This window comes from Cuculus canorus, chromosome 1 (genome assembly GCF_017976375.1).
Source record: "Cuculus canorus isolate bCucCan1 chromosome 1, bCucCan1.pri, whole genome shotgun sequence".
NCBI classification, from domain to species: Eukaryota; Metazoa; Chordata; class Aves; order Cuculiformes; family Cuculidae; genus Cuculus; species Cuculus canorus.
In genome coordinates this window covers 119,519,169-120,647,817 of record NC_071401.1, presented here as the reverse complement: position 1 = coordinate 120,647,817, position 1,128,649 = coordinate 119,519,169, and the positions used below count along the sequence as shown (strand labels likewise).

Sequence of the window (1,128,649 nt, the reverse complement as noted above, 5' to 3'; positions counted from 1 at the left end):
TCCGGTCTGTGTGTTCAGCCAATCAAAGCAATACAGTAATTTTGGGTGTGGGAGAATTACAGCAAGGGGTTCTAACAGGACCCTTTCTGTGGTAGTTGTTTCTATCCAATACTTACAAACAGCAGCTGTTCACACCGGAGATAGACTGGTACCTGCCTGAAGTCCTTATTGACACCTTCTGAGCTAAGTGCGCGAGACCTGACTCACTGCATTTGCTTAACCTCATTCCAAAAAGATAGCACCAGCTTGGAGTGAGAGGTTACTTGGTGGTGAATCAGGCATGAGGAGGTTTTGGATTTTTCTCTATATGCTCTTTACAAATGCCTATGAATAACCCCAAAAGAAACAACACAGTGGTACTATCTGTGCTCACTCGATACCTCTGTCACCTGAAAATATTGCTGCAATTACAGTGCAATTTTGATCCTGGGCACAGACACCTACATTAAGGGCCAGATACTCACATGGTGAAATTCAGCATTGATATGTGAACATCAACGAGTCTGCTGTGCTGGCTAGTGAGCTCCTCTGTTATGTCTGATTTATTATTTGTAGAACCTATGAAACAGGAGGGATTGACCTCTGTCATATAGTGATGGGACTCTGTGCTTGACAGCTGTTGCAGAGGCAAAGAACAGGTATAATGGGTAGCATCTACTCTGGAGTCTTGAAATCATGCTGACCCATAATGACAATCTTGCCTTAGAAATTTAATTCAATGGACAGCCTGAGCTGCCCTTCATACAGGAGGAACAGTCCCTGAGAAGGGCTAACTGAGCTGTGCTTGCTCTGTGTGCACCCTGTGCCTGCAGTTGGAGCCCTGACACTGAATTTGCTGGTCTCTCAGACAGTGGTTGCACATCCAGTGTCACGAAACAACCATGGACAAACCCATCAGGGGCACAGGCAGTGTGACTCGGTTGAGCAGGGAAGAACAGGAGGAGCTGAGTCTCAGCCAGGGACCGGAGCAGGTACCAGGCTGCTCTAATAATCTCCTTATAATGAGAAAATTATCTCAAACTGAAGCCAGCGTCCAGACACTTCATGAGCAGATAAAAGAAGTGTGGCTACATAGGGAAGTGTCTGATGGGTATTCAGCTCTCTTGTTTTCTGCTCTTATTCTCTTGCTTCTTCATTATTCAAATCTACTTTCTGCCTTTATTGGTGTTAGTTAGTTAATATCCTGCAGGGTAAGTGTTTCTCTCTTCCATTTCTGTTTCCAGTGTGTGATTTTGTTGAGCAAGCACAAGCCATTTGGCCAACATTGATTATTTATGAAGGTGGGAACCTTTTATCTCAGCTGCTTAGTAACTTAAACGTGGTATAGAAAGAGGCTGTCTGGAAGAAGCTGCACATTTTGCAGGAGCTGGGAGACAAGGAAGGAGGTTGTGGTGCTGCAACATCTGATAGGAAGAGAATAGAGAAGGGAGACAAATCAGGCTGAACTCACTGTAAAGGGTGATTTATCTATTATGCCACCAGAATCAGGAGTAAAATGATACCCTTAGGAGTTATTAGCACTTTGCATTCACCTTGCATAGGTGCTAAGAAAAATATCAATACAGAGTGAGGCCTATTATAATTTCCAACAAGAAGGGATGAATTTTTCAGCGATAAGTGCAACAAGAACATTGCACCTCTGCTTGTGATGGTCTGGAACTCATCCCTCACTATGCACCGGCAGATGCTATGCAGTTGCCTGGGTGCCGGCTGTACAGCCGAACTCTGTGAATGAGAGCAGAGCAGAAGAGAACAAAGGATTTCTACTTCAAGCCAAGCTTAGTGGGAGAGGCGTTGCAACCCTTCGGTGAGGTTGCATACCGTGATTTCTGCAAAAACCAGGCAAGTCACGCACTTGTAATGGGTCATTGGGACCTGCTCAGGTGGAAACAGAAAATTAGTTTCCCTCCCAAGCCCCTGCCCTTTCCTAGCCCAGCCTTTTGTATTTTCTCTTTTTTTTGTTGCCTCCCCGCTCACATTGCTCTCTGCTAGTCCAGAAAATGAAAAAAGAAATGCAGCTGACCAAGTGTTCATAAACAGTTTTCCAGAGGGACACCTGTATGAAATAATGCACTGTTGAGATAATACGTTCTCAGGATTCAGCACACAAAGACAAGTCTGGCAGCCTGGAAGGGTGATGTCCCTTTCCTATATACAGAAATACGCAGAAAAGAAAACCCATTGCATGTTGAAAACTGCTCTAGAGGAAAACCAATAGATCAGCACTAAATGACAGAAGCTGATTGGTTTTATGAATGGAGATGCTATTAGAGTGTACTGGAAACAGGATAATGGAATATCAGCTCAGATTTCACTTTGCTGTTACTACTAAATCGGAATCCTAAGAGTTTAATATAGTTCTCCTAAAAATTTCTTGTCATTTCTGCTCTTCCTTTCATCCAGCGACAGCTGAATCTGACAGATTCCAATCTGTCCCATGGTCTATGAAAAAGATTTTTTAATGAAAAAAAAAGATTTTATGGGAACATAAATTTAAATGCTGCTCCCACATCAGCACCTTTCAGACAGAAAGCATTACAGGAGCTGCCTTTGAGATTCCCAGGCAGAAGGTAAGGTTAACATGAGAAAAGTAAGGTCTCACATATGGCTAACGTGAGAAGAGGAGGAGAGCAGTTTTCTTTTACTGCTTGTCATCAGTTTGTACCATGACATTCTCTGGTGGGATGAAAATGAGACAAGGGTAGGGCAGATCTGGGAGGTATCTGCAGTCAGCCAAGGATCCCAAGGATCTCTGCCGTCTTTTAAAAGCATATATTTCTTTGCCACAAGTAGGGCAGTGCAGCTGGCTGCCAAAGGAGGCTGACATCTGTGCTGCAGGGATGCAGCACCTCTACCTCAGCATGAGCTATTGGGGTATCTGAGAAAGAAGGTGATGCAACTCTCAGGGTCCATCTCAACTGATCCAATACTCAAGTGCATGCACCATGAGCAAGTTCTGCTTTTCAGCCAGCTGCTGAGTGGAGGCCTTCTGTGAAGCTTGCTGAACAAAACGTAAATCCAATTTTCCTGTCCAGCAGTCTCAACAGCAGCAGAAAGGCAAGGCTGATCTCTTCTGAGCTGCACAGGGGTACTTCACTGTGGCTGCCATGCTGAATGCATGGCTTTCTGGCTGATCAGTCTCCAAACCCTGCAGTGCTACCAGGATGTTGTCATTTCTGACACTCCCTCTTCCCAGCACAGTGCAAGAGGTGCACCCCAGTGACCAATTCAGCAGTGCTTTGCCTTTCTTAAGCCAAGGCTCACTAAAAATCCTCATTCTCTTTCCTTATCATGCCAGCTACCATGTCACCGCTTGGCAAATCTGCCCTATTCAGATGGTCATCACTGCATTGCCAGCTGAATAGCAGTGGCATTCAAACCCCGATGTTAACAGAAAGAGTAAGGGCTGTGCATGTTTGACAGCAGAGGCTTATGGCCCACAGGCAGTGCAAAGGCTCTGTGCACAGCTCAGCTGACCCAGAGCAGTTGCTGATGAGCAGTGGAGTGAGCTAAAAGGTGTTTCTAGTTTAAAATACGGTCTTATGAGCTTAATAAAGGTAAACTAAAATAAAGCCTTTGCATACATGCACAGATCTTTCTCTTACTAGAGCAGACTTATTTAGAGCCACAAGGATGAGAATTGCTATTTGGTGAAACAGAGGTAGGTAGCACACTGCACAAGTATGTACTCTCCTGAGGCATTCCACTTAGTAAAGTGTTCACCTACAGAAGCAGTCCTGAAAAGGCTTTTCCCTGCTGAGTGTTTTGCTTGCAGAGGCGTTCCCCAGAGATCATCCCTGGAGCCACTTTTACCCTTCAAAAAAGCATGTATTTTTAACAAGGCTTAAAAGTATGTTTTATTCCCACCCTCTTCCTCACAGAATAAATACGTCGGAGCAGAGTAGCTATTGATCTGACCTGTATGAAATCCTGAGAGACGACCTCAGTTGTGTGCTCTGCCATAGCCTGCTCCTGTGCCCTTGGGCAAGCAGTAGACTTCTGGTGCGCAACCAGAAGGTAGGTAAAACAAAATGTGTTAAGGGTCTAAGTCTTCACAACCTTGTGTTGCAATAAAGATCTTTCGCATGGTGTTCCAGGGGATGCGAGGATAACACTGTTAGAGTACTGACAGCTCCTGGGTAGATGATGATAGAAATACCATGATGCTAAGGCTGGCAGACTTCTGAAGTCTGCGTTCATCACCAGTGATGTGAGATAGTGCTTTAGTCTTGGCATTGCGAATGCCAGATTTGAATGGCTAGAGCTGGCTTGCTATTTGGGCACCCAAACACTACTGGAGCAACTTACTTGTAATGGCAACCAGCAGCCAAGTGCCTATATGAGCAATGACTTTCTCATTTAAAGGTCTCAAATAACTACTAAGCTGGGAACTGGAAGATTTGTCAAAAAGGTTTCTGGTCATTTTAGAATTTTCCTGTATATACTTAGAGAAAAAGGTCACACCTCCTGTGTGTATATGTGCCTCAGTGGAGAAATGAATCTGTGTGAGTTTCCCCATTGCTTCAGATCAAAATATTGCTGTTGATTAGATATCTGTTTCATGGCACATCCAACACCAGGATTTGTATTTTAATTGAATCATAGAATCACCTGGTTGGAAAAGGCCCTTGAGATCATCAAATCCAACCATACCTGTCCATTACTAAACCATATGCTCAAGCACTTCATCTACACATTTTTTAAATACCTCCAGGGATGGTGACTCAACCACCTCCCTTGGGAGCCTCTTTTAGTGCACAAGAAACCCTTCAGTGAAGAAATTTCTCCTGACGTCTAATCTGAACCTCCCCTGGCACAACTTAAGGTCCTATCACCTATCACGTGGGTGGAGAGACCAACACCCACCTCGCTACAATCTCCTTTCTGGTAGTGTAGACAGTGATACGGTCTCCTATCAGCCTCTTTTTCCCTAGGCTAAACAACTCCAGTTCCCTCAGCTGCTCCTCATAAGACTTGTTCTTCAGTCCCTCACCAGCTTCGTTGCCCTTCCGTGGACACACTCCAGAACCTCAATGTCTTTCTTGTAGTGAGGGACCCAAAACTGAGCACAAGATTCGAGGTGCAGCCTCACCAGTGCTGAGTACAAGGGGAAGGATCACTTCCCTGGTCCTGCTGGCCACCATGTTTCTGACACAGGCCAAGATGCCACTGGCTTTCTTGGCCACCTGGGCAGACTGCTGGCTCATGCTCAGTTGTCAATCAACATCTCCAGGTCCTTCTCCTCCAGGCAGCTTTCCAGCCACTCTTTCCCAAGCCTGCAGCACTGCACAGGGTTGTTGCGTCCCAAGTGCAGCACTCATCACTTAGCCGTGTTAAACCTCTTTTGGTCTAAGCCCATTGATCCAGCCTGTTCAGATGCCTCTGCAGAACCCTCATCCCATAAGCAGATCCCTGCTTAATGTCATCTGCAAACTTACTAAGGGTACACTCAATACTCTCATCCAGGTCATTGATAAAGATATTGGACAGAACTGGACCCAGCACTGAGCCCTGGAGGATACCACTTATGACTGGCCTCCAGCTGGATTTAACTTCATTTACCACCACTCTTTGGGCCCTGCCATGCAGCCAGTTTTTAACCCAGCAGAGGGTTTGCCTGTTAGACCAGTAGCAGTCAGTGTCTCAAGTAGAATAGTGTGAGAAACAGTGTAAAAGACTTTAATCAAGTCCGGGTATACTATATCCATAGACTTTCCCTCATCCCTTAAGCGAGTAACTTTGTCACAGAAGGAGATCAGATTAGTTTGGCCAGACATGCTTTTCATCAACTCATGTTGACTGGGTCTGATCACATGTTTGTCTTGTCTTTGCTGTGTGATGGTACTCAAGATGACCTGTTCCATGACCTTCCCCGGCACTGAGATCAGACTGACAGGCCTGTAGTTCTCTGGATCCTCCTTCTGACTGTTCTTGTAAATGGCCATAGCATCTGCCAACCTCCAGCCAAGGGGTAATTTCCCAGTCAGCCTGGACTTCTGGGAGATGATGATAAGGGGTTTGGTGAGCACTGCTGCCAGCTCCCTTAATAACCTTGGGTGGATCCCACTCAACCTCATAGACTTGTGAATGTCTAATTGGCAGAGTGTGTCTCCAACAATTTCCTCTTGGATCACTAGGGCTTTGTTCTGCTCTCCTTCGCCATCTTCTAGGTCAGGAGGCTGAGTACCCAGAGAACATCTCACCTTACTATTAAAGACTGAGGCAAATAAGGCATTAAGTACCTCACCTTTATCCTCATCCTTTGTCACTATTGTTGCCCCTGCATCCAGTAAGGGATGGAGATTCTCCTTGGCCCTCCTTTTGTTGTCGATATATTTGTAGAAAGATTTTTTATTATCTCTCACAGAATTGACCAATTTAAGTTCTAATTTGGCTTTAGCCCTTCTGATTTTCTCTCTCCACAATCTCACTTCATCCTTGTAGTCCCCCTGAGATGCATGCTCTTTCTTCCAAAGCTCATATACTTTCTGTTTTTTTTGAGATCCACCCAGATCTCTCTGCTCAGCCAAGATGCCTTTCTGCCCTGCTAGCTCATTTTTCAGCACACAGGGACAGCCTGCTCTTGTGTCACCAGGATTTCCTTCTCAAAGAGCACCCAGCCCTCTTGAGCTCCTTTGTCTTTTAGGATTGCCTCCCAAGGAACTTTATCAACCAGCCTTCTGAACAGTCCAAAGTCTGCCCTCTGGAAATCCAAGGTGGCAGTTCTGTTGACCCCCTTCCTTCCTTCTCCTAGAACTGAGAATTCTGTTATCTCATGATTGCTGTGCCCCAGGTATCCTCCAACAGTCATATCTTTCATAACGCCTTCGCTGCTCACAAACAACAGGTCCAGTAGGGCACCTTCCCTAGTTGGTTTATTCACCAGTTGTATCAGGAAACTGTCTTCTATGCACTCCACGAACCTCCTGGACTGTTTCCTCTCTGCTGTATTATACTTCCAGCAGACATCTGGCAAGTTGAAGTCTCCCATAAGAACAAGGGCTAGGGATCGTGAGAGTTCTCCTGGTTGCTTGTAGAATATCTTATCCTCTTCTTCCTGATGGGGTGGTCTATAGCAGACTCCCACGATGATATCTGCCTTATTGGGTGTTCCACTGATTTTTATCCATAGACACTCAACCCTATCATCACTATGATTGCGTTCAAGGCAATCAAGCCACTCTATAACATAGAGGGCTACCCCACTGACTCTTCTCCTTTGCCTATGCTGCCAGAAGAGTTTATAGCCAACCATGGCAGCACTGCAGTTATGCAAGTCGTCCCATCACATTTCTGTGATGACAATTATATCATTGTTTTCTTGCTGTACAATGATTTCTAGTTCCTCCTGTTTGTTGCACATGCTGCGTGCATTGGTGTAGATGCACTTCAGTTGGGCTATTGATCCCACTATGCTCTGGAGGGCAATAGTCTTAATTCCTGAGTGACTACTCACTGTAGTTTCAAACCCATCAATAAACTTTCCATCTTTGCTGCCACTTGGAGTGCTATCCGCCACTTCCTCTGAGATGGCAGACCGAGAGCCTCACTGGAGCACCATCCCTCAGACACTGGAGTGCCATTCACAAGCCCTTTTTCTATCAAATCTATTTTTTTCCCCCTCCCCCTTCATATCTAGTTTAAAGCTCTATGAAAGGAGACTTCTTGCCATGTGATAGCAAACATAGTAGAGACACAAAAGTGTTCCCCAGTTTTGGGCATTGTGGTCCCTAAGCTCCATGAGAAAGAAATAAACAAGAGAAGCATAAACTTAATGGCCTTAAATGCTTTGAGTCTGTTTAATTTTTTTATAGGATCATCAAGTGTATTTTGCTAGTGCAATGCTACAGGGAAAAAAATGAAAATCCCTATAGTTACGTGAAGCATCCAGACCTTGTCAGGCTAACAGAAACAGATAGCAACTATAAAATGACAAAGCCTGAATCCTTCTTCCACCAGTGCTTGTACCTCTGTGAAATCACCTGAGAAGTTAGAGGAGAGATTGTTTGCTGTGGGGCTGACAGAAGGTGCACTGATAGAAAGTGAAGACATGACCATGATCTTTCACAAAATCACAGAACTGTTTAGACTGGAAAAGACCTTTAAGATCATTGAGTCCAACCATAAACTGTCAAGTTCACCACTAAACCATATCACTAAGTGCCGCATCCACACATCTTTTAAATACCTCCAGGGATCGTGATTCAACCACTTCCCTTGGCAGCCTGTTACAATGGTTGATAACCTTTTCTGTAAAGTAATATTTGCTCATATCCAATCTAAACCCCTCCTGGCGCAATTTGAGTCCATTTCCTCTTGTCCTATCACTTGTTATATGGGATAAGATACCAACATCCACCTCACTACAATCTCCTTTTAAGCAGTTGTGGAGAGTGATAACTTCCTTCAGCCTTCTCATTTTCTCCAAACTAAACAACCCCAGTTCCCTCAAGCTGCTCCTCATAAGACTTGTTCTCCATCTCCTTCACCAGCTTCATTGACTTTCTTTGGACACATTCCAGCATCTCAATGTCTTTCTTGTAGTGAGGGGCCCAAAACTGAACACAGTATTCAAGGTGTGACCTCACCAGTGCCAAGCTTTACAGATGCCCACAGCCTCAGTCTAGAAGATCCTTCAGAAAAGTTCTGATGAGCCGTGAATGCTGCTCTGTCTTACCAGAGTTCACTTTGCTAACTCAGAGAGTGCTTTCTCTTCTTGCCTCTGCTGTGTGTTTTCTGTCAGCCTCACCTAAACCAAGCAATTTGGTTCTTTTGCAAGAGTTGGAGTGCAACCCATGGAAAACAAAACTTTATAGTTTCACACTTCTTGGTGCTCAGATTCTTGATTTGTGCCTTTTCTACAGAGAGAGTTAATTGCCAGACTCTGGACTTGGTATGTTTAAACTTCTGATCTGGCTTGTTTAAAACTGGAATCGTTCATATCTTTATCCCACATGGAAAGAGTGCTCTAAAAAGGTATAGCTAGCCAAGTCTCACCCTGAGACGCTCTCTGTGTCTGCTCATGCTTCTTTAAAAACTTCTGTCTCCCTGCCTTGAAATAAATACATAACCAGACAACCCAACAGCTCAGATGTAAGAGCTTTAGCTCTTGATCGTGAGCAGTGAGTGGCAGCGGAGTAAAAACATGCAGACTCATTCATAGAGATGCTGTGTGGAGCTGCTGTGGAAGAGCCTGTGGGCGTTATGATGAATACTTAGTAATTAAGCTGATTCTGGGCATGTTGATTATCATTTCACGGAGACGTGGAACATCCTGCAAACACATAAACAACTGATTCCCGGGGCACACGCATGTGTATGTGTATGGGAGGGAAGGGGAAGCAGCCTGACAATCATTTTGAGAGTAAGAATAAACACGTGCTGTTGCATCTGTGACTTTGTTCTGGTTTTCAATCCAGCAGGGAGGAAGCACAGGAATATGTATATTTATAATTCTGCTTTCTGTCTCTGTCAACCAAAGTGAACAAGTCACTAGCATGAAGATTTTGCTCTTTTGCTTCATGCAACAAGCCCTAATGCAGAGAGAAGCCAAGTGGACTTCGGAGTCCCTTTCTAAGCATCACTTGCACGTTTTTGCTGCTTTAGCACTGGTGCAGGAACAGTCTGTTTTCTCAGGGTGCCGTCCAGTTTCTACTGTGATGTCTTTGTACTTAGAACTTTAAACTGCAAGCTTTATGAGTATGTCTGTTACAAAATGTGTTTGAATCTTGACCAGAGACTTACACCTCTTCCTATCCCAAAATCTCAGAGATATTTGATTCTCGGACTTTGGTGGGGACATACCAGTTAGGTAGACTGAGCTCTGGTTTAGTACCAAGAAGGTCTGGAAAAGGCCAAACTGGAGTGACAGAAAACAAGAAAATGGAAATTTTATACCTGAGAATGACCTATTTTATACCATGGTGGGATGTGTCACCAGTCTGATTGTTCTTGCTTTGAGCAAAGGGGGATGATACAGATGACACCCTAAGAATCCACTTGGCCCTGCTGTTTTGGGACATTTCCTACAAAGGAATGGAGTGGTGTTTGTTACACCCTTTCTTTACACTTCCTAGTAGGTTTTTTGCTGTGTCATGTGCTGCAGACGGGGTATCCAAAACCTGACATATTGCCGCACTGTCTCCTCAAAGTTCTGGACTTCCCCTGTATCCAAGCACAGCACTAGTGCTGAGCAAGGAGGAAACTAATCACCTCTAGGTGTTTTTTCTTCAGCCTATACGATTCTTACAGAGTTGCTGTACAGATGATGAAGACAGGCAGAGAAACAGGTGTGGGGTGTATGTGTGTAATGGGGGATGGGGAGGTGGGAAGCAGTAAATCCAGATAGTGCTCGCTGCTTAGTTGGTTTCCTTCCTTTCCCACTGTATTAATTACCTCCCTGAGCATGGTGCCCTGGGCTCATTTCAAGTCATTTTGTGGGCCTGGTGAGAAGGACAAGAAACAGCCTGGGAATGAATGTCTTCCCAGCCGCCTCCGGTCAGAGCCACTGGTCCCTTTATCTGGCTCCACGGCAGTGTACTTTCCACCCAATCCCTCTTCGATGCTCTCTAATGGAGGAGGAGGTGAGCATGAAATGGGCTGCTAAAACCCATAAATATTTCAGAAGAAAAAGTCAAGGGACTCCATTAAATCCTCTTCAGTCTCTGCAAATGGAGCTGAGGGGCGGGTGGGTTGGTTAATGAGAAACTCCAGCGGCATTCAGGCGATGTCAGGAATGCACCTAGCAACTTCCAGGCTGGTGTGACCATATCATGCTTCCCAAAGCATTGCTTTTGCACTATACCCATCCAGCACTGCTGCCATTTTATCATTCCTCAGATAAGCCCAAACAACTTTGCAATCAGCCATGTCTTCTGCTACCACAGCCTGTCACTGCGAACTTACCTCATATTCATCACCCAGTTTAGCCCAGTTGTCCTCAAAGTTACCTCTTCCCACTATCACGTTCATTGCATGCCAGACCTGCCCTGAGCTGCCCAGTAGCCCTTTTTGCTGGCTTTTAAACCAATGTTCTCCATTAGCAGCCCACCACCTAGCAGCACCCAGTTTACCAGCACTCCTCCCAGTTCATCTGCCTTCTTCCCCAGCCCCCTTACCAAGCCCCCATCCCCATCCCAGCTGCCTCAAGATGGCTTTGACCCCCACATCAGCAAACAGCTAGAGCAATGACGGCTTCCAAAGCAACAGCCAGACAAAGTCTGACAGCCCCATATGTTTCAGCAGAGACAGTTCCTCCCTCTAATGGGCCCAGAGGAGCACAGCTTTCAAAGGATTCAGCATAGAATTGACAGTCTAGAAAGCCTTATTGATGGGCTCTTCACTGGTGGGGGACTGGGAGGCAGAGAGTGCCAACAGCCCAGGGGCATGGCTGTCTCACCACAGCAAGGCAGAACCAGCCCTCCTCAGCTACCAGCTTCCCACCATGCACTGGTGTTCCATGGTGGTAAGTAGTCCTTCCTCCCCGTCCCCTTGGACTTGAAATGGGGACTCAATGCCCTGGGTCCTTCTTTTTCCCAGGGACCATTCAGTGTGCAAGGTCTTCTAATTCTATGCACTCTGTAATGCACTTTGCTCTTTCAGCCCCAATTCACAAAGGTGCCCCACAGGACACCTGGTACAGAGCTTTGGCTTTCATAAGTGGAGAGGGACCCAGTGTCAGCAACTGATGGCTGTATTTTTCCTCTCCTTTGCTGAGTGACAGCATTCAACCAGGAACTATTTTTAGTTTTTTAGGCAGCTTCTAGAGAAGGTAAGTCTTCATCACTCACAGGGCTGCTCCTCATGGATTCCCTCTCCATGGCTTCCAGGAATGTTTGTCCTCCATACCCATCATATCCAAACCCACCACTGTCTCTCTCATTAGACACCACCACCCCCTTAGGCCACCATTCAATCTGGCAGTTTCTTAGCTTTTCCTGTGTTATTCCTAAATCACTCAGGTCTGCCTCAAAACGAAAGAGACTCAAGAAAGCAAGCTCATACCCTTGGTAAACATAAGGAAGAAGACTGCCCCATAGCATTCACAGTAAAATCGTCCCTGCACTTAAGCATGAGCTGTTGCACAGACAAGAGTTAAATCATGCTCATCAAAACTTAAGCCAGAGACTGATAGGCTGTATGTGGGTAAATTGCCAAGGATGGGCACCCCTGGTAGAGGAGTAGAGGTGAAAAATGGAACTTCTTCTTATTAGACCTCTCCTCCAGTGAAAAAAACTGGTTTCCCCTCTCTGATTTAAGGTCCTGAGGATGGCCACAAAACCCTTCAGAAGGCAACTGTCTAAAGATACAGAAAAAGGCATAATCATAGGCTTAGCAGAGATCTCACCAGCAGCTTTCATTTCGCCCCAATTAACCCTTCCTTGTTACCCATCCAGTGATGACCTGTACCACCCTTTCTCTCTCCCACCACAGATAATGAGTCTTATCTCTTGGCTTAGCATCCACCGCTTGCTCCCAAAGTGCTAATCACATTTCACTCATAACTCTTAATCAACTTCCATAATTAAATTAAACACACAGCAATGCCTTTTCTACCTGTGCCCATGTTGCAGTTTGAGGTGCATGCTGATGCATTTGCAGAGTGATACAGACCAATCCTGTTTCTTCAGCTGTGGCACTCCATTTCATATAAGCTAACACCTCTCTTCAAACCCTGCCTCCTCTACAGAGTCAGCAGAGCTCCTCTGAGAGAACTGAGCTTTTACTTCCTTACCTCTCTTATTATTCATGTTCATCCTTCCATGTAAACTAAATGAAAATTATTTCCTGTTTAATAAACAGAAGTGGCCCTACATGGAGAAAAATAATTTCATTTTTAATAAACAAAAGAATCTTAGGTACAAAGGCGTGTAATTTCCTTTATCTGGCTTTTTCTGCTCATCTTCAGAGTGCAGCAGCCCTATCAGTTTGGATGTCAGCTCCATACACAAAGGTAAAACAGGGCAAATTGCAACAGCTCAGGATACTGCAAGGTCCATTACAGGGTTCTTCCTGCTGCCTGGTGGGTAAAGGATAGCAGACAGAAATTTGAGCAATAGTACGAGAAGCACTGGTCTTTTGCCAATGACCTCTGTAGAATGATGAAGCTGTTTGCATTGTGAGGCAACAGTAGATCATTGACTGAAGTCTGCTGCAGGGAACTGCCAAGGGGGCTATGGAGGTGAAAAGTCCTCAGCTCTATGAGTTTTCAGGCAATTTGTACTCTTTAGAAGCTGATGCTGGACCTACAAATGGTTTCTCTAGTTGAATGGGGGTCAGACATGACTGTTTTCTCTCACAAGGTGGTAGCCAGCAGGAACTTAAAGGGCTGCAACCAAGGAGAGGGGTAATGTTCATGGAGAGCAAGACGTGGTGTTACAGGATATTGTGCTTCTGTGAGTCTTCACCCAGGCTGTATCTTTGCACCTTCCGAAGTCTTCTCCGAGAAGAAGAGGTCACACCCAGGCTGGCATGGGCTAAGCTGGGGGACCACCATGGGAATCAGAAACACATCACTCATACATGTCTCACAGCAGCAGTCTGCAAATAAACTTCCTGGAGGAGGGAGTTTACTTGGACAGGGAGGCATTGGGGGGCAAACACCTAAGGTGAGTCATTATGTACAACTGGGGATGAAATTTCATTTCCAGTTCACAGTGGCAAGAATGTCAATCTGGAAATCACACTTAATGAGCTTTGCATGTCTGATTAGAAAGTCTCTGGTGGAGATTCACGTTAGGCTGCTTCAGCTGACACACTTCTCATGGGATAACCGTTCAGCTTCCTGTCTCTCCCCTGCTATTCAGAAAGATAAAAGAGATCAAGGCCGCCTTGCCACCCAAAGACAACCATTTACTTGGAGGGAGGTCCTTGGCTGACTTTGTTACAGGTACTGGTACAGGTACAGGCAGTTTTGCCCAACTGAAACAGAGCAAATCCGCCAGGGTTCCGCCCTGCAATCTAGTGATGTGGCTAATTGAAACCACTTGCTTTTGAATGGCAAATATTTGTTTGCACACAAGCTGGAGTCCACGCCTTTTTTGGAGAAGCCACAGGGCAACTGATGATTACATGCAAGAATATAGACATCCAATTGTGTCATTTTCATTTGAAAATTGGCACTTTGTCCAGAACCCATGTGAGGTGCTAGGGTCTACTCTGTTTCCCAGGCATCTCCTTGGAGCCTCATCAGGAATTTTCCTGGGCCTTTGCTAAGCCAGCTGCTGTATTTCAGAGACGAGTTGCAAGCGATTTCTAAACAGAGGTTGCAAAGCTTCCTGGGATGAATAGATGTGATAAAATTGCTTAATTTCAGCTCCGCTCTTGAGCTGCTGACAGATACAACATAGCATTAAGTCAGCAGCCTAGCACAGCTTGGACAGCAATTGCTTTTCCAGTTGTATTTCATTGCACTTGGCACAAAGTTGATACTTGAGGGAAAGAACTTGGTGGGATTTCTTAGGTGCTGAAATATATATTCCTGTCCCAAAAACCTCTGGAGCTTCCCAGTGAAATACTGAAGTTTTAAATCCTATGAGGAATTTGATAGTTACGCTTCCACAAGGTTGCCTAATAGTCTAAAAAGAAATATTCCATTTTGTGCTCACTTTTCCTTAAACATGCTGAGTGAATGGTGACCCACAGCAATATTTCTACACCCAAGAGGATTCCCTTGCTTGGAACGTCCCAGGCCCATTGTTTTGCCCGTGAATACTTTGCAGACATGTGGTGCCAAACCAGAACTTTACTCGGTTCAGCCTGGCTTCAGGCAGTGTCTACAGAGATACACACCAGCCTTTTCTGGGCTGAGAGCATCTACGGTGATGTCTATTTCTCATTATACAAATACCTAATACTTTTGCACAGGGAGACCACGTCTTGCATCAGGCCTGTATCTTCTACCTCAATAAATGTTTAACAATAGTAAATGCATACCAGGCCTTTTACTTCACCCTTTCGTTTTAACATAGCTTTTTAGCCAGAAAGAATAAGTAGAAAGTATTTCTTTCCAGAGTAATAGGACTCATAAGTAAAAAGTATTTCTTTCTACAGTAATAGGACTTGACTGAGAAGGTCAAGGAAGAATTGAAAGAGATTTTTCTAAAAGCATTGAAAACCTACACAAGGGAGAAATTTCTGTTCCAGAAGTAAATGATTAAACACAACTACACGTAACTATAAGTGAGAGACTTTATTTGAACCAATTTTTCAGATACAGACATCTGTATTATTCTCACTTCTCGGGAATGTTTTCTGCTCATTTTTGAAGCTTGCAACCTTAGGACAATATTCAGGACATATGTGTACATTAGATCTCTGCAGATGGACACATTCATAATGCACAAGTACAATGAGTGAGAGACTCTTTCCAGATCCTCACACAAGAGCATCGGAAATGGGCCGCTCTAATCGTCAAGTTCTGCTCTTATTAGCTTCCAGACACGTCACAGTTCTTGATACTCTCTAGGATGTAGCCGCTTTCTTCAGGCCCTGATTTACTGCTGTGTTACTTCAGCTGTATGCCAGTGTAACTCCACAAAATAGGGTTTAGGTGATGCATAGGGGTGTGTTTCATTCGTTAGGAACAGGTATGAGCAGAAAAATCAAGCTATTGGATGAACGGTTCACCTAGGATTTTCTTTTGCTAGAGCAGTCTAGGTCTCAGGCTGGAATTTTGGGTTTTTCTGGGGGAAGTGACCAGTGGTTCTGGGTGTATAATACATGAATCCCGATATTCAAAGTACACAGGGGACTTGTGGACTGGGACACAGCAAGGTGTCTCTCAAGCTGGGCACTCCAGATGTGAACCACTGGGGTCACTAGCCTGTTCTGCATATCTCAGCCTTCACCTCTTCTTCCAAGTATTGCTCAACAGAGGAATGTAGTAATAAAGCATTGTAGGTAAGAATGCAGGCTCACACATGACCTGAGATAAACACCCTGAAAAATCGATAGAGGGTAGTGCTTTCAGGACCACCTATATGACCCATGATCTTAAACTCCACTTTGGAAACGACTGGACTATTTTAGGTCTGAGCCCCTAAATTCACTGCAGAGAGGAGTTTAGACATCCTTCAGCATCTGGGTCTTAGGAGTTTATGTCTCTTTGAAAGCGAGTGAAATGCAATCTCTCAAGTGACCACGTCACTTAGGTTATTCTGAAAACTGTACCCTACATACATGTTGGTAGATAAGGGGCAGACTTTCACAGGCACAAGTGGCAGTTAAACATGTAACTCCCATTGATTTTTTTTTTCCCCCTCGGGGACCTGGAAAATCCCCCCGTGAGGAGTTGAATCCTCCTCTCACATTATTTTCACACCAGATTAACACCACTGGTTCCAGTGGAGTGACTCCTGAGTTACCCCAGTGTGAGTGAGAGGAGAACCAGTCCTGAGGTGCTCTAAATATCCAGTAAAAGTGCTAATGTGGCAATGCAGAAAAGCAGGGAATCTGAGCACAGGCCTGGAAGAGGAACCCCACAACCACCACCTCACATCGCTGAGCTGCAGATGACCACTGAAAGGGCTTGTTAGCCAAGAGTGCCACAAAAACATTTTCTCCACCTCTGCAAACCACAGCCACTCTCTTTCCTTCCTAAGACACCTACAACAGACAGCAGACCTGCAGTACAAAAAGCCTCACATGCCAACTTGCCATTTGGAGAGTGCAGGACAAAAGAAAGATCTCCCATGGGGAGTTTGGTATGAAGTCCCTCTCTCTATTTTTCTTCCTTCCTTTCTTTCTAAACACCTCTCCTCCGGTCACGCCACTTCTTTCAATTAGAGTGGCACGTTCCCCAAGCAGTGGTGTTTATGTTGTCACCATAGATGAGTTCTTTCTAGCCTCTCATGGGGCTGCATTAGGGTTTGGCACTGGAAAACACCAAGTCTGAAGGGATCTCAGAAGGATGACCTTCCCCTCCCTTTGGAATGTGGCTCATGGTGGAGCTTCTTGGCTGATGCAACTATTGCAAGGATTGTGGGGTTTTATATACTGTCAATGCAAACAGTCTATGAATGCCACAAGCATTCAAAGCAGACCAAATTAATGTGAATGGTCTGCTGCATTTGTAGGGCTGTTAACTTGGAATTTTTATACTTTTCCAAGGCTTAGTCTAGATGAGGCTGAAATGTCAAGAGCTGGCTTAGAATTGGTACAAACTTTCAGCATAGATGTTGATCGCTAGCACATCTTACTACAGAGGCATGGAAAAGGCCCCTCTTGGACTCTGAATTTCCACAGCACTTAACATGAGGTCAGGCACCGTATTTCCCGTGTGAGTCATTCTGACATGCCCTTCCTTCTCTATATATAAAGTAACAACCACAGACACCTCCAGGCAAAGCTGTATCCTCTTCAGGGAGAGAGGATTAGATATATAGTCCCTGGGGAATTCATGCTGGTTGTTGCATCAGGAGTTGTGGAAAAGCTCCAGCTACACTGCTGGATACTCTTTGCTCCACTCTTTACTTCTGGGACCTCCTGCCTCTTGTGCTGCTCTCAGCTCATTAGATATCCTGCTAGAAAAATTGTTCCTCAAACACCCGTTCTCCATCCAGTTTCCGTCCCATGCTATATCTTTTATACTGTTTCCTTTCAGCCTTTTAAAATCTGGCTGAAGAGGCAACTCAAGGAAATCCAAATGCTTTTCTCTGCTCTCTTCCTGTACCCTGAAGGCCACCCAGCTTCCTATACAAATCTTGTGTATTACACATTAAACCACTGCCTATTAAGGGCAGGATTTGTCTGTGTACTCTCTCTCACGCTCTCTTTGCCCTGACTCTCTGGCAAGATCAGGACATGGTACAACAAGAAAGATAGAGGGGTGCTTGGTTACAGCTAATAATTTTAAACTGGAACCAAGGGAGAGGTCTTAGTAGTTAAATTATTTAGGTTTGCAGCTGGTAACCACATACCCAGTTCTCTTTGTTGGGGAGGGGGAAATCAAAGCCCAACCCCCAAACCTTTGTTCTTTAAGCAACATGGCAAAGTATGTTCTTACAAACAGTGACAAAATATGCACTATACTCCAACCATCAGCCAAGGGGGAGGCAACATGCCAAATGCGAAGATAAAGCATCCTTGGGGAGGGAAAAATGTTTCTGTTTTTTTGAGGAGGAAGGAAGGTCTGTGTCCAGGAAGACATGAGAGGCAGTCTTCTTTTCCTTATAAATCTAAAAATAGTAATCGTAAAAAGGAGGCAAGATGAAAAGTTTGGGGTCTGGTCAGAAGAGTAAGGAGACCACACGATCCTTGCAGAAACAGGCAAGACAGTCCTTAAGAGAACTCTTTTAAATGGTCATAACAGGAGATAAGGCTAAACAAAAAACATGCTCTCTCCTTCCTGCCTTCTCCCAAACACCTTTCCCACAAATCCTGAGAGTTGAACCTCAGTTCTAGAGACATGGGGCGTCTGCAACGTCCAAGCTGGGTTGGGCACCTTGTGAACTATGAACAGCAAACATATTCTACACCTCTCCTCCCCACACCTTGGCCCCCCCGTGTCCATTAGAGCGCTCTCTCTCCCCGAACACCATCTACCCCCCTGCTGCTTCCACAGCAAAAATGGGCAGGGTAGTAGGACCTGACATATGGTCCAAGCAATGCCTGATGTCTGCGCTACATTTGCTGAATTGAGGTCAGGCTGGAAGGTGTCTCAGGGTTTACCACCCATCATGACATGGGAATATTAGCATATATATCGTTTATGAAGTATGACACAATACCTATCTGTCAGTCAGCCCATCTTTCTACCTATTTAGTCTGGCTAATCTACTTTAGCTAGCTACATTTCACTATCTCTATCAATCGTCTATTGCTCCATATTATCTAATTTCTTCCTGTCTCTCTCTCATCTTTTCACTCTAATCTTTCTTACTCTAGCTATACTCCCCTCTCTCTCCCGATCATCCACCTATCCACTCAAAAATCTTCCCCCCCATCTCTCTAATCCCTGTTTTTAAAAATCTCTGTCCAATCTCTCTCCCACTCTCTCTTTCCCTCTCTTTTAAAAATTCTCCCACTCCCTCTCTTATTTCCACACAGCTCCAGGAAGCACATGGAAATGAATCCTGGCACATTTTGTCGGCATTTCCACTGAGCGGTCTACATTCAAACCAATCATCTCTGAGGAGACACTGTTTGTCTTTTCTCCCTATTTCCAACAAAGAGATGGAGGAGAACAAAGGACTAGGGCAGGGAGACTCAGCCAGCCCTCTGAAGTCCATGGGGCTGCCATGACAAGCATCAGCCACCAAGGGACTCTGGGGCTGTCAGCAGACCTGTATTTTTGGTTTGTTGCTGTAAGCCCAATTTAATTGTGGCCCTGCAACATAATATGGCAATCCTGCAGTGTACACTAGCTGTCATTGCCAAAAGGGCCAGGAAACCATGCAAAAGCTGGTGGGAAAGCACATGATGATAACTGGGGCAGTGAAAGAGCAATAACTAGGCTTTTATTAAAGCCCGGTTATAACTTAATACACTTTAACTGTTCACTCTTACAGATCATAAACAGAGCAGCAGACCCCGACAGCTGTTCAGCCTGAGAGCCAGGCATCTGTCAGTCCTCCACTGGGACAGGCTGAGTCTAGCGGGTGCGCAGTTGGCACACATCAGGGAACATCCAACACCCCATGGAAATTAGCAGTGGCGATTGATAAGGTGATGCTCTGTCCACTACCGCAAGCACATGCCATGCCTTTAGCTGGCTGTGAGGGAAGGCCATAAACAACAGCTAAAAGCCTTGGCCCTTGTTAGAGGTGGGTGTTCCAACCTGGATTTTGCCAGGGAGCAGGAATGAGATATTTCTCATAGTACTCTCAACTGGCTTTTATGCTACCAGACCTTGTCCTGCCCACATGCCTATTTACTCAATGCAATGGCCCAATTTATTTTGCCAAACAGAACATTTTTGGAGGGGCACACTACATTACTCAACAGCTTCTCCAACCCCAGTCCAGTGAGGTGAGCATCACCTTTCTGCCAGGATAAGCTCAGGCCCTGGGATCCTGTACCCTAATGGACCTCAGAGTGGACCTCAATGGGGGTCAGACATTCAGCTTGGACCAAAGCTGGTCCCTCTGCTGGGACTCATGGGGCTGCAGGCTCATCCCTCCAAGGTCACCATGCTTCTCCAATTCATGGCCTAGAGATATCCTAGAGGGTTGTTTGTTTTATTTTGTTCTTTCCTAAAACTGACTTTGCTGCTTTCATTATTTATGTTAGTTGGTGGTAACACCTCACTCAATATCTAAGCTTACTGCTCTTAAAAATGCCCTCAGCAGTGTCAGGCAGTATGGTCAGTCACTGACTGGTGGCTGAAGAGGACAGCCAGACCACACAAGAAGTGTCCCACAGGCCAGCATGATGTACGGCAGCATAGAAATGCGACACAGTGGTATTAATGATCATTATTCTCATTTATTATAATTATTGTTCAGTTTGATAAAGGAGCCTGGAGCCAAGCATTATGCTAATTGGCACATTTTGTTGTTGTTGTTTTAGTTCTGAAAACAAACTGGGGTTTAGTATAGTTTTTCGTTCATTTGTATGTTGGGTTTGGTCTTTTTTTTTCTTTCGTTCATTCCATCACATTGAAAAAGGAAGAAAAGTATTTTTTTTCCTCTTTTCTTTTAACTCACTCAGTAAGTCTGGACTCCTCAGATGAACGTAACATTGCACACACACACACTTGGAGAAGAGAGAGGAGAGAGAGAGAGAGAGAGTGCGCTCGCGGTGGGCAGACAGACACACGCACGCGCCAGGTCAAAGAACTCTGATACAGTGCAAGAATTTTCCCAAAATGATTGGATCATCATTACCAAAAAACTCGCCATAACAACACCAAGAAACAAAGAAATGTTTAAGCCACACTGTTTGACTGGGATTTTTCCTGCTTTTTTTTTTTTTTCTTTAAATGTTTGCCACACAGAGAGAAAAAGGGTTTAAGTGGGAATGGGAGAGGGACGGACAGGCTCACAGATGTGAGCAGGAAGGGGGGAAATTGAGATTGGGGTGGGAAGGAAGGATAGAGGATAGGGGGAGGGAGGGAGGGGCAACGGGGAGTCATTTCTTAATGTTCAGGCATTTTCTTGGTCCGCCTTGCTCTCTTCTTCTTTCACCTCTTCCTGCTGGGCACTTTCAGTAGGTTTGGTTTCTTCTACAGCATCTAGTGAGGAAAGAGATGATCCAGGGTTAGTCAGGCATGATGTAGAGCACCCTGCACATGCACACAGCCATTGCATGATAGACTGCATGGCTTCAGGTTTCTCTCTCCCCAAAGCGACCCAGGTCTCTAAGGCACTTCTGCAGCATGGAAAGAATGTGTCAGGGTTCAGCTCAGCAGCAAAATGTGTAGCCCTCTTGAAACACCTCCAGCCCTATCAGAAAGCATGTGCAACTGGAAGTAGTGCATAGCTTGCTGCTGGTGCGGCAGGCAACAGCCATTCTTTTCATCAGGCGCACTCATTGGCTTACTAGCTGTATCAGACGCTTGTATTACCCTTTTACTGAACATACTGACTGTGTCAACTACTGCTGAATTGTTGGCCCCTAATTACCACTGTGGATCCTCCCAGCCAAGACTTAAAGAGGTCACAAAAAGAAAATTCTACACAGTTGAAGCTTGAAGGCCCAGACAGGAAGGCCCAGACAGGAAAATCTTATAACCTGTAACTCAAACTTCTCTTACGCTGAATGGAGATCCAGAGAAATGTCTCTAAGCCTTCAAGAACAAGAGCCTTCATCTGGGATGTTGTCATGTCTCTCCAGTTTTCTGGGCTTTACTTTTGAAGGCAGAGCTGCCCCAGTGGGAGCGATGACTGTAACTGGAGGCTGGATCTGCCTGTCAATCAGACACCTTCTTCTGGAACATGATTCACAGGAGAAGTTAAAGCAAAGGATAGGAGTAGTCCCACAATGATGAACTAGACAGGGGATCAGAAACAAGTGGAAGGCAAATGCATCCACTAGGGGCAAGGTAAGTGAAAGGAGTGTCCCTTGAGCTGCAGTGATCTTGCTGCAGGTTTCGTCCAGCGCTAGACAACGTGACTGTGTCCTTCCCATTGCAGTAGGATGGATTTAATGGAATCCAAGTACCTGCTGGCCACTAGCATGTTCCTGGGCCTCTTTCAGATACTCCTCTGAGATCTATGAACAATGTGGATTGCTTTTTACAGGTGATAGTGATGGTTCATCCACAGCTGCAGGGCTGTAAGTTTGAATAATGCACAAGAGCCTTGGTGCGCTGTAGTGGCTGGTCTACTCCATCGTCATCTCTCCCCATTCATCACCGACTTTCCCTCCCCCCAACACACATACACACAGACCATGGATAGGCCAAACAAGAAGCATCACTCCAGATTTGGTTTAAAGAACAGGGAAAACAAACAAACAAGTGCTGGGTGGCGTGGGACAGACCACAAAATTGTTTTGTCACCTCAGTGCTGGCACTCAACATACTTCTGTAGCACCACTGTATCTGTGGTGGTCATTCAGAGAGGACTGTGGGGTCCCTGGACAGTTACTGGCTTCTCTGCTGGGCTACCAGATTACGTTATTCCAGCAAACAAAATGGGCCAGGGCCTCTGTGGCCCTGAGGCCAACTGACACCATACAACTTATGTCCATATGGATAAATTCTCTTACTCTTAAGAACAAGGTGCCTGTGTTTGGAAGCTGTCTGGGGCAAAGCTAGTTGGCATATTCAAAAATCAAACCATGGCCCATACTGTCAGCTTAACAATACAGATGTTCACATGCCAATGTTTAGTTTGTGAGGATTAGCATTCTCACACCCAGGTTTAGCATTAGTGAGAATGCTAATTGGGATATGAAACTTTTCCTACTGACAGTTGATGCATTTTGGCCTCGTCCATTTGATGCCATCAGATGGCAGACTTGTATTTGCTTCCAACGCTGGCAGTAGGTGCTGCATCCCTGCTTCCCTCTCCCCCTCAGCTCTTTAGCCTAGCTTTTAAATATGTTCCTAGGCACCACTTCCATACGGATCACCTTTAAGATGTGTGTAACTTCCTATCCAGAATGATCCCTATTAAAGGTTTTCCTTCTGGACCTTCAAATACGTTTTGTCTTAATAAACTCTGACTGCTGACTTCCCAAAAGGAAAACCTCTGTTGAAGCATCCCCATGGCCCAGCACCACAGCCTGGCTCCCTGCACCTGCAAAACCCTCATCAGCAAAACATATGTGAACTTTCTTTCTCTTAATACTGAACAACTAAACAGAGTGCTGTTTAAGGATTCTGTTTGTATCTGGTACAGCTACAACCATGAACCAAAGACAAAATAGGCTACTAATTAAACCAGGAAGCAAGTATTGTTGGAAGGGAAACCAGGCCAGCTTTCCCTGGTTTTGTTAATTTTCCTGAATGACTTGATCACTCTCCTCTAGGGAGAGAGAGGACTCCTTTTAAACCTGCTCTTACCCAAGGCATTCATAGCAGGAAGTAAGTTTAATGATGGAGCTGAGAGCTGAACTCCAATGCATGACCATCTATTCCTAAATTTGAGCCAAACAATTATCATTAACCATCAGCAAAGCATGCTTTGCTATAAGGCTTGGATAGATTCTAGTAAGGCAGATTTCTTTCTGCACATAAGTGCAAGATGAACGAAAGATCATCAAGGATATGCAGTGCAGCCTCAGAGCATAAGCCCCAGAGACTGTAATTCATTATGTTTAAAACTTTCTGCACCTTCCTACTGAAGAATTTAGCACAGATTTTAGCCAGGAGGCCCCATAGCCTCCTCAGGGCAGCACATCAAAAGGGCTCATAATACAGCAAGCAGAGGGATGAACACTGAGAAGTCCTGCATTCCTGCTGTGATACTGAGTGCTTTGGCCAAGACACACAAGCTGCTAAGTCACACAGATGTCCCTGTTACATCAGTAACTGAAAGTCCTGCTCCGACAGTAGTAGGGTCTTGACAGTTGTCCTAGTGACATGGGCAGGAGATCTGGTTGCACTCAAAGTGGGTGAGCTGGCAGCCTCACTAATGTGGAGGAGCTCAAAATGTTTCCCATGCCGTTCTTGCTTATAGGATAAGCAGGCAGGTTGAAATACAATTTTCTGCCATTTTTTGTTTTCTGCTGGCTCAACCCAGTGGCAAACCTAATTTCCAAGGGGCATCCGTGGTGTCCAGAGATTGCTGGCTGGCAGAGGAATTGCACGAGAGTGCTTTGCTGCTGCTGTTGGTCTTCTCTAGGAAGCAGTTAGTGGTAAGCAGATGACTTAGTGCTGAAGCAGCCCAGAGACTGCTCTGATTTCTGCCATGGCTGAAATAGGCTCGATTGACTCCCAGATCACGGAGCAGCAGAAAGAATATAAAGTCACTTCACCACATATTCAAGTCAACAGAGAAGAATCATACAAACCAAATGCTAGACATATAGTAAACTAGAGCAAATTTTCATGAATGTGGATGTCCTGAGTATAAAGCAGAGGTCAACATTTCTGAATGAGAATTACCCAGAAAGTTCAGCCAGCCACACTCCCTCTTTTTTCTTGCACGGTGTTGAAGTAATAAGGGGGAATACCCTGGGCACTGCTGCTCCCTCCTAAGCTATATATTATTTCCTAGCAGCTTTAGCAGCATGTCATTGATCTTTGGGATGAGGGAAAAGAAGCAATCTTGTGTTATTATACAGTAATGAAGTTCAGCAAGAGGTAATATGACAAAAAGTAAACAATTCAGCATAAAATATGAAGTTCAAGCTGTGGCACTGCTAAACCACAGCAGTGAAAAGGAGAGAATTTTCTCTGTTCAATCGGAGCAATGCAGCACAACCCTACTGACATCAGGGCCAGTTAATAGCAGTTTCTGAATCACAAGGGGAGGTGAGACAGTTTATCGGACTCACCTTCTATCAATTTGTTTGATGCAGTATATATCTGCAGTGTGTTCTCTGGGGTTTTCTCCAATCAAGTTTTCAACATCCCAGCAAAGGTGCAGGGTATCCCTGGGGAATCTATTAGCTAGCTATCCTGGGAATTTGATAGATCAGAGGGGCTATTTCTTACATTGCTTTTTACCAAATACTAGGCTTGATTTTCCACTTTCTTGAACTGTGGGCTGTCACACCTGTTGGTTTGTAGTGGACAGATACAGTTAAACAGACAGAACTGCACAGTCTTGGCATTTTACATTCACTTTGTCAGAATAGGTGTAAAACATGACAAAAAAGCAGGGGAGAATTCACAGCATTTAGGCAAAATATTCTGTCCCCTGCTTGAGGAACAAAAGCATGTCATCCTAGGTGGCCAAATCTCCACCTGTCTGAAGCTGCCTCCTTTCTGAATGTATCCACGCTGTGAGATCTCCTCCTACAAGATCAGAGTACGCTGCATCCAATTGCAGTGGAAGAAACAAGGAGGAGTCAGTGAGATAGACCAGGTCTGAAGCAGCACCAAGGTGCTTGTGCAGAGTTGACAAAATGGAAGCATGGAAGTGGAAGAGTATGGACATCTCACCTAAATCCAGGCATCTACAGAGATGTCTCCAGCTGATCTTCTCGCCCTCTGTTCCCTTGCTAATTGGTGGAAACAAACATGACATTTTTAGGACTCTATTAACCTGACCTGTTTAGACTCCTACTTTGGGACAAGAGCAGTTGCAGCCTGGAAACACCTACATCTTCAGCAAGCCAAGGTGGAGACCTCCACGTTTGTTCTAGAGCATTCCAGACACAGAGGAAAGAGAAGGGCCCAAAACAACAAGTGCATGCATGAAGGTAACAGAACGGGAGTGGAGGCTGAGCTGTAATAGAAAGCAAAAGAAGCTTGAGGAGGGGCCAAAAATAAAGTCTGTGCTGAAAAATAAAGCAGGAATGGCTAAGTCAAAAAGCTAAAAAAAAAAACCCTCAAACATAACAAGACCAACAACAGAAACCACCAAGTTTGTGCTTGCAATCATCACCTTCGCAGTTGTTTTAATGCACATCAGTCATCACTCGCACTCTTCCGAGTTACCCCAGCCACGTGGTCCCACCCAGATACAGCTTTGAAATTTTAGTTTGTTTTGCACCTTTGCCTTTTGTTTCAGTCTTTCAAAAGCTATACTGCAGTCCAAATCATCCTATAGCATGGGATAATTTTGCCACAGAGGCAGGCATCTGTGAGCTGAGTTGCCTCCCATCTCACTTCGACCTACCACCCTTGATGCGTCAGCCAAGTTGAGAAATCTTTGGAGTAGTCTCAGACAAACTTTAAGCAGCAAGTGCAGAATTGCTTAAGTGATAGATTTGTGTGGTGAGAGGCTGAAGTGTGTTTGCTTTCCAGCTGAAGGTCCTATGTCAGAGACGTGCTTCATACCCACACCTGCAGCTGGTACTTGCCAGGCAATTGCCTTGCTCGTGGAAGAGAAACAATAAGGTAATGAACTAAATATACTTGCTGACATAGGGTCTCGGAGAGCTCCTGCCCCTCAGCACTCCATTTGTTTCCTGGAAAGGGTGAGAATCATGTCTGTGAGCCCTGCTGGGGAGCAAACGCTTTGAACAGCAGGGCTGTTTACAGCTCTGGTTGCTGTAAGCTGAAGCAGGCATGCAAGCAGCAGTTTTGCTGGATGGTGGTACTTCCAGCTGCCTTTGCCTATGCTGTGCGCTAATGGCTGAGCGTGCAGGCTCCTCTCCAAGTCTCTCCACTGCCCTACATTAGTGAAATTAGGTTGAGTGGATTTCCGGCTAAAACAGTGTCTCTTGGGACCTGCCCAGCTCACGTCTGACTTGCCAAGATTAATTAAATCAGAACAGACATCAGCTTATGACCATAGTAGCAGTAACCTCTTTGCTGATCATTTCTTTTGTGCCTGGTGGCTTGAGCTTTGTTTTCCTTTTCATCTCCATTCCATTGCAGATCTTTAAATTACTACAGTCAACGCCAAGAGAAGAGAAATTGCACAAATACTCTGGGATTCTACTACAGATGCAGGGACTTTGCTTTTGTTGCTTTCCCATTTTTTGCATAACTATTGCTGCTATTGATCATGCATCTAGAACTCTCGCTTGTCTTCATGTTAAAGTAATGCCCAAACCTCCTCAGCCACTGCTCTTTTTTTTAGCGTATGCCATGTTTACTCCTTTCTCCCTCTGTCCTCTGCCAAAAACAGTTTGGTCAGAGATGGGACTGAAAATCTGTGCTTCATCTGGTCTTCTCTTTGCTCTCAAATATTAATCCAGGTTTTGCTGTCTTGTTATAAGCACCCCTTGTTTACCCCAGAGATTACTCTTTTCAGAGACATTTTTTGGAGTGTCAGGAGCACTAGAAGGACCTATTTAAAATCCCTGACCTGAGCCTCTCCTAGTTTTAATGACATTTGGATCCAGATTTGGATTCAGGCTTCACAGCTTGATTCATCTGTCCCAATCCATCTGTCCTTCTAGCCAGCCAGAAGCCAATTCCAGGCAGATGATGGTAGGTCTGAGACTGCTGAAACAAGATGCAGTTCAAGTTCAGAGCTGTTGCTTATATAGTTGTCTTCCCAATCCAAGTTAGCCCATTGCAGTCAGCCCTACGATGTGTCATATGCAGTGCAAAAATTCTACACCCTCCCCACTCACTGCTTCTGAAAATTGGCAGAATTATGCTGGCCCGGCAAAACACAGAGAAATGAAGGAGTTGGATATTTCAAGTGAGCAGCTCTGTCTGGTTCAGGGGACTGACTTGCATGATTTCTCCCAAACCCTCAGTGAATCCCACATTACCGCCTGGTTTCTGTGAGCTCTGAGGGTGCTGGTGGGCACATGGCACCTGGGAAATCTGTATAATCTTGGTAAACCATGCAACAAGGTGGTAGGAAGGGATGTCTCCGCTGTAAGTAGCAGGAAGGAGGTCCAGTGAACTTGGCCAGTAACTAGCAGAAAGAAGCAGGCAAAGCAGCCTATTAAGGTTAAAACTAAAGATGAATACAGCCACAATTTGTATTAGTTTGGACCTCCCATTCTTGGACCACCTCATCTTTGTTTCAGCATCAAGTATGCCAATGTCAGTTGCTTCAGCAGAGAGAGAAGAAAAACAACTTCTGGCAGTCCCATGGCTGATGACATTGGTCCAGGCTTGGATGGCTGCCTCTTCTCCTGATCCTGCTAAATCCTCTGAGGAAAGCCAGCCCCAGTTCTGTCACCCCAGCCGCCTTTGCGCTTTGTTAGGCTGAAGAGCCAGTGGCTTAGGGATTTCCTCTCTCCATCTTCCTACCCCGTGCCTTTCTTTCCCCAGCACCACCATGGAAATCCCACCCTGCACTAGTATCAGTGTGTGGAATAGATGAAAGGGGAGGAGTGTGAGAGAGATGCTCAGGGTGCACGCAGTTGGGAGGGGGTACCAAGGGGAATTGGGCTCTCAGCTTCATTGCAAAGCATCTTTCACAGTGTCTAGACACCAGCTGCCGCGTTGCCATGGAAACTCCCCAACTTTGGCTGATGGAGGGAGCAGTGAGGTCTCAAGAGAAATGGGAGTGGTGGAGGAAAAAGGTGAAGAAAGAAAAGGGAGGATGTTCCTTGTGAACATGAGGTGTTAACCTTGTTAGAGCTACATTTGAAAATATTTTTGCTTCCTGGAGAATGACACAGGAGCTTCTTTCTTCCACTGCCATTTCCCTCTCACATCCATAAGCACAGCCAGTACTGAAGGCTGAGACAAATGACATCCCTGCTGCTGGCTGGTCATTTATTGCTGAGTATTACCAGCATTTTTGGCTCAAACATCCTGTCTACAGTACCTGTAACTGGGCAATCACAATCCAGCCGGGATTGGAAGAAGCCTGTGAGAGTGGTTATGTTTTCAGACAGTTAGTGAGAGAGAGAGGCATTATCTTTCCAAAATCCATCTCTCTTGGCCACCACCACTGGCTACAAGCAAATGCAGCCCCGGGGAAGACAGGGTGCTCTCACCTGGCAGCAGCATAATCTATCACATTGCTTCTTTGAGGATACCGTGTTGCACCAGAAAGTGGTAGGAAAGTGGGAGACTGTGTGGTATAGTGACCAAAAAGGAAGTAAAGGAGTCTTTCTGGAAAGAGGCTGCCTTGAAGACAGATGTTTTACACTGGTATTGAGCAGCTTCCTGCCAAACAGCGTCAAAGCTCAACAAACCTCTATCAAGGCTCCATGGTCTTCAGACAGGGACCCTGAAGTGGAGAAGTGAGTTGCAGGGAAGTGACCTGTGCAGGGTCTCCCCAGCCATCATCTGGGGATAAGACCTGATCTGATTCCCAATCAGTTGCTCACTTGCCCAGCTAGAGCAGGAAGATTCCCTTCAGGAAGGGTTCTAAGGTACCAGACTCTCTGTCTCTCCAGAAAGGGTGAGCCAGGGTCAAAAGTGCTGATGCAGAAATTCAGACTACGGTTCTTCATTATCCACTACTTGATAATATTCAGATTGTACTGGATATATAAGATAAAACAGGATATAATATTTAGATCATACATTTATGATGAACCTTTGTGAATGTCAAGAGCTGTGTCCACTGTGATCTTCCCAAATTACTACAGGCAACCAGCAATGTAAGTATTTATCTGGTCTCGGAGACCACAACAATGGCCCAACTCACAATCATGGAGGTATCCCAGTGAAGAAAGCAAAGGCTTTTATCTGCATTTTAAAGCAAAGTATGAGGAACTGGGCTGTGGTCACACAAAACCCTGTTGTGTACCCAGGAGGCTTGGACACCTTGGCTCTTCATTCCAGTATCTCAAACAGCCACTCTACACATAACAGCACTTTCATAGGTGTGATGCCTTGGTCCAGTGATTTCTGAAATTCCATAGAGTCCTAACTTAAGGCCAAAACTGGAGGTACAGCAATCTCAGCAATACTTCCCCCCTGCCAACTATCACAGAAAGCTAGATAGAAAAAAACATTGATTACTTCACCTGAGGGAAACCTGGGAAGAAATAACCCCCAAGCTGTTCTTTGCTCTTCTCCTCCTCTGCCCCTGTTGACTGCATATAGGCCCCGCAGACCAGAAATTCTACTCTTTGTAATTCCTTAAATACCTTGTGATTCGAACAGCTTGAATAGAAAGGTTTTTACTTGCTTCCAGCTGTGGAATCTAACAGTTGGCAGCTGCTCTTGGCATAAGCACTGGGAAACAGGATGTCCTCATCTCATGCAAGAGTATTCTTTTGTGTCATCCATCTTTTCCCCTTTGCTGGGTTAAGTTCTGGATGATGCTTTAGAAACAGAGGTCATATAAGGGGACAGAAGAACAAGGTCTTGATAAGACATATCTATCTATTCTTTAGGCTCTCCAGGGTGGCTGCCCTGTGAGAACATAGAGCAGAAACCAGAGGAAGGGTAAGGAGGAACAGAGGTACACTGAGTAGATAGTGGCCAAGTGAGCAAAACACAGCCTTATTGAAACAACTGATAGTGATTCCTGTATAGCCAGAACATCTCTAGCAAAGTAATTAACTTAGGTAGTGAAGCTTATGGCACTTTGGGGATGGAGGTTTGAGTTTGGAATGGCCTGGCAGTTACACAGAGAGCAGCACAGCAAGTGAAGAAGTTTGATAGACAGACCAGTCCCTCAGAGGTCTGCTCATCTTACAGCTCTGCTGATCAGTCTGGCAGTCATGGTAGGATCAGTAGGGGGATAACTGAACCCAAAACTGTGGCAGACTGCTGGCATTCACGCACTGCTGATCCTGAAATAAAGAGGGTTAAGGAAAGGAAGGAAACATGTAGAGTGCTAGAGCTTTTTGTGTTCTCCATCTACAGCTCTCACCCCATCATGAAAGACCAGGTGTGAGTTGAGCAGGGAAAAGAGGCCAGACGAGGAAATCTTCCGTATTGCAGCAAAATGGTCTAGAAATTCCTTCAGTCCATCCAGAATTAATGTACTGCTCCTCCCCTTGCACTCCTCCCCCTTCAGCTGTCGGTGTCAAGAAAACAAATTGCTGCAGCTCTTACTACAAACCACGCTCCTGCCTCCCTTCCCCCAGCCCAAAAGACATGTGCCATTCATAAGCTGCCTGACTGCTAGTCTCCATTATTAAAGCCTAGAAGGCTGATAAATTGGGGATTCATGGAGCCTGCAAGCCTCCAACAACCAGATTGCCATGGAAACCAGAGGCAGCCTTCATCTCCAGCAGAAATGATATTGATCTAGCTGAAGGGAGGGAATTACAATCAAAGAGAGGATATAAAATGTCTCTTTTTCTTCCCTTTGCCATACTCCCCTTCCATGTTTAAATGAAGGAGAAATTCCTTTTAGAGATCATTAGTTTATTTCTGTCTATCATCACACACCAAGGTTCTGCAAATTGGATACTAAAATGAATTAAGTGCCAGTTGTCAGGCCTTCCACAGCCATCTTGTGGATAACTGTCCCCAGCAGCAGCAACATCCACATCACCAGATCTTTGCATCAAAGATGTTACTAACATTACTCATACATACAGCTGGTGTGCACACACGTGGGATCTCAATGTGTTTTGTGCAGAATGGGCACTGCGAAACAGCCACTGCTCTCTAGGCAGCAGTTCAGGCTTAATGATGTTACTACTGAAGCTCCTGGGAGACTCTGCTTTTCATTTCAACAGGAGGAGGTCATCACATGTGTTATGACAGCACAGACATAGGAAGAGGTATTTTGTTCTATGAGCACCTGTGAGGAAATCCTCGCTTGAAGACAATGTGAAGTAGCACTGTTGGTTCAGATCAACCCTTTCCTCCACCCAAAATCCCCTGTCTGGGACTGCTTAATCACAGCCCTCCAGGGCCTGAAAGACCAGGAGTCACAGCAGCTATCTTATAAAACAAGGTGGGCAGCTGGACACTTTCCCCGGTCCTCAGACTACTGCCTCATCCTTCGGTTGTTCATGAAAAAGCCCAAGACTGGGAGGTGAAAAGCCTCAGCTTGACTTAAAGCAGGAGGTTGGACTGCATAGTGGCCTCTTCTGCCCCAAGAAATCCCTGTGTGGTGTGGTATGGTGATGCTTGCCTGGTAAGTGCTTAGCCCTACAGGAAAGAGCTAAGGGCAGCCCTGCACCTGGCACAGCCATTTTCAGAGAGCCAAGCTGCACAATGGAAAAGGAGGGAGTTGCCCAGAGAACTTTACACAAGTGCTCTTGTTGTCAGTAGTGTCCTTCCTGTGAAGGAGAGGACTGCTTTTGTTTTGTTTTGTTTTGTGGTTGTTTTTTGGGTTTTTTGTTGTGGTTTTTTTGTTGTGGTTTTTTTTTTTTTTTTTTTTTTAAATGAAACAGCACTTACCCAAGTGTTATGGTCAGTCAGGAGCAACTTTCCAGCCTCAGAGCTTTCTGAGCACTGCACAAAGCAAACTGGTACAGCTGTTCCACAGTAGCCATCTTGGTTTAATTGGCTTTTCACAGTAAGAATTCAATCAGGCGGATAATGAATTCAGCCTAACATGAGGACACATGGCAGGGCAGCTGAAAATGCTGGGGAGACCTCATAGGTAGCCCCATGCTCTGTGTACAGCCAGCTCTGCCTTGGTGGCATGAGGCTAGGTTACATCACGAAGCATTGTGCATGTCTGAGTTGTCAACGGCGAAGTCAAAGCTCCTCAGTACTGCCTGCTATGGTGCAATAAAAGTACCCTTATGAGGTGGTAAGACAGCTCTTTGCTGAGCTAGATTACAATGTTAAGGCTTCTCTACCTCATCAAAGGAAATTTCAATATTGTTGTGGCTGTCCCCTTGCTAACATTGCCAGCCCAAGGCAGTCCTGCCTTAGCTATGGGACCAAGCACTAGCCGCTCCTCCACTGTCTTAGGTGTGGCCAAAGTCTCCTATGAAGCCCAGCTCTGCACAACTCCACAGAGGTTGTGAGACACCACAGGTCCCACTTGCTGAGCTTCTAAGTTCTTGGCCAACACAGAGCAGCCCATAGTTTTGTCTTGGGCACCATCATTTTGACAACAGCTGTCACAGAAGAGGGCCTTATCTGAAGCATGAACCTACCAACCCTGAGCTGCTAGGAAATTGCTCCGAAATTGCATTGAGGCATAGGAAGTGTCAACCCACTGTTTTGTGCTCATGTTGTCTCCCTTGGTCCTCCAGCTGATTTGATTTGCTGCATAGATCCTTGGCTTGGGTCTTGCCTGCTGGTCACAGAGCAAAGTCATGTGATATCCACATGAATGAACACATCTCCCTTACTCTTCCTCTCCTGCTGGAGCTGTTCCACTTCCATAAATCATTAAATATTCATTGGGTCAGAGGAAAACATTGACTCTGTAGATCAGTGTTGAGGGCACTCAACTGGAATGGAAGAGACCAAACTCCACATTCCGGCTGCAGCAAATAAATAATTTATGCAAAGTGGGACAGCTACAGCAGGAGAGATTTATAGGAAACTTCATCCAGCAGCCCAGAAGATTCTTCCAAAGCTCACTGGATTTCAGCTTCCAAGGGTAAGGCATGGGCCCATCTTGTCTTATGTCCCATTCAGGGAGTACTGACCCATATGTGCTACCTACTCTGAAAGCAGACAAAGGTTTCTCTCACTGCTTTAATATGAAAATCCCATCATTCCTGGCACTGGTACATTATGTTTTGTTTTGGTAAGTTAAAGATTCTTTAATGAAAGATGAAAGTGATTGGTGAAAGCCAACATGGCTTCACTAGGGCAAATCATGCCTTGCAAATCTGGTGGCCTTCTATGACTGGCTTATAGTGTTGGTGGATAAAGGAAGAGTAACTTACATAATCTATCTGGACTTGTGCAAAAGTATTCAACGCTGTCTTGCATGACATTCTTGTCTCTAAATTGGAGAGACATGGATTTGACGGATGGACCACTCGGTGGAGAAGGAATTGGTTGCATGTTCACACTCAAAGAGTTGTGGTCAACAGCTCAGTGTTCATGGGGAGACCAGTGATGAGTGGCATTCTGCAGGGGTTGGTATTGAGCCATTGCTCTTTAACATCTTTGTTGCAGATGTGGACAATAGGATTGAGGGCACTTCCAGCAAGTTTACAGACAACACTGAGCTGTGTGGCACATTCAACACACTGGAGGGAAGGGATGTCACCCAGAGAGACCTTGACAGGCTTGAGAGTTGGGCCTATGTGAACCTCGTGAAGGTCCTGCACCTGGATTGGGACAATCCAAAGCACAAATACAGGTTAGGCAGAGAATTGATTGAGAGTAGCCCTGAAGCAACTTAGGGCTGCTGTTGGATGACAAGCTCAACATGAGCAGGAAATGCACGCTTGCAGCCCAGAAAGCCAATCGAATCCTGGGCTGCATCAAAAGAAGTGTGGCCAGCAGGTCAAGGGAGGTGGTTCTCCTCCCTCTGCCCTGCTCTTGCAAGAAGTCACCTGGAACACCGCATTCAGTTCTGGAGTCCAGCACAAGAAGGACATGGCCCTGTTAGAGCAAGTCCAGAGGAGGGCATTGAAGACGATCAGACTGCTGGAGCACCTCCCATACAAGAACAGTATTGGGCTTGTTTAGCCTAAAGAGAAGGCTCTGTGAAGATCTTATAGCAGCATCCCAGTACTTAAAGGAAACAATGAGGAGGAGCTCTTTATCAGGGGGTGTAGTGAAAGGTAATGGTTTTAAGCTGAAAGGGGAGAGAGTTAGACTAGATATTGGGAAGAAATTTTTTGCTGTGAGGGTGGTGAGACACTGGCACAGGTTGCCCAGAGAAGTCGTAGGTGCCCTTTCCCTGGAGGTGTTCAAGGCCAGGCTAGATGAGGCTTTGAGCAACCTGACTCAAGCCCTACATGGAAATGGATTGAACTGCAACTAGGCTTGACCCCTCTGTTTGGTAAAAACAGGTGTATGTTTGTGTTCTGCTACGAAAGAAGGTGAGAAATATTTGCATGCTACATCAGTTAGGAACAGCTGGAATTTTCTCCTTGTTCTCTGATGTGAAAATCAGTGACTCCATTGATCTTGCTCATAGTCATTTGGCTTCAACTATGAAGAAGGTTTTTATCTTGAGGCACACATAAATGTTTTATTTCTTATTTTGTGTCTCTTTACTGAGTGCAGTGAACTAGTGCCACGTTAGTATCTCTTGAGATCAAAGTCTGCTGTTCTTCTCAAGAGCTATGCTGTGCATTTCTTCCCTTTGCCTTCCTGCTGGGACTCCGGTATCTTTGTGAGAGGCTGTGTCATGGACAAGAGGTCAGGTTCAGTCCCTGTCCCTCGCACAATGTTTGCCACACTGATAATTCCTCCAACAAAGGCTTGGCAGTAGTGCTGGGATAGTTTTGTCCAAAGAGTACTTTCAAGCCCAAAGATGAAGGCATGTGCCAGAACAGTTTACACTCCTGGAGGATCTCTCAAACACCCACCAGTCCCACTGACATGGAAACCTGCAGCATCCTAAATGTGCATACTAAATACAAGAGCCCTACCATGGGACCGGTGAAGGAATAAGCAGGTATGATACAGGGTTAGGAGATATGGGCAACAGTCATGCCTGTTCACTGTTTGGCAATATAGAAGTTACTTCCTTTCACTGTGCTTTCACCTTCTGGATGCCTGGTGTACCATTTGGATAACAGACTGTGAATATAGACAAAGGGCCTGATAGAATTGCTTCTCATATAAATTGTAGCAGCCTTAATGAAGATAACCTCACAACAGCCCTCTTACTGACCCTGTGAATGTGGGGAATTTCCATCCCTTCTGACCATAAGGCAAAGCAGAAGGCCAATATTACAATATTTCACTGAGTCTCTCCCAGGGAAAGAAACATACAGACCATTTGTGAGCAGACCTATGATTAAGACCACACACTCATTCAACTTGCACATCTTTCTGAAGTGCAAAGGCACAGGCTCCAGCTCAGGACTTAGTTTGCAGTGGTGTATCACTTGTTCCAGCACTGATGACAGAAGATTACTCTGAATTGCTTAGGAGACTGATGCTGAAATCACAGGTGAAATCCTAGACTTACACAAGTCAGTGAGGCTTAGATTTGAGCCCTGGAGCTGCAGCCACAGCTGGTGAGCATTGCCTCCAAAAGGGCCATAAAGGATAGGAGGAAGGAGCTTGGAAGAAAGGGAGCTTGGAAGAGAAATTCTGTGGTAGGTAACACAGGGTGTCTAAGCTGGAATACCTACTCTTTCATTTTTAAGCCCACTCCCAGAGAAGGTATGGAGTCCTATACTCATGTAAAAACCTTGCACGTATGGACCATGCCTCGTTTTAGATGCTTGTGTCATTTCCAAATAAATGGGCCCCCAAAGCTTTCAAGAGGGTTTTAAATGTACTTTTCACCACCCCAACTTAAACTACTTCTACTTTATTCCATCTTCCATTGTTTCAAAATGTTATCCCGTAAGCTCTTTGAAATATTTTTCACAGCTGCTAAGATGGTTCTGCCAAAGTCAGCAGCACTGGGGAATTCTCCTGCAGGTCAGACACAGCTCTCTCCTGCCCTCCCATCTCTTTCCCTGTACGTGTGATGCATTGTCAGCTATAGTTCTGCAGCACCACACTCTTTTAGCACAGGGATTTGGATGCTTTTCCAAATGTCAGAGAGATTTTCTTCTTCATTACGCCCTGTAGGTTACAGGTAATGCCTGGTTATCGTTGCTAGCATTCCCAATTACTGTGTTTTGCCAAAGGAAGATGGAAAGGTTGAGGAGTGTCTTCCACCTTTTGCTTACTTTCACAATGAAAAGGAGACTCATTTGCTATTGCCTCAAGGTACAGCTGGCAAGTGTGTGGTCCTTTAAACACTGGATAATTGGGACCCTATGACCTTTATCTAAGACTTATTTACATGAAGCTTTTATTCTCACTTTTCCTGTCATTAGGAAAAGAGCATTTGCCTTTACATCTTTGAGCCCTGACCAGGTTTCCATAGTTCTTTTCCTGACTACTCTGCAGCCCTGCAAAAGGTGGGTGTCCAACACGGGCTCCTATCTGCCAGGGCTTCAGCTGACATTTTCGGCACCTGTTCCAGTGTCCCACGCTGACATTAATGTAACTAAGGACATGGAAAGAAAACAGAAACATTTCAAAAGCTCACATTGATGATTTTTAAAGATGATTTAAAGATCACTGATCTTTATCAGTGATGATAAAGCCAAAGCTCTTTATATGGTACAGGCCATTGTAGCTAAAGGATATGCAAAGGGTGCCTTTAGCAGGAAATAAAGGCTAAGCAGAAAGTTGTAGTAGTGCACAGAAGTAGTAGTTCTAGTAGTGCACAGAACCAGACCAGACTCCCCTTTAGAGAACAGCTAAGCACACGATAGCAGCACTCTCCATTACTCAGGTTTTGCCATGCATTATCATTAGGTGTCTCCTTTATTTTCTGCCTGAAACACATTCAATACCAACAGAGAGGAAAGCTAGGAAATGAGGAAGCCTTCCTTGAAGTCAGACTTGCAGCATGAACTTAAAACTTGGAAATATATTGTGGCTAGAGACCTGTTCAAATTGATCTTGCATAAGTTGGCCTTCCATTGATCTACTGGAGATCCAGAACTGGAGGTGGAACCTACCCCACAAAGCTGATGTCAGTGGCTTGACTTGCAAGCCTCCTGTCACTGCCTATATTTTCTTTGGTTTTCTTGGCCCCTGCCCAATCTCACAGTCCATCATACAGATGAATAAAATATTTGCACAGTGCCTTTACAAAGACGAGAAATCCCAGGTCCACGATAGACCTGGACATCATTGCAGTGCTCATTGGGCAGATGTCTTCAAAAAGCAAAACTGTCAGTGTGCTTAAGGACTGGGATCAGGAGCAAAACAGAAGCAATACTGTCTTTCTAGAAATATGCATATACAAGCACAGCCTTTTCTGGACTGCTGTCCAGGGTTTGTCACCCCACCTCATAAAGGACATTTGCAGATTTAAAGGAAGAGCAGAGAAAAGCAACAGAGATACTAGAAAGCATGGGAATAATTTCATATTAAAAGCAATTGAAACTGTTGTGTTTTAGTCAGTAAAGAGATAAGCAGCAAGAGCTAGTGTACTATGCCCTCCATGCATTTGTGCATATTATATGATGCTATATGCAATAAGGAAAGTCATAAAGTAGGGCTATCAGAAGCTTTTGCTCTTTCTGTGATATAACACAAGTACAGAAAGACATTTAAGGCAATGATGGCCAATTCATTGCTGAACTTTCTAGCTACTGTATAATTAGTTGGAATTCAGGAAGCTGTTGACAGTCAATTGGATATTGTACATATATATATATATGCCATAAAGAGCATATAGTTATATACAGTTATAGTTAGTATCAAAAGAGAAAAACATCATGCTTTAACCATTAAGCCAAATCCAAGGCAGCAGAGGACAGGAATGAGTTCTAGTAACAGAAAGGCAATTTACCCCCATTCTGCCTATAACAGCATTTGGCATTAGCCATGCGCAAAGTACAATAAATGGATGTTAGGTCTGACCTGGCTTGGCAATTACCTGTTATTTGCATAGACCCTTGGGAGTACAACTTCACCTTGCCAGAGTCCATGGAGTCACCGCAGAGATTGGAAGCAATCACTGCACTGCCACTGATAACCCAGTATTAATGCACCTCTTACACAGCTCTCAAGAAATGTCTATATAATCTGATCACACAGAACTGTTGAGCTTCCCCCATCCCTTTCCTCTGCACGTAGTAGTCATCTGTACCACAGTCAGTACTGCTGCCTTTAATGTGCCTGCTCCTTAGAGCTGTAAATCCCAGCTGATACTCTGCAAGCTTATATCTATCTGAAAACTTCAACCTACTTGATCCTAGTCTAAAGAGATTACATTGGTGGTGGTGCAGAGTATTCTGGCAGCTAGAGCAAACATCTGCCACTTAAATTTCATTGTCCATCTGTATATTCTGTCTACTGGTCTGCTCTCTGGGCACTTCTCAGCAGAGAATTTAGTTATTAATGGCTGAAAGCCTTCCTTCCTTGTTGGGATTTCAGAGCATTTTCTGAAGACTATCTGAGTGCAGTTCTAGAAGACCACTGTGGAAAGCATTGTAGTGAGGAAACTGAGACTTAGAACAAAATGTAGGTGGAGTTTAACCATCAGCTGTAGCTGTACAGAGCTGTGCGTTAGCGTAAGTGATCACTATGCAACATGAGCACATTAGAACGGGCAACCTTAAACAATGCCACCTGTACGTACTGCTTGTGCGAGCTCCTTCCTATGGAGATGTGCAATAGCGCAACACTCTCAGCAAACCTTGGTATACCATCTAGAAAGTTTAGTAGTGTACAGGTTTGAGACTGAGAGCTTTGTTCTGTTGGAAGAATGTTGTAAAGATGTGAAGAAGAGTGAGGCTGGCAAGCTTCCCCATGAACAGGAACTCTGTGCAGCATGCCATGATCAACAAGGACTCAGCCAATACTGCAACAGCTGTTGTTCCTAGCATCAGAAGGGGTGAAATACTGGTGTTACCCTTCCTATAATTCCCATCCTTCACAAAATAAACCAGTTAACCAGCCTTGAATGTCCACACCTTTCTTACAGAGGTCTCAAAAGAGCTGGTACCTCCTTGGTGCAAAACCATGGTTAACCTGCACTCTTCAAGAGGTCTTTTCCAGAATCAGCCCACACCTTGTCATTGGTAAATATGCTTGGTGCCACCTAAGATTTCATTAAATGAGGTCAGTTTCTGCTTCACGACTAGCCAGTTCACCAGTGCAGTTCACACCTATGTGAGGCAAGCTGCATCTTATTAGAAAAGAGTAGACCTCAGGCACACATAGAACCAGAGACAGAAATTCACTGCAACAGGGAGGAAATCCTGCACCTGCAGGAGGCAGTGTTTTCTGTTCTCTGGAAAACTGACATTCCACTTCCCTCACCATGATATTTGCAGCAATGCAAAGCAGCCTGTGAAATAGAAATGTCGTTCTTATACCCATGTAAACACAATGCAAGATTAAAAATTTCAGAACAATTGAGGACTGGGCACATACTTTGACATCTTTTAGTGTGTTGCAAGTGACCTAAATTGCATTTATATTCTTACTTTGTTGCCTAAGTAGTACTACAGACAAGAAAATGCTGGCACGCTTGCTTAGAGTTGTTCCATCTGGGGCAGTCATAGGAAGACTACTGTATTTGCATTGCTTTCCTCAGCTGCCAGGTGTAACAGCAGAGATAAGCTCCCGTGAAACGGGAATGGCAGTGAGGATGTTCTGCCTCATGCCAAGACCCATAGGCCAATAGTAAAATTTCAGTTATACAACTGCAATCCTCTTGTATAGTGCAGGCTATACTGTACTTTCTAGCTGGTATATGACAATAGACAGTCTCCTTTTCCAAATCTTTATATAGCCAGTGCTCCCTAGGTGCAGCAAGTATTGTCCTTCCATCAATACACAGATTGAACTGACAACAAAGAACTGATTCAACCCTAAATGATGAAAAAGGATCTATAGGGACTTGCTCCCTCTGAGGAAGTGTAGAAAAGATGGTGCCCCACAGCGCTCCTTGCTTGCACGATATAGGGCCTTGGGGGAATTGCTGGCCTGCTTACATGCAAAGCAATTGTCATCTGGCTGATTTTTCATTTCAGCTGTGAAACTGCTCCATTGTAAAGCTATTTCATCAAGCCAGAGAAAGCATTCTTCATTCCCCAACAAAAGAAGATCCATTTGTTTCCTTAGGCACAATTTACTCTTTCACATTTCCGTGCTTTGTTGTATACTTACCTGACAATCAGAGAGTGCTTTTGATGTGAGAGCTAGCCAGATTTGGAGGCTAGACTCAAAAACCTAGGAAAGTATAAAAAGAATCTAACATTGTGTGACATTCTCCTCCTCCCCCCCCCCCCCCCCCCCCCCCCGTAAGACATACAGTAGCTCATTTTCCTCTATAGTCTGCTGTGCTGGAGACTGATCTTGCTTTAAAGCTGCTTTAATGTAGACTCTACAGTGCCTTTGATGGACAATCTCTGTATTTAAGCCAATGCAACCTAGATTAGAATAAGTCTCACTTCCTCATCCATAAGTAACGTATAAATTCCCTCCTACCACTTTTGAATTTTGAATTCTTGAGTATCTTGGCATCCAAGGGAGCCTCTCTAAGTATAATACCAACACCAAAGAGGCAAAAGCTGGATCATAACAAGAAAGCCTACAAACAAAATCTTGGCAAGATGCTCAGATTAGAACATCTTCTTGGCATGCAAGTCACCCACCAAAGAAGAGTGAAGAAAACTAATAGATTATACTTCTTACATCGATCCCATTGTTCATTGCCACTGAACAAAGCCCCATGACTTATTTCATGGCTTACCCAAGTCAGAATAGATCTACTTTTTCTATATGCTTTTTAGTACATGAAGGATTGCTTAGAAACTACCCTACTATACAAATGGAAATGCCTGGGGTCCCAGATCAACTAATATTAGATACATGGCTGTCGTTTGAAGCTATTTCCTAATCCATTACCAATCGACAGGTAGGGTATGTGGAACTGAATAACAAAGAGAGATGAGGACTACCAGGGAATTAGCAAATGGTATGAAGAATCACCAAGCCTCTGTCCCACTCCAGAAACATTAAATATTAAGCACTGAAAATCACGCAGTTCTCCTTATCTAGTTAGTTATGCCTTTCCCCTCTTCCTTTCTTTTTTGTCTTGTCCTTAGATGAAGTCAAAAATCTCTTCTGGATATAAGTAAAATGCCTTTGCCTTTTGGTTGTGTTTGCACCAGGGAAGATATCCACAGATAACACAATGTAGACATTGTAGTAAAATTCAAGGCAGATGAATATCACCACACAAAAGTAGCATGGTCGGCACGCCTCATAGTAGTAGCAGCCAAGCATGCCATGGCAACAAGCCAACCAATGACACTGGCTAGGAGCCAATTTGATTTATTTTTGGCAGCCTGACACCACATACTATTTTGCCAGTCTTCGATCACAGAAACGATAAGAGATGACCTTTGAAAGCCAAGGGGATGACTTTTGGGAGAAGAGGACTGATGAAGCTGAAAGAGGATCTGGCCCCAGGCTGGAGGAGTACTGGAGTGGCAGATGTTTGGTAGGCCTCCCTCTTTCACAAATGACCAAACCATCGCAGCCATGCCAGCAACCACCACTGCTATGTTTTCTGAGTGATAACTGGTAGAAGGGTTTAGACATGGCAAACGTCTTTAAGCCTGTGGAAAGACTAAGTAATAAGATGAAGACTGGAAAAAGAACATAGGCTTTCTGTCAGGAAATATTTACTGCCTGTGGGAAATTCTGTGCTGTGATGACACTCCTTTGTGGGATATTCTTTAAGGAGAAAGCAGCTTCTTACAATTCTGGGTATTGTGCTATACAGTGTATTGCAGAACACAACCCAGCATCCTCAGAGAGATGGACAAGAAGGCCTATTCAATCTTTTTTGCATTTCTTTCTTGTATGGCTCAGGGGACACTTACCCAGCTGTTCAAGTTTGTGACTGGAAGGCTGATATCATACTGGAATGGGAGTTTAGGAAAAAAAAAGTCTATATTCATTAACATTTTAAAGAGACTATCAGTTTGACTGTGGCCACGCACCTTCCGTGTTTGCTTTCTGCAAACATTGGTAAGCTTGAGTACTACTACATGCATACTGAATAAGTATAAATAGATGCACATACTGGCCTTGAACACTCAAACAATCGCTGAAAACTCATTTTAAAATATATATTTGATTGTAGATTTACCAACTTACTCTGTTGGCTAGATATTTACATAAGGAATAAGATTATGTGCAAATGCATATAAAATCATGCATTTGAATGGCCACTTCAAATGATATGGCCATGAATGGTCAGCCACTTTAAATGATGTTAAATCCAACAAGAGCATAGGGAAGATATCTGCAAATAATTTAGATTGCCATATAGATATAAAGTGTTCTTTGATGACTGGTGACTCAAAACAGGTAAAATTAAGCAAATGTAATAGCCTGTTACTATGAATTTCCTACTTCCATCCATTCAGATTAATCTGAATAAAACCGGAATGTTAATTCAAAGTAGAATCACTATTTCTGTTTAGGAAGAAGACATCCCAAGTCTTAAATAAGAGTTAATTAGCATTCATCCCATATATAAAGGACCCCAGAATACTGATTCACTCTGGCCCATTTTCACTCTTGATTTTCATAACTTTGCCCAAGTACACAAGTACAGCATGCAACATACCAAATAAGATTTCACAAACCACATGACATTTATTTTGCCACTCAACTCATCACACAAAGTAAGAACAAAGGACTAGAGATCTGGATAACACAGAGCCAACTTGGATGATACAATTTCAAGACTTATCCCCAGAAATGTTTAAATGAAAGGAGGTTAAATCAGCAAACTTCTGTTGTTGTGTGCATTCAGTTTAAACTCACACTCTTAAATGCTGCTCCCCTTGTCCACACCTTAAATCAGAAACGTTCTGCATGAGCTCCTCTCGAAGTACTTATCTGTCATTTTGGGTATGTATTCTTTCTTATATATTCATTTTGTTCAGCAGGAAGAGTCACTTGAAGTCCTAAGTTAACTATGAAGTTGAAAGTCTAATTAGAGAGTAGGAATTGTTTGTAGAAGAGAAGTAGTGGACTAAATGAAATGGTGGAGAAACATACTAAGTGCAAGATTGGATGCTGAGGCTCTGTAACATTTATATCAGGATGATTATGGATATCGAGGTCATATGCCGCATTTTTGCCCCAACAAGCTAATGAATATTGAATGCTCTGTACAACTAAGTTTCTTACAAACGTGGAGGACAGTTATGCTTGGCACTGCCTCTTGACTGCATTTCATGTGATGCCTACCTCTGATGTTACTCTTTTTTTTTTTTATTTATTTATGTTCTCTTTCTTTGATAATGTAAGGAAGTAAAGAACAAGAGCAAAAGTATTGTCAGGTCTTTGATGCATTTTCTACCCAGCTCAGGATCAAAATTCAAAACCAGCTCTTCTTTATAGTTTGGAAACACTATGCCTCTGTCAAAAATGCTATCTTTTGCCTCTCAAAAGTTTTCACCTCTTCCCAGGGGAACTATTTGGGCAGCATCACACTCAGTGAAGAGCAAAGAATTGAAAACACCTCCTAGAGCTACAGTTTGCATTCAACTCTCTCTTCTGTCCTTATTCTCTGAGCTGTCAGGGCCTTTAATCTTCCCTCTCCTGACCTGATCCTCTTACCATGTGGGGCTGACTCAGCTGACACAACTAAAAGCTCTACGCAGGTATGGCTGTTGTGGGCTACTCCAAGTACAGACTAGAAGTATTGGTGTGGATGAAAGTATAAGCAATGTTGATTACAAGATGTTCCTGACTAGGATATGGTTGTACCAGGAATCTCATCTATTCACAAGCAGATGGAAAACAAGTTCCACTGGGCCCCTTCTTGACCATCCCACTAGCAAGGCTGAATGTCCTGCTGCAGTATGAAAGTGGTTTTGCCTTGTGAGATTTTCAGCTCCAGCTGGCAGCCTCCAGTGAGCTGGTATCAGCTCAGACTGTTTTGTTGCCCACTGGAGCCATCTTTGCTAGTGTGACTGGGAAGGTTCATATTCCCCTTTAGCACATACTTGAGCTTGGGAAGATCTCCCAGGTTCTTCCAAACTTCCTAGCTGGCTGACACTCTCCCACCAGCAGCTGAATGACACCTTCACCTCAAGGAACGGGAGCCTCGAGAGGAGGTGCAGTGTTTCCGAAAAATTCCATGAAGCAGGGAAAAGGCTGTTAAGCAAGAACATGCAACTCCTGCCACCCCTAAAACCCAGCAAGGGGATTCCCTCATTAGCTTTCAGTCTAACCCGCGCACCAGCTCTTGCTGTCCAACCGCAGATGTGTCCCCAAGAGATCAAGGGATGCATCCATTTTTTGAAAGTCCCATTCTCTAGCTAAGGATTCACTCACCTGTCTTCTCTTCGGTTTGGCTGCTCTCCACTGTCTCCATTTGGGGTTGCGCTGTTGCCTTGGCAGTAGCATCCGCTGCGGCAGGGGTGGTGGTGGCAGTGGTGTCAGCAGCAGGCACGTCGGCTTGTTTAGGCTCCTCTTTGTCTTGGGCTTCGTCAGCCTTCAAGGACGGCGAGTTATCAGTGGAAGCTTTAGTGGCACTTTCCGTTTCGGCAGCAGCAGCAGCAGTGGGCTTTTCCTCTGAGGAGGCAGCAGGAGTGGCAGCCTGCGGGGCTGGCTGCTCTGAGCCCGTGTTGGCAGCTCCATCTCCCTTTTTCTCCTCTGCTGGTGCGCTGCTGTCTTTGCTGCCCTCCTCCAGCTGGGCACTGTCAGCAGCGGCCACTTCTGTGGCAGTGGGAGCCTCGCTCTCTTTGTTCTCAGCCGCTCCACCAGCAGGGCCTTCCTCCTTCTTGTCAGCAGCATCAGTTTCAGATGCTGGGGCATCTCCCTTCTTCTCCCCCTTGAGCTTTTTCCTTGTTATGTGTCCACGGAAGCTGGCCTGGATTTTGGTGGCTGCCTTATGGGCTTTATCTTCTGGTTTGATGCCATCTTGTTCGATCTTTTGGTCCCCGTCCTCATTTTTTTCAACCTTTGAAGAAGAATAAGGGAGGAGGGCAGAAGAGAAAACAGGGAGATAAGTTAAGACTTCTCCAGCTGCTGCCCAATTTCTGATTTCATTGGAAATGTTTCACCTGTTCATCCTGCTAACCAGTGACAAGTTTCAAAGTAGCTCATACACATTTGGTATGGTTTTGAAGCCAGGTGGCTCTAATTTCAACCAAGGGCTGGACAGACACAAGGGGTTTGTAAAAGGAATTTAAAGCACCTCTGTCAGCAATGCTGAAAACACCTTGGCTGCATGAAAATGCTTTCAGCAGCTGGATTGTCTCTGTTGCCATGATTTATTTTCCACTTTGGAATATACCGACTTTTTCCCCTACTCATTTTCAAAACACTCTCCTGAGGGGGATTTTCACAGCCTTACCAAATCCACCTTTGCCTTCAAGTCTTTGTTTCTTTTTAATGACACCTTGTTTCACAGGTGTGTGACTCTAACGACACCAACTGTTTTGTCCTTTATAGCTTTTTGGCTCAGGATTGCCAACAGAGAATAGCATTGCTACCCGCCCCACTGCAGATGCACGCTGTCAGACATACACAGTTATTCACAGGATATACTCCTCACAAATGCCCTCCCAGCAAGCCCTTCAAGCACTTTGCCTCTGTTTCCAACTCATGGTTTCAATGAAGGAATAATAGGCAGATAGATATCGTCTTTCCAATTTCAGCAGATTATTATTATTTCTTTGACATTTGGGGGGAAATCAGCCTTGCAACAAAGACTAGGCATTCCCCATGTTTTTTAGACTTAAGCCATGTATTAGTCTTAAATGGGAGCAAACAGAGCCTGTGCCTCATGCTGGTCTGCTGCAGACAGATAATGCTCAGCCTGTAAATCCCCGTTGAATCTACAGGACATACCATGATTCACCCCAGTAATTTGGCAGCCCCTGGGCAAGTAACAACTCAGCTGCATATTGATGAAAGGACACTGTTCTATTAATATTCCCTTTGGGAAGCAGAGCCACTGGCCTCTTTACTGTCTGCACCTGGTTTTCAACATCGGTTCAGGTCACAAAGGAAAGAAAATGAGCTGGCTGAGAAAGATAGCAAATATTTATTCCTGAATGGGAAGACGAAACTATTCTTTAGGCCATTGCAACTGAGAGGTGCCATATGGGGAAAGGCCCAGGACCAAAAGAGCAGAGAGAGGGGACAGCCTACAGAAAGACTCAAAAAGAGTGCAGCAGGAATAAGGGAGAAAAAGCCACTCCAGCACACACACGTGGCACTGGAAACACCATGCCTCTGAAGAGGGGGGGAAAGGACTGGACACATTGGCAGTAATCACTGGGAAACAGTGAAACAGTGGGAAACTGGGAAGTGATAATTTCTACTGCAGAGTGTAAATACCAGAGTGAGACAGGGCCACGCACACACATGCACCCGAAACCGTGCCAGTGAACCAAATGCTTAGCTACTGGCATGCCAGAGGTGGTACCTACCATCTCCCCCTGGGTCCCCGGTGAGCACAGGATCCCCACCCTAGCATTGTTGCCCACCAGGGCAACAGGTAAACAGGAGTGATCTTGAATGAGTATGGTGAGCTTGAGTGAGTATGGTGGCCAAGGATGAGTAGCTCCAAATCATCAAGGCAAAGAGCTGCTCCACACCACTGTGCAAGGGTGAGGATGCGTCTGCATACAGCAGGAAATAAGTCTGGGAGTGAGACTAGACACCAAGATGCTTACGTAGGGGGTGAGTGAAAAAGCTTGTGAACAAACATCCAACTGATATTATTACATACAATTCAGCACAAGGAGTTTTCGTGCTCCAGACCATGCCCAGGGATAAAACAGTTGTACCTATCATGGGGGCACAGCTGAGCAGTTACATCTACACTTCCCCAAGTGCATTAAGTGATGTGGTGTGGAAAGTGGGCTTTCGTGTTTGTGTCAGATTGTCAGGCAGCAGGTGATGTTTATGTGTAAAGACAGTGCAAACGTTAGCATGCTGCAACCATTCATGTATGTCTTTTTCTCGCATAGCTAACACTGCAATGTGTTATTCGGCATCTGGGCTAAACTTTTCAGCCCCACTTCAGCACAAGGGGATGGAAACAAATTGGAAGTACTTTTAAACTAGCATTTTTACAGAACAGCTGTGATCCAGCCAGGGTAGTGCAGAGCTCTGCACAGGCTCGCCCATCCTGCTCCTTAGGCAAGTTCTGCAGTTTGCATGAAGTCCTGTGTTGCTGTGGCAACATAACTACTAATACCTGGTCTAGATCTTCTAAGGAGAACTTCAGTATGCCTGCATTATGCTGTAGCTGCAGTAACATGAAGATAGACTAGGTAAACCTGTCTAGTACTCTTTAACATTTAGATGCCCTAGCTTTGACTCTCTCTCTCTCTAAGGACTGTAGCTAATCTCAAGCAGCAGTGGGACTGGAAGACTGGAAAGACAATTTAGACATAGCTACAAGACCCTAAATGTCTAGTCCCATATGCCTGATTCCCATAAAACCGTTACGAGTGTCACAAAACTGTTAGTCCCTGGACAGAGCTGAAAACTATTGACTAAAGAGAGATCTCTCTCAGCACTGGCCTTGTTGCTTTCACATCCTACACATCTCCTGCACCAACTAAAACAGCTATTATGCCTGCTGCATCCATGCCTCTCTAGCCCCAGAGGAGTTACCCTGTTAACCAGGTTATGCAGCCCTGTGGAGGCTTTTTTCCTTCACACTCTACCAGGAGGCCAGGGCACAGCAAGCTGCGGGGTCATCTCTCCCACTATTCTGACAGATGAACTCACAGAGGGGTGTGACTTCCAGTCAGCCCTATGCCTGGCAGGTAAAAAGAGAGAACTTTTTCTCTCCAGGGAGGTCAGATAGAAACCTCACCCACACCTATGGCACTAAAGAGCTAAAAGGCTCCTTTGCTATTTCGATGACATCATTGTCCTCCTATCGCAGTTGGGATGACATCAGTTTGAGTCCTTGCCAGATCACAAGGTTTTCAACTGCAAATGTATTTCCTAAAGGGTATTTCCAATAGAATACCTCCAATATTTTAGCACAATTTCAGATAAAACAGATAAGAAACCTAAGGCTGGGGCAGTGGTGGAGTTTAAGGTCATGGATGAAAGAAATATGCTAATAGTTTGCCTGTACCAATTCCAATGGCTGATAGTGGCCCTCAGGAACCCCATTTCTATCCAGTCCTTTCCCACTGAAGCATCCTAGGCATTTGAAATTACTTATTTTCAGATTACTGGTCTGCAGCTACTTCTGGGGTAGGGCACAATACATCCATCTAGTACGTGTGTCATGTTGTATAATAATGGGTTGGGTGAGAAACAGATTGTTCAGATGGAAACTTCTGTTCACACAAAAAAAGACAAGGGTTCTTCATCGGTGGATTATGCACACAGCAGATAAACCTTAATTAAGGAAGCCGCTCAGAAATAACCTGTATACCATGAAGCTCCTGGAAAGCAATTTTTCTTCTTTGGAAAGCTAAAAGGGCGAGTCAGCCCTGTCAGAATGTATACAAAAGCATCTCCGTGGAAAACAAGAAATCTACACGTTTTATCTATCTGCCATGCACATATGGCATCTTAGTTATAGTATTGTGGCTGGAATAAAGTTAATATTTTTCTAGTGTTAGTATAGAATGTACAGCTCCCAGCCGGAAATTGGGTTTGGTAAGGGTAGATTTCATATATTAGTACTCCATCACACACTTTCTTAAATTAAACATTTATGTATAAAATATACTCACACTGGTACTTAATATTGACATATTCATGATATTGTATTGTAAGTGTACATGCAATGCATTGCCATTTTACACAGAGCAATTTCATTTCATGTGAAATAAATCCTGGATCCTTCAATGGCAGAAGGACTTGAAATCACTGGGGCTGGTGGATACACAGATATGTGGATGTATAAAAGGGCACACACAGTCAAACAAGTCCATTTTTTTACTTGGACCGTCCCCACTTACCCACAGAAGTCAGTGTGCAAAGCTTTGCCTTCATGAAACACACTGTTAAGCTTTTATGTCTCTATCTACACAGCCCACAATATCTTTCCAGTCCTAGAGGGATGATGTTCTCACCATCTCCATCTGCTTGTCTGCCATACCTGCAGGTTTCTGGGACGTTTCTTCCCAGTCAGACTGTTCCTGTAAGTGAGACTTTCCTTGCTGTCACATAGTTAAGATAGTAGGAGATAAGAAATTAATGTTTAAGACACAGGTAGGGAGAGGTTAGTTCTTAGGTACCAGGAATGTGGAAATTGCATGAAGCCCTGATCCCAAGAAGATTTCTAATCTCTGGCCATCTCTCTACCTTCCATCTCTAAACCCACAGCTTACAGAGGGGTCAAAATGTGGCAAAGACTGAAGAAAGTATTGCTATTACCTCTAGGCCCTTCTAAATGTTCCACATGTGGATACATCAGAAAAAGAGAAATGCAAAAGCTAGATATTTTCCAGGTCTTCCATGTATTTGCAGCCACATATAGGCAAAGAACAAGAAAGAAAGGAACTGAGTGCTTTCAACCTTGCTTGTTGTTTGTCCACTTGTCTCTTGTGGTGTACCTCATTGCCTGGCCTTGGAAAAATGATCACATAGTTCTGTATTTTGGACACTGGGGTGGACAGATCAAGAAAAATCTTACTGTTCCATTAAAAGGTCTGTCAATATTATATACTCTGCCTCTCTCTATAGCTCTCCCTTTCCTGGTGTTTCTTGCCCACCAGTATATATAGCATGTCAGCCTTCAGGATCTTAAGAATCAGGCTGCTATATACTCAGTCATCACCCTGGTATCTTGCTCCAGAGAGGGCATCAATACTGAACAAAGCCTTGGCATCCACAGGACCAGTGACAATTACCAATAACCTGCTTTACAACCCAAGAGAAATACAATACCCAATTATTAAGAAAAAAACCTAACTCATGTTCTCCATGCAGAGATGTAGGGACCCCAAGTCATTCCTTTCTCATGACATCTGCACTAAAGTATGTGTGAAAATCTTTCCTTCTGTTAGCTAGGTGAAATAGTGCTGAATCAACTGATCATCTGTGGTACGTTTAGGATTAAGGTGCATCTCAGCCCATGCTCTTGACTAGAGCACAACATATGTTCCTACTGATGTTATTCAAGTTCATTTGAGCCCAGACTCAAAGAAATTTAGGCACCTGACTCCTATTGATTTCACAGGATTGAGTCACCTCAATGTTTTTGTAGGCTTTACATAACCTGTCTCAGAGATGGCATTTAAGGAGCAGAATACATTATAAAAAAAAAAGACCAGCTGTCTCCCCAGAAGGAGTGAAGCCTGGACACATGAGAAAGAGAAAAGGCTTTCACGCCTTGTGAAGTGAGGAAGCAATTTAGCACAGAGAACAGCTTTTTTTTAACCCAGTTAAATGGTGTGAAGACACCTGGCTAGAGGATGACACCTCTCAGCACAACCTGTCTGCAAGGCAAGGAAACAAACAGAGTTCCTTTTTTTCCCAGGATGACTATGGTGATGGTGGGTAAAATACCCTTGAGAGAGAAAAGGTTAATTCATCTCTCTGAAGGCTGATGAAGGATGGATCCCCAGAGTATAACTAGCAGGGTTTCAGCTCTTCAGTTTCAAATCCTCTAACAACAGGGTTTCCATCCTTTCCTCTACAACCTCCTCTCATGTTTCCCTTCTGTTTTATGGTGTCTGGAATGGAACAAGCTAATGATGATCAGCCAGATGGATGGATGTTATTCACTTATGTACTGAGAAGAAAAGTAGAAGATAATCTAAGCTAGATCTCTTTAGATATTTTCAGTGTAAATTCTCAATAAATCCATTATATCCTTCTCACCTGTTGTGTGACTCTCCCTTCTGTTTGTCACCCTGTTTCTGTTAAGCTGGTGGTCAACCATGGTGTTATCTACCACCCTGAAGCTCCTATTTCTCCAGTGGTTAAAGGGAGAAAGGCACTCAGTATTGCCTATGCTTCCTTTGCAATCTGTGTGAAAGGATGAAAAGCCTTGTGCCTGAGGCTAATGCGAAGTTCAGGACTGGTGCTTTCTGGAGCAGAGTGGCTTGTGGATGTCACTGGCCAAAAAGCACTAGCCTTGGGTGTGATGTGGTTTCTGTGCAGTGCTTCGGTGGTTGTGGGACACAGAATGTATTCACTTGTCTTTCAATTCAATGCAACCAAAGTCTCAGAGACAGGACTGGGCTGCAGCTTGCCAAGGTGGTGCTTTTATAGTTAAAGTCAAGTGCATGTGCGTGTACTGGGGTATGACCTAAGTATGTGAGAGCACTTGAGGGTAAAAGGTCTATATGGACTGTGTTGAAGGCCTTGGGAGTTTGGCATGATCAACATCTATGCTCTTGCTTCAGGCTGGAGCCTGGCACATACTGTGCTGTCATTTGTACCTAGTCTCCTTTTTGGAGTGAAATACTTGTGTCACTCCAGAAGGAACCAGCCAGCAGGCATTCAGATCAAGTGAACAAATCCTGGAAATGAAGCAGGAAGGTATCCAAGCTGACAGCGTTAATCGACTCTCAAAATAGACCATGCTTAAGAAATTCAGCAAAATAACCAGGTGAAAAAATTTACCTTGAACTATGCTTTGATTAGAAAATCCATTCCAAGAACATGATTTCTGCTGCAGATGGGTTTAGACAGAAACACAAGCTTAGACATCAATGGACTAAAGAGAAATTTTATCCAGGCTCAAACTATGTGGTTTGTGTAGCCCTGTTCAGGGCAGTTCAGGCAAGAACGGCTGCTGCAGTGTGAATCATTTTAAAGTAACACCTTCAGAGTTTGAATCCCATGGTCTGCTGACCATGAACAGGTAACAAAATCTTGCATTATCAATCTCTCTCCTTCCCCACCTTTTCTTTCTCACTCTTCTTTTATTTTTTGCTTGCTTAGTTTTGGACTCCACAAAAATTTTCAGGGAATTGTTATTAACCTCTGGTGGCTCAGAATGCCTGCCTCCATGAAGGCTGGGTACATCTGCTTCTACTCTAGTTGCAGCCAAGGTCTAGAGGCTAATTTGCAGCTCACGCTTGCTTCCCTGAGAACTGGTGCAGGCAGCTGTTGAGTGTCCCTAGAGTCCAGGGTTGTGCAAGGTCTCTAAAGCCATTTCCACAAGAAGCAGCAGCTTGTGTCCTGCAGCTCCTACCCCATTCCCTCAATGGGAACACAGGGCTGCACCCAGCTCTGGTGATGGGAAGTATCCCTACTTCTCCTCAACCCAAGTAAACTGCAGGCAGGGATACTATAAGCCCTTCCACTGCTGGTCTCTAAGGTTACCTTGATATTTCCTGGTTGCATCTAGAAATTGTGAGTAATTTCGTGCTGAGATCATCGGTCCATGGGCAACTAGACTGAGACCCTGTCACTATCTCAGCACCTGGTTTTGCTCCTTGCTGGTTTACCCAGATTTTTGCAGCCAGCAGAGTAATAATGCAAGGCTCCAACCCGAAGTCCATCCACTCTCTGAACTTCCTTTTTAACCTGCCTGTTAACCTTAAATCTCCTCTGGTACCTCCTTCCAGCACTATGAAATCTCTCAGCCTAGTGATGAGAGAGAGTTAAGCATCAAGTACCTCCCTCCCTGCTCAATGGTAAGCTAAGGTCTGTATTTGTTCTATTATTATTATTATTATTATTATTATTATAGTTTGTGTCACCTGAAAGCGAGGGCAGTTATCTTCTGAGAAAGCATTTTCAAATTCCCTAGCAGTTAGAGAAAGCAAGGAAGGCATGGACTAATTCTCAGTGGCTTGGGAAGGTGCTTAGAGGGTAGGCTCTGCTATTGCCACAGCAACCTTCCCGGCTCAGTAGAGCCCCAAGATTTGCAACTGCAGGGGTGGGAAGGGGAGGTAAGGGGCTGAAACACAGGGTGGGTAGAAGGGGTGATGCAAGTAGTTGGTCCAGTAAGGTGGAAGGCTAGGGAAGGGAGAAGATGGAGCTCAAGGCAGAGAAGGAAAGGAATGAATGTAGAGGGGAGGGAAGAGCAAAGGAACCAAGCAGAGAGCAGAAAAGTAAAGATGAGGAGAGAGGTAAAATCTGTCAAAAGCCAAGGCACTGAATGGAAAAGAAGCAAATAAATGAGGCACAGTGACAGAGATGTGACACAGAGGAAGGGAGAGTGCAAGGGAAAGAGAGAGAAAATCACTGATCCACATCTGAAGGGCATAAAAATGGGAAATACCAAGAAAAAAATGGCAGCTAAATAGCAGAGCAGGATCTCCTGGAGCAGATCTGCATGACTGACTGTGGCACAGCTGAAAGAGGTGTTGGCAGTGCTCTCTCTGGACCACGACACTTCACTGAACAACCCTGGCTGTCATTTCCATGGCACGGGGCTAGCAGTGGTTCCAAGAACCCTATGTCAGCCTCTTGACAGTGCCCTGCTGGGAAGCTGGCCTGTCAGTAAGCAGGCAGGTTTGGATGTGGGTGAATTAATATGACAGCTCTGGGATAAGCCTTTCCTGCTTCTTCCCCAATACGGACAGTGAAATGGGGTGGGGAGTGAGATGGAGTAGTTTCTCCAAGGCACCAAGGAGATATGAGAGGAAATCCAGGTGGGGAATGAAGATTGTTCAGTCCTTTGCTTGGAGGCTCTGTGTCACCCTACTTGTAAAATGTAAAGGGTGATGTTTACTCTGCCCTTGAAACCTAAAGTTTTGCAGCGGTACTGCAAGGGAGGCAAGGTGTTCTCATGGATATCCTGTTCAATTATCACAGACCACCTCATCAGCCATGCTAATGTTAGCCAAGGTTCGAATGAGAAAAATGCTTTGGCTGTGCGTCAACCTCCTCTGTCTTCCCACACAGGTCTGCAATATAGTTCTGCTCCACAGAGCATAAGGACAGTGACATTTCTATGGGACCTTTCACCTCACTCTGCTTTACACCTAGCACCTGCACAAAGAAGAAAAGTTCTCTCTCCTCCTGAACTGCGGCTTCTGCTGGGGTGAAGCCTTGTAGCTATTATCTGTGGCCACAACTACATACAGCAACCAAACTTCAGTGGGGCAGGGCTGAGAATCCCATCTGAAATGACAAGAGGAGCTGAAGAAAGAAGCAACCAGGATTCTTGATCAGGATCTGGCAAGGACAGTAACGTCAGTACTGCCTTTCTCACTGTTCCTTATCCTCCTGGTCAGACCTTCATCTTTTGTAGTTCTAATCTCCTGAAAGAGAGGCTAACCCACAGCACCACCTTTAGCCAACAGCCTGTCCATTCCCCAGAGGGTAGAGTACAATCTTTCAGATTACCAGAGCTGCCCTCAGAAAAACCCAACTAACCAGAATTGCAGGTCTCTGTATTTTGACAAACCTGCTCTAAGACAGCTCAGCCTAAGATAACCTCTATAATCTCTTCAGCTTTTGTTCCAGATAGACCGATTCCATATCCCCACTGCAAACTGGACTGTGTATCCCAAAAGAGGAGGAATCCTTAGCAAAGTCTTCTACCTATCAATACAGACTCCATCTTCTCATTGGGGCAGGTGCCTTTTCCTCAGCTTCTGGCTCTGATGGATTTTGACTCTGAATGTAATGTTGGATGGTGAAAGAGGAGTGTAATTCCATTGATTTCAATGATGTTTCCTTCCTGTCAGTGCATTATGAGAGCATCTTGAAAGGAGGCTTAAGTGTCAGAATCTGACAAGGTCTCCAGAGGGGACCTCTGCGACACAGCTTCTTTCACCTCAAAATGTGGACTTAACTGCCTGAGACCATGTCCAGTTTGTGTAATTTTTGTGCTTTCCAAGGTCCGTAAAACTGATGAATCAGGCCTGTGATTGCAGCTGTCACTGCTGAGATGCACAGTGCCAAAGACATGACGTTGTGCCATACTCCATTGCCATCCTTCAGGTATGGTTGTCACCAGAGAACAGACATGGCTTTGACTTGAAAGATCTTTTGGGGCCACAGGCAGCTGAGCATGAGACCCAGCATCCTCAGGACTTAATCACTTATTCTAGAGACTGGCACTGAGCTATGGGAAATGCACATGTGGCTTCAAGCCATTTTGTTTCCTACTTTGCTCCTCTACTGCACACAGTCCTATTGAAAAAGGGCTGGGGAGGGGAGGCAACCCTGCAGTGCATGCTGTTATAGACCCTTTGTGGACACTGTTGAGTTAGTGCTATAAAGACCTCCAGCCAACAGGAACATGTTGAATAGAAGTGCTAGGGAAAAAGCCACAAGTGTCTGGATTCAGTGCTTAAAAGGATTAGTATATCACAGCCACATATAAAGTAGTCACCCAGAGCTTGTCCTAGGCTTCCTGCTATAGGACAGCTGTTTGTTCTTTCCACTTTCTCACTGCTTGGGCTTTCCATCTTTAAGTTGTCAATAAAAAATGGGCTCCAATAAGCTTTAAACATCTTGATCCTGAAGTCTTCTAGCTTTTTCCCATTCTTTAGTCAGGAAGCACGGCATTAGCCTCAAAGCACTAAGCATCGTAATGTGTTTTCCTCAGGCACACTGTTTAGATCACTCTGTAACTGGTGCCTATGTAACACAAGCATCTTGTACATCCAGGCACCTCTGGAGCCCTTCTATGGAGGGCTATACTCATTGGACTTCCCGGCAGAGATGTCAAGGGAAAAGGGATCTCTGATAATGACCCTTCTTTTTGCTACTGACATGATTTGGGAAGAGAGTTTTCATGTTGAGAGGGACCTGCCAGTTTCTGGAACTGGGGCCTTCTTCACTCAGCATCCGGTGCAAAGACAGAAAGAAAGCATTGTGAATTATGCATAGATAATCTACACAATAAAATGTGCGGTGTTTTGTCTTCTGTTAGTAAGGATGAATTCACACTGCACAGATCTGTGAAACACTGAAGGGCAAATCATGAGAAATCTCCAGGGTTCTCTAGCTCCATCTTGTGCACTGCAGCAGGGCTGATGTTCTTCATCTTTAACTCGCCTTACAAGAGCAGTGGTTTTTACTATTCTTTGGACATTTTTCCCAAAGATGATTGTCTGGGTTTCTCTAGCAATTTATTCCTTTGGTGAATGAAAGAGTACCCCACAGAGTTTCATCCAGGCCTTTGCATCTTCTCCATGTCTACAATAGCTTGTTTCCGCTTTCTCAGTAACACTCCTTTGAATATCAACAGCTCTCATGTGTCATACCATCCTTATTTGTTAGATCACTCTTCCTAGCTCACTTAAGCCCTATTCAGAGATCTTACTTGGGTTATCGAATTCACATTTGTTCTACTGAGGAAGGGCTAAAATCTCCACCAGCTTTAATGAATAATGCAGTACTACATTCACGAAAATAATAATTAGCAATACAGCTACAAATAAATCAATATGTGGATCAGACTCTCTAAGGCAGCTGTAGCCATGAACATAGATGGTGATGAAAATAGCTAAGCATTTAAGGAAAAAAGAAGAATAAAAATCTTAGGGGATCTTACGAATGACTGAGTGTCCTATAGATAGATAGTAATCCAGACAGATTGTTAAATACAGTCCTGAATCTGACTGCTACATTTCCTGCCAGCCCCCCCAAATGCAATTTGGCAGATTTAGGAGTTTTTTGAGGATGTCAAGAAGTTAGGTAGCTGCAGCAGACTAGGACAGGTAAGATGGAGTGGAAGTATGACAAACACTTTCCAGAGGTTCTCCAAGAGTTTACTTTCAGGCTCCTATTGCCCTATTGGTGAGGTTCCAGATGAAGCAAGAGGTGCCCACTCTGAGATGAGCCAAATGCATGAAGATTTATGATGACAACAACCATTATTATTTCTACATCCTTGGGATATATGTCCCTTGTGGTGTCAGGAAAGGAAGCAACGAAAGAAGCAACAGGAGTCAAGACAATGGGAGTGTGCTGAACAAAAGGAAGAGCACAGGCAGCACACTGGTTTACAGAGGAGAAATGGCTCAGATACTATGGGAATCAGTTTGCTTTCTCACAGAACTATCTAAAACATAGAGCCATTTCTTAGCTGAAAAGCATAATTCCTTCTTCTTTGGAAAGTTACAGGACAAGTCTGGCTATTGCCAGTCCAATTTATTGAAGCCATAACAATAACAATACTAAGTCTTTCATAAGACACACTATTGGAGTTGAGCAAATTGTAGGTCTGCTCAAATGAAGCAAAGATTATGGTATGCAAATGTCTATGTTATGTGGCCAGATTATTAGCTATACTCTACTTTTTGGATTAACTGATACCTTAGTCATGAAAATGGACAGAAATCCCACAAATTCTATTAGAGTGACTGATCTGAAATTTTAGCCCTGCTCTATGAAAAGGAAACCATATTGTGCAAATATCACAAACTGCATGTCACAGACAAACACATACACATATATATATAAACATAGTGGAGAAAAAGAATAATTTGCAAGAAATTCACTGCCTGAAGTTAGTTTGCATAAACAAGTCACTAAATCATGCTGAAATTAAATAAAAAATTAAGCCTAGATACAAAATATTTTCAAACAGATTAAATTCAACAAGTCATTTGATAACTTCCAGAAGGGAACACTTTCTGTACTCTTTCAAATTAGTCACTAGCTCAGGGTTTTGGGATTTGCCTAATCCTTAGTAATATCTGAGAGCACTACATGTAGAATTGCAGCACCTATTGGGTCTTTCATGTAACTAACATTTTGATCTCAGTGCAAAGCAGAGGAAAAAAGTGTCCACCTGTATTTTGCTTTGGTGGCAGAAGCAATTATTTTGAAGCCAGAAGAAAATTTAACACGTCTTCCTGCTCTCCAGATTGTACTCTCACAGCACTACAAAAACATTCATAAATTATTAACACTTTAGTATATATTCCTATGCTTTAGCTCTAGTGGGTTAACATAAACTTGATTGAAAAAAAGAATTAAAGGGATGGGTTGTAAGGAAAGAAACGTGGGATCTTGACAAATGCCTAGTTGCATTAATCCTATTGAAACCAGTGCAAATTAGGCACCAAGGCTCTTCAAAAATCCTGCTAGGCTCCTGCCTATATAAATCTTATTTGTTAGGACACTTCAGTAAATTAACTGATACCGCTCTGCCACTGTTTGGAACAAGGCTTGTAAATATCTGCTGAAAGTCTGCAAGTAAAACAATGGAGCTTAAAGAAGATTTAAAGTGTTACTAGGAAATCTGGATATTTGAAGCTTAGGAAACTCAGCAGCATAAAGGGATTATGCTACAATCTTGGTCCTATTTTTTTTGCAGCTGGAAATTGTAAAGTTAAAATGAAGAAGTCAGGGGCTTGGCAAAAACAGAAGATCTCAGGGTTAGGCAGGTGACAAACAGCTGTCCTACAGCACTGCCCTACCTTTGCTCCTGAATTCTTCTGTTATCCTGGCCCATACTTCTTGCGGGATGATTCCTAGTGGCATGTTCACACCTCTGAGTAGCTGGCTTCAAACACACCTACTCTGATTTGGAGCAGTGCTGAGTACTCAAAATTGCAGCTGACAGTACTGGGAGATGTTTTCCAATATGTACAATTAAAAGTAAAAACTTCTAATAAGAGTCAGGTCCTGCGTTTCTCAAATTCAGCACATAAAATTAAGGAGTCCCGCTGACCAGACTCTCTCTTTGTGCCTCAGTTGTCCATCTTCAAAAATGAAGTAAAATGTTCAGTTATCTCACATGGATGTTGCAACAATTCACTGAGGAATATTAGGGATGTTCTCAGAATCACAAGGCAGCTCAGGAGAAAATTAGTCTTTTTGATTTCAGAGCAGAGTTTGAATAGTATTTATTGAGTAAAGCTGTGGAGTCACATGCTGATTTATTATGAGAGAAAAAAATATTGAATAACTGCTCATTAAGTAAGCACTGTCCATTATATGACCTGAATGCAGTAGGAATCCCTGGAAAGAAAAATAAGATGTGTTCCTGTTATTAGGATTGTACTGAAATGCATACAGAAGAGGAGACCATGCTGTGGTTACACAGGCAACTATTGCATTTCCAATACTGTTAATTTTTTAATACTTGACTTAGCAGCGTTCTAAATACAATACCTTCTTCTAACATAGGTTCTCTGTGGTCTTTTTCACATATTTACAAGGTCATGTTGCAGATGAAGCCTAAATCTATTTCCACTCTTAGTAATGTGGAATGATAATTCAACTTCTACCCAGATTTCACTTCCTAAAATGCAATTAACTGAATTGTGGGTGCTCAAACCCACATGAGCATTGGCCTCATTGGCCTCATGAGCATTATTTTAAAAAAGCCCCTCCAATATCTAAGATGTGTCAAACCCCTATCCAGCACTTTAAGTGAGGCGAGGGATTTTTTCAACAAGTAGATCCTGGGCAGAAAACAGCAATGGTTCATTGGGGTCCCAGCACCTGATGTGGGATAGGGTGGGGCTGGATGCTGAGCTTAGTTCCAGAGCTTGTAGGGAGCTGCCATCGTCAGAAGCCCCTGAGAGCTTCCTCCTACATGGAGATACTAACAGAAGAAAAGTAGTCAACATCAGCAGTGTGCTGTCGGTGATATGACGTTATTTCCATTCTGGGAGTCATACTTCAATTGTTCAGTATCTGCCTGTGGCTTAAAAGCCACAGGTTGGCCGTCCTTGAATTAGGTGAGGCAGGATTGTCAGTTTTTCTTAATAAAAAATAAATTAATAGAAAGTAAGTCTTATCTGGCAATTTAATGAGTGCACAATTACTGCAACAGGGAAAAGGCCCCTAAAGATTTAATCATTTAATATGTACAAAAAGCTACAGAACAGAGAATTACTTTGTTCAAAGGATAAGTTATATTCTTGCCTAGTTTTCAGCAACTCAGTGGCTACCCTGCAACATCAGAGCTGGAATAGCAGGGATGCTGCAGGGCAGAAGCACAGGGCATTGATAAAAGTGAAGCAAAGGAATGTCAGAAATCCTGTTCAGCATTTTCCTGTGCTCCTGTATAACTGAATGCTATTTCATTGCCACTGGCGGCAAACTGACCTCCTGTTTACACTACAGTACTTGAAACTCGTGTTTCTTTAAAAACTCTGCCCATCTCCAATTCTGATTAGCTTCTCCAGGCATTTCTGTGCTGCTCAGTTTTCACAAATTTCCAAACAGCAGAATTGCTCTGTATGGTTTCCCTCAGAGGTACCCAGCATACTCTGTCATCTGCTTTGCTTGACAGCAGGAAAAGCTTAGAGGCAAGTACCCATGAGAGAAGTTAAAAAATTATAGGTTGGAGATATCAGCATCAATGATGCCATGCTCTGTGAAACTGAGATGTAATGAATCATATGTAAAAGATGGGGTTGAATGGGGCTGGATATAAGGAGGCTGAGCAACAAAGAGCACATTTTGTTCTCCACAGGGACAGGTCAGAACCACAGAAGAGAAAGAGAAGAAAGCAATCCCTGCCCTTGGGGCTACTTACTGCATTTTGCAAGATGGGAAGGCTGACCTTATCTTGATAAGTCCCCATAAGTGCTAGAGTGGGTGCTAACAATTTACACTATCTGCTGTGGTCAGTGCTTCTCCTTCTATGGTAAGAAGCACTCAGTGGAGCCACATGATTGTAGATGCCTCCAACAAAACTATCTCCTGACCTAGTCCAGTGCCTTTTCTGACTTCCCCTTCATTTATGTGCTGGGGCAGTGTGCACCTCTTCTGTGACAGAGCCAGAAGTAGGGTTTGCCCCAAGGTTAGACTGAAACCCCAACTGATTCGGGAGCAGCAGGGACTACAAAATCCCCACCACCTAACACAAGACTTGCATTTCCACTACCTTCTGGGCAAACGTATCAAGTTTGGCCCAGAGACACCACCACACATTGACTTTGCAACAAGGACTCTTTCTTTCCTACGCTGACTACCTTTCCACTTCTGTTCTTAACTGGCTGAGGGACAGTGTCCTTCCTCCAGACCTCCCAATAGGACCTTCCCTTTGGCCACCTACACTGCCTCCATGAAGTGTGTCTCTGGATCACTCAGTCTTGACCATCAACTCTGCATCAGTCCTGCCTGCCATAGGTTTAACTCCAGATGAGCAGGAGGAGGTCCTCTTAGGTAGCCATGGAGAGCAACCTCAAGAGAAGGTTCTCAAAATAGGAGACAGAGTATCCTCATAAGGCATAGGCCTCAAGCCATAACAGGTGATTAGATCTGGCAGGTTTACAGTGTCATGCCATGCTGGTACATCTCAGGACAATGGACATAGGCACAACTCTTCTTCCATGGTTGTGGAGTGCCAATGAATTGCTTTTTTTCCCGCAGATATATATCAAAATTTCTGGACTGGGATTTCTGCATTTCCATTTAAGTCTCTGCTAAGTAAAACTCTCCCTTGAGCATGTTAGGCTGCTTTGTATCACCCTGGGGAAAGTAAAATTTCTTCTGGAAACAACTCATGGACAATGAGGTCTAGAAGACAACATATCAGTTCAATAGCAGCCAACATATGTAGCAACAGTAGGAAAAATTCCCACCTGTGCCTGGCCAGAAAATTGTGTCCCGTCTTATGCACCAGTCTTTTGAGGAAGACAGTACAGACATCCATGGTCCCCACATTAGCAACAGCATATTCAGAATAGAAAGAAACCCCAGGCAAGCTTTCATTAATAGAAGTGTATGTCCATGTATTGCTGAGGTTTTTCCCTCTTCTTGGGCTTCATATTAAGCCCAGTTTGAAGGCTCTGACCGCTTTCTTAAGCCTGTCTTGTTCTGGAGCTTACATTCTAAACAGACTGCTTCTTCTGGTACAAGCACAATCCACGACCTTGGCACTTGGAGATCCTCCAGGGCAGCAGATGAGAGCTTGAGCATAGTGAGAACAGCACCAAGGGTGGGACATAGGACCTGTGAACCCATAGACATAGACCTGCTTGTTTCCTAAGCTCTCCAGCTTTGGCTTTCTTCAAGAGATCCTCCCATGCAGTCCTGTAGGCGTGCCCCACTCCCACAGACACAAATATAAAGTGACTGGCAATTAAAGCGAACAAATTATTTGCATTACTTAGGCTATTTCTTCCAGGTGAGGAGATGGGAGATGAAGAAGAAAGGAACAAACTCATACTTTTTCTGACATGTTTAGATTACTTCACGGAAGGCATGCGAATACTAGTTTAAAAGCTATTGGTTTTATAGAAAACAAGCAGAATGACTTAATCAAATAATTCCACTTTCTCCTGTGCCTCAGTTTCCTCATATACAAAGGGAGTAATAATGAGAGTATTCCAGACTTGATTTGTTAAGGATCTACGCTGATCTTCTGACACCAGTGAAGAGTGTAGTGTTAGTTTCAGTGATAACACATTTGGCCCATTTTTGTCCAATTATTTTGCAACCCATTGTTCACAGGCAAAAGTAGAAAGTAGAGTGACTCATATAATACATAAAAAGCCTGTCTTACAAGCATCTTTCTAGGCACATGGTAAAGGCTAAAGCAGAAAACTTAAAATGGAGACTACCTCTGAAACCTTGCTTTGACTGCCCTGTGTATACGCCTTATAGTATTCTTTATCATATCTTTTTCATTCTTGCAAGTCTCCCCCACTGCAGCTACTACAAAGGACAGACAGAGCTCACTGAGTGGCTAGTGATTCAGTATTTTACTGTTATCATGATTTCAGGCATGGTAAAGTGCCTTATTTGCCACACATCATTCAAACCCATCACTGAATGCAGAATGCTAATTTCCTCGTGGTCTTTTTTTGTGGTGCTATTTTGCCATAATATCTCAGTGCTTCACGAGCCTTAATGGATGTTCTCCTAGGGAGGTAGGTGGGGCTGTTATCTTTATTTTACAGATAGTGAGATCAGACACAAAGAGGCTAAGGTCACAATGGCCAGAGCACCTTCTAGTTTTGGGCCCCTAATTTGCAATGCCTCAGATTAGCATTTTGCCAGCACTGTGAATGTGGAGAGCAGAAATCCATACAATACTGGCTCTGCACTTCTGTGAGTCAGACCCCAGGTGTCTCAGACTGAGAAACCAGAAAACGAGAACACACCAATTAGTGGCCACCCATGGAAAACCTTATTTATATGGCTTTTTCATGTCATATAGGAACTCGTGGCAAGAGGCAGGAAAAAGCCTAATTTGTCAGGGCACTATTCAATTGCTAAAACATGACACCATTCTTCTGCTTTGGAACAGCCTCCTGCCCAATTCAATACATAACCTTCATCACTGGCAGAAAGTGAAACAGGAGACCTATAGAAAACACCTTCGTTTATGGCAAAACTAATTCAGTCCCTAAGTATGTACCCTTCTGTGTACTGAATGAGACAGGAATCCTATTGAAAAAAAATAGATACCAGTATTTGATTTTATAATTAAGGACCACATCACTATCCTCTTACATGACAGAAGGCAAATTAAAGATGGACAGGCAACAATTTTAATTAATTCTCTGTATTCTAAGTGTTTCACTTTGAAAACTCAATGCATGCTTAACAAAAGTTTTTAAACCTTTATTTTAAAAACACACAAAAAAAGGAAGAAAATACGCATTTTCATCGTTCAAAAACATAATGGCATTCTCTTTCCTTGTATTACAAAGGTGCAACTGTTGCTTATTAAATGACTGCAAAATCTTTACCCTTTCAAATCTTTGTGCCTCTAATCTCAACAGATACAGCCAAATAACAAATTAAAAACCCACTGTGTCTATTTGAAGATGACCCCCACCAAGAAAATTCTCATCCAAACAGGGAAAGCTCAGCAAAATTTCATGTAGTTGAAAAGATTGTCTTTGAATATTACAGTTTATCTCATCCCCCCAAAACTGGGTAATCTTGACTATAGGCAGTGCCGTGTTTTGCATCTTGTATTGTGTAAAGGCTTCAGAAAAACTGAAGAAAAGATATCTTCCTGAGGGTTGTATGGACTCGGCATGTGATAATGGAAGATATCACAGGTCAGCTTCGGTGCTTCTATATTTTCATGCAGCAGTAGCTCTTCCTCTGCATGAGAATATATTCAGTGAAGATGAGTATTATATCTCAGCATGTTTTATTCAATATTCCCAGCAACTGCTGTGACACACCATAATGGGAGCACAGAGGATTAAGCACTGAAGGTGTGTGCTAGTAGAGGTACAGCACTCCAGTTAGGAATTTCCAAGTGATTGCCATAGAAATACTTTGAGACAATTGATGTCAGGCAGGTAGAAGAAGCCACCAACTGATAAACACCTTGTAATAGTTCTTTTCTGAGGATGACAAAAAGGGAATCTCAGTGTGGAGTGCCTCATTTGTGAAGATGGATGTTGGAACTAAGTCTAGGAAGAAAGCGAGATACAGTGCAGGAACCACAGTCTTAACTCCACTGCAAAATATGGGGAGAACTAAGCACCTCAGTATCACGGTAGACCAAATAAATGCCTTTTGAACATGCTTAGGGCAAATGCAGAAGACAGAGCAACATTTAAGTTGTTTGGGTTTAGGCATCTTGCTGTGGTTATCAGGGAGACATCTTTGGATTCCAACCCCTGCCCAGGAAGTGACAACTATAGTCCTCTCTGACAGTATGCAGTAGATACATATTTATCTATTATCTCAATGGAGAGACAAACTTCCTTAAATTATGAGAGGTGTTGATTCAACTCTCTACTATACCTGAAAACATCTCAAAAGAGAGTCCACCTTCTAGTCCAGAAGTAACCCCCACAGCCCTTCAATGACTAGAGCTGCCACAGTTTTCCCAATCTATTCCAGTGTATCACAACCCTTTCAAACTCTTCTTAAAGTCTAGTCTGAGTTACTCTCATGGCCCATTATAGACCATTACTCCTTGGTTTATCCGCCCTGGACAGGAAGAATAGATTATTCCCATTTTCTTGCACTTGACAGACTAGCATCCTGACTCCTCTCAGCCTTATTCCTTTTAGGTTAAACAACCCTAATTATATCAGTCTTTCCTGACAGATTATATTTCTCTTGACCTCCAGCAATTCCCACTGTCCCAGTCTGCACTCTCTCTCACTGGACCACAGTTTCTTAGAGTGCTGTACAAGACTAAGATACGAGATTTCTGTTGAGACTTACATGCGCTGATCAGAGCTGAAGGCTTTTTAGGTGTGCCTTACTCCCATTTCCACAACCTGATTAAGATGATGTTTTCATTTTTTGGCAACAGAATGACATTCTAGACTAAGATTGTATTTGTGGTCCTCTAGAGATCCTGTTTCCCCTCCTGTAGGATAGCTTGTCTGGTGTGTTGGCTCTCATGGACAGCTGAATGCAATGTATTAATCATTCCCATGTATAGCACTTCACATTCGTTCTGATGCAGGTCCTTGATTTGACAAGCTTGTCTTGAATTCCAGTAATTTCCACCAGTAATACCTAGTTCATGCCATCTGTAGATTTTAGAAAACACTTCCTCTAGACAGTCATCCAAGTTGAAATTAAAATAGAAATTGCAATGTATTTAATGAAAACATAAAGGACTAGCAAGCCACAGCTGAAACTTGTGGCCACCCGCTCAATAGAGTGCTCTGTTTCAAGAGGAAATCAGTAAGATTTGTTCATTGAGGATTATCTACACCAGTTCTTTATCTCTGCTGTAATGTTTTCTTTTGGATCATATTTCTTTGTTTCACTTACGATAAAAGCCTGTGAGATAATGTCAAAATCCTAACAAATGACAAAGCATGACAACTTCTTCCCCTGTATGCACAAGACAGAAGAAAGCTAAATTAGTTTGGCATGATCAGTTCTTGACAGATCTGTGCTGGCTCCTAATAATCTCCTTTATTTAATTATTTCCATATTTTTTTTGGAAGTTACACACCTTCTCACACCTTATCCAGCCCTCATGATTCTTCAGATCTCATGGTTCAGAGATCGCTTCCATCAGCTTTCTAAATGAGCTAGAATGATTTGAAAGAACCAGCTCACATCAATACATCCTGATTTGTTCTGCCTTTTTTACTGGATCCTGATCCTCCTCCTTTGTGACTCCTATTAATTTTTTTAGCCATCAGCTTGCAGTTGAACATGTTACTGGAGACATGTAAAATTGGCATAAAATGTTTCAACCTTATTGACAATGTATGATATAAGGCTTCAAATAAAGCACTTTCCTCTCCACCATGAGTATCATGAACACTAAGGTAGAGAGTCAAGACGATATTCTTTGACTCCTTTGGTCTGGACCTATTAATATCTTATTTCTCTGTGGATAATAGATCAGCTTCTCCACGAAACACTGGTCTTAGTATATTCTATAGCCTAATAGCACATTCTACTGTGAGATGGGTGTACAGATCTACTCAGGCAGAAATGATATAGTCACAACTTCTACAGATAAACAAGGTGTCCCTGAATAAAAGAAAGGTAGAACATTCACTTCCCCTTGGATAACTTCTGTGCAGACACTTGACATTTGTATTCTGACAAACTTTGTGCAGAGAAAGCAACTGGAAGAGTACTTGGTTTGTCGATCCCACAGTAGCTTAGCTGTTAAGTAGGTATTGAGCTGATTATTTCTTATAAAACTAAGGATCATCTAGGCATGCCTGTAAGGAGCCTTTAAATGTTTAGGCAACTTTACAGGTCTAAGTGTAATTATATTAGGACTTTAGGCAGCTCCACAGCTAGAAAGGAAGAAAGCTGTAAAGTTCCATAGCCTATGACAGACACCTTTAAGAATGTAGTTCAACTTACAACAATCAGAACAATTGCAAAATACTGTCATACATTTCAGACTCCTCTTGACAGCCATACTCCAATTAAAAAATAATGAAATTCTACAAGATAAGGCATTGTCTTATGGTATCTTTTCCTGTATTGTGGAATCATACAACTTAAAGGAAGAAAACAAAGAATATCAGGAAGAACTAACTAAACTTCCAAGGAAGATTTGCTAAAAGTTCCTATAAGACATTAGGGCTCATTTTTCAATAATCTGTCAATTCTTTTGACTTCTGCATTGCCTTATACACTAGCATCATTATGGAGAGTTCTTTTTGATGCATATCTAGTTTTACCATATAAAAGATCTTCAGGTATTGATTCACATATTGACTTTGCTGTCCTCTGGGAGTTATCCACCTTCTTCACAGAGGTTTCAGTTAGCCTTAGTTCTGCAGTTATTTTGGGAGAAGATCTCCTTTCCTTCCTCGATTAATCCTTTCCTTAGGATTTAATCTCTACTAGCTGATATCCTGACTGGAATTTAGGATAGAAGGGAAAGATTGTTTGCCAGATGTTGTACTTTAGATGTGACTGGTTGTATCCTTACCATGCTTTTGACTAGAATTTTAATAGTCAACATTAAACATCGATTTTCTACATTGGGTGTCTGTCCTAAAAACTATATGTAGGGCTGTAAATTTCTCTGGGTGTTTCACTTGAAATGCAAAAAGCAGGAAGGGTTAAAACCACCATATTTCATCTTTGATCAGGTAAAGTCTGCATTCGGACAGATTCCAAATCAGTCTGTGCAAGCCAGGTCATTGCAGGCTGCCAGCCTGACTGTTCCAACATAACAAGTCAAGAATTAAAATCTTGGCTCTAAGAAAGGTACCCCCAGTTCTGAGGAATACAAGTGCCATTTCTGTGCAGCTCTCCAATCTAAAGTGAAGTGTCCCTGCTGAGTATAAACTTTTGGTCCAGCTTCCAAAAGCCCCTTTCCCTTAGTTCCTCATTGTTACAGTTCCCCATTGTTCCAGTATCGACTCCCAGCTGCATCACACTTCTCAGACACTGTTGAGTAGGTGATGCGTTTTCTCAGTAGGTGATTTCCAGCAGTGGGCTTCACTCTTACATTAAACTAAATGGCTGCAAATTTTCCTGTCAACACATCAGCAAGTGACACTTTTTTCTTTATATTTAGACTTCCAGACCTAGATGATTTCTGTTAAATTATCTATAAATCCACCACTCGATACCTTACTCCTAAAGCTGTGGGCAGACAGAAGAAGAAATTATACAAGGAGAACAATGGTCAGTTCAAAACCTTTGTGGTTTATATCCTGATAGTTTCAATTAGAACTAATATAAACAACCGGTATCTTGTGCAAAAGAGCAAAGCAAGGTACCACGCTGCTTCAACCTGCCCACCCTTTTGTACTTAATACTGCAGATTTATAAGATCATTGAATACCACCAATAAAATTAATGAATTAGACTCCATTCAGTAGTCTGATGAACCTGATACCAACTTAATTGTCTTAACATTTATAAAAGTAATCAAAACTGTAGATTATTCTGGACTTCACTAATTATTAGAAATCATCCCAATTCATAAAAAAACACAGAGTTCCCAAGACCACAGTTTCACTCCTAGGCAGTCATGAGAAGAATGGAATAAAGCTAGCTTCAGAGCTAGGTTCAAATCCAAATATACTCTCCTGAACCCCTAAATTTTAGGGGTATTCAGAGCAAGTAAGGAGTATTCTTTTAGAGCATATTAGCTTAAATAATTGCCATCCCTCACAGAAAAGTGTTTCTTACAGACAGAATGTTTAAATATTGTGAGATATCCTGGCTTTCAATAAACAGATATGCTATCATTATGACTGGAATTAATTCAAGCAACTTCAGAATTAAGATGAGTAATGAATTGGTTATAATTTAAAAGAATATAAGTACATCCTGGCTTTTCTTTCAAGGCATCGAAGTCAACCAGTACTGGTGGGAGGAACGTAGGCTCCGGACATCCTCTGTTGGGCTAACAGCCTGCAACCCAACAGTGGCATTAGTAGCCAAAAGACAAGCCCAGATGAAGCAAGAACCCTCAAGAAAGCAAGAATGGTGATGATAGTTTATACCATATACATTGCTCCTCCAGCAGTCATACACTTGCCCGGACTGGGATGGGCGATCTTATATCTATGCCAACAGCAATGGGATAGGCGAGATGCACCAATTTGCTCTCTCTGTCCATAGGTGTTCATTTGTAGTAGCTGTGACAGCTGCCCAAGAGGAGGAGAACTGGGGAAGCTATAAAAGGAACTGGAAGCACAAAAGAAGAAGCCACGTAGTTTTCTCTCCTGCCAGCTTCTATTCTGATACCAAGGCCAGGATGGGTGAAGCGAATAAGACTGTGGTGGTAGTGGCTGATGCTATCAGCAGGAGTCCCCAGTAGCACAGCCTAATGGAGGGCTGGCACCCAGCTGGAGGAGAGAAGAAGCAGCAGGAGGACTGCATGGTCAAGGGAGCAGGAGGAAGGCGAGGAGCAGAACAGATGGAGAGAGAAGACAAAATGAGTAACAGGAGGAGACAGCAGGATCAGTGTAACTCCAAAAGCACAAATTCCTTTTGTTGTACTAAAAACAAATCACTATTTTCATTACACTATCTTCCACTCCATACACATACTGTAGGTTGCTCCAGGCTGGATCATTAGGGTGGCAGGGAGGAGCTAGTACACTGGTGAATACCAGGGAGAAAACTAACTTCTAGCCCTACTATCAGGCTCTGGCAGATAGTAATAGAGCCTAGGTCTTGGAAGAAAAATCAATGGTTTGTGTTAAAGGAAGTCAAGTGGCTAAATAGACATTCCAGCACTGCAGGATTGAGTGAAGATGGATAAAGCAATGCCTTGCTTGAATACAGCACCGCTCACCTGGCGGCATCTGAATCCTTTATTTTGTTTTTTTATTCACACATTAATTATTGAGTTTCCAAATTAAAGAAACGTCTTTCAGAGATGGCCATGACAGGCAGAGAAGCTGTGCTTAGATCAAGTCAGAAAGCAGGTTAATAGCACTGCTAGGAAGAGAAACCAGCTCTCCTGAAAACAATTCCTATTTACTAAGTAGTGGCCTGTGGTGCTTGCAACCATATAAAGCCATGGAGTTTTACACACACACACAGCAGGTGATAGAGAGAGTCCTAAGGAAGTATAAACACCTTCTCTACATGAGGCCATCAGAGCTCTGAGGTTACACATCACCTCCCAGTGTGCTCGGGAGGATCTTGGAACTACAGATTAAATGAATGTGGATGGATTCCAGACTTCAACGTTGGACTTCAGATGTTGAAAGGTGTTTCACCCACATATCTGCTCTGATATTCCCACAGCCATGTATTCTGCTATTTCCACCAGCAAGGCATATGTACCTTCCACTGGGCCTTTCTGGAAGACCAACCTCCTCTTACCAGCCGGATATTCCCGTGTGTAGACCTACTGGACTATGGTTGTTGCTGGACACTGGGCCTTCAAATCTCAGATGCAGCCAGGTATGGACTGCTGCCCAATCTATCCCTGAGACTTGTCAGACTCATACAAAACACAGGAATTGCACAATGACTTCCAAAGAGCATCAATACAAAGAGCTGCCATCAAAAGGTTTCCCATCCTAAGATGCCTTTAGCCTGGAACTGTCATCAGAGCTATCATTCATTCTCAAATCCAAATAAAGTCCTCCCTGTGTAAGGAGGAAGCCCAAAGCAACAGGAGTAACGCAAGTCATTTACGTGCAGGAGGAGGGGACAACAGTTGTACAGAGGGAAGGATGCATAGGCCAGCAACACATGGACTGAGCAACTGTAGTCAGTAATGCACCACCAGCCTACTGGCACCACGCAGCAATCTTGGTCTATATGCGCTTAGTGATTTTGCTTCATACTATTTCAGCCAAAAGCAGAGGCAATCTTCAGGCTGTGCCTGCTGTTTTGCCTGTTGATCAGCTAGTCTCTCAGCATACGAATGCCTTATCCTCGGCAAAGCCCGCTTATGCCTCATGTCCTCTGCATGTGGAGCAGACAAGAGTCATTGAGCATGAGGCTGGCAAACCCAAGTAGGTATACGCTTCCTTGATTTACATCATGTAAGACTATCAGCCTGCTTTCACCTTGGAATGGGCAAAGGGCTTCATTCACTTTCCCACTATCAAAAGTGCCAACTTTTGCAGCTGCCAACAATGGGCAATTCCTGATCTCTGTGAAATGGGGAGAAGGAAATATAGTGTCTGTGCAGGGTGGCTTGGTCCCGGGATAGCATCATGGAATCTGTGACAGCTGGAAAGAAATGAAAGCAGCCTTGAAGCAAAAACTCTTTGCACTTTCTCCTTCTAGTTAGTCAAAGCCACATGACTTGAGCAGCAGTCCCTCTCCCCTCTCATCTCCAAGTGATGCCCACTGTCTCAGCCTGACATGGGCAGAGTCTGGAGCTATAGCCCATTTCCTTATCCTGAAGCAGAAGTAGTTCTGCGATCATTCATATGCCCTCAGCAATGGGCCAATACAATACTCAGCCAGTACATGCCAGTTCCTCAGACTGCACACATGTATGCCCAGCCTGGCACAGGCAAATACAAGATCCAATGCAGCCCTCTCAGCAGGGATGCCTCTGTGTACTGGTGGGTACTGCCTGACTTTTTTGCTGAGACTCTCATTCAGAAGCAAGAGGCAACAGGCAGTTTGCATCAATAGACTGGTTTCTTTCCCACTAAACATCACCACTGTCCTCCTCCCCCTGGAAATTGTGCCTGCAATTAGTTTCCTGGGAGGGGGGTTGTCTGTGCCATTAAGAATGGTTACATTACCCCATCTAGGAGAAATCAATGTCTCTAATAGTCAGCAAAGAGAGCGGAGGAGGACAGGGTGATGGGAGGGATGTTTCTCTGGAGACACCCTTCTCGGGAGAAATCCCAGAGGCATCACCCTAGGAAGAGAAGGAGTAAGGACCTGGAGTAATTAAACTTCCATGCAGCAATTGTTTACTGGAAGAAGCACAGAAACTGCTGCAGAGGCAGTGGATAGACTCTACCCAGGTGCAGATGAAGAGCCTCTGCTCTGAAGTCAATGGTCTGAGGTGATTTACACCACGCTGGCAAGTGGAGGGAGAAGGGGGATGGATGGACATTTTCCTTTTAAAATATTCCCGTTCTTCTCTCCACGTGTGTGTTTAAAGGTAAGACTATGCCTTGTAAGTTTTGAAGCATCTGCATTATGTGGCATAATTAAGTTATTCTAAATGAGGTCCGAGATATTTTAATAACCTGAGGCAAGAAAATCTTAACTCTGCGTATATCTTCCTCGCCCTCTTTTTCTCCATTTCCTCCTTCCTGCACACCTCTGCAGTTCCTGGAATGACAAGACACCTCATCGGCTGGCTGTAATTGCTAGAACAGTTCCCTAATGCTTTCTCCTTCTCCAATTGCATTAAACTGCATCTTTAGAGGTACAGCCCTGTTTATTCATGCTGCTCGTGTGGAAGAGGAAAGAAATGCAGACTTCCTCTTCCCCCCTCCCTCTTTTGATTTGATGGGTGTGGCAGGTTTAAACCCTTCCAGCCGCTGGCTCTCCAGCACTGGGATGAGGAGGAGAGGACAGAATGGGAGGGAAGCCGTCGGATAAGGCTGGTGATGAATGAGACTCATCTCACCCACAAGTGGGAAACCTGCTAGCTGGTTATTGTTTAATCACTCATGCAATCCAATACTGAGCACATACCCCCATAACACCCATCTGTTCTAGTATGCAGTGCATGCAACACTTGCATTTCTAGCCACCTATCTAACTATCCAGCTCTGCGTATTACAGATTGCATCTCTTGCTGGCAGTAAAGGTTAAGTTCATTTTTTCCGAAATCGCTCAACCCAGCCTTTTGGTTATACTGCTTTTAGCTGAATATCTTGTGGGCACAGATTCAGAGCTGCAATCAACTGTAGGCAGAAATGACAACACCAAGCTATCTACATCTCCCATGGGTAGGCACAGTCAGATACTTCATTCTTCACATTGGCATCGCACCCACAAGAAAGAATAATCTGCAAGGTACGAGTGTGTGAACATATTTGTTTTTGAGGGGTGGGAGGACAGACACATACAGGCACACCTAGGCACAAATGTGAAGAGATTTCTTCCACGCCCAAGCCTGTAATTTCAGCATTTTGCTCTTTAGCTGCCAGAAAGGCGGGACACCAGAGTCTTCCCTTGAAAAACAATTTGAGGAGAGCTGTCTTTATTTTGGGAAGGAAACCCTTGTCCATGCTGGAGAACCCATTGCATCTTTTTCTCTCTGTGAAAGGTCTAGGTGGAGACAGAGGAAGAGCACAAGCTGAAAACCGATATCTTTTTCTTCTCCAAATGAAAGCTTCCTCTGATAAATCACCAGCTTTGCTGAGCGAACTGCTATATTGCCAGTTTGGCAATTATGGTGTGTATTCAGGTATAGGAGCAGGAGTCGGGCTCTGAGCCCAGGAATATCCATCAAATATGCAAGGGCAGGCACATTCAGGTTGTACGGCTGCATAAGGATCAAAAAGCATGTGTGAATGAGTGCATGTGTGCATGTGCATATATGTGTAGTACAGAAGCGAGAGTGATGTGTGCTGCACAAGCACGCGCAAAGGGGTGTGTACCATGCGGTGGTTTAATGTACAGAGTGGGAAGAGAAGGACTATGTGCAATCAAGATACCTGCATTCCATGCATTTCTAAAGATGTTAGAATAAAAAACGACAAGTAAACCCATAGAGATGTAAAGAACACATACATTGGAATATTATCCAGGAGTTTTAATGCCCAGCCTGTGAAGGTATGAGCAAAATTATTCCCCTCTCTCAGTAGCTCCCTTCTGACTCTGAAGAATCCCAGAGCTACCTACTTTATTTTAAAATTTGCTGTGCACCTCCACCCACTCTGTCACTTTGCCTCCCTGTCTGCCTTCCTTCCCCTTCTCTGCTCTTTTCATCCCATGTTTGTCAGCTGAACGTGCTCCTCTGGCGGGCAGCAATGCGTTCTGCCCCCCTTCCCTGCTCCAGCCACCACCACCTCCTTCCAGATTTTAGTGAACGTACAGTTAATTGCATAGCATTTGAAAAACCTGCATGGGGAAAAAAAACAGGGTGACGCAGGATCTCTTTCTATCCTGTTCACCTGCCCCTCCCCATTATTTTACAAAACTGCTCCTTCATTTGACAACACACAGATCTCCATTCAGAAACACACTTTAACCTGGATTATCTTTCAATACTGTGCTCTTCTACAGCAACTGGAGTTACTCACATCAGTGTGTTAGACTATAGATCCAGAATACTGCAATGCTATATTTTAAGAGATACGTAAATGTGTGCATATATAAAGAACGTAACCATATGGTGCTGTACCTAAGACTGAGTTGAGTTTTGTGCTCAGAACAAGGACCAAGGCTTCTTGTCATTACCTACAAATTCATAATTCTATGAAGTTTCCAAAATGCTTTACAAAGACATCTGGGGCCAGTTCCTGCCTCAAAGTTCCAACTGCATAAATCAAGTATCCTCCTGAGGAAACCCAAGGAGTTCAGCCAAAATAGGCTCTCTTAATCAGGAGCAGGATTGGGATTTCAGAGAAAATACAAGACAGAAGGGTGAGTGGGGAATGATCTAAGTCACTTTTTTTTTTTTTTTTTTTTTATTTCATTATAATTCTGGACATAAATTTGACACTGAAAACTAACCACCACCCAAACCATCTCATCATCCCAGTTCCCTTACAGGAAAAGCCCAGTGGTACCAGTAAAATGAATGAACTGGTTTCCAACAGGTTCACACTGTGAGCTTCTGTTATCCCACCCGAGTTCGGAGCTAACAGAGGCGTGGTCCTCTGTGTCTTTACCAGCTGGTGCACAGTTGTCTAACTGGTTGTACTATGAAGTATATAGCAAAAAGGTTGACTCTCCCCTTCCTCTGGCTAATGCTTTTGTTATTAATTAATTGCATTTTTTCACTATAGCATAGGTTGAAAGAAAAAGCTTCATATTAATTCTTGCTCGGATTGTTGTAACACAAAAAAATGAATGCACCTGTCCTCTGAGCCACCTCACAGCACATACACATAAAGCATCTACCATTCATCGATGCCAGTAGCAATAGAGAGCATTCTGACCAGGGATCAAGGCTCACTGGGCATCCTTTCTTTTTTGGCATAAGATGAAGAATTGCTTCCTTTATCTCCAAGGTAGAGCCAGATCTCATCACGTTTCCTGCCAGCCGCACACGCCTCCCTCACCAACCCCCCCCCCCCCCCCATCCACACCCTCAGAACCACAGACAGAAAATCCTAAGTAATACATCTACCCACTATTAAAAAATAATAAGAAGAATAGAGGGGAACATTCTGTTAGCTCCCCAAATAGGGACATAGGCCACCCCCCTTACCCACATCACCAGCCCCAGAAAGGCAAAACAGTCATGTTGCAGGATGTGAAAAGAGCCTTCAGTCGCAGGATGCTAAAGAATTGCAAAAAAAAGACGTCTGCTGAAAGCAGCTGAAATTTCCTCCCCCCTGCCCCAGCCCCTACCCCAGCCCCTCACACACTCAGGCAGGCACACACCCCACGGACACCCAGCAGATTTCATAATAGAAAGAAATATAAAAATCTGTAGCTCTACCTGTTTTGTTCTTCTCATACAGCACAGCATGATCGTATTGTCCCCTTCCTTCCTTCTTCTTCCCTCCTTCTCCTCTCTCCTTTTCCTCTTCTCTCTCTTATCTCTCCCCCCCACCCTCTCCACTCCCTCCCTCCCTCCCTCTCTCTCTCTCTTCCTCTCTCTCGCTCTCTCTCACACACACGCGCACACACACACACGCCAGGGCAGTTAGCAGCAACTATAAGGTCCAGAGCTATTGCTCATCACACATGCACACGCTGCTTTCTCCCTGCCTCCCTCCCTACCCTTCCCAGAATTGTTCACCAGCTCTCCCTGACTTGTCACCTCCCCACCCCACCCCCACCCCAGCAGCCACCCCCCCCAAGTCCCTTTGCCAGCCTCATGAATAATTAAAATCTTCAATCTGGACCCAATTACCCAAAGACTTTCCCACTGTACAGAGGCGACAGGGGAGAGGGGACACTGCAGGCTGCAGAAGGGGTGGGGTAAGGTGTGTCTGGGAGGCACTGGGCAAGGAGGGTGCCCGGGAAGGCAGGGAGCCCCCAGCCCCACTCCCACTGAAGCCCCCAGCACCCAAGCACAACCAGGAGTGGGTTTTATACATGAAGAAAGCATGGGGTGGGGTGGGCACAGAGGGGAGAAGAGAGAGTGAGGCTACTGCCATAGCAGGCGGTATATGCTCTGCACAGGTGACGTGCTGTAGGTGGGAACTGCGAGCTAAATGGGAATCAGAAAAATACGTTAAAATGGCTGTTAAAAATCCCCCTCCCCCTCAGCAGCACACTTGCGAATACATACGTACGTATTGACTTCTTGATATGTGCAGGCATAAGCCCTGCATGGCAACATCCTCCAGCATTGAATGGGACAACTTTCTTGTTTCCTCAATCCATCCTATAGACCTTTCACAGGCACAGAAAATAATACTCCTGCAACAGATTTTTTTTTTTTTTTTGGAACAGCTTCAAAACCTACAGAAATCATCCCTTTCCCTTCTATACAGATCTCAATTAATTTCGACACCTAAGTAGTTTCTACGTCTATTTATCCCTGCCTGCAGATTTCTACAAACTATTATGAGAAAGATGTGCATGTGCACACACACAGCCACCCGCCCTGCATATGTGGGAACAAAAATATATGGGTTTGCATGCATAGAAGATCATGGCGATTCATGAGACTGAGTGAACATTAATGCGCACACACATACACACACACAAGCACACATCCTGAAACTTATAACACTGCATTTTCTCAGAATATGTTCGAACAGGATAGCTATATCTGTCATTGTGAAAAAAATATTTCAGACAACACTGAAACCAAAGTATGACAACGCTGAGCATGTTAAAAATATAAAAAGACTGTTGGATTTTTAGGATTTCATCTAGCAAAATTCAAATTTAGCTTATTTTATTTACTGTGTCTGGGAGGCACAGTCAGATGCTATTCTCTTTTCAGCACTAATGTCACTACATCAACTTCTCTGCCACATCATGCAGTTACTTCTAATTTATTTTTAATGTAAAACTGCCAGCAAAAGAGAGAAGAAAATGTCTTAGGTTATTATTAAGGCCTTTGCTCTTTAGATATACCTAAATACATTATTAACACAAATATTCACGTGTGCATGCTCATACAAATAAATGCATACATATACGAATACAGTTTCTGGAGTACCCCTCAGCACAGACTCCTGCATAATTATATTCAGTTGCTATGACATCATTGCAGTTTCCAGTACCTCATATTATTTTAAGGAAAGTAAAGAGCATTTCAAAGATAATCTAGAAAGCTATTTACATCTGTATGTTATTTAAGGGAAGTGCCTTTTAGGGTCAGTCGGTATCAGTATTAATACTGGTTTTACAGTCTAGAAAAGGGAAATAATTATATGATAATGACATTCAGAGAAAACACTAAACTGGCAAGAGCTGCAAACATCAGCTGACACAAAAGTAGACTAAAGGATTAAATAACAAAAAAATATATTCAACTTTAGAAAATATGCAGAGAAAAAGAAGGCAAAATATGCAATCATAAAAGAAGATGGATAAGGAGTGGAACAGCAGAAAGCAATGGGCAAGGAAGCAACAGTCCAACGAAGGGGTATCTGTGACATACACCACTACGGGCAACACCATACCAAGGCACTGAGGAACAGTGCGATGGCATTTTGGAATATGCCTATGGGACTTAGGAACCTCTGCTCCTGCCCCAGGAGTTGTTTGGGCTCATCTCCATGATGAAGTTAGCATGTCATGAGGTTGGGAGCACTTGCTAACCCACATGACTGCTCCCAGTGCCTTTAGGAGACAGCACTCCTCCGGTCAACCATGCATGTCCCCATCTGAAAGTGTCACATTGGACTCCCTTTTATGACTATGAACAGAAACAGGAACTTTGAGGGTGTGATTCAGATCATCCTAAACTAGGTCAGACAAATCACACTTCAGTAGTGTTTCAGAAGCTGGTTTTCTTCCCACTGACAAAGCCTTTTTAGGGAACCTCCCTGCTGTAGGGAGCCCTGCCGAGGAAAGCCTTCCCAGCCCCCATCTTTCCCAAACACCCACCCAGAGAGGGACCAGGCTAGCAGCAGAAAAGGTGCGTTGGTGCATCTAGGGCGAAGCCACCTTCCTGTGTACACCCGTGGCAGTTGCTCACCACTTTAAGTCAGAGCCAAAGGTAGAGCTATCCTTCTTCATGCTCAGCCCCATGGGTACTCTACTCTCTAGGTTATTTCAAACCATTTTTGACAGATAGAAAAAAACACTTTATAGGTTCCCATGCATGTAGAGTTTGTGGTGAATGGCCAGTCCACTGCTGAGTCACATCTGAGTCTCTTTGGAATTAATTTTCTTACATAGAAGAGCCGTAAGCTGAGACACAAATTTTCAGGGCATGCCAGTTTCTTTCTTTCTTTCAAATCAAGACCCTTTCATCATATTTAAAAGTTAGACTTTAAATTCTTTAACCAGTTACATGGTTTTGAAAATCATATCCCAACAACCCTTGCCCTGCGATTTTGGCTACTTCATCACTTTAACCTCTAAGGTAAATTGTCTGGTAATACAGAAGGAGAGAAGGACAAGTCCACATCAATGAAAAGGCTGAGGGAATGAGAGGGAATTAAAGGCACAAACTTCAGCCAGGGTATTACTTGGCATCAGAAGCAAAACTCAAGGGAAGGAGAAGAGTTTAATCTCCACTTCTTGAAGTCACCAAGTCAAAAAGAGATGTTTTCATCCAAATGACACATTTGTCTCTCCACTGCACTGCCAGCACTGGCTCATTCAGTACTCCTTCAGAGTTTCTGGATAACACTGCATTGCACAGTGCAGACATGCCCTGAAAGCCCCTTTTGACCTTGGCTTTTGAATCTACACAAAAAAAAAGGAAGAGCTGTTCCAAAGAATAACATGAATGGGGGGATTCGAAAGGGGACTGACAAGAGGAGGTGAACAATGACCATAGATTTTAAAAGCTTCATCTGTGTGACTTGACTAAATGACAGCCGTGGAGGTGAAGTGTGATATTTTCAAAATCCTTAAGCTTCAAGAAGGGTAAAGAATCATTTGGAGTGGTATATTAACCCACTGTCTGGTTTATACAGCATGTTCCTTCACTGTGAAGGAGGGTTTGGTTCATATGAAGTAATTATTAAGATGAGTCCTTTAATTCAAAGTCATATCTTCTGTTTAAGAGGATCTAGATAATTTCAAAGTTACAATATGCATCAGTGGTTGCTTCAACATATGGTGGCTGGACTGTGAGGCAAACATCAGTGTTTCTTCCCTATTCAGTTCTGCTGCAAGGTTTAGTAGTGCCTGAAGTTATCCCAGCAGCCTGAGGTCCATACTGGTTCACGGAAAAAAGTATCTTCAGTCCAGCTGCTAATTTAGTTTCAAATACAACAGCTTGTATTCAGTTTTGGTTTGAAGATCACCTAGTTTCAACCTGCTTCTGGGACTATAATCAGGCTGGTTCGCTGGCCAAAGTTACATAAAAACAAGAAGAAGGAAGACAGTTTATCTGTAAGAGCTGTCCCAATGGTAAGCATGCAAAACTGAAGAGGCGTCTCTCTGAGAGAAGTGCTGTGAAAGTCCCGTTACTAGGGATATTTAAAGCTTCTGTATAAACAGTACTGAAGTGAGTGACTTGCTTTCATTGGGAAATAGACTGGGTTTTCTCTTTACTCACATGTTCCACATATAGTGGTAGCCTTGCTTTTTGTTAGCCAACTTTCATGCAGAAGGGGAAAAAAAGCCAATTTTATGACTATTTTTTAGGATCCTTATTTGAATAGACATTCCTGAAAATCCCACTGTTGGCCCACTTACTTGCATTTTAGCCTCCACAGTAGCTTTGCAACTCTGGTCTCATTTGGTCTCAATTCCAGTCATCTATATGGCTTAATGACACAAAATAGTGCAGAGCAACACTATGACCAAACTCCTTTTCTAAAAACTTTACACGTACTCATGAGTTTTCTTGGAGGACTGTCCTTCTTTCAGTATAAGGATCGCTTATGTCAATTTACCTTGGATTTCAGTTAATCCTGAATTATTAATAATAGAAAAGGAAAGCCTAGCTTATTTTGACCTAAGACTGTCATGCCACAGGCTGAAACAAGTGGCTTTAAACTCATGATTTTCAAAAGCCACAATGCTACTTACTCTTGCAGAAAGAGCTTCAGAAAATGCCAGTATGGGAATGCTCTAATTCATTCTGTGCCTTTAATGACTATTGGGTTGCTCCTCCTCCAGGACACTGAACACACATTACATTAGCACCTGTTGCCATCCTGCTAGTCAAAGAGATATTCACAGATGCTCTGCATTTATTCCCTGGGATTTCCATTTTTCTTCCCATACCTGCACAGCTGGGCTCACAAGCACTGAAGACACCTGACTTTAAAACAGGAAACATATTGAGAAATGGCTTCAATATTTTCCCTGTTTTTATCATTCTTAGAAAAAGTGTGTTTTCTGTAAATTGTGTGGTGTATACAAACTGGAATATACAAAGTGGAAGCGAGGATAAAAAGATTTTAAACATCCACAAATAAAGGTCTGTACAACCCCTGAGTCAATGTTAATTATTATTGAGCTTCAGAATCATCAAAACTACAAACACAACAGTTACATCTCATCACAGCTTAGCTCTGAAGACCGTAACTCTTCAATAAAATGAAATCACATCTGCTTGTCTGTCAAAAAGAAAAATGTCATCACAGAAAGCAGTCGGCCTAACAGCTATTATTCTCAGTGTAGTTATAGTCTGCAAGGAGGGAATATGATACTTTACAAACCAACCTAAACATGAGAGAGGATGACCTAGGAAGCTGCCTCCTGCTCCTCCAGGGACCCCTCAATATGTGCTGTTGGGTATGCACAGCAGTCTCTTCCTCTGTAGCACAGGCTCAGTAGAGCAAGCTTTGAACGAGAATCAGTGGCAACCAGAAGCTCAGCATGGGCTTCTCAGGCTGGTTACATCTTTTACTCCAAGTCCTGTAGTGCCGTGACAAGATGCTGTCAGCATGCAGGCTGGCCACCTTACAGTGCTGCATGGGGCACGTCTGTGTCACTCCACACTGTGGGATATGATGGGACTGGGATGGAGGCAAATGCTGAAGTTAATCCTACACACTAACTTCAGGGCATGACTGGAGAAGAGGAGTCAATCTCTCGCCGCACCTTCTTCACTCATGTATTGCCATTTCTCTAGCACTGCAGTGCTGAATGTGGGAGGTGCCAAGTGATACCAGTGTGATGACAGTACAGTATTACGGTGTGAGTCACAATTTCCTGAGCCTTCTTTGGACCACCTAGCCTTGCTTTGCACCTGCCCCCAAAGCCGCTCATTCAAGCCAGAGCAGGGATGATGATATAGCTGTTACAACACCAGGAAGGTGAGTGGACAGGGACAGGTTCTTCCTTCTTCCTTCCTATTTCCTCAGCTGATTGAACTCTTCTTTCTATCCAGCAAAACACGTGAGTGAAGTAGAACCAGTCTGCAGGCAGAAAGGTATGTGGTATATCATGGACCCAGGAAATGGATAAGGGAAAAGAAAACCTTAAGAAGACCTTTGTACGGCCTTCCATGGCACTGCAGTATCAGCTATGAAGTGAAGTTTACAAAGCTGAAGAATAGCCAACAAATTGGATCTGCCCTAGCCTTCAGCCATTTGAAAAGGGACATTAAGAATTTCTAACCTTGGCCATGCTTCACTCACTGGCATATCATGATGAGGCCATGCAAGAGCACAAAAGAACGCTCCACAAACCACAGAGACAGTTGAAAAATATGAGAGAAGCACTTGTATTGGAGAACTGTGAGGTGGTGGAGTGAGCTGACAGAATCTTTTCACTTATCCAAAGGAGTTAGACAAGCAAAGATCTACCAAGAATTAAACGGTCAGTAGAACCGTGAACATCCACCTACCTTAAGGTTCCTAAAAACATCATCTCTCCTTGCCTTGGCTTCATTTAGTTTACCCACAAGACACATTGAGAGGAAAGAGGAAAGCCTGTATCCCTCAGCCTGTCAGGCAGGCATGGCAAATGGACGGTTTTGCTCCCTTGAAGTGTGATCCTCATCACAAAATTCACTGCATCCAATTAAAAGTGGAAGAGATCCCCAATCCAAAATGCAGAGCACAAGGAGTCTATAGTTCGGTTTCACCATAGCAAAAATGTTACTATAGTTCCCTTTAGGTAGAATCCTGCTAGAACTGGGAGGTGGACCCACAGTGGTTTTGATTTAATACACTGTCAAACCTATATTAACTGCAGGTAGGGACTGCAATACTGTTGCAAGCTCAGAAGTGCTCTGTTTGGTCCACAAAATCATCAGTATTGGAGAATGGAAATTCACACTTAAGATTCCCATAGCTCTGATTATCATCACCTCACTTCCAGCAGCATCAGAACTGTGTTTGCTCTGTGTGTGTATTAAAACCGTTCTACATTGCCAGAACTACACCATGACCAGTCTTCATAACAGTGGTCTGGTACAGCAAATATTCTTTTCTTCCAAGACTCCACTGTTAGCCAAAGAATTCACCCTGGAGGGCAGGAAAGACAGATGGAATTTTATTAGGAGTCCAGGACTGTCCAGGCAGGAATCCAAACCTGCTGTCCCATGCAGGACAATTGTGTTGCAGAAAAGGCCCTGTTTTAGCTCTGCTCCACAGGAGAGATACCTGTATTTCTGAAGTATGCTTTTCTGGAGGTTTTGAAGCTGGTTCAAGCATAATGATGACTTTTTCTAACTGTGTAAATCTGGAGGATTAACTCCCTCCTCGAGTGGTGGCAAGGAGAAAGAAAGGCTTTCTGGAGAGGGGCAGCCTAATTTCTCCAGGCTGTTATAGAGCCCCCTCACTACCTGGTAGAACTCTATTATACAACAGAAGTGGCATATACCATGTGTGCCTGGCACTGCAACATGCTAGAGAAGCCAATCCTGATGCATAGTTCACCCAGCTTGTCCCATCCTCCTGGTGCAGCTGCCACCCACAACTGCCAGTCCCCTCTATGCAGCAGATGAGGCATAACCTGACACAAGGAGAGACGAGGGAGAGTTTTTTAGTCTGAAGAAGGCGGCAGGAGGCAGCGAGAGAGGTGACAAGGACCCAAAGCCAAGCACACAGGGAGCATTATCCTTACTCAGATAAGAGCCTTACTCAGATAATGGCTCCAGTGCTCACTTGAGGTAGAAAGGTCTCCTTTAGCTCAAGGAAGAAAGAAGGAAAAGTGCCTTATTTTATCACCTATATCAGAGAAGAGAAGTATGCTGATCTTGATGGTCTTCTCATGTTTGTTCATGTCAGTGGGGGTCAAGTTAAAATTTATTTAAATACTGTATGCTGTAAAATGTGAAGGGTATTTCTTCCTTATTATCCTAATTTATTCAGTCAGAGAAGAGGAAAAAGAAGTTCATTCTCTCTTTGTTATGAAAGCTAAGCTCAAGTATGAGCAATGTTCCATAGTAAATGATGTAGAGTTTGACAATCTTATCTGTATCGTATGATCATATATTGAAAGGTTCTATTGTTAAGAATAGATACAAGAGAATACACTTTCGGGAGCTGTAATTCTGAATTTCCTCATTTTGGAGTTCTTTTCAAGTCAAGCATCTGTGGTTTCTCAGCATAGCTTTTCACATGTTATTTCCTTGGGTGCTTTTTAAAATGGAAATAAGTCTTTGTAATATTAGAAAAGCAAACTATCTATGTCCAGCTTTCTCAAAGTTAGCCACCATACAAAGATAAGACTAGCATGGTCCTTCTGTTCAAGAGCAGTCCTGAGTTATACCCAAAACTTTAAATGTCCTTAATTTCCTTCTTAAGGATAAAAGTTAAAAATTAATAAGATCAGGGAAAACAAAATATTGAATCCTTAGGTGACATCAAGCATAAAGAGGTAGCAACCTGAAAGTGTCAGGTAATCTCCCTATTGCACAATGCATGCCAGACCCACTCTGCTTAGCTGGTAGCCACTAGCATTGAATAGAGAGCGGCATGGCCATTTTCATTCTTACATTGAGCTCAATTGGTACCAAGCCATGGCTTGAAGCACTGTGATGCCTTGAAGGTTTTCCAGCTTTTCCTGCAACCACTGGGAATTAATAGGCTAAAACTGAGCCCAACAGGGAGAGAAAAGTTGTTGAAACAGAGTGCTCATTTATTATTGTTGCTTGGAGGCCAGTGAAGGTTATTAATTCTTAGATCTTTGGTGAATACTGTCTTCTTTGTATGTTTAGTCATCCAAGAATTCAAAATAGTCTCCCAAGGGATGTTGAGCTACTGTGTCTGACTTAATTTTGATCACACTGTGCCCACTGAAAAAGGGACTTTGCTGCATCTCATCAAACTCCTGAAGGCCCTTATTAGATCTTTTTCACTCGCAGTCCAACCTCACTGGCCCAAAATTTGTCTCATTATTTCCCAGGGTATCTACAAGTCCTTTCTGTGTAAATACACTGATGGTACAACCCAGGAAAATTAGAGGATGGTTTAGTACTTTGAAAACTTGAGTCATGCTCTATTAGATCAGACTCTACTACTCTTCACGCAAAAGAACTTAGGAAACATTTGTTTTACCTTAACTGATCTTAAAACTGATCTTAAATCCTATCTTATTGTCACTTCCTCCAGGCTGCTATTGCACAAGACCTTCTGTCAGTCTTGTAGCGGTGAGGTCATCTACATATCAAAGTTGTTTGTGCTGGACATGTCATTTCACTTAACCCCAAGAATTTCACCACAGTTTTTGCAAAGACATTATTAAGAAGCATAAGAGAGAGTAAATTTTTCTGCACTCTCCTGCAATGTTGTTAAGTGGAACAGAAAGTCTACTCTGTAGTCACGCTCTGTTTTTCTGAACCACAAGAGCAAAATTGCCCTAGCTTAATAACTTTACTGAAGATTCTTTCATTATGTAGGGTGCAAGATTGTGGGTTTGTAAAATCTATCCAAGCATTCTAATCATAATCTCATGTTCATTATTTTATTATTACTTTCTGGTGAATTATTTGATCTGCCATGAATTCTGCCTTTCTAAGTTCCATATTCCTTCTTCATAGGGGTTAAATCTATAGGAGGGTCAAAGCTGAGACTCCTCAGACTGCCAAAAAGATGCCTTGATAAACATTAGTTTACAGGTCTTTTTAAAAATTGGATTCAGATCCACTTTCTTCCAGTTTTTCAAATTTCTTTGCAACATCCTATTGAACCCAATGCAATTATATTATGCTTGACCTTGAGCACGTCTTTCCCTCCTTCCTCACCCAGCCAGAGATCTAATGGGTTCTGTTGCTTTCTTCTGGTCCCACTGTCCACTTGTTCTTAAGTAAAATTTGAAGTAGCGCAAAACCACGTTCCAAAACAAGTGGATATTTTCATAGACTTTAGGAAACAATTCTTTAACAGGGAGATGTAGAAAACTGAGCAACAAACAACTGTTTCTCAATGTATATATATATATACTTATGCCCTGGCAACAGCATTATCTATTTTTCTAAGGGGCTCACCTTAGAGATCATATTATTTAAAATATATATACATTTGCTGCAGTGTTTAGAAAGCACTCACTCCCTTTGTTTATTATTTCAAATAGTTCCATATCTGTTTTTCACTGCAGTGAAATTTTTACTGATGCTAACATGCTCAGGGACCTTGATAAATTTACTTTAGTTTCTCAATTATCACATTCCTAAAGGAGAACAAAAAATTCTCACCCATCTTTCTGTAAGTTCCTTTGAAATACTTCATAGTTTGTCCTTATTATTAGTCACTGCAGAACAAATCCATGGTTAAGGTAATTAACATTACTTTATGCGGTGGAGACACTTTTTGAAATGCCTCGAATCTGATCCTTTCAAAGAAACAAGGCAAAGCTCTTTTTTATTCTATGACACCATGGCACACAGTAATCCCAAATCTACCCTATGTCTTTAAAATTTCCTCTCCACTATACTTTCTGTAAACTCTCCCTGACACAGCCAAATCCTTGAATCTATACAATCCTCTCATTTGACTCCTATAACCCCTTATAACTTTCTTCTGACCTAGCCATAAGGGAAGAAACAGAACTTGCTGTGGCTCTTTCAGAACTGTCTGCTGATTAGTTAGACACACTATACTTCATAAAGTATCAGAGCTGCAAACTGTTAGAGGCTGGAAGAATGTCTGGGGGAAGGATCTTTGATTTTTCTTTTATTGCTGCTCTCCATCCCTGGTTTTGGCACCTGAAGAAAGAGAGGGTACTAGATGGACCTTTGGTCTGTCTAAGGGTGGTCATTTTCAGGCTGCCAGACAGACTGAGTAACGCCTGGATTTCCCTGCTTCTCCTTCACTAATTTGAATCTTTCTCTGTCCTCTACTCAGAGATATTCACAAGACTCCTGGCAAGCGAACTATCTTTGTGGCTACCATCTCTTTGTCAAACGTGGGTGGGATAATGTAGTGAGTTGAAGTCTCCTCATGACAGGGGCAGACCAACATTCTAAGCCAATGGAACCACCAGTATATTGTGTAGGCTTTTTTGCTGATGTAGTGCCTTTTTAATACAACTTGCTCCACAGTAAGTTTACAAATCAATAAATACAGAATTTCAGATCCATCAGAAGCTACTCCTACAGTTTGCTGGCTGCAAACATATTTCTTCTTTCTGGACTTCCCAGCTCTTGTTGGGCAGCAATATTTAACCAGATGCTGTGACGTCACACATCACCAATGACATGTGTGATGCCAAAGAACTGCTTTGAGCTGCAGCAGTGTTAGGGCTAACAACACCCTTCTAGACTTTCCTACTCAGCAGGAAGCAGTTACACAGCCATGCAAGTAAATTACAGGCTTATCATTTCTCATTTGAGCATCAGCCCAGCAATTCAGCAGAATCCCCACATCCCTACAGCAAGGCCATAGGAAGGTAGTGGCTTGAACCATACTGTGTATTTGTGCTTCACCTTGCTTATTGCCCACCTTGCTTATTGCCCCTGCTCAGTAACTTTGTTGCATGGTTGTATTCAACAGGTGCCCTTTTAACAGAGAGCGTGTAGCACAGAGATGACTGGAAGACAAGGCAGTAGAAAAGAGCAGCCGAGGAAGCAGTTGTGCAAGGCTTATTATAAAGGGCAGCTAACTGATTCATCAGTGCCCTCTCCAGCAAACCATGCCATATAAATGCTATTTTGAAATTAGCCTTGTGGAATAAGAACGATTAGTTGGCAACGGTGTGCATGCTTGAAGTGTGAATATGTAATGTCTTCTCTCCCTAAACGAAGACAGGTTTTTATTTTGCTGTCCAATTGCATGGTGCATGGCTTCAACTCAATTTACAGTGCGGGCCCCAAGGCCATTTTTGCAGCCAATTGTGATTGAAGAGAATTAGCAGGACATTCAGACTCTTGCATTGGACTGGTATTCTGGCTCTGATTCTCACCCAATACTGCAGAAAGAAGGCAAAAGAAAAAATATTATAATTCAGCATAATAAGATACTGCAATAGGAAGAGGTAGGAACCAGGGTTGCCTCTTTTTTTTTGTAGGTATTGCAAGGGAAAACAGCAAATCTGCCAGGGTACAGATTGCTGTTGCTGTGTTAGCATGCAGTGAGGTTGAAAGAGCATATGGTAGAAATGGCTGCCTGGCTGCAGTGCACCTATCACCAGCTCCGTCATTCAGGGCTGTGGAGACAAGAAAAAGGTTTATTTTAGTGCCCTGACAGCTGACAGGAATTTGTCATGTTGCAGAAGCTCCTCAATCTCAGTAAGAGGAAGGAGGGGAAGGAGGGGAAGAGAAGAGAAATCAAAAGCAATCTCATACTAGGTGCATGCATGCCTAATCTCCCAGGGGCAAGAGATAGGGTGAGGTCTTCTATGTATTCTGTGTATGCAGCACCTTGCACAAAGCAGTGCTAAATATGCAAGAAGTAGCCAGCAGAAGAAGGTGACAGAAGAATCTAGAGGGAACTTTATTTCATGTTTTACCTATTCTTCAAATGACATGGGGAGAACTATTGCAGTTAGGTATGAGGAAAGCTGCTCTGTGATTTCCCTGTGACTACCCAACATGGAGAAGAATCTGAGGTAGCAGGATCTTCCTTGCAGTATTCACAATATGCATAGGGTTCATTTCCACAGCAGAGACAGCAGATGAGGTGGAATGGGAGGAAGAAGAGGTGTTTGGTTTTTGGTTTTTTTTTCTTTAGGGAAATTTCTGACTCTTCCTGAAATATTAGTAACAATTCTTAGGCTGGAAACAAAAAGATTACAATGCTTTAATTAAAAAATTCTGCAGAGAACAGATATTTTCTGTTAGTGCATCTAGCAAAAAAACTCCTGTCTAATAGGTTTGGCTAAGTTTTAGAGCTCATCGTCCTCTCTAGTTTTAGTCACATGATTTTACTCACATTGCTGCTATCAAGTCTTCCAACATCTTCCCCTACCTTTGTTCTTGATTCCAGGTAATTAATTGCATGATAGATTTTAAGCTGGGAGCAGTGCTGTGTCACTTCCACTCTCAGTAAACATGCAGCCTTTTTCCCCATCAAAGTTAGTAGAAGTGTCTTTTGTGCAGTGTTCTGCATTTTAGCAAATCACACCTATGGGCTACTAGTTCCTTGAAGCAGAAGACTGCCTTTAGAGAAGATTAGATACAATGCTGAGCATACTGCTGGAGCCAGACAGATGTGTCATCTCCTTTCCTCTGACACAACAAGTGCAAATAAAAAGAAAAATCTGACCTGGATTTCAGTGGCAGTCAGGAATAAACTCTGGATTCAGATCCAAGAAGCAAGACATTTGAGTCAGATTTATGTGTCTACCTTTGGAACACAATGTCCCTAAAACCAGAACCTGGATTCCCTCCTTTTTCTTGACAATAATGTGTCAATGACGCATCTTCTTAATGTACCTCTGGTATCTGATTGTTCCTCATGTTTCCTCTGGCTTCACACAATAAAATAGTTTTTGAACAAACACCTTGCCACCCTGGAAGCTGAATGAACTCAATCTGTGCCTGAATGACTGAAGAATTGTGGGAAAGAAGGCAAAAGAAATCTGCCAGCATGGCTGGAAGGGAAGCTTGTCTTGCCTTAACTGGGTTCACTTTGGTTTCCCTCTCCATCTTCTTTCCACCAATTGCCGTACTAATGTATCCCCAAGGGTGCTGATCCCAGAACAATACGCTACAAAGATGATTAGCGTCTAAAAAAGAAAAGAAAACCCCTGTCACCATGGATGTTATGGGTTTCAGCTTTTCACATTTAATCCTTTAATTGGGCTTTCTGGCAAGAATTTGATACATGGCTTTATTGCTGCATGGATGAGCCCTATTGCAAATCCCATTGGGATAAAATTACAGTCATTTGGCAGAAGAAGATCCTTAGCAACCTCTCCAAAGCCAACCCAGAGGGTTCTTTGTTGACATCACAATTTCTGTGTGACGTCATAAAGCCTCAGAGGAAACAAATGAAAAAGCAATAGGACTTTCCGAATATTTGATAAGGCTGTGGATAGCCCTTACTATGCTCTTGTATGTATCAAGAGCTGTGTCAAAGGAGAGATGGGTCTTGGCTCTCAGCCAGAACTCCGATGAATGCAAAATACAGAATAACGAGGCTGAACACCAACAGTACTGAGTGCGTGGGACAAGAGCGAGAGAGATCATCATACTGAGGGGTTTGAGGAGGTCTAGTCTCAGATATCTTCCCGCTTTACTATTGCTTTATGAACAGTAATACAGGCTACTCATGTGCTATTGGCAGACCCAAACAAGGGTAAGCAATTTCAACAACAGACTCTTTGGATTGGACAGTTTTGTCTTATGTGATTATACAAGCAAATTGCCTTGGAATAACCGAGGTAAACATCTCAATAAAATTAGAGATGCCCATGCCCCAGGCCTAAAGCAAGAGCAGCTTATTTGTGCTCCAAATGAGCATCCCTTCAGGTATGACAGAAAGAAACCACTTGTTCAATATATTTACCAATGACCTGGATGAGGCGTCACAGTGTACCCTCAGCAAGTTTGCTGATGATACAAAACTGGGAAAAGCAGCTGATACACCAGAAGGCAGTGCTTCCGTTCTGTGAGACCTAGATAGGCTGGAGAGTTGGGCAAGGTGGAACATAATGAAGTTTAACAAAAGCAAGTAAAGGGTCATACACTTAGGCAAGAATAAACCCATGCACCAGTATAGGCCAGAGGTTGATGTGCTGGAAAGCAGCTCTATGGAGAATGTCCTGGGAGTCCCAGTGGAAATAAGTCAACCATGACCCAGCAATGTGCTCTTGTGGCCAAGGCGGCCAACTATATCCTTGGGTGTATTAAGAAGACTGTGGCAAGCAAGTCTACAGAGGTAATCTTTCCTCCCTACTCTGCCCTATCTGGAGTGCTGTGTTCAGTTCTGGGCTCCACAGCTGAAGAAAGACAAGGAACTACTGGACACAGTCCAGAAGAGGGCCACAAAATTTATTAGAGGACTGGAGCATCTCTCTTACAAGGAAGGATGGGTAGGCCTGTGTCTGTTTAGCCTGGAAAAGACTGAGATGGGATCTTCTCAGCTTATAAATATATAAAAGGCAGCTGGCAAGAGGATGGAGCCAGACTCTTTTCAGCGGTGCCCAGCAAGGGGATGAGGGGCAATGGGCACAAACGGGAACATGGGAAGTTCCACCTTACCATGAGGAAAAACTTCTTTACTGTGAGTGCAACAGAGCACTAGAACAGGTTGCCCAGAGAGGCTGTGGAATCTTTATCTCCAGAGATAATAAAAAAAAACCCAGCCTAGATTCATTCCTGTGCAGCCTTATCTAGGTGAACCTGCTGTGGCAGGGGAATTTGGACTAGATGATTTCCAGACGTCCCTTCCAACCCCTACCACTCTGTGATCCTGTGATTCTGTGACTTCATTTAGAAAAAAAAGGAAATGCAGGAGCTGTGATTCACACTCCTATTTATCAATAACTGGTAACTCTTTTAATAGAAGGGAAAAGACTTAAGTCATTGCAATGAGTGCCCCTCTGAGACAAGAGTGTACTTTCTTCTAAATTACAAAGTTCCTGAATTCAGATGTGAAGATCTGGCCCTAAGAGACCTCCTCAAGTCAGTCAATTTGTGCTGATGTAACTAATGAGATGTCTGAATCTTACGAGCTGTATTTGCAAAGAAATGAGAGCAGATTAACACCTATGAAGCTAAAAATAAAAGCGTCACCTTCAGGGTTGAGCCTATTGTGCTTATTGCAAGGAGTGGGGTAGGATTGGTAGAGCTGTGCGTCCATCGTGGATGTCACTATGGTACACCCACGCCAACATCTCCACGGAGACACAGCACATTTCTAGCTCCTGCATCACCAACTTGTTGCCAAGGAAACAAGAGGATGCAAAAAAAAAAAAAAAAGAAGATAAAAAATCTCAATGACATTCAATTTTGAGACAGTCTAGAAACCCCTGAAAGGGATTTTAAAAATGCCTGAGAAGGAAATGGAAATTGGGCTTCTAATTACAGATTCTCAACCAACTCCTTTTTATTCCTCGGTTATTCTGTCTGCTCACGTCACTGTCTTCCTGCCATTCTCTGTCTGCAGAGGTACGAATGCCAGACATCAGTGAAAACAGAATCAGAAAGAGCTTTCCTGGAGTGAAGGAGAGGAGGGAGGGAGGGGGGGAGGGATGGAGGGTGGAGGAGAAGGTTACCAGGTACAAGCAACAGTGGAGATTCCACAACTCAAAGAAAGCTGGGAGACAGAAGCTGCAGAAAGAGAAACATGTGGAAGAAATGCATAGCGGGAATGAAGGTTTTTGCGAGAAGGGGATATGTGCAGTTGGCAGGTGTGGGTGTACGCATGCATATCTACACCCAAATGCTTGTGTATTTTTATACATGCAGCTGAGAAGGCACATGTGTATGCAATGGTATATCTAAATCCACACTAGATAGCCAAAAACCTGAGTTGCGTAACCTGCCTAAAAATCATGAATTTGACTTAGAAATCAAGCAATTTAACAAGAAAGAGTTTGTATCTTCATTTTGTTTCTTTTGATCCATTATAGCACTACGCTTACCAGCTTTGTCCCTAAGCAGAAAAGATGCACATTTGCATCCCTGTTTAAATTACAGCCAGCATTATCATTCAACCACCTGACTCTAGGAGCTCTGGCTTTGCAGAAAAGTAGCAAATTTAAGAATCACAAGAAGGTGCTGAGAGCTGGCAAACCTGGCAATGCACATAAATGCAAGAGCACACCAGAGAACCAGCAGATGCACCTGCTACAAAGTGCATGAGTGAGTAGAAAGGGGAGGATTTGTTGAGTGTTTCTTCTGTGCATAGAGACACTGCCACTAAGACAAGGTGTACAGCTGTTGTCAAAGCCTAGGAGAGCCAGATTCCATCAGCTCGGAAACCAGCATGGTCCAGAATTAGATGCACTAGCTGTCTTGGGGAATTAGGATAGAGAAGATTAACTGTTTGAGTAAATGACTGTCTGTCATCTGCAGGAGACAAGGAAAGTTTCATCATATGTTAGCACAAAGTGGCACAGATGTTTAATGGCTATCCTGCATGGCTAGCGGTATGGCTTGCATTTAGGTTACTGCTGAAATAGATGGAAGAGCTGTCTTCAATTTCTTCTTTTCAGTATTCACAGTATCTCACCCTTCTTCATGCCTCAAGCCTGTCATCAAGCTCGCAGCCAGAGGTGAGATGGCTGTAGGCCAAAAAGACTATATACAGAAGTTAACTATTGCTAAGTCGCAATGAGGGCCTTACAGAATGGCACTGAGGGATCCCCATTAATACCAAAGGAGCTCATCCAAACTTAATACCCACAGAACTAATGTTTTACAACTGTTGATATCAAAAGGCTGCCAACAGCAGGTTTGGACTCCATCCCAGGTAGACAAGAACCAATGCTGGCCAAACAAGAGTATTTCTTTGTGCCTCCTACAGCCTTCTTCCTGCCCCTTGCACAGGCCTTTGTGCACTGAGAAGGCGCCATCCACTTTGAGGCAGATTTTCTTCTCCTTGCTAGAAGGAGGATGTCAAGTGCTTCTCTCCAAACCTGTCTGGTGACAGTCCTGGCAATCTGACAGCTTTTCCTAAGTTTGTCATGATGTGGAAGTGATGGGCATATGAATCACAGATTTGGAGAACACCAGCCTACATCCAGATGCTGCATTCAGATTAGCAGGAGTAAGTCCTGACCATCCAGTTCTTCACTGTTTACTGCATGAGTATCCAGTCACCTCAAGGGACTATGAGCAGGAGAGGGCAGGGAGACCACCTCTCACATGTCTGCAGTAATGTGAAACCACAGGAATAGCAGCCTAAATCAGCTAAACGATGAAGCCAAAGTCATATTAAAACATTTTAAGCAGTTGTCAGTGGTTCACTTCAACTTTGTGACAATAGCTAAAGTGGCTAAATGGAAGACCATGAGAAGGTGCCTCTGGTTTGTGTGTCCCAGTGCCACATTGCCTTGCAGACTCAGCTCTTGGCCATGGAAGCAGAAGGCAGTTTGGGTGCATCTGAAGGGGCCATTTCACCCCAGTGGAGCTGTAAATACAGAGATACCTGATGCTGAGAGCTACATATGGGTAAGATATAGGGAAGTAGAGGCATTGCTGTCAAGATGTGTTTGGGATCTGAGCCAGGGAGAAAAGAGTCTCTTCTTTCTCTCTTCAGCACATGAAAAGAAGTGTCTTAATTCTCCATCATATGGCTCAGCCACACTTTTTCTCTAGCATATCCAAATTGTTATCTTTTCTCAACAGAGATAAAAACACCATTCAGGTGACTACTTTCTGAATAAAAAAGGAGTATTTTTAGCAATCAGTTCAGACTTACAAGTTACTCGTGAAAAAGGATATAATGCACTCTTTTTAAAAAAAAGCTTGGTTATATCACAACTCCCAGCTTCTGAATCACCAGTACATGTTTATTTTTCCTGAAGGGAAGAATGTTTTTTCATAACTACTGTTTTGAATTAATTTATTATGAAATACCCAACAAGTGTCATTAAACTTTGCCTTGGGCAAATACAAGTTCTGATACTTTCTGATTTCAATGTTTGCTCCGAGTGCTGTTCATCAATCAAATGAATACTTATTCTGATTAGCTCTTTTTTTGTGGGGTGGGAATTTTGTAAGTCATATTTCCCTAGACATATTTTTATATCTTCAACAAATATTTTAATAGTAATCTTTAAAACCCTAGGTGCTTTGAGTGAAGAAGTACAAAAAGCTCTAGGAAATTCCAGAATTTAGGAAAAAAGTTTCTAAAACACTGATGGTGGTGTCTTTTGTAAATAAAACTGAAATAGAGTTTACAAATGATTTAAAATACATACGGGCACATGCATATATATAAACATGCATGCTGTGCTACTTTATACTTACATTTTCATTTAGTGTCACTTTATCTTTCTCCAAGGACTTGACCTTTTTCTCTTCAACATATACAGTGTAAGCTCTCTTGTTCATAGGCATACATACACATGCATACGTACTATAACACATTGCATCCCTAAAATGCATATACAATGTAATCTCACCCTCTAAACACACACAAGCAAATCTTCCCTCTAGCATGTGGACAGCTACACACATGCTCACACAATGAAATCTTTCTGACACAGAGGCCTTGAAAACACAATTTTATCTCTCTTTACTACCTACCGTCATTCCTTTTTCTAACACAATGTAATCTCTCTCTCACTACCTTTCTTTCATACACACAGACACACAAGCAGACACATACAGTGTAATCTTATCTCTCTGAGATTCAACTACAGTATCTACATTATTTTCAAAATTGCATAAACACTTTCCAGCTGACATTTTCATTTGCAGACTCCATCACTCACAACCACACAAGTGCTTGTAAAGATGTGAGGATGTGGAAGGAAATACTTGCTGATGCTAATGCTTGCGTGCTCAGGTAGAAAGGCCTTTTCTGGTGAGACTTTGTTGTACAAGGGAGAATATGTTCTAAGCAATGTTTTCACTTTGGATGCAGTATTAGTTACGCAGTACTCCTTGTTATGATATTACACTACCAACAACTAATAGCAGCCTTAACTAGCTTGATAAAAAAAATGTCTGCTAGATCATAAAAACAGATTATTTCTCTGTTGCTATCATTTTCAAACACTTCATTGATACGTTCCATGGTACGTGCTGCAAGCAAATTACAATATGCAGTTACACTGATATTTCTTGTGACATATTATACGCTGTAGGCCCTGAGATTTCAAAAGAAAAAAAGAAAGATGTATAGAGGATGTTCCACCTCCACTTAAGCTATTATTTCTACAACAAAAGTCTGCACTTAAATCACTTGTATTAGCAGGATTGTTCTAATGGGAATATTAGATGAATGCCTGCCTCTGTGAGCGTCTTTACACAATGGAGCGGTAACAGTAATAATTAGTGGGTGCAACACAGAGCACTTCTCTTGCACATCACTGATTCAGAGCCAGGGTAGTTAGCTGATGGTTTTGGGGGTACCTCTGTAAAAGTGATTTTCATGTCCTTGCTCTGAATTTCAGTCTCCAAGTTACCTTGTAACAGAAACAAATACTAAAAAGAACCTGGAGCTGATCACTGTTGTTACAGAGTAGCTAAAGAGGAATTTTTTGCAGGGCCATATTGGGCTGGGAGGACTTTGGTTACCTCTATAGAGCAGATGTTAAAGAAAAAATGCAGAGGAAAAAGCTTTTTTTAAAAAAAAATCCCAATAAACCAGCTTCAAAGGTTTTGTCTTAGCTTTAAATACGCACCCTTGACTAAACACAAGGAGGGTCACTAACAGGCAGTAACTTGTTACAATCTGTGAAAATGCTGCTTTTATGTCATAAGTGGGGTTTTGCCTAAGAATTCGGGTCAAAGTACTGATATGGTTTTAAGAGCATCTCCTTGGAGACACAGAGAAGGGAATACCTTTGTGGAGCCCAGGCTCGCAAAAAAAGTTGGTCCACTGAGGGACTGGAAAAGAAAAAGCAGCTGTCCTACTACCAGACAGGACCAAATAAAAAGCTTTTCCTTTCATGGCCTACAATACTGCTCTGATCAATTACATCTTGCTTTGAGAACACTGTCTGGAGACCTTCATGAGTGCAGAGACACATAACTCCTATCAGAAAAACTGCTGAGCCAAGACCAACTGGAATCACAGGCAATTGGAGTAGAGGGATAAAGGCAATGGATAGGAGAGGCGCTGGATCCTATCTTAAGAGCTTGAAAGCCTGGAAACTGAACAACTACCTTGAGAGGGTATGAGGGTGAAAGTGTGGCACCTGTGGCCATGGCACCTGTAGACAGAATAGGTACTTTGTCAGCAGCACTGACTAGGTGATAGGAAACTCTCATGCCCAGCAACATTCTGGTCCTTCTTAGGCTGGACTCCTGTTGGAAGTCTGAAGCAGTGGGTTCCTGACAGTGCCAGCCCAGCCTTTGGCTGCCACACAAACACCTAAAGCCAAGCACATGACAAAAGTAGGCTACTTCTAACCACTTTTGACAAGACAGAAATTGACTGTAATCTACTGCAGGAAGCATGCATTACCACAGACCTTGCAAAATCCATACAGTGAGTGTTAATATCAGCTTCTTTCTATCCACAGAATTGATAAAGCAGGAGCAGAGGCACTGCAAACTTCCCACACACACCACATACACTCACGTGCCTCTTCTTCTCTTGCCCCCTGGAACAGATGCCTAGTGTCCACAAGCCCATCTGCAAGGTCATTCACATCACTGCCACGCTGTGCTACCTTACAGGATAAGAGAGCATTTCAGAAGCAAGACCCAATGTCAGTCTACCCTCAAGGCAGAAAGGCACCACTAAACCCCACTCTACAGCAAGGAACCCACTGGGGTTGTGTGTAGTAACCACAAGCCTTATACAGCACATGGACTTCCTGACCCATTTCCTGAGACATCTGATAGCCACCTAGTCATCCACTGCATGGAAAGTATTCTCTACAAAAAAAGAGGAGGAGACTAGTTCAGCTGCCCTCAGCGGCTCTAGACTTTTTTCCTTCTCCCTGACAAATTCTCCCTGACAACTTCTCCCTGATATCAAATACCCTAAAACTAGAGATCCTGGTCATTTTGATTGCTATTTAAATGCCATTCATGCTTGAGAAAATTTGATAGGCCTCACACTGCTCTGCCACATGAGGGCCACCGAACTTAAAACCCCAGTTGCTAATTGTGAGACAGATTTATTTCTTGGAATCATCTTTCATGCATTTCAGCAAGTCTCTGAGGACCTGCGGGGAAATGTCACCTGTGGGCTAGTCAGCTCACTTGGAAAACTGTCTGCTCAGCATCTACTTGTCAAGGTGTCTTGGCCATTGGTTTGTCACTACGAACAATCCCGGGTGTTTTTGTGCCCTGCTGAATAAATGGTTTTCCACAGGTCGCTTGGTCAGCGGTGCTGCTGTCACTGCCATCTCCATCTCAGTCACCTCCTGACCTTGCTGTTGTTCCTCCAAGCCTGAGTACAGGCCTTGCCATCAAACTTTCCAGGTAAAGCTCAACGTGGACTCCTGCAGCTCTTCCATTTTTATCTCTAATGAGATTGACCCATAGAGGCCACTCCACTGGGGATTCAGGAGAAAGCCACTAATCAAGCTGACAGAGCCATGTGACAAAGCTTCTTCCTCTCTCTTCCTTCCACACTTTCCCTCTTCTTTTCTTACTGTCTAATCAACCTAGTTATCTATCTTTCTGTCACAATAGTAGTTAAGTAGCTCTTCAATATTTCGGAAATAGAAACAACCAACATCCTCTTCTCTTTTTCCCCTTCCCAGGCTGTAGGAGGAATTGTTCAATTAGTTTTTTCAGTGGCATGATTTGTTTGCTTGTTTATACACATACATGTGAGTAGGTGTTTTATAGATATATGTGAAGAGCTCAGTGGGGGAGGGCTAGGCTGAAAAGCCGAGCTGTGTATTTATTACTGAGAAGGGAGTGATGCATGACCTTCCATAGTTGATGTGGTATGGACCTCCACAGCACAGCCCCTGTCAGCACTCTATATCCTGCTTTTAGCTCAGCTCCACCAGAAAATCTAGGCAATTACCATGGAAGGAAGAGATTTAGTGAGAGAAGGACGAGGAAACAGCAGTAATTATTTCAGACTTGGCTACTTCAAGATTGCCTGTCCTGGATAAACAAGATAGTCCCCACTACTGCCTGAACATCTAAACACGAGACAAATGCTGTAGAGAGGGTCAGCACCTTTTATTAGGCCAAGTGCTATGTACCAGCTTCTCTTTGGGTTGGAAGCAGCAATGGAGTGAAACACTGTGCAGATCTTTGCAGAAACTTTGACATTTTCAGTGCCGTAAGATAAGACAGAAGCAATTTCATGGACAGTTCACTTCTCCAAAAAATAATTTTTACAGAACTTCCCTAAAAAACATTTGTGCCACAATGTAAAAATATCCTAAAATATTTTGCTCTCATCAATGACAGATACTCCACTGGCTTCTAACAACTACATTTACTGGAACAGCTTTCATCCTTTTTAATAGCTCTTCCTTTCTCCATGTACCATATGTGGTGTGTGGATCCTGTAAACGGAGAGAGACGGAGGCAATATTAAGGGTCTCCTGCCATTTTTTGAAGCTAACTACTACTCAAGGGATAAAATAGTATCAAACATGATGTCAGGAGTTTCACAGTGAAAGTACACGACAGAAGAATGTGTTTAAGTTGGGAGAAGATATTTCCAGCAATGGATTCACTGGAAGAGTGTTACCTCTATCCAGATTGCACGGCCGTTTGGAGACTTCACATAATGCTGGGATGACTGTTTTCAGATTTTGGAGTAAACGGTATGAAAAGAATTTTTAAAAGTATCTTTGCTCAGTCCAAGGCAGTCTCTGTCTAAGTTGGTCCAGCTGAATACCAGACTTTCAGCACTGATCTCCAACAGATTCATCTGTTAAGTTGCCAGTAGCAGGGCAGTAGAGACATTGCTCTAAAGTCCTTCCTCAAACATATGTGTACATGGGAGCTAGGACAGAGAGGAGAGGTGAAGGTGAGGTGCTAAGTACTGGAAGAATCCTGCAGCCCCGAAATGCTTATTTTGCAAGAATCTGGACAAAAGAAAGACAGGAGAATTCCTGGCCAATCTGGATTCACATTCTAGGTTCCTATGAGACAGAAAGACTTCCTTGCTCTTTAGAAGCAGCAGCTGGTTTAGGAAGCTATGAATTTCAGAAAGAAAAAAGGAAGAAAGTGGGCACTTCAGCTGTAGTATGGATGCAATGAACAGTCCTGTCTCAGCATCTGGATTCCAATGGGAAGTCATTGCACTTCTGTGTGAGATTGACTTAAAAATCATCCGATTCATAAAAAATACGGGTTCTTTTTATTTCCTCTGTGGGTTATGAGTCCTCAGATTTCATCTGGTTCAATATTTTTAGTATTGTCTGCAGCTGTGAAGGCTAGAGACACACATGTGCAAAACCAGAAGCTTTTATTATCATGTATTTTCATAATTCCACTGTCTGGGGATTTTAAGAAACACCTGAAGTATCTCTCAGTCCACAGTGGTGACATTGCTATTCCCAACAGAGGTCTGTTACATTTATTGTGTTAATGCATCAGGACACTTCCCCTTCCATATGCCATGAACTTTCCTTAAAGCTATGGATTCTGGAACTGCTGCTCTGCGATGTTCATGCAACATTAGATCTGAAACCATATCAAAGTTTTCTCCTATAAGGTAGACCAGAAGCAACAGAAAAACAGCAGCAGTTTCACCCAGCATTTTCTTTAAATACAGGCATTTATGCTAGCATTGGAGGGAATACATCCTAAATCGTGCTTGTCAGGGGGTCTCTACTAGCTCTTTCCAAGGAGATTAACACTCTCTTGAGGAGAAGGCTCCTTCTCTCACTTTTTCTTTCTCCCTCTGTTCTGCTTCACCAAGAGAAAAGGCTGTATTTTTTCACCAAGCAGAGTCAAGCTTGCAAATCCCTTGGCAGACAGCAGACAGATTTCTCTGTTTGCTGGCCCTTATGTGACCAATTCACACAGTACAAACAAATGATGATGCAGATGCTAAAGATGGCAAGACATTACAGTGTAAACAAAGGCTCTTACAGCTCCACCACTTAAGTCACTGTACAGTGAAAGCAGGAGTGAGATCAGAATGCCTCTGTCCCCATCCTACTTAGACTCACAGGTAAGATGGTTCACGTGTGTGTACTTCAAAGCCTTTCCCCTAATTACCCAGCGCTAGCACAGAGACCAAAAATCTGAGAGAACTAAAGACTGCAATCCTGACAGCATCACTGATATTCACATGGAAACTTCAGCATCACTACCTGTAGCAAAAGCAAACTATGTTAGACCATGAGGCAGTGGGTTTCTTGAAGAGCATGTCTGTCCAGCTCACTGCACATTTCCAGCATAAGTGGAAAAGCAGAAATCAGATGATCAACAGCACAGTGCATGCACCCCTCCCCACTCTTATTCTCTTCCCTAGGCAGCAAGCAAAGGAGGACAAGTGCTAGGAAGAAGGCAGGCTGGCTCCCTGTTGTGAGAGCCCAGCTCATAAAACTCAATTAAGTGGATTACAGATGAGCTCATTCCCAGCAGTGGGTCACATTCCATTAAAGGTAGGCTCAATGCCAGGAGGACTCAGCATTACTGGGATGGCAGCGTGGTTTGCCCCACCGCTCACTGTCTCTGCCTCTGATCTTACCACACCTTGCAGGATTTCCTGCCCTGAGCCCTGCCACTGCTTGGCAGGTTCATGGCTCATCCTGCTCACTCTGTCAGTGAGATAATCAGAGCCAGTGGTAGGTCATGGAGAGACAGGTGATGGCCAAGATCTTTGAAATACTGTGGTCTTGGGCAGCAACGTGGGAAAGGAAAAGCTTAGGGAGAGTGAGCCTAAGGGAGAAAAGGGAAGATGAGGAGGAAGGGAAATTCTGTGGAAAATGCTGGCAGAGCTCTGACTGAGGCAAGGAAGGATGGAAACAACCAGCCCCATAAACTGGATCCATGGTATTTTACATGAAAGTGAGAGCAATCAAAGCTCTCAGCTCACTAATCCCAAAGGCTTTTTCACAGCATAGGTATAATATTACAGCATTGTCTGCTGTAGGAATGTATATATACCACTTACAGACACTGCACTTGGCACTCATAAATGTACGTGTGTTTGTATATGGAGAACAAAGAGTGTGTCTGAGGTAGATTTGTGTGGGGGAATAACTGTGTTTGGAAGAGAAAGTATGGAAGGAGAAGAGAAGGTGAATGAACCTGTGAAGGGTAAGCATGTGTGGGTGTGAGGGCAGAAGAAAGCTGCATGAATGAGTGTGTGGGTGTGTAATATACTGGTTAGAGTAAGTCAAATGTGATAAGCACCTGCAGGCATTTTGCCAGATTTGAGACCTATTTTGACTTGCTTTGTGCATCTCACTTTGCTTTTCACTGTTTGCGAACGTTCCTGGCAGCTCAGCTTAATTTGTACAAATAGCAACCAACCGAGAGTGAGCCAAATATGTTGTGAAATAGGTTGAGGAAGATGTAGGTTTTTGTGCAGATCTAAGCAGCAGGGGCTTTGTACCATCTGGAACTTGCGTACCAAGTCCCAGGCAAAGGCCTACAAGGGAGATCAATCTAGTTACTTCCCCGGCATTTGCCATCCCACGTGAGGAACGAATACTTCAGACCAGTTGCAGAGTAAGACATGCTGTCTGGACGATGTTCCTCATTGGGCACGGGACCCACACAGCGCAGGCATCTGCTATTCTGGCACAGGACCCCTCAGTATCCACAGCCTCAGAGAGCTTTCTGCTTTATCTCTGGAAGACTGAGAGGAAGACAACAGCCTTATGTTTCATTCCCTTGTGTGTGGCAAGTGGATTCAGTTTGGCAGTGTGAGGCAGAAGATTTCCTTTTTGTTTTACCATCAGTTTACTGGGCAATTTTGTACAACTCTCATTGCTGTCTGCATTTCCTAAGATACAAAAAAAAACAACACTAATGACACAGACATAAGATATCTTGATGAAAAGCACTATATAAGGCTCAGGTGATATTATTCTTTTACACTAGCTGAGGGTGATTGCCAAATGTCCTTGACAGCAGTACCCAACCCTTAAGCTCTGAAGAAGTCCAAGCCTGAATTGCAGGACTCCAACTCTAGACTCTCCAATTCTTCTGCTCCCTTCAGCAGATCATGACCCAAGTTGTGTTTCTGTGTCTCATGACCTGCAGCATCATTCATAGAGCCCGTCCTACACAGCAAGGGATCTCACAGTCCCTTTGACATGTCCTAAATTGTGCTTGCTACTCTGCCCTTGGCAGTGTCACCACCTCACTGTATGTTAAATGTATGGGAGTCCAAAATAGCTGGGATGCATATGTACTGTGGCCATACTCTTTCTGTCTGCACTGTGGCTCCAAAAGAATTTAGGGTCATATACAGCAGCCAAAAAACCTGACACCTTGTCTTTTATTCTGCTTTTCCTTTCCTTTTTGACTGGCTTTTCTTTATCAGCATCACTCTTTTTGCTATGCTGACTCAAAGGTATGCTCCAGCAAGTGCTGTGTGCACTGTACTGAGCTGCCTTACCCCTCTTACTGCCAATTCCTGTAATGGCTGACAGTACATGCTATATCCTCTCGTCCATGTGCATGAATTAGCTAGTGCTTACATTTCACCTTCAACAGAAACAGTGACCTATCTATGCAAATGGCCCCCTCTCCCTTTAACTAGAGGGAAGACAATATATTGCCTCTCTGGGGAACCCAAGAGAGAAAGAGAGAAAAAACAGATGCTATCAGGGTGCCAAAGGACTACGCGCAAAAAGCCTTTTTCACCATAACAGTATATCAGGTGCTGCCCCAAGAGCTGTTATTGAGCTGTGGCCAGAAATGGTGTGGTTCTGTCTAGTTTGCTTTTCTCCTGTCCCCTCTCCCCCCTCCAACACTCTTCACTCCACGAGTGTATTTCATTCAATGAAATAGTTTAAAGCACTGCCTGCAAGGAGGATCTTTTGTGAAATACCATGACTCTCCCTTCTAAACCTTCCAGCTAAATGAGAATAACTGCCGTCCTTGCCACGGCGCTGGCTACAAAAAAATGATGCTTGTGTTTAATTACACTGAGTCGCTGAGGCCACTGCCTTACTTTGCTCTGGGATATATTTATCTGAAAAGCAGCCAGGTAATTCTGCTGCTGCTGGCATTCCCACAGTGTCCTGGGAAGGGAGGAGGGGTGATAGGCAGAGAGGCTTTCTTCCAGGTTTAACTATGATGAACATATCTGAGCTGGGGGGTCTTGAAAGATGTGCCTACACCAAGTGGAGATCCCTCTAGGCAGTGCCAGAAATGGCTGATGGATTCTCAGGAGTGTAGGTAAAATTCAGTTTTGTTGTGGGGATTTCAGCTGGACTATTCCTGTGTAAGAGGAGGAGAGAACAAGTTAAAAATAGGAAAAGGAAAAAAGGCAGAAATAAACTGGAATGGAAACACCTCAATACTCCAAGAAGAAGAGAACAGAGGCAGCCAGGATGTTTCTGAGAGGCCAGTACCCTCAGCCATAAATGTTATTTTATACAGCTCAGCCTTTCTTTCAGAGATGTTGCCAGCCTGGCTTTGGGAGATCTGATAGCAGGGTTGGAGATATTTCAGTACCTCCTCTAGCTACGGCCTACTTTGTCTGGAGTTGGTCATGTGTAGTTTTGCCCCAAACAACTCCAGAGCTGGAAAAAATAGAGCCATAAGTGTTTTGAGATCAAACAAATTCTGCCCAGAAATGAGAGAGATTAACCTCAATGCCACATTATGCTAATATGGCTAATTTCCTTCCAGGGCTCATGTCTCTGCATGGATAACCATTGATATACTAGCTCATCTGGTGCACGCTCAGGTACTCACAGTACAGCACTGCCTTACCTATCTGAACACACTTTGGGTAGCTGATCCATGAGTGATGTTTTCACCTCCCTCACGGGCAGTGTCTCCTGCAGTGCAAGCAGTTCCTGGACTCAGAGCCTCTTTCGTCTTCAGCAAAATCCTCTCAAAACAGTTCAGGAGTCTGACACTACTTCTGTCAGCCAGGCTTCATCCATGATGACCCTAGGGAGACCTGTATAAGGGAGAATCCAGAGCTTCTTTCCCTGTCCCATTTCAGAGCCTTTGAGTTCCCAGATGTGAAAACCAGTGAATGATGACTCTCTCAGACCATGTTTAGAGCTACCCTCTTCTTAGCATAGAAGAATTTGCTGGTGGGCCAGGGAGGTTTGTTATCACCCTTCTTGGAAGCCACCCATGATTAAGGTTTTTATAGTTTTTTTTCCCAGGGTTCCAGGACTTCTTTAAGAAGACAAAAGTTCATACAGAGCAGTAATAACTTTTATTAGATTAAGGTATGCTGCCGGTTAAAAACAAACAAAAAAGAAAAAAAACCCAAAATACTAGGAAAGCTCTTGGTATACCTGGAGAAGGATAGATGCTCCTCCTGCCCTGCTGTGCTCCCTGCTGCTGCCTTTGTTTTTGCAAGGCTCTTTATGGAAGATGCTGCCTGCAATAGACATCAGTGTACGCTCATTAAGTCCTTCCTGTATATATATAGACAGTGGGTGAGCACCAGACTGATTCCAATCAATTCACTTCATGATCACATGTCAACTGTAACACAGATTGTGATCCCTGGCTTTAAAAGGTAAAGATACTTGCATTTAACCTACTGGTCTTACACTGCAGATTCCTGGGACTGCTGCTTTCCACTCTCAGGAAGATGCAGCATTGCTCGGTCACCATGGTGACAAGCACTTTTCTATACAGTAACCACCACCCTGAACTCTGGAACTCACTCCTGTGTGAAGACCAAGTCTGTGTATTTACACACGTAGTTTGTTCTGCCTGTGCATTCGAGCTGCAGCTTTGCCAATTGCCCTAAGCTCCACTCTTTGCCACCTGCAACCCAGCACGTGAGCATTTCTAAGACGACCACAGGTACAACCAGGCCTCCCGCCAGAAGGTGCAGCTAGACTGACCTGCTAAATGTTTTACAGGGAGCATGTCCAGTGGTTTTCCCAAGCCTTTGGTAGAAGAGATTCTCAGACAATGCAGCCGCAGAGCTGTATTGAGCAGTTACCAGGTCATGAATGTGAGTGCTGCCCACAGCCCATAGTCTGCTGCAGTGGAATCCACACCCTTCTCCATCCTCCTGTTCTTCCCTCACACACCCTGTCAGTCGCCTGAGTTAGAACCATAGAATGATAGAATCACAAGGTTGGGAAAGACCTTTGAGATCATCAAGGCCAAACATACCTGTCCATTACTAAACTATATTCCTGTGCACTTCATCTCCCTGTTTCCTAAATACTTCGAGGGATGGAGACTCAACCACCTCCCTTGGCAGCCTATTCCAGTGTCCAATAACCCTTTCAGTGAAGAAATGTTTCCTAATGTCCAACCTGAACCTCCAGTGGTGCAGCTTGAGGCCTTTCGCTCACATCCTATCGTCTGCCACTTGGGAGAAGATACGAACACCCACCTCACTGCAACCTCCTTTCAGGCAGCTGTAGAGAGCAATAAGGTCTTCCCTCAGCCTCCTTTTCTCCAGGCTAAACAATCCCAGTTCCCCCAGCCAATCCCCATAATACTTATTCTCCAAGACTTACGAATACGCTTCACCAGCTTCATTGCCCTTCTCTGGACACGCTCCAGGACCTCAATGTCTTTCTTGTAGTGAGGGGCTCAAAACTGAACACACTATTTGATGTGTGGCCTCACCAACGCCAAGTAGAGGGACAGATTCACTTCCCTGGTCCTGCTGGACACAACATTTCTGATACAAGCCAGGATGCTGTTTGGCTGCCTTGGCCACCTGGGTCACTCCTGGCTTATGTTCATATTAGTGCTGGGGACCAACTGCATGTGTGTTTCCCAGGTTGCAGCAGGTGAGGGAGGCAGAGTGAGAGTGATGTGTGTGGAGGGCTGTGGGTGGGGTGAGCCCCATGGTCACCTTGGGGTGGGTCCAGAGGAGGTCTACAAAGATGATCAGAGGGCTGGAGCACCTCTGCTGTAAGGACAGGCTGAGAGAGTTGAGGTTGTTCAGCCTGGAGAAGAAAAGGCTCCCAGGAGACATTATAGCGACCTTCCAGTACCTGAAGGGGCTACAGGAAAGCTAGGGAGGGACTTTTTACAGAGACATGGAGTGATAGGACAAGGGGGAATGGCTTTAAATTGGAGTGGGAAAGATTTAGACTAGATATTAGGAAGAAATTCTTCACAACAAGGGTGGTGAGGCACTGGCACAGGTTGTCCAGGGATGTGGCTGCCCCATCCCTGGAGAAGTTCAAGGCCAGGTTGGATGGGGCTCTGAGCAGCCTGGTTGGGTGGGAGGTGTCCCTGCCCATAGCAGGAGGGTTGGAGCTGGATGGGTTTTGTTGTCCCTTCCAATCCAAACCATCCTATGATTCTATGACCCGGAGCCAGCGAGCCCGGCGCCCCCTCCAGCCGCAGCGGGAAGTTCCACAGCCTTCCAAGCGAAGGGTTAACGTCGCCTTCCCCTCCCGCCTTCCCTCCCCGCCCCCACTCCCCACTCCCCCCTCTCGTCCCTACAGACATCTCCCCTCTCTCCTCCCGCCGCAATCACCATGGAAACCAGCCCCGAGCCGATGCCGGCTGTGCCCCGGCCGCCGCCGCGTCGCCGGGGAAGGCAGGGACCGCGCAGCGCCCGGGCTGCGACCCGCCCCCCGCCCCCTGCATCCCGGCACCGCACCTGGGCCTCGGGGAGGGGATCATAGAATCGTAGAATAGTTGGGGTTGGAAGGGACCTTAAAGATCATCCAGTTCCACACCCCTGACACAGGCAGGGAAACCTCCCACTAGATCAGGCTGCTCAAGGCCCCATCCAACCTGGCCTTGAACACCTCCAGGGATGGGGCAGCCACAGCTTCCCTGGGCAACCTGTGCCAGTGCCTCACCACTCTCATAGTGAAGAAATTCTTCCTTATGTCTAGAATTCTTCCTTATGTCTAGATGCTGGAGAACGAACATCCCGCCCTGCAACATCACTGGGGAGTGGTGGCTGGGCTTCAGCAGGGTTGCCTTGGCAGGGCTGGGAAGGACACTTGTGTTTCCCACCTAGTGGGAAGCCTTGAAAGCAGAGGTTTGGGTGAGATGTGTGAGCCTGAGGCAGGCTGCACAGGCTGCCAGCCCTGAAGTGGGATGTGGAGCCAGGCTCAGGACTTAGTTCTCCTTTCTGCTGGTCTCCCAAGAGAAAGACTTTCAGGTTTCAAAGCTTCCCAGAAGCGTCGCACAAAAAAAGCATTTGGACAACATCCTCAGACACATGGTGTGAAGTTTGAGGTTGCCTTATGCAGAGACAGGAGTTGGACTCAATGGTCCTTGTGGGTCTCTTCCAACTCAGAACGCTCTATGAAATATACGAAAATAATTGCCAGGCCCTTGTGGCTCCCTCTTTCCTCTGCACAGTGGAGGTTTCTGTTCTTGTGAGGGCTTCCCTTTCCTGAGGAGATAAACCAGGATTTTCCTCAGATGTGGAAAATGTCCTCCATCCACATAAAAAAACCAACCTCTCACACACGTTAACATTAATCTCTATTTTTACATCAGGTGGAGTTGACCTCACCTAAGATATAGACCAGAACATGGAAGTTGTTTTTACTTGGGGTTGTAACACACCCTTTTTGTAGTGAAAGTTGGCACTAGCCCACTCTAGCCCAATCAGACCCCAGCTCCCTTTGCACAGTTCCCATGTGTGCCCACACAGACAGATTTGCTCACAGCTCTCTGTGGAAGAGTTGTGCTGTGCAGCAAGAGTGGGAAAAGCCCTCGCGAAATGCACAGGTGACAGCAGATCCTGTGGGAACAGGTCAGGCTTTGCTTTCATCTGTGTGCCAGCCGGGAGAGTTAGCCTGGTGGTGGAAACATATGCCAAAGGATGTCCTGAAAGAAGGTTGAAACAAAACATGAAATTCAGCTTTGCTGTCTTACTATCCATGGTGAATCATTTTTTTTTACCACCCTGATCTCAAATACACTTTCCTGGCTAGTGAAACATCATCTCTAGTTTCAGCTCTAAGAGACTCATTAGACTTATCTTGTCTTTAAGGGACACAGTTTTGGATTTGTCCACAACTCTTATTTTGTTCTACCCCCAAATCTGTCTTCTGCCCCATCTTAAACTCTCCATATCATCCTGTTCCCACTTAAGTCCTTGATTATATCACTGCTAAAATCTTTCTGCCCAATTTCTCAGTAATATTTCACTGTCCCTAAATTATCCATCAGAGATCAAAAGGAGCATTTCTCCGTACTCATAAACTGTTTCTGAGACTAATATTTTGCCTGTGTACATAAGGCCACCCTGTTTTCTCTGCTCTTGTGAATTGAACTGATGCCTGTTGGCCTCCAGCTTCCCTCCACTGTGTTTTCTCTCTAACAGTCTCTGCCTGTTACCCTTCTCCTCCATAAACCCAAAAATTTGCAGTTCACGATATTCTTCTTTGGTATTGTCCTCCTTAACAATCACACTGAGGGTTTGTTCCCCAATATGATACAGCACAGGACTGCAGCTGCTGTTTGGGTTCACCGAGGGAGTGTATCTCTCCTTCTGTTAGTTAATTATAAGATCTGATGTGGTCTAATAGGCATAGCTGTTAGAGGCAAACCCTCTCAGCTGTAAAACACCAGGTACAGTTGCTGGCAGTTCTCTGTTTTCTGCTCCTCTCATATTTTTTTATTACATTAAGTAACTATGACCCTTCCTTCTTCCTCACTGGAACAACCTATTTGCTAGATATTCAAATATATAAGTAATATAAGTAATGAAGACGACAGAAATGCACACCAGTGGAGCATTGAGACTGCAATTTAAATACACACAGAGACTAGCCTATTCAATCTTTTTTAAGTGATATTAGGACAGTTCTCTAGCTCCATGATCCAGAGAAAAGGTATAGGTCAGAGGGAGACAAGTGCTAAGAATTATACTGGACTCAAGTCTGCTAGGCATAAAGACTGCTACTGGGGTATAGATAACTATTACTTGATTTTGTCTAATCACATGACCGCGCCTTTTTCTTTCGAATGAGCTCTTAGACATCTGTGATTTTATGACTTTTGCAGCTGACCACAGTCATGAAATTGCTGTGGCCAGAAGCAGCTCCAATTGGTGCAGCTGGCATCTAGAAGCCACCAAGCTGTGTAGCATCTAGCTGCATGACTAGCAAAGTAACTCGCTGCTTCAAGACATTAAACCTTGGGTCTCACTATTGCCAAAACCTACCATGGAGCTTCATTAATCAGCTGATCAATCAATAGAAGAAAGAAATACAACATGAAAAGAAAAATGAGGAATTAGATTGTGGGAGGGGGGGTGTATAGGGGTGTGATAAAATCAGATTTTGTTAGGAGCTCAGAAACCACTATGATGAAGATGGTACACACAGAAAAATTCAGCCGATATTAGCTCTAGAATAAGAAAGTGTAAATGAAAGGTCTGTTCTCCATTTAGGTATGCACGTTTTGCAAGTGAGTATGTTAGATCATCTCAGTTCCTGATAGATTGGATGTATAAAATACATCATATTAATCAAGCAATCTGACAGTCTGGGTTGTGAGAAACACTTACAGGGTGATGGGACAAAAACTTAAGAGACGTTTTGTACATTATATGCCTTCTTCAGGGACATGGAGCCTTGCTTGTTTTCAGGCTCAGTTTACCTTCAACTTAATATAGGGGAAGCAAGTGAAAGGGAAGGTTTTAACTCTCTGGATCCCCTGCAAAGAGCTTAGCTGTGTTAGCCTGTCACAAAGCAGGAATTCTTCTTACTTTGTACTTGAGATGAAGTTTACCATAAAATGAAACCCCAGTTTTGCTTTGAACAGACTAAATATGAAGAATTCAGGTCAGGGAAAGGAATAACTAAATTAAGCCACCTACACATATGTTCACCTGGCCTGCACCTATCCTAAACGGCAGGGAAGAATGAAGGCCTCCTTCCATTGCTGCACTTGGTGGTGTAGGCAGGGAGACCAGAACAGTGTGGAGGCTGAACGAGTTGTAGTTGTTCAGCATAGAGGAGGGAAGGCTCCGAGGAGATTTTATAGTAGTCTTCCAGCACATACTTCCAGTACTACCAGGGGGCCTACAGGAGAAATGAGGAGGGGCTCTTTATCAGGAATTGCAGGGATAGGACAAGGAGTAGTGGTTTTAAGCTGGAAGAGGGGAGATTTAGATTAGATATTAGGAAGAGATTTTTTACTGTGAAGGTGGTGAGACACTGGAATATATTGCCCAGAGAAGTCGTAGATGCTCCCCCAACTCCCAGAGGTGTTCAAGGCCAGGCTGGATGAGGTTTTGAGCAACCTGATCCCATGGGAGGTGTCCCTGCCCATGGCAAGGGGATTGGAACTGGATGATTTTTAAGGTCCCTTCCAACTCAAACCATTCTATGATTCCCTACTGTTTCAGCCAAAATGCCTGTAGTGACAGTATAAGCTTGTTGTGGTTCAGCTAGGACTGGGAAACTTGATCTCATAAACTTCATTGGCATGAATTATGTTTTTACTGTATTAAATTCTGTCCTGGCATTTGCCCATACACCACATCACAGCCCGAGCAAACACATAGTACAAGCCCCTGTGCCAGAGCATGCAGGCATAGGGGCAATGTTATGGTTGTTGCGAGGCCTCTCCTCTCCGAGTCTGTCCAGTTTGGTCATGATTGACACCTCAGCTGTCATGTTTCATTGGCGTAAGTTCCCCCTCCCCAGCCTTATTTTGCAGCTTTCAGAAGGTAGGTCCTGTATCTGTTCAGGGAAAGCACCATGACCTACACATCTGCCCCTGACCTTTAGCCTGATCAATAAAACTACAAATTGGTCTTTTCTTATCCTCGGCACTTTAGTCATAAAATCCCTATTGAGATGGAATGAAACACTGACTTTATGTCTAGGCGTTATGAACATATTTTTAGGTGGGTGAGAGACACTGGCAGTATTTCAGCCATCAAATACACAGCCTTCCTGTCACTTGCTCTCTGTGCAACAATCCTGTGTGTTATATTTGAAACCTGTAGAATATCCTTATTGGTTCTGCATTCACATATTTTCCCAAATACTCCAGAATGGAAAGAACTTCAGAGGTATCTTAGTTCTTCTTTTTCCACCACACATATTCCTCACTTCAGAGACTTTGCCTTTTTTATATTGCTGTGTAGAGATGACTTGCTCTTGCCAGTGGTCAGATCCAGCTGCCTCCTGAACATATTCTCTGGGCTACATTCAGAGGAAAAGCCACCCACCAAAACTCCTAGGTGAAGGATCTTTTACTTTTGCACACCAGCGGCTGTGCATATGAGGTAAGGATAAGATGCAAATATGATCCTGATTATGTTTCTGTTAAGAAAGACTTTTTTTAATACACAGGCCAGCCTAACACCATGGAAGATGAAGAAATTTCCCCATGCCCAGTGCAGACAAGATCCGCTTTTCATCCAGGTTTACTGAAGGAGCTTGAGACAGCCTCTCACATGGCATGCATACAGAGTAGAAACATCTCATGTTGTCATATTCTTCTTGTAGCCTCTCCCGTAAGAGACAAGCCTTTCACCTGCCACATCCAGTTTGTGCTAGTGCAGAGAGTGGAGCAGACATTAAACGCAGGTAGTGTTGCACTTGTGCTGCTTCAGTGATTCTTGGGTGGTGGATGTGTTAGGGAGGCACTAAAGAGAGAGGAAGAAGAAACAGCGTAGTCTTACAAGGGAAGTAGAGGACAGGAGATGTTAGATGTGAGGCACAAGGACAGCCCTTCTAGTGTAGGATGGTGGCACTCCAAGAGGCAGAGGGAGAATCAATAGAGAAAACATTGCATGGGGAGGGCTAGGGAAAAGGCATAATTTCTCTCAGAAAGGTACAGAGAAGGTATTGGGAGAGGGCAAGCAAAAAACAGTAAGAGCCTAATGCTAAGTGAATGTGCTCTTGTTGCTAGTATTTCTGTTATCAGATGTTTTGTCATGGTCACCACAGAGGCCTGCCTATACTGAGGCAGGCAGCCTGAGTAGACCTCGGAGGGCACAAAGCGAGGCACTCATCTCGTTAAGCCCTGCAGCAGTGTCAGCAGACCTGAGCTTGCATGTGCACTTGTGCAATAAATGGAATCTCAGGGACTCAGATCTGGTAAAGGATGTAAAGGCTTTGGAGTTTTTATACTAAAAGCCTTTATCAGAAAATCAGAAGGGCCCTAACGTGGCTATAAAGGTATTTAATATGTTATGTTACACCCATTGCAGAGTGATGCAGAGGGAGGGAGGAGGCTGTACTGCGCAGTTTTGTGCACAGCTTGAAAGATCTCTTCTCTCCTCTTTACAGTGAAAAAGCTGATGAAGCCACATAACTTTTTCATGCTGGCAATATTGTTGTGTAGTTAGCATACTCTACTGCTAGTAAGATTGGAAACCATACTTTTTACTCACGTAGTGTTGCAGAATGACTCTGAATAATCTCCTGTGTCACTTCAGGAATGATAACTGTGAATCAGAGGAAGGAAGAAAATCATGCCAGACTCTCAAAATTCCTTTTTGATAGTCAGGCCACTCCTTATGTCAGGAAGGCTTGTAATCATGTCCATCCATCCATCCATCCATAAAAAGCAGAAAACCAGATGCAGTCAATAAGGCGGACCAGAAGACCAGGAGTCTTCCAGTTCTTGAAAGCGCATGAGGAATGGTATGAAAATAACCATCTCCTATGTGAGTCTCTGACACTGCTGTGTGTTACATAACACTGCTGAGTCGGCAAACATGGTTTCCTACACCTCAGCTTGGAGGAGAGGCTAGAAATACTGTGTTGGAATCACAACATAGCACATGTTCAAGGCAGGTGGCAGGTTCAAAGTGGAGCAAAGAAACAGCTCCTTTATGTAACATACAGTTAAGCTCTGGAGTTCCTTTTCTTAGCATTTTTGGATGCTGGAAGTTCATCTGAGTTTCAAAATTAATCAAATACAGTCCTTTCAAAGAAACAAGCATCAAAAGCTGGCCCTACTATATACTCTTACCAAGGCACCACTCTTGGCCTGTTAGAAGCAGAACTCTAAAATGCTCAGAATGGCTTTATCTGTTATAGTTTATATATTCTTACGTAACACAGACTGAGTCTTCTGGGTTTAAATGCTTGGCAGGGAAATTTCACCTTTGGGAAACTGCTTTTTCTACAGAGACTTGTATTGACATATAGTGGCAGTGGATCTCTATCCAGGCTGGACATCAGGAAAGTAATTTTCACGGAAAGGGTCATTGGGCACTGAAACAGGCTGCCCAGGGAGGTGGTTAAGTCACCCTCCCTGGAGGTATTTAAGGGACAGGTGGACGAGGTGCTGAGGGGCATGGTTTAGGGATTGTTAGGAATCGTTGGACTTGATGATCCAGTGGGTACTTTCCAACCTAGTGATTCTATGATTCTATGGTTCTATATCTGATTGCAGAGATGGCACTTAAATCTTCAAATCTTCACTCGTTCTTCCTTTTTTTTTTTCATTTGCCATATGATATTAGTGCCATAACAGGACGGTCTTTATTACAAAGAGATAGGGTCTTTATTATCATGTGCATTACGGTACCCTATAAGAAGAGAAAGAAATCATTCCTCAGTAGAAGTATGTGACAGAAAAAGAAGATAAATAGAAGAAGAGATGTAGCCCAACAGAAAGAGAACACAGAACACAGAGAAGCTGGTCATGTTGGAACTGTTGGCAAACGGTTCACATTTCTTAACTCCCAGGTGAAGCACCAACAACATCACATGCCACCTACCTAGTCCAGCCCTAGGCTCCTTTTAAATCCTACCTCAGAAAGCTCTTTTTCACTATTTGCTGTAGTGCTTCCTGATTTCCTGGCTGAGTGCACTTTGTGCCCTTTCCTCTAGCGAAAAGCACTGCTCTCCAGTAATGGACAGCTCAGATTTTGGTGGTTGTTATAGCTCTGTATCACTGTGTCCATCTTCTTCCCTTTTGCAATGCCACTAGGGACCAGAGGAGCTAAATGGTTAGAAGATAATACACCATCAGGGACCAATCCTAGCTGCACAACACATTTCAATGTGCCCACATGTTTCATCTGTAGTCTAGACCCTCCAAAAGGATTCCAGCACTGATAAAACTCAGACGCACTCTATCGGAAGCAGTGGCACAACAGTTTCATATTACAAGTTCCAAATATCTTGGATGGTGTCATATTTGAGCATGTAACTTGAGGTACTCCATATGACATAAAATACGCTGCATACCAACAAGTTTCTGTTGGAATTGTTCTGGTCATTCTGAGTTCTTTAGTCATATGGTTGAGTTGTGCAAGGAATAAATATTTCTGGTACCAAGTTTAGAAAGAGTATATTTCATTGTAGATGAGACGATATTATCTGTTCTGGTGGCAGTACTGGGGATTGATGGCAGTTTACAAAATGCAGAAACTCTGTGTGTGTGTGTTAATCTCTGGTAGACTTATCTCTGTACTAAACTGCTTCCATAAATCGTACACCTAATACTGCTTTCAGTTACACCAACACACACTCAGTAACTCCTGTAGGATTTTAAGAGATATAAATTACAGTAAAATGTGATCCCTTGCAGTGTCAGTATTAAAATTTTAACATTCATCATTTCAATAGGTGGAGCACATAAACACTCCAGATTGTTTCTTACTTGACAAATTCTGTCTTGATGGAATGCAACTGACGATACCCACTGAGTATAGCCAGGAGGGTTTGATTCCATAGATCCATTATGTGGGATGATTTATGTGATATTCACTGTGACTGGGCTTGGGGTGTGTGTTGTCTTATTTTTACAGTATATTGCTGGTCAAATCATAATGCATGTTATACTCAGACCTATGGATAAAATATCAAGTTCACAGAGGAAAAATAAGAACAGAATTTACATTTCATTCATTTTTTTTGTCTCTGCTATTCTTACACACTTGAATGTCAGAACACATTTGTTGTATCTTAATCTGCATCAAACTGTCCTGCAGGAGCATTCATTATTCTTTTATTGTCAGCAAAACACATTGAAATAGGGGTATTAAACATCTGGCCAACATAGGTTTATGTGGCCCAAATGGCATATTCAAGTTCTAAGCATATATGAATTCCTTTGAAAACAAAAGAAGTCTCTGATTTAGGAGAGAACCCATCAAATACAAGCTAGTATAACTAAAGCAGTGGTCTCTGCCTGATACAATGGATAGCTTAAAGCAGTGCCTGAGAAGTGCAAACTCCTGTATTCTACCATTAATCTCATTTTAAGTCTAATGAGGGCACTTAGAATTAACTAGTTTGATGCTAAGCCTCAGTGACTGACAAAGAGACAAGCTTAGGGATGGAGATAAGGCAAAAACTGAATATAACCAAAAGGGAGGAAATACGTAAAGAGCATAAGGAGCAAAGACTTACAGAAGAGCAGGGACCAGAAAAAAATGGAGGTTTGGCAAATGCGCAAAAGACAAAAAGGTGTGGCCATAGGAAGTGGGTATATTTTCACCCCACAGACAGGCCTTTCAGCTGCGGGTGGGGTTGGAACCAAAGCAGGACATGCTATTTGCAGCTCACAGAGGTGTGAGAGCAGGCACAGCTTGGCTCCTGAGAGGCTGCCTAGGAAGTAAATTCCCTGGCATCAGGTAAAAGCCCAGGTAGCTCAAGGGTTTTCAGCTTCAGAGAATTTTGTTGCTTCCAGCATGTTTGGGGTAAGAAAAGTGAGTTCTGCAACACTGAAAAAGGGCAAGGAAAGTGGTACCAAAGGCTGAAAAGAGAGGAAGCAGGGGAAGGATCAGTCCTGCATTGTATGTCATCGGTACGATGGAAAGGATAGTATATTTCAGGAGGAGTCAGGGCAAGAGAGGAGGCAGTAGGATTTTCAGCTCTATAAGAGCCAACAGATAGGCGATAGGGTCTTTTGTATCCTCTGCTCTAGTTTTCTCATCACCTCTTCCCCTGGTGCTCTTAACTCTTTCCTTACTCCCTGGAGTAAATGGGCTCTATTTCCAACTTGCATCTTTCTCTGAGCCCCAGAAACCCTTCTCTCACCCACGCAGCCTTCTGCCACACATCCTTCCTCCATCCCATCTATCATCAATTTCCATACCATCTGACTGCACATAACAGCCCCTGTGGGCAGCAGAGACTGCAGTCATAGGGATGGAGGGACAGGGGTAGAGCTAGGAAGGTGGATACGGTAGCACAAGGAGAAGGGGATACAAGTGCACATAATTATTGCTGTTGATATAGAGGATGGCAAAGGCAGACTGGGCCTCTCCAGCCTAGGAGAGCCAAGGCATCTAGTTATCCATTGTGAGGCTTCACCCTAATACTACAATAACTTAAAGTATTCTGAAATCACTCTAGTGTGTCAGCTTAAGTGAGAACTAGTAGAGGAAGGTCTACTCCTGCAGAAAACATGCATTCTTAGGGCACATGTGAATGTGGCATCCCTTTAGAAGACACATACTCTGTAGCAGCTGTGCAGGGCTGCAACTTCTCTCCTGCTGTGGGACCTCCAGCCCTGGCCACAGCTGGTTAGCAGACACAGAGCGTGCCAGAGGGGTACACTGCTAGGAGTGCTGAACAGACAAGGTAGGAGATGCAGATGCGATGCCAGGTGGCAGGAGATGGGGTGAAACAGTGGGTAACTGATGTCTCTCATGCATAAGGTGCACCAGCTGGCAGGGCTACCGAACCCCTGTCTGTACAGGGATGAGCAAAGCACAGGCAAAATACCACTCCAAAAAGAGACAAAACTGAGCGAGGTCAGCGTTTCACAACACATCCAAACATATAATTTCCACCGCGCAAGACAGTTCTGTACTTTTATTCAATGTGATAGTTAAGAAGCTTGGAAATAAACAGGAGAAGAAAAACTGTAATCAAGGGACTATCACAAAATTCAAACATCACTATCTGCTTGATAAAAGAAACATCATGCACTTGGGGTTTTTTATTTATAATGGAAAAAACCTGGTCTTCTTTATTCTTCTGTTTAAAACTAGAATAACTATCCTGTGGGGTGTTGTCAGCTGCTTTGATCACTTGGCATATAGATCTATGTAAGCATGTGTCTGCTTTACTAATTTAGCCAGTGTACTAGTCTATTCTAGAGTAAGTACCTTATTGTAGTGCGATGACTTGGGGTCCTGTTTTCAAAAGCTCTACCAATGGCTTAAAGATTTGCATTATATTTTCTAGAGTAACTTCAGCATTTTTGAGGGCAGGAGACATTTGTGGGTGGTGAGGGAATATCTATTATATGAAGTAACACAGGTTTGGTTTCTTTGGGGTGAACTAAAAGGAGAATATAATAACAATAACAATAATAATGCTAACAGCATCATAAATAATAATGATGGGTTAGCACTCTTTTAGTTGAGCTCCAGTAATTCTACTGCAGTGATGCTGCCGCCCTCAGCTGCCCATCCTCCCCTCTGCCAAAGTGTCACTGCTCCACTAGCAGAGCTGGTAGAGGAGAATGTGTGCCTGGGTCCTTGGCTGTTCCAGCACGCAACTCACGATGGCTCTACCTAACACGCGCCACTGTAAAGTGCAGCAGTTCAGCTGTGAGCACACATTTTCCGTTTCTGCTATGCAGATAATAGCCTGCAGCAAGGAGGTGGGTGGGACAGCAAGGGAGTCAGGACAACATCCAACCCACAAAAATCAGAGCCCTTATTTTTAACCAGAAGAGTGAGGACCCTTTTTCCATGTCTGAGCACCTATGTCCCTCCCATAGGATTGACACACTGATCCTGTATGAGAGTGTTTGGTCAGGGGAAATAAGCATTTCCAACGAAGTGGAATGAGTAACTTCTTGTTAACCAACAAGAAGAACAGTTGAAGCATAAGAGCTAGGTGCAGCCCCCCTGTACCAGTGCAGAAATTGTTGCTCTGGAGCCGCACCATGTCCTTCTCAGTCTTGGGGTCAGCCATCACCACTGAGCAAAGGCCAAGCCCTGCCCACCACTGTGCCTGCAAAATGTCCACAGCTCTTTCTCTCTGCTGAAAACAGCTGTTGCTAGGGAACTGCTTAAAGTCAAAAAGACAGCAAAGGATGAGAGGAGAGCAGCGGCTGAAGGATGGCAGGCCAGAGGCTGCCGGAAGAGAAGGTGAAGGGGGAGAAAGGAAGGACCGAAAATTGTGGGGTGGAAATTGTTTGCCATATTGCCACAGAGCAACAATTCCCTGTCCCTTTCAGGATTGTATTTTCTTAACTTCACTAAACAGCATCTCTTGATTTTTGTCTTTATTTTTTTTAACATGGCTGGGGGAAGGTAGAAGCTCCCTCTTTTCATTTAATGTGCTTTAGCCTGAAACTTTGTACTTAATTTAATTATCACCCCTCCCTCCATCCCTTTCCTCTTGTTATAAAAAACCACAACTCTAACTTTTGTTTTCCTTCACTCTAATGGATTGTTAATCTTTTCCACTGTAACATTAAAATTATGGATGCACCTCATTTTATAATTTCAGATGACACTAAAACATTAGGGTTTTCTGGCTTTTTGCTTGAAATTTTCCTTCTTACTGGAGTTAATGGAGTGCTGACAGAGGATCTCTCTCTGCGAAAGGTCAGGGTTATACAGTTATTCACCACAGAGCTACCAAATCTCTGATCAAGATCAGCTTTGTTCACCTAAGGTCCTTTTTCAAAGCCAGCTGAACCCAGCAGCTATTGTGCTCACATGAGTCTAACTTTTGATTTGGCCAAATCACTATGAGTCACTGCAAGCCCATAGATCCTATGTAAGAGTCGTAGCTTACGTTTCCTCCTAGTGGCATTTAACTGCCTCTCTAAGTGACTAGACACTATTAGAGTTGGTACAGCTCTCTCCATGGCTCCAAACTACAGTTCAGACTCTGGTGCTAGGTTCTCTCAAAAGGTGCTTCGATATCTCTGCCACCGCCTTGTCTATTGTGTGAGTTGGGGTGTGGTAAGCATTGCCATCTGAATTAGAGTGAATTCTAATTGTGGTCAGTACTACAGCTGTCTGAATAGTGAGAAAATGCATCTAGATAAAGAACAAGATTACGTAGTTCATTGCTGAACAGAAATGAAAGGAAACAAATTATTATTTGCAATTTAAAAAAATAACGTCACATGGGTAAAAGGTTTGGTAGCAAGATATATATCTATATAAGCCATTAAAGAAAATAAAATAAGCTATGTGTGAAGTTTCCAAACTCAACTGTGGTTGCAATACCTTCCAAAGAAAGCTATGGTGTGTAATAAAAAGCTCTGTTTTATTGGTTTCAAATACTACAACATTTAAATGACTTATGGCAGGGGCAGATAGTGGGATATGTAGTATTTCACTTCCAAGCATCTAGTCCAAAATCAGCCTTGGTTAGCAGTGATTGAATGTTATTAGTGTTTGATGGGTCTCTGGCGGAACCTATTAAATGCGCTGGAGGTTTCAGTGCACTTCCTAGTGGACGAGTGCCCATACCACTAAAACCACAGCTCTTTTGGAGCTAGTTATACTCACTCTCATTGGCAATCTCAATGGAGAGGCTCTCAGCTGAATGGAGTGTGGAGCAGTGTCCATGCTGATATTTCTTCCTGCAGAGAAGCACCACCAGTCCCATGCAGAGACAGAGTAAGTAAAGTACAAGGCTCAGTGGCCTGCTCTTCTCATCTATTCTGAGGCCAAAGCAAGAAAGTATCTTTCAGCTTTTGGACTAATGTCGATAAAGAAAAATTACTGAGCTTGCAAAAGCCTATTCTTCCAGGAGATAAACCAGGAAGGATTTCTACATTAACATTTGATCTCTTGTTCCCAAATTGGCAGGCTTTGGGAAGGGTAATTCTGTTTGTTCTGATCTCCAGTAATCTGTTCTGCAGGACCAAAGGAGTTATCTTGACTGGGCTCTTCTGTAATGCTTGCAGCTCTCTGTGGCCAGAGACACAGTCATCAGGAGGCGTGAGTCACCCTGAGGATGCATGGAATAAAATAGCTGGATAGGAACCATGTCATTTTCTAGACTTGGAAAGCTCACATAATCCTCCATACTCAGTGAGAGGCAAGAGAATTGACCTCTGGAAATAAAGGCTCTTTGGCACATCAGGCTTGGTCTTTAGAGGCTGCTCACAGAGCTCATGTTTCTTGCTGACGTTTACATTTTACATATTGCTTCACCACATCACCCTCCTCCTATCGCTTCCTAGCAGGCTAATAAATCCACCTGGCTTTTCATGGCTAGCTGTCAGGCTGCTTCCCCCAACCATCTACATACCCTCTTCATTTCCCTCAGTGAGCAGGCACAACTTCCGCTTTACTTCTATATCCAATTGCACTTGGCCTTGCAGTATCTGCTGGGCAGTTCAACACCTGATTCTGTTGTTATCCTAGGCAGACAGAGTTAGGTGTTTTTTTCATTAACCTCTTTGCTGCTGCAGGAGTCATGCAGTGTAGAAAGACCTTGCAAAGACAGTGGATGAGCCATGGTCAGCAAGGCTGGTAAGGAAGAATCGTGCAGCAGCTACTGTGTGAGAAACTCAGGAATTCCCTTATTGTCATGAAAATCCTCAGTAACTCACTCACCAGATCCTGGACTACAACCAAAATATACTACCCTTCTGATGCTCAATAGCATCTTTTAGTAAGAGAAGCGTTTGCACAGAAAGCTAGGCTGTGTGCCAGACCTGTGACTACAGACCTACTTTCTTGGTGCATTCTCCAACCTCTTCCTGCAGCCCAAAGCAGCAAAATATGGCTTTGAATCACCCCTCCAACTGATCCGTTCTGTTTCATTAATGATATAGCCCACATAGACAGATGAGCTACCTAACCTAGGCAACATGCACCTTATCTTGAGAGATGTCTCTAACAGATGGACGGAACATCATTTGTAGCCACTTCTGTCTCCCCACTGATTATAGAGGGAGCCTGAATTCTCACTTATGTTCTCGGTTTTCAGATGGCTAAACTCAGCTGAAAGAAACTCCATGCTTAATAGTCTCAAGATGACCACAGAGCAATTTAAATGGTGGAAGTGTAAGTCAGCTGAAGTTACAGCTGGCTCCTTGCACCTTCAATATTTCCTGAAGGCAATGAATGTATCTTAATTTTATCCAGCAGGTCAAATCTGTCAAATGAGATAAAAGATTAATTAAACCAGAGTGTGATTTTTTGTGTCCAGAAATATTTCCCTGGGACCATAGAGTTTGAGTAAGCTTTGAACTGCAAAGGAATTGAGTTAATATTAATTGACTAATTGCTTTTGGTCTGAGCAGATAGAAAAGTGTGGCTATAGTTGCTGTCAGCAGGGTATAAAGCAGTAAATAATGGAAGGTTTATTCATACCACCTAATAGGCTGAACAACAAAAGGATGATGGTTTGATCACATGTGGTTGAGGGTAGAGCTCATGCATCTAGAACAGCACAGACCTAGCCATGGTGATGGGAACTGCAGAGTTCATGTCATCTAAACCACAGTTTGCCTCCTGTAATGAGGTTAAGGCAGCTTAACATAAGCAATACCAGAAACAGCAGCTTTAACTCCTTTATTTCCTTGGAGCAAGTTAGACTTCAGCACTGTGGGCTCCTGCTTTTGATGGTCTTCATGTTCTAGTATCAACCAAAGTTCTCGGGGAAGGAATCCCTGGAACTAAAATCTATGGGAATTTCAAACACAAGTATATTTATTTCAGTCACAATCATAAAAGACATTTTTGTTTGGCTGTTTTTTTAAACACAGAATCTATGGAGGAAAATGCAGTTATGATGTAGTGGTGTCATAGCTGTGGCGGTGCTGTGGCTTCCCACATTAGCACATGCTGCAGTGTAATAGGAATGGAACTCTAAAGCAAAACAGCTGGTACTGCGGATTTACATGTTTTGGGGAGTTTAAGTCGGTCTGGCTGTAGTCTGGCTCCAAGGGATACCTGTCTGTTAGCAGGTATATTTCTGAAACATGTTTTTCTATTGAAATAGGAAAATAAACTAGATAGGGACAACCAGGAGTCTTACTTCAGAAGCACACTTTTGCACAAAAACGCAATGCCAATTTAGGCACAAAATATGTGGCCCTGAGCGTGTTTCCCTTTTTATAAAATAAAACAAAATCAAATGTGTTTATTTGCTCCAAGACAAAGTGTATTATTTGCCACAGCCCTTTTATCTGTTCAAGTGCAATGCACTAGCAATTGAGGATGAACACTGCATGTTTAGAAGCATTAACGCTTGGAAAGCATATAGGAAAGCCCTAAAAAGAAACATACCCTATATTAACTATACAATCTGTGCTTTAATGATCCACCCACATCCAGAATGTTGCCTCCCTCTTTTTTAATCCTTCCTTGGCCTCATGCCACACTGACTTGGAAAAAATAGCTTTTCCTTTGGATTATGTGTGGTTGAGAGCCCTTTGCTCAATGCTGAGAACCCTCAATGCCTGCTGCTTCTGGTGAAAACTGATGGCCCTCAACGCACTGTAAAAGAGTACGCAGTCTCCTGCCTGTTTGTTAGCAAAGGATGTGGAGGGCAAATGTCTGTGTGGGTGTGAGCACGTCCGCAGGGAAAAGAGGAAGCATCTGTGTGTGAGAAAAAAAGAATGACCAAGGGAAAGAGTTGTGTGTATGTGATAGAGGGAGACTATTACAGTTAAAATTGAAGTGATAAATCATACCTGAGATCCCTCTTGAGACCTATAAATAGGAAACTGAAAAGCATTTCCTTCTATTTATTTTATAAGTGCTATAAACTTTATCAGCTTTTAGTATTGGAGACTTGTGCAATATTTATGGGCTGTTTACTTTAGAAGTTATTCAGAGGTTAGCATCAGGAGGCTAATGAAAAATAAAATTGGGATGGGTAAAAGAAAGAGGGCTTTTCCTATGGCCACGTAGTAACAAATGCATCATATCTGAGTTCCCTGGCCCTCTTCCCAATATCGTTTTCTCCAAGGATGCCTGTATTTCTCTGGCAGGTGTAATATCCTGAGCTTCACAGGTCTGCAGGGAATCACAAAGAGCATCTCTTACTGGTAAATAATGAAGATACACTAGTTCAGGAATACTATGAGCAGACTTACAAAGTGAAGGAGATTACAGAATAGAATTTGCAAAAAGAGGTGTCTTGGGGTGTGTTTCAGAGATTTGGACAGACGAAAGTATGTAAAGTTCCTCTGAATGGACCAGAATTCAAGATTAGCCTCAAGTGGTCTTTAGTTGCAATACAGAGGAAGGCTACTGCAGGAATGTCCTCCTACACTGCATAAGCCAGTGGCAGTATTTTTGGACTGATGAGTAGCAAAAATAACAAAATAACAAATTCCTCATTCCTCACAGAACTTCACACCAAACACAGTCAAAATGTCTGATTTGTTTCTTAATATCTGGAAACATTATTTGAAATTTCCACACTTACGCAGTTTCATAGATGGCTTATCTACATTCTTTTCTTTCAAAAAGAGACAACAGCTGTTTGCAAAGTTTGGGTGGTTTTTTTCCAGAGAAAGATAAAATCTCTTCAAATTTATAGCTGGTTGAAAAAGCTCTCCAGAATCTGCTGCTATATAGAATATTTCCCTCTGAAAAAGTTCCAGATTGTTCACAGAAGAAAATATGAACATACAAAGACTGCTGGGCTCAGTTATGTGAAGGAATTGCCCTAGAAAGCTGTGAATATAAGCCAAAATTAAACAGCTCTAGAAAGCACATTAACGGGTGGGACAGGAGGCAGTCTCAGCTGGAGAAGGCACAGACACCAAAGATGTTATTGGCAAAGCAGAGGCTATTTCCGTACACAGGCGTGGGATGAAAACTGGATTAACGAGACTATGACATGAGAAGCTCACACATGTCAAAGACAGAGAGACTAATGTATCAATAGCTCAGTTTCTTCACTATATCAAAGAGGACACCGAGAGGTGTCTAACTTAGCATTTGTAAATACCTTAAGAGAAGTGCTCAGTGCTGACAAGGTCTTTAGTATGGCAGAGAAAAACAGGCCAACTCATAACGGGAAGCTAGATGCAGACAAAATCAAACAAGAAACAAGGCCTGTCTTTTTTTAACAAATACGAGAACAAAGTTAAAAAATATGCTAGCTTTGGCACATCTTTTCAACCCTCAAATCAAGATCAGATGCCCTACTGGATGTTACATTATTTTCACTGCACACAAGTTGTTGGAGTCATTACTGAAACAGCTGGATAAATGTGTCTGGCGTGTGTCAGATTAGATGTTAGTTTATTAGTTGCTTCTGCCCCTAGACCAGTAAGTTTGTGAGTGAGTAAATTACTTACTCCTGCAGACTTAGAACACTGTCTTTATTATTTTAGTATGAAGATCTCACTAAAAAAAAAGAAAAAAAGGAAGAAAAGAACAAAAAAATTCCACAAAACCAAACAACCCTTCTATGAAGTGATACCATAGGGTGTATGTTTTTTTGCCTATGGCCTGCCTGTATATCCTGGGTAAAATTTTGACCAATGGAAATTATTCCTTGATCTTCAGTAAGGGTGACGTTTAAAATATTGTCTCTGCCAGCAACTATGTTATCTTTTGAGAAACTTTCAACTAGTGTTCAAAGAAACTCAGCAGTGCACTGCCTGTTGTCACCTAGCATCACATGGACTAGCAGCAATTTTTGTTCAAGTTCTTCAAAGAGCCCTGGAATAAACATTCAAGGACAGTCTTATGGTGAACTGTTTTAAGTGTACTGTCTTACAAGTTTCTGCTACTGTTGATCTTGCAGAAAACTCTGACTACATTATTCCAAAACCACCATTTTACAGATTAATTTTGATTTACTTGTATGGGATTTACCAAAAGAGCTGGAAGAAAAAAAAAATCTTTAGAATAATTTAACCAGAATATGTGTCTCCTAGGATTTTATGTCTAGACCAGAAAGTTGGGTTTGGAATAACAAAAGAGAGGAAGAGGAGGAAAAGAAGATATATTCAAAGGATATAGAGACAGTGTTATAACTAGAAAAGGCTGAAAGAAAAATAGTGATAACCCATGGTTCAGCTAGACAAAGGTTCAGTGAGGGGGAAAGGCCTGAGTTACTGGAAAGAAAATTATTAAATGATTCTGTTCTTTACTGCCCTAAGGAAGACATAAGTGAATGTGTTATTGTTGAAGCCAGATTCTGGATAAAGATGAGGAAGAGTCCTTTCTGGCAGACAGTTTTAGCCACAACATAAATACTGATCTGCCAGAAGATTAAATCAATAAAAGGCTATGTTTTCATAAGTGTAGTATATGCATATTATTAATTGAAACAAGATCAAGCAACTCTCTTGCATATCCTGCTTTTAAATTTGTAAGAAACTTCTTATCTTTGATGCAAAGAGTGATATGAAGGAATAAAGGTTTTTTTAATTTCAGATCCCAAGTGAAGCAGGGAGACCTGTGAACCCCAAGACTTCGGGGCTGTTCTTACTGTTCATTTTCATAATCAGTAGTAAACAATCAGAAGAGAACATAAAGGAGTTGCACTTTGTCCAGATGTAAACAAGATACCAGAGAGGTCCAGCTAGCAGCCTGAAGACCAGTATCACCCTTCCTTCCAGTCAACCCATGTCTCCCCTGAAGAGGTGGGAAACAGCTGCCCAGGCAGCACACTTGGACCCAACAATCAAACACCTTCCTCCACGGTTGTGAAAAACTTGACAGTTAGAGCTGCACATGCTGGAGTAGATGGTACTGGCATCAAGCATTCTTCTTTGCTCATAAACTCCTACCAGCAACCTGGGAGTTCCTCGGAAAGACCATGAAAGGTTTCTGTGATCTCATCTTCCCAGCTGTGGAAGTAGGTGCCCAGTTTTGCTAAGGGGTTTAACAATGTTGAAGAAATCCCAAAAGAAAAAAACAAAAATCTCCTCACACAAAGACAAAACCAAAACAAAACAAGAAGGAAAATGAAGAAAAGCAAAGACAACTTAGTGAAGACTAATTATTTACCTCTTCAGGGGTGTGGATTGGTTTTATCTTAACCCCATGAACGCAAGTCTGACCAAATGTTACAAATGAATGTGTAGCTGTTTGTCAGTACATGCAGAACAGCAGTGTACCTTCAGTGGATAATAGCTATGACTTCAGAATAAAGCAAGTAGCTCCATATCGAAGTACAGTTACCCATCTGACTCTTTTAACTGAACAGAAACTGGGAAGCTTTTTCCGTATCTGAGACACCTTCAAGGGCTTTCTCTAGTGTAGAGGTTTTGATACCTAATAAGGGCTGAGCTCACAGCACTGTCTTTCTTGAAACATTGTGGTGGTCTTTCTCATCTGCCTGGTCAGTTTATAAACCTTGTCTTTGAGACCTGCATTCCTCACAAAAACAGCCAATGGATCAAGAGCTTTCTGGAAGAAGAAGCAGGCAGAAGAGTAAGAGAGCAAAAGTAAGTTACTAGAAAGCAGGGAATATGGATTCTCTGTAACACCGTATGGCACATAAGGGAACAAAATGGCCATTGCCAATGAACACGAGCTCCTTGGGTGTCCCTAGAAGACTGCAGGTGCAGTTCACAGAAAACAACGCAGCAGAGGCCCACTCTGCTGCTGTCTCAAGGTAATCTTTACGGGCTCAAAGGGCAAGAAAATCCATTCAGGAAAGGTTTGTTAATTTAAAAAGAAGATGACAATGACTTTCAAGTGCTAGAATGGGACCTGCTGTGATGGAAAAAGTGGTAGTGGGAAGGTGATGATGGCTTTCTCACCAGGTGACAAGACTGTAAATGTCAATGGGCATTTCATTAGGGGGAAGGAAGAAATGTACATTCTAATAAAAGGCACAAATCGGGCAGCACCTTCTCCTCAGCAAACATTTCTGGCCCACTCCTGTCATGCAAGCAAAATTTATTGCCACTACGCAATGTATTGCCACTACGCACTGTATTGGCTAGGGCCTGGGGAATAGCTGTTTCTATGCAAGCTATGTCCAACAATAAAAAGTCCAGATTTGGCTGCAAGGAGAAGACTAGTTATACCCTGTCCATTCTGCCAGAGATCCCTCTTTTCCTGCTCACCCAGCATGATCCAATTCTTCCTCCACACACCTACAGCTGTATCCCGCAAGTCTAGAACCAGTTCCGTCCTCAGAAATTGTGGTCCTAATCCTCACCACCAGTGTCTCATTGCAGGCTTTGATAATATGCCGGGTCCCCCAACCCCCAGCCCTATCTTCCACCTTGGTCTGATCCTGGCTCAGGGTGGCCCTCAAGCAATTTCTCAGGCACGGCACCGCAAATGGAGCTGCCGGCTGAGGTAATCAGCACATAGCCCACAACAGACCTCACAGCCTAAAGACAATCATGCTTTAAGCATGCAATAATACATAGACTTGGGAGATTTTTGTACTTGATACAAAAAAACTTTTCCCACCAGCATTTCTCTGTATTAATTTCAATCACTCCTATTTTTTGATCCATGCGCTTCTGGAATATCTCTAGGTGCAGGGCATCTGTGGATGTAACAGGAATACTCCTCAAGAAAACCTATTCCAGTTTGTGTTCTTTGCTCCTTGTTTCCAGCTTCCCCTCCTCTCCAAGGGTTTCTTGCCTCCCTCTCCCCTGCTGCTCTGGGGAAATGCTAAAGCTAGCTCCTAACTAACATGGTTGCAATTCCCCTCTGGAGCAGTGGCGCCAGGCCCTGAAACCATCCTGTGTCTGTGTCCCCTAGAGACAATTCAGCCATGCTCAGACACTTTGCTGCTTGCTCCTCCTGTCACAGACTTTTCCATATTGGCTCCAGCAGGTTTCTTCTGTGTTTTCTCATCTGTGCTAATCTCTCTCCGGTGCTGTAGGCAGGGGATGGGGAGGTCACTTGGCAAATGAAATTAAGATCTCCCTGCCCTGAAAAAAATGAAAGAGCCATGGGGGGATGCACAAAGAACTGAAGCAAAAATAGAGTTCTGCCCTATGCTATGTTCACAGCGACAGCATTTCCATTTGACTTGCTATTGTCCTTTGCTGATGCCCAATGTGCTGCACAACACCTGCCACCCAAATGACACCGAGCATGTAATCTTCTTACTGCTCGGATTAGAGCCTTGCAGGCACCATGTCCACGCTCACACTGTCAGCAAGTGTACAACGTCAGAATTATGGTCGTGCACAAATTCATGTGTGGAACATGTATTCCTCCCATCAGCCACATACATGGAATTGTGTACATGGATTCAACTGGAAAATATGTTCAGAGACCAATAAAAGTTCTCTCAAGGTACCAAGGCTGAGCTTCACAGCCATTTAAATTACTTATGTGTAGTTACTGAAAATGCATTTGTTGGAATATTTTCTCTCACTGTGGCAAGATTTTCCAAAGAATATGAATGACTGAAGAACCTGAGTCTCATTCGTAACAATAAGGCAGACTTTACATGGCTGAACTTCCTACAGAGCCAGTTCAAATCCCTTTGTTGGTGTAAATGAAGTTCAATTTTGCCACCTCATGGAGAAACAAGAAGAATGGGCCCTCACTGCCTAAGGATGGCAAGCAGAGGGCAGGATAAGAGCTGGGATTGCTGCCATCTTCAGGGGTGCCAGATGATGCCAGGGGAGTGGGAAGAGGTTAGGCAGCAAATATGCTCCCAGAGAGACAATGCACACCCAGGCATAGCCACTGGCTCACACACCTTGGCCCACGTGCTTGGCAATAGCAGGCAGCTGTCCTCATGGCTCTGACACAGAAAAGTAGGCAGAGAAACAGTGGCTGGTTTGCTGCCACTGGCAGTCTGCTGCCCTAGGCAACTGCCTGCTTTAGTTATGCTTAAATCTGGCACTAATCACACTGGCCTTGAATAAAGCTTAGACTCAAGGGACTTAGCTTCTTTGGAAATTGTTAGCCTGTATTTTCCTTTCAGCTGTGATGACAAGGAGACAGTGGAGCAAAGGAGTGAGGAAAACGAATATAACTGAAGTTGCCCAAAAGTTTCAATTCAATATACAAGAAATTGCTAGGGGAAGGTAGAAACACCTGCTTAGAGACTCAACCTAGCAACAGCAGAAATTTGCTGTCAGGCATTTTAATATAAAATCTCAATGAAAAGAGAAAAATGGAAAAATAATTTAGTCAAAATTTTCAATGAAACTAGCTGAGTTTTTCTTATTGACAATTACACATCAAACTATTTTATCCCAGGACCAAAAATGGTCTGGTTGACAATAAAATAAAAATCTTGAGTTTGAAGTGTCATTATGTTGTCTTATGGGAATGACAGTATGAAATGTCTCATGCTCCTGTTTCACGTTACCTCCTGGAGTATTCAGGTGGACTGCCTGCCCCATGAGACATACCAGTGTCAGTCAGAGAAATTCCATCATCACTGCAGCTGTGTGCCGAGCTATCACAAGCAATGATGTCTGGCAGGGGTGCTTTGCTCTTAAGGGAAATGAGACGGCCTCTGCTTCCTCACAAAAAGGAAAGCAAATGGAAAAGACAGGTGCAGAGATACATTGATAGCAACAGGCATGTGAAGATTGTTCCAGTTAAGCTATTTAGAGCTGGAGGCTTTCACGCTGTTTGTTCTACTGACGAGTGAGTTTGCAGCCAAATACTGACCCTACTAAATTGACACCATCGGCAAGTCTATGAAAATAGCATAGTGTTAACCAAAAATAGCTTATTCCTGAAGTCATTAAAGATAAATCAGCATGACTATCAACAAACCTTACAAGACAGGGAGACTTAAGGAACAATCATTGTTGTTTCACCCAATAAAAAAATCATCAGAATCGACAGTTAGAGGTAGTTCTTTCACATGGTGTTTAAATAGATTTATATCTTCTTGTTATACAAACTTGTTCAGGTCAGAAGTAGAAAAAGATTCAGAAAGGGAATAGATAGTTTCACCACTGGTAATGATGCAACATTATAGTCTATCCGAGACTTTTGAATTACCTTATCTGCTAATGGTTTGAGCTGGGAAGATGTGCTTAGAAAAGATTGCTCACAACTTGCTCCCTTCCTTCTATCCTTCCATCAATATTTACAACTGGACACACTGAAACATAAAAAAGAATAAAACAATCTTAGTACCAGAGCCAAGGCATCAGTTTTTAGGTTGTCCTACAACACGGCATGACACCAGTACTCAAACACAAGTGCTGTCTTAAAATGGAGTGAAAATATCATTTGGCATCAGCTCAGCCAAATGCATCCAACTCCTAGTAAGAAATGCAGTGATGTTCCCATAATTCCTGTCTCAAAGCTCATCAAGAAATAACTATAACCTCTCTCCAAATCAAAACAGAACCTGCTCAACTATAATCTCTCCCCAAATCAAAATAGAATCTGCAGGGAACAGGGACCTAATAAAAGAAATCCAATTCTGAGGGGGAGAATGACAGGGAAATTTTAGGCACATAGATTATTAATATAAAAAAGATGTTGTTGTTCAAAAATAGCCTAGGCTGCTAATAGACAGTTTTGAGTTACCTTCTGGACAACAACTAAAGCAGTCTGTCTAGAAAGGGATTGTAAAACTCGTACTTTCATTAAAGTCATGAGTAAGAAAGACTTAAACCAGAGGCTGCAGCAGTCTTGTTACCTTTTTTCTATGTGTAACTGTGCAGAAAAGAAATATCCACCTGGATACTGAATAAGTAGTCAAATTAGAACCAGATTTTTTTTTTTATTTTTTTTCAAAAAAAACGGTGTTTTCCTATGCAGAGAATCACTCATCTCAACAACCTACAAGAAAAGAAGACAGATTACATCAGGCACACTAAAATATCTCCAAATAAGCAAGTCCTACTGTTACTGCTCCTCAAAAAATCCACACAGATTATTTGTTGCTTGCTACCCATTATTGAAGCTACTTCAGTTTGCAGATGCCCAAAGCGGAGACATGTCTGATGAAAATGGATTGAAATTCCCATTCTGTCTCAAGGTTCCATTTAGTCTCATGCAAAATTCTACAAGCAATGAGGGTATTAGATTCCAGTCCCTTTATCAAAATATATGGAGCCAAATAATTCCAAAACTCCTTTTCTCACATCCCCATGCGGAGAGTCATGACCAGCCTATAAAGAGACTAGAGAGAGGAGCTGCCACGACTCAAGGGCTAGTTCTACCTTGCTCTTCTTATGAGAGCACAGCCCTCACCACTGAATTCAACACTGGGTTTTTTGTCAATAATATTGACCAAGTCAGCCCCAGCATCTTTTGAATGTAAAGCTCTAACAAGCTGCAAAGCCAACTTCTATTTTATAGCAAAGCAAAGGGACTCAGAAACCATGGTGCTGTGCTCACAGATCATAGTAGGCACCAGTGCCATAGATGTCTTTGGAGCTTGCTGGGATCTGATTTAGCTCTAGACAGCCCATCTTAATCTGTCACTGTAGAAATCACCACATTCCTGGGCACAAGGCCAGCTTTACCGGGGACACTCTGGGTTTTTTCCTTAAGAAGTGACTAGAAGTAGTTATTATGATGATGATTAGTCAATTGAAGTGATTACAACAAAAGTGGGTAATATTCTAAGTAGGAATGTACAGACTATAAATCGGGTCCTCTCTCTTGTATTTCAAGGAAGCCTTCTGAAATTTGTCGGCCATTGTCAAGATAAAAAATGAGTGGGCTTGCTGAGATGGTGGTGCCTTGTAGCACTACTGACCTTACTACTTCTCACCAGAGCAGGGACAAGGACATTAAAGGTGATAATTTTTAATAGTAGGTGCAGAGAAAGGTAAAACTGAACTAAAAAATTATCCTGTACAGTATTATGCTCCATAGCTGTTTTGTCAGCAAGGCTGAGTTTGTCGATATAACAAATGCCTTGCTCAGACAGAGAAGTGCCGTATGTTTTTTACAACCAATTATCTTCTTCACAGCTATTCCCCTGCTAGGGTAAAACCTGCAACTTCTGGTCCCCATCAAAGTCTCTGAATGTGCAGTGCTCCAACAATTGTGTCCCCCAGGGCCATACGTTGTTGCCCAAGGGATTGGGGAAATCCCAGACAGCACTTACGAGATCAAGCAAATCAAACACACCTGAAAGGAGGGAAAGGGATAAAAAGTTACCATCTCCACAGAAAGAAACTCTACCAAGAAAAGCAAATCAGTACAGCGCATTGTCTTCCAAGAGCTTCTGGCCAAAAAGTGCCGTGAGTGCAGTGATAAGAGAGCAGCCACCCACATGACGAAGTGGATACAGGGCCAGACTATGCATTACCCAGAGCTCCAATGCCATCAGGACATTCCAGTCCCATTGAGCTACTCGTTAGCTGGAGACAAAAGCACTCGTTCACAGGAAATAGCCAGAAGTCTCCTTTTGATTCTCTGTTTTGGAATCAAACCTAATTTTAAAGACTACAAATCTGCTGCAAAAATGAACTTTCAAGACAGCCACAATTAGGGCTGTGGACACTGCACGGAAGTACCAAAGACTGAAAGTATTCTGCTTTAGAGAAAAAAACTTCCAAACCAGAACAATAAAACCCAACCAACTCCTAATTTTGAAGCAGCATTGCAGAAAGAAAGAGAAACATAAGCACATATATACACACCAAGGCTGAGACAGGGTGAGGAATAAGTCCTTTTCCCTGTATTCTCCACATTTAGTTCCTGAGAGTCAGTAACAAGCACCCTTGAGACAGCAGTAATGGTGAAAGGGAATGGTCTCAATCAACACCACAACCACAGACCACCGAAGAGGGCATTGGTGACTCATATAAAATGAATGCAGGGTGCAGAGCAGACCACACAAGGGCTGATGTGCCACCCAGCACACCACAGAGGAAAGTTCTATCTAAGCTACCTGCTGTAATGGCATATTGGAATTTATTGCAAGTCTTGCATGGGTAAAAAAGGCTAGGAGGTTTATCACTAACGTCAATGGGAGTGGGAGTAGCTTCAAGGAGACATGGTAGTGAAATACTGTTGTCTCAAGGTCACCACAGAGAAATTTCAAGCATAAACCTTGTAAGTGTGACCACCATCTTCTGAATTGCTCTTCTACAGGTGTGCAGAGAAAACCGGTTTGCTCCAAAGGATAATCAAGTCTGGATCTAAAAAAATAAAAGACAGATACAACTGCTAATACAAACCAAGCTGCAAGACCAAGGGTTTCTTTTTGATTTGTATTCTCTCCACTGATCTGTGACCCACTCTGACCTCTCCCTCTGACCCCTCACCTCTGGCAGTTGAATGGAGAATTAGTCACTCTAAGTAAGGCCACAAACCCTGGGGCTGTGGTCCCTGCTGGTTTCCTTAGGATCAGGGCACTGTAATTCCCTGCAGCATGTGCTGCAGGTCATGGTGCTCCTCTTTTTGGTCATCCATCTTCCATGATTCCTCAGCAGAAAGGCGATTTGCTGAAGGGTGCTCTTGTCAGAAGTGTTCTTGTCATATGGTAGGTAGGTAGGTAGGTAGATAGGATGCCCTAAGCTGGCTGCCTGCTATTGCCTCCTTTTTCCTAATGGATGGCAGAGGTACAAGTCAAGCTTTGCTAGCTGTTTCTCTAGCAACACTTCTGAAAAGGTGAGACATTGTCCATGAGTTACTAAAAGTATGCAAAGCTCTAGAAATTTTGTTCTGCCTTATGACTGAGCTTTGGCGGGACCAAACACAGCAGGGACCATATGATTGACTTCTTACTAAACGAGAAGTTAATTTCATCAGAGGGCTCAATCGACAAATGCTGACTGTGTTTCCTCGGGATCTGCCCTGGTCCCAAAGGAGGAACAACAGGGACACAGAATTGAAATGGATGGCTTGCTCACACTGTGGCCTCTCTAGATTTGCAATTCAATTCAATGAAAGATGGAGGAGGCTGTGGAGCTGCCTTTGAAAGGGTCAGAAGGTTCAGAAGCAGCAGGAGGGAAATGGAGGCAGGGTACAAGGAGGAGAAGAGACAACATTATTCTTCTTCATTCCAGAGTGAGCGCTCTGCTCCTGGGCAGGAGAAAGAGCGCCTCTCTGATTTAATTACCAACAGGACCACAAGAATAAGCAGGCATTGGATGACTGACATTCATACCATTTAGCAGGTAAATATGTGACTCAAACTGGGGGGAGCAGCAGCTGACAGAAAAACTTTGTTTGGGCAACTGAAGTTTTTTTCACTTGTGTTCACACCTCTGCTCTGCCACCTTCCAAGCACCCACAGCTTTCCACGTTGCAGCCAAAGACAGAGCCAGTGTATGATATCAGAGCATGAGAGAGCCTTGATTTTTTTATGAGTTGCAAGGGGCTTCAGAGGTGTGTAGAGACCCAGAAATATATACTGAAATGTGCTAGAAGACCACCATGACTTCCTCTTTTACGTCTAATCTCGTGAGCGGATGAGGTAGTGCATAAGCAGCACTTCCTAGTTGATGAGCAGCTACCATGAATTACGACACTACAACACTACGGTGATGAGAACAATATAGTAAGACAGGAGATGACCTGAAAAGCTTGTGGGGAAAGCACTCTGATTTAACCACCGAAAAGTACAAAATTATTAGTGAGCAAGCCTTTTTCCTTAATGTTTCAATCTGTCTTTCTTGCTGAAGTTCAGATGATACTAGTCACAAGAAGTCACAGGTATCTAACCTAGTGTGTTACATTAGCTTGTAGTACCATCCTGTTTCATATCCGTGAAGACAAAGACAGACCTACAGGTTGTCGGTACCAAGGCTATGCTAAACTACATGATCAGAGCTTTTAAAATCATCCACTTTTGTTCGACTATGCATCTCTGGATCAGGTAAGGTGTTTGCTGGATATGGCTCTGTAACTGCTGTTGGGAAAGACATCAGGAAAGACAATACAGATGGATTTTTCCAGCCTCCAGAACTAGATCTTCCACAGATCCACTTCTTTCTCACTCTTCTCTGGTGTTTTTTTGCTTCTCATGGGACTTGCTACTGTCCAGTATCTTTACATTTTGTGCTTTCAGCCAGTAGTGCATTCATCTCTTTCCTTTGAGTCTTTAACAGGACAAACCGGAAAGAAGCAGACCTATCAAGGCTATTGTGTTCCAGCTCCCATTTTCCAGTATCAGCCCATTCCAGGAGAATACATAGGAACTAAAGGGGGAGTTTCACCCTGAAGTCCAGTGTAAGAAAGAGGGATGCAGAATGTGACACTGAAGCTTCTACTGTAAATACTTTGTGCTAGAGAAGGTATCAACACATACAAAATAAATAAAAAATCAGAAAACTGGGGAAAGAAATCATAAGAATTTTGGGGTTTGTAACTTCCACAAACTGGAACAGACTTGCACCCAAACACATACCTATTTTTCTGACTCCCACTGGCAAGAACTGTGTATGTTTTCAGACTTCATCATCAGAGATTAGCAAGGCAATTTCTTAATTTCTTCAGCCCTCCATAGTGTAAGCCTGGGAGCTCATACAGCAGACTGCGAACAGTGGTGCTTAGACTTTTACTAAGATGGCAAGTCCTCACTAAACTAGTGATTCTGTAAAGCTAGATATCTCCTAGCCCTACCATACTTCTACTTAAAAGTCAAGCAGGCAAGATGTTATTTCTCTTCACCTATGCATTTCTAGTGTATTTCACAGCACTCTCCACCAAAATAGTTAGTGGATAGGATTCATCTGTACTGCAAAACAATCTAAGAAAGTCAGCCATCTTTGCCAAAGATCAGGGCCAAAGCCAGGGCCTCCTCCATTCTTCTCTATGTGATAGGATTCAACTCTCATGTTTTCAGAGCATTCTGGCTCAGACAGCTTCAGCAAAGTGCAAATTCCAGCTGCTCTGATCTTATGGGCTCAAAACTCAGCTATTTCCATTTTCATGGCTACATGCTTCCTGTACTTGCTTTGAACTTTGGGTTTGAATAAACCTAGGAGCTCCCAGTCACAATCCGTGAGATTTCATCTAGGTGAAGAAAAAAGGGAAAAAAAGGAGAAAAAAAGATGTTCTTTATGGATCAGACATAAAATCAGCCTTGAGTTCAGAGAGAAAGGTCAGATGAACTTCCTAATGAGCCCTACCTGAGTTTTAAGCATGTACTGACGGATGAAACCACTCAAATTTCATTCCATTTTAGGTTTAATTTCACATATTTCATGCACTTCTAGACCTTGCCATTTTCAACATATATAATTTGGATATTACTCCTGATTTAAAGAGTAGATCTAAATTGTATCTGAAGAGAAGAAGGTGGCCAGGCTGTTAAATCTATCCTCCATTACTAAGCTTGGGTAAGGCCATTTTTCTCCATAGTACGCTGAGGTTATTTGAGTTGGTTGTAAAGCAGAAGTCATATATGTCCATACAGTAAGGGCATCTCAGCTGGACCTCCATCCTGGAGGCTCACCTGAGTGGAGGACCCATGGCTTGATGGATGTCACTGTGTCCACAAGTGCTGGGCCCACCTGTGGAATGAGACCTCTGGCCTCACTGTCATTTGCCTCATGTGGCAAAACACATTGCTTTTTGGGCAGAAGCACATCCATTCCCTGAGAGCCTGTGGAGCTACAGAGCTCTATCTCAATATGTGATATGAATTTGACCTTATTTTCGTGTGGCTGCTCAAATGGAAAACAGCTCAAGGGCTTGCACTTACAAGATCAGAGCATCATGGTTGTCTCATGCCAGCAGCATGCCAATCATTCACCCTTCCTGGGTGCAGCCATTCTTCCCAGCCTACAAAAAGCAGGAAAAGACCCAAAGCTCTTTTCCCCAACTACTTTTTCTTGCCTTATGCCACTTTCTAGTACGAGGGCAGGATGTAAGGTCTCATGGCCCATTATAATCCATCTTTGGGGGTTGTAACTTGATGATCTTTAAGGTCTCTTCCAACCCAAACTATTCTATGATTCTATGATTCTATGATTCTATGATCTGTCTAAACTCTCTTTGATGGATTCAACTGGAGTATTTCTTTGTCTCCTTTCTTCTTGAAGACTGTTGCACAGGATCATCAGTTGTATTCATTTCATTAAACCTGAATGACACTTAACACAGTGAGGAGAGGCCAAAATCAGAACGGCTTCTCTGATTTGCTTGAAGCTGAGAGATGGGAGGGGCACAACAAAGTGAGAGACCAAGGCTTAGCCCAACGCAACTTCAGTCCTTCAGTCCAGACCAGATCTGCAAACAAAGCTGCCTTCAGCTTTGTCCCAGCAGATTGCTGAAGGTGCACAATGAGAAACAGTGTAATCTCTCCATGGAAATATTCACAGCTCACCTGGGCAATTTGATCTGACTGGTCCTGCTTTAAGCAAGGGGTGGGACTAGAGACCTCCAGAGGTCCTTTCCCACCTCCTTCATTCTCCACTCTGTCATCTTTCATGTTGTTTTACTGACATATTCTTGGGCAAAAAAAAAAAAGTGGAATGCAAGGTGCTCATTATAAACATATAAATATATATAAATATATTAAATATGCATATATCCTCCCATATTACAAACCCTAGCCCTTATTATTGAAGAGAAATGTGAACTCTGTTTTAGCTGAAGCAGTTGCACCTCCTTTCTGCTTATGCAAATCAGGTAAAAAAAATATTCGACAATGTGTCTAATCTACCTTTTTTTTCTTTCTAATAATTTTTAGCCAGCTCAAAATAACTCGGAAATACCATGTGTCAAGAGTTCAGCTCCAACTCAGATAGTATTACCACGTAAACTTGTGATACAGAAAAGGTGAAGGAATTAGAAAGAAGAAAATGGCAATTAAAAATAGGCAGCATAAACTACAAAGAGAGATTGTGAAATGATGACAAGTGAATAGAGGAGAGACAAGAAGAGACTGTCAAATAAACAGCAGGAATGCAAAGAGATGGAGATTTTAATTAAAAAAAAAAAACATGACAACCAAAGCTAGTCGGAAACTACTATTTTTTTTTTCCTGTGGAAACCTTTTTAAAAATATATAAATTGCTAGGGTGTTATTTTTTTCCTAAAGGCTCACTATAAAAAAAAAAAGAGCTACATGAAACACAAAAATGTTTTCAATACAAACAAGAAAAATACTTTTTTGAGATTTTTTGATTTCTTTACCTTTTTTTTTTAAGAATGTACAAAGGAAAATCTCAATTATATAATGTTAATTACATCTTCCACTGAATCTTCCAATGAAAAAAGTTTCAGACACCTTACAGAGTAATATGCAGGGTGATGGCTGCCTGGGGCATCTTGGCTGTTGTCAAACCATTGTCTTTCCAGCACTTCTATTTCACATTTGATGGTAGGCATTTTACACATGATTAATATTCCTTGGGAGAAAACCCACACCACAAGCAGATTATTAGGGGGAAATAGCTTCATATCTAAAAAAGTAATTGAAGACATCTACAAAGCTACAAATATGAGATTAACTTTCTTCCTTCCGCTCTTTTTCTCCACCCCAAATAATTCTCAACTTTCACTTGTGTTTTCTGCAGCCATTAATGAAATCTTTCTTCCTACAGTACTGCCAAATGAGCTCTTCAATGCACAGCAGCAAGGGCAAATAATCCGTCGCCTGGTCCCTTTGCAACTTATGAAATAGTCAGAACCAGACAGTCTTAAAATACAAAATGTTGACTTTTGAATTTTTTCTTAACATAAGGCTGTAGATACAGATAATTATATAAATATTGAAATAATTCCTCTGGAATATTTGCTGAAGAGCTATTCCGTGAGAGGGAAAATCTCAGGAAATCCCAGGTCTCAAAACACTGGTCTATCAAAAGCCCCAACATGGGTGTCAAGCAAATGGGTGTTACCTGGAGTTGTTGGGGATACATTAAATCAGGATCTAGCTTCAGCTGGAGCTTCCTGCCTGCACTACCTATTCTTTGCTCTTCTTCTAGCATTATCTTGTTTTAAGACTGTGCCATTAAGACACAGGAGCCTAAGGGAATGCCCAGAGCAAATATACAGATTCTTCTTACAGTTTTGCAGGATCATAAACCAAAGACGTGCTTCCCATCTTTGCCTATAGGACCCTTTATGAAAATGGTTGCCAACATTATTCCTGGGGGGAGGGGTCTGGGAGTTTATTCTTCTCATGCAGAAGAAGTCGGCTGGAGAAGGCAGCATCACGCAGTTCTCAAAATATTTGTGTTTCCAGAAGGGAGTGCAGCAGGAACTACAGGCAATGACTGGGGAAGAGAAGGGAGAGGAGTGGATTTTCTTACTCAGCCTTACTCTCTTCAGCTGAAGTGGCATCACCGTGCCATGCATACACCAGGTCTGAATAGACAAAACTGTCCTATCATGCAATCACAACCTCCCTTATCCAGTCATTTGGTACCCTGAGCCTTTGCTTCTCATTTCCATCAGGCTCGTCTAGAGAACTATTGCTGCTATATGACAGATGAACATGAAAAAGAAAAAGACAAAACACTGCAGTAGTTCTGAACTGAGCCAAAATTCAAATGCTATGGGGATGTTCCTTGCCAAATCAATGAAGGAAAAAACAAACAAACAAACTATTTTTTCCTTATTTTGGCTCAAAGAAAACATCTCATTCAATTCAAAAGGAAATGTTTCCTTTCCATTTTCAGTAAGTTTAACAGAAACAAACACTGGGAATAAAAGTCTAGCGGCAGTTATTGCTTCACTCAGCAGTGTAGTGTTAAAACATACAAAGCACAGAGGGGCAGCTTTCTCCATCTGATGGACTGTGAAATATCCAAGTTTCCACATTTTAGATCTACTTCCTCTGCTATAGGAGATTCTCATGTAAGTTAAGGTAAATCTTCACATTGCTCTGCTTTGTATGACACATGCATTGCGTGTAGCCAACCTCTTTATAAATCCTGTACAAAAAGAATTTAAATGTGTTACAGAAAGTGGAACAGCTCTAGCAGGAGGGAATAAAAGAGGTTTACCCCAGAAAATCTCGGGTAGAAATATTTCAGGGTGATGAGGCAGAAGCAGGGATAGAACCTGTCTCTCAATCAGCGTGAGTGAATGCAGACAGCTGAGCTACATGGGCCCTTCCTTGTGATCCTTCCTTCAGTTTAGGAATTTATCTTGTAACTCTAAAAAAAAAAACCCCACAGATGAAACTAAAACCAAAACCTAAATCTTTCTGTGCTATGCAGCAGACTTAGTGGCAATTATTGCATGTTCATGATTGACTTCATGATTACAAAGAAGTACTTTCATACCAAAAACCTTTGGTTTAGCCTCTTTCTGGATTACATGCTAAGCTCTTTGAATCCATGATAGTACTTTTGAGATCCAGTGCAGTCACTGCACAGTGCTACATAAAACCCTAAATTTCATTAAGGCATCTTGACACTATACTGACCCATCGAGCAGATCACTCATTTCCTAATGATGAGTCTATACCTGAGTTCTTCTTGGTCTGTTTATCCCAAGATTTCTCTTCATGTCTAAAAGACTTAATATTCCTAGTGATACTGATTTTTGATAAATGTGATTTAATTCACATTATAAAACTCCAATGAAAATCTTAGCCTTAGGTAAAGGGAACAGCGAAAAAAAAAAAATCTCCTTGGGCCTCTCAGTACAAGAAGGACACTGAGGCTCTGGAGCGTGTCCAGAGAAGGGCAACAAAGCTGGTGAAGGGGCTGGAGCACAAATCTTATGAGGAGCAGCTGAGGGAACCGGAATTGCTTAGCCTGGAGAAGAGGGAGCTGAGGGGAGACCTTGTTGCTCTCTACAACCACCTGAAAGGAGGTTGTATTGAGGTGGATGCTGTTCTCTTCTCCCAAGCAACAAGTGATAGATGAGAGGAAATGGCCTCAAGTTGTGTCAAGGGAGTTTTAGATTGGATATTAGGAAAAATATCTACTGAAAGAGTGGCGAAGCATTGGAACAAGCTTCCCAGGGAGGTGTTGGAGTGTCCATCCCCAGAGGTGTTCAAAACTCGTGTAGATCACAGAATCATAGAATCATAGAATCACTAGGTTGGATGGGACCCACTGGGTCATCGAGTCCAACCATTCTTACCACTCCCTAAATCATGCCCCTCAGCACCTCATCCATCTTGCGGCTCCCCAGCTCTCATGGACAGGCACAATCTTACCCATCCCTCGTCCCTCTGTCATGTTTGTTCTGTAACTACCTGGACCCCCACTGCCCTCAGCCCCATGAATGGAGAAGAGGCTCTGCCTCATCCACCATCACTTGAGCACTTCCAGCATCAGCCTGTTCACACGCTCTGACGTGGCACTTCAGGACATGGTTTAGTAGGCATGGTGATATTGGACTGATGGTTGGACTTGTTGATCTTAGAGGTCCTTTCCAATCTTAATCATTAACAATCTAGGATTCTTCATTGCAACAATATCAAGACTAGCACTCTGAGGCGCTCAAAATAGCCAGAGAGCTGAGTAATGTTATGAATGGTGTCACAATCACAGCTCACCAGCACCAAGCCTAAAAATTCAGAAGTAGAGCAAACACTGCTTAATGTAACAAGATCATGAGGCTCACTAGGAGCTGCTTTGTGGGATGTCCAGTTCAGTCACAAAAGAGCTCAAGTTATTCTAAACGTTCTCCATTTATCCTTCCTGTGCCAGCAAATAAGCTGTGCGGGAGCTGTCTAGTGGTGCCAGCAATATCAGAAAGCAATTTGGCAGCCTCAACAGTGCATTCCCCTCACCAGGCACAAATCGTCCTTTGACCCTGCACACGTAGAGCAGGTAGATGCTGTTTGCTCATTCTCTGCATTGGATTTCAGAATGCAATGAAACCCATTTCAGGTTTGCTTGTAACTCTTTCGTTTCCACATTGTCATTCTTCCCTGGGAGTCTGGGTCTCCTCACTGCACTTTGTTCTTTAATGACTTTTTTTTCCTGGAAAATAAAAAATAGCAATAATTACAGAAAAGGTTCTGCTAGGGTATTGTGAACAACTGAAGCCCAAATGAAATAAACGTATCATCTGCCATACTGTCCATACCCCATGCTTTCTAATGTGTTGTATCCAGTTTGCATTATGATTTTTTTTATATAATAGAATGTTTAATGTGACTAAATAATTTTAAATTATGCAATCCTCAAGATCTGATTTCTGCACTCTGTATCTTTAAATCTCCAGGAGTATGACAGGAAAGATGCTCACAATGAACTTCAGTGTAAACTGGAATGTTATTTTTTTGGTTTTCCCATACAAATTAAATTAAAAGTCATTAAGCATGGGTTTTGCATATACAGAAATACAGCAAGATGCTGAGCTGTATTGTAAGTGCATCCACAGTTGCTGTATGGGGAGCAATTAAATCAATGAAACCTGTTTGCAGTGCCTGGCCAGCATATGCAAGGATAGCAGCTGAGTTTTGAGAATGAAAGGTAAATGACTGGGAATGCCAGTCCTGCAACCCACACAGGTGGAGCAGACCAAGCTTCAAGCTGTGTGAGAATCAGTGCTTCCCAACCATAATTTAAAGCAGAGAATTCCTTAGAAAGGAAAAGAGAAATTCATTTTACAGGACTCAAGTAGTCTCTGAGCTCCTTACTGTTACTGGCAAGCAGGCTGAAATATTACCAGTAGATTTTTAGCTTGATTTCTAAGAAAGCAAGGCCTTTGTAAGCACACAGGAGTGTGTGTGTGTCCATGTGTGTACATTAGCCTCTCGGATGCCTTTCACCCCCAAGAGCTTTTGAGCTCATTGGCTGATTTTAAACCAATGTTTCTGAGGGTATTGAAAGTATGGTATTCTTACAAGTGTCATGAAACTAAGGGATCACATAAAGGCTGTGCTGTTCATTCTGCCACTGACAGAAAGTCTAACAAACCCACCCTTTCATGACTTTAAGGAATCCAGGATGCTGTACTTCATTATTTCCACAGATCACAGATCTACTTCTTTGATCTTGTTGAAGCATTGCCCAACGACCACTGGAATAAGCCCCTGTCAAAAGCCCTTTCTAACAGCCACTGAACACCAACCCACACTGAATGCAAACTGACGCTGGCAAAGGGATTATAGACATAAACTTGATAAAGCCCTGCACCACCTAGCATGTCATGTTTTGCAGGGAGCAGGGGAGCTGAGCACATGTTTGAATCTCAGCTGAGTGAGCTTCGAGCTGTTGGATTGCCTCATCTGGAAGTACATGGATTATTTGACCAAAGCACCCACATTACCCTGGCTTGGTTGTTTTTATTGTTGTTTTTCATCTTCATGCTGACTTTGCTTTCTAAATGTATCCAGAGAGTGTCTCTAGGAGGGAAGGAATTGAGGGCGCCAATGAAGCGGAGATGTGCTTAATGCAGACACCATTAATAAATCACTGATAGTTAAGATATAGATTGGGTGATGGGTGGCAGATGGGAAGGAGGAATGTCAAATTGCTTTTCTCATATAGATTATTGGATTAACAAGGAAGCAGCGGGCATGTGGCAAACCAGTGTAACAAATTACTATCATAAAAAAAAAAATGGAGCTCATTGCAGGCTGGTAATAATGCCATGTCGGCCATTAGCTCTCTGGAGAGGTACTTAGAGCGTAACATCCGTCTTCTGGAAAAGAGACGGCCACTGGAACACCAGAGTGAAGGAGGCCCCCCACTTACTTTTCCTTCCCCTTTCCCCTGCCTCTGACTCCAGGGCTCATGCTGTTGAAGCAGGGTGGCCAACAGCAGCTGTAATGGATAATTGCCATAGCTTTTAATAAGAGCTGCTAATTATATCTCCCCCTCCACCCACCCCCATCTACACTTCTGACCAGGATTCTGTGCTCCCATGCACCAGTACAGACAATATGGACAAAACACAAACTGCTGGACTGACTCTGCTCTTGGGTCCCAATCCTGTTCTACCTGAAGGCAGTGACTAAAATCCTGTTTGCCTTAAATGGAAACCAATGAAGTCTTAATTCTCCTGCTGTTCCAGCTGCCAGACACATCTGCCTACCTACACCACAAGAGTTGCATACTACTGTAGTGCTGCAAATAATGCCTCCTGATAGGCACTGAGGACATCAAAATAAGCCCTGAGCTGGCTCTAGTCCCTTTGTCAGAGTCCCCATTACTTTCTACCAGGAACTAGGAAGCCAACACAGCAGGAGAACAGCAGACTACAGGTTTTACGGGTATTACAGGTTTGTCTTCTAAAATGATTAAATTAAGTAACAGTGTGGCTGTGAAAATCCTATGCAGAGCAAAGAAGGAATGAATAGGAAAGCATAGCATAGCCCAGCATACCTGGTTTAGTCACTGGTTTATTATTTTTGCCTTCTGTTACTTTGTCTCACGGATCCCCCATTCAACTCAGGCTGGGTAAAACCGTATTTTTCTTCTATCCCTCAAACATGTTTCAATGTTCAGGTTTTAGACACTCTGCCTTGATACGCAGGAGGCTGCTCCCCACTCCCTTTAAAGCCCACATCTGCCCCAGCCCAGGGGAGCTCCTAAGCCCCACACTGCTCGTGCAGGCTCCATCCAAAGAGTGCAGTCCGCATGCGTGAAAAAAATAATCAGAGCTCAATGTCTGAACTTTGAGTATTTTTCTTAGCTTTAAAACATGCTAGACCTATAGAGCTGGCACAATAAAGCAGGGAGGCCTTCCTCTCATTCAGGTTCCTTTCTCATGAAAGCAGGGGATGTGTTGGCAACAAAATCCAGCTGTTGACTGCTTGCTGCCACTGAGGCTTCAACACCTTTATGAGAGAGGGCAGCTGCCTGGAGCACAGGCTGCAAGGCAGGGCCCACCTTCTACATAAAATCATAGGTAAGCACATAATCAAACGTAGTCTTTTTGTATGTATGTGCTACAAAGCCCAGTGAAGGTTGTGCAGGTAATATTTAACTTGGAGGTGCTTCTTTCTGAGCCTCTTCCTCCTCTTGATTTGTGTGTGTGACAAACCAGGGTTTTAGAAGAGCAGGGAGCAGATCCTCTCCTACGGCATTCTTTTGACGCCTCAGCCCCCACACTCAGCTTCTGCATTAGCCCTTCTCCACTCCCATCCCTGAGTCTCCACCTCCTTGCAGGATCCCTGTCCCGTGGTTTCCACCATATCTGCTCCACTCCTCCTTTGAGCCAGGCTCTTTGCCCAGTCAGTCAGGCTTTCTAAAAGCCTTGTAATTTCATTTAGCTGTTGACCCTCCAGCAGCAGGATGATTTTTGGCAGGAGGCCTTGGAGAGTAGGATGCAGAAGGGCAAGAGAAATAAACACCAAAAAGTTTGAAGAGGGTGGTTTTCTAGTTTCAGTGGTCAAGTTCCACATCAAAAAAAACCCACTGGCACTGTTGGTCCTTAAAGGTCATCTTCTTGAAGAGGCGAATGACAAACTAGGCTGTGGAGACTGGGATGTCACAGGCAGACCAGCAAGGGCACCAAGAGCTTTGTTCATGCTACCACAAATTCCATGCCAGGTCTGTGATGAATCAGCTTCTCCTTCCAGGGCTGTTATCTGGTGCCTCCCGCATGCACGAAATTAAAACCCCATCAAAGACAAGCTATGTAGGTGCATGTGTGTGTTCCTCCATGCACACGTTTGTGCATGCATTGACGTCTCAAGACTGGCGGGATCAGGCTAGGGCTGTCATTACAGCCATGCCACAAACTACCACAGGCGCCAAGGGCTGCAGCTCTCCATAGAAACTCTAATCCCTGTGAAATAGGATCTTACTCTGATTTTATTTTTTAAGAAACCCACAAAAAATAGCAGAGAGATTGCAAAGCTAGATAGAAAGCTTTAAGAAGACAAGAGCACCAACACCTTATCACACAGAGTGCCCTTAGCCCTAGTCCTCAAAATAATCAGGCTGGTTTTAGGGTTTGTTTCTGGAAACATAAGTTGTTTATGTTTTCTACCCTCCTCTATGTCAACACACACCTTGTCTGCTGTCTCTCCTTCATCCATTAAAAATAACCAGATAAAAATGGAGGCCAATTTCATCACCTACACGTATTTCCCTGTATAATCTATTCTGGAAGGATGAATAAAAATGACAGAAATAGTTTAAATGTGCTGTGGAGAAGCTGTTTGTCCATCATACACTTAAGAGAAAAAATAGCAACAGCACCCACTGATTATGCAGACAGTATCATAACTTTGCATATACTACTGTGTGGAATGGATTCAAGAATTACAGTATCATGATATACCAGCTGAGTATTTCACCTTGTGGTGACAGGATGAGGGGGAACACGTATAAACTGGAGAGGGGCAGATCTAGACTGGACATTAAGAGGGATCTCTTTACCATGAGAGTGGTGAGGCACTGGCACAGGTTGCCAAGGGAAGTTGTGGATAACCCATCCCCAGAGGTGTTCAAGGCCAGGTTGGATGGGACCTTGGGCAGTCTGATCTAGTGGGATGTTGCTGCCCATGGCAGGAGGGTTGGAACTAGATGATCTTTAAGGTCCCTTCCAACCCTAACTGTTCTATGATTCTATTCTTTTACTGGCTGATCTATAGCTCAGATCACCACTTACTAGGCTTACAAAGCACAGCTCTGGCCTGACTCCCTGACTGTGCTGTAATAACAAAGTTAGTGTGTGCTAAATCTAACCAATTTCCATGCAGCATTTCACTTCCTTTATTGTGGTGTTGCAGCCACAACCTTAGGGAGGGATGGAATAGTAAACCCTTGATTTCCATTTTCCTGTCTGCTGCACCTGGGCAGAGCTTCACATCCAGTCCGTCCAAGTAGCTGCACATTTGCAAAGCGCTGCATACTTTCAGTTCCCCATCGTAAGTGACAGTCTTGCTGCCAGTGTGATGTCACCTGCTATTATCCAGCACAGTGATGACATCACAGGGCTAGATGTTCTCATCAACAACCGTGGCACAAGCTGATCAAGTGTGGAAATGCTAAACTAGACCTGATTTAAAGGAAAAATAAACTCGAAAGTTCTACCAGACCCAAAATACCTCCCAGTCCAGTGTTCCTATTTCAGCAAATCTCTTTTCCTGAGATGCAAATAAAGCACAGCTCACAGTGTGCAAATAATAGAGGGGGGGAAAGAACGAGAAGATGAACATGTGTATAAACTGGGGAACAAGAGACTGGAGAGCAGCTTCATGGAAAGAGATCTGAGGGCTTGAGTTGATGACATTTTGGATGCCAATCAAAATTGTGCCCTGGCAGTCAAAAGGCCCAATTTGGTCCTGGACTACCTTAAGTACTGCATAGCTAACCAGCCAAGAAAGTTAATTGTCCCACTCTATACTGCACTGGTGCATCCCTACCTCAAGTACCATGTGCAGTTTTGGGTGCTTCAATACCACAAGGACATCAAATGATTAGAGTGCATCCAAAGAAAATCAGCCAAGATGGTGAAAGGCTTCAAGGGCAAGACTTAAAAGTGTCTAAGATCGCTTCATTTCTTCAGTGTAGAGAAGGGCAAGCTGAAAAGGTGACCTCATTGCAGTCTACAGCTTCCTCAGGGCAGGCAGCAGAGGGGGAGGCGCGAATCTCCTCTCTCTGGTGACCATCAATAGGACACAGGAAACTGAATGAAGCTGCATCAAGGCAAGTTCAGATTGGACATTAAGAAAACATTACTCACTGAGAGGGCGGTCACTCACTGGAACATGCTCCCCAGGGAAATGCTCACAGCACCAAGCCTGTCAGAGTTCAAGGAGCATCTGGATGACACTCTTAAGCCATATGGTTTAGCTTTACACAGTCCTGCACAGAGCATGGAGTTGGGCTTGGTGATCTTTATGGGTGTCTTCTAACTCAAGATGTCCTATCATTCAATGGTTTGTGTTTGCCATGAGATAGTGCTTCTGTGTAGGGGGATACAGCTAATTAAATTAAAGCTGTGAGCTGGAGTGAGGTAGACTTGACTCAGCCTTTTCTGCTTTTTGGGGGCAAAAGTAAAGTCTTTTGCTGCAGAAAATCCTCAGTGTGATAAACTCCCATTTTTCTGACTGAAGAAAGCTTTTATCTGAAGTATTGAGCATATTTACTTTAAGATCTCATTGTCAGTGAGGAAATGTCCCTGTTTTGATGCCCTAAAGCTTAAGGCAAAGGGTATCTGTATTGCATAGACACCTGAGTTACAGGCCAATGTAAAATGTCTCATTTATGACACAGAGCAGCCGACATTACATGGGAAACAGCAAGGACCACTACAAACATTTTATTTATAAGATTAAACAAAATGTGTCTATCAAGCCACTGAGTTGCATATAAAAATATGAAATTGTGCCAAGTTTATAAGAAGTCTGTCTTCTAAAACAGAGGCAGGGTTCAAATAAAGACTTTAACAGCAGCATCCAGAAAAAAAAGAATCCAAACTTCTCTAAGCATCCTTTGAAAGCTGTTTATCTGTCTATGGACCATGGGCTGCCCTTGCCCACTCAGGCCACTGGAGTAGGTGACTCCAGACCAGAGGGTCTTCTCCATACTTTCTCCGTATCTGTTCAAAAGTGCTGGGTGCACCCGCTGGATTTAAAGCATCTATGTTTTTCTGCAGAAAGCTAATCTCTTTAATTTTTTTCTGTTAATTAACTAGATGCCAACTGGAGAGTACAGGTGTTTGGCAGTTTCGTGAGATACACACCACAGAGTCAGCAGCTGCCATTATATTACCTGAAACTGCCAAATGTTCCTCACTTGCAGCCCAGCACAGAGGATTGCACTGGGTGTGACTCAAAAACTGTGACTGTCTGTGCTGTGGCAAGATTTTGGTCAGCCCTAGCTGTGGAGGGGGCTGGAGTCTCAGACTGGTGAGCCCCAACAGATCTAACCATTGGGTTTAGGACTTCGTGGTCCTAGATGTGTTTCTGCCTGAGGTCTGACAGGACAGCAGGGATGCCCCACAGCACTTGTGCCAGCGTCTCTGCTCACATGGTGCTGATAAGCCAAGCCCCGGGAAAAGCAGTCAGGAAGGCAGCCTGACTGGCAGCATGTGGCAGCAGCAGAAGTCACGTCCCGTAGCTGCTGCTGTCCCAAAGTCAGGGCTGCATCAAGTGGGCTATGCTGTCATGGGGGGAAGGAGGTGGGAGATCATTCATCCTCCACGGACTAACACAAAGACCTGCAAAATGACACGCGAAACCTACACCTCATCTCCAGTCCTGCCAGGGCCACATAGTCAAAGCATGTTTGGTAGCCCATGAAAATGGTACAGATGGGAAGGGAGCTGAATGTCACAGATCTGGTATTTTCATGTCCAGAAACTGGGCAGCCAGGAGTGGCTTCTGGTGAAAAGAATACTCAAGTTTTGACACAAGCAGCATCTCTTATCTGAGTGCCCCTCTCCCTTTCCCCCATCTGCCTCACTCACCTTGGTTATGTCAGTGATGGGGATCCTGGTCTTCAGGTGTAAGGTAGCTGCTGAGGACTGCAAACTGGATGCAGTTCTGTACCCATTTCCACTGGCCACCACTTATCTCCTAGTCACAGCTTTAAGGGGAATGATCTTACTCATATGTTATAACTGAGATTATCAGAGATGCCCTTTGCCCAGCCATGAGCACAACTATGCCTGCATCTGAGAGGAGACAGTGGTGAGACCCCAAGAGGATAATCAATGAGCATCCAGGCCTGATCTTTCAAGGGAGACTTAAGAAAATAAAGCATCCAGCTCCTATGAATCTCCTCTGAAAACCCATACCTCCTGCCAAGGATGAGATCTAGCACATGCTCGCCAAGTTTGTTTGCAGGAGGCTACAGAGTGCCTGATGCAGGCACAGTGCTGACAGAACAGCAGGGTTCCCTGCTGAAGCCTCCAGAGCTGTGAACAGACAGCAAGGTCTCCTTCCTCCCCAGCCCCCCAGCTGATTATCATGCTCAAGAAAGGTTTTGCATGTGCAAGATATCTGTAAGGCTTTTTGCCAAAGCACTGATTTTTCGTGATGTGAGTTAATGCTTTCTTCTAGTAATTATTGATAATGCTCTTGGATGAATTACAGACATTTAAAAATGAATTAGATTGTATGTGTGTCTGTTTCTCCCATCCCCTTTCTGTTTCCCCACCACAGGATACATGGCTTTGAAATGCTGATACATATTCATTACAGTTTCTATGACTTGAAAGGCATAGCTAAAGGGACAGCTCAGATCAACAAGAATGTGAAAGTGACACTGAAAGCAGTGAATAAGCAGGATTTGAGTGGTTAGCACAGGGAATGGGGTACCAGATCTGAATCTTGGTCCTGGTTCTGCTACTATCTCTGATAGCTGTGGACAAGACTTTGCGCCTTGGCTCCCCCAGCCATAGGATAGATGCACTGATGCTTACCAATGCTCTGAAGCATCATGCTATGTAAATGCAACCTCAGTCTGGTGGCAAATGAATCCAGCTATCACCTTTCCTGTCATTTCCAGTTGACAAAGTGTTGAATACAATAGGAAATTCTTTGAAAAAGAAGGCACCAAATCACAGGCGAAAGTGTCCTCTGCTCATAGTTTTCAGAGCAGAATCTCAGCGTCATGAGGCACACACACGCTTTTATAGAGTCATGCATGCACACGTACACACTCGCATGCAAGCTCTGTGCTTGCATGCAGACAGGGTATTTTTCTGCCTTGTTTTGAAGAGTTTCCAACCCAAAAGTTAAAACTATGAGGAAAGAAAATTTGGAGGGATCTTCTGGACCTGTTCCTAGAGTCTGGGATGTGGTGAGAAAAGTAGATGAGATATTGCGTCCTAGAGCCATTGCAACAGTGCGGGCATGAAGTGAGAAGCAAACTCTTTGTGCCAGTGGGGTGGCACAGTGTCAACACTGTCATCTGGCTCTTTTGTCCTTTTCCACTACGGCTCCTTGTGTGCATTTCTTTGATATGAAGTTGTGTTTAGCACCATAAAGCATTTGGCTAGTGGACTCCATTCATGGCAAGACAGAAAATCACACTGGGTAGGAATGCAATCATTAATCTGGAAAAATCCTTCATAAAAGGAGTTTAATCAGAACAACTGAGAAATTTTGGGTTTGGCACACTGGCATTTTTTTGATAAAAACAATGCAGCTGAAAAAATCCCAAAGAGGCCTGGCTGGGACATCTGAGCAGTTCTGCCTTTCTCTGGCATGGCTTCAGAATGCAAAACTGTTGCATTTGGGACATCATCAAGCTCTTGAGTGAGAGTGCGTTTACCTTTAAAACTCCGCATAGGTCACTCATCTAGTGCCACTCCTGTTGAAACAGCACCTGCAATTTTTCTCTTTCTCCCTGAGAATCTCTTTATGCTTGTGTTAAATATAAGGCTGGCAAAAAGTTTCAAATTAATGACAACAAGCCTCAACACTGAGCCAGTTGAGTACTAGCAATGCTTGAGTAAGCTTATTTCTTACAGCACTTGGTGCTAATATGTCTCAGATATTATCCCCAGAGATGATAGAGTAGCTTGCAGCCTGTTCACTTTCTAGCCTCTCTGCCAGGCTTGCCAGTGGAAGAGAGAGACAGTTTCTAGCATTAGTAGCATTTCTGACATTCACTGATCCGGTAGGAACTGGACTGGGACTGAGTTTATTGCCTATCAGCTGAAAGCAAGTCAGCACATGATAGAAATCTGCAGTCCTTGCTGTTGTGGGCTGGATTCATATTGGCAAACTCTACAAGAAAAGGCTGTCTAACTCATTACTAAACTGTTGATGTCAAGACATTTCCCCATCTCCTATGAGGATTCATTGTACAGTCTTTATGATGAACAGCCCTTGATATAAAATAGCCAGGGATAAAAAGATATGAAAAGGAAAAAAGCACATACAGGAAGAAAGTATAGCTCTTTATTTCTTGATGCACAAAGATGTCTCTCTGAACTCTGGAAATATGCAGGCTGGATAATGACTGCCATTAGGTTTACAAAGGAGACCTTTTTTTGTTACCTACACAAAGGTCACATCTGGAACATAGGCTCTAACTATCACCAGCAAAGTAGAATGCAAGGCAGGTTTCCAGGAACCCTGACCAGCTACAGTCCCCAGGGGTGCTCTGTGAAGACAAATAGAGCTGAGACTTGTTTTAGTCAAGGGAAGAACCTGTCCCTCCCACAGTGCACCCAGAAGGGAGGTCATGGAAGAAGTGATTCACAAACAAGCAAACTGTCTTACACAAAAGCACCCGGGCTGAGCACTTTGCAAGTCTATGGTAAAGCATAGGATACAAAATAATACTCTGACTCACCTTATCATGTCCCCAGCAACTCCATGGAAGGACATCATGGGAAACTCAATAAACCAGCCACACAGCAAAAAAACATGTGTCAAATCCCATCTCTGCTTTCTTCTGGGTTTTTCTTGGGGCTTTCCTCTGCCTTGCCTTGCAGTTCCCTCTTCCAGGGGTAGAGATGACAAGGTCCACTTGCTAACATGAATCAAGCAGAAAGCAGAGGTCAGACGCTTGGCAGCATAAGCCATCTTAGTACCATGGGGCCAATGGCTCCGTCCCAGTTTTATAATCGCAAAGAGCATGGCCCAAGCGCAGTGTTGCTTAATTTACATACTCAACACTACAGTGAGCACTGAAGGGCTGCTCTGTAAGCAGTTCAAGAGGCAGCAGCTAGAGCAAAGGAACAGTGGTTTGAAGAGTGAACCCTGCTAAATAACAGATGGGATGCCTTTGGGCCACACAACCTTGGTTTCCCCCACACGAGGCACAGAAAATGTAGTTAGGCATCCTTTCCTGAAAGGTACTAACCATGCCCCAAGAGTTACTAGAGACACTCCTCATTGAGGTTATGCTTGTGGCAGCTAATGCTTCTTCATAAACCACCACAAGTAAATCAGTGGCTTTGACTTACAGTGGCAAGATAGTTCTGTTTGATGGCAAACTGCTTTAACATGGCTTTTATCAGCGCTTTTCTCCCAAGATAAGGAGACTGTCAGAAAGATATCAGCAGTGGTTTAGGGGGAGCTGGATGCTCCTGTTCTAAATTACTAGCAAGACAGCCTCCATTCACATCTCTTGGTGCAAGGTGCCAGAGTTTTAGCCACAAAGACTGTAGTACTCACTACACCAGTGTATATGATACTTAATATCAACCACATAGTCTCTACAATGTTGTTTTCTGAGAGTAGATTAGACTCCAAGTGGGCCGTACATTCCCTTCATATAGCAGGGTACCTGATCTCTCACTGCTGTGTCTGTCGTGTCCCAGGCCCAGTCAGACCACTCGGGAAAACAAATCACAACCTGGTGCATGGAGAGTTGAAGGAAACATAGCACTCGAAGCAGTTTCAACCAGCTAGTCAGACAAAGACTGCAGTTTGAGATAGCTGCATCTCTAAAAAGACAAGAGGTTCCTGTGGATCCACACAGGAAAGCACAGCTGAGTGGCATGCCAAGCACTGTAGACCATGAGTTTCCAGGTCCTAACAGACCAATGTGGGATAGATTAAGGCAGACACAGACCCCCACAGAGGGCAGCGCAGGGTAACAAAAGGCTTAATTCAGACTTAAAACCACAGTGTGGCTCCTGGCTGATACTGGGGGAGGTGGAAACATTAAGGTTGGGGGAATGAACTCCAGGTCACTAGGAACAACAAGTCTATTAAATACAGGCTAGTGTTTAAAGGAGCTAGCTGTTATGGGTGCTGTGATAATGTATTGCCGTGGGCAAAGAGAGATGGCATGGGAAGAGGTGAAATAAATCTATCTGAAAGGAGTTCATTGCCCATGCTAGAGTGCATATGCCAGAGCCTGAATCTGTGCTGCTGGCTGCCTTCCCAAACCAGTGCACAACAAGGCAAGAGGGAAATTACAAATCTATTTCCCAGAGATTCTGGCAAGGGAAGACAAAATGGGCACCTGGTTTTCCTCAGAAGGGAGAGTTCACATGTGGGTTTTCTGTTTGTTTTTTTTTTTAACCTGTTCAATAAGCCACAAACCCAGAAAAGATGGCAGTCTAGTCTGTTGGATAATATCTCTTCCTTCTCACACTATCAGTGCCCGTCTCTGGCAGGCTGACCCAGGCTCATAAACCTGACCTGAGTGACCAAATTTTCCACTGCTTCTTTTTGATATCACCTCATTTCAGCTATGCAAGAGGAGGTCAGAAAGTATCTGAGCTTGAACTGCCCTCAGCCAAAAATAAGTGTTGTCCCTCACTTTGTCCATGCTCACATACCCACACACAGTTTCACCCCCTTGCCTTGGGCAGCAACACATTTGTCCCTACTGGCAAGGGATGTACTCTCAAAGTGCTAAAACATGACTCCAAAGCCTTCTGCAGGTCCCTGCTGCTATTATGTTGACTAATGTCCGTTGTCTCTGTGATCACAGATATCTGAGGGAAGTGAGTCTTACAGGCTGTTTTAACCTTCAGTGTGATGTATGAAGGAACCTTTAAGCTATGCCCACAGCTCCTCATCTTCATAATTCAAGGTGGGTCTCGATCCTTATCTTCTCTGGGAAGGATCAGAAAGATAAGTTCTTAAGTTTTTTTCTGCCTTTAATTCATCAATATATGTAACAGCTTTTTCTCTGAAGTGCTAACACAAGATCAGTTCTCATCATACTGAAGAGAAAGTATAGGGGTTCATTCCTATTCCCACTTTTAAAATCCAACACAATGAATTCTTATATTGACTGGGTTTGGGTGATAAAGTCATCGGTAAAGAAGCAGAGAAGCATGACTCTCTCTCTCTCTCTCTCCATCTATCTATCTACCGTGTGTGTATATGTGTGCATGTGCGTGTACATTGCCTCTGAAAAATAAAATTCTCCTGTATGCTAATTTTTCTTTTTGAGTTTCCAAGACAACAGTGGTTTCAAGCCGTGCTGTCCCCACATAACTTCCTGGTCCCCTCTCTTCAGAGACGGCTTCAATGGTTTGTAAGGGCACTCTTATTGCTTCATTTCTGTAGGTTTTCCGTATGCTTCTAAACACCCAGACTGAAGAGTTCCACCCTGGGAATCTGTCAATACCAGCATACAAGAAGTTAGACCAGAACCAGCTGTGATGTGAGCCTGTAGAGAGCATTAGCCACCTGGCTGTACTGGCCCCACAGCTACATATTTTCTCCATATTGCACGTGGAGTCACTTATCCCCTTTATGTTGTCAAATAAACTACCTCATTTGATTGTGGAGTAAAAGTATGTCCATGGGCAGGTACTGTGCTGTCAAGATGTAAAGATCACATCTTAACCTGGGATACATTTTATCTGGGATAATTTGTTCTGCACCTATATCCAAAAGCATTCAAAGATGAATTCTTCTCATTAAATCTGTATTCTGGGAGGCATCACAATAACAGATAGCAGCAGTTGTACCCATAGTACGTAGCAGGATTTAGCGGCATTTTTTCCTAGACTTACACAATTCCTTAATATTATAGATGCCATTTTGCATAGGCAGGTACCAGCAGATATGTCAATTCATTTTGCCATTGTAACTGTTTCTCCTTTGCAGTTTGGTATTTCCCAGTAACACAGATATGCAAAAAGAGTCTGCAAAGGTCATAGAGCAGTGGCTGTTTCCTTCCCTGCTCTCCGCTGAGTACAGGTCCTTCTAGTGTCTGAAGCGCACATCTACTGTGAAACACAAGCCGGAGAGTTTGTTTGGTTACCCATTTCCGGGGAAGGTTGTTCTCCAGCACCACTGGGATCTCACCCATGGGAACATTTTCCTAACTTTCAAACAATACTCCTCACTATTGTTCCCTTAATTGACGTTGTGAGCATCAGTCCAGTTCCTTTCTTGCTCAGCAGGAAGCTCAGATCATTTACCAGTTGCACCATTATCTCCTCCCGCACGTCTTCTTTTCTGTCCTGCAGCAAATGTTTTCATGAAAAGTCTTGATCCATAGGGTTCAGAAAATGGCAGCAGGAATGCCAGGAAATCAGGGACAAAATAACATCTCTAAATAATCGTAAGAGGTAGTGGCTCAGATTATGTTTTGAAGGAAGCTTCTCCACCTTTACTAGTAGCTCTCATTCCTCATCAGTCTAGAAGATCAAACTCACTCTCTACCTAGTATGAATGCTGATGGGATGTAAGCAAATGTTTTTGAAAGCAATCCAGTTCCTGGGGTGTTACAAGAAAGTGCAAGAACTGAATTGAATAGCTGCATATTCTGTAAAGAAGCTGTGAATCAGATGTTCCTGCTTATATTTTCCCAGCGTTTATTTTCCTGCTCTTTAAAAGAAATTTATATTAAGCTGAAAAAAACCAGAACACAGATCTCAGCCTGGTTTAGAGCAGATTAGATTTGTTGCATTCAGAAATATATCCAAGTTAGATAGGGGCATGTGCAGCTCTGAGGAATCCCCTTAGCAACAGAGTCTTCCGTCCAGAAAGTTGGTGAAAATGCTCGTATTTAGTGTTGAAGAAAAGTGAACAAAACACAGACATTCCAAGACATTTTCTAAAGGTTACGTATAGCTGTAGAGGTTGAAGAGTGATATGCAGCACTGCTAGGCGTAGCTTTGCCTGTTGACTTGCTGTGAGATGTAGGTCAAAGCGTTTCTCAGTGTCTCCATCCATGAAACGTAAGCAGCAAGTCACAAGAAACCTGGAAGGTTTCATTCATATTTTTAAAATCTATTGAGATCTGCAGAAATTGTTACAAATGGACAAAATACTTTTTAATGTAAATCTTGCTGCTTCAGGGGAGTAAAAATGCTGAGAAGATGAAGAGAATTTATCTATTGAGACGTCTAGATCTCAATTTGAGCTTGAATTAGGTATTCATACCTTTGATTTTGAATTCATTGACTTATGAATTTCAGAACTATTTTGGGAACCTGTGTTGCCTTTAGGGTTCAGGTAGAACGAGGTTTTAGAGGACAACACACATGCACATGAAGATGCCCCTTTCAGTCAGCCACCTCAACTATGTCAGAGAATTTTATGCATTCTTTAAAATAAACCTGAGGGTAGTTAAGGGGCAATATATGTGGTAATCAGATGTCCTTAGCCATATTGTATCATTGGCCACTATGGAAAATCACTCTGTAAAACTTCATCACCCTGAGTGATCACTTGATCTTCTAGGACAATAACCAGCTTGTTACAGCTATTCACTGTTCCTGATGAACAGCAAATAATCAGATCAGCCAAGAAGCACGTGGGTACTCTTTCAGTTCCAAAGAGTGCTGTATGCAAGACTAATAGCAAAATGGCTTTGTCTATAGGAATGTGCCTTCAGAACACACTTCACAAACGTGTGCCTTTAACCTAAGTTTGACTATGTATATTTAGGAAGTACAGGAGATTAAATACAAAGATAGCTAATAGCAAACAGAAATTAAATAAATGATGAAAATTCTATCAGCAGTAGAGAAATAAAAGCCTCGATCTGCAGCACTGTTGTACAACATAGACCCAACTGATGCTATGTGGAAGCAGTTTAGCTCACCTCCTTTGCTGGTCCTGACTTGAAGGGGCATAGCTGAGGAGATCAAGAAGAGGACAGCTTGATTCGCATCTTCTGACAGACAGCATGACAACAGCTATTTGCCTGAAATACAAAGCTGTGTATGAAAAGCTCCTTCCTAAAGAGGACAAAATGCACTCTGAAGACTCTTCTCCTATGATCACTAGTTCTACCTACTTTCTATAGCCACGTGACTTTATGTGGAACATCAAGGTTTACAGAGCATTGGCCTTATGTTAAAAGAGTCAATTTTTAAGTGTCAAATTTTAAGCTCAAATTTTAAGAGAGCCAGAGGTTGTTATATAGTGCCTTAAAGCACTTTTTAGAGATCAATAGCAGATTAAACTGCCCTTTAGATATGAACAGTAATATATTTTGGCTGGATTTTGTCTAATCACACGAAGAATCATAGAATCATAGAATCATAGAATCATAGAATCATAGAATAGTTTGGGTTGGAAGGGACCTTAAAGATGATCTAGTTCCAGCCCCCCTGCCATGGGCAGGGACACCTCCCAGACTGCCCAAGGCCCCTTCCAACCTGGCCTTGAACACCTCCAGGGATGGGGCAGACACAGCTTCCCTGGGCAACCTGTTCCAGTGTCTCACCCCTCTCATAGTGAAGAAATTCTTCCTTATGTCCAGTCTAAATCTGCCCCTCTCCGGTTTATACTCATTCCTCCTTGTCCTATCACCACAAGCCTTCATAAACGGTCCCTTCCTAGCTTTCTTAAAAGCCCTCTTCAGGTACTGGAAGGTCGTTACAACTTCTCATCTGAGACTTCTCCAGGCTGAACAACTGCACTTCTATCAGCCTGTCCTCATATGAAAGGTGCTACAGCACCTCAGAAGAGGGTCAGGCACAACCCAAGTCTTCTGTTAGTTCTGTTCACACCTGAGTGTCACTAACAAGACTAAGAGCTTTGAATGACACTATCAGCCAAGGGAGGAAACAACGTGCAGTGCAAAATGGCTCACAGTGAGTCACTTACAGCTACATGCACAACTGGCAGCCTCAAGAAGGAAGCATGTGCTTGCTGTGTGATCCTGAATTTACTGCTATGAATTAACATATTTTTTCCCTACAGTTGCAATAGCCCACTATGGGATTTACGATGTCATGTGAAGACCGCTTCTGCAAACTGCTGCCTGTAACCACTGAAACAATGAAAATCACCAAAGACTGGCTGTATTCTGGCTCAGAATTTTAATGCATTTTACATGCAGGGTTTCGTATTGGGAGCAGACTTTTGCAGTCCCTGTTTAAAAACCCTATTTGAAGCTTTCACCCAGATGAACCCAATAGTGTCAACTTTCACACTAAGCATCAGATCATGCCAGGATTTCTGATGTAATAGTTACAGCTCAGATTGGCATAAGAACTTGAGGTCAGCTATCCTGGGTTACATCAAAGGTCCATCTAGGACCAGGAGTCAGTCCAGCAGTGACTGGAAGAAAACAGTTGAAGAGTGCTTGTTCACAGGAGACCAGATATTAAATATATATTTGGAGCACCCAGAAAACCCTGACAATAATCTCCAGCAGACTGCAACTTGGATTTCCCAAGCCATTTATGACATTGTTATAATCCTGTCCTGGTTTCAGCTGGGATAGAGTTGGTTGTCTTCTCAATGGATGCTGTGGTTTGCGTTTAGTATGAGAATAATGTCAATAACACACATTGTTTTAGTTATTGCCAGGTAATGTTTATACTCGGCTGGGGTAGAGTTAATTTTCTTCACAGCAGCTGCTGGTTTTTTTAGATTTAGTATGACAAGAATATTGACAATACATATGTTTTCAGTTGTTGCTAAGAAATCAAGGATTTTTCAGTTTTCCATGTTTTGCTAGTATAGAGGTGCAGAGCCAGAACAGCAAACCCAAAGTAGACAACATCATATTTCATATTGTAACATCATGCTCAGCAAAAAAATGGGAATTAGGCCAGGGGAGTTAGGGAGCAGGCAGTTTGGCTTCTGCAGTCAGCGCTCCATGCTCTGCGGCTGCTGTGCTCACAGTGATCTCTGCACTCACTGGTATTGCTGTTTGCTGAAATCACCATCAGGACATATTAATCTTCAGGCAGTGAGCAGTTGTATTTTAATATATTATTATAATTATCATTATCACTTCTTCTTGTTCTATTAAAACTATCTTTATCTCAACCCAACAAGTTTCCTTTTTTTTTTCTTTTCTGATTCACCAAGTGGGAAGGGGTAAGAGAGCATCTGTTTATCTGTTGGCTAAGGACTAAAACATGAAAAAACCTCAGCAGATTCTCCTTCCCTGAAATGGCCCAGACCTGTCTGAAGCTTATGGAAGAAAACATTTGGTATTCACATCCACAGCAAAGATCTCCGTACCTGAACCACATGTTTAAAGAACCACACCCTTTTAATGGCTCTCTTTCAGCTGCTAGTGTAATTCAGTGTCCCCTGCCCCTCCAGTCATTGAGCAACTGTCCTCCATGCTATTCCTGAGAAAGCAAAAAGGGCCCTGGCTCACCCCTGGGCATAGCTCTGCCAGTAGGTGCAGAAATCCCTTATACCACCCACACATCTCCAAAACAGGACCTCACTTAAGCTCTGAATCAAATCCAGACCCTAGAGGTGTAGACATTCTGAAAGGGTATAGTCAGGATAACCTTTAGGAAATCTGAGTCCTTGTTGCTGGACTAGCTCATTGCAATTCTTGACTTTGTGGCTTGACACCTGCTTTTTTTAACCCACTTTACACCCAACCTAACACCATTGCCCCATGTCTCCTTTCAGCTTCAACATGCTTTTCATTTGTGCTAAAGAATATTCGCACAGAGCTGAGGATGTACCAGGGAGGCATGATACTGGACTGGAAAAGACAAGGTGAGCAGGACCCATCCCAAGTCAGTAAATAACAAGAAGGATGGTCAGTCAACTCCAAGACTGAGTGAGCTGAGCAGTGAGCATCTCTTTCAAACTCTATTCATAGGATCCAGTACCTACTGTTCTGGAATAATCCTAAGCCTACTTTCAGGGGTGATGCAACAAAAAGTTACGCTCAGATGTGCTGAACAAGTGATATAAACATTAGCTTGTGGAGCTCAGCTTATTCTCCCTTATCACTTGTCCCCTGTTAAAGGTTAAAAGTAAGTTCTGGATAAGCCAATAGTTCATTGGGAAAGGAAAAAAAAACAAAAAACCACCACCAACATTCTCTAGGTGTTATCTGTCAGCTTCTCTAATGTAAACACCAGCAGTATCCATAAGCAACACAGATAGCGTCTACTTAAAAGGAGGGAGCACTATGAAAAGGTCACCAGTCTGTACTCACTTTCTGCCTTCAGATCATTGAGTCCATCCCCTGCCCCAGAGCAAAATCAATATTTCTACAAACTTTCCCTAACACATGGTTTTCCTACCTGTTCTGAAAAACCTCTGGTGCTAGCAATTCCCGATCTGGCCAGGCCGTCAATTCCTGACCTCACACACATTTTCTTTAGCCTAAAAACTTTTCCTAGTGTTTAGCTTAAGTCTCCTTTCCTGCAATTTAGGCCCAATACTCCTTGTCATCTCCTCAGTGGAAAGATGACTAGTTTATTCCCTTACTCTTAGTAGCAATTTCCTATGTATTTGAAGACTTAAGTTTTCCTCCTGATTTCCTCTAGACCCAGTGTTTTCCTCTTCAGCTGAAATAACCACAGATCTTTCAGTTCTACCTCACAGGTTGTGTTTTCTATATCTCAGATTATTTTTATTGCTCTTCTCTGCTGTCCCCACCAAATAGCCTGCATCTTTCTTTCCACTGCGTTGTGTTTCAGCAAGGCTCTACCACAACAGACTAGACGATTTTTTCCTATGTTGCATGCCTCCTTTTTTTTATAGCCTGATGTGATATCTGATGTCTGGTCTTTTGGTTTTGGCAGTGTGGCATTTATGGAATATGCATAAGGAACTTCAGGTCTTCCTAAAGGGACAAATAGTTCATACTCTAAAAGGAAGAGGAGACAAAGCATAGAGATCAAGTAGGACAAAAGAAAGAGCTATCAGACTTGTGTCTTGATGTGAGGAAATAATTATTTCCTTGTACAATTTTCTGGCACAACTAGAACATTGCATTGTATTTTGGACACTGCTATATTTTGGATGCTGAAAGCCAAGGAGAGATTGACAGCATTAAGAGAAATACATCCAAGGACGACATAAATGATTAAGAAGTAAGAGAGAGAAAAATTAAAAAGTAAGTCATTCTCTGTAATTTAATCAAGTGATAATTTCAGGAGAGGATTATAGGCTTAAACAAGACTCCAAGATGGAAATATAAACAACGCAATGGTTTAGACTATTAAAGGACAGCAAGCAGATGGTCATAAGAAAATTTCATTGACATGAAATTAATGAAAATACCAGATCAGCATAACCTGGGAGAGAATAGGATATATTAGGCAGTGGAATAATTTCCACAAAAAGTGATGGAAGTTGCACTGCTTCCAGCATTTTTAGGCAGACTGAACACAAGAAATAGCCAGTGAACAGCAAGGGAAAGGTCACTGGAGCAGTTAGGACTGGATCATTTTCTCTAGAGCCTACCGCTCCTGTTCTCAAAGAAAATGTACAGATTATGTATATATATCAAGGGAACTTCTATGATGTGTTCACCTCAACTGATGGAGAGTTCATGCAAGAGATTCTGGGGGTGTCTCAACAGGCAAGGAGACTAATCTGTAACCAAGTAAGATCAGTGAGAATCCCTCTTCTGACTTTGCTGGAATTAAGGAAATCCTAAAGAACACTACCTCAGGACTCCTAAAGCAGATGGCAGCTTTTGTGTTATGTCTAAACTTGTCACAGGCAAGAAGAATTTGCTACTGATACATCAGGAGCTGAGTTAAGATAATGTGACAGCAGTGAGGCAGGTGAATTTTTTCTCTGTTTTTGCTGAATCCTTTATTTACTGTAAGTCGCACTTTCTGGGACACTAAAATGATCAGTAAGTTTAAGCTGAATTTGCCAAATAATTTCACATGAAACGTGACTAAGGCAGGGAAAGAGACCATGTCAGTAGATGAGTAGGACATGTCAAGTTTTTATTTGTAATCTCATGTCACAAACGAGAGGAAGGAAAGCCAGGATGCCACAGTAAGAGAAGCCCATCACCCTCCTTCACTAGCAGCAACAGCACTGTCTTGGCACAGACATAGCATCAGCTCCTTGTGCAGGACGAGTTTGAACCCACATTGTTTCCACTCCCAAAGAGAAGAGCTTAGTCATCAGACCAAGATACTTTAAACTAGGCTTCTGCCAGTCTTTCCAGCTGTGGTTGTCCCACTTTGCACTGACACACTGAGAGGAGAAAAATAAACATTTTTGTCAATTGGCCCTCATGTGACAGAGTCTTCAGTGGCAGCAAGAAAATTCTTGCTTTCCCACACCTTGCTCTTGCCCTTGCACTGTCATGTTGTCAACCAGGGCAGCAAAACAGTGCCTTGACTTAAAATAGCCTGGCAAAATAGAAGCTGTGCTTTTAAAGCCCCATTAAATTCTTTAATGTTCTTCATAACACAGCTGCCCAAATACCTTTGCCATCACAAGTAGTAATGGGGGAAAAAAATGCCAGAAGAAAAAGATAAGACTCTACCAAAGATGGGGGAAGACTACCCTACCACTCAGGAAAAGTTTTTTAAGCATGGCAAGGATGAGGAAAAGTTAGATGAACCTAGAAAAGATGATGACTGAAAACTGTATGGTCCAGTGTCTAGCTATGGATAGAGGAGGCATTGTCCCCTCACACCAAGAGCACTGATCGTGTAGGCTGGTGTTGGAGAAGGGTGCTGTACGTCACAGATGATTAGGAATCAAACACTTTATACTACATCTGCAGCTGGGCAAATAGTCCAGCTTTCCTCCAGCTTTCGCAGCCCTCTATAAAAATCCAGTGTGACACCACCTCCCCCCAACTCCATCCAAGTAAAATGCTATTTTGATAAGAATGACAAGGAAAAGTAGGATTTCCTGAAGAAAACCCCAGTCCCTGCTACTTCATGCTATATTTGTATATGTGCAGACTCACATGCATACCCTTCATCTCCTGACCTGCCATTAAGTCTGAATCACACATCACAGGCCGGCAGCCCTTCAGAGACAGACCAAGTCAATGCTGCTTTAAACCAGAGCACTCTGAGCCTGACCTGTCAAGAAATATCATGCTCATCTTTCCAGAGAAAGGCAGGACTTCATAACTCAGACCAGGTGGCAATTCTCAGGTCCTGGACATTAATGCCCTGAGTGAGTTAGTTAGTTTAGTTTTTGTCACAGGTGTTTTATTTTTTTTGGCAAGAACTGCTGGAGTAAAATGCTGTTACTACATCAGCGAGCTTGTCACTCCCTCCCTGTCACGTCAATCAGAGAGTCTCTATGGACCCAGGCTGACTTGCTGTGCATCTCAGCGCGGGAACAGAGTCCTTTCCCCTTGCATTGTTCCTCCCCATTGTGAATGAGCACCTGGGTCGTCCTCCTACACACCAGCAGGAAGGCAGGTGGCAGAAGCCACCAAGCCCCACCGTATGAAGGAGAAGCTCAAGACATTGCAGAACAAGGGGGTCAATGAAGCCACATCCTTCATTATGCCTGGATTTGTAATCAAAGGTGTCCCTAGACCGTATAGTTAATCCATGCTCCCCAAATCTCAGCTGGAAGAAAAAGGATTAGCTTTACTGACTTCACTGAAGCCAAAGCAATTTACCCTGGTTGAGGATCTGATTCTTCTTCTGGCCATCCATCAGTTACTGCATGTCTTTCAGCATACAGCACAAAAGCATGATTTTTGAAGCTGACAAGGGGTCAAACATGGCTCTTTGGCTAGAGGGAAGCAGCACAGCCAAATCCAGGCAGCAGAATTTCAATATGCTATGAGAAACACAGTACCAGGGAAAACAAAACCCCTATGTTATCTCATGTATAAAACACCCCCATCTCCCACCCCAACACAAGCAGCTGAGGCATCTTTGCTACCAGCTCAGCTGGTGGCTCCCTTGATGAGGGCGAGCCAGCACAGATCCTGACCACAGCGGAGAGATGATAAGCAGTACTGCAGGGCACGCTGCAGGGAACATGGGAGGCTGTAAATGAAGGTCTTCCTAATTAGAAAGTGATCAGAAGCACACAGGCATGCACAGATTCCTGATCTTGGAAAGCTGCACTCCTACAGGTTAAGGTGATGTTAAAGGGTAAACCATCACACAGGAGATGGCAAAGGACACACCAGTGAATGAAGCAGCAGGTACATGTACGGCACTGCCAGCTACAGAAAGCCATGTGTAAGGGCCAAGGAAGAGGCCAGGTCCAAAAAAGACGGGTATATAATGGCAAAGGCTCTTGAAATTACAAGGGCAGTTCTGAACTGTAACCAAAGGTGACTAGGAAGCAAGAGAACTTGTCAGAATATGAGTAAAGTGTTAGCACAGTGTGTCTAGTAAGTCCATGTAGCTGTGACACTGTAAAACAAAAGAATGCAATCATTAGGTCAGGAAATATACAGCCTGGAAGATCTCAGTGGGGTAAATCCCTGTAGCAAAGGTCAAAGAAATGGAATTATGGAGATCCTACAGTTCCTAGCTGGAGGTGCAGTGCTAAACCAAACTAAACACCCTGGGATGCAAACCTTTGTGGGATTTAAAACAAACAACCAACCAAACAAAAATCTGTATTTCAATTGCAAGGGCAAAGATGTTTTCTCAGATGTGCAGATAGCAGAAGTTCTTATGCAGAAAGGATACTCCTCTCTAGATAGCCCTTCTTGGGTATCCTGTGGCAAGGGAATAGCTATGATGCTGCACCCTCTCCATGTCACAGCTGGATCCAGCCCTTGTGAGGACACAGACGCAAAGAGAAGACAGCAAAGGAAAACCTCTCAGGGAAAACAGGAGGGGATCCTGTGACATAAAGCTGACTTAGATAAAGTATTCAAAAGTCCTTGATAGGAAAATACCAGATAGGACCTAATAATATTCTCTTAATGAGGCAATTTAACTGCCTGTAGTTCTGTGTCCTGTGCATTGTGCTTTCTCAGTGCAGGAGTTCAAAGGGTTGTCACAACAGGCCTTCAAAGGAGGGGGTTTTTAATGAGTGATATTTGTTAGGGACTCGGTATGGGGCAGATATGCTTAGCAGAACAGAAAAAAAGGAAAATGTAGGATACACTGCAAAATTGGTCATCAAGCTAGATAGTCATTGAGCCATATTGCTGCTTACTGTAAAGTAGCTCTAAAATCAGTGGCACTCTCTCATAGACTGTGGTCAGTTCTGGTTTAAGAGCAAATGTTATTCACATTTAGTTTGACATCTTTAGCTAAAGGACTGTGGAGGGCTTCATCTGCTCATCTCCCTCATGATGAGCTGTTTCCCAACCGCAAGGGGAAAATAAGGCTTTTCCAGCAAAACTTGAAGGGAGGGCCTAGATTCAATTAACTGGCAGAGAAAATTCTTTCTCTCTCCCCCTCCCCCCCCAATCTCCTCTTTCCTTAAGACAGTGGCTGTACTTATACATGAAGGTCACCCACAGTATAGGAGTCAGGGGAAAGGTAGTGAGCAGGGGAAGCTCATGCTGCAGCAGCTGCCACCTCAGTAACCTCCGCAAACGCAAACATCAATTGTGCAGAGAACGGTAACTGTTTTAAATAGGTTAAAAAATAAAGGCTGGTTATTTAATTTAGTGTACATGCTAGGTGGGTCAATATCTATCACTCTCTCCCCATCCTTCTTCCCCACCCCTCAGGTCTCTAAGGGCAGAGGTTTAAGTCCCAGCTGAGGAAACAGGGCATGCTTCATTTAGTAGCACCACAGCAGGGCTGCTGGGGATGTCATTCTTCTGATGAGACATTAAATCAAGGTAAACACTAATCTCATGGACATCACTGCTTAAGAAGCACAGAAAGAAAAAAATAACAAAACCTTCATGTCTCTTGTGCTTTGACCTTTCACTACAGTATGATTCCTCAAAGAAAGGAGGCCCAGATGTATGTGGAACAGGATGTATCCAGTTTTCTGACTGTAAGCTTGAGCTTTTATTTTCACTTACTCTAGAGGAGATTTATTGTGAATAATGGGGTTCTGTTAAACGAAAATCTTCATCAGCAAGAGTAGGTAGATACCATGCCAAGACCCTATTTAGCACCCAAGCCACAAGGCCATCCTCCCTTCTTTTCACCCTCCCTACAACTTTTCCTCACCTTACAACCTTCTGGACCCCCTTCACTGCCCCAACACACATGCACCCCACCACTCTATGCCCCAGCCATCTCAGGCCATTTTTCCTAGCTGATGATTTCAAACCCTACTGTGAGGTCTGCAGCTTAGGTCAGACTGCATCTGCACATTTATACAGCACGTTATTTCTTTTAGAGGTAAGAAAGAACAAGGAAGACAGCTGCAGTATTTCAGCCTATTTTCCCCTCTCTGCCAGCCAGCCGGTAAACCCTCTCCTCCATAGGCATGATTTTGTTTGAAATAATCCTGATGCACCTAGTAACTGCTGGAATTTCTGAGTGTAATGGTTCAACAACAATTATATATTTTTTTTCATGCTTTACACTAATTCTTGTTTAATAAAATTGCTGCTCTGTGTGAGAGACTGAGCTGTCCCAAAGACAAACAAGGAAGGAGAGGATTTATTGCTATCAGTGTCCATACAGAGGCTTCCTTACTTTGTTTAGGTATGAGCAAAGAGAGCAAAGAGTAGCAGGTTAGATCATGTCTGGATAAATAAAAAATAAATTAATTGGGCTGCTCTCTCCAGTTTCCCTCATATTCTGTAAAAAAAAAAAAAAAATAAATTAATTCACCCTTACTTTTATGTTTTACCACAGGTCTAAGGCAAGAAATCACATCCAGCAAAATCTGTAATTGATCTTGCTAAAATAGAGGTGAAAATGTAGCAATATATATAGTCCTAGGCTTTGTTTAGTCTTCGATCCAAGGGACTCTTCCAGTAGCTTTTGCCATCCCTGGTGTGGTCGTCCTCTCACTTTGGTTCCAACAAGTGTCATAGCCTAAATATCTGACACAGACCAAAACCATTTAGGAACCAGCATAGTTTGCAAAGGGATAGAAAATTCTGTGACTTCACAGCAGAATGAAGAACCAGTCCTAGTTTGTTCATTGATGGGTGATTTGGAGAGGAAGGCAAACTACGCACAGGGTCCCACCTCTGTGGCAGTTACACATGGAGTGGCAGGGCACAGGTATTACTTTGCCCATGATATTCTGGAATCCTCAACATAAGAAGAATATGGAGCCATTTGAACGGGTTCAGGGGAGGGCTGCAAAGATGATCAAAGGGCTGGAGCACCTCTCGTATGAGGACAGGCTGAGAGAGTTGAGATTGTTCAGCCTGGAGAAGAGAAGGCTGCAAGGAGACCTTATAGTGACCTTCCAGTACCTGAAGGGGCTACAGGAAAGCTGGAGAGGGACTGTTTACGAAGGTTTGTAGGGATAGGATGAGGGGCAATGGGTATAAGCTGGAGAGGGGCAGATTTAGACTAGACACAAGGAAGAATTTCTTCACTATGAGAGGGGTGAGGCACTGAAACGAATTGCTCAGGGAAGTTGTGGATGCCCCATCCCTAGACGTCTTCAAGGCCAGGTTGGATGGGGCCTTGGGCAGCCTGATCTAGTGGGACATGTCCCTGCCCACGGCAGGGGGCTTGGAACTAGATCATCTTTAAGGTCCCTTCCAAACCAAACTATGAATCTGTGATTCTATGTATGACAAAGGCCCATATGTGACAGCACAGGTCCAGTGTAGGCACAGATGCAACCTGTCGCAAGCACCACACTGATGATAGCCGGAGAGGTTTCCTCTAAGGAGTCAGGCAGAAGGACCAGGGAAAGGAAAAGAAAAACATACCATTCTAATATTTTGGGTTATAATTTTTGATGGGTAAAAGAGAATTTGGAGACTTTTGATACCATCATTTTGTGAAAAACCAATAGTTCCCATTATTTTGCCTCCATCGTGTGGAAGTGACAGACAGAGCTAAAGCCAAAGCTACTTATTTCATTAGGCTTACACTGGAGATGAGTTTCTCTCCGCATACCAAGTATGTCATTGTACATGTTTAAAACTTTCCTTTGACCAAGTCTCTTCAACTACCTTCCCATCTTCCCAACCCTCTAAACTCTGTGGATGGGCAGTATCAACCTTTCAAGAGCCTTAGATGTGCTCCTGGAGCCTTTCCATCTGGCTTTCATCCCCTTCCATCCTCATGAACGGCTCATCTAGAAAAGCTGCACTGGATATTCCTTGGGTCCCAAGGTTCCTCTCCCTCAAAGCTTGCTGCTTCTCCAGGTTCATTCAGTTCCGGATAGGATCTCTACTGCAGCTCTCGTAGCTCATACCTTAATATTGCTATTTTTTCCCCATTTAACTTAATCTGCAGGGGACCTTGACACACACACAAAGTACCATTCCAGGGACTCTGACCTATATTTTTCCATCCTGGACCTCGCCACGACCTTCATTCTCATGTCTGAGTTCTCCAACATCTCTTTAAGATTGGCTTATATTCATAATGCTCTATGCCAAAATCTTCTCCACTACTTGTGTTACTTAACCTTGCTAATCAGGCTTCTGCCTTTTCATCATCTGGGCCTGACACACAGGAGTCAGCCTGGACCCTTCCCCATTGCAGGACGGGGCTGATTTCTTTAGCATCATCCTTTATTTTTTGCGTCTGCCACTTTTACCCCTTTCCCAGCCCCAACAAGATGTTATGTGTAGTAAAATTATCTCACATGTTAATGACAACTTTGCAATTTTCCCCATCCTTCCAGTCATCCCAGCTGGTCTGAAGGTATGCTCAGCAACATCTCCCCATGCCCTACATGTGCAAAATAGCCACTAGAAGAACTAGGGTGTTAGGCAGGAGACAGGCTGCTGTGATTCTCTGCCAAGCTGGAAAAAAACACAGAGAAAGTTTGTGAAACCCCTGGGAAGTTCTGGTCAGCTTTAAGCATCTCTCCAGTGACTCTTCCTGTCTGACTGAGTAGTCACACGTTTGACTCGGGAAAAGCACTGACCTTGGGAATCACGCCAGATCTTTCAGGACAGGAGGTTTTGCTGAGATGTAGGTCCCAGGGTGCCCACATGGAGAATTCACATGTACACACCTCTCCATTCCCACCTGCCTCTGTCCCAGAAGGACAGCATGAAGTGATTTTGGCTGGATGATTTAGTGCTGCTAAAACCTGTACTGCTAGGTTTGCAACAGCAAACATAACGTACACCTCTCATCCCCAGGCTTATCTCCACATAGGGGTTCAAGTGCATTTCAGGCATTATGTATATCACTGGCCGTCTTTGTAGTAGCCGAAGATGACAGCATAGTGGACTGAATGTGAGGGAGAGCACATTCACGCAGATCTGCATGACGTGAACCTGTTCTTGCTGTGCCTGTGCACGTGTGCTCTTGCACAAAAAAGCACCTGCACCCGCCGGTAAGCATACCCTCCCTCATTTTACATCAAGCACACCCACGCTTTGCTTGGCGTCTCCTCTCCTTGGCAGTTGCTCTCCCATTCACATTCGTAGCCATGCCCACGGACACACTCTCTGCACACAGATAGTCTCTTTTTCTCACGGGCACACCCACTCCCTCACATGCGCTCTTCCTTTGTCTCTACTTTCACAGCCACAGACACTCCACATTTTAAAAGTATGACTTCCCCTAGCTGGATCTGTCCTTGAGCTCCCCAGATGAAAGGACCTTGTTCCTTCCTAGGAGGAAATGTTGCTGCTTCTTTTGCAAAAAAAGGTAGAAAAAGGTAGATGGATAGATTTTTTTTTTTTTTCCAGATGAGCCACTAAAAGGCAGAGGCAGGGATAGCCTTAACGGTGCAGACAATGGATCCATGGTGAGATGGTCCAGAGCACCTTTACCCTGCAGAGTAGCAGATCCTTTGGTGAAGGATCAGGACCGCTATTCATTAGGAGAATAATAAAACAGCCTGAAAGCTTCGTCACTGCACTGCAGCAAGGAGTGAGCAAAATGGGGCTTCGGAGCCCTTTCTACTACAAGAGAAAAATCTTGCTGGCACTGCCTCCCAAGGGCTGTGGATGCTGTTGCCATAGCAACACTACATCTGAGTCAGAACTATTAAGGATCACTATGGCAACAAGTGTCTCACTTGCCATTTCCAGAAAGCTGACAGGGTTTGAACTGAAACCATCACACCCCAGGAAGAGGGCAGGGTGGAAAACGTCACCTTTTGGGTCCTGGAGGAGGGCAACTGCACCAAGCCCTCTGGGCCAAACTGACCCCACGGCAGTTCCCCACAGACCCCCACATGCCCTGCCGCAGCATCCAGGAGGTTTGGAGCCACAGCATTGATGCAGTTGTTTCCTCACTCAAATGCAAGCACGCTGGGTGTTGTACCCCATGCCAGCCCTTAAAATGAGGTGGAGGCAGGGCTCAGGACATTTGCTGTGAACTGACTTTCTGTGTAAAGCCTCTTGAATAAGCAGGTTTTTTAACCCGTAAACTCCAGACAAAGGAGGAGACAAAGCTCCCTGCTGTCTGCAAGCTCTCACCCTCCCCTCTGCGCAGGAACCTTCATGCTTCTGTGAATATTGAGTGGAGACAGAAGCCCGGAGGGATTTCGCACTTGCCAGCAAATGAGCAACAGGAAGATCACACCAAGACCCCAGCACGGTGTTATTACAAATATGCACACTAGACATACACTCACTGCAGAGTCTGAAATTGCTCCTTTCTCTTCTCTCTTTCTCTGTGGAGAGGGACAGGCGTTGTCTTTGTGGTCACGATGTCAGCGCCATCTGAAGGCAAGTGCTCTGGGTCCTGCACTTAGAAGGACCACTGAGATCGTGTGTAGCAAGCTGATGGCACGGCAGACTTGACCTCCTGCGTGCATGCCATGACATGAAGTCAGACACACGTCTACGTGCAGAGAATGGCTCTGTGTTCTGCACAGCAAGGTGGGTGTCACTGTTGCACAGACCAGCAGTTCAGGCTCACGCAGGCAGCATATAGAGGCACTCTGGAAATGCATGCAGAGCTTTAGCTCCACCATTATTTCCCTGTGGGAAGTTAGGTGTGGGGAACACAGCCTCTGGCTCTACAGGGAAGGAAAGAAAGCATCCCCGAAACATCAATGTTGCAGTTCTCTTCCCTACCATGTTCAGAGTGATTCTCGTCACTCTCCTGCTGTAAGGCCATATGAGAAGTTGGAACCAAATTCTGACAGAAAATACGTGGGAATCTCAATTTTTGTGGCCCATGCAGGGCATTAAACACCTCTAGGCACAGGGAGTTTGCCTGACCTGTGTTTCTTTCTCAGTGCTCAGTCTCTACCCTCCACGCAAACTACCCATATTCCAGCAGGGAGTGGAAATTGTTGGAAAATGTGCTGATATTGGAACATGTCACCTACAGGACAGAGGAGGCATAGTTTTGCGTGACAAGGGCTGTCCGGATGTATGGGGTCTCCCATGTCCCTTCATCCCTCTGGCCCACATTTGGGACAGCCAAAGCCTAGAGAAGAACAACCCGTGTCCTTCAGCCAATGCCACCTCCTTGGAAAGAAGAAACCATGAGATTTGGATGCGTCAGAGCCAGAGGTGTTGGTGGGTCTTTGTGGACTGGTGCTGCATCAGGTCCTCTTTCACCCCATCTCACCCAGGGGAACAAGCACAGGCCAGGAAAGGAACAAGACAAGACCAAGTTTTGCGATCCAGGAACCCCTGCTAGTGCTTTTTTTCTATGACTCACACAACTGTGGCAGATTCAATGATCTCTCAGAAAAGAGCAGTGATACTGTTCTCTTTCCTCTTCTTCCTCCTTGCACCATCCCACGTCCCCTGAGTTTCGGTGCACTGCCTTGCCACCACTATGGACACCTAAGAGGCCCAGACAAACCCACTCTACTAGAAAGGCTCTTTTTTTATCATGAAAACATTAGGTTTCGGGAAGCAGGAGGCGGACTGAGGTGTTTGTTGCTCCCTGTTTGTCACTACTAAACCCACTTTTACCTCTGAGCTCTTTTAAGCTCTTTAAGTTGTAACGTGGCTCCCTGCTGGCAGCCCTCCTGCCTGGAGCTACTGCAATTTGAGTGAGCTAATCTTTTGAGATGTTTTTATACTATGGTAACTGGGAAGTAACAAAGCCGTAGCTGCTATGGATCAGAGCACTGTTTAGGAAAGATCAGCAAATGCTCCTCTTCCACATGCGACTTTGAAAGCAGATGAGGAGGAATCAGTTGCACTCATAGCTGCTGTCTAAAATGGATATGAAACAGGTCTTTAAGGTGCTTGAAAGACTGCATTCTGCTCTCCTCAAGACAAGCTTCAGGAAGAAGCAAGGTGGATGTGCAGCAGCCAGGGCACTGGGGGATTCCAGTCTTTCACACCATTTCTCTGCTTGTATCCTCAGTGCCATGGGCCAAACCAAGATATGTGGAAACTGTCAACTGCTTTTTCCTGAAATAATGGGATATTTCTTCTGAAATAAATAAATAAAAAAATAAATAAATTGTCTCCAAAAAGATGTTTAGCACCTGTTTCATTGTATTTTCTGATTTTTCATAAGCTATTTTTTGTGACAAAGACTTTTTTTTCTTACAAAAAATGGAGAACTAGAGAAGAGTCCTGATGCAAAGATAACACCCTATTCTTGCCCCCAGTAGCAGTGCCAGCCTGCTCCCAGATAGTGAGCAGAGGATTGTACCATCCCTTTTATTTCTGTAATCAGGCTGGCAAGGCTCAATCTAGGCTTGGTACAGGAGTTTGCAGTCCTTCCCCATCCTTCTTCTTCACATTATTTCATTCATTTTGTCATTAATACATGGTACAGGTGGCACTGGCAGAAAAGCTGGTGCCTTCCAGATATGTGTAGATACTTGGTTTAAGTTCTTATTTAAATTGACCCACATCAAAACCTCTGCCTCTAAAAATCAAGAATAAAAAACCTTATGACGAGGTTTTTCTAACTTAATGGGCAAGCAGACTTTAAAAAAGGATCTGAAGATCCCAAGTTACTTTGGAAAAAAATCATTTTGCCACAAGTCATCTTTCCTTCAGTAGGGCAGAGATGGGAGATACTTTCTAGATAAGGAAGATTTTTTTATCTTTAAACAGTTAGGTGTGTTATCATTAGTCCTCAGAGTGAACACACCTATTGAGTTAATTGAAGGCCATTCACAATTCAGTCTTCTCAGAGATTTCATTTCAGGTGATCTCTCTGCTGACAGCACTATGTCCAGCAGTAGCCCAGGAGGCTGTTCACATAATTCTTTAAAGATCAGCGCATACGTGTTGTCATAACAGACATATAAAACACAATCTTCTTTCTTATTAATAGGAGAAAGAAAAGGCCAAGGTCTACTCAAAGTCTCAAGTAACTTCCTAACAGATTTAGGGCCAAGCAGCAGCATTCACCCACTTCCACCATTCAGACAAAAAGGAGAAACTAAAGCCAAGCAGAGGCTGACTGCAGACCCTCTCCTGCTCTCCTGCAAGCAGCCACGACCACATGCTCAGCCCAAAGCTTGTGAAAGGGCAGTGAAGCCTTGTGCAGACGTGTGTAATATTGATACAAATGTATGACAAATTACTCTCCACTAATGACAGAATGAGGCTGTTCTCACTTATGAGTCACCTGTTTTTTTGGTATATATTCCTCACATGTTTATTTTCTTGTATTAGATCAATAACAGCATACCCGCTGGCCAGAAAGCTAAGTGTCTCAAAATAGCACTGACATGGGTCTGGCTTGCTCAGAGCCTGCTGCTCTTTCAGTTGATCTCAGACACTTTGACAAGCTGGAAAACATTGGGTTGTGTCTAGGATTAAAAAAAAAGTTTGTCTCACACCAAGATCAGTATCGATCCAGATTGCGAGGGCACAGCAGGCTGGGGCAGTAGGAACAGCAGTTTATCTTTCCTGCTTTCAGCTGTTTCTTCCCATAAACGTTTGCCTCACTCAGCTCCTAAGAAGAAATTAAATACCGCAGGGACCAGCTGGCATTCTCCCACTCCTTCATGGACACAACCACTAGACAAGAAATTTTGCGAGCCCACGCAAGTACTGAGAGAGGCTGTACAGGGACTGTGCCATGGCTTGGTCCTTTCTGCACCTCTGAAACTCATCTTACCTTCAAGTCCTGTTCAGCCCCAGGACAACTTTATAGAAACAGAGAAAAATTGTAGCACAAGCCCAAACTGGCCATGTAGACCCGACCCAGGTCTGTCGCCTTCTCTCTTCAGTCCTTGCTTGGCCTCAAGGAAAACTCCTTTGATAGTGGGATGTTCCTGTCCAGTGTTCAGACTTCTGGAAGGATGTAAGCAGCTACAGGATTCCCACGTACAGGGATTCCTGTGCACCAGTTTTGCTGACTGGGCCCTGGGATAGAGATGAATCATGACCCTTGAGTATCAGGGTTTTCTCTATGCAGGAAGGGAAAGAGAGGAGTAGGAAAATGTCCCCACTGATTAATATTTTTTTGCTGCTGTGGCTGAGTCTTTGTTAAGTACTGACTAAGGCAAGCAAGCTGAAGGATTTTTAAATTATTTTTCATTCAAATCAGTACACAAAAGCTTTATTGCCAGTACCACTGCTGGAAAATCATATGTCAGGCCCCATCAAAATCATGACAGGGGCTTAAGTCATGAGTTTAAAAATAGATGTATTAGCTTATTATTATTTGCTGTATGGTTTCTGAATCATTAGGTTAAACTGGCATCAAGTTCTTAGTGTTTCTCCATACCAAAAGCTCTAAAAACTCATTCTAAAAATATTAATAAACCCCCTGAGATCCTTCACTAGTCTCATTCCTCTAGAATATGAATCTTCATGAAAAAAACTGCAGTACACAGCCATAAGATCCCTGCTAAAACCGCGAGAACTGCCAATTTCTTTCTTCTCTTGACGGGTTTCAAATATATGTTTTATCTGCTCTTTTCTGCCAGCAAAAAATACAATCAGTGACAAAGCAGCACAGTGGCCAGGTTTACTCTTAGGAGAAAGTAACACTTCCAATTATTTAGGCATTGGTAGAAAGCCCAAAGATGCCACCGATAACCCTGTTATCAACAAACATGTAAGCTACCATATTGCCTGCACGCTGCTTACGATCTTTCTTCTTAATAGACCCAGAAGATCCTGACCCAGAAGTCCCTCTACTGATCTTGGATGAGCTGTCTTTAGACCCTGAAGCAGCATAGACCTTCATCACTACAGCCTTCACATTTTAGGGACCCACACCAACATACCCAGAGAGCTGCTGCGTTTTGCCCAGTGGACCTGCCAGTCCCACAGCATAAGCTTAGAGATCACTCGCTCTCAGCCATATCAAACTGGGCAAACATTCAGCATTGCAAGGTGGAGGCTGCACTTCATTCAAAGGATGATTAATGAGAATAATGTTGCTTTTGGGCAGGAGCCAGTCAGCCACAGCAACCAAAGGGATTTGTCGAGCGCCATCAGCAGCTTGTGCAGGATCTGCTGCTCCCAGATCCCTACTGAAGGGCAGTGATCCATGTCAACAGGCAAAGTGGCAAGCTGTGCAGCACCACAGGGCAGCACCAGGCCCTGCCTGGGACTGGGAAGAGGTGAGGACCCAGGATGGCAGCCTGTGGCCAGCTATCTACATCTGATCAGATCCGGAGACTCGATGCCTTCACTGACAAAGCAATGCCTGCGGATAGTCCCTGCTGCTGGTGGCCAAGCACTCTCCTTTATGGTGCTTCTAGCCCCAGCCAGTACAGCAGCACAGCACCCTCTAGCACCGATTTAAAGCATCAGGTCAATATTTGATCAGATCAAGGGGCATTTGACTATAGTCTCCATCGCTCCTTATGTGATTGAGCCATTGTTAGATGATTTGCTTACTCACAAACAGCCCTGGTAACTGTCCTTTCCTGGAAGAGCCAATGAAAGTCCCGTCCAGATACACCACCAGGTCAAGGAGGGAAAGGCGAAGGAAGTTGTGGATAAGGACAGAAAGAAGGCACAGAGACACACCAATGGTGGACAACAAACCGTGGCCTTGTTTCCTCCTTGTGCAGATGAGTCTACTTGCAGCATTTCTGTCTGTAAAGCTCAGAGGGCTGAATAAGACCCAGGCAAGTCTAAAGTAAACAGCTACGTCAGCGAAGAGAAAACACGACAGTGGAAGTTGTGGATACCTCAAAAGAAAAGAGGAAAAGCAGATTTCAGCATGCTATCAGATATGCTCCACTGCAGACATGGAGCTGTCTCTCATATGGCTGTGGACACACATACAGACACTGTAAGCCTTGGATCCACATGCTGGCTGGCTGCTCTCTTGCATCTGGCCTGCTTCTGAGAGATGGGAGCCCTTCAGCGTAAACCAGGATTTCAGCCCTTACCTCCCCACTGGGCTGCCATTGAGTGACCCTGTCCTTTGGCCTCATTGCATCCTCACAGACTGGTTGCATCCTGTGCAGTCCCTTGGGTGTCAGCCTCCCTGACACCACCCTCCCTGGCATAGCAGCTCTGAGGAAGACTGGCCAGGCATTTTCTGTAGCAGTGGTGCAGTCCCCAGCAGATGTCAGGCTCACACCTCAGTCTTGAGGGGAAATTTCAGGGCTCAGACTGAACAACCAGGCTCATGGTTAACTCATGCTCACTCAACTTCTCTGCAAAGTGTTCAAATATAACATTAGTGCAACCAGATGTACTAGGCACTTACTGCTCCTTCATTCCACCCAACAGCGATGCTCATCGAATTTTAAGCTAGACTTTTAGCTATTTGAAATAGAAGAGACTTAGAGAGCAGGTTAACTTTCAGAAATGAGTCTCCTGATCTTGAGTAAGCTATGCATCCTTTGCTGGTTACCTAGGACTTCTGTGGGCAGAGATTACAGACCTTCCACCAGGCTTGGTAAATGCTGGTAGACTAGGCTAGTACAGAGACTTCAATGGGTGCAGACAGCTGGTGCAGCTACAGGAAGGACCCTGGGGAACTTAGAGATACGAGAAGGGCTAAGACAAGCTGCTAGGGCATGCAAGCACTGGAAAATAAGAAATGCTGAGAGAGCCAGCTGGGGACAGCTAATAAAGCCTGCCTGTCAGGGGAACTATCTGACAGGCAGACAGCCAGAGGAGGGGAAAAAACAGCTCACTCGAGTCCATGGACCCATAACTGGGTTATGGAGCTATGTAATCCACTTAAGCTCTAAAACTGTCCTGCCTCCCTGCTCCAACCTTTACTCTCCTCTCCTGTACATCCAATATTCAGAAATATTTCCTCGAAGCTTCGCAGGAAGTCTTGACAGCGGTTCAATTTGATTAGCGCTAGCTGCAGAGCTTTCCCAGAGGCTCTCGGGAAATGCAGAGATACACACGCCCTAGAAACCTGCAGGGTATTGATGAGTTCATACAGTGTCTGCAGCACAGGAGAGACCTGCTGTGTAAGAGAGGCACACACACCAGCAGAGAAGCAGGAGCAAGGTTTTTTTAACCTGCATTAGAAATTATATGTGGACACTTAATGCAGTTTATTCAGAAACAGCTGTCTTTTCCATTATGTGTCATTTACCCTAAAAGAGATCAGAGAAGCACAAGATGCAAAAGGCCTCTTAGATCGTCTAGCCCATCATCTCAGAAATTAAGAATTAATCCTATTAAGGGCCACCGTTGGCTTTGGTGACTTGAAGATTTGGACCTAAATGCACAAACACAAAGCCATTACAAGAATGCAGTCTGACAGAGGAGCTTTTTTTTTTATAGAGTATATAATTTCTTTAATTAAAGGGGTTTATTTGCATGCTAGTAATTAGAAAAATATTGCTCACTTCTGTTCTTTTTTTGTTCTTACATCCTGGTGGGCTGGATATAAGCAGGAGGTTAGAATGTGTAAACGCACATATTTACTATGAGATCAACAATGCACAAGCATATCAAAAAGACAGGTCCTTGCCCAACAGGGGATTATAATCTAATTTATTATATGGATTGCAGCAGCACATTACAGGAAAAAAAGAAGTTCTTCTTATAAGAACGATCAGGAATGTAGCAGCAAATATTATTCAAAAGGGAGGGGTCCACGCCGATTTTCACATGCTTTGGATCAGCAAGCCACAATAGCCGAACACATTGTTTGCTATATACGCATCTTGTTTGCACTCTAATTATTAATTTAGAAAGGACATTCAGTCAGGGAGGGGACTGGATGATAAATGTCTGTGAGAGCTGCCTGGAAAAAAATAACTAGAAGGGATTTATGAAACGAGAAGGACAGAGTCTAGAAGGTTGTCCCCTGCAGACTGAGTACAGTGGGAGAAGGTAAGAGGGAAGTAGGAGGAACAGGACAAGTCTAAATGCACTGACAGTATAAAGGATGCAACTAGTGATGGAATACAAGGTGGGAAAATATGCAAAGAGCTCTTTAAGGGTAAGACAAGAAGATCAATATGGAAGGAAAATGCAAAACACAAAGAAAGAACGTCTAACTCGGGAATCAAGCTGTCACCTCTGTTTCTTCCTCCTCCTGCATATTGCAGATGACAACTAAGAGCTTAAAATCTTTGTACATAAATTAAACCTATACAAAATTATAGCAGCAATAGCAAGTATAGCAAAAAAAATACCATACTCAATTTATATTTGCAAATTTTTGGTCAGCTTTGGACTGACTGAATTTTCAGATTTTGGAGGATAAAAGCTTTGGTTATCTCTCCCACTAAAAATGTGTCCTACAGCTGATCAATGCTAATGGCTTTCAGTAAAGGCTAATCAAGTAATGCTATAAGATTGGATGGAGCATAAGCCAGGTCCCAAGAATGCCCTAAAGCTAATCTGAGGGGGAAAGAGAAAGGGATCTTACCCTTATGAAGCTACAAGGGATTATTTCATCTACTGCAATCTTTAATAAGACTATCAATCAGCCAGGAGGGATGTTTATCCCTGTCACCCAACATATCATCCAGAGGCATTCATCCCCCAGACACAGGCAAATAATGAATTGTTCTTTGAACCAAGAGGAAGATGAGGCCCGTCTAGTCACCACCTCGATCAAAATGGAAAGAACCAAGTCAGAAATATAACTCAAGGCAAGACTAAATATATGTATAAGTATTTGTATGCAATAAAAGGTGAGACTGGAACAAAAGAATAAAGCATAACAAACCTAAAGGATAAGCTAAGAGATTTCTCAGAGTTGTTAATGGGATGGATACATAAATTGTACTGACATCTTAACTTCTGCTGAATATCAGCATAGCGAGTAAAGCAAGGAGTGGGAGCCAAGACTTCAGAAATCAGAGTTGTCTCTGCTGCCTCACATGACTTAAACTACTGAGAGATTAAAGAAGACCCCTATCTTTCCTTAATTTTTTTTTTCTTCTACATGGTTGTAGATAAAAGCTTGGAAACATAGAGCAGTTGCATCCTAAAGGTACGTGAAATCAACTCAAACCTTGTTATTTTGAAATACATTATTAGGTTGAACACTCAGGACTGATCTCTGTGGGGACAGTCTCCTGTTTTGTGAATGTTTCAGATTGATAAAATGTTGCATTGTACATTCTTTCTGTACACGGCCTAGACAGATCAGGCGAGAAGGAGAAAAGGAGAAGACAAGATGGAGGTGACAGGCACAAGAAAGAGACATCTGCCACGTTAAATAAGGTTGACTTTGTGGTACTTGCAACATCCTTATCTTTGTTCTGGCTCTTCTCGGTATTTTCTTGTCCCTTCTACATGACAGTCTACAATAACTGACTGGGATCATGCTTTCCGAAAGGATCAGTAGTAGCTTGTACCTATATGGGTGACATTGCACTTTCTATCACCCTTCGTAAGTTTCTACATGCATTATATTCAATACCATATTCATTCTAGAGCAATATTTGCATAGATCATACCTTGACTTTGCTGACAGTGATATCTGCGAAACTTCCATTTATAGAGCACAGTATGAAGAATTGCCCCCAGTATTTCAGGAAGTCTGATAAAAGATACTGCAACTCCTTACAGGCCTTGATTCATTTACAGAAAGATGAACTTGCAATCAGATGAAAAAATGCGACAAGCAGGATTGGCCATGTGTGCAAATTGGATCCTGAATTATTGAAAGACAACCATGTGGCTGCCACTAGAGCAATCAGAGATGAACAGTGAGAGAGGAAGTCAGAGGAGCAGGGTCTGTGGTCACAAGTCACTCATCCCAGGTACCGGTCTTTCATTTGTAACCATGCTTAATGAATGGCTTAATGAAAAAGATCATCTACATGCTTAGTCTCACATGCACCACCTCTGTGTATGGGCTCACCTCCCCTTACTTTCTACTGTCTGTTATTCAAGATTTGAGGAAAACAAAATGGAGTATCAGTCAGGATTTGGCCTGTGTTCCTATCCGTGTCTCTGGGTTATGCTTCAGGATAATGTAAGCCGATGGAGACCCACTCAACTCACATGAGTCTGCTGACTTATGACACTGAAGGATCCAACTTGCTTACTTATCAGCTGTTTATGTCTTACATGATGAATTGTTCCTGTACTGACAGTTAATAAAAGATGTATTTATGTAAATGAGAGAGAGCGAGAGAGAGAGAGAGAGCATGCTTTCCAATGTTATGCCGGACTGGAGTTCATTTAGAAAAGGATTGTTTTCTCCAGAAAAAGATAGCAGTTGAAAGACAGACAGACAGATGTCATATTTGTTTTGAAATATTGGGGTTTCAGTTAAATGAAAAAAAACACAAAAGCTCTCTTTTTTTTTTTTTTTTTTTTTTTTTACAACAAATGCAAACTTGTTATAAAAACATTATTTCCATTTGGCAACAATTTTTTTTTTCAGGTTTGACTGGAAAGCATTCAGCCTGGAGAAGGTCTTGGATTCCCAAAGGCTTTTCTGTTGTGTTTTTTTCCTTCCAAATGTGTCAGTTCGTCTAATAAAAGATTTTGCAGGCTAAAAACCTTCCCTCACTTACACCTTGAAACATTCATACCACTCCTACAACAGCTTATATCAGCTATCCATTAATGATGGTGTATTTGAAACAAGCAGGGTCTAATATTCACCATCCTCAGATACGTGAGAATTACATATGTGTGTTGCAAATGCCTGAGAACATGCAAGATCAGCTTGTGTTCCTCCCCAAAAGGGGAAACTATGCATCAGTCACAATATACAGCTGCAACATAACAATAGCTATTGTCCTTTCATTTTCTATGACAACTGGAATACAGACACTGAACAGCAGGACAATGGCGTTGTGTCAACATCCAGGAGGATTTCAGAATGCTTACAGATACGAGTCATCCCAGCCTGTTATTGAACACTAAACCTTTGGCATTACAAGACTTTCTCGGTGGTTTGACGCTCTTCATTTTTGTCTTAATTACTTCATCCCATCACTGCAGATGGTGTGAAAGGAAGGCATTCAAAGCTCAGAGAAAAAAAAAAGGGTTCTCTCAGGACAAGGGAGAATACTCAAATTTCTTCAGGCATTCTAATCTGAATTATTAATTCTTACTCTCTGCCAAACATACACGCACACTCACACTTTAATTTAAAATCTTCTGCAAGCTTTATAGATGAGAAAAATGTTGTCAAGTCAGAGCAGGAGAAAACCTTTTGGGCTTTGTTATAGGTATATATACAATAGCGCAGGCATCTGCCCTGACTAATGCTTTCCAATGTGTTTAGAGTTTGACATCTTCTATATATTCATTAATACTTTGTGCTACTTGCTTCTCCATGGCACCCCTTATTTTCTGGTTAAGCACTTTTTCATTATTGTCTTTAACAGAACATCTTGTGCCTCTCCTCATCATTAAAAGAAATATTCATCTCCTTTCCTGGGCCATTTGCGACTTGACTGAGAAAGTGTCGCCCTACTTTCTCTCCACTGTTACTCCAGGTACACAGCCACCATCTCTAAATGCAGTTTAATATCACTGAATCTGTATTTGGTAACAATCTGGCAGAATTTGGCACACTACATGAGGGTGATGTCATTTGATAGAGCAGGGACTCTGTGGGGATCTGTGGCTGTCTTGTTTGTTATTAATCTGTTCCTCCCATAAAATCTTCTGTTCTTTTAGCTTATAACCCAACAAACATTTTGAGTACCATTCTTTTTCTGGAGAGATTATTCATTCCATTGTCCTAAATACTGGTGCCACAGCCTCAGAATGATTTGTAGGGCTGGTGTGTGGAACTGTGCTTTCATTTGGAAGCTGTGTTTCATCGCCTGTTAGACAGAGCACATCTAGCTTTTTGTGGGCTTAATGGTGATGAGGAACATTTGCAACACAAGTCGTTTTGCTCCGGAGTGTCCTTTCCCCTGTGTTGATAACACATAGATTATCCCTCCCTCCCATTCACCTCATATACTGCTCATCTGTCTTACCCAGCTAACAAACTCAAAGCACCTCCTGCCCCGATCATGACCTTTTATATTTAAGTCATTATAGTAAGGCACTTGGAACACACTGGGGATATGGTGAAAGCTGATCGTACAAGAAATACAGCAATCGTTCTGCAGCCAACTGTCTAGATCACCATCCCACTCTTATTTGAGTCCCTGCCACGGGAAGTATTGAACTGGACTAATGCATAGCAGAAAGTAAATGGTATTGAAGAACTGCTTAAGTTTTATCTTGCCACATATTAAATGATTTTGAATTTGGGGCAGAGATGGGCAAGGGAAGAAAACAAAGCAACAAATGATCTGTCTGACAGGGCTTTGGAATCGAGCCGTAACAGTCAAATCTCCATGCTTATGTATGCATGATGTTCAGGGAGAGGGGGATGAACAAAGGGAGGGGAAGCCAGGCAAGGGGAATATATCTGTATGAGCTAATCTGTTTCTTGCTTTCCTCCTACCCTCCTCATCTCCTTCTTTTTCTGCCATTCTCTCCTGGGAGATGACTCACACCTGCTCTGCCCTGATATTACCATTTCCCATCAGAAGCACGCAGTCACTCTGATGTCACCCAAGCTGTTCTGTGTTAGATCCCTGTGTTGCTTACATCTGCTCTTTGGTGTGCAGGATTCAAATACTGTGCGAGAGCATGCCCATAACTCAGCACAGACTCATGAAATCCAGCCATCCATCCATGGCACACTGATGGCATCATGGGCTTCTATGTGCTTCAGCCTACTGGGAACACCATTTTGGAGACAGTTATTGAGTCTTTTCTTTGTTAGAGTGATGGTCTTTATGAGAACCCCAGGAAAAACATTCACTAGTTGACATCAGGTCCTCAGATATGCAAACAAAAGGTCTGAGTGACTTCATCTGCATCTGACCTTATTCCACCTTCACTTCCCACCTTAGCCAAACAGACTTTGTCAACTGCATATAAACAATCACACTGGCATTCTCTAATGCTTTCTAAGCAGGATCCCAAAGTACTTTGGAAATATTAATAGATGAAGCATCAGGACCCCCTGAAATGTGGGTAACGATTATTTTAATTCACATTTTAGGAAACTAAAGGCATAGAGTTAATCTTCCCCAAGGCTATATAAGAAGTTAGAGACAGAAAACTGGAGAAGAATGGGGCAATATGACTTGAAGCACTGTATTTGAGAGCCAAGACTACACTTCAGTTCAGTCAAAAGGAGGTGCAGGCATTTTACATTAGTCAGTTCAGAGAATTTTTGCATCTCCAAGTTTCTCTGTGAGTTTCAAGTTCAAGTGACCCTGTATACTCTAAGGACATTCAGTGATAATAACTGAATTTGAATGGCTTTTTGGCTCAAAGCAAGGCGGTGGACTGAACAAAAGCTCAGAAAATCTCAGAGACTTCTGAGTCCTGATGGCCACTGAAATATCACACAGGACAAGCTCCACTTCATTCTGAATTTCACTAAGAAGGTATTGTTCTGTCTTACCACCCTGTCATTTATTTGTCTTCTTTGATTGGTACACCTAAAATATCCACCACTGTGGTATCCAGATCTCCTTACAGATACTATCAAAGACAGGAAAGATGATTTGACTGAGAGCTGTCAGAATCAAGCTCTCTATGTGCATAGATACTGTACTTACCCAGCACACACCTCTACAGCAGACAGCTAGAATTATCTGAAGAGGATGACAAATGAAGGCGTGACTGCTTTCTCTAACTAGGAAGATGTTTTCCTTCAGATATGATCCGTGTTCTGTGCTCTGACAGTTGCAAGCTTAAGGTTGATCTCCAAGAGAAGTCAGTTCTAAGATGTGAGCCTTTTGAGGTGGCAGCTAAAGCCCCTGAAAGAGGCTTCCTGCAAACGTAAGTGTCCTCTTCTGCCACAGCTGCCACTCCTGCTCTCAGGGAAAGTAGGGGCAAGCTAGGTGACCATCATAGCACATATGACCTAATTTTTTGAAGTGCTGTGGACTTTTACTGATGTGAACCCAGACTTGCAAACAATCAGGAAAGAAAGGAATTTCCTGTCTCCTTAATACGAGAGAGGCAGCCATCCTTTCACAATTAAAATAATCATGAGTATATGTTTGACTGCTTGCATAAGGCAGCAAAATTACATTCACAGTTACATTTCACTCTCGTTTTCTTTAGGAAATGTGATCCTGAAATAGTGTCTTGGACTTTCCCAGTGATAATTTCTCTTTTATAGAAGGGATAGAAAAACAAAAAGAGTTCAGCACAGGTTTCCAAAAGGGGTTTTACATTTATTTAGAAAGAAGGATGCATACTCTTTCTAGATGAAGGCATTGAGTGCACCCTCAGCAAGTTTGCAGATGACACCAAGCTGGGAGGAAGTGTCGATCTGCTGGAGGGTAGGGAGGCTCTGCAAAGGGATCTGAACAGGCTGGACTGCTGGGCCGAGACCAATGGGATGAGGTTTAACAAGGCCAAATGCCGGGTCCTGCACTTGGGGCACAACAACCCTATGCAGCGCTACAGAGTGGGGGAAGAATGGCTGGAGAGCTGTACGGAAGAGAAGGACCTGGGGGTGCTGGTTGACAGCCGACTGAACATGAGCCAGCAGTGTGCCCAGGTGGCCAAGAAGGCCAACGGCATCTTGGCTTGTATCAGAAATGGGGTCACCAGCAGGTCCCGGGAGGTTATTCTCCCTCTGTACTCAGCACTGGTGAGACCGCACCTCGAATACTGTGTTCAGTTCTGGGCCCCTCACCACAAGAAGGATGTTGAGGCTCTGGAGCGTGTCCAGAGAAGAGCAACGAAGCTGGTGAGGGGGCTGGAGAACAAGTCTTACGAGGAGTGGCTGAGAGAGCTGGGGTTGTTTAGCCCGGAGAAGAGGAGACCTTATTACTCTCTACAACTACCTCAAAGGAGGTTGTGGAGAGGAGGGAGCTGGCCTCTTCTCCCAAGTGACAGGGGACAGGACAAGAGGGAATGGCCTGAAGCTCCGTCAGGGGAGGTTCAGGTTGGATATCAGAAAAAAATTCTTCACAGTAAGAGTCATTGGGCACTGGAACAGGCTGCCCAGGGAGGTGGTGGAGTCGCCTTCCCTGGAGGTGTTTAAGGAACGGGTGGATGAAGTCCTGAGGGACATGGTTTAGGGAGTGCTAGGAATGGTTGGACTCGATGATCCAATGGGTCCTTTCCAACCTTGTGATTCTGTGATTCTGTGATAGAGATTTTTATCTCTGTTTTGTTCAGCCATTCATTGTTCCAGATGTCACTGGAAGTCCCAACAAAAGGCCTATTTTATACATACTCTAGAGTTTTCTGAAATCTGCTAGTCTTTCACTTAGCCCATAGTTTATGTTCCACCTTCTTGTTTGCTATCATGTACCTATTTCAACAGCTTTCTGTCCCCTGCAATGTTGCTTTGATTCATTCCTTCCTGCTTCAGCTTTCACTCTGGTATTGGTCAGCAAAGACATCTGGAAACTACAAAACCTGCTCCATCCCTCCAGACTGATACTGATCATACTTAGCAGATGGGTCTTACAGCCCTATTTACCCAATTGCCTCAAAACACTATGGAGAAGCAGTCAGGCACCACCTCTCAGTAAGTAGTAGGGAATAAGGCAGCCAGGCCGTATAATAGTCCCTTATAGTACAACCCTTTGTAGTCTTGGTTTTCAACTCTCTTCCAGACACTCCAGATCTGGATTAGCTTTTAATCTGGCCTCTACAGGCTGTCTCTAGTGAAGATACATAAAGCCATAAAGCCCCATCTCAGGCCCTATGTTCCTGGTGTTGGGACAGAAAAGCACTTCTTTAACACTCTAAGACTCTGAGAAGCTCCCAAAAGCCCTCCCACACAGCTTGAGACCTCTTGTTCACACTTTCCTCATAAGCAGCATGGACTTGAGCTGTCCTTGTGTCTGCCCTTGAGGTCCATGATAACAGAGGCCTGCTGGGAAGCATCCCAATCTTTCTCTACTTTGTTACTGGTCATTCATTGTCATCCAAGGGCCCTGGGATAGATGGAGGCTACCAGTGCAAGTCTGGGTGACTGCAGCTTACTGACTGTGTGCTGAAATATGCTTCAAGGCACAGGGCACCACCTGCATATCCCCTCACCCTAACTCTGACCAGTCCAAGGCATCTGTCAGGTAAGCAGTGTGGAAGTACTCACAGCACACAACCACAGAGCTCAAATGCAGGGCTAGACACTGCTTGCTGGCTGTCCTGTAGCACCTGTCTGCCTCTGTTTTGCAAAAGTCTAGAAAGTGCCAGTTCGCTCTGAAAACTGACACCACACCACAAGAAGACAGTCCCCTCTCCCCCAGCTCCTTCCTGATCAGATATTGCTAGATTTTATTACCCACTGGCTACACACATTTGACACACACATATGCACAATCCCTCTAAACTTCTAATAAAATGTGATTGATTAACATTTAAATGCCAACACAAAAGCCTCTATTGACCTGCACTTACACAGATCAATGTTTCCAAGAAACCTAAAACTCCAGCTCACTGAAGACATTGCCTAGCTTCTGGTGAGTGATTTCTGATGCTGTACCATGTCTTCTTTGGATTAACACCTTTGGACACTGTCCCTGTGGTTCAGGTATCATAGCAGGACTGCACATGCTTCCTTTTCAAGGAGCCAGGAATGAAGGAGCTTGTTCAGAGGGCATAGAGAAAAAGTCGAGTGCTTTGAGATTTGTCAGGGATGAAGAGGGAAATAACATACTTCAGGATGGCTCAAAAAATAACAGTGGTAGGAAACAGTACTTAATAGGAAAGTTTAGTGCTTTCTACTGAGTAATTATCTTGCACTGGTGTTACATGGCTGACAGGGAAATGAGTTCTGATACCTGGTTCACGGGATGTGCTGGTGTTGTCTGAAGACCCAGTGCTTTCTGGTCACTAGTGCCTGAGACTTCCACTAGGAAATCCACAGATTCTGGTTATCTTCTTTTGTACCTGTTAATCTTTCTAGACTACTGCTTTATCTCCATTTGCAGGCTGCCACTTGTGTCAGCTAGCAGCTGTGTTCAAGTCATCCTTCTAGTAGCATTCATGTGACAAAAATGAAGGAACACATTGCATCAAATGTGTACACATAGCCCTTACCTTTCAAAATTGATTCATACATTTCAAAATTGATTCATACATTCCTTCTGGAAGTTTTCCTCTAGAGACTGGCAGCCTGAAGTCGTTGAAAATGTTTGGACTTCTAGGTGACGAACCAAGCAGAAAATGAAGACTGTCTGCAGGCTGTTGTAGAAACCCACAGCTTGCCCACATACCGAAGACTGTCTGCAGCTCTGGCTTCCCCATCTCAGAAGGGAGAATAGCTGAGCTGGGGAGGTTCAAAGAAAGATGATGGTTTATGGAAAAGCTGACATACAAAGGGATGACTAAGTCATCTACGACTCCTCAGCCTAGAAATTAGCCATTCGATAGCACTGTAAAGTAGCAAGTGCCATGAAGATGTTGGACACAGAGTTACCTTGTCTTTTCTGAAACAAGAAACTCAAGCGCGAAATGTAGCTAGCAGGTTCAAAACAAAGCAGGCAGTTTCTCTCCAAACATGCAGGCGAACAGGGAAACTCCTTGCCACAAGGCATGCTATCAGCTTAGGTACAGTCAGAGGGCAATTGGACAAGCTGATGGAGAAAAAAAATTCAGGTGCACAGAAACGTGTTGTGGTTCAGGATATTCCTGAGTTGGAAGCGTACTTGGAGTGAGTATTATACATATTTCCTTTATTCTGACAGTGTTCTCTAGGAATCCATTGTTGGCCAACAACAGAGACTATACACTGAGTGAGTTAAAATATTCCTCTGACCCAATGCTGTTGCTTTTACATTCTTATTTCATATATGGGACTACGAAATAGAGATGAGCAGCTGACTCCCCCCACCTCCCTTTCACTGCATCATGCAACATGTGACAAAGAACCTAACAGAGTTAAGAGCATCACTTTAAAAAGAGCATTTTAAAGTGAAGGCAGTAAGTTGTACACCCCACATTCACAGAAACAAGCTGAACAGAATATCTACATGGTGCAGTACAAGGCACTGTGGGGAAACAAGATGTATCACTGAAGATATGGCTCACATACAGGAAGAAACATAACTGAGCAGCACAAAGCAAGCCCTTGCGGATATCAATTTCCACCTCCATTACCTTTTTTTTAAAAAAAATAAAAGCTTGGTTTTTGCTAGAAAGGCAAGAATAACCACCCATATCACTAAAAAGCACATGCTTTTAGTTGGAGCAACTTTAGTTACAGCTCCGTGGGAGAAACGAAGACCTGGAAGCACATGGAAAAAAAATCTACAGCTTGATAGAAGAATCCCTGCAGCTAGGAAAGCCGGGCTGTGATAAAACCCTTGGGTGTCCCATGCTTTGGTACTTCCGAGATGTTGAAAAGAGACTGGATCAATAGTGTTTTCATCATATTTGCACTGTTTTAATTTTATGTGTCTGCCTTCCTCTAGTGGTCTGTCTGGGCCAAATATAGGAATTGTCTCCATACTTTTGATACCTTAGTTGTCTGTAGGATGAGAGAAGAATTAATGCTGCTGGTAACTAGTGATTCAATGCAAGCAGGGCATTTTGGCATTCCTACTGCCACTGAATTTCCCGTTACCTGTCTGGAGTCTTTGCTACGCATGCACTCTGGGTTAAACTGGCCTCTGGGTTGAGGAACTGGAGATGGCTTCCACCAGTCAGACTGCCTAGCACCTCTTGGTATGCGGTGTTTGATTTTTTTTTACCATTTGTTTTAATGCTTTTGGTTTAGTTATTATCTTTATGTTTGTTGTTGTTGTTTTTTCAAACAAATGTCCTACTCTATCAGAAACATAGCATATTAATGGCACTGACCTACTTCCCTGTCCTCTTCCATGGAACAATTTAGTAAGCTTTTGGTCTTACAATAGGTCATAAGTTTGTTATAAGGGTATAGAGATTTATATTATTGTTGTGAGCAGAGCAGATGCTTCGTAAAACTTCCTGAACTAGAAGACCTCTAACACATGGTGGTCTTTTCCTCGGTGTGTTGCTAGGAGCATAGACATCTTTCATACATCTAGCCTCTTTGTGTCACCATGGAGGGACAATGACAGCATACAATGAGATGTTTGCTGTACATTGCAGTACCTGTGTTTTGAGGACTTGTGGATTTCTGCTCGTGGGAGGAAGATGAGGCTTCTGTGAATGTCCCAAGCTTCACCAGAATAGGAGAGAAAGAATCATAGAATCATAGAATCACCAAGTTGGAAAGGACCCATTGGATCATCGAGTCCAACCATTCCTAACACTCCCTTAAACCATGTCCCTAAGCACTTCATCCAGCTGTTCCTTAAACACCTCCAGGGAAGGCAACTTGACCATCTTCCTTGGCAGCCTGTTCCAGTGCCCGATGACTCTTTCCGTGAAGAATTTTTTTTTCTGATATCCAGCCTGAACGTCCCCTGGTGGAGCTTGAGGCCATTCCCCCTTGTCCTGTCCTCTGTCACTTGGGAGAAGAGGCCAGCTCCCTCCTCTCCACAGCCTCCTTTGAGGTAGTTGTAGAGAGTAATAAGGTCTCCCCTCAGCCTCCTCTTCTCCGGGCTAAACAACCCCAGCTCTCTCAGCCGCTCCATAAGACTTGTTCTCCAGCCCCCTCACCAGTTTCGTTGCTCTTCTCTGGACATGCTCCAGAGCCTCAACATCCTTCTTGTGGTGAGGGGCCCAGAACTGAACACAGTATTCAAGGTGTGGTTTCACCAGTGCCGAGTACAGAGGGAGAATAGGTTTTGGTTTGCATCTAGATTGCTCAGACTTCACAGTCAGTTCCTTTATTTGTATCTAACATGGAAACCATCAGGCACCCACACTCCTCTATCTCTTCCAAAGATCTCAGTGTAATTTATAACTATTGTATGTAAGGTTCAGAATGGAGAAATTCATCTGTGAAGCTTAGCGATATTAAAGGTAAAGGTCTTTCCTTCGAGCTTTTGTCTTGCAAACCCCTCATATCTTCAGTGTCTGCAGAGGTCCTGCCTGCACGCTGCATATTGGCTCTGACTTGACAAAAGCAGAACTGGAGACATCCTCGCCTAAATTTGGCTAAGTGGGCAGAGTCTATTGCGTGCTCATGGTATGAGACTGCCCATTTACCACAGCCCTTACCATCTGCTAACAGCAGTGGAGGCCACCCAACACCCTTCCTCTCTTATTTATGGGCAGCAGGTTAGTGTAAAATGTTCTCTGTTTCTACATCCACTCCTGTGTGACTTTAATCTCAAAACCTTCTCCTATGTTGACTATGATGGCTATAACCAGAAATGGAGAAAAGAGAGATAATTTTAAATCTGCAAGTTCCAAGTCTTCTTCCCTATTGGCTGAGGAGATGCAATGTACACTACCTTCTTAATTTCTTCTAAACTACCACAAATGCAATTCCCAAGAACATATTTGGCAACCCCCTCATGCTCCTTTTCAGCCACTAGACTTCCCTCCTTTCCCTTTGATTTTTGCATTATCTTCAGTGTATTCTGCCTAGCCACTCCTTCAACTGCACGCCTTGACTTCGCTTCTTGAGATTCAAACAGGCTGCCACCTTTCATCAATAACAATTTCACATTTTTTTCCCTCCAGAAAGAACTGCCTGTCTGGCAGACAAAGGAAAGCACCTCTCACATAAAAGTGGAGCAGAACTAATGTATTTACTGTATTTGCCTATTTTATTATTCCTTGGAGATGTATTAGTTTAACAGGTTTATTTATGGTACGTAAAAAGTTAAATATTCCTTTGTCCTTGGGATTTACATAAACTGGTGCAGTGTGAGATTCTGAGGGTTTTAATGAGGTATTTGTCAAAATACTCTCCCTGATAGATTTTTCTTTTAATACCTTTGAGACCATAAAAGATCATTTTACTACAATGCTCTACTCCTAGTGGAGTCTGTGTGAGTGGCTTGTAATATCCTGTGGACATATTCCCTCTAGACATCTGACTTCCCTTGTGGAGCAGTGAGAGATGAGTGGTGCCTGGAGGATCCTTTGCAGAGTCTCCCCTGAGCCAGGATGGAGCAGAGCAGTGGGAGCTTCATGCATCCCCTCTGGGATCTCAGAGCTAGATCCAGGATACTGCAGAGCCTACCCAATGGTCACAGGCCCCAACACCCCGAGTCATGAAACTCAACAGGGTTGACTCAAGCTGTTAGTGTAAAATCCTCCAAACCAAGGTGTCTCGTCCCTGGGCACTCTTCAATAGCAGAGCAAGGAGAAGCAGCTTAATGTCAAAAAAGATCTGGAAGAAAACAGCATTTCTCTGAGGAAAGAGCAGACAACATGTGATATCCCAGACTCTCAGCATCAAGAGCAGCTCTTATCTACACTGTAAGGATATTGGTCATAAGAGCTGGGCTTTACCATAAGAGCTTGACAATCGAAGCTGGGTCAAACCCACCACTTTGTGGATTTCATTATCGGCTGCAGGAGGTGTAACATCCCTCCTGGACTAGCACAGCAACAATGGACAAGCTGGACAAGACAAGGGGTCCAGGTGGGGTCAGGTAGATGAATTGTCCGTGACCAGCCATGAGAAGACGTCCCTTGCTTGGTGGAGCAGGGAGAGCCTCAGTCTCTCTCAACCCACGAACACATCCCGAAACCTGAGTTCCATCAGGCTGTAACTGGCAGCAGGTCTGAAAGGGAGGGTTAGCTGCCACTGGGGCATTGCTGGGGTTGGAGAAGAAAGAAGGAAGCTTGCTCCAGGTACAGGGAGTAGGGTCTGTCCTGACACGACAGTCAGAAGGGAGAGGAAAATTGGAGCGTGTTATATAAGTGGTGTCTATCCATTTATTTAAGGGCACAGATGGAGATGGAACTAAGGAGACAATTATGTGACAACATTATTTACAGGTCTTACAAAATCCTTTGCAACTTCCACATGCCCTTTATTGTGCAAAGTAAACCAGACAGGGACTGAAAATTAAAGCTAGTTAGGAATACCTTCATTAATTCATTTTTACTTCAGTAATTCTTTTGCAAATTAGAAAACACTGAAAGTTTCTTTAAAAAAAAGCATTAAAAAAAAAAAAAACCCTGCACCAGAAAAGAAACTAATCCTTAATGATCAACTTAATGGAGTGAATCAATATTTACCTCTGAACACGTTAACAATATACACAAACACATCCCCAGTTTTTGTCAGTCTATGTGGGTGTTGATCTCTGGCTATGGCTCACTAGGCCCAACCTGGGTAGTTCTGAACTCCTGTTGATTCCAGGAAGAGATAATACAGGCTCGGCTTGCACCAGAAGTCAGTACTGAATTATAGCAAATCCCCAAGCACTGGTGAATAGTACAGAAGCATTGGGTACAGATGAATTCCAATATGAAGTGCAGTACCTAAAGACACACAGAAAAATGGTCACACAGACAAGAGACATGGTTAGGATGGCCAGGGTTTTTTCAGGGTTGTTTTTTTTTCACATTTGCATTTAGTGAAATCACCATACTGGACATTGACAGTATCAGAGTTGTGCTGAGCTCCTTTCCTTGGCATGGTTTCATTGTCATGTGTCTATGGGTTCCCTTCTAGCATAAAGATCAAGAGCCCACTGATGATGGTTAGTCTTTCCACTGATTTTAATGGACTTTCGATCAAGACCTACAAGGTCAATTCTATCAAGTTTTAACTAATTTTGAGTACTTTCAATTCTCACTGAAATGCTAGTAGTCAGCATCTCTAGAGGTGCCTTATAGATTGAAGCTCTAGATCCACTATGACATGCAATGAGTAATTTATTTGTTTTTCAGATGACTTCTTCAAGGTCATCTGAATCACATGTAATTGGATGGACAAGAGAGGCCATCGCTATGGACACAAATGCCTCCTTATCTTCACGTTGGCAAGAGAGGCAAGATCGATCAGCGATGTCACACAGAGTGATAGACAACCCAAAAAAAAAATTGGGTGTAATATTATAGAGAGAGGTTTCTGTTTAGCGTAGGGCTGTTACAGCTCCTAAAATATTCATTCATTTTTTAATAGGTTATCTGTTAATATAAAAAAAAAAAAAATACAGTTCTTCAAAACTAAACACTCCTGCTGAATAGAAGCTTTAGATTTCAGAGTACATTGCTAGCTTTAAAAGCTGAAGTGTACCTATTCATTATTTATAACCACTTATAAATTTTAAGTAATCATCTGCTAAGAGTTATTACCTAACACTTTCATTTCAGTGTCCAAAACATACTTGCTTCATGTAGGCAATTAGCAAGATTTTCAGTGGGGCAAAGGAATGAATCTGCCTTCTTGGTGGGCTGAGGTTTTCCAAGCATCAAGGCTCTCATTGGCCATCTTTCTAATGGAAGTACAGCATTTCTTACAACACCCACGCTCCTCCAGTCTGCAGGGTATGCAATCTGAAAGCAAGACAGATCTAGGCTATCCCCTAGATCCCTAGTATAGTCAACAGATGAACAAAGCATCTTTTGTGAGTAATTCACTCCATCCTATGATAAATGGTGTGAATTAGTCCAAGGCGCTTTCCTATGTCTTTATGTTGATTGTAGGGGAGGACTAGAAAGCTCATTTATTTTATCCACAGCTCTTTAGAAAATACTTTAGTATGGATATTAGGAAAATTTCCTTCACCGAAAGGCTTGTCAAGCATTGGAACAGGCTTCCTAGAGAAGCAGTTGAGTCACTATCCCTGGAGGAACTTAAAAGATGCACAGATCTGGTGCTTCGGGACATGGCTCATTGATGAACTTGGCAGTGTTAGGTTTACGGTTGGACTCCATGATGTTAAAGCTAATTTCCAACCTAAATAATTCTATGATTCTGTGATTTGTCTGCTTACAGTCCAGTCGAAATGATATTCTTAGCAAAGACAAATGCAAAAGGTCTACGGTACATGAGGACTCTGAAAATCTACTTGATAGAGACAGGTTACTAAGATGGCTCCCAAGCCTCCTTGTTTCACCCTGGTCAACATGCAAGCTGCAGGGATCGAGTCAAAAGACTGCAGCCCTGGACCTGGGCTTTCGCACATTCTTCCAGTCTTCTTCACATTTTTAAACGCTTTCTGTCAGTACTCATCTAATCCTATGGACTGCCATTTGGTCTCTGAGGGAGTGTAAATTCGAAGTGCAAATCACTCAGATTCCTAGTGAGTTGCACTGCCTTCTTCAGCTATGCCTTCTTTCCTCAAGGTGGAAGGCAGGAGTCATGCCTCATGCTAGGTGCAGTAAACAGATACCTTAGGGGATTGAAAACACTCACAATGGGAAAAAGAATTTATGATCATGCATATCTTCACATATTCCCAGCTGCATTTCTGCACACTGCCTGGAAGACTAAAACACCTGACTGCAAGAAAGCAGAGTTTTGACCATATGAACAACTGTACAAGATTAGACAAAAGGTTTAGTTGTGAGGTGTTTCACATACAAGAAGGAAAAAACAGTACCCAGGAGTTAGCTACTTCCATACGTTATCCTATTCTATTGCCCATCTAATTCTCAGAAATATAAACAACGTTATCTTCAAAACTAAGTTTAAGAAATGAACGTAATCTCTTTCTTTCATGTGCACACTCCCTGCCATTTCTTTTTGAGCCTGTTAAAAATGCGAAAGCAAGCTTGAACTGCTGAGGAGAGAAGCAGCTGCACTGATGTCAGAGCTTCTCTGAGGACATTTCCCAACAGGCCTGGAAAAGGATTACACAGTAGCTGGTAACAGTAGGGGATGTTGATTTTCAAATCCCTTTTATTCAGCATTTGTGTCAGCGTTTTCATGCGTGTTACCTCTGGGCTGAGCCAAACATAAATCTGTTCTTACTGGTCTTCTCATTAGCATGCATGAAACAAACATTAGCAGAGAGGGCATCGGCACCGAATGATAGCAGTCCATTTATACAGCTTTGGGAGGCAAACAGAGGCAGAGAGCAGTCGAGTCTGGCATACAGGCCCAGTAAGGCTGCTGCTAAAAGCCTGTGCATGGTGTAGAGTGTCAGGCTGCTGTTTACAAGGTGCTGTGTGTGACAACCAGTGTGTCAGATGGTGTATGTACTGGAGTTTGACTCTTGGAAACCCATAGAGGTACATTTTCCATTAGTGAAACAAACTTTCTTTCATGTTAGGTTTGTCATCTACTTCTACATACAAAGCCAGAGAAGAAGTGACATGGTCTTTCCATTTTTCATTCACTTCCTCAAACCAGCCCTCAGGAAGAAAGTCAAGTCCTAGATTTTTTCTTTACCAGTTTGATGGTGGCTGACTTCTGCACATAAAATACATTGATGTCCTAGCTCCTCAAAAGCAGGAGGAATCACCAGCAAAGCAGAGAGCATGGAAGAACATTTCTCTAATGTTCAAAATCCACTACATGGAATCAACGTTGCTTCCTAACATTTTTACTGTGAAAGCTTAGGTACATATCAACACAAGCTCTGTGTTAGAGTCATGCTAAAGAACATTTCATACGTGTCTGTAACTGTGGTGGCTAAACTTTCTCTTTTCGTGCAGCAAAGCTACTGCAGACAAGGCATTGTACCAGACTCCACAGCAGATTCCATATTGCTATTGACCCTGGAAGTGTTCAAGGCCAGGTTGGATGGGGCCTTGAGCAGCCTGGTCTAGTGGGAGGTGTCCCTGCTCACAGCAGGGGGTTGGAATTAGATGATCTTTAAGGTACCTTCCAACCTAAACCACTTTATGATTCTATGATACCATGACTGAGAAACTGCTGTCTATCAACAATATCCCTTGTTTTAAATCAATGACATGTATGAGAAGCAATGCAGGAAGATTGTTGCCTTGATCCCATTTGGGATCCTGTGCTGGGGAAGGAGAAAATTATGGTGCTTTTGGCGGAAAAACATGTGGCTCTCCAGCCAACATTTTCTAGTTTGTTTGTTTTAAATATGCCACAGCATCAAGCTCTGGTTATTTTCTACTTTTTCTTCAATCCTTTGGGAAATGCTTTGGTGAAGAAGCAAGTATAGGGCGAAGAACATTGCCCTAACAGGGAAAGGGCAGTGTTCTCCTCCACAAGACCCGATCACACATAAGTGGAAGGACCGTATCTCTGTTCTTAAGTGAGGTAAGAGTTTACATATCAGGGAAAATGCTCAAGATCCAGAATCTTAATCCACAGGCCTCCTTCAGCTTGTTTGGGGAACCAATGCAAAGCCTTTTACCTGAATCTCAATGACTTCATAACTCCAGGAACCTTGAAAAGAGATGATAGAAGATACTAGGACATCCCAACAAATCCCTTCAGTGAACTCCATTAAGTTGAGAGTGAGACAAGCTATCAAACAACTGGCAGCTTCTGCCTTTGCCTGTGATGAACGCTGAGCTCCTTAGAGGTGCAATGACTGTCATTTTAAGTTTCATGCTCCCAGTGCCAGGCTTTCTCCAGAGCAGTGCCACTCCCATGTAACCAGTAGTAAATAAGTACTTCATAATTTAGACAAGATTTTTAAAAGCAGCCTGGTCTAACATTAGACACACCTATCCCTTGGTGTTACTGGCCACAGAAACTGGCCCATCTTAAATTCATTGGCCTGTTGAGTGGGCAGGTTTATATTTTATTAGCTTATTTAAGTGAGATTCTGTGGTGGGGATGAAGCACAATCTTCCCATGAGATTTTTGCAGCCAAATCATCAGAGTTCAGCTCCCTTCTGTCCAAAAGTTGAGCACAGAGCCCTGTCCTTTAATATCTGAACAGATTCTCAATTACCTTACACTTAGAAAGATGAATCCTTCCAGCACAACTATGCTATATTTTGTGGGGACAGGCTTGCCTTATCACTCCTAAATGACATCTCTGGACAAATGCAGGCCCTCAGGCCGTCTTTGCAAGTTGGCCAGCATCCCATCAGCACTGCTGTTCCCAGAGAAGGGCATTCTCTATACATAGAAACTTCCACAAAAAAAACCTCTATGTGGCCAATCCTCCTGTCTCATTACATGTCCTCTTACTATCCTGTTGTTAAATGTGACGTAAACTCAGTTCCCAAAAGTTATGTTTGGGACTTGACCTCTTTAGTGTTTCCACTTTACAGTCTCTGCAGTGAGAGGTGGGAAAAATTCTTACCCTAATGTATGTGTCTGGCTCACCCTTGTTTCCACCCATCCATCACTCTGCAGCATGTGAGTTGGTCATTCGCAGGGAAGGGCAAGCAAAAACTCTCTCACTCTGATCAAAGGCAAAAACAGAAAGGAAGGGAACTGGATTTCCCCAAACTTATGATTTTGCTTTTCCCAAATCATGTGTAATGCTCCGTCTTTCCTCAGAGATCTAGCAGAAGGGTGGGGAATGGGGCAGTCACTGTGTGAACACAGTGTGATGGTCCCGCTCATCTCTCAAAGTTTGTGGATGGCACTGTAGGGAAACTCTGGGCACTGTTTATGTTTTCAATCCCCTATTATCGTCTGGATGAAAAAGCAAAACAGCCCAACACCAGCCTGCTGGGATTTGATTTAAGCCAGTTTTAGGATTTTTTTCAGGCCCTCCCATGATATTCCAGATACAAGGTTTCTTACCCTAGGAAACTGCCCAGCATTCCAAGCAAAGCTGCTTTACAATAAAGCTGTGTGGGTCTAGATTTCCGCAGTTAAATGTAACTGCTAGTGGGCTGATAGTGAGAAACTCTAGACCCCCTCTCTTTCCTGTATTACAAATAAGTGGCTCCAATGTACATCATATACCACAATTCTTGTGCTTTTCTGGCTTTCAAACACTGAAGCATCATCAGACTGTTGGATCTGACACTTTCCAGTGACTTAATTGGTCAACAAGATCAGCTGGTATTCCTCTCACTTATGAGTTATTCTCCTCCTCGCACAATAAATACATTCACTGTTTAGGACACTTTTATACCGACTTCAAGACTGATTTGTTTTGATGAGCTGAGATAGATGCTGACAGTGTTCAGATTCTCCACAAGAAGGTGTATTCAGATCCTGCATCAGATGTCCTTCAGAAATGGCAACACAGCAGTACTGTAGCCCCATAATTCGTATTAGCAAAAAAAGCAGGCTACTTTATTCTTAGCCATCTTATTTTTCCCTTTGCACCCCTTGTTCTGTCAGAAGTGTTTATGAGGCACAGGGAAGCTGGATCACAGAATTGAACCAGCTGAAAATAAACCCAACCAAACACTAAAGCTGAGTGCACAACGGCACGGATGCTTGCGCTGGCACAGGGCAGGGCTGAAAGCATGCTGACAGGGTAGAGCAGAGAGAGGGTTTCCAGCCCCCACTTCAGTCAGCTTCACCAATTAGGAAACCACAGCCTGATGGGAAACCACCCAAAGGAACTAATAGGAAGTGCTGTGGGAAACCACACAAAGGAACTAATAGGAAATACTCTGATTAAAAAACTTTTACTGGGCTTTAGCACCAAAGCCAAAGGAGGAAAAGGAGACTTCCATGAAATGCTTAGAGGCACATCTCAGACTATCATTTGCTCCCTTCCCTACTAGAGAGGGGAATCTATGTGCCTCACACTATACTGAATATCCTAATTAGTGGGTACATTTGCTTATCAGAGCAACAGCACCACCTCATTCAGCTGTGCTGTGTTAGCTCTATGTGACACACCTGCCACATCGGGACCCACAAAGGAAGCAGTTCTTCTCTTTAATCATTTGCAATCCCAGTCAAGGACCAAGGTTTAAAAGAGGCATAGAGTAACTCAATGTGAACAGCGAGTGAAGATTCACATGATAATCACCTAAGAAGATCCAAATTCTTCACCTTTTCCTACTTATAATGCTGGTGCTGGCACATACATACACATTTTTTTTTTTCATTTGAGGGGTAACTAATTCTTGGTTAAACAAGAAGTATGTCTAGCTCAGTTGGTGTTGGATTTCTAGGTTCCTTTCCTAGCTGACTCTGTTTTCTGTTTCCTGTGTCCCAGTGAAATATCAATCTGCTTGTGATGGAATCTATGAGTCTACCCTCAGTGAAAAACTAATAACCTTCCATTAATCAAAACAGAAACAAAAATATCTCTTCTAATATTAATGTTTGCAATCTACCTTTAAAAATATATCCGTGCCCTCCCACATACACCTCCTCTTGGTTCTAAATTAATTGCTGGTGCTAACAGTGCCATCTCTTGCATGAAACCTAAAATGGAGTTTCTGCCCATTTATAGTCATTATGATTCCTGTGCACACCTATAAAACACTGGCACTACAAAATCTGAAGTCTAGCTACGTTTTTCCTTCCATTTCAGCCAGATATAAAGTTATTTGTCAGCTTTCGACTGAAATTTTGTAGTCTTAAGCACTATTAAGTAAGTGTATTCTGCTTTGGAAGTGTCTGTGATGTAAGGTGAGAAACATGGCTTCCTATAGAATATCATGGAGAATTTTGGTGACTGTATAAACAACGATTATTTACTACAAATATCTTCTGAAGAATAGGGAAGGCATTGCTGCTCTCAACTCATAAACCTCCATAAAAAATTAGATATTTTTATGCAAACTTGTGTAATTATAATGAAAGGTGAGTCAAAGTGAAAACAATATGTACAGAAATGTTACTAAATAGGGAACTGCACTAGGCTGATGTGCTAGATGTTGGGAGCGCTCACTGAGAGGATAGCTTTCTTATTTAAGTGATAAGTGTGCTTAAGCCATAAGCCATTGATGTCCTTTTTGTCTGCAAGTATTAGCTAACAACACAAGATGTCAATATTGGAATTTGCAGTGGAAACCAATGCCCAAGTCTGTGCTTTAGTCACCAGACCATGTGGCTCACTGCTGTGCAGAGCAGGATCCTGTAAAGGACATGGGTGCTGCCGTGCTTAGCTGTCATAGTCCTCAGAGTAGAGCCCAGACTCCTCGCTTAGGTTTAGGCTCCCTGGGCAGTGTCTGACAGGAGATAAATAGTAGAGAATGGGACCTACAGAAACCCACACATTAAACAAGGGCACAGCCGAGGCAATTGAGAAGCGCTGGAGTGAGCAAGTCCTCACCATTGCCCACACAGTATTATACATAGTACTAAGGCCCTTCTGCTTGTCTAGGATTTGCTGTGCCAAGACCAGGATTTGGCTCTGTGGGGATAACAGCAGAGATAACACATTGTGGAGGCCCTTCCTAGGGCAGCTTGTTGCTGTCTCTATACTGAGCATGTAATTTCTGCAGGTGCGTTGCCTTGAGGGCTGGGCTGGTTTATCTCAGGTCAGGAAACAAAAAGACATAGGGAGATACTTTAAAAGAAATGCAAACTATTCCCCCAGAGGCCCACAGAAGACAGTCCCTCTGTTATTACTGAGGGACAAATAAATTGTGGCTCAGGGAGGGACCCATGCCATACGTGCATTGCTGTCAGATCCTCTGCTGATCACAGGTGTGTGTATCTCGGTCTGTCATCGGAGTAAGCAAGCAATCATTCTTCTCCTTGAATGTGTCCAAAAAGGATTATTTCTAGAACAATAGCCCTGTGGTCACAGTAGTTTTGTATGACATGGGGGAATCCAGGCTCTATGGGTACACATGAAAAAGAAGCTCCAGTCAGGGTGAGGCAGGAGCTCTACATAGAGGTGCTCCCATCAGGCACACAGAAAAACAAAGCTAAGCTTAGAAACCCTTGATCTGCAGGTTCAAGTATAATCTATATAGGGATGCAGTTGTTTAGTATTGTTCCTCACCCCCTCTGTGAAAAAAGAGCTGGGACGGACTTGTCTCGGGTTTGTTTTGCTCATACCTTTATACAAGTAGCACTGTGAATATCCCAGTTTGGGGAAACTGTGCTAAAGGCACCTATGGACTTCTGGAGGGAAGTGAAGAGACCTACACTTTCAGTGACCACGAGGTGGATGTATGATTAGAAAGGACACTAGGGTTCCTGTATTGAATTTTTGGATCCATCCACTTCTGTCTAATTGCTGCTATAGGTGCGCCTGCTTCTGCCTAGTCCCAAGTCTCTGCATCTCAACCCTTCTGGCAAGTGTTTTATTACTCTTCCATGTTCTGCCAAAAGCTTGTTGGATATTAATGTGCCTTCCTGTGGCTTGAACAAACCAGGTCCCCTTAGCACTTCTAAGAAATACAGGAAAACCACTGATCCCACTGCTTTCAGCACACCAATCATATTTTCTTCCCACTGAAATAAGTCTGAGAGCTGCAAATCCTCACATTTCTCTCAGTGCTTCACAGAAGACAAGGATATCAGATGACCTCTGCTCTGACTATTTCCACAATCAGTACAAAAGTTAATTATTGGGAGTGGTGTGCCTCGTCCATCTTTCTGCTAAATTCAGTCAGGATCAGGCTTTAGGTGAAGACAAATAGCTGAGTGTGGGGTCTTTCTTTACACAGGAATACAGAGCACATCCAGCATCCTCTGTGGCCCCAGCAGGCACAGACTGCAGAAATAGCACTATTCTGCTCATACTCGGCTTCTCATGAGACCAAGTTCTGAATGCTCCTGGCTGCTTTCCAGTCAGCAGTCACTTCTTCAATACATCTGCTCAATAGATCAAACTAAGCTTTTGCTAAACTCTCACTTCATGGTTTCCAGTTCAGTGCTGGGTTTGTCATACAGTGACTGCAGTTGTCCCAGGGAGATTTTTCTCTTCATGCTTGAAACCAGCATCCAATGTCACAGTGACAGATGAAGTTGACTGCCAAGTATGTTTTATTAAATAAAAGTGGAAGTGTAGCATGTGCTTCCATCCTAGTACTTGCATACTATTGGGATTGTGTGTCCAGTTGTGGCAGAGATGTGACAGTATGACCTAGGAGACAGTACAAACCAGTGCTTGGACTTCAGGCATGCAGTCCAGTGGCTAGAACATATCTCTACACGTAATAGTTTATTTTCTCTACTCTTGGGATCTCTCCAGCTGTCTAGATTTTCCACCATGGTGGTATAAATTCTGCTAATCTTAATTTTATCCACTGGACACTGCCTAGACAGTGTGGGACTGTCCCAAATAAAGTCTGATAAATGCCAGTTTTGTTGGTTTTCACTGTGCTTCTTCAGGGCCTAAATCATTCTCTGTAGATTTTGACTGGACTGAGTCAGAAATGACTTTGTGGACTGTGCAGTGTTTGAGTGCATCAGAGCACAGTGGCTTTGCTTGACTTTTGTTTGAAATTGTTCTAATCAAAATGGCGAAAGCAATTGCAAAAATTAAATATAGCAGTACTCAGAAATTAAAGGATATGAACTCCTCGATCCTCCATTTTCTTCTGTCTACTAGAATAATTAATTGCATATAGACTAAAAGGACCTCGAAGCATTCTATAAAGGAGGTATTCCCATTTTTAAACAAGGCTGGCAAAAGGGCAGGGGTGAGGTGGTGTGTGTCAGGTCACCAGCAGAGCGGACAAAAAGACCTACTTCTCTTGCACAGTGACGCAATGTTCTAAGAATTAGATCAAACCCACTCTCATCTACTGCTGTAGTTAAACTCATCTTCAGTGAGCAACTCACATTCTTAAAGGTTTGCAACAGTATAAATAATGTGCTAAATTAGGACTATAGATCAAGTGCAATTTGCTTGAAAATATTTCAAGCAAAAGCTTCTGCTTTTTTCCAGCATAATCTAAAAGAGCGTTATTGATGTCCTGTCTACCATCTGTTTTACATATGAACCTTGTGACTCCTAGTCTTTCAAGCTGTTAATTAGGCCAATAACAAGCGTAGCACAGGAACTCTGAAATGCAGCTCTGAAATGAAATGCTTGTGACACATCTCTTCCAGCATGGGCTTGTTCTCTTTCCCCAAGCCTGCAACTGAGTGCTAGTTCCCTAGATGGGGAACCCTTCTGTGATCAGCCTCTTACTTTGGGGAGTGGTGAAGAAGTAGCTATATGAGTTTCTTCTTGCCTTCTCAACTGTTGAAGGAGGAACAAGAGCAGGGAAAGGGTTTTGTGTATTTTTTCCCTTGCTGTAGCACAAGCACAGCTGTATTTCCAACTTCACCACAACTCTATTGAGCTTACCAGGAGCTCAGCAATTGAAGGCTGCCAGATACACAGACAGTATGAGCACCAGTGTGGGCTTCCATGGGCATCCACCTCAGTGGATTATGCAGATAGCTATTTGGAAGAGATGCAGCTTTGGGAAACAGAAGCCTGCATTTACTGGCTGCTCTTTCTGAAGTTGAGTTTTGGTATTACTTATGCATGAATATGAAACAGTAATGAAAATGTAGAGTACCTGCCCACTAGTTCTTCTCTTCTTCATCTCTTCTATTTCCCTTCTACCTTCTACCTTGCAGTGTAAAGCTATATTCTGTGAAACAGAGATGTGTTTGCCTTTGTGGCTGTGCCACCACCTGGGAAGACATGCTGGTTACCAGGAGACTGCCACGCCTTCTTGCTGGGATAACGGCAGGCATGGCCAGCTGGGTACGGTACACCAAGCACTGCCTTGGATTTTATTTATGGGTGTGTGATAAATTGTCCCAAACAACTCCAAGGTGTAAATCAGTTGATATCTCTATCAACAGACACACAAAGTCTTAAAGAGAATGGCTGTTCTAAAATGCCATCTGATAAGGCACGCCTTTTCCTAGAAAGAGATGTGTGGCCAGGCAGCTTCCTTCTCCTCAGCCTTCCCAGCTGAGGGAGAATGCTGCCCTCTCTTGGCTACTAAAACAAGCTATATCTGCCACCAGAAACTACCCCACAGAGGCTAGTATTTCTGGCCACCTAAAGGACACCACAGCATCCAGCTACAGGAGATGGTAATTTGCAGGGAGGCTGAGGCATAGCATCAAGATGTAGATTCCAGGCTCCCAAGTGTTGTCTAGGCAGCAGGTCATCTGGCAAGTTGCACACGGCTGCCGGCAGGGTATGGTACCCAACAAGCTTTGGTGTGTTTGCATACAAAGTGGCCAGTGTAGATGCATATAAACAGGAAATACTATGATCTGGGGGGTTTTACTGGGGGGAAAGGAAGTCTCCATATCCTCCACTTATACGTAAATGCCAGGGCTGAAAATGGAGACGAAAGCCAGGGTGAGGGCTACACCAGCTCAGTTTTTTTCTCTGTATGTGGGCACTGTAGCTGGGACTCAGTTCAGGTCTACTAGAAATGCTTGTGTTGTCTTTATAGACTCGTTGTGCAGTGTGAAGGCTGGGTTTATTTTCTACGTGTTCTTCTAGTGTCTGCAAGAAAGTGCAGGTGTTAGACTGAACAGGAGACATTGCTCTGCCATGAGTGCAAGTGCAGCGCTGGGGCTCCTCGGGGATTACTTACCTGGGAAGCAGCCCTACCTCCCACTTTTCAGCAAAGTCTATGGTGACAGGACTTCCATCATTCCGCCATCTGGGATCTGTTTAACACTACCACCTCAAGGTAATAATTTAGGAGGGAAATCTACAACTTTCCTGCCTTACAAGGAGTAGATGTCAATCAAGACAGTTGGAGCACTGCTTTGCTGTTTCTCTCTTTTCTTGCTCTGAGCTGCTCTCAACCCTCATCATCCCTTCAACATCAGATGAAAAGTGCAGTTCCCTTTAGAGTGGCTTGCTCTCCAAAAAGCACAGTTGCTAAATGAGTTAAAGTCTTACTTTGGGGACAAAAGGGGGCAGACCTGTGGAGTTGAGAAAGCTGGCTAAAGTTAAATTTCTCACAAATGTGAACAATTCTAATAAATCTGTCAGGACCCCCTTGTGAGTGGAGAAAGTCAACTCAAATATGATGCATGGCTATCAAAATTATTACACCTACCTCTCTCCCAAATTGTAATTAGAGGCAGTTTCGCCTTGGTAAGGTATGCAGGTTCTGAGCATCCCCAGCACCTCGCAGAGTAAAAATACCCTTGGCTTTATACTGGAAAGCCGTATGTGTTATTTGAAAGTTCCAAACTTATATTAATATGCCAAGGAAGCACTTTTGCTTCCGAAGAATCCCAAGGAGCGATACAGACAACAGATCAAAGCTGGTACTGGGGTGGTTGCTATAGAATTTACTGTTAAGCTCAGTCTGAGTAATATTAAGCAACATATGAGCCATAGTCCCTGTGCTGCAGAAACAGCAGTCTTTGGGTTCAGCGCTAGCTCTGAGGGCTGAACAGAAGGAAGCAATATTGGACAATTGAATGTAAGAAAGTCTTTCCTAGAGTTGATGGCAGAAGAGACTCAAGGAGGCAGGAGGCAGTTTTCCACCTCAGAAAGATACAAAGATTGGAAAATGAAAATTTGGAAGAATACCCTGGGAATGACTATGTTAACATTTGTTAGAGCCTTGTTTTCTGAATGTGGTGATCATGGTGGAGCAGTGGCTTAGCAATGATTCAAAAGGAACACTGCCATCTAGTGCACTTTAAACAGAGCATTTCTGTAGTACTTGGAAAATAATGTGATTTGTGTCTGTGTGTGTAAAGGCCGGAGGCAATGCTGGGTAGGAGAAGGTGTTGTATTTTCAGGTTGCGTAAAGAAACAGTGTTTAAACTTGCAGATGATGGTTACGTATGAAGAAGATGAGGGGGAATGAACAACCCCCTAACACTCCCATTACAGATTTAGCTGGAATCTGTGTTTGATCTACAAAATGGGTTTCCACAAGCTCTCTGGATGCAAGTTTGTCCTCATTGCCTTAATAACGCCTGATACCTTATTAGTAGTGGATAACCTGTCTGGATGGGGGCACACCCGCTTACATTGTGTGCTGAGTCTCACTCAGATTGTTCCATGCCCACAGACACCCTCTGTGTGCCAGCAAGACTGATGGTGGCAAGGAAAATTTGTCTGTGAAACTGAGATGGATCACATGCTCTTTCTTTTTTTTTCTTTTTCAGAGATAGATTGCCTGATGGGCTTTATTCAAAATACCAGAACACAAAGTATCTGCAGTGCTCTCCCTCTTCAGGACTAACTTTTTTTTTGTCCTAGCACATGAGCTTCCCACAGGCGGAGGTGCAAGGTGGGAAATGCCTGCAAGTGGCACAATATAGCAGCTGTCTATCCAGCGGCAGCAGACAAAGCTCTGGGCTGTGTAGCTGCTGGGGGTCAGTGTGGAATGAGGCTTAGAGCTGGCAGAATAAACTGTAGTCAAACAGTCACTCAGGTTCATTTTCAGACCTATTAGAAATCTCCCCCATTTTATCAGCATGAGTCAAAATGATCAGTACAGATGCAAGGACGGCTAACCCTACTGGTGCTAGGGCTTTTTGTGATGTGACCTGCTCATTTGACCTGTTAGGAAGCAGTTCCTTCTTTCAGGGAATGATAACCTAACAGTTTTGGACTCTGCAACCTCTTCCATGTAAGAAGGAGGGTTATGTCCCTCTCCATCCTGACTGTGAAGCAGATGACAGTTCTTCCAAGGAGGATCGTGACCCCTGTGGGGTTGCAGGAAGATTCGGAAGGAATTGCAAAGTGTTTGTTAGCCTCAAAGTGGCTGATTAGTTTTAATCATTGGCAGCAACTCAGAAATTACAGCTGTTTCTCATGTTTATGTCCTGGAGTGGCAAAGCTGTTGCCTGCAGCTGAAGGTAGCCAGTTGTCCTTCCTAATACAAACATCTTCAGCCAGTGGTTACACAGCCATGGAAAAGCAGGGGTGATCGATTTGGCGGGTTGACAAGAGCACAGAAGGTCAAAACAGCTGCACGGGAGGGGTGGGGGGTTGGTGCAAGTTGATGGGGGACGGGAGTCCTAAGGATTTGTAGATTAAGTGATACATTGTTCAATTTCCTGTTACTGAAGCATTGCTTCAGAGCTGGTTTTCTCCCTTGGTGAGTTCTCCCCAACTGGCCATTAGATTGTCTTTCTGATTTGATCTTCTGATACAACTACTGCTGTCTGACATCAGTGTAAACTTTCCGACTTTTTTGTCTTCAAGTCAAGAAATGCACCCAACTCATTCTGCACAGGGTGAATCAACAATGTGTATCACAGCAGAAGTATGGCTTACTTAGCAACAAGCAGCTGATGAATTAATCTGATCCCTCCACTAGATGGGATGGCAGCACCATAATTTCTAAGCACTTACGGTTAAAATATGAAGTTCCAGCACAGCCCATTCAAGATAACTGGTTCCCATGCCAAATACTCCTAGCTAGGGCTATGAAAGGCAAAAGTGCTTAGTCCCAGTTCCTCTTCACCAGAAAGGGCACAAAAAAGGAAATGATTCAGTACCCCAGAGATCTGATACATAAATGACTGTGGCTGACACCATTTAGCAATCAGGCAACATGATGCCCCTGCAAGCCTCTAGGCCATATCCTAATGTGAACAGAAATGAGGGAGCAAGCAGATGAGACCTGCCACTTCAGCAGTGTCACTAGATGCAGGAAACACTGGTAGGTGTCCAGAGAAAGGAGGGACAAGCTTGTTTTTGGAAGCAGTAAGAAAGCTGACATTTTTATAGATCTCTAACCTTAATACTAAATACAATCGTGCTCCATTCTTGCTAGTACAGTAATGTCCACTATGCCCCCAACTGCACTTCTCATTCATTATCACACAGTACTGACAGCAGGTATTAAATGAGTAATACCTCTACTCCTCTTCCTTTATACTTTTAATTTTTCATGTAGAAGTTAGGAATGTTGTTGTTCCTACTTTTTCTCAGAGGAAAAAGAGACACAAAGAGAAGAAATACGTTGCCCAAGAACTCTCAGTAAGTGTATAATAGTACCTGCATGTCCTGATTCCCAGCTTCTTGAACAGTATTCTGTGTTATCAGGGCACTTCATCACCATGAACTTCACAGGAGGCTAGACACAGTCCTTTTAGAAAACCTTTCGGATTTTTATCTTGACTGTGCAGCAGACTGGACATAGATTGTGTTGACTTTAGTCCTAAAGGTATATTTTTACTGAAATGAAATGTGAAAATAAATACAACCTTGAGGACACCAGGTCATGTGTTATGTTTTCATATTCAGGCTTGTTTAATCTTTTTACTTTCAGTTTTCAGAATGCCAAACATCTTTGTCCTGACACCACTCGGACAGGGTTCATGTACTGTCAATCTAAATTGGGCAGATGAGTAGAAGGCAACACGAGCTTGTGGGATCTGGGATGGTGTGAGGTATAAGTAAAGATTTTAGTATGAGCATGAATTGATTAGCAGTGAAATGATTATATGCTTTGTAATTTGAAGCCTAGAATTATGTTCCAGAGTTAATGTCCACTGGAGAGGAACTGAACACTTGTAATTCCCCCCCAAGCTCTGAGGCCACAAAAGCAGTCAGGCAATACTGTATCAGGTATGTTCAGCTAATGCTTTCAGTGCTTCCTTAGTAACTTGAAGAACTCGCATTCTGAAGCACAGTTTCATAGCAAAAGATAAATGCTATTCCCAGGCAATTGGGGAATACCCATTGCCCTTCATGTCATCCATACTTTGAGCTAAGGGTCTCTCCTAACTTCCTTCTGGCACAGCTTTGTTTCATTTGTCCTTAATGGTGCATGTTGTAAGCACTGTAGTTTGAACTCCTTCCAACACAAGTAGCATCTGGATACAAGTATCTTGAGTGCATTGTCACATATCAGATATTGTGGACAAGGCAAACTTTCCTCTGTTCTGTGCTTACTTTTGCACTAAAGTGTATATTCCACTGAAAACCACTTGTGTTTTCCCAGCAAACCTGCACAACAAAGAAATATCAGAAGGTCAGAAAGGTAAGTACAAGTCTTCTAGATGTTCCTGTCATGTGCTGGCATCACTCAGTTTTCAGCAACAAACACAAAAACTGAAAGGGCAACTCCAGCGACTACTATGTGCCTCTGCTACACCTTGACTATTCTTGCTGTTGTCTCCCTACTATCCTTCTCAGAAGGTTCACGTCACCTCTGTGTGCTGCCATCCTAGTTATTGCTTCTGTGATGTGTGTATATTACTCATGCTTTTAGCAATTGTGGCTTTCACGTTTTGCTAGTGTTGGCGCACTTCTAAGAGAACAGCTTTTTACTCCCTTTGCAGGATTCCTCTAGATCAGGCAAGATCCACCTTGCCTGTGGTGGTGCACTGGTTAAGACAGATGCTGGCCACCTTGCCTGTTGCTATTGTTCGTCTAGTAGTGAAGTTCAGAAGCTGTGTTCCACAATGAGGTCCTCACTTAGCAGACAATAAGACAGAGATAGTTCCCACCCACAGAGAGCTCACTGCCTAGGGTTATGGAAAAATATATCAAGTGGAGGTCAAAGAATAGTAAAGGGCAATAACGCCACACTGGCCACCCTGCTTTCCATGGGCCTCTTGCCTCAGGGGTAACAGTCAACCTTGCCTACACAGGACCAGCTGTCTCTTACTTCATACATGCACATACACACAGGCTATGCATAAATTAAACAGTCTTCAGAGTGCTAACAAATAGCAAATGCAAAATTCAAGCCAGATGTGACCTGCTCCCTAGACAAAACTGAGCAGCTTCAGGCTGGAGTTTTGTAATGTTGGAGGTGACTTGGAAAGCAGGCCTGATGGGAAGGCTCCAATGCTTAAAATCCAGTTGGTGTCTCTAAGGTCTCACCTTTCCTCCAGCTTAATGGACTTCCTGAACACAGGCTATCACCCAGTGGGGAGAGTGGCTGTTCTAACATCCTTGCATTTTGCTTTAACATTGTGCTTCATGGAAGAAAGCAGGTGAGGGAAGGGGTTATGTCCATTTTGTAGGTTAGGATGTGTTCCACTTTAGATGTTTGGAAAACAAAGGTATATAAACCTTCAGAATCTAATGATCTAGAGGATTCTATGCATCCTATTCTGTGTAGGCATCTTTTGGAGACTTTGTACATGGACACTTTTCCGGCTAATGTTGGATCTGAGTTTCATACTGTGTAGAAGACGACTGACTTAATGCAGGACAGAGCAGCTGGAGCTCCTGTGAGGCTTCCAAGATAGAACAGAAAGCCTGCTGCAAAGTATCCTGTTCTATGGCTTCAAAATGAACAATAAACCTGGAGAAAACATCAGAGGCCTTGGTGTTTAGAGTAAATGCTTGTGGGAAAAGAGCCATCAGAGTGGATTTGTGGATTAGGAAATCTTTTGTAAACAAATGCAAAGTTGTCCTTGAAATGATATGCCTTTAATTTCAAAAGACTCCTGCTTCAGATTTTTTCCCTTTTGATTAACTAGGAATTGCATCAGCATCCTCATTATTATTACTGAATAAAACTATGTTTGAGTTTCACTCCATAAAGTTTGATCAAATGCATTTTATATTGCTGTCTAAACATTTCATCTGGTTAATGTCTAACTTCAAGTATTTTTTAATATTTGTACTTACTAAATTATTCGGAGAGAAGCTACTGATCGTAGGCCAAATGCTGATGTCATTTACACCAACAATTAGCCCAACATTGCTCAACTACCTTCAGGTGCTGCCAGGGTTTGAAGCACGGGTGTCCTCCCTAGTTTCTCCCAACAGATGGCAGCCTCTCAACTTCTCTTTTTCCCCTCTCAGATTTTTAGGTAAAAAGCAGTAGGGAAAACACCCTTATTGTAATTTTGCCTTGAACAAGGAAGATTTTTGTCTCTCTTTGTTTAACCTTTTCTTGTCAGACTAATGGTGGTGAGGGAAATAAGTCGGTTTTTGAAACTCAGAGAAAGAGGAGTGTATTTCACATTGATATATGAAATAAGAAGGAAGACTTCACAGTCAATATGTCATGAAATAGCTGTCAGAAAAGTCCGAGTCAAACGTAATGTGAAATGTTCACAGAAAAAGAAAGCAAGCCCAACTAAACTCCTCTGCTATGGCATGTTTTGGGGCACAGCTGCCTCTTGAAAACACTTTTTGGAAACTCAGAGAAAAGGTCTGTGACAGGCTAAAAATAATCCTTGGCACCTTTCATGCGGACTTTGCAAAGCCCTGTTACAGACAGGAATTAAGGCTCAACAGTCCTGCAAGGTAAGGACTAAATGGCTTTTACAAATGGGGAGAAAGTGAGGCACCAAAGTTTGTTTACACACAATTTCACTACTAGGTATGAGTATTGTGGTGAGAGCCGAGATCTTTTTACCTTTTAGTTACAGCAATACCCTCCTCACCCTGCCAGCAGTTATAACAGTACAAAAGCATGTTATAGTGGTAAGATTATCCTCCTTGCCCAGCATGAACATATTATTCCAATAAAAGAACTTGAAAACCAGTATAGTTGTGTTAATACTGGAGAGTTTGTATAGCTTTACTGAACTGGTACAGCTAAAGCAGTACAACCTTGTATATAGATAAGAACTAAGTATCTTACCCAAATATATGGAGCAAGTAAATGACTGATCTGGGAACAGTAAACAGCAGTCTTCCTTCCCAAGCTGCTTTTTGCATCGCCCAAAACCATTCTATTCATATTTCCTCTTACTAAGGGGTAACACAAAGCATCATTGTTTGTCAAAATGTCACGGTTTAGAAAGAGATTCCACACTCTTATATATAAAACAACATGAAACAAAATATTCAAAAGTATTTGTCTCCTCTGTCTTCCTTCCAGGGATACCTGGTATTTTTGCACGTGCTTCTAGAGGCATGAGTTTTAGTGATGCTTTATTTGAGCCTGACAAAATACAGATATTTGTGTGGAATTACTTGTGATAGTGTGAGGTTTTTTTTACATACATTTACCAACCTTCACCCCAAGCAAATGGTTTAAAAAAAAAAAAAAATCTTTACACAAGGACCAGCATAACCGTCTGTCAAGTGGAAGTATGACAGTGGCCTAATAGAGTATATATATTTGTAATGCATAAAGTATTAGAAATGGCTCTGTCCCCGAGAGATTTCATGAAGCCATGGATCTCAGGTTTCCTCTCCATATAGGTGTGGGACTCAACTCACTGAGCCCTGCAATGGAGACAGTCCCAATAAGAGGCCAACACAGAGGAATGTGGTCCCTGGAAGGGTCTAATGCAGGAGGTGAGGGGCAGGGGAAAAGGAAAGACTTGCCATAGCTGTGCATCCAATGCCATCCAACAGTGTAACAGGTTGTGCAGTAATACCAAAGGAAAATGCAATTGGCTTTTATTAAGTAAGTGGTAGGGCAGGTTCACAGCTGCACCTCCTGTGAAGATTATGTTTTAGCTGTGTTGTTCTCCATTCAAGTTGCTTTATTTCTATAGCTCTGCATCCCTATCTCAGTCACCACATACGTCACTGTTGAAACAGTTTCGATACTGTGTGTTCCTATTAGCATCTTAACATCAGACTTCGTGAGTTGTCTTCCCTGCATATTACACCAAAATTTGATGTCCTTGCATGCCACGGAAGAACTTTTTGGGCAATGCAGGTTAGTCATAGAGTTGTTGTCGCCAAGGAGAATATGACAGCAAGCCCACAGAGCACTGAAGATGTAAGGGTCACAGAAGCAGCCAGTGTGGGCACAGACTGATCCTCACCTAAGCTAGACTGAAAAATTTCAAGAGTCATGAAGCCAAAACCAAGTATTTCTAAAGTTCAGAATATTTTTTTTCTCTTAAAACTTTCCTTTCTGTGAAAAACTCTGCTAATTCAGTATTTCGGGACAAAAATTAATTTTGAATTATCTGGATTTCCCTTGGGAGGGAAATTCTGCTTTTCAATGAGCTGGAAGTGATGTATCTTAAAATTCCCAGGCAACAATCTTATATTGGTATTTTTAATTCTGAGGACCATTCCCATGAGTTTCTAGTATTTTTAAAGTAGGTCAAATTTTGAACACAAAAAAACCTTAAGAGTTATGCCCCTTTCATCTTTTCTTAGGAGCAATAAGCCTTTTTGGTATTATTACTGGCTTAAATATTAAACAGGAAGCAAATTACATTTCCAGTCATTAAAGTACAATAGAACAGCTCTATTGTCTGAATCTGTGCAATATTAGGTCAGATTGTAACAAAATGCTCAAAAATTAAGTCATACTGAAAGAACGCAATAAATTAGACTTTTTATGCCTTTACGATGAGCTATGTCTGATGAGGGATTACTTCTTCACTCCTGTCAATTAAGGTAGGAAATTCAGACCCCAAAATTTGAATTTAGTAAGGAACTATATGGAATTTGATAAAGTTACTGCAAAAATGCAACACATTTCAATGTTGCTGTTTACAAGATTCCGAGCTTACCAGTCCTTCTACTGTATGACCAGACACCTTATTTTAAGATCTGTTTTAAATGACTCCACAAATAGAAGCATTTGTTTGCAACTCTGTTGGCTTGAAAGGAATTGTACTCTATGGAGTTTTAGCTCAAGCAGCACAGATGTGTGGAGCTACAAAGTGGCCTCTTGTTACAACACTCTAGTAAAACCTCTACACATAATAATGTAATGCTGGGACAGACCTTAAAGATCTTGCAGGGACAAGTGTAGAAAACACTTGATGGTATCTGACACGCAGTGCACGGTAGCCTCCAAGCAGTGGTGTCCTGACTATATTTGCTATCCCTGTCTTGACATTAAGCCTGACAACAAACTAAGTAGAAACTGGAAACTGCTGCTGCTTAGAGAGGCATTATGCTGTCATTGAGCCGACTGGTGGTATCACAGCTCCAGAAAAAGCCAGAACTGCTGGCTGTTGCTGAAAGACCTGCTGAGTTCTGGGTTGTTTCTCACAGGTGCTGTGCTCCCAGTGTTGCAGGTCCCAGCAAGGCAGTGTGCTCCTCAAGATCTTTCTGCTTTGCTGCTTTGGGCAACTGTCCAGAGAGTGGTTGGCCCTAACCAGTAGAAACTTTAAATATCAGCCATCTCGTGGCCTCGAAGGACTCTCTTTCTGTGCTTAACCCACAAAAGTTTTTCCCAGTATCTGAACTGGAATCTTGTCTGCAAATGAAAGCTGTTACTTTTTGTTTTGACCCAGTGGATTTGGAGAATAATTATTTATTTTCCTCCATAGTAATTTTACTTGATAAGAATTTTGTACTGTTCCCTTCTTCTTTCCCTTTTCTAGACTAAACAAATCTAGATCCTTTTGCTGTTTTTTTTGTAGGCCATGTTTTATAAGACTCTAACCATTGCCACTTCAAACATTTTAGTCTCTGATCTTCCGAATCTCTTTTAAATGTAGTGTCTGAAACCAAACACTCTATTCCAGCTGAGGCCTTCTTGGCACTGGGTATAGAAGAACTATTTCTTCTGGTTTACTTTAAGTATGACTCTCCTGTTTGTACACCCTAGAATGAGTTTGCCCTTTTCACCTTTGCTTTGTATTCCACTTGTGATCTAGTCTGACCTCTTGGATTCTCTTCTCTGGTCTTTCTGCCTCCTTCATTATTCCTCTTTCAGGTGGAAATTCCTCAACTATTTCTATAGTTGATTTCTATTTCTATACCATGCTTACCAATATTATTAAATATCAGGTTGTTGGTTGAATCACTTCCTCAAGTTAACACAATCAGTTCATGTTCTAATTACATCTTCAGAGAGGTTTGTAACGTTTTTGAGGATGATCTCTAACCATAAATTTTAAAAGTGTGCTCTCTATCCCACAATTATTAATTATGACATTAAGTAGAAGCAGACCCACATCATCGGTGGAAATGTGCTTCCCTTTTGTGCCAGCAAATCACCAATAACTTGCTGGGCATCTCTGATACAGCTGCAACTCCCATCAGAAATGCAGCCTCATGATTTGTGGTGGACAACAAATACTGTCCAAAGAGAGGAATCCCCTCCTCTGCACCTCTTTAAAATCCCCTGTCTTTCTGCAGTATGCCTTTTAACACTTTTAATCACTCATCATATATTTATTGCCACCTCTGCCTGATGTTACCTGGAGTTGCTTGCTGAGAGGTATCTGCTCTCTAATGGTCACATAATTTCTCATTCTGTAAAACAACTCAACTAGAGGAGCCTTCAGCTCATACTCAATACTTAGTTACAGGTTGTGAAAGATTTATGTATATGAAGCATGCTCAGTTTTACTGTCATGCACCATTGTTTTGACAGCCCAGATGAAGTTCCAGGTATGATGTTATCAAACAGAATATGCCCTAGAGAAATTTTTTTTTTTTTTGAGTGTTTTACTTCACACACTGTCTTAGCTTCAAAATGCAGAACAGGCCACGAGAATATGAAAAGAAAATTAAAGCTTTGATTCAGCAAAGAACCTCAGCATCCGCTTACGTTAAATAGCTGTGCAGTCAGATTACACCGGTGCTTAAAATCTGGGCGCTTCACTATACTGACCTGAGACTAATGAGGGTCCTTACCTTCTGTTACTACCAGTCGTCATTCGCTTACTTATTACTCACATCATATTAAAACAAACAAAACCCCCAAAAGCCCCAAAACCAAAAAAAAGGCTCCAAAACACAAAAAAAGGCTACATAGACAAAAAAAATAAAGCAAATGTTCTAATTGGGGCAACAAATGTGCAGTGGGGTAACCCACGTGACTGGAATACAAATACAAAGATAATCCCTTTTTCAGAGAAGGTAATGAGGGGAGGAAGAGGGTGGTCTTCTTTCTTATACACCAGTTCTGGAATAAAAGCTGCTAAGGGAAGGAGAGCTGCTAGAAGCCCCTGGGGACGACAAAAGAAGAAAACGAAGCTCTCCCAGTAAGGATCTGCTACAAAACCCATGTCATGAGACAGAGGATCTTTCTGCAAGCAGCTAGCAGAAACGCGTGAGCTGATGGCAATGGGAGACTCAGCTGTTCAGGAAGGACCTGACAGCTTCCCTGGAAAACACTGGTGACAGACTTTGATACAAAAGGTGGAGGAACCAACTGCAATCGGAGGCTCTTCCCCACATGGCTCAAGCACACAGACACAGACTACTTGTGATAAGAATGTGGGAAGCAACTTGGGTTAAGGTGGTAACTTTAGAGCATATGATCCATGCAAAGGGAAGGACAATAATTAGAACATAATTGACTGTTCGGATAAAGACATTGGAAAACTGTTATGTTTGATTGCATAGGAATACTCTGTCACAGGAAAAGGAGGTAGGAAGCTCAGGGCTCTTCAAAGGAATAATACCCATCAAATCTAAACTAACTTAGTGTACAGGAAGGAAAAGGAAGTAGAGTAAGAGCTGAATTGGGATAATGTGTGAGTTTTACTTGACCCAAAAAAAAAAAAGGAAGCAGACAGAAAGTGGGAGGAAGGTCAGATAAAGAGTTCTGAAAGAACAGCGCAAATATGTAGAATTACAACCAGAAACATTGATAAAAGAAAAGATAAAAAGCCAAAGAGGTGTTAAGGATGACAAGAACTTTATAAATATATACATGGTAAGAAAACTAAGGAAGATCTTGGTCTTTCTTTGATGGGAAGGGGTAGAGACTGATACAGTGATGCAGTCCCAACCAACCTTGGGACTTTCAGAGAATCACCTCTGTGTTTGTGGCAATGGTGCTAATTGTCAGATTGCTTTGGACCCAGTTGTGAACCCAACACGTACAAATGATTCCTTTACCACAAGGCCAAACATGTCTTCTGCCAGACTGCCTGAGTCCTAGGACAGGGGCTCCCTAAAGCCCAGCACTGAGGTGAAGAGCCCAGGGCAGAGATCAGAGCACTCTTGAGAAAGTGACTTCACATCACTTCCTGGGCTCAAAAGCCAAGATTCACCTCACAAAGAGTATGTGGTGTAACTAAGCCCGGGCAAGCCAGAAAACCCCACCATGGTGGAGGCGAGAGGTGGAAATCATAGAATCACCAGGTCGGAAAAGACAGTTGAGATTGAGTCAAAGACAGACACGATCTAGCAGCAGGTATTCTTTATTGCAGCGCCGGGCACATGGGGGATCACTCCTCCGAACATGTGCACCGTATCACAAATACTGCCTGCTTTTATCTAGCTCAAGTATACATATTCATTACTTTTCCCAGAACTCATCCACATATTCATGATTTTTTCCAGGAAATCAATTTACATATTTAAATGTCCTTGCGCAGCCGCAGTCCTATCCCTTGGTGGTCTTCAGGGGTCTTCTGGTGGTCGAGCATAGTCTTCCTCACTTGTCCTTTCCTTGAACCTCTAGCTTTTGCATCTGCGCAGTCAGCTCCTTAGCTCACAATCCTATGTATTTCCCTTTTATGGTATTAACTGACCACAGTCCGTTTGCTGAGTATGCATGGTTCAGGGATAACAGGAAATTAGCACAGAACAAAGGACAAGGCCAAATACACACAATTTCTACATTTGGCCTTCAGTGTATAAAATAACAGGATACATTTGGCCTTCAGTGTATAGAATAACAGGATACATTTGGCCTTCAGTGTATAGAATAACAGGATACATTTGGCACACACGCTGAGTATATAGTGTCCAGGTAATCATGCAATACTTAAACAAAACTAATGCAACTATTATATCTCTAAGTGGTCCCTCCATGTTAAATCCCTATATCAAGATGATCAAGCCAAATTGTATCTGTCTCCTACTAAACCACATCCCTAAACACTTCATCCACCTGTCTCTTGAATTCCTCCAGGGACGGTGACTGTGCTTGAGAACCCTTGCAGTGAAGAAATTTGTCCTGATATCTAACCTGAACCTCCACTGGTGCAGCTTGAGGCCATTCCCTCTCATCTATCACTTCTTACTTGGGAGAAGAGACCAACACCCACCTCTAACAACCCCAGCTCCCTCAGCTGCTACTTGTAAGACTTGTTCTCCAGCCCCTTCACCAGCTTCATTACCCTTCTCTAGACACGCTCCAGCCCCTCAATGTCCTTCTTGTAGTGAGGGATATACGCTTCGAGGTGAATACAAGAGCCGCCCTCGGGCTCGCGAGGCTGAGGAGACGCCACAGGGCGAGGCGAGGGGGGGGGGCGCGGGGGATGAGCTTCACCTCGCAACCACCCTCGCTCTCCCCGTCCTGAGGAAGGAAACGCTTACGCGTCCTTTTCCTCCCACGCCCGGGACCGACCCAGGGGCCAGGACGGCGCCACCGAGCGAAAGAGAGCAAGCTAGCGGCGCCCAACCCGCCCTCCACGTCCCCCCCCGCCCCCTTCGCGGGCAGGCGGGTACCCGGCACCCAGCTGAGGAGTTAGGGGGGAAGGCTGCCGCGCTCCCATTAGCCCGCACGTTCGCTTGGCTCCGTCCCTTAACCCCCCCTCTTCTCGCCCATTGGTCGGCTCCGTCTTGCCCTTCCCTCCGCACTCCCCCTCCCTCCCGCGCTGGGGTCATTTAAGTTTATGGTGGGAAATAAATAAATAAAGCGGGAGGGGAAATGGAAAAGGCTTGGGGGGGGAAGGTTGGTGGAGGGAACCGCATCCTATAACGCGCTGCCTCGGTGGGGAGGAGGTGCTGGAGGCGGCCAATGGGCAACCGCCTGCCCGGCAGCGACGCCTGCTCCGAATCACTCAGAGCTCCCGGCCGGCCAATGGCAGGCGGTGCCTGTTTGAGCGGCGCTCGCGCCGCCCAATAGGAAGAGCGCGTAGCGGGCCGGCTCCGCCAATCGCCAATCAGCGCGGCGGGGCGAGGGGCGGGGCTCGCGCGGGAGCGGCGGGGCTGGCAGCCAATGGGCGCGGCGCTGCGGGGCGGAGGCCAATGAAAGGGGCCGGCGCGGCGGCGGCTGCCGCCTGTGAAAGCGCCGGCGCCGCGGCGCGAAAGGGGGAAAAGGGAGAAGATGAGAGAGGTACCGCGCTTCCGGGGTCAGCGGGGGGGTAAGGGGCGGGGCCTCCGCTGGGCTCCACCCAGAAAGGGGGCGGAGCCGGGCCGGGTCCGCGTAGTGAGACAGGCGGGCTGGCGAATGGGGGGGGTGCCCGCGGGAGCTGCTTTGCTTGGGTCCCAGCGCCCGCCCGCCCTGAGGCGCTGAGTTTCAAGCGCCCGCGGGAGCCGCTGGGTCCTAGCGCCCGCCCACCCCGGGGACGCTGGGCGGGTGGCCAGGGATCCGGGCGGCCGGAGAGAGAGGGAGGGAAGGAAGGAAGGGAGGAGGGAGAGAGAGCCTGTATCGACTGCTGCCCTCCGCGGCTTCGCTAAGGAGCTTGTTTTTCCCTTCCTATCCCGATCAAAGTTTCCGAGCGTGGCAGGGTTTTCCGCTGTGCCAGTGCCTTGAGGCTGGAGGGGAGAGTTGGCATCAACACATTCCATCCCTTCCTCCTCCTCTTCCTCCTCCTCCTCCTCCCGCTGGGAAAAGTTGGCAGCGCCCTTTTGTGCACGGCGGGAGGGCAGAGACGGGAATGGAGACTGGGATGGGGACGATGGGATGATGGGGTCGGGGGTGCGAAGATGCCCTTGGGAGCGCTGGGGAGAGGGGTTTTGGGCGGCGGGGAAAAGCTGAGGCTTAGGAGGAGTTGCTCGTCCTCCCGACACCGATGAGCTCAGCTGCTTGCTTTTTGTTGGTTTTTTTTTTTTTTTTTGTTTTGTTTGGGTTTTTTTTCTCTTTTTTAATGCCATCCCTTCGGGCTCCCGGGGGAGCGAACAGGCGCGCTGAACCCGGCCGGGGCTGGCGGCGCGTTCGCACCTGAGCGATCGGGGAGCATCGCCGGTGGCTCCAAAAGCCCCCGGGCGCCTGTCCTTCCAGTGCCAGGCGCCTGCTTATGCCAAGATGGCAGGGTCTCCTACCCAGGCTTCTTTAGCCCTGTCAGCAGGGAGTGTTTTCGCTTTTATAAATCGGAGCGCTGGGGTAAATTGAGTTTTTCTAGTTGTGGCAGCGAGAAACCTAGAAATCGGGCTGCCCAATGCTGCGTTATCCAGACTTGGCTTCCTTTTGTAGCTTAGTAAGACTTTATTTTTCAGGGTAAATGCTCTCTTGTCAGTCTTGTAGTCCTCTTTGCTGAGAGATTGTAAGAAAGTGAGTCACGGTCAAGTGAAACGAACTAAAGCACCAGAAACCTCAAGCAAGGTTCTTGCATCAAAGTAACTATTTAAGAGGAAAACATATCTATTAAAAAAAGTATCTATTAAAAAGGTATTCATTAAAAAAAGTATCTATTAAAAAGTATTCATTAAAAAAGATACCTATAAAAACGTATCTATTGAAAAAAAAAGGTATTTATAAAAAAAAGTGTCTATGAAAAGTACCTATAAAAACTGTGTAGCAGTCCTGAAATCTCAACACCCCGGTGTCCTTCTGAATGCCTGTGGTGTACTCTTGTATAGAAAAGACAGCTTATATAAAAAGACGGGGGGTTGGAACTAGATGATACTTAAGGTCCCTTCCAACCCTAAGTAGTCTATGATTCTATGATTCTGTCTTTAAATTGTGAGGCTAATATTGTAGAAATGCAGAGTCTGTGAATCTTGGGGTACTTTGCAAGAAGGAGTTACTGAAAAATAAACATATGATAGGAAAGTAGTGTCACCGTTCTCTTACACAAAAAAGAAACAACCAACAACCTCAGAGGCAAGACCTCTTTTAGCAGGTAGGCTATCTTCAGTAGATGCTACGAGTTCAAATTATTAGAGCTGATTAGGAGGATCCTTCCTACTCCAGCGGAAAACGTGGTATTTGAAAAGTTGCACTTTTCTGCAGGGAGGTTCCACTTTTGCTGGAAAAAAAAAAAGTTAGATTTTTCTAACCAGAAAATTAAAGTGATGGCTGATGGCTACCTGCCTTGAAGATTTCTGTCAATTGCATTTGCTGCTTACAGGGAGAAAGCAAGGTTAACAAAAACTTCCCCTGAGAGATTTCCACTTCTCCCCCACCCCTTTCTCTCTCATTAAGGGAATCACTTGGAATTTTTATTCCACAAAGGATATGAGAGTGTTACTTCTTATCCTGAAACACAACTGGACATTTTTTCATAGGAAGAAAATTCCAATATTTGGCTAGCCTGAATCAGAACTTCTGGAAACTTGGAGACAGATCTTTGGCTCGTACAAACTGGCTAGTTCCATTGTGTTCACTCTGCAGAGGATTTGGCTCTGGTTAATTAATGGTTCACCTGAGGTCACGCAGTGAGTTGATTTTTAAAGGTGGAGACTGAATCCAGAGCTGTTATTATTCAATCTTGTCATATATCTTGAAGTTTACTGCACAACATTGTATTTTTCTTAGACAAGCTGGGTTATTAAAAGCCAGAATCCACGAGGCTGTGATTGCAACTTTTCTTAAAAATCACGTTCTGAAAAATCTATTCAATTGTGATCTTACTAGAAAAGAGAGTAAATATGTTGTAATTAGTGCATAGGTGACACTGACTACTGGGGGAGAGAGAGGCCTGAAAAACTGCTTTTGTTATTTAAACCTTTCTTTCAAAGTACAAAAGCATTTGATTGGCACTTCACTGATTTAATAGTCCATTTGTAATGCAGGAAGAACGTTACAGAAGATTTCAGCATTATTTTAAATCTCATCATTTAATCTGTAGGTGTTTTAAAAAATCCTCATTTCTATCAGAAGAAAACTTTCTGATAGCATGTAGAATCTGTGACTAGTCAGTTGTTAAAGATATACGTGCCTTGTGTATGCCAAAATGAAATGATTTAGAGGTCTTAAAAAGTAGCTTGTTTGTTGTGTTAGCACAAAAAAAAAAAAAAAAAAAAAATCCTTCTGGCCAAGGATTTCATGGTTGCTGTTACTACGTTGTAATGTTAGGAATGGAATCCTAAGCTCCCTGCGTTAAAACCAGGATCGCTAGCATTCAGACTAAAGAGGAGAGCAGTTCAGATCCCGTGCTGCAGCGATGCCAGATGTACAACATACCAGTTAGTTCATTCAATAGTCTGAATTTACAGAGGTTGTCTTTGACCTGTACATTAATAAAGATGCCTTGTGAAGGATTAATTTTCTTCTTGTTTACGCATGGGAAGATACAAAGGCAAGAAACACAAACAGAGCAGCGGGCACACAGCCCCCCCCCCCCCCATGTTTCTGATTTTGAGGGGAAAAGATTTCATAAAGTTAATAAGGGCTTGTCTTTGCCTTTCAAATGTTTGGGGAGTGACTTCATTGCTAAATTGTTATATGCTAGAAAGATCCTGAATTAAACAACACTGAAATGACTTCCCAATGTCAAAGAGCAGGCAGTGACAGAGTTTGAACAGACTTTCTGCCTCCCAGGCCACAGCTGCACCTATTGGCTTCATTGTCCCATCCCTCCTACGCACATGCATACCTGGCATTGTTTTGGAAAGACAGCAGAAACTTGATAATTCAAGACCGATAACTCGGAGAGCCACTTGTGGAATTAATTTATTGGGTAAATGAGTGACTAGATACACAGACAGATTTTTTTTTTTAAAAAAAAAAAAGAAGATGCTGTGTCATAGTGTATGATTTGTTCTGTTACCTCCGTGTGGTTTAATTGTCACTGCACTAATTGGGTATCCTGGAAAATACTTTGTTTGAAATTTGAAAAGTAGAAGTCTTAAAAAGATCTCAGCATGGTTTTGTCCCTGTTATTTAAATCTGTGTAGAGAATTGGGTTTTCAGCTCTTCAATGAGAAGTTGTAATTTGGAATTAGAAATTAATCCATAGCACCTATTTTATCGTACGATTTTATAGCATGCCTCAAAGGTTAAACCATAGCCCTAGTACACTGATCTGTGCTGCAGGCTTATTTGATTTCAGCAGGACTGCTTGCTGAAGACAAATAGGATTTGATCCTTGCTGGGTAACCTTGGTCAAATTCCAGGTGGCCCTCAAGACTTACTACTTCTATCCTGGTATTAGAAAATAGATGTGTTCTTTTTGCTTATTTTTGCACAAAGCCTCTGTATTGTACAGTATAGTTTGTCATGTGAGGCTGTAAATCCCTTCAAGCGAGGTGGGATTTTAGACTGGCAAACTGTTCCCAAATGATTGCATGTGTATCATGAAGAAAAAGGCTGTCCTCTAGCCAAGTATGGACAGAACTTACCAAGTTTAGCTCATTAAGATTCCAGAGTGACTGCAGATACTAATGCAGAAGGTGCTATGGGGAAAAATAATTCTTTTTAATTTGTTCAAAGTACCAAATTAATGTTAAGTAAGCAGAATTCATCTGTAATTGCATACATAGAAATCTTACCAGCAATTTAAGCTCTCTGAAGAGGCCAACTATTGTAGAAAGTGCGCACAAATCATTATGGTATTGAAAAACAAAACAAAAACAAGATAGTGTCTCACATTATTTGTTTATCCTTCCATAGGCATGCTCACCCTTGTAGTCAGCTTTATTTGTTTATCCTTCCATAGGCATGCTCACCCTTGATCTTAGGTATTGGAACAACTCAAGCAAAACAGAATTCCGTTCTTAATTTTCATGAGCAGTATACAAGGAGATGAATCACTGGGCATTTCAAGGCAAAAGAAAGTAGTTGCCATTGACAAGTTTTCACAACCAGAGGTGATTTTGGAAGTTCTCTATTGCTTTGTGGGCTGAGCAGGGTGAGCAGAACAAAAAAAAAGATTCCAGGTGTAGATTATTTTGTGCTTGCCAATATTAGTAGTCTCAGATTTTACTCTGATTTTCCCAGGTATTCATGAAAGGTTCCTCAAGGAATACCGAAATACAACACTTCATAATCAATTTTTCTCATGATACCAAGTAAAGTTCCAAGTCTAATTACTACTTACTCTTACTCAAAGAAAATAATTATTTCCTTCAGCTTTCCTCATTTTATTCATCAAATATGGGGTCCAATCCAGTTATTGCTTTTTATATTTTCATGAAAGCATACAGAAGACTGAGTACTTGCTTACTAGTTTTGGTTCCTGACTTAAGACTTGAGATTTGTGAAGCTCTCTGCTCTGCCACAAAGAACATAATTTACATTAAGGAAAATTGCTCAGTCTTTGTTTCATACCTGTACCATGGTAATAATGCCATGTGCTGTCATCACAAATATTTGCAAAAGTATGTACACGGAGCATTTCAAAATGCTGCAGTTATGGTTATATATAATATGTCAAATAATAATTTCAAATGGTAGGTGCCAATTATTCCATTGGCTGTTTGGTTTGACAATAAATGCCACTGTCAGTAGCTTTATAAACTTTGATGTGGTTATTCTGGGTTTGCATCAGAAAACAATGTGTCTTAGACATGAATTTCCTCTTTGGAATAACTGAAGTGACATCAGTGGAATTATACAGGAGTGATTTTGGCATTGATACGACTGAAAGACATAGTAATGCATGAGTTCTTTGGCCTCATACAGAGTGAGCTGTATTAGTAGAACAGGAGTTCAAAGCTTCTTTGGAATTGTACTATCCTTTTTACCATTTTAAGTTTTCAAGTACTACAGCTAGCAAGTAGTGTTTCTGGAAGAACTTAAAGGATACAAAAACGTGCATATCTTACACCTGCTACTAATTATGCGTACAAATGGCTTAATGCTCCATACAAGCTTTAGGATATCCATTTGACTAAAGCTTACTTAAAGCTTTTAAATAACTTCCGTGACAAACTATGGTCAGAAATCTAGTCTGCTTTTCTTATACGTAACACTTTCTATTTCCAGACACTGTAAATATTGGCCTTAAGAAAATCTTTGTGTGGTGTTTACCCACATCACTTTATGGAAGATGAAGGAAGCAGAAAATAACCACTGTTTCAGAAACTGGTAGCAGTTTTTAACTGCTTATGTTTTTAGCATGCATCTTTTGAGACCCTGAGACTTTACTTCTACCACCAGGACTATATTCTGTATATTTTCCTTTCCCACCCATGGTAGTTATAAGTTGCTGTCATTAAAAGGATAATGACCTGAAGTTAGATACTGAACACCTTCAGAACTGACATAGAAGTTACAGCTTTTAGGCAGAATGAAACTAGAGCAAAGTTCTTTGGAACAGATTGCGAGTGCCTGAAGTTTGGTGTTCACCCCGCTATAGAAGTTGTTATTCTTCATTACTTTTCAGTGTAACAATGAAATTAGGGATGGAAATAGCAGGTGCTGCTATTCTTCTCTAGAAGAAGCAATATCTGTTTTGTTAAGCAACTTCCTGTTTCATAGCTGCAAAGTAAATAAATAAAATCTTTCTGCAATTTAGATGGAATTTAAACATTCGGTCCAGTTTCTCTCCGAAGTATTTGTAGGACTTCTCCCCCATTGTAATGTATGAATAACATCCACTGAACTCAGTGCGAGGTTTTTTTATCGTGTGGCTGAAAAGAAGAGTCCCTATTTATAGCATTCAAACATTGGCAGGTGCAAGACTGATGAGAAACTTTAGTCTCACACATACAAACTAGTTGTTTAGGAGAGTCTTCTACGTGGTGGTAGCTGCTTTTAGCTGGTCTGCTAGAATCAACAGTGTTGCTCGGTGTCTGTCTTCTTGTTGAGATCAATCAGTTTGTATTTCCAGGAGGGTGTGTAAAGAAGAAGGACCTGATGGTGCTGATTACAGTAATATACTTAGCTATGGCAGCTTTAGCTATTATTTATGGAAGTGCTAATTATATCAATAGAAATAGCAATATTAATACTGTTAAGTGTCAGAATCCACGCTTGACAGCATGAACTAAACTCAGCTACTGTGAAACAAAGCAGCCAGCTTGTCTCCCTTTTCTAACCACCAATATGCATTTCAGGAAGAGTACACACCCACCTTAATTGCTTGGGGTCTCACCATTTTTGCTCATCTTGTTAGATCACTATCATTTCAAGCTGAAAGCTCACAAAACCGGCTGTTCTCGTGAAATGTAGACTGTATCCAAAGTCAGTCCAGAAAATTCAAACTGTGACTAAAAGTGTAACAGTGGATTCCGGTTTAAAGCTGTCATCCTACAATGCTGGAAACTGAAAAGTGTCTTGAGGTTCAGAATATGACCAAAACTTTTTTTTTGAGTCTGTATTCTACCACTTCTTGTTTATAAATTACTTGGTGAAAACTCACGTAGATTTCAATACCCACAGTTACGTGCAGACTACGTTATAACCAGCCTTAATTGGCATCTTTTAAAGGGCAGAAATCATCTTACCAAAAAAATAAACAAAACTAAAAGAAAACAAGAGCATATTGAGACTCATTTTCTGGCTGCTTTTTTAACATTTAAAATGTGCTTGATTTCCTGTCACAGTGCTTGTTACTTCTGCCTACCTCTTGTGACAGTGTTTTAGACTGACTACCCATGGGAGCTTACAAATCAAGCAGGTTAATGTCTTCATTAAAACTGAATAACAGTTTACTTTGGGAAAAAACATGTTAAATATTTCAGGATATTGAACACCAAACTACTATTAAGCTTTAACTAATGCATTTACTTTGCTGACACTTGCTCTCCGGTGGGACGCGTAGCTCAAGTTAATGTCACTAGAAGTGATGTTTAAGACTTCATGAGAAAGTGTTTCCAACCCCTTCTAGATGATTTTACTCTAATTCTATCACTCTGTACTTGAGAAAAAGTTTTAAATAAGTTATTTCAGCAACTTGCCATCCTTATTTTGGAAATGTGCTGGGTATAAATGTCTCCTTTAGAGTTTTAAATAATCATTTCTGTGTCCTAGATATATGTGGTACACTGTGTAAAGAAAGTGACAGTCTGTTGGCCTCCCGACACACAAAGAATGTCCTTAGCATACTTCGCCTTTGGGAGGAAAATGCAAGGATTGTTTCAAAAAGAAAAGTTTGGGGATTTGTCACCCATGATTGTGAATCTATCTTAAGTTGTGACTGATTTAGTAGATCAGTCAAACAGAAATGGGGACGTGTGGCCAGCAGTTTGTTTCTCAGGTGGCAAGTGGTGATATTCTGCATGGGCTGCTGTTACTGCAGAACCGTGTGCTTGTGTCTTTCTCACTCTCTGCAGAATCCATTTGCAAAGATACGGTGTGAGACACAAGGGCATCCCATCAGTAACAGGAATGGGGTTTGTTTGGGTTTCTTTTGTTTCTGTTGCACTGCAGATTCTCTTGGTGTAATTTGCTTTATCAGCTCTTTTGTTTTTGTTGGGATCTTTTTTTTTTGACCTCTTCATTTGGCAATCATACAGTTTACTTATCTAAGAGCAGAGCCATGTCAGACTGCGATGTGTATTTTTTTCTGGATCTGACTGCAGTAGCGTCCCAGTACATGATGCAATCAAACAACATTCCTTCACTTGCAGATTTAGACCAATCCCTTTGAAGTTTGTTAATTTATCCAAAATCAAAGCTAGTTTTAGTTCTATGCTGATATTTTGTTATAACCTTTCCCATTGTTGGTCTATAATAATCCTGGAACTCTTCTGACATCTCTTTAAACTCTGTGAACAGGTGATCTGTGACTAAATCTCCCTGAGGAGTTACAAACTTTTTTGAATTATTTACATCTACTGTAGGAATTGTGTCTTGTATTGCATACTGGGCTGGTTGCATAGATGAAAGAAACTGGATGATGCAGAAAGAAGCAAGAGGATGTGCCTGGCTTATAAAGGTATGCATTAGTCTTAAGAATATATTATATGAGAAATAATTTCTAATGTAATGCTGCTGGCTTTTGCTGAGTTAACTTGAGGAAGAAACTTTGCCCACAAAACTTAGGATCTTGGTTATGGCCATAAAGAGATTGTTGAGAAAGATGGATGGCTTAGAGAATAATTTATGTAATAGTACAAAAGTAAAAAGCCTTGTTTAATTACTACTGGGTATCTAAAGGACGCCATTGCTCTTTGGTGGTATTCTGGGATATAACAAGCACTATCTGAATCTCATTTGGCAAACTTAGTAATTCCTGGTAGGGTAGTAGGTAACTATTGCATGTGGAATATGAATGGGGTTTTATCTTTACTTGTGGTCACGCCACATTTAAGTTCAGTAGTGTAGAAAAAACAATTATCAATTTTAGTTGAATAATTCTGTGGGGCACTCCACTTTTGAATAAACAAATACAGATCACTATTTCCTTGAATTTACTTGTCATGCCCATTTATTCATTGTTTTGTCATTCTTGCCCTTTAAGTGGTTCCACACATCACATTTTTGAGAATTTTACATTTGTGGTTTGAAGAAAAAAATTGTTTGGCCTAATCCTGACTTGCAAGTTAAATAAGACAGAACCGGCTTATTTACCACAGTGACTGAGTGCTTGTACTCTCGTGCTGCAAATTCATACTCGGGTTCATGATTTGTTTTCTGAAAGGCCTCATGGACTACATTTGTTTAAGCTTTGCTTTTTGTTCCCGTGAAATGTAACATTTCAGTCAAAGAATGTAGGCTTAAATGGAACAAGCTGGCCCGAAGTAAGAGTACCAGAAATCAGAAATTGAGATGAAGAGGGCTAGTAACCCCCCTTTTCAATGAATCGGTCATCTGCTTGGTGCTATGCAGGAGACATTTACCCCATCTTGTTGTCTTGCACCTGTTCTGTAGATGCCATTCTCTTGTGGTGCTTTTTACAAATGCAGTACTGCTCCTGGAAAGCACGGTAACCTGGGCTTTGGGAAAACAGTTTAAATTAATACTCTCCAGGTTCCCAATTAGTAATAGCATTATTTGCATGTATGTGTTCTAACAGAATCTGGGGGGTCCCAGATGAGACCAGTGCCCCATCCACTGGTGTGGGGTGTTTTACATACTGTAAAACAGAGGTTCTGTCTCAGGAAGCTTATAGTCAAACAGGCAAGTCAGTTTATAAGCGAGGGACACAAAATATTAGGTTTTCCACGGTAGTGGTTGCAGTCCAAGGCAGAGAAATATTTAGTGACTTCATTAGGATAATCCAGGGAAAGGAAAGAGGTTTTCAGAGGCAACTAACTCCCACTAAAGCAAGCATGGGAGTGATGTGCCAACCTGCCATTTGTGCCTTTGAAAATTTCCCCAGGGAGTCTATTGTACAGCCAAGCATTGAACTCTGATCTTCAGCCCCCACCAGACAACCGTTCCTTTCTGCTTTAAGTGTTTTTAATTGAAAATACCATCTGAACATTGTCTGTAAAGAATTACTTTTCCTCAGAACTTCCAAAAGCAAAGCAAAATGATGTGCTGCAGCAATAATTTAACCAGTGATCAAAATAAAAACCACAGTCTTGTTATGAAAACCAGGACTGGTGGGTAAATACTGTGAATTTATGACACCACTGAAAAACATCTACTCTGGTAAATGTTAATACTTTTAGAACTGAAGATTTTTGGTTTAATTATTAAACTATTCAGATCTCTTCTAAACAGACTTTACATTCAAAAGCTACAAATTGTTTAAAAAAAAAAACAAGCAGAAGTTCACCTCCTGCTTTTCTGCAGGCACTGTGTCTGTATTTGTTTCAGAGAAGAGAATAAAACTGAAGCGCACATGACCCTATATTACTCTGCCCAAATAGCAGTAACACTCATCCTTTTTCGTAGAGTTGTATGCATATTAACTCATGTTCTCATTGCTTCATGAGGAGGTAGGCTTTCCTCCCATTTTGCAGTTTGGGAAACAACAGCAGAACTCAAGGTTATGCAAGTCCAGAGAAATTGTTAGAGTCAGATTACGCTGCTGGAGTGACCCATGTTCAGGCCACTCCAACACGTCCCCTAATAATGTTTTACAAGCCTGAGCCATCTGTGTGTGATGAGATCAGAAGTAAGGAAGTCTGTAGTTGCCAAGAGAATTTTAGCTTGCAGAATTGTACAACTACAAAGAAATCCTACAGCATCAACAAAGGAAGCTCAGAGAAATATTCACACTGAGCTCTTTTAGACTATTTTAATTGGAGACTGTTTGTTCTTGTAAAATTTTAAGGGTTCATTCCTCCTTTTGCACAACTAATTGTTACTGACAATATTGTAAGCTATTGTAATACATTATTAGAAGTCTCCAAGATGGCTAATCCTGTATTTCGCAAAAGCAAGAAGATACTATTTCTGCTGCACGTCTCCATGCACTGTAGGAGTAGCCTACCTTTTTGACCTGGCTGTGTCCCAGTGGCTTACCTTCTTTCCCCTTATGCACATACACATACTTAGAAGTACCCCAAACAAGAGCCCCCCACCCCCCAAGAATTCTCTATCCACTTCTGACCCATGGAGTCTGTGCTATGTGTGGACCGCAGAGGTATGATGGGCTCATTACTTATATCTTGCTGCTTTTATTTGTTTTAAAAAGTGCTTCCCAAAAGCAAATAAATACAAGGGACAGGCTTTTCAAAAGCTCTCAGCATCGTTCTAGCTCTTCTCCCTTTGAAGATAAGCGGGACCTGACTTGACTGGAAATGGAATTAAGCCAACTTTGAGCATTTTCAACACTTCCAGTCATAGCCTCTCCCCAGAGAATTTATAATCTTACAAAAAGGATTAACAGATTAATCCTGAAGTTGACCAATGGATATGAATCATTAGTTCTCAAGAACAGGTCTGATTTTGGAACAGAAAGTCGCTTGAGTTTTTGTTTTGGTTACTATGGGTTAAGTTCTATTAGGGTTTCTCCCAGTTTGTTTTATTAGAAAATGGTATTTATATGACTGCGGTATGGTACCTAAAATTGTTATGAGTTGTTTCTTTATTTCCATAAACATTGCTGTGTTTGTTTTGGAAGGGTGGTTACTTAAGGAAGAAAAACTACAAAGTAAGCTTAAAAATATATTGGTTATCTCCGATATCAAATATTCTCTTATAATCAGTGTATATAATTTTCCTATAGCACCAATTTAAACATAAAGCAAAAGAAGGGAGAGGGAAGAGAGACATTAGAATCTATTTTCAGGATGGCATATCAGACCACACGCACTTATGGGGTAGAGTAGATTTGTTATTTTGGGCAGTACTGTGGAACTTATGAGAAGCTTTCTTTTTTTATACAAAGTTAGTTCAGAGTAGATTAAAGTTTATTTCAAACTCAGCATATTTGACCTCAAGCATCATAAGAGTCATGTAGAATTGGCTCATGCTATTAAATTCCTACAGCGAACTCCATAATAATGATTAATTTCTTTCATAAACTCTCTTCATAATTAATACAGGTTTCATTGTGGGCACTGCTATTCTCATATTGATTATCTCTACAATTTAGATTGGACTCATAAAATGATGTCTTTGTTTACTCTGATGACCAGACATTTATTTTATTTGGATAACTCTCATCATTTGTGAACTGAACTGGGGATATTGCTGCCATAGAAATTACAAATGTTTCAGAGCTGTTTCATGCAAGAGCAGTGATAATTTTTTGGCACTTGAGATTAATAATACTTTGGCGTTCTCTGATGCCTCTCAGAGAATCTTAGTTCTTTATGAACATCAATTAATTAAGCTTTAAGACACCCTCCTGAAATAGGAAACATTAGTAGCCTCCTGCACTGATGGATAAACTCCGATTTAGAGAAGTTGACTGCCTTAGTCAAAGTCACCTGCAAAGTTATCATGCATGTAAACCAGATTGGTTGATTACTAATCTTGTCCTTCACTTGTGAGGTGTTTCTTTCTTCTAGCATGATAATTTTTGACGTGGCATAGTTCCTTTCAGCAAAATATTATTTTTAAAACATTATAATGGCTGGGGATACTTTAGCTGTCTGAAAAATTGGGGACCTTTCTTGTTGCTTGTTTCTTCTAAAAAATAATTTACTTCTGTTTTCAGGATTCTCTCATAAGCTGCTGTTAAATCAGTAAACTTTTAAGACTCTAGTAATCTCTTCTGGAAAAAAAGGATTTTCACATTTTTTACAGACTTCAGGAGAAGCAGCTTTAGTAGAAAAGCAGAAAATAACAGATGATGAGACTGAGATTTGAGTGTGTTGGAGGAAAAAAGCCACAAGCCAGACTTTGTAAAATTACTCTGTATACTTTGTACATGTTATGCAACAGGTGAACCTTCCTCTTGCTCAGTCCTGCGTATTAAAAAAACCCCAGTATTCAAAACAAACCCTTCTCACAGGTCCAGTCCTGAGAGATCTTAAGGATGGGGACAGCATATTTTGCTAGTTCCATTGCCCAGACTCTGAAGGGTCCCGAGTCCCAGGGGAGCACTGAGCTCTCCTTGTTTTGTTATACTTCAGCGTATAATAGAGTAGAACTTCAGAGTATCTGAGGGAAGTCGCAGTGACTGGCAGAAGGCAATCTTTAGAAGGCCTTGGAGACAAACAGGAATTCCAGTTTTCGACCAGAGTTCAGCCATCCTGCTCTTGCCAAACCTACAGACAGGGAGGGGGAGATGTGGATGTAACAGGCAGCACGTATATCCGTATTAATGCTTGCAGTACAACATCCCCCATGCCTGAGGACAGCAAGTGCAACTGAGGACATAGTGGAGTTTACAAGAGTACCTCACATGTTGAAATGCTTTATAGTCCCCCCTGTGAATAGCCTAGCGAAAACCATATGTGAAATATAAATATACTGGGACTTAAAAATGGAGATGTATTCCAGCCTTTTAAGTTAATTTTGCAACATGCTGCAACTGAAGGCTTAACGTTTGTTGTACCTCATGCTAGCTGAACAGTGCAGGGCTTAATAAATGCAGTATGTACCGGAGACACTAGAGGGTCTGATGGAAGATGCAAAAGGAGAACAAGATGATGGTGGAAATGTCATACTTTAGTGAAAGAAAGAATCCAGTTTGGACCAACTGGCTGCTTGCTTCCGTTGGTCTGAAGGCAACAATGCACTCCTGTTGTCATGCTGAGTCAGTTGGCAGTGACTCACTTTATCAGTCTGAAAATTGTCCGGCATTTCACCAGAACTGGATTACACAACGAGTTTTTCCTCTCCCCTCCCCCCCTTTTTTTCCCAATACACTTGTAATATTAATAGGCACGTAAATCATCTGACGTTAACATGTTTCCTCATTAACTTTTACTTTTTTAATTATAAGATTAGTAATCATACAGCTTCCCAAAGAGGGAAATGCTGTAATCCCAAATCTGACTTGAAATTCTAAAGAACAAACTTTCTTAGTTATGCACTTATGACAGTTAAAAATAAGTTAAAGCCTTTTGTTACTTTCCACAGGATATTGTCATAGCTAACATATGCTCAGAATTGTTCAGCTGAGGTACATGTTCTCTGTCGGGTGTGGAGAGAGAATGTGTATGTGGAAACAGCAGACAACATATCAGGGTTGAATTTTTCTCCCAAACATAGCTTTTTTTGGTTATTTCTGTGAAGGCTTCTTGGAGAAAATGCTCAAATGTAGTATTCTATCCACTGAAACAGTACATGCAGATGATATTATTTATTTTACAGACATTTTTATACCTTAAACACAAAAAGATCCATTATCTAAAATGTAAACTGTGATTCTGTAATGAAAACACAAGAACATCCTCATGATCTCCATCCATAGCCTGTGAAAAAAGTTGGGTCTGTGAGGGTTTATCTCTAGCTCTGGATATCAGTGCACTTCACCAGATTCTCTGATTTTAGCACCTACGCTGTTACACAGTTTCAATCAAAGGGATATGAATAAACTAAAAATGTGTAAAAAGTGATGCTGACTTGACTGGACAGCAATGCATTTGCTAAAATCCAACATTTCTCAGTTCAGCCATCTTGTCTGCCCTGATGTAATATTTCCACTTTCCACCTGCATGATTAAATTAATTGTGTTCAATCAAATTCATTTTGTAATTACACATTTAGGGCAAAAATATGTATCTTCACTTTTTAATCTTACAAGATTTGAGATATCTGGAATATGTTCTGTGCCCGTCCCAACCACTATATCCTATTCTCGTTTTAATCCCATCCTTCTGTGTTTGGAATCAGTCCTGGTGGCTCTGACATGGAAAGCTTCCAAGCCTCTTCAAATAATTTTTTAATTTTGTTCTTCAGTGGTTCTAGTTCTTTGTTGTTAATTAGATCAAACCACATTTCCACTGAGGCTGTAACGGTAGTGTCATCAGCCTGTAATCTGTCAAGTCCCTCTGAAACCTCCTTCAACTGCTTTTGTAAATTTAGTACCTCTCTGTAAAGTTCTTTGCAGAGAAAAATGTGTGCTATTTTTTGATCAAAGTCCTTCTTGTTCTCAGTGCAAATTTCAAGACACTTGTTGATGCAAATCGAGAAGCATGTGTTTCAGAGAGCAACACGTAGTGGGAGCCAGGGACATCAGTCTTGCTTATCCACGCAAGTTAGCCATACTACTGGCAATTGTGCAGTGATTTTTGTCTTTAGGCTTTACCGTACAGTTTTGGGAAAGTTGGTTTCTTTGCTCAGTGTGGTTGAAATACAGCACTGACCAACCGTATATCAGAAGCAGAAGAAATCACCTTAAATATTCTTGTTTCAATATTGGTTTTGTTGTCTTAACCAAATAGTAGAGACATCTTTTCCATGTTTTCTCTTTGTTCTTGGATGGTATCTTTGGTAACACTACACCAATATTTGTGGTTTTCTTTTTGGTACAGAATTAATAACAGCATACAGGGACATATGTTTCATTGTCTGTATGCTTGTGGCCATTAGGAGGCCATTTGTCATGTTCAGCTATCCAACCTGCACTAATGTGACTGTTCTGTGCTCTTTCTTTTTCCTTCATTTTGCCCCTTGTTTCTTCACTCGGAGAGTCTTGTAGTGGGCAGTTGAATTTACAAGTCTCTAAAAGGAATACTTCAGTCATTGCTATCAATTGCTTCTTTTGTGTTCCATTGAAGGCAATATCATTAAGATAAAAGAAGGTTGCATCTGTCTTGTTAAGTAGAGCTTTTCTTTACAGCATAATCAACTAGTAAGCTTTTTTCTGGGTCTTCAAGACACAAAGGTGTCTAATGTTGAAGAGTGTCTAGGAGGCTTGGAACACAGATTTAAATTGTCGTTGCAGTTATATTTAATAATGATAATGATAGCACTAAAAACATCTCACTTTCAGGATCATCAGACTCATCAGAGTTCTGCTTCAGTAGTTTCACTTAAAAGAACATCTCATCTTGAAGGGTCTGCAGAAATGAATTGTCTGCATTTTTAAGATGGATGTGAATTCATCCTAACTTCTTGAATGTTTTTTCACAATGCCTACTCTATGCTGTTAAGGAATTATCTTGGGTTTTGTATTACTTAGGTACATGCATACACTTGTTTCTTTTTGCTTTCTTCAACTTTTCTTGAACTCAAATAAATGAATATTCTTGTGTGCACTAACCATTCAGCTCCAGTTTGTAACACAAATGATTTCATCAATTAGCAGCATTTCTCTCATCAGGCCCTGAAAGCATTGCTTATTCCCCATATAAGTGGGTAGGGAAAAGTGTACAATTTTTTGCTACCTATAGCAAAGGGCCGAAATCACTGTGTTCCTGTCACTTCCCTGTTATGTTTTAGAATGTTTAAATATTTCATTTGAAGATTAAAACTAGAGCCTAATTCTTCAAGCATCACACGTTCCTATTCTTTGTTATTTTCATGTAAATCTTTCCAAGTGGTGGATCTTGAACAGTCAGCGCTGATAGAAAAGTACCACTGGATTGTTCCTGTATGTGACGTTGTAAATAAAGGTATTTATTTATCATGGACTCTTGGCCACAGTAGCTACAAGCCACAGTAGAAAAACGTAATAATATCTCTGCTGGGACCATTGTGAAGGAATGAGGAGAGTTCTACTGTAACTTGTCTTGTGGTAGTTACAGGCCTGATGTCGTGGGTTTAATGTATTTCTGCTTTGAAAGCACCTGTAGATTTGTCTTTCAGGGCTCTGTCTCATCAATCACATCTGTGTGAGTTTTGGTTAAGTGTTCTAACAGGAGGGCATGAGGAGCACCTCTCTAAAAGCCAGCATACCTGAGATGCTTTCAGTTGCTGAAATGAGAGAAGCATGCGATTTTACCAGTACCATACAATTTGTGCTCTTTTGTTCACATTTGTCATTGGCATATTTAGTGGCCCTCTACAGTTTATTGCCTTTTTTAATTTGTTCTCTCAGTTTCTTTCATGTCTAGAATGTAGTGTGCATCTATATACCAGTATTACCTTCTCTGTGCGGTCTTAGATGTGGCTCTGTTAAGTAAAAATCTAGCCATTGGTTTCGCAAGTAACACCTCATTTAAATTGTTACCGGTATTCTCACAAAGTTGGCATTAGACATACTGCTTTAATAGTGAAAAAGACTTATCAAGTACTATGAAAGGTCCCAAGAAGCTGTCTATGGGTTGAGAGCCTGTCCACAATGGGAGAATGTGTAGGATGGTTTGCTCTTCATTGAACGAGTACTTCGTTGTCTCCACAGGGGTGGTCTTGCATCCAGAGCTTCACTGAGAATTTCCCAGGCTTTGATCTAGTCTTGAGTGCTCATGAAACAATGAGGCCAATTTAGCAGGAGGGGGCTGATATATGAAGGTACACTGAGCAGAGTGGGGTTAAGGCTGCAAAGCAACCATGACTGTATGTTTTTTATTACACCCTACAATCAATAGCTCATCCCAGACATATGCAGATATCTGTGATAAGCCTGAAGACTGAAATTCCTAAGCAGTCTTGGCTAGGAATTTTTTTGGAGCTGAAGGGACTTCAGTTCAATCTCAAGTCCATGGAGTTAAGAATGCTTTTGGCTACTCCTAACACACTGAAGTGCTTGCTGGCCATTTAATTGTGACAATGGAGTGATTCAAGTTACAATGTTTTACTTCCAGCCTTATGGCCTGCCTTTGCCACAGTTTCCAACATGCTACCTAGACTCTAATCTGCATTTCTTTTAGCTGTTAGAAAACAAATTGGAAATATCTTCTTTTTCTCTTGTAAGGAAGATTTTTTTTTTATATTCCTCTGTGAGGGGAATGAGATAACTTTATGCACTTTTCCCTTATTTTATTCCCCATTTTGCCTGTCTGTTCCTTGATGGCTTTCATTCTTCAATCAATTCCATCAATTTTAATTGGAATTTTTTTTCTTGTCTTCTCTTGTGATAAAAAGGTATTTTCATGTAATCTGTTTCTTTGGGCCCAATGGTAAAAGGTCTGTCTTTGGGAGTTTGGACATCTATTTTCCATTAAAATGAATGGAATATAGTGTTAGTGTCTTGCAGGGATTTGAACACCTTTGAGCTATGGTGAAGCAAATATTCTAGTTCCTCTGAAATGGAGCTCTTGTCATAGATGGGGATGGATTATCCTGAGGTTTGAGACCTGTGGATAGTGCAGAGAGCCTCTAAGTCAACTTTTTGGTTTCATTTGTCTTGCACATAACTTTTCTTTTCTCGTAGGAGGAACCTGTAAAGTAATCCCAAAGAACTTCCAACAGGAATTTCCTAACACCAAAAACTCATAGAAATTGTTATGTTGTGACTTCTCCAGAAAATTATATAATTTGTCCTTCATATTTTGAGATGGTGGTCAGACTGAGCTGACTTTTAGCAGTGTGGTAAACTGGTGCTCTTTTTCCCTGGTGGATGACTTCTTGTGCTTCACAATTACAGCTTTAATTTAGCAGGTAAAAAGCTTCTAGCCTGCTTGACTGTGAGGTTCTAATTAAAGATTGCACTAGATGTCAGCTGACACTTGGTTATTTGCAGTCAGCCTCCTAATACAAGAAGTCTTGGATGTTTGAAACAGTGTTGACTCTGAAGACTATTGACATTCATTTAAAGGTTAGAAGTATTTACTGGTTGTTTGGGGGTTTTTCTCAAGAAATAAGTTGGGAAAAGAAAAGAGATAATCTTGTTATGGAGCCTTTGAGCATTTTCGTTAGGTTTTGGTAGCTTGAGCACAAAGCACTGTTTAGATTGAAACAGCAGTTCGGGAGAGTAATGCCCTATAAATTCTCTTCATTAACCGTGCGATTACCTTTCTCATACATATACTTAAACTGCGAATGATTATCAGCATTACATGCGTGCATGAGCTGGATATGGTGCCCAAACAGCCAGTCCCAGCTCTTGTGACTGAGAACAGATGTGTTGCACCAGATAGCCATTGACAGTCCCAGTTTTGCCCAAAAGCCCACTATGAATTTTTATGGCGTGTTACAGCTTTACTATATGAATCCCAAGGAATTCCAGATTGAAACTTGGTTTCACTTACTTGGTTGGGTTGACATTTTCGTGGAATTTCTCTCAGACATGAGTTTCATCTCTTCCTTGGTGCCTGGCCCACAAATGGTCTACCAAAGCTAGCTGAGACTTTCATATAGCTTTAGTGGTAGTACCTGTGTTTCTGAAGCAGAAAGCTTTAAGGTATACTGGCATTTATAATTCTCACATCTGTGATGTAACTGCAAGGTGGTAAACCCAAAAGTCAGTTTGTTCCAAGACTACAACAAAGAGCACATATTTGTATCCTGATTCTTACTGATGTTTTGTTTTGTTGGCTTTAGAACAACTCAACAAATGGAGCAGTAGAATAGCAATAGAATAACAAAGTACCAGTTGATATTAAGCTACTTTTATTTTAACTTCTCTATGTTTTGTTGGTGTTTTTTTTTTGTTGTTTTACACTGTCAAATGATTTCACAATGTGACCTCTGATTTTGAAACAAAACAAATTAAATGTTAGTTAGTACTGATTAGAGCAATATTAACATTGATTCTTTATTTACTCAAAAATCAGGAAATTAAAGTTCCCCTGACAAACTGAATACCTATGCAATTAGGCATAATTACAAAGGGGATCTCTCATTACATAATCATAGACCGTCTTGGTAGCAATACCAAATACTACAGTCCTATCTAATAATTGCAAAGAAAGTTACCAAAAAGGAGCCCTTTGACCATAAAATAATATCTAACTCAGGCTTGTTACAAAACCTGACTGAAGAGCAGCATTGAAGTTGGTACACTTTGTTTCCATTATATCATTTTGAAAATATTATGTCACCTTGTTCTGTATGTTCTAGTTCAGTAATGAAAGACCCTTTTGTTCAAATACAAGCAAAATAAAAGAGTTGTTTGTCTGTAGGATACCCAAGCTCATTCCTGTCAGGCTTACACCACCACTAGCCTCACCAGATCTTCCCACTTTTGATAGGTCTGATTGAAATAAATGCTCTTATCTCTGTTCTTTTGTAAAATAACACCTGAGACTTATTTTTCAGTTAATACAACTTTTTGCTTTTAATTTATTTGGTTTAAATAATAAACTCTTTCATCTTTCCTTACAAAATGGTTTTCAATTAATATTTCAGGAAAAGAAATGCATCTCTAAATGTGTCTTCTGAAACAGCTGAGCAAACTGTGTTCACATCATCCACGAATATTCTTCTTTAGGCTAAATTAAAGCATTAGTTGGAACCAGTCTTGCCTATTTTTTCTAAGAGAACTTACCTTATATCAAGTAAAAAATAAATGATATCAGACCAAGACATTCCTTTCCTTTATTTCATATAGTACCTCTAGTCTTATTCTTCAGAAACATTTTTGACTAAAAGTTTCAAAGATGATGAATCCTACCCACCTATGCACAAAACCAGTTCCTCTCAAGTGGTCTACAGAAAATGAAGTTCGTTGAGAGTGAACATTTTGTAGTTAATTTTGGTGGTATTAGCGATAGTGAAATGGTTACATCCTTACTAGTGTTTCCTGTGTATTTGATATAGACATCAGCGGTTAAGTTTTTTCATGGAGTGGGCTTCTCAGCCTAACAAGGATAAACCTTTGTCTGATGTTTTAGTCATTTCCATTTCTTTACTCTGTCCTCTCTGTAATATTTTGTTTGCCTCAAACCAAAATCAGGCACTTGTATATACTCAGAGGTCAGAGACAGTTCGCCTGAACACCCTCAAGTCCCCATGTCTGATATTTTCTATTAGCTGACTGTAGAATTTCAGGGGTGTATATCCAGAAACACTAAGCATGGGAACTTAGCAGGAATTTGGGCCCACCTGAATCCGGGACCTAAGTGAAATTTTGTGCTGAGCTACTTCAAAGTATGATACAAGCCACACAGTTCTGAGAAAGTGGATCTTTTTCAGTAGCTTACAACTCCAATCTGCTTGGTAAATGTATTGGTTTCCCCTTGCCTAGAATACATCGAGAAAAAATGTACATAGGAAGTTTCGCACAGTGCCTATGTTTGAGGAAAATAATCCTACATCAACTGAGGGGATTTGATGGTGAAGAATTAGATGAATAACAGCACTTAGTGTTGCTCCTTTCAAATATGACAGCATTATTGTACATGCTGTGACTTATTTTTTTGGTGTTGGACATGTAGCCTTAGCTTTAAGAAAACAAAGAAAGAAATTGTAGTTTTTATAATTGTATGGAAAACCTTAAAAAGCATTTGTGAGCATATCAGAGATTTTTTTATAAAGTTCTCTGGCTTTTAAGGCAGTCACATAACTTTTACAGCCTCCTCGAGATTTTTTTTTATGTTTGAAATTTCAATAATGTTTGTCTTTTTTCTGTAGAGTGTTTCTTGTCCATTTTATGTATAGTCAATCAAATCAAGTTACAGTATGAAGTTTCTGTCTTTGTACACCTGATACCGTTAAATTGTGTTTTTATTTTTCCAGGAATGGCTATTCATTTGGGGGGGGGGGGAGGCACAATACTCTCAGATGTGATTCTCTAAACTAGAAGATAATTGGTTCCTGAAAGAGTAGCATCTTTGAACATGCCGACATAAATAGTTTCCAGGTAGACTGGATTAATGCTCATAAGCTTGTGAAAATATTCAGTTGCACCGAGAGTGTACAATAACAGCTACCAAAATATTGCTGGTGATGCCTCTCACTTCTTTCCCATTTAAATCAGAAATCTTCATTCATGATAAACTTAGTGCAGCTCAACTGATGTGACAGTCGCTAGAGTTGCAGAGGTTTAGTTTGGGTTGGTTTGTTGTAGTTTGGTTTGGATTTTTTTCCCTAGCTATTTAAAGAGGGTAAAAGTGAAGCGATGGCCACCTGGAGCTTCAGCATTTTCACTGTGGTTAATGTCATAACTGTCTGCAATTACTGTGACAGCAATCAAATTCTGCTGCATGGTCCCTAAGTTTCTGGGACAAAAATAGAAATCTTTGCTAACCATCCTAGTCACCTGGTAGAAGAGAGTGATGAATGTGCATTCTGACGTTTTTGTTAATGTAGGTCCTTTCAGATGGTAAACCTACTTTTAACAATTTGTTGTTCAGTTTGGGATGGATTCAGTATGGATTTCCATAAGTAAGTCATCAAATTTCTAGTCCTTAAATGTTGACTGAAGTGCAACATGACTCTTTATGATCAAATTATAAGCAACCTTTGGGAACCATATAGTTATATAATAGAGGGTGCACCATATGATGCATTAGGCTGTGTAACAAGATCTGATTCCATTGTAACTGCACAGCTTGGATGAGGGCCTTGCATGTTAGATCAACAGCTAAATTGGTCACAAATGGCCTGCTGATGCAAATAAAGGCAATATCCCAACATGTTGTAAGTGGAGAGGATGAACACATACATAGCTAAGGCCACAGACATAACAGCCGGTTGTTAGGTGTTAAATAATTACAGCACAATCTACACATTAAAGACAGAAAGCTAACACATGACTGTATTTGTAAGGGGGATATGGGGATAAAGCATGTGGGAGTCTGAGGACTTCTTGTGTGGTTTTGCTCTTTTAATTGGAAAAATGTTGACATGATACTGGTCTTCTGGAGTTTGTTTTATGAGGACTTTTAGTCCCTGTAGGACTAAATTGATTGATGCACACCATTGCTGATGGGTATAAAAGGAAGGGATTGGCTTTGTTGGGACAAAATGTCTTAGATTGCCCAGACCTCACTCTCAGAATTTACTGATGTAGCTGCAATATTTACCCAATGCAGTACTAGAGTAATGCAGTACTGTTGTCTCTGACACGGCATTATTATGCTGTGGAAACACCATTTTGCAGCCTTTGTGCAATGTGGCCTAAAGGGCTGTAAGGGAGCAGTCATTGTGCAAAGTATTCCTTTACCAAAATGCTGGTAGTGTCATCATAAAAGTGGGTGTTTATGGTACTTGATACATATTACTTGCAGACATATTTTCTCAAATCCATTGAAACTGTTGGAGATGTATCAGCTTTACATCTGATCTATTAAAACCGTTGGAGATGTATCAGCTTTGCATCTGATCTATTATTCAGGACATTCTGGGATTAAAAAAAAAAAAAAAAACAAAGAGAGAAAAAAAGGCAACAAACAACATTAGAAAAGCCGGTTCTGCATCAGCCAGTGGGCCCAGTCTTGCCAATCAGTAGGGCTGTCGGAGAGCCTCATCCGTAGAGGCACCACAGCCTGAACTTCTGATCAGGAACGCCTGACATCCCAATCTCACTTCTATTCTCAACAGAGTGATTAAAGTCCTTAGTTTTTACTATATGTAAAACGGGAATGACAGTAGCTTTTTGCCAAAGAAAGCTTGAGATTTGATTTATTAATGTGAATGTGTAACTCTTACTATGGAATGATGGATCAAAGTTGCTAAATTAAAGGAAAGTATTACATATTTGGAGGTCTGGCAGTAAGTAATGACTGCTGAGATGGGAGAACAATTGAGATTCTTTGCATATTGAAAGACACCAGAAGCGCCCTGTATTTCTCTCCTTCTGTCCTCAGCGTCTTCACCAGTAAATCTGCAGGGATAAAGAGCTTTTGTGTGGTTCTTCTACATTTTTGTTGGCCCCTGCTGATGTAAATCAAACACACTGTCCTCCTGTTATCTTCAGGTTTAAAAAAACCCTATTTTTAATCACTTCATACAGGTATCTACTTTGGATCAGCCTGCCACGCAGCAGAACTCTTGTGCTTTTTTAATTGGCATCTTTCTCATTACGTTTGAACGAAGTTGCAGAGACACTGCAGGACACCACTAAAGAGATCTGAATCACTAATCCTGTTGGGCTGGCAACATGATGGTGTGATCTATCAGGGGAGTGTGGAGATCTGCATATGTGGGAAAGGGGACTAAGTGGAAGCAATCCAGTTCAGACATGTTACTGTGAGTGTTTTTCCATCTGAAAAAGAATTGCAACACAAATTTGCCTGGGATTTTTAATGCCAGTGTGGTGTTAAACCAGCCTGGTTTCCAAGAACAATTCCTGAGATATTACTAAAGAAGAACTACCTGAAAGGATTGATGGAATTGTTGTAGGTCGGATGTGTGGAGTCCATCAAAATCAGTGTGTTAACCTAGCACAAGGATGGGCAGGATGCTCAGCCAGTGCATGGAATCAGTCCCACTTAAATTTCTTTAGAATGTGAAAATTTGAAAATCAGCATATTGATAATTGTTAAGGGCCCAGAGGAAATTGTTTTTATCCCAGAGGAAAGAGGTCTTGGCCCCAGACATGGTTATATGATGCTGTGACTCCTTTTTCAGTCGTGGTTGCCAACAACATAAAAAGTAGAGGAGAGACCAGAGCAGTACAGAATATGTTGTTTTGCACCAAAGCACCTTCTTTCCCTCTTAGTCCATCATCTAGAATCTTGTCATTTGCCACAAAGACTTTCATGGTTCTGGTGGACAGTTTGATTTTTCCTAGCATCCCCTTACTACTGAAGATCAAGGTGTTTCTTCTTACGGTTCTGCAGCTCCCTGGGAGAACTGTAGATGGGGCCCCTGCTGTGCCAAGGACCAGGATTTTCCACCTGCCTTACGGTGCTACTTGTTTTTTCATTCTTTTTAAGGCTTTGCTGGAGCGGTTGAGGAGGCTCCTTTGCCTTCCTAATGATAGTTGCTAGAGATTAACTCTGAATCAATTTTATAGAAAAAGAAAACCAGGAGTATCATGTACTGGGTAGATGAGCGTTGCCTAGTCTTGCATTCAGGTTGGATAATGTAGTCTTTTACTAAGACGGCCGGGAGCCCTTCATGCCAGCCTCTGTCTTGTGGGGTGACCCCGTGTGTGACACAATCAAAAATCTGGTGTCTCTGCCACAGGAGAGGTACATATGCGCCCGGGCACAGGACAGAAGTGTACTTGCCTTTTCTGTTGCATGGCCAAGCATAGGCCAGCTATGTGACTGCCATGCAGGCCCTCACCATCACATGGCAAGTGTTTGTCCAGTCCTGTGATGGGGCTGAAAGCTGTCAGCAGTTACATGTCCTCTTTCTTATTCCTGCAAGTATACCAAATATATAGCCATCCACCTGCTCCTGCAATGAAGAAGAGGAATTGCAGGCCCACAGGAATGTGGCATGATGGTGAGCAGGCTCTCATCAGGTGTTTTGAATCAAGAAAATGGGCAAACATTTTATGTTGGCAAAACATTAAATCAGGATTCTCCATTCAATTGTATCACTCAGTATTTTTTACGTTCTTCTTGTGTGGTTTAGGTAGACTGATTTATAAGGCAACAGAGAATTGTGCCATCAATGGTTTGGATCCATTTAGAAAGACTTACAGGCAAGGAACCAGTTGTACAGATCACGGGATGTGGGGTTTATTGGTCAGGCTGGACAGATATTTGTAGTTTATAAAGATACGGCTAATCGGATGCATTTCTGATAGAAGGACAAAACTAGCTTAAGTTGGAATCCACTTTGTATTTGCTTTCAAACAATCTCAGTGTTGAAGGTGTTTAGTTTTGCTTCTACAGTTCTGCTCGTACCCAAACCCTATTGCAACTTTGGAAGGGATGGATTTGGGTTCCATTTAGGTCTGGTCTAAGTGTTGCCATAGCAGGATAGAATCAGGCTCATTTCTAGTGTTCTTTCTGAGATTCAGGCTTTCTCCAAATATGAGGAAATTTGCCCTGTAATCCATATTCAGATATGTATATGAACTTTCTAAAAAGTTACAGGAAATGAGGATCTAGATGCCTCCCAACTTTGCCTTTGATCCAGATCCAAAACTTAATCTGAACATTACTTAAAGCTAAAAGCGTCTGACACATCACTTAGATTTCAACCCGAATGTCTGTTAAATTTAAAGGGTTCAAATATGTGTTTTATCCAAACTTGCTAAGTTTTGAATCTCTCTGCAGATGTATGTATAAGGTAGGTAGGTCTGAGAAAGGAATGTCAGTTTGGGATCAAATGTTTCAGCATACTAAGAACTTCTGGAGTCTGTTATCTTAATTTTGGTGTAGATGTAGTTTTTAAATTTCAAATTCAGAGACTATTTTTATTATTTGGACTTAATAAAAGTATGTAAAATCTTGTGACTTTCATCAACTGGCTTTGATACAGGTCCTTTTGATAAAGTATTTGTATTTTTCCCATAATATTGTCCATCATAAAGCTCTGAGAGATGCCAGGCTGAGATAGGAAGATGAAGCATTTCATGTATTTATGGTGCCTCGTGCTCATGGAACTACAGTTGAGTCCGTATTACAGATGGAAAAAACGAGGCAATGAGTGGTCAGTTGGTACGTATGTGGCCAGATTGAGTTACCACAGTTAGAAGCAAAGTCTCCAAATGCTCCTTCTGCTTTCCTGACCTTACATACACTTTAGTAAGCTGAAGATGGCCATAAAGTCCAGACAAGCAAATATATAACAGGGCTACGTTTTTGCAGTATGTATTTGGAATACCTTGTAGAGCTGCCTCTGTGTATGCCAGGTGTGTATATAGCTAAATATTACAGAAGGAGTTGAACTAAGTCACCTACTAGAGCTTTTTATATTTTACCCCAAGGTAAGAAAGGCTGTGTTTTGATGAAAACACTAATGAAAATTAGCCTTTTGAAAAATATTACTTAATCCTTCTGTATTTACTGTACATCTGGATGAAAACAGAATGTTTATAAGCGAAATATAAAAATGCGTAGCAGCTACCAGTGAACAAAACTAATCAAATTCACCAGTTACCAGTCTGGTTAATATTATAAAGACTGTGAATCATGAATATCCAGACAGCCCGAGGGTACAAATCCATGAATCTATGGAGTTTACCTGTCTCTTTTAGTCGGCAGGCTATCACTTTCTATCGCTACAATTTAGACATATATTGTCTAATAATAAATGCGATAATAAAAATATATTTTGGGAAGCAGGATGTTATAATAGAGCTTTAGATCATAAGTGAGATTCATTTTACTTAATTTTAGCCAACTACAAGCTAGCTGCCTGGTCTGATCCAGAGAGACGATAGAGAGAACAGGGATGAATTACTTTTGGGAGGTACCCATCTCCCCACTGACAACAGAGGGAGACTACACAACTGGCTTAGATATGACACTTCAGTTTTAGGTGAGTATGAGTTACTCCAGGCAAATTCTGTGTTAAGCATCCGCAGATCTAGGTTCTCGTCTGGTTTTCCTCTGATTTGCAGCATAACCTTGGGAATGTCACTTAACCTTTTTTTTTTTTTTTTTTTTTTTCCCTTGAACCCAGTTTCTCCATGTAAAAAAATACTCTGTGGATAAAGTTGTTGGAGAACATTTGTCCAAAGATGAAATACAGGTGTAAAATCTTGTTTTCCTGCTCTTGCTACTTTCACATGCCCGTAGTTGTCATTAAAATCAACAGAATTCTTCTGACAGTGTAAGTTTACATGTGACGAGAGGCAGGGCTGAGTGAAAATTATTTTAGAAGCAGCATATATCTTCTTCAGATGTGATAGAATATTGTAAAAATAAAAATCTAGTAACCGGTTACGTGTATTGATGTTCCCATCTTTGCCACCCCTTCACACCTTTCCTCTAGCCCCCCCCCCCAAGCAAAAAAATATAGGGAGTGGGGAAGAATGTTCTTCAAATTAGACCTATATTTTAAATAACCTTGGCCTGTTTGCAACTGGGAAAATGTTTTTTTACTTGAGAGATTTATTTCTGTCCTTGTAACACCATGTACTATATGCATTGCACCTGTTCAGACATAAGCACAGCACATTATTATGGCTGTAGGGGTAGAAGCTTCCCAATATATATTTTTGAAGGGAGGGAATGCTGGGGAGAATAGCCCTCTCTTTTTCAATTGTTTACTGAGCAGTCTCTCACGAAGACTTCTTCCTCATCAAGATCAATTTTCCCCGCTCCCCTATTGTCTGGGGAAACCTATCTTCAGGAGCGTCTTTCTTGAAAGATCTCATGACTTTAAAATCATCAGTGGGCTTTGTGTAGCCTGCCTGTCAAAAGAGATATGTTTACACCTTCCCTGCATGTGTTAAAGCTATAAGGTTACGGACCAGAATGGCTGATACGTTTTGGCGCTTCGTGCTAATGTGCACCCAAAAGAAAAAAAAAAAAAAAAAAGAAAACCACACTATAAAAAAAAATATGTATTTATGATAATTCTCTGGGCTGTCTGAAACAATGCATTCCGACATCCTGTAACATAAATAAGCAAGGTGGAGCCAGCCGACGCTGAACTGTTTATTTGCCAGCAATCCGGCTCCAGCCCCATACACCTTTTCTCCGCCGCCTCAGCCTGGCAGCATTGAACCTGTTGCTGCGTTCGGCGAGTTGTATTTTTGCGAGATAGGGGAAGGAGGGTTGTCTGCTGTCTGGTAGGAGGGCTTTGTCTGTGCGCCTTTCTCTCCCTCTCCCTCTCTCCCTCCCTGTCTCTCGCACTCTCGCTGCTCGCTCTCGCTCGCTCTCTCTCGCTCTCCCTTTCCCGTCTCTGTGGTTTGTAAGGTAGGTTGCAGTGTGTGTATATACACAACATCAAGAGCAGGAAAATGGACTCATTAGGGAGGCAGGCAGTCATTACCACTCACACTGTACTTCCAGGGAGACAGCGACTATGAGGAGACAAACTGAGGACTGGGGAACAAGGTAGGCCAGTCAACTTTTATAAAAAATGAAAGAATAAAGCCTCTACTCTCCTTAAACCACCAGCACTTCTTTATTCTCCACCCCCCTCCCCCCCCTCGATTTTTAATTTAGAGATGTAAGTTTGCCAGACCTATTTGCCAGCTTGAAATTCGGAACATATATAGAAGGCCTTACCCTCTACAAATGTTTTCCCCCTTTCTACTTATTCCAGGGTGTGCCCCCTTATGATTCACTTAAATTACTTTTCTTTTTTTTTTCCTAATAACAAAGGAAACAAATACGTTTGTTTCCCAACACTAGTTTCAAGTAAATCAATATCTTTCACTCTTTAAAAACAGCCCTCTCCGTATGTTTGTGGGTCTCTCTGCTTTTTCTTCTCTGTTTATGCAGTTCCATCTGTCTGTCCGTATATCATGTTCTCCTTATTTGCTGCTAAATGGGGTTTTATCAGTATTTGCCAATGACTTTTAACTGTAATGCCGGTGACCGGGGTTAACGGTGACTCTCATTCTTTGTTTTCTATATATATGCACACTGTAAGTTTCAAGTCCGTGCTTAGCATACTGTAAATAAAGGCAAAAAAAAAAAAAAAGAGAAAGCAGGTTCCACTCCTGACAGATTTTTATTTGGAGATTTTGCTGTTTGTCTGTTTTGGTGTGGGGGCAGAGCGGGTTAATTTTGCTTATTGTACATGTACTCTTTCCTCCTGGATATTTTTAACATCTATTTTTCATTATTAGTATTTTCCCAGTTTCCTTTACTAGGAAGAAAGGAGACGTATAGTCCAACTTTTATGTTGCTGATCTAATGCAACATTATGGAGGCATCACTGGGTTAATAAGGATTCAAACTTTCTAAGAGGGAGTTTGTATCCTTGGCTGCCCCCCACCCTCCCACTTTATGCATGGTTATGCTTGTGTTTCCGTGTGTACTGCCGGGGAAGGGAGGGGGGAAGGGAATAGATATTTACAGTGGTGGCAAATTATGAAATCTATCGAGCCATTTTGTCTAGAAATAGTAACTATTTATTTACCATTTTTCATTCCACAAATATGCTGCTTATTTGTAATTTCAAACATTGAAGCTCTACTCTGAATTAATCTTTTTTTTCCCTACTTTTTTTTTTTTCTGGGGAGGGATTTGTGATGCATTTCATAGCTCATTTAGCATTGTCGAGTTTTTGGAGCCCAGATTTATCATGGGTTCTAAAGACAGCTTAAATTTACCCATTTGAAATGGTCTTTTTATCTGAACTTCTGTCATTTATGTTGGAGAGTAAAACTGCTACTCTGCTGGTAACAAAAAGAAAAAAAAAGGAAAAAGAGATAGTAGAAGTGAGTTACATAAAATGTTCTGGAGAATCCTAAGTAATTATATAAAATGGACGCTGATCAGTGGAGATCTCTCAACAATATCAATCACCTTTTTTTTAATAGAAAATTATTTATTTAATAGCAAGAAGCTGACTTCTTAAAAACATGCATTAGGCCTTCCTCTTAGCACAAAGAAGTACATAATGCAATATTCCCAACCCACCTGGGACTGCCTAGGAGATTCTCCAAAACCTTGAAATCTTTTGAAATGTTTCTTAAAAATCCATTATTTTACAGCCAGAGAGAACTTTTGCTGCCAACAGGTTTTTTAGCTGCTGTGTGGGGCTTTTTTTCAGCTTTCCTAACTTACGGCTCCCCAGCTTCGACAGAAGTGCCTCCTCGCTGAACAAACTAAGTTAATTGAAATCCAGAGCAGCAGACCTATTCACTGGCACTTCAACTACAGAAACTGCTTGCTCCATTTTATTAGCAGCTTTATTTCCAGAACCTGAGCGAAACTTTTCAAGGTTTTGTATATCAGTGAGCCAAGAATCGGTGGCTCTTCTCTTCACTGACGAATGATGTGCATTGCTTCCTATTTTTTTCCTCCTCCTTTTTATTCAAGCTCCTAAATTAATATTTTGTTGATAGACTTTAAATGGTATATTGCTTCAGACGATCTGTTAACTGTAGCAAGGTGTTTCCTCCCTTCCTAAAGTTTGAATCTCAAGCTTTGAAACTCAGATTTGGGTGTAGAAGGTATGCTGAACTTATGCCAGAAATGTAGGGGGTCTTCAAGGTGGGGTGGCCGGGTACCTTTGAATGGTGGTCAGCCTGGAGTGATGCAGCTGGAGTGTTAGCAGCCATCCCCCTTGTGGGATAGGTGGGTTTTCAGGCACCTGTCATTTTCTCCTGAACCAGTGCAGCTGCCTGTTCCTCAGCAGCCCAGGGTTTTTGAAGAAGGCATGTGGACTCATCTTAACATTTTTGAAAAACTGCAAAAATTACTTCAAGGTACCTCTTGATTTTATGAAACCCCAGGCAACAAGAATTTCAGTAGAGAAAGAGAGTCAGAGTAGGAGAAACGTTTTTCATCACCCAGTAAGATCTTTTTTTAATCTTAAAAACTTTTTCACTAGGTAGATTTAACCTTCTGTGAACCTCAAATATAGTCTAGCAAAAAAAAAAAATCTTAGCCCTTTCAATAGCACAAAGTCCATTTGCAATCTGGATGCAGCAGCAAAGGGTAAAGTATGCTTAAGTAAACTTAAATCCAGCATATGATGCTGTAGCTGGAACACGGGGAGCGTCAAGCTTGTTGGCCGGGGGGGTAGGACCGAGTTTGGCAGAGCGGCGTGTGCAGGGTCGTGTGGGGTGCTCTGGGTTCCCCTGCTCGCAGCCCAGGCAGCTGTGCAGAGCAGAGCTAGCGGTGTTGATTGGGTCACAGTATGCTTTATTTTAGTGTTGGAGCAGACAGTTATCTAACACACCCACATGAGGAAGTGCTCCGGAGCAGTTATTTCATGCTTTGCCATGCCCTGTAGCTAGACTAATTCTGGGCTGCATGGCCTGTGTATATGCCTCTTTCACTCCTGTGAGACGTAATGCAATGCTGTTGGGGTTTTTATGTTTGAATGTTTGTGTGTGTGTGTTTGTGTTTGTTTTTTTTCTAACGGGATCAAAATTGGGATATAAGACAGTCAAATCCAAATACCAAACAAATACCAAGTGAAATTAATTTTAATAGAAGAGGACTTTGCTTTTCTCTTAAGGGAGGAAAAAATATCAAACTTGTTTATTTTGATAAAGACAGTTGTAGCAATTTCCTGAGTTGGATATATCGTTATTATAAATATTATTCACAGTTTTCCTATTTTCACATTTTCTACATGGGACCAGCTTATTCATAAGGGAAAACAGCTGCAGAAAATTAAAAAAAAAAGTAATATTATTTATCTAAAACTTTGATGTAAATAAGGAACAGTGTCTCTTGCTAGAGAATTCTATGGCTTTGCTTACAAATCCCGTATAAGAGAGATTACAAACTTAGATAAATTGTTATTTAAATCATTTCAAGAAAACCTTGTTCATTTTTGTAGACCGTATGAGGTCTTACACAGAATGATTTGAATAGAAGTTCTGTTTAGAAATTGGTGGCATGCTCTGGCCTTGTAGGTTTCAGTTGGTTTCACTCCTGACTCTTTTTTTATGACTTTTTTTACACTGTGATCCGTATGGTAAAGAGCTTCTACTGAAAGAGATAAATGTTAATGGAAAATAAGACACTGAAATTTAACTTCAAATTACTTACTTTTTTTTAAAGTAAAACTTTTAGAAAATCCAAATCAGCTATAAATCTTTCTCTCTCTCTTTTTCTTTCTTTCTTTTTTCTTTTTTCTTTCTTTCTCTTTCTTTCTTTCTTTCTCTCTTTCTTTCTTTCTTTCTCTCTTTCTCTCTTTCTTTCTCTTTCTTTCTTTCTTGCTTTCTTTCTTTCTCTTTCTTTCTTTCTTTCTTTCTGTCTCTTTCTTTCGTTCTTTCTCTCTTTCTCTCTTTCTCTCTTTCTCTCTTTCTCTCTCTCTCTCTTTCTCTTTCTCTCTTTCTCTCTCTCTTTCTCCCTTTCTCCCTTTCTCCCTTTCTCCCTTTCTCCCTTTCTCCCTTTCTCCCTTTCTCCCTTTCTCCCTTTCTCCCTCTCTCTTTCTCTCTTTCTCTCTTTCTCTCTTTCTCTCTTTCTCTCTTTCTCTCTTTCTCTCTTTTTCTCTTTCTCTCTTTCTTTTTCTTTCTTCTTCTTTCTTTCTTTCTTTGAAACAATGCACTAGAAATAGTTGTTTTTAGAGAATAACTTGTACTCTCTGTAGGGTCTGCAGTACAAACTGCTGCAGACGGAAAACAATGGCAAATTGAAGTGAAACGAACTGCACTGATTTTGTTAGTTTGGCCCAAGAAAATTCAGAAAATAAAAAACCTAAGAATTGTGAAAAACAAATTGGATTTTTAATAACCTATCTATGCTGTCAATCCAGGTTTCTCGTCATAAAGAGTAGTGTTTAACCATGTACCAAATAGTAAGATACTTCTGTAATATCTGTACAAGTTAAACTTGAGAAGATTTTCACAAACTTAACAAACTTTCAGTGCGGAGTGAATAATGGCAAAGACTTTTGTCCAGGCTGGTTTTTATTTTGACAATGTTACTTATATTCCTGGTTATTTTTTATCTTAAAAGTTAATATTTAGTTCTAACGGCACCGATCCAATTCTCCTCTAATAGGAAACAGGCATTTGAGAATGATTACTGCCTATGTCTTTCATGTTTTCCTGTTTTTTTACTTAATCCTTCAGTGCCATCGTGTACTATGACGGCACTTTGACCGCCCGGCACTGGCAGGAGTTCTGTTTATGGACCAGTCTTGTAAAATGGTCACCAGAGGCACGGGGACGTGTTCTACCTCTTCGCGCAGTTGCTGGGGCAGCCAGGGCTGTTGGTGCCTTGGGGCAGGTTGCTACACATCCCAGAGATCTGCAAGAAGAATGAAGTTCAGCTTTTATCATGTGCAGTGAAGGCTGTATATCTCGAAGTTGTTAAAATACAGGAGTGGGAAACTGGGCTAATGGGATGAAGCTGTCTTTAAAGGAAAAAAAATCCGTTCTTCTAACCGGTGGGGTTTTTGCTTTGTGAAATGAGTGTGGAGGGTCCCCAGCCTGTGTCTGATGGGGCAGATGTTCACCTTGCAGAAAAGCGAGCCGCTGAGTGAGTTGGCACTAGGTGGCACTATGGGAAGAAAGGCCATGGACCATGTGAGCACAAAGGCTGAAATCTTTTCTTGCCAAGAAGTGGTCTCTTCCTATCGGCGACAACCTGCTTTGCCAGCCCCGTGGACGGCAATCTGTAGCTTGAGCTGTACTCATTATCAGCTGCTGTTCCTCAACACCTTTCATGAAAGATAGGTATTCTGACAGAAACCAATCCTCCCTAATTCAAACACTGGCAGCATCTGTAGGACTTAATTCTTCAGTGCCTCATGTCATATGCCTTTCCTTGTGCTTACCAAAAGTGGATGTACACAGACCCCTAAGTAACATTTTATGTCCAGTCTGCACAAGTGTAAGTGATGGTACAAAGGGTGAACCAAAACCCATATGGGCTTCCTGAATGAGCTAGTATCAGATCGATGACAATACAATTCTGTATTAATAACAGTTTGTAGCTACAGCATAGAGGAGAGGAAACCTGAATGGGCAATGCTTCTGGCCCTCTGCAGAGCATCTATGGGAAATCGTTTACAGGCCATGAGTAGTGCTATTCTGTAAGTTACACCTGTAGATGACCTCTTCATGTTACTCTTCCGTACTAAATTTATGTTGGGATTGCGGTAGAGCTAAAAATGCAGACAAATATAGTGTGCCATTTGGTTCTGAGGTAAACACACCATGGAAATTATTCTGCTGATGGCTTGGAGGTTTTTTCCCCCCAACTAAAAGACAAGCTTCCTAATATTGTGCTTCTAAATTCATCAGAAGCTGGAGGTGCAATCAGTCGCTTGAGGATACAGAAGTAGGGCTGGGAAAGTTGCCTTATGGACTTAAGAGTTGTCCTCTCAGCTGACTGAAAGTTAATTATTGATTTTTCTTTCCTCCCTAGAGATCCATATGACTTTCTTTCTGGCTAGAAAGTTAGTGGTCACAGTGCAGGAATTTGCAAGCAATCATCATGTGGCAACACAATATTTCATGGGCAGTATGTCAATAATGGGTAAGATAGAGATTGATATGGGGAGAGAGGAAAGAAAGGTTACTAGGTAAAAGCTTTATGTCCACTATCATTTTATATGAGGTGGACATGGAGCCTGGCTCCATGGTTTTGGCTCCTAAAGTCCTAGCAATTTGATAGCAAGTGAGTCATAGACATCAGTGACAGAAAGGAATGCTGAGAATAAAAACAAAACAACAACAACAAAAAACCAGCCAAAAAAAAATCTCATTGTTTAGGCACAAACACAAGAAAACCATGTTTAATTGCTAATGTGCTCCCTCTGCTGGTTCTCTAAACCTAAAGAATGCTATTCCTAGGAGAACTGGCCACACCCTCTGGGACACCGGCCTTACAAAAATTGTGTCCAAGTGAATGGCTTTGAGCTCTCTTGCAACAAGCAGTATTAACCAGGAAAGAAGTCTTCTGATGAAGTGTGTTAAAGCCTTATATACAAGGCATGACTGCTGAGAAAGGTCACAAAATGTCCAATCCTGTATTTCAGCTTTTTTTGTTTTGTATCCAGTTTTACTTATATTCGATAGACATTTCTTCAGCTATCATTTTCCAAAGTTTGTATTTTCCATTCTGCTGCTGCTGCCTCTACGATTTTTCCCACCTTTAGGAGTTTTAAAAAATGTTCTTACTGGTGCTTTTAGTTTCAGTTTTAGTGCATGTAGTATCCGAAGAAGCCCTGGTGTAGCTTAGGCTTTGGCAGCTTCCAATTATTTCTGTCACTGTCAGTTAAATCTGCTTGTCAGCATTATACTGTTGTGCCCACTTTATCCTGTCCTTTGGCTTGAATACTGGCTGTTTTTTCAGGACACTCTTGAACATCCTTCCTTGTTATGATGAATCGGTGCTTCTTCTCCAAACATAGGCTGAATTGTTTAATATGTTCCCTACACAGCATATTTCCCCAGTAGATAAGTTTTTTATATCCAGTATTTTGTCTTCTCATGCTATGAAAATGTCCAAGTCCTGGATAACATTGAATATTGCAGAGAAAACTGAAGAAAGCTTTATTAATTCCCATAAAATATTTGGAATGTGTGGAAAATTTCTAATGTAGTAATTATATAATGAAAGATTGTCCTGTATTTCCCATATTCTTCACCTATGTGGACTGTCATTAAAAAGAGCCTCATCTTGCAGCCGTTGACACACCAGTGGGAATCAGCTGTGCAGAGCTGTTGCAGGACTAGGCTCAAGTTTTCCATGTAGAGTAGTGAAAAGTTTCCCTTCTGCAAGTCTCATGCTTCCCATCTAGGTGACTGCTTATTAAATCTTTATACAGCAGGGACGATAAACCAAACAGCCTGGTGGGTAGCTAATTGGCTGGAGTGACTCAAGCCACATATAAATCTCATTTGTACTCTCTCTGGCCTCATCGCTCTCTCTACTATTCGTACATTTGAGATGGCTAGAATATAATGCAAGGAACATAATCCCTGGTTCTTCTTTCTCGAAGTCTCTGAGAATGCTTGTAGGATGATTCTCCATTATTTCCCTTTCACAGGCCCTGCAGTTTAGGAACCCATCCTCCTGAAATATAGAGCGTGGAACTGGCCCCCACGTGGGCAGTCACAGCAGAGACACTGGGAGACTAGTACAGCACTGAGACTGCATCACCCTCCTGTCACCCGGTCCCTGGATGTGAGAAAGCGTAGCAGTGCTTGGTATCTCTATGATAGCTTGCCATCCTGCTGCACCTGCTTTGAGAATTCAGCACCTTTTACCAGTGCTAAGCTAACAGAAGTGATTAGAAGTGACACAAGTTCCCAGTGAAGGTCCAGCCTGTCCTGGCTCATGGGCAGACCATTTGAAGTCCAAGCTGTGTTTTGTAATTTCCAGCATTTCATAAAAACGCTGCTTTTATTTTCCTCTCCCAGCCACGGCCAAGTTTTGAAAGCTTCAAAGCTTGCTCCAATTGGATAGACAAAGTGTGTTTTTAAGATAGTGACATTTTCTAAATGAGCTGGTGCCTTCTGAGCTATACCAACTTCAAATCATTTATCCACTGAGTCAGTCAGGCTCAGCCTGAAACATTTCACTGCTGTGAAAGCAGCTGCTCCTGATGAGGTTAAAAGCCAGTTGTGCTTTTGCAGTCCACTCGGCCATGCTATACTTTGTGCCAGACAAGAGAAAGCTCAGTATTTTTCCCTGGTGCTGGGCATTTCTGGATTGTGGAATTAACTTTCTTTTTCTGCTAATCTTGGAGTCTCTTTTTACAGGGACCAGATCCCATTTAAAGCCTTTCTTAATACGTTTTTAGACAACTTTTTTTTTTTTTTTTTTTTTTTTTAACCTGTGTACAGAGATCATAAATATTTTTGTCAGCATAAGGCTGTGGCGCAGAATCAGAAGTTGTAATTAATATGCAGTGCAGTCACTACCGTGATGTTTGCAAGTACATGGGTACTGGTAAGGATAACCTACTGATTAGACAAACAGGACTCATAATTTGCTTCTAGTTTTCGGTGTAGCTTTCAACAAGTCACTTCATTTCTTAATGTCTCAGTTACTTGTCTTCAAGATAGTGATGGTGATGTTTATCAATTTCTGAGAGCAGTCAGGAGAGGTTGGTTAAAGCTAGTTTTATTTTTCCTCTCAAATTTGTGCCTCATTATCACCCTAAAAGTGCATTGCAACCTCTTTCTTTAATGTGTTTGCTTTAGCCTCCCAATGAAGTTTGTGAATACTTGTGGTTATTCTCTGGCATGTCAGGATAGAACTGATACCTGAAGTCTTGTTTTTTTGGGTTTTGTTTTGGAGGAAGTTTTCAAGTCACGGAGATTAAGAGCTAGCGTTTACTTACGTAGTTTAAATGGTAGTTATTGTTCTGTCCTGATCACACAGGTTGTATTATGTTGGCACTCAGGCGAATTTTGCATGTATTTTGAGTCACTTATTTTTGCTACATTGAGACCTAGACTGTCTTGACCAAACTGCTGTTAATAACTGAGCTAGATCAGTTAAAGCTGTCTCAATGGTGGGGTAAGAGCCCTCTTGTCTAGATCACATCTGTATCCAGCCCTGTGACAATCTAATCTGTTAACAAAATTAATTTAATGTTAATTCCACATTTTTTCAAGTGCAAAAAGTGGAAAACAGAAATGAAGTGAGCTAAAATGAGCTTTTCTGGAGTTTTCTGGTTAAAACTGGTTGTGCAGGAGCACAGTTTAGTTGACTGCAAGCTGTTATATTAAAATCTAGTTGAATAATGTTACTATGGAACATTGGCTTCAGTGTGGTAGAAGGACACACATGGACCATTTAGGAGGGAGGTTTGGGAAGAATGTGAGAAGCTAGAAGAAATAAAAGCAGAGATGCAGGCAGGGGGCAGAGCTGTTCAAAGAAAATGAGGACAAAAAGTCTGAGCTTCTTGCACAAAGCAGGGCTGACTTGGTCCCACTGGCAGGAGAGGGAGAAAAATTTAGCGGCAGGATTCTGTATGAGTAAGACCAGAGTGGGGTAGGATGAGGCCACAGCTCCTTCCTTTTCCCTCATGAGCAGTGAGCTGGAATAATCATCATACAGTAATCATCTTCAGAGGACTGTGCTCTTGGGATAAGAAGTTCCACATGAAATTTCTGAATGTCTATGTCTGCTAAAATGTTTATGGGTCATATTTTGCCCTAAGTTACATTTGTATAAAAGTGGGATGTTCCATGAAATTCAGAAAAATCAACATTGAACAGTGATCTGAATTTAGCTTTGTATTTCTGGCCTACTGGCTGCTGCTGGCATATGTCTGAAGCAGGAAAGATGACACATGGTACTCCACAAGTGATTTGTGACCAGGACACAGTCTTCTTTAGGACAGTGTTGCTTATTTGGACCTCATTTTTGCTATATTATATGCTGTCTTCCTTGTGACAGCATACATAGGTGTATTAGGAAGATTTTTTTCTCGGTCTCTCCTTGAAATCTGAGCTTATGGAGTTGATGAAAAGGCTTGCTTTTAGGAGGTGTTGGTTATTATTCCCATAATTCCCAGGTAAAGCCTGCAAAGAATTTAACATCCAAAAAGATGCCTTTTGTTGTTGTTGTTGCTCATCTGCAAAGGTTTAATCCTGAGACCTTGTGTGATTTTTTGTTTTGTTTTGCTTTGCTTTGCTTTGTTCTTATTACCCAAGAAAGAGAAATGCCAGTACTGTCAAAGTCTTTTCTAGTCTTTTAGATAAAGGAGTGACACATGTACTTCAAAACAGAGAGCAGTTATCAGCTGAGTTCAGCTTGAGAAGGAAATGCTCACAAAAGGTTCCAGGACAGTTTAGCCAGAGATAGCTGCTGATATGAATAAATAGCACTTTGCATTTCTGAAGAAACTTATTCAAATATCTTATAGTGTTTAACGAAAGTAGTTAATTTCGTTTTGCTTAGCTCCAGTAGCTGAATCAACATTATTATTTCAATTTTTTAATCAGGAACAATTGAGGCAGAGAGAGAAAGAGGAAGTGGTGCTTTTCTTTCTTCCTTCCTCAGTGCATTGTACATGCAGATGAGACTTGGAAAAGTAAAGACCATGTTCCATGGACAAAGGAAGCTCAGACGATTCTTGGCTATATTAAAGACTGTTAGGCTATTTTTTTTTTACTCCATTGCAGTATTGCAATGCATATGCAACTTCTTCGCCATTAAAGTCTTATTTCTACTTTCAGAATGAGGTTAAAAGACCCTACAGTAACTAAAAATTGAGGCCCAACACATTTAATAACCATCATGTCAACAAAGTCTTATTTTTAATAGCAGAATCTAAAAAAAAAAAAAAATTTCAGTGTTTTGTTTGTTCAATATTTATAATCAGTGTTTTAACTCACTTAATATCACTTCAAAGACTTGTAAGCAACAAATATATTTTTCTCCTGATTGGATTTCCCACAGCTGGGTATGTCCCAATGATCTCCAGTGCTAGCTATGTCCAAGAAGTAGATGTTTGAAAACTTGACCAGTCTGTCACCTCTTTTTGTAGAATAATAATCCTAGGGGATGGTTATACCTAACTGGAATAAATAGTTGTGTTGATTCCTTCAGGAAATAGTCATCAAAAGAAGACTGAATCTCCCTATCACATGGAAAGACAAAAGTATCTTCAAGTTGTTACATTGCTCTGGACTTCTTGTATGTGCAACTGCTGTTAACCTCCCTAAGAGCTGCAATACCAAAGGAGAAAATAGCCCCTACGAGTCCTTTGGACACAAGCATTTAAAAAGAATTGTTACTTGTCTGTTTGAAATGTCAGGGGAGAGAAAGCACATGCAAGTACTAATGAGAACTCTCAAGGACTGGAATTGAGCAGAGCACAGATGTATTACTACTGAGGTATCTGTCAGAGGGTGAACAGGAGGAGAAAGTTGTTTGTACATTCAACTGGAAAACGGTATGATGAATAGCTGCATTTAACTCTTTGTTCCTTGAGAATGAGATTCAGATCTCAATTCTTGAAAACTTGCAAGCAAGTTTTGGGTTTGTACTGCTTTCTAATATCTTTGTACTTCCCAAGAGCCAGTTTTAGTGTCTGCTGGTGCTTAGAAAACCAGATTGGAAGGACAGCAACAGAAAGTTTTATTAGCGAGCACAATTAATACTTTCTTCTTTGAGAGCCAAATTCATCTAGTCTATTATGTTTACAAAAGAAAATGCTGGAATGCACAATAAAGTTTTCCCTTTATCAGAGACATATGGACTCACCATTACTGGATATATTTGTGAGACACTATAACAAAGAACGCTCCTCAGGCACGTCTCACATTTCAAGGATCGAAGGGCACACTAGATGAACGTCCCTTCTAGGAAATGGATGAACCAGCTTTTTCATATGCAATCTCCAATTTCGGTAATCCCTGAGAAGCATATAAAAGCCAGGATGGAGTCAGTAAAACCTCGTCTTATTAACCTCCAAAAGGACACGGAGGGGTTTGGATTGCAAGGCTGGTCTGGATGCCAAGTGCACCTCTTAAGTACTCTCAGCCTTCTGTAACTTTTGGAAACACAATACAATGAGATTCATGAAGTAGATTGAAACAGTAGATGAAGAGACCAGGACTACTGGGAGAACTCCCTCCTGAGAAAGGCAAGTCAGGCACAGGAGAGGCAATAAATGTCTTTCCTCCCTCCTCACCCTCTCGTATAGATTTTTCTCCTGTTCTCCTTTCACACATACTTAATGAACTGTTCTGGAGATTGAATGGTCTCTGAGATACATTTGTCTCTGCTGCTCGGCATTGGTCTTATGATAGATCATGAAGTTAATTGTAGTTGAGTCCTCAGCTTTCTAGGACAGTTGTATCCATTTTACATGCTAAACTCAGACACATGCAAGTTCTACAGAGGTTCCCTGTTACACAGTTGCTTCCACATGCTGTTGTGATAATAAAAACTGGCAACTTTTTTTTTCTCTCTTTTAATATCACCATTGTTATGCATTTATTTAAATAAATGAGCTTCCAGTTTGGTTTTTTTTTTAGTTTACTGAGGTACTACTTCTGCTATATAGTTGGTACATGTGGACTCTTCAGAACTCCAAAGGACTGTTTTATAGGCCACGCCATTTTTTCCTTCTGGATGCTGTGAACTGTTATATATTTATACAGGTTTGGGGGAAAGATGGATTAAAGAGCCTTAATTCAGTCTTAGTGTAAGCATTTAGTAAGCAAATCTAGTGGATACTTTTTGTGAAGCCTGGGTAAATGAGCTGAAATTCTGGCTGAACCAGCATTGAGGAGGCTCCTTGCCTTGTCAAAAAGAATCTTGCTTCTTCTCAGAGCACTTCTTTGGGGAAAGGCTGGAAGGAAGTAATTCTGCATGATTCAGGTGAGATTTTAAAGGTCTATGCTTTATTTTTTAGGAAATACACAGGCAAGAGTCTACTTTGTCACATGCATAAAACTGTACAGCTTCAAATCTTTGTTTCTCTTTTCTTCTTTTATAAAGCTTCTCATTTTCTGTATCTTTACTCTTAATACTTGTATATTTAACATTAACAAAAGAAGCATGGTAAGCTGAGCAAATGGAGTGGTGTTCAATTTGCTTAACGATTTTCTGCCTGAGCAGGTCATAGACCTGCTCTTTGTTGCAGAAGGGGCCATATGCCGTGGTTCCTTCTCTGCAGTGTGACCAGATCCATTGTGTGTGCACAGTAAAACAGACTTGGGAAGAATTTGCTCAAGGTGCACCGAGCTTACCGATTGAAAGTGATACAATTGCAATAATATCCATGTTCAGGAGCTCCAAAGCTTCCTGGAATGACTGGATTTACTGTGAATGTGCCATAACTAATTTGGATGTTTGAAGTATGCCTGACACATCCCAAAGTTGCTTGACAGTATTCATGGTAGTTCTTCCAGCAGCTGTGCTAGGCTTGTGTGGGAGTAGGTCCTTCCAGATAAGCATCATAAGGAGAAGGTCATGAGTGAGATAAACGACAGTCAAGCATCCTGAGGACAGTCCTCAAACACTGAATTTACTTTTTTTTTTTTTTTTTTTTCAATTCAGGTTCTGTTTATAATGAACTTAGGTAGACTAAGTGTAAGAAGACATGAGAAATATAAATAAGAGGACTTTTTGAGCCTGCTGCAGACCTTACTGATCTGACTACTTCATCTCTCTTCTCTTCTGTTCCCTAGCAATAAAATGGAGTGATGAGGGTAACTTCTGCATGCCTTGAAGCTTAATGAACGTTTTGTGAAGTTCTCAGAAATATTTAAGTGAAAAGGGCTGGGGAAAACAGCAATTACTGCCACATTTACCTTCTCTTGATCTGAGAGGAGTAAGCAGAAAATACAAACACTTGTGTTACCATGAGAAATGAAGGTGTATTCATTTAAAAAAAAATCCCAATGAGGTAGCCTTTCATGCCACCTGGACGTTTCTCTAGAAAGCTGTCTTCCAAAGCATTAATCCTTTCCCTCCTTGTAGTGTTTTGCATTAACACATCATCATTGAAAGAATACAGAAGCAAACTAAAAGGTAGTAGTGCTGAAAGGTGAATTTTGGAACTTCAAAACCTTGTATCCTACGTATATTAGTGGATTAACTCTGGTAGAGTTATTTTATTTCCAGCTGTTAGTTCTCAGAGTTGCAGAGGATGAGCAGAGGGGTGGGTATTCGGGTAGAGAGGAACACAACCAGCAAGTGTCCACATAGGTTCTGTAAAAGACTGAAAGACTTGCAGCTTGGAGTCTAATCCCTCAGTGATGGAGAAACATGGCTTTGGAACGATGACCAACGCAGATGTGTTGTTTCTATCTTAACCTCTGGCAGAGAAGTGTTCAGGAGGATGGGATTTATAAGCAGGATAGAGGTGAATCTAAATTAGATAGAAACAAAGGGTAAAAAAGAAGATGAAGGTGCAGTTCAACAGCAATAACTGTCTAGATGCTTGTGTTTGATCTGGAGTTTATGGTGGAGCTGAGTCTTGCCACGTAGCGTGCTCAGTGTAAATAGAATCCATAGAGTTTTGTAGAGTCAGGATTTTATTTTGCTTGTGAAGTTGGACCTATTGTTACTCTTGGCTCTGTCACTTCTTTTCTTACCTTATTGGTGGGATAAAGTTGATATTGCTCAGCCCAAATTCATATATATGAATGCGCTTTCATCTCTTTCTCTGTTGCTTTGTTTATCTGTCTCCGTTTATCTCTCTGTGCGCCTGCTGCTTGTCTGCCTGCCAGTTTTTTCTTTGTCTCTATCACTTCATCATTGAACCCATCTGTGTAGAAAATGGGATATTTGGCTGTCTTGTATTTTTTTATTATTTTTTTTATTTGTGTCATTTTGTTCCCTCAGACTTACGAGGATAAAACTTGCACTCCTGGGGGTGCCAGGCATTTCAGATCTTGCATTTAGGAGGAGCCGTGATGATTTTGCGTCTGTTTGTCTGTCCATCTGTCTGCTGGTCTATAATAAGCTGTGCAGCGAGACAGCAGCTTACTATCTGTGTGTGTGAAATTAGCTAATTGGTGTTAGCAGCAATATTTTCACATGTTTTATAAGCAAAGTGCAGCAAGGTATATAAATGTAGATATGATCCAGAGACACACATACACACACGCGCGCACGCAAGCCTGTCGCTGCTCATGCATAGATGCTCAGAAGTAATTAATGTTAATAAGATTTTAATGTGCTTGTGAGATCATAATGAGGAGAAATGAATGCTCTGATTAGAAAAAGGTAACTGTGTGTGTGTTTTGGCTTAGAACAAAATTTCTCCTCTTTTTTATAAATCACAATTTCAGAACTTGTTTGTGATTGCATCGGTCGGTTTTTATTTTCAAATTAGAGGTCTGTTTAGCCATTTGAATGATTAGACAAATAAATGGGTGAAACCCTGATCGTGAGGAATGGTGCAGATTTTTTTTTTTTTCCTCTTAGAAAGCAATGCTACTATATGACAGGGCTGGGCAGCCTTATCCTTCTAGCATTACATTTTTCTGATGCAGCTTTTAAAGCCTCATCAGAAACTGCTCTCGGAGACAGTGCTTATTTTTTACAAATAGAGATGTTTATCTATAGGTGTCTGCAATGCATAATCAACCACTGAAACTACTGTGTCAAGGCACATTCCTGTTCATCAGTAATGATGAATCCTCAGAGTCCAGATGATCACATGATACCTTGATAATATTTTCAAATAATTAGTTTAAGAAAGCAGAACTGTATACCTATGTTTTTTTTTTTTTCTTCTAATGAGTCAGTTTTCAAATAAGAGAGATTTGAAAGTGTATGCAGGAAATATTTTGCAAGTTAGGATGTTTTTTCATCCTGGATGCTGTGTAGTCACCAGACCCCAGGCTGGCTAAAATCCAGCTAGACACTAGGGGTCCTTCTCTCCAGCAAATCATTGAAAATATTGTCCAGAGGGCTTTACTTTTATTTGCATACTTATTATTGTTATTATTTTGAGTAATAAAATATACCAAAATATATATAAAAAAACCCTTGTTTCATAGTTAATGCTACACAAATACCTTTGGGATTGGGATTTCTTTTTTTTTAAACTGACACTGAGGGGTTAAATATTATGTTTTTAAAAAAATCTAGAATTAAAAATCCAAGTCCCATAAGTCCACGCTCCAGTGCATCCCATGTTGCGTACTAGCTACTTCTTTATTTTGGTGGCACCTGGCTTGAATGGTGTTACACCTACATTTGAATCCATGGAATATGGTTTATTTCCAGAAAGAACTGAAGTATCACAACAGTGGTTGTGACGAGAAATGGTCAAACATGGCAATACGATTGCGTTTTCCATATCTTGCTGAACACAAACCAGTGTCAGTAGATACAGCTTTGACATGATTTGAAGTCTTTAAAGATGATGATATGACAGTTCATTTGTGAGTGAATTTGTTCTGGAGAAAGGACACATCAGGCATTATGTGTATTTCTTTATTTCTCCAAACACTCCTTTCAGTCTGCTATACAGTAGGGCCTCTAACTCTAGTTTGTCATTCAGATAGCTCAATCAACACGCTTAATACAGGAGCTTTAATTTTCTGGGGTACCTTGGGATGTTATTTGCATGTGTGTGTGCTTAAGCGTGTCTATGTGAGTGCACTCAAAGCATCACTGAAACAAGACCATTAATGCAGTGAGGCCAAAGCAAAGTATTGCCTAGCTGCTGCCAGTGTCGAGGTAAGTTTTAATGACGCTGGATGGAACAAGGGACACCATTACTTTTTCTAAGTGCTTATCGTTTGGGAAGTGCTTTTAACTTTGACTTAAATAAAATGGTAGTTTGAGCTCTCACTGTAAGGAAGCAACTAATATACTTTAAAAATGATTGATCCTTTCTACAGATAATTTTGTTAGGATCTTTTGAGAAGTATCAGTCACAGTTTAGGTTTGGTATTGAATTGGATTAGTATTGAATTCATGGAATATGGTTTATTTCCAGAAAGTACTAAAGAACCACAACAGGGGTTGCCATGAAAAATGGTAGAGAATGGTGATATGATTGCTGTTTCCAAATCTTGATGAGCCAAATCAGCGTCAGTAGATATTGTTTTGACATGATTCAAAGTCTCTAAAGATGATGATGTGACAATTCAAATCCCACTTTGGGGTTAGTATCCTCTTGCATTTTTTTCATGTTTTTGCTTGTTTCCTGTATGTTAACGTGCCAGTTCCCAAGACTGTCTTCCACAAAGTCAAAGGGTGAGAGTAGAAGCAAGCTAATGATAAACTCCAAACCCATTAAATTTTCATTGTGGAGCAGGAAGCAGCTAAGCAGTGCAAGGACTTTAGTCTCCTGTAGATTTCTCTTCAGTTTTTCTGTGTTCTAGATGGAAAATGTTGAAGAAAACATCCAGTTTGGTGTTCTCAACATCAGAAGTGAAGCAGCCAAGCTCTCATAAGCTGAAAAGTCCTTAAGGCTTGGGGAACTCGGGAAGAGCTGAGGCAAATTGGCTACATGCATAAAGTCAGTATGCAAAATGACTTGCACTGAATCCTTGGAGGACTGCTTTAATTCAGCAGTAAATTAGTCTTAGACCAGTGTAGCTTAACTGAATAAGGAGCTACAGGGAGCTTTGTTGTTGAATTAGAGCATCTACTCACAGCTTCAAGACAATGAAGTGTATGCATATTGATGTCAGATCTTTAGTTGATTTGCCTTAACTTTCTCAATGTCCCCATGCAGATGTGGCTTAAGAGATAAACTGTCCCAAGCAATTCCTTCTGTACCTAGGATCAAGAACTAAACTAATTTCAATAACATCTTTACTCTGATATCATAACACCAGCTATTCCACTGTTCTCGTCTGAGTACTGGCTGCCCTCCCTCTCCTTGGACACCACTGTATTCCTGTGCAGTTGTTGGAAGATCCACAAATACTGAATATGGGTTTCTGTTACAGTCAATTTTTATGTGCATTAGCTCCAATATTTGGGAATAAAACATACCAAAGGTAAAAAGGCCATGTATTTGCAGCAACTTGTAGAATTATTACATGAAAAGGAAGTGCATTCACAAGTTCTGTTTCTGCATGGCAACTGGCTGACATTTGCCTGCTGTAGTGTAGGGTTAGCTCAAAGATGAGGAAAAGGGTTTTGAGGTGTGTGGGTTTTTTTGGTTGTGGTGGCAGAACTGAATATGGTGGGAACATAATAATGACAAGCTACCTTGGGAGAAACTAATTTTCTCTTAAAGAGGCATATACACAGTGTGAAAATAGGAGCTCGTAATTGTATGCTGAGATTGTGCCCTGAAGAATGTTTTAGAGTACATTTGCCAGCCTTACTCGTATTACACTTGTTTAATTTGACTTTGTTCCTAGGTACACATATAAGGTTAAAATGCTATTAATTCATAAAGTTCATAATTGCTAAACTGATTGTCAGTTAGTTGATAGAATATGCTAAAAAGCATTGGTTTTTGCACAGTAAAAACCCTCTGCATAAGGATGGATTTTAAAAGTATCTGTAGGTTCTAGCTGTTCCAGGCTAGCAGTGAAAGTAAGTGATTAAATTGAAAGCTTCATTGGAGATAGTCTCCTGCTAGCCTCAAAGAAGAGAGGCTCAAGTGTGTTACCTAGTGTCAGGTTTTTTCATATGATCTAGAGACAGAAATCACACATCCCAAAACTGTCAAGAGATAAGCTTTAAAAGAACTGATTGTCTCATCTTACTTACCCAATCCTGTATTTATGTTCCTAAATAAGCAGCTAATTTTTCCAAAATGCTTAATACCCAGAAGCACCTGCTGAAGATGCTGGATGCAGAGAACTTCTAGTATCATATGGGTTTAGAAGAGCGATTTTAGATACCGATCCTGAAAGTGTTGGCCAAAAGGCACTTAGGTCTAGATAAACTTAGACATTCCAGATAACTGGTTTGATGTTTCTGCCAAAAATGTTATTTTAAAAAGTTGTATAGTTACAGCGTATGGTATTTACATTAAAGTAAAAAATATGGATATCTGTAGGAAGACAGGAACTGTTGAAGAAATCAAGTTAGTTGTTCCCGTAGTTCAGTCATCTCTGCTTCTAGAAGTGTTAAAAATTTCTGAGGGAGGTAAGGAAAGCATTCTTATGAACAAATATTGAAACACCTAGCCACGGAGGAAGACCCTACCTCACTCTGTAATGAGATAATTGGCCAAGTCTTTGGTCAAGTAGGTGCAGGTTTTCTACTTGATTGGAGTTCTTTGACTTAGCAATGGATATTCATATTGGCCTCACAAAAATTCTTTTCTTTCACTGGTGTCAGTGTTACTTTGTAGCAGATGCCATGCCATCTATAGGGTGATTCTCGCAAGAAAGGTAATGGCTTAGTTTTGTGTATGCATATTGGGAAAGCTCTTTGGATATTTGAGGTTTCAAGTAATGTATAAGCAGGCAGCATCGAGCAACTAGATGGACTCGGGAACATGAATCACTATGGTATGAATTTGGTTCCTAATATCTCAGTTTTGTTATCTGGTGGACATGTGTGTCCTGTCATTAGCAGAATTCCCATGGCTTCAGGATTAGCTGCAGTCATCACAGAAGTAGACAAAACAGCTTATATATGTGCTAACTCCTACACTTATGCCTGTGTTAACAAGTAGCACATTTGGAAGGAGTCTGAATGTATAAAAAGAGTTTGAATAATGAGTTTGGGTAATGGTTCAGTTTCTTCAGAAAATGTTGAAACTTAATCTTTTCCTCATTCCCCAATCTGTTCTGCCACAGACATTAGTAGGAGTCGGCCTTTTTACCTATACCTCTCTTAGTGACGCAAGAACAACTGCAAACTTCCTGTAGTTTTGTGAAGCAAGGTCTTATGTATCTATTGCTTCAATTTCCCTGTCTTTAAGATAGGATTAATATTGTATAACTCCCAATAAAGTAAGTGGAATTTAATTGTTGGGAAGACCCTGTGCATTCTTCTATGTGAAGGCCTTCCAGATATGCTAAGCGTTGTGATGTTTGGGACTGACTCCATCAGTTGATCTCTGCAGTACACTTTTCAGCTGTATTGTTTGCAAGTCACATGTCGGCAAATGCAGCAGAGCGGTAACACTTCTGCTGTGGGATTGCATATTCCAGGTGTGTCGGACTACCCTGCTGGCCAGCTGTGTCTTCTGCATGTGATCCCGAGTATCAGATAGAGATCATGATGCTTAGCAGTATCTGCAGGGCTTTATGCCTCTGAGTACTGTCCTGAGCTCAAGCAGATCTGCCAGCAGGCATTTTGTCTGGAGTGACAGCCCTGGTAACTCAAACTGCTGTTTGAAGTCTTATGCATTGGGCTAGTCACGGCGCCTGCCTTCTAGGCAGGCAAAAAGCTACAAAATCTGACCTGGGAAATAGTTTCTCTGCAGTCTTCTTTTGAGATACTTGCTGCAGACTGGAGTAATCTGTTGAGGTCCTTGAGCCGCTGAAAGAACTAGGACCTCCCATCCCTGTCTATGTGGATCTGGCCACATGCTAAACACACTTGCACAGATAATTGCCCCTATCAACTGAACAGCACTTCAGGAAAGTCATGTGGCAGATGGTAACTTCTTTCTGTTGGAGGTGGTAACCCAGCCTGCTCTGGTCCCAGCAGCTGCTGCCAAAACACCATCCACATCAGGATGTGCACTTTCTCTTCAAGACTGGGGAGAAGAGCCAAAGTAACATGGGGCAGAAATCATGGGGAAGGTGAGCAGTGACTGGGATATAGAGGCGTAAGAGGGTGGAGTTGGACCCTGATTTTGTGGAGGTGAGGAAAGCAGGGAGGAAATGAAGCAGGGAGCAGTGCCTTGGGGCAGGCCATGACAGAAGGGTGTGGATGGTGAATTGGGTAAATAAGTGGTTGAAGTAGAATCTGCATTAGAAGGATGGGAAGGTCAGGGTCTGTTTTGAAGGGAAAGAAAAAACAGTACATACATGCCCCCACTAGTATGCGTTTGGGGTTCATCACTGAACTAGGAGATGTCATTGCCAATGTGTTGGTACCATAAGAAACTTTGCTTTTTGAAAAGCTTTTAAACATTAAAAATAAATATAGTTGAGGACCACTCCTTATTTTTCTTTCTTAATACAGTAGTCCAGTCTTGTTAAATGTGTTTTGGACAAAACCATGCTTAAATAATGTGTCCTGGGTGCAGCTGATTTCCAGCACTCTATCTTTGCTTCTTCTTTCAAGGTGCTTCCTACCTTTTATTCCTTTTCTTTCCCTGATAGTGAGCAGATGACAAAAAAATTTGCTGCTGTCACTTTGCTGTGACTTCCTGCTATCAGACCAGTTGAAAGACCTAGCAGGTACTGGCTTATATTCTAAAGACTCTCTGTTAGTCTCTGGACTTGATGGGTTTATTTGTAAGCATCTAATGCATATTGAAACCTACAGGGTTTACAGTCCTCGTGTAATGAGGCTATTTTGAAGGATTGTAAGAGACACTCTCAGTTACTTTTGGCCTAGATTGCTTGTGTAAACACATATCTTGCTGAAATCCAAGCACAAAGACCATCCCTTTCTGAGCAGAAAATTTCTCTTCCTAAGATATGTCATCATTTTGCAGTGCTTCGTAACTTGTCTTTTTTACTTTTGTTGGATTTTCTTTTAAGGCTTGTCAATGATTTTGGTCATCCCAGATCCTTCAAAAAAGAAAAAGGCCTAAAGAATTTCTGTCCAAAAAAGACAGACTATATTTCTTTGTTATTTCTGACAAGTGATTGTCCAGACTGTTAAGTTTTGAGTCCCACATCAAGTGATCTGTTCCAGTACCTCATTATTCTTGCCATTAAAAAGATTTTCCTTTTGCCTAACATGAATCTTTCTTGTTGCGGTTTACTTCCATTACTTCTTTGCTGCCTAATCCCATTCCTTTTGCAATAACCTTTTATGTACTGGAAATCTGGGTAACATGTCGTCATTTTTGGCAGTTTTCCCACACTGTTTATAGTTTTTCCCACACTGTTTCTGCATTTCTGGTCATTCATGCTTTTTTCCCTGGAAATTCTTCAGCTGCTTCACCTCTTCTTGAGAAGTACGGACCATAATTTGACAGTTTAGGTTTTGAAATGTCCCCAGATTGAGTAGAGCTGAAAGGTTACTTCCTGTGTCCTTGGGGCTGCATGTCTGTTTTTACAGACATCAGAATGATGATTGACTTGTTGCATTTCCAAGATATTGCTAACTTGTATCAAGCTTATAATTCACTATAAGCCTAGGTTCTTTTTCTGAAGAACTGCTACCTGCGCAGTTATCCCCATCTTGTATTTGTGTCATTAATTATTTCTGCTCAGTTACATTATTTACTCATATTCCTGTCGAATCTCATCCAGTACCTCTAGACAATTTCTTTTATTTGCCAAGGTCATTTTGATTTTTATTAAGTTATTCAGTGCCCTCCCAGGTTCATGTTGTCTGCAAGTTCAATAAACATGTTTTCTATTCCATCATCTAGGTTATTAATGAAAAGTCAGATAGAACAAAACTCAGGGCAGAAACCCAGTTGATGCAGTCTTGTATTTTTATAATTACTGCCTGGATTCCCCTAGTTTCACTTTTGTATGATATCCTGACTATGCTTGTTTTCCTCCTAGCTTGCTTATAAGATTATATAAGACTGTCAAAAGGCCAAAATGAAGTCAAGGCATGTGATGTTTGCTTTCTATAAGGTTTCTTATCCTATTGTAGAAGGAAATTAGATTGTTTTGGCATGATTTGTTCTTAAATCAATATTGATTGCTACTCATCTTCTATATTTAGGTGCTTACAACTTGGTTTGATTCATTGTTCAAAAGTGTTTCTGTGAATTAAGCTTAAATTGACTGGTGTAGATTTCCCTTCTTTCTTTTTTTCTTTTTTTTCCCTCGGTCTTTTCATGGGGGTACTAGACTTATTCTTCTGGTCTTTTCTTCTACAAAGCCTCAAAGTCTGTTTCAGACAATTCTTTAAGCATACTGGGGGAAATTCATACAGAAATTATGTGTAAAATTTCTAACTTAGCCAAGTAAACTCTAATCTGTTTGCTCTTTGTTCTGGAGTAAGACCATACCCTTCTCTCTTCATGACTATTAAGTGAACCACTCATGTGTCTCTACTTGAAATTCTGAATGAAAAGTGGTACAAAACAAAGGTATTAAGCCTACTCACAGATATATCTGTCAGTTGGTCTTCCTCCCCACTAACATCCACATTTTCCCTTATGTACCTAAATGAATTAACGGAATGGCTTCTTGTTACTCTTGACATAGCTTGTTAACTTTGTGCTTTGTTCTTTGACCATAATGATTTTGTGCCTACCTGTTTGTGCAGGTTTTATACTGATTTTCGTATATTCCAATATGCCTCTGCTTTCTTCAGGCCTTTTTTCCTGTCTTGATAGCAGTAAAGAGCTCTCCATTTAGTAATGTTAAAACCCTACTATTCTCATTTCCTCTTTCTTGGGATAGCTTGTGCTTATGGTATTAGTATTATTTCTTGGAATAACAAGAAATATGCCTATTTAACTTCTTTATTTCTTGTAGAGTCCCCCAGAGGTTTTTACCTTCTAGTTCTCCAAGGTCATTGACATCTGAGTTCTAAAAGTCCATTGATTTTATTTTGCTATTCTCCCTCTTTCTTTTCTGAAGAATTGTGAACCTCATGACTTTCTGTCTTGCTCTGTCACCCACTCAGTCTGTTCATCCGTACAGGCTAGAACTCAGTCTAGAAGAAATGTCCCTTTCGTCTTTACTTTGTGCATTAAAAATAAAAATAAAGTCTCTGGGTCATTCCATAAAGGTGCTGGAAAGCTGTGTTGTGCTGTATTCTTTTTTTTCACAGCATATGCACTATTAAATCCCATCTTCACCAACACTTTAATGCAAATGCAATGGCTTGTTTCACTAGTTGTGTTTTTCCCGCATCATCGCAGAGCTGATTTCTTTTGCCTTTAATCACTATCTGTTGTTTTTCAGTAGGTTTGATGCTTGATACATACTGCACCTCAGAACATGCTTTGTGCAGTCTGCAGGAGGCAACACTCCTTTCCTTTTTCACTCTTCCATATCCATCTCACAAAGTTTATATCCCTTTTATATTTCTGTTGCAGTCAGGCGAGTTAGCCCATCAGAATTCTGTCATGCTGATTAAGTCAATCTGATGATGTGTTAAGATTTTTACTTTATTTTTCTGTTCACCAAACTTCTTGCGTTATTACATGGACATAGGAGATGCTTTTCTGATAGGCATTTCGACCTCTTTTTTTTTTTCCTTTCCACCTCTAGGAACCTGCTCTTTGGGTCCTGGCCAAGTTAGAGTTGTTTATACTTAGTTGTTAGGGTTATTTTGCCTACCCATCTTAGTCTTTGTTAAGAGATCTTCCAGTAGGTTAGCAAGCTGATGCTTGGACATCCTTTTCCTTTTGTATGAGGTGAATGCCCTCTTGTCTTCAGTAGTATTTCCATGGTCAAAGAAGTAAAATCTCTCCTTAGTAATCCATCTGTATCTGTGTGTGACACATTTATCTCTAGCATTTGTGTGCTTGCCTGATCTTTTGAGCCTTGATGTCCTTCAAGTGTTTTGTTAGATGTTTTCATATTCCTTTTGCCCTCTGTGTTGCATTGTACCTTCTTCCTATTTTGCCCCCTTGAACTGGTATGTCCAGAAGACTATCCTGGCCTCACTTAGAAGCCACTTAATTCCAGTGTAATCTGAGTTTACTGACTTAAAAATTGGTTTAAAATCTCAATATATTATTCCCCCCCCATACTTCTGATTTTCCTTCTTCTTTTCTTTAAAATTACTTCTTTCTCTTAGCTTGCAAGGTCCTTTCGGTAAAGGTTTGTCTTCTCTCATGTCGGCTGTGTCTTAATAGACTTGCTGTTCCACTCAGTTTTCCTTGTACGTAGTTTTCTTTTCTTGGTAGTATTTCTCAAGTTTTTCAGGTCAGTGCCATTGCAACCACATGATTCATTATAATTTTCCTCTAAAACTTCTTTGTCTGATTTCTGTTCCAGCTTTGTGTGAGTCTTATCTATTGACTAAGTTTGTTCATGCTCATCTGCTGTTTCAGCCTATTGTGAACCAGGTGCAGGCTGAAAGTTCTTTCCCAGACCTTAGTTAGTTAATAGCCATTTCATAGCTTTTGATCCCTACATCTTAAGGCAGTGACGGTTTTCTGTTGTACTGAATCTGTCATGTTGCCACGAACATTTGCAGATTTGTTTGGAAGGAAATTTTCCACCCAAGCAGGTATTTGGTAGTCCTTGGTTTAGTGCTTGGAAAGACTGGAAGGCATCTGAATATGAATCTGTAGATTTCTCCTTTTGTTTGGTTTCCCTTTCTTTTTGGTTTTAATACCAAATAATTGGAAGATTCTAGAGAAGATAAATATTTAAAGTGCCTGCAGAATCTAGTTGCTTACATTAATTCCTTTAGAAACTAGAATTTAAAAATGACATTTGGATACAAGTCACTTGTCGTCTTAAAGGAAAATGAAGTCTAAAGTTAAGACAGCTATCTAGTCTCCCCCTGTTATCAGTGGAGAGGAGGAGAAATACCTCTAGAGCGCTATTCATCTGAAATATATTACAGTTTTAGTATGGGATTAATGGCTCTCTGGAGATGATTATGGGGGCTTCAGTTATAATAGTTAGATTATATGCATCTTAGTCCCATGCCTGATCAGATTTATCTGAAGAATATTTTTACTGTCCAAATATATAACACAGAAAGCTATTACGTTTTGTCTTATTTTATAGAGATTTTGTATATTAGAATTTTCCAGAGTTTACAAAAGTTGTATTTATTACATTTTAAAACATTTCTTCTTTTAAACCTTTCTTTGTCTCCTTTACCTTTTGGATTGTAACTTTGGTTTATGGCACAGAAACTGCTCATATTCTTTGTTTTGGTGTTCCCTCTTTTTGATGGGTCACATCTTTTGAGGCTTCCCTTTAGCAATTTGCTCTCCAGTGTTGCATATTGGTATTATCCCATGTTACCATCCTCACAGATGACATGAAGATTAATTAAGCAGAGTTTGGACTATACTAAACTCAAAGTTATTATTTTTATTAGAATTGTTGCTTTTGTATTTCAGAGGATTTCATGATGCAGCCTCTAAAAATAAGTGATCCCAGGCAACAGATTAGACATATTTGTTGTTTTTTTGGGGAAGAGCTAATGTCATTTTGGTGTTGCACAAGTTTCCCTCTTTATCTCTGTACAGCCGTAAGGTGTCCATGACACTATTATTCTGGCCACTCTGTTGCCAAAAAGTTGTCAAGAAATTACTGGAGAATGCAGAGAAGAGCAACAGAAGTTAAGAGGCTGAAGAAATTGAAATATGAGCAAAGATTACAAGATTTTATTATGTACAGTTTGGACTAAATGATGACTAAGACATATGATAACAATCTACAAGTATTTGAAGGGTGTAAAATATTAAGACAAAAAGGGAATTATTTTAAGATGTTCAAAGGGGTAAAACTCAGCTAGGAAAAATTTCAGTGTGAATCATAAAAACTTCCTGAGAGCTACATGTGCTGGGGTCATGGAGTGGATTCTGCAAGAAGGTGGTAAAAAGCCTATAGTTTCACATAGGCCAGAGATCACAGACATGGATGCATACTAAACGACGTGGATCTTGTGCCATCCATTCCTGAGCAGCTGCCTAGACCAAGTGAAGCTTCAGCAGAGGCCGTTGGTCTCTGTGCAGTCTGGCTGGACAGCCAGGTTGGCCTGCATCCCAAACCGGTCCTTCATGAGGGCTCCTGCAGAATGAGCTGTAGCACAGAGAGTTCATTCTAGTGGCAGCAAACTGCCTTCAGCTGCTGTTTTTATGGAGAAGCCCTTTTCCATCATATGGCAGTACATGCACCCGTCCGTTTGATAAGCGTAGGCAGAATCAATCTGTTGCCAGCAGACTATAGGCAGAAGACCCAAGGAAACGTAATGAAGAATTTTACAATATCTTGGCAAGGGATTGTTGCAACAAGTTAGGTGTTTTCTTTTTTCTTTTCCTCTCTTCTTTTGTCTCTGTAAGTTGATGCAATCACATTAAAACCTATTTTTCGGTAGACTTTTTTGAACTCAAGGGTCCTCAACAGATATTTAGTCATTATGTAAATGCTGCAGATTTACAAGGTATGTTTAGTTTAGTTAAGAGGTCCTTTATCATCCTAGTGAATTGCAATGGACTGGCTTGAGCCTAACAATACTTAACTCTGACCATTGTTTAACCGGGACAGTATTTTTGCTTAATAGGGACATCTTTACTGTTTACAGCTGGTTTTGCATTTGTAATAGATACAGACAGAAGGAGTGAGGACTACAGTTCTTGCTCCCTCCTCTGCCCTCTGTTCCTCATTTTTATTTTCTTGTTTGCAAAACCATCATGCATGCCAGCTTGGGAAGCTGGCACCCCTCCTGTTAAGACCAAACTTGCTCTCTGTTGCAGTATAAATAGAGCTTGCTTCCAACTTCAGAGCAGTACTCAGTGTTGCATGCATACTGTAGCTCTCTGGGAAGCACTAGCTGTATTAAAGTGTTTTCCATGTATAGAAGGGGTTTGTATTTGTGGCTTTGAATTCACTGGACAACTCTGAGCTCACATCTGGGGATAGGCCTTTAAGCTTGTGTGGTATTAGGCTACTGGAATATTTCAGTTGTGGAGTGGCTAAGTTTAAGAAGGCCCTGCTTCACTGGTATGTACCAAAGAAAGCAAACCAAATGCTGTTCTTTTATAGCACTCCAAATATGAAGTGAGGAGTACGCTCAGCTTTGGTAATCCTACATTATCTGTAAACCGCTGGAAGCAGAAGGGGAAATTGCACAAGGTGAGCCAGGTATGTTTTGAAATATAATTTAGTTCTCTAGACTTTTGCTTTTGATTTGATAAAAGTGCCCTGTTCTGCTTTGTAAAAGTAGCTGGCTGGGCAAAACGAGACCGTTTGATCAGACAGAGGCCATGGAGGAAGGCTGTTGAGGGAAGGCTGAAGAGATGAGCCATTTTTGATTACAAAAGAGATTACTTCAGCCGAGCCATTACAATCTTTGCTGACAGCATGTGAAGTTTCACCATGAACTAATTAGCCCTTGTGCTCTTGAAAAATGTCCTCTGAAAGTTATACAACAGAAAGCAGTCACTGTCTTTCTTAGACTCACTAGAAACTTGTCTTCCCAATTGAAAATGCTCAGATGCCCCAGTCATACTTTAGGGAAGAGCCTTTCCTGTTCGTGCCTCTTCGGTATATGTGGCCAGCTACATGCTCACCCTAAAGAATAAGAATTCCTTTATCCCTCTGTCTGTTATGTTTCGTTTTCTGAGTGTGGATGATCTGCTTCTGCACCATCAGCCGTTGTATTTAGCTTCAGCCTGGATGCACCAGAGCAAGTGTTGCAGAGAGGGATGCTGGGCTTTAGGGTTAAGCTGTGTTGCTACAGATCATGTCACCTCAGTGGGTAAACAGTCCAAAAATAAAACCAGCAAATGATACAAAAAGGAATCCAGTTATATTTTTATATCTCATTAAGTTTCGCTCTTCCCAGTTTTATTGGCAGAGATATCAGGGGAGTGTAAATCTCCATCTGAGAAGAGGTAAAACGATTTACAGTAGTTGTGGGGGTGGTCACTTTATTTTTTTTTTTGCCATGAGCATTAAGTGGGAAGGGGTTTAGGATCTCACACACCTGTCTCATTTGAGAAAATCCTTATTTTATCATGTATAGAAAACAGCTGCTGATTTAAGAGTTGTTACTAGTATCCTGCCTCAGGGTTCTTTATTTAGGTACTCGGCTCAAAAAGCCGCTGTCCCAAGCTGTCATTTGACAGGATTGCTTACTATTGCTGTGAGCCAAAGGTATAGTTGGGTGGACTCTCTTTTGAACCCTGAACTTTCCCCATATGGTTGTGACAGATGAGTAGGGGTGGAAAAAAGATGAGATTCCTCCAACCCAGGCTTTGGGGTAAACACTAGTCCATTCCTAGAGCTCTGCACGACCTTGATTTATGTCTGCAGACACTGGCTGCAAGAGCCTGTCCTCCTCAGTCCCCAAGGTTCAACATGAGATTAATTGTCAATATTGTTATCTTCTGTTATTTTTGGGGGTCCTTTACTGCCTACCCCTGCTCTCCGGGAGATGGTTATGTGGTTGAATGATTACGTTGGAACTTGACCTGCATTTGCCATCCAAACACCTAGTGCTGCCCAAATCAGGAGAGGCAGCGGGAAAGAATACTGCATGTCTTTGCTTTTAGTATAACTAGGTTCGCTAAGCAATCCCTTACCATTTGGTTTGTTTGGGTGTTTTCCTAGCACTGTGATGGGGTCCTCCAGCATGCTTAGCGCTTATGCGGTTAATGCTTTTCTGGAAATGAATTATGGCTGCCAGGATTGCTAAGGCCCTATCACAGATATGATTCCACATCACATTTAAGTTTATACTTGGATTATGGTCCAGCTAGCTTTTTCTGGCTTTAAATTGGAATTGAGAACCTTTCTCTTAGGTTCATCTATAGTAAATGTTTTAGCTCTGTCAGATTTTGATCTTGAAAAAAGTTGTTTTTCACTCAGTAGCAATGGGCTTGATAAAATGAGGATTATTATGACTGTCTTTATAACTGTAATTCTGTGCAGCAAGAATTGTCTGTCTCATGTTCCCTACTTTGGATTTCTATGTAGTTACTAATACCATACTTACTGGATCTGGGATGCATGCGATAAGGGGCATGACTCCCCAGTGTGGATCTGCAAACGTGATGATGCATGGAAAACTTCAGTTAGTAGTTAATGAACTTCTTCATTATATTCAATATGAGGACATTGCTGAGAATATGAGCCTTGACAACTTTTTTTTTAATACTTAAAGCACTGAACTTAAGCACACTTGAACTCGGGAGCTAGAGAAAAACATGTGATTTCCCTAAAGTCATTTTTGTAAGCTGATATTGTAAGATGGCCTTGCAAAGGCCAAAGAATGAGGTATTCCCAGTGAAAGAGTTAAAAAAAAAATCTTAATTACCAAAATCCTTTAGTATGTACAAGTTGTGACTATTCTTCCTCTGAAAACACCAGTGTTTCTGTCACTTCACTAAAGGTCTTTTATACAGTAGACAAAGACGCATAAGGAAAACAAAACACATTCCATACGGGAATTAAAAAAAGAAGAGTATTTTCTTTGTTCCAAGTAACCTATACTGTTAATTCTAAAAATCAAATAGAATATTTTTCTAAAAGCTTAGTATGCAGCTCATGCATTTCCCTGGAATGTCCTTAACTATTCACTGAGTCACTCCTATTCATTTATTACTAATATATGGCACTTGTATTGTGGTTTCTAAAGTATGGAGGTTATGTGAGTCAGATGCAATTCAGAATAGAGATTATCTTTAAATAATCAAAAACATACTTTGCCAAAAATACTTAAAAAAGGGAAGAAAGCTTTCAATGTTCTCAAAATATGAAGTGCTTTCTAAAAAAGCTTTTTTCCCCCCCCAATAAATAAGAGGGAAGAAATGTTATGTAAATCTAAGTGTTTGGCAGGCATCCGTTTATTCCTTCAAGGAGACAAGGGGTTTTAAGATTGTCAGAGCTGTTGAGAAACGCACATCCTTGAGTACTTGCACCAAGGACGTGATGGAAGCATTTTTCCTTGAATATTTTCAGCAGGAAGACTTAAGGTTAGAGGTGGCATGAATGATAACTTTCTTGAAGATTTTAATCAAGGACATTTTGGAGAATGTGGGTGTTTGGATCTCTCTTTCAAAAAGATGGCAGGGGGAAAGCCAACCAACAACCAAATATCTTCTTGCCTACCCTTTCTTTCTTTTTTTTTTTTTTTTCACTTGTTCTTTCTCCTGCTTAAGCTGCTTCTGGTTCTCATAAAGTTTTTTCATTACTGAAACAGTGTTAGTAAGGGCAATTGTTAGTATTTTTGCTGTGACTTTGAAGTTCCTATGTTGTGACAGCTGCTAGGCTGGCATTTCCTGGACTTTAGTGGGATAGGATGATAGCTTGCCTGCTTCCCTTCTTTCTGATAGATTTTCTCATAAAAGATGGTGAACTGGCAGACTCAAATTCCTGTATTAAAAAAGCAAAAAGTGAATCACAGTGGGCCAGAGTTGAGAGAAATAAGGACATCGAAAGGATTATAACTTTTTGTAATGTAGTCGGCGTCATGATCTACAGACAGAATCAAAAAAGATCTCGAAGATACATATGATATATATATATATTTATTGTTCCTCTCGTATTTTTTTCTTACTTTCTTTTGTCAGAGTTTGGTGCAGCAACAAATGGTGTTGGCCTGCCAGCCTGACACAAACCTAAATAGAGGCCACATAGTAATAAATGCATATTTTCTCTATCAAAAAAATAACGTCCTGTTGGCTTCAAAAAAAAATCCGCAAAAGCCTTACAGGAAAGCATTTCCAACAATATATTGTGTCGTATTTTTCAATTACAACAGGGCATTTTTTCCTTTGCTGATCTTTTTTCTAATAACGAAAGGAGGAAAAATGTCTTAGTTTTGAGCTTTAATCTGGTGCTTTCTGTACTCCGACAACCTCCTAAGCACCCTCTCTGTGACATGTCAATTGACTGCTATGGAGAATGGGTGATTCGGGCTGTCACAAAAGTCTTGATACCCTCATACATGCTGTGCTCTTAGGACAGTGAGGTTCAAAGAAATGCATTAACTAAAGGAATGGAATGTAATGCAAACCCATAATTCAGCTACCAAGTGTCACTTTTCTAGTTCATGAGTTGTTCTTTATCTGTGTTGTGACTTTAAATGTGAGCACCAGGTGTGAAGATTTCTGTTTATTTTTATTTAAACAAAAACAAACACAAAAAATTTCAGAGCTGATGCAGATGATGAAATGTAAAGATGTGAGATGGGTTTAGTAAATAGTCAGGGTGCATATGTCTAAACAAGGAAGGAGATTGTAGAATGCAGTTTTAGTTTATATTGCTCTCCTTTCATTACTATATAACCATCTGCCTCTCTGGCATGTTCCTTAAAATCTGGTGATCTTACACTTCAGTTTGTAACCTTCAGCGTTACACTCGTGTTTTCTCTGCTGAGCTAGTGGAATCATCCAGATCACAATTTAAATGCTGTCAACATCTACAGTTTTATTCTTCATAAAAACTGAAAGATAGGACTGACCTTTATTATCAAATGGAGAGACCAGTCTAGTATGCAATTTGAGAGGCATAATGTGAATATGAGTCTGGGGGAGAGGATCTACTCCGCTTGGCACTGATAGAATTTCCTATGTGGTCTTAAATGTGGTACCCAACTGTTCTGCCTGGAATTGCTCATCTGCAATGTGTAGATAATGATACTTGCCTCCCTAGTGAAGATTATGACAATTCGTTAATGTTTGTAAAGTTCTGTGAACATGCAAGGTGTTGTAAAAAAATTATATAATTATATATATAAACTATGTGTCACACTTAAATTGAAGAGTGTCTAAGCAAACACTTTCACCTTCATAATCCAGCACCTTTTATGCTACTGTTCAATGAGTCAGGCCTAGATTTATGATACTGTGGAATTGTCCTTGTTTGAGGAAGGCACGGTCCAACAGCTTAAATATACTTTTCTAATTTTCCCCGAGAAACAGCATCATTGTTTAAAACTTATGACTGAACCTTTCTTCTGAAAGTTTTTTCTAAACTTTTATTTCAAGAGATGACTAAAAGATTTAGATTTCTAGCTCTGCATCTCAATCCACCCTTGAATTCCTGGAAATTCTGGAGCAAGTTCATTTGACTGATATGCACTGAATCTTGACAGATACTCTTGGATCTGCCTAACGCTCTACCAAATACTGTGGTGAAGAAAGCAGAAAACTTGACCGTGGATACAGACTTGAGGCCTTAAGACTGCTGTTCTGCTTTTCTTGTCTGTAAATTGTTCCAAGGATGAAAACTTATTAGTGATCTGATATGTACCCCTAAAAGATGCAAACATAGGGAGGTTTAATCATTGGCATGCCTCAGTGAACAGACAGTGGTGGTTATAAGAGTGGTGAATATTTGGGTTTGATGCATGGTCTCAGACAAAAGGTTAAAAGATCAGGAAAGACAGGTTCTCTTTGTAGTTTTTTTCGTGTTGAATTTGCATTTTGGTTTTTTTTGTTGTTTTTTTTTTTTAAATATTATAGATGCTTTTTTTTCAAGGAAAGGAACATGAAGGTCCTTGCCTAGGCTGTTCTTGAGTTGTGGTGTAGATGCTTTGAGGATATAAACCACAGAGGAAGTTGGGATAAAATAGCTACTTTAAAAGAGATTAAGGGATTTACTTCAGTGCATCTCTAGGCTGTGATTTAAAGGGAGAAGAGCCTAATTTTTCATATTGCAGCTACTTTTATTAGCTACAGGTTTTAACTTCTTGGAAAGATTCTGACATCTTTCTATCAGCCAATTTTGGGAGTTAATCCAGACCAATCAACAGAACTGTACGTTGCACTTGATTTCTTGGTAATTTTAAGAGCTTTTTGGTGTCTCATCTGTCTAGTGTAAGTCCGTTGTCTTTTGCCACAGGTGGTATTGATCAGCCAGAATAATAGGTAAGGATTGTTACACTCCATTTTCCAGAGAAAAAATAAAATTGAAAGTTGAGGTGTGGTGGGAAGAAGGCATTAGATGAAGCAGAACTGAATACAGAATGATGATTCCAGGTCAAAAAACTCTTGAAACCTCTCCTTGTGGTTAGTTAATATTTTTGTTCCTGTAGAGTTATATTTGAGACATGAGCTGAACTTTGTCATGCACCTTGCTTTGCCAGCAATGATCAGTGGGGACACAGCCTTGTCAGTCTTTGAGTTTGCTGGCACCCTCATTATTCTACAACCACAGTACTCAATACACTATTTTTGTAGAAGTTTTTGTTGATCTTTTCTGGAAACTGGTTCCCGTGTGACAGATAACTGCCCATTATCATACCATCCTCAATTTAAGATAGAAGGCTCAGAACTACTAGGACTTTCAGTAAGTGGAAGGTTTTTTCAGTAGTCCCAGAAGAACAAAACTATATGCCATGCAGTATAAGTCTGCATTTGAAAGGGTATCTGCCTATCCTGTATGAAAACACCTTAAATTTTCTCTCACAAAAGCTTGACTCTAGAATTGTTCTGCATTTGTATATATTTGTTTTGTCTTTTTCAAATGTCAGCTCGGTATTTCAATAATAGATTCAATCATGCCTAAAGTTCTTACAATCCATTTTCAGTAGTGGATTATCCAGTTAGGGGATAATGCCCTCTGCATTTTTGTGAGGCTTGATTTGTCTTGGGATCAGAAATACCTAAAGTCACTTTTGAAAATGAGTTGTAGACACCAAAGTAACTTCAGTTGAAGTTTGGAAATTGTGTACTGTGGCTGATTTGTTGTCCTAAATGGAAGCGGGCCAGGAGGTGAGCTTAAGCACCTGACTCCTGATCATCTGTGCAGTTCATGTTAGCTCTCCGTGTGGCTCCACTTTGAACTTTCTCAACTAATTCTGTTCAAGACAGGTCTGCTGTAGAGGCATTCAGCTCTGAGCAGTGTGGATATGAGATAGTCTCTGCCACATAGACTTAGGAGTTTAGATTGCTCTCAGGTTTAAAACTATTTTATGTCACTGTAGAGACCTTGCGTGACCAGGAACCGATTGCCCAATGCAAAAAAGGGAGACAGAACCAATGTCTTCAGTAGTCTCAGTTAGGAGTGGACTGGGTTGGTGGCACTAAAGATCCTGTTGAAGTGAAAGAATAACTAGTTATTTTTTGTGCCACCTGTGAATTGAAAATCGGTTCTATCATGCACTGTTTGTAGGGGTATTCTTTCATCAAGACTGCAGAACAGCAGCAGATCTTATTGACTTGAAACATGCGACCAGGTTCACTTTAGTGTTATTGAGGCACTCTGCTACCATCTGGGGATTCTAAACTGAAGTTAAATGAAGACTTGAGGACTTCTCTGATTACTAAAAAGGGTGTACTGTGGTAGTGAGTTTTGGGCAAATGGAAGTTCTGCTTCCTGTGTGGACTCTCTGCTTCCAACGTAATCAGGACAAAGTAGATAGCCAAATAATCAGATGTTTTCTGTCAGCCTGCCTCCATTGCCTGTGATGGTTCATGCTTGCTGACATCTGCCTGGGAAGGCTGAATGAAAATGTGAGGTTTCCATGCTGGCCCATATGCATCACTTCTGTTTATATGTGTTTGAGCAACTCTTTGTGTTGTCTGAGAAAGGGAAAACAGAATTTGATTTATCCTGTTTTCATAGTTGCTTTTTTTCCTCCTTGACATATTTCTGTTTCTTAGTCTAAGTTGAATGTTCTTTAGCGGGTAACTGTGGAAGGCATTCAGTGGTAAAAATGTTTTCTTTCTTGGGCAATGTTTAATAAATATGAATAAAAATCCAACACAATCCAACCCCCAGTGGTTTCTCTCATGTAACTTTTTCTTATTTCTTATATTTCATTGTAGTTCCTTTTAACCAAAAGCAACCAGTTTTAAGTCTACATTAAGCCCACATTAAAGTCTAACTTTGCATTTTTGGTCTAGACCTTGGGAAATAGGCGTGTCTGATGCCCAGAGAAATATATAATTATTTTTTTTTCTGTGTAAATTAAACCTAACTTGATGGATTAGATGGCTTGGGTTTTTTAAGGTATTATATGTGGGATAGTAGTGGTCTTAGAAAACAAGTGAGAAGGACAAAAGCTTTGCATTCAGGCTGGAAGACTGTATTCCAGAGGTCTTAAAGGACTGTTTGAAACTTCTGGAAGATTTAGCTTGTATTCAAATATGTGAATGAGAAAATAAATTCAAAAATATTTCAGGTTAAATCTTTTCAATCTGGTTTTCTCTATGCTGTCTTCCAGCATCCAGTGTTTTCTCTTTTCATTCCATCCCCTAAAAGCTTTTTCTACTTTCAGAAGCTGTTTAAATGCTTATTTTATGAATAGCATAATATTCCAAGTTCTTTAGCTCTTGGAGCACAGAAAACTAGTGGTATGCCCTTCAGTGCAACTACCTAAAAGTCCAGGAGGGAGGCACGGATGAGAAAAATAGCTTCTGTGCATGTATGCTGTAGCTTTTGTCAAATATGCCATGAATTTAATCCAACCCTGCTCTTGGCCTTCAGCACCAGAAGTCCTACCAGCTAGGCCTAAAAAAATAACGGGCAATGATGCCCCTCTTACCCTCATATTTACTGACAGAACGTTAACATGGTTAGTTGTGCAACACTGATGGAGGGACAGGGATATTATTTTCATTTCTTAGGCGAGGAATTGGAGCATGGTGACATTGCCACTTGTCAAAAGTAATAGCATATGCGCAGAGCCCTTGGGTGAACCTGATGCTCCACAGCCTGTGGCTGGTGCCCTGGAGTATTGATCGTTTTTCTTTTATGGCAAAATACTAGTAGATACTACATGTGCCAAGCTATTGTGGAGAGATATTTCATGGCCACTTTTGGCCAAAGGAAATCTTTTATACTATTCTCTCATTCTTAGGAAAAGAAGAACAGCATCTTAAGTTTTGTGAAATAGAAAGTGAGATTTCTGTGTTTATACATTAAAACACAACCTGTTCATATTGTGGAACATCAGAAGCGATCTAATCTCTACGAAGATTTAACTTCACAGGTCTGTTTTGTACCTTTACAGAATCCCTTTCAACCATACACCTCATTGAGTAAAAATACACCACAAATTTACTGTAAAAGGCAATAAACTGAGATTGGGAACGGTAATTTCCTGCCCAGATGACACCTGGAGGGCAATTTAGGGATACGGTCAGACACTGTTCTTGGAAGCACCTTTTGGCTATGGAAAAAGAGAGGAAACAAGAAAATGAAACTTATCTTCTTTTCCTTTATGAAACACAAACACTAGAAATCAGAAAGACATCACCGGTTATGAGTGCAAAAGTCATGTTAGGATGCAGGTTACTGGAGGCCCTTAGTCTCCTGATAGTCATTACCCAGGCACCTTCCAAAGGGTGTGACAAAACAGGATTGTAAAGCGTAAGGTCTTGATTTTTCTCCACCTTCCTTCTGCATCCCCAGGCTTTTATTTTCAAGAAGGCTAAAAAGGAACTGAGATTTCAGCTGCATTGTTTGAAGGCTGAATGAAAGAACTTGATCTGTGATTTGCTCCACTATATCCCTCTGAAATGAATGCATGTGGAAAAAATTGGATCCGGTGGAAACACACCTGAGCAGCCATTGTAAGCTGGTGAAGATGTTCTCAATTACCTTTGATAACATTGGGCCCAATATAAACCTCTGTAGTACTTCTGAGGTGCCTAAAAGTTCTTGTGATAATTTGTTATGGCGGCTGATCCCCCTGCCTCTCCTGTCATGTCCCCTCTGCTTAGATTTCCCTGTTTTTACAAAGGTGTCAGAAAAAGCAGGGCCAAGCCTTGGGGCTACTGAGCCACCTGATGGTCTGTTTGGACCTTTGTCTTCCTCCCTTTCTTGTTTGAAAGAAGACTATATCTCTTGGAACAGAGGTAGAATCCTGCTCTCGTCTAGAAGACGCTGTAGCAATCCTTTCAGTATTAAAGCAAAAAAAGTTTCATGGAATGACTACATTTTAGAATAAGAAAGAGAATCCAAACTTCTGCTATAGTACCCATAAGAAGTATAGTCAAAGGTCTTTGGAAAGCATAATCGTAGTAAATAAGAATTTCTGTTTCCTTCAATACTAAGTTAGAAGGACCTATTAAACAAGAGAGAAAACAGCTAAGCCCTTGAGCTTACAGAAATTTCTCGAGCTGTATTGAGAATCTCCATAGAGAACTACAGTCATTTCAGTTGAGTTGTTCGTGAGTGCAAGGTGCAATGAGACAGAACTGCTCACAGGGTTGGGACCTCCTGACTTCTTGGGTGGACAGTGAAATGTTTTATTACACAAGCTGTGAAATGCACGTGCACTGAAAATCAGATAATATTTTTCTCCCAATATCTTTCAATTCTGTTACTTTTAACCATGTAAGTACAAAAAACTGCAGACAAATGCAGATTTTTTTTTTCCAAGTGGAAGACATTTATTTGTAAGAAGTTTTCGCTGTTGTTAATAATCTACTTCTTAAGTATCATTCTGCTTGTTAGCATTCCTTGGGCTGAGAAGGTGACAGTGCAGTTCTCCAATAGGTAATTTTACCCACGAGTATGGTTTCCAGAGCTCACGTCCACTGTCCTTACTTCCTGCCCTTAAGTCCGTGATATGATTATGCTTTTTGTTTGTATGCAATGGTGGTATACGAAAGTCTCTCAAGTAAGATCCTGAATGAGGGGGGAGGGGAGGAAAGTATTACTAAACTATGATGAGATATTTACATACCTCAGAGCAGATCTGACTTAGTCCATTTACTTTTCATAGTGTCCATTTTGTAATGACTGCAAGGAAAGACACAGTTATGATTCTTCAGTGATGTTTATTTGGTCCAAGTTAAGTAGGGATTTTAAGATTGTTCCTTGAAACCACTATCTGCACCGGAAGAAAGCAAGTTTGGAACGAGGAATGAAATAATACAAAAATATCCCTTGATCTTACCAAATACAATATAACCCATCTAGGCACTGTTTGCTGGTATTTTGCTTGTTAAGATATGCTTATAATCTGTTCAGAATACACTTAAGAAGTTATTAGAATTGCACAGAGAAGTATTCAGAATTTTGAGGTTGGAGAAGTCAAGACTGGATATTTTATTACCAAGTGGGGACTAGCAGCTTAAAATCATCATCACTTCCGTCTCTAACTGTTATTAGCTTTGTGTATGGCTCTTAAAGCTAAATGGCGAAAAAAAACTCCCTATGTTTTGTACATTTGATAGAACTTTGGTAGAGGCAGTTTTTTCTTCCTGGTATTTGTATTTTACGTTGTTTGTTAATGTCTCATGTCACAGTGGAAAAAGTAAAAAAAGGCAAGAAGAAAAAGTGGTAAAATGCAGATTGAGTGTGTGTGTGTGTAAACAGACAGACTTGTGAAACTCTGGACATACATATTGCAGCTCAGGAGAAACAGATAACCCCAAATCTCTGCCTACCTAATTTTATACAAAAAATGACTGGAATTCACATGGGTGGCACCTCGAGTGGCTGTATGGTAGGACTTAAGTGGATGTAGGAGGAGGGATGTGGAATTTCTTGTAATGGTGGAATAGACATATTTTCTGCATATGTAGAAATAATATATACAAAAAAATGTCCAAGGTATTGAGTTTATCTTGGCCAAATCCATGTTTTTTTAAAAAAATTATGTCTCTGAGTTTCTCCATTAGAAACAAAGGGGCGTTATTTAATGCAAATATATTTATCTGCTACCCACCCAGGTTTTTTTTAGATTTAGAAAGAAAGAAACCTCAAATTAAACACAAAATACATGTGAGTGGTTTTACTGGTAAGTTTTCAGAGCTGTATTTTAATCCTGTAACGTGACTCAAAGGCTGTTTGACAGCTTTTTGAAGAGTATTACACTGTTATACCTGGTTGTTTATATACTTTCTGCTACACGTTTAGTTATCTCATTGGTCCACAAGGCATCTATAACAGGGTGTGCGCTGCAGAAAGCCTTACAACTTCCACCTGTGTGGGCATGGAGCATCTTGTGAAAAAACAGGACATCCTTAGGAAATACAAAGAAGGCCTGAGACCTCTGCTCCTCACCCTAGCTCATATCTCTGTGGCTTTGGAAAGCCTGGCCTCCGCTTTCTGACACTGGCTTTTGGGAACGAGATGATGGGAAGAAGAATATGAAGCAAAGAGCTCCTGAAGCAGCATCCAGCCTCCAAGAACTAAACTACTTGCCACCCATGTGATACATCTTCTAGTACCTCATTTAATATAAAGAGAAGAAAGCTAGTCCTTGGTCCAGTCCTCTTGAAGACAGTAACAGAATAGCCATTATCTTTGTTACAACCCAGGGCTTAGCCCTGCACGTGGCATCAGAGGGTCCTTCCTGATGCTCAGCTCCCTTTCTCTGAGTGCTGATGGGAAGAGATCCTTTCTGTATGTTGCCTCTGCAGCACAGTCCTCCTCACAGCTTTTGTCATCTTCCACCTCCCTCTGCACACCTCACTGCTACCCCAAAAGCAAAAAGATACTTTTGTTGGTATTATTGAGTGGATAGTTTATTGTTATGTAGATATTTTTTGTCTGAAGGCTGTTATTCAATCTGGGTGGAGGTGTTTGGATTCAGTCACATTTATCTATCTGTGTCCACATTTCAAGGATTTCCATGGTATTGACATTTCCATTACAGGAATTTGAAGAATGTTCAATTATATACAGGCCATGAAACATATTTACTTCTATTTTTTTTTCTTATGTCTGCCAACTGTTCCCTGCCAAACTTTAAATTGGGCTGCTATGACTCTAAGATTTATAGTTTTTTACGTATCTGCTTTATTGTAATATACACGCATAGTGCATATGCAAATAAAAGCTCATACCGTAACACCAGATTTTATCTGAAGGATTATGCAGCATGTTTCTAATCTTACTATAATGTTTGTTAATACCAGTACCTCTTTAAAATGCCCAATAAAATAGTGTAGCATTAATTTAAATAGAAATCTCAGTTAATTTTAGATATCCCCCATTATAACAGGTCAGGCTTTTAACAGATGTCTCAATAACTTTGCTATTAGCAGGAATATTTCATGAATTAAAATCAGGCCTCTTTGTCTCTGTCACTCATTAAAATGACCTACATATTTGGCAGATGGAGAGGACTTGCTTGTGCATTAGTACTGATGGGGTAGTTTTTTTTCAGTTGTGTATTTTCGGAGAAGAGAGAAAGATTTAACATCAGTTAACATCCTTTTATTTTTTATTAAAACCATACTTCAGTTGCCCTTTACAGAAAAATCATATTAGGCTGTCTTGCCCTTTTAAGCATAGAAACATCTAGGGCATTTCTCCTGGGCACCAGACTTCTGTCTTAATGTAAACCTTTCAGTGAAGCAGTGGACAACTTTTTTGCAAGTGTATCAAACTAATGGAGCTGGAGCAGGAAGTGCAATAACTCAGTCACTGCAGAGGTTCTAGAGGAAATCTCCCTCTGGAGACCCTGAGCACTTCCAAGCCTTTCTGGGGTGTTGATTTTTTCTACTTAAGTATTTTCATTCCTCTTCCTGCCATAGTGAGAGTTTTCAGTGTTATATTCAAAGTCTGGCTTCAAACAGCTCACTGACACGTTGTTATGCCAGCACGTGCGTCTGCATTCTTGAAGAATCAAAAAGGGACCTCTCGAGTTGAAGATTTCATTGACTCTAGTGATGGCAGCAGAGCCGAATCCTGCTGTGAAGAGGCAAACTGGAGAGAGAGATATACTGTAGATGTGGTCTGTTTGTCTATTCCAAAATCACTCTCCGGCGTCCTCTGCGCTAGTGCAGGTAGAAATTATTTTCTATTATTTTTGTTGTAAGTTTGATTAGAATGTGCCTAATTACACAAGCAAATAGAAAGCTTCCACACATAAATGTGCTGCCTGAGCAAGCAATATATCCCACAGTCATTAATCAAGAGATAAAAAACCATGGTCGAATAGAGTGAAGTTACTTAAGGGATACATTTGACCCACTATCCTTGTTTTTCTCTGTATAGACTAAATGCCTAAGTCAAGGAAAGACGCTATGTATTTCCATTGACCTCAGAGAATGTTCAAGATCTTAACTTCTTCAAATCAGGCTATTTGAAGTCTACTATGTCAGTAATGTCTGATCAAATTCAATTACATTACTGTCCAACAAAGTTCACAAAACAGCAAAATTGGTAGTTAACAACCACTAATAAAATACCTGCTGAGGATTCTCCCGGTTTGCAAGGAAGTGTAACTTTACCTGCCAATGAGAACAGCCTATGGGGCAGTGAGAGCAGGAGCACTTCCTAGTAATCTCTCAAATTGTAAGGATATTCCAGGGATCAAAGAGGCAAATCAGGAAAGCTGTTATTTTATCACAAATTTGTCATAATGTCATAATGTACTAGTCCAGCCTGTACTCCCTAGGACTCTGAGTAGGGATATAGGTGAAGTGGTGATATCTGGTGGTGATAGTGATGATGATGATAACAGTTTTCAGCTCTTAATTGAACTAGTTGCTTAGGATAATATGAATAAATTCATACAAGAGGCTTGGTTTCCTTCCTTGGAATTATAGGTCTTTTTCATACTTAATTCAAGTAGAATCTGAAGTCTTTCTGGAGTGATGGCCTAGTTCATTTCAAGTCAAGACTTATTGTTTTTAAGGAGCTTTCAGGGACAGAGGAATTGCCATCATTCACTTAGCCTGCTCGTTATATGCATATATATATTGCACCTGTTTGCATCAGAGGAAAGTGGAGCACACACCTTCAAAGGAAAACAAAAATTCTTGACATAAAAACTGTAATTCATTGGGTAATAATCATTCTGCTGTGTGTCAGTGTTGTCTCTTAAATGGGAAAGGAGCTTTTTTGATTCTATTAGAGGTTTTCCTCTACTAGGTACTGGAAACCACAGTCCCATAGAATACCGTTGGATGTTTATTATTTACATGTCTAAGTCAAAAAACACCCCCTAGCGATGCCCTTTTAGCATTGTCTTTTTAATGCTTCTTGGACAAAGAATCACCATAAGGAGTGAGAAAGACACCTAAGCAGAGACAACAGGAGAAAGGATATGGTACATTGTGCCCCCATAACGCTGTCATTTAGCACCGTTTATCTTGAAAATTTGTCCAGCTTGGAGCATACACTATGTATATCAGGGTTGGGCCAGACAGAAACATATCTGGTAATTGTGTAGAGAGATCGGGCCAATGTCAGGGAGAGAGCAAAGACGCACAGTCATCCTAAAAGACTTGCATTTTTTGTGTGTGAAAATTTGATTATATGATGATTCTTTCAACATAAACACAGTTCTCTAAGGACTTATTAATGCTTCAGTAGCATAGTGGAAAGACTCTAGTGCAGTCCGCTTTAATAGCTTCTGGCTGAACCCCAATACATAATGTTCTAGTATAGTTTATGGGTGGACTGCAATAAATTGGTAGCAAGTGTTTTCCATTTTTTTGGCTTCACTCTTATCAGATCTGTTGTGGAACATTTTGTTCTGAGAATATGCAAGGCAATTGATCTGCTTTGGATATGTGCTCAAGAGTTTTGTGTCTTTTAAAGTATATGTATGTGTGTGTATGTTTGTGTATACATATACATACATATATGAGCTTTTTTGTGTGTTCGGAGATGTACACTGTAAGGCTAGGGGCCAGTAAATGTTACCGGGTATCCGAGCAGTGGTTTGGACCCAGCAGGGACTCCACCTACCCTAAACTAATGTTCTGCGAGTACTGCCAAAAGGCAGAGCTTTCCTCCCCCCTGCTACGTTCCCTTCCAATACTTTCATTGTTCTAGTTCTTTTCATGCACAGTGGAAAATTCGTTCCCATCCATGCAGGAATAAAGATCCTTTCACACAGGTTCATTTTTAAACCCAAATGGCTTTTTTGAAATAGAAGAAATATGGAATATTTTGCACTTAGTGGTGAGGGAAGAGCCACTTTTGATTAAGAGATGGGTCTGATATGGTCACCTTGATTTCTATTGGATTTGGGAAATGAACTTAACTGTAATTACAGAGTAAGATTCCACAGCCTCTATTATGCAGGAGCTGTCCCTCTTGGTCTTCAAATCAATTAATTCACAGCTCCAGATCATTTCTATAGCCAGCCTAATTGAAACAGCCTGCTTTCATCTCCACTCCCACAACTAGAAGAAGATTTTGGTAGCTGAACCTAGATCGGAAACATCTAACCACTTTCTGGGTATAAGAGGCCAAACAAAAGCTACCAGCCTGATTGGATTTTAATCCTCTGTGTATGCTAAATAAAGTCAAGGGTACTGAGTATTGAAGAGGAAGCAAACATTATCCATTATCCAGCAGGTTGTGCCACTGAACATCCCATGCTTATTCCTGACTCCATTTTGTTTCTTTAAACAGCTAGAGAGCATGCTGGCTCTTTACACAATCATCCAACACAATTTGTAGATTAGATTAAAAATGAAAATGGATATATTTCTGCAAGACGTTTACATTAAACACATGTAAAATTGATGTACAGCCGAGTACCTCCTTCATTCCTTTTTCCTTTAATCTTCTGCATGTACTGAAACATTTGTTTTATATAAAGGTTATATTACAAAAATACTGGACTTGGGGCAAAAATAAAATCTTAAAGAATGTAAACTAAAGTCTGGAGATCTCTCAAGCACAGAGTGACTAGATACTCGAGAAATATTTCAAGTAACAGACTGTGGACTTTGCCCAGTTAATGTTAAAAGTATCCTAAATGACAGCAGGGGAGTCAGTTTGGTTGTCATATAAAGCTGCAGAGAGAGCTGGAGATGAACAGAAAGTACTGAAAATCTGGCCCTGAGACAGTAAATGGAAGTGCGAAGTGGATGAGAGTGAGAATTGACGAAGGAAGTTAGAAACAAAGTGCAAAATAAGGGTTGTCATACCAGAACCACTTCTAATGGTGTTTACACTGTCATAAGCCTAATGAATGTGGATATTTCTTCTCTGATGCATGTTAGCCATATTGTAAGAGCGTGTGACAGGTTCATAGAAAGAGAAGAGCATCTGAATAAAAGGGTATACAAGTTGGACTCTAACCTCAGAGACACAGTGCTACTTTTACACAGTTCCCATCCTGCTGTTCTGCTCTGCTTTCACTGCCTGTTGTGAACAAGGATCTTTTTTCCTTGTCATTTACTTATTTAATCAAGTTATTAAGATAATACTATCAACTTCCTGGGAGAACTGCCATAAACAGTTTGATTTTCTTATTTTCCAAGGGAAAAAAAAAACAACCCAACCTATGTTCAGGTACAATTCTGGGAGTCTACTGTACATTGCATTCATGTCAGAGCTTCAGTTTTCCATTTTCAACCTAGATAACAGAGGACAGTTTTCAAGCACTGCTGCTAGTGGTGCACTGGGCTGGCTGTTTCTCTCCACAAACAGAAATCTGTCCCATTTCCTGCTAAGGATTCTGTGCAGGGTTGTCCAGTAGGTAATTTCCTGTAGTAAACACTGCAATAATTAGAGTTACTGTTCCAGAGCACTGAACTTTCAGTGTCTTTTATTACTGCATCACAGAAATCATACAAGAAGGAACTGCAGCCAGATGTGGCTATTGTTACTAATTTCAATTGTGCTAAAGCAAATATGCCATGTGAAAAATACAGAAACTAGATGGTCCTGTATTTGTAACCATTTACATTATTAACATGCCCTTAAACTATAGATGCAAAAACAAGCATGTAATTTAAGAGCAAAGAGTATAATCTAACAAAACCGGTTAAAACCTCAGTTCCAAAAAAACCCACATTGCTTTCTTGTGCTTTTCTTATTTAGGAAGTAGTTTATTTTTATTAAGGACCAGGTTTAAAAGTATGTTTTTAGGAAACTACTGGCATTGCAGACAATCAGTAAGGTCTAGTGTAATAGATAGTATTAAAATGAGCATAGTATTTAAATTAGAAAAATTCAGAAACGTAGTGATGTTAAGAATGCACATTGAGAAGCCCTGCAAAAGACTCAATGAGATTTGGCTCAAATTATCTGCCTTGGTTTATAGAGGGCAATATTTTCCTTAATTTGATTTGAATATTTTTTTTTTTTGATAGAGAGGTCAGAAGCAGAGAATTTGAGGGAGAATGTTCTATTTAAAACTGGCAAAAGTGGGAAGAGAAATTCTTGAGGTGTGTTCTTTTTATGTTTACCATATTTCTTCATTGTATAAAGTGGTCTACTTACAATGCCACGATGTGTTTGGAATGAACAGTAGAGTGCTATATTTCACTGTATGATCTGTCTATAGAAAGTGCTAGCTTTCAGATCAGCTGTTTACATTTTTTTGAAAAAGCTCCCATCTGTTACATCAAACTTGTTAATATAGGTCTACACGATACAATAACATTAATGCTTTAAGTATCCAAATGAAATGTCAGAGTTCAGTTGCAGATACCAAATTCAAATGTGGCAGTGTCCTGAATCCACCTCTACTGCTAACAGGCCATTTAATAATCCGTGTAAGTATCCATAGATGTCTAAGTCTTTGAAGGTCTGTGAGGGGCCAGATGTACAAATGCAGTCACAACATCAAATCCTCACAAAAGCTTTTCCACTACGCTAGCATGACCACATAAAATTTGGCCTCGTTTTTTTTTTTTTTGGCTCTGCAGCTACAGCACTGTCAAGACCTATTTAGAGTGAAAATAGGCTCGGTAAGGGAGTCTCTGAGCTTCATGCTGTTCCCTGTGAAGTTACAGGCAAAGTGAATACATAAACCCAAGATATACCTTACTTCCCATGAGTACTTTGCCCCTCGTTTGAAAGAAAATAAAAACAAACAACTCCAAACTCACAGACTTTAGGGTATGGTTTGTTTGGTTTTTGTTATGGTTTTCTTTGTTTCAATTTAGAATATAACCGAGTCCTTGATATTTTTATTTCTCGTATGAGCTGCTGTAGTTTATTATTATAGTGGCCATCTGACTAGAATGAAGATGTATGCTCCTGTTTTGATCCTTGTAATGATGGAAAGCGAAATGTAAGTTTGTTATATTACCTTTCTTGTTTCTCCTCTTTTGTATCCATGGTTTTTTAATTTACATTGCATTGTGAATGAAACCCCTTATCTTCTGTTATGTTTTTTTCCTGCCACTCAAATTTTGCATCAACACAAAAGGTTTGTTCTCCAGTTCGTGTTCAGTATTTGGTCACGTTCATTATGAGGTGTATCTAGAATACACAGATCACATATTGTACATAAAATATAATTTCTCACTGCATTTTCCTTGATATCTTATTATTAAGGGCTATTTTTTAGTGGATAGAAACCCAGTCCATGCATAAAACTGCATTCAAATGAGCTTTGCACATCTAATCATATCTATTTTTATTCCCAAATGCTCAGTGATCAACAGTAATTTCAAGTACAATGGTTATAAATCATATTACTCATAAACACAATGAAACTGGCTCAATAGGACCATGCAGAGGGTTAATAGTCCAATAATAATTAAAATAATCCTCTTCAATTCTGTAATAACTTTGGCCACCTGCCTTCATCCAACCCCCAACACCACTCTCAGCACTCCTGAAAAAAATATTCACATTACAGACAATCTTTTGTAACAGATTAACATAACATATCTGGAACATTACTCAGATTTTTGGGCAATGGCAGTCTGAACATGTTCATAACTTAAGCTTTTTTCTCGACAGCATCCTGCTGTTAATTCTTGACTTTGTAACTGGAAAGTGCTGCCTGTGGTAACACAGGGAACGTTATGTAAGTATAGAGGGGCTGTGCTGAACAGAAACGTCCAGTGGTTTAAGGGGCTTACACAGATAAATTCCACATTGTAAGGACTGAAATTTTACACTCGCTTTCAGATTTAAATGACTACGATACCTATTTAATAGATTATTGTAGTCATGATAGTGAATTACACAAATATGGATGCACAGGTGGCTGTACAAGAGAGATGTTAAAAGTGTAGCATTTTTTTTCTTTAAAACATGAGATGATGTAATGTCTCTGGGTCAGAAACAGTAACATAATCATCTAAGCACAAGACTGGAAGTTAGGAAGCCTTTTTTTATTTCTCTTCTCTATCTCATCCCGATTCTTTTTTCAGATAGGTTTTTTCACTTGTGAAGTAGGAATCATGCCAGTGAGATTTAGGATGGAAAGTGTTTGGGGTAGCAGTTATTATTGTTGAGGTATGACACAGTCTTCAATTTATCATCCCCGTTTTTTAGGTGACTAGAACTACAAATTACTGTCTGCTATAAATGGGATTTAATATATATTGTCCGTTGGTAAAATAATTGGCATCTCTAAAGAATCAGTAAGCAAACAGACAAGAAATTTTTGCTAGTACATATTGTAATTCCCATTTTAAAATGACCTAATAAAGATTGCCTTTTAAATAGAGCTATTTGAGGGTATCAGGGGCATGTTGTACTAAAAAGAAAAAAAAAGAGTGAAAGAATTCCCTCTGTCATTTGAAAAAGACCATTTAGCCTCTGAACATATTTACTCCACACTAAATAATAGATGCTATTCTCAGATAAATAGAACATGGTCTATATCCTTCTATTAAAAACTGTTTTATTTTGTCTAAATACTTCACCCACTCCATCTACCTGCCCCCAGAACAACAGGCAGATCTGACTAGTATGTGTTGTAAGTAAATTTTAGGAGTGTCATATAAATTATTAATTTAATAAAGTTAATATTTAAATATAACTTTTTAATCATTAACAAAAGTGGAAAGTTCAGACTTAAGATATTCTTTTTCCTCCCCATAAATATAAACATTAACAAATCAGTCTAATTCCTATGCATAATGTCTGTTTCTCTGTTTTGGAAAGTTAACGGAAGTAGATGGATATGAAGATATTTTTCTGGCAAAGTATTAAGATTACTTTCATGCCCTTAAAAAATCATCCAAAAGTGTTATTGGCAGAGTAGTACCTGCAGTAGGAATTATTAGCCTTAGCATTATTTACATATGGATACAGTCATCACTGTTAACTGAGAGTTTTTCCATTTGCTTTCTCATCCTCTTACCTGGGGAAAGAGTTGAGGCCACTGGGTTTTTTTGGTAGATCTTGTTTGTTGAGCATAGATCGCTTTGGAACAGACAGGTCAAATAAATAAATAGGGCATTCATGGAGGAAGGTGGTAAGATCTGAGGTGCAAATTTATTCCTAGGAACAGCCACTCCACTACTTTGGCCCTAGAACATCCTTCTGCTCATTGATAAATGAGCCAGTCGGCTGCTCACTTCTGCCGTGCTTCCTGATGGCAGGGTCTGTGGTCAGAGTCTTGCTCCTTAGCAGCCCTCTCCTTTCTCTCCCCTCAGCTGTGAGGCAGTGAGAGCTGGTCTTTAGCTGCTGCATTAAATACCAATTCTTCTCTGCTGATAAGAGATAACCTTTTATAATAATGATGCAAATACTGGTTGGGAAACTGTTAGCATATTACTTTCATTTTAAACAGTGACTTGCTAAAACTGAGAAGCATGAGCGTGGTAGCGCTGTTTCTAGCTGTTGGCTCAATGCTAACTGCTGGGCTTGCGATAAGCATGTACGATTCAGGCTCGTTCGCTACACAGCACTGGTTTGTTTTAAAGCAAAGTTCAGTGCTTTTGCGTGCACCTAATGGGTGCTTTTTGCCAGTAACTGAAGAAAGAGGAGAAGCTTGAATTTGCAAAATCTGATTCTTGAGGTAATGTAGCTCTCTCATTCCTTTTAGGACTTGGAAAGTGATTGAGTGAAAGTGTTGGTGCTTTTTTTTCTTGCGACTCCACTGGTATCCTGTGATTTCTTTAGGGAACTTCTTCCCTGGTTTTATTTCGCAAAAATGCATTCCGTAACTTTCTATGTATAGAATGGAAGCTGTTAGTCTAAGTCATTCTTTTGCGGGAGAGACAAGACAATGTATCTTTCGTTCCTGTTGTCTGTTTTAATGTTGGAAGAGGCATTACTTTAATTTTTTGTTAACCAGTTTCCATTTTGCAAGAGGTATTTGAAATATGACTTCACAGTTGCTTCAGAACTTCAAGATCCTATCATACAGTGTATTGCCAGATTTTGCCGATGTATGCAAATCTGCATAAAAAAATAAGGCATTTTTGTATCCCCAAATCTGATCTCTGGGTTGACAGAGAAAACTATAGAAGCGCTTTGTTTTTTTAAAAGTTATTTCAGCCACAGACAGATTAATTTTCACTGGGATTCAGAGGTATTTCCTTTTCTGAATAGTAGGCTGTGTGATCAAAGTCTGATAGGAGACTTTTATCACTTTTCTTGGAAGAAATCTCATTTTGATGTGAGTTTTATTTATAACCATTATTTATGTTGTGATAGCGCCTTGAGTATTCCTGCAGGGCCTCCACTGTGGGCTAAGAGCTGCACAAATCTCAGCTAGACTTAGCAACCCACGGCCATTTGTTTAGTCTGCCAGTAGCTCAGGAAACGGTGGCCAACTGTCAGACTACCTGGACACTAAGAAGCATTGAGTTCTGTTTGTCCCCTTTGTCTGTTTGACTCAGGTCTGGCAGTGTGCACCTCACCTTTTGTGAGTGTGTGTGCTGATTAGCCTGCACATGTAGACCTTCATCAGTCATTGGTTTGCCTCTTAGAACAGGAATCAAGAGAACCCTGAAGAGCAAGATCTACTGTGAGATAGGATAGGGGTATATAGCTCGCTTATCTAAACGCGAAGCATTTTATCTAGGAACCTAGGCTGGGTGGAAGGAATAGGCAGAAGAAAGGGGGAGCCTTCTCTGGTGATTGACTTGGCCACGTATCTGAGTAGAGAGGGAATCACCCTCTCAAGATGCTCAGCTCATTCCAGTGGTGTTTTAAGGAGGAGCCTAGGCAACAGTGTCTTTTGGATGGCCAAAGTTATGTGAGATGACTTTACCCTTAATACCTCTATGTTTTTATTTTACTACTTCCAAAGTGAGGATAATCTATTTCTATTTAATTTTGGTTTACAGTGCTTGAGTTTCTTGGTGTTAGTTTGTTTTACAGTGCTTTGAATTTCTTGATATTCTCTTCTTTTGTGTTAGAGTTACACAAATGCAAAGTAGCATGATGTTTGAAATTGCTAAGTTAATGGGGCAGAGGTAATACTATTTTTTTTTAAGAGGACTTTATATTAATTAATAGAAAGAAAAGAAGGCTTTGCTGTTACAGCAGTGAGTCTAGCTTGAGATAAAAGTTCAGCACTGCATGTTGTCACAGATTTCCTGAGTAACTCCAGTCTATGTGTCCCAACTCATCTGAAAAAGTAGTTCCTGCTCTTTCACTCTTTGGCCGATGTGCCTAAAAAGTTGTTTCTAGTGATGACTGTCCCTCAGCCTGTGTCACTGTAGTGCCTAATACATCGACCTCACTGCGATCTCTGAACTCTGCTGCAATATAAATTACTTGTTACCTGAAAACATAATTTTGTATTACAGAAACTTTGTTTTGTCTCATTTAACGTGATGGCAGAAGCTTCGATAATCCACTGAAGTAGAAGAGAAGTGGAGATAATTTTGTGCAAGTTCAAGGAAAATATATGTAAAAGTTATATACGTAGATCATATTAGAATAATAATATCAAGTGGATCACATGTTTTGAGAGGTATCACCTCAAGAATCGGATCTCTTATTGCACAGCAGAGTTTGTAAATTGAGCAGTGAGTTAGTTATCCCTGAATCTCATTGATTTTGATAGGATTACAGCAAAGATCAATTTGATCCACAACTATTTGTTCACTTTTGCTGGTGAACTTTGAGCTAAAATTGTGGAGTCCCTTTTGGATTGTTTCCTTCAGATCTTAAATCTGTGCAAACTTTGTATTTGTTCTATAAAATATGAGGCTTTCTTGTAATGCAGGTATCTACTATCTTGCAATATAGCTCCCAACATGGTTTTAATCCAAATACTATGTATTGATGTATTGCAGCTAAGGTTTTTGCTAGACCAACTGTCTTCATGTCCTTAAAGCAGGATGAATGTTAGAACTAAAAATGTCCTACTGATCTGAATATCTCAGTCTTCATATTGATTGATATAATAGTTATTTTTATAATAATGTAAATTTTTAATTAGGCCCATTCTTGTTTCTTCATTTCTATGTACTGATTTTTACATACTAGTCATTATATAAAAAAAAATACTGTATCTGTAACGAATGATAGAAACGACAGGAAAAACATAAGGGAAAAGGTGATGTCAGGACTGGAGCTGTGTTGTGGGTGTCATATTTAGTACTGTACTAAATACAGTACTTTTCTTCTAGTTCCCCTAATGTTTAGACTACAGGAACCTACTGCAGCATGAAGGAACTGTTTTGTGTCCAGAAGTCATTGTGAAGTGGCAAATATTGAATTTTTAATGTCCCCCACTGAATATAACTGGGAAAACATACATTTTCTAAGAGGTTTTGTAGATTGTTTTGTTCTTTGGGTTTTTTCCTAGAGGAAATGTGAGCTGGATTTCTCTGTTGTGAGGCATTTTAGGGTATGCCATAGAAGTATTGCACATGTATTGCAATAATATTGAAAAACTCAGTAATGTAGGAGAATAAAAAGAATGTGAAATAGGCTCAATTTTGTTTTGTTTTTGTTTTTCAAAATAAAAACTGTTTTGAATGTCACTTGACAAAACATCAACAGAAGATACCGTGAAACGCTTTGGAACTGATAGTTTGTCAGGGATTGTAATAAACAGTAAGGGCTCTTTGTAATAATCCTGAAAATGCTTCACCTGTAGAAAAAAATGCTTTGCTGTGATCATATATTTTTGCAGAAAACAAGTTTGCTATTTGTTCGAGTCTTAGTAGTTGTCTAAGCTACCTCTCTATAAAAGGATTTATAGATATATTGACAAATTACACAGCAGAAAAAAATGCTAAAACTTATTCAATACATACACGATTCTTTGCCTTTTGATTGACTTTTCCTTCTTAACTGGGCTATCATGGGATTCAGAAGCAACTGGAGGCAACTTGTCCTGGATCTTCCTTCACGTGGAAGGTGATCTCAGAAAAACATATTTTGGATAAAAGTGAATTATTTGCTTGTTAGAGATCAAGGGCTAGAGTTAAGGCTAAGGTATACACTCTTCCCTTTGGGAAAGTTACTCTAACTACTTGTTTCAAGGGTATGTGGTAAAAAAGAGCCGCTGGTACCTGAAGAGGCTCAAATAATTTGAAGGTTAAGAAGGTTCTGGCTGGAACAAAGAGGCTAAATCCCTTCTTCTCCTCCTTCCAAAGCAGTAAGAATTGCACCAGCACTGCTTATGAATCTTTTTGTCTAAGCCTAATTCAGTTGGGGCTGAAGGATTTTCCCTTATCTGGCTCTTGGCGTAGCTTTGATTCACTTTCTAAATAGGAGGAGCATGGAAAATAGTATATATTTCTCTTCATAACTAAGGGCTAAAGTCAAAATCTCCTCTCCAGTGGTAATTTCTGAACATCAGTACAACCAAAATGGCTGTAGCTATATCTAGGTAACTAGGATCCCTCCTCCGAGCCACTCTGCAGCTTCTCCAGGCAAACCTGGATCTCATTTGGCTGAGTGATTCTCCTTTGGTACCACCTGCTGCTCATATGCACAGGACATCCTTACCTGGGGCTTCCAGCTAGCATTGTGTAAGAACACGCTGGAAAGGCTGCATAATTCATGAGGCTAGATGACTTCCCTGCCTCATGAAAAATGACCTGAAAGCACTCCTAAACTCAAAAATCCTACTTTGTCTTTTGGGTCTGGTAACATACAAAAGGTTTGGGGGGAATTTGCTGTATGCTTTGTTGCAGTTGCCTCCACTGTGAAACTTCAACAATTAAGAAAGTAACCTTTTCCTTCAACTGGATGTCTGCTGAGGCTTTCAGAGGAAGATTTGAAATAAAAACATAAAGGAGGGATGGGCATTGTGCATATATCCCTAATTCTGCCTCTGTGGTTTGCCATAGTATTTATAAGATAATCTTTATCTCCACCATCCACAATATTTCAGTCTTTTCTGTACATGTCTTCTGTTTATCCTTATTTTCTGTAGCATTAGGTATACTTAGAAATACATGTTTTACTTATACACTGTTCTCTATGTGTCAAACAGAATTTGTAAGTCATTTATGTGAGCAGTACACAGTAAACCATTTTCACACGGTGTACTAAATATTAAATATACAGCATAACGTGCTAATAAAATGTTGCTAACATAAGTAGGCCACCTAAATTAGAGGATAAGCCAGCTCTGTGATTAACTGCCTCATCTCCTGAACTGCACCTTTGGAAGGCTTTGGTAGGCAAAGAAGTATAGTACATTAATAGTGACAAAATTGCTAAGATCTAAACCCAGAAAAAAACCCAAATTGTGTTGGACCATTAATAACAATTAAGAGTAGATTAATAAATATGTTATCAGATGTCACATTTATATGCATTTGTAGCAATGATGAGGGAATAGCAGTCTGTGAATACCTTGTTAAATATTACCATAACGCTCTTCTGAAGACTTCTGCTTGCATGCAAAACTCTAGAGTAGCTTTTTAGGGCATGTCTCATATGTGCAGTTTCAGCATATATGCATATGTCTTTATTAATCCAGGGCTTCAAAAGCAATATTATAAGTAATTTCCTAAAAAAAAGCTAGTTAAGAAAAATTGCATGAGATTCACAGCCACATTTCTTCTGTGATGATGATGATGTAACTTTTTTTCTGGATGTTGTTGACTGTATGGTTGGACTCGATGATCCAGTGAGTCCTTTCCAAGCTGGTGATTCTATGATTCTATGATTCTATGATGGCTTGAGGTTACTGGGGAGGAGATGCCATTGTTTTATGCTACTGAATGCTGGAGACTTAAAAGGATATGTGCTAACTTCAGCAGGTATAAAAATGTTGCCAGTTTAACCATCAAGGAACCTGGAATTTCCCTAATTTTCAGCCTGTCGCTGGGGATGGCTGCCTTACATCAGCACTGGATGAGGCAGAACAATGTGTCAGAAGGAGGAAGAACAAAGATGGTCTCAGCTGGAGATTGATCATCAGGGCCCAATGGCATTGACTTTATGCTATTATTTGAGGCACAAACTAGGTTTACTTCATCAGGGTAGCTTTCTTCAATGAAGAAAATGGGATTGTACCTGGGACTACTTTGTCCTTCTTTGTAAAATTTCTGTTTGGAGCCTTCACCAGGTTCTTCTTCCAAATCTAGCATCTTCCTAGCAGATGTACAGAAACAGGAGAGCATGCATATGCTTCACAGGAATCTTGTTTTCACTCAGTTGCAACTCATAAACAGCCGGCTTATACACTAGGGAACATGTGAATACAGGATCTTTATACTAAAATTGTATTTGTGTGTTTAGAATTCCACAAAGGTCAAATTAGAGGAAAGTATTTTGGGGTTAATAAGAAATGTGTGTTCTTCAAAACAACCCCACCTCAAAAAAAAAAAAGTCCACAGCCTTATAAAATATCAGTTTTATGTCCTAAAATAAAACATGTATTTCATGCTCTAAAAGTCTGAGGTTTGTACTGAAAAAGATTAAGTAAATAATTCAGAATTTGTTGTGTTTACCTGTTAATAATTAAGCAGGTTAGTCTGTGTACTTTTTATAGACATTGAACTTTATTTATTTATTTTTATTTACTTGGCTCATGTTCTCATTTTTTAAGTTTGAAGAAGTTTCTGCCAAGGAAGAGATCACAAGAGAAAAGGCATCAAGGAGTTAAGTGTTGTACAGGAAGCAAAATCTATAGGGACACATACTCTCTGGAGAGAATGGAGATTTGCCATCTTATGCTTCACTTCTGCATTCCCCCAGATTAGTTTTTAGTGCTTTAAGGGAACTGATTTTTAAAGGTAGTAATGATTTTTCAGACAAAACCAACACCTTTGAATGCTACTTTGCGATGCCAGTGACCAGAGATAGGGTAGTCTGTCTTTGTCATGAGGTGACGTTTGGTTTCTCTCTGTCGAAGAAAAATTTTGGCCCTGTTTTGTATCAGAAATAGAACAGGTATTTGGGGGAAAGAATCAGGTAACAGACACATTGTATATCTGTTTTCTTGTGGTGTGAGTGAGTTACAGTCTAGTGAAGTGTTGTAAGCTGATGGCTGTAAAGTCTGAAATCTTTGTTGTTTGAGGGGGTACAGAGAGGCCAAAAGCAGCATGAACTGCTATCCTAGGAACATTTAGATCCATCCATGTGAGATTGCATCCTACAGCAAGTGATAGTTTAGTCCACGTAGATCAGTTGGGGCATCTTTGCTTTCGGTAGTAATGAACAGACCGATACTTTCTCAGGTTCACCTTGAATCTCAGTGTCTGTCACTTGAGAAAAGAACATGAGGAGCAGCAAAATAAATCTGTTTTCCATCCAGTAATTTTCAGTTGCTGTTTACGCAGTCTAGACTTGAGCATAGACTGAAACAGAGAAGAGAAGTGATTTGAGGTTGGGTTTGAGTTTTTCCTTCCCCTGCCAGGCAGTGATCCACCCCAGTGCTAATCACATTCCCTCCCTGCCTTAAGCAAAGTCATTGCCTAATTTTTTTGAATGTTTGAACTGTTCCTTTGGTCTTGGCAGAGTAAGATATCATTTGATATTTTCACTCACCTTTTCCAAAGGGGAGATAAAGCACAGGGTAGTGAGAAAAGTCAGTTGAAATGATTGGCATTAAAAGACAAAAGCTGCTGAAATGTGAGAGTGATCTTTGGACTGTATATTAAAAACCAAAGATTTAAAAAGACTGTTTATGTGAGAATTAATAGCCTGATTTTGTTGACAGTTGAAGTCTTCATCTGTTACCATGGTATGTTTTAATTCACTGTCTGTATTAGTATTTCCTTCTGAAGAAATACACAGGGTAGTTCCTAGTAACTCTACTGTTAAAAATACCATTTGCTTCTCATGTTTCAGGTGATGTTTTCTGCTTAAGTTATGGTACATAAAGCTAAGAGGGGGTTAACCTGAACGATAGTGTTACAGATTTCCCCTCTTTTCAATCCTGTAACTGTTGCCTTCAAAGGTCATTTTGTCCTGGGCCTAGACAGTTAATCCAGGTATTCCATGGAGATAAATATGGGCAGATAGTTCTTTTCGAATTTAGATGTGCACAGGGAACTTAAATCGTTTTCTGAAAGACTTTTTCATGCATTAAGAATGGTACTGTAACACTGTTGTTCCTTTAAACTTTTTCTGTACGTGTACGAAGCTTCCCTTCCTGCAAAAAATCCAATTCATATCTTATACTTATGGGCCAGGTCAGTGGTCTGTTTGGGCGGTTGTGTTCAGAAAGTCTCTAGAGTATGTCTTTATCATGGAGTTTAATGCTAGTGATTTGATTTATTTCTATTTCCGCCCCCCCCCCCCCCCGCCCCCGGGCAGGCAAGCTTGACTCTTGAAACAGGCTAAAGAGATCTCAACTCTAGTTCTCAGTGGACCAAAGTTCATATCACAAAAAATATCACTGCAGTCAATAGTAATTTGTCTGTGGTTTTAAGTCCAATGAAAGAGGTTGAACCAGCCACAAAACCTGACCACTCAACATGGTCCCTTATTTCAAGGCTGTGGGGTAGCGGTGAGCCTGTGTGAGGCTCTCTTGTACTACTAGAAGTACTGTCCTGGAAATGAGAAGATTTTAAGCTCTAAGTCTGCCAGATTAGACTTTTCCATAAGTCTTAAATTCACACACCAGTCTTTTTTTTTTTTTTTTTTTTTTTTTTAAAAAAAAAGAAGAACATTGCTGTGATGCATAGTCCATTTTGCTAAGGACAATGGACCTTTTGTGGTCACGGTCCATTTTGCTTTACCCAATGTTCATACCAGGTTTGACTGAATCTCAAGAGACCAAGAGATTTACTGGTAGTCTCACAGTGAGTCACTATCTGAAATCCTTTTGGCTCCTATATTCTTAGAGTTAATCAGCAGTGATTCCTTTCATCTACTTCCTACCAGAGTTTAGTTTGCATGTACGATGACTATGTTTGGAAGGAATTGAACTGGAGTGATGCTAATGTAATTTTTCTTACTCTTTTAATTTTGTTCTTTAAATATAGTCTTAAAAAGAGAAGATCCTCACAGTTAACATCCTACGATACCACCCCTTCTCCCCCCAAGCTCCATAAACTTGAGAGAAAATATAAATAAACTAGACATGTTTTTTACATATTCTTGAATGGAATGTATTTATCTCTGTTTCACTTAATCTGATGATAGTTCACTGAATAGCATTTTTTCATTAGTAGCAAATGTCAAAATGCCATGCAGCTTATAAGGCATTAACATAAGGAAATGAACAAAATTGGAGGAGGGCCTTTGCTCGGGAGCTTGCAGGGCTCATAGATAGGGCTGTAAACTAGATGTGAAGTGGAAGAGGGATGATAGGCTAGCGTATGACAAGCAGTGGGAGAACAGGCAATGGTTGGAGGGATGGGTACTGGTACAGGCCCTCCACCTGCTGTCAAGGGCAAGCTGGGGATGCCATGGCATGGCTGAAGTCCTGTGGAGATGAGTGGGAGGCTCGTGAGGTAGTAGGTTTCGAGGAGGAAACGTGTCCAAAACATCGTATAGGTAATAAAGGGTCCACTAAGAAGGTGATACAACCGGCAGCCCATCTGAAGTGCCTCTAAACAAACACACGAAGCTTTGGTTACAAGCAGGAGGAGCTGGAAGCTACCATACTACTAGAAAGCTATGATCTAATTGCCATCATTGAAACTTGGTGGGGTGAATCCCATGACTGGAGTGTGGCTGTCGGTGGCTATAGGCTGTTCAGAAGGGACAGACGGGGAAGGAGGGGTGAAGGCGTTGCCCTCTATGTCAAGAAAGGGGATAGAATGTGAAGAGTAGCCACAGACAGGTTGAAAGCTTGTGGGTCAGAATAAAAGACTGAGGGACCAACGGGAACCTTGTGGTTGGTGTATACTACAGACCACCTGATCAAGGAGAGCCAACCAATGAAGCCTTCTTCCTCCAGCTACAGGAGGCTTCACACTCGTAACCTCTCATCCTACTCGGAGACTTCAACCACCCTGACATATGCTGGAAAAGTAGCATGGCAAGCTGTAGGCTGTCCAGAAGACTCTTGGAGTGCATTGAAAATAATTTCTTAGTCCAGCTGATAGAGACCCCCACCTGAGGGGGTGCAATACTGAACCTGATGGTCACTAATACAAGTGGACTCATCAGTGACATTAGTAACGGAGTCAGCCTGGGCTGCAGAGATCATGCACTGGTGGAGTTCAAGGTCCTGAGGGATATGGGGCAGGCGAGGAGTATAGTCAGGACCCTAAATTTCAGGAAAGCAGACTTCCAGGTCTTCAAGGAGTTACTCCGTAGGACCCTGTGGGACATGGTCCTTGGGGACAAGGGGGCTGAACAGAACTGGCAGATATTTGAGGATGCTTTCCATAAAGCGCAAGAGCTCTCAGTCGCTGTATGTAGAAAATCAGGCAGGAAAGGGAAGAGACTGGCATGGCTGAGTCGAGACCTGCTGGTTAAAGTAATGAAGAAGACAGAACTGCACAGGCAGTGCAAGCAGGGACAGGAAGCAAGTATAGGGACACTGCCCGGTTGTGTAGGGATGAGGTCAGGAAGGCCAAGGTGCAGCTGGAGCTGAAGTTGGCAAGGGAAGTGAAGACCAACAAGAAAGGCTTCTACAGTTGTGTCAGTCAGAAGAGGAAGGTTAAAGAGAATGTACCCCCACTGATGGCTGGGAATGGTGACCTCATATCAACAGACAGGTAGAAGGATGAGGTACTTAACAACTTTTTTCCCTCAGTCTTCACTGACAACCGCTCTCCTCATCCCTCCTGGGTATGGGATAACAAGATGGTGACCAGGGAGGTAAGCCACCTCCCACTGTAGAGGAGGATCAAATTCATGACCACCTGAAAAATCATCAAAAAGCTGTTGATGCAAGTGATGGCATTAAATGTAAACGTGGGGGTCAGAATTAAAAAAAAAAATGAATGGACTGTAGTTTTGGATGTACTACACTCTACTAGCTATCTTAGTCCAGCAAATTACCAACTCAAGTATAAGGCTTGATTAATTTAAGTCATACATTAAAACAGTTTTGAAAACTATGTGGCAGAAATATTACCACTAATTAAACTCAAGTATTCAAATGTTTAGAAAGGATCTTGAGGAAAGATGAGAAAAAGAAAAGTAACCGTAACAGTTATACAGACTCTTGTGTAGCACTTTCTGACAACAATCACAACTGACAAAAGGATAACTGAGTACATCGTGCGTGGTTGTACAAAATTTCAAATGTCAGTAGCCCAGAGAAGAGACTTTTGACTTGGATATAATCCTTTGAAGAGCTTAAGGAGGTAATGTCTAGGTACTGCTGTGAGTCTGACTGATCAGCGGGTTTAAAATAGAAAATATTCTCTTTCACATTATGATCAGGGTTTTTTTCCCCTGCTTTCCCCCTGCTTTTTATCTCTCCCAGGTTCCTCAGCTCCACCCTCTCTTACTGGTCTCACTAAGCAGAGCCGTCTCTCGCTGCAGTACACCACCAAGTACAGAGTGCTTCACTTATTAGATGAGTTAGGCATAGAGTGCAGTTTCATACCTAGTAGTATCGCTTAAATCAAGCATATCCTCATACAATACATCTAACAGCATTTAAAGGTCAAAATCCTACCCTCATTACTCACTATTTTGGGCCTTCTGTTTTGCTTTATTCATTGTCTGTGCAGAACTGATGGACTCTTCCAGATCATGATTGTGTAATGTTGGAAAGTGCTAACAGCTGCCATCCAGCGTGTCCATTCAGGCAACTGCAGACCTTATGAAAGCTGAAGCACATGCTGCACAGCCTTAGTTCAAGCAAAATAAACTTTCTTCCCTGAAAACAGTGGAAGCTGTCATCGAACAGACTGTGCTGTGTATGCTCAGGACTGACCCAAGTAGGCTAGGAGTTGCCATAGGGAAATTTTCACAAATGCTGAAGCTGGGGTATCATTTGATTGTGATGATCAGAGGTGGAAAGAACACAGAAAACAAGGGAAAGGCTGCAGATCTGAAAAGAAATTGCAAACGTATCTTCAAGTAAACAAAAGATGCATTCCAGTAGTAGACTGGAACTGGTGGGAAGTCAGGCTTGGAAATGCCGAGCCTGAAAGCCTGCTCGTGTTACATCTTCTAATTTTGAGACGGTTATTGTCTGCTTTCTTTTTAAATAAGTAAGGGTGCACCAAAGAGCATTTTCATTCTCTTAAGTAATATATTCTTACCTGTAATCACAGCAATTAAAATGGCTTTGTGGCTAGTTTTGAAAACCCTTAAAGAATACCATTAGGCTTAGTTATCACGGTCCTGCCATACTCAAGCTTTGGGCACAGGTTCTTAGGTGGAAAGGCTTTATTCCCACTTTATGGGAATGAAGTGGTCTTGCTGCCTCTGTAAGGAAGAAAGAAGGTTGCCTACAGTCAATTTGGGCACTTTAAGTGAACCTTTTATAATGGGAATTGGAAATTAGGCAAATCAGGTCCCTAAAACATATTCTGAATTAGTGGAGGGAGGGTGCCCAAGTCTTATTTTAAGACTTCAAAATACTTACTCTTCCAAATCAGCTGTTTGGTTGCCAGTTCCTAACATTTTGGTAATTAGTGGTATATGGTACTAAGTCATCTTTTATTCCTTTTTTTTTTTTTTCCAAAATACAGCCTATGGAGAGGTTTTCTGAACATTTTGGTCATTAAAACCATTTATAGTTGAAGAGATATGAATACACAATTTTTCATTAAAAAAAAAATTAAAAGAACCTCTTGACCTGTTAGAGTACTCACGTGTAACTTTTTCCACAAATGCATTTGAATGGCAAACATAAGTGGCAAAACTTTGGTTGTGGCACCCATGTGTCTTTATCTCTAATAGTAATGAATCTAGACCTAATGGAAAAACAGATTTTTTTTTAAATTTCTTTTAAACATGGGCTCTTAGAAATCCCTCCCGATTGGTTTGGTGCTCCGCTGTGTAACTTTTCTTGCTGAAGGATGTGTATAACATGGCATTTTGCATACTAGTGCATTTAGCTTATTTGTTCCTTACCTGTGTACTAAATGTGAATGTGCAGGACTGTTTGTCTTCCTTCAGATAGCTATATGTTTATATATATATGTAACTTTCCACCCACTTCCCCCACTGAACCCCCACTTTGGTTGTTATGAAAACTCGAAGTGTTGTGTATGCAAATCCCTAAACATAAGCATTGCTTTTCTTTACAGCAGCATAAGAAAGAAGTTTTGAGAGCTGCTCTTAACTGTTTTGGAGTCCAAAGCCAAAAGGTAAAACCAATTGCTAGCTTTTGGGTTTCTGAAGGTGTTGATATTGTAATTTTTTGGAAATGCTATTTCTTTATCACAGTTGAACTGAGATTTCCCACAGGAGAAAAGCAGGGATACGGGTAAGAAGACTCAAAACATTATTAGACCTCTTTAAGAGCACCAGCATATCTGGGCATAAATTATACAGGTAAGTTACAATGTGTAAACTGCAATTATCTGTTTTACTTAATATGAAAACATTGGCGTTAAGAGTCAGTGGGACTTTCAGTAGGGTTTAATATTGCTAAGGATTTAATGATTTTTGTCTCACTATAACTTGATAGTTTTTATGATATATAAAGTTTTTTTCAAATTACAGTAAGACAAATCCTGTAGCTCTTTTCTCAGGCAAGAGTCCCTCAATGGGAGTTTTGCCTGAGTGAGAACTGAATGAGGTCTAAATAATTAGCAATTAAAATATTCAGTTATTGTGCTACTGTATATAACAAAGCACTGGAGGTATTAAAAATTGCTAATCTCCTCCTTATTAAAATGTTAACTGCTAAACATAATACAGTTTTGCATTTTCTATCATTCGTTTTTGCAGTTCATTAGTAGAGGTGAAATGTTTGTGACAAATAGTAATTTGAACTTTTAAGGAATTTACTTTGTTTTGCTGGCTTTTTTGTTAGTATTTCTGACTGAGTTAATTTACAAGCGGAAGTGTTTGTGGAAGCAGTGGATTTTGGTGAAAAACTAGATAATGTACAGAGAGTAACTTCTGATACAGTGTTTGTGAGTATTCGCAGAAGAAACCAAAGGGTAAGCTACTTATCAGGAGGCAGAGCTAGGCAATTTAGGTATCCAATTTGTATATGTTTCGATCAGCAAGTTGTTCTAACAAACTCCAGTAACAGGTTAAGGATTGTCCATAGAATTTACTGGACAAGCAATTATCACAAGACACGAGCATGTGAAGAGTTCAACAACAAACAGGTTAAGAAGCAAAGTTGGTGAAATCATTTAAGTGTGCATCTAGCTCTATTAATTAGCACATGAGCTGTTCATTAGTATGCTAGTTAATATAAGGGCCAGACTCTGCTCTTATCCTGCTTTGCTGCACAAAAGAATAAGGAGGAGTAAGATGCAGCTACTGTCTTCTTCATCACATAGCATCAGCAGGATGTGCGGAGAGGAAGAGTGGTATTTGATGAGTGAGAAAGGAGTGGTAAGTGAAGGTGATAACGGGTAGAGGAAGGAGGTGCATTACATCAAGGATTTGGTAACAGTGGATTTCCCTAGGGAAGGAGACTCCCTCAATACTGTTTCTCCCGTAGCCACTCCCTGGAGCTGATTTTAGTATTTACTATGCCTACATGTTTGAGGTTTCTTTCCTAATATTTCTGAAGAGACATTCTAGGCCTAGCTGTTTAATTGTGCTATATAACGTTGGCAATTCAGGCCATGATTCTGCAAGGATTTACACATGTATTTCACTTACAGAATTATGAGTAATCCTGTTCAAGTAGATGAGATTAATTGCAGGACATAAAGTTGAGCATCTATATTAGTCTTTGTAGTAAAAGAGGCCTAGTTTCATTTATTTATTTATTTTCAGCATGGGAAATTATTTTTAGAAGTACATAAATAGATGGGATTTTTGACCAATTTTTGGCAATTAAAGAGGAGGCAGATAGTAAGAAAATACACTTTTCTGGATGTTCCTAAAGTCAACATTTTTGTCAGATTCTCAGGTGTGAAATGTGAAAAAGAATAGGCTGCTATCATTTCCCTTTTTACATGCATAGTTAAACCTCCAGCTAAAATGAGTTGATCATATAATTTATTACAGAGGAGTGAACAGGACAGAAATCAAACAGAAAGGCATGCATGGACTCTTGTTTATAATTTCATCAGATTGGTGCACACCTCAGACATTTTATTTAGTGATAAGATATGCAAATTGTTCTGGAGCCAGCAGCAATACTTTCACCTGAATGTCAAAACTGACAGAGATTTTTAAATCAAACCTCAACCACAACTTGTATTTTAAAGCGACTGTTCCCGAGATATAACCACAAACTACAGACAAGTAAGTGCAGAATTGTTTTCCTACTTTCCTTCGTACTATAGCTTTGTAGATGAACAAGGTTGCAGGCTCACCTGTAAACATTGGGTGTAGCTATGGGCAACAGTGCAGAGGAGCTATAAATTTGTATGGAAGTATGTGCAAAGGACAGGGATATAAACTGTAAGTGGGGAGACTTATGAAACAAGATTTACTAGAGAAGATGCCTTCTGGTTTTGCAGATGCCCACATCACACCTTCCATATCCGTGAAGGAATGGGTAGTGCAAGCTCCTCATTTCAACTGGTTTCTCTCTCTTTGGTTTTAGATTTATTGCATTTGTGTCCTTAAATCAGAATGTGGTAGTAGACGCCTGTGGATACAGCAGAAAGTTTGGATGGTAACTTTTGCTTGAGATTGAGAACTGAAATTCTTCAAAGCTGTAGATGCTTAGCTGCTGGGGTTTTGGTTCTGAGTGTATATACAGTCATTGGAGAAAGAGTGTCACTGAAAATACAGCTTGAGATTTAAACGTTAAGTGTGTTTACTTTTGGAATCATTGTTCATGTCAGCGCCCTTTGCCTGTGAAGTGATAATCCTGTGTATTTTCCCCAGATTTGGTTCTTCCTCTTTATTTCTGTGAATGTGTGCACAGAAGTATAACAAAACTCTTCCATCTGAGATTTTCCTAGGCCTTTTCTGGGCTTGTTTTCTTCTTGTTGTTTTTAGTGTGTGTACCTATTAACCAGAAATATATCTGGGCCGAAAACATTTAGCAAAGGATAATGATTTAAGTATTTCTGTATCTGTGCATGAGTATACGTCTGTGTATTTGAGAGAAAGAGCCATAATTAGAGAGATTATGAAAGATTGTTATTTGGTTTTGATTACATGCCTAGTTGTGTATGTTGTTCTGACTCTCTGCGTTCTCTTATATCACTTGGTCATAATAAATCCTCCTGTATAACAGATTAAAATTTCTTGTCAGTTACTTTGGCTGCTACCAGCCTCTTCCAGGTGGGATTTTGCTTTGCATATTTTAATTAGAGGCAGATTTTTGTTTTCCTATGAAAAGAGAAAAATATGTTCATGATGAGAAAGATATGACCTTTACGTACAACATAAGTACTGTAATAGATGCTTATGCACCTGGGTCCCATAGCTTTCAGGGTCCCTAGAAGTACTCTTTGTGGGGAAAGGACTTCCAAAATACTCAAGGCTTACTACTTGTGTGGATTTAGGCCACTGCTGAACATTTTGTTTAAAGCAACTAATTCTGTTAGGACCTACTTTGGTGTTGTGGATACTTAACTCGTACCCACTCAAACAGAGGCACTTCAAAATAATTAAAGTAAATGAATAATCCACACACAGAGCAAAGCATTTCAGAGGGAAAGTGACTTTATTGAAACAAAGAATTTGGGGTTTTTTTGCTAAGTAGTTTCTTTCAAGGTCTTCTTAAATAAGTAGCACATGCTTTTGTTGGGAGATAAAAAATATAACTGAATCTGTAACTGTCACGGTTTAGTCTTTCACCTAAATATATGCACTTTAACCATCTGCTCCAATGCTAACACTATGACTGCAGCTATCAACATTGATAATTGCTAGTTGCCATTAGAGTTGTTTGCTTGCTGCTGTATAGGGAATAATTGCCTATAGCTGATACCGATAGCCACCTTATTCTTACTAAACCCTACATATACATAATTGATAAATAGTGATATTGGAATCTGTAATTCTTTCAACATAAAGCTTAACAGCAAATCTCTGCTCCTGTCTTCCTTACAAGCAAATCCAAGAGGGGAAATTCAGCTTCTTTCTTATGTTGACATTATCTTTGCTGTTTTTCCTGTACTGAGTTTGATTCCGGGCATCCAATGGCATACCAGAGGGAGAGGTGACCAGGATCTCAGCCTGCACTGCTGCTGCTCTACTTGTCATGAAAAATAGCCCACTAGGCTAGTTAATCATTACACTGAATTTTCCCCTTCCTTCATAGCTGATTGCTGCCCAGGGGACATGGGTTACCACAATCTGTAACACAAAGTTCAGTATTGTGCATGCATGTGTGTTTATGCTTACCTGCATGCATATGCATTGTGTTGTCCAGCAGATATTCTAGTAAAACTAACAAGGCAAGGCCAGTGTACCTATTTTTCTGTCTAAAAGGTAAAAGTGAGAAAGCTAATGTTTTACACTCCTTCCTTTTCCATTTTTGAAAATGAATGTGAAATTATTGGGCTCTTTAATCAACACACTACCACGAGAGCTTTCTTCATTCTGCACTTTAAGAGTGGAGTCTCAGGATGCTAAAGTTCTGTTTCTTAAAGCACACATTTTAATCATGTGGCAACTGATTCATGTTGATTTTCCAGGGGCCATGATCTGATACCTCCTTTACGAAAAAGACCATGTCCCTGTCGACTGGGAGTGAAAAAGTATGGGCAAGGAATAGATATCAGTGAGTCCATTCAGATTCAGAAGAAGATATACGACCACCACTGTTTTTTCTCAGATGTATGTGGATATATTGATTGCCAAGGGGGAAGCCAAGAAGAAAATTTATTTTCAGTCATTCTGATTTTATTCTTCATCTTAAGTGCAGATTATCTTGTAATATCTGGAGAATGTGGCAGAGGTGACACATGGCATTTTTGCTTTGTGGAACAAAATTTCATATTAAATTTTTCTTCTGTGCCAGTGAGTCTATTTACCTTCATTGGAAAGAATGAATAGCAATTTTGCTGTCCAGATGTCAATATTCAGGTGGCCAGACAGATTCAAGTACTTATCTCTGGGGTTTGTTTTGGGAAAGTTAATTTTCTTCAATGGGTAGGTCAGGAATATGATTTTTTTTTTCCTCCTTTTCCTCCTCCTCCTGGTCAGATGAGTTGTCTTTTTTTTTTTTTTTTAAATCAATAGGCACATGGCTTCCATGATTTTCCACAGGAGGAGAACTTGGGTCTAATTGGGTCTAAGGGACTAATTGTAAAAGGGAGGATTGTATTCTCTGTCTGATGCTACAAGATTTTAACTTCAAAACACTATTGTGTCTAACAGAATCCAACATGTATATTTTTCACCAAGTAGTACTCTGAAGTCCTTCCCCCCCCCCTTCATTCCCTCCCTCTATTTCTCTCCTTTTATCTCCTTATCTTGTTCTCTCTCCCTCTCTCTCTCAGTATCTCCCTCTTTTTCTTCCTGTCCCCTCTTTCTATAGACAGATGTCTATTTTCCTGTTAGAGTTGAATCAGACATCTCTATGGTGAATTGTGGTGATGCTACTGAACACCTTCTATGTGCCGTGTTCATTTTATAAACCTTCCAGCCAAAATCAGCCTTAAGTTATACAATAGTATGGTTAGCAGACTAGCGTTACTGCATAATTCAGTGTTATCAGCAATACGGACCATTAAAAGACCAACCTCCTCTTTCTCCTGTACCAGCAAGAGAAATAGCAAACAAAATGAGACTGGGAGAAGTCAGCAGCAGTGAGAGCTAGACCATTTACGTGGCAGCAGCACATTTTAGTGCCAAGGAGATGAGGTAGACCATTTTGACTCTGAAAAACAGCTTTGAGGCCATTTTAGCCATTCCCTTTGGTTGTTTTGCATCAAACCTGTATCATTCTTACTGTTATCAATAGGACTTTGGGGATTATACAAGTCTCTTTGCCTTCAGAAGGCATATCTTAAGGATAGCAGAGAGAATTCGTGAAAGTAGGCAGAAGCTCTTCTGAGAGACAAGCAGTTGAAAACTTGTATTTTTTTCTGGCAAAAAATCAATATTGAAGAAAACAATAAAGAAGTAAGAAACATTGTTACTCAGTCACTCTAAGCATTTTAATACATTAGGAATTGCTCTTACATAAGGAATTTTCTTACATAAGGAATCTGTCTTTCATTTTTTAATAATCTGAATTATGGCTATTTGCAGAACTTTGATCAGAAACTTTTTCCTTCCTCTGAATTAAAATGTATTTACAGTAGCATTTATAGGCACATTTAAATGTTCTTTATCAGATGGAATTGCCCCAAGATCCCAGTGTCCGTGTCTAAGTGTTCTCTTGTAAGTTATGTTTTAACACTTTGATTGGTATGTGGCTAAACAACAATGTTCCAGTCCCACCTGCTTGTCTGGGCTATAAATATGAAATGAGCCATTTGAAGATACGCTTTAAGCCTTGTTGAGATACTTGAGGCCACCAGACTGTACGTCTCTCAGGTAATCTCCTGAATCAGTACTGGAGACTCTCATCGTTACTTCAGAGATCATCAAGGGAAAGCGGCTTTCTATATGCTGAGACACTATTGTGCAGTAGAGGTGCATTTAATTTAGGGGTGATCCCAAGATCCCTAGATCTTGGAAAAAGAGCAAACTGAAGCAAACTCTGGATGTTTGAAAAATGATTTTGAAATCTTTATCCTCCCAAAATTGCTTGTTATAATTGGTGAATGTGAGCAGAAAGATGTGTGAAGGCAACACTGTAATGGGAAAAACCTAGTTACTATCCAGACTCATTCAAGTAAGCAAGCACCTCCTTATGCCTAGACTCTTTAGAAAACTGTGTGTTTTTTTCCCAGCCAGGTGGCTCGGGAGAGGAGCTGCACAGATTTTCATAGTAATGCCCACATCTTCTTTCACCCGGGGAAATCTTTTTCCTATGTTTTGGAGTTCTGCCTGTGGATTTTTGAGGAGACAGTTACACGTGTATGTACGTTGGTTGTAGTTTAACCCCAACTGGCAACTAAGCACCATGCTGCCTCTTGATCATCTTCTCCCCATAGTGGGATGCGGGGGAGAATGAAAAAAACAAAGTAAAGTTTATGGGTTGAGATAGTTTAATAGGATAGGAAAAGGGAGCGATGATGATAATGATAATAATAATGATAGAATATACAAAACAAGTGATGCACAATACAATTGCTCACCATTCAATGACCGATGTCCAGCTCGTCCCTGAGCAGTGACACCCAACTCCCCAGTTTGTATACTGAGCATGACGATGTATGGTATGGAATATCCCTCTAAGCAAGCTTGAGTCTGCTGTCCTGGCAGTACTTCCTCCCAGCTTCTTGTGCACCTCCCTGCTGGCAGGGCATGGGAAGCTGAAAAGTCCTTGACTTAGAGACTTAGACACTACTTAGCAACAACAGTTGTGTTATAAACATTGTTCTCATACTAAATCCAAACCACAACACTATACCAGCTACTGGGAAGAAAATTAACTCTATCTCAGCTAAGAGCAGGACATCACCGAGCATCAGTGGCCTGCAGGTAAACTGTTGTGTCAAACTCAGGACTTCACTTTAGTAAAAGATCTTAACGTTCTGTTACCCAAGCTTGCTTTATGGCACTGAATGAAAGGTACCAGCATGTGAGAAGTAACTTGAATATGCCCTCTCCTGGTACTAGCCAGTTATATGAAGTGCTGTTTCTACTCTCCAGTTAGATTTTCTGTAATCTACACTTGAAATCATGAGTTTAAAATTTGCAGATCCCCAGAGTGCTTCTATAGAATTTTAAGTCATTAAATTATGCTAGCTGCTGGCTTTCGTATTCAAGCAGCAAAGTGACCCCTCCTACTTCTGCTCCCTTCTTGTATACAAAACCTCCCTAATTTTCTTAAGAATATATGTGCATGTAAGTAATTTCATCTCATAATGGAGTCCACATTTGTCTGGATATTGATGTCTCAAATGGCAAAAGGAAGAATATACTGCCACTTTGAAAGCAGATATCTTTTCTTTCTTGTTATGTAGCTATTAGCAGTTTTACTTACTGGTTTAACTTGTATTTACATGTTTAGGTCACATTTTTTGCTATGTGGTGTTGAGAGGAAAAGACATCAATTACAAAATTTCACTTTTCATAATCTTGTCCCTAAAATCCAGAAATATGAATGTTAGGGTTAGTTTAGCACGTTGTAAGAATAATACATATAAGCCTTAACAAAGTTGAGCTTAGACTTTGAAACGTGTACAGTTAAAGCATGTTGATCTGAATGTTGCTTCCAGTATTATAGAGTTTAGCCTTTAAATAAAATCTTACTGTAGTAACTGCTACTTTGACAATCAAATAATTGGGTGTTTTTCTAAAAACAAAAAGCATGATTTAGCTGAAGGTTTCCCCTGTTTTTCAGTGGTTTTCTAACCAGAGATTTTTTTCTTGAAGTCTTGCCAATGGCAAAAATAAGGAGGGAACATGTGGACTCCTGCGGAGTGCTCACCAGGGCAAAAAAGAAAATGAAAAAAAATAAACCCCCTAAGCTATGTCTGAGCAAACGTCACATTTCTCTGATGTGAACGAAATGCAGAACTCCCTTCTTACTCCTTTGGAAAAATCAAATGAACTAACCTCTCTGTTTGCAGAGCAATTTCTCTGTGTGTTCCACTTCCATTTCTTATTGGAAATTAGACAGCTTTGTTTTTTGGCACTTCTGCAAACTTAGTCCCTCGTGCATACACAGAAACCCCTATATCCATGCATTCTAGGGAATCAAAGATTTAGGAAGGTACATTTTTCGTATGTAGTTATAAATATGTATTAGAAATTTCCCATCGCATGAATTTCCTAAGGGGATAATACATGAAATCACAAATGATGATATTACGCCATGAAGCTATGAAGTAAACTTAGATCTTCCTTTTAGGAAGATGTGGACTGAAGTAAAAATATTGCACAGAGACTGAAAACAGTGGAGGTAAAGTAGAACTGGGTTTGGATCTGAGGTTCTGTATTTGACCTTTTCCTAATATAAAGTTACAAAACAACTTTGGTGTCATCTTCAGTTGCCTCTAGAATCTTTCTAGTTGGGGAAGATACCTACTCATGAGTAAAACAAGAAGTCTTCATTCTTTTTTTTTAACTTCAGGTTATTAATTGTTTAACATAGCTTTCAATGAACTAAAAGAACATAATAACTCCTGCAGGAAACATTCTTGGATTTGATCCCTACAAAGTGGGAATAAATGCCTTATTTTATTATGTTTAATTTATTTTATTTTTGTTTTAAGAGGAGAGGCTTGGAGAATGTCTGGGGTTTGTTTCATTTTGTTTGGTTTCTTTTTCCCCCTCTAATGTGCTGCATGCACTAAAATATCGGACAGTAAAACTTTCTCCTTACACAAAGGGGTCATTGTTTTAAGGCCATTCTGCTCCCACTGACCCTGTGTTGGAGCAGGTGCCTCACTTGCTTCATTCTCCTGAAGTAGTTCTATGGATGAAAGCACCATACATACCCTGCACAGTAGCATTATTAACGGTGTGGAATGAGGCTAGGATGAAAATTCATACAGGAGCTACACACCTAGGTGCAGTTAGTAAACAGAGACAGTTACCCTTATTATGCATAATTAAACCTGATATTGACTGTAAACTGTTACTTACCTTAAACTTCTCTGCAGACATTGTGGGAAAGGGATTAACTTAGCAGATAGGCACACTAATTGCTACCTTCTTCACATTAAAGTTACCATCAGGAAGGCCTATATTCATACATAAAACATAGTAGGGGATGAGAGACTGAGAAATATGTAAATTCATTTGCAGAAAAAAAGACCAAATTAAAAAAAGAAAGTTGAGTGATGCTACTGGAAGCAAAATGGCACTCTAGCTAATTACCATGAAAAGTATGATAAATCATGGACGTGTATCCTTGACTTCTGACTGATAGAGCCTGCCGAGTGCAATCTCTCATGCGTAGCTGGCTCTGACTGATTTAAACCCATACTACTATCAAGTTTGATGGGAAAGCAAAAAAGTGTGTTATTTTATTTCCTTGGGTATTGTCGTTACCTCTTTCTCCTAGAAATGACTTGCAATTATTGTAAAAATACAGTCTGATTTCTCGTCTGCAGAAGAATTGTTGTTTGATGCAATTGACAAACAAAGGCTCCAAAGATTGTCTAGTTATGGTTTAATAGCTGTATTTTCAAATGCAATTGATCTACTATATCGAGACAATTATAGAAATATAATCAAATGTCAAGGGAGGGGTTGCTTTAGCTTTGATATATTTATTCTCATGGGAGAGATCTTGTGTCCCACAGACACAATCAAAAGTCAGAAACGGTTTTACTTATGAATTTCTATTTGTTTTCTATAGAATTTTAAGCAAGTTACATTGCTGCTGTGTGCTTTAGCTTTCTGATCTGTTTCCTTACAAATTTATATTTTCTGCACTTTACAATCCCTGCAAAGGACTGCACACATTTAGTTAGGATTATTTGGATGAGAGAGGCTTGCAGGGTGAGGCCATACTATGTGTTATTGTGTCAGTGCTGTTACTGCTTAATCCTGTAAACGCTTTACGTTTGAATACATGATAATGGTATGATTGCTGTTTGTGGGGTATTTTTTGTTTTCCTTGTATATCTGTCCAGAGTACTTTTTGATTGAGTCATATTAGAATAAAAGTCTCTTTTGCTGAGCTAGCTCATGCCAGAATAATGGGAGGACTGACTTAACCTTGAGCTTCCTGAGCAGAGCGTTGCCTAAGCCACAGGAACAGGAGAAGCCTGAGCACACCTGTATTTAACACCGAAGGTGGAAATTTACCATCACAGTGGTATTCTTATTATGTGACTATTTTAACTCAAAATTGTTATTGGCTTCTACTGAGTGTTATCCTTTAACTTTTTATGCACTTCCATCACTGGGCACACCAGAGAGAAATTCTGGTATTTGTAAATGCTCACAGTATAGCATTTGGCTGAAAGGAGTGGGAAAAGTGAAATTGTTAGTTTGATGTCTGCAGATACTACCTCACGAATACCTTTTGTTTATTTGTTTAATTTCTCTTTTTGGTTTCTCTTTTCTTCTAGAGAGATTTATCATAATATTGATGTGATGTACAGGTAGAAATGTATAGTTTCCAGGTATGGGTATTATGCTTCAAGAAACAGTGCTAAGTGATTAACAATATTTTCCTGCTCTAGTAACCCTTATTCTTTCTCTGCAGCTTTTTGTGTACCCAGCTGCAGTGTTTGTAGATGTTATCTTCATATCCTTTTCATGGTTTCACTGAGTTCTGACAGTGTAGGATTTGAAGAAATGCATCAGAATTGTTTCAGTGCTGCAAATTACTTTCAAGGTTTACATGGCCAAATTCAACAGTGACATACACATCACAACAAATAGTTAGCAAAGCGAAGAGCTGTCCTCTAAGCAACAGTCCAAAATTATTACTGGTTAGCAAAATCACAGGTTAAATAAAGAATAATTTACTGGAGTACATACGAATTTAGAGGCTAAGTTGTTCCAGCATAAAGAATATCTTCACCCCTTCTCTTGTTTTGGACTATGGAACTGCAGCAAGGAGCTTTCACCCGGGATTCACTTTTCAGAAGCCATTTGTTCTGTCTGCTTCTTCAGAGAGATTTAGAATAAATCTGTTATGGCTTCCACATCTTTCCAGAGAGAGGAAAGAAGGGCCAATGAAGAGGAAATGGGGAAACAAACTTGAGATATGGAAGTTATGAAGCTGCATAGCCTGTATTTTTCTGTTTATTATCAAGGTGCCAGGCTGGACTTCCCCAGACCTGTTGGCTAGATGTCACAGGGAGACTTAGTCAGATTGTATCCGTAACAGTGAACAGTCTAAATCCTGGGCAAGCATTGCAGCCTGTTAGTAACAGCTGCACGCTTTTTCTAATTGGAATTGCAATTGGGTATATCGGCTTCCTAAGGAAACATTGAAAACAAGTATTTTTGAGAAATAATAAATATCAGGGAAAGCTCCATTACATAAGAAATGGGAATATAAAATCCAATCATGCTTTGGGGGATGAAAGAAATTATTCTACTTTGTGTGTTAGCACCCTAAAACTAAACTGGATTAATTCCTGCCTTCTATCCATCCAGCTGGTGTCCACTGGGTACTTAATGTTCACTGGACACAGTAACAATTGATGTATTTGATCTCTTGTCAAACTCACTCCCTTCAGTTCTTCTAAAAACTCACTTGAGATTCTAGCAAAATAATTATCTAAGTAGTAACATACTTGAATCCCAGTCATCTCTGCAAAAGCATAGACAAAATCCTGTGACTCTGTGCTGAGGCAAGATTTCTACTGAAGTCAAAATTAGTAGCTCTATCACTTACAGGATTCCTGTCAGGCAGAAATTCCCTACTTGCTTTCCTTCCCTGTGGTAAGAATGACTACACACATTTATGGGTTGTTACAAAATTTGTACATAAAATCTGTTTTTGAAAAAAAAAGGTAAGGCAGTTTTTATAAGCACTTTTTTGGTGAAGGTATTATCTCATTTAACCAATAATATTTTAAAATAATAAATGATGTATTTGAATATTATTTTTTTTGTCTTCATCAGTATCAGAATGGCTGAATCCTAGGACTGACTTAAGGCAAAATGACTGAATATGGACGTATCTCTGCCAAGTATGATACATAAAAATGTGAGGCCAAGCTTTTAAAGATGGATGATACTCTTCATGTGAATTTAAGACATTCTTAATTAACTGGTTTAATTTTATTTGATTTAGGCAGAAATTTCTATTAAAAATCTCTTATATTTTCTATTGGGGATGCAATAGGTTTCAAACCTTTTTGCAGCGTGGATCTTATCTGCCACATATGGATACACAGCTATGAGAGAAAGTCTATAATTGTTTTTCTCATCCAAAACTGTTCTTAGAATCACAGAATAATAGAATTACCAGATTGAAAAAGACCTCTTGGATCATTGAGTCCAACTATTCCTATCTGCCACTAAACCATGTCTCTGAGTGTTCTTGGTGGAACACTCTCTAGAATCACGTTGGTAGAACTTCCATCATTTTCCTCCATTTGTAGTATCAGAACCTAATAGCAAATGTGTGAGGCTGTGAAGACATTTTATCCAAGTGGGATTTTTTGAAAAGAATCTGAGGATACTTCACCAGCATCCTGGCATCTCCCTGCTTTGTGAACAGACAGCATCAGGGATATTTGGCTTTAACATGACTGCTTACTTCTTGGCTGCAAATTTTGTTCATCAATGGGTCAATTTGGCAGTCTTCTAATATAAATTCCTTGCTGAGCTGGGGTCTGAAAGAGAGAAAGGCTGTCACTGCTTTTTCCATTATGAGCAAAGGAAAAAAATAGTTCCTTTTCATCAGCAAACTGTTTTGATGAGAGCTGGAGGGGGAGTTAAGCTACGAATACAGGTGGAGGAAGAGTGTGGGAGAAAGCTGGAGACTGCATTTTAGTATGGATGAAGAGAGGCTCTTACACAAACTTTCCCAAAACAGGACAGCTTTTCTTAGCTGTAGATTCGGTTACTCATCTTTTGGCATGTTAAATCCTACTACGTGTTGCACAGAGGAACTTGCAGTCAATTCTGTAAAAGCTTTAACAAATCAGTGTGCGTCCACTGCTTCTCCTGTTTCCTCTTCATCCCCTTACATTCCCCTGTTTACTCTGTCCTCTCCCCCCCCCCATATGTTGTCTTCTCTAATGTTTCCTTCTCTCTCTGTTTTCATTCTTTCTTTGTTTCCTGTTTCTCAGTAGCTCTGCTCTTTTGTGGCTAAACCCCTGAATTTCATGGTCTGTTCTTAGGCAAGCAAAATGCCTGCTTAAGTCAGTCAAACCAAGGTTTTGTCTTACCATATTTTGGCCTTTGCATGTTATCAAGTAGTTACTTATATCCCTAGCAAACTATCTGCATTTTGGGACACATATTTCAACCAACATAAGGCCATTTATTTTGCATTTCCTTATAGAAGGAGTCTGCTTACTTCCAGTTCTCCATTCGGAAGTTGCTAGGAGTGTGCATGCTGCTATAACATGCAAATTCTAATGAGTAGGTGGAGAACACATTTTTTTTGTCTGAGAGGTTAGTACTTTTATTGCACCCATTTAAAGACAAAGATGACAATCTGCTTGTTTAATGCTCAGTGAGATCTCAGTGTTGAGTGTCCAAGGGGTATGAAGTACTTAAAACAACTTGGGAGCTGAGGAGATAATTATATATGAGAGGAAGTACTGGGAAGGGCAGCGAATGCAAATGAAGGCAGACCAAGATAGATTCAGTGTCACAGGATAACTTCCTATTTATCCCTCCCTCAAACACACAGACAATAGCTCTCAATAACCTATTTGAGTTATTCAACATTTTTCTAGATCTAAAATGTTGATGCAAGTGATCATTACTCTACTGGATGTCTGATCTGGTCCTTGTTCTTTGGAGTCTTAAGCTACATTTTATTTTGTGTTGGGTAGAAAGCAGGAAGTGTTATTTCATTGGAGAAGAAGGGTTTTATTTGAGTGTTAAGGTTTTCCTATTAAGCTTATTTCCCTCTGCAGTGAAATAGAACATGTAGGCTTTTCCACAAAGAGCGTAAACTATGATTGTCAAGTCATAATAAGAGAAAGTCCAAACCAATGTGTAGTTGACCACAATGAGTCATGTGCTACATTTCTCCCTTTGCTGAACCCAGAAATGACCACCTTCTGTATTAGAAGATCATAATTTGGATAATGTCTGTCTCAGTGTCAGAAATCCAAAGACTCTATTCCAAATAGCTATTGAAATATAGCTACTTAGCTTTACAGGGCAGGTGGACAATCAGAAAAAAACCAAACCAAACCAAACAAAAAACCAAAACAAACCCTCACAATAAGAAAACCTGAGCAGAAAGCAGAAACATGAATACAGAAAGACTAAGACAATGTTCTGAGTTCTGCAACCACTGTCCCTCTGGACCTTGGAAAGATGATTGCCTTCCCTTTTCTGATTCCTTTGCATCCTGCAGTAGAGAATGATGCTACATAGTTATCACTGTAAAACTCTTCCTAACAGTTAAGAATAAAAGTACAGGTATATTTTGACTTGCAGCTATAACCTGAGGGATTTTTCAGTTTGTATCTCTGATGTGCTGTTAGTCTGTAGCAGAATGCTTACAGATGAAGCAGTATTTATTTTCTTTCCCCTCAGCATCCACTACTGGCAGTGGGACTCAGACTTCTTAGTTAAATGAATTTTTGTCTGCCCCAGTTTGCCTGTTCTTCTACATGTCAGATCCGTTGCATTTTTTATGCAATAGCTTGTGGTGCTTCAAGGACATAGTGTAACTACTACATGCCTTTGCATTAAAAAAAAATAAGTATTTAAATCACATAGGAAAATGAGAAATGTTTTCTCCTGTGTTTGGGGTAACTAGTAGCTTTATAGACATCAAACTGAGTTCAGGATGCCAATTGACCCTTCCACTTTGTATGTAGACTTGTGACTATAGATGAGAAGGCTTTCCACCCCGGCCATGAGGTTATAAGACATAGCTATGTAGTAATTAATGCCACTGTATCATTTTTTAACTGCTACAGAAATATAATATCAGATGCTCAGATGGCATCAATTGGCTTAGCTCCACTGAAGGCAACAAACTGTAATGCCAGCTTATACCAGCTGAGGATCTGGCCCACAGTTAAAAGGAAAAAAAGGACAGGCTGCCAATATGGCAGGGAACATATTGAGATTTATGGTAGTGACTTAATCAGTGAAAAGTTCTGCTTGAAGTGATTGTCTCTCTGCACATTCACATTAGTCGTTTGAGCTGGAGACATTTGAAGCTCTAACACGACCTGTGCTGACACATTTCTGGTCTTACACTCTTCTGCACTCTGTACTCTTAAATATCTGAGGGCACCCCACCTCACTCCCCTTCTAGTTACCAATCTCTCCTCACAGATCTACCACAGATTCAGTGCCAGACTTTTTTCTTTTAATGTCATTTTAATTTGGATTACCTTAATTTTTTTCTCTTTGCTTACGTCTGCTGGTGTTGCTTTCTTAATCGTACCTAAAAATGGGGGAATTTCACACGTTGCTGTTGTAACCCTTATCTGGCTTTTCTATTTGTATTTAGGTATTATATTAATCTTGGTAAGAATAAGAAAATCCAGTTTGCTACGTCTGTATTCACATATGTACATAATTTTTTACTTGGAGATAAATGACTGTAGCTAACTTAATGCTTGTAAATTTTTATGTACTATAAATATGATTGAATAACTTGATGGGTAGAAATTCTCTTTTCTTTATTTCAAAGTTAGTGAGTGAAATACTTATTAAAGATTAAATGACTGTAGGATCCCCTCAACTTCTTTTCTCTCTCAGCAATGTAGCTGTTGTAGCATTTGGTTTATAAGGATTGCTGTCCCTAAACTTGAAAGCCATCCCCAGTTCTGGTATGTTGGCTTTCATTGTTAATAATGTACAAAGAAAATAATGGCAGTTCCCCCAATTGGTCCCGTACGCAATATTGATTACTTGAAAAACTTTGTGATCCATTCTTGTAATATGAAGTGGAGGAAACAGCTCTCTTCTGCACTAAAATATCTGCTTTAAAAAACCTAACTAGCTAATTGATGACTTGGAATTTGACCTACAATGTGTATGTCCAGACACTTTTGGATAACACCCTATAAATCCATATTCAAGCAAGTATTTGAAAATTTAAAGCCTGCTAAGTATATTTAATTTTAAACATGTAGTGGAATTGCTCTTCTGTGCTCTGAAAGTACAGAAAAATAAACTAATCATCAAAATATCTCCAGATACAAAGCTGTGCTGCAGGTCATTTTTAAAGAAGTTTCAAAGGATGCTTTGAATGGCACAATCTCTTACCATGATATATTCCCCTGCACTTCAAAGAGGGAGCCTTCTGTGGCATCTGTATCATGTAGGTGCTGAAAAGAAAGTGGAGGAAAGAGGAAACAATGTTCATCTCTTTTTCTTTTAGTTACCTAATTATATATTTCAAAGAATGAAGTGCTACCTCAGCTGAAAAACTGTTACACGTCTTAGGGAAAATTACATGACACAGTCTGTCTCCTACTGAAGTCCATGAAAACGTTCCTGTTTCAATCAACAGTTGCGAATTTAAACATAAGCCATGTAATATCTTCAAATCTACTACGCTAGAAGTATGGTAATTGTAATTGATTGACTTGAACAATACATATAAACATTTGAGAATATTGTAAAGAAAGTTAGGAATTATATTAAAATTGCAACAAATGTTGCAAATGCAAGACTTATTCCTATATTCTCAGTGGGGTTTTTTAGAAATTCCAGTGCGCTTTACAGGTTTCCAAATGATAATGTATTTTTTAAAGAACCTTAGAGTGGTTTTACAAAATATTATTATCCCCATTTGATAGATGTAGAAAGTGAAACACAGAACAGTTAAGTAACTTTCTCAAGGTTGTAAGATAATTTACTCCTAAGTTAGGGGTAAATTTTCTTGATGTTGAGTGTTCCATGCACTATTCTGCTGCTTTACTGTGTTAAAGAATGCTACAGCTTCTTATAAGTACATTGCAACTCTCTAAATTCTGTTTCCTGTATATTGGACCAGAACAGAAGGTTAGTAGGAGATGGATGTCCCTAGTTATAAATAATTGTGACAACAACTAGCAGTACAGTGCACTTGAAAGAACAGTTAAGTCTTGCTGCAAAATGCATCCTAACTACAAAAATGACAGCCTGCATAGTGTGGTGGACAGAGGTCAACTTGTAGTGCTATTCAGAATAATAATATTTGCTTGTATCTGCTTAGAATACCCCAGAGTTTGTAAATATCTCCTAGATAATAACCTGATGTTTCTTATTCTGGTATTATTTAGGTGTGCAAGAAGGCGCAATTTATAAAAACATCTGAAGTTGGATTATAGCAGTTCTGGACTAGGATGTATAACTGATATTAATTTAAAATTACAATAACTTTTACCTTACAGCAGAGTGTTGAATGGTACACTTTATGATCTGGCTGGCACCAGTGAAGACTGTGGTTAATCCAGTTTCTTATTTTACAGAAGCCATTGCAGAAAAGGACATGTTATTTCCCTGCCCATGGCAGTGGGCTTGGAACTGGATGATCTTTAAGGTTCCTTCTGACCCAAATCATTCATTGATTCTATGATGCTTATTTCCAACTCCTCTGTGCTTTGCCGAGGTGCACATATTTAATGTGATTTGAAGGAAAGTTGCAATTTGCAGGAAGGGTAACTTCATCCTGAGATTGTTGCCAAAATAGTGAGTGCTGACCTGTTCCACAATGTCTAGGATTCTTACACAGAGTTTAAAGAGAATGTTTTTGAATCGCCATTGTCATTAAACTCCATCGCACACTGTGTACTTTCTGTTCTTGGACAACCTAAGAAATGTCTTTGCCTGCTACTTCGTCACTAGCAACCGTGGAGACAAATTTGAGCTGCATTTACCTTCCTAAATGCTTTCACTGTTCTTGTGCCAATGCTAGCCTTAAGGGAGACATTCTCTAGAGAAAGGAAAGCTGCAGTCTCTCCTACCAACAGAGGCCATATTATTACTACTGGTGACAAGTAGCATTATGTACATTGCTAGGCTTACTTGTCACCTTTGGTCCTCCTAGTGGAACAGCTCTACATGTCGAACAATGGAATGAATAGGTAGTGTGTTTTGAGACTTTAATTCTCTTTTAGATGGGATAAGTTTCTGTTGTCACCGTCTCTTTACCAGAGATTCGTATTTATTTGCTTAGTTATGGGATGCATTGGGTATTGTCAGTACAATTCCTGTACTTTGTTGTCAATAGGCACTTCATACTTCCACATCCGTAGAACTGGAGGTCCATTAAAGGAAAATCAAAAGCTTGTCCATATCTGCCAGCTGCAGATGCTGTATCATCTCATGTACAGACAGGGAAGGATGTAACCTGCACTTAACATAAAGAAACATGAAGTAACTTGGGTTACTGTCTCAAGATCTTGGAACCAGTCACATGAATAAAGCTGAAGTGGTAGCCAGTAAAATGTGCATGCTTTCTGAGGTCTATGCAGAAAAAATAGGCAAGAAGCTTTACTGCTGTTGACCTTTTTTTTTTTCTGAAAGAATTGGTCTGTCAACTCAAGAAGGAAATGGCTTAAAAAAAAAATGAGGAATGAGCCTGTGTTGAACATTTCTATAGAATTGATATCCTTTTACTTTCCAGCCTCTCACCTTTACTTGAATTTTCTGTTGTTTATCTGATGGAAAGTAAACATAAGTCCTAGTTATTGAACTAGCCTTCCAGTCAAGTGCCTCATACACTTACTGTTGAGGTACAGCTCTGACAGTAGATGAACCAAAACTCAACCATGTTGGCCTTTTTCTACTGTTTGGTTTTTTGTTTTTTTTTGCAGTGAAGAGATATTATTTGGGTTATTTAATGTCCTTGCCACTACAGCACAGACAACATGCAGGACATTGTAATTATTCTCCACTGGAGAAGCTCTGGTGATTTGGGATGCTGCATCCTTCACTACTGTGAGATTCTGGGTCAAAAGATCTAATGGATAACAGTGTAAAGTATGATAGCACATGAAAGCTTGTTAAACAGAGACGACTGCCTTGTAGTCGTACAACTATCATTGGACCACCAAATGACAAAAAGCACTATAACAACTAATTCCAATTCAGATTTAGATGAGACCATCAAACCACTTATGCTGGATAAGACACCTCTAGACCTGACAATGTTCAGCTAGTGCCTAATCCATAGCAATTCTATCCAGAATAATTACATGCTACCACCAGCTATCTCAAGGATCAGTTTAGGAAGAGAGCAGTTGCTTTGCCCAGTGAAATTTAGATTAGATGCAAAATTGGATTTTTCATAAGGCCTTGTTTTTACCTAGCTATGAATGTTTCCTTAGCACAAGTGAAAACTTTACACATTTTAGCTCAAACTGTACTCTACTAAGCCTCCCACATTTATACCCATCTTCTTGGCAGTCATCCCAAAATATGTTTGGGTTGAGGCATTACACATTACATTTGGTGAAGCTTTAGCATTCCCTGTTGCTCACATCAATCCTTATTTCTGTTTGCTCTTGTAATTTACAGTTAATGAAAATTCTAAGTTTACCTTTGTTTTTGTTGGCGTCTGTACAAGAGAACCCTTTAGCCTTTTCAGCCTCCCATCCAAATGGAAAGCTGAATCCAGAAGGAAAGGTAAAATCTATCTGAGCAGTTTCATTTTAAGAAGCCCTTAGCATGTGTGTCAGCATTGTAACATTTGTGAAGGTTCAGCAAAAGAGCCTTGCTTGACCTGTGCCTTTTCTTGTCAGTAGGCTTTTAAGTAGCAGGTAGACACCAGACTGGTAGTTGATCATAACATCAGACCTCCAGATCTTAATGGCCATCTGGTTAATGGCCTTAACCAGTTCCTGCTTCCTTCCAATTCAGGCAAGATGCTGCCTGAAATTAACAGGAATTTGCTTGATTATCAACCTGGGAACGTGGCTAATAATGAATTTGTACTGATGACCTTAACACAGTGTAGGCAATATTGACAAAACAAACCATTCTGGAGTTACTGCAGTCTTTTCTAACAAGCCTGTTAAAAGTGCCTCACAGATTTTCAGTTCAGGAAATACCTTTTCTGTCTGCCTACAGTACCATCAATGCACTGAGCTGTATACATACAAGATTAGAATGTTAAGCAACGGGCTGTAAACACATGGCACTTATATAATTTCTATACATACACAAAATTAGATAATTGTGTGATTTGTGTTATGCCTGTAAATACACTTATTTGACAGATGGTTTTGAGCATTGAAAATTCCTATACAGCTATCAAATTATTTTAAAAGTAAGCTTTAACATGCACCCTTTTCATTTATTTTTGGAGCTCATTACACATTCTCAATCATTGCGTGTTCTGAAACATGGCCTATTGCATTAACAAAATATTTTGCAGGTGAGAAATACTGAAAAATTTAGAAAAATGTGTAACCTAGAATTACAATATAGTTTCACATTTCTGAAAAAGCAGGTGATCACCAAAGCCAGCCTGACCAAGCCTTTCTACATCATCTTATAGTGCTACATACAAGCTGGTTATGTCATAGAAGTATCGCTTGATCGGTAGGAACTCTGGTCGCATTTTAAAAGTTCATTTGCTGTTTTCTTGTTCTTCTTGTGTTGCCATTGCAAAGGCTGTGCAGCCTGACGTGCTGGAGGACAAGGCATGGGAGAAAAACGCTGTTTGTATGCACCTGTTTAAAATCTCGAGTGCTTTGTGTGGTTCCTGGGCAACAGGCAGGAATCCTGAAAAGCTAGGCTGCACTTGCTCAATTGTTGCTGGCAGCTGTGACTTTGAGAGAGCACATAGCAGCTCCTTAGCAGGTTGCTAGTGTTAAGTGACATGCACTGAGCATGGCAAACTCTGAGCTGAGCTGTTCTGCCTTTGCTGCCTGTAATCCAGGCTGGGGTTGCAGATTTGGCCAAGGAAAGCATCATAGAGATGTGAGTTTCTCATGGGTAAAGGGGCATGAAGGTGGGGCATCTAGATGTTAATCAGTGTTTTCTGATGAGAAAAGGGGAACAGTAGCATCGGTTCCCTGCACCAATGGGTGATCTTTTCCTCCAGCAATTGTGTTCTTTGTTTTATTTTATATTTGCAATTTACAAATACAAATGCAACATACAAATGCAAAGAAGAACATGGATTTGAGTGTGAATGTTTGTATGGGTGCATGCACACACATGCGCACATGATACTTGCATCACAGTGTGGAAATATAAGATGACTTCATGGGATAATTTTAAATTTTATTGTGAGCTTTTATTTCTGGGTCTTGTTTACTTTGAGGGATCAGAATAAAATCAATGTTTGCAACCTTGATCTCGGTCTATGTAGGCAGTGTCCAAGCAGCAGATGCGGTTCACTGCAAGTCTGACAGGCAAATTCAGACCATTTCACCTTCATAGTTACTCAGTTTGTGCCTCTTGGCTGAGATTAAGCATATCTTTGCTCTTGTAAAAGGGAATTAATACGTTATAAATACATTTAAACAAACCACAAAGCTACAGCAATGTTACAATCTGTTGAAATCCTCATCATGAGACAGGAACAATCTACAATTGTCTTGAGATCTGTTTACACTCTATACTGGTTTAGCCCAAGAGGAGGGATCCATAGACCAGTCTCCTCCTTATATTCGTATCACAAATCTCTCTTCTGCAGCTCCAGAAAATCTTCTTTAGACACACAGTGCAAATATTGACAGTAGAAGTCATTAACCCAAGATGAAGAAAGAGCAGATGGAAATCTGCCTGCTGTAAGCAAATTAGATACACTCATGAAAGAAAAGTCCGTCAAGGGCTGTTTGACACAAAGATATGAACATAACCACTTGCTCAGGAAATCCTTAGCCAGTGGTTTGCCAGCAGCTGGAAAGATTTAATGAAGTGCAACAAGACTCCTCTTTTGCCTTGCCCACAGATTCAGTAAGTAACTAGCTAGTGTTTGCAAGGAGATGTGATGTGGACATTGGTAGATTTTAATTTGAACCATGGTCTAGATACATGCTCTGGTTGCATCTATTGTGCTTGACTTCTGCTGCATAAAAGAAAGCACTAGTAGTCAGGTACTGTGGGTAAACATGATAAAATTAATACAAAACAGACTATGACATAATCATGTATATTTAGCACATGTCCTTTGATAGAATTTGTGGTTTAGAACAGAGCTTTCATTTTCCATGTGTAGAAAATGGGGATACTTGGTGTTTGTATCTCATATTGCTATATAAAAGCGATATATTGTAATCCTGCTCTACTATCTTTAAAATTCACAGAAATGAGATCTGTAGGACTTACTCTGTTAGTTTGGAATGTGTTGTTAACTAGTAGTTACAACTGTGCTGCACAGCACACACAAACCAACAGGCTGGATGTTTACAAAATGCATAATAATAGGTGTTGCATTTTCTTCTGTACTGATTCATTTTATGTAGACTGTATAGCACCAAAAACACCCACTCACAAATAAAGTGCAATAGAAAAATAGCATTCAAATGTTAAGAGTATGACTTAAACTCTCACAACCAAGGACAATAAAATTGAAAGACTTATGCTGTTTAAAAATCACACTGTTTTCTCGGGTATTGGAGCTCATGTAGCAGAAAGGACAGACCCCACTAAGAGGATCATGTGAGTTGCTACATGTAGGTACAGTAAGATGAATACAGTAGCATCAAACTTTAGTGGAGATACGTTTGACAAGAGTATCTTTTTAATTTCTAACTTGGGACCACCATGGTTTAATTCATTCTGTAAATTACTCCCATGTTTTTAACATGCCTAGGTGCTGACAGTCTGCAAAAATAAGACATCCCCTATCACAGAATGGCATATTTGCTTTGTCACTATAGAGTGTATATGCATTCATATGCCATGCTAGGTCTTTCACCATTTCTCTATTATGAGAATTGTAGAAGGAAGATGTGCCTCGGTGGGAGCAGTATTATACAAGAGTAGTGTGGATTGTTCAGAAGTATTAGCCAGTCTCCTTTCCCATAGGCTCTCTGGTCAGAATTCAAGACTACCAGGTAGACCTTGAACAAGTTAGCGTGACAATAGTCACCTCTGAAGCGACTGCATTATCAACTGAAGAATGTGAAGAGTTTTAGTGACTTTAACTTGGTCAAATCTGAACACCATTTTAGAGGGAGGAGATGAAAGAAACAGAAGCCTGTTGCTAGGAATGTGAGGATGTCCTTTCACCCTGGTATCTCCCATCTTGTCTTTTTTTTGAGGGAAGGGGTAGAGGTGTTGTTTTCCACACTGCAGCTTCCATGTAACTGGACAGCGGAATGTAAAGATGCTTCAGAGGCTCGTGTTCCTTCTACTCAGTAGCTCCACCACTACAGCAGGAAGTGAAGTCCACTTGTTGTCATACTATCTGCCCTTAGGATTACTCGGAGCCTAGTAAAAGTCCGTATTAGCACTTGAATACAATGGTAGCCATTTTTTACTTTTAACTTTTGGAATGGTTTGTTGTAATACACGTCAAATGGAGGAAGAGGAAAAGCAGAGAGGCTGAAGAAAGATATATGTAAAATTATTTAATAAAGCTACATTGTCAGATGATATAAAACTAAAAATCAAATTAGAAGCAGAACTTTCCTTCTGAACTGCACAGTCCTCCCTTCCCAGGCTCCACAAGTAGCCACGCTATTTCACCATTTCATTTCCTTGTCAGTGTTCCAGAGCATGTGCAGCACTAGATAGCATTATTGTTCCACTCTTCATTCTGTGTAAGTTATAGGCTGTTTCATCTGCATGTTCACTGCTGGGTCATGTCTTCAGAGGTCCATCAAATGTGCCTAATTGCACTAACAGTGCCTTAAAAGAGGGCATAGTCCAAAAGACACATCTGGGCACTGAAACATCTGTTGCAAGAATGATACAATGAAAATATCTGGGTTTAATTTACTAGCATTTGCTGTTACTGTTCTGCATGTTGTTCTCTTACCAACCTGCACTGAAACTTCCTAGGGAATAGTTCTGCTAAGAAAACAGGCCCTTAGAAAGCAGATTTGCATGGGGTAATTTTCTTCTTCGTTAATTGGAGATTACTTTGTCTAGCATGCTTGTGGCTTTGACTTGGTTTTTCTTCAAAATCTTTTTAGCATCTACTCAACTAAATTGACAGATATCCCAGAGACGGTCAGGCTAATTGTCCTTATTAATACAAGTGGGCCCAGGTGGGGATAGTTAAGGCTTGAGACCAGTCAGGTGGTATGGGCAAAAAGCCCCTCCTCCCCTTAATGTTTGAGAACTGGTTCCATAACAGAGAAAGCTGGTAGTATCTAAGATTGTGATGCTCTTGTGGTAAGTTTTAATTTTTTGCTTTCTATTTGTATTGTTGTGTATTGTACATTTGACGTATGGATTTTCACATATTAGAGGTGGTGTGTGAGGAAGGAGGTTACATTAAGGAAAAAGTTTCCTCAGAGAGCAAGCATCATCTAGTTCTCTAGCTTTGTAGCTTTTGTTTATCCTGAAATAGTCAGTAATGTAGTTCTTACTGTATCAGGGTGTACTAGGTTCACCTAGGAACTGGAGATGTATGGATTAGCCACCAAATGAAGAAGTGTTTACAAAGGAGAGTGCAGGGTTGTGTCATGTTTCCATTATGCTGTAGCTCTAAAATGAAAGCTATGATAATACTAAAAAGGTGCATGAAGGGAAGTCTTTATTTCATGGGAATTTTTCATGGAAATGGTTAAAGCAAACTTGGAAATCTTTGAAGGTGTAGCTTTTGTGTAGGGGATGGTAGAATATTATGCTTTTCTAACAAGCATCTATCATTTCATCACTATTTACACTTCTCCTTGATCATCCTCCATTTCTGAGCTACCTTTATGTCGGCAGCTGTCACTGAAGACTTTCACTTGCTCCCTTGCATCAGACAAACATTCTAAGCAGGACAGATTCTGGTTGTTGACTTTGAGAGTAGATTTTAGCCCAATTTACACAGATAAGATTTGGCGTGCTATCCTATCCCAAGTGTCTGTTCAGTGAAAAACATGCAGTTCTCTGTGCCTCCTGTCATTTTGTTTGCCAGCAACCTGGCAAGCAAAACTCTTTTCATGTCCTGACCTGGCTAATGGCTATTTTGAGGGCACAGAAAAAGGGAAAATAAATAGCAGTTACAGTAGTCCAAAAAAACATTAATTGGGAAGGATTTAGAGTAACATCCTGCAGTTCACTGTCACCATCAAGAATCCCATTGAACTGTACTCCTAGCCATCATATCTTTTCTTTACCTGTGGGGTAAAGGCTACAATCTTCATTTTTGTCTGTAGGGAAGAGGACTTTCCCAAGCCAGGCAACAATACTGTTAAAAGATGTGCGAATAGGTCAGCCAGTGCCTGCTATGGTCCTGTAGCCACAAGACAATCTTTCTCTCCCTTCACGGCAGTCGGGCTGCAGTATTGTTGTGTGTAACCCATGCTGATGCTAAAAGCAGTATGAATTGTATACATCCTGCACATCAGTCTCACTGTCTTATAAAAAGAAGAGTTTTATTTTTTCTTTTTCCCTTTCCTTTGAAGTTTTAAAGCAGAACTTGCTGGTGACCCACTTTTGCTAACAGTTCTCTTAACTAACCCCTGTACTCGCTTATACTTTTTTTTTCCCCCCTCTTCCACCCACTGTCTGTCTAGCCTGGTTTAAAATTTTTATATATGTACTTTTAAAAAATTGATTAGTTGGAGAGCTGCCCGTTCTTCTGCGCTGTATAATAAGGATTTAAAAACTGCACACTGAATTCTGTATAGTGTAATTAAAACTGACCCAGATTTGGACCTGAGAACACCAGGACTTAGCCAAACTTGCCATGAGCTGAGTTCTGATGGCAGATGGGAGCTAATGAGGACACACTACACTCCAGAATTTCCCAGCTGCTTGGCCCCTTTTTGTACAAACAAGGTTTGGAGTGAAGTCCCAATCCCAAGAGCATGTTCAAGCAAATGTACTGCACCCAGTGTTTTTGGAAACAAGGCAGTGCTGTAAGGCTGCTTCAGAAAATTTTTAAGGTGTTATTTCCTAAGGGCTGTTCCTGCGTATCCTGGTGTCATGCATATGCTATCTCCCAGCTTCCATATTATCCTAGGCTGAGCGTGATCGCATGCCTCCGTCCCTATCTGAATATCCTCCGCCAGTTTCATTTGGGGGACTTCCATCTGAGTTAAATGGAGTGTTAAAATCCCAACGTACTGGATCTCCAATCGACCTGTGGTTCCCTTCAGTGGATTCAGTGTCCTGGGACTATTGAGGCAGATGTAATTGAATCAGTTTGAAGCAGCTGTAGCTGGCAAGTGGTCTCTCAGATTGCTAGCACCTGCTTGGTTGGTGTTTCTTTTTTTTTTTTTTTTTTTTGTTTGTAACTCACTAGAGTGAAAATAGTGCCAAACGCAGCATTGGTCTTGGAACTGATAAAGCACTCCAGATCCTATATCCTTTTCCCCTTCTAGCACAGCCACCTCATTACTGGTGCCTGCAATAATGTTGTTGATAGTGAGCAGAAACAGGTTTGTGCTTCTCCTCCAGCTGCCTCCCTCCCCTTTAAGCCAGCACACTGCCAATACCAACTCTCTTCCTCATAAGCAGTAAGACTCAATTGTGCTCAGGTACGAAGAGCGTCTGTGCCTTCCTTAGAAAATCGAGCAGCCCATGGTTTGCCATATCTGATACATACACCAAGCTTATCTACTGCTCTGTCTCACTGCTGACACAGCAGAGTAGCTGTTGATGCCTAACAAATGTCCAAGCAGTCCTGGGATGTTCCCTTCACTATTTTTGATCCTTTCTTCTTGTACAGTGTACATACTGGTAGATATTGATTACTATATTGCTACTACAGTGTAAGTTTTCAGAAAGGACTGAGAATCACTTTGTTGCCTCCCTGCATCATGTGATTTATTGTAATCAAAGTTCAAATTAAGCACAGTGGTGCTCTTGGCCAAATACAGTAACAACAAACAGTGGTGTGGGTTTTAATGTGATAGATATTACAAGATAGCATATTGAAAAGTCATTTTTTTTAATATATTCTTCCACTGACTTTCCCTTACCTTGTGCATAAAGTTTGTGTCCCTTCTTGCCCGAGAGACAAAGGCTGTATCTCAATTTTAATTCCAGTTGGTTTCATCTATGGTGTTTGCCCCACACCTAACTTCTTGCTCATTTACTTTGCTACTTTAAGTTTGGTTTCATGGACCACAGATTTCAACTTTTTCTTGAAAGATGCCATTCCATTGTGGGATCCTGATCGTAAGGAGGAGTGTCTTAGTGTCTCTCCTGACAAAACAGTAATTATGATCTCTTCTTTTTTATTTTTTCCCCCCCTTGGGCTTTAAATATTTGGGTAGGCTTCTGTATTGCAGATATTCCTGTATTATTCCTGTATTAGCCTGTTCCAGTGCCTTTTTTTTTTTTTTTTTTTTTTTTTTCCCCTTTCTTCTCATTTCTTGGGTGTTACAACATACTCCTAGGGCTGAGAGGTCTTTGTCCTCAGCTGATGTACAGTGACTTACTTGCTCCTGCAAAAGCTTTGAAAACTGCTGTTGTAGGCAATTAAAAGTCAGTTTCACAAAGTGTTCCAGGCAATTCTGAAATTATTGCTTACTCTCCTTTTAACCTATATCTCTTATTTATATTGCATATAAAAAGATTATGTGATTTGACTGTGGATATATGTGATGTAAGCAAAGTCTCACCTCCTGTGGAATATTCCGTTGCTTTTCCAGCCAACGTATCAGTCTGCAGCTCTCTGCATTTTGTTGAGCTCAGACATTTGAAGGGTGTTGTTGAGGGCAACTTCTCTAGGGTCCAAAATCACTTTGGATTCAGCAGACATGAAATACCAGTTGAAATGTATAGAATGAGTTGTTTCTGCTTTTTCAAGGAGTGCAGCGTAGAGCAGATGTTTATTTTTACAGTACAGAGGACTACTGTTTTTACCTTTAAGTTGCATTAATTGTACCTAGAAATAAGTAATACAAAATAGTTTATGAAAAGGTGTCTGTGGAAGTAATGCAGCTAAAGATTTTTATACTTGTCTAATGGAAACACAAAGGAAAAAAAAAAAACCCTGGAATTCTAATCAAGCCAGAATTGTTTTTACTACTCCAGTAAGGTGATGTCACCACTTGATTTTTCTCTTGTCCTGTTGTGATTTGTAGTGTTTTGTTTGTTTGTGGACTTCTTTTGTTTTCTTTCTGCCCAGGCTCCTGTGTTCCTACTTCTTCCTAGTTAGTCTCTCAAAACATCTACCAATAAAAACATACATTTGTAATGATAGCATTTGCAGCTCTTTGTAGTCTGGAAGTGCTGCAGCTACAGATATCACCTAATGAATAGAATGTCAGCCATCAGTTCTGAGAGGCGTAATTTAAGCTAAGGCGTAAATTAAGAAATGGTTAAGGACTGTGGCTCTCAATTTTTAGGGATATTTTTGCAAAATGTTTTTGCTGCACACAACAACACTTGTTGTGACTTAAGTGATGGAGAATGAATATGGAATAGTTATCTTTTTTAGATGTTTTGGGTACCCAGCATTCTTTTTGAGGTCAACAGGAATATGGAAGGAACACTGTTGTTGAGACCACAGTGAATATGTCACCCCTGGGTATCGAAATAAAGAGCAATAGCAAATTGGAAAGTGTTGTTTGTATGCAAAAATACTGGGGGGGGGGGGGGGGAGGACGGGAGGAGGGAGAAGACATGGGAGACACAAGTAAAGAGTATGTATGCAAATGTCTATCTTAGGATTTCTCTCTGTCATTTGTAGCCAGCCAGAACAAGACAGCATCTGCTGCACTTATGGTTATCTTGAAAATAAATAGTTTTAGGTCAGCAGCAAATTCTAGCTGGTATCTTTTAATCCTGGATTTTTTTTTTTCTTGTACTAAAGTTTACTTTAGAAATGAAAGTGCTAAATAATTGTGAATTCTACACTAAGTACAAGAGGTAGTAAGAAAACCAACAGGATTTATGTTCTTAAGTTTATGGAGCATAAGTGAAGAGAAAAATATATAGATGTTCTTTTCAGTCTGCTAACACCCTGAGTATATGAATTGTGAATTAAGTAGTATTTATAGTGCTGAACCATAGTTTTTATACGTTTGATTTTAAGGTATCAGTTTCGAGACTGTGTACGTCTTTTACTTGGATACAGTTAACTGATCAGTTTTATGTGAAGTACACTAGTTTTTGTGCACATGGAGCAGAGCACTTTCCAAACTAAAATATATTAGTGACTAGCACAGGAGGGTGATGGAAAGGACAACAAAAGAAGCTAATAAATTGATAATGAATTGGGATTATAGGGTACTCAACATGGGTATTAGAGCCATATCAGACATAATTTTTAATCACTACCACTCTGCTCTGATTCTGTCTAGTGGCTTTCTAGTGGCACAACCCTGAAATGTATTGTTGTTTATTTGGAAAAAGTCGACTTGACTTGTCACTTGCATGTCAACATCCTTGATAGAGGCCAAGAGGTTAAATGAATGGTAGAGATGAGATTCTTCTGTTTGCCATGCAGTTGGTCTCTCTAGAAGGGCCTTTGTATAAGTTAACATAAATATTTAGAAAACCTGCGGTACTGTATCTGGTCCGTGAACAGAGCTTTTATTTTCTGGACTTTTCATTCCATCACTGAACTCATAAGCATACAAAATCAAGAAATCACTGACCAATTTAACATTGAAGTGAATATAAAACAGACTGTATTATGCTTATAACTAACAAATAAAACTGTATGAGGGAATCAAACTAATACAGAGTACAGAGGAGGATATGCTGAAAGAAAGGGATTGGTGCTTAATCTCAAAACGTTTTCAAGAAGAAATCCCAGCCCAGTTCTTTCTGTTAGGTTAGCTAGGCAATTTCTGGAGAGAAGCATAACTTGTCTTGTGTGGTATGCGTAACTCCTGGCCACTTCCGAAGCTTCAGTTCTCACTTCTCGAAAATTCCCTGCTCAACAACTGGGTAGAAAGCTACACTGAATTAAGTTTTATTGTGTTGGTGTTTTCCATCCATTTGTAATGCACATAATCAGGAATTCAGCTATGTCCCAAGAAACCTGTTTAACCTAATAAGATCAAATGGCAATGGGTGTTCCTTACTTGGGACAGCAGCACCAATGTTTCTGCTTAATTGGGACAGATTTGGTTCCAGTGCTTCAAGTGTTTTTTAAACAGGTGTTTAATGGATGTGGAATTCTGAATTCTGCCCTTTTGATACAGAGATTGCCAAATAAAGATTAACAGAAATAAAAGGATCTAATGCAAGATAAATACTTTTTATCTTTGTATGTTTATTCAGCATTATTTTTACTTTAATTTTAACTTTTAAGTCACGGGCGAGTGGAGAGGTGTTTCTTTTCATAATTGAGAGAGTCCATTAAATAGAACAACAGGATGTCTGACAGGGTGTCCTAATTAAAATTACCCTGTAATTTGAACAAAACATTCATTTGTATGTAGCTAAGGTTGACCTAAAAGTCATCTAAATCAGGAAAATTATTAGACAATTTTTTTTTTCTGCTGAAAATGGAACTTAGCATTCTGCCAACAATCGGCATGATTCTGTTATTATACAGTATTCAAGAGTAAGGGCTTTCTCTTCAGTGTTAAAAAATAATGTTTTGGGGAAGTATAAAATAGATATCTTTCCTACCTCCACCTTTTGATATTATTCATTCATGATTGCATATCTGTGGTATTTTGAAAGCAGAGACTATTTTGTCCTGTGCATACTGTAAGCCCATCTGAAGCATTTGGTTGTGGCTAGTGTATTGGTGAACTAATAAGCAACTGAGATAGCAGCTGCTTAGCAGGACTCATTGGCTTGGGCTCGACTTTGCTGTCTGCAACTACACGGTTTCTGACTGGCTTGGAGTGCAAGCTGGGTAATTTTGTTATCTCGGGGAGTGTGGGCCTGCATATATAATTTTGGCTGTGTACATGACTGGATAGATTTTACTCTTGTGTGTAAAACGACCTACTCCTGATCTAGCTGTTGTGCTCTAAAATGCTGTGAGGCAAATTGTATTTAATGTAACTTACCAAACCAAAGTGAGTGTTAGAAAGCATTTATTAGCTTCAGAAATATTGTTTACGTTTAAAAGGAAACTCTCGGCACCTTCAACTTGACAGAACTGCACAAGCTGCAACTTGTAGAAGTTGCTTCTCAGACGCAAAGTGGTGGAATTTTGTTCCTTTTCACTTTGTAGACAGGTTAGAAGGGGTAGGATTTTCAAAAGCATTTGAAGCTGTCCCAAGTGTGCTGCTGGTGGATTTGACTTGAACTACTTCACCATGATTTGAGTAAAAAGAGGATTAAACAAACCAACGGATGTGATCTATCTGGACTTCTGTAAAGCCTTTGACACATCACATCCTTCACTCCCACAACATCCTTCTCTCTAAATTGGAGAGATATGGATTTGATGAGTGGACTATTTGGTGGATAAGAAACTGGTTGGATGGTCGTATTCAGAGAGTAGTGGTCAATGGCTCGATGTCCAGATGGAGATCCATGACGGATCTCTCAGGGATCCATACTGGGACCAGTGCTGTTTAATATCTTCATCAATGATATAGACAGTGAGATTGAGTGTAACCTCAGCAAGTCTGTGGATGACACCAAGCTGAGTGGTGCAGTTGCCACAGTGGAAGGATGGGATGTCATCCACAGGGACCTGGACAAGCTGGAGAAATGGGCCTGTGTGAACCTCATGAGGTTCAACAAGGCCAAGTGCAAGGTCCTACACCTGGGTTGGGGCAATTCCTGATTTCAGTACAGGATAGGGGACGATGTGGTTGAGAGCTGCGCTGCAGAAAAGGACTTGGGCCTGCTGATTGATGAGAACCTCGACATGAACCAGCAATGTGTGCTCACAGCCCAGAAAGCCAACCGTATTCTGGACTGCATCAAAAGAAGCGTGGCCAGCAGGTCAAGGGAAATGATTCTGCCCCTCTATGCTTCTCTTGTGAGACATGATCTGGAGTATTGTGTCCAGTTCTGGAATCCTCACTGTAAGAAGGATATTGGATACTGTTGGAATGGGTCCAGAGGAGGGCTACGAAGATGATCAGAGGGCTGGAGCACCTCCCATAGGAGGACAGGCTGAAAGAGTTGGGGTTGTTCAGCCTGGAGAAGAGAAGGATCCAAGGAGACCTTATAGTGACCTTCCAATACCTGAAGGGGCTACAGGAAAGCTGGGGAGGGACTCTTTACGAAGACTTGTAGTGATAGGACTAAGCGCAATGGCTATAAATTGGAGGGGGGCAGATTTAGACAAGACATAAGGAGGAATTTCTTCACCATGAGAGTGTAAAAGCATTGGCACAGGTGTTCAAGGCCAGGTTGGATGGGGCCTTGGGCAGACTGATCCAGTCGTAGGTGTCCCTGCCCATGACGGGGGTTTGGAACTGGATGATCTTCAAGGTCCCTTCCAACCCAAACTATTCTATGATTCTGTGATTACACCTTTATTCCTTTGGATAATCCCACTCATAATGTCTAACACAAAATGTAATGAGACAGCTATGTACAAAAAAGTGGAGCTCCATAAATGCCAAAATTTAATTAGGTGCAAGAGGAGCTACTTTCCTCTAAATTATTTTTCTGCTTACACCAACTTTTACATTTTCATATCTCGGCTTCAGTGGAGTGTATAACAACAAAAGAAAACAAAGGGGAAAGTCTGATGAATGATTAGCCTAACTTGCTTTTAGCTCCAAGAAGAATTGTTAATGTAAAGATATTATTTTTGGTTAGTGTTGCTATAACACACTTTTAAGCCAATCAAGAGCACTTGAATAGGAAGTATTCAAATATTGGCATAATTAAAAATTCTTAGATTGTCTTCATTGTTTTAAAGACCATCAAAAGTGATGTAGGCACCTGTTGTAACCTGGGAAGGATAAAATTAATTTGCTCATCAATTGTGATGACAAGCCAATGATAGTGTCATAATTAGATATTCATAACGGGTATTTGCAAGAGTATTTTGTATGTGTATATATATGTACCTACACTCTAACATATATACATGTATAAATGTGCATGTTTCCCCATAGACAGTTATTTTGTAGACAAAAGTATTCAGTGATGCTACAGCTATAATATAGGCAAGAGTGGGTTGTGTTGATAATGGCTGTTTCTTAAAGGCAGTTGAAAGAAAATGGGAGTCTCCTGCTGGGAAAACCATCCAAGCCTGTGTAATAGGGGTTACCTGACTTAAACACATATAGATTTGTGTAACAACCTGTGCAGTGCCCATGGTTGACAGAATAACTGTAGCCATCTTTAGAGTACGAGCAGACTGGAATGAAAACAAGTAGTTGAGTGGATGCTATTGCTTCAGAATTGCTTATGCTGGTATGTAATGCTACATATGAATAAATTATTTCATTATTATTGAAGGAGGAAAGCCACCAATTCTTTCATCTGATCTGGTATTCTGCCCTTGAGGCCTGGTTCTAACTTGGGCTTAAAAATTCTGACTATAGCACTGAAAAGGGGTGTATTGGCTGTTGAGCTGATGGAAATCAATGACGATCAGGTGCCCCCACAGATTCTTTTAGTTTTCTCAGTTACTGTTAATTTCCAAAGATGATGAATTACCTGCAGATGCAAACTGGCTCCTGAAGCTGTCCTTAGTGACTCCTTCTCCTGAAGAAAATGTAGATAATGGTATTGGGTCATTCCATACTGCCAAAGAATCTCTCTCGCATAGGGTTTAAAATGTTCCTGGTTTTGTTAACCCTGAAGCAAGCAAGCTAAATGAAGAGACTTGAACTGCTGTGTCTTCTATCCAGGTACACATCTTATGGCCTCCTGCACAACTGTTTGGGCAGAGTGACTTTAGAAATGCTGATAGCTAGAAAGCTTAGTTTCCAGTCAGGAGAGAATTAATGTTTGTGCTCCAGGAAATGAGCAAAAGAGATGTTTAGTCCTGTAACTGTAGAGATGTAAAAGAAAACTTATGCTCTTTATTTCCAAACGTATTTTCTGAAGTCCTTGAAAGATTTTTCAGGAGCTTCTGGATGTTCTCGTAACAGTGGCTCTTAATCATGCACTTTATCATTTGCCTTTGGCAAGAAAACTCAATTCTTTCCTTTTGAATGTGGGACCTTGTCTTAGTGCCTCACGGAAGCATTACTGTAATGCATGTCACTTGAGGCTAATTCAACCTGCCACTTGGAAGTTGCCCCTGGTGCAGAATGTAGCAGTGCACTGTTATCTCGAGCTATTTTTCATCAGAAGCAGACTGCATCTCTTCTGTATGATCTGCATAGCCTGCTAAATTTACTTTAGTTTTAGCATGTGATGTAGTGGCTTTTTTACCTGTAAAACCATGATTGATTTGGCTTCCAGCTATGTGGTATACCATATATACCATGTCATATACCAAAGCAGCCCTAGACATCTCAAGATGTAGGTCCGTAGCAGCTTAAAGTGATAGATGTTGAAGTCAATCTGTTGTTCTCCCTTCATTTGTACAGTTCTGTTGCCCCCTTAGCTCCAACTTCTCAGTTTGAAGACTGGATGTTGAGCTGCAAATGCAGGTTGCTGTCTGAAAACACACAGAAAAAAAAATTTCATTCAGCTGAAAGCTACCTGAACCAGACAGTTATCCTGTCCTGGCTCAAAGATGCTCCCGGGGACGCATGGCCAGGAGATAAAAGAGGTGAGGGAAGGGTGGGATTGTGACAGCTCCAATTAAAATCAGCACAGTGCAGCCACAGTCTTAAGGTTCTGGAAGAAACAATACAGTTGTTTCAGCAAGATCTGGCTGTGAGCATAGGACCTGATATTTAAAGAACTTTGAGTTTGGAGTTTACTTTCTTCACTGTTTACTATAACCCATCTTTTGATCTATGTAAGAAACTCTGAAGATCACACACCTCAACCTTTGCGTCCTTGAGAAGGGAAAATGATATAAAGGCTTGATTAATTTCTTTTATGAGTTTTGGTAGCTCTGTATCATTAGAAGGTGATCAGGCAAGGGAAAAAAAAAATCTGCAAGCAGTAGGGGAATTTTCCCCTTTGAAAAGAGCTAGAACTTCATTAACATTTCAGCCAGCTTTAAATTAAAATTTGTGTCTGAAAATAAACTATAATGTATTTTGAGTGCCAGTCAGGCCACTATCAGCACAAGTTTCTTCTATGTACAGCTTGTTATCTGGATCCTTTATCTTCTGTCCTAGTGTCACTGTGACACGTGCTGGGGTGAGAATGCCCATCAAATTGACCTTTGGCCTTCTGCTGATCATATGAAGCCAGTGTGCCACGTAATGTGTGGCTGCTCAGGGCAAACTGAATGGGGCAGATGACTGCCAGATCCTAAATACTCCACCTGCTTTGTATGCGAGCTAACTTGACCTAATGACTTTTACTATGTGTAGTTCCATTCCCTTGGGATGCAAGTTGCAATAGGTCTACTTAGACTATAAAAGGTTTCACTCACTATGCTTCTGTAAGGCAAACTCTTACAGTATGCTGCCAGAGTGACTTCTTTCCCTTATCCCCATGCCATTGGCTTTTGGTACTTTACTTTTTCACAAATAGGTATCACCCCACTGAGCACACGTCATTGAGTATGGTGGTAGAAAGGGGAGAGTTTGGAAATGAAGCTAGCAGCTCTGCTATGCAGGCAATAACGAATGCCAGACTGTTCTGTTTCACTGAGTTTCGCACATTTAGGCTGACATGGGGATGTGCAGCATGCAACCTTAAAGCATGCTTTTTCTTTCCTGGAAGATTTTTATGTCAAGTCCACATGGGTTAGATTTGCAGCCATTCTCTGCAATTGGTACTCCAACTGTAAAGCCTTTGGAGAAAAACCCTTTGCTGATGCATCAGGCATATGGTAGGGCCTGTGTTGGTGTTCCTGCCAACTGTTTCTAAAGGGTTTTTCTTCACAGGAAATCTTAAAGATCTTTTTCTCCTGCTCTTTTAGGGAACTAGAGGGCTCGACGCATCCTTTACATCCTGCGTTTACTCTGACCACAGTCCCTCCCTGTTCTCACAAGTGGAGCTCAGCCCTGCTTCTCTTCCTGTTGATTCCCAGTCAGCTACATGGTAAGTTTTCATTATCTCTAGACTTGTTGCCACAAGTTAAAATTCTGGCAGGCTCTCTCTCAAATCCATTAGCACTGGGTGCTGAGGGCAGAGTACTTCATGCCCATCAAAGATCGTTCAGTTGTATTCCAGGCTGACTGCAAGGAAAGGGAGATAGTATTGAATTAGCATTGGAGCTGAACTTCAGCATAGATGGTTATAGGAATAAAATATGAAGCAAAATATGTGACAGAATTAAATCCATCAGTTCTAATAAAGGAAACAGAAGAAAGCAAAGAAATCTTGGACCCTTAAATCCCATTAACCAGGCCAGAGAGAGAATGTGTTAAAAGGGAGCTGCACAGTATCTTTTTTCATTGTTTGATGAAATAATCTTTTTCAACCTTTAAGTGGTGTATTTAAAAATCCTGGTATTTCTGAAACAAAGAGAATACACAGCCACCGAGCTAGCTGGTTTTTATACCTTCCTTTTCTGAGTATTGTCCTTCAGTACAATACAGAGCCATTTCTTTGTTCTCACAAGCTAGCAGTTAAATTGTATGTAAATGTATGCAAATTAGATGCTGTCTAATAAAGGGAGTCATTAGATGGAAGAAATATTTAGTTTAGGGGGGAGAAAAAAGAAAGCAGGTATATTTTGCAATAGAAAAATGAAAGATTGCAAAACCCCCTCAAACTTTGGGTAAGGGCTTTTTATAAGGCCATTAAAATATTTTCTAAAAGACTTACCCTACTCTTGCTTCTTTTTTCTGCACTTTTTTCATGTGTGTGTATGAGCACTTCTGTGATCTTTTCTTAAAACTTACAGTGGCTATGCTTTGTATATGTACTTGAACAGACATGTAGATATTGTATTCATAAATATTTGCTTTTTTAAAAATCATATAGCCTTGAATTTACACACAAATACCTTGTATTGGGTGTGTTTTTGCCTACTGAGTATATACAGGTGGAATCCATGTGGTAAATTTTCTCTTCATGGATTGATTTATTCATCATGCACTCTGTCTGGATACCTCCTGCTCACTAAATCATCTTCCTCGATTTTATCAATCCCCTCCTCAACAATTTTAAAGCTTCGTTGTTTTGGTATTTTTCCTTCCTATTTTATTTATTCACTAGATCTCATTGCCAGATATATTTCAGTTCTTTTGCTTGCATTTTCTATCAAGTAATCCCATTTGAGGTATGGAACTTACTCAAGCATGAAGCAGCAGAGGCCTTTCTAAACATGATGAAGTTACAGCTTTACTGTCAGGTATCGAAGCACTGAGACGCTACAAATGGGAAGCTTTGTGTCATCCAAAGTGGGAGCTTCCACATGTGTGGATGGAGCACTCAGCATCCATCTAGGCTCTGAAAGATTTAAAATTGATAAACCTTATGTTCTTGCCACTTCTAGGGAGATAAAATTTAAGACTTTAATCTCTCTACTTTAGAATTTGTAGTCCTGCTCTTTCAACTCTTCTGTTTCAGTGGATTAGTATGCATAGATGACACGGCTCAATTATTTTGACGTAATTGATGTATTTTGTTTCTGATGGTCAGCTATCATGGTTTGGATAGGTGAGACGACAGCTGTATGTCGACTGGCATACTTTTTCCATTGCAGTTTTGCAAGTCTGGAAGTCTAAAGACATATATGTATATGTGTATAAAAGATATGTATATAAAAATAATGTTGTTTAAATATTTACATATAAAGCCAAGGGATTGGCTTCCTTCCCAGAATTACTGGAACTACCTTCCCCAGGAACATTTGGACTTGAAAAATCTCTACAGAAACACTTTTCTTCTGAAACTAAACAACTTGTGAAATAAGGGACTGGCTCTGCACCCTTTGCTATTCGTGCAGGTTGTTTTGCTTGAGATGATGGAGAGGCCTCTGTGCGTTGGTAATATGTGTCCAGTTAATGATGAAGATTAATGTATTGCTCTTCCCCCCACAAATTCTCTTTAGCTTAATTTATGAGAGAATGTTTATGAGATAAAGTCTAGCACAGTGGGAATATTTCTGTCAGTGTTCTAGGATGAGTCCATGCAATGTGTTGCATTGGGGCCATATGCAGTATGGAGACAGCAATTCCTCCGGGGCAGGTGGATGGATCACTCAGAACAAACTGGCTCCCTCGGTGTCCAGTGTCCGAACCATACTGGCTGAGCAGTCAGCAGAGAAACCTTAAAATTTGTCTACTACCCAGTGGGAAATGTAGACAGGGTCATTGTAAGGAGATGGTGGATGGTTGATAGTGAACATTGCAGGTGCCCTTGAAGTTACAATAGAAGACATAAGGTGAAGATTGCTCTATGGGGAATGCCAGGATGATCTGAGCTATCATATAAGGATGATGGAGAGAAATCAGGTTAATAAAGTGAGGAGAAACACAGAGTATAGTGTGTATAGGTGACTAGGAGGGGTGAGGCCACACTAGTAAACGGAAAATGTTAGAGGATTACCTGCTCACTTAGGGCACCACTCTTCGAGGCTGTCTGCCATTGAATGTCCTAGGAGAACTGAGTCATTAGTGATGCAGATATTCAACATGGGGTTTTTTTTGGTTTTTTTTTTTTTTTTTTTCCCCCACGCAGTTTGCAATCTAGCTAGTTGTAGCTACACAGGTTCTACGGATTTTGGGAGGTGGTTGTTAATCCTGAAACCCTAATTGGAAGATTTACACTGGAGATGGAACATGCTAGCAGTCAAATGAAGTACCTTCTGTCTCTCACACTTTTGAACAGGATGCAAAACATATGTACAGACAAGAATGATGCTCAGATGAGGAAAGAGTGGTGCAAGCTTATGGGCAGGAATCTGGTTAATTCCGTGTTCCTCTCCAGACTTGCTGTGGTCTGGAGTGATTATTTAGCGCAGGAGAGAATTCGTTGCCTGTGTACTTCTGATGATGCACGTCTTACAACCTTGTCCGACTTGATAATAATGATAATACAGCTTTCCTTCCCTTGAAGTATCTTGTGAGCATATATGCATTAAAGCATGTGAGGCTTCTGCATCCAGTGATAATGAATCCAATAGAAGTACTGTAAACAGACGTGGGAATCAGACCAGTGGTCCACCTGGTCAGGCATTGTGCTGTTAAATAAAGCTACAGCAGAGAGAGGCAGAAGAAATCCGAAGTTGTAATAGCAAAGCAACCAGTGTTTTCGCTAGTGATCTTGAAAGTAAATGAGGATTTCTTAACTTGTGTTTCTCAGGAGCTATTTAAAAAAAATAGTTTTAAGAAATAAAATATGCCGCACTAAACTAATCCTAGAGCTAACGAACAGGCACTGGGACTAGAAGCTTTTGCTATTACCTACTGCTTATTATTGTTATTATTATTATTTCTTTTTAATTATGCAAAGTGCTAATCAGTTTGATTATGCACAGTGCTAATCAGGTTAATTATGCAAAGTGCTAATCAGTTGTTCTCTAAGCACACGAGGAGAGCAGAGGTGCTGGCAGTGAATGGTGGTTCTAGATGGGGGTAGTCACGGCAGTCATTCCTTATTAAAAGAGGAGAAGGTGAGATGACAGGGGGGTTTGCTTCCATTAAAAAGTAAATAAAAAAAAAAAATTAAAGCCATGAAGGTGATAGTTCTGGTGGGGTAATGTCTTCTTTCACAGCAAGACAGACTTTTTTCTCAAGGCATCTCATGCTGTTGGATAATTTCTGTAGGAGTTTGAGTGCACTGATTTGGGCAAATATATTGCAGAGGAGTCTCCTAATGGGTGGGGTACAAGCTGCCCCCACTTGAAAAGTTGGGATGCATAAGTAGAAAATAACAAATTACAGGAGTTTGCTCAGGCTAACATAGAGTCACCTTTAAGCAACATGACTTAACGTAACATGAATGACAGTCGATCATATGTTGGTATGGTTGAAGGTACTGGATGAGCATACAAAATGTGTTTCTTTCAGTGTCAAGCTGTAAGAACACAGGGTGTCTTATCAGTGGAATGTACATTAGGCTACGTTTCCTCTTTAGCGCTAAATTATAAACTAGAATTTTGTGTTCCTGTGAAACAGGATCTGTTTTCAGTAAGCTATGTTCTTCTGACAATTGCTGAAGATTCAGTGTCTCTCTCTTACTGTGCTCAATATCTATTATCTAACCAGTATTCCTTATTTGATTATGTTTCAGTGTTGGTGTGGGATACATAAGCGTTACTTTTTTCAGTTAGTAATGGAGATGATATTCCCAGAGCAGACAGCTACTTGCTCATAAAAGTCTTGGGTAAAGAATCTTAAGAGATTTTTTTGAAGTCATTAAAACAGAAGACTGCTCCTGTATGAGGCCATCAGTACTAGAAGGTTAATGCATTAACAATGCAAGAGAAATTTTCCTTGAAAAAATAATCATTGAAGGTGCTTACTTATGGGGAGTTGTGACCGGTTTTCAAGTATATATAATGTAGGAATTAAAGAAAAGCATCAGTAATGTATGGTTTAAACCAGAACCTGAAAATTAATAGTATTGTCCAAGATCAAGTCTAGTGCCTTGATCTGGAGGAAGGGAGTATGTGATGCAAATATTCTAAGCAAGAGGGAGATACACCAGACACCAGCACCCTGAGACTTTGGCTGCTTTCCTGTATGGTCGTAATCCTCTGAAGTTAATGCACAGCTTCCTCTAAACTGATGGTGAATCAGGACACTGTTGCCTCTAGGTGCTGCTCCAGAAAAACTCGATCCGTTTGCCCAAGACCTGAATTTGACTTGAAATAGTTGATTCCACAACCAGACTATTTCCATAAATCTACTATTTTGCTTTCCTTTATTGTCAGCATGTCCAGTGCCTGTTTGCTCTTTGATTGCACTCCACAGTCCTCCCTCATCAGCAGTTTGATGAGACACAATGGAAAAGTTTGTATGGCCTACCAAAATCGGAGGAAAATGCAGACTTCTTCATATGATTCCATCTCATCACACAGCCTTGCAGGAAGCATATGCTTACTTAGGTTGCTGCATTGACAGAAAAGTGACGGTCGCACACGTTCTGGATTATTTCTCTATCTTCAGAAGGCTAGGTATATTATAGCAGAAGGGGATTAGTTTGAAAGTTTTTGTGATGCTTTAGGTATGTTCTTTGGTATCATCCACATCTTGTCAAATGTGAGCTTAATCCCGTGGAAGGAAAACCACAATGTTTTTTGTGTTCCCATGAGTGTTTTCCCCCGAGTATTTAAAAGCTGTTGTAGAGTCAGAGGGCTGTTGAAAGGCCAATAGCATAAACCACACATCATAGTATTTGCATGCTAGAAATGTCAATCTACCTGAGGCATGATCATAACCTCTGCTGAGTTTCACTGTCTCAGTGGCCTCGCTGGCCTTCTGATGAACTGGAGAGCTAGAAAGTGAAAAAACTCACATTCTGTTCCCATTTCTACTGCTTTCTTTTTAACCATGATAAATTGCATCACTTTTTGCTCTGCTTTAATTTTTCTTAGTGGTAGAGTGTAGATGATGATATGGACCTAATGTGTGTGTGGAGCAGCTGTTAGTAAGGCAAGTGTATTGTTTGCAAAGTGCTCAGGATTAAAGGGATTGTAGAAGTGCAGTGTACTATGGAGAGTATCTGTGTTATTAAGAAGCATCAACAAATCTTGTAATATTGTGTAAATTAGTGCAGGTTAGCACCAAAATAGTTTGTGTATTCCTAAAAAGTGACATAAGTGGATGGAGAAAACTCATTTGCCTTGACTTTAGGCTAATGGATTAGCAACAAATGAAGAAACCCTGCTAAAGAAATGTGTGCCTCCCGCACTTTAAGAAGCAGGTCTCTAGTAAACAGAGAATTGATTTGCTTGTATGGCAGAAAGCCATTGCTTCATAACTCTTTTTGTACCTTCTTGAAGACCTGGTCTTCAGAGGTGCAGGCTAACTGCTACTCAGCTCTGTAGAAGCTGAGCCTGCTCATTGGCATTCACAGGACTAGGAGCTGGTGGGGAATTAATAACAAAAAGATTTTAAATGTTCAGCCTGACCTTTTAAAGTTACTGACCTGCATTCAGGTTACGGATACACAGCAATTTTCTCTTGTGCTGCAAAGACTCTAAATGTTAAATCAGTAACTTGATCAGACTGGCAGCCCTTTCTACTCCCCATTCACTCACGCCCTACTGCCATGACTGGAGTAAAGGAACAAGAAAGCTATCTAAACACATCCGTATCTTACTATGACACAAGTACTTGGAAGACGACCCACTGACATAAACTAACACAAAGTGACACTTTGTTTAAAAAGTTGTTTTGAACATCTTCTCCCATTGATCTTCTGCAAGGGAGATAAATAAACACTGTGTGTGGTGCAGCCAGGCTGAGTATTTTTGCTTCTATGAGTGTTTATACATTCTGTGGTGGTTGTTTGTGTTGCTGTTTGTTGACTGTAAATTCCAGACCTGTATGTTTGTAATGTATACATTTGCAGGAGTGATGCAGTTTTGGGAGTATGGTCAGGGCAGTGCTTTTTATGAACACAGCCAGATGAATAGTAGATGACTTTTTTTTTCTCCATCCAGCATAGTGAATTAGTCTTTGTGCTCCCAGTGAAAGAGAGGGCTGCGGTGGCAGGAGCTGTAGTTAAGCAGGACTTTCTGTGCTCAGATTAATGCAGGTAGGTGCATGAGGAAAGCCACGTAGGATTCGTCTGGTAGGAATCAAGCTGGCTTTCTTTTTGTTCTAATTAAGAAACAGGTCTGTTGTGCTCTCAATTTGTTGAGTGATGAGAATGAAGCACGTTTTCTCTTGGGATAAAGTGACTGAAGTTGTTACAGATGATAAAAGTCCCTGTGGCAGAGACCCCTCCTGCCCCTCTGTTTCTATTTCACTGTTCTTTTCCTTGTTTCTGAACAACACCTCACCTTTGGTCTCTTACTGTTGTCAGCATCTCAATACCTAGGACAGTGGGAGTGTGTAGAAGATTTTGGGAATGGATGCAGGCACTATTTTGTCCACTGAACTGAATGTTATAGTTTCCTCAGCATAATGTTACATGTAGGAAGAGTTCAGCTTAATCAGTCATTGTTTCCTCTGTTAAGTGGAATTTTCCTTGAACCTATGCTTCTGTTGTGTTTGTGCAGGTTAAAATTACATGTTTCTGATATTACAAGTTACTTAAAGCCTGCCTTGTGTTTTCCTTTTTGTTCTGTCTCATGAAAGTTATCTCCATTTCTTGGATATGGGTTTCACTGTCTTGCAGTTACTGTTTCAACTTCTGTCATTTGCTTCTAAGTTTTACTAAGTTTTATCCATTTGTTGTTAGTTTTATTAGCCTTAAACATAATTTCTGGGGAGAGCTGCTTCTGCTATGGGCCTGCTGTTTACAAATCTGATCCTAGAGGAAAATGTTTTGGTTTTGCGCATGCTAAAATGTTCTGATAACAACTTCTGAGAGTACTTGTGCCTTCATGGTTTGGAATGATGCTTTGGAAAATGTTACTTGAATGTGGCAGAGAGTTATCTTCTTCCTTCTCTTCTCGACACTTGTTCATCTCACCACCCTGACAATAGCTGTTCCATGAAAATAAGGAAGTCCTACTATCACTACCACCTTCCTAATTAACTCAAGAGGCAGAGATCTACTTCAAGGCTGTCGTAGTTTTGTTGACTGCAAAGCACTGATGTGTTGGTGTGTAGCAGATTCTTTTTCACTTGTCTATTTGAAAACACAGGGAATTAAATACACTAGATAAGGTGAAAGACATTTTCACTTATCTTAAGTCAATTCTGTGAATATGAGATTTAAAGTTGGCAGAGAAACTGTAATTCAACTTCTCTGTGCTTTTCCAGTTCTTAATTATGTGATCACATGCTTTTTTCTGTGGGAACTAGTCTTCTCATAGTACACCTAATGGACCTGGTCCGAGGTTGAAGAGGGGTTCCTTAGTAAGAGACTGTTTTCTTTAAGATCAATTGCCTCACAGGAAACACTGGAAAATGTTTAATATATGAGGCAGGAGATAGCAGGAAAAGAAAAGATGCTCTTATTCTCAAGATTACAGTGAGAGCATGTCTGTGCTTAAAGTGAAAACTGTTCTTGAATTGAGTTGCTTGTACAATCAGACATCTTTAGGTGGATTACAAAGAAAGCTACTATTTCTGCTTTCTCCTACCAATTCCCTTGCTCTTTTTAACTCTTCACTAGTTCTACCTTTTAAAACATTATCTTTAATTTCCTTTAAAGAAGAAAGTCAAATACAAGTAGCAACAGCCTAACCTGGTCTTGCCTTTCTTCTCATCACTTTGGTGGTACACAAAAGACTTTGTTTTCTTCTTTTTTTTTTTTATTTTCATCCCGTAAAAGAGTAATTTCCAGGATTTTGAATTTCACTTGGTAGGAAGTACAGTATGTTCTGCATTATTCACTGACAAAAGTGCACACAACTCCTCCTGACGCTTTGACAGTTTAGTTGGAGATGCTGCGCTAAGTAGAATGTGTCTGCCTATAGCCAGGTCCGTTTTCTAAACACTGAGAATTCAGCTGTTTTCTCATGCATTCTTTTTTTTCCACATTTTATTACTATGAAGAGAACACAAAGAGTGCTTGTTTCTTTCTTTCTCTCTCTTTTTTTTTTTTTTTTCCCTCCAGTTGACACAATCAGTATTATTTGAAGGAAAAAATTACACACAGAATGGGAAATAGGGTGGGAAAATGTAATAGGATCTGCAAATCTTTTCTGTCTTGTCTGAGTAAATGAGAGCTGATGAGAGATGCAGCACAATGAGGGCTAGGGAATGCTAGTGAACTGGTGTATAAGGATTGTTTCATTTTGCTTCATCTCATTTTACTGTATTGAATTTGAAAGGGAAAATTGCAGCGGACATGAAAGTTTGCTGTGGAGGCGCCTCGGGTTGCTGTACCCTTGACGTGAACCTGGGCAAACATGAAAAGGAACATTAAATAAAGTGGTGTATGAATTGTGTAGGTGTGCTTCCAAAGCTACTTTTTGAAAAGTGCCCCTTCAGAAAGAGTGGCCCTGCTTAGGGTTATTCGGCTGCTTCTGTTTTTAATCTCTCTTTACTGTTCTATTAAGTTACCAATCTGGGAGAGATGTCTGGGGGAGAGGGCGATTTTCTGGGTAGTGTTTTTGTGCATGTTGCGGGTCTTTATATTTGTTTGGGGGTTTTTTTTGAGTCAAAACAAAACCAAACTGATTGTCAGGCACACATTTTGCAGGGTTATGTGACAACATCATTTTTGCACTCAGATTTTTCAAGAAGACTGGAAGGAAATTATTTCTTCCCCCACCCTAAAGGTTCATCTCACTTTTTCAAATGAATGTAGTACAGACCAGGACAGAACTTAGAGGAACTTGTTCCCAAGTAGGATACTACTACAACAATGCACTTAACAGTAGATGCTTTTATCCAAGCTCAGTAGATGCATATTGCATGCTGGAAGGAGGAGCTGTATTTAAAAATGAGGTGTGAGTCACTTTAATCTGAGAAGTTGGTTTTTTTTGCAAATTATTATGTTACCTTAGGCATGGATAATTCCTGAAAAATGGGGAAGAGAGGATTTGTTTTTATTTTCTAAGTCAAAGTCAGTCATGGAGGTCTGAAGTAACGCAGCATGAACAGCAAACACTTCTGCATAACATCTCTGACAACACAGATTGTAAAATTTGTGACTCCTGTAGAAGCCAGTGCTCTTCTGAAATACACTCAATGATGAAACATATAAAGATTAAATTTGTTTTCAAATGTAAATAAGAAAATTGTTATGTTCAGAATTAAGATCCAACATCCTGTCTTGAGAGTCCAGCTGGTGTGATCCCAAGGAAGGTATGTGTCATGAGCAGATTCAAGACTCTCGCCTTCAAAAAGTTTTTTACTTTTTGTATTTTTGTGAGATAGGTATGCTAGTCGAGAATTTACTTGAGAAGCAGTTTGCTTTGTACACTCATCCCCTTACCAAGATCCCCAAGACTGCAGAGGCTCGGAATAGGGTTGGTGGGAACAGGAGGAGGAGAAATGAAGGGAGATGTTTTTACTTTTCTCCAAGCAAAAGGATGGTTTTATGGCATTTCGTGAAATAGCTCATCTATGGCTCTGGGGGCAAGGGAGACATTAAGTAACTTTTATTCCTTCAGCCTTTATCTGAGAACACCTTTCCTTCTTAATGAAGACCTGGCAAGTGCAATGGTATCCACAGAGAAGTGGGTGTCTCCGGATGTGACTCTTTCCAAGGTGCATCTCTTGAGCTCAGTATCTAAAATCTGGCAGTTACTAAGTGCCATGAACTCATGTTGCTAGTTTAAATAAAGTCTGTTTTTCTCCCCTTTGGTTTTGGAGGTGGAAGGGTCCTCATTTTTTTTTTTTCCCAGGTAAATTCCATAGGCTCAGGTGATTCTTGGATAACAGAAAAGTGAAGATAACAAAAGTCTTTCTTCTGTGTAAGGAATGGGTAGCTCACAGAAGAGAGAGGCAATGTTCCCTGTATGATGAGTAGATGTAATGGCTAAACACCATTAAGAATAGATCTTAATTAAGAACCAGAATTTAAAAGCTGGTTGAAATCCAGAAAGGGATGCGGTTTTGGAGATGGAGTATGGAAGTTTTCTGTATGGCAACCGATTCTTTCTCCAAATTATTTTAGTCTAAGTCTTTATGCTTTGCAGTCTGAATAGCTGTCCTATCTCATGTATGATAGTAATTCAAGGAATATTCTTTTTAGCAGAATAAACAAATTTTGCCGCTTGACGTGAAATGCTTGTACTAGCAAATTCCACAGACAGCTTCTGCCCCCTCAAATATTGTTTTGTCTGATTATACAATCTTGAAAGTTTAAAATTGACTGGTTTACTGTAAGAAGCATTAAGTAAATGCAATCTCTCTATTTTTAATAACAGTAGCTCAAATTTCATGTGAGATCACACTAGTCCTCCAGTGTAATTAAGTTTATGGTTTTCTTATGGACTTCAAATGTCTGTGATGTGCAGCTAATAGTATTTTTTTAGACGAGTATTAGGACACCTCGGCAGCGATGCCAATGTGGGCTGATATCTATCAGCAGTGCAGACACCACAAAGTAATGGAAATTGCAAGACACTTTACTATAACTTGTCTAAAAATACTCATGACAGCAAAGCTTTTTTACCTGAGTTTAGAAAGTGATAAGGCTCTGAATTAGAATGAAGCTTTATAAATGAATCAGGCATGAAACAAAATTTTCAAGATTGTCTGTAAGTCCAGAGTCTATTGAGAGTGAAGTATGGCTGAATACTGGGGATCATCTCCATCTTGGATTTTGTATCATGACTGTACATACAGTCTGTTTTCTGCTACATGAATCTTAACTGTATGCCAACATAAGGTTGCATGGGGAGCTCTGGAGAAAAGCTTTAGAAGATCTGTTCGTCTGTGTACAAATGTATTCTCATACACACTCATTGTTTTTTAACGAGTTGTGATTTTTTTAGTATAAGAGCATTATTTTTTTTTATTTCTAAGGAAAGAAGATTATATTAAAGATGCCTAACAATTGCAGTGAAATAGCCTCAAATTATTGAAACAAAATATTTAATTAAATTTAAACTGGTTGGTATTTTCAGTAGATTTCAAAGATTTTTTTTTCTTTAAGATGAAGGTCAAAACTTTGAATTAATGACAAGGAAAAATGTTTCTGAATTGGCTCCATCTGTCCTGGTTTTAGTGCCTTCCCACCTCAGTCATGTCAGTAGATAAAACTGGGCAGCTTTTAGTCCTTTTAGACCCATTCCCTCCCCACACAGGAAAAGGAAATGAGACACGGAGACTTGTGGGTTGGAAACTAACACTAAAACAACTTCAATGCGATAACAATAATAATAAAAGGAAGATAATATTAATAAGAGAATAATAAAATATATAGAAGTATACAAAACCAATTCATACTTGCCTGATGACCAACACATTGCTGCTGCAGGGAAGATCTCAGACTGGGCTCAGTGGCAGGCAGGAGATGGACTGAGGAACTGAACTCGGGAACCTCTGGCTGGGTTCAGGGGCAGACAGGCGGGTGGGATCTTCCCTGAATGCTGGCCATGAAAGACGAAGAGTGAGACCTTGTTAAGGGAAATGAGAAAATATGGTAAGTATATCCATGTAGGGCTTATATATTATTGATAGCTGATTGTGATAGAGTATTGTATCAAGAATACAATAAGAACAAGCATTGGAAATTGACAGCTACAAGAATACTGTTCAGTTGTCCCATGTATAGCCCCAGTCCAGGTGAATCAACAGATTGTGTAAGAAATGTCAGACTTAGAATATAGGTATTAGATTTTTATGACTGGAGGAGGAACATGACCTATTGAAGCATCACTTCTGAGGGAGAACCGGAATGAGGCAGTGGAGATGAAAAATTATCAAGGTGGACTTTTGAATTAATGAGGAATAAAGAACTAAGAACACATGGAAAAACACCCATAACTTTTCAAAGAAAATACCTATTGTATAATGCTTCATAAATACCTGATGATTTTGTGGGGCCTTTGCCACTCACTGAGTTGGTGGCCCAACTCTGAGTTGTAAATAAAGCAAGCCTAGAGTTACTCGCTCTCTGGTGGAAATCCTTTAACAGACCCTCACAATCACTAAGCTTTTATACTGAACATGCAGAGTATGACATGGAATACTTTGTTGGCCAGGCTGCGTCACCTGTCCTCTCTGTTCCTACCAGCAGGTGTGGCCCTCTCTAACGGTAATGGAAAAGTTCTCACCCATCAGCTTTCTAGAGGAGAGGGGTTCCTCTGAAGTATGGTGTGCTTTGTGTAAACATTTAGGGACACAGTAAAGACCAATATATAGCTGTGGGGTATCTTCTCAGTGACCTTGTTTCAAGCTCATGAGCAAACTCCCGTGCAGTGCTTGGCTGTGTTGTGGGGATGACAGATCTGGAAAATATCTGGTAGGTACCCATAAACTAGCCCTTCCCTTCTTAAAACAGCACATGCAAATGCTAACCAACTGTTCATTTTGTTCATGCAAATTTTTGCCATGCAAATTTAGGCTGCAGGTTTCCTTCCTTACGCATAAAGAGGCTGGAATGTCCTTTTGAGTGGAAAATAATAACAAGAACAGTTTAGTGGCACCATCTTTTTTCTGTTTTCTCTTTAATCAAATGAGCATCACAGGGACCTCAGTGAGACCATGACATCAATAAGGTCTACAGGATTTGGCTCCACAGGTATTAACTGACATCAGTCTTACGGGGAGCTCTCTTTGCCTGCTATCTGCCTCTTAGGGGAACTGATGGGGGTGGGAAGGGGAGAGGTTGGGACAGACCATGGGAGAACCTGCTGTGGCATCTACTGTCCATTGCTGATTAGGAACTGGTAGTTGACATTTTAGAGAACATGCTTTATATGAAAAAGTGATGAGTGAATGGGAATTAAAACAAAAGAGTTGAAAATACAGGTAATCAATCAAAAGAAGATCAAAGAGAACATACCCCCACTGATGATCATGTATCAACAGATGTGGAGAAAGCTGAGGTACTTAACAACTTTTTTGCCTCAGTCTTCACCGATAACTGCTCTCCTCGCCCCTCCTGGGTCATGGGACAGCAAGATGGTAACCAGGGGGTTAAACCCCCCCACACAGTAGAGGAGGATCAAGTTCTTGAACACCTGAGGAACTTGAACATATATAAGTCCATGGAACCTGATGAGATGCATCCCGGAGTCCTGAGAGAATTGGCAGATGTGGTTGCCAAGCCACTCTCCATGATATTTCAAAAGTCATGGCAGTCAGGAGAAGTCCCTGGTGACTGGAAGAAGGGTAACATTGTGCTCATTTTTAAAAAGGGTAGAAAAGATGACCCTAAGAACTACCAACCTGTCAGCCTCAGCTCTGTGCCTGGGAAGAGCATGGAATGGATCCTCCTAGAAGCTATGCTAAAGCACATGGAGGGCAGGGAAGTGATTAATGGCAGCCAGCATGGCTTTACCAGGGGCAAATCCTGTCTGACCAATTTGGTGGCCTTCTATGATGGGGTAACCACAACAGTGGACACAGGTAAAACAACAAATGTGATCTATATAGACTTCTGTAAAACCTTTGACACGGTCCCCCACAACATCCTTCTCTCTAAATTGGAGAGAGATGGATTTGATGGGTGGATGGTAAGGTGGATAAGAAATTGGTTGGATGCTTGTATTCAGAGAGTAGTAGTCAATGGCTCAAAGCCCAGATGGAGATCCGTGACAAGTAGTGTCTCTCAGGGGTCTATACTGGGACTGGTGCTCTTTAGTATCTTCACCAATGATATAGACAGCAAGATTGAGTGCACCCTCAGCAAGTTTCCAGATGACACCAAGCTGAGTGTTGTAGTTGTCACACCGGAGGGATGGGCTGTCATTCAGAGGGACCTGGACGGACTGGAGAAGTGGCCCTGTGAGAACTTCATGAGGTTCAACAAGGCCAAGCGTAAGGTCCTGCACCTGGGTTGGGGCAGTTCCCCATTTTCAGTACATGGTGGGGGATGACGTGCTTGAGAGCAGCCCTGCAGAGAAGGACTTGGGGTGCTGGCCGATGAGAAGCTTGACACGAGCCAGCAAGGTATGCTTGCAGCCCAGAAGGCCAACCGTATCCTGGGCTGCATCAAAAGAACCATGGCCAGCAGATCGAGGGAAGCGATTCTGCCCCTCTGTTCCTCTCTTGTGAGACCTCATCTGGAATACTGTGTTCAGTTCTGGAATCCTCAACGTAAGAAGGATATGGAGCTGTTTGAATGGTTCCAGAGGAGGGCTACAAAGGTGATCGGAGGGCTGCAGCACCTTCGCCACAAGGACAGGCTGAGAGAGTTGGGCTTGTTCAGCCTGGAGAAGAGAAGGCTCAGAGGAGGTCTTATAGTGACCTTCCGGTACCTGAAGGGGGCCTACAGGAAAGCTGGGGAGGGGCTATTCGTAAAGGCTTGTGGTGATAGGACCAGGGGGAACGGGTATAAACTGGAGAGAGGCAAATTTAGACTAGACATTAGAAAGAATTTCTTCACTATGAGAGTGGTGAGACACTGGAACAGTTTGCCCAGGGAGATTGTGGCTGCCCCATCCCTGCAGGTGTTCAAGGCCAGGTTGGATGGAGGCTTGGGCAGCCTGATCTAGTGGGATGTCCCTGCCCATGGCAGGGCCGTTGGAACTAGATGATCTTTAAGGTCTCTTCCAACCCAAACTATTCTATGATTCTAAAATAAGAGCTGTAATCAATATAGACTGGTATCTGAATAGCCAAGGATGTTTTCTCGTAGTGAATTTGGGGCAGATATTGCAGCAAGCACCACAATAGCGGGGTCTTCCCCCCCACTGCCTCCTCCCTTTCCATTAAATCTACATTTGGAAGGTGGATGGTGCTGACTCATAAATTAAATTGGAGTAATACATACAGTGTATATATATTTCTGTCACTTTGTCTCAAATTAAACACGAACCTTCTCCCCTGACAAGATGATAGAAAAGTTAATTGCTCGCCCTGGCTTTAAATTGGAATTTGAATTTGCAAAATGCTAAAGGTTTATGAGATCTAAATCATGAGGAGCTTAAATTACATTCCTGTGATAAAATATTAATAAATCAATTAAAACATAAGCCGAGTATAATATTACTTTTTTTGTAGGAACCTTGAACACAATAATTCGTTAGAATGTGCAGTAACAATTATTGTATCTTTTTTAATTTTCTTTTTTATTAGGTTTCTTTTTTTTTTAAACTGGGGAAAAGGCAACATCAGATGGGAGCACACCACACAATAGTGGAATATTATCCTGGTACCAAATCTAGTCATCTCCCAGTAATGATACACATACATACAAAAGCATCTGAGCACGCCTAACTGCACACATGGTATCATGGCTTCATTGTAACAAGATACATTCCCTAAAAAGCTGGGACCTGTTTTCGTGCTTTATACCATGAGAAAGAAGGGCAGTAGCATAGAAAGAAGGGAAGTAATCTCACTATTCCTGTCTTTTTTTTTTTAACTTTTTTCTTTTCCAGCCTCTTCCTGTGCTGGTTTATTCTTTTCTTATTCTCCCTTCCCTTTCTGTATACAAGATTGGTATGATTTCAGTGTTAAAACCATCAAAAAATCACAGGCCTTTACAGCTAGCCTGAATTTTGTGATGGGGAAACCCAGGCTAGAATTGGATTTTGTTTCTAGGTTTTCAGTTACGTCGTGAATGACTCTCACAGCTCTAATCTTTACATAACCCATTTCTGTGTACTATATAAAGAGCACTTCAGACACAGTATGAAACTTAGTTATTATTTGAGGAAGTAGGTGGTGTGCTAGCTCAGCATGCGTTTCTTATATGCAAACATTAATACACAAGGAATGCAATTATTACATATACCTGCATACATCTAGTGCGGATTCCTTCGTCAAGTGCTTTTTACCTTCCATGAAATGACTGGACTGCATGTCTGTTACAGCTATGCTTGGTAAGGGGTCTAATTGCTATTATTGCATTATTTGTGTTGAATTTTTGAAACGTTATTTAGTACAAATTACACGTTAGTGCCAAATTGGCAGCTTTGGGGACTGAAGTCTGCTGTATGTATCCGTAGTGTAGGTACCATGGCTGAGTATGCTCTGCCCACCCTGCAACCCACAGTCTTCCACAGCCATTGCTCCTGCTAGCTGTGAAGGATTTACTCTGTGCTCTCATATTTTCACTAGTTGCAGGCAAGACCGCTGCTTCTGCGCTCTTCTCCTGTGGGTCATCTTGCTGAAGCTGAGGGATTTTTGACTAAACTATGGAATTTAAATAGATGCTCAAGTCAGGTTCCATTCTTAAGGGATGAGTTGCCAGTTGAGGAGAGGACTATGAGCAGTGGGTGGCAGGGAAGGGGTGCGCAGCTGCTGCTCCCCCTCTCCACCTGCTAGCAGCCTGCAGCCATCTCGCTGTAAGCGGTACAGGGCAGCTGCCGTTGGCCAGCTGAAAGCAGTTAGGGCCAGAGTAATCTGGGGAAGGCAGTGAGAAGAGATCCAGGAGCAGGTGGTGGCTTGTGCTTCTAACCACCTGTTGGAGTAACACTTCCCTGTAATGCCCAGAAGCAATGGCAGGCTCCAGTTTTCCCTGGGTATGTTTCCTTGTGATGCTAAGGGCCCTCCCCAGGGAGAGAACACAACCAGTGGATTCAAGGATCCTGCTTTACTGTGCTTCTGCCTGTCCTAACTTAGGAGTGACTTCAACTTACAATTAAACTTTAGTTTCTAAAGACTTCCCCATTTGCCATCCCTCTGCTGATGAGGCCAGTCAGGTTCTGAGTATTAATGCAGAGTATAGTAAAACTTTATGTTTCTAAGCACATATACCATGTCAGTACTGCTAAGCTCCTCATCAATATTGAAGAATCAGTTGTTATTTTTTACATGCATTGCTCTTCATTATCCTCCTTTTTTAAGAAGGGAGATGTTGGAAAAGTCACTTTCCACCAGCTATGATTTGTGTAGCAAGCCAGTGGAGGAGATTCAAGTGATTATGTGTCTTCCAACAGCCCACTCTTGCACTGAACCTCACCAGAATTGGAGAAACACCAAAGATGAGGACTCCTGTTCATCAGGAAGTAGAAGGCAATCATTGAGCTTGTTTTATGCAGACTAATAAGCAGCTAAGTTTCTTGTGGCTACAAAAATGAGTTAGTCTTTAAACTAAAAAGGTAAAACCGAGGGCTTCATATTGCCAAGATGGTCTGGTCTTCCTTTATTACAATTTTTAGAAATAGATTGTTGAGGGTTGGCCCAGTGTTGATTATTCATAGCACTTGGTAGTTGCATTACTAAATAGATTCCATACTTCATAAATTCTGTTTTAGAATGTGACAGAATCTTTGTGAGTATTCCTGTAAATAATTTTTTTAAATTGGTTTAGTTGAAGTTTGTGTATGTGTAGGGAGGTGATCCAGATTTTTTGTGTACAGGGATAATTTCCAGCAGAAGCTAAGAAAACTTTTAAAGCCAAGTTCTTTTTCAGTGATATCTTTCTGTGAATCATAGGAGTTACGCTGGAGAAGTGCTTTCTTTGTGGCCCACTGACCTTGCTGAGGGAGGAAGCAGGTTATGGGCACAAAAGCATCGTTGCCTCCTGCCCTGTCCGGAGCTGGAAATTTATGTTAGCTGTGGGTGATATCAGGTGCTTGAGGTGGTGAATTGAGGCTGGCGTATTGGCTTCTAAAAATGGAGAAGAGGGTGTGGACTGGCCACTGCCAGTAGAGGCGGTACCTATGGCTTTGAGGACCGTCCTGTCCAAAACCTTCTTCCCCTGCGCCTCGTGGGGATCACCGTCCCCTCTTTACTTTTGCCCCAAGAAGGCAGCCTGTAGATGGACAGATGCTGTGGTAAGGATTTCCATGCCTGTTGGGGGCACTGAGGTTCTTGCCGATGATGGTAAACATGATTTGGCTCCCTTGCTCTCGTAATCAGGCTTACTTGCTCTGAAAACAGAGATTGCTCTATTGCAGTGCCAGGCCTCTAGCAATACCAACTGTTAAATAATAAACAGGCCCTGGTTGTTGGCAGCAGCTCCCCAGCCCCCTCTACGTCCCTGCCAACATGGAGTACCCATTCTCTGGGTTTACCTGCCCGCCTGTGCTCTGAAACACAGACCAGCGCCCGTGTTCAGTAGAGGTAGAGGCAGCCCAGAGACATCAGTCTCTGTCTAATCTGCTTAGTTTATTATTCTCCTAGGACCTGGAGTGATATAGCAAACATGCAGTGCTTTGGCAGCACTAACAATGGCTGTGCTGTCGTTCTAGATAATATTACAGACTTTTGCCTAATGCATGGAATATTTTTTCCTCTGTTCATCTGCTGGTTCTTTAAGGTCTTTACCCTTTTTCTTTACTTTTTTTTTTTTTTTTCTTTTTTATTTTGGTGGGAGTGTGGCTTAGCTGCTGGGAGGGACGGGTTCTTCCTTCATCAGCTCTGTTTTTTCCTGCAAATTAAAAAAAAATAAAATAGTTTTTAACTGGCTTGTTTTCCTGGTGGCAGAATGGTATTTATTGTTTTATTGCATTAAGAAGTATTACCAAGCCTTTTTTATGTAGTTTATGGTTAGAATGGGCATTGGAATGAAGAATAATTTTTTTTAGTGAATGAAGTGACTCCATTGTGGAAGGCACTTCAGCAGGAGGAAATAAATACTGCAGGAAAAAAAAGCCCCCATTCTTATCTCCATTTTGGCCAGTTTTGTAGTTTTCATTTGATTTCTGTATTGCTGCACACACTGTACACATGTGGAAATCAGTATGTCCTGTTTTATCCAGAAGTGACGTTAAAGAGCTTGGAGATAAGTTAGGAAAAATATTGTGATGTTATGAAGAAGAAGAGATTATACTGCAGACTTAAAATGTAACTGCATGAATAGACTGGAGTGTACATATTAATTTCCCTTTCGTTCTCTAAAATCTGGAGTGGAACACAAGCCAGTATTTTCACTTGGTAGGATAATGATATATTTTTTTTAAACCCATATATGAAATGAATTTTAAATAATGTCTTATTCCATCTCATACAATTAAAAAGCCCTGTATTTGGTGTCAGCTAAGCTTTGCACAGCGTATACCATTTTTACTCATTTGTGAGACAATTCCCTGAGCTATGGGTTAACCATGGCATGGATGCTAGGAAAGCTCTTCATGTTTCAACAAATATTCCACTATAAAAACTGCACTGGTTTCCAGTGTTCTGGGAGAAATTCTGTCATAAAATTTCCTATCAACTCTACTTGATACTCCATCCTTTATCATAATTATGGCAGGAGCAAATATAAGGAAACGAATGTAATTAGTAATCAGACCTGGGAGCCCTGCCCTGTCACTCGCTTTTCCTATTAGTGTTTCCTCTATGCAGCTTTGCTATTACAGGTCTGAGAACCCTTTTAAACCCTTGCATAATTAGTGTTCAGTGTTTGAATTAAGAAATACAAGAGGGTGAGGTCTAAGACTTATTGGTGCTATTTCCTCTTAAAATAGATGGCATAATACATGTATATCTATCCATTTTCAATAAATGAGTCAAGTTAAATACTGCAGGCTAAGGTAGTAAAACTTGAGTTTATCTAAATCCTTGAGCCAAATCTCATCTTATGGGATTTTCAAAGCACCTAGATGATGTTAGGAGACCTACACTCTTTGATTCCCATGGCATTTGTTTTCCTACCATACTTGAGCACTTCTGAAAACTCCTGTGTGTTTTTTTTAGTCATCCCTGAAGGCCTTGGCCTGAACAAGCATCTGGTGTTTGACGCAGTCTGTGTTGAGACTGTGGTAATGACTTCTTCCCCTGTTTGTCATTTGCCTGAGTAGATCTCTACAGATGGTCTTTTGATTTATTCTTAATGGGAAAAAGTTGAAGTTCAGTGCTTCTGAAGGTCTTCAAAATTTGGGAGAAGTGTCAGACAATTAACTTTTTAGTTATCATGTTCTTCTGAAATGTGCAGAATTCACATTGTTTAATACATCTCTTTTTTATTTATTTATTTCATAAGAATGTTGAGCCGATGCCAACAGATAATCTTCAGGAGGGTGGAACAGGGCAACTACAGGTATGCAGGGAGAGGCAGTGCACTCAGGAGATTAATGAAGTGTCTTTGCAGCTGCTATTGTAGGAGCTGGAAACCTTGTTTCATTAAGCAGAAAAATAAACTATAGAAACAGAAGACTCCCTCTTCTTCTTTCTAAAAGTGTTTCCTTTCTTAAAATGCACATTTTTAATCCAGTGGGAAGAGTCTTTTCTTACTGCTGACATACTGCTTAAATCATATTGTTTTCAGGCAGTAGGTAGAGTGTGTAGATGAGTGACATTTGCTTGTAAATGTAACTAAAACATAGCTTTAGTGACATCAAAAAATTATTGCATTTATAAGCTGAACCATTTACAGCAGGTAGAAGGAAAATTCAAAGCTAGAGGTAGCAATGGAACGTGTCTTATGTCTTTCAGTACCTGGAACTATGTCATCTTGGGGTGTGATTTATTTAGTTAAAAGAGTTTGTCTGGTCAGTACTTGGCCAACAGTTGCCACAAAGAACTACAGAAAGCTGTGGGAGCAATTCAGTAGGTGGTGCTGTTCCCTCGAAGGCCTGCTTTAACGCTTGTGTCCTGCTAGATATTTAGGGGTATTTATTTCTAAGGCTCTAGATTTCAGGTAGGATGTGAAAATCTAGCTATTTGTTGCCTTAGAAGTCTCATTAATGCTTTTTGTCAGCTGTAGTGGTATTCTTGGATACATATTTGAACTTTCGGGACCATGGGGGTGGAAAATTTGGTAGAGGATAAAACAGAATGGTTTCAGAGCCTTCTTTATAGGTTCTTGAATCCAAAACTTGAAGCAAATTTCAGGATTTGTAAATTCTAGGAATTAGAACCAGGGGAAAAAAAGAATCCCAAAACCTTGTGGCAAGAAATAGGAGGATTTTTCCTCGCTGTGTGGATAGCATTCCTCCAGGTAGCACAAGACCTAGTTTCCAGCACAAAGCGAAGCTGAATCCAGAAGCAGACTCAGAGCTCTAAGACCACAAATATTCCAGAACTGAGAGTTTCTTTGAATGTGAGCTCTCTGTGATGGCTCTCCACTGAGCTATGCTCTTGTGAAATACAGTCACTTAACTAACAAACAAAGCAACACTTTTGGGTTTTGTTTTGTTTGTTTCAGAGGATGTGAGTAATGTCTTCCCAAGCTGTCTCCAGAGTTGAGAATTCTTCTCAGACATCTTCAGAAGCAGCAAAACCTGTTGCACTGTGCTGGGCATATATGCATCTTTTTGTGGAAGAAGTGCTTCCTACAGTCACTTGGAAGAAAACATTTTTTTTTTTAATTCTGCAGGTCACATAAGATATAACATCAGAAAATTCCTTTTGTATGGTTTGTGGTTTTAAAGGACTGTTACATCATCACACACCTTTTGTGTGTCACCATCTGTTAGATTTGTCCAGTCATCACTGTTTTGAACCCAGTTATGCACAGACAGTATCTGCCCATCTTGAGATCATCAGGAAGTTAAAGCTCCTCCCTTCCATGGATAGTTTTGTTCCCATGGTTAATCCCCTTGCTGTTTAAAAATGTGTTATTTGTTTCTGGTTCAATTTGAATTTTCTTTCTTTTTTTTCATTCTTGGCTCCATATTCCAGGCTTTTGTTCTTGCCATGCCTTTCTTCACCCAATTGAAGATCACTTTAGAAAACAATGCCACAAAGAAAAGTAAAAACGCCTTCCCAAGCCTACCCGCTACCTCCTGGTTATGCCTCCAGTGATTTGCCACATTGCACTGGGTGTTCCTGTTCAGTTGTTTGTTTCTTGTGACCTCTAAATCCTTTTCAGAATTACTGTTTTCCAGGGTGTAGCACACCCCATATGCACTCTTGCCCAATCCTGTGGATACAGCTTATGTTCCTTTTTCTTACAGGTATGCCATACTAAAAAGTTTTATTTGAAAGAGCAGAAGCCTGTGCAAATGCCTGATTGTCCCCATCTGTCGATGCCCTGTTCTCCTGATGTTTTATCAGTCTTTGTGTCACCTGGAAATTTTTATCAGCAGTGATTTTATAACTTAGGGGGTCATTGATCAAAATGCTGAATATCATTTGGGTTATTATTCATTATACCTGTGTCTCACTAAAAACACCTGTGTTTGAAGACCCTCTAGGTAACATTTTTCTGAGGGTCTTCCATTAGTTAGCTGTTCAACACATGTTTTCATCAGCAGAACTGGAACACTCCGTAGTATTCTTAAGTCAAATGCTTAAAAAAGTGTATTATCTCTTAGGCTTAGAAAACTTCTATACTTAACAAAGAATTAAATCAGACTTGCTTGAAAAGACCTATTTTCCATAAAATCATGTTGATTAGCACTTATTATTTTCCTACTCTTTACTTTTCTATCAATAAATTCAGTCTCAGCATACATGGGTGCAACTTTACTGGTGTCTGTAGATTTGTACATTTTGCTCACTTACAGTGGTTTTTAATGATCATGTATTATTAAAATAAAATAGAAATAAAACAAAAAACAAAGGCTAAAGGTACAACAGTGTAAACAGGAGTGCTTTAATGTTTGAAAAAAACAGTCTATAACTTCTCTGTGTGACTGTGCATGGAATGCGATGATAAGTCTCAGTGACCAAAATCCAAGCAGGCAGTGAAGGCGGTCTCTAACTGGAATTTTGATCCATCAAAATGCTTGTGGGACTTCTTACAAAACTTCATGTCGGATATGAATTCTTCTGTCTTCCATAAAGCATAGGTATATGCTTTGTGAGCATTGACATTGTACTCCCACAATCTTCTCTCTTTAGTACTAAAGCTTGGTTTTCCTCAGCTGGTCTCTTCTTTCATTTTCTGAAGTTCAGAAAGGGAATCTACTTTAGAAGTCCTCAAGGCACCACAAATTGTAGGTGCTGATGAGATGCCTACAAAGCAGCTGTTCTGGTGTGGAGGTGGGAGTCTGACTCTTGCAAACATCTCTGTGTTTCTTTTGGATAGCTTGACAGGTCATTTTAATTCCTATCAGATGTTGAGATGTTTTGCACTTTAGACACCCTTGTCTACTTTACACCTGGCATTTTCTTCTAGTAAGCCTGAAATATTTACCATTTACACTAGTCTTCAAAGGAAAAATGTTGAAGGGCTCTGCAAGCAAGATGTATGGACTACTGCATTTAACTGTCTAGTGTATAAAAATTTGCAAGATGTGTTGTGCATCTAGAAATATTTTAATCTTGTATGAAATAAATGTGTGGATTTTATTTTGTCTCTAGGGCATGGAGATTTTGCCAAAATTGGGCTGGCATGGATGGTTAAAAAAAAAAAAAAAAAAAAGAATTAGAGTATACGAGAATGACCTACTTAAAAAAAATTTAATTGAAAAAAAAAGAGTAATGGCTTGTAGCTATGGGATAATCGAATTTGGGACACTGGTGACTACACTTTATCCTAATCATGCTTTTAATTGACAACAGACGTGTTTGTGCTTTATTGCGGAAGGACTTTGTGATCAACATACCTTTGCTGCATGAATCACTCAACCTTTTATGATGCTCTTCAGAGAAAATAGTCCAGGATTCTAATGTACAGGTCTTGGATTTTATTTTTAATCCATTTGCACTTCATTCTGAGGGAAATTCACTATAATAATTGAAAAACAAACAACAAACCCACACCCTAAAATCTGAACACTTAAATTTCTTTCTGTTTAAAGGATTACATAGGCAAACGTTTCCAATGAAAGTTATGTGGCAGGTTGTTATTGCCCCTATTGAAAATATTTGGGGTAGGGACTCCCTCTTTCTGCATGGTCCAAAGGGTTGTTGTTTCTGACCTGACTCTCTGGGTGTTATTGTGATACAAATATCTTAAATGCCAGAATGTATGGACTGGAGGAGTTGAAACAGAATTGAAGTAATTTCTGTATTGTAATGGCAGATAAAATTCCAAAGTCTCAAACTACTCTTTTAGCACTAGACTTTACTCAATAGCCCTATTCTGAAACTTAATGAAAACATTCTGTTTTCAAGCGAAGATTCCTTCACAAGGAAGTTCTTAGTGATAAACCATTCAAAACAGCATTTTTTAACTTACTGTCATTTCTTCACCCACAAATTTATAAGCATTTCCTCATTCTTCTTGATGAAAATGGCTTTTTATGTCTTAGCACTTTTATCAGTCCATATACATTCAGTCCATAAGCCCCTCCACCTTGCAAGTTCATGGTAGATTACATGAGATACTATGTGCTTTGGGGAGCCTGAATGATTTATTAAAATCCCCACCCTTCATCCCCTTCCAAATACGAGTCAGAATTCAAAGTGAAAATAATTACAGCTGTGCCTTTATAGCAGTTCTGAAAGACAGGGTAATATGAAGACTCCAGAGGAAATGTTAACAATTCTAACAGTTTTTCATAAAAGACAGAGAGACACTGTCAAACCAAAGGTTTAAACAAAGGATAGGTTAAAATAAAAAAGAAAGACTGGAAGACCATCGAGGGCCAACGGAGCCATAGTACTGAGGATAAGCTAACAAAACTTGTTGTCTAAAATATTGATTTCTTGCTAGCAAAAAAAGACACATCTATTATCTGTCCCACTAGATAAGTCACAGGGGGACACAGAGGAAAGAAATGTATCTCTTTCACTACTTCTCTTTGAAATACTAAATTAAGGTTAGGAGCTACATTTGACAAAGAAAAAGTGTTTCATCTGTGCTGCACATAGTGAACTATTAGTGCGACTGCTGCACTTGTACAAATTAAATGGCGTGCTATTGTCCGTCATCTTTTTCTTTCCCTCTTTTTATCCTCATTTTGAATAATGCATGGGAAAAATGATCACTTCATAATGCCACAAACTCACAGCAGGCAAAACTAATTTTACATGATATGAAAACAGATTTTATTTATTTAAGAGTAATATTTAAAGAAAACAACAACTTTTTTTGACACCAGCTGCTGGGAAATAAATAGAATATTTTATGACAGAAAAAAAATCCAAATGCGTTAAAAGCTGTTCCCGAGAGATGGATTGAAAAATAAAATATAGACATTGGGCAGATAAATTTAAACTTCATGGTCACCAATGTAATTCTGCTCCTTAGGGAAGTGAAGGATAGTTTTCTGGAGGAAAGGAAACTTCAGAGGAGTGGTAAGTTGTGCATAAGAGGTTCCCTGAATAGCTGGTCTCTGTGTGCTGGTGGCTAGGGGCAACTTGGGTAACAACGCTACCAGACCCTTTACATCCTCTAGACCAGATGGGTTTTTTCCCCCTCAAGTGTCTGTTGCGTGAGAAGCAAGCTTCCTTTTTTATCTAGTTTCTCCATATCTGCCCTCAGGTCTTTAGCAGGAGGAAGCACCAAAGAGCTGGAGTGCAGTGTTAAGCTGAACCTTTTATTTTTTTATGGAGATGTATTGATGGGTGCTGCAAAAAGTGTTCGGGGGTGGGGTGAATAAATATATATATATAAATAAAATAAATTTGTTAATGGTACTGTGCACTGCTTTTCCTTTTTGTCTAGAGAAAGAGGACAGAGAGCTGTGCTGCAGCACTGGAGGAATGGAGGCAGGCAGTGCTCAGTATGCAAGCTTTTCCCCTCAGTCTGATCTGGCTGCTGGGGTGGGGCAGGTCAGGTGCCATGGGCCTTCCTGGGCTTCATCCTGCACTGCCCAAGAGTCCAAGGAGCAAGCGGGTCGGTGCCTGGTTCTGGTGGGGCAGGAAAGAAGAGATGGAGAGTGGGAGGAAAGTTGTGCAGTATTTTAGCATGAGAGCAGTTGGAACAAATGCCATCAGTAATATAAATGTTGTTTATTGCATTTTCATGTAAAATTGTTTAAGTTAAAAACTCTTAGTGACAGAGAGAATGTAAATCTGAGGCAAAGAGCTTGAGTCACCAACAGAAGTTTATTATTATCCCTGATAACAGCTACATTCCAGCCTTCCTGCATGCTATAAAATGAGACAGTTTTGTCTATTATTGATGCCATGTACACCGCTATAGTTAAGGGTTTGTCAGCAGTTCAACTGTAAGCCCCTATTTTTGTGGGTTTACAACCTGATGGTTAAAAATTTACTCCAGACTGAAAGTTGGCAGGCAAGATAAAGTTGCTGCAAGTCATGCTGAAACTCAGGCTGTCCTCATGCAACTTCCTGACAGTGTTAAAAACACAATGTGTGCATATGTCTCCGTTCAAAAGACGAGAGAGAGAAAAGACAAGGGCCCAGCATTTTGTGCCTTTGGTTAAAAATGACACTGTAGTTGGATTCTGGTGTGCTTGAAAGGAACACTGTAACTCCTCTTGATATTCTTCCTTGTTAGTTTTACATGGAGAAAAATCCCTCAAACCCTTTGTGTACATTTATTTAAATGGCAATTAAATGCACTGTTGTTTGCTATGCTGTAAGTTTTAAATGCTATTTAACACTTTCATTTAACCAACTGCCAATAGTTAGTTAATATTTGTATAGGGCTTGGGTGATAGAACATGCTCTGAGTGTATGAAGTGTATTGTTATTTCATAATTCTGGTAATATTTTCCAAGAGATGGACTTCACGGCCATAATACAATTATAAGTGCTGAGTGGTTATAATGACGCAACCATTGCTCTGACCCAACATGGTGTGGTACAAAGATTGCTGTAACCACATGAAGAAACCATGGTTTGCTGTATTTGAATGCTCTAGTTCATCAAAGTATGAAGATCAACACTTTTTTTGAAGGATCATTCATTTTTCAAACAGGTTGAAGGCTTTTATGGGATTGTCATTTTGAAGGTAATGCCATCAAGTTACTTTGATTTTGTAGCTGGTCATGGTGATCAGGGATCAGTGCTGCAGACTGGCAGGAGTCCTTTAGAAGAAGAACATGAATAGTGGTAATTCTACATGTAATTATACAGATTTATAAATAGAAAGATCCAGTTGTGAAATCTGGGAAAATGAGCCTTTCTGTACTTTGTGATGAAAGCATGGGCAAAACATTGAAAGAGAGAAAAAAAAAAAAAAATCAGTGGGTTAAAAATCAGCCTCTGACATATATGGAAAATGTTGCTTGTCTCATTCATAAATGCAAAATATGTATTTGAAAAAAATGTGTCCATACTTCGCACATACAAATTTGTTTAGGTTTTTTTTCTGCACTTGATCCATTAAAAATCTAATTCTTTCCTTCTATCTGAGGATTAAAGATCAGGACTAGAAATGAAATTGGCTTGATGACACTAGTTCTCTTCCCTTATGCAGTGATAAGTCGGAAATAACCCTGGATTTTTGTCCAGGTATCGGTATTCTGGATTTACACTAGCATATATCCAAAATCAAAATTTGTCTAGCTATCTAAAATTTGGGAGTTTCAGCTTGTGTTGTGAGGTAGTAGTTGGTTAGCATAGTCCTCCTTTTGCCGAGGTCATCTGGTCTGACCGCCAACATGTGCCAACAAAAATATTTCATTATCTTAATATCCACCATTCTTTATGGATGACTCTTATACCTAACCTTGATTATCTCTGGAGAAAATAGTTAAATACAGTCTTCTTAGATTTGCTCCTAAATGTTTAAATGTCTTATTGCATTGGAAATAGTAAATCCGTGTAATGAATTGTAACTAGCAATGAGGCTGAGGTACTTCTTCTGGATCTAACTTTTGCTAAACTTTATTTAAATTCAGGCACTGTTGGCAGAGCATGTGAAAGGGCTTGTGGTCCAGAGGGTGCGTAACTGATAGAGTTCCTTGTGATCAGCCTTTGAGTTCTCAGTTTAAAATGCAACATTAACTCGGTGTTACCTTTCAGTGCTTTTCTAAAATCTTTCATTTTAGACGAGAGGCCTGCGTGCAGAATTTAAGAGGCTTATTCTCTTACACAGAAATAATGCTGCTAAGCTGCTAGAAATCTCAGCAGCTTAATATAAATGTTCAAATAAAAAAAAAGTTAGTATTTTAACTGTATAACCTTCAAATATAATTAATAATGAATCCTAAGCAGGAGCCTAGGGGAAAGCATTTGGATTCTTTCTATTTGTGGAATAGGTGCAGGTCTCTAGTGTGCAGTTGAAAATAGGGACTAAATATGAGCTGATGATTTGGAAATCACTAATGTGTGCTGCTGAATACAGTTATAGTTGGGATATAAAGTGGAACACAGGAGAAAATGAAAACAGAGAGACCTGGAACACCAACTTCACGTGCAGATAAAATTCCAAAGTTGTGTACTAGGTAGAGGTATTCAGATGCAGAGTTTTTTCCATTTGGCCTGAGAATTAAATTATCTTATCCTGCCAGTTCAGGAGGTATAATTTTATTTTTTCTTAATTTCCTAACCATTGCTACCCAAATTATTATTCTGGAACATAATTATGGGGAGTAAAAATCCAGTAAGAGTGTGTCATAGCCACCTGCATGATGAGCCTGTTAAGATTTCTAATACAGCAAGATGCTTTCCACACTGCATCCCAAATCAAGAAGATGATCTTGCCAAGAGTTGATCTGAGGATGGTGGTCATAGTCTAACTCCAAAAAGGCAGAGAGAAACGGTCAGGCAATCAAGGGCCTTCTAAAGAACAGTGTGTGTTCTCCAGCGCTGTTGGAACATGTTGCTCTTTCTGTGTTTACTCTTTTCAGAGCCTGTGTGCCACTTTCACACTTCAAGGATGCATAGGAGGGCCAGCAGTTTGGTCCTGGATGAAGTGTTTTAAGCTGTGTAGCAGTATTAGCTGTGAATAGGAACTCTATGTTTATGTGCCAGATTTTTGGCCTCAATGATGAAATACACAGAGAGGAAAACTGTCTGCAGGTACTTCAAATGTAAGAGATATCCGCACAGTACCATTCCAGAGTATAAATGGGAAAGGCAGAAGCCCTGAAAAATTACTGGTTATTTCCTTTTATTTTCCTGATCTTTAAACAGCATGCAGCACATGCTGCAGGTCTGATTAAGGTATAAATGATGGTCAAGTTGGGGGTTGCTACATTGAAATCCTTGGAGTCACATGCTTGGGAAGGGAAAATTAAAAAAAAAAAAAAGATGCAAGTGGAAAATGAAGTTTGGTGTACACAGTATTTACACATTGCTGTCACACTGTGTGACCTGAGGTACTGCAGTTGTTTCCTATGTAGGTATCAGTTGCCATTATACTGACAGCTTCTGGAAACGCGATGGTATCGGCTAATGGAGCAATTGTACTTCTTGTCAGAGAAGAAAAAATATTATGTTTAGACTTTACAACAGCACACTGAAATGGCTGCTGATGTTTAAAAGGATTAACGTAGAAGTCAAACTGTTACCTCGCATGGCCTGTTTTTGCAACAAGAAGAAGCAAAAACCTGGATGCTGCAGGTTCACTCCCAGTCTACTCTTCTAGATCCCCACCCTCAGCATGGCAGCTACTAGGGCTGAATTCCAATCCCAGGACCACCTCCTATGTTGCCCATTCTCTTAATATAGCTGCATCATCCCTCCTCTGTCTCTCAGCAGCAATAACTTTGCTGCAGGAGCTGTAGCTTAGTTTTTTGTGACTGTCCGTGATGGTTCTAAGAGAGTTGTAGGAGAATCTCTGTTTGATGCTGCCTTCTGCTTGGGGAAAAATAATGAGCTGATGGAAATACTCACTTGTCCATATCTAGCCCATTGGTAACCCATTCATTAATGCTTTTACATTATGCTGAATCTTTCTCGCGCAATTGAAGGATGTAGTAAGGAAAGATTGTTTAGCAACTTCAGATTACTTATGTAGTCTTGAAGTCTTCTAATCTTTCATATGTAATAATCGTGTCTAAATGTGCCTTGTGCCATTAACAGTTACTTGGTTTTTGAAGCTAGAGACTGACTGGTTTGAAGATGCAGAAACTGAAATAAAGTAGAAATCAACTTTCCCCCTTACTCCGGATTCAGAAGAATGTTCTGGAAATCTTAAGAGATTAGCAAATGGAGATACCAGATATCCAAAATATTAGCAGATTCCTCTAATATATTTCAGGGTTTTGTTAATCCTCGTATCTCATATCTCATTCTCATATCTCATTTTGTTAAGCCTCAATATCTCACAAATTGTTCATCTTAGCTAAAATCAGATATTAAATGCTTAATAGGTCTGGAATGCAGGTCTAGTATTCAGACTTTCCTCTTTTTTTTTTTTTTTTTTTTTTTATTTTTTTTTTGGTCAGAAGGGTGCTTCTTGGTGATATGTAGTCTTTCTCCCACCTCAAATCTTAATGAGAAGACTTCTTGTTGTAACGGTCATTGTTACCAGGACTGCTGAGGGTAGCAGAGGAGAAGAATGCACTTCCAAGAATTTTCAAGAAATGATTAGTTCAGTGAGCAATGAAATTCATGGATCTAGATTTTCTTGGATTAGCATTATGGTTGATTGACTTGCTGCCTAAGATAATGTGAGCTCTCACTGAAGTATTTCTGGATTTTGAGAGGTTTATAAATCCAATTCTATGGTGCTTAAAGTATGAACTTGTACTGCTGGTTCTGTCTGGGGGGATCTAATAGTGTCTTTTTCTCCCCCTGCCTTTCTTTATGAAGCTTGTAGTGATCAGATTTTTTATTTGGGGTTATACCCCTCTAGCAAATTTGGCTGAACTTAGTAAATTAAAAGAGAGGATATGTCCAGACAGCACAATTCTAGCCATAAGGAAACAGAGAGAAGACTCTAGAATCCAGAAACAGGATATCCTGAGTTATTCCAGGTTTAACTAATGATTTGCTGTATGACCTTTGGCAAAGCATTTTTTTCTTTATGTAGTAAAAAAATATTGATTAATTGAATCAGTCTTCATGTGGGACGAGAGACATTTTCAGATTCCTGATTGAGGATCTCAGTGTTCTTTGCTGCCAAATACTGAGAAGGCAGAAGGTAATGGTAAACAGGCTGCCAATATTTTCTTAAGTTATGCTGACATATGTCTTGATAATGATTCATACTGAAAGGTTTGAGCAGGTTCTGCTGATTAAATAACACAGGTGAAAATGTTTCTATGAGTTGAGGACAATTTGGGTATGGACTGTGCAGCCTGAAGAAAGACGCAAGAGCATTTATGGATTTCAGAGGTTTATCTGAACATTAGCTTATTGCTAATAAAAATATCTTCCACAAATTAGGAGAGATTTGTTTAACTCTTCATGTTCTATCTATGATTTATTGCCAATTGAAACTTGACATAAGAGAAACAGACTGCTTAGGTTTGCCTGGTTGGGGTTTTTTTGGTCATACACTGGCGAATATGTAAAAAGTAAAGCATCAAGGCTTCTTTTTCATTCTTTTCACTGGTCTGTAATGTATGCTAGAGCAAATCTCCCCTTCTTTTCTTGTTTGATCATGTGATGCTACATATGAGCAGCGCAGTGGGAAGCTGGGTATCACTGTTGGTTACAATGAATGAGTGTTTAGACGACTGGTAAGTCAAACCAGCTTAAAAGCAAGTTTTACCGGACTGGCGTTCTTTAACAATACATATAGCCAGTAGTTCTTAATCATTATTAGTTATTATCACTGCATATTCCAACAGCTGGTTCTTAACAATCCCATCCTACATTAGCTGCGAGCGTATAGTACAACAGAGAGGATACCCTTTGATTGTTCTACAGTCTCAAGTGGTCATAGTAACCAAGGGTGAGGTTATCAGTCCAGAACCCTTTCATGAGGAAAGTGACTTCTCTATTCCTCATTTTTTTCATTTGCTGTTCTTTGAGGGTTTTATGTTTCTCTCCCCTGCCCCCAAAAAGAGAGATAATCATATCTGATCCCAACATTGTCTTATTTTTAAGACAAGTACTTGCTCTATTTCTACCAGACATTTCTTCTGGCTTAATCTTTAGGATTATGCAGGTTACAGGAGGTATCTTTCTTGCCTCCTCTGTGTCCTTTTTCTTGTGCTGCATATTTTAGTACTTCGCACACATTTCCCTGTACCCCCTTTTCAGCAGCAATAACACAAGTATCCATTTGCCATTCTGTGATTATATGCTACTTACACACTGGTGCTTAGCTGTATTACAAAATGGTTATGCATTTTGTCCAGTTCTGCTGTTAGTATTATGGTCTTACAAAATACTATATACTCATATCAATGATCAATTACAGTGTGCTTATGTTTGGGTTCAAGGCAAGCAAATATGAATTATATCCAGCCTGGCATACCTCTAGTTTAACTATGCAAGAACCTCTGCTTAGGCTACACCATGAGTTTTACAAATGAAGGACTTCTTCTGCTTGACACAAGCTCTTTCACAGAATTTGTTTAATTTCTCTTTGATAGTGTGGGAATCTTCTACAATGCTCCTTTGGTAAGCAGGATAGTGAGAATAACAGATAGAGCTCTACATAAGATGGCTTATGGTTGCTGGCTTTTAGTTGGCTATTGTGTGACCTCCAAAAGCCCCAAATGGTTCTAATTAATTGAGTTATCCCTGTGGTCCTTGAACTTTGATTATCTTGTGTGCACAAAGTTTGAGCAGTCTATCAGGCTTGAGGCTGACCGTTTAATATGTCATAAATGTCACATTTCTTGATTGCGTAATGAAATGGTTGGTGTTTTCAGAATTTGTTATAGCACTTCATAAAAGGGAGAGGGTATTTTAGTAGGGTTTTGGTTTGGTTTGGTTTGGTTTTTGGTGGTGGTGGGGGAAAGTTGAGGTGAAGCTGTTTCCTCTGCAGGAGTCTGTGATGCTACCAGATTTTCCATAGTTACTACTGCCACATATGGTTTTCTGTACTCTCTGGTCTCTGAGCCTTTTTTCTATTCTGTGGGGAGTCTTCAGTGAATATCAGCCAGGAGACATAATACAAGAAATCTCAGGGGTCATCAGTCAGAAGTTACATTTGACTATACAAAATTATATTTAATGCATTTTTTTCGACTCGGGACCTTGCTTTATTTTTACCAACAGTTATTAACAGAGGGCAAACTTGTCCCAGTTGTCAAAAGACGATGGGAAACTTTGTGTGACAAAGACCACATTAGGATGTCTCTACAAATGAGGTGTGAAGTCTTGATCTATGTAGCCTTTATCTATACTGGAGAAAAATAGAAAGCTGCTTCCGGGCACCTCTGTAGACGGGGCCAGGCGGGATGGTTGTGTAACAGATGAGTTCATCACTATGTGGTTCCCATGGCATTGCTTATCCAAGTCAGCGCAGCATGACGCCTTTCTTAAATACAGAATGAAGTACTGGCTATGAAGAGGTGGTTAAAAACTACAGATGTTCTGGTTTGGAGGGAAGGTTCCTAGGCCACTTCTGACATCCTTGCATAACTATTCTGTTTAGGCCAAGCAGAAAGAGCTGCTGTTTCGGTTCTTAATATACAACCCAGTTGACATGGCACGGCATGACGTTATGAAGAACCACATTACTTAGTTGCAAGAAGAGATATGTGATGATGATTCACTTCATCATTTTATTGCTTTCCTTCACCCTTTGCACTAACCATACGGTGTATTGTTTTACCTTTTAATCTTCTGCTAATGGCATTGATATTGTAGGGTGAGTGATACGAACACAGTCATCTGTAGGAGTTTCGCTGGCAGTAGCACTCATTTAATTCTTCTTGGATAGATAAAAGCTCAGATTTTGGATCTTTGCACTTTAATCTCCTTTTGAGAGAGTTCAGTATGATCAGAAAAGAAGGAACAGATTATCATTCTCCTCAAAATTCTTGTCTTGCCTGGTTTATCTGTCTGTGTCTCTTTCCTTCAAGTAATGAAAATGACAGAAATTATTTTTCTTTACTTTATTAGAGGAGTTCTTGAAATCTCATAGATGAGATTCTATATTGAAAGTTCTGTTGATTTTCTTAGGAAGATACACATTTTTTCCAAGTATTGCTAAAAAACTTGCATTAAGAATCTTAAAGAAAACAGTATTTTGAACACCTAGAAGAATAAAAATCACTTTCCTGCTTGATGCCCCCAACTATAATACTAAATACAATCATCCAGTCTGTACCTGCCAGCTCAGAAGTCCACCATACCTTTCAAGAAAATAACATTGTACCATTCAAAGTGCAAAGGGAAGATACAGGGAAAAAAAAAAAAAAAAGTTTTTTTAATAAAGGAAACTGATAGTACTACACTTATAACCTGAACTGTGTGAATTTTAAGTTGTCTTTTATAAGCCATATCTGATAAAATGAAAATATGGTATTTGCATAAATTGTGCCAAAGTTTGGGATTGGTACAAGTCATGTCCCTCAGAGATGCATACAAGGTTATGAAAAGAAACGAACACCTGCATTTCTTTTGTATATTTGCATATATATCCATGTGTATATAAACAAAAAGCCTCCAAAGCAAAAGGCCAGAAGTTCCTTTTCACTTTCCTTCCTCCTCAATCCCTACTGTATTTAGGCCTTTCAGCCTCTTTTTTTACAGAAAACAAGAAAAGGCACAGATTTCAATTGTTAGGGTTGCAAACTGTCTTTAAAGATCCTTTCCACTTTAATATTTCTGGCTGCCAGCTTTCAAACAATTGCCACTCTACCTAAAAGGGCAACATGTTTACAGATTCTATGTGAAATCACTTTTGAGAGTAACGTGTTTCCTGAATGTCTCTATTTTTAGCACAGTGATAGCTCAAAGCTAAGAACCCTTCCTAATTGGAACTATACTTGTGGGAACTTAAAAGATAGGGTTCTTAATTTTCTCCTGATATGGATATGTTTTAATGTGGGAGGCATCTTAGGAAATCTGAGATAATCCTCCTCTTATCCATAGCTATGAGGCTTCTCTCCCCTCCAGGTTGGAAATGTGTAGTTTTCCGTTTGAGAACTGTGGTAGCTTACAGTGTTAAATGGTGAATGTATTTTTAGCTGTCTCTTTTTTCAGCAGTTGGGAATAAGGTGAGGTAGAGCAATCTGACTAACGAGACTTCTGCAGGCCATCATCAAAAGCCTCACCAATGTTACATGGACCATTGCGCTGCTTTAAGAGAAGCGATGGTAGTGCATTACTGTGCTTTTTTTAATTTTTTTATATGTTTGTCCTACAAGCAAACACTGGCCTGGAACATTTTGTTAGCATTTTAAGAACAATAAGGGAATGCAGATTTAATAGGCTAATATGTTAAGTGTCATTGGTACCGCCTTCCTCAACATAGCAGGATTTTCTGCAGCCTGCAGAGGTAGGAAATCGTTTTGTATGCATTTATAGTGTAGGACTTCCTCCTTTTGGACTTAATGTGGCATAGAACAAAGGAAAAACAACTTTTCTCCTGTAATTGACCAGCGGAAGAAGCAATTTTAAATACATTAGAGTTATCTTTATTTGTCTCTTTGAACATCAGCGCCCTGCTGAACTGGTTATTTTGTATTAATGCAGACTTATAGTCAATGAGAACAGAAGGGAGGTCGCTGACTACATAAAATTCTGGGCTGGTTTGAGTTATTGCTCAGGAGATGGAAAGTTCCTTTTTTGCCCGAATGTTAGCTTCAGTCACAGTTTGGAAATATAAAACCATTAATATCATAGGGGGGTCTTAAAGAGTAAAAAACACAAGCTAAAAGAGAGAAATGCATGAGAGAGAGTCTTGTGTCGGATGGTTACAGCAGAGAACCTTATGGTTGGACTTCTGAGTTCTGCTTCAGCATCTCCAGATTTGCTGGGGTAATAGTGTAGCTGTTGTTATCCCTATATCTCTTCATGGAAAAGAAAGTATGTTGCTAAATAATTTTGAGATCCATGGAGGAAAGGCTGAGTATGTTTCAGAATTTCTGCCCAGTTCCTGTACCAATTGATTATAGGGACATTTGACTACGTGTAATTGAAAGCAAACCTCCATTCAATTGACATTAAATAATACAGTATTTTATGTAATAGTCTTAGTGTGTATTAGTACACACAGATGCATAATGAGGCTTTATAGGTGTATATAATTGCTACAATCATGTACTCTTTCTTGTAAACTATTGCCCCAAATTTTGGCTTCTTATCGTATTTCTTTTTTCTGCTTGCATACTTTAAACAGACAACAATCTTAAAAAATGTGGACTTTAATCTTAAAACAGAGTGGAATAGCAGTTGATGTTTTGTTTACTGGCAGACTTATAGTATTTTGCAAGTATTTTTACGGTGGAAGACAGAGGTTGAAATCTATTTCTTTACGTATTGGTGCAGGGGGGGAAGAGTGAGGTGGTGCTGGTCTGCATTATTTCAAAAGGAGTTTCTCAGCATGTGAAAAGAAACTCAGCAGCTCCTCTATGATAGACCCGCTTCCTTTGCGTAGTATTTGTAGAGAACATTGTTCAAGAGTGCTGAGCTCTCTCTGGGGGAGGTGCAGAGGAGGAAACGAGAAGGCTTTTAGACCTTCCCTGCAAATTACAGGCAGGTTCATCTTTGCTAAATGTAGGTGCAACTCAATTGTGGTTGCAAAAAGTCTTAAACGATCTTTGCTTTTAATTCTATTAAGGTATATTGAAGAATTAAAAAAATTAGTTGTGTAATATGTAAATGATCCTTAATTTATTTGTGACTATTATTTTCACTGTCTTAGCAAGTGGGCCTGCAATATTTTTCTGGGCTTAGTGGCAATGCAAAGGCATTAGATCAAGAATGTTCCAAGATTCAGATTGGCTGGTATTTGCTTATATCACCATGACTGAATGTTACCAGTTTCAAAATGCTTTTTTGTTCGGGAAATTTTAAAACAGCTTTGATTTCAAACATGAAACTTGGCAAGTGACTGCTCCATAATGTGTTCTAATCACTTCTGGTATTTTGGAAAAGACTTGAAAAAGACTGAAGTTGTTATTTTATTAGAAACCCAGTTACCAGTTGCATATCTGAACTTTTCCTCTTTACCTGGAACATAACTAGCATATGGTCTTGTCCTTCTCTTAGTATTAATGTATACATGGTGGAGATTAATTTTTTTTCTATGTGAGGGGTTGACCATAAGTGGGTTGCATTTGATCTTATCTATATTTTCTTTAAACATAGATTATAGAATAGGTTAAATACTCAACCTTTCATCATCCTCCTCATCATCATCATCATCATTTATTGCCTTTTTAGGGATGCTTTGTTTTTTTTGTAGTGCAAATAGAGACAGAATGAATTTTAGTCTTAGCACTTAGAACAATTCAGTCATTGAAGAAGTCCTACCAGCCTGAGCTCATACCTAGTGTGTACTCTTCATTATATATTTTTGAAGTGGAAATAAATATTGCATAGCTTTAAGTGTGTACATACTCAAGGTCCCTGGTATAACTACAAGCATAATTGGGGATGGACCAGGCTGGCAGGATGCTGAAGCCTCTGAATCTCCTCCTGCAACTTATTTAGATATAATTTGCCTCCAGAAAAAGCAGGCATTCTTTTTAAAAATCCATTTTAAACCTATCTACTAATCATGCTGTTGCTTTATTAGGTAGATTTTGCAGGATGTGGCTGGCAGTACAAAAACCTTTTTGTTGTTTTTGCTAATATAGAAAATAAAGGGAAGATCTTTTTTCTCCTTTTTTCCCCAAAATATTATTTCCTGTTCTGACACAGTGATCAGTTTGAGTCATTGCTGATATATTCTCTTTTTCTGTATTGTTTCTGGGGGAATAAAAAATACAATAGAGCTTTGCCAAATCGTAATGCAGGAACTGAACTTTCCTGATCTCTTGTGTAGTTTCGGCTTGGTCTGAATTTCACTTCTCGTAGGATGATGTCTAATTAAGCAAGAATTATATATATGGACTTTAGAGGAAATATTTGAGAGCTGACATTGGTGTTACATTAAAAGTTTAAGCAGAAGATTTACAATACAGTCCAAATGTCTCAAAGTCCACTGGTATTAAATTTCCAAAGACGTCTGAGATGAATGAAATCAGGGGAGTTGGTAGCATTTTCCCTGTAATGCTGAATCTCAATAGCCCGCACAATAAGAATATTGTTAAGAGCCAGTCTTGGACTTTGAGCTTAATATGGCAGTTACATAACCTGAAATAATAGGAAACTTACCAGCATGGTTTGTGCCTGACGTTGTGCAAGATGAAGCAGGTTTTAGACTTCAGGTTAATGGCTTACTGGCAAAAGAATAAATAATGTGCCTAAGTAAAAGTGTGCATTGATTTGTGCTTCTGCATAAGGTGGGATAAACTGTCCATGCATAATCTGAAAGAGCCTTGATACCACTTGAGATGCATCTGCTTATATGAAGTCCAAACTTAGCCTGCAGTCCTAACTTTATTTTCTACTAACCATACATTCAATTAAAAGGTAGCGTTTCTCTTCTTATGTGTCAAAATCCCAAGTTCCTCCTAAGGTCCTTGCTAGGCCTGTAGAGATAAGTTCCCAAAGAAGAGAGAGCAGAAGACCTTTTAAAAAACTACTTTACTACTTTAAAGTAGGCAGCTGCTTTGGGTAGCAAAAGGATGATGGATCTCCTGTCCATCTAATGTGTTCCTTTCCACTCCTCTGTCATCAACTAGAACTACAGAATGTGTTCTCTCTGCTCATACCAGTTCCCTCCTTGCCTTTTTCTCCAGTGAGAGGAGTGTAACACTTCCATCCTGCTCCCTTCTCTGCAAAGCAAAGGAGGGAGAATGGAAACTTCATGTGTGAACAAGGGAAAGCAGATTCTCACAGTACAGGCAGAAAGGGTAGGAGATGCTTGTCAGGGTGATGGGATTAGGCTGCTGCATGAGGGTAGGAGTATTGTACATCCTGAGTCAAGATCAAAGGTCTCCAAAATATAGATGATGGATCTCAAAAGGAGCTGGATTGCTAGGTACAGTCTCCTGAGGTCAGATTGTGAGGCAATGAACCATTCAAGGAAGATAAGAATTGCAAAAACTTTCCAACGTTTCTTACAATTGAAAACCTGCAGCCTTTATTCAGTGGAGTTTGCTTTTTCTGTATCAAGAATGAGGACAATAAAAGTTAGTTTGTCCTTACTTGTAGAACACCACATGTAAGGTGCGGCTGTGGTGCTGGGAGTGCATTCTCTGTACAAGGAAAAGGGAAGCCCCTGTGTTAGTGAGAGGGGAGGGGGCAGGATAGAGTGAGCTTCATGTCTTGTTGATATTGAATATTCTTAGGATAAACTCAGCAACTGCTCAATACTTAGCAATATTTCAAATTCAGAATAAAGATTTATTACCCTGATCTTCTCTGCCATATGTCCTATGAAATGTATGTGCATTGTCATGCAGTTTTTCATTTCACCTCAGCATATTGCCTTTCACCAAAGATCTTGCCATTTCATAGATAAGGTTCACATTGAACTTCTTCAGGGCAGATCTGTGAAGGAAGGAGAGGGGAATACCCACTATACAGCCAGTATTACGTGCACACAGTGTTTCTGTGAGGACAAGTCATTGCCTGTACCAGAAGTTGACAACGAAAAGCCTTTAACTGTGCAGGGGGTAGAAGTTCAGGACTAGAGCTGAAAGACGACCCCATTTTTTTCAAACAAGATTTTAAGGACTCTATATATGATTACTTTAAAGTTTAAAATTTTAATTGTTAGAACTAATAACCTTACTCTAAGAAAAGAAGACAGATGATCTTTGTAACCACAGTGACTGCAGTTTGGATTTTAGTGTGCTTTGCAAGGGAGCAAGTTTCACAACTAGACCACATCATTGCAGAGTAACATGACAAAGTCATATGCTCAAGCAGTGAAAACCTTGTATTTCAGAGTTTAAAACCAAATTCAGTATCAATAACATTTTTTACTTTTTTAGGTATGTTAAATACAACATTGTTCTGGCTCATGCACATCTCTATTATTTGGATCTTACAATTTTGATTCCTTTTAGATTTGATACATTTGTTATTTCTGAGTCACCAGTGTTGGACGCTGTCAACATTTACATTTTTCTCATCCTTAATGAATGTGTTTAATGATAATAATCCTAGCACCTATTGCTTAGCATTGGAGTAGATTATTCTTTCTATTCTTATCTAATGCCATTGATTAATAACTCATTGCTTCCTATCTGTCAGAGAGTTTTTATCCGCCTTATTGTATTATTATCCAGACCATAATTCTCTAGTCTCTCTATGAGCTTCCTGTGTGGTACTGTGTCAAAGGCCTTGCTAAAATCCAAACAAATTACATCCGCCACATTTCCTTTATCCACCCAGTTTGTCACTGCACTGAAATACCCATCACAATGAAATATTTATTGATGTACATTTCTGTGTTAAACTAGAATAAATGTGAAGGTTCTGCTGTGATTATGTGATAGAGCCTGCTTCTTAACAGGTAGTATCATTTTATGCACTATAGATAATTTGAGCTATGGGAGATGATACCATTCAACAGGAGCTGTGAGACTGTGGAGATCAAAGCATTATGAACTTTGAAAAGGAGAGGGAGAAGCTTTATGCTACAATAACTTGTAAAGGGCATAAGCAAAGTCCACAAAATGTACTCGGAGAGATGCTCAGAGAATATCAACTTCAGAGCTGCTTCATGAAAAAACTGTATCTTTGGAGGAAGAATTGTTTGGGCAAGGCCTCGTGAAAACTGCATGCTGTCACTGTTCCTGTTCCTTGGGAACATAAACAGGATCTAGGGACAGCTTGTGCAAGAAAACAGTTGGAATAGGGAATATCATGGTTTTCAGCAGCCAACTTGATTACCATCATCACACCCGCGTAGGAGGAAAGCTTCAAGAGGTATCTAGAAGGATGCTGGGTCCCACCTGGCTATAGCGGAACTACCACTTTAACTGCACTTCAGGAGTCTAGGTCAGGTCTTAAGTGCAGTTATAAAGAGCTTAACTCTTCAGCAGTTTGAGAAGTTCAGCTTCTAATGTGCTTTCACAGCTGGGCTTCTCAAGTGCTTGTTGCTTACTCTGTTAGCAGTAGGAATAAATGAAGGGGGTGGACTATACTATTAAGGGAACTAGTGTTTTTAGTAGATATGAGGGCTCTTGTGATGAAAATGCATCCAGTACCTGTTTCAAAGTGACCGTTAGAGTGGATTATACATCATGGCTTATATTCAGTTGAGTCCTCAAACTTTCTGAAATCCAAATTTCAAGGAGTGTTAGTCTTTGCCCAAAGGCAATACTTTTTCATACTTGAACAAAAATAGTTCAAACCCTATTGGAGTGTGTGGGAGGTATGTGTAAAGTAGCCAAAAATACACCTTTGTCCCGATTAAAAGTCTTTTCTAGCTGAAACAGCCGTGGTTTGGAAATGAAAATTTGTAGTGGATACTCTTCACTGGGAAGGTAAGCTCAGAAGATGAATGCCATAAGGAAGACAAAAATCTCTGTGGGCACCCAGCTTTGCATTGAACTATTAACAGATGGAAGTTTACCATTTTGACAAAGAAACCTTCAGTCTCCTGTTGTTTGTTCCTGCAGTGGCAGGAACCCTTGATCCCAACACAATGCTGTGGCTTATCCTCTGCTACTGTTCTACTAAATCACAAAAACCCGACCAGGTTTCTCCCATCAGCAACCCAGTGACCCTGGTTTTAGCTGCAGTCCTAGGGTTAAGAAAAAGCCCAGTTTAGCGTTGCTATACTGTACAAATAGCCATGAGTTCAAAGACAAAACTAGAAATGACCAAAACTTCTGTGTACTTCTAAAAATGTACAGAGGGCTGGAATTCAGGAAAACATTAATTTTTGAGAGGATTCTTTAAAAACAGTCATTACTGTTTAAAGTTATTTTTTGTTCTATCCCTTCAAGATAAGAAATTGGTAACAAAATAAACTTGTTCATAGAGAACTAATACCATGTGAAGTGCATTCACCTTAAAAAAAGCAGGAGTTAATACCATATCTATGTTAATAAAATCTGTTCTTCTGCATTACTGATGAGTCTAGACAGAGCACTGTGCTGATGTGTCTATACTGGTTCCAAATGCAAAGTTTGCTTATTTGTTGTTAGATAAAGAGCCCGTGCAGCATCAATTTGCCTCTCTGATTTCTGTGATTAAAATCTGTGGGCCTGCTTATGTTTTCAAACCTAAAATGCCAGAAAGTGATCTGGGCTGTATCCTAAGTCTGAATTGATTCTGAATTTGGAATGAGGTCTATTGCCTGGCCCCCTGAGCGTATTTGAAAATTGCCTTGAAAGTAATGGGCTTCATTTTTGTGTTGTTGTTTTGCTGTTGAGTGGGGTTTTTTTACCCCCTTTTCTTGGTTGTTGTTGAAGAAGCTTTTCTCAGTATAATCAATGAGATTTTTCCTGAGTAAGGACATCAGCATTTTACTTTCTGTGAACAGTTATTTGTGGCAGTTGCTTCAAGCATTGATTTGCAGTTCCAGAACTGAGAAGAACTGTATGAGCAAGTGCTTTGAAAAAGATCAATTGACTGATGTTGTAAATTCTATGTAGAAAAAATAAGGGTATCAATAAGTGTTGTGCTATATTCTCTCCTAGCCTTCCCTCTCCTCATAACTAATGAACTGTATATGATTCTCATTAACATGTTCCAGCTGGCTTCAGGTACTCAAGGAAAATCAAACCCTGAGAGATAGGGAACTTCCTTAATGCTAAGAAGTTCCAGAAGGCTGACATCTGAAATGTTTTTCAATAACAGGTGATACTTTTTTCCTTCTCTTTAATTTTTAGATTGAAGGAATGTGGTTCTTATGAAAGTGGGGAACTAGACCATAAATATGAGTCAGGTGCCATACAAGTTCTGGAATATTGCTAATTAACTTTACTCATTGTACAATCAGTAGCTATGCTCTCACAGTTTTCAGGCTCTCCATAAACTTTATGGCAAGCAGGAATCGTGAGAAAGCAAAGTGAAATGTTTACCTTCTGATATTTGTTTATAAAGCCTTCACTGAGAGCCAACACTTGGTCTCCTGTTAACGCTCTACTAATGTAGCTCATTCCTGACCTGCCATACTCCTCATTCTTGCAATTCCAACTCTTGGACCTCTCTCAAGCAGAAGTTCACCGGCTGTTCTTGAGCCATGTCTCTTGCTTTCCACAATGAGAGTAAGGCACTCCTTTCAGACAACGGTCTCCTGCCCCACAGTGCTAAGCATGCTCAGGAATGTGGGCTTGCTGCCTAAAAACCTGCCTCCAATTCTGTCTGTCTCTGGTACATACTGGTCTAAATCATTTCATCTCAAGGTCACAGGTTTTTCTGTTTGTAAAAGGAGGACATTACTGAAGTGACAACGATTGGTATTCTGAGTGTAAGGAGGTTTTCTGTAGGTTTTGCTTTGGTTTCAACTACGACTTGTAGCTAAAATAGCTCTTGGCAGCTGATCACAAGCAGTTTTCCCCAAGGCTCATTGTTGGGGCCAGTTCTATTTAATATCTTTATCAATGATCTGGATGAGGGGATTGAGTGCTCCCTCAGTAAGTTTCCAGATGACACAAAATTGGGCAGTCGTGTTGGTCTGCTTAAAGGTAGGAAGGCTTTATACGGGGATCTGGACAGGCTGTATCAATGAGCCCATGTAAATTATATTAGGTTTAACAAGTCAGAATGCTGGGTCCTGCACTTGGATCACAACACCACCATGCAATGTTACAGGCTTGGGGAAGTGTGGCTGGAAAGCTGCACAGTGGAAAAAAACTTGTGGAGGCTGGTTAACAGCTGGCTGAACATGAGCCAGCAGTGTGCCCAGGTGGCCAAGAAGGCCAATGGCATCCTGGCTTGTATCAGAAATCATGTGGCCAGCAGGGGTAGGGAAAGAGTGATCATCCCCCTGTACTCAGACCCGGTGAGGCCACACCTCAAATACTGTGTGAAGTTTGGGGCCCCTCAGTACTAGAAAGACATCAAGACAGTGGAGTGTGTGCAGAGAAGGGCAATAAAACCAGTGAAGTGTCTGGAGCGCAAGTCTTATGAGACGCGGCTGAGGGAACTGGGGTTTAACCTGGAGAAAAGGAGTGGAGACCTTATTGCTCTCTACAACTGCCTGAAAGGAGGTTGTAGTGAGGTTGGTGTTGGTCTCTTCTCCCAAGTGACAGGTGATAGGATGAGAGGAATTGGACTTGTGCCATGGGAGGTTTAGACTGGATCTTATTAAAAATTTCTTTGCTGAAAGAGTGGTGAAGCATTGGAATGGGCTGCCCAGGGAAGTGGTGGAGTCACCATCCTTGGAGGTATTCAAAAAGCATGTAAATGTGACGCTTTGGGTCATGGTTTAGTAGGCACAGTGGTGTAGGGCTGACAGTGGGACTTGATGATCTCAGAGATTTTTTTCAACTTTAATGATTCTGTGATTCTGTAAGATGTATTGCCTGTGTGTGTTGTATGTCAAGTTTTCCGTTAATTACAATTATTTAATTCAAGTTTTTCAAGATGGCAGTGAACATGCTCTCAAAGTAACCTACTTTTGAGACTCTCTTTCTTTGAATGGGTGGACAGTAAGTGGTTGCACCTGCCTTGGGGAGAGGGTCCACTTTGTCTGCAGGCACTACGCCCTAGTGCCTAGCTTGCAGAGTAATGTGAGGTGTTGCATTTCCTCCTTTTCCTTTCTAATTAAGAAGACTTACACAAAGCACGAAGGACTTCAGGTTAAAACTGCTCAGAAAATACACAGGAGAGCAGTTGTCAGGATGGTGCCCAGCATGGGAAGGGGACGCTGTACCTTTGTGCTTTGACAGGAGAGGGTTAAATGCTTCCTCGCTCTTTACAAGAAAAGGGGGTTTTGGACAAAATTCACTGTGATGAAGTCCATGCACCAGTTTATTCCTATTTAGGTCATCAGAATATAACTTCAGTGGTGCAGTCTGCATGCTGGCTCTCTATACAGGGATACATTTCACCCTCAGTGAATGCTCTTTGTTTTCTCAGTTGAGGTCAGTTTTTCATTGCATTCATTAAATGAAATGGCTTTGGATTGCAAATGCCGCTGCCCTCTTCTTTCCCTGCCAGCAAGCCAGCATTACAGTCCTGAAGATATTAGTAAAGGGGTAAATTTGGAAGGGGAAGAAGGGAAAGAAATGGAAGTTTAAGGGCTGAAGCTGTTATCACTTTGTCAGTTGTGCTGTTGCCTGCTTCCAGTGGGCCTAGGATTTTTTGCCTGGATACGTACACTGTACCTTTGCCTGTCTTACTAGATGCCAGTCAGGAGAAAGAAGGATAGTTATTTAATGTAATGTAAAGATTGTCTAAAGGACAAGGAATAGGTTTCTCAAATTATTCCTTGAAGAAAAATGTCATCCAAGTCTATGAAGTTTTTCCTGTGGCAGCAGCAGCATCCTGCTGGCTCTGTCTGGGGGCTCTTGTTCCTTCTTTCAAATGCTCAAGAACTGGTTCTGCATAAGATTAGATAATTTTTGCTGTGCTGTCCCCTTCTTTTCTTTCTGCTTTGCCTCCTGCTTTTTAATACCCCTGATCCATGACAGAGTGGAAAAGTTAAACCTAAAACCAAGTTCCTGAGCTCATTCCTATTTGTGCTATACATGTGTATGAACATGTTTGTGTGACAGTGTTTCATCTGGTATAGCACATTTCTTTTTAAACGTCTGTGGGGATGGATTGGGAAGGCTCACACAACACTGGAGTCTGAAGAACTGGGTTTTTACTTGTAGGAGAAGAAAGAAAAAAAAAAATCACTTAGGAATTGCCCCCAGCCTGTGGGACATTCAAAACCAGTATTAGATTCACATCCAGGATTTATTTGCAGATCTCAGTGTGCTGCTGGTGAAGAGAATAGCTTCGACTTTGAATGGGGTAAATTAGGCAAGTTCTGCTGTCACCTTTTAAAAATAAAATTTAATCAAGTTTTGATTTGTTCCTTTAGTGAGTCATTGGTACATTGTATGTGTCTGTGTAGATAGCTGTATGGTTTGTTATTATGAGGCCAAATCCTGACAAGTTATTGCAAAATTGTTTTAATTTATTATTAATATTTTAAGTTTTTCTCATTTCTCCTGATTTTGGAGCCTTTATAATTTGATATAATTAAAACCACAGGTTTTAAACTCCAGTCTAACATTTAAACTCATATTTATGGTGCAACCCCTGGAGTTTTATTGTCGTTCCAACTGCATTTTGAAAAAAATACATTTTTCTTTTGCATCTGTTCGAATGCTGTGTCTAATACTTCTTAATCATCTGCTTTGCACTCTAAAGTGACATTTATTTTATATGATAAGAAACCTTGCCGTTTTAGAGAGTAGCTATTTTATGTCCTTTAACAAAAGGGTGCAAGGGACCTTTTGCCTTGTACACTTCAAAAACAGCTTTCCTCTTTTTGAACTTGTCTTTCTGCTCCTCCACACAACAGTCTGAAAGTGCTACATGCTGTAGATCAGATTTTTAAAAAAATGTTGTTGGCTGGCATTATGTAAAACCATATTTTCCCTTTTGGTGCGTATGTTCTGGTCCTAGCAATGTCCTTGTTTTGCTGAAATTAACATTTTTCCCCTTGGAGCCGTTGGTATGTGATGGTGTTTTTCTGTCTTCTCTAATTGTGATACTTTTTTTTTTTTTTAATTAGTATAAGGTTGATTGTTAAAATTAAGTGGCAGAAGGCTTCATTCCAAGTTATTCAGAGATCTTTTGCTGAAGAAATATATTTTGCTACTCTCAATTGCCTTTTTCCCCTTTTTCTTTCATTGCAAACTACTCTGGGAAGAGCTTCTTTTAACAAAAAAAAAAGGCTACGCTTGACTGATAATGCATTGCTTTGGATGGTGAAACATTATGAAAGTTTAATTTTTAATTAAATCTGAAATACCAATTATAACTGAAAGAGATTTTAACCTGTTTCTTTTCAGACTGCCTGAAGTTACATTGTAGATGCTGAAATCACTGCACCTTAAAAACAAAAAGATTAAGCTGCACTGCGTTCCTGTAAGTAAAAGCTTTTCTGGTACCTTTTGTCCGTGTTTTTCCTCTATATGCATCCAAAGTGTTAGCACAGTAGCTGGTCTTGGATAAAGGTCAGAGTCCCCTTGAATGGGATTTAGAAGTTCAAAGGATGTTTTATTTAAAAATTAAAACCGAACTTACATCTTGCAGATCTTTAATTTCAGACCTCTGAATAGATCATTCTTTTCTGCTTTGTTTTGAATATGATTCGGAATTATTAGTGTGTATCTCTGCGTCTGTTGACTTACAGTTCCCTTTGCTTTGTCAGTGGGGTTTTCTGCACTTTGGTGCAGAGATAACAGAAAGTAGCAGAAGATTCCTTATAACATAAAATATAGTTTGTTCTCTTTTCGTGATGTCCTAACATTTTTTTCTCCTTTATACAAGAAAAGAAACAATGGAACAACTTTCTGGTGACATCACAGAGGGCTTCAGTTGCTTTAGGGTGTAGATGAAGACAGAAATGCCTAATTCATCTGTGCTGTGACACAACAAAACAGTCAAAATAATGTCTTGCGTCTCTCAGCAAGAAAGGATTCTCTTTCTAAGAGCATAGTTATTCCATAAATGCAAGTCAGATTGAACATCGGTCTCATCTACCCTTATTTAGAATCTGTTTATTGAATGTATTTGGGACAATAAGATTTGGAATTTCAGTGGCTGAACAACAGGAATAAAAAAGAGGATTGGAAAATATAGTAGATGCAGATACAACTGAATTTAATGAAATTCTGAATTTAATGAAATAACATATGAATAAAAATCTAGAGACTTGTAGATAGTAGGTAAAAAATTATTTTAGTTGGACAGTACAAAGCTGTGGAATATTACAAAGCAAAGTTGGTTTGTTTTCTTGTTTAAGATCAAAATGTGCAATCTATAATGAAATCCAGAGCCTTCTTCCAAAATGGTACTTTTGTACTTCAGTGTTAAAATATTTTAACTGTTGCATGGATTTTTTTTCTTCCTTCACCCTCTCTCCTCCTGCCTTTTTTAAAAATTGTATTTTAATGATTTATTTTAAACTCGCTGAAGGGTACAGTACACTCTGGGCAGCGAATGCATGCCCCTTCCAGTGTGGAGCGCCAAGCATGACTCAGGCTGGCAGACTGTGCCATTCTGGCTCTATTCCATTGTGTTTTTACATTACTGGCAAGGGCCATGCCATTGTGTTGTTTAAATATTGTGTGTTAACTGCAGGCTGTGGCCAGTGAACGGTATTTAACATTTTCTGCTCATCATTCCTGAATATGAGCAGCTTCCCTGGCCACCAGAGATTAACCTTGCTATTACACTGGTGAGCTGAACTGAAAACACTGGTGGATTTGCTGGGTCGAGCAGTGATTTAAAGGGAGGTGGTGGGGGCAAAGCAGGGGAACACTTCTGAATCTGTGAATACAGAATTTCAAAGTTGTCTTGCAATTTTGTGTGAACAACCAGGAGAATTTTATTTGGAGAGTTGAAGTAATTCTCTTTCCAGAACGCAGTGGCAGAGTGAGGAGTGAATTAAGGCATGCTCTTTGAATCCTTAGGATCCAGATGGTCAGTATGTCCTGCATGGACATCCCTCAGGCAAAATACCAGGTAGCAATATATGGGCCCAGTGACTGGTGCTGGAATGGGCTTTTTTTTTTAGTTATATGAGACTGTAGGCTTTGGAGGGGAAATAAATATACAAGCATAAAGCTTGTGTATAGGAAACATTTATTGGTTTTTTTATTATCAAGGCTGGCAAGCCAATCAAGGCAGACGTTTTGACCAGTTTGCTCAAGGTCAGAGTAAATCAGTGGTCAAACTCTGAATGGAGTGTGAGATTATGACTTCCAAGTCTGTTCAGTTCTACCCATTTCTTCTTTCTGTTCCAAGGAGTAAAGGTCTAAGATTTTAATTGTGAATTCTTTGCATCATTTGCTTTTTCCCCCCCAAAAAAAACCTTGACCTGTAAACTTCCAGCTGTTCCTAAGTTCTGTAGCCTTGGCATACAACCTGTCTCTAGAAGATGTAAGCACAAAGTGGGTGAACTTTTACATATACACGTGTATGTAGTAAAATGAGGATGTGATTCTTGCTATGTCTTGTGCCCATGTAACTATTGGCACAATAAAAATGGGACCATCTTCTTTACAGAGGAAAGTACCCTTAAAGAATTTCCTTTGCTTCCTATGTGTGTTTGCTGTAGTCAGGTGTCTCTAATTGTAAGATCTTTAAAAAAGTGGACTTCCCAGTGTAGCTGTGCTTTATTAACCCACAAACAGCAAGAAGAAAAGGCAAGCCATGGTCTGCTAGTTTTCTGGGGTTTTTTTTTTGAATTGGATTGCTTTAACTGAAGGGTGGAAACCTTGCTTTAGGGTAGGGATGTCCCTAAATCAACTGATTAGTATAAGACGGGCCAGATTTTCGGCTAATACAAAAATATGCTTGACTTGTTACATGGCATTAGGTGAAAATACAGATTCACTACATGTGAACATCTGGTAGAAAGTTGCATAAAAACACATCCTTCTAAATGTAGTGCAGGCTTACTCTTTATGGGAAAGGTCTGTGGGCTGGATTTTTTCCATGGTGGGTGCTTTTTTTTTTTTTTTTTCTGCTGTATAGATAGGCAAGTAGATCTATTGAGGTCCATTGAACTACTCAAATACTTAATTTTAAGGATGCGGTTAAGTACGTTGCTGTTTGCAATTAAGGCCAATTAGGATTATGCCTAATCTAGAGCTGACTCTGCTCACCTTCAGTGTCTGCTTGATTTTTAGCAGGAGATAGTGACAGCGTATTGTGTGTCAAATAAAAAGGTTCTGCACGCACAACCTGAAAACCTATACAACGTGTGCACTGGATGCATTTTCGAAGCAATGTTTCTACTTACATTGCCATTGGCTACAGCCAGTAAGGACTATACAACACATTTTTTTGGTAGTAGTTAAAATGAGAGATTTGTCAAGGTTTCAGCCTTATTGCAGCCTTGTGATCTGATTACTGGCCAAGAGATCTGATGCTCTAATCTTGACAGATGCTGGCTCATTGAGTGGCATTGGACAAGTCATTTAACCTTGGTGTGCCTTGTTCAGTAGATCACTTCTTCAGTCTGGTTCAAACTGATACAGCTCTGTGAACATCATTGAGTTTGTGACTGCAAAGCTCTTAGAGGAGAAATAGCCATTGTTATTATTAATAAGTATATTGTGTAGACAAATTGCGAGGGATGGAGATACAGCCACTCACGGGGGTGATTTTTCACAATTCACTTGTGCCTTTGTTTAATGCTGTCACCTAAAGGTACCAAGGCTGACTCCAGTTTACCGAACTATTTCTCATGTCACACTCCCCACTGTTGAGTATTTTATTGTTCGTGTTCTCTCTCCATCTGTTTCTGCACTACTTTGCTCCATGCTGAATTAACCTCGCATACCAAACTTTATGCCCCCTTTTTGTATTATACAGCAGCGACATTTGTGTAGCCTCCAAATTACAGAGAGCAAATTCATTCTGTCTAGTGATTGTTTGCTGATGATGTATGAAACAGACAGAAGACAGTTTGAATTTTCGTAATTTCAATTGAGCTTGCAGGCATAAGGAAAGGAACAGCAGAACCCAAGCCAATGTGACACAGTTAGCTGGCATCCCAGAGTGCATGCTGCATGTGTAGCGTCAGGATGTCACGGCTGAGAAGGGCTTCGTCCATCACAGTAGTGCTTTCAAATGAAGGAAAGGTTTTGAAGCAACAAACAAGCTACCCTACTGGGTTCTTTACAGTGCAAGAGTCCTCACAGTTCCTGATAGATATGGGATCTGGTCTTCCCTCTTGTAACTTGCTGTTTTAACTAGAATTTCATGTCTAAGATGAGCTTTGTTGAGTGGTAATTCCCTCTTCCTATTTCTCTGACAAAATGTAAACCCGCAATAGTTTGTTAAGCTGGGTTTTTTTGATGCAGAAGGTACTCGCTTGTAGAAGCTTCGCTGGAAGAAGACATATACAAATGCAAAATGAGTATGGAAGTGTGCTTCCTTTGAACAAAGATCAATGTCTTGGGGCTGACTGTCACTGAGGAATTGTGTTAGCACTAACAAAGAGAATTAATTTTGCCTTTTCCCCTTTCTAAACTAAGGCATCAATCCAGAAACTCATGGGGATAAATTCTGCCCTGATTTCTACCTGTGGAACCCCAGTGGAAATGAGGAGAGGTCAAAAATGTTTGTCGAGGCAGAAATTTTTCTAGTGTGAAAATGGTTGAGAAAGCAGAAACAGGTTGATTGTGATCTGGCCCAGGGGCAAGAGGATATGTAGGAGTCCTACGTAGCATTATATGCTTCTGAAAGTGTTGCTTTTGTTGTATATTAAGGAGAATATGAAAAAAATATATTCTAGTGAGTGAAAAGTTATAATAACAGCACAATTAATTGTTCTTCATATCCACTGGGAGAAAGACCTAAAGAAATCAATTCAACGAGCAGTGGAAATTACCGAGTTACATATTAAGAACCATGTTCTGACTGTATTGGTTGTAAAGCACTGGGACGCACAACTTCTAAGTACAGTTGAAGCAGCGGAGGTTTCTTTTTTTAAGGAATGTGAGCTGGGAAACCATCTCTCAGGGCAAGCTAGAACTTGCCGTAAGGCAGAAGACCAGCCTGGATGGGTCTATTGCTTCCTGGCATTTCTCTGATTCAGTGTACCGTTTGGGAATGTTGGTATGTGGCTAATACATTCCTGATTAATAAAGCTTAATGTTCCCAAAAGATCCCCAGGGTTCTCATTTTTCCATCCTTTCATAACTGAAACCATACCGTCTCTTCAAAGATTTAATTGGGCTGCCAGCATTTTGCTTTGACCCGTCTTTTTTTAGAGAAAGACAGGGGAGGGTGTTGTGTAGACATCGGAAGACAGATTTTCAGCTGCTGTGAGACTGCATACCTTCTTTCAAGTTGGTGCATTAATGCCGATTTGTTTCAGTTACCGGGTTTTAAAATGTGGGTGAATGGAGACATTCCAGGTATTGCCTGATTCAAAGGTCTCTGACACAGACTATAGAGACCATTGAAAGTTGCAAATAGGATTGATGATCAGAGCAAATATGTAATGAGGTTGGAGTAAAGCCTGCTACAAAAAGGTAAATCTCTCAGGAGTCTGGGAGCTTTGTGATTGTCTCTGTTTTCTGCGTTTTCCTGTAAACATCCTTGAAAGATAGTTTTGCCTAATGAAATTGTGAATCTCAAAATGCAGTTGGCCAGCCTGAAAATTTTGTTTGTTTTCAGGTTGGTTTTAATCAGTCCTATTCACAACTTAGCACACAAAGGGCTGGAAATGGTTGTTGCTTAAATGCCTCATGACTTTTTTGGTTTAAGATTTCAAGGTCTGGGGAAGTGGAGAGGTTGGTTGTGGGGGGCTTTGCTTGCTGTTGCATATTAAGGGCATCAGTTGTAGTGTACATATGGGTAGAATCCTGACTTTTTTTCATATGTGGCAGCTCTTGTTTTTGTACAGTAATAGCCACAGTATATGAAGACAAGAAAATGGCTCTCCAGTGTGTGGTTGCTTTAGTATATAAAGGAGTATGGGTTGTGATTCACTCGTACTAAAAAGACATGGGAATATTAGCATTAATTCCCTGAGTAGCATTACTTTAGTAAGTTGTAAAACACTTCAGCATTTCAGCACCTGAAGGTGTTATGGTGAAAGCAGAAAATCTTTCACTCCAGTTACCAAAGCATTTGCTGGTCTACTTCAAGGTAAAAGAAAGACTAAATATTATTGAGCAAGAAAAGTTATTTTAGACCACAGTTGCCATCAGATAAGCTACAAAAGCTAAACATGCAATACAGACCCGGCCTTCTCCAAACCTTGGTACTCTTATCTTGCCCGGAAATGAAATTCTTCAGCTAAGCCAGTGTATAGTGGTAGGGACTCCACAGAAAGGCATTGTGGTTATTCTATATTTACATCAGTGTCCCAGAGGACACTCTCAGTGAATCATTTCAAATTCCAGAATCTGATCTAGGGCAGTCTGATGAATGTAAGCTACACAAACTTTCTGGTCTGTTTTCTTCATTAGTGTAAGTGGTCTAGCTCTGAATTTTACCAGTGAAAATCTGGTTCTTCTTATGTCTCTCTGTTCTGTCATTGCCCCTGCATCTAGATAATAGAGTAGAAGATATTTTAATCTCAATTGTGTCTTGATTGCTCCATTGTTTTCAACGGTTTCCACTGGAACAGGAGAGATCAGAACACTTGTTTTATTTATTTATATTCTAAAATAAATAATCTACAGAGGTTCACTGCTAACATGTCCATGGCTTTGGTGCCAATGCATGCTCTGCAGGGCCTCCAGAAGTCTGACAGGGAACACTGTACTTCAAATATGTATTTTAACAGTCCTGTATTTCCTCATGACTAAAGAATTCCTCCAGCATCTTTTGTTCTGTGTATGCATCATCATTCTATAGCATTTTGGTTTAGAAAAACTAGTTCTTGCTCATTCCTTCTCTTATTCCTCTCTCCTTTAGGTGCCCAAGGTAGTTGGCAGCAAGATAACTTGATTGGAGATAGTGAGCACTTGACAGACTGGCTTGTGCTGTTAAGGGTCGTTGGAAAAGTATTTGACTTTGCAAGATGTTTTGATGTCAGTCACAACTGAAGGCACCTCTGAGTCAGGACCTGCCTTAATTTATTTTGAACCCATTGCTTCCCCTTGCAGATTTGCAGATTTTTCTTTTAGTTTTCTTCATAACTTTCCTTAGAAGTTTCATTCTATTTCATGTAATGTTCTTGTGGAAATTCTAAATAATGAAAATCTTTTGTAAAGTGGAAGAGCGTTATCTCATCTCTTTCAAGATTGGCAATAAGTAATTGAGAATCCTGTGACTTTTAGCAGCAGAACCTTTTCAGAAAATTAGGTATATATTTCCCATCAGTAGTGATAGCAGTCGTGTGCCATATCATTGCATGTCCTCTCTGAATATGAACTAGTTTAGGTCATGATCCTGCAATCCCAGTTACTTTCAGTAGGGTGTAGCGGCACAGTTCCCGTGTATAGAGTTTACAAGATCAATGGGAAAATCTGCCGAACATCAGAGCCTGAGCCAGAAGCCGATGCATCTTCATCTCTTCTCAGTTTCTTTTTCCATTCATTAGGATTTTGAGTGAGGAGGCTAATCTGTTTTATCATGTTTCTTGCCCCTCTTTAATACACAACTAACCTTTTTATGTCTGAGCAGCTGTCACTACTCCAGAACAAGTGATACTGAATTCCTGAAGCAAATATCTATAAAATGATCGCCCTTTGGAGCAAGCTGAGTGTGTGAATGACAGCTTTTGCCTGCATGCAGTTAACAATTAGAGGGAAATTCCAGTGGTCAGACATTGCAGGAGCCTGAAGAATGCAGAGAGAGGATGCCAAGGTACCCAGAAATCAGGTGACGAAGAGTTTATAGAATTGCATTAGTGTATCATCCTGATGGGAAATACAGCACAATTAGAAGTGAGAAATCCCTGAGACAGTAGGCAAGGTTGCTATAGGTACCGATGCTCATGGATGGCATCTGAATTTAAGAGTTTTAATTCCTCATAATTGTTTCAGTCCTGCAGGAAGGAAAGGATTACACTTTTCATTATACTTTTGTCAGGGCTTCGGTGCTATTGAATTTATTCCAGTACCTTTTGGCCATGTGAAAATCATCCCAGAAATGGTAGTGTCTGCCATTTCTTCCTGTGTCACAAATCAACAACTTACTACGTCTCAGCCTTTTTGTGTGTGTGAGTGTATTTAGGAGATACTGCTCTACATCTGCCCTTATTTTAATCACATTTGTCATTCAAGAAGACATTTTTTGCCATGACAAACTCCTAATCACTTTGCCAGTCTTTGTTATGCTGTAGTGGTCTTGCACTTATATACTGATACACATGGGTCTAGAACTGCACTGAAGAAAATTTTCAGATATTATTTGAACTCTAGATATATTGCCAATATTTAGTTGTCTCAGGGTACCAGTCATGGTCACCTCAAGTGTTTTCCTGCCTTGTCCAGGGAACTGTCCTCTGGCAAACGTTCAGGAGAGTTCTTCATGCAGGAAGGGAATCACAGATAGCATTTATATTTATAATCTATAAAAACCATGCAGTCTTTTATATTAATGCATATGTTTTTGGAATGGTACTGAACCAGAGCTTTGCATTCAGATAGTCCCTGAACTTCTTGGGTTCTCAAAACATCATTAGTTTGTCATCTGTGAAGTCTTAGACTGTTGCAGAGATACAGAAATTGATGACAAAAGCCCACTTTGCTGCCAGATCCAAATTTGTTTTAGGGAATTAAAGCTAGATGCAGTAACATTCAGATGCTCAACTCAGAGTGGAATTCAAACCCCAGATTTTGGGTCTTTATCCAGTACTTGGGATGTTTAAGGGCAAAGGGAAGAATCTTGTTTGATGGAGTGCAACCTAGAGGCAGCCAAACGGGAGCTCTAAAGACTAAAGGATCTGTGATTCTTCCACAGACAGGATTTCTCACCAGTAAGAAACACAGAAAGAATCTTTGCTTCACTGAAGCCATTAGTGTCTGAATTCCAAGTGAGCCATGTAAATTTTACTTTTTATGAAATTATCAGCTGTTAAAATGCATTTTCTATACCCCTATAGAATTTACCTTTCAGCAGCAAGATACAGGCATGAATTTCCCATGCCTTATGTTGGTGGAAAACATTTCTGATGTCCCTGCATTGTTAGAATGTCAGGTGCACAGCTTTCTTTGTGATTATCTTTGTTATTATTTAATTACATTTAAAAACATATAATTTCTAAAAATCTTGTGCTGTCTCTGTCATAATGTTTAGAATGTATCTATACCATAGTTATTCTTTAAGTCTCTGTATGCCTAGAAAACCTTGTAAAAGAATGTATAGCAAAATAGATGTTTCTTATTTAGTGCTTAACTAATCCTTAAAGCCACTTTGTGATTATCATGGTTGAGCCAATGAAAGTCTAGAAAGGGTAGTAGATTTTTCTTCCTGCTTTTTCTCTGTTGAGATGGAAGGAAACCCAAATATCCATACTGTGAAAAACTTGAGTCTCGCTCCTGCTGCTGCCAGTACTTCGTCCCACAGTATGAAAAGGATAAAACTTTGCCTGTAACTCCCCTCTGTTGCTTCCCAGGGCTGGCAACTCAGGGATATTGAACTTAGTGGAATTCAGGGCTGCAGGTAAGCAGTGTGGCAAAGCAAATTTTCCTTGTAGTGCCTTGAGAGGTAATGCGAATGTATTATCAGCTGCAATCTCTCCAAAACTCTGCACACCATTTCTGTATAGAGCACAACTTCTTTTACAGATAAAGAGTGAAGTCCTCACCCCAACAAAGTCATGAGTTTCCTCCACATTCCTTTCAGTAGAGCCAGACTGTGTTGCAAATGTGTGTGTTTGAGCTGCCTCTTTGCAGTGTGGGCTATAGTATGCCCCATATATTTGTTTATATATATCTGTTCCCACCTCTCCAGCAATGCTGCCCCTGGTGAGGGGCACACACTGACTGGTTTGCCTGCTCTAATGTCAGCCTCAAGGTACAGGAGGAGATGCAAGACTTCCTTTAGCTGATATAGGGGAAAAGATTTTACAATATGAAAAAAAAAAAAATCATGATTTCTTTTGAGATTTTTTTTAAACAACTAGATTTACACCATTTTAATACTCGAGTGATGTAAAAGTTGTCATATGCATGGTTTTGCCCAGTTTATGCCGTAAAATAAATGTTTATTTTGGTTTTAATCTCCTAATTTCAGGTGGTTTGTAGTTCTTTTGTGGAAGTTCATAAGACTGTATTGGTTAGAAATTATTCCCTTGTCCCATTTTATCTAGCCTCTTTTTAATACTAGCTTACAAAACAGTTCTTCCCTCTATGGAGCTGATGAGGAACTAGCATGTGGTTCAGACAAACTGGTCCTCTGCTGGACTTAGGCTGGGGCTGGGCTTTTGCTTGCACTGAAGCCAGATGTAAAATTCCCAGTCTCTGTCTCAGTTTGGCTTTTCTACTCCTCTGCAGCGCCGATCTGCAAATGGAAACCCTTGCATTTATCTTATTCAGTGTTGAAAGTCTGGATTTGGCCTGTATTTGTTTAAATACAGAAAAAAACTAACAGAGTTTGTTCTGCAAATTTGAAATCCCAGTCTTCTCACTTAAAGCTAGCTCAAATATTCTGTGTATTTGCAAGTCTAGCACTAATTTATGTGACTAAATAGACAGTAATGGATGAATATTAAAGATAGAAAGTACTGTTGCCCTTTAAGTAGGGCCTTCATTTACTTCACTGGGATTTTGCACCAGTTTCAGTGGTTGGAAGGTCAGTTTTTTTGTCTTTTGCCACTTTGCTTATATAGCACTATTATTAAAATTCTTCCCCGGTTCATTCCTAATTGTTACATCATTCAGGTTATAGTAAGATTTTGATAGTATGGAGGGTAAGAAACTGTAAGAAGCTAAACAAAAAATTCTATTGCAAATCTTACCTAACATAAATTACAGAAATTGGTGTCGCTTATAGCAGAATCCTCAATGTCTGCTGTGCTTACTGCGACTGCTCAGTTAGTAGTCCAAAGTAAAGTGTGTTCTCCTCTGCCCAGTAGATCTAGACCAGTAGAGACGAAAATGAATTGTACACCTTCACCTCCTCACTCTCCCCTCTTTATAACCACAATCCCAATTATCTTGTCAAAGAGAAGTTTTCATGGGAAAAATGTAACATATCACCACAATTACTTCTGAACATAACTCATGCCTCAGGACCTGATGTAGCACAGAAGGTCTTATTTTATCTTTAGGCTCTGTACAATTAGAAATGCCTTCAACAGTGAGCTGGCAAAATTTGAAATTAAATAAGGGCAAATGTACATTTATTTTATGTATAGTCACATTAATCAGACTTTTTTTTTGAAACGACTGTTTCAACAAAAGCAAAATTATAGCAATTAAAAATATAAGGAGGAAAAATAATATTGATTTTGTTTTGTGTGCTTTTGTTCTTTTTTGCTTAATTTCATGATATTTAAGTAGTAATGCATGTCTTACTGCACGTCAGTCTGTTTGTCAGACTGCAAGAAGAACTTAGGTTTAGGAAAGGTGAGGGTTCAGTAAGTACTAAGCTACTGTCTAGTGATTTTTTTCATTGCACAAAACCCTGCTAGTTTTTCTACAGTGACATGCAATAATGCAAATATAGAAATAGAAAAGAGTAGAAGGGCTTACTTGGAAATTCTGATACAAAGAACTTTCAAAACAAATTTATTTTTGGCTTTTTGATTATGTGGAAAGCTTCGGTATCACTTCTTTTTGAATTCTGACTTCGAAAGAAAATGAAAAGTCAAAATTTCTGACTTCACTTGTAGCTCTGAAGTGCCACGAAAGGCCTGGTAGCTCACTAGCAAGAGTAATGGATTGTCCTAAGTTTAAACTCCTTGAGGCACAAGAAAAAAGATCTAGGATCTGTTGTTTTTTTAAATTCTTTGGGGAAGAATTGTGTGCTCTTTGCAATGCTATGAGCTGCATCTCTCTAACTTTCTCTCTAGTTTTCCACTATCATTCTTGTGTCTGGGTGCATCTAATTCTTTATCTTCTCTTGGGCCTCAAATAGAAAAATTAAGGTGACAACCTCCCTTTTTGCTGACAAAGGTAACTATAATAGATAGTTGAGTGTTTCTGTGGGTGCCAGGAGGAATGATTATTTTGTGGACAGATATTTTAGTAGACAGAAGTATTGATTTGATTTCATCTTAATAAACATTACCAGATGTTATCTCAGTGTGTACTGTTTGCATTAGTAAATAAATAAATCCTCCAGAGCACAATTATTCCCTAGAATGTTTTTTTTCAAAAGTTTACTATTGTCTCCTCTCACATGCCTAAAGTGAACCTCCCCTGCTCTCTGTGCAGCTTGAGAAACTAACTGGGACGTGTGAAGCTAGTTGTAAAATCCAAATCCCACTCTAGGTTCAGATACTATGTCAAGACCAAATGTGGTATGTATCTTCACTTTGGGTACTTCTTCTTTATCTGAGACTTTCTCCTGTAGCAAATACCTGAAGAGGGTTTTTGTTTTTTTTTTCACTGCTGTTTTACTCTCCACACTGGTAAACACCTTGTCATGGAAATGTCACGGTAAACACGAGCACCCTCTGACTCCTGCTAAAGACACTCAGACGCAAAGACACTTGCTACACAAAATAATGATCAGATTCTAATGTGCGTCTAGTCATTGAAGAAGACTGTTCAGTGTCAGTGCTTTTGAACATGTCAGTTACCAAGATAAACCAGCTCTGAGCAAGGATTTGAGCTTCCACAGAAACCAAGAATCCTAAGATTCCAGATTAACTGATCAAACGGTGAAAATCACATCACATCAATGTGAAAAGCACACCAGTGCAAAGCACATTATCGCAGTGCTCAGCACATCGCTGTGGGCCTGTATGCAGCTCCTGCATAGAAGTTTCGTGAGTGCTACCTTTTTCCTTTCAACAGGCAAGGTAGATTGAGGCACAGTTAGATTTGGAGTTTTCTCTGATCCTTGGTGTTATCAGCTCTCCCAAAAATACTGAACAAGTTTGCAAGTGATTTTTTGAAGTGTAGTCATTGTCCATAAAAATTCATGTTAAATGAGAGCTGAAATTGTCTACTGAGCGTTCTGAAAATCTTTTCTCTTTATTTTCAGTGAAACCCTGCCTGTTTCACTGAATATTTGTTCCTTGCTCTGCTGGACTAAAAACCATCTTGTAATTTATGATTTTGAGTCATGTGTGCTGAACATTGGCTGCCACAGAGATAGAGGTTCCCTTGGCAAGCTGGCTTATTCTGGAGCCTCCATAAAACATACTTAAAACAATTTCGTAAGCTTAGAAAGATGCAATGTGTATTTGAAGTCTCTGTCATTGGGATCAGCATTGTTAACCTTACAGCTCCTAAATTAAATCATCATTCTCTGTGTCAGATCCAAAGTTTAAATTCATATAAAGGATGCAGGTTTTTTTCCAAATTTGCAATAGTTTTACTAGCTATTGTTTGTTTGCTTCTTGCAGTTTATCAGCTGAATATAACTGTACTTATTCTATCTACTTAGCTACAGCTAGAATTTTTTTCTACATTTCACTGGAACTTGCTGTGATAGAAGTATTTACAAGTTTCATGTTGTGCATATGTATTTACATTTATCCTTAACAACTTTTAAGGCTACCTCTTCTTGAAATTTTTTTTTTCCTTATTTTAGGCAGATTATCAAACCCATGCTTGTTCATTTTCGTTCACTTGTGTCTTTCCTTTTCTTGTTGACAAAAAGGGAAAAGAAGAAAAAATTAATAAACAGCAAAGGAAGGAGAAAATGTTTGACCTTTCCACCAACTTTTCCTTGTTGTATACATGAAACTATGAAGAGAACTGCTTGCTTCCAAAACTTCCTTTGTAAGGTTAGCAATACTTGGCCATATAAAATGCAGCTCTATTTCTTATCTCACTTTGCTTTAAATAGTCAAGTGCATGTCCAAGCAGCAGCCGTTGAAGGAACAATTTCAAGTTGCACACAAACATGGCTCATCAGCTGTGCATTTTTCCTGTTTCTAAGGAATAAAGATCACAAGTGTGAAATGAAACATAACAGGGAGTCACTGAAGTGCAGATCTAAAGGTGGAATTTGCATTGGCTGCACTTCAGCACAGATGGTGGAAAACCTTATATCTACTCTTGGGTCCTGAGACCTTTGCCCCCCCAGGTTAGCAAACATATCTGAGAGAAGAAGCTGGAGTATCTAATTCCCAAGTGATTTTAAAGATTTGTACTCCCTAAACATTGGAGCCATGGGAAATAATGCTTGAGCATCACTGTTTTGCTGGATGCTATAGGATGTTTATTTAGTGGAATAGCTTGCTAATAGCTTTGTTAATCAGTCGTGTCCCAAATAAAATAAAAAGTGCAACAGCCCTCCTCAGGTTTTATCTGTAATGTTAAATGCCACATTATTAAATGCTCTTATCTAGGCAGGAAAAGTGGACTAAGGAATGACCAAGGGCTGCTGTTGCTCTGTCTGTGGCCTGGTTCTAAAGGGTAAGGAGTGCATAGGCTCGCTGCTTCTTCCTCGGTAGTTAGGATGAAAAACCTTTGCTTTATTCTCCTCTCTGCCTTCCTTGTCTCTTGGCTCTGAAGTGATGTAGAGGCACACCATAAGACACTTTCTGGTTTTGGGGAAGATTAGGACTGCAGAAGTCTTGGAGAGTCGATTCACATTTGGGGTAAATGTTGCAGCATCCTAGCTGATGTGACTACTAGTGGGTTGGTTTGTTTTCTGTTTGGTGGATAGATACATACGTGTTTCCCTGTACTCCAGGTTTCCATGAACCAATCATGTTTTTTTAATAATCGGTTCTTAGGATAAGGTGGGAAGTCTGTCTTCAGGACCGGTTTGGTTTTTTGGCATCTCCTCTGTTACTGTGTGCAGTGATGCCATTTAATGCTCATTGAGGCAGTGGATTTGCAGTCCTGGTTCTTGGCCTGAAGTGGATTGAGATTCATAAAATATAATCTCAAATCACAAAGCCACCATGGGAGTCTTATAGCTTCTGTGACTATCTCACTTGGGCTAGATTTGGGTCAGCAATCAGCAGGTGAATGGTTTTGTTCTTATCCCACTGCCAATTTCCTGAGCTAATGTAATCTGAACATGTGTGCATTACAAAACTTTATTTTCAAATTGCATGCATCCATCCTTTAAAAACAGGTTAACAACAAAGAGGCAAAATGTAAAGGAAAGTTAACATCGAAAAAAATACAGAACAGTGCTCAGGACTTTAAAATATATGTAAACATCAGTTCCTGCCAAGTTAGTCATTACTAAGAGTTAACAACACGGGGGATTGATTGAGAGAATGATTGTTGCTCTAGAATGATGATTTAATAAAAGAAAATCTGATAGATTTGACATGCTACATAAAATGTGCAGAACGTTTGTTCTTTGGTAATTTGACTTTCGTTTGTACTCCTTACAGCCATGTTTGTTCTGTTCTTTGCCACATTCCCCTTTTACCTTGTTATTTTTTTTCATTGCTAGAAATCAGTAGTATTCACCATTGCTACATGTGTCACCTAGAAAAACAGACACACACCCCATTTTCCCTCCCCTTCTTGCCTTCTCTTGCACCTTCACCTGCTCTGTTCTCCTGTACTGACCCACCACCTGTGGTGTTCAGGATGAGATGTGCTGCTCCCTGTCTTGGAAAGGCGGCTACCGAGAGCTCGATTTTGTTTGCTCTTTGTTAGCACTTTCTCCATATGCACCCACCTCTCGCTGTTCTGGATTATTATTATTTATCTGTTACTTAGTCTTAACAACATGCTTCGTGCTTTATAAAACAGAAAATAAAGGCTGTCTCAGCTCAAGTCACTGTACTGCACAAATAGTTGAAACAGCCCTTTCATTGTTCCAGTCTTTACTGATGAGCTGTACACTTTCCTTCCATTTCCCAGGAATAACTTATAAGAGGTTTGGTTGGGTTTGTTTCCTGTGTCTGAAATGCCCAGTGCCTCTGTGAAGATCCTATTGCAAGTGTTCTCAGTGTGTTTGGTCTTCTGTAAAGCCTAGTGGTTCGTGCAGGCCATACCCAAGGGACAGTAACCTTGACCTAAGCTGCTGCTGGGCCCTTTTATCGCAGAAAGGATATGCCCACATCGGAGGCTGTCCTACAAGTGATCTTCTGCTTGCCTCAGAAAAATGTGGGGCTAGCCTTGGTGCATGTGTTCGAGGAATAATAATAAAAAAAACCCCAATCCTAGTGCATGATTACAACAAATAAATTCGATAACCCCCTCTACACTATATCTGTTGTTGTGCCAAAGAGCCTAACATAAAATGACTGAGAAGAACAGCAATTCAAAACAAGAGCACACAATAGTGTAATTGGACTTTAAAAACATAAAAATAATGGTTTAAAAGAAAGGAAAAATAAGGGAAAAATGGGACCATGGACTGGCATCAGGGACAGTGTCATGAAGCTGCAGTAAGATGCATAAGCCTAGTAGGAGGAAAAAGAGAAGCGGGTGGGGGGGCGAGTTACTTATGAATCAGTACAACTGTGCTTTGTTCTGCATGAGTGTTTTAATAGAGCAAGTGTAATATAAGGATCAGGTGGGCTCGTGGGAATGGAACAAAAGGTTTTGTAAAATTAAAGCAAAATAATTATAGCTCTAGGTGTAGAGTGAGCACACTCCAGCAGCTGATAGCAGGAACCTGCTCAGAATGGTGAAGGGAGGGAGGAAGATGTAGTTGGAAAGGTTTTTTTGATATATACATACATGCACGTGCATGCACGTGCATATGTAATAGAAACAGATTTGTATATGTATGTTAGCAAAGACTTTAAATCACTGACAGTTGTATGCAACTTTAGAAGTGACTAATGTACCCCCACACAAAAATACATTAAAATGAAAATTTAAGGAATAGTCTTAAATGAATTAATTAACAACAACAAAATAAATCACAGCAGAATGTTGTCTTTCTAATGGAATAAAGGACTAAAGTATAAAACAGAGGCCATCCTATGACATGGGATTCAAAGATGTTCTTCCTGTAAAACCCCAATGAGGACTATGTACAGACTGCCCAGTAAGCAAAAAAAGAAGTTCCAGAAGTGAATGTGATCTTCTGGAGACCACAGGAAAGCTGTCAGCAGCGTATTGTATTACAGATCTCACACGTTTGGGCAAAGCATTCCACTGTGCTCTCTTGCAGAAAAAAAACCAGTTTCCTACCTGAAATTAAGAGTAGTTTTACCAGCAAGACGAAAGTTTGGTTGATCAGAAGGTGGCCTCCCTATCTAGTTGTATGCATTTTCTTTCCTTTACCATCTGCCTATGTATGTACCGAACTGCACAAGAATGCTATGTAAAAGTAAAACACAAAACAAAACCCCTCAAACAGTGTCCTGGCTCACCACATGTTTACACTCTATGTTGCTGATTGTCCTCAAACACGTAACCAAAGAAGAGATGCCCAGGATCCAGGACTGGAGAAAGAGTGTACCTAGGTGTGCATCCTTCTCTTTCTAGGTATGTTGTGTTTGGTTAAAAATGTTCAGAACCTGCTCCTTTTTTTTGGGCAGCTACTTCCAAACAAATAAGTTATTTTTATTTGTAGATCTATTGAAAGACAAAGAGTTAGTGAATTTTAACACTAACCCCACTAACTCTCCATGTCACCAATAGGTGGATGTGGGTGAGCTTCTTTGCGCTTAGGCGTTGCTATATAGAATGTTATAAGGAATATGAGCAACTACCTGTGATAAAATGGACCTAAAGTGAGAAACTGCTTTTGCTACAGTACTCAAATGACTTCCCTCCTGTGGTTGATGTTTTCTGATGGGTAGGACAATTGCCACCTTATCACAGAACATGATGCAGACACTCTGCGTAAAGGAGGTTTAGTAGAGCTCAGAAACTAGAGTCACGGGCACAGCTACTACAGATGGCTGGCATGTGAGATAAGGCCTTGACGAAGGAGGGGGCTGATTAGCCTCCCTCCCACCACATTTCCTCTTATTCTGTAGTCAGATTCCCCTTATTCAGAGTTTGTTCAGGATAATTGTTCACAGACAATATATTTTTGTGCTCGCGTTGCAGTGAGAGGCTGTTCTCACTTGAAGCAGTGCACATCTCTAAGGTAGTGCTTTCTGCCATAATGTGGAGGCTGAGATCAGAGTGAAGCTTTATGAGCTCCATTTGGTGCTTTTTACTTCCGTCTTGTTTCTCTCTCTGCAGGGGATGTGAAACTAGATTTGTCCTGTTTCCACAGCAGGGTTTTGGTTTATTTTGTTTCTCCAAAGCATTTCATTTGGTGGCGCAAATCCAGAGGAGTGTGTTGTAGAGATGGATTTGAATGTCAGACAGAAAGAGTTGTGTTTAATAAACTCTTTGTTGTAAATTATAGAAACTAGAGAGCAAGAGGCCCCTGTTTAATACAAACATTCTGTGGTTAATTTATTACTTTAAGTATTTATCCATTAACATAAAGAACAATGAGACCAGGTAACTTTTTCTAAATGGGCTGCTTATGGGGTCTGAAGCTCAAGACTGAAATTCCTTAGCTTTGGGTGCTTCTTTCAATCTCCTTCCATCTTCTGTGTCTCTGAGACTTAAATTGATGATCACATAATTTCCCCTGAAATTGAGGTCCTGTATACTCTTTTTCTTCTTATAAAAGGACCTGTGGTGATTTTAATGGTTAGTTGTATTCTGAATAACCCAAAATCCCACACCACTCATGTGGTTCACTAGTGTGTTCCACTTTTGTACCTGCCCTTGTCTTTCACCTTAGAGGTATCTACCAGAACTGAACTTCAGAACAGAACTGAGTGGAAGTATAGGACTACTTAAAAAACAGCAACAAAAAACCCCAAACCCCAAAAGATACCATTCCTCACCCCCCCACTCCCTACCCCCCCCAAAAAAAAAAAAAAAAAAAAGCCCTAAAGAACCTCCAGATTTATAAGCTTTTAGAAAAAATGGCTTTGGTAATATGATGCAGTACTGCAGTATTTAAAGATGATATCCCAACGCACAGACTTTTGAACATGTAGCTCCCTTTATATATGCTACTACTGCTTATCTCCTGTACTCACCAGCTTCTGAAAACACCTTTCTGTCTGTATCATAGCAGAAGTTATGTATCTGCATTGATATAATTTCACAGTGATTTGTCAACATGAGCTTATTATGAAATGAAAGGTCAGTAACAGGCCAGGCATTCTACAAAGTAAGCACTGCACACTGGAAAGGGAGAGGTTGAGAATAGCTAAGCATACCCGAAGTCTTCAGAAGTGCCTCGTGAGCGGTGTGTTTTGCTGTTTAGGAACAGACATGCAGTAAAGCTTCTGAGTCGAGCTCTCATTCACAGCAAGACACAATATGCCAGTATCTTTCACATTCCAAGTCTTTGCAACACTATTGAAGTCAGAGAATTCAAGTCCCAGATTCTTGGCTTCTTTTGAGATCGACTCATTTTCTTCCTTGCCATTCCCATAAATCTGACACACATACATGCACATATTCATATAGGCACATTGACATTTTTCCAAAGCATGAAATTCACAAAGAGAAACAAAAGCATGATTTTTTTTCCCCTTCTCCTTTCATTTTCTCACAAAAAGGAACTTCATAAGTAACTTTATATTCCAGCTTGATTTTCTTCCATTCACTCTTTGCTTGGAGCAGAGTCTAAGGGATTAAAACAAGAACAGTCCTGTATTATATTTATATATTATATTGTATGTATTTATTATATATGTTATTTATATGATAAAACCTGTTTTACTAAATTGTACACAAAAAAAGAGATAGTATTCCACTTTTGCTCAGAAATAACCAATGCAGCACTGCTCTCATTTTCCTGTTTTCCCTCCATCTATTTCAGAATTCAATGAGCACTAATATACAGGCATCAGTAAAGACTGCCATCCCTTTGCTCTTTTGTCTGAGTCTTCTTTTCCTAGTCAGTAGGAGAATGAATATAGTCTGGCTAGAGAATTTGTACCCTGATTTTCTCATAATGCAGATGAAGTTTTTTAGATAAGAGTTAGGGACAATTTCAGGTCCTATTGAAGTCATTGGCACTTCTCCAGTGGATTTGTTATGAGATTTGGCCTTGAGAAAAAGGATCAGTCACACTCATCTCCTTTTTATTCTGAACTAGAATGACCCTTATCACTACCCAGCGATGGCTGCCTAGGATACTAGCAGTGAATTTTTGGAAAATGATCAAAAGTTGAAATATATGCAAGAATGCATGAAACCCACTGTCTAAGAGACCAGAGAGAATGCAGTTGGCCCCAGCAAAATACGTGATTAAATAGAACCAAATAAAACTGGAAGCTTGTTATGAAAGATCATTTATGTCCATTTTATTATTTTTCTATAAAATATGTTAGGATGAGGCCCAGAACAGTTTTCTCAAGCCTGAACTGCTGTGTATGCCTTTCTGCATTCTCTAAAAAACTTTTGGTTGCAGAGCACCAAAAAATGTGCAAAACAAAGTCTGTTTTCCAAGTTCCCTACAGTGAACAACTTAGGAGCGTTTCGTTTCAGCTTGTATTAGCACTTCATGTCCTCAGAGAACAGATCCTGCCCCTTTGATCTCTAGATATAGAGATCACTGTTTCCAGTGGCTACAGAAGATCACACTAGTGATCTTCTCCTCAGAGAAGAGCCAGGGAAATGTGGAATGAGGACCTTGCACCCTAGTCCATTCCCAGCATTGCTGCTGATTTTGTATACGATTAGGGAAAAAGTATTAGTGATTCCCAGTAATCCCTATTTCTGAAATGAATTTAAGATTACTTATCTGAATTAACAACACACATTAAGGAAGGAAAAAAATAACATTGAAGAAATAATCATACTCTCTAACCTTGATATAACTTGTTTCATGTTTTTATGTGTGCAGGGAGTCTGCAAGGTAAATTCCCAGGGATGTGATTTTGCATGTCTATATCCCATGCAGTGCCCTTTCCTATGGGAAAGGAGTTGATCAAAAACAATATTCAAATCCAACAGTTTTCCCTGTCTTTTAGGAGGAAGGAGAGGTAGTGGGTCAAAGAGAATCTAAGATTTCATTACAATACAGTTGTGTCTGCAGCTGAAAGCATTTCCCTAACATGTTGCTATCCAGAGTTTTCACTTTCAACATTTCTTGTAGGAGGTGAATTTTCCGGTTGGTTTGACTTTGCTGTCAAAAAAGTCAAGCTGATTTTTTTTTTTTTCCCTCTGATTAAGTGAATAAAATGTTAAGTGTAATTAAGCCATGGAGACTTTTAAATCTAGGTGGTTGGTTTTTATGTTTGTTTTGTTTGGTTTTTTTCTTGATTCCTAACCTGGTAAACAAACTTCTTGTATCCATCTTTACAGAGACATTTTAAATCATCATGCTGAAAGTATAGCGTAAAAACACCAGTTCTCACTTCAGAGACAAAACCACTTTGATGACCTTCAAACCTCTTATGTTAAACTTGCAAGTGAAAATCATGTTTTTCATTATTCTTGTTACCTCAAGGTTACTTCAGGGCTAAGGTTTCTTGTGAACATCAAACAAGAGGGTTTTTTTTTTCTGTTTTGCACATCCTCATTTACGCCCAGATTATGCCCTCTCTGAAAATACCAAACCACAAGCTTTGTGGCCTTGAAGCTGAAGGGAGGATTGCCTGGTGTTTTGAAGGCTCTGATCAGCAGACCAAGAGAGATCTGGCTTGTCTTCTCCTCTCTGGCTCAGTAACCTTAGAAAAGTCAATAATATATTAATGCCTATGTTTCCCAGTCGTAAAAGGAACAAGATGCCATTTCCCTGCTGCATAGGTCCTTTGAAGATAAACCCACTCTCTTAAACTGATAGAGAGGCCCAGAAAGTAATATGTGCGGGTCCGGTTCCCACCCCCAGCCAGGGGTGTTTTTCTCCCAAGTACAAGATGCTGGAGATCCACCAGGAAATCTTACACACTTCAAGGCCATCACAGTGGGCCTCTCTGTTCCTTCCTGAGCATACCTTGTCAGCAGCTGCTTTGGGAAACTTCCATGCCTTCCTCCCAGTTGAGTAGGACTGTGGACACAGAGAATACTGCTGTGTGTTCTCTCGCCCTTGCAGGATGCAGTGAGTGCCCAGCCTAGCTCACTGCTTTGGAGTTTTTGATCCCCTTTGCAGGGTGGAAGTAGTTGTTTTATAGCTTCAATGTAGTGATTCGTCTTAGATTTATCATCTGCGTATGCTAGTGCCCCAATACGTTTCTTTTTCAAATGTTTTGCTGAAGCCTTATTCACTTAGGCTGATCATATGTGCCCCAGATACAAACAGGAAGACAGTTTCCAGTTCCATCTGCTGGAACAGTTTTATCCGCCATTCACTGGGGGGAGGCAGTTCTGGTTTAAATGGCACATAAGCTGTGCATTATTAGTCTGATAGAATGAGGTATTACTTTTTTTTTTTTTCTGGTGGGTTTTAAAATCTGAGCTGGAAATAAGTGTGCTGTGTAATCTGTTAAGTCAAGATGTATAAAAAGAATTGTCTAGGAGGTACTAGAGGCTGGAACTGTGCATCAATAGCTGCTTAGCACCTGGACTGTTTGTTAGAATCCCCTCCAAATGATTTTGCCACCAAAAGACTTGGCCAGCTCGTCTCCAGCCACTTTCAGCAGGAGTAGGCAGGAAACCCCATCAAAAATAGCCAAGCAAATGCAACTCCCTTGTAGCCATTACTGTTTAGAAATGAGCAATTAGCAAATGCAACCTCTTCAGTGATGCCCTAAATTCCTTTGTCACTTAGTAACAGCCTGTGCAAACTACACCTCCACACCTGACCTAAGTTATATCATAATGTTATGTTATAGAATAATCTATTGTTGAATGTGTACAGTATATAGATTGTAAGATGCTTTGGCATAGAAAGCAAAATTAAAAAATAACTTCATGTGTCATGACTGAGAAATGTACCTCCATAGCTTCCTAACACTGCTAATGGGAAATGATTTATAAAATCATAGAATAGTTTGGGTTGGAAGGAACCTTAAAGATGATCCAGTTCCAACGTCCCTGTGATGGGCAGGGACACCTCCCACTAGATCAGACTGCCCAAGGCCCCATCCAACCTGGCCTTGAACACCTCAAGGGATGGAGCAGCCACAGCTCCCCTGGGCAACCTGTGCCAGTGCCTCACCACTCTCATAGTGAAGAAACTCTTCCTTATGTCTTGTCTAAATCTGCCGTTCTCCAGGGAGGAGACTCTTCTCTAAGAGTCCTGTCTGGAAAGGTGCTTGGCTGCAGTGGACCTTGGTGCCTGCCGGGAGACAGCTTTCCGATGGCAAGCTTTGCATAGCAAGTTTCTTACTAACCACCTAGTCAGTCTTCCTTAAGGCATCTCTGCCTTGGGTCAGGCTTGGAGCGTGGTTACTCCTTTATAAATCCTGTGTTAGCTGTTCTGATTTTAGTAGAAGTAGCTCAGGTTTCTGGTGGTGTTACTGACTCAGAAGCTGGTCTTTTGATTTCAGTAGTAGTTTACTGGATAAAGACATAACATTGAGCAGCTGAATTTTAACTGTTCTGGACTAGTTGCATCATTTATGTTACCTGGTTAGTGTACTTAAATGTGGGCTTAATTTGCTAAGCGTTTTTCTCTTTTCCTCAAAATTAACATTTTCTTTATGTTTATTGTTTGGAGTTCTGCTTTTCTTCATTTGTAGCAGCTAAAAATATTGAGCTGTAGGTAGTGTATAACGGTGGTACGCATTACGTAGATAATGCTGAAAGTTAATTCACTGGGAGATAGATATGTTAGTCCTGGGAGCTTTTGTGACACACAAAAAAGCACTGAGACATTTTTAGGGAGATTTTTTTCTCGCTAGACATCACTGCAGAATGCCTGTCCAGCTGTGGGAAGTAGAAGTACCTTTGCAAGTGAAAGCAAATAGGTGCTGCAAGCAGGGAGAAAACAAATGTGAGGTTAAAAAGTTAGAGTGACTGCGTACCTGTTTTTCTGTCAATTAGATTTGAAAGAGATTCCTACCAAAACACGCAGGTTAAGACACAGGGCTGTGTTCAACCCTGCTGCTAAAACATCATGCCACGTGAGCACTCACTCCCTGGGCTGCACATAGAGGAGGGACTGGTGCATTTGACTGTCATCCCTCAGGGGACGAATGTGAAGGAAGGAAGCGGATCACAGTGTGTGAAGTCTGAGAAGTGACAGCGTTTTGCACTGAAGGCAGCTGCATGAGGTTACCTGAGGACAATGTCTGGCTCTACTGGCTGATTGCTTAGAGCATTAATAAAAAAAAAAAAAAATCCAGTTAATGGGGGCACCTCCTAAGCAAACCAGATATCCCTTTTACCACGCAGTCTCTGTTGAGAAGAGTATAATTTTACATTAATTACACTGGATAAGTAAGAATTTGTTATGTTCTGACTTTATCCAGTAAATTCCCATTTAACCCAGTTGTCCCTATTAAACGTGTCAGCTTTTCTTTCCAAATCTCTGCTGTGCAAAGATAAATTAGTATATAGACGTGAAAATACGTAATTTAAGACAACAAAGATTGGGAATCCCTTATCCTTTTTTTTTTTTTTTTCCGGAAGTGTTATTTATTACAGAATATTACCACAACCTCTGCTTGCTTACAGTTGTTTATAAAATTTAAATTTGTTTTTCTTCACACTGTTTGTTTTTCACTGCTAAACTTTAACAGCAGAATTAATCTTGTCACTTTCATTTTCTTTGATGTACTTTAGTTTTGTTTAAAATTAATATAAAATTTCATTTTCAAATTCTTATCTAAATATTAAAAGTTTGACCTGAAAGCACCTCCTAAGATCTACCCTTCTCTGCTCTCTCTTAAAGTTATACATAACATATACTAGTCAATAGTCAGATTTAATTTTGAAATGCTTTGTTGATGTGAGTTTAAGTCAAAGCCTGAGGGAAAACAATTAATCTTCCATACAATGAGCATGTAACTCTATTCAACCAAAGTTCACTATAATTCCACAGACTTTTCTTCACAAATGGTCATTGAAGAGCAGGTTCACCACTCTATTCTTGTAACCCATGATAATTCTGTTGTTTACATCAAAGAATATAGGATAAGCCCTAACAGGGCACTTGGAAGTTCTCTGCTTCTGAAGGCTCTCGTATAGCTAGGTGTGTCAGCCATCAGGTGTACTTTGTGTCTTGTTTTTCAGAGCTTTCACGGAATATGAGTTTCAGGGAAGAAGGGAGCAATGGACTCAAAGTGAGGTTTTACATTTTGCATACCATTTGTTTCTTCATCCTGTTGTGCTTTTGGAAAGTGCTATCTTGCATGGTGGAGATGGTTGGTACCCTTACAAAGTTCATGGATCTCTTTCTGTTATGTTGCTGTTTGACAAGGGAATTTGGGGGGAGAAGTTAAATAATTTCTCACATGGACTAATAATCAATTTGGGTAAGTGGTACTCTAAGATATATCTGTGCAAGTATCCCAAAGATGACTGGGTTGTTTAAGCATGTTCCTGACTTCTCTTCTTTTCAGCAGCTGATATGTGGGATATAGAAGTGTAAATGCATTTTGGTAAGGATCTTTGGTGCCTTCGATGCTCTTTGTGCTCATAACATGGTATTTTAGAATGTATAGTTGTATGCGAGGAACTATTACTGCATTTTATCATCCTGTGATTTGAATTTTTGGAAATTCCGTCATTTTCTGCAATATCACTGCATCACATGAAATAGACACAGTCCTTCTGAATGCAGTAAAGTTTCAATGATATGATTCTAATTTTCAATTTGAGGCCCGCAAGTTGTCTTCACTTATCTAAGAAGTAGCCAGACCCAAACTGATTTTGACAGATTATGCATTTCTATCCTAATATTGATTTAAGTGGATTATTTATTGTACTGTTCAATCCCAGGTGGGTTGTTTTTTTTCTTGTACTCCCTGTAAGGGTGTTCCTGTTTTCAGAACCTAAATTTTCTTTTAGCAATTAATGTGGGTGATTCAAGTAACTCCTTCTGTATTTTATTAATTTTTGCCAAATATAGTATTTCTCTGCCTACTGTTGATTGAGCAGAATGGAACTTGCCTACACAAAATTTCTTAGGAAATACAATTTGCACATCCAGATTTCTAACTACACCCACTCTCCCTATTATTGTAAGGTGTTAATCTAGTTGTATGATGCTGCCTGCACGGACGCATACATCTCTTTAAAAATAGGTTATGTGCCTAAAACCTTATGAGAGAGCTCGGATTCTGAGTTTTTCTAGGTCTGTATGCTTACTGAATATTTAGCCCTTGTGGTTACTGCAATAGAGTTTTTGTGAAGGCTTTTTCGTGTTTTTAGATGCTTTTAGTAAGTAGTTCAACCCTAAGTAACGACTGAGTTCTTTTGCAGCAAAAGCAGCTACTAATTGTAAAAGTAATTTTAAATTTGCTCATATCCATTTTAACGGTAGTTTTGATTTTGAGCCGTTCTCTTCCAGAAATCTGCCCCAGAGAAAAGGTTTATAACCAGGTTAAAATGGAGGCAAAATTAAAAAAAAAAGTTTGCTGTGGCTTGACTGCAGCAGTGCTAATGAGCTCTGCTCTAATACGTGAAGGAGCATATGGCCCCCATCTGAATACAAACTGGACACAAAGCAGTAATTCAGCTGAGATGTCCTGAATATTGTAAACTGGGCAAATGTGGTTGAAGGTGTTTATAAACGGTGGCTGAATCCCACACACTGACTCACTGCTTTCTAATGTCCAGGGCTCAAGGTGCTGTTTGTAAGAGTATAGAAAATGACCAGTAGAGGGAATTCTTAATTAATGCTAACAAAATAGCGAACTGAAGTGCTATGTTATGAAGAAAAGACTTCTTGTACTCATGACGCAGCTAGAGGTGGATTATGGAGAAGGGCGAGTTAGGAGAAGAAAAATCACAGAACAAGCAAATTGAGTATTTACTGGCAAATAATTGCTCTCTTAAGCTGTGGCTCTCTTCCTAAATTCTCGGCATTCCTGAGCACTAGAACCATTTTCAAAAAATGCATCGTTACAGAGTAGATGTAAAAACAGCTCTCAAAGGCTGATGGTGCAGACTTGCGCAGGTAAGAATGTGTGCATTACTGCGTATATTTCTTCTGCAGCTTTAGATTGTCCATTGTTTCCAGGACTGCTACTTTTTTTTTAGTTTCCGAGAGGACTGATGTTTTGGTTTCACAGCTATATTTTGTATAAAAGTCGGGGAAGTGGAGTCTTCTAGGCTGTTGTGTATGCTTTTCTATTAGCACAGATGTATCGATGTACAAGAAAAAAAACAGGCTTGTGGGAGAAAGGATACAGCCCAGTTTTATTTAGTTTAAATGGGTTATGGCTTTTATAGAGGTGCCTCTAATTAAAAAGCTACACAACAGCTTAATATGGGCAGGAACATATTGCCCCTATCTGCTCGCATTGTGAGGCAGCCTAATTTAACTGGAGGAATGCTTGTGAGATGCTGCAGGGAAAGAACTTTTTCTAAGCAACTCCTATAGACTGTCTGCATCTCTAGGGTTTCCCTAGGTGTTGCTCCCCAGAGGAAGGAGATGTCTGGGATCCCACTCTGTTTCCTCCTCTATACAGTTTGCATAGCTCTCTTCTATTCCTTTCCTTTTTGAATGTAGCCACTTTCAGCCAAGTATGATAGGTGGAAGCCTCCAAGATACCTAAACTTGCCCGTGTTTTTTGCAAGTAGGCAACCAGCTCTTCTAGTGACCCTGCCGAGGGAGAGGCTACCTCACAATTGTACCTAAAGATACACATCAGAGACCAAATGTGGACAGAAATCCATAAGAAAGGAGGCTCTTTTGGATCTCTGGGAACTGGCTTATATTCACAGAGAATTTTATTTATTTTATTTTATTACACATATGGACTTCATTTTCTAAAAGTAGAAAATTCTGCCAGGGCATGGAGATATATAGGTGCTTAAAAATACTATTCCTTAAAATATGACTCTTGTTCACATCTTAATCATGAAATAATGTACTAGTAACATTACAGTTTTTTTCTAATCAAACTTAGAAAGTATTGTTTGTCATTTCTGCTCCCCATTTCATCATGTGCATTATAAGAAATGGCCAAAACAATCTCACTTTTCACAAGTAAATAAAAATGGCATGTATCTCTCTGAAGGGAAAAAAACATTCTTTTGATATTTATAGGGATTTGGTTTTGGTTGTGGGGGATCATGTGAGGGATCTAAGCTGAACGCTTGATTGATGAGCATTTATGCATTGCAGACACCCCTCTAGGAAGCTGCACTTTAAACATCACTGAACCCAGTATCAGGTCCTTCAGAAAAAAATGCTAAGTTCCTGGTATTTGTGCTTAACCTTTCCCACAGGGGTAGTTTTGCCTTAATAGGTATCAAATTGAAGTTGGCTTATGTCTTTAAACATGGGCAGTTTTCAGTCCTCGTACTTTATTGTACCATAATTGTGGCTATTTTGCTTATTCAGTACTACACTAATTATTTCTGTAATTATAATGTATTTATCATTATTGTTACATTTTTATTATTGTTATTATTATTATGGCAATAATTAGTCCTTTTTAAACTTATAAAATTTTGGCCCTTCTGATGTCTTGGGTACACAGTGTTGCAAGTTAATTATATAGTATGGGGATGAAGAATAATAACCCTTTTATTGGTTTTAATGTTCTGCCTTTTAGTTTTAATGACTGTCCCCTCTTTTCTTGGGAGGTCAGGTTTATTTTATTTCTCTGTGCGGTTACATCTATATGACTTCCAGTATGTTCAGTCTGTTTCATTTTCTCTGTCAGTTTGAAGCTTTCTAAACTTTTTGCATATGGAAAGCTCTTGAGGGCTTTAATGAGTCGTTTTATTCTCTGAACCCCTTTTGTTTCATCTCTTTCTTATTTGAGACAGGGTGATCAGGGTTGACTGCAAAATCCGAAGTGATGGCATAACACCAACTTATGTAACCGAATTATAGTATTCTCGAAAGTATTTCCTTTGGCCCCCTTGTCCGTGTGAGGCACTGAGCAACCCCACCAAATCCCTCAGTTTCCTTTCCCTGGCTTGGGTGCTGTGAACTTACCATGCATTGAGAGGTAGAAGCAGTGCAAATTATTTCTTTATTTCTGCTAGGAAAGGCTAACTATGAAATCCTAGGGAAAGTTTTTTTTAAGTCAAAAGAGAGATCTGTGGAGACTGTTCCTTGTACCTTGTGTAGAGCAAACTGGAAGGATTCCATAGATGGGGATGGCTGACATGGAAAGGAAGTACAGCTTGTTCTGTGGCTTCTAGACCATCTGCAAGTGACTTGCAAGAGATGAGAGGGTGCCAAACAAAAGCACAATTGTGATATAATGGAAGTATGAATCAGTCATTGGTCTGCTCTTACTGGAAAAAACAGGAAAAGCCTGGGACTGTTCCTCGGGTGGCACTACGATACTTCATTCTTTTGGAAGATGCGTGTTTCAGGCACTAATTTCAGGCCAGCAGTCACATTGAAATGTCTGGAAAAAGCTTTTATTTTGGTTCAGATTGTCAATTTTATTTTTTATTTCTGCAGAGGTACGTTATAAAAATAAATATGTATAGACAAAGTCCCCACGTCCAAGTAGAGCATATTGAGTTGACTTTTGCTGGAAGTGAGTTTTATTCCTCTTGCTTCGTCCCCCCTTCTCCCTTCTTGTGCCTCCTTTTCTTACCCCTTGCCTTCCACCTGGAGTTTTCTTCTTTTCTTCCTTAGTAAAAATTCTACCTGGCCAGATGTATTTTACTGCAGTGTAAATGTTCACTTTCGGCATTAAGGTGATAAAACATATTTTATGTTTCCTTGGTTGCCCAAGAGATAACAAACTGATTTTGAAAAGCAGATGGTTGACTAGAGAACCCTGAGGTATCGCGGAGCTAACAGGTGCAGCTCCCTATTCAGATTCTGCAATGCAAAGAAATCCCGTTTCCCAGACAAACCAGGGGAAAAATTTAAAAAAAAAAAAAAAAGGAGAAAGAGCAAAAGGATCAATTTATCAACTTTTAAGAGTCTGAAGACATATATTTTTAAACTATATTTATGGTAGGTGATGCAGTGACAGTGTTCATATATGGATAGTAGCCATCCATTGCTAAGAACAAGGTAAGCTTCACAGCTAAAGCAGAGTGCTGGAAGGTAGAGACTTGTGCTGAATTCTGCTATGACCATTGACTAGCTGAGTAATTTGCACAACTCTTTTCATGTTTGTTTCCCACACGAAAACATGGTGATGGAGGAATAACTAACGTATCCTTCTACAGATCTTTGTGAACTGTGCATAGGGAAAGCTATTACTGTTGAAATGCTAGATGCTGAAGAATCCCAAAGCATGTTTCTGAAGAATGTCAATTGTTCAGTACCTCAAGGAAAACAACATATGTAGGTCATTAGCAAAGAAAGAAAAATCATACCATTACCTCTTTCTAGTTGTCTGTCCTATCTGACAAGTTTAATATGGGATAGCCGAAGTATGTAGCCAGCCTTCCAATGGTAAGGAGCTATGTCCTCAGTTTTGCAGTTCTTCATGTTTTGATAGAGATTGGCCTCAATGGGCTAGTAATAACTTCACATGAAATTTATTCAGGGGTTTGTTCACACCCCTGTAAATCACGGTTCAGAAGCAAAATGATTGGAGAATATAAATGCTTGATTATTAAATAAATCATTAAGCCTTAATTTTGTGATTCTGAACGTGAGCCATCCAACTGAAGTCCCTGGCATGTGCTTACTAAATTGGGGCCAAACTACAGGGAGCACGTTGTCATCCTACGTGCTTTTAAGCCCATTTGGCCTTGGGATATCAAAGGACTATGAAGTGTTGTGTCCTCTCTCTGGAGATCAGATGAGTTATCCTTGTAGAAGCAAGTAATTTATATAAGGCAACAAAAAAGATTTTCTTGTGTTGCTGGAGGTAGAAAAAACAGAGACCCTAATTTCTAGCTTTCTAATTTAAGTACTGGAGAATAGGGTCTTCTATTTCAGGGCAAAATGAAGGTAATTGAAACCAAGAGGATAACTAATTAGAATTTTAGCTAGTAGTAATAAAGTAGGAAAGGGCAAATAATGAGTATGGCTCTTAGTGCCCAAGCATTAAATATTAAAGACTTTAAATTCTAGATTGCAAGGAAACTGATTCAGTGTGCTTAGACCTTCTAGAAAACAAATTCATAATAACCATAATCACATTTTTAAATTGATGAGTACAAGAATAAGAAGGTATTATAGATCAGTAATACTATGCAAAAGTTTTTCTAGGAGTTATGGAATCTAGTACATCATACTTTCAATTTTTCCATAAAAACAGTTTTCCATTAGTCACCAGGTTGGAACAAAGTTTATAAAAATTGGAAAAACAAGTCATAAGAGCTATAAAACATTTTGAAAAGTTAAAATGAAAAAGATGAATAGGATGGAAAACTTTTTGAGAAGCTGGGAGAAAAGAAAGTAGTGGGGAGATTTTTTTCTGCTTTTGTTTAAAAGATAATGTCTTGATGGAGAGTCAAGCAGGGAGAATACTGTGAATAGCCAACTGTGAATGTATGATACCGTTAGCGGGAAGATGCTCTCCCATTCCTATTTTCAGACAAATTACCTTAGTGGTACTGGTCCTTCAGTTCCACACAATTATCAACAGAGCTGAAGGAGATCTTCCTATAGCTGTGAGTAGTAATGAGGCTTTAGCATTTCTTCACACATTACTGCTAGAATGTGACCTCTCTCACTAGAAGTCTCACCTTTTCATTATAGAGGTGTTGCTTCTTTTCTGCATATTTAAAGCATCGCTTGTGTTACTACTTGGTAGACAGTAGAAAATTCAAACCAACAAAAATTCGAGAGAGCTTCTTTAATATTTGATGTGAAAGGTGGTCAGTGATGGAGGTCTCAGTAGACCAGGGTCCAGGGTAGAAGCGTTGAAGGGGAGCTAAAGAATGGATACATTTCGGCTTGTACTCAGGATATTGTATAAATAATGCAGGAAATAGAGAAATGCCACAAACCCATCCACCCAGGGAGATGTCAGAGGCAGAATGAGAGCTGCCATCCAAAACTGTGATGACATCTGAAACGTAAAGAGATGTAAGGCAGTGAAAAGTCCTTTTATGAAGACATTTGTTCTTTCCATGATGATTTCCTCCCTCTCTCCAGTTCCCATAGTCTCCTATGACACAGAATCTATGTGACCTCGTGAAGTTCCAAGACAAGTGGAAATCAGACAAAATGGGCATTTCTACAAAGAGAAAATTATCCAGTCTTCTTAGAAGTAAAAGGCATGGCGGTGTGAGTCAGTCCTCAGAAAATTATGCTTGAGGTGAGATGGATAAAAAGTACTTGGGCGCAGAAGTTCTAAGTGCTGTAAAGAGGTGATACCACGTGGCAGGTTTACCTGAGATTTATGCTGACAGGAGGATAGGTTTAGGGGGACGAAGGCTTTTTATGATCAAGCAGTGTAGCTCAAAGCAGCATTGATTTTATGTGTGTGAATGATAGACAGTGGTGAAACGGAATACAACAGAATTCTAAACCAAGTGATTGTGATCGGGCAAATTATAGCTCTCTGCAGCTATAGCTGAGATGATTTGGCTATGCTTTTTCTTTTTCTCACCCTTTTCCCAATTTATTTTGTATTATGTATCATGCCTATAATTGTGTTCTCTGTTGTTTCTCTCCTGACATGTTTAATCCCACAACACAGTCTAGTCTTGATGTTTTCCTTCTCTTTCAAAGAGTCCCAAGAGAGAGAAGCAAGGAAGGTAGATGTATTTGACTTTGGAAAATGAGTTGATGCCAGTTGCAAAGGAAATAAAATATATCACAGGGGTCTGCTGCAGGGCGAGGAGTGAAAACATTGCTCGCTTGTGACAAAAAATTGCCTTGAAGAATGCTTCAGCTTGATCAGTCTGAAGCCCATGTCTCACTGTTTCCATTACAAAGGCTTTTATGTTCCTGTTTCTTTTGGAAAAGGACTTAATCTATTTTGAAATAAATCCAAGGCTCCCCAAAGGTACTATTTGCTTTCAGACCCAGCACGTGAGAGCTGTGCATTGGGGTCACGTTGTAGAGGGGTTAGGAGAACATACGTTATTTAAGTCATGAAAAGGATAGCCAAGGAGTCCGCATGTGACCAGCCCCATGACAGCAGAGAAGCCGCAGTGTTAGGCTGATACAGCGTGTGGTACTTCTGCAAGGACTTTGAATGTGGGGACATTTGGGCAGTCATATTGCTGTACAGAGCCATGGCTCCCCCCCAGCCCTGGACAGTGGGTGCAGCGTGCTTAGTGCAGGAGAGGACAAGCTGTCAAGCTATACCTGGCACAAGGGATTGCAAGACAGAGGGGAAACTAAAGCACTTTGCTGTGCAGGTGGTGCTGTGATGTAGTGGATGCCTGCAGGGCTGGAACCAGATGAGGGAATCTCAGCCTCAACAAGCGACACCCAATAGATCTTTATTTTGCATCGGCCTTGTCTGATTTTTGCCTGCAGGAGGCAGGACTTGAGGGCCTGTATTATCTATGAAGGCAGAATAGTATTCATATGATGCCTTCTTGCTTTCAGGTGTGTAACTCAGTGCTAATCATTCCTTCAGAGGATCTCTGCCTGGATATGTTCATTGGAGTTGATCGTTACAGAGCCTTAGTACATTAATTCGAGTTCTCAGCAAACAGTGGCTCAATATCCTTCCTAAACTCCCTGTGGCTTCCTGTCCTGAAGACAGCGTTCTGACACACGTTTTCTTTCCTTACTTCTGCGATATCCCTAATCTCCTCTAAGCATCGATCCACATTTTTCAGTTTGCATCAGAGAACATTTTCAGTGCATACCTGAGGAGCTCATGCCTAACCCATCATTTTGATATTAACAGTTTAACCTAGTGTTGTTGCCCTGGTACATAGAAAGAAAGAAAATAAATGCAATGGAAAGGGACAATAACGTCATTAAATTAGTGATGGTCATCCCTGGTGGTATACCTGGTGATATATTTGAAGGTCTAGGTCTTTTGTTCTTTTTGCTTTTCTCTCCTTAGCATTTTTTCCTCCATTTTCTTTTACCTTACAGTTTTTTTGTTTAGAAATCTTACATGCTTTTTAAAAATTTCTGTTCCTTCAATTCAGCTTTTAAAAGAAATCCTATTTTAAAAAATAAAAATAAAACATAAAATAAAAAATAAAAAAAAAGAAAGAAACTCTCGTGTAAGATTAGCCCAAATAAGTGGCTACCAGGTGGTCATTTCTTAGTACTGTGAATGGGCTTTGTATTTCACATCATGGCCTGCAAAAGCTCAAGGTAGCATCCATAAATCCAGAAAAATACTAGTAAAGGTGACAGAGGTGTTCACTGTGTCGAGCTACTGATATGAGAAGATGTCTTATTTCTAGGAGACCACTCTTCACCTCCCTTCTTAGTCTGAAACAATCTTGGTTTAAGCAAGCTTGGCAGAAGGGCAGTTTTTTTGAAAAACAGAAATGAGGTAGAGGCAGAAATGGGCAGGAACACGTCCCACTAGACCGGGCCTTGGGCAGTCTGGTCTAGTGGGACATGTCCCTGCCCATGACAGGGGGGTTGGAACTAAATGGGCTTTAAGGTCCCTTCCAATCTAAACTGTTCTGTGATTCTATGATTCTATGATTTTAAATCATTCCTGCCCTGCTAGGGAGCCTGCAGCGTGTGCTCCTGACACCTACATGAAAGTTGTCCTGCCAGGTGAGCTGGTCCCCTCTCCCAGACTGGGCTGGTGGTCGGCACCCATGCTTCTTGCTCCTGAGCACCTGTTGGGTGCCTGGCCACTCCCTGTGGAGGAGGGAGCTGCAGGTGCTGTGAGCATTGGCCAGAAGTAAGAGCAAAAGAGTATGAGAAGAAGTGGTGGAGTGGGAGAGGGAAATCCAGTAGCTGGAACGGCTGGGTGGTATCATGGCCAGGATGTCATAGAGAAAGAGAATCAAATCCCAAGGAAGCCAAGCCTCACTGATGCTGTTACTTGTGGGATGACTTGCTTAATTCACGTACCTTCTTGTTTGTCACCTTATCCAGAAGTATTTTAACAAAGAAGCGTTGCTTTGAGGTTAAAGACTGGAACTGGAGGGAAATAGATGTAAGTTTTGGGCTTTAGATAATACATGTGAACTTGACAAACTGATTATAATGTCTGTGTTTCAAATTCTTTGTCTCTGAGAGAAGAATAAAAATACATGTGTGCTTCAGAGGGGAGCTGAGATACGAGTACTTCATTCATTTGGAAATTATTTTCTCCTTTAGGAGACAGATGCTTTACTTTTTCCATGAAAAGTTGTAAATATTTCAGAAACAATTAATGAAGCTTCCTGACATCCTCTTGGGTGAGGAAATATGATTGCTGTGGGAAAACTGAGGCAAAAATCTGTCATGTGAATATTTTATTTTAATAGTTAATGAACAGGGAAAACGAAAGTATTGCTGTAAAACACATGAGCCAGATTGTGGAAAACTTTAGAGGAGAAAGGTACAGAGATAAATTCTGTCTTGATTGGCACCTCTTGAAGGTCAAAGTGTCTACCTAGTGTATAAGGGAGGATTAAATTTGGCTCATGGTGTAAGTGTAATCAGAAGATTTGCCTCCTAGTATACTTAATTTCAAAGCGCACATGTTGCATTAGGCAAGGTTATAGAGTAGAAGTAAATACTTTGGAAAGTTACTACATTAAAAGATAAACTTCCTTTGGTTTCACATCAGCAATAGTGCCATTGCTTTGTATACTTGAAAACCTCAGGTGTTTTTTTGGTAAACAATGCCTAATCCCCTGATAGCATGACTCCTCAGCTGATGGCAAAAGAACTCAGCCAAAATGCACCACACCATCTCAGTGCAATGGTGGTGTGTACAATTAGCATTTCCTATTTAAGGATTTGGAAAATGAGACACAAAATGAAGCAGGTCACACAGCAAATAAAGTGGCAATTGTGGAAGGAAAAACAGATGCCCTGAACTTTTCTTTGCTGTTTAAATCATAAATTCCGTAGTCCTTGGAAGCAGGCACACGTCTTTACAGTTCAAGCTGTTTTTTGTTCTTGTAGGCTGAATGTTACTTCAGATGATCCAATTGTTTTGACTCTCATACCAAGACCTGAGTCATTAAATCAGTAATCCTAGGTAATATCACTTCTCCACTAGGACAAGCACCCATTTTTTTTTTTAATCTCTAGTAGATTTTAGACTGAACACATACCAAGTAATATTTTAAACTGCATTCACGTTATATTACTGACAGATGTTAATTATATATGTATGTATGTACCAGTATGCATTGAATACGTAACTGTAATATCTGTGGCAATAACTTTGTCCCATTAGACTTCTGTACCTGTATATCAGTTCAGTATGTAACTACATCTGTTTGTCAAGCATATTATGATATTTTTTCCTAAAAGAGAAGCTTCAGCTGATAGGAAATGAAAAATTTGTGGTGGAAAAAGATGGAATCACCTGTAAGTATCAGATACATATTGGCGCTAATTGATTCTTTTAGATTTCTTGGTTTTTTTTAAGGTAAGCTTCTCAAATGTCAGCAATTACTTTATTTTATGTCCACGGAGGTCAATGTGGGATTTACCATACACTTAAGATGAAATAGTCCATTACTGCATACTGTGAAAATCTCACCCCGAAGTAAAACCAGGTTCATATGAAAAAAACCAAACGAACGAAAAAAAAAGCCTACAGCAGCTGAGTAACTAATATCCACCTTTACTTTTGTGTTCCTGAATCTGATAAGGGAAGACAATTAACAGAAGTGGTCATTATTTCACTTTCAGGGAGAGCTAGTGCTTTCCAGCACCCTAGCCTTATTTAAAAATGACTTAGTTTTCTGTCTTGCAGCCCAGCTCATTTGTGCATCCAGAGGGTTTTCCTCTGGCCTTTTAAAATCCATAAAGGAATGCTTTTCTCTTTCTACTTGCTTGTGCCATTCCTAGCTGGTAACACATATAGAAATAAAAAGCTAATTCTGTGAGGTTCTTTGAGGAGAAGGAAAGTAGGTGAGGAGAGCACTCTCTAGCTTACTGAGGTCAGAAATCACAGACTAATTCCCCAAGAGGGTCACAAATTTTGGACAGCTTGGTTCCTCTCCTTGGGCAAGGGCAGTGCTCTCCATTTCTCAGGTTGTCTGGATGCCATTATGTGGCTGATCCCTCATTACACAGTGGGATTAGTTGTGATACCTAGGAGTTATCCTGGTTTTACTGTATTTCTGCTTTTCAAAGTACGTTAGATGGCTGTAGTTTCCTCAGGCACTCAAAATCTGAATAGTCCCTTATTTTGTAGATGAGGGAAAATTCACCTACTGCTCATGTTCATGAGAGAAATATGTAAACTCTCCACTTCTGTTATGGCCATATTGGAGTCTGGATTCTCTAATCACTGTATCAAAAACGTGTCCCCACTGAGTAGTGGATGAAGGTCTAGGGCATCTCTCCATGGCCAGTTCTCTGCAGGACACCTCTACATGGCCAGCTCTCCACAGGAACAACTCTGTTTCCCCACACTCCTGGTTGCCCCGGGGTTGAGGAGGATGCTGGAGTGGTGGAACACTGTGTCTGTAAGCCACTCAATCTAAAAAACAACACCACCCCCCCAAAAGAAAAACAGAACAAAAAACCCAGCCTGTGCTCTGGTCTCCCTGTATAGAATTGGCCCTGTGGAAAGTCAGCCAAGTAAAGGTGTCCCATGGAGAGTTGGTCACAGACAGCTGGCCACAGAGAGTTGTCCGTTTGCCTGATGATGACTGTAGGAAAATGGGAAGTAGGAGATTTTCAGGCAGGAGTCTTAAGTAGACAGCCTCAGTCTGTGCCCTCCTTTGAATTAGAAGCTAAGTAGCACAATATCCTTATTATCCAAAAAAAATTGTTAAATTGGGTTGGTGGTTTTTTTTTCCTTCATTGCTTTGTGCTCTGTTTAATTTCATAGTAGCTGCACCCTGTATGACAATATCCTGTCCAACAGGCAAACATTGATGCAGAATACAATCCTAAGCTCTACCAAACCATTCCCACAGTCCACACGGGGCTGCCTTCCTGCCTCAGTTCACACCAAAACAGTCACAACACTGAATTTCATTCAGCTGGAACTATGAGGTGCTTTTACTATTTAACAAAAATAAATCTACAGAGTAACTAAATGAGTTCTCAAGTAGCATTCAAGGTAAAATATGTGTGCGTGAAAGGGGCATGAGAGTCAAATCCCAAGTATGTAACGTGGAAGCCAATTGTAATCAACAGCTTACTTTTCACATGTACAATGAGGAAACGTTTAATTGTTTTACCAGCTTTATGAGCCAAGGTGCCTCATAATGCCCTTTTTCCCAGGCATTATGAGGCAAGGTGGGCTGCTGTTTGAAGCAGATATTGTGTTACTGAATTCCTTTCTAGTCTTGGGTGAGTTAGTGCTTCTGTTTGGATTTTGTTAGCTGAAAAGAGTGGTATGGGTTTCTGCTGTAAACACCTTATGAGAACTGCTGATAGGTTGGGGAACTAAGCACGTTGATCTGAGTAATACATTTGTCTAAATAAGTGCATCGTTATTTGGTACAATGTTATTAACACCTCTGTGCACTCTGCTCCTTTTCTTTCTCAAAGACAATGTGCATGCATACAAATTAACCTGCATTTTCAACTTTTATTTCAGTGCATGAACATGGAGGCAGAGGAGAGACATCCAGATGCACAAATCTACTAAATATGTCCTCCAGTATTTGTGGCAAAATTAGTTCTTTGGACCCCACTGATTAGAACGAGACACATGGTTATTACTGAGGACATCAGCTATAGGAAAGAAACACTCAGCTTTATACCACATATCCCATTCTTTTGTCAGCTTACATTATAAATAAATAACAAAGCAATTTGACACATGCCCATTGATTAAAAATAAAAGTTGTCAGAGTGAGAGGAGAAAGACAAAAATATGAATTATTAATAACAATATTAAGCAATGCAAAAAAAAGATGCTTAACATGCAGGAAAGTCCCTGAAAAGTCACTTAGTGAAGGGGAAACAAAGGACAGTCATGAAGACCTTCCCTCCACTACTACTCTGTGGCCTTTTCTTTGCTACTCGGGCCCTTGGAGGTTAAGGTAACCATGTGAAAGAGAAGGACGATTCTGTTAATGTATATAATCTTGTTTACCTCATCTCTGGTATTTCTAACATGCGCCACTTCCAAACGTGGAGACATCAGATATGGAATGGAGTAAATTTAAAGCAATCACACTGCATCTTGATTGGGATTGACCATTTTATATTTTGGAGCAATCTTCCTGCCAGAGAGGTTCAAACAACCAATTGACAATGCTGACTGATCATGTGGAGAAACTAAGCTAATGGATACACTTTCTAAATGTCATCTACCACACATACCTATGATTTAGTGTGCAGATATTAAGGCATGCAGAAAAAAAAAATGCTGGTAGTAGTTTGCATTCTGCATACTTTGTGATGCTCCAATGGGTATAACATAAACAGTACCCTAGTAGCTGGCATAATTATGCATTTCTTTTCCCACCTTCTGTTGCTTATTTTGCTTGCAACTATTTAAGTACTTTCTTTTATCAGACCAGTTTGAATGGCTGTTAGGTATATTGACCATCCTGGCAATACTTCATTTTCCATCTGTGAAGGTCAGATTTCTTCTTTCACTGAAGAGGAAAGGAGGAAAAATAATACTTGCAAAGAGCAAGAGAGGCAACTGCACACCTTCCACAAACGCTGTAGAACCGCCCTCAGTGACAGTCCCATTTACTGAAGAATACTCTTGTTCTAAAGCAGGTACGGTATGTGCTGTTGCAGTAGAAGAGCTAATTGGAAAGTTTTCCTGGCAGGATAGCACCAGAGGTCTAATTGTGGTTAAAGCGATGGTGTGTCTAGTGGAGCATCCTGTATCAGACTTCATGGCCAGTCTGAACATTGTCTTAGTGGTAGCTGGAGAGATAATATCATCTTAAAAGAAATCCCAGACAGCAGGAGCAGTAAGGCTCCTACCCTGTGCTTATGATGCTAATGTTTTGAATTAACAAACTGTTAATGAATTCACAACATGATCTCCCAATTAATTGTGCTTTAATTCTGGAAAGCTCCTTTTATATGCATCTTTGGTTGAAGTAAGGGCTAAGCACTTGTAGCTTTTATGGATTTCATTAGGTGCCAGAGATGCTCAGAGCTTCTGAAAACCAGGGTCAAAGGATCTTCTCACTGGCACTTAATTGCATATGGTGCAGGTACCTCCATCCTCATTTGGTCTCCTTTTGCAGTCGGCTGGAGAATATTAGGCACTCAGAGGTGTGATTCAGCCTGTCACAAGGAAAGGTATCTGAAAGAGACCTACATATAAGGGCTCACGTCTGTCCATAGACTATACAGTAAGTCTGAGTGAAGACTGTAAGCAGTTTAAAAGTTATCTGAGATTCTTCTGTGCATGGTGCCTCAAGCTGAATAACTAAAATTAGGGAGCTGTCAGTCTTTGCTTTTCTGTTTCTATGTGTAAAATGGGAACACCGTGCAACTTTGCACATTATGAGATGATGGACTTCTCTGACTTGGTACCTAATTATAATGATGAGACTTCTTAATAGCTCCTAAATGGTTTGCATCTGCATTTTATGAGCTTTTGTTAGTTTTCACACATACTGTGAGTAAAGATTAGCACTGAGTGGATACCTCTGTTAGTCTCAGCACCCACCTTAGTGGGTGGTAAGGTACCCACCTTACACTACTGCTAAATTTGTCTGTTTATGAAAGTATTGGTCTCTCTTAAATATTAATTGATGTAGCCTGACTCTCCTTAGTACTTCCAATCTGCTGCATCTGATTCTCAGAGTTTTCATGAACATTAATATGTTCATTAGAAGAATGAATTTAAGATAATTTCATTGGTTGGGAAAGTTACACTAACAAATAGTTGCTTGACAGAGCCGAAGCACAGACCAAACCGAGTGAAACAGAATGGCTTCTGGGGCAGGACTGGGATGATGAAGAGGGAAATGGCTGCTCTTCTTATGCATACCCAAAACTATAAGCTAAAGTCAGATAAAGACATGTAAGGAGAACCTAGCGTATCATGCCACTCTGTTGGGACTTGAAGGCAATAATTTCTTAAACTGTTTTTTAGTCTGCTGGCACCATATGTAGCCTTATTCTAAAATATTGTACAAATGCCTGCAAGGAAATCTTTAGACATGTGAAAAATTTTGTTCTTGAAAAGGAGATTCTTGAGAAAATGAGTAGGCTTTAAAATTCAGCAAGGAGGGTTAAGAGAATCTTTGATAAGGAATTTAAAAAATCTGGGAGAAAGTACTTTAATAACACCGTTATAGTACTTTTCATCAGTCTTACTACACCCATGTGCAATATTTCAGCTCTGTAAACTGAAGCATATTTATGTTAAATGATTTGCCCAATATCTTACCATGGGTAAGTGGCAGGCTAGAAATGGAACCCAGGAGTCCTAATTTGATTTCTTGTTGAATTCTGAGACAGCCTCTGAAAGAAAAACACTCAAGAATTCAACAGTAGCACTCAGCATGAGGAATCTCCCATTTCAATAAACATGTGGTTATAGTATGTCTGTGCTCCACTGACCCGGTCCCTGAAGTTGCTTTCAATCCAAATCCATGTCTCCTTTGTGGGTGCACATTGCACTACCAAATCTTTCAGTGCTCTAAACCAAAAGTCTTGTTTTTAATGGACATACTGGGGAAAATACAGCCATCAAAAAGCACCACCACTGCCAGCAAAAAAAGCAAGTATGGATGAAATTAAAAGAAACTGTAGAGTCATAAGAATATAGGCTGCATTTTTAATGCCAGTTTTTGGCTTCTTTTTTTTTAGAGTAGTGAATGTGAGAAAGCAGATGATATTATTTATCTTAAAGCCCTTGTCTAATAGTATTTACCATCTCTGTGAGATCTTGAATAAATATGGATAAGTTGCTGTGTTTTTAAATTCATATTTTGAAATTTGCCAATGCTCTGGGTGAGATTTACAGGGAGATATTTCTGTTTTTTGAGAGAAGTCTCTCTATGTCAGCTTGTCTTCCCACTGGCTTTTGCAGTGTGTGAAGAAGGAAGGTGAGAACGAGAGCAAATAATACTGTCCTGCAGCATTTGGGCAAACATTTGAAATCAGTGGGTTAAGTGTGTTGGCTGATATAAGAGAATAGCATAGACTCTGGATCTAGTATGGAAAATCCAGTCTCATAATCTTGAAAAGAAAATTGAAGAGTCAGGGGAAATGCAGTCCAATGCAATTTGTTCAGTCAGGACATTGTTTGTGAATTCCTGTCAAGATTGAGCTCAGTGTATTTATAAAACGTAAAAGTGATGTTCTTTCTTAGAATTCCAGATTTTCGCCTAGTCGGAGGAAGTTTTGCATGTGTTACAGCCAGTTTAATTTGCAGAGATGGAGCATGAATGTCCTCAGTCAAGACATGGAGGGCATAGAGTGGAGTTTTGTAAGCAGAGTTTTTCATTAATATCTTATTTTGGTTTTGGCCCAAAACAGAAGGAATTTTATTTTCTTACACTTGTGCCTGAGGATTCAAAGGTCTTGAAGCAATGAGTAGATGCAAAGGTACACTTGCATTGTCTGTATTATAAGGGCTCAAACATAGGTATTTGGTATCATGTGAGATGCTGTATTATACATCTCCTGGCCTTCAGCTGCTTTCCCAAAAGGCAGGTGTCTCGGAAGTGGTAAGGCGTGTCTGCCAGCCGTGTCCAGACGTGCTTAATACCTAGGGTTTTCTGAAGGCACCTGAAAGCTCTTTTTAAGCAAATGCCTTGAGTCCTGAAAAACAGACTTTACATACTTGTAACCACATATAGCATATGATTTATTGATGATAATTCTACCATGTAGTACTGCAGGAGAAATCCATCTATGAGTATTATTAAAGGTAATTTCCTACTCTCTGGTAAGATGGTGTATCGTATTAAGAAGGAAGGCCAGATCTAGAGCAGTTGATTTCATTAATGCTGGTTTGATTACATCAGCAATCTTCGGACAATTTAGATGAGCCTACAGGCCAAGTTTTTTTACCTATAAATGCTCATTCTAATTGTACCATATACTCGGGGTGTGATGGGCAGTTAATTAGCTTACTCTTTAACTGTTCATATACCTGACACAGTAGAAAAACTGTGGTGTGACTATGACTTGAGTTCCTAGAGGTCAAACTGTTGTTTTTTAATTTCTGTATTAATTGCAATACATATTAAACAACAGTGAAAACCAGAATTTAGGTCCAGGTCACTGAAATCTGTGCGGGATAATAGAAGGAATTATTAAATATCTGCAGTTTGTTGACTTCTGTAATATAAAGGAAAAAAGGTGTATTATTAGAAGTTACTCGAGGTGTATACCATATGTTTTAAACAGTTGGATTATAATTTTAGACAGTGTATTGCATGCATTGATATTGTTCTGTTCCTCAGGTATCATTAACAGCATTATTTCTTTATAAGTGATAACTTCGGGCTGTATGTCATGTTCAGGTATCAACTAATCAGACACTATCAGTCTGATTTCTGAGTCCTTTTTTTGAAGATGTAGTCCTTATTAGAAGCACCACTGAAGTCTGAACTTTTTCTTCCATTACATGCACTGATATTTTTCTGTAACTGTTTTCTAGCATGAAACTAAGAATAATGTCATTTACAGACTCTCTTCTCAGCTCTTATTCTAACAAAGCTCCCATTGACATCAGTAAGTATTTTACCTAAGTAGAAACCAAATCAAAACTTAACAAGTTTCAGAATTTTGTGCTCTAATTAGAGGGACTTGAAATGATATATGTCTTTGTTGGTGAAACCTGAGAAGCTTTTGAATGTCGCCAGTCCTGTTTAAATCTTTTCCAGAAAGCAATCTACAGATACTTTCAGCCAAAACCTATACTTTGTTGATAATCAGCACTGAAGAGTTTAATTTCATGAAATTTCACCCTACAACCAAACTTGGAGAATAGAAATTGCCAAGATCAGTTTGTTTATTTTATTCTGCAATTTGTTAATCTTCCACACTGGACAGTTTCATTTGTGGCCGGTAAGCATAGCACAGGAGAGAGAGACTGCAAACCTTCCTAATGCTCGTGCAGCTATTGTTACCTGGGCAAACTTGGTGTTAATGTATGGAACTGTAATTTGCACTTTTTCTTTTTTTTCATTTTTGATATTTCTCATTTTCATGTGCTCTACTTTGGTCAAGGCAAAGTTTACGATCTCTGCTTAATCTGACTATTGTTTGGTTTCGGTTTTTTTTTTTTTTATTCTGCCTGGTACTTGGTGGATATGGGGAAGCCACTAGCAATCAGTTTTATTACCTGATGATTTGTTTTCTGGTTGAGACTTTGGATAGGAGATAAGAAGAGTAAGGATCACATCTCTGGTTATCATCCAGGGTCATTCAGAGTGGACTTCAGCTGACTATTTCCAAGGCAGAGGTGATGGTAGCACTGATTAATTCATGATCACAAAGTGCTTTGGGCTCCTGGGATAAAAAGCAGAATAGAAGTGCAAAGTATTATTAATGGAACAAATGCTTGACATACTTACTATACTACATTAAATATCATTTGAGGAGGGGTACATTACCAGAGTGTGAATGACTCAACTGAAAGTAATTATGGTTATGTTTTTAATTGAGGAAAAACAGATTCTTAATCAGTGCACCACAGTTTCAGCCCTCACATTAACTTCCTGGTTAGGTTTACGGATCAATTTAGTTCATCTGACTAACATATGGCCTAGGAACTGGCTGCTGACAGCATCTTCTGAGTTTGGGGAACATATGCAGTCACTTTTGGTATTGATAGCTGGGAATTTGTCTTCCTTCCTTAGCTGGACTTATCCAAGCTACCAGCTGTGATTGAATTTCAAAAAGCAACATCATGCTGCAAGAGGTATTTTCCTCTTTTCCAAGTGGCTGGTGTAAGAAATTTGTAGTTCTTTAGGAACTCTGTAAAACATAGCATTAGTTCTGCTTGTATTCACACTGGAACAAATCTTATCCAGGTTTGTATCAATATGAAATTTACCACTGTGTCCCCAAAGCCAGGGACTAGTGGTTTAGGGTCTCTTCCTATGTAGTAGGAAGCACTTGTTGATTGACCACTTTTTGAAATCATGGATATGTTACAATATCCAGCTTTTCTCCAGAGCAACTCCCAACTACAAGGCTCGTTTTATGGAATTTCAGTGTTTATGCATGATGTGAAAATCAGAGAGATGTGCAGACTTTGATTAGTGTTTTACTTTGCTGGCAGTGGTTGCAGTTTTACTGGAAGTGTCATAATACCTGATGTTTTCTTAAAGATTCTACTCTTGAAGTAAACATATAATGTCAAGATCTTTGTTTTTTTGTTTGTAAAATAAGTTTCGAGTCCTTCTGATTGGAGGGAAGACACTGAATTTATGATCAAAGTGTAATAGAAAGACTCAGAAATGAGAAAAAATATAAATATAAAGGCTGGTGCTTATTAGATTGGTTAATAATATTTTAAAAACGTTAGAATTTTCGAAGGAGAAATGGGGGAAAACGGTGAAAGGCAGGAGGGAAACAGCATGAGATTGGGATCAGCACTAGTTCATTTGCATTTTTTTTCTGTTTGGTCTGAGGAATACTTTAGTGCTCTGAACACTAGCTTTGAAATCCCTATGCAAGCTGAATCCGTATCTATAGTATCAGCAACCAGACTAGGAATAAATTCTCACCTTTACTCCTCCACAAAGAACAAGTTTAGCAGCGAGATTTTTATTATATATTTTGCTAGCCATTTAAACAAAGATTACTGAAACTATTCCGTGTGGTTTTACTTATCTGTGTCTTTATTAGTTGACCAAGAAATGCACTATTCATCATTCACCTGTATGATGTGCCTCTGCCTATTTTCTTGGCTAGATTTCCTCTTCTCTCCCCACTTATAAGTGTTCGGGCAGTGAGAGTACTTACTAAAACAAATTTCTAAGGTGTTTTGTGATATTCTGCTGGTTTAACTCCTAAAAGTAAGATTATACTTGTTAGTAAAAGGTATGTGCCTGTTCAAACACTAGTCATTAGAAATGCTGTATCGGAATTACTGGGTGAAATTACAAATTCTTTATTATATGGGAGTTGAACTGCATGATATAGAGGGTCTTCTGTGGCTCTGAGACCTGTGAAAAAGCTTTCAAGACTTAAAATGGATGTTTATGAATAATTTGGGGGTTTTTCTCTGTAAATTCCATTACAAAAATAGCGGTAACAATAAAACTGCAAATAACAGTTTGTTTGCCTAGGGAACTGTTTAGTTTGTTATTTGGATGGTAGTACAGCCCAGTCCCCAAACACAATTAGGGTCTGTTTCTAGTAAACGTTTTAGCAGAAATTAAGAGATTGCCCCTTCTTTAGATGTTCACAATCTACATCAGAGATTAATACAAATGAGAGGAGACATTGCTACAGGCAAAATATCAAAGGATATTTCTGGAGATTATCTTGTAGTAGAGATGGGCCAAGCTACTCTAAATCACATCTGAATTGTGCAGAATGCAGTAGGCACAGGACTTTTTGTGGATCAAACCCAGTGGTGTAAATTGTGAAACTCTATTGCAAACTGACTTACGGAGAGAATACTTTTGATTTTCAGCTGAAAATTTGCCACAAAATAATCTTAACATTCTCAGAAAAAGAATTTTTCTTGCAAAACTCCTGCTCAGCTGCATACAAAATTTTTATTAATAATTGCACAACTGCATTTCTTTTTTTATCAGCCTTTGCTGGGGAAAAGTTGAAACCTAGTAACAGTTGCCTGTGGCTCACCAGTTTTTGTGACTGCCACAGTTTGAAAACTTGTTGATAGGAACCCAAAAATGTATATAGCTTCCTAAGGGCAAATGCCAAGCCACCCTCTGTAGACATTTGGAAGCTATTGGGATTCTTACTGAGGTATTTCCCCTAGAGTCTAACCAGAAACCGCATCGTCTGCAACAGATATTAGGTAGAGAGTGTCTCCAGAATTTGAATTCAGATTCTAACTCTGTTTTGCTAATGGGATGGAGAAGTAACATTTTTCTTCCTCTTTCCTTGCTTTTTCTGTTTCCTAAACATGATGACTACTTGCAGAAGCAAGTAAAAAGAGATATCCATTGCTTTTTCCTGCTTTGCTTCCACTTACAGATAATCTCCTCTAGCTAGTAAATCGGAGCAGGTGCCAGGAGTGCTGCTTTCCCAGCCAGCAGCATAAGGAAACTGTCTGGCTGTACAGAGCAAGTTTTTCCCAGCTCAGTGTTTATTAAAGTTATGAGGAGAGGCAGGAGCATTGAAAGCTTTTTTGGAAACTTTGAGGAAAAAAAAAAAAAGAAGAATAATTTGGCATTTGGTTTTAGGGATTTTATACAATGCTGACACAAAACCAAAGCCTTAAGACCCTGTGAATCTTAGGAGCTCCTTCAAAGCTTGAAACTTGATTTGCTAGATGTCTTTAAAGCAGCTATAGAGCCTTTGTCTTTTAAATTTGTGTTGTTCTCTTTCCTAAGATCAAGTGGATTTTTTTCAGACCCTGAAGAATAAAGGTAAAGTTACAGAGGAAATTGTGAGTCAGTCCTATAGTTACAATGCAGCTTAGGATGGGAACAGTGTTATATATTAACAGTTCTTAAATAAAAATCTTCATGCTGCCACAGAAAGACAAAGGACACTGTAATATTTAAATCAATCTGCATTTCTTTCAGCTAAAAATAAAATAAAGAAAATGGTGCAACTTGGCAAATGCATCTTGACCTCATGCTATTTTTACAAGTCAGACAGATGTGCAGCCACCGATAAGCTGGTACCCAGGATGAGCTATCAAATCAGAAATCTGTGGACTCACTCTTCAAATCCCAGCACTAATCGCAATGATAAAGAGCTACCTTTCGATTAATCCTGCCCTGGACTTTAGACGAAAGATACTGCAGTTTAATTACTGAGTGAAATCCACTTTGTCTGATCTGCCAGTCTGCGCTGTAATGTCATAATATAATCAGCTTCACCCCTGTCTGAAGCTCTAGGGCTGTGAAGTCCAAGGACTTGTTTGATTGGAAGAAATAAAGCGATGTTCAAACAACCACCAGCCACAGTGCTGTAATTACCAAAATCTTGTTTGCATCTGTCTGTCATTTTCACCACTGTTTTTTTTGTGACACGAAGAGGCAAGGAGAGATTGTGGTGGATAAGAACAGCGACCTGACAGGTGATAAATAAGACGAGGGAGGGTTTGCTTGTAGAAAATAATAGTTGTAAAATATTCTGGCTAATTGAACTGGGTTTCTTTCTTACATATTTCCCATCAGCTTCAGTGGCACATGCTGGTTCAAGCAAAGCCAGCCATCAGTACTGTCATCTCACAATTAAAACCTGTAACTGACCTGGGAATGTCTCCACCAGAGGTTCCGGTGTGAGGATGGAGTCATGTGAGTGTGAGAAATAGCACCTCTACCCACGTGAGAGAGACAGCAGGGCTGCCACAGTGTGTGATATTCGCTCCCACCCCCCTTAGCAGATATTAGCTGTAATTTGGAGGGAGTATTTCTTCAGAAAAAGGAAGAGGCCACGGCTAACTATAATGCGTTACTTCCCGTGTCTTGCTCAGGTGTATGGCTCAGTTCCTGCAGCTGTGGGGGACATGATTGCAACAGAAGCCAAGGAGGGATTTAGGATGCTTCTGATCTCTCAGTGTCAGGCCTTCTTTCTCCTTGACCTCCTTTATTAAGGGTGTAACCAGAGACCATCATCAGCAATACCTTTTCAATGTACCGTGGAGAGTTTTATGCTGGAGAAGTTCCTTATGTTTTCCAGGCTTGTTTCACAGAGCTCACTGTATACCAGGGACTTCCCATCACCTCTGACAGCAGCTGAACCAAATCATTAACAAGAAGTAAGCAGATCTGATTTTTCTAATACAAGCTTTCTTTTGATAATTTTGTGGCCATGCCAGGAAGGTTGTGGTACTGGTAGTGGTATGCAAAGAAGAATAGCTGACAAAGCCCAAAAATTATTTGCTCCCAAGTTATTGCTAGACAGAGATGCGAATGACCAGAAAAAGAAACACAGTTTGTATCTAGCTGCAGCTTTTAGGGAGGACACTCCATCCTGTGCTGGTTGGGTGAAGTCCAGTTGAATTTACAGACATCTTTTCAATGCTTAGGCTTTCTTCCCCCAGTCATCTTCACAATCTAGATTTATTTCATCTTACTTTCTCATCATTCAGTGTTCTCTGCTTTTCCTTTTGAACCTTTTATGTCTTTACACTCATTCCAGCCAGGTCTTTCTTTTTCTTCTTCTCTCATGATGTATTCTGTGGAACCCATACCATTTGAGTTGTACTTTTGACTTTCTATTCCACCCTTCTAGCAGGGGGTTCTTGTACTGTCACTCTTCTCCCAGCTCCTCTCCCCTAAAAGCACTTGCGATTTCCATCTCTATCATTCTCTTTTTATAGAATGAGCTGGTAGACTATCATAGTGAATCACAACCACGGTTTGATGATAATCCCTGTGCTGTTTCCTCCTCAAAGGATGGGCTTGTTCAGCACCTATGACTAAAGAGGCCAATCACAGAGTAAGATGAGTACTATTTAGGTATCCTGGGGTTATAGCCTACTGGTAAATTTCTGTGCAAAGACCATTTTTTTTCTGTATTGAAAAATCAGAACAACGTCTTGGGGAAGAGACTGGGGATGAGGAAAAATATCAGACAGCAGTTGTCAGAAGTATGTGTCTGTGCCTTAAACTTGCAATACATTTACTTTCTTCCTCTTCCTTTTGTACCCTGTAGCTGACAGCAGTGCCTAGCATTGCCTGTCAGCGGGGACTGCATGCAGGATGTTTTGCAATGGAAATCTGGCTTTAAACCTAACTGGGTTTGTCACTAATGTTTTAACTTCTGAATGGTATTTAAACATTACAGTCTGCAGACTTGGTTCCATCAGGATCTATCCAGAGGAGTTTGTGTAGAGAATCTCCTCTGAACCAGCTTTGACCAGCAGTAGTGGCCCTAACACTTTATTTGTACAGTACTTTTGCCCTCAGTCTAATCCTTTTCTTTAGACACAGAAATGTCAGGAGGAAGATGTGCGCAGCTTCTTTTAAATCCCAAGAGAATATTTTTCAGCATGAAGGAGTCCGTCTAGTTACACGGCCTTACTAATGCCAGTCTGCTACTCTGATGATCTTGCTTCCCAGGGGAAAAATATCAGGGGAACTTGAACAATAGTTATGTGGCCAGTTACTAAAGAAATGATTTCTTTTCCAAATTTGAGGATAACAGAGGACATAGGGTAGCATATAAAAGCACTTTAAAAGAAAGGAAGAAATCAGTGTATATTGATCAGAATCAATCATGTTCCTTTGTAACAGGAAAAGGACACATGCAGGTTGAGTACAGGTTTAATGTGGGAAAGCTTTGTTCCAGTGTTCAGTGATGTGAAGTTCCCATCCTTCTAAAGACCTCAATTAATACTCAGGTGTTCCGTATGCTTGCAAACACAAAGAAAGTTCATTCTTAACGTAATGGCTGTTACATGCTTTGATCTGTGAAGTTTTGTGTCTGTGATGCTATACTGTAGCCCAGTTAGAAGTTCAAGGCTTTCTGCATAGATGTGGCACAGGTTCCAGAGGCAGCTTAAGAGTATCACCACGTTATTGGCACTCTCACAGGCACTTGTCACAAGGACTGACTCTAAGGGTTCATGCCTGTATACGTTGTTTTGGCCTCTTAGCTGTTCTGGAGAAATTAGTTTTTCTTCTCTCGCTCAATGATGTGTGTGGGTCCCAGTTTTCTTACAATAGATGCTGTGATATCTTCTAAGAAACTATGCTGCTGCTATCCCTAGTAGTGTGTGAGCTAGTGATTTTTGTCATACAAAATCAGTGGTGATGGTCTGTAGTTAGAGGAAGTAGCACAGATAGGAGAAGGAGAGTGTAGGAAAAAGAGGAGAAGCCAGCAGATTAATGATTTGAGGGTAGGAGAGAAAAAGTGCTAGGCTCAAATGCCATCCTTCATAAAGTGATACTTTCTTATATCAGGAGAAGTTTCACTCAGATGCACAAATCAAATCCAACTCATGGAGCATCAGGAGCAAGACCCGAATCTCAAGTCTCAGATGTGCAAATTACTGGGAAGTAACTCTGCTTCTAATTGCAAATTGCATCATGATACTATTGTATTAATTTTAGAACTGGTCAGAACACTATTCACAAGGTGTCATTTCATCATCATGTTCCTTTTTCTCTTTAGCACAGAGACTTTGATGAAGAGAACTTTCTGGTCACTTCTGATTACAAACAGATTGAAAACCTCAGGTTTTTAGGTCTGAAGGCATTTGGCTAGCATATTATTTTTTAGAATGTTCAAAACCTGTTATTTCTGTCCCAATGAAGAAAACAAAATTCTCATCCACTGACCATATCTAATTAAAATTACCCCCTCCCTAGCAACAAGCCTGATGGCAGTTCAGTCTCCTTTTTTTCTAAGCATGTCACTTTGTGCACCGGAGAGCGGTGCTGTGCTGAGAATCCCAAGGGAGGAGTAGAGGAGCCAAATCCTCTGCTCAACATAGAGAAGGTAGAGCACAGCCCACAACCCCAAAATGGATGAGGTTGACTCCTCATCCATTCACTAATGAGCACGCTGCTGATACCCTGTGGCCATCAGCCAGGTTATCGTGGCATTCTTCAGAAGGCAGGGCTGTGCTTGTATTGCTTATAGCCATACTTGCACCACTTTTTAAATAGTGATTGGATTGAAGTCTCCAGGATTCTGCAAGTACCAGAAGAGAGTTAATATTGTTGCTCTCTTGTCCTCCCAATGTTGCTAACAACGTATTAAGGGCAAAAGGCAACTGCTAATTATGACGTAACTTGAATGATTTCATCACCTTACTTCTCTCACCCGACTGGGACATTCATCAGCTTTTTTGGTCACTGTTGACCTGGGATGCCAGCAATCTGGCAGTCTCGAATAGCAGCTTAGCCAACCTGGAGTTGATTTATCTACTCTGGTCTGTTTCTGTAGATGTTTTTCTTACCCAGTTATATGCAGAATATTCTGATGGTTAGAATTGTGTGGAGACTTCTGTTTGTTTCTCATTATATTTGTATTTTTTCACACAGTTAAACTATATAATGTCAAGGGTGAGGAGAAGCCTCATTTTAACATCTTGTTGCCAATCCCCTAAGCTACACATTTTTCCCTATGCCCACTGCTCTCGTAAATCATAAAATACCCTTTTTGGAATAGCTATCAGTTATAGAATCTTTCTTCCCTTTAGCATAAAAAGTGGTTGAGAAACCAGGTGGGCAGCTTACTCGACTGTCAGAGCCTCTATTGAATTCATCCACAGGTCTAAAGAGATCAAAATTGTTTGAATTGACCCTTTCTGGTGCCAGCGTGAAGAGAAATCCCTTAAGCTTTTTGCTTTCTTGTCATGTATGGCCTCCCTTTGTCAGTTCAGGTCGAAGGTCTCTGTTTTCATTTTTCTTAGGGATAACGAGAGCTCTAGCAATATCTATCTTTATAATGGCTGTAGTGAGAGAGCAAGAGGCTGAGCAGGTGGATATGGGGAGAAGGGTAGGAAATATACTAGGTGAGTATCTGACCCTTGAGCACCTTACGCTCTCTCTCAGAACCACAACCTTATCAAGAATCACGGTTGTGGCTTCTGTGGCAAAGGATGACAACAAAAGCAACTTTGCCCACCACAATTATTATTCAAATTTGAGGCCTGGGTTTTTAAAACAAATGCATTTGGAGCAGAGATGTGGAAAGGAAAAGAAACACAAGTGTTGCTTATTGGGGGCCCCGCAGACAGAAAATTATTGTGTTTCTAACGCTATTGATTTTTTGCAGCAGCTGATATTTCAATTTGGGCGCAGCATGTCTGAGAGTCTACGCACACTGTCAAGAAGAAATATGATAGTGTCTTAAAAGATTAATAATATCGCTGGTCCTCAGGAGGCCTGTCTTAATTCACTGGCCTGTTCCTTGGCATGTACTGTAATTTATCTAGTCTGATTTGAATAGCAAATGGCAATCGGCTGCCATTAGGGAAATAGGCATCAGTCTTATCGATCCAAGATGGGCTGGATTTTATTTAAGGAGAGCTGGAAAATGTTATTAACTTCCGGATGAGAGGCTGGAGGTGGAGAATTTTTTACAGTGTTCCATAAGGGGGGGAAATTGCACTGAATCTTAGAAGTCCTGAAATAGATAGTAAGAAGGGGGACCTGGGGAGGGAGTGACAACTGCTACCACTTTGTTTCCAAAGACACCAGTTATTTCCTGCACAACTGTTCTCTTTCCTGGGTTCTCTGTATGACTGTGTCAGTGATGTACTCGATTGTCTTTGAATGAAAGCAAAGAGTACTTTGCATTTGGAGAGAAGAACATGTGGTGGTTGGTCTTCCTATTTATTCAGATAAGGCTGGAGTTGACTCTTCACTGTGATGCATGAATTGCTAGTTTTGCAGTTCCCGTCACTATGCTTCATAGGAGTTATACCATTTAATCTCCAAGCATCAAGGGGAAGATGTAGTCCTTGCAGATGCTCCATTTGGTGCGCGTTTGGAATGGCCCCTTCCTGAGGGGAGCATCTGCTTGGCTAGAAGGGAGATAATGCTGCATTAGTTTTAAAGGTCCTGTCCTGGTTCCCAGTTCATACCAGTTCTCATCAGTAGTCACTACGAAGAATAAAAGCAGTCTGTGGGTAAACCTTAGGTGCTGTGATTTCCAGTGGACAATGTTGCTAAATATCACGGTGAGCTATGAATGCTGCAGCTCCTGTCTCTACTAACAGATGAGCAAAATCTTATGGCGGTACTGTGAGTCTGAAAACTAATGCCTGCTTAATAAAACTACACATAACACAATAAAATTGCACTGAATAGCTCGAGAAATTTCCAGTCTCATGACATACCACTGTGGAATAACCTCCCCAAGCAAAAGGTGAGAGCCCAGTTATTTGGCACTCTTTAAAGTTAGGCTAGATAGAACATCAGAAAAAAATAGTGTAAGGAATACCTCAGATCAGGTGGAAGTATGGAGTAAATGATTAAATACCATAGGTCTTTCCAGCTTTAATTGCTGTAATTCTTTGATACATCAGACTCTCCCAGCAGGAAATCACTAGAAAGATAGATCCAGGAGTTCTGTCTATTAAAAAGCTTATAGATACTTCCGTTCCAGCAGGAGACACTGTAAGGAACAGTGGAGGCGTGTTGTACGCAGGTGAGTTCAAAGATACCCTTCAGTCCCACTCTCACTGGGAAGCCTGCTCTTCAGAGAGCGGTGCAGCAGTGGGAGCTCTGGGGAGCTCATAGACCATCCTCCACCAGTTTCCCTGCAGGAGACACTGGGAGGGCTGTACAGGGACTGCTCTTTCAGGAGGTGGGAAACACGTAGTGGAGAGAGATAGGGGAAAAAGGGTGCCTGCAGCTGGTCATTGTCAGCTTTGAAAAGCTTCTTTAGGCTTACAAGAGGATCTTACCTAGGTCTTTTTCCAACATTCACAATAAGGAGAAGAAGGTGCAGGAACATTTCAGAGAAGTAGCTTCTCATTTCTTGCATTCCTTTTCTTTTACACCTAAAACATGAGGACAGAATAAAGCACTACAGGAAATGGCCATGCACAAAGGCAATAAAATAAATTGAAACTGACTTTGGGGGTTTTTTTTGAGCAGTAGTAATTGCTATACATTGTGATGTTTGCATAAGAAATTAGTTAATGTGTAGGAGAATGACATGTGATACATTTTATTTGCCTGATGACTGTAGTCTCAGAGTGAATGACTTATTAAGGTTAATAAAAAAAAAATTTGCTTGTGACTTGTAATAACACAATTGCTAGAATTTAACGTCCCCTTATGCATAGTTGCCTAAAGGGGGGAAACTAAATTACACATACGTTCTAATGACCAACTGGCTATGTTTTTATTTATTTCTTAATAGCAGTTTGAGAACAAACAATGTGTTCTAAATTGTTGGTCTGTCTGTCTTTCTGCCTGCCTGGGCAGGAACGTTATGGCTTTCTTAATTCTCCTGTGTGATTTATCATCCCCAATTCATTGTTTTGCATAACTCTGCTCAAAATGAAGAAATGTCATTATTTTGCAGTGAAAAAGTTGTCATTTGCATAATGCCTGCCATTAATTATTGTGAGACTAATGCAGTTGTTGATATTTTTAGGGCACAGTGGTACATCTTGCACCTTGTATAATGTCATTCTGAAAACATGGGTAGTTAATAGGTGCCACAACACTGCACAAATGCAAGAAAGGAGGGGAAGAAGAAGAAGAAGAAGAGGAAGGGCACATAATGGAACAGGCTGTGATCTTTATTTAGATTTTTGTTTTCCTGAAATGCGTGGTGAGTGACGACTATAAACAGAAGCAAAAGACAGGAAGCTGTGACACCCAAGAGAATGAGAGAATGAAGAAACTAAAATGTTCCCTTCTGCATATGTTAGTCAAGACGGACCTAGCTGAAACTCTGTCACGTTGATGATCCCTGGAACTTGAGAGAACTCATGGCGGTAGTTAGCGACTGTTATCTCATAGCTGGCACTTTTCCCCCTCCAACAAGTCATTAGCTATTCGTTTTACTGGCTTATTTATTTTCACAATGGAGGTATTTTATGATTATTTTTCAAACCTATAAAGGGAAAATCCTTCATATGCATAAGAAATAGTATTTTATAACGTCCTTTGCATCTGCAAGAGGAGAACATAACAAACAGATCTGACCCCCATTAAGAATTTAATAACTGTATTTACTAAAGTATAGTTCTTGATCTCATCTTTGTATCCAAAGTTCACCGCCAGTTGTAAGGATCACTTGATTCAAGTCACCAGTGGTTGTGGAGAAACATCCTTGCCCAGCAAGCCTTGCACATTGCCAGAGAAAACAACTTTTAGATTACTTCTTCATCCTGAAGTTAGTAGATTTGCCCCACGAATGTTGGAAGTGGGGAGAGAGAAGGGCTGTCTAGTGTAATTCTGTAAATTCAATAACTTAAGAACATGGGACAGGACTTTTTCAGCCGCCTTTTCTGACGACTTCCATTCCTGAGTAATTATTAGAGCTCCTGTTCTCTCAATAGCATGTGAACAAATATAAACCATAATAGTTGCGTGAAACAAATATATGGGTCTTAGGATGTTTCCTTTCCTTTGTGTTTTGTGCAACTAATATTGCCACTGCAGCATAACCTTCATGCAATAGCCTTTCTTCTACCCTGTTTCTTTTTAGCCCTTAGTATGAGAACAGTAGTGAGCAGTTTCTGAGCCTGGAGTAGTGACTGAGTGCTAATGGGAAGAAAGTAGTTGGAAGGCAATAAAACATGGGTGTATCCTAAGGCCGTTGGTATCTTTACCAGAAAATAGGAAGCTCTACATCCCTTTGCCATTCTGCAGAAGTGCTAGGTCCTTTCTCTGTTTGCTGATGTATCTTAAAATGCCAGACAGAGAAAACATGGCTGCTTACTCTTCAGATCCTGAGATTCACTGCCTCCAGAGGGATGTGGTTTCTTCTCCTGTTTTCTGCCATTAGAATTAAAACAACAACAAAGAAAATTAAACCACAAAAGTTCAAATAATGCTGAGTCTAACTGAAACCCACAAAGGGCAGGAAATTCATCTCCGAAGATTGCCAGTCTGTCCTCAGCTCACCCTATTGTCACAGAGAACTGAAAGTTGTTCCTCCAGTGGATGATCTTACAGACCGCAAATGCTGCAATATGTAGGCACAATAGGAAACACGGTAGAAGAACAGAGACTCGGCTTTACTCTCAGTTTCTTGGAGGCAAGTGTGAGATAGATCTTTAAGGTAGCAGTACATCAAGACAAATTTTTTGAGTGTTTTTATGCAAGAAGAACACAAGTGCGGTGTATAAAGTGTTTCATAAGGTTGTGACTCATAGTAATGAACTACACCACATCTATATAAATTACAATGTTTAACATTACAGAAAGAGTCCATGTGTCAGTCGTTGATTTCTTACACTCATACCACTGTCTCTGCTTGAGATTTTATAGAAAAAATTCTGTATAAAATACCTCATGTTGGCAAGAATGCTGGAGAATGCAAATCGGGAGGAGAAATTTCTGCAAAAGTTTGTTACAAGAAGTTGTCAGGACTTTGCCCTTCATTGTGCTGATGATTTGTGTATCTCCAAGTGCTTTGCAAATCATGCAGTGATGAATCCTTAGAGCTGCTTTTCCCAGTTCACAGAATTAGATATACCGTGTGGTGGAAGTGAGATCCCTGTCCATGGTATCCCATCCCATTGGATAAATTTATGCGACAATGAATTGCAGGTCTGCTGGTAAAGCATGAATCCTTGGAGTGCTCCTTTTGTAGGATTAGTTCAGGAGATGCTTGGTATGCCGTAGAATGAACACATCTAAATTGTCTTCCTGTCTTGGACACAGACTTCCTGTGTGGCCATGAAAAAGTCACATAATTTCTCTCATAATTTTCTTCAATAAAGAATTAAAATAATTCCAGACATCTGAGGGTACATTGTGAGGATTAATTCACCAAGATTGTTGAGATATTGTTGAGTACCACAGAAAAGCGAGAAACAAAACCCATCTTATTTCATGCAAGACTTGGATGCCACTCAGTAAACAAGGCTTGGGGCCACACACTGAACAGGGAGGATAAAAAAAGAGTATTTGAATTAGAGTTGTTCCCTGGATGCTATCCATTATACAGAACGCAAAATATACAATCATAACATGGAAGATTGTATTGTAACACTGCAGCTGTTGTGACAGACTTCATTTTGATATTTTCATACTTTAGCATACTTTGCTTTGTATCCCTAATGTTTTTACTTAGTTTTTAAAAGACATTTTTGAGTGCAACATGCACAATAGACTTAACTGCAGCTCCAACAGAAATCACTCCATACTGTGAATGTTGAACATCAACTGGAACCAATCATCACTGTCGCTATACATTGTAGATGGTTTTCATCTCAGGAATGAACATCCCCTATTGGAATCTCAGCCAGTTAGGAAAACTTGCTCTATCTATATATCAGAAGTCTCTTGAAGTAATACCTTGGTCTCCAAATATTTCTCTGTTTTATTCTTAACTCTTTGTCCTTAACATACACGTAAACTATGATTGTACCTGGGGAAGGATATTAATCAACATCGAGTAGGTTGGCAATACAGCAGTAAATCATCAGTTGCAGCCATAATCCATGTGCTCCATAAATTCATTTTAAAGCAAGAATCTCTGTGATCTATGTGCTAGCTATATTGAAGCTTAGCTACTGTCTGATATGTCAGATTGCTTAATTCTACTCTTCAGAAACGTGGAGATGAGCCTTCATGTTTCTTGGTGTGGGGCACTGCTTTATGATTTTGCATCACTGTGTTTAATAGCCCTGGCAGAAAGGGCTATTAAAGCCTAAGCTTTCATTTCTGATTTTGTCCAATTGCTTTTTGAAACCATTTTTGCTTTTGGCATCGAAAACATCCTGTGCCAGTGAATTCCACAATTTAATTACATACTGTGTGAAAACGTACTTCCTTTTGTTTGCTTTAAACCTGGTGCTTGATAACTTCCTTGGATGCTTCCTAGAAATATGTAATGAGAAATAGGGAGCAATTATTAACAGCTCACCTTGTCCTTGTTTGTTATGGTTTTATAAAAATCCTTTATATTTTTCTCAATTATTTATTTTCCAGGGCAAAGAACTGAACTCTTTTTAATCTGTCCTTGCACAGAAGTTATTCCATGCTTTGAATTGTGCCATTTTCTGCATCTTTTTAGGCTACTTATATCCTCTTTTGCACTGAGAGATGAAACCTACATTTCAGTATGAGAGTCTACTATGGATTTATTAGGAGAATATAATTATAGTTTTTGTTTTATTTTCTGTTTGTCTCTTAATAATTCCCAATTTTGTTTTTCCTTTATAATCAATGCTGAGTATTGAGCTGGTGCTTTCATAAGTATATCCTCAAGGATTCTATGCTATCTTGTGTAGTAATAGTTAAATTAAATCCTATTCTGTTGTATGAATATTTAATCTCTTTTCTCTTATGCCATGATAACTTTATTTTAGAGTCTTTGGTGAGGGTTTCAATTTATTTTTTTAAGCAACTAGAACTACTTTGATCTCTCACACATATGCCCATTGGCCCCTTCAGTGAGCACTGGTAAATTTGTGAATCAAAATTTCCCTCTGCAAAAACCTCATCTTGAATTATCCTTGTTTTATCAACCAAAGTCCCTGTTATTATTTATTATATTTTCTACCAGTTTTTATGGCATAGAATACAGACAAACTGATCTATATGAGTCTTCCTAAAGTCCTGGGTTTTGTTTTTTTTACTATTTCCATTAAACCATTTTCCATTTGTTTGTTGCCCACCCTGATTATGTACAAGAGTTATTAGCTAAGCTGTTTCATGTCTGAGTTTCTTTATAACTGTTAGATGGGAACCATTGATTCTTTCCACTACACATTTTCTCAGACTTGACTTTCCAGAGAAGGGAGTTCACTTCCAATCCGTTTTAAACTTCTCCATAGTGAATACAAGTACAAAGAATAAATCTGGGGGTTTGTTCGTTGAACACTCATTTTACACACCATCTGTTGGCAGAAACGTATTCTGTGTACAGTGTTTAGAAAATGTATTTATGACTTTAAAAAGTGTTCCTCAATGTTTTTATGGGCCTGCCTTATTCTGCAGTAACTTTCTTAAAAAAAAAAAAAGGTTAAAAAAAATCATCTAAATGTATACCTTTTCCTGCTTTCTGCATTTCGATATTTTCTCATGGTCTCTTTTTACTTCAGTAAACCTCTTAACTTGGCTCATTTTTTAAAAATCCTATTATTTCCTTTGTTTCACATATGGTTATGTATTGGTTTTGTTAGTTCTGGGTAATAAGTAGAAATTCATTACTGTAGGACAACTCTAAAGGTTTCTGCATCTGAAGGATCCATGTCATGCTTTTCTCCTGGAGATTTTTGCCCTCTTGCAAAGAGATTTCATCTGAAATGCCAAACAAATTATGACAGTTTACAACCTTGAATATTCAAGTAAATTGGAACTGTTTAGGGATTTCTTTAGTACCTCGGGCTGTAATTTTCTGTGTCTGCCAGACAAACTGCTGAGAGGTTCCTCAAAATGATTGAGGCAGATAACTGGGGGTCAAGATTATTACAGCTACTCTAAGGTAAGGCTTTCCTGTTACTTTTAAGAGATGTGACTCTCTGATAACATATCTTCTAATAGTAGCATTTTAAAGCATTTTACCCTTAGCTGCTTTTTTAAAAAATTGCTTTTGCTATGTTCCTTATTTTAAGTAGACTTTTGTCTGAAATTACATATTGCTGTAGTAGATTTCGTTGCGTTTTTTTTCAGTGCTATAGAGAGCTGAATTTGCATGCATTATGTTCATTATTACAAGGTGGTTCTTTAATATGAACATATTCAAGTAGGTTTAATGATCTTAGCGCTAGAGCAAAGTTGCTCCTTGTTTTCATAGGCTTTCTGACTAGCTCCTGCCTCTCTAAGTCTTCCATTTTGCTTTTCATAGTCACTATCAGGATATTGTCAGGATGTTGCATAGTATGATTCTAACACCATTCTGTTTCTTTTTAGACCTGGAATTAAAAACTAGGGAGATTTGATGGTACTTTTAAATGTATAAATTTTATTTATATATGTTGTAATTCACAGCAGCAATCCCTGTGCTTTCTGCTCTCTGATTGTTCTAAAATGCACTCTAGTATTGCAACAAACATCTTCTCCAGCTGCTGGAGTTGTATCTTATGTAAGTCTTTTCTTTGAAAACTCGGCATTGCACTTCACTTACCTTAGTCCTTAGGTTTTGTATTGAAGCGCTTATACATTTGACCTGGCTGTCTGTTTGAATAACTCTACTCAAAGTAACAACAGACTCTGTCTGTTGAGGTGGTTCTTTGCTGAATTCAGTACCTGAATTTTATTGGTTTACGCTTTTTGAAAAAGATAGAGAGTTCTCATGGTTTCACCCATAGATGAGGCATTATTCTGGGCTCTATACAGATCTGTGCCTCTAGCCTTAAAATCTCTCAGATAATCTCTTTAAGTCTGGTCCATTTTGCTCTAGTTGGAACCATTTCTTCTTTGTAGGATCCCTTGCATCTAGAGGATTCTTCAACTAAACACCTCTTCCCTTGATTAGAGACCAGCCTCAAGAAAGAGCAAGTTTAATGTAGTATCTGACTTGCTAGCATCCTATTCAGACAGTCACTCACTCAAACTAATAAACTACTGTGATTATAAAATTGTCAGATTGGGCTCAAGAAGTAGTTTTGCTTTTGTATTTATGTACTGGCTGACATGCTTTCCTGTCTTTTGGCTTGTCAAGAGTACTGCCTCCCACAATCTTGGGGATGCCTCTACCCCAGAGGACATACAAGACCTGGAAGCTCTCCCAGTAATACATTGTAAAATATGCTCTAAATGGTTTTCAGAGTACATCAGAATCTCAATTATATGAAGAACATGGGAAGAACACTGAATAGAGCTTGATAATCACATTTACCAGTAACCAAAATGCTCCGCATGCCTATGGATCTGTGGAAATAATTAGTAATAGAAGCAATTTACCATTTAATTAATAAATGACAAGGGGCAAAACCTTGTCTGGGTTCACTGAATTTGGGTAATTGAGGCTCCACTGTATTTTAAAATCTGAAATATTAACCATTATTATGTGTGCTTGAGATAATAATTATTTTAAAAATATGCACATAACAGTATTCTAAGACTAGTTGTGTTTTGTCTATAAAACAAGGAAGAATTTCATAACATCCTACATGTCAAGATATGTTCTGCAAGAGATCTTTTTTTATAAGTGTCTGGAAACTGTGTCCTTAAATATATAGATCTGTCCCAGCTTTGAATCTATACCTATTTTCAGAAGCCAGTGAGGAATTTCAGAGGGCAGTGAATAACCTTTCACCGAGAGGAGTAAGAACCAGCGCAGCAGAACATCTTCAGACTGAGTTCTTATCTCAGCTGCCCACAAAGGAATTTGAGATTTGATGAAGATAACTTAAATTTTATAATGAAATAAGAAAGATATTGGAATTGGGTCCCACCATTCAAAGAGCCATTCAGACTATGCTGTAACATGTGGACTGTGGATGGCTGGGGTTGAAAACAGGTGAGTTTGGCTTGTAGTATAGAATTGTAGAATTGTAGAATCACAGAATAGTTTGGGTTGGAAGGGACCTTAAAGATCATCTTGTTCCAACCCCCCTGCCATAGGCAGGGACATCCCACTAAATCACGCTGCCCAAGGCTCCATCCAACCTGGCCTTGAACACCTCCAGGGATGGAGCAGTCACAACTTCCCTGGGCAACCTGTGCCAGTGCCTCACCACTCTCATACTGAAGAAATTCTTCCTAATGTCTAGTCTAAATCTGCCCCTCTCCGGTTTATACCCATTCCCTCTCGTCCTATCACCACAAGCCTTTATGAATAGCCCCTCCCCATCTTTCCTGTAGGCCCCCTTCAGGTACTGGAAGGTCACTATAAGACCTCCTCTGAGCCTTCTCTTCTCCAGGCTGAGCAAGCCCAACTCTCTCAATCTGTCCTTGTAGGGAAGGTGTTCCAGCCCTCTGGTCATCTTTGTAGCACTCCTCTGGACCCGTTCCAACAGCTCCATATCCTTCTTACATTGCGGATTCCAGAACTGGACACAGTATTCCAGATGAGGTCTCACAAGAGAGGAATAGAGGGGCAGAATCCCCTCCCTTGCCCTGCTGGCCACGGTTCTTTTGATGCAGCCCAGGATACGTTTGGCCTTCTGGGCTGTGAGCGCACCTTGCCGGCTCATGTCAAGCTCGACCAGCACCCCCAAGTCCTTCTCTGCAGGGCTGCTCTCAATCCCATCATCCCCCATCATGAGGGATATTCGAGGGCTGCTTTAAAGCACTGGTTTGCAGCCTCTTCAATAATAAGTTATTGTAAAAAGAATTCCAGACTTCTGCCTTCTTCTACTTTGCATGTGTGTCGTGGCATCGCACATGTTTAACAGCCCCTACCTCTGAGGCATTGAAGCAGTATGACTGAAGAACCAGGACTGACCTTCTAAAAGACAGCATCCTTAGCATCACTCTTAAGCAGTCAAACTGTAAGGTGATTCCATTCCGTTTTTCTCCCTCGTGTTTGTGACATTCTAGCTTTTTGTCCCTCAAATTCTGGCATGGTCCTATGAGGCACTGCAGAAGAAAATAGGTGTGGTCATAAATGAGGCTGCACTTAAATCTGAAATTAGGGAGAATGAGGTGAGTCTGACTCCTTCAGGACTATCCAGTGCTAGAAACCTGTCGCTGGAAATATTCTATTCCTGTACCCAAGAGATTTACTGTAAATAAATTTAGTTTGTACTATACTATCTTGTATAATAATCAGAGGATAGGCAGTCCTTGCAGAAGTTTAATTCCTGCCCCACCCAGATGTTTCCTTCTTAAGGAACTGGAGGAATGAACAGGTGCCAGAGGGTTCTGTCTATTGCTTCTGAAAACAGGAGTAAAAATAAAATTGGTAATTTCAATCAAGTTATTACTGTGCTCACATCAAAAGTACCACAGAATTTGGTGTGTTCGGTTGTTTCTGCTCAAGGGATCGATTACCGGAAAAGCAGGGAGGGTCACGTCAGAAATGATGAGTTGGCACCATTCATGGCGGCAAGGGAAGCTTGGTTATGCTATGAGCCACATCCTGCTCTCCTAACTCTGTGAGTAGCTCTGTTGAAGTCAATAGTAATTACATCTGTTAAAATCAGTGGAACTACTTGCATCAATAAGATAAGTAGGATTTGGCCCAAAGGTTGGTTAATATCATTGTTTGTAATCTCTCATTTTCATAAATGCTATGTTCATTCAAGCAATATAAAGTGAGGTGAATAAAGAACATTCTGTGCTTTGAATAGTTTGGCATCATACACGGATAGGGCATGTGATTAATACCATATTGTTGGCTTTGTTCTTTGCTTTTCAGTTGTGGCTGGCAATGTCCTTTTCATAATTGCTGGTATCCCCCTGAGCCTATATAATCACTCTCTCCAGCTTTTCTACGATGCCCTTAGATTTTTCCTGTACTCAACGTAATAAGTTTCTGTATTCACTTACCCTCCCATCAGAACCATAATGTGTTTCTGATGTGCTGCTCTGACGTGGTCAGAGCTGACATGGGGAAATGTACTCACCTGCCAATGTTTCCCAAACCAGATATGTTATCTGTATTTTCTTGTGCATAACCATCACACTGCGGAATTGTGCTTTGTAGTTGTCCTTGTGGGAAAACCTGTGGAACTGCCGCACTCTGGTTCAGTCAGAAGTGTTAGATAGGAACTTACGCTTGAATTTCAGATAGTATAGTTCACTTGACTGCCTAAAATAATAGTTAGGGGTTAAATATTAAAAAAATGGAAAAAACTTGTTCTCATCATAAATCTACAAACATAGACTTCTTATTGGAACACGGTAATCTTGATACTTTCTACTGAAAGAAGGCAATACATGATACTAGTATTAAAGAAAAATGATGTTTTCTTCAGAATCATGAACTGGTAATGGAATTACTGAAGTTACACTCTAGTATTAATGGTGGTAAAATGGCATAGTTGGAGGTATAAGCCTCCTTCTTTATATAATTCAGCTGGTAATATCTAGCGTGTTTGTTTCCCTCCAGTGAACTTCCTGACAGTATATATAATAACTTCTTAGATAGGCATTTGTTGTCACCAGGAAACTTCCTTTGAAAAAAAGAGACAGTAAGGACCGGTAGCTGTCTGTGCTATTTAGCGTGTGTCAATGAAGTGAAAGCCTTACTGCAATCAGAAAAGATTCATTAATGTGCCATGAAATTCTGCAATGCCTTCTCACGAGAGATTTCCATTTCTTTATGTTCTCACTGACGTGACATTCAGGACCAGTTTTGCTTTCAATGAAATGTGAGGTCATTTGACTGACATTAAAGGATTTTTACTGATTTAACAGCAGAATGCATAATTTATGACTACACAAGGGTAAAGGGAGAAATGCTGTCAATATTATAGTTGTTACATAGCTAAAACTTGTGTGCATTCATAGCAGTAATCCATTCATTGGTTTAAGTTCCTTAAGGAGATTCAACAAATTCCCCCTATGTATATACTCCCTAGTATTCTTTAAGATGGAATTTCCTACAAAGTTTTGAAAATCTGAAACCATACGGTTCCCTGCTGATGCTGTGGGAGTTGATGGTCCATATGTCACTATGGGAGCAATTTGCTCAGTTTTCCTGAATGTCTGAGATATCTGCAAGTACTATGCAGGACAGGGAGATAAGATTTGGATCACCAGCTGAGGGATGAGAAGGATTAATCCTTATGAAAACAGAAGACTATTACTCAAGTCTTTGCACAATGAAGTATTATGTGTGTTTACAGGTGCTGTAAATAGCCTCCTTGCAAGTTCTTTCTTTCGTTGTTTATCCAGCTACACTTATATTGATGACACACTTTATAAATAATTCATAAAAGTTTATGTATGATTTATCAATATTCTAAGAACATTTTTGAGATGGATAATATGTATTTACACATTTTATAAGCATATCACAGATCTATCTATATGTTATTATAAACATAAATTGTCTTGTTCCACTCAGTCCTTTATAACAGCTAATAAATGCTTATTTAACCCATTCTCTAAATTATCAAAAGTAGCCCTCAAAAAAGTATGAGCTTCTGGCCAAGTAAGGAACTTAAAAGATCTCAGTAGAGAGTAAAACATGGACAGTCCAAATGCAAATTCTTCTTAAAATAGAATTGGACAGTAACAATAAAAACTCCTTCAAAATGACACTGCTGTCCAAGCATTTCTTCTAATCAGTTGTTGTAGTTCATATCACATCTTTTAGCAATCACATCTGGAAAGATTCTCATTTGTAGACACTTAGAGAAATCCCAAGAAGGTAAATTAACTTTAATTCTAAGCAGCCGAAAATTCAGTAGCATTATGCTCTAGTAAAAGCTTAAAAAGATTGTTATGACTGAGAACACTGTCTTTCAAAATTAGCATCTTTTAGGTTGGTAAGTCAAAAGATTCTGACTCTGTTATTATATTTACCATTTAGTGCTTTACGCCATATTTCTGAGGAGACCAGATGCCAAGAGTGAGAGAGGAAACTGGCCTTTGCCATTTTTCTGTTCATTGCTCTCTTGTGTTTGACTGGTTTTATTTTTTAAGAATATACATAGCTCTATATGCATATAATCGGGGCTCTCCAGATTTAGGTTTTCTAGCTGAGGTGTTTAGTATCTTCACGTATTTTCCTGGCTTTGAAACCTCAATGGTACAATTATTGCTTCATCTCTTTCTGTGCTGCGATTGCTGTGACTCTTTCTAATTCTTATTTTTACCATATAAAGATAAATAATGGAAAGACCTTGAAGACTTTTAGGAATTATATGACTATTTTATCTTGTCTTGTAAACAATTATGCTTTTATTAAATTTAATTTAGGGTAGGTAAGAGCTTGCAGATTAGTACCAATGTTGTTGGGTCTGATCTGTTCATTCATATGTTGGCATTTCAGAAGTGTCTGTTAGCCCAGAAAAATATATCTGGTTGAATGTATGCAGAAGATCATTACTTCTTTCTTGGATGTATTTACATCAGATAGATGAAAGGATCTGTAGGCTTTGTTGAGATGCAGAATGAAGATTTGATTTCTAAAGCAAGATGTCATGCAGAGATAGGGAGATATGATAGTGTATAGATTATGGTGACCTGACCCTCTATCAGTCCCCCAGCAGCTATTATAAACAAAGTGTGTGACAAAGGATATACCTTTTGCTGTTCCTGAAGGTGCTATAAATGTATACTGATACTTCTTCCACCTTTTCTGTTAATCTTTTACAGCCTGGAGTCAAGCTTTACATTTCTGAGCCAGACCAAGTAAAATAAAGCCATGCACAGGAATATATTTTAGTATGTTTTGGTGTAGCTCCTAAATTCATATCTAAAAGAGAAAATTTCACAGGTCAGAGGGGGGCAATGGAGGTTGTCTAGTCTAATCCTCCAGCTCAAAGCAGCATCACCTAGAGCAGGTAGTGCTCAGTGCTATGTCTGGTTAGTTTTTTAATATCTCCAAGGATGGAGACCAACTGATCCAACGTTTGAGTACGCTCACATAATTTTTTTTTTCTTATGTTTAAATGGAATTTCTTCAGTCTCCATTTATTCCCATTGGCTGTTGCCATTTTGTGGGATAAGGTGGAGAACAGTCTGCCTTGGGTTTAATTACTGCCCCACATCAGGTATTTGTACACATTACTTAGGTTCCCCTTAAGCCTTTAAGACCACTTCCCAAGATAATTATCTATGAAAATCTTACTCAATATCTTTCAGTGCTTATTGTAGGGCAGAGGATACTTTAATTGTGTTAGGAGAGGAGTGATTTACACCAGTTCTCCAGGAAAGCAGAGGTGATTAATTTAAGTTAATAGTGATAGGATTAAGATTTTTGTCAGTATTTTATTTGTTGGGATGACTCATTATTTTGGTCAAAACGATCTACAGAGTTAAACCCTTTTTCTCTTCTTCTCATGTTTTCAAAAAAAAAAAAAAAGTTTCTGCTGGCTACCAAAAAGGAATAAGGCTACTTTCTGTGTACAGAGAATAACAGAGTATTTAAGGATTATAAAGAACTAGAAGGTCCTGAAAAGATAGATCAAACTCAGTGCTAAAGCCTTGAAGCATTGCCATTTGAGGAGGTCCTTTATAATGTTTTAAAATTCATCTGTTGATATCTCAGTTTCAAAGGTGTATTTTATTCTCAAGTATTCTATAGTACTTGGGGGCACTTTAAGAAAGAAAAAAGAAAGAAAAGCCATGTGCTGTGCTAAACTAGGCATTCCTGAAGCATTCAGATTTTAATACAGCTCTGTTGTTTCTGTTACTGACTTTTTTAAGTCACACTTTTAGACTTCTGTTACAGTTATGGGTAAAATAGTTGAGATAGTGTTGGAATGGCATATTTCACAAAGCATACTGCCTACCCTGTTTCCAAATTTTATGTGTTGTTGGCCATATGAGAGATTCTGCTGCATAGGGAGATGATGATGATGCCAAGTTGTACTTGTGTATCTACAGCTTAAGATTTTGTTTGTTAGGAAGCAGCATTGATCTGTTGTTGCTGATGAGATTTCAACCTGTTCTAAGAAGAGCTGCTAAACAGACTTGGTTGGGTTACAGTGTCTGTGTCATTCTTTTAATTTGTTCCACTAAAGCCACCGAAAGAATCCTGTTTTAGAATTTCTCCTTACTGCTTGTCTGTTGATAAATTGGTTGAATATTATCTTTTAATCTTTAAATGCTCATTGTTGGTCTCTGAAATTCTGATTCTACATATTAGAACACAGCCTATGTAATTTATTTGCTTTGTCTGATGCATTTGGGGCAGTCTTAGCTTCACTGAGTTTAATTAGGAATTGTGACCGTCAGAATGGTCAGCTGGTCTTTACCATTTTGTCTTACGGTGTCTCAGATATCTACTAAGGCCTAATATGGGCATAGATTTTATACTAATATAATTGTTCTATTTGAAAGGATTGATGTTTTTACTGAAGTAATTATACTAGATCAACTTCATGCATGGATATATTTATACTAATACAGGATTGAATTATAAACCCATACAGTTGTGTCAGCATAAAATGACATGAGTCTTTTGTTAAGACTAGGATAGGGGTTAAATTTTTATATTGTAATTTATTTGGAAGTAGAAGGTTACTTTATCTAATTGGAATTTTAAGATAACTTTAAATCTTGTCCAAGAAATAATATAGTAAGTTTAAGATCATAGATATCAGTTAGCAAAGCTGATAGAAGGATTCCCAAGGAGGAATATAAGTACGTCAGATATTAAGATATATTGGCAGCCAATGTGCCAAGAATTGAGAGGTATTTATGTATTAACGTAGCTGTTCTCCTTCAAGCATTATAAGATATATTTGATGGTTGTCAGAGCCTATATTTTTTCAGTGCATTGTATATAGAGAAAAGGATGCATTTCTTGAACTCTGTTAATATTCACTCTCTTTGTCATAAGAAAGGAGAGAGTTTGCATTAAACAGATTCCTTTTATGTTCTACCTACAGAATTTCAAAGAATACTGAACAAATGAGGTAGGAGTTTGTACATTTGTGCATCAAAGAAATACTTAAATAGTTTCTTATATGTATAAAGGTACATTGTAGGGCAGCCTCAAAGAGAAACTATATTCTGTAATCAATGTGTTGCCACCTGAATAATTAAATAATGTTTTTCAACTTAGAAATGCTTTTTAACACTGAAGTTATCAAATACCCTGTTGAGAAAAAAAAAAAAAAACACCAAGAAAGTATCAACTGATTTCTGAGTGGTCACTGCTAAGGGGAACATAAAAGCAGAGTCATTACAGTTATCACAAAGTTGTCATTTACAGCAGTATGGGAGTGTTTTCATAATAGACCCTACCAGACTGATGGTGAAGTTAATGGTGATAATGCAGAAGTTAATGGAGAATTCTTTCTCTTCCCTCTTTCAAATTGGTATTTTATTTGTAGATGGCAAAACTTTTCAAGTAGAGTGAATCCCCTGTTACTATAAGTTGTGGTATTTTTTTTTAAAAAAATAGGAAGTTAAGAGGATGGAATTACAATTTTTTTTAAATATAAAATGTGTGTGTTAGCCGTCAAGGGTTAAAGGGTAACTTTAACAGTGAGGAAGGCATGAACCAAGTTTTGTTCAGTAGCTGTAGTTCAGTATAATGATTGAGAAACAGGAATATTAAGACCAAAAAGAAATGAAATGAAGCTATGAAGAAAATTTCTCTGTGGAAAGTATATCCATATTACATTTAAATACCTTCTTGTCTGTAGATTTTCTGAAAACCCTTTCAAATGGACTATCTAATAGCAGGTACACACATTTCCTCAGTATGATCAAGTGAATGAAAGAATTATCCAGAAGTCTTTGATTTAGGAACAAATATTTCTGGTTTAGTTATCCAACACGATCTTGAACTAAAAATTCTTCTTAAGGTGTTTTTGTTTCTTGATTTTGAGTTACAGGATATTTCAGAACTTCTTTGCAGTTTTTAAATACACCCTAATAATTTGTTTGTCCATTAAGTTACTCTTTAATATACTTATTATGTATATCTCAAAGGAGACTTTTTTTAGATTTGAGTTTAGCTTTTTATTCCTGTAAAATGGTAAGTTATGTTGTTTGGCCGTATTTGAAGTTTTGCAGTATTTCAAGAAGATTATGGGCAATGCAATGCTGTCTTTTTCAACTTCCCTTGATATGCAGTGAGTTCTTTGTATCTTATTTTGTTATCCTATATTTCCAGTAGGTTTTTGGCTTAACAGTTCCTGCTCCTTTCAGAAGAGTCCAGAGGTCATGTATTGAATCAGCAGTTCATTTTCACTGCCTTATGAGCAACTGGGTAGTCAAAATATAGCTTCTGCAATGAGAGACAGAAAGAAATCCCCAATGACTTTGTTGCTTAGCTTTGCTCTTACCATTTGGAACCTCTGGTGGAAGAATGCTTTAGTCATAGAATCATAGAATGGTTTGTGTTGGAAGGGACCTTAAGGATCATCCAGTTTCAACCCCCCTCCCATGGGCAGGGACACCTGCCACTCGATCAGGTGGCTCAAAGCCTCACCCAACCTGGCCTTGAACATCTGCAGGGATCAGGATTGCACGACTTCTCTGGACAACCTGCTCCAGTGGCTCACTACCCTCTCAGGAAAAATTTCTTTCTAGTATCTAACCTAAATCTCCCCTCTTTCAGGTTCAAACCATTGCCCCTCATCCTGTTCATGCACTCCCTGATAAAGAAGCCCTCCCCAGCTTTCTTATACTCCTCCTTTAAGTATTGGAAGACTGCTCTAAGGTCTCCCTGGAGGTTTCTCTTCTCTAGGCTAAACAAATCCATCTCTCTCACCCTGTCTGCATATGGGAGGTGCTCCAGCCCTCTGATCATCTTTGTGGCCCTCTTCTGGACTTGCTCTAGCAGATCCATGTCCTTCTTGTGCTGAGAACTCCAGAACTGAACACAAGACTGCAGGTAAGATCTCATGGGAGCAGAGTACAGGGGCAGAATCATCTCCCTTGACTGCTGGTCACACTTGTGATGCAACCCAGGATACAGTTGGCTTTCTGTGCTGCAAGCACACATTGCAGGCTCATGTTGAGCTTCTCATCCAAAAATGCCCTCAAGTCCTTCTCTTCAGGGCTACTCTGAATCCATTCTCCATCCAGCCTGTTATTGTTCTTGGGATTGCCCCACCCTCAGTCCCAATTGTGTTTGGGATTGCCTCTTAATCTGTTTACATAACTGGCCTAATGCAGGCTTTATCACGTTATTGCACCATGGAGACCTTAGTGTCACAGACTTCAGTTCTGTCATCTCCTTTGGCAGTTCTGATAGACTCAGCAGAAGCCTAGCTAGCAGGAAGAAAGGTTGAGTCAAGACTTAGCTAAGCGATGGGACATAATACCTGCAACTCTGTCTCATGAGGCAGGGAAGTATGGCATGCTGGTATTTTCTCACGTAAAGGTGAATACCCCCATTTGACCTCTGGTAATTTGGGAAAATGTTTTTTTATTTTTAAGGCCTAGGGATGTTTAGTTTTAAAATTGCCAGATTGACCTGGATCTGGAGCTACACCTTGTTCCTTTGCTCTAGGGGAAGGTCTCTTGAAAAGGCACAGGGTGGCTTAACTCTGGCCGTTTTAATGACTAGCCTAAGGAAAACTGCTAGTGGTACCATTTGGGAATTATTCTACAGGCAGTGATTTCACAACTGTGCCAAGTAAGCTTACACAGAAAATATTCCAGGCAGGCAAAGCAACAGAAAAAAACGCTACTGCTTGCAAAGGTATAGCAGCAGAGTAATGCAAAGAAAACTAATCATATATCAGCCACTAGAGTAGGCAGCCTGATGAATAATAAACCTTTCTAAAGCCAGCAAGACATATTCATGTAATTGTTTATGATTTTCTTTGTGCATGTGTCTTCATTTATGTTGTGTATACTGCATATGTTTATATTTATACAAATCTTACTATTGAACAGAAGCCTGTTCTTGGGTATGCCCGTATGTGTGTTTATATATGTCTGTATATTTGTGTGCATACATGCGTGTGTATGTATATATGTCTGTGTGTATGAGAAACAGATGCACTGTAGGCAGATAAAGCAGATAAATATAGATTCAAATAGAAGGCTAAGCCTATAAATGTAGACACTATATAGAGTGAAAGTGAGCAGATCAGCACAGTATCAGTTTTGCTTGCATTCTGCATAATAAAAGAGTAGCTGACACTGAAATGGTTGAGGAGATGTCACCGTTGGCTCTCAGCAAACACAGTAGAAAGGTAAGAAAACTTCTTTACAATATAAGCAGCAGCTATGACAGAAGATGTACTACTTCTAATTGTTTGCTTAATACAAACCATTGTGTAGTTTCTTCTGGGTTTGAGGTCAGGGGATGGAAACAAAGCATAACATTTATAACTTAATCTTAAAATACGTAAATAAAATAAAAAATCCAGACCCACAGTCTGAGAAGGTGCAACTTCTAGTTTCTGTTTTACAATAAGCCTCACACACTGTCAACTTTCTGCTTCTGCTGTACAACAGATATTCTATTCTTCAGGTCCTACAACCTGGGTGGCAGAGTATCGTGAAAAGCATTTAAGTTCATTAAAAAAATTAACTTTCAGGAGTAATGTTGGGAGTGTGTGTGTATATTTGTATCTCAGCCTTCTGTTTGGAAATCTATGATGCCTGTTTTAACAGTCAGCTTTCTTTCTGTTGCGACAATATCGCTTTGGCTAATCCATAGCTGTAATATAGTTAGGTAAAGACAAAAAGGTCTTAATCTTACTAGATATAAAGAAAACATTGCAGCTACTCAGGGAGGGACTAAAAAGTCATTTTTTTCTTACTCTGTAACATTTTTATGAGGGTGTTCCGATAAATCAAGATTGCTGGAAAATGCAAAAACTTTGTCAATAGTGTGTTTTATTTTTCTTTGTACAATACAGTATTGAGATGTTTACAGCCAGAGGCTAGCAGACAAGAGTTTCATGTTATCTTTCCAGCTTGACCACTCATTTATAGGGAGATCTTGCACAAATTATTTAGAGTCTCTGCACTTATTTCCCCATTTGTGAGTAGAACTGATAATAACTATGTCACAGAGCTGGGTAACTGAACAATATAGGTCTCATGATTTCATTGGAAGTACTCATGAAGCAGGCAGCTCATAGCTTGGACAGGTGTACTCTTTGGTGGGTAAAAAACTGTCTGGATCACTGAGACCAGAGAGTTGTGGTAAGTGGAGCTAAATCCCATTGATGGCTGGTCACAGTGTTCCCCAGAGCTCAGTGTCGGGGCCAGTTTGTTATCTTTGTCAATGATCTGGATGAGGGGATTGAGCACACCCTCAGGAAGATTGCAGATGAGACCAAATTGGGTGGGAGTGTCGATCTGCTCAATAGGGCAGGAATGCTTTACGGAGGGATCTGGGCAGGCTGTGTTGATGGGCTGAGGTCAGTTGTATGGGATTTAACAAGGCCAAGTGCCGGGTCCTACACTTGGGTCACAACAACCCCATGCAATGCTACAGTCTTGGGAAGAGCAGCAAGAAAGATGCATGGTGGAAAAGGACCTGGAGTGCTGACTGACAACCAGCTGAACATGAGCCAGCAGTGTGCCCAGGTGGCCAAGAAGGCCAACAGCATCCTGGCATGTATCAGAAATGTTGTGGCCAGCAGAAGCAGGGCAGTGATCATCCCCCTGTACTCCTCACTGGTGAGGCCACACCTCAAATCCTGTGTTTGGTTTTGGGCCCCTCACTACAAGAAAGACATTGAGGCACTGGAGTGTGTCCAGAGGAGGACAACAAGTTTGATGAAGGGGCTGGAGCACAAGTCCTGTGAGGAGCAGCTGAGGGAAGTGGGGTTGTTTAGCCTGGAGAAGAAGAGGTTGAGGGGAGACCTTATTGCTCTCTACGACTTCATGAAAGCAATCCCAGAAAGCATTCACTTGTCTCTTTTCACAAGTAACAAGTGATAGGATGAGAGGAAATGGAGTCAAGTTGCATCAGGGAAGTTTTAGAGTGGACATTAGAAAAAAATTCTTTACTGTAAAAACAATGAAGTGATGGAACTTTTTTATTTTGATACCTGAGACCAAGCTGTTCCAGGTATATTTTAACATGTTTTTCAGGTTAGATCCCAGTTTCCAATCACCTTGGTGATTTCTAAATATTTATTGTTAAGTCACAGAAAGCACCATGTGAAGGTGCTTGCTTTTTACTGTATTGATTGAGAAACCTGAATTAAACACAAAGTGGAGTCCAAAGTCGTATGCATATAAACCATAAGAAGCTATGGGGAAATCTGTAACAGTCAGCGAAGGCAATGGCTCTTTTGTTTGTCCTTGAGCTAGTTGAAACGTTTTATAAAACAAGGACCTGCAGACTCTATTTGGGTGCTGCTGCTCGTGGCGAGTCTGGCAGCAACAGCATCACCCCTCGCTTCTGGGCTGGAGGATGCACTCAGCCCTGGGCACAGTTTTCATATGCCTTGCAGGAGGACCTTGCCCTCTGCATTTTGGGGACTCCTCAGATGTGCGAGGACTCAGACTTCTGTGAGTTGAAACCTGTGTAGTGTGCACTAAAGTGTGGTACTTGAGACATATAAGGTGAACGAGTATGATAAATTATAGTACTAACAAGCCTATTCAGTAAATTCTTCCAAATCCCTCTCCTAGTCTCCTCTGAGTTTGCTGCATATTATAACAGCCACACTATCTTCAAAATAAGATACTGCTTTTAGGGACCAAAACAAATATTGATGTTTGTTGGACAGGGATTACACTGAGCCCCCAACTGCTACAGAAATATAGTCTTTTCAAAGTCTCATAGGGAATATCTGGAAGGGAAGTTATGCTATCCCAGAAAGCATTCACTGTGATTTCTGAAATTTGTTTCCTGGTTCCCTGCTCCTTTCTCTCCCTAAGTCTGATAAATTGATAAATCCGTACCAGATTGAATTATAACATTAGGTTCTGTTTACAGTAGGGGATTTTTGTTTGTTTGTTTGTTTGGTTTTAACTATATATATTTGCTCTTGATCTAAAACCTTGCAAGTGTTGATTTCGGTCTGTATCAGATCATTGCAGCTGAGTTACAGTCTTGAAAACTGAGGTTTATTATGGAAACACTGACATAACCTTAGTTCTTTTGGTTCTGGCAGACAAGGCAAAAATATCCAGGGACCTTTTTTTTCTGACTCCAAGTTCTCTGCTAGTCTCCTTGGACTTTGCTTTCTGTTTTTTTGCCAGTTTTACTGCCATTCATTTTGACTCAAACTGGAAATATGTCAGTCGGTATGAGCCATTAGGAAATAGCACCATTACACATTTTAATAGGTTCGTTGAGGGGTGGGAAAGTTTAGTAACTTCTGCTGAGTCATGGTCATTCCAAAATGGTAGAGTCCAAAAGGAGGAAAATAAAGGTAAATTGCCTAGAAAAGTGTATATGTTGTGGGTTACTTTCACTGCAAGGAAAGTCATGCTGCAGGAGGTCTGCAAAAGGTTTATTGATTCCTTAATAGGCAAGAAGAGTTCGCAAGCATCTGTAATGTATTTATTTTCTGTCTCCATCATTTTAGTAACTTTTTATTATTCATTTTGCCATTAAAAGCCCACAGTAACCTAGTACTATGCTTCTCTCCTCCTACAGTCATTAAAAGGAAAGAAACTGTATTGAGAAGCATTAAGCTTACATGCAAAATCATGAAATCCTAGAGTAATAACTTGCTTATAACCTTAGTCTCTCCCCTATGATAGTGTTTACTGAGAAGTCACATTGTTTTTCTGCAAATACGGAGCTATAGAATCTTTGATACATGCAAATAGTATCTACTATTAATGTGTTTTGCTAATCAGAAAAAGAAAAAAACAACCCAAATCAGCTGTCCAGTGTAGTGAAAAAAAATATACCATGCAGGTATGTTGTCTTGGAGGGAGATCATATGTCAGATAACTGCATGTCACAGTCTTTAATTTACATATAAAAAGGTCAGTTTGTTAGCACATACAAAGGTTATTTTAGGACTTTCTGTCTGAATTATGTATTCAAGTTATTCTTCGTAAAATATTTGTTAGGATTTAATAGCTGTGTGGACTTTTAGAAACTTCAGTATTTTCATCATAGTAGAAAACTTTTTCCTGAAACATGGATCTAGCCAGTATTAACTTCAAAAGCACTGAATCAATTTGTGTTTTCAGTTGTTAATTCTTTTTATTGTAGATAGTTTTATCTCTCTCTTTTTCCTCTTTCTCTTAAATTGCTGTGTTATTTTTTTTTTCACATTCCTCATGTGCAAAACAGAAGAACTTTTGTTTATACAAGTTTTCTTGAAATTTCAAATTAGGTAAATGTTAAGAACAGAACATTTACATAGTGAAGTTTCCAAAAATTTTGAGTGAATGAAGGCAATTACATTATAGTGAAAACTTTGTCAGCTTCAGTCCATGGCCCCTCAAGTAAAGAATATCAGAACTGAATTCCCTACTCTCTCCCCATATTTATAGAGTATTCAGATCTCTGAACATGGTTTGTACAATACACAGCTTATAGTCTAACATGCAAACAAGTACTTAAACATACAGTTTCTCTGGACAATGATAAAGCTGCGTTGGAGCTACTCTTAATGATATCCATTAGCTGTTGTTTCTTTAGTTTCTCTCTTTTATATAACATTCTATAAATCTAATGCATTTTAAGCCACTACAGATGAGGACATACTAAACATCCATACTAACTTCAAGTGTAAAAATGGTGCTGAAAAATATGTTCCCCTTCATGTGCAGTCTGTTCAGAAGAGGGCAGGTTTTTATTGTTTGAGAAGCTGGTCCTATAGTCCAGTCTTCCTGAGACATTCGACTTGCATAGCATCACTGAAAGTATGATTGTGAAACATCGTTTCTAGTAACCACATGGCAGTGATGTAGATTTTGTGTCTTCTATGTCTCATTTCTTTTCCCCAGTGTTCTCATGTTCAACAAAGAAGACATGCCTGAGCATGGTTTGAGTGGGTCCAATCTGTAATGAGCGCTTAGTCAAGATTGCATACCTAGGTCCCGTATTCTTTTCCTTTAAGGATTATCTTAATTTTAAGATAAATCAGACTAGCTAGGCTGTACGTAATTTTCAGTGTAAAACTTTTCTGGGAAAATTTCAATGCAATTCCAGTTTTGTGCAAAGAAAATGAATAAACACATGCAAGACTGAATTAGTGTTTTCTTTTTCTAGCATCCTGACAGAGATCCTGACTGTATGCTGTCTGGCAGTAGCGTAGTTAATGTTACTAGATGTGGATCTAGGGAAAAGAAAAAGATCAGTAGAATAGTCAGAAACATTGCATATCTGTGGAATTTCCTTAAAATACAGTTCACCTTTCTTGTAACATGGTAGGTTTAGTTTGCTTGCTTTGCTAATTTAGGACCTGTAAAAAAATGCCTGATACCGGAACCTCTAAAGACAAAGCATGTTGCCCGTTACACAGAATTTGAAGAAATTAACATAGGGAATACATGTCTTCCAGTAAAGATAATGCAAAAGAAGCTTTAAGACTATTGGGAGTTGATTTTTCTGTTGTTGTTATCAGTTTAATTACTGATACTGGACTAGGTATCTGCTGTAGCTTATAATAAAGCTCGTTTCAGTCTTTCAATGTGCTTTAGAAACTATGTTAGTATGCTTTAGAAGCATATTGACTTCAACAAAATCTCCACCCAATATGAATAAATAAATAAATGCCTAACGGCCCAGTGTTGTGCCAGCCTGGTGGTGTTTCCCTGCTTTGTAGCACCTAGTGTCAAGTGGGAACAGGCAGAATTTGGAAACCCATATCGTACCTTGGAGGCAAAGGATTCAGCAATGTGGTGGGCATTCACCTGTGAAAATGAGAGAATTTCACCTTATTGACTCAATATGATTCCCATTACAGACCAAGAGGCCTATCTGTGTCTAAATTGAGGACTGCAGGTGTGTGCGTGTGCACAAGAGAGAACATCAGGGGTATTTTCACAGGTGTAATGAGTAAGCAAAATAGGTCAAGTGTTCCTCCTTTCCAGCCTCTAATTCCCGTACTCATATGTCACCCAACCATCTCAAAAAACCCAGGGCTTTGTCTTCCATACTGTGCCTAGTGCTTATGATTTCAGTGCTCCTACAAGCCTGTCAGGGAGTAATTCAGAAGTTGATGTATAGTATTTCTGAAGAAAAATTTCTCTTAGTAACCTTAATGACCCTTATAGCTGAATATGAGCTCCCTATGAGCATCTTTATACTTAGCACAAAAAGTGCCACCGTGGAATTAATATGTATTTTTCTGTAGTTTCTAATAGGATTTGAGTAGTGGGTGTGGGAAGGAAAACTTGTTTTTGGACGGAGGGGTACGTGGTTTCTGTGAAGCATCTGCTCTTCTAGGAAAGGGCATGAAAAGGAATGTTGGGAAAAGCATATTTGGTTCAAAACGGCATAATTCTGTTTCCAAATGCTTTGGTTCTCCCTTTCCATACCACCCCTTCTCATGCGTACCATAAATCTGCATCTCACCCCTCTGCATTTCTTTGTCTGTGTCTCTCTCTTAGAGCTCTGAATTCATTATATGGAGTAGTGTAAATCAATAGTAAATGCTAACCGCCCACTCTGTACTCAGTTACGCAATATCACATACCGTGTACACAGAGACAAAAAGGGAAAAAGCACACACAGGCTTTACATTCAAAAGCTCTTGCATAATTTTGCTTTTCTACAGCCAACAGAAAAAAAAAAAAAAAAGAAGAAGAAGGAAATAACAGATGGGGAGACTTGCAGTTTTTTTCCCTTTTCTCAGACTGTACAGAGGGGAGTTAGTTTAACATCCATGGTCATTTCTAATTGCCCCATGCTGCAGATAAGCAAGGCAGACTTACTTGTACTTTAAAATAAGACTTGTTTCCAGCTTCCATGATGTGGTGCACTCTTCAGGTAATACGAGAAAAACTATTATGAAGTGTTTAAGGCTGAATTGGTTGTTTGTTTAGTCTTAATTGAAAAAGGAAAAGAAAAACCTCACTTTAACTACTCGATACATGTTACAAAGCGAAAGAGGGACGAGGGGTAAGGGAGGTTGGATTGAATTCTCTGGCGTAGTTTTGTGCTTTTTTTTAATTTTAATCTTTTTTCCTTTCTGAAAAGCAAAATATCTCTAAATATAATATTTATGTAAAAAGCCAGTTACGTAACTCTCGCCTGCCTTTCACTTTTGTTACCTCTCCGGACTGTACGGCTCTACTGTTTTTCCTCACGACAGATTGTATTAAAACCTGCAAATCCTGATGAAAGGAAAGAACAACCGGGTGCCCACAGCACAGACTTTAATTTCAAGCATTTTTTAAAGGCTTCAGGCTGGAAGACAATGGATCTATTTAAGATCTGGTTTTGGCTGGAGGAATTCTTATTGAGTGTATTCCTGTCACAGTGCACTCTGGAACATCCCCGGCTTCTGCACAGTGTTTCTGTCTCTCTCCTCCTCTCTCTTCTACCCCCGCAAACTTTGGATGTATACAATGGAAGCTTTTTCCCTTTCCTCTCCTGACCTTAATGCGAGTGTCAGGTCAGTCTCCATGTAACAGCAGCAAGTGCAGAAGCACAGTGAAATTTGAGGTTGCACTGAACTTTATTTATCCGTTTTTATTTTATATAAGTGATTGATGTTTGTAGAGATTCAGAGATACTTTTGATTGGGATTGGCTGAGATATTTCAATTTATTTCTGTCAAATGCAAGTGAAAAACATATAAACCTGCTAGAAGAATAAAAATTGAGGGATTTATGGGGCTCAAAAAAGGGAAGAAAGGGGTCAATACTAAGAAAACCTCATACTTTTTGATCACAAGGCGAAATATTCCTGTACTTATTGCAACCAGTTTATTCCTAGTTGTATCCTCTGAGGATCTGACCTGTTTGTGGTTGTGAGCATTGTGTCAGGGTTTGTTTTCTTTTGGCCTTTACAAACCGTTCCTGTCTGCGTGCACATTCTTGGACAGATTCTTCCCTAGTGTAATGCTGCTAATTCTGTTTATATTATGTCAGGAGTCTATTTGGTCAATTATAAAGTTACAGAGCTTGATTCTCAGTTATTTTAAAGTGTTTTTCCAGCATTGGGAAGGAGTCATAATATAAGCCTGAGTGTGAATTATGCCCACTTCAGGCATAATAGAAAAAATACTTAAAGCTGACATCTTTCAACAGTGATCCCTGAGACAAGCTTTAAATGAAATAGGGTTTTGTGAAAACAGGAAGTGGAATATTTTAAGCTCTGTAAGTATATTATAAGCTGTATAAATATATTTCACTAAATTGCTGGGGAGTACATATATATTCAAAAGTATATTTGTACACCTGGATTCCCTGCCTGATTCTGAAACCAGTCCTTGCTTTGGCTTTAGGCAATGAAAAATTCTTCTGCCTCCATTTCTGTCTCGGTACAGAATCTCTTAGGGATTATGGTAGTAGATACTTGGTTTATTGTGCCCTACAGAAATATTCAAAAGCTATTTTATTAACGTTTATAAAGTGGATTTAAACACACAGGGAGAAGGTGTTCAAATAATTTGGATAAGATAAAAATTCATTTAAGCTACAGACCGGTATTGCCACAAAGACCAAAATACAGGCACTAACCATACATAAACGTTAGCTGCAAATCAGAAGATGACTCTAGTCATCAGAGTATTAAGTTCTGGAAGACTGTTCTATAGGAATCATAAGGCCTGGAAACCTATGTAGTTGTAAGATGGGGCTGGATCAACATATTGCTAGCAGTTCATGACATGGTTGCATGCAGCAGAGAGTAATCTCTTTAAAATCTCTTACGTTGTTGTCCCTAATAGCTGTCAGCTCTTTATAAAATGCTTGGAAGATTCAGACTGTCTTCTCTGTAGCTTTACGGAGAACGTAATAAATAATGATTCCAGTGTTTAACTTAATCAAAAGGGTGGTCCTGTGTCTTTGAATGAAAATTACTTTCTGCCTGACTTCTCAGAGTTTTAGTCTGTAATTTTTTGTCTTCACTAATTAAAATAGAAGTCTTATTTAGAGTAGATGTACAAAATCTGATAACTTTCAGCAAATGAATTTAAGTGGATTTCCCTCTTAAAGTCATTTGCATGCTTTTCAGTTACTGAGAAGTTTCTTTGCCTGTCACTAGGTTACCTCTAACTTTCCAATTCCCTAGCTTTGCTTGGTACACTTAAATGGGGCTGTAACAAGACCCCAACCATCTTCAGTTGTCAAATACATGTTTAATTATTTTCTAAGTCCAAGTACTTACCAACTAAACAAGAACAAAAACCCTTGGATATGCCTGCTGATAAAAAATCTGGTCATATATGCACTGCTGAACAGTGCCCAGAATGATGGAATTTTGTGTTTTCTGCAGAATGGAAACCTAATTTTAATTTATGGAGGAGAGGGTGATTTGACTTGACCAGATGCTAGACATGCAACCTGTGAAACTTCTGTCTTCCTAAATTCATAGGCAAAATAGGCAGAAGTGATGGTTTGAACAGTTTCTGAAATGAGATGTTAATATTCAGTTTTAATGAATAAGACTTCATTTCACAACTTAAAAAGACTCTAGTATTTTATTTTTAAACATAAGCTGTTCGAGCCTTGCCGCTATGAAGATCTGTGACTTAGTTTTCTTAAATTCAAGTTTGTTATTTTAGAAAAAAGATTAAATGTAAATCCTAAAGGTTTAAAAACAATAGCAAAAATGAAAAGTGCTCTGCGTTAATTTTTATTTTAAAATTTCATTATTTTTCTTCCCTGACACATGCTCGGAGTTGGGTATATTGGAAAAACAGCTAGCTAACATGATTTTGCTGTGTGCAGCAATGTTCTGAATTAGCTACAGTAGTCTTTTTTTTATCTATTAATTATTCTGCAAGGTTTCCTCTCTCCCTCCCTCCCTCCTCAGAACAGTGTTTTATGCAACTTTGACACTTTGGTTGAAGCTTATGACAATTTTGTGACCTTCACTATCAGTAATTGATCGCTAGTCCTTTCAATATTTTCATGGATCTTTTTGACTTACAGAAGCCTGTAAGAAATTAAGCAAGAAGCAATATACTTAGAGTAGTTGTAACAAAAGTATCACACCTAGCCACACTGAATATTCCTGCACTCCATCTTTTTGAAATTATTATCTTATACATTCAAAGCAAATGAAGCAGAGAGTTTATTTCTCGCATCCAAGAATGTGTATATCCTGGTCTTTGCTGTTAAATCTGATGTGTGCAGGTGGCCCATGACACCCATGGGGAAGGATCACTGAAGTCCAGTATGTAGAGGGATTGTTGGGATGGGTGCAGTGCTTAGAGCAGGGTTGAGGCCTGGATGTTCCTTGCTCTTTCTTCTGCACAGTGGTTAATTTTTTTGTGTTCACACTAAATGAAGAGGTCTCTGTTGGGATGGAGCGTTTACATCAGTGTGAACCCCTCAAGAGGACACACCGTGCAGTCTGTCATACCCACTTTGGGGAAGAACTCATTACTCATGGGTTTTTTTCCTGGGTGTCTGGTCTCATCACCACTGACTGCTGAATGTTGGTGGGAAGAACAGAAAAACTCTCTTCACTTTACTGATGCAGAGGCTTAAAACTAACTCTTTAGAACATGGCTTTTATATCTGTAGTAAAAAGAGAGCAGGGATCTAGACTTTCAGAAAGTGTTCTTCAGGGTAAAATCTTGTAAGAAAACTAACGGCAAATGGTTCCGTTTATGTGGGGGACTTGATTTGGGGTATTATTTCATAATTTTGACTGAAGAAACCGTTGACTGAAGAAACCACTGACTTCTTTGGCTTCCAGAATGCACGATGAAACTCATCCCTTTAGGGAAGTTCTTGCAGAGACAAGATAGAAGGAGAGTTTGCCTGTGCTAACGGTAGAGAGGATTGTTTCGCTCCCGAGTTTTTGCTGCTTTATTTGTGACTGTTTGCAGCAGAATAGATGGACTTACTGCTTTGACTGTGCTGTGAACGAGAGAAGAACAGAATCAGTTGATAATATTTTAAATCAAAACAAAAAATAATACTTTTCTTAGGAAGACTATGGAAAGATGTTAACACAGAACACTGCATAAAATCTGAAACCATCTTTCAGATGGTTTTGACTACATATATTTTTTAAACTATTTTTCTGCTTACTGTTTTTATTAAATATCCTGGTTGCCTTAGGTCCTCACATGACTGAATAAAAAAATGACAAAGTTCCAATCTTGTCTTCTACTATCCATCTAAATATACATTTCTGATTAAAAATTATCAGTTGCTGCTGAGGCTGGAAAGGGTCTGTTCTGCTTTGAGGAAGGGAGAGGCAGATCCATAATGGTTGTTCGGGCTGTCCTGTTTCTGAGAATCAGCTGCTTTTTTCTTTATACTGCAAAGATTAAACAAAGAATGTTAAACATTTCCCAATTTAGCATTTGTAATGGAAAGCGGCTGTAGGGCCACAGCTCGCTGCTGCAAGGGCAGGCGTTCATATTAGGAGTCACTTAAAAAAGGCTTTTATTTTCTTTGAAGGCCTATCTATTCCTCTCCCAGCCCAGCTGCTGTGCTTTGCAGTCAGGTGGAAGCAGCTTTAAAGTTTTACTTTCATTTAAGTAGGAGCTAATTTGCTTTTGGAAATGAAAGTTAAAGGAGCTCAGCCATCTGCAAAGTGGAGGAGGAGACAGTGGATTTCTTTAACTTTCCAAATCTCTACGATTCTATTTCACACCAACAGGCAAGCAAAAATTACCTTCCTGAGCTCCTAATAGTAATAATATGTAGCATTAATGGTCTGACGTCCTAGCTTTAACTCTTCATATCAGTTTCTAAAAGATGCCTGTTGGCTGTGTTCAGTCTTCTTTATACTTGCATCCAGCTCAGGAGCTTTGAAGTAAAAAGTTGTAGTCTTAAGTGCAGCAGAATCACATTTTTTGACCTACTGACAACACAGCTTTTTCCGCAGCATTTCATTAGTGATTACGCAGAGCACTGTGACTTTCTGTTCGTTACAGTAAAGGCAAAGAATGCTTAAGGGTGACTGGTAAATGTAAATAAAGGGGGAAGTGGGGCAGGAGCAGGCAGCATTTTGTTATCCTAGTGTTATACGTGCTTTTATTGTGGTTGTTTATCAACCCTTATTATTTTTTAGTTTTGCTTTAAGGGTCCATAGTGGAAGCAAATACATTGTTCAAGCATTCTCGGTTGAAGCTGAGGAAAAATTCACTTTTATGCAAATATACTCCCTGTCAGAGTGAAAGAAGTGTTAATACAGTCAGATTTTTTAACAGAGCAGCTAGATATGTCCTCCGCCTGCCTCTCCATTGGCTAGTGTTCAGAATTCAGTAGTTCTCTGTCAGTAGGTGGGGGCAAGGCCTAAATATCTTATCTAATTAAAACATTTTCAGAAAAAAAAATCTGGTTTCTTGTATGAATTATAAGCACTATAAAGAAATCAGATATCCATTTTCTGCCTTCCCTGGCCTGCCTTCAAGCAGATTTTGTCTAAACAAAATAGCCTTGCACTCAGAGCTCACAAACATTTGTGTATTACTTAGGTATCTGCATGAGTAATTTTATTGGCCTTTTATAGCAGCTTAAATATGTTTGTAAATGTTTGTCAACCTTTTTGTTTCTTAAGGAAATCTTTTTATTTTTTTTAATAAGTCAAAATTTGAGTTTAAAAAATATTTCAATGTTCTTGTGATTGCATTTCTTACAGAATGTTGGAATTTTTGGACTGTGCATCTGTTTAGGCAAGTGGAGAAAGACAAGACTGAGATCATGTAAGTCATGAAACTGAGGGTGAATAATCCATACTTTGTTCTCTCACCATTTTTACAGTTTATACCCAGATGCAAGTAATAAACCAAAAATGGAAAAAAAAAAAAATCTAGTTAGCTTTTATTTTTAAAGTGATTAATGAAAAGCAAAGTTCAAACAAGGCCACAAATCCTGGTGGTGCACAATGGGTTGATTTATTTTGTAAATAGACCATGGATAATTAACCATAAAACAAAACTTTTTTTTTTTTTTTTTTGGAAACTTGCATAATGACACTGGTTTCTTTTAGTTGCTGTGAGTTGCACAGAGGGATAACGACTTATTCACAACTGGTTGCAACTGGTTACAGCCAAGAAAGGAAAAATCCCAGAGCAGCTAGGGGAAAAAGACTGTTAGAACCCTGCATCACTTGCAGTTTTATAGTAAGGCATTTGCTAATGTCTACAGAATGGGCGAAGCTATCCTTGTACAATAACAGGAAAAGAGTAGATATGTGACGCTGGTAACACTTGTTATCCAATGCTTTGGCTTAAAACCTATAAGCAAAAGGCAGCCCCTGCAGCTGGCCTTGTAGTCCACAATTTTGTATTGACTGCTAAATAGCATTAGTTTATGCTTTGTTACAGGCTTCCATGATGCCTGTATCCTACTGCTCTGGCACTGGGGGAAGAGTCCTCTGGACAGTTAAAGTAATCTGATTTGCTGCCAAGTCCTCTTGTTAGCCGGAGACTGATGGTAGCTTTTCAGATGCACAATATGATAAAACTGCCTGCCCAACGTCACCGAAATTTTTCTCTTCATGTTCCACAGTCATCTGTGGAAGGCATCTCTGAAGCCCAAGAAGGAGAAGGTCCAATGTGAAAGTACATTCGCTACTTACTAAAACTACCAGCTGGGATTACATCCCTGGAGACTATAAATAAACTAAAGCATGAGATGTTCAGGTGACAATATGGCCACTTTGGTAGTGATTTGTATTAGTTGCCTGCACTCAGACTTGCTCATCTTATGCCAACTTACTAGGCTGAAGAAACAGAGGGTGTATGTAGATGACAGTTAAGATGCCAGAGGTTGGATTTGCCACACAGACTGCGTGTAGACTGCCAAACTGTCTGTATGGACACCTTAGCTTGCTCTCACAGGCCACAATATGGTTTAAAAAAATGTTGTTCATATATATATATATATATATAAATATATATAAAGGTCTGGAGTTCAAATTTTATTGGAACTGTGTAACAGACTGATGCTGGTAAGGGTTCTCTGCCTTAAACTGGTTTGTACACAGGTGGTTTCTTTTGCAAATTTTGAGCATTTACTTGTCAGCAATGTACTGTAGAGATAGAGAGGAGAAATAGATGGTTAACATCACATTGTCATCTGCTCTATCTCAATGGGCTTACTGTAGGTAGTGGGGTATAAGGGTTGTCATTTTTAGTCTAGATCCCAGATAGGACCTTAGATTAACACTTTTTACCTATAACCAGAGAAATGCTCTGTTCTCACTTTGTTATAGCCACTGGAAGCTGCAACACATGGACTCACAATTTTTTTAGGCCAAAAAGTCAAATGAAAATAGCATTTAGTTTAAGCAAGAGGCTTTTGTTGTGGGTGGGAGTCATGCTGGGGGCAACATTAGCATTGTACTTTCAAATGACATTGCAGTGAAGACAAAATCCCAAAAGTAAGTTAAATTTCCAAGGCTCAACACAGTCTTTGGCGTCTCTTCAGGTCCTGCTGGAAGGGAAGCCAGTCAGGGTATAGTAGTGCTAACTGGATGTGTCTGTCCTGCAAGATCTCCCTTGAAATTGCTCTTTGTCAAGCTTTTGCTTCTGGGAAGTGTGGCAATGTATGGAACCTGCTACGTACTGTTTATAACTTAGAACTTGATTTTATTGACTAACTGAATCCTTGTATTTTGTGACAAACTTTTTCTGTGCTCTGCATCATGCCAAACAGACAGGGGAGTGGTGTTGGCATATGTTTGTATGAATAGGTCTGTCATTAAATATTTGAAATAGAAGCATCTGAAATAGATCTTGCTTGAGAAGAACAATGGGGCAACTAGAGAAATCCAGTTTTCTCAAATTCACTCTTGGGAACTTCGGAGTTTTAAGCAAGAAAGAACAAAGAGAGCAGGTATTGGTGCAGTGGCTTGAAACAACAACAAAAAAACATTGGGGTCTTTAGGGAGATGCAGGGCAAGTTGAGAGAGGAAAGGGGAGAGGTGCTTAGCTTTTCAATTGTTTGTTTCAATAACTAAGACGAGCTGAAGGAGAGGAAAGCTGGTAGCAGAGGTTTGAAAGACTTCATTTGGAAGACGCCTTGTGTTTAGGAAAGAGAAGCCTTTCACCTAGTGTGGATCTAAGCCCTAGGATCATCTACTGCTATGGTTGATGATGCTGAGCCACAGAAGTGCATTTGAGTATTTTCTGTTTTAACTGATCTTTAAATTTGTAGTTTCATTTTGTGAGGAGTGAGGGAGTCATCATCTTCCTCAGGCAGTTAGGCTCTAAAATCCTCCTGTGCTAGGAAGGGGTTACAGACAGCCTTAGTTGAGGACACATGCAGGATGAAGGAGAGTGTTAAGCTCCTTTCAGATTGTGGAAGGTATCAGCACACAGGCCCAGCATGCAGAGCACAAATTCAACAGTCTGTTTGGTATGGAGCAGAAAAAGCTCTGTTTGAGGTAATTATAGTTCAGTTTTGAACAAGCCTATGTATTTCTCTCATATGGTAGTAATCTATTTATAAAACATGCAATCCAAATTCCTTTTATTTTAGCCACCGTATCTGTCACTAAATACCCCTCCCCAAATCTAGTACTTTAAAAAACAGCAGGTGAGGTAATCCCCACAGCTCTCCCCAAGACTTGCCTCATCTCTGCTTTGCAAAGCATGGCATCCAATGTTGTAGAAAGTAGATTCAAGTTCCAGTAAGAAAGTGTTTCTATGAGGGACTAAGCAGTACATTGTCATTTGGATCCTTGGAATTCTATTCCAAGTACTGCATTCAGAAATTAGCTTTATAAGAAACAAAAATTATTTGGTTCTTACTGAGATTCTGTCCATGTTACAAAAAACTTCACCAAATGGCACAGGAAACAACCACTCCTCCTGAGCCTCTCAACACTGGAATAGCTAGGGGATGCCAGTCACTGGGAATGATGTGCTGTCGTGATTAAAGGCCCTTCTAGTCAGCTTTCCTTCTGGTCTTCCTAAGTGAATAGTTTCATATGTTGGCACTCTTGCTGCTACCTGATTTAGGTGAAATCCCTGAATTCTTTTCACTTTAGGCCATGATTTGTCTTCCAGCTTCAGTCAAGGTTCACTTGACTGAATTTCATGGTATTTTGCATTTTATTCATGTGGAAATATATACGCAGCAATCAAGAGCCTTAACAACTGGAGCAAATGGTTAAAGAAAGAGGAATTATTAGATGTTAAACATCTTATTAATCTCAACTCCTCTTATATTTCTCTGCCAGTTAAGTTTAAGGTTACAGGGACAGAGCAGAAACAACTAGCATTCCCCTCGCTTCACATTCTTTTGTGGGACTCTCTGTGAGTTTCAGTCTTCTGCTTTATCCTACTCAGAACTGGTTTTGATACTTCCCCAAACAGCAATAGTAACTAAGGATAATTGACCCAACAAGAGATGTGTTAGTTTTTAAATAAATGACTGTCTGAAAAAGCCTCTTAAGTTTAATACATCAGTAAGTTCCACTAGTTCTTGGACAAGAACAATATACTAGCTGGATTATTAATAATAATTATATTGTCACTGATATATTGATGGCATTGCTGAGGTATTACAAGCTTTAGAGGCTCACTAAAGAGTACTGTTATGTCAGGACTATAGGCACTAAAATGAAATTCAAATACATAGTGGTATTCTCTTCTTGTGGAAATACTGATTCAGTAAAGGAAAAAAGAAAAAACTTCCAGGACTGTTATTTATTTTCATTATTCATATTTCCAGATAAAACTTCGTGTCATTTGTGGAACAGAAATGCTTTTGTTTCAAACTTTTCTTTCAAAAATGTATGCTATGTTCTAATATAAAATTTAAATCAAAGCTGCAAGTTACAATCAAAACAAAATTATTTTGTCAAAACAAAACATTCAATTGATTGAAATGATTTTTTATTTTTGTTTCGTGGGCAACTTTGCAATGCAATCTTTAACTCAACTGTGAAACAAAAGCAAATTTCACAGTCTGTAGATGTGCTGTAAAGCAGGAATGTTGGGTTGTGTTTAGGCTCTTCTGGGTGGCACTTACGGGAGTATTTCACTAGAATTCTACTAAATGTGTTTTTAAAAGATCTGTTAAATCTGTCATATTCTATTAAATCAAGAAAAACCTTTAAAATATGTGAAGACCCTTAGACTATGCTGAGGTCTTCTTGTATTAATGTTAAAATGGGACTGTGTAACAGTTAATCAGAATCTGTCTCTGCAAGTCCCCTGGAAATATATTCTGTGTTTCTGCTCAGCAAATTGGGAAGCCTTTGATACGATTTCAGCTCTCCTGGCTTCCTTCTCTGTGAGCTGGTAATCAGCTAAAACTTTCAGATTCTGGGTGTCTGTCGCGGTGCAATTGCTTGCAAAGTCAGCAAACAATTGAATCTAATGATAGTGTGAATGTAAAGCCTATAGAGTTAATATTAGTGTATTTACTTCTGTTTGTTGCTTCTTAGATTTGATTTAAAAGGCACCTTTCCTTAGTAGAGCCTAGTTATTGCTTTGAGTCATTCCTTGTCCTGTGTAACACGTGAAACTTTCTCTCTTTTTCATCCTAATATATTGGATGTTTATTCCTCTCCATTCTCATGTATACTTAAAAGTTCTTCTGGCAGCAGTCTTGTCCAGGGCCACAATATGGTGTACGCCTTGAGACATAGTACTTTAGATTATGGTTTTGGCTAAGTTTACATTCTTCAGGACTGGCCTAAATCCATCTCAATGGGAGCACCCTACAAAGGAAAAACATTAATTTAAAGGGGGTATTTCGGATGAGTAGGGCAAGGGTAAAGATTAAAAGCGAAGAACATAGTCAAGGATTGCTTTATTGCTGGCAAATGTAAAACAACTGACCTTGTCTCAACAGTGTGATGATCCTTATTTTGTGAACAAGGACTGAGACATTAACCCACTCATGCCACATTGGTTATTCAGACCTGGCTTCTTTAAATTTGGCTACATACAACAATGTCGTGTTCTTTAAGAATATCAGCACTGCAGCTTTTGTAACTTAGAGATAGAGCAGTCAACGTCTGATCACCCATTCAGGGGAAACTGTGGCTCTGCAAGCTTTAGATTTCTCACAGCAGTCGGAGATAAACACAAGATGATGAAGTAATACGAATTGAAAAGCTTTTCCATTTGTTAGACAACCTAACCTTTTGTTTCTGTTTTTCAAACTTGTAAAGGGGTATTTTGTGATACAAAAAAAGATGCTTTTAAATAAATATGTATTTGGACAATAGCGTGTTCTCAGTTACAGGCCTGTGACAAGACAGACAGGAAGATATTCTTTGTCCAACAGCTGTCTCCTGTATTCATCAGAATGTTTTTACATGGCTAAGCATGCAACCTACTATATCAGTATAAATTGAATTTAGTTTTAAGAAGGCTGATTGAATCGAAGAATATATTTTGCACTTGTCTTGGATACGAAGAGCTGGAATATTGATGTGTTTAGGCTTTAAAAAATATACAAATAAAAGCTCCCCACCTCAGAGCTCTATAAATAAAATAGTTTATGTTGTGGATGCACTCACAATATTTCCTGCATGCTAGTGGAGCAGCACACATCAAAAAGATAATAATATAAGCAGTAAAATATCCCAAGCAAACAGAAAGCATCTGCAGATCTTGCCTAGCTGGCTAATATTATTGGGATGGTTGTTGTTAGCTTACTGTGCCATTAATGCTTTGCAAATGCATATGTGCATGCTGAGGGTTGGCCAGGGGTTGAATTGTCTTTATAATGGTTGTATTCAATTGCTGCATTGTGCCTGAATGCCTACAGATGTGTAAGAGGACAGGAAAGGTGCTCAAGAAACTATCCGACCATGCAGGATCTGGTCTACCAGCTCTTGTCACAGGAGAATGTAATGTGCTATAAACAGGATGTTAAGAAACATTTATAAAGGTGTTTGAAGAAATCACTGCCTCAATATTTGTAATAGTTGAATACTGACACACCTCTTGAGGCCTTCACTTCTACCTGAAACTCGTTTGCCAATCTGTCTTCAGAAAGTCAAGGCCATTTCTGCAGGGTATAAGAGTGAAGATTCAGGGGTATAGAGGGGATGTGCGACTGTATGGTTTTCAAATTAACTGTTTGCTGTATATACCATTTCTGGTAGAAAAAAAGATTAAGTTTCCTTCAAATGTGTATTGAAAAATTTCTTGGCTTTAGCAGGCTGGGGATCAAGTTCAGTTTGGAAATTCTCCATTCAAACTGCTGGATGTAGTCAGAACTCATGACTGTTGTTGAAGCTATTGTAGCCGTGCTGCCCTCAGTGCAGAATCAACACTGGCAGTACAGCTGCTCTGACTGCAAATACAGAAATCAGAAAACGTCTGATGTTAACCTGATATTAAGTGTTACTTGAAGAACTCCCCTCTTGGAGTGAGAGTGTTGGGAACTCTGAGATTTCCTGATCTGCATTTTGATATATCTTTAGCCATCTCTACAGGTAAATGTGCCATTTTGCTAGAAAATTGAAATTGTAAGCATTAATTCAAAAGGGGTTCCCAATAGGACAATACTGGCAACACAGGTAATACTGCCCTACTGAAAAGGCAGGCCCCTTTTCAAGAGCCAAAGGTCTTCAGGTAAAGAAGTCAAAGATACTTTCCGAAAAGTTAATTTTTCATCAGCATTCGGTGGATTGTAGTGCTTCCAAAAGTATTACCTTTCACAGATCCCGACAGTCTGATGTCACTAAAGTTCCTACAGCACATAGCAGTGCTCGCAGGGATTCTTCCTGGGCAAGAGCGGTGAGTTCCTCCCACCATGTCTCTCCCACAAAACCAGACATAGAATTGGTTCATCCTGTCTCTGCTGTGCATTCAGGTTAATTTTGGATTCCCTTTTCAGATTCTACTGTTCAATAGTGCTGCTGAAGTGTGAGCTTCAGAAATTGCTCGTTTCTGCTTTGGGGATGACAAATTTCTCAGTATATTCTTTAATTCCTATTTCTGGAGCAGTTCATAAAGCTTCTTCACTTATGATTTTCTAATTTTCAGTGAGAAATCAATTTGGAAATAGGGTCCTTTGGTAAGGAGCCTATTGCAGAAGTCCTTTGATCATTACATTATATAAGAACGTAGGATTTTTATGATTGAAAGTTCTGATACAAATATGAGATTGCTGTATTTATGGGAAAATCTTGATATGACCTTGCTGTTATGTGGGGCATTTAAGAGATCCTGAAATACCTTTAAAGATTAAACAACAGGAAGCTATTTACCTCATGACATAATAAGGTAATGAAAAAAAGTTTTGCTTGCAACTCCAGCAACAGAGCTAAACAAATTATTTACAACAAATAATTTAGTTGCCAAATATAACTTTCCTTGTCCCATCAAATATACACAAGTTGATCAGTCTTTCTGATTCAGGAGGAATCATTGGAATTTATTTGATGACTACCTTCAAAACCTATATTCTATGGACTCTCTGTAAATGGAGGTGAAAGAGGGATGGCTGTGGTTTCAATACTATTTGCAAAAGCCTATTCTGTAATTTTCCTCTCCGGCATCCATCTTATAAATTTCCATTACATGATGCCAGGTATTTGGGACTTTATAGTTTTGATAAACAGGTTAACAAGTTTAGTGTTGATCCAACCAGGGTCAATGCTTAGCAGACAGGAAGCTTCACACAGGTTCCTGAATCCTCACACATCCTTCACATTGTATTTATTTTATTAGCCCTGTGACTGAAATGGTAAAACATGAGGAACAAAAAAGGATAAAGGAGATCCTGATGCTGCATGGGTGAAGTGGGTAATAGGGTGCGATTATCTCACAAGTGCACTGATTCAGAAGACAGCGTGAAGCTAGATGCTTCTGTTCACTGCACACACAAGGGCAGAAACATGTCAGAAGTTGTTGCTGGTAGTGCTGCATTCATAAAAGGAGCATGGTATTCACTGGCCAGGCACCAGGGAGTAAAGGAAAGACAGAGAGATGCAGACATCTGTTATTGTGTTTGCTTACCTACCCCTGTTCCTGGAGGTTTTGAAGGATTTGAAAAACACATATGACAGTCATTGTTTTTGACTATACTATACTATGTCCTACTGACTTAAAATAGCTAAAATTTGACCTCCATCATTTAGCCTGTGATATACACAGGACACTCGCAGTGAAAGGGCTGGGAACAAAACTTGGTTCCCAGTTTCCTGCCTATTATTTAGTACATATCTGATTTGAAATCTGCTTTCTGCATAAGCTTGCATGCATAGTCCTTGGCACATGTACTTCTTGCCATTATGGGGCAGATCTCATAGATTTTCTGCGTCATTAGTAGAGAGAGCCAGTCATTAAAAAAAAAAACACACACAACTTATTTGCCTGAGCTGTTAAGATTTTTTCTCACAGTTCTGCCTGTGGCGCCTGTCACTAGCAGTCAAATAAGGACAATTTTACCATTCTCTCCTGCTGCTCTAATTTTTTTTTTCAGTGCCAGTACATGTATTTGTTATTCTTTATAACTCCCTTTGAAGTTGGGAATCCAAGGGGAATCTAAAACCGACCAGATGTTTCTGCTGCTGGAGACATAGAAGACAGCAAGGATTAAGTTTAACTGAAACTTAGTTCTCTACAAAACCCATTATTGTGAAAATTCTTCCTCAGATAGTTTTATTTATTATTTATATTTGTACTTGCCATCCTGGGTAGGTGATACCTCAAGTTATCTTGCCCGGGAGGAAAATGGATGATTTATCCAAGTAAATAGTGTATCAGCAGCTGCCTGTGCTGATTTCCCATATGGGGTTTCGGTTCCATTACACTGCGTATTTCCCACCCACACTCTTTATACAGCATTTCTTGTTGAAGAAAATCATTCCCATCTCTGTAGCTTCAGAGGGCACATATGTGGAGCCATTCAGAGGGAGGGCAGTGCAACTCGTGTGTGTGGGGAGGGGTGATGTACTTGAGAAGGTACTGGCCAGAAAACAGTACGAGGTTTTAACTCCTTCTTGTGTCACAGCTGGAAGACGAGAGAAAGAAGCAGAAGCCAGCATGAGAGACGGGCTGTGGGAAGGAAGGGACATGCTGATCTCCTAGAAGTGGGAGCAAAAGAAATCTCTCAGATGGGAAAGGACAAGAAAAACTTCTATTATTGACTTTGAGTTCAAGTTAGAGGATTTTGAAGATATAGGGCAAGAAAAAAGAGAAAAGTTTTAAACTAGCCTATGATATGAAATATACTAGGTAGTCCTGTAGGGTATCCATGTCCAAATTCTGCATTAAGAGATCCTGCTGGCCTGCTTCTGCAGTCATGGCCACGAGAGAAAATAGCACACAGTAGGACCTCACAGAGATCTGAATGGGAAGGCAGTAAAGATAACAAGGCCTTGGACTCTCTCTAACTTAGGCACGACTTAAGCTAAAGTTTCAGATTTTAAACACCCCAGATTTCTGGAGTACTTGTTGCCAAGCTATCTCATCTAAGTTTATGGGACTGTCTGTCCCTATGCCGATCTGTCACACCCATGTGTAGCTGGTGAGCATTCCGATTGCTTTCAGCCAAGTCGGAAAGAACTGAAAAGATAATTTGTTTTCTACAAAATGGGTATCTAAGGAGAGGAGAAGAACACAAATTAGTTCCCCTGCTGAGGGAAAGACAAGCAGAACTTATCAGCTAAGCATGTTCAGCAGAGGACAGCTGGCTGGCCAGCACAGGCTTTGCTCCAGAAGAGCCACAGCACATGCTGTCTTTTCCTCACCGAGAATTTTATCTTTGTTGTGGGAGAGGAGAGCTATCATAATTGTACTCGTATTGTGTAGTGCTCACAGGCTCTGATCGCAAATCTGTAGGAAAACAGACTTTATTGGTATTTGTTTCATGTCTGAACTGTTTTGATTTCTCTGAAGTCCAGCCCCATTTCTCATGAGTAAGTCAAGGTATGTCTCTGGCTGATAGTGTTTTCTCTTTCGTCTCTGCAGTGGGGTTACAGTTGCTTTTCCCTGATTTTTCTCAGTGTGGATTCACTTTATCGTTTCACACCAAATCTCGCTGCCTCTCAATTCTTGATGTCACAGCCACCGTAATTGAGAAATAGTATCGGGCTCTCCCTAAGTTACACTTTAATTGGCCAGATGGATCACTAACACCTTCACTGAGGCACTGTCCTCCATCATTAGCTGTTGGAGTTGCCTCCTAATATTGCAAAGCCATGCACACCATCCTGATTTGATTTTAAACAGGAAAATCAAAATCATTGTAATATAGAGTCTCCTAATAAACACCAGGTAAAAATGAATTCACTGTAACGAGCTTTTTGCGGAACAGCAAAAGGGAGTGGAGAAAATAATTTGCTGGTGCATATACTTATTTTTCTACTGCTTTTCTGATTTTAAAATATATGGTTTTCTTTTTATTTGTTTAGGACCTAAATTTCTCAGGGAAAGGGAAACAGGTTAAAAACAGAGAGGTTTGGACTTACGTATTTTTCCTCAACTTTATAATTTTGTTAAGGCATCAAGGCAGATGGTATGAAAAGCATTTATGTTGGTCTCTCCGCTGAGAGAGCTTAACCTAATAATCCAGGACTTGGAACTGGGTGCTTCGATAAAAACACTTTCTGAGAGATTTTTCCATTCTAAACACCAGGAGAATTTTTTTAATTGACAACATCAGAAATTAGTATCTTGCCAGGACTACATTTCTTTGCACCTTGTTACTGAGAACAAAAGATTGATATATACTCATTCTAGGCATGAGAGTTTTCAATATTTTTTTTTCCTAAATTAAACCAAAGATGAAGTAAAATTGTTTACCACAAGATTGTGAGAGTGAAAACGGGAGGAAAGTCCCAGTTCCATGTCAGTTATTACTTTATCCTAGTTTAAACACTTGACTCTTTTCTGGTGATTGCTCCATTTTATTGTTTTTTATAGTGTACTAGATACTTCGAAATTTGCAGACTTAGCTCAGTCTTTGAAATGAAGAAATCTCAGCTCTGAAAATGCCAAATTAAACTGTGATTCTGAGATCCCTTTAACTGTGAGCAACTTCACATTAGGAAAAAGCAGCACTCTAGTTTGGTTCCCTTTCATTCAGGACTTTAAATAATAACTAACTGTAATGAGGAAAACCAAAAGAAAAAGGTCAACAAATAAGAAGATGGCATGAGTCACATCTAAAATTTGGAGCTCAGGTCTGTGTGAGCCCCACCTGCATTTTTAGATTTGTGTATGTGTGTGTTCTTGAGACACTGCATTTGAAATATATACAGGAAGCTAAGCCTAGCTGAGAAGATTATAACTTGTAAATATTTTCCTGTGTATGTGCCTGTGAATGGTATGGGGGTGAGGGGCATGGCTGGGGATTTAAAAAATATTTCTGTGCTTTAATATCACAATCCACAGTCCATTTTTGACTTAGTTCTGATTAAACAAAGATAGTCAGATGTGCCGTGGAAGTTAGCAAATAATGAAACAGCTTCCTTATCATTGTGACACTGACACTGCAAAGCAGCTTGACAAAGTAGGACAGGATATACCCTACTTTCTTGGGTCAATTTGTTATTTTTTTCCATCTGCTATACAGTGGCTTTAGAGATTACTTCTTGTGCCATTTACAGTTGTCTTCTTCCACATAGAAGCACTGCAGGGAAGAGTATGTGGTGGAAAGGGCCAGTTTGGAAACAGCAGGTACAAGAACATGACTTACCTTATGTCTGTAACATACTGTCTTACACAGTCAAACAGGAATCTCTCTTTTATCTCTTACAGTCTTAGGTATTAGACTATATAGGCAATGAGTCCAAACCAGCAGGGAGCCAGTGGGTAGATTGCACATCTGACTGTGAGAGTCATCATCAGGCCAAGTATTCCATCAGGCTGGTTGGAAAAGCATCTTATTACTCAGAGGTAGGGCTGGATTTATGTTCTGCCCAGCATGCTTGTTTAGAGAGGGAGGATTGGAGAGACCATAATATAGCTGTTCATACTCTTGAGCACTGAGAGGTTACTAGTCCTTTCCACTCTGCTCAGGGTAGTGAGTGTGTGAGTAGGCTAAGGTCTTGGATGCAGGAGCTGTACCCCCAAGCTGGCTGAGTTATTTCAACGAAGTAGCATAAACCTCTGTGGAGCACATTCTCTGCCGATTTGCATGTGTTTGTGTTCTGTTAGTCTTGGAAAACATTATGCCTCCTGCTATTGCTTTCTCAAACAATGCTTCTACTTCCCTGATGATTTAACAGCTGCCTTGCAGTTGTGTTTCTTATATCTACCTTTCTTCAATCTCCAGTTTGCCCCATGGTCACTTTCAACTTCTTTTCCCAGGGCCCAGGACAAGTTTTGAGCTTTCTGCTAGCTTGCTGTTTCTTTGTATCTGCCTTCAGATTGCGGGTGCTGGTGTTCTGACAGCCTACCTAAATCCTTCGTTTCCTCAGAGGAAATAATAATTCTCATTCAGCTGCTTTCTTAGCATTTATTGTGACATCCGAAGATAAATGCAAACTCATCTCTAGAATCATTATTCTCTTTGAAGAACAACGGATTGTCAGGGGAGACATTTTTTTGTGTGGATTCACTTAGAAGTTCTGTCCCCCAGTGTGGTTCTCCAGCTGCCCCTGTCATATCCTTCGTTGTTGTTTATCCAACTTTTAATAATTTCCTTTTCATGCTAGAAAGGGCCACATAATTTTCTCTCTGTGTGTGCATGTATTTGTATCTACTTCATGTTTTTTCATTTCTTTCAATTCATAACATACAAAATATATAGGAAAAGGCATACATTGCACTAAATACATCTATTATTTATGCATGTTTTATATATATTTTGGCGTAAGTTGCATTGAATGCCTAGGGATTTTTTGTGCCTCCATTTTAAATGCTCCATTACAGTCTTTAAGATATCTCTTAATCACCTCACACCATGATTAATTTTTGGAAGTAGCATATGTGAATAACTAGGCTACACCAACTTCTGTGTAAAAACAAATGGAGGGGATACTTGTTGGACTATGGATATTGTTCCACTGGATCAAAAGAAAGAGTATCAATGTGTTACCAGCAGCATTGCTTCCTATACCTGGACGTCAGCTATTTATCTGTTTTCTGGATCGCCGAAGTCCCACTGTAATACTTGAGTGGCTTAGGTTAACTTATTTTGATTTTGACTCATCTGCATTTCAGATGGGAGATCAGACCTGGCCTGGAACCAGCCCAAGGTAGTGTGAAACTGCATAGCTTAGTTTGCTCTATTAACATAAGCTTTCACCCAGAAATGTTAAGATGAGATCAGCACAAGGCTTGCCATTACAGCTGCGTGCACAAATATGAGGGTGGAAAATTGCTCAGAGAAACTGTCATTCAACTTCTCTGGGTAAAGAAGGAATGTTGTTTATTCTTATTATTATTGTTGAATAACAATGGCAACTTTACCTGTAGCAAAAGAAAGGGAAGGAAGCAGCAGAGAGGGTGTCCTTCTACGTCATGACTTAGGGTTTGACAGTGTCCAGTGAAGTGACTATTTAAGCATTGGCTAGCATTCTTTTAAAAAGTCAATGACTTGGAAGTAATCAGATATAACATCACTAGTTGGGGTGGGAGACAGGGAAAAAGGGGGGGGGGGAAATCAGTGAAGCATGCTAGAAAGTGCAGGATCTTCGTAGACATATTTTTTCCATTCCCTAAAAGAACCTGCGTGGCATCCATTTGAGAGTAAAATGGGATGATGAAGCTGTAAGAATACTGACCCGAAACACATAAGCCCAGGATTTTTTCCTGTGCTTTGCCACTGCTCTGCCTGGGGAAGCAGTGCACCCTGCCTTCCAGGGGCAAGGAGATGGAGGCGCTGGAGGTCAAGAGGAGCCAGGCACAATGGAAACAGGTAGCCTTCCAAGAACTCAAATTAGAAAGCATGGAGTTTTGGTGAAAATGGTTCCTCATACTGGGATTCTGTTGTGTCCACGCCAGATATGTGCCTGCCTGTGACCTGCTGCACAGCATTTCTTTCTGTGTTTTAAGTTTAACATTAAACTGTTTGTAGCAAACTAGTGATTTTTATTTCCTGCATTAAGATGAGCGTAATCTATATGTTGTGTTTATAAAATAAAGGTTTTATAGGCACAAAGGACATCTATCAGCGCTTCTCTTGTATGCATCAGGTTTTGTTTGTTGTTTGAATTGCAAAATTGTATAGCCATACGTTACACCTTCTGTTTTGATCACTATGTGTTCTTGATAACGGTTTACTAAATCCTTGAGTTTGATAATCATTGGGACTCCATCTAATAGATTGACTTCTTAAATTATGTTATAGATTGCTTGTTACATCAGATTACTTTGACTTCTACCTAGTATTTTTTCTTAGTGCTTGGAAGGAATAGTCTCTTTTCTCATTCTTTGTACAAGTTGTTTCATAGAGCTGTTCCCTGGCCTACCTTTTAATGTTTTCTAATTTCTCTGTTGAAAACTTGGGAATTCTAGATAATTCCCTAGTCAGTCAGACAGCTCAAATAATGGACCCCAAAATGTAGGCTGTTAATTATTTTTCAGTGCAATGGCAATGTAATGTGTGACAATGGAGCTTTTTGGTAACAAGTGAAATCATTTTGGACGTACTGAAGACTAGAATGATTAGCACTTAAATAACACCACGCTTCTGAGGATATCAAAACACCTCATAGCATTTAATGAAGGAGGCCTTCCTTACGTACCCAAAGGATGTGCTTCACTGCTGCTGGGGAAGAGGAAGGTGGTGCAGGGAGAGGTGAGGGACGAGGCAAAGTTATGATGAGTGGCTGTATTGTCCGATGAGGATCTTGATCAAACACAGAGCAAAAGACTATTTATTTTGGTCCTCTGCATGAACCCTAAAGGGACCTGTGGGCACTGGGGAATTCCTGCGGCAACTACTGCTGTGCTGGGGCTCTCCATGACCTGACAGGAGGGTGACTCCAGGGGAAGAAAGCCCTGCTGGGGACTCATGTGGTGGCCAAAGAGAGAATGGAGAACATGAATGTCTTGTAAAACCAAGGGTAGATAGCTAGTTATGGCAGGAGAGTTTGGAGGGATGCAAGAGTGAGGAAAAAAATAAATGCAACTGTATGTGTTTGAGGGGGTGGACTAGTGCAGTGTATGCCCAAAACACAATAGGCAAAAGAGAGAAGGATGTGGAATACAATCATATTTGCTTTCAGCTACTGGAACGTAATAACTCATTTCATTTCCCATGTAATCAGCACTGTGAAACTGAGTATTTGGTTGCTGAATAAACAAGTTCTCTACCCATGTTTTGCAACACCTTTGTGCTGGACACACATAATAAATATCACCATGCGGTGGCCTAACAGGATTATTTTAGAATAATGGTCAACTCCAATTTTTTAGCCTTTCTGTGGAAAAGGATGAGGCCGTTGGCTCATGGTTGCTCTCACTAATCTTTTTAGCTATATGAGAGTACTATACTGTGAGCATCTTCCTTGTGTGCTCAGCCTATTCATGAGATAAGGATATCAGACCCCAGAGTCTATCTTAAATTCCTTTGTAAATAGATGCAGCTGGCTTGCTATTATTTTTTTCTCCTTGGCAATTACAGTTAAAATGTACTCTAAGTTATATCAAGTCTTAATGTGTTGGTTTGTTGGTTTTTTTTTTTTTTTACTTTGGCTTCAGCAGTATTTCTAAACCTGTGAACTAGGGATTTATTTTTAAATTTTAAGAGAAAACCCCATAGGTATAGAAATACAATACTAAATTTGCCTTCTGGGCATTAACATCACCTTAAAGTGGAAAAAGTGGGCATGGAGAGCAACAGCTGTGCCTGACTCTCAGGGCTGAATTTGCTGTATTAGATGAGCAACCTTTTAAATTCAGTATTCAAGTCTTTAGAGTGGCCAGTGAAGAAGGCAGATGTGTTCAGATGTATATGTGTGTGACATTTAAAAATTGTTTCGCCTTAAAAATACCACTACAGTTACAATTTATTCACTGCTGAAGCATACATACATTTGAAAAAGGTCTCTGCTGATTAATGAGACAATTATACACATTAATACCAGAGAAATCAGACCTTATACTTTATAGAGACCAACAGAAAGACACAAACAAGTTTTTGAAAAGCATTATGTATCTGTAGTTGTCACTGGCCAGTTTGGCTGAGATATATGTGATAGTTAGACTTCATATTACTGAAGCACTGCTTCACAAGACATGTCTTGCACATAGCAAATGAAGAAAATGAAGCACCACTAATTTCAGTGATTTAACTAAGCCCATGAAGCAATTTTCTGTTTGGTCGGCAGCTGACATGGGAATTCCTCCATTTCAGACCCAGTCCAGGGGTTCTCAGCTGTTATGTCCTGACTAAGTGCAGCATAACAAGTCTGTAAGCAAAACCATTTTATCCTGGCTTAGGGATCCATGTTTTGTAGCATTCTGAATACGCTTTCCTGCTCCTTGTGAAAACTATGACTTTCATGCAGGTATATTTAACGCTGACATAAGATCATAGAACCATAGAATAGATTGGGTTAGAAGGGACCTTAAAGATCATCTAGTTCCAACCCCCAAGGATGACAATAAGGTGAAATAATGAACATTTTATCAGAGAACTGGAGTTACAGGAGGTTAATCAGAGGTCTGACTATGAACAAATGTACATTCAAGTCCCAGTACTGCAGTCGGCCAGCAAGAGGGTACCTCTAAAAGCTCACACATGCATTAGGTCAAACACATTTTCAGTCAGAATAACTATGTATTTCTTTAATTCTTTCTGTGGTGGAAGGTGGTCCTTGTCCTAATTTCATGTTGTCTCTGCACTATGAAATGGATTAACCTTGAGCATGTAGTGTTTCCGGCTGAGTTTGAAGGCAATCTCATTTAACGCTGTAGAACACTAGTGTTTCTCATCTAAAGGATTTGGCCCAACAGTGTTGTGTTTGGTTTTGAATATCAGACTGCACCACCATTCTTCAGAGTTGACTTTAGCACACTTTAGCTTCTCACCAGCTCCCGAGAGGCCTTTGGGCTGTATGTTTTATTATTTGTATTTATTATTTTCAGTCTTATTGCAGTTTTCTTTCTAAATGGTGAACAGAGCTGACTCTGCTGTTGACTCCATGACCTGCTTCTCATTTCAACCCCCACGTGCTTAGAAAGTTTAGGAGTTGGCAGTATGTCTCCTCGGACTTGTGTCTGGGCAATGGACCATTAAAAAGCAAAATGAAAGGTAAAACTCCTTTTGACTTGTGTCATGGAAGCAAGTGAACACTGGCTTTGCTGATGACTAAACCTAGGGAACAGAGGAAAGAGAAGGAATCTCTTTCAAAGCAAAATGACTTACTGGACGTCAACCCCCCATCTTCCTAGCTGTATTAGCTAGTAAGAGTACAAGTGAAAAATATCTTTTTTTTTTGGTCTCATATAAAATACATTGAAATGTCAGGAAGAAACTAAATAGTTTAGTGAAGAGTGAGTGGTGCGGGCTATGGATTTTATTTTGGTTTTGCCATCAGCTCGCTGTGTGACTTTGATCACATGTCTTATTTTTCCCCTGTATTAAGTGAAGGTTGGCAAAATATGTACTGTAGTTTTTGATGTTGCACTTTATTTATATAGATTGCAAGAGCCCCCACAGTGTTTTAGGTACTGTCCACCTATTATGGAAGTGCTGTGTAGAATTCAACAACTTAGTTTGACTGAAGTGTGACAGAAACTTCATTATGCTAACTTCCCCCAGAACTAAGTTCTCCCATCAAAAGCAAACCTCTGCTTTAAGCTTCAGTGAAGTAGTAGCACATTTCTCGATATCTGAAAAGGCTCAAATATAGCTGAATTAATTTATTGATGAGGTATTCCCTCAGAGTGAACAGATTTGTGCTCTCCCATAATGAAGCAATACAGAAGTAGTGCTCGTCACCGTCTCTTTAGAGAAAGTTAACATAACCACCATACAATGTTAGACGATTGTCTGCAGAATTAAAGTTTTATTGTTGTTGAATCCTTGCAAGTCTTATATTAACAAAACCATATGTTTTATTTTCTTACATGTTAATATAGTTTTTTGTTTGCATTTAAATGTTCTTGTGTAGTGTTTATACCACTCTGAAAGAAGGGCATTGTTCACACATGAAAACCTGTAAATGAAACCAGCTTGAAACAAAAGTAAAGCTAGCACATATGTTTTAATATGTCAGAAAGTAAACCAGCTGTGTGTGTATATAATATATACATGCTAGTAGTAGATGTTAAATTAGATTTTGAGAATTTTTTTCAGGTTAATAGCCTAAAATGTTATTAGTAACATAGATAAGGAAATTACTTAATAAAAAATATATGATTTTTAACTTGACAATGTCCCTTTTAATTAAGTTATGAGATTCTTAGATGAATGATGTTATAAAAGTGCGGTGTGTAGCTTCTATTATTTATAAGAGAATGCCAAAGACCCAGCTCAAACCAATTAAAGCAAGGAAAATCTCATTGAAACTTGCCATTCTAAGTAAGTGGGTGGTGAATATTTCTAGAGAATTCATGTCTCCTTAGTATCTCAAACATAGTACCCAGCTACCTCTTTTTGATGCCAGAATTGCACGTGTTGGGAAAATAATTATAATAATATTAAATCAATAAAAAGGATGGTCTTGGCAGATTCTGGAATATGAAGAAAAATATAAGTATTTCAGTTGTGGTAGCTCCGAAATTTAATTTAGAAGCCTGGATATCCTCAATTGAATTGCAATCCTTGCACTGATTTTTGTTTGTTTGTTTGTTTTTCATAAAACCTTCAAATATGCCTATTAGGCAGCTAATTGAGTTCCCCTATTAAAGACCCCCCGTGCGGCTTATTTCTGCTTGCCCTGAGCTGGCCCAGGTATATCTACCCTTCAGCACATCAAGCACTATATAGACCGACAGACCCTCCATCTACAGGTCTCTTAATAGTGATAGCAAAGTTTTTAGATTTCAGCTGTACTCAGGCATGCGAGCACTTTGAGTTCAATCCAGTTGCAGAGCTGAACAGGGATGATGTATGGTGCACAGCAGGGCTGTGCTGGCACAGAGCAATTGTGAATCATTTCCGTCCCTCACTGAGGGGACCAGAGAGGCCAACATTAGCAACTCACCCAGTGTCCCAGCTGCAAGCTCAGCTCAGCCCGGTTGTTTAGTGAAACAGCAGGACTCTTGAAAGAGTCAACCTGTGAACTGCTTTTGGAGGTCCTGTACCTCATATCTTTCTTTGTGTGTGGAATGTCTCTTGTGGCTTTCAGCTGTGTAGAGATTAGGTATGGTGCCTGACTTTAAAGGCTGGAAGGCTAGTTGTTCTTGATGTCAGGGAATTAAAAGGGTAAATATTGGGTTCTGGTGGTGGATAACTTATCATTAGTGAGCTTTTGCCTTTGCCCAGTTATTTTATCAATTAGATGCTTTAGTTAATTAAACTATGTACAATTTAAGCAAATAAGCTGGAATTCCTGCTATATTGAAATAAATGGTGAATGTTTTCTTTCTGGGCCCACGATTTTATTGTAAATATCAAAATAATTGCAATAAGGTAGATTGCTATCTCTTGCTTTCTCTTTCCAGTGTTTACCACTGTTGTAGAGCTATAAAAGTCATAAATTATAGGGATTTTCAATCAAACTGTATGCAGCACAAGCAGGTTATAGAGAAGAACTTGTAAAATTTTTGAAACTTTCTACTCTGCCTTCAGAAAACACATGAGCAACACAAGTAAACAGTTCATTTTAAAGGCTTAATTCTGGGAACATTGTTGAAGCACTTAAAAGACAAAATTGATTAGCGCATCTTTAAGAAATTTTGTGTAATATATTAACATGATTATGACTTTAAGCTAGTTTTCTATAGTAGTTCAAGCTATAACCCCTAGAACTGATAGAATATAGTCATGTCTTATGGTGATCATGCTTGGCATGGAAAATGAACGTATGCAAGTCTTCAGCTTAACCGTGTGTCACAGATGTGTTCAGTGAGCCCATTTCCTGTTTTGCTTTATAAGCCCCCCCAATCGAATCCTTTAGAGACAATTTGATCTACTAATAAGCATAATTACAGTCATTCCTGCTGTCATTTATAAAATGATAAGACATTTATTTAGTCAGTTGTGGTGTTTAAGGCTGCTAAGTTTTCCTGACCAGAATTGAAGGTCTACAGGCAAATATTTCTTTAAGACTTCAGTGGCACACCTGGTCTTGCCATTCTCTCTCTGATAAATTGTTAGCATGTGACGAACCATATATTGCACAGACATTTTCAACAGATAAGCAAGAAGTTCTGTTTCTCAACTCTATCCACTTCATTCCATTTACACTTGCACAGAGAGAACTCAATTTTCTGCTCATTCTTGCAGATGTGAATGTAGACCCAGAAGGCTGGAGGGTTTCAGCACAGAATGACTCTGCAAGAGGAAATGCAGTTACATGGGGGTTAAAGGAGAGAAATGGGGTGTGTGATGTTTTGCAGATTGGGTGAGACACTTCCAGAGGAGTGGAAGTGCACTGAGGAAACTCTGCCATAAACAGCACATCCTGAATGACCTCAAGGCAAAGGAGGCTGTCTTGCAGGCCTTCTGCTCCTCAATGTAGCTAATTGGGCTATATCTATCTCCAGCTATCATTTCTCTGGTAAACCATTTCAAAACTCCTTTTTGTGCCTTCTCCCATGTTTTTAAGCTGCAAATAATCAGCACAATTTGATTAATACATCTGGTGACTGGAATTTCTTTATATATTCTGATGTTAAATACAAAGTGTCTGCCAGTCAGGCCCAGTTCTCTATTTCAAGAGTTGAGCATATCTTTTTAAATCAGTAGGAGTTTTGCCAGTGACTTGAATTTAAATTGTTGAAAGGGTTCTTGTTTTGAGGGAAGATATCTGAAAGTTCCAGAACAGCACATCTGTTAGCCAGGCGTCACTTTAAAATCCCGAGTTTAGTAGGAAGTTTTAAAGGCTTTGTGGGAAATAATGGACTGCTCTGGGGAACTGCAGAGTATTCAGATTAATCGTCTAGACAGAAGTTTGTGAGTCTAGGGACTGTTCAGTATAGAAAAGCTGGAATCACAAACAAAATGTTATGGTAGGTCGCTCAGTTCAATTAAAATGAATAGCATCCTTTTGACTTGTGAAATCCTGCCGTCTCCTACTGTCTAAAGGTGTGTTGGAGTACAATAGTTCAGGCAGGGGCAGCACCAATAAAACCTGTGACTGTTCCTCACCAGTGTTTGTTCCATGGAAATGCCGTTTCCTCTTCCTAATTCACATTATAGCTGAGGATTTGGGGGTTTTTTTGTTTATCCACATGAATAGACAAGCTCATGAAATGGTCTTAAGCAGCAAATGGCTTTGGAAGGCAGACAAAGTGAACTAATCTCCAGTTTATAAACGTATGGTGATGCTGAAAGAACAAATGCTTCAGCAAGCAACTTTAAAGAGGAATTGGGGTGTGGAGTTTCTGAAGGAAAGGAGTTGGAGGTGACAGAGCACAATACAGCCTGAGCACAATGACACACTGAGTAGAGAAATTTGATTATATAAAGATGGATAATAGATGAATCAACTAGAAAAACAGACACCAGAGAGAGCAGGGGGAAAAGAAAAAGAAAAGAACCATTTGACTGGAGGAAAGTGAAATGGAGAGATCTTAGTACTTTCCTACTAGCCAGTCTTTGAAACTGAAGAGAGTATATGAAATTTTTAAAAACTCATTTGTTTCGTAGACTGCCAGGGAAAGGAGACTGCAAGGGAAGAAGTGGCTCTGCTATCATACATCTTGAACTGCTTCAAAGGTCTGCTCAGTGTGACAAATAGTGCAAACCCCTTTGTGATGTCTGGATGAAAGTCATGATAATAAGTCCAAAAACTTGTTCAAAGGCGAAGTCCAGCAATCCTCAGCCCTGATTCAGGCAAAACTGCCGTTGTTTCACATGTAAGTGTCTGGAAAAGAGAGGATACAGGGGCATTGAGCCAAATGTTCTTTTTTTTTCCTCCTCTTTTTAAAATATATTGTAGAAAAAAAAGTTGAACAGCTTTTCAAGGTGGAAGAATTGTGAGAAAGGGAGGGGACCACCCACTTGTAATTCAAGGCTGAGCAGATCCTTCACTACTCTTTTTCCACCTGCCCCCAGTTTGCCTTACACTTTGCATCATTCATTTGCGGCCAGTCTTTCTGCCCAAAAGGAGAACTTTGTGGAAAGGTATGGGGAAACAGTCTGAATGGAAACTGTTCTGCAAATTTATCTATAGCATTTGCAGTTGAATGCAAACTAGTAGAAGCCGTGGGATTAGCTGCATATTCAGCTAATCTGACAGTCAGGCCCAGGTACTGACTGGGTCTGTACCTAATCTGACAGTCAGGCCCAGGTACTGACTGGGTCTGTACCTAATCTGACAGAGGCCAGAGACAATTGCTTTGATAGTTAGATTGATCTGAATTCATATTAAACACATTTTTAGCATTGTAAAAGAAAAAGGATGCATTTTTTTTTCCTCCTCTTCTTTCCTCCTTGCCTGTATGTACAATGAAATCATAGTCAAAGCAAAGCAAGCGACTATGTTTGGTTTTCCTTACGGCTATATTGAAATCAATGAAGCATCTTCCTGATCTATTGTTCTTAAAAATGTACACACTGAGTTGTTCCCTCAGCATCTTCTTGCAGTTCAGGGGTAGAATTTCACCTCTGATTTCAATGATTGTTTGGGAGGCTGGGGGAGGGTTGTGGCTACTTTCTTTTTCCTTGGGAGTAAGCTTTCCTAGAGCTGGTAACCTTTGTTATTACTAAGTAATAAGAAAGGCGGTTATTTGGGTGCCATTCTTTTCAAGTGCTGAAGTCACTGCGAGTTTGGAAGAGCTCAGCAGAATGCCTAACACATTGCAGAGTCAGGCTTCACGCTGTGCTTCACAGGCAGTCTTAACTCAGGCAAACTCATACCGAAGTCAGCTGAGGTTTTCTCCAAGTGAGAAATGAGTTAAAAACTGAGGCAAGATCCTGATCTTTTACCCAGGCACAACTCCAGCAACTTTAGAAGAGTTGCTTTTGACTTAGAGCACTGTAACAGAGATCAGAATCTGGGCTTCAATAAGGACTTTGGCATTTGGCCCCACGCCTATGTAGATCTTTATTAATTTATTTATTTTAAAAAATGGACAATTGCATTGACTTTAATAACCCTTACCTCAAAGTTCACTTGAAAGAAAAGTAATAAGACCTTTTATTTAAAGGGGGGGGAAAAAAATCCCTAAAAATAAAGTTTAGCTATGGTCAGCCAGGGTGGGAAATTCCATTGTGGCTGCAAGCCCATGGCAGGTAGAGTGGAATTTAATGAAGGAAACTGCTGTGTTTTTGTGTCTTTCTGTATGTTTTTCCTTTAAAACCAAGAGCTGGGCAGGCTTCCCATTTGACCTGATGTGACCCAAGCAAATTGCTTCTTATATAAAAACAACTGCAGACTTGGAGAATGTGAAAATGCACTGTATCCTTTTTCCAACTCACGGAAAATGAAAGCCTGAGAAACAGGACGGCCCTGTCAATACTCGTTGAGCAAAACTATCACTCAAGCCCGATAAAGAGAGATTAGAATAGGCTTTCTTATGCCAAAGGGATTCATTATAAGTTAGATCTCTTTATGTTGTTTTTTTTTTTTAAACCAGACACACTTACCGCCAGTAAGAGAAAAATCCATTTTTCAGTTAATGTTTGGGGTTGGGTTTTTTTTTGTGAAGGGAGGAGAAAAGAAGCACTTTTAAAGGAAAAGAGAGAAAGAGAGAGGGAGAGAGGGGAAAGAAAAGGTTTCGACTAACGCACCAAGATGAAAAGAAGTAAATTGATAATTGTTAAAATGTAGGCAAAAAGCCCAGCTTTTAGCTTTTGCTGTAACTTGGGAGAGCACAGGCACAGGGATTCAGGGTGTGTCTGCTGATATTGTATTCAGATGTGTTGCCTTGGCATGTGTACTGACGGATTTATTTAAAAAACAAAGCAAAAAAAAAGCATTGTGTGCTCGTGAAATGACTTCATAAAATCCTTCCCTTTATGAATTATTTTGATCACAGGGCTTGTTGTTTAAATTTCTAAAGTACTGTGCTTTTTTTTTAATTGCCTTCTTTTCAGAACTGTCTGCTCTGGAGTTGGCACCTTCCGCATAGCAGCTTGCAGAGATTAAAGGAGAGGGGAGGGAAAGGAGGTGTGGAGGCTCCAAGGGGGTGACACAGTGCATAAGCAAACTTAAATCTTCTGTGGGTCACCCCTGAAATGAGTCTTAAGCTCCCAGTCACTCTCCCCCCCCAGGCATGTCTTATCTGCAGCACCTATGTCGAGGACAGACAAGCAAACACATGAACCATCACATTCTCCCTTGTCTTAGGAGGCAGAATAGACTTTTGTTTGCTGTGTCTTGCTCAAAATGGATTTGGGGTGCTGAATTTGGATACTGAGCTGGAAGACAGGGATTGGGAGCAGAATGAAGTCCTCATAATCCAAGGGAAAATGGTTAGTGACCTGCTACACCATTTAGACACACACAAGTCTATGGGGCTGTATGGGATCCACCCAAGAGTACTGAGGGAGTTGGCAGAAGTGCTCATCAAGCCACCTCCCATCATTTATCAGCAGTCCTGGCTATCTAGGGAAATCTCAGTTGACTGGACGTTAGCAAATGCGGTGTCCATCTACAAGAAGGGCCAGAAGGAGGATTGTGGAAACTACAGGCTTGTCAGCCTGACCTCAGTACCAGAAAGATTATGGAGCAGACCATCTTGAGTGCCATCACACAGCAGTTACAGGATAACCAGGTGATCAGGCCCAGTCAGTATAGGTTTAGGAAAGTCAAGTCCTGCTGGACTAACCTGATCTCCTTCTGTGACAAAATGACTGCTGGTTGATGAGGGAAGGGCTGCAGATTTTGTCTACCTGTACTTTAGTAAAGCCTTTGACACCTTTTCCCACAGCGTCCTCCGGGAGAAACTGTCTGCTTATGGCTTGGACATGTGTACTCTTCCCTACTTAAAAAACTGGCTGGATGGCCAAGCTCAGAGAGCTGTGGTGAACGGAGCTAAATCCAGTTGGTGGCTGGACAAAAGTGGTGTTTCTCAGGGCTCGTGCTGGAGTTGATTCTGTTTTCTTTTTCAATGAACTGGATGAGGGGATCAAGTGCACCCTTGGTAAGTTTGCAGACAACACCAAGCAGTGGGAGTGTTGATCTGCTTGACTGTAGGAAGTTGGGGATCTGGACAGGCTGGATCAATGGGCTGAGGCTAACTATATGAGGTTCAACAAGGCCCAGTGTTTGGTTCTGCACTTGTGACACAACCCCATGTGTTGCTACAGGCATGGGGAGTAGTGGCTGGAAAGCTGCCCAGCGGAAAAGGACCTGGGAGTGTTGGTCAATAGCTGGCTGAATACGAGACAGCAGTGTGCCCAGGTAGCCAAGAAGGCTGACAGTATGCTGGTTTATATGAGAAATGGTGTGACCAGCAGGAACAGGGAAGTGATTGTGCCCCTGTGCTCAGCACTGGTGAGGCCACACCTCAAATCCCATGTTCACTTTTGGGGCCCTCACTACAAGTTCATTGAGGTGCTGGAGCGTGTCCAGAGAAGGGCAATGAAGCTGATGAAGGGGCTGGAGAACAAATCTTATGAGGAGCAGCTGAGGGAATTGGGATTTTTTAGTGTGGAGAAGAGTAGGCTCAGAGGAGATCTTATTGCTCTTTATCTGAAAGGAGGTTGTAGCAAGGTGGGTGTCGGTCTCTTCTCCCAAGTAACAGGTGATAGGATGAGAGGAAATGTCTTCAAGTTGCCCCAGAGGAGGTTTAGATTCAATATTGGAAAAAACTTCTTCACCTAAAGGGTTGTCATGCACTGGAACAGGCTTCCCGGCCAAGCAGTTGAGTCGCCGCCCCTGGAGGTATTTAAATGTTGTGTAGACATGGTCTGCAGGTATCATAGCTTCCACATCCTGATAGACTGGCTTTTAACTGTGCACAGGAAAGCTCCAAAGAGATTTACAGTGAACTTCAGATCCTTTCCCTTTGCAGATTAAACATGACTCTGATCTTCAGAACTGCACTTTGGGCAACAGGAGATGACTACTGTTCCACAAGCTTTCCTTGATAGCCGTTCTTGTCCCTTATCGAGAAGATTGTATTATTGTCTGACAATATGAAGTTTACAGAGATCTATACTGATCTATAATAAATCTACTTTTCTACTTCCTATGTGTAAGCACCACTTCATATATACTCCATCATGGGCTGGAGACAAAGCCATCTAATTTTTCAGTGTATATATATATAAATTCATTCATGCAGTGACAGCTGACAGTATATCTATTATGAATTATATTTTGTAAACATGATTTTCTGTTGCTCATGCAGTTGGTTTTACTGGTCTATTAACAGGTATAACCTATCTACACAAATGCTTTTCAATCTGGTCTGCCTCTGTGATGTCTACTGAAAAATGCAATATGCACATCAACAAAATGTTGTGGTATTCTTATTATGCAAACTTTGGGGTGAATTCCTACTTTAGAAGCTTATTAGGACATACAAACATTTCTGTGAAATATACCTTTCCTTAAATAAAAATAAATAAGTAATGTGCTCCAGTTTTTGGTGAGTCTTACTGTTTCTTATGGATGTTTAGAAATATGTAATTTGAGCAACAGAATGCAAGGACTAGATTGACAAATTGGTATTTTCTACCATTTCACATGACAAAGCATTTAGCAGAGTGAAGAGAACAATTTAGGTACCTGGGTGTCTTTCTGACACTGAAAAATAAAGCACTGTTAAGGTATCTGCATTTTTGGTAATGGTTTTCAGAACTGCTTTGAATTCCAGCAAAAGGTCCAAGGAAATCCCTCAAAGAGTTCAAAGAGCACTTGGCAGGTCATGGAAAAAATCCTACTGCATGTCAGTTCTCCCAGTTTGGGCTGAGTTTCACAGGATATGTCATCATGTGTCAGCCCTTATTCGAATCAGATAAATCCTCAGCTGCCTTTTTTAGCCCATAGTCTTTTATTGATCTCAGAGGGAATTTGGCCCCAGAAAGAAATTAATAGTTCTTCAGGATTCAGTGCTGGATTGTTATGATCCTGATCTTGACCATGTATGTGACCAGATTTCTGCGTGAAAGGCAGGATGAAGTAAAGATGATGTTATGTGAAAAGCAGAGGAAAGAATTTCTGGTTTAGAAATCCAAATTAAGGTATCAGCAGGAGATTCACAGTCTGGTTAGAATATTTCTAATTTGTACAAGCCCATGTGGACCTATTCCTTTCTCATTTAATGGCATACCAAGAACTTCCGTTTGCTTCAGTGCAATTATTCTTACAGCTCTGGGAACTTTCCCAATAAGCCTGCACTGAAGACCATATAGCTAAGTGGGAACACTTCCAGTAATATCTGTATGCCCTGGTCTGGGCTATATATGCAGGTACTTGTAAGCTGAATACTATTGAAGATACTGTATTCTCTTGTTTAAAGGACATAAAACAAATTAAATTCTCTGATCAGTATTACTTTTTTTGCTGTCAAAAGTACTAACAATGGGAAAAGCTACTGCTAAGAATTATAAACATTTTAAGATGGATATTGCAATTTGCAATATGTATTAGCTCAGAAAGGAGATTTGTTTCTTACAGAATTTGAGAAGGTCACTGACTTTGGGAAGTCTCAGTTCCCGTTTGTAAATATTAAAGTATTTACTTTACGTATGTATTTTATGTTATCTGTTTGTTATATTTTCAAAGCAATGACAGCAATATAAATACTAGTATTAGGATTTTGACTTTTGGGAGGTTTCTTTACTGGAAAAATTCTAACAGAACCATTAAACTTAGTTCTTGTTCTTGTGAGTACTCAATACTAACTATTTAAGTGAGTGACTCATCCCATAGGACTAAAAAATCAGGAGAACAGGTAACCAGGTGTAAGTTGAGTATGTGAGTACATGTTTTCGTAATCAGGTTTTTAAATTTTTGAAGAAACTGCACAGGAATTTTGTAATCTACTTCAAGAAAACAGGAACCCTTTTGGAATAAGAAACAAGGACATTGTTCACTAACTTAAGGTAAAGAGGGAGAAAACTTAAGCCTGTTGAAACTGCAAAACAGACTGAAATGAGAAAATGGTATTTACCCAGTTTGGAATCTGGCAGGCACACTTGAAATACTTCTTTTTTTCTTTCGTATTCATGAAGAGTTGCAGGATTTTAGTTAAGTCTAAAGTCAAAATAAATAGGATACGTCACTCGAGAAAAACTTACCTCATTTGTTTAAGAATTCATATAAAGCATTCAACAGGGTTAAGTGGTATTTTATTTGGTTAAATTAGGGTTTGAGGTTTGTAAAGTTTAAACTTGGACCCCTTTAGAGAATGATTTAAGACAGGAAAGCTATAATCATCTAGTTATATGAGGCTGGAGCAGGTGCAGCATAAGGAAAAATGTTCTTTGCTCTTCCCATCTGTTCTCTGAATAACTATTCTTCTTGCAGGAATCTGTTAAAAGCTTTTCCTAAGGTTTCCCTGTAGGCAGAAAATTTGCTGTGGACCCCCACAGGCAGTGCTTTTGGATGCACTGGGAGTAACTTGTACACAGACTCCTTCTGCTTCTCCAGGTGGAATGAATGACAAAAAGAGGAAAGTATGCTTAGGGATCCTCTCTCTACCTTTCTTCCAAGTACAGTAGAGAATGGACTGACTGAGCAGCATCATGATCCATTTCTGCCGATGGAAATCACATTACTTTCTGTTGTATTTAAAAAGGTGAATAGAATTGGCATCTGTCAGTTATTCCAGTTTAGGTTTTTGAATATCCAAACAAATGATGAGCAAAAGCAAAACCACCTTGTAAATGTTTAATTTGTGATAGTTTCTGCTTCTGAATCAAGGCAATGTGAGTTTGTAAGGATAAATGTCCCGTTGTTGTGAAAATAAGCTGTGCTACCTTCTTTACTTCTTTGTTTGTCTTCATGACAAGGGTCTCAGATATCTGAGCTCTGAATTTTTTTAAATTGGTGCAGAAAAGACTTAACAACACTTTGCTAATCCGGGATTCATAAATAAATCACTTTTGTAGATATAGAGGAAGGGATCCCAAATATTTTATTGTTCCTATCTTTGTATTGGGAATGCCATGAGATAAGAAGAAAAGAGTACCAGTTTACAACAGAAAAGTACTAGAGGAATTCCCCAAATGCACACCTCACATGCAACAAAACAGAAGCATGTACATACAGGAAGAGTCTGTCAAGTTTGGTATGAGCTGGGATTTAAACTTCCTCCAAGCTCAGAAGCACTGGTATCCAGCCTTTGGGTCTAGCCCATTGCTACTTTGTTATCTGACAGGATCAAGGTCACAGTTAAGGGTAAAAATCCTTCCTGTTTAACCTTGGAAATCTGAAAGTTTGAATTTTAGATTTTTCTCCAAAATAACCAAAGAGAAATGGGCCCTTGCAGAGCGTGATTTGATTTCCTCCTTTGATAGACTTGTCATGTTGGGACAAACCTCTTTACAGATTTCTATCTCTGTCCACTCGTTAGCAAGTGTATCTGGCTAAAAGAAGACTTTAGAGATAGCTAAAATTAATGAATCGAATTCTACCTAAGATTACCACACTTGGATGCATTCAGATAAAAGTCTTCTTTACTTCTAATTTGATCATTCCTATTGGATTTTCCATGATCTGACACTGATGAACTGAAATGGACCTTTAAGTCGGAGTGATAGAGGTTACACATAGCATTTTTTGAATGCAGGGAAATTCTCCATGTTTCCAGAGTGATTTAATGTTGGGGGGGTTGTGGTTTTTTTTTTTTTTTGTTTTGGTTTTTTTGGGTTTTTTTGTTATCCTCCATTCCCAAAAGCCAGTCCCAAAACTGGACACTACCTGCATAGTTCAGGACAGTGCAGAGAACCCAAGTTAGTGGAGAACAAACCACCTTTAGAAACTAGAGGTAGCTTAGCTATGGCAGCATGGCACTGTAGCCAAACTAATAAGCACTGCTTTTTCAAAGTATTTATTTATTCAGGTGTACCATGATGCTGTTCTGCTTTTCACATCTAGAATTGATTGTATATATTGTACTGTGCTCTGACAGTTGGTTAGAAAAACCTTTTCTGATTGATGTTAGTGCTACCTGTAGAAAAAGGAAACAGCAGTGCCTCGAAGTCAGTTGGGTATTTGTAGTTCAGTATGTTGTATAGTTGTGCTTGCTTTTTCTTACCACTCAGTGATATTGTTTATGGGTTTGATTCCCAGCTTTACTGTTTGAGTTGTTTAGGTAGTCCTGCATGGAGCAGGGTGTTGGACTTAATGATCCTTATGGGTCCCTTCCAACTTGACATATTCTGTAATTCTATGATATAAGCCCATCAATTAAATCACTGAAGGAACGGAGAATATTTTAGAAAGGTATGACAAGTGTCTGGCTTTACTTTCCTTCTAGGTGCATGACCTTGGCTTTCATCAGAGGTGGAAGACTGGGCTAAATGCAGCCTCTGCCTCCATATACCCCTTGGTAGTTAGGAGACTGTATATGTACACAAAAATATACACGAACACACACATCAAGCATTTCAGTCTCCCTGGTGCGGTGGGAAATTCTTTTCATACCTTTTCGCATAAAAATAAAAGTGGAAATACAGACTTGTCCTGTGACATGGGTAGCAGGTCCCAGGAACATATAGATCGAGAACCCAGATGCTCTCAGTTACCAGTTCAGGTCTTACTTCAGTTCCTGTTACCTACACACACATCGTTCTTCCTTGAACTCTTCAGTATACGTCATGAGGCAACTTGAACTGTCTAGCGAGGAGATGGGAAAGGACAGTTCTCTCAAACAAGCCCTGTATAGGTTTCTTTGACCACTTTATGGGACCAGACCACATTATGGGACACTGACGTGAGAGGAGGACAATGTAATTGTTAGTCTTCTTGCCCAGATGGCAAGACTGCTACTTTAATGCTTTCCATTTGTACTTTACAAGTCCATTAGAGAAAGAATTGAACTTGTTCATGGAACAAGTTCCAAGTATGTGGTGCTACTACCATTCCCAATAATTGTGCATTGGTCACTTTATATAGTGTGCGTGTGCTCCGATATCTGTAGATGTATTGTATGTATGTATGTATAAATGTATGAAAAAATTCCTACATGCAGCCAAGGGAAGCACTGCATTTACCAACTTCACTTCCAATGACTCGGGAGTTATGGCTTGAAGGTAATTTGAATATCTATAGCAGTCCTTTCTTCTCCATAAAAGGACCGTGCATGTTACATATCCGCCTTGCAAATTTGTTCTTTTCAGACACTTCTGAATTATAGGATCAGGACTGTATTTGTCTTAAAGAAGTTTGGGTGATCTTAGTAGTTATTTCTATGATAATGAAAGCATGTTTCAGATACAACAGAGAGTTCTGCTAACCCTAATTTCTAATAGTGCATTCTCTGACAATGTTTTCCTTAAGTAGATTGCATCACCCCTTTTCCACTGTTTTCCCATTTCAAAGGGCCATTGTGAGCCTGACTAAGTAACACTTGGGAGGGTTTTTGTTAGGTGTGGAAACGCATGGATACAAAAGCAACCAACGTGATCCTAGACTGGTGTTCTCCATAGTTACCATGATGAACTTTACCTGAAACTTCGCTCTCTCTCTATAAGCTCTAAAAAGCAGAGACAATATCTGTGGTATTACATTCAATTTTATTCATTAAATAGATGTTTAGTTATTCTGTTTAGTCCAGTGGACAGCCCCACAATAAGGGTGTGTCATGGACTCTTTTGTAGAATGAAAGCACAACAGGAGAAAATATTCTATTTTTCTTTTCCAGTTTTTGCATTGTGATCTGACATTTATGTATATTGCATAAAACAAATTCTAAGCACTGCAGCTTCACTGACTTGGGAACTGACAAAAGATTTTTTTTTGCCTTTTTTACTTGCTTGTTGTCATTTTCTGAGAAGTTAAACATACTGTACTATGCAGCTCTTTCCAGGCAGTACCGAAAGGCTTAGCTGTAGACTTTAGACGAGGCTGCACTTTAACTGTTTGCTCACGTCCAACTTTTCAATAGAAAAATAATGTATACCTGAGTTCAACTCACATGATTGTGTCTGCCTGCTTATATCATCTATAGAAGCCAAATAATCTAAAGTATGCGTGGTTTGATAGACTAAGCATCCAACAAAAGCTTCCTTAAAATGAATCATATCTTTGATTCAAGAGTCACATTAGTTGAAATGAATCAGTCTTCCTCTTGCTGGTCCTGGGAAATTTAAGAAGAAAAGTGAAAGAATTGCTGCCGCATAACAATGCCATCCATTGTAAGGCAGTGCCAGCCAGGGATACCAGGCAGCCACCAGCCAGGCTAAATCAGCATTTATTTGTTAATTCCAGGAATGTCTCAAATATTTGAGGGCAGTTTCCAGACACAGCAGTGATGGCGGAAGGTTCTGGCATTACAGTTTGTCAAGGTGAGATGAATCTTGTTTGGAAATGTTCACATTAGGCTACTCATTTCATTACACTTCAAGTAATTGTCCTTCATGCTGTTCCAGCAGGAGGGGCAAAAAAACACATGAAAAAATAAAGCAAACAGCACTTATTTCTGCATCCCATCTGGAGGCCAAGTTCATTTTTCTTTTCTCTGTTTTTGAAACTTAATTTTACATCAAGCAAGAGGTCAAAATTCAAGCACAGTAGTTCAGATGTGCTCACCTAACAAATATGTATTGTAGTTACTATGTCCTTGATAATTTTTAGGCATAAAAGGAATTTATCTTTATCTTTGTCTTTCCTTATTCCTTTTCTGTCCTAGGGCTATCTTCCCTGTATTTGCCTTACAGACTTATCAGGTCTTTTGCAAGTAACCCCACTCAGTGTACAGACACCTATTCCTTCAAGTGTTTCTCTCCCTTCACTACATCTCCTTAACTGACAGTTATTTTCCCATGCCACGTCAAACTCTCATTTCCTTGATCTCTCTCTTATCTATATTTTCACTTCTGTTCTCACAATTCAAAGTAGTCTCTCACCTTATGGACTGAAAGCAGACATAATCAAGTGAAATTCTATTGTTTACATTATGTACGAGTTAAAACCATGCTGCTTGGGCAGACTGAGCCATAAATCTATTAATTTATCCATTTTGATTCCATGGATAAGTGTTTGCTTCTGACCTCTGTTGTTGCATCCAGACTTTTGCACTAGCAATATTTTAGATTTCTTTGTGCAAACAAGATACGTATACATCAGTCAGTTCCAACCTTGGTAGCATAAATTCATGCAGAAAAAGAAATTTCCAACTGAAGAAGAGTGAAATGCAAGGAAAAATATAACTTGCCTGAAAATATCCAATTCTGTTTTTATAGATTATCGTACTGCAGCCATAGTGTTCGAGCATGTCCCAAAAGTTCATTAAGCAATGCAGCTAATATCTGACATGAATTTATAATCTTGTCTGGCTTTTGCTTTTCGTCATCCAGCAACTCAACATGGTACCCAACTTATACCCTGCATTTTTGTTACCATGCCTTTTCCAATCCTGCTTTGGGTCTGTTCTGTTTACTCACTTCTCTCAGCTGTTTTCCTCAATTGAGTAAATATAGGTCTAGTGTGTTTCCTAGAGACACAGTTCTCAATTTCTTTGAAGCAACCTTTCTGCTCTGATATGAACAACGTTCTCCTTGTCCACTTCTCGTGTATTCAGGCCTGGTATTAGCCCAAACCTGTTGTTCTTCAGGACTGAATAAGTGATGCTCATTGTAGCCCACTCAGCTGCTGAAAAATTGCCTCCTGCTAAATTTTTCTCCAAAGGCTGATAGAATTTGTGGAGTTTCTGGTTTTGCACTCTGCTCCAAACCTTGGTCAAGGATGAGTGTTTTGCACTTAACGCTATCCTAGTCTTGTCTGCTATGCTTCTCCATTTCCACCATGAAGTGTAAACCAAGTTGACTAACTGCTTACCCAGAAGCAGTTTGCATTGCCAAGCAAGATACCTGAGATAAACATGGTTTCCTTCAAGTTCACAAACTGACTTGAGATTGGAACAATACAGGTTTACTGTGATCAGTTCTGAGAGGGAAGGCAAATGCAAGGTGGCTGTAGAGCTGGCCAAAAATGGTGATTACAGTCTGAAATGGAAAACAGTCCCAGGAAAAACAGTTAAAACTGTGAGCAGCTATAGCTTAATATTTTGGAAGTGTGGGGAAACATTTGATGTTCTTCATTACTAGATTGTTGGCTCAATAAAATATAGGAATTTTTTTTTTTGAGTGTGTGCATAGGTCTCAGAATAGACAGGCTTTTTCATTCCTTGTTTTTAATGTATTAGCTGAGTACGTAAGAAATTAAAATGACCCAATGAGCAGCATTTGCTCTCTGCAAACTTGCAGCGCATCAGCTGTGAAAGGATGTACCTTCCTGGGGATCTTTTATATGCAGCTTTTATACTCCTCTGACTAGTGTCATATGGTTACATCTTCATTCAATAAATGTAAGTGGTTTTAATATATATATATATATATACAGACTCACATATGTACCATTAAAGTAAATAGCTGTGGAAAGGAGGAGAAATAGTTATTAAAAATAAGCATTCTGAACAACAGACAAGCTTAGTGTACTGCTAGAGGAAACTTTGAAGAAACAGACCTTCATGAAGGAATAACATTGTTGAAACCATATGTTTTCCATGTACCAGGACACTGTTCTAATCGTTTACAAATGTATTTAACCACAGACAGTCTAAGATTAATCAGTGTTTCAAAGAGCCCGAAGATTGACACAAGTCATTCCAGTCAATAAAGGACTTATTTCATCAACATGCAGTGAATAAACTTATGTGACTGAGCAGGGGGAGGTGTTTGGGGGGGGACCAGTATTTCTTCAGCTGATGATCGGAACTGTACAAAACTTTGCTGCTATTTGCAGTATCTGTTTTCTTCAGGCATTGTGTCTGGTGGGAAGTATGTTGGCCTAAACCACAAATAACCTGAGTTCTGTCCCCACTCTGTGTCTGGTATGCTAAAGGACCTTGAACACAACATTCCTCCTCATTGTACTTCTTTTGCCCTCATAAAATAGGCAATCCCTTTGTATGCTACTTTGAGAACTGCTGATGAAAGGTGCTGGCTACAAGCTTTGCTAATCTTTTCTCCCAAAATTTGCTTGAGTTTAGTACCTGAAAGCAAAGCTCAGGTGAGTCTTTAAGGCCTCCAGGGTTTGTGCTGAAGTTGTAGAAAACCTTGAATACAACATGTTCTCATTGCAACAGCTCCAGGGTTAATCTGAGCTCGGCCCCACCATCATTAACAGGGTTTGTAAACCTCAGGGAATCCTTCATCGTCTGATCTGAATTATGGATTGGCAATGAAATTGAGGTCTTCTGTTGAGCAACAAAGGTTTTATAAGACGGTGCAAAACTGTCTCCACAAAAGTTTAGTTCTCTTTTGGCAGTGCTCAAACACCAGCTCTGCTCTGCTGCACACCCTGTTCATTCTCCTGTTCATCCTTAGATGAACTTCATCCCAGATGGCTTCATCCTTAATTGATTCTGGATTGTGTATGACCACGACGGAGGCATGCATAATGATGTCACCCTGTTCTGTGATATCACAGGCCTCTGCTGAACATCATCTGGGTTTCTGCATCCATGATACCATGTTCTCAAATCAACATAAGGTTGCCCTTTCGATCCATCTGGACATCTTCCTTATCACAACAGCTATTTTCATTGTGGTTTGAGCTGCTTACAGAGAGAACTAAGTCACGGAGCTATCTGACAGTTCTGGAGTCACTGAAAACTGAGTGTGCTCTCCAGCTAGCTATGTATTGGCTCTATGCTCGTTGCTGGTTGGACTTGATGATCCAGTGGATCCTTTCTAACACAGTGATTCTATGATTCTATGCTCGCTTGACAGGTTTTCATCCCAGTGGCTCTTATTCTAGGTTTCAAGTCCGTAAGGAACTCATTTGTATTCTAGAAGTCCTCTATATAGCCCTTGGTAGGAGCAGGCTTAAGAAAAGAAGATGTAACTAAAAGAAATAAGGAAAGAGGGTTTGGTTCTCCTTAGGTAGACCTGGTGCTTCACCAGAAGTCTGGACTGAATTTCACCTTTTTTTTTTTTTTTTTTCTTTTTATGGTGAAGGTGCACTAACACCAAGAAATCTGCAAGCGGGAAAATCTTAATAGAGTTCCTACATTACTAGAAATCCTATCCAGGTCCTTTATTTAAAACATGGCCAAAATTAACCTAAGAAAAGGAGCTGTATTAGCTCCTTTAATCAAGTATTCCTTCAGTGTCTGTCTAAAATAGTCACATGGTAAACATTGAACAAAAATCTGAAATGTTAAAGGAATAAAACTCTTCAGGGAATAAATTATTTTTACAACTGGCCAATATAAAATAATACAGTACAAGTCTCTTAAAGTAGTAATTGATAAAGGAATAAAACTGCTAAAAGAGTATATTTTTCATTTGCTGGAGCTAAGTGTATAATAGCACTCAGCTGTATTTAATCTCCAGGGGCCTACAGAACAGGCACAGACGTGAATATAACTTAAAATCGACATGAGTGATCTTTCACGATATTTCTGCTACCTGCTGCCTACTGTCAATAGCCATGTTACTGCAGCAAGCCTACTCACTCAGCCCCATACTACTTTGCCATTCTGTGCCTTTTTTTTTAATCTAGATGCTAAGTAAATAATTCCCAAGACATGCCTATTAAGTGAATGAGAATGATTCTTCCAGCCAGACATCTGGGTAAACTGAGATACAGAGAGGAGAAAGCCTTTGCCCAGAGTCAAACTGCTTTGTTCTACTGTGTAACGTGGCTGTAATGGGCTTCGGTCCTTCCACAAAGTGCTGGACACACGCACTAGAACAAAAATTTTAAATGGTGGTTTCATTAGATACTGTGAAAGACAATTCAAGCTGTGTTGGAGCTAGGTCCTTTGGCATCCTACAGGGTGCACCTGAATCTCAGTATGGAAAAAAAAAAAAGTATCAGTTTTATATTACTCAGTACTTAATTAAAGAGCTCTTTCAAAAGACTACAGAGCTGCATGAGTGGGCTTCAAAGGCTGACCTCACATGGGCAAAAAGAGAGCATCCCAAAGCCAAGAAGGAGAAAATTATCCCATTGGGTGGCTATAGTATGATTCTTGTTTGCCTTAGGTCTGTCCCAGTAACTCTTAAAATATTCACTGAAGAAAAGAGGGAAATATTTCATTAAGTGGAGATATTCTTGGTTGAGGACAGTGGAAAGGAAGTGGAGACATGGAAGAATGGATACCAATGGCATTTCATATGTGCTTGTTATTATCTTGATGGGTCTTTGAGAGTCTGAGTGATTTGCAGCTGTTTTCATAGCCCTTCCTTATATAGCTGAGAAGCCAATTGTATTAAATTTTTGGTCTGAAATTTAGAAATAGAGATAAATTTTACAGCATTTCTGGGTTTGGCTTTGCCTAAAAAAATAGAAATAACTGCCCCTTTTATTTTTTCCTTGCACTATTTACTTTGTTTATTTCTAGAGGAGAAGATGCAAGAAACTTTCACAAGTGCATAAAAACAGTTGAGGGTAAAGGTGCCTTTGGAAAGCAGTAGACTTTCCAAAGCTCTACCCCATGCATACCCTACATGCTTGCATTATGGAGTGTACTCTCCTAGCCTGTTCATTGTAAGCAGACTGCAGTAATTCAGAAATAGTAGGATGCTCTTATCAATAATAGAGATTATTTCCTTTTATAGTCCACATTATCAGTTACATTTTCTCTCACTAATTATTTTAGGACTGGAATTGTTATACTTTGAGACCTAGGGGGATGAAATGTAAAAAAAACAACCAGCCAAACAAACAAAATAACTAGAAAAAAGCGTGGGGTTTTTTTTCAGGGACAGTTTTAAGCATATAGAAAGAAATGAGGAAATAGAGAATGAAAATAAATTGCAATATGCCTAACATACCCAATAACATATTTTGCTTCTGCCTCACTTCAAAATGACCCAAACGAATGTTGTTTAAACTTGGCTTATTTTGTAGATACCGTTGAGAGCCTGGTAATAAATCAAATGCCAAACAAGTTAGTTCAGTAGTTTCAAAGTGGTTTGTATACGTAACGTATAGAGACTGAATATCGCTTGTGAGTGTGACTTTAATCTCACTATTTTTCTCTGTTGAGATGTCTCCATTCTCATGGAAATGAAACACTGATTGACAGTAATGCTGTGAACTTCCACTTATTAGCTAATGTATTTTCACTGACTTTTTCATGAAAATAGGAGCCGAGCAGAGCATTATGGAATATTCATCGAACAAAATTCCAGAAAGTGAGGTCTCAGGGTCAGGAGGAGGGAGGGAATGGGAGACAGATGCCAGATTGCCTGTAGAGAGTCCAAGCATGTGTTTTTATTTGTAGCAATGATGCACATGCCTTTTGCGGGTGCAATTATTGCTTCTGCCTTTGAAAGTTTCACCATAAATCTGTTTCTCAATCTCCCTTCATTTTTGACCCAAATTAACCTCTTCTCCATACAGTTCTTTTACTTAACCTCAGTTTGTTTTGTGAATATCTGTGCACCACGATGCTGTTGGTGTTCTCTCCTGAATTTTAGAGATCGGTCTGAATTCAAATCTGTTTCTGGCCAGATTTAATTCATTAAGTATTTCTGTCTTTTCATGATCTTCATGCACTGGATTTTCTATTTCACTGAGTCATTGCAATGAACAACACCATATGAGTGAAAAAAATCATTCGCCCTTTATTTTTGGTCTCTGCCTACCATCCAGCTTTAAGCAAAGGCATATGATCTGCAAATAACTGAAACCTGAAACCTAAAGTATTTGAATATCCATTTAACATATCATGACACTTTCCTTTTAATCTATCAAACGTTTAAAAATCTGATTTCTCTTGTTCTAGCAATAGCTTGTCTTATTTGAGTGACACCTTGGGTCTAATGAAGCTACTACAGGTGACTCACAGCTAACTATGCAACAGATGTGGGGTGAAAGCTTTTAGCAGCCATGCACCTCCAAGTGGGAATTCCCAGCCCGTAAGATCTATGACATTGATACTGTGCTGTTTTCTCATGTCAGAATCAGTCTTTATTGTGGACCTGACAGGTTCAAAGTCACATAAGCTACATCTTGCAGTAGAGTGTTTCAGAGAAGAGGGATTTAAGTGTATTAGCATTTATTAGTTTTATTTAGGAAATGGACAAAAAAATGCATCTCAGTATTCCTGTACTCTCAGAGAGCTTTGAACCTTCTGTGAATTTTCTAACTTGGGTCTAATCCCTGAGCTGGGATGCTAACAAACTTACTTCAGCTTGCAAGGTGAAAAGACTGCAGTTAAATTCAACTGCTAGTTTTGCAGTGTCTAGCTGAATAGAATATGCTCTGGTTTTTAATGTACTCTAAGTTACCATAAAGAGCTAAGTATCGGAATAGAGAGTCATATTATACTATGTGCAAAGCCAGGAACTTTCTGTACCCTTTCCTTCTGGAAAGAGAAACTCTTTGATGGCTTTGGAGATTGTTTTGGGGAGAAGCAGCACGTTGCCTATGGATTTCCCCGAGTGCATGACATGCATCTTCTGTGGTACATCCTGCACAGAAGTAACTGCAGCTTGTATCAATTCTGTCAAAGCTGAGTGGCAGACTTCATCCCATGTGGGATGCAATCAACTAAATAAGGTCAGTCGCTTGGGATAGCTACCCATTCTCCAAAAGGCACAGTGGACTTCGTGAGTTCTGGCTAAAAGCTATTTATCAAGAAAGTAATTATTTTTGAGCCAAAGGTGTGTATCAGGGCCCTCAAAATAGAAGTAATCTAAGTGCATATATATGTATTTTTATTTATTTTATTTTATATGGGGTGAAATTGCCTGAAGCCTGTTTATTAGTTAATAATTCCCTCCAGGTTACCGTCTCTAATCTTGTAATGAAATTGAGTTAATAAATCCAAGATATTATTAAATAAAGTAAGTATTTAATATTACTTGTCCTCTTTGAATCCAAGTTGCAATACAACAGAATTTCATTTTATAAATAACACCTTTCGTGCTAGCACCACAGGGCATGATTCAAAAGAATCTAAATAGAACATGAATGCTGTAATCAAATGCAGACCCCAGGAAGGCAGATTAAAAAGGCATGTTGCTGGTTAGCGCAGCAGACAGGGTAAGTATAGTGGGTCACAGCAGAAAAGCTAGTTACAAAAACAACGGCACAATCAAATGAAAATTGTTTGCTTGCCCATTCCAAACCATGACTGACTGCTTCTGTGTCCGTGACCTATTTTTTTTTTAATAAAGGAAGATTTTGAGAGGTTGTTACATTTTAATTGCTTTGTACTAAACAAGAAAACAACAAAAATCTCAACTCTGTGTTTGCATCTGGAGCACACTAGGAGAATCTCTATTTATAGATAGAGACGCTACATCTGGAGAAGACTTTTCCACTAGGTTTATCTCATCTCATCTCATCTCTCCCTGTTTATCTCATCTGTTTGCACCCACTGCCAAAGGCTGTGGGTTCCTCCTATGTAGAGGAATATACAGCAGAGGGAAAAGCTTCTGGGAAGTGCCGTGGAGCTTCCCTTGCAGAGATCTTGCAAATATTCAGTTCTGAGAGCAGGACTGGCAGGAGGCAAGGCAACTAGTCTCACAGTGCTGTGAAGCCTGGGACCCAGAGACAGCCGTATCATGGTATGACTCCTGTTGCAGTGCTGCCTGGCCTGCTACACGTGCCTGGCTTTCCTGCCTGTACCATCTTGCTGTCTTTCCTCCTTGAGAGGATCACAAAGGTGGAGCAGAGGTTAATAGAGCGAACAGCAGAATTAACCTCCATGTGCTTGTCTGCAGCTGCTCCTAAGGTCTGGTCCCAGCGTAGTCTTTCTCTAAGCAGTGAGCCTTAGCTGTGTGAAGGGACGCATGGAGGGGAGACAAGCCAGCGTCTCCAAGCATTCTCCTGCCTCTGCTCGGTTTCTTCCCTGTTTCTTTGCTGAAGCCGGGGAGAGCATCAGCCTCTCTGAGATTTGTGCTTTCTAGTCTGACACAAGGCAGGCACAGAAAGCCTTAGGTTGTACTGTTGTTTTGTAAAAGGATTTTGTTTAGCTCTGTATTTTATGTGTGCGTAGGTAGAATTGCAGCCAAACGCATTTAGTGTTCTAGTTCAAGAGCTAGTCGCCAAGTCAGGAGGTAGAAAGAAAATGATGATTTTATTTATATGTCTTATATGTGTGTAGAGATGTATGTATTTGTGTGTGTAACACTGTATTATGAATGTTACAAAATATTGCATAGAGAAAGCATGTGTTTTTTAATTAGGTACCACCTCTGAGTTATTTGAATATAGGTCCCAAGAAGGAACGTCAGCACAGTTGGCTCACCAAGCTATGTAAACAAATGAAAATATTTCTTTAGGCAGTCTATTGCTTTCATTTTAACGGGTAGGATCAAGCTAGCCTAATGCAAAATAAAGAATCACAAAAGCTAGTTTGTAAACAGTATTGTGGAAATAAAAAATAAAAAAGCTTCCACGGTGGTCTGCTGTACTCAAAATAAATGAAATATTTAGTGGTGGCTGCTGCAAAAAATGAAATATGAGATCTTGCATCCCAAGTTATTAGAGACCTGTTAAAAACAGGCTGAAAAGTGCCTTTACCAAATTAAAACTTTGAAAAAGGGCACAAATGGGAAATGTCAAAAAAATAATCAGAGAAAAATTATTGTCCTTCTGGCTCTTATTATTTTGCAGTTCTGAGGCTGTGGCCACTGTTAACAGTAGTGAAATGAGAATGGCACAGTTCAGTCTCCTGAAATCTGTAATGGAAATAGTCTGCACTGTCAGGCAGGCAGTTGGAATTTACTGAGATTTTAATCATCGTTGCGTGATCTGTTCACTGCATGTGTTTTTTTGTTTAAGTCTTGTTTTCAGAAACTTTGTAGGCTTTTTTAAAAAGAAATAGAAAATTTCATTTGATTCTTGGCTTCCTGTTTTTATACTATAGCCATCCATAATGCTTAATGATACTAAATAATAAGAATGCAGTAGTACTTAATTTAATGTCTGCTATTGATCTCTGGACTGTTTAGCAAATGACTTATTAAACACATATTGCCATATACTGCCCTCACTTCCATCTATGCAAATCCCCTGAGGGCAGCTAAGGTATTGGGAACCTAAGGTCAGCTGATCAGCCTGCTAATTGTGTTGCCTTCTTAGAGATGTTGAAGGTTTTCCTCCCCATGGTCAGGATTTATCTTTTCAAATTCAGTTCTGTTATCCTTTGCACACCACTCTGCTCCCTGAGCACCTGGCTCTGCGGACACCTCTGACTAATAAGGTTTCACTTGAAAGAGCTCAAATTTGTCTCAATGTTCTTCAGTATTTCTGGCAATGCTAGTAAACATACGAGTTATGAGAAGTGAATGATGAGCTGATCCATAAATGAACAAAGAAATTCTTAGTGAGATCAGACCAGCTGATGGCTTCTCTCTGTTGCCAAAAGTCCTTTCAGGTTTAGGAATTCTTTTGTATCAGCATGTATATGCTAGATGGTCAGATTTACAATTTGCCAATTAGTCTGGTGTAAGAGATTAGATTCCCCTCCTTCCCACAGCTCTCCCCATGCTGTACCAGTGATGTCATTTCTAATGCACTGTCTTAAGAAAAGAAGTCTCTTGAAAATGCTTCTTTCTTTTATTTTATTAAGATCACCTCTGTATTGTACATCTAGAGATGCTTTAGCAATAGCTTCCCAATAAAACTCTAGCCTGAAGGAGCTAGGATTTACCATAAATTTCACATTTTAGACTCTTGGCTTTTATTTTCAACCATACTTCAATCTTAAGCTTGACTCTGCCTTATCCATCTGCATTTGTAGACTGATTGTTGCTAACAAGAGTCTGTGACAGCATTGCTTCGCCAGCAAGAACACACAGATGTAAAACTAATTAGTTTAAAAAACATGTTTTCATTTGTGTCTTGTGAATACGGTAGTCCTCAGGAATCCAATGAACTAGGCAATTTTTTTGAGATTTGGGAAGCTGGGTTTTGGGATGGGCACTGTACGTGTTCGGAATTGCAGCTCTGTCTCAAACAGAAGAGTCCCCTTGAAAAAGAGTGCAGATTGAGATTGCCCAGACACTTCCAGTTATCTCATCATCTTTTAGTCTTTTGCCTTACTTCTCTGAAATGGGTCCTCAACTGCTGTACTGTGCTTTCCTAGTCCTGACCCAAAACAAAGCATTGTCAAGCGCCTGGGTTCTCCTCAGCAGTTTGTGACCTTCTAACACTGTACACATGAGGCAAGTTTCACAAGGTCCCTAATAATGACTTCTAGCATTCTGGTTTCTCATAGACTCAGGCCATCCCCCATTCTAGGTCTCCAAATGTGCTTGATAAATTATTTGAATTACTCTTTCAATTGCCATCTGTAGTTCCTCATGAAGAGACTGGTATTTGACACGCATTATGCCAAATCATGCAATAGTCTTTTGCAAAGCTAGGGACCGTACTGAAATCACCAAACTCGTGTCACTTGTCAGCTACCACACAACAAAATACTCACTCTGTGCAGACTGCAGTTGCAGTATTGTGAGAGGAGAATGAAGGTGTTGCAACTCCGGGCCTAAAATATAAAAAATTCTGGGGAGGTGCAAGAGAAGAGAAGTTCATGTACCTTGGGTTTTTAAAATACATATACAAAAATATTATTACAGATATGCATGACAAAATGCATTAAATGTTCATATTTTTAATAAATAAATATACACATATATACATTCAAATATATGCACTGTGACCTTCTCCTCCTTCCCCTTGCCTTGAACTTCCTCCATGAATGCTTCCTAATGCCAGAGCGATGATCAGATCTAAAGAAATTTAGCACTACATGAAACCTTGGAATAGTGACATCTGTTGAATTTGGACAGTTTTGTTTGTCTACTGGGAAATCGCATGAACTTCCCAATATTTTTTTTTTAATTTGCCTTGCCCTCCTCCTCCTCCCCCCGCCTTCCCCACAAGGGAGGGTAGCTTTAGGAGACATGGCTTCTTTTTTGCTTTCTGGTGTGGTGTAAAGTTTTCCATCGAGAGACAATAATGTACATTCCTCTGGCAGGACGGGATGGATTTTTTTGTTTCTCTTGCTGTTGTTTATTTATAAGACATTTCCTCTTGCTTAGTGGAAGTTTGATCGTAAGAGGCTCCAGTGATTTTCCTTCCCACCTCTCCCCTCCCTAATTTCTCTGCCTCGGCACTCACTCTGGAACAGAGCGAACTCAAAAAGCCCATCGGCACAGGGCACGCTTCGCAGCCAAGCCCTGCCACTCTCCAGAGACTGTGAGGTGATTCTCCTTCGTCATCGCTTGGACAAGGAACCACAGCCCTGGTGAGTGGTGAGCTCCCAGAATTTGATGTGTCAAGGCTTCTATTCTTGGGGCTGCTGCGGCGAAGCAGGAAATAAAGGTTTTTTTGTTGTGTTTTGCTTTTTTTTTTTTTGCCTTTTTTTTTTTTTTTTTATAAAAACAAAATCGCCAAGAAGCACAGAGGAATATGGGGCTTGGAGCAGAGGCTGCCAAGCTGAGGGCAGGGAGCTGTGAGTAGCCAGGGCAGGGGGGCTGCACCTGGCTTGGCATCCCAGCTGCCTGCAGTAGGGGTCCGGGGGTGAGGGGGGGCAGGCAGAAAGGCTGGGTAAGCTGGGGTAGGGAGGGCATGCGAGAGGAGGAAGGAACGCTAATCCTTTGCTTGGAGTTTCTGTCTGGCAAGTTTTCATGCCTCTGTGTTCTGAGCATTTACATTATGCTCTGAATACCTGATTGCCCAGCCAAGCAGAAAAGAAACTCTACAGTGGATGCATAGTAAAAGAAAATGTTTCTGTGGAAGCCACCTCTGGGAATAGGAAGAACTAGTTGGTTTATAGGCTGCCTGTCCATTTGAGGGGGAGGGAAGGGTTGGATTTTTTAATTTTGTTTTTATTTTTTTCATTTTGTTAACTCTCTTGTTTTCCTTCTTTGTGTCTGTATGGAGAACTGGCAATCAGAAAGAAATGTACTTTGGAGAACTTAATATACAAAATCTTGGATGCTAAAAAATTAAGTGTCTCAGACAACATCAAGGTACTTATGTAGAGTTATTTCCAGCTGTTGGATAGGGACGCTGAGACATAGCAGCAGCGATTTGCTCAAGTCCACACGGGAAAGCCAGTGAAAGAAAAAGGAGTAGGATGTGCATCTCTAGTTTCAGGCCCAGATTGCTCAGGGTCTCATTTTGTCCTCTCCTGCCTTGCTGAATGTATCACTCCCATTAATCTTTTACTACTGTAGTGCTAGAGAAGGCCAGGGCAGTGCGTGGGCTGTTCCATTCATCTGTCATCATCTCCCATATTATCTGGCTTGAAGAAATTAATAATTTCTTGACTAACATTTTCTACTCTTAACGAAGTAGGCATATAAGAAGCACAGGGTAGCGATCAGAGTATTGTATTTTAAGGTATTACCCTGTTCTTTTAAAAGTGTCCCTGGCAAAAGAACAAGATGCTTAATGGCACCAACGTATCTCAGATGGGATGTTAACTAGGAACCATTCTTCTCACTCTTGTCTTGCCTTAAATTGGATTCATTCAGTAGATATATCAATAAGGATCTCTTTCTGACACCCAGGGAGACAGCCCATCTCCGAATTCTACTGGTCACCTGTGACATACAGAGAAGTCCAGTAGTCACCTTTCCCCTGGTTTCATGCCCAGTGTAAGTCGTGAGAACAGTATGTAAAGGCAGGCACCGAGTAGTCTTTCACTGGAGTTATCAGAGGCTTTGACATTGACTTCAGAACTGAGCTCAATATCAAATCATATCCAACCCAAGTTAAAGTATTTAGTATTTCTTTTAACCAATAAGTAAAGTCATGCAAGATTTCGTGGTTTTACTGCTTGGCAATTTTTGCAAATATTTTCATTGGTTGCAATCCATGCGGGGTTCTCAGTCCCTCCCCCTGCTGCAATTTCAGCCTGAAGTTTGACTAAGCCTGAAAACTTCAAATGGAAGATAGACAAAACCTCTGAGTTTCATCTGAATTTGCATTATAACCATAAAGAACTGCGAACTCCTCTTTTTTTTTACAATTGTAAGTTGACCGCAGACCTTTTTCAGCACTGAGCAGTGAGGGTTAGCTCTTTCTTTTCATTCCCCAGTGCTGTGGAACCTCTCTCTGAACCTAAACTAAATCACTAGCTCTTAACAAAACCCGCAATTAAGTTGGCTGATACCCTCAGTAGAGAGTCCTACATACACATAGAAATAACCTTTAGGTACATCAAAGCCCCAATCCAAATGGTCCCAGCTTTTGACTAAATTGGTGTTAAGATCCTGACTTGGCTGTTGCATCACCTTTCTTCAGTATACTCAAAGCAGCTGACAGATCAGAACATCCCAAACTTTCAGGCAGTTCACATCACAGATAGAAACATAATGGATTTTTTTCTTTTCTCTAAATGGGCTATACTGAACGCCCACACACACTTTTGGGTCTGATCTTTGAAGCTTATCTCTGATTTACTTTCTCCCTCCAGGCAGTGTAAGTCTGAAAGACATAAGCACTTCTGAAATGGAAAGTTCTGAAAGCACAGTGCTAAATGTCTGAAACTTCAAACTTCTGCCTGTATAACACTTGTTCTTTGGATATACTGAAGTCAAGGCCTGTCACTCTGGCAACTTTCACCAGGAAGGCAAAACAATGTTTAATCTCTTTTTTAAGAGTCTCTGTGTTGCTCCAAACCTCTCAATGTTTAAATTATTTAATTAATGTATTTATTCTGCAAGTCCCCCCGGTAGCAAGGGAACTTGTCTTCACTGGTATTTACGTACAGCAACGTGGCAAAAATTGTCAGTCTTTCTTATTATAGTATAAGCTGCTTATTGACTGTAGTCCAAGGTTATAATGGTTTGTCTATGGTCTAAAATCATTAGGATGAAAATCTGCAATTTCAAGTCATATTTTAACCGTCTGTTTAAACACTCTGGGGTGGTTAAGATGATAAATCATCTCATTAGTAGTAGCTTCTTTGTCTACTGTGTGATAGTTTACCATAGTCACTTTAAAAAATGGAAATGAATACATATGGTCATTCTTTAATGGATGCACTGTTTGCTTCTAGCAGTAGCCATTTTAGTTACAGCGTCCTTTCCAGCTAGTTATCTCAAAGTGCTTTACATGCACTGCCAAATTAAACCTCCCTCTTTTACCCATAGATAAAATGGGAAAGGTATCATCTCTTGTCTGACACAAACAAATAGCAAAAGGTAGACTTTCACTTCTTTTCAAGCCACCAGTATATACTTTTGGGGAAGAGAATATATATTTATGTAGTAGAATCAAAACCACTGTTTTCTGCACAACAATTTTGTTTGATGTGATACGCTTGTTGTTCTGTGAGTGTTAACTGCATCAGACAAGAACAAAGCACAGAAAAGGATGTAATGATAAAGGTACACAGATTCATAGGTGCCAGGAAACTTCAGAGGTACAAGAACATAAGCTATATCCAGAGAAATTTTTTTCAGTAAAAGTACATAAAAGCAACTGCCTCATTTTGAGTACATTGCCCATTTGTAGGTATGCAATTTTTTTTTCTGTATTTTCCAAAAGTTGAACAACAGCTTGTTTTCTGGGGTCACAACATTGACACAGCATTAATTTCCCTTCCTATAAATCAGAAAAGAAAGTGAAACTTGATTTTGAATTAAGTCATAGGACAGGGAAAGTTAAGAAAGTAAACTGTGAGTTACTGAGGTAAAGCGGCCACACAGATCACTAATTATCAGCTGCAAAATTGTGTTGTGACGTGGAACATTTCAACAATTAATTCATGTCCTCAGATAAAGGATGAAGAAATAGCAAGGTGCATGAATGGTAAAATGAAGATTTTTCTTCCTGTCCTGGGCTGGGAAGTGGGGTGGGTGAATAATATAATGAGAATGGAGGGAAATAGAATAGGCATTAGGAGACCTGAATCTATGTCCCAGATCCATTGCTGTGTGATCTTTACCTCTGTCTGTGTCTCACTTACCCACTTTTAAAATGGAAATATTTTTTTCCTGCCCTCACAGGGCTACTGGAAAGGAAAACTTGATCAGATTTAGCCATAAGCAGGTGTGCTTAAAAAAAAACCCAAACCTGTGAATGTAGTACGTAGATTCCCCCTGTTGCCGCCTTGCTTGTTTTTTCCTCTGTGTATGTTTTGAGTTCCTGGAACCGAGGCGAGTTCCAGAGCTAGCATGGGTCTGCGCTGCTGGCAAAACAAAGCAGGTGCAAATTACGGTGGAAGTGAAATAGCTGCTGCTTTGAGGCAGTGGAGTGCCCAGTTCACCTCAGGGTTTATGTCTGCATTCACAAAACATGGCTATCATGCACACCCTGATTCATTAGACGTGTTATCTGGTAAACAAGAAGCCTAATCATATTTTAGCAGGAACATTCTTATGATAAACTCTGCTTTAGTGAAACTCCATGTATAGTGCAATTTCTCCCGGCCGCGTATATTACACGGTGAAGAAAAGCTACCCTGCTGCGTATCAGAAGGCTGTAATTTCATTTAGGGGTTCTATTGACATCGTAAACTGCGAGAGCAGAGCTCAAGTGGCTATTTAAGTCATAGGAACTTCAGACTGAAATTACTGCCTGGCAGTAACTGGTCCTCCCCCTATGGGCCCCCATGTATATACTTCATGTTTTCATCCCTTTGCCTATAAATAATAAATCTGTTTGGTGGCTTTGAAAGAGACTTCCAAAGTATCAGTGTTACCCGCCACCCTCATGGTCAGTGCTGCCTTCCTGACGACCCAGGGAAGGAGTGGGAGCCTCAGGCCAAGGTGACACCATGCCGGGAGATAGCCAGTGCTCCAGGGCTGCTGCTCCACTGTGGCTCGGGACATGTCTGCTGGCTGTGGGCAGCGAAAGGTGAATACATCCATGCTCACTAGTGAAGCTGTTTGTCACCATCATAGCTGACACACTTGACCTTTCCCACTCATAAGCTGTAGTTATCCTCCCTGGCACATGTGAAGATAAATACACTGTGCCACCTGTGATCCACACGGCTACAGCACATCTCCTATTTATACCGTGCCCTGCATGCCCAGGGCAACCCACTGCTGGGAGAGCCAGAGAGGGCACAGGTGCAGAGAGAGGGCTCAGCGCTGCCCCAAGTCCGAGCATGGGAGAGCAGAGCCAAACTTCCCCCTGGTGGGGTCTGACACACCTGCACAAAAAAGATTTCCGCCTTCTTTATTTTAACATTTAAGTAATGCGCAGAGCAGCAGCCACATTGACAGAAGTTCATATATTTCATCCATATGGGCTTGTTTGAAGTCAGGGAGCATTTGCTTTTTATCAGGAAACCAAGGTTAACCGTTCATTAGAGCTTGTCAAGAAACCTCAAATTTAAGCCAGGCACAGGAAGAGACTTTCAGTAGGACAATAGACAAGAATCATTAGTTTTACATGCCATAGATACCCGGTGCAGGCATTTTAATTTGACTTATCTGAAAACCAAAACATCTCAAATTCACATAAATATTAATCTTTATTTCCTTTATCCTCAGGTTTTTTTTCAGATAGAGGGAAGGAAGTATTTTGTACACTCAAAGTTTGCCAGACCTTGGGGTGCAAGATAGGTGCTAAATTACCAGTGGGAACAGAATTACTATTTACTTATTTTCTCTGAACCAGTTTGTCTGTTCTTACATTTCATTTAACAGAATGATGATTCACCATGTTAAATTATAAAAAGCACACAGTGATATTCTTAGTGTTTCCATTCTTTATAAAGGAAACTTTATTTTGCTTTTGGAGGTAGCTTTTTCCTGGAAAATCAATTAAATCATTGCTTCTCCTTTTTAAATGCCACCATCCTGTGATTCCTGAGACTGTGGTACGGCTTAAATGAAACAGCAGCTCTGAAATTAAAAAAAGAAGGTTTATATAGTTATTAGACATGGCAATCTGCAGTAGCAGGGCAGACTTTTCTGTTTTGAAGGTATGCTGTTCACGCTTGCAGTTCAGCTAACTTTGAGCAACAAACTACACTTCTTAGTCTGGATAGACCATTATTCTAGAGAATATGTGTTCAATATTCTTGGTGAATCTGTGCGAGCGGCTCACACACGTGTGCACAGCATAAATGGGAGAGGTGGATTTTGAACTGCATGTTGCTGGGTGTGGGTGCTGGGGGTGCAGGGAACTAGCACCACTCCTTTTTCTGCTTCCATCCTAAAAAGCACTAATCAGGTCTTTTTGTGCCTTCCCTTACCCACTTCCCTCCCTCTGCTTTATGGACTTCTGAACCTTGTTATGACTGAAGATGCTATGCTGGCTGTGTGCATACTGCAAGTGAGAAAAAAAAATGAAGTCCACAAACTGTGGATAACAGCAGATACCCACACTGCAGTGAAATCAAAATAGGATGCTGTATGCCAAGACACAGAGTTCTCATGGTCCTTATCTCTGTATGGAATAACTGGAAGTGGTTACAGTTTTCTTCATTTAGTGTAACTGAATGTATCGAGGGCTGAATATCTTCAGTGAGATATTGACTGTCTGATGGCATGCGTCCTAATTTCAGGACGTGATGTCCTGGCATGAAGATAGGGTAGCCTTTTGTCCCACAGAATCTTGAGTGCCTGAAATCTAAAGCTATGTTACTGTATTGGTGTCTGTCCAACAAAGATGTGTGTTCTACTTGTACCATGTGGAAAAATGAATAAAATATCTAAAGTTAAAAAACAATTCATAAACACCATATGCACATACATACTGCATGCACAACTTCTCTTTGAAAATATTACAATGGGACACCCTTCCAGATTCTGGTTGTAAAAGACTGTAACTTAATTTCTTTTACAGGTTTTTAGTAAAAAAATATACTGTAACAGAGTCTGTTTCCTTCCAAATCAGCAAGAGTATAGTAGAATAAAATGAAATATTGATCTGTCTGTCTAACATACAGTGCTTCTGAAGCTACCGACCTCTTAACTTGTAGGTGCCAAAAACTAATTCACACTTGGGGATACTGAGGCAGAAATTGGTGAGGTGACTAATCTAACACCATGCCCTGATGGAGTCTGTCTGACTGAGTCAGTCCCCTGCCACAGCTACTTTGATTAACTTGCCGGAAGAGCTGGTGTAGCCTGTATTTGAATGTGGAAGTGGAGGGCTCCACAGGTCCCTGAGTCATGTTGTGTGGATGAAGCCTGCTGCCTGGGAGCCAGAGCCTCTTAGAACAATGAGACCTGGCCCTAGGTGAGAAAAGGTTCTGATCTGAGCTGTGGAGCACCAAGCCTCTTGTGGCATGTATCTTCTTGGGGAGGCATCATCGTTTCTGCTGAATGTATGGTTCACCAAAAATCATAAGGAGAGGCTTGAGTGCTCTTCTGGTCTCATCTCCTCTTTGATTCAGCAGTACTGTCGTTTGTTTTTGCTGGCTTAGAGTGCAGTGTCTTTGTGATTCTGGAGAGAAGCTGTGACACTGGGTTAGAAATGAGATGGATGGCATGGCTGCAGTGGGGAAAGAACAGAGGCTATCTGACACGTTCTTTCTTCCCAGCTCCGAGATCTGCATCTGGGTTTAATATTAGATAGGATCACTGAGGATAATTGTGGTTGGCAATTTTTACTTTTTAATGACTTAAAATGACCTCTGATGTATTAGGAGCATTGCTCCGTAGCATGAGTCTGTTGCGAGACTTACTGCTTCCACTAGAATGAGAGATGCCAATGGTACCGCTTCATCCATATTGCCGCTTTCAGCATGTGGTACCCTGCAGTGTAGGGAACACCACAGCTGTTTTTACTTTAGAAATATTAGTAGTCTGTCTGATATTATATCAATGGGACTTGCGGCTCCATAAAATTCACTGCTCTGTGGAGCAGAGACACAAGTACAAGGGCAAGCTGAGTCATTGGCTGTATTTGGATGTGTTTTCACATACTTCTGTGGGGAAAAGATGTATATTTGACAGGAGGAAGGCTAATTCTTCTCTGTCAGTCAGTGGAAGGCAGAAGGTTTAGTGAGAAGAGATCAGATGGGCTTGAATGAATTTTGTAATTCTGAACGTATCTAGGAAATAGAGCTGAATGATGTATAGAGGACTCTTCTGTCAGTGTGGAAAATTAGAGATTTGAACAAGATGAGTTTAATACTGAAATGAAATGAGGAGAAGTTTATGATTAATAGGGTCTGACAGAGACAGCATACTTATGTGTAATTTTGGAGGCTTAGGAAATTATCCTTGGGTAGATGTGGGTCTGAGGGCTTAAGGTGAGAGAAGCGGCCCCACAGGGAACCCCAGCTTGCTTGTCTCTTTTCAGTGAAAGACACAAAAGTTTTACACAGCAGGCGTAAAATGGAAGAGGTAAATCTTCATTTTCAGAAATTCAGAGAATCTTTTAAAACATTTTACAAGGTAGAGAAGATAAATTAGGAATGAAATATTTGCTGAGCTGAAACAGGCCTTTGGTTCACCTAATCTTTTGTCCTGTTTCCAAAGCAGCTACCATCATTCTTTTTAGGGCAAGATGTTTTCCTTCTGGATACTACATCTGCCCAGCTGAGCAACACGGAATGCTAGTTGTGGAGGCCAGGTTTTCTGACCCCTGTGGTGATCAACCTGCATCCTGAAACATCAATTTGTTACATTAACTCAGAAATGGCAAAATATGCAGATAGAGGAAATTTGCCTCGTCTTACATGGCTACAGATGCAGCTCATAATCATTAAAATTACTCATTGGCCTGTGAGGAAAACATAAAGAAAATTATTTTGTATAAACTAACAGAAAAGGGTAAGATTCACAGCTCACTTGTTATCTTTATTCTAGGCAACAAATTAGCTGTTATTATATTCTAATGAACTTTAGAAGCATGGGTTGTATTCTCCTCTCAGGACATGGTGAGGATCTATATATTTTGCCTTGCACCCTCCTGTTTTGAAGTATTCCTTCAGAGTGAGAATTATTTCTCCTCTGAACACCTTTACATTTTTCCTGTGTAAGAGAAAAGCCATGTTCCATACTGATATTTTCTGACTTACAATTATCCATGTAAAGTCAGCAAATGCAGAATAATTACTTCTAATGCAGAATTTGCAATAAGCAAGTATTATTAGAAATGGGGAAAGTGCAACTCTGGTCTTTGCCTGCCTCTCTCCCGAGTGCCATCTTAGTGCACTTTTCTTGAGGTGGCACTCCCACATTAACTTGTGTACAACCCAAACAGCTGTTTATAATCTGTTGTGTGTGTCTTGAAATATGATGGAGATACTTAGAAATTATATTAATTTTGGTGTCCACCTCCTCTCTTCATTAAAAGTTGAAAATTGCTGTTCAAATATTTCATAATCAAAGATTAATCCCAGTCTACCTGCTCCAAATCATATATTATGCCTTCTGGGAGCGAATCCCAAATCCCTGTTACAATTTGGATGCTCTCTCCTCTGGGTATTGATTACAAATTCTGGTTATTGTTCACATACTTCGTCATAGGGGGAATTAATCTCAAGTTACTGTCTACCGTTCTGGGACTGAAAACTACCTATAATTAAGATTTTTCTATTAAATGGATATTGACGATGAGCTTTTCTCTCTACATTTTTGGGATTATCTTCTGGCAGGGAAACTCCATCTCAGCTCATGGAAAGATTCGTCCTGCTGAGTATTGTGACCACCAATATTCAGGCCACTGTGAGTGCAGGCGTTTTGCGGGAGCCGGTGGCATAGCTGGGGTGTTCTCTAATGTTGATGTTGGGTAAGAAGATGCAAATATTTTCTCAAGGACTCAGCAAAGTAGAGAAAATAGGATGGCAAAAGAAAAACAGAAACATTGCATCAGAAATGTAGAAGAAGATGCGAGTGTGCAGTTTAGAAATTCTGAAAAGCCCTACAATTGCAAACCAGTTGCCACACAAAAGTCTTAGTTATGTAGAAGGGAGGAGTAATTTGTCCTCCTATTTGGCAGTGGGTAGTATGAAAAAGTATGAAAATAGTGTGGTGAGAGATGGCAGTATAAAAGCACCAGACAGACCACATATTTTTGATGTGTGAATCTGTGTTTTGTCTGATTAGTTTCAGCAACTTTGACTACAAAAACAACTACTATTATTTCCACGTAGATGCAGTCCTTTTCTTTATAATGATGCAAAGCACAGAGAATTATTCTTCAGTTCCATATCTGTGTCTATGCCTGTTTCTTCATGGTCAGAAGATCGGATGAGAACAGCGCTGAATTTCAGAGACTCTGGAATCCGGACCTAGATTTTTGTCTTTCAGACCCACCACTGCTGCTAATAGACATGGTGTTTCCAGTGGCAACAGTTGGCTCACGCATTCTTTCACACTTCAGAAGAGATCTCCATTTCCTTTTTTCCCCCCTCTTCTTTAGCAGTGGGCAGCCTTGCAACCTTTTGATCATACCGACTTTGTACGTTACATGACTGAACTCAGCTATGCCAAACATCCTTTTAGAAAGTTTGACATTTGTGCCATTTGAAAAAAGAGAGGGAGTGAGAAGGAAAGAGAGGGAAGAATGAATCCTGGCGGCTTCCTCCTGCCCTTTTGATTAAGAGTGCAGTAAGGCAGCAGAAGAGGTGGGAGTTTTAACAAGCAGGGGGGTGTGCAAGCCAGTGCTGATCTGTGATGTATGCACACACATGCACACAGATGAAAGGAAAGAAAAAGGTGAAAGGTGGACAACAGTAATCAGAAATGACTACAAGAAATTAATTAATTGATAGAAACTATACAGCAACAATCAGAGACTACATGAGACAAAGGAAGTGGCCTGGGGTACTATCCTAAACCAAGTAAAGGAGATTGAATTCATTCCCTTGCAATTGCTATTTTGTGTGTATCTTCTATCCATATATTTATGCAACTAAATTAACTACTGTAACGTACACATGCATAAAGAACAGGGACAAGACAGCTATTCTAGTATTCGCAAAAGAAGAATCATAGAATCATAGAATCACTAGGCTGGAAAAGACCTTTGAGATCATCAAGTCCAACTGTATCTGTTCACTACTAAATCATATCCCTAAGCACTTCACCTACCCATCTTTAAAACACCTCCAGGGATGATGACTCAACCACCTCTCTGGGCAGCCTCTGCCAGTGCCCAATATCCCTGTCAGAGACGAAATCTTTCCTAATGTCTAATCTGAACCTGCCCTGGCGCAACTTGAGGCCATTCCGTCTTACTCTATCATCTATCACTTGGGACAAGAGACCAACACTCACCTTGCTACAACCTCCTTCCAGGTCATCAAAGAAAGTGATAAGGTCTCCCCTCAGCCTCCTCTAGGATAAACAACCCCAGTTCCTTCAGCCACTCTTCATAAGACTTGTCCTCCATCCCCTTCACCAGCTTTGTTGCCTTTCTCTGGACACACTCCAGCACCTCAATGTCTTACTTGTAGTGAGGGGCCCAAAACTGAACACAGGATTCGACACATGGCCTCACCAGTGCTGAGTACAGGGACACAATTGCATTTCCTTCTCAAAGAGCGGCCAGCCCTCTTGGGCTCCTTTGTCCTTTAGGACTGCTTCCCAAGAAACTTTATCAACCAGCCTTCTGACCAGTCCGAAGTCTGCCCTCTGAAAGTCCAAGGTGGCCATTCTGCTGACCCCCCTCCTTTTTTCTTCTAGAACTGAGAATTCTATCATCTCATGATCGCTGTGCCCCAGGCATCCTCCAACCGTCACATCTCCCACAAGGCCTCCTCTGTTCACAAACAACAGGTCTAGCAGGGCACCTTCCCTAGTCAATTCAGTCACCAGTTGTGTCAGGAAAAGAAGGCTGTTGCATAACTTCGGACAAGTCATAAGACTTTTTTGTGTCTTCTAACTCAATCTCTTCATTTAGTTAAAATGCCAAAGGCTTATTGGGAAAAACAAGTGTCATAGCCTTGCAGTGAGTTAGAAAATTGCCCAGCTTGCTCTCTTCCCAACATGCTCAGAGTTTTGCTATGTTTTAGAAATTTTATCTTCCTTTTTCTGTTCCTCCAGAAAAGAGACAAATCTCCCAAGAAAATTTTGTTACTGTCTGCCATGTGAGGCAGTCTTGGGGCTGACAGTTCCTCAGTTATTATTGTTCAATAAGAGAGAAAGAGGGAGAAAGGAAAAAGGACGCATGAAGAGAAATAATAGACCAGACGGGGCAGTAGTGTTAGGCTGCTCTTTAAAAGTCCAAAAGAAAAAGTACTGAGTGTCTTAAAGTAAGTTTGCAATGATGTGTAAAATAATTCTCTGTGTGAAAATCTATATTGATTTTTTTCTTTGTTTGTATAGTTTGTTCTCAGAACGGAATGGCTTTGACATTTTGCCTTCTCATGTACTTAATCAGTCATTTGTGTCATCCACTCCTACACGCATGTGTGCTCTGTCTTCTCTCTGGCTGTCAACAGAGTATGGCTACTTGCTACTTCATCCAGATCTTTTATAGAGCTATGGGTAACTGACAGTGGTGCTGGAGACCCTGCTGCAACTCTGGTGTGTGGTGTGTGTGGTGGTAGGAAAGACATGCATTGCATGGTGACAAGAGTGAGTAGCACGAATAACTGACCGTCATAGTCCCTGATACAGTTGATTGCCACAATTGCCAACCTACAGGAGTGTGTCGGCTTTCGAAAACCAAAGACTTCAATGTCATCAGGAGCTGGAGGTTACTGTCAGAGTCCTTGCACTTGTTTCCACTTGGCTTTGCAGTTAGAAAGGTAGCTTTGTGTCTTAAAATAAATAAATTTTTTTTTTTGCTTTGGAGAAGGTAGTCACAAATAACCCGACTGACAAGATGATGGTGAGAACAAGTGCCTCTTGAACACTGCTCTTGCTAGTAGCCCCCATTCTTACAGTAAGATTTTATAGCTGCTGTTGTCAGCAAAGTCTCGTGTGACCAAAGACAGAGAACTTAGGGAACAGTTTTAAGTGTTGACTCTTCTGCAGCAAAAATATAAGGGAAAAACTACAGGGTCTTGCTGCTTGGCTTTTCATACAGCATTCAATTTGCTTGTCAGGATTCTCTCAGCTACCCCAGATTTTCCTGCAATGGGCGTGGCTGTTGTAGTGGCAGCAGCTTCCCTTTAGTGTCGGCATTGTCAGACAACTGTGCTTTTGAGGGGTCAGGAACTGAGCGTGTGGGTGTCACTTGGTGTCACCGCATTGAAAAAGATGCACGGGCAATGGGGGCAGTTGAGCCTTGCAGAATCAGTGTCTGTGCCTCTGACAACAAGGGACCAAATGGCTTATGCCGTCCCACTTCCAAGTGCCTGTGTGCAGAGGGGGTCACTGAAGCCAAGTTTTTAACACAGTTGGGTATAAATAGTCCATTTTTACTTCTGCATACATCATCTACATCATCCCTTCACCTCCTTCCTTTTTAAGTGATGTCTTATGCATAGATTTGTCATTTATGCTCCAACTGCATTTTGCATTATTACATTTTAATGATATTTGAAGTTCTTTCATACATATTTGAGTTCACTGATATAAATGAAAAAAGAGAAATAATCAGCATACTTGGTTTATCTGATGGCATAAAAATGTTATATCATAACTTTTGCAATTTCTTGGATAAGATCAAGCACAACATCAAATACTAAGAGAGGGTCCAAGAACAGCTGTCTATCTGAATGGCTCTAAAGTTAGGGTCATTTGAAGTCAATAGCTGAACTTTGCAGTTTGGCCCCATTTGTACCTCAGATTAAAAAAAATCATTTAACCAATTCTACCCCTTAAGCTTTGTAATTTGTGTGTTTGGTTAAAATGAAACTGAGATCTGAGTGGCCCTTGACCCTCCTTTTTTTTTTTTTCTTTTCCTGTAAAAACTAATAATTTGCATATTGACTTTGAGGATGCTCTGCATGATCTAGAGGGTCTAACCTCTTCTACCCTATATCTCCTGCCAACTTACGATCTGTTATAATCTATTAGGAATCTTGAGGCTTGAGGGCAGAATTTTGTGTAAGGATAAAAGATGCTTTCATGTTGGTGCTGTGGGATATTTTTTTTTTTTAATTCTTTCTCTCATTCTCCGTTTCATGAAAATTCATTAATCTGTGACATTTAAAGACTCTGTCTGAGAGGTGTCTGGAGCAGCGGCCGGCTGCATACATCAATAGTTTCTCAGAGTCTGGCACTCTGTCAATATTTGGGGGCCTCAGTAACAGCACTTAAATGCACTGCCTGCCAGCCGTCACGCTCTTAGCATGTCTGTAAGAGTCTGAATGAGCGGATATTAGCACGTCAAGTCCTTTCACAACTGGCAACACTTTAGAGACAAACTGCTTGGTAGGTATCTCTCCTCTTCCCTCCCCTCCTGTTTTCTGGCATGTCTTCTTTGTTTATCTGATGTGATTTATGTATTTACACACAAATATGCATCCTGAGAGGAGGCACCATAAATCCTGAGGCTAGAGGTGGTATTATGATGTAATCTATATAACAATGGAAATGGGCTGAAGCTGGATTTGAACCCAGAACCAGATTAAGCTTGGGTTGAGTCAGGTTGAGTCCTGGGCCAGTTGAGTCAGGAACAGAGTTCTGTTTGGATTTCACGGTGCCAAAATCTTTAGAGTTTAGTTCCAAATAATGAGAATCTTGGACAAAATTTTTACAGGAAGTGCTACTGTGGCATTATTTCAACCAGCTCCAAACCAGAAGTGGAAAACAAGCCATTCCAAGACTTGGGTTGTATTCAAATCAAAACTGTTAGAGCAGGTTCAGAATCCAGACCTTCTGTTCCTTTTTTAATCCTATCCCACTGCATAAATTGGATTCACAGCTGACTACTACTCTAGATTACCCATGAAATCTAGCTTCTCAGTGGGGAAAAAAACTGGGGAAGCAAAATACAACTTTTCCTTCTTTCCTTTGGTGGAATAGGAAGTACAGTAAAGGAAATATGGATTCACAGACATTTATTGCTGTTGTGCTCCTCTCCCCTTTTATTTAGTTGAAACATTATGGCCAGAGTGTAAGCAGTGTCTTTTATCACACAGTCACTTTTATTTTCTCTTTACCCATTGTGCTTCACCTCTTACTTATCATGTTGCTGGATCTATGGCTCTGAACCCAGGTTGTCTAGAGTAGTGAATGGTTACAGTGTCTGGAAGTTTAGATTGGCTTTTTAGAGCTGAATTACAGGCAGAAAGCAGGCCATGAAAATCCATCTCAGTGTCTCCATTTCTAAGTCTCCTTAGAATATTCTTTTCTTCACCTTATTTCATGTCACGTATACCAAAAGGAGATGATGTGATGGGTGCAGAGTGAGTGCTTCATTAGGGACATTTTCCTGACTGAATTTTGGGAACAAATTCCTAAAAGAATAAATCCAAATTCAGAAGCTCCCTGAAACCACTTCCTTATCATTCCTATTTCACAAGTCCAGTAATGCCATCCAGTACCCTTCAGCTTTGACCTTGAAACATCCTTCAGTGCTAGCTTGAGTCAACAACTTCTTAATCCTTTTACTGTAACATTCAGAAAGGTGTTTTTTAAGTAATCTTCCAACCTTCCCCAGTAACACCTGCAAAAATTTGGCTTGATAACAAAATAGACAAAATTATTCTGCTAAAGCTATTTTGCAAGAGTAAGTCAACAACAAAAATAGCTAACTACCCCTTCTCAGTTATTTCTTCTGCTCTTTTTAGCACCCTCTTATCTGCTGTCTTTATCTTGATTTTTCCCTTACTCTAACTACAGCTGCATCTGGTCTTCATCTTCCTGTTTGTTGTCTCCACAGCACCTGCAGTTATACAGTATTTTGTCACCTATTGGAAAAAAAGGAAAACCCTGTGAAAGTTTACAAATGTAAACTCACTGTAGAGGCAGTGAGTAACAAGGGATGCATTTATCCCTGCTTCAGGCCAAGCAGCAAAGGGAAAATAAACAGGCTTAAATATTCTGTGAGTATTGGAGATGCATCTGGCTAGATGGCAGCAATGGCAAATAAGTACAGACAATTGTCAGGGAGGAGGGTTTATTTTTAATTATAATAATTGCTCCTTTAGCATGGTGTGGGGCAGTCATATGTGGAGGGGAATTGCCCACTTCAAATGATGCCCTTGGCAGCGTCTGGTGTGGTCTGTATGCCTCTGGCAGTTCCCTTACAGGAGGCTGGAGGTGAGGCACAGCCAGAGGGGTTGTGAAATGGCAGTGGTGTCTCCTAGAAGTGAGCAACAGCCTCAAGGATGGAGAAAAATAGCATGGGTTTAAAGCTACATTAGGAAGCCAGGATATTTGAGGCACCCAGGATCAGGCCCACACAGTAGGAGTAATCACCCCATGTACTCTACAGTCATGGAGTACAGTAGAGACAGCTCTTTATCAGTCTCTACTTTGTGCTGCCTTTTACAGTCTCAGCAAGGTAACACACAAGCTTAATGTAACCCACGCACCTTTTGTACCCTGGGAGTACATCTCAAGACATAATGGGGCACATTTGCAGCTCCGTCCCCAGTGTTTTAAAAACGTGACTGATGTTATTGTCAGTGACAGCCTTGTGTGCTCTGAAAATCCTCCCCACCCCCAGCCCAAAGTGCTACTCATTGAAATCGAAAAGTTTGTAATGTTGCATTTGTTTCTGTTGGTGTTGTGTTTATTTTCTGATGAGCTCTTAAATTGTCTTTTGGCTAAGGTTGGCCTTGTAAGATGTAAGCGGTCTTCAAAGCAGAGGCAGATCTTCTCCCTTCAGCCTCACAGGCTGTTCCCACCTCTATACAGGCACTAGACTTGCATTTCCCACTCCTACCAGTTAAAACTGTTTGCCTAAAGCCCTGCACAAAATTTGGACATTGCTCGTGAGGCTTTCCACAAAGTGACTCCTTCAATGCAGCTACCTTCCCTTCCTTGGAGGGATGAGAGGATTTGCCCCCAAACAATAGGGGTGCAGAAGCGAAGGGATCTTGATTTTCAGACTTCATTCAGTACGTATGTCCCTGTTGGTTTCTGGTAGCTGTGAAGGAGATACTTTCTTTAAGCACTGAAATTGATGAAGCAGGAAAAATCTAGACTTGTCGTCCCATCATATTTTACATCTATTAATAAGTAATTAATTTTAAAAGCACTGATGTTCCCATGATGGGCCACTAAATATAAGCAAGTGAAACTATTGGCAGTAAAAAGAGATTTGACTGCAGCTAAGCAGTTATTTATATTATAGTAAATCATATAGGCCCCAGTTGAGGTGAGGAATCTATTGAGTTAGGCACTGTACAGAAACACTGTAGAAGGTGCGTCTAGCCCTGATGAGCTCAGAGATGGCAGAGACAAAGTGTGGACAGAGAGACAACCATAAAGAAATAATAACTCTCCTTGGATGCAAAAACAGGGGCATAGCCAAGACGAGAATGCAGATCCCCTGCCTCCCTGCTCTTCTTTCATTAATTCAAAAGCTGGCCGACTCACAGTTTGGCCTTTAGATTTAGATCTGGGTATAGCTGTTGAGTTAAATGTTTTATTTGCTGAAAACTGCTTGCCCCAGATATAGGTTAGCCAAAACTATGGGAGAAAATAAACTGAAAAAAATTTAAAAGCAATGTTTTGTAAAGCTGAAAGTTTTGCTTTGATATTTCTAAACAACATTTCTGGTTTTGTTCTGAAACAGAGTTGATTGTAATTGAAATGTATTGAACACAAATATAAAAATAGCCCATTTTGTTAAATGCCTAGGTGGGTTTTGGTTTTGGGTTTTTTTTTTTTACCTTTCCATGTTGTCAGTGTGGTCAGCTAGCCAAATAAATCAGTTATTTGCACAGCTGTAATTCTAATTAGTGTTGGACCCTGGGGACTTGGGCTATATATTTCAATACAGTGCATATTTATAATACCAAGTATCCTTCCTGGTACTCCGTATATAATAATAGCAACAGTCCAGTAGAGTGGGAAGATGGGGGCACTGGGGAAGACCCCATGCCTTTCAGCTCTTAACGTTTTTATTTTCAGTTGTAGTCGTATTTTGGAGGGTGTTGCTTACAAGATAAAATTTGCATTTATTTGAACAATTTACAAATGGGATACACTGCAAATCTAGCATTAAAGGGAAATAAAGCAGAAGAAGAAACAACAGATACATTCTCAGCAAAGTCTGACATGTAGACACTTTCAGAGATCCTTGTTGCCACAGGAAAAATGCCATTTTCTCACTCGAACACCACCCCCCCAAACTCCTGTAAAACAAAGAGATGAGTACAGGGGGTGTTTGCAAACTTCTGCAACTCAAACGCTGTTTAACTGTATTGTCTATTTCTAGGGTTTCTACCTTACAAACAATTTAGTACTTTTTATGTGATCATTCCTATCTTGAAGTAGTTTCCTCTTATTCCAGTTCAAAACTACAGCGCCCATTTTCTGTGAACAACTTCCAAGGTGAGGTATTCTGGCATCAGGTATTCCTAATGTACATCTTGCTTGTGTAGGTAGTTTTGTAGGTAGCTGGTAGGAACTGAAGGAGTCACTTTACGTTTGTGTGTATGTTATTCTTCCTCTCGTTTTAATTGATATTGTTTAGTGTCCATTTACATATTTATATGAGAAATAAACTCATGTTATCGAAACTTATACCTTTGTTAAAAAAGCACTCATAGGACATGGTGAGATGTTTTCTTCTCATCTTGGTAAGCATGGTATTCATTTTGCTCCTTTCTTGCAGAAAAGCCTGAGCTGTGACACTCGGAGCACTCTGCCACTCACTTTGCAGTGCCACTGCCTGTGATTTGGCAGTCACGCTTCTCCATCCAGATGATGTTCTCTGCAGTGTGCAGGGCCAGTGCTGGTTTTAGTTCTGCCTCAGTCCCAGTTGAAAGGCTCAGGTATATGCCCCATACGATCTTTTTGTAATGAAATGGACTTCTTCATATGACCCTAACTGGCGTGGTGAGTTAGTGGTGGAGAAGGATGCCTGTAGGATTGATAGGCCTTGAATGCTAAGTCCTTGGGGATTAGGACCAGGCTTTCTTGTGGAGAACTCTTCAACGTTCACTTCCCTTGACTAAAGAATCGTAACTGTAGAAAGCACTAACGCCTGTCTTGATCCAATAAGACTAGCAGCAGAAAAAGAACCAAATAGAGAGCCATGGATATAATGTAAGAAAGAAGATTTGGCCAAGCCTTTGTGACTCCTTACAGGTGCTCTTTAACGATGTTAGCTTTGTGCGTCTTTTTGGAAAATCCTTTTGGTGTCTGTGAAAGCCTCATATTACTTTGTCCTTACCTCCAGAAGTCTAGGGCATTGCTGCATAAAATGAGGGTATGTTCCAAGCTGTCAGATTTCTTTCTCCCTTCTGTTACCCCACAGCTACCCCATTTAATGCTATCTGATGGTAGGTTCCATGGGATTCAAGATAAGTGGAAATGTGGTAGGAGAAAAGGGTAGATAGGGATGGGTGGGACTGGAGACGTGACTTGAGGAGATGAGAATAAGCTGTGGTATGTAGGAGAATGGGCAAACATTTTTACTGAGTACATATGCATGTAGGGAGTAGGGAGCTGCCTTCACCAGTCTTCATTTGTTCAGGATTTCTGCTGCTATGTTTCAACAGTCTTAGTGCTCAGCCCTAGTGTTCAGCATATTCCCATGTGATTACTTGGTGCCTGTGAGACTTGCAGCCTCAACAAGAGAGGTGCTGAAGGGAGTTCCTCTTGCTGTTGCTGCCAGTGTCCTGATGCAGAAAATTGTGGAGAAGTGAAATTTTTACCTCTGATGGCTGCTGTTTCCTTTGTGTGCTGACTGCTACTGTACCAAACAAAGGTTTGTCTAGACCAGAGCTCAGGGTTACTTATTATCCTCATAATCCATTTCCTTTTGCCAACAGCAGTGGCTTATGTAGATAAGTCAGAAGGGAATGCTCACATCACGGGTAGCCTCTTCTCTATGATCTTCATTAAGCTTTGGACCATTAGCTCAAGATGCGTGATCAGTTTTGTTTGTTCAAACAGCAAGACAGGCAGAGTCTCCTCTGAGTGTTTCTTTCAAGCAAACCAGCATGACTGAAAACTGGGAGCTTGCCAGAAAATGTTACGTGAAGTAGTAGTGGCAGGTTCATCTTAGTGTGGGCGGAGAGAGAGCTGTACCCTCTATTTTACTACTTCAAACATGCAGTGTCCATATGCCATAGTTGAGCTGCTTTATGGATGGAGTATGAAGACGACTACTTGATCTCCTTCATACAAACACTGTGCGAGTGCTGTAGATATATAGACTTATGGATATGAGTATCAGCTGTTGTTGCAGTCCAAACACACAGCATCAATATTCAGTATGCTATAGACAGTCCCATTTTTCTCCTTTATATTTAGTATTAGTACACAGAGCCAAATACTAAAAAGGGAGGGGGGGCAGGTCACATGATTAAATTAATACCATTAATTATTTAGAAACAATCAAAGGAAATACAAGACATCTGGCTTTAAGCCCAAACAACTCATGGCACTGCTGTTGCCTTGTAACCTCATCAGCTCTTAGTCCAGTCATCTCTGTTCTTTCATTACAAACAGAGGAGATGCCCCCCTATCCCCCACCCCTTTCTTCTTTTCTGCCTTATTTCTGGCAGCTTGGAACACAGATCACAAGACTGGACTATAGAATTGTCTGATTTTGTGTATAAACTGTGATTAGTTCTACGATGAAAAGCCATTCCCTTCCCCCCAGCCCCATGGTATACAATACTGTTTGATTAGCAGTGTGTTTCAGCCATAGGTTGTGTTATTCTATTCATCATAGTATTGGGAACTAGCTGCTGTAGGAGGGAAAAACACTGTTGTTACTGGAGTCATTACTGAAAGTCACTAAACACGTGTGTTACAGTAGGCTGCATGTAATATACAGTGAGAGACAGTGCCTGTCCTGAAAAGTGGATGGTTTACGTAGGCAAAAAGCTGGAGGAGAAATAACATCATGGAGAATGGAAGCACTTTGCCTGTGATTGTATAAAAGGACTGTGGCAGACCCAGTCCGCTGACCTTGGCATTTGCCTACCCTCGCTGAGGCCAGTGGGCCTATCCTTTGCAGCCGTGGCCAGGCATTTTTCATTGGAATGATTTTTCAGTGGAAACTCTTTTTCTTGAAATTAACTTTTTCCTTGGGAGTAAGTCTTTTACCCAAGAAAAGCAAAACCAAATACTTCCCAACTGCTGGTTCTAGAAGGCTCTTTACCCCTTTTTCTAGCTATTTGGTGGAAATTTTCCATTTTGGTTATTTGAAAGGTGAATTTTTGTGGGAACACTTTCTCATTGGGAAAAAAATACCCACTTAGCTCCATTTTTTTATTCCAGCTTGAGAACAGAACATTTTGGGGCCCTTTTTCTGCCAAGTGATTAAATCTTTATGATAAAGTGGTTCCATTTTCTCTTTAGTTCAGTCTTTATTAGAATAGATGGTTTAATACAATCTAATCATGCAGTTCTCATCTTCTGAGGGTAAATTAAAACACAGAACTTCCTGCAATGGTTTTACAGTTATTGGGGTAAAACAAAGTTTCTCAATGATCATTAGGATTCCCTTTTTCTGTGTACTGGTGAACGTGGACCCATTTTGATTGAAATTTTGGTGTATTGAAGTCATTCTCATTACATCCGCGTCTGTGGAGAGGCACTGACTTTCGTTTTCTTACTCTAATCTGAAAAGCATAGTTTCACTGGCTCTTCTCTTAATGGTTGCTGAGAGCTGAAGAACTCTGATTTTATGAAAAGGCATTGAGACTTCTGTCACAGTAAGGATCTCTAGACAGTCTTTACCTATTTTCAAATACTATTTTGAAGATGCGCATTCCCAATTATCTGTGAAAGAGCATCAAAATATGCTTCCTAGGTTCTGAAAAGCTTACTTCAGCCTATTGCTCTCTGTTATTTGTAGTATTCCATAGCCTACACTTGTCCTCAGAAAATGATGGCATCAGTTGAACATATTGGGTGTGATTTTTCCAAGTATGTGGTTATCCACATTTTGTTCCCACTGCATTTTATGTGTGTTAACACTACCTTCGGTGAAGGCAGAGTTAGGCCCATGCAGAATGCTTTAAAAAACAAAAAACAAAACCCACCTCTTGGACCCTGGGCTATTTGCAGGCAAGAACATATGTTGTGTGCACTTCTTCTGCTTTGCAGGATGTTCGTTGAAGGGTCTGAGGCTGCTCTCTGAGTAATGATTTAGTTCATTTTGGTGCTGTGATAGGTTTGTTTCTTTAATGTTGTCCCTTTATCATATGTTTTCAAAGTATTGTATCTCTTGGAACTAATTTTAAACAAAATTTCTCTGTATCCAATAAACTAAGAAACCCTCTTAGATTAAGCTGTTCCAAGGTTTTTGGTTTTTTTTTTTTATTTGTTTTCTTATACTAAAGCCAGTACTTTTTCTTTTGTTGTCCTCGGATGTAGTCATTATATACAAATTGTTGTTTATATAAAACTTACCTCTTTTTTCTTTTTTCTGTTCTTTCTTTACTTTGTGCTTTCCTAATATCTACATCACATATTGATGGCAAGAGCAGCAGTGGTTGGCAGTTTTCCTCAACTTTGCAAGAGAGAGAGAGATTTGGTTGGAATGAAACCTCGCTCTCCATACAGCCTGCTTGAGACGCAGCACTGAAAGGTATCGTCTCATTTTCTAACTTGAAAACCATGAACAGGTAGAAATCCCAGTGCCAAACCACCTGTTGATTCACAGCCAAAAGTCCTTTGGCAATACATTTCTCACTGTATCTAGGTGAAGTGGTTGCATGGCTGGTACCCACGGTATCTGTCTGTATCTGCAAGTTTGGCAGACAGCCTAATTAATTTGAGACGATTTCAACTGCAGTTTAGGTAGAGTTAGCAGGGCAAAGGATTTTCTGATCTTAGCATTGCTTTTTTTTGCCTAGAATAGCATACATCACTCCTATAACTTGGTTCAGCATTGAAAATACCAATCCTGAAGACACATGCTGTGCATTAAAGAGCAAGATGAGATTTGTTGAAACAGCTGTATATAGAGAGTCCAGATCTGCAATAGCATAATATCCCGGAGGTCAGAATTGAGGTGGATGAGTGAAACTGTGAAGGCAAAAGTTGTGAAATACCCTGCTAGTAGCATCAATACTTCATCTTTTGAGAGTACTACAATTCAGAAAATCACTTGAAATCAAGTTAAAATGCTATCCTTGGACTGCTACATGTAGGCTCCTGTGATGTGTGCATTACAGAAACAGCCACTCTGCACTAATACGGCATTAAAATTTTGGACTCCACCCACAGAAATTAATAACAGTCTTGAAATAAGAGTGATGTCGGATCCTGACACATGTTAAGTCCATATGTTCTTGGACATCTGTCCTCCACTGCTTGAGAGAACTAGAAATCCCAGATACTCTTATTTTTCTTATTTCCTGTAATGCTATGCTGGGAAAGTAGGAGAATGTAGGTGATGGCAGGCTTTGGCCCATGGGTAGCTGTACAGCAGAACCATATTTTATATTTCTACATGCTCTTATCTGTTCTATTCTGTTTGTGGTACTAGTTGACTTCCATGGATTTGCATAAGCATAATTTAGAACAGATTTGGACCACACTATTTATATTTGTGCAGATTGTTTGTGAAACAGTTATTTCCTGTGGATCTGTAGCATTGTCCAATGTTGAGCAATGCTTTCATATGTATATATGACTGGTTAAAACACAAAATGTGTTTTGAAACAACATTACAAGGAACAGTAAAAGCCACACAGTAAGTGAGCTATGCTTGGCTGTCCATATAATGTCCAATTAATGTGGTTACTGCACTCTGAAGCCTTTCCAAGGCAGAATAAGACATGCTGTGGCCTGGTAAAAGACACGTTTTTTCCCAAATTTTCTAAAGATTTCTGTTACAGATGCTACAATGACATGAGGACATGGTAATCCATATCTTTAGTAGCAGTAACAATGAAGGGTGTGAAGTATATCCCCAAAATCTGAAGGTGCGAATTCTAACCCATCAGTGAGCTGTGTGTGAGAATTTTATACAGTAAAACCTAATCTGTGCTGAAGAGGAACACTTTGAACTCCCAGCATAAAATAGAAGATGTTCTGCTCTCTACAACACTATCTTGAGCTAAACTTGGGATCTAAAAGCCAAGCAAGGTTCTTTCATCACCAGTCATAAAGATGCTGTAAGTCAGATTGTCCCCTCAGGCTAAATTTTGACAATGTAGTAAATTGAGCTTTGGGAACTTTCTACAGGATCGAGAACTCTATCACCTCAAAACGCAAAGCACGAATCCATTATAAATTCATTCTTCTGAGGCAGTTTTTAAAATGTATTTTGAAGTGTTGACTTTCACCAGCAAGCTCCACACCTTATCTGATATCTTTTGTTCCCTGATGCCAACATTAACACATATGGGAGCTGGCAGAAATGTGATCTCATGTCCTCATGTGACCCAGATGAAATTTGTACTGTGGATTTATCCATTAGTGCAGTGTGTTATTGTTAATGATCAAGTGCTATCAACTCAGTTACTCCTCTGCATTTTGTTGTCTTCCTGTTCTGCCTTTATTACTCAAATCTGCACTGGAAGGTGGCACAGGCATCGGGAAGAGCAAAATTTGGTCCATGTTTTGAATAGGATGAGAAAGTATGTTGGATTTAGTACACATGTATCAACACTTACAGTTCAGTGAGCTGTGTTGAGAAGAGTGAAAAAAGCTAAGTCTTGTTTCTTGCATGAAATTAAGCCAGAGTGGTACAGGAAAAGTACACAGGAAAATTCCTTTTACTCTGAACTCTTAGGAAGCTAATGAATAAGCCAAACCTCAGAGTTTTCATTTGAGGACAAGTTTGGCCAGTATTAAAATTTGTCTGTAATTCTTATTGTTTTTCTCTGCCCTCCTCCCCTTTGCTTTTCTGTGTTGTGTGATGAATGTATCATGCCCTGATTTTGCAATTGTAGCTTTGTGCTTAAAAGCCACACTGACACGATGAATGTCTTTACTGAATTATATTTCAGAATTCTTCCAGGGAGTTTGTAGTTTGGAAAGACAGAGCTGCTTGCAAAATTTTCAATTTGAGAAATGCTGTGTACTTGAACCTATATGATTTCCTTGATCTTGGTGGGCCAAAACAATTCTCAATCTCATGATCTTGGTCTCCTGGAAAGAACAGAGGAAGAGAAGGGAAGAAATTTACAGTGAGGTTGTTGATACTGCTATGTTTAAAACCCATTGTTTGCTGGAGTTTTGAGAGTTTTTCAATCTGTTTTCCTTCTCTTCCTGACCTAATTAATTTTATGGAATATCCCCAAGGACATAACTTATGTGACAAATGAATTACATTAAAAGTTACTGTCATGGCATGAAAACTTTCTTTAAGTAGTAAATTTAATAAGTTTCTGTATTCTTTCGCTCTATAAATAATGATCTACCTGTGATAGTTTGGGGTTTTTTTATTTTTCAGAAAATTTTGGATGCATAGTGACCTATTGTCACTATTAAAAATACTGAAAAATATAAATTAAAAAGGAGAAACATTGTAATTCAGCTGTGGTCAGCATAAAGCTTCTGAAGTGGCACTAGCTGTGAAGTAGGGCTCTTTGATATTTTCTTCTCTTAAAATAGATTTAAGTAGAAAAGAGTCAAATAATAAGTAGTATAGAAGTCTGCTCTCCCATTCTCAGTTTACTGTAAAATAAAAACTAGCTCTCAAGAAGGAAGCTTTTAGGAAGGAAAAGCACGTACCATTTTCGTTGCTCTGTTCAGGACCGTCCCATCTGGAATGTTTGTATTAGTGAAGCTGTTTAACCTTTTGAAGTCCATGGATCTTTGTGCTATCTTTTCATGCAACCTTTTTATTTTATATCCACGCAACCTACTGAGTTCAGTGAGATAACACACACATTAAAACATTTACCTTGGGCTTCCAAGGCTGTACACGCTTTTCTGAAAGATTAAAGAGACACGAGGTATAATTGCTGCTTCTGGTAAAAGCAATAGGCATTTTACTAGCAACACGAGCAGAAGCAAGTTTGCTGTAATTTTGGGCCAAAATGCAAGTTTGGAATTTATTTGCATTCAGAAATTTTCCAATAGCATTACAGCTAGGTGCTTATTCCTGAGGTGGAGTAGTGACACTGAGTTTCCTTTTCCATAGAGAATTAAATGCAGGAAATAGCTTAAATGTGAATAAAACAAAGTGCCGTGCATCTTAATAATTTTTGTTTTGGCTAGATGGAATAATCCAAGGAAAGGAACTTCTTTTGTAAAAATCTGCTGAACGTAATTGAACATCCCGGCATTAGTTCAGCAGAATATCCAAGCCAGTGCTTAAAGTTAGACTTGTGCTCCAGTGCTGCGCTGACGTGGAGCATCTGTGCCCTGGCACGAACGAGCTTTTTGACCCAACCGTAGCCAGGTCCCAGCAGCTCACCCACACCCGGAGCAGGATTTGGGGAGGATCTTTTGGTAACTGGGAGGAACCACCAAGCTGGTAAATTTGCCTAAGGGGATGATAACAAGGAAAGAGTGTTCAGCAGGAAACTTATTTTGAAACACTGGATGCACTTTTTTTTTTTCTAGTTTTCTATTTCGATCCTATGTTCCCAGCTTTTCTAAAGGGCTCCTAAGTAATTTCAAAATTAAATGACTTCACTAGCAGTTTTGTGGCCCTCATAAATATGATGAAGCCTGACTCTCTCTCTCTGTCTCACTTTTTCTTGAGGTGCTTAACAGTCTTAGGGCATTTAAAAAATATTCCTTCTACATCAAGACAGCATATTTCTTTAGTTAAAGACAAGGTTCAGAGGCAAATATAAAACAGTTATGTATGTTAGGTCTGCAGTAACTCTTTCTTTTTTTTTTTTTTTGGAGATGATAAGTTATTTTCCTTTCTTTAGATGGATTATAGAGAACACGGTACTGTCCCAGAGTCCCCAGATTCAGTTTTAAAATGGATCAAGTTCAGGTTCTGACATACTTGGCAGAGTACCATCGTTTTTCTACCCCTCCCTCAATCTGGGCCATAATTGTGGATATCCTGTGGACCGCAGCCCAGAGACTGCCAGTACCGGGAGCATACGGAAGGGAAGAGATGATGGCAATAGCTTCGTAGCTTGACCTGACATTTGCATTGTTTCTCAGTTGCTAACTGTGATGAGGGGAGCAGAGGGTTTGGCACGAACTGTGAGAAACTGGTCATGATTTGGAGGAGCAATCATCCCTACCTGACTCAGATGTTATTACTAGGTGCTGTTCACACTTAAAAAAAGATAATACAAATAAGGAGTATTTTAAATAAAGAGAAAGGAAACAAATAGATAGAAAAAGTCATACCCTAGGTAATTCCACTGCTTATGATGAAGTTGCACTGGGGATAGATATTAACCTCATAAAATCCCTGAGTCACAAACAGCCTTATGACAGACCCCGATAGCTTTGTGGAGACAGATTATGTCAAGCCCTCAAATTTGGAAACATAGCAATTCCTCTGTAGTAAGATTGCAAATGAACACCCATTCGGAGATTGCCAACATTATCACAGTTTGTCAGGGTGATCTCACAGCCCATAAAGCGCCGTAAGAGATTGCTTTACAAGTTCTGAAAGATTAGAGTGTTGAAGTATGTGACACCAGAATGATGCTTTGATGCCTGGCTTTGTCAGTCAGCCAGACAAATAAATAATATCTCGTGTTTTTATTAGTGTAAAGCATAACAGGTAATGGAAATGTATAGAGAAGCACTTTCTTGTCACAGCTATATGGAGCACCGAAATGTAGGCTAAACAAAAATGGGATATGTTAATGTAAAATCCTTCAAACAGGCACACACAGTGTACCTGTGTGGGTCAGTAACTGCAGTGCAGTGCCTATTCCTATTTCAGCCAGTAGTCGTTTAAAGCATTAACATTATTGCATGGCTAAATGGAACAGCAAAAATAATTTGGAGGTCTTGGAGTTTGGTCATCTAGTGACGCATGAAAACATATATCCTAGTAAATCAAGGATGGAGTTTTGGCTGGCAAGTGGTAAAAGGCGTGGACTGCAGAAGCCGTCGATTCCTCTCTTGACTTAGGAGTCAGAGCAATGCAGGTGTGCAGTTAGGAAGTGGCAGAGTAGATGAGTATAACACACTCTTTACTTTAGGAAGTGGAGAATAGATGTGTATAAAATCTAGCATTTCTTCCCTGGCAGGGATTGTGGAAAAGCTTTGGAATAATATGGCATGCTCAGAGTTTTATTATAAGTTTCAGGTACATAAAGCGTAAGATACCAATATGAGAATAATCTGCTTTCTGTAACCACCAAACTTCATAGGATACCCTTTTCCAGATTCCTTCGACATTCAGCCCAGATTTCCATAAAGGATGAGTGGTCTAAAAACTGTTTATGGAGCCTCAGATGACAGTGATTCCCACTGGTAAAGAGTTCTAAACAAGGCAAATTTGTCAGTCATTTTTCTTTGTTACAAAATACTGGTATATTTTTGTAGATACCAGAGTTCCACCAAAGATTAGCTGTGAATCTGATCTCTGTCAGTTTTCAGCCTTTAAACTTTGTGGAACAGGAGGTCTAAGATGCATGTTTGTTGCAATCCTTCATACAGAACCATGAAACTGTAAAAATGTAGGGTCAGGTACAAACCCTCATCTGCCTGTAGTTAGAAACAATCATCTGCAGTTCTCTCCTGCCTTGACACCTTGACATAATTTGCCCTTGACTTTGGAGAGATTTTGCCCCTATTTCTCCTTCATTATGAGCAGCAGAGGATTCATGGGTACCCAAGTATTTGTTAATGATTGCTTATGCAAACCTGGAGAAGCTTGGATGACATGCCCTGTATAAGGGCATAGAATTATTATGACTATTATTAACTGAATGCCTAAACCTAGACAATGTATTTGCACATGTAAGTAATTATGATGCACTTCAAGGCATTCTGTTTGTAATGCTTTGTAATGCTTTCTCTCCATTTCCTACAAATCAAATTACTGAGGAATAGATTTGATTTCCACATCATTTTGAAAATATTTTCTTTTTCTTTTTTTAATTTCCTTTGTATTAATTTTTTTCAAAGTTCAAAACACAACCAACTGTGACAATGCATAAAGCCAAACAAAACCCCCCTAAAGTATAACAAAATTAAAGACGGCCTAAGATGATACGCAGCAAACAATGTAAATCATACCTAACAAACATGGTTGTAATAATATACCTTATCCATGTCTGATCCACTAATAACAAATGCTTATTCAGAGAACAAATAACTCATTCTTCTTCTTAGTGAGACAGAGACAGAGGCAAGCCCCAAATTGAAATTATGTCTTACAGTCTAAACAAATATGAAAAACCTGCCAAATCTTCTTATAGAAATTCCAACAGTCTTGTATTTTCTTTGTATCTTTTGGGAATAATGAGATTGGGAGGAGGAGGAAAAAAGGCCTTTTTTTTACTGCAAACATGTGGCCTGATCCTGTAGGTTTTCCCTGAGAAGTCCTTGCTGCTTTCTGTTGAAAGGTTTCTGTTGCAAGTATTGGAATCAGACCAAAATCTGAAGGCACAGCCTGGGGTTGTTTTTAATAATTAGGGATTTTTTCCCTCCCTCATGAGAAGTATCTTCAGAAGAGCAGTGTTGACATGCAAATTACAAGTGATACCTCTGGTCAGTTTATAAAGGTTGCTACAAGAATGAAGGCTGCTAATGGAAATTAATTAATACTTTCCTCTCTACATCTTGTCAAAATAGGTTTTTGCCATGGGTGTGATAGTTGGTGTGAGTACTTCCCAAAGAGGAAAAAAGCAGACGTTCGGGTATCTTGCAAGCCATGGCACACCTTAGGTGCCATGCAGTGCTTACTTGTCGTTTGTGACTAAGTCCAATTCAGTTGGCTGGGATGACAGCTTTGCTGCTTCCCCTGTCAGTGTGAGAGCAGTTCTGGCCTAATTGCCTGCCGGTGACATCTCATGTCTAATGAGGTTTAAAGAACCTGTGTAGAAATATTTGCCCTTTCTCATATTAGAGACTTTGAGGTAGAAAACATCTGTCTGTCTTGGGTCTCTTCTGTCGCCCAGGATGCACCTTATGCTAGTCACGCCTCCCCTGTGGGCTGTCGTTGTTGAGGTGAGAAGGTTCTCAGTCTTCTGCCTGTGTACACTGGTGAAATCACTGCCGTTGCAGGGGATCTGTGCTACGAGCTGTAGCAGGGTGCTATTTTGTGTCTTTTGATTTTGCTTTGAAGCCTCTTGTGAATTGTCAGCACCCTCACTTCCTTGACTGCTTCTCTCCCAATGCCCCCACATGCCCGCTTAGTTACTGTCCTACCTGAAATGTCCCTGTGCTACCCCTTACCCAGATGTGCTCCCACCATGCCTGCACAGCAGGGTGCAGGCAGCAGCAGGGGTGGAGGAGACCCATGTTGCCCAGAAAAAGACTCCTGTTTCAGTGGCTGCGTGAAGGAGAGCAGTGGTGTGCTCATGCTGACTTGTACTGTTCCTGCTGGCCATCAGCTCTGCCCCTTCCCCAGCCCTATACCCTGTCCTTCACAGCAACTTTATATATATATATATATATATATATATATACACATCAGAGAGAAGAGCAAACAATGATCAATGCCAGAGTGCACCCTATGTAAGTTTGCGGACGACACTAAGCTGAGTGGAAGTGTCGATCTGCTGGAGGGTAGGGACGCTCTCCAAAGGGATCTGAACAGGCTGGACCGCTGGGCCAAGGCCAATGGCATGAGGTTCAACAAGGCCAAATGCCGGGTCCTGCATTTGGGGCACAACAACCCTATGCAGTGCTACAGACGGGGGGAAGAGTGGCTGGAAAGCTGCACGGAGGAGAAGGACCTGGGGGTGTTGGTTGACAGCCAAATGAACATAAGCCAGCAGTGTGCCCAGGTGGCCAAGAAGGCCAAAGGCATCTTGGCTTGTATCAGAAATGGCATGGCCAACAGGTCCAGGGAAGTTATTCTCCCCCTGTACTTGGCACTGGTGAGACCGCACCTTGAGTACTGTGTTCAGTCTGGGCCCCTCACTCCAAGAAGGATGTTGAGGCTCTGGAGCATGTCCAGAGAAGAGCAACGAAGCTGGTGAAGGGGCTGGAGAACAAGTCTTATGAGGAGCGGCTGAGGGAACTGGGGTTGTTTAGCCTTGAGAAGAGGAGGCTGAGGGGAGACCTTATTGCTCTCTACAACTACCTGAAAGGAGGTTGTAGAGAGGAGGGTGCTGGCCTCTTCTCCCAAGTGACAGGGGCCAGGACAAGGGGGAATGGCTGCAAGCTCCGCCAGAGAAGGTTCAGGCTGGACATCAGAAAAAAATTTTTCACGGAAAGGGTCATTGGGCACTGGCAGAGGCTGCCCAGGGAGGGGGTTGAGTCACCATCCTTGGAGGTATTTAAAAGGGCAGGTGGATGAGATACTCAGGGGCATGGTTTAGTGGTTGATAGGAATGGTTGGACTTGATGATCCAAGAGGTCTTTTCCAGCCTATTGATTCTGTGACTTAAGTGGCTGATTTGTGTTGGAGACTTCAGGGTTTTTTCTTGTATATCCTCGATATTTGTATAAATACTTCTATCATTTTGGAATCCACTATTCTCCTTGCCTAGTCTGGGAGGGTATGGTTATGAATTTTGCAATCTCCAGGTGATACTTCTGTCACTGTTATTACTTCAAGTTTGAAAAGCAACTTTAACTGAGTCCAGGCTGTCTCTTGCAAAGACCCACAGTCTAGTGCATAGAGATAACATGTATACCTAACGATAACAAATGGGAGATGAGTAGGATCACAAGAGTGATATAAGGTAAGGAAGCATTTTTAGAACTTCTCATTTTGTGTTTTGTGTCGTGAACTTCAGTTTAAATTCTGTCAGCAGTAATTTGCATTTAAAACCAAACCCATGGAAATCTGTCATCATCATATCTGAGAAACATGTCTTAAAAATGTGAGTCAAGCAGAGCTGGTACAATATTATGTCCCATTGAATAAAATCCCGGATAACTGCCGCTTAAATTATTCTTTTATTGAGGAATACTTGATTCTACCAACATGATTTCCAACAAATATGGTTTCTTCTCAAGCTACAGAATGAACTGTATTAGCTGGAATGTAAAATGTAAGTGAGAAATGGCTGTACCAGCTGCAGAAACAGAGATCCCAGTGACCAGTGTCCTAGCAGTGGGCAAAAAGTCTTCACTCCCTTCTGAGTACCAGGGGTAAAATCTTAATGCACTTTGTATGTACTCTTTTTGAGATTCTTATTAAACATCACATACTAGGCCTTTTCCCCTATGCAGTGGTATAAAATCCTGACAAGGAAAAGAAGAATTGGGGAAAGGGTAAGTATGCTTACAGTATGCTCTGAGGGGCTGTGGAGAGCAAATTGACTGATGATAGATGGACTTAGAAAAGAAATGGGCTAGCAGGAGAAAAAAAAAAAAAGAGAAATTAATTTATAGGTAGAACCTCAAAAGTCAGAAATAGATTAGAATTTATCTTTATATATATTTTTTTATAGCAAAATTCTCTGCTTTATGAAGCAATGTCCTACTAAACTATTTCACCTGTAGTATTTTCATAAGAATGTATTTCCAAAGAGACAAAGTACCCAGAACATGGTTTAGGGAATGGAGAAAATGTGTACCAGTTACATCTGAGTTGTATTTTCTTTGTATTGAAATTACACTTAAATTTATGATACTAGTGTCATTCTTTGATTAAGCGATCTGAAACTATAGAATTAACGTTCTAGTGCCTGTCATTTAGTTGAACTCTGCTTTAGACAAGTTGGCCAAACCATCAGAGGAAAAGAGGCTCCTGAATTTAACCCTTTAACCTCTTGTTTCTGTCATTGCAGCATATCACTGCACAGCCCTGCAGCAGTGCAATGAGTTCCTGCTCAAAATATAGGTCAGGACTTGAACTGGTGGTGTGCTAGCCCAGAGCTGCACTGTGCCACCTTCAGTCAATCTTTCTGGTTCAGGATAGTAATTTACATGTCTCTGTTGAGATCTGGTGTCTTGTCTTGTGTTTGCTTACCTCTCAACTTGTCCATGGTTATAGTTGTTTAAATGGTCTTGTATTTTAACTTTGTTGGATCTTCTCTTTATAAGTTCTGTTCATTTAGTCAGGGTGGAGATGGTACCTCTGCTAGAGCCCCGCGTGGTTTTTCATTTGCGTCTGCTTCTTGATTTCTCACAGAGAAGAGGTTGCATATCTGGGATTTGTTTAAGGAGGCTGCATTCATTTCTAGTAGGCGCATCTCCGGTTGCACTGTGATATCATGGACCAGTTAAGGTTGCATTTGTTCTCGAAGAGCTTAATTAATGCTTACGGTCAGGACGTTAGTAGTATAGTCTATTAAGTAGGAAGGATTTGCTTATGCATTGGAGGGCTGAGGTGGGGCCTTAAAATGTAAGACCTCCTCTAGAGCACAGCCCAAATAGAATATTGTCCCCAGTGGGTGACAATAGCAGATAGTTGTGAACAGCAAGATCAAGCCTGTAACATGGTCAGAAAAATAATTCTTAGCGGAAATTTCACTTCATTGTGCTGAAGGGAAGTGAAGCACCATTTATTGATAAGACTGAAGAGCTTGATGTTGTCTTCTGGATAGAGAAGAACAGAAACCAGCTTCCACCTAGCATGCTATTAGTGCAGCCACTGGTTCTAGGGAATTCATTCAGGAACAATGCCTTCATACCAAGGAAATTAATCTTCTACCATACCTAGCATAGTAATCAAACTGTCTACATGCACATCTAATCTGTGCAACAGTTTCCTGGGTTATGGTCTAGTATGAATATGGATATACATTACTGTTTCCCATAATCTTGCCAATGGACAGCAAGAATAGATGTACAAAATCTTGGGAAGACATGAAAACAAACATGCAGTTGTTCTCCATCTCTCTTTCTGTGCATTCACCATGTATCAAATAACACAGATATGATGATACATTATGTGTCAGGGGTAAAAAACAGACTACACCCCACGCAGCCATCACACCTTGAAAACAGACATAAAATGTAAGTCAATATGAATACACAGCTCCTAACAGCCTAATAGAATAGATCACACCACAGCCAGGTACATCTGTTCTCAGCACTAACCATTATCATTAGCTTAAAATGCTTAAAATCACTGAGCTTCCTCAGGTCTGGGGACAGATTATACCAAGAAGAATCTGCTAAATAGATTTAGCAATGTAGCAAGCAGGGACCTTGACTACATTAAAACGATACATTTTGCATCTCAAAGGCTGCAGGCTGTTTTCAGAGGAACAGTCTGAATGAAGAATGACACTAACATTGGATAGCAATTTCTTTATCATTGTTTAAATACAGAGCTTGAAAGCCTTGGACAAACAATTGTGCCAAACTGGAAAACAGTGTTTTTTGTGAAAAATCAGACTTGCCTTGTATAGCAAGCCATCCGCCACCCTATAGCAAGTGTTCTCATCAGACTTTGCATAGGATGCCAAGACCTAACCATGATTGGACTTCAGACTGTGTGGCTAACAAAAAGAATCAAATTACTCTCATGTGGGAAAAGGAACAGGAAAACAGAAGAAATAGCATATTTCTCCTTGTCTGCCTGTCTTCCCAGTCTGGTATCTAATTGTCGTGAAGCAGTTTCTTGCAGAGACCCTCAAGTCAGTCAAGTCAGGAGAGCTTCAGAGAAGTTTTCAAAAGCAAATAAAAAAGCAGGTTGATATACATGCAGCAGAGACTGCTAAGGCGGTACACTGCTGCTTGTTCAAGACTTGCTCTAAAGGAGCTGATGAGGTAAGTATGTGACTGATTCAGCGGGAGGAGAACTGCCTGGCTCTTCAGAAGAAGTGGAAATGGTGATGGGGAAAATAACCATGATAGAAATAAAGGCATGAAGTACTATGTTTGATGATGAAAAATGTCTGAAAGATGTAGAAAAAATGCACGTATGTTTCGCATGTTAGCTGAGAAGAGGTCCAAGAAATACGTAAATGTTTAGCTTGTATTCTCATACTTCTTGGCCACATAATAAAAGAAATTGTTTGACTTTTGTGAATTACTATGAAGGACAAATACCTCTGGCAGAACTTCAGCATGTGGTTCCATGTACCTCCACCCAGACTTGGAGTTCTTCAAGAACACACCAGCTCTTAGGAGAAAAAACAAAAGCAAATATGTATGGAAGGCTATTCCATTTTTAAGTGAAGCTCACTCTTTTTTTGTATCTTCAACAGAGCTAAGATTCCGTGCCTCTACAGTGGCATCTTTTCTATATCTTCCCAGATCCTGTCTCGTGCCCCGAATCTAAGAGGTGTTAAGGCTGACAGGAGTTCTGTTTCTCCACAACTGAGCAGGCTGACTGCAGTCCTGGTGCCAGCATGGGGACCTACTTCACTGTTCTGATAGTGTGAAGTGTGTTTGCTGTTCAGCAGCTTAACTTGCAGTTTGGTAAACTCCTTTTCCTGTGTTTGAAAGGCCATATTGTAACTTTCCCTTGCAAAGTCTTGAGAATGCTTCCTGGTGAGAGAGGTTATGCAGTGGAGACTTTGGAGGATGTTTTTTTCAAAGAATCATCTTCTAACATGAGGAGCTTGAAGAATCTTGAATTTTCAAGGCAATGTAAGCAATTTTGTGGAAAGATCCCTAATGCAAATAAGCAAGACATAACTAACTGAACTCTCAACCATGTCCAGGAAGTTCAGCATTGTCTTTGTGCAGGACCTGCCTCTCATGCTGTAGTATGGCAGCAAAACAAAACTTCTATATTCCTAGTTTTATCTTCTGGCTGTCACTTCTCTGAAATCTTTTCATGTAATTTATTCCACTTTCTCCTCCCCAGATCCTGGAGGTTCATAGTGAAAGTGAAAAGGAAAGTTATCTGAAAGATACTTGATCTATAGTTTAGACATCATTGTGGAGAGAAAGACAAGGTCTCAAAAAGCCTCTTACACTACTGCCGTCTAACCTCTCTTGTATTATCTTCTCCTAATAGACAGGGCTTTCACCTTTGAGATTCATGCCTTTTCTGCGTGAGTACAATATAGTGTAGCTAGACATGAAAACTTTGGGACTTAGAAAATTCTGAGAGAACCGAGCACAGAACACTGGATTGTGCATCCTTGGGAACAAAGATTACTGTAAAAATACTGGATATGAATACCACTTTCCCATATATGTTAAATCAAATCCTTGCCTTCAGAGTATCCACATAAACTGCACAGAATGTATGGAGGTCCCCAGAAAACTGCTGTCAAAAGCCATGCTTCTTTGGAATGATCAGTCTCTCTGTGCTGAAGGACAATCTGTAATTTTCTCAGGAGGCAGTCTGAGCCCATGCAGTTAATTCCCGGAGGAAATGGCGGTTAGCGTATACCTCACCACTCTCTGCTTCCCCTGGGAAGTGTATTTCTTTCATTATGTCTTCCTAAATGTAAACACAAGGCATCAAGCACATAAAAAAGCCCTCAGGAAAACAGGAAACCATATTGCACCCGCTTCTGTCTCTGGAGAAAGGAAGGAATAATTCATGGTAGATATGTTGGATGGCATACTGCACACAATATCTGGATGATGCTCTGGTAGCACAGCAGTGGTCAGGGAATCCGAACCTGAGTAGGACAGGTGAATACCATGGACCCTGGCAGGAGAAAGGGGTAGCTTGTGGCAAGAAATAACTCAGAGCATATGCCTCTTTATTCAGCCCCAGGTTGGGGATAGGTGGGACATAATCTTTGTAAGAAAAAACAACTAATAAAGTTGCCAAGAACAGATATTTTATAATCTGTGCTAAATCTCTGCTGGAAAACATGAACAGCAATGAAACTGAGAAGACACTAAAAGAAATTCGGGGCAAAGTGCCAGACGCCCAGACGGAAGCAGAATGTGGACCAAAAAGCTTGCGACAATTGGGTAATTATGGTTTATGAATTTCAGCTTTAATCTGTAGTTCAGTGAGTCCTGATTAAATATCTGTTAAACACAATTAAAGTTTGTTTTTGTATTTCACCGTCTTGATCAGAATAATTAGAGACTGCGTGTTTCATGTCAAAAGTAGCAAGAGGAATTTTAGTGAATGAACATCGTTTTTAAAAGCCATTTGTAGCACCAGCTGTTGGCATTATTTTATATTTTAGTGTTATCAGCATAAAGATGGGTCCTCTCAATGCTGAATGCTTTCCAGCAGGGCTAAGATTCTGGGAAAGGCATGATACGGTAGGAACCGTGCCTGGCCATGGGGCTGTGCAGGGAGCCCTGGGTGGGATTCTCAACTACAATGTTAGACTGTGCGCTAAAGTGGTGAAGGGTGGGAAGTGCTATGAACAGGTCATGTAGCGCCCAGCCTGTGCTTCTCTGCCAAAGAAGTTTTAGATAGCAAGTGCAATGAGTGATAGGAAGAATCAGTGGAAAGGGCACATATCTGATGAGCTACATTTGGATTCTCTCATCACAGAGTCTTTCCAGAAGCTCTGGGTATCCCAAGGGTTAGGTTTTAAGAGTGTTAGCCCAGAATGATAATTGTGTTAGCATTATGAGTGCTCTTGGGAAGGAACCCTTAAACTGTGCTGGCGGTGCCTTAGCAAAGGCAACAGGCTGCAGTGAAGGCCCTATGCAGATACTGGGAAGGACGGGTATGCACACGCCAGTTGCTGCAAGGACTAAATGTGTCTCCGTTAATAGCAGTTTTATTTAAGTGAGAAGAGGGGATAAGGTCTTCTAAGTTGTTCCGCTAAAGACTAGGAAATAGAGTCTTGGGAGAAAAGCAAGATAGTTTTAAATAAAGGAAAGTCACATTGAGCTACAGCTTCCATAGATGGAGGTTTGGTTTTTTTTCAAGACCCTGAAATGTATCTCAGTGCTACCTGTACATAGTTAAGGTGTATAAACAAATCTCGGGGAGGGGGAAGTGCACACATGTACGGCTGACCTGGTTTTAGCCTTCATCTGTCTCTTTATACCAGTAAATATGAATCTTCAGTCACACTTAGTGATGCCTGAGGAGGAGGAATAAATCTCAGATATTATAAACTAAAAATTGAAAATGCCTACTAAAGAAACGTGAAAGACAGTGCCAATTTCTCCTCCTGAGTAAGTGTTTTACTGCTCTATGTTTCGTTTACTTCAAACAATATAGTTCCTTTCACCTTTTCAGCTTCAGCCTCTTTGCTCAGTGTTAAAAGAAGGGGAAATGCAAGTGTTGTATGTGGGGGAAACTTCGTCTTCAAGGAGAGGACTCAGACTACTACTCCTACTGAGGAGTCATCCATTAGTAACAGATCTCAGTTACCAGTGGCCTTGTAGAAGGTCTGTGTAGCTCATTATTATCCTGCAGAACCACTTCACTTGCTGGCAGCTTAATGATTTGGTAAGAAAGTTCTGCAATAAGCACACCTCAAAACTCAAGAAAGGCATTAGCTTATCTGTAGTTTTCATTTTTTTTCCAAACATTGGTCATTTTTTTGTACTGTTTAACCTACCTTTCTAGCTAAAGGTGGGGGGAATAGTGCCAGAGGAAGCAGAATTTCTAAATTAGCCTTCCAATAAGAATATAGATCTGTTAATTCCTAAGCGAAATCAAGGTTGATGGCGAAAGAGTTGAACAGGACTTAAAAATCAAAGATACTTTGGAAAACAACATCAAAGGCATATCAAAATATGGTGGTCTTTTTATAAGCTGCAAGCCCTGAAGAGATGGTGCCCCTAATAGAGCTGAGGGAGAAAGGATCAAAGCGATGATCACATGAGTCTTTAAAGTAGAAAGAATATCTGGAGCGAATCAATGAAGAGACAGGTTTTGGATGAAACTTTCATAGCACTGGGATCGTTTATGAAGTCTTGAAGCCCAGGTACAGTACAAATGATCAGATTTCACCAGGGAAGTAGGGAAAGGATATTTGAATCAGAATAGGAAGACTAAGACTATGTGTTGTCTATCTGTGTAATAACAATATTCATGTTTAAATGTGTGTATATTTTTATATATATGAACCAATAAATTTTTAGAATGCATATTTTCTGAATTTTAGCCGTACCCCCTTTCTTCAAGAGGAATGTATCTTGTGAAACAAAAGACATTGGTGGGACTTGGTTGCGTGCATGATTTTTTATTTTTGCTTCATAGAGTTATGAGCAGATGAGAAATGGAGTTAGGCTTTTTCTGTTGTCTTCTGTTGCATTTCTGAATTACTCTGATTTTCCCTCAGAACTAGCTGCTTAAGTATATCTCATCAAATGGCTGAGCTTGTCCAAATCCACTACCCTTATGTTTGAAATTTAAAAAAAAAATAAATCAGGGCAGCGTGTAGGTCTCTTAATACCAGTTCCTTCATATGGGGGTGGAAATGGAAGTACTGACTTATAATTCAGCATGTGTAAGCATTTCACAAAGTGTATACAAGCCCAGTGAAAAAAAGAAGGAGCTATTTTTTTCTTTTGGCAAAGGTGTACGTAGTTCTTCCATGGAGTTTTAACTATGCCTGAGGGTCATTTCTCTTTTAAAGAAGCACTGACAGCTGTGATGAATGGCATTACCTGGGAAGAGGGAATATCTCGATGTTTAAACAGATCAAGTTTCTTCTTATAGAAGAGTAAACATTAGGTCACAAATCAGGCTGCTCTACTTTCATGGACAATCAGAATCAATTCTACGGTACTTAAATGTGAACTGGAAAGGCTTAAGTATAGCTGCATGCTGACATTAACAGAGGAAGGTAGTTTATAACCTGTGTACATTGTCACAGTTATCCTTTCACATGAAGTCATGGATGAATGCCATGTGCCCGTGTTGAGTTGCCTTCGTGTCAGCAGGCAAGATTGCCCGTCCATCACTATTATCTACAACGAGGCTCATTACCTGCCAGCCAGTAAACATCTCACTCTCACCATCTGCAGTGAATTACAAAGTGACTGGAAGAATCAGGATCAGTTTGCCTTGCAGAATGATTGTCAAGTTCATTTTCGTCTTTGGAGGCCCTTTGGAAATGGAAAAGATGGTGACAGGGATGAGGAAAAAGGATAATGTCCGTTACCCTCAGGCATACAAGCTGACTGACGCTATTCTTACATACCTTCCATTTTAACAAGTGCAGGTGCCTTGAAATTTTCACAGCGTGCAGGTGAAATAATTTCTTTTATTCTCAACTGGCTCTATCATTTGTAATATATATCAGTGCCATTTTCACATGAGTGGACAATGTGTTGTCTCATTCCGGAAAGATTTTTTTAATAAAAAAAATTAATTGCACTCAGTACAAAGGCATCTTCTATTGACAAAGTTGATGTCCAGCCCATCAGTGATCCATTTCAGAAAGGAGAAATCTGTATTATAGTAATTTTTACTGTTAGCATTTTGCCAGTCAGTGGGGTTTTTTTAAAAGGTACCAGGTAGCTTGATTATAAACCTTGATGTCACTGCATGGGCATACAGTGAATTCTGAGCATCTGCTTTAGGAAAGATAAAATCTATTTCATATGTCCTTTAAGGAAAAACATAAAATAGGAGGGGCAAATCAAGAATGTGTCAATAGAGCCTTGTTAAAGGTCTATTAGTGATGTACAGATAGATAAGATGTCCTGCTGTTGGTAGCAGGATGGCAGGCAGAGAGGAATGGGAGCATTAGCAAAAAAAAAAGGTCGTTTTTACAGCTCTTCCCTTTGGCCTTTGGACACAGCAGCATAGTGCAGAACCTTGGGCTTGGGTGTCTGTCCTTTCTCTTTAGTCTCTCTCCTAGCAAAATGCAGTGCTAAAAAAAAAAAAAAAAAAAAAAAAAGAAAAAAAAACCAAAAAAAAATGGAGTGATATGTGTTTAGTATGTCAGCCAATGGCCACATGTGCAGTGAGGAAATTTTCTCTGAGAGCTCCCAAAGCTCATAATCATTGTGCAAGACATAATTATACTCTTTGGAAATCCAGATTGGTCCACGGTAAGGGGAGGAAGGGAGGGAGTGTTACAGACTGATTTTAACAAGTGTATGTGTCTCCTTTCTGCAACAATTTTGGTCTTAAGTGCACTTGGCTAAATTCTCATTCTCCCCCGGGAGGGTTACTGGAGGGATTTCCAGGCTTTTCTGTCTGCCTGCAGCAGGCTCATGGGGAGCGAACACACTGACTACCATTTTTTGCACCTGCTTCAGAGAGGGGCAGCATACACTCCCAGATGCTTGCCTCAGGGTGCCAGCAGGAACAGGGGAATAGGAGAAGGCTGGCATTGCTCTTCAACAGACAGTCATCCCCCTCAGGAGTCATGAAATGCCAGTGGGCATGCTGTACCCAGAACTTTTGAGCTGAGTGAGTGCTAATGACAGTGTTTTACCTGATCCGAGTCAGAGAAATAGAGGTTCAGAGGAGAAAGCTCTCTTGAACCCTTTCTTCACTCTCATAATGCTTCAGGAATAGCTAGTATTTAGCTCCCTGTAAGAGAAGAGCTTTGTGCTGGTACTTTAGGAAGCAAAATTAAATTAAAGTGGAGAGCAGCCCTGATTTCTAGCTGTGTTTAACCATTTGCTTCTCTGACCTAATTGTTGTTTTTAGGCTTTGTCTTTTATTTTTGGAGAATCTGTTTATACCCTCTGAGTTGCAAACATTAATAGCTAAAGAAAACAATTTTCTGAACAGTGATTTTTTTTTTTTTTTTTAAGCATAAAACAGGGCTTCAAAATGGCCTACCATGCCGACTGTTGGTGATACCCAGACATCTGACTGACAGGGGATGTTTCATAATTCTCAGATTTGCTGTATTTTGAAACTGGAACAAATGCTTTAATAAAGTAAATGAACAATACCCTCTGAACCCTTGAAGTGAATGCAAATTTTGCCTGGGGCAAATAATGTCTGAAGCTTCACAGACATCCTTGCTTCACATGAAAACAGAATAAATCGCAGTTATTTCTTGAGAATAGGGTGTAGCACACAGGAATGATCAGATACCTAGAACCAGAGAGTGGATTGCTGCATGGTAGACAGTGTAGCCTCTCTGGGTTGTGCCTCAATATTCAGGATGGCAGGTTAATGTCGGCCTTATAGCAGTGTTTCATGTGTTGCATTTGGCTACATGTGCATCCTGTTGTCACTTTTCCCATTTACAGAGACTCTGCAACGGAAGGATCTGATTGTTGGATGCCAGATTATGAAAAGCATTTAGGTGTTTAAAGATATCACTGATTGCCTGAAGGTATTTTCAAGAGCATGTTAGCAAATTGGGGTTGTTCCTTTGGCACTGGATGCCTTTTAAAATTCTGGTTGTAGCCTGCTGTTATGTTTGATTATAACAATTTCTCTAAATATCTTTGTCACCACCTCCAAGGCTTGTCAGCTTGCCCACCCTCTGGTGGAGTTAGGAGTACCCTTTAGACTTCTCCTGTACCAAGCATGGGAGGGCATGATATGGCCCCAGCCTCCTTCTTTCAAAGTATTGAGAAGTCCACAAGTATTGAGAAGAGGGTGTAAATCAGAGGGAACTAGAAAAATGGGAAAAGTAACTGACTTTGTAAAGGAGGATAAAGAAAGTTTGTACAATGAGCACTATGCTGAAAGCCACAAATGTTGTCATTGTGCTGTGTTTGCTGAGCAGGGATGAGATGGATTTTAAAGATGGCAAGCTTGGTGGGCTTTATCTTCACACTGAAATACTGAACAGCCAAATCAGCTGCAATATGAACTTCAGCCATTAAACAGTAAGCATAGCTTATCCTGATAAACAGCCTCTCAGAAGAAGATACCTGCATCACCAATGCAGGCATAGAGAAAAGCTCTCCTCTAAGTTATGTTTTGACTATTATGTGCTTCCAAATGGTACATTTAGCAATACTGATTGAGAAAAGATGACTCTCAGTATCAAGCAAGAAGGAAATGATAAAATACTAAGCAGTTGAAACAGCGTATCGACTAGCCAAAAGAACGTCTGGCCATGTTTTTAGATGTTGTATCATTATTTAGATCTTAGTTGAAACATGCTAAGTTATACTTGAAAAATATCCAGCCCTTTGTTTGCAATAATTTATTTAAGTGAGAGCTTTATCCCTGTGTGTGGTTAAGTATTTCTGTAGATGTGTTGGTATTCTAGAATTTCAAACACAGATTTTTAAACCAAAGTAAATGGAAATTTCATTCCTTGTCTCGTTCTTTGGGGGGGTTGAGTTGTAAAACTTCTAAGGAAAAACCGGAGACAAACCCGAGCATACAAATTACAAAGCCGTAGATATCCTTACTTTAGTGAATCAAGCAAAAACTCCAGTGACTATCTGGCAAAACACCTGTGCCAAATAGCAGTAAAACTACTTGCAGTTACACGAGGAATTCAACACACTTTGACATTTTGTAACATTTGGGATTTTATAATTTTATAAATTGAGAAGTGTTTTGGAAGTGATTTAGATAGCATACTGTAAGAAATAGATAAAATTTGAAATAACGTATCATGATTTAATAAATACCTTTTTTATTTAACTATGTTTTCCTGAACAGCCACATAAAAACCCATGGAAGTTGACAGAGAAATTCCCACCCAGTTCCATGGGCCTTGAGTCAGATTACTGGCAGTTCACCACCCCTAAAAATAGCAAGAAAAAGGTTTTAGGAAGTTTTTAATTGAAAAATTGTGATAATAACACAAGCATTGAGATACAGTTCCTCCTAGGCTTTGTTTAACAGAGTTGGTTTGCCCAGTTCTCTGACAACTCCCAAGAGGAAAAGTTTGTGGGATTTTAGCTAGTAAAACACCTGCAAGAGGCTTCTCAGTTGTGGGATTTGAGGAGGACTTTGATTGAACTAAAGCTTTATTGGTTTAATATTTAAATAACTGTGGCACTGTTTGTGATTGCAACACTCGTTAAAGTGATTGTGGATTATTTTGTTATTTGCTTTGTTTCCTATTTTGCAATGTAAGAAGTGCAGCAGAACTCATATAAAGAAATGATATTCCAGTGGCCTTAATAGCGTCTTTGTTAGGGCTGAAATGACACAAGGACTCTGGTGATAGGATCTTCCCATCTTTTTCTTCATTCAAATCTTCCTTTGACTTTACTACCTGGAAAGCATAAATACCAGCTGTGAAACAGCGTTCTGATTCCTTTTCAATTACAAATTCAGCAGTGAAACAACTTGTTATCGTTTGTCACAATTGGGAATTTGTTTTATATTGTTACTTTATTTTGGTGGAGAAGTTTATAACATTCAGGCAGTTGAGGAATAAACACCATGCCTGACAGTTGCTAAATCCTCCTCAAACAATGCCTTAGGATGTCAAAACCGACATTTTAATTGATGTATCACATTCCATGGCTGAGCCAAAAAGGTCACACTGAAGTATGGATGAAGGATCATCAGAGAAATAGTTTAGTGGTATCTAGATGGCACTAGAGAACACACACCTTCGGATTATTTAAAGTGGGAATTTGAGTCTAATCTAAAATAATTCTACTCTTTTGTAAAGGATTTTTGAGACTACATACATAAACAAGGACTTGTGAATGTGTCATTAGATAATGTTATTGAAAAGCGGTGCCTGAGTGAGTCTAGTGGAGATGATTGGGCAGTCTTCATTATCCAGAAGGTTTTCTGAGCATCTTACAGCAAAAGTATACCCTCTATAAAACGTGTTCTTTTGTACCCAAGCCAAGTCATTATAACCTACCTTGTCTTTGTTTGCTGTGTTATCAAACTTATGTTTTGTTGTCAATACAGTTGTAGAGCACAAAGACATAATCTGTACGGATAATGATACTGCAGTTACTGTTATTCTAAATGTAACCAAGATTACTAAGATAGGAGTTAAGTTATAGGATTTGTACACAAAGAGTTACCACTGGAAAGTCAGTATCTGGGTGTTCAAATGTGTGGATTGGTACTATTTGATTGAGCAAGGAAAGTTGTGGAAAAGAGAGGTAGAGTCTTGTCAGTGTTTAAGTTAGAGTTTACCAGTGCAGGTAGTTGTAGTAATATGAAATCTTTGATGCATCATTATTGCTTGCAGGCATTAGAAACAACTTCCATTAATAAAGAAGGAGCGGTTTTTCTTTGCTTAAAAATGTAGCTGTCCTGCTTTTGGGTCCTGAGGTCCTTCACTGATTCTTGCATTGTGACAAGTTCTTCAGAAGACATGATAATCCTTCATTTGATATTTACTCACTCAATTACCTGCCTGTATTTTGTGTAGGCCACATCAGATTTTTAAAGTTTTATTTGTTCTTGCCAGACCACATTTATTCATTATCTGTATTTATTGTAATTACGGTCGAGACAGCACTTTTATTGCAATCCCCCTATCTTTGGTGGTTTATAACTTTCTGAAACAATTATCTTTTTGGCTGAAATTTCACAAGCTTGTTCTAAGCACAGAGGTGAATAATGTTTCGGTAAGTTTGAAAAAAACCCACGTAGCCATTTATGAGGACTAGACGTTCCAATAAATGTAGGCATATTTATTTTTTGATGACCTACTTATTCCAATAAAGTACATTATTATTCTGTTTTCTCCTGTTTTAAATTACGTTGTCTTTTAAAAGAGAATGAGGACATTTTATACTGGATTTTTAGATAGGTTTCAAGTGAGGCTTCTTCGCCTGCAATTTTGTGCAGGCAACTACATTTGCTACACTTAGCTCACAAACACGACTGTTTATGGGTGCAAAAGCTTTTGGGGATCAGTATATTGTTCTCTGCAGGAAAACAACAGCTCAGTCTGTTGTGGTTGTGGTTGACAGAGTTAGAAGTCTGACTATGCAGTGCAAGGGTAGAGAGACAAAATGAGGCCATCTATTGAATATAGGTCCTTACTGTGCAATGACATTAACTCAGTGTGAAGACTTAGATATTACTTGCGCAAAAGTACAATGAATATACTTCTGCTGTCTTGCAGGTGTGGGATATAATTTTTCATCACACTGTCCTGGACGATGTGTAGTAATTTGACAAATTATAAAGTCTTATGCAATTGAAAAGGCAGTGCTTTTTCCTTTCCTTTATTTTTTATGCATTAAACTTATACATAGACGGTGTAATTAATTGAACTATGCTTTCTCTCATGTCTACAATGTGGTATTAGTGTTTTGTATTGTGTAGCTTCTGTATTACATACATTGTGAGGAAGTCCTAGTTTTTAGGCACATGGATGCAGAATAGACTTATGCCTTTCTTATGGTAGCATGACACTAAAATAATTCTACTTCATAAAATAAAGATCTATTATATAAAGATCTATCTATATGAAGATAAAATAAAGTTTATGCCAAAGTACCTGAGAGCAGAGTTTGGCCCAGTATGATTAAATGTACTGATGAACTTTGATGCTAAACTCCAAGACCTTTGCTCAGTTAAAATCTCAACTTTAACATTGCATTAGCCTCACTTTTCATTTAATTATACGTATTTGGTTGGAAGCTCCAAAAATGTTAATATTTTAAGTCTCTTCTGCTGTTGGTAATTGAACTTTTTTGTGTGATTGTTTTCTGCAGTAATCAAGAGGACATTAGCATGGACAGGAAATGAATCTGGAACTCTAGAGATTAATATTAATCTGCTAATGTCCTGTCCTGATGTTCTCAGGAATCCTTTCTTCTCTAGCACATTACGGTACTTTAGTAATCAGCAATTAGAGTAAGGTTTTCTCATGTCTGAACTATGTCCTCATATGTCTTTCATTTTGTGATTGCTGTGGGAATGACAGTTCTTCTCCCCCTGGAGTCAGAGCAAACTATAATGTTACTTCTTCAAGAAGACAAATGCAGGCTGGAGGCTTAGCATATTATAAGAAAGGAGATTTGAGGGTTAGTTAGGGGAGTTTAACCTCAGGTTTTATTCCTGGGTGGTTGTCTGCCATGTCTTGATGTTTAGAAATGCTTACCTTGATCCTTTTCCGAACTCTGCATAAATAGGCACGGCTCAGTAGTGGTGAAATACAGACCCATCAGGCCTTGATCTACAGCAGCATGCAAGAGCCTGGGCCATGCTGAAATCAATGTCAGGAAGAACATTCTTGTTCTTTAAGTGTGTAGTCCAGGCAGTCTTGCAGTGTTAGGCAAAAAGTCAGAAAGAGCATGTAACCTCAGCCCATTTATTCTCTTCTGAAAAGGACCTTGTTTTGCCAGCCCACAGACATACTGATGACACTGCAGAAATTATTGTAGCCCTAGCACTCCAGCAGACTCCATTGATACTGCTTAAGTCTATATGTGTAGGATTTAGGCAGGAGGTCCTGTATACACAGCTCACTAAGCCATGATATTTTTTTCCTCTTATTTCCTCTTCTTACCACTCCCGAGATGTCCTGAAACAGTGCATCTTGGTGGCATTTAGGAAATACAGACCTATCTCAGTGTATTCCACTCTCATTTGCATAACAAAACTGAACTGATTTTTATTTCTTTTAGGATGTGCACAGAAGTAAGAGAGAATTATTTCTGGGTTTTCAGACAGCCATAGGATTCTGTGGGTTGGTCTTGCAGAGGATGTTGCGGTGTGTGGTTTTTTTTCCTTTTCTGGCATAAGCGCCCATGGGTTTACTCCAAAAAATTAATTGATAAACCTTTAAAAACTTACTGCATTTGTTCTGACTTCTACTTTTATTTTTAATTTCTATTGTGCAATTCCATCTGAATAAAAAAAACCCTCTAGAAGGTGCAATATTGAGAATGTAATATTGACTTGATTGTAGCAGATCATTTCATTTTTTCCTAAACAAAATTTCATCAAAATTGTTGCATTTTTAGTGTTTCACTTTTGATAAATCGACATCTTCCATTGGCCATATGTTCTGTTGGAAAAATCTCAAGTCATCCTTGTTGTATGAACCCAGATGATAGTCAGTTTCATGGTTTCTTTCATCGTATGGTATTTAGTACAAAAAGATGAAAACAAGAAAGTGATAGTGGAAATGACACTGAGGCCTGTGCTTGGTCTTCAGAATAACCAGTCTTGAGCCCAAGCATCATTTAAAGCTTTAAGTTCAGTAATTTTTATTTTGGCTTAGGCTACAGAATAATTTCCATTTATCTCAGACTGGCTTATGTCCTTTATAGCCTGTTTGTTCCAATGAAAGATGCCTGCATTATCTGAACCTTTGACTGGCCAAGTACTTATTAGCGGGTTTGCATGATATTCAGGTAATTGAGCTTCCACTGTTCTTAGCAGTTGAAGTGCATGATAAAGTTGGTTTTATTTACTAGGAAGTGGGAATCAAATACCATTTTAGACCTCAGCCTTAGTTTTTCTGTGCCACCATTTCCCACTTGTATTTACATCTCTGTAATTTATAAAGAGTACTTTAAAGATAATTGTGGTGAAAATGGAGAAGTGCTTGGTGTGAACTGTAAAAGTACCTAAAAAGCTGAATCTGAGGATGATGGTGAGAGGGAACCCCAGGTTTCACTGGCTGTACAATTACTTCTGTGGCACTCGGGTTTAAAGGGGAGAGATTCAATTCATCTGAGAAGAAAACACAAGAATTTTAACTCATGAGTTCAGACAGCTTGCACTGGTGTAATAAACAATGTTACCTGCCCAAGTTAACTGCTCTGCCCCAACTGTGCAAATATCTGAGCTTCTTCCGAAGCATCCCCTGAACCATGACTATTTATTACCAGACATTTTCAAGAAAACCATCACCACTCAAGATTTGCTTTATAGCCTACGACTGTGAGCCATAGCATTTCAAAATCTGCTTCATGAGCATTTCAGGTGGCATTATAGCAGTGGTGAATAGAGAGTTGGAATGGCAGAAACATTTGACATCCCAGTGCCTAGGACTGATTCTAAGTCATATGAATTCATTCTACTCTGGCATTGAGGTCAGGTGCGCCCTCCATCTGTGCTCAATCTGCTCAGCAGGAGTACTGATCTAGTGTTCTGTACCTAATGCAGTGTGTCTACCTTACTATCAGATTTTTTAGAAGACAAAAAGCTCTGAGGAGATCCATAATGTATAATTATTTTTAAAGGATTGGCTGGAAACATTTAAACTTCAGGCTTCAATTGGTAACAGGGGAATTGCAGCAAGCAAGATTTCTTTAAACTCCCTTCGGAGTGCTTATTTTCTATATTGATCCAGTTTTGCTTTTCCAAAGGATTCCTGGTTTTCAGAAATATGAGCATAAGTTGTAAGAAAGCTCACTAGAGGCACAGTCTCTGTATCTTGCTGAGATATTGACTGTCTTAGGGCTGACAGAATCTCAGTGTCTTCTCTCCTCTTTGAACTGTCATAGTGATTCAGGTCTTTTTCTTGTGACAATGACCTATCATAATTTAAAAACAACGGTTTATTTTGCAGCGGAATTTATTCCCTGGCGGGAAGGGGAAACTGAGGCAGAAAATGACTAGTTCATACAAGGGAGTAAGTACTAAAGCAGCGAATGAAATCCCACATTCAATACATGCTTCATGAAGTCAAAGGCAAAGCTGACTTTGATGAGACCAGCTTTTCTGAAGATAGCTCCAGACTCTTTGGTTTCTGTCTAGCTAAGTATCCTGAATGGTAGGAACTCCTTTGACTGTTTATATTTTCAAAACAGGACTACAAGTTATCTAAGGACAGTGTTGACAGAATATTTTGTCACTTGGTGTCAGAGGCTTAGCAAAATCCATTGTATGTCTAAACAATTTTTTTTTCAAAAGTTCATCTTATGTATTTAGTAATAAATAGCTCAGTCATTCCATCAGAATTTTTAAAGTTTCAAGAAGACTCAAGGTCCAAATATGCAACACTTTGGGAAACAAAATGCCTGTTGCCTTTCTTGTTCATTCCCAAATCAGCCTGGTTAAAGGCTTAGTTACTCAGCAACATTCTGGGTAAAACATCAGAGTGGTTTGCAGGTTTTTGTAAGCTAGTTCACCCTTCCCTGGGGCAGAAAAGGACAGTTGTATTTATACTGACAAGAACTGTAAATCAGGCTTGGAATAAACGTTGGCACTGGCTCTTAATTATTTCTGGGAGTTGGAATCAGGTACAGCTTACATTTATATTGCAGCTCTGAAAGGCTACAGAGTACTTTCCAACAACTGAACAATGCATGTGTCCATTTTCTGTGGGTTTCAGCTATAGAAGGCTGCAGCCCACTGCTCAAACATCTGTTAAAGGAATGGGCCCATTAAAAGAATGCAGCTTTGCTGTAGTGTGGTGATGCATTTTAATAGTCTCCTACTGTACCTTTTCATGCTTTTTTAGCCCTGTGGAAAACCAAGCAACCAACCCGTTAGAGGCGTTCGCATGAACTTCCTTGCTCTGAAGTTCACTGTGAGTCCCCATGAAAAAAATGGGATTGCTGCTAAGGTGTTCCTGCTTCTTAACATTTTGTTCTAAACAAGCCTTGCAAAATCTCAATTTTCTCTAGGGTGGAGGGAAGGGGCAAGGAGGTGGCAGTGATTGGTTGTTGACGGAGAGCTTAAAAGATCTTCACGTTTTTCACTGTTGTTCATCACTCAGCTATCACACCAATGGTACTAGATAGATGTGGCAGAATAACTGCTTTGGAGTGGGGCTGGGAGAATTGCTGGTGATAATTTTGTAAAGCCTCACTAGCCCCTAGACCATGCTTCCTTTTTTTACTTGTGTTTAAAGAGGTGGTAGGAATTGAAGTGTTTGTGCGTTCTATTGCAAAACATCATGTTTTCACAAGCATTTACATATTTGAGTCACAGCTTTCCCATATCTGGCAACAAATACTGATTTGAGAATGGAAGAGATATCACTCCCTTGATCAAATTACATTTTTTTCTTTATACATTGCTCCATCTGGAAATTACTCATTTTCCCTGCACAACCTTGCTCTTCTACCCAGAAAGACACTTCCACATGTGCATAGAAGGTGAATTGAAGCTGAGAGAGTTGTACTTTTGATTTGCTGCTATTATTTTATTTATTAAACGAAAGAGTGGATGTCATTCCACTTTGTACTGGTGAGAATACCTTCTGAAATTTAAAATCTAGAAGCTCAGAATATGCATGACTCTTTCCACATTGTTATGTTAAGATGCTGAGCACCTACGGCTTCCTTAGAGTCTGGTAGAAACCAAGAACCTTAGGACCTTCTAGAATCAGACATCTAAGACCTTTTGAACCAAATTCTTCCTTTAGCTACAAATTATCTATGATTTTACACAATTGGAAATGCAAATGAAGGCAAATTTCAGCCTCTTGTCTTTCTAATATTACTGTAAGTAGTTCTATACTATAGCTTAAATGTCCCAGTTCTCTTTTGATATTAAACAAATCCCATGGATGCTTGATCAGATGCAAATTGTTCATGGGTTGTGGATATTGTGAGTAAATAATGACTTACCATAGCATGTGTTTCCTGCTGTGGGAAGACCCCAAGAAGGGGTTAATTTAACATGGACATTTTATTTCATTGCTCTTTTCTCTAGGGATTCGCAGTCTATTTGAAAGACTCAGTCGAGATCGGTGACCAGGCTCAGGCACAAGCACAGGGGTTTTGTAGGCCTGGTACAACTCCTTCCTTTGAGGATGTTGGCATATCGCTTGGTTATCTCTAGATTAAAGCTACAGGCACAAAGTGATACTTAAACTCAGACTAGACCTTCCTCAAGTCTGAGCTGACAGCTGATAGCAGTTGGGGCTTTCCAAAGAACTGTTGATCCAACCTTTGCTTTCAGGGAAATGAGACTGAAAACATCATGCCCTTCCCATGTGCCTGGAAGTACAAGGCAGTGGTTCAGTGCCACTGGGAGAGGTCCTTTCTTGGAACCAGGACCTTCAGCTCATCGCATGAAGGGATCTTAATCTAAAAAGGGAGTCTAAAGAATAGCACTGTGTGTGCCTGTATGAAGTCTGCAAATCCAATTGTAATGAGACATTCCTTAGATGATTTCAAACTCTCCTGTCCGAGATGGGCAAATTCTCCCTATGTTACACCCATGCTGCTCCACTGAAAGTGGTGGGATAGAGCATGAATCACTGACAGCATGTATCATAGGTTTGTGGTTGCAGAAGCATGACTGAAAAAACATCTGCAGATGTCTGGATTGAACAGGAGTTAACAAAGCGAGTGATTTAAGCCACCAAACGTGGATAGTTTATTGTAGCCCTATTGTAACTTTTCTTATATCATGAGAGATTTTATATCTTCTACTGACTGCACAGTCCTGGGACCTGCCTTCTGCCTGATTTATTTTTCCAGTTAAGTCATTGTTCATCATTATGAACTGAGATTATTTTTCTGTGTAAATATGACAGAGAAGCATTCTTGAACTCGCACACATTTTTAATTTTAAAAAAGCAACAGAACCTCCTGTGCCCTTCTATAATTGTGATACTAAGCAATTATAACTCTTTACCCTTTGGTCTTCACAGCATTCTTGTCAGATTAGTACAGGGAGAGACTTAAAGCAGGATGCTGCCCCTGAACTAGCGATGGGCTTTGAAGGGCTGTTTAAACCTGAATCCAGACACAATCTTGTCTGAACACTGGGAAGTGAACATGGAAACGTGCCAGGAGAGCAAGGCCATGCAGTCACCAGATGCAGAAGTAATCTTGTTGTTATTGCTAACACTGAAATCCTAAAGGAACAAAACTTGATTGGGGAACCTGTTGAAGGGGGAAGAAAAAGGCCTGCTAATTGACCTTGGCAGGTGTCAGCTGAAGGAATGCAATTGACTCTTAGGAGGACTTGGAAGACCACTTGGGCAATCCAAAAAAAGGGTGTGCAGGCCTTCCTGGCCACCCAAAATCTGGCATGAGGAGAGGAGCAGGTGCACCTGACTAGGTCAGAGGGTGTTCCACTTGGCCGTTGGAGAATTTCAAAGGGACAGGTACAAGGCTGGTCACACGTCACGATTCTTCATGGGAGGGGTTTACAGGAAATCATGGGATTGTTGCTGCATGGGGTTAGAGTATCAGGATGCTTTTCACGGGGGAAAATGTCATGCAGTGCTTGAAGAGGAGCAGAGATCCTTTGCCTGGACAGGCTGAGACCTCCAGTTTTGCCTTTTCATTTGCAACATGGCTGTCTGAGTAATCCTTTCTCTTACAATTTTTATTGTCTTATACTTGCTTAGAATGTAATGATAACCACTTAGCTAAAGCAATACCTGATATTTCTTAGGTGGAAAAGAACTATCCAGAAGCTGGGTTAGATGTACAAGTGTTTAATTGTCTTTCACAGTTCTCTGATCATGCTACTTAACAACGTTTTGCTTACAGCTTTTTTTCCTGGTTTACAGTGTACATTTTCTGCCAACCCCAAAAGCTCCCTAACCTTTGTTGCTTCTTGCTTGAGAATATTTGTGGATATATTTGTGTCTCTCTTCTCACTTATCAACCTCCTTTCCTTTCCCATTGCTATCCACACGTAAATTCGTAATTTTTACTGTGGGTAAGGAAGCTAAATTGTAGTTGTCTCAAATTTTGAGGTCTCCTGAAAGGAGGCAGTGGGGGAAACTAGATTGGAGTGAATCATCTTCCTTGGCTCCTTGAAAGATGGAACCAACATCAAAGGGAGTCTCAACTGGGGGCAGTTGCACAGATGAATCCCAAGCCTTTGTACATACTTCCCTTTCCTCTTTCTCTCTCCCCATGTAGTCTGAACAGCTTTGGCAATTTCAGTTAAGCACGTCTGTGCAGTTTTTTAAAATCCATTACATAAGTTTGTTAGTTTAAGACTCCCTTTTTCAACATATGAGCCTAAAATGGCTTTGATTTAAAAATGGAACTTGGCAGGGAATTTGTTCATATGGTAAGATTTTTTTTCTTAGTTTAGTTTCATTTATAATATGTTTTAATCATTTTTGGTGTTTTCAAAACAAATGGTGAAATATGGTTTTTTCCTTCTATTTTTGGCTACCCTCCCCTGAAAGGCCTTACTTCTCCCTTGTGTGTTTAATTTGGTGCTTTAAGAAGCCTTTTTAGATAGAGGGACCTTATGCTGCAAAGTTTAGACTTAAACATCCCTGTGAAGAGGGAAAATTTCAAACATAGGTCCTGCTGGCTGGGACTTTACACCTTAGGGCTCTCCTCTCATAACAAGCAGAAGGGTCACTGACTGGGGCTCAGAATATGTACAAATACAGAAAATAAATAAAATATGAGGAGGAGAAAGGAGGGAAGCAAGGGAATACAGCACTGTTTCTATATTCATGATCAGTGTGTCCCAATTATCTGAGCTATTATTTTTTTAAGGAATTTTTTTCAGTCTGAGATACAGCAAAGCAGATTGCTGTCAAGCAAAACTCTTTCTTCCAGTCCCTAAGCAGAGGAACTCTGCATTCCCTGGTTGGCCTTGATTCCCCTGAATTCTCTTATAGGTGTTTTCCTTTGTGATCTCCTTAGCACCTAGAATAACTCATAGAAGCGATTTTTGCCCTTTAGCAGGTGGTTCAGACCATGCATCCTGTTAAAATCTGTACAGTGGAATTTGGTCCTGATTTTTCAAGTAATCTTCTCTTCACATACAAAGGTCCCAAATCTGTGGGGAGAGGAAAAGCAGGATGAGTTAACACCTACACCCCTGAGGCAGCTGTCTTCAGGCTGGGACCTCAGAATAAATGCTTTTAAAATAAATGCAAGGCTGATCACTTGGGCTGCCAGTTGCACCCAGCTATTTAGGTGACCCCAGCTTGTATTTATACCCAGACTAGCTGAAACAGTGCATGTTGCTTTTTGCAAAGGATAACAGCAGGGAAGAGTATCATCAACCTGAAGAGCAACATCGTCTTGAAAATGGACAGGCCCTGGAAAAAAAAAAGTCTTCTCTACTTGTCCTTTGTGAGAAAATCATTTGCCAAGAGTAACTTAAATCAGGATGAGATAGAGGTAGACTCAGCATGATTAAAGCAAAGGAAGAGATGATCCACCATAGGAAAGTGTGGTAAAGGGGAGTTAAAATAGAAAATGCAGTTCATCACCATTAAGGTTGACATATGAGGTTTAGGGAAAAATCTTTTAGGGTTGGAGATGGGCTTCAGAAGACCAGCCAGTAAAACAAACACACACAAAAATAAGAAAGCAGAAGGCGTGGGTGGTTATGGGGATTAGTACTGACATATGGAGCCTATCAGCTTGAAGTTACAAGTTTATATCTGACCTAGGTCACTCATGCCCCAAAGTCATTACTGTCGAACAGCTGTTGGGTGGCTTCTCTGAAATGACTTAGGGGTCTGAGCCCAGTTTCTAGCGGCAGGTGTCCACGTTACATAAAATCCATCTGTATTAGTTGGCCCCTCATATCTGGCAATCTCAGCAGAAAGACCAAATACAAATGGTTTACCAAAGAGATTGGGCTTTCCTATTTTATCTTGGGTGGCCTTTCAAGGAAGGGGCTGAAGAAGTTTGGCAAAAGTATCATAGCAGAAGACAGTGCAGGCCCTGGACTGCCTGCTGTGTAGGTGAATTGAGGCCAACAGTGTTCAGATCTCTCGGACCGGCAGATTTCATTAATACTGCATTTACTCTTGAAGTCAGCAGAAAGAATATTTCATAACTGACTGCTTGCACAATGTTGAATATACATCCATTTGGTTTCTACTTTCAGATCATAATAATATAAACAGGAAAACTACATTTTGAATTCATTAAGTTCTTCCTCTACTGTTTATAAAAGATAAAAACTTCTCTTTCCTTTTTTTAAATAAGGATTGATTGGTGTCATGTACATATTCGTTTACTTCTGTTTATGCAAGATAATAAGAGTATTAACATGGAGGTGGAATAATGGTGTTTATAATTCCATCACTACTGTTTATATAAGATAAAAACGGTTTGAAAAAAAAAAAACAGAAAAAAGAAAAATAGTGAGAGAACATTTGCTGTTATGTACATATATTATTTTTTTCCACTTCTGTTTGTAAAGAATGTAAAAGGAAAAAAAGTGTAGCAAGTTGAAGAGGAGTTGGTTCTGTTTAAAATATTTCTGTGCTGTTTACCTAAGATAAACTAATTTAGAATTGATGTAATGAGTAGGTTGGGAGAAGAGAAATGAAGTGAAAGAGGGACTGCTGAAGTTGTGTCACATACACTTAGTACCTTGTAATCCCTTCCTTTATTAAGAAACGTGAAAGATGTATACTGAATCTTCCTAGTGGGAATATGATACCACCGGTGAGGCAGGGGACACACGGTGCTGTCATACTCACTAATCCAGTGGCTGCTGCCAGAGAGGTCAGAGGCTTTCTGAGGGAAGAGGACTCTGAGAACAGAGAGGATACTACAATAGTCTGAAAAGATCTCATGAACGTTAAACCCCTTGGTATCATTGTCCATGGACTTAGTCCAATAATTGCTTGCCTGTATGACTCTGTTTTGTTCTGCAGCTTTGAAGTCTAATCCTAATTCCTTCAGGGAGAAAGGCTTGTAAAATGTCTGCATTTCAGAGAGGCAGAGGAATACTACCTTTGATGCAAGCTCTATTGTCAGTCCTGCACAGTCCTTCTGATTCACCCCTGCTCTTACCCTGTGCATGGGCATATTGGCTTATGAGGAAGGGTGGCAGATGTGAATGTTTCCTTGGGATGAGCACTGATGCACTATTTCTCCATTTCAACCAGAAAGGCCATTTACACCTAATAAAAGAACAACTGTGTGGGCATTAATGTGCACACACACAGAAAGTCCATGAGTATTCACTTACTTTTACAAATGAGTTTGCTCCAGCTGCAGTCACGCCTTCCACGTGTTTGCTTTGCGCAAACATTCAAGCAGGCAGGGGTTACTCTAGAGGAAGCAAATGGTCCACTTCAGAAGTCACATGCTTGTATGCTCTCAGGTAGTGTACTATCAGCTTGCATGTAAGTGGCAAGTGCTGCGAGGGATGGCTTTGCACACATTTTTCACCTCCCTTGTGCAGTTAAAGGAATCAGCCCAGGAGCTGGCCTGACCTTCTGCAAATGGCAACGGACATACATATATAACATTTACATATATGTAAAAATGGTGAGAAAAACATCAAACTGCATCCCTGTCAGGGAAGCTATAGAGTATCAGTAAATTCATTATTGCCACAAAAATGTTTTTTGTCTTCTAAAAGAAGTCACTGTCTTTTGTAATTCCATAGTAACATTTCTCTCCTCTCTAATCCTGAGTGAATTCAAATCTCAGTGATGTCTTCATCTCTTCTTCTCTGTTCTTACTTCAGCTCAGTAAATTGTCTTTACGTAGCAAGCCATTTAAGCACATGCATAAGTCCATTTCTGTTAAATAGAACCTGAAGTAAAGGTTAAATTTTAATTACATGCTTGAGTCCCATTGCATTCACATATCTGAAGTTAAGCACAAGCTTGAGTACATGGTTTGAGGGCTCAAGGGTTTAACATTAATCCAGTCAGGAGGCAAAAGCAATGCTGTATGTCTGTTGTGTGACATGGTCTATCACATTGCTTGGTCCCACCTGTGCATCCCTGCTTCAAATGTCAGGTACTTGAAGCGGACTGTACATGCTTAGTGAACAGCATTACTCAAGGTAGGTTAAAAAATAGGCTGCATTAAAAAAAAAATGGAATCTGCTGGTGGACCTTCCCAAAGCAGACAAGGACATGAATTAGCCAAGAAAATGATTCCTTGAAAATTTCTCTCTACTAGTTGCCAGCCCCTATACTTCCCTTAGTGCTGACTTGGAAGTAGATGCAAAGAGCAGGGATAGAGCTGTCACCAGCTTGGGAGGGGGTTTAAAGGAGCTTCAATCAGAAACTTTTGTTTTTTGGATGAATACAAGTTGTCGTGGGTACAGAGTGTCATTTCCTGAAGCGAAGGCCACTCTCATCCCTATCTCATAGCATTCCAACATACAATAATATGTCTTAATTATGGTGTTTCAGCACAAAAGGCACAGAAAATTCACTTTTCAGAGTTGTATAATCAAGTTGCTCCACCTTGCTATTAGGCATGAATGGCAGTCAGTGCTCCATTCATTGAAAGAGCAGCGGGTGGGGAGCAGTGGGTCAGGATGGGTATGCATTTAGGAGAGCTGTGTGGGGAGTCCAGAACTAGAATAGCGGGAAGTGCTGTAAATTGGATTGAACATGTTGCTAGTGGACAGGGTGAAAGATTATACAGCATTTGTCTGTGTGACCGTAATGAGCTTTTTTCCCATAAAAGATTTGAGGAGAAAGTACTGTGTATGAATAGGGTCCCTTTAAGAAGCACTTTTGAAAGAGCTCATTTTTGATTCCAATCATGTATATGCCTCAGCAAGACTGTAGCCAGATGCTTGTAGATCTGAAGAAAACAGCCCAACCTTTTCTTATCATCTACCAGAGATGACAGAGTTTAAAAACTCACTGGCACTTTCCATAACTTCTAACAAGAACTGGGACTTGCCTGGCTCCATTTGTCTGGTCAAGACTGTATTTGTGCGATTTATCCAATGGAGATTTTCAGCAGAACCTTACACTTAGTATCTAAATTAATTATATTCCCTCCTTTTTGCCATGACAAAAACCACTCTGCACTATATACATTATGCTAAAGTTTTTGTCATGGACATATTCTGTAAAAGCTTTTTCAGCTTCATCATTTTGACAAGCTGATTCCATTAAATCCTTGCCAGGATCACTTTTGTATGGTATGGATGGGGGAGGTTGTTTGCTTGCATGGTTTTCCCTTCTTTGGAGCCGGAAAACAGCAGTCATCTGCCAGGTTACATGGTAGATCTTAAGACTAACCTGTCCCCAGGAAAAAAAAAATTTGAGGGAATGGGTGCATTTTCTGCATAGGTCTCTTAGTAAACAGAGTCTGGTCATTAGTCTAGTCCGTAACTTTTCCTCAAGGCTCTTTTAGGATGTAGACATGAGCTTGGCTCTTAAAGCCTGTAGGCTGGTCTGTTAATATCCATGTGCATTAAAAAGCTCTGGGTGCAGAAGACATTTCTCTCCTCAGTATCTTTCACCTTTCACCAGCACTGAAATGGACATTGTTGAGTGCTTTGAATACAGAAACCTTCTAGTTATTATCAAATATATGGTTAACTCAAAATCCCCCAGTGAAGGTTCACCACAGTATAGTGATGCCTTGTGCTGTCAGAGGTACCTAAGGGGTCTGGGCAAGCACTGTTGCCTCTGATCCTGCCATGCTGGCGAGTGCTAGATGCTGGTGATAAAAGCTGGGGCTGATAAATTATAGAGTCAGTAAAGAAAGAAAAGGATTCTTAATTTTTAAATACATCTCCTCACAACATACCTTCTGAGGAAGTGAGTTATTTTAATCTCAATTTTATAGCATGAGGAAACTAAGATTTTGTGACTAAAGTGGATAGGAGTCTGAGGGGGAACCAGGTCTGACAAAACCTGCCTTTAAGTAATGCTTTGTATCTGCCATTGCTACAAATAAACAGGGTATAGAGTTACATCTTTGCTTCCTTCTTTACGCAGCCAGTAGTTTTTCATGCCAACCTCAGTGATGGGCATGACCACCGGTCTTTTTGGGATAACTGTCAGAGCAGAATAGCATTGCATACAGCCTGCTTTTGCATGAAAAGAAAAACAAAATCTATCTCAGTAGCCTGCCAAGGGTATCGAAGCATCTCAGATTCCTTAATTTATTTATCCATGCCACAAACCAAAATTTTAAAGCACTCTTTTTCTGCCACCTGCTAATAGCTTCACCATCCTTCCTCTTCCAGAGCGTTTCCACAGATACTCATATTTCTCAAGCTGACAGCCTTCTGATACCCAAGACTGAATAGGTGTTTATCTCAGCTTCCCATCTTATGTGGAGTTTATCTCCCTCATTTACAATAGCAAAAGCACTGTCTGCATGCACAGACCATTATCCAAGTTGGGTGGTTAAAGTTACTGTAATGCTGACTTTATTTTCTGTAACAGTTCTGAACAAAATGTTTCCTTTGAAAGGTCTCGGACCTCTATCCTCCCAACTCCTAATCACAGTAATAACCAACCTCAAGGAGTCATTAGTGAAGACACAAACAATATCCTGTAACAAGTCAGCTATGAAGAAATTGGCATAGTTTATCTCTTTGATTCATGTTCTTATGAAAATAATGGGTTGCAAAATAAAGGTAGCATTGCTGTCATGCTACAGAGTATCCCTTGGATCTTAGTCTTTCCTCCCCCACCCACTGGTTCCTCAAGCTTATATTGAGTATAACTCTGCAGTCACTTATGAGACAGGGTCCATCTAAAGGAGTGACATGTTCTGTGACAGTAATGCCGGTTTATTGTGCTGCTTCTTAAACTGTCTCACCTATAAACCTCTTTTTATCACTGTAACTTGTTGCATTCTTAGATGAGCTGGGGAAATAGTATAATGATTATATTCAAATCCAAGCCATAAAGAAGGGTTTGCTTTTCTGAAGAGAATGGATGCAGTGAACTATGTAAACTGCATTTGGATAAGTTCTTGTAATTGTTTGTTTTGGTTTTGTCTTTGTGAAATGGATGCTTACACTTTGCAGGAAAGCTGATAAATAGCATAAACTACGGCTCACCACTAAGAGTCTTTGTCTGTTGTTTGGTTTGGCTTCAGCAATCAAAGGGATCAGCTTTTCTTCATTGAAAGGATCATGCAGGTGGCTTTTCAGGTTTCTTTAAGGATTTTTATTCTCATTTGATGTGGTTCAGACTCTAAACTGGGCATGAAAAAGTGCATTCATTTCATAGTTCTGCTTTAGTATTGATCAGCTTCAAGATCAGTTTAGCTTTCTCTTCTTTCCTTTTTCATTCCATAGAATGGGAAATAAGGACAATTCCCCCTATAAAGTAAAATGTAACATTCAACTCATTCATGGTTTATTTGCTTTTCATACAAATAAAACTCTTGAAGCTATGTGTATTGAACTCCACAGCCTCAAGACATGTTAAGTTTCTCCATGAATGAGTTGTATTGATATGGACAAACTATACTGTTTTGAGGTAAACTGGGAAGTTTGGAAACCCAAGAAATAATTCAGGCGGTTGTGAAGCTCATCCCACCTTTCAGTTATATATATTCTTTCCACCTGTTGACTGGGTCAGCAAATGAAATTGTCAGGCTGAGATAGCCTGAGGTAGTTTGGTTGTTCAGGAAAGGAAGAGCAGGATTCAAACAAAATGTCACTTGAGAGGGTGAGGCCCACTAGAAAAGGTGTCAGGGACTTACAGTGTGGTTTCCTTTATATTATATCTGACTGGGGCATATAGATTTGTCTTCAATTACATTTTGCAGTAATTTGATTTAATTGGCTACACTGTTGTCCTCTATCTGTTTTATCAAATGGATTCTCCAGTTAAGATGGAAGAGTTGGTTTGCATAAATTAGCAGCAAAACTTAAAAAAAAAAAAAGTATAGGATACTATAAATTGGCATTAGATTTGGTGATAAGAGGGATCATGGTCAGTGATAAGAAATACATTCTTGACCCTTCAGCCGCCCATTCCTATCTAAAAACGCAATGAAAAATTTAGTTCCCCTGAAACTCAGTTTTCAGGACACGTGTCACAAAACTAAAAGCATGCTATGGAGTACACTGTCCTCATTCCAAATATAAAATAGAAATTACTGTTCCCAGAAGCCATTTTAGTGTATGTCTTTATAATGTAGTTTTGATTTATTTTAACAGTCACAGAGTGAGAAGAAACGAGTGAAAAATAAATTCCTAAGTATTGATTATGGCTTTCTGGTAAAAAAAAAAAAAAAGAAAGAAAAAAAGTTAGTTCTGCTCCTGGGAATCTCAGAAAATGCACATATTTAACCTGTCTTTGTAGATGCTGAGGGCTTAGTTCTGCATACAGTGGTGCAGCTGCATAACCCTGGTGACTTCAGTGGGTCTGCGTGGGTTTAAAGGCAAGTGAAATACTTCTGTAAAGCTTTTTGTCTTGTTCCAAGTGTTGCATACCATCACAAGAACAGAGTTCATGTTTGAATCAGTACAAACTAAGAAAAAAAATAGTAGAAACAATATGGTACCTTACTCGCCAAGGATGTGCTGCTGTTCTTGTGTATGGTATCTGTCAGGTTAGCATTTTCCTATAGGTCTTCATAGACTATATGAAGTTGTGATTTCTTTACTGGATAGGCAGTTGGAAAAAACATTCAGATGTGCTTTTTAAATGATTGTGACCATGGATTTGACATACTTACATGTTTCCATAATGATCTTGCTGCCACTTCACTCCTGATTTAACAGATACCCTCATATTCAAGTCCTAAACCACGCAGCTTTCGTCAAGGTGAGGAAGATGGATTTTTAAAGTCCATTGTAACCCCAGCCTGGGGCTTCCTACAGTTCTGCTCATATCCCTTGCTCCTCAGCACCCACAGGTGGTGCAGAACCCACATGCCTGCACAGCCCTCCATACCCCTTACAGCTCCTTTCACAGGCTTAGCAGTGCTCCCCTCTTCAGCCCACTCTGTTCTCCAAGCCTCATGGTACTCGCAGACTCAGGCAGTGCCCTTTAGTTCTGATCTGCATTGTCTTCAGGGAAAAATGATATATCGGAGTACTTATGTCCCAAATTGAATGTTAGTCAGATGTTAAAATGAAAGAAATATTATGGAGAGTCAGCACGTCTCACTTTGGAAATAAATTACGTAAAGGACATTGGAGTGTCATGGCTCTTGGGACCACATATGATCCAAAGACACCATTTAGAGAAGCGATCACAGCCCCACTAGATTTATCAGATCATCCTGGAGGAACATTAATACCCAGAAAAAAATAATAATTAGCAATACAAAGCTCCCAACCAATAACTTAAACTCATTTTCCTCACATCAATAGCCTATTTGTATGTATCACTAGGTTTTATAGCGACTATCTCTTTATTAATAGTAAACGAACTTCACTAATTGCTATTATTAATGCAGATGCATTTCGTTTCTAGTACTGTATTTTTTCAGCTTAACATTTTGGTTACTAAAGTTTAATCTGCTTAAATAGTTCAGTTCTATTTGATTGTAGTTTCTGATGCTTTATAGTCCAGTTTCAACACTGTTGAGTTCAGGAAAGGCTCTTGTGAGGGTGAAGGGAACATGGATGCTTCTCTGCTTATCCATCTCATGATAAGGAGAGCATGACATGATGTGACTATAGTGTCAGGCAAGAGATCTAACCACACTGCCTCAGAACAGAAAGTTCACCTACAGTCGTGAGCAGAGATAATACCTAATCTTTAGGGTATGATCCTGAAAGAATCATAGAATCACTAGGTTGGAAGGGAACCACTGGGTCATCGAGTCCAACTGTACCTATCAATCCCTAAACCATGCCCCTCAGCAATTCAGCCACTCATCCCTTAAAAACCCCAGGGAAGGTGATTCGACCACCTCCCTGTGCAGCCTCTGCCATTGCCCAATGACCCTTTCCGTGAAAAATTTTTTTCTGATGTCCAGCCTGAACCTCCTCTGGCTTCAGGCCATTCCCACTTGTCCTGTCCCCTGTTACTTGGGAGAAGAGGCCAGTTCCCTCCTCTCCACAACCTCTTTTCAGGCAGTTGTAGAGAGCAATAAGGTCTCCCCTCAGCCTCCTCTTCTCAAGGCTAAACAACCCCAGCTCTCTCAGCCATTCCTCATAAGACTTGTTCTCCAGCCCCCTCACCAGCTTCGTTGCTCTTCTCTGGACGCGCTCCAGAGCCTCAACATCCTTCTTGGAGTGAGAGGCCCAGAACTGAACACAGTACTCAAAGTGTGGTCTCACCAGTGCCGAGTACAGAGGGAGAATAACCTCCCTGGACCTTCTGGCCACACCGTTTCTGATACAAGCCAAGATGCCATTGGCCTTCTTGGCCACCTGGGCGCACTGCTGGCTTATGTTCATTTGGCTGTCAACCAACACCCCCAGGTCCTTCTCCTCTAGGCAGCTTTCTAGCTAGACGTCTCCTAGTCTGTAGCACTGCATAGGGTTGTTGTGCCCCAAGTGTAGGACCTGGCATTTGGCCTCGTTAAACCTCATGCCATTGGTCACAGCCCAGTGGTCCAGCCTGTCCCTCATAAAGGGAATAGAGTTCATTCCCGATTGACTGGCCCTTGGAATAACTAACTCCACAGTGCCAGTTTGGTCCAGACAGAATCTTCAGGTATATATGCTTGTATACTTAGGTAGATATGTTTTCTGCTTTCTTCTGTTTAAGATTTCAGAGCTGAGTCCCATATGCCAAGAGTAGCCAACACAAATTCTTTTATAAAATGGAAACAACCAAACTTTTTATGGACCACAAAGACCACATTTGGTCAACAGTTGACTTCTTTTTTCCTCTTTCCCAAGAGTGAACAGGGAACCAGGCTGTGAGCCAGACAGCAACAACATAGTCACATCACAATCACAATTTCTTCCAGGGCCATCTTTGCTCCTTCCCTACCACTTCATGGGAGCAATCACAGCCATGTGACAAGGGAAGGGCATTGGGGACATTGGAAAGATGACAGACAGGAGCAGGCAGTGAAACTGTGCAGTCAGAAATAGGCAATGTCAGTTGTTCTGGCAGTGTTCACTCCTTCCCAGGTATTTTCTTTCCCAGTATTAGTTCCCCAGCAGCCAAGCAGCAGTGGCCTCTTTGTCTATTCACCCCCCCCGGGCAGTGGTGGGCAGCAGGAGTACACAGGACAGTGCCATGGCACTAGAAGGGTGGTAGTAAGCAGTTCCTTCTGCTGGTAAGCTGAGCTGAGTGAGGCTGTGGTGGTTGAGTACCCACCAACCTGTCCTGGTTTAACATATTTTTACAAATTCCTCAAAGACATAGTCAGCGGTTAGAGTTACTGAAAGTTAAAAGTAATACCATTTCAGGTTATCTTTAAGTCACTATGCTGCACTTAGGTTATAAAATAAGAATATAGTTCACCTTTTTCTTTCCTTTTTCACTTTTTGCTAGTTTTGCTCTCACCCTAGGCCCCTTCAAGCAACTGCTGCTGAAGCTGTAATGTGTTCTCACTTGCAGAGAGCTCTCCTGCTCTCCTTTTAAAGATGTTTTCCTTGGAGGTGCTTTGTATAGAGACTTTTCTTGACTGAAGCTCTTCTTGGGGAGCTGGAGACTTCTGATGGATGTTAATTAGAGTTCAGTTTGCAGATGTAAGAGATTCCTTTTCTTATTTCATCTCTCATTGTTTTCACTGAGAACAGCTGGGAGGACTTACTTTGGGCTGAGTTACCTGTGGAAAGAATCAGCTCCTTGACTTGATTTCTTTTTAAATTAGCTTACATATACATGAAAGTCCGAATTTTGATTGGGTTAATTTCCTTTGTCTTATCAAAACATAACATTATCCAGCCTTCCTGGCAAGCAGAGTTTGCTGAAAAATCTACTCCATCAAGACTTTTCTTCTGTATTCTCTAGTTAAGAGTCTGTGAAGTTTCTGGGTTTTGTGTGAGTACATGTGTAACACATTTAAGGTCTCCTTTTCCCAGTACATATTTCTCAACTTAAAAAAGACAAAACTCACATTTTACCTATTCTTAATTACAAAAATTTGAAACGTCTCCTTTTACTGGTCCAAATTTAAGAAGGATAATAAATAGTTACTTATATACTAATTAAAGAAAATATAAGCTATGGCTATTTCATAAATCCTTTACAATATGTGATAAGGAAAACTACAAGGTTTTCTGTCTTCAGGTTTGAGAGGTGGAAAAAGTCAGTTACCTTTTCTGTTATCTTCCGTGGGCTGTAGCTGTTAAACAAACTGGTTTTGGAAAATGAATGTTGGAAGTATTACTGATAAATTTTGATTCAAAATTGTTCTCAAGTCATCATTGCATTCTCTACAGAACCAAAATTTGGCTGTGTATTTCATTAAAAAGAGTGTATGCACCTGTAGTCGAGTAGATTATTTTCAAACTCTTAAATGATACATAACCAAAATACATGTGTAAGTGCATTCAGATATATACAGATGTACATGTATTCTTACATACGTACAAAAAGTCCATGTCATTTTTTTCAAAGATCATTTTATTTTGATTCTCCAGTATTGTAGACTGCAGGTTGGTGCATGGCCATATAGCTGGCCCTCAAGCTGAATCTGCAGTATTCTCTCCCGTTTGTGCTTTCTCCCTCACTGCAATAAGCTATCAGTTGTAAAACCATCTCCTCAGTTCGTCACCTTCCTAGCACTAACTCAACCGAGTGATGTTCATTTCCTTTCTTATCAGGCAGAGCAGCCAGCCTGTCTCTTCAGTCTGGTATGAATGAATGAATGAATGAATCCACAAAGGCAAGGCCTAGCCTTGTAGAGCTGTCCCTCTTCTTGTAGGCACACAGAGGTAAAGATGCAGAGGAAGAAAAGGAACCTGCCCTATTAACCCTTTGAGAAGACTTGGTTGATTTCAAAAGGAGCAGGATTGGGCCTCTGCATAGGTCAGGATCTGCAGAAGCACTATCATCTGATCAGCTTTTTGAACTGTTTCAGTGCTGTGACACACTGTTTTAGTAGGTGTCATCAGTCCCCAAGCAGACACAATTGTGCAGTGAAAGCTGTTAATACAGGTGACAATGAAATTCCAGATATTTTGACTGCTGAAGGAGATGGTCACCTCAAGTAGAATGACCAAAAAGACAAAAAGGGACAAAGGAGAACTTGAATGTAACTTTTCTCCATAAGTTGCTGTGTTGCTTTTTCTGATGTGGTTCCTTATGTTGTGTGTGACATCTGTGCTAAGACGTTGTCATATTTGTGGTATGCTAACATAACATTTCACTGCCTTCCTCTGCATTCTGGTAATTAACTCCTAATATTAAAGCAGTTTCCATCTCTGGATTCCTCTGCAAGCTGATTGAAAGGCGGTTTAATTGCACAGCATTGTCAAGAAACATGTTAGGTGATGAGTGGCTGTAGTAAGAGTTAATGTGAAGGTAACAGGAGATATCATAGGGACTAAGATTTTGCTGGCCATTAGCAGAGGTGACTCCAAAAACCAAATTATAATTAGAATAGGTTTCACTGAACTGAGTTTCCATCTGCTGCTAGTCTCTGGATTTTGAGCTGCTTTCCTGTTAAAGATTTGCATGTATTTTCCTGGATTCTCGATGGAAAGGACACTTAGTGGGGGGAGGGTATAAATCAACAAATAACAATGTAACCTGCAGAAATATAAATCTATGTAGATTAATCCATGTTTTCTAAATTGCATACTAGATTGTAATTCAATCAAAGGGTAGGGGTCTTGTGACGTTTATGAACATTTATGGATAGTATGAGCACTCAGATTAAATGTCAAACCTGGTTTTCAGTTTAGAATCACGTATTATTGTTGTTCATTAAAATATAAAAACAACAATTATATCCACTAAAATCCTCAATTTAATTTTGCTGTAATCTGTCTCTGCTGTGTCAGAGATGCAGTGCAGCCTCCCTGCCCTCTCAGATCTTCTACAGGGCTCCACCGAATTTCAGCTGAGTCTCCACTTTCCCTCTGTTCCCCCAGCATGGCATTGGCTCTGTTTGGCCCCCTATGAACTAAGGAGTTCTCTAGTAAATTATTTTCTTTATCTTCCACTGAGATTAAATTCTGTTTCAGATACTGAGCAGGTGTAGTACACCCAGGAGGAAAGGGGTGACAAGACTCTGCATCTTAGATCCAATTCACTGAGTAGATTACATATGATAAAGCTGTCCCTTCACTGGTTCCATCTCAGTTTAGGGTTATCTGAATCCATTACCAGTCCTCCCTGTTTAAAGCAGCTCATAATTTGCCTGCTTCTTGCCAGTCTAGGGACTGAAGGAATAACATTTCTCACCTTGGTAGTGCATTACATCAGAGATCCTAAAACACTGCAAAAATGGAGCAGAATCACTGTTCCAAAATTGCTACTAAGAGAAAGGCACTTGAAGCATGTTAACTCAAGCCATTTAGCGAATAAACTGTAAGAAGCAACTGAATGCTAGTTGCAAAAATTACTTTGGCACCTAATTTTGTTGAAAATAAGCAGTGCTTAAGCTAACAAAGGTAAAATAGTCTCAAGTCCCCAGGTAGTGTACAAAATTTCACTGACTTCCAATGGACTTTGATGTAAACGACTAAGTTAGTTTTGCAAATCGTAGTTAGCCTCATAAATCAATTACTTGCTTATATAACGTAGCTCTTATGACTGGATTTCACCATCTTAACTAGCCATAAATAGAAATTCTTCAGGATTCAGGAACCTTATTCTTATTAAACTCAAGTGGGGATACATTCCTAAATATCCTTAACATTTAGGCCCTGTTTGTCTCTTAGTCTTTGCAATTTAAATGGAATTTATTCATGTAGCAAAGAAAGATAAAGTGGGCAGGATCTGGCCACAATGAAGCAGGGGCAGGCTTAAGATCAGTGCCTGGCTCTTCTATCCAATGTCCAAAACATCCTTCAAGTAATAATGACTAATAAATACTAGGAATTCAATATGAAAAAGATCAGTCGATTCCCTTTGTTCATCCTACCAGATAAAGACATACTGTGTTGAAATCAAACACAAATAGAGATGGGTAATTTTTCTGCTTATAACATGAAGACTTGGGGAGAACAGTCAGCTTTCTTAGTCTTCTTTTTTTTTTTTCATGTTTTTATATAATTATATATCCTGTAGAAGTCTACTATGTTAATCTAATGTAATTAGGTTAAGTATGTCTCTAGTGACAAATAGCACCATATGATAAAAAGTTTCATCCCAGCATTTTAATGGTTCAGGTTCTGCTCATGGTTTCAATTAAGTCAGCACAATCGCACAGGGCAGTGAGAACAGGATTTGGCCCACTTCTCTCCTGCATACATGTTGTGCAGTTATCTAACCTGGAATGAATCGTAGTTTCCTCAGACAAACACATCTTGTTTTTCCAATACTTTACATGGAAAGTTTTGTTTTCATGTATTTTCTTTCGAACAGAACTGGTAACCAACTGTCCAGACCATTTGTAATCATTTAAAAAATTATGGTGTTTCAGTCCTGGTGATTTGCCATATTCTAGTTTGCAACTTCTAGTATGCTGAGCCTGTCTTAAATTGCCCAACAGTTTTAATTAGGTACAACAATCTTGTTCACTTCTTATAGCAAATTTGATAGTAATGTTGGTGTGATTACTCAGCACCCCCAGTCTCAGGCCATATTTTGTAGAATTCTTTGGCATCCACGTCATCAAAGTTCCTTGATGTTTTCCCTTAAGAGAACTTGTTTTATGTTGCTTATAACAAGCCAAACTCTAACCACTCGGCCTAAAACTTTCCATTGTGTGGGTTTTTTTCCCATGCTGGATGCCTCCCACTTCTACCATTTATAATTTTTTTTTTACTTTTTTTTTTTTTTAACTGCAGGGCTCCGAGGCTCATTCTTTACTCAAACTTCTTGTCTCAGGTTCTTCCATGGTGTGCAGCTCACTGTCCCATCTGCCCAAAACCCTGAACAAAATATTTCCCAGCTACCAACTGCTAAGGGTCCTTCACATACAGTCTATCAGAGATGGATCTATGGGCTTCATGATTAAATATTCAGGAGCAATCTAGAAGGAAAATAAGGGATACATGCTTAATAAAGGAGTTTTTTCCTCCAAGAGAACTTCCTTGTTAAAGTTCAACAATGTAATGGATTCTTGAAAGTAAGATAAATAGCGACCTGCTTTCCCCCAGCCTGGTCTTGCCCTTCCTTTCATGTTATGGCACTTCAGCTTTTCAGTCTGGGCAGAATCCATCCTGCCATCTGTCTCATACAAGGCGTCCTTACATGTGGGAGCAATCAGCTTCTTTGAAGAGAAATTCACTGTTAAACAGGGTGCTCTCTGGGTGGCCTGTGCTATAAGCATGGGCTATAAGCATCTTGTTCACTGCCCTGCAGATTTTATGATTCCTTCTGCTCTTTGCTGTATTTCTTCCACCTCTCTTTGAAGATGGCCAACCACTAGATATGCACACATGCTTTCTCTCACACTCTCCTCTAGCAGGTCCATAGTTCCCACAAATAATAGCTATAACTCTGAGCAGGTTTTCTGCCAGGATTTCTGCCTGCTTTCCCTCTTTCTCTCTTGTGGTAGCTCCTCACTTTACTGTTACTGTTTCAACTTATGTTTATATTTCTGTGAATATTTTAAATTTCTTTGAGGAATGTTAAAGCCAATCTCTCCCTATAACCAGACAGAAAACAGCAGATGAGGGCTACATCTTGACTCGAGTACTGGAGTATACCACATAGATGCCATGGCCTTTGTCCACTGTTCTCCTGGTCTTTCTTTTGGAGGGTGCTGTCTGGTCTGACTACCTGAATTTCTTTCAGCTTGGTGAAGGGAAGCGGTGAGGGACAGGGATGATTCGTAGCTTTGAACATTTTGGGGGCATCTGCCTGTGTTTTCTGTGTCCAGCAGGAGCATATCTTCTTGTTACAATTCAGAGTATCAGGCTTTGATTCATTTTGTCTATTACTTCATCCCAGGTTAGTATGTTAACGTGTCAGCAATAAAGCTTTGATAGTCCCAAGTAGACTTTGGCAACTAGAGCTGTAGTCTACTGAAAGTTTGGAATTCTTTAGCCATTCCGCTTTCATGCAGCCTTTTTTCTTAAGGGTCTCAGAGTAACAAATCTGTCAAGTCCAAAAGATACTGTGATGACAGAAGGAACTAAGACAACACAATTTTTCTGTGCAGCTATCAGCCGTGGTGTAAACATCCTCAGCCCCAATAATATGCCTAACCCCTCTTCTGTGAAGGTCAAGATCAAGAAGGCAAGTTCTGTTTCAGAGGCCTGTATCATCTGGCATGACTGTTAAGGAGGATGCCATTCAAATCTGGCACAATTTTTGTGATGAGAGCATTTGTCCGTAGGATCCACAAGCCTATTTCATGGAGACTGTTGAACAGCTAACGGAGGATATTTAGTCTCTGCTGGCTTGGAATTATCCCAGGACTGAAAGGCTCCTGAGACCTTTGTCAGCTACATAGTTTTGTGGTCAGGTAATTTCAAAACTTCCAAGACTTATGCAGTTTGTGAATTTAAAATACTTTTTTTCTCTCTCCTGTGGGAACTGCTACCATCTGTGACTCTCCTTGATCCCTGTTTTATCTTGGTACTGTGTATATTGCCACTTAATTTCTTTTTTTCTTTCTCTCTTTTCTTCTCAGATAGCCCACGATCAGTTTGTCGCCTTCCTCTGAAGGAACCTTTCCTGTCTCTTCTGTAAGTATTTATACCAAACATTTTACACTTTTCATTGATATGAGTTGTGCATTTTGTTCAAGTTCCATCCAAGTCAGCCCAGAACCCTTGTGAAATTCTCTGCTACTCCCCGTGGCCACATGATTCAGTACTGAGTTTTTATTCTAATGCAGCAGTCCAGAATTTTAATTCAGTGTCAGCTTGTGGGACTCAATTCAGTGACATTGTGTGATTGATTGTTCTGGAATTTATATATGCATTTCTGGATGACAGTATGGAAAATTTCTTTTATATTTGGATTTATACCTGTTGTGATGGGCATTATGCTGTTGTGCTCTGATTCAGAAAAAAACATATAGTATAACTTGCAGCGCAAGTGTAAAACAAGTATGGAAAATGGTCAGCTAGCATTTCAACCTGTCCTTGCTGAAACTCGATTTCATGGCATGGGACCCTTCCTTACCCAGTTCTGTGTGCTCTCCTGCCTAACACTGACCTGCTCTTCTTATCTGGGTAGATTAAATATGTTGTATTCTCTTTGACATCTAACAGTATCAGGATTAAAAATCTGTTAGGGATGTCTTTGGAAGGTGTAATATAAGGTTCCTTTCGCACCTGGTCTTTCACTGAGTTTGGCTGCTGCTATGTAGGTTGTCAATTTGATACCTTTTTAATTGAAGAATATACTATATTAATCCAGACAACTGTGTTCCTAAGACCTAGAACAGGAAGAATTAAAATTGTCGTGGTTTGAGTTTTGCTTTTTTCTTTTTTGGGGGGTATAGGATGGAACATTTGGGAGAGTTTGTTTGTTATCATTTGGCTTTTATTTTTTTCAAGTTCTGATATGTGATGGTTTTATACATTTGGAACAAAAAGTTGAGTTTTGCTGGGATTCCTTCATACATATTGGCAGTGAAATCTAGTGTTTTTAAAACAACGATGGTTCTTGTTGCAATATAAAGGGAAATATAACACTACTACTTCATAATATTTACTATAGTTCAGTAAAAACAGACCAAAGTTTTTCAAATGTCCACTAGCATTTTGAGCCACTGTTCTGGGATGCCCAACCAGAGCTGTTTAGTGAATGCCAAAAATAATGAGGGCTTTTAAATTTAGGTTTAGAACTCTGTGTCCAAATATGCTTAGACTTTGTGTTACTTCAGATCTCCATTTTTGAAATTTAAATTCATGTCTCCTACCCGTTCAGAGAGAAAAGTACATGGCTGTTAAAGTGCTGCCTGGAATTTAAAAAAAAATAAAATAGAAAAAGGATAGCACAGTATGAAAAATAGTTCTTTCATATTTGGGAGAGGAATTAAGCCTTCAAATGTGTGTTCAAGTTGTGTTTTGATTATTGGAATTTCTTCAAAGGGATGCTGAAGTACAAATGGACATTCATAATTTTTTCAGGTGCATGCTGAAACAATCAAACACCTTTCTGTTCCTGATACTAGACCTAAATTATGTGACTTTAGCATTTAAAGTTGACCCACTACTTTTGTGGTACAGAAAGAAACAGCACCTCCTTCCCTGTCACCCTGTGGGCAGAAACATGAGATATGCTGCAGTGACTGCGAAAGGTGGTACGATGATGCTGGCTACCAAGGAGACATATTTGAGCTGACCTATCATGCCTATGGTGTCCCCATATTTCTTTCCTTTCCCCTCTGCCTTTCATTATAAGGTGTCCCAAATCTGTAATTTACAACATGCTGTTCCAGTTCTGTTCTGATGTATTTGCTACAAATAAGTAGGAGTCTATGCGCGTGCATAGCTCCCTGTGGCGGTGTCAGGCTTGTGAGATGAGGGGAGCAGAGGCCCCCACTGAATGCAACATGGCTTACGTCTAATGTGACATTTATTTGACTCAGAAAGGCAATTGATTAAAGTCCCATCAGACCTTTGCCATCATGTATTATGTATTTATCCAGCAGGGGTGGTTCATAACAGCCCCTGACAAATCCTATTATTTTTGTTGCAGAACTTCATAATATCGATAAAAAGTGTTAATGATACTTAGGGACGTGAAGCACACACCGCTTGTGTTAACACTTCCTGCAGCAGGGGCAAAATCATTTCTGTCTGTGGCAGGGACCTTGTGCCTTCAAAATTTGCACAAAGGCACCAATTTATCATTGTTCTACCTCTGCACCACAAGGCGGTTTAGGTGGAAGCAGCAAGCTGTCATCATGGTAGGTAGGCATGTGGAAACCCAGAGACGAAACGCCTCTCCAACAGTGCTTTGCTGTGTGACCATGCATAAGTCATTTCCTGTCTGTCTGCCTTTGTTTCTTGACCTGTAAAACTAGAGTCACACACTTTCATGCTTCTTTAAATCAGGTGTATTCCACAGCCAACGTCTTCTTTGTGATCCTCAGTTCCCAACTTAGCAAACTCTGTAAAAGCCTCACTTTATTTCAAGTATGTTCATAAAGTTTGTGTTATTTTACCATTTCTTTCCTTTCTCTCTAGAAGATAGATCCTTCAGACCACTGATAATCTGAATTCTTTAGCATAAGAGAAATAGTAGAATTGGGACATCTTTACATTAGAAGCTGTTAATGGTAACTGTCAGTCATGTTTCTCATGTAGAGATAATAACTGATTTGTTCTGCCCTCTACCTGGGCTCTGGGCTTTCTTCTCTTATCTCTCCCCACAACTTGGGCATGATTCAGAGTCCTCTTCCTCCTCCTCCCCCAGCAGGTTACACATGTGTCTGGCATCAAGGTTCTGGAGGAGGAAGGATTTCATGGATCTCTGCCACAAATGATATTCCCATTTAAGACAAATACAATTAATCTCTGCTCCACTTGAATGTCTTTGGAAGTTTAAGAGAAGCAGATGAATTCACAGTCAAAAATTGACCTTTTCCATGAAGGAGAGTCTTCCATCTGGTCTTAAGCCTTTCTATCATGTTGTCAACAGTACCAACAATACTAAGGTCCTTTATGGTAAGATGGGTAGCTGCAGTAGAGTTAATAGCTACCATAGGACATTTTTACTTCCAGAGCACTTTCCATTGAGATGGAATCCATACAGTATTGAAGAGTTATTCCCCATTAGCTTTGGCAAGTGCAAATCAGAAATGCCCCAAAGTGATCCAGATACAAAGAAGTTGCAGGACATGTTAACCTAATTCCACGAACATCTGTCCATTTCCTTGAAACAGGTTTCTGATGTAACTGGGTTGTACCAAACTCCAGCATCATTCCTGTTAAAATCAACCCTTGTTATTTGACATCCTGTTAAAAAAAAAAAAAATTAAAAAAAGAAAGAAAGTAAAAAGGTACCATTTATTCCTCAGCTTCATGAAGACATATTTGGTCAAGTAATGATGACCTAAGGGAAGCTGAGCAGCATCTTACTGATCTCATCATAGTTATGAGAACCATCCATCATTTGGTTAGTGATTTGTATGTCAAAAGACACCCAGCAGTGTTCTAGCCTGCCAGTTGCCAGTTTCTGAGAATAGCATTCACTTTATCAGACACAATGATGCTCAAGTAGCCTTTGATATATCTATATATGTGTCCCTGCTGTTGGTGCTTGTTCACCACCAAACTGTCATCTGTTAGCACTCTGAACCATCATGTGAAAAAGCAACTAATTAGCACGTCTGAATCCCTTTATTTGGTTAGTGTGCTTAGTATTGTTTTGCAGATGAGGAACAGCAACAGTTATTGCTACATCAGGAACAGGGAGGAGGGATCTTCTCTCTTCTCAGGTTTCTTAAGAAACTATAAGAAACTATCCTCAGAGGAGGATAGTAACCTCCAGGTCAAGCTTATTCATGAATCAAAAATGAACATGTGCAAAATGCAAAAAAATGTCTAATGTAGTAAGCCTTATGTTTACAACAGCTTTCACGACTTAGCATCTTTCAAGAATTATCATAATTAATGTAATAAATGGACATGCAAATTATCCCGAAGAATCAGTCGATCTGCTTCCGAAAATAAGGAGCTGTTGGAAGGGAATGGTCACCTACACAGCAATCTGAGACAGGAAAGGGATGTTATTCCCCCAGCTTTTTTGTGTCTTTTGAAGGAAGGGAATGTTCCAAAAAAGAAAACAACACGGGCAGAGGCCCTCTATTTGGAGTTTGCAAATGAGAGAAATGGTGAAACAGGCTCAAAATAGCAATGGAGCAGAAGTGCTGCTCTGATGTGTTTATAGAAATCAAACTCTGTAACTGGAATGCACCTCGGGATGAATGTTCTTGAACAAGTGCCACAACTTTAAGCTTTATTCTTTATCTGAAGACATAACGACCAAATGGATGTAAGCAACGCATTTACATTTAAAAAAGAACCCCATTATTTAAAAGAAATCTGACAAAGTTCATGGTTTTATTCTAAAACATATTTAATAAAACTTGACCAAATATCCAGAAAAAAGCAGACAAGTAGCCAGGTTAAAAAAAAAAAGGGCAAAATTTGATAGTAGTTTTTCATTCAAGCATTTCTTTACATGCTAATATTCAAATTATTTAACAAATAACAATCGCTGCCCATAGCTGTGAAGTTGTTGTGTGCATTACAACAGAGGCATGTACACAACCTGCTTTCTAACTGCAATACCTACAAAATATCCACTGAACTTGGATGAGATTGAATTTAAGATGGCCAGCATGACAGCTGAAAATGTCACACCTCTCTGCCATTATGCTTACCAGAGATCTTTTTCTTCTCAGTTATTTTTCATCTAATTAGTGTAACATAATGTATTGAGTGTTAGCTTTTTTTTTAAATACAGCAGATTACAACAGGAAAAGAAAAAGACTTTAAACTAGGCAGTTCTAGGACCACAATATTTTAGATTTAACTAGAAAAAAAGAAAGAGACGGAAAGAAAATGCTGTTGTTCAGTGTGTTTTTACCCCACACTGGCACAATTTAATATATTTGGATGGAAAAGACCACCTTGCTGAATCAGTAGCAGCATTTCCTACAGCAGTTTGAACAACAACCATCAAAATATTAAGATGGTCCGGTTTGTTCAGTCTGAAATCACTGCACAAAATGGCACAAATACAGAGTATAGCAGAGTTTTTCAGGATATTACCTTTATAGTTAAGGTAAATCTTCCAACTTTGGCAAGCATGTTGCTATTCTGCAGTTATATCGCCAAATGTCTCTCTCTTTTCTGAAATGTCTGTCCTTCTCCTAGCGCAGAAATCCTCATTGATGCACATTGCTTTAGCATTATGTTGTATTACCTGTATACCATAAAAATGTAAACACCAGATATAAGGTAAAAATGGTATAAAGAGCATGTAGCACTGGAGGAGCAGTTACTATAAAACTAGATATCCAGAAATAGGTGATTTCACAAAAGATACCTTTTGATCAAAAGATCATAGATTTGGCTATTGACACTGGCACCTAAATATGAATACTCACAAAAGTCTAAATGCCATGTCTCCATATTCATGCTGGATCTCCTATGTGTTGGACATCATGATTGAAAAGGAGCTTTTTAAGAGTATCTAATCCATCTCCTTTTTCTGTCCTTTTCTCCTCCTTAAAAAAAGATAAAGGCCATCTCCCATGTAGTTAAGCTGTGTGCCATTACACAGGCGTCCGTGTCAGAACGTAGGTGAATAGTCTTCAGGCCATGCTTTGTGAAAGCTGTTCTACCTCTTAGTGGGAACTTAGACACACAAGATTCACAGTGTATTAAGAAATAATGTTTTCTTCCTCTGAAATTCCTTTTCACTGCTGCTTGTTTTCATCATTTTGGATAATATCATGCTGAATATGGTTCACAAATTCAGCCCGTCAGGTAATATTTTCATTTCATTTCATGTTTGCACACCCAAAATATTAGATTCTTGCACACCACCGAAAGCAAATGCTTTTGGATTTGAGTAGATCTCGCTGTCTACCATTCCATCATATTGAGTTTTAAGTTTAATAGAATAGCTGTGTCAGTTTTCTGAATGTTGTTTTCTAATGTTTTAACTTATTAAGCATACGCTAAACAGCTTGATTTTTCTGAGACAAAATTGGAATCCCAACTTCAAATAGCATAAAATTTAAAGGTATTCATGCTTCACTCAGTCACCAAAGTAAGGATGAGTTGCAACATTTGGATCTACATATGTGTTTAAATTTCATATTCATCTGTGTTCGCTTATCCTGGATGTCTGTAAAAGGGATTAATTGAATTTCACTTTTTGCACTAAATCCACTTTTACATAAAAGGCAAAAATTAATGTGTTACATTCTGGATGCTCTGCAATATGCACTGAAGGTTGTGAAGAAAACCTACTCTGTGTGATCAGCATATAACCAACCCCAAAGAACTATGTATTTCAGAAACTGTTTTTCAATTTTTGCACTTAACACATCCTGCAAGTTTTGATTTTTAGTGCAAATTTCTTGTGTGAATGTCTGTGCATTCTCAGCATGGTCTAGTTATGACACTAAACAATTAAATTCTGCCACAGAACACTAGAACAAAGACGCAGCTTTTCTTCCAGAGAACTTTAATGGAAAGGTAACAATTTTAGCTATAGAATTACCTGTAGACTGAGGCATGCCTCAGGGGAGATTGTCAGAAATCCTGGGCTTTTTTCTTAACTTGTTGAAAATACACTGGCAGATCATTTCGTTTGGAGCCTGCAGATTAACCTCACGTTGATCCTTTCTACCGGGACTTCCATGGCACTGTCTTCACCTTCCATCCTGGCATGGCTGTGCTTTGATGCATGTCATTGTGGTACATCCAGCATGCCAGTGCAACATCATTATAAATAAAATTCACAAAATCTCATAGCTTGAATAGATCAAGAAAAGCATGTAACATGTTCAGGGAGAAGCAATGCTTTTCTAAGTCCTTCTGTTCATCAAATATTTCTCCTCTGCATCTTATTCCAGTAGCAGTCTGTTCAGAGGCAGGGTCCAGCATTCAAACAAGACCTAAGGCATTCAGCAAGCAGATTTGTAGATGAATGGGCATCTTGCTTTGGGAATAAGAATATTTTAAAAGCACAAAAGTGAAATAGATACTTAATTTAATTCTACAAGTAAACTGCTGAGAGTTGTCCCGAAGGACAGAACCATAGAAATCACATGGAAGCTTTACAGGTGAATGAGGCCTAAAAGTTGTTAATGAGCAATTTATTTAAGTTGATTGTTCGTTTTATGGCTGTCAAGCACGCTCCACTTTTTCCTACTCTACACCTCTTCCTTTTGAGGGGCCTCATAAAGAAATGTTACCCCTGCCCCTTAAACTTATTCGTTAGAAATGCTATTTTGTTTAATTAAAAACTTGTGCAAATATAGCCTTCACCTTGTCCAGGAATAATTTTTTCACCACCGCCTCATCTCCTCCTCTGGTAAGCATTTGCTCACCTTTACAGTCCTTCTGCAAATCTTCATCTTAACTCACAATTTCCCTTGTGATACTATATCAAATGCTGTACTGATGGATTAAATTTACTGCATTTCCTTTGTCTGGATAATCAGTTAGCTTATCAAAGAAAGTTATCAGGATAGTCTGCTACAATCTACCTTTGGCAAACTCATGTTGTGTTTTATCCCATTTTCCATTTACCTACGTATCTCTTTCATTATTTTTGCCTTCAACATTTGCTGCAGTCATGCTATTGAAGCTCATGGTGTTACATCAACATCAAACAGGTGTAAGTGAGATCAGAATCAGTTTCAATATGCTGTAGCACAGCCTATTCATTCTTATGCCTCTGAAGTGTTACGTTCTCATCTGGCAGACAAATAAAATACCATTTTTTATTTTTCATTGTCATTATAGCAGAGGGCAGGTGAGCTGATTTTAAGCCATGGCTGGTGAATGTTTGCAATGATTTGCAAAAGGGTTTCTAGAGATAGAATCAGAGACATATACCTGCACAAGAGAGTGCTTGGGCACTTGCATTAGCAAAACCTTAATGTATGTATCAGTAATGAAAATCTTAATTAAGAATACTGCATCATTGTCCATGAACACTCTTCCTTTTTTGTGTGTGTGAATCCTTTGTGTATGGCAGCATCTACCTGGTCCAGACAGATAGAGCCCTTGAAGAGTGTGTCTGGCAGACCTTCTCTTGATTATTAACAACTAGCAAATTGCAAACTCTTGCTCTTCTTTTGTCTTGACACTGACACTCAGAATAGTAGAGCATAACTTACAGTTTGTTGGGATTTTTCTCCATTGCTTTTTCTAATTCATTATTATATTTGTGGATTTCAAAATCTAGTAGCATTGATCAGAACTTAGTCATGTAGCTTAGAGTTGCCAAATTGTCTACAAACACCTATTAGCCAATAGTATCCCTTTTCCTTTAGAAACAGGAACTTGCCTAGGCCATGTTCTGTATGCACAAAAAGTATGTTAATGGGATGTGACGACTGAGATTTTAATCTCCCTGAACTCAGTAAATTTACAGTAAAGTTTCCCACAACAACCTTACTTCTGTCCCTTGCTTACAATAGGGTCTCTTACTGTATGATCCCAAGCTGTGTGCATACCAGGGCAGATAGTACAGCAAGAAGCTAGTGTGATGGGTAGGAACTCCTGAGTTTTTTCCCTGTAATTGTATTCCAGTAGCATTTTGTTTGTTGAGCACTGCCTATATGTTTGGCATGGCTCAAAAAATATTCAGAAAACCTCTCAAAGTGAGTTATAGGTGTCCTGGTAAAAGCACAGATAGTTTAAGGTAAAGAAAAGTGTATGCAGCACATGCATGCACATGCACAGACACACTTCCCTGTGTGGAAGCCAATAAGAGTTATATCTTTTGCTTTCATATGAGTCAGATTCACTGTTACGTCACAGATATTGATAGTTTCTGTGGACTCACAGCTGCATAACAGGAGGATATATCCCAAGAAAGACAAGAGCAAGAGGTACTACTATTTACTTTGAATGAGAAACAGCTATGGAGTCTCTTCTTGCCTGTACAAATCAGCACAGTGGAGTCCTATATAGAAATCTACACATGCAATGACTTCCCTGTTGCAGAAATGTTGCATCTTTAGAAAGAGTTCCTCAAGCCTGACGGAAGAGTCACGCATGCCTTTACATCGTCATATGAAAAAAGTAGTTCTGTGAGAGAAACCCATGTAATCCAATAATCAATCAGACTACATCTCCTGTTTCAGCCACCATTACTATTCTCAAAACCAACACTTTGTCCACTAAGATATCAAAACCTGAAGAAGAAATGAAGTGTTTAAATTAAATAAATGGCTGATTCTTATCTGCTTGGTATCACCTCAGTGCATTTCTCTCTAGGCAGAATATAAGTAAGGAATTAATCCAGCAGATTTTATGCCTTTCTATACCAAAATGCAAAGACAATAATTAAAGCTGTAGAGTATGCAACTCTAAATTGGATTCAGAATGTTTATGGTAAGCTACAGTCATCACAGTGGAGTGCCACATGTTTTGGTCAAGGGGGAAGAATACGGTTATCCTTGTCCCATCTTAAGTGCTAGTTCCAAGTTTTTTGGAGAGTACGTAATTGTAGGTCTGTACTAATAGTTGAAACATGATCTTGAAAGCAACCATGCCACCTACACATTTTCTGACCTTATTGCCACCTATTAGCCCACGAACTGTTAAAACTCATGGTAACTATCCTTGGCTTGGGAGACGGTGGCCTCAAGCCACTTGCCAGCAGGCAGGGCTGAAGAATGTGTGGGTCTAGCTGTTGCCAGTCTCTCCACAGTACATGAAGCCCAGGTGGGTCTTGTGAAAACACTAGGCTAGAGCTTTAGCCGTGTTCCTCAAGAATGCATGTGTGTATGCCAAGGCATGTCTGAGACTGGCAGGTCTGAGCCTGCTCCCAGTGTAAACAGTGTCCCCGAGTCTTCCCTGTTACAGCTTAGTCACAGATTGCAAGAATATTGTCTTTTTTCCCTTTCGTTTTTTTTTTTCTTTTTTTTATTAGTCATTTACACTATCGAGTTTCTACAGTTAAAAAAACGTAGCTCAGTGTCTGGGAAAATCTTTAAGAAACGAAAGATATTTTAATATGGTAATAACCTTGTTATTTCAAACCCAAATAGTTTCAAACATGGCAGTGCTGCTGCTTCTCTTTCAGGACCATGTACATGTCAAGTTTGATGTTTTAAAACAAAGCTGTGTTATAATTATACAAGCGTGTTTAAGAAAAAAAGCTTATGGAAAACTTAACAGCTGGAAACTGTTTTTTACATACTTGGATGACTCAAAAACAGCTGAACGGGTTTTTGCAAAGCTTTACCAAAAATGTCATTTCTGAATTGAGACAAAGCATGAGAAATATCTGCTGAAAAGGTAACAGTCCCAGAAAGGTATAAGCAAATATAGACGGATTATTTAATCATCAGCTTTCACTCTACAGTCATTAATGTAACACTATAGAAATAAAAGAAGTCATGTTTATATAGTTTTTCAAAAATTTTTAAGATCTGTACTAGACTTTAAGGAAGTAAGCTTTGTAGCTGTGAGTTAATCAAATATTAATATTTGTATTTCATTGGAATAGCTCATATTCAAACAGGAAAACAAAGACAGAGAGAAAGGTACAGGACTTGCCGGAGTTTACACAGAAAGAGATGATCACACTGAGCACCCATGCCTTCGGATCACTCAGCTTGTGCAGGGTGACTGCACTCTCAGCACTGGGGAGTTCCTGGCTCGTCTCTCTCTGTGACTGCCATTTCAGGCACACCCAGCTTGCAGGCAAAGAGCCTCGCTTTCACGCATGCACTGGGCTCAGGTACCCAGCTCCCTTCTTTCTGTGTGCTACTTCATTACTGAATGCTAAGTCTTCCAAATTCTGCCTGGAATGATTGTGAAGTTTGACTATATTCAAGTATCGCCCCCAGTTACAAGCCTGCATACAATTCCCTCTTCTCCCCCAGCACACCCAAGAGCTGTCAAGGTGAGAGAGCTGTCACTGGAGACCGATTCTGGGGTCTTATTCACGGCATGGTCAGATATATAACTTGGTAACAACCATTTTACTGTTCAAAACCTCAGCCAGTGAATAAATATGATTTTACTGCTGCTTAGTTTGGATGTTGAGCTGTACTGGAGGAAACTGCTCTTCTTTCATATTGAATTTTGTTTCAGGGTGGTGTGTGTGAAAAAATAACACAAATACAAGTATTTTTGGATGATGATACTGAACAGTCAGCAAGAATAAAAGTACAGTATGGTGAAGGGAAATCTGTTTGTAGTAAAAGCAATATGAGCTTGTGGTTTGCTAACAGGACCGAGACATGAATTTCCACTTTAGCCCTAGCCATAAAACTCCCTCTGATGCCGAGGAAATCACTTGATCTCCTATTGTTGCACCTCAGGTTCTTCCTCTCTATATCAGTGGCAATCATGACCCAGCTTACCAGAATACCATTCTTCTTGAAGTTCAGTTATTTTCAGAGGTTTTGGAGAGATGCTTTTCTAACCCACTCTGTTTCAATGTTCAGAGTGCCATTGTCTTGTTTTCCCAATTAAATGGGCTTTTTATGGCTTTCACACTTTTTAGGTCGACCAAATCACTGGTTCTATAAGGGAGAGCAAGACTTGGCACTGCCTTATTCGTTATGCAGGAGATTTTCAGTAGGAACCCCAGGTTAAGAATTCAGTGCTGGTATTTCAGTAGGACATAAATATTATTTCATTTTCTGAGCACAGCTGATCTGAGCTCCTTGAGGAATGGGAATCATAAGGCAGACTTCAGCTTGTTGGTTTTGCAGACACATTTGCAGTAGACCCAGATTTAGTTAGATTTAATCTGTGCATCTAAACTATGGATTCACGTGAAGACAAAAAATTAATTTAGCCATTTAGGAACACCTAAACTTCACAAATCCCCTCAGCACAGCAGAGTGCCATCAATCTTTTCTCAAAGTTTTGAAAACTTTGACTGTGTGCCCCACATATTGATCATCTTGCTCATGAACAGTCTCAGTTTTGGTCTCCCTTTATCATTTCCCAACACTAGGTGTCTAGTGTCTAGTGTTGCCAGTGGTTGTCACAAGAAATTGTCTTTGTACTCCTGCCGAAACCAGAATCACAGGCTAAGCCAGTCTTTAACTGGGCACCAGAAGGAACTGATGCTCTTCTCATTTCATTAGCGGCATTGCTTCCTCAGCTTCACAAATAATTTTCTGATCCAAAAATTCTCCACTATTGCATTTAAATGTTTTGTGATTCTAATACCTAAAACAATTCAGATGCTGAGTAGTGTTGTTATGCATCTCTCTCCTTCTTGTATGTATATATCCTAGGCACCAGGAAGTGTCAGGTTTATGGATCTTTTTAATCAGAGCTCATCAGTTCTTGCTTTCCTAAATCATGTTTTAGATTGTATGGGTTTTAAATATTTGTTGACTAGAGGATTATATGTTGAGATGATTGGACAAAGAGGAGAAGAATTAATAAAAGGCAGAAGTCAGCAAGTTGGGTGGTCTGTTGGAGATAAATCCTTCCCTGGAGAAAGAGTTACATCCTACAAGGTACAGGGCAGTTTGAGTATAACAGCATCGCAGGCTGGCAAATTCTCTTCTTTCCTACCAACTATTATGAAAGGAACTTAGAAAAAACCACAACAGACCTTTAAATACAATTGCATTTCAACTCTGATTGAATTAGGAGAAACAAACTAAAACCTAGTAAGCAGCCTTAGAAAGAATTTCCCATTATAGTCCACACAAGAACTGGCATCATTAAAGTAGCTCAGGTGCACATGGGAAGCATTTAAGAGGCAGCAGAAACTTTGCAGCATCCTCTTTGCTCCCACTCCACTCCACTCCAGCAGGCTTTTGTTTTTCTTTGTAGGACTGCATCTTGAGCTGTTGCCAGTTTTGTCTGGAAGTTTTCAGGCTTTGTCACAGAAAAGAAGTATGGAGAGGAAAAAAAAGAAGAAAATTTTCATTTTCTTGCCTAATTGAAACAGTGAAATTGGTTTGGCAGTTTTGGTGGGAGAGCCAAAGCAGAAAGTACACCCTCTCCATTTTAAACATAACTGTCTTGCAACCCACTTTGCACAAATGGAGCCATGGAGGTAGGGTGGGTTGTTAGAGAAATGCTGCAATGCAATCTCTTGCACGTCTTTAAGAACAATATGACCCTTTGATACTATACAAGAACAGTGGTTTGTTAACCTTGCACGGTAAAGTTGTGCTGTCTATGTATGTGATGCTCACCTGCATGTACGTGCTATTTGTCAACCTTTCCCTCATCCCATTTGCAGTTTGCCCGGGGATTTAGCAGAGTTTTGCAATCTCAGAGAAGTCTGGCTTGTCAGATGTAGCATTAGATGAAATTGGTTTGTATTTCAACAGGACTGGTGGGAGGATCAAGGTCTTGGTATAAAATAAAAGGAGTTATTTGGCTTCTGTGTGCTGAAGTGTTTCTATTTCCATCAATTTTTTTCATTAGTATATTAATCTTAAGCTATTGAGTTCTCCAGTAGAAAGCAAAATATTGTACCAAAACCATAATTGAAGGCAGAATTGCCTTTTCAGTTATTGCAAGAGGGGGTGCATGTTACTTGTATGAAAGGTCTCAGAAGCCGTGTATTTTAAGGTTGATGAACATTTCATTTTAAAATCGCAGAGATGTACACATAGACAACACGATATATCTGATAATTCTAGCTTACCCTGAAAAGCCTGTGGTCAGCTAGAAATTTGGCAGATTGTCTCTCAGGTCAGGAAGTAATTCTGGTTTACAAATTTCTAAGCCAAAATCTGTTTTAGTATTTCTTAAATGTCAAAACAACCCTCTGACCTTGAACATTACTTTCTCTGTATACTTTCTGTGCTTTTAAGTAAAAAACAGGGCTTTTTCTTTGTGAAATATTGTAGCCCTGATAGTCATCAAATCTGAGAATCTGGAGCAGAAAGAGTGACATTAACTGATCTTATCTTTCCCTTTGCCAGTGCAAGAATGGGCATCATTCATATCAATGGCAGCTGGAAGGAAAAAGGCTTGCTAACCTTTAACTATGCTTCCAGTTTATTTCCGTAATGTACACTTATTGTATCTTCTCAATTGGTCAATCCTCCATCTGGAGCATTTCAGACCTCATGATTATAATACATGGGAGGACAAATTTCTCTGCTGTGTATCAGAAGTAACCTCCTGTGCCTCGACTTTGGTCTGTCCCCAATTAAGCACTGCAGGAAGGTAAAGGCCATGTTTAGTGCAGCTGGTCAACTGCATGCTTCTGTAACCAAAACTGATCCTTTATTTGATTGGTTGAACTTAAATATAACATTTGAGCCACAGATTTGGTTCACGTATCTCCAGTATTCACCTCTTCTGTAAAGTCGTTTTGCCACTTCTTTATGTTTCATAGAATTATGCAATGGTTTGAGTTGGAAGGAACCTTAAAGTTCATCCAGTTCCAACCACCCCTACCATGGGTAGAGACACCTCCCACTAATTCAGGCTACTCAAAGACCCATCCAACCAGTCCTTGAACACTTCCAGGGGTGGGGCAGCCACAACTTCCCTGTGCCAGTGCTTCACCACCCTCGTCGTGAAGAATTTTCTCCTAATGTCTCGTCTAAATCTTCCCCTCTCCAATTTATAGCCATTCCCCCTAGTCCTATCACTACAAGACTTTGTAAAAAGTCCCTCCCCAGCTTTCCTGTAGTCCCTTCAGGTACTGGAAGATTGCTATAAGGTCTCCCCAGAGCCTTTTCTTCTCCAGGCTGAATAAGCCCAACTCTCTCAGCCTGTCCTCATAGCAGAGGTGCTCTAGTCCTCTGATCATCTTTGTAGCCCTCCTCTGGACCAGTTTCAACAGTTCCATATCCTTCTTATGTTGAGGATACCAGAACTGGGCACAGTACTCCAGGTGGGGTCTCAAAAGAGCGGAATAGAGGGGCAGAATCACCTCCCTCACCCTGTTGGCCACAGTTCTTTTGATGCAGCCCAGGATACAGTTGGCCTTCTGGGCTACAAGTGCACACTGCCAGCTCATGTCAAGCTTCTCATCAATCACATCCAAGTCCTTCTCTGCAGGGCTGCTCTTAATCACATCGTCCCCCATCCTGTACTGAAACCATGGACTGCCCGACCCAGGTGTAGGACCTTGCACTTTGTCTTGTGGAACCTCATGAGATTCACACAGGCCCACTTCTCCAGCTTGTCCAGGTCCTTCTGGATGACATCCCATCCTTCAGGTGTGGCAACTGCACCACTCAGCTTGGTGTCATCTGCAAACTTGCTGAGAGTACACTCGATCTCGCTATGTCACTGATGAAGATATTAAACAACACTGGTCCCAGTGTTTGGTGGTTTTCCCCTCTTCTGAAAATAACATCCTTCGTTCATCCCTTCTCCATACACCTCTTCTTTGCACTCTTACTTTTCGTTTTTAAAAAGCAGACATCTGTGTGGTGTCCCTGTTTCCAGCAGAGCAGAAGCAGCCTGCGGTTCTCACTGTGAATGAGAAGTGTCATGAGAGGGAGAAGTCTGAAGCTCTTCTCTCTCCTCTGACAGCGGAGCAAAGCACATCCTCACTGTTCACGGGTGCTGCTGCTCTGCACAAAATCAGCCTCAGATCCTTTTGGTTCTGATAGGATGGACCTCAAAACTTCTTACAGTGTCAACTCTGGGCCTCTTCTGCCTCATTTTTCATATTCCAAGCCGTTCTGTCTGAGAAGTTGCAAATACTATGTAATTGTTAAGGAATTAACATTCCTTGGATTTCTGTGGAGCAGGGAGGTTGTATTTTCAGCACTTACCTGCAGAGGAAGCTGAGGCACAGCATTATTGATTTCTTGACTTAAGGGAACACCTGAGCACAAATTTCTCTTACTTTAAGGGTCACTTTAAGAGATTTTCTGATAAATCATTTGAAATGTCTGCCCGGAGCAGTCTGCTAAAAAGCATCTTAAAAAGAACTGCATGGTCTTCATAGCAATTGATTAATTAGGTACTGTTGTTATGTAAAGGTGGGAAAACCGAGGCATAGCATTTGCTTCAGGTCATGCAACCTGAGACATGATACTCACAGAGTTAAGCAGCTTTATTTTCAATCTTTTGTGGTTGCATTACTTTCTTTCTCCCTTTAGTTGATCATTTAGAAGATTGAACAAGCCTCTTTGGACAAGAGATTAAATTTGGAGGTGTTTGCTATAGTGTTCCAAGGTGATAGTTATTCAGCCAGTTTACAATGTAGTGTTATAAATTATTAAGTATATTAAAATGTGAAAAAGTAATACCTGTTCAGTGATATGCCAACTTAATATAGAGCAAACACCTACTACTGATCTGTGGTTAAATTATTTAATCTAGAACTAATCTACAGTTCAAACCAGTTTTGAAAATGAAATAGTTCTATCACTGAAAATAATTAATTGTTCAAACCCATAGGGCTAAAACCAGTAGCGACCTAAATTATAGGAGAGAATTACACGTCGGACACAAGTGTGGGGGGAAATAAGAAACAAAATAACATATGTTGCCCCAGTTCCCTCTCATCAACTACTTCTGTTGGTAGGGGTTTTATGTGTCCTGGCTTCGTCCCCCTGCTCCCTTCAGCACATTGAGTTCCAGCACATTTATGACCATCTCATGGGGAAAGTTGGTAGAGGTTTACATTTTCTTTGCCCTGCTCCCATTTACACCCATTCTGCACCTGACCAAGGGCTTGGCCCATGGCTGGTCCCACTGAAGAGCTTGGCTCAGTAGGGCTGACCTTGTGCCCACAAAGGGCAGCTGCCTGCCAGAGCACTCCCAGTGACCTCAGTGGAATTGCTACTGATTCATCCTGATGTAAATACAAGCAGATCTCAGGCCAGTAGACCTCGGTGATGAAGTCTTTCCAGCATCCCGTTTCAGAAAAAATAGTGAGTCCCTTTGAAGAAAAAAAATAACAAAACATCTTTTTTTTTTTCCCTCTCTCTCTCTTTCTCTGAATGCCCTCACAAAACAAAATATTCAACAGGAAATTTTTTCTTCAGCCTTCTTGGAGAAAAAAATTCCCCCCACAAATCAAAACAAGGTGGAGCCCCACCTGCTGACTTGAGGAAACTGGGAGAAGAAAGAGAAGATACCTAGTCCTGTAGCAAGCATTCAGCGTGGGCATGTAGCACTGTGACATGGCACTTAAGGCTCTAGGGGACCTGCAGCCAGTGTTACAAACACAAAACTGTCATGAAAACGAGCCTCTTAACAGCATGTTGAGCTGGTCTGCAATGGCCTCAGGAAATCCCCCTGGCTAGACAGGGCCCTTTTATCCACTACATTGCTCTGACTCAAGGAGAAATCTCTCATAACCTTCTTGACCAGAAACCGAGCATGCATGTAGTCTGCAGCATAAGACTTTGCAATTTCCTTATTTTCAATTAAACCTTTCCCACTACCCACTCTGAAGAGGTCTGCCCCACCTTTCCTTGTGTCCCATATTTGTGTGATGTGTCCGATCACATGTAGGGCCTAGTGCTGCAAGCATGTGGCATTTTGTCAGTCATCAGGCTTCCCGCTATCCTTCCTTTATTGTCAGATCCTTAGTTGATGTAACTGCCCTAGGGCCGTTGATTTTAGTGGGGATTTTCACTGGTTGATCATTTGGCCCTTTGAATCCCATAGAACTACTCGTTTGTTATAGCACCATGACTGACGCTACTTGTTTTCAGGCTTAGGACCATCTACAAGCAAATGCTTGCGTATTAATTACAACAAAGAGCAAATCTACTTGACATTTGATTTTGTTTTTCTTGTTTCCTTGCAAGCTTGAAAATGAGCTGCTTTTGCCAAAAAAAATCGAAATGCATTTCACACCTTTTTTTTTTAAGCTTGAAATAGGCCCCTTGAAAAAACTGACATGTTAAACACCAGCAAGAAAATGATTATTTGGACATATGGCTCCTCTTCCTGAACTTTGCGGAGAGGTTAGATAACGCTCTTTCACATCTTAAAAGACTAGACTCCTGCTACATTACTAACATATTCTTATGTAATAATCCGGCACTGATGATACTTCATCCAGTCCCAGTAACATAAGACTCATTTATGGTTTGGTCAGTTATGAGGGATTTGTTTTTTCACAGATTATCTTCTAATTTGTTCTTTTTTACATTACTCTGTCCTGAAGTAGAATATAGAATAGAGCAGAATCATACATAAAAATATCTTGTGGCTCTATCTTTCAGCAGGATTTTGCATTGTATGGATTGTTTCTATTAAACATTGAGTGTTTAATACAAAAGTAAAACCAAATTTTAAATCCCCACTCTTAAATAAAGACAAACTCATTGGAACTCATCCATTTACTTTTCACATCAGATTGTTTCATTAAGCAAAAAAAATTGTAGCAATTAAAATAAAGGTGTCAAACCATCATAAATAAGCAAGTTTCACAGAAAGATTGTCATTAGCTTTGTCACAACTGGTGTTAGCAGTCATATAAGGTCTGCAGGTACTTGCAGAATGTATAGACATGTAGGAGAGCTGGCCAGGAAACAGGAATGCCCCACAGTGAAAACATTTGAAATTTTGGAGCATGAGAATTAAACTTTATAAAACTTTTCCATAAAGAAACGAGTTTTCAGAAGACCCACCTCAGCAGAGCTAATGGCTCAAGGGTCAGGATTCCTCATATGGATGAGGGGGTGTGGAAGCCTGATCCCTTCCAGGTCTCCCTCATCACATCCTTAATCATCAGGCTCTAGGGTTGGCTTCTTTCTCCAGCTTTGAACTAGAGTTTCTAGCCTGGACCCAAGAAAATTCCCTAACAATATTTTCATTACAAATTACCACAAGTTGTTTCATATTCAGGGACAGAACTCTGCAATGGAAAATTGCGGAATCATAGAATCCTGGAATAATAAAAATCAGAAAAGACTTCCTTAAGTCGTATGGGTCCAACGCTTGCACTGCTCTAAACAGAGCCAGTGAGGATCGGGTTGCTTTTTTAACCACCTTGTTTGTTTGTGTATGTATGTCCTTCTGTGTACCCATTTTATAAGTACTTATATCCTACTGCACCTTTTTTCAATAACTGTGTGTCTGAACTTTGAGATTTTTAGAATAATTTTAAGTCCTCTCATTGATATCCAGAAAGTCCCGGCCAGAGCCTGTCCTGCACAGGAATGACTGTACAGCTCTATGACCACTGTACCAGACTATTAACAGTGTCTGGTTCTTCCCTTTAGTTGCAAGACCACTTTGTTTGGCAGCAGTGGGTTTTAGGGGCTTAAATATGTCCCCTAAGTTGTAAAATAATGCTGTAAACAAAGACTGGCATTGACTATGCTTAGACTGAATGCTATTCTACGCAGAGGGAGGACCCCAATTCTGCTACCCTGCATTTATCACTGCTCTCTGTCGCTCACAGGATGTTCAACTAGATGGTGCAGTGGTCTAATCTAATGTGGCAGCTCCTACATTTTTATCTTTTAGTGCTTTACTTACATGAACTAATTCTGAAAACACTCTTGTGACGTTAGTCATTGTTATGATTCCCATTTTAGAGACCCTGTGTCTAATTCTTAATTATACTAATACTTTCTTATGCTGCTGAGGTTCCAGATCTGTGAACGGATCTCCCAAATCAGGGAGATGGATTGCAGAAATGTCAAGGGCAAATGAGAGTTCATTGCCCTATAGCAATTCTGTATTTATCTAAGGTCAGAGAGAAATATTGGAAGGCAAGTGTAAGAGGCTCTGCTGATTTGTACTGGAGGGCTGCACAGGAGATGCATAGCTCAAGCCTGAAAGAGGTGTTGTATTGGCCAAAATGAAATTATTGAGATTTTTGACACTCCTTTCAGTATGTCCACAATCTCACGAAAAGTGAAAGCCACCTCTGCTGCCCCTTCTTTTCCTTTTGTCGGAGTAAGTTATCAGAGAATTGACACACACCCCGAAAAAACAAACAAACAAAAGCCGTAATGAGAGTCAGTGAACTTGAGGGAAGGAGGAAAACACTGAGGCCTGCCCAAGAATGAATAGCGAGCCATTTTAGAAGTAGTCATTATGTGCTGAAACCAGAAGGATCTTCTGTCTGTGTGACAAAGCTACCAGTTAAATGTATTGTAAGATAATTAGGTGCAAACAGGCAGGAAAAATGAGCAATGTGATACTCTTCATTTCCTGAGCCAGTCTTGTCCAGTCACCTTACAAGCTGCAGCTGTATCTGTGGAGAGTGGAGGCAGAGATCAACCCTACCTGTGTCTTCTTTCCTCACAGTTTCAACCAGCCCAAGAACATGATGCACAATCATATCTGCTGCAGAAAAGAGACAGAACTCTATACACTCCTCTGACTCTTTGGCTTCCCACTCTATTTGTATCCAAGTCTAAGAGACAAAGTGGTATATGCCGAGTAAGGACCCTTGCAGCTGTCCCTAAGACAAAACTAATGGTTGGACAGAGAAGCCAGAAGCCCTCAATGAGGTGATTTTGGTGGGAATCTCAGTTTTGACATGCTGAGTCTGTACAGCTCCCCAGATTGCTAGCAATGCTGTTGTTCTTACAAAGGTTTTGTCCTGAATGAGGAATAAAATATGAAAATAATTAAAATTTTTACTCATCATTGAGCCTAAGGAAAAGCCTACAGAAAAAAGACATCTTTAGATAAGAATGACTGGAGGCAAAGGCAAAATACGTGTCACCTCCAAATGTGGGAAATAAGATTTGTGAACGTGTGACAGGACCAAAGGTAGCAAGAGGGATATATAGCATGTTTTATGTCAGCGTTTAGAACAGAAGTGGGGCAGACGTCCGCTTTAAAGTTCTTCAAATCAAAATTATAATTGTCTTCCCATGAAAGTATGAGAGAAAATTAAGCCTGCTGACACCCTGAGATACTTATGCTTCTTTCAAAAATCATAGAATAAAATACAACAGAACAGAGTAGAAGAGGCTGAATATAACATGCGATGCTGTTCTAGCCAGTTTAATTTTGGGGCAAAGATGCAATACAGTAATAACATTATGGATTGTGTAGAGAATCGAGACCGAGGTAGCAAGTTAACATTTAAAGTGTTTAAAAGTCTTCTGAGGCCTTTGCAATAAGCATCCATATAAATGTACAGAAAACATGTCACCTGTGGAAGTCATCTCTTTTAACTAATTTTTTAACTGGTGAACAGATTTTCTTAATTCATTGTGAAAATGCACTTTTGAAATTTAACTTTTCAACCCAATGCAGTCGAAGAGGAAGAAAGGCAGGAGTCTTGCTCTTCTTGTGTCTTGTCAACCAGATGTTTTATAGAGTTCCCCTAGGTTGCACTGTTGCTTTTCCTGTGAAGGCAAGGGGATTGCACGGGTGCCCATGAGGGCAGGCTCAATTTTCAGCATCTGACTGTTGGCAGTAATGTGCACAAAGAAAAGAACAAAAAATGTGTCTCATAGCCCAATTTGCAATATTTTCATTTTTTCCAAAAGAGAGGCTCTTCCACAAAATAGGCCACTATATTTGGATTGCCTAAAAGAGAAAAAATATGGGGTCCTTCTGATGTTTCTATTCAGATTACCCTATTGTCAGCAAATCTCTGAAAGGAATTGTTTTGGGAACTGCACAGTGTAACTACCAGGTGCTTTAGGAGTTAGTCCTGGACATTTGATACAGTTTTATATATGGGGGGCTGGGGGGAGGGAGCAGGGAGAGTAAGGAGGGGCTAGTTCTGGTAATCAAGGCAACAGGAAAGAAACTTATTTATTTTGCTCCAGAAAATCAGATTACATATATGACAGAAATTAACTAGGTTAAATACAAGGCATAGTACCAAGGTATCTACCAAGCATAGTGGTGCAATTTAGGAATTATTGCATACACAAAAGCTAAGCAAGGAGTAGATTTCTGTAATAGGTGGACTTTCCTGTCTTTTTTTCTTATTTCTTATGTACAGAATGATAACCATATATTCACCCTCCCCAACATGCTGTGCTGGTTTACATCTCTGAACAAAAAGCACAGACTCACAGCTGTTTATGAAGACAAGCCAATAAATCTAGAGGAACATATTTATACAACTTATCCTGGGATTACACAGTTAAACACCATTTCTTCAGGTAGACAGAGCTCCTCCATTGCAAAGGAACCCAATTCCTCTCTGTGCCACCCAGATCTGTTGATTTTCCATTAATGTCAGCTTATGTCAGCTGTAACAAGTGTTACAAGTCATGCTGCAGAATAGTTCATTTCCAGGTTCTTCCCAGTTTCCTGTTGTTTTGTCACCCTGCTTTTGGTTGGCATTACATGATGCCTTAGCAGTCAGAAAGCAAGGAGCAGTTTTAGTGGCTTTTCCTTTCATAAATCCTGCCATTTGACAGCAGCAAATACAGGTACAGTTAAAGATCTGGTCCAATTCTGTAGCCACACGTTCTTCCTAGGGAGTAGGTATCATACACAAGTGCTTGAAGGCTTGCTGCAGCACTGGTTGCCTTTTCCATAGCAAACAGCAAACTTTTATTCAATAGATCAGACTGAGCTGTCAATTCTCACTTCTTTGGCTAAAGCTCTCTGATACACACAATGATTTATATGACAGAAGATCAAGCAAGAGGGCATGATGCAAAGAGAGAGATCATCATCATCATGTCTTTAAATTAAAATCCATGATGAAATCTCAGGAGGGGAAGATGATGCACATTTTTTGAAGCTGCTCTTGGCCTTTTGCATTTAGACTCCAGGTCTGCTCTTGGTTGATATTCAGATAGAAATCAGGAGTTCTTTGACTTGTGTAGCTTCTAGTGGAATGGTGTCTACTGAGAGCAGGACTTAACAGTAGTGCTTGCTTTCTACATTAAGCGCTGTAGGAGATTTGGGGATCACCATATCAGGAACACATGCAACTAAAATATGTGCCACATAGTAAAAACTCACCTGGGTGAAATGCTGCTCCTTCTGATATCAATGGAAATTTCCTTTTGACCAGGGGTTGCTATGGCAGCAAGCACTGGAAATGAGAACAAGGACATTTTGATATGTCTACACTGTGGATTGCAAATTATGATACCCGAGTTAGTTTTAAACAGTCTTGCAAGAAGTGGTCTAGTTCAGGCAGTCTGGAATGCCACACGGCCTGATTTACCATGCTAAGCAGCTTACTTTCCTGTACACCTAGGGTCTCTCCATGCATGGGGTACAGTGGACGGTGAAGAGGCATCTGAGGGGATGCTCATTTTAGGACAGTGGGATGAGGAACAGACTGTGTCAAGGAGTAGCGTAGGGAAGGAGAAATAGCATGAGGGAGAGGAAGCAAGAAAACAGGAGGAACAGTAGTCAGCTGAATGGAGGGGATAGAAGCAAGACTGACAGTGACAGACAGATGCAGGTTTGGGGATCCAGAGGTTCCCTTCTCAGGGCAGTGCACTTTGCTCTGCTCTTTGGAAGACAGCCTAGGACTCCTGACTCTCAGCATTTCCGTTGTCCGGAAGACACCATCAAACCCCTGAGTGAGGTACCCTTATGCTCTTCCAGCGATTGATCACTCATAAGCATCGTTTTACTCATGCTGCCGATGACACTGCCAGATGAAGTGGTGAAGTTCTGTATTACAGCTCTGTAGGCACTAACCCACCTCAGCATCAGCAGCAACACAGAACAGCATTTGATTTTTAAGTTGGTTTTAAAAGAAAAGCCTGAGAAATTATATTGAAAATGCATTACTATAATGTTAATGTTACTAAGTCAAGCACTTAAAAGTTAGGAAATTATACAGTTAATGTTGTCTGCGCAACCTTACTGAAGGTACCGTTACCATAGGCTCTAATTACATGACTGCACAGTTTCTTCCATCAAACTCTTGCATCAAGTGGTCAGGACCTCTGCATATTTCATTAGAAACATAGCACAGAGCTGTTTTTTAGCACCATGCTGGATTATTAGTTTGGTACTGATCCAGAGAAGAGCAAACTACTTGTCTGGGTCACTATGCTCTACAAAATCTCCTCATCTGGAAAGGAGTTGACGCTTTTGATGGCACTGTATTTCTCTGAAATCTCCTTTCCCATTCTTCAGAAGTGCTTTACCTCCCATAATCCCATAATATTTCAAATGGGAGCAATTTGTATTTTGGGTAGGCTGGGGAGACAACTTATAAATGGCATTTAACAGACCTCATTAAGTGCAATGTCCCATTTGGTTCTGTGGTGCACCCCTCTCCTATTGACCCTGGTTAGTTCTCCCTGTAATTTGTGCTAAGGCAGTGGGCACCAACAGGCTGGTAGGCAGATGGGACACAGACACCAAGCAAATGGTGCTTTAAAAGGTAGAAAAGGGCAGGAACACACATTTTCCCATAGCAGAGGGCAATAGAAGGAATGAATATCGATAGCTCCTGTCAGCTCTCTGTTAATGGCAAAACACATAGAAACCGGCACTAGCTTTGCCTGGAGATGTATGTAGAAAAGATGGTGAAAATAATATAGAGAAGTTAATAAATGAAATTAATATAGACAAGTACTGTGTCTAGCTCTGGAATCCCCAACATAAGAAGGATATGGAACTGTTGAAACCGGTCCAGAGGAAGGCCACAAAGATAATCAGAGGGCTGGAGCACCTCTGTTATGAGGACAGGCTGAGAGAGTTGGGCTTGTTCAGCCTGGAGAAGAAAAGGCTCTGGGGAGACCTTACAGCAGCCTTCCAGTACCTGAAGGTGCTACAGGAAAGGTAGGGAGAGACTTTTTAAAAGGGCGTGTAGTGATAGTGTGAGGAGGAATGCCTTTAAATTGAGAGGGAGAAGATTTGGATTAGACATTAGGAAGAAATTCTTCATGATGAGGATAGTGAGGCACTGGCACAGGTTGCCCAGGGAAGCTGTGGATGCCCCCTCCCTGGAAGTGTTCAAGGCCAGGTTGGATGGGGCCTTGGGCAGCCTGATCCAGTGGGAGGTGTCCCTGCCCATGGCAGGGGAGTTGCAACTGGATGATCTTTAAGGTCACTTATAACCCAAACCATTCTATGATTCTATGATTCTATGATTCTATGATTCTATGATTCTATGATTCTAAGTTGGTAGAGCTACTGTCTGTCTCTCATTTCCTTCTTCCTTAAGCATTTGTACCCAAAGTGCCAAGTGAGGGGGTCTCCCAGTGCTCCCTCTCGAAGACCGGCAGTCAGCTGAGTTGTGAATTCCTTCTCTACTTTCTTCCCATGCTTTTGAGTAATGCTTGCAGGTTAGCCATGCCCATTTAAAAGTTTATGTACAGCAGATGTTCCCGGAGCCGATCAGGAATTACGGATTTACTGCTGCGGCTGCAGTCCTACGTGAAATACAGAGAATATATTTAAAACACAGAGAATATACCTGCCTTGCACAATGAATTCTCACACACACACACCCTGCTGCCGGTCGCTTGGGAGGGGACCTCAGAGCCCATGTGCCTCGAAACCCAAAGCAGGTCCCCGGCATCTAACGAGTAAAAGTTCTGGCAGGGCAGGGGGAGTGATGTCTGGGGGCTAAACGTGCCAGCAACTCCCTCTCACAGCAGTGTTACCTGCTGCTTTCCCTCTTGTGGAGAGGCTGCCTGCTCCACATCTTCTTAGAAGCAGACTTTGCAGAAGTGTCATAAATCTTTGCCTTGCCCACCACGCAGCGCTGCCGATGTGTTGGTTATCGCCAGGATTCCTCCATTTGAACTGCACTTCATTTTGCAACCCAGGGCAGAAAAAATAGGTTGGTTTGCCACCTATTTTGGAGTGTAACAACTCCCCACACAGTGCCTGGGACTTGTCTATCCCAATGCTCAGTATTCCCTTTTTACAGCATCTCCAGCTGTATCCAGCAGGTACTGGGTTTGTCTATGTAGACATCCATGGCAAAGACGTGCTTTCGGAGCTTGTGTAGTTCCTGAATCATGATATTCCAGTGATCCATCAGGAAAATTCAACTGAAGGGCAGCATGGTTTCGGTTGAACAGAACTGAAGTAGCAGGCAAACCTGCTCTCCCTTCCCCAGCCCACAGGACAGGTAGTGTTTGAAGGCTGCGGGAAGACGCGGGTGTTTATTTCGGTGAGAGCTGTGGTGGTGTGTGAAAAAAAAAAAAAAAGAGAGGGAAGGGATCTCCCAGCTTTTTGGAGAGAGCCTCTGTATAATGCCATTTGAATCTGTACTTTTTTGTTTGGTGGTAAGTTTTAATAGTTATCCTTTGAGGATTTTCCCAGCTAGCTTATCTGAATACACCAACAGTCTTTTTTGTAATATTCGCATTTCCCCTTTGGTTCAGCCGAGCCCACTGACAGATCATTCAAATTCAATTGTTTTATGTCTAAGCCGAACAGCTAATTAAAGTAGGGATGATTAACCTGACTGGCAGTGTCGCTCTCTCTCCCTCGCTCTCTCGCTCCCTCCCTCCCTCCCTCCCTCCTGTTCCAATCAGTCTTTTTCTCACACTCTCCCTCTCTCTCTCTCTCTCTCTGTCTTTTGCTCTACTGTGTGTGTGTGTGTGTGTGTGGTGTTTCTTTTTTTTTTTTCCTCTCTCCTAAACGTGGTCTGCTTGCTGATGGCAGAATGGCACTCGGAGATTTGTGCATTGTGTCTGGTTTCCTACGGGCAGGCTGACCCAGTGCCTCTAGGGACTTATCAATAGACCACTCAGAAGAGACAGAGACAGGAGAAAGGAGGAGGGGTGGGGGGGTGGGGGGGAGAGAGAAAGAGAGAGGGAGAAAAAGAGAGAGAGAGAGAGAGAATCAATATCAAGAATAGAAGGAGCTCCGAAGCCATTTTTTTTTTTTTTTTAAAGAAGTATCAGGACTTGGGAAGAGGGTGACAAAGAAGGTTTTTCAAAGAGGCAGTGGAGGAGGTTCTAATAAATTTGGAAGGAAACAGTTCCCTGTCTTGGGGAAAAAGGAGAACTCCTGGCTGATTAGCATTCACACCAGGTATGAGATGTTCCCTACCCCTTATCACTGTCGCAACCGAGATGGAAAAAAAGCTGCTTTCCCCCCGCTCTCCCCGCTTTTTTCTTTTCTTTTTTTTTTTTCTTTTTTTTTTTTTTTACCTTTCCCCCTCCCCTCTCTCCCCTGCTCTTTGAGGAGAGGGAGCAGCGTTTGTTTTGGTCCGTGGGCTGGCGGTGGCCGGGGCAGGGGGAGCCGTGGGCATCGTGCGGGGAGCAGGGAGAATGGGAGCAGGGCAGCGGGGCGGGGGAGCCGCCAGGGTGTTACTGTGGCTCCTCTTTGTGCACCCCTGGGGGGGGGGGGGGTGTTACCCGAGTTCATTCCCAGCAGGTGGATTTACACGGGGAGTTACTTAACGCTTGACCGCCAGTTTTGAAAAAAAAAAAAAAAAGGGAAAAAAAAAAAAGAAAAAAAAAAAAAAAAACCTGCTTCCTATGTCTATTAAAGGAAGCTCCGATTTTTCCCCTCTCTCTCTCTTTCCTCTCTTCCTAACCAGACAGCGGGAGGGTTTCTGGCTCTTCGCCAGCCCAAAAGCCTCTAAGTGTTTTGCACTTGTTTCAGGGAGCCCGGGGATTTTTTTTTTCAGCATTTTCACTAGAGAACAAAGAGTTCTTTACAAAGGAAAGGGGAGAGGGAGCTTAACGCCTGAGATATGTTTTTCTATTTTTATTAGGGATTTTTCTTTCCCCCCCCCCCCACCTCCCTCCTAAAAAGAAAGAGAAGCAAAGCACAGAATGTGTGGCAGCAACAAAATAGATTGAAAGGAAATGCAGTTCCCTTACCTCCAAATTATAATTTGGAATTAATAAGAACAGGAATGGAAGGGGGACGAGACCAAGTGAGTTTGATACGTCGTTCTTTTCTCCCTTTTTTTAAACTCTCTTTTAAAATCCATTTGCTGTTTCGCCAACTTACCTAGCCTCTCTCTCTTTTTTTTGGCATAAAAGTTATACTGCAAACAGTTTCTGTTTACTTAAAAATAATCAAACAACAAATTATCGTGGCGGGGGGGGGGGGGGAGGGAAATGGGGTGGTTTCAGGAAAAAGAAATACATTAGTGGGAACAGAAATCTTTCACTTTCTGTCACTTAGAAAAAAAGTTGGTAATGGCTTGTTGAAGCTAGGATCCTAAAATACAGATGGGGCACTAACGTCTGCGTCCACGGACCCAGCTTTTCCCTGACCATCTGTCTAAAAGTCACCTCTCATTGGCAGCTCAAATGATTAGTCGGAGCTCAGGGATTTTTTTTGTTTGTTTGTTTGTTTGCTTGTTCCTCCTGTTCAGTGGGACCCTCTCTCAAACAGCTCGATTTCACCTTCTGAGTTTAGTTCTCTGAGCCCCAAATTGAGGATTTCAGGGTAGACCTCCTTGCACTGTAGATTTTTTGTTCTTCTGAATATATTTCTTAGTAGATACACTCTTTGTCTATTTAGCGGTGGAAAAGGCACACATAATATAGAAGGGAATAATGCATCACATTTAAGGAGATGTTGAGATTGAAATGTAATTGCATATAGCGTATAACATACAGGATATCTTCTCTACAGTGTCTCCTGTGCAATGGTTAAGATGTTTGACAATATATACTGTCACAGATTCAGTAGCTTAAGGAAAGTGCTTTCTTTAGCCAAATTCTGCCTTTCTTCTTTTATTGATTTGTGTTTTCCTGGTTTTGACAAATTACCGGTCGAAAAACTGCATCATATCTCATGGTATAGAAAAAAAAAGAGAGGGAGCTATATATTATATCCCATCCTCCCAAGAATTATAACACACAATATGTAGAACTAGATCAAATTATTATGGAGTTACGACGATTTTTTTCTGGATGCATGTTATTATTACTACAATACCTTGATTTTTATATTCATATTCGCTCAGAAGAGGTTGTCTGTCACAACTACATAGGTATCGCATATGTGGTTGTAGCACTGATTTAAGCAACATCTATGCATTGTCTAAGTGCCCTTTGATGAGTAGTCCATTTACATCTCCTCATATGATGAAGGGAGGAAAATCCAACCTTGGGCTCTTCCTGCACCACTTTAGGAATGCCACTACCCTAGAGCAGCAAAAAGTCCTGCAGGATACAGCCCATCCCTTCCAAAAGTGAAGGGAAACCGTCCATGACAAATGAAACCACCAGTTAAAACATAGTTTTGTTTTCATACCAGTACCTAGACCGGAGGCTTGCACCCCTCCAGCTCCGTTAGTCAGGGCTCTTCACTTTCCAAAACTGTAGTGGGCACAGCTTCAACAGCAGAAGCTGGGGGCTTGTGATGACCTCAAGTCCTTTGCTCTGAGTCCAGGTACCTTTGCTGCAGGTAAGCCAGGTGCTCTGCATTTCCATGAGGAGCAGCAATAGCAATGTTGAGTCAAAAGTACTTTGTGGGCTCCTAGTTTAATGCAAAATGCTTGACGGAGAATGATGGGTCACCGAAAAGAGCTGGTCATTTTTTTGGCAAACATAACGAAGAGAAGAACTTTTGGCACATTACAAATGCCTTTCTTTTATTTTAAATCCTCACTTTCCTTGTTCCTCAGGAGAGTTTTCCCGGCTCCTGATGTTTTTCACGGTCTGAATCTTTTCTGTGACTTTTCTCTCTTGCGCTCTCACTCTCCAAAAAGGTGGAGGGAAAAATATCAGGGGAAAAGTAAACAAAAGAGCACAGAAATGGGACTTGGCCTTTGAAGTTTTCCATAGGATAAACGGTCTCTTTTTTTTTTCCTGCCTGAATCTCCCTTCTCCCCCCCTCCCCTTCTTTTTTAATCTTTTAAATGCTTTTGTGAGCACTTTGTATCTGCAGCCATGGAAATGGTGACAGAAGAGGGAGAACATAACAGATCTGAAATCTAGAATTAGCCCCCCTCATTCTCAACAAGGAGGCATCTTCCCAGTGGCTGTCACTGGTTCCAGAAGTAGGTAGAAAGACGATAGCTGTCTTTCGGGGACTCTTTACGGACCTGACCTGAGAGTAACACATTCACAGTACAGGAGAAAAGAGAGAGAGGAAAAAAAAAAATAAAAAAGGGGGAAAGAAAAGCTCTTTGAGCAGTAACACACTAGCTCTTTCTTCCTGCAGGCAATCCGCTCCAGCTCCTGGCGACGTGTCCTGCACTATCAGATATCATATGACTCTTTATTTGGACTCCCGTTAGCAGTACGGGCCTGTTAGGGGGCTGTTTGTTTTCTTTTCTTTTCATTTCCGTCTCCCCAGTTCCCCCCCCCCACTATTTTATGTGTGCCTGTGCGAGCGTATCCCTTTTATAATCTCTCTTTTTGTGCGGAAGCTTTATAGAAAAGAAGAAAATCCTTAATAATTTCCCAGGGCTGTTTTTAATCCTCTGCCAAAACTGAAGTTCATTGTCGAGCTGTAAAAATAAATAACACCTTGCAGTTTTATTTCTCTCTTCTACCTCTTCCTTTGCCCTTTCCGGCACTTCTCGTTGTGTCTGTATGCACTCGTATATGTTCCTCTGTCTCTCCTGTCTGTGTGGGTGAAGTTGGGATACACCTGCGTCAGTCAAAGGAGGAATACAGAGTTGCCTGCTGCTGCTCCTTGGCTCTCCATGCTGTTCATTTCACTTTCATAAAACTTTCCTCTGTTTTTTATTTTATTTCATTTGGGCACTTCCTCCACACCAAGTATGAAAAGCTGTCAGGTACTGATCCCTGTGCTGGGCTTTTCTGCATTTAGGTGAGCAAACGGAGGAAGTTAAGGCTATAAAAAAAATGAAATACTGTGTTGAAGGAATAGACGATGAAGTTGTAAGGTAGAAATTAAATATGCTTTTTGTACGCAATCCATAAAAGTTTCCTCTGCCAGAACGCTGGTGCCTAATAGTAGGATGGAGGGAACCAGACAGCAGCTAGCAGTCGGAGGTGTGTAGCCAAGTAACCTTATGGCACCGATATTTCTCCTACCGAGTCACATTTTAGTTAAGGGAGATGACTTTTTCCCATTTGTGCTGGCTTTAACAATACCTCATTTAGATGAACTTCGCTGCAAAACTTTTTGCCTGAAAATGCAAAGTCACGTCAACAGAAACAATGAATTGCTATCAAATATATTAAATCGCTCCAAGAAAAAAAGTCTGTCTTTCCAAAAGAGAGGTAATGCTTTGTTTTGATACTTCCCTATGCAATGTTTTCATTTCTGTTTTTGAACTAAGAATTTATTTTGACAATAGTTAAGAATTGATTTCTAAAGGAAAAGGGGGGAAAATCCTTAAAAACATTCCAAAATGAGATGGTTTGAAGGGGAAAGATTTAGGTTGTTTGGGAGAAATTTAAAGTGTTAGGTTTTTTGTTTGTTTGCTTCAGTTTTGTGCAACCTGAATTGTAATATACTTTGGCAAGCAAACCAGAAAATGAGCTTTTTTACACAACTTTGCTCCCTCCGTAATTACTGCTGTGTTTTTGTGTAACTGGGTGGTTTTTTCCCATCTGAATTTGGTAAGATCATCAAAGCTGAAATCCTGCTTGCACTGTTGGGACACAAAGGAGTTGTGTACCGTTGGACGTAGGTGCTTTGGCTGGCCTTCTACCAACATGCAGTGTTCAGCAGCTGGCTGTGCGGGAGCCAGTCACCACGTGCCAGGGGAAAGTACAGGTGTATTTCGTATAAGCGATTTACATGCATTTTGTGCTGATACTCCTACTAGGATCATGAAGAACTATACGTTTTACCATTTCCTCTCCGGTCTATGCTTAGGCCAGCGTACAAAAGCAGTCTTGTAAGTGAGGCAAGTACAGATTAGTGATTTTTTGTACGAATCCAGAAACAACTGTGTTTTGACCTTGCTGTAGGTGTCTTGAACCACATCGAGGTCTCCCTGCTAGGTGGTGGTGTTCCTTATTTCTCATCTGAGATGCCTTCCCACTGAAATAAGTGCAGGTTTTCCCAAGAAAGGGTTAATGAAAAACAGAGCTAAAATATCAGGATTTAGGGTGATCCCCTTGAATAAGTGTTGGAAACCAGACACCCCAGAATGTGTCCGTGTGCAGCACAGCATCCCTCTGTAGCACACAGGACGTTCTCACTGTAGTGGAGATGCAATAGCTGAGTTGAGATGAATCCTGCAGTCTGTAACTTTATTTATATGTCCCTACAATTCCTTCGAAAAATTACCAATATCTCTGCTCTCGACAGCAGACTCTTTCTTTTTGTTTAGTTTTTGCCAGTCATCTCATTGAGCAGTAAGCAACTCTTTGATCAGGGACAACATTTGGAAGCTTTTCCTTTTCTCTCTTCCTCTTACAACTTAAAACTAGCTCTGTTTTAACGTTTTGTGCTTAGGCACATTCATGGTCCTGAGGAACAAATTACAGACTTTGATGGAGGAAATTTGGATTTGAAATAAGTGATACAAATGTCTGAAAATCATGTGCTGTTCATGCATGGTACATGATGTTCCCTGTTACTCTATGCACGCTACAGTGCTCTGAGCAGTCCTAGCTGTGAGTATTTGTAAGCTTGTTCTGGAAGCTGCCTGTGAATTTAGTTTACTTGACAACAGTAAGGCTGAATTTTAGAGCTATGTAAGCGCAAGGTAGAAGGCTTCTTTCAAGTTTTTGGCCATTTCATAGAATCATAGAATCACCAGGTTGGAAAGGACCCACTGGATCATCGAGTCCAACCATTCCTAACAATCCCTAAACCATGCCCCTCGGCGTCTCATCCATTTCAGTGGGTCGTTGCTCAGCATCCTTATTTAAAGGAAAAAAAAAAGTTCTCCTCCTCCTCAAACTTCTTTGACTTAATATCTGCGGAGTAGATTATTCTATTTCAAAGTTATTATAAGCTCAAATAATAATAATATACATATTTAGCTTCCTCATTAAATAAATACAGTGAAGAACTGCAGAAAGTTGAAAGCCAGGCGCTGTAGCGCTGATGTCTGAAAGTGTGGCTCTGGGCTGGGCAGAGAAGGCAAGGCTTGTTGCTGCTAAAGTTTTGTTAGCATAACTTGGACTCCGTGGAATTGCACCAAAGTTGTGTTTTGACTTGGCTTAACTTCACTGCTTTCATCTGACATTTTCTTCTAAGCCAGCCCAATCCGGATCTATTCAGCGCTCAGGAGAGTAATAGCCAAGGGACAAAACAGCTTGTCTAACACATGTCTCTTTAGTGCACCAGTGTGTGGCTTGTGGGGCCTCAGACTGGATCACCACTGTCAAGAGAAATGCATTTTCCTACAGCGTAATAAGTTGTCCTGCTGCTTTCAGATGTCAGAGATCCCCCATTCAGCACTTGGTGAAAAGGTCTGGTCTCAGAAGAGGTTTCCCTTCCATTTAACATTTCATTAGTGCATGCAACTCATGTAAATGTGGTGTGGCCAGTAGGAGGAACAAATTCTTTTTTATTTTTGCCAAGATGTATGTATTTATTCTATGTCTGTATTAATGTTATTGTGAGGTGATATTTCAACCTAAACACCGATTTCAGTGGCTAACCACTAAAAAATGAGCTGCGTTGAAATGTCCAGTAGTTGTTCCAAGCTCAGAGGTGAAGCTTGTGTTATTTTGGAAAGTATGAGGAAAGCCCTGGTTACTTTTATTTTATTTTTTTTTTCTTTTTAAACGTGCATTGGGCAGTAACACTGTGACAGGAGCATTTCCTGATTAACTAATTACTGAAACCCATTAATTTTTCCATTCTCGTTCTATTTTTGATGTTTCGTGTTTCTTCACTACAAAATGAAAATTATAAAGAGCTAATTTCTTTAAACTAATTAGACTTACAATTTTAATCTCACAAAACCCAGGAAATTCCAAGCGATGTTTTTTTGTAACTCTGCCATGTTGCACATGCCTCTCTCTTCTTTGAAACCTTTGTATTGGCCTTCAAAAAATCCTGGGAAAACACTCAACACTTGCTTGAGCCAGCCTTGTCAGTCCAAACTCTCCTGAACTTCTGGCTCTGCTAGGCATCCAGATCCAGATTTTGTGATTTGAGCTCATCTCTGTTGAAAATAACAACATGGAATTTCCAGACATTTCTTTGTATGAACTTAAGATTTTTTTAAAAAAAATAAAATTTAATAAATCAGAGTAATTCTGTTTCCACTAAAGCCAGCAGAAGCAGAATCCACATCCTCTGGGTAAAATTTCTCATGGCACTTTACAGAACTTGATTTTTGCTCAGATGGCCTTTTCAGTTTTGGCCATCTGGAGAGCATTTAAGTTAGTTACATACAATATCATTTAGGCAGTCTTTTAAATAGGACTCCTCAAACCCTTTAACCTGTTAATCTCAACTACACGTCCCATAAAGACTACAGATCTAGCGTGAGAAATAATTTTTGTTCCCTCCTCCCAGAAAGAAGGGTTTAGTGATGATTTCTTTGGCTGGAGAATCAGGAAATACCAGTGAAAACTTTGTGTAGGAAGACGCCAGAGTCTTCTTCAGTGAGATCAGCTGTTCTTTTTATGTATTTATATTTATATATATATACACATATATTTTGTTTGTGACTTTCTTTTAGCGTGTTGAAATATATCCCTGCAATCTTCAGAAGCCACAGAAAATTATCCATGCCACAGTATGCAGCTGGAGAGAGCAAAACAGAGCTGATCTGAGGCAGCCTTCCCCACTAGTGAGACAAGCCAGCAAGCTGATTTCAAGCTTTAGTTTGTGCCATTGCCTGTGTGTTGCTGAAGCACCAGGGTGTAGCCTACAAAGAATCTTTCTCTCTGTAACCAGCCATTTTTTCCTTCCTGCTAAAATTTTCTAAATTCTATTTTCATGAAATTCTCATCGAAGTTAGATGGGAAGGCTCTGTCTGAAAAGCATGGCAAGAATGGACCCTCTCTGATTGAAGAGTCTACTGTTCAGATAGTTAAAGATTCAGTCCATCACTCAGACAAAAAAAAAAGAAAAAAAAAAGAAGAAAGAAAAATTAAAGGGAAAAAGTTGATATACAGTGGAAAGCAAAGGGGAACATTTATTTTGCAGTGTATTCATTTTGTATTATGCTGATGTCCTACAGCATAAGGCTGTTCTGGTGCTTGCTTTGGAGGACCTTCATGAAACTCCGTAGAGCTGCACAAAGTAGAGTCAGAGAGTGAGAAGCAATCTTGTTTCTGATCAAAATGAAGTAATGTGCCAACTAATGATGACAGAAACCTGGAGAGCTGTAGGTGCTCTCTTTTGTTGGAGATAAGAAATAGAGATTCAGACCGCTGTCAGAGACTGCGTGATTTCCTGGCCTAATTTCAATTAGAGTAATTATATTTGGCCTCTTTGAATTGCCTTTGAAGAGTCAGTTGGGCAAGGTAATATTCACTCCCTGGCCTGATCCATACCATGGTGGCATGGAGCATAGTTAAGCAGCTGACACTTCTCACTGTAGTATGGTTGTAGTTGCTTAGTTTTGATCAAAGTAACCACTTCGCAATTTGATCAATTGCTGAATAATGGCACTAGCAAACACTGCTCTTCCATACTTTCATTTGTCTCAAAATGATGCTCATAGTAATAACTGACAGCTTGACCACTTTCCCTCAGCAGCGTGGTGATATTTGTAAGAACTATCTTCATTTTGTAGATGAGGAATCTGAAGCACAGAGATTTTTTAGTCACTTTTCTAAGTTCATATAGCAAGACTGTGGCAGAGCTAGGATGATTAACTTGGGAATCCCAGATCTCAGTCTCATGCTCTAACCACTAGGAAACACTACCCCCCTGAATGTAAGTTATCTTTCATGTGAGTCACCATCTGTTATATTGCCTACTTGCTATTAGTTACAAAAGCTATTCACATTTTAAACCGTTGTGCATTCTTACAGCTACTTAAGCCCATGGTAGACTTTTTGACAACAGTAACAGCACTTCTCATGTGAAAGAGCCGGACAAATATTAACTCATGTTTTTTCAGTAAATTTTTGCAATTCCAAAAAGCCACAGTTTAGAATTCATTCAAACAGACCTTGAAAAGTCCACGTATTCAATGCTGCTTGGTTCCATATCTGTCAGTTGTGCCATAGTTAAGACGTGACTGTATATTCTCACAGATATGATTAAGAAGATAAATTTCCAAATGGTAATTTAATGTAAATTGAGTCATTGATAACTTCATGTGTCTTGGGCCTAGGAGGTCTGTCTGCTAAGATCCTTCAAACAGGTAGTAGAAAAAAAATGTATTAATCTCCTGGGGACCTTAGTGAGCCAAGGAGAACTAGGTCAGTTTTATTGGAGACAGACTGGAAAAGCCCTGAGCAGAAGCTGGGGCAGGGACTGGAGCTCTAAAGTGAGAAAAGACTCTTGAAAAGTTAAAGTTGCTCTGGTTTTCTGTCTGTATACGCATAAAGGAATGCATTTGTTTACCACAATCACCATTTTTAAGGCAATCATGAAGCCACAGCGTGGAAAAGGGTAACCCTGGCAAAAAGGGAGAAATGTCCTTATAGCTGAAGAGGGAAGAAGTTGTCCCAAACTATCCAACATCTCCTAGCAGGTGGGAACAAGAGATGACACTGCCAAGCAGAGTCAGAGACAGATTGGGCACTGGTGCCTTTTCGTCTCTGAAGATGGTCAAACAGCAAGGGCCCTTCTGATAGTCCTATCTAGTTTCCTTCATGTGATAAAGCCTACTGAATTTCTTATAGCTCTTATCGTCTGGTGAACTAGAACATATCTTTCAGAAAGACAGGTAATCTTAAAGTCTTTAAATAAGGGAATGACCACATATTTTAGTCAATAATTCTGAAGGGTTTAAAGTCCATTTCACTTCTTTTGAATCTGAATTTATCTAACATCAGCTCTGCCTTTGTCTGATGTATTAAGGAGCCCTCTACTGTCAGAAATCTTCTCCCCATGCTTGGTATTAATAAACTTTGCTGATTGATGATGAAATCTTGACACTCAGAGCAGAGTTTGAAGGTACAGGAGTCAGAAGTAGAATTTGAAGTGAGATGTGAGATATGAGGAGTTACTGGTGGCAGAAGAAATGGGCGAATAGAAAAGACAAGTAGTATGTGGAGACTGGATTTTTTTTTTTCTTCCCAACTACATGAGGCAGAAATGAAAGAAAAGTGTTGGTAAAGGCAAAAACCCAGTTATAAGGAGAGAAAGAGAGAGGAATCTAAGAAAAAAGGTCTTGAGAATAGGCACCGAAAATAATGTGAAAAATGAAGCATCATAAAGCTATTAAAGGATGGAACATAGTCTGCAATGGTCCATAAGGTCAGGACAAATGGGGAAATAACAGATTATGTTAAAAATGTAACACAAGGAGTAGCAGTAATTCACCTTGGGTAGTATAGGATATGGCTTCTCAGCAGTGGATAGTTTCCTATGTCACAGGAGGCCAGCGGGCTTAGCTCATTATGGCTTTGAAAATGTACTGCTTAATCTTCAGGTTAGAGAGGGGCCGGTACAGTTTTGAAAGGTCTGAACACATTCAGACTTTGTGAAAAAGAGTGGCCAAATTTTCTGCCCAAGGCCCCTCTGTGCTCAGGATTAAAACTCCAGTGTTCAGGGCATAACGAAAGGGAGGCCTAATTAGGCAAGAGAAAACTCTTCTGACACACATAGCTATTTTTTTCCTACTGACAAAAGAACATAGAAGAGGGTAAAACTTTCTTCGGGTAAGTGTATTGTTAGTTTTCTCAAGTTGTTTCTCTTCCAGCCCACTTCAGAGCAGTACCTCTCTTTGCTCTGGTGGCTGGAACATTGCTACTTGGACATGTTCATCGCCCACTGCCTGCTCGTGGTGCAGCCTGGAAATGGTCACTTAACCCCCTTTCTTCAAATTATTACAAACAACTCTAAAACCAGCCAATATTTTCGTGTCTCAGAGGCAGCTGAGAAGATGAGATCAAGCTGACCTATAAAATGCTACAAAATGATTAGGTGCCAGTGGCTAGGTTGCCTTTGTCTTTGGGTTTCATGCAGTTCAGTCTGAAGAATTCTTGCATTTCCACCTCAAATGTTGTGTTATTTCTTTCTTGTCTTCCCTTACCTGTGAAATAACTCTTGTTACTGGTGCTACAAGAGCTCTGATCATGAGTGTAATGAGTTCTTCACACTCTAAAGGTATTAGTGTTCTGCTCTTAAATCTTGATAAAATCCTTTGGGCAAGGTAAAATTCTGGTTGCTTTTATTAAGAAAGAAAAAATCTTTTTCTAAAGGACTTTGATATTCTTTTCTAAACACATGCTTAGTTCTGTCCAATCTGGGAAAATGGAGTGAGACAAGATATTATTTCTGAGTTGCCATTGATGACAAACACTGAAGTGTTGCTAGTCTGGACCAGTCAGACTAGCCTTTAAGGAGACACGTGCTTTTAAGAAGATGGAAAAAAAAAGCCAGCCGTTCAAACAGGCTTTGTATGGCTAACTTGTTTCCGATTCGAATTAAGTACATGGAAGTAAACTCCATGACACCCACTGCTTACTAGAAACCCATATCTGGGTATTCTTCTTGACTGATGGATCGCCGAGTGTCATATTCCAAATATCTTTCAAAACACGCTATCCCCTTGCATTTGTGCAAGCAAAGAAAAAACTTACTCGGAGAAAAAAGTAAGAACTTTTGGAAACATGAAAGTAATTTCTAAAGCCATTTCTGCCTGTCACTGGTATGAGAAGAATTTTCATTCTCTTTAAGGCTGTTTAAAGTATACTTTGGGGCTAAAATGGCAGAGAAAACAATCCAATCCATTCTCAGCCCTGAAACCACAATGGATAACAGATCCTTATTGCCACATCACATTCAATGAGATAGCTTACTGGAAGCATTGGTCAAAAAAACTCATTATTGATTGCAAAAAAAAGAAAAGTAAAAGAAATGAAAATGTTCTCTTTCCCCTTCCTCTCATTCTTTTTTCAAGGCAGAAAAACCCCACAATGCTGTTTTTGTTATTTAATTAAAAATAACTCCCTGTTTTTCAGTTACTTTAATTTCTGTGAATTTTAATTCATCTTTTTTACATGAGACGAAATACCAGAAAACTGTGAAAGCAGTTAAAATTTTCATTAATGTTTTTTTTTCATTTTTAATTCAGTATAGAAGATTATTCTCTCACTTTCTGCTGCCCTCCTGCCTCTCTTTTCCATATTCATGCAGGCTCCTGGCTGACTCTGAATGGCACTTAACTGTTTCACTCATTAGAATGAGCAAGTGGCAGCTCTGTAACTTTGTTGATTTAAGGTGAGATCATGGTAGGGACCACTCTAGATTCTGGAAATGACACAGCTTCTTGAAGATATTCTTTGCAAAGCAAGTGACGAATACGATAGCATCACTTCTAATCAGGATGAATATCATTGCAGTCAGCAGTAGGTGTCACAAGCTATATGGGTACATCAGGGATCTGACATGAGAATACTTGTGTTCATAATGTTTCTGTCACTTATTCAATGCACAATCTCTGACTTCTCTATTTTGGCTTGTTTTCCACATTAGGACAGCTTGGCACAGGTAATAGACCTAAATTTCTTTCATTTGTTTGAGAGATTACTTGAAGAATTGCCTAACCGTATGGCACTATTATTTGGGGTTGCTCCTATGGAAAGGTCAAGTCTGCTGGCTTGGTCTCAGCTAACATTTATCTCCCTGTTGAAGGCATGATTTTTATTTTTTTTTCCCAAAACATTGAATAATGGTGAAATTAGGATATTCTGTGGTGATGAAATTAAACCCTATAGTTTTAGAATAGATGTTGATACTACATTGCTGTCCACCTGTAGCACCTTTTGTATTGAACCAAATAAAAGGGCAGTGGTATTAAGGAGGAAACACAGGAGGTCATTACTGACCGTATATTTGTGGCTGCTTCATTACTTTTCCACCATTTTGACCTTGAGCTGTTTATTTTTATTGTCTGGCTGTCACTCATAGTGTGAATTAGAACTGAAAGAGTCTTTCCCTACGCTAGGATCTATAGTCACGGTTCCCCCAATCTGTCTGAATGACTATGCTGACTATTTCAGTCTTCTCTACTTTCTATCCTCTCCAGATAGGGATCTGAAGACTGACGTCACAGTTTAGTCTACTTCCAAGAAAGACCAGACAAAAGGGAGGCAGGGATTTGTCCCACTAGCATTAGAGGAAACCTTGAGTGATTTGACCTGGCCAACAACGGTCAGGAAGCATTGCCGCTTGAGGAAAAGCAAATGCTTCATTATTCCTGTTAGACAGATGCACCTCCATAAAACACCTGGAATTGGTCCACAGACCACAGACAGAACGTCATTGATGTTGATTTTCAAGAAAATAGGGAATAGATAGCAGACCTCATATTATTAGACATAAATCGATCATCAGCTAGGGTGAGGAAGTAATCTATTGCATTTCAGTCTCATGTAGAAGGGAAATATGTTATAATGTCCCTTTCATCAGATGTTGACCACTGTAGGGGGAAGGACATCAGACTGCCAAAACCATCACTTTGACGAGACGAGCTCATGGGAGAGATATGTCACTTGTGGCAGAGCTGAAGGTGAATGCGGTTACCACAGAGTAAACTGCTAAGTGTGGATTGTGGGAAGCACTACTGATAGGAGGCAGACAGTTGGATTGATTAGGGCAGCACCAGTGATTAGCTATTTTCATTCGCCATCCCGGGGTGAAGTACTACCCTGGTACTGGTAGTAATGAAGAATAGCTAATACAGATCAAACTCTTGCCAAAGTAACAGCATTGGCATCGGGAGCAGAAAGTTTTGCAGATTTCTCTCTATGTGCACTTGCTACTGGTGTTCCTGGTGGGTGGCTGAATCATCCTGATGGCATTCAACAGGAACCAGCTGCTGAGAATATTAAAATGCAAGCATTTATTCCTCTAGAGAGACAGTAGCATCTGCAAAGTTTTCCTGTCTTGATAGTACATATAATCCCACGGAGTATTCTCTAGTAGTTTTTAACTCTCAATTCAATGCACTTTTTTTTTTTTAAGCTGTATGTGCTTTGTGTCTGTGCAGAAAGGCGAGCAGAGTCTTGGATCTGAGGCCACAAGGCAGGTAGTCCTAGGCAGGTAGTTTGTAAGCCCTCTGCTCAGGCTGAGGTACTTCCCATGGGGAAAAGGTAGTTGGGCTTTGCCTCCTTCTCCCACCACCACCTTTTTAATTCACCTTCCTCTTCTCAGGAAGAACTGCCTTGGAGGCTGATATGCCACTGATTCTGTAACTTCTACATCAGCGTGAGCTTTGTCTTAAGATTCATGATGGTAGCAATTGTAAGAAATGGTAAAACCTGCAAGAAAGCAATTTAATTGTCTGGTAGAATAGGATGTTGAACATACCCATTATTGTTTGTATTTGTTTATCCCAAAGAGGAACATGTCAATTCACAAGCCTGTAAGCAACACATCTCAGCCCTGATCTACTTACAATGTAGGGGACAACTTCAGAAAGGAAACTGAGTGCTGGCAGCTTTCGTTAACCCCATCAGGAGCAGGGAACGCTCAGCATCCACTAGGAGCTGGCTTTTAGTCTGACATGGCTGTAACGCTGTAACACCAAACATCATAACCAGCACAGCTGAGGGAAGGGAAAAAGCAGATAGTAGGAACAGCGGGGAGAAAAGGATAGCAATATCTTCTTTTAAGTCTTTTGCTTAGCTCTGCATCTCTCTTCTGCTTTCCTTAGAGTGTGTTCTCTTGCTAATAGTGTGTGAATTCACATACTAAACATATTTACAGGAAGAGAAAGGCAAAGATTCTGTCCATGACATATGATGTGAGAAAAGGTGCAGAATTGTTCTAAGGAGAAACAGTGTTCTTTTGCAGCGTGGCTGCAATGTTGACACACACAGGAGAAACAAGCTATAGGCAGTCAGAGCTGTGTGGCAAAAGAAAGAATCAAGATTCTGATTTTGCTTAAAAGGGAGCATAATTCAGTGCACTCATCGTGGTGGCATTTTATTAAGGTATTTTAGCCTTATCTAAATAGCCTTGTGTAAAAGGCCTGCCTAATACTTGCAAGGCTGTGAATATTTTGGCTCCATTTTTCTAAGTTGGAGTATTAGCACATAGCATTAAAAGAACAAACTTGCCTAAGGCAGCAAACTTCCATTCCTGCTTCCACCTTTTGTCATCTCCAGTCATCCTCAGAGCCTGGCAGAGTGCGTCAACAAGTCAAGGTTTTGACAGGATCTTACAGACACAAGAGGGACTGCAAACACCACTCCGCAAAGTTTATTGATAGCCTCTCTCATGATGTGACAGGCCAAGGAAAGCGGTTGCAGGAGAGGTGACTGCAATGGCAGCACTTTCTAGCCCTTCCCGATTTCAGCTTCTCCTTGGAAATTGCTGCTGAAACCTTTTAGCGATGTTAGACATATAGTTTAATCTCAGTGAGGCATCACAGTGATGATGCATACATCAGAGACTCTGTTGTGCTTTCCCCTTTTTGTGTGAGTTATGTTTGCTCATTTGTTTAAAAAAATAGCATAATGATTTCAATTTTAAGAGGCTTAAGCCCAAAGCTTTGGAAAGTCTTAACAAAGAATGATTTAATGAACTGGCCATTGTGTTTATTGTTGTGCTCAGCTACTTAAGTATGTCATAGGCTCTGCAATACAAACAATTAATGGTCAAGTTTCTGAGCTCAAGTGCTAAGGTCTTTGCTTTCAGAAAAGGAGAAGTAGCATTTGAGGTCTGCTCCCACTTAAGCAGTAGTGCAGTAAAACTCCAGTGGATTTAGACTAAATGCTTTGGGATTGGATTTGTTGTTTGTTGGTACAACAAAATAAAGTAGACTTTAATCCTGAATAAAAGCAGCGCTGGAAAATTTCAAGAAAATACTGAATACTACTTCAGATGTTTTCACACCAGCATTTCCTCTAAGGGCACATCTCTCTCTCTTAAAACAGTCATAGGGAAGAAAAGATTCTTGAGCTTTGCCTCAATAATACTGAGAATATGAGTGAGCTTTGCACTGGTGAGTTTGTACCCACTAAACTTAGGGATGGGTCGATCTGCCTTGCATACCCTGAGAAGTCATACTTTTAGACCACAGGGCATCAGACGGCTCTTAATGCAGCTCAGCTGATAGTATGAAGTTGGTATCTGTCTTGAAAGCCACCCAGCATGTATCTCAATTACTCCCAGGGACTTGGGTTCTCCAGTGCGATGTCGGAATAATCTTAAAAAAAGATCAAATCGCTTTTTTGCTGGAAGAACTTTTGCTTTTCAGTTTTATGATTTCTAGCATGTCAGCCAACTTCACCTTCAAGTGAAGAAGGCAGGAGGCATCACTTTAATGCTTCTGGATTTTGTCATGGGTACTTCACATCTCCTCTTTTCACTGCTTATCTGCCCTTTGTATTTACCACTGCAAAATAATAATGAGGAGGTGAGGGTTAAAGAAAAATAATGATTTTTAGAGCTGTTTATTGTCCTCCAACAGTGTTATCCTCTAGGGCAACCCCCCACCTAGTTTAAGCAGCCCGCAAAGAGGCATTTGGACACAAATTCAGCCACTAAGAATGAAGTCAGAACTCAGAGCTAGGATAATAAATTCCATCCTGAGAAGAAAGGAAAGGTCTGAGGCTGCCAGTTGAGCAACTGACTATCTGTAGAGCTATGACTTGTTTCTCCCTTTGCCATCCTGTGGCTGAAATCAAATTATGTCTGAGAGTTATTTATCTGTCTGGCCACAGGAAAATGGCAGGCATGAAAATCCTGTTAATGTTGTCCACATAGCAAGAGCTGCCCCTTTTTTACCTCTGAATACTGTTGCACCTGAGTAGTACACTACACTAACTCTGTAATGAATGTAATGGTGGTTACAGCTGCGTTGTATTTTACCAGGAATACTCTGTGCAACCATTACGGTAAAGTCTTCCACCTTTCTCTAGCCTGGTCCAGTCAATGGATGCTTCCTCTGACTTCTGCCTGTTCATTCAGCCCTGTAGTTTGGCAAATAAATGTGCCATCAGCATAACATGTACTACCAACTTCCCTCTTCATCTCTATTTACGTTCTATTTACGTTCAGTGTAATTCTTTGACTCACACCAGCTCACTCCCAATATTCTGTCCTTAGCCTTTTGTTCCAGCTTTCACTCTGTGGGTGAAAGAAAGAAACAGCAGCTGCTGGAACCTAGCGGCTGAAACAGTTGAGAGGTCATGTTTCTTTAAGAACAGAATCTGTAAGTATTTTTGTTCCAATCTTTTTTTTTCTTGATGGTTTGGAAAGAGTGCCACGCATGTGTGCTGTGGCATGCTAACTCTTTGTTGCCACCTGAAACAATAGTTGTTTATACTGCCATTTCTAAGAGAAAACTTGAATTCAGCAAATATACCATGGTCACCAAAGAAGGGCTGCTGTAGCCTACAGACTTTCCTGCAGCCTGGTAACTCACTTGGCATTATCAGGATTTTCGTAAACTTCCTTTGTGCCATTACCTTTTTCACAGGCAGATTTCCTTCTGTTCTGGAACCTCAAAAGTTCCTCATTTCAGGTGATTATTGTACTCTCTCTCTAGCTGTGAAAAGGAAATTTAAATCCATGGGTATACATGAAAAGTAGAAGCAAAGGGAAGGTACATTCCCTAGATGGAGATGCAAAGGCCCTTGGATCCCATAGAAAAATGCATTAGGACTTCATGCACTCTTCCAGAAGAGAGCAGCTCTCTGTCACCTCTGAACCACACTGAACAAAAGCAATAACAAAACTGGTAAACTGCTTTGCATGGGAAAGGAGTGATAAATTAAGCCTTGAGACAAATACCCACATAGTACAGGCTGGATAAGATAGCGTCTCTTCAAATAACATCCATAAGGTTTCCTATCCTTTCATTGTATTTTGTAGAAAAAAAAGACAAAAGTGCAGTTGGAAGAAGGGTGCTGCTCTCTAGTTTGGGGAGCAACATTTGTCTTTATGCATTAAAAAACACAGAACATTTTCTTGTATTTTAAGAGGGGAAGAAAAGGTTGTGAAGATAAACTTTTATACCCTTGAGCTCATATTTCAGAAGTGACTTCTGAAATTCCTGGTAGTATCTTTAGAAATGTGAGATTTTTGAGCAAGTGAAATTTTGTGCTAAGTCCATGGGCAGTTTCATTTCAAATCCATCTCTTTATCAGAAACGTGGTTGTGAGCAGGTATCTGAAATTTGGCACGTCAGGTTGAGACCCCTGTGAAAGTTTGGAAAGGCCCTGTGGAAGGCACAAGGGGGTGGATATTGGAGACCAGGACACAACATTGTGGTTGTCATTAGATGTTTTGGAGTAATCCACATGATCCTTCACAAAGCTTTAGCAGAGGGCTAGAGGATCCAGGAGATGCAGAGCAGTTTTTGGCTTCTTGCAGCCTGTGATATCCAAGTACACAGAAAATCAAGGAGAATAGAGAACAAGTCAAAAAGGGCATCTTCTCCCCCATTTTCTCTGAAAATATCAGTCACCCTTATCAGGTGACTTCTCCATTAGTAGCTTTCAGTTCCAGCTACAAGCTATGGAGACAGACATTCATTCAAAGATGACGAGGCCTTCATTGTTTTTAGTAAGTTCATCATAGCACATTCACTTGTACACTGTAAAGTATTTCCACAAATTAAACCTAAGCAGTTGTCAAAATAAATGAACAAAGTATGCTCTGTGATGTTTTATCCTTTATTTATTTATATTTTGTATTGTCTGTTTGAGTGTTTGTTAATTTGAAAAATTCCTTTTTTTTGTGATAGGTCAGCATCCTAGCTGTTAGTTTGAATTAGCAAGATCATATTTTGTGACTAGATACACTCCTAATAGCTAAAGTATTAGCTGAAACACGTTTATATTTGGGCTGGAAGGACCATGGTCGCTACAGATAATCCAAAGGATTATTCTGTGACGGATTATCCTAAATGAAGGTTTTCCCAAACTGCCTGCTCTCTGAAAGGTCACGTCGCTTCTGAGCTAGACTCAATGTCAAGCCGCGTTTTGGTGTTTGCAGGAAGAGGGTTTCAAAAAGGAAGGAATGGAGGTGGCAGAACTGGGTGCCATGTGGTAGGCATGTCAGCAAAGGGAACGGCATGCCACACACCTGCTTTGGGGCTCTGTGGTGCCACAAGTTAACATTTTGATGAGCAATTTCCATTCTGTTGTTTTCTCTCAACACATGGGGTTCAAAATACAGTTAAAAGAAAACTGTACCCATTTGCTCATCCCAGAAGCCTGCTATTTCAGAATAGTCTGCCAGATTAATTTTCACATATACAATATTTCAGAGTTGAAACACACAGAGGACTGTGGTTTGTCTTTCGAAATTGTAGTATGATGGCCAAAGAAAAATAGGTGTGCATTGCTCTAACTTCATGGAATGCCACTGACTGATAGTTTATAAGAAAATCTTTGCTGTGATCAGTATCTTCTCCATTTTCTCAAGTCTAAATAAATCATAAAGGCTAACCCCTACAGGAAGGGTGTTTTCAGCATCTATATCCAAAGAATTACAGAAATGAAACAGTCTTTTTTTGTGGGCTGCACATCTGTAAAGGACCTGCTTTCTTTATCACCCTACTTGAACTAGACTTCCTTTAAAACTGCAGTAGGATGATAGAATATAATCTAATGATATGTTACGTTAAAACATTTCATTTTTGTCCATACTAGCTCCATAATGCCCTCTTGGCAGGATAGGAGGGGGAAAGACAAGGGGATTGAGGGAAATGGCTGCAGAATTCCATTGACATTCCTGCAGAAGGGATGTGGCTTTCACAGAAACACTGTTACCCCGAATAGGTGTTTTAGTCAGAAATAGCCTAGTCGTTTGCTTATTTACCTGGAGACGTAACTATCATGCAGTTGAGGAAAGAATTACACTTTTATTTCCTGGTTAAACCTCTAGTCTGATATTCATATAGCTGATTTGGTCATAAATTTTGGCTACTGAAAATTTTCTGGCTTGCAGTAGGCCTGGATCTGTGTAATTGGAAAACAGAAGAGATTCTCTCACTTTAATCTGACGCTTATCTCCATCCTCCTTAAGGCAGGAGAAAAGCCAAGGGATTTAGCATCTTCCTTCTTTTCTTGCAACCTACTGAGACTAACTATGGTTAGAAGCTCTTCTTGGTGCATTTTATAGTGAGATGTCCATGCTGCTAGAAATCTTTTGTTGCTGAAGTCTGAAGCATTAAATCATTCAATAACCCCTTTTTTTTTCTTCCAGGAGAGAGTCAGCTTGTAAAAAGTGACACGATCAACACAAAAGTCAGCCTCTGACATGCCCTTTCCCCCACAGATCATGTTCATGCACTCGCTAGTAGAGCAGTTTAAAGGTTTTTAGTAACCCTTTAATAGAGGTAATTTCGCTGGTCCCTTTCACGGGGTCCACTTGATTATATACTGGTAAAGGGAGATAGTATTTGAGAATAGTTGATATGCTCACAATTTTTGTAAGCAAAGACCTTGACGAGTTCCTCCACAGTCAGTCTCCTTGGGCTAGAATTTCAACCTATTACATGGGGATTTAGCCACTCATTTCCCATAAACATCAATGGGAGTCATGTGGCTAAATCCCTGTGCAACACATTGAAAATTTATTCCCTTATGTTTAAACTCATTTTGATGCAGATGCTTTCTTCTGCAGGAAACAAGTGAAATGAAGCAGCCATTTATTTCTTTCATTTGTCTGCCCCTGATCACCAAACCCCCAGATTATCTTCTCTTCTGCCTAGGTACCAGAGTGTCCCACAGGATTTGCTGAATTTCTGTGTGACACTAAGTTAGAGGCTAAGCTTCAAGACATTAGGACAATGGATGCTAACTTGTATTTATTACCTACTCATGCATTTGGACAGCTGACAGGCTGTGTCTCCACCCATGAGAACAAGATTTCTCATTTCTCTCGGTTCTCCTTCACCTGCTGTATTGCACATTAAAGGAGGGACACATGCTGGTTTTAGTGGATTTGACTAGTGGTCTTTGACTACAAATTACGGTGTGGGATCACTGCTTTGGTCTCTGTTGATGTGTGCTTTTTGATAGTCTTCCACAAGGTTAATGGATCTACTATGATCACGATGTGGAGATTCTACTTTACTAAATTTCTTAGTCAAGAAGAGGGTCTTTAGACTAATTATTGGACGGAGGGGAAATGAAAGGCTATCAGGATGTAGGCACAAATGTGAATATCCTATTTCAAAATCATGGGGCATGATTTTCAATAATGGCATATGTGTGTTAAGGTGCAATTTTGTGCCTTGAAAGAATTGTGTTCATTATAAATGGCAGGTGCTTTTAAAGCATTTCAATATTGCGTTTTCTATTTCCACCTGCACATCAGGTAACTGGGTATTAATATGCTACTAGTTGAGCCCATGATTCATTGCAGGTGCGGTGCTTGGGAAATCAAGGATTGCATTGAGGTCCTGATGAAAATCATGCCCTCAGGCACATCTGAGCTCCATTTTGATCAACAAGCCAAAAATAAGACTTTTATTTCAATTACAGTTCGTCTGATTGTGAACTTAATGATGCAACTTGAAGTCTATTGGCTTAGCTCCTGAGACCCAGGAAGGAGGATGTCTGGGACCTTGTCTATTCAGTGGAATAGAGGTTCCCATTAAATTCACTCTGATCTCATTACATGTCTTTTATTTGGTCAGAAGCTCTATTTTTGCTCTTCCTGGCCTTATTGAATCTGTTGTTGATTCATTGTGCAGACTTGGTATTAATGAAAAAGACTGCCTCACTCAGGTCTCTCCAGAGGGTGACATTTTCCATAGCCCTGTGTCTGTACCATGCCTTGGAAGCACAGACTCCGATGGGTTGCCTTGTGAAACTAGATTCTAGCAGAGCTTTATTAATAGGCTGATGAGATGTATCAGCTTGGCGAAGCTGACTGCCTCCGTAATGAGCGAGGGCTGTATTTTACTTCCCTTAACGAACAGAAAAATCCTCAGCAATGCCTTTCCTGTATCCCTGCTATCTCCACTCCATGTTCCTCTTTCAAAGACCTCTTTAAAGGTCCCTATTATCCCAGCTGCCTTTAGGTGTCACTCGAAGCTTTAGGTTCCTCCTGTTCATCCAGCCCTTTGTGTGCTGATCCCTGCCCTGCCGTTCAGCTGCCCAGCAGCCTGTGGGGCCCACTGGTGACACCCCAGTTACTACCTCCTTCCTTTCTTGATTGCACTGCAGTAGTTGCACATTGTTACCGTTCGGCGCTTAAGTAGCATTGAGGAAATGAAAGTAATTAATTTTGGTAGCTTTTCTCACTTTAATCAAAGCTCGATGTCAAAGGCTGCATCTGCATTACTGGATTGGAAACTGCCACAGGAGAGCATAGTTATCATAAAATATGTCATGGGCAGAAGACCTGTATTTTTAACTTGTGTAAGAGTAGAAGGGCTGATTTCCATCCTGCTTCTTTCAGGCATTGTCAAGCTGCCCCAGCTCCTTTTGCTACTAGACTTCAGGAACTGTTAATCTGGTCTATTCTGTTTTGAGATGAATCTGAACATTTTTGAGTGGGCCAAGTACTTTCTTGGCCTTCTGACTAAGCTTGGGTCGCTCATATGGTAAATCATTAATTTGGAGACTATATTCTGCCTTTGCTGTGAGTTAAGAGTGGTGTTCTAATAGCTTCCTTCCATCTGGAGCAGTCATAAACCAGATGGATAAAGGATTGGCACCACTTATTTTGAGTCTTTACCCAATTCACCCTGTGTAAAGGGACCTTGCAATCTTTCCCAAACAATTGTTGCATGTATCCAGAATCACAAGTGAAAAATACGTGTGAGCTGCCACTTGGGGAAAGTTTTGGAGAGGTAAGCAATAAAAATTATACCTTCCTTAAGCAATATTATATTGAAGTCCATGATTAGGAACCATATGTAAGAATGGTTTGTATCTAATTATTTGAAAATGTGATAGTCTATTTTAAATTCCAAAGTGTATAGCACCTTGGGTTAAGCCAGTTCACTGCAGAATTTATACTTCTTAAATAGAATGGGAAGAGATAGGTTTTCAAGGATGTTGTGTATACAGATTTTGGCATCTTGTTTTACTAGATCTGTTGTCTTCCTCCCTGTTTTCATGAAAATAAATTCATCACACAGCATTTCAGTACATTCCTTTAATATGGTTTAGTAAGAATGAGAATATTGCTAGAACCTAGAAGATGCACCTATATTTATTTATTTTGATAAATTAGAAATATTTATATTTTCATTAGTGAATAGCTAGAAGGAAGAAGTCAAACAGTTCTGGTGTGTTGCAAACAGTCTTTATTATAGAGAGTGTTTTAATTTATAACATGTCTTTAAAGAACTGCTCTTTGGCCTAGGTCTTACTGTAGTCTTTGGGAATTACTTCGGAAATACTTCCTATGGTGATGAATACAAGAAGAGATACGCAACGGTAGCCTATTTTATTTTGGCTAAATGGAAAGAAAGAAAGAAAGAAAGAAAGAAAGAAAGAAAGAAAGAAAGAAAGAAAGAAAGAAAGAAAGAAAGATAAGGAAAAAAAAGATAATTCAAGGAAGACTGTACACTTTAGGCAACAAAATCGAAAGGTTCATGAAGGCTTCTTGAGCGTGCCAGAGAAGTCATAGGAACATGGTATTGCGAAGTGCAAGAAGAGAAGCAGGAAGGTGAGTGTGCCTAAATAGGCAAAGGTGTAAGAGGTTGTTTAAGCCAAACAAATGCTTCTCACTAAGCACAAGTGCAGGCCAAGCAGAGCATAAGAAAGGTTTACAAATCTCAGATAAAAGAGAAAAAGAAGGATACAACAGTGGTTGAAAAAGCAAACAAACCCATAGAAAGACAGAGGTTCTGTACTTGAGCTTGAGAGTCTAAGGTGGGGACTGGATAGGTACAGTATGAAAGAAGAAAGGAACCATTTAAGGATGGAAATACTGCAGTGCTGTAAATAATTTCTTTTTGTTTGTCATCATTTTATATATTGGAGCAGTCCTTTATGATTTTCAGCTGGGTTAGATCCTGTTTAGACCATTTTCACAAAGGGTGTATGGAAAACCTAAAAATCATAAATACTGATTTATCATCTAGGCTTATGTTGCATATGAATCCTAGAGCATTCTGCAAACTGAGAAGGTGTTGGTGCGCCTAGCCAAACACAATGCAATCTGTTCTTAAAATTAGCTGGAGAAACAAGAAGATTTAAAGGTTGCTCTATTACTTTGAAAGACTAAGTGGTAAACCTATGAATCAATTTCACAAACCTTGCTTCAGTACTTTGTAAATTGTTTATCACGATAGTTAAAACCATAAACAATTTTTTTGTAGGCTGGTTGATCTTCGCTGGCTCTTTCCACTCGCTTAGAAGAGTCTGTCTGTACCTGAGTGCTTCAGTGCCCAGTGCCTGAACAGGCCATCTCCCAGCTCCTGGGTGTTGCCTCTGCAGAGGGGAGCCTTTCGAAGCACTGAATGCCAGAAGGTTCTGCCACTTCCTGCTACCAGCTAGGTGGTGTAAAGCAATAATTGGCAGCTAGCATTACGTATGCAACCGGGATCCATTTCCTAGGATACCCATGTGGATAGAAGAGATGGGGCAAATGTTATCACTACAGAAGTTAATAATTCAGTCCAGTCTGTCTTTGTGGTTTCACGATAAGGACTGTATTAGAAGAGCCAGTTCCTTTTAGCAGTTTCTCCCTGAAATGTGCTGGAATGTGAAGTGTTCAGATGAAATCCTTTGTGCTAGCACCTCTCTCTCTTCATCTTCTGCCATTCCCAAACTGCAAATTTGTCTTAAGAAAGATGCTAAATTGAGGTATTGGGTCAAGAAATTTATCCCTTAGAGTAACTCATTATAATATGCTTAAAATACAGCTGTGCCTCTTGTTATAAAATCAAATTAAACAGAACTATAAAAAAAATTATAAGAGAACAAAAGCACCAAAGTAATAAGTAGAAACATACTTCATTCAATGTTGGTTCACCTGACCCTCGTAATACAGAAATACACAATTTAATGAGTTATTTACAAACCTCAGAAGAGAACACAGCCTGATAATGGCAGTAGACCAGTTTCCCTGTTGCCATGTTTGTAATACAGGTACTCAATCCAGAGAGTAAAATTTAGACTTGCACCTAGTATTTACTACTAACTCCTTAAATTAGTGCTGGATGAATGCCAAAAACTCTGCTCAAACAAGGGACCAGCGGGAAATTAAAACAGTTTTTCTGTCTTAAAATACCAAAGCTATAGAAGCTGCACACCCAATATTGTGGTTCTCAACTCTCTGAAAACACGTGTGCTGTTTTTCATTATCCATCCCAATCATTATCAATATTGAAGTTACATTAGTTTGGTGGCCGTCCTACCTTTTGCCATTTGGTTCAGTACTACTTAGTCGTCTCTTGGAAAAAAAACAGAAGGCCTGGTACTGGTCAGAGGGCCGGTGATACTGGTGTCAGTGTGGCTACCAGAATAAGAAAGGTCTGTGAGGATTAGACTCTTGGTGTTCATACCAACTGAAAATACATTGGAATCCCCTTCCAGTTGTCAGAGAGTGGTGGCAGCTAGAGCTGCTTGATTTTAAAACCTGACATCTTCTGCCCTGCCTGTGTTAGTGACACTTCTGTGGCACTGTAGCAAAGCTTTCAAGGCCGGTATCATTACAGCACCTGTACCAAAGGATGATTTAAAAAAAAAAAAAATGCTGTCCTCAATGCGACAAAACAGTGCAGAAATACAGTCTTGCAGAATGACCTTTTCCATTCATAAGAGGCTGAACTAGGAAGGACATCGTTTTGGCTTTTTTAGCTTATACTTGCCTGTTGCTAACCTAAGCATAGCTGCTTTGCTTATGTTTTCTGTGAGCATTAGTATTATCTCTGAAGAATGGTTAATGCCTTACAAAAGTGTTTTCATAGCTCGCCCTAATGATCAGTATGTTGGAAATAGGGATCTTAAAATATGGATTACTGATGTGATCATTTTCCCCAGCTGCAACCTTTCTAGATAATCTCTAATGCAACAGGCATTAAAAAATACAGTGTGTGATAACAGGGGCTGCTTAGTTACTCCCTAGCAGAGCTATGAAGAACTCTGTATTTTCACTTCGCAAACCTTGGCAAAGATACAATGCTGTATATGCCAAATTTTCAAAAATGATGGAATTTTGCTTTCATGCCCAGGAATAAAACAGCTTAATGTACTAACCAATAGGAAATTTAATGGTGGAGGGGATACCCCAAGAGCTTTGGGTGCTGTTTTTTTATAGACTTTAGCAAATATTATTTAATGACTACTTAAAGACAGAGAGTTTTCTGGACTTTCTGCTTTGAGAACTACAAAAATAAGCATCTGACATTGAATAAAGAATAAAAATATCTTCTCAAACTGTATGCTGATTTGACTCTCGACAGAAAGTAAATGAAAGCTGAAATGCCAACCCCTGACGAAAATGGAGGAGAGATGTTAGAATGAAAAAAAATATCATTTAGATTAATAATTGCCCTCTGTGCTGTTAAAGTTGAAGAGACAAGTGAGTTTACCCCTGGATCATTCAGCTGCTAGCTCCATTAATAGACCAATGCAGAAGTTTTCCAAATTTCTCTAAATTTTACAAAACACCAGTTCATTGCTTCAACCTGGAGTGAAGTTGTTTACAGCTCTGTGCCAAGCAGAAAGTTCAAATCAATTATTGTCCATTAGAGTTAGGTATAACTGATGAAATATCCCCAGAGGAGTATTGTAAATGTATCAAGATGTCCTCCCCCATTACAGAAATGGGAGGCATGGTGAATTACTTACCTTCTCTCTTACACTTAATGTCTCTGAAATGCTGCCAGGCAGAAAAGGCTTATCTTGTCTCACTGGTTTCAAGAGAGGTCTATGTTGTAGTCTGGGATACAGTGGAGAAAAAATGAGGTAGCAGTACTGAGGGTAGACACACATTAAGCTTTATGCCCTGGCAGAACCAAGATCAGCAACAAAATAAATAAATAAATGGAGGAAAGCTATTCAGTAACTGGCAGTGGACTCAAAATACATGCAGAAAATATCTGATTGAAAAAACAGTACTAGGGATTTTTTTTATAATATAACTGAATTTTTTGTGCAGTGAGCTATATAATAAATTCACTCATTAAAATGTACGATGAAATTGCGGTGGGGCAGAACATACAAACAATAGAAACCAAGAAATCCATGCTTAAGGATGTCTCCAAATGTCAAAACAGGGTGAGCATAATACTGAAAGTAGCTAGCATTCGCTATTTCTCTCCATCTGGAAAGGAGCCTTCAGTCTATTTCTCACTTGCTATCAATATGGCTCTAGGACTGTACTTGTAGTCATAAAGAAATACAGAGAAACAAGGTTCTTGCACCAAGGGAGCATCATTTTGTGCAAGACCTTTGCTAGGGGTGTAATGAAGTTTGTGCTGCCAGACACACTTTACTTTTTACAGCACCTGACTGAAATGTGCTCAGTCCTACTGTTGCTGCTGGCTTACAAGATCGCTCAGTGATGGGATTTGAGTTATCTCAGCTGCATGTTGCACCATCTTCAGACCTCTTGAGGGCTAAATGGAGCAGTAGAACATACTGAAGAGGAAAAAGGGGGGGAAATACAGGACTGGGCAACAGCTATGCTCCTAACTGGTATGTGGAGTAGGCAAGGAATTCAGGTGTATGAAAGACTCAATAAATAGCCAGTGCTGCCTGTGTGTCCAGAATGGAGATCAGAAATACACAATGCAGTAGGAAGAAGTGCGCGTCTATCCTTTACATTCCCAGAAAATGTTGTCATAACAAGTTACAGCCTACGCTGCCCACAGAGAAAGTAGACTCGAGTTTTTCATGATGTATGGAATTCTAAGTGACTTCTGTGAAGGAAAGGGAGAAGGTAGGGTAAAAAATTTAAAAATCTCTTGTGGGCTTTTCCTGACTCTTAGGACTTCTAGCACAGCAGCCTCTGCTGATCTCAGCTGCAACAAGCGGACTGACTTGGAATTCTGAGGTCTGATTTTCCAATTTGTGGTTATTATTTTCTTCTGTGATCCTTAGGCAAGTAACTTAACATCTCCAAGCTGTAGTTTCTAATGTAGAATAAGAATGCTAGCACTTCAGTAATCTAAAAGGGCTTTATGAGACAAAGTATACGGAAGGTTTTGCAGTAAGCTGACGCTACAGCTGTATGATTCACATAAATATCTAGAAAAGAAAGAAATGTCTGGAATGCAGATCTACAGAAATCTTATTTGAGAGCAGTGGAGTGTAGATTTGGTTGTACAACAAAAACTCTTCCCTCATAAAAGGATGAGGATAAGATGTATGGTGAAGTCCAGCTCTCCTCCGAGTCTTAAGTATGTGAGACGTAAATATAACAGTAAGTATAATTTCTAAAGGACTGTGCAAAGGAGTTAGTTTTGTGACTCATATCAGAATGCATTAATCATCCAATTGAGTGTTGGAATCTGATGGATATTGAACTATGTGCAAGCTTCTGTTGATGTCAGTGGTTATAATACCAGCACCTCTCATGATCAGGAGAAATCATTATTCACAGTTTGGAGTTTTATCTTCTACATTTTTCTCCATTATTTTTCCTCCAAGCCACAGTGGCTGAGATAACCACACTCCAGAATGCCAGTCAACACGTTAGTGGGTGCAAGAGAACAGTTTGATGGCCGTGTATAACTTAGAAGGAACAAATTCCCGTTTATGAGGATTTGGTGGCGTTCCTCCAAGCGGAAACCCTTTCCTGCTGTCTCTGTCCGTGGTCCTGGGCACAGCCACACTGCCCACCCCTCCACGCCTGCTCCGCATGCCCTATTCCTCTTTGGAGCTGATCCCATGTGTCGTGATAAAGGTCTCTGGAGGAAAGCACCTGTTTGCCAGCTCTGTTCTTGAAATGCTGAGGGACTGCAGCAGAACTGAGCCTCAAGAGGGTTCTTCTTATAAGACCGAGGAATAATTGTTTTAACTCCCTGCACTGCAAGATGCGCTTCCCTGCTGCCTTGCCATCACGTACTACTGTAGAAATCTTTTCTCTGGGAAGAGAGGGCTGTATGTTGCTCGCAACTAATAGTCAGATTTGTTACCTCCACTTCTCTGCCACTACTTCTCGATTCAGAAGGCTCAAGCACCTGAAGTGAGATTGCCAGGAAACAACAAAATGCAAACATATGCTAAAAGGAGTTATTTGTAGGAAGATATCTATTCTCTGTAGTGTGGCTAGAGAATGTTTGACACCTGGCATAACTTCTTTAAAGTTTGGAAAGATAACTGTCCTGGAAAGCAGAAATATCTATGATAAGTTAATAACATAAATCTTCCCATATGAAGGTTGTAAAGCCTTAATCCCAATCTATATCACTTTCTAATTCATGGCATGCAGTTCTTTGTAAAGTAAAGCCATTTACAAAAATTCTTTATAAAGAGTTCTTTATTTCACCTGTTTTGAGTCTTTAATCTTAGTTCTGGATAAACACCACAAAATGATGTCTGTGCATATTTGTCCAGATTCTGTTTTATTCTGCCATATTTATCTAATAGTAAATATTTCAGAAATGGTCAGGTGTATACTTTATGGTTATGAGTACTTAGGCATCATTTGAAATATATCCTCCTGCTCAAAAAGTTTGTCTTTGAGTTAAAAATAGAAAGCGTATGAATTAGTTGACCAGACACATGGTATAAATAACAATTGGTAAAATAAAATATAATCCTTCGTATATTGCCAAAGGCATCTACACCGTTTATCCAGGCTGTTCAGCTCATGCAACTGAATAATGATATCACTTGAAAACATTAAGACTCAAGTGGCAAAAATAAAAAAGGGGTACATTTTCCCATTCAGAATCTGTTGTTTATTCACCTCTACCAGTTCTTTGTGATGAACCCTAGAGATAGTGAATAGCTGTAAATGTATTTTAAAATAATTAAAAAAGTAGATATATGGCTTTTCTGTACGTAGTGTTTTTATATATAGTGTTGCTGATCTCTTGGGACTTTACAAGCTGCCTCTAACCCTGTTCTGCATATAATGTTTGAAACTAGAAATCTTGCTTAGATACAGGATTCTTTTATTTCTTGTCATCAAGAATTGCAAAAATCACACCTTCTGTTTGTCATTGCACCAGGAATCAAAATTGCCATTCAGAAACTTTGGACCACTTTGGTTTATGGGCATATATGCCATATTTGGGGAAAGAAAAAAAAAATCCATGCTATTGTGAAGGAAGGAAGGAAAGGAAGGAAAAAGGAAGGAAGGAAGGAAGGAAGGAAGGAAGGAAGGAAGGAAGGAAGGAAGGAAGGAAGGAAGGAAGGAAGGAAGGAAGGAAGGAAGGAAGGAAGGAAGGAAGGAAGGAAGGAAGGAAGGAAGGAAGAAAGATTAATTAGGGGGCAGTTGAACAGGTTGTAAGTGCTTAAGAAGCTTGAGATATACTAGGAATTGCACTGTAGAGGAGAAGCTTGTGAGCAAAGGCAGGAGAATCAGTACCTGCTGCACTCATCTTAGTGGAAAACCCTACAGCAGAAAAAGGAGACATATTCCTGATATGAAACTGATTGTTCTATTGACATGAGCTTGGAACATTCATACTGTCCATTTCCAAGTGGTACTGCTGAGCCTCCATATGAAGGAGGATGTAGGAACATGGTTTTGTGTTCTTTAATGATACAGAAAAATATTTTTCATATGCTTCAGGCATAATGGGTCTCTTTTCTGTAAGTACAGGGATAATTGAACCTGTCCCTTCACCTTCAGCCAGATATCTCAGATATCACATGCCTAATAAATAAATATAAATAAGATTGAATAGTTGTTTACACATATGGATACATGAATATGTGTAACATTGTTGGAGTTTAACATGTAACATTGGTGTGCATGTGTCTGTGCAGACGTATATGTTTACATTTATATATGAAATATGGGAAATTTTTTCATATAGTGACTACTTTCAGTCTTGTGACAGGGTCAAAAATGAAGATGACATGTCTGATTTAGAAACCTGTTTTCTTTTCCCTAGTGGTGATGTTGCTCTTCTTCTAAAGCAAAACAGAAATAGCACATTATTTCAAAGGCCAAGTTTTGGATAAAGACTGGACATTCTGTGGTTCTAAGGAGGACTATTCCATCTGTAACAAAGTGGAAAAACTTGTTCCCTTGTCTGGAAAACAGCAGTTATTTGAAGGTGCACATGTTGGAGAATTGTTAATCTGATTTGGGGGGAGCAGGAGATGCTAATGTAGAACACTTAAAATTACTCCTGTGAAAAATTAATTTAGAATATACATGTGTGATTCATTACACGCCTAGCACTTCTACATGCATAACATACCGTGCTTTCTGAAACAGGTATTGTTAAGAGATTAAGTTGTTTGACAGAGAAAGGTTATGGCTTTACAGATTTTATTCTAACAGTTTTGAGCATTGAAAGCCATTAAACAAAAATCCTGAAAAATTGCAGATCACCTGTCTGCATCCCCTTTGCAAACAATCTTATTTCTGGGCAAAATAGTAACAGTGGATAACATAATCCTTAGCTATTCAAGGCCACTTGTCCTCCATGTTCTGTGCCTCATATCATCCTGGAGCAGGTGGGTTCTTGCTGTGATCATGACACAACAAATGGTCTTGCTGATGTATTTCATCAAAGCCTGCTCTAACCCACTCTGCTCCCTGTTGCCCTTGGAGATCATCTTCACTAGAAGGAGGAGTTGAGGGAGCTATAGTATTTGTGGCTTTGTGATGATTCTGAAAAGCCCTTTTCTGGGTGTTTGGAGGGAAGACTCGGTGTATCCTTGGGTCATCTCTGTACCATTATAAATAGGCTGCTGTAAACAAGAGGACGAATTACTCTGACTGGTTCCAGACAGACATACAGTACGTGCAGCTTGGCAGGAAGCTTTCTGAGTCACTGTATGCAAAATAAGATTCCCGTGAGACTTTGCGATAAAAAAGAAGAAAGCAACTTTTTGTTATTTCAGTAGTTGTGAGCCACCGAGATATGTAAACTAAGGCTGCCCACAGAGCTACCCCTAACCTGAGAGAAGGACTGTCCGTGGCTCCTGCTTTCTCTCAGATGATTAAAGGCACTGGGACGCCCAAGAATTGCTGAACCATATTGATTCAGTCAACTTTTATGTTTGGTTTGACTAGAAAACATTTTAAAAACCAAGTCTATCTTGTGTAGTTAAAGGAAACCTTATGCACTTCCGAGTTGGAGTCACACTCCAGACCAGTTGCTGCTGTGTGTTCTTTCAGGATTACCAGACTGCTAAAGCCTACTCACCAGTATAGCCATTGAAAGCAGTGCACAGTGAGCAAGGAGCAGGCAGAAGAATCTGAACAGACTGATCAGCACTCCTAAAGGGCTCCGATCTGACTGCTTAGATTAAGAAACAAGCTTTTTCTATAAATCCAAGATACAGCTATCCAGGATAGATGTTCCTATGAAGAAGACCTAGTACATGAAATTGCAGGAATCATTTAAGAAAGTGTTTGCACTAATAAATGTAAAAAGTACAATTTTCTTTCCTTTCTCTTTGTCATCTTCCCCGTTCGTACAAAACAACGATTTATGTTCTTGTCCTCAGGAACAAGGAAACTGCCAGGCACAAGTCGAAGAGCTCACACTAGTACAGAACAGAGCAAAACATTCTCCATCATCCATACAGATCTGACCAGCCTGTATTTAAGATTTCACTCAATGCAGGCACAAATGCAGTTAGGAAACCTGTGATTTCTCCTGAGCCTTGCCAGTCTGACAGCTTGGGAGAAGGAAGTGAGGAGAATGCAGGGAGTCGCTGGGCTAACAGTGATCGGCAGCCACACTCACAATGTCTGTTCAATCAAAGAGGGCATACCAAGCACTAAGGTCTCATTTCACTCTACAGACTGCGGTGTCTTGACACTTACAGGCACTGTGCTCATTGTCAATCAGTCTGTGACAGCCAACATTGCCTCCACATGCACTTCATTCCCTCTCCTGCCTTCTCTGGAGAGGTAGGAATTGAAGAGGATAGGAAACCAGAGTTAACAAAAGGTGAGGGTACAAGACAGAGAGAGTTTATCATAATAAATGCAAAGTAAAGGTAAACACACAAATTACATCCCATGTATTGTGGTAGCATCGGACATTCATGGTGCCAGGAGAGGTAAGTAGGACCAGCAGAAAAAAGAGATATATTAAAGGGTGTTACAAAATATATATCTGAAGGAAGAAAACAAGTGACAGGCTGAGGAAATGACTAGAAATGAGAAAAGAGAGACCAGAAAAAGCAGATAAAGAGACGGACAGAAGGAAAAGTGTGGAAAAGGGCAGAATGCAGTGGAATAGGTTGGTATAATTTACAGTGCATCCTTTCATGAGGCGATCTACCCAAAAGAGGTGGATAGGAACTCTGAAACCCTCAAAAGAGAGTAAACACATGATTTACATTGAAATAAAATGAGTTGTGAATGTAACACACTGACCTGATCTTAAAAATTCTTCTCTGTATTCATAGCAGCATATTGTAACATTAACATGGGCTGCATGACTTTTAAGCCCTACAAATCAAAGTTAGCATGGCCTCAAACACTTCATTAAACATTAATGCATATGCAATGCAGTGTCAGTGTGTACTAAGAAGTTGGGTATTTTTTCATTAAAGCATGTATGCATGTGTTGCCTACATGCTATGTGTAACTTTATATAGATGTAGTTGCCTCAAATTCTTACAAGTGGCAAATGGAGTCAGCTCAGCTCCCACTTTGCAGAAAGGTTCATTAGAGCTGAAAAATAGAGTCTGATCAGACACTTCTCTAGAGCCCCCTTACCTTTCAAAAGGAATAGCAAAATCTTTTAAGTCACAGTGGAGTTTTGTAACCCCGTAACAATACTGAATTACTACTGCATTGCCTCCTATGTGTGAATCTCATGCCAAGGGGATCATTTGTGGCTGTACATAGAAAGATATTTCCCTTCCATTTTACACAGATACCCATAATTCCACGTGGTAGTACGCAGTGAAGGTTTTTTAATGTCCTGAAGACTGCAGTGGACCCTTGGGCTGAAGCCTCTTGCTCAAAGTTTCAAAGGACGATAAAATGCAATGACAATTGTGCTCATCTGAAATCGAAGTTTTATTGTGTACAGCCAGAGCAGATGCTCACTTAGGTGTAAGTGAGCTGCTAAAACAAAAGCTGTGTTTACCTGCTGCTGCCCAGCAGATTTGAAGTCTAACAAGATCTGTTAACTGCACTACAAGAGGAGCCATGTGCATGCTTTAGGGTTAATGGCACACCTCATGATGGGCCCCAAAATACTGCTCCGGGAGGTGAAGAGGAGGTGAAAATACACTCAACTCAGTTAAAAAACATCTCTGGGCCATGAAATGGGAAAAGGTGCATCAGAAGAGTGTCGAAAGGAGAATTACTGCAAGGGTCAACAAAGAACCATGGACAAAATCCACCAGATTTAACAGAACATTAATTCGACACACTGGGCTTTAAAACCAGGCTTTTCTTTAACTGATTTTGTGGGAATGTTAGCAAAGAATGTAAATCGGAGTTCAGCTGATGAGTTCGGGCATCTGTGACGTGATTAATTTTTGTAAATGCGAACAGTAAAAGTGCTGTACAGTAGAAACAAACCTGTTATGTCCTGCCTTAAAATAGCCCTTTTTTGAACCAGTTGCTTTTCTAATATATACATGGGCTTCTGTGAGCATCATCAGGATGACCTCATGCATATCCTGGGGCAAGCTTTGGCCCCAAAAGTTCTATAATTAAGTTCTAGTGGCTTACACAGCAAGCTCGTGTTTTGGATAACTTACTTAAGGCTGTTAGTATTTAAATGGCCACAACTGAGTTCTTAGTATTGATGCCCCATTAATCCCTCCACTCTGGTCGTCAGGTTTTCCTGCTTTAACATCTGTTGCACCAGCAGTAGGTGCACCTATGCTGACACTATACAGAAGGTCAGATGCACAGGGGAGAGCACACAGATCGCTACTGAAGGGACTGCTCTGGCAGGACTACAGTTTGTGCTGGTGGAGCCATGCTCGTTGCTTCTGACTGAAAAAGCATCTTTATGTACCATAGCCAGTCAGGCCTGGTAATAGCGGAAGAGTTTCTTGAAAGGTCCTAGCCTCTCATTTGGATCCACCAGCATCTCTAATTTTAGCAGGCACTGAATCAGACATAAATTAGAGATTAGGTGTTCTAGTAACTAATACTTTATGAGCCAGAAAAAAAAAAAATCCTAATGCACCCTTTGTATGCTAAGATACCTGTATTTGGAAATTAAGACTTACTTGCATTTGACTGGCTATTGTTGCTCTGATCTCAGAAGTCTTAGAAGAGATTTAAGTAAGTACTTGTCAGAGATGTAGATGCTTTCTGAATATAGAAGCATGGAGGTGTTTACATTAGTATCTGTTGGAGAATTGTAACAAGATTTTTCTCATTGTGGATCTTACTATGATTATCTGTGGGGGATGGTTTAAAAACTTCAGCTCATAACGACCAAATTCTTGTTCACATAGTATTTTTTTCTGCCTTGGGATTTAATATATTAACACTCTCTGAATGACACCAACTCCCAGGCCATTCTCAGGGATAAACTAGGAGATGCTTTTTGACATTTGAGGGGTTTTATGGGGCTTGGCCTCCTTCTTAATAGGTGAATTAGCTTGATCAGCTCAGCCATTGATTCTCTCACATGCCTTGTCTCACAGGTTACCACATTCATTTACCCTTCTACAGAGGAAGTCAAAGATTCTTATATTTTGGGGGTGAGCCCTATCTGTTTTCTCAGACCTGGGGGAAAAGGGAGAATGGGAGAGTGAGCGGAGTGGGAAGCTATATAAATTGAGGAAAAGAGGGCCAAGCTTGTTCCTGGGAGCTGAGAGACCTTTTCTAATGTTGGTAAAAGGCAAAGTCAGACTGCTCTTTGTATGTGATTTTAAGCATCAATTTACACAGGCACATCAAACTTTTAGGCAGGCTCATTTTCTATATATTAGCAAATTTTTAAAATCCCTTTATGTTTAAAGAGACTTGTCATAAGTAATGTCAAAGTGATAAAAATCACACCGTTTTAGGCAGTTTAAGTCACTAGTGGCTACAGTGCTCTGCTTGGTGTTTAGAAAAGATAGCAGTTGTCAGTCACATCAGCAGTACCTATAGGGTTAGGAGAACAGGTTTGGACAGACTGAAGGTAATCAAAACATCCTGTCTTTAAGGACTTACAGTATTAACTTTAAAATTAGTTTGCACTTGGGGGAGTGAGCAGCATTGTATTTCCTCCTCATATTTAAATGTTATCCTAGCCAGAAGAGCTGTCAGAGGTGGTTTGTCCGGCTGCTGCTTGGAAGGTCTTCTGTGACATACACAGGATTTTAGGATACAGGGCCTGTAGAAGCTGAGGTAAGGAAGGAAGTATTACACAGATTTGTAAGTGTAGAGGTCAAGTTATCAATGTGCATCACCTGAGTAATAAACACACAGCCTCAAGCTGCATTTGGCACAGGACTCCACAGCATCAGGGAGACACATGGTGGGCTAGTCTTCTGTCAGGCGCAGCAAGGATATCTCTCTATTCTTTTGAAAGAAGCTGTATTTGGCTCTGCAGAGGGACAAGTATATATCATTAGTTAGCAGGGCACTGCAGAAAGCTAAGAAGATGCACAGGCTGTGGTTTGTCAATACATGGACTTGGGGAACCAAAACAGTTGAACGAATTTCTCTTTGGCTGCTCAGATTTGCCAACACATTGCACAACTACCACTTGTGCCAGCACAGCTGTTTGTAGGGTTGAGCTATGAACGGAGACAACCAATCTTTCTTTAAATCATAGATTTTAGCAGGGATAGGTCAGTAATGGCCTGGAGAGTAATGAAAATGCTGTATCTGATATTGCTTCTGAAACCACTGTCTCATTGGACCTTCACCCACAGGCCATGGTTTGCAAAGTGATCAGTACTGTATTTTTGCTTACCATTTTGTGCAGGAAGGACCAATGCTGGTACAAACAGCTTCACTTGTCCAAAGATGTATTTTAATGCTGAATTTGAAGTTGTGCTTCTGAAGGTAGGGCAGAGGGAAAGAGTATTCTGGATGTCCTATTTGACCAATGAGGAAGGTTAGCAGAAGAATAACTCAGAAGCACAGATGAATAATGTCATCTGAAAGTTCCTGAGATGTTGTTCCTTTGCATCACAGAAGGATCATGCAATCAGCAGAGCTGTACTCATAAGACGTCAGGCTGACCTAGCAGTGTCAGCAAGGTGCTGCATTGTCAGGGCAACATGGCAGCATCAAATCTGAAATAGCCCCTCCTATGTAAGGCCACAGGGGAGTTAAATCAGTTTGTCTCTCTGGTCCAAAGAAGGTAGTCTTTTTTCACTTTGATTCAAAAAAAGATATAAAAAGAACAGATGTCACTTAAATGAATATACCACTAATCTAATTCTTCTCTTTGATAACACCACTGCTGTAAAGACAGAGTTTGTACTTCCTGCTGAAAACTATCAGCAAAAACAATTTTGTTACCCCTTGCCTCCCACCCATAAACTCTTTGCTTTCTAGTTAAAAAAAGCCGATTTCCAGTGCAGGCTGAAGTGAATCAGGATCTGGTTTGCTTTATGTAATACCTTTTATGTCTCAGGTTTAGCTGGTGGTTTTCCTGTCTGCACTCCTTGTTGCTTGGGGGTTATGGATGGGAGGTGACAGTACCATTTTATCTCATCATGTCCAAACGCCTGCACTCCCTCCACTGCCACCCCCTGCATGACTCTCGGATACTTTTTCTCTGTGTGTGCAGATTTTTGCAGTGTTTTAATACTCAAGTACGGGGAGTATTATTTTTTCTTTTGTAGGCTTGTATCTGCTGTTCAATAGTATGGAAGAGTGCAAGGCTCACTCTGTCTTTTTGTCATTGTCTTTCTTAGGTTGCTTTTTAGAGAGAGACTTAGCTCCTTTTTTGCACTGTCAGGTTTATGGATTTGTGATGCCAGCATTTAAACTCTGAATAGACTAGCTGGACAATTCACGGTTTAGGAGCATCTAAAGCAATTTCTCCAACTCCATTTCCCATCTTGTAGCCTGATCCATGCGTGCTGCTCGCTTTTTATGCAATAGCTTATCCACTCTGCCATGTGACTGTTCTTCATGGTACTTCTGATGCTAAAGGACCCATTTCCCCAACCCACTAGGATTTGCTCCTTGCCAGTTTATTCCTTTCGTCATATACAACTCTATCTAACTAACAGGAATATCCAATGAACTTGAATTTAGTCTCCTTATGGTTAATCATCATTTAACCTCCCAAAGTGTGTTTCATGGATTTCCATATTTTTACAGGTGGTTTTTAGGTCAGAAAAACACAGCGCACCTTGGAGTCATCAAACTGGAAAAACAATCAAGACCTGCTCAGCCCATCTTCGCAGGGCCAATGAAGGATAGCACGTGCATCACATGTCTAGTGTTTTGTCTAAGGCAGTTTTAAATGCACAATCAAACTTAGTTCCTTCCCTAAGGCAACTACTCTTCAGGCTTATGCTATTTGCTCCATGGCAACTTCATGTTACTGGTCTTGATTTCATCCATACACTTTTTTATTATTAGCTAGTGTTGTGGTTTAACCCAGCAGGTGGCTAAACACCACACAGCTGTTTGCTCGCACCAAAGGCCAGTGGGATGGTGAAGAGGATTGGAAAACTAAAAGGTGAAACTTGTGGACTGGGATAAAGACAGTTTAATAAGACAGAAAAGGGAGAGATAATAATAATAATAAAGATAAAAGAATATACAAAACAAGTCATGCACAATGAAATTGCTAACCACTCACTGACCAATGCCCAGCCTGCCGCCCAGCTGCAGCCCTCCCCAGCCCCAACCAGATCCTCTCAGTTTTATTCAGCATGACTTGGTATGGTACAGAATACCCATTTGGCCAGTTGGGGTCAACTGTTATGGCTGTCCCCTTCCAGCTTCTTATGCACCTTCAGCCTCCTGGCTGGTAGGAAAATATGAGAAGATGAGAAGTCCTTGACTTAGTGTAAGCATTGCTCAGCAACAACTAAAACATCTGTGTGTTATCAACATTATTCTCACACTAAATAAAAAAATACAGCACTGTAACAGCTACTAGGAAGAATATTAAATCTATCCCAGCTGAAACCAGGACAGCTACCTTGTGTTCTCCCCGACTCCTCCTCCCCCCCCAGCTTTTTTGGGGGGTTTTGCACATTTCAATTATATACAGCTTGTTTTCATGCCTTTTTGCCTTCATCTGCTAGTCATTGGTAGTCATTTGCATGTAACTAGGTGTAGCTCTTCGTTTCTTTTCCTAGTAGCTCAGGCTTTCCACCACCATGGTCTTTTATGTGGCTCTTCTCTGAACCCTCTCCAATCACTCTGATGAGGAGCTGCCCAGAAACAAATGTCACATTCCAGGTGATTTCACCTCAGAGAAGAGACAGAGAGACTATTGCTGTATCTTGCTGTTATGTGATGTGATTACTTACCTTTTAATAGTGCTTATTTGTCTTGACTTTTTTCGCTCTGTATGTTCGGTCTAGACTGTGGCCATCATCTGTGGCTCTTTTTAAGAGAGCCTCTTTAGCAGCCTCCAGGCCTGTTCCATTGATCTGAATTCATACATTTTCCTTTCAGTCTCCTTCAGCCCCTTTTCTTCCTCTTTTTCCAAAAGCACAGTTGTCACAGAACTCACTATAATCTTCATGGCACAAGTGTTTCTGATACTGCAGTTAACAGTTCAGCTCCACCTGCTTTTGGAACCAATCCTGTGGGCTGAGATTTTGAGGCTATTTGCTCCCATGTGCAGCAAATACTGGCACTTAGGTTCAGCTAAGTCCATCCAAAGCTTCTTTGAAGATGCTAGGTTAAGTGAATCGTACTGGCCTCTAAGGAGTCTTCATGAGACTAGGTTTTGAAGTAACATGCACCTGAAGCAAAATGCTCAGACTGGGCATTTCTTCCCAGTCTTTGGGTGACATGAACCTAGATGTTTCACCTTTTGCTGTTTATTCATAAAACTGTATAAAAGAACCCAAAACGAATGCCATGTTGAGATACCTTGGATTTTTTGAAGGTGTTTTTATTCCAGTACAAGTTTTGCTCTAGCACTTACTGACAGCAGAACTGATGTCAAGTTAAATTAAACAAATAATCCGAGCAACTTCTTAAAATGCAAGAAATGTAAAAGGCAAAACTTAGTTTCTCTCCACAGTGTTCACCACCAGGTAAACCTATTTTATTCACCTGACAATTAAATATCTTGATCACTGTTATGCTTACAATCATTGTTTTTCTCATTCTCATGTTATCATGTTGTTTGTTCCTTAAATATTTACTCCTGGCATGCATACATGCAGACATGAAGAGGAGGTTATATGTTTCCATACTCCCAGAGTGCTTTAGGTTCATGCTTAGTGTGGAAACTCCTGGGTAGCTGTGCTACAGTGACCTTTGTGCTAACTGAATGTCATGACCTCTGTGCTAACTGCAGCTCGGTATTGAAAAGAAAGGATTTATGTCCTTGTTAGTGAAGCCTGTTCAGGATAAGATAAGAAAAAGATGCATACCTTTCCACTGTCTGCTGACTTTGATAGTGCAAGATAAGAAAAATACACAGAATACAGTAGAAGGCACCACATGCTGTGAACAGGAAGCTATATTTGTGTTTAAATGCATATTGAGTTCTTTCTGTCCTATAGATGAGCATGGTTGTGGTAGTCCTTTTGAACTGTTTGGGTTTTTTGGTAGGTTATATTCTCAGTAAGTAAACTAACACACATTTGGGCAGTTCCATCTCTTGACTTCTTACTTTAGGATTAAGTCTTAGTAGAAACAAGAGTTGTGACAATGATTGATGCTACCAAACCAGCATAAATGAACAGATTCTGCAGGTATGACTCATGGCAGCTTGGTATCTGCTGTTTGCCATTTACATCTAAGTAAAATGGTTTGGAAAAGTTGTATCAAATCAGAATAATTTCAGTTTGATTTTATAGTTCTCTTAGTTTTAGTGTTCTCATTTTGTATCTCTTTTCTTTCTTCCTAATCTAGTTTATGGATTTAATCTATCAAGGGCTGTTCCACCATATCTACTATTACAATACTCAAAAGTTTTAGAAAGCCATGTCCATTTTAAAAACAAACTAAGCAAGCTAATGCCTAGGGTTGTGGACTGGTGGAACAGAGAGACTGAATGTTTGGTCCCCAAAGTCTACAGCAGTAGTTGTGGCATCTTGCCTGAAATGCTGCTGGGAAGAGACTGTGCAAGTAACTTGCCATCCAAATGATGGTAATGTCTCCTCAGCAGTCTTCCCACTAGGCCAGCAGCATGGTGTTACCTCACTGGGAAAGGGCATGTGCATACAGAGTTGCAATGCTGCAGTCCAGCAGGGACCAAGGCTGAGTAAACGCACAGCAAAGCCAGGGCTCCCCATTACCACTTACTCGCCAATTCTTCAACTGTTTGCAGAGGCAACTTCATTGCCCATTTGGCTGAGAAGCTTTAAGCTTCATTTGGAAATAAAAGCAAAAAGAAGAAAGTGATTTGTTCTTTTTTTGTGATTTCCAGGAGATGGTCAAGTTGTGGAATCTCCTTATCAAGTGTTTCTTAAATCTTCAAACTCCTTTTTGTCTTTTCTTCTGTATAATAGTTTCTACATAAAAAGCTCAAAGTGTTTTCTCAACACTCATTAATTAAGCTTTATAAAATGCCTGTGAAGTCGAACTGTAACTATCTTGACTGGCCTTACCAAAAAGCTTTCGCACAGGGGACTGAAATATCTTTCTCAAGGCCAAGCACAGATTCCCCAGAAGAGGTGTTAGTAGGACCCAGATTTCCTGATTCCTAATGCTGTTCTTTAAAATAAATAAAATTCCCTTTTGGCTTCTGAAGATGCTCTTTGATGGTGGTGACGGCAAGTGTAGCAAGCCTTGTTTCATATTTGTAAAATTTTTCTTTTCCTTTTTGATCTCACATCCTTTAAACCTTATTATTATTATTTTTATTGATGTCAGCTCTAATCTATTTCTATTTTTATTTTGGCAGCCACGAGGCTTCCATCAAATTGGTGGAACTGTCGCTTACTAAACTTCTTCATAGTATTAAAATTGATGAGATTGAGTTGAGGCTGCTTTTAGTCTTTTTTTAAAACTTTTTTTTTCTCTTTTAATAAAGGCAAATCAAACTGTACCTGCATCTTCTTTCACTTGGTATGCTCTGATTGATGGCTCCATTTCTTACTACTCCTTTTCTATTATCAAGCGTATCCATTTGTAGTAAAATATCCAGCTATCTTCACTGTTGTATTTTCATACTCCAGTCAAAAAGCTTATTGCCTCTCAGGCACCAATTGCAAACCCTTTTCTTTTCCATCCTTTTCAGGAGATTTGTGTGGCAGATCAGTCCGGCTGCAGACTAAAACCTTTGCCTCTTTTTTCCTTACTCATGCCATGAAGTCATAGCTGTCTGTGATATCACAGTGGGCTGCTGTGGGAAATCTTGAGACATCTGAAGGAGAGGATTATAACAAGGTTAACAAAGCCGTAGAAGGACTGGAGTCATAAAGGTGTTTATCATACCATAAAGCATCTTGGTAATTAGAAATTTAAGTGCAGACGTTTCCTGTTTTTTGAGGGAGAGATGGAATTTTATCTGCTTTTCACTCTTATGCTTCATCAAGGAAGTTCACATTTATAAAGCAAGAAGAATTGAAGCTGCACTTTGTTTTTCTCACAGTAAGAGGGAAGGGGGAAATGTACAGGCAGGCTAGGTCTATAACATTGATTTGTAACCAACAAAGGAAATGTCTACTTATGAGACACAAATCAATGTAACCAGACTGTGAAAGTGCAAACAGAGATGTGAGAAAATTATTTGATCATTAGTTTTCCTTTGGAAAAGACAGAGGGACAAATTCTTCTCTCATTTGTGAGGATGTAACTTCCACAAAAATCAGAGGGGGCTTGACACTGCAATTATGAACAAACTTTCATATGGTGTCCTTCTGATGGCTGGAGGTGTGAGGCATTAGAATTAGGAAGGGGGATAGGCAGCAAGGGGAGGCAGAGGAAGGATGCTGTAGCGAAGAGGATATGAACCAGGTTTTGATGTTAATGAATTATAGGTACAAAAAGCACATTGATGTTCCTTCCCATGCAGAGGTGACCTGTACGAGCTCTGCACCTGCTTAATTCAACTGAAATCTTAAAAATTTTCATTAACCTGAGACTTCTCTGTCACTGGCTGAGATATCTTCTTGGAGATGGACTGGTCTCCTAAGAATAATCTCATCCTGCAGATTCTAGGCTACAGGGTGCATTATCTAGGAAATCCCCATATTAACAATAAAGCCACCTTATTTTGAAGGTAAGAAGAAAATTAAGTTATCTAATTCCTTTTGGCCTATGGGAAGTAACAGATGCTGATTTGAAAGTGCACCCCTTTATTCTTACATGGCTCATCTTCTCAAGGACAGTGAGCTTCTCGGGTGGGTGGGAGTTTGTCTCCCCTGAAGCTCTTTGCACCCCTAGATTTACCCAGAAGATTGATAGAATTGCTTGTTTCCGTGCAAAATCTCTGCAGCAAACAGTTTCTGAAGCTGTGGTGTGATGGCACAGTGGATCTGGGTCATAATACCCTATCAAAAACACTGTAGGCATATAACATGAAGTGTTGATCTTGGATAACTTCACACAGTGGTTTGAATGTTTTCAGAACAAATGGATTAAATTTATATCGCAGGCTTTATGCCAGATCAGATGTCTGTGCCACTCTGACTTCAGGCTAGATTATATATCATCTGTCCTCTTGTAGCGACAAAAACTCTTGCTAATTTGATAGTAACGTGATCGTGTACCCATGCCCAAACCAGATCAGATCTATGCTACTGAGTATGGATCCTGTGGTAGCGGGTGTGGACCTGAGTCTCTTCAGTAGCAGGGAAACTCATCTCAACTATAGCATCAAAAATCCACCAAAGCAGTGGCAAATTACCTTTCTGTAACTATGCATTCTGTTTCAGTCTACTTCAGTCTCCCTGTGCCTTCAGCGGTTCCCTATGTTTGCATAGATACTGGGGTTTCCTCATATGTCTCCATTCAATTCCATTAGTGCCGTAACTGAAAAGAGGCCAATGCATACGTACATGGTTTTAAAGGCTTGGGACCCATTTGGAGAGGTAGATATTTTTGTTCTGGTTAAACTATTGTAATTCCTTTGGATATTGTTTTATTTATGCCACAATATAAAATTAAATCAGGCCATGGCTTCCCAACAGGCAAATAAAGCAAGTCTAAACAAATGATATTTTTTAAAGCTTTTGGGATAAGAATAATTTTGAATGTAAAATGTGTTAAAGTGACATTAAATAACAACAAAAAAGCTTGCATTCATTACAACTTAAATTCCCCTTTACAGAAGGAGATGGAACAAGTCCTGTCATTTTACTTTGTAAACCAAAAAAAGTCCTCTTCTTGATTTTTCTGTCTTCTAAACCGCACTTGGCCTTTCTAGATGGCACTTGCCCCCAACTCTCACATATGGTGAATATTTCCCATTGAGTGATCCCTGTGTCGTGATATCTTAAAATAAGTGTCTTTCTATCAGGCATTGCTCTTATATAATACATATTGTCATCTGGAGTGAGGTACAGTTGTGCATATTTAGCTGGTCTACTTTGTAGTGCGTCACTACAAGTGACTGAAAACATGGCACAGGAAGTTGTTTGCGTTCTTCTTTGTCATTGCTTGTGCAAGTCCCAAGCAGAAAATGTTCTTGAGAGCAGATGGTACCAAACAGTCAACTGCAAGCACCATTTTCCAGATGCATAGATGTTTCATGCCTACTTGAAGCCAGTTCAGATGGCCTTGTGAACTTGAGTCCAACTTTTGTTTAACCCTTCACTGGGCTACCAGTGAAAAGGGGGTCCTGCAGGAGTTTCAGTCCTAACAGAAATAACCTGAATGCAGAAGATCTCTTGTGTTCTCAGACATTTAGCGGGAATCTGGGACATAATGTTATGATCAGCAATTAAAATATTAATACTGTTTTTCTGGAAGGAATGTTGCAAATACAGCAGCTGATGCATGATCTGTGGTTTCCAGTCATTTCTCTCTGTCTTTCAACTTTCTAAACAGTATGTTGTAACACAGAGTAGCCAATATCTGAATTTCTTACTGCTTGACAAGGGGATTACCAGATAGCAAAGGCAAATTAATTTGACTTCCTACAGAAAAGGTAAGAACTTCTTATCCTAGGGCAGTAACACAGTCAGCTCATCATGACTGCATGATGCTGATAAACTACAGTTTACAACTCAGCAGGCTTCTTGTTTGATTTGTTTTTTTTCACTTGCTTGGGTCTTTGGACTTTTCACAGTAGGCTTATTGCTGCTGAACCACAGGCTTTTATTTGATAACAAATAAAAGTACTAGTCCAGTTTTTTCACTGTTGTACCCACAGAAATCTGTCTGAGATCATATGAATATTACAGACCAACTTAGTGGGAAGGTATCTATGAATCCCAGTCTGCAATTGTTGGCCAGACCAGTCAGTTTGTGAGTTCAAATACACTTTAGATTTAGTTTCGTTCTGACTTTACTCTTAGGTGACTTGTGGATCCAGGGACTCAAAATGTAAGATACTTAATCCCATAATAACAATACAAATTTGTCGGTTATTGACATAGATCCTGAGAAACAGGCAAGTAACAATTCCTTCAACAATACTGCCTGGTAACACGGTATGCCTGGGTCAGAAGTAGATATAGAGCCAGAATCTGATAGCTGTTCCGCTAAGCTTTGTTGGTTTTGAATACTTCCAACAAACTTTCAAGACAGAACACCTGAGCTGAGAAAGATAACAGATTTAGATAGAAAAGCTGAAGGGGAGCGTTTTTATTAGGTCATCGTTTAAGTTTTTAACTGTTACGTTCCCACAATGTAAAGAGATAAACCTAAACTGAACTCTCAAAGCTAAACAAATCCAGAAGTCAAATTGTCTTTTCAAATTCCTGGCTAAAATCCATCTCTTAAACTGAGGAAATATAGAAGTTCAGAATGGCTGAAATCTGGCTCTTATGTTGGTAATACCATATAATCCAAGGTTATTGTATGTTGATTGGTGGTAAGAGAGGTCAGAAGGAGGTAATCTCTTTGGAAAACTTTGTGAAACAGTCTAGAACCTCTCTGCTTGCAAGCAGCTTCCTCAGGGAAGTGGTCAGGGCACCAAGCCTGTCGGAGCTCAAGAAGCATCTGGACAATGCTTTTGGTCATTTCACTTAGTTGTAGGTAGTCCTGTGAGGAGCAGGGAGTTGGATTTGATGATCCTCATGGATCCTTTCTAACTTGAGATATTCTGATTCTATGATTCTCTCTCTTTGAAGAGTCTTGTGTTTGTTATTAACCAGAATCAACTAGAGCTGATGGACCTGATAGCATGTTTCTCTACAGCTAAGTTTGTCCCATTTTGTAAGAGGATAGCCTGTTCAATGTCTTACAGAACAGCAGTGCTGTTACCAACAAGAATTTCTTCCTTGGCCTCCTACTGAATGAACATTCAGAATTTTTATGACACCATAATAATCTTCAGAAACTCAGTCTTTCTGTGAACTACACAGTTTGTGAGTTCAAATACACTTTAGGTACCACATTGGTTGCAATACGAATAATATTTTAAATTTATAAATAAGTTTTATTTTAAGACCTTGTTATTGATTTGCAGCATTATCTGTTAGCCTTGCAGAAATGAAGGAGTTGCATAACATCCTTTACTTTTCTAAAGGGGAAACTGAGGAATGGAAAAATAAGGGTTTGTCAGAACTATAAGAAGTATTAACATCATCAAAATGTGTGTGGGTCTTACCCAAGAGAAACATCTAGAAAAAGTAAAGCTTTCAGTTCAGGATCTAACTATGGCCTTTGCTATCCAGTCCTCTCTCAAAATCAAACAGTGCTGTCGGATATTCTTTTCCCTCCCTCTTGCTGCTTGGGCTGTGAAACAAATTGCACGTACCAGATGAGTGTCTCAAGGCACTAAATGGAAAAATGACATTTTAAAATAATAGTTGCCAGGTCCTGTAGCTCAGAACTGTCATATTGCATGCTACAAGCTCACTCCTTCCCCAAAATGAGGTGTAAAATGTAATATGTCTGTGTCTGTGTGCCTGTGCAGGTGTCTGGGTCTGGGACACAGACAGATTCCTTACCTGGAAATGGCTTGCTGTTATTAGACGTGCAGTTACTAGGGGTTATGTAAGACAATTGAAGCTCTGTTTTTTAACAGAGACATGATTCATGCTACTTGTAGTAACAGTAACCACCTCCAACAGAGACAGAAAGCAGACACAGACAAAAGGCTGAAGAAATCAATGCTGGCTGAATACAGCCATCCTCCTGATACCTTCTGCCTCTCAAACAGCCATCAGGTTATCAGCAGTGCAGATTAATGCTAATGCCAAAGACTTCTGGAGTTACCGAGCCAGTGCATCTTTATCAGTGGCATTTGCAGAGAATGGCTGAGGCTGCAGGATCTGCAAGGGGGACAGGGCTAGGCACACTTTGCCATGTTCCCAGCAATGTCCCTGGTGGTCTTCAGGAAGCTGAGGGAGCTGTGAGCAGAACTAGCACTCCTACTCTATTTTCTCAGTTACTCCTGCTGGGGAAGGTTGGAACCAAAACAACTTTTGGCTCCTCTGCAGTTAACACTTTTACAGTCATTTTTATAGTAATGTGGAGAGAGAGTCAGGACCTGGAGTAGCTTTGAACTTCTGCCAGCACTCTTCATTAGAGCAAATTGTGAAATCTGATTGAACTAGAATAGCTCTGAGCTCCCCTACGGCTAAGATTCCTGATCCACCTCATATGGTAGTTCTTGCTGGTCATGGCAGAGCTCAGACTATCTGCAAGCTCCTCCGTCATTTTGTTCATCTGGGCCATTTTCTTGCAGCGATTTCTGTTGGGAGATAGCAGGAATAAGGTAGCTGCCAGATTGTCTGCAGTCAAAGGTCCAATCTCCTTGCAAAATTTCTTTCTTGATAGGAAAGAGGATTATGTTCAGAATACCAAAGTGAACGCCAGTGGGGTGCTTATTTACAGAGTGTCACCTTCCAGAAATAAAAGTTAGAGAAGTTGCTATTGGGTCCCCTGAAGTCACTGCCATTCCCTACCATGTCTCCCCTTGGAAGACTGTGAATCTCCTGTAAAATTTCATTTCAGCCTCATCTAAACCATTCTGTATTGTAGCTTCTGCTGTCAAGGAAGAAGATGCCGAAGATTTGGAAATGGTCTTTTTAGCACTCAGGAGACAGCCCTCCTACGTTAGCAGAACTTACCCAACAGCAGAGCCAACTGCCTTCAGTTTCATTCAGTAAAGTTTTGTAATGACCAAAGAAATAATCTTTAAGAGCCACAGAAGAGAGCCGAGTACTGAATTCCAATAAATCCCAAGGGTTTATCATTTGCTAATACTGGAATAATAATAACAATAATTATTGCTATATAATTTTCCTTAATGTATCATGCTGTATATACCGTGCAGAGTAGAAATCACTCCAGCTACTATTAATGTTAGTAATCATTCTCCATCAGCCACACCGCATATGTTTTAAGGAGAAGAATGAAAAAAAAAAAAACCTCACAGAGCCTTAAAGATGGCACTGTAGTCATATCCTGACTCTGTACTTTCCTGGCACAGAGTATGTAAAACCCAGATCTGACTAACACAGACGGCACTGACATCTCTACATCTCAGGGACACTTAAGAAAAATCCTGTTTTGATGCAGATGATACGTAACTTTAAAAAGCAAATAATTATCACGAATGTACATCACACCTCAGGACACATTGCTGTCAGTAACTTGACATTTCAAATGATGAGTTTCACAAATGCGCATAACCATCAGATTTGATTGAAAATGTTTTAGAATAATTCACATGCTCATCTAGAACTTTTTTCATTGTGTTTTGGCACTGAAGCATGAATCAGGAAATCTACAGTGGGTTTCTCTTTGCTTGCGAGGAAGCAAACGCTTTGATCAGTTCTATGTACTCCAAGGCTATAGTCAGTTTATTCCTCAATGGATAATGCAACCAAAGCCCAGAGTGACTCTGTTTCTCTGTGGATCCTGTGTGATATTTTATATATAGTTTTTGACATAAATCAAACAAGCTTTCATTTGTACAGTTTGAGGCCAGAGGCAGCAAACACATGGGAAGAATGATATGGGAAAACATGTTCGTGGTGCTTTTTACCTAGTCTTTTCATTGTGTTGGTTACTGACTCTTTAATAATTGACTTGCAAGCAAAATCTTCAGAGGCAGGAGACAGCCATCCAAACCAAAACAAAAAAATATTCAAAATAATGTGAATGTTTTTTCTGCCTGTCAGTAACACCATTGTTAAGCTCAGCTTTCAGGCAGAGGTGTTAAGAATCTTAAAATTTAAGGAAAAGGTCTCTTGTCCTGACCTTGCCCCTCAGAATGCATGCAAACATGATTTGTAATATAAATCTTCCTCTAGTAAAGGCAGGTAAAATCCTGCAAGATTTTTTCTTTCCTTGTGAAACAAATCACGTAAGAAAAGCTCAATGAAAGGGAAGAGTTCCACCAAAGTGAGGTTAAGGGTTTTTTGGGGGGAAGAGAGTGTTCAATTTTTCTGTTTATCTATTCGATGACTTGGCTCTTGGTGCTTGAGAACCAGATATATGAATGACAGTTTCATTTCCTAGTTTACCTTGAGGGGGATGATTCTGTGACAAATGGATCAAATCCAGTGAAATTTATAGCTGGTGGTATTCCATTGTCCTACATGGAATTATGCTTTGAATGAATGTAATCAGTATCTCATAGTTTCTGCAAACAATAAGGCATGGAAAAAAAAGCCCAGGGTTTAATTACTTTAATCAGTTGCCATTTTGTATCATCTTCCATACTCAGGACAATGGACTTCAGGCTTGTGACTGAGAGCAGCTTTCAGCATAAGAACTATTTGGTGACTGGACATTGGTGCATCAAGTGCTGTACCATTGTGACCAGGAGGGAGGGATGTATGGCAGAACCAGTGCCAATATTGTAAATTTTTATTAAATTGTGTTATGCATTAAGATTCTACAGTCCCCACCTAGGTAAAAAGATGTTATCACTTTGCAAACCTGCTTGCTGTAACATGGAGATCTGTTCTTTGAGGACATTTACTACTTTCTTCAATTCACCAGCGTCTATGGGACTAATGGTTTTAGGGTTTATGCCAAAGCATTTGCAAGGACAGCATTCAGTGAAATCAAAGCAATGTGTAGTGGAGGAGGAAAAAACTCAGCTCATTCTCTTCATATGCTTTCATTGTTTTTGTTCTTCCTGAAAAATAATGTCCTTTCAGATTTCGTTTGACATCTCCATGATGTTGAACAGATTCGGAGAAATCACCAATATTTTGACAGGGTTCCTTGGCAATGAAATGTTCATGAAGCTCATCTGTCATGAGCTAATCTGGCTCATCTAGCCAAAGCAGCATCTTAGGCAGATAAATTACTGTAGCAATTTAATTTCTACACATTTTCTTCATCTCTGGTGATAGCAGTGATGGCAACTCATGTTTCAGTTACAGAAACATTGGTGATAATTGCAGCACAACTACACTCTTGGTTTTGCGAGAACCTTGCTTAAAGTAGCAAAGCGTTGTCGAATTGGCCAAGTGATGCCTTCTTGGTAATAAGAAGTCAATACTCTGTGCTGGCCATCTTCAGCGTTTGTGGCTTCAAAACCTTAACTGCTTACCTTGTTCACCTCCCACCAAACTTTTGAGTTGTGTACCATAATATTGATGCCTTGTAACCTACAGCATCAGCACATGAACGCCTGAGGCTGTTTATACTCTCAAACTGCTTCCATTAATAGCAAGTACGTGTAGGAAATTAATGCTCAAGACTCAACAAAGCTAGTAGTATATAAACACTACCCACAAATCAGTCTGTTCCCTGGAAAGCTTATGTAAGTGCAGTTCCACTAAGCATAGAGGATTTACCCTGTGTTTGACACCAGCATCAATAAAATCATGACTTTATGTATTGGCCTCAGTCACACCCCACTTTAATGAATTACTTTGAAAAGTATGTGGTTTTGTTCATCATTCAGATACGATTATGAAGGCTCCATATTAGGAACATAGAGAATTCTGTGTTGATATAGCCAGCAATATTTTGCCAGAATAAGATAATAATTGTATGTATAACTATACATACATATATACATATATACTGTTACCATTTATGTATGACTTTATATACGTACAATACTGTTTCTTCTCTTTATGACTTGTGACAAGATAACTCATGGTCTAACACGCTGTCATGGTTCAGTCTGGCATGATATATGTTTGTATTCATTTGAATGTCTGGCTGAATGTTACATCAGGGCTTTTGGTGGTCTGCTTCTGCTCTGATTAAATTAGCAACTACTGACAGTTGCCTCTTCCAGGTACCAGTTATCTTCACTATTTCAAATCAAGTGTGCAAAGTCCAAACAGGTGCTTAACAGTGCCTAATATTGCTTTATTCTACTCTGTCCACAGAGAGGTGCAGCCAAGAGGGCAACCTACACTCTGCTTGGGCTCTGTCTGTCCTGTTTCTCTTCACTCATACACCTAACACACTAACCATGATGAGATCTTTGTTGATGGAAATTAGACAGCACCCCAATTTTTATCTTAAACGAGACAGAACTCTTCCAAAAGTTCAGGGTTGAGGCCTTGTACCACTTCCCGGGGCAGGAGGGGCCGTTCAGCATGGAGAATGGAAAGGAAAATCAGTAGAAGAGTCGTCCTCTTGCACCTTAGCTCTTAGGTACAGTTAGGTGTTGCACTGAGAATATCACTTGCAAATAGAAAGAACTATCAGAAGAATCAATAGATGAAAGTGAGACTGAGAAAATGCCTATTTCAAGTGCCAAATTCAAACTTAAGAAAAGAACTGCAGCTTAAGGGAAGTGAAATTCTATAGCATTAGATAAAAGGCAGTGAACAAAGGGACAAAGAAACAGATACAGACAAGTAATAGAGGGTTGGTTAGACAAAAAGTAGGAACATGATGTGGTCTTTACTACAGACTCCATTGCTATTCCAGATTTCAGTAAGCATCCCTGGGACTTCAAGAAGAGATTTTTTTTCTCTAGTACTCTTGCGAAAATGTCCTTGTGGGAAACTGACCTTTACTAGGCTAGAGTCCAGCCTCTTTAAACAGTCTTTCTGAAAATGTCTAATCCATTAACAAGTTAATTCCTGAATTTCAGGCCCAATTACTTATGGTTGGACATTAGTGGACATACAGTGTTCCCAGTGGAATATAGAAAGAACCAGCTTCTCTCCTACATGAAGCCCTGACTATCATTAAAAAATCATGCTATGGCTTTTCAACAGCATGTCCTGTGCAGCAATATTTTTATGTTTTCTATGGCACGGCTTCTAACCTCTGTTGGAAGGGTGATTTTTATGTCACAGTCCATTTTGATTTCTGTTTAAGAAACAGTAGTTGCAACTTTAATGTCAGAGTCTGCCTAAGTCAGAGGATATACCTTATTTTGAAAAAGAAGCAGTAAAGTACATCTGGAATAACCCACTTCATGCAGGAAGTTGAGTCTTGAATCACGTTTGTTGATGGCTAACAATACTGTTCTCATTTTCTCCTTCTCATTCAAAAGAATTTCGTTTAGCCTGGACAGCTCAGTCTGAAAATATGTCATCACTGTGAAAATGTAAATGAAGACTGACCCACCTTTACTTGAGACCTGTACAATATGTGGGTTAAGATCAGACATGCTAACTTCTGTGGCACTAGCAAGTTCTTATTTTCCATTGCCTTTTGACAGACAGCACGGTGCCAGCACAGCAAATATGAATAATCAGAAATAAGCTCACAAGAAGCTCATCTTTTAATTTTTTCATTACTAGGGATCACATGAAAGGCAGAAGGAAGCAGACATCTGAAGATATCAGGGGAAAGAGTATTACAGGGATAAAATAAATAGCAATTAACTAAAAAATTGGGTCCCCTTCATCAGGACTCACTAAGAGCAAGTAACAGAAGACTATAATACCAGATCTCTAGCAAAGAGAAAGAGAAAGAGCTGTTCTGTTGATTGTCTCTTGCAGGTTGCACATACGAGTGCCCCTAACAAACAGGGAATACTGAAGGTGTTTGATAGTGTCTCTGAGCAGAAAGACGTACAGCAGGGGGAGAGTTAGAAATGTCCTGCAGAGAACGAACCTAGCAAAAGCAAATTTCAGGACCAAGTACCAGCAGGAAATTGATGATTGCATTACTTAAGTCATCTGTAAAGGAAATAGTGTGATGGTATGTTGTATAAAGAGCAGAGTCAAGCCAATGCTTGCTTATGTGGTTTTTAAGTAATATGATATGACAGACCACATCAGATCAATGATGCAGCTCTGGAAAGGTAGCTAACAAGTGTTGAAAGGGTCGAGACACAAATTTCAGGACGGAGAAGAAGGACGATCAGTGTTTCAAAATATGAACTTATGGTCCAGGAGCCCATTAATCATTGGCATTATTATGTAAAGTACCACATTTTCTCCAGACTTTATGCCCACTGCAACTCCACTGAAGCCAGTGTAGAACTGACCTAAAGTGTACATCTTAAATCACAATCTGTAGTACATTACTGCTGTCGTAAAACAGGCCTTCCTTAATAAAAACAGTAACACGATTAATGTATCTTACACCCTTTAAATTACCAGATAAAACCTGGTAAGATGAAGGCGGAATAAAAGTGAGTGTATATAAAATGCCCAAGATACTATCATTAGTGGAAATATTTAAGTAATAAGAGTCTGCATTTCTGGGATGCATTCATGCAGAAAACTTATCCTCTGGAATCTTAATTAAGCACACAGTACCTCATGGAGCAGAAATGTTAATGCTTTCCTTTTCTGGATAGAGGAGCCCAGGTAGAGAGAGGAGAAATTACTTAAACCAATGTCGTGCATTCCATTCTTCTGTTGTCCTGCTTGCTGTCTTTTTGCCCAATCTTCTCATGATCAAAAACCATTTTCCTCACCTTTTTCCGAGCTAGATTAAGACTTTTATAAAAATCTGGGGCTGTTCCGTTCTTTATTTTACTCCCTGTGTCCCCTGAAGCTCCATCACCTTTATTGATTTTATGTACTTAAAATGTAGCTATCAACTGATGATGATCTCAGTGCTTTTTGCTCTTCATGCTGGAGGAAAAGATGTGTAGTGTCCCAGGCCATAGCAAAAATGACAGAGAAAAATGAAGATATTTTAAGTATTGCCTTTCACGGAGATTTTAATGCCCAGAATTTGTAGAAGACTTTGAACAGCTCATCTCTAGCAACCTGTCTGCCTGACCCTTGTTTTGAAGCCAGATTGAGTGCTAGGCAGTGCTACATTACAGAGCCACTTGGACTAGGAACTCAGAGATTGGAAGATTAATAATGATGACACAAAAAGAGAGGTGACAAAATATGCAGGATTAGTACATTCAGTTCTCAGTCTTCTCTTGTGTGAAATTAGGAGTGAAGTGAGCAGGAGTTCTGCCGAAGTAAAGACTAAAGACCTAATCTTGTGATTTTTCTACTTCTAGTACTAGTTAAAACTGCATGTTAACTGAGGTACTGGGTACTCTTTAAGGCACGTGGGATTTATGCCTTAAAAAGATGAACGGTAGCCAAATAAAAGACAGATTGATGTGTGCAAAGTGGATATAAGAAGCAAGGTCAGCATTACTAGAACAGGTGGGGCATGTATGGAAGTGGGAAGGAGAGCTTGAAAGTAAGCCATGCTGAGTGTCAGCAAGGACTTACATTTACAGAATCCTTGTGCGTTCTTGCACCTTTGAAATTCAACCTTTGGTAGTGGCCAAAGGTGTGACTGTTTCATGTAATTTATTTGAGCTGCCCCGATGCTGGCATATGGTTCTTCTCCCAAGTCCCAGTGAAACTCAGAGGTTCAGGCTGAGTTGAAGATTATTTTTTTGTGTTTAAATTTACTCAATCTGCAATTCAAAGCAGACTTCAAGAGGAGAGAACCAACAAAAACTGGAATCAAAGAAAATGTTTGCTTGAGCCCCTGTGAAGCGTAGCTGCCAGGTTTCATGTAGCCTGTTGAAATTGGTATGTAGCGTGTATCTCAGTCATCAATGAACATCATCATTAAAAAATGTACATAAAAATGTACATGAACATAAAACTGAATGTATATTTTGTGAAGTACATTATTACAGTGTCATCTAAAATCCTTCATTGTGTCTGCTGGTGTTCATTCCAGTGTTCCTGCTGCATGAGCAGTGAGGTTTTTATATTGTGTTGCAGTTAGAGACATAAATTCCAGCTTGCACAGTGACGTTAACTACCTGTGAAATAACAATTACATCTCTTGCAATGTTTTGTTCATCTTCTTGATTTCTTTGATAAAGCAAATATTTAGTTTTCTTGTCTGATTAGAGCAGGCAAAATCATTTATTCCTGGAAATAGCACCAATGGCTTTGCTGTGGGTAGGACTGAATATGCTGATGTCCCAGGAGTTCTTTACATAAGTTAAGTGAGCAGGATTTAATTCTGTCCCTGGATGTTAACTTCAGACATACTTCCAACATCCACAACGAGCCACCCAAAGATCATAAGAAGTTAGCGAAGGAGGAGTTCTGTTAGTCTAGAGAGGGCTTCAAGTCCCCCAAAAATGTAAATACTCCCAATATTTTAAGTCTGGGTGGTGAAATCACCTTATAACACTGGGCCTGAGGTTTTTCTTTGAATCCCTTTCTGTATTAGTCCATCAAGTCCAACTTCCTCTTTAGCTCGAGAGATTTCAGGCATAAAACTGCTGCTGAGCTGAATGTGTTCTAAAATGCTGACAGTAAGTTATTTTACTGGTCTCACTGCAGTAGACCTAGTGGCTGATGGGAGATAAGAGGGGTTTCTGCTTTGATATGAGTCATCATTTTTGTCATGTAAAGACAGCAAAAGAAGTGAAGGAGGATTTTGCCTCCCCTTTTCCTGCCTTTCAGTCCTGAGGAAGTGTTTGTTGCTGCTCTGAATTGGACTGGCCTTGTTGTTCTGATGAGATGCACTTGAGAGCCAAGTTTATGCTAGCTCTCCATCAGTTCTCTGTGCTCCTGCCATCAGAATGAGCAACTGCTCAGAATGAATCCTACTGATAGCACTTTGCTGGCTAATCCTCCCTCTCCTCCTCATTTCACCAGAATAGGTTGCATGGGTGAAATGGAGTAACCCGGGGCTGACTCTGTTGTCATTTGCAGCCAGGGCTGGAGGGATTGAAGCAGGAAGAGTTTGGCCCTACCAGGCTGCAGCCAGCTGTACTGACAGCAGAGAATGCCAGTTAGCATTGCAGAAAGTTTTCTTGCTCTCAGTAAATAATTATTATTTTCCCCTGACCTTTCCTTTTGCTTCTTTCTGGTACAGACACAGCCTCTCTCTGTTCCCTGCCCCAATGAACGTCTGCACTAGGTCCAAGGCTTGGAGTAATTTACCTGAAGAGTGATACCATTTGGAAACCACTGTAAGTATATTTTATCTCTTATAAAAGACTTCTTGTTTCAGCAAAAAAAAGACATCTTTAAAAAAAACCCAAAAACAAACTACAGCACCTGTGAGCATTACTGATCAGGCTAAGCTAAGTTTTGCTTTTGAAATTTGCAAGGAACTGTGTGGGCAAAAAATATGTCAATAAAAACCTGTTAAATATTTAAGTTGTAGCCTCACAGCCTAGTTCAGCAATGGCTGGTTTGATCTATTTGTATCTTTTAGTTTGGCAGGTTCTCCCTGCTTACTGCTCTAGTTAATGCTGTTCTAGTTGGTTCATCCGTGTTTATCTTCAGAGCTTTTATCTTGTTTATTATTTGTGTTACTTTTTAATGAGACACCTTTCCTCTCATTGGTGTTTCACACAATACAGATACTCCAGCTCCTTGAAAACTTATGCTGTTCTTTCCAGGCCTTGAGTCATTCATGACTTGGGCTGGTGTTTCTTAAGGCTATTGTAATTTGGTAAATTTGGCTGTATTACATAGGCAAAGTTGCCTGACAGAATTTTGACCTTGTGTTGTGTTTTTATTAGGTTCTGAAATGATTGATTGTATGTTATTTGCAGATTTTCCCCTGTAGAGCTTATAGTTCTGATACGTTATGCTCTATTCTCAGTGCTTACCACTGTTATCACAGTGTTTCTGTAGCTGAGATGCTCTGAGGTTGTAAGTCAGGGTCTAACTTTCATGAGACTTATAGTTTAGATGGAAAAAATGGACAAATTTGGGGGCATGCAAGACCCACTTCAGATCTGAAACAGAACCAGCAAATTTCAATCTTGGTTTAACTTAATCTCTGAGCTTAACTTAATTACATTAATCAGTCTCCTGTAAGGGATTTTTTAGTTTATTTCATTTTTCTGCATTGATTAAATTTTCCGGGCTTTTATTGCACTAGAACACTGGGCCTCTCTTGTCAGTTCTCTGTGCCTCCTATTCTTGCTCTGCAGTGTTCTGCTGGGATTTCTCTTTCGTATTACATTTTATGGCGATGTTTTCAGGAGTTTGTGTTTTCCATTGTATGACACAAACTTGCAATCAGAGATTTTAAACAAACTGCCAGTCATGTAGCTGTAACAGCATGAAGATCAATGTGGCTGCAAAATCATCAGAGAAGCTGTGTGAATATTCAGGCACTCAGCCTGTGCAGGACGTTTAACTACTGAAGCAATACTTCTGGCAGGAAAACTGGGCTGGCTCAGGTGTTTTAAAGCAAGCTTGTCTCAGGAATCTTCAGCCCCAGCTCTGGCATTCAGTGTGCCCTGAATTTTGAGGTGAGGTCTCTGGGCAGATTCAGTGCTTTTTGCTGTTCTTTTGGTTGTTGGTTTTTTTTTGTTTTGGTTGTTTGTTTTTTTTTTTTTAATATATATTCAATGATTGTACTCTCTCTCTTTCACTTTGTCAGTTTCTAAATATGTATTGTCAATGTCATGTCTGGAAGAGACACAACACTGGCAGTGATAAGCACTGATATCAGGAGCTGTGTTAGTCGCACACAGGCAGAGGAAGAATGTGCAGCAGAACACTGAGGAAAAATATTGCTTAAAATCAAATGTGAACTATTTTCGTGCTTTTATATTTTTAGGATCTGAAAAGCCGGAGGTTTTTTTTGAATTATATACAGTCTCTGTGGATTACTAAGTCTACGGACGAACTGTACACCGGTGAGTTAAGTGCAGTGCTTGGGCACTACAGGCATCTCTGACCTGAGGGCACTTACTAGAAGGTGATGCCATATCTATCAGGAGGAGAAATAATGCCTGAAACATGGGTGGGCAGACTCAGCCAGCAGCAGCACTTGTAACAACATCAGCAAGCCTGTGGCATGTTCCCTCCGTGCTGTTTAGTATGCGATGAACAAAGGTCTGGTTGGTGACCCAGCCCTCCCTGTATTCAGAAGCTGAAAACTGCCTCATTATTGTTCATTATGTAGTATTATTCTCATACAGTCACATTATCATAGCTTCCCCTGAGACCCAGGATGCTACTGTGGGTTCTGAGCAGCTACGCTCGTTCCTATACCTGAGCTAATTTGTTCATTGCCAACCTGGTGTCTCCACAGGACAGAGAGCTGTTCTCTGTGTAAGGGAAGGTTCAAGCATTAGTTACAACTGCGGTGTGAGAAGTACAACAACACACATTACCTGTTTTTGACTGAGATTTGAGCTGGTGGCCCAGCTGTAAGAACAAGTTAATTCATTGAGTGGAAATTCATTCCAAGTTTAAGTAGTGGTTGCCAGCAAGATGCCTGCAAAGAAATCGTGTGTGGAGAGCAGGTGGAGGGTTGGGGGAGAGAAGGATGTATGCATGAGTGGCAGCAAGAAGAGGGAGGTGTAGCAAAGGTTTGAACAGTAATTAGTTTCTAGATAGCTCTGAGGTTAAGACATCCAAAGTACTATCCATTCTGCCTTCAAATTAAACAGAAAGGACCCTATTCTGCTTTGCAGCCAGTGGCCAGATCATTGCAGTAGCTGGAGCACTGTGGGCTGTCCACAGTCTGAGGCCTTTTTGTATGACAATGTTGTGTTAAGGTACATGGAAAGGAGGGAATGCCCCACTGCAAAGAAGATAGTGACAGAGAAGCTTCAGAAAGCAGAACTGAAGAGTTTGGCAGTGGTTGTAGGTCTTGTTTTACACATGATCTGTAAAGTGGTGTAAATAAACATAATGATAATATAAACATAATAAACTTAAAAAATAAATATAGGCGAATGCTGAAAGTGAGTACATGAGAAAAGTACATGGACACCGGATATATGATTTAAAAGATGGACTAGGTAGGATGTTTAGAAACAGACCGGATAAATATCTTATAAAGAGAGAGAGTTTGGGCTGTTCAGCCTGGAGAAGAGAAGGCTTCGGGGAGACATTGTAACACCCTTCCAATATCTGAAGAGGCTACAAGAAGGCTGGAGAGGGACTTTTTACAAATGCACATAGTAATAGGACAAGGAGGGGTGGCTTTACATTAGGGTGGCTTTACATTTACAGGTGGTGAGGCACTGGAACAGGTCACCCAGGGATGTGGCTGCCCCATCCCTGGAGGTGTTCAAGCGAGGTTGGATGGGGCCTTTGGCAGCCTGGTCTGATGGGAGGTGTCCCTGCCCATGGCAGAGGGGTTGGAACTAGATGATTTTAAAGTACCTTCCAATCCAAACCATTCTATGATTCTATGATTCTAAAGCATTCTATGATTCTATGATTCTAAGCATTCTATGATTCTAAAGCAGTAGTAAATATGAATCCTGCAGTGATCCTCAAGACTTTGATTAGCTTAGAAAGTTCAGCATCTTTTCTGTCCCCAACTTCCGTGAGTCTGTGCATCAGGTCCGTGTACAGATGTGTCATTTTTTTGCTATACTGGCTCTCTGCTGTCCTTCACAAGAGGCAAAGAGGATGATGGCCCTCTGATAATTTTAAGAATGACATATTTGAATGCAATATTTGGAAGGGCTTGAAACACACCACAGGTGTCTATGCAGAAGGCACTCAGAGATAACTAGTAGATCAGACTGGAGCCCCTTGTTCCAAGGGCACATTTCCAAGTCCGTTGCAAATAAGTTGCAACATCTATTGCCCTTAACAGCAAGTGAATAGCAAACTTCTTATTTCCAGCATTATTCTGTTGAGAAGAACAGAAACACATGAACTAAAGTAGCAAGGTAGAGTGACCCCCACAACTGAAATGATGACACAGGACTGTCAATCAATGAAGTCCAGGGATGGTATACAAGTAGGTATAATTTGGGAAGGTTCTACAAACAATATTTATTATTTGTTTCATTCTCACTCCTACCCATATGCTTTCAGTGTTTTTGACATAGCTAAGACAAGTCATACTCTTCCAAAGTTAGTGTGCCATTTTACCTTCTGGAACACGGCAATATATTTGAGAGCTTGCTAATGGAAGTGTTCGTAGAAGAAGTGTGTAATCAGGAAAAGAATTAGGTTGGGAGGGTCCTCTGGAGGTCTCTAGTCCAATTCCCTGCTCAGAGCTGACTTCCAAGCTGGAGTAAGTTACTCAGGGCCTTGTTCAATTAAGTTTTGAAAATCTCCGAGGATGGAGATGCCACAACCTGGCCTGTCAGCCTGATCCAACACTTAAAATCTCTCCCTGTGAACACTATAGCAATAAGATAGTAATAGGAGTAGACTATGTAAGTGAATGTAAGAATATTTAATTATAATATATAGGTGAAGATCACAGCAATAGGAGCTTTTTTTTACGTGACAAATAAGATAGAACAAAAAGAGAGCAATATACTTACAGCAGCAGGAGGATTTTTCTGACTTTGCCCATTGTCCTTTGCTGGCAATGGCAGTCTGCTGTTGCAGAATGGAGAAGAACCTTGTTTGGATTTCTTCATAGGCAGTTTTGATCAGTGTGCTAAGGATCTTTCTTTTCTGAAAATTTTTCTTTAGATCCTTAGCTGACTCGGCTGTTTCCCTTACTCAGCCTTCCTTGTGTGGATGCCTGCATTCCTTTCAGGTGGTACTGAGATGCAGGGCATTTCTAAACAGCTTAAGAGAAATGGAGAATGCTGTGGAGAGGTATCGCCTCTAGTGCCAGACAGCACCGTTGATTGTCTTCCCATCCTAGTGAGCACAAGTCGCCAAGCTGCAGGACTGTGACGTGGAAAAGCGGTGACATTAAAAGCATCTTGATAACATAGTGTCAGCCTTAAGAGCAAAGTAGAAAATAAACAGGTTTGGAAAGCAAGGAGCAGGAGGTGCTATGCACAGCCTCTCTGGTGTCACTACTTGTTGCTAAAGTATTTTTTAACCTGTCCCTCTAATGGGTTTTGACGCCCTGGGAAGCACATGCGGGATCAGCCACACAATAAAGCATCAATCAGTGCTTAGACTAACAAAGCAGCTATGGCTGTGCTAGCAGTCTACAAGTCATGTTTACTGAGACTGAGCCCCTATCCTGCAAATACCAACAGCATCCTACCCAGGTGGATAGAGCTGGGAGTGAAAGGCTGTGTTCCAAGCCTGTAACTTGAGTTAACTCTCACCTGAAAGTAGACCTTAAATCTCTTTTAGCTTCCAAGTGCAAGGGACTTAATTACCCAGTGTATCCAGAGTCTAACTCTATATTCATCCTTTGCTACCTGGACAAAATAGCAGGCTATCTGAAAGCTTCTGCAGCATCAGAAGCATTGGAAAAAAAAATTCACAGAAAGGGTCAGTGGGCACTGGCAGAGGCTGCCCAGGGAGGTGGTTGAGTCACCATTCCTGGAGGTATTTAAAAGACAGGTGGATGAGATGCTCAGGGGCATGGTTTAGTGGTTGGTAGGAATGGTTGGACTCGATGATCCTGGAGGTCTTTTCCAAACTAGTGATTCTGTGAGTCTGTGATTCTGTGATTCTTGGGTAGCAATGCTGTAAAAAAAACACTGGTTTGTACACAGATTACCCACAGCCCCCAGTGCATGCCGGCTGTATGTGGGAAAGTCACGGGATCTGTCTGGAAATGAGATGTGTGAAGGTATGCCAGAGTTCATACACCAAGGATCAATGCGGGCTGTTACAAACAAAACATATGTAGTCCATCTACTTTAAAATGTATATATATATATGCCCATGAACAAGCTCAGCGTCTTATGCATCCTCATCTGTATAACAAGAGATGGGTCCTGGTGACAGCACTTGCAACAGACAGAAGCTTGCCTGAGCTTGGAGTGAAAAGGTTTACTCTTCAGAAAAAAAATATACTTTTTAATGGTTTGATTTTCCTTCTGTTTGAAATGGAGTTGATCGGTTCAGTCCTTTGCTATACCTCTACAATTTTAAGTAGGATCCATCTCCTCTTGATTTAGATCAGGTTTGACTTCAGCCTGGCACATTTTGAGCCTATTGATTATATAATGTGAAGGATACAGTGGCAGTACCTTCTGCCTGTCTGTAGCATAGGGATTTTAACCCCAGTAACCCAGACTGCATCAGGGCCAGCAGCAGCCACAGGGTTATCAGCGTGACCCTCGGTCAGCAGTGGCTCACCCACAGAGTCCAGCTACCCTGCAGCCCCTTGAAGTCCCGTCTTTCTGGGACTCTGTGCTGTTTTTCTCCCTTTTGGCCAGCCCAGGGCATCCCTTCAGTGCCAGGTGGCCCAAGACAGGTGCCAGACGCTGAATGTGCCCTGCATTTCCTGGGTGGCTTTTGCAGAGGAAGGAGGATTTCTTTTCATTCTTTTTGGTCTGTTTAACTTATATTTTATCATAGAATCAGAGAATCATAGAATCATAGAATAGTTTGGGTTGGAAGAGACCTTAAAGATCATCTAGTTCCAACCCCCCAGCCACGGGCAGGGACATCTCACTGGATCAGGCTGCACAAGGCCCCATCCAACCTGGTCTTGAACACCTCCAGGGATGGAGCAGCCACAATCTCCCTGGGCAACCTGTGCCAGTGCCTCACCACTCTCATGGTTTAGAAAGTCTTCCTTATGTAAAGCCTAAGTCAGCCCCTCTCCAGTTTATACACGTTCCCCCTTGTCCTATCACTACAAGCCTTGTTGAACAGTCCCTCCCCAACTTTCCTGTAGCCCCTTCAGGTACTGGAAGGTTGCTGTAAGATCTCCTCTGAGCCTTCTCTTCTCCAGCTGAACAAGCCCAACTCTCTCAGCCTGTCCTCATATGGGAGGTGCTCCAGCCCTCTGGTCATCTTTGGGTTGATCAGAGTGGGTTGGGTTGGAAGGGACCTTAAAGATCATTCAGTTCCAACCCCCCTGCTATGGACAGGGGCATCCCACTAGATCAGGCTGCTCAAAGCCTCATCCAACCTGGCCTTGAACATCTCCAGGGTTGGAGCTACCACAGCTTCCCTGGGCAACCTTTTTAGTGCCTCACCACCCTCATAGTGAAGAAATTTCTCCTTATGTCTAATCTAAATCTCCTCTTTTTCAGCTTAAAACCATTCCCCTGCATCCTATCTCTGCACTCCCTGATAGATTCCCCCCCCCCCCGTCTTTCCTGTAGCCCCTTTAAGGCTGCTCTAAGTTCTCCCGGCATCCTTCTCCAGGCTGAACAAGCCTAGCTCTCTCAGCCTGTCTTCATAGCAGAGGCGCTCCAGCCCTCTGATCACTTTCAAGAGAGAAACGTGCGGGAAGAAACACGCCCCAGTCCCGCTGCCCAGGCCCCGGAGGCGGCGCTGGCGGGACCCGCGCGCGTGCTGCCCTCTGCCGGCCGCGCCGCGGGGCGCCGGCTCCGCGCTGCCCTTATGTAACGCGCTTATGTAACCGGCGGTGAATCGATGCCCCTGCCCGCCCCGCGCTGCCACCGCGCCCCGGGGAACGGGGCTTCTGTTGGGGTAGAAGGGCAGAGTGGTTTGGGTTGGGTTGGAAGGGAGCTTAAAGCCCATCCAGTTCCAACCCGCCTGCCATGGGCAGGGACACCTCCCGCTCAACCAGGCTGCTCAAGACCCCATCCAGCCTAGCCTTGAACACCTCCAGGGATGGGGCAGCCACAACTCCCCTGGGCAACCTGTGCCAGCGCTTCACCACCCTCAGCATGAAGAAATTCTTCCTAACGTCTAATCTAAACCTTCCCTATTTCAGCTTAAACCAAATACCCCTCATCACTGCAGTCCCTGGTAAAGAGTCCCTCCCCAGCTTTCCTGTAGCCTCGTTTAACTACTGGAGGGTCACCATAAGATCTCCCCAGAGCCTTCTTTTCTCCAGGCTCATCAAACCCAACTCTGTCAGCCTGTCGACTTCTTTAAACAATTTAGAAGCCAGTCCAGCCCTCAGAAGTCATGGTTTGGCATGTCAGCTGCATGCCCTCCTTGGTGGGATTCAGGAAGGCAAGGCATGTGGGGAGAAGTGCTCTCCCAGGCTTTTGGTCCTTCAGGAGGAGAGTCTGCCCCTGTCAAGAGGAGTTTTGCTGGCAGACAAGGAACAGGGACCATGCGCGTAGGGCCTGGGCAGAGGCAAGGCAGCGATGCCTTGGCTCCACAGCATCTCTGTGCTCTGGGATGGCCATTGTCCATGCCCCAAACCCTAGTCACCCACCAGTGAAAGGTGCTGCCTCGAGAATGTCCTGCTCCCAGGATGACTCATTACTGCTCATGCCTCTGATGCCTGCAGGGGATAACCATGTTTTATTTGGATGGCTTTCACCTCCTCAGCTTCTGCTGCTGTCTTGCAAGCATGGCCGTTGCCCCCTTGGCACACAGCAGGAGCTGCTGGATGTTTACCAGGGTGTAATGTCCACATACCAAGTACAAGCCACGATGTTCCTATCTAGAGGCTGCAGCTGGAGCTGGCTGGGCAGCTGCCTGCCTTGGGGAGCAGAGGAGGGAGCACCTTCACCTGTAAAATGGAGGGGAAGCACTGCAATGTGGATGCTCACCTCCACCTACATAAGGCTCACTGTGCGATTCGAAGCCTGCCACTTCTTTTCATGCCTCAGTTTCTCCAGTTATTCATCTGTGAAATGAAGCTGGTGATTGACTTACCTGCTTAATGTTCTTTTGAGGCTTAATTCTGTGTTTATAAAATGCTCAGAGATCATTGAGAGCTCGCATGCACTGTGCTCTTATCCTGTTGTTTCCAGCTCCAAATCTTCGTGCTTTACTTAGATGACCTCTGCATCTCTAAATTACTTTTCCCTACAAAAGGAGTCTCTGCACTGATTTGTTTTGAACTGGAAACTTGCATATTTGTTTGCTTTTCAGACAAATCTACTCCATTTCTGTATAACTCGCTCTATTCAAAATGCTACAGCCTTGGTTAATATTTGTCAAACGGAGCTCCAACTGTCTAAACCACTGGGACAAGTTATATTTTATATGTCATCAGTAGGGGCAGAATGAGGAGCTTCGTGCTTGGCCTATTTGCTGTAACACAGTCTCAGGGCCATTGCATCAGAGTCAAAACAAGGAGCGGCTTGTTTCCAAATGAGAAGCATGGAGGAAAGTCTTCTCTGCCTCCCTCCCTGTAAGGGAAAAGAGGAGAGGGGGGAGAAAGTTATCTTTAACAGATTCTAAAAATGCCTTTTCCCAAATATGCAGTCAGTCCCTTCAAAGGTCTCTTTGTTTATTTTCAGGAAGAAACCCAAGACAGCTGAAAACCAGAAGGCGTCTGAGGAGAATGAGATTACTCAGACGGGTGCATGCAACGCCAAGCCGGGCCTTCCCTGCTTGAACTTTGAAGCTGTTCCGTCTCTGAGCCTGGCCCTCATCCACTCACCACATTCACCAACGAACCTGCACGCACACACAGGGTCATCTGATTGTGAGTACACCAACATGCTGCAGGGGTTCTTGAAAACATACTCCTTACGGCAGACAAGGTTTTCCAATTGTCCATAACTTGTAAAACATATTATCATTCCAATAATGGCACAAGCAGGACTTCCTCAGGGCTTACCTTTTCCCTTTTATGAGAATTACCACTGAGACAGAGAGTTTGTGTTAAGGTTGTGATAATACAGTCAGCCAGAGGAAGCTGAGAGCATGTTGTTGGGTCAGGTCACTGCTTTTTATGAATCAAAAAGAGAAGTCCCTTCAAGCATGTCTCCTTGCAACTGGAGCTGCAGTTATTTCTCTCCAGGTAATCACATGCTTCTCATTACCCAAACAAATATACTGATGGGGATTTTCAGCCTGTGCTGTGTTGCAGTGGGAGAAAATAGCGTCAGGCTCTGACACCCACTACTATAAGGGATTTCCACCAAGAAAAGGGGGAGTGTTCTCTGGAGAGGATCAGTGTATGAGAGTCTGGAAAATCTCTGTAGTCCTGTGTGGTTATACCAGTTTAAAGCTCTTGGTTTGAGTTCATTCATTTGGAGGTAACTCAGCATGGGTTAATGGGCTTTTTGAAAATGTTTTTTTCCATTTTGCCAAAAAATACAATAATAAGGATTAAAACTGGATTTTGGAAAGGCAGAACTTCCCCTGTCATCTCTTCTGAACATTGTCATTTCACAGTGGTCTCTGCCTGGAAGTCTCTTGGGCAAGAATGGGCAGGGTGATGTGAAACTCATCATTCACTCATTTTTAGAATATATAGTTTACCTCTTCTACAGTGGTTTTAGGATGTTGTAAAATTTAAAAGGAGGAGGGGGAAAGGAGAAAGAAAGATGATGACACCAGTTTTCAAGAGCTTGGAAGCCAACCAGACTTCACAAAGGCCTATAAAAAGAAAAAAATCAGGGCATGACAATAAAAAAAAATGAGATTAAAAAGTACGTATATCCTTTTCTTTTTTTAATTTAAAAATCCTGCCTCAGGGCCAAGCTTGGAAGCAGCCGGGTTATAGGGATCATCACTATCAAAATCACTTTAGCTGCAATTCATTCCTGTTGGCTTCTGACTTCATTCATTATAAGCTTCTTCTAGAAAGCTTGATTTTTATAGACCTGATAAAAACATTGGGGTGATTTCCCTAACTCTCACCTGGTGATTCGGGGAGAAGAAAGCGATGTGAAACAATTGAGCAGCAGGAAGCATGCAATTTAGTATATACAAGAATTGCCTTCAAATTGGAGATGTCAGGCTTTTTGTTAAAACTGGGGTACAGTTTTGTCTTGTACGTTTTCTGAAAACAAAAAGCTTGTGAAAAGATGCAAAAAATGAGCAGAACAACAAGAAAAAAATAATCCCTATTTTCAGACAAAGAATCTCTTTATCCCATTCACAAAGATGAAAGAGTTCATTAGTAAATGGGATTTGAAACCTCACACTGATGTTTTTTGACAGTACAAATGGAAACCCATGAAAATAACCTTAGGACGGAGGCCAGCAGGGATTGTACAGAGCCTGGAGAATAAACTCCTGCTTTTGATTTCTGAGGTGGCCAAGTTCAAGGGTGAAGAATATTGGCAGAGGGTAGTAGGGGGAGGTGGTGAGCTTGCAGCTCTTCATGCTCCACCTGTTCTGTGGACAAAGTTTTTAATGTCCCCAAATCACCTTCCATTCCTACTAAATTCAGTAGCAAAATGAATAAACTGCAAACCCAGATTAGATTCTCCTTTCACACTGAAGTTGGGGTTTTTTTCTGAAAAGAAGTTTAATATTTTCAGCATTAATATTGTCCTATCTCAGGAATTGTTGATGTGTAGCTTCCAAAATACAGTTAGAATCCTGCAAAAATCCAAGAAACTGTAGGACATCTTGTGGTCTTGATCTCTGTTAGTTGATTCCATGTGGGATTTCATGTGGACTTTCCATTTTCCCATGAAAAAACTCCCATTATTTATGATGGTTTATAACCTTTATCAGGCAGTATTTCAGGGTTCAGGGTGGTATGCATATAATTAGTGATTGCCCTTGCAAAATAGTAATGCTGATTCCTCACATGAAGTAAAAGCAAGGCGTGATGAATGATTACTGCATATTTACTTTAACTGGACTTTTTTTAAACATTGTCTCAATCTCTAATGCTGGAATACATTAATTGACCTAAGAGATTAATATTTGAGGCTTCCGAGGTTAAGAAATGGGCTTCCCTGTCATTACAAACTCCTTCTCCTTACCTCTTGCCTCCCCTGCCTTTTGGACTGATTCTTTCCACTTACTCTAGAATCTCTCTCTTTGTCCTCCGCTTCCTCTCCTCCTCAGAGCTACATTGCCACATCTTTTTTCCTCTCAACTTTTTAAAGCGATACTTTACTTTTTTGGGACAGCTGCACTTACTGTCCTTCTCTCTACCTTCTAAACACTACAATATTACTTCTCCTCCCTTGCCCAAACCACCGTACAGCCTCTATCACCACAACTGGGCAGATTATATTTCCTTTCCAAAGAACATTCTTTATTCTGGTGAGGAATTTTCCAGCGGATTGCAAATCATTTAAAAATACTTAAAAACTAGGATTAGCTGGGAACTTTGAGAGGAATTTTCATTGAAAATATCAGAAATACACAGCATGGTAGAACATACCAATTCTTGGAAAAATGTACTGATGTACAGATGGTTCCATAAGCCCTTATTCATGTATCTGGAAAAAAGACTTGGATTTTATGGGCCACCTATTCAAATCAGTTTGAAATCTTCACTGACCATTTTGCATGCACAGTGCTTGGCAGAAAACAGCATCACATATTTATTATGAGAAATGTTCAGAAGCCAATCTACTGTAAAAAATCAGGGTGCTTTTGGGATGGTTCAGATCAAAATACTTTTTCCAAGAATGGGAAATAAAAACTCTGTGATAGCCATCTGCTTCTCAGCTGTAAAAAGCAGAGGTGAAGAAAGCCTAAGCAGTAGTCTGAATGCCAGTCTTCCTGAAATAAATACTTAGCCAAAAAAAACCTAGGTAAAGTTATATGTGACACACAATTTATGGCTTCACTCTATAGTGTAGCACATTCTACATGTTGTTTCTGTGCCACTTATTCCCAGTGAAATTGCATTACTTCTGACCTTGGTAGGACTGGGTCTTAGATATCTGGATTTGAATGTTATATTTCCAGCACAGGTGAATCCCTGAAGCAAAATCAGAACCTAGGATGCATTGTATCTTGTTCCCATCTCTTTCGGTCTTGGGAAATGCTAGCTTACGCAATGCAATTGAATAAACAAGTTAGAGGAAGAGTTGCTTCCTGAAGTAACTGTTTTCATGTAGAGCTTGGCAGATAAAAAGCACCACTTTGAATTAATTTGGAATTAAGTCGTAGAGTAAGCTGATAGAGCTCCAAATGTGTTATACCTCTAGCTACTCAGCTGTCACAAACAGATGTATCTGCTTACCCAGAAGAAAGGTGTTTGTGCAAAAAGCTACAAGGATGAGGTACAGGTTCCGAAAAGGTTACTAAGAAGCAAAGGAAAGCACATGAGATTGGTGCTATTTGCAATATTTCCACATAATTTCTTGCTTATGGATAGAGAATACATGAAGTTGGTGGGGTCCTAGTTGAAGGCTGAACTCCCTTAGGTGAAGCTTCTAAAGATTTTGCTGAGAGGGAAGGAAGTCATCAAGACTTGGCTGTATTTAAACTGATTTGATCTGTATAGGCCACTCTTCAGGACCCCTTCAGAAAGCATCTAGAACTATATACGTTTTGCAAGTGCCAAGAGATAAGATCATTTTGGCAGAAACTTTTGAGTTTTCAAAGATATAATCAGACAAAAACTTCATTCAGGCTCTGATGTATGCATCTTAGCAGATGTGTTCAAACTCAAAGGAATCCCACGGGAACAGTGCAACTGAATCTCTTTGTCTCTATTGATAGTTAAGAGTTATTCTTAGACATTGGATGGTCCATCTGTGAAGGAATTTGTTCCAGACATGGGAAAAGCAACATCTTTGCAAAGAGTTTCTATGGGATTAAGAAGCAGGTTGGACAGTTGTTGGAAAACCTGCTGAAACAATTTTTATGATTCTAGAGAACACAGAATTCTTGAAGAGACCTGAGATTCTTGTAGGGGATGGTATTTGAGAAGGAAAGTGAGGCATGCATAATTTTTGAAAACATCCATTAAATGATCATTGACAAAATGTTGAGAAGGGGAGGACATTCTAAAATTATGTTTTAGCTAGGGACTGAGGAGTTTTTATGCATTAAATAGAATGCACTTTATAAATGCTGTCGGTGACGGGCCACATTTGAACCCTTTGTCAGTGCTCAAGTGATGTGGTCCAATTCCAGCATTTTTTAGCTTTCACAGGATGGGAACTTTGAGGCTATGTATTTTCTTTTTCTCTTTCTAAGTTCCGATTTTTGTAGCTTGATAGCCTTCCAGCATGATGGGGGAAGGCAGAGAGGGAACTTCAAGGTTCGTGAACTCCACAGAGCGTTGAGAGTGGATGTGGAAAATCTGGGGTTTCATTTATTTGAGCACCTAGAGGAAACTACCATTCCCTTTCCATGAATCAACAAGTTTGATTTGCCTGGGGCTAATATAGAGGCTAGATGGATCTGAAGGTGGTTGTCTTTATGTTTTAGGTTTCTTGTGTTTCTCTTTGAGGTTCTGTGACAGGAAGAGAACAGTTACATGCCCTTATGGTCTTCCCTCTGCCCTGGAAATTTGTAGCTGTAATTCCTTAAGCACTGCTTTGGAGCTTTGAAATTATCTCCAGAAGGTAGGGGGGAGGGGCTGATTCTAACAGCTTCCTTCTTTTCAGAGGCAGGCAGTATGTCAATAGTCATTTCATCTGTATTTTTGCCAATCTATATATGATATGTATTAGCTAATGCTGAATATTTTTAGGTTGCGTTTGGTGACCTAAGAAATTATGTATGTTTAGATGTCTATTTCAGATGATATAATGATGACACAGGCCTTTTCTGTAGCAACCTAAACTGAAAGCAAGGACACCCAAAGTCCTCAAGTACTGATGTCATGACACTTAATTATACTTTCATCTTGAAGGATGTTTGAAATTTTGTTTAGTAAATTTTTCTCTTTTTAACAGTCATAAGTGGTTTCTATGTCTTCTAGATCTATATTTCTGTTTGTAAGATTATCATAGAAATATCCACCAGGAATGACTTGTGTTTTCTTAGAAGCAAATATATATTGCTTGAATTGTGTAGAGACAGAAGTAAGTACAAATACAGGTATGTGAAACTGTAAGCTGAGCTCACCTTGTGTCTGTTGTGTCCCAATATGCTGAAAAACTGGTGGTGTTAAATGTTATACCACCAATAGGTACCAGTCTCTATACCCCTAATCAGTACACTAAGTGAGTTTTGTCAGGTTGGTCTCTCGGGCTTTTCTTCTCATGAGAAATGACTAATAGCATATGGTGCTTCAGTTATGAAGTTGGTGAGTATGTTTTCAGAAGCAACTGTGTGACTTTGGAACCTAAGTTTCACTGATGCATAAATCACATTTATAACACATAGATGCTTTTGAAAATTTATCTAATTATACTAAATGTTGATTGTCTTATTCGATGACCCTGTAATACTGGCTTGATGATAGGTTGTCAATTCTTCCTGGTATTCACTGCTTTTCTTACTGCTCTCCATTTAGAGAACTCTCAGTGATAACATACATAATTTCAGCTTTGGTTTAAAACAGACATGCAAGTTTCTAGCGTTTATGATTTCAGGGGAGAACTTGAAGATATGTCCCCAGTGTATCTATTCTTTCTGAGTATCAGGGAAAAGGATAAAAAGTCTTACTGCTCTTTACACTGTTGCAGCTCCATTCTAAATATTTTGAGGTGACTAACTGTGATATTTCTAAGTCATGCTGCAGCCACTGAGGCATGCTGCAACTGTCCAGTAAGATATCTGCAGTCTGATTCTGAGTTTACCTGTCCTGTCCTCACTGTCTGCCCATCATAGACTTTTATTACCATTCTTTAAATTGTGAGTATTATAGTAAATCCTTCCTTTATATATTGGATGAGTGTTTCAACTCATTAAATGAATGACTGATGAACACTACAGAACTACCCATCCCTTTTCAATGTATTAAGGTGTTCTAGCACTCTTTTGTTGTTTGGGATACTTTTGTTTAGTTCGTTTTTTATGTGTTTTGGTTTTGGTTGTTTGTTGTTTGGTTTTTTTTTATTAACAGTCTCCAGAACAGTGCTTTCCTCTTCTCCCCCCTGAGCTAGCTTACCTTCTTCCATCATCTTTGATTCTGAAAATTAAAGCAATAATGTCAATTCCACTCCCGAATTTCTGCAACCTCTTTTGTTACCTTTACTGCTTTTATAGGTGAGTAGTCTGGCTAACCCACTGAGTCTGCTACTTGCCTACTTAATCTATCATTCCACATAATCTACAGCACTTCTTAGGTACCAATTATTACCCTGTAAGCTTTCTGTGTCTGATGTGTTTAGATGTTTTATTACAGTATTTGTCTTTATACCTTTGGTATTTTTTTCTTTAGATTTCCGCTTCACCCTAACTAATATTTGTTTTACATCTAGCCTGCTACAGTTTATGTTCAGTTCTATTAGTGTCACTTGGGCATGATTTCCTTGTTTGGAAGGTTACATTTTCGGCTTTAATGAACTCTTATACCTTGTTGTTTACCATTGTAGTGTTTTCTAGTTCCTTATTTTTTTGTTATTGTCCTTGGATATGCATATGGCCTCTAGCAAAGTATTATTAAGGCCACCTTCCTGCTGATCTTAGGGAATTTAAGTCCTTATATTTCCTTTTCATTCTCTTTCTGACCAACTTCTTCTTCTTTTCCTTTTAATAGTTGTTACTCCAGAAGTTGCACATACCAAAGCTGCCACTTTTTATGATCTGCTGGAAGGATGTCAAACATAATCATGCCAATCATTGCAATTTCATGTCTTAACTGTGCATGCTACTGCTGTCATCTTCACTGTCCTAACTGGGTGAGAAGACTGAACCAAATGTACCATTTCCCTAATATGGTCTGCAGAGAGACACTTTATGTGGAAGAGTCAAACATCAAAGATTTTCCAGTGTTTGACAGGTGGCTCTTAATTGAAGGAAGCTAAAGCAGCTACAACTACATCTCCTTTTGTCCTACTGTGTGTTGCTAAAACGCTGTGTAACTCAATGTTTCCACCTCTCTTGGTTAGCCCCTTGTGTGCTATAGGGAGACACCTTCCATGCTTTGAGAAACGTTGGCTGGTGCATAAGTAGCCTGCTTTGTTGCAGCTATGCAACAAAGTTGCAGGTGTAAAAATAGACTTGGGTCACCTGTTCCTTTTCACCACTGTGATTCATCTAGCACTGGAGATTTTTGCTCTTTTCATCTAAGCTTCTGTAGTCACTTGCTCCTCTTTTCTCTTGTTTTATAGTACAGTAGCCAAGTAATCTTTGTGACTAGCTTTCACTCAATAACTTTAGAACAAGGTAAGGCCAGAGCAGTATTCAAACATGAGAAGACCAAAACAATTCCTGTATTGTTCTCGGCTGAACAAAGGGAGCTTTTTCATTGAAAACATTTTAGAAGTGAAGCCTTAACCTGGTACTGGGAGAGAACTCAGAACAGAAAACCAAGATACTGTTTAATACCACCTACTAATCTTTATGAAGTGTGCTAGGGGATGTTGTGGGGGTCAATCACTGTATTTCTACAAGAAATGTGGTGTTTGATCTGCTCCATAGGTAAAAGTCAGTTGTAAGCCATCAGAGTGCTACTAAACTCCTTCATTTGCATCAGGGTGTTTGCCTCACAATCTGGTGCGTGGTGGACCACAGCCATGTATTCTGGCTGGCAGTATGCATTTGGGTTCCTAAGGATGCCAATTTTTATTATTTCTAGAGGGAATGTCATTGCGCCATCTTTCTCTGTCCATTTTCAGTGTCCATGGAGTCATTTACAGAGCTAAAATACGTAACACTAGATCTCGTGTTATCTACCACTCAGGAACTGGAATATGAAGAGGATTCAAGATCTCTAGTTAATCTGTCAGCACAAATAGCTCCTTAAGGAATTAACTACACCTAGGGAAAAAAAAAAAAAGATAAACAAACCTTAGAACCCCTACTCATCCCAGCTTTGTTGTGTTAAACACTGAAAGGATCTCTGCCTGTCTGAGCTGCACAATATGTACTCTGTATCTATCTGTGACATGTGGTGAAATGCTGCTTCTTGAAAGCCCGCAAGAGACAAGTAGTATAAATTAAGAGTAATCTCACAACAGCTATTTTTGAGTTCTTAACCAGTGAAAATGTAAGTGTAGTGATATTGTGCATCTATTAAAAATCTTGAAAGGCTCTTTAGAATGAGATGATAGGAGAGATAACATGTAATTTATTGATGTTAACACGGTTAGAGAAAAACCCACAAAGTAGCAATTTTTATGTGAAAAGGGGTATGATGGAAGAAGTAAGAACAGAGCAAGAGACTTCTCCCCACTGCTTCATGCCTGTGTGTGCTACTGTGTCAGTTTTAACAAAAATACCTTGTGCTTTGATCCTATGTAGCATTTCAAAATAGGACATATTCCCTATATTAGAAAGTAAAACTCCCAGATGCTATCTCTGATGTTTTTGGCTGAGTAGAGGGTAGAATGTGCCTGAAGGCAGACCTGAGAAATAACTCTCATGCACTCTGTTAGTATCACCTGCTGGTGTCTGTGCTTGTGTAGACATGTAATTTCTAGGTCTTTTCCCTATGGGGGTGTGAGGGGAGAGGGGGAAGCATTGAAACTGACATGTACATTTGATATACAGATCCATCTAATGATATCGAGCCAGCCATGAATGCTGCATTCTTGTTTATTGCTTTCATTTATTAGTTTAAAATCTTCTGCCATACATTTCTCTTCCTATCAAAACTAAGTAGGTGGTTTTGGAAGTAAGTCTGCTCTGAGGGATTGCAGAAGTCTCACTGAGGACAGAGATTTTCCCTGTAGCCTTCAGCATCTTTGACATAAGCATGTGCTGTTTCCCACTGATATTTAAATCTGAATTAGAAGCAGGCCTGAACACTCATCCCATAACTTCAAAATAAAGAAACCGCAGTCCAAAACAGTATGAATATCTGTCTCACAATATTTCTGAATTGAAATATTCACCAAAGCACCCAGTTGTACTAGTTAACAATTACCCTTTCACTAATAGATAAAAAAAAGATAAATGGAAAAAATAACCAAATAAAATCTAGCACTTTCATGTGATAGATTATTTCTGCTCAGGGCTGAGACACAGCCACTGGAAGAGATAAAAAAATCCTTTTCCCAGCCTTGAGGACTGGCATTTGCAGTTTCTCATCCATTCTTTGTTTCCCCCATCAACTAGTAGTTCTGTGACCAGAACAGAATCTCCGATGTTGAAAAGCCTTTCCCTGAAGACATGGAAGGTATAAGCAGTGCTCTTCCACATGCAGCAGGTCTCCCACAGAAGTCTCTGACTGTACCCTTTTCCTAACAGACTGCTACAAACACTCCCTGTAGAGGATTCTAGTTTGAATAGAAACCTTCTAAACAGGTAATTATCTTAAGAGGTTTTAATCTGTACTTTCCTTTTAACCAAAGCCCACAGGCTTTCAGGCTTACTGTATTTAACCACACTCAAACTGATAAGCTTTTCCTCCTTGTCTTTCTGCCTGGGGGGAAAAACCTAACAATACAGGGCAAATGGGAAAGAGTTCATGGAATAGCAATTGTCTCTTTTGGAGACATGTTTTAATATATTTGCAGCTATTATCCTCCTAATTCATTCCTCCTCCAGACTCACTTCCACTTCCCAACTCCAGCCCCTTCTCCCAAACAATACTTCTGGGAAAGGATATAAGTTTATACAGTTCACCAAAACAAGATGACTTAAGCAATCCCTATTCACTTCCCTTACTGGAATTCAGTCTGAAATACACTGTTAGGATTTAAACAAAAGCATTTAAAGCAGGTGAAACTATTCTTCATGACTCCAGTAAGCTTTTAATCAGGACCATAGAATAGCAAAATACATCACGTTGTTTGCATACATTTTCCAAAAAGTTTATTCCCTTTTCTCCACGAAGCATCCCCCTATTCGTTGTTTTAGTGGAGAGCATTCACACTGTAGCTTCACAGGCACTGCTGGCTCGTCTGACCTCTTCCCTGTTTGAGTGGATGTCTTGTTGCAGTTCCACTAGTGCAGCAGTGCCCTCTGAGTAATGGCACTTGGCAAAGAGAGGGAAAACTAGCAATAGATGTACCTAGATTTTTAAAGAGCCAAACTGCCCTAAACTTTTAGCCAATTAAAACAGCTGGGCCATGCTGGGGCTTGGCAGTATCGTGCGTGAGCTCTCAGGGAACAAGCGAGTGCGGTTGAAACAGTTTTCATGTAGAACATGAATGTGTTCCCTACTGAAGAAAGGATGAGCACAGCCTCGTTCCTCTTCCTAGGGAAATGGTGCCATCATGTGGCCACGCTGTTTTCTGTGTTTCCAATGACTAGAGGGCGGTTGTAGAGTTAGTTCTCTCCGTTTTGAAAAACAGCATTAAAATGCAGTTTGGTGATCCTATCATTTGCTAATGTAAATAGGTTACAGCTGGCTGGGGCACAGGAATTAACATCCCTCTAATGATGTGGTCAGCAGCTGTGGTGAAAGCTTTGATGGTTTGCTAACGTAGTACATGATTCTTGGAGGTGTTGTAAATACCTACAGGGGAAGCACCCCTCATCAGTGTAGTCAGTGTCTATGCTAGGAGAAAACAATGGCATGGCTGGAGCAGCAGAGGGTCTGCAGACGAGGCCTGGGAGAGGAACTGAGAGAAACAGAGTGTGTGTGTATATGTGTGCCAGTGTTTACCCTGGAGGTTTATTGGACTGGACCCCAAATATGTGCCCGGGAATAAAAATGGCTTTTGAGTATACCCTCTTTACAGTATCTTTTGAGTTCCCAAAATAGCAAGAATACAAACTGGTGTGAAAGTGGGAAGAGTAAATACCCTAGCTAAAAATGGAATATTTCTTCAACTTAAAAATAGCTGCATGTGCAGTAACACTTTGAAGAACACTCTCCTGAACTGAAGCTAGAATCTACCTGGTGTCTTAGAGTTGTAAGTAGGATGCTCACCATGAAGAAGTATAAAGGAATCAATGTAATAGAGCAGTGTGAGAGGAAAGCTTTATTTTTGTAAACTTGGCGTACAAGATCTGAAGAGACCTATGGAGTTAATTCTTGGTCTTTCTCTTTATCCAAGAAATGTAGAAAAGCTTGTTAATATTAATTAAGGCAGGCAGTCCTTCTGCAGAATTGAGTGAGTGATACCATCCCTGTTCTACATGTGAAGCAGACAGGCACAGTGTAGAGCAAATGGGATTAGTGTTGACAGACTTCTGCAGTTTTTCAGATGAAGCATAGGGAGGTGATTCAGTGCCTGCTCCCCAAGCACGTAGGCTGAAATAGAGGCTTTTATGCTTGACATCGGTGGCTTCTGGCCACTGGATATAGAAGCAGTTTTATGTACCAAACACCTATGGTTTAGTTTTCAGCTTTATGTAAAATGGATATCTCATCATTAGGTAGATGCTAAAAAGGACAGGGCAGTTAAATGAATAAATCGTCCATAGGAAATTTGCTGAACATTTTCTGGTGCAGAAAAAGCCTGCCTCCTGAACAAAGTTTAAGCAAACTGTTTCTTATTCGCCATCTACTTTATATGTTTGCTCCTTGGAGAATAAGGTTGTGGGTTGTGCTTGTATGTGTATACATTTCTGTCTTTCAAGTAAACATAGTTATTAGACTATGAAATTTAGAGAAATTTGACAGCTTTCAGAATGCAATGATTCTTCCTTCCATAGAGTGTATTACTGACACATTAATAGATGTTGTGCTGGTAAAAATACAGTACTTCCTGTTAAATGTAGACTGCTACATATTTTGATTCTAACAACAATCTGGTAGGGTTAGGGCAATTCGTGTAGTGTCATCTGGTGTTTGTTTTGAATAGATATTATAGAAAGAGATACTGATTTTCAAGATGTTCAAGCAGATGATTGGGTGAAAACTCCAGCAAACCTTTAAAGCAACAGAAAGCAAGGGCTCTTCCTGGTCAGATCTCCTGCTGAGGATACAAATGTTCTTCTGTATTCCTAAAATTCCAAACAAGCATTTCCTCTTGCAGGCCTTTGCTCAGAATAAGGCCAAATATTCAGGAGAATCAGCCTGAGCAGGACTGGCTAAATTGGCCTCTCTAGCATGACTGAGATATTCTGAGAAGTCAGCCACTACCAGGTTTTAAGGATTTGAATTCAAGTCACTTCCTTGAGTGGAAAAAATGTTGCTTCACTAAATTTGGTCCCAGAGATTTGCAACCTGATGCCAGACTAATTTTGTGTGTGAAAGCATTACATATGAATTTTTATTCTGTTAATCCAGTTTTATTTTAGAATAACTAACTTGAGAACAACAGAAAATAAAAGTTCGTCACTAAGGATAAATCAGGTCATTGGATCTGAAGAAAACACCCATGGTTATGGTACTAGGTTTGAAATAGGAGACACTAATGTATTGAAATGAGAAAACTACCTGTGAAAACTGTGGGGCTATAGTAGCTTTCATATGTTGTGATGGAAATGCTGTATTTCCACTGTAGTGTTATGTTGATGCAAGGGTGGAGATTTTTCATTCCAAATTAACAATTCTTCACCTAGATGTGCCTTTCTTAAGGAAATTCGAGACACCTTCCGATATGTGAGAGAGTGTTATGAAGAGGGAAGTGGCCCATAGTTCTCCGTGTCTGCTGAAGGAAAGGTTGAGTAATTGGTTTCAGAGTTAAATCCTAGGAAAACTTTCTTGCTGTAACGATAGTAGGCAGTCTGTCTGGGGAGGGAGTGGAAATCCTCTACATTGTTGTTTTCTGCAAATATGTTAGACAACTTTCTGCAGAGATAGTGTAGGTAAATTGTTCCCACCACAAGGAAAAGGAGTATAAGGAGGACTGTCTGAAGACCCTAATGCATCTTTTTGATACAGCCAGGAGGCTGTGGTCATCCAGCACTTGGTGTGGAGACCAAGGATTAGAGATTTCAAAACTACACATGGTGGAGAAGGAGAGTAAGGAGCAGATGACAATGCTTGTCTCCAGCAACAGCAGGTGACTTAAGCTTGTGGCACTGCCAGAACTAGTGGCAGAATTACAGACAGAAAGATAGCTCCAGAAGAAAGTCTAACAGTCCTAACATCCACATCTTTGTCTTAACCCAGGTTGTTCTTCCACCTAGGGGGAGGCACTTGTCAGTTTGATGCTAAGAATATAATGACACTATATTCTACGTGACATACGACTCCAACTTTTCTGCTGTCTCTCAAAGTGTGCATTCTTCTCAATGTGAGGCCTGAGAAGCTTGTCAGGAAAACAAATCAGGCAACAATATCAAGCTAGTTTAATTTTGTCTAAGTATCAGTGATATGGGTTGCCAAACAATTTTCTAAATGCTGCTGCAGAAGATTGGGGAAAAAAAACCCTCAATCTGTGCCTGTCTCAGCAAGCCTGACAATTCTCAAGGATATAAGACGATCGTTCTCTTTGCCCCATAAGTATGAAAGCAAGACAGATCCCTTAGGGTTCACTCTGCTGATTATTCCTGTGAAAGACCATACAGTAAGTTTCCAAAGAGAGCTTGGATTCCAGCATCCTACGCAGTTTTGCTTCAGGTGAAGGATATGCGCTGAGCTACTGCCGAGTTACAGTAGCCATCGTGGTTTCATCATCACTGTATTTCTAGAAATGCTAGTCATTACTGTGCATTGAGCTCTGAGATAACTGTGATTTTAAAGGACACTAGTGAAAATCAAATTCTGTGATACCTTTCAGTTATGAATATTAAAGCTGTAAGCATTGACTTTGCAGAAAGGGACATCTAGTGGCTGAACAAATAAAGCCTTACTAAACACATTTTAAAGTCTACAACATAGCCATTTGTGTGTGACCTGCAGTCTTTAGTATTACATATAACCATGTAGTTGTACTGCATCATGTGTTTGCAGGGATCAGGTTTTATGTTTTTGACAAACAAAAAAAAAAAAATCACTTTTGTGAGACATACCTTTCTAGCTTTATGTAGGTCTATGTATGGTACCTTTGGCAAATGGAACACTGCCTTCAAGCCATGCTTGGTTTATCTTACTGCTGCACTTCCACATTATCTATAACATCTTCCAGGAGTCCACTGCCTGCTGTTTCCTTCTGCCATTGCCTTCCCCTTTGATACTGTACTTGGAGAAGTTGTCATTGTTATTGTCATGGTAAAATCTACTTTCTTTGAATGCCCATAGCATAAAAGTCAGCAGGAGGGGTGGATGAGATTCAGGGAAAACCTAATCTAAGCATTCAGTCATGTATTGCACAACAAAAGTTTTTTCCTTTCCCATCCATGTTATGCTCCTTCTTAGCAGTTAAGGATGAATTCCATGCATGTTTATGTGAATAGCCTGACAGTTTAATCGGTACATTTGCATATGGGCAAACGGAGCTTTTTTCAAAGTTGCACAGTAATATGTTTCACCTTTATACCATGCCAGCTTCAAATTGCATCCCAAGAGGATTGCAAATGTGCATAATCTGTGCAGTTGTCTGGAGTTTTTTTCTTTTTCTTTTTTTTTCTTTTTTTTTTTCTTTTTTATTTTAACTGGCAAACGCCTATTCATACCCCATCTGGGTGAGAATGGCCTTTGCATTTTCACATCCATTCTTTCCTATATAGTTTGTGAATACCCCTCCAATCAGAACTTTTCACAGAAAAGGAACAAAACCATTTTACAGGAGTTTCTCAGAATACGTCCATTGGGATCTCTACATCATGTTTACTGGACAAAAACAGGGCAGGGGGGGGCACTTAACAAAGACCGCTTGAATTTCACAGAAAGGTTCCCGCTGTCTTGAGTTTAAAAGAGTGGCAGGCCTGAGAAGGGGCTGAGACAGCAATCTTTTTCCTGAGCCAGGCATTCTGTGCAGTGACGAGTAGGTGAGTGTATGTGTGTATAGCTGGGTCTTGTGAAGAGCTGACACACTCTCTGGTTTGTCCAAGGCTCTGGCAGTCTTCGTCAGAACGTAGCATTTGTTTTAAAATCAAACCTGCATTGTCAAGTCCACTTTTTATAGGTAGTATCACCTTTGGACTTTCAGCTTCAAACAGCATACAGTAAAGGACAACCACAAAACTTGGATCTGGAGGTGCAGCTTCCTGCAGAGGGGGGCGAAGAACTGCATGGGACTGCTTGTTTTGCTATGGGCAAGTCTCTGGAATTTGTTAAAGCTGCTCTTTTACACTGTTGTGGTTTGTGTAGTAGTGTCTGTACTTTGGATAGGTGTGGGTTTCAGTGTTGAATGTCAAGGAATATGGCCTAGAAGAAACATCCTCAAAATCTGTATTAGATTTCGTTACCTTTTGTAGTGTGTGTCTCCCACCTGCACGTCTTGTTTTATCCTTAAGGAGTAAAGATCCGTTGTTTCTCAGTTGAAGTTCCATTTTCACTTGAAGAAAGAAATAAATTAGGAGATGATTTTTGAAGGGAAAACTGTTATACCGATAGCAATCAAATGTGGTCCATGCCTTTTGTGAAATGAGTCAACTGACTTTCAGACAACTGCCTATGCCTCAAGGTGCATCTAACAGTTCCTGTCAGAGAACTATTCATGTCACTCTCACAAATGCATAGAAAGCTGTTTTCTTTAACCTTGATTAACCCCATTTGGCAGTTTTCATCAAATTAGCTAAAGACCAAATACATTGTATGGCCACACAGCTCTCTGTTTCCCACAGCCAGGACCTGAGAACAGCTGCTGAAATTTACAGATGAACCTTGCCCTTCCTCTTTTCTGTTCTTGATTTGTGGATAAGTGGCCTAATTCACTTTCCGAAGGAGTCATCCAGTCTCATGGTGCATATCGTACCTTTCTGGAAGGCAGTTATCCTGAGGATGCATTTTTCAGAGTTTCAGTCACAAAATTCATTTTATCTGTCAAAGTGCATAGAGGCAAAGAAGATTTCTTTGCATCTACTCAAGTCAAGAGGCCTGTCTGTAGCATCTCTGGTATGTGTGGAATATTCCACCTTGTGCATGTGGAAGGCAGGATTTTTGGCTTACTGAGTTAGACTGCTGCATATTTCTTCTTGCTATCAAATACCTTGTTTGACAAAGCATAACATGAACTAGAGGTCATTCTCTTTTCCAGAAGCACGTCTTTAAAGACATGTTTGTGTGGAAAGGAAGCCCTAGAGTCAAACCAAGTAGTAATTGGTACATATTGATGGAAAGACTTGTGGCATGCTCATAGGCAACCACTCAAAGGGAGATGCATGTAAATGGATAGCAATGCAATCACTTGCTGTGGTCTACAGCAGGCCTTGAAATGAGGTGTCACCTATTTATCATTCATTTTCCACCCTTCTGTTTCCACACCAGTACAAACCTTTTAACAAGTTCTCTTCCTTAAAGAGCAAGCATTCCAACTTTTTATGTAAATACATTTTGAATCCTCATGTTATCTGACATGCTGGGAAGGGAAGCATCTGGGAATACCCTAGAGGCCTCTATAGAATGACTTTATCAGGAAGGAGGAGGGAATCCATCTCTTCTGTACATTATTTTAAGTCATGGTAGTTGCAGTGCCCTTGAAGGAAGTTTCCTAGTTTCCAAGATGTTCTTCCAGTCCTATGACCAGTCCCATGAAAAGAGGAAATTCAGGTTTCCCTGAATTAGACTGAAACCATTTAGACTGAAACGGAGGGACATTGTCGGGCTGAAAGATGTGTATATGAAAGTACTTTCGATGGCATTTATTTGCTCTCTCTATTTCTTTTAAAAGAGACAGTGACGATAAGCTAGTTTAATTTACTCGTGCTTCTCTACCAAATTTCACTTTTGGATTCTCACACATTACCAAGTAATTGTGGCAAGAAGGGTTGCAGCTTTGTTAGAAATATTCAAGACAAATTGTCTGCAGTACTAGTGGGGATTTTGCATTACTTTTCTCTGAGTAGTTTTCTGGGAACCAAGGTGATGCATGTACTACAAATGCTAAGAGAAAGAAATTATTGTTTTATTTGTTTGCCACTCAAAGGGCAGTTTGTTCTTCGTAGTTAAAAGCTGAAACTATAGTTTCTGCCTATCAAAATCTAAGTAGATGAAAAAATGAGTAAAGAACAGGAAAGAAAACAAAAAAAAAGCATTAAAAACAAAGCAAGCAAGATGGAAATAGGGAAAAGTGGATCGAGAGATTAAGAAGTTACTTTTTAGTCACTTTTAAAACTTAATTTTGAAGGATGTGTTCGCCCTGTGACCAAATTGGTTGGGTGCTTTTCTAAACTGTTCTCTATTCAGCCAAACTAAGACAACGTCTTCCTTAGAGTAAATGTCTGTAATTTTCCATTTTCTGTCAAGTAAATAGCAGCAGGAGAACATTTGGTTGTATACGATGTCAGTCCAGTGTCAGTCAGAAGTTGGGATATGCTAAAAATGAATGGGACAGCTCATGTTAACTTTTTGCTCTGGGTTCTTGCGGAGGGCTGTTTGTCATTATTGGGTAGCAAATGTTCTAAACACAACCCCAGACAAAACTGTGCGTGGGATTTTAGAAACATTTACAGCCTAAATCTTGAACTAGATTTGGATTTTATAAAGTGACTGCCAGGTTTTTTTTTTGATAAAGTAACTGTTCTGTAAAACTTAAAATGCCAGATAGAATAGATAGAAATCACATTTTCGTATAGACTCTGCATTAATAGCTTGGTGTAAAGCATCATTACAGTAAGAATCTGATCTTTTCTGGCATGAGTCCACATTTGAATAGCCTAAAATCCAGCTTTAATCCATGTGTTCAGTGTTTACAATTGGCTGGCTCTAGGCTTTTTGAAGCCAGATGAACTGATAGGAAGTCCAAGTCCCAGGAATGTGGTTGGAATTTAGGCCCAACTACACCTGTCTTTGTCAGCTTTTCTCCAAAAATTCAGGACCTCAGCTTCTGCAAATGAGTAGGAAAGTTTACCTCTAGCCTAACAGAGATGCCATCTTTTTATTGGTGCCATTGTATGTAATTTTTACAGTATAATCTGTTTTACTTACCCAGTGGGCAGTCACCTTCACCAACGCCCTGACTGTGGGGCTGCAGGGAACAAGACTCAATCTGCTCTTTTTCTTTTCCCTTCTTGTCACCTGCTTTGCTATAGGTAACATCAGTTGCAAGGGGATGACAGAGCGCATTCATAGCATCAACCTTCACAACTTCAGCAATTCTGTGCTCGAGACCCTCAACGAGCAGCGCAACCGTGGCCACTTCTGTGACGTGACGGTCCGCATCCACGGGAGCATGCTACGCGCCCACCGTTGTGTGTTGGCGGCTGGCAGCCCCTTCTTTCAGGACAAGCTGCTGCTGGGCTACAGTGACATTGAGATTCCCTCAGTGGTGTCAGTCCAGTCTGTGCAAAAGCTCATTGACTTCATGTACAGCGGGGTGCTGCGAGTCTCACAGTCGGAGGCCCTCCAAATCCTCACAGCTGCCAGCATCCTACAGATTAAGACTGTGATTGATGAGTGCACAAGAATTGTCTCACAAAATGTGGGAGAGATCTATCCGGTGATTCAGGATTCTGGCCAGGAGACACCTAGGGGAACACCTGAATCAGGCACCTCGGGGCAGAGCACCGACACAGAGTCTGGCTACCTGCAGAGCCATTCGCAGCACAGTGTGGACAGGATCTATTCAGCCCTCTATGCCTGTTCCATGCAGAATGGCAGTGGGGAGCGCTCCTTTTACAGTGGAGCTGTGGTCAGCCACCATGAAACAGCCCTGGGGCTCCCGAGGGACCATCACATGGAAGACCCCAGCTGGATAACCCGAATCCATGAACGATCGCAGCAGATGGAGCGGTACCTTTCCACCACTCCAGAGACAACACACTGCCGCAAGCAACCACGCCCTGTCCGAATTCAAACCCTGATGGGAAACATCCATATTAAGCAGGAGATGGAGGACGACTATGACTACTACGGCCAACAGAGGGTGCAGATCCTTGAGCGCAATGAGTCTGAGGAATGCACTGAGGACACTGACCAAGCAGAAGGCACTGAGAGCGAGCCCAAAGGGGAGAGTTTTGACTCGGGAGTCAGTTCCTCCATTGGCACTGAGCCCGATTCCATGGAGCAGCAATTTATGGCTGGTCTGGGCCGGGATGGGCAGCAAGAACCTTCTCAAGCAGATCAAAATGACGTCCCTGCTGATGGCACTCAGCCGCAGCAGCAGCAGCAGCATGTAGATGCCAATTCTTCCTCGCCAGAGAGAAATAATGACGTTGAAATGGACAGCAAAGTGCTCACAGTCAATAACAGCATCGAAAAGGGAGCTTTGCAGCCTTCTGTCAACACAACTGTTGCCCAACCATTGCCAACCACACAGATCTACTTACGCCAGACAGAAACCCTCACCAGCAATCTGAGGATGCCGCTGACTCTGACCAGCAACACTCAGGTCATTGGCACAGCTGGCAACACCTACCTGCCTGCCCTTTTCACCACACAGACTGCTGGCAGTGGCCCTAAGCCTTTTCTCTTCAGCCTGCCCCAGCCTTTAGCTGGCCAACAGACACAGTTTGTGACAGTGTCCCAGCCTGGCCTGTCAACATTTACTGCCCAGCTGCCAGCCCCACAGCCCTTGGCCCCATCTGCGGGCCACAGCACAGCAGGTGGGCAAGGCGAAAAAAAGCCTTATGAGTGCACTCTCTGTAACAAGACTTTCACCGCCAAACAGAACTACGTCAAGCACATGTTTGTACACACAGGTAAGAGTATATCCCTTTGGCTCACACATGAAGCCAGAGAAAGTTGTTGACAAACAGAGACTTAGAATCTGTTTCCCAGCCTGCCAGCTCCCAGCACAGACAGGTGGGAAAGGTTATCCAGAGAGCTGAAATCACTGAACACTTTTCAAGCATACTGCTTGACATGCTTCAAATTTGAGCCCTTGCAGAAATGTATAGGCACTTTATAGGTGCCTAACTGTGCATAGTGCAGAAACAAGCTCATTTCTCTTGGACTAAGATGTGTCCTGCACCCATCCAAGGAAATGGTAAGCATTTGTTGTCCTCTGCAAGCTGATCAGGCAACATTAAGCGGAAGTGGGATGAGGAAACTGTAGTAAGTCATTGAAAGGAAACTGTAATAAGTCATTGAAGAAAAACTGTATCTACTAAGAAAGGGCTTCCCCCTGTAAGTTTTACAGCTATGGGGCTTTAAACTGAAGTGATGATGATTGACATGAGTAGGACAAGTTCATTCCTAGTGGAGTTGCAGCAAATGTCACATATTCCTCTAAGAAAGTAAATTTGGAGTTTTCCCTGAGAGTTCTTCTGTGCTTCTCTGAATTCTCTGAATAATCTCCCATCTCTTGGTAAATCAGGTATTTCACTAGCTATAAATACAGAAACATAGGACTCAATGAGAAAAATTTAAAATAACACATGCAAAATACAACATTGGCACCCTTTCTGTTTAGAAATGCAATTACTTTAGCATATAGTCTTTTGAGATTATTTATATAAGTAACCATTTTTACTACTGAGCCCAAACTGCCTTTTCTAGCTTTGTCACGTTGTGATGCTTCAGAGCAAGAGCCCTAATCCACTGAAGTCTTGACCTTTCTTACAGTGTTCCCAGCTCTCCCTGGCTCTGATGATCTTAAGAGTCTTTTCCAACCTAAATGATTCTATGACAAACAAGAAACTGGGGTGATGGCCCTCATTGCCACCCAATGTCCTCTACTCACGATGAGACTTCCAGTTCTATAATCTTTCTTGCTTGGTTCTTAATTACCTGTTCCTCTTTGGATTTCAAGGGGTCTTGTTCTGCCCATAGGCAGCTTGCTCTCCTTCAGAGTGCTCCATCTTACTCTCCATCTTACATGGAGAAAGAGAAACTCTCCTGGCTTTAGGACTAGATTTTGCTTGCTTTAGCCCTTGGGTTGTTATGATGTTGGAGAGAAATTCTAATTTAGATAAAGGGTAAACATTTCTCTCTCCGAGCAGTGATTTTGTTAACGTCAGATCTTAAAATAAACGCTGGGTTTGTGGTACGTGGAGTAGAACCTGGAGAAAATGCCCAAGGAATGTGAGTCATGCCTCCCCATTGTATCCAATACATTTCACTTCCACGTACATATATAAACTTGTAATTTCTATTTATATATAATTATCACTTAAATGAAAAATTCCTCTAAAAATCTGAGGCGGACATGCAGTAAATATACAAAGAGGTCAGCTTCTCAGGACTGGTACAAAATGTGTGATTGTAAGGATCGAGTATCCTGAATCCCAAGATTACCCTTTGTGTCTATGTTCTCTGTCTTTCCATTGTGGATGAATACTATGTAGGTAGCATTGTGTTATTCAAAAAATATCCCCTTCAGAACACAGGCACATACATACATTTGCATACAAAAAAAAAGAAAATCTAAAAACTTTTGAGACTCTCAGTAGAGAAGAAATCCCAAGAAGGTTTTGAAGCTAAGATTAGAAAGCGAGAACCCACTGCATATTTGAAATGTGTACAGGTAAAAATTAGGATTTTTTATAGCATAGTCTTAACAGGGTCTAGAGCAGAGGAAAGTGACTCATTACAAACTCTGGGACATATATTGCCTAAGGCAAAAATGAGCAGTGTAAATATAATAAGTCTCTTCTAAGTTAATCAGACATTATTAAAACTGACACAGTATCATTTTCCATATAAAACATGTCAAGCATATTGGTCTGTCTACACTCAACACACTACTATGTTAAGCAAATCCAGCAGGAAAGGGAGGACTTAAAGTGTTCTGACCAAGTGTCTTTCACCAAGTAGGGACAAAATTATCATTGGTGCAAGGAAGAATATGTAGACCATGTGAATTTCATTTACAGATGTCACCGTCATATGTGCAAACAGAAATAAAAAGAAACAGAGACTCAAGGGAGATAAAAAAGTAGGTCCTTCCCATCTAATCCATATTAATTATCTCCTCTTAAAATTGCATATAAGTAGTGTATTGTAATCTCACTATACAAAGAGTAAATTTTATACTACCGCAGGCATGTGTTGGTCCCTGAAGACTGACTCTTCCGGATTTAAAACAGTGCCAGATGGATTGTAAAAAGGAGAAAACAGGATGTCTATGGGGAAAAAAAAAAGAAAAAAAAAAAAAAAAAAAGGATCACTTCTAGAGGGGAAATTGCAAAATGACCGAAGGAAAATAATTTTTCGGTCAGTGAAACAGTGGATCATTTTGATTTTCACAGAGCTATGGTACCATCTTTCTCCCTGACAGCTTTGGGAATGACGAATTACCACACCTGAAACATACCACAAGACAAATTAAAAAGCAGCTTTTGATGAGGCATTGAGAGTGTTGGATATTGCCTGTATTACCAATATAGCAACATACGATTAAAATGTTGCCTGATACCATGAAACAAGAAGGCATGGCATTGTCTCCCAGAAGAACTTCTAGCACAGGGAGGAATTAGGAGTATTCTGGACAAACCAGTTGTATATGCTCAGCTAAATATTTTTTTCAGTTCATCACTGTAGTCACTGGTTTCTCTGGAAATAATCGGAGTTCATTTATATGAGTTGCCAGCACCAGTTTTAACAGCAGCCCTGGGTGCACAAGGCAATGTGGTAGATGACATAAGTATTTTATTTATGATTACATGATAGAGTGTTTTGTTTAATTGGCAGTCAAATAATTAGTATTTCATGTCTATTACACTGGAAATGCATCTGTTACGTTGCCCTGTGTGTGATACTGGCTGGCCTAGGCAATTCTATGTACCAAGGTTCCCTTTCCAATTACTTTTATTCATGCTTCATCTATGAGATCTCACCACCAATGAACATCTCTATAATACAAGTAATTTTTATCAAAAATGTGTCTTTTTCTATATTACATTTATTCAATTAAATGATAATTGAATTGCATAGAGTCATGGAATCATAGAATCATAGAATGAATCATAGAATCATAGAATCACAGAATCATAGAATCATAGAATAGTTAGAGTTGGAAGGGACCTTAAAGATCATCCAGTTCCAACCCTCATGCCATGGGCAGGGACACCTCCCACTAAATCAGGCTGCCCAAGGCCCCATCCAACCTGGCCTTGAACACCTCCAGGGATGGGGCAGCCACAGCTTCCCTGGGCAACCTGTGCTAGTGCCTCACCACCTTGATCGTGAAGAAATTCTTCCTAATGTCTAGTCTAAATCTGGTCCTCTCCAGTTTATACCCATTCCCTCTCATCCTATCACCACAAGCCTTTATGAATAGTCTGTCTCCAGCTTTCCTGTAAGTCCCCTTCTGGTACTGGAAGGTCGCTATAATGTCTCCTCAGAGCCTTCTCTTCTCTGGGCTGAACAAGCCCAACCCTCTCAGCCTGTCCTCATATGGGAGGTGCTCCAGCCCTCCGATCATCTTTGTAGCCCTTCTCTGGACCCGTTCCAACAGCTCCATATCCTTCTTATGTTGAGGATTCCAGAACTACTTTCACACTACTTTGTGAACTTAAACTCCTTTTCACTGTATGTGGATCAGGAATACCTACAACCCCCTTTTTAAACCATTATGAAACCTCTGACTGCAAAAAAATGTTGTATGTCAAAACACACTTATGAACAGAGTTACTCTTTCTTAGCTAGAGCACTGCTCCAGAGACACCCATAAGACTTACCATTGGTTTATTGCATTAAGTCATACCGAGCTGTTTTAATTTTGTTATCTTTTTTTGTCTCTTTTTTTCTCTTTCTCTTTCTCTTTCTCTTTCTCTTTCTCTTTCTCTTTCTCTTTCTCTTTCTCTTTCTCTTTCTCTTTCTCTTTCTCTTTTCTCTTCCTCTTTCTCTTCCTCTTCCTCTTTCTCCTTCTCCTTCTCCTCCTTCTCCTTCTCTCTCTGACAATGGGCAGGTGAGAAACCCCACCAATGCAGCATCTGTTGGCGCTCCTTCTCCTTAAAGGATTACCTAATCAAACACATGGTGACACACACTGGTGTAAGGGCGTACCAGTGCAGTATCTGTAACAAGCGCTTCACCCAGAAGAGCTCCCTTAATGTGCACATGCGCCTCCACCGTGGGGAGAAGTCCTATGAGTGCTACATCTGCAAGAAGAAGTTCTCCCACAAGACCCTGCTGGAGAGGCATGTGGCTCTGCACAGTGCTACCAACGGCACACCTGGAGCTACTGGCACTGGCACGAGGGCTGTTCCTGCCGGGGTGGTGGCCTGCACGGAGGGGACCACGTATGTCTGCTCTGTCTGTCCAGCTAAGTTTGACCAAATTGAGCATTTCAACGACCACATGAGGATGCATGTGTCAGACGGATAAGTAGAATCTCTCTCTCTCTTTGTTATGAACAAAAAAATAGAAACAACAAAAAAAGCTATGGCACTAGAATTTAAGAAATGATTTTTGTTTCATTTTTACCTTTATTTTCCTCCTTTTTTTGGGTTCGTTTAGTTTTGTTGTTTTTGTACTACATGAAGAACTGTTTTTTGCCTGCTGGTACATTACATTTCCGGAGGCTGGGTGAATAATAATTTTCCCAGTCTCCCTTGGATGGTGGCCTTAAGGCCAGGTAGTGCTTCATGAGATCTACTGGTTGGATCTCTAGCTACTGGCCTCTAAATACAACACTTCTTTACTACAAAAAACAAACAAACAAAAAAAAAAACACACAAAAAAAATCAAAAAACAGACAGAAAAAAAATAAAAAAAGAGCAATTTCTTTTTTTCTCACTTGTGAAGAGCACTACAAAAAAACAGAAACAAAACAAAACATATTACAAGTCTACAAGGCCTACTGTCGTTATAAGTACACCGCTCGCAGTGTTTCAGTGGACATTATTCACAATGCTGACAGCTTTTGGACTTCGCAGTATCCAGATAGAACTGTGGAATATTTTGCTTCTGGTTGAGCAGTAACCAGAGGAAACAAGGCCCTGCTGGTTTCCACCACGTGTCTGCTTTCTCTCTCACACACACACACACACATTCACAAACACACGAAAGGGCTGAGGGGAGTGCAAGGCAGTGTGGCTTGGATAGTGTGGAGTCCCTGCAGGGTGAGCGAAAAAGAATCAGAGGTTCCTCACCTGGATTCTGCTCCTTCCCATGCTCTCTGGCGCACCCTCCCCGCTGCTTTTCCCATACCACCACCTTACAGCAGAAACCAAGAAGATTCAGACAACGAGCAACGGTGGCTTTTTTGTAATTTATTCAGTGTCTTTGCTGAGCCCAGGGCCTCAGCACAATCAAGAGGGACTTTCACAGAAGGCAAAGAGAAACACAGAGGAAAATCAAAGATATCAGAGGTTGCAACCTATGGATCTAGGTACAAGAGAAGGGTTAGTTCCCACAATCTTTGCAAAAAAAAAAAAAGTTGCATCAGGATTTATTCTTGTGGAAGAAAGAGGAATAGAGGGTGGGTGGGGAGGGGAATAATAATTAAAAAAAAAAGAGTTCTTGGGACTTTTTTAATTCAAAATTTTATAGAGGGGCAAAAGTGACGTTTACCAGATAGAATGCTGATTTTTTTAATATATTTACAACAGTATTTGTGTAAAAAAAAAACAAAAAGTGAGATTGTTAAAAGTAATTTTTCTTTGTTTTCTTTTTTGTTTTGCGTACACTGCCACTAATATCTTCTCTTTTATTATATATATGAATATATATAAAAATATATATTTTATTTTAAATTGAGACTGTTAAGGTTAGCTAACCTGCTTCCAGATAGAGGGGGGGAGGGGAGATGAACTTGATTTTTATTTTAAAAAGAGGAAGGATGTTTCTTAATTTTCTTTTCTAGTATTATGTTTTCTCTCTCTTTTCCAATGGAATCAAGAATTACCTGGGTCGATGAGGGGCTCTGTGAAGTCATCTGTGGGATTATCTACTAGGGTTTGTGCATCCTGCAGTATCATTTGAACTGCTACTTTGTTTTTTAATGAAGTGGTTCTCCTTCTGGCTCTTACCAAGGTTCTGTTGTTTCTTTTAGTGGCTCCATCTCAGAATTTATTTCTGCTGAAGGGCAATGTTCCCTTGGTTTGGGGGATGATAGAATCCGTAGTTTTTTCTTTCTTCTTATTTGAAAAAGTAATGAAAGTTTTGAAAGTGTGTAATAACTAGGATTCCCCTTCTTTTTGGTCACTGGACAAGAATTAATCTGCTGTATTGTTCTCTCATCCCTGCCTTGCTCGCTGGAGAGCTTCCATATTTGTGTGGGAATCTGATCCTGCCCCTGGTAATTTGTGCTGATGCCAAAATAACTTAAAATGTTACCATTGCAAATAATTCTTCCCTTCTTCATTTGTCTAGTTGAAGGGCCACATCCCACATTCTCTGCATATGCAAAGCTATGCAAGGAATGTAGGATCAGTGTGAAAGATTGACTCCTGATCTGCATATATATGTTGGTGTATTGTATTTTGTTTTATTGTGTTTGGGCTGGTGTTCTCCCTAGTTGTCTTCTGTGTATCTGTGTGAGAATTTTTCCCCCAAAGCCAACTCCCAAAGTACATGGGTCCTTAGTTCAGTTGGATCAGTGTCTGACACTATCTTTGACTTGCTTAAAATCCATAGCTAGGATTTGCACCAGCTGCACTCTGGACTTTATAATTTAGGCAGAAAAGAAGCACCTAACAAAAATATGCAAAAAGAAAAAAAAAAGAAAAAAAAAAGAAAAATTGCTAGTTTAGCTTTTACTTGTGACTATATTTAAATTAAGCTTTCTTAAGTTTACAAAACTTTGCTTGTGAACACTGAGCATTTCTTATGAGACATTCTTTTATGCTGGACAACGTTCTTAATATTGACTTGATAGATTTCCACATATGATTTTGCCTGTTCTTTACACCTGCAGCTTTTGTATCAGATATCTGTGCTTCAGCACAGATGACCTCGTTGCTATGTTCTATGCCTGTTCCATTACTGATTTATTTGGGGGAAAAAATTGACAGATGGCTCGGTCTCAGAATCTTTCTGTACCCTGCAAGGTATTGTTCAAGAGATCCTAAATGCTGAAGCCCTTATTCTCAGCTGCAGTAGGTAGCATAAAGAGACTTTGAGGTGAGTGCCAGAGCAAATGAGTCTTTTATAAAGTAACATCTTTTTTGTTACCATTTTGGTTTGGTAGTTCAAGGGTCCGGAAAAGGAGCACAAGTTAGTAAACAAGTATTGTTCTCATAATCACACTGGTAAAAGTGATGCTGGCATGTAAACTGAGAAGTGAAAAGACAAAGCCTAAGACAAAGACGTGACAAAGACACGTGTAAATCTGTGCAGAAAATAAAGATCCTAGTGACAAGAATGTGGAAGAAAACAGGGGAGGTGAAGCTATACAAAAGGGTGGAAGGTCTTTCTCTGAGGAAAGGATTTTTTCCTGAGATCTTTGGTATGGAAGAGTGTGGTGTTCTCCCATATGAGGAATTAGTGAAGAATTATACCCAGCTTGAAAATCTGTAGCTGCTCATTTGTCATCTGAGGTCTGGGGAAAAGCTGTTTAACTTGCCATTGTTAAATCTGGTGAACTATAGTCAAGATGTAGCATATTCTGGGACATGGTTCCAATACCAGCGGAAACTTGCCAGTACACAGGAAATAAGAATCAGAGTTTACTGCATACATGAAAATCCAAATACTGTGGTGTTTAGACAGAAAAAATTCTATTCAAATTTTAATTCCTCATTTTTCAACCTTCCCTAAATCAAAGCAGCAGCAGCATTATGTGGCCTAGTAAATCTGAAGTGAATTAAAGATCAATTGTGAATAAATGAAGGGTGCCAATTAAATAAATAAGCAAGCTTCTTAAAGTAAAACTAAAGCATACTAGGTTAAATTCTAAATCACTTGTCAAAGAGCTTAGGCCAAGGTCTTCACAAATGACTACCTGAAATATAAACTGATTTTGTTGAACTTCCAGGCTCAAAAATTAGTGACCTGATTTCATAAAACACAGAACAACCTGCAGCATAACTGCAAATGTAGTTGAAAAATGCTCATCAGGTCACTTATTTAAGTGCCCTTCTCTGAACTTAGGAGCTCAAACAGAGAGATCCATTTATCCTTTAAAATGTTGAATTCTTTTTAATAATGCTTTTCCCCATTTGTTGAGATATTTATTTTACTACATGGAAACAACTACAGTATATGAATGTAACAGGTATCTTCAAGCGTCATGTATTGCTACAATATTCCTTAGCAGAAAAAATACCTGTGGCATACTAGCAGTCGCAATGATCTACAAACTGCTGTTGACGGTATTTGAGCACATGCATATCAGTATGTTTGAAAGGCTTCTTTCAAAACACCTAATGAAGTTATATTGATGGGAAACAGCAGACTCTAGCACACATCCCTCTGATAGAGCATGCAATAGCCTGCCTTCCTTGAGCCTGATTCTCACTTTCCCTAAAGCTTTCTTGAGATTGCTTTGGCGATGGAAAAGGGCATTAAATAAGACATCAATTCAAGCATACAAATCAAGGCCTCTCTGCAAGGCAAAAGTGCCATAAAGGAAGCCTTAGAGTAACTGAGAGGTGAGTGCCTTCTCTTACTGCTGCTAAGGCTGATGGAGTCAATTGAAAATGCAAGATTGGCCAAAGCAGATCTTCCCAGTCGTTCACCTCGCCTAGTATTCTGTCTCTGACACATGACCAGTTACAACAGATTTGGATGAAGATGAAAGACCCATATTGGATAATTACAAGGTAATATGCCTAAGAGAGAAGGTTTATTATAATCCTCATTAGCTATGTATCTGCTTATAACCTAAAGACATAACAATTTACAGTCTTAACATTTATCCCATATAAAAATTATACATTGTGGCAGATAACTCTCATTATCCTGTAAAGATCTAGCTTATTAATTGCTAGGTGGCCCCAGCACTATACTGGGGAAGTGAGTTCCTCAGGTTAATTACCACCTTGTTGAAATTATTCCTTTCAGGTTAATTTTGTTGCTGTTCAGTGAAACACCTTTGTTGTGAAATCATAAATCAGAGAACCAAAATTTAACTTCTCTCGCCCATTCTGCTGAAATACATCTCTCTCTTGGAAATCAGAATCCACGAGGAATGCAGGGCCACAACGTCAGTGTCTGCTGGCTAGTAAGGAGAGAACAGCTACTGAGTGTGTGCATGTGCGTGTCTGGAGTGTGTGCATAAGTGAGGTGTTGCTACAGTGATGTCTTGCAGAGAACTAGCAAGTACAACTTGTAAATAATGGGAAAATACCAGTAGAGTACACCAGTCTAGAAACTGTATTATGGTATTTCAATCTGGTCCCTCCTCTCACAAACCCCCTATTAATAGTATCTCATAAGGGTGATAGGCATATGTATATTACAAGAGCTGCTGTGGGAACACTTTCTCAGCAACTGTCATGCTTCCACTAGACCTACTTCTGGTCCATGATCTTATTTACTTTCAAAACCAACTCAAATTCACAATTAGCTAACAGGGAAGAGTGGCATTTGATTGACTTTCTAGGAGAATGAGATTTGCCTTTAATCTAACGTTGAAGAGGCCAAGTGGTAGATGATTTTTTCCATTTTCATCCAAGGGGGAGCTGAGTAATAACCCACATACCATCAGCACCCTCACTTCTTACCAACCCTGAACTCACTGTTTTCAGTCAAGCTTGAGATATTTAATGCTGGATCATTCATATAGAGGAAGAACAAATGTCTTGCCTTTAGTGAGTATTATGCTAGCATATCCTGTCTCTCTTAGTAGTGAAAGCAAACCCCATAGGGAGAACATACAAAAGATTCTGTTTGAAGGAGTGTTGAGTTCAATCCAAAATCAGAAACACCCAAACCATTTCAAAGATAACCAAAACTTCAGTATGCCTAGGACTACAGATCTGTGACCCTTCTGACAGTCTTATGCTAAGAAAATCCTCCAGCTCTCACTGCCGAAGATGACTTGCCACTAAAAAAGAAATATAATATCAAATTAGCACCTATTGGCTGTTCTGTCAAGAAAAAATAGACCTTAGTAATCCAACCCTTTCAATTCAGCATACAGCTGCTCTGAGCTATTGAAATAAGCCTTATAAAAATGAATTGGGGAGTGGCCGAACTGAAGCAGCATCTGATCAGCCTAAAGCAAAATAGCTGCTTTTCACATTCCCTGATTTGTTCTTATGCTGGCTGTGAAGATTTGTGAAGAGGTGTAATGTGATGAGAACTTGGCCCTGAGAGGTTCTGAGCCTCCTTTGCTCCCAGGAGGCTTGTTATTCAGCAGGATCTGGTCCCTAAGTGATCACAAGTCTGCTGAGGAAACGCTTGTGGGAGAAACTATAGATAATACTTTAAATCTGGAGTGTTGAGTTTGTAAATATGATGAAAACCCTTCCTAGCACTTAAGTGTCTTGCTGACAGAAGCCAAAATCAGGTAGAAAAGCCTCACTGAGAGATTTGGTCCACAAGGAAGACACTGACAGAGAGACAACCTGTCTGAAAAATAAGAATGCTTTACTGTCTTCGGCCCTTTGTTGTGAAGCACAAGGGGGAATCTGTTTTGTTTTTCTAACAAAATATGTAACAGAGAAACAAGATGTGTTAGGTAATAGTGTACATTCATAATTATTCCCAGTGCTGATAGCTGATCAACTAGATTAGTGCTTCTAGGGACAAAGAAAATGTTATTCATTCAGTATTTCTGTTCCTGATCCCCTTCCACTATAGATCAGGAGTAACTAAGATCAAAACAGTAGAGTTACACAAATCCAAAATTTCAGTGAACGAACGGGTTGTTTCCTTGTGTGTTTCTGCCAGCATCTGGACAAATATCCACTCTGAATTAGTCTTTATAATTACTTGGATGCTGTTAGATAATTTTAGTTTTAAAATTATGCTTTTAGGGAAAAAATATGAAATTAAATATTAATAGATATTTTTTCATTATATATTCAGTGATGGTGCTGGCTTCTTTTTGGATTTTTAGCCTCTGCAGCAGTGCTTAATCCCCAGGCATTATGAGAGAGTCCAAGTCTAGGAGAAGCAGAGTTGACAGGTCTTCTGTGAATGAGATAAAAAGTAAACTGAACCCCTAATATACTTTAAATCGCTACTCACATTGCAGTTGGTAACTCAGCTAAGAATTTCTGGGTTTATGTTAAAATACAAGGAGTTAAACATATTCTAAACATCATTCTAGCAAAGTCACATCAGAAGAGTTGGTTTTGAATGCCAGTTTCCCCAAGCATTTTTCATTAAAAGCTTTTAAAATAAGAAAAGACTAACTCAAGATACACAGAACTCTGCTATTATAGCATGTTTCTTCACATTACACATGAACACAGTTTCTACCACCAGAGCTAAATCTGCTTCATTAACTGATTTCCTTTCCCTGCAGGCAGTGAACTGAACCACATATGCCCAAGGAAAACTCTTAATGTTTCCTCTGGGAAAATAAGTGTAACATTGAGGTGAGTAGACCAAGATGGTCTTCCAAACACTCTGTTTAACCCTCCAATTTATAAATTTGTCCTCAACTATTTTTCAAAAAGCAAAGAGCAGTAAGATACTTCTTTGGGAAGAAAATACGCTACAGCCTTGACTACACTAGAGCCTCAAATGCACTACAGCCTCACATACAATTGCTGCCTTAAAACAGAAATGTGTCCAAGTGGTATAGAGTGTACTTACGTTTTATGTCCATACCAAAGTTTCATCTAAAACATTCCCTTCATACAAAAAGTGTTATATTGTGTTTTCCTTTCTCAGAAGATAGGGAAGAGGTAAAGAAATATTAATGAGGCAGAGTGGTGTCTTCATAAGGGATTAAGTGATCTCCTCCTTTTGATTGGATTGGTTGGCATTAGCTTCCTGTAAAACACGGGAGAATAAATCCTCTTCCTAAACTGAATGAATGGTATGAAAGTAAGGCTGCATGATCTGCCCACTGACTCAGGCCTCACCAGTGCCAGTGGAATTCATGAGAGAGAAATCCAGTGAAAAACTGCTTCCCAGTGACAAATTCTGTTCTTAATTTCTGTGAGTGCAACCTGTATTGGCAAGAACCAACCCTTTGGTCGGTTTAACTGTGATTTTCTTTTAACGACATCCTTTTGCAATATCATTATACAAACAGAAGAACCGCCAGTATGCCATCATGTATGAGAACTTCTATCCAATTCATTCCATAGGTACATTCTAGTTTCCACTCCTCACGCAAACTTATTAGCACTTCAGCCATCTTAGTGCTGTGAAATTTCATGCACAGTCATGCAGCCACACCCCAAGCATCTCTCATAAATGCTCAGTGTCAGGTTGGGCTTAGGTGTTACAGTAGCCCATGTGCTTTCATAAGGTCCCCAATTGGGACTTATCCTGCTGGAAAATCTGGTACCAGTATAGCAAAGCACTTCTTGCTTTAGATGTTTTCCGGGTAGAACCGCAGACTTATACGGTGTTTACACTTCATACATTTGACCTGTTGGTGAGTTTTTGCCAAGTTCACAGTCTGCAGTTCTGTGGCACTTGAGGCAAGTGCAGAGCTTGGTTACGTACTTACTACTGTGCTCAACTGTCTGATGCTGCAATGTCTTGTTCCTGCAAAATGGGCAGGCATCTTGCTGAGATCTATACATCTAATTAGGCACCTTTTCTATTTCAAGTCGCTCCTTTTCTTTTTGCCACCTGGATATTGCCATGTTCTTTGTTGACCCTTATAAAGTCTCCAAAATGTTCAGCCCCCATGTTGTATATATATGATTTGACTAGAGAGGACCATCACATTCAGGAAGCACAATTACAGTATGCCCTGAAATACATCACAACTTTCTTCCTCTCACTTTTCCCATGAAGTTCTTACTTTCATTTGTCACATAATCTGTTGGTACCTATGGGATCTTAGAATAAACCCAAATTGTGTGGCCTCTGTGTGCATGCAAATGTATGTGTGAGTATGCATGTGTATGTGTGCTTGCATGGGTAGATAGCTATGTCCTTCTGGCTGTCCAGACAGGTTGCTAGTTGAGCACATGGGCATGTAAGGTTCAGGAAAAGGTTTAGACTATGGCTACACTAACTTTGGAGCATCGGCTCAAATCTGTATGAATCTAATGAAAAATAAGTACACTACTTAAACAGTATATATGCATGCGTGTATTCATAAAGCACATTCTCTTGGCTAAATGCCTTTAACTCAACATTTGCCGAAATAAGGTGTTTGCCCTCATTCAAAACATGACATTCAGATTTGACCCTGTGTATTTTTGTGAGTACCCGTTCTGAAGGGAAGGCTGAAGTATGCTTCTCAGAGCCCTGTGTGGTCTTACAGCCATAAAATAAATAGAACAGTCTAACTCTGCAGGTTTCATTAGCAGAGATGAGCATCCACTGAGGGGAGTGGCAGCTTTGGAATGATACTGTTGAGTCCAGTCACTCATTTCCATTGAATTTCAACATGTTCACCTGATAAGGGAATAAAACCCAAGCAAAATAATATAACTGGCCTGTTTGTTCCTCTTAAAAAGAACAGTAAAAAAATACAGTTAACGGTGCAGTGTATCAATAAATTCTGAAATAGTCCAAGTCTGAAGTCTCTAGTATGCGAAGCACCATATCAAACAGCTCTTTCCCCACCTCATGTACTCTGAAACATGTTGGCTATGAATATTGTTACAAATAATCACAGCAATCCATTCAAAATTTGCAGTCACTGATGATTAACAATTAACTTTCTCTCTCTTAATCTTTGACAAAATCTTTTCAGGAACACGGTTAGTGTCTCTAGAAAACCAAGAGATTGTCAGGAGAAGAGTTTGGTCAGTGAAAGTATTTGGTGTGTAATCCATGAGAACTGCAGGATTTCTAGAACTCATTTTGCACTCAATTATTTAGTGGGATTTTAGTATGTTTAGCTATGGCTGCCTACTTTGGTAACATGTTGGCCCTAAAAGTATAATTTTATTCTTTTAAATCTTTTGCCCGAAAGTGTAATTGGAGATTTGGGGGAATTTTTTTCTTTCATTTTCAGTCCTACAAAGCTGAATAAATGTTATTTCTCTTCTTAGATTGGTGGCATTTCCCTTCCCCTTTTGAGTAAGATGATAAATGCAGCAATTTTGGCTGGTTGATTTTGGGGTGAGATTTTTATTTGGTTTGAGGTTTTTCTTTGGTTAAATGTACATTGTCTCTCTATAGTCAAAATGTCTGTGACTGTAACAGTATGTATTTCTTTTACTGGAGAAAATAGACTTTTTGGTTTTTATTAACAGTACTAGTGACTTTGTGGAAAATGACAAGTTGCTATTTAGATCTGCTTAGTTAAGCACAGTACACTACAATACAGTATTTCTGAAAGCTAGAACATACAGTACACGATATATATAGCAATTCTATATCAATATATATACATAGTATAATCATTTAACTTTTGCATCTGCCTATGATCATAGAAGAAATATTTTTCACATGTATCATTCACAACCCAATCAACTACTGCAGCTACTTGAAGCATTTAACAATCATTATTACAGCTCTAGTGTGCTTTTTCATATTATTGGCTACTTTATTGTCTTTACAAGTATTTTTTCAGGCTTTTTAAATCTCTCTGTAGCAAGATGTAGGAAAGTGGTTTTTTTAAGAAAAGGTAAAACAGTATTAGGCTCACAAAAAGTTAGAAATTGTTCCCTGCTATCCTTTCATATCAGAAGAATAATCAATCAAGACAATTGAGGTTATCTATTAGCCCTTTTTAAGATGTCCTGTTATTTCGTTTGTAAAAGCCTATGTCAGACTTCCCTCTTCCATTCCTAGCCTTGGAGAAACATGCCACAAGTGGTCTTTCCAAGTTCTGTTTCTTTAAAGTTATAAGAGTTCCTAAAATTATCCTCTGTACTAAAGTGGGGTAGAAGAAACATTATTCTCTGTTTAGTTATATGCGGCCAGTGGATTTTGCCAGAAATTAGGTAAAAAATATCTCCACCCACAACTATTGATATATTCTAATTGCATTTTATTTATCCACTTGATCCCTTCTTTTTCAAATGAAAACAACCTCTGCAGGTTTGAGTTTCAGTTCAAAAGTTTTCCATGATAAGTGTTGCCTTTATCATCACACCACATTGCAGTCGGTTCTGAATTGTGGGTCAGTCTCACTCATGCAGTTGATTTTCATTGTCACGACAGAGCTGCTGAAAAAAAATGTCGCTAGGGATATGTCAACGTCTAGATCCAAGTAGCCCAGAGAAAACTGATCAACACCCAACAACAGATGGCCCAGGCAGCAATTTTAAATCCAGACTTCATTAGAGTGCAAGCTTATAAGAGTGTGGGAATTTATAATTGCTTTTCCAATTCAGGTACATCTCAGCTGACCTTCATTCCTTTGGTTGATAACATATCACTCCTAAATGAAAACATGCGAATCAAGTGAATGAGGGTTAAGGAGAAGATATTTGTTATATCCCATCTCTCCTAACTATGAAGACTGGAAGAAATGAGAGACTGTTACATCAATTGCAAGCTTTGCTTTCATTGAGAGTGAGGAAATCAGTGTCGCTGCAAATGAATAAGTTTAAAAGTGGTTTTGGACTGGGAAGAGAGGGAAGGAGTTACCAATGCTACGTCTTGGGGTAATGAAATGAGAGCTTTAAGCATGGGAATCATCAAGTGCTGGCATTCCTTACAGACTCCTGTCATCTGCCTTTTGCACTTACACGGAGGCCACTACCACATCCTTTTTCTTTCTACTTGCAGTTTAAAAGTTATGGTCTTCCAGCAGTAATTTCTAAGTCTGGCTTTTCTTTATTCTATATATACCCATTTGTAAGGGAAGGAAGAGACTATCCTCTCAATATTAATTACACAGGTAACAAAACTGAACTACCCTATTACACAAAGGATGGGCTTTGTCCCATTAAGCCAAACAGGTGCCATTTCTCAAATTAATTGCAGTTAGCTACAACAGAGTGCTGATTCAGTGGTCCACTTTTTCTAACCATGGTCTTTGCCTTTTTCTTTGACCGAATTCTGAATCATACATACTCACATTTTCATAGAGAGTGTTCTCACTTCACTGAGAATGCCTGATCGTATTATATGGCTGCATACCCATTCCGTGCTTCCCCTGCTAATCCTTTGTAAGGTTCAGTAATTCATTTAGGATAATTACTAGTTTAATGTGTTTCTTGATTTAACTTCTTTGTTGCCTTTTAGTTTTCCTAATGCTTTTTTAAATGCCTCAGTTCATTTTGCATCTTATACAGTTTACAGTTTATATTTTTAGGCTAAGAAGTGGTTTTACAAACAGGATGGTACCAAACAGGTAGATTATCCACACTAGAGATTGTACTTTTAGAACACAGTGTGTACAGATACAATTGCCTAAGGGAAAGTGAAACTAACAAAATAATCAGCTGGTGAACACTATTTTAACATATCTTTTACATGAAAGACAGTCATTCATTTGTCAATCCAGAAATCTTGCTTTTTTAAAACATGTATTCTTTTTCATTCTTACCTTGAAAATTGTGATGTTCTAAGAAACTCATTTTATATGTGCGTAATTTCTGCTTTTCTAAAAAGAGAGAAAACAGATGATGATGCTGGCTTTACAGTTCTATAGATTCCTGCGTTGGAGACTTTCCTTGAATGATATATACATCAAGGGAAGACTTTGTCCAATTATTAGCTTTACTCTAGTATATGGTTTTCATTGTTACTTTTGTTTTCCTTCTCCTTGCTGACCAAGTAGACCTCCAAAGCTATTGCAAGCCACAGTCTCATGTTTCTGTGGTCAACAGCATTTATATTCAGCTCCTTTTTTGCACTTCTTTTCTGTGTTATATAGCTTTTCAGGAACACAACAGTTGAAGTAGGTAATACTGTCACCACGAGAGGGAGAACCTTGTACTAAGAGAATGTTGCTTTATGTTACTGTGCAGGGAAGAGAAAGGGATTTTAAAGCTCTCACTGCAAGGCTGAAAAAGAGGAGAGTCCTCTGTCTTGGGGATGGTTGCACCAAAAGACTGGGGGGCACTCCCAGGAGAGAGGAATGCTTGAACTTAATACAAGGGACTTGCTCTTCACCCGTTCCACTTAGAGGAAAAGACTGAATCTCCAGTATCAGCTGCTGCTCTTTTTCTAATCATAGAATTGTTTGGTAGGAAAGGACCTTAAAGGTCATCCAGTTCCAACCCCCCTGCAGTGAGCAGGGACACCTTCCACTAGATCAGATTTCTCAAAGCCTCATCCAATCTGACCTTGTATGAATATCTTTTAAAAATGTATAGTTCCTCTTTATTGGTGGAATAAGTGTCACTCTTTCATTTATTAGAGCCAGAACTACTTGTTCACAAGTCTCTTCAACAAGTTTCATCGTCTGTTGGGGTGCCCTGTTTCCTTTGTCCTAATGCCAGGATATAGCCTGGACTGCTGTGAAACTCACAGGGATCCTTTAAATCTCAGATTTATTCCCAGTTTCATATATGCTGAGCAGTCAGTTCCCTAGATCCTTGGCCCAAAGTTCAGAATCAAAGAAATTCTTACAATGAAATGAAGCAGAAAATCAGTGGTTTCCCATAAACTCTACACATAATGAGCTTTTGTTGTCAAACATAAGATAAGTAGGCTGCTCAGTTCAGACAGGATGTATTGCGTGACCTTTCTTTTCAGCATCAGTGAGGTCTGTACTTAATCCTGAAAATTGGTTGGACCAATACTCTGTGGGCCAAATTCTGCAGGGGGATCCACATGCTCTTTTGTTGACTTCAGTACATTTTATCTGACAGGGAAAGAGTCCTACAGAAAGCTATAGTCCTAAGAACTAGTTTCATATATACCCTTTAGGATGTCACAGGACTATTCCCATAATTTAGCATATTTCTGCCCAGTGTTTCTATTCTTCATGAAATTGACTCAAGATTTTATTTCACTCCACCAAGCAGATTTTGCCTGTGTTAAGGGCTCTGTAATGGAATAGTCTCTCCTTCTGGATGTGAGGCTTAATTCAAAAGAACTATACAGGGCAAGACAGCTGCTTCCCTTTGAACAAAGTGCGGGAATTTTTTTTTGTCCAGAGTCATAAAATAGCCTTGAGTCTTTCATTTCACAAGTATGTAGCCTCTTTGGGTTTGAGTGGTGATGGCATGTTTATTTTAAATTATTAAATAGCGATCCATAACACCTAGTGTAGATAAATGATACACAGCAATCTCTTTTCCCAGTTGACACCCTTGCTGTGTCTCTTTTCTGTTGCCAGTACGATGTATTTGGCTACTTGCTTATTTGGAGTTCCTTGATTCCACATTTCTGATTGCTTTACTCAGCAGCACTCCAAACATTACCTTTTCTATAATGATGATCACATATTTGTGTAGGAGAAATGAAGTTGTTTCTTTGTAATATGTGATTATATAACCCTAAATTCAGACCATACGTCAAGCTTTTCTGTGGACTTCTTTTCAAAAATGTGCTACTGCATTGGATATGCAGGAAAATGGATGGGAACCCATGCAGTGTAGTGTGACCTTTCAGCAAACGAATAAGACACCCTCAAAGTACACACAGATGAACAGCAATAAGATTTGTTGCCGCTGATTACACTGGCTAAATTGATGTATATAGACTTCAAAGAAGAGCTAGCAAGCATTATCTATTTTGTGTCTCATGTATGCCCTGGCATGGGAGAAACCACTGTAGCTCTGCACCCAGAGAAACTGGGTTTATGTGCTGGCCCCTTGCCGTAGCTAGTGGTTCTGTTAGTCTCATTAGTAAAGATTAACAACAAAAGTCCTTGCGGCCTGGCATTTTTCTGGTTTAGAGGTGGATTTTCAGGATCCCTGCACCCTTATTTAGACTCTCTTAGGTTCTTTCCTTATTTCCTTATACGTGAAACACTGTTTATCTTTTCTGCACTAGGATGAAATAGAGTATATCTGTGTGCCTGGAGGCAAGGGCACAGTTCTTTTTATTGCAAGAGAAAAAGGAAGAACCTGCTTCTTGGTTATTGTTTGGTTTATTTGTTGGCGTTTTCTTTTGTTTACATTCTGGGGTGGGCTGACAAGGGACTGGGAGCTGGAGAAGAGGCAGAAGGCATGAGGAAGAATGTGCCTTACCCTAAGTGAAGCAGCATGCAATGTTCCTCTATATACTGAGCAATTACAGTGAGGTTAGTATAGCAGCAGTATTGCCCAATGTATTCCTTTTTCGTAACATTACCCTTTCTTGTTCCTCCTTCCCTGTTGTGGCCTCATAACACCATTTTAGTGTTTCCCCACACTCCTTTCCAGTAGTTATAAAGGTTAGATGGAGGGTCTTGTGGCAGTCCAAACTGAAATTAATCTCCAAACCAGTGAGTACCCCAAAGTCTTTGTTATGTTTTTGGAAGTGATATCTTAATGAGTGGCAGTCTCTGGCAGATGTTTTATTTTATTAAAAGAGATAGATAGGCTAGGGGAGGCGTGGGCTGATTTGGATTTGGTAACCTGCTTGCCTTTGTTATTAGTGAGCTTTATTTTGTTTTTCTTATGTGTTTTCACTTAGAGGTACTTAAGAGCTTATATGCCTGTCATTAAAATTCCTGCTTTTTCTACTATAGCCCTAGAAGGGCCATGAAAATTATCCTTTATATATATATATATATATATATACACACACACTTATGTATTTGCAGGATAGCGGAGGGTGTTGTCCATGTACGTATGTGTCTGCATGAGAGAGAGAAAACTAAAGTTAGTCTTGATCTGTCCATTTGTTTTAGGGTGGCCACAGAGAGCTGCCACTTTGAAGAGTTGATTGCACTACAGAACCTTAGCTTGAGCGCTGTTAAAATAAGGACTGTATATTTGGAACAGGGAAGCTTTTTAGGTTTTTTTTTTTTAACCACAGCTACACAAGCCCTTTGCAAGGTATTCCCTTGCAAAGTTTGCATTTGACAGCTTTGTGTCAAACCACCACTGACCTTTTTGCTGTATCCATTTAGTTCTCTCTTCTTTCTGCAGCACCCAAACAATGGATTGTTGACTTTCCAATTTCCATCATTCAACTTACTATGTTTTCAATAAACATCCTATGCTAATGAAATCTCTACATTGAGTGGCAGGAGAGAAAATGAGACGTGAAAGTGTGGCTGGGAGACTGCAAATCCGCCTTTGTTTTGGGGCATTCGTATGCTTTTACTGACAGCTGATATCTTGGGGGCTGGGTGGGGAGGGATTTTGTGCTTTTTTGGTCTGGATAAGGCTTTTTATTTTTGCACTAAGTATGACTGCACTGCACTGCATTGCACTACTGAAATGTATTTACATGTGGTGGGATTAGAAGGGGCCAATTAAGCAGGGGAGAAGAGAAAGGGATAGGCACAGAAAATATGATGTACCATAAACCTGACCAGATTGAAAGATAATTTGGGTTACCATTACTTTAAGCAACTAGTCAGACACTGAGATAGCTGTATTGGATAGCTTCTGTAAAAAAAAATACTAAAAAGTAAAAAAAAAAGCACTAAAAAGGCATCACAGGTTTCAGGGTGCTACAGATCTTTCACCTCCTTTCCTAACGAGTGTTCTTTGGGACTGTGAGAGAGTTAAGAGAACAGCTCAGCATGAAAACTGGTGTAAGGCTTCAACATAAAGATACCAGTTCCTAGTTCAGGTGTCAGAACTTGCATTGTTAAATAGAATCTCTTCAGAGAGGTTCAACTGTGATTAGCATCCTTTCAGTACAAGAAGCATAATCTCACTCTCTCAGCTCAAGAAGTGAAGCCACAAAGCAGGCTTACCAAAGGGGAAGGTCACTGAAAAAAAGCACTTCTTTCCGAGGCTGTTATGGGAACAGTGCAATAAACAGTCATCCTGAATACTCAATTAAAGGTGTTTCCTTCAAGCCTTTGGGGCAGAGGGAGCAGGAGGGACGTTTGAACAAGAAAGGGTGATGTGGAATTCAGCACAATAAGGAATATTCCTGCTTAGACAAAGACGCTGTCTAGCGTTTTAAGATCTTCAATCTGAATTCTCTCCTCAGTCAGTCAAGCATTATGAAAGCTTTTGGCTGAAATCGAATGGAATCCTAAGTTGAAAAGTGTTTTTACTGTCAGGATACATCTTGGCTTATGCCTTGGTCTTTAACTTTGTGAGAAGCATAATATGAGAAAAAAGAAAACAGTAGTAATGTGCAGTGAGATCCATCTCTGCTGTAGGTTTTTGTGGTCTATACACTCTTAAAAGTTCGTGTTGAATCTCTTCAGTAACAATATAATTTATATCCTCAGAAGGTAAAACAGAATCATGAAAAATGCCCTGTATAGCAACCAGGGGAAGAATGTAAAACATTAGTGCACTTGCTTTGGTCCTGTAGTGGATGCACCACCTGTCCAATGTACACAGTGATTTCAAGGACAAAAAAAGGGGAGGTAGTCATCCAATTGCTAAGGAAAGCCTGGAGTAATTGGGTGGTCAGAAATTTATTCATACCCTGAATTTCTCCTTAGACTTGAAACTAAGATATTTTGGGTTGATTAGCACCAAGGAATGGGTGATACAGACCTTACACAGAGCTGCACAATCCATAGTGGATTGCTGCTGGTTAGTCTGTTGGGCTGCCTCATTTGAGAAAAGTATGAAGAACTACAGGAGGAATACTATACAAGAGGCAGGTGCTCAGTGGGAAGGAACAAATCTATCAGGAATCTGGAGAAACTCTAAAGTTAAGGATGTGTTTTTCTGGTAATCTCTAAGATTTCCACTCTTAGATTTCATCCATTCAGGCTTGAAAGAACTGGGACAGAAGAACTGAAGATATCCCCTGATGTAGTGTTAGATGAACTACTGAATGACTCTGCCCTTGAAAGCAGGCAAGACAGCAGAACATGAAGGCTCCTTCTGAGCCATCTGAAGGAATCCTGTAAGAGGAAAACCACTGGAAGGTCACTTTCCAGTAATGAGACAGTGGATTCTCAACAAAAGCACAGTTCATTTGAGAGCTAACATAATACAATGGAAGAAGAGCACCTTTAAATTGTAAAGTGGCATTTGCTTCTGTAGGAGTATTGATAGCTACATAGTCATGATATGGGAGAAAATGAAGCCTGTTGGCTGAAGTTAATTCAGGTTATGAGCCAATACTCCCCTTTTCTGTTTAGGTGAGGTTTTGTTTTGTTTTCTTGTTTAAGGCAGCTGCATATATTGCTACTGTCAGAATGGATTTGCATTGTCAAAGAGGAGTAGCAGACTGCTCCAGAAAAAGTGAAGCTGAGGGTTTACTGAGCCTGCTGTGTCCAGAGTGCCTTTCCTGCTGTGGTATAATAAAGAACTTCTGTAGTTTGAGCTATTCTGGCTGACTGCTGCGTATTCCTCCCTTGTGGTGTGACCTGATGGCAACCATATTTGGACAAGGAGAGGAACACTGCATGCTTGCAATGCTGTGATAAGATGCCATTTGCACTAGTTTTTAAAAAGTACTGCAACCTGAAGAAGTGGGCTTTGAGCCATGCTCCAAACCCAGGTTTGAATTCAGCCTGTTTCAACCTGATTCCAGCTTACTCAGTTTCAACGAAACTGGTCTAGTCCATGTAAACAGGAACCAAACTTTTTTTAAAAGCCACATTCCAGCCTATGTTCCCGCTCAGTTACAGTGTTTGACCAGATCGGTCCTGGGCATAAGTGTGATTGTATAGTTTTAATGGCTTTTAAATAAGTTGTTCCTTTTTATATGGTTAGTTTGAAACTAGTTTAGCTGGAAATCCATTTAAAGAAAGCAAAACTTTTTTTTTTTTTTCAGCATGGTACTAAACCCCATGTAGACAGTGCTTGACTGAGAAACCAAGGATGACTTGAGGTTTATTTTAAGAAGCCAAAACATATGTTGCTGACTAGAGATGCCGCATAACTTAATGCCCTGGTTTTTTCTCCAGATGGAGAAACACTAACTTCCATAATTCTCCTCCATTTGTCATCCTGCTTCATTGTTGCACCTTTTCTCTTGAATGAAAATCACTTTGGCCAGTGGGCTAGATCCAAAACAGAACTTCCCTGTACTGTCTAATCATCTTGTTTCTGTATGTTCCTTTCCTTGACATCGACAAGCACTACTGAGGACCAGCTTGAGATTTTGCTGGGGCTATGTGGCATATTTGTGGTTCAATAAGATGCTAGTGTTATTGTCAACATTACAGTAATTTTAGAGCTTACCCTTAAGGAAAATGTTACATTTCAGAAGTTCCACAGAAAAAAGAAAATGCCAGGAATCACGATGGATCTTCAGTCACGGTGCTGTAGCCAAGTTTGTAGGGAATTCATTTCTGGTGGCTGGTGATGCTGACATTTAAAAATTTGAAAGCAATAGAAAGCATATGCTTTCTCATCCCTGCCAAACTAAGAGAATTTATACTAACAGGACAATCCTAGAGTAACTGGTCAGTATTCATGACTTTTTCCCTAATAGAGGTGGCTGAGCAATCTGTCACATCACCTTAGACAGTCTGAATTTGCTTCAGGACTACTCCCAAATGGCCTGCCAGCCAGGTGCCCTTCCTTATTGATCCTAGTGTCCTTATTGTCCTAGTGATTTATCACATCAGCCAAAGTGACCAAGATATAGCTTTGGCCCCAGATAGGAGCCTTTTACCTTTCCTTTTCCTTCTGGTTTTCCATCAAACCAGGAGTGCAATTAGTGGTGAGTAGATAGCAGATCAGATGTTGCTCCAGATGACAAGAATAGCACAGCCACATGGCAACTGAGCTATTGTTTTCTTCAAGGACATCAGTAAAGGCAAATGATCAGGCTCTGGTTGCTGGTGTAGTTGTAAACCTACATCTTCTGCTGCTTGCCCCTCCGAGCTTGTTTTGGTCAATGATGCTGTTGCCCTCAAATATGCTTTGTGTGTGAAAAACTGACTGCAGTTGTTCTGTTGTCCGTCTTCTTTCTTCTCCATCATGGATGTGGCACCAACTTAACTCTCACAACAAGCTTGAGTTTTGTTTTGCTATTATTAACATGTAATTCTACTGTAGACCAAAAAATACGAAAAGGAAAAAAAATCAGTTTCAAGACATAAAAGACCAGTGAGTGAAAAGTGGAAAATGTAGGAAGTGAAGGTGTGAGACAAGCAGTGGTTAACTGTGTTAAGTTAGAAATCTCAGAATAGCCTTACCTATTTCTTAACCAATGCTTACCAATCATCCAGTAGTGGGGTTAGATAGCTTTCTTGGCTCATTCATACTTGTATCCTTATATATATATATATATATTATTTTTGTTTCTTTGATATTGCTGTTGCACATCATGTTGTCTTTTATAATGCCTGATGTTTATTGTATTGTACTTTATCAGTCTACTTTTGTTTTGTTTTCCTTTTGAAGGATGGGAAAAGTAATGTTTCCTTTTTGTTTTGAATTTTTGAGAAAAAAAATGCACTGGAAGTAAACACAAACATATTTTGCCATTTGAAAAAAAAAAAAAGAAAAAGAAAACACACAGCCACATAGTGGAAAAGGCTAAGGAAAATCTCCCCTCTTCTTCCTTATTAAGGAAGCATTCTCTAGAAGATGTACTAGAAAGAAAACAAACACACACAAACGAAAGAAGAGAGAAGCCTCTTTGATCCTAGCTCTGCAATCTGGAGTATTTTAGCACAGTGTTTTGCAGGGTCGGGTTTCCTAAATGACAAACAGTCATAGAATCCAGAACCACACGGGGCAAATTCATCCCTGGTGCAAGCAGATGTAATTGCAATGAAGTCAAAGGAGGTACACAAATGATGGATTTAGCCACATGTGTGCAAAATACAGCTGCCTTCCCCATAGTACCTAAGTCCTCACCGCTAGATTTTATTACTGTCGAAACGGTTGGTCTTTTGGCTGTGTTAATCACACAATATCCCATGAACATTGTTAGAGGTAGGCAAAACACTTTCCCACCGAATATATCAGTTCTGAATGCACCTTGATGTGACACTTTTGCCTACCAGCTTTCAGCTGTTACCCACTCCCAGCCGTGAATCGATACGATCTAACTCTGGTTGAAGAGCCTGCCTTTGCCAGAAAAATGGACTTGACTATTAAGCATAGTAAAACTTCTGCGATTTCACTACTATAATCCAGAAATGGCCCTTGCACTTTTAAGGCATATGGAAACATCCTGTCTGTCTTTCAAAATGGCAACAGTTCTTTAGCAAGAGAAACACCTTGTGCGCACACAAGTGCGCGCACCCACACACAGTCCCTGGGCTCATTGCCCCAAATTCTCACCAGATCTTTCTGTGCCCAGCAGTGTCCTGTCTCCATAGTGCCTGGTCACTTGAGAACAGTGGCACAGGAACTCAGGTTGAGATAAATGTAAAGAGCATACATTTTAAAAGGCAGATGACTTTCCTGTTATGCCAGCGTCTTTGAATCCCCATATCAGCTGATGGTTTTTCCTAGCCTGAAAATCAGGCTGTCCTTTCAATCAGTTGTTGAAACATTGGCTTTCTCTGTTTTGTTTTCTAAGGAGGGAATGTGGGGTGGGGAGAATAATGAGGTATTGTTTGTAACTTCACAGTCCTGATAGTTGGTTTGTATCTTCCATATTTTATGCAAAAACAGACATTATAAGTCAATAAATAATTGTGCCCTAGGTTGAAAGTTAAGTGTTCAGGAAAGGAAAAAAATGGTTGGCATTTTTCTACATTTTTGTGAAGACTCTTTTGGAAAGGAAGGGTACATATTTTTGTTGTGTAGTATTTTCTATTTTTGAATGCATTTTCTTGGTACAAGACTGTTTTGTGGAATTTTTTTTCTTTTTGGTGAACACATTATTTAAAAAAAAAAAAAAAAAGAAAAGAAAGAAAAAACTAATTGAAAAGTTTGCCCTTAAGGATATGCTGCAGTTTTGAGGTTTAAAATAAAAAAAAAAAAACATTCAAGGCGCGTGTTAAAAGTTGGGGGATTGTATTGTTGGGAGTTTTTTTGTAATTGTTACAAGAAGAAGTTTGTAGCCACTGCTGTTTATTTTGTTTCAGATGAGTAAGTAAAGGGATTGTTCTTGTGTTATTCTTTTTTTTTTTAAAAAAAAGTTATTTATGAAATGTCACAAACACTGGACTGTGAGTTTGTGTGAAAGCATTTTACCACGCTGTGTCTTCATAGAGCTGTTGGTGATCCTACTTCTCATTACCCTGCCTTATGATTTCCTGAGCAAATTGAGGGGAGCAGATAGTGGGAGAGGGGGAGAGAAACTAAATGCATTTTTGAAGCAGTGACTTGGGGACGGGGGGTGGGAAATGCAAAACAATGTTTTGGAATCCCAAAGCCAGGCCGTCAGCTCTACTTCTTCTCTCTTCTACCACAGAAACGAGAAAGGCTTACAGTCACTGGTGGTGAAAGAAAAATCATGGTACCTAAATGTGGCAATATGCAAGGCGTTAAGTGACTGAAAGCCACGATGCTCATAATGACCTCTGTAAATGAGATCTGGTTTCTCAGTCAACAGCTCCCCTTGTTTGCCCATGATCCAGCCAGTGCCTTTTGTGACCAACTCACCATCCCAACAGAAATCATGAGGATGGTTTGAATTTTCAGTCACTAATCAAACCTTTTTGGCACTTCAACAGTGGGAGTGACCAGTGGTGAGCACTACTCAGTCTGATCACTGGTTCTGGATTTGAGGAGAAGTAGAGGATGAGGGCAACCAAAGAATGTGCCATGTTCTTGATTTTTGAAGAACAGGCTTAAAAAGACTAAAGCAGTGCTCGAGGCACTCATGGGACCAGAGAAAAGGGAAGGAGGAAGACACCAACAGCCATAACAAAAACTGGAGATATGTAACTGGGTGACATTTGAGACCAACCAGACTCTTTTCCTTCCTGGACAGTAATGCAGCCAAATCTTGAGACTGTCAAGCAGACAGAAAGCTGAATGTGGCCTTCATTTCTCCTGCCTTTCCTTTTTATTCTCCCTCTTCCCTTACTCTGAGATTTCTTCTCAGTGAGCACCCGCTCTACTGAGCACTTTTTTGCCCTTCACTTAAACTGCCCTTGCTTTCAAAATGTGGGTTCAGTCAGGACTGAGTAAAATCATGTGCCTTCTTTTTCCCCTTTTGTAATTATACCAACCTCCTCCCCTTCCCCAACTTAACGTGTATCAGATGCAGGAGGAGGCTTTTCAGAAGTGCTAATTGTCTATAGGTGTCCAGCAAAACAGTAAAGTGGTTTTGAGGGGAGGGGAAGTGGAGAGATGCTATTAGCTCCTTTCCTTTTCCACATGTAGCAGGTCTTCACAAGGAGACACCCTCCACCCCCACCCCCTCAAATGCCCCTCTCTCCTACAGCGCAGTCATACCGGGCATAGGGTGGCTCTTCTTATCCATTCCTATCCTAGCAGAGTGAAGCACTCCCTCAATTTCAGTTCATGCTGTTTGCAAGCAGTTACATTGACAAGACAAATGCAGTTTGTGGCCTTATCAAGATGACTTTTAAACCATTAAAAGAAAAAAAAAAGTAATTCATTTCCTGCCCAAAGTTTGTGTCACTTTTAAAAAAACAGTCCATACCAGTTTAGACTCCTTTAATCTCAGTCCATTTTAACGATGGTGGCTAAGCCGACCAGCCAAAAGCTTAAATGCTAGATCGTTTGTTTTTATGCTTTCTTTGCTATACCCCCTACTGTCTGCTTGTTTTTCTTACTTTCTACTATATTCTCTGCTCTACAAGGCAGCCCTAGCCTTTGGTGAAGAGTGAGAGGAGCCAGTGGGATCCTGGCTCAGGGAGAGTAGTCGCTGGATCATTTTCAGTGTTTCGGCAGGAGAGAGATATACCAGCTGCCACAGCAAATGCCTATTATGATGGGATGACTGCAGTGTTTTTAAGGCAAATGAACCCCACCCAGTCACTGGAACATGGCTTGTTCCCAGGTCAAAACCATGGAGAGAAAAAATTGCACTGGCATAATGGAAAAGCAGCTTGCAATCCACAGCTGCTCACGGGCAAAGACAGTGACCCAGTGGCTGCCCAGCTTCTCTGCAGCCTTGCCCACTGCACAGCCAGTGTCCCTGACTCTGTGGAGGAGCCAGCTGCACTGTAGAGGCTTTTCTGATTTTAAGAATGAGCACAAAGCAGTTGCCTGAGTAGTGTCCATAGGGGGTGAGCACCCACTCGTGCTATTTCTCTGCACAGCAGGAAGCTCCACACAAGAAATCCACCTGTAAAACCTGTAGCAGGGAGGTGATTGGAGATGGGAATGAAAAATCTATTGATTATTTCCGTAAATGATCCAGTAAATGAAAATGTTGTGGTTGGGGGACTGGATATTTGATCTTTAGGCTGGACTCTAGAGCCAGGGAGGAGCAGCAGGGGAAGGGTGTAGTTATTCCCTCTCCCAGTTAACAGTCTGCATGTGCGCACTTACACTGCTAGAGAAAGGGTGTATTCCTACCTATCTTTTGGTGCTGATGGACTTAAGACATTTGTCCGAGGCCTACTTTTGACACACTTAGAGAACATAAGAATAAGCTCTATCACATGCAATATCTCCCCCGGAAAAGTGAAGGGAAGGAGAGCAGTGCGGGCAGTCAGGATTGTTAGGGTTGGATTATTTTGCATCTTTTGTAAAACTCTAATTTCAAAAGTGCCTTATTCCCAGTAGATGCTGGCACTTGAGACACACGATAAAAGATGGAACTAGGGAGAGTCAGACATGTACATCTGTAAGACAAAGGTCATTAATCATCATAAAGGAAGCTGTATTGGGAATGATACAGCTATGTTGGAATTGAAAACAGTTCAAATATTCAACCTCTGAAGCAATTTCCCTTCTGCCATCTCCTGCCTTCCCTCCTTGCCAATGGTGCTGCCCAAGAATAGCTGCCTACACCGAGGCCTGTCACTGCCCCATTTGCTTTTGGCATTGTCAAGTCCAAGGAATATAACATAGTCAAGCTTTCCACTGCTATCATGTTTTCCACGGGGTATGTGAATGCCAGTTATTTTGCTTTAAATGCACTTTAAAAAAAAAATGAATCAAATCAAAGCTCCAGACTGTTTCAAATACATAGGGGAAGATAGTGCATATGTGTTTGAACCCAGTTCACTTTATCTCCAGTTAAAATGTACTCCATGCAGTGTGTATGTATAGAACAATGTGTATGCATACAAACACACATGTCAACCTTAAATATCGGCAGACTAACCTTTCTTCTTAAGCTCATGAAACCAGATGCTACACAAACACAGCAGCAGCAGAGGAATTACAGTTGGGATCTTGAAACAGATCACAAAAAACAAAAGCAACTACTTGGTCCTTTCTGTACATTCAATAATTACAGAAGGAATTGGGTTGTAACCGGAATAAAAAGGAACGGTGCTAACTGAATGAATGGGCAAAAAAAAAAAAAAAGAAAGACAAAAAGAAAAACTCAGCCCAATAACGAGGTTTGACTTTTACACTAATTCTCACATTGGGTTGGTTTGTTACTTTTTTTTTTGGTTTATAAAAAAAATTTGCATCCAAACTGTTCCACCACCACAACAACAAGAAAAAGAAGCAAACAAACGAAAAAATGCATCCTGCCCTGAGGAAGCTCTTGTTTATGGAGGATGTCACAAGTCTCAAAACTCTCGGCCTTGCTCTCACATACCACATGCTCAATCAGTCCTTTTTTCAAAATGTCTGAAACTGAAAAAAAAAAAAAAGAAAAAAAAGAAAAAAAAAAACTTTTTGAAGCACCTTATGTGGCTTCCCATTCCAAGAGTGGGAGCTGCCTTTTTTTCTTTGAGCACCTTACTGATGTGTTAATGCTATCTGCTGTCTTTTTGTTACCCGTGGGCTGAGTAGCTGGTTATTAGCACGGGCACGCGCATGTGCACAGGAGGTGAGGGTATGGCCAGGCGTGCACCACCACGCTCCACGCACGCACGTGTGGGCCTTCCTGCAAAACGCTACACACGCAGATCTGAGCACACAGCACCCATCCGTGTTCCCATTCCTCACGGCACTGGCTTGAACCCAGGCAGAAGGCTCTTGGTCAGTCTTTGCTCTGTTGCATGCAGGAATGGAGCTAAATGGTGGAGAGGAGAGCACGCACTCATGTGTGTGGATGTAAAAAAGTAAATGAGACATTTTCTTCTTGGGGGACAAAGAAATTCCCAACAGTCATTTGATGCTGAGTGAATGGGAAAATGCATCCGGGCCTTAAATCCTGGGGTCTTTATGCAGGCACCCAGCACCATCAGCCTCAGGGGTTGTCTTGCCAGCACAGAGACTTCAGGATTTGGCCGCAGAGTGGTGGAGATCCTCTGCAGGAGACGGGCCTCTGCCAGTACCGAAACGTGTTGCCGTGGTTGTATGTGTTGCTACACGCCCACCCGTCCGCACACCCATGCACGCGCGCTGCCACCTGCACTCACACACACACACCCCGACACACCCCCCGCTGTACAGGCATGTCTTGAGAAACATGATTTGTGACGATGTGAAGAGCAGGTCAAAAGTTTTGAGGGGTTAAGTTCCTTTTTTTTCTCTCATTATACTCTGTAAATGGTATGTCAGTTATCAAAAACAAGCAAATAGAAAGTTGTTAAAAAAAAAAACCTTGCATACGCCTTTTCTATCAAGTGCTTTAAAATATAGAATAAATACACACATCCTGCCAGTTTTTTCTTACAGTGAGAGTATCCTTACCTGCCATTTAATATTAGCCTCGTATTTTTCTCACGTATATTTACCTGTGACTTGTATTTGTTATTTAAAACAGGAAAAAAAATAAAAAAAGAAAATTAACTGTAGCGCTTCATTATACTATATTATTATTATTATTATTGTGACATTTTGGAATACTGTGAAGTTTTATCTCTTGCATATACTTTATACGGAAGTATTACGCCTTAAAAAAATATGGAAATAAATTTTACAAGGTTTCTGTTTTGTGTGGAAGAGTAATTGATGTTGCTAAGAATGATGTTTGTTTTTTTTTTTTAATGTTACCAGCACTTTTTTTGTAAGTTTCACTTTCTGAGGTATTGTACAAGTTCACACTGTTTGTGAAGTTTGAATATGAAGGAATAATTAAAAAAAAATACAAGAAGAATGTGGCAGGTGTCTTTGTGCGTTTCTTTTCCTCTGGAGGAGATGGAAGGTGGATGGTGAGTGTCCTGTGGACCCTGCATCACTCTGAGTGGCATGAGACCTGCTGGCAGTTGGCAGCAAAATCAGTCGAAGAATTTATCTGGGGTACTATTGTCTGAGATTTTGCTCGCAGGTAAAATGAATGACTTCCTGGTCTTCCAATTTTAAGAAACTCTGCACCAAGTCTATAGAAAGCAAGACATGGCACTTCCTCAGCCCTTGTCACCCCTCTCCAAATATCAGAAATAGATTCTGCCTGTGGGTTCAGGCTCTGAGAGAGTGGCGTACTCCTTGGAAAGGGTGGGATCTGCACTCATGCTGACGGTCTCCTTTTCCCTGGATTTCCTCTTTTCGACTATGACTAGTTCTCAGTCCTCCAGTTCAAATAACGATTTTTTTCCTCAGTCATTACAACAAGCACATTAAAAAGACAGCCCTAAAAGCTACTAATTACCATATTGAATGGTGGCGGAGAACACCAGCTGATAGTACGCGCTGGTTCTTGCTGCTCAATAACGATTTTTCCTACAGATTTTTAAACTTTTTAAAAATTTTTAAAATTTTAAAATGAGGCAAATTTTTATAACTATGATATTTTAAAAGCTACTGAAGATGGAAGTAGCCCTACCCTTCAACTCTCTCCTTTCAGCCTTGCCATTTTCGTAGTGAATGTCATTCTTAATTTTCCATACCTTCACTATGCTTTACCCTCCAGTACCAATTCAGAACTGACTTGCAATATCCTAAGTTCAATGACTTTCTTATAAAACACGGAATAGTCAAACCCCACCAAACTCACTCCCAGGACATGCTTGAACCAATGCCATAAAAAAAAAAAAAAAAAAACCACAGAAAAGATTCCTGCAAATTACAGCAGAGGTGATGCAAAAACCAGGGCACAGACATTGCCAGGCGCAGGCTACTAAGGTTGAGAATTAGAATTATTGCACAAACCAGAATTGGACATCCAGACCTAAACTGAGCTCCTGCTCACTGTCCAGACACTGCTCCTATTTAACCAAAACCATATTGGATCTAGAAAAGCCCCTAGTTTTGTTTCCAGGTTACATATTACAAAGAGCTAGGTTTAATTTAGGATAACCAGCTTTCTGCTTGGAGTAGACTGAGAGCCCCAAGGTAAGACCAGGGTACCCTATCTTAACTCCTTGTGAAAATTAGGACCATTTTGCCCTTTTGTTTCAAGCTGTATTCACTGTGTGGAAAACAATTATCTTCATTTTCCATAATGGGATGAAGGACAATTGTCCCCACAATCCTCTGGCCCATGAATGGTAGAAAGGAAAGGCTACTCCCACCTGGGAGAAACCATGTTGGATGGTCTGCTCCATGAACAGCTCCAAGGAACATTTTAGCTTGGAACTCAAATCCTATTTCTCAGCTACCGTCACCAAAACCGCCAATCTGTTTCACATATAACACTTCCCACTTCCCTCAGAATTAGGAGGACAAACCTGCAGGGATCAGCTCTGGACTCTGAGGTTCACTAGGCTGTGTGTTCCCTGTCAATAGTCACCTTGAGGTGGGCTGAGACAGGAAACCGGGCTTCGTTATACCTGCCCTCCTAGTTAAGAGGCCTCACTGCCACCATCATTCATGATGCACAGTAGTCACTTATCTTCTCACTCCCCTGCGAGGAGGAGCTAGCCCTCCAGTGGGGGCCTCTGCCACTTCACCGTTTACCCAACCTCAAAGCAGTTTCACTAATTTCCACCAAACATCTCCTTTTCAGGCATCAACAACACTCTCCCAACCTCTGGACCCACTTTTACAGACCTAGGAGGAACGGAGGAGCCCAAGATAGGACAGATGTCAGGAACAACAGATTGGACCTCATGTTCACTCTCCTCTGTCAGCCCCCAACTCCTCCCTTTTCATCAAATCGGTCCATTTTTTGTTGCAATGCTCACACTACTGACATGACTTGTGTAGCGTAAGACATTGATATGCTCAGGTTCGGTGTGCACTGGTACTCCAGGCTGATGCTGCCCCTTCCTCTGCTGTGGTGACTAGCTCCCTAGCGTCCCCTGAAAAGCACCCTCCCTGCTTTAGATGGTAGCGTGTGGATTGTGGGTTGGTTGGTTGGTTGTTTTCTACAAGGCAAACCACATTGCTAGATTCCTTCCCGAAACATGTTGTACCACACAAAAGCAGACACCCACTCACACTGGCACATACACACACATCCAGGACCACTAAAACCACCAAGTTTTCCCAGGCTGCAAGCAGAATTGTGGGCAGAAACTGGTATAGGGTTTCAGCGAATTTGGGTGATGCGTTAGTCTGGCTCAACGAAGGATGTTTTGTGAGGAGATTTAAGGTGGGAGCTCAGTGGAAGGTTATAAGGAGACAGGGAATAGAGGTGATTCAGGGTGCATCGCTGTACTAATCCCACAGGGTGGAGCACTCCCTAAAGGCACTGCACACAGTCCATGGAGGAGAAGCTCCTGCAGGAAAAGGGGGAATTGCCTGAAACTAGGGTCCTGAGAAGCCACTGCATATCTTCAGTAAGCACCTGGCAGGACATGGGGACATCTCATATGCAGATATTCATTCCTACTGTCACACAGCTCAGAGACGCTTCATCACCCTGAGCCCCAGGGGGGCCCCAAGACACAACCTTATCTCAGCCCGCCTGGGAACTTGGACCTCAGGCCCCAAAAAGAATCAGAAGATGTAGTTGAACACGAAAGCACAGAATTAGAGTGGCTTCAAAAGCCTCCTTCACACTTGCTAAGGAAGGAAATTTTTGTCTAGGAGACATTTCTCTTGGTTTGAAACATCAATCAAAACTCTGTGGGCCAAAGAGATCCTGCCTGCCAAAAGCTGGGCTGGTGAGGTGCCACACCAAGGAAAGCAGCCAGGAATTGGGTGTGTTCAACCAGCATCTGCTGGATGCACAAAAGTGACACCCCACCCCCAGCTCCTGGTACAGTAAAGAGCCACAGGGCTGCATGGTCCCTTCATCCCCACATTCACAGGTCCACCTTAGTCAGAAACTAGTGGCAAATATTAGTGAGCCCTACCTTGTTGAGTTATTTCGTGCTTATATCAATCACAGGTGGACTGGGCTTTCCTTTATACGCTGGGATGAAGTAGCAACCTAGATCTACCAGCGGTGCATTTCTGTCCCAGTCTCCAAGCTAAACATGTTCTAAGACTGCTCTTTGCAGGCCTTTCCCCCACCCCTCAGGCTTCTCACAGCCATGAAACTGGGCAGTGGATGTTATTTGCAGCCCATCACCAGCTCCATCCTGAACACCCGTGTCCCATCCTCTGCCTGGGACCAAACATTGATTGACCACACGAGACACTTGCAGTCGTCTCCATCCAGGAGTATAGGCCCAGACACACAACAAAACAGATACGTGGCTGAGCATATTGTTTACACAAGAGGCACACGTCACACCATATAGTAAGGCAGGGACCACAACAGCAAACCCCCTCCAGCATAAACAACCAACAGACGTTCCTAGCCCACCAGCAGGGAGGTGATGCTTCATCACCAGCTGCTAGACATGGCTGCAGCTTTATCAAGGTAAATCTTTATTTATTTTTCAAATATCTTTCAGTATAAGGGTCAACAGTGGAAGTGCCCCAGTGAAAAAAAAAACAAAACAACCTACTAATGCACAATTGTTTACAACATTAGCAAAGGAATGCAAGATCCACAGCTGGAGATTTGTGGCCCAATGCTCAGGCTACAGTGCAATAACCAAATCTGAATTTTCAAAAATGCATATTTAAAGCTTCACATTTGCATACCTTGGAATATGGAAAGTGAAGCGTATTTAAAAAAAAAAAACAAACAAATAAGATCCTTAAAGTTTTCTGAGGCTGCTTTCTTATAAAATTAAAAATGCCTCCTTGTGGTAAAACCAACACGAATAACCCCCATTTCCAGTGAACAACTCTGTATTACAAGTAATTTTTATCAATATTGTGTCTTTTGCTAAAATATATTTATTCAATGAAGTTATAATTGAATTTCATAGAATCATAGAGTCATAGAACAGTTAGGGTTGGAAGGACCCTTAAAGATCATATAGTTCCACCTCCCTGCCATGGGCAGGGACATCCCACCAGACCAGGCTGCCCAAGGCCCCATCCAACCTGGCCTTGGACACTTCCAGGGATGGGGCAGCCACAACCTCCCTGGGCGACCTGTTCCACTGTCTTATTACTCTCATGGTGAAGAAATTCTTCCTAATGTTCTGTCTAAATCTGGTCTTCTCCAGTTTATACCCATTACCCCCTCATCCTATCTCCACAAGCCTTTACAAATAGCCCCTCCTCAGCTTCCCTGTACACCCCCTTCAGATACTGGAAGGTCACTATAAGATCTCCTCTGAGCCTTCTCTTCTCCAGGTTGAACAATCCCAACTCTGTCAGTCTGGCCTTTTAGGGAAGGTGTTCCGGCCCTCTGATCATCTTTGTAGCCCTCCTCTGGACCCATTCCAACAGCTCCATATCCTTCTTACTCTGAGGATTCCAGAGCTGGACACAGTATTCCAGATGAGGTCTCACAAGAGAGGAATAGAAGGGCAGAATCACCTCCCCGGACCTGCTGGCCACGCTTCTTTTGATGCAGCCCAGGATACAGTTGGCCTTCTGGGCCATGAGCTCACGTTGCCAGCCCATGTTGAGCTTCTGATCAACCAGCACCCCCGAGTCCTTCTCTGCAGGGCTGCTCTCAATCACATCATCAACCATCATGTACTGAAATTGGGGACTGCCCCAATCCAGGTGCAGGACCTTACACTTGGCCTTGTTGAATCTCATGAGTTTCTCACAGGCCCACTTCTCCAGCCTGTCCAGGTTCCTCTGGATGACATCTTGTCCTTCAGATGTGGCAACTACACCACTCAGCTTGGTGTCATCCGCAAACTTGCTGAGCATGCACTCAATCTCACTGTCAATATCATTGATAAAGATACTGAACAGCACTGGTCCCAGTACGGACCCCTGAGGGACACCACTCGTCACGGATCTCCATCTGGACTTTGAGCCACCGACCACTACTCTTTGAATATGACCATCCAACCAGTTTCTTATCCACCTTTTCTGAAAGGTTGCAGTCCTAATATTCCCATGGGTATCCCATGGGATGCAGATCTCTCATGAACAGTATCTTGGGTGATTTCAGAGGCCAGGACTTATGAACCAATCTAAGGCCAGGTCCATGAAGACAATTCTGTTTCTCTAACATTGATCTGTTTAAAAGAGGCAAGCATCTACGAAGCTCCTCAGAGCTGAGCCCCCATCCTTTTTGAAAGCAACGTGCATCTGCTTTCAAAACATGGCTTTGCTTGCCAAGAACCTGCTTTCCTGCAATTTTCTTGGCTGACCCATTCCTTGGTGGGTCTGTGCGCTGAAAGCCAAGTCTGAAGCACAACAGGAGACTGGAATATCATTTCACCTAAAGAACAAAAAATGTGATTTCCTTCATCTGACACAGGAGGATGCCCTTACACTGCTGTGTGGAGATGGACCAGATAAATACTGCCATTGTTGTCCCCATTGCACATCTTTTTGAGTATCAGAGATAATCCCCACGGTCCTGGTGAAATGGGGCTGACTGCCTCCAGGCGTCTGACCTGCTTCTACAACTCATCCTGTCCCTGCACTGAAGCTTACTGGCCCAAACCAGTAGTCTGGTGTTTTTTCTGGAAATCACACTTAAACCATTAGGGTCACCATGCGCTGTCACTCAGCTTTTCATTTCTGGCTTTACCGTTGCAAAGGTCTCAAAGCACGACCAGACACATCATTTGGGCCACTAGTTCCCATGCCTACTTAACAGGAGAAAGCATATGAAATGCTGCTGAATGTAACACCATGCCCTGGAGGGGTCCAGAGTGTGGTTGAGGTGCTTCAAGGAGTTGGCATAGGTGTTTCCTTTAGCAGCAACATCAATGCACAGCTCAGGAATGGCATGGTTCTGTTTAAGTGAGTCCAGAGGAGGGCCACAAAGGTGACCAGAGGGCTGGAGCACCTTCCATGTGAGGACAGGCTGAGAGAGTTAGGCTTGTTCAGCCTGGAGAAGAGAAGGCTCTGTGGATACCGTAGAGCAGCCTTTCAGTATCTGAAGGGAGCTACAAGAAAGCTGGGGAGGGGCTCTTTGTCAGGGAGTGCAGTGATAGGATGCAGGGCAACAGTATTAAGCTGAAAGAGGGCAGATTTAGATTAGATATTAAGGAGAATTTTTTTTTTCCCCTGTAAGGGTGGTGAGGCACTGGTGCAGGTTGTCCAGAGGTGTCACGGGTACGCCTTCCCTGGAGATGTTCAAGGCCACTTGGCCTTCAGACTCTAATATGAGCAGAGAAAAGTCTCAGCTTGCATTACCCTTGGTCAGTTCTTGCTGGTAGCCCTTATGGCACCAGTGAATTGTAGGCAGGAACATTTAGCACTTCTTTCACAGTTGCAGGCACAGGGGCCATCCTTGTAACACAGCACTGATGAACCTCGCAATGACACCACAGCTGAGCCTTTACTCGGTTTTAAATTTGCAGGCTGTGTGTCATGGGGTTTTTATGTCAGGCTGGCACAGTGTGTTGGACCGAGCCAGAAGTGCATTATATCAGCACCAGCAGTACAACTGACAACAATCCTGTCTCATCTCATCTCATCTCATCTTGTCTCATTAAAAGCAAAGAAGAATCCAGCTATTCAGACGAGTTCTATTTTCCATAAAGCCATGCTGGCCATCATCAATTAGCCTGATGAATGGGACAGAGCCAGCTGTCTGGAAGGGACTAAAACCAAAGCAAAGGGAGGAAGGAAAGGAGGGAGGAAGGAAGGGAGAAAGAAAGAAAGAAAGAAAGAAAGAAAGAAAGAAAGAAAGAAAGAAAGAAAGAAAGAAAGAAAGAAAGAAAGAAAGAAAGAAAGAAAGAAAGAAAGAAAGAAAGAAAGAAAGAAAGAGAAAAAAAGTTGGAACTGGATGATCTTTAAGGTCCTTTCCAAATGAACCCCTTCTATGATTCTATGATAATTGAAAGAATTTTTTTAAAAGCTAATTGGAAGTAGCAGCTGTCTCACCTGTCCTCTGAAAGATGCACAAATGAGCGTGCTGCTGACATACAGTCGGCTGCCTGTATCTGCAAGTATGTTTCTAGCTTCCAGCATAGCAGCTGCAGGGTGGGAAACAACTCCTTTCTCATCCCGCACAGTGGAAATAAGCCATAAGGAGACCATGCTGCTGTTTTGGTGAGGGGAAAGGGGGGAGGAATGATGGGACAAGCATATACAAGCTCGTGTCATTAGCTATGGGAGATCTCATTAGAAGGAAAGTTTCTCAGCCCAACACATCCTCATCCTCTGAAATTTAAGACCTGTATACTCCATTCCATCAAAAGGTGCGCTTTGCAGTATTGTAACTTTGTGCCCATCTGAGCCCATGGAAGAGTGTGGGGCTGCAGCCCGACCTCTCCATGAGCTGATCTGTGCCTATGGGAGCCAAATTTGTCCCAGGGATTTGGGCAGTTGTTGCTTTGCCTCTGCCAAAGTCCTAGTGCTGAAATACCACGATGAGGAAAAGTCTGAGGTACTCAACAATGTTTTTGCCTCAGTCTTCACTGATAACTGCTCTCAGCACCCCTTCTGGGTCATGGGACATCAAGATGGTGACCGGGGGGTAGATCCCCTCCCACAGTAGAGAAGGATCAGGTTCTCGAACACCTGAGAAACCTGAACGTATGTAAGTCCACGGGACCTGATGAGATGCATCCCAGAGTCCTAAGGGAACTGGCAGATGTGGTTGCCAAGCGACTCTCCATGATATTTGAAAAGTCATGGCAATCAGGAGAAGTCCCTGGTGATTGGAAGGAGGGTAATATTGTGTCCATTTTTAAAAAGGGTAGAAAAGACAATCCTGAGAATTATCGACCCGTCAGCCTCAGCTCTGTGCCTGGGAAGATCGTGGAACAGATCTTCCTAGAAGCTATTCTAAAGCACATGGAGGACAGTTGTCACACTGGAAGGACGGGATGTCATCCAGAGGAACCTGGACAGGCTGGAGAAGTGGGCCTGTGAGAAACTCATGAGGTTCAACAAGGCCACATGTAAGGTCCTACACCTGGATTGGGGCAGTCCCCAATTTCAGTACATGATGGTTGATGATGTGATTGAGAGCAGCCCTGCAGAGAAGGACTCGGGGGTGCTGGTCGATCAGAAGCTCAACATGGGCTGGCAACGTGAGCTCACGGCCCAGAAGGCCAACTGTATCCTGGGCTGCATCAAAGGAAGCGTGGCCAGCAGGTCCAGGGAGGTGATTCTGCCTCTCTGTTCCTCTCTTGTGAGACCTCACCTGGAATACTGTGTCCAGCTCTGGAATCCTCAGCATAAGAAGGATATGGAGCTGTTGGAATGGGTCCAGAGGAGGGCTACAAAGATGATCAGAGGGCCGGAACACCTTCCCTAAAAGGCCAGACTGACAGAGTTGGGATTGTTCAGCCTGGAGAAGAGAAGGCTCAGAGGAGATCTTATAGTGACCTTCCAGTACCTGAAAGGGGCTACAGGAAATCTGGGGAGGGGCTATTCGTAAAGGCTTATGGGGATAGGACAATGGGGAATGGGTATAAACTGGAGAGGACCAGATTTAGACAGAACATTAGGAAGAACTTCTTCACCGTGAGAGTAGTGAGACACTGGAACAGGTTGCCAAGAGAGGTTGTGGCTGCCCCATCCCTGGAGGTGTTCAAGGCCAGATTGAGTGGGGCCTTGGGCAGCCTGGTCTAGTGGGATGTCCCTGCCCATGGCAGGGGCGTTGGTACTGGATGATCTTTAAGGTCCCTTCCAACCCTAACTGTTCTATGATATTATGATACTATGATACTAAGCAAGCTGGCAAGGCACTTCCAACGTTTGCAGCCACAATTTGTATTTTCTTAGGTCTTGAAACTTCCTCAAAGCCTCCTAGAAGAAAAGTTGCTACCATCATTCTGCTAAGACAGTCATACAGCTGACCACTGAAATCTTTTGGCACATCGTGCCCAAGAACTCTTCTTTGAGTCCTGCCTAGACAGGTTTACTAACCCTGCACCCATTGCTGTTCAAAGACAACTTTCCTGAATGTTCAGAAAGCAACCAGTGCCTTGGAGGAAGGGTTTGCCAGCTGTGAACTCTACAACGTCATTCAAATTCTATTTCTTCCTCACTCCACCTCTCAACCTACATCTCTTCTGATACATTCACACACACCTCCTCCTGTGCCACAAGCTGCAGGACAGGAAGGGCAAAATGTGGGTTGGTTTGGGATGCCCAAGCACAGCTGGGACAAGATTTCTTTTGGCCTCCTGGTACATGCAGCCCATGGGGCTCACACTGCTCACCATCTCCTTCCCTGAGCTTAACAGGGCACCAAAACTTCACCTGCTCTTAATCTTATTCTTGTCTGCCCAAATACCTTTTAAAACCAAGCAGGGTGCCTCCAAGGTGATTTACTGTCCAGCACAATAAGGTCAGTAGCTTGATTCTGCAGCTGCTTATGGCTTTCGGGATGTTTTTTGGCTTTCACAAGTGCAGCAGCATGACTGCTCAAGGCTGTGGGTCTCCTAATTGCCCCTCAGCTGACAACTGCATTAGCAACCTGAGCAGTCCATAAATAAAAGCTACTGGGTTTTAAGACCTCATGCGTAAGAGGAACCTCAGGCATTTTAATCCTGTTTCCTTCCTCACTTCCCCTAGGTTTTAGATGACGCCTACTTGAATCTATGTATCTTTCCACCCACCTTGTTTCCTCAGACCCTTCTTTGGCCCATTTGCAATGTGTTTAAATAGCCTTGAGGCAGATATTTTAGTAATTGTGTTTCATCACAGTGGCCAGGCTTAGTTGGGTTTATGTCTTTGGACAGCCTCCAAAGGACTTTATCCAATGGACTTAATTAGTCATCATTAATGAAGTGTATAAACAGCTGTTTAGGAGAAAAACAGATCATAAAACCGAATAGTTTAACAAGGCCACTAGCATGCAATTATAAGTGAGAAAGAAAAATGTGACCAGGCCATCCTACTCCAGCCTTGGGTGACATTTGGAAAAAATGCCAAAGAAATTTAGGTGCTGGCCTCTTACGAAGTTTCCAGCAGCGATGCTGGCACTGCAGAGCAGCTGGTCTCCTTGATTCCCTCTGCACTTCCTCCCTCTTGAGTGTCTGGGCATTAGTATGGCTGCAGGGACCTGACAAGCACACATATGTCCCCTACACACATAGTTGATAAGCCGTGGACCCTGTAGGGCCTGATCCACAAAACATTTGTCAAAAAAATATGACTGTCTGAACATGAGGGTAAGAGACATCAGAAGGAACTGGTTTATTTGGAAAATCTTTGACACAGTTTAGAACCACTCCATTGGCGAACAGGCTTCCTGGGTAAGTGATCAGGACACCAAGCTTGCCAAAGTTCAAGGAGCATCTGGGTGGTGCTCTTAGTCATATCATTTAGTTTTAGATAGTCCTGCAAGGAGCAGGGAGTTGGACTCAATGGTCCTCACAGATCCTTTCCAGCGTGAGATATTCTATGATTCTATGCTCTCGAGTTGACTTTTTGGGAAATATGACCAGGAAACACCTCTCCTTTTGTGTCTACACTTGAAGTGTCCTCTAGCCAAAACACCTATAGACCTATACGGTCAAAGTTTAGCAGTGGTGTTTGTTTGAAATGGATGTTGAACCTAGAGCTTTAATTCCCTAGTTGCCCACATGATGTATATGCTTGTTGGTGGTCTGGTGAGAGCCATCAGGTTTCTTTTCCAGGAAAAAATACAACAGGGCAGCAGAAAAGCACCGTGAGGTCCAGCCCAAGAGACTGACACACCAGTCAGCTCAAAGTGGAGGTTAAGTCCAGCCCCATATCAAGATACATCTGGCACAGGGCTTAATCACCAGCACCTCTTCCTGACTGCAACAGGAACAACTTGGCAACTGCTGTATGGCAACTTAATCCCATCTTCACTCTTTGGAGAAGCATCTGGTGAGCATAGCATACAGTCACCCTTTCCCTCCCTGCAACCAGGCCCTGAAACCATCCAGCTAGCCTGGTGTGTTTTAGGAGCAGGTTCAGTGACTGTTTTGCCATAGCAGACATATCAGGTGTCTTAGCTCTGAGCACTTCCAGCAAAAGTGTGTATGCTCTGTCTTTGAATATTTAATTAGATGGACATGTGGACATCTCCACAGCTCTTTTCCCCCCATACTTGCCTCTTGTGCCATATCTTCTATTCTCTTTCCCAAATTCTCCTTCCTTTCAACACTCACATTCTTTCTATCCTGTGTGCTTGTGTCTTCTTTTCCCTGCTGAAGGTCCCCCATCTCCTCCTTACAGACCTTCCCATCTACCTCCTCTTGCCATGTCCCCCTAATTCTCACTGTCCTCCTGAGAAGCAGTCAGCACAGACACCTCAAGATGCCTCTGCCCTGACAGATTCATCTACCCACCTTTTCCTCTTGTCATGCTTGGTTGACGCCTTCAAAGAGGCAAGCTCACAATCTACATCCTTACCCAACTTCTCCTCTTGCCACATCATCCAAACCATGTTTTTTTATATCTTCTCTGTCTCTGCTTTCTCCTCCTTCACCTCTCTAGACCCACATCATGCCCCAGCCCTTCACATTGCCTTCATTGCAAAAAAAAAAAATCAGTACAACAGTTAGAGGGTTTCAAAACCCCCAGTCATGTTTGTGCAGATGGGAAGACTCGAGTGAAATCAGCATCACCTTGACCCTGCAGTTCACAAGGAGGTGGAAATCTTGCCAAGGAAAGAAAGTTGGCATGAGGTAACCTTCCTTGATCTGATGACACCATCCGAGCCTGAGGAAGGACTCCAGACGAGCCTTTTCTGTCTCACTGCCTATATGACAACGGGAAAGTCAGCCCTGTAACAGAAATTTGGTGCAAATGCAGCATGAATGAAAATGTTTGTAAGTACTAGAAGGAGGGTTACAACAAAGGCCTGAACTGGTAAACAAAGTACAATGTTTCCCCACAGTCACACTGAGGCATGTCTTGGTCACACCATGGCCAAAAGACAGGGGAGTTTGTCATCTATGTTCCCTAATTTAGTACTGGTACTTTGTGTAATATTAAAATGCTCTTTCTAAAAACTACTCAAATACTTAGCAGTCTTGAAGCTTTTAACTCAAAAGAAAACACAAATCTGCAGGCCTTAATTAGAAAGAACAAACTGCCAGCACACTTTACCTGGTACCGATTTTTCAAAAGAGAAGAAAGTAATTTAAATGGTTTATTACCTGCTTTTTTATCAAAGTAAGAATAGGTTAGTACCTACCATTCTTATATTTGATTTCTTTATCAAATACAGATCCTGTGGTTTCTAAAATTTCATGGTGAAATATCCAAAGTAGCGAATCCCCCTTCCTGCCATTACAAACCCACATCAGCAAATGACTCCAGATTGTCCTTCACTCCTATGCACTAAAGCACATACTTCCTTAATTGCAAATGTCCTCATAGTTGCAAGTGCTTGAAATAATATAGTTTTCCCTCTAATACATTGAAAGACTTTCAGAATCCAGAGGGAAGCATACAGAACAGCAAGAAATTTTATGGAAATTCTTAGTACTCCAAGGAATGCTGAGGCAAGGAATTAATTACCCAAATATTGTACCAAGGTTGGTCCACGCTGACAAGCACTGACCCATTGAGGCAAGAGCAGCCAGCAAGCAAAGCAAGTAACAGCAGTTCAGTTTTCTCAGTTCCCTCGGTGAATGAGGGAGTCTCGCACAGTGCTGCAATAAGATCTGGACATTTAGAAGTTTCATAGTTTGGGTTTTTTTTGCTAAAAGAAATGATCACATGCAGTTTCCATGGGGGAGGAAGGGAAGAAAAAAATGGGAAAAAAAAAACCAACCCAAACATCCAAGAGATAAAGGACTGAGGATACAGCCAATCTTTTACTCTGGCACAGTACAGGAACTCCTGCTTCAGCTCTGGGGACGCAGTCCCAGCCTGAGCTGCAGGATAGTCTCTCAGTCGACCTGCATCCTAGGTCTTCTGCCTTTATAGCACAGCTGCAGAGTGCTGGTGGAAAAGCTGGGACACCGGTATGTGCCAGCACGCACTACACACCATGAAGTAGCTCTGACCTCCTTTCCAGAAGGTGTATTGGAAAAACTCATACGTACACACCTCTAAGAAGCGAATGAAGACTACTGATGATTTGCATTGAAAGAGAAAAGGTTAGGAAGAACAAATAGTCCTCTTCTCTCACTGCATTTGGTGTCTTCTTCCTTTATTTTGAAATACTTATAACTAATCAATGCAAAAGCTCTCTGCATACCTGAAAGATCCTTGCTTTGACTAACATGGTCATCCTGTAACTGTGAAGATCCCCACTGCCAATATAGCTAGGTACATCTTACTTGGAACAGCAATGTATGCACTGAGCAAGGGGGCAAACACTAATCCCCTGTGAGCAGCGGGAAGAATTGTGGTGAACTCATGGCCCAGAGTTTGCCTTGGAAGCGTTAATATCAGCAACATGATTGATTTTTTCTTTTGATAGCAGCACTGCTACATCCACATATTAAACCAGAGAAAGAATGGGATTCCAAATTTTCCTACAGACTACTTGCAATTAATGTGATTACCTTTCTAAAGCAAAAGCATTCCACTTTTTGCACTGCCAGATGAAATCCCGAGACAGCAGGCTCATGTGGTCAGAGGTAGCCCCTAGAGAAAGACGACCCCTCAGGACTGTACCACCTGCAAGGTGACAACCTGTGCTGCATTACAGAGAGCTGGCGAGTCCATAAGGGAGTGCACTGTGGCTCTGCGGGGCTGACCAGGAGGAATCTGGGCCCAGACTGGAGATTGCCCAGTGCATGGACCATCTCTGTTTTCTCAGACATCACTATACAACCAAAAGCTTTCATAGGGGATCTCAAGGCTAGATCTTCATCAGTTTAAAGTGGACCACAACCGGCAGCAGCAGCCGCATTTTCACATGGGGTGTGGGACTGAGATTATTGTCTCCCTCCGATGCAAAGTGCAGGATTCAGTAGAACTGACTGAGCTAAGCTAAATACTGAAGAGCAGGTTGGAGCTTCCCTTCAAAAAGCTCATAGTGAGAGGGGTGCTGGCTGATCCGCAAGCTCCTGGGGAAGGTAGGGAGGACAAGCTCATGGGGTGACCAGCACATGTAGTGCTCTCCAGGCATCTTACATAACAGAGAGTGCTGGTTCTGCTGGCACCAAAAAAAAAGTTGAAATAACATACAGCAGGGCTTAAGAACAGTGAAAGTTTGTAAGTAGCCAAATCAGTGCAGGAGTGTGCATTATGGCAGAGAAGAAAGATCCCTCATTCTGTAATCAAGAGATGATCTCTTAAGAAATGTGCATACGGAGCTTCTGTGCAAATATATTAGGTGTCATTAACCTCCCCTAATAAGAAGATAGTTGGTGAAATGAAAAAGAAAACACTTGGTACTGACAAAGATTGTTTTTAAACACCATAATTATCCTGTGTGACTCACTACTACACTGCATCATTGCTGCCAAGAGGTTAGATAGGGTTTTTTTTCAAGAAATGTGGTATTTATATCAGTCAAGAGACTGCATGCAGTTGTGTTTGACAGGGAGACCAATGCAGCATCCCCTCTTTCCTTAGAGCATTGATCATGTGCAGAACTATGATGTTCTTCTGTAACTCTTCTCTGAGTTTGTCCCACTAGCTGAGCCACCAGCATGACCCTACGCAGGGTGCTCCTCATGTTTTCACTCAGTGGGCAAACAGCTGCTGCCAGGATGCCTTGGTGCCTTCAGCAGAGGCTCTTCTTGGAAGCACAGCCCGCGTTTGGGGCTAACCTCATCTGTGTGGGTGTGAAATTATGTTCAATGGAGCCAGGGGTGCTCAGTCCCCCACGAGGTCCTGATGTACAGCATGGGTTCACCACCAATGGGTTTGACAGTGGGACCAAGCAGAGGTGCCACTCCAGGAGGAGGAGGAAAGAGGGAGATGTTACTTCAGTGTCACTAGCTGCTGTGAGACGCATCCAGCCTCCTCACTAGTAGGAGAGATGGAGACAGGATGATACGTCGAACACCACAGAGAACCTACTACTAGAAAAGTCACTTTTAAAATACATTTCTGTACTGTGCATCCATTTTTCCTTTAGGCAGCAACATCTTGTCCCCTTGTGTCTCATAATCAAAATCCATGGGCTGCCAGCACGGCTTCCAGGCTTCTAGGCTCGTCCTTCCTGACAGCCTGTGTGCCCTGTGACAGACACTTGAGCCTCCTACCTCTCCCTCCAGGCCTTCCACTTCCTTTGACAGCCTTTTCACCAGCAAGGTTCAAGCCTCTGTATCTCCAGTCACAACCACCCCATGCTGCACATCTTGCCTGTGTGCAGAGAAACAGCTTCCTCTTAATACAAGTATGTCCAGTGCCCATTTCAGGATGGTCTTTATCTCAGCTGAGCCTCCCAGATGCTGGAGTAATACAAGTGATCAGTGCTGCTGCTGCACAGTATCCCAGCAGAGCCCACATGCCCTCAGGGCAGATATGCTAGTGGAGGAACTCAGCCCCCAAACCTGTTCATGTTTAAAGTGAACCACCAACCAGCACCAGCAGCCACCTTCTTGCACAGGACAAGAGACTGAGGCTATGGTTTTCCCTCCCATGCAAAGCACTGGCTTCAGTTGAACTGACTGAGCTAAGCTAATAGCTGAGGCCTTCAGCCTCATGTTTGCACTACACATTACCTGTGTGCGCAACCTCAGCTCTGGGTGGGGGCAGATGGTACATACCCCTACAGGAGCAGGACAGAGCATCTCCATAGCTTTTCAGCAATTCACTGTTAAATTTTGAGTCTGAGTTCTAAAGCTCAGGAAGCTTCAATCTTAAGAGATAGGGTTTTAACAAAGGCAAAATAGCATTTTTTCCCTCCTGTGTTCTAGGTGTAGCTTAACACTTTCAAAAATATTCGGCATGGATCAGGCCACTGGCATGGAAAGTTGCTACGTGTAACATAGTTAAAGGAGGTGAAGAAGGTGGCTCCATAGCAGATAGTGTTGAGCAAGTGATCAGTAGGTTTTGCTGCAGGAGTGCAATGAAAGTATCACAGGCTTTCAGACACTGAACAGATTTTCTGCTGTTCGTCATATCTAACAAGCCAAATGCTACGAGCTTTTGGCTTTCAGGCATTCTCGACGATAAGACATTCCCCCCAAAAACACTTTGCTCCTTGTCACCAGTCACCATGAACCACTCTGTGGCTTCACAGAGCTGAGCTGGCCCTGTTCCCACCACACTCGCAGCCCTGGACCCACGGCACTCACTCTGCAACTCAATCCTGGGAGAAAAAGGCCCCAAAGTCAAACACAAGTGCACATTGAAACTCCTCATTTCTGGCTCTCAGACGCTTGGTTAAATAGAAACAAATAAATTAGCCTATGGCTCTGCAACACTTACATGAATGCAAGTGCCCTGCAGATGACTCTGATGAAGCTGCTATTTGCGCCTTTGGGAAAAAGCACTTAGTGCAAGGTTTTAAAACCTGAGCAGCATGCAAATGACAGTGAGATAGGAAGACACAGTTAGGAACAACACAAACTGCTTCTTGTCTTCTCGTGCACTTCAGGCATACAGAGTAGAAAACCTGCGGGGCAGCAGCAAATCTCACTATTGTCCCAGGAGACAGCCCAGAATAGAAGCTTACATTGAAAAGTTCACAAGGAAACATAGGTAAAGCAAATATGACTGAGACAGGCAGATGAGTAGGACTCAGGGCAGGTATTTAACAGGGGGTGCAAGAGAGGGGAAATGTCTGCAAGGAGGCTTGACTTTGAGGCAGACGGGAAGCAGATTTTATTTCACAGCTAGGGAAATGCGTAAATGCTACATTCACCCCAGCAATTTTCAATTGAGATCATTTCATGGTGTGTCTGTATATAGCAGCTGAAATACTTCTGAAAGCTATAATGAAGAGTACTAGAACATAGTCTAATTTCTTGGCTCACTGTTTGGGCTATAATTTTGTCAGTCTTTCCTCAGCTCAGTGTTCTTGGTGTTTTTAAGTAAAAGTGGTTCAGATGTGTTTAGCTTCAGTGACTTTTCAAGAAAACATGGCTTGCGTAACCACATCTCTCTGGCCCTTAGCAAAGATTTGGAGCCCAGTGATCCAAGCCTGACAGAGAGACTAGCAGCAATCCTAAAGAGGATGGCACATTACTCCAAGCCCCATTCAAACTAACAGCATGGGGAGAAGAAAGGCAGCAGAGCAGGGTATGCTGCTGCCTGCTCTCCCCAGTGTGCTGCTGTGCTTGCCTGGGGCAACTCTCCCACTCAGCCAGGGTGTCAGAGGAGCAGCCAGGGAGACGGCAGAGGTCTCAAACCCATGGGAGGACAGACTCATTCCACTGCTCCTGAAACAACTCATTTCTGGGGAAAAAAAAAAAAAAAAGAAAAAAAAATAAAAGAAAGAAATGCAAATGGAATCGTCTGTTGCTTTTGTTAAAACAGAAGCTAAATATCCCGGAGCATTCTTGCTCTACTTATGGGTCACCCTGACTCAGTCAACATTTGGCAGAGGCAACACTCAGGCACTGAGGCTTCAGTGATTCCTGTGTGTTGTGGGATACATGGGCATCTCAGCCAGAGGCGATTAGGACACTCCAAGACCATATAGGAGGCATGATATCTCCCTGCATCCTCCCCAGTGACACCAGTCACATTGCAATCTGCAAAGGAGAGGTGGCCAGAGGCACTGCCTGGTGGAAACACCCTGTGGGGCTGCAGCACTATGCCATCCAAAGCAAGAGATCTACACTGGGGCCAGAGGCCACTCAGTGGCAGAAATTCCCCTTTCAACTCACCTACATGCGTGTTTGTACATGCAGCCTCTTACCTCAAACAGGAAATAAGGATTAAAAATTCCTGCTAGCTGTGAGACCACTGTGGCCAGTGGTGAGAGAAACCAAGAGGTGAGAAAACCAGCACAAACACTCCAGAGCCATTGGTGCCAGACAGCCAGGTTTGAGCAGGAATCACAGGTGTAAGATAGAAAGCATCAGTACTGTTACTGATAATTCCAAGATCTGAAAAGCCCTTTATGATGCAGAAGGTGTGAGAGAAGAAGAAGGGCACAGGCAATCACAGCAAGAGCTGTTGCTGCAGTAGACCTTTCCCAAGGAAGGATCTTGTTTGCTGAGGATCCTCATGCTGAGGAGGCAGGGAGGAATGGGAGAAGGAAGGACATTGACTTGAATCAATGTAGCTTTAGCATTTGGGTTTGGCTCATAGAACTCCTCTTCTATTTCAAATTGAGCAACTATTCCCATAACCAGTCCTGCTGGGGCTTTGGTCCCATCCAGCAGCAGAGATCTGTCCCATGCAGGAAGGGCAGTCACACTACCCCAGGAAAATCCACATGCCCCTCCCTGCACCCAGATGTGGTTGCAACTGGTGCTTAGCAATAACTAGCCTTCCTGAGACTTAGGGCTTCTTTAATAAATGACTTAACAGCTCCAGCTATGGAAAGGCTGTGCCTCACGAAAGGGCGTGGTGAGGGGTCCGGCAGCATAGTCCATCACAGAGCAGACAGGTTCATTTTCCGAGGTAAGAAGGGAAGACAGATGTAATGACAGCCCTGCAGCACCACTGCTTCTTTGCATGAAAATGTGAATAGGTCTCCAAGGAGAGCAGAACAGTACTTTCGAACACCGATACCCTTTTTCTCACATAGGCATTGGGCCTCTCGAATTTTTCCTCCTGTATCACCTGGAAGCGCTCCACCTGGCTGAGCCCCTTGGGCTCCTTGTGCACAGTGCAGCATGGAGCCTGTGGGGATAGACCCAGAGGTGAGGTATGGTAGCATGATCCTCCAGTCCCCTCTCTTTCAGGCATCCCTGTCAAGTCACCCTCTTTATTTTTAAAGCCCCACCCCCTCTCCTTATGAGCAGCACCAATTGCTTAAGACTAGATGCAGAAGAAAATTAACCGCAGAAGAATTCATCCTTTCACAGACACGCTGTGAAACATGTGTTCCAACACAATCAAAATTTAATGAAAGGAAAACAGTAATTTTAAAGAGGATTTTGGTGGGATGCTGGCTTTATGCAATCAGCCTGCTCTATGGGATGTACATCCTAAAGTTCTAGTTCTACTTAATGGAGAGAGCTCCTCTACCCAAAAGTCACCTTAGGTGAAGCAGAAGAAGGTCTTGGACCTGAAAGTCCCAATACCTAATACCTAACCACTGGATGAGAAAGAAATTTGTTATGCTACTACCTACCCTTGTAGTAATATTATTTTGCTGTATAAAATCCACTGTGGATACAAGTTACATGACAAACGCTCCCTGCAGGGTGAGCTCACATCACTGTGTGCTGTGCAGATTCAGGACACACCACCTCTTTCCAGGCTGCAGGAACTGGGAATAGGGAAGGAAAAGGCTGAACAGAAGGGAATCAGTATTGGCAGGATTTGAATCTTATTTGACGTGAGCTGTGGTAGCTTCCTCCCATTTCTCCAAGAAGTCTGTCCTGGTTCTGCAAGTTGCTGTGCATACATTAGCCTGAAGCTGCTTGAGCTGCCTTTTGGTCGCTGCTGCAAAAAGAAATTAGTTTATTGTAAAATTTAAAGCAACCAAAGGTGAATAGCCATATCCTACTTGGATGGTATGGGTATGAACTTCAATTTCATCAGAAGTTTGCAAGTTGTGCCAGCCAGGAAAGTTCTGTTCACTTTACAACCAACAGGCAAGGTTATTTTCACGACAGCATGAAATTCACGTTTGGAAGGGTTCCCTGTAGGTGTATAGTCCAGCATCTTGCTCCAAACAGGGTCAACCATGAGTTCAGATTAGGGCTTTATCCAATCAGGTCTTGAAAATCTCCATGGATGCTGAGTATTTCAACAATTGTAATTGCCAGAGGGCTTTATCCAATCAGGTCTTGAAAATCTCCATGGATGCGGAGTATTTCAACAATTCTCATTGTCGGAGGGATCCTGGCTTGCAGGATGAGTGATGTAGGGTTTATTCCACCTGAGTGGCACATATTTGTCTCTGCACCTCAAACACTGGCTGTAGTCACAGCAACCGTAGTGTGAAAGCACAACAAATAATATTTGCAAAAAAATCCTTTAAGCCGCAGAGCTGCAGAGAACTAGATCCAAGGCAGAGATGGCAAGCTGGGGAGTGAGGAGCTTGAGAAGGAGCAGTAGTAGGGGAAGAGAAATAGGCTGGGTGAAGTTGCTGAAGGTTTGTGAACTGGACAGGATGCTGATGTTGTGGCTAGAAACCAAAGAAAGAAAGGCAAGCACAGGCTAGAGAGAGAGATACAAGGTAAGAGCAGTGCAAAAACACTCAGCACAGAGGAATGTTGGGACTGATAGGCACAAAGATTGGGGAAAGCTAAGGAGGAACACTGAGACTTAGATAAGTTTGAAATTTTTATCAAAGAGCTTTGAAGACACATAGGAAGGAAAATAAGAATTAGGGGAGTTGACACTGGAGATGGAGGCAGAGAAACAGGCTGGAGAGGATCCAGAGGGAATGGGTCGTGTTTGGGAACAATGGTTTCTCTCAACCTTCTGCACATAGGGGCAGAAAGCCTGTGATGGCGCTGGAGATCCAGGAGCTTGAGCAGTCTGCTTTTAGGATATACTGTGAAACTTGTTGGCACAGTCTCTCTTTTTGAGGTTCCCACAACTCACTACTGACACATTTCTCTGACCTGCTCTGGTGATACCATGTTGTCACAGCCAAATGCAACCCCTCCAGTGTTTAACTGGGGCAAATATACAATGGTTGATTGGGGGTAGGAAGAAGAGTTTATGAGAGGTGTTGCACTAAGGAGGATACTAAAGAAGTTGTAATGTTAAAACAAAAAAAAACCCACTGCAAATATCAGAATCAAGATTGCCTATGCAATTTTAATTCAGCTCTGCCTGTGCATGTGGGACAATCTAATCCAAATAAAACAGTTGTATGGATTATTGGATTATTATCCTACTCCACAAGACCTCTGCCACAGAGCAAACACAAGAAAGTCATTAAGTTCCTACCCCAAAGGGCCTCCAGTCTCAGGAAAACCAGACAAGAGAGTGTGAAGGGAGACACCAAGGAAGTGAAGGAGGTGGGGAAGGAGCATCAGTGAGCATGAGTTTAACAATTTTATTCCTTTTTTCCTCATGTCAGAGTAATATTAAGGAAAGAGATTAAAATTATTTAAGCTAGAAACAAGTTTCACAAGCTCCTACTGTCCCTCCATTTTATTAATTTGAGCAGGCTGATGAGGACATGTTGCTGCAGACCTCTCAGGAGGATAGTAAAGGAATGCGGTTCTCACAATGGATGCCTCTGGAATGGGTGGGTACCATGGATTAAGGGGTGAGGAGGCTCCTGAGAGATCGGGAGAGGCTCCACTGGCATGTAAGGAAGGGTGAGAGGCAAGGTTTCAACACTGGAAGATAAAGATGTGTGTCAGAACAACAGTGCTTTTGTGTGTAAAGTATTGGGTTCCCCCTGCTAAATCCCTGCTAGCTCAGAGAGGACCGGCAGCTGTAAGATAATGTCTCTTTATCAATGGTTGGTTAGCTGTTACATTGAAAAGAGGACATTAGTAAAGTGCATTGCAGTAGTGCCTTGTGGTCCCAGCATCCTAGAGTTGATATGAACAGCTTGATGGCCACAATCCTTTGGGAATTGCCTACAAACTGCATTTTAAAAAAACGCTAAAATGACTCCAGCTGTTTGCAGCAATCTAGCCCCACTGTGAGCAGCCATGCTTACTGGCCATTTGCACCCAGCCCATAGCTCCCACAGCCCTCGCTAGACAGAAGCTGCATCACTGTGTGTACTTTTCCTTTTCCCTCCAGTTTTAATGACATTAGTGTGGGTGTTTTGGACTCATTCCAAGTTCACAGCTTAAAAAAAAAACTCTACTGGGAATGGGTGGGAGGGCTTCCCCTCTGCCTTGCCTGCATCAGGCACAGTTAATAAATGCGCTGCCCTGAAGGTAAGCAGTTTGGGGTGGACAACAGCAGTTCAGCTGGACATATAGAATATAACCATGGTAATGCAGTTCATGTCACACAATTTTGGAGCTCCCAAGGGTACCTTGGGATCTTCATGGGTCATTCGGTCTATAACCTGGCAGCTACATCCTTCATCAAGGACACAGGCAAATGCGTCACCTGTGGGGACTATGCAATGACTCATGACACGTATCCAGTACCATCCACTGACCTGTCTTGGGGTAGTCATGGCCTTAGTTAAAGGTCTTGGTGCTGATTAGTCCCCGTCAAGCCCTGCATGTGGACTTCCACCGTCCCCAGCCAGGCTAAAGGCAGTACTCTCGCACCACTCACGGTTTATGGGTACAAGTGCTCTCTACAGAACTTCTCTCTCCTACCACCCTTATCCACAAAGAGATTATATTGGATAGCTGAATTCAGGAGACACAACCCAGGCAGCCAGAATCCCAAAACATACTTGTGAAGGTAACTAATTTCTTGAAAACAAATATGTAAATGCTGCTTTCTGCAGTATCTCCTCTCCTGCTTTCTCATCTACAAGATAGTCCACGGCCACTCTGATGAGTGAGTGCATAAAGGGGAAGAGCACTTTCCCTCCTCCCTGCTGGGGCTGCAGTGCTGCTCCTTCAAGTCTGGAAAGGGAAACTTCAGCCCCACATCTGATCTTCCTACGCTCTTGTGACAACCCACAGTGTGCCTCAACTTGCTGTGCCAGAGTGGACGGTGGGCATAGCCCAACCCTGGGTGAGAGAAGACTCAGTGAGAGAAGACCCAGTGGGACCATTCATACCCTGCAGAGCCCTCTCAGAGACTACAGCCTGAAAGGGAACTAATCCTCTGAGACTTGGTCACCGACCTCCAGGGAAGCCACATCTCAGAGACAATGGTTGCAGTCATGCCGTAGCCAAGGTAGACGCAGCGTGCTGTGCCTACAGGAGGAGGACGCTTCCCCAGCCTCACCTTCTTATCCAGCTTTCCCCCTGGTTACCCAACACTCTTTCATCTCAGATTTAAGGTAGCTTAAGCAAAGATTTCTTCAATTCTCAACCTTTTCAAAACCGTCTCTCCTTTGATTGTTTTTCAAACTAACACTTTTTCAAGAGGGAACTTTCTCTCCCGAGCTGCGTTCCCGCAGCATCTCCTGAAGAGGTTCCCCTGTTTGCCTCCCAGCACACGGCTCGGGCAGCAGCATCTCCCCCTAGCTCTTCCACCACACCCGCGCTTCGGAGCCAAGCGCACACCCAGAATTTCGCCTTCCCACCTCCCCGCTTCGCCGCCCGGGCAGGAGCAGGTCAGTCCCTCGGCAAAGCATCCCTTTGCCGTGGCTCCCGGCTCCGACATTCGCCGAGCCCCACTCCGCAGCGTCCCTTTGGGATAGAGGGGGGCAACCGCTGGGTGACCGGAGGCTGGGATGGGGTCCCGGCGGGGCAGGGAGGGTGGGAAGGAGCCGGCCGGTCCGGCCCCGCCCCGCGGCTCCGCGCCGGGAGGGCGGCAGGAGGGAGCGGTGGGACCGGGAGTGGGACCGGGACCGCGGTGCCACGACCCGGCGGGATGGGGTAAGTCCTGATTCATGTCCCTCTGGTCCCCTTCCCTGCAGCCCCTCTTTCCCCTGCTTTCCTTTTGCCCCGCACGGTGGGAGCCGCGGAGCTGCCGCTGCCGCTTGGGCGCGGGAGCAGCATCCGCCGCAGGAGCGGGACCCATAGCCGCTGCCACGCCTGGACCCTGGACCCTGGATCCCTCCCCTGCTCCCTGGACCCTCCGTCTGAACCTGCGCCAGGACCTGCCACCTGCACCGGGACCGTCCCGAGGCTGAGACCTCCGAGGGCACCATCCCTGGGGGGGCAGCATCCGTGGGCGAGCAGCGTCCCTGGGGGAGCAGCAGCATCCCTGGGGGAGCAGCATCCCTAGGGGAGCAGCATCCCTCCCTTTCCTCTTCATCTGAGGCCGTTGTCCCGGCTGCAGCTTGCAGCATAAGTGCCCCGGGTGGTAGGCATCTGGTACCCTGGTGTCCAGGTGTGCCTGTATCCCTGTGCCCTGGTACCCCAGCACATCAGTATCCCGGTACCCTGCTACTCACGTGCTTTGGCAGCACCTTGGCCGCTGGCAGGGGAAGAAGAGCTCGGGCATGTGGGGCAGTCCAGGGCTAGGGGTCCTGGCAGGGCTGGAAGTGGTTAGGTGGGAGGGATCCCTGGTGTGGATGACTGGCCTCCGCGTGAGAGCTGAAAAAAGTACTTTAGGATATAAGGGGCAGGAGACAAGGCAGGAAACCCACAGGCAAATTGTGTGGTGTGGTGCCTTCATCATTTTGTTTATACTGTGCGTGATGCCCTGTCATGGCTTTGCTTATCAGCTAGGCAGCTTTTTTTCCAATGCCACGGAACTAGCCTCTCATGGCCCCAGGCAATATGGATTTCCCAGAGTAGGAGCTCTGTTGGTGCAAGGGATGCTGCAAAATAAGTCCTGTATTTGGGTGGCTCTAGCTGAACTGTTTTATGAACAAAGAGTCCTGGACTCAGCAGTAGTGCTTACACTATGGGAAATCTTTTCAATTCAGGATTCTTGACTTCTTTAACAGGGGCGTGCAGAAGAAAGAGAAAGAGAGACAAACAGAGGCATTTTCAAACAGCAACTATGCCATAAGAGACTGTTTCACCTCTGTCCCAAGGGATCTGTGTTCATGGGACAGAGGGAAGTTCAGTTTCCGTCTCATTCATCCCTTGTCCTCTCCCAGCTACAAAGCAGCAGGGGCAAGTGATACCAGTTTTTAGGATAAATATATGCCAGGGGGCTGGAGCAATTTATACCCACTGCACAGCTGCTCTTCCAGGAGTGTGTGCATCACAGATGCTGATTTTCAAGAGATGAGGTGGAACAAGGACTAATGTTTATACCATCAACATTGCAATGTTGTGTCCTTTCCTTTTGTACCTGTCATATTGATGATGAGTTCCGCGATGGGAGCACGAGCAAAGAAAGAAAAAAGTCAGACACAAGACATTAAATGTCACACAACAGCCCTAGGACAGCAGCCTTCATATACCTGGAAAAAAATCATCCTCCTTACAAATCAGGGAAGGGTAGATTCCTGAGCACAATGACAAATCCATTGTAAGAAAAAAAAATAGAGAGTACCCTGCAAGCATCCTTCTATTGTTTCATCCCAAATGACAAGTTAATTTGCTCTTCAGCAGAGGAAGCAGCTCTTCTGGCCAGGCATGGAAAATGCAGAGTACAATATGGGTGACAGAGGGGCAGCACTGACAGTCGAGCTTTGGCAAGACAGGCAGGGCTGAAGCAGAAGGCCTGGGACAGAAACACATTGCAGGAAAAGAGTAATTCAGTAGGTGGTGCTTACTGCCAGGCAGCCAGGGTTCAAGAGGCTACTTGAGCGTTGCAGGTGCAGACTCTCTGCCAGACTGCTGAGCACTCAAGTGTCTGAAGTTATTGAAGAGTTTTTTTGATGACGAAGGGTGGGGGGGGTCTGCACAGAAGAAAAAGACACTGGTGCTAAGCTTCCAGCCAAGACCTAGTTTGGGTAATTGTGTTGGATCTTCCTCGGAGCTACAAATTATTGTCCTTCAGACTGTGCTCTTTCCAGTTGACTGTGATATGGCTTAGGTGCATCTTAAAGCCATTGCTGCTTTCCATACAGCTGCAATGGCTGGTAAAAGGCACCCTTCAGGCGCACACAGGACATTAAATCTTGCATTTTTCTCTTGCCTTAGATTGAATGAAGAACCAAGCAAGACTTTAGGCAAAGCTCTGCCCATATATGAGCAGAAAAAAAAGAAAGACCTCTATAACTGGCTTGAAATAGCAGTCATAAAAGAAGTATCAGTCACACTCTGATTTTCAGTCATCTCTTTCTCTTTGCAGCGGTATGCTCATGGCTCTCTTCACAAGAACTAGCAGTTATCCTAACATCACTGACCCCATTCCCTGTGGGGCAGACAACACTACAGAGCCTGACCTGCCACACTCGCATGCCTACTATGCCCTCTGCTACTGCATTCTCATTTTGGCTATCATCTTTGGGAACGTGCTGGTCTGCTTAGCCGTGCTGAAGGAACGCACCTTGCAAACCACAACAAACTACCTTGTGGTGAGCCTGGCAGTGGCGGACTTGCTGGTGGCTACTTTGGTGATGCCATGGGTGGTGTACCTGGAGGTGAGTACATCTTAGGAAAGATTATCAGAATTGAACTTCAGTACAAGCTCGCCAGCATTAGTGCATGCTCTCAGGATGGGCCAGTTCTGGTTCAGATGAAGTCCATTCATATTCTAACACTCCGGCTAGCTCTGGAGCACTCGTGGGGTGCGTGGCAGCCTGCAAGGTCATAAAGGTGACTCTTGTATGCTGGACATATGCACTGTAGTCCCACGTGTAAGCAGATACCCTGAGCCTTGCTCTTCCTGGCAAAGCACAGTCTTTCTGAGCTTGAGTGGCAGCTGGGCTACAGCCAGTGATGTAGGCTGTGGGTTCTGATGTGCTAATACCGCTTTCATCTGAGCATCCTTCTAGCTGATTCCATCAGCCAACAGGGTTGACAGTGAGCACCATGATGATTCAGGAATAGAGGATGAGCCAATAGGGTGGAAATACCTTGTAGGAACTCAGAGCGCAGATCAATCCCTACTCATGCTGACCAGGAAATAACCAAGGGCAGTCAAATCCTTGTCTTCTGTGGAGTTTAAAAGCCTTGATATCCATGGTGTTAGGCCAGCTCCAAGCAACATTCCCCAAGCAGGCTGACAAAGAGATGAAGCTGAAGATATCCTCCAAAATTTCTTTAAGTCATGTGTGCATTTCCACAATAACTTCAAAGGACTCACCAAGCCCTTGATGTCTTATTCTCCATTTTCCTCATCTTTGTACATCGAGACAAGTAAAATTGTACTGGTGTGACTGTGCGCAGGATGGCCAACACCATCAGATACAAGGCAGCAAAGGTGGAAACCAAATTCCCCCACACTGTGGCAAAGTCCTGGATTACTTAAGCCATTCCTGGAGCAAATATTTTTACCAAAGTAAATATATGCAGGTATGCTGCAGTTGATATTTTCATCTGTTCTCTTCAGCATTTTTGCACTAATTCCTGAAAGTTGGTAGGTCTAGAAAAATTAAAGTTAACATCTATCAACCATAAGCTTTCAGCTAAGCCCTAGTACCATGTTCTCATGCTAACAAAGACAGGATAAGCCTCTGAGCCATGATCCCTCTGAAGCCTCATGCTCTGTCTGAAAGGAGTAAGCTGGGATCTGACTGAAGGGTAGGGTAAATATTTTGTTGGCAGCTGCCCACCTTTGGCTGACCTCTTTCCCACTAAACAAATCAAAACCAGAAGCAGAGAGAGGAATTTTAACTTGTGCATATGGGCTGTGCAGTGCATGAACAGAAAGTAGGACAAGACAGGACAACACCAGCTATATGGGTCTGGGAGATTTGATGAAGTAGAGGGGACTGGCAGTGGCCTACAACCTTCCTCTGCCACCATAGTGTGTTGAACAGACAAAACAGCTCTAAGCTTTGGCACCGAGCCTTGGCATTTCGCTTGTGTTAATCCAAGGCACTTGTCCAAACTGTGTTCACTGCAGTCTAAGCAAGGCTGCAATTAAAAGAAATGAAGGGCTTGCTCTGTATATGATCAATATTAATAAGGGCATCGATGGTTAGTTATTTATGTATAGCATCACTGTGGATGAAAAGAACTAAGAAAGCATCATGATATTGCATGTGTGATCATGTTTCTGATGAAGTAAGTAGCAATATTTAGTCTAATCTATCTGGAGAGGTTCTGGAGCTGGCCTGCAGAATGTTTACAGCTCAGTTGTGTAATCAAATGATTAAAAAGCAAGGAATAAGTATTGGGGGGGGGCATCCCAGTAAGATAGAATTAGACTCTGCAATTTAGTTGCAACTAAAAAATATTATTAAATTCAAATATTATTTCAGACCACTCATATAGGAATATTGCATCGCCTGAAGCGTATCCCAGCATTTAATAAAATCACAATATGCTTTGCATTAGAAAAGACGCTGTCTCTGTGGAGATGGTGGGAGTGAGGGACATCTGTGAAGCGGCCTCTGCCCCATGAAGTACTGTGGCCACAGTTTGTGAGCACCACAGTAGATCCATTCCCTAGTTGTGTTTGTAGACCCATTTAATATTCATTCCCATCTGTGGAGCTTGAAGAATAAAAGTAGCTGATAAGAGTCACCCAAACAAAAGGGAGAACTCATACCTATCCCAAACTCAGTGCAGCACTGCCAGCATTGCACTGTATTTCCTAGAGAACCAGGCTGTAGGACTCCAGCAAGACTAAGATTTGAAAAAAACGGTTCAAAAAGCCCCGAAGTAGTTGAGATATTTGCTGCTGTTTATGGATCAACAATGCTACCAATGAAGCGGAAACGGCAACATGCTTCAGTACACTCCAGGCCTGGAAATTGCCAAGAAATCATTCAGTCTCCAAAATTGTGTACAATACCTATTCATCTACTGAATGTTTGCCAAGCCAGACACCTGAAACCTGGCCAAAATTTATAGAGAAGCTAAAGGTGGGTGAATACCTCAGATAAAAATGTCACTTGTGAACTTTGTGCTTTACACTCAATTTTCAGCGCCACTTGTGACCCAAACCTTCTCCATGAAACTGTCATTTTATCAGTCATGCAAACTAGAACTATCTCTTTCTGAGAAGCTTTTTGGGAAGGCTGTGACAGAGCAACAATAGGTACATTTTATAACCTCAAAATCCGTATCTCCAGCTAATGAAGTTTCTGGCGCAAGAATGCTGTCCAACACTGTCTCTCGCATGGTATACTAACACTGCTACTCCAATTCTTTACTGACCTTCAGTTCTGTGGCTGGTGTGACTACTGAAGCTCACTAATGTTTCCAAGGCAGTAGCTGTGGGTATCTTGCTCACTGCAGTTTAATGACATTAAATACCATCATGCTTATAGTCAATATATAAATAGAGGAGAACATATAGCAGCATGGCCTATAGCATCCTTCTTAGTCTTCTCCAAAGGCAAAAAAAGCTTCAGAAGGCAGTTGTCACTGAGGTCTGGTCTGTAGTTCTGTTCAGATTATACAAGAGTAACGGTGTCTCTTCTGTGGCTCTCATACCAGAGCAGTGAGACCTACTGCTGCTCTTTGAGCTCAAAGAGCTCACCGGACTACCGTCAAAGGGAGGACAGGTAACTAAGTTACTGCAGCTCAGCAGTTCACCCCTTGTCAGCTGGTCCTTAGTTACTTTTGCCATGCAAAAGCATAAGCAACCATTTCATAGCTATGAGGAACTAATGGCACTCCCAAGCAGAATGCTTCCTTAAACACAAAATGCTTAAGTGAGCATGCTTAGCCAACTTACACCACCTGATGCAACTTCACGTTCATACTTTATTCTCTCCCATCCAGGTACTCCTCAATACGGTATTATTATACAAATCTGATTTACACAGTCTTTTGCTTACTTAGGATTCAGGAGAGCAGTGGATTTGAATAAATTTATTAATGCACAATGATTTTTAAAAAAACAAATGGAAGATTTCCTGTAATTTTGGAAAGTTAAAAATATTAATACTGCAGTTTGGTAGATAAAACAGACTGGTCATCAAGAAAGATAAGGTGAGAACCTAGCCTGGATAGCCTATGGGGAGCTCTAGCATTGTCTTTGACAGAGCCAGGATTTCATCCCAAACTCTATTTCCACTTCTGTTGCACACACACTGAGTGGTAATGGGAGATTGTATCAGCTCGTCTCTCTCTGGTTTGCTTTCATCAGCTGTAAGAGAATAATATTTGACTATCCACCTTACCCAGGCAGTTGTGAGGATTCATTCAATTAATGTGTGATATGCTTTGAGGTTCCTGGACAAAAGGCACCAGAGGGATAAAGCATAGGTACCCCGCCAGCAGATGAAAACCAGAAATGCACACTGGCCAATTCTAGGTGCTGTGAAAAAGATAAGCAGAACATAGCAGAAAAGGAAGAGCAGAAATATAATTTAAAAAATTATGAATGAGGCTGATAATAAAATTGCTCTTCTTCATTGTTAAATTCTGGAATAAATCTAGGGTTTACATGCCACAGAGGTAGATCTTAAGTACTTCAGCAGAGCTGCTCCTCATTTTAGAAGTTGTGACCAGTAGAAGTAAGGATGGGTTTTTAGCCCAATGTTCTGATCTGTCAAGCATCCTCTTCCTACAAGCTACAGCAGCTGGGCTGATCTGAATGCATCATCCCGAGAAGGTTCACTTCAGAGCCTTTCCCACCACCATCATCTTCTTCAGCTTTAATGGTTCTCATTCCCAGTGCTTCTCTCCAGGCTTAGTGTTTGAATGCATATAAGTCCTTGGACACCCCTCCAGTTAAGTGCTTGCACATCTGCTGAGCTAGCAGCAGCTGGCTTTCATGCAAACACCTGGCACCAGCTTTAAACTCCGCTTATCACACAAACACTGCATTGCATTTTTGTCTCAGAGTACAGAAACACTCCTTACTGAGTCCCCCTGCAATGACTTCCAGAACTTTTACTTTTTATTTATGACCACTTTGAGGTGGTCAAGCAGGCCTCAAAATCAGCAGCTAAAGGAAAAAACAGTGTGGCATTTCTTTGAAAAATGAATCTACCTATTCAGGTCCCTAATATCAGAGGGGCAGCTTTTAGTTTGCACATCTTGTACCCCACCTTATTGAGGCAGAAAAACTCTAAGGATTGTTTTTCCTTTTTTCCTTTGCTTGCTTCTTTTAAAATGAAAAGTATCAGAGAACTGAAGACGGCAACACAGTTCCTTACTGCATTTTGCAAGCCAGCTCCCATTTCTGTCCCCTGCATTCACTCAGTATCAGGGGGTCTAATGGAAGACTGTCTCATTCAGTACCTGACTTCTGACACATAGCAGCTGGGTCCAGCAGAGTACATCCTAAAGAGATGCAGATCATCTCAGCACGCTTCTGTGCCCATGTGCAGGAATGCTGGCATGATCAAAAACATTTGATTTTCTCATGATCATTTCTTAAACTTCCCTGAAAACAACCCACACAGAGTGAGTTCTTCATTTATACATGTGCTTCTCTCTGCAGGGAACTGCATCCTTCCTAAGCATCAACACCTGCTGCAGAGTTCGCCTTAGAAACCAAGATTACTTGTGGCACCCTTTCCAGCCTGATCTGTGATGGGTATTTTTGAGTAGGTCTTGAAAACCTCCAAGGATGGAGCCTGCACAAACTCACCAAGCAACCAGCTCCACTGCCTCACTGTCCTCATGGTTAGAAAGTTTACCTTCATAACCAGCTTGAACCTTTCTTCTTTCAACTTACTCCTGTTGCCTGTTGTCCTCCCACAACACACTGCTGTGAAAAATCTGGCTCCATCTTCTTAGTAACTTGGCTCCAGTCTTCTTAATAACCTCCCACTCAGCACTGGAGGACTTCTGTTAGGTTCCACCCACTCAAAGCTACCTCTTCTCCAAGCTGTACAAGCCCTGTTCCCTTAGCTGCTCCTCACAGGATGAGTCCTCCAGCCCTCAGAGACTGTCTTGGAAGGACTCATTACAGTTTATCAATGTTTTTACTGTGCTGGGGCCTCAAAACCAGACACAGTGCTTTAGATGTGGTCCAAACACAAGCAGAGAGGCCAGGAACTAATATGAGTTCCTGGTAGCTTCCCAGGGTTCAGGTGAACCACCAGGATCCACAGGGTTGAAGGCTAAAATCCAAGCTTTCACCAAGTAAGGACTTTTCTCCCTTTTTCTCTCCTACTCCCCATTCTCCAATCAGCACAGCATTAGATTTGTTTGCTATACTCATCCAACACATTTGTCTGCTGGAGGGCACGCTTGCTACCTCCTTGTTCATCTCTACCTACATGGAACAGCTGCTGAGGCAGAACATCCACTCAGTCAGTCTATCATCCCAGCCCCGAGGAGAGCAGTGCCACACAGTGCTTGGAGAGTATTCTTGTCAGTCAAAAAGGTCATTATGAAAACTTGGCATCTGGGCCAAAAAAAAGTGTTTCACCGTCACAAAGGCTGGCTACTGCTAAGCTTTTATAATATACACACTTCAGATCAAAAGTTCAAAACAACCAGAAGAATAGCTTGACATGGTAGCAAGCCAAAACCCTTTATCTGAATAGCTTGTGAATTGTCACTCAGATCTAATAATCAAAATTTGTAACTGAGATAAGAATCCAAATAAGGCTTTGGAGAAGCCTCAGGTCCCAGGTCTCTGTTTCATACATAAATGCATAACATTTGCAGTACTTTTCCAGCTCACTGCCTTCAAGAGAATTCTAGCAGCTAAGCTGAGAAACACTTCTAACCCTTAGATTTTCTCAGGTAATCCTTAGTCAAAAGACATATACAGTGATATCAAATTTAATTCAGTTTATCATGCTAGGCCTTAAGGAAAGGGATAACTTCTATCTATTTCTTCACCCTGCCTCCATCTGTAAGTGTAACTAAAGGACTGAAACTGAGGTGTGGCTCCTTCTGCATGATGTACAGCTGTGTTACAACATTGTGCCTCAGTTTCCCTCAGTACATCATAGTGGACATGAACTCATCTAGCTGTTGAGATACTTGGAGGAGAGCACCTCCTTATATGTAACTTACCAGAACTCGGTGCAGAACTAGGCTGACGGTTTTGTGGTTGCTGCTGCAGGTGACTGGAGGAGTCTGGACTTTCAGCCGCATCTGTTGTGATATATTCGTCACCATGGATGTAATGATGTGCACAGCCAGCATTTTAAACCTCTGTGCTATCAGCATTGACAGGTGAGAGACAATAGAATCCAGGGGAATAGTCCGGAGTTGGGGCTCAGTCACACACCCCTAAGCGTGGCAGGGACAAGGAAGTGGGGTTTGCACAGGCAGCATCGGTGTCCTCAGGAACACAGACCTTCCTGTCACTATCACTACTGCTATTAACATCGCTCTGCCTACCGTGTGCTAGGAGATGTTGGTGCTCAGGAAAAGGGCAGAGATACACAAGCAATAAAGGTAGGTGGTTGACCACCAGTAGGTAGGTAGTCAACCACACCCTCATTCTTTTTGAAGACAGGAATCAGAATTGGTCATCTAAGAGTGTCTCAAAGAAGGCTTCTCCATCTAGAGGCCTCAATTATGAAGTTAAAATAAACAAAATCCTGCCAGATACACAGAGAAGTGAAGATTATTTCTGCATAAACTTCAGCCTTACCCTGTTTTTCTGTGTCTTAAAACTGAGCCTATTCTAAACAATACTGAGGGGTGGGAGATGAGACTTCGGCATATGTGGTGCTGTTCAGTATTGAGGAGGGGGGAAGGAAAAAAAGCCTGTATGCTGTACCTTTGTAATATGTGCTTCAGAGGTAATTGTACGAAGCAGCTGGTTTGGTGTTCCTCCGTGACAGCCTTTATTCCCATTTCAGTCTAGGTCCGTCTGCAAGGAGCAGCCCTCCAGACTCCTGTGCCTTCCAAATGCTAGGCTTGTCAAACTGCATCCCTTGGGGCGCTTTGGCAGCCAAAGGTCCTGGACACTTACTGTGGGCAATCTTCTGGCTGTCAGTGGGGCTGACACCAGAGCAAGCAGCTGAGGCACAGAGCATAGAAGGCTGTGGTTGCTTCAAAGACTGCCCTTTTCCAGTAGTACACATATAACCTTAGGGGCTTGAAGAACGGGGGTTTCCTGCAGTTTTTAGACCCATCTGGTGTCCCAAACCTTGTAGCTTCACAATGCCAGCAGTTCTGCAGAGTGTTTCTCCACAGTGCTGCCAACTAACTCTGATTTCATCTGTTCCTCCCCAACACCCTGCTTACCATTTCTACAAATTACTGATACCATCATCTGACTTTCTCTCCTTTCCTCTTCCATTTCTTCAACACGTTCACCATCATGTTTCCTATGTGGCTTTCATTTCTCCTTTTAAAACCTGGTCCTTTTCCTGCCTCCATTCTTACGTCTCCTCTTTCTGGAGCTGGTTTGGTCTGCAGATACACAGCAGTAGTGAAACCAGTACAGTACCAGTACAACACTGGGCAGAGTTCCTGCAGGAGAGTCTCTCTGATGATAGCGATTGTCTGGATGCTGGCATTTGCAGTGTCATGCCCTCTTCTCTTCGGCTTCAATACTACAGGTAGGTGACATCCCGAACAGTAGCACACAGGGAAGAGTTAGAAATGGAGCTGCTTTGTGTATGGCCAGGTCATTTAACATGTACCCTGCAGACTTTTCAAGTTACAGGAAATTTTAGGGAGCTGGAAAGCACACTATGAAGGGTGAGATAGATCTCCAGTGCTGGAAAGCATTTGTGCTCTTGTTTCTACACTTGCCGTTTGCTCGGGCAGACACTGACTGTTGCTCTGAGGACAGACCTGCCTGTTTTAATGCCAAATCAATGTCCATCAAAGTGTCCAGGTCTGCAGATCCCCTCAGACAATCACTCTGTGCACACAGACCAGACTTACTGCATCTTGCCGATATCAAATGGTCCAGACACACAGTTTGAAATATAATACAAGACACATTTTTAAACAGCAAGGATTGCATGTTGGCACTGTTTGTGGGAAGCTTCTTTCTTTAGCTGTCTGCTTCCTCACCTAATCCCTGGAGGAGAGCAAACAATTTTGCCTTCTCCTTGGAAGATGGTTGATCTTTCTCCTTCCTCTCACCTAGGGCAGCCCATTTTCCCCAGAGGCAGAGAGGCAGGAGAGCCTTCCTCTCCCTGAGCCACAAGCAGCTCTGCTCCCTGTCCATTCTCTATGCAGTGCTTGAGGCAAGAAGCAGATAAGGGAAAGAAAGTGCTTCTCTCCCCTGCAGCCGGGTCCAGACAGATGGGGGTGAAGGTACGCCTCTGCAAATAGACAGCTTAGAGGCTGCCAGAGGAATGGGAGAAAGGACGAAATGAGAAAGGATCCTCTGAGAATGGATGGTAATAGAGGTGAGAAAAGAGAGCAGAACTGTTGAACAGAAGTGCAGGCAAATGCATGTTGGGTTATGCTAGATGGCCCTAGAGAGTCCATTTTAAGCATCAGTTAGGTGAGCGGGTAGGCCACAGCATAATTTGCAACAACAGAGATAGAAGGTAGTTGCACTCTTTAGACTGCCTTTGTCTCCCGGCCATTTTCAATTTGCTTTGCCAACACACCAGAACCTCCATATACTAAAACAAAGCAGTTCAGCCACTCCTCTCTCTCTCTCTCTTTTCTCCTCCCCAGGGGATCCCAGTGTCTGTTCCATATCCAACCCTATTTTCATCATCTACTCCTCTCTGGTGTCCTTCTACCTCCCCTTCATGGTGACCCTGCTGCTCTATGTCCGGATTTACCTCGTGCTAAGACAAAGGCAAAAGAAGCGAACCCTCACACGGCAGGGCAGCTACAGCACGAGCACAAAAATGTCTTATGTACACAAAGTAAGAGCCACATGAATGCAGTAGGAGCTGTCAAAAAAAGACAGGGCATGCATCATCTATCCTCCTCAAAGGGTCAAAGCACAGAACAGAAAGCATAAAATAGGGACATGGCATGTTTTCATCCCATCCCTCACTTATACACCATGCTATTTGAGATGCAGAAGCTCCATTTAAATCCTTTTCAGTCTCTAGAAAGAAGATATCCTGGTGTATTTCTACCCTTTAGAACCAGACAACTAGAAGAGAGCGCAGCCTACTTCAATGTTTCTTCAGAGCGGTGCTTTCTCAGTCATGCAGAAGTCTGGCTAATTTCTTCATTTATTGATTTTAATGTCCTAATTTATTGATTTTTGCTCTATGAAATTTTGTTCTCAGCGCTTCACAGGCTTTAACCTAGGGTATTTACAAAAAAAAAATCCCTCTTCATTTGACAGACTTAGGAGGTCAAAACGCTCATGGTGAATGGAACATTTGTTCCACTGACCTTTTTAGAGGAGATATCTGCAACCATGGGAACCAGCACAATGGATTGAAAGGGATTGGCTGGTCAGGCATGTCCACTTGTTTTACCCATTTTCTCACAGTGAAGCTACATCAAAAAAAGGGTAGGGAAGTTGAGGGGAGTAGGGCCAACACAAAAATACAAGTAAAAGGGTAGTAGAGCAGGTGTTTCAGGTCTTCTGATTCTCATGCTTCTCCTTGGAGGGAAGGAGGTTGATTTGTCTGGTGCTGGCTTACCCCTCTGACAAGCCAAGGTCAGTCCAGAGGACGTGGTATAAACCTAAGAAGCAAGTGGGGCTAAGTGGGACTCATACAACTTTCCTCAACATCCTTTGACCCCATGAATGGTTTGGATGGTTCCCAGGTCTTCTGTGGCATCCTTTTTTGCAGGAACACATGGAGAAGAAAGCTTTACCAAACAAATGCCAAGGCACGTTTCCCCCCTGCCTCCCACTCAAATGTTCAGGACAGCAGATGTCTACCAAAAGGAAGCTGCTGACTGTCTTCAGCCTGCAGCGCTACCGCAGCTTCTGCCATGATGCAGCCCTCACAAGGACACCAGGAACTACTCAACACAACAGGCTGGGAGAGAGGAGAAAGGGTATGAAGCCAGAATTGGAGGTACGGAGTCTCAGTGGTGGAAGAACTGTCAGCTCTTTGAAGCTAGCACACCAGCAGCCCCGGCTGATCCAGCTTCGGGAGAGGAAAGCTACACAGATGCTAGCTATTGTCTTGGGTGAGTGAGTGCTGCTCTGACTAATGGGGTGCAAGGGGAGATGGTTTAGGACTTGCAAGAGCAAGGAAACTCCTGGTACAATACTGAGATTAAAAAAAAACCACAAGACAGGCCCAGACTTCAGCTGTCACTGCTCCACGAACTCAGGAGAGACAATAGTGGGACATTTAGAGACCTAGGGGAAAGCTATTAAATGAGTGTTTTATTTGTCACATTTTGTCACTCTTTAGTTTTAAATCAGTGACAAACAAGCCCTGCTAGGGAGGGCAACAATCAACACCTTTGCTTTCCCTTTTCTTTTCTTTTATTATTATTACTATAAAGCTGGAACAGTCCTAAATATCCATGTATATGCATTAGCTTTTAGCTCCAATTCTGGAAGGAGAAGCTGAGGCAAGGAGCAGCAAAGGAACTAGCTCATAGATCTGGATAGAGAAACCAGGAGCTTTAGCTCCAGTTACGTGCCATGATCACCAGACACACTGCTTCCCCTCAGTAACTCAGCACTAGCAGGGAAATAACACAGCCTTTGTAAGTGATTATAAAACAGCTAAGGCAGCAGTCTTTCCCTCTAAGTTGTAGCCACTTGAGTTTGACTGTCTCCAGGCCACTTCTGAAGCCCTATCCATTCACCCATCCACCCATGCATTCACATAACTGGTCTCAGGGAGTCTGTGCTCTTGCCAAGTCTCTCTGTATCAGGAATAAATGTCACCTTCAGTGTTTATGAAATGCAGACAACTGCGTGGAAATAGTAAGAGGATGAAGAGAGAGGGCACAGGTGCAGGTGACTTTTCAAGTGGTTGCTTCTCTGAAGTCATGGGTTGTTTTCTCCCCTTCTGTAAACCCAGGGGCATTCATAGTCTGCTGGCTGCCATTCTTCTTGATTCACATCCTCAACGCCCACTGCCCATCGTGCCACGTGCCCCCGGGGCTTTACAGTGCCAGCACCTGGCTTGGCTACGTCAACAGTGCCCTCAACCCCATCATCTACACAACCTTCAACACTGACTTCCGCAAAGCCTTCCTCAAGATACTCTGTTGCTGACCAGGGCCACTGCCGAACTGCAAGGGCTGTGGTTTGCAGGAGATTCCTTGGTTGGGGACAAGGCACAGGGCCCTCCCCTCCCTCTGCTTTGCAGGCTGTGGAGAGTGATGCGCTCCCTTCAGCTGTGAACAGTAGCAGTTGGTGAGATGCGGTGACTGCCGACAGGCAGGCACCCTCTGCACCAGAGAGAAGAGGAGCAATGCACCCCACCTGCACAGCTGGCTTCCCACACCGAGCCTCAATGCTCCTGCTTGAGAGAGTACAAGTGCTTCCCACTTCTGGGGAGGGAGAAGTAGAAGACACAGAGGCAAACCAGTGCATCCTTCAGCGCTGGACACAGCAGCACTGAAAAGCAGACCTGAGCATGTGTGGAAGATCAACCACCGCAGCGCACTGTCCCTGAGAGCTGCCAGGCTCACTGAACAAATGTGACCCTAGTGGACAGCTGACGTCTCTCATTTCCTCCACCTACGTGCTGGGAATGCATCTATCCAACTACTGCTGGAGCCTCAGCCTGCAGAAGGCACCCAGCTCACGTGCAACAGTCTTAATAAGAGAGCAGAACATGACCGCTTTGATAAGGATCCTGATCCTTTCAATCTGCAGCCAAGAGAAAAAAATTCAGCAAGGAAATGCTGATGGATAAATAACAACATCCCTGTTATCTCCATAAAAAAGTTTGCCCATAGAACTGGGTCAGTCTCAGTGCTTGTGAAAATTTCCCCAAATGCAAATGAAAACTTTTCCTGTGCTACCAGCTTCTATTTCATTATTCCTCACAAGGTAGAGAGGTGGCTACCATCCCTCTGGTAGGACAGATTCCATGAAAAGTGCAATACTACTGCAGTGTTCCCTCTCTTCCTAACCCAAGGACCAGTGACAGATTGGCCCCTACTTAACTACAACAGATTAGCCCCTGCTTAAGTACCACACACCCAGTCATCTACAGGGGCCACTAAATAATGAACAAGGCCAAGGATAGCTCCAGTCGTGTCTGCAATAGATTCAAACCTAGCTTTTTCTGCTGGGGCAGGTTGCATGCACCCTGTCTCAAAACTTCATGGTCTCTTTGGAACTAATCTCCATTTGTGCTCCTCTCCTCATCAGGAGCGCTGCTAGATTAAGTGTTTGTTCCATTTGACTGCTGCGATAACTCTTGTTACGGCCCATGCCTGTGGGGGAGCTGTTTCTGTAAGATCCCTCCCAGTAAGAAAGGACATATGCCTCAGGATCGGACCCAGGACTCTCCATGGCTGCCCTCACTGATACACCTGTCAGCACACAGGGTGTATGTACATCCCAGTTTCCAAAAGCTGGAAAAATACAGCCCTGCCAGTTTCCTTTCCCAGTGATTTTACAAAGCCACCTCCAGTAATTCCTGAATGAAAACACCAGACAAGCCCTGCCACACCATGTCAGCTGGCCTCGTGTTGGGGCACTCTAATGCTCTCCTTGTATAGACAAACCTGACCTGGGACAGCCTCAGCACATTTCTCTCATTCTCCCTCCTCGCTATACCAGACCAGAGGCTCCATCTCTCTCTCTCTCAAGACTAGGTATAGCTGTGCTGTTAGCTGCCCTCGTTTGACAGTATTGAGCGTAACTCTGTGTGCTGTCTCTGCCTGTGTCCATGCTCCAGCTTTGCTGTCTAGGAAGGGCTTCTTCTCTTTCCTAGCATAAATCCAGACCCTTTGTGCTCTGCCTCTGGAGCACATAGCAGAGCTCTATCTCTTTTTTTTGCTTGTCTGGGTTTGGGGAGGAGTTGCTCATGAACAGCATGCGTTGTTTACCTGGGGAGGTACCCTCCGTACTGCATTGTAACTGCTTTAATCCAATAAAACATGGATGTAATTGGAAGGTTTGGTACCTTTGTGATAGATGTAGACCTTACATAAGCTCTCTCTCACCCATTGCCCTCTTTATACTTTCTCTATACAAAATGATCATCTGCCTGGACACCCACAAGAGGTCTTTATTATTATTTGCATTTTACTTGCAACTAGGAAAGAAATCAACAGCTGCTGTAAGCAATTCTAGCAGATGGATACTGAAAATATGGTCAATTACCTTCCTAATTCTGCCAGGCAGGCGTTCCATAGTGTTACTCCATCTGCTCAAAGGTGCTGGACAACACAGGAGGTACATCAGCAACATCTTCAACTATAGCCTGCTATGGACAGGAAGAAAAAAATAAAAAAGGAAAACCAGCACCACAAACCCTACCCACAATTTCAAAATCTCAACTCTGAAAGAAAGCAACCTCTCTCTCTCATTTTCCCTCATTTGCTTGAGCTCCATGCCCAGTTTTACTGTGGCAATATAAACAACAGGTGTCCTCACAGGAAAGACCAAGGAAGAAAAGCATTCCAAAGTGCAGCCAGTTGACATCCCCCAACCCTGTCTTCCCAGCAAGCCAGAGGGACAGCTGAGGATCACCCCAGGACCTGTCCTTCAGAAACCCCTAGTCATTATTCACAGTAGAATAATCTATACTACCTCATTTTTTAATTGAAATGCCTCCTCCTAACCTTTGTTTTCATATTCACTGTTTTTCTCCCCTGGCTCCACAACCAGCTGGGACAGGTGGGCCGTGACTCTGCTCTGCTGAAGAACCACAGCCATTGTATAGGGTTTCGTTCACGTGCTGATATTCAGATTAGAAGACCCTTTGGAGAATGCAGAAAGCTCCCCTCCTGCAGAGAGAAAGAGGGAGCTCGGACACAGCCACAGGCTGTAAATAATTGCCAGTGTCAGGGCACCTGCTCTGACAGCACAGCTGGGCAGATGTGCAGGTGCAGCAAGGGGTCCTGCAGTCTGTGCTCACCTTCACTCTGCTTCACCAGGCAGCAGGGATGGAATACCTAAGGTCGCCTATGCTGGATGTCTATGCTGTAACTGATCCAGCAGACAGAACAGTCAGGAAGCATCTCTGCCGCAGCTCAGGAGAGTTAAGATGGTTAGGAAACAATGGAGAGCTGGCAAAACCCACTGGGAACAGCACCCCCACCCCCCAAGGTACAAGGCAGCCATCCAAGTACTGCCTGTCTAGACTCAATTACAGCACACCTGAGAAATGGACTGAAAAAACAGCGTTTATCCCCTGCCTCCACCATGTCTCCAGGCAGACCTGTATCCCAGCTCACAGAGCCATAGGCTCTGACTGAGCTGCAGGCACCCAGACGAATGAGCTGTTGCGCTCACATACCCCCATGGCTTTCTCAGCAGCTTCACGGTGAGTTACACTCGCACATGTTAGCAGGCACTCGCAGCTTTCTTGCAACGCTGCACACTGACTCGGACAAAGCCACCAAGACCCTGATCTCCTCCACACATACCTCGGGCTCCCAAGAGCTGTATCTGTGGTATATGTGCCATATGTTGCATGCATCAAGTTTACTGCTCCTACATGCAATGCTGCTCTTTGAGGGCTCTTAAACAGCACAACCTACCCAGGCGTGCGTGGCATCTCTAGTGATTTCCCAGGAGGGATACAAGAGACCCTGACCTGAAGCTCTGAAGCACTTTAAAACTTTTAGAACATAAACTAGAAATAAAATAGGTTATGAAACCATCATTCAGAATAAGAGTTTTTTCAAAGCGCATGGTCCCCCACCCAACTCTAAATTGGCTTTAGAGGACAGTTGGACAGGCAGCAACCTACTTACCATAGTGCCTCTCAATCTCCAAACTCTTCTCAGGCTTCTGTGCAGTAGCCATGATAGCAGAGTGTATTTAAGGTGGGCACTGGTCCTCTGAAAACAAGGCAAGGCAACCCACCTTGGGCAGCCCTCAAGTCAGCCCTGCAAGTATGGCAGGCAGAACTACACAGAAAGCACCTCCATAGCTCAGTGCCATCCCTTCACAGACCACCAAAAGATTCTATTTCAGCTTCAATGTGGTGGTTATTATAACTACTTCTGTGGCTTACTTGGGTGCAGGTGCAACAGGAGATGTCCACCACAGATCAGAGCCTTACGTGTGCCCTGCCCTGGTTGTGTTCTCATGAGCCATGAATTGAACTTCAGGTCTAGCAGCAAAAACACAAGTTACTCAAGTTACTAAAGCTTTAAAGGGTACCAGGCACCAAACCGAAGCCATCCAGAGCTCAAATCAGCAGTGCTTCTGTTGAGTTTACATAGTAATATGTAAACAGAGAAGAAACCATAAAACACTCCACCCATTCAGAGGCAGCAGCGGGCATGACAGGCACCAGGTTATGCAAGTCTTTAAGCCGGAGAGCAAAAAGTCCCATATGGCAGAAAGTAATATAACCTTCCATGAGGGAAGACAAGGAAATGATGGAGGAGGCAGGTTTCCCCCATCAGCACGACCCCACTGCTCTGCAGGTGACGCTGCTCAGCTAATATGCTCCAGGGCACTTTGCAGCAGCTGTTGGACTCATTGTCTTAACAATCCAAGCTGCAGCCAGACATTAAAAAAAGACATTTGTCAGACTACAAGGACAAAGCAAAGTCTTGCAGAAAACCTTGCTTCCCTAGGTAATCCTCCCTAGACTCAGGGGATGGGCAGGCCAGCTACTCAGCTGGACTCAGCTGGACCCCACTGTAGGGCTAAGCACAAGCCGCTCCCCCATAGTGGAGATTACATTTGGAGTGTGCCATATTGCAGCTTCTGTTGCAGAAGAATATCTTACCCTTAACAGACATGTGAGCAATCCAGTTTATGGTGTTGGAGAAACTGTATATAGGGACTAAAGGTGTTATTACTATGGGTTAGCATAAGGCTGTTAGCATAAGCATAGGCCGCAATATGAGGTAACTGTAGGTCACATTTAATGCCACTGAGGTAACTGTAGGTCACATCTGATGCACTGGAGTGGGGAAGTTGGCAAGAGGAAGGACGGCTCCCGGAGGTGGAGCCTGGATTTTGGCGGGTCACCGACGTGGCGCAACAAGCTAAGGAAGCCAATCGCGATTTGTTACTATGCTCATGTTTAGTTAGTTTAAGCCAATCAGAGATAAGTGTGGTTCATTTGTTTGTAGCAAAGGAGTATAAGAGTAGCTATCTGGGTTCAATGAAGTGTCAACATTTTGATCACGGTGGTCTGCGTGTTGTCCATTTTTCTCCCCCATTCTCTGAGGGGGATCAGAGTGATCTGGGGACCTGCTTCCCCAGGATAGTCCTCTGCCCACAGCAGAGGTCAGCACAACCTGCTCAAGCTAGCAGCTCCTCTCAAAGGGGCAGTCTTACATAAGACAGAGCTTGGTTTAAGATTATTTCAAAGCAAAGCCTTGCCTCAGTCACTGTTACTGACGTCTTGAGAAGAGGAGGCTGAGGGGAGACCTTATTACTCTCTACAACTACCTGAAAGGAGGTTGTGGAGAGGAGGGAGCTGGCCTCTTCTCCCAAGTGACAGGGGACAGGACTAGAGGGAATGGCCTGAAGCTCCGTCAGGGGAGGTTCAGGTTGGATATCAGAAAAAAATTCTTCACAGTAAGAGTCATTGGGTACTGGAACAGGCTGCCCAGGGAGGTGGTCGAGTCGCCTTCCCTGGAGGTGTTTAAGGAACGGGTGGATGAAGTACTTAGGGACATGGTTTAGGGAGTGTTAGGAATGGTTGGACTCGATGATCCAATGGGTCCTTTCCAACCTTGTGATTCTGTGATGGTTCCTGAAGAATGTCTAATTAATGTCAGCGTTTTGAGGAAGAATCAACAGGCTGCAGGCTGCTGATGTGGTGATGCTCAGAAAACTACAAACAGGGATTGTGGACACCCAGAGGACACTGATGCCAATCTGATTAGTTTCAGTCAAGTGTGTGATGGTTTGTTTATGAAGTGATGACAGGCTCTGGCAGACTGCAGCCTGCTCCTGGCTGTGAGGTGTCTCACCTTCCAAACAGAACGGGCACGTCAGATCTTTCTCAGCTCAATACAAATACCCCAAATCTGAATTAGCCATTGAGCGAAACATTGAAGTGAACTTTTCCTTACCTAATGGTAATAAAGAGTTAACATAGTTACCTCTCCTGTTGGTATCTGACCACCTCACCTGCTGTCTTAAGAGCAAAGGGAGGCCCACAAGGCTGCAGGCAATTCAAGGTGTGAGGGATTTGAAACAGTACTTCTTCAAAGTTCGCATCAGCTGTTGAATGGCATTGAATAGGAGGCAGAATATGTATCCCAGACCAATACTGTCTTTCAGTCTCAAATGCCACTGATCCATCTGGGCACTGTTACTCTGTTACTGTTTGGAAAACAGTCAATCTCAGCTCAAGACAGAGTAGTGACCTTTCTTGTTCACCTTTCCTTGGTTTTATACCTCCTCAAGCACCTGAACAAGAGCTCATCAGAGCTGATGACAACCACACATTTCCCCAACACATTTCTCGTTTCTCCTAGGCCCAGGCAAAGAATTCTCCCGAGCCTTCTTCATGATTCTGGCCACACATCAGCGAATCTTTTCTTGCCAGACACTGGTGTCATCTCATCCCTGAATGCCTCTGGAAACGTGAGGCAGAGAAAAAAGAAAATCCCTGGAGCCAAAGAAGAAACCAAACATAATTAAAAATTGATTTCAGTATAATGATTTAAGTATCTCAGTGAGACAAGCAACAGGCTGCTGTATGATGGTGATGTGGCGAGGACCTTTCTGGTTCCCTGCCCTGGAGACTCTTGTCAATTTTAATAATCCTTAAGCTGTGAGCATGGCAAATTGAACAGCACAAATAAAGGCTATTTTTCACTGGGAAGAAGCATACTTACTATGGGACCTTCCATTTCATTCTGCCACCCTATGCCATTGCAGAAAGGGTGTGATGCAAGCGCACTGCTCACCGTGCTATGCCTCAGCTGAGTGGCAGCAGCATTTATGTCTGTCTATGAGGGAGAAATGGGCAGATTGTTAATGCTGTAGGACTCCCTTGAATATTTGGGATGACACTGGCTGTGGGAAACAGGGGAGACAGGTATCAGGGCCAAGTCCAGCACTCAGTCTCCCTTCAGCCTCAGGTCTAAGACCATCAGCATTATCCTGCAGCCTCTTGCCTTTGTGAGCAGTACAGCTGAACTTCCTGAACAACAGCATGCTCCTTCCTACTCAAGACATGCGCGAAACAAGGGATGTAAACAGGCACACTTCACTGTCTTCTGCAGCTTGGTGTTGGCAATGCAACACGTGTACATGGCTCCCACTCCTTTCTTCGCTGGCCTTGCCAAATCCAAAGCATCCTGTTTGCCTGTGCTTCTTCCTCCCAGATGCTCCATCTCCTGCTCCCTTCCTTGAAGGTGCTCATTTCTTCAAGTGTGTTGGCTGCCTGCCAGTCTTTATGTTCTCTCTCATCCCAGGCTTCATCTGAGGAAAGCATCTGGCTTTCGTAAGGGTTGATTCCCTCCGTTGTTTTTCAGCACACAGTTGCACTAAATCTCACGTTACATTGCAGATGGTTCTGTTACAGTCTGGGAAGGGCAGTACAAAAAGCTCAGGACAGATTTGCAGCCTCTGCTGACTTCCTGTAAGAGGTTGGCTACATTTCTGCAGTACGTCCCCTGATTATCTCTTCAAAAGACAAACCAGCCATTGTCCTGTGGAAAGTGGGAGCAATGAGCACAAGGCATTGCTACAAAGCCTCCTTCATGTCATGCTTTGCAATACATGTCCAATACCTCTGAAAGACTCAAGAGCAGAAGGTATCATGCAAAGAGCACTGGAATGATTCCAGGAGCTCTGGCCAAGGACCTTGAAAACACTCCTTTCTTTTGTGAAAATCTGTGCTGGGCCATTATATGTAATGCCCGTAGGTTTTTGATCCTTTCTTGACCACCACTCTGCAAATTAACCCGCTCTGCAAGTATAGGTGGGGAGGCCTGTAAAGCCACAGACATGAACCATAGCCATTGCCTTTCCCAGTGTGCTGGCTATGCCCTTGACCAGAAAACAGACATAAGGAGGAAATTCACAATGAGGGTGGTAAGGCACTGGCACAGGTTGCCCAGGGAAATTGTGGCTGCCCCATCCCTGGAGGTGTTCAAGGCCAGGTTGGATGGGGCTTTTGAGCAGCCTGGTCTGGTGGGAGGTGTCCATGCCCATGGCAGCAAAGTTGGAGTTAGATGATCTTTAAGGTCCTTTCTAACTCAAACCATTCTATGATTCCATGAAAATGCTTTACACAGTAGCAGGGAGTTAGGGAAGGCAGGGAGCTGGCTAACTCTGAGCTGTCTGATAGATCCAGGTGCCTCTAGTTATCATTTCTTTATGTATAGCCCTGTCCCGACTACACACCTTGTTAAATTTTCAGGCTGAAATTTGAAATAACCCTGGTTAAGAAGATAACCCCCTTTTCATCCAAACTTGTTTCCCAAAGAGCTCCACAAGATGTTCAAACACACAAAGAGCTGGCAAACAGAGCAGGCTCACCCTGAAGTTTTTGAAATGATGAGGAGCGAGCAGGCCAGGAGCTGGAGAAGGTACATCAGAAGTGTGACAGAGCATCCCACTGTGTTGCACCTTCACCTGACCAATCTAATTAAATCGTACAGATGACAGATGTAGAAGTAATCAGGCAGTTCATCATCACCTCACTGTGAGGCTGGGAAGGCATTGCCTTTCCCAGCCAATGTGACACTGAGGAGGAGACTGTGCACTCTGACAGACATCATTCATACTGGCAACTTCAATGTGAAAACAAGAACATTTTGCTGCAGGAAAGCTGTTAACCACTTCTGTGCCAGCACCACCTTTGCCAATGCAGATCCAACTTCTCAAAGGTGTTCATTCTCCTTTTTTTTTTTGTCTGAAAAGTCCTATCATGCCTACAGAATGTGCTTAAGGAACATGTGCTTAAATATCTTTAATAGTCAGCAGAAGTGCACATCGCGTTACCAGGAAAGAGAGGAAGTCCCCAATGAATTATGTAGATCGTGCTGTAAGACCATTAAAATGGCCTGCCCCATCATCTACTTTGTGTATGCCTTCCATATCATAGAGGAAACCTCTCTGAAATTACATAGAGGAAGGTTTAGTTGGTGCTCTTTGCCTGACAACTCAGGTTACAAATCAAAAATCAGCTACGTACAGGAAGAAAAAAGAAATGGCCACCTAATGCTTAAAAGCACCTCTGAAACATACTTGGAACTGATTTTTGTACACATAGAAACCCCATGATCTGAAAGCCCTCTGGACCTAAGAGATGTAGAAATTAATGGAACACCGCGCTGGAACACCTCCAGTCCTGGGCAGCTCCTGCAATCCTGTAGAGCCACAGAAGAGCAGAGCTAGAAACTGTCAGACAAGGCTTGATACAAGACTCGTCCCCATCATGGACACAATGTCTTAGGAATTCAGAGGATGGCTGGGGTGAGTGAATGCATGGGGGAAGAAACTACGTACCTGAAGGAAAGGAAAAAAACATTTTTGTGATAAACCAAGTTGATTGGGTTTTTTTCCTTAACATGTTTTAAAGCATACATTTGTCACTGCTAAAGAGTCTGCAATATTGAAATAGCTCTGAAATGAGTAAGTTACTGAATGGAATACTGATGAAGAGGTCAGAAAGGCACAGGACTTAGCATTTAACATGTGGCCCCGCCAGTTTTTCCAATCGGAAACAGAAGACCATGAAAGATTTTTCTTTACCAGCATGAATATTACACTAAAAGCTGCCAAGGGAAAGATGTTCAAAGGTCTAATGTTTTTGTAATACCATCTCTTTTGTATTCTGCCTTTTGGGGATGGATGGCAGTCAATGATGTTTTTGCAGGCTCTTCTAAGTGAAGTTAATTTAGCACAGAAATTTTTCCACTCCTTATTTATTCCAGTTTTCACTTCTCCATGAACAGTTCAGTTTTCTTTATGTCATTTTCTTCCCCATATTTGGGCAAGAATTGTGTTTTTGAAAGAAATTAGATCTCTGCTTGGAAATAAAATTGAAAAACTTTCTAAGTTAGCACAAAAAATGTTGCTTAATGTTTAACAATGTGAACTAGGAGGACTGGCAGATAGAATACTTCTGTATAAGCAACACACTAAAGTTGTTCTAGCATTTGTGAAGTTTGTTACTGTGCTTGTTAGATAACGAGTAGAAGTAGCTGTCAATTTTTTTTCCAATAGGAAATTGTTCACATTGTGCAGCTCTGGGGCACATACATACAAGCTAAGCAGAGAACCATAACAGGAAAACCTGGTCAGGATGAATGGAGAATGAACAGGAACACAGACTGAAAGGCCAGAAGGCAGAACAGAAGGGTTGTTGAGAATGGCATACTAGTGGCACTTCGCTTAGCAAGACACTAAGATCCCAGCACAGCTACGTACAGCATCTCAGGACACCCAAACCGAGAGATAAAGAAAAAATTAATAAGTCCTTATGATCCACAGAGGTGGGCAGGCTGATCACAGCTAGCTCCCAAAGGGTACAAAATGGCACTTTCAAAACTAGCAAAGAGGCTATCAGCCTAAGAAGAATACAGGCAACATAAGGACACAATAGCTAGCATCCCTTATCACAGAATCACAGAATGGTTTGGGTTGGAAGGGACCTTAAAGATCACCTAGTTCCAACCCTGCTGTCATGGGCAGGGACGCCTCCCACCAGACCAGGCTGCCCAAGGCCCCATCCAACCTGACCCCTCCAGGGATGGGGCAGCCACAGCTTCCCTAGGCAACCTGTGCCAGTGCCTCCCCAACCTCATTGTTAAGAATTTCCTCCTAATGCCTATTTAAATCTTCCCCTCTCCAATTTATAGCCACCCCCCCTCGCCCTATTAGTACATGCCTACATGCATTGAAGATAATTTCTTAACCCAGGGAAGAGACACCCCTACCTGAGGGGATGCAATACTGGACCTGATGATGATCCCTTATCCTCCATGTTCACAGAGCATCCCTGAGAGAACTCTGGGGCACAAACATCTTGGTTCCTGACCCTTAGGCTGATTTATGCATTTTGGTGATGGTGAGAATGTAGATCTGAAATTATCAGTGAATGAGTTTTAAAACAGTCACGCTGCTCCCAGAAGGTTTCGAACTGACACTTGCAAAATTGTATAAACAGGCACTGTGAAAACAAGCATTGGAAGGTCCACCACTACCATTCTCTTGAAAGAAGCATAATATGCTTTTATTTCATTAGTATTCCCTGCCCTTTAAGATAGGCAGCCTTCTCCCTCACACTGTATATACAGCACACCATCTACAAGTCTCCCAGTACTGCATCAACATTAACAATCATAAGGATGTTAGTCCTGTATTTTATGTAGTTTCTGTGGCTGAATTATTCCCCATAACCTATTTAAAGTCAACAGTAAAGCAGTCTTTGTACCATTTATTTAGGATCATGTGGAACAGAAACATAGATTGTGTACCACAGTGGATAAGGCCGGAATGGTACAAAGGACTCCAACACCATTGTGCAGCTGCTTAAAGAGACAGAGATGCACAGACAACGTTTACGGAAAAGGTAAAAACTACTGAAACTTTATGGTAAACTCATTATTATGTGAGATATTAAAATCTTTCATGTTTTAAGAAATGGTGAAGATCAAATTCGAGATTAATCCTTAATTGCTTTGAAGCCAGCAACTTTAACAGTGGGGTTTTTCAAGCTTAATTCAGGTTGTAGAGTCCTTATGGGTAGAGGGATGGGCAGGTATCTTTTAACACTTCCAGGTCTGTTATGGCATTCTTTTAAAGTAAATTACTTGGACTCCTGCTCCATGACAGGATCCTACTCCTAGATGAGACCCTGCCATCCATCAGGCTGCTAGGTCAAGCTTCCAGAAGACATCTTCTCCAGGACTGTGCTCAAGCTCTCTGGTACCCCACCTCTGTCACACACTGAGGAGCCAGGGTAATGAATAATAAAACTTCTTTATTGTGCCTTGTAATATAAAATGAATAAACCCAAGATTCCATAAGTAAAGGCTATAAAAAAACCTGAATAAGAGGAATGTGTTGTAACAAAGTCATATATTAAAACAAGGAGCCACAAGAATATTTTCTAATCCTTTTTCCTGCAATTCATCTCTTCCACAGCTCTATCTCACACTGACATTTGCGTAGACTGCTATTTCATCAGTGCTAGGACAGCTGGAAAGAATGGAACATGCATTATCACCCACCTACTAGCGCGGGAGTGAAATTATAGTCCATACAGGTGAAAGAGTACAGAATCAGAAATACCCTCTATAGCAGGACATGGATTAAACACTTCCTCTTCTTTCTGGCTCTAATGTCATAGACCGGGACTCCTGAGACAGGGTTTTTCCAGGCCAGCCTGAGGTGGAGGCCCTCCTCTGCACTGCAGGTGGCCTGAAAGAGTACACATACGGTGCCTTGTGCCACTGAACACAAGGCACTTCCAGTCAGTTGTTTTTAGGGACACAGATAATGGAAGAGTGCATTAGACTGAGGCAGCATCACTCATCAAGGAGCTGCATGACGAGACAACCACACCACTAGGATTTTCTAGTAAAATAATTGATTGTAATATCTGTTAGGTATGGAATGAGAGTCCCAAACAGCTGCTGAACCTCCAAGCAGTTGGATTCATTTTAAGTATACGTCCTGATTCTTATTCAATCACAACTGCAATAATTCTGTCCTTCCCCATGGAAAACCAACAGTGAGTATCTGAAAACAAAGCTATCCCATACTGGTCTTCTGAGCTGCTCAGGTTCTTCCATATCCCAAGGATGCACCAAGGCAATTAACTGAAAGGGACGTTTGAATAAGAACTTCCTTCCCTGCCAGGAAGCGAGATCTTTTTCAAATATCTCCTTCAGTTTCCTCCAGGAAGAAAGGCATTTTACTACAAACAGGTCCAGGTGACCCTCATCTCACACCTTTATCCTCTCTAGACTCACTGGCCTGGCTTTGCTTTTGCCAGGCCTTGAAGTGCCTGCCTGAAGACAAGCTCTTTCAGCTGATCCAGTTTGTTGTCTCTTAAGGCATCCCGTATGGCACTGAAGAAACTGAAATAATGCTGGAAGTTGTGCATCATGAGCAGGACACCAGCCAGCAGCTCATTGGTCACAAGGAGGTGATGGACGTAGGCACGAGTATGCCTCTGACAGCAGTAGCAGGTGCATCCTTCCAGCACAGGGCCAAAATCATCTTGGTATCTAGGGAGGAAGCAATGTTGGATAGCATCAAAGGTAAGAAGAACCATTCAAGCTATAGAGTATCAAGTTAATACACGGGCTTTTGAAAAGATCTGACCTCGAAGTCCCGAGGGTCTGAATCCAGCTATGCTGACATCTAACACCAGCACAACTTCCACAAAGGATTGAGTATCTCACTTACCAAGATAGTATGTATCTCTACCTTATCTCTAGTATCTCTCTTATCAAGAACTCACTAGATAGCCAAAAGGCCACACATCTAAGTCAGAGGATAACTCCGACTACATTGCAGCTAGCAGCAGAAAGAGGCCTTACCTATGCTTTCCCTGAAAAAAGGCTGCATCACAAGACATGCCTTGCCAGCTATCCCAGTCTATGAAGCAGGAAGCTATCAGAAACAAGGATTTACTGATTCCACTGTTCAGAAAACAGTATTCCTCTCTACTCTGAGATGCACCATTCCCACAAAGCGGAGAGAGGATTGGGTAAAGCAACACAGTTGGCTACTCAAACAGCCGAGTGGTAACTGTGGAAAAGAGAAGGAAGGGCAGGTGGTAACAATGGCTAAAGATTTTGTGAAGTATCCAGAAATCGCAGAATTGCTCTGCAGCTGCCCAAACTGAGTCAGAAAGTGGGAGGTGTTCATAGTTTAAGTAAAATCTAGTAGCTCAAGATGATCCAAGTTAGATGCAGAAGACTAAAATGACCCCCAGACAACCTTTGTGAACCTGCTGTCTCTCAGCTGGAACTTAGTTATGACTACAGTATTTCTGCTGAATAAATGATGAGAAAATTCCTGGCTTTAGGTCAGGCAAATGACAGCACTTTCAGCCATACACTGTCAACTGATAAGAAGCAAGAATGCTTGTCCAACAATGCCCATTCAATGTTCAGAAGTACTGTCTTCAACACCTTTATGTTTCATGAAGTCTCCCATCCAGCTACTGACCACATGCAATCAAAGATAGAGGACAAAACATCATATTTAGTGATACAGCTGCAGATACTCTTCTCACATACCTTTTGTCCTTCAGAAATATCTCAAACGGTGTCATTTCTGCGTCAGCCTTGGAGATTTCATCCTGATCTTCTTCAGCACCATTCTTCTCCACGTCCTGGGCCTTATTTTGTTTTAAATCTGTTTTAAATAAAATTACAATGTCCTTTTATAAACAGACAGCAAGGGCAGAGGAAGGGTAGCAACTTTATAGTACATACTTCTGCTACTCTCTCACCAGATAAAAATTGCCACAAGTTTCCACCTCCTTCCTACAGTAAGCAACTATTTTTTCTTTAATTGTCACTGGTTAGTTAACAAAACACAATTTTAGATAATTGAAAGAGGAAGAGACAAGTTAAAAATTATCTACTAAATCTAATGAAGAGTTAGAGCTGAAATAGCAGTATAACTTTTTGCTGCTCTGAGCTGAATTCTTAATAACATGTAAAAAACATTTCCAGACTGAACTGCATCCTGAATAGAATGCAATCACCTGAACAAATTGATTTTATTGCGATTTTGTTGTAGTAGACAGGCAACTCATCTGCATTCAGTCATTCTAGTTTCCATGTTGTCATCAGGCTCAGAGAGTCAGGTGCCTTATTTTTTTTAAACAACTGGAATCAAAGCAGGCTGGCAGCACTAATGTAGAAGATGTAGATTCCACATTTATCTTAGCAGTCTATCTTGAAAATAAAATATTACACTGTAAGCTTGTAGTTTGCATCTTAGGCTTGTTCTTGAGCAGAAGATGTATCTGGAAACCAATATTAGTTTGTATAATCCATGTCTACTAAGTGCTGAACAGACACAAAAAGAGATAGTCACTACCCAGAATCTTATGATTTAAGAATAAGGTGAGACAAGGTAAAGAACAACAAAGAGAAGGGCTAAAAAAAATGCAGCAAGCATAAGAAACAAGACCTTCTGTTCTGTTCAGCTGGTTTTGAATTATCCAGGCATGAAAAGCCACTAGGTCCTACCCAAAAGGAAAAACATAAAATGTTTTTTCTGTATTGAAAAGATTTAATAAGCCAAAAGAGAATGGCTGCTTGAAACACATTTGATAGATGCTTTAATGGGTGATACACATGCTTCCATCTCACAGTATAATGAGGTAATGAGTTAGGAACATCTTTTTGTTTTGATATGAACTGATAAATGCAAGGAGAGTGAGGGAAGCTGCATAAAGAAATGGGATGTCTAACTTTTGTCAGCTAGAAAGAAGGAACTTCAAAAATATATCATTAAAACAGACACATATTCAGTCAATTCTAGAGATCAGGTATGATAGATCTCCACTTAATAGGTCCAGCCTTCACTGCTAACAGTAACAGAAAATTTGCCAATGGTTTTGAACAAAACCTTCTCTATTCAATAAGTGTTTAATAAATACTTGAGCGTACTTTGGCTGATCAGATATTCAGATCTCAGGCTGAGGCCTCAAGTTCACCTCAGCAAGTTTCACACCAAAATACTCCACTTTCAAAAGCCATACTTGACAGTGGAATCCCAATTTTTCCAGCAGTTACTGCACTTATTTCAGGAAAAGAAACTGAACTATAGATACCTCCAAAGCATGAATTATGCTTGCCACAATACTGGCTGATACAGTAAAAACTATAATGACCATCAAGGAGCCTACCTGCTGCTTCAGAATCTGGGTTGTAGTTATAATTGAAAACTAAGGCACAGCCTCGCTCTGTCACCTGGAAGGGAAAGAAGCTCTCAAAAATGTCCACTCCCCTTTCGATGCACTCAAGTACATCATCTGGTTTGCCTACACCATGGATGATTCTGTAAGAGACATAAGAAGTCAGTCAATACTCTGAGAAGAAGCAAGCAGGCTCCTGAAGGAAAAAGACAAGAGTAGCATGTGTCGCTTATCCCTGTAATTGTTAACCAGAAGGCAAGCTCAGAATCCTATCCTGCGTTTTCTTTATCTGCCATTTGGAAGACATCAATAATCCCTCATTTAATTGGGAAAAAAACTCACTGCGTTTGTTACGTTTGACGTTATTTGGTTTCTTTCACACACACATTAATACACTTAGACTCAATACCCACCCAACATCTATGCTGTAGAACAGATATTTTCCTTAGTCATGATTGTGCCCCAGGGAACTACCAGTTTCCATACACATGGACCTCTTTGCCTGTTAAGTGTTTAGGAGACAGTCTAAAAAGACTTAATCAAGAGCAGCAGAGACAGCTGTAGATGGCCTGTCAGAGATAAAAGCCCTTCAGGTAACAGACACATCACACAGCACTTGGAGAATTGCCTGGAGGAGAATGCACTAATAAGAGATGTTATTGGAAAGAGAAATGTCATTGGAAAGAAAGAAGTTTCTTGATTTACTCTTCCGTCCTCTTTACACTCTACCTGCTCACATGATCTAACAAAAACCTGGGCTGTAACATCTCCTGGGACATGGCATTAAGAGCCAGGAAAAGTCCAGCTGGAGCACCACCAAATGGCAATAGAGATCCTGCTGTTACCCATATTTAGCTGGCAGCATCCCTGAGGGTGGGTGAAGCTGAAGAGAGAATAGAGCAGTGACTGCTCTCCTGTAGGTGCACGGCTGGGCTGACAGCAGTAGAAGTTGATGTAGGGCAATGATCTAAACAGATAATTAGGAAAATACACAGGACTGATAAATGAAGTCACGAGGTGCCATTTTTAGTCACTCTTCTAAGTATTCCAATTAAACTGATGAGCACAGAATAAAGACAGGAGAGGTTTACAGCATGAGTGTCATGTTTCAGGATGTCATGGCAGGGAGAAAATGATAATCATAACATTAGCCCTGCACATATGATTAAAAACCTTGCTAAAACTTCTCTTTGCCCGGTTAAGGACAAACATTTGTTCTTGCAAGGGTTCTGATGCTACTGAAAAGGAAAATAAATTTTACCAAGAGACTTCAGTATCTCTAAATACATGAAAGGGCTCTAAAGTGTATATTCATAAGATCATTTCACCATCACACAAAAAACAGATGCTTCTTGGGAGAAGACAATTCTTATTGTCTTCTAAAGAATTTCACATTGGGGTAGAACACAGCCGCAAACCAACTTAACCAGCCACAATCGCAAGGGTGATTCAGGAAAGCAAGACTGTCTTAAATTCATTTGAGGTACTTATAACAGCCCGTGGGGCTAACCAGCTTCCTTCCTACAAAGAGGTCAGAAACATTTGTCTTGACCAGACAAGCAAACTGTTTGATAGACGAGGCAGATGCACTGGTAGCCACTAAGGTTAGCTGAGTAGATTGGACTCTAATGCTCCCAGGGGATCTTTTAAGTGGCTCAACCAGACAGGATGGCAACAACACAGCAAGCCGCCTAATTGTCAGGAAAATTCAAACCACAGGCACTGCTAAGCATGAACAAGCTGCAACACTAGATGCATGCTTTCGCATCAAATTTCATTTTGAACATCATTAGGTCAGAGCAACGCTCAGCTAACAGAGGGCAGCACAGGTACAGAAAGACAATGGGGCCTGAGGAAACGATGAAAAAAACACCCATACTACTTCTCCTGCAGCTGCTCTTGTAAAAGCAGTCCATGCAAAAGGCAGCAAGTTCAACCCAAAGCTAAGAAAACCCTCCACTTCTCACCCACTAGCAAATCACAGAATCACAAGGTTGGAAAGGACCCATTGGATCATCGAGTCCAACCATTCCTAACACTCCCTAAACCATGTCCCTAAGCACTTCATAAAATTATTACCACATACTTTCTGGAAGTCTTTAGTTACTGTTAGTCATTTATAAGGCTAAAGAATGGTGCTGCTCCTGTCCACTCAGAACTAACACTATGCCAGTCCAAGCATAGAGTACAATTGTTTCAGGCCAGGTAGTTCACAGGCTCAATGCCTCAGGTACTAGGACTGAGCTAGCTGCCACAAGATCACGAAAGCACTGGCTGGTTCTGTCAGCAACCCCCTATGCTCTCCTCTAATTCAGACCAGAGAGAACTGGAAACAACAGCTTTTCTGACAAGAAGTCCCTGTGAAATAGGTTGGTAATAGCATCCTTTTTTGAGGGCAACTTCAAATGAACCATGGCCTCAGAGGCCAAATGCAAGCAGCCCAGACACATCCTACCTGTAATTCTTCCTAAATAAAGACCACTTACACTAAAATCTTGATTATTCTCCAAATATGGGGAATATTCAAACCCACAGCATAAGCACAGCTTGGTGCCAGTTGCAGCTAAAATCTGAAACAAGGGTTGATGAGTGCAACCCAATTTAGGTAAAATTTAGGCAGGCTGGCATGCACACAGAGCCGTGCAATGCAGTGAATATTTCCTACAGTGGCACTGCACAGCAGCCTGTAGATCTTCCTCATAACAGGACAGATGGACTTCTTGGGATGTTGCCCGTACAACTTACCTCGGTTTATCCTCTGGCAGCTCTGCTATGACAGAAGCTATCAGTTTCAACTTGGTCTCCTTGGCCATGGCAGATCCCTGGAAGCCATCTAGCAGAAAGCCACCCACAGGTCGCTTGGCAGTCTCCCTGGCTGATCTGAGTCTCTCTTCCAAGACATCTCCTCCTTCAATTGCTCCAAACATTACACTTCCTTGTAGCTCCTGGCCCAGGGGAAAGCTCCAAGTGTTAGAGCATGCTCTGACAAAGACATGCAAGACATCTCACAGCCCAGACTCCAGATGCCTGCTACTTAAGCACCACATTCCCAGGAACTTGCCAGAGCCACAGTGTTTCATTTCATGTAAGACTGTTCCCCACACAACACTGTGAAGTCTAAGCGTAAGGCAGAAATGGGATCAGGAGAGAGAAGATTCTGCTCCTCACCTTGACACTAAGACACAGAGAATTTTTTCGTGGCATTCCTCCCATGTCCCTATACAAGAAATTAACCACAGATCATCTCTGTACAAGGCTTTTTATAGACGGACCCTCAGCGCTACACATGTCAGTGCAGAATACAAAGGAGGTACCATTATCCAGGCTGTCAGACACCAGATCTCACAACGAACTGCCTTTCAGAGAATACTGATATCAGGTCCTGTCATCAATTTTCCATTGTAGTACAGACTCAGCCAGTATGTCCCCTTTCAACAAAAGAGAGGGAAGTTTCAAAGCTGCTGGAAGAAATAACAAATGGCACTGCGAAATTCTAGCAAGTCCTCCCTCACTTGGAACTAAGGATACTTCAGAGCAAAAAGATGGGTTTTCTCAATCTGAACGAGAAGGTCCTACTTTGCCCACATATGTAGCATGAAGACAAGTGAAAAAAACCCCTAAAAATAAATAAATAATTAAATGAATAGTCCTCCTCAACTAGTAGAGATGGGCATCGTGGTGTAGGAGGAAAGTTATTAAAAGAAGAGAGTGGCAGAAGTGTGCTATTAATTATACCTCATTCAGGACTGTCATCTAGGCATCCTCTGATACATATGCACGACAATTTCCTACTAAATCAAATCCTGTGACTGGTCACAGATGGAGCATAGACCAAAAAGCAGCTGCAGTGCTATTTCCTCTATACACTGGGGAACCTACCGGTGATTTTTCTAGCAGCTGAAGGCATTCATCCAGGAAGGAAAGCGACCTATCCACAGATCTCTTGACCCTTTTTCTACTAACTTCCCCAAAAATGGTGTCTCCATCAGAGATGCACTGGAACCAGTCTGGCTGGATGGCGCGCTGTATATCCATGAACTTGGAAGCTGTCAATTCCATGCGTCCTGAGCTTCCCCACAGGGACACTGTCTGTCAAGGAAGAGTAGGGATGAACATTAGTTGCAAAGGTTAACAGACCTTAAGGGTCAAAGGAGAGAAGGAAGTGGTCTGGTGAAGCACTAGATACTGAAACTTTATCAATAAGTTCTCCGGGAGCATGGATCAGATAATCAGCTGTACTTGGCACAACAAGTGAAAGCAGATAAATGACTGCACTGGGATTTCCGAGCTACTCTTTAGTGAAATCATCACACTCCAAGTGACCTCTCCACATGTTAGGAAGTCTCTGAGACAGCAGCTGGCCTATCAGGACAAAAATTACTGTTAGAACTCAAAAAATAATAATAATAAAAAATATTTAATTCCCATCAAACTTCAAGTTGTCATCTCACAAACAGTAGCAAAGGCTGCAATAGGAAATACAGCTCACTAGTTTTCTAAACACACTGCAAAATCAAGAAACTATGAGTCTATTATTCTATTTCCTCTTCCAAGCAGTGAATTCATACCACTCATGTGAACATGAATATATATAAAACATACAGACACCCTGGGAAGAATACAAAAGGTTGTTAGGCAATTTAATCTTAGAATCCAATGTTATTTTAGGTCCCAAATCCAGATGCTTCAGAAGGGATTGAAACATCAGGCACCAAAGAAATAAACAGATTTCAAATCAATCCAATGTAGAAATGGCAGCTGCTCATGAGGATTTCACACACAGTCTTCTCAGTCTCTTCACCTTTTCAATTCTGTGCATGCACATGGGCCTCCGTCCTCCATTGTTGCTCCATGCTACCCTCAAAAGATTTTAAAGCAAGACAAAAGCACCTACACAGAGAGGTTACGTTACCTGAAAACCTCTGGGGTAGCAGATGTCACCATTCAATTAACTAAACATTCAGATTACCGCAGCTACTGCAACAACGCACATGCTCATGTTCCATCCTATTCTGCAGAATCCGTAATTAACCTGTGAGTGCAGCTTGGCAGGGCAGTTGCCTTTCTTGTATTATTGTTAGACTCATGACACTGTTGCTCCAAAATTTTAAAGGGGTATTTAAGCAGGTTAAATATTGGGCTTGAAGCCTTTATAATTTACAGCTTTTCATCTGCAGCTCTGTTAGTGCTTTTTAAAATTAGGAAGAGTTTTCAGCTATCAAAACTAGTGTATAGCTTGAAAGGTTAGAGGCACTTTAGGGAGCTTGAGGGCTTAAACACATTCTCCTAGCCTATGCCAGAGATAGATTAAGCAGTGCAGTTCTTACGCATACTAATTCACAAATTGAATTTGATTAGCTGATGCAAAAAAAAATGAGCAGAACAATTTTTTTGCCTAGTCTCCATAAAAACCTAAAGGACTGTGCAAATACATCGCATATCTGTTGTCTGTCTGTCTATTTCTCCTGATTACTTTTGGCCTCATCAGCCAATTTCACTAAATTTGAGCAAAAAAGACAGAAGTCTCAAAAGTAATAACATTTTTTAAAATTTCCTGTTAAAAAAATAAAGCAACTCCAAAGGAGAGGGATCCCAAATTAGCACCCGCAATGTACCTGGAATGCAGCAGTTATATGTTGTTGTACAGCATCATGTTGGCTAGTTAGCACCTGCTGCCCTTTCTGTGAGAGCTGGTGAAGGCAGGCGAAGGAAAGTCAGAACTGTTTGAGCCAACGGGCTCAGAGCGTAACCAAGTCTGGTTACCTCCATACTGCTCTCCAGAGGGGAAAAAAGCTGCTTTTAATAAATAAAATAGCCATGTGGCTTAGAGAACTGAGTGTTAGCCCATGATTATTTAAATATAGTCTGTGACAGGCTTTCTGGCACTAAATCCAGAGCTTTCTGTCCCACTGCTTTCAAAAACCTTATGTAAGTACAGCACAGATTCAGCTGCAGAAGGCCTTGCAACAAGATGACAAGCTTAATCAAACATGCAGCACTCAGACTTAGGTCATTGCTATCACCTCATAGCTGCAAGATAGCAAGAAAAGCTTAAGGTAAATCCTTCCCTGCAGAGAGACGGGACTCAGCCTGGTTCCCAGCAGCAAAGAATAGACACCAATACCTGGATGGCAGTAGTTATCCTCTGTCACTCAGTGACCTTTCACCAAACGTGACTCTACCCACACAGGCCTTGGGACCGACCATACCTGAGCAGGTGCCAGGAGTGGCTCCTCCAGGCCAAAGCTGCAGCAAGTAGCATGTGGATTACACAGGGAATGTACGTGCCTGTGGGACGGAATAGGTAAATATCCACCACACTAAACTCTTCTGGATTGCTGAACCACCTTCCTGCAGAAATACCAAGTTCTTCTCCTTCTTGGGCTTGTAGCAGACATACAAGCATAAAATACATACAGAAAGGGGATTCAGGTGTATTGCTCATCAGCAGCATCTCTGTAAGCTTGTACAGCATATAAGCAAAAACACGTGTTATTTTACTACCATATTCAACGCGATAGCATGGGAGTCTAGAACTCTCTGTCTGAACTACCACTTAACTGTTCAAGAACTGTTCAGGGAACACACTGCCAAGTAAGAAAATGCCCAGCTTTATTTAGCTGGAGGTATGAGCATGTAAATGACATTTATCTTTGTGCAAAGACTTATTTTTCTACAAAACATTAAAAAAATCTTTTGGCTGTCTAAGCACACTCACACAAATGAGGGGAGGTCTGGCAACTGCCTTTTGGGAACTATGAGTGGACTCTTTCAAGTTTATAGTTACTGTACCTTGTTAGTGTTGTAGCCAGGTGGGCAGGGAGCAACTGGGTCATAAAGGGAGCAGTACAGCACCGTGTCTGGCATACCTGGAAACAAGGTGACAGACACAGAGTTTCATCAACTAAAACAAAGCTAACGCAAATATGTGGTTTGTAAACATGCAAAAGGCAACAGGGTATCTTCCACACACAAGTACATCCATTCTGTCAAAGAAAATATTGTTCATCTGATCTCTCGGCACCAAAGGTGGCAGATTTGTTCCCTAGCTTTACAAGCTGCAGGAAGGCGAGTGCAGCATCAGGACAAACTATCAAATGGTTTGGTTCTGCAGCCTACACAGCTCCTTTGAGATTTATTTATGTTTCTTCTTGATTAATACTTTGGCTACTAAAATTTGCCAGACCAAACAGCCGCTTCACCTGACTGCTCAACTGATACACTGGAGACATCTGACATTTGACACAATCAAAATGTGTCACAATGACACAATCTGAGCAAGAACCTTAAGCCTACAGCTTTTAAGGAAGGCCAACGTATAGTGAGAGAGCAGATAAGCTACACAAATGAGAAATTTATCATCCCTGCCAGATGAGAGGTTTCAAGTGTCAGAAAACTAGATGGTATGACTCAGTGACATAGTTTTCTCTTCACAGATAGAAATTAGTGAAGCTTCTAAGAAGTTTCAGATAAAGAAATTTCCAATTTTCCTGCAAGGAATAAGTTGACCCAAGGTAGTCGAAGTTTACTGAAAGTTGGGCATAAACTTCCTTTGGAAATCCATGCCATAACTTTGCTTATGTAATGAAATGCTTGTCCAAAGGTTTTATGTGCTTTTTTTTTAAAAAAAATAAATAAAGATACAAGCAAACAAAACCACTTTACCTACAAATTTTGCAGCTCCTTCTTTATATTCTTCCAGGACATCATGAATTTCTGCCCTGCATCCAAATACAGAAACATATTAACTAAGCAAACAACTGTCAAGAAATATCAGTGGTTTCATAACTAAGGCTTCTGTTTCCATACTTAGGAGTTGTCTGGTTTAGGCATTGATAGCTGCCATCCAGCTGTCAGGCAGCAAAGCAGGGACAGATGGAACTAAATGCCAGAGACACAGAGCTCAGGAATCACAGCTTGTAAATTGGGGCACTGATAATACTATGGCAAAAAGGCAGAGCTTTAATCCACACTGACCAGTGAGCACTGACTTGCTGGAGAGCATGAAGTCACACTGTGACTTCCTGGGTGGCATCACCAACATGTATGCTCAGCAACTACACAATATAGGGATAGGAGAGCTTCTAAGAAGCTTTATGATGTTAATCTTTCCTTTCAGTTGCCATTGCCTAACTGTTTTTTTTTTTTTTTTTTGAGAGCTGGCTGCTTCTAAAGCTGGCAATTAAACCATGGAATGGTTCGGATTGGAAGCAACCATGAAGGTCATCTTGTCCAATCACCCCTGCAGTAAGCAGGGACACCTTGCACTGGATCAGGTCCTTCAGAGACCCATTCTACCTGGCCTTAAATGTTTCCAGGCATCTACCACCTCTCTGGGCAACCTGTGCCAGTGTTTCACCAGCATAAATAATTTCTTCCTAATATCTAGTCTAAACTTCTAATCTAAACCTGATCTAATGTAAACTTCTCCTCTTCTAGTTTAAAACCATTACCCCTTGTCCTATTGCTACAGGACCTGCTAAAAATTTTTTCTCCTCTTTCATATAAGCCCCCTTTAAGTACTGAAAGGCCGCAATAAGATCTCCTTGGAGTCTTCTCCAAGCTGAACTGGGAAGTATGCTGTATTCAGAATACCAAACAGTATTCCCCTGGGAAGATGACTGTTAAGTCACCAAGAGGGGGTTGGCCAAAACGTGGTCAAAAACTGTGGAGCCTTCTAGGTCCCCTATCTCCACCTGATACAAAAAGTATTTACTATAACAAAGACTTGGAATATTTTTATTTAAGCTAAAGTAGAATTAAATTAAAATTAGTCCTTGGAAAGTAACAGAATATGTGTAAGATTTCTGGAAGAATTTATCCACATGCATTTAAGTGGGACATCTGTTCTGTCCCAGCTCTTGTCTCGCTGCATGCAACTGATGGAGATTGCTCCCTTGTGTTGTCTAGGCCTGACAAAAGGTGCTTGCTTTCTACTGCTCCAAAAACAAGGGTGCTTATTTTCCACAATTCCACCTCACAATTCTATGGTTCTATGATCTCAGATGTCTTTTCCAGCCTAGCGATTCCACGGTTCTACGCTCTCAAAGGTTGTTCTCAGTCTAGCAATTCCATGGTTCTACACTCTCAAAGGTCTTTTCCAACCTAGCGATTCTATGGTTCTACACTCTCAAAAGCCTTTTCCAACCTAATGATTCCATGGTTCTACAATCTCAAAAGCCTTTTTCAGCCTTGTGATTCTACAGTTCTAGGACCTCAAAGGTCTTTTCCAACCTAGCGATTCCATGGTCCTACACTCTCAAAGGTCTTTTCCAACCTAGCGATTCCATGGTTCTACGCTCTCAAAGGTCTTTTCCAACTTAACGATTCCATGGTTCTATGCTTTCAAAAGCCTTTTCCAGCCTAGCGATTGTACGATGCTAGGACCTAAAAGATCTTTTCCAACCTAGAGATTCCATGGTCCTACACTCTCAAAGGTCTCTTCCAACCTAGCGATTCCATGGTTCTACACTCTCAAAGGTCTTTTCCAACTTAACGATTCCACGGTTCTACGATCTGAAAAGCCTTTTTCAGCCTCACGATTTTATGGTTCTAGGACCTCAAAGGTCTTTTCCAATCTAGTGATTCTATGATTCTACGCTCTCAAAAGCACTTTCCAGCCTAGCGATTGTACGATTCTAGGATATCAAAGATCTTTTCCAACCTAGAGATTCTATGGTTCTAGGACCTCAAAGGTCTTTTCCAACCTAGCGACTCTATGGTCCTACCCTCTAAAAGGTCTTTTCCAACCTAGTGATTCAATGGTCCTATGCTCTCAAAGGACTTTTCCAACCTAGTGACTCAATGGTCCTATGCTCTCAACAGTCTTTTCCAACCTAGTGATTCCACGGTCCTATGCTCTCAAAGGTCTTTTCCAATCTATTGATTCTATGGTTCTAGGACCTCAAAGGTGTTCTCCAGCCTAGTGCTTCCATGGTCGTACGTTGTCAAAGGTCTTTTCCAACCTAGTGACTACATGGTTCTAGGACCTGAAAGGTCTTCTCCAACTTAGCGACTCCATGATCCTACGCTCTCCAAGGTCTTTTCCAGCCTGGGGATTCCGATTCTACGCTCTGAAAGGCCTTTTCCAGCCCAGCGACTCCCCGGCCCCTCGCTCCGAGTCGTTTCCCCGCCCGGCTCCTCCCATTACTCACATGGCGGGCAGGGCGACCTGCGCCACGGGGGGGACGCCGCGTACCGCCCGCAGGGTGTCGAGGGTGAGGTGCGGGGCCGATCCGGTCCTGGTGTAGAGGAGGCAGCCGGGCAGCGGCAGCGCGGCCGCCCCGCTCCTGCCCAGCCCCGCCAGCGCGCCCAGCCGCCCGCCGCCCGCCCCACACCGCTGCAGCTGCATCGCCCCCGCGCCACAGGAGAAGCTGCGGCCGCGCTTCCCGCGGCATCATCAGCCTGCGCCGCTGGGGAGGAGCTTCTCCCTCGCCTCAGCCTCCTCCTCTTCTCCGCCCCGTGCAGAGCGGGCGGTTCGCTAGGGTTGCCCGGCGTGGCCATGGCCACCCCGGGGCGGCGCCGCCGCGCAGCGCCCCAGGTAACGGGGCGGCGGGGCCCTGCGGCCGAGAGCGCTGGCTTTGATGGGGGGATGAGGGTGCAAGCGTGTCGGGAGTCTGAGAGCACTGCTGGGCTGCAGCTCAGGGCTGTGAGCCGTACAGCTATGGAAGAGGCTGTGGGACGGCTGTTCCACCTCCCTGCAGGTGTTCAAAGCCAGGTTGGATGGGGCTTGGAGGTGTCCCTGCCCATGACGGGGGGGGTTGGAACTGTATGGGCTTTAAGGTCCCTTCCAACACAAACCATTCTATGAGTCTCTGGCTGGGGAGGGACTTTTTACAAGGACATGGAGTGATAGGATGAAAGGGGAATGGCTTTAAATCGGAAAAGGGAAGATTGAAAGTAGATATTAGGAAGAAATTCTTCATGCTGAGGGCGGTGAGGCACTGGCATAGGTTGCCCAGGGAAGTTTTGGCTGCCCCATCCCTGGAGGTGTTCAAGGCCAGGTTGGATGGGGCTCTGAGCAGCCTGATGCAGTGGGAAGTGTCCCTGCCCATGGCAGGGGGGTTGGAACTGCATGATCTTTAAGGTCCCTTCCAACCCAAACCATTCTATGAGTCTCTGGCTGGGGAGGGACTTCTTACAAGGGAATGGAGTGATACGACGAGAAGGAATGGCTTTAAATTGGATGGGGTAAGATTTAGATTAGACATTAAATCCCCAGGAGCTAGAAGAGCAGAACAAAGCTCCCATGGTCCAAGAGGAGGTGGTTAGAGGCTTGCTTGACCATTTAGACACTCACAAGTCTATGGGGCTGGATGGGGTCCATCCAAGAGTATTGAGGGAGCTGGCGGATGTGCTTGCCAAACCCCTTTCCATCATCTTCCAGCAGTCCTGGCTGACTGGGGGAGTTCCACTTAACTGGAAGCTGGCTGATGTTATACTCATCTACAAGAATGGTTGTAGGGAGGATCCAGGAAGCTACAGGCCTGTCAGTCTGACCTCAGTGCCAGGGAGGGTTGTGGAACAGGTCATCTTGAGTGCTATCAGACAGCACATGCAAGAGAACCACGTGATCAGGCCCAGGCAACAGGGGTTCATGAAAGGCAGGTCTTGCCAAACTAACCTGATCACCTTCTATGACAAGGTAACCTGCTTACTGGATGAGGGAAAGGCTGTAGATGTAGTCTTCTTGGACTTCAGTAAAGCCTTTGACACAGTTTCTCATAGCATTCTGCTTAGGAAACTGGCCGCCTCTGGCCTGGACAAGCGCACACTCTCCTGGGTGAAAAACTGGTTGGATGGCTGGGCCCAAATTGTTGTGGTAAATGGAGTTAAATCCAGCTAGAGGCCAGTCATGAGTGGTATCCCCCAGGGCTCAGTGCTGGGTCCACTCCTGTTCGATGCCTTTATCAATGGCATGGATGAAGGCATTGGTTGCACCCTTAGCAAGTCTGCAGACAATCTTATCATAGAAGCAGTAGGTTGGAAAAGACCTCTTAGATCATCAAGTCCAACCATTCCTGTCTAATTAAGGATGTCCCTGCTCTTGCAGGTGGGTTGGTCTAGACGGCCTGTAAAGGTCCCTTCCCACCAAAAGCATTCTGTGATTGTAACTATGCAGGTGCCAGTCAGACAGGCACCCTTAGCCACAGTGATTCTAAGGTGGGGAGTTTGCCAGCCTTCAGTGTAGATGGTACTGTGAATTTGCATGCCTGCTTACTGTTTTTCTCTTTGGAAGGAACTGCCTTTTCCAAACTGACTAGTCAGGCTGAATGAGGCTTTGAGCAACCTGATCCAGCAGGAGGTGTCTCTGCCCATGGCAGGGACGTTGGAAATGGATGATTTGTAAGGTCCCTTCCAACCCAAACCATTCTATGAAAGACTTTTCCCACGTCTGCAGGAGGGCAGCAGCAACAGCCATTTGGTTTGTCAGCAGATTGAAAGCCCGGATGCAGTTGTGTGAATGGTGCTGAATGTGGCAGCATTAAACTCTGGTTCAAAATGTAAAAATAGACAGGTGGTTGCAACGCTTATTTTTTTTTTTTTTTTTTATCTTATTTCCAGGCAAGGTTTGACTCTAGTAACTCGGAACACTGGATCAAGGTGAGGTAACTTGCACAGTGGAATCATAGAATCATAGAATTGTTTGGTTGGAAATGATCTTTGATATCATTCAGTCCAACCATACCTGTCTGCTACTAAACCATATTCCTGAAGCCCTCATATGCCCATCTTTTAAATATCTCCTGGGATGATGACTCAACTGCTTCCCAGCGCAGCCTGTTTCACCGCTTCACCACTCCTTCAGTGATGAAATTTTTCCTAATATCCAGTCTATACCTCCTCTGGTGCAATTTGAGTCCATTTCCTCTTGTCCTATCACTAGTTACTTGGGAGAAGAGACCAACAGCCACCTCGCTACAACCTCCTTTCAGGTAGTTGTAGGCAGTGATAAGGTCTCCCCTTAGCCTCCTCCAGACTAAACAACCCCAGTTCCCTCAGCCATTCCTCATAAGACTAGTTCTCCAGTCCCTTTACAAGCTCTTCTCTGGACACACTCCAGTGCCTCAGTGTCTTTCTTGTATACCAAGGGGCCCAAAATTGAACACAGTATTCAAAGTATGGCCTCACCAGCAGCAAGTACATGAGCATGATCACTTCCCTGTTTCTGCTGGCCGCACTGTTTCTGCTACCAGGATGCTGCTGGCCGCCTTGGCCACCTAGGCACAGTGCTGGTTTGTGTTCAGCTGGCTGTTAATCAGCACACTCAGGAAATTTTCTGCCGGGTAGTAACTCACTCAAGAGTAAGGTACCATGTTGCAATGCATAAAACTCAGGTGACATAAAACTTGTTATTGAGCAGTACTGCAGGTTGTATGTACGGGCAAGTAATTGAAGAGATTTACCCCAAAGCACCTTCTCCTGCATCTACAACCACCTGAGATCAAGGGAAATGGCTTGTAGGGTAAACTTCCCTTTCTATTACTCCTTAGGTATCCCTATGCTCCCACCTCCTGCCTGCAGCACACGGCAGGTAGGAGTGCATGCCTGCTCCTTTGTGCAAAGGGAAGAAGCTCCACAGAGATGTGGGCTGTCAGGGGTACAGCTGTTACGTGTGAAAACACAGTGACATGTTAGCACCATTTAGACTTTGGAGAGATGAATATGGGACAGAAATTCACTCAGACTGTTTACAGAGTGGCCAGCCTAGTTATGACAAAATACTGATACCAGCTTTCATAGTTGGTGATTGCTGGAGGCTAACTTGGCAAAGTCTCCATTCATCCTCTAGGGACTGGATGTTTGCATTCTCCCAACGTGTTATCCAGTCACTGTGATTGGCACTAATTGCCAAATGAACGCTTATTACTTAATCATTTCTAAGTCTGATTTCTCCATCCAATCAAGAGCAGTCAGAGAAACATGTTTCAAAAGTAATCTATTTGTTATAACAGTCATACCGTCTTGTGTCATGTTCCCACTGATGTTTGCTCTCTCTGGAGGAGAAACCTGGGCATAGGAAGTTTGAAAATTAATATCCAGCAGTACTAAGAAGTGTTTTCCTTTTTTTAATTTAAAGAGAGTAGAGCAAGCCTCTGAGTGTGCTGTCTCTGAAGCTTTTTCCTTTCAGAAGTCAAGGTATCAACCGGGGCCTTGTTGTCCTGTGATGAGTTTGGAAACTGTGGAACAACTGCAAGATCATGATGAAGCCTATGAGGAAGGTGAGCTGAAATACCACTTGCTTCAGTCTGCCTATAATTAACTCTTCTTGGTCCAGTATTGTGGTTCTGGTCTGAACAGGCTTTTACAAAGCTTGACAGTAGAAGAAACAGTTTATTGTTAAATGCCTTTTGTTTAATGAAGGAAGGCAAAAGAAGAATCGGTTGCTGGAGTTCTAGGTGGATCTTAATTACCATACCTAAGAGAAGGATAAACTGTCTCCTTGAGATTTTGGGTCAAGATGAGGATGCATACTGCCTTTCGATATAGACTGTATGGTCAAATACAAGTTGGTGGGCTATAGGAAACCAGCTGAAGTTACCCGACACACTTTTGATAGCAGCCCAGTTGCTTTGTGTAACTTTCACCTCTACAAATAGTTATGTGGTTTTGCCTTAATTGCCGTGCAAAATTTTCCTCACTAATTACCTAACTAAACATTCCCTTTGTAATACCTGCAGCCAAAAGGGCTTACTGAAATTTGAAAATAAAGCAGAGGTACAAAACCCCCAAAAACAGAAAGGGAAATTATCTCCCGTCAGTGCTAGAAGTACATCTGCAGTGTAAAAAGCTGATAGGAGACATGGTTTTAAAAACTGATTTAACCTTTTTTTTGAGACTCAGAAGTGAGCCTTACAGAATGGAATGAAGACACGTCTGAAGAGCGTCCGCTTCAATAGAAGAAGTCAGCTTTTTCACTTGTAATCATCAAGGGTTCAACTATTACAATAGCATTGGAATACACCTATCTGCTTACAGGGCACTATCTGAATGCATTATACAGCAGAGCGGCTCGAAAGGAGCTGTCTTTGCAATTGGTGGAAAAGTTGCTTGCTTTGCTCATGTTTCGTTATTATTTTCATTAGCCCTTCTCTGCTAGGGTTTTCCCTTTTATAGCTACTGATTTCTTAGGATTGTTCCTAGCTCAGCTGAAAGCCTTTTATCTGGAATCCATTATTAGAATACGTAACATTATTAACTACACATAGTGCACTTTGCAAAGAAAGGTATCAATAAGAGAAGTGCCAGAACTATTTTTCTCTACTTATGAGGAGCTCACATTTCCCAGTCAAAAAAGTAATTGTTCCCCAAGTGATAATCTGTTTTTCTCTCTTTTTTCTGTAATCAGATATACGTCCTTGTTCCCAGCTCAGAGATTATAAAAGAGAATGAAAGTGATCTGAAAGACAATAAACATTATATTTATGTTTTCTTAAAAAAACCCACCCGTTTTTAAGAAAGTTTTAAAAAGGCTTTTTTTGCTTTAGAAATACCAGGGCTCAATTGGAGCATCTCCCTTTTGTGTTAGAACTAGAGATTTGGGGCAGTTGCTTCCTCCTGTCTTGTCAGCTGTGTACCTCTACAAGGCATGACTTGCACTGCAGTGGCTACTAATATCCCTGCTCTTTGCCTATCCTCACTGCACGGATGGTTCAGGATGGTTCAGCTGCTTGTGGGGCTGTTCCTGATGCCTTGCAGTTTACAGCCCTGCGTTCTGCTTCAGAAACAGCTTGGCCACCCATGCTGTGAGGCCAGGTGGTTTGCTGAGGCAGCAGCCATATTAGCTGTCCTTGCTTTTGATTAGGAACTCTGAGAAAAGGAATTTTTGCATTTTTTCCACACAAGAGTGGAGATGTAAACAAAGACCACAGAAGGACATTATCCCCAGTTGTTCATTAGGCATTTGAGCTCACTGAGGATTAGCAAATCATCATGGGTGCATTGCTGTAGTTGCAGTCTTAATTCTGAGTAGGGGTTGTCCCAGGTGAAGCTTGGCATCTGACAGATTTATTATCTAGACTTACTAGTTGTTCCTGCAGCTGCAGTACTTGACAAAGGTTAACCTGTACACATGAAGCAAACACTTGTCCAAACAGTGGTTCTTTTTGTATTTAATATCTTCACAGCCTCAGGTGTACATGGAAAATAACTAAGTCTCTCCAAGGGCAGTGGTAAAAACATATGAAAGCTATCTGAGTTATGAATTGCCTCATATGAATTCTATCTCCTTGATAAATGTTATTATAGTCACACAAGTGATCTAAAAGTCCATGGAATTTTGTAGGAAAAATGGGTGGAAAAGAATTCATTGGTGACAGGGAACAAGTTGCCACCTTTTCTTCCTGTTCTTTTATGGATCAAGAAGATGAAAACAGAACTATTAGCCTTATTCCACTTTCTGTTGCAGATCATCTTTCAATCATTTTAGACAGCCTTCTCAGCATGTGATGTAACTTCCCCAGAGAGAGAGTCTTGCTAGTTTATGCTTACCCATGTATTCTTTAAGCAAGTGAGGTCATGAGTCTCTTTCCTCATGATAGCCCAAGAGCTGCTCAGTAACTGGATGAACTCCAAACTGCAACTGGAGCTGACAAGCAAGGAAGAGGAAGTTGGCTCTGTACTCCTGGAAGAGCGTTCTGCAGCCCCTCTGAAGTATGAGCAGTTTGATGGTGAGAGCACAACAAAGCAGTTCCTGGGTTCCTTTCTGAGGGCGTGCTGGAGAAGGGAGCCAGGCCTCATGTTGTCAGACTGAGAGGTAAAAGTTCCTTTGAGGTCAGAGTAGCAGGATCAGTAGAAACAAGATCAGAGGTGATGATTTTTCTCTACCACGTCTTACAGCACCTTGCTGTAGGGTGGCAGAAATGTACCTCATAAACATTCCAAGTCTCTCTTTGTAAAAGAGAAATTTTCTTTCTTTTGTGTGTGAGTATTTGTGAGGCCTGTCAAATTTATACAGCCGTCTGAGTTGCTCAGAGGCAAGGCAGTAAAAAAATCGATGAAATTTTGTTACTGCCCTAGTGTCTTCAATGGGAGACTGATTAAGACTCTGGGGATAAATGGAGTGCAGTCAGTGTGTCTGCTTTCATCAGAAATGCATTCACAGTCTATGAAAATGATCCCATTAATTACGTTAGGCTTTGTGATCTGAGAAAGAGGGATTTATTCATTTCAGACTAGCCTGAGATAATCTGAATTCCTCATTTCAGACTTGTGCAGCTATCTGGAACATGAACTGGAAAGTTCTTCTGTCCAAGTATACCTACAGCATCTTTTGCAGAGTGAAGTTCTGAACTGTGGGATAATGGAAAACCTTAGGCTTGAAGACATCAAGGAAAAAAAAAAACTTGTAGATCCACGAATAATCATGGAGCTCAGACACAAGCAGGTAACAAGGCAAGGCAGCACAGTTAAAAGGAATAAGACAGAGGATTAAAGGATTAGAGTAAATGCTCAGTGATACATCCCCCGTATTCTCTGCTAGGCTGCAACAGTCTCTGACTTGGAGGCAAATACCCAAGGATACTCTTCCACAGTTTAGCTGAAACACTGCTGCGTTCCTGTGTGCACGTTGGCCATTCACAGTAGCTTGCACAGACAGCTTTCACTACATCTGTTCATTTTCTGCCTTTCTGGAGACGGACAGGAAAAGCTGTCATGGCAGTCAGTTCTGAGTTTGCTCCTAGCGAGTAATACTGGTTTAACCTCAGTCTCTTGAATAGAATTTTTGGCTGGTCTGAAAGCAGAACTAGTCCAGTCAATGCTAGCTGTGAAAGGTGGACTGTGACCCAAGCTGTCAGTGTACAGTGAACCTCACATTCTCCAGAGTTTGGTGCCTGCCTTGACTTTTGCTGATTTCCTCCTTCCCAGGTGAAAGAAAACCGAATGAGGCGTCAGAAGGCATTAGAGCTTCAGGGGCAAGAAAAGCTCCTGAAGAAATCAGTTTTGTCTAAGGCAAAGTTCCAAGGACAGGAGGAAGACAGAAGGAAGGCTCTGAAGGAGGAAGAGGAGATCCAGAGGATAATGGTGAAGCTGCGAAAGGAAATGGCTGATAAGAGACACACTGTGGCAGAAGCATGGAGAACGTAAGAGGGAGGGGTGGGGCATGGAAAGAACCATATGAATAACACTTCTCTTATCAGCTGCTTTTGCTAAATGTAAGACGAGTTGTCGTCCTAGAGGAAACATCTGATATTCCTCTGTCTCTGAACTCTCCCAAGCCCTTTTATTCCTTTGTTACCAACTTCAATGTCAGAATTTACCATTAGTGGGAATATTGGCTAAAGATACTGTTAGCTTCTCCTCAGCCAACACCAGTATGTATGCTGATTCCCAGAGCATGAGTGTGGTTGCACCACTGCATTCTATCCATCAACTCTGTGGCCACATCTAATCTTGTTTTCATCAAATGCAGCATGAAAGCCAGTACACACACACACACACACACACACACACACACAAAATACAGAATGAATCGCTAGCCTGCCTAGAATAGTCTGTGTTGAAGGTCTAGCACTTATAATACTTCCTCTGCTATGAGAGAATAGAGAGTGTTCTTGGCTAAGAATTCTGCAGACGTAATTTTTGCATCTGCTGAGCTTGGATTGTGACAGAGATGTGACTTGTAGGAATGCCATTTATTTACTTAGGTAGCCTTGAGATCCTGAATCTTCTCATGCAAGTGCTTTACTGAAATCTTCCTATTTTCTTCTGCCCGCTACATTTCGGAGATGCTCCAGGCTGTTTAATTTCTGGGGTCCCAAACCATGACAGAGGCTGTCTTCTAAGAAGGCTGGGTTAAATAATGAGCAATTTTCTAAGCTGTAGAGGTGATTCTCTCAGGATGGGCCAAAAAGAGAAATCTATGCTACAATACTTTCCTTATTGTATTAATCTGTATGTTTGTTCACTTTCCAGGGAGGCGAAGAGAGTAGAAAAAAGGCAGGAGCTGTCAGTGCAGGAGGTACCTATTACTGCGTCATCACCCCGGGTCCTGAAGACAGAAGAGCAAGAAGGGGAGAAACAGATAAAGTCTCAGGAGCTGCTGCACAGGATTCACATCAATAAGCAGAGAGTAAGCATCATGCTTCTTCATCTGGGACTCTGAGCTACCTGTCCTCAGCTACCATTTGCAAAACTGAAGTAACAAGTCCTGGTTATCAGAATGTTTTACTTCTTCCAAGCCCTCCTCTTGATACCAAGAAAGTAGAAAAGCAGGGTAAAAAGTATTTTGTAAAACTGTGAGCAAGACATTCTGAGCCTCTGTCCCCCATGTCTGTGCCTCAAGTGTACTCAGTGAGAGTTTCACTTAAAATTGTGGAAAAGATGTGGCTTTTGGGACAGTTGCAAACATAAAGGCTTCTGCAACTTAGAAATAGGCAGAGATACAGAGGAGGCGGTGGAGCAAGATTTGTTTTCCCATGAGGAGGGAAGTAAAAGGTGGAGAGTGGCACGAAAGGGCCTGAGAAGCCCTTACTGTCTGTATGAGAAGATATTTTCAAGGTTGCCTCGCAGACCCTAGTGCAGGACAGGGAGAGGAAGGAGAAGAGAGAAGTGCTGAGGCCTGGAATGAATTTTGAGCTGCACCACCAAGAGCTGAAGTATACCAGCACATCCACAGTAACAGGTTCCTCAGGGATCCTCTCCCACTACGTGCAGTAGTATATTCTGTGATATTGCAACAGCTCTTTTGAGACAAGTGTGCAGACTTCAATAATTCCTGGTAGAAACCTACTTCTTTTACCCTCGTTATTCTGATATAGTCAAGTCTAGATTAAAGACCCAGTTGTATCAAATACTTGCAATTAAAGAGCAATGTATTTGTATTGAATAATTTTCTATGGGCAGTCTCAGCAAAGGGAATGAATTTCCCTGAGCGCCGGTATGAATGCCATCTATCACATAATGTTTTTAATTAGAACAGTAATCATCGATGGCATCTACTTACCTAAGTCTAGATATTTTTTTAATAGAAGAATCCCATAGCTTTTGTGGTGCTTCTCACTTAGCTGATCGTCTGCTGGATTTGAGCTGGGCTACTGTTTAGCAGTACACAGCCTGTCTCCAGCAGAACCTAAGCTATGAAGATAAGCCTGAACGAAACCATAGAACAATTTAGGGCTGGCATAACATGAGAAGCCACAGCTTAGCTGAGCTAAGCTATAGTGACACTTTGATTATTTTCCTAAAGCAGAAAGAAGTAGCTAAAGTATTGACATTTTGTCCTTTTTGTGACTCTCCATTTGCAGATTTCAGTGAATTCAAAACAAGGCGTTATGACAAAAGGGGAGTTGTATGAGTTGATTCGCTTAGAAGGTCAAGATGACCAGCGTCTGCACTGACAGAGCTAGAATTATGGGGTAGATTAGATAGCAAATTGCTGTGCTGTACAATATAAATCACTCTCAGAGGCAGCAAGTCTAATTACATGATAGGGGGAAGGTTTGGCTTCCTGCTACTGGAACAAGGGTGAGCTTAGGTCGTGTCATAAATTCGTGCTAGTGTCTTGATTTTTGTCTAACTTAAAACCAAAACTGTCCATGGAGATATTTGTCAACTGTTCTCCACAGACTTCTTCTTACCTGTAGCATCTTAGACATTTTCTAGATTTTGAAACATTCTTTTTGTCTCTAGAAATTCTGTGTTCCTCACCCATTTTATTCCTTTACACTCGGTGAACTAAGTGTGTTTCACTCAAAAGCTTAGAGCCCCACAATGTTGTCCTTCTAGTCCCTTTCTGCTTTTTGTAGAAGACCTGCACATTCTCTTTGTTATTTGTTTTAACCTCAAGGTAATTGTTGAAAGTGGGGATTCCAAAAAGAATCTCAAAAAGGAAAGTCAGATAAGGGAAAGAGTGGAGAGGATCAGCATTTGTGTGGCAGGTTGTATCTTGTTCATTGGTTTTCTGAAACTCTCTTGTGCAGTGCATGCAACAACATTTCTCTGCTTGGCTGAAAGTTGTTCTGGAGCACAGAATTAAAATGAGAAGAGCCAAAGCCCTTGCTGACTGGAGATGCCAACTGAAGGCCCTGCGAGCCTGGAGAAACTATACTTGGGCCCAGAAAGTAGCGCAGGAAACACAGCAATTGGAAGCTCATCTCCAAGATCAAAACAGGTAGTAACCCTACACCATGGAATTCCTTCTACTGCAACAGTACTTGGGCAGTGTAGTGATCAGGGACTGTAAAAGGGGCTTCCCAGTTAGCCAGCAGGAGGAAAACAATAGCGTTTTGAAAAAAATGTCTACATTGCTTGCAGTTGGCCAGGGGCGTTGTGGCACAGATGAAAAGGAGGACAGAGATAAACAAGAGCTTTAGCACTTTCAACAATCCTGCACCTCACTCTCTCTGTAGGTTTCTTTCCTGGAAATCTCACCTTGGCTTGCTCTGTACCCGAGAGAATATGAGGTGCCATATTTAGTGCTGTTTAATATAGTCATTTCCTATTTCAGAGGAATAGCAGAGATCATTTTGGCCAGTACCTGTCATTAAGGAGGCTGTTGGGTGAATTACCTATCAGCCAGAGAAAACTTTGCTCTTGAAAGTGTCTGGCAGGCTCTGTGGTGAGGCATTGCCATTTCCCCTTATGCAGCTGGCAAGGGAACAGGATATCTCCTTTGCACCTATCCTGCAACCCAAGGATGACACAGGAAACTGCAAAATGTGAACTAGGGAAACTTATATCAAAATAATGGGCATTCTTTCTGCCTTCCCAGTCCTTGGAGAAACTCTGTACAGCTTTGGGAGGTCTTCAGAGTTCAGTGACAAAAAGACTCGGGAAGTTATGGGGCCTCATGCCATGACCTGGACTGCTGTACCTGATGCAGCTGTTTCAGGCAGGCCTGGGGAGAAACCTCACGCCTGTCATAACACAAGTACTTCCTCATTCAGGAAGAAACAACTGTCTGCGGAGCATAACCAGCGACGTATTTTGCACCGCTGCTTTCTAGCGTGGCAATGCTGGAGCCAAGCAGAGAAAGAAAAGCGAGAGCTGCAGATCAAGAGGGAGGAGACAAAGAGAAAGATGGCACAGCTGCTGGAGGCAGTGTCACAGGGGAAGGGTGGTCTGGACAGGCCACTGGAGATTAACAAGCCTGGGACAGCAGAAGTGAACCATCATCAAGATAGGCAGCAAGACAAGGTAAATCCTTCCCACGTAGTTTTGTCTATTGGCGTCTCAGGACTTCTACGAAGTACTTCTTTTGTGCAATCTGAAATAAAGTGTACATTATCCCAGAGGAAGGCTTCTTTCCCGGGGTGACCCCCAAATATCTGCCTGCAGCTGCTCAGGAGACAAGTCTAAAAATCAGAGGCAAATATGGAGGACAGTGGAAAATTTTTAAAAATAATCTCTAATGCTGCCAGAGAACAACCCTTCATGTACTGTGAGTCGCAATGAGCATCCCACCCCCAGATCACTTTTGCTGAGAGATTAGTTACATCTTTGATGCCTGCTTAGGCTTAAGAAGAATAATGCTTGACTGCATGACAAGAGATTTTTGTCATGTCAGTGCAGCTCTCTGACTTATGCATGGGGAAAAAAGTTGTCACTGGCTGTTTGAGGATAATGCACATCACGAGGAGGTAGGAGAGGAGAATTGGAGTTGCTTCCTTAAGTTGTCATTTATCAGGTCAGAGCCTGCCCTTCCTTCTGTCCTTAAAACCTGAATCACAGCAGTATCCTGATCCCAGTATGAAATCTCACACACACTTATAACAGGTCAAGCTTTTCATTTGCTTAAATGTCAGCAAAAGTTGATTTCCTATAGAACTTACATCATCCTAGTAGGCCAGTATTTTTATTCTGATGCACTGCTAAAATTTGTGCTGGAAGGATGGGACTGAATTGAGGTTTGACCTAGGAATCAGAAAGCAGACTTCACATCTGATGCCTTTTCAGAGAAAGGCTATGTATCAGAAAAGTTACAGCCTCATTTCCTGCTATGCATCAGATCCATCAAAGCTGGAGAAAAGGCATGAGGAAGCAGCACCTTGTAGACTGTCTTCCATCTGAAAAGGGACTGTCCAGTAGATCAGTGGTGTAGATCACTTCATCACTGTTTTATCCTTTATTCTCTGCCTGAGCACAGAATGGGGACAACGCAGACCAAAAGAGAGCATGCTAATACCTGAGAGATGGGCTCGCTCCTCAACTGTGCCCCCTAACAAAATAGCCAGGATATATTACTGCCAGAGCTCTTGTCCAATAAGGATTTCTTCCTCCCAGTGAAATGGCACAGTTCCTTAACAGTCTTTCCCACAGCCTCACATTTTGTGCATAACAGGCCCTCTCTGCCCTGGCTAGGATCTGGATGCGGACTGCATAGCTGAGATTACTTCTTAGTCATGTCATAGATTCGTGTTAAAGAAACACTTACTATGCAGGAAGGGCAGAAGAGTGCTTCATTTTAATCAATGCCAAATTTTCCTCTTTTTTTTTTTTTTTTTTCCTCTCCTAGCCAACTGAAACTTGCCTCATACAGAAAGAACCTGATCAGACCAAAGACCACTCTCATTGGGATGCTGTTCATACATCTTATTCCTACAGAAAACCCAAATTTGCTTGGAAGGTTACCTTAAAATCTGCAGCGCCGAGTGCCCAGGGCCAGGCTGTATACAGTAATCAAACAGCCACTCTCCCTCAGCAGTTTCAGGCAGCTGGTCCAAAGAAAGCTCCTGCTTATGGTAGCCGTTTCGAACACCGTCATGCCTTCCAGCAACGTCTGATTGAGGAGCAGAGGCAGCAGCTTCAGAAACAGCAAGAGCTGATCCTTGAACTGCAGGAAAACCAGAGACTGAACAGAGCTAAAGAAGAGGCAGCACAAGCCACAGGTGTAACTTGGTCACTTAACAACTCAGCCTTAGAAGCCAGAGAGGAAAACCAATCCATATGCAACAATACAACCCATGTGAGGTATATGCCCATCATAAAGCAGGCTTGATTAGTCAGGATGTCTCATTCCTACACAAGCTGAGCCAGAATTTGCCAGGCACACTTCAGTCATGGTAGCACCTGTGACTTAGCCTCAAGTGTAGTATTGGGCTGACTACAGTTCTCCATCTTCTCCCTTTTTGCTATGGCTCAACACTATGCGATTCATACAGGATCCACTTAGAAACAGCAACACTAGAATGTTACACGTAATAGCAGCAGGGATTTATGTAGTTAAGAAAAAAGAGAGTGGCATCTTCAGTATTTCAGAACGTGCAGCAGCCCTGTGTACTCAGCTCCTTTGCAAGGATGCGTCATTTCAAGCAGGAAAAGGTGTGTCAGGTATTCAGAATGAAAAATGCAGCACAATGGAGAACAGAAATACAAGGCCCATTTCTCAACCACAGGTGGTAGGTGTGAGTCATCATTTGACTGCATTCATTGATGAATTTCTGTACTTTTTCCTTTCATAGTCTGCCTGTTTCTCATGGGCCAGAAAACACAAGGGCAGTGATGCAAGGCACAAGGCCCTCCAGCAAGCTGACTTCAGCTCATCCCATACTGAAAGGTATCGTTCTACATAGCAAAGACCATTCCAGACCACTTTTCTCAATGGCTTCTCTGGAAGCGTCTTTCTTCATCTCAGTCTTGCTGGTTGATGACAAGTATGCAAGTAAAGCTCACCACCCCGTTTCCCAGCCAGACCTGCACCGTGGGAGTGTGAGCTGTTTTCATGCCCAGGTCAAGCATCTGTAAAACCTGGGCCACCGCAAGCCCCTCAAGTTCACGCTTAGTACACTGTGGTAGTGGTTACACCTAACACCTGTGATTGTTTCTGGTGTGACAAGACTCAGAGAGAGAAGCTCTGCATGACACTGACAGACATAAGAGGCAGCAGAAAGCAAGACCCTTTGTGCTGGCTTTACCAAGTCAACAGGCAGCTGGCAGTAGAGTGAAGTGGTCATGTTTGTTCCCAAAACTTCTGCCATTACCTTATAGCTCATTTCCACTCAGCCTTATGTCCTCTATTTCTGTAGCTATGGAAGAGAGAGCAATTCAGCGGGCAGAAAGGAGGAGGAAACTAGAAGAAGCCAGACAACAAAGAGAAAAGGAAAAATTGGTAAGGGAAGTGGAAAATTAAATAAAATCTCTTTCACATCATTCCAGTTACAAAAAAATGCCGTTCTAACTTCAAGAGTCATGGACCAAGAAAAGGCCCTTTATCCAAAACAGGAGTTTCATAGCTTTATAGAGAAAGCAGATGTCTTGGCACACATCAAAAGAATTAGGTAGTAGAAAGATATATATAGAGAGGTGTTCTTTGAAAAGGTCACATGTGCCAACTTATATTTTACCTTCCTCCATTTTCTCCATTTCCAGGCCCAGCTGAAGGCTGAAGAGGAAGCACGACAGAGGAAGGAGGCTGAGGAAAAGGAAGCTCAGCAGGAAAAACGACGGGAGGAGAGAAGGCAGCAGAAGCTGGTGACCAAACACCTCACCTGTTTCCTCCCACTTTAGCGGGGATAGGGACGAAAAGGCATTACCCACCAGCACTCAGGCAACAGCAGAGTAATGTGCACTGAAGGTCTTCATTAGCAGAGGAGAGTTCCACAGCACAGCGCCCACTATAAAGACTCTCCACCTTCCCCCTCCACAGGGTTAGGGGAAGGGCTGTGGACTGGATGCAGTATGAAGTACGTCCTATCTGTCTCATCAGCAGGACTACAGGTCCCAGCTGGTAGATGTTCAATGCTGAGATACAGCCATGTAAGCCCCCACAGTGGCAGCGTGTTCAAACTGCTTTCAGACTGCCTCTCCCATTCCCTTTCAGCATACATAAAGATACTAGTCACAAACACACCATTATAAAGCAAACAAGCCTGATGGGTATATCAAGGGCAAATTTGCGCCTGAAAAATAGAAGCAACCTCTCCACGGAGCTAGCCCAGGAATAGCCCCACTTCATTATTGTTACTTGGAAATGAGCTGTCCTAATAACCCTAATAACACATTTGAAATCCTACAGGAATTTGACCTACAGATACTGTTCTACTTGGATTAAGTGCCTTAGAATATTTGACCTTCGTTACTGAGTCTCAGTCAAAAGTAATATTATACAGTTATATAATACCCGCATCCATCCCCTAGTGCTTAGGCTAGATCAAGTGGTAGGGTCCATGTGTAAACTCGGAATAATTTTTGGACATGCTTTCAATCTAGTTTTATAAGCCTGAATGCTGACCTCCTTGAGTTCACCAGAGCACCCTACCTCACATTGATGGACACCCATCAAAAGGAGATTCCTGCTACCTCAGCACTGCCGGTAGCTACAGTAACACCAAACTGCAGTGCTGAGGGAAAGGCCTGTGCTGATACATGGCCCAAGGAAGTGTCCAGTAATGCCATCATCCTCTGTAAGAATTTTCAAGACAGTCTGCTTTCTACCACAGGTTCTAGCACATGGGGTCATGTCTGGTCAGCACTGCTAAAGGTAATGCAGATCCCTCTATTTCCTGTCAGGTGAAGACCTCCAGCTCCAATATGACAATCTGTTATCATTACTTAATACCCTGTTCATCCCGAGTGAATTAAAACTTCTGCTCTTTGTATTGTAGAAAGAGCTGGAGAAGCAGAGGAGGCTGGAGAAAGACCAGCAGCTTCAGAAAAAAGCCAGAGATCACTATGAGATGGTCCTGCTCAGAAAGCTGGGAATGGTGCCATGGAAGAGGCTGAGAAAGCAAGCGAAGGAAAACCTGTTGGTAAATGCTAAGGTTAAAGGAAAGGACTGGTGCTGTGGGAGGAAGGGAAAAAGAATGAATGCAGCATTTAGCAGAAGCCTTAATAGGCTCTTAAACCAGATAGAGATGGAAAAAGAAAAAATGCTCCCTCTCCTATATCAGTTTTTTAAATCAGCCTATCTGACAATATCATGAAAGGTCATCAAGACCGCACAAGGGTGGCATCCTTATTTATAGCTGATAAAACAGAAATCACAGAGAAAGGAACAAATTTCAATCTAATGACAAGTCACATTTTGTTAGCCTCCACTTGTCTGCAGTAGTAACTGCCACGTGATTTGATGCCAATAAAATATGTATGATACAGCCAAAAAAAAACCCAAGCTGAAGTTATATGACATGAGTTTGTCAGTTCTCTTGCTCCACAGCAAATCAGGAAGAATGCCAAGCCACTGTAGTTACAGCAGTTAACCCCAGCGCATTTCTAGGGCTTTCCCTCTCTCTGGAGCTGCTGCGGGTGCAGTGTTGGTCACTGCTAGAGGCAGGACACCACAGGTAGTAATCCAGCAATCTGTTCTAGCCTGGCCATATCTTCAGTGCAGAATAGTAAGTGGTAGCTTCTGAGACCTTGACACGTAAATATTGCTAATGAAATATTTTTGTAGGTGACTGAATTAGCATGCCTTATCACAAGAGGACTAATAATGCTCAACCCTATCCTGAAGATTTAGCCAGAGCCCAGGGTTAAATTGGCAAGCTTCCATTTAAGTGACTGGAACTGCAGCTATTTACAGTACTCAACCAAATGTATGTAGGCCTCCAACTGCGAAAGAGCAGAGGAATAGCAGCTGCTCCATAAGTCCACCCCACTGGTCAGCGTTATGTTCGGGGATGGAGTAAACTGTTACAGGCTGTGCCTGTGCTCCATTCACACTAGGTTAAACTGACTATCTAATTCAAAGGATATTCTCTAGAAGTGATTCAGCAGTGGTCTGAGAGAGACACCGATCTTATTTATTCCTTATGCTCACACCTCTTTGTGGGAACATATCCTTTTGGACATCTCAGCTGCCAGACATCTGCATTTTGGGGGCTCCAAAAAGTGGAGGTAATTCTCTAGTGTATACAGTTTTCTGTAGCCACCTCTACTGTCTTTACTCAGGTGGCACAAAGGCACCATTGCTTGGGCCTGCAGAGGAAATGCCTGGTGATGTGGCTCCAGTACACCCAAGACAGCCTGAAGGAGAAGGAGTCTCGGGCTGAGGACTTCTATTCCCGTACATTGCTGAGATGGGGCTTCAGGAACTGGCTAAAGGTTGGCCTGAGCACAGCAGAGGAATGAGCTAGCTGCTGCTATGCTTCCCCCTCACCACAGTCCTTACTTCACACACTGGTTGGCCCAGCCTTTGCTGAGTTACATTGTCCCCACTCCAGCAACTTCATTCCCTTCTTCAGAAACCTTCCTTTAGCTTTCCATTCCCTATCATTCTCCTCCACCTAGGATGCACTCCTGTGTAATGCTCTCCACCTTTGCACTCACTCACCCTGCTCTCTGCTCATTTTCCTCCACTCTGTCCCCATTACCCTTCACTGCCACAATCTCAGCACTCTTCTCTTTCTGCTTATGGGGTTGGGAGAAAGAAGCCGTTCTCACCTATTATTCTTTCCTCCTTCCTTAGTACAAGGATTATCTCTCCGCTCTGGAGGAGAGAGTGAGAACCCTTCATGCCACGTGCCTCATGAGGAAGTACATCAGGGCATGGTTTGATCTGATGATGGAGGAAAAGAGTATGTTATGGAAAAAGCTGAAGATTGCTACTGAACACAGTAACAAGTAAGTTCATTGCCTTGCCAGCAGTTCTTTACTTGGGTTTAATATACCCTATAGATTATTTTAGAGACTACTTTTGGCAGGTCAATTATCTGCTCCCCAAGAAGGTGAAAAAGGTTCTTCACTGCTACCATTTTTCTTCTGTTATACACACAGACAATATCAGCAGAGGTTTCATAAAATCACAGAATCACTACGTTGGAAAAGACCTCTTGGATCATAGAGTCCAACCATTCCTGTCAAACACTAAACCACGTCCCTGAGCACTTCATCTACCCATCTTTTAAATACCTCCAGGGATGGTGACTCAACACCCTCCCTGGGCAGCCTCTGCCAGTGCCCAATGACCCCTTCTGTGAAACATTTTTTTCTGATATCCAACCTGAACCTTCCCTGGCAGAGCTTCAGGCCATTCCCCCTTGTCCTGTCCCCTGTCACCTGGGAGAAGAGGCCAGCATGCTCCTCTCTACAACCTCCTTTCAGATAGTTGTAGAGAGTAATGAGGTCTCCCCTCAGCCTCCTCTTCTCCAGGCTAAACAACCCCAGCTCTCTCAGCTGCTCCTCATAAGACTTGTTCTCCAGCCCCTTCACCAGCTTTGTTGCTCTTCTCTGGACACGCTCCAGAACCTCAGCATCCTTCTTGGAGCAAGGGGCCAGAACTGAACACAGTATTCGAGGTGCGGTCTCACCAGTGCCGAGTACAGGGGGAGAATCACCTCCCTGGACCTGCTGGCTGCTTGTGGTAAGATTTTTCCATGCAGCCTGGAAAAGGAAATTTAGTGGTACCCTTCACAGGACTTTTAAATCTGCTGAAAGAGAATACAGCGAAAGTGGCTAAGTGGCTGAAACTTTCTAAGCTGATTAGCAGATCTGGTCACGCAGCTTCTGCTAAAAGCTGCCTTAGGAAAATGTTTAAGTACGATTATAGCAACACAAGTGATTGTGAAGGAATTACACTGTATTGTTTTGTCCACAGCAGATGATTTAGCTCACAAATCCAAAGCTGATCAACTAGAAACCCTACTTAAGGAATCTTTCAGTTTATGCCATTCTCAGTCTGACTTTGGCAGGGAGAACTATAGCACCCAGTTCTACTATTTATGACTAGAGCCTGATGCACCCAGATCACACATTGCCCCGTAACTTCATTAGCTGTGCATTTTGACGGGAGGAAAAAACTGTTGGCAAAGTCCAGGAGAAAAGAGAAGCCTATTCACCTTCCTCACCATAAAATCATCTCAGCTGCATGCAGTCATGAATAGGCTGTGCCTGTGCATAGCCCAAACAGGATGTGCAGCACCTTGGAGAACGGAATTAAATTAAATTTACCTCTTGTGTAGTAGAGTGAACCTGTTCTAGCTTGCCATGTCAGTAAAGATCAGAACAGTACACAATTTAACCCAACAAGCCAGCAAACTGGGGGAACCAGGGAAGACTCAGGTCCAGGAAGAGACTGGATTTATTCTGCATATGACCTCACTTTAGGAATGTAATCACCGTTGTTCCTCTTTACCTCTTCCCCCACTGACTGGCAAAAGGCAGTTCAGACTTTGACACTGCAAACTATTCTTTAGAAAGGACTGGTGCTCCCTTCTGTCTGTATGGGAACCCAGGCCAAGGCACTTTTGGTGGGGTGATTAAAATTAGGTGAGAACTTGAGTTCAGCTGCCTGCTCTCCCAGTTGGTTGGCCTGAACAAAACAAGCCTGCATTTTTCCTGCAGAAACTGTTTTCAGAGACCCTGTTCATTCTTCCAAGAAACATCTTTCATCTTCAGAGTGCTAAGCAAACACCAGCTAATTAATTCTGTCAGAGGAAGGAACAAAATTCTTGGGGGTGAGAAACAGAGAAGGGCAATGTGTCATTTTTCCCTGGGATGACTGACATATTATTGGAGTGGTCTGCATGCAGATATTTAACATGTCACAGCCCTGACTGGCAGCAGAAAGGACAAATCTCATAGGTAATTTAGGGGAGACATCTTTTGATTACTTGTTATGCTATGTATACATCTGCATGTCTTCACTTTGTTCTTTGTGTCCCCTGTTTCTTTAAGGAGACTCCTGCGGAATGCATTCAAAGCATGGAGGCAATACCCACTACTGATGAAAAAGGAAAGAGAAAGAGAGGAAAGAAGAAACCAGCTGCGCAGGAGAGTTGCTGAAATTCTCCCTGATTTCCAGACATGACAGAAGGGAATCAAAGGAGACTAGGAAAGGGGACAAAAAGACTCCTTCTTTTCTGTGCCATCTTCCTACTGACTGAAACAAATCCAAGGGGAAGTCTTGTCCAGTGCAAAGGGTCTTACAGTCAAAGCAAGCTCCCTGGGGCCACTGCTCTAATAACTTAAGTATATATGACAACTGATGGTTTCACTTTGTACTTCAGGGGGTTATTCCCCACAAGGACCTTCTTGTTTGAAGTCCCTGTAGGGGTATCTTGGCTAGTGGCAGTGAGGCCTAGGTAACCAAAGCCTAGCACGGGGTGTTTCAGGCCAAAACCCACTTCTACATGAAGAGTTTTTGCAAGCAGCCCTGGCACAAATCCTCCTCCAGCACAGGAAGCACTGAACTGCACCTATTTTTTCCTTAAGCAGTAACCTGCTGCTTTTCTATTGCCAGCACTCTAGCATGACACAGCTTGATCAGAGAGCAAACAGACTTGTCTACTGACTCCTGCTAACCACTACTGCGAACTTGGCCACCCAGAGAACAGTTTCTGATTAACTGTGCCAAGAAAGTTAGGATGGGAGGAGAGGAGAGAAGAGCTATTTACGCAAATCGTATTTGCTAAAAGTCCAGATCACAGCATCACATATGGACAAGCTAAAACCTGCACTCTTTTTCAAGGGACTGCCTAGTTTGCAGCACTGGCCAGCTCATGAGCACGAGTGCTTTGATTGCGGTGGCAAGCAGTGATTCCAAGTTTAGAAACCCCAATCTTCATATCATTCAAACAGTTTCCAAGCTGGTTAACTGTAATATTTAAGGGTGTATTGTGCAAGTCAGTCTGAGTCTTTTACACTTGATCCAGCACACCAAAAAAAAAACCAACCCAAAATCCAAGAAAAAGGCAGATTATATTTTTACATACTGTAAGTTGACGTGATTAAAATGAAAGTTTCTTATTTCTATTTAACTTCAACCTGTAGCATAGTGCAGATAGGCTAATGCTGCTAAGGTACAGTATGTCTTGTCTTAGCAACAGCATAAGGCAGAAATCTGGCATTGCTTCCCTCTCACAACAAGATAGGCAAAGTTCTCTCCAAAAGCATTTGGCAGTACAGGGAGCACTTGGGTAACACCAGGAAGATGACAGTTTACTATTACCCATTGTATTGGATAATTTTTAAATCTTGTATATGCATTGAAAGTTTCCAATAAACTCAAATCTGAAATGAGCACAACTAAATTATCAGTGTGAATGCATTAGAAGCCAACTGAACCATGCTAGACCAAAGTCTAGGGTCAGAGACCTAGACCAGGCCTAAACTGATGAGGTATAGGAGAGGTCAGGTGCCTAGGTGCAGCAGCAGGCTCCGGAGCTTTAGCACCATGCGGAGAGTTCACAGGGATGTGGTCAGAGAGCCTCCCTGCCCACACAAGCCAGGCTGTTGAGCAGACTCTTGGTATAGATCTGAAGACAACTGTCACTCCCAGGTTACCTCCCAAGAGCCATCCTCTACAACACATACCCATTTACGGTCTCCCAAAGGCTGATTACAGACCTGACCACCAGCAGGTCAGATGAGCGCATTATCCAAGCGCGGAGAGCTGAAGGTGCCTACATGGAGTGTGGGCGAGTACAGACCATCTGGCTGCATTAAAGGCAGATTGTGAGAGGAAGCGACAAGCTGAGAGAGGGCTGAGTAACTCATCTTGCGGGGAAGAATGGGCACTGCAGAAGGGTAGCGTCTTTTGCAGAGGACTGAGCCAAAAAGGCAGGGAGGAGCAGATTCAGGGGCTGAGCTACCAAACTAATGCCCCAGTGCAGCCAGCAGCCACACTTGGTGCTAACCGCAGGAAGCTGTGGCAGTACATCAGCAGCAATCTGCTTTCTCTTCATAGGCTCTCTCCCCTCAGAAGCCTCTCCCAATGTAGTGCCTAATAAGCTCCTGGAACACCTTTGAAAAAGCTCTTATGTTCCCATATTACTGTTGACCTTTTCCAGGGTTTGGCGATGACCACAACAGGGAAAGCCTCCAGCCCACCCTCCATTTGGATTCATGGCATAAAGAGGACAGTGAACCAGAGGATGGAAGACAGGGACACATCCTTTCTCAGACAGAGAAGGTAGCATTAGAGTCAGACAGAGATAGGATACACTGCAGCTGTAAGTGGAATAGCAGGAGTATGGAGCAGTAGTGCGGATAAGCCCACATGCAGACTGGTCTTAACCGTAGCAACAGACTGAGCAGGGGTTGGGTCTACTTCTTTTGCAGCTAAAGGGTGCCCCAACCCACTGGCTACTCAGGGGTTCATCCACTTTTCTGAACTGCAGATTCTTCACCCAGCAATGCCATACTTGCACATTTTGTCCTGAGGCCCACAGCTCCCACTCATGTCAGCGCCCACTCACCATCCATGAAAATAATGCTGCTTATGTGGAGCATAATTCTCCCCAAAGAATGTGAAGTACAGTCAACATTTACTTTTGAAACTGGCTTTTGTCTCCAATACTCTCACCTTCTAGAGTTTTCCTCTGTTCTTAGAATTAATAGCTTTGAAAAAGATTCTCCTGGTCCAGCAGAAAAAAGCCAAAAGAAGATCCAGGAGGAGCTGTGTTTTGACACCCCTTTGCCCTTGCCTACTACTACTTTAATGCTAGGATGGAGCTGAAGCCTCAGCTGGATACAGCTGACAGATAGGGATGATGTTCACCAATCAGGCGCATTCATACTGAATGTGGTCTGATTCAAATGGGAGATGAGAAGCCCTTCGTCTTCCCAATTCAATCCATACCGGTCTGAAACAACTCGTAGCTGCTTGGCAGAAGCAAGAATCCAATGATGCTGTTGACAGACTGCACAAGACACACCTAAAATCCTTGGCACCATGTTAGTGTTTTGCAAATTAAAGCTCCAGCAAACATTTCTCAGCAGGAGGGCAACACATGAGAGAGCTGGTTAGACCAAGGAAACTGCATCGGCCTGCAGCCTGCAGCTGTGACAGAGTATACCTCCTGCTCTAGCACTTGGTTAGATGCAGATGTCAATGCCTTAATACTGGCCATCAGCCCACACACAGCTCAGGCACACTCCTACCTGTCAGCTCCTTTCTTTTCTTAGCAAGAGGGAGGTGGCTGCAGAGCCAGACTTTCCTTCTCTTGCAGGGTGGGTGTGGGGGTGTGGGGGTGGGGGGGGTGGGTGGGGGTGTGTGTGGGGGGGGGGGTGTGTGGGGGGGGGTGTGTGTGTGTGTAGGACTTTCACTTTAATACAACAGGAACCACAAAACACTGAAGTGATTGCGAACTTCCCTTCTCCCCAGCACTTTCCAACACCTGCCCTTCAGAGTCCTTAAACGCGTTCCCAAAATACCTTGAACAAAGAAATATCACCTTCTCAGTAAATCTGCACAACAGTCTCTTCAAAGCCTCCCAGGTCCAGCTCAAAATAGAGTACTAAACAATTTCCTCTGCTCCCCCCAGGCAAACAAGGCTGTAGCTGGGGACAGTAGTTAGTCTGAGAAGGATCCATACAGCACTGCAGTCTGTTCCACAGCTCACATATCTTTGCAGACCTGCATTATGGACACCAGCCACAGTAGCACACTTTGGCCTTCCCCAGCACAAGCTGCTGCTCCAGACATGCTTCAGCTGGTTGGGGACAACATGACAGGCCACAAGAGCGAAAAAATAAAAGCTGGGGAGAGACAGTCTCATGTATCTCTGTCATCAGCGCTGGATTTAATGAAAGTGGTGGCTGCTGGGGTGTCAGAAGTCTGACACTCTTCTGCACACACCATTCTCACCTGACTACAAACCTGGTTCACTGCTAGTGCAAGGTCCTTGTTGTCAGCAAATGCAAACTAATCTTCAAAGAGAAACAGCTGAACAGCAGACAAAAGCGCCACCCAGGCAAATCAAAGCAGAGCTCTGGGAACAATCAAAGGCACCTGTGATTCTACTCATTAAAAGTTATCTTGCCTTTCAGACGTCCCAAAATACCAACAGAATCAAAAACCACATCTCTTTCCACTATCTGCACAGACAATATCAACAACTTTTCTAAACATGGCTTCAGAGAGGGTTTAGAGTAAGAGATTGTTCTTTTTGGGGTTTCTGGATGTATAGTGTGGGCAGGTGTAGGAGTGAAAGCAGGACACTGGATAAAAAGTTTCAGAACCTGATCAGATACTGATAGTGGATTGCTTATGGGATGCAAGATCCCAGTTCAAATCCCCAGTGTGGGAAAATATCCCTAGTTCCCAGGGAGATGAGAACTGCCACCAGGTCTCTATTTCATCCCAACACCAACAAACCAAAAAAAAAGCTTTTGCAGAACTGTAAGAACACTTGTTTCCCACCTCCTCCTTAGCCTGTTGCTTCCTATTCCCAAGTCTAGCTCACAGCTAAACAGCCATCAGATGATGGCAGCTTTTATTCATTCAACCTGGCTGAGTTTGTTGGCATAAATCAAGAGGCCTCTACACAGATCATTTCTAATAATTTATTTGATTCATAATTGCATCCATTTGGAAACATTGAATACAATGCAAAATGGACACAAACACACAAACACACACACACACACACACACAAGTCCTTTCAACAAAGCTCACAAATATGTTTCACAAAGTTTTTCCCTAAAGCTTGGTATGAAAAAAATGCAAAACGCCCCACACTCTCCAAGGCAGACAGTTCTTCCAGAGTCCATCATTACTCACAATACAATTAGGGGAGTTCCATAAAGACAAGATATTGGAAGGCTGAATTCTGACATTTCAGAAATAATCTCACTTGTCCACAAGAGATTTTTGCTTTACACACATACTGATAGTGGAAGAAAGTCCTAGGAAACTGTAGAGATCTTCACTGAAAGCAATACAGGAAAACACATCCATAATGACATACGCTTCCTGCCCTAATGAAGCGATATGCATTCATACAGAAGGAAAAAAAAACAAGCACATTATTAAGACATTAGGCAGTGAGGCAGTATCCATTTTATCTTCAGAAGGAATTTTACAGCAAATGGTTTCATTAAGACACTTGAAAGCAACCTACTTAGAAGAAAAAAAAAGCACCATCGTAGCATGAAGGCAGAAATGTGATTAGAAGTCACAAGCAGCACCAATACAGGCTCACCAGTGACTTTTGTCATTTTAGAACAAGTTTAATGGAGAAACAGTCAATGCAGGGACTTGTGATTTGCTGACAGAAAAGCACGATGTAAGATGACAGTTAAAAAACGTGCCAAGCCACCATTTACAGGGTGCATCTAATGGTGCACAGTTCTTAGTATAGTCACCAAACAGTAGGGTGCTGGCATTTGGATCTAGAGGGTTTAACACTAGAATAGCAGCAATATCAGAACCCTGGCCTCTTCAGAGCTGCCCTAGTCTGTAGAAGCCCACACTATTTATGAATTGGCAAATGCCTTTTAAAAGGTCATGGTTAAAGCAGGATAAACTATTTCCAGGTCTGGGCAGAGAAACATCAATGCTAGCTATTACCAAAATCCTTCTCTACTTCTGACGAGCTCTGTCCCCTCTCTTTTCACACAGAGAGCACTTTTCAAGGGCCAGCAGGACACTGTTTCCTGCACTGACAGGCATGTGTATACAGTTTTACAGGTAAAACACTGGTCCTTGCCTCAAGGATACACGCACAGTTCACAAGTCACCTGTCAAATGCGCTCCCACTGCTCCAACACCCTGGCAACATGGATCTAGGCAGCTACTAACACAGTAAGCTCGAGGACTAACTGTATGCCTAGGTTTGAACATTTTTCTACCACTGTGGCAAACAACAAGGTGAGCAAAAAAAAAAAAAATACTGAGAAAAGAAATTGTCCTTTAGTGCAGAAGAGCTCACAACAGTCTGACCTTGCTATAAGTGCAAAAGGGAGCATTACCCTTCAAGAGTTTCTTCCTAATCCTCATGGCTATTAAAAGGAGAGCTGCAAAGCACATATCTGAAGCTCGCAACTCTTCCACCCTTTTAGATATCCTGTTTCTTTATGCTTCCCATCTCCTGTGGTATTCACAAGGTAAATCCTCTCAGGAAGAAGCCTGGATGGTAAACAAAAGCCATGTCCTTAAAGAAAAAGTTACTGCTGCTATGCAGGTTACAGCCATGTGAACTTCTGGTTCACTGGGGAGTCAGCACTGCATTCTCCTCCTAAAAAAACCCAGCCGTGCAACCATTTTAGTGTCTTGAATGGTTCCAGTTCCCTCTGGAGTGAGTGCAGAAATAAAATTTAATTTAGCACTTTACCCTCCTTATATTACAATGGGCTTGTCCAAGGCATGGAATGCTTGTTTTACTCCAAGGTCCTTTGTTCCTAATGTGCACTCCGAAGTCCCTGCTGCCCAGGAGAACACCATTGAAAACACGTGAGTGTAAGAAGTTCAAATGAAATCTCCTACGCTAAGAGTTCACCAGGAGAAAAGGGACAGAGCTATGCTGACAGATCAGCTGCGAAGTAGTAACTAGTCTCTGCCTGTGGGAGAAAGGGAATACTGCCAGGGAAACGATCTGTGATCTGCTCTGTTTTCTCTCAGCCAGGAGTAGCAGGACTCTGACAAATCACTTATCTCAAACCTGCAAATATTCCCAGGGCTCATTCAGCTCATGGGCATGTGATTGATTTCTGTGTACGTAACTCACAGGGACTGAGAGGCTGCCTATTTCCACTGCAAGCCCTTTTACCTAACCTTCCCAAACCCAGCAGGATGAGATCTGAGAAGATCACCTGCTAGCCCACAGTGTCCTTGTCTCCAGGGTTGCCAAGCTCCAGTGCATTTCAGCAGGCACCACAAAATGCATACGTGCCACAGAAACATTTACAGACAAGTCAAGGAGGCAAGGTCATTGTGTGAATTTAATCTCCTAGGGTGAGGGTCCAAGCTCCAAACAGTCAGAAGGTCATAGGGGAATGGTTAGCACAGTGCAGCTGGGTGCCTTTTTCTTCACATTAGGGCCAAGGAAGTCATCAGAAACCTCTTAGTGCGTTTCAGTTAGAAGCAGGAAGCAAGAGAGGTGTCTCCTTTACTTCCTTAAAAAGCATTGTTCACTGGATGAAAAGGGGTAAGAGGAAATAGGGGACACTCAGTAAGTCAGTAATTCTTTCGGCACAGCCACTTTCCAAGTGCAGCTGCTCAATTATCTGCTGGTTATAGAAAGTGCCACTTAAGGAAACCAAACAGTGCAAAGAGGGACATGGTCTTCATTTTAAACTGGGACACGTAATCAGAAATACACACAAATATGGCTGGAATCTCAAGGGACAACCCCTAACCCTGCTACCTCTTGACACCACGCACCATCCATTCATTCTTCAGAGATAAAGGACAGCAACACACAGTGAATTTCCATCTCTCAAACATCCCTCAGTTGTGGGCTGCGAACTCAGGGGGAGGTATGATCTGTGCATGCTGCAAGCACATGTAAAAACAACAGTAACTAGGACAAGGCCCTTCCCTCTGCTCCTGGATCTTAGCCTCAACCCATAACTCCTGTGCCATGGTCTTGGGCTTTTCCACCCAGACCTTTCATATTACTGCAGGGCCAACAACATACACAAATAGCTTGTTTAAAACAAAAAGCAACAAGAAAATGCCACCCACAAACAGTCATCACCCAAACCTTGTGATTTCAGTTGAAGCTCAAATCTGGGCAAAAATACAGTTGCAGGCTGATGAGGAACAAGTGACATTCTTGCAGAGCACATTTAACACAGCCATTCAACTGTCAGTGCAGATCATCTACCCAAAAAACAGACAGCTCCAACACATCCTCTCCCTGCATACACAGAGACTGAAATGTTCCTCCTGACTTAAGAAAACAGATCTACAATCAGGCAGCTCCACAGTGACTGGGCTGAGAGGACAAAAGATCACTGTTATTAGCAACACAACCAACCAAGACACTACCTAGCAAAAATGCCGTTAGCAGAATCGTCTACTCTCCCATAGACTCCTTTACCCACAAGGTTAAGGAGAAAAGTATCGTCCATAAAGCTACCATAACACCAGGCAGCACTCTTGTTTTCCCTTCAGAGTCCACTGTTAACATGTTGCTTCAAAGCATCTCCTTACTTGATATGTTTACCTGCTGTCTCATATCACAATCCATAATCAAACACTCTGAGGAAGATAAGCCAAGCCTTCAAACCAACACAGACACAGCTTGCAGAAGGAACGATGATGAGATTGAAGATGAGTGCCTTCTCACCCAGTTGGACAGATGAGGATGGAATAAAAACTTGAGGGGTCAAGAGGTGAAGAGATCTTACAAAGCCCTACAGGAACATTGCTCACGAAGGCACTTAATACAAAGCATGTATACAGCTGGATGGAACAGAAGACAGAGGAAAAAAAATGCACCAGAGGAGGGAGCTGCTCCGTGACTGCCTTAGTCTCTTTTAGCCAAAGCACCGCGGCTTCTACAGCGGTCCACCTGTTTTAAAAGTTCACTCTCCAGACATCTCTGAAATGTTGCACACAGGTACAAGCCAGGAATTCCTTAACCTTTGCAGGAACCAGCAGACGCTCTGAAGTCCAGCAGCAGGTTCCTTTTGATGCCAGGCTTCACATCTAATGGAAACTCAAGCTCTTCTTCCAGCTGAGCTGAGTTGCACCAGGCTTCCCACGGTGAAAAAAGGTAGCAGGCTCTTTCTCTCCAGGTTTGTGCATATGGCTTACAGCTTTTTGCATCCTATTGCTGGCTGACAGCACACGAAGAACCATTCTGCCTAGGAAAGCCTCTAATGTTGTCAGTGACAGGACAGGCAGCCCATACACCGACGACGAAGGAAGGGTGTAGGAGGAGAGAGTCCTAGTGGAAGGGGCCGTTCCCCTGCTAAACAAAGTCAGTCAATGTCATCTGCAGAAAGAGGAGTGTCACACGATGTCTTCCGCAGAGCGCTGTGGAGGAGAAGACCCTAGGCTCACAAAATGTCCCCAGTTGCATAGGAAACCCCTGTTATACTGGCCAGTGTCTATCACTAACCCACCCAGAAGCCTGCGCCCAGTGTTGTCTCGCAGAGCCAGCCGAGCTTCCCTCTCGGTCACGTTGTAGCTGATGTTCAACAGCTGGATAAGGAGGATGTATCCCATGCCAGCTGTTACAATGGCACAGTACCACACACAGGTGAAAGACAGAGCAGAGCTGGCAGCATGGAAAAAGATGGGAAGGAAGCCATTTAGTTTTGGAGCAGCTGCTTTAGAGTGACTTTCTCTGGTAATCACTATCCTTTCAAATCCCTGTCTACATCTGCCACAGTGATCTCACTTTGCTGCTTTCATCAGATAATCCTTAAAGGCTTTTCTCAAAATTAAAGCTTCAGGGCTTACTTAATGAGAGCTGTTGGCATTACCAGAGCTACTCTTGCACAGTGCTATCCTGCTACCTAGCTCTTCACTTTTACTGTTGTAGAGGTACTCAGTTCTTACTTAAGGACACAGTGATTCTCACACTCAATAGATCATGAAATGGAGTGCAGAAGAAGGCAGTCACATGTGCTAGTGTACTCAGTACATCAGTGGTAGCACCTGTTCCTGAACTCACGTCCAATGCTTCTCACCACTCTCCACCAGACAAGGCATATTAATACTGTCTGTTCTGAGCAGATAACTCAGACAGACAGTCACTAGATAAACAGTGAAAAACGAGAGGGAAAAATATGAGGTGGATTCCAGACTGCCAGACTGTCACCTGCATCTGGGGGCAAACATATTTAAGGGTGTATCTATATAGGACAAAATAAAGACAGACTTCAAATCCCAGCTCCTCCAACAACTTTTTCAAAATAAAGTGTGAGCTCTCTCCATATCTCAGGCACCCCACTTTGGCAAAAGCCACAGTTTAGGCAGCACTTTTTGGTAAGGTTTGAGAGCCAACAGGACTGGCCTGGAGCAGAGAATGAGGAACAGTAAGGAGCTGATCTGCCTGGTCAGGACTGAGCTCCCACCCCAGCTCTCTCCCACATAGATAATCTCACCTGTAGTCAGAATAGGCCCCAGGGCAGTAGAACAGTGCCACAAAAGGAGTTCGGCCCCTACAGATGGTGTGCAGGGTCAATGTAATCCCATACACAGCAGTGACCATGAAGAAGGAGAGTGCAAGGATGAATGCTTGGTGGTTCTGCTCCCCTACACAGCTGTTAATCCTCCAAAAGGAAAGAAGAAATACTTTGCTTAAAAGAGGAAAAAAAAAAAAAAAAAAAGGCTGTCTCCCTTTGCTTCCTCCCTCCCCCCAGCTATCAGACACCTTAATTTCTAAGGTGCTTTTATACAACACAGGCTAAGAACGTTGAAAAAACATTCAAAAAAGCTTTACAGTTTTTAATAGAAAGGTTATGGGCACAAGCAGGCACAAGCCAATAGGCCAGTAGGGTAACAGTGCTGGATCATTTGTCTCCTACTTTCAGCAAGTGTAATGTCCTTTGCTGAGACACATCTCTACCCTACTGCTCTTTGGCTCTGATACTGCATGCACACAAGCAGCTCAGGGTTCCTCTGCCCCAGGAGAGCATCACCTGCAGGATTGTTAGTGCTCCACCAACCAAGTTTAGAAAGAAAAAAAACAAAACCCAAGAAATCAACCAACCCCAGATGAAAAATAGTAGACAACCAAAGGCAATTCTGAAGTACACTGTAGGAGTTATCAGCTATTAGGTCACCCCACTTAACAACAAATGATTTTGTGCATTGTAAGTGGGATACTGTTTCTAGAGAACAGTATCAGGTCTTGCACATAAAAAAAGCAACCCTATTTGGAAAGAAAAAAAAAAAAAGGAAAAAACAAAAAGAAAGGAAAAAAAAAAAGAGAAAGACAGAACATATGTAGCCTCACCAGTGCAAAACCTACCAGACACAGTGATGGTCCAGCCTCCTTACACATCTGCCACAAAGCCGGCAATGCCCTGCTCGGGCTGGTTTGACCAGCTGGCATTTAGCGCACCAGTCCCTTTTCACACCTTCCAGCTTCTCAGCTGACATCCTACAATAACTTTTCACCTCCCCATTTAAAGCACGACCACTGGCAGCTCCTGATATGGTGACACCATGGAGCCCATTGGAGCTCCCTCTAACACTCTTGTTGGGCAAATCCTGCTGCAAGGACTTCTCGTTGCTTGCTGGGATGGGAAGGTAGCCAGGGTCTCTCTTGGCTCGAGTCAGGGCTGCAAGCATAAGAATTAACCCGCAGGTGAGAGCGACCACTTGGGAATACCCCACGTGGCCTCGGGGAACCACCTCCTGGAGGAACACATAGTACATGTAGCCCAAGGAGAAGAGCCCTAGGCTCAAGAAGAAGAGAGTGCGCTCCTTCCTCCTGTGGGTGAGGTAGTAATACCACAGCACCACCACGGGCAGGGATGTCAGGATGACGAGCCCCAGCAGGAAATGCAGAGCTGCGATGTGCAGGAGGACGGGCAGCAGAACCAGAGGTGGCACAAGGCTCACATTGACCTTCACAGCTCCTGCAAACCAAGGGATGCGCACCCGGTCCGCCACAGTGTCGGCGATTCTTTCCAGAGCTCCTGGAGGCAAGGATCTGCATGTCAGCCACCTGTTAGGTGAGAGAAGCACAGACCCCGGCTGGGGCAGACGGGCTTTTCCTGCCTAGTCCAGCTCCCTGCAGCCTGCCCTGAGGGCCCAGCCCACCGAGACCTTCCTCCTCCTGCCTCTTTTCTCCCTGTCCTCCCTTCCCTCTCCCCTTCTCTCCTCTCTCTCCTCCTTGACCTCCTCCTTCCCTCTCCCTCATTCCCTTTCTCCCACTGCCTCCCCTCTATCCCTCCCTTTTCCTATCTCCTTGCCTTCCCTTCCCTCTTGCCATTCCCCTTCTCCCTCTCCCTCCGCCTCCCCTTTCCCTCTTCCCATTCTCCTTCTCCCTCCTCTTTCCCCTCTTCCTGCTTCACCTTCCCACCCTCTTTCCTCTCCCCTTCCCTACCTACCTCTTTTCCTCTCCTGCACCACCCTTATCCTCTCTCCCCTTCCATCTCTCCCTTTCCTCTCATCATTTCCTCCCTCCATTTCCTCTCTCCCTGCTTCCCCTTCCTTCTTTCCCCTTCCTCCCTACCTCCCCCTTCCCTCTCTTCCTCTTCCCCTGCCTCCCCTTCTCTCTCCATGCTTCCCTCTCCCTCCCTCCCTTTTCTTCTTTCCCTTTTCTATCCCTACCTTCTCTTCCCTCTCTGCCTCATCATTCCCTCTCCCTTTTCTTTTCCCTTCCCTCCCTCCCTGCCTCCCTTTTCACCCTTCTCTACCTCCTCTTTCCCTTCCCTCTCTCCCTGCCTCCCTCTTTCCTCTCCTTTCCTTTTGCTCTCCCTGCCTCCTTTCCCTTTCTCTTCCTGCCTCCCCTTTCTTCTCTCCCTTCTTTCCCTGCCTCCCCTTTCCCTTCCCTCTGCTTCCCCTTTCTCTCTCCCTTCTTTCCCTGCCTCCCCTTTCCCTTCCCTCTGCTTCCCCTTTCTCTCTCCCTGCCTCCCCCTTTCCTTCCTCCCTTCTCCCTCTCCCCTTCTCCTCCTTCCCTCCCCCCCTTTCCTTTCTCCCTGCCTCCTCCTTCCCTCCCTTCACCCTCTGCCTCCTTTTTCCCTTCTCTCTCCTTGCCTCCCTTTCCTTTTTTCCTTTCCCTCCCTCTTCGCTTCCCTTTCTGTCTCTTCCTTTCTCTCTCCCTACCTCCCCTTTTCCTCTCCTTCTCCCTCTGCCTGCCTTCCCTCTCCCCCTTCTTTGCTTTCCCTCTCCCTGCCTCCCTCTTTCCTCTCTCCCTTCTGTCTTCTCTTCCCCGCTCCCTGCCTCCCCCTTCCCTCCCTTCACCGTCCGCCTCCTCTTGCCCTTCTCTCCCTGCTTCCCTTTCCTCTTTTCCTTTCCCTCCCTCCTTCCCTTTCCCTCTCTCCCTTTCTCCCTGCCTCCCCCCATTCCTTCCTCTTTCCCTCTCCCCCTTTTTCCCTTCCCTCTCCCCGCCTCCCCTCTCCTCTCCCTCCTGTCTCTGGCAGCGGGACCCTCAGCCCGCGGCTGGGCGGCGGCGCTACCTCTCGCAGCCCTCGTCCAGGTCGGGGCAGTCGCAGCAGCACGCCGCCAGGTGGTTCCTCTGCCCGCTCCTGTCCACGTACTCGCAGCAGCACAGGGGCTGCTCCTCCATGGCCGGGGCTCGCCCGGCGGCGGCGCCGCCACAGCACACGGACACTCCCTCCCTCTCCGTCCCCTCCCCGCAGGTGCCTCGCGCCCGCCACCTCCTCCACAGCGGCCACGCCCCCTTTCGGCAGAGCCCGGCTGCCATTGGCCGCCCGCGCGGAGGTGTGCGGGGGGGGGGGGGAAGGGGGAGAGTGAGGGACCCCCGACCCATCCACCTGACGGCGGAGCGACCCAATGAGCGCCCGCGGGGGGCGGGGCCGCCGCGCGACAGCACCTGCCTTAAAGGGGCAGCGCAACAGGTGGCGCGCGTGGCGGGGGCACACAGCATCGAGGCTGCCTGGGGTGGGGGGGGCGAGGCGGCAATCCTGCTCTCTCAGCGTTGCGGGACTCGAGCACACGTGCCCCACACCCTGCCCTGGCTGGTGGCGCCGCTGTGAGGCAGAGCCAGCCCCACGCCAGCAGCCCTCCGAACCCCAAGGGATCACGTCTGCTTCCTTTGCTTTCAACTCCTATTTTCCTCTTACTCGGGTAAAGCTTGAAAGCAGAAGCAAAGGTGTTCGACTTATCCCTGCCTACAACTGCCTGAAAGGAGGAGGGAGAGAGCTGGGCGTTGGTCTCTTCGCCCAAATGACAGGTGATAAGACAAGGGAATGGCCTCAGGCTGCACCTGGGGAGGTTCAGATTAGACATTATGAAAAACGTCTTCAGTGTAAGTGTTTTCAGGCACTGGCACACACTGCCCAGGGAGGTGGTGGAGTCGCCATGCCTGGAAGTGTTTAAAAAACAGGTAGATGAGGTGCTTAGGGATACGACTTAGTAGAGGACAGGTACAGTTGGTCTTGATCTCAAAGGTCTTTCCCATCTAGCGATTCTATGATTCGTCATCAGTGGGCACACACCACGCGAAGGAACTGAAGAGCAGCCCTCGGTGGAGGGAAAATACGGAGGGCTGAAAGCTCTCTGTGAGAGCTAGGAACATATGGCAGAAGGCAGGCTGCCAAAGCTCAGAGCTTGCAAGAGATTTAGCAAAGGGGTATCAAGCATTTTCCCATTTAGTTAATTTTAAGAATATTCATCCTTAAAGACGTCGACTTGTTTTACAAGGTCCCTGTAGCTTAAAAAAAAAACCCAAAAACCAAACACAAACAAACAACAAAAAAGAGGATATAAAGATCCTGTGGCTGTGAAACAAGTACCTGGTCTTTCTCCTAAAGACTCTTCACTGATGGTCATGTTTTAAGCTGCCCTAGAAAGCCATGATTTCATTAAAGACAAGCCCAGCTAAAAATGGGTGCTCTCTCCTCCTCTGGAATTTGCAGATCCGTTAACCAGCTGTAGAACTGCCCTTGCTGACACACCACAGGACTGGAGAGCTTTGCACTGTTCATGAGCCAGACTCCCCAGGATCATGGCTGGCAGGAGAGACAGATCACCAGACTATGGGAATGCAGAACCCTCCTTCTTCCAGAAACCTTTATTCTGTGCAGCTTTTAAAGCCAAAGAGTAAAGAGTCCGAAGGTATCAGTTAAAATCCCCACCCGCAAGTCCTCACACACACGTCTTTTCTTCTGACATCTTGAATGGAAAGCTGATGTCTGTATTAACTCTCAGTTTTGCTGTTCTGTGTCCTGTTCAAGTGGTCAAAGCTTCTTTGGAGCATGGAAAGGGAGGTCTTTAGCTGTGAAGATACAACCATCATACAGCCCCCCAGTTATTTAAATTAGTCTCTCGCATGAGTGAAGAAAATGTCTCCCTCCTCTTCTTTTAAAGTTCTCATGCAATTCCCTCCCTCCCTCTTTCTATAAACAGTTGCCTTACTGTGTTCTCCCAAGAGCTATACTCTATACAGTTTATAATTACTAACAGTTGAGTAGAATAAAGTCTTACCACCCTGCCAGACGCTAGTGTGGAAGATAAGCCACTCTAGTCATTTTTAGTCACAGTTAGTGTTCATAGCAAATACTCTAAGGAACACAGCAGCAAAGTATAAGTTTTCTTTTAATACCTTGACCTCCCAGTGCATTTTTGTGCATAAAATGTGCTTAATTACTGACAACCCTCAGAAAATAAAAGTAGCAAGCACTGCTTTTATTTCCAGACAAAAGTTTTACTTGGGATAAAACAGTATATTAAAAAAAAAAGTGTGAATTCAACTACTACCTATTTGTTCCAAAGGCAGTTTAACACTTCAGAATTGGGAGGGTTTTGGTAGTAAGCAGAGAAACCAAGAAGGGTATGGAAACCAGGATATTCATTTCAACAGTGAAATTTCCAGCACTCAGCTTTTTCAAGCTGTGATTCACAATGGTTAATAGATGAATAGCAATTTTGTGTGCAGAGACACCTCTGAACAAGGAGTATCAAAAAAGGCTTCTTTTTCTACCCTCCTTTAGTGCGTGGGAGAGCACAGAGCAAACTGGTGATGGATAGAGGTACATGTGAACTCCCCCACAGCTTTCCTAGTCTTAATAATGTCTTCAGTCATGTTTTAAGATTTAATAAATGAACTTAAAATCAGAACAATTCATAAGTGAAGTGAAAAAAAAAAAAAGTATGATTTTACTGTCCTTCACTTACTGAGTTGAAATTTCAGGGGTTTATGAGTCCTTGACTTCAGGATCAGAGGGACACAACAGCAGTCAGCTACCTCCGTTTTTATATAGTGTTTGTAGTATGCAAGAGCTTGGAAGTGTAAATGATTGGGACAAAGAAAGGTTAACTCCATAGCTATGGAACCTCTAAGAAATACATGATCTATAGAATTTATTTTTCCCTGACTATTAGGTGGCCCAGTGACACCACAGCTAAATGAACCTCTCACCAATATCTACAAGAGTACTGGGGAGCAAAAGCCAGGATAAACTTGAATGAAGAAACCTCACAATGAAGTGGGCAAATATTTAACATTGTTTGGGGTCTTCTTCAAAGAGAATGTTTTGAATTACTCCAGTGCTTGCTTTGTCATGATTCAAACTGCATTGACAACTCATCAAGAGTACTTGAAGGTTTAAGAAAATTGACATGAATATTTAAAAAAAAAAACCAAACCACCAAACAAAAACTGAAAAAAAAAAAATCCATCAGAAACAAGAGCATTGTCTTTGTACCAAAATCAAGCCTAAAGCAAAACCAATAAAGGAGTCATGGAAACTTTAGTTAGCATGAGATGAAAACAAACCAAAGCTATGATGGCAGAAGGGTAAAAAAAAAAAAAAAAAAAAAAAAAAAAAATCTTAAGAGTTGAGAAAGAGTATCACAGGAAAGACTGGCAGACCTACCTGCTCAAGCATTTCAATTGAGTCTCTTAAAACTCCCTTCACATGTTTAACCTGTTCCTTATCATATTGTGGGATCTCTTCTTTTGATACCATTTCTGGAGATATGCTGAAAGAGAATGAGATTACATCAGAAACACGAAACAAGTATCTTCGTGCTTTTCTAAGAGCAACTGCACTTTACCATCATTGCTTTGCCACTGCTAAAATCATCCTTTTCCAAAAGCCACAGGAAAAGCTGACTGTAGTTGAATTTTAATCCCTGCTGCCTTAAAGATACTGCCTTGAACCTTTGTAGACAACAGCCACCAAGAACAAAAGCATTACGTCTACAACATAAGTCCTCGAACTTCAAAGGGCAAGATATCTCTTATGAAGAAAGTTACTCTAATCAGTTCCGAGGTGATCACTATGGGAAGTCACCACACTGCTTCCCTACTAAAGATCAGGTTATGTTTTTTAACTTATTTGCCAATACCACAGTCAAGAGAGGAAGCAACATTTGAGCTTCCTCCATGTGTCCAAATACAAGAGGCATCTAACATGGAAGTCTGAGGGCGATGGGGCATTTAGCAGGGGGCTCTCAGAAAGAGGATAAGAAGCTAAATTCATCGTTAACATTACATTTGAGATCATCATGGTTTGCACAGGATGAAGTGAACACTTCAGTTCTGTGATCAGCACTATGATATTCACAGAAGATGAGTCACAAATGCAAGCTAAGGCTAACACTCCCCCAAAAAACAGCTTGTCAAAGGAGAAATTTAGTACTGCAAGATGCAGTCAGACATGTTATTGGATATGTACATAGACCACCAAAGAGCAGCAAGACCCAGCAGCTTCTGAAAACTTACCAAAGTTTCATTGTTCAATATCTGTTTATTTAGATCAGAGGAAATTGTGAATTCAACTTACTTCAAAGAGCTTTCTTCCTGAAGCTGAACATGATAGAGTGACTGAGCTGCATGCTCTATCTTTGACAGTTTGAGAAACAGTGTTATATTCAGCAAGACCAAGAGCAGCAAACTGTAAAGAGAAAAGAACAAAAATCAAGTCCTATAACAATTTCAGCTGCAATGCTACAGAAACAAGATCTGGGCTACAAACAGCTAATAAGAAAAGAGAATTCTGGGAGAAAAGGGTGTGAGACAGAGCTATACTGAAAAATAAAGATCTATCCAAACATTTCTTAGCAATTAGCCTTACAACCTGTAAGATTTACAACAGTGTCTCTTCTTGGAGCTTCCAAAACTAGAATGAGTAAATTCTAGAATTTTTTAGTAGGACCAAGTATACATAAACCTGCAAGGTAGACTAGGTTTGGCAAGCCAGCATTTTCATTCTGTGTGTCACTTCCTAAGTCAATCCATTCCCTTCCTATACTCGAGTGATCCTATATATATATATATGTATACACACACACATTCAAATTAGGTTAGGATCCAATGTGCTACATGCAATGTTTACATACAGGTGAGGTACAGGCAAATAAAGATCAAGATGAGTCTGAGTCAAGTTACGATTTAATGCAAGAGAGTACTTACAAGACACTCATTACTACAATGATGGTGGTGGTCCTACTTACAGCATCTCTTTTCCTTCCTATAGGGCATGGAAGAGAAGGAGGTTAAAAAGTATCGAAGAACACTGAAGACACACGTCAGTGCCCTGCATTTTACACAGAATAGCTCAACAGCTTCTGATAGAAAAGAAAAATAACAGATAACGTGGGTCCAAAAGAACATCTCCAACATTCACAAAGGAGTTTCTGCAGTCATGTTGGACAAGTCAGCTGGACAGTCAGGCTCTTCCATAAGGAGGAAGATTCTCCCACTACCCCAGTATGTTGCAGAGAACACAGCACTGTATCATGTTTACATTAAACCCTAGGAACCTAAGAAGGCTACGGTCCACCCATTTTACTAACACTGCTTCAACACACAGGCTGCTAGTAACACTAGCAGAGACGGACAAAGTAGCTTTCTTCTGCATGTTCTCCTGGCCACATTAGTCTGACAACTGATGTCAAATCCAGTTCTTTAATTTGTCCCATCCTTACCAGCTTGTTTTATACACTGACTTGACAACAGACTTTTGAAAGAACATCTGCTAGTCAACAGACAACAAGGACCAGACAGTAGCGAGAGAGAAGAAGCGTGCATACCATGTCCAAGCTAAGCAGCAGTCACCTACCATTCTGGGCAGACCAATCTTGAATATAGTTTCCCTTATCTTCTAAAAGGGTTTTACTTCTGCATTTCCTGCCCTGGAGAAGCATGTCATGCATACATGACAGCTGTAGCGTATACATCGGTTGTCAGAATGACTAACGTGGCCAGGAGAATAACGCGTAACTAGCCTGAAAAGGTGGAGCAGCAGTAGCAAAATTAAGTAATCTTAGATAGGTAAAGAGCCCATTATACATGCTGTTGATCCAAATGCTCTCCCAGTGCTGTATTCATTGTTCTCCTCCCGTTTAAGAAAGGGCAATCTCTCCTATTTCAGTTTTTACAAGTCAGCTAGAGTCATGAAATCCACCATTCTCTGGTACGCATCAGTGCGTAGATACTCCTCAACTCCATAGGTGTAGCTAATATTGTATATGCTAATGGCCAATCCCATCATGCCCTGGGGCATGGGGACTGCAAGAAATGCTTCACTGACTCAGAAGTTACAGAAACAGATGGGACATGGACTCTTTAAAATAAAAATAAAACGAAACAACAAACCCAAGATGACAGGGCAAAGAGGTGAGTGACAAAGTTTAATCAACTCACAACCTGGGTGTGCAGTCATTTGAAGGAACAGAGCAAGTTTTCTGCAACTTAACACAGTCAGGTTAAATTCTTTCTGATCCCATCTCATTTTCAGTCTTATGCAGGTACAGCACAGTATTTTGAGCTTTATTTGTTCATTTAAAAAACAGAAGGCAAGATTAAGGCTCGATTTCATAAGATACTCATCCTAAAAGTGACTACGCATACTTGAAATCTATTTACGTAAGCTTGAACACACTAAAACATTTGCTATCACAGAAATTAGACAAAGACAATGAGCATAACACACGTGCAAGTGCTACTCTTGCACTATTTTAAGAGTTAAGCTTTCATAAACACCTTATGAAAAACACTTGATATAAAAATACCTACCTATTATGCTGCCCTGTGACTCTACTCCCATGTCACCAGGGGAGTGCTGGGAAGAGCGTTTGGGAAGTGATTCTGCCAGACTCCGGTGTAAAGTGCGTCGTCTTCGTCTCAAGGCAACTAATTTTCCAGAGTCTTCTATGGACTGATTAATTGCATATTCCTCCAACAGAAGATCTGATTCTGCAGCGGAAAAAAATAAGGTTACTGAACTTTCAAAAAGAAAGCTGAAAAGCCTAACAGTAGAGACTTAAATTGTGAGATACGGAGGGTGGCAGCAAGAAGAATGACTGAACTTAAAGCAGGTAATTGACATACACTACACCTTGACCTGTGCTACCTGTTCTGTTTGCTAGGTGGCACTTAGCACACTTTTCAGATAGGATGCACACTCAGCCTGCGCAGGATTGTTTAATGATATGTTAGACAGTAGTTGGAGGAGCACTTCAAGACACTGTTAGGCTGAGACTAGGAATTGTGTTAGACTGTGAGCCTGCAGCCGTGGCCGGCTGTTAACAGACATAGTCAGGGAGCCTGCCAAGTGCCACTGCTTCTCTTCTCATACCCACAATCAAGGAAATAAAGATAGGCACTTGCAGTTGAAATTAACAGCTTCTCCACTCCTTCTTATGTTTCCTTCAGAAATCAATCACTGACAAAGTATACAAGAGTTCCTCATTAGCATTAAGCTACCATGCTTCTTTTACACCCTGGAACTGGCAGATATATTGATGACAGGAACTTCTGACCTGGAGATTCCTTTGGTGTTGCCTTCTCTTCAAAGCAATGTTTAGGAAATAAAGTTTGGCTGACATGATAACATACATAGGAAATGTAGCCTCCTTAGTCTACCAAAGGAGAAAATGCCTCACCAAGTTGTTTGAAGTTTTCCTGTATTCCTCCCCAGGTATTCTTCTCAATTACAGACTTGACAAGGCCCCAGGGCTGTTTTTTATACTTTACTTCTGCAGAAACCCTAATAAACAGAATACAATAGTGAAAGAGCGCTCTCAGGTAGCACAGTGATAGCAGAAATCTCTTATCAGAAGCAGGCCTCTAGCTTATGTCCATAGTCTGAGGTATCAACAGAATTGCCTTGGCTCTCCACCTAGGCAGCACTTGCACTGAAGCAAGGCAGGAGACAGACAGCGGCAAAGACAACGTTATCTAGCTAAAGTTTCAGGAGATTCAAATGTCCAAATTATGGGAAACATTAAAATTTTTCCTATAGACTCAGACTAACAGAATTTCTGCTCTCATTTTAACATACAATTAAAATACTCTTCAGCCTTTCAGATCATAAAGTCCTGCTTTTTACTCTGCAGGAGTAAAACACTGCTTTTTACATGATTTATTACATGTGCACCGCAACGGCAGCAGGCGAAATTCATTATCACCACTCATGCACCAAGTGCTCAGATACCTACTACCCTGAGTTGACAGAAATTAAAATCTGTCTTTCTACGAGCATGACAAAGGGGAAGTGACATTCCAGCCTTGCATCCCCCAGGTCAAGCTAATCAACAGTGCTTCCAGAATTGAAGTGGAGTGCAATCTTTCAGAGGGCTGCTTCTAACAACTAAACCAATCTCAAAGCTCTTCATAAAGGACAAAAGGATAGCCTGTGATTTTGATTTGTTTAAGCCAAAAACACTGACCATTCTAGAACACACTTTTTCCGACACTTTCAAATAATCATCCAAGTTAGTGTAAGCCCACTGTGTTTCTAATCTAACAAAACAGCATCTTTCAAATAGTTTTGGAGCCATTTTAAATACCAGCTGTAACATCATCAAGCACCTTCTGTTCTATACATGCATGCTCTATGCACCATTTTGAAACCTAGGGTTGCCATGTGTCTCAAATAAAACAAATATAGCCTTCAAAGAGGAAGAATGACTCACTCAAAAATCATCCAGAACAGTTGTTCAAGGAGCTTTCTTCCCTTCTCCTCCCAGTAGAGAGGGAGTCTTCAGCACTTTAACAGCCTGAGATAAGCCAAAATAAAATCCAGCCTTGCTTGCCTTTCCTGGGTACTGACGAAGTTTGAGATAAAAGGTCTTACTAAAGACAGCACAAAAACTACCAAGGATGACATAGTCAAAGCCACACAAAAGTAGTGAACATGGAATTCGATCACTTCAGACGTTTTCAACAAATGGCAGAAGAAAGGGAAACTCCCCTATCTAGGCAGAGTTTAATAATGAAGTCTGATTCACTTGAGTATCCTCCCTGCAAAGCTAGGCATCTTCCATTTTCCCTACACTTTCCTGTGAAGCCATCCTCCTCTGTGAGGCCACAGCAAGGACATCTAGGAAACTTTGTAATAAAGCATCTCAGGTAGTTCCAATTTATCCCATTCCACAGCTGCAGTCAAAAACACAAAGCTGGTCAGAACCCAGTTCACTCTCGGATAAAAGTAAAGCATCCCAGAGTCAACAGAAGAGTTCGTATCTCACTGAATTAGTGAGATCCAAATACAGAACACACGTGACAAGATAAACAAAGCTTATTTTTCAAAAGAGATCACCAGCTTCAAGAGAAGCTGACCTTCTCTAAGCTGTTGGCAGATCTCTTGATAAGCACAGTTTGTCAACCCATAATACAGGTGCTTTGGCTTCTCCCCTCCCACTGTGCATCACTCCGGCTCACCGTAATCGACACTTGTGACTTGATGTGCGGCTTATACAGTATCTGTTCACAGTGTAAAAATAATCATGGTAGGGGACATCATGGGTCAGTACTTCAGCATCCACCTGATAAGACTGACCTTTCTGGCTCTGCTTATGCAGGATCTACCATAAAAGAAAATAAAAATAAGGATATATTCATGGCATCTGATTTTTTTTCCCTTTGGCCTGAATTCCTTGGGCTAGATCAATTCTATATGCACGAGAGTATAGAGAAAGCCAGAAAAAAATACAATTTCAAAATAAAACCCAAAACACTACCCATCCCACCCTCACCCCCCAAAAAAACAGTTAAGAATGGCAAGTATAGATGGAGTAGGGAAAGAAGATGCCTCCTACTGGAGCCAACACAGGTAACAGTAGTATTTCTTTATTGCTGTTTCAGGTACCAGACGCAAGGCTGGGCACTGACTCACCACCACAGCTCTTTGAGACTGGCCTACGACACCTTTCCCAAAGCAGAATTATAGACCGGAAGGCACCTCTAGTGGTCATCTTGTGCGAGAACTCTGCTCAGTGAGGGTCATCTAAAGCTGGTTGCCCAGGACTATGTCTTAGATGGCTTTCCAGTGTCTCCAAGGAAGGAGACTCCACACTCTCTAGGGACAACCTGTTCCAGTGCTCCAACACCCTCATAGTAAAAAAAAAAAAACCAAAAACTGTTTCTCGATATTCAGAGGGAACTACTTCTGTTTCAGTTCATGCCCACTGCCTCTGCTCCTGTCACTGGGTGACACCAAAAGGTGTGGCTTTTGATAGTGAAGACCCAGCCTGATGGTCTTTGCACTCTCATATATATATGAGCCTTCTCTTTTCCAGGCTGAAGAGTTCCAGCCATTTCTCATACGCGATGCTCCAGTCCCTCAGTCATCTTAGCGACTGGCCCTTTACTCGTCTCTTTCCATTTCTTTTGTACTAGGGAGCCCAGAAGTAGACACCAAAAGCATTTCATTGCATCTTTTCATCTCCAATTCATAAAAGTTAACACTTTTCTCTACAGACTTTGTGGGAGAAATTTACAGCCATCTGTATGGGTAGAAAGCCTCTGATTTCATCAGCATTTGGCGAGAGATGCAGCAGGCTACCCTTAAGATGCTACATTTAAGCAGCAGACCCACATTTAGCTCACTGAACAGTAATCCATGGTCAGATCTCCGACAAACTGTAGAGTTGATCTCTCTCTTGCTTTAAAGAGCGTCAGACACACAAACACACACACAATACCTGCTTTTCAGTTGCAGTTGTGAACTTTCCACAAAGTGGATTGTTAATTGTTACAGTGTACGTCAAAGTCCTCAACTGATTGCCATTGGAATCTCTATTCCAAGGGGTTGATACAGCATCTAGATGAGAAATTATGCAAAACCTCACATACAGATTACCTAGAAGTCATTACCTCTGCCCTTTCACATCTTAACAGTTTAAGAACAGTGGTAGGAAGAGACAGAAAACTGATCCCAAATGGTTGTGGGTTTTTTTTCAGGAAAAGGAAAAATTGTAGTTCACTGATGAACAAAGGTGGGGCACTAAGTAGCTAAACCCCAGTCTACTGTAAGAGACTTGAGGGTGGGGATAAGAGTAAGCAATTAAATGAAAATAGGTCATTTCCCATCTGCTTAAAGTTGAATAGATTCACTTAGCATTATCAAAAGCTTTTGCCACTTTGCCTTCCAAGCTGACACTGAATAAGTATCACCCTTTTTGACTTAATTTGCTGTTCTTATGATCTCAGTGAATAAAATTTACTCATCCAGAAAATTAAAGCCTGCAAGTCTCATTTAGGAGGATGCAATGATTTTGCCTGTGTGCCAGCTACACACATTTCACTATTCAGGGGACACAATGTAATCAGAAATACCCCACAGAATGCATCAAGTTAATAGCCTACCCAAAATTCAGGCATTAAGGTATGGGTTTGTGGTGCACTGAAATGAGCTTTTTACTCCAAAATGTGACTGACCTACAGAAACAATAGGCTAGCTTTAAATACCCTCTCTCATAACTGAGTTTTAAAGCTTCAAAATTCCTTTAAAGCAAGAAGAAATTTAAAATTCAACTTAGCCATATTTAACATTTCTCAGACGCTGAAATTTTCAGGATAGTTTGCAACATGGATAGAAGGCAGAAGAGTATATTACCTACTATACTCCTGGAATTGAGAAACCTCTGCATGAAGTGAGAATTGGTGAAAAGGATTTCAAACATCTTGTCTGCAGTGATGTGGAAAACTCTGTTTATAAAAATTCTCCCATACAGATCATTCTCAGAGACAGTCTCCTTTACTCCTAAGGAAAGAAATGCAGAGAGATCAGATTAAGAACAGTATTATGGAAGAATATATTATAAAGAAACTTCATATTATTCTAAGCTTTATTACAGCTCACATCCTTTCCAAGCTTGCATCAGCATTTGTTTCTCACTCTCAGAAACGTAGTAGTGACAGCACCACATGATTTGGTGGTTAGATTATCATCAGGAGCAAAGTCCAGAGTTGATTTCCTGGTCTCCCCTTCCTCCCCCATTTCCCTGTGCAAATATAAATTGAGAAATCAACATCACCAGGTCACATCCCTTTAGTTTTGCCTTCAGTATTCTACTAATTCTACAGAAAACACTGGGGAAGACAAAAAGCTAGCATAATCTTCATTAATATATGTGCCTATTGTACAAGAGACATGCACAGCAAGCAGGACAGTGAACTCATACTAGCTTTCTTCTTACTCGTGGCTAGTTTCAGAATTCTGCTTTTAACATCTGTTATGCTGATAGTGTCCACAGTAAGAGACCAGGCACAGACTCCTGAGCAGTTGCTCAGACTGTTCCTCCTATAAATGGAGGGAGGAATCCAGGAGGTACTCTACTCCATTTTGCAGTCCTGAAAAGCACACCAAGATGCTTAACCACCATCGCCTACTTCAAAACCACCAACATGCGCCTCGGCAACATTCTGTGGCTGCTGCAGCACTGATCTTTGCTATTTCTGCTTCTTGTTGGTTGCTGGCATGACTCAGCTTTGTGGTTGTCTCAGCCATTCTTGCAAGAGATAAGGGACAGAATTATAATCCTGGAGGGCAAGCAGTTTCCTATTCCAACCCCAACTCAATCTGCTTATGCTTTAGAAACAAGTTCATCCTAAGCTATAACTACCAACTCCTCCCCACCACCCACACCCTCCAAAAACAAAAAAAGCCTACCTATCCCCAACACTGAATGAAACAGAAAGCCTAAAAGCAAATCTTGTGGAAGAAAGACATACATTGGCGTCAGATGTAGTTGATGCCTAACATCGACTGGTAAAAATGCTCTGAGATAGCAAAGGTCAGTGCCAGCCACCAATGCAAAGGTACCCTAAATCAAGCTATAGTTCACAAGCTGCCTACAGGCTAAGGTTACAGCACTATAACCTTGGTAGCAGTCAGTATAGATAAATGCAAATGCAGGAACTGAACACCACAACAGTCCCCAGCGAAATCCAGTTCTGATTCTGAGCAGGCTCAGGCTCTAGTGCTGATTCTAGCTTGCTAGAAGTCCCTGCTACAAATCTGCCTCTAAAGAAGTTCTCTTCGACCTAATTAGGTTTCAATGTAGGACCCAAATAGTGAAGCACAAGTGCCATTGAATCATGGAATCATCAGGTTGGATAGGACCCATTGGATCATCGAGTCCAACCCTTCCTAACGCTCCCTTAAACCATGTCCCTAAGCACTTCATCCACCCGTTCCTCGAACGCCTCCAGGGAAGGCGACTCGACCACCTCCCCGGGCAGCCTGTTCCAGTGCCTGATGACTCTTTCTGTGAAGAATTTTTTTTCTGATATCCAGCCTGAACGTCCCCTTGTGGAGCTTCAGGCCATTCCCCCTCGTCTAGTCCCCTGTCACTTGGGAGAACAAGCCAGCTCCCTCCTCTCCACAACCTCCTTTCAGGTAGTTGTAGAGAGCAATGAGGTCTCCCCTCAGCCTCCTCTTCTCCAGGCTAAACAACCCCAACTCTCTTAGCCGCTCCTCGTAAGACTTGTTCTCCAGCCCCCTCACCAGCTTCACTGCTCTTCTCTGGACACGCTCCAGAGCCTCAACATCCTTCTTGTGGTGAGGGGCCCAGAACTGAACACAGTACTCAAGCTGCAGTATCACCAGTGCTGAGTACAGAGGGAGAATAACCTCCCTGGACCTGCTGGTCACACCGTTTGATACAAGCCAAGATGCCATTGGCCTTCTTGGCCACCTGGGCACACTGCTGGCTCATATTCAGTCGGCTGTCAACCATTACCCCCAGGTCCTTCTCCTCTGTACAGTTCTCCAGCCATTCTTCCCCCAGTCTGTAGCACTGCATAGGGTTGTTGTGCCCCAAGTGCAGGACCCGGCATTTGGCCTTGTTGAACCTCACGCCATTGGCCTTGGCCCAGCAGTCCAGCCTGTTCAGATCCCTTTGCAGAGCCTCCCTACCCTCCAGCAGATCCACACTTCCTCCCAGCTTAGTGTCATCTGCAAACTTGCTGAGGGTGCACTCAATGCCTTCATCCAGGTCATTGATAAAGACATTGAACAGGGCTGGACCCAGTACCGAGCCCTGAGGAACGCCACTTGTGACTGGCCTCCAGCTGGAGTTAACTCCATTTACCACCACTCTCTGCGCCAGGCCAGGAGAGTGTGTGCCTGTCCAGGCCTGAGGCAGACAGTTTCTGAAGCAGAATGCTGTGAGGAAATGTGTCAAAGGCTTTACCGAAGTCCAAGAAGACTACATCCACAGCCTTTCCCCCATGCAGTAGTCGAATCATTTTGTCATAGAAGGCGATCAGGTTAGTTTGGCAAGACCTGCCTTTTGTAAACCCATGTTGACTGGGCCTGATCACCCAGTTGTCTTGCATGTGCTTCATGATAGCACTCAAGATTACCTGTTCAATGACTTTCCCCGGCACTGAGGTCAGACTGACAGGCCTGTAGTTCCCCAGATCCTCCCTGCAACCTTTCTTGTAGATGGGCACAACATCAGCCAGCCTCCAGTCCAGTGGAACTTCCCCAGTCAGCCAGGGCCACTGGAAGATGACAGAAAGGGGTTTGGAAAGGACATCCGCCAGCTCCTTCAATACTTTTGGGTGGATCCCATCTGGCCCCATAGACTTGTAGGTGTTCTAGCTGGGCAAGGAAGTCTCTAACTGCCTCCTCTTGGATCATGAGAGCCTCATTCTGCTCCTCTAACTCCTGGGTTTGTACACAGAGGGAACAACTTTCGTTGCTATTAAAGACTGAAGCAAAGAAGGCATTAAGTACCTCAGCCTTGTTCTTATTCCCTGTCATTGTTGTTCCTTCTGCATCCAATACGGAGGAATATTCTCCCTAGTCCTCCTTTTCTTGTTAATGTATTTGTAGAAAGATATATCTTTCACAGACTTGGCCAATTTGATTTCTAGTTGGGCCTTAGCCCTCCTGATTTTTCTCACTTCCTCCCTGTAGTCCACCCAAGACGCCTGCCCCTTCCTCCAAAGCTCATAGACCTTCTTCTCTTTGATGCATCTCAAGATCTCCCTGCTCAACCAAGCTGTCTTTTTGCCCCGCTGGCTCCTTTTCTGGAACACAGGGATGGCTTGCTCCTGAGCTGCTAGGATTTCATTTTTGAAGAGCGCCCAGCACTCGTGGGCTCCCTTGCCCTGAAGGACTGTCTCCCATGGGACTTTGCCAACCAACCTTCTGAACAGGCCAAAGTCTGCCCTCTGGAAGTTTTATGTGACTGTTTTGCTGATCCCCTTCTTTATCCCACCTAGAACTGAAAACCCTATCATCTCATAATCGCTTAGTCTCAGGCGTCCTCCAACCGTCACATCCCCCACAAGACCTTCTCTATTCACAAACAGCAGGTCAAGGAGGGCACCCTCCCTTGTTGGTTCACTAACCAGTTGTGTGAGGAAGTTGTCTTCCATGCACTCCAGGAACCCGGAAGATTGAAGTCACCCACGAGGACAAGTGGTAGAGATCTAGACACTATCCCCAGCTGTTTATAGAAGAGCTCATCAGCTGCTTCTTGGCTGGGTGGTCTGTAGCAGACTCCCATCACAATGTCTGCCTTCTTGTGGGCTCCTCTGATTTTAACCCGTAGGCACTCAGTCCCTTCCTCACTGTAATCCAGCTCAAGGGTACGAAAACTACTGGCCCGTACGGGGATCGAACCCGCGACCTTGGCGTTATTAGCACCACGCTCTAACCAACTGAGCTAACCGGCCCTACAAACACAATTTCTGTGTTTGCACAAGAGATTGACTTCCTTCCCCTACATCATATTCTGCTTATGTGAGGTGGGACAGAAAGCAAGCACACATTAAGAAGCCCATTGAACCAACTAACTCATTACTTGCTGGAATACAGATTCTGCTGTGCTGAATCATCCTGCAAAAAGCCTGGGGTTTCACCATATTTCCTCTCAGAGCTGAGGCTAACACCATCAAAACGTACTCTGAGTGAACTATAGGTTCAGCCTCAGATTATAAGGCCCCAACACTACAGATTGCATTCCCCACTTCTCCTTTCAGACTGCATTCACCACTTCCTCTTTGCCAATACACAGGAAGCTTCAGATATTGATGTTGACAACCCCTTTGCCTACTGCGTATCAGCTAACATGCATACAGTTAGATACCAGGTAATTTAAACCTTGTTACTCTGGTTAAGTCTTACTTAGTTGGACCTTGACAGGCCCAAGGAATCTGCTACCAAAGAAAAAAAATACAAAGACTCATACACATCATCAAGTCACAACACATAAGATAAGCTTTGACAGGTATTTGTGTACATCTTAACAAATACAAGATAATAAAAGTTACCTTTTCCCCCCGCGAAGCTCAGCTAAGGCACAATTTTATATTCACCTGAAATGCCTAAGGACAGCTACTACGTCTCTGCTGATGTCAGGTAATTTGAAGCTACAGTAACTTAGGATATGCACAAAGCCTATGCACCATAAGGTGCAGACCTCGCTACTGAGATATTTCACTCTTCAACCATGAAGGCTGTCCTCTTTGTACTGAGTCTTAAGCAAAAGCATCCATGGATCACTACAGAATTTCCTGTAGGTTGAATTACTTACAATATTTTTACCTAGTCACATCTCTAATAAGGAATAGTCAATGAATTGCCAAGTGTGTAAGAGTACTGAGAAATGTGGCTTCACGTACAACCCCTTTCAGGTCTTGGAACAAACAAACAACATTTTAAAAAATGGTGTTATGACATAAAGCAGTATTTTCAGAAAATCCAAGCTGAAACTGGGCTGCTATCGCTGGCCCATCAGCTGGTTTAGATGCTAAGAGTCCAGAAAGCCTGGAAATCGTTCAGATAATAGGTCTGGAAGGCATGAACGTTGCTGTGAGTTCCACATTTGTGGAAGCTTCAAGTCACTTCCACTCAGGCTTCTCAGAGTTTCTGTAGAAACTCTAGATGAAAGAACAACAGTAAACAGTAGCACAGCAAAGAATAAGTGTACAGTTTACAGTTGACAATTTGAAAAGAATAGAAAGCTTTAACCACTCATCTCTGCTACAAACAAGGACACGTCTACTGTTTTGTTTGTTTTAACTCACACAGGTAAACTTACCTGCCTTTTTTTAAATCTTAATACTAGAGCAACATCAAGCATTTAAGCTAGAATTGACTCAGAAGTACTGTTTATGAACAAGATGTTTTGCGCAGGTATCTAGATACCAGTCTACCTCCTTAACTTTTAATGCTGTTCCAATCCCTCAGCAGTATGTAATTATTGACTACTAATTCTTTTAGCCTGCATACATTTATAGAATAATTGGAGCTACTGTCTGATAAGAGAACACGAGATTATTCTGACTTCAGGTTAGGATCCTTAGGGACCCAAAATTCCAGAAGTTAACATATTACCCACAGTGCCCTGATTCAGCATGAAGACAGCAAGTCTGTTTCCTCCTCCACTATTGCCTAGCACTTCATAAGGTCACTTTCATCACTGCAAAGCAAGCTGTGAAATAACGTTTGAATATAATACCATTGTGGAATAGTGATTGCAGAGGCTTGAAAGCATCTGCAGTGCAAGAGAAGACAGACAGAAAACTGGAGCAGGGGGGAAAGAGACAGGAAAAAAAATTGTTCTTAAAATTCCCATTAACAGCCAACAGCTCAAAGCTAAACACACTGCAAGCAAATCATGAAAGCTGAACCGATAAGAGCAGAGGCTATCAAACAAATTAATAAGACGGCTGATTTTTCCACTCCACAGAGCTGGGGGAGGATCAAGAGAGGGGAAAAAATGGATGCATGCAAATCTTGGCACTGTTGAGGATTTCTGTCACTGAGGATTGTGAAAAATTGCACATTGCTTGAAGAACATGCAGGTAGGAGCCTTTAACCAGATACATCTGAAATCAAGTCAATAAAGCTAATTCCTAGAGTGAACATGACCCAGACATCATCTATTTAAAGATAATTTAACCATTATCAAAAAGTTCTCCTATACTTTAAAAGACCGTACAAAGTTAACTTGGGGAGGTACTGAGTAAGAATTGTGGCAGTGCCAGGTTTTTCCCGTTCACATGATGAAAAAAACCAAATCCTTATGTCTTTTGCCTTTAGATAACTCAAATGTATGTCCTTCAAGCCCCAAAGCAACAAATAATTTGTAGTTACATACTCAACAAAAATACATGTTTGTGGTATTTTGATCGAAGTGCCAACAAGGTAACAGGGCTACTCTGCCTTACATACGTTCCATATCCAAATTTTCCTGTCTTGGGCATGGGGGGAACAGGGCTAAACTAAATTCAACCATCCTGTATTTAAAACATTTTCTGCCCCACATATCCCTATCTGCAAGAAAAGTCAAGCCACCTACATCCCCTTCTCACAGCACTACAGTGCAAGCAGTTACGCTGTCCTGCAGACCATACATTTAAGGTGGTTAGTAATACAAATAGAAACAAGACAGTAAGTCTGTCAAGTTATGCAAGGAGATCAGGAATTTAAGTCCCCATATAGAGTAAAGCTTTATAACAGAAAAGCTACTTTTTAATTTTTTTAATTTCCTGTTTCCCTTTTCCTTCTTTGAAGTATTTTATGCTGCTGAACATTGTCATTGAAGAAAAAAAAAAACCCAAAACTCTACATAAAGTCATTGGAAGAAATTCAGAATCTCCTAGCTCTATTTTAGAAATACTTACTTTGTGCTCAAACTAAAATTTGTTTTCTGAAATTCAGTATCAAGACCACATACGTTAATTTTTATCTTAGCCAAAAGTTTGTCACAGCTTGAGATTTATGCTCCAGTTTATAAAACCGAATGAAAGCACCAAGATGCAGGTTGATAGGCCAGTGGTGCACAGTAAGACATCCCCCATCCCCCAAGTAAGCAATATGAAAATTGCTTAGGGCAAGGGAACTAGCATTGCCACGGCTCTGGCATTCCAGCTTTGGGTGTCAGATGGACCTGGAGTTGCAGAACAACAGTCTTGAGCTTGCCGCTCACCTTATTTGCCAGGACACCTCCATGGGCAGCCTGAGTATAAGCCAGAGGACACATGAGAAATTAATCGCATGGATAAACCTTTGCCATGTAGGAAAGCTAGTTTCGTTTGCATGAAGGAATTCGCCTTGTAAGAGTACAGGGCAACTGCAACAGAAAACAGACAGAGAAACAGAAGAAAAAATACTCTAAGCATGAAGAAGGGAATCTGAGAGAAAAGATTAACGTTGCAGGACTAGAAAATCCTGCTCTGGATAAAAAGGACCAGTTTTGGGGGAGGGAGGAGAAATAAGAAAAGCAGCATGAAGTCAGTTCTCTTTACACTAAAAAGATATCTCCAGTTTAACATGCTCTATTTATTCAGTATCACCAATGCAGGCATGACAGAGTATTTACTGCTATCATGCAGGCAAACAGCAGCATGAAAGGCAACAGGACTATTTTCAATCAGTTTCAGAGACCATTGCCATAAAAAAATAAAATCCAAAGGCAGAAGAGAGACATAGTACCAAGATGATAGGAAAACTGCAAGATATCCAGAATATCCAAAGACCAAAATTTCTGCTGCTATAAGTGATACATCTGTAATTAAGTAAACAATTAATCTGTGAAGCTTGTTAAGTGTGCAAGACTGTGGCATAAACAGCCTGTTCAGGTAGATATATTCACAAAAATTATACAACCTGACATGCATCAAGCTGAACTTCAACTAAAGCTAACACAGTAGCAGTGCAGGTAAGCCAAAGGAAAAGGTTAGTTGAATATAAAAGTATATCCTAAGGCAAGAATCAAAAATTGCAGGTGGCCAGTTCAATCCATGACTTTGAAAGCTTCCCTGGACACCTCTGTGATTCAAACATAATGACACCTGCAAGCAACTTCAGTTGCCAACTCTGAAAAGATGAGATGTGAAGTCTCTCAGCCGAATTAAGAAGTGGCCTCAACTAAACTGTTCAATTTGCATCAACAGGTGATAGAAGTTCTCTTTGCATATGAAAGAACTATTCAGCTGCTACCAAGCACTGTTGAGTTTTCTGTTCATTTGCACACCACCATACAGCTCCGTAACTGATCCAACTTGTGTACACCTCATCTTAAATGGATTTATAGAGTCCATGATATTTAACAGAATATCCACCACAGCTTGAGTGAACTGTTTGAAATACGGCCCTCTGGCACAGAAAAGTTCCCCACAATAAGTGAAAAGCTCACGTTAGAGAGTGAGACCTTGTCAGGAACTGCTGTGGAACCACAGAACAGGCACACACAAATCTCAGCACAAAGTCTTGCTGTCATCCAGCCTGGGTAGAAGGCACTCTCTGGCCTTACTGTCTCCGCAGGACATAGCAATAATGCTCACACCAAACCCACTATAAGACATACAGCCACACCTTTCTCTCTTCTAGTAAGAAAAGGAAAGGAAGCACAGAACAGACAAGTTACATTCTCTACGTTACTGTGGTACCCAGGTTTCATCTCATCTTGTACTGGGTAACGAGGCACAAGTAATGCATATGATGTGTTAGGATCCACTAAGATTCCAACTCTGTTGGCAAACAAGGTATAAGCTGCTCTGTGATACACATTTAAGGTTTATAATCTTTAGACCAGATTCACAATATGCACCATACACTCAAAGCTGGGAAGTTGTCTTGCCTGGGCTTTCAGCAAGTTCCACAGTTTACTCCACCAATAATGAAATCCATATGTCTTAAGAAAGTAGAAGTGTAATGAAGTGGGGCCAGGGAGTGTGAGGGAATCTTTCAGAAACTGGAGAACAATCTGAAATGTTTCTCCTCATTTCCCAAGAAATGAAAACAAAGGGAAGAAAAATATTTTCAATACCCATGAGAGAATAGGAAGTGAAAAACACACCACTACAATGTCAAACTTTTTTTTTTTAAAAGCTGTTAGCAACTCTTTACCCATCAAAGGAAAAAAAACCAAAACCACAATTTCCTTTCATTCTAAACACTCCCAACAAGTTTTTTGTTTTTTTCTTGCCATGAGCTAAATAAGATAAAGATGTTTTTGCTGCAGTTCTGTGAAACAGATAAGCAAACAAGTTTAAGATCAGAAAGTTCCCTAACTTGACCCATGAGTGAGATAGGAACACCAGAGTCAGGTTGTCTTATGGATCCCAATGGTTAAGAGATTTACCTTCTTCACTATCTGAGGCACTGCTCTTCTCTGGAAGATTTTCATTCTCATTCAGGTCCAAGGACTTTTCTAAAGACCTGCTCCTGACTAGTTTAGCAGGTTTTCTTTCTGAAGATCGAAGAGGACTCTTCTTTATTTGCTTCTCACTTGGGGACTCCTCCACCTGAAACAACCAAAAGGGGGGAAACACATCAGTAACCACAGAACATCTTTTTAAAAAAAAAAAAAAAAAGAGAAAGTTCTTTCAAAGAAGAAAGCCATATAAAGAAAGCCACAAGTTCTATCTGTTCGATTACCACACAGTTGAGCACTAATTTCTCCTTTGTTCCCCTATACCAGACAACCTCCATTCCTCTTTATTTCAGACTTTCACTTTACCCCAGTAAAAAAGGACGGACTTCCTCATCTGTACTGTCATACCTACATCTGCCTTAAAAGGGACAGTTTACTCTCCATCCAAGCTCCTTGCACCTACGTTCATTGTCTGGTCCCCTACCCTGCATCGACGCTAGCATTTATAAATTCATTTACGCAGATTATTTGTTTTGTTTATTAGGGCATTTTTTACCTGCCAATTTAGCAAGGGGTCCAGCAATCCTGAAGGAAAACAATGAAACAGGCAGGACCTCCCTTTTCCAGCAAGATTAGATCATCTCAATTATGTATTAAAAAGGTTCTTGTTCTATAGGGCTACATTACCTTTGACAAAAAAAAGTTTTAAAACACAGTCTGGAGCCATCCTATCTATAAAATGTTACTTCTCAACAAAGCAAGAGTATCATTTGCAATCTCCAATACACAATCAGGAAGCCTCCCAAAAACATCAGTGACTGAATCAGTGATGCAGCTCTTAAACCTAAATTATGGCAACTGGCAGAAAAGCTTATGTGCCATTGTACACTTCAAGAAGTAATATCTAGTGAAAGCGTATGTACATCTGAAAATGCCACCCAAAAAAAGCTTAGCTAATAGATACAAATCAGTTTCCATTCTAAACCTCTCTTCAAACCTCCCACTGCCGCCAGTGAAACAGCTGGGATCAATAGTAGTACACACATACCCCATATGCAGTAATACATAGAATCACACAATGGTTTGAATTGGAAGGGACCTTAAAGATCATCTCATTCCAATCCCCCTGCCACGGACAGGGGGCATTCCGCCTTCCACTGGACTGGGTTGCTCAAAGCCTCATCCAACTCAGCCATGAAGACCTCCAGTAGTATTGATTTGCCTTCTTACAGTGCTATTATGGATCATAATAAATAAGAACAGCCCTGCTGAACTGAGTAGTTCTAAGTAATCTGCAATACCATCATCCCTAAAGATTATTCAGCACTGACTCAAAAAAACAAAAGCATCCTCTTCTTGAATAGTCATCATGTACTTCCTGTACCTCTTGGATTTTTTCAAAATAAAGACCATCTAATTTTTCACATAACTGAGGGCCATTAGTAGAAGGTGGGTGGATGGAAAGCAGAGACAGGCATAAATTTGTCTGCAGTATAAGCAGGTAAAATACTCCCTCAAGGTCAAAAAAAAGAAGACTGCATCAGAAAAGCAGATCAATTAACAAATGCTCCTATTGAAAGAAGTTACCATACCTGAAGTCATACCCAGTCACACAACAGGAACTAGGACAGAACCAACACCTCAATATAAAAAATAGTCTATCAACACAGATGAAAGACAAAGTAGTTAGTTGTGGATAAACAGTCTAAAAATTGACACAGATCCAGCACAGCTCCAAGGAACTCTCAACATTTTAATTAGGATTAGGGATTTGGTGAACAGGTGGAGCTCCCACCAGCAGCATAAGAACAGCCCCACTATGCCATGCACAGAGCAGCAAAGTCGGGGCAACTCAGAAGACTGGAGCAACAGCTCCTATGAAAAAGCCTTTTGTGATGTCAACGAACAACAAGACACATGCAGAGGCTTTTAGAATAACTGAGAAAAATAAAACCAAGAAAACTGTTTAATTTTTTTTTTCCCCTAAGGAGCAATGACTCCTAAGATCTGTCAGCTAGTATTCAAGACATATAACTTATTCCTTATGTACACCTACCTCCTGAGCTACTTCAGTACTACTAAGCTCTGTGCCAGTTTAACCTGTGAACAGCAAGCTGGAGAACAGGAAGGCTCCAAGGTTTCCTTATGAGAGTTGGAGGGAAGAAAATGGTTGATTCAGACAGACAATAAGGTGGTTCCCACACTGTGAACACACAGGCCATGACTAGTGTTACACACAAGCTTTCTTCAATCAACCACGGACACCTATCGACAATATTTTTCCCATGACAGGCCAAGCACTATAGTCAACACCTCCAATGGTTCAGATTTCTGAAGAGAGCTTTGGGACTCTGGCTATCAGAGCAGGAAAGAAAGGGTTAAGTCTGCGTTTCTCCAGTCTTTGGAAGGCGATTAAAAGTGTTTTCTATCATCAGTGCCACAGTTTTTGATAAACACTGTCTAAGCCCCACTGCCTCCTCCTATTGCCCCCGTGCTTCTACAACGCATGCTGTAATCCTGGGGATGTGGGGAGTGCATCAACATTCTTGATAAGTGCCAAGTGACACAGAGCTGCACACAGTCATTATTTATTTTGGTTACACTGAAACAGTAAACTGAACAGTTTAGTTTTACACTCATCAAGACCACACTTTTACATTATAATTAAAGGATTTTTTAAAAGCAGTTTATTCAAGGGAGAATCCTAGCATTTTTCCTTGCGTAACACCAAAATCCTTAGGCATTACTGCTTACCAACATGCTCAGTAAGATTTAGCACCTGCAAGAGACATCTCTGGGTGCAGCACTTAGCAGGTAAACAAAACACTTCTTCAGGCAGAGCAACTATTTTTAAATATCTTCTTCTTCTGCAAATAAGACTGACAAGTCCAAACCAAGGCTACATGGGTAGATTTTTAGCTATCCCAAAGAGCCCAAATTCCAGCAGCATCCATGGGCCTCCCTTAAGCTCTCAAAAAAAAAAAAAAAAATCTTGGTTTATACTGCTCGGATTTCCATGCTGGATACCCATCATCCAAATAACCAAGCTTTTAACGTCTCACAAACAAATACCAGTATTGTTTGCCAAGTATGAGTCTCTGGCCATTAACTTGGCTTTCAGCAAAACTATTCAGAACCTGCTTAACCACCATATCAGTTTTAGCAAGTGACAAAAGCTAGAAAATTTATATAGTAGTAAAAACTATTACAACCACATCCTTTCCTCCCTCCCAAAATTTTCCAAAGCAGAAACAGCAATCCTAGTGAAAAAAATTACAATAACTGTTTTAGTGCTTTATTTGGTTTACCAAGCTCTTTCCTTAGGAGTATCTTTTAAATCAAGAGAACATTTCTAACCTTTCAGGACTGCAACTGCACACACAGGAGTCCCAGCAACTGTTATTAGACACTGTGCACATCCCAGATACTGCTACTAATGCACTTGCCCTCCCAACCAGCCAAATACATTAAAAAATTCATTGTTTAGTTGTATTAATCTAAGGCATTAAGGTAAAACTTGTCTTTAGTATACCACGTGCTTTCCCCTCCTCCCCACTTTCTTTCTGAAAGATTTCCACCAATCTAAATAAAAAAGCTTAATACATTCACAGCAGCAGACTGACTGACCCCTGAAGGCAAGGATAATCCAGTGTAATGATTCTGTAATAAAGCTCATGTATAGTAGAGATAGAAGTATAAGAGGAGATACTCTAACAATGAATAGCACAAGGAAGAAAACATTGGAAGTGAACAAAGGCATTACTTTCATAAGCACTTGCATAAAAAGGCACTTTGTCCCTAGCAAGGTGAATAAAACAGTTATTTTGGGTTTACAGCTGGGAAGACGGAGGCATAAGCCTCAGCACTGTAGCTGGGTTATGCAGCGAGTCTGCAACAGGACATCGCTGAAACTCACACTAACCATATTCTCTTATACAGAAGTTTATTCCAAATAAAAGGGACATTCCTGAAACCTGATGATATTCATATTAAACTGCTGATATGAAAGCTTTCTAAGCTATCATGAATCTTCACAGGCTTCTTTAGAAATTGCAACCCTCATGCATTACAGATATATGCTTACAGTTATACAAGTTAAGCATACATGCTTGTTAGTCACAAACAGTAAGAAAGGCTGTGTCAGCACTTACTTCTGGCAATGCATCACTATTGAGTGACTCTCCTTCTGCTTGAAGCATGGGTTCCCGAACTAAACCGATCATTTTAGGTAGTTTTTCATCTCTTTCTCCAGGATCGTCACAAATGCTGGATCTGTGCAAAGCAAAAAGGAAGAAATCTTTGGAGATAATAAATGCTGAAAAAGCTGGTAAGGATTCTCATGTACAATTTTTGCATTCAAGTCATAAATGTTCAGCTAATATTAAGAACTACCAACTCGTTCTTCCCACATCCAGCTCGTTAATTTCTCAAGCCATTTTCCTCACCCTAGCCACCTCTCAGAAGATTCAGCTTCTGATCATGAGGTTAGTAAAACCAAGCACTGGTGAAAAGAGAGAAAGTGAGTGCTGTGGGAAAAGAGGAAACAGAGAAACCTTAGAAAAAATTGAGAAAGAAAACGTTTTAAGAAAGTTCAAGACAAGATTTTTTTTTTCCTGCATCCCTTATTCCAGAGTTGCAAAGTAGTGCATTTTGTACTGGAAAAAAAGCCCTAGGAAGTATTTAATAGGACATCTCTTGAAGTTTACAGTGAATTTAAGATATTTTTTTTCCTTAACAAATATATTGAGATATAATACAGGATTGAAGAGAAATAAATTACATTTTCCAATTTTGTGAAGCCATTCTTATTTACGTACAGACACAAAAATAAAAGCCTCATTATTAGATTGACACTGGCAGCTGATAAGTTTGATCACTTCTGTTTCAATAAATCAAGGTAACCATTTAAAAAAATCTACCCACAGTTAAGATTATTCTAGCTTCCTAATTCAAACTGAGGACGGCACTAGTGCAAGTTAAGACATCAGACAGAAGAAGAGCACAGCAATACAAATGCTTCCATCTTCACAGAGGATGGGAAAAAGTGTCTCAACATGATATACAGCTCATGCTGTTCAGCCCTTCCAAATTGTTGGAGGGCATACAGATTGTAACTTGATACCATCGTGAGAAAACATTGCTATTTTAGTAATCCTACTGACATCCCCAAGCAGATCCAGGGAGACCAAGGTCTTCCTATAGCCCTCCTCTAAGGGGCCTCCTACTGTTTCAGGCAATGAACACAATTAAGTTTTTATGCATACTCAGTTTAGCGTAAGCAGTTTGGTTCTTTGCATCCTTTTACTGAAGGTTTACTAATAAGGCTACAGCAGCACTCAGGGAAAAAAATTTCTAAGAAAGGACACCGCTTCTCCCCAAATATTTCAATAATCTTTATAGCCTCCCCTTACCGAGGCTGCCCGTTGTCCTCAGACGACGAGTGGAAGCTCTCCATCTCCTCACTGTTCAGGCCCAGCTCAGACCCATAGCTCTGGTGCACCAGTTGCCAGAATTCCTGCTTGGTCAGCCTCTGCAAGGAAGAGAGCTAGTCAAGAGTTACAGTACAGGACAGTAAGACGCAGGAGGTAAAATAGTAAGAAGTTTTAATTACGCCACAGCCTTTAACCTCAATTCTGAGAGGGACTGAAAGCATTTAAGTATCACATTTCAAGATCGGATTTCAGCATTTTGGGTAACTGTATTCCTGTCTATTCCGTATTCTCAACACATCACTGTTCAAACAATAACACTAGAGACATGAGAAAAATTATTTCAAGAAAACATACACTTGTAAGCACTAATTGCTTTTTCACAAGTCACCAAAGTTTTTGCAGATATCTTCAAGGTAGCTTCCTCTTGAATTTCACTCGATAAGGCACAAGACCGGCAACGAGTCGATAGCCTGGGACTCCCCTCTTTGATCTTGGACAAACTGCTTAACAGAGACATGCCTGTTTCCTCAGGATGTTCAGAGCACTTTACAAATAGTGAGAGTCTAGCATTTCAGCTACTACAGACATTGGTGTCTACATCAACCAACTGCCCCATTTCACCAAGGTGGGACAGCAGGTCCTCACTTTGGACCAACACCATAACCCCCTTTATAAAAAAACAGATGCTTTTGCTCAGCAATAGTATTACCTTGTCTCACCAACAACTACTCTTCTCTTTAATACCTCTGTCTTGCTCCATGAATTAGTTCTGGCAGATAACCAGGAGTGCTAGGAAGCGAAAGTAAGTATAACAAACCTATATCAGCAAAGTAAGCAACCAGGTTCAAAGTCCAGTGCAGCTGTAATGAGGGGGGCAGGGAAGAGAGAGGGAGAGAAAGGAAATAAAAGTTCTGGGATTAGGAAGAAATCCCTCATGCTGAACGTGGTGAGGCACTGGCACAGGTTGCCCAGGGAAGCTGTGGCTGCCCCATCCCTGGAGGTGTTCAAGGCCAGGTTGGATGGGGCTCTGAGGAGCCTGATCTGGTGGGATGTCCCTGCCCATGGCAGGGGGGCTGGAACTGGATGATCTTTAAGGTCTCTTCCAACCCAAACCATTCTATGACTTAGCAAAGCTCAGAGAGCAATAACAGCAATCTTAAAAAAATAAAAAAATAAAAAAATAAAAGAAGAGACACGGCACTGGAAAACGCGCCTCCGCCACAATCCATATTGATCAAGGGAACAGGACTGTGCTAATGAGGCAGTAACACAAGTCCAGCCGACTATTTTGCATGAAATGATCACACGAAATCCCCATGCATTATTCAAAGTGCTTTTCAGCGATCCTCCCCACCGGTTGTCACACTACCCGCGGTTTCGGACAGACACGCAAGAGCCGAACGAACGCAGCCCCAGGAGCCCCCGCCGACACCGACCTGGCGCCACCGCCTCCTGCCGCGCCCGCCCCGCAGCGCCCGCCCCGCCCGCAGCCACACGGACCCGGGGCCACCGCCTCGCATCCCGGGGACCCGAGCATCCCAGTGTCACCATCCTGGAATGCTAGGTTGGAAGAGGCTTTTGAGATCGAGACCGACTGTACCTGCCCGCTGCTAGACCATATTCCTGTCCGCTACCAAACCACGTCCCTAAGCACCTCATTCACCCGTCTTCTAAAGACCTCCAGGGATGAAGACTCCACCGCCTCCCTGGGCAGCGTCTGCCAGTGCCGGAGAAACCTTTTGATAAAGAAATTCTTCCTAACAAACAATCTGAACCTTCCCTGGTTCAGCTTGAGGCCATTCCCTCTCACCCTGTCACCTGGGCAAAAAGCCCAAGCTCCACCTCTCTCTACCACCTCCTTTCAGGTAGTTGTAGAAAGTGGTAAGGTCTCCTCTCAGCTTCCTCTTCTCCAGACTAAACAGCCCCAGTTCCCTCAGCCGCTCCTCATCAGCCTTGTTCTCCAGCCCCTTCACCAGCTTCATTGCCCTTCATTGCCCTTCTCTGGACACGCTCCAGAGCCTCAATGTCCTTCTTGTAGTGAGGGACCCAAAACTGAACACAGGATTCAAGAAGCGGCTTCACCAGCACTCAGTAAAGGGGAACAATCACTTCCCTGGTCCAGCTGGCCACGCTGTTTCCGATACAAGCCAAGGTACTACTGGCCACCTAGGCAGACCCAAACCTCTTCTCTGCTGCTCTGGAAGAGGGATTTTTGCTTTGGGCATTTCCCAACACAACAAGGTTTCAGGCTTTTCAGAAAGAAAAGAAAAACTGGCAGAGATCAGTTTCAAGGTACTTAATCCTACCAAGGGCAAAGTAAACATTAAAACACAGAACGCACATATAAAGCGGGGGTCACAATGGCTACTCTGCCAGCCTCCCTCTTCTACAGGGTTGTATTCTGCAAAGATATGCACTGCAAGAGACACATCAATATACACCTGCCTTATTTTCCTCAGTAAACTCCTAACCACAAACAACTACCTACAGGTGCTTCCACTAAATGGTGAAGAACAAGAGTAGGCATTACATGGCTTCAAAATATGACTGAGGTGTTCCTTTAGGTAGCACATTTTTCAGCCAGAAATTAAAGTACAAACAAAGCCACTTTCATTTTGTGGCCCCATATTGCCAGTGCTTGGGTTTTTTCCTAGTCATAAGAAAATAACTGGGAAGTGGTTAATCTCACTAATTAAATTCACTCATACGTTCAGCACCAGTCAATCACCAGACTGCCCTTGTACAGAGAGCTCGACAGCTTGAGGAAAACAGAGAAACTTTAATCTATGCATTTTAGGAATCTATAAAGCTGCTTCCTGTGGTTTTGTGAAGTCAGTGGCACCAGCTTCTGCTTCTAAAATGGGACTCTTGCACTCTGCTCAATTATTCCTAGCTCAGCCAGAAATAATAAGTTGTTAATGGCCACAGCCCAAGATCAAACCAGACTTGCTTTATTCTATCAGGAAGCATTAGTTCTAAAGGCAATGAAGGGCACAAATTTTCTGGGTCAGACTTCTGCTTCCGAGAGGGTGGTTTCAGAAGCTCTGAAACTTGAAAGGCTGATTCTAAAAAATGAACTACTTTGCCCACTAAAGGTGACTATGTACGCTGGGTTCTTCCTCAGTTCTCTTTGTATACAACAAAGGCCACAAGAAGCAGCTGCGACACATTTCTGTTTTTTCAACAAGGAGCATAAAACATGAATACTTTGTTTCACACAAGATAAAGCGGTGGCACAGCACAAGCAATACTACAGAATGCCACTCACTTAAGCAAAGCCACTGTTTTTTACCCTTCATGGACCGATGCAGAAATAAGAACAAGATACTCTATAAAGGCTTACTCCAGACAACCCCTCACCACACACCATGTTCCCACTAGACAACTCTGATGTGGAATTCTGCCTGATTGCTTGTTCGCAAAGGAAAACAGTGAACTCCCTCTCTAGCTGCCCCAAACATGATGGTCAGAATCAACCCAAGCTCTTATTGATCTCAAGCTCCTCATTGCACACAAATGTGCAAACAAACATCTTTTTCACAACCTTCCCTAACAAGCTGCCAAGGAAAACAGAATGACTCTCCTAGTAGATGTTTTCCACAAGAATTCCAGCTCATCAGAAGTTCTGGTCCCTTCTCACACCTCTAGACTTACCTGCTACAATGTCTCTGGAGACAGGTGGAAATCTCTACCCAGCAAAGTGTAAGAACAATAGGAAAATAAATCCAACTCTTAAGGAAGAGGACTCATGGGAATTGAGACTGATTAAGTTAAGATCTTGTTCCATTAGAAATAAGGAGCACTGTGTTTGCTCGGGATTTGAATGACCTGCCTAATTAGATTTTAATTTGTTCCTTCTCCTTTAAACTGGAAGGATATTTGACACCTATGAACCTTAGGAAAATAATGCAAAAGTCTAAATGTCATTGCTCTTACTATCAATAACAGCCATCGGTAAACGTGTTTTACAAATCTGGAAAGCCTGTTGCAAAACAGGAATTTTGGCAGATTTTATAAACTGATGCATTATTGAAAGCGTCAGTGGATGTGGAAGCAGTTATCTGTTTTATCAAGACTGGTGTCATGTCTCTTCCAGACCTACATTAATGACTCCTTATTTTCCATGATGCTTCCCCTTCAACCAGAAGCATTTAAAAAACAATGGCAAAGTAAAAGCTTAAGAGGCTCACTCTAAGCACATTTTGCAATAGGAACAGAAAAAAAAAGTGTGATTTCCCTTGAAAGACAAGTCTTTACAAGAACATTTAAAAGGAAAAAATAGCCTGGGAAAGGGCCACCTTAAGAGGAAGCTACCCATTGACTGCTGGAGGAACCAAAGTTGAAGGAAACCAAATGCACAGTATTATACTCTGAGCAATATCTGAAGAAGAGCCTCCAAGATAAAGAATTACAACTCAGCTAAGCGAACCAGGAGTCAGAACAGCGATACAAAGTTGGGGGAGAGCATCATGAGGGTCAAAATAAGCTTAGGCGTGGAACAGCATGTAACCATGTACTTTTTCTCTTACCCAACACAAGTCATAACTAATAGAAACGTAGACTTCACAGAAGACTACTTGTTCAGCTATCTAGGACGTGGGATACTTAAGTAGAAGGCAGAATGGCCACAAGATGGAGATCTGGGAAAAGGGCATGCTGACCCCACTGAGAAGTTCTGGAGGAGGTGAAAACTTAAGGTATGCCAGGTAAAGCAGAGAGGTCACTGAAGAGCTGAGGCTTCACAACATAAAATCTACACCTAGGAAGCGCTGACAAGGGCAGAGCCAGTGACTGAAAACTACCTCTGCACAAAAGTGAAGAAATTGCAATTTTGATCATCTGGATCCAAATTCGGCAAATTTGGTATTACCTACCATCAGGTGGCGCAATCCAGCACCGTGAGAGCTGCACGCAGAGGATGAGCTGCACTTCTGACAACACTAAGACTTTATGTTATAATTTAACAGTTGGATGTCATCTCCAGGTCTAGGAGGTGGACTCCAAATAATTAAGTTATCCACGGGCTTTAAAATACTTGGCTATTTGCAAAGGAAACATTAAAAACATCTCCTTTTGGAACTGGTTCCAGAGTGAGACTTGGGTTCTTTGTCATAAGCCTTGCAAATTCTGACAGGATCCCTTGGGCCACTGGAGCCCAGAAACACCAGGCTTCACATACTCTGTGTACTGCATTTCATGCCAGAGTCTCAGATGTGCAAGATCTTTCAAATGTATGTTGTTGCTGCCACAGAAGGGGGGGTGGGGGGGTGGGGGGGGCAGGGCAGAGAGAAAGCAGAACTGCTTGGACACACGGATGCCTTTCTTTTAGCAGCAAGTCAGTGGACAGCTGCCCTTGTAGTGGAGTCAGCGGATCGAGCTTTAGCAACATCAGTTTCTACTTTCACTTTCTCAGTGCATCTCTATAGCTTGATCGAGTTTGGTTAAGCAGTAAAGAATCATAAAGCAGGCTGGAAGGCAACCCCAAACTCCTCATCCTAGTAGAAGATCAGAAAGTCACTATTACATTGCAGAGGCAGGAGATTAGGTTAAGAGAAATCCTGTTTTCAGAAGCAGCTCCAAATGTACCATATTAAAAAGCCCTACATACATGTCACAGCAAAACTCTGTTTTACAACTGAGAACTCCAAGCGGAAATTCACATAACAGACTTCTATCTTTCAACATACTTCAGATAGAAAGAATATAGAGAGCTCCCAAGCTAGCCGGATGCACTGGTCCCTAAAACCTGCTGGCTTAATTAATCTCATCTTGCATGCAGTCCATGCCTTCCACAGAATTACCCTAGTTGTCTCTGTTCCAGCCCCATGAGTAGGTCTGTAGTAGTCTGTAGGACTGTCCGTACATTCGCCCTCCAGCACCACAAACTAACCAAGTTAACTACCATTCCTGCAAACTCTGTCTAACAAAAGAAACCCAAGGTTAGTTCCAGTTGTACATTCCAGTCAAAAAGATGACAGTACATTGTGGTTTTTGCAGTGCTACTGCTGGATTCAAGACGAGATGGCTATGATGTTTAACAGTTCAATAGTAGTTGACAGGAACGATAAGAGATTTGCAGGAAACATTCGTTTCGCCTTACACAGCATTTTCCTTTATTTTCAGCTTTTGTTTAACAAAGAATGACTCTAGTCTGCCCTAAAAATCACCTAACAAAAAATCTGTGTGGATACAACAGAAGTAGTGCAACAGCTTTAAGCCTTTGGGCACTATTGTAGTGCAGAGTTATATGGCGATATTTCAATGTTCAACTGTGTTGAAATATTTAAACAAGAGCTATAAACACAAAGGAATTGGTTTACAAAGCTTGCATTACTTATAGCAATGTTCTGCAAAAGCGTCAGTCCATATTTGGAAAGATTAGCTTAAGCATCTACAAATTGCAATATAAATCAAGCTAACTAGCAGAAGTTGCCAAAATACACTTCTATATCATGCAGCCTGCCTTTGCTGCATTTATTCAAGGTCATCGGAGTTGTAATGAGTTGGCTGGCAGAGGTTCAGATAACTTATCCGAGAAGGTGACTTTTGGCTTTTTCCTTAAAAAGAAAAAAGCTTTCATGGAAAAGTCTCTTGCCTTTTTGATTACAAACTAGCCATAGAAAATGTGAAGCAAATGCACGCCAATTTAATAACATCTGATTCAGTCGATGGTGAAGAGAAGCATGCAACCTATCTTCAAAGACAAAATGCTCCATCAACAGCAAAATGTAGACGGCAGTATGAGAGGCAAAGGATGGCAAGTTATCTGGATCTAAAGTACAATGAGCCAAAATAGAACATCACATCAGATTTCTGTGTCAAAAAGAAAAAGCTAATTTCTTAAGGAAAGTCTCTTATCTTCCAAAGACACATCTGCTTACATTCGAAAAAGATTGTTACTTAACACAGGTACCAAGCTTACCTTATCCAGCAACACATTCTGCCATAAGCGGAAGATACTGAGGTAGCTTCTGTCTCTTGCACTGAACGACGTGAAGAAAAACTGCAAGAAAAACGAGGTGCAAAAAGGTAGCTTGTAGGTACTTTTAAGAAACCCAGAAAGCTTCCTTGTATCTTGGATATCCTAAGGTTTTCAGTAATGGCGTACACCTCTCCCACTCAAACCTGGGGTCATATTTCTCACACTCCACACTTTTTATCACTTTTAATAAGTAAGATTTAGTTTCCCAATATCCATACAATACATAAAGACACTTGGCTCCTCCAGGCATACAACTGCAATCATTTGTACCTTTATGCTAAAGGAAGAGCTCCCCCTCAGCTAATTACACAGTAAAATTCTTTATCCCACTTCCAAATAGGAGGTGGAACAAATCAGATGCATACACCTGTTTCTAACAGGCCACAGCCCTTTCCACATATTCTTTTACCACATATTCTTTCTACCACATATTTTACTAATCTCTTATGAGAAAATATGTAATTAACTAAAATAGAAGATCAAATTATATGCATCATTTGCAGTATTGAAATCTTTCCCATTTGAAAGTTTGTTTAGCAGAGAAAGATTCACCTTCCTTAATGATGAAAGTTAATATTTAATAAATTGGGAGGGAGCAGCCAAATACAAGGAATCACAGTCGACTCAAAGAACAGCTTCAGCTCCACCCTGGAAAACTATTCTTTGTATCCAGCCAAGAATTATTATTTTCAAAGCATTGACAGAAGAAGCATCACCAAGTGTGTTGCACATGAGAACATTCTGCATCGTGCTTTTCAGTTTTTCCAAATACACACCCAAAAGCTATGCTTCCCAGAAATAAAGTTGTATGTTCTATGGGTAGATTTCTCCACAAACTCAAAACTCATGATATCACAGCCCTTTTATTTTCAGCAATTTTCTTCCAGGGACACTTTCAGTTGAGTTATGTCACAAAAATATCAAACTGAAGGACTCTCATTCTCAATTTATGCTCTGAACTTGTAGTTTTCAAATGGCTTCCTTTTGAGAATCAATGGGACAAAAACTTCCCTATGTTCTGGTTACTGCATCAACACTAGTCTGTGATCAAACTAAAGACGAATTATCAAGTCAATACGCACAGGGACCAAAACACTAAACCTGTCTCCTAATCCTTACCACATTTAAAGATTTGACAGGAAAGTTACTTATGCAAATTTAAAGCTACAACAATCGCTCTGCCCTGGATACCAGGGTTTTTTTTAAAAAACACACACATTTAAATAGAGGTTTTCACCTTTTCTCCCTTTGTTGCTATTTGTATAGCATTTGGAATGAGCCGAGCAGTTTTCTCCTTTGTCATGAAAGTGATATCCTTCAACGCAATAGAAATCTAAGCAGAAACAGATTAATACGACATTAAAAATAACTGTTAAGACTAAAAATTTACAAAAATCACAGAACATGCAAGAGGAACCCAAGCCAACCCCAAACCCTAGAATACAATTCAGCTGAAATCACAAGGGCAATTACTGTCCCCAACAGTAAGCTTAACAGCAAGCATTCCCAAAGCAGAAGCAAGTTAGGATGACTTATAAATTTCCTCTTCTTTCATATTAGGACTAAGGAAGCAAGTAGTTTTCTTTTTTTCCTTCCACTCCTCCAGCAACACTCAAGGATTACGGGCACAATCCTGACCACATACAGATCACAGACATGAAAGCTGATCCCAATCAGTATGCTATACGTAAGGCAGGACATAGATCTGATAGCAACTATCTTGCCTATGTCACCTCACAGAAATTACCAATCTAGTCTTTTTTCAGAGTTTTGTTTGCAGTTCAGACACTGCAAAGATATCTTCTTGCTCGAGTGTGTTTGTTTTGCATATGAATACTTGAAATGTTTCTGTTTAGAAGAGCATAGTCTGATTTGCTGCAATAAGCCATTTCCATTCAGCCTATCCTCTCCCCTTCAAGGTAAGGCCGTGCTGCCATTTGGCTTAAAGAAAGGAAGAACATACATTTGGATCTTGCTTTTTCTCTTACTATCTCTCTTTTTGCATCAATGCAACCAACGCAAGCAGGTCCTAAACCTTAGCTCTAAGCACTGGAGCTGATGATCTCAGATTGCCTTAAGATATCACTCTGCTAAACAGACAGGAACAGGTTACCAGGATGTATGCTGTTTGGCTGAAAAAAAATTACCCTTCAAATAGTTTATATATTCAAGGGTGTAATTTCAAAGGGAATTAAAAAAAAAATAAATCAAGCCTACATTCAATCAACAAATCCATCCGATGAAATTAAGCTTGGTTTTCAGTGAAGCATTTCTATACCCTCTCTTCATCTTAAGTACATAAGCTATTTGCTGTCTGTCCTATGTACTTCAGAGCACACATCGTAAAATAAGCAATTAACTTAAGGTATGGGCAGTCTCACAGCCACAGAACACTTTAGTACATCTCCGTTACTTATTAATTGGGTAACCTTCCCATTCTTATTCACTGCCTGATGCTATTCCTACAGCACGTGCAACAACTGCTTGAATGAAAAATTTTAACTCGTTAACCAATTTGACAGAAATAGAGGGTCAACATGTCATGAATATTTACTTTTGCTCATACTGTTCAAAAGCTACAGGCCACAATATAAGAATTTGCAGAAAGTCATTTATAGATTCTCTTCAGCTATTCATAGATACTGGTATTTACAGGTGAGACTAAACCCAGTTAAGGTTCAGTGTTGGAGAGTTCTTGATAGGGACACCACCTTACACTGTATCACACTCCTAGTCTTACAGGACAACATTACATGTTACATGTCTTTATAAAGCAACTCTCCTTGCCAAAGAGAGGCAAAATGTCATTCAGAAACGCAAAGGATCTGCTTTAACATACCTCCTGATCTCCTTCCTATGCTGAAGGACTGACTGAGCAGACTTGCTTCAGCATTCAGATGTCTCCAGTGCTGCTCTGATTTTACAGAGCAACAGAACTACATTTCCACTCAGAGACGCAGGCTCTTTCTTTTCAGCACAAAGTTACTAGCATGAGATTGATGGGATAAGATTTGTCTTAAAGAATCTTATATGCCAATAGCTCAGGACAAAAGAGGAGGTGAGATTCAAGTGAGCTGAGAGATCTTACTGTGGTCTCCCATCGGAAAATGTTGCTGTGGAAACAGAGCCAGTTTTCAGAGAGATACAAGCGCCCTTGCAGCAGTATATCCTTCTGGAGTGCACAGGCGTAATCTATGTATAGAGAGCAAGAACAAGTTTAATCACTTTTTGCAGCTCTGTTGACCCAAAACTTAATTTAAAATGAGATAAGGGTATTTATAATAAAAATAACAAAACCATTTATTTCACTCTTCAGAAGTCTGTGAAGGAAGACTTGCACTAGGTTGCATCCAGACCATTGTTCTGAGAGAACCCCAATGCCAGAGTTGATGGAAGTATCTGAACAAGGACAGATTTTATTTACTGACCCCCCCGGTGCATTATCCTGTATTTTCAGAGAAGAGATACCAGGCAAGATCAGGAATACATGGGACAAGTATTTGTAAGTCAGACTTCAAAGCACCTAAACAAACAGAACACAAACATTTTCTAGTATAATATTATACTATCAACTCCAACATAACAGTAGTTCATATGTTGCAGTAAGATAATTTTCCACTGAATAGATCCTATCACTACCTAAAACTATCTGCAGAGTGAGACAGAAAGGCAGCTTGAAGCTATTACTGCCTCTGGCCGAAACAACCCTACTGAGAAACAGATTTCATCTAGAATGCAACTACCCATCAAACACCTGCTTATTAAGACCAGAGGATTTGGTCGCTTTTTCTAAAAAAAAAAAAAATAAATAAAAAAATAAAAAAAATAAAAAATTCAGAACTACTACTGCTACATAGTTCAGACAGACCAACTCCTTTTGGACTCTACAACCTACAGGTTACCTTATGTATAGAAAATACCCAGAATGTACCTATTTATGCAGGATGTTAATTATTTTAACTTTAGAAGTATCAAAGTTTTGTTGTTTTGAGAAGTATTGTATCTAGTATTGTCTGACCCAGAATTTTGGTTTTGTGTACAAGACGAATACAGTTGATCTTCAGGTACCAAGAGGTTCAGGAGTCCCTCACAATCCTAACTCCAAGGTAAGACTGCATCAACAGAACCTTATATTATGATTTTTAATATTCCCTTGTGTTTTCTTCTCAAATAATCAAATGGAAATGAAATTTCTTGCATACGGCACACATACAAGCCCTTCGAGACATAGCTGCAAACAGAATTACATAAACTAAGGAAATCCAAACCAATGAATTGTAAATGCTTGCTTAAAGAGAAGTCAGACACTAAAATGCTGGGAGAGCAGGGAGAGAGAAGGTAGCAGGAGTCTGAGGCCAAGGTCTTGAGGGAAGCATCACCAACAAGTTTGCATTTGACTTCTAAGTTTAAGGGAGGGAGAGGGATTCAGATCTACAGATATTGGAGCACTGGGCAAGTGAAGAGCCACACTACGACCTACCTACACAAAACAGAATATCAAAACAAAACGGAGATATTAGCATTTCTCCTTCCAAGTTTTTCAGATCCAGTAACTTAAGATGCTGCTTGTAAACAATATTCAGACAAATTAGTCAGTGCTATTCCTTCAAACTCCATTTCAAAAGTCTGAGTGATTTTTATGTCATTATAAGAAAAGAACTATGTTTCGTATCATCTTTACATGCAGTGCATATTACACTTCTTTTTTGACAGCTAAGAACAGCAGCAAGTAATCGCTTCTTTGAGCACTGTAAAGTCCCTGGTAAGTTTCTCTGCATCAAGCAAAGGAAGAGCTCTTTGCTTGGAGGATGCAAAAAGTCCTTCCAAAGTAGCACTGCTTTTTATGGCATAAATATATGTATATAATATAACGTAATGACTTTGCTTCTTATGAAGCAAGTGCTACTTTGTTTAGATTAACCCATTGTTATGTCTTTCTTCAAGTCCTTGGCAGTCTGTTCATTGAATCTGTGCTTCAGAGTTTGTGCCACAGCTTTCTACATCAATCCTGCATAAGGAGAAACATCAAAACAATGCCTTGAAGTAAAATCCTTTTCTTCTGTTTTACTTCTATACTGAACTCAAGTACTTTAAAAATGGAAAAGGCATTTTGGAGCATAACTGCCTCCTTCTGAGGCTAGAGAAGAAGGCAGGGATTAACTGTTTCTGTGCAAGTGAAATTTCCAATTTCTCGTCCATTAACCTGAAAGTAACTCAGCATGCTGAGAATGAATGAGCCAGCAATGTGCACTCGCAGTCCATAAGGCCAACTGTATCCTGGGCTGCACCAAAAGAAGTGTAGCCAGCAGGCTGAGGAAGGTGATTCTCTCCCTCTACTCAACTCTGAGACCTCAACTGGAGTAGTGTCCAGGTCTGAAATCCCCAACATAAGAAGGATATAGAATCGTTGGAACAGGTCCAGAGGAAGGCCACAAAGATGATCAGAAGGCTGGAGCACCTCTGAGCTGAGGACAGGCTGAGAGAGTTGGGGTTATTCAGCCTGGAGAAGAGAAGGCTTGGGGAGACCTTATAGCAGCCTTCTAGTACCTGAAGTGGCTACTGGAAAGCTGGGGATGTGGTCTTTATCAGGGAGTTCAGTGATAGGATGAGGAGTAATAGCTTTAAATTGGAAGGGGGAAGATTTACATTAGACCTTAGAAAGAAATTCTTCACACTGACGTTGTGAGACACAGGTTGCCCGGGGAGGTTGTGGATGCCCCATCCTTGGAAGTGTTCAAGGCCAGGTTGGATGGGGCCTTGAGCAGCCTGGTTTGGTGGGAGGTGTCCCTGCCCATGGCAGGGGGATTGGAAGTGAATGATCCATAAGGTCCCTTCCAACCCAAACCATTCTATGATTCTATATATTGAAAATCTCTTAAATATTCACTCCTTTAAAGGTTGCTTAAGTTGAGACATTAACTTTAAACAGTCACAATGCCATGTTTTCATATAAACACCCCCAAATTCTTGGACAGTGTATTTATTACACAATGCTGGGGTGGGACAAGCAGGCTTACCCAGAAGGCAAGTGATAAAAATAGGAATAAGGTGTGAAGGAGGTTGGGCTATGTTTGCCTTTTTTAGATCTTGCAGCGGTGGAAAACAGAGTCATAGCTCAAAAGGAAGTGCCAAGAAGTTATGCACCATAGTTTAGCATCCTCTGCCACTTGCTTCCTCTCCCTCCCAGCCCACGCATTTCTCGCCACCTCTGCTCTTCCAGCTGAGCTGTACTTCTATGCCTGCTCCCACATCATCAGCCTATGGATAAAGCTAAGCTGGTGTGCTGGGCTGTGAAAGTTCTCCACTTAAGGCATGCACCAACCCAGAACTAACAGATTTGCACAGCACCAGGTAACATACTTCATGCTCAGCACTAGCCTGGGTAGCACTATAACTGTATACACCAGTGTGGGGCCTAAAACATTTTTATTTGCCTTCATTATACCATGCTAACAAATCCATCCAAGTGCACAGCATTGTAAGTCAGGACCAAATGAAGACTCATTTGTGTTTTCCAACTATCTGCCATGATGGCTGATGGGAATTCATAGAGCCATAGAATCACTAAGTTGGAAGGGACCTACTGGATCATCGAGTCCAACCACCTCTAACACTCCCTAAAGCATGCCCCTCAGCACCTCATCCACCCGTCCCTTAAACACCTCCAGGGAAGGTGACTCAACCACCTCCCTGGGCAGCCTGTTCCAGTGCCCAATGACCCTTATTGCACACTTAAGCACTGACTTTTATGTTCTCATACTACATATCCGGCATTTGTCTCTGAAAGTCTTTTAAATTACAAGCACTCACTATTTCACTCAGTCCCAGAAGTCACATTAATCACAGGATGTGGGGTAAGAGTCTGGGCTTAGTTTGAGGGAGCAAGGCAAGAGCTTCTGCTAAGGATGATCTAATTGCTTAACAGTGTCACTGAAGCAACATCCCTCACTTTTGTATCAAAGTACCAAACCATTACAACTATAGAACCACTCCCTTCTCCTCAAACATTTATGGCAACTCACACAATCATAACTAGTCTACTTTAAAGTAAGAGAGGAGACTTTGACAGGATAAAAAATAAATACTTAGTTATGACATTGCAAGAAGTACCAAGCTGGTTGCCCGCGCTGGAAAGAACATAAAACAAAATCAGTGCTCTTGGGATTTAGCTCTATCTGTTCTTCTCACACTTGCATAGCACAAGCATATCAACGCATGTATGTAGAGTTTAATGTGCTTAGTGCTCACCGTGACCCTGCATAGTGACCTTTCTTTCCAGCTTCTCACCTAACGGCTGTCAGACAGTCACATGCTGTCGTGTCTAAATACCCACTAGAAAGCAGCATCAGGAAATTAAGTCTCCCATTCTGCATGCAGATGAACTGCAGGATTCTGCATCCTCTCCTTCACTTCTCAATTCCTAAAAGGAAGTCTTTTTTCATAAAACAGGCAGTACAAGAGAGAAGGATGGATCTGACTTTCCCTGAAGTTATCCAATGCTAGTTTGGAGACAGAAGAACAGAAAGGTATCAGTTGTACTTCAAATTCGCCAGAAAAAAAAAAAAACCACCTTGGATATGCTGCAGTACAGAGTTAACAGCCAGAAGACAAGCACTTTTGATGTGATTACATCTTACCTACTATGAGCCTCTCCGAGTCTGGCAGATGAGAAAACTGTCTCTTGAATTCCTCACTCCTATATTTGTAAGTGGAACTTGAGAGCTGCAACAAAGACCAATAAAAGGTTAAGCAAACAGATTTATTTTCAGCTATCAACTGTCTCCATACTGGATGTGTAATTTTACCTTGAAGAACAAATGAACATCAAAGGAGCAATAATGAATAGGTGGTATCTAAGTGTGATCATCACTGTAACTTTATGCGTGCTTATGTAAGAGTGCTTTTCCAGTATTTACAACAGGACAGGCCAAACTGTTCCTTGTAGCAGGCCAGATGCCAATTACAAGGCATTACAGTTGTATGATGGCAACCTGCTCCACTCCTAAGGACAAGAGTCCCTCCCAAGGCTAAATTTTCTAGTACAGACTAAATGAAGAGGCAGCAAGACCACAACACGAGAGGTGACAGTGCAGATCAAGTCTTCACGCAGGCCATGAGCTGGATGCAAGGACACAACCTAGAAGACCAATTTCTAATTGGAGTACCATTTTGGGAATATTACAATGCAGTGGATTTTTTGTCAGTTTCTATAATTAGACCTGTAGGAATTAAGCCAAAGTTTTCACCAGTAAACACAAACAGCAGCAGCAGCGGCACCACCACCACCTCTTGATTTCCTGACCTGTTCTACATTTGACCCCATATTTAAAAAGATCACTGCCTACGCTTCATCTAAGATTCAAACTGGGAAGTAAAGTCATAGCAAAGAAGATTAATCTCTGTGGACTTTAATTCCTTATCCTTATAAACAAATTCCTTCACCTCCATTCAAATGAAAAAGCTTCAGCATGTTCAGAAATTATTCTGCTGTGAAAGCCCCATTTTTAATTTTGCAGTAATAACAAGGCCATTTTTTTTCCTTAACAGTTGTTGCCTAGTTATTTTAGGGGCTGTCCTAAATAAATGCTGTATAAGGCAATGACTCATCTGGATGACAGCTAAAACAGGAAGAAACCGTTTTCAAGTGTTACCAAAACCAGGTATAAATATACTATAAAACACTCTTTAACACCTTTTTTTAACCTTTCTAAATATCGTAAGCATGACACTACTACTCTCTCCTTGAGCACCTGTATTACTCCAAAACTTCATGTTCACTATTAAGTCCATCTCTACCATAAGATCAGTTAGGGGACAGGGGAAGAAAGAGAAAGGAAGCAAGAACCACTTTTGACTGCATGACTTCACAGCGTTTACTAAAAAAAAAAACCCCAGTCTCAGCAGCCTGCTGCAGCATGTTAGTCACTACCCTTTCATTATGTCTGTGTTTGTTGTCAAAACAATCCCAAAACAAAGACAGACTTATCTCCAGCTTGAGGGTCTCTTAATAAATTACTGCCAATAGTTCTGCCACCTCATGAAGATTCTCACATTTTGGTGTTTTCTAACTGCTTCTTGCAGTTCAAAAGCTCCCTGAACAACACCCCTTACACGCACACATCCTATGATGGTCTGTCATCTACTTATACTTCTGAATCAAGCTCTTTGGCCACAAGAACACCCAAGTGATACTTCAGGGTCAGGTGTTTGTAACACATGAGAGGGCAAAGACATCCCAATTAATTTCAGCTTTAAAAAAGTCAATGTTACTTTCTATTACCACCAATAAAAAAAAAAAAGCCTGACCACTGGCAAGTCCTTATTTGCTGTCTGTTAATATTATGAGCATTGTAACATAGAAAGGCAGAGAGGGTAGGAAGCAGAAAATATATTCATCCCTCCCCTTCTGATAAAAGCAAACACGAAAACTTTAGACACAACTAACAGGATGACATGCTAGACATGTCCTCCGAGCTGTATGCTTTCATTTATATTTCAGCTATTTCTGAGATGACAAAAATAACATTCTGGGAGAGCATGTCATCTACTAAAGTAGACAAGCTATGGTTACTTGGTCTTGCCACATCATGCTCTGAAAGCCATGCTTAGTGGCCATACAATGACTGCACCACTTTGAAGAAATGGAATTCTTTGCAATTACTCTGGAAAAAGACATGGAGGAGAATGAAAAGCTACCTTGGATCTGTAAAGTCACCCCTTGTAGTGCCAGAGACTCTACAGTTTACACAGTCATGCCTCAACTGACTGAAGTTTGAGCTTCTGATGACAGCACTAACATACAATAGGAGAAAAGAACCTGTCTGCCATGACAGCAAAAGAAAGTTCACCATCTTCAAGCCTGAGTCATGAATCCATGACTTAAAAAGCCATGATTTTAAGGAGCAAAGTAATTCCTCAAACCTGCTGTATACAGATGAGAGCTACACTGAATTTAAGCATTTTGTGGTTATAAGACAAAAAGAATCAAGAAGAGTGAAACAGGAACATTACGCTATCATCAATATGTTTATAGTAGTGCCTGAATTGACAAGTTCGACAGCTACAAGAATTCAAACTCAAAATATGCTCAGTTTGCCTTAGAAATGGAATTTCTCTAGGGCATAAAACCCACTATAGCTTGTTTGAAAACCCATGTTGACATTTAAAAGTCTTCTTTGTCACAAGTAACAAACACGCTATAAGAAATCCTCTTGTTAATTGTAGAGTTCTACCGAGCTCTGAGGACATCTATGAAGGGGCAGCTCTGAACCCTCATCTAGGCAGCATAAATAAAACTGGAGTACATAGAAACTTTTTAACCTTATTGTTTCCTTACTTTGTATAAAAATAGCTCGGTTAGATGTCCAATTATTATGCACCCAGTATGTGGCTTGGTGATTAAGAGATGGCTCAATGGAGTTGGTAAAGAGGGACAATTTTAACACTATTGGCAATATCAATTTTCTCAAAGACAAGAAAACAAGACATTTCCAATTCCACGAGTACAGCATCTCGATCACCATTACAATACCCAAGTCGGTGACAGCATTTGAGGCAGGTTGCTGCCTCTGGGTTACAAAACTTACCATTAAATAGTAAAAGAAGGAAGGCATAAATGAAGCTGTAGTATGTCATTTCAGAGATGAAAACAGCAACTCATTTTTAACACATGCACATTTCTAAGTTTAATTAGAAGTCATCAGGCAAACACCTTGCCTGAGAATAATCTTAGGCAGTTATGCCTGTGCTATATTTAATCACTAAGAAAACTGTTAAGTCCAGCCAGCAATGTATTAGCATTCTTCATCAGAAGCCACAAAATATACCAGAAACCTGTAAAGTAACATAAGCAGAAGAACCTCTTCAACATCATCCATAAAGTCTTCCAGAAGAATTATGGAAGAACTAGATACTACTTGGAAGACATGTAACCAAGTGATGTTCATACCTTGTTTAGAAAAGGATCAGAGTCCGACTATATAAAGTCATGTTCCAGAAAAAAATATGTTAAATATGACTAAGTAGAGTTATATAAATAAGAAGCCTGTTAGAACCGAACTTCTCTTCACATTTACATCTTCAAGTTGTAGACATTGCAAATAATTTGAGCCATTTAGCAAAGTGCAGAGGAAAATTAAGCTACACGTTCTCCCAAGAGTACAGAAAAAAATGCTAATTGTTAGAAAATTATTTGATTGCACATATAACTGAGCATGCAAATAGTCAATCAGCCTCAGCAGAATAGTGTGCACATTTTTGATGTTTGGTAATGACAGTAATAACTTTGCATTTGCTTTGTTAATGTTTTCCCCTTGTTTTGTGACACCACAAAAACCATGTGACCTAACAATTTGCATTCTATAGTTTTGGCATGCAGCTATGAATACAAATGGCTGAGCACACAGCTAAATTCACCTCACCACTAGAGTAATATAATTCTGATGTGACCTGATTTTAAGAGATACACACATGCCTCCCACTGAATTTCAGTCTTGATATCAGTTACCAAAGTGCCTGGGATTCCAGAATTGAAAAGCCTATAAACACTCCGCCCAACCTTCCCTCCTTTTATGCTCTGAACTTTTATGCTCATTTAACCATCACAATGCGGCCAATGAGACTCATAGTTTTGTGCCTGTCTACAAGTAAGGAAACCCATGCTATTACCTCTACATGCACCTAAAGACCATCTGAAACTATAAGAAGAGCTTGACCTGTACTTTCTTATGAAGTTTCTAGACATAGTTGAGAACAAATTTGGAGATATTAGTTAGATTGGAATGAAAGTACTTTTTAATCCTACACTATCACATTAAAACAAATGTTAAATATACTGGCAAAAAAACTGTCACATTTCTACTGAAGAATGCATTGTTTTCCTCTCTCCAAATTAATTCAAAATCCTGCTTAGCATCAGGAGAAAGAAAAAGAAAACAGCCTCCAGAAGAACAACACACAGTCAGAGGAGTTTGATGTTATAGAAAAGGCTACAGGTATTCCTGAAACTTACCAAGTAAGGGAGAATGAAAAAAAAAAAAAAAAAAAAAGAAAAAAAAGAAACAAAAAAAACAAACCCCCAATCTAACCAACACAACAAACAAACCAACCAACAACAACAAAAAAAAACTTAGTGAGGTCAAAGCTTCACTAGGCTAGGGAAGACCTAAGGTAACAGCTCTGAACAAAAGCCTCGTTAAGGCAGGCAAACTTAAGACTTCATACTCTAAAACAGATTCAGGCAGACTTCTCTATAAGCACAAGAACAACTCCCATAGCACACTGAGATGACAGTCTCTCTGCTGAGGCTCTGTAAAACACAGCAAGTCTGAGAAGCCTTTCCATCAGAGAAATGCTGATCCCACTGCAGATATTTCTTCAGTCCAGAGAAGCTCATTATGACCATCCCATCTAATCTATAACATAGAAGCCACAGCTACCTCACAATTTAGCTCCTGCTTTAAAACCAAAGCTTCAATGACTAAATATCACTTTGGGAAAAAAAAAAAAAATTACCTTCTTAAATTGAAAGTCACTGCTGATGGAAAAATCCATCCTAGCTATGGATAGTTCTTCTAGTGGTCTGCTGGTGACTTATCTTCACTTTGTGAATTATTTTTGGATTGTAAACAAGTTACAATGTTTTCAATGTTTCTGGTGAGCTAGACATAGCATTGCAGGAGTCACTGCAAACATGCAGAAATCCAACTCATTTGCTTTTAGGGAATCCCAGTGGAAGCTCACATCCACACAACTACTCGTCTCCCTTACCTTTTCACAGTTCTAGGGCAGTTTTCTGTTTCTTCTGAAAACAAACGCAAGGACGTATTTTGAAAGTATCAGACTAGTTCTCTGTTTAACCCTATCACAAGCAAACAGCCTGGATCCACTCTGTTAATGTTCTATTTTCACTAACCACTCCTTGAAAGAATCACAGAAAAATTTTGGGTTAGAAACAAAACTTCCAATTATTGAATACTCATAAGCTTTACTAGGAGTAACTTACTGTTCTTTTCTTTGTCTCCAAGCACAAAAACATTAAACTTGCAGAGGGGAAGAATCATTCACAGGACTCGAAGAGCAACACCACCTTACTTAGGGTGGCTTACTACGCTGTGTACAGTACACTGTGCACTTCAACTGATGTGTACAGTGCCCACTTTTCTTTTAAAGAAGCAGCTATTTAATTACACCTGATTATCCACATAGTTGGATTCAACTCATAGCCATAGGAGGCATATCAACAGAAGAAACAAAGAAAAACTAGCAACTGTTGCCAGGGCAGGTTCAGCCACTGTATTCCCGAGGAGCCTGCTTTCCAAAAGTTCCCATGGTCTTGCGGAAATGGAAACAAACTTGTAAGCACAATAGGAGGGGGAAGAGTTTAAGGAGCAAGGGCTATTTTACTTACATTCATTATATGCTCTTCTTCATTCACCCTTAACTTCTGTGGAGAGGGGAGTCTCATACGCACAGGCCACTCTTCCTGTGGGTCACTGGCAGGCAGAGGGCTGCGTGCTAGGGTCATTATGTCTCCTTCTGCAGCCCAGCCCCCCTCTTATTTGCAGAGGCTTAAGAAGAAACAGATTTAAACACTTTAGTGACTGAGCAGAAAACAAACCAATGGTCGTTCTGCTTCAGTGGCATCTGTGTACAGGCAGGCTGGCATCCTGAAAGAACTCTGATGCAGCGAAGTCTTCCTTCTCTTGGAGATACAACACATTTAATTTCAAGTAAAGGATATTAAAAATACAGGTAATGAGCAAATACTCAAGCTACTGTACTATCTAAGGTGTTGTTTGTTTGTGTGGGTTTCTTTTATTAATCCTACAAGATCCCACAAACAAGGCCAAAGACAGAATCCCTAGTCCCCCCAAAGTAAGTGCTACTATTAACTAGTTCTCACAGGTGCATGGGGCAGGCACACTAAAAACATTAGACTATTATTTACCACTAACACTGGTAGCTTTCCAAAACCCACGTAGGAATAGTCAGAACTATTCCATTCTGGAGAGCTTCTGAAATATCAGATACTCACTAACAAACTACTTGACACCTACCATCATGAAACTGACTGAATTAGCTACTTTGAAAGGGAAGCTGCTCCTATTTATTTCAAAGACTAGGTCCAGTACATGAAGAATGCTGTGTCCTACAGCTCCTCAACAGTTGTCTAGACCTCACCAGCTCCACTGTGGGCATCTGTCTCACCAAGCCATTTTTGACCTGACACACGATAAGACTTGCTTTTCTGAAAAGCAGTCCGATTGTTTGACTACTGACTACAGAGGCCTGTATCACAGCTGTCTACCCCATGGTGTGACAGGAACTTGGCCAGACTGGAATGTCCTGATCACAAAGGCCTGGTCATTTCCTGCATGTCACCAGCCATCTTTTCCTTCTGAAAGCAAGGAAGGAGGTTTCATACTTGAGCTTTGACTACACAAGCACAATACAAAGTCATGGCTTGGAAAACAGCCTACAAAATCCACAACCGAAGTTGTCACAATCAATTTTGACAAACAAGAAAATTCATGATCATATGACATACTGGGAGCTACGCCGCTAACACCAGGTTGTATAATTAGAAACAGAACAAAAGTACCATTTCTGTGAACAACTTTAAAATTTGGTTCCATCCCAAGCAGAAAGAAGACTCAGACTTAATGCGTAAAAGAGGAAAGTTGTAAAGGTATTTCTTCAAGAACTTTAAGTTGCAGAGCCAGATAGAGATTTTTTTAATGTTCCTTAGAAAAAAAAAAAAAAAACAAAAAAAAAACAAAACCAAAACAGTAGAAAAGTTCCTGAAGAATTTTGTAACAAAGTATTTCTAGTTGGGAACACATGAGGCCCTCTCCTAAGTTTGTCCTTCAAGATCCTACCAGAACTAGCTCAGTTTCACAAGCCATTATATTTCATTGAAATAGGGTTCAGCTGAAGCTATTTCAACAAGGTCCTTGGGGAAACAAGCTTATAATCTACTTATCAATGAAAATAAAGCCTCTCATCATTTGTATTATAGAGCTTTCACTGAAAAAAAATAGTTTGGATTGAGAATATTCCCTGTTCATTCTGAAGCAATTGCTCCGTAGTAATCAGTACTTTCTGCAAATAAGCGTTCTACAGAACTTGAAATGGTGAAGTCGATGTACTTTCATAACAACTCTGATTTGGATATAAAAATCTCAAGTTTGATAATATAGTGAGGAGCAAAGCATGTGCTCCATTTCAGAAATAAAATTGACTGAGGCAGGAAGATAACGTAAATTCAGAAGTCATGCACACCCTACGCATTCTTCCTCCTCCTTCTAACTGCCAGCAGCCTGCTCCAACTCATGCAAATCCCTGGCCAATACTGAGGGCAGCCTCTATGGCTCCCTCCCACTCACCCACTTGTTCAGAGTCTGTGCTGGACACTATCCAGCAGACCTAGCTAGTGTTCTGCCAGCCTCTGCTTGCTTGCCAAACTGGAAAATACGCCGAAACACACCAGCCTTGCAGAACATGCACACAAATGCTGCATCAAGTGGTCAAAGAAAACTTAAGAGGTGCGTGCGTGTAGATCTGCCCAGCTCCAATCTAAAAACACTATCATCTAAACGGAGATTGGGAGGCAGATCCCAGTAACGTAGGTCATTTCAAGTTCACAAAAGTCCCAAAGGGACAGCAAAGGAAAGCACCATCACCAGGGAAACACCAACTTGGAAAGGAGTACTTAATTCCCAGCATTCCTCCTCTCTGCATCATTAATGGCTACAGTTCATGCACCAGTCTTAAAGGCAGAGTACATGTGTACTTGGTAACTCAGCATGAACCCAAACCTACTCTCACACAAGACTCTGCCATTGTCCACTTTAAGTGAAGCCCTTGCTAAGGGACATCCTCAGTCTGAGCTCTAGAGCAGAAGGGAGAGGAGACCAAGCCATACTTCCTGCACGCTCAAGCTCCCAAAACGAGCATGCTACCCCTCTTCTACCAGCTGCCCAGAGCTCACTTTATAGGTGGGGAGCAGGCACTCTCAAGTAAGGGATCTAGGTATTTGCATGCCCAACAGATCTCTCTGCCTACTCTGAAAGGGGAACAGCAGGCAGACATCTAGTTCTGCTTTCTTTGTGCTGTCTGTCCCTTTCAATATGCCTTTCCTAGGACCTGCTGCATTCTGCAAGTTACTATGTGAAGTCAGGCTCTGACTGCCACCTGCGCAGGGGTCTGTTCTGGAAGTGAGGAGGACTACAGAGGAACGAAGAGGCTGCAGAGGAGCTTCACCCTGTGCAGACCACAACCCGCTACAGTGATGAGGGGCTGTGGAACCCCTCGTTGCTGCATAGCACCACCCACCCATTCCCAGCTGCACGACTGCGTCCCTAGAAGCTATCACAACACACATTCGGTTTCAGAGCTTCAGGGGAAGAGGCAGGTGTGTCTGTGTTGCATTCACCTCACTTACTGAAGGCCCAGCCTCCTCCTACACGTGGGATGACCTCGGGCACTTGCAGAGCTAACGACTCGCTCAGCCGCAGGAAGAGATCCCTCTCCTACCACAGCCCTATTGAGGAAGCTGAAGGAAGAAACAGAAAAAGTGCATTTCAAGGCATTTTAATCATTCATATAATCAGAAGGAGAAGGTAATTGAACACAACGAGGCCATATTTACAGTAATTTTGCTAGCCACAGCTGCTCACAAGGATTAAGTAGCTGTCCTCCTGCACCTGTCTGGGTGGTGGCACTTCAGATCACCCGCATTTCTACCGTCAAGATCAGCTACAGATGTAAACAGCAGGAACCGGTTTCACCAGAAAAACTAGGTAACTCTTCTGCCTTCCCAAAGCAAAGCTAGGATAAGTCACAAGGAATTTTCATGTGCCAAAAGAGCAGAAAAATATCGTGAGGCAAATTTGTACAGAAAAATATTCACTGGCAATTTCTTTCTATCAGAAAGATGGTAAGAGGACTCAAAGTGATCTCAGAAAGTACCTGCTGAAGCCTGGGTACCAGCGTGACTCAGGCCTCAGAGCCGTGTCAGCATAAAGTGATTTAAGCGTGTTTCCTGTTTATAAGATAAAGGCTCCTTCAGCTCATTAAACACCTGAGTCTGCAAGTCTGCAAACAGCAATAAGACTGATGGTAGCAATAAATAATTGGAAGCAAAACTGAAACTAAGTATCTCTGAGTTTGTTTGAATAAAACACTGAAATGTTAATTCAAAATGTTAAGCAAGAAGTTCAAGAGATTTGAACACTTCCATAGAAAAATATCTTCCCTGACTCTGAACCAGCAACTAAGGCTCTTTTATCTCTTTCAAGAGGCAAGATGCTCCAATTTCAGATTTACTTAGCACCCTCATTAATACCATATGTAACTAGCAGTAACATCTTTGGACCTAGAAGTAAAAATTATGCATATAATGCCTCTGCCAGAGACCACATTTCACACTGCCTCCCCAAGACATCAGTACAAGCTGAGATCACATGAATCTTATGTGCCCAACTCTGCTTTATTATCGGGAAAAATCGTGGATCTGCACCTACCTTCTTGACTTCAAAGATGCTGTGATTTTTTTTTTTATTGTTATTTGTAATTTTACCACAAGGACTGGTGATAAAATGAATAAAAGGATTCAAAACCAAATTTTGTAAGGATTTAAAGATTTAGAAAAAAAAAAAAACCAAACAAAAATATCCCATGATACCTCAAGTTCTAAAACAAACAATACAAATAAGCAAAGCATTGTTTGTATGAACTCTGCTGTTCAATTGAAATGAGCGTCACCTTCCCAACACCAAGTTATCCTTTAGCTCAGAAAATTTGTCTGCTCCCCTAGTTTAATTTCAAGTCTTGTAACTACATTGTCCAGGTTTCAACAGCCATAAGCGTACTATTGTGATGCAACAGCAATTAAAAGCTCAGTCAAGATAATTTCCTTTTGGATAAAAAAATACATTCCTTTCTGACAGCAGTTTTATCTGACTCATATTTCTTCCTACAGCATGTGTGCAAAACAATCAGCCAGTAGTATTTGTTAACAACATCTGTTTCTTCACCTGATCTCTCTCTGCAGGCTGCCTAAGTAATTAAAAAAATTCAAACTGCTTTAGACTTACTTTACTCATTTAATAAAAAAGTCCAGATGTGGGGGGTGAGGGACAGAACATGACCTCATGCAGGGAATTAACTAAAACACAGTACTTCTGAACTCTTATCTTCCTTAACTGGCACAAAGTCCCACCATGATTACTTAATACACAAGTAGCTAAGTCAGAACCAAAGAAGAGCATACCTCAGTCACACTTTTCCCTCCTTACCCTCCCAGAACCGGACTCTGGCACCTCTCATCTGTATTTAAGTTTAGCAATAATCCTCAAATATTGCACAGAAAAAAGGTCACGAAGGAAACAAACACTTCCCTTCGTAGTAAGGGAGACAGCAAGATATATTTTGAAAAAAAATAAAAAAGGTCTCGAAATATTTATTTCACTTTCACTTAGCACTTCAGATGTAATAACTGATCTGTGCCATTTACCTTCCAGCAACTCACAGAAGTATACATAAATATTCTGGATCAGGACTACAGTGAAAACTAGTACCAATGTATTAAACAAATCACACAGTAGTTACATAGTTAACACAGTAGTGACTGCAGCCAATTACATGAACTGTGTTGGTATAAACTACACTGGTCACCCCATTAGGCCTGCGGCTAGCCCTACTGCATTTGAAATTACATGGAAAATACCACTTACTAAACAATTACCTCAAAGCTACTTTTCTTGTGAAATATCTAAACATATCGCTTCCTTTTCTACATTAGAAACCAAATGCAGATCTCACTCTTAGTCATTTCTATATTGAGAGCTGCTACACAATTTGATTGAACTATTTTCAGCAAAGACAGACCATACATAATTTTTCTTCATCTTTATGCAAAAACAGAATGCCAAGGGTTAGCTCTTGGGAGATGTGTATCAGTACAAGCAGATCAGAGTGACATTTACACCATGCTTCACAATCACACACCTACACTCATTCTGAACTCCAGTGGGAGGTGTCCCTGCCCATGGCAGGGGGGTTGATCTCCAAGGTCCCTTCCAACCCAAACTATTCTATGATTCTATGAACAAGGGGTAACACCTTGAGTCCTGATGGGTAGAAACAGCAGAAAACAGAAGAAGCTGAGAGGTCACATGAGCAGGCTGAAGTCCTTAATGGCGTTATCCATCATTGCCCTAGGGGCTTTAGGGGGTTGCAGTAACAAACACAATCTGAACATATTACCCAAGTTAAAGCTTGTGCATGAATATCCCAAGCGCAGTTTTTACCAACTCTCCAAAGCAACTTCAATTTAAAAAGCACTACCTCAGAAAAACCACTTATTCTATGTGATTTCAAAAATGCTGCTGGTATCACCAAGGAATCTCAACATAGCTCAATTACTGTATAACCATCTGCTGCATAGGATGAGACAAAATATAACTTCCAGAGTAGTCATTAGCAGAAAAGCCACATACTCTTGTCTAGAATGTCTATTATGTTTTTGGATAGGGAAGTACATGTCTCAAATTATCTAAACCTCAACAAAAGATTTCAATTTTTGGTTATTTTTCCTTAAGCATCACCTGGATAATTTGTCTACTCCCAGGTGTGGCTAAAGAATTAATTAGATGTAACATTGAACAACCCAATCCTGTAGAGTTTTGTTTACTTGCCATCTTTCTCTCCAAAGGGATGCAAGTGGCTCACCTGTACCAGATTCGAAAGAGACTATGTTACACCACTGCTTCTTTGCAGAGGGACACAAAGCCCTAACCAAACCAAAGACCAAAAGAGAGATTAATTTCCATCTCCTAGATTTGCCTTTTAAAGCTTTCACTCCATAAGCAATGAACTCCCCTCTTATTAAACAGACATCATAATTCAACCAACTCCATGCTGGTTTTCTGAACTATAATGCATTTCTGATGGTTTTACTCCCAGTGATTTACAAAATACGTAACTCACACAAATCTGAACTATTTTCTTCTTCATCTATTAAGCTTAACTTTCAGGTTCTTCAGGTGCGTGTACTAATAATTCTTATTATGTAGAACTCCCAACTGCTGCAGCTGGTGAAAGCTTATTTAGACAGTGCACTAACTGCCAGTCTTTGCTCAGAACAGGTTGAAAGTCAGTGGCAGTCACATCCATTCCAGTGCTCAGTTTGGAACTGCATCAACAACAATAAAGAGATTCCCAGGGTGAAAATAAGTGAGAAAAACACTTCAGCATCATCAGCCATGTCCAAGGGCTAGTCAAAACCACAGTTTATCTTGTCTTACCATTTTAAAACGCTGCTTCTGTATATTCAGTGCTGTAACAGGACTTAAAGAAAAGCACCTATTCTAGAGATCCCAGAACAGGTAAACAAACAGCGTGCCAGCACTACAAGTACAACAAAAGCTATTTATACTAAAACTACAACCTTTCAGAAAAAATAGTATACTGTGCTTAAGATTTTTTATTCTCTTCAGAGACCTACAGGATTTACTCAATGCTCATCCTCCTCCACAAACTGCTTCACATCAGCAAATAAAAAGAACGCTAAAAATTATCCTCTGACATCACAAGCCACGTTGTCTTTCCTTTACAACCCAAGCACTTGGAGGCACAGATAAGAAAAGCTTTCTTGAGAAGTAACACACCAAATATACAACCCAGGAGACGAAGCAACTGTCAGGGTCTTAAATACCATTCTACCAAAATAGTTACTGATTTAATCAGCCCAGTAGACCATTCCCTGAGTGAACACAAGTCTTCAGAAAAATGTAGAAGGAGCATTCAAACAATAGATGCAGGATATGTTTTATCTAACCCTAACTAATCTTGGGCCCCACAGTACATCAACTTGTATATGTGCTGGAAGAAGTTATCTTCCAAATTGTAATGTAAATCTGCATCCCTCCTGTGCTGGTTTGAGTCATGTATGTTTACTGCATTCTTGGCACACATTCTCACACACTCCCATAGACTAGTTCTTGCTCACAGAAACTAAATACATGTTTGTTAAAATTCAAAATCCTTTTCCAAATCTTGTGCAACCTCACTTGTATTATGAAAAATAAAAGGCCGATTTGCACTTTTTACTGTATCGCTTGCTTCCACCGTCATACTCCATACTGAGCAACTCTTTAAAATGACATTACATTACAGTCAAATTGGCTTTTTTTGAAGCCTCTCAGTATTTTCTGACACTTTTGGCACCTCACATTTCCAAATTCCTAAACAAGCCTCCCAGATAAAACAAATTTTCCAAGAGATGTTCATTTGATTTCAAATCTTTCCACCTACCTTTTCATGCAAGCAAGGACTTACTTTTTTGTGCTTTTTTTCCACAGGCATTCTTCTTATTGAAGGCAAATATAAATTTTGACTGTTTTTTACTAGAAACTATAGAGTCTCCAGACAGAGCACTCCCACTTTTGATGCAAGTATCCTTTTCATTACTTTCCTCACTCGCTTTTATCTTCTTCATTACAGGAGGAGAACACTTAATATTTTTGCAGGTTTCTTCTTCCAAGAATATTAAGTTTAATTATATTTCGATGTGAAGAGTGTAGAAAGGATAAAATGAGAATTCAGAATCTTGAGACTGATCTTCCACATGTAACTTAATTTCCAAAGCATGTTTGACTTTCATCATTTCTGTTGGCAGTTGCCACAACTACAAGCCTTTAAATCAAAATTAGATTTAAGCTTTGTAGGTTCCAGTAAAGAAGGAAATCACTGAGATTAAGTTTGTAAGCAAGCTTTCTTCCTCCCGTGAAGTTTCAAAGTCTAGCTTTGTCCATCTTCACGATGGACAAAGTCTAGCTTTGTCGGCAAACAAAAAAACCCAAACCAACAAAACCAAAAAAAACCCACCCACCTTTAAAACAGCAGTAAGTAGCATCACCAGTTTAAAATGTGCTTATAGAGAATATTTTGAGAAAAATATTCTTTTTTTCAAAAATTTTCAATAAAGCTATCCAAGGTATTTATTTTTTCTTTTAGAGAAAAACATACGTACTGTAGGATTCTCATCTTTCTCTTCCTTCCCTGCTAATTTTTCTGCTACCATTCCTTCTCTCCACTCGCCCTAGTCAGGAAAGAGATTATATTCCAGAGGCTCCCAGCCCTAGCTTGCTGCTCATCATGTGCTTACAGCACCTATTGAGCACTCAATACTTGGCTGGACTTCCAGCAGCATGGCACAACTGCCTACTCCCACTCAAATCCACTAAAAATTGAAGTCAAACCAGTCAGACTAACATTCACGTTTGGTTTCCATCAAAGAAGCAAGAGTACACACTTGGAAGAAATGAACCCTTGGAGCAAACCAAAGTTGTCAGAAACGTGCAACCTCTCAAAGCAAATAACCCAGGCAACCAAAGCTGAGCCCTGGATGTTACTGCAGGTTACCCTTCCTATTGCAGTAATTCCTTAGTTCTACTGGAGTAGGAATGAGCATAACAAACCCACACACACCACAGGACACTAAGGTCATCCTCTGTCAAATGCTAATGACACACACTTTGCACACTGCAACAAGTTGCCTTCCATGTTATCACCTACACATTTACTATGACTCAATATTTAGGGAGTTTTAACCATTTGTTTATATACTCAGCAGCTGATCATCAACCATGGAAGTCATTTTAATAAATTTTCTCTGTCTGGAAGAGCGGGGAAAGATTCCAATGACATGTTTTAATTAAAGATCTTAATTCTTACCTTGAATTTGTGATTATCTGCCTCTTGCTACCTTCAAGTTCAATCCCCTTGAGGCTGAGAAAACACATACCACACTTTTCCCTTATAACCAGGCTGCTAGAGGCTTTCAAAGTTACTCAGTGACATGAATGGTATAGCTAGAGCTTTACAAGCCACAGCGCTATCTCACAAGAGGCAAGTATTTACACAATCCCTTTGTTTTAACTGCAAGGTCATATTTGCGGAACCAGATAAGTGCTAACTTCAAACAAATACCAATGTCTTGAAGTATACATCATAGACAGAAGGCAACCATTTAATTGTATCGGAGAACACCTAACGCTCTCAGAAGTTGACACTTCACTACAAAATCCAATCCCCCCCGAAGTTATTGACACGCATTACTATGGAAAGTAGAAAGTGGCACTGTTGGGACATACTATACCCTACACTGCACATGCCTAAAGCTCTGTTCAAAGAGACTTCTGATTCTCAGCACGTGTCTCAAAACTAAAAATGCAATGCCAATAACAGCACAGTTATATTCTTCATATATCATAGTTTACTGACTTTATTTTAGATTGCCAAGCTTATGAAGGGAAGACTGAGTTTCTAACTGCAAGTCCAACAAACTGACCCCAAGACCTAAACAGGTTTCTTTCTCTCAAGCTAACTGCATTAACAGTTGTATACAAACCGCTGAGAGTTAGTTTACACAATCTAATCTGTGATCTTACAGGAGCACAGCTGGCAGTTACAATGTCTGCGCAGCATAATATGCTATCAACTCAAGTGCAGAGACATAGCTGGGCACAAGCAGAATGGCCCTGTATTGTCTTTGTCACTGTAGGAACAGCAGAGAAAGTACTGAATGATCCAAGCACACACTCTCTAGCAACACAATTCCATGACCTGCTGAGATTCGTTTGGCCTGTCCCATTTCTATTGGCTCCAGACTAGTGTTGCTCAGTTTAAAAGAACACATGTATTTGAAGAGGGAACAACTTTATGCTAGGGTCCAAGAGGCAAAATCTATATTTTCACCTTCAGGACACCTGGTTAGCTTGAACAGGAAAAAGGAAAAGACATACAAGCTAGATTTATAAATAAGGAGTTAGGAAATCTGATCCCCCAGTTCCGGTCACAACTCTGCCACAGGTCACTGATGGCCTTTGCTAGTTACTTAATCTTTCACCTGCTAAACACAATGAACACTCTGGTGACCTCATTGGGACAAGGACACAGTAGTCCAGGTGATGTTCCTATGAACAAGCTGAAGCATGTCAATTTACTGAAGCCACCTGATGCAGAACCTGAGTCACACTGTCAGAGCTGTGAGGAAGGGAATCAGTCTCTCACAAGATCAGGTGTTACCCTGCCTGTGGCTGCACACACAAGTGTTCTCCTTTCCTATCAGCAGGAACCCATCCACCAAACTTAAAGCAAAACACTCTAAGCTACACCCTTAAGTTTACCTTCTCTCATGGCATTGAAAAAAAAATATTTTAAAAAATAGAAAAATAAATCCATCAAAAGCAAGAGGAGCGTTTAAAGACAGCACTTATAATAACACCTTCCACTTTCAGTGAGGCTTCTCCCTCCAGCTTTCTGCCCTTCTTCACAACTCCCATTCTTTACACAGAACATAGGAAGCTTATTCACTATTGTGGAAAACAAGTGTTTGTTCACTTGACAAAAAGAAGACACCAAGAAGGCACATCAGAAGAACTACCCAACAATGACAATCAAAATCCAGCCCTTACTGCTAAAAAGCATCGGTGTCTTTCTAAAGGTATAAAGAGACATTGGATAGGTTAACAAGCCATGGAAGGAACAGGGAGACAGGACTGGGCACAGGAACCAGAAGTCCTGTCACTAACTTGATACATGACATCAGATAAACAACATCACCCCCTCTCAGTTTCAGCTTGCCCTTTAGCAAGCTGATAAAGATAAAATTACCTACCCTACTACATAGGTGGAGAACACTTTACTAATTCATAACCACAAAGCAACTTGAGAACTTTGGATATAAAGCTAGTACATATACACAAAGATACAAGTTAAAATATACACGTTAGATTTATAAACGGAACACAAGACAGAAGAAAGATAAAACACGTTACCCAAAAGCTCCAGTCAGCACTCCAGCTATACTGAGCAGGACTCTGCATTTTCTCTGTGCACGAACTAAGAGTCTCCTCTGAATCAGCAAGTAGCTGGCTAATAAGACCATGATCCACTTCATGAACTTCCTGTGAACAAAGAAGCAAGGCATGTAACTCTAAAACAGAGGAGAAAGGTGAAATAAGATGGTTAATCCATTTAACAGCTATACATAAATGAAACTTGGCATGCTAGTTTCACCAAGTTGAATGCCATGGAAACACCTCCCACTGACAGCCTTTTCATTAATTTTGTTTTTTCAAAGAATACTATATTTAATTATTACTTACACTTTTATCAGAGTATTTTATTTTCACAGCAGCCCCCCACCTTGCACACTGAAGCTGCACAGACATTTAGATCTGGAATAAAACCAACACAAGACACCACTGCACAACATGCAGAACATCTCTAGAATCTATGGGAGCTTTCAAAACTTCAGAAAGGCCACGCAGATGCAGCATTTACCACCAGAGGACTAACATGTAGCATTATTATTACACAAATACATCAAATATTTACACTTAATACTACTTAAGCTGTAAACATATATTTTGTGTATATAAATTCAAGCACAACACTTGGCCAATAGTCTTATAACTATAATACTCCTATCACTCTTCTGCAGCGCTCTCCGTCAATATGAATATTCTTCACTTAGTGGGTCAGTTCTACTTTAAGAAGGGAAACCAAGCTGCAGAAAGGCTCTTGTCCCAGGCCACCCAACTGGGACCACACTAGTCCAGGAGACTTGTCCCAAGCCACCTAACTTGGACCACTACAGTCCAGGAGACTTGTCTCAACCAACGGGGACCGTGCCAGTCCAGGGCCCTAACCAGTATCTAACACTGCCCGTACTACTGCATCGATCAGAGGGAAACAACGCAGGGCTTCGAGTCCAGGACGACTCAAACCCAAACTGATCCGGAGAGTGCAAGGACTCGGGGGGGGGGGGGGGGGGGGGGGGGGCGAACACACGAGGGGTGCGAGGACACCCACGAGGCCCCAAGACGGGGGGGGCAGAAGCAGAAAGCAGCGTCACCCCAGGCTACGTGGCGTGAAAGAAGGAGGGCTCCCCCGCGAACACACGGGCCCCGCCAGCCCCGCGCCCTCCCCGGGGGTCCCGCAGCCTCCCCGCCGGCGCCCCGGGGAAGAGCGGGGCCGGCGTCCCCCTACGCGGCGGGGCGAAAGGCACTTACCATGGACGGGGGCGAGCGCGGCGCGGCACCCACTGCCTGCCTCGGCGGGGCCAACGCCGCCATTTAAAGGGGCCGGGGCGGGAGGCGGCGGCCACGGGCACAGCGGCGCCGCGGCCGCTGCTCCTCGTCTTGTTCTTGCTCCTGTTGCTGCTGCTGCTGCTGTAGCTGCTGCTGCTCCTGCTGTAGCTGCTGCTCCTGTTGCTATTGTAGCTGCTGCTGCTGTTGTAGCTGCTCCTGCTGCTGTTGCTTCTTCTGCTGTAGCTGCTGTAGTTGCTGCTCCTGTTGCTGCTGCTCCCGCTCCTGCTCCTATTGCTGCCTCTTCTGTAGCTGCTGCTGCTGTTGCTGTGAAACTAAAAATGCCGGTAAATAAAGTAAGACTGGTTTTGGAGTTTTAGAAAGCAGGCACCCTTTATCAGGCCTGGGCAACACGAGGGAGCGATCTCCATCAGTAGTGTGCGGCGAGACAAGAGCTGGGACAGAACAGATTTCCCACTTACATGCATATGGATACATTTTCCCAGAAATCTTATGCATATTCTATTGCCAGGTCTGATTTTTCATTTGAGATAGAGAGACTCCAAACAGGGGTGATTACAGAAGACACATCTTGTTCAGCACAGATCACACTGAACACAAGACGTTATCGTCTTCAAAGAATGAAAAGTGTCTGAAAAAAAAAAGTCTGAAAGAAAACATGCTATCAGATGGACATCCTGTCTAACTTTCAAGAAATACAACTTGTCAAAAACGGACAATGCACAATCTTTTATCAAATCAAACAAAAGTTTATTATGAAAAATTTATTATGAGGTATTAAATTTGCAAAGCAAGGAAGCAGCGCTGAGCGTGTGGCTGAGGTTAAGTCGTGCAGACCAGGCAGAGGTGCACCTGGTCCACGCTCCCCTTCCCTTTTATACATTTTGCGAAAACCCTTACATTTTGGAGTGAAAGCAGTTAACAATAAGGCCCATCTGCCCCCTCCCATGAGACCAATGGGCAGAAGGAGGGGGGAGAATGGGGCGAGGGGCACCCATTGGTGAGCACTGCCCCTCCACTGAACCCTGCACCACAGACCAGCTGGCAACACCAAAGAAAGATATTGGGATCTCCATCTACCCTCAAGCCAAAAATGCCAATGCCTTATTCAATTTCCTTAATATTTGATCTAATTTTTGGCTTGAGGTTGGAACTTTTAATCCACTTTTCTTTCCACCGTTTTTCTATACCTAGATTGAACCCATCCCATGTCTGAACTAAATCATGTACAATCCACTAAATTTTAAACAATCATCTTTTATCTTTTTTTTATCTTTTTCCACCCTTCATAGTCCATCATGAGGGTCTTTAGGGGTCGCATTACATGCCCTTATTTGGCATTGTTTACCAGCGCAAAGCCAACCGTTCTTCCCTGTTTTTCACAAACTACTTGGATGAGACTAAACTTTAGCTTAAATCAAAAATACTCAGCTTTTTCTAATAGTAACTAGTTCTTGTATCAGCTACTGTAGCTGCTGCTGTTGCAGCTGTTGCTGCGGCTGTTGTTAGCACTGCTATTGGGGCTGCCAAGGAGGGGAAGCTGTTATGGGAGGGGAGGACACTGCGCTTCAGATTTCGTCCCCAGCCAGCTCTGGCAACTCCTCAGCCTCTTTCAGAAGGGTTAATTATGAAGGCTCAGAGTTGGTGGATAGTTTGGACTTGTAGCAGTAAAAACTCCTGGCATGCTGGGAGTCATGGGTCGTTTCCACTGAGGTATGTGAGCTTCACATGTGCCATGGGCAGGGACACCTCCCACTGGACCAGGCTGCTCAGAGCCCCATCCAACCTGCCCTTGAGCACCTCCAGGGCTGGGGCTTCCACAACTTCCCTGGGCAACCTGTCAGTGCCTCACCACCCACATTGTAAAGAATTACTTCCTAATGTCTAGTCTAAATCTGCCCCTCTCCAATTTAAAGCCATTACCCCTTGTCCTGTCACTCCACTTCCTTGTAAAAAGTCCCTCCCTGGCTTTATTGTACACACCCTTCAGGTACTGGAAGGGTGCCATGAGGTCTCCCCTGAGCCTTCTCCAGGCTGAACAACCCCAAATCTCTCAGCCTGTCCTCATAGCAGAGGTGCTCCAGCACTCCCATCATCTTTGTGGTCCCCCTCTGGACCTGTTCCAGCAGTTCCATATCCCTCTTGTGTTGGGGATTCCAGAACTGGAATACTCCAGGTGGGGTCTTGCAAGAGTGGAGTAGAGGGGCAGCATCACCTCCCTCAGCCTGCTGGCCACGCTTCTTTTGGTACAGCCCAGGATACAATTGGCCTTCTGGGATGCGAGTGCACACTGATGACTCATATTCCAGCTCTGTTTTCTCCCTGGTGAATGATCTGTGTCCTCGCGGACTTTTCCATGGGCACAGCAGTGTCTGAGTGCCCCACAAATATTTATCTCCACCACTTCTGTGTAAAGTGCGGCAGACTAAGGGGGTGAGAAGATATTGCTGGAGTGACGTGAGGCACAGGGTCACAGTCGAAAGCAGTAACAAACCCTGGGAGGGGGCATTGTTGTTTTCTAGTATTCTGACATTATCTTTATTTTATTAGTCCAAAGCATCCCCTGCTACCAATGCCAACTGCAGCTGAGATGCTCTGCATCTCTGAGCATCATCGCATTTCTTGTTGAGGCAAATTCTTCACCTCGTCCATCCTCAGGCAGGACTTGTCCTGGCCTTTCTGCTATTCTTTCCATAAACACAGACTTTTCCAAACCTCTGGCTTCATGTCCTGGTTTTGATCCCACTGTTATCTCCCACCTATATCTATGTCCTGTGTCCCAGCCTTGATCATTTCTGGCCCCAGCATGCAGGGCTGCCTCCCTCCTGAGGGAAATCCCCACTGCCCTCTCTGATTAGATATTTAGAAGAAATTCTTCACGATGAGGGTTGCCCAGGGAAGCTGTGGCTGTCCCCCTCCTCCCCCCCCCCCCCCCCGGAAGTGTTCAAGGCCAGGTTGGATGGGGCCTTGGCCAGCCTGGTCTGGTGGGAGGTGTCCCTGCCCATGGCAGGGGGGGTTGGAACTCTATGGTCTTTAAAGTTCTTTCCAACCCAAACCATTCTATGATTCTAATGGTACCAAAAATGCTGGCAAATAAAACTCTCTAAGACTTGTTTTGGAGTTCTAGAAAGCAAGCATCCTTTATCAGGCCTGGGCAATGTGAGGGAGCAATCTCCATCAATTGTGTGCAGCGCGACAGACTGGGTACAGAATAGATTTCCCACTTACATGCATGTGGATAATTTTTCCCAGCAATCATAAGCATAGAATTACTTTCCAAGGACTAATTTTAATGTTATTATGAACTTCACAACACTCGGACCTCTTGCTAATTTGGAGCTGGCTGCAGCTCTCAACTCGACCTTGTCTTTAAGTTAGGCAAATACTGCAAGCAGAGATGATTGCAGAAGACGTGTTCAGCACAGATCAGACTGAACATAAGATTTTATCATCTCCAAATGAAGAGTGTCTGGAAAAACACTGTCTAAAAGAAAACATGCTCTCAGAGAAAGAGACCATGCTATCTGAGGGATGTTCTGTCTAACTTTCAAAAAACACAGCTGCTTAGGTGAAACTTAACTCTACTTTAGCTTAAATCAACATATTCCACATTTTGTGATAGGAACTACATCTTCTATCGCTACAACTAAAGAGCATCAGGGCAGGAAAAGTGCTTCTTAAATCTGACAAGGAGGGTTGGGGTGCAATGGAAAATGGAAAATACTGCCGAGAGGCTGCTCCAGAGGGACGCTCAGGGAGCCCCACTATGGGCTAGACAGGGAAGAGAGTGAAGTGGCATTATGTCCCTTTATAGAACCAAGCAGCTGGCGACTCATCTTGGGAAATCTAGGCTCTTGTTTTTAAAGGTGCTGAGCAGCACCGAGTGGTTTCTGCCCCAGCACTGTGAGGGTCCAGAGGGGTTAAAAGCTGGTGTCCAAGTTAGACAGCACAGGAAGCACATGGATCTGTTGGAGTAAGACCAGAGGAAGGCACAAGGATGATCAGAGGGCTGGAGCACCTCCCGTATGAGGACAGGCTGAGAGAGTTGGGGTTGTTCAGCCTGGAGAAGAGAAGGCTCTGAGAAGACCTTATAGTAGCCTTCCAGCACCTGAAGGGGCTACAAGAAAGCTGGGGAGGGACTTCTACAAAGGCTTGTAGTGATACAACTAGGGGCAATGGGTATAAACTGGAGAGGGGCAGATTTAGGCTAGACATAAGGAAGAATTTATTCAATACGAGAGTAGTGAGGCACTGGCACAAATTGCCCAGGGAAGTTGTGGATGCCCCCTCCCCGAAGGGGTTCAAGGCCAGGTTGGATGGGGCTTTGAGCAAGTGGGAGGTGCCCCTGCCCATGGCAGGGATTTGGAACTGGGTGATGTTTACGGTCCCTTCGGACCCAAACCATTCTATGATTCTATGAAATGGAGCACTTCAAAGCAGGGGAACCAAACAGAGTGATGATGGCTTGCAGATCTGTGCCCTTAAGTCACCACATATGAGAAAGAAGATCCCTGTGACATGAAAAGAGAACCACACCTTTAGGGTGGCTGATGTAAAGAGATGGATGGATAGCCAAGGGATGGAGGAGCAGAGCAGCCTGGTGTGGCAGTGCTGTTTCTTCCTGCTGTCCCTTTCTCTCACCACTTCCCTAGAAAGTGGGTTGAGACTCTCCCTGAAGGGGATGTAGGGACAGGGACTTTCTGGCACCTTTGCTAATGCTAAGTGGGTAGATATCATAGGGCCCAGAGGTGCCAGAAAGTCCCTGTCCCTGACATTCCCTCCCAGCTATTGGCCTAGGTAGGACAGCTTCTACACTGCCAATTGTGAAACTCCAAAATTTACAGGAAAATATATGAAAGAATGTGTGCTTTATTTCACTTTTGTTCCTTGCTTTCTTGATTTGGATGTCTGAAACTCAAATTTTTCAGGCTTTTCTCAACAACACTCAGGGGACCAGTTTACTTTTCTTTTTGTCCATAAACTGAGATTCTCTCTGAACCATATTGAGTTATCCAAGTGAGAGAAACTTCATGTTCAACTGATGGCTGCCAGCAACACTAAACTCCCTTTGTATTCCCTTGGTTAAAAGCTGGCTGACCTGACAGTTTTGCTCAGGCGTGCCCTATTTAATGGAGGATTCACAAGGGAACTGCTATTACAGGATGAAATGAACATAAACAGTGTTTGCAGGAAACATGTTAGTATGTCCATCACGACACACTTGAAGGGTTTTTAAGCAACACAACAAATACTTGAGTTTAAATCAGACAGTCTCTGGAATACTTTTGGTCTAGCCCCATCTTCCCACGCTGACTTCTCTGACATGCAGCCACGGCCACTACCCTAAGCCAGTAATTCAGTTCAGTTCGTCTTCATCTGCCAGATGCCTTTGACTTTATTGGTTATTTTGCCCTCAAACTCTTGGTTGGTTTTGACTCCTCTAACTTTCTCCTTTCATAGATATTTTGGTTTTGCTTACTAACATTATGGCAGTACCTCCTTCAGAAAACCCTCACAATCTACTTTCCAGCTTTCTACAAAGTGCTAGGTTGTTCTGTACTTGGTCCCAGTTCCCTTCTTAATACATAGTTTACGTCTGAGAGATCCCTTCCTAGTAATCCCAGGTCTTCCCTCTCTCCCAGCCCGTTTCAAACAGAAGAAATATTTGCCTTTTAGGTTCCTCTAGCTATACTCTCTCAAGTCTCTACTCCTTACACTGGTACAGGTGTCACCACATCAAAGCTCGAGCAACAAGTGGTCACTCAAGGAGTGGCTTGTTCCTCTTGATTTTGTTTGGTCAGCAGGGTTTTGCAAGTCAGCTGTGCAATTTCTTGAAACAGCTATTGTAGAGTATCCACATGCAAAGATGCAGATGACAGAATTTATTAAAAGCATATTCAAGGAAGCATCATGGCAGTAGCATGATGACAGCTTTCCTCACAGTTTAATAGGGGCTTTTTTTGACTCCTTTTTGCTTTCAAATACAAAGAAAAGCAGAAATACTCATGCCTCTCTTACCTGAATTGTGCTTTGTGTTTTACAGATGTAGAACCGAGTCTTTACTGGATACTCAAGTAATATTCCATTATCTGAAGGGTCCTAAAGATAAGCGAAATCATTAGGTAAAGACAGCAGGCTTCTAGAAAGATGTTCCCATAATCCCTAATCGTATATCTAAGGGAAAAGGAGTCAGCCAGCTACCAGGAGTGGCACATGCTCAGTAGAGCAGTAGCACTGCTGGCAGGGCTGGATGCTACAGGTGAGGATTTGGGGCTGCTGGAGCTCTTCCCACAAAGCAGTGCTGTGTATGTATCTTTGAGTAAACACAGACTTTCTGTTCCAGGGCACACATGCTAGTTTTGCAGATAGGCCATTGGCTATAGCTGTTTTCCCCTCCACAGTGATAGCATAGATGAGCTTTACTTAAACAGAGTCTAAGTAGACAACTTCTGATGAAAAAAAGATTTGTTCTGCACTAGACAAAAATACTTTGGGGAATACATTTTACTTATAAACACTGTGTGCATATAGCCACAGAGATACCTGCAACTTTCTTTCATGGTGCATTAGGATGATAGGAATCTGGCTCAGAAAACCAAGCCAAGGCTTGCTCTCTCCTCACCTCCACTAGGGAAAGGTTCAGCAGAAAAGAGGTCTTCTTTTGAGTGTCTGGGTATTCTGTACTCAGCCTAAAGTTCTGGTTTATACAAGACCAAAACAAAAAAAAACCCCAAAGGATTATTGTTCCCCTACTCTCAGAGTATTTTTGGCATCTTCTCTGGGAGAGATCAGAACAGCCCCCAGGAACTCATTGTTGTCACTTCAAATGTGGCTGTTGTCCAGGCAGAGCACTGTGAGCTCAAAGCTGCGGTAACTTTAGCAAGTGTGACATTCACTGGGCAGAATGTGAGGTCCTGTTGCAATAATTTTACCCATACTACCAGAGGAAGAGATAGTGAGGCCATATACTTCAGCAACTATGAACCAGCACTTTGGGAAGCTCTATAGATCCACAGTGTCTTCATTACTCCTCCTCTTGCTGGTGGGTGAGTACTAAACCACCTTCCTTAATTAGAAGAAATATAGGTTATTTCTAGAGTTTGACTTGAGAGGTTCTCTTTTCTTTTTTCAAAAGCAACTTTCTGCTTCTCCAGGATACAGGAAAACTATATCTGTTGTTGTGCACTGCATTAAAACATACTTTTCTTTATAGATACATTCCTGCTTAGCTAACAGAAATGTTTGGAAACAGTATGTTTGCCTGTCCTTTTCAATAAGAAAGGCTGTGTATCATCATAGCTAGAAGCTTAATTTCTATTTTGGTTCTCTGATGTACTAGCAACTGGGTATTGTCATAAGGTTCACACATTCATATCGTCTGGTGAAAACCGACCTCAGCCTAGGGCAAAAGTCATATAAGTTAAGATGAGCAATGTGCAGTCATTGAGCACTAAATCATAGACAACTGGGAGCTGGATACAGCTTCCTTACGGCACCAGCTGAGTGTGAAGTTGAGCTCTAAAACCAACAAAAACACCTGAAAGATAATTCTTCAAGCACGAGAGGGCTTTCATGTGGGTTGGAAATTGAGCCCTATTTGCTCTTAGCCTCCCCTCCATCTATTGAGTGTGAACAAAGGAGAGGAGGCTCAACTAGAAAGGTCAAATTTTCCACTCACCTCCACCCACCATTTTGGTTCCCTGATGCTGTTGGCAGCTGGCAGAAGCAGCTTGCAGGGCTGTTTGTGTTTGCTCCAGGCACCAAGAAGTAAGTTAGAGGCTCCAGAACTGGAAGAGAGACCAGGTATATGTTATTCTTTTCTTTTGTCCCCCCACCTTCTCTAGCTTGCCTTGTGTATTTCTCATTCACAGCCAATGGTATGGCTTTGCGTGGGAAAGTATCAACCTGCAGATTACATAAAGGAGAGGTTGATGGCTTAGTAGATGCTCTGTTAGTACTGGCCAATGTGGAGCACGTTGTCACATTACAGGGAGTCCCAGTGAGCTTTCTCCCCTCATGGTTGAAAACTGGCTGTGAACTACTGACTTCATATGACAATGACCTGTTAGATCATCTAATCATTCTTCCAGGTCAAGACAAGGTCTCCCATGCTGTATTTCTCTGTCCTCTGTCTGGCACAAGTACTTTCACCAAAAAGCCTTGCATTCCTCTTCAGGAGGGATTGTGCCCTATAACCTGCATGAGAGGGGACCTACACATCACTCTGCTAGTTAAGCAATTGACTTAAAAAAACTTTGAAGCAGAGTCAACAATGCATTTGGCATGGTATGCTCCGAGATGCCAATATGATAAGGGCATTGTCTATTTGAATACCAGTGAACGAGTATGTTCCAGTTTTGCAACCTTATAAATGAGAAGAAAAACAGAGAAAATGAAGCAAGAAAGGCAGGAAGGCAGGAAGGAAGAAAGGAAGGGGCTGTGCTGTGGATTTCTCAGTGAAAACCCCAAAGAGAGCTGGGGTGAAACAATACAGCTTGCTCCTCTTGCATTTTGATTTTCCTAGTTAGCTTTACATTACATATTTTTTTGTTGAATGTACGATAACACAGGTGACAAGGCCAGTTATTTCATGACAGCAGGCGCAAATAAAACTCATGATGAATAGAGGCAATATCAAAATACATCATTCTTGCTCAGTTATGTTCTCTATGCCACTAAGTGCCTAACTAAAATTTATACCTTTTACATCACTAAAAGGAATAAAAATTATAATTGTATTGCAGAGAGTACTTGTGACAGAGAAGAGATTCTGTGGCCATTCCTTGAAAACAAGATAGCAGTAGCATGTATTGCTTTAGCTAAAGCAGCAGGATCCAGAGATAATCACAGAATCTTTTAGGTTGGAAAAGAACTTTAAGAAGAGCGACTTTTAAAGAGTACTCATTACAAAACTGCTCAAATTCACTCTAACAAATAACCAAATATATCACATTGGAATATTTGATGGACAAAGATTGTAATACATCAAGATACCATAAGCTTTGTCAAGTATTTCAACTATACTTTGTAATTTGTCAAAGTACCTTATCAAGATACTCAACTTTTATGACTGCTGCAGCGATACGCCAATATATAACTGGAAAGGGAAAACCTGGACCTCAGATTCCCTAAGAAGGTCCAGTGGGCTCATTGCTAAGATTATGTATGAATATGAGGATAACATCTCATCCAGTATTTTTAATAAGAACTACTCATCTTAGGGGACTAGATACAAAACTACTGTAATATCTGGGTACCTAATTCTCACATATCCAATTCCCGTGGATCGGTGCTCCAGTTACAAGGCCAAAATTTTCACTTTGACATAAAAGCACAGAGCACCAAACAGCCCTGAAGGCTTTTCACATGCTTTGTTGTTGCCTAGATTCAGAGCTGAGCATGTATTTTCTGTATTTTTGCATCCACAAGTTATCTCTCATCTGATATTTAAACTGTAAGCTCTATAAGGTGCCATCCTTATAAGGCACCTGGAACGACAGGGCCCTGCTGTCTGACAGAAACTGCCAGTGCTACACCCATACAAGTCATAAATAACAATAACTATGAATACAACTGTGGTTTTTTTTTCACAAAGCACGCCTAGAGGAGCCATTCAGTAACTCTCAAACCATTCATCAAGGGGGGTTGTTTTCTCAATTGCCTTGAGACATTTGTCCCTGAGCCTAGAGAAACTATTGTCATTGTGAAGCTCTACCAGACCCAGACAATAGGGTATCACACCATTTGGATGGTAATGAAAGACTCACACCAATGGAAAATCAAGACCTTCACTGTGGAATGCTCTCCAGTCCTTGAGAGGGTACCAACTGGTATGAAGACAGGCTATTTCACTTGAAGAAAATAAAACAACAGAAAAACCTTTTCCAAAGTTGGTGTGAACTCTTTCTTGGTGGCAGTTGTTGGCTTATTTTCAAGAGTTTGTTTTTCCCTCTTTTTGACACAGTAACTATTCCTCTCATCTTCTGAGCCCAGGCTTGTTCCCAGAAATGAGATCCACTCATACTACTCCTAGCTTAAGGATGTTTAATACCATGATTAGCAGCTGAGTGAGAGAAGTCAGATTTAAATCTCTACTACAGGCATGTTGACCATGTTTTTCTAACAAAGAGTAGTAGGACAATGTGGTCCTTTCACAGAGAATAGATATCACCCTCAGTATCAATACACATAGAATGCTAAGGTGCCGTCCCCTTTATAGGAGCGGCTTGGGGGTTTAGTCTCTGGCAATGGAGATTTTTCCCACATGGATTTCCTATTCAAAACTTCTAAGAAGCTTACGTTGTGTTTTGGGATGCAGGCAGCTGCATTAGGATGCACAGATATTCACCGTACTTGTCAGAACAGAGCTGCCTGTGTGTAAGTGTACGTGAGTTTTTTGCTTTGCCTCAAAAGCAGTTGAGGCAGGAACATCAGGCACTGAGACTTTTTGGGGTGGGAAGAAAGAGGTTAGTGTTCCAGGTGGAAATGTGGCTAAATGGATTCTAAATTTCACCCAAAGCAATTGGACAAGGGCATTAATCTTCTAGTATGACAGTAGAAAGGAGCTGAAGATCAGGAAAAGACCTATCTGTAATCAGTGAACATAATCTAAGCAGGAACCAGGAAAAAAATCTCTAACATCCTAATAGTGACTACCCTCAGGTTCTAATTCCAGAATCCATTCTTTGTGCTGGTTAGAAGTCCGGAGCAGCTGGGAGGCTTATTGTCCTCAACCCTCCTCTTCTTTCTCTTTCCTGGTACAGATGTTGGTGTTAGTGGTGAAAGTACAAGCAAGGAGAATGCAGCAGTAACTCGTTTAACGGCACAGCCTTCGTTGTTGACAACACTTGAGCCATGGCACCTTTTGGTCACTCAAACACCAGCCAAGGAAAAAGCCAAAGAAGGTGAAACTGTGGTTTTGAATTGCCACTTCAGCAGTCCACGACGTCCGTCCCTGACTGACCTGATGGTGAGGTGGTACAAAGAAGATGAAAAGGGGCAGATGGACCTTGTACAAAACAATGTGATCGTCTTGCCAAATAACTCCAGGGTTTTCATGAGTGGAGACTTGTCCCAAGGGGATGCCTCCCTGGCGATCCTCAATGTGACAATCAATGACCACGGTATTTATTTCTGTGAAATTACACTTCCGGACGGGAAGATGGTGACAGGAGATGGCACAAAGCTCAGGATCAGGAGGGCTCTGGGTAATACCTGATGTTATTTACTGCTTTCCTCTCACTTTCTTATCCAAAACTGGTCTACACACTTGCAGAAAGAGGGAAGTTGGCCTCTTTGACTTCTAGCAGGTAGAGCCTGTGTCATAGAGTGTAATTGCTCAATGGCATTTCTCACTGTTTTCATTAGGCCAACTAATTGATTGGCTTGCCTTTATAAACAGTCACACAGGTATTATTATTATAAGGAGAGGCATTTACAACCAAAAAAAAAGAGGTGATAATTTTTTCACTGAAATCAAAGTCAGTGCTAGGAATGAAACAGGCAATTTCTCTTGTACTCACAGCTCTGTTTGGTAGAACCTCTATGAGTGACAGATGTCAAGATATTGTCTCAGGAAACAGCTCCAAACTGGTTTGGTTTTTTTGACATTATTTCTCTCCAATCCACTAATTTGTATATTCCTTCCTTAACTCTAGATGATGTAAGTAATCCCACAATAAACATGAGAATCACATTATATAATTTCTGCTTAACTTAATTCACATTAAAATCCAAGTAGCATTAGAAGTGCCATGCTACGTTTTCTTAACCTCAGAAACAGACACTAGGCATATTAAATAAAGAGAGAAATTGCTTTGCCTCTATCAGCTGGAAATGTCAAAGCAGCTTTCCTTTTTATGTAGGCTAAACACATTCCAGTCCCAACAAATCAACGCATCAGAAGGTTTTTTTAATCTTATTATCTAATTAACAAAAAATAGTACCTTCTGTGTCAAGAGTAAATTATGCAAGTGCCATTTGCCTCTTACTCATTACCAAAGCTTCTATCTCACAGAGACGGACTAAGCCTTTGCCCTTCTGAGCCTGAGTTCTCCCATTACTAATTTTTATAAAACTACTCAGTTTAAACGGTAGCGGTCACAAGGCAAGAAAACTGTGCCCCCCTCAAGGGCTCGGTCATGTGTCTAATGAGGTGTAATGTTGGCTTGATCTCATAGTGTCAATAGCGCAGGTTACTCTTGCAGTGCCTGCACCCTGGCCAGTGTAATTGCCTTTCTGTGTTCCTGAGAAGATGATCCCTACACTATGCCTGAATTAAAGAGACAAGAGAAAAAAAGAAATATAATTTATAAAGAAATGTTACGTGCCACAAATCCAGACTGTCCAAAAACTGATCTAAAATTGAAAAGGGAAATTAGCTGACTCTGTCCATTACAGGAAGCAAAGCACATATATTTTGAAATAAGGTGAGTAATGGTTCTACAGCACCTTCATTGCCCTCACTTTTCTGATTAAATGAGCAGCTTCACAAATGGATTTAACCTACAGGACACCTCCCTGTATGTGGGAGAAAGGAGTGGTCTTTTTACTAATAACCTACAGCTGGTTTACTGGATGTCCATCCATTCAGCAAGGTAGCACCAAGTACTGGCAGCTCCTGTGAAAGGGTGCCCCAATGCTTGGAAATCTGTGTGTGAATATGGTAGCAAAAGCATCCAAATTTCTAATGAAGCTTATATATAGCTGCATAGATATATGTACTGATCATACTGTGATTGTAGATAAAACATGAAGGCCTTTACTCATTCATTTATTACCTTTACTGGGTGAGTCACATGGCAAAACGACTACCATAAGGATGGCGCAGCCTCTTCAAATCTGATCAGGTCAGTTGTGCACCATTGGCCAGCCAGCTTCCCTCTCTCTAAAGAGACATTCTGGCAGACTTTAAGCTACGGGGCAGATGCTCTCTGTGCTCTGTCCCATAACCCTGTAATGGTCCATCCTACTCTGTTCACCTCACCGAAGGCTCCTCCTGAATCATCCTTCAGTCCCAACAAATGATAAAGCCAGAATGCCAATGGGCTCTTATCTCAAAGAAGATGAGATCATTCCATCTTTGCCATCCAACAGTCGCAAAGAGCAACAAAACAAAGAAAGGACTTCAGTGGATCTCTGCCCACCTCTGGTGCTGTCTCCTTTGGAAGTAGAAAGGGAAACCAATGACTTCCTCAAAAATAGAGTACTTTTTCCATTTAAAAATAAAGCATAGAGCTATGAATCCCAGTTTGACACAACGTAGTATCCAGCTGTTGAGGGAGATTGCTAGGAAGATAGGGCTGTCCTGTCTATAAATCCTCAGAAAGTGTAGCAGCTTCCTACATAGGAATTAAAAAAATCAATAGCTCTGTGGTGCAATGCACTCTCTCCCATGGAGAAGCCCATGATTCTATGTCAGACAAGATATCAGCATAATCAATATCACAGTAAGTAGTTTCCTCTGCAGCCACTGCAGAAAACACACTGGCTGCATTGCATATGCTTACCCAGACAACATCTTACGTTATACTTTCTACCTTCCCTTCTCTCTCAGGCTTGTTTGGCATAGAAGAATCCATTGGAACAATCATTGGGGTTGTGGCAGCTGGTATTGGAGGTGTAGTGGTTCTGATCATTGTTTTAACCCCGCAGCTGAGGAGGTGTGCCCTCTGCATGAGAGAAGGCTCTCGCCAAGGTATGGTACACAAACCAAAACCTGGAATCCCTTGCTAGCAAGGTGAACCCAACTGCCTATTTCTAAAAGTACTTTTTTTTTTTTAACTAAAGAATTAGGGAGAATTAGGCATTTAGTTACGTCTGGTCAGACATGGAATCTGATTCAGGAAATAAGCAGTGTGGATCAAACGCTAATGGGGCTGGCTGTATATTCCATCCCTTTCTCAAATAGTTCTTTGTTTATGTTGGGTAGAGCTTCATGCTTGAGCCTAATGAGTTACCTATGAACAAAACCATAGGATCTTTAATTGCCACATTTGGCAAAGGATCATTCAATGAGATGATGATGCTTCCTTTAACAAAGTCCTGGGTCTCCTTCAATTCTTTAGGTCTATGCTGAAGCATGGTACTTCCTCTCACTAACCACATGCTTATATCCATATCCTGTAATGCTCGTCCACAGAAAGCCTATGATGTTCCCAAGTGTATGTTTGAGGTGTGGTTTGTAAAGCCCTGTAACATCTTTTATTAGATCAGCTGATCGGGTTAGGAAAACTAGGTGTTTTCATCACACATGAGCCGAAGAATTGACCCTAGGAGAGGCTGATGTACCTGAAAGTTCATCTGGTTTTCCCAGCTCTGTCAGCTGGTCTAGAATAATTAGAGTTGCCTGACAACAAAGGCTGGATTTTGAAACAAACTTAGTTCTCATTTTGTGCAACCCAAGATGCGGTCTGCGTTTCAGACGAGCTCGGTTAACTTTTTGCTGTCAGTGGGGGAGCCGTATGGTTCGCGTCTCTCCTCCCGGCATCCTAAAACCTTGCTCGACCTGCTGAAAAACTTCCCTTCACTGAAGGGATGGAAGAAGAACTGCTCCTGCCTTTCACTGGAGCGCTGCCGCCACCTGATGGCCAGCTTGGCGGAGACAGGGACACGGCCAGGAGCTCTGCCCACTGACCAGGGAAGCTCTTCCAGCCCTTGAGAAGCGCACCCACGCCCCTAGGTTGGTGCTGCCCACGCGGCATCATCCCTTTGCGTGAACAGGGTTCACAACTTCTTTACTTGCCAGAAACACTTGGAAGAGTTTATTGTGTTGTACTAACTCACTTGATTGCTCTCCTTTTGTTTTCGCTCAGCGTAGCTTGAGGTGCAGCATTACAGAAGTCACTGGAAGATGCAAAGCCTACCGGTGGAACAACTTCTGATGCCCTGTAAGCCAAAACTGTGGCCCTAGATGGAATAAAAGCCTTAGCCTCAAAACAAGTAGTCTCTGGCATTTTTATTTTCGTTAATCTGTTTCTTTTATTTTTTTAGCTTTGACAGTCAGTTTCAGGAGATTCAGCATCCTTCTGCAGTGAGGAGCAAACCAGCCTTTTTAAAAGGAATTTGGATAGTATTATCACTTGCCAAAACCCCGTATAATTTGGCCACATATCTCTGAACCTAGGTTCTGATGAGTTACCTGAGGCCTTTCCCTGCCTTACTTATTATTTTAAAGGTGGTACTCAAAGTTTGTGATAGAATCATAGAATCACCAGGTTGGAAAAGACCTCTTGGATCATCGAGTCATTCCTTTCTGCCACTAAACCATGTCCTTGAGCACCTCCTCTACCCGTCTTTTTAATACCTCCAGGGATGGTGACTCAACCACCTCCCTGGGCAGCCCTTGTCAGTGCCTGATGAAAGCTGTGCTTCAGAAAAGAGAGGAGCCTCATCTGGCCCAGGCCCCCCAGCTGGTAACACCTACCCGAGGAAATCAAATGTGTTGCTTCTGGTTGTCTAACAGTGATTCCTGTCTGTCTGTGCCTCTTGGTATAAAGGCTCTTGTCCTGTTAGCTTGCTCCAGCCTATAGGTTTGTAATGAAGAGGCACAGAAGGACTACTTGAACGTAGCTACCCCTGGCTGAAAGACTAGGATTTTGGTTTCACAGAATCATAGAATCACCAGGTTGGAAAGGACCCACTGGATCATCGAGTCCAACCATTCCTAACACTCCCTATAACCGCGTCCCTAAGCATTTCATCCACCCGTTCCTTAAACACCTCCAGGAAAGGCAACTCAACCACCTCCCTGGGCAGCCTGTTCCAGTGCCCGATGACTCTTTCTGTGAAGAATTTTTTTCTGATATCCAGCCTGAACCTCCCCTGGCAGAGCTTGAGGCCATTTCCCCTTGTCCTGTCCTCTGTCACTTGGGAGAAGAGGCCAGCTCCCTCCTCCCCACAACCTCCTTTCAGGTTGTTGTAGAGAGCAATAAGGTCTCCCCTCAGCCTCCTCTTCTCCAGGCTAACAACCCCAACTCTCTTAGCCGCTCCTCGTAAGACTTGTTCTCCAGCCCCCTCACCAGCTTCACTGCTCTTTGCTGGACATGCTCCAGAGCCTCAACATCCTTCTTCTGGTGAGGGGCCCAGAACTGAACACAGTATTTGAGGTGCGGTCTCACCAGTGCCAAGTACAGAGGGAGAATAACCTCCCTGGACCTGCTGGTCACACCGTTTCTGATACAAGCCAAGATGCCACCTGGGCACACTGCTGGCTCATGTTCAGTCGGCTGTCAACCAGCACCCCCAGGTCCTTCTCCTCTGTGCAGCTTTCCAGTCACTCTTCCCCCAGTCTGTAGCACTGCATGGGGTTGTTGTGCCCCAAGTGCAGGACCCGGCATTTGGCCTTGTTGAACCTCATGCCATTGGCCTCGGCCCAGCGGTCCAGCCTGTTCAGATCCCTTTGCAGAGCCTCCCTACCCTCCAGCAGATCCACACTTCCAGCCACTTGCTGAGGATGCACTCAATGCCTTCATCCAGGTCATTCTGTGATTGATAAAGACATTGAACAGGTCTGGACCCAGTACTGAGCCCTGAGGAACGCCACTTGTAACTGGCCTCCAGCTGGAGTTAATTCCATTTACCACCACTTCATTCTTGCCTGAAAGAAATGCAGTGTTTCAATAGAAGCCGCTGATACCCTTAAAATAGAAGGGAGACATCACAGATTTGCTGACACGACTAATGCTGTCTACAGCCCCAGCCTCCTGACATGACAATAATTCATTGCCAGGTTGTCAGTGACCAGGGGATATGACAATACCTGCACAGGAGAGCAGCATATGAGCTCTAAAGCGTGTGTGGCAGGTAAGCAATATGTTCTTTTGCAAAGTATAGGTATACCAACCAGTAGAAGTCAGAAACACTTGCTCACCTTGCAACAGCAATACCCCGGTATAACCCTGCTTACCTTTGAATGCACCTCAGAAGTATCGCCAGTGCTGTGAATCAGGAACATCAGGGATAAGACAGCTTGGTATATAAGCTAAGAAACACGCACCCACGCCCACTCCCCAGTAGGGAAGGCTGCAGCCCTCCCCTGGGCCAGCCTCTGCTTTTTCTTTTGGTGGGAAGCAGCACTCCTCCTAGCACAAATGAGGAATAAGGAGGCATCCTCATTTCTTGATGTCCTGACTCCTCCTGCAGGTCCAGCAAAATAAAGTAGGTCGCTCTACATCCGGGCTGACTTGCCTCAGGTCTTCGAAGGCCAGTGTAGCTTTTCACAGAGGTTTCTTTTTTACAAACTAGTCCAGCAGAAGTGTCAACATATTTTCCAGATCACGTGCAAATATGTGCGAGCTGAAAGCCGGGCAATGTGAAAGGACAAAAAAGCCATGTGGTGATGGGTAATGTGTTCTCACTGCACTGCAGACTGAACCCTCCATTTATTCAAAGGCAGCCATCAGAGCAGGACCTTATCCTTACTTCAGCACATATTTTACCCTGTCTCTCCTTCCCATAAACCCTGGCTTGATAGAAATTCTTTCCCACCACTGTTAGCTCCAGTAAAAGTTGTAAAATTTTATTTCATCACCCTCAGATTCAAAGAGTTAGAAGAAAGGTCCTGAAAAGACTACTCCGGCCCTTCATATCTGAAATGACAGGTGGGATGAGTGTGTCCACATAAAAAGTCTGGCCAGAGGATGAGGTGTGGGTTGTACTGGGCTGCTCCCCAACACTTGGCTGCTTCTTGGTCACACAGGCATGCCATTTTTTCACATCGGTCTGTCACGTTATCTGCAAAAGAAAATGTGAGCAGAGGATGAGAGATTCTGTATCCGGCACAGGTGAGCAACAATTTTAAGAGGAACAATTCCTTGATAAAGCAGTTCTTGCGGAACAGTAGCCATGGGAAGCAGGATGAGAGAAGGATCATCACACTGTGTGAGCAGTGGGGTGTTAGTTCAATGGCTGAAGCTAAAAAAGAAAATTATTTGAGATTAGCCCGAGATAAAAATATTCCATTTTCCCTCAATCAGTGAATTTCCCTTCTAACTCCTCTCTTTGCAAATCAGAGCAATTTCAAAAGAAAAAAAAAAAAAAAAAAAAAAAAAGGCTACTTTGAAAGGAAGAGCCTCCTGGAGGGACATTTGGAAACCTGGAGGCCTAGAAACACCCACCAGGCATTCTTCACTTATGGTCCATGAGCTGGTCTTACATCGCTCTCTGATAACAGCAAAGGAACCACAAAATTCCACAGCAGGATCAGGTACCTGACTTTTATGAGCTTGCAGCTAACGAAGCTGATCAAAGTCATACATATAGAACTATTTATAATGCAATGCTATGACTACATGACTAGGTAAGGACCATAAGGTACATCAAAGCAACCAGCTCAGGTGGCTATATTGCAAAATTCCGATTTTGAGATAATGAACCCCATCCCACCTATAGATAGTTATAATGCAGCCCTTGGGCTGATATTATTTAAAAGCACAATGCCTTGTTTATTTGAGGCTGCTGCTATAGATTAACACCCAACAAACCCTGCACCGGGCAAAATTTAAAATGTAACTTCATGCCAGTGCACACTGTCTATGCTCCAAAATCAACTTCAATTGAGTATAGGAATCCTTCCAGATTTCACAGGACTGTCCTGGGACACCCCTCTATCTGATAAATGAGAGCCCATAAGAATCATTTGTTTACTGGTATAAAGTGTTTTAAGGGTCTCACTGCTGAGGACTTGGCACTAAGTCCATTTTTTTCCTATCAGTCCTATCTGATTTTCTCCTTGCTCTATGCCCCTTGAGTTCTTCCTTTGCTGTACCAACCACTGTCTGTCTGGTGCGAGTACCAGAGTCTGTCTTGGCAGCAGTTTCTGTTAGATCAGAATGATTTTTTTGACCAGCCCCCAACAAGTTTCATCCTTTTCTATATTCCAGATATTTATCGAATGGAATTTGCTTACATGTGATAGCATATTTGGACTGAAAAGTATGGTTTAGCCATTTTTTTTCCATTCCACGAAACAATAATGCCTAACAGGCAGAAGTCCCAGGTAAAATGAGTTTCTTTTTAATTTCCCTGAAAATATCTGTGTTTATTACATAGTGCCAGGTATCAGGTTTTTATTTCCTCTTGCATAGACAGAACAGCACAAGCAGTGCTTCTTCTGATGTTTCAGGACATCATTACCCTAAGCCCTGCAAGCATGCCTGGAAATTTAATCCTTCCTTCCTTTTGTCTGAATAGGATCAAGCATTACACCTTCACACCTCAGTAAAGCCTCCTGTGCCGTAGCCTGGGGTAGGAAATTAGCCTTCAGAACAGTTTCTATTGTTCCTCCCCAGGGATGTCAGAGGAAGCCAAATCTGCTATGGGATTGTGGAAAACAGTTGATGTATGCTTCTCAGGTCTTGCCCAGACCTCAGGTAAGGAATTAATGGCATTTATTTAACTAATGCTTATTAGCAAAGTTGGAGCAACTGCAGCCGAGTGCATCCTTATGGGTTATACTCTGTGCATCTCCTGGACTTGATGATATGTCTCACATCCACAACTAAGACTATTCCTTCACAGCAAAAAATAACAGTTTGTTGGGAATTTTTTCATACAAAAACACTTAGCAGGAAATATTAGTCAACTATGGAAATATGGGTAAGTGGGAGGGAGAGCAGTTATACACTAAAGAAATACACTCCTTAGCAAGTGCTTTGTATCTAATAGGTTGTTCTTGCCCTTAGAAAAGAACAACTGCAGATGTACCGTGCCCCGTCCCACATCTGCTAGCAAATTTTCAGCTGCTGGAGAGGCTAAGGATTGCAGCAGTTGAATATGGTCTTCTAATAAGGTAGAAATAGCCTTTTAGTGTTCAAGCAAGTAGCTTTGATGGTATGGGGACAAGCTTTACTCTCACAGGTTTCTTTTCAGACTTTCAAAGTGTTCTACAATGGATTTTACCATCAGGGACTTTTTAGAGACTTAGAAAGAGAAGCGACAAATTCTAAGACTCAAGTCATCTGCTGTATGTCAAAACAAACTGGTGCAAGCCACTGACAAGCTGCAACTGTGCAATTCAAGACTTTCTTGACTGGGTACCAGCTGTAGAGCTGAGCACAGCCTACACTCGCTGTATGCCTGCAGCACTCAGGAGCATTTGATTCTTCAAGCTCAAAAATCCCCGCTGGAGCCCCCAGGCTTTAGTCTGGAGCCCCACTTGAGGCAGAGGAGCAGGGAGGCACCTCTTTTAACCTGTCTTGCAGCCATGCAATAATAGCATGGCTCTTCTCTAGCAGTACATAATGGGAAGTAAAAAAGTGAAAGGTCCTGCTAAAGGGGGGGCCAAAACTGCCACAGGAAGATAGCCCTTAGAAATTATTGCACAGCTGTGGGAAGAGGCTGGTGAAGAGTAGGCGCACTTAATGCAGGTGAGTGGAGACCCTCCAGAGAGGCATTTGCACCTCTGCAGAACTGAGGTGGCTTGTGGGCTCTGTGACACCCACTCCCACTCTTGATATTAGAGAGGACTTGGGTTACCTGCAACAGGTGGTGCTGGGCCTCCAGCCTTCCTCCCAGCTCCAGCTGGGTGTTCTTGGCAAGCCTAGTGATTTGGACAGAGCCTGAAGGAGAATGGATGTTGCTTAAAGTGGTTTTGAAACCGGCTCAGCATACGCAGACCTACCTCTGAGGCCCACTAAGACCTTTGGTCAGCCTAGTGCCTGCAGAGGAGGAGGCAAAATAAGGCCAACACGAGGGATCATTTGCTTACCGCACTGCACGGTGTTCTCCTCACACTCCCACTTGTACCTCTGTGCCTTGGGGTTGCAGCCTTCCTTCTCTGCCTTGTCATAGCAGCAGTCATGCCTGTGGCAGCACCTGGGAGAGAATAAAAAAGTCGGGTTTGCTCACAACTGCCAGTAAACCATCTGCTGATAAACCAGGCACTCTGGCATATCTGTGAAAGTTCACATGGCTTAGGACCTCATTAATGCCATACTTTCTCCCATGGCCACTGTGCTTTTTCCTCCAAGGTAATACCCTCGGAAAGGCAGGTGTGATCAAAACAGGGTGATCTCGTTGAAAGGGAGCTGAAGTGTTCCTGTGAGGTGAGCCACAATGACACACAATCTCAGGCTTAGACACATCCTGCAGTTTGGAGTCAGGATATTTGTTGCCTTCCTCAGCGTCACCAAGCAGATTCGTATCTTCAATTCACCTACACCTGGCGTGTTCTTTGGCCTATCCAGTTTCTGAGAGATGGCCACAAACGCATCATCCTCAATGACAGAATTCTTATCGGTTAACTTCAGATCCCTGAATGTAAACATCCACATCTAAGGCACTGATCTATACTCCTTTTATGCTTGTCTGGGACACGGTTCATATTATCATACTACAGAGATCTAACATAGGTGAAAAACATTGAATCTAAAAGTGCAATTGCTTTTCATTGACTGTAAAGGATGCTGAAGGTGACTAGCTCAGCTGATGACACCTCTTCTACAGAGTAGTCAGTGAGAGAATTCTCATTGCCAAGTACTTCAGGATTTATAGAAAACTTGACCTCACTTGAATTTCATTCTGGTAGTTTAGGGATTCAAAATAGACTGAGAAGGGATTGAGGATTTAGAGAGGTCCTCTGCCAAATAACAAATGTTGTTTCAGTAAGGATGCGAGGTCAAAGGCAGAAGCCAGAGAGGAGTAATCTGCATTTCAAGAAGCCCTGCAAGATCACTGGAATTCTACAGAGAAGCCAGGCTACTAACTGACAAGCATAAAGACAGGCTGATCTTAAGGGTAAACGAAGAGCAGACAGCTTTTAGAGGAGCTCTTGAGTCCTAGATATGAATCTGTTCGAGATGTTGATGAGCTGGCCAAAAGGCTGTGCTGGCTGCCTGTAAATTACCAAATCCAGCTGAAGACCTTGATTGTTATCTTCAAGACCTGAGGCCAGTGTACCTGAAAAGCCAATAAAAGCTTAGGATCCATCATTATGTCCTTTCTGGAAAAGTGGAACAACCTTGCAAGAAGGATACAGGTCCCTTGTGCGGGAAGTAGGGCTTCTCTGGGGACTTCTTGGGAACTGCCAATACCCTACCCAAAAGCTCAGGAATATCACAAACTTCATTAGCTTCTGCTGCACGAGGATTTTGCCCTTCTAGAAATTGGTTTACAGATACAAGGGCCAGTGGGCTCTGCGAAATGATAAAGCCCAAGAAAACAAACAAACAAAACCCAACTATTGCAGTGCAAAGAAGAAGATCCACCACTAATGGACATTCTAATAAAATCACTGGAACAAAGTGAGGTGGATCATGTGAAAGAGACAAGAGAATCAGACCAGTCAGATCTAAGTCAGCCTTCATGTAACTCCTGTGATTACATACAGACTGAATTTAGTCCAGCATGCTTTCCCTACTGATAGAGTTCCCATTTAGTAGTTAAAAGTAGCAATTTCACCCCACGGATGAGTCTGCAAGCTAAATACCTTTTTTCTCAGTTTCCACAGATGAAACCTATATGATGATTACTCACTGCATTGTGAAACCTAGAAATGTTAAGTTGGCAGCAGCAGACTAGTATATCCTTCCGTGCGAGCTCCTCAAAGGGCTTCAGAATGGGACTAAGCACTATGGATATATCCAGAAGTTTTCCCATGAGGAGTTATGGCAGTTGCTGTAGTTGAGACCTTATTCAGCCCATGGAACCAGTTCTGTTGGACACGATGGCGGTATCAGGCTGTGGGTCAAATCTTTGTTGGTCTGCTAACACCTTACTCCTGGGCTTGTCCTGAAGAGGTTAGACATGAAAGGCCAAAGAGAAGAATTTGCAGCTTTGTGGAAGTGTGAAAGTCTCAGCTTTCTCCAACATACAAGTCCTTGGCCAATGTACCATGTGATATGTCTGGGATGGACTATGTCACTGAGACACAACTGGGGCACTTGTCATTGGGAGGAGCTGCTGACTAACATACCTGAACCTGCAGCACAGCCTCATCTGTCCTCAGGGAGGTTGATGGCAGAGCAGTCCCATCATGGATATCTCATATATGTTACGCAGAGCACAAGATGCCATGGTGGAGAGCCATGACTCAGGCCAAGCTGAGACAAACTGCCAGCTGTAGAAATCCTAGGGTTTATGAGGTCCAAAGAGTGAATCAGTAGTCAAATCAGTAAAATTGGTGTCAGTGGTGGAGGAGTGTGGGGAGGAGGAACAACACAAAGGTGGGTAGGCAAAAGTGGGATTTAGGAGCCTGCAGACCAGAGGAATGAAATTGCTTTTCATGGAGAGCCAGAAGGAATGACCAGAAAAAGATGTAGGGGAAGAAATGAGAACAGATCTTGGAAGCGGCGAAAGATGTTCTGTGAATCAGGCAAGGATGAGCAAATGAGCACTAGAGAGGTGTGGTAGCTAGCTGTGAGAACTCGCTGCTCCTTAGGTGGCTTGGTGACATAGAATCATAGAATAGTAAGGGTTGGAAGGGACCTTAAAGATCATCTAGTTCCAACCCCCCTGCCATGGGAGGGGGATTGCATAAATTCTGTAGGACCACATGAGCTGTGGCACAATTCTAAGAGGAAGCCCTTACACCAGTGCTTCCCGATTATATCTATAACTGCAGTGAGCTGCCATGTAGCTTACACCAAAAAAAAGCAAAGAGATTTTGGCTCGTACATTACAAATATCTATTTCTGATGCTGTGAAAGAACTGCCAGGGAATGAAGAGTAAGGAAACTATCATTGTCATTTTCCACCTTCGATGATCCCATTCTGCCTGGAAATGCCCTTTCCTTGCACCTGGGTCTGAGTGTGGTGTTAAGCTTTCAATAACCTGCTAACGCTCCATTAGACCAATGCAAACAGAGTCAGCCAGCACAGAGCAGTGGTCAACAGGTATGAAGAACAAAAATAATGCAACCATGCCATCTGGTTGGTAAACAACCTATTCATGGGGCTACAAGACAGCCCTAATGGCTACAGACAGCTCCAGCTGGCCCTCAGGGATCAGCTGGACAGACCCCTGCCGTTTAGCAAATGCCATTAAGGTAAGAATTTGTCACCTCAACAGCACAGACACTATCCTGCATCCTTTCGTTTTAACTCAGTGTCTGAGGGGAAACATTACTCTCTCCTATGAGTTTGACAGGAATTAGATGAGCAATATATGCCACCCTGCCTTTCACAACACTCAATGCTTTTAAGGAGATGCTGGGCACCTTCAGGTCCTGCTTTACAAAATGAGTTCTGCAGCAATCCAGGGGAACAGGAAGGGGAAAGAAGAAACAAATCTATTGACTTTATGTGGAATAGATGCCGATATGTCTTGAAGTGATGGGCCTGTGAGAGTGGAAAGAAAGGGAAAAGGTAATTACTGTCAACTCCACATCAAAGTCAATGTGTGAAATAAACCTTATAAAAGGATTACCCACTCCACACTTTTTTCTTTTCCCATACAAGAGAGGTGCTTAGAAGCACTCTAGCCCTGTCTAGACAGATGGATTGAATTGCGTACAAGAAAATTGCTCCTTTTGTAGGGGGTCTCAGTAACAAACCTAGAAGTGTCAAGAGTAATTTAAAACAGTGTTTGTCACTCAAGGCCAGTAGTTTCCCCAATCCACTTCTTTCTTTTGTAGAATGGCAAATATGGAGAATAATGTCACTTCGAGCACGGAACACTCAACCACACTGATTTTTACAGTAGTTCTTATTAACAGATACCAGACTATTCCTCTAGAAAACACAAAAAAAGAAAATTTTAGGGCTAAGTCTAGTAGGGGCATTGCTGATTCTTGCTATCTAAGAACCTAATGAAAATGTCTCTAGGGGTTGTTTTCTTTTTCTGCAGACAAGCATTTCAGCTAAGGAATAGTAATGAATGCACTTAAAGGATCAAGCTTCCTTTTTACAAACCATGTAGTATTTTGAGGCATTTCCAGCTGCAGAGTCTCATTTTCTGTCATTAGGATAAAATCCACATCCCATGAAAATCAAAGGGCAGTAGAAACACTGGCTGATCAACACAATATTTTATTCTCTCTACCTTTTTCTCAGGAGGTCTGACCACTCACATCTCCCAGCATCACTTAAATTGGGGGTCACCTGACATGTAAGGGAAAGAGTTTTTTGGCGACTCCACTCAGCCCTTTGGTAAAAGAATCACTCCAAATTAGTGAAGGCTTAATTACGTGAGTTGGTAAAGGGCTAACAAAAATAATAAACATGTTTACAGACACTGCTACAGATGGTGATAAGCAGCAGGTGGAGAGATATTACTGAAAAGTAAGTCTGCATCTGAAAGCTGTGACACTTTGTAGGCAGTCACTCATTATTTCTAAGTCCTATATTGACTGCTTCATAGATTAAATGTTTCATGGGTACAAACCAAGGATGTGAAAAAAAGGGCTCTAGGATTGAAACATCTCACTGCATTAATGAAGACATCTCCAGTTTTAGGGAACACTTCCTCTTTTATGCCCACAGAGGAGTTGATCTTTAACCTTGGCATCTTTTTTCTTTTTTTTTTTTTCCCCATTTTTCTGTCCTGCCAATTCAGTAAAAGTTTGGGTTTGTAGCAATGTGACATGTCTCCAATGGCCTGGTATTCTGGAAAGCTCAGTTTCCTTCCCAGGAAGCTGCAAGCTGCCTTTGGTCCTACTAAAAGCAGCCCTTGCTTATCTGTAGCACCTGGGCGGTTGACTCTAGATAAACAGATAAGCTTGTGTGCTCTGTATTTGAGGTTTAAAACTAGACAGGTCTGCAAATAAAAGGCTAAGAGCACACAAGAGTCCATTATGCTCAAGATTTACATGCATGCTAACTGCAAAGTACAAGAAAGAAACCTTTGACTGCAACACCTCCTATGCCAACTGCTTTTAGCCTGGCAATAGCAAGCACAGCATTTCTCCACTAACAAAGAAAAGGGGAAATAACACCATGCTCTCCCCTTTTGTTATTGTTTCTTGATTCAGTGTGCATTAACATGCAACAAAGGCAACAGTTTTGATTACTCTTTGCAGTGATACGGATTTCTTACAGAGGATAAACAGTGATACTCCCACCGCTGCCATTTTCAGGACCTGGTTGAAATAACTCTTCAAGTACCTTTGTCACACCCCTTTTTTTCAGGTAAGGCTTGCTCTCTATAAATAAACATACAGCTATTTCATGAAATCATACCCCCAATTCCTTCTTGGCCTTCATCCCCACAGATTACCAGATCCAAAGAGCTCTGATCTTATCTAGAAAGTGGTTAAACCCTCACTCAAGACCCTGTAAAATATGTGGGTCCTCACTCACAATTCCCCAGTGCTGTTCATCTACATTAAGTTTCCCTTCCATAAGGCAGTAACAAGTCCAGGGAGTCACAGGAGTACGAACAAGGAAGAATGAGGAGGTCTGCACCACTTCTGGACATATAGTTGAGGTTTGTCTTACCAGTCTGTTTTATCTTTAGGCCAGCCTTGTCCTCCCAGTCCACAGTAGCATCCATAGCCAATATATGCCAAGGGAGACCGTCCTGTGCCACACGATATAGCTCCTGCCAATTCAATGATTCCTCGGGTGTGCAGTGAATGGGATTTTCCCAGAGCACCTTTCCAGACTGCAAAGATAGGACATGGCTTTACATAGGAATTAAAAACACCTGAAACTGATGTCCTTTAAAGGGGATTTTTTTGGTTTTGATTGGTAGGGTGGGTGCAGCCTCGACAATCTAATTAATCATGACATTCTCCCTGCAAAGGGGACTCTGAGGGCTGAGCTATCCAGGAGGTGGAATCAGAGTATTTCCGTAGAGGGGGCTCAGTTCAAGAAAGACTTACTAGCCCTGGTGCACTAGTGTGTGGTTGCGGCTATATTATATCTGGGAGTGGTGTGCCCAGTTTTGTGCATCATGGAGCTCAAGTTGTTAAGCTTTGCAGGGCCTGTGACAGCACCATGCAGAGCCAGCTGGGCTTCACTGCACCCCAGGGCTCCCAAACCTGAGAAAGCTTATGAGCTACAACATGATCCTAAGTGGGATGAGAATCAGCAGAGGAAAAGCACACAACCAGACCTAACCTGAGCTCTACAGGACAATAATGAAATTTTTATATTACCCAAGATGTGTTATATTATCCAAGTTTTCTCTCCTGTTCAGGATATTTTAACCCATTCTCCAGATCTCAAAAAGCTGATAGTACTATTAATTTGCATACAGGTTTAGCTACAAGTCCCCGAGTCTTAAGATGTCCTTAGTTAAGAATAGAGTGCCTATGTTAGCTGAGATGTACATGCATCAGCTTTCCTTTGAGCCTTTGGAAGTGCTGGCAACATTTACATCCACTTCCCTTATTACATTTCATTTACTTCACAGCATCAAGTTGGCTGCATTAATTTGAAAAAACAAACAAAGGAGCTAAGCTATGTGTCAGCTGAAGTGTGCAGATGGGCGCCCAAACAAGCGTGGATTTTTTTGAGTTACAAGTCTTTCAAGCAGTGTGATTTCACATGTAAATTTTCAACTTTTTCAGAAACCACAACCTCTACCTTGCAGTAAATGTTACAGAAACCAAGAGTACCCTGCCTTTAATACTCAAACTACTATGATGCTCAGCTGCAACTTTTAATGCTTAACACATTAACAATAGCAACCGATGGGAGTATTTATTGCCTCGGTTTACTAAGGGGGAATAAGTGCGCTTTGCAGTGCTCTATCACGCATGGTGAAGCTACCCACCAGTAGCATCAAGTCCCTCAGACCAATTGCTTAACTCATCTGCTTGTCCCATCCATGCAGAGGCACTCCAAATAGAAAAGCCTGCCTAAACAGGAGGACTTCACAGCAGACTTGTATGGAGAGGGAGGTAATGCCAAGGAGCTGGGAATCTGCCACCGAAGTTGCTTTGCCACCTGCCTCTGGCTACAGCAGCATGCTTGACCTCTTCAAAGCGCTGTGCAAACACAGACTAATTAATCCCCTAAACCATCCGAGGACTCAATACTATTATTAAAACTATTGCTTTCCTTTTAAAACCTCGCCTCTAATCCCCTTGCTTGGGCCTCTCCCCTCATCTCCTGGGCTGGCTCCCCCTCCCAGCCTGATCCAAACCCCAGTGAGGACAAGGAGGTTCTCTCCCCATGCAGGTCAAGGCAGAGTTTTGCTTCCTCTCTGAAGCCTGAGCCCCCAGCAGGAATGAGTGCTTCCCTCCACCGTTTTCACCCCAGCTATCGGTGCCTTGAGCAGCTGCAATGCAGGATTTCACACAGCCTCCTTATGCTTCTTGGGGCATTCCTTGGGGATTAAATGCACATTCCTGGAAAAGCAACAGCGCCGCTCACCTACACACTACTTGAGTGTTCAGATTTTGTGCTGAAAAACACACGAGAGAGGTGTTATTCAAAACTAAAGAGATGACCTATTTCCCTTGCCTAAACAGCAATGGCTCCAGAGTTAGAAGCGGGCTCAGCTCTCAAGCACCCAAAAGGAAATCCCAAGCAGTGAGCTCTGCATTTCAGGTTAAAAATCATTCTTTTTCAACCCACTTCAGTTTGCAGACCCCCAGAATGTTCCAATGGAGATAAAAACTTCTTTGTAGGCATTCTGGCTTCCTGAGGAGCAAGCTTGCATTTTTTTTCTCATCTGTCTTCTGCTGACCTCTTAGCCAGGACTGCAGGACTTGGTCCGTTGGCCACTGGCAGAAAGCAGCCAAGGCTGGTCTAAGGTAACTGTGCTTGACCCAGAATAAGAAAGGCCGTTCTTCTCTTGTGGATATCTCTGAGGATCAAGGAACTCTAATTACAGTGCAAAACTGCTCATGAAAACGGAGAGAAAGCCCCAAAGGCAATTGAGTGCAAGAGACGGTGCTTAGGGCTGTACACTCTGTGGGAGCTTGAAATAATGCGGGCATCCAGGCAGCCTCTGACATTCCTGTTTTGTTCTTTGGAAGCTGGCTGGGTTTTGAACCAACAGCGGATCATTGCAGCTGAGATGTCAGCCCCAGCAAGTACATTTCAATATTCAAGTGCATGGATAATAACTTGACCAAGGACTGAAATTACTTTTTCTAGGCTGGGCAGCCAAGCCAACACAGCTGGGAAAGCCTTGAAAAAGTCTGAGCCTTCACGGCAACCTGAATTTAGCCACGTCTCCCATTAGGAGCATTTCTAATCATTGGTTACATTATTAACGGGGCATTTTAGCAGAGAACATACCTGTGGGGAGGTGGGTGGATATAACAACTTACACTTTCTATTTCCTGCTTAAACAGGCAGCCTTTGCTGTAGATTAAGACAAGGTTTGGGGTTTTATTTTAAAACAACTGTACTGCAGGTATAACCCCAGACCTGCCAGTTCAGCGTTGCATTGCCTCCTTGTGTAGGGACATTTTTTTAAGCAGGCTTTTTAAAGATTATTTTTAATTCAGATGAAATTGAAAACAGCTTACTCCACCATCACTAGTATAAAAAGAAGGTGTTTCTAGGAAGAAAAACAGATACAAACAACTTTGCAGCAGAAAACTATCCAAAAAGAAAATGACCCATATTTATACAGCCCCAGCTACATAAACTGCCAGGGAACTGAAGCAGGAAGGCAGCTCACTTACCCAGCCCCTCACTATACAGTTGAAAAGAGTCAAGCAGCACTTTTTTTATCTCACTTGGCCAAACCACACTGATGTGCCTGCTGTGAAGCATGCAAAGCCGACGGCAAGAGGAGAGGCTGTCCTGGGATGGGGGGAGGCATGAGGAGGGTGAGGGACTGAGAGTTTGTACTCACCTGCCTGAAGCAGCATCAGCATCATCAGCAGGTGGGAGCCCATGGGCAGATCGCTCCTGCTCTCCTGTACACCGGGATTCAGCCCCTGGGACTCCCAGCAGCACCTCACCACTCTGCCAAGCGAGCCGAGGTGTGGGTGTGCTTAACAATCCTCCCAGGCTGCTGCCTCAGGGTTTATATATACATGGCTCTGTGCCCATCTGAAGTGAAACACCCTCTTCTGCGACCTCCTGAGCCCCAGACTGGTCCCAGTCCATCCCCACAGCAAGCCTCCTGCTGCCTGGGGAGAGGGTGAGAGCTGACTCTGTTTGCTTAGCATCGCCTTGGAGAGGGAGGGGCTGCTGGAAGGGTATTAGGCTGGCAGTCCCTGGGACAGCCCAAGACACTCAGGCACTAAGCAGGGCTCTTTCTTTAAGCTGTTTTCTTACAGACCCTGGTTAACCTCTGAGTAGCTGCGGAAAAGGGAAGCCTGTGACCAGGCTTTCTGTGGCTTGGGCTCACTGCTGTGGTGTCCCCCTGGCAAGGTTTTTCCCTATATATAGATCACTCTTTCCAGGGTAATTCTTTCTTTTAAAAATTATTTTATTTTAAGACTGATTATTTTTCACATTTAAAAAAGAAGAGACAAAACTATAAAAATCCAACAGCAAGAGTATTGTTGGGTGCAAGTATCTAATTTTAAACTGACCAACAGAGCTAATTCTGACCACTCCTGAGGGAAAAATACCCTCTTGGCCTGTTTCTGCAGCTGACCAAGACCAATTCATTTCCTGAAGGCTCATCAGTATGTGGGTCCCAGCCATAGCAACAGACCAGTGGCTGGGACAGTCCTCCGGAGACAGCCGTGCTCTGGTCACACCAGGCAGGTGGATAGACAAGGTGGCCTCCCTGTCACATAGCCTCTGCTTATCTGGGGCAGCAGGCAACGTGAGCGGGAAGGATGGCCGTGGTTGTTCTTTCTTTGGAATTGAAACAGTTCCACGCAGCCCCCCAGGGCTTTAAAACTCCTGCTGTGCTTGATACAGCAGCCTTGTTGGGGGCTGAGCATCTGCCCCTTCCCCGGCCATGAGCACTGCAGGCAGGGCTGGCTGCTCTGCTAGGAGGGAGAGGAGGGGAAAGAGGCTGCTTGCTCCTTCCTTGCACATCCTGGTCCCTTCTCAGGAGCACCCTGCGTCTGAGTTGTCCACGGTAAAGCTATGCCTTCCTTCTTAATGGTGTGGTTTTAAATATTTGCTTGCTAAATATTGGTACTGGAAGCAAAGGTCAGCAGGAAGTCATTTATGGGGCTGCCTTCTGCTGAGACCTGCCTCACTGCAGCAGTTGGCACTCTCCACTGAGCAAGTTTTCGAGACACAATATATATCAGGTGCCTTTTAAGATACAGGGCAAAATGAGACGGCAGAATTGGGTAAATGTCATGACGACTGTAAGCCCAGAATCTGCTGGGCTGCGTGCTGGCAGCAGGCAAGGGAGGAGGGTGAGGAGAGCACACCATTCACACAGCTGCTCGGTGCCCCAACTTCTTTGTCACAGCTAAGGAGCTCAGGAGGAGCTCCACAGGTTATACTTCCTTCCTTGGAAACTTTCTTCAGTAATTACACATTTACATAAGTAATAATGCCAATTCCTATGTATGTGAGGTGTTGCTGGCTAATATTTAACCTTAAGAATGTAGCTTTGCAGAAGGAGGATGCTGGCAGGTGGGTACGCTTGAATTTAGGGCTCTGTGGATGCAGGTCCTCAAATTGGGAAGTGAAAAGAAGGCAGGCTTTGAAGCACCAGGTGGGGCCTGGCTGGACAAGATGCCTTTTTAGAGCAAGCTCTATCCTGACAGATACCTGGTGAGCCCTGTTCTTAAGTGGGGATCAAGGAGGAGTTGTAAGGAACCTCTGCAGATGTTTTAATGGATTCCTGGAGTCTCCAAACCCAGGGAAATGCCTGGAGTGGCTACTCTATGAGTGGGATTTATCAGAGTAATTTGGGTTTGAAAACCTACATTTAATCTTGTTCTTTCAAAGCCTTCCTGAATTACAAACTTTTTCAAATAAGGCATTACAAACTTTCAGACCACAGCTAAATTCTGTTCTTCCTTTTCTCACAGCCCTCTGCCCCGCAAATAATAGATGAGGTCCTCAGGTCAGCAATAAATACAAAATAAAGAAATGCAGGCTCCTTTGATAGCAAATTGTATCTGCAAGGTTGGAAAAAAAGACTTCTGCAGGGTATTAAGGAGGGATGCCCAAATTCAGACTTAAAACGGAAAGCAGTATTACTGTATTGTTTCATTGTGATGGTTTCTCAATGCTGACTGGTCAAGTTTGTTATTTATCTGTGCAATTACTAATTACTGTTACCTAAGTTAATCAGCAGCTTTATTAAATAGTATTAAGAGCTGATTGTAGTCGTACTATGTTATTGCAAGTGCACTGGGATCCTGAAGGCATTTTTATCACTGTTTAAGGAAACAAAATTAATTCCCTGATCTCACTCCTTCACGTGCCTTTTGCATGCTACATTCTTGAGCTCCACTTCTCTCTAGTAGCAAGAGGCTGCCCATGAGGGTGTTGGATATTGAATCAGCAAACCCAGCTATACGGACCACTGGCTGTCCAAAACTGCATAGGGAATAAACATACTTTGAGCTTCAAGTCACTTGCCTAAGGCAATCAATCCATACTGTTTGAGGACTATTTCTTCAGATGAACTAGCTCTGTTGAAAACAGAATTCCTTTGCTTTGCACCACCAAATCAGCTGGCCATCAGTGATGATACTACCCCATGCTCTTGGGCTCCTTTATATTGAAAGGCACTATTAGGGAAAGGTTTTCAGCTGAAGGGGAGAAGGATTTATAATGACTGCACAGTTTTTAATGATGTTTACCCAATGAGGTTCAAGATGGTGAATATTTTTGTTGAAGCTGGGCTGTCCTTCATTGCATAAAGGCTATTCTTCCTCAAATGAAATACCCATTCATTTTTGCGGATGTCACCATCAACTGCATGGAGAGGTCTCTGGTCAGTACCAGCAGATTCAATGATGTTTTTGCTGCCCAGGCCACGAGGTTTTCCCATGAGGGGCAGTGGAAACATTCCTGCAATACATTGGCATTAGAGGTTCCCTAAAAGAACTGCTTCCACCCCCAAGACCGGTTTATAGGAATATGACTAGAGACATTGAATTGCCTGGTGGAAAAGGACCTGGGGGCGCTGGTTGACAGCCAGCTGAACGTGAGCCAGCAGTGTGCCCAGGTGCCAACAGCATCCTGGCTTGTATCAGAAACAGCGTGGCCAGCAGCAGTAGGGAAGGGATCGTGCCCCTGTACTTGGCACCGGTTACTCCTCAGGCTCTGTTCATAACACAAGAACCCAGAGCTGTATCCCCTTACACAGTCCTTCCCCAAGGAATGGGGAGAGGAGACACAACCTGTGGAACAGAGATGAGCTGCAGGTGCGCCCTTGATGTCCTCATGCTCTCATAAGGTGGAGAGAGGTTGTGAGACACCCCACTCGCTGCATGGGGTGAACGGCCCAGCTGCCTCAATGCTTTCCTGACTTTAACAATCCTATTATCACAAGTGTTAGAGACACCACCTGTTACGCTCTTCAGAGGTATCCCTTTCCTAATCTGATCTGCTTGTAACTCCCCTTTCGCTGCAGAGCAAGCAGCCAATCTGCTACCTGCAGGACAGGCTCACTCAGGAATGGAAAGGTTCTCGTGCCCTCCATTGGGCTTTGGTAGACACCACATAACCTAGTGCATCTGTCAGGGTAATGGGACCATGACTCCAAAAAGGTTTTCAAGACTGCAGTGTCCCTTGTCCACAGGTAGCCAGGACGTCAGAAACGCAGCATGCCCTGGCAATACAGAGCATGCTGCCATCACCGCCTGGGGCATTGCTGTTGGCAGAAACCAGGAAGAGCATTTCCTTGGAGCCATACTGAGCACTTCTTGTAGCAATGCAAAGGGATGGGTGAAAACAGGCATATGTTATCAGCTGTGCAACCTTAGACAGTTAGTTCTTATTTTAGAGCCCTGGTGATGTTTGCCATGTAAAAGAGAGGATTTATTAACAGAAGTAAAGCACAACTAAAACAGGAACAGGCTGGATAAAGGCTGCTTAGTTTATGAGATCCACCAAGGGGCACAGCTGCTTCATCTGTTAGGAGGCCTAGGGAACACACACACGGAGATGAACATGCACTCTGATATACAAGACAAATTCCTGAAATGCCTCAGAGTTCCCTGAAAAGGAATGGCTAACACAAATGTCTGTGTCCACCTAACAGGAACCCCTGTCAGAGACAAAGCTGGAAGGCCCACAGTACTAATTCATACCAATGACATCAAGATGCGTGGTATGCATCAAGACTCTAAAGCCCCCTGAAATACTTGTTTTGATATGTTAGTGTTTTGAAGCCTATTGTTTAAATTCATGGGCAGCCCTCAACAGAATAAAATTACATTTTCTCTATTGGTTGTAAACATAATGTAAACAAGAGATGTGTTCATAGCTTCTCCTAGGAGACAGAGAAAGGGTTGGCCTGGGTGGGGAAGGCATATTACCGATCAGGAATAAGAATAAAATTCTTATTCCACCTTTGCAAGTACATCTCAACCTTGACAACTCAAACAATTCTAGACCACCATTCTCACTCAGCTCTGCCAGTATATTCCAATGCTGCCTGTCCAGGTAGTCTGCTGTGCACTGTCACTGCCTCCAGACACTTTCTGCTTTAGGTCCTCCTTTCCCCATTGTTCAGACTCCATTTTCCTTTTTTTCAGTTGTTAGAATTCTTCTTCTGCACTTGCCACCTCACACCTGTCTCCTTCCACCTTTCGTCCGAGCCTACCACTTTCACCTAAACCATACACAGCTTGAAGACTCAGGCTGGTACCATTTCATGCCTCAGGTACTAACAGAAACAGAAAAGTGTTTCTTTATTGAAGGCTTTCATTCATAACATCAGTCAGACCTGTTTAGATCATGGAGCACTTGGGAGCTCTGAATCTTCCACTTCTAAGAGGATGGGCAATTAGAGACTTCCTGAAGAAAGGAGGATATATCTGTTATACCACCTCTGCTCCGTAATCCTAATAGCTTTATTAGAATGCATCTAAGAGTACAGACTAGTGTCTTTTGTGTTTGATATCTGAGTATATGAAGAGAAAGCCAATAATGGGCTTAATTTTAGGTAGTGTTGCTATTCCTACAGGGAATGTGAAATCAAGCATTCCCTGAAGGCACTCCTATGATGATTCAAGATCTGCTTTCCTGTAGCCCTTCTGCATTCAGTCATGAGCTCAAGGTTACTGCTGTAGGGAAGGCACTGGAAAACAAATGTTTAGTGGCTCAATTCTCTTGACATCAACCAATGCCATTTGTGGTAAGTTTTTAAGCATACTTGGAATCCCTCTGTTGTTTGTCAGACCAGGGTTTTGTTAACACACAGAGATATACAATTAAGTTTATATTGATTAAAGTGCCCCATTGCAAAACTCTTCTTTGCCATTTCCCTAATCACAATCTGAATTATGAAGCCCAAGTTTGAATACTGTCACTTACACAGTTAATATCCTTCCACAGGCCCTTCAAAACCTCTCCCTTTCTATACGTGTACACACCCCTGCTCCACAGCTCATCTTTGCCACTGCTACTTTGGTTTTGTTTCATGACTCATTACCTATTCACTGCTGTGGAAATTGTTGTCTTCTAGGTTTCATACTTGGTATATTAAAAGTTTTGGAAAAACTGAAGAGGAAAAAAACATCAGGATAGTGAAAAGAGCTCCACCTTTCAGGAGGAAGGGAGGAGACAGCTCTGCAATTGGTTCAGCCGGTAGGGCAATGCTCCAAGTTGGTTTGTGTATATTCCTGTCTGACCAGCCCCCAGCTGAGGGCATCCTGTGTGTATTACATCTCATCTTCAGGCTTTGTTCTTGTAGTGGGTAATTGACCACATGGGCAGTCCCAGGGCCAGTCCTTTGCTCCCTTCCATGATAAAGATTTATCTAATTAAAGCCTGTACCTCTGTGCCCAAGGAGAGGTTAGATGAGGGATGGATGCTGCTGCGCTCTGAATACTGAACAAGGCTTAGTGCCTCGTGTGACCAATGGCTCTCAAGCTACAGTGAGCAACTGCCAACATGAGAGCCTTCCATCCCCATAGAGATCTCCTCAATTAGCAGTAAAACTGCCTCTTTTACATTGAACAAATATTCCTGATGAGGTGTTTTGTTTATGATGTCTTTTGTTTACAGGTACTGGAAAAATTCAACCTTTACTTGGCTCTCCTGCCTGTTTCTCATACCAGTCCTAGCACTTACAGTAAACTTAAGACCACACAGAAGGACACAGATAGTATAATTATAATTTTAAGTGCTAATCTATCATTAGAATGTTGTTGGTTGTGACGTGGTGGAATGAGATAGCAGGCTGTGCCAGCTAAAATGCCCTATCACTTCATAGTGCCAGTCACCACTTGGGAGTTAGGGAGTTCACCAAGTTGCTAGCAAAGAAAGAAATTGCCTACAATAAGGATGCTTGTGTAGTTGGAAAAAGATCTGCAGTGATAAAGAAGTACGTAAATTCACATAGTGTTTAGCTTTCTAGGCTGGGCAGCAAAGAGTAGGTCAACTCTATATAGTCCTTGTTGGAATGGTTACATTCAAAATCAATGTGTTTTCCCACAGTTAAGCCATTCATCCTTCCCACTTTGCTCTGTTGTACACTTGGAAGCTGTGTATTTCACTGTCTCTTTTTTGCATCCTGTCCCTATGCATACATCCCACTGGATATCAAGTCCCTGTTCACTATCACAGCCCTATTTACACAGTGAACAGCACCTCTTTCTGCCTGGAGACATACTTCTCATTCTGAACAGCTCTGATTGTGTCTCGCAATGAGCTCCTGAACCCCCTGACTTAGGATTTATTAAAGGTTTCCGTATCCTCATAAGCAATGCTATTATATTGGATACAATCTGTAGCAATACTTTTGGAAACGTAAGAGGATGAGGCTTCTCTTTTTCTCCAGTCAGAACAAGTGTGAACACTAAAAGCTCATGACACTTCTTTGCCCACTCACAGTTTCTTCCTGGCTTCTGTCTGCAAATCAGCTCACAGGTGCCTCAGTTGATATTTACTAAATGCTAAAATTCTCCTGATGGGCAGGCAGCATATTACAACATGACAAGAGCTACAGACACATGGGCTTTTTGTGGTGACTTTTCCAGACTTGTGTCATAGATCCTGCTGATGAGCAGGTCTGCCATGTATGATGTTGCAGTTATTTCTCAGGCGCTTGAGGTTTGCTTTGTTTGCTCTTTCTAGGAGACAAAAGAACCATCCACCCAGTTATCCTCACAGTCACACCTTAGAATGTCATCTGCCATGAAATTCATAACAGCTGCTGTGAGGCTTAATATATTCCCTAAATCAGGTCTCCAGGGACATCCTCAACCCCTCCGCCCAGTTACTAGTGTTCCTAATGAGGTAAAGGAGCACTCTATCCGAATTGCCAATACTAATTTCTGGCACCAAACTGTGAGAATATTGGTGCTTTTCCCCAAATCAGATCATATTTCTTTCTCCACACGCATCTGACAATCAACTCTTTAGGGAGTTTTGTTTAAATTGCTTGTGCCTAGGCAAACATGCATTTTGGCTGAGTTTCTTAGGGCCAGTTACCTGGCTTTATGTCCTTCAGAACAAAGATTCTGTCTATTTGCTTAATTTCTTTCATTACTTTAGAAATACAGATTATTTTTTCTCTCCAGAAAGTAGTCCATAAAACTGCTGGAGTGAGTGACACAAGCAGTCTACTTCTTGGAGTAATTTACCTGGAAGATGTTACTGGTTTTCTTTCCAAAACATTAAATTTGTGTGCAGCTTTGCTATAAAAAAGCCAATATCACATGCACGCTCTTCAAGTAGCACTTGTTTTGTTTGTAGATCTACTGAAAGCATCATTTGCCACTTATTTAGTGAGTATAACTGTAACTTAATACATCCATCAATCAAAACATATTGCTCAGTAATCTTATTTCCTGATATTTTAACCTTCGTCCTTTTCCTTGGTATTGCAATTTGGCTTTCCTGGCAGAGTGATAGTTAGCCCATCTAGTTCAACTTTGGCTTGGCAACTTTGCTGTCCTCTCTCGCACAACACTGACCATGTTTTCACACATTCAACCACTGCCAAATTGCATTTGGTGCTTTGTTTCTTGCTTGTACAGGGACCACTTTTTCTGAAACTACTGCTGAACTGATTTTTGCTTATCAACACTAAGTTAATGCCAGATACAAACAAAATCTTATTTTCTGAGTCACTGCCTACTTTCTTTAAAGAAACCTTTTTTCTTTAATTTTCTTCTCTGCGTACCTTTTCTGGCTCTGGTAAATGAACATTTCTTAATTTGCATTTTGTATTTCTTGCTTGTGGGATTGCGGAGAGGGAGTAAAATCTGAGCTTTTGCTCATGGCTGTAGTTCTGTCCTCGTGCACTTATTTTTCCTTGTCCATTCAGGGCTCGCTTGTGCCATTTGCTGAAGTATCTCTATACTATCATACAGAGCTTTAACTGAAAGCCTGCTTTTAGCAGGCTAGTGGCAGGGTGCATTGTGAAAAAGTTAGGGTTGGAAACGTTGAACTGGCTGACACTTCCCATTCATTAATATTTTTGGTAAGCCTTCATAGGATAAAGCCTCAGGATAAAGGCAAACTGGCAACCTCAATGCACTGCAAAGCAATGTAATCCTAGAGAGTAAACATTTTGGTGCAGTGATCTCTGAGGAGACTTTTCTTATACTTAGAATCAGGTACTAAGACTTTTCTTTGCCTCGAAATCAAACAGAAACACAAAACAAACCTCATGAGCCACAACACAGTTTCAAGACAAGTTCCCTGTACCACTGCAACAAAGTCCCAAAGCTTCTCCCTACTTTTCTACAAGGCTTATGGCAAGAATTTAAAACAAAATTAATATTTAACAGTAAAATCTTAAATTTATATTTAAAGCTCTTAAATGTGCAATCTGATCATAGCAGAGCTGAACTCATAACATTTCCTTGTGACTTCTGCATATGCAAACTATGACATCAGCTTCACACACCCACAAAGCACATAAAAGCATCCACCACCATCACAATGAGTGTGTGAAACTGTTCGAATTTCAGTATTTCTAGTTTTCCCCTCTCTAAGCCTAACTGTCCATGATTTGAACTCACTTACCTCTTCATTACTCTTTCTTCTTGTTTGTTAAATTTGTCACTTTGAGAAGATTTGTGCCGTATGCAATAACATAAGCTGGAAAGAGTTGTAAAAACATCTAAGAGAAGACAGTTGTATGTTAGAAAGAACTTCACTTAAAAAATAAAGACAGAAAACAAAGGGGAACTCAAGAATGGAGCACCTCTGATAAGACACAATGAATTCAGACAGGGCAGACTCTATTGTTAGAAATAAGAGTATGACAAGAAACAAATTATTTCCCATTTGAAAGATAATTAATTCTGCCTTAGAACTCAGTAAGAAAGAAGAAAACTTAAGTACCTCATTTTCAGAGGCAAGTTTCAAAGCAGTTTTTGGGGAACCAGCTGATGATTACCTCTATGTGAACAAGCTCAAGAAGAATACTATTTGAGAACAGATATTGATGCATCACTAATACGAAGCTGCTATCTGTCTATCAAGACCAGAAGGAACACCAGCTTTATTACTTGCAGTTCAGACTTATTTTCCAGACCTTGTTTTTGTCAAGTTCTCTGTCATTTCTGATGCTTCCCTTTGATCACTTTCATTTCAACCTAACTCAGCATAACAAACATCAAAACCAAGTCACATTGCATATCAATAATCTGCTCTTCTTCTTCTATTTATGACAACTTTTTAAACATCACTCCATCTGAACTGATTGATCAATGGCTAAAAGACAGCAGTTCTGGGCTACAAACAATAGGTACATGTAGTCTCACTTTGTCCCAACAGGGAATGCCATAAACAGGACAGGAATCTAATGCGAGATGCATTGTGAAAAGTGCACCAGTGACTCCTCCTTCATCACACCAAGTGATGGACTTCCTTACTGCTGCACCAAGGCTCAGAACAGTTATATATACACGACTGTGAATTTCACAGACCAAATCTGCATGGCACACCCACTGTAAGGGAAGATCATGTTCATGACCACCTGAGGAACCTGAACATACATAAGTCTATGAGACCTGATGAGATGCATCCCAGAGTCCTGCGGGAACTCGCTGGTGTACTTGCCAAGCTACTCTCCACGGTATTTGAAAAGTCATGGCAGTCAGGTGAGGTCCCTGATGACTGGAAAACAGGAAACATCGTGATATTTTTTTTTTCCTTAAGATGTTTTGGATGAGGAATACAAGCATAGGGCTGAAGGAACATATAATTATCTAGCTCAGGATGAAGCATGCCTAGATCAAGACTTCTTTTGCTGTCCATCAGCTTAGTTGTTTACTACAAACACAGCTGGTGACCTCTTGTCCTGTCACCAGTGGATGTGGAGGACTAGTAGTCATTGTTTATATCAATTCCTTTTATGAAAAAACATTATTTTCTCCACTCAAAGAGTCCTTCATTCTACATTATGACTCCATTTCTGCCTGTCCTGCGGGTTATTGTTTCTAATCCTGCTAGAGGTGTTGTTCACTTCTCTCAGGATACCCCCAACTATCTATGACTTTAACAAAGAAACACAGCTTTAGCTAAGGCCGAAACACAGTCAAATGAAGAAGAAATTATTTCCTGCATCTTCTACACATCTCACAAGTTGCTACACTCCAGAATAGTAAAACAACAGAAAACATTACCTTTGCCAGAAATTAATCTTCTTGAATCTCTATTATAAGTGACTTTGTTCCACTTACTTCTCACTGCTTCAACTAACCCTCTGAATTTTCTGTTGGGTCAGCAAGTTTGAAATCAGAGACATCTTTGTTGAAAACCTTCCTTTCAAGTAAGAAGACAAAGGTGACTCCCATAATTTTTAGAAACTCTAGTAGTTAACCTAAAAAAATACTGACAATAAAGGAAAAACTTCAGCCGAATATTTGATACAGCACCTGAAAAGTGGGGCAAAAAATTCCCCACGGACTCTTGACCTATAGAGCAGAATCTTTGCACCGTGCATGATGGCACCACAGGCGTTTTGTTTACTGCTCAATCAGTCAATCCCCTTTCCTTGCCAGCTTGTTGAACAAAAACAATGCCCACATGCAAAGAATCTATCAGCTCCCTGATGGCATTTCCTGGGGTGAAGATGACCCAGGGTAGGGAGCATAACAAAAGCAGACAGTTGGCAGGAACAAGAGCTCCTTTAGCCCAGACTGTACCGAATAAATCTTTTACTGCGAATTAAACTCTTATTTCTCATTCTGTAAACACGGAATACAGAGTATTTAAACCATAACTTGAGCACCTGACAGAGCAGAGCCAACAGTATTCAGGCCACATTAAAAGGAGTTCCAGTGCTTTAAAGGTGAAGAGAGCCATAGCTACATGCCCTAACAAAAGTTCCTGTGCCTATCATTTCCAATTAGCTGGCTTTAGGCTTCCTGGCACACCCTGGCTGTCAAATAGGGGTGGGGGCAGACTCTACTACATGTCACTGAAGTGTACCAATGGCTTAATTATTTCGGTAAAAAGGCTACGAAAGAGAGAGAACAGAGAGGGAATAATCAGTGCAGGAGCTGAGAAGTGGAGAAAGAAGGAAGCTGGGAGAAATAGAAAGGGAATAACAAGTTTGTTGCGAGGATGATGACACTCCTGTCAGCTCACAAAGGTGGCTGGAGGTAAAATACAGCTGCCTGCTCCAGAACAGGTTTGGCTTCCTCTCCTCATAATGCTAAATGTTTCTTTGTGTTCCCTGTAGAGGACAGCCCAGGTTGCTCCAGCTTCCTCTTCAACCCCAGGCCCACAGGGTAAATCACTATACATTGTCCATGCTGTCCATGCACAGGTGATACTGTTGTCCAAGTGCGGTTTCAGAACAGGTCTGCAGTGGCACGAGCAGAACTGTGAAGCTGCTCATTTCCCACTGCAGCCTCTGCCCCAGTTACCAGCTCCTCTTGTCTCAACTTCCAGTTCAGCACTGGGAGGCAGGGGCGACTCCACCAGCAGCATCCCCCTCCTGACACCATTCATGAGGTGCTTGTAATTTGTGGATGGTTAACTGCTTTTCAGGCCTCAAAGACCTTTAGAGAACCCAAGCAGTTCTAACACTGAGCAGACATTGTGGTTTTATACTGCTGCTGCTGTTTTGCTTGGAAGTAAATATCCCAATGCAAATCAAACCTAGCTAAATGTGTCACTTGAGTGTAAAACAAAAAGGGATTTGTTTGCAAAAGAGCCTCCTGCAACTGCCCCAAAAAGCACTCAAAGCAGAGCCATTTCTGGTGAAGACAAACCTCACCCTTCTCAAGTGAAGCAACATAATAAGGGTTGGAGATATTACTTGAGTAAAGTAAGGATCACAAAGTCAACCACACAAGCAATTTATTTAAATTGGGGAACCAGCAGCAGTAAGTGAGCATGGTACAGTGCAGGGCTGAGACCCAGGAAGGATTTGGAGAGGCTGTGGAACCAGTTCTCTGGTTCAATGTTGATTGAACTGCTATCAATGTTGCCCACAGGCAGGAAGGCTCTGGCACAGCTGAGGCATCACGGAAAATTAGCACCAGCTCTGCACTGCCACTCCAGCTCACTCATAGTCTCATCCAGCCATCACTCCAGAACACACATCATTTTGGTGATTAACTGGTGGATTCAATCCACGATTAAATCAACATCAGTGTAAACATATCAGATGATCAGCTTTGACGCTCTCTAGATGTGTTTGTCACAGGCAAATACCCTGATAATGAGGGATGTTTCTCAATGAATTTACGTAGAAACCATTTGATGTGAAAACATATTGCCACCATGGTCACTTTGCCAAGAGAGGCAGCTACCAGACTCTGCAGAGAAATCTCCCAAAGAATCAAATTCACTACAGATACAAGCTGTACTTGGCCTCAAAAGAAGGAAAAAAAACCATCATTCATTGCAGTACCAATTCAGTAGCTTAGCCCAAGAGTACAGTCACGGCAGCTGGATCCTGCTTGGAAAGGCTTTAATCACACTCACCCGACAGTATGAAGGACACCTGATACTGACACTTACAGCTAATGGGAGTCTCCACCACTGAGCTTATGGGTATGGAAACATGATGGCACACTGGCACTCCCTCCACCGGAAAGGATCTGCCTTGGTTCCTCCAGGCAGAGAGCCAAACAGAGGGTGGTTCCTTCAAAAAGAGACCACGTGCTGCTTCACAGGGCTTTTCCATCAAACAACAGTAGCATTGTAGTGTAACCCTTTTATCATGAGGATGATAGAAGGCGAAGTTACAATATGGAACGGTCCTTAAACACAGCTCAATTAAGTTAATGCACGACAAAATACACTCACATCCACTCAGCTGTGGAAGCTGAATGGAAAAAGGACTGATTGTAAAGGTCCAGACACATGGTAGATCATAATATGGGACAGAAGCAGTCCTTGCCAACAAAGCACTCTGGAAACACTCCTTTATTTCTTTTTTTAAAGACCACTTAGGATGTATGGATCAACCTGATTTTCAACAGGTACTCACAATTCTAAAAAAAAATATGCATGTCTGATATTGAGAACTAGCCCAAACTACAGATGTAACGGATAGGTCCATTAAAAAGTTACACAAGTAAGGGTTTCCTTTTCTGAGATAGTGATACAAAAGACAACCATAGATTATCTTCTTTGCAAGACACCTCAGAAAGATAATATTCTAAAATCATTTAATGTAAGAGACACTTTAAAAGGGGCAGGTGAAAGACTTGTGAAAGCTAGGAAAAGAAAGAAGGCTAATAAAAAAAAGCCAATAGCTTTCTTTTTAGGAGGGTCCTGATTAAGTAATAATTAATTTTCATTAAACAAAAGGTTCTAGTTTTCTTGAAAATTTTCAGTCTTCTCCTTGGAAAACCCAGGGCTTGAGAGATCCTTAGATCTTCTGCAAAAATCAGATATTATCTTCACCCTTATCTCTACACAGTAAGCATGGAGCACAAAGAGATCTGGCACTCATTGCTCTAACTTGATCAATAAAGATAACACAGTCCCTATGGTTATTTTTAAAAGCAGTAATTATAGAAGGGAGGAGAAGAAAGAGGAGTGAAATACGTTATTGCTGTCAGATTTTTTACAGTGGCCATGTCTGTATAAAGGTTTAGCCTGTAACAGTATGCAGAGGTGCTTAGGTGTAATTTTGCATACGTCTGTTATTGCCATGTCCAGATACCTGCACAGTCTTCCAGTTACTGAGTATCCACTCATCAACTGTCATCTATCTGAACCAGCTGAAGAAAGGCTTCACTTTACAGCCTATAGTTTTGAAAGCTGTAGTATAAAAATATAGAGCAAGAATAATATTCTACAACAACAGAGTTAGTAGCAAACACATTAACTTTGGGTCTTTTCTATTAGAAACCAGGTTACAAAGAAGCTTTATAGCACAGAATTCTACCTGTTCCTGAGGAAATGCGGGAGAAAAAAAAAAACAAACCAGTTTCAAGATGTTATCCTCTCTCTGTTAAGATACACAACCTACTTAACCAGGAAATACACACAGACAAAGGTGGACAATCAGCCCAACAAGATGCTGACACTTCAGATTTTTTCTCCGAACAGCAGATGTTTGCTGCACAGACACAACGCTAGCGAGCAGGAAAGTGCTATCCAGAAGTATTGCCTTGAATCACAGAATTAAGACAGCACTGCAAGAAAGAGGCTGTGAGCTGGTACATAACTTCGTGCCAACCATAAGTGACAAGGAAAAAAAAAAAACCCAAAACCCCAAACACCTTCCTCAAAACACACTTCAGAGCATTTTAGATGAGGGAAGACGAGGCATTCATTATCACCATAACAAAAGGAGTGCAGCAGATCTTGCACGAGGAAAGGACCACCCGGCCAACACACAACCTCGAAGGAAAACTAGACTACCACACAGTTTCTAGCATGACAACAGATTCAAAGAACCTCTTTGAGTCATCCATGACTCCACTATCACTTTTACCTATTATTCCTTTCCCAAGTGGCAAACTGTCCCCTTCACACAACAAGGCAACTTGTGTCTGCTCTATATAGTTCTTTTATCAAAGCAAGGAAATGGAATTGACTTCTGTTCTCAGCGCTCTCTCCTCTAACAGCAACAGGAGATGTCTTCACAGCCACAATAATAAACCCCCTCTTCACAGGCTCATTGATGATTCCCTTCTCAGAGCTGTTTGGGGTGGGAGGAAAAGATGGGGAAAATGGCACTTCAAGGGAAAAAATAAGAGGCCGCTACCTAAACACGGCAGTGTTCTGTGCAGCTTTCTGCTAGTTCTGCTTTCCTAGGGGTTTCACAGTGCTGGCAGGAAAACAAGCCCAAGTCTGTGAAGAAGAAACACTGTCCTATAGCAACATGTTTAAAGGATAAATGCAGCTCAGATTCAGAGGACAGAATCTTTATGGGCTTCTCATAAACACAAGAGGAGAGTTTATCCACTTGCTTATGCTGCCACTGTAATAGTGCCGTAGGTGGGGAAGAAGATGGGTGGTGGAAGAGCAGCAGCTGGCCTCTGCTATACCGGCACCACAGTACCACACGGGGTGTTCAAGCTGCAGGCCTGGAAGCTCACTCCCACGCAGCATCAAGAGCCCCTGGATCTCACACTCAGTCTGATGGGATTTCTCCTCCTATTTTGTTTCTTATTTTCCTTTGTTTTGCCTTCTCTTTGCTTTCACTGGCCCATATAACAGTATCAGAGATGAGTCATTTCACCTCTGCACACAGACACATAAGGATATCCCCTTTGTTCATCTATTTTGATCTCGCTGTTTAATCTGCCTCATCCCCATCTCCAACACTGAACTTGTACCAGTAAAGATCTCCCACAGTCAGGTGACAAAATGCTAAGGAACACAAATTGGCCTATGATCCCACCACTTCCACAGCTGCAGTACTCTTTTTCTTTTCAGCAAGGATGTCTGCATCGGCATATACGTATGTGACCACAAACATACATACAAGCTTCAAGCTTTTCTTGAATGCAGTCAGCCTCTGAATGTGGCACAAGGACCAGTTGGTGTGAGGGGCCTATACCACACAGTCTGGGTCAAGATCAGTCTCATTGTGCCTGTTAGTGCACTTAATCATCTCCGATAAAATTAGTCCATCCCCAGTGTCCTCTCTGTTCTTCTGTCCTTCTCAAATGGCATTTAGTAGAACCAAGCCAGCAGTCCAAGAAGTCTTCTTGCCCCCTTTAAACCCTGAGAAAAACACAATTACAAAGCAAGACAGCTATACTCAGATCCACCACCCCCAACCAGAGAGGGGTCTTCCTCCTCCTGTATGAGATCTGCTTCTCACTGAAATCTATTCTGATGAGGAAATCTTTACACAAGAATGAAGGGAAAGAAACAATACAAACAAACAAGCCTGAAAAGTGACATTCAGTTAAATCATCCAAATCAAGGATCAATTAAAGCTTGTCTTCTTCATAGAATCATAGAATCACCAGGTTGGAAAAGACCTCTTGGATCATTGAGTCCAACCATTCCTTTCTGCCACTAAACCATGTTCCTGAGCACTTAATCTACCCATCTTTTAAATACCTCCAGGGATGATGACTCAACCCCCTCCCTGGGCAGCCTCTGCCAGTGCCCCATGACCCTTTCTGTGAAACATTTTTTCCTGACATCCAGTCTGAAGCTCCCCTGGCAGAGCTTGAGGCCATTCCCCCTTGTCCCGTCCCCTGTCACTTGGGAGAAGAGGCCAGCACCCTCCTCTCTACAACCTCCTTTCAGGTAGTTGTAGGGAGCAAAATGGTCTTCCTTCAGCCTCCTCTTCTCAAGGCTGAACAACCCCAGTGCCCTCAGCCGCTCCTCATAAGACTTGTTCTCCAGCCCCTTCATTTCAGGGCAGAGAAAACGGGCAGTATTTATCTGAGGCACAGAAAAAAGCAAGCGATCTTGGTTTTGCTGATACATAAAACGATTGATAAAGGACTGACAGCACCTCTAATGCTCCCTCCTTTTCTCTCCATAACAATCCTCCTTTTGGAAGGAAGAATGTTACATTTCAACTGAGATTTACACTTCAGAAAAACAGGTGTCTGATACAAAATGAGAGGAAGTGCACAGATTCTCATTTCTCTGATTAAAATCACAAGACATGATTATTCTGCTAGCTCCTAAAAAAAGAAAAAAACACCCACACTGTACTAGATAAAGTAACCAGCAGTGTTTCCTCTCAAAGTGCAGAATAGGACCCTCCAGACCTTATGAACTGCGATGAACATGGCCTGGTATTTCTGACAAACAGGGAATGATACAAGTCAAGCAGTTAGGCCTTACCTACCCAAGTCAGAGATAACAAATGTCTTTTTTAAAAGTGCTGTATCAGTACACATCAGCAGCACAGATTTTCATTTACTCTCAGATAATGCACAAAAATATTACATTCCCTCTCTCAGGATTAGGATTGGCCCAAACATTGCAGAGAAGGAAAGAAGCTGTTTTAGGAGGAAATGTGAAAAATTATTCAACAGCAGAAAAAAGGGGATTATCTTGAATGGCACACTGCTGCTTTTTCAGTGATCATGATTTTTATCATCATCCTTGTTTCATTTTGTAACGATTCCAGTGATGATAACAAAAGCAGGTTGATCCCTATCACACATGATTAAAAAAATAAAGGAAAGATCCTAGTAGGTTATCCTGATCTTTAGTGACCTAGAGACCCCAACCCAGCAAACACAACCTGGATAGAGGCACCTACTGAAAAAATAAAACACAATAAAAAAAAACAGCAGTGAGATAAAAATGTTTTTTTCTCTGCCATTCTCATCAACAGTATCTCACAGAATTCTTGCCAGACTCTCCCATTTTGTCCAGATTTATTTCTTCTAAGACATATTTCTTCTATTAAGTACAGAGGAAGGTGACGAAGGGAATTAAAGCAGAATTAAACAATTTAAGTCTTGGAACAGAGTTTTCTAGATAACACATGCCACGCAGTCTGGCAAGAGTTGCAGTGATTTACAAGAAATACGTGCAGAAGTTGTGAACTAATTAGAAATTATGGGGTGTTGCACCCCCTAATGATAAGTAGGAGAAAATGTAAAGTTAGCAGGAGCCCAAGACTTTAATAAATGAATAAATCTAACCAAACATCTTTGTTTCTGGTGACATTTCTCTAAAAACAGAGAACTATCTAGACATCGGCTTTTTCCTTTTTTTCCCTTTTTTTTTTTCCTTTCAGACCATTCCCTCACCCTCCCATGAGATTCACGCAACACTGAAAATTTCTGAGCTTTTTTATTATTTCATTTAAACAATAGGCTTGGGGCAAGATGGGAAAGAGCAGCACCTTTTAAAAAAACCCTGTTGTGTACTAGATAGGATAAATAGGTGAGCCTTAAAAAAAGTTAGGTTTATATATGTACATATACACATATACACTAAACTAAATTAAAACCAAAAAACTTGAAGGGCCATTTTCAACACAAGAGGGAGGAAAATCCTTATTTCACAGCAAGCAAAAGCACCACAGGTTAAGATTAGAGTGCACAACCACATGTAGTGCATACGCCAAACTAGCCTGGGTCCAGGAAGCAGTGTAGCTAGAGCAGCACATAGCTTCACGTTGGCCTGCTTATCCCGCTTCTTGGCAAAAGCAAGTGCAGAGTCTGCATTCAGGATGATGTGCTCTGCAGGCACTCCCACAACCAGCTGCTCTGCCTGCATTAGTTTTGGCAGAAGCCACATGATGTAGCAAACTAGTGAGAATAAGAGACCCAAACTAAAGCTATAGGACTGATTTAGCTACAGTATTTCCATAAGAGAGGTTTCTGAGTTCCCCAGTGTCTCTATAGGTACTGCTTGCTTGGGTCACACAGCAGACAGCTCCTGATTATTTGTTATTTATACACTGAGATTCCCATTCTTTCCTACCTGCATATTTTCCTATCTCTCTTCTGCCTCATAACACCATTCCTATTTCCTCCAGGCTGATAGGGTAATAAAATTAGAAAGGGGCACATACACCTAACCGAGGAGATATTTAACAATTAAAAGAAGCTTAAAAAATAATAGTAGTAACAATTCTTAAAAAAAACCCGATTTAAAAACCTGTTCAAGTTCTGCAGACTTCCGGCAAGAGAATGGTCATTTAGCCCAGAGGTCTTTGTCTTCAGGGCCTGCAGGCTAATTTGTCTCAACTGCCAAGAAGCACGCAGCGCAAGGCAAACTTCTGACTAAAAGAAAAAAGTAGTAAGGGTTGGAGGGAGAAGAGTCTAAAACATGGAAACCCAATACTTCAGTAGCAGCACTTATGCTACACGGTATGCTTTCAAGAGAGTGAATTCTTTTCTGTTGGTGCGAGCTGCCCAGATGAAAAGAGCAGCTGCCATAAACTGCAAAGGTGCTGAGACACAGGCTAGGCAGAAAGACCAGCCAAATTCACCCCTCACATCATTAGGCAGGGGCAGCTTCTTATGGAGCAGCTCGATCCCAGCTACATAGCAGCCAACCAGGCCCAGCGTACAAAGCCCTAGGGAAGGAAAGAGCAAAGCACAATGAGCTCACCATTGAAGTGCTCAGGATGTCACTATGAGCTTCTGGAGCAGGAAGGGTAAGTGGTGGATGGCAAGAGACCTACCTGCTAGGAAATGGAGGACTCCGGTGGCAATGGCAGGATAAAGGCTACGACAGGCACAAGCACAGAGCCCAATCAGAGCCCCAAAGCACATGAGGCCGAGGCTGACAAAGGGCAGGAGAAACTGTAATCGCCAGAGATCTGCATGGGCAAAAAACACATAAGAAAGGCTTGCTGAAGATGTGCTAGAAACTGATCTTCTCCGACCACCTTATATTCCATTTCTACCCACGCTCTTTCTGCTTTGTTGGATATGCTATGTTCATAGTTAAAAAGGACAAAAGGCCCCAGTGAAGTAGGAAGAATTTAAATCTGTTACCTCCCAAATTCCTGTACTACATTCACAGGCAAAACCTTTGCTAACGTGTCTAAGTTTTCCTTCTCAGTTTTGACCTATGGCCTTGTGCTACTGTATTAAAAAAAGCAGAGCAAGATACAGATGCTTCCCTCACTACTGACTGTAGTTGAGAAACACCCTTTTTTTTAATCCTCCTTGTTTACCTGCTAGAAGTTAAAGACACTTACAAGTTCGATTCAAATCTGTGCCACTGTTGTGATTTCCAGGCTCTACGTACTTCTCCATAAACTGATCAGAAAGGGAAAAACTGATGCAGTTTGTAGTCATATCAGTTTCTAGGGGAAAAGAGAAAAATTACAAAAAAGAAAAATTACCATTAGCTGTCTCACTCTTGCCCTCCCCAATTCCTCCTTTCCCTACCATTTAAGTAATGAAGCCACTCAGAGTTCCATTTTAGAGACAAAATAACCTCTCAAACCAGATTTACAGGATGCCTTAACATAATGTATTTAGCATAAAGTAGTTATTACAATGAGGGACAGCATTCAAACATCCAGAATCTTCAAGCTCATCCTGAGTATCCACAGATAACTGTACTGATAACTGAAATGTGGCATATGATGCTCGTGTTGCTACATACTCTTCTACTCAGAGCTTCACAACCGAGCTGTGCAGAATGTAATATCTTACTAAACAGTCCATTGGAAAACAGGACCAAAAGGACTATTTAAAAACTAGAAAATGCTTGCTTTTGTATACTAAATTTCTTCCTTTTTACCCTTCAGATTTTGCTTTGAAAATGCTATTGAGTGGAGCTAGTTTAAGTGTCTTCCAGAGCAAATGTTTTCATAAAAAAAAAAAAGGAAAAAGAAGTATTTCATATAATGTTTTTTCTCCAGGAAGTGTTTGAAAGTACATTTTTTTCAAGAAGATTCAAAATGAAGGGTTTCACACACAATATGTGTTCAAAATCTATTTTGAAGCAACAAAAAAAGAATACAAATACTTCACTCCATACCCAGCACTACAGTACAAGGAATGTAACGTGCTGATGTCACAGTATGACATGCAAGAAAAATGAAAGGCTGCTAAAAGGAGTGAGTACCCCCTTGATAAAGCAGTATCTTTATTCCACCTCTGGATCCCAGGACCTCTCCTAAAAAGAGCAACAATAACTGCATCCTCAGTTAGGCAGCAGAAACAAATGAAAATCAGGTTATACCAGACTAAATTTAGAACAACTATCATGTGTCAAAATCCAGAGTCTGTAGCACTGACAGCCACAGACTGTTTTGCCTTTTGCTTTGTTTGAAGTTTAGATTGCCTTTATAAAAAATACCAAATAAGCTAGAAACAAGCATTGCAGAAGAACAAAGTGGCATGAATATGTTGTGAGGAAGTTAGCACGTACCACCCCAGGCAAGCTAGGGAAGTGTTAATTGCTCCAGAGATACCTGGTGGGCTGTACCAGTGAGAGTTTTTGGGTACAGTGATACATCTCCGCCACAATCCAACTGTGCCGTTGCACTGAAACAGCGCCTCTGTGTAGGTCTTCTCATCTGCCTCTTCGCTGACAAATTCCTCCCAGATGCTCCTACCAGCTTCACTAATGTTCTCGGCTGGGGACAGGGTGTGGTATTCATACCAGAAGTCAGTGCCAATGGAGGCTGCCATATAAATGGTGGAGATGAGGCTGAGGACACAGGCGATTACTAGCGCTGTAGCGAAACGATTATCCATCACTGCACTCTTGCTGAAGTAAGTAAAGAAAGGGACAAGTGAGTAACTCCTCTGACAGTAAATGCAAAGTTATCCTAGCAGCGTCAAACTCATGACATCATTCCTGTTATGCAACGTCCCTTCAGGATATTCATGTCTTCCTTTTCCGACATGCTGGAATCAAAGGAACACTGAGTAAGTCTACAGTAGTAGTCAGCATCTGCCTGATCTGCAGATCCAAGGCAGGTATCACCCTTCTCCCAGCCATGCTGTGCTAGCTGCTTTCTGTCTAAAACAGAAACCGACACAGCAACAGCAACTCTGTCCCCAAAGCAGATGGCGCAGCTCATTGCCATTTCTGATCCTGATTGTAGGGAACTGCAGAGAATCCATCCACAGCACCCAGGCTGAAGACTTATCTTTCCTTAAGAGATTACCAAGGGTAGAAGTTATTTTTAGTCTGCCATCCCATAAGGCTTTCACAGCTTGGGTTTACAGCAAAGATAAGAACCACAAGCATGCCAAAAAAGCCCTTCCAGATTGTTCACAAAAGGGCAGCCATGCCAAGATGCAGGAATGCCTTCAGGGATGCAGAGAAATGTATCTAGGCACTGGAGACAGAACATCAAGGAAGCACCTAAAGACAGGTTTGGAAATTATGATAACTAGTACAATAATGCCACAACATATACAGTGTTTCTTCTGAAGCACTGGGACTATGTGGGGGAAGGTGCCCTGTTCCATGGCGAACAATATGACAAAAGCTTCCAAAACTGAAAGGCCTTCATGTGCTGGCATGAGGACCTTGTTCTGGCTCCCTGTATTAGGGTTCACTTATGTTCTCCTTTGTAGGGCTGTGCTCACAAACCGTGTAAATTCGGGGTCAAAGGAGGCATGGGACAATACAGATACCACACATGCTTACACTTATGACAATACTGTGACTTTAATGAGTAATTGATTGCAAATATATGGAATGTTTCACAGATAGTGCAATACGTCAGAGGGCTTTCAGATGCCTGTTATGCTCATGCATTTTCTGTGCTTGATTAAATTTATGGATTATGATGAATCAGGCTTGAGGCACTCACCAAAAAAAAAAAAAAAAAATCTATTGAAGTTAACTCAGCAGCCAGAGCTACTCTGGTCGCTCGAGCTACTATCTAATCAGCTCTTGTCCATTGCTTGCCCTACCTCCCTTCTCCCACACACTTTGATCAAAATATTTTGGTCTAGATTCTTTACAAGTGAAGGAACCGCAACTGGAAACAGCAAATGCTTTAAAACACAACACTGACAAGGAAAAACATGAGTACTCCAGTCAGACCTGCCAATAAGAAATTCCGAACCATGAAATGAAGTGCAAATTAAATCAGGGAGTTTCAAAGGTGCTGATGTTTGCTACTAACAATGCCATTCTTGTTTCTTTTCCCTCCTGTCTGTTCGTCTGTTAGCTGAAACCGGCTAACCAGTTTGGGGAGGAGACGTGTACCTATACCATTCCCTGTGGTTAATTTCCATATTTGAGGAGGGATACTGCAGAGAATGTGCCTGATTTAACTGCATCCTCAGAAACAAGTAAGAATAGAACTGATTTTGGATGAACTAACAAGCAGCATGCATTTAAAACACTGCAAAGTTTGCACACCACAACTGTACTTAAATAATAATACTTAAATAATAATACTTAATAATACTTAAATAATAATACACAAGCTGTAAACTTTTATAAACTAAGACAAATACTGAAGAGGAAAAAATCCTTGTATCTGGGCTTATTTATCTAGAAGATGTAGAATCAAATTGAGACTTGAAATCAAATACCCTGTGCAGCGTTTAATTCTTGGTTACGTACTTAATGTCATCTAGCTCAAGGTACACAGGGCAGTGAATGAGCAGAATGGGGAGAGAGTAACTTGCCACATGGGCTGACCTCAGCATTCATCCCCACTAAGTTCACGGAGGATCCCCCTCGTCTTCACAAACTTCACACAAAGCAAATCGGGTGAGTGCTATCCCCAGGGCTAGAACTAAGGAGCTAGGACCTGGGAGCTGAGGAGGTCCCTGGGAACTCACTCCCTGTGCACGCAGCAGAACAGGCTGGCGAGCAGGCTGGTCTGGATTTTCCACTATATTGCAGTCACATTCATTGCAGGAGGAATCCTATGAAGCAGACTCCTCTCTTTAGAAGTGCTTTCGCTGGAAAGAGGAATTGCAAGAACCTACAAGCTCCATGTTCACTGTAGTGTCTGGCAAAAAAAGAACCTAAGCAGGACATTACTGGGCCACTGGTTTGCTGCCACTGCCCGTTAATATAAATGATTACAATAACAAAGTCCTATCAACTTTGTAGCTAACATACCCAAAGAAAACAACTGGACCAAAAAAAAAAGTAATCAAGTAATCTTAGTTTCAGATACAATATCCCTGCTGTCAGGTATAGAACACTAGTGCTGGAAATATCCCTATCAGAGCATCATTAAAACACAACCCAACACTTCTGGTTGGCTTTCCGTGCAACGGCATACAGTAGACTTGGCACAGTTGATGTTAGCTGGCAACTAAGAATGGTTCACAAGTAAAATGAAGGGTTAAAAAATCAAACAGTAAATGAAAGCACTGTCCAGTGTTTGTTACCTACTTGGTAAAAGGGATATGGACACCTACTGATGTTTGATCCCTATAATGCACAGCTCTGGGGATAAGTAGAAAGCAGCTGAAGTGGCTCCAGTCCCCAAAATGTAGCAGGCGGTTTTCTGTGGCATTTGTCCCAGAAAGAACACAGACGGATTTTCGGTATGAAGAAGACAGCACCAGGGCAAGAGCATACCCCCCAATTCCTTATAATAAAGGTCTCCTCAATACTTCTGCCTAGCACTTTAACCACTCACAGAAGAGATGAAGAAATCTGCAACAATTCAGACAAATTTTGAACCAGAAGTTCTTCTTGCCACAGTGCAGTAGACTTGTGTACTGCAACACAAGTGTATATCCAACGCATCTTCATTTAGAGCAGACACACCCACATTTAAACAAGATGTCCTTTGCTCTAAAGATAGAGTCATTCTTCCAGCCACAGGCAGAGCTCAACAGAAGCAGTAAAAAATAGTTACCAGAGAAGATCATGAAGAAAAACACTGTATGTTTAAGAGATTATATCGCACTTTGCAAAAGGTTCTATGCAGAACAGTATGTAAGAGATGCCTTTGAATAAGATTACTTACGAAAAATAATACTACTACCACCATGTATTACATTACTTATAAAGACATAAGGACTGATAATACATAAAACCGATTCTGCTTTTATAGGATGTCAGCAAGAACCCTCATAATTTTAGAAAAGATGTGTTCATAAGGCACTACCAGCACATTTTATTCTAACAGCAGAAGCTATTTCAAAGAAGTTATGGCTGAAACAAAGCTATGAAATGAATATAAAACACAAGGCAGCAGTAAACAGGCACTCAAGTAGAAATGCTCGTGGGATACTTGTAATTACACCCAACTTTTAAAGGAGACACAAAAATTTCAAAGCACCAGTTTATAAAAGAGAAGGCAAAGGCCAAACTAGCAGTAACACTCAAAGGAATGACTAGACACATGCACTTCATAGACAGGGGTGAAAAAACAAAGGCAAGTCAGTAGAGTTGAAAAAGAAAAAACACAGACCAGCACAGAAGAACTGGCAAAAAAATCAACTGGAAGACTAAAGCGTGTATACGCATTTGAAGAAGTTACTGTAGCACAGCAGAAAGAAACACAAAAATATGCTTATTTTTTATGTTGCTACAACGATTGCTCCCTTCAGCCAACAGTGGGCCACCATGTGTAAGAAACTACTTTTATCTGACAACACAAAAAAGGCAGCGCTTGCAGGCATTTTCTCAGAAAACATGCTTGCAATCTGACAGCACTTTGGGAAAGAGGCAGAAGCTGTCTAAAAGAAGGTGTAAATGTTGGGAGAGGGCTGGCAACAGTACACAATAGGATCCTCCTTTCAATGCTCAGGGAAATGAAGGGTTAGAAAAAATGCTACCAAACATTTTGTTTTACCTTCAGAGGTCCTCAGAGTCCCTCAAGACACACAGCTCCGATGCTTGCAGGTCACTTCAGAGACACAGCACCGTTTGTGTCCTGTGGTACGCGGAGAGCACGAAATGCCAACTTCCCATCTGTCCTAACTGTTCCATTCATCTAGCTTCTTCAACACCACCAGTTCACAAAGAAGCAATCTAGAAGCAGGAAGCAAAACCACAGTGCGTGAAATCATAATTCAATTTTGAAGTTATTTAGCAAAAATAGCACTAGTCATTAAGAAAGAAGTATTAAAAAAGGGCAGGAAAGGGGAGGAATGACGGCAGTAGCCCTCAGAAAACAGCACCAGCAGGATCTATCCAGCACAAGGCGGCAAAAATCATGGAACCATAGGATGGTTTGGGTTGGAAGGAACCTTAGCAGGGACACCTCCCGCTGGACCAGGCTGCTCAAAGCCTCATCCAATCTTCCCCTGAACACCTCCAGGGACGGGGGGTCGCTAAGGGACCACGGGAAGGGCTCTGGCCCCGTGCGAAGGCACAGCCCCTCGGCTCCCCCGGGCCGCAGCCGCCCGCGCTTCGCCCCCCGCCGCCGGGACGAGGCCGAGTGGACCATCTTCTCTCCACAGAGCGCGACGGGCGAACCCGAGGCGAAGGCCCCAACGTCCCATCCCTCTATCCCCCCCACCCACCGACCCACCCCGCCACCCCTCGCCCACCACCCATCGCCGCCTCGCACCCACCGCACCGCACCGCTTCCGCCCCTCCGTGCCCGGCGCCCCGCCCCTCGCCCCGCGGGGCACTCTGGGGGATGTAGTTCTCACGCCCCCCCGCAAGGTCTGCGAGGTGCCGGATGAAAGTCACCATGGGAGATGTAGTTCTCCGAGTCATTCCCCGCTGCCGCCATGCCTGCTGGGAGTTGTAGTCCCCCCGCCGCCTCCCCGCCGCCCAATGCGCAACTTTTCGACGCCCACCGGTTTCCCCAGAGCCCACCCGGCTTCTTTCCTTCAGCCACCCGTGGGGGTGCACGGTGCCTGTCACCCTGTGAGCCCCAAAGCATGGACCAGCGCTGGATGCAGACCCAGCTTGAGAATGAAAATCAGAATCATAGAATCACCAAATCATAAAATCATAGGATGGATTGGGTTGGAAGGATCTTAAAGATCATCCAGTTCCAACCCCCCTGCCATGATCTCACTGGATCAGGCTGCCAAAGGCCCCATCCAGCCTGACCTTGAACACCTCCAGGGATGGGGCAGCCACAGCTCCCCTGGGCAACCTGTGCCAGTGCCTCACAACCTCAGTGTGAAGAATTTCTTCCTAATGTCTAATGTAAATCTTCCCCCTTCCAATTTAAAACCATTCCCCCTCATCCTGTCGCTCCATGCCCTTGCAAAAAGTCCCTCCCCAGCTTCTCTGTAGCCCCTTCAGTTACTGGAAGGTCGCTATAAAGTCTCCCTGGAGCCTTCTCTTCTCCAGGCTGAACAACACCAACTCTCTCAACCTGTCCTCATATGGGAGGTGCTCCAGCCCTCTGATCATCTTTGGAGCCCTCCTCTGAACCAACTCCAACAGTTCCATATCCTTGTTATGTTGAGGATTCCAGAACTGGACACAATACTCCAAATGGGGTCTCAGAGGAATAGAGGGGTGATGAACTCTCTGAGACTCGTTTTGGAGTTTCACAAAGCAAGCGTCCTTTATCAGTCCTGGGCAACATGACAGAGTGATCTCCATCAATTGTGTGCAGCGAGACAACAGCTGGGACAGAACAAATTCCCCGCTTATACACATGGATAAATTTCCCCAGAAATTATGCATATTCTATTACTTTCCAAGGACTAACTTTAATGTTATTATAAACTTCTCAACAGTCAAACCTCTTGCTAATTTGGAGCTTTGGAACCAGCTCTCTCTGACCCTGCATTTGAGGCAGGGAAACACTGCAAACAGACGTGATTAGAGAAGAAGACTCATCCATTCAGCACAGATCAGACTGAACACAAGGTGTTATCATCTCCAAACACTGAATGGTGTCTGGAAAAACACTGTCTAAAAGAAAACATGCTGTCAGAGGGACATTCTGTCTAACTTTCGAAAAATACAATTACTCCGATGAAATTTGACTTACTTTAGCTTAAATAAAAAAAAATCCACTTTTTGCAATAGTAACTACTTCTTGCATCAGGTTCAGCTCAAATGGCAGCAATCCAGCTCCACACCTTCACACCCCAGCACTGCCCTTGCCTGGCATGAGTGTGGCACTGATTAAGGCCAAAATTGCACACCTGCCCGACACAGACACTTGGGAATCAAGAGTCACAGTCCCAATGTCCTACACCTGCTGTAACGGCCATGAATTTTTACAGAAACACAAACCCCTCCTCTTTGCAGACTCTAGTTCCTGCAATTTCAATTATTCAATCTCTCCCTGCAGCTATAAGGCTCATGTTTCTCTATTTGTTCTTTTTTTTTTTTGCTTGATTGCTTGTAAAAATGGTGACACCATATCCTGGCTGAATGACTTGGAAAACACCAAGTACGGAAAAAGAAATTTAGTAAAAATGGCAAAAATTGGCAATACCGGCTCCATGCCCCAAAAGGGATATTTCTCCCATCCCTGGCACCCAGACCCACGCAAATTGCAAGTGGACTCTAAAAACTGGTTAACAACTCCCTTGGCTGAGAGACCATCACACCCAGTTTTGATTTTACCAACCTCCAAACTAGCAAACAAATACTCAGAAAAACCAGAATCACATCTGAGGTTTTCACATCTCTGAGGACTTCTGACCAACTCCTCTCCCAGGGCAGCTAGGAAGCAATTTTGCAGTGAAGTAGGAAGCTAGGATGGTAAAAGCAAAAGCAATGATACAAGAAACTTCTCTGACTTGCTGCAACAAAATATTTTTTTTAAGTATTAGAAATTCTATTTAATTAAGAAACCTCTACCTGTACACCCCACCCTTCCAGATCATGGAACCGTCCCAGGAATACCTCATAACGTAACTGTCTACAGGGATGTGTTTTGGGGTCTGACCAGGATTTATGCTGGACTCTAAGATATTTAACATCTTTACCAATGGCCTGGGAGAAAATAGAGCATCACTGATAAACTTCACAGATGACACAAGGCCTGAGGGAAGGGTAAACAATGACATGGAGAGAGCCCTGGTACAGGGTGACCTGATCATCTGGCAGCCAGGGGCAAGCAAACATGCATTTCAATAAGGTCATTGATGAGCTCAGTCATTTAAGAGCAAAGAGTGGAGGCTATACTTACCTGACATAAAACTTTATCCTGGGAAGCACAAAATTAAAAGGACAAACAGGTCACAGTGGATTACCAACTGGCAAAATGGTGCTGGGGTCAAAACCATAACTTTTCTGCAACATCAGATGTATAAACAGATTAATCACATGGAGGAAAGAAGTTATATCACATCTAGAGTGGCTGCTGAAATATCGTGTCTAGTTTTAACATGTTGATAGAGAGCAACCTGAAAGGGGAAATGAAAATCACTGAGCAATTAGAAAACTTCTCTCAGTGAAATACATAACAGAAGATCAGTCAATTGAATTTGTCGAAGAGAGAGCTTAAGAAATTGTAAGACCATAAAATACAGGTAATGGGAATAGGGAACAAAAAAATTGATAATATTTTTTTTCAGTGTAGCTGGCAAAACTATCAGAAGTTGAAGCTAGAAAATGTTAAAAAAAAAACCCCAAACCTTCTGTGTCCTAAACCATGGGATAAGGAGAACTGGAACTATTCACTGTAGAGAGTAGTGAACTATCTAACACTGGCAAGTCCATAGGTTTTTCTCCTAACAGATCTAATCTTGTAAAAATGAGAATCAGTTCTGGAAAAATTTGCAGACACTGCTACTTCCATTACCGAGTTAGCCTATAGTGGCCTCCTCTTCTTCATAATCTGCCCTGATCATTATGATGTGCAGCTGCCCATAAACAGCCAGAAGGAAGAGATGTGTATTCATGTTATTTATTTAATTTCAAATACTCTATAAAAATTTCACCTGGATTTTTTTCTTTTTCTGGAAAAATACTCCTCCAATACCCAATAATAATGTTACAAATGAACACACAGAGTCTTCTTTGCTAACATCCATGATTTTTTGTTTTCTCTTTTTTTAACACCTCCTCGTGTACCCCAGCAGAGCTACAGAACAGGATCATTTGGCAAGCTTTAAAAGTGAAAGTTTGCTTTTGTACAGAAACTGTGGCAGTTTATACATGAAAGCATGAAGGGAATAATGCTGATGGCTATGGCTTAAACCCTGTTCCTGCTTTCTGCAAACCTGAAGTCTCCTTGGTAGCAGACCTGGAGCATGTGCATTAGTACGTCTAAGAGAAGATCTCAGGCACTGACAGAGAGTTTAACATCAGAGTGCTGCGAACAGAATGAACAAACAAACAGAACCCCAGTACGTTGCAAAAAAAAATTTGTGTCAAACAAAGTTTGTGTCATTTTAGCTCTCACAGTCTAAGGAAATAACGAAACATTTGTAGGAGGCGGCACCACTGGTATGAAATGAAGTTGATACACAACGAGAAACAAGATGAGAAATAAAAAAGCCTCCTTCATCTGTCATGTTTGCTTCAGGAGTTATTGATTCAGACCTGAAAAGGTGTTCAGAAGTCTGGCCATTTCTTCCAATACTACTAGTTAATTTACTACAAGATGTAGCCTCTCTCAACAAAAATTCTCTTTCTAATAATAAAAAGGGCACTTATTGGTTTTTGTGATTTAAGCACCATCTATCAGCATTTCACACAGCCAGAATGAGCAGAAAATCCCATGGTCTTTCCTCAGATCTCTTTATTGAGTCTTCCTGATTTTATTTCTGCCTTCTATATTTTTCTGTCTGCGGCACAGAACATGGTAGGCTAAGAAAACCCAACCCTAATGATAATTTTTGGAGAGACCTTCTAGATGTATTTCTTCCACATACAATGAATGGCACAGGTTTGCTTTAATGATATCCACTTGTCCTCTCAGACAGTAGTGTCCAAATCTTTTTTTATCATGCACCCCATGAGTAAAAACATTTTGATCGTGCACCACTGTTATATGTATTTTTAAAAATATTACATACATGTACAGCTGTATTAATATGTGTACATTATAAAACATAAAACCAAATATAAATTTAAAAAGGCTGAGAGAAAAAGGAAATAAATGCTATTTAAAAAATATTTATTTTATTAAGTGTACAAAAAAAAAATTTCTTGCCACACTACAATTTGCAGACCACTGCTCTGAGTATGGAACTATTTCAACCCCTTTGCGCTCAACCCCTTTGCATTGTCTCAATGCCCACAATTTCACCTGAATCACTTCTACTCTCTCGTCTTTTTTCAGGGGTGAAATTGCTGTTGATTAGCATTCATCTGGTTACCTCTGACACTGCCTTCACCTAGGTTACAGCATAGTTTCAGCCAGTTTGGTGGGGGGGTTAGTTGTTTTTTGCTTGGTTTTTTGTTTTTTTTTTTAATTAGGTCTGCAAATGTCTATTCCTTACAGAACGTTTTTGAAGCATAATCATTTAGAAACTATTACACTTCTTTCTTTTAAGGCCAAATGAACCTCTGTTCCTTCTCAGCATTTATCATCATTAATAATTGACAGATATGTAGTTTATTTTATCTACATGCCAGTGCTTATATAAAAGCACATGTACAAGCTGGAATAAAACCGCATTTAAATTATTAGTGAAATAGAGAATGTAAAAAAAAAATTGAAAAAAAAACCTCAAACCCACACCTCGCTATAAGAAACGCTTCAGCTGCAGAAATTTGTCAGGGGAGGTGTCTCTGTGTGTAACAAACTCAATCAACAACCCCGCATACTTCCTGTGCAGATAGTTCTGCTGTGCATCTCCCTTACTGAGCCACAAAATCAGAAGGCTACCATGCTACCACGTATCACAGCATTACAGAGCTGTGAACGAAGAGATTAAGTCGTTTTTGCTTGCCGCTGTTGGAAATATCTTAGCCTTCCCTACAAGGACGATCCAAGGAATGGTAGTCACTGACAAGACAAACTTCACAAGGGCATTTGAGAAAACCAGGACCATCAGAGAAACAAAGCAGAGCTGGCCAAGTGCAGGGTCATGATTACAGTATCTGCCATGAGCCTGTGGTTACAAAAGCTTTAGGTTCACTCTCAGGTTCGAAACTACTCAGTACCCAGTGGCTGCATTTTTTCAGAGCTGCGTAGAAGGCTGGACAAGATGGGTACTCTGAATGGAGGAACACACACCCAAGCCAAGCCAGTAGCTGTTGCTTCAGCAGAAAATTTACACATATCTGGCAAAGTCTGAGAGGAGGAAAGTGCTGTGGAAACATAGGAGAGGGGTGAGGAGAGGGTGGAGGCTGTCCCAGTGACAAAACATTTCATTACATCTTTTGGATCTTAGCACATCATGTGCTGAGCTTTCTGGAATATGTATGCAGAAATGTTACAGGGGGAATTTTTGTGTGCTGAATATTTTTCAGAGCTTGGCTCTGTCTCAGAGAAATGAGCTCTGGGAAGAGTAAGACCCTCCATGGTGATCTAAGTAAATCAATACCACATGAAAAAAACATAAGGCTTACAGACTACCGACAAATATATCTGCTACTGCTTCACTTGGATAATTACAGGTCGCTTCATTATTCATTGCAAAACTTCGTATTATCTTTGCTAAACTTCTGTCTAGATAAGGAGACGTTGCATACATAACATGGCAACACACAGCAACATCCACAGATCTACTTAGAGCATTCAAGAAATACAGAGCAGATTCAAGAGAACAGAGTTGACCCCTGTTGGAAAAAGTTTACCATCCAATTTTCTGGTTAGTAAGTAAGGCTGTTAAACTACAGGGAGACAACAAAGTGAGGAACTGCTAATACAAGAATACATGGATATATGACTATCTTTATTGGTCCATTAAGCTTTTTTTAAAAGTTACTCACTTTTTTGTGTCTCTGGAATGGGAACAGGGAGAGTGAATTTCAAGAAGATGTATATCGCAGTGTGAGATGAAGAGAAAGAAATTTGTGCCTGATCTCTAAAGCTTGCAACAGCATGTAAGCTGTTAGGATCAAAGTGCAGAGTAAAATAACATGTAGGTCCATCTCTGCAAGAAAGGCAGAACTATTATACCACAGTCCATAGCGTTCAACTGATCTACTCCAGTGATGATGGAAAGGGAATGCCGCTATTTCCCAGTGCTTCTAGGAAGAAAAAAATGAAACACACTCCTTGAAGCAGAAAGAAGCAAAGATGACACAAAACTCACCTCTGCACTGAATCTATAAAAAAACATTTCTGTAAACTGCAAGATGCTTGGGTGTTTTTATGCAACTCTTAGCTGAAAAGTAGGTATATTTTTTTGTAATCTTCAGATGGTGAGAAGATGATTTTTACCCTGTGCTCCCTTACAGGTTCACATTTAATGTCTGTGGTACACAAATCAGTAATCAAAGCCAGAGTGATTTTATAGACCTTGATCTTTTTTTCAGAGTTTGTGACGGCTGAATTACACTTACTGAGATAATTAGATCCTCACACATTCCATGAAAAATAGAGTCCACTAGTGCCCTACCAATAGGAAGGCGGTTGTATAGAACTAGCTCCTTATAAGCCATCAGCGTATCTAAATATCCCTTGATACAGCAGCCAGTAATTTAATAACATCTGGCACCTTTTTCAGGTGCCTGGAAGTCTACCAGGTACCTGCCACATAGAAGCACATAGCCTGAGCACTGGCAGAGTGAATCTGAGTGTGTCCAGAGTGCATTGGAGGGATTGATTTGCTGTCCATGTAATTTGGAATTGCTCTTTGCTTATGGAGTCATACATAGACATAATCTTATCTGCCTGCGGCTCAAACATGCTCCAGTAAGCAATTTGCTCAAAGCTTTGAGAATCCTGAAGACGCACCTGGTCTGTGAACACGCAGGTGGGAGGGAGAGGAAGGAGAAGATGAAATTATCTGCAGAAGAGAGGAAGGATGATGAAGACCAGAAGTAGAAGTTTCAAATTAGTATGCACTGCACAAAGCTATAATAAGTTCAGTAGTTTAAAAAGTGAGAAATGTCACTTGAATCATGTAATGCTGAAAGGGCCGACTGTAAGCTAAGCCACAGTTAGAGCAATATTGATACTGCGAATCAAAGATGAAGGAAATCAGAACTCTTTAAGTGGAGCAAGCACTGTACATAACAATGGCTTAAGAGCCATGTAGGCTGCGCAGTCAGAAGAAGGAACAAACCAGTGCTCTGGAGACCAGGACTGTGGCCAATAAGCAAGCCTGCACGGGATTGGGAACATCAAGTCAAGCTTCAAATCGCAGAAGAATATACGGTACACTGGAAAAGTGTCCTCTATGTTTCAAATACATTCATAAGGCTAAGTGTGGGGAGCCCAAGGCTAAGGAAACTGGAGGGGCTGCAGGGCAGGAATGGGGCACTGGCAGGGCAGTGGAGAGCCTGGGACTAATACAGAACAACTAACTACAGGGTAGAACTGAGAAGGTAGTTTTACAGGTTTTTCCTTAAATATGTTTGTATGAGTGAATTACTCTCGCCAGAAAACAACAATCATAAATTGACAAAGAAAGTAAAATCTTCTAAACCTCAGAAAAATTGAACTTGTCCTGTAAAACAATTTATAGAAAATGTTTTGAATAAAGCTAAAGAATGCGGCACCAAAACTGATATCTCTGACTTCTTAGCTAGTACAGTCTCAAACCTCTGCAAACTAGCAATATCCTGTCCTAAAAAATAAAAGGTTCAGAACCTTGAAAAATACCTTCCCTCCCGCCAAAATAAAAGCAACTCCCAAACCTAGTTCGCTTATACAGGCAAATGCAAATAAAATCAGTTAAACTAAACCTGATTTTTTAAAAAAAAAGAAGAATGTGTTTCTTCTGGAGACAGGGTTTTGACTAATCAGCGACTCTTGTTGCTTGTCCATTAGATATGTGATTGGCTAAAAGTATATGGATGACTCCCCCAAAAACCACTTTTCTCCTCCTCCCTCCCCCACTCCTCCCCCCTCACTTGCTAACATCTTTTTAAAGATAACCTTGAGGGCAAGGGTATGGGGAGCTCAGAGCCCTCCTCAGAGTGAGGATGAGGACAGCTTGGCCAGAAATGGAACTCACGGAGCTTTCACCTGTGACTACAGTCACTTTCAACTATGACTACTATGATGACAACTGCCATTATCAACATCTGCAACATATGTCTACTTTCCTCCCTGTCTTGTACACTGCTGTGTTCCTGGTGGGCATTGTTGGCAACTCGATCCTGATAGTAGCCTTGGTCTTCAAGCGAAGGGTCCAGAGGCTGATAGACGTCTTTATCATCAACCTTGCTGCATCTGACTTCATCTTCCTCATCACACTGCCATTCTGGGTGGACAACGAGGCATCGGATGGGAACTGGAGGGTAGGATCTTTCCTCTGTAAGGCCAGTTCCTATGTGATCTCAGTCAACATGTACTCCAGCATCCTCCTCCTCACTTGTATGAGTGCTGACCGGTACCTTGCTATCATGCATCCCTCTGTCGCTAGGCAAGTGAGAACAAGATCCTATTCCATTGGACTCTGCATCTGCATCTGGTTATTATCCTTCTGCTTAGGGATGCCAACCCTTTTGTCCAGAGAACTGAAGAAGCAATATGGAAAGACTTACTGCACAGACAAAACGGTGACAGAAACCAAACAGGTCATGTCACTGATGCTTTTAATCCTGGCCTTCTTTTTCCCACTGTTAGGTATCTTAACCTTTTACTGCTCCATTACCAGAAGACTCTGTGTGCATTATCAGAGAGCTGGGAAACATGATAAGAAACTGAGAAAATCCATCAAGATCGTCTTCATTGTAGTGGCGGCTTTTGTTATCTCTTGGGTTCCCTTCAATCTTTTCAAGCTTATGGCCATCCTGTTGGGGCTCCTGAAGCAGTCTGATTGTTTTACCGACATGGTTGCCCAGCTCGGCATGAAGGTGAGCAGCCCTTTTGCTTTTGCCAATAGCTGTGCCAATCCTTTCATTTACTATTGCTTTGACAACTACATCCGCAGAGCCATGCTTCGGTGCTTGTGCCCACGGGTGAAAACCAGCATCAGCAACAGCAACTCTGATACTCTGGACACTCGCCTGAGCCAGTCCTTATCCAATTTTGTTGCAGGGGAGTATGCCACTAGGAAGAGGAAGCGCTCTGTGTCCTTCTGACTGGGAGGCAGGACTGAAGAGGAAGGAACTTTTCTTTCCAGTGATGGCAGGAAAAGAATAAAGTGAGATAAACTGAAAAAAAGAAATGAGTGACAGAGACAGAGGTGCAAGCATAATGCAGCCAGCATTTCAAGTGCAAGGAATGCTACTTGCCTTTCAACGCAGACAGATGGAATAGGAAATCTTAACCACAGAATTACAGTTCACAACGATTGCTGTGTTACTGCATGGTGTAGATCTGAAACTCACACCGAGAAACATCCACAAATACTTACACTGGAAACCCAAAGTGCTACAAACTACAGAAAGGAATCACGTGATTCAGTAAAGCCGCTCTGAGGCAAACTTTGAACTTAAATGTACATAGGTTTTTATTCTCCGCAGAGCAAGAAAAACAACACAACAGAAGTGTTTCTTCTCTTTGGCTCCTAGCTTGCCCACAAATGTGTCACAATGTCCTTAAAATAACCTGATTTGATTCTGGTTTTATGGAGGTTTTCTAACTTTAGAAATGGAATATTTAATGAATTTGTGTGTTACTGGTTCTCTCATAACCTAAGTCTTGTGCATTTTTCTTGAAGTCTCATCTTCTTGAATATGGCATCAAATGTTAGTTTTAATCACAATAATTAAAGTAAGTTTCTAGCCCTAGTGAGTTCTGGAAAAAAAAAAAAAAGATAACTTGAAAGCAGAGAAACTCTAAGACAATCAAATGAAATCCTAAAGGAAAAAAAAAAACACAAGTGCAAAATCCACTTATGTTTTTAAGGCTTTTTGGGGGCATCTGACACAATTTCTGACTGCTTTGGTTGTTACATAATGTTACAATATTGTGCGCCATTCAAAGCCCAGGTCTGCCTTGTTTAACTGCAACTGGTTTATGTAACAACACGTACAGTATGGCTACAGTATGGAGTCACAGCCAAATGCAAACCTGCCTGAAAAGCAAAGCTAGCCAGACTTTCACAAACATTTGAGTGATTCTCTGTGGGTCTCATGGAGACTCATGGAGACTCACAGAGAATGCTGAGAAACCTTGTGTGCAGGGATGCTCACAGAAAAGGAATTCAAGAGGACCAATGTTTTAGTTCATTTATAGAGTTTGAACTCTGTAAATAAACAGCTCTGTAAAGTTGGCTTATTCCTATTCAGCAGCCTCTGGGAAATGCGGAGGTCTGGCATTTATTATGCTGTGGGGAAGATACCACTTGCCCAACTGGTGTCAACTCTAACAGCAAATGAGGTGGGGGAACAGAAAAAGCTCCATATTTTTAACAGCTGTAGTAGCTCCTAGATTTACAAGCTGAACTAATGTAGAGCAAGGAATTAAGCAACTCATCAGAAAACTGGTACTGTACTTTTATAAAAGTGACAACATCTATTTTATTAAATCTTTTGTATATTTCTAAATGCCAACAACTGATATAAATGTTTGCTTAAAACAAAGAAACTAGGGTTCAATGTTTTAAAGTGCACAGTTATGATAAGAATTAAACTTCCAAGAGCACTTGGATACCTTGTCTGTGTTGCAACATCTCATATTCTGTTGCCTCTCTTGTTAAATGTTTAGCTTAGTATAATACTGCTTCTTCATAAATAAAATAAATCACTATCATCAAGTATCCAGGCTTTGTAATGTGACTAAGTCAAAAGACTGTTAGAAACTTTCTTTTTGGGTTTTTTTTCTGATTTTTAAAGATTTTTATCTCTCTTCCCTTTTGCATTTAAGCCTTTCACACTTTTGAACTAGCTTTCATGAAACCCACAAAAACATTGACTAGCGGCAGAAGTAATCACTGAAGGACAAAACGAAATGCAAGAAAACAAATCTTGAACTCCAACAATTAAAAAAAAGAATTAATGGTACTTGCAAGCCTGTAAGATAAAGCAAATTCAACTCTACCAATGAAAGAAAGTGTCATGACATATACATCTTTGAGCGTACTTTCCAAGAAGTAAAATAAACTGGTAGCAACTTGCATGCAATCTATTATATTATACAGCAAACCCTGTATCATTTCACTGGGGAGCAATGTTTCAAGTGAAGTTTTAAGAGTTTGGTTCTGTGTTCCCTTCTCCCAGTTCTGCCAGGGAAGGAATAAGCTGGCACACAAATCGGTACTGTTACTGACCAGAAGATAGTTGAATCATAGAATTATAGAATCATAGAATCACTAGGTTGGAAGGGACCCACTGGGTCATCGAGTCCAACCATTCCTAACACTCCCTAAACCATGCCCCTCAGCACCTCATCCACCTGGCCCTTAAACACCTCCAGGGAAGGTGACTCCATCACCTCCCTGGGCAGCCTCTGCCAGTGCCCAATGACCCTCTCCGTGAAAAATTTTTTCCTGATGTCAAGCCTAAATCTCCCCTGGCGGAGCCTGAGGCCATTCCCCCTTGTCCTGTCCCCTCTCACTTGGGAGAAAAGGCCAGCTCCCTCCTCTCCACAACCTCCTTTCAGGTAGTTGTAGAGAGCAATAAGGTCTTCCCTCAGCCTCCTTTTCTCCAGGCTAAACAACCCCAGCTCTCTCAGCTGCTCCTCATAAGACTCGTTCTCCAGCCCCCTCACCAGCTTCATTGCTCTTCTCCTTATGAGGACACGCTCCAGGCCCTCATAAGCAAAAAGATCGGCAGCAATAGTCCCTGGATCACTTTGGTCACCAGGAAAGAGACTTTTATATTTATTGAAGCTGAAAATTGTTTTTTAGGCAGAAGATTACTCCTAGAACAACAATCAGGCATTTTGCAAATGCATGGAAAGTTATTTTTGTTCTGATTACAGAGTGGTCTAACTAAAAGGACTGACTGCCTACTAATTAAGAAGAGGGCACAGCAAGTTTTAGGGTGAAGAGTTACACCCATGCAGACCTGCTAAAAGGCTTCAAAATGAAGACAGCTGTACCAGCTAACATAATTCACAAAAAAAACCAGAGAGAAATTGGTAAAGCCTGAAGACCCAACTGCTGTTTGGACAGCAGGAGAAAAAAAATGTAAACTGACCAATGGAACAGGTATCCCTCCGATCTAAGTGCACCATGAGTACATTCACTATAAGTTTTCTTTTCACACCTCTGTATGCTCTAAATATCTGTAAATGGGGATGACTATTCTGAGTGTTACAAAAAAATCCCGATATTTGCATATTTTATTGAACCTTGTGGTTATGCTGTTTACTGTAAGCAAAGAAACAAAAACACACCTCACCCATGGGCAGTGCAAACCTAGAAACCAAGACATGAACATCTTGCCCAGCTCCATCACTAGTTCCCTACTCTACCCACAGGCTAACAGAGCAAGCACTTATTGGAGCAGGTGGAGAGCTGGCACTACAGGCTCAGTGGAGACAAAAGTGTCTTTCAGCAGACGCTGGTGACACTGTGTACTCTCTGGCACACAGTAAGATAGTGGGATACATGCCTTGGATACAAGAGGGGCATCAAAGAAACACACTAGCTTTCTGCTCTCCCCTCCTGTCACTACATGTATTTTTTTTTCTCCCCAACTACTTTGTCTAAAAGATTTTATTTCCTCCACATGACAGACTTTTCTGCCCACATCTAACAGCCAAACTCCTTTTTTCAGGCTTACAAATGCATGAGGAGCAATGACTGCACTTTTCAGACCTTCCAGTGTTTGAAAATAAGGACAGTGTCAGTTCAGATTTTAATCTTATCTGCAGTGACCCTCAAAAACTACTGTCTCAATAGTCTATTCTCAATCTCTTATCCTTACTCTGCCTTTAAGAGGACATAACAAAGAGACTTATTTTTTTGATTACAAAAAGAAGTCTAGGACTTGCATTTGAACTAAACTATGATTTTTATTAGAGAAAAATTTCACATTAGTAAGTCAGCCTCATTCGTTATTTCCTCAAAGCAGAACAGTATTTTTGAAATAGAAACAATCTACAACACTTTAAACAATGTTAAGTTAGGGCTTCCACTTCTGGAATTTTGACTATTCCATGTTAATATCAATGAATTAATTAGTACAAATATAGCTTAGGATGATACCAAAATTATTGTGTCTTTAAGTATTTAACCTGGTATACTTGAGTAATTATAGAATTGTTTGGTTGAAAAAGACCTTTGAGACTACTGAGTTCAGCCGCACCTCTGAGCATCTTCTCTACCTGTCCTCTAAATACCACCAGTCCTGGTGACTCAATCCCCTCCCTGGGCAGCCTCTGCCAGTGCCTGATGACCCTTGCAGTGAAAAAAATTTTCCTAATATCTAATCTGAACCTCCCAATGTAACAGGATGCCTATTTTGTCTGTGTTAGAAGAACTTAATGACTGCGAAGTAGATTGCTACGTGAAATGGAAATAGTGCAATTCTGATATGACACCTGGACAACATCTTGGTAAGTAATTTGGACTAGATATTTTCCCTTCACTTTCATTCTTTTAAAATGAATCCAACAGGATTGCAGCTAAGAAATATGGTTTTTTTTTTGCAATCTAACTTCTTTCATTGTCATGAAAATATAGCTAAGCGTTACTAGAAAATCTGTTTGCAGATCTCATGGGAACTTTAATCTGCCCATCCCACAAACCTTTTCATGATTTCAGACATGCTTTTGTACTGCCTTGGAACAAAATCAAGACCTTTTGAGGTTTTTCATAAAAACAGCTATAACACTAGCACCACCCCAAACAACATAGAGGTTGGTGCACTTCCCTGAGACGTGCATAATCAAAGCTGAAGTGCCTCTATTTCTCAATATAAATCAGGACCTGGTTAGGTGCACCTCTTGATCTCCATTTTGGCTTCTATGAATCAGCATTTTTCAGAAATAAGCAGAATAAAACTCAAAAAAAAAAAGAGTACACAAATCTGATGCTTACTTAAATGGCACAGAATTTTTGCAATCTTCATTTCAGTGCCAGATGTGCTAACACTGACAACTGCACTGCTAGTAAATGGCATTTGAATTGCAGAGGATTGAGGAGAAAGTCTCACAGGGAAAGCTCCAGATCTGAAATGAGCAGAGCCAACTTACTGGCCTTAAAAAAGAGAAGTGGTGTCGTCACTACACTGGTCTGTCCCTCTACAAGTACTGCAGTAAAAGCTGGCTCTTGGAAGCCAAGAAGAAAACTTCTACTGGGTAAGGTGCATCAAGATTTCATCTGCAGCTTCTTGTCCTGGGTCTGTTGGACTAGTGGGATTAAAAGCCCCTCACAGCATGTCCATGCTTCAGGTTTTGAATAGGCTGAATTATAGTAAGAACATTTCCTGACTTCACAAAGTCGTTGCAATGATACATTTGTTGACTGCTGCACAGGAACAGTAAGGTTGTTCACAAAAGAAAGGGGTTTTTTTTCAGGTGCTTTTAAGGCATACAGTACAAAGAGATGTCAGTACATGGGTGGGGGCACTTACGTGCACTTTTGGCAATTACGTACTGCTGGAAGAATAATTTGTTATCCCTGTATGATCATTTACATTCATGAAGTCAACAGGGCTTTGTAAATAGATTTGCAAGCTGTAAGCATAAGTCATTACACATCCCAAAATTTCTAACTGAAAACCAATTCCAGTTCTTCTCTTGTTCAAAAGGCTTCACCCAGTTAAAGAGCAGATTTCATGAAAAGAGAAGAACAGGAAACATTGACCACAAATGGCCTAAAGACAATCCTGCAATGGGAAATGCATCCACTCAGGCTGTTTACCAAATATGTCAGTGTTCTGCATGTCATCAGAGAAAGGGAGATCAGTTCGTAAATTGGAAAAAAGAGTTATCTGAATTCATAACCATGAATGCATTAAATGGATTCAAAAGTAATTACGATGCTACCAAATGTCACACATAGAGGTGGCTGGGTAGCCCTGGAAAACCAGAAAAAGTCCGTATCATCTCATAGAGCATTTTAATACTACACTAGAAAGCCTACAATTAGTGTACTCTAGGTTTCAATAACAACCCAAGCACCAGCTCAGTTTGCACATGCAAGTGTTCAGTCTCGTGCTGGAGTCTTACTCAAATGACAGGAGGTTTTGGAATACGCTATTGTCAGTAAAAGCCAGAGGTAGTTTGGCCTCAAATATCTAGGCAGCTAAAACTCGAGTTCATGATAAAATAAAAGATGCAAAATACGGAAGATGAGAAAGCAAGTGACTGAAAACCAAAAGCCTTCAAGAAGAGTGGCGGCCTTCCACATGCGACTTGGTAAAAAAAGCCCTGCCAAGGGCCAGGTTGCTTGGGTTGATACTTATATTTGAATATTAATTGAATTGTAGGTTTTGTTTTCCCAATTCACCTATGTTTTTATAACAGATTGCAGCAGCTTTGGAAATAAAAGCCACATGTTATGGTTTGAGAGCACGCAACATTATCAGTATCAAACATCTGAATAATGCATTGTGACCAAAATACATATTTTCAAACTTCAAAACAGTTTCCTAATTAGTAAGAGGGAATATTATTAGTCAGAAGTTCCCACTAAGTCTTGATAGTGAATATACTTCTGCTACTCTTTACTTTTCACATTTTCTAGAGCATATGGGATTTTAAAAGAGATATCTGAACAACAGATCTCAGAGAAGAAGAAACCAATGCTTCTCTTAAAATCTCCTGCTTTGGGGACTAGAGTAGAGCACAGGGGAGGTAAGGTAATAATCTGTGTTCAAAGAAAATGCTTCCCACAAGGTGATTACTAAGTTCAGAGGCTTTCATTTGTAAATGTCGAGCTTCAAATCTGTTTGAAGGACAGCAGGTCCTTCAAAAATACATTAATTAGATAATATCAGGAAGTAACTGGACACATCCAAATGTCAGTAGTCAATTCTGGAAAAAAATCCCATCTCTGTCTTCTACTGTGCAACAGAGATCCCAGAATCTGATGCCATCTTTCTTTCTAAACTGATAAAACAAGTTAATATGAATAAAAAAGAACAGCTGTTCTCCAAAGCATGCCCTTTGTTTTACCCTCAATATGAGGCAAAGAAAACCAGACTGTGAAACTGTGTGGCACTCTGCTCAGTTAGAGAATGAAACTTGGTCAGTGGTTTTTAAATGAATCCACATTTCAGAACCGGCGCATAGAACCACCAGAAAATCAGACTTAACATGCAAAGGAGTATTTTTTCCTCTGAGGAACACCACGTATAAATAAATACACATCAAATATTCACCCTATACAGTGCCATGAACCTGAATAGACCACTCACTTGACTTCCCTCTATGCACTGCCTAAACACCTGCATGACCACACCACTCATTTCCCCTGTCACCTACACCTCACCCTCCCTGCCCTGGTAACCACAGAAACATCTACCCACGCCTCACACACAGCAAAACATTCAAACCATTAAAAAAGATTAAAAAAAAAAAAAAAGAGAGAGAGAAGTACATATTCGGTTTGGCATAGCATTGAACCTGTGGGAGTTTCCCACCATGAGTACAATCACGCTACCTAAGCAAATGTTGCAGGTAAGAATAGGAGCCTGATAGCTTGCAAGAAACACATATGTATATGAACTTCCACTCTCCTCATGACCAACCTGGACATCATGGGTGCTAAGGAGCAAAGAGAGGGCAGACAAGTGCACTGGAAAGTGCAATGACATGCCCAATATCTCACAGTAGCTCAGCTATAGATAAGGTGCCAGGTATTCTGATGTCTAGTCAAAGAACCTGGTACTTCAGACCTCTTAGAAACACTCAAATATTAGAAGAACCCTTGTGGGTATCTCACCAGGAGAGAGTAAAAGGCTCAGGGAAAAAAAAACAAGAGAACAAAGGTAAGGAGAGACCTGTGGAGCAGACTTTTTTTTTCAAGAGTAGAACAAAGAGTATACAGTGGGTATGAATTGTGCTACACCAAGGTACCCATGATAAACGAAGCTAGTACTTAAGAAGAAAGAACATTTTGAGCAGAGAAAAGACTAGATCTAGCTAAAGAAAAGGAGAGAATAAACCTTAAACAACTGTTATAATCCAATAGCTTCTAGGGCTAATGTCTTGGCAGCATGAATCATTGGTGCTGTGGCACACTTCCACTGCCACTTTAGAGGCTGCATACATCCTGAGGCCATTAAAAATATCTGAAATCCTTGTTGATTCATGAAAGATGTAACTCTCCTACTATTCCATTTTTCAAGAACTTGTGCAGTTATACTAATGATGCTTATAGGTCCTTACCTCCAATTTCACCCAAGTAAATGCCTGTTAAAGTCAGTGGGGAAATGGCTGCTTTTGTTGAAATCAATTGAAGTTTTATAGAATTCACTTCAAAAGAGTTGTGGTTTGGCTGAATGAGAAGACCAAAAGCCTAACCCACAGACAGGAGACCCATGAAACTCCTATGTGCTAAGGCTTGCATGCTCTTCTCAAGGAGTTGTAAGAAGGTGAGCCAGCACTGCCAGGGAGCAATGCCAGGCACAGGACCATCCCTGGGCAAGCATGGCATGTATCTCTGCAGTTTGTGACTAGTTTTGACTTCATTTGCATCAAAGTTTGAACTGGCAACTGCAACACTGGAAGCTGTGAACCTCTCACCCAAATGAAATGATCACAGGCAAGAGCAGCAAAGATGCAGTGATCGGAATAACCATATGGGATGAATAAGCCTCAGGGAATGGGGACTGTATGTCTGGGTTGCAAACTAACACCAAAGTGTATGCTAGCATTTCTTCATTGATACCAAATCTGTCAGTCGGTCACATGAAAGCAGCTTGGGTATCTTAACACAGCTCTGGTTGTGCTATAGGTCAGCGCCCTATCCAACAAAACATCAGTGATTCATGAGTTTGAAGACATAATCCTCTCTCTGTTCTGTAAAGGCAAAGCTAGTGCCTTCCTCCAGTGCCCAGAGTGGGACAGAAAGCATCACTGGAAAATGTCCCCTAAAGATTAGTCAAACCCAAGCCTGCCTCCCTCAAGTTTCAGGCTCAAGATGGAACAAGGTTTATACCACAGCAAGGGACCCAGATGGAATGGTGCTGGAGAGGACAAGCCCCAGGGAGGCAAGCTTCCAACTCTGCAGGCGCCCCTTCCTTAGCAGCATCTCCATCCCTGCACGCCCAGCCCTCCGGCATCAGTCAGCTACTATCTAGCTCTCCAGACCTTTGGCAAAGGGAAAACAAGCAGTAGGGCTACAGTTAATCTACCCCTGGATGCCCCCCTAGGCCAGACAATGCCCACTTCAGCCATACTTGAAAGTCAGAGGTGGAGTGAGGCTAAATAGCTCAAAAAAAAAAAAAAAAAGAAACAAAAAGAGCTGTATTTGCCCCAAGACCAGATAGGAAAGCATGCACCCTAAATCAAGTCCTGTGCAAAGGTCCAGAGGAAGTGAAAAAGGAAGATTATAATAAAAACAGGATTTCCAAAACGCTGCACATAGTGAACAAGTATACATTTTCAGTCTTATAATTAAACTAAAACAACAACAAAAAACAATTGCCAGTTCATCTGATGCTGAATTCAGCCTTTGCATGGAAGTGTCCACTTTCTTATCAGACAGAAAAAAAGGCCAAGGGCTTCTGTCCTTGAGGATGATTAAATTAGTGTGTGAAACACTTAACGTGAAAGTGTTAAACTCTAGTGTAAAAACACAAAGGCTGAGGTCTCTGCTAACAGGTGTAGAATACTACTTAGTTTTGGCATAGTGTGTCTTGTGTTCGCAGAAAGGACAAATAGTGACATGCAACCTTCTTCCTTTTTATTTTAAGAAAGCAAACTAGTATTCTGACTCATGCTTTAACACAAGTGGCATTACCAGCGCAGCACAGCTGGAGGAGACCTCAGGTAATCATCTAGTTCACTAAGAGCAAATGCACATAGATTACCTTTGACATATATCTGTCAAAAAACCCATAAAAGTAGGACGTCATTTGTCCTCAGAATTCACAAAATTCACTGAGAATTATGAGATGCCATATATTCAGAGGATCCTTTTAATTGCTATTGAACTTGTAAGTTTACCTTTCACCCACATGCAAACAGAAGGGATCACAAACCTTCATTTTAAAGAGGAAGCCAATAGCCTGTGAGAGCATAACCAACAATTAGCATCACTATGTTGTCCCTTCAGTGAGGGAATGGACATGCTCCCACATACCAGTTCAGGTGCTTCAAAACCAGGTGTTTCATTTACTCAGTTACGCAAGTCAGGTCTGCGATATACTCAGCTGAAGGAGTAGATCATAAACCCTGGTACCCTACAGAGCAAGTGCTTCTGGAGTACTGAAGAACTTTTTGCACTCATGCTCTGTATTTTGATTTTATGTGTTATGACATAACATGAGTTAGCAATTTCTACATTACCTGCCAGCCCTCTGTGGGGGCTAGCTGCCAATAAGTTGCCCCAAAGCCTTAAAGCAGTGCTCGGTATTCTTGTCTTTTGCGTTTTCCAACAAGAGTTTTTCTCCAGGTTGACAGATGACAACTGCTTGCAGCATATTTCTAATGCAGCACATAAGCTGGCAGAAACTACTGACCCAAATTGAGTCAATTCAATACAGAAATATTTCTTTTCCTGCCTTACTCAGCCACTCAGTGCACCCTCTACAATAATACGTGACAGAGCAAAAGGTGCTTACAAGCAAAATTGAAATTTTTTTAACCTAGCTGCTAATAAGAAGTCCTCAGAAGAAGGGCAGAGTCTCTATGGACAAAGGACATTTTTACAAATTTGGAAATTAATCAGATGAATGAATATTTTGGATGAAGCACTGCTTCTCAATAAATACCTAAGTATTACATTTCATGTAAGTGTGTATTGATTTTATATAGCAGATCCTTATTTTTCTGAGGTATCAAACTACTATTTGGGAAAACGTATAACTCTAAATAAAATTACCATTCTCCCCCTCCAGCAATATCTACCAGAGTTATTTTTACAAAATATGACTTCTATCGAGTCAAGCTTATTATTAGAATACTGAAAGATCCTTTTAAATCTAAAAATCACTGTAAGCTTTTACCTGCCAAAGAGACTTAATAAGTTACATAAATTACTAAAATAACTCCTTAGCTATGTAATTTCAACAATTTTTGACATGCAAAAAGGAGAAATAGGAGACCGCTTTCACACCAAGCAAAGCAGCTCAGAAGCATGGGAAACCTAGAACCCTGAGCGAGCTAACAGCTACAACGGCAGTTTAACTGACAAAACATTGCATTAAATGAAGGATACAACAGCGTGTAACTATTAACAAGGCTTGGTTTATGTGGGGTTTTTCCATTTTTAAAAAAAACACTTTGCATTTTACTGACCACAACTGAAAATGGATTAGTCCTGCAGATCGTGCAGCCTCCCCCTCTGATTTACAGTTCTTAGCTCCCCAAGTGACAAAGCCAACCCGAGCACACCATTTTGAAGATGCTTCTATGTGGAGCTTACCTGGGAGGATTCATACTCCACTCCAAAGGGAGCAATCCTTCACTGACCAAACTTTAATATCATCACCCCACAGAAAAGCAAGGGACAAGGGAACCTTTGAAGAGATGAGAAAATGTTACAATCAGGAAAATAATCTTGAAGTGGTTCTTCTAAGCAGTGATCTTAATCCACTTGTTTTCAAACACTGAGTTACACATTTTCTCTTGAACCTGCAGCTTTGTAGGCTCTGTGAACAAAGCAGGCTCAAAACCAATAACTGAACCTGTTTAACTCAGGTGCTACCATAAACCTGGTGATAGGAAGCCGTGAAAATAAAAGATCTGTGCTCTTCGCTGACAGACATCACGGCTATAGTTCTAAATATTTATTCTGCCGTTAAGATCTTTAGTAGTGAGTACAACTTGGGGTTGATGGCAACTTCTCTCATAAATTTCATTTCCAGAGGTGCTCCTGGAGTGAGCAGGTTAGAGCATTCTCCTGCAAGTCATGGATGGTACCTGATGCTGTGGCACACATTTGAACCCCCCACATTTATGGCAGCTGGAAAACTTTAATAAAGCCAGTTTTATCACAGCTACTTTCAAGATAGGTAGCTTGCACTTGTGCTGTTTTTTGAGGTTTTTGAACAGTAAACCCAGAAATGTGCCTTAAAGTATTTTTTTTTTTTGAGATATTACCTAGTCCTGTATCAAGCCCAAATGTAAGAATAAAGAGGAATTCTGTCATACAGGATAATTTGGTTCTGCATACCCTTCCTCCCTCATCTAAACACTTGGTGTCTGCAAAGCATGGTGCAGTTGTTGTACCCCCAAGAGACCAGAAGTCCCACCTCACTGGTGAAGCACGCAGGTAAGCGGGCAAACTTCATGTGAAAAACTATCTCTACATATTACGGAAATAACATTCAAACCCTCCCCACCCAACACTGTCCCAGCTGCCGCCTCTCAACCCCAACTTGGACCATCCGAAAAACACCCTTCCTCTTCCATGGGTGGGGGCCCACGCCGGCCTGAGGAAGTGTGTTACCCATCCCAAATGTGGATTTGCTGCTCTAAAACTGTTCCTCCCTTGCCCCAGACACCTCTGCTCGACTCCTGCCCCTCTGAGCATTCCCAACTCCTTGCTGGGGACCCCCTGAGTTTCCTGGGTGGCCTTTGAAGTGCTGGGAGATTTCTCATCTCACTGCCCAGCACCTGCAGCAGGCGACTGCCCCGGACCTCTGCTGTGGGGCTGTGGAGTCCTGGGTTACCGTAGCTTCCCAAAACCTAGCAGCACCTCTGCCAAATCCTGAAGTAAACAGGGGAGTGTGTCTGTGTGTGTTTGTGTGTGTATCTGTGTGCGTGTTTCTGTGTCTATGTGTGTGTTTGTGTGTGTCTGTGCGTGTCTCTGTGTGTGTGTGTCAGTGCCTGGGTGTGTCTGTCAGTCTGTCTTGTGTGTGTTTGTGTGTGTGCCTGTGTCAGCGTCTGTGTGTCTGCCAGTCTGTCTTCTGTGTTTGCTTCTGTGTGTGTGTGTCTCTCGTGTGTATCTGTGTGTCGGTGTCTGCCAGTCTGTCTGTCTTTCTTGTGTGTTTGTTTCTCTGTGTGTTTGCGTCTGTCTGTGCGTCTGTATGTGTCTGTATGTCTGTCCTGTGTGTGTGTTTCTGTGTGTCTGCATGTCTGTGTGTATGTGTCTGTCTGTCAGTCTTTTGTGTGTGTGTGTCTGTGTGTTTCTGTTTGTGTCTGTGTGTCTGTGTCTACGTGCATCTGTCAGTCTGTCTTGTGTGTGTGTCTGTGTGTGTCAGTCTGATGTATTTCTGTGTGGTGTGTGTCTCTGTGTCTGTGTGTATGTCTCTGTGTGTTTCTATGTGTCTTTGTCTGTCTGTGTGTCCGCCTGTGTCCGTGTGTCCCCGCTGAGGCGATGCCCTGCAGGCCGCTTCTCCCTCTCCTACCTGCGCTCCCGACGCTGCCGCCGCCCCATCCCCGGGCGGAGCGGGAGCGCGGCGCACAGCCGGCTGGAGTGTGTCTGTCTGTGTGTCTGTGTGTGCGTGCCGGGCCCGGGGGAGCCGGTGGCATCGCGTGCGAGGCGCTGTGGGGCGGCGGTGCCGCTTTGAGTCAGCGCCCCGCGGCCGGCGCTGAGTGATCTCTGCCGGGGGCGCTCCGCACGCCACAGGGCCCGGCACGCAGCCGAGCGCGGCCCGGGCCGGGAGGGACCCGCAGGGCTCATCCAAACCAGCTCTCGTCCCTGCACGGGACACCCCAACATTCACACCGTGTGTCTGAGGGTGTTGTCCAGATGCTTCTTGGATATTGTCAGGCTTGGTGCCGCAACTGCTTCCCTGGGGAGCTGTTCCAGAGCTCCACCACCCTCTGGGTGAAGAACGTTTCCCTGATATCCAACCTAAACCTTCCCTGGCGCATCATCCTGCCATTCCTTCGGGTGCTATCATTAGTCACTAGAGAGAAGAGATCTGCACCTGCTGCTTCTTCCCTCGTGAGGAAGCAGTGAACTGCGATGAGGTCTCCCCTCAGTCTCCTCCAGGCTGAACAGACCAAGTGACTTCAGCCACTCGTCTTACAGCTTCCCCTCTAGACCCTTTGTGGCCTGCTCTGGACACTCTCCAGCTTAATATCCTTTTTATATTCCAGCTTCCCCTGGAGTCACCTGTGTTTTCTGGGTGCCAGCTATTGACTTCATGTACACCCTCCCCCCTCCCTGTTTGTGATTTTGGTGCTTATTTTAGAATTTGTAAGAGCCTTTTCTTTATTTTTTTCCCAAAAAAGCCTGTGGGAAGCGTAGAACCATCTGAAATAATCGTAGACTCATAGAATCACTAGTTTGGAAAAGACCTCTTGGATCATCAAGCCCAGACATTCCTATCTGCCACTAAACCATGTACCTGAGCACCTCATCTACCTGCCTTTTAAACACCTCCAGGGATGGTGACTCAACCCCCTCCCTGGGAACCCCTGGCAGGGCCCCATGACCCTTTCTGTGAAAATTTTTTTCCTGATATCCAGTCTGAACTAACCCTGGCGCAGCTTGAGGCCATTCTCCCTTGTCCTGTCCACTGTCACTTGGGAGAAGAGACCAACACCCCCCTCTCTACAAACCCCTTTCAGACAATTGTAGAGAGCAATAAGGTCTCCCCTCAGCCTCCTCAAAGCTAAACAACCTCATCTCCCTCAGCCGCTCCTTGTAAGCCCCTTCACCATGGCTGTGTCAGCTCTGAACCTCACCATCCATCCACCACCCTCGCCTGCTCCCCTACAGCAGCAATGGTGGCAGCCACACCTTTCCATCCCTTTCCATCCCTTCCTGCACAACCGTGAGCTGCCATCTCCAAATGGCAAAAAATAGATGTAAATCTGTGTGCATCTGTATGTGGGTGGAGGAAAGACCACCACATGGGTCTTCAAGTGTGACTACCAGCCATAAATGTCAAATATTTTACATTACTTTTTCCAGACTTTGTCATCCTTGGAGAGAGAAAACACCCTACATCCATGTTTCTGCTGCTGAAGGACTTGGGCTGTTTGTTGACAGTGACTGCTGACAGTGACGCAGAGCCCAAAGCACTCGTTTTTAGCATTATTTAGTGATTTTTCCCAAGAGTTTAAAGTGAGGGGAACTGGGAAGTGTAAAAGCCAAACAGTCCTGTGACATCAGTGCTCTGTGCCACTGAAGGTGGTGTACAGTATTCAGCATAATAGATATTTTTCAAGGAAGAATCTTTTTGCAAAAACCGGGAACACACATGATGTTATTCATCCATCTCAGAAACATCAGAAAACGGACATTTCTTAAGATTTCGTTTTGATGGACTCAGTTGAACCAGTTATACCACAAGCTTTCCCAAAGCTGCTAAGTGAATGGTGATTACTCACAAAGAAAGTTTCTGTGACATGAATCTTGCTGAAATGAATGCTTCACTTAAGAAGCCTCTCCAAGAATCTTGAAGCACTCAGTGAACTTTCACAAACATCACTTGGGAAGTGATTTTCATTCCTATTTTACAAAAAAATTACTGTTTAAGCTGTTTATTCCTACTGAAACATGGGAGTAGATTGAAATATTTTAATTTTGAGAGTAGAACATATGACCTTCTTGTTACCTGTCCCATGAATTTGCCCCAGGATACGTTTTGGGATGAAATGCCTTTTTTTCTTACTTCATCCCAGTTTACATACTGTCTCAGCTGCTAGTTTCTGCCTTCAAGGGACTCACCCGAGGGTGATGCCAGTAATGTTAGGGTCAGAAGTGGCACTGGGAGGTTGTGTACTTTGCTCTTTGTAGGTTACCATACACTATAGATTGTACAGCAGATTAAACATCTGGGAGGTTTTTAGCTTACTTCTTTTAAAGCATACAAATGAACAGATAACTACGTGATCAGGAGATTTGGTGCAAATAAATACAGAGATCTATGGGCTGATTCAGTTTTGCCTAGGTAGTAAAATCAGTCAGGTATCAAACAGCTAATCAGCACGTGTCTGGCCTGGATTTTCTGGAGGTTACATTGCAGAAGAACAAGAGGGTTATAATTAAGCACATTTAACAAACTATCAAAACTTTGTTAACTTTTAGCATGGAATTCAAACCAGGTACTGCTCTATTCCAGCTCTGCAGTGATACATAAAGAAATGCTGCTGAGTTGCATTGATGAAGTCATGCAACAGGCTCAAAATGCAACATAAGCCTCTGTACTTTCCAAAGCTTTTTCCTACCCTTTTTTTTTGGCAGTGCATACAAATAGATTGAAAAGAGTGAAGCAACGATTTCCTGGACATCAAATTCTTCAGGACACATTCAAGCTCTTATATATGACTCATGACTTTCAAAAAGATATACTCCTAAAGTGCCAAAAGAAAAAGCTCTATTCTGAGAAAATTCAGAATGCCGAGTTCTTCTCTGGGACAGGAGGGGATTTAAGCTGCAGGGCTTTGCCTACAAGGGGGAAAAAGAGAGAAAGACTGAGCAGACATATACAAAACAACCAGGTAGGAAATAATTTCCGTAGCAGGAAGAGCTGAATTTTCTGTTGTTTTCATGTGGTAAATGCGCTTATCAGCCCAACTGCACTTTTGTAAGCCTTTTTCTAAATACTTTTACATGATATATATGCATATGCACATCCATGCGTCACCAGAGAAGCACAGTCAGTCTAAGCAAAACAGGCAGCCATGAAGCAATCTGCAAAAGAGCTCTGCTGAAGTGGTGAAGCAACTGAAGATTGCTGTGCATGGGGACTCTGATTTCATTCTGATTGCGCATTGTACCAAACAGCTGCTGAGACAGAGAAAATGCAAAATGAGATTTTTTTTTTAATTCTAGACAAATGGTTAAGGGCAAGTTTATGTTGATAGCCGATCTGTCTGGCAATAACAGAAGCAAAACATCAAAAAAACCTCAACCCCCAAACATAGGGAATTAATTTCTTCTGTATTATTGATAACCTACCAATTGCTCCCACAGGACAACAGCTACAACCTTTCTATGTTTGTGAAGAAGCAAACAGTCCTCAGTAGCAAGGATTTGGGGAGAAGAAATTCAGACTTGGGTAATGGAAGCTTTTGGAGAATCAGGTGCTGCTGGCAGTCTTCCCTATAACTGGAAAAGAAAGTGGACACCCACATTTTCAGTATTCAGCACTTCAGATTGGAGAAAGAGCCTTATTGTTAGCTTAGGACTTTCTTTCCCCCAGGGCTGCCCAAGCAAGTGAAGCATTGAAGCTTGTCAGTGGCAAACCTAGTCTCCTGAGATGGTCAAATACTGTTGTCAAATGTGAAGAACAGGTTAAAACAAAGGCTTGGAAATGTGCCTGTGGGATCAGAGCAGTTCTCCCACCAATGCTAGCCAAAGGTCAGCACGAGATACTGCATGGAATATAGCTTCAATTTGTTAATTAGCCTTTTGTTCAGCTGTTTGAGTTAATTTCCTTAGTCAACTACAGCAGGGGTGTGGGGTAGGGGTGGGTACATGGGACAGGGAGGGAGAGCCTTGAGGAAATATGTACTCTTAACTTCTAGAGCAATCACTGCTGATTCTTTTTGTTCCTTCAGTCTCTATTGCTTCCCCCTCCTGTCTGTAACAGCTCATCTCTCCCCTTGCTTTCTTGCATACTTCCATGGAAAGGACCAAACACGGACATCTCCCAGTTCTCTCTTGGGCTTCTCTGCTTCCCCTACTTAGTTGTTGATTACATGATAATCAGAAATAGTGTCAAGGAGCAGCAAGAGCTGAGATGTTCCCAGAGAGAGAGAGGGAGGACAAGCCAGGAGCCAGCAGAGTGCACAGCCCTGGTAATGGCACCCTCAGCCTGGACACAGTCCCACTGCACCCAAGCAGAGATGAGGTAGTAACTATGACAGGGTCATTTGATGGCCCCAGTCAAGGTAAGGGAACAAGCTGTGCCAGGAAGCCCACTCAGGATGGCAGGAAGCAGGGATGGAGGCAAAGCTACAGCATAGCTCTGAGGTCCATCCAGGAAGCAAAACTAAGCATAGGACAAGGCTACCTACAACATAGGCCCAGCATGCAAGAAAACCCACCAGCAAGGACCAGCCATGGGTCTGAGTGACTGGATATTGAGCATAGATGTAGCTGTCGGGTCCAAAGGCAGGGTGTGTAGATGAGAGCCGTTATTGGTGTTCTCAAGCCTTGACAGTTAAAAGAGAAATGCTAAAGCAGAACAAAGCTTTAGGTTTAAGACTCCAATGAGGGGAGAGTAAACGGAGATGTGTCTTTAAAGACAGTATCATTGCTTTGCTGTTACTGGGCAAATCTCCTTTTATAGCAATGTTCTCCTTCTTAAGTATTAGCTCTGCCCAAGTGCACGTGACTCCTAGATCTCAGGCTAGCAGGGTTTTTTTTTGGTCACTGCAACAGTCTCCCAGTGTGATTTCAGACAAATTGCCTCTTTGTTTCTGCTTACTTGAGAAGTAGATGGATTTCTTTATCTGATATGGGCACCTGAGATGAGGCAGATACATAGGGCTGACAAGGACCTGCCAGGTCTTCATAGGCAGTCCGGGACATCGGTGCCCCTCTCACAAACTGATCACCCTCCATCTTGAAGACAGTGAGAAATTTGCTTCCTTTGGAAAGGCTATTCGGTAGCCTCACTGGTTGGCTGATGAAAAGTGCTTTCAAAGTCCTGCTCAGATTGATGGACAGTTCTGTTTACTAGTACTTGTTTTCCCAAGTGATCTGAAATCTTCAGATACTTGATACAGGTGCACCTACTTGCTTCTTATGTGACGGAGGAGCGTAATCAGTAGGACTCGACATTTCATGGTCTCTTCTGATGTGCTGTTCTGGTTACCGTGTCATGAATATCCCAAAAGATGATAAGGTAATGCCCCCACCCACCTGGGAAGAACCTGAGCCTAGTTACGTGTGTCTCACTGGCTGGGGTTTTTTAGCATTGCCTGCAACAACTTCTTGTTAATCACACCTATGTTCTCAGCAGAATGGGATGTCAAGCTGTATGTAATTTTGTAACTGTTAATATAAACAGGAAACTTAAGGAAGTGTAACAACCAACATTTTTTTTTATTAGAGGGCCAAGCCATTCAGGATGAATTAATTTTCAGGATTTGGCTACAGAAGAACTCTATAATCTCATTGCCTTCTCCATGCCCAGCAGCGGATTTTCTGGAGGGAGAAGACTGCAGCAGATGCCTTCCGTCCTTTGGTTTTTGAAGCTGGGTTCCCTCTAGTGGCATTAAGAGGAGCATCGATTCTGTCTTATTCACTGATCTTGGTTGGTAGTAGGGGCAGAGGGAAAAAGAACACAGAAGTATGCTACCAACTCCCATCAGGAAACGCGGACTTCTCTTCATCTGGCTAGTAGCCTAGGACTTTTGTATACCACAGGTTCTTTATTTTTTCCATCATCTGTTCAGCCAGTATGCTGAGTTTAGTTGTTTCTCTGATGAGGAAGTTCCTGTAGAAGAGAGTGTATGTGGTAAGATACACAAATACAAGAGCGTAACCTCTGTCTGCTGTAGTTATCATACTGCAGGTCACTGAGAGTGCAAAGCTCCTTAGCAATCCCAGAAAAGTTTTCCTCAGAAGACCAGAATAGGCAGTATGTATTTGCCACCAGTTATGTGAAACTGTATGTTTTAGATCAACATGCTTTTCCCTTTTGGGAAGAAATGCTTTCCCCTCCTTTGGGGAATATGCATTTACAGCTTGACCCAATTCTGTGACTTGCGTTAAATGGCAGCAGTGTTTCCTGGCACCTTTAGTACTCGGTCTTTCACAGACAGCACTGCAGCACCTGCCCAGCCCCTTCCAGGGCAGCTGATCTCCCACCTGCCAGTGGGTCACTCCCTCACTACCCACTTATAAAGAGCAGTAACTGCTATCCCCATGAGCATTGATATGTTCAGTGTGCATCCCTGGGAAGAGGTTGCACTTTCACCAGAAACTGCATCATCCTGCCCCACCTTCCCATGCCCTGCTCCCACTGTAGCCGTATCAGGCTTTGATTGCTGATTCATTTCTCATTGGGTATCCCTACATAGATACTTGATCTGTTCTTTCTCCCACTCCTCCCGCTCCTTTTCAGCTCATAGCAATTGCAGCACTAATGCAGAAGGTCTTTCCATACCTGGTCCCAACAACTACTGGAGTCTGGGCAGCATCCACCAAGAACTGACCAACTTTAGGGGACACCTTGTTCACAGCTTCATAGATGTAAGCTGCAATTGCGTCAGGGACAACCAACCAGTCACGACGGTCTCTCTCAAAAACGGACTTTGACTGCACTTCTGAGGAAGAGGAGGTAAAACCTGTGAGGCTTCTCCAGTTATCTATGTCTCTAGCATCTTTCCCCAGGCATAGTCTGAAGACACTTGAAATGCTGAGATTCAAAGCCCTGCTGCCCCAAATTCACTCTAGCAGCATCCAACAGCACCTCATACTCATTTTTTGTGTGCCTACATCATAGGCCTTACATGGCAGAGTGTTTGCAGCAGGTAGAGACAATTTTCAAGGCCCCTACTGAGTTGTTCCACACTGCCAAGCACCATATATTCATAGTCTTGAACTGTGTTATTAAGCTTCAGTCCTACTTTATGGATGGGTCAGACTTCTCTAAGTTAGGTGAGAACATGTAGAGCTGAGCTTGAAGGCAAACAGAAAAGCTTTTCAGACTTACCAGGGAGAGTGGTGCTAAGAAGCAGAATCAGAGCTATCACCAGTGCCCTGGATTGCAGCATGGTTTGCAGTACCGTTATGCCCTCTACACCAAGACACCTGCTGGAATTACCATACAATATTTTGTTTGTTTTCGGAGAAATAAAACGTGTCAGTTTAAACCCAGATTTTTGCAACAGACTTAACCAATACATGAAGGAGAGAACAAGAAAGATCGTGAGGCATTTGCTCCGAAGAATGAAGAAAAACAGTATAAATGAAAGCATACTTTGATGTGTGTATTCACAAATGGCCACAATAGCTTTTAGAGCTCCAAGAAACATGTGACAGTTAAAGCTACTTCTTTTATACAAGAGCTATAATTCCTTTTTCCAGCATAAGAGTGGACCACTAAAATTGGCAGAGGTCAGTATGTTTCCTCCACAGACAGGTACAACTGAAAAAGACATAAGGTTGGATGGTTTTGTTTGGTTTTTTTGTTTGATTGCTCTAAAGAAAATTCTGCTATCACACACAATGATTGTCTCAGTGCCCTGGTGATCTGAGTATTTTGTCTTGCTCCAGTTGAGGAAAGACCCAACTAGGTTATTTTGCCTTTTCCACACTGGAATTAACGCAGCAGATAGTAGCCCAGGTAGAACAAGTTCTCAAAAGGGAATAAGTGCAAACTCAACTTTATCCAACCTCCTTTATTCTGTCTAGGAAAAAGCCACAATTACAGAAACTCTTTAAATGATAGTACTTGGAAAAGGTGACATTCCATCTAAACAAGATTTTCAAACATGGTGCACTTAAAAAGATGTTTAAAAGTTAAACTTGATTTATGTCATGAATTAGAGGGCTGCATCACTCAGAATTACATGAAGAAAACATTGAAGTGCTAGGAATAGCAACGGCAAAAAAAGCTGCAAGTCTATGACTTGTAACTGCTTTTCTAAATCCTATTCCAGGTGTCTTCAAGTCAATGCTCCTTCTTGTTCCAAAATAAGGAACTTTCCTTCCATTTATATTTCCCTCTGTGCACAGATTTCCTCCAAAAGCTACCATTCCCTCTTCAGCAGACATTTGCTGACCAGCAGCAGTTACTCTGTTGCTACTCTTCCTTGATTTCTAATCCTAGAGCCAGTTTCTCCATCAGCAGACAAAGGGTATAAATTTACTTCCCAAGAGCATTGAGCATCCTACCTGCTTTAGAACCTGCAGTCCTTGTGGTGGAGGCAGCTGCACAAAGGTTTTATATCTTCCAACACTAAAAGTCTGCAATCCCACTGGCTTGGCTCACTTATGAGTGTCTGATGGAGCATTCATCACAACTTCAATCCAGATCATCTCAAGCACTCCCACCCTTCTCTATTTCAGCAATATTCCTGGCTATAGAGCATGAGAAGGGTTCACAGTTCGGCTTCCAATAAGAAATGGGGCAAAATAGAAGACCACCTCCACTCACTTCTCTGTGTCCAAGAAACAAAGTCCATACCACCCAGAAGAGAAAGTTCAACCCTTACCTGTCCTGCTTTCTTTCTCAGGCTGAAGCAGAGGTAGATGCTCATCTGAGATACTGTCGTTTATGCAGAGCTAATATAGCAACAGCAAGGGGGTCAAAGGTCCTGCTTTGTTTCCCTATTTGCTCTTTTGCAAGCATATCCAACTCAGTGGGACAGGCAAGAAGCTGTGGAGGACTCTGGACCTGGTACTGAGATTTGGTAATGGAGGGTCAGCCTGACCTGAGCCCAAGAGATGTGGAAGGCAACTCCTGGGTCACTGAGTCCCTTACTTTTGCAGACAACCATGTCATAGAGGCCCCTTTCCTAAGTTGACCAAATTCCACATTAACAGTAGCTGGAGCTGGACTGAATTTTGCTCCCACTTTTCCTGCAGGAAAGCCTATGCTGTAACCTCATTGCTTTGACTATTGGAACTTACTTGTAGCTATTATGCCCATTGGCGTTATACCATCCATTTCCGACAAATACATTAACATTTTTTCTTTCCCCATGCCCAAGTCTTCTTGTACAGGCTGACACGATGTCATGCATCTGAGCCAGCTATCAAAACTTACCCAGGGGAAATATCCAGTTCTGAGGCTCCTAGCTCAATAAAGACATCGACCTGTCAGGGTGTGTCCAGAGGGCCACAAAAAATAATCAGAGGGCTGGAATACCTCTCCTATGAAGAAAGGCTGAAAAAAATTGGGCTTTTTCAGTTTGTAGAGGAGAAGGCTCCAGGAAGGCCTTGTTATAGTTTTTCTGTACTTAAAGGGAGCTTATAAGAAAACCAGAAACTTTTTACCAAGGCCTGTAGTGACAGGACATGGGGAAATGGTTTTAAATTGAAAGACAGTAGATTTACATTGGATATGAGGAAGAATTATTTATGACAATGGTGGTGCAACACTGGAATACGTTGCCCAGAGAAGCTGTGGACACCCTATTATTCAAAGTGTTCAAGGTCAGGTTGGATAGGGCTTTGAGCAACCTGATCTAGTGAAAGATGTCCCTGCCCAAGGCAGGGGCAGGTGGATGAGGTAATCTTCAAAGGTCCTTCCAACCATTCTATGATTCAATGATGACTTCTCCCCAGGCTCCCTGGGGATCTAGTTCCAGTCAGAAAGCCGCTACATTGCCCCTTTAGGGTGTACTTTTCCATAGCTCTAGTTCTAAGTGCCCACTGGGTCTTTAGTCAAGCCAGCCATCTGTATTTGGCACATGCAAGCACTGAGCAATAGTGGAGAGACAGAAGGGCTGCAACACTGAGCAACAAAGGGCATTAGCTCAGGGGAGTGGGGAGGACATGAGGCATAAATTAAGCCTACTGTGTGAAACCCAATAGACCTCCATTCTTATGTCAGCTCCTTATTTATTAGGTGACTCACTTATTCCTTAGGTGACGATCACATGTGGCAAGTGTGAAAAGCTCAACCAATACCTTCATTATCAACAAACAAAATTCCTAGATGACTCCTCATGGAGCTCGAAGTACTTTAGAACCAAACAGTAAGTGGTTTTGGTTTTACAGAGGTAGCAGCCAAGTCAGTGACTGCTGCAGTGAGTTACATCATTAAAGAGGACTGCCAGTGGTTTCCCAGACATTTTTGCACTCTCTTGATGAGTATTTATTCAAATTATCTTCTTAGAAAAGCAAAGAAAAAAAAAAAGTCTCCCAAAATAAGAGGAACAAAATAATCCCCCATACAAGCAAGCCATTTTTGTCCAAAAACTAACATCAGAAATTTCTTACTAAGGTACAACAAGGCTAATTCCAGAAGTAAGAACAAAGAATTTTCAGTTCCACTTCTGGTACAAACACTAAAGAGCAGTTATCATCTAGGAAGAACACACAAGACCAATTGGTTGAAAATTCTCTTATATTTTAATTACACATTTGACAGTCATTGAAGAAAATCTACATGTTTACCATCTGTTTTCACAGCTGGAATAATATTCAGAAGAGCAGCACAAGGCGTATTACAGACATTAAACAGAAGAAATAGCAAGGAGTAGTCATTACTTGTGGGGGTTAATTTAATATAACCTCAAGTGTCATTTCTCTGCTATGTCAGGTTGACAAGAGGAAAGCTCTAACTATATTAAGTGGGTTTTTTAAACTGATAAGCTGTTGGAGGTAGAAACACAGAGGGGTATTAGCTACCCTATGTAGTAGTATGTCCTGCTGAAGAGCTTTGCTTTGTGGTTGTTATCACACAAGGTAACTTTCCTCCTCTGAGGTTAGCCTAACTTTAGCCAGTGCTATCATGAATACAATCCCAGAGATAGCAACTGGGCACTTCAGCACTTTCTACTGCCAAACAGGCACTTGCCAAGACCAGATCAATGATTGCACAAGAAGCAGCCCTTGCCCTCCATTCCTGGAACGGCATTCGAAAATGGCAGGGCGCTGTGCAAATAAGCAAGAAAGCCAGATATTGCAAGTCCTTTCTTAATTAAAGAAATATTACATGATTTTTTTTATCACACTTATGAATCTCTGGTCTGAGGTGGAAAGCAGGTGACAAGAGTAGCATGGGCATCTATCTGCCCCGTGTGCCATGGTTGCTTCTCATGAAATTATTATTTTAAATTAGGGTAACTCCAGTGGCTATCAAGGCACTTTATCTGAGACAGAAAATTCATTCTTGGGGGTAAGGTATATTCCTTCAACTGCATGACAGGAAGAATAAGAGTCTAGAATGGCAATAACTCCCATATTTAAAACATAGCCAACTTTTTTTCATCACAAATGGGCTGACATATGAACATCAGGTCTTTGAATGGCTGAAAAATTAAGCATGAATAAATTGCAATGCAGAAAGAATACGAGTAGGCTATTTCCTACTGTTATTTCTTTCAGTGTGCAGCATTTGAGCTGCTGAATTCTCTCTCTCTTTTAAATTAAAAGTCAAAGACCCTGTAATCTTACTGGGGAAAAGTTAAAAAAAAAAAGTATTGTGCAGTGCTGTCTCAACGGCTTTCATTTATAGCCAATTAAAAATAGAAATAAGCATTCAAAGTACAGCCTACTTCCTTCCTGCTTTTCTGTCTTCTTGCAGTTGTAAAGCATGCATATATAGATTTTCTTTGTCATTATTTCACAGCCCACCAAATGGTGTTTTATGAACTGCAATGGTCTGAGGACCAGTAAACCTGGTACCTTTTCTGCTTCCCTACTGGATAACCTAATCTGCTTCTGCCACAATTTAAGAAGTTACAGACTTAAGACAGAGATACAATCAATTTTCCCTGAAAAGTATTGTTTGATGTTTCTATAAATATGAATAAAGTTACTGAAGAGGAGCTCAAGTATGATAAAGATAAAACTCTTCAGACTTCACACACCACAAATTGTGTTCACACAATCTACAATTATTCACCCTAGCTCAATTCTGGGGACTAGAGGAACAAATAAAGATGGAGGGCTCCTTCGTAGGATTTAGATTAAAAAGCACAAGCTCTGCAGTTCTTATGCTCATACCACAGCAGTAAGCTTCAACAACTGCTACTGTTACAGAGTCATCTGGGTTTTCTTGCTGTGTGAGGGTGTTCTTGCTCTTGTGAAAACTTGCCAGACACTTGTTGGCTTACGCACACTTGAATGTGAAGGAAAGTGAACTCTTTCTCATGCAACCATCTTGGCATCTCAACTAGTGTCTCAATAGATGATGGAAAAACAGGCAGCTCTTCCCTGAAACCTGGACATTTGGGCTGCATTGAGATGACAGGAAGAAGTTGTCCTGTACGATATATGGACCTATTGGTAGTACAAGGAAAAAGTCAAATTCCCAGCCGTGAATTCAGCTTCCAAGAGTAGAATCTGCACGGCCCTGGGAATCTGTTAAGAGTCACAGAGGGCAATGCTAAAGTCAAAACAGGCTGCTAGTTTTGGAAAAAGCAGCCCCATATTATTTTCTGCCCTTCCAGTCACCATAAACTCTTAACTAATAAAAATACTAGCACATCATAGAAGAGAGGGTGCATAAAATCCTCAGCATGTCGTTAAATAAGAATAAAAATTATTCACAGCCAGTGGCCGAGAAGCAGATTTAAGAGTGATACTGGCTTTGTGAGTTCTGTGAACACACTTAATTCCCTATATTTTAGATGTCCAGTTTACAGTATTCAGTCTGTGTTTAATGCAGACAAGGACTATGCTTAATACGGCCTTGCTTTCTTGAGTTCAGATTTTGTAGTTAGTCTTATAGCCCTTTCAGCAACTGCTGGCAAACAGCCCTTCTGTCTTCAAAAAGTAAGCCTTGGGTTCTGAAACAAAGTCAACCAGAGAAGACAGCAGCTCTTCCTGCTTTATCTCCATACACAGGAATCAGAAATAAGCACTGTCAGCCAAGAGACTGTAGGAGAATGAGCACTCTCTGCAGTAGCCTTTGGCTGACCAGCAACTGCATCAAATATCCAGCTGGGAGTAGTTGCTCCCAGTGTGATGTTTCCCATCATTGTCCAAAGGAAAGAAAAAATGGAGGTAGGCAAAGTGAAAGTCTCTCCAAGTCAGTCTTCCAAGTGAAAGCATAAGCACATCAGTAACTGGGATGTTACAGAACAAATAGTAACAAGTGTCCCACATGGCACTGGCAGGGGAATAAGCTAGGCAATACAGTCACTGATACTGGCCAATCTCTAGCACCCCTGGGTTACAGAATAATTCACAAGATGCTCCAAAAGCTCCTTGCCAACAGTCAAGTCTCTTGAATCCAAGAAGTGCCTTTGGTAAGCCAGTTTACCAGGGAAGCAGCCAGCATCAGGAGAATCTCTCTTTTTCCAGCACATTTTAAATGAACACAGTGAAGGAACGACATCAAGGAGAAATGGCAACTTGTTCTCTGTTGCAGCTATTGTAAGAGCGTACAGAAATGCTGTTTCAGTTGCAAGATAAGAGATGAGAACTCCCTGTAATCTAGCTATAGAACAGATGCACCACACATGGAGGTGTTAAAAGTGTCAAGGACAACAGTAAGAATGGTGACTGTAAGATTTCTTCAGAGCCCTTTATCCCACGCCGTGAATATGATACATGCCACAGAGGTCAAAGGGAGAATATAAAATGCATGGAAAAAGAGTACATGGCTTAGGAAATATATATCCACCAAAGTCATGCTTCCTAGAATTTGAAGGAAATTCTGGTCCACGGTGTTAGGAACAGTAGTCATCCCTTGCTCAGTCCCTGTAGTGACAGCCAAACCTTCATAAATTTAGCCCTTTAAGTTTACAAATAAATTCCAGTCTGGTTTTAAGGCTAGAAGAAGTATCTTTTAAAGCACTAAGTTCTAAACTTAGAGTAGAGCTGATTGTTTCAGTCAGTATAGGGAACATAAGCTGGCAATTTGCAGACATGCTAGTGAGCTCTTGTTAAGGCAGTGAAATATCCTTCCAGCGCTGCAACTCTTCTCTTTGGGAGAAAGGCTTATGTGGGACAAAAGGAAGCGACTGCCCCAACCACGCTGGGCAGCTGGGCAGAAGCAGCAAATATCGCACATTCTGAAGCACAACAGAAGGCTTTAGAAGGGAGATGCTGTTCTTCCCTACGCCAGACTCCTAGGAGGCTGGATCTCATGACCTCCTGAGGCCTCTTCCAACCTAAATTATTCTACTGTCCTGTGATTTTACAACTCTGTGATCATTGGAGATGTGATCCAGTAACTGGTGTGCAATGGACTAGGCTCCTTGCAGTGCCAGAGCACCTAAAAAAGACAACTGGTATCTCTCTTTAAGGACTGGGAATACACCATTTACTAAAAAAAAAAATAAATCTACTGTTTCCAATAGAATGTTTTCCACATATCACATCCCATTGCAAACCTAATTTTCTAAGTCACAGCAAGAATAAAAAGGGGATACATATTGCTTTCATGGGCCCTAGACGGATTCTTCAGAGCCATAAGTCTAAGAGGAACCTGCTTCATCTGGTTTGTTTGCTGGTTGTCTGTTCAATCAAAAGCAGCCATCTCAATGCACATAGTAGAAAAGCTAAGAGGAGTCTAGTGGAAATCTTAGTTCTTCCAGTACTGGCATTAAATGACAATGCTTCTTCCACTGTGGGAACTTCCTTTGTCCTGCAAGAGAAAATAAAAGATTCAGGAACAAGGAACGATGAATGGAAATCATATGTTTTCTTACCTCCTCTGAGCACCATAACAAAACCATTCCTACATACACACATTCCAGATGGGACTAGAACTGCACTTCCTTCCAAAACTCAGAAGGGAAAATGGTAATGTGCAAGATTCAGCCCTTTGAGAAGATTCCCACCTGGTAAAATTCTGCATATATGTGACAATGGACACTTAATTTTTTATTTTAAAAAAATCTTCTTTTTTAAGGGGGAATACATTGTCTAACTTGGAAACTAGCAATTGGATATGAAGCTTTTCACACTTAGGTTGATACCTGAAATCTAGTCCCAGTATAAACTGACAAGATGAACTGTGGACAATAGCTGTCCCCTGACCTTATAATGCATATTCAGTTCTCTGGAGTCCCAACAAGTGAGCCACTCTCTTCCACCTGGCCTGAAGAACCACATGTTTCTCGCCACTATCGCCACTCGTGATCTTAAAAGCCTGTTTCACGTAGCTTTAGGCATCTTACCTGGATGCTTTCCCATATGAACCATCTTAAATATACCACCAAGGTACTGCAAAAATTAAATGTTGGAGATGGGTAATGGGAGAATCCTGTACACGTTAAAAGAAATCAGAAGTAAACCAACACCACAGAGGGCTGCAGAGGGATACTCAATACTGCTGCCTCCACTGGAAGTGCCTCCTCCCCAGGCAGTGCCTGGACAGCAGCTATTCTAACTCCAACACATAGAGCCCAAAATGGCTCTAGGTGGGGACAGGAGTGAGAGGGTATAATATGTCATCCAGTGTGGGACGTGACAGGGGACCTACTTTGTTTGATGGCTCACTTTGGCTCTGAACACACTAAAGCCATGCAACACGTCTGAAGGCAGAGGACTCAGCAGCTTCTTCATAACAAGCTGTGCAGGGCAGCCAGTGCTGCTTGCCATCCATTTGAAAGACAACAAGCTGCAGAGAGCACTCTCACTCCCCCAAATCCACCTCTTCCCTTTGATGCAAAAGCAAAAAGGCATCTGACTCACCGAACGTGGCCCTGCAATGTCTTTATGCTTCTTGTCCTGACCTGAGATGACTTCTAATGAGCAATAACTGGGGGGTTTATCTTCTGGCCATTCTCGGGACTGGTGCCGCCGCTTGCGGTTTTTCATTGGAGGACGGACTTGCTCTTCTGAGGAGCTCCATGACCCCCGGCGAGAAGGGGGAGAGTAGCTGTGCCGCCGCTGACCCGAGTTGTTGCTCCTGCTGGTGTGGTGCTGGTAGTCTAGCCTCCCTGTAGGCTCTTGTCTCCTGCCACGATGGTGGCTGGAGCGCTCCTTGGCCTCCTCCGGATAGAAACTAGAGCTGCTGCCACTACTTTTGCCCCTCTCGCTCTGGCGTGGGGGTGACACATCCCTTTTGGAGTTTTGGAGCCTGCCATTGTAGCCACCTGTCCTCAGCCTGTGATGATGGTCCTCTCGCTGCCTGTCCCAGGGCTCCTGACTGTAGCTGGAATATGAATCCCCATTGGAAGGCAAGGGCCCCCTCCGGTTTTCCCTCTTGTCCTCTGCTATGGAGTCCCAGGGTCTAGTGGTGTTGGCAGCTCTCTGTGGCCGTGAGGAGTTGCTGCTCCCATGGATGGAGGAGATGTGATTGGTGAGAGGAGGTGGCATGATCTCCGAGCCCAGGGAGGACAGCAAGCTGGGCTGCACAGCCTGCCGCTGGTGGGAGGATGGCCGGAGCTGTGACATATTAAGGTTTTGAATTTCAGACTCCAGATAGTCCAAAACACCCTTGTTAGCGGAAAGTTGAGCTTGTGGCTGCACCAGTGGAAGACTGTTCTGCAAAGAGACATCTAAGGATAAAAGCACAGAAGAATGCAGCAAGTCAAAGGGAAGCAACAGAGAGGGTCCTTCTGCACTAATGATCCTGGCTGCATTGCTTTTGAGCCTCTCCTGCTCCTCCTCACTGCAAGAGCTAAGCAAGTCTCAAGCACCACAACAAGCACATACAGAACAGGTAAGGTGCAAAAAGTAGTAACTAGTAAGTTGCAGCATGATCTGCCTAGAGTTTTGGGCAGTACAGAGGTAAGAAATCAAAGTCATCCAGCACACTTGCAAATACAGTTTTTGTGTTTACAGAGAGGAACATCTTTCTTCCTACAGCATTGATAACAAATTTTATTTTAAAAGAATCAGAGAAAGTTCATAGTTTCCTCTTATATCTCATTGAACTGGAAGAAATATGAACCAATGCTGCTAAAGAAAAAGACATTTTTATATTTATTCACAAAGACACACACACCCATATGTATAAATATAAGTAGCAAATGGAGAAGGTTTTTCACTAAGAGACTGGTCCAGCTCTGGAACGGTTGCCTAAAGAAGTCATGGAATCGCCACTCTTGCAGGTTTCTAAGATTTGGCTGGATAAAGCCACAGTTCATGTGACTGAGAATTGTGACAGTCCTGCTTTGAGCAAGAGGTAAGACTAGATGACCTTAGAAGTCCCTTCTACCCAACATCTCTAAAAAGCTGACCAGAAACAGATTTAAGGGAAAATTAAGCACACGAGGTTCAAGGATTGTGAAAACACAAGCTAAGAAACTGCCTGAGAAACTTACTTGTCCATTGCCTGCCAGCATGCACATGGATTTCCTTGAGAAGACTCTGTGTATTTTACCTTAAATCTTGGTGGCTCAGTCACCAGATCTTCCTAAGGAAAACTGTGCTCTGGCTAGGAAAAATGGTAACTGTAGAATTAACTAGTGGGCTACAGATTAGATACTCAAACATCTTGAACCTAGCATTTAGGATGTTTGCAAACTATTTCTTCAAACAATAGTTAAGACTCATCAGACAGACATGGAGTAAATCTGTGAGTGCTGTGTAGTGATGAAAAGCTAATTTCAGATGAAAAAGACATTTTATTTATTTGAGAAGTAATTATGTTGAATTCCCTTATTCTCCTTGGGCAGTTAAATATTACTGGTAATAAGTTATTTTATCGCTTATTTCTCTAGGACTTCCGATATTCACTCCATCTTCCCTCCTCCATCAAAGTTACAAATAAATATCACTAATATGAGCGGTTTAGGGGCAGAACAACTGGAAAATTCTTCCCAGTTCTTTAAGGAGTCCTTCACATTTTGCTGCATGCAGGCTAGATCTATTGCACAGAAGGCAGTTTGCCCTTAATCATTTGAAGACTAGGCATTTGATAAGAAATCAAACAAATTGCACCTCACTTTTCATGTCAGTTTTGGCTATTAGGAGTTGACCGTGACCAGCACAGCAAAACAAAGAGACAGTACCCTCCTCTACCACATGAAGTGAGATAAGCTGGGTATATTTACCCTGCAGTCACTGGGGTGTAGCACAGATATACCTCAGTTAGCATTAAACTACTTCACCCAGCACTGAGCCCTCACAAGTCTATAGTACGCTGCAGATGTAGCAGAGCTGTCATGGTAAGAACATCTTTCTCTCTTTTGTAGTAGAGAATCTGAAGCCTCTCTGCTGGATGTCCCAGAGCAGTTATCTGTTTCTCATCCCAATTTCCCTCTGAAATGATGCCTATGGTCTCACCTCTTTGCAGTAAAGGGTTCAGTAGGTAAGAGGAAAGTTGTGAGTTCCTGTCGCCACCTCCATAGAACATCTTGGGTGCCATCCAAGGTGCAAGTGCCTGAGCCTGCTTCATGAACCGATGCCGTTCCAGTACTGTAAAAGAAAAAGAAGAAAGCTTACAGCAGCTATCCAGAGAGTACAGCTTGCAAACCACATGACATTTTGATTGACAGACAAATGGATGTGATCTGTTGTTTGTATCACATCCTTTGGATGTAATCAGGTATAGGAAATTGACAGAAAGAAAAGCTCTCTCCACGCCACGACAAAGTTAAACGAGCGCACGGGAAATTCTAGTACAAAGTTGTACAGCTTCAAAAAGATACCTAAAACAGAAGAAAAAGGTTACTGCCTGACATTCAAGGTTCAGTTCCAGCAACTGGGAACAAATGGCACTATGATTAAGTACACAGCACATAACCAAATGCAAGACTTTGACCTGCCCTGCCATTATAAGTACAGTTGCAGAAAGGTGGGAAATAATGTTTGATATAGCAAGATAACCCACACTGTTCTCTCTCTCCTAAAACTTTCAGCTCATCTTTTGGCTTTGATTTACAGCTAAACAAGACTTTTTTTTGCCACTTTCATGTAGACTCTGTACAGATGATATTTTTCACACCATACTCCATCATTTCCTCTCTGTTCCACAAATAGGGCACTCAACGGTGCATTGTCCAGCTCTCCTAGTCTTTTCAACTGCTCTTGCTGTCTGTCTGTAATTTACCTCAGCCTGACTGCTAAAATTAAATCCCTTAGGACAGTGTGGTCAAACTTATGAACAAACTAAATTTCCTGTTCTCAGCAGCAATGTCCAGTGTGCCAAAGGAACAAACTCAGTGGACACATTTCTCCCTCACTGCTTTTCCACCGCTGCTAACTCCAGACCTCTATTCATGAGGTCAGCCTCCAATTCCACTTCACTTTTTTCAGCACATCTATCTCACCTCCCCTAAAAAGACAACCTCACCATCCCCGTCTTTGAAACCATCACTCATAGCAACTTCTTATTTCGGAATACCGAAAAAAAGCCTTACAGAAGTTTACTTCTTCTACTAGACAAGCAAAACTCAAGTTTACAAGCAAGAAAATTCTGCAAGCCCCAGACCTCATGAAGCCTGACTCCGCATGGTTTGTTTGGCATTACTGGGTGAAGCTTTTCTGCAATGGGGCTTTTGCAAAAATTCTTTGATATGGCTTCTCTGGAGTTTCAGAAGCAGCGGGCTTTTACTGCAGCCTCTTCTCTGGTCAGGCATGAATGGAACATTCCTGGTTATGCAGTTCAGGAGACAGAGAGAAACAAATTGCCTTTGAGACATTACCCCTCTGATAAATCTGGCTGAAGTTGGTTGATGAAATTAAAAGCTATCAGAGAGGAAGAGACATAGGATAGACAGACAGCACTGACTGCACAGAAGCCTTGCTTCTTTAAGAAACCAGGCTACCGCTAAGCTCCAATTAATTCTGTCCCCTGGGTTCATTTGCAACGGGTAGCATTTACACTGCATGGTCTTTGAGATAGAGGTCTCCTTTTTAGGTAGCACTCCAGTTATTAAACATCCTCCTCTAGCTATTTCACTGAATATATACAGAGCACCACTAGCAGCAAAACAGGGACTCGCCATGCCTCTTGACACATCCTTCCTTTTTCCCACAGCTCGTACAGCTCCACTTTGTTCTCCACTCCAAACTCCCTCCCCCTGCCCAGTCTGTCTCTAACAAGAATGAAATACAAAGCTGGAAACTTCAGGATTCTTAATCCTAATACTCTGATTTTTCTTCAAAGCTGTGTGACCTGACGTAGCAGATTTCAAGCATTTTATGTCAAATTTCCTTAAATTCCCCCTCCCTCCAAGGGATTTTCCTCCAGTTTAAGTTTCAAACTCAGAGGAAGACAGAAAGAGCAAAACTAAAAAGGATAAAAAAAAGGGAAAGGCCTTACCTCCTCCTGTCCCATCCCTTCAGTTATCACCTTGAAAATTACCTAGCATCTGCTGAGTGCGCATCCCTGGGTTTTCACCAGTCTTTGGAGTGAAAGGCCCAGCAGCTGTGGGATACCTACTTAGGGTTCTCCTCCTTAGGGTATAAAGTCACTAAGACCAAAGTCTCTGTAATTCTCTGATCTCTCCCTACAGCTGAACAAATGCAGAATTACCCTTGGACTTCCTTCATCCTGTCTTCCTTTCCCAGACATTTTGCCTTCAAGTTTGAACCTGATATTTACTCTGGTTTCCCAGCTGAAAATGGAAGCAAAGTTACAGATCTTTTCTTAAAGAGCACGTTTATCTGAGGAAGGTCAGATTCACTCTAACTCCAAAACTCATATCTGCTATAAAACTTTGGCAGAATGTTATGTTCTTCACTTCACTTACTCCCTGCTGAGAAAGGTTGTTCTTCACCTTTGACAGACTTTACAGCTGCTGGGCCTATTATCCAATTATTAAAAAAATATTTTCCAACCTCGTCAGACCCAGGTGCAAGTATAACCTATTTTGCACCAATTCATTAGTGGAAGAAGTCCACAGTAGAAAAGGAATGAATAAGAACCCAAGAAGGTCATAAACATATTTACCGTAGTTGGCTTTTCTCAGGGCTTTCCAGGGGGAATATAATTGCCTTGCTCCTAGGGCACGTTAATGTTTCTGTACACCAATTCTGAATTACTCAAACAATGCACTTCTTTTATTACTACATTCAAAATCTTGTTAGTTAATGACCTGACTTAAAACCCCCAGAATTACTTTGTCTCAACAGCATCTATGACTGTTCAGCAGATCTAGGCTACCCTCTAGTGGACAATAATTGGGAAGAAGTCATTGGTACTCGCACTTTAACCCCAAAGATTTAGTTGCGGATTTCTACCTTCTGATCAGTTGTGTGGAACTGTTATTGCTCAGGAATGTTTTTTTAAATGCCCCTTGTATCTACTCGTGTTTTTCAAGGCCTCCAGTTCAATTCTTGGAGTGTAAAAAAGTAAGTGAGAGGCAGGATGAAGTGAAGATACAGCAGAGGACGGGAGCAGGCACAAGGATCCTTTGCAAAGTAGATAAAGAGAGTAGGCAAGTGGGGTGGAGGTTACAGTCACAGAATTCAGCGGCCAGTCAAGGAGGCTGGACTCATCTGTACCTTCCCTCATGAGCAGGGAGAGGTTTTGTGAATCCTGCAAGAATCCCTCTAACTTATCCTCAACAGAAGGCTGGAAAGACAACAATCTGAAGTGTGCTATCACCTCCCACAGCACAGAAAAACAGAAAAGAGCTCAGACATATTCTCAATCCCTTTTTTGATGGGAACTTGGAAGTCTGGAGGTGCGAGTCTTACCTCCACCACCTCTCTCTGCCTTTATGGAAAGGGATTTTTCTACCAAATTTCCATGGCCTTCTCAACAGCATGCATTTTACTTGTCAGCTTCTAAAGCCCCCAGAAAGTGTTTTATTTTGCTTTTAGCAAATGAAAGGGATGCTCTGTTCACTCTTTGCAAGGGCTAGACAAATAATCTTAAATCTAAAACTCTCCCAACTTACTAATACCCAAGGTATACCAAATAGCTCTTTTGCCAGTAAAGGGAAACCAGAAACACAGCTCCTTGTTCATAAATCCACCCTTTGCAGCATCTGGGGAAGAATCTGTCAATTTCAGTGATAAATAAATATAATTTTTGCATTTTGTTTCTGTAAGATGGTGTAAACTATGTAGTAGCTATTTCACCTTCTGTGCTACTAAGTTTCAGTTACAGGAACACAGAGGTTAGGGGACCTTCCTAGTCAAAACAAAACACTGGCCTTACTAAGTGAACAGCGTCTGGCTGCAGAAAGAATCTTTATTACCACTAAAAATTAGCACAACAAAGTTTCTCTTGACCTTCAGAACCTCAGAATGCATTTACAGGGCTGATCACCAAGACAGTTTTTGTCCTTTCTTCCTCCTCACTTCCTGCCCAAACTATAACAAACAATTTTTTTTCTCGGAGAAGGAGCAGCTCTGAAAATAACAGGCAGATAGAAAATTCCATTTTTAATTTAATGTAATTACCCCTCATAGCAACACGCTTGAAGGTTAGGCCAGCTTGGAGAGTAGCAGCAAGGCATTCACTTGCCTTCCTCACGTGCACAGGCATATGAACCACAAGACAGGGAAGAAAAGTCCTGAGCTACTCATACAAGGGATGTGATTATGCCCTGAATGACAAGAGAGCTGTTGGCAGCAAGGTGTGAGTGGAGAGGAACTTCTGAAAGGAGACATAGAGAAACAAGATGGGCTACATGTATCCTAGCTCCACTCCTCTAATCTCAAACACAAGTCATATTGGCCAAAGAAATGTCTCAGGCTATATGGATGCTAAACTGGAGAGAGAAAGCAGAGCTCAGCAAGCTCTGAGTCAAGATTTTTTCTTGATAGGAGTCATAAATGGATGCACATTTGCTTAAATCTCACCTTCTTCATTACAGCAGCACCGGGTTGGGCAGCAGACACATGGGACGTGGCAGCAGCAATACTGGGGGCAGCACTGGCACCAGCATATTCCAATCAGCATAAGGAGAAGGAGGCCACCGAGAACGATGAAGAGTACTGTGAGCCAGTCTGTGGGAAAAAATAGAAGAGAAAGAGAAACCTAATGTACCAGAGCATTGTACATTACTGAGTATTTATCCACTGCTGGAGATATCTTGGGGCAGGGAGCAAGAGAACAGGAGGTATCTGCCATCCAGAAAACAAACCACAAGCACTTACGGAGAACGATCAGCTTAACTTCTTTGTCTGCATCACCTGAGGTATCTCCTGGTGCTTCCACAGTGCAGTAGTACACACCATGGTCCCACCACATGACCTCACTGATGACAAGGTCTGCCCCTGTGGGAGAGGGACCGGAAGGTTAGCAGGCTATTTGGGAGTAACAGACTTCCAAAACAACAAAAACTCTGAGTGACTTTCAGGCCCCAGTCTAAGAGGGCCCTCTGCCTGCAGGTGACATATAATACTGCATCTCCCCTCTTCCCAAGCGTAGCCATCATCTTCAAGCAATCCCACTTAAAGTCCACTGAGAATTCCTGTAAAACAGTATCAACCTCCAGTTCCATTTTTCTTTGTCTTACTGGAAGACAACACTACTTAGAGAAGTGGGACTAGTTCTGCATGGAGTGAAACAACCGACAAGCTGCTGGGTGATGGATGTTAACAGATAGCCACTGCGGGCAATCCTCCTGGTTCTGGAACACAGATCACTGTCCCCATTAGGCCAGCCATCCCAAGAACTCTTCTGGCAGTAGTAGCAGCTGTTGCTCCAGGGACAGCAAGGAGCATATAATGCATCTGTACAACTAAGAAGTACTACTTAAGAGAAAGAACTTTTTTCTAGCCTCTGGGCTCCTCAGATACTTTTACGCTCTTCAGCAAAATGCTCAGACACCCTCAGACTAGCCTTAGCTTGCAGTGCCTCCAATACCCTCAGGCTAGCTGGGACAGGGCCCTTCACAACTCTTATTTCATTGCCACCTCACAGAATATGTAAGCTACAGATTACATTAGCCGTATTTATGCTTCTCTTCACTTGGCAGGCCCAGATATCAGATAGTTACTGAGCTGACTCCCTGGCTGGGGGGTCAAGTCACTTACGGTTCTGAATGGTGATCTTTCGTTGCTGGTAGTCAATGCCCAGCACAGGCTCCTTCTGCCCAGATTTCTGGATGACAATGCGCACCTTTCGCTGGCTGTCATTGCAGTCAGTAGATGGGTCTTGGCCAAGACCTAAACCAGCCTGGTATGCTACAAAGACACACCATCAAATAAGATGCCAAAAGTTATTTCAAAGGACCAATTTCTATCCCCATGTGAGCAGCAGAGAAACTCTTGAATGCATGTATTTGCTTTAGTTTAGTAATACAAAGCATGGCTCCAAAACAGCTTTGAAACACAAGTTGCTTTGGAGTATACAAAGGAAAACAGGTGTAGGGCTACAAGAACGTCAGAGATTTTGAAAATTCAGGAGCTGCAGAGGAGGTGCCTCTTGTGCTCATAGATTAAAGAACAAAAGTAGAAAGAAGCTAATTCTGATAGGCTGGAGGGCAGCTTGGAGTATGAAGATAAACTGCAAGGATAAAAAAGCCATAAAACTCCGAGGAGTACCGGAACTAAAATGAAAGTATGATATTTTACCAAACAAAAACTTCCGATATACATCAGCTGCTGTAGGGATTGTCTCCCTTTCCCTCCTGCATCTCCATAGATGTAGTGGAGCTCATAAAGACAGAAGAAAATCCATCATCTGATTCCAGCTAAGGATCACATGTAGAGAGACCCAAAAGAATTAATGGAGGGCTAGAGGCAATTTCTATCCAATAGTCTTATGGCAGGCACACAATATAAACTATGTTCCAGATATTTGGGATCTGAGTGAGACAATGAATTTGGACAGACAACCAATACAGACAGCCATAATTGTCTGTAAATAGTTTGCAAGGAAGAGAGGAGAGGACACAGATTTTCAAAGGTTCCTCCATTGCTGTATCTACAATGGATCATGAAGAGAGATCCAACTAAGCAAACACTGTGACCTTCATGCTTTCTGTCCCTGTTGGGGTTATTGGTTTGAGCCTGGGCTCAAAGGACTCACGTTAAGCTGGGATCAGCAGCTAAGGTTTGGCAGCTTAAACATACTGCAGTATGAGGAGAGGGAAAGGGAGACGGAGAGGGAGAGGATATATACTCCTAATATCCAGTCTAAACCTCCCCTGGTGCAGCTTTGAACCATTCGCATGCAGCCTATTGCTGGATACCAGGGAGAAGAGATCAGCACCTCCCTCTCCACTTCCCCTCCACAGGAAGCTGCAGAAGACAATGAGGTCATCTCTCAGCCTCTTTTTCTCCAAACTAGACAAGCCTGAAGTGCTTAGCCTCTCCTTATAGAACAATTCCTTCCAGTCCTGTGACCAGCTGTGTTGCCTCCCTCTGGACGCGTTCAAGGAACTTCACATCCTTCTTAAATTATTGGGCCCAGAACTGCACACAGTACTCAAGGTGAGGCCATGCCAACACTAAACATAGCAGGATCATCACCACTTTTGATCAGCTGGTTATATAGTATTTGATACACCCCAGGATGCAGTTTACATTCCACCTTAACCATCTTAAATACTCCTGAATTAAGGCTGCACACACTAGAATGTCTGCACATGGAGTGCTGCCACCAGTACTAAATGTTATTACTTAGAAGACTTTGTACCCTCGAAAATGCATGCGTTCTACTTCCTAAAATCAGTAACACTTGGTCACAGGTATCTAGCTCCAGCGCTCCAACCATACAGTCCACCATGAAATCATAAAGTCCACTTGTTGCAGGGCCCTTGCTTTCAAACTTGCTGAAGCATAAGGTGGGGCTGCCAAGACTGACACATGCGTCCTATCATAAAGACTTGACACTGCAAAGGAGGTCACAGACATGACCTGTATTTTCTTGGACTGCAGGGAAATACCACCATCCGACCTGGTCTGTGGGCAGGTAGAGGTCAAAAGCCTGTATATCCCCAGTAAGTCTGCCTCCCCCTTCCTTGCCATTGAAGGGGGATTCCTTGGAGGACAAGCCTGACACTTACAGACCGAGTAGTAGTCAAAGATGGGGTCCTTGCAGAAGGATTTGAAGCGCCAGGTCACCACCACGTCCTGCAGCTGTGCTGAGGTGCTGTAGTCACACTTGAGGGTAACACTGGCAAATAAGGTGGTATAACGTTCAACATCCTGCACTGTCACCATCAGGGAGAGGTAACCTGCAAACGAGAATACAGAAGGCAGTCAGCCAGCAGGAACAGACATTGCATTGCAACTTTCACTCTGCACCAGACCAACCACTGATGTACATCTCTCTTGCCTTCATCCAGGACCTGCAATTACAGACCTCACCAGCCCCTCTGGTGAAGCTGCTCAGTTACAAATCCTGGTTAGAATGCAAGTCCCATCTTTCCCTGACAGAAAGCAGCTTTAGCCACCTGCTCTGGCCTGCCTTGTGGATTGAATTATTTTCTTCAAAGCAACTGCTAGTAGCCATTATGTAGTAGGTCACCTGGTGCTCTCTTTCTGCATGGGGAAAGCTGTCCCTCCAAGCTAGGGGACATAATTCATTGGGCCCCAAAGCACAGAGGATGGGACTGTTTTGCTTTGCCATCCTACAGCAAAGTACTGCAGTGCCATCCATTCATATAAACACCAAATGAATTTTACCAAGGTCTCACTAGACAGTCATCAGAATGTTAGCTAGTGGTGAACAGGAATAAGCCAATACAACTTTTGAGCTGCAGCATTATAGTTAACCTATTTATTGCCACTTCAGAACACCACACATCAATTACCCTTTTTTTTTTTTCCTTTTTAATGAAGATATTGTAATGTATGTTTAGAATTCATCTATAACAACCTCACAACATTTTCTATCCAAGCAGCTATACCTGCTGAGGAAGGTTCTACAAAGTTTCACATAAGCTATGCATTATTTTAACCACAGTCCAGACACATCTCTATCTTATTTAAACTTTGATAATACAGTAAATTGTGCTTGTCATTAACAATAGCAAAGTTATCACCAGTGGCCTTCGATAAGGCAGTACAAACAGCACGGAGAAAGCGTGGGATGCCCTGCCTGGAGTAAACCCCAGAGAACAGGGCACGCAGCCCTATGCAAGCTGCTTCTTAACGAAGAAGCATGACAGCAAAAAAGGAGACAAGTAAAAGGGGAGGTTTGGAAGCGGCCAACCAAAAATGCCCACCACCACGAATCAGCACTCAATTTTTTATCATACATGCGAAGACTTTCCCTATACTACACATTTTGAGGATGCCAGCAAGGGAACAAGGGACTATGTAGTAACATCAGGATCACAACTGCAAGCATCATTCTTTCAGTGTCCTCTCAGGCTGCAGCTCCACAGTACAGGCAAACGCAAGTTGGCCCAGCTTCCACTGGCTGGAAAACATGCTGCAGAGGTACAACACAGCTTCAACAAGTGATTCTGCAGTAGGACATTCTCAACGCAGTATGCACTCGGTTTCTGGTTTGAAATGGACTCCTAGACAGCCAACTCTAAGCACTGCCAGAGCAAACTCATTTGCCTTAAAAATATCAAACAAACACAGCGACCCGGGTACAGTCTGAGTCCAAAGCTTTTCCAAAAAATAAAACGTATGCACACGCACTTAAACATAGAAATACCAGCAGCTGTGCAGACTGCTAGCAAACCCAAACATCTCTATTACAATACTGTAGGCGAGACAGAGGCAAGACTGGTGACAAGTAGTTACAGTGGCTCTTATCTAACTACACTGTAGCTCAATACACCTTATTTCAGCTTTCATTGTGAAAGAGCTGACCCACAGGATCCTGCCTCAGGAAATCACACAAACCAATCCAAGATACAAACTCTCAAGACTGGCAAATCCTGGAGATCAAATAAATTGCCATATCAATTCTGACCTGTTGAGGCTCATGGACACAGAACCAGATTTTCCATGAGCTTCCTACAGTAGCATCTCTTGGGTGAGATGCTCTTCATTAAAGGGATCCTTTTGCAGAACAGATGTAATAAGAACAGTCCGAGTTGAAAGGTAAGTTCCTTATTTTTTTAACGAGGTTCCCATCAGAGGACACTCAGATGTCTCTGCACATCTGATGTTTCATACCAAACTCCTCCAAGAAAATGGAGAAGTTATGACATTAAGGCCAGTTCCTAAATTTGAACTGCATGCTGCTATCCTTAACCTGGTTGGAAAGAACAAATCTGAACTCTACCAACCTAGTAAGTTACTGCTCCCTCAGGCCTACGTCTTCACATCCAAGAAACTGTCCTTCAGGGCCAGTGAAGCCAGGTTTTAGCTAGAACATCAGGCAGGAATATGGCTGTTAAACAGGACAATCAACAAGCACACCTCCACGTGTTTGGTTTTTTTTTTTTTGGGGGGGGGGGGGTTATGTGTTTCTTTTACTGGTTCTCTGTGAAAAACTGAACTTTGGTATTTAAAGTAAAGACCCAGGCATCCAAGAAGCAAAATGATGATTATATTTCCTACAGGAGATCAGAAGGAGTCAAGAAACCTAAGAAGCTTGGCAGAAAGGACTCGGCTTGCGGACACGGAGGTGAGTTCCTCCTCTCCACACAGGCGTGCATCTAGCAGGTATGGAAGCGCTGCAGCCACCCCAGGTCACCAGAGAGGCTGGGGCTGCCGAGCCAGCAGCAAAGGCTGGGGTGGGCGCTTGCGACCAGCCCCAGGAGAGCCCCTCCGTGTTTGCGCTCTGGTCCAGACCAAAACTCCCACACACGAGCGAGCCGGGAGGCTGCCAGGAAGCAGGCGGCCACTTCCTCCTAGCCGCACCTAGGGCTGGAAGGGACCTTAAGGATCATCCATTTCCAATCCCCCTGCCACGGGAGGCAGGGACATCCCACCAGACCAGGCTGCCCAAGGCCCCATCCAACCTGGTCTTGAACACCTTCAGAGATGGGGCAGCCACAACTTCCCTGGGCAACCTGTGCCAGTGCCTCACCGCCCTCATGGTGAAGAAATTCCTCCTTTTGTCCAGTCTAAATCTGCCCCTCTCCAGTTTATACTCGTTCCCCCTCGTCCTATCACCACAAGGCTTTATGAATAGTCCCTCTCCAACTTTCTTGTAGAATTCCCAGGGCAGGGAAACCCCCTGGCAGGGACCCCACTCACCGGCCGGCAGCCCCGCCAGCAGCAGCAGCAGCGGCGCTCCCCGGCAGCGCCCGAGAGGGGCCATGGCGCTGCCTCCTCCGCCCGCCTGGGGACAAGCGACAGGCCACCCCGCCGCACCCACAGCACCTCCCCTTCCCGTGGCACCTGTCCCGGGGACAGGACACTGCCCTCCCTCCGCGGGAACCGCCTCCCGCCGCCGCACCTGCACCCGCCGCCCCGCAGCCGCGCACACAGCGCCCGCCGCCGGCGGCACAAACTGATTAAAAACGTGTTTATTTATATTAAAAAAACTGTGCAGACAGGTAGGGGGGAAGGTGTGGGTGCGGGAGGCTCCTTGGAACACTTTGCACTCTGGCAGTGACGCCTAGGATCTTCTTCCCGGTGCTTCACGAACACCTTGAAAACACCAGGGAAAATATAGAATCATAGAATCATAGAATCATGGAATCATAGAATGGTTTGGGTTGGAAGGACCTTAAAGATCATCCAGTTCCAACCCCCCTGCCATGGGCAGAGACACCTCCCACCAAACCAGGCTGCTCAAGGCCCCATCCAACCTGGCCTTGAACACCTCCAGGGATGGGGTAGCTACAACTTCCCTGGGCAACCTGTGCCAGTGTCTCACCACTCTCATTGTGAAGAAATTCTTCCTAATGTCCAGTCTAAATCTGCCTCTCTCCAGTTTATACCCGTTGCCTCTTGTCCTACCACTACAATCCTTTGTAAACAGTCCCTTCCCAACTTTCCTGTAGGCCCCCTTCAAGTACTGGAAAGTTGCTATAAGATCTCCTCTGAGCCTTCTCTTCTCCAGGCTGAACAAGCCCAACTCAGCCTGTCCTTGTATGGGAGGTGCTCCAGCCCTCAGATCATCTTTGTAGCCCTCCTCTGAACCTGTTCCAACAGCTTCATATCCTTCTTATGTTAAGAATTCCAGAACTGGACACAATACTCCAGGTGAGGTCTCATAAGAGAGGAACAGAAGGGCAGAGTCACATCCGTGGACCTGCTGGCCACGCTTCTTTTGATGCAGCCCAGGTTACGTTTGGCCATCTGGGCTATGAGCGCACATTGCTGGATCATGTTGAGCTTCTCATCAACCAAGGACCTTCACATCCTTTGGGTTAGAAGGGACCATAAAGGTCATCCACTTGCAACGCCCTTGCAGTGAGCAGGAACACCTCGCACTGGATCAGGTTTCTCAAAGCCCCATCCTATCTGGCCTTGAATGTTTCTGGGATGGGGCTTCTACTGCCTCTCTGCGCAACCTGTGCCAGTGCCTCACCACCCTCAGCGTAAAAGAATTCTTCCTACTATCTAGTATAAACTTCTAATCTGAATCTAATCTAATCTGTTCAGCGTGGAGAAGCGGAGAGTGAGGGAACACCTCATAGCATTTTACTGCTTCTTCATGAGAGAAGGAGGAGGAGCTGATCTCTTCTCTCTGGTGACCAATGGTAGCACCCAAGGGAATGTCAGGAAGACATGCCAGGGAGGTTTAGGTTGGATGTTAGGAAAAGGTTCTTTGCCCAGAGGTTGGGGGAGCACTGGAACAGTTCCCCAGGGAAGCAGTCATGGCACCAAGCATGACAATATTCTAGAAGCATTTGGACAACATTCTCAGACACATAGTGTGAATGTCGGGGCTGTCCTGTGCAGGGACAGGAGGTGGATTCAATGACCCTTGTGGATCCCTTCCAACTCAGGACATTCTGTGATTCTGTAAACTTCTCATCTTTCAGTTTAAAACTATTACCCGTTCTCCTGTTGCTACAGGCCCTGCTAAAAAGTTTTCTCCTGTCTTTCTTATAAGCACCCTTGACATATTAAAAGGTGCAATAAGGTCTCCTTGGAGTCTTCTCTTCGCCAGGCTGAACAACCCCAACTCTCTCAGCCTCTCTCCACAGGGGAGGTGTTCCAGGCATTTGATGATACTTGTGGCCCTCCTCTGAACTTGCTCCAAAAAACCCACAGAAAGTTTAGGGAATTATTTTCATTTTCCCACTGAAGTTTTGAAAACATCACAATGGTGACCTAAGGCGATATTGCTTTTTAAACCTCCCCACCCATCAGCCCTTCTAGTTTCTGGTGGAATTGGAGAGGGGGTGGGTGGTGGTGTGTGTGTAGGGGGTGTGTACTGGGACTGTGTGTGTGGGGGTGTCTCTGTGTGTGTTGGGGTAAGGGTTGAGTAGGGGTGAGTGTGTGTGGGGGACGTGGGGGTAGATATGTGTATGGGGCTGAGGGTGTGTGTAGGGAGGGTGGTGGGGTGGCGCTTGGGGGTTAGAGTGTGAGCGTGGGGGAGGTGTGTGGGATGGCAGATGTGAGTGAGGAGGGTGGGGGGTGGATGGGATGTGTATGAAGGGTGCACGTGTGGGACTGGAGTTGCGGAATCGGGGGGTGTCTGTGTGTCTCCGTGTGTCTGTGTGTGTTTGTGTGTGTTTGTGTGTGTTTGTGTGTCTGTCTCTGTGTCTGTGTGTCTCTGTGTGTGCGCCTGTGTGTCTGTGTATGTCTGTCTGTGCTTGTCTGTCTGTGTACCTGTGTGTCTGAGTGTGTGTGTGTGTGTGTGTCTGTCTGTGTGTGTCTATGTGTCTTCTGTGTGTGTGTGTCTGTCTGTGTCTGTCTGTGTGTCTGTCTGTGTGTCTCTGTGTGTGTTTGTGTATGTTTGTGTGTCTCTGTGTATGTACGTGTGTCTGTGTGTCTGTGTCTGTCTCTGTGTATGTCTGTGTCTTTCTGTGTGTGTCTGTGTCTGTGTGTGTCTCAGTGCGTCTGTGTGTGCGTCTGTGTCGGTGTGTGTCTGTGTCTGTGTGTGTGTCTCTGTATGTGTTTGTGTATGTTTGTGTGTGTCACTGTGTGTGTGTGTCTCTCTGTTTCTGTGTGTCTGTCCATGCCTGTGTCTGGGTGTCCGTGTGTGTATGCGCGTCTATGTGCGTCTCCATGTCTTTATGTGTGTGTGTGTGTCTGTGTCTGTGTGCCTGTGTGTGCCCGTGTCCGTGGCCCCGCGTCCCTGTCCGCGCTGTCCCCGCCCCCAGTCCCGCCCCCGGGCCCCGCCGTTGCCTCGGTAACCGGTGACGCGGCGATGGCGGCGGCCCCAGGTAAAGAGGTACTTGGGGGGGGGGGGGGGGGGTGTCAGCGCCACCCCCTGTGGCGTTCCCTGCCTCCCCCTCTGCTATCCCTGTGTTGTGACATGAGGATATCACCATCTCCCACCGCCCTATCACGGCCTTTTCCCGGTGTCCAGGTGGAGGGCAGCCTTGGAAGAGCATCAGAGCTGAGGCAGCTGGGCTGGCACCTCTGGAAGGACAGTGCCATCGCCCTTGTGCACGTGTGGGACAAGGCTTCCTACACAGAGGCTTTTGGAAAATACAAGCCTTTATTCCCACACAGATGCCTGGCTGGGGAAAAGTGAGACAGGGATGGATGTACTGGGACCAGTGCTGTTTAATATATGAATCAATGATTTAGACAGCGAGATCGAGTGCACGCTCAGCAAGTTTGCGGATGACACCAAGCTGAGTGGTGCAGTTGCCACTGTGGAAGGATGAGAAGTCATCCAGAGGGACTTGGACAGACTGGAGAAGTGGGCCTGTGAAAACCTGATGAGGTTCAACAAGGCCAAGTGCAAGGGCCTACATCTGGGTCAGAGCAATCCGTGGTTTCAGTACAGGATAGGGGATGATGTGATTGAGAGCAGCCCTGCAGAGAAGGACTTGGGGGTGCTGGTTGATGAGAAGCTCGACATGAGCCGGCAATGTGCGCTCGCAGCCTTGAAGGCCAACCGTATCCTGGGCTGCATCAAAAGAGCTGTGGCCAGCAGGTTAAGGGAAGTGATTCTGCCCCTCTGTTCCTCTCTTGTGAGACTTCATCTGGAGTACTGTGTCCAGTTCTGGAATCCTCAACATAAGAAGGATGTGGAACTGTTGGAACAGAGGAGGGCTACAAAGATGATCCAAGAGCTGGAGCACCTCCAATACGAGGACAGGCTGAGAGAGTTGGGCTTGTTCAGCCTGGAGAAGAGAAAGCTCAGAGGAGATCTTATAGCGACCTTCCAGTACTTGAAAGGGCCTACAGGAAAGCTGGGGAGGGACTGTTCACAAAGGCTTGTGGTGATAGGACGAGGGGCAATGTCTATATGGAGAGGGGCAGATTTAGACTAGACATAAGGAAAGAATTTCTTCATGCTGAGGGTGGTGAGGCACTGGCACAGGTTGCCCAGGGAAGTTGTGGCTGCCCCATCCCTGGAGGTGTTCAAGGCCAGGTTGGATGGAGCTTTGAGCAGCCTCTTCTGGTGGGACATGTCCCTACCCATGGCAAGGGGGTTGGAACTGGATGATTTTTAAAGTCCTTCCAACCCAAACTATTCTACGGTTCTATGTTCCGCAACAGAATGGACCATCCTGTACTTCCCTGCCTGCCCCTTTGCAGTTCCCAGCAAAACCAGCCCAGCTGTAACGGGACACTTCTGCTGCCTCATGGCCTTTTCCTGGTGGCACGTGACCTTGTAAGAGCATCAGGGTGAGGCAGCCGGGCTGGGACCTCTGTGGAAAGGCGGTGCCATTGCCCGTGTGCACTCGAGGCTGTGTGGGACCAGGTTTCCTACACAGAGGCTTTCGGAAAATATGAGCCTTTATTCTCACATAGATGCCTAGCTCAGGAAAAGTGAAATAGGGATGAATGTTCTGCAGCTAAGATGGACTATCCCGTACTTCGTTTGAAATGTGGGTCTTGTTGATTTTGCTTTACTATGTGTGAGGCAGTTAATTTTATTGCCTGCTGCATTTGTAGCACCGCTCTCATGTTCATTTCTATAATTTTCCTCCATACCGTAAGTTAATGAGTAACTGTGGTGATGTCACCCATTCTCGGTTTCTACTCAATAAAAACCTGGTAACCTTTATTCACAAGCCAGACTTTAAGACACTGAAACTTTTGCTTGCATGAGACAGCTAAGGCAGTTGAGTCATCCTGAGTACACTTTAGCGATAAGGTTGGAAATTAGAGTTTGATTCTATTTCTCCTAGTTTTAAAGGAAAATGTTTTTAATTAGTGCAACATAGGAACAGAAAGGTTCTAATCAGCACTCTCCTGTCTACTTCTTTTCTCTCTCTGACGGGCAGGACAAAAAAGAGACAGTAGGGCTATGATAAAGATGATGCATCTAGATCCTGCTTTGTAGCTTTATTCCTGCTGTCTCAGTCTCTGACTAGTAAATATTTTGTATGCTTAATTTTCAGTGCTGTGAGAATTGGTATTTTGTGTTACTCTCCTTGCTCTCGAGTCTTCTAGCTATTGTGAGAGGCAGCAGTAATTCCCTATTATGAAAAATTACTTCTTTCAGATTTTGGGTTGGTTGCCTAAAACTGTCTTCTATTACTCTTTTTGTAGTAATTCTGACTGACAATGATACACAAGCAACACTTGATAGCTGTGCCTGATTTACACTTGGATATTTTTCTTTGTACATAGAAGCACTACTAGACTTAAATTTTTTTTGAATGAAAGTAAGTTTTGTAGAACTCCACTGTTTGCCCACGTTTTGCTCATGTAAGTGGAGATAAAATGTAAGATGACAGAATACAAAGGAAGTAGTGTCATCTCAGTGAATTTGTTTATCTATTAGCAAATAAACCCTACTTGGTTTAATTAACCTGTATTTTGAATAAATTAGACAACTGTCTGAGATGAGAAGACTCTTAATGTCCAGATTTACTGAAAGCTTTTGAGAAGCTTCTATATATAAGGATTCTGTGTGGCAGCAAAATTGCCAAGAAACATCCTAGATTTGAACTAACTGAAAGAAGAAGGTGAGCAGTTGCTTTTGAGAACATAGCTAAGGGAAAGGCAAGTTGAAAGAAAATGGTGCATGGCTGAAATTCACACCTTGTAGCAGTGGCCACTGAAACAAAGAAAATGTTAATTTACTCCTGAGTTCTTAGAAAACTAAATGGTGGAACTGATGTGGAGCCGGATAGTGTTTCAGACCAGTATCTTGAATTACTAAGGGTAGGGAGGGAAAAATAATACTGTCCTGGTCAGGCATAGTGTATAATTAGCGCAGACAGTAATGGACAGCTGGCTTGGGGCTTTCCCCCATTTCACACCAGTTCTACTTACCGCTATCTCAGTTTTCAATGTCAAAAGCCTTAATTCTAGCTTATTCAGGGAAACTCTCAAAAAATACAGGAGAAGAAAATCAGCATTGAGAGATGCATCTTAGTCATGGTGAGCCTACACAAAAGTTTTCCGGATGAGACAGCCCATGAAATCCAGGATCTGCAACCAGAGTAGGCATAGTCTTTATATTCGAAATTTGTTTTGGCACAGTGCTTGAACTCCATCAGAATAATGTGCACAGGGAACATTGCAACAGCTTCCTTTAGGTAGAACCCAGAAGTCAACGCAGGCGGAAATGTTCATACCCTCTTTCAGCCTAAAGCATTTTTGCAGATAGAAATTAATTTATAATGAAAACTATGATAGTGTTAATTTTTAGAAGATAAATGATTGCTAATTAGTTAGAATAATTTGAAATTTTATTAGACTTTTCTCTATGGGTATCAAAACACTTTGCTAAGATGGGTAAGTATTATTATCTCATTTTTCATGAGAGATAACTGAGACGGCCAGAGGTGAAATGGCTGATACAAGTTGTACACGTCATTACTGGGTTTGGAATTAAAATTCGGGTCTCTGAACACTCTATATTTATGCAACTAGTCTGTATCTATTTTTTGGACTTCAGTGATATCAGTTCTGCCTACCCATTACAAACTCATGAATTTCATTTAAATATATTGAGATATGTTGCAATTGTTTTCTTTTGATTTGTTTTCTGGATGTAAAACTTCCTGCATGTCTTATTTCCAAGATTTTTTGGCATTCCTGAGGGGTGAGAGCTCATTTTAATTCTTAAATGAAATGATGCAGGAAAGTCAGACTCTGGCAGGGACTCAAACCTTTGGATGATGATTGAGTAGGGCAGGTTGACTACATAATAAGAGTGGCACCTACAGTATTTCTTTGACCTCACCGTCCCTCTCGCGAATGGCATTATGTTTGAACACTTTACCTTTCCTGAAATACCTGAAAAGCCTGAAATGCCTCGAAAGATCTTTTCCCAAATGGATTCTGATGCAGAGCCAAAACCAGTAAATGCATTTTTAGGGACTTTTTCTTGGTACCAAAGTCAGGTTTTCACATAAAGAGATTTGTTTGCATCCTGCCTATAATTGTTCTTCTGAATATTTAGGTGTCTTTACACTCAGCTTCTGAATTTTCTATTTATGATACTATTTTATAGCTGCAGTATTTGTACAAAATTGCTCTGATGTTCATTTTGAGATGTTTTATTTGGAAATGGAGACCATGTTTGAAATCAAAAGGCAGAACAAATTTTGAATAAGAGCGACGCTTGTGCTTTTTTGCTTCTTTCAGAAACATTTATGTATATGATCAATGTGTTTGTTTTTTATTTGAAAAACTTTGGATGTTTCCAAGTTCAGAGGGCAATGATAATTATTAAAATTGTAGCTCTCTGAAAATGGTAATCTGAAAGCTGAAAAATTGCTGGTGTGTGTTAGTTAAGCTTTTTTCTTTTCATTGTGTTAATTTTATTAATTCACGTCCCATGAATACATAATGTTTTGAAGAAAGTCCTTTTTTTCTTGAAGATTCGTCTCTCCTGCTCTCAATTCAAGATATGAGATGGTCTCAGAATGTCTGTCTCCCAACATTTTTGTGAAGTCCACTAGAGAGGTGGAGGAATAGCCTTGTTGTATCAAAACCAGATTTCCCTCCAGTACATTAAAGAGAAGCCCACAACATGTAAATCTGTCTTTGACTTCCCCTGTTACACGATATTTAGTCTTTCTATAGCGATTTACAGAAAGTCCAGAGTCCTAACACCTGAACCAATGAATTCATCCAAAATATGATCACATATCTTTGGGTTATCCATGTTTGTAGTGTACAGGCAGAACACAAACATTGTCTTTGGGAATCTCAAAGCATTAAGAGGAAAAGAAAATGGTCTAAATGGCTGATGAAGGCAAAAATCCTGAAAGTACCTCTTCACCACTACCAGGTAAAGAAGACATGCCGTCTTTTGTAAAGGGGCAGGAGGGAGCTGATGAGAAGCCAGCAGAAGGTGCACAGGCAGATCACAGTGGTGTCCGTGAGTATTTCCTGCCATTGTGTAGTGATTTCAGTTCTGAACCTACAGTAACTCCTGGCTTCTCTCACCATTCACCCCTTCCTTACTAGTTGTGTGTTCATTGTCAGTTATTGCTTTTGATGCTGCCAAATTTCATTTTGACTCTGGTCAAAGATGACCCTTTCCAGTTAAGTTCTTAGCTGACCATTGTATTTGCAGTTCTCTCTGTCCCTTAGCCCACAAAGTCTCTCCCAGAATACTTTTGCTGCTTAGATCTGTCTCTGTAGCTAGTAGTCCTAGTTAACTCTGCCAGTCTCTTTCAGTCAGAGACCCGTGTTTCTCTTTTTAGCACTGTTTTCACCTTGAAATACCAGTTCAGTGTCTATTTCAGATGTTCTGTGTGTCATCTAACACACTAGACCTAGGCATGGATGACAAAATCCACTAGTGAGTCTCCTGTGGAACTTAGGAAGAAATCTCAATGCTTATATTGGTGCATTACTTTCTGCATTTATTTGATCTTCCCATTTTACCTTTTCCATATTATAGAATATGTTTCTTTCCTTCCCTTAATTTTTAAAATATGATTTTTTGAAAGCAAACTTCTCCCTACACTTAATGCTAAATAGCAGGAAGTTGGGCAGAAGGGACTTTTTCTTACTCTTACAGAACTATATATTTATTTAACATGGCATGTATGAGCAAATTAGTCAAAGGAATTCATACCTGAAAGGGTAATCTCAATTGTCCTTTGCAGAAGAAAGCAAAATAAGTCTTCCAAAGGAATCACCAACTGCAGAGGAGGAGGAGGAAGAAGTGGAGCAAGTAGAATCAGACAATGAGGGTGTTGGTGAGTACTGCTTTCCCCTGAGGTCATTGCCATGACCTTAAAAAACCCACTGCTTTCTGGTTTTCAGTTTTTCACTGTTGTTGTTATGAATAGCATCTCAGACCAGTGCCATCGAGTTACGGTTATTGATTTTCCCTCCTCCCTTTCAGCTGGCTTGCCTTATGTATCTCGTTTTGCTTTCTCCTGGCTGGTCTCTGACCACTTTGGTTGTTTTTGGTAGAACACCTAGGAGAGAAAAAAAGTCCATACAGGATGAAAAACTTACAAAACAGGTGATGGGGATTTGATCTGAGTTATTAAATTGATAAGTACTTTTAACAAGTGCTTATGACTGATTGGAAGTCAAATTGACAGTGTTCTATATTGGAGTCCAGCAAAGAACTACATTGGGTCACACATTAGCAGTATGCCTTTTTGAGGACAATGGTGTCTTATGATGGTCTTACTAATGGTATTTTTACCAATTGTATTGTATAATTATGTGTATTCAATAGCTACTCAAAACAGACACTTTAAATTTTACTTCATTTCTAAAACCGAGGACTAAGCATCAAGCAAAGCTGAATCGAACTACTTCGGTAGGTCCTGAGTTTTAGAATCAATGTTTTTGAAACACTCTCAAAATTTTTCTTCTTTAAATTCTTCAGTTTGAATATTCACAGTAAAGTTTTTAAGAGCCTGAGGGAGCGCCGGTTACAGACTGTTCCAGGACAAGTTGTTACTAAGACCTGGTAACCCTTTTTTGAGCTATGAAGTGCCTATTACTCTGTTGAAGGAGGCGAGGAATGTGTGAATCCTTCTCTTTTGCAGTTAGGTGCAAGTGTCAACAAGGAGCTGATATCTAGTGAATATAAATTTTCTTTTTGTTTCCATGTCTGAGATGCAGAAGGTGATTTGGAAGACCAAAATAGTGGTGAAGTTCCCTTGAAGGCACAAAAAACTCCTGAGAAGGTAGAAAGGAAAATTTCTGAAACTTTCTTCTATAACTATGAAGATATATGTTCACAGCCATTTATCACTGAAGACTCTGGGATACCAATTAACCTTCTTACTCTGAAGTATCCTTTCCATTCAGCCTGTGCAAATTTAAAGCTAAGGATATTCAATATATGTTCTTTAAATTGTACTTTGTCTAGTTTGAAGTAGCTTATGTGGCATAGGTGGGATACCTTTGGTTGAGACACACATAAGAACCCTGACCAGTTATGGTTCTTGGTGAATTTAATCTTAAACATTGCCTTGACCTCATAAACATTTCTTATCAGGCATATTTCTTACTAAGTACTCTTGCAGAACTAGATCATGGCCAAGTTAATGTGACTAGGTAGAGGACTAGCGTAAGAATATCCCTTGCAGATCTCTCTGTGTAGCCGTGCTGGTGTTCCCGAAGAAGCTGAGGGGAGGGCAGGAAAAGAGCAGCTCTGTACCTCATACTTCCTCACAGAACTGCTAAGGGAAAGTGGGGAAGAAATCAGGCAGATCTTTAGCCTGCTGCTCAGAAGATCTAAACTAGTAGAATGAAGGAAGTGATGCCTATCCATCAGGAGCTACAGTAAGACCCTTGCTAGTCACGATCAAGTAAGATATATGTGACTTTCAGAAGAGCTGGTGGTTTTCTCTGCAGACACAGTCAAGTTGCTACTGAAGACTGTTATATTTTCCCTTCTCTACATCTTCTCTCCATTTAGGAAGCGAGCTTGAGCACTTCCTTGCTGTGATCTCTTGTCTGTAGAACAGTTCCAGGTAAACTGAGGCACATCTCTTAAATCTTGTTTGAAAAGAGAACACTGATAGAATATGAATTCCATGCAGCCCCAAAGAATCCAGGAGAGGAAAGAGGTGTGCCCTGTAGTGGAGATGAAAGGATGAAATATGAACTTCAGAAGATCTTCCCTTGTGCCTTTTCCTCAGTAGAGGCTTGATGTATTTTACCTTTACTGTATACTGAACAAAACTATCTCCTATGACCAGGTTCTTAATCACCAGATTCAGTATTCCCATTTCGGTTTTGGTTTAAGTTTTTCTATCCACTTAGTAAACTTTTCTAGAAAGCCAGTGTAAAATCTTTTCCTTATTGAACTCTTCTCAGACATTCTCTTGGATATGAATGCACCAGAAGTGTAAACCTGCTGCTGATGGATAGCCAAACTCTGATGTACATAGCAGGCAACCAAGTGGTGCTCCTGGACCTGAAAACTAAATCTCAAAGTTATATCAGGAGCAGCAGTGGTGGTGGAATTGGTTTTATCACGGTATGGCTTTTGTTAAATGTTTTAGGATGTTAGTCACTTTCTGGAAGTGAAATGTTCATTGGTTGCCTGATGGGTGATTTCTACTGATGTACATATATGTATACACAAGAAAGTATGGTATTGATTGGGGAAATGTGTGGACTGTGCAATGTGGGCTGTTCAGCTTGTAAGCATAATTGGCTGAGAACAAATATCTGTGTACTTAAGTCCCAGGCTCTGGTACGGTAAAGGACTGACAGGTGCCAGCTAGGTTTATCAACTTTTTTTTATCACTCACCTCTTCTAGTCACAGCTGACAGTAGTACAGTGTTTTGCCTGCAGTTAAAATTTAGAAAATCAACTTCCTAGATAAATGAAGAGATAAAGTATCTGATTTGACTGTAATAAAGTGCCAAGAGCTTGGACTCCCAAATGATTCCTCTGGATTTGAAGCAACTTACCTTGTGAAGGGCTCTGCCATCTCTCAGTTTTATTCCACATAAGCAAGGCTTTCAGTATACCAGCCTCAGACAGTTCTGCTCCTTTGTAATCAGCTTTTCTGGGCAACCACGGTACATCTTTATGTCTCTAGAACAACATTATTCAGGATGGCTCTTCTGCAGCCGTCTGCTGAAGAAGATGACTGCTTACACAAATGCTGCTCATGGAAAGATCAGCTAGTAGGTTGAGTAAGGTATTAAAGAGTGCATGGTAAAGAAAATTATTTCACAATTTGTCATGGTTCGGCATTATATGCGCAATATAGCATTTTGTGTGCATCATCTGGTATGGTTCTGATATTGAGTAAATATATCGGCAGCTGTTCAGAATAAACACCCAGAAAAAGGCAACCTAGTATCCGTGGCAATACCTTGTGACTAATGAGTGAGTAAATGGAAAACCTTAATAACTAGCAGGTTAGAGACGAAGATGTCATTACAGCATTTAAGAGGACTTTTGCTTTTCCAAGGCACACCCTACTAGGCAGTACTTTGCAGTAGGAGAAAAAGGAAAGAAGCCAAACCTCATCATCTACCATTTTCCGTCACTGAGACCCTACAGAATACTGCAAGGTAGAGTAAAAAAGTCTATTTTCATTTTACACAAATGGGCCAATGTTTTTAGATCCCAGCAGATGGAGAGTGGGTCACTGTAAGTTTAGAAGGAAATACAATCTTTTGGTCCTTCACAGCAAAATAGAAAACACTGTTCTCAAGCTTTTTCATTATTGCATGGGAGGAAATTTCTGTTTAGTAGAAATAGCCAACTGAGAGCTATTACTTAGTGAAAAAAAAATTGCAGTGATATCCGAGTTCCTTCTAAGTAGATTTTCCTATTGTTCCTCTTTTCCTTGTGTGTATGTGTTTGAGCTTGTATGTTTCTTCAGGTGGAACAGAGGAAGCTTATGTTTTTGGTGATTTTAACCATGCTGGCACTTTGCTGGCCAGTGTTGGGAGCAGCCCTGACTACATGCTGACTATCTGGGACTGGAAACAAGAAAAGATTATGTTGAGGTCAAAAGCTTTTTCACAGGATGTTTACAAGGTCACATTTTCTGCTGATAATGAACAGCAACTAACTACAGCTGGAGCAGGACACATCAGGTAGGTTAACTGATTAGGATTAATACATACAGAAGTACTCGGATGAAATTCATTGAAGACCTTAGTCCCTTGGATTTACAAAATTGAGCATCATCCTTTGAAGACAGCAAAAATAAAATAGGAATCCTTAACTGTGTGCCTTGGTTGTAGCTGGAAAAATGTAGCCATGCATTTTACAATTTTTATCTTCATTTTGGCTATTCGAAATCCTTTTCCTAGCTTTTTCATAGGGGTAGCATAGGCAAACGTTTGTGTAGATATGAAGCTTTATATCATTTTAAAAAGAAAAGCTCGAGGTAGCCTGTGAAAAAGATTAATAATGAACAGCCTTACAATAATGAACAGCTCAAAGGCATCCCTGCTAAGAGTATTGTGATGTCTGAGAGGGGCTGAAGAGTTTGTGTTTAGGAAATCTTGTATCAAAGAGGGATGCTTTTTCTATACTTAGGTTCTGGAAGATGGCTCTCACCTTCACTGGTCTCAAGTTACAAGGAGCTTTGGGCAGGTTTGGCAAAACAGCAGTGACTGACATTATAGGTTATGTGGAGCTGCCTGATGGGAGGGTAAGTAAGTAAAAGTTTAAATGATATTATGTTCCCTCTCACGTTTTGCTATGAAGTCTACTGAGTAAGTTGGAGAGTTACTAGTTGCTTCAAAGTGATTTGAATTAGGCTCTCAATGCACTGCTCTGATAAGCTAATATTGACATTAATTTGCTCAAACCCTGGCTTGCTTTGTAATAATTGAAAAGTACAGTTAGCATTGTAATTCTTAGGCAAAAGATCTCTGTTGGTTTAGAGCTGAGGCTCTCTAGTAGGATAGTAAAAATGTTAGTGTAAAAAAACACAATTAGCCCTAATCTAGAACATTTCAGTGCATGTAAATGACCTTGTATTGCTAAAAAGTTTAATCTTCTCACCTTTTTTGCCTTCTCTTGGAAATACCTGTACATTGCTATGCATTTAATGCTTGCATTGAAGGAAGTCACAGATGTTAACCAGATTCTTGACAATATTTCTGCGCGGTTAAGTGCAGGTGCTTATGTGCTTCTCTTCTTTTGCATTGAAGGTTATCTCAGGAACTGAGTGGGGAAACCTGCTGCTTTGGGAAGGGGGCCTCATTAAGGTAGAGCTCTGCCGAGCTGGACGCAAGCCCTGTCACAGTGGCCCTGTCAGCCAGTTAGTTCTGGATGAAGGAGAACTTTTCACAGTTGGAAAAGATGGCTCCATTCGGGTGAGTTTTTCTTTTGCTCTGCCTTTAAGTGTGCAAATTTGTGGCCAACAAGTAAATGTTATGCTTTTTCATTATAAGAGCTTATTTATGGAGGCAATTTACAGCGTGGTTGCTTCCTGAAAATGAATTTTTAGAACAAACAGAATAAGACCACAGCTCCATGGTGCATATGCTTGAATCAGATAGTGCTCACACAACATTCTCTGTTTAATTATGGTAAATAAATCGTCTTTTACTCAAATAAATCAAAATAATTTTCAGTGATTCTCTAAAAGCTTTGCTCGTGACTGCATTGTGACAAAATATTTTTCTATGTGTAGTTTTGGTTAACCTTTATGATTTTTTAAGCCTACTAATATGTTTGGTGTTATTTCAAAGGAGATACTATGGCAATATTTGAAATTAATTTTCTGATTACTTGAATGCTCAGGTTATTAATGTTAAAACGACATAGAAAGTAAGTACTATCTTAGAGATTCATGTACTGAAATAGAGGAGCAATTAAAAGAAAAGACACTGGGCACCCTGAAGTTACAGTGTAATTCTATAAATGAAGGGCAAATGGTTTCCTTATCCATACCACCAGTTTCTGATCTCACCTGTCAATTATCAATAATTTTGTAATTTTGTTTGCCTAGTTTTTAAGGGAAGGCACAATGTTTTTTTCTGCAGGTGTGTAAAAGATGCAGATAATCAACAGATAGTGGGGAGTTTCAAACATCCTGTGATTTTTTTTTTTTGTTTATTTTGTTGTTGTGTTTTATAAATTGATATTATTGCATTAGGAATATTCACCAACTTGTCTCTCAGAGCAGAATATGGGTGTGTTAGATTTCCCATTCTTTCTTCTGTGCTGCCTCAGTATATGCAATGTTGAGACCAGGCAGGTATCATTAACTCTCTATAGTTCTGAAGCTGCTGTGTATAGCTCTGCCAGTGCCAGGCCTGAACTAAGGCTGCTCTTTATTTCAGAATTGGACAGAGAACTTTTACCTATACTTTGCACTGCACTCAAATGTATCAGATAGTAGTTGCTGATTGACACTGTTCTAGGTTACATTCAAAGCAGTGAGGCAGATGTGACAAGTTGCATACTCTACCTGTACAGTCTACACTCCCCTGGTTTCTTATAATTGTGAATTTCCATATTAATTGTGTATGGAAACATAACTTGGCCTTATAAAACCCCATTGGTTTGGATTGTTTTTTTTTTGTTTTGAACACTGTGAAGGTATGGAACTTTGAGACAATAGATGCTGCTGATTCTGTGGATGACACAGGCTTACTGGAGGTGGAGCCTATGAATGAACTTCGTGTTGGCAGGAATGTCAGCCTGAGTTTCATGTCAAAAGTTGATGAATCTGGACAGCCTGTTTGGTATGCTCAGGTAAGGTGCGCTCAAGTACATACATCTCTCTGGAGAAACACAGAATGAGGTAGGTGAGGTTAAGCAACAGGAGGAGCCCATTATGAATCAGTATGTTTCTTTTTCAGTAGAACCCAATCTTCTTCTGGATATATAAAAATATTATTTTATTTTTTTATATCTATTTTATATATATATGTATATAAAAATATATAAAATAATCTTCTTTCAAACACTGGAACAGGCTTCCTAGAGAGGTGGTCGATGCCCCAAGCCTGTCAGTGTTTAAGAGGCATTTGGACAATGCCCTTAATAACGTGTTTTAACTTTTGATCAGCCCTGGAGCGGTCAGGCCATTGGAATAGATGATCATTGTATGTCCCGAACAACTGAACAACTGAACATCCCTCTCCTCTCTTCCCTTCGTAATGTGAGATTCTGGATTTCAAATCCAGAACTGCGTAATAATAAGAGAATGTCAAAGGTATTGTCCAAGTTCTGTTATCCTGGACCAATGGATAAGACTGATATGACCAACATCAGCACTTCAGTCATTTCAGTTTCATTGCAAATCATTAAGGAATTTTTAAGGAGTCAGCTGTGGGCAATCAGTTTGAATAAGTTTGAGTATGTTCAAGTTGTATGTTTTGTTTTTTTCTCCTTCAGGATACCAATGGAGCAATCTGGAAGTTGGATTTGACTTTTTCAAATGTGGTAAGTTTGTTTTCTTTTTTTTTCTTCTGATTTCTTCAATTCCTTTGCAATAACTTCCTTTATCTGTACTGTATGCATCTGCAATGAAGTTTGTGTTTTATGAAGCTGCAATGTTTAAAATTTTAGCATTGAAACAGGTTTTTTTCTTAAAGTTGATTTTCATAATGTTATTGATTTTAATGAGTGTACCAGATTATCAAATGTAATTTGATTCCTGAATTTTGGCTGCCAAATTCAGGTTACCCTAAAGGAGTTTTGTTCTCATAAACTTATAATGAAAGTTTATGAGGAAGTTAGTTGCAGGAGTATGAATATATTCTAACTAGATAGGTGTTTGAAACAATTCTTACTGTTGTCTCTAAATGGCGTAAAGAACAAAGAAAAACAAGGAGAAGATGAAATGCACCTCACATGTTTTATCCTACTGATTACTAGTGTTACTGGTAGAGATGTTTTTAATGAAGAAATAGATTAGACAGTTAAAATGGGGCATTTAATTTTTCCTCTTGAATATATAAAAGTAAATGAGAACATCCCTTTCAGTGGAATAAAGTTCTATGACAACAGGTAAAATTGTGTTCCAAGAATTTTATGGTAAATAAAAGATACACAAAGCATACTATAAAAACTAATGTAAAATATATATAGCAAAACCTAGAATTTCTTGAATGATGAAGTGATTTCTCAAGCAGCATAAGTTCTAGGCATGAGAGCATTTTCTTAGCATTCAGACCAACAGTTCTTTATTAAAAATATTAATTCCAAGCCTGAAACCACTTAACGAAAGGTATTGCCATTTATTTTCACATAGAAAATGATGGAATTTAGAATCATAGAATGGTTTGTGTTGGAAAGGACATTAAAGATAACCTAGTTCCAAACCCCTGCCTTGGGCAGGGACACCTTCCACTGGATCAGGCTGCTCGAGGCCTCATCCAACCTGGCCTTGAACACTTCCAAGGAGGGGGCGTCCACAGCTTCCCTGGGCAACCGATTCCAGTATCTCACCACCCTCATAATGAAGAATTTCTTCCTAATGTCTAGTCTAAATCCTCCCCCCATCTAGTTTAAAGCCATTCCCCCTCGTCCTATCACTACATGTCTTTGCAGGAAGTCCCTCCTCAGCTTTCTTGTAGATCCCCTTTAAGTACCGGAAGGCTGCTCTAAGGTCTCCCCTGAGCCTTCTCTTCTCCAGGCTGAGCAACCCCAACTCTCTTAGCCCATCTTCATAGGAGAGGTGCTCCAGCCCTCTGATCATCTTCATGACCCTCCTTGGGACTAATGGTCCATGTTGTTCTTATGTTGGAGGCTCCAGGACTGAATGAAGTACTCCAAGTGGGGTCTCACGAGAGCAGGGTAGAGGGGGAGGATCACCTCCTTCATCCTGCTGGTCATGTACTTTTTGATGCAACCCAGGATATGGTTGGCTTTCTGGGCTGCAAGTGCACATTACCAGCTGACGTTGAGTTTCTCATCAACCAATACCCTCAAGTCCTTCTCCTTAGAGCTCCTCTCAATCCATTCTTCTACAGCCCACTACAATGTTATGGATTCCTGCCTTCCCTTTAATGCTGACATATAAGCTATTGGTTGGATCCCAGGTGGAGCTCCATGCATTCCACCTGGCCATTGACATAGAGAGCAATGCCCCTCTTCATCTCCCCTACCTATCCTTCCTAAAGAGCCTGTATCTTAACATTCCAGTCATAGGATCCATCCCACCATGTCTCTGTGATGCCAATGAGATCATAGTCTGCAGGCATGCAAACTCCTCTTGTTTATTCCCCACACTATGTGCTTTTGCATAGAGGCTCTTCAGTTGAGCCCTCACTGCAGCTGACTTACTGGCTGGAATTCCTTTATGTTGTTCTTCAGATGCTCTCCTGTCTTCTCCGGGCTCTGGGCACCTATCCCTGGCACTGACATCAAACTGGTAGGAGTGGGATGGGTTGGGGATCCCCTCCCCAGGCAACTTTGGTTTAAAGCCCTCTTCACCAGCTTAAGCCTATGACCAAAGACGTTCTTCCCCTTCTCCTACAGGTGGAGCCCATCAGCCCTCAGCGGACCAGGTTTCTCAAAGCAAATCCCATGTTCTCTATAGCCAAACCCTTGGCTGTGGCACCAGTGCTGTAACCATTTGTTGATTTACCAGATTCAACTGGCCCTTTCAAACCCCTTCCCTTTGACTGGAAGGACTGATGAAAAAACTGCCTGTGCTCTGAATTCCTTTACTGCTACTCCCAAGCCAAGGCTCTGTAATCCTTCTTGATACTTCTTAGACTGCTCTTGGCTGTATTACTTGTGCCCACGTGAAACAATAGCAGCAGATAATGGTGGACTGTACAAAACTTAGAAGTCTCTTGGTGGCACCCCTGACAGGAGCCCCTGGTAAGCAGTACACTTTTCTAGAGAGTGGATCAGGTTGGCAAATGGATGCTTCTGTACCTCTCAGAAAGGAGTTGTTTACTGCTGTCATCTGTCATCTTTTATTAGTTGCGCTGTTTGTTATAGAGGGAACAGATCAGGCTGCCTTACTCAGCTCCACAGTCTCTTCTGATGTGACAGGTCTTTCCTCTTCATATCTGCAGAGCAGTGAAGCAGTTCTGCAAGGGCATCTCAGGCACTGGGGGGTAACTCTCTTTCCTCTTTTCCTGGTCTTTTCCATTGCAAGCTTCCATTTTCCTGCATTATTGCCCTCCTCTTCAGTGTGTGCCAGTGGAGGAATTTTTGACCATGGGCTCTGGGGCCAATTAAGACTATGCTTGGAACCATCTATCTAACTTCTTCTCTGCCTCTCTGTTGTTACTCACCTTTCTCACCACCACCTACATCTCAGCCACTGGCTGCAGGAGGTCATCCACTTGGGCACACCTTTTGCAGGCAGTTCTGCCACCTGTTCCTGCCCCAGGAGAAAGGTCTGGGCAGTTTCTGCAGTCTGAAGTCTGCGCTGCAGCCTCTCCCTTCAGCAGCTCCATTTGGGTGGAGATGTCAGCCACCGCTGGGGTAGATGATACAGACCCTCCCCCCCCCCTCAGCTGATGCTGAATGAACTTGATGTTCCTACACTAATTTTGCTCGTTATCTTCTTATGAACATTTAATTATTTATTTTTTTTAAAAAAAGATGAATTGGATGTAGTTCCCTCACGCATGCCAATTTTTATTCACACAAACAGCACCTGTCTAGATTTCTCAGGTTCACTGTATGGATAGTAATATCTTGTAAGTACAACTCCAGAATGTAGCAGAACTTCTGTTCTTCTATTTTGCACTGCAGAGCCGGGATCCAGAGTGCCTGTATACCTTTCACTCTGGAGGAATTGAAGCCTTGAGTGTGTCTCCCGTTACATACCTTCTGGCCACCACTGCTCTTGACCGTAAGTGCATTATTCCTTTCCTCTCATACCACTGTGATTATGGTTTGTTAAGAGCAATGATGCTTGGCTTGGAACTATTCTGTTTTGAACTGAAGTTGTGTATTTGCTCTTGAAGTGTCAAAAGACACTTTATAGAAAATTGCTATTCCTGGGGTCAGTTCTTTAATAGTTAAAACAAATCACGGATCTTCTGAAATGATGCACTAAGGCAGCTTCATCTTAAAAGCTTAGGATTTTAATGAGAGAACTTTTTAATGGTAGCTTTGTAAATCTGTTCGTTCTGAAGGAACAGCTGAAAAAATGAGACATTTGGTTTGAATAACAGCACTTCTCTTCAAGGCTCTGCATCAATAAGTGCTGGGGGTTTTGTTTTGTGAGGAACTACATACGTCTCTAGCATTGTTTAAGTCATTGTGAATATTAGAATTTGGGGGGCTTTCTTAGAAAATGCTGTAACTATCATGCTCTCAATAACAATTAGTGTGTAATTACAGACATATTTATTTAGCTTATATAAATATTGCAATTTAGGCCTCTCACATTTAGCTTTATCATGCTTTGAAAGAAGAACCACTGGCCAGAACATCATCGATGTCATTTACACTTCTCAGAAAATGCTGCAACATCTTCAACTCTATTCTTGTCAGCAGCAGCTTGTCATTTTTCTGTGTTATACAATGTATGTGCTCTTCTAGCCTGAAGACAAACTCCTACCAGTTGAGCGAAAGGCAGGATATATGCCAGCTGGAGTGGAATTTTATGCAGACCAATGTGTGTGTCTACAAATCTGTTAATTTCACCTCTGGTGAAACTGGCTTTCCTTTGGGCAATCTCCCATTTTAATCCGTTTAAATATTTTCCTCCCTAGACAGTTGCAAGTAGTAGCGTATCATCTGTTCTTATGCAGTCAGTACAGATTTTCCTTACAGTATGCCACAGTTCTGTGATTACTTGAAAACTGCACATGGTGATCAGCCTGCAACTTCTTATTACAACCTTCAGCCCTGACAACTCTTGAAGTCCTGTAAGTTAGAGTGAAGAAAGCTCATGTTTTGTTCATGAGCACCATGCTAGCTGTGGTGCTCTGTATCCATTAGTCATGCCTTTCCAGATGGACATCTGATACTCAAAGAGAAAAAATCATAACTTTCTATTCAGCTTTAAAATAATCGATGTTTTTCCATAAATCTTAACATATAAGTTATGTTGCAGGAAATAAATCCTTACTGTTTCCTTTCCACACAGGGTCAGTGCGTATCTATGATTTCATCAGCAACAGTCAACTGAGTGAAATTAAGTTTAAACAAGGAGGAACAGCGCTGCTGTGGGCACCTCGTGTTGTAAGTTTTTGCTAGTGTGTTAAAAAAAAATTATAAGGGGCCTACAAGCCTGTCAGTGTCAAGAAAGCTGCTCACAATACAAAACCTTAGAGAAGTCACTGTAATCTATGGTGGAATTTACTGTAGTAGTATATAAGGGTGCTGATTGATGAGGAGCTCGACATGACCTGGCAATGTGTGCTTGCAGCCCAGAAGGCCAACCGTGTCCTTGGCTGCATCAAAAGAAGCGTGGCCAGCGGGGCAAGGGAGGGGATTTTCCCCTTCTACTCCTTTCTTGTAAGAGCTCACCTGGAGTGTTGTGTCCAGTTCTGGAAACCTCAACATAAGAAGGATATGGAACCTTTGGAACAAGTCCAGAGAAGGGTCATGAAGATGATCAAAGAGCTGGAGCACCTCTGCTATGAGGACAGGCTGAGAGAGTTGGTGTTGTTTCGCCTGGAAAAAAGAAGGCTCAGGAGAGACCTTAGAGCAGCCTTCCAGTACCTGAAGGGGCTACAGAAAAGCTGTGAAGGGACTTTTTACAAGTGCATGTAGTGATAGAACAAAGCGGAGTGGCTTGAAATTGGAAGGGAGAGGATTTAGATTAGACATTAGGAAGAAATTCTTCATGATGAGGATGGTGAGGAACTGGCATACGTCACCTGGTGAAGCTGTGGCTGCCCCATCGCTGGAGGTGTTCAAGGCCAGGTTGGATGGGGCTTTGAGCAGCCTGGTCTGGAGGGAAGTGTCCCTGCCCATGGCAGGGGGGCTGGAATTGGATGGTCTTTAAGGTCCCTTCCAACCCCAACCATGTGATCCTCTGATTCTATGTATGTGGAAGTTTGTGGAGTAGTATGTATGTATATAGCATGTGTACAATTTGACTTTATTGCGGATTATCAGGTATCCTCCTTTGTGTCTTCCTGAGATTTTAAAAACAGATCTCAGTGTGCAGTCACAGAAAGTAGTGTCAGATTATAGACTAACAGCTTCTATTTAACCCACACAGAGTAATTATCAATTAACATGAGTTAGTTAACACATTTGAAATGACAGCCCAGACAATCCACAAACATTTGGAGATAAATCATAAAAAAACTGTTGCCAGAACTGATCATTTGTGCATTGTGGAGTCTATCACTTTTAGACATATTTGCTAATTTTAATTAAAATAGTGTCTAGTTACATTCTTGAAGAGGCATAGCAAGCCTGGTGGGTTAATTATAACCAAATTTATGGAGTAAAGTGCTTACTTGAATTTCCAAGGTGAGGGCAGCTCTGGGACAATGCTTTTCTAACTATAGTTCTGGCCATGCAGAATTTCAGGGATGCCATTAGGTAACCTCTACATTAAAGAAGTAAGCTTATTGACACAATAAATTATAGAGTATTACAAAACTGATTCAGCTTAGTTTTATGAAAGCTGGTACTAAGCATAGTCTGAAAAATCAAGAGCACTTACTCTACCTCGCTACATTTAAAATCCCATTGGATACCTACACTTAGCTTAAGGTGCTCAAGTGTGTTTGAAAATCTGTGCTATTAATCTAAGAAAATGTCATCCAACATACTTCGAAGCATCTGTATACCATTATATCCTCACAGGCAATCTGGCAATGTACATGTTAGATAAGTGAACAGTGACATAGATTTAAAACCTCCTAAATGACTGGGCCCTAGGGAATGCGATCAGTAGCACAAAGTCCAGTTAGAGGTAAGTCTCTAGCTATTTATCCTAGGAATAATTATGGGTGCCTGTATTCTTCATTAATGGGCTCGACACTGGGACAGAGTCATTTGCAGTTTTGCAAATGACACAAAAATGGGAGTGGCTGGTGCTCTAGAGAATTGTGCTGCCATTCAGGGGGATCTGAACAGGCTGGAGAATTAATAATGAATTTCATCAAGGGAAAATGCAAAGTCCTGTATCCATATGGGAATAACTACAGACGCCTGTACTGCCAGGGCACCCACTAGATGGAAAGAGGTTCTGCAGAGAAGCATCTTGGGATCCTGGTGGACTTCAAGCTGACCATGAGCCAGCAATGCACTAAGTCCAAGAGCACCCTGGACTGCATTAAGAAGGATGTTACCAGCTGGTTGGTGGAAATGATCCTTCCTCTTTATGCAGCTCTGGGGAGGCCACATCTGGTGCTCCATAGTAGAATAAACATGTGGACTTTATGGAGGAAGCCAAATGCAGAGACATACATTTGGAGTTTATGACTGACTCCCCTTATCATTTACTGACCAATGCTATTGTGCACCTGCTTATTTCAGATGGGCTTTTTAAGATAGGACATCACAGGCTGATCTCCCCAGATTACGGGAAGACAGTTACCCCCAGCTCCCTTCTGAACAACAAACTTTTTCATACCTAAGGTCATACTGGCTGAGCTTGTAAATCACCTCAAGACACTACTATATTTGGCTAATATCAGCTAAATCTGCAAGTCCAGCTAAAACAGGTCTGTTTCTGCTAACTTTTTTTCTCACAGTTCAGGCCTGACTGCAGTATTAGCTATTGGCTACAGGGGCGATGGTAAAGACTTCATAGCCTCCTCATTTCATCTCAAGTATCTGTCCCCGTTGACAACTGTACCTTACATGGAGTCAGCCAGACCCAAGTCTGTGCCTTCACCTTTTGAAAAATCATACCCACATATGATGCTCGGTATTATATTCAGGGTAACATAGTAATTCCTTTTTTTGAGTTCCAACTCTTTAAGAAGAATCTACTGATATAGTTGTATATCAGTATGAATTACCTCTTCCTTGGACGTTTCAAATATATCCTTAGTAACGCTTCCATTCTTAATGATATGTTATCAGTAAAATAAATCCAGCCCTAACCAAAAAAATAACGCCTAGCCCTCCCACTCTGCTTATGGTACTGTATTAGAGAGAATTAGCATTTCCCATGTATGAAACATTCTTTGTGCTTTAGCAGCACTTCCGTGTAAGGTGTTACAGATTGACACCAGAGCATGTGCCACACAGATTCTTATTCTAAGCTCTCAGATGTACATGGTAACTTTTTTCCTCATTCTTCCACTCAAAGGTAAATCCTAAAGGAGGTCTAATTGCTGTGGGATTTGAAGATGGCGTTGTCCGCATAATTGAAGTTTATGATCCCAAGGGACTGCCTGTTCTTGCAGGACAGACCAATACAGAGAATGCAAAGATAAATCTGAAACAAGCTTTTAAGCCTCATTCTGCTGCAGTTACAGCTTTGGCATATGAACGAAATGGAGATGTGCTTGCCACGGGGGTATGTATTTCTTCTTTTGTTTTTTATTAAACCACAAATGCAGAGATTATTCAAAGAGATAAGGTGATGTTTGTTTATTGACAACACATTTTTACTTCTTTTACTGCTGTTGATTGCTCCTTGTGGTTCTCTTCAATGCTGGAAGAAGAGAAGGATGTTTGCACTCATGTTTGTTTTCTGAAGGAATGTAACTGTGCAATTCGTAGAATTAATTTTGTGATTACTGGACTGCTTAGTGTGAATTCTCTAATCCCCTTTGAAGATGGATTTAGTTCATTTTGGAATTAGTTTAGTAGCATCATGGAATGAGTAAAAGGAAGACTGTTTGTACATCACCTTGGCAACACTTCAGCTACTATCGAGCACTGCTTGGCCTTACAACAGGATTAACCAGTTAGTTTGTCAGTGTGCCTGCTGGTCTTCGAGGGTATTTCTAGTCAACTTGGTCTCTCTTTTAAAAAGCTAGCTTTCAGCCGTGATCAGTGCATTTGCAGTTATATGCTCTGTGAGCTGAATCACCATGTATTTCAGCTACTGCAGGATCTAAGCTGCCATGCATCATATTGTGCACCCGTTCTGGATTTTCTTGTTATCCAGAGAGAACAGCCTGTGCTGCCTTATCTCAAAAATCAGGCTTGAGCCTGAGCTTTAAGGGACCTTACTGGGCAATGGGCAGAAAGCACGTGGTTGGGATGCTAGGTGAGGCCCACCAGGGCAAGAAATTTGTATTTCTTCCCTGTAATCGTCATAGAAATCCAGTTTTCATTTCCAAGGCATGTGTAAGTCCCTCTGTTGAGCCACAGAAGAGTTGAAGTACATGCTTATGTCATAAAGTACTTACAGTCTTTTTAATTTTTTGGTCAGCTTTGGTTCAGTCATCATCTTTGGGGTTTCTTTTTCTGTCTTAGAGTAAAGACAAAACTGTTTTCTTTTTTGCTGTTGAAGATGAATACAAGCCAATTGGATTCATCTGTGTTCCTGGGCCTGTGCGGGCATTACAATGGTCTCCACCTTCTCATGTGAGTAATGCATGTTTGTTTTGTTTCCTTCCCCACAGTGTTAAAATGTCATTTTGAAAAGAACTTAAAATGAAAATAAATGAAGATCCATGACCCTAGCCATGTTGTCTACAGACAAAGCAAAAGAGGTTTTCCTTGCTGCTTCAGAGTCACAGAAGCTGTGTAGCTGTCTCTTTGGTTCAGTCACTTTGGATGTATTTCGGACTTTGGATAACAAAGAGCAGAAGCGTGCAAACCACAAAATTTTGCTCAACTTTATAGTTCCAACCTTGAAGAAACAAGCCTGTGCCTTAACTTTTGGAGGACCTTTGATAAAAGGATTATTTGGAGCACTACTGCCTGTGCCTCTAGTCCGTATTAAAAGAGGCTTTTGCAAAGCTTTTGGACTACAATGAGAAAGCTTTTGTGTGCTTCTTGGAATTCACACGCCGTGTTTGAAGTGTGTCAGTGACATACTTGGATAGATTCTTAGTAGTATTTTAGAAATCTTATAATGTTAGAGTAACGTCTGAAATTTCGGTTGATCAAGGATTCTTATTTAGAAGGGAGATTGTTCATTAGACTCTGACAAAGTGGCCACCAAGATACGTTATGCTGGTGCACAGTGGCAAAGCGTAGCTGTTATTGCTTGTTCATAAAAACTGTGCTCACAAAAGATCTCTTATTTGTATGAACTCTGTCATACTGCAGAAATGACAGATCCTGATCTGACGGTTGCATTTTGAGTCCTTTTCTTTAGGACAAGCCACTCCTACTTACTAAAAAAGCACACATCATGTCTTTGATTTGTCAGATGCCGCCTGAGTAATTTTGTTTACCAGTATCATGTCTCCACTCCTCGATGTGAACACTCACTAAACATAGTACAAGCATCTGAGTGCTACTTTTTTTCTCTTTAGAGAAAACACATTGGTGATTAAGTACTGTACATTTAATGAAGGCATTTGTAAGGCTGAAATTTTATAGACACAAGAACCATGTCATTCCTAGTTAAGGTTGCCATTGCAACTCTAATATGCTCTCTTTGCACATAAAAATGTACGTAGAAGTGATGGGTCAGATAAAATAAGCTCCTCTCTATTCTCCAGATAGCTTATATAAATAGAAACTAAATACAGACTTGCCTTTAAAAATCTAGAAACATTAAATAATTATTATCATCACATTGCTTATTTTTCCTAACTTTGCATTTTAAAGGACCTGGCTGATACCAGTGAAGAACAAACAAATTTAAAGCTAAATAGCATTTGGCAAGATTTTAAGCCAAGCCTTGAAGGTGTAAGGGATATATTAATATAGAAACATACGGACTTTCAAACACCTATCAAACCAAAACCTTAGCTTCAAATTTTTGGATTAAGTCCATCCTTTAATTTAACCAAACACATAAAATATCGTCATGCTGCTTCTGAGCTACATAGTGTCAGTATGACAGCTGTTTTGTATATGGCAACTACTTCAATTCCTTAGCCATGTGTAGGATACATGATATAAAATAAGCTTACTGATTTCTCCTGTCCATTTAAAAGTGTCAATTGAAATAAGAGCACAGTTAGAATTAATGCTTTCTGGCTGGAGTTTGGCTTTGTGCCTCTACCTTTCTGACTAACTTGATCCCATTTCTCTCAATTCCATGTATTCGTCTGCCCTACGCTTGTATTTTTTTGTGGTTTTGTGCAGGTGAATAGCATGCTGCTCATCCTTTGTGAGAATGGCTTTGCTCTCCAGGTTCCTGCCCCTCTCCCTGAGGAAAAGGATACAATGTCCACCTATCAGATAAAAAACCTGCCTATACAGTGCTTCCATTTTTGTAGTATTAAATCACAAATCAAGGTAAAGAACTCCCCTGTGGAGGAATTTCATGTTCTTCATGTGACAGAGGACAAAACTACCCTAAAATGTTTCTATTCCTAATATTGCATCATAGGATTTTTGCTAAGTGTCTTGAAGGGGAAGGCCAGGTAGAGCCCATTTGTGCCTGAGTTTCAACATTTGAAATTACAAGTTGTTGTTTGTTTACTCAAGTAGAACATACATCACACTGAAAGCATGATGATTAGAATTAGAAGACAGCATTAGGGAAAGGGAAGGTAATATAGTGCATTAGTTCTCAAAATATTTTCATTTTGGTAGTTTTCAGAGAAAGCGTTTTTCTTGTGGTTGATGTTAGCCCTGTAGGAAATTGCTTTGAACAGTCATAAAAACCCCCATGTGGTCACTTTGAGGCAAATGTGAAACATCTTTTTTTTTTTTTTTTCTTTCTCCCCAGTAGTTATGTATTTCTGATTTTTTTTTAATGTTGTAATAACTTTGAAGGAAGGGGGTTTTGTTTCTGAATGAGAACTAGCATTTTAGCAGATATGCAGGTCCAGAGGAAGAGTTATTACCAGCTATCAGCTACAATTAGTTTATGGAAATCAAAAAGCAAGCTGATATTAGGCTCAGGAGCAGAGCTCCTGTGAGCAGATTCTTAGTCCCGTGTTCAATCCACCACAATCTATCAGCCTTTCTGGTTCTGTTCTTAACCTGTGATTTCTCTGCTTTCTGTATTAATTGCTTCTGTCTTCTAAGTGGTGCATTATTGAATGTCGGACAAACCCTCATTATAACCAGGAGAAAGTCAGCATTCAAAAAAAAAAAAAAGATTTCATGGTGGTTTTCTCATAGGAAGAACCACAAGAATGACCACAAAGCTAGTGTACCTGTGTAAGGAAAGACTGAAAGAATGTATACAGAGTTCTGTTGTTTGGTTTTTTAGTCAAAAGAAAAGAATATTGTTGGGAGACGCTATAAATCTTTAGAAATAGAAAAAGTTTCTGCAGAATGAAAGAATATTAGTTGTTCTTCCTCCAGGAATGGATCAATAATTAATAAATTAGGATGCTTTAGATAAGATCTACATAGATTTCTAACAGTAAGGGTGGTGAAGCACTGTATTACTTTGTTTAGGCTGTACAGTCCCTATAGCAGGAGAGTTTTGAAAGGCAAGTCAGACAAACATCAACTGATAACATTTAAAGTCATTTTGCTTTCTGGTGAAAGAATGGTCTTTTGAGATGCTTTTCACACCTTTCTCTATGGTTTGCTATCTAATATCTTCCTAGGAAGATCCTGTTTTAGAGAATGTTTGATATTTGTTTATGATAAAGTAGGCTTGAATGGAAATGGGATTTTAAAGGCTTTATAAATCTGCAAATATCTTCTCTTCATTGTTCAGAAGAAATAAAGTCCATTACAGCTTCTCTCTCTTACCCTGCATCAATGATGCACTAGAACTTGGGAATTTGAGTTCGCCTTACCAGTGCTTTTCTTTCTCCTGGGCAGGGAGATGACAGGGCTTAGGAGTTCTGTAGAAGTGATATGCTAATAGCAGTTAACATTGGGAATAGTCTCTCTCAGAAAATGCTGAACCGTGCTCCTCATGCAGGATGGTTTCTGTTTCAAAGGACCATTGAATCAAAGTACTTCAGAGGAGGGAAATAGGGGTACTCCACTGGAGACTCCCATGAAGTCTGGTTGATTTTTGCTTAGTTGATGGAAAAGATATTTCTCTAGATATTCTGTAGACATAATGCCAGGACCACCTTGGGTTTCATTTATGAGACTCCTTCAGTCAATAATGTGTTGAGTGTGTTGGTTTCATGCCTCTGTGTTTCTCTGTTTGTTGTAATAGCTGAAAGAAGAGATTGCACTGAGAGAGAAAAAAAAGCAGGAGGAGGAGAAAGCAAAGCTTGAATGGATAAAACAGCAACAGGAGATGGGAAAGGAGGTGGAAGAAGAAGAACTTGAAGAGGAACCAGAAGAAGAGCCATTGCCACCTCTCTATATACCAGAGGAGCCCAGTCCCATCCTCTGTGGGTTTTATTCAACACCAGGAAAATTTTGGCTTTCTTTGGTAAATCAATTTTTACTTCAAGTTGATAGGATTCTGAGATGTGGCAACCTTCCCTTCACATCTGGGTGCCTTAGAAAACTGATTATCTTGAAACCTACCATCTCTAGGACCTGGAATTCCCTTCTAACTTGATAGTTTTAGTGGTCTTTGTGAAGTAAACCAGTAATGTCACTCCAATTCAGATTGTTCAGTAAATTTCCAATGGACACAGAGGCTAAGCTGTTTCCTTAACAAGCAAAAGGTAGGTTCTTAACATATTGGTAGGATGGCTTGTGATGCCAGTGGTCATGACAGATTTTTCTCTGTGGGTAAATAGGATCTCTCTATGTTCAGAAGTAACATTTCCTAACCTTCTGTAGATTAAGAAAAGAAGAATTATTCTAGTCAGCGGTTTCAGTGTTCTTTTGTCATCATTTCTTCATGGTCATTCTCTTCCTTAGGGTGGGTATGACTCAGGGTTTCTCTACCATTGTGAATTCTCAAATGATCACCAAGAAGACCTGGAGAACAGGGAAGACAAACCATTTGAAGTGATTCCTATTGAGGACACTGACAACAACCCTGTCCACCAAATTTCCTTCTGGTAAACATTGTAATGTAACAGATAGCTTTGTGATAAGGCTTGATGAAATTGAACTTGGAAGGAAGGACTGTACACTGCTTTGTCCCTTTGTAGTGGTGGTTCAGCTCTATCATGCAGAAGCTACCTCTGGTTTTCCTGGCACTGAGTTTCAGTTAAAGTTCTTAACGGGCACAACTGGGCACTATGTCTGACAGAATAGTTTAAGAAGCCCTTTAAAGATGAAAATGTCTGATTTCTAATCAAGTACTGATTAGGATTCAAATATCCTAGATTGTAAAACTCCAGGAGAACCATTAGAAGTCTCTGCAAATTGTCATTACTAGAACAGCAATTCTGTTTTATAGTTAGCAAAGACAGAACACAGCCCTTGAGAAGAACATGGTGGGATCAGTCCATCTCTCAGAGAATACAGGCTTCTCAGGACATTCTGTGAACTGTATGAGTGAAAAAGGTCAACTGTTTTCACACTCCCGGTATTAGGTTCCCTGCAAGGCTAGGCATGTCCTGCATCTCAAGAGGCAGATTTAGTTCAGGCTTCAATCTACAGCTGGCTGCGTTCACTACCTTCTGTGCTAGATGGAGAGCAAGGAAGCAAAACTGTTTTTCTAGCTCTGAAATTGGTGTCTGCTGTCCTGCCCAACTTGGGGCTGAGACTGGTTCCATGATACGCAGCAAGTGCTGGAACATTCCTGAGCAGCCAGTTAGCTGGAAAAAAAGTTTGTAGTTGTATCACTCATACTTTAAATGCCCCAAATACTTCGGTCTCACCTTACAAACTTGGGAGATCTGTATTTGTTAAGCTAGATTAGTTCTTTTCAAGTATCATGTTTTGAGCTGTGGCCTTAGTTGTTACAAGTTGCTATTGCTCTTGATTTGTCGCTTCTTTGACAGTACCAGCAGACTACTGATGTTCTGTGGGATGCAGAATGGTGCACTGCGGGTTTATCCTCTCCAAGATAAGGACCTCTCGGTGCATACCATGAAGGAATACTGGTCCTTCAATGTACATGACAATGATTATGGCCAGATCCAGGGTATCTGTTGTAGTTATGATGACAGATTTCTGATTACCTGTGGCAGAGATGGAAACATTTTTACTTTCAACATCTTGTCATCGGAGGATGTTCACAAAGAACTAAAAACCAAAATCCCTTCTCCTAGGGTAAGTTGCTACTCTCTTTCACTGAATTAGTCCTGTTTACTATGAAACTGCTGCAGATGGGCAAAATGCAGTTCAAATATTTTGCATCATAGATCTTTCAAAGCAAAAGTTGAGGTTTCCCAAACAATTTGGAAGAAGCACTCTTGCAAAACATCACCTAATAAACAGACACTATGGCTGCATTGTTCCTACTCATTTTTTTGTGTTTTTTTTTCCAAATAAGCATAGTCTGTGTTGTTCACGTGTAATATTCTACTGGTATTTTCCCACTCAGGTGTAATCATGCTCATCCCTAGGATAAAAGAACCAGAAAGATCTGCCCTACTTAATACCTGTCTTGGATTTCATTCCAGTGAAGTATGAGTCTGTGCTGGAAATAATGTTGGAGAATACCAAATGCATAGATCTCAATTTATCTAGTACCCTTCGTATACAGTTCATAAGCTGTTTTTTTTAAAAAAATTTGCACAATAGCACAGCGTGATGCTGATCCTATTGCTCTTTCACCCTCGAACAGCATTAGCAGTAATCATTTTACAGGTATCCTGTAATCACTGTAGAGCTCATCACCTTTATCGTGTTTGAACAGATGGCACTGGAGCTCAATATCAGTTCTACTGATATAACATAAGAAGAGAGAGGTGTTAAATCCCCCAGTCAAAATATTCAGACTTCATTGAACTTTTTAAGAAATCTTTTGAGTGCCTGAATCAAACAAATATAGCCTGAAAGAAGCAGTGAGGCCTGCTGAGTAAAGAAATGCTGTCATACACAGTGAATTTTTGAGTAGATATACATTCAGTACAGTTAAAAAATCTTAGAAGTGTCAATATAAAACAAATCCAGCTTTTAAACATTAGTTAGTTGGTGACTATGTTTTGAAAGATGCTTGATGAGGGAGACAAAAAGGAAATTGTGCTTTGGGTCATTTAGATAAATTGTTCATAAATAGTTGGAATTCTTCGCCAGTGCCACAAGAATGCATAGCAATGAGAAGAGACTCAAAATTATTTTCTGAAACTAAGTGAATGATTGGAACTTCTGATGTCAGAGCCTTGCTAGTGCTAGTATTGCAAGCAATGATTAATACACAATTATAAAGTGTATATACAGTTTTATCATTTCGGGTCTGTAAGAAGCTCTATATAAAGATCTGTATGGTAGATTTCTATTGTTCAGGCTAGCAACATTGCTTAATGATCATCCTAATAGAGTTTTTCCCTTATGAAAGTATATCTTCATTAAGTATCTATTCTAGTTTTAAGTCACGTGCAAGATTTTAAAAATTCAATCTTCATTAAACTTAATGAGATTCTTAGAGAATCAAATACAAATCCTCTGAAACTAATTGAGCTAAATTACAGATCAATTTAGTATGACTGTATTCACTGTAGGGGGATAGCCTCCCCCTCTTTTTTTTAGAGCACGATTGCCTAGGGAAATGAGGCTTATGCGACTGCAGTGTCCATCCATCTGTCATTCTTCACAGCTAATAATTGTGAACCTATTATGCAGTCAGCAGAAGCAAACCAGATGAATTACACATGTAACTTGGAACTAGCCCAGGATATGTTGTCTCTTGTCAACCTGGCGGTGAGAGGAGACTAGAGAATTGAGTTTAGGGGGTAGAAAAACAAAGATGTTATGCGACAAAGTGAAGTGAGGACAAGCAATGATGTAGTGGTTAATGTTGATGAGTAGGATACGGATTTGTGTTTTCTGTCCCTAAGAACTTTCATTGGTTCTTTCATGTGTAAACCAACTGAATTGCTTTTGTTCTTGAAACATTAGAACCTGATATTTAAGGCCTGTATAGTAATATTGATCATGAAGGTTTCTTTTGGTTTTGTGAGAGGCAGTAGGAGCTCTGTCCTAACATTTATAAATGCTTTATAATCTATTGAAATAATTATTACTTGTTTAAAGGGCAATACAATATTTTTATTCCAGAGTGGTCTTGAGAAGGAAAAGGCTGCTGAAGACATTGAGGATCCTAATGCCTACAAGTAAGAGATGTTTGGATAATTATGAAAGAGATTTTCAAGTGCTAGTGGCTTTTTCTACATATGACCTATTTATTTTTGCCTCCTAAGAGAAGGCAGAAGTTTATCACCCGGAATTTGGGTAATTTGCCTGTCTCTCCATTTTATCTGCTTTTCTGTGATAGTAGTTCAGATACAGTACTCTGAGACTTATTTAACTTCAGAATATAGAGACAACAAAAGGTCAAGGTCAAAGCCACTGTACAGTTATACAGGAAGATGATTCCTTTCTACCTTTGGAGGCATTTTGTTCACTGGGAGTTTAAGGCTGTCAAGGAAATCTAAAAGGTTGCATAACCTGTAATCCTTCCTCTCTTCCATTGACATAACACCATTTCCTTCTTTGTGCATTTTCAGCATTGAGGAAGTCAAGCAGAAAACAGAGTATGAAAGGATAATGAAGGAAGCTGAAGAAAAAAAGACCAAGAAAAGAAAGGAGTTAAATGCACTGAGGCATGAGTTTCTTTTACTTCTGCAAAAGAATCAGGAGTTGCCCAAGCACATGCAGCTGCACAGAGATGTACGTCTGTTTTTTATATGGGTCATTTACCTTTAGAAGCACTTTCTTCAAAAATGCTGCTGCCCAATGTGTTGCGGCCAAAGATGTCCAAATTTTGGACTCAGGCGGTTCTATGAATATATAATTTGCTGGGACTTCTGAATCACAGCTGATGATTTGTGCCATTTAAGAAGCATGTGGGAAAAACGTGGTTCTCAGTGATGATCTGAAGATCTCCTCTACTAAAGGATTGTGTTGATGTGGATGGAACTCTTCCAGTTGGGAAAATAAAAAAAAATCTTACCAAAACCTAGAAGCTGAGATAATGTGATGCTGGGTTTTCTGTCTTTCTGCAGCAGTTTGAGATGGACCATAGAATCTTTGAGGAGCTGGATAGGCAAACAGCACAGAGAATCCAGTTAGTACAAAAAGAGATGGCATGGGAGCGTGAGAAACACTTGCTTGGACTGCAGAAACTACAAAAACAGTTAAGTTTCACTTTTCTTCTACTTCTCCCTCTGACTTTGCATGGGGATTATAACATATGAAGTGGTACCTGCAACAAGGAAAAAGAATGTGATTTTTTCCCTCATATAATCAACATAATAATCAATATACAATCAAGCTTCATTCTGATTCACTTCTATATGAAGAAATCAGGGGGCAAAGACTAAATTTGTCTGGGCTTTTGCCCAGTTCAGTAAGAACTAACTTACTGGAACTTTGAAGAACAATATATGAAATTAATCCCTGTTTTCAGCATGTTGCATGTCTGTCAGATATTTTAGTGTCATTGTTAAGACAATGTTCCCTTATACAGTTGAAAGTTATGAAATGAACTTCCTCAAGAACACAAATTTCAGTGCAAAGTGCATTTTGGGATGTTTTTTGTAAATCTGATTATATAGCAAAAGATGAATTCCTAAAAATAAATACATAATAAAATAATACACAATAGCAAAACCATTGTAGGCATACAGAGTGTGACTGGGAAAAAGTCTTGAATGAACATGTTTTTAATCAGTCCTTAATGAAAGATGAAAGATAGTGTATCTAGTGTACATTTCAATTTTGGGAAAGGTGCTAATATGTTCGTTCTTTAGCATCTCCATTCCGAGATTCAATAGAAGTTGATAGGTAGTGTCAGGTGTCATCATGCTATTGCTTGCCTACTTTTGACTTTACAAATAGTGATTGTATGTGCAGTAACTAAACTACTTTATTCACGTCCTATTTTAGTCAAGGAAAAAGGGTAAGTTGCACCTGCTGACATCAGACACTTTTGTCTAATTTGGCTTTTCAGGTTTCGGGATTCACTGGAATTTGACACTGTTGTTGTTCATGCTATTCAAAGCAATCATCAGATTTCCACCTACAGACTTCTAGCAATATCTGAGAAATACTACCAAGATAAGGAACATTCATCATGGAAGAGGGCAGTACTTAAACAGTCGTGGAAACAAACAGAAGAAAAGGAGATCGTCAGAGGGACAAGGCGTATGCATGCAACCTATAATGACCGTTTAAATCTTATCAGTAATATGGTTTCTGCCTTTCATCTCAGATTGCTTCCCTGGGTCCAAGCTAAAGATATTATAATTCTTTTATGTATAGGTATAGGTAAAGAAATATAACTGAGATCTGTCTTTTTTTTAATAGTACCTATGTGCACAGTAACACATATATATATATTATAGTTTTCAGGCTTAGGTCAGTGTCAGCAATTGTCTGTCAACCCCGTGGGTAGAATGTGACTAAGAGTCAAGTTGAAGAATCCAAATATGTTCAGAACATCCAGTGCAGTGGAACTGTGTTCCTTAACACTAGCTCTACAGGAGCCATCCCAGGGGATTTCCACTAGTTGTGCTTGCCCCGTGCTGCATGGGATTTACATCTTCACCTGATTATTTTTAGATCCAGATGCTATAATTTTCGAGGGTGAGGCTAAAAAGCTGAAGACATCAGAGGTCCAAAAGCGATCTATACATTACATAGAGAGAAAACGTGAGAAAATCAGAAGAATTGTTGAGAAATTTGACGAAGTGAAGGCTAAGATCGTGAAGAGGAAGGCAGAGTGGGATGAATTGTGAGTCTTGAATTGGAATCTTTGCCCCTTTAGTTCTGCTTCTTGTCTGAGGTCAAGTAATGTTATCAAGCTATTGTATGGCACTATAATCTCTCTGCCTAGTTTTTTATACTCCTGTCAAGGTTTAGCCCCGACCCGGCTAATTTTAGCGTCTAAAATTGTGCAGTTGGACTACCAAATCCCTGCCCCCTTGCCCCCAGAGAAAGGGGAAAGGAAAATAAGAGGAAAAAGACTTGCAGGTTGGAAACTAGTACTACAGCCTTAGTTCATAGAATTATAGAGTCACCAGGTTGGAAAGGACCCACTGGATCATCGAGTCCAACCATTCCTAACACTCCCTTAAACCATGTCCCTAAGCACTTCATCAACCCGTTCTTTGAACACCTCCAGGGAAGGTGACTCGACCACCTCCCTGGGCAGCCTGTTCCAGTGGCCGATGACTCTTTCTGTGAAGAATTTTTTTCTGATATCCAACCTGAACCTCCCCTGGCGGAGCTTCAGGCCATTCCCCCTTGTCCTGTCCTCTGTCACTTGGGAGAAGAGGCCAGCTCCCTCCTCTCCACAACCTCCTTTCAGGTAGTTGTAGAGAGTAATAAGGTCACCCCTCAGCCTCCTCTTCTCCAGGCTAAACAACCCCAGCTCTCTCAGCCGCTCCTCGTAAGACTTGTTCTCCAGCCCCCCTCACCAGCTTTGTTGCTCTTCTAAATAAGTTAAATGATAATAATAATAATGATGATGATTAAAAGAATTAGAAAGTAATAAAATACGTACAAATATATTAGATAGTGCCCCCACCCCTCGATGACTATACATTACCAAAAATCCCACAGAGTAGACATGAGGAAATGGGTCCACAGGTAGGAGGGAGCTGAGCTCAGGTACTGGATTCAGAAAAGCACGGATCAGGAGCAACTAGACAGATGAGGTCTTCACTGGATTTCAGCCATCACAGAAGAGGGGCCAGACCCTTGTGATCTCTCGATTTTACACCGAGTATGACACACATGAGATGGAATACTCTGTTGGTCAGTTTGGGGACCCTTGTCCTGTCCACCCCTCCTTGTGGGTGCAGCCCTTTTTTTGCCAGTTCAAGGATGGCCTTGGTTACTGTAGGAATAAGTACAAGCATTGGCCCTTTTGCATACCAATGCCCTGTGTTATCACTTCTAGGGAGAACACTGAAAAACATGCAGTTTCCCTTCAGAAAGTTACTTGGAGCAACTGAATTAGAGTCAGAAGCTGATCCTAGTTTAACTCAAACCACAACAATTCCTGATGGTTGTAGTTAAAATAGATGAATTTTCATGTATCTCTGAGTCTCAAGAGAGCATTAAAATCTTCCAGTTAGTTGCCGTGATTCTTCTAAAACATTAAAAAACCTGAATTCAGCTAGGTAGCTGCATCTTCAGCTAAGGCATGAAAAGGTGTCTGAGTTGATCATGACCGAAGGATGCCTAGACCATTACAGTCAACTCTCAGTTAACCCTACCAGCACTACATAGAGCAGATGCTGGAACAGCTGGGTTAGGTTGGTTTTGCTAACGTCATGGCCATTATGTGAATGTTTGTGATATGCCATCATGTTCCATGCTGGTGTTTATCTTGAGAGGTAAGGAAGGGGGACAAGACATCTTTGAAAGCTACAAGAATTCTTCATTAGGAGATGAATGACAGGGAATGGGATCAATGTAGCATCGAGAGCACAAGGCTTTTGGAAGTAATTAAGTGTTCAATACAATGCAGTAGTATTGAGTATTCTGTGCTGCTGGCTGGTGGAGTGTTGACATGCAGCTCCCTGAGACTGAGAAGAGCATGTACTCAAAAAACCCAGAACTCAGTCCAAGTGCAGAGGTTTAACCTGTCCTGAGGCAGAGTTGTTTTAAGAATTTCTTGCGGGGGGGGGGAAAGAATCTGCATTTTTTGTTCAAATGTGCAAGGATATTCTATTCGAAGCAGCCACTAGTTTTGGAAAGAGGTGTGTGATTCTTGATCCCTAGCTCAACTCCCAAGCCTTGCTGCAGGAATCAAAAGGTATGAAATAACCCTGTTTGTTCACCTGTGTACTTTCTGTCTTAACGTTCAGCTTTGCTTTGTACCTACCAGATACCAGAGCAAACCTAGAGATGTCTATCAGAGTCCCAGGGATGTTGAGGACACCAGAGAAGCACAGGAAAATATGGGATGTTATGAGCTGAAGGCTGCCACTAACTACAGAGTCCCTGAACACAAACGTATGGATGCTGCAAAAAAGATGCTGCAGCTTACTTCCCTGGAAGTGCTGGTATGTAAATGGATTCATTTAGGTGTGTATTTCCCCCTTTTAGAGGGCGGGAAGATAGTGTGTTAGTCACTGAACAAATTTTTTTAAAGGAAGTCAAAGTGCATGTGGGAAAAGACCTTGAAGGACAGACTGTGTTGAGTCAGCTTTAGTTACGAATCAGCCTTTCTCTTGTGCACTGCTAGTGCTTTACCAAACTCAAACCTGGATCAATCCAGGGTAGCTCTCAGCTGGCTATTTTTAAACAAGAAATAATTTACCTATTCTAGTACTTCAGCAGAAACATCTGTCTTTTAATTCTTAAGAAAGTTTTATCATTTAGTAACTGGTGTGCTTTCCTTATAACACTGAGCTAAACAATCCCTGCCATGAAATACCTTTACAAAAACAGGAATGTGAGCAGAGGCAAGTGTTTCCAGTGTGGCCTCTCCATATCTACATTTTGGCAATCACTGCTTCTGGGTACAAAACACTGGGATCTTCCTGAGCAACTAGGTCTTTTGGAGCCACCTTTCTGTGATAGGGCTCCTACAGCAGGTCTAGGACAAATCTTCACAGCCAGAAGATTATTATTCTTCTCTGTGGCCAGCTCTCTGTGGGACACCTCTACATGACCAGCTCTCTGCGAGGACAAGTCCCTGTGGGGAGCTCCAAGTGCCTGGCAGCAAGCAGTCCAACAGATGCCACCAGTCCTCCCCTCCCCAGTGCATGCCAAGCTCTGTAAAGCCCTTAAATGTCAGTAGGGGCTCTTGCCAGGCACTTGGGGCTCCCCATGGAGAGTTGTCCTGTGGAGAGTTGTCCTACAGAGAGCTGGCCACCATGGAGAGTTGGGTGCAGGGAGTTATTTCCATCCTACAGCTACCACATGTCTTTTAACCACAAAGACATGAGAAACTGAAATGTTGTGAATTTATCTTTGTTGCTTGTCTTGTATCTTCTTTCCCATCTTTATTCTCATGGGAGCTGTTTTTCATTTTATTGGGCAGGAGTGCAAAACAGCGACACATTTCTTTAACTAAAAGAACAATGAAGAAATACATCTATTAAACTAGAAGCTGCCTAGTTGCTTTTTGGTAGGAAGGCTTATTGCTTGCCCTGCTTACTGACAGAAGAGCCTCTGTATTGTTTATCTTTCTTTGATGAAATGTAAGTGATACTCCCAGTGACTCTGAGTCTTCTCTAGTCTTCTCATGAACCAGTTGCCTAATCTCAGGCACCCTCTAGGCTGGGTCATTTTGATAGCAGGCTCTAGGCATTGCAGAAGCAGTGCTACAGTCTCAGGAGATTTGTTGGATGATTTTAATCTCATGCTTGGGATCCAGTACTTCATTGTGGTGCTGATGTTACCAGACACCCAGTGATTAACCTAATTCAGGATAAGACAATAGAAAGGGAATAGTTCTTCTAAATTTCAGGTTTATGCGGATGAAGAATTCCAGTTACTTTAAGTGGTTGGTGTAGAGTTGTTTCTTTCATCAAGATTGGAGAAGTTTCTGCCAAATATATTGTTAGATCACATAGTATTTCATGTGAAAAGAATGTCTCCTCATGAAGGAATCACAGAATGATTGAAGTTGGAAGACCCTTCTGATGATCCAAACCCTCTGCTCAAGCAGGGCTATCTGGAGCTGGTTGCCCAGGGCTGTGTCCAGAGGGAAAAAATATTCAGCTGATGCCAAAGTCCTCTGAGCTGAGTTTGGGACTCTGGATTGCTGGAAGGCCTGGAGGATTTTATGAAATTCAAAAGCATCTGACAAATGTTACTTTCTTGCTCTTACTATGCCTATCTACTATACTTTCAAAATTCAGAACTTTGTTCCACTTCTAGCTATCTGTAGTGGTTGTGATTCCAGCTTCACTGTCACATATAAAAGACACAAATCTCATCTGCATTCCAGAATGTACATCTGTGCAAGACTGCTTTAGTATCTTTGAGGTTGTATGAGCTAGAGGGTTTGTTTTGATGACTATGTCAAAGAAGTCTAGATTTCTGTACAGCTGTGCATTTGGTAGTGTGTACAAGAAAGGTCCACTCAGGTATATTTCTTCTGCCTGTCTTGCTTTACAAAATACTAAAAGAGATCTAATTTTCTTTTTTTGTAAGTATATTATGTGTACTATATGCTTGAAATGATGGCCATATACCAAAGCAAAGATACTTTTTGCTTTTACTGAGACACAGCCCAAAGGTCTAATCCTTTAAACTCCACAGCTTATTTTCACAGCCGCTGTCTTCTTTCTGCACTTCTTCAACATCTTGCATCAAGAAACTCACAATCAAGTCAGAAACTGAGAGAATGGGGCATCCTCATATACTTTCTTACACTTTTGCTACTTGCTTTCAAGGAGAGGAAGAAGGGTGGTTCCAAAGATTTTAAATCCACAGACTGAAAGCCACCTTTTTTAAAATACTGATGTGTGGAAATGAAAATGCTAATGTGTAAAGAAAAGAAAGCTAGTAAGGGAAGAAGGAAAGGCAGTATAACCATTACTCTTAACCATTATTTGTGTTGGGGAAAACTACACACTGTGTAAGCGTTCCTAGGGAATCCTACTAAAATAGTTTTTCCTTTGCAGATCCATAAGAAGAAAGTTAATATGAACAAAGAGATCTTGTCTTTGCGGGATTTGAAGATTTCTATTATTGAAGAAATCAAAAGTTTAGTGCAAGAATTGAAATCTATACAGGCAACCTTGGATTTATCAGAACGTCTTCCCCTTCCCCTGATCCCTCAGTTACACCCAGATGAGGTTCCAGAAAAAAAATTTGAGTGTGATAGCGATGTCCTCCTGAAGTTCAAAGAGGAGCAGGAGACCAAGGCAAAGCTCCAGGAACAATTGGAAGGGTCTCCCTCGTCTTCTGCATTTAGACATGGGTTTCTTCACGCTCCTTCCGTTAAACAGATGGAACTCAGGGAACCGGCTACAGGTGTATGCTCAATGAAAACAGCATCATCTGTGGTCACAGAGCAACAAAAGGTTTTTGAGATGGAGAAGGCAGAGCCAACAGAAATGGAACTGGAAATTTTACAGAAGGAGAAGATTAAAAACCTATACTTGCAGGAGACCTTGATTAAAAAGGTAGGAAACTGAAAGTTATTCTTTTCAGACTGAACAATCCCACTGCCTCAGAAATAAAACCCAAATCCCTCCTTTCATTCTCAGGATTACAGCTACTCTTGCCTTTCTGAAGTTCAGGGAAATTCTATCAGATGCAAACTTACTGTATAAATCATTATAAATCCCTGTTACCTGTGTTCTGACTATCTCTTGAAAAATAGATCTTAAATATCTTATTGATTGTTCTATAGAACCCTGAGGTTAGTTGTCAAAAAAAACCCAAAACCCCAAGAAAATGTTAGAAATAACTTGAAAAACATAGAGGGAAAAGAAGTAGAATTGCTACAACTTTGTAGTTTCGTGATAATCTCAGCCCTTTTAATAATGTAGTCCTGACCCTTTCGTCTCAAAAATGGTTTTGTAAAATTAGAAAATGTAGAAAAGAGAGTAACCAAAATGCTTAATCATGGAAAAGCTTCTTTAAAATGCACATCTAAATGAATAAAGCTTCTTTGGCTTGGAAAAGGAGCAACTGAAAGGGTTGTAACAGAGGTGATAAAAATAAGAATAGCATGGAAAAGGAGAGTGGGAATCACCTCTTAAAAGGAGAGATATCAAATGAAATGGTCACATAGAAAGCTTGAAGCATGCAAATAGAAATAGTTTTTCTACACCTCAGTAATTAGACTTTGGAAATCAGTGTTAGGATGTGGCTGAAGCTACAGTTTGAAAAAGCGTGGAAGGAAAATCCATTCAAAGCTCTGAATACAAACATACCACTTCAAGCTCAGGATGTCCCTAAGTCAGAGCTTAGGAGGATACAGAGAGGAGAGTGCCAGAGGTGTGCCACTTGTTCACTTCTTTGCTCCATTTCTTACAGTTTTTTCTCTAACTTCTGCTATTGGCCATTGACTCTTTGGCCCATCCCATTACAGACACCTTTGTATTCGTGTGTGTGAAGGCTTTGAGAGAATCATCAAATGCTGCTGTGATCATCACATATGTATAAATTAAGGTTGGCAGCTGCTAGTACTGATTTAACTCTAAATGTCTAAGGCAAGAGCTGGCAGGTGTTCTAAAAGAAGTCTGTCAAGGCAGAAGACGTGTTTATTGCTAAATCTGGGTTTGTTACATAAACTACTTTAGGCTACTGTGAAATGTTCTCTGAAGAGTAAAATAATTCTGGGGTGGAATGGGATGCAGTGAAACATTCCTGTGAAGCCGTGGGGTTTCTTTTACTATTTGTGCTAAGAAGGAAGACACATTTGGTGTTAACTTTGTCTTTCCAAGCACTTCAATAATCTGTAGTAAATAGCATGGGCAAATAGTTGATTAATCTGAGACACTTCTTCCATTCTGCTCCTTTCTCTAGTTTTACATGTTTAGCTTCACTCCTACTACTTTCCCTGTTACTCACTTGCCACTCATATGCTCCAGATCAACACACTGGTGATCAACTTTGATGCTGAACTTTGCTTTCTCCGGCACAAGAAACTGAAGTTGGATGTGCAGATGAAAAGTGCTGACCTGCACTACATCACGTGGTATGAAGAGCTGCTTATCCTGAAGAAACTTGAGAAACATGAGAAACTTCTCCACGAGCGTGTTAACACCCTCATCAGTGAGCAGGAGGCTCTGCAAGTAAGCAGGCCACGTGTCTCTGGATTTAACAGTACCACTAATGCATGGCTTGAAACAAAAGCAAGCTGTAAAGAAAATGGTGATATCTCTTTGCTTCATTCTACCACTGATCCAGTGTCTAGTGCTAAATTTTTGAAAACAAGAAACTCTTGGTGATCAGCCTGGAATGGTTGCTTTTAACTTCCAATAGTTCATGTTCTCATAGTCTTAGCAGCTGTATTTTAATAGGTACTTTGTGATGTGGAATTGGTGACAAATCATATACCTAAATTTAAGAACATCTAGGTTTTACTTGATTGGAGTGCAGATTTTATAGAGAGAAAGTCAAGTTTTGCATTTGCATATCTTCACAAATATAACATAAACACACATATAAATAGGTATTACCTTTTAACTGAAGTAAGTTTTTGTTTGTTTAGTCAAAATTGAACAGCAACCTTGCACAGATGAAGGACAGAAAGTGTGAAATTGTAAAGCTCCAGGAATGCAAGAAAGCTCTTCATGCCAACTTCCAAGCATCCCTTGGAGAAAACAATGAGTTTGCTGATTTTCTGGCCAAGGTCCTTATGAAGAAAATCAACTGCATGGAAGAAAAAGGAGTTGAAAGAGAGGAAGGTAGGAGATATGGTTCTTTTTGCTTTATGGAGTTGTTACATATGCATCTGTGTGGACAAGTAAATGCAACCTGACTTAGTGGGAGGTGTCCCTGCCCATGGCAGGGCAGCTGGAAATGGATGATCACTTCCAACCCAAACCATTCTATGATTCTATGAAATGCCTCTCAGTCTCGCTGGAGCCCTGGGTACGTGCAGCACTGAACTTGGTTCAAAAAACTGTAGGTCAGCCTTACCCAGATTTCTAGGTTTCTATACCAACCTATGTTCTGTGGCAGCCATTTTGCATTATAGCAAGGGTATAATTTGGTTTCTAGCATGGCTACATTAGGTCTGATGACAGCTCCTGCAATTTACTTCCTGTAAGTCAATACTGAGGACGGATAATTGGTATGAAGAAAGCACAAAGCTTTAAATAGCTGCTTCCTCTGCTGTACCAATGGGAGCTGTGGATACGTGATTAGTCTGCCACATTAATGACATTCTCCTTTAATCTGTCCATTGATTAATGAGAGATCATAGGCCTAATCTGTGATCGCCTATTAATCACAGGACTAAACATATTATGAAAGGATTTAATTTATCTTAGTGACTCGGTTTTAAACTGTTAAAGCCAGGCAGTCTTACCAACCTAAAATACTTGTGCTCTCTCTCTGGCTTGATTTTGGTTTCAAATGGGGCATGATTAGCAAAAAGTGTGGACAACACTGATGCTTTTGTGACAGTTTTGTGCATCTGTGTATTTTGCTTGGTTGATTAATCTCTGCAGTAGCATAGTAAACTTGCAAGGTTTAAGTTCCTACCATATATAAAGAGAGGAGACATTGCTGAAGGAAGTCCTCAAAATACACCTGTGTCTGTATTTGGCACTACTAGATGAGCTCTTTCCCCAAATTCTTTATTTTAGGTTTGGTTTTTTCCTTTTTTTTTTTCCTCCTCTGTCAAATTATAAAATGAATGCAATAGGCACAAGATGCCTAGATCCACGTATTACCAGAGTGATCATTTGTGGATTCTTGGGATTGTGTTCACCAGTACGTTGGAGTAATGCACAACTAGTGGGTCTGGGGGTGTTCCGCGAGTCAGCTGTGCTGTCCTTTTCTTCCAGATGAAGAAGATAAGGATGAAGAGGAGGATGATGAAGAGTCTAGCCTGGGGTCTCATGAAGAAAATACTGAATCTGAAGACTTTGATGACTCTGTTTGCCCAAAGAGTACCTAAGCCTTCATTCCTTGAGTTGACTACTTGTTCAGATTTTGGGGCATTATTGTGTGTTTGGAAAGAAAACACTGACTTTTTCCATTATTCACTACATATTAATGCTATTAAGGGCCAGAATGTGTGTACACCTCCCGAGTGCAGCCTTTCTCCTCAGGAAATCTCAGTGAAACAATGAAACCGCTGGTGGCATAGAGTTCCTTAATTAAAACATTTGGAAAAATTAAACTTTTTGCTAAGCAGTAAGACTTAATTATTTTGGTAAAGAACCATTTCACAGCTGTTTTCTGGGGAGAGAAAGGCTGCTTTGAGGAGCGAGGCTGGAGCGAGGCTGTAGTTACTCTGTAAACCTGCTCCCTGGTCTAGTTGGATCTCCGTTCAGGGAAGTTCTGAGTGGACCCAACCGTGGTGTTAAATGAAGCTCTTTGTTGCCATCTCGTGGATTCCTGCAGCAATTGCCTGTTGCTGGGCTGCCCACTTAAGAGTTATCTGAAAAGTTAGGCGCTTTTCTCTGCGAAATCCTCTTCATTTATTCATTCAACAAAGGCAAGCAACTTACCCCGCCTTTTCTTTTGTACAAGTTTAACTCGTCTAGGGCGTTCATTTTTAAAAGAATCTTAGTTATATGTCAATGACCACGTAAAAGCATTGCTTTATTTTCAGTTAGAACTTATCAACCAGATTTTTTTTAACTGTTTTTTAAAATCACTTCCCGAAACAGATATTTTTTTTTTTTGATGAACTGTTGGGAAGAAATTAAGGTTTCTACTTTTTAGTTAAAAATTCCAAATTACTAATTTAATAGGGAAATTACTTGTTGGTTTAGCTTCTTCATATTTGTCTCTTTATGTATAATCTGCTTTGCCTTTATTGGACTCTTTTTTTCTATTATGCCTGCTGATTTGGGCGTAATTATGCACTTTATTATTATGACTGAAATCACTGTGTTAGATAGAAATTCACAGATCTCGCTTACCAAGAAACAAATGAAACAGGTCCTATGAACCACAGCATTTTTTACAAATAGGGCTATAAATGATCCCTACAGCAAGTTCATCATTTATAGTGAAAGGTGCTATGGATAAACAATTATGTGTTTACATAACTGAAGATTATACTGTAATGTGTTTTAATTACTGAGGCTACATTACTTAGTGGCTTTAAATTGGAAGAGGGAAGATTTAGATTAGACATTAGGAAGAAATTCTTCATGCTGAGGGTGGGGAAGCGCTGGCACAGGTTACCCAGGGAAATTGTGGTTGCCCCCTCCCTGAAGGTGTTCAGGGCCAGGTTGGATGGGGCTTTGAGCAGCCTGGTCTGGTGGGAGATATTCCTGCCCATGCAGGGGGATGGAACTGGATGATCTTTAAGGTCCCTTCCAACCCAAACCATTCTATGATTCAATACTTACAAAAGCTGACTTTTGAGCACTTGGCTTAAATATTGGCTTCAATGCGTTTAGTCTTACTTCTGGAAACAAACTGTCTTGACTGAATACAAAGACAAAAAGATCCATAAGAGACATTCAACCCCTCATGGAGGAATGTGGCCCATGTGGTTTATGTTTGACAAACCTCTAGGGAATCAAGAACATGGGCTTATTAAGGGGACTGCTGGGCAATGGGCACAATAGGAGAAGCTACTAGCTCAAGCCTGTAACTATAGTACAGTCATAATGAAACTAAGCTGATCTTTGACTCCTTCCTTCTCAGACTGCAATGAGGCACTCTTCCACAACACCATCCAGCTCCGGCAGAAGTGGTTAGACATTGAGAAAGCCTTAACAGAGGAGAAGAAAGTTGCTGCTAAACTCAGAAAGCAATATAAAGCCTTGGCCAAAGAGGTATTATAGTGTTTACATCTCAGCAAGTATCAGATGGATCCATTACAATGAAAATGTTGTGCTAGTAATTTTGGCTAAGATCTAAAAATAAAATCCTGACCCTTTGAGAGGCTTCAGTTTGGGTCAAGATACCTGTGGTAGCACGAAGGCAGCTCAACAAATCATTCGTCATCCTGAAAAGGGTAAATCAAGGTGGTCTGACCTTAGCTGCTAAAAGGCTAGACCCAGATTTGAGACCCCATTTCTTTCTCATCAGTCTAACCATTATGCAGCAGCAGAAACTGGATTCTCTGGTTCAGATGAAACAGATGGTGTAGGCTGGTCTATCCTCTGTGCATGTGTACGGGGATGGAGAGATTAAAGAATACTTATCCTGACACAAAAGTTAAAGTAAATGCATAAAAAATGCTATTCTTCCCTCCATTTTTTTGCTTTTAGTTATTGTATTTTGCTCTTTGTCGTAGTAATCGCTGAATAAACTCTCTTGGTACAAGTTTTCCTTTTAGCTTTTTTGAGCTCCTGCATTCATCGAGACATTTGATTTATATTAATTCAAAAATAACTTAATTTGAAGGGTTATCCGGGATAGAGCGAGAGTTCTGCCAAAATAACGTTATGCAAGTATTGCTTGTATTGTGTCTCAAAAATATTCCATCAAATATGCTTAACTCACAACATCTTCTGTTCAGTTTTTAAAGGCTTTCGTAAGTGCCAGCTGCCACATATTCACCCTGGGGTCTGACATTTGATGCTGAATTGTTTCTTTCTCATGCAGAATCAATAAGCATTTCCAGGCATAACACAATAAAAAATATCTTGCAGGCTCTGTAAATCTAGAAGTGTTTTAGGCACTAAACAAAGCAGCTGTCTCTTCATACATACAGGGCTTCTCTAGTAAGGAGACATTTGTGAGCGTACACGAGTACTGAGGTATTCAGGGTAGAATCTTGCTTGAATATGTAGATGAGACTTGTGTTTGCCTATGAAATTCACCTATCATGGCATGTAAAAGAAAAAGGAGCATTTTTTTCTATACTTCTTTCCCTTTGGATCAGCAACTCTAACACATAACCTTGCCGCCTCATTTATTTGAGTAGTACAGCATATTTGTCCACAATTTGGTTTTCTGCAGGCAAAAGAAGTGGAAACTTGTCTGAACACCACAGACAGAGAACTGGAGACCTTTCAGTGGGAAAAGCAGCAGAGACTGAATGAGCTATATGTAGCCGTGCCATTGAAACTCCATCAGGTAATTCAAGATGTTGTGCCTCTGCAGGTGCAGAATGGCCTATGTACATATAAACAATAGTGCTACTGTTCTTTGGGGCTCTTGTTTTCTGATCCACCATAGGCTCCTGGGAGTGAAATGCCATTAATTCAACTTCATGCTGCTATTTCCTCTAGATTTTTTTCCGTCTTCTATCCTGGCAGAAAAGGAGTAAGGACAGCAGGTTGGCCCACTGCTGAAATATGCATAGTTTACAAGTGTTCTGTAGGTTTGGCATGGGATTTTCCTTTGGGTTTATACCATTCTCCTGAAAAATAAAACAAACCAAAAAAGCCCTCATACTATTGAAACTAATGGGAATTTTGCCCAATTCAATAAGGCTGGATCGGATGCAATGCGTTCATCTACACAGCTGTTTTATCCACAAGGGTAATAAGTAGAAAATGAAGAGGAAAAGTCAAGACAATACTGTTATTTCCTCTGAGCTGAATATGAATATTGTCCTCAGAGAGAGAAGATAGGCCTCTCTTGTTCTGGCTTATATACCTCTGGGGCAAGCCCAGGTCTCTGCATTTGTTCTATCACCCTTCATTAAAACATTGGTAATAAAGACAGAAGAGTCTAAGGCCTGACTGTGCAATCTGGCAGCTCCCAGGTAATTCAAAAGTACAGTTGACAAGGAGTCCTTTACTCCCTCTTTGTTCCAGGTGCCATAGGAAGGTAGATAGCTTTGTATGTAGGCAGTCAGCACAGCTCCAAGTAGTCTTTGAGCTTTGCTGAGTGGTAATAACTCCCTGGCCCAAAATGTGCGAGTTGTGCTCCCACATACTATTACCTCACTCATTAGTTCTCTAACTCTCCCACATCTGTTATCAAGAGAGGTCACCAGTACACTAAGTAAAGTCAGCGTTGCTTATGGCTGTTTCCCACAGGTGGAGTACTTGGTTGATGGGGAAATGCCCAGTGACTTCTCCCAGGCTTTGGTATTTACCAAACAGTCCTTAGAGTATCTGCAGAAGAGAGTGGTGGACCTACGTAATGAAAAGATAATGCAACGAGAGATCTATAAGAAAGCCCAGGAGCAACATAAGCAGCTTGTCCAGGACAAGAAGGAGATGGAGATAAAGATTCGACGTGAGTAACAGACTCTGAACAGCACAGCATACTAATGCTCACTCTGTTCCCCTCACTGGGTTGTGGGTAACTCGCCAGATGTCTGTCTTTGCACTCGCACAGATGTCACAGCTGGTTACTGCAGAAAATAAAACTGCAGAAAGAGCAAATCAAGTGGACTGTTTTGATGAATTACTGGTAGTCCTCCAGCACTGCGAAGTTATTAGGCTGTGTGAAACAATTTGGGAACTTAGCATAAGGAGAGTTGACTGAGATGAGATGCTGGAAGTTGGGACACATGATTGCTATTTCTGGCTGTAAACCAGAACTGCTAGGAAAAAGTACTTTTCCCAAAGCTACATAATATTTTTTGGCAATTTCCTGCTCTGTGTAACATAAGAAGAATGAAACAAAGCCCTATTTGAAACGCTTTCCCAAGGACCAAACCCAAAGATGTGTCCAGCACCACCAAACCTGCTGAGGCCCTCATAGCCTTTGGTGTGGGAGTGGCTTCCTAGGACTGGCTTAGTGACTGCACAAACACGGTCATGGGCAAGGATCATCAATATTCAGTTGCCAGCTCCTGTGGTTTTGTGTGAATTATTTATTACAGAGCAAATACCAAAGAACTCAGACAAAAAGCTGGAGGTAAGGCAAAAATTCATATTAACCAGTGAATGACAGTGCTGCCATTTGTGCTGTGCCCCTTCTGCTAGGACTGGAAGAGAAGTGCAAACAACTGATGATGCTGAAGTTTGGCCGGCTGGTTGATTTTGAAGCAGTTCAAGAACACTCTGTTAACATACGCAGGGAAAAGTTGAAAGTGCAAATAATGGAGAAAGAATATGAGCACTCCCAGGAGCTCAAAAAGTGGGAGGTAAGGAGCAGGAAAAGGAGAAGACATACATATCATGATGATGATGCGCTAAGGCTTAATTTTCCCAGAGCTGAATAGTTACTCTAAAATCTCTTATGAAGATTCATGTTTGGTTTTTTTCACTTGTCAGTAGAAGACCATATTGTCCAACTCCCATTTCCCATCACCATTCCTACCTCTGCCCCAGTTGCTGAGACATATCCTGTTTTCGCATGGGAGGGAGGTAGTGATCTTTTTGTTTGCTTTACTCAAGCGCACCCTTCTGCTTCAGTCCATATGTGAGGTTCTTCCAGAGAGCTTTCCTTTGGTTTTCAGCTGGTGTTTGACACCTACTGCCTCCTCTCACCTCATTTGATGACAAACTATTGGACTCCTACAGGACAGCCCTGGCTCATGACTGGCATGTGCAGTCTGACAAGTTCACGTTTCTATCTGGGAGGGTCTAAGGGTCTGCTTCAAAATCAGCCTGCAAGCAGGCTGTGCTCTTCTGTCGTTAAAGAAGGGCACATATGGAAGTACTATGGACCTAATTAGGTAACTGCAGCAGTAGGATGTGTCCCTGCCCATGGCAGTGGAGTTGGAACTGGATGATCTTTAAGGTCCCTTCCAACCCAAACCATTCTATGATTATCTGGCTGGAGAGGGACATTTTACAAGGGCATGTAGTGATAGGACAAAGGGGAATGGCTTTTAATTGGAAGGGGGAAGATTTACATGAGACATCAGGAAGAAATTTTTCAAATTGAGGATGGTGAGACAGTGGCACAGGTTGCCCAGGGAAGTTGTGGCTGCCCCATCCCTGAAAGTGTTCAAGACCAGGGGCCTTGAGCAGCCTGGTCTGGTGGGACGTGTCCCTGCCCATGGCTTTCTCATTCCCACACTTTTTCCCAACTGCTTTACCTACTTAAGCATTTGCAATATTTAAAAAAAAAAGAAGACAGAGTGCACTAAAGGTACTGTGGGATCGAGTGGTGTATGCAGGATCAGTCTGTTGTTTGCCTCTCTTCTGTGATGCTTACATTGTGCCTAGCACTTCTTCCCCAAATCACTCTTCATTCTCTCTCATCCCAGCTCAACTTTGTATGTATTTCTAGGAAAGAATCTCAGAACTGCAGCAGCAGCTAATGAAGCTGACAAAGGAAAACACCAGCAAGCTGCAGCAGCTGAACCATTTTTGCCAGGAAAAGCAGCAACTTGAAATGAAGCTGGCTTTACTAAAGAATGACTTGGTGGTAAGCGTTTTAACCACTATTCCGTGTGCAAGTTTGGGACTGTTCAGAAATGGGTAAGGGATCATCAGGTCTCACATCTGTCTCTGCAGTCAGTAGTTCGGGCTAACATTGCCTGGTGGCACAGGCTGAACAGCTGCTCCAGGTCTTGTAGGAAGGGAGATGGATGCTAATACTGAAGTAGGCCATCCCTTAGCTTCTTTGTAATTACTTACTTAGATGCTGCTTACTGAAACAAACTCATCTTATTTCTAATTATAAAATGTCCTGCAGCAAGCCAAAACTATTTCTTTCTTACATGGAAAGAGCCAAATGAATTAAAGTGTTTTCTTTGCTCTGTATTAGGGAATAAGGCAGCCAGCTGCCAGTCTGAATTTAACTTAGTGGTCACTCACTGACTTCCCAGTAGTTCTGACTAAGGAGTCATGAAGCTGCCCTTCCTCATGAAAAGCTTCACTTTCCCACCTGAAATACATTTCCATGGTTCATCCTCCCATGTTTTATAGCAGCTATTGTTTTCCCCTCTCCTTACAGGGAGAAGAATTTCAGGGCATAAGAACTACTGACATCAAAGAGAAGACCAAGCTGGAGTCACAGCTCAAGTACCTGGCTCGTGAGTCAGCCTTCCTAAGAGAAGAAATCAATCTTCTACGCAGAAAAGATGGGAGCATAAGACAAGAAATCGCTCTCCTTAGCAGAAAAAATTGGCAGCTCTTTCAACAACCTTCAGCACCACAGGACTCAGCCACCAACTGAATCATTCCCTGTTCTTACGCGAAAACCAGTAACTAACAGTCTCCTTAAAAATGGGCACAGTTAACTGCGGCAGTAGCCATACCTGAAAGTGTGACATGAATTGCTTTGGCTATACAGGGGTTTAGTTGTAAAGGATTATAATCGTTTCCCCTATCAAAATATGATTTCAGTGACAGATATTGAACAAAAAAGTGCAACTATAACTAGTAAATGCTATTATCAATCCAGTGCAGAGATTTGAAGGCTGGATATGAGTTTCATGTGGGTGAATATAGCTTTGGTACCCGTGTTGTTAAAAATAGTCAACGAAATCTGCCTTTAGGGTGTGTTTTGTTATTTGCTGAACATCCCAGCAGCAATGGCACTTCTCTGCTAACCGAGCTAGTTAGAGTCAAGGGAAGCACTCTTTGCTCAGAGAAAGCAAAGGGACTTTTCTTTGTAGGGCCTACAGGTGGGTATGGAGCCAATCACATACTTTCCCACTTGCCTCTGCTCTGTAGCAGTAGGAAACCTGGACTGCAGTGCAGGACGTGGTATTTACCTGGCTGGAGGAGGGATAGCAAAAGCAAAGTCAGTGGGTAATTCCACTGCTTTGCACTTGCCTCATCAGAGTCAGAGAGCGAGCCAGGCTCTGGATGTTTTCAGGCTTTATTCTTTTTTTGCCCCTGGCATTCAGTATGATGGCAGCACATAATCATTTACAGCACTTAAACTTCCTTCATCCCGGAAGCAGAGGTGTTGCATTGCACTGCGCTTCTAGTGCAAAGTTTCCAGGGGGCAGGGCTTGGGATTTGTTGCTACTTTTTAATCAAATACCCTGAACAACCTGTAACTGCTCTTGCTCTTCCTCCTCACTCCCTGCCTTTCGCCACTGCTCTTTTGTTCTTCTGTGTGGAGTATGCTCAGCCAGGATCCAACCAGATCCCAGCTCCAGGACAACCAAATGAGAGGTACTTGTGCGCCCTGCCTTTTCAGTGGGTGCCTATGAAGGTGCTCAGCATTCTGTTTCCTTGACGGGAAAAAACCCCAACCACACTTATGATAGAATCATGGAAGCACTAGGTTGGAAAAGACCTATTAGATTATTGAGTCCAACAATTCCTATCCACAGGCCTGGACGCTGGAAGTTTTTTGAAGCTGGAAAATCACAGTATCAGGGTGTGGGGGATAAGGAAACAAAATTTGCAGAGATGTAGGTTTCTGTCTGGCTCACTCCCCCCCCCCCAAATGCACGCAGCTGTCCTTGGAGATAATGAAAATTTCCTCTGGCTGTGCTCCTCACGAGGAGTTTTATGTGATTTAACTGGCACAGGGAGTGGCTCTCCCTCTTCTGAGCTCAGCACTGAGAAGCTTTGCATGGGTGGCTATTTGGAAAACTATAACTGCAGGAAAATGTCACCTTTCCCCAAGCGTCTCCCTGGCTGTATGGTAGCAAACACAAGAGAGCAGGTTTGCTCTATGGGAGGATTTAGCATACAGAGAACCGCAGAAAAAGACTAAAGCCTTTATTTTAGATGTTAAAGCATGGGTTTGTCTTTACAGATATGCAGCTGCAGGTGGTGTGTATGTGAAGGGTTGTTTTGGTTGATCAGGCAGAGTGCATAACTCCAGTCCACTCACAGGAGCGTGGGACGTGCCTTCCTCTGGGCGAGAGGAACAGCCCTTTTTGACAACATTAGCTTTTGTGAAACCCTCACTGCTAGAGGGTGCTCGATCTTCATGGTGGCAGCTCTGTTTGGACCCATGTCCTGCAACGCCTCTTGTGCTGCTGTTTCAGCCCTGTGCTCTGGTGAACAGCCTGGTGCCGCAGGTAGCTGCTGCCTTGTTCTTTGGGCCCTCCTGTGGCCTTGCTGAGGATGCCTTCTGTCTCCATAGCATTATAAAAGGCACATATACATCTATATACAAGTGCATAAATATATAAATAGGGGTGTTATACAAAAATAAATACCCATTCTCTTTTTCTCTTTAGAATAAGTCCTTTGCAAAAGGCAGCTTGGTCCCTAGCTGGTGGGAGAACGAGTCTCTAAGGACCTCAGTGGTGGTGGGCTGCTGTTCAGATGCCTAGGTAGGTCCTGACCCAAAGATGTGATCACTGGATTTTGGGGATGGAGATCTCCTCTGGACTGGCAGCAATCTAGCCTTTCTACCTCTTCGACTGGCACCAGGCCTAGGCAGCAAGGGGTTCCTGAAAGGGAAAGGAGCAAGAAACTATTACAGTGCTTACAGAAATGACAGATACCATGGTAGATTCCTAATCAACACTCCACTTTATGGTGGGGATAGGTAGTCTGGTTAAAGGGATAGATCTGCATTTTGCAAGTCCTGGCTACGTGGGAGTTTGATCCTATGCTTGAACACAAGTTTGATCCATGCTGCAGGAGTGGGATCGGTTCAGGTCCTAGGGAGATGGATTTACATAATTTTTCAGGGACTTTGTTTTACTGGTGGTCTGGAAAAAGCAAAATTAACAAGGACTAAAGGACAGCATCTCCGTGAGTGGAGGTGGGTATGTGCCTTTCCAGCAGCACACAGCTCAAGCTTTTGGAGAAGTGAGAAATGTGTCCTCTGAAACTGCCAGGGGCAATTTACAGTCCCCACCGGCTAGTATGGCCTTTCCATGCTGCTGTTCCATCCAGTGTGAAAACTGCCTTTGCACCACAGAAGCAAGTACAAACAGAGCCATCAGAAAGGCTTTGCAGTGAGATTTCCCTTTCAAATCAGTGTAAAACAGTGAAGTGAAGTGAAGTGAAGTGAAGTGAAGTGAAGTGAAGTGAAGTGAAGTGAAGTGAAGTGAAGTGAAGTGAAGTGAAGTGAAGACGGAGTTTTCCACACCACTGACCTTGGTGGAAGAGGGGATCCCGTCGAGCATCCAGGGTAGGGACTCCCACTTTGCTGCTCATCACTGGATGATGGAGGCCACCAAAGTGCTCTTGAAGGTGAGGACAGTCGTCTTGTGGCTGAAGAAGCTGGTGAGTGGAGTCATCTGGGAGACTGTACAGAAAAGAGCTGTCTTCTGTTCTTGAGTTGGGCAGTCTGGGGAGGCAGACACAGAGGTTTAGCACTGTTAACAGATCTTTCCTCCTTCAACGATTTTACCTATGTAACATACACGCCAGCTGTTTCAATGCAATGACACAGAGTGTTCCTAAATGAAGGGAAGAGCAGAAACTGGGATGTAGTTGTGGGATGGGAATGAGGTGACGGGATCCGGTATCCATGACTCAACATCTAGGGAGTGCCACAGGAGCTGGGAGGAGGAGAGCCTCCTGGGGAGCATGGGACTAATGACTTGATGTCAGAACAGTGAGACACAAAGCACCTGCAGCTGGACCCTGGCCAGGTTCTGGGGCAGCTGTTTATCAGCATCCAGTCACAGATGTTAGCTTCTCTCATCCTACTTCTCAGTCTCCCTCTTTGGAGCAGGGGGAGGAGGAGTGGGTGGGGAGAAGTAGGTCTTGGCCACTTCTGCAATTAAATTATCTCTGCTTTAAACCACAACAGGAACGAGTTGTACAGCGAGAAATTGGAACAAGAAGGCTTCAGGCTGGAGCATGGATTTGTTTTGCAAGCGAGTTGGGACAGATGGGAATGTGGTGAGGGCAAGTTTTTATGAGCCTGTAGTGTTGTGGGTCCCACTGGACTGTTCCACTCTCCCCCTCCACAAGCCACGACTAACCTGGAGGGCTGGTAGTCTTGCTGGGCATTCCCGTTTTGCAGTACTCTCGTCTGGAGCAAGGCATTGGTCTCCTCGTGTGACTGGAAGAAGAGAACAATTCTCAGCAGAGCAATACACACAGCAGCATAAATAGGCAGGGGCTGATCTGCGAGCCAGCACCAGTGCTGTGGAGCAGACTGGTGAAACTCTTAGGACAGAAGCAGAGAAAGCTGAAACTGTTTCTGTTGCTACAGAGGACAGTAGAACTGAGCACTGAAAAACTTGCTTTGTGCTTACTGCTGAATCCATCATCATCCAATTGATGATCACCAATTTATAGTCTTGGCTTTGGCACTGCCTTGGCCTGTGTCACAATTTACACACAGCATCCTCAACATTGTCAGTCCCTGCGAGCTTTGCTCAGAAGAAAAAGGAACCATTCCCAGAATCTTTGCTAACTGCCTCCTCCATACTTAGAGCCACTGCCCCAAGAAACCACCTCTTCGCCAGTGTTTCAGAGACCTTCCTGTTCCTCCCATGTCTCAGACTCCACTGCAGAGGTGAAATCACTTTTAAGAAGGAGCCAGTCCTGCCACTCCTGCGTGCTGCAAAGGGTGCCAGCCATGTCTGGAGAAGACATCTCAATACGACCACGACCTCAAGCTCATGTCAAACCAACTGTTAACCGCAGGTGTGGACATACCTGTGCTACCTCATCTGGTCTGTAATCTCGGGGCTTGGTGCTTGCATAGCCTACTCCTGCAGGGGGGCAGATGCCATTCAGATGCGCCCCGCTGGTGTAGGGCTGCCCATTCGCATAGGGGTGTCCATTGGCACGTGGAGCAGAGACACCCCTCAGAGGCACCATGGTGTACTGGCAGGATGATACCAGCAGCCCAGCTCCTGGGAAGCCCATGTCGATGGTTTGCTCTGCAGATGAAAGAAAAAAAGGAAGTCTGAGGCCAAAAGCAGAGCTTCTTGAAGTGAGTAGCCAGCTGTCCTATCAGGAAGCTATTTTAGCACCCAAAGCATCCTTGGAGATGAATGGTGGAACAGGAAACTACACGAAGGCAAAGGGAGTGCCCCTTACCCCTGTTCTAGTCCCAGGGTCCCTTCTCAATGAGGTAAGCAGGTCAATGCACAAACGGTGGTCTTTGTCTTTATGGGGTTCCACAGGACATTTGGGACTTGCCCTCTGCCCACCCTCTCCCTGCTTACCAGAATGTGTAGCCCTCACACTTTGGGTGTTTGACCCAACTACACCCAAGGTCAGACCTGACCTGCAAGGCAGTGCACGTCTTGTAAATCAGCCCTCAAGAAAAGAACACTTACTCTGCTTCGACCAGGCTCTCCAAAGGCAAAAGGGGATGAAAGCCACGATGAGGAGTACAATAGAGCCCAGCACAACACCTACAATCAAGTATGGCAAGTCGCTGGAACGGGCCACCATGGCTCCTGTCCCCAGGCCACTGTGCCCCCCACTGAATGGGGGACGCTGCTGGGGGGACACTGTTGAGGGTGGAAGACGACCTGGCAGACCAAGAGACTTCCGAGCTGTAAAGGGAAGAGAGAGATCATGTTAGACACAGCAGGTGGAGTAACAGACAGCTCCAGGGATGTCTATGCTGCTGTGGCATGGACAGACTTCTACAGTGGCTTTAACAAAGAGCTGCTGGATGACAGACAATTTCCTAGGCTGATGCATATTGCAGTATAGGCAGGTCCTCTGTGCTTGGCTTACTGATCTGCCAGACTGTTGGGCTGCTAAAGCACAATAACACAGGCTGGATCGATGGGCTGAGGCCAATGGGATGAGGTTTAATCAGGCAAAGTGCCGAGTCCTGCACTTGGGGCACAATAACCCCATGAAGTGCTGTGGGCTTGGGGAACAGTGGCTGGAAAGCTGACCTGCAGAGAAAGACCTGGGGGTGTTGGTTGACAGTGGCTGAACAAGAGCAGCTGTGGCCCAGGTGGCCAAAAAGGCCAAAGGCATCCTGGCTTGGATCAGAAACAGCGTGGCCAGCAGGACTGGGGAAGTGATCATGCCTCTGTACTCAGCACTGGTGAGGTCACACCTCAAATCCTGTGTTCAGTTTTGGGCCCCTCACTAAAAGAAAGACATTGAGGCTCTGGAGCATGTTCAGAGAAGGGCAACAAAGCTGGTGAAGGGACTGGAGAACAAGTCTTACAAAGAGCGGCTATTTAGCCTGGAGAAAAGAAGGCTGAAGGAAGACCTTCTTGTTCTCTAAAGCTACCTAAAAGGAGATTGCAGAGAGGTGGATGCTGGTCTCTTCTCCCAAGTGACAGGTGATAATAAAGGAGGGAATGCCCTCAAGCTGCACAGGGGAAGTTTAGATTGGACATTAGGAAAAATTTCTTCACAGAAAGGGTTCTCAAGCACTGCCAGAGGCTGCCCAGGGAGGCAGTTGAGTCACTGTCCCTGGAGGTGTTCAAAAGGTGGGTAGAAGAGGTGCTTGGGGATATGATTTAGTAGTAAACAGGTACGGTTGGAGTCGATGATCTCTAAGGTCTTTTCCAACCTAATGATTCTATGAGCTTCTACAAAACACACACTTGGACTTAATTCTGTTCCTATCATGTTAGTGCAGCTGCTTGGAAGACATTGTGGGACCTGTTTATAACCACACACAGGAGTTCAGCACAGCAAGGGAAAGTTAGTCCTTCTGGTTGCAGTCACCATACTCAGGAAAACAAAGGTAACCACCGCTCTGAGAGAAACTGAGATGGATTCTGCACAAAGAGTCTATGAGCACTGGTATGGGTATGTACACATACTGATGAAATGCATCAACAAACATATGTCTCTTCTCCCCAGCACTGCTGCCGACACCTTGCCTGAGCTTGAGTGCTGCACTGTCAGGCAGGGATGGTGCCTGCCTTGCTGTGCTCTGCCGGCTGAGGGCAGGGAAGGCAGCAAGCTGTGCTCCCAGAGGCGCCCTGTCAAACTGATTACCTTTGGTTTCACAGATCATCACATTGCTGAACTCGCTTTCACCACCCTCATTGAAGCACTGCATCTTAATGTCATACGATGTCTCTGGCTGCAGGTGACTGATGGAGTGCCAGTACCGATCTCCTGAGGAGGGAACAAACACACAGTGCCATTAACTTCCTTGGGGAACACACAGGTGGCTCAGCTCTGCAGCAGTGCTAGGTACAGCAGGCCTGAACAGCAGCTGCAGCCGCCTCCTGTGCCTTGTGTGCACAGGGCTCCTTCTGGCTATGTACTCTCCAGGAGGAATTAGCAGCTGAGACCAAGTCTCTCAGTATCTCCTACCTTCCACCACGTCCTTCTTGTAGTCGCTGTCATTGTCACTGTCAGTGGGGCGGTAGTAGATGTAAAAACCATGGATGGGAGTGTTGTTGTTGCTGGCTGGGACGTACTGCAGAGAATGGGAGGGAGAGCAGAAATTAGCAGAGATGCCTGTGCTCTATATTGTACAAATTCTGCAACAGCAGTGACTCAGCTGGGCAAGGGCAAGCACAGCTTCGCCTGGACCCCAGCAGGCTCATGGCCTCCGGACAATCTTGCCATGAAACAGTGACTGCAGGAGTCCTACATTTCTGAAGATGGCTCTGTTCCTCCCCTACCCAGGGCAGCACTGCCCCAGGTCCATGTGTTCTTGCTGTCTTTCACCCCATACTTTATCAGCTACTGTGTGGTTTTAAATGAGCAGCAGTGCCCATTCTGCCCTGTAGCAATTTCTGGCTAGAGGCACTAGGAGAGAAGGGGGCAATGTGTTCCCCTGAATAAGCTGCTCTGCAGCAAGTGAGATTGAAGGACATATCTCCTGGCAACTACTGCGACAGAGGTGTTAATGGATTCCAGGAGTTTGGCCAGGAGAGCAACCAGCTGTTGAACTGCTGGTTGAATAAAACGATCAAGACCCTGAGGTTATCCACTGAAATGTGTACAGTGTTGCATTCAGACCAAAAGGATGCCCTAATGTCTCTGATCTCCCCCATTTCTACGTGGCCCAAGCCTAGTTCTCCTTTGCTGGAAGGAGCTATTGAATCCCAGCTCCATTTGTGCTGGTGACAGGCTCCAGTGTGGTAACCTGGAAGATGTGTAAGCTGCGCAAGTAGCAGCCACACGGCTGCCTCCAGCACATTTGGAGATCTCTGCCCCTACAAACCTTACCATCCACTTCAGCATGATGGTGGTCTCGTTGATGGCATCTGTGAAGGTGATGTATGGCCCAGCCACAGGGCGCTCGTAGGCTCGAGTGTTGTACCCATTCACCACATATGGCCGAGATGCTGCACTGGGCTCGCTCTCTCCCAGGATGTTCAGTGCCCGGACACGGAATTTGTAGGATATGCCTAGGGGGAAAATGAGAGATAAAAGGGTTGCAGAGATTGAAGTCTTCCAAGACTCCTACTGTCAGCACAGGCTTGACTGTGGAGAGGAGCTACATCTTCTCCAGAAGCAGAGAGGCTACCAAGAGGTTTTGACCAAAGTGCAAACACCAAATGGCCTGCTTTTCTTTGCCTTCCTCAGTTTCTGTCTGAGTGATGTAGGGGTCAGGTAGCAGTTCTGGAAGGTGTGTGGGTAGATTTAGAGATGACTGAAAGGATGTCCTGACCCATAAGCGGGTATGGGAAGGAGTCCTTCCTCTATTACATGGAGATTAAATACATAAACATCAGTTACAAGCTCAAAGCCTAAATAATCTTTACCCAAACATAATTTTACTGGTCTTTAAGTTGTGGTTGATATGTTGCCTTTTTAAGCTGTCCAGGCTCGGTGATGCCATCGTTTTTCATGTGAAGTGCAATGGGAATTGTGTGCCTATCTGTCTCGCCTGTGGCTAAGGGAAGTTCTGTCCTGTGTAGTAAAAGGCAAATCCAAATGCCTTTAGTAACTATATCCTGTAATAAACAAAAGCATGTGCAAAGCTTCCCAAGGGAGGTCAAACCTCTGCTGGTCTTTGCAGCGGGAAAAATTGGAGAAGCGTCTGCAGCTTTTTCCCCACGCATCCAAGGCTGGAGGTGGGGAGGCTTTGTTTTCCTCGCACATGCCGGTTCTAAGCATAGAATCATAGAATCACAAGGTTGGAAAGGACCCACTGGATCATCAAGTCCAACCATTCCTAACACTCCCTATAGAATCATAGAATCACCAGGTTGGAAAGGACCCACTGGATCATCGAGCATGACGTGACAGATGTCAAACCATATTACAGGGAGTGCACAGCCTTCCTACAGACCTCCTGCCTACCTTTCTCCAGGCCTGGAATTTCCACAGAGAGGCGAGAGGGAGGAATGTCACTGGTGGCCAGGACCCAGTCTCCCTGCTTCTTCAGTTTCTTATATTCCACACGGAAAGACTGGATGGGGAAGCCGCCATTCCCACGAGGGATCCATGTCACGTACACGGATGTCTCTGATGCCATGGAGATGGTTGGACGGTCCGGTGCCTCTGGAGCTGCAAGAGGTACAGAAGGACATCAAGACACAAAACACATTCCTCTCACCCTGTCTGGAGGATCCTGTAGCTCAGGTAGGTGGGTGCAGGAGTCCCTGCATTGCACCCACTCACATGCTCTTTATGTCCTGACTGCCCTATTCTTTCTGTCTCCTCATTAGAGCTGGCACCCCAAAATCCTCATTCCTTTCAGTCTGTGCCCTGCAAACATCTTTTACTCCTGTTTGCACCTTGCTCCTTTTAGACTCCCAATCCAAGCGGGATGAGACAAGGTCTGAGGTGTGCATACTCATCACAGGAGGGAGAGCTGCAAGAGGTGTGGATGCAGGGCTGGAGACAGAGCAAAAGGCCTCGCTGATGTGGAAGCAGTGAGCAGGGGCAGCCTGACACTGGGGACAGACAAGTGTAGGAGACAAAACCAGGAGAGGCTGACAAGAACCAGGTGAGGAGTAAACAGGGAAAAGGCACCTCCAGAGCGGCACTAACTGTCCCTTGTCATGGCTTGGCTGAGAGGAGGATGCCAGGACCTGCAGGGACTTGGTTCCCCTTTCTCCTTTGCATTCCCCCAGCACCCACTGGAGCACAGAATTTTGCTGGTCCCATGCACTGCACCTTGGCAGACTCCACGGCAGGGCTTTCTGAACCCTCCATGTGAAACTTGGCAAATTACAGAGTTTCTGACAAGTCCTTGCATTAATAGTGGGGACAGGCAGTGAGATCAGCCTGCTCTCCTAAGACAGCCTGCCTGTCTGCCAAGTGCATTAGCAGGGGTGTCATAGAATCAGAGAATGAATCATAGTATGGTTTGCATTGGAAGAGACCTTAAAGATCATCCAGTTCCAAACCCCCTGCCATGGGCAGGGACACGTCCCGTCAGACCAAGCTGCTCAAGGCTCCATCCAACCTGGCCTTGAACACCTCCAGGGATGGGGCAGACACAACTTCCCTGGGCAACCTGTGCCAGTGCCTCACCACTCTCATTGTGACCGAGAAGGACCTCTCCTCACCAGCAGCTAGAGATCACTCACCCAGCTTTGCAGTCTTGCTTTACCCAGCAGAGACTTCAACCCCAGCATAGCCTGGCCACTGCCACCCCTAAGAGGTCCAGCACCCCTTGCCCTCCCTCCTTGCCCAGTTCAGGGAGGGCCTTACGGGACAGACGGCTGTTGTCAGACTGGTTACTGCTCTGAGTGCTCGTTCCTGGGTCATCCCTCTGGATTTGCTGCTCTTTGCTGGCAACAATCTCTGGTTTTGGGCGCCGGCCTGTGCAGAAGGGAGAGATGGCATCAGCAACAAGGAGGCGTGGCTCAGGGTTAATTTTTTGCTGTGATGAACAAAGAAAATATTCCCATCCACGATGCTGAGGTAAGTACTCTTTGGACTCCAACAGCCCTAGAGAGGTTCAACGCACTCAAGCTGCAGGAACTAAAGCTAAGGGAGCAGGTTTGCTAAACTGTTACTAGGTTCCCCTCACATCTAATTTTCTAAAACTTTTAATTGGCTTTCTTGAAACGTTGCTAAATTTGTGCCTGAGAAGGGTAGTAACTAGCACGAGATGGGGGCAGGAGGGAGATGTGAACAAGATCAGCACCACAGGGAAAGTTGCTACAAAGGGAACACCATTCCCCATACCTGCTGGAGATATGAAAAGCAGACAGGGGACAGAGGGTCTTAGAGTAGATATTTCAAACATCCTTTTAGAGGCAAAGACAGCTCGGCACCAAGCAGACTGTGTGGGAAAGCTTGGAGTTTCCTTTAGTGCAGGACAAGTTTTTAGGGACAGATTAGACAAACACCTGGCAGGAACAACCCCCACAGGGTGATCCTGTCTCCAGGCAGAGGATGGATTAAATGACCTCTTGACATCCCCACTAGACCTATTTTCTATGGTTCTGCAGGTGTTCAACAGAGACATGGAGGGAGGAAGGGACTTACACCAGCTCAGGCAGAGGGGAAAACCTGATTTTCCCCATCTCATTTCAATCCCAACCTCCACTTCCCCTTCTGACAGAGTCACCCTAAGCTGAGGGCAGATGGGTTTCCAGAGCAGAGAGAGCCCCTTTGTCCTAAGGTTTGTGCTTTTGCCTCAGGGCTTGGGCAGGACATCTCAGAGGGGCCCTTCCCTGACTCAGAGCAAAACACCCAGGGAAAGGTTTGACCTTTACCAGTCCGGAAGGTCACCATGGCTGTCTGCCCCTCGCCGGCACAGTTGTGAGCGGCCATCTCCACCTCGTAGAGGCTCCCAGGGTCCAACCTGGTGAGGGTCAGGCGGTGCTGCGAGGCTGGGATGTCCCTCACTGCCCAGTTGTCCGAGGCGTTGGTGACCTGCTAAGAAACCAACGCAGGCGTTGCAAAGCTGGGGGCAGGCTGGGCTTCTTGCCTGCACTGAGCTCAGAAATTTCCATGACAGGCTGGGTATCAAACAGGGCTACCTTCCCTGCCCAGAGGGGAAGCAGAGAAGGTTTCCAGCCTGGTTTTGCAGAGCTGAAGGACTCAGGTATAAGCAGGACAAGTCACCAAGCAATAGGATGTTTTCTTGACCCCAGAGGTTCACTCAGCCCTGTTCTGCCTGCTGGTCTGCTCTGATACCACTGTCCCTCAATGCATATCGAGCTCTGGACCATGCCTGCCCACAAAAGGCAGCGTTAGCCAGAGGCTCGAGCTGCTTTAGGAGCCAAATCTCTCCTGTAGCCCAGCTGCTCATTTAGATGCTGGCCATTTCCATGGGGTGAAGACCCCAGACACTACTTTGATCATCTAAACCTAAATCATTTGACAGCTTTTTATCCAAATTTATCCAGCCTCACCGTTGGTGCTTCCTGGCTGAAATGAGGAACCTTAATGTTTGACCACAGGTTTCTGCAGGGAAGAGATCACGTACGACTCTGGCCCCAGAAAGGCTTGGAAACGCTATTCCCTTTTCGGTGATGCCCCAATGTCCCATGCAGAGGGGGAGGGAAGGTGGGACCTTCCTCCTTCTCCCCAGCTGCAAGGATAATATTTTTGCAAGCAAACAGGCAGGACGCTGAAGTGACCTGGTGCCAAAAGGAGCATTAGCAATGCAGGCAACGCAACAAAACGGAAATGCCAAGACTCCGCCGTATCATTCATCTTCTCCAAGCATTTGACACTGACTGATTAATGCCTGCCTCGTTTTATTTTTACTCCTGAGCCAGCGGAGTTGTGAGGCCAGGGAGGGGAGTCCTAAAGCCTGTTAATATCCAGGAAAGAAAAAAAGAAAATCTTAAAAACAAAGATAATGGCTGCAGGGCTTCTGACTGCTCACAGGCTGCTGAGATTTTAGGGGCAGCGTAAGAGCTGGGAAAGAGGGAGATACACAGGCATCATCCAGAGGAGAAGCAGACCCTTGCCCAGTACAAATGTAAGCCTCCTGTCAGTAGGTTTTACTTTCCTTAAAGCCATCTTTCACACAAAGAGTCTTTTCTCTTGTTGCTGAATTGAGGGATTCCTTCCCTCTCGCTACACATGCTTTTCAGTCTGAGATGTCAAAACTGGATCATTATATAACTTGATCCTAAAGATCTCTGATAGAAAGAGACTCTTTCTAAACAAGTTTAAGGGTTATTGGGACTAATTCCTTTCCACACAACCCTTAAGTGTCCCAAAAAAGAGTCTCCAGCTGAGAATTTGGACTACACTGAAAACATATTACTGCAAACTGCAGTGACCCATGGTGACCTCCACTGCCCTACAGCCCCTGCCAGGTGAAGCACTGAAAAACAAATAAAATATGGACAAACTCCAGCCTGCAAGTTAAGATCACAGACAGAACCGGTAGTTACATGATACACCCATTGGGGGACAAATCCCCTCTTGGCAGACAACCAGAGCCAACAGGCTGGTGAGGCTTTTGGCATCTTTTGGTTTTTCATTTAAGCTTACTCTACTGTGTTCCTGTCTTCGCATCTTCTGCCTTTGTTGTAAAGGGCTCTTTAAAGACACGGTGAGCTGAAACCCTCAGTTTAAGTTTGGTTTAGAAAGAAATCAGGGAGGTGTAGGCATTACAACCGCCTCCTATTATATTTTCACAAAATCAAACAATTCCAGGAAAACAGATAGATCTATATTCACATCTAATTGAAAACGGTGCCTCGCAGTGGCTGGGAATCCAAAACACGCCAGATCTGGAATGTACTCAAACCCCAAAGCAAAACCTAACTCTCTACTGTAACTATCTGCCTACCCAAAGGAAATACAGCAAACAGATAAATTCAATCCCCTTTTTCTCGCTTATACCCAAGGAAACGGGAAGAGATGCTTTACACCTCAAAAGCAGAATTTTTACCTTGACAATGCTTTGCTACTTAAGGAAACTTCTGGGCTACAGCTCTGCCTGCGCTCTGCCTGTGGTGCTGAGAAACAACGCAGAGGGCAGGAGTCCTTGAGCTCAAGCAGGACCCAGCACTGCACTGTGTGCTCACGTTGTGCCACCAGCCTCGACAGATGCTCCACTGTGCACTGCCTTTCAGCTTCCAGAATAAAACCAGTGACTGAGGACCTTCCCAGGGGATTTAGCACATCTACGAAAGCTCTCCGCCTGCTCCTCACAGTTACTAAGCACGGGTGCTTCAGTGCTGCTGAGCAGGTCAGGTACATGCAGCAGAGAGAGGCTGCGGCTCAGCGTCCTGCAGCCCAAACCTTTCAAAGCAAGAGGTGTCCCTGTGACTTGTGCCAAGACAAAAGCATTACAGAGCAAGTCACTGTGCAATCTGCCCTCAGGACTTCCTACTTGTGTAAGTACACAATAGGGAATTGGAAGTGGAAGCTCTTCAGACTGATAAGACATATGTGTGTGTACGCCCTCTGCGTACCTAGCAGATGGGAACCACTACGGGCTCAGCAAAACTCCTCTTGCAGCCTGTACTCATCATGCCTCAGCAGGCTGAGGCTGTAGCTGAGGAGGTCCCACCAACCAACGCCACCAGTGAGCAATGGGTGCCCCTGCCCCAACGCACCTGCTCACGAGGTGTGAAAACGTGCAGTGAGGCCACCAGCCCGCCTGTGGAACGACGCAGAGGAAAGATGGGAGCAGGACGAAACAGCGATACCTTGCGATGCTTCACCACATAATAGAGGATGGGGGCTCTGCTGTCAGGCCGGGGTCTCCACACCAGATCGTAGCTGTCTGTCTTGGATGTCCTGGGAGAACTGAGGATGATGGGGGCCTCAGCCGGAGACACCAGCTCCCCGTTGGCTGCACACTGTTGAGACGCTGCCAGCGGGGTCGCCCCAGGCCTTGGCAGTCCAACTTTATCCAGGGGCAGCTTTAAGGTGCTGTCCCTGGAAGGTGGTGTTGGAGGCTGAGCTGAGCCCAGATGGGCATCTCGACCAGGGGTGAGTGTAGCTCCTGAAAGACAAGGTGTCAGGGCAGGGTTAATATCCATCCCAGGCTGCAGGGAAGGCAGAGATAAGAGCCCCTTGAACCGCTCAGAAGACTGGCACCATACAGCCACTGTAGCACCTTAGACACCTTAGAGGCGTCAGGCCCCCAGCAGAGCTGCCTGCTATGCCACTCAAAAAGGAGTTGGCAACAATCTTTCCCCCTCCCACTATAAACCTAACACCCCCCAACTGAGGCCTCTCCAGGACAGACCCTGGCTGCATGAGGTTTCCTCCCCCTCTGAAGTGCCTCTTACCCTGGATAAGTTCAGCAGGGTCCAAGGAATCGGGTGGTACCTCTCCTACCCCAGGTGAATTCACCCTCATCAGTGTTTATGCTCTTACTCAGTGCAAGCTCAGAGGCAGAGCTGAATAAGCCGTGGGGATATAGGCACTACACCTATCATGTAGCAATAGCTCAAGCCTGCACACGTGGTACTTCAAATACTTAGGACTCTCTACCATCTGTTCCTACAGGAAGATACGGAGATCCCAGTCGAAAAGCACTCAAAGTGTAGGGTAAAAAGGAGGAAAGAGCAGGGCAGCTCAAACACAAGCAAGAGGGTTTTCCACCAACTTTCTTCTCCTGCTCCCCCTATTCGTTCAGTATGTGTTAGGCTCTGGGATTGAATGACCACAAGCTTGGAGTGGCACCGGAACAAGCTGCCCAGGGAATTCATGAACGCCACCTTCCTGGAGGTGTTCAAGGCCAGGCTGGATGGGGCTTTGAGCAGCCTGGTCCAGTGGGAGGTGTCCCTGCCCATGGCAGGGGGGTTGGAACTGGATAATCTTTAAGGTCCCTTCCAACCCAATCCATTCTGTGATTCTGACTCACCTGGCCGCGCTGTTCTCAGCTGTACCATGGCTTGTGCACTGCCAACCTCGTTCTCTGCCATGCACTGGTATATGCCGTCATCCTCAGGCCCCACGCTGACCAGCCGCAGTGCCTTGCGAGAGAGCCGGAGCCGGTGGCTTGTGGAGAGGGGGACAGCATTGCGAAGCCACATGACAGAGGGCTGGGGGTTCCCTCGCACCTCACAAGTGAACTTGGCGCTCTGGCCCCAGGGAATGATCTGCTGGGACAGCTCCATGGTGACCTCTGGGGGCTCTGCGTGGGGAGAAAACATGACCACTGAGTGCCACTTGGCAGAGAGCAAGGCACCATCATGGCTTTGCGCTTTCCTCTCTGGCAGGGATAAGGGCAGAGTGATGGATCCTTACTCCACCCCCAAGTCCCACTCCCTTTGTGGGGTCCTGCAGCAGTCTGCTTCAATGCACTTCCCCTTCAGCATCCACGTGAACCACAAGGAGAGGTGGTCCAAGGCCATCTGCCACTCAGATGACAGCAGCCACCTACAAGTCCCCTTCTTCTGAGCTGAAATGCTATTTTGCAAAGATTGTACTGGTGCCAGAACAACACATCAGCACCCAGATGAAATGCAATCCAATAAAATGTAGGCTTAGCCTCTCTAATGCTTGTGGGAAGGGGAAAGATGCATGGTAGAAATATCTAAGGTGCTTTATCCCTTATACTTCCCACCCCAAAGAGAGCCTCCCTACAGAACAGAACAAAAAGGAAGACATACATACTGATGTCTTCCCTATGCCAGTGTCAAATAGGTCTAAGCAGCAGCCAATCCTCCACTAGAAAGTGTTAGAGCAAAGCCAGTGCCACAAACCTTATTGCTCTCTACAGCTACCTAAAAGAAGGTTGTAGTGAGGTGGGGTTGTTTTCTTCTTCCTGGTAGCTAGTGATAGGACAAGGGGAAATGACCTCAAGATGTGCCAGGGGAGATTTAGGTTAGATATTAGAAGGAATTTCTTTACTGAAAGGGTTATCAGGCACTGGCAGAGGCTGCCCAGGGAGGTGGTTGAGTCACCATCCCTGGAGGTGTTTAGAAGATGAGTAGATGTTGTACTTGGGGACATGGTCTAGTGGTGGACCTAGCAAGGCTAGGTCAACGGTTGGACTTGATGATCTTAAAGGTATTCTCCAACCAAAACCATCCTATGATACTCTGAAGTGACAAGAGAAGAACTTCTGCAGAGGACCCACCAGCTCAGCCCATGGTGGGAGCCAGGAAGGGGGAACTACCACCCTCAAAGGAAGAATTTGTCCCATCTCCTACAAACCGGAACCACAAGCAGCAGTTTGCATTACATTGTGGTTTGTCCAGGGAGAGGAAGAGTACAGCAGCATTAATATTTTCCCCCCAAAGCAGTGGAGAAAGTGCAAGCTCTTTCTGAAGCCTGGGCTGCAGTGGCACTCACCAAACACCTGCACATTGTAGAAAATGAATGCGGCTCCAGCCTCCCCAACCCCATTGTCAGCCGTGCAGCTGTAGGTGCCCGAGTCCTCCTCACTCGTGGTGTCAATCAGGAGATTGCTGAGCAGGAAGCGCGTCTTGTTGTATGCGGAGACACTGGAGCCATCTTTGGCCCAGGTGACGCGTGGTGGGGGGATCCCACTGGCCACACACTCCAGAATAAGACTTTGGCCCTTTGTGACAATGATGGTCTGAGCTTCAGGGGGGTAGATTATCCGGGCTGCTTCCGCTGTGGAGCCTGGTGAGGAAAGGAAGAGGAAGGAGCTGGGTGGGAAGGAAGATGGCTGGTGGAAAAGCACCCTGTGCAGAGTGCAGGTAGGACTAGCATGCTGCTCCCCTGTGCTGGGCCAGAAAAACAGCAACGGAGGCCAAGAAGGACATTCCTTAAGGGATGGGTGCACACAGCAAGTGGTCTTGCCAAAGGGCTAAGGGCCTGTGCTCACCCATCACTGAGAACAAATCCTGAGGAGGTACAGCAGTCCCAGGGTTGCGCACACATACCCCAGGAACAGACACCGGGGCCTTCTGCTGCCGGAAAGGAGTTTTCCCAGCAACTGATACTGTCGGTTCACACAGAAAATCAGCTAGAGTAGCCCTGGGAGCTCCTGGAATTGCTATGGAGATGTGTAGTGAAGGGAGAGCAGCTTACGTCTCACACGGAGCCTCTCACTGGAGACCGAGGTTTTCACCTCCTGTGTCACGGGGTTGTAGGCAGCACATTTGTAAGTCCCTTCATCCTCTTGGCTTGCATTGACAATCTGAAGGTTCCCAGATGGCATGATAAGGTAATTGTCTGTAGAGAGAGAAGAGGAGGTGGCACGTGGTCACAAGATATGCTCCCGCCCAGCCTCCTGGAAGCTATGCAGTGCTCCAAAGAGAAGGTGGACAAATGGGAAGGGAAAAAAGAGCACAATAGAACTGACAGCACTGAAATGACCCCTTTTGGTTCAATTATCAAGCAGAAGAAGGAACAGAGCCTCAGGTGAAGCTAGTTTGTCACAGGTACATGCAGCAGGTCATAGAATCATAGACTCATGGAATTATAGAATGGTTTGAGTTGGAAGAGATCTTAAAGATCATCCACTTCCAACCCACCTGTCACGGGCAGGGACACGTCCCACCAGACCAGGCTGCACAAGGCCCCATCCAACCTGGCCTTGAACAACTCCAGGGATAGGGCAGCCACAATTTCCCCGGGCAACCTGTGCCAGTGCCTCACCACTCGCAGCGTGAAGAATTCTTTCCTAATGTCTAATCTAAATCTATCAAAACTTAGATCCAAATTTTAAACATTTCCCCAAATTCAATGTTGCCTTTACCCTGCCCGGGCTAGAAGAATGCTTCATGGACACATGAAAATGCAGAATGAAGAGTGACATTGTGCATCACCTAATTCTGTTTGCTTCTTAATGCAAGCTGGCGTTACACGTTTCCCCAGTCCCAGGCAGCAGGGACATCAGGGAGACCTGGCAGAGACCCTAAACTAACCTATGGTCAGAGCAGCAGTGAAGGGACAATGAGGAGGCAGCAGGCAGAGAAAGCTACTGCTGTAAGGAACAGTGAAACTGAGGGTCCTGGGAGGGGATCCAGTGGGACAAACTCTGTGCACTCACCTCGGGAGGCCTCTAGCCACTCCTGCTTCACACTGTAGCGGACCTGAGCCTTGGGGTGACTTTCGGGCAGGTCACAGGCAATCACAGCTGTGTTCCCTTCATCCACCTCTATCACATGCTGGCCATCAAATTTGAAATCTTTGAGATCTGCAGAGAGAGCAAACAACAGAGCATCTCAGTGGCTGGCTCAGCATCTTGGTGTCAGCTCTTCCTCTCCCTGTGGACCCAAGGCTGTTTCACTGTGGTGCCGGCAGAGGACCTCTCCATCCCCAGCAGCAAGGGAAACTGGCCTGGTGTCAGGGCTTTTTTTTTTTTTTTTCCTCCTCCTCCTTCCTACAAAATGGATAACTTAAAACACAGCTTCTGGAGAAGCTGCCTGCTCCACGGCTGAGAAACTGGGTGTGAAAAATCCTGGCCTGAGAGTGAAGAATGAGCCAACTTACTGCAGCACTGAAGGACGGCCAAAACTGGTCGTTCTGCTGCCTGCTATTTCAAACACGGCTGCTGTCCTGCTACTGAGAAGCTAATTTCGTAGTCATAACTCAGGGAGCCCAGACTGCTTCAAGTGTATAGAAGCTCAGTGACACAGTGGGAGAAGCTGTGTGGATGCTGGATGGTCCTAGAGCTCCTCCAGTGCCCAGGCAATTGGTGCCTCTGCTCTGGGCAGTCTCGCTCCCATCAAATATCTCACAGCTAAAGGCTGGTTAACCACAGAGCTTCCCATGTGTCCAAGTAGTGCCCGTGCCCTGTTTCAAAGAACAGAGACTCGCAAGGAAAAACAGCTCTTCCTCTACAAAGCACAGCTGTTCTCTGCTTAACACAGCCATGAAAACATCCTGTCCCAGCACATGTTCCCCTGCGAGGCTGAGATGGGGATCACTCCCCTGGCAGTGCTGAGGTGGGCAGCAGGACTGGAAGCAGAGGGGCAGAGGGGAAGGGGCTTTTTGTTTTCTTTTCCCTATTTTTCAAAGCAAGACAAGAGGACTGTGATGAAACTCCATGGGTCTGGTGAGGAAGGGAACATGCCAGCCTGAACCCCAAAGAGCTTCGCAGAGATGAAAACAGTCCCTGCTCTCCCTGGATACAATGGCAAATCTTGCTGGGCACTGCAAGCCCAAAGTTTGTCTTGGTCAGGCTGTGCTGGGAGGAAGAGAGTTTTGTGCCAGGAAAAAAGTCCCACACATGCATTTTTCATAGAATTATAGAATGGTTTGGGTTGGAAAGGACCTTAAAGATCATCCAGTTCCAACGTCCCTGCCATGGGCAGGGACACCTCTGACCAGATCAGCCTCCCCAAGACCCCGTCCAACCTGGCCTTGAATATTTCCAGGGAGGAGGCATCCACAGCTTCCCAGGCAACCTGTGCCAGTGCCTCACCAACACCTTTTTACAGTGCTGTGCACCAGCCCAGGCCACCACTAGTGACAACTGTACATCCCGTGGATGGTCACAAGTCACGTTGTCGCATCAAGACTCAAGCCGGCCCACCTTCCCTGGGACCCAGCACTAACACACATCTCTTGAGCGGCATGCCGCTAAATCCAGATGGGACCACACTTCCTTTTCAAGACCCTGCGCTAAGGCAGTGCATCGCATCCGTCGCCATGGCATGGTGTGGCCAAGCGCTGTCAACAGCTCCCTTGCCCCTCAAAACCCATCCCGGGTTGTGGCACCCGTGACCTCGGGCAGTTTGGAGAGCTGGGGGGAAGCAGAAGGACTGGCGGCGGGTGGACGGCGGGGAGCCTCCCTTGGCAGCCCCGGCCAGCAGAAAAATGTGTTTTTGTTCTCTGGGAAATGCAGCAGCACTCCAAGAGCAAAAGACAACTCTGGCTCCAAGCTTCTCCCACCCACAGTCATGGAAAAGTGACATGAAATTTCTCAAGCAGACTTTCTGATTAAAGCAAGATCCTTTATGGAGTTTAAATAAAAACCAGCTCTCTTGGCAAGGCAGTGTGAAAGCCTCCCCGAGTGTGGTGCGGAGGGGCTGCCGGGCGGCTGCTGGGGGAGCCAGCATTCCCGGGCCCAGATCTGAGGGAAGGGGAGAAGGTTGAAAAGAAAAGGGGAGGTTTTGCAATGTCATAAAAATGATTTGCAGTGAACATGCTTAATACTTCTGGAATTCCTTGGCATCGTTCAATTAAAAAAAATAATATTAAAAAGAAGGAATACGGGTGAGCTTCAGAAATGTGATTAATCCTTTAAGACAAGTTGAGGAGGGGAGCCATGTTTCCACTGGGTATTAAAGCCAGATGAAGGTTAACTCTTTGCTTGTGAAAAGCTGGCAGTGCCTTGTGCTCTTCCAGCAACGAAAGTCACTGCTGGGGAGGAGAAGGGTGCAGGGTATTTTCTCCTCTTTGCTTTTTATATTTGATCAAGGAATAAAATAGTAAGAGGCACAGAAATGGAAAAAGTGGAGGAGAGGCGAGAGCCCAGCGTCTGCCTGCCCATATCATGCATATTTCTCCGATCAACAAAATATAAACGAGCATCAGGAAAATTAATGTGCGCCTTGGTGGTCTGGATTCATCACAGCCAAATGAAGATTTCAGAGCCAAGGCATAGGCTCCATCAATGCTGGCAGGGATCTGTGCACACACACACACACACAGACACACACATGTGCACGCATACACAGACCCTGGAGAGGAAAAGGGGCCCAGAAGCCTGGAGAAAGAGCAGGCCCACAGTCCTGGCTGAGCAGAGCCCACCAGGAAGCACCACGCTCTTGGAGATAGAAAATGATGTCCCTGTGCTGAGGGACTCATGGGACAACCTTGGCCTGGGTGGATGGTGAGTTTCCTCATGTGCAGCCCCTTTGACAACAATTCAGCCCACGGCTCTCACAGCTGTGAATACCGCAGCTGCACGGGAGGGAGTGGGACTCCCTGCTCTTTCTGCCTTCCTCTCACAGCCCAGCCACCAGGGATGAGGGTGAAGCTGTGGACAGAGGTGGAAAAGACAGAGGAAAGGGATCTTGGGGTGGCTGGGGAAACTAGAACTGGGCAATGCTGGAGAACTGGAGTGAAATTAGCAGGGGAGAAGGAAAAAAAAAATCAGGTGGGCACTGGGACAAACTATTTTCCAATACGCAAGTGTAGGAGCTTCCTGGCAAACTACTCCCCTAAATTCCTGCTCCCCCACAGTGAACAAGACTGTCTTATTTGCCAGTGGGTTTTGGCATCAGGCGGTCTCAGTCACCCCACTCCCTGCTGGTACAGGCGCATACAGCCATCCATTAACACCGCTGGGCCAACAGGAGCTGGCAGGGGGTACCTGGGGGCATGGTGGGGCTAATACCCTTGTGCGTGGTGTTAGCCCCCCCCCTTCACATACCCCTTTGCGCTTGGCCCCAGTGCATCAAAAGAGAGGCTGCCTGGCTAGGATACACAGTTTCATCCTGGGGGCTTCAAATGGACCTCCCCCCAAGATGTTGGGAGCCACATGTGCTTCCCCCCACCAGGCAGTGCAGGGAGGGATGGAGGAGAGGGTCAGAACCAGGGGGGATGCAGTGCTCGCCTCTTTGGCTGTCCAGCTGGCAGCAGCTGTGCCCCATGTCTAACATGCAATTTGCACGCCAGGTCCAACTCCCGCCGCAGCTGGGAGAAACCACATCCCCTCTCCACTGGCTGGGTTTTCCTTTTCATATGGCAGCAACCGACATGCCAGCCCATGTCCTTGTCCTTAAAAGACACCCATGATCACAGGGAAGCAGCAAGTCTGCATCCACCAGCCACAGGCCAGGAGGTGCTGTGGACAAGACAGAGCACTGCCAATCCCAGCTGTGCTGGGATAACAGGGCTTATGTTGTTTTTTTTTTTCTTTTTCCCTTCTTTTTTTTTTGTTTAGAAGGGAGAGAAGGGAGTGCAACCGAAGTCCAAGCTTGTGTCCATCTGTGCCCTGTGCCAAGGCACGATGGGGTGAGCCAGGATGCAGGGAAGGTCAGCCTGTGGCGAGCTGCACCGCTGTCATCAGGGAGGGAAACCAGCTGAATTGCAGGGCCAGGGGCCAAGCAACGAGACAGGCGAGACAAACCAGATTAAATGAATGGGAGACCATAAATAACTTTGGAAAAGCAGTAGTAAATAAAATGCCAGTCCTCAAGGTGAAAGTCTTCTCCACTTTAGGGAAGGGTGAGGGAGGGACCCTGAGAAGAGGAATGGTCACCCCAACCCAGGTACAGGCATCCTCCACAGCCCAGGGTTATGGCGCTCACTCCAAATCCAATTCAGTGCCACAGGAGCCTGGGCACTGGCACTGCTGTCACCAGCCCCTTCCCACTCCAAGGGGACAGGCGCAGCACCCTGGCCTCCCGCCTGCTCACACACCTCGAGGTGCATCCCCTTGCTGCGCTCCACTCCCCCAAGTTGTCCCAGGCCCGTTGCACAGCCCTCATGCCACAGCTCCGTCAGCTCAAGCAACACCACCTGTGTTTTCCTTCTCTGCTCTCCTCACGCCACCTCTGCCCCAGGGGCCAGAGCCCCCATGCCTGCCCCCCTGCCTGCTCAGCAAATGCTTTTCCAACATGCAGTCACCACTTTCCCGCCCTCCCTCCCGTGCCTCCAGGGAGCCATCAGAGGAGAGGCCCAGGCAAGGAAAATGAATGGGGCTGTCTTCAGAAAGCAGCTGCAAATTCCTGGGGGATGCCCAGCCTGACCCGGTGCAGGGTCACTGCCCGTGAGCACCATGCACTGAGGCCCAGCTTCCCCCACGTGCTGCCACAAAGTGGAGGGCTGCCCTCGCCGGCGGCACCAATGGAGGGCCACAAGGCAACGAGTCTCCCTTGTCCCACAGTGTCCCCGGGACACAGGCACCTTGCAATCTTCTCGTCCCTAGCTGAGAGGGATGCGCTGGAATCAGAATGGTTGGGGTTGGAAGGGACCTTAAAGATCACCCCATTCCAACTCCCCTGCCATGGGCAGGGACACCTCCCACTGGATCAGGTTGTTCATAGCCTCGTCCAGCCTGGTGGAGTCATCCAGCCTAGGCGGAGTCCCTTTGCAGCACCCCTCATCTGTTTTTTTGCTTTGTTTTTCCATGTCACATCTCTCCAGGTCAAGCTTGCTGCTGTGCTCACTGCATGGATTTTCCACACACACAGCTGAATGATGGAAGTTGCACAGCTTTTGTCACTTCTGCCCATTGTTTTTCCTCCAGCCCTGCACTTCACCTGCCCTGTGAGTTCCACTAAGGGCTTGTGACCTTCCAAACCTTTTGCTGTTGCAAGACCAACCCACAGCACTGCATTCTTGTCCCTGGTGGATCTATCCAGCCACACCAGAGCCCACTGAAGCCATACCTTTTTCAAACAGCTCCTACATCCAGGAGAGGGGCTGGAGCAGGGCTTCTGGCGTAATGGCAAATTTGCCACCTGCAAATGGGCTAAGAAAATAACTTTCTCTTCCTTGCAGCTCTGAGCCATATGAAGGCTTAGGGTGTGGCTTGGAAAACCAGGAATACTCCTGTTCCATCCACTCAAGCTGTCCCAGACTAGCCCATCACTACTGAAGGGCTGAAAGGCTGCCTTGGGGCCATGCGGGGCTGATCTTGCGCAGCACATCAGCCCAGCAGTGATCAGCAGGGATCTACCTATGCCAATGTACCATGGGCTGCCAAGGTTGAACGTGGGACCATGAGACACCACATTGCCTCAAAAGTGCCCAAGTAATGCCTGAAGTGCTGGTCCTTTGGTTGCTTTATGAAACCTCCCCCCTTCTGCAAATCCTTCCTCCCTCCACCCCTCAGACACACAATACCCATTTTATCTCTGCTGCTGGAATTAAATGCTAGTTTCAACCAGCCCTCTGAGCCAGGGAGAATGGAGATGCACTCAGCATTGCTGTGCCACAGATGGGAGAACGAAGTATCAGTGCCAAGGCTACACCGTGGCTGCCATCACAGCAGCGATGGTTACCTGTGCTGACTGTCAGCAAAGCACAAGGAGGCCCTGAGGGACCAGGTATGCACAGACGGGGGTGCTCAAGGGTGTTTCCTCCAAAGGAGTGTAAATAGCCTAAAAGTTGGCCAGATGATGCTGCCTACACCCCTTGAAACCTAGCAAGCCACTTCCTCCTGTGACTCCAGGTCCTCTTCCAAAATAAACCTAAACCTTGAAAATATTTCCACACTCCCCTCCCTGCTGCTTGCATTCACGTTCCAGTTTCACTCTCTCCCTGGCCCCTCCAAGTAGTTTTTGGATGGGGCTGTGGCTTTCAGAGGGTTTTCTTTCAAACCAACAGGTGATCTGGCATAGATGTATCAACTGCAATGCCAGCCTGCCAGGGGTTTCCCTCTGCACCCCCAAGACCATGGTCCCCACTGAACCAGCTTAGAGCAAAGCTCTGTAGGTGACATCTGGAAAAGGAGCCAGAGCCCGTGGCACAGCTGCTACCATAGCTTTCAAACTCAGTCCCGCCACAAATCAGTGCCCCCTGTTATTTGGGGATGTGGTCTAGTGGCAGACTTAGCAGGGCTGGATCGATGGTTGGACTCTATTATCTTAAAGGTCTTTTCCAGCCAAAATCATTCTATGATTTCAGACCACTGCAAGTAGCCTGCAGCTCACAAACACAAATCCAGTTATTTGAACCCCTCCAGAAGGCTTCCCTCCTACACCTTCAGCCCCAGGTCTTTCCTAAATTGCCCTCTCTCTCTTCACTCTTCGACTGCCAAGTCTTCCCCATGCTGGGGCTCTATTGCCTGAGGCTGTCTGGGTGCATGGGACATGGCCTGTGTCATCTTCAGTTCCCTTCGAGGACAGGTGACCCATGCAGCACAGCACAGGGGTGCTCCATGACGGGTTAGTTGTTTGTTCAACCAGCCTCTGGCTCCAGTTCTGCGAGTTTCACTGAACGGTGCTCCTGACCTCTGGCCTTTGCTACAGAAGGGACCGCAGCAGTGGGCACAACACCTTTTTTCACATCCCGCTTCCCAGTTGCAATTCGATAGCTGAAAGTGATTTGACTCCTGGAGAGGGGCTGAGGAACTACTCAGTTGTGGCTTTGATTTGTCCTGAGGGACACAGTAGGACCTTCTGGTGCTCTAGGACCTACCTCCTGTCCACCACTGACGCTAGACCAAAGCACACAGATGGGTCAAACAGCTAGGCTTTGTCCCAGAAGACAGAGCTGGTGGGGGTGGCTTGGGGTGAGGGGAAAAAACAGAAAAGGGGAACAGCCTAGGAAGGAACCAATCAGGCTGAGGAGCTGTGCACACCCTGTGCTCCCAAACGCAAACCATGCCCTTGGTAATCCCATCTACTTCTCCCCTCCTCTCCTTCCCTCTATCAGGCCACCAGCGCACACAGCCCCCTTTCTGCTCTGGAATGTGTTCTCTGAAACTTAATCTCGGCATGGGGCTCTGGCCAAATCCCCTAACAGATTCGGCCCCATAACAACCCCCTCCCACCCGCTTCAGCACTCAGCAACTCTACCCTTGCGTTCCCTCATCTCCTCTTCCCACCCAGCCTGGCCTAAACATTTCACTCCTGATTAATGTATCAGTGACAAGCCAACAGCTCTTAGCTTTAAAGCAAAGCCAGCCTCTGCTTCACACAAACATCTTTACTTCTTCATTTTCTTATGACTTAGCCCCAAACTCCCCCTTGCTAGGAAGATGAAGCTCTTTCTCCACCCAGGGAGTGTCACTGCCAGGGGACAGCAGTCTCCTCTGCACACATTTGCTCCACCAAGAACTGCACGGGTCTCTGAGAAGATCAGGTTCTCTCCTACTTAACAAGGGTGGTCCACGCTGAGCACTCCCATCTCCAAGTACGCGTGGGCTGCTCTTTCCCAGATTCATCCAAAGACAGCACTTTCTCACATTTGAGCATTACATCTGGCCAAACCCAGGCGTCTGCAGAAGTTCCCCACTCTAAGACACACCCTCCCATGCATACGTCTCCTTGGTCTGTTGACAGTGCCAGAGGGCAGCAGTGAGGAGTTTATAAGCTCAGAGCTGCGGCTCAGAAACAAGGTGATTTTTTGCTGCCCTGCCACTACAATCTTGTAGGAAGAGGACAAAGCCCTGGAAAGCGGAAGCACGCCCTCCCAGGGCCAAAAGTAGTGGTTATGAGTGTAGCCTCCTGCCCCTTATAGACAAAAACCTCGTTACAACTGCTTATAGATACTCTGTTCTGCTGTATCTGCCTACTGTTGACTTCAGTGTCTGCCCCATCAAATGAGGACAGTGCAGCCTCTGCCTTTGACATCGCACTGCAAACATTCTCCCACAGCCACTCCTTCACCTTATATTTTTGCAAGGGATCCTCCCAATGGCCCACAGAGGGCCACCAGTCCCTTATTGCAGGTGCTCAGGAGCACCTCCTCACCACAATGAGACCAACCTTTCCTTACCATGAGCACTAGTGCTGGTATTTTGGCTATGATGAACACAGGGGCAACACAAAAAAAGTGCTGCTCCCATCACAGCACAAGCAGGGCAAGGGACTTCACTTTCTGTGTGCCAGGAAGGCAGCAAAACTTAGCACACACTGACCCAGTGCTGGTAACAGCCCCACAGCAGCTCAGTGCGGTGGTTTGGCCATCAACACCAGCAGGCAATTTTTTGTAACCTCAATTGAGAATTTTGCAACTGTATGGGGCAACATGACAGCCAGGGGACCAACTAGGCACACAAACACCATCAGTGAAGTTATTTCCTGCTCTTTGTAGTCTTGCAAAAACAATCACTGCAGGACAGGACTGCAGTTACCACACAGGACTGCTTGGGTCATGGTTGAGCCACAACATGACAGCCAGTCCATGATAAAAAATGCTGCAGCGTGAACAAGTGAGTGTGGATAAGCCTCTCAAGGATGCATGAGTGATGGCCCGAGCAATGCAAGGGATGGCAAAGGACTAAAGTTACTCACTAGCTAACGTGACTACTGCAGGGACACTGGCAATGACTCCTTCAGGCACACGAGCAATGCACTGATAACGTCCCACGGTGTGATTGTTGAGAGCCATGACGATGAGTTTCCCTCGCTCGATGTGGATACCCAGCACTTTGTCCGATCCAGCCAGCTCCTTCCCATTCAGTCTCCAGGTGAGGTTCACTCTGGGTGGGTCCACTACACACCTCAGGCTGACAGGGCCCCCAAGCTTTTGTACGATGGAGGCAGGTTGCACAGTGACCTGCAGGGATTCACCTGCAGAGAGGGGAAGAAATGGGAATGAGAAAGGCCCATGAGACTCAGCAAAAGAAAGCACAGAGGAAAAAACTGTAATGGGGGGTACATTTTGCACCCATATAATCATTTGGTTGGGAAAGACCTTTGAGATCATTGAGTCCGACCATACCTGTCCACAACTAAACCATATCCCTGAGCACCTCATCTACCTTTTAAACAACTCCAGGGATGGTGACTCAATCACCTCCCTGGGGAGCCTGAGAACCTTATTGCTGCTGTTCCTGCTGCATCTTCCCCTCACCACACACCCACCCTAGTGCTTGTAGGTGCACGCTAACTCCATTTCTTCTTGGCACCAAAAGACAGAGATGTCCAACTCCAATTGTACCCTCTTCTCCTCCCAAGGAGTGTTTGAACTCAGATCTTTGGTCATGGCTATTGAAGAAGCAGCAGAGAGAAAATCGCTTTGTGCTCGAGGCACAGCTACGCTAACCAGCCTCAAGGTGAAAAATAAACAAAATGGAACGAATGAGTAAGAGCAGAAACTCACTCAGTTTAGCAAAGCAGCTAGTGGCTACAAGGATGAGGCAAGGGATGGGGGACATGGGTCTCTTCTTTCCGTGTGTCATTGCCATCCCATGCAGTGTGTCCTGGGGCAGAGACACCCAGGGAAGTGTCCCATAAGCTGCCTCAGGGGATGCAGTGGAGATGCGGTAGCAGATTCCTGTGGATGACAAGAAATGAGATAGTTTAAACCCTCAGATTCCCTCTGCTTTCCAGCCCCACCTGGCATCTTTATCGACACCCCTAAACTCCCAGTGATTCACTGAGCCAGTGGCCTGAGGAGGCTGCAGATACTGACACTGAGACCAGCACTTCTTTCCTTTGGCCTCTCCCCTAAGCATGGTTGTGAGTCTCCCAAGACATCCTATCCTCAGCCCTCGGTACAAGTCTACATGTATGCACACAGACACATACTCACTCCCCTTCCCCATTGTAGATTTGGCGCAGTGAATGCCTGTATGGTGCCAGCAGCCCACACCAGGCAATTTTCAGGAGCAAAACACAAACATTTCCAACAAAGGATCACTGGAGATACTCGCCAAGTGTTGCTGCCACTTCTTCGCCGTGTTTGGAATACATTTGAGCTTGAACACAAAAGTAAAGGAGTAGGTACAAGCCCCAGCTTTAAAAAAAACAGAGGTGATCCTGCAGCTTCAGAGTCTCTTCCTGAGATACTGGTCATGTTACTAGCAGGCATACCTATATTTCAACCCAGATGGGACCCCTTAGGAGATGTAAATGTTTCTCAGGGCTTCTCTGCAAGGAATTATTCTAAATGGGAGGGGACACTTCTTCAGGAGAAAAGAAATGGCCAGTTCTAAATTTGCTCAAATTCAGTGCAGTGAGCTGAAGGTGGATTACGCTGGCTGGGGGCAGAATCATAGAATCAATAGGTTGGAAAAGACCTTTGATATCATTGAGCCCAACTGTACCTGTCTACTACTAAACCTTATCTCTCTGCATCTCATCTACCTGCCTTTTAAATACCTCCTGGGATGGGGACTCCACCATGTCCCCAGGCAGCCCATTCCAGTGACTGAGAACCCTTTCAGTGAAGAATTTTTCCCTAATGTCCAACCCGAACCTTCCCTGGTGCAACTTGAGGTCCTTCCCTTTCATCCTTTCACTTGGAAGACGAGATCAGCATCCACTTTGCTACAACCTCCTTTCAGACAGTTGTAGAGAGAAAGAAGCCTGCTTTTCTCTAGGATAAGCAGTCCTTATTCCCTCAGCCGCTCCTCATGAGACTTGTTCTCCAGCCTCTCCACCAGCTTCGCTGCCCTTCTCTGGACACACTTCAGCACCTCAATGTCCTTCTGGTAGTGAGGGGCCCAAAACTGAATGCAGGATTCGAGGTACGACCTCATCAGTACCAAGTACATCAGTGCCAAGTACATGGCCCTTATAGTACACCTTTATTCTACCTCTGTTCTACAGAAAGATTTCAGATTAACTGTTCTGCCTGAATCACGCTGCCTATTATGAGTAGAACTACCCTATCAGGATCAACCATTGTATTCAAAAGCATCATCAACTTCCAAAAAAAAACTGAAGTCCAAACCCACCTATCACATGCTAGGTTGCTGTGAAGAGCTGCACACTGCAGCAGCTGTTCTGGAGAGATGGTCATGAGTGAATCCCAAAGCAAGCAAGCCAGGTCAGGAGGATAAAAGATCTATGTGGCTGCACCAAGAGACATCTTGGATGTTACACTGAATTTAGCTTCCATCACAGGTAAAGGGCTGAAGTCAAGAAGAGACTTCCCTCTATGGACATCATAATGCAGTTACAGGATTTTGAGCTCCCTCCAGCTGTAGCACTAGGAAGGTGAACTGTGTCTCTCAAAGGTATGTCAAAATTGCTGCTGAGCATGTCTACACGGGCAGGGGAGAAGTCCAAGATCAAACCAACTATAGCAGCCAGCGCAAACAGCAGTTATATTGCCTGTTCCCCCTGCAGATACACAACTGACTGTAACCACCACTGCCAAGAGCACCTGGACTCTGCAGAGCCATACTTCCTACTTCCTACATGGTGACCTACATGGTGACTGCTCAAGCCATCACCTGTTTAGGCATGTCCTTCCCAAATCCAACTCAGTCAAAAAAAAAAAAGGGGACAAGTCCCCTTCAGCATAACCTCCAAAACTCAACCTCCTAACTCCTGAAGGAAGGACTGTCTAAAGGAAGGACTGCCTCGGGCTCCACATCAGTTGCTAAATCATTTAAGGTAAGACTAATTACTGCTAGCAAGGAATCCCAGCATTTAGGGGCACTTTGCTTGGCTTATGGTGACAGCAAAGGTGCAAGAGCACAGCATGGGACCAATATCCATAGCTGGTTATGCAAAGGTTTATGTTACGACAGCAGGAATCCACCTAGTTAGCTTGCACGCATCTCTGCAAACTGGGCTGTACCTCAGACAGCCTCACGAGCTGTCCCCTTCCCCCTCCATGCCCCAAAGCGTGGAGTTACAAAGACATTCATACCAAGTTGAGAGGAGATAGTAAAAAGAAGAGCCACTTCTGAGCTGGCAGCTTCAAAAGGAAGCTACGCAACTGGAGCTTTGCAAACGCCACAAAGAGCATCTTTGCATGGCACTTGGCAGGCCAAGGTGAACTCACTCAGCCAGCATGCCCAGTGAGCTCAAGGCAAGGCAGCTGTTTCCCAGAAGTTAAACAGCCACTATTACAAGCCAAGATAACAAGCCCTGCTAATAGAGATGGTAAATTAGGTCAAGCTTGGCACAGCCTATACGGCTTCAGGGTGGCTGGGAGCACGGACAGAACTCAGCCATCGGATGCCAGGCCAGGCATACCCTGAAGGCACCCAGGAAGTTCAGTTAGACTCATTCTCTAGCTACTGCAGCCCCATTACATGTGGAAATCCATTGTGTGTAACATTCAGTGCCAAAGCACAAGACAGCAACTTCCCTCCCACATGCCTCATCCTTCTCAGTATCACTCTCCACCCTGAAAATAAGTCTTAACAATTTGTCTTTGAAAAGTTTCCCCCATCAACCATCATGCACTGTTGTACAAGATCTTTCAGCTATTGACTTGGAGACCACATGAATTACTCAAGCTCACTTCTCCATGTGAGACAGCCATCAAGGTATCCTTCGTTATGCCACAGCTATCTTGGGCAAACCACCACTGCCCATGGCTGCAGAAGTGCCTGATGTTTTTCTGCACCAGAACATGCACTGTTGACACCAGTGATGCAGCACTAATTACACTCGTCTGGAAAACACTTTGAGATAGTTTAGGTTTAAGACACAGCTTTAGTTGCACCTTGCACCATCAGGGTTGATAGGGCTAGAAAGCCTTCCACCAAAACAGGAGAAACATTTTGGGGTAGGACTCAACATTTTGCTCCTCAATGCTGGAAGCCAACAGAGCAAAGCTGACTCATTCCCCCTATCTGGATTGGTTTGGCAGCAGGATGGAAGAATGTTGGATGGAAAAGAGTTGTTCCTTGGAGTCCATGCTGGGGGAAGGGGTAGGCAAAAACGTTCCATCCCAGACCTCCCTGCAGCTCTGAGTCGTGCAGAGCTTCTGGCCAGAAGGGCAAAGCCAAAGGCACAGAAACGTGTAACGGACCATTCGTGAGCTAGGACCACCCAGGCACATTGATACGATGATGATACTGGCTGCCCCCAGGTCTGTAAAAAAGATGAAGGGCAATAAGTGGGGAGAAAAAAGGGGAGATCAAAAAACTTGGCTATAGCACTGGGCAGATTGAGCAGCATTAAGCAGAGACTGAGAAGAGAAGGTGTGTTGCAACAAGTGTATGGTAACTCCCCAAACCTCCGGGCAGAATATGTGCTCTAAATAGGGACATGTGGCTATTTCTTTCACAGCTGAGTGAAGTACAAAAAGTAAATGGCTGGCATAAAAATAATGAGGAAAATGAATGAAAACATCAATTCCAAAAGAACTATTAGGATCCAGGGCCAGATTTCAAAAATCCCATCTTCCACAATTGAAGCCAGATTTTCAAAAGCATTCAGTTCTTGACATGCTGAGCTCTCCTGAATAGGCAACCAACTTATTTCGATGCCTAAATGGGAGCTGACCTCTTTTGAAAATGCTGCCCTTAAGCAGCCTGCAGTAGTGCATAGCAAGGAACTTTATTAATCAGGCAGCTTGTGATTTGCTTGGCGTTCCTACAAGCACTGCCAGAGCGGGCTGCAGCAGAAGAGGAGGCAGAGGTGGGGAGCAGAGGAGGCGCCAGAAGCTCCGGTTGCCTTCCCAGAGGCAGTGGTCCCAGGCAGGGGGCTGTGCTGGGAGATGCAGGGCTGCTGCATGGTGGCATCCTGCTCAGCTGCCAACTCTTCCCCAAGTCACGAGACACCCCTGGTTGCCGACATTTCTGCAGCCAACACCACCCGCCTCAACAGTTCCTGCTTAATTGCTATTTGGGAAACGAAAGAGTGACTTAAAGAGCTTCAAGGCGAGAGGGAAAACAAAAATTATTTGTTTATTTATTTTTAATTCTTTCCTGCCAGGTTAAAATAACAATTTCCTGTCTGAGGAGCCAAGGCTCTAAGTCCCTTCACACAGCCCAGTAAATCAAAGAAGGGGCCATTAGCAGAATAAAATTAACGAGAGCTTTATCAAAATTGGAGGGGTTGTGGGGTGTAAAATCTGTCAGTTGGGGTTCCTGCCACACACCCAGGCCCCTCGAGACCCCCGCATGTGGCCCCAGCTGTGCCCCAGCAATGGAGGGCACTGCAAAGGGAGAGGAGCAAGAAAGAAAAATCAGAGGTGAAGATACAAAAGAGAAGAAAGGCGGGAGCTGGAAAGGAAAAAGGGATATGAATTAAGCACAGGCAGCAGGAGAGGTGTTTGCTGATTAGAAACTGAAGGTTTTACTGAGGAAACGCTGCTCACAGCTCCAGGCCCCCTCCTGCTTAACAAGGGCTGGCCAAGCAGCCCTTGTTACTGCCATAGTCTGTGATTTACAAGGCTCCCAAATGGGAACCAGCCTCTGCCCCAGCATCCCCACACCACACACCCCAGCTCTGCAGAAGGCAGAAGGGAAAATGCAGAGACAAACTGAGACACAGGGAAAACTTACTGATGCACCTGAAGGCGGTCTGAGGTTGTGTCAGGCGGCCACATCCCAAGTCCCTTTTCATGCAGGAGAAGAATCACAGGAAGGTGAAGGGGCTGCTTTACACTAAAGGCAAAAGCTGCAGCAACTCAGGTCCAGCTACCAGCTGGGGACACCCTGGTGACTCTGGAAAATCCATTGCAGCTGGCCTCCATTTCCGTCGGGTCAAGTAGGGACAATGATACTCCCAGTTCTCTGTTATATACATTGAGACTTATTCTCTTTGGAAAATGCAGTGCCTTACACAATACAGTGTGACAATTTTATTTGTAACCATTAGTTTTTAATACAAGACTGTATTTTTCTGTTGTTCCACAGAGCTTAAAACACTGTGAAAGAAACTGTAAAAGAGAAAAGAGCCACAGCACTCTTTTTCTCTCCAAATGAGAGAACCTGATAGCTAGAAGAGGAAGCCACCCTGGCCCAAGGTTATACAATAAAGCAGTGGAAGAGCTGGAAACCAAAAGCACTCTGAATGGGACCTCCATCCCATCAAACAGGTTTTTCTTGGATCTCAAACCCTTGGCATCCTGTCTAAAAAGTCCACCACACAACTGTATAATCCTCTAGCTGAAATATCCTGCCAAGGTGGCACACCTGAGCAGGTCAGCTACAAAGTCCCCGCATGACTCCTGGGCAGAGATGGCAATCTGGACACCACCAAAGAAGACTGCTTCTGCAAACTCATCAAACAGTAACATCTCAGACAAAACTAACCTCTACCAACCTCCACCCCTGCTTCAAGCATTAATTTCACACTGTTACGTTATACTCGTTCTCTCTCAGAGGACTTGGAAAAGGAGAGATTTGCAGCAGGACAGATACTCCCTCTCCTACATAACAGCATGGGCATCTGATGGGGATGCAGATGCTGTAGGAAGAGGCAGGATTCTGAATGGGATGCGGGTGCTGTCAGGAGGGGGCTGAGAGAGTCGGCATCCAACCATACACTGGCATCTTTAAAGTCAAGGAGGTAGCAGAGTGTACAAGTAAACAGGGATAAAAACTTGCCTGCTTCCCACTGTAACACTAAAAGCTCCTGACTTCAGAGTGCATTAGCTCTGTTAACATAGCCCTTGATTAACTGGTGTGAGGAGTTCCCCCCTCCTTCCAGCCCCCCTTCGCCTTTTCTAGAGTGATTAGGCAAAAAAAAGGCCTTCTCACTGGCTACTTGTGAGCTCAGGAGTTCATCCGGAAGCCACAACAGAGAAAGCCTGGGATAAATTCACACTCAGAGTTTGGAGAAGGTAAATATCAGAGCAAAACATGGCACGGCAGCACCACCGCTGTGCAGATGAGTGAGTTCATCTGCAAACTACAAGATTGTGCTTGGGCACTGGGTGACCTGAAAAAAGAACCACAGATTGTCCCCAGGTGGATCCCAAGCAATTAAGACCTCTAAAAAACAACATAAACTCACAGATAAAACAGAACTTGAACAGAACTGCTCATACAAATCAGCAATGAATCAAACAAAACATGTTAACAGTCTTTGTGACTTTTTTATCTTCCACAAGTTGAAGGTATTGTCCAGACAAGCAATTCTCTCCACAGCACCCTGTGGTATCACCAGGGAGGGCACTTTGCAAGTGGGCTTTGGATTAGCAACAGGATGCAAAGCCTTCCCATTGCTCATCAACTTTTGCTGACACCCCTAAAGACCCAACGCCTGCATTTCCTGGCACCTCTCTATCCAACAGTTCCTCTGAAATGAGTGCCACTTTCCAGCAGGCATTGATCAGGCTGACTTTGCTTGAACCCCAGCAAACCCCTTCATGTTGGCATTTTGTCAGGCAGTGAGCACAGGGCTGCTTAAAGAACGAAACGCTGCCCTTATGCCAGTCACAAGCTCCTCAGTGTCACCATGGTGGTGGCACTGCAGCAAATCCGGCTTGCCTCGGGCAATGCCTGCAGCGCGGTGGTCCCAGAGTGGCTGGACTAGCCAGCCTGAAACAGCCCTGCTGCAGGCCGGCCAGAGATGCGAGGATAGCCTTGCCCCGTGGCTGTCCCCTGGGATACCCCTCCCTTTTTCCCCAGCTACCAGAAGAGGAGCCCTGTGCTAAAACAGAGTATGCACGCCAGCTTTGGCTGCCCCTTGGCGCGCCCCGAAAACAGCTCCAGCCCTTGAAAAGACAAGGCTAAAGCATAAGAAAGAAAGAAAACCCGCGTTCTTTCTTCAATATCGTGCTCCCCCCATGCCCTAGACACTTAATTTCCCTCCTTCCCCCCCCTCAAGCTTCCCCCTCCATTCTGAGTAAATTCAATTTGACAACCCTGCTAATTGGATAAACGCTGCTCCCTACGTTCCTTTAAGGCTGCCCGCTTTTCTCTCCTTGTTTTTGGAGGGCGATTGTGGCTGTTCTTTAACATGAATTCCATCTGCTTTATTTCTCCTCTGCCCATTCAAGACCCCTCCTGAATATGTATGAGGGGCTGCACCCCCCCTTTCTCCTCCATCCCACCTCCCACCCCTATCACAGCCCCACCCCCCCACCCCGGCCCCCATCCCTCTCCCTGCCCTCTCCCATTGCCCGGGACAATAACTCCCCAAATGCCCCCTTCTCCCACCCCAGCCCTTTTTGCTTTAGATAAACACAGGCAGTGTCAAGTGTGAGGAGGAGGGGGGAAGGATGGGGTTCAACTGCCAGTCAAGCCTCGAGTCCTCAATGAAGCCCGGAGGCCTACCCTAATCTGCTGCATGCTTGCCATATGGGAGCTGTGTTGCCCTGGGAAACACTAACAGGCAGAACGGAGCTTAATAGAGTCCATATTCATTGTAATGCAGTGAAATGGCTCGAGGGACTATTGCCCCTTGGGTCTGTTTTCATTCTTCTGTTCCCTCTCTTTCTTTTTTTTCTCTCTCTCTCTTTTTTTTTTTAATAATTTTTTTCCTCCCCTCCTTCTCCCCCCTCGCTCTTCCCCCACCACCACCTTTTTTTTTTTTTTTTTCCTTCTTTCTTCCTTTCAAAAAGACCAAGTCCCTGGAGAGCTCTAATCTGGAGAGGCTGGAGGCTCCCCAAAAGGGCCAGGAGTGGGAAAGGGGGAAGGGAGAGTGTGGAGGTGGTTAAGGAGGCGAAGGAGAGGTGGAGGGCAAGAGGAAAGTAGCAACTAATAAGCATGCAGCCGGCCAGCTGTCAAGATGCTGACAATGCTGCTCTGGGCGCAAAGAGCCCGACAGCCAGCGCTGGCACGGAGGCTGGCGCAGGGTCCTCTGGAGAAGCGCTTGCCTCCGCTAAGTGCCTCCGTCCTTGTCTGCCCAACACAGCACAAGCGACAGAAAAAAAAAAGAAGGGCGCAGATGGAGCGTGCTGCACTGCCTCTTCAGAAACAAAGTGCACCTAGGAAACAGATGTTGTTGCTGCAACAAGCTCGGAGCTGCTGGCTGCTCTCTGGCTCCTTCTCCCAAGCGGCCCCACAGCAGGCGCTGGGGCTGCCCCCTGCGGCTGGGAGAGCATGCCTCTCCGGTCGAAACCTTTTGGTCCAACTTCAGTCCCAACATGGGAGCTACCATAGGTTTAGATCAACTTTTTCTCCACCCTCCCCAACCCTGATCCACCTTGATCCATCTGTAGGCTCTCCAGCCTCCCAGCTAATGTTCTAATTAAAGAATTAAGGGCTACCAAGGGGATTGCACATCTCCAGTGCTTACAGAGTTGCACATCATGCATCTGGACATTGAACATCAAGTATAAGGGAATCAGCAGAATTGCTGGAATCAAAGTCTTGTGAGACCCCATACAAGTGCACATGGGGTTGCAGCTCAATCTGCTTTCATGCCAATGTTTGTGTCAGGAGAAAGATCAAGATCCTCTCAAAAAAACACATAAATGCAGCCACACGCTTGTGGAGACCAGTTACTTTCTTTAGTGTTTTCAGTTTGCCCCATACCTGCTACAAACTCAGCTCTCAGCACAGCGAGAAAGTGTGACCTATCTGAGGCTTTGCAATGGGACAATGTTGCACCTTCATAGTGAGAAACCTGCAGAGGAGCCTGCAGAAAGGGGGTCACCCACTGACATGAGCATGACATGAAAACACACCTTTAGTATTAGAAGCAGGAGATTTACCGCACTGTATTACTTGCCTGAAGCATCTCATCTCTTGCCATTTGAAAAGAATATCCACTTTATCACTAACATCACAACTAAAGCCAGAGACCAGTGTCAATACAGTTGGGGGTGCCATACTAAACATGGAGTAAAAGCCATCCAATGTCCTAGAGACGTCACACCACTGGCTAGAAGGGTTACTCACTTCAGGATGTTTGATGCAGGCAGTAACAAAATCTATCTATCTACACCTTTTCCTTTATGGGTATAAACTGGAGAGGGGCAGATTTAGACTAAATATAAGGAAGAATTTCTTCACAATGAGGGTGGTGAGGCACTGGCACAGGTTGCCCAGGGAAGCTGTGGATGTCCCACCCCCGGAGGTGTTCAAGGCCAGGTTGGATGGGGCCTTGGGCAGCCTGGTCTGGTGGAATGTGTCCCTGCCCATGGCAGGGGGGTTGGAAATGGATGATCTTTAAGGTCCCTTCCAACCCAAACTATTCTATGAATCTATTTGAAGAGAGAGGCAAAGCACGTAGCAAGGAGCTGGGAATGAGGGAGGACACGCACCTAGGCAACGAAAGCCCAAGAAATGGTTTCTCCGTGGCCTTATGCTGTGGGACCTGCAGGATGTGGTGAGCACCAAGCAATGCTGCTGGCTCTGGTCTGGGCTCAACTGTGCTGAATCCCACACCAATGCGAGCCGGGTGTCAGGTTGTTTCCCTCCCTGTCAGCAACTGCAATAGAAGAGAGTGCCGGGAGGGATGGGCAGTTCCCACCGGGATCTGTCAACACGCAGGCACAGATGTGCCTGTGGCTAGTTTACATTAGTCAGGGTACTGCTTTTGTTTTTCCCTTCTCATCCTTTCCAAACAAACAAAAAAAAAACAAAAAACGAAAACTTGAAGTCTGAGGTTGAGGCTCTAATTGCCTCTTGGGTTATGGAGAGGTCAGAGAGGAGGCAAGCTTGGCAGATGCAGGAAAAGCTATGAGCTTTGCTATGAGCAAAAGCCCTGCAAGATACCAAAGAGAAGTGGGTAATAAAGGTGGCAGAAAGGAAAAGGCAGGAAAATTAAATTGATATGAGGGGGTCAAGAAAGAAGGAGAAATGAGGGAGCTGTGAATTTGGCCAATTTCCTTACAGTGCATTTGTCCCTACTGCTCCAGGGGCTGGGAAGGCAAGGAGCAGGCAATGCCACAGCTCACTTGTCACATGCATGCCCGGGCTCAAGTCTCTGTCCCACTTTCCTCAGAGCAGTGGCTGTCACCTGGGATGGCCACATATCAAGCAACTACCTCTCTCTCCTGCTGCCACTCTTCCACTTCATTAAGATGTGGGTTACTCTTGATAGCAGGAAAACTATTCCTGCTCTCACTAGAAGCTCCATCCTGCTTCAAGACAAGTTTAACCAACAGAGGCACTTCCATAGTGTGCTCTGGTCCCAGTTAAACAGCACTTTTACACAAAGAGAGCAGGGTGCTCTCCTCCAAAGCTGTTTTTGCTCAGCTCTGCTGTGCTTCCCCCAGCAGCTCTCGGGAAGCACATACACCCAGACAGTCCTCAGCCCCCAACCGCAGGACACTGCCATGTTGACCAAAACAAGCATTCTGTAATTGATGTGGCAGCAACACCATAAATTCTGCATCCTATGCTAACTAATATCACCTGTGGCCTCTCTGCAGCTGGACCGGCAGTCGGGAATGGGCCCCAGGAAAGGAGGACCACAAATCACGGCAAAGGTGTGACACTGAGCTGCCCCAAAGAAACCAATCTCCCTTTTATTGTCTCTGTCATGTGATGAGGTCAGGCTTGCAACAAGACAGACAATAAATACCACAGCATCCATTCATGCTGGTAATCACCAGATTAAACACTCCTCTCTCTGAAAGCCAAACCTGTATTATATAAACCAAAGCACAGAGGAGCCGTATACCAGAGAAACACCACCCATCAGCATCTGCATGAAGCACTGCAGAGGTGCCCAGGGAGCTGGGAGCATTTTGGTGTGTCCATTAGCTATGGCCACCTCTGAACTTGGTCTTGAAAGCTCGTTTGCAGCATGGGTCACAAGCCAGAGAGACAGTAGCTATGGATGCTTTTAGAGAGCAGCCCACTTGTTTATGTGCTTAAACATGAAGCTACCTTAAAGGATCAAATAAAAAAAAATTAAAAGAAATCATCATTGTCTAGGAACAATAGAAAAATCTTGTCCATGTCCAATTAGGAACAATAACAGAGTGAAACAAATACAAAAACAACACAAAAACCCTAAATCAGAAAAGCCCACAGAAACTGTCAGTGACACTGTTAAGCCTTCCCTGGGGGAAGTTACAATGGGAAAATTTTCCTGTTACAGCACAGCAAAGACTTGAGTAGCTTTCCTAGCTTTTGAGTCTTCTTCTAGTTTGCACTAGAAGAGCCAGGATGCCTACAACAGCTGCAGTAAAAAAATGACCAAGCTTATATTAAATACAAGCAAGCAGCACAGCAGAAATGCCTGCTTAAACGATGCATCCAGAAGATCATAACCAAGGACATTCTGCCGTCTCCAAAACCAGCCTGATCTTTGCCATGACTTCAATGGGAGCAGGCCCAGAAACTGCATTAACAAGCACGAGGCTAGTTTAACACAGTTGACATCAAAATCCAGAAAAGCATACAAAAGAGACAGGACAAAGTACTCTGCCAGTAACATCAATACAAAGTTTAATCCCCAGATGGCTGTCTTTAGAGACATCCCCATCGCCACCATAGAGAAACTCCCTTCTAGTTTGCACTCCTTTCAGCAATGACTTGTTGCTGGGATGCAAAAGAGCACAAGCCCATTTTTCTTGTCCTTTGAAGATGGCATTTAAAAGTTGGGGTTGTTGGGTTTTTTTTTCCCTCTTTTATAAATTTGGGAATAAATGGGAGTTTTTACTCCCCATAGCTGTCACTTAAATGCTTTTCACTAACAATAATCATTTTGGTTATGGGAGCAGGTCAAAAGCTTGTAGGACTCTAATGGGACAAATCTCCCCTGGAAGACATGTCACTACTCCAAAAAACACAAGAGGAAGCTCAAGGACAGCAAAACAAAAGGACAGAAATGACCGCCCACAGAAAATACTCCAGCCGGTGCCAAATGCTGAGGTGGGGTGCAGGGGCTCAGCGCCGAGTGCCAGCATCCAGACAGCTGAGCCACATCCCTCATTCATTCTGTACACAGCAGAAGGTGCTGTGCTGCTCCAAAAAAACATGGGGCTCACCTGGAGGTGAAAAATGATGGGGAACACACTTGCAGCCGGGGCTCAGGGCAGGAGACAGATTTCCCCTGCTCCAGAGACGAAGGGAAGATAGTCACATGTCTTGGGTTTTTTCAAAAGATTGTCTGCCCCTCAGTTGCACTGTCTATCATCCCACCAATAAATAATGCCTCTACAAAAATTATGGTCTAGTTGAGGACAGTGATCCAAATGTGGGCAGAAGGTGGATCAAGATCTTGTATCACCCTGTAATGATAGGCAGGGCCAGGACCAGGTTTCTCCCACTCTGCAAAGCGATGCTCCACAACACAAGGATGAGAAATGCATTGCTGCAGTAACACACTGCCTGGGAAGTGAGGGTCACCTGCTTGCACCTTAGCCTGCAGTTGGGACACACTGGTGAGAGCTGTGGCCAGTGTCTGCCCTGGGATGTGACACAACCATGGTACCAGTGCCCACTGAGCAGCCAATGGCGCACAACACAGACCCACTGCTGGCTCCCCACTCTCCACCCTTGTCCATTTACACCTGCACCCATGTTGAGAGAGCGAGCGCAAAGCTGGAGGCACCTCCTCAGGCCCTTCACACAATAAGCAGCAATTCCAGCTGCAAAGCTTGCTTTCCTTGACGCACAGTTTACCTTCTCCATTCCCCTGCATCCCGCCCCTGCCACTTACCCCTCACTCCAAAAAGGCTCTCTGAAACAGGCTTAAGCTTTAAACAAATAAGGGCTTGGAAAGCAGCAGCCTGCTCCTGTTTCCCTCCCCACCACCCCTGCTCTCCCCCCCGTTGCCTCCACCTCTGAGCCGCAGCGCAAGCAGAGCTGGCGAGCGCCGCACAGGCATAGAAAACAAACACATGGAGCAGAGCCAGCTGTGAAGTCGGATTTGGCATACGCTGTTTGCAGAAGGAATAAAAGCACATGGGAGAAGGGGGAAAGAGAGAAGGGGAGGGCAGGGAGCTAGGGCTGTCCCTGCCTCAAGGGGAGAGCGTGGCTCCCTTACAAAGCACTGGCACACACCCGCAGGAGGGTCTGTACACACGGGTGCTGATCTAGTGCCCTGTGTGGATCTTGTGCCCCTGTGATGCAGAGGGAAGAGACAGGCCTCCAGCAACATTTCTCAAGCTATTTGGCATCTCGCTCCCCCACCCCTTTCCTAGCAAGGCAGACTGTTTTTGCACATGCTTGCCCTTCCTCTCAGGCAAAATTAGTGTGTTCTGATGCAACATGTGAAAAATAAATACACTTCTACCTCCTGGGGCTTGCAATTCTCTCCCCCTCTTTCTGAGAGTTCCTTAGCCCCTATGCACACAGCTCCAGGGCCCCACAATGCAGAAAACACTGACCCAACTTCACTAACACCTCAGCTGAGATTACATATGTTGAGGACACACTCACACTAATCCTTTTCATCCTCATATTTTTATTTATGTCTTCCCCCACCTCTCAGCTGCCCCTTTCTGGAAGGGTTTCAGACAAAATATCCTTCATCTTACACCCAAGGTCCCAGGGGACACCAGCTCTGGTATTATTCTGCCCTCACTGGTCTGGTCTAGCCATGGGAATGCTACTCACATGCTTTAGGAGTGGATCACCTATGGCCTTACATCAACAGTGGATCCCCACAGGTTTTCCTCTGCCTCTCTCCTCTTCCAATCATCTCTGAGTGAAATGAAACAGAAGCCAATACACTTTGCCTGGTTTGGGGTAGAACCCAGTGAATTGACGTGGTTTGCTTGTGGTTTCCACTCAAAACCATAAACCACTGCAGGTTTGCTTGGAAGGTCCTCAGCTGTGTTTGGAGGCAGTAAGAAAAGCAGCAGTGTCCTACCTGGTCTTGGACCTTGTCCAAAACAGCCCAGCAGCTGGACAGATTAACAGTCCAGGCTGACCACCCAACCACCTGCGGGCATTTTTTCACCAGTTTCATTACCACCCCTGAAACACAGCAAAATCCTTCCCCCTCTCCGAGCCCACCACAAACACTTGTCCCTCAGCATCACTCCAAATCACCAAGCTGACAAAAGACAATGTATGGATATTCCTCTTCTTGTGAACTACATTATGGATCCCTGATTGCAGCCAAGGAAGATGACTTACCTTGGAGAAATCTTGCAACTGACTCTTTGTTCTTGTGTGGAACTTACTGGGGTGCCAAACCTTCTCATGGATCACTGCAAATAAAGCATTTCTCAAGACCAACCAACCTACATTGATTCCTTTCCTTTGGGGGCAAATTAGGTATTGCAAGACAAAGAAGGATAGAAACTCAGCCATGGAGGTTATGACACCACATATCTGGAATCGCTTCTTCATCTGTTGAACAAAACATATCCCCACTTTGTATCTCAGCTTCCTGGGAACGGCAGACCTCAGCTGGTGCATGCAATAACCAGATGAACAGGAGTCAGGCAATTTCAGATTCTCAGATGAAAGATGCTAGACAGGTACATAGTCTTATTATCTGTACTGCTTCCTGGTAGCACCAGGATTCTGGATTAGTGAAACACAGATGTCAGCATCCTGACAAAAAAAAAAAAAAAAAAAAAAAAAAAAAAGAACTTGCAACACACACAAAACATTGTGGTTAAGGGCAACAGCAATCAAGAGATTATTGACAACAGAGAACAGGATAATTCAGTGAGGTCTGTCAGACTAAACTTTCTGTAGTCACAGACTCTGGGAGAAGTGTTTGTCAAGTAAACATTCATACGTGCAGCTGCCAAGAGCTAAGGAGACAGAGAAGGAGAAGTAGCAGAGTCAATGTGGCACCATTTGCAAATGCCCTGTGATCAGCTGTCTCAGGCCTCCTGAGCCCATCAGCAAGCACTAGTGAAGCCAAGGGGCTGAGCTACTGCAGGAAGACCCACCACTAGGTTAGATGAACAAGGAACGATTCACATGTTGGAAATATTTTCATCCAGCACAGGATTTGCAGACCTGGGTAGATGCGAGCACAGCAGTTTGTGTGTGTTCAATGGACAAGCATATACACGCAATCACCTGGGCAAGTGAAATGAAGCCAAACTCCTGGCTGAGGGGAGTCCTCCAAGAAAATAAGTGATACTCCACAGCTATTGGTATCACATTTACTCTCAGTTCTGCTGTATCTAGAAGCCTGTAGTGGTAGTTACCATACTTCCAGGGAGCCAGAAACTCAGGCCAAACACAACACAGATCTTAGCCCTAAAACCAGGGTGCTCAGTGGCACCGAGCAAGGCTGCACAAAAGCCACCACTCTCCATGTTTTATATTTCAGTTGCCTAAAGTCAATGGGCAGAAGTAAACGGGACCTCCAAGAGGCAAAGGAAATTTCTTTTAGCCACACAGAGTCAGCAGTGGAGCAAGGGAGGGACACACCGGTCATCTGCATCCCATCCAAGTGTCTATCCATCATTCAGTGCTTCCCACCTATGGCTGGTAAGACTGCTGAAAGGGGTGTGTGGATGATTTAAGGGGTCCAAGAAAAAGGATGAAAAATATGCAAGTTTTTCAGACTTACTGTGCACTAAGTTGGGCACACAAAATTTCCAGCCATGTCTCCTGACCTCCATGGGAAAGTATTTAATATTGTATGCGAAAAGATAAAGCATAACCCATCACAAGTGATCAAACACACATATTTTCTGTTTGCATGTCCTTATTCTCCCTCACCTCATCCCAATGGGCAACACCAGAGCTGTATTAATTCATCACCTACAGATCAGAACTCTCTTGGCTGTCAAGAAAGAAACGTGCAAGATACAAGGCATGTTTTAAGGCCAGCATCAGATGCATTGCTTCTCTATTAGTCACTGGCCACCAGTGTACCTGCAGTGGTGCTGCTATAACTACCCCTTGGCTTGTCTGGGGCCAGCTGCACTCTGTGCAAGTGACCAAAAACTCACACACTGCAGCCAAAGCTGCTAGGAAGAAGTTGTTTGCGGTCTCCAGCCCAAAGTTACTGACGACTTCTTTACAGCAGAAGATTGTAGTAATGTTCAGGAGGTTCATGGGGGAATTAAGAAAGCTGTCCCTAGCTGGACAAAAGGGAACAAGGAGTCCAGAAAAATCGCTGGTCCTCATGAAGAAGAGTTTTGCAGGTTTAGTCATGGTGAATAGCATTTACTCAAAGGGATTTTATGAGTTTTATGCATACAGGATTGGTCTCTTGCAGCTCTGAGGGAGGAGGGTGGTCTTCCTGGGAGAACCCTGTGCAGACTGAAGAAGCTGGATCTCCACACCAATAAACAGCCCAGCACCATAGACCAAAACCCCTAGGCTTTTCTAATCAGGAGGTACATGACCTCCTCCAGAGTCCTGACACAAGTGCTCCAAGTATTGATAACCTGGAAAAGCCCTTCATGAGGGAATGGAGTTGCCTTAACTTTCCCTCCACTCCTTTCCTGTACCCCCAACCTCAGCTTGCTACTGTGCAACAGCCCTGGGGCAATTAAATCAGCAGCCTACTCACCATGTGATATTCTTGGCCCAAAGCAGTCACAAATATAGTAGTACATGCCTACAGAGGCTTTCCACCCCTCATACCATCCAACACCACAAGGTGCTCACACAGGAGACTGGTTCAAAGCAGAGAGGAGAAACCAGCACTGCAAACTCCCAGCCCTCCCCAGCACAACCATGAGTTACCCTCAGCTGGGGCTTGCTGCTGCCCCAGTCCCAGCGGCACAGGGCTTCTTCGGTCAAAGGACAAGGTGTTTCCCAAGTATCTTGCACATCATAAGGCAAAAGTACTCCCTGCCCCCGATGGGAACAGCTGAAGAAGAAAGAGTTCAGCAGCATCTCAAATCCCACCAGGCACTTCTGCCAGGGCAGGAAACAGCACAGTCATCCTGATCCCCTGTGAGGAACATCTTGATTTTGTTTTTCCAAACAGCAATCACACCGGTTCTGGACCCTCACTGATGAAAAAGCAGAGATTTCTCATCCACTCATTATGTTTTCCAACAAGAACCTTGTAGTGTCATTAGCATTTAGTCACAACAGGAGACTTTGGCTTGAGACATTCAGGTCACCTGGGACATGTAACACAACATAGCCTTGTTTTAGGTCCAGGACTTTGGTGTTTCCTTGCCTGGCAGAAATGGGATGACAAAGGGTTAAACCTAGTACAACTTCCAAAATCACTCTTTGCTTTTTGAAGCAAGAACATCTTTGGCAGGGCCCCCATCTGGGAAATGACATCCCGTCCTCCCTTACTTCCCCCTCTCCTCCCCCTGAACTTAGAACAAAGTACTGCACTGCCCAACATGCTCCTCCACTGGTTTCATCTTCATCCAAACGCTTCTTGCGTTTCAACTCCTGCCAAAAATAAATGTATTTAAAAAAATATTTTAAAAAGCATGTGTGGGGCAGGGGGAGAGGAAATAGAGTGAGTAGAGGGAAGTCATTAAAATTGAATCTTGATTAGCTACCACTGGTGGAGAGGTGATTTACAGTGGGGAGAGGAGATTTTTCTCTTGTGACATGTCATGTTGAAATTGAAACCAGTAGGCCCAGAGGAGACAAGACTTCTCCACACAATCCTCCTAGGATTGAACTTAAATTGCTTAACTTTCCAGTCCACCACATGCCATCCCATTGTCATCAGAAGGGGTAATATCATCTTTGTCAAAAGGAGAAGAGGAAGAAGAAAGAGAAGAGGAAGAAGAAAGAGAAGAGGAAGAAGAAAGAGAAGAGGAAGAAAGAAAATCCTCATCTTTCTCAAAACAGTTTCCTGCCAATCATCACACACATTTTTCACCACTCTCACAGCTGTAGCCTTCCCAGCATTTCCCCACTCTGCACTGAATCTCTCTTGGCAGAAGGTTGGAGGACACAGCACAGCCAGCCTGCCTTTCCTGGCCTTTCCATTCTTGCTACCAAACACAAAGGCTTGGCCATTGCAAAGTCACAGGGAACCCTAAAGGAAACACAGCCTGGAGGAGACAGCTTGTGCATGCTAAACTAGACGGGCCAAATGAAGAGCCCCAGATTGGCTCTGCCTACCAAAAAGACACCCTCCAGCCAAAAAAAAAAATAAAAAAATCAAAAAACACCCAATATTAAAAAATCACATTGGCTAAATAAGTATTTAAAAGCAAAACAAAAAAAAAAAAACCCAGTACAATTTAGAAAGTCTCTGTTAGCTGAACCTAGGCACACACAGAGGATGTTTTTTTGTTCCCTCAGTACAAAAGCCCTTGGTTTTCCCTCCTCCTCATTCCAGCATTTCCCCATAGGGGATGTCAGAGACAGTTCAAGGCCTCCCAGCAGTGCAGACAAAATTGGGTCTTGCTGCCCTGAGGACATATGGCTGGGGGGGCTATGAGAAACAGAGAGATTTGGGGAGCCCTGAAGAGCTGGACAAGCTGAACCTGCTGCCCCTGAAGCATGGACACAGGTCACTCTTCAGCATCCCTGTGAGCTGCAGTAGGACGATGCTTCCCTCTGGGATTTGGCTTTCCAAGGTGTGACTCTGGCTCACAGGCTGCAGGGCTATGCCATTTTGATTCCCCAGGGTTCACTTGTGTCACAGCTGGTGCTCTGCAGCATGTCAAAGAGAAGGAGAGATTAACTCCTTTCTTAAGTATTTCATAATTGATATATTTTTAAACACAGCTGGTCGAAAAATTTTCAGCAAAGTCATAAATAAATAAACACTTTAAGAAAATTTCCTGCGATTTGAAAACTTTCATCTACTGGTCTAGCCTTTATTGGACGGTATTCACTCTCCAGCACACACAAGCTCCACTTGCTTTCGCCTTCTCTCCTATAAGGACCAAATCCATTGAACCATTGATAAAATGTCAAGATTTCACTGCTTGTATTGTTTGAGATTTTAACAAACACTCTCCCGACCAATGCAGCAATCACATTCATTTTTGTCCCACCTGATGACTTTTCATTTTCCTTGTAAACTGTGATACCACCTCCAAGACCCAAAGAGCCAGACACTGGAAACATATCTCTCAATCCTGTCTGCAAAATACTTCTTTTCCTGCTCCTTGGGAGAGAGACAACAGAACACAGCCAACTGGTACTGTGATAGGTTTTCCTCTTTTGCCAGTCATCCTCTGTCTCATCAGCTGCCATGCCTCCATCCTAGTCAGCTTGGGTTAGAAAGCAGTCAGTTTCTACAGTTGTGGACAACATTCAAAATCACCATCTGTCATGACATCCTACATAAAATAAATAAGAAACACAAAACCACCCACCACCTTCTATTAGCAACCTGTTAAGGAAAGCAAACAGTTGCCCACTTCTGAAGAGGTCTGATAGGGGAGGCAGCATTTCTCTTCTAGCCTGTCCCTGCCTGCCAGTGGCAGACAAAGCCCGTTTAGCAGCATCTGTACAAGACTTTAGTATTACGTAAATAGCAAATAACGTCTTGGGGCAAGTTGAGAAAAGAGGCCCCAAGTGTAAGGCTCTGCACATGGAGCAATGGAAGTGCTTACCCGCAAAAGGCTGCCTTTGTACCATACTTCTCATTTTACCAGGATGATTATTTCAATCCTCTTCAATCTTGGAAGAGATGGCTTCGAGCTCCCAGCCTCCTCACCCAAATGCTAACCCGCTCCTCATAGCCCAAAAAAGGAAACAAATTCATGACCAAATAGCTTCCAGTAATTTTTTTTTTCAGGCTATTGTTATGTGACTGCATTTGGAAGTAAGGGAGAAAAACAAATACATGACTGTGGTCAGCATCTGCTCTAGAATCAGGGAAGGAAAAAAAAACCAACTCCAAACCCCAATCCTTGTTTTATATGTTTAGTCATTTTTGGAGAAAACCGTAAGGAGAAGACCAGGAAGAAACAGCAACACCAGCCCCTGGGCCTCGGGGGGTGACAACAGGAGAAGCAGAACAGAAGTGAACCTACTCTCCTTCTACTAATGTATACTGTTCAGTCTAAGAAATTATTAAAAGCCTCAGCAAGAGCCTAAGCCAAGAAGTCTACTTCTTCCTCTGCTGCAAAGGACTAAGATGTTTCCGTGCTGTGAATTGCTTTATCCATTTAGAAAGGTATTTTTAATGCAACAATCACCTTTGCTTGAGAGATGTTAGTTTTAGATGTTAGTTAGATCATTTCACCAAAAAGGTCAGATCGTTCTCTCCAGGGACACACCCAGCAGTGGTCTGGGAGAATATAACAAACCTCTGACAATTGCTCACGTGTCTACCAGGAATAAAATATTTAAAACATTTGGACCTTCCAAAGATCCTTACATTACTGCTCAGTAAAGCAACACAAAGAATATTAAATTCTCTTATTGTACAGAGACTTCTTTAAGACCTCAGTACTAGGTACTCTACAAAACTACAATAAAAAGACATCCCCTGCCTCAGGGACATTTATCTCTAATTGCTTACAGAGACTGTCAACATCTTCTTTGAAAAGCAAAGTCTGCGACTGTCCCATAGCCAAAATACCCCTAGAAAAAACTTTCACTGTTCAGTTAAAAGTCATCTGTAGACCAGCTCAGTCAGTACCTACCTTCCAAATTATGTTAAATACTGCCACTTGCTACAGGCCACGCACACAATCTTAGAAGTGGAAAGGAATAAGGACTCCCCCACACTCCCTGTAGCAACTGGGAAACACAGCTATGTAAGGGAAATACAATCTCAGAATGACCAACAGGGAAATTGACCATTGCTTAATTTGGAAAATAACAAACTCTTTTAAAATGAAAAGCACTCCTCAGTTTTGAGGAAATGCTGTTCCATGATTCTAAATCCAGTTGTGCAGCTGGCACACTCTGCCCTGGGATGGTTAAAGCAAGCTGTTTTCATACAGTCACATCCACAACACACTGCAGGATTTAATAGTCCCTCATGGAAGAGATAAGCTATATAAACATAAACTGTAACAATGGGACAAAAGGCAGCTTCCAGAATTCCCTCTGCAAGCCCAACAGGGAAACAATGATAATTATCCTCTGCTTTTCTTGCCAGCTGAAGTTTGTCTGTTCCCCTTCTTGCTTTGCTGATAACAAACATATGTCAGGACCCGTGCAAGAGGGGAACACATCCATCGCAACCTCTGGAGCTTTGTACCCCAGCAAAGCCTGTGGCGAGCCTCTTCTATAACAGCCACAGACAAACCTCTCCCAGTCTTACCTATCAACTACATAGAAAGTGAATCTTCTTTTGCAGCCCTAAGTAGTTACGGAGACCTTCAGAAAAAAACACAAGGAATCTCTGGCAGACATGATCTCTTGAAGTCCATCCCAGATATGACTTTCTTACAACCTTTTACTTCAGGGTCTTCCTTCCCAATCCTTACCCCAACACCAGCTTTAACCCATATTTCTTCAGCAGAAAGCTCTAGAAGTGCAAGACAGCAGGCTCCCAGACAGAGCTGTCAATCTGTGGCTCATTAACAGCTCACTGAGGCTCTTTTTGGCCTGGTGCCTACATGCCCCTTGCAGACGCTGGGCACCTTCTCACTGCATGCCATGTTCCTCCGGCCCCACTGCACTGCTTCTATGGCTGCCGATAAGAAGACAGGTCAACACAAACCTCTCCTCATTTGCAAAATGCTGTGAGATTGGAAACTATTGGCAGAAACTTGAAAAACATTGCCTTTTGAAGCCCTGAGCACTGGTCCACCAGCTTGGGGGGAAGAAGTGCAGGAGAAACATGGCTCTCTTTTCCGATGACAGTATTTCTCCAGAACAACCTCTGGGGAGGCAGCAGCTCTGCCTGCATCTGCAAGCAGGCCACCCTTGCCCAGGCAAGGGCTCCCCCAAACCCGCTTCAACATGCCAGCGCTCTGCACTTGCCCCGGGTCAGTGAGGGCTGGGAGCACCTCTTCGGCAACAGGCTGGCGCCTGGGGAGACACCCCTAAGTTGTTCCTTATCAGCCTTCCCCAAAACAAGTAAGGACAGGGGCATCCGGGATACGGGCCCAACAAGCCTTTCTCACTCTGGCAAATGTTGTTGGCGGCACAGGGACCTCAGGCAGAGGAGGGGAAATTAAAGACAGAAAATGGGGAGGAAAGGCGGGCACGAAGGCCTGGCAGCAGCCCCTGCATCCTTTGGGAGGCAGCACATATTGCTGGGAACAGGGGCACATCAGTTGCCTCAGCTGTAATCTCATTCTCCCTCCCCACTGCAGGATCTGTGGCCTCCTGGCAAAACTGAGATGCATGTACGTGCCGGGAGAGAGGAAGAGATTATTCTCCCTAAGCACAAGGATGTACAGGTATTACAACCAATTTTTCGACACCTTCTTCATCCCAGCCTAATTCAGCCAGACAGAAACAAAAGGCAGCATCTACTATGTTCATGCCTCCTTGCGGTCTTTCATGCACAAGGAATTACCTGGGACTAACAGAGAAGAAAAAGGCCATAATCATGTCAGCTGTCTGGCATCTCCCACCATTTCCCAAAGCACTGACTGAGCCAGGAAGAAACTGTAAGGGCCCAAACACTTCATCTAAGATCTCTCCTGTAATCAAATTATTTTGCTTGCAGAGGGCAGATCAAACCCACTTGCACAATGGAGGAGTCCTGCTTCAGATAGGCTCCCCTCCCTGCAGAGCAGGGCAAAGAGCCATCAGCCATCTCTTCACCCAGCCACAAGAGCCTTTTGGCAATACAGTGCCATTAAAAAACTATGTTTCAAAGCATTCCTCTATTTAACAAGCCTCCAACTGCAGTTAAGGATCTTATTCAACAATGCAGCAGTGGCATGGCCACAAGCAGCACCCCAGGAGAGTTCGCCCATAGCTTTTTGCAAACCAACAGGTGTGCCAGAAGAAGATGCTTATACAGGCCCCACCTGCCCCCCAAAACAGTGCTGCAAGTCAGACAAGAAAGAAGGGGTGAAGCAACCCTGCACACGTTTCACTGAAGGCAATCCCAACCCCCTCAAGAGATAGCTCGCAGCTACCCCATAAGGCAGGTTTTGATAATGCCCTGCCACTGGTGGCCACACAGTTGCTCCATCCTGGGTCCCATGTGCCTGCAGGAATCAGGTTAGTGTTCGGGTATCCCTGCATGCCCCCAGGCCACATGCTCAATACGCTCTTTGGAACCCTGCTTGCTCCCTCATCCCTCTTTTTCTTACACTGTACTACTGTATAAAGTACCTCGGTGCTGACCCATGGAGAGGCAAGCAATGTCTCCTCTTACACCTGGGCCACAGTGCAAGCCAAGGACTTGGCCTTAGCAGTGTCTGTTACACTTTTATCCTTGGCTTGTGCAGGGAAAGCTAGTGCCTCCTGTGCAGGAGGAGCACAGACCACACCCCACAAAGAAAGAAGTCACATGATATTTATGGAATGAGACTGCTTTAAGATTGCACAGTTCAAGCAACACTTTGATTACACTATGATCTCTGCTCTCCCAACTATCTCTCAAAGCATGATGCTGGCAACTGAAAACTAGCTTGAGAGGAGACAAAGTCATAACTGGCTGCTTTCCTTCCTCTTCATTCACATGCCCTTGTCCTTTCCACATGATGCTCCCCCAGCGCCCCCAGCAGACCTCCTGCTCATTTGCCTTCTGAAGATAGGCAGGGGTTTCAGCTCCAAGAGATGGGATGCCCCCCCAAGGCAAAGCATGCCACGGTGGCAAGATGCTACCACAACATCACCTGCAGCGCCAAGAGTCCCATTTGGGCAACCACTTACTGGAGCACACGAAGCGACATCACTCTTCATTGACTGATGTGAGCTGAGAGCTTAGGAAGATGAGACTGCTATGGGCAAACTCTCAGCTTCAAGGCAGACCATTCTCAGTCAAGACCTAGTGATGCTCAACTTCGACCTCCTCTTCTGAGGAGCAGGGCAAGGCAGAAGACAGCATGGGATTGGGTATCAAGCAACACAGGGTCTGTGCTAAGCTCCAGTCCTGACCTGTTGAGTCACTCCAAGGCACACATGTCCTTTTTTCATGTTCTGCTTTTGCCTCCTGTTCTGTATTTGTGTTGCTGTTTTGAATGGGGATGTAGGAAACTGTCTCCCATTACAAGCTAGAATGTTATCTAACAGTCCCAGCCTTGGTTTAAAACTTGTTGACACAACTGTTAAAAACAAATAATAATTTAGGTTTTGGAGTGTGACGATGGGGGGAAGACGGTGTGGCAGGCCTTTCTCAGGCCTGCATCCGCAGAGCCAATGTTAAGAAACCTCTACTTATCTTCTATGGTGGAGCTATGTAAAAAAAATGGGTTATGCTCACATTTTTGTGGCTGATGAAATTTTAGCTTGTTTGCTTGGTCACTAGTTTGGGAAATTTTGTTAAAGGTGGTTCTTTGAAGTGGCTCAGAGGTTAGAGATGTCCGAAGCTACCCCAGGGGAGACAGATTATAGGTTAGAGTGCAGGTCAGACATCAACAATAAACATAGCTTGCCACTTTGCTCTTCTCTCTCTGTGCTCCTTTTCCCTCCTCCCCAAATCTGCAGTCCAGGCAACCCTGAGAAAAACTGGACAACTGTACATTTAGCAATTATGTTCCAACCTAACTTGCTACATGATGTAAACAGTTAACCCTTGCTCCCACAATAGACAACAGGCCTCATGATGCAATCAGCAGGATCACACAGTTTGCATTGCATATTTGAATACCAGGCAAGGACAGCAAGCTCTGACTCATAGGCTGGTGCCTACCCTGAGATACAGGGCTGGCTTGCCTTGCTGCAGCCACAAAAACCATACTGCTCTTCCCTAACACTTCCTCAAACTGACAACTCAACTCCCTGCCAAAAGGGGAGTAGGGTCAGCAAACACACACGCAGGCTTCAGCAGCTTCAGCTCCATATGTTGGTACTGAGCTCCCTTTCTCGGCATCTGTCATCAAGCTAATGGGCTCTATGGTCACTGAGCATAGCTGACCATGATCCCAAGACCTTCTCCCTTCCTCTCTGCTGGCTGGGCAGCCATCTCTGGCAGGGCCTGGAGCTGGGATGCCAATGCGCTAAACTACTCTCACAACATTCACAGCAGCTTAGACACCCATAGCAGCAAGGTCCTCAAAAGCAACAAGTCCTTGTGCTGCCTTGGACTGTCACTTGACAGCATTATGGAACTGTTCAAGCACAAGGTGGCACGCATCCAGAATCTCTGCTCCTCACCTGCTGGGATGCAAAGCTCTTTCCTCTTCAGGCCAGGCCCAGATATCCCAAGGGCAATGTCAGAGTGATGACACACAAATCCAAAGCAGATGGCATGCCTCTATGAGGAGCCCTCCAGCTCCTCACTGCCCTGTCTCACCCTAAAAGCCTCCAGCTCCAGAGCAGGCTGACAGTTACAAGCCACATACCCTGCTTGGCCAGCTGAGGGGTAAGGAAGACTCGACAGGTACTCAAAAGCTCACAGATGTCAAGCTCTCCTCCTGCCAGGGTCCCACAGCTCTGCTGTGGTCCAGCTGACCGTGCTTCAAGGCTCCAGAAGGAAACTAGTGACAGGGTGCTCTTCACCGGTCAGATCCCATTATGGTTGGATAATTGAGCCATCTTGCTCTCCTTCTGCCCAGATGGCTGTGGCTTAGAAGCTACACTTCAACTGCTTGCAAGTCAAGATGTTCCTGACAGCCATTTTCGAAACAGAGTCCACTTCCATGCAGGAGTAGGTGCTCAGAACTAATTTGGGTAGCTGTTACACTGGTGATCGTGGGACCACCCTACAAACCAGCCAGGTGTGACCTAGTACTTAAAAGTGAGGGGAGAGCTGTCTGGTCTCTCAAAGCACAAGTCTCATTAATTCTCCACCACATCATTAAATTCAACCCAACTGTTTTTGAAAAATCCCACTCAGCATGTTTTTGAAAACATCTCTTGACACTGGGACTTAAACCTACCCCTTCAATCTGACACTGCTTGGGTTTGTTAAACAAGCAGCTTTCTTCTGGGGGGTGAAAAATTAAAATTACATTCCCATCATCATTCAGGGGGCCCAAAGGAATCTCTCACTGACAGCAGCAAGCTCTAAAGAAGCAGGGCCAGCAAGTCCTTTTTACCACCCACGGCCAAAGAACGTGCAAGCAAGCACCACCTTCCCGCCCCAGAGGGGACTGCCATCCAGCATAGGGCTGGAGTGATGAGAACATTCTCCACGTCAGCTACAGCTCAGGGAGCAACTTGGGACAGAAGGCACTATATGAAGTAAATTATTATTCAGCATCCAGAACGCTACTGGCTTCCAAATAATTGTCTATTTGGTGCGTGCATGCACAAGAATCCCTCACTCCATGGTCTCTGCCAGCGTCTTCCCAGCGCTGTGACTCTCCAGGGACAAGGCCCATACTTGTATTCAATCTCAGCTTTGGATCTCAAACACTAAGGTTTCAGATTTTGTTTTAAAAAACATTTTCTCTGGCATCTGGGCTGTTAATGGATTTGATGTTTTCGCTCTCTTGCCTCCTCCCTACCTTTAAAAGCTTGGCACCAAAGGGCTTCTTTGAAGATAAGGCCAAATTTGCAATTTAAGGGGAGGAACTTCATAACGCTAGACGTGAAGGGATAGAGAGGAGGAGGGGGAATTAAAAAAAAAGCCAGTCCAGGAGCCACTTGCCTGTTGAGAGGTACACTGTACGGTACATAGGATTACAATGGCCTCTTTGTACCACCACTGGCTGGAGCCATAAATTCACTGCAGCTGCAGTGCTGCTACCTACGCTAGGCTCCCCAAGGGTCACGCTCAGAGAGGGGCTTCTCTACAGCCGCACATCCAGCCCACCCTGCAAATGAAAAGCATCACGCGGCCCTTACAGAGCCCACATCCACCTAGCACACAGGGGAAGATGTCCCCAGCAGTGACCACAGGACCCTCCCATTGAGCCATGGGAGGCTCTCTGTTGAAACCAATCATGGTCCTTAGGCCAAGAGGGTTTTTTTGAGGTTCAAGCAATCCTCGGGTCTCTCTCAATCTCCAGCAGACCTATCCTCAACACCACAGGGATGGCAGGGAAGTGCCATTTACAGGTTTTGCAGGTGGAGAGCTGAGGCAAAGATCAACCTGCCCCAACCAGCGGGAAAGCTTGCGGTGTAGAGAAAGTACCAAACCCAGGTCTCTTCACATGCCTCACTTCTGCCCTGAAACACTGGCACCACTAGTGCAAGGTGGCTGCTCCACCTAAAAATACCTAGGATAATTCTACAGTGACATTATCAGATGAAGCAGCATTCTGCATACAAATGCTATATTCTAGACCAGCGTACCCACATTTGGACGTTTACTTCTCAAGACTACCACAGTTAGGTTTATACAATCACCAGCTTTCTTAACCACAACAAGCTCTGCACATTGATTCACAAGGCTCTGCTTAACTTGTCCTTTTGTAGTCAGAAGAAAAATAAAAAAGCAACCTCATTATGGTGTTTGAAAGCTGAGGAGACAGTTCTGACAGGGATCTTTACAACCCTTTCCTCTCTACTGTTACAATTTAAAGAACAGCAGAAGGGCTTGATGCACAGTCTTTAGCCGCACAAGCTTGTTCAGACTCGCTGACATTGCAACCAGAGAACACATTCTTGTATTTGGCAGGGTCCCAGGACTGTGGCTTTGCATAGGAGTATGACCTGCTGGCTAATCTTTTTACCAGAGTGGACCTTGTAGAGCCGAAATGGCACTACCACGGTGGGTGAAAGACATACTGCCTACCCCAGGCACAGAAGTTAATGAAAAATGACTGGTTTCCAAAACACTATCTGACTTTCACAGACATATATAGAGACATCACAGCCCAAAACCTCTGTGAACTTAACAACAGTGGGTTTTCATAGGGGCAACTTGCTGTGGTGTGGTTTGGACTTTGACCAGCAAGCCTCAGACCCGCTGCATGGACATAAGGTGCAGTCACAATTCTCATGGCTAAGGGGAGCTCAGGGAACAGTTTGGCCACAGGGCAGCAGCTTCCCCAGAGCAGCTGAGTAGAAAGAAAGGCTAAAGTTTGGCTCTCACCTCTGTGCTGGCACGCTGCCCGCAAGGAGGGTGAAGAAGCTCAAGCACGTCCCACACGCGCCCTGAAGCACATTTCCCTCCATCGATCCCACCAGAGCCAAAATAAATTGGCACTGCCTCTCACTCAAGAGCTCCTACATGCTCGACAACAGCCCCAAGAGCCCTACTCAGGCACCCCGTCTACATAGAGTCAGGTGCTCGGCTAACAACCCCATCAGGCACAGCTGAGCCCCCCATCCCATTTGTCCTGCAGGGAAGAAGAGATGCCACTTTAATAAGAGGAGCATGCAGCATCCTCAGGGCAGGGATCTGTTGTTCCCTGTTTCTGCAGAAAGCCCTGCACTGCCTGGGGCAGCTTTGGGACTGTGCGAGCATCGAGTGGTTTTTTTCCCTGCAATGAATATCTTTCTAAACTCTTCAGCTGACTTCCTTCCACTGCATCCATGCTCTTTTGTATTAGTTTCCTATGGATGCTCACACCATTGGAGCACATGGTCCTGTGCAAAATAGGTTTTAAAAAACTCATGTGCAAGTATGCATACAAAGCAAATTTTGAATACTTCCTACCCTGCAAGCACACCCTCCAGAAAATCAGCCTCAAGCACTGTGTTCAGCCAACAAAGCACCAGAAACAATATCATATGATTCAGGGGCAAGAGGAACTAAACCACATACCAGGAAATCAAAAAAGATGCTTGTGATACCTTTTGCTGAACAATTACCCAAAGAACGCAGAGAAAACTAGAAGATGATATTCACTCCCGTTCTACCTAAGGACCTGCAATTCATTTGGTCATTATGGTCCTTGAATTGTTCTCATGGCCTAGGAACTGGAAGACATAACCTCTTAAACCCAGACTGACCACAGAAGTCCCAAAATATACAGCAGCAGGTTTCTCCCTCGGGATATTTTCAGTCTAACCAGAAACAGGAAGTCTGCAAAGTCTCTGCATGAGAGCGTTTTCCTTGTGGGATATCCCATCACTATCATAGACTTTGCACAGTAGGTAACCGTTTAAACCAAGAGATTTGCAAGTCCTGGTCTATAACACGCCAGCAGTAATATAACAAGTCATCTTTGTACATTAAAGAAGTCCAAGGAAATTGTGCCTCGTACCTCTAAGGCACTTGGTGTCAGGTATTAAAATGACGAACTCACCATGATTTATTGCCAAAGAAACTTTTGTTCACCTGGAGTTACTTTGGCTTACTACAGCTGAAAATTCTTGCTGCCTGAGCAATTAAATGGAGACTAATCAAGCATGAGGTCTCTGAAAACCCACCTGCAGGCTAACCTGGGCTAAAACAACCAACATGGTGCTCACCGCACTCTTCTCTGTCACTGCTCCCCCACCTTGTAAGGCACACAAGGAGAGTCTAAGAGAGACAGCCTGTCTTTGCCTGATAGAGGAGGTGGTTTAGGAGGCACAGAGGGTCCCTGCAGCCCTATGGCAGCCCTGAGGAGGCTCAGCACAGCAGAGTGGGTCTTCCCTGGTGTGGCTGAGCTCTGCTCTGAGAGACAACAGGGTGGGTGCCAGTCAGCTGGCAAGAGTCAACATTGGTGGCAATATCTGCTCCGCCACAGTGCTCACCCAGTCAGCACACGGTTCACCTCTGCTTTCTGCATGGGAAAACTGAGGCTGTGGAGAAAAATCTTTAAGCACACATACAGTGTGTGGATCAGCTCTCGAGGACACAACCAAAACAGCTCAACATCTAAAACCATGTTCCACCTAAAGAGTATCTTTTCTGCCCTGTCACCCACATTCTCTTCCACAGCACAGACAGTAGTAATAGGATGTTTGTCTAGGGTTTTTTGGTTTTTTTTTTTGCTGTGCCTGGTATCAGACTGCTAGGTTTCTGTGCTCCTGAGGACATGATTTATGAAGAGGCTATGATGCATTGGCAGATAGATTTGGTTGTGTTTCAGTCAAGTATGGTCATTCAGTAACAACGACAAGAAACTACAAAAATTCATGTCTGTCCTAACAGATTAGTTTTCTTAACTCAGGAAAGGAAGCTTCCTCTAAACATCACTGGGGAGGATGGGGACAAAGCAGGCTCCTTGCTTCGTGGGCCCCACCTGCAATGCTCCTTGCTCTGCAGGAGGCTCCAGCTGGCTCCCAAAGGGCCAACTCCATGGGCCCTTGTCAGGTGGTAGGAGCTGTACCAAGCATCCTGAAAGCACCGTAGGGGTGCTAGTTTGGTATTGAAGGCTTGGAGGTCTGCTCTTAGTTTTGAGGACAGAGCAGAATCTCAAGAAGTGAGGGGGACGGGCAATGATTCCCCTGTCCTTCAACAGAGCAGAACTTCAACCTGGGAGGTCTCACACACCAACGGCTGCAATCACCAGGCACTGCGTTTCGCTTTGCAATGTTAAGAGCCTCTCATTCTCTTACTTATGGAGAGAATTATGTCAGCACAAGAATGTAGAAAAGTTGTTATTTTCAAGACCATGGAGATTTAGAGCATTCTAAGACTTACATGACACACACATTCACCTGTAATATTTCTTCTTCGCAACAAGCAGAGAAGAGATGTGTGTGGATTCAGCTACTTGTACTGGGATATAACTCTCAGAGAAAGGTTCCACAGGTGTGCACGTGAATGAGATAGAGAGAGAAAATCGAACATGTTTTTCAAATCTGCATAGGACCCCTGAGCACCCTTCAGATGAACTTGCTTCATTTTCCCCAATGGGAACTACACCAGCAGGGAGGACTGCTCTGTATCTCTCTTCAGTCCTCACATCAAACACCTACCAGGACCTTGTCTGAATTGTGCTCGTAGGATGAGTCCCCTTTATTGTATTGTATGTATTATTGTATTGTTAGGGGAGGGCTAAGAAAATTATATGGAACAAAACTCCATTTATTTCTTATCAGAGAATATCATGCACCTAGCAGGGAGCTCACAGATCTCCTTAATTGTCCTATTTACTTCAGAAGACACCAAGATGACTCCTATTACCACAGGAAGTTATTTCACCTTCATTTCTTTAGGTCACTTAAATAAACAGAAAAACTCTTCACTGCAAACCCATGATGTGCTTCTGCCGAAAGCCTTCCCAGAGCCGCAAACCTCAATATCCAACTCATTAAATAAAAGTGTGTGCATGTACGTATGTATTAATAAATATGCAAGAACCCTCCTCTAAATGTATGCACATTGAGGCAGTTAGTTTCAAAAGAAAAGAAAACTAAGATAAAATCCTACTTACAAAACACCCACATTCTTCTAATATTTTCCATAGTAGTTTCTTAGCCCATGGGAAAAGAAACTTTAATGGCAGATTGCAAATGAACATATCAAAAAGACACCACAGTAGCAATGTAGAAATTAAGAGAACTGGGCACCAAGAAAAACAAGCAATTTAAGACATGCCGGGAATTATGTGCGGGCGCACAGTATATGTATGTATTCCTGTTACTCCACTCACATAATGCTGCAGAGAGGTCAAGAGAGTTTCTTTAAAACAAACAAGGACCAAAAAAACCCTTTAATAGACCTGAACTGTCTCTCCCACAATGACAGTGAAATAACACTTGGGGTACCAGAATTATTTTGGGAAGTGCTCAAAGATGCAAGATTTATGTTAAGTGCCTTTTGCCAGCCAGGGTTATTGGTTAAAGTCTATTAGTATTATTCAAAGTAAGCATTACGGTCTTCAGAGCACTTTAAAAAGTCTCATTTGGACACGGCTACAAATCCAGCATCGTCTTTTCTCCTCAGCACATTTTCTATTACAGTCACCCATCCCATGGACCTGCCAAAGTTGCAGTCCAAGCAGCGAGGCACGCATGCACAAATCCTATAGCATCCCACCCACCCAGCAGAAAACGACTTCGTCCCCTGACCCAAACCACTCCTCATCCTTGCACGGGGTTAAAAACTCTATGGTCAAGCAAGAAAAGGACCAAAATTTTACTCACAAGTTACCCACTCCTGCTTTTCTCTGCATCATCATCAGAGGAAAACAAACTGAAAATGCCTTCGCATCTGCTGCAAGCCGTTTGTCTTTCCCTGCAAACTCCCCATCAGCTTTTGACAAGAGTTGGAGTGACGGAGGATGAATCTGGAGTCTATTTTTGCACCAATTTTTCCCTCTCCCTTTTCTTCCCTCTGCATCATCCCCTCCTCGACTAGCGGCAATGTGGTTAGCCAAGCTTTCGGGGAAGATATGGAGGGACGCGGTGCGAGTGCAGTGGGCCCTCCATGAACGCCGCCTGACCGACAACGAGGAAGAGGGAGCTGGGGGGAAGCAGCCCAAGCCCCCCATATCACCTGTCCCAACCATACCAAAGCCCTGAGCTGGAGAGAAGCAACCCAAGGCCCCCCACATCTCACCTGCCCCAACCACCACCAAGCCCAGACTGGATCTCCACTCCTCCCTTGTCACCTCTCTTCCCGCACCCCCCCTACGCCAACTTCCCAAACTCTTTGACACAAAGATTGGTTGCCAGCAGATGGAGAAGGTGGGAGACAACCCTGCTCCCCCATCGACCGCCACGGCCATGGTCCCCAGGGGCCCCCCTCACCTCCCGCTTCACTCACCGCGCTCTCCGGTGGAAGCAGGCGGGCGGGAACACACAAAGATGCCCCAAACGAAGGGAAGCAACAAAGAGGCTTAACTCCAGGAGCTGGGAACTTCCAGGCCGGATCTGCAGGGAATTCAGCACACACACACACACAGAGAGAGAGAGAGCAAGAGAGAGAGAAAGAGAGAGGGAAAAAGGCTGGGTTTTTTTTGTGGGGGGGGAAGGGGAAGATGGGGGTCCCTTGGCTTTGGAAGTGTAGGCTGTGTTTTTCTGCGGGTTCGGGATGGGGATGGGGGCCCCGACGAGCTCAGGCACGGCGGGAGGAGGAGAAGGAGGAGGAGGTGGAGGAGGAGGAGGAGGGAAGAGGCGCCGGGATGCGGGAAGCCAGACCCTCCATACGGGAGACGGCTTTTGGATGACTGAACTCCTAAACAATTCCCTGCTCTGGCTACTCCTGCCCCAGAGCCTCCCTCCTCCCCTCCCCCTGAGGAGGAGGGAAGAAGAGGAGGAGCCAGAGGAGGGAGAAAACGCAAAATAAACTCCGTTTTCCCCGAAAGCCAGGCAGTGGCTGTCTCCTGTCTCCTGTCCCCAGCCCCTGCCACCGTCCCCCCACCGCCCCCCCCCCAGTAACATCCAACCAGCATCATCTGTCCGGTGCCCACCCCCAAAAGAAAGCACCAGCATCTTCAGGGCTGCTCCCTGCTGCCCGCCACGGTCCCCTTGGCAGACGGAAGCGGGAAAGTTGGGATGAAAAGTTTGGCTGGGGCCAAAGGAGGCCACCCCGCCGCCCGTGAGGTACGGGGACAGCCGGGCTGGGGCTCCCAAAGGACACGAGGATGGCGGCGTGGCAGACACCAGGCTCTGCTGAGAAAAGCAGTTGCCCCATCTTGGGCCACGCAGGTCAGGGAGCCCCCTGGGTGACCCCAAGCCATCTCACTTCATCCGGGCTGTGAAACCTGGCAGTGATCGTAGAATCACAAGGTCGGAAAAGACCTCTTGGATCATGGAGTCTATCCATTTCTATCTGCCACTAAACCATGTCCCTGAGCACCTCATCTGCCCGTCTTTTAAATACCTCCAGGGATGGTGACTCAACCCCCTCCCTGGGCAGCCTCTGCCAGGGCCTGGTGACCCCTTCTGTGAAATTTTTTTTCCTGATATCCAGTCTGAACCTCCCCTGGCAGAGCTTGAAGCCATTCCCCCTTGTCCTGCCCCCTGTCACTTGGGAGAAGAGGCCAGCACTCTCCTCTCTACAACCTCCTTTCAGGCAGTTGTAGAGAGCAATAAGGTCTCCCCCTTAGCCTTCTCTTCTCCAGGCTAAACAACCCCAGTTCCCTCTTTGTAAGACTTGTTCTCCAGCCCCTTCACCAGCTTTGTTGCTCTTCTCTGGACATGCCCCAGAGCCTCAACATCCTTCTTGTAGAGAGGGGCCGGAACTGAACACAGGATTCCAGGTGCAGTCTCACCAGTGCCGAGTACAGGGACAGAATACCCTCCCTGGATCTGCTGGCCACGCCGTTTCTGATACAGCTTGCAGCAGACCTCCTGGGAGACCTTCCTTTCTTCCCAGGAGTAACCAAGACCAGGGAGATGCGTAGGAACTGCTCTGCTTGTCACTGATCGAGCTTCATGGGGAATGACACTTTTTCTATACATGTGTCCCTGCACTGCCAGGCACCTGCTGGAAGGACATAGTGACCACAGGCAATCACCACTATCAGTCTGCCCGGCCCATGGTCCTGCCATCCTCCAGGCTCCACTGGTGGCATTGCTGCTGCGTAAGACGAATCAAATCCTGTTACCACTTTGTGCCTCAGTTTCCCCAGTTGTGCAGCTGAAGTTCAAGCATCTGCTTAGATGCCTGAATGGTGTAACCAGTGTTTGTGAGGGGACCTTAGGTGCATTCCCTGACTGGCATCAGCAAAAGGCTCATACTCTCTAGGAGAGGGTTCCTATCCCCTTTGGGCTGCTGCAGGACCTGAAACAGACCATCTGGATTGGGAAGTCAAGATGCTTGAAACAAAAGTGAGGGTGGGGAAGAAGAGAAGAAGGAAGAGAAAATGCTAAGCTTTGCATGCATCCAGGTTCAATAAAATGCACTCAAACGTTTATTTCAGGCTGCTGGTTTCACCCGAAGTCCTGGGGCTAGTATTTGGCTAAAGGAAGACAGTCCCTTCTTGTTGAAGTCAAATAATGTAAGTACGCATGATTTTAGCCAGCTGGTTTCAAGAAAGGTGACTGATTCCTCTTAACCCATCAGGTATGCAGCTTCTCTGGAGTTGACATGGAGAAAATCAAGACAAGGAGGAAAAGACCTTCTGTTCCAATCATCCCACCTGGCAGGTGCTTGCTCTCAGGAAAGGCATCTCCAACACAAATTTTACAGAAAAAGCAATGACACCACTTCCCAGAATTAAACCAGACCAGTTCTTGCTCACTGCCTCCTCACACACCAAAGGATGAATACATGCCCAAAGGATGAATACATGCCCAAAACATGAATTCACCCAGAGATGCAAGGAAATCCTCCTATCTTTCAAAACCCATCAATGAAGAGAGGCTTGAAAAGTCAGGATAAATTTCTCACATCTTTGCCATGCACAGAGCATAGATGATAAACACAGTTTCTAAATCTGAAGTCCTTCGGTTAGAGAAGAAGGAGAAAGAGTTGAAGTTTACCTTCATATCATCATTAGATTTCAGAGTTATTAGCAGCTCTGTAGGACAGGCCTGTGCTCCTGGATTACTCATTTCTTATGCATAAGAACGATTTGAAGGATTTGGGGTTTTTATGTTTGGATTTGGGTTTCTTATTTCCTTGTTTTCTGACAGGGGTAGTGAAAATGTCAAAACTGATTTTTCTTCAGTTTCTTGAGTTCCAAAGGGAATACATACCCATGTCTCTTCAACTTGCATTTGAATGTGTAAGCTGATCACATAAATTAAAACTTACCACCTCTGCAATGTTAACTTTGCCGTCTAATTATCATTTAAAGAACTGTTTCCCAGATTCCAAGTTTTTCTTTGCTCTGCTCAGGTGCTAAATCCATATGGAGACACCTCACTAAGTGGTCTAATTTTTACAAGTGCTGAGACCTCTAGCACCTGCCTCATCTGAAAAACAGTGCTTTCCTAATTTAGGGCAGTCGTAAACTGTCCTAAACTAAAGCAGGAATTGAATTAGCCCTGACTAGTTTTAGGCTTACAGAGGTGGAAAGAAAGAGGCAAAGGAACAGAATTAGAGCTACCTTGTGTAAAGAAGTGCCCTGGGGGCTTGTTTAACGCTAGGGAAAAAAGATTGCAGCCTTGCTGGATTACATTCCCTGTTTATCCCCAGGGAGGAGGAAATGCAAGGCACAGCAGTGCCCTTTGTACTCTGCTCTTCCTACCTGCCTCCGTTGGAAGAAATGCCTTGAGGACAAAGCAGGATGCTGTGTCTTGTGGCCAAGTCCTCTTGGCATCCCCAGACAAGCCAGCAGCAGTCCTGCTTGCAAGCAGTTGCCTTGTTTCTGTGCCGGGGACTCTGGCTTTAGGTTGGCACCTGTTTATTTCAAACTACCCACCAGAACTGACTTCTAGATGCCACCGGCCTGGCTGAAGTTCATAGTAGTGTGAAAGCTGAAAACCTCTCCTTTGGCCCCATTTCCTCAGGTATAAGGAAGCTTTCACTGTGAGCACTGACCAGGCACAAGCTGCATTTTGGGGGTGGGGGGTACACATTCTCCCTGGGAGCTGCCAGAGTCCCCCGATACTCAGTTACCAGCTTGCCTGGACTGGCCCCATCCCTCTCCAATCCCAGGCAAAATTCCCACTGCTACTGCCATTGGATGCAAAGGCTTCTCCTCGGGGCCGCAGAACCTCCAGCTGTTTGATATTGTGCGGAGCAAGGCGGGGGGCATGGAGGGACTCCGCATGAAAGGGCGAGCTCAAAGGAAACCGGACCCTGGCATGTCGGCACGATACTCAGTGGGTAACAGGCTCAGTTAAATTTGCTCATTCAGCCAGCAAAGAGGGAGAGATTTCTCATCCGTCCTGCTATGTTTAATTCATCCACACATGCCTCCCAATTACAGCAGGAGTAATAAACAGAAAGGGATGTTGGGGGCAGGGGGTGGCCATCCAGATCCCAGCCACCAAACCTAAGTGCCCTGAAAAAATGTGGGTTGCACACTGCTGGGGTCTGTCATACTGAAGGAAGCTTATCAGCACCCCAGCTCCAAGTCTTTCCTGAATTTTAGCCCAGGCTCAGGCCTGTTTGTTGTTGTTTTGTTTATTTTTCTGCAGAAATGCATATTGCAGGATACAAGGGCAGAGCAATGCTTTCAGGTGTCCATGCTTGGCGCCTGAGTTGGGCTAAACTCTCAACAAATATCAAGGAGCACCCTTACCTCCATGGAGGTTCCTGGGCTCACTACCAGGTTTTCCTAGCTCTGAATCTTTGCAAAAATGGAAAATTGATGAGATTAATTGGGCAACAGAGCCAAAGACAAGGTGAAGAAAATACTCATTCACAGAGTGAGTTCAAAGCTGTCTGTCCTTATTGTGGGACATTCATGGTGAGTATGGTGAAAGCAAGGATGAGGAGGTGGTGACTAGCTCAGCCCCAGCATCGGTCTGGTCTGAGGGCAGTGGCCATGGTCCAAAGCGACCAGAAAGTCATCCCGTGTGCAACAGAGAGAACAAGAAAAAGGCTTGCGTTAGGAAGGGACATGAATGGGAAGCCCCTGGTTCAAAAGAGTTTCAGCATGAGTTTTTCTTTGTTTACTCTCTTGTAAAGCTATTTGTTACTTCGATAATCCATAGGAAATGGGATCATTTCTCTCTCGGCATGTCAAATTAAATAAACAAATAAAACCTTGTTTGGCTGGTGAGAAGCTTAGAAAGGAAAGTGTATTTGTACAGGGATTCAGGAACTAAGCATCTTTCAGGAGCAGAAGATTAGGAAAGAAATTAGAGAAACAAAGGGGAAGTGATTCAGTCGTCAACACTCGAGAGAGCCAAATTAAAGAGGGGGGGTTGGGGTGGGAGGACAAGAGATAGGGCCTGTCTATATTAGGAAATCTGTGCTGGTATAAACTAAACCAACTTCATGTCAGTTTAGTTTTACCACTAGGGTCCAAGTCAGGGACATAGACTTGATTGTGATGATCTCACCCTGAGATCAGACAGAAATATTGTATGTTCACTGTGATTTATTTTATTTTAGAATGCATACACTACCCCTCATGTCCTAACATGAGCACACACGAGGGGCAACGTATGTACTCTGAAATAAAATAAATCTCAGTGAACCAGTGCTAGCTCTGCCTTCTCTCAGAGAGGAGTTGGCAACAGGATAGTTTTAATAATACAACTCCTATTTCAGAGGTGGTAAAAGGCTATAAAAGAAACATATCCCCACAAAGGTATCATTCTTTTGCACATCGATAGGTATATTGGTATAAAACATATTACATAAGTGTACAGCTGTACCTGTGTTCTATACTAAGTATCTACAGGAGATGTTGTAAAATAACTAGCAATCTGTTTGTAGTCAGTTCATTTATAGGAAGTATTTCAATAGTCAGTGGTCTCCCAGGTCAACAAGATGACCCATTTGTTCCTTGTTTTAAAATGTTCAGGGACTGGCAGTTAGAGAGATCCTCTTGTGTTTGGGGAATGTTCTACAATTTCACTCAACATTTTGGGCAGAGGATATGTTTTTTAAGAAAAGGTCTTGTTAACTGTAAATTATCAAATGCAATGTGTACCTTTGCCTTGAGTAAGGAGCCCTAAATAAATAGCCTTTCCCCCACCCTAGGATCCTGCTTTCCTTTCTCAGAACTTAGCAACAACTCTTCTACAGTTTAAAATTTCTCATGCAGTGAAAGCCAATGCAACCATGTTTGTAATCATGAGCATATACCTCACTGCCAGTGCTGGATGGGGAAGTGCTGAGACTGGATACAAGAGCACCATGAACCTACCATGTGCAGAATGAGGGAGCATGTGCTCTCCTGCCTTTGGGTTCATGAACAAAATGCTTCTCAGAGTAATGATAAGAAATGCTTCCCTGATGGACAGGGCATTAAAACAAGACTATGCATTTTTGCTATGACAAAGTTGCTGTGTGCTACTAAATAGGTGTTGTGTTTTACTCCAGAGAAGATGACATTTCAGCAGCAGCTGAACTTATTTCCTCAAGTGGGAAACGATTTGGAAACTTCAGGATGCATGTGCAGTGGATAGACAGGATAGGATTCTATAAAAAAGCAGTTCACCCATGCGGAGGTGGGAACTTAGGCAGCAGATGCTGAAAATAGGGCTTTCATAGGTAAAATGCAATAGATAGAATAGATAATTTCAAATTAATGTTGTGAATCTCAAATTGCAGCGTATATATGTATATATGCAATATAGATAATGTGTATGCATATGCATTCCATATCATGTGTATGCACACATCTGCAACATCACCGGCTCATGGAAAATCAGTGGGTTTTTTGATATGTGCACATCCTCAGCTAGGAATCATGGTAGGGAGTGTGACATATTTGTGCACTGTCAGGTTAGGTGGCTTTTATTGATCCATTTTCTGGCTTGCCAAGGTTTGTTGGAAAAAACAGTTCATTTCTTCGCTTGTTAGATGAATCACTTTTCTTCTTTGTGGAGACTCTGCATGGAAACCTGGTGCTACAGTAGTCAATGGGAGTCTTATTCTTCACCAGGTTTAGGATTTCACACTTTTTGCTGATTCCCTTAATCTGAAGTGCATTATTGGGGGTTTACAGACATGAACAGTCAAGATAGGAAGGCATCTTAAAGGTGTTCTAGGTTAATGCCGAATGCTGAAAAGTTCCCTTTAGCTGGGGAACAGTCCCTGAGTAATCACATTTATGTGAAATATCTACCGTTAAGTCTATCAACAAGGGAGCTTACATTTTAAGGCACACAGATCTCCCTTTACATCACATTCTTTCTTTGTTGTAGGCCATTTATTCACCTATTACTTACCTCTAATCTCTCCTCCTTCACCACTTTCCCACACACCTGTTCCCTTTCATTCTTTTTCATTGCTTATGGTTTGTTCTTCCCCTGTGCCTTGAAACAGCCCTCAAAGAAGATCTTAACTTCAGCAAGTTAAAAGATTGGGGTTCCCCAGTCTTGTGAGCCCCTGCTAGCCCTGCATCTGTCCCCATGCCCCTCCACCCTGCCCGTCGCCCACATCCTGAGCATGAAAGCCAGCCGGATTAATCTGGTACAGAGCACATTGTGTGTGAGTCATGACAGGCTCACTAAGGCGTGCAGTGCTGATAAAAGGCAGCTCTGATGGGCTCTGTCAGGGATCCTGGAGAAACAGCGTGGAAAAAATCTGTTAACCCACATCCCAGGCTGGCAGCCGGGGCCTGGAGACAGCCAGGCACCGACTGGAGCACGGAGGAAGCTCCCACAGCACTAGCAGGTCCTGCTCCATGCTCAGCCTGCAGGGAAGGCCCCTGCCCTAGGCACAGGCTGGTGCTTCCTGGGGTGGTGTGGTCAGCTGAGAGCTCGTGGGCCAAATGAAGGTTGGTGCGAGCCCCCAGCTCCTGAGGATGCACCCTAGGATAACCACCCCCTCTCTCCAGAGAGGCCAGCTGACCAGAGAATGTTCCTGACTTCCCAAGCAGTGTCAGAGGTGTCACCTTCCCTAAACTTACCTTCTCCAGCTCTGCCCCTGCAGCCAGCCCAGCCAGGGGAGTCTGCAGGACACACTGCCCTAAGATGGGGCTACTCCTTGCTCTGTTCTTGTCTAATTTGGTTAGATACACACACCTCCCAAAACATCATGTTACCAACCTGCAATTTCCCTTTTTTTTATTCATTATTCCTAGTATGATCCTTTAAATCATCCTCAGCAGTATCTCCAGTTCTCTGGGGTTAATTAACCCTTGCAGACACTGGCTTCTAAACTGTTTTAAGTCCCTGTCCTTTGGCTATGCATTGCCTATCTGCAGTATCCTTTTAATACTCTCCTTTCTGCTTTTATGTGAATCCTGTTACCCTCCTGAATCGTGTTACGCTACTGCAATCTGGTGACTGTGTAAGAGGCAGAAAGAGCTGCTCTTAGAGTTCTGTGCCTCTGTACATATATGCCCAGTTTCATCTTCGTATTAGGCTGTGCACATGTATGCTTCTATTACATTTTAAACAGCAGGATAGCAAAGCACCTGTTGGTCATTTCTTTGAAACTTTGGGAACCAGGTGTCCTTTTAGAAAATAAAGAATCACAGTTGATACCAAGGTCATGGTGCTCAGGAACCGGGCAGGAATCGACAGGCTGAGAGAGTTGGGCTTTTTTATCCTAGAGAAGGCTCCAAGGAGACCTTGTAGAAGCCTTCCAGTATGTAAGGGGGGCTACAGGAAAGCTGGAGAGGGGCTCTTTACCAGAGACTGCAAGGATAGGATGAGGGGTAATGGTCTTAAACTGAAAGAGAGGAGATCTAGATTAGGTATTAGGAAGAAATTTTTTACTCTGAGGATGGTGAGTTCCCCAGAGGAGTCACAGAAGCCCCATCCCTACAGGTGTTCAAGGCAAAGCTGGATGGGGCTTTGAGCAGCCTGGTGGAGCAGGAGGTGTCCCTGTTGGAGCAGGAGGTGTCCCTGCCCAACCTGATCCAGTAGGAGGTGTCCCTGCCCATGTCAAGGGGTTGGAACTGCATGATCTTTAAGGTTCCTTCCAACCCAAACCATGCTATGATTCTATGATTCTATTCTATGAGTTTACAGTATCCTGAAAGCAAGGGTTAACTTTAAAATGTTGTATATCATAGTGCTTATGATCCCCTTTTAAACCAAAGAACAAATTAACCTTTCAAGGAAGAAAAAAGAAATCCACAGATTCTTTCGTGAAGTGATATGACACAGCAGCTTGTGATTATAGCCAAATAAAGATCAGGCTAAGCTTTGAAATTCTGCATTTTTCCTTTCTGCCAGCTGCTTTCATTTGTCGCCATTTCATTTGACTGCATGTGTTAGATATTGCATGAGGCGTGAGCATATAGATGGGAATTTGGAGAAGGGTGCTGTAATCCACTTGCAGACCAGCTTCTGAAGTCTTGAAAGCCATCAGCACTCAAAATACTCACAATCTAGTCTGCCTGCTGTGTGCCAGACCGTGCTAAACTCAAAACCCGTTTAATCCCCGCTCCTGACTGATGTAAGACATACCTAGCAGCTTCTTGTGGAAGGCAGAACAACGGCCTAGAGAATGGATGTAAGCTGCATTTTTTTTCTCTACTATTTAAATTTTATTCTGTTACACTTTGTCCCTTTGCTTCTGATTCCAATATTTTTGGACTGCCCCTTCTTAGCATTGACAGGTCTTTGATCCTCTCTGTTGGCCAGACAGATAGACTGAGTCTGGGCCCAACTCCCCCTCAGTTAGCTGTGCATAAGCGCCCCTAAATTCACACCAGCATGGATGCAATGTAACATGAGAAGTGTGTGAGGCCCTTTATTCTTTCAGCCTCCCCTCGTAAATCAGCTCCCGCAGCAGCACCTGAAGTCATTTTCTGAAGACCAAAGCATGCATGGAGAAGCTTTTGTCGAGAGTCTAGGGAGATCAAATGGTCTCAGAAGGTTTGCCGTTCCCTACAGCACTGCTGGCAGCTCGGCCAGGGTTGCTGAATGTGAGGGCCATGCGTAGCACAGCTTGGCGCCAGGAGGACTCATGAAGGGAGGACCTTAAGCCATCAGAGAAATTGTAGTTGCTTCTGCTCGTTGCACTGACTAAGCAGTGTGACCCCAGCTGAGAGATCAAGCAAAATCGTATTTCTGTTTCATCTCAGCAGAATACAGAGGCAGTTTGTCTGCTAAAGAGATTTCAAGTTATACTAGCTTTCCGGTAATGAAACTTTCCGGTGAGACTGAGCTGCTAAGCAGCATTTTTTTTTTTTGGTGGCTCTTTCTACAGTGTCACTCACATGAGCTGGAACTAGAGTGAAATCCCTTTCCACCAGAGTGACTTGTGCAGCTCCTCACCTCTCTCTTTTCATGGAGGAGACAAAGCTGGGAGATGCCTGTTAACTCTTACAGTGTCTGTATGAGGAATAAACCAAATATTGGTCCCAGCATGGTACTGTGACTCTAAACACTTGATACTAAATGGTACCAAAATTCCAAATTGTGGTCATGCTATGGTGCATACCAGCCCATTTCTCACCTGCCTCTGCCACTGCCTCCACCTCAGCCCATCCTTGTCCAGCTCTCCTTTCCCACACATGGACAGGGCTCTCCCTGCCACAGAAGCAGAAGGAGGGACTGGAGGCAGCTCTCTGTGCGCTGTCACCAAGGTGCTCCGTCTGCAGGGTCACAGTACATCCCAAAAATGTGAAAAATAGCCGGGAGAGAGGTTAGACACAGATTAGGGGTACATATACCCCATGAAGATAGAGCAAACAGCAGTCCTGAGGACCCCAGCGTCCCCTTATGCCACTGTTTCTTGGGAGTGTGTTTCTTGTGAGCGTGTTTCTTGTGAGCAATTTCACTTTTTCTCACTTGGTGCCAAATTCTTCCTCCTAGTGTGCCTCAAAAGATTTTTACCAACCAAAAGCCAGGCCCCAGACCCCTGCCTCCTGCTGAAAGCCTGCTAACTGCTGCTCAGAGGACAACAACCATCCATGGGCAAGTGGCTGGGCTCCCCGTAGAGGAAGCATGACATCGATACAAAACACAGCACAGCTTGGCTGGTTTTGTTCTTCCTACCACCATTACAATCATTGCAAAAATAAATACCTCTCTAGCCAAGAAATATTCAAGCCAAATATGTTTTTTTAATAATATATTTAGGGGAAATTCAGAAGCTACCTTGCTTTCTGAAAGACAAATCTGGCTGGTATACTATGACCTGCCAGAGCTGTGATTTTCTGAGTACACTGAAGGTGCTGAATTTCGCTGTTGAACCTCAGTGGGATTGTGGGGGGGTGGTGTTCCTCCCTTCCTTGAATATTCAAACAAGTACTCCTCAAACATTTCTCTTCTGCTTGTCACTCTTTGTCACTGTTTGTTTAATTTTTGCACTTCTCCCAACCCAGACAAGGCAAACAGGCTAGTCTATTGTTGGTGTGCATCTCTTTCACTGCAAGATTTGTTTATGTCTTAGCACAGTGATGCAATATTTGGGTTGAAAGCTTCAAGGGGGAATGTTTATAGAACTAAAAAAAATATTTCCATTTGATTTGTTTATAGGAAGTTTTTCTTGTGGTCTTGGGTTTTGAAAAGGCCTTTGCATGTTTTCTTTTCTGCCTCCCCCATTCCCTCTCTGCAGATTTGGAGTCTGGAGCCAAATTCAGTCATGATAATGCCATGACTGACTCTAGGTATTTCTACCATGCTCAGCACTATACCACTGGAGTATCTTCATCCTGGCCTCCTACCTCTTCTCAAAGGTGTCATCCTGCCTGTGCACCAAGGTTTCCAAAGCCCATCTACAAGGCTCTAGTGTTTACAGCCCAGGAGTCCAATGACTGCCCCTTCTTCTTCAATTGCCTTTAACCTGGGCCAGCCCTCAGGCAGGGCATGCTACACTGTGGGGGAGAGTTGGAATAGTTAAATGGGAGCGTTTCTTAAATGGAAAAACAAAAGAGTAATAGGAAAGGCATCTTTGTGTGACCGACAGGGCTTAACCAAAACCAGGCCTTCTCCTTCCACCCCAGCTGGGAAAAGAAGGGATTACATGCAGGCAGCCACCGGTAGAGCATGTGCGGGTGTCCTCGTCTGCTTCCAAGCATGTAGAGGCAAGGCATAGCCACTCACAACCAGAGGGAGGGCAGATGCTCAGTTCTGCAGCTCACAGGGCATGCAGCTTCCCTCACTCCCTGTTCCCAAACAGCAGCACCAAGCATGGGGTGCACTTCCCACCACTACAGCGCTTGTGATGCTCCATTGCATACTCACTCTCTGCTTTCTTCCCCTCTCCTACATACTTGGTGTTCCCCACATAGAGGAAGTTTCTGGATGCTGTTTTATACCCTTCTTCTCCAGGCATTGTATGTCCATCTATTCACGTGTTTTGAAATATGGTGTACAACAAGGACACCTCCTTGTCACACTGAGCAGATGAACAAGGATGCTGGAAAGGTTCATGTCACAGTTTGTGTCTTCACAGGAATTTTTTTGGTGGCCCTGGCTTTGGGGAATTTACAACTTCTGTTGCCACATTTTGCTCTGGAGTGTCGTTGGACAGGACAAGAAGAGGTGCAGGTTTTCTCTCTTGCCTTGCATTTCTACCTCCCTGTACTGAAAGTAAAAAGAGCAGTTGCAGAGGGTCCCTCCGCCTCACTGTTACTAAGTTATCCTAACATTATCCATTGCTAGTCCTGTTTCTCTTGGCAGGATAAACCATCACCACCTTTGCCTCTATGTACATGTGTCTACAAGGAGAAAAACAGCAGAGAACACAGAATGTAAAAACTCATCCCAAACTCTTTGAACCAATCAATATTATCCACCATCAACACTGCTTCCAGGCACCCCCCCAGCTACGTCGCCATGGTTTCATGGCTGAAAATCTTCAGAAAGTGGATGGCCCCTGAGCCCAGGTGCAGGTTGCTTTCCATGAGCTCACTAACCAGAACGGCTTCACAGACCATAGTCTGGTAATAGCCAGTATAGGAAAAATTACTCTTAGAGAAGTTTCCAGCTACTTCCAGCTGCTGCCTGTGCAGGAATAATATATCACTGGCTCACAGGAAGGCTTGGCTTCCCCAGCCCCTGGCCATCAGCAGGTGGCCCCAGAAGTATAATGGTCTGCGTGTGCTATGGCAAGGGGCATCAAGCGTCTGGGTACTGGGATTGTACCCAAATGAACAAATAAAAGCCGACTCCTCTTGCTTTGCTGAGTAGTGGGGTCTCTTGCATGAGGAGACTGCGATTGGTATTTGGGTTTTCCTCTGAATGCTCCGAGCTCGACGTGCACCATTTCAGAGGCACACCAGCCACCTGCTGCCAGTGGCTCCCCATAGCCACCAGGGTCCCACTCCCCAGCAGACTGCTCTGCCACAGTAGTGAGACCCAGGACATCCTTTGGCTCCCCTAATCCCATGCTGCGTTCTCCCCAAAGCTGAGATCCAGCAGAAAACAGATGCAGAAGGAATGAACAGACTGACTGTGACCCCTTTTGTTAAGTAGGGAATGGAAGACAAATTAAAGGAAAATGCACAGCCTGTTTTTCTGCAGAGATGACAGGGGACAAGCGTGCCGGTTGCCAGCCTTTTTTCTGGAACAAAAAGATGCTTTCAAACTCACATTTTCTAATGGTCAGCAATTGCTTCATCCCTCAGAGACATGTTCTGTGACAGCACTGTTGTGCCCATGAAAGAGCAAGACATTTCTGGGAACACAAAGGCCACACTACGAGTGTGTTTGCTCTGTCTCATTAGCTCAGGACCGTGGTTGACCAAGAATCACAGCCTCCTGTACACCACACACCTTGACTGTAGATTGGAGCAACCTGCCAAGGGAGCAGGGGTTGGTTTGTATCTCTGCAGAAAGCAATAACAAGGTTTTTTTCAAAGTTATCTACCAGGCTGGATGAAGAAAACTAAGGCAAAAATATTTCGTACAGAGTCCTGGCGTGACTATAATATATTATATATCATCTGAGACTTGAGTCTACAACACACATGTGGGCCATCATAACTAGTACGTGCTAGTCTATCTTGGCTCTTCAAGTGTGAGTCACACACAATATCATCACGCTATTAGGGATTTTCGTGCACTGGGAGACAGATGGAGCAGAGCACCAAAGGAAAAGGAGGGCAGTGTAGACCAAAGTGCACTTGCAGACACCATAACCACAAGACTCGGTTTGTGAGGGAAAACCAGGATGGACACCACTTGCAAACTGTGGTTAACTGCACACCTTCATGCCATCTCGGTACCTTCTTGGACCCAATAACTATATCCTTCCAGGAAGAAAGGTCTATGGGTCACTCTGACTTGCTACAGTAATTATGTCCTTCGCAGATGGCTATTGCACATCTGTTTGCATGTTGCTGTTGGATGCTAGATGGTAGTTCCTAAGAGTGGTAGAAATATCATATTTATTCTATTTGGCATATACATTGACTTCTCTCTTATTCCTCTCTTCTTCTCCCAACCCATAATCCCCTCCCCCAAAAGCCAAGCTAATGCCTTCCAGATGAGGTGCTAGAAACTGCTAATTGCGCCCGGATCCATCCCGATTTGTGCTTCAGTCAGCAAGGCACCTCGCTAATGGATCTGAGACTTGGCAGTGGGCCTGGGACCAGTGTCAAAGGAAATGGATGAGAGGGAAGGGGAGAGCAGAGGGTTAGGAGAGCTGGGAGACCCAGAAAGGAAAACGATCCCTTCTCCTCGCAGCAAGAGGCTGAATCCTGATAAGAGTTTGTGGTTGTCCCCCAGGGAGAGGTGGTCGTGTGTGGGATGGCAGGCAGCAGAGGCATGTTGCCTTCTCCCAGCAGAGACCCCACGCGTGCCTCAGGGCTGCTCCCAGCTCCTGGAGGAAGGCTCGTGCTTGCGGTGGGGAGGCAAGGCAGAGCTGCAGCATGGTTGGGTATTACCAGCTGCTGGACCAGCCTGGGATTGAGCTGTCCTGTTGTGGTGCTGGGAGATGAGAGCTAGAAGCCAGGACCCAAGCCTGAGCTTCTGCTAGGGGCTTCTGGGGCTTCTATCACACATTCTCCATGGCTTCCAGGAGAAAAGGAGCCATATGGGGTAATTGGATATAGATTGGAAGTGGAGAGGAGAGAAAAGAAGAGGGAAGGGGGACAGGGAGGTGAAAGCAGGTGGGATGAGAAAAGAAAGAGGCTTAGGGAGGAAAGAGAGAGATGAGGGAAAGGGGAAAAACAAGGGGCAGAAGGGGAAGAGCAAGGAGGAGAAATGAAGGCTGGAGAATAAGGACATGGGGTACGGTACATTGATCTTGC

The 1,128,649-nt window shown here is 41.9% G+C and overlaps 15 protein-coding genes and 1 non-coding gene across 61 annotated transcripts; 6 read left to right on the top strand and 10 right to left on the bottom strand.

Moving 5' to 3' along the window:
* Window positions 1-15,197: 15,197 nt before the first annotated feature.
* GAP43 (growth associated protein 43) lies at window positions 15,198-75,833 on the bottom strand. Its single transcript, XM_009556977.2, has 3 exons — window positions 75,729-75,833; window positions 44,819-45,446; window positions 15,198-21,172 (listed from the first exon to the last, which is right to left on the bottom strand). Exons 1-3 carry the CDS (start codon window positions 75,756-75,758, stop codon window positions 21,084-21,086), a joined length of 747 nt encoding a protein of 248 aa, XP_009555272.2. The 5' UTR covers window positions 75,759-75,833; the 3' UTR covers window positions 15,198-21,083.
* A 143,313-nt stretch (window positions 75,834-219,146) lies between these two features.
* ZBTB20 (zinc finger and BTB domain containing 20) lies at window positions 219,147-711,191 on the top strand. 25 transcript variants are annotated; one of them, XM_054088514.1, is made up of 13 exons: window positions 247,758-247,813; window positions 247,910-247,954; window positions 275,665-275,763; window positions 309,732-309,791; window positions 346,145-346,266; window positions 393,386-393,461; window positions 544,783-544,883; window positions 593,168-593,222; window positions 676,353-676,449; window positions 678,060-678,138; window positions 685,522-685,709; window positions 703,967-705,574; window positions 709,726-711,191. In XM_054088514.1, exons 12-13 carry the CDS (start codon window positions 703,987-703,989, stop codon window positions 710,142-710,144), a joined length of 2,007 nt encoding a protein of 668 aa, XP_053944489.1. In that variant the 5' UTR covers window positions 247,758-247,813; window positions 247,910-247,954; window positions 275,665-275,763; window positions 309,732-309,791; window positions 346,145-346,266; window positions 393,386-393,461; window positions 544,783-544,883; window positions 593,168-593,222; window positions 676,353-676,449; window positions 678,060-678,138; window positions 685,522-685,709; window positions 703,967-703,986; the 3' UTR covers window positions 710,145-711,191. The 25 variants fall into 25 exon arrangements, 24 of the variants coding, with proteins under 24 accessions (XP_053944519.1, XP_053944506.1, XP_053944545.1 ...); XM_054088461.1 differs by lacking the exon at window positions 275,665-275,763 and adding an exon at window positions 477,957-478,020 and having other exon boundaries at window positions 247,696-247,954; XM_054088500.1 differs by having other exon boundaries at window positions 247,696-247,954; window positions 275,665-275,754.
* A 49,161-nt stretch (window positions 711,192-760,352) lies between these two features.
* On the top strand, window positions 760,353-776,404 carry DRD3 (dopamine receptor D3). Its single transcript, XM_054078646.1, has 7 exons — window positions 760,353-760,437; window positions 762,758-763,049; window positions 769,556-769,668; window positions 770,866-771,008; window positions 772,090-772,286; window positions 773,178-773,523; window positions 774,375-776,404. The coding sequence occupies exons 1-7, from the start codon at window positions 760,433-760,435 to the stop codon at window positions 774,569-774,571; spliced, it is 1,293 nt and encodes a 430-aa protein (XP_053934621.1). The 5' UTR covers window positions 760,353-760,432; the 3' UTR covers window positions 774,572-776,404.
* Window positions 776,405-786,378: 9,974 nt separating this feature from the next.
* Window positions 786,379-800,720, bottom strand: QTRT2 (queuine tRNA-ribosyltransferase accessory subunit 2). Its single transcript, XM_009557041.2, has 8 exons — window positions 800,459-800,720; window positions 797,970-798,025; window positions 797,097-797,173; window positions 794,184-794,393; window positions 793,050-793,249; window positions 790,296-790,447; window positions 788,671-788,788; window positions 786,379-787,650 (listed from the first exon to the last, which is right to left on the bottom strand). The coding sequence occupies exons 1-8, from the start codon at window positions 800,653-800,655 to the stop codon at window positions 787,389-787,391; spliced, it is 1,272 nt and encodes a 423-aa protein (XP_009555336.2). The 5' UTR covers window positions 800,656-800,720; the 3' UTR covers window positions 786,379-787,388.
* On the top strand, window positions 800,704-822,185 carry CCDC191 (coiled-coil domain containing 191). The gene is made up of 17 exons (XM_054078088.1): window positions 800,704-800,844; window positions 802,869-802,907; window positions 804,385-804,526; window positions 806,846-806,974; window positions 807,512-807,690; window positions 808,173-808,387; window positions 809,220-809,376; window positions 811,226-811,416; window positions 812,192-812,441; window positions 813,760-814,214; window positions 814,706-814,800; window positions 815,270-815,352; window positions 815,613-815,714; window positions 816,848-816,991; window positions 818,133-818,285; window positions 818,650-818,804; window positions 820,857-822,185. Exons 1-17 carry the CDS (start codon window positions 800,806-800,808, stop codon window positions 820,987-820,989), a joined length of 2,661 nt encoding a protein of 886 aa, XP_053934063.1. The 5' UTR covers window positions 800,704-800,805; the 3' UTR covers window positions 820,990-822,185.
* A 3,319-nt stretch (window positions 822,186-825,504) lies between these two features.
* ZDHHC23 (zinc finger DHHC-type palmitoyltransferase 23) lies at window positions 825,505-834,153 on the bottom strand. 3 transcript variants are annotated; one of them, XM_054056543.1, is made up of 4 exons: window positions 833,991-834,153; window positions 831,833-832,534; window positions 830,964-831,158; window positions 825,505-830,131 (listed from the first exon to the last, which is right to left on the bottom strand). In XM_054056543.1, exons 1-4 carry the CDS (start codon window positions 834,098-834,100, stop codon window positions 829,864-829,866), a joined length of 1,275 nt encoding a protein of 424 aa, XP_053912518.1. In that variant the 5' UTR covers window positions 834,101-834,153; the 3' UTR covers window positions 825,505-829,863. The 3 variants fall into 3 exon arrangements, with proteins under 3 accessions (XP_053912518.1, XP_053912520.1, XP_053912519.1); XM_054056545.1 differs by having other exon boundaries at window positions 825,505-829,887; XM_054056544.1 differs by having other exon boundaries at window positions 830,964-831,131.
* Window positions 834,154-835,331: 1,178 nt separating this feature from the next.
* Window positions 835,332-893,812, bottom strand: GRAMD1C (GRAM domain containing 1C). 6 transcript variants are annotated; one of them, XM_054088836.1, is made up of 19 exons: window positions 893,346-893,363; window positions 892,437-892,508; window positions 892,107-892,235; window positions 874,899-874,983; window positions 870,350-870,453; window positions 868,499-868,594; window positions 867,202-867,282; window positions 860,259-860,377; window positions 858,999-859,119; window positions 854,836-854,998; window positions 845,343-845,489; window positions 844,429-844,547; window positions 843,167-843,309; window positions 841,387-841,490; window positions 840,518-840,697; window positions 838,913-838,970; window positions 838,284-838,394; window positions 837,372-837,477; window positions 835,333-835,771 (listed from the first exon to the last, which is right to left on the bottom strand). In XM_054088836.1, the coding sequence occupies exons 2-19, from the start codon at window positions 892,500-892,502 to the stop codon at window positions 835,694-835,696; spliced, it is 2,010 nt and encodes a 669-aa protein (XP_053944811.1). In that variant the 5' UTR covers window positions 892,503-892,508; window positions 893,346-893,363; the 3' UTR covers window positions 835,333-835,693. The 6 variants fall into 6 exon arrangements, with proteins under 6 accessions (XP_009555268.2, XP_053944811.1, XP_053944821.1 ...); XM_054088846.1 differs by lacking the exon at window positions 893,346-893,363 and adding an exon at window positions 893,189-893,207; XM_054088856.1 differs by lacking the exon at window positions 892,437-892,508 and having other exon boundaries at window positions 835,334-835,771; window positions 893,346-893,812.
* On the bottom strand, window positions 849,345-849,418 carry TRNAI-AAU (transfer RNA isoleucine (anticodon AAU)). The gene has a single exon. It is a non-coding gene; the product is annotated as a tRNA-Ile (tRNA).
* A 6,473-nt stretch (window positions 893,813-900,285) lies between the features above and the next one.
* Window positions 900,286-908,306, top strand: LOC128849195 (synaptogenesis protein syg-1-like). 2 transcript variants are annotated; one of them, XM_054049605.1, is made up of 4 exons: window positions 900,286-900,427; window positions 904,145-904,588; window positions 906,937-907,077; window positions 908,195-908,306. In XM_054049605.1, exons 1-4 carry the CDS (start codon window positions 900,361-900,363, stop codon window positions 908,197-908,199), a joined length of 657 nt encoding a protein of 218 aa, XP_053905580.1. In that variant the 5' UTR covers window positions 900,286-900,360; the 3' UTR covers window positions 908,200-908,306. The 2 variants fall into 2 exon arrangements, with proteins under 2 accessions (XP_053905580.1, XP_053905588.1); XM_054049613.1 differs by having other exon boundaries at window positions 908,200-908,219.
* Window positions 908,307-909,867: 1,561 nt separating this feature from the next.
* On the bottom strand, window positions 909,868-932,014 carry LOC104055793 (phospholipase A2). Its single transcript, XM_009556972.2, has 4 exons — window positions 923,077-932,014; window positions 919,755-919,920; window positions 914,089-914,195; window positions 909,868-911,114 (listed from the first exon to the last, which is right to left on the bottom strand). The coding sequence occupies exons 1-4, from the start codon at window positions 923,117-923,119 to the stop codon at window positions 910,951-910,953; spliced, it is 480 nt and encodes a 159-aa protein (XP_009555267.1). The 5' UTR covers window positions 923,120-932,014; the 3' UTR covers window positions 909,868-910,950.
* Window positions 932,015-941,462: 9,448 nt separating this feature from the next.
* Window positions 941,463-949,698, bottom strand: CLDND1 (claudin domain containing 1). 4 transcript variants are annotated; one of them, XM_054086687.1, is made up of 6 exons: window positions 949,623-949,698; window positions 948,889-949,067; window positions 944,569-944,867; window positions 943,342-943,449; window positions 942,820-942,957; window positions 941,463-942,711 (listed from the first exon to the last, which is right to left on the bottom strand). In XM_054086687.1, the coding sequence occupies exons 3-6, from the start codon at window positions 944,852-944,854 to the stop codon at window positions 942,491-942,493; spliced, it is 753 nt and encodes a 250-aa protein (XP_053942662.1). In that variant the 5' UTR covers window positions 944,855-944,867; window positions 948,889-949,067; window positions 949,623-949,698; the 3' UTR covers window positions 941,463-942,490. The 4 variants fall into 4 exon arrangements, with proteins under 4 accessions (XP_053942662.1, XP_053942644.1, XP_053942652.1 ...); XM_054086669.1 differs by having other exon boundaries at window positions 949,613-949,678; XM_054086677.1 differs by having other exon boundaries at window positions 949,609-949,652.
* An 8,297-nt stretch (window positions 949,699-957,995) lies between these two features.
* GPR15 (G protein-coupled receptor 15) lies at window positions 957,996-959,646 on the top strand. The gene has a single exon (XM_009557039.2). It carries the CDS (start codon window positions 958,014-958,016, stop codon window positions 959,115-959,117), a length of 1,104 nt encoding a protein of 367 aa, XP_009555334.1. The 5' UTR covers window positions 957,996-958,013; the 3' UTR covers window positions 959,118-959,646.
* Window positions 959,647-977,970: 18,324 nt separating this feature from the next.
* Window positions 977,971-981,227, bottom strand: LOC104055791 (apovitellenin-1). 2 transcript variants are annotated; one of them, XM_054087650.1, is made up of 4 exons: window positions 981,115-981,227; window positions 979,611-979,711; window positions 979,062-979,221; window positions 977,971-978,389 (listed from the first exon to the last, which is right to left on the bottom strand). In XM_054087650.1, the coding sequence occupies exons 2-4, from the start codon at window positions 979,669-979,671 to the stop codon at window positions 978,290-978,292; spliced, it is 321 nt and encodes a 106-aa protein (XP_053943625.1). In that variant the 5' UTR covers window positions 979,672-979,711; window positions 981,115-981,227; the 3' UTR covers window positions 977,971-978,289. The 2 variants fall into 2 exon arrangements, with proteins under 2 accessions (XP_053943625.1, XP_009555264.1); XM_009556969.2 differs by having other exon boundaries at window positions 979,611-979,708; window positions 981,115-981,160.
* A 1,674-nt stretch (window positions 981,228-982,901) lies between these two features.
* On the bottom strand, window positions 982,902-1,001,612 carry ILDR1 (immunoglobulin like domain containing receptor 1). The gene is made up of 8 exons (XM_054056831.1): window positions 1,001,492-1,001,612; window positions 998,389-998,559; window positions 996,413-996,562; window positions 995,531-995,650; window positions 995,234-995,380; window positions 990,761-990,892; window positions 988,220-989,028; window positions 982,902-987,167 (listed from the first exon to the last, which is right to left on the bottom strand). Exons 1-8 carry the CDS (start codon window positions 1,001,553-1,001,555, stop codon window positions 987,126-987,128), a joined length of 1,635 nt encoding a protein of 544 aa, XP_053912806.1. The 5' UTR covers window positions 1,001,556-1,001,612; the 3' UTR covers window positions 982,902-987,125.
* A 7,967-nt stretch (window positions 1,001,613-1,009,579) lies between these two features.
* Window positions 1,009,580-1,053,965, top strand: CFAP44 (cilia and flagella associated protein 44). Its single transcript, XM_054075498.1, has 34 exons — window positions 1,009,580-1,009,658; window positions 1,010,395-1,010,487; window positions 1,011,374-1,011,545; window positions 1,012,577-1,012,739; window positions 1,013,689-1,013,791; window positions 1,014,106-1,014,322; window positions 1,014,771-1,014,885; window positions 1,015,391-1,015,555; window positions 1,016,787-1,016,942; window positions 1,017,588-1,017,635; window positions 1,020,912-1,021,011; window positions 1,022,257-1,022,351; window positions 1,025,392-1,025,601; window positions 1,026,510-1,026,620; window positions 1,028,301-1,028,453; window positions 1,030,294-1,030,515; window positions 1,030,956-1,031,098; window positions 1,031,990-1,032,260; window positions 1,034,211-1,034,266; window positions 1,034,660-1,034,822; window positions 1,035,158-1,035,288; window positions 1,036,105-1,036,298; window positions 1,036,716-1,036,887; window positions 1,038,991-1,039,168; window positions 1,041,743-1,042,246; window positions 1,043,663-1,043,866; window positions 1,044,286-1,044,481; window positions 1,045,589-1,045,693; window positions 1,047,411-1,047,541; window positions 1,048,674-1,048,790; window positions 1,049,702-1,049,903; window positions 1,050,599-1,050,759; window positions 1,051,854-1,051,991; window positions 1,052,523-1,053,965. Exons 1-34 carry the CDS (start codon window positions 1,009,580-1,009,582, stop codon window positions 1,052,742-1,052,744), a joined length of 5,490 nt encoding a protein of 1,829 aa, XP_053931473.1. The 3' UTR covers window positions 1,052,745-1,053,965.
* A 309-nt stretch (window positions 1,053,966-1,054,274) lies between these two features.
* On the bottom strand, window positions 1,054,275-1,114,158 carry BOC (BOC cell adhesion associated, oncogene regulated). 10 transcript variants are annotated; one of them, XM_054075509.1, is made up of 19 exons: window positions 1,085,967-1,086,147; window positions 1,080,872-1,081,045; window positions 1,080,061-1,080,339; window positions 1,071,192-1,071,338; window positions 1,070,228-1,070,371; window positions 1,069,523-1,069,816; window positions 1,068,087-1,068,359; window positions 1,066,828-1,067,219; window positions 1,064,011-1,064,179; window positions 1,063,004-1,063,114; window positions 1,061,645-1,061,851; window positions 1,060,565-1,060,746; window positions 1,059,701-1,059,806; window positions 1,059,377-1,059,499; window positions 1,057,735-1,057,956; window positions 1,057,106-1,057,332; window positions 1,056,424-1,056,503; window positions 1,055,587-1,055,780; window positions 1,054,275-1,054,932 (listed from the first exon to the last, which is right to left on the bottom strand). In XM_054075509.1, the coding sequence occupies exons 1-19, from the start codon at window positions 1,086,025-1,086,027 to the stop codon at window positions 1,054,748-1,054,750; spliced, it is 3,570 nt and encodes a 1,189-aa protein (XP_053931484.1). In that variant the 5' UTR covers window positions 1,086,028-1,086,147; the 3' UTR covers window positions 1,054,275-1,054,747. The 10 variants fall into 10 exon arrangements, with proteins under 10 accessions (XP_053931484.1, XP_053931491.1, XP_053931535.1 ...); XM_054075516.1 differs by having other exon boundaries at window positions 1,064,011-1,064,176; XM_054075560.1 differs by lacking the exon at window positions 1,085,967-1,086,147 and adding an exon at window positions 1,113,742-1,114,158 and having other exon boundaries at window positions 1,054,276-1,054,932.
* Between the last annotated feature and the right edge of the window lie 14,491 nt (window positions 1,114,159-1,128,649).

Excerpts from the sequence above, each read along its gene's own strand:
- GAP43 (XM_009556977.2), bottom strand. The coding sequence starts at position 75,758 with ATGCTGTGCTGTATGAGAAGAACAAAACAG. Across the intron at positions 45,447-75,728 it reads GTATGAGAAGAACAAAACAG|GTTGAAAAAAATGAGGACGG; the intron begins GTAGAGCTACAG and ends TCTTCTTCAAAG. Across the intron at positions 21,173-44,818 it reads CCAAACCGAAGAGAAGACAG|ATGCTGTAGAAGAAACCAAA; the intron begins GTGAGTGAATCC and ends TTTCCTCACTAG.
- ZBTB20 (XM_054088544.1), top strand. The coding sequence starts at position 703,987 with ATGACAGAGCGCATTCATAGCATCAACCTTCACAACTTCAGCAATTCT. Across the intron at positions 705,575-709,725 it reads GCACATGTTTGTACACACAG|GTGAGAAACCCCACCAATGC; the intron begins GTAAGAGTATAT and ends GACAATGGGCAG.
- DRD3 (XM_054078646.1), top strand. Across the intron at positions 769,669-770,865 it reads TGTGCTATCAGCATTGACAG|ATACACAGCAGTAGTGAAAC; the intron begins GTGAGAGACAAT and ends TTTGGTCTGCAG. Across the intron at positions 771,009-772,089 it reads CTTCGGCTTCAATACTACAG|GGGATCCCAGTGTCTGTTCC; the intron begins GTAGGTGACATC and ends TCTCCTCCCCAG.
- QTRT2 (XM_009557041.2), bottom strand. The coding sequence starts at position 800,655 with ATGCAGCTGCAGCGGTGTGGGGCGGGCGGCGGGCGGCTGGGCGCGCTG. Across the intron at positions 794,394-797,096 it reads CTGGCTACAACACTAACAAG|ACAGTGTCCCTGTGGGGAAG; the intron begins GTACAGTAACTA and ends CTTCCTTGACAG. Across the intron at positions 790,448-793,049 it reads CTGCCAGAGGATAAACCGAG|AATCATCCATGGTGTAGGCA; the intron begins GTAAGTTGTACG and ends TGTCTCTTACAG.
- CCDC191 (XM_054078088.1), top strand. The coding sequence starts at position 800,806 with ATGGCCACCCCGGGGCGGCGCCGCCGCGCAGCGCCCCAG. Across the intron at positions 815,715-816,847 it reads AGAGAAGGCAGCAGAAGCTG|AAAGAGCTGGAGAAGCAGAG; the intron begins GTGACCAAACAC and ends TTTGTATTGTAG. Across the intron at positions 816,992-818,132 it reads AAGCGAAGGAAAACCTGTTG|GTGGCACAAAGGCACCATTG; the intron begins GTAAATGCTAAG and ends GTCTTTACTCAG.
- ZDHHC23 (XM_054056543.1), bottom strand. The coding sequence starts at position 834,100 with ATGGAGGAGCAGCCCCTGTGCTGCTGCGAGTACGTGGACAGGAGCGGG. Across the intron at positions 832,535-833,990 it reads CTGGACGAGGGCTGCGAGAG|GTGGCTGACATGCAGATCCT; the intron begins GTAGCGCCGCCG and ends CTCACCTAACAG. Across the intron at positions 831,159-831,832 it reads CTGGACCATCACTGTGTCTG|CAAAGTATTTCTTCTTTCCT; the intron begins GTAGGTTTTGCA and ends TCCTCTTTTAAG.
- GRAMD1C (XM_054088836.1), bottom strand. The coding sequence starts at position 892,502 with ATGTCTGTGCAGCTTCAGTGTGCAAGGTGGGGGGCTGCTGTGAAAATA. Across the intron at positions 867,283-868,498 it reads TAGCAACAAAGGGAGAAAAG|TTTTTCTTCACGTCGTTCAG; the intron begins GTGAAAACCTCT and ends TTTTTCTTGCAG. Across the intron at positions 838,971-840,517 it reads GTCACAGGGCAGCATAATAG|GAAGGAAAAGAGATGCTGTA; the intron begins GTAGGTATTTTT and ends CATGCCCTATAG.
- LOC128849195 (XM_054049605.1), top strand. The coding sequence starts at position 900,361 with ATGAACCAGCACTTTGGGAAGCTCTATAGATCCACAGTGTCTTCATTA. Across the intron at positions 900,428-904,144 it reads ACTCCTCCTCTTGCTGGTGG|ATGTTGGTGTTAGTGGTGAA; the intron begins GTGAGTACTAAA and ends TTCCTGGTACAG. Across the intron at positions 904,589-906,936 it reads CAGGATCAGGAGGGCTCTGG|GCTTGTTTGGCATAGAAGAA; the intron begins GTAATACCTGAT and ends CTTCTCTCTCAG.
- LOC104055793 (XM_009556972.2), bottom strand. The coding sequence starts at position 923,119 with ATGGGCTCCCACCTGCTGATGATGCTGATGCTGCTTCAGGCAG. Across the intron at positions 914,196-919,754 it reads CCTAAAGATAAAACAGACTG|GTGCTGCCACAGGCATGACT; the intron begins GTAAGACAAACC and ends ATTCTCTCCCAG. Across the intron at positions 911,115-914,088 it reads GGAGAACACCGTGCAGTGCG|ATAACGTGACAGACCGATGT; the intron begins GTAAGCAAATGA and ends TTTCTTTTGCAG.
- CLDND1 (XM_054086687.1), bottom strand. The coding sequence starts at position 944,854 with ATGGATAATCGTTTCGCTACAGCGCTAGTAATCGCCTGTGTCCTCAGC. Across the intron at positions 942,958-943,341 it reads CACAGATTTGAATCGAACTT|ATCTCTGGCGATTACAGTTT; the intron begins GTAAGTGTCTTT and ends TTGCCCATGCAG. Across the intron at positions 942,712-942,819 it reads AGTCCTCCATTTCCTAGCAG|GGCTTTGTACGCTGGGCCTG; the intron begins GTAGGTCTCTTG and ends TTCCTTCCCTAG.
- GPR15 (XM_009557039.2), top strand. The coding sequence starts at position 958,014 with ATGAGGACAGCTTGGCCAGAAATGGAACTCACGGAGCTTTCACCTGTG.
- LOC104055791 (XM_054087650.1), bottom strand. The coding sequence starts at position 979,671 with ATGCTGCAATCCAGGGCACTGGTGATAGCTCTGATTCTGCTTCTTAGC. Across the intron at positions 979,222-979,610 it reads TCTTAGCACCACTCTCCCTG|AAGTGCAGTCAAAGTCCGTT; the intron begins GTAAGTCTGAAA and ends CCTCTTCCTCAG. Across the intron at positions 978,390-979,061 it reads CCAGTAGTTGTTGGGACCAG|GAACTTCCTCATCAGAGAAA; the intron begins GTATGGAAAGAC and ends TCTCTTCTACAG.
- ILDR1 (XM_054056831.1), bottom strand. The coding sequence starts at position 1,001,555 with ATGGCCCCTCTCGGGCGCTGCCGGGGAGCGCCGCTGCTGCTGCTGCTG. Across the intron at positions 996,563-998,388 it reads CTTTGACTACTACTCGGTCT|CATACCAGGCTGGTTTAGGT; the intron begins GTAAGTGTCAGG and ends GTGTCTTTGTAG. Across the intron at positions 987,168-988,219 it reads ACATTGCAGGGCCACGTTCG|GACAAAGGAAGTTCCCACAG; the intron begins GTGAGTCAGATG and ends TTTCTCTTGCAG.
- CFAP44 (XM_054075498.1), top strand. The coding sequence starts at position 1,009,580 with ATGCCGTCTTTTGTAAAGGGGCAGGAGGGAGCTGATGAGAAGCCAGCA. Across the intron at positions 1,034,823-1,035,157 it reads ACATGCAGCTGCACAGAGAT|CAGTTTGAGATGGACCATAG; the intron begins GTACGTCTGTTT and ends GTCTTTCTGCAG. Across the intron at positions 1,035,289-1,036,104 it reads CTGCAGAAACTACAAAAACA|GTTTCGGGATTCACTGGAAT; the intron begins GTTAAGTTTCAC and ends TTGGCTTTTCAG.
- BOC (XM_054075509.1), bottom strand. The coding sequence starts at position 1,086,027 with ATGAAAAGGGACTTGGGATGTGGCCGCCTGACACAACCTCAGACCGCC. Across the intron at positions 1,059,807-1,060,564 it reads CCATCATGCTGAAGTGGATG|TACGTCCCAGCCAGCAACAA; the intron begins GTAAGGTTTGTA and ends CATTCTCTGCAG. Across the intron at positions 1,057,957-1,059,376 it reads GATGATCTGTGAAACCAAAG|CTCGGAAGTCTCTTGGTCTG; the intron begins GTAATCAGTTTG and ends TTCCCTTTACAG.